Source organism: Ictidomys tridecemlineatus, chromosome 7, assembly GCF_052094955.1.
Source record: "Ictidomys tridecemlineatus isolate mIctTri1 chromosome 7, mIctTri1.hap1, whole genome shotgun sequence".
Taxonomy (NCBI): domain Eukaryota; kingdom Metazoa; phylum Chordata; class Mammalia; order Rodentia; family Sciuridae; genus Ictidomys; species Ictidomys tridecemlineatus.
The window spans coordinates 63,661,635-64,750,959 of record NC_135483.1 but is presented as its reverse complement, the minus strand read 5'-3'; the positions used below and the strand labels follow the sequence as shown (position 1 = coordinate 64,750,959).

At 36.4% G+C, this 1,089,325-nt stretch overlaps 4 protein-coding genes, 1 long non-coding RNA gene and 1 pseudogene across 13 annotated transcripts; 4 read left to right on the top strand and 2 right to left on the bottom strand.

The window, feature by feature from the left end:
* The first annotated feature begins 73,244 nt into the window (after positions 1-73,244).
* On the top strand, positions 73,245-73,629 carry LOC101968024 (phosphatidylinositol N-acetylglucosaminyltransferase subunit P pseudogene; annotated as a pseudogene).
* Positions 73,630-106,808: 33,179 nt separating this feature from the next.
* Ythdf3 (YTH N6-methyladenosine RNA binding protein F3) lies at positions 106,809-145,611 on the bottom strand. Of its 7 annotated transcripts, none has more exons than XM_040293982.2 (6): positions 145,301-145,552; positions 144,797-144,821; positions 143,920-143,967; positions 139,038-139,123; positions 128,019-129,617; positions 106,809-109,921 (listed from the first exon to the last, which is right to left on the bottom strand). In XM_040293982.2, the coding sequence occupies exons 1-6, from the start codon at positions 145,322-145,324 to the stop codon at positions 109,898-109,900; spliced, it is 1,806 nt and encodes a 601-aa protein (XP_040149916.2). In that variant the 5' UTR covers positions 145,325-145,552; the 3' UTR covers positions 106,809-109,897. The 7 variants fall into 7 exon arrangements, with proteins under 7 accessions (XP_040149916.2, XP_077873210.1, XP_005323021.2 ...); XM_078017084.1 differs by lacking the exon at positions 143,920-143,967 and adding an exon at positions 143,405-143,472; XM_005322964.5 differs by lacking the exon at positions 143,920-143,967 and adding an exon at positions 141,479-141,624.
* Positions 145,612-229,890: 84,279 nt separating this feature from the next.
* Positions 229,891-251,013, top strand: Ttpa (alpha tocopherol transfer protein). Its single transcript, XM_078017083.1, has 5 exons — positions 229,891-230,553; positions 238,099-238,252; positions 243,458-243,651; positions 245,917-246,027; positions 248,862-251,013. Exons 1-5 carry the CDS (start codon positions 230,350-230,352, stop codon positions 249,033-249,035), a joined length of 837 nt encoding a protein of 278 aa, XP_077873209.1. The 5' UTR covers positions 229,891-230,349; the 3' UTR covers positions 249,036-251,013.
* A 468-nt stretch (positions 251,014-251,481) lies between these two features.
* LOC144365480 (uncharacterized) lies at positions 251,482-266,122 on the top strand. The gene is made up of 2 exons (XR_013423958.1): positions 251,482-254,602; positions 254,674-266,122. It is a non-coding gene; the product is annotated as an uncharacterized LOC144365480 (long non-coding RNA).
* A 3,223-nt stretch (positions 266,123-269,345) lies between these two features.
* On the top strand, positions 269,346-287,230 carry Ggh (gamma-glutamyl hydrolase). 2 transcript variants are annotated; one of them, XM_021724913.3, is made up of 10 exons: positions 269,419-269,567; positions 270,960-271,176; positions 272,397-272,508; positions 276,097-276,147; positions 278,267-278,351; positions 279,193-279,334; positions 281,507-281,613; positions 281,694-281,784; positions 284,830-284,967; positions 286,809-287,230. In XM_021724913.3, the coding sequence occupies exons 3-10, from the start codon at positions 272,405-272,407 to the stop codon at positions 286,928-286,930; spliced, it is 840 nt and encodes a 279-aa protein (XP_021580588.1). In that variant the 5' UTR covers positions 269,419-269,567; positions 270,960-271,176; positions 272,397-272,404; the 3' UTR covers positions 286,931-287,230. The 2 variants fall into 2 exon arrangements, with proteins under 2 accessions (XP_005323027.1, XP_021580588.1); XM_005322970.5 differs by lacking the exon at positions 270,960-271,176 and having other exon boundaries at positions 269,346-269,567.
* A 20,510-nt stretch (positions 287,231-307,740) lies between these two features.
* On the bottom strand, positions 307,741-909,356 carry Nkain3 (sodium/potassium transporting ATPase interacting 3). Of its 2 annotated transcripts, XM_021724914.3 has the most exons (7): positions 908,167-909,356; positions 622,620-622,757; positions 613,465-613,545; positions 460,233-460,430; positions 353,106-353,166; positions 329,469-329,539; positions 307,741-319,233 (listed from the first exon to the last, which is right to left on the bottom strand). In XM_021724914.3, exons 1-7 carry the CDS (start codon positions 908,218-908,220, stop codon positions 319,180-319,182), a joined length of 657 nt encoding a protein of 218 aa, XP_021580589.1. In that variant the 5' UTR covers positions 908,221-909,356; the 3' UTR covers positions 307,741-319,179. The 2 variants fall into 2 exon arrangements, with proteins under 2 accessions (XP_021580589.1, XP_021580590.1); XM_021724915.3 differs by lacking the exon at positions 329,469-329,539 and having other exon boundaries at positions 908,167-909,353.
* Between the last annotated feature and the right edge of the window lie 179,969 nt (positions 909,357-1,089,325).

Sequence of the window (1,089,325 nt, the reverse complement as noted above, 5' to 3'; positions counted from 1 at the left end):
TTCTCTCAGTAGTCAATCACTTAGGCATTCAGCACACGTGACTGATCTTAGCTGCTGGGTCTCCAGTTCCCCAGCCCCAAGAGACCAAACTGAGAGCCTCAAGCAGATGAAAATATACATTCACCATAAATCATCCTGTTAGCATGCACTATCAGGTGTGGCTCAAGACCTCAGTTGTACAGAGAAAACTATCAGATACTATCATCCAAGGTTCAAAGATCATCTCTTGTGGGGAAAGCCAAGGGCCAGGCCTGATGACATTGGCAATGAGCAGTGTTTGAGCAACCCAGGTCTGCTGAATTAACCTTTCCTGCTCTATTGAGTAATAGCCCCCAAAGAAATCCGTGTCCTATTCCCTGGAGTCTGGAATCTTACCTTACATGGCAAAACAGATTCTGTTTATTTGAATAATTTAAGAATACTCAGAAAGATTATCCTGGATTATTTGAATGGGTCCTAAATGTTACCATGAAGGTCTTTGTAAGAGAAAGCAGAGAGATATTTTACTTCCATCAGGGCAATATGAAGACTGAAGCAAGAGGTAAAATTTCTGGCTTTAAAGATGAAGAGGCCATAAGCCAAGCAACATGAAGAATACAGTGAAAAACGGCAGAGAAAAGGGGTATCCCATAGAGCTTCCAGAGGGAGGCCCTGTTACCACCTTGATTTCAGTGCAGTGAAACTGATTTCAGTCTTCTGACCTCTATAATTATAAGAGAATAACTGTACCTAGCCTTAAACCACCCAGCCTATGGCAATTGTTTCAGCATCCATAAGAAACTAAGGCACTTGGGGACAAAACATTATAATGAGATTGCTTTGGCATTTCAATTATTAAATCTTCTTGGAAGTCATACTTTCATTCCATTCAGCTCTAAGAGAGTGAACTGTTACAGCAAGATGTCAGTATATACATGAACACGCATGCACACATTTAAAATGCAAATGATCATTAGTACAAAACATTTCAAGAATTTGAAAGCCTAAAGAAATAGCAGGCAAGTTCCCCTAAACCAGATGGCTAACTAATGGATTCAGCAGTTGTCCTATAAGGATATTAAATTCAAATATCAAAAGCTGTAATATCCTGAGTACTGTGACTTGAATATAAAAAATAATTGCTAACACAGAAATTTTTTTAAAAAGCAAACTGGAATCATATGAAGGGTAAGAATATCAAATGGCATGGGAAATATCAATGAACTTTAGTGTGTTCCTGGTCAGAATTTCCATATTCTATAATAGACCTTAAATCTACTTAAAAGATCTTGTTTCCTGTTTTTAAAGATGGAAATAGATGGTAATACAATCACATTCGGTTCCCCGATGATTTGCCTGGCTTCAGTTAACACATATATTTTCTTCTCCATGGGTGTAGACTAGATATTTTTCACTTCTAATTCGCATGCACACATTTTAACTTAAATCAGAACAGGTTTTTTCCCTCCAAGTACACCAGCAAATCTTCTGAGTTTTCACTCACTAATGGGATTTACCTAATATGATATTTTTATAATTCATTAGTTGACTTTCTATTTGTAATCTAAGCCAATGAAACAATCAAATAACGAGGATGATTTTCCTAAGCTCTACTTTTGTGGTACAGATAAGTTGTCAAATACTAATTTTTAATACTTAAGTGAAAATAATAATTTTAAGAGGTAAGAAGGAATGCCTATCCAATCTCCTCCATTTTTAATGTATGTGGATTCTGTATTTTGAAAATTTAGTTTCACAATACACTATGCACATTACATTATGTAACATAATTTGATGATTTCTGAATCATCAAATACTAAATTGTATACAATATAACTTTAGAATATATTATATTGTATAAAGCTGTTTGAAAATTAGTGGAATATATATGTACTCAGAATATTCATTTTTTCCAAAAGTCCAATTTTTGATCCTTCATAGTAGTTGTTCAATTAATGTTAGTTATATTTACTTGTTGATATACTTCATTAAACACTTTCACTGTATCAGAGTAGAGTTCATCTTCATATCCCCACTTCACTGAAATTTTATTTAATAAATTAGGAACAAAAGCAACCAGAAACTGGACATCTTGGTCAATTCTTCACTAGGTTATTAGGAGAGTCTAGACATAGTTACAAAGTTTAACAAAGATATATACATACTCTTAATTGACCATGAATTATTTGAGAATATATTTCCCATTGAATATCTTAAGATAAATAAGATTCAGCCTTTCTTTCTTTCTAAGTAAAAGATTGGTAAATTTTTAACTATCTGGAAAAATTAATATGTATAAAACTTACCAACAGAATTATCAAATATATAAGTTTTAATTAAGTAGAAATGTTAATATTTGATCCAAAATCAGGTGAAATTATTTAAATATTAGATGAAATATTAAAATAATTAGATGAAATTAAAAATCAGGTGAGATTATTAAAATATTAGATGAAATATTAAAATAATTAGATGAAATTAGACTAAAGATATCTGATAAGTAATGTTTCTAAAGAAGTGTTCCACTTAATTACTAACCCAAATATGAGATTTCCTCAACCATCTGAATGGCTATAGACATTGGGCCTGGAGAGAGGTTATGGCACCTTGCAGTTATTTTCTCACTAGTGGGTGATTGGCTCTGGGTATCAAGGGGAAAAGTGGCCCTCTCTCCTCAGAGCTCAGACACATATAGCCATTTCTACTACTAGTTCTGTGGAAACCACTGAGCAAACCAATAACCAGGCAAGAAGCTTCTCAGATAACTGCACTGCACATTCTAATCTTGGATGGACAAAATGAGGGTCATGCAGTTACTTAAAAAACGGTAACTTATATGCTAACCAAGACTCAAGTGAAGATCTTCTAAAACTAGTGAGAGTGGCCTTGAGCTTCCTCTCTCTACTGAGTCATAGCTATCTTTTTTCACATTAGTGTCCATCTCAGAGGTGGGGGCTTTACAACAACTAAAAAGTAACAGCTTTGGGGAATTTGTCTTTGTATTTTGCATGAATATAACAACAGCTGGCCTTTATATACTACTTTTTTCCAAAGAGACCAGATACAGTATAGATTCTTACTTTTGTTCTATGATTGTAATTACCCTCTCATATTGTAAAATTATTTAACATTTTAAAATAATTTATCATTTATATTAATATCTCTCACTTGAAGTCTGTAAAAGTAATATTCCCAATTGGTACTAATAGAATGTTTCAATAAATTTGAAGCTATTGAGTACCTATGAATTGACACAGACACAAGAGGACCAGGAAAATTTACACCTCATCATGATCACCTGAAGCCACTGTTTGATCCTTAGAGTATAGACGGCCTTTCATAATCCGTGGGCTACATCAACAGTTCAACCAATTGTAGATTGGAAATAGTCAGAAAAAGAAGTGTGCTTGTACTAAACATGTACAGGTTATTTTCCTTGTCATGTCCTGAGCAAGAGTAAAGCAACTATTTATATGGTATTTACATCATATCAGATATAATAAGTTAGTTAGAGATGACTTGAAGAATAGGGGAAGATGTGCATAATTTTATGCAAATACCACACTATTTCATATAAGGGGTTTGAGCAGCCATATACTGAAGTATCCATGCAAAGTAGACAGTCTTGGAACCAATTAACATGGATGCTAGGGAATAACTGTACTTACTGAGCACCTACGGTGTGCCATGCACTACAATGAGTGCTAAGAGTATAGTGGTTGTTGAAGGCCTATGTTATGGTATGTAGATGCTAACACAAAATGGGGAAGGTAGGGAAGAATAGAAGTACTTTGAATTAGACAAAGGGGAATAAAAAGAAGGGAAGGAAGTTGGAAATAGGAAATATAATAGAATGAATTGGACATTATTTTCCTATGTTCATATATGAATACCCAACCAGTGTAACTCCACATCATGTACAACCACAAGAATGGGAAGTTATACTCCTTATATGTATAAATATGTCAAAATACATTCTAGTATCATTTATAACTAAAAAGAACAATTTTTTTTTTTAAAAAATAAGAATATTGTGGTTGTAAGACAAATGTGATCCATGTCTTCAGAGAGTTTTCTGACTATGGTGTTCCATATTTTATGCAACCCAAATCCTTTTAATTCTTGGGGAAAAAAAAGGCAGAGAAGCCATCATGTAGATAGAAGGAGTTGTTTCTGCTAGCTATAGTAGTAAACCTTATCTAAGGTGTTTATCTTTCTAGTTAGCCCATAAACTATTGTTTACAGTAAATAATGCTAACTGTTATTTTAAAAATAATGTGAAATCTCAGTTCCTCACTTAGCTCACACCAGTCAGGAATCAGGGTGCCATGTGCCATGATATTCTTCCAGATATAGGCTACTTCCATCTTGTGGTACCACACTCCCCTCCATCCTTAGAGTTTTACCTTTTTAGCAAGTGCAGGCAAGGGACTGGGTGGTAGGGGTAGAGCAATATAGATGGGAACATTTTGTAGACCAGGACTGGAACTAAGCACATGAGTTCTGTTCACATCCCATTGGCTAGAACTCAATCCCACAACCACATCTAACTGCACAAAGTCTAGGAACCAGAGCCCAGCTGTGCACCCTGCAAGAAGAGGAACATCCTGAGTCTGTCTCCATTCCTACCAGTTTGCCCATGTTTTCTGTATTCCATCAGCACATAGGGAAAGAGAGAAAAAAAGGTACAAGAGAGCTTTTATGAGCTGGGCCTAGACATGGAACTCTTGACACATTCCATTGGTCAGAAGTCAGCTTCCGGCCACGTGGAACCATTTGGGAGCCTGAAAGTTCGAAAATAGATGTGTGCCCAAGAGAAGAGCCCAGGAATTGGGATTATTCAACCTACCCACTGCAAGCTCCCTTTAAATTATTATTGAGAAAGTGATGAAAATGTGTCTTTATTTGTTTACATACATTCTTTTGCTGAACCTATGTAATTTGTTTTTTTTTTTCTTTTGAGATAGCCCCTGACATCCTTTTTCATTTTTTCCTATTTAAATGCAAAATGACAAGACTCCAAAGGCAAAAATGGTAAGTAGTCCAGAGTCACACAGTTAACCAAAAAACAAACTTGCAACTAAATTCCAGGTCTCCCCATCCACAATCCATTTAGTTCACTTTTATTAAATGTCCACTTGTATTTACAACTATGCTATATATTTTGGGGATAAGAAAGAAATGCCTAATATTTCCTCTAGGAACTTTAAATTTATTCTTGAGAAATAAAACATTTCTATAAAATAAATGCACATATGTAACTACTCTTTAAAGAAAAGTACAAACATAAAATCACAATTGCACATGATGTGAGGGTAGCCTCTGATCGTGTGTTCCAGGAAGATTTGCTGACAAGAAAGATCTGTGCAGAGGGTGAGGCTAGAGAAGGACTCACCAAGTTCAAGCTTGAAAGATAGTAGGATGCAGTTGAATCAAGGAGGTAGAACTTTATAGAGACAACACTTGGTCTAGGAGAAAAGCAAATTCTTCTCTGAACATTATGGGGCAGTCGGTGTGGCTAAGGAGGAGAACTGGTGTTGGGAATCTTGGAAGTGGGTGAAATATTCTTGGGACCCCATCAGAAGGGATTCTGAAATCAGGAGCAGTGGGAGAACCACAGTATGGATGTGGGCCAGTCTTACTGTGCCTGTCCCAGGGTTTAAGAAATATTGCTCCTCCAACATGCAAAAGGCAGAGATGGATCTTTGCAGAAACCAAGGAACAGGAGAACAAGAGACTGGTCCACTATGGTGCAAGAGAGCCCTTATGAGGAAAGAACAGGGTAAGAAAGAACACCCCCTCTCCACAGACTCTTGCATTTATAAAATGTCATAAATATCTCAAAGATGTTATGGAATCAATGCCCAAACCTATAATTCAGGCTGACAAACCTACATGGTAGCCTGCTCCTAGAGAATCCATGCATTTGTGTCCTGTTTAGATTTTTATTGTAAAGGGAAATTATATAACCATCTAAATAAGACCCTGTGCTCTCTCCTCAAAACAATAATTTTTTTGGCAAGGACATTAAGTAAAGCCACAAGCCTATTAAGAAATGCAAGATTATACACATTATCTCTTACAAGCAGGCAGTGGTGTTTGTAATACACTGAGGAGATATCTTCTCAAAAGAAACAGATGTTCTTAGTTGACAATAGGAATGTAAACAGCATGTTACAGAATTTTCTCATCATTTGGCCTATCTATTTATTTATATACTGCCTTTGCTAAAAAAAAAATTGTATAAGCTTACAGAGATAAAATAAAGCACGATTTTTAAAAAGCCAAAATAGATAATGGAATCAGGGCAAATGAATAGTAAAAGTTGAAAAAAGTAAGATAGAATGACAAGCAATATTGGTATATCAAAAAATATATATATAGGGTAAAGCCCTAGACACTACCTAGAAATGAATCCAAAAGTTAGTTCTGAACTTTCTATCCAAAATATAATTTTTTAATATTTATTTTTTAGTTGTAGTTAGGCACAATACCCTCATTTCATTTATTTATTTTTATGTGGTGCTGAGGATCAAACCCAGGGTCTCCCATGTGTAAGGTGAGGGCTGTACCGCTGAGCCACAACCCCAACCCTCAAAGTAGAATTGTTTATGTGATACACAGGACCCACAAAATAAATTATTCATTCATAATATAAAAAGGCATTCCTGGATCTGCAACCCAATAGAAATGTTCTCTTGAGGACTCTTGAAAAAGAGTTAAAAAATATTAATATCTTCTGTTGACCAGACTTTTTTCATTTCAAACAGTAAAAAACCCAACTCAAATTGGCTTAAGCCATTGACTTGAATAACTAAAACTGCATAAAATTAAAAACCTAAAACTTAAGTTGTTGGTCTGTAATTTCAAGCATTACGAGATTCAGGTACTCAAGCCATGTCATCAGGATACAGTCCCTGCACCTCACTTTTGTCTTTGTTTGCATGGCTGCATTTTCAAGGATACTCATCCCCACCTAGAAGTTATGATGTCCACCAGCACTTCCAGATACGTTTTCTAACAGATTAGGGACTCCAACAGGAATGGAGCCCTCCTTCCACAGGGTTCTGAGTCAGGACTCTGTTCACCCCAGCATCCATCACCTGCCCACTTCTGAACCAATCACTGTGAGCAAGGCAAGGTTCTCATGTGTCCCCAGGGAGGGGTAGAAATAGTGGCACCTAAATCCCCATGGGGACTCAACATCAGAGATGGGTGATTCCTTGGAGGAATCCTGTCCAGGGCAAATCATGTTCATGTTCCCTGCACGTATCAACTAAACAGTCAAGTGTGTGTTTAACAAGGTGGTTTCTTATACATGCTCCTTGGTGAGTTGAATATTCTCACAGCAGATCTCCACAATCCTGCAGGGGTCACCAGTACCATCCAGGTACACACCTCTCTTTTGGCGTAGCTTTGTTGCGTTTTATATCATGTTTCTGGAATTAAATAGAATTCAATCAGGTGGTTTAAATAAACAGACTTCAAAGAAGAAGCTACTTATGATGATGTAGGAAGGGATGAAGGCAAGTCTAAGAGGTGTCCAGGGTCCCGGAAACCATTAAGAAGTTGTTCAAACTCATACATATGAGAGGGCATGCTTTTGCCACTAAAGTACTGGATAAAAGGCACCCAGATGGTGGGTGGGGACAGTAGCCCTAAAACCAGTCCTTGGTAGGGATAGTAGAACCCCAACCACTTTATCTTCCTCTCTCTTTCCCTCCCTGTCCATGAGGAGAGCGGTTTTGTTCTTCCATACACTCATCACGGGCCCAGAGCAGTAGGGCCAGTCAGTCATGACCTAGAACTTCCCAAACCGTGAGCCAAAATTAATCTTACATCTTTCTAAGTTGGTTATCACGAATATTTGTTATAGTGATGGACAGCTGACTAATAGGGCCAGAGAAGTTATTAGAAATGAGCAGGTGATAAGAGTCTGCAGTGATCAGCTTCCGGTGACACAGAAAGGTAAAATGAAGATGCATCTGGGGCAGTAAAGAGAAGGAGATACCTTGGGATAGATAGTAGGCACAAACTCAAGGTGGCCGTGAGCTGGCCATTGACCACACCCAGGTACACACACCCTGCCTGATAATTAGATTGATCCAAGGACAAACACACCTGAATACCTCAAGCAAATGAAATTCTCCTCCCTGAACTTCAATCTTAAAGAGACAGAGTCTTCAGGGCATAGGGACTTAATCCTCTTGTAGCAGTGTCCTAGAAGGAAACCCCTTCTGTCCCTGCTGCTGAAGTCCCCTGGGCTCCCCTAAATTCTATGCTTCCTAAAGATTGGTTTCTTAGTTACTTCTCCAATTGCAGGAGGTACCCCAATATTATTTGAATAAATCGTGTTTTTATTATTTAGCCACAGTGATTTTCTGTTGCTTAGAATAAAAAAGAAGAGGTTAATTGAAATTGTTGACATAGTTATTTTGTGTTTTTGTTTTTTTGGTTTTTTTGTGTTTTTTTTTTTTTAGTATACATATTAAAGGGAACTGGATGGTTCTTTGCCTTCAGTTTGTCTCCATAGATACGAATTCCCTTCAGTGAGGTTTTAACACACATGGTGCTGTGTTAAGTTTGAGCATAGACATTGCTTCTAGTTAATGCCCAGACCTGTGTTCTAATGGTCAATGCAATGACACCAGGTCAAAGTTGAGGAGCTTAATGAGGACAGGTTCCCAAATATAAAAGCACTATTTTCAAAATGAGATTGTGCGAAGGAGAACCATAGTCAAACATGAAATTTATCTCACAGAGCAATTTCGAGTTAGTTCTAACAAAGGTGAATGAGAAGCCAAGGACACAATAATTTGAATTTGAAACCATTCAGAAACTGTTCTATTCAACCATTCCACTCTTCTGCAAATGGTTTATATATAACAACCAGTTTGTAGTCTGTTCACGTTTGTTTTATCCTCAGTGAGCTGGCCCAGGTTAATACTGCACTTTTGGTTCACCTGCAGCCTTCCTGTCTTCTCATCTGCTAGACATGGTGAATGGAATGGCACTGAGCCAGGGGCAGAGAGATGAGTGAGAAGTTCCTGGATTCATGGAGACTGCAATCTAACACAAACTGAACCTAAATCACGGGCTTCTTGGAACAGAGGAAGAGGGAGACATATAAATGTGGGCAAAGCAAGCATCTCCCGGGGACATTCTGAAGTCAACTTTGATCCTGACATTGAAACCCAGGAACATTATAACTCAACAGAATTGACTGGGGAAGAGCTTCAGAGAGGTAGACATCCTCTCAGCATTACCTCCACTTTCTATCCCCATAACCACCAGAAGCCATAATAGCTAGCCAACAAAATGAGACCTTTTGGAATGTCTGGAAGAGAATTCAAAACCGTGACCTTGCCGAGTCCTCTAGGGTTGAACATGGCTTAGTTCAGTCCTTTTAAAGAAACAATTCTAACCAACCTGCTTACCACGGCCTAAATTCATGCCGTTTTCCTCTGTGTTCTCTGTGACAAAAACCACAATATCACATTTCAAATTAACAGTGGGAGAGCACTGAAGCCAGACAAAGACCGGTAGATCCTCCTATGACTCATGCCACAAGGAAAAATACCAGACACAACTGCTCAGGCAGATTGTGCATGGTGAAATCCTGAATGGATACCAGATGGTTTGTGGACATTTTTCAGCTCCCACGCAGCTCCTAGATGCCATCAATGAACAGCATGCCCCAGTGAGACTGGATACCTCTAGATGTGGACTTCACCCTTACCTGATGAACTACTATGTACCTTCCTCCTGATACCCCCTCCATGCCTCACACTTTCCCCAGTAAAGGAAATTCCTCAAGATTCAGAGGCTGAAAGCTTGGCTTTTACTCATTATGAATTATGTTCTGTCTTAGTACCATCCATTTCTAGTCATGGTAAAAATGATCTCTAATTCTGAGCTATACAGTATAATAACCTAGCCACATTAGCTACCAGGCACTTTAAATGTGGCTGGTACTGGCTTTTTAATTTTATTTCATTTTAGTTAAGTTTAAACAGCCACACTGCTATGAGCTGACAGCTATTATATTAGCTAGTGAAGGTCTAGCCCTTGATGCTTAGAAGCTAAAAATTCATATCTTTTATTTTTCCTCTTATCTCTTTGTAACACCTCTAAGAAAACAAACCTGGAGTGGTCCACAGTTAAAATTTAATTTAAGTTATAAAAAAATGAATGTAGACTTATTCCTTACCTAATGTATGGTTACATTTTTGTGAGAATCTTATTGTGACACATATGTATTTTTCTTATATTTTATTTCCTCAAAAGTGCCCACTGAGAGTGGACCACAAAGATCTTAGGAGGATTTACCATAATACATCTCCTTATACATATCTAACAGGTTAAATTAATACACTGAGTAGCTATAGTGTTGGATTTCTAGTGTTTTCCCATGAAGAAAGGCAAATTAAACTCAAACTGGAAAACTACAGTGAACAAAGATTTAGAACTTTACTTGGGGGGGGGAGGGGAAACAAACACTTTATTTTTTTTAACTGATGTAAAATATATATAACATAAAATTTACCTTTTAACCATTTGGGTGCATAAGTTAGTAGCACTAAACACACTCACATTATGGTATCACCATCACTATCATTGTCCCAAATTAAAAATCCATAGCCACTAATAATAACCTTCTACCCCTCCCTCCCCTGAGCTCCTTGAAACCATCATTCTAGATTATGTTTTGATAAATTTGATCCTCTAGATGCCTCATATAAGTGAAATCGTACAATGTTCTCTCATGTCTGGTTTATTTCATTTAGCTTAATGTCTTCAAGGTTCATTCAAGTTGCAGCATGTACCCAAATTCATTCCTTTTGTTTTTTAATATTCCTTTTTAATGTTCAGCACTATTCCAGTACAAGTACATATCATATTTTGTTTATCCATTCATTTTTTGATGGGCATTTGGATTCTTTCTACCTTTTGGTTTATGTGAATAAGACCACTGTGAACAAGGTGTAAAAATATCTCTACTGTGTATCCATGCCTGACACCCCATGGCCATTCCCTAAACCCCAGTGTAACTGAAGGAACTAACATGACTCAGCATACTAACATGTCAGTCTCCAAATTGATGTGCAGAGAAGATTCTTCTATTCCTGATAACTTAATCATTACAAGTTACCCAAGGAAGGAAATATCAAATACTCCAACAGGATACAGGGGAGCTACAGATGCCCAGTGTGGACAAAAGACCTGAACAAGAATTCAAAACATTCCATTTCTAATCAGAAACAATCACTAACTAGCCAGAAAACTTTTAGTGAGCCATGTGATCACTCTGGGACTTAGTTTCCTCATTTGTGAAGTGTTAGATAAATTTCTTTCACTGAAAAACCTGGCTGATTCTAGTTTCATCTGTATAAACATATGCATGTTTATGAGTAAATTAAAATAATTTATTTCTGTAAAATTTTGTGCCATTTCTAAGGTTTGTCCTATCAAATCATTTATAAAGCCAAAATAGTGGAGTTTGGTGCTAGTGCAGAAATAGGCAAGCAGACCAGGAAGCACAGAAATAGATCCACAAATACAAGCTAAAAACTAAATATTGTTGAATCACTCATCATGTGCCAGATATGTGCTTTGTGTATTATCATTACTCCATTTATCACTTAATCCTTGCAACATGATAATTTATGTAAGAGGGTGATTTATTGCAAAAGTAACAAGTGTCTTGTTATTTATTTTCTCTCCTTGCTTGGAATAGAACCAAAACCATTTTTTTTTCTTTCTCCCCAACAGGAAAGATAACAGGACCTATATTGCTAAATCCTAGTCAGAGGTTGCAACAGTGACCCATGCTATAAATCTAGCTTCTGAGAATGAAAACTCCAGCATAATTTTTTTACATGTAAAGTTGCCAACATTTAAAAATTAGAGATGTATTGTGGTTTGACTCTGGAATGATGCCCCCCCCCCAAAAAATTTCAGTATGCTGAAGGTTTGATCCCCAATGTTCAGAAGTGGGGTATTTAGGAAATGATTGGATCATGAAGATTCTGACTTCATCAGTGGATTAATAATTTAAAAGCATTATTGGGAACTACAGGAGGTGGGACCTGTTTGAAGAAAGTAGGTCCCTATATATTTTGTCCCCAGCCCTCTTCTCCATGCTTCCCGGCTGCCATAAGCTGAGAAGCTTTTTTCTGCCACCTCATTTTTCTGTGATGTTTCTGCTTTGGAACCAGCTGACCATGGACTAAAACCTCTGAAACCATGAGCCAAAATAAACCTTCCTTCTTTAAGTTGTTTATGTGAGGTATTTTGGTCATGGTGACAAAAAGCTGACTAACACAGGATGTTTCACATTTTTTTTTTTTAAGAAACAAATTTTCAACTTCTCTTAAAAAAGCAGAAGATTGAGCAACACTGAGCCTTTATTCTCAAAGGAGATTGGCAAGACATGGGTAGCACTGCCCCCTTTAGACTGAGCATGCTCTCTGCAGCTCAGCACACACCACTCTGTCCATGGGTCACTTCCTAACTGTCCTTTTGGGGCAGGTCAGGTTGTGCCTTCTGAGACATAAGGTACCAGCTCCTATGGTTTAGACTCTCAAGAAAATCAAATGAATCTCTCAGATGGGGAGATGGGGAAACCTGCCTGCACCAAGATGGGGAGGAACCAACCCTTGGTGGTCATTAAATGCAGAATCTGGGTAATGGAGAGGTATACTTTCCACGAGGGTGTGAAGCCCATGGAACTCTAGGGGAGCAAGTACAAAATACCAAAAATTAGCTGGACATGGTAGCACAGGCCCATAATCCCAGATACTCAGGAGGCTGAGGCAGGAAGTTTGTAGGTTTGAGGCCAGGCTGGGAAACTTAGCAAGGTCACATCTCAAAATAAAAAAAGGACTGGGGTTGTACCTCAATGGTAACAGTGTCCCTGGGTTTAATCCTTAGCACCCCCAAATAGCAACAGCAATAAAAATAAACCTTCTGGGGAGTAGGGTCCAGGGAATGTGACTCAATAATGAACCTCATGGTCTTCGAAGCCTACACAAGGTCTGGTGGTGGTTCCTCTCAAGAGATCCTCACTACTGAAGCAAGTAGCATGGCAAGACAGACCAATCCCCATGAGTACAACAAGGCCTGAGGGCCGTTCAATAGACAAGAGGGACAATGACAGAATCTCCTGGAAGACTGCAGAAGCACCTCGGACTTCTTTACCCTCTGAGAGAACTGGAGAGCACCCACAAAAAATAACGATACTCAACTGTTTACCAAGCTGAGTGAGTGGGCCAGGTGTGGGGATGAGAGGGGGAAACAAGAACCCTTATTTTCCACAAGCTTTCCTGGAAACTATGCTATATAGACTTTTGAGGGAAGACCCTGGTTCTACCTCTTGGCTCACTAAAATTTCTTACAGCCCAAATTTTATGATCCTTGGATTACTTTTGCATGAAAACATGACCATAGATGTTAGAAGAAGGAACTTAAATGCAGAACACAGTGGTTAGCAGGAAAAATTGACAGAAGTGAAACTTCAAAAATGAATAATGCCTTGTAACTACTATGACAGAATTAGCTATTGTTAGCTACACGCATAGTAACCCCTCTCCTGATGGCACCCTGATTTCCTCTGGGAAATTTACATTTCCCCCAAAGTTTTTAGCCTCAGGATACATCCTAGATTGTTTCTTTGAGATCTCATTTAATAAGAGAGGTTTCTCTCACAACATTCAAGATGGTGGCCCGGGCCTGAGTGGAGTTCAACAAGGTGGGACACATAAGATTCTTGAATTTTTTTCTACCATCCTTTAGGTATTGCCTTTGTCCACAAGGCCAAAGATGGCCCTCTCTGATCTTTATATTCAGTCATAAAAAAAAGGAAGTGAGAAAAGGGGAGCCCAAGGGTATGACCCAGAAGCTGCACAAATAATTTCTGCTCATATAATCTCATTGACCAGAATTGAGATACATGCTTTTGTGTGAGGGAGGCTACAAAAATGTAGTTAATAGCCCAGTTGAAACTTTTAATAGTAAAAAAAGAGGGAGAGAAAATAATGGGGAGATAGTAACAATCTCTGCCACAAAGGATAAATTGCTGGTGCCAGCCCCCACTGTGAAAGTCAAATAGTGCCATCCTTTCTTTCCCAGCACCAACATAGTCAGGGTTAGGCATAGAATGAACATGGCGCATGGCATGCTTTCACCCAGGCTTTGACTTTCAAGTAAATAAGACAAGAGTTAACACTGGAAGTCCAGCGTCGTGGTGGTGGTGTGCTGATGCAGGTGACTGGGAGACCGCAGCCATGTTTCCTCTCTGGGCTCCAGGAACCCCACAGACTCCTGTGGGTTCCCAAGACTGGCCTCAAATCCTCCTGTTGATTCTGTGACTCCATCTACACCATCCTCTGGATATCTTTCCAATCCATTTCCTTTGGCTTCCATTAGCTAGATGCCACGTCCTCTGCTTTCACTGAAGGACACCATTTTAGTCTCATACTGGGGAAGTGAAAAGAGACTCCTAACCAGGAAGTTGGATGAACACTGCCATGTGCTCCCAGCCCCCTGACCTACTGGAGACTTAGAATCACGTCATCATGGCTCGCTGTTTCCCTAAACCTGGGGCCCACTCTAGAATTTAGCATTCCAATTATGTTCCCCATCTGTGATAGTCACTATTGCTGCATAAAAACTAAGCCCGAATTTTGGCATTCAAAACAATAAACATTTTAGTGGTTTGTTTTTTTTTTTTTTTTTATCTCACAGTTTCTGTCAGAAATCTGAGCATCACTCGGCAGATTGCCTGTGGCTCTCTGGAGGAAACAGTCCATCCATCAGGCAGAGCCGTGGTCTCCTCTGGATGCACAGTTGGATGGTGCAGGGAGGCAAGGAGATCTGTTTCCAGGGTCACTCCTGTGGTTGTCAGCGTGTCTTGGCCCTCATCATGGAAGCCTCTCCACCGGGCTACTGAGAACATGGCACCTGGTTTCTCCCTGTTAAGAAAGTAAGAAAGATTACCCTAGATAGAAATCATGATCTCTCTCACGACAGAGACACCCCCTTATTTCTGCCATATTCTATTCCTTAGAAGTGGGTCCCTAAATCCAGCCCATGGTTTAAGAGGTGAGGAACACATGAGGACAATAGCAAGCAGAGGTCACTGAGGTCATCTTACAGCCCACCTGCAACACCACAATTGTCCTCCATTACAAATAAATAACCCTCAGTCAGGAGAGGAAGACAGGGCCAGAGCTTACCTCAAAGTGTGACTTCATTTCCCCCCCCCACCCATGAAATAGCCTAAGAAACATTTGTGACTATTTTGCTTTCAAAATATCAGGCAGCAATTGTCAGGCGCAGCCCATTGTTGCCAATTTCTTTTACTATCCTATAATTTCCTCCACACTGCTACAACTGCTATTTTATATGACATTCCCAAGGATATTTTAAACAATGATAAAAAGACCTTTATATCAATTTCTTGTATTTTATTATTATTATTAACAATAATAACAACCAGATGAGCAAAAAGAGGTAATATGTCCCTTTCTCCATTTATCTTACTTCAGTCCTCTATTATGATTTCCTTAGCTCCCATTGTAGCTTTCAAAAAGCGAGTTCAATTACTGAAGCACTACCCATTAAGTGAGAAATGATAAGTTTGCCAAAGAAATCAGCTATTATTTAGAAATCAAAAGCACAGGCAAAGACGCTGCTAACCCTCAGTGAGTCTCCAGAAGAGTTAACACCTTTTCAAAGCCACTGTGAACAACAGAACTAACTTGATGTTTTTGAAATCTAACAAATCGTGAAAGGCAGAGAAGTGACACTATCTGTAAATAGCTAGGTTTTTCTCAATTATCTAATAAAGAATTTTATGTGCAAACAAAGTAACATTTCAGCATCTACCTGCCAATCATTCAAGCATTTGGGGTCCTCTTTCCTTTTCATAGCCCCCACCTGAACAAGGACAAACCTTCCCTGCAGTCTCTCTTGGGTGGTCGTCCATGGTGAGAGGGCATGCCTTGCCAAGAAAATGCTTTATCTCAACATTTGAAAGGAAAGAGAACACTTACTATCAGGGTGCCCAGACTGCCCTTTATCAAACACATTATCTCCTTTGATCTGAGCTTAAATGTCATTTTCCTCAATCAAAACTTCCCTAACTGCCCTCTCTGCAGAACCTCAGATACCCCTTCCCCATTGTTCACCACCCCATGTCCTATTCATTTCCTTCATAGTACTTCTTTTATTCTTTTATTATATATTTTCTCATTCGCTATCCTAAATTGTTAAGTTCCATGATGCTATGATTTGGATATGAGAGGTTCCCCCAAAAGCTCATGTGGCAATGCAGGAAAGTTCAGAGGTGAAACAATTCAATTATGAGAGCAGTAACCTCATCAGTAGACTAATGTGTTTGATGGATGAATAGTTTGGATGGATCACTGGGTGGTAACTGTAGAAAGGTGGGGTGTGGCTGGGGGAAGTCTGTCATTGTGGGAGTGCCTGTGGGGATGAGATTTTATATTTTATTCTTGGCTTCCTCTCTCTCTCTCTCTCTCTCTCTCTCTCTCTCTCTCTCTCTCTCTCTCTCTCTCTCTCTCTTCCTGATGCCATGCGTTTTGAGTAACTCCCTACACCCTCTGCTATACATTTCTGCCATGATGCTCTGCCTCATCTCCAGCCTAGAGCCATGCAGTTGGCTGACCTTTGGCTGAGCCTCAGAAGCCATGAGCCCAAAATGAGCTTTCCCTCCTCCAAGTTGTTTTTGTCGGGTACCTCAGTCACAGCAACAAAAGCTGACTAATAAAATGATGATAGCCTCCACTCATACCACCAAGCAATGCATGGAGGGTCTAAACACAGAGCTCCCAGATCCAGACAGCCTGAGTTCCAGTCTGGGGTGTGTCAGTCGACAATTATGTGACGAGTACAAATTTTGTGACTCCTTTGGGATTTACCTTTGCCATCTGGAAAATGGGAATCAAAAGCATCATCCTTAGTAAAAATAGCTTAAGTATTAGCTATCATTGAAAATGCCTAGTGTGGGACTCAATAAATACAAGTCTATGAATAAATGCAATTCTTAGCAATAGTTCTGCCAAATAGATACCATTGGTTTTAAGTCTACAGATAAGTAGTTCAAAACTCAGCAGCAGCCAGTATCGTATATTTTTATTTAGTAGAATACATGTATAAACCCAAGTGATCTATATTTCCTAGACAAAATTGTCTAGTTTTATGGTATGATATTAACATTATTTTCAGTATATCTAAGATTTCAGTGAAGTTTTGCGATTCACCATATTTGGGGAAATTAAAGGAAAATTCACCAGAAGTTAGGACTCATTCGTTTTGAAGACTTGGCAGTTTCCTTTCGATATATTCTGCTAATTCTCACAAGAACCCTGCTAATGGGTATTAATACTGTTGTTTTGCAGAAGTATTGAGGAGAGGTCGATTAATTATGATTGTAATTGTGTATCAGGCTTCCAAACTGTAGTGGTCCCATGACTGAGCTCTAGAGTCAGATCCCTGTGGCTCTGAATCCTGGCCCACTCCCCCAGCAGCTGCCATCAGTGATCTTAACTCCTCTGACTTGGCTTCCTAATCTGGAAAACTTACCTGGTAACTAACTACCTCACTGGCGTCTGTGAGTTCAAGTCTGTACGTGGAAAGTGCCCTCCCGTATTCCCTGTCACGGGGTATGCTCCATCTGGACAGCTCTTTAGTGAGGGTGGTAATGGGAAACCCTGGCAGGAGGAAGAGTTGCTTGAATGGACAAGAAGAAAGTGGGCAAGAGGCCATTCCTATGGAAGAAACCACCTGTAGAGGCCTGGAACAGGAGGCCATTTTTTTTTTTTAGCAACGTGGGTAAAGAAGAGGCACAGCCTCTAAAGGTTTAAAAGTTTGAGATTGTTGTGGAAAAGAGTTTTAAGTAGAAGAGAGACACAGGCAGATGGGCACTTAATAATATTGTCCTAGAGCACTGATGCCCAAGGGTTGAATAAGACAGGACAAGGATGAAGCCCAGGGTACCATTCATACTGAACACCTGAATTGCAGCTAGGCTTGCAAACAACGAGAATAGACTTAATTTAAAATATTGGGAAGCAGAATTGATCTGAAGGAATCTGGAAAGCAAGGAGTCTGGTATCCCAGGTTTCTAATATAGGTAACCAAGTAAATGGATCAGCATTAACAGATAAGGCAGTCTGAAGGAAAACTAGTGGTAGAGCCCTCACCTAGCACACCTGAGGCCTTGGGTGGGTTCCCCAGCAGAGCACAAGAGAAAAGGAAGAACTTTGGTAAATAGTTGCAAAATGCATAATTTCCAGGATAGAACAAATACTTTTTTTAAGTAAACTGTGAGACATTTTTTAAGTCGATTGAATGGAATAGAATATGTGATTTTGACGCTCATCCTCGTTCATTTCTAAAATATACTCTGATGAGCTCTTCTTTCACAGAAAATGTTTACATTATTCATTTGGCTCCTTGTATTCTTATTTCTATTCCACTTTCAAAATTTTATTCTAATGTATTATTGTATTTTTATTATTCTATCACAGTTACTGCAAAAATTTTCAAATTAAACTTTCTTGGGGCTGGAGATGTGGCTCAAGCGGTATGCATGGGGCACTGGGTTCCATCACATAAAAATAAAATTAAGATGTTGTGTCCACCAAAAACTAAAAAATAAATATTAAAAAAATTCTCTCTCTCTCTAAAAAAAAAAAAACCTTTTCTTATTTTCTGTGATTATATAGTGCTAAGTGTTAAAGGTAGCTTTATTTTACAATGTTTTCAATTTAAATATTACTACTAACAACAATTAATCAAGACCACATAAATACATTAAAGGTGTTGATCAAATATCTTTAAGTATGACATGTAACTTCTTGTATACAACAAAGTGCTGCAACAAAGTGCTACAAATGAAACAGCTTTTAAAAATACTCATTTGTTTTCTTACTGTCCCGAGCTACAGAAGTCTCAGTTGGCTCATAGTCCTGCAAGTACCCATCAAGGATCACAGAGCTGTTTCTTTTGGGAATCTCCAGGCAAGAATCCACTTTAAGGTACATTCAAGTTGTTGGCAGAATTCAGTTCTATGTAGCTGTAGGACTAAGGTCCTATTTCTGTATTGGCTGTGGGCTGGAGACCACCCTTAGCTCCCAGCACCTTCTCTCTGGACCTCGCAGGTAGATCAGACCTCCATGTCTCAGGACCAGCAAGGGTGCAATGTATCCTTCTCACACCACCTCTTCTGCCTCTTCTGCAGATGCACTGGAGTCTCTGACTGCTGCTTCTGCTTATTTAAGGGCTCTTGTGACCACTTTTCCTCAACCAGAAAAGCCAGGATCATCTCCTTATTTTAGGTTCAACTGATTGATTAGGCGATTAATACATTTAATTCTACCTAGTTGTTTCACAGCAATTTCTAGATTCTCGCCTGACTGAAGAACCAGGAATCAGGAAGCTGAGGGGGACAATTTGAGAATTTTGCTAACTGAAGTAATCTGTCACTACAGAAACAGCTCCTAATGAGATAGATGAGGCTGTTTTATTTTTTCATTTAGTCTATGTGTGGATGAATATTATTCACCACCAGAATGAGACATGTTCAGCAAAAAAAAATCGTATTTCCATTTTTCATTTTCAAATATGTAAGTGCTGAGAAACTTTACTCACACAAATAAGTAGATGAGAATGGAAGGAGGGTTTTTTTACTGTTAACAATAGAACTGATGTCTTTAAGTATTTTCTAAATTATTCTCTAAAACTATCATGTAGTGATATATCATTTGATGTTACTTTTTTAATGATTTATCAACTAAAGAGCTACTGAGGACCTCCTTTAATTCTTTAGAAAGCAAAAGATGAAAGCCCATATGACTTGCAATGGATTCTTTATTCAATCATCCTCATTCTCAAATTCTGATACATAAAATAAGGAAAGCAAAAAGGTGTATGTGGGTATGTTTGATTTTACCATACCTATAGTTCTCTTACTTGTGAAAACAATGAAAATTATTGTGGTGGGTGAGGAAAAACAAACATATTTGGAAAGAAAAAAATGTTTCCCTATCTAGAGTGTCATTATGGTTTGGATCTTGAATGTCCCCCAGACGCCCACATTAAAGGTTTGGGCCAAACTGGTGGCACTATTGACAGATAATGGAACCTTTAAGAGATGGATCTAATAGAAGGGAGTTAGGCCACTGGAAGTATCCCTAGGAGAGGACACTGGGACCCCAGGCACTTCCTCCCCTTGTCTTTGGCTCTCAGCACCCTGCTGTAAACAGGTCTACTCTGTCACACACTTCTGCCTTAATTTATTGTCTCACCACAGGTCCAAATGCAATGGGGCTCAGCAAACTTGGACTAAAACCTCTGAAACCATAAACCAAAATAAACTTTTCTTCCTTTAAATTGATTTTCTCAGGTATTTTGTCATAGCAATGGAAAGCTGAGTAATAATATATTTTTAAATGTAAATACTTAAATAGGTTGGAATTGTCCCTCTCAAGAACCAAAAAACCCCTGAACACAGCAAATAACTAAGGCTTTTTTAAAAATTATACATTTAGTATCAAGGAAAGATTCAGAAGAGGTTTAATCATAAGATCTAAGCTAACCTAGAATAAGAAGTATTTTTCCTCAGAATGGCAGCAATAACCATAATAAACAGAATGCCCTCAATACCTCTCAGAATTAAATATAAACATCTAGTCCAGGGGCTGGGGATGTGGCTCAAGCGGTAGCGCGCTCGCCTGGCATGAGTGTGACCCGGGTTCCATCCTCAGCACCACATACAAAACGAAAATGTTGTATCTGCCGATAACTAAAAAATAAATATTAAAAATCTTTCTCTCTCTCTCTCTCTGTCTCTCTCTCTCTCTGTCTCTCTCTCCCTCTCTCACTCTCTCTTAAAAAAAATATCTAGTCCAGTGAGTTAGTAAGTTTCTTCAAAAGGAACTCAAGCCCAATAGAGAAGAAATGGCAGAACAAAGAAGAATGTTCAGAATTGCATGGGATCTATAATATTGTATCAACCTCTTCACTGAGAAGCCACACAAGTAGAACCAAATCTAGAACTCTTCTAGCCTACCTTGAAAATTACCAGTCACCATCTTAAGAATAGCCCTGTATCCGTTATCGATTTACTGCCTCTCATATTACAGCAATACATGCACACTGATGTTTATAGCAGCATAATTCACCATAGCCAAAATATGGAGGCAACAGAGGTATCCATGAAGAATTGAATGGATAGAGAAAATGTGATATATATATATATACACAATGGAGTTTTATTCCTACATAAAGAAGAATGAAACCATGTCGTTTGCAAGAAAATGGATAGAACTTGAGAGCACTCTGTTAAGTAAAATAAGCCAAACACAGGGCTGGGGATGTGGCTCAAGCGGTAGCACGCTCGCCTGGCATGCGTGTGGCCTGGGTTCGATCCTCAGCACCACATACCAACAAAGATGTTGTGTCCGCCGAGAACTAAAATATAAATATTAAAAATTAAAAAAAAAATAAGCCAAACACAGAAGGTCAAGGGTCATGTGTTTTCTTTCATATGTGGAAGCTAGAGAGAAAAGGGGGGGAAATAGGGTTAATCTCGTGAAAATAGAATGCAGACTAGAATAGTGGAAGGCAACCAGGGTAAGAGAAGAAAGAAGGAAATGGGGAGGTATTTGGGGATGAAATTGACCAAGTTATATCATTAAATAGTGTGTCTGCATGAATATGTCACATGAATCCCACTATTATATATAATTATAATGCATAAACAAAAAAATTTTCTTGAAAATTTTTGCCTCATTCCCAAAATCACCCTTCATTGCCTGCTCTGCAAAAATGGATATGGATCCTTTAGGGGTTTTTCTGCAGAGTGGCACACTATTAAATTTTGTCAGTAGAGGATGCTAGAGACACATTACAGGAAGAAGTGGTTTTCTTTCCTGGTTGGAATCGCTTTCTAAGAAGGTGTCTGAAGTGCAGGGGGCTTCTCTAGCATCTGGCTCTGGCAGTTTTTCTCTGTCCAGCTCCTGAAATACACAGCAGCTAGCAGTAACCGGTACCAGCAGCTTCCCTTAATAATCCCTTCTTCAGGAGGCTTTGGGGCCAACCACCTCCACTGACACACTTCCCCTCAACTTCCCCTGATGCCCAAGAATAGATTTCTAATACGTTCCAGAACATGGATTTCCAGCAACTTCCACCAGAGCAGGACCACAACTTGCCTGCCTTTCAAAGATCATGCCTTCCTCTAATAAGGACTTCATCTGCAGCTGGGGGACAAGGGACAAGCCTCTTCCTTGAGGACCCTATCTGAGCCCTAGGTACAATACCACTTCATATATCTGTCATTATTCTTTTGGCTTTCTCTTTCCTTCTTCCTAGCCAATCTTGTAATTCCAGCTCCTTGTTATAATTAATAATTCTTGGCATTAAACTTTTCCTGTAAAAGTTTCAGTGTGGTTTCCCTTTAATGGTGGCACCCAGCCCCCCAAATCAGACAGTTACAAGGAGGCTTCCTTTAGCTCAGCTAAGAGGGGTATGTTCCTTTAAGATTTGCAGAGAAGAAAATTTTCTAAAGGTGTTGTAGTTTCTCTTTTTAACAGATCACTTTGTCTGAGACAAGTTAATATTATTTTTAGCAGGTTCCCTTATGATACAAGATGAACAATCCCAATCCATTTAACCTTTCCTCACAAGCTCTTATTTGAGTGGTTCCGCACTCTTCATTGGTCTTTGGGGATCTCCTGAATGTGATCGGGGACTGTGTGATCCAGACACGCCACTGTGCACCTCTGTTATCACAGTCACATTTTCACAAATTATGGGAAGTGAGAAACATGCTGATACAAAGGGAAAATTATTTTAATAGGTAGAAAATGTACTCTTGAGTTCATCTCTCTTTATTAAAATTAGAAATGTAAAAAAAGAAGAGAAACCACAAAATGTGAAACAACCTAATGAAAAATAGAAAAGAAGAAGGTAATGCCTAAATAATAAAGTGACAACATGTAGTTGAGAGTAAGGGATCTACAGAGCATTTAAATCTGAACTCCAATTTATTTTCTTAAAGATTTCTACTTGCCGTTGAAATTATCTGATAGACTCGAAAGTACACATTAGCCCATCATGTGAATCAATCCTTTGTCTTTTGAAACAAACCCAGAGGATTCTTCAATAACATTAAGGTCATTTTCTGCAGCAAGGGGGATAGAATTCTGTAGCCAATGTAAGTTGATACAGCAGCTGTAATAACATGAAGCCATCTGCAGCCCTACATTTAGTATGCAAATGAGAAAAAGCAAAGGTCTGGCATTAGATGGAAGATCTTAAATTCTGTATTTCTTTCTAGCCTACTGATTACCTCCGGTAACATCTGATTCATTCATGCTACATCAAATAACTGAAGTTACTGAGTATCTGAGAATACAGACACAAACTGGGATGATAGGAGGAATGTGCTCTGGCCACGTACCTGACTCTTTCCTATTCCTTTGGTCTCCCATTCTCTTTCGGATTGACCTGCCTCCCTATAAAGTCAGAATGAGCCAATGGTTTATTTCCTCTCTACAACCACCATGCAAGCTGCTAAGGAACTGTCTCATTGAATTTGCCAGTCTTCTTGCCCCCAGCCCATTCCTGAGTTAGCAACTCTCAGAACATGACCTCACACTCTTTGGTGGAAGCCTGAAGCCATACAGCATTAAACCCTTCAATTCTCTGTCTTTCTTTCTCTGTGTTTAATCCTGATCTTTCTCCTTCATTCCCTCGACAGCCTCCTCCATGTCTAATCAATAACACCTACGTGAAAGAATTTTCCTAACATTTTTAGAATTCCTAGGAGAGTTTCCTAACATCTTTTAGATGATCTTTATGTATTTCTAGGTTTTCCCAAGATGCCAGCCCTAAGCAGTTCTGCATGAAACCGTGGTAGTGTGTTCACTGATATCATCTTGTACTGTCAGAATCTGAGTTGCAGGGAACAGAATCTCCACATACTGGGAAGCTCACAGAATCTCCAGAAAGACTGGGCATCCTGTTCTAGAATATGCACCCAGAAACAATGCCCCACCGCACCACAGGGGCTGCTCGGTAAAAGCTCACATGCAATCACCATCTGACAACTATGAGGATGAAGACCAAGGATTGGAGACTCGCTTTCCACTGCTTCCAAAGAAACAGATGGGTTTGTGTTTGTGCTGTCCATAAGAGCTCCTCCGGTTGCTCAATTCCAAATCCACGTCTAGCACAGGCACATTTGAATCATGGGACTGATGTCACACACCTGTACTCCAGTGTCAAGGGAGCCTAGGAATGTGAGTTTCCTGAATGGAAGTTTGGGAAGGCAGGAATCACAGTATGGGAAATCACCAAAATGCTGGCAGGCATTTCCCAATGCTAGGCTGCCACAGAGGCAAAGACCACTAAATATATTCCTTCAATCCATATTTTAATCTAAAACAGATGTATTTTATTCCTGATTTTTAAAAAAATAACCTTATTGGTTCCCTACCACCTGAAGATTCATTTAAGCTGCTAAAATGATGTGTGAGCCCTTTGCGTGACATATTCTTTTCTTCTATTCACTCTCTGCTGTTATTTTGTACTCCTGTAAACATTATGAGGTTTAAACAAAACAAAACACTGGTGATCCGTGACTCTCTGTCCTTGCATGTGCTTTTCTCGGCTGCATAGAGTGTTCTTTGTCCTCCCTGCTTCCAAATCCCTGCTCAGAGTGTATGCTGCATGCCAAACCAAATTTTTGCACTAGTAAAGCAAAAATTCATAATGGAGTTCCCACCTCAAGGGACTTAGCGGGGTGAGAGAGATACATAAGCAAACAGATAAAAACATAAGGTAATAGTGCTACTGCTGGGTGCCCTGATGAATCCTGTCCAGAGAACCATGTGGACCTAAATGGGGGGTAAATCACTTGTTTGCAGTTGTAGAAATAGAATCCAGAAAGGCATGAAAGGATAACATGTTCAAATATGAATACTTAGGATTTTATTTTTTACTCCTTAATATTTTCCTCCCATGTAAAGAGAAATATATAAGTTTTATGGATTTTCTTGTTCAAAACTCTAACCTCTTAGGACTTAGGTCACAAAACCAGCAACCTATGGGATGCATATACCTAATTTGTTGGGCTCGGTGTTTTATTAATTTATAATTGATTATCAATATTTTTTAAATGGCAATTTCATACAAGACACTAAATTTCTGAAACTTTTACAAACTTTACACCCACATGCTTTATGGCTTCAATAAGCTGAGTGGCTGCCCCTTCAAACAGATTCAGAACCTACTACTCCCTACAGTCTCCTACACTGCCCTGCTTCCATTTCTTACCTTAATTATCGTACCTAGTGGGCATTTGAGATTCCAGTGTATGCCTGAGAATAATTGAGAGGGTTTTCAGAGGAATTATATGGGGAATAGAAAGTGCAGAAAAATATTCAGATAAATATGAGCAAGACTAGGACTTCTGACCCCACTGTGGAAAGAGGTGCTGCCTGGCTATAAATGAGTAACAACAATGTGTGCAATCAAGAGCAGCAAGAATGTAGCCCATTTTCATGGCCATAATGCTCAAGAGATGCCAAGAAATCTCCCCAAAATGAAAGATTAGTTGTGATTCTGTGATCAAGAAGCACTGAGAACCTTACCTTAACCTCTGTGCCCCAAAAGGACACACAAGCAGCGGAGAGCTGGGGTCACCAGAAAAAGAACACCGATGCTTGTCAGATACCAGTGGTGACCCAGCCATGTCCCAACCAGGTACCTTAACTCCAGAGAAGAAAAGAATTCCAAAAAAGACTCTGGTTAGGTTTCTGCTAGCCTGGTAGAAAGGGGAATAGAGACAGAAATTGTCTTGAGGGTCTTGAGGTGTAGAAAAAATTACATGAGAATCTAAAGATTCATCTGAGTTCGTGGGCAGTTATAAAAACTTCAGAGAGGATCTAAGATTTGCATTGAAGTCCCAGAGAGAAGTGGCTCTGCACTGAAGCATGAACCTTGTGTATTTTGAGGAGCATCAAGGATCCTTTGGGCTGTGGTCCGGAGGTCAAGATGGGGAGAGAAAAGGTTGAAGAAGCAGGCAAGAGCCTGATTGTGGAAGACAGAAGAAAACAGTTAACTTGCAGTCAAGAGAAGTAAATAAACAAAAATCTAGGTGTTCAGCACATTGGAGTAGGCACAGAAAAAGGTTTGATTTTAGACATGCTAACTCTGAGATATCTCAAGGACATCCAAGTGGCTCTGTCTGTCGGCATATGGATGAATTAATCTGGGACTCAGAAAAGAGATCTGAGTCTCCAATGCATAGGTGGATCCCCTCTTAGCCTGTTGGTGGTAACTGAAGTCATGGAAATGGATGGAATTATTCCAGGAGTTTGACAAGCGGGAAGGGAAGAGAGCGAGGACTTGAGGAAAACCTGCGTTCTACCTTTAATGGTGGCCAGATAAGGAGAAACCTGCAAAAGAGATTGAGAAGTAAAGAAAAGAAGGCAATGTTGTGTTTGGATCTAAAGGTCCAAAGTCTCATGTGTTCAGAGGTGGGGCTTTTGAGAATTTATTGGATCTTATGGGATCCAACCTCATTACTGGAGCTATTGATGGCTGAGCGGACTACTGCATGGACTGAGTTGGAAGAAATAGGTTACAGGGACACATGCCCTGGAAGAGTTTGTCTTCTTTGTGGATAGCTCCTCCTCCTCCTCCTCCTCCTCCTCCTCCTCCTCCTCCTCCTCCTTGTTCTTCTTCTTCTCTGTTCCACCTCCTTTCTGGCTGTGAAGCTAGATGACCATAGACTAACTACTTTGAAACCATAAGCCCCAACAATCTTTCCTCCTCTGAGTTGTTCTTGTCAGGCATTTAGATCACAGTGATGAAAACCTGACTAACACTTAAATTTTCAAGTGCAGAGGAAAGATCAAGAAAGCTTTAAAATATATGTACATTGGATTTGATGACATGACTGCATGGATTTTTCACAGCAAGGTCAACTTCAGAGGATTGTGGGGCAGGCACCATATTCTTATGCGTTGGAAAGTGAGGGGGCAGTGAGAAGGGAGTCAGTGTGTGGAGATAACAGCAAAGATATTTAGCTATTGTTGGGGGCGGGGATACATTGAGCTCTAGCCAGAAGGACGTTGGAAGTCACCAAGGGTGATTTGTTTAACATGGGAAAGAACTGAGGGTGTTGTAAGGAGTCACAGGAAAACTCTGGAGAGAACTTTTTTCTTTAATTCTATCAAACATTTATATGGCACATACTATGTGCTCTTTTCTAATTACTTTATCCATACTAACTTATTTGATCTTTATAACAACACATGAAATAAGTCCCTTTGTACCAATTTCCAAGCAGGGAGACTGAGGCATGGGGAAAATAAGAGAGTTGCTCAAAATTTCACAAGTGGTAAGAGACAGAGCTGGGATCCAGTCCCAGGCAGTGTCTCTAGGGATCCTGTCTGTGATGTTCTACCTCTTGAGAGAGAGAGAGATGATTGGGCTCACTCCTGAGAAGGCAGAAACTGATGGAAAGGGTGTAGGTGAAGGATAAGCACTCAGAAGGAGCCTGCCTCCTCCCAGGTGACAACAGGTAAAGAAGGGGCAGGAGAAAGGAAGCTTAGAATCATGAGTTACTCTTATCTGGTGACTTCTATTTCTTTTTCCCTAAAGTCACAGATAACCCTGTTTGCCAAGATGAAGATGGAGGCAGAAGGAGCATAAATTTGGGAAAAGTAGAACATGTTTAGCCACTGTGAACAACGGGGAGACAGCTGGCTAGAGAAACACACAGCTGGCTGGCTGGCTGTGCTGAGAAACCAGCTGAGGTTAGTAACTGGGTATTTCTGAGCATTGCAATCAAAGCCAGCTGCAGTCAGAAAGCCAAATGCAAACTGAAAATGTGAGGTTTCTTGTTTCAAAAGCAGGGGAAAAAAAGACCACTGAAAGTACTAAAATATATGACTTTTTCCCTTCTTCCATAGTCTCTCTCTTGACTTGTCCTAGTGTTTTTTATTTCTTATTTAACTTTGCACTTTCTGGAGTATGGGGTGCACTGGATGAATCCTGCCCCGTGATTTTGTGCTGGTGACTGAGTTACCCATGGATTACTGGGTGTCCCCATCTGCTAGCCTCATGAACACAAATCTATTCCAACCTAAGGTAGTTAGGCAACCCCCAAGTACACTCTCAAGCCCAGCAGAAGCTGAAGGAGAACAGGCTTCCCAACCTAGTCACTAGACCAACGTGCTGTGGCCTTGTCCTCGGGGAACAAGGACAGTCACAGCCGTACCTCACCCTGGATGTAGCTGGAATTTGTTCATGATCTCTGGGATTAAAAACAGAGGGTTGGGAGCTGGGGCTGGGGCTCAGCGGTAGAGTACTCACCTAGAACATGTGAGGCCCTGGGTTCAATCCTCAGCACTATATAAAAATAAATAAATAAAGATATTGTGTCCAGGGGCTGGGGATGTGGCTCAAGCGGTAGTGCGCTTGCCTGGCATGCGTGCGGCCCGGGTTCGATCCTCAGCACCACATACCAACAAAGATGTTGTGTCCGCCGAGAACTAAAATAAATAAATAAATAAATATTAAAAATTCTCTCTCCTCTCTCACTCTCTCTTTAAAGAAAAAGATATTGTGTCCAACTACAACTAAAAAATTAAAAATTAAAAAAAAAAACAGAGGGTTAAAAAAGGGAGAAATCCAGGCCAGGTGTAGGCAGGAGGAGCTAAGAGCTGTCCACTCCGAACCCATCCAAGGCTAGGAAGCCCTGGCAGCTGGAGGGACCAGGCCTGACCCAGACTTCAAGTTCCACACTTCACAGTGAGTTTAGCATGCTTCCATTGCTTTATTTTTTCTTTCTTCTTCTTTCTTTACTTTTCTTTCTTCCTTCCTTTTTTTCTTTCTTCATGGATGATTTCTAAGAGTGAGATGAGGAAAGGAGCATACATACTTGCTAAAGCACAGAATTATTTCTGGAAGAACAATATTTTTCTAATAAATTTGTCTCTTTGTAGAAAGGACAAGGGGACTAAGGATATGGAGTGGAAAGAAAATTTAGTTTTCTTTGATACCTCTTTTCATCACTTGACTTTTTTTTTACCACATGCATGAATTTATTTTTAAATTAAAAAAAAAAATAAAACAATCCACTAAAAAGAAAAGGAGCAAGTGGCAGGTGAGATAATAGAGACATTGAATCTCTGTAGATTTGCTATGATGGGATGAGGATGCTTTAGTGAGTGCCAGATGGGAGGCACAGTGAATGCTGTATTAGAGTATGAGACTCATTGTTCCAGGTTTCTCACCAACAATAAAGAGCAAGGATAACAGAGGTGTTCTGCACCCAGGTGAGTGGGAGCCTGGGTTGCAGAGCAAGATACAGAGGGTGCCAAGTCAAAGAATTCACCTGGAGCAAGGCTACATAAATTTTCCTCTGAGACTTGAGGACAGGATGTTCACAAGAAGCATGTGAATAGGTAGCTCCATACAGAGGAGACCAAGGCCTGATTCCTCCTGTTTTCTCTGAAAGAGATGGCAAGTTCAAGTTGGGGAGGGGAATAGGAGGAGAATAATAATCTACGGAAAAACTGTGAAAAAAAAATACACCAAGAAATACATTGGTGGATTTGAGAGATACTTTAAATGCTTCTTTGTGGTATTGTCCTTTTTCTAAATTCTTTGTCACTTTTTTCTATTTTATTTGTTTATTTTTATTTCTTTTAATTAGTTATAAACAGTAAAATGTATTTTGATATATCATACATAAATGGAGTATAACTTCTCATTCTTCTGGTTGTACATGATGTAGAATCACACTGGCTGTGTAGTCATATGTGCCCATAAGGTAATAATGTCTGATTCATTCTACTGTCTTTTCTACCCCCATCCTCCCCTTCCTTCACTCCCTTCTGCCAAGTCCAAAGTACCTCTATTCTTCCCTATTACACCCCCACACACACTTATGGTGAATTAGCATTGGCATATCAGAGAAAATATTTGGCCTTTGGTTTTTTGGAATTGGCTTATTTTGATTAGCATGATATTCTCCAGCTCCATCCATTTACTGGCAAATGCTATAATTTCACTCTTAAAATTTTTCTTAAATATACTAGTCACCACTTAAACATGCTCTCACTTTCTGAAGTTTCAGTTAACCTTCTATCAACCGTAGTCAGAAAAATGTTAAATGGAAATTTTTAGCAATAAACAATTCATAAGCTTTGACTTGGATGCTGTTCTAAGTGGTGTGATTAAATCATGCTCCATCCCACTCTGTCCCATCTGAGGCATGAAACAACCCTTGTCCCAGTGAATCCACACTGCATAGGCTACCCACCCATTAGTCACTTAGTAGCTATTTTGATTACCAGAGCATTTATTGCTAGATTACAGTGCTTGTGTTCAAGAAACCTTTATTTTACTCAATAATGTCCCTAAAGTGCAAGAGTAGTGATGCAAAGGAGGCACCAGGACATCAAATGTGAAAGCACAGATAAACTCTGGTACTATGCGGAACACTGCAGAATATATAGGAAAAGATAGAATACCTAGGGTTCAGTACTATCTGCAGTTTCAGGCCTCCAGAGGGGGTCTTAGAATGACTTAACTGTCATGAATAAGGGAGAATAATTGTCAGGTTTTTCATTTTTTCCCAAACTGTGCATGAAGTTGTCAAGAATGTGAAATGATAACACTGCTCTCATCCAAGTATATAGCTCTGTGAGATCATCCCAGGGAAGAGAAGGGTTGGTACTGCAGACCCCCAGCCATTAAAACTGTAGAGCCTCTACTCTGCCTAACCTGGTAGCATTCCCCCACTTTACAGCCTGTTTTTCTGTGGGTACTGCTGGGCTTTAGTCAGAGGATCTTCAAAAGAAAAATCACACTGGGTACAGTGGCACATGCCTGTAATATTGGCAACTGGGAGGCTGAATCAGGAGGATCACACGTTCAAGGCCAGCTTCAACAACTTACCAAGGCCCTAAGGAACTTAGTGAGATCCTGCCTTAAAAAAAAAAAAAAAAGGCCGGGGGAGGACACTGAGAATGTAGTTAAGTAGCTCCATGGCAGAGTGCCCCTGGGTTAAATCTCCAGTACCAAAAGAAAAAAGAAAGAAAAGGAAAGTCATAAATAGACTGCAGGTGCTTGCTCCCATGTGGACTTCAGGAGAGACCAAACAATGCCTGTCATTACACCAAGCTGCCACTTAGGGAAAGGACTTCCAGATTCTAGCTCTCCGGCCAAAACATGTTCTACCTTCCCAGTGAGAGAATCCATATCATCCAGTCTTGGGGCTCCTTTCACCAGGATGAGCTCTCCAAAGGACCCTCGGGTGCCAGAAACAAGTAACTGAGCATTGACCAACACATTTTCAACAAATGCACATATAGAGATACACCAAAACCCAAACACTATAGAGTTTCCCGCCTAACCCAAAAGAGAGGAGATTTATATAAAACAAAGGTAGTTCAGAGACACTTGCGTTTTGGGAACTCTTCCTAGTTCCACCCTTGCCACTTAATTTGCACACCCTAATAACTGTCATTCATCAGGAAGCTCACCTTGTGGTCCTCTAGCCTTGTGCAGAAGATCTTGTTCTCCAAAACCAAGGTGGAAAATAAACCTATGAATGCCTATACTGGATTCTTATCTGGAGTCTCAAACTCTGTGTTAGTTTTTCATCTGTTTCATCACTTCGACCAAAATACCTGACAAGAACAACTTAGAAGAGGAAAGGTTGAGTCTGGCTCATGGTTTTAGGGGTTCAGTGCATGGCCAGCAGTTTCCAAGGCAGAAACAGCATGGTAGAAGGGTATGTAGAAGGAAAGCTGTCAGCTCATGGCTGCCAGGAAGCAAAGTATATGTGTGTGTGAGTGTGTGTGTGTGTGTGTGTGTGTGTGTAGTGTGTGTGGGGGGGGACCAGGGAAAGAATAAGCCCTGCTGGGGCTTGCACCCAGGGCCTACTGCCTCCAACTACCATTTAGCTATCAGCTAATTAACCCACTGATGAGGATGGAGCCCTTGTGATACAATCACTGCCTAAAATTGCCCCTCTGCACCTGGCTGCACCAGGGACCATGCTTTTCACACAGGAGCTTTGGGGGCAACATTTCAAATTCAAACCATAACAGATGCTAACTAATCTGGATTTGCTAATTCACGTCTCCTGGAACCACCTGTGAAGTCCCTATCCTAATCCAACAGTAGATGCTTCCCATTTACTTTATTTCCCAAATCAGCTTTCATCCTCAATTTTGACAAACTTAATCCATTAGGAGTTTTAACTGTGAGTTTCATTTAATTCCTTTAAATGAGGAGGAACTTCTAAAGCATTTCCAAGTAGGTTCAGTTTACAATATTTTAATAACAAAGGAGTCACTGTTGAGGGGGAAACTTCTGATCCAATGTTCTCAAAAGAGTCTGTCCAATTTTTTAAACTCTCTGAAACTTTAGAAAGGGATTGGAAAGTGAAAAGACCACTGTAAGCATCATGTCATATCATACTTTCTCTGTGGAGTTTTAAGACAGAGAGTATTTGGGTGGTTGTATTTCTCTTCAAAATCAGCAGAGAAAAATTAGTAGTTAGGCAACTTAAATAAAAAAAATAAAATAGCTTTAAAAATGATAGACCCTTCCAAAATTGACTGAATTTATAGAGGGAAAAAAATGTGTATCTTTTTATTACCCCTGAACTCAAGGAAACTGAACTGAATGAATGCCTATACTGAACCAAGAATAGCTGTCTATTTAAACCACATGAAATAGTGCTGATTTTCATGGCTCTTAACTAAAAATTCATTTCCCTCACTCTTAAGCCTAAATCGCATTCAATTCCCTTACTGTATGGAATGATTGCGACTTGAAGACTTTTATAATCTAACTTTTGCTGATGACCTATATGCTCTGAAAAGCTGAGCTGCCTTTTCCCTAAGAGAATTGGCAGTGGGGTTAATCCAGCTTATTTGAAGGGCTGCTAACTCCCCATCCCCATCCAACTTGGCTTAATACAGGCCACAGGTATAAGCATTTTTCTTAGAACCTTTGAAGTAGGTGAGGCTTTAGAGATCAGCCAGTACAATGTCCCATTTGCTTTATGAATTTCACACACTTGCAAGTGAATCATTCTTTTTCCAAATGAGCAACAAGATACAAAAAAAAAAGAAATCTTGAAGAATCAGAAGTGCATGACTGGACATGTAGAAATAGCAGGTGTCTTCTACATTGACGCACATATGGAAAGAAACCCCTTGTAGTTTTGAAATTTTTAAAAGATGAGCTCATAATTGATTATTTAATTCTAAATATTACATTTTACCCCAAATCAAACCAGTATTTATATCATATAAACACTGTATATGTGTGTGTATCTCATCATATAATAGATGGATATATCTGATCATATAAAAGATACAAAATAATGTGAGCTCACACTAGTATTTCTCCCAAAGAAGCATGTCCTACTTCCTTCTTAATAGAAAAAGTCTTGATTTTTAAATAATATTCATGTTATAGTAATTTTCCTTTTTAGTACATAAAATGACCAACATTGGGGAATTCCTAAGGGTTCAAAATAGAATCTCACTGTATCCTATTTTGGAATATGAGACAATCCTGGCAGCAGCTGAGCACTGTTGAGCTGCCTCCTTCCTGAAACCTTGAGCCCACCATTCCCTTTGCAGAACACCATCCTCCTCTGCTTGGCCCTGGCTCCTTGGCTTTTGTTACATTCATGTATTCAAACTGCCAGTTTGATATTTCCACTAAAAAATAGTGGTTTTGTTCTTCAATGTCCTCCAAAGGCCATCTGTTGAAGGTTTGGTCACCAGCCTGTGGTTCTGTTGGAAGGTGATGGAATCTGTCAGAGGTGGGGCTAATGGAGAGAAGTTAGGTCATTAGGGGCGTACCCTTGAAGGGGATTTTGAGACTCTGGCTCCTCCCTCTCCCATGTGCCCTAGATACCATAAGGTGAACAAATTTCCTCTGCTATGTGCGTCCACCATGATCTATTGCTTTGCAGGCCCAGAGCAACAGGATCAAGTGGTTGTGAACTGTAACCTCTCAAACTGTGAGCCAAAAATAACTTTTTCTGCCTATAAGTTGTCTCAGATGTTTTGTTACAGTGATGGAAAGCTGACTGACACAAAATGTCTAATAGCATCTTAAATTTAATGTACACAGACTGAAACTTCTTCTAGAATCATCTTCACCTCAGTTATTGGCAATTTCACTCTTCCAGTCAAAAGCTGAAGACCTCCGAATTGTCTTTAACTCGTCTCTTTCTCTAATACCCCGTATGTAACTTTTTCCCCCACATAAGCATCTTGTCGAAAAATTTCAACTGGCTAACCATCACAAGAAAAACAGAATTTGATCACACTTCACCCATATTCTCATCTTGATCTAAGACGCCATTAACTTCACCGGGAGTGTTGTAGTCTATTCTCAAGACTTCCAACCAAAATGATATTTTAATCTTATCTAGTCTTGCTAACCTGAGCTTCAAGTATCTACAAGTGAAATTCCAACTCTACTTCAACAAGGAATATTTCCAATTTACTTAAGTCAGATCATAGTACACAGCTGCTAAAATAAACTCTATACTCAGTTCACTCGGAGCAAACCATTTTCTCACAGTGGTCCATGAGGCCTCACATTATCTATATGTACACCAGTGCACACACACACATACACACACCGAAACTTATCTCCTACTACTCTTCTTTTTCATTCTGTTCTCATCTACACTGATTTTCTGGCTGAGTCTGAAAATTTCAAGCTGTCCTGTTTCCAGAGGCCCTTCACTACCTGTTTCTTTTGCCCTTCCCCAGACAGTCACAAGACTCAGTATTTCACCTCCTTTGCTCAGACTTCACCTCCCTGTCTGCCCTGATCACTCAATTTAAAATCCCAATAGCCTCCAATTCCCAGAACTCACGAGCCTCCTGCTATTGTCTGAATTTTTTTTTTTTTTGGTTCTCTTAACAGTCATATAGTGACATCAAATTCTCAAGGTAACAGTATTAGAAGGTACAACTCTGAAAAGCAATTAGGTCATGAGAGTGAAGCCCTGTGAGTGTCCCATTTACCATGTAAGGCTGTAGGTATGAGCAGCCATCTATAAACCAGGAAACAGGCCTTCATTAGACACTGATCTTCTGGTGCCTCAATCCTGAACTTCCCATCTTCCAGAACTATGAGGAAAAAGTTTCTGTTGCTACAGTCTATGGCATTTTGTCACAGCAGCCTCAATTGACCAAGACATTTTCCCTGCTCTAATTTTTTTCTTTATCACTTATCAGTTTTAAATACATTTCCTAAGTTGCACATTGGTTTCATTTTCTCTTTTACCCAATACAATGCAACCTCTATGAGAAGAGAATTTGTCAGTGTTTTAAATTTTTATTTGTTCTAATTAGTCATATATGGCAGTAGGATGCATTTTAACACAGCAAAAATGAATGGAGTATAACTTCCCATTCTTCTGATTGTTCATGATGCAGAATCACACCTGTTGTGTAATCATATATGCACATAGGGTGTTAATATCTGATTCATTCTACTGTCCTTCCAACCTCTGTACCCACTGCTCTCCATTCACTCCCCTCTGTAATCCAAATTGCCTCTATTTTTCCCTAGCCCATCTTCTTATTGTGACATTCACATATCAGAGAAAACATTCGGCCTTTGGTTTTTTGGGATTGGCTTATTTAGCTTAGCATGATATTCTCCAACTCCATTCATTTACTGGAAAATGCCAAAATTTCATTATTTTTAAGGTGGAATAATATGTATATATACCACAATTTATCCATTCATCTGTTGAAGGACACCTAGGTCGACTGTCAGTTTTCTTTTTGAGTATCACAGTCAGCCCTCTAAATTTATGAGTTCCACATATGCAGATTCAACGAATCATGGAATAAAATTATTCTTGAAAGAAAAATAAAAGCTTGTGTCTACATGATGCACAGACTGTTTTCTTGCCATTATTCCCTAAACAATACTATATATCACCTCTTTACACAGACATTTACACCATATTATGTTTGATAAGTAATCTAGAGAAGTTTTAAAGTATATGGGAGTATATGTGTAAGTTACAGGAAAATACTATACCATTGTATATAAAAGTCTTGAACATCTGTGGATCTTGATATCCAAGGTGGGTTCTGGAACCACTCCCTTTGGATACTGAGGGATAGTTATAGATTACCAAGGACAATACCCAGCAGTACCCAGTAAATTATCATTAAAATAAATCCCAATGTAAATTTTAAATAGTTAATATGGCATTAAACAATTTATTGAGAAATTTTGTTTTCTTAAAGTTAGATGCTTTTAATATTTTAATTCTTGATTTTTTTGTTACTATTACATATTCTATAGGGCTATTCTTTCAACTATGAACTGGGAAAAAAGATAGATATAAGATAAAAACTAGAGTTAAAAATAATGATTTTTTAAATAAATTTTACTTTGTTTTAATTTTGTTCCTCTGTAGAAGTCAGTGAACTGATATTTTCCTGATTTTGGGCAGAATTTCATATATTAACTTCAAGTCTTTTTCCACTTCAAAAGTTTCTTTTGTGTGTGTCTCATTGACCCCAATATACATGAAAATCGAGAGTCATTTTTAGAGAATACAATTTAGTGAAGCAAGTCATGAAGAGTGACACAGTTAATATGGGATTAGTTTACTTAAAGCTGTTCCAGAAATCTGTTAGCCAATCAGCCTAACAAATTTATTGTTACCTTACTGAGTGTATATTTAATTTTTAGATTAAATACTCATGTGATGTACTATTATCTAAAGACAATTTCAAAATATTTTCCCATTACATTTGCTGCAGTATTATGGAACCAAAACTTTACAATCTGTGCTTTTCATATACACACATACATGAACACCCAGGCACAAACACAGATAGTTTGAGAAATTTTACCACTAAAGGGAATTATTTAACTCCATTTCTGGAGCGAGATTGAAGACCAGAAAAATAAACTATTTGTTAAAGTTTAGAAAGGCAATTAGAAGCCAAATGAAAGCATTTATTTTTATTTTCAGTCTACAGTTAAGTCCATGGCTACACAAAGAATTGTTCTTTCTTAATCATTTTCTAACTTAATAGACAATGTCAATTATTCCAAACAGAACTCAACACTGCTACCCTCTTTGTCTCCTACTTGTATCTCACAGGTGGGATGCTCATAAAGTTCTAAAACAGTGAAAAGCTGGGGAGCTATAGGAAGGAGAATAATTTTTAGAGAATTCAAAAGTGAGACTTCCAAAGACTCGATGTTTTCTTCACAGCTGAAGAGAATTTTTCAGGTCATGTCAATCCACAAGTTGATCTCTTCTGCCCCTAGAGGAGAAAATAAAAGAAAGTATTTACATAGACCTGGCCTCTTCACCATAGAATGTGAAGAATAAAAGAAACAGACACTGGTACTATTACCTCAGTGGGTGGCACTGAAAAAGAACACCAAAGGAGAGTCAATGTCCTCATTCTTCTGCATCAAAGACAGACTAACCCAGAGGATCCGCTCCTCAAGTCATTCACAAGAATCACGGGTCTCAACCTTATACTAAGTTTACAAATAATTTCAAGAATATAGGTAACTAAGATGCACAGACTCAGCAACGGGACATCTGAAATCCTGGCTCTACATGGACTTATTTTTACCCAAGTTGCTCCCTCTGGCTCGGAGCAATGGATGCATTTTCTAGGTGAAGTGTAGTTTTCTCTCATAATAGGGAATATTTCAGGTTAGGAAATATGTCTGAAATAATTTGATTATTCACACATCCACAAGGATATTCTAGCTGGTCCCTGGTCTCCTTTCTTTCTCGGTCATTAACTTCATATCTCCATAATGGAAGGGAAATGGATCACAGGACATCTTTTTCCTTCTGGTGTTGACCTATTGTTATGGTTTGGATGTGAGGTCTCTCCAAAAAGCTTACATGTGAGACAATACGAGAAGATTTGGAAAAGAAATGATTGGGAAGTAGCCTTAACCCAATCAGTGAATTGATCCCTGATGGGATTAACTGAGTGGTAACTGGGGGCAGGGGGGTGTGACTGGAGGAAGGGGTTCATTGCACGTGTGGCTATGGGGTATTATATTTTGTATCTGGAGAGCAGAGTCTCTCTCCCTCTCTGCTCAAATCATGATGTGAGCTGTTTCCTTCTGCCACACACTCCACCATGATGTTCAACCTCAACTCAAGCCCTGAAGAATGGAGCCTGCTGTCCATGAACTGAGACCATTGAAACTGTGAGCCTCCAAATAAATTTTCCCTCCTCTCTAATTCTCCTGGTCAACCCTTTAAGTCACAGCAGCAAAAAAAAAAAAAAAAAAACTGACTAAAACATCTGTGAAGTGGCAGATGAGAAATAGCAATGACGATTACCTTGGAAATATGGTTAGTAATCACCCAGTACTCACAGTTTAAATCTTAAGTAAAGGTAGACAGTGCATCTAATCATTCTCTTCAATTTGTACTAAAGTTTTTGTATAAGGGAGTAACTTTTTAAAGCCAACTTGATTTTGAATCTTGTACCAGGTGAAAGAGCATGACAGATCAGTTAACAATGCCCCAAAGACAACCAAACACATGTTCTTGATAGTACCAACAAAGAGCTAGTGCCCATAGCACTATACATTATTTGTAATTGTTATCACCAAAAGTATGCTTAAAATTAAGCATGTATTAAACTGTATGGGTTCTGTTTTCCTCAGGATATTTTCTCATTGTTGTTAATATGGCTCAACGTTAATGACTCCCTTCTGAAATTGCTAAGCTAAACCAGGAAATTTGCCAAAACACCTGCAGTGTCAAGATTATGGTACACAAAGTTGATTTTTAAAAGTAATGCTGTATTGCAGCCGGAGTGCAGTGCACTTTATACACGCTCATCATTTTTTTTTTTAAAGTTCTCCCAGGTGCTGTACAGAGCAAATTAAAGACATAATGCCTTTGGTCCAAGAAAATTACAGTTTAAAAGGGTCAACTAACTGACAACTCAACAAAATGACTTTTCCACGTGACACAGCTAAATGGACAGATGTCTTTTAAAAAAAATAATTTGAACTACAGAAGAATGTGCTATCTGTGACTAAGGGACACCTATATTCTAGCTGTGTGGGTAACTGTAGTAGCTTATGGAAGCTATATGTCTTGTTTTTAAATAAGATTGTCCTTTATCTCCTTCCTATTATTCGTGAAATAAATAAAATTCAGATTCAGTGATGCATAGGTCCATTCAATTTCCAAGTTCACGGAGGAAATACACAATGTAAATAGAATAAAACATTTAGCATTCATAATATTGGTATTATGTAATGTGTTTTTAAATCCCAAGAAATGAGTGTTATGAAATTTTTATATTGTTTGTGGGGGAAAACACTCCATTTATCAGAAATCATATGAATCAGAGCAAGGAGGAGGTACTTTAAGAATTTTGACTCTGGTGCTTCTATTCTATAAATATTGTGTGATTACCATGGCGTGGATGTGGTTTGGACCCCTAGAGTTTGTGTGTTGGAATCTTGGTCCCCGGTGTGGCAGCACTAAGAAGTGTTGGGATCCTTGAGATAGAATCTAATGGGAGATCACTGGAGATGCCACCCTTAGAAAAGATTAGGATACTTTTTCTCAAGAGGATTGCTATAAAAGAGCAAGAACAGCCTCTCCTCCTTCCCTTCTCTAGTTCCTTGTCTCACCAGGTGATGTCTTTCATTTGTGCTCCCACCACTGTGATGCCACCCACCATGATGTGATACAGACAAGGAGATTCTCATCAGAAACCAAATAATGGGGCCACTCAATGTTGAACTTTCAGTCTCCAAAACTATGAACTAACTTCTTTCTTTGTGTAACCCAACCTCAGGTATTTTTGTTGTAGCCACAGAAAATGGACTGATACAACATGGCTCATATCTTGGAAGGCCATGAACCCTGGTTTTATCCATATATAGAATGTCCTTATGTAGAATGTTTTATATCTACAGTTATTTCAAATACAAAAAAAAAATGGCTTCTCTGTGGGGAGGTGGAGGGAAAGAAAGAAAAAAAACTATTTCAAACTCTTAAAAAGGGATATTCAAATATATGAGGGAATATATTTATGTATTCTGTTGGGGTACTGCCATTAAAAGCTGAACTAATTTCATTACTATTTGAAGTCTCACTGTTAGTGTCTCCCACCTGGTAAGGCTTACTAAAGACCAGGGATCCATTTGCTCTAATCAAGGAAGCATCTTCCCTCCCTGACCAGAATATGGAGAACATTCCTGAGGAGCTAGGATGCTAAACCTTGAAATTGGCAAAGCCTAAGCTGACTGCTGAAGTTATGTAATTTTTTTTTCTGACTCTAAAAATAAAGAGGACAGAAAAAAAAATCCAGCTTGAGTTCTTTTTTTTTTTTTTTTTAAATATCTCATAATGGCAGAAACATTTGAATTTCTTAACTGGTGCACAAGAGAGAGGAAGAAAGCAAGATGGGTAGAGATTTAAATTCAATTCTTTTCTTCTATTGTGTAAGACTACAGCATCAACAACTGGCAATTGAAAGAAGAGATACATCATTATACTTATTTATAGCATTAACTACTTTACATTCATCCACACAAGTGAAACTGTAAAAAAAAAATGATAAAGGGAGTGTGTGGTTCTTTCATTTGCTTGTCTGTAATACTGGATTGGTCCATAAATTAATGTGTATAAGAGGACTAGGGAAAAAAAGAATTCAAAGCTCTGCCATTGTAATTACAGCTCTTTAAATATCAAAAGACACAAAGAAAGATTCCTTTTGAAAAGCCTACTGACTCTCTTGGCAAGACACTATTAATTACTTGCATAAATCTGCAGTTTGTACACCCAGAGCTATGGGTGACATTATTACATTATCCAAGCTTTTAACAGTTCCCCTTGGTCTCAGCGTGTGTTTCTTTAAATTCTTGTTTACCAAATGATCCCTCTGTAAACTTCAGCTTCCTGCTTGGAGGGAATGAGCAGAGTTCTGGGACAACAGGTAGTTTTGAGCCCCTCACATTGTCTGCAACTCACACAATTCAATTAGAGAAACTATATCATGCAAATTATTAATTTAGGCTAGAGATTGCCATAAGCAGTAAAAATAGCACAATCTTATTTAAAAACAAGATATATAGCTTCCATAAACAAACCACATGGGCAAGAGGAAAATATACGGTGGCCCTCCAATCTAAATTAATAGGTAAAACCCCAGAGAAAAAACATTTAGAGAGAGGTACTTATTGCTCAGAAAACATTTGCCTCCAAATTTCTAGCTTTTATATGTATATTTAATCAACATTTCTCTTTTGAGCATCCGTGGCAGAAGAAAGTTAATAGAATTAAAATCTGGCCTGTGGCTTTATATTTTTGCAATAAATACAGACTCTGGGGAATGTCCCCCAGCTGCTTTGGGGGAGAGAGGGGGAGTGTGATGCTTGATAAAATGAAAACCTAAATTCAAAGCAGCAAATATGTCCCCTGCTGTGCCCAAGTGCCAAGTTTCAGCTTCAACCACGCACAAGATTATTTTGAAAAATTTTAAAAATGGAAAATAGATTTATGACCAAGCTGAATTGGTTCATATCATTTATTGAGAGAGAGAGAGAGAGAGAGAGAGGTGGACATGGCAGGTAGCAAAACTTAAATTGCCTAAAGAACCTCAGGCCAAGGCCAAGGAGCACATGGTAGGTGCTCTTCTTCATGATCTACCCAATACAAAACCAAAACCCAACATCCTTCAAGTCAAATCATTGTAATGACTATGCTGTCATTCAAGGATTAATGCAAGAGGTTACCCCACTCACACAGCCTTTAAGCCTGATGTGACACCTTTTAATAATGCAACTTATTGTATTCCTCATAATTAACCAGCATGCCAATTAATTTTGTCTTGGCGAACAGCCAAGTTCTTTTGCTATCATGAAGTTTGATCATGCAACAAAGTAGAACAGCTCCAGCTATGGTTTTCATGCCTTCACCAAAACTCACCAGAAAATTTAATCCCCTTTGTGAGGTGTTAAGAGGTGGGACCAGGTGGCACCTTGATGAGGTGAGTAAATCATGAGAGTTCTGCCTTCATGAATGGATTAGTCTATTCGTGGATTAATGGATTACCTACAGAGTGGGTCTGTTACAAAAGCTGGTTGGGCTCTGTCCTTAGATGCACCCCGTTGGTATGTGATGCCCTGCACCACCTTGGAATTCTGCAGAAGGTCACCAGCAAGCAGGTCTCCAGCAGACGCTATCAATTTTAGACATCCAAGCTTCTAGAATCATGAGCAGAATAAACCTTTATTCTTTAAAATTACCCAATCCCTGGTATTCAGTTACAGAAACAGAAATAGACTAAAACAATTTCTTTACATTGTTATTCAAACATGAGCAGAACGAGCAGAAATTGGCTGTCCAAAACTAAGAGTTTATTCTGTAACGGTAAGGGCTTACAGTCTGAAATATACACGCCATGGTAAACTAGAAGTATATCTTGGGAAGCAAATGGAGGCAAGACTTTTTAAAGGCAAAATGAGGAAAGATGTTTTGAAATGATTACTTTTGATTACAGCATTAAGACCTGGGGGAGGGTTGCAGGTGGGATATCCATTGTTTACTGGAACAAAGAATTGCTGAACAGGCATCCTTGCAGAAGTAAGGTTGTGGTTTTCAGATAGTTCTTAGAATAGTTGTTATTACAGGTATATGTGTGTGAGATCTCCTCCTAGTTCCATTTTGTTAGAGTTTGACAAATGCAAGTCCATTTGGGTACTGGCAACTTTCAAAAAAATTTATGCTTCTGATCACATAGATGAGCATAGGAATACTTTGAAATTTGAAGGTATAGCTACATCAAGAGTATACAGGTATATGTGTCAGTGGACAAGTCCATGTGAGTATTAATTGATGAGTAATTGAGATTAAAAAGTAAAAGTGGTTTCATCTAAAGCAAATGTTTCTGTATTTATTAATTTGCTAAGTACCCTAATGTTTCCTGGAGAAAGACTGCAAAACTTCTCAGTTGATGACACTTTGTCAATGTTCTGATATAACTATTTTACTGATGATAAAATAGGAAAAAAAATGACAGTTGCATGGTTTGTTCACTTTTTCACAAATAATCAGTGATAAAGTTAAGATTCAAAGTCAGATTCATCTCTTACACAAAAACTCTCTTGCTATTAAGCTAAGAGTAGAAAAGGAAAATTGGTGAATATTTATTTTCCTTAAATCCAGCAACAATCTTTTTTGACATGGTAGCCATGATCTAGCTGAGTATGTATAAAAAGAAAAGAAGAAATCGAACACCAAACACAAAAATAAACACAGTGTATGGACCAGGCTAGGAGCATAGCTAAGTGGTAGAGCATTTGCTTAACATACACAAGGCTCTAGTACAATAAAAAATAAATAAATAAATACATAAAAAATAGAAAACATTTTAACATAATGTTTTAAAAAATGTCTAGCAGGAATACTAGGAATTGCAAGTTAAATGATGTTACTTTCTTACTTAAAAATTTTCTGTGCCTTCTTTTTGTTGCTCTTACAATGAAATCTAAATTTCTAAATTCCACCCTGGGTCTACCCAGACTCTCTTCCACCTTCTCATGAGTCTTCGGTCACCATATCTAGGTCATCAGACTTGTTTCAATTGTTGTTTTATCTCCCTCCTTAGACTGTAAACTCATACTTTCCCTTCTTTTTCTTCATTTTCTTCTTGGTACCTACCCAGAGCTGAGCACATAATTAGTGTTCAAAAAATGTATGAGGAATAAATGAATGAAGCCAAATATGCAAAAATATTTGGAAATTTTTTAGTAGGCAAGCCACTGCGAAAAATGTTAAGTATTCCTTCAGTTTATTTCTTATGTATTTAGAATCTGATTCTTACACCCAACTCCTAAGGGACAGATTTATGACCTAAAGTGGCACATGTTGTATTGTACAGCAACATCTGCATGAGCCATCCAGGGTAATTAAATATGTACTGCTTTAATCATCTCTGTACTAACCAAACTGAGCATTCTTAATTCCAACTCTTATTAAAGAAAAAAAGTCTATTTTTTGTCAAGTAAAGAAAAAGGAAAAATCATGAACAATTCAATTCTTTTAATGTCCAATCCCCAGCTGCAAGGCAAGTTACTCTTGGTTCATACACAGTCATTCTCTGGGGACAGATGGGTGTGAGAGTAGATATGATGTCAGTGTTCTCTCTCTGACTCTAATTTGATTGATTGAGTTTAAGTTTCTGCCAAAGGCTCAGGGAACACAAAGGGTATCTCAGGTTATTATCCAAACAAGAAAGCATGGGTCAGCCAAGATTCAGGCCCTGAGAGAGGCTCAGTCCTTGCACAGTGATCCACACATGCTCCTCACCTTCAGAGCAAAGCAAGCTCCCCATTGGCTCATCTGAAACCTATTTCACCAGGAGCTGGGTTTATCATATGTGTGTGTGTGTGTGTGTGTGTGTGTGTGTGTGTGTGTGTAATCTGTGGGTGGGGGGAGCATTAACTTCTTTATCTTGCTGGAGATGCTATGTAAATTAAAACATTTTAATGGACATAATATGTTGCCTACTATAACATTTTTATCTATTTATTTTTTAAAAAAATCTCTATCTTAAACAATGCATTTTATTCATTTATATATTTATTCAAGTTCTGAAAAGGGACATATACAGCATACATATATATCAGACAAAGAATCTATACGAATGAAGTTTACATCCTAATTGGGGGAGATGGGTAGTGTGTGTGTGTGTGTGTGTGTGTGTGTGTGTGTGTGTGTGTAAAGTGGTAAGTGCTAAAGAGAACAGAAAAGCAAGATAGGAAGAAGAGGATGGTAGGGCTGAGGTGAAGAAGGAAGGAAGTGATCTAGAGAGGCCTGTACAATAAGGTGATGTTGAAAAAAGACTCGTAAAGAAGCAATTCATGCAAATGTCTGAGGAAGGACAGCTCACCTACAGGGGACACAGGACACATGCAATTATACTTAGATGGGAGCATGTCATATCCACTATATTTTCTTCTGGGGCCCTACTGATCCTGAGGAGAATGCCTCTCCCAGGGGTAGCTAATTCCTCAAAAAAGCAAACAAGTTTAGCCTAGGAGTTGGTCTTTCACATGCAAGCCTATAAGAATAGAGGGTCTGGTATAGTGATGCCACCTGCTTCACTCTTCCTGCTAAGGATTGCTTTAGCTGTTCTGGGTCTCTTATTTTTCCAGATGAATTTCATGACTGCTTTTTCTATTTCTATGAGGAATGTCATTGGAATTTTGATGGGAATTGCATTAAATCTGTATAATGCTTTTGGTAGTATGGTCATTTTGACAATATTAATTCTGCCTATCCAAGAACAAGGGAGATCTTTCCATCTTCTAAGATCTTCTTTAATTTCATTCTTTAGCATTCTGTAGAACTCAATGTAGAGGTCTTTCACCTCTTTTATTAAGTTGGTTCCCAAATTATTTTTTGAGGCAAATTTTCAAAACTGAAGTTTCCTTTAAGTAAGATCTACTTCTATATGCTTTTTTCTCTCTGCAGTTGATTATAAAATTTTGACACTACAGAAGAATTCAGATTTTTTTTAAACTTCAAATATCTCTTTTGTAGATGAACACAATGAGCTAAGGGAATTATCCAAGGTCACCTAGTCAGCTAATAGAAAGTTAGGCATGCAAATGGGACTAAAGCTTCTTGACCTGCTGCTCTTCCTGCTGCATCATTACCTCTTGGATTTTCTACTTCAAGAAAAGTCGATTAAAAATTCTAAAATGCTATAGAGAAGAATTAAGTTATGGCTCACCTTTCTTACCTTGAGTCTGATATATTTGTGCTTTCCCATATTTAAAAGCTTATAAAAATCTTATTAAAAACAAGGCTGTGGGATTTTTTTTTAGACCACTAAAAGAATGCACATGTAAAAGACAGGCGATGCTGATATGAGAAGTTCCAGAATCTAATTTCAAAGCTCAATAAAGCCACAAGATAATGCTAACATCTATCAGCGACCACACAACTTTCAGTAATGGCCTACAAAGTGAGTCTTTAACATGTAAAAATCACTTACCCTTTCCAGAGATTGTTAGCAATCTTGCTTGTGTAACTATTGCTGGTTGTTTCTTTTGCACTTTGTCAGAGGCTCTGTGAGAGAGGAGGCTCTCATTCATCTTGCTCATCTCTGTATCTCAGGATATGTGATGGTCTCTGGGAACTAGTAGAAAGTAAAATATGTTTGTTAGATGAATGAATGCTTGCACAGGCCTTGAAAACCTAAGGAGGCATGAAAAGCAGAAGAAACCTGTGACAAAGACCTGGAAGTATAAGGAGACCTGATGTGCTTAAGAACAGAGGAGGCCCGGAGTCCCTGGACAGAGGGTGATAAAGAGAGATGGGTGAAAATAGGTTTGTATGGTAGAGCAGAGGAGCTGGCCTAACAAGCAACAAGCAAAGAGATCTGGCCTCCATTCTGAAAACCTAGGGAGCTATTGGAGAGTATTGATAGAATAATAAACACAAGGGCTAAAGTTTAGAAAGGACTTGGATTTGGGCATGGATAAAAAGTTGAGAACAGGGCAGGGAGCAGGAAAATTCATTCAAATACTTTGAAATCATTTAAAAAAAAAAAGATGTCATTCATGTACCTGAGCTTCAGCCACAATCAAGACATTTGTTCTCAAGAAAATGGCAGACCAGTGGGGGATAGAGACATAGTCAGGCCATGGCACCACACTCAGTGTAATAGATGGAGTAAACACAGAATGTGAACAGTGTGTTCAAAGAGGTTCTGAGTCAGGCAAGGTGGCCCAGGCCTGAAATCCCAGAGACTTGGGAGGCAGCAGCAGGAAGGTGTCAAGTTCCAGGCTCCCTGGGCAAGTTAGAAAGACCCCTGTCTCAAAATACAAAATGAAAGGGCTGGGGATATAACTCGGTGGTAGAGCATCCAGGAATTCAATCCCCAGCACTACAAATAAAAAAGAAGAATAATAAAGGGGTCTGAGCTCAGTTTTATTTGCAAGTGACATGTTCCCTGATGCCAGGATGCAAGCAGCATCAGTAATGCAGGAGGGTACTCAAAGAAGAGGGAACAAGGACAGCATAGGACCAGGACAGCAAGGGCTGGCGAGGAGAGAGGATGTTAAGTGGGAACAGAAAGCAAGAAGGTGGATAGATATTCAGGCCACAGACCCATAAAGACTTGGTGAGTGCAAGCGCAAAAGAGGAAGGGACAGAAAAGTTCTAGAATCCTGTGAAGATCCTCAGGTCCCTTCTCAGTCTGTACCTTGCATTCCCATGCCACCTCTTGCCCACACTCAGAGGCAACTGCTGAGGTTTGGATATGTCTTGTTCCCCAGAGTTTCATGTGCTGGAATTTGGTCCACAGTATGGCAGTATTGAGGTGGTAGAACTTTTAAGATTGGGGCCTAGGAGTAGGTATTTAGGGTATAGGGGAACCACCCTTGAATAGGATTACTGCTGGTCTCATGGATTTAGTTCTCATGAGAGGAGATTGTTATAAAAAGAGTAAGCCTTTTGCTTCCTGTCTTAGCATGTCTTCTCTTTTTCATAGGCTTCAACATTTAGATGTAACTCACCATGAGGTCCTCACCAGAGCCAAGTAAATAGATGCTGGATGTCATACTCTTGAAACTCCAGAACCATGAGCTAAATATAAACCGCTTTTCCTTATAAACTACCCTGCTTCAAGTTTATTATTGGTAACACAACACAGACTAAGACAGTAACTATTACTGTCATCAGATAGATTAATTTTGCCTGGTCTTAAATTTCATGTAAGTAGAATCATAGAATATGCTCTATTTATTTTTTTTTTATCTATTGGTGCTTACTCAGGTATGCCTACCCATAAAATCAAGCTGTATGTTGAACATTTGTGTACTTCACAGTAAGCATTGTATACCTCAATTTTCAAAGTGAAAAGAGGAAAAGAAAAACCTACCATGACTCGTGGGGTGGGCTGTGTTTCTCAGGGCATTCATTTTTCTGGATGCCAATCGGGATTACATTTTTAAAAGGATTCTGGGTTCAAATAAGCTTGGGAGATGCCGGGTTAAAATGAACTAAAACCAATTCATTCTGCTTTATATTAGTAAACATGATGAATCTGCAAAGGAGTGATAAATATCCAGAATTGTTCAAATCATTTCTAGCGAAGTGTTTCTCAGGACTCAAAATATTAAGGGACTCAAGATATTAAAGAACTCACTGTGGAAGTTTTCTAGCCTGGATACTGTAGGAAATGGATTATATGAAATAGAGACCTGGAAAAATAATTCTCTTGGGCATATGGAATTTGAGATAAGAGTGCTTAAATCCATCAGACACCAAGAGTCTGGCAGGCAGCTGAAATGCAGGAATGCCATTCCAAGTCCCACCAGGCCTGGGGATATATTTCAAACTCTGACATATGGGTGATGTCTGAAAATCTGTAGATAGATATAGATTACATTCCCCAGGTAAAAATGTCGCATGAGATGCTACCAAGTCCCAGGAGGTAGATAGGAAAAAGGAAAGGGAACAGCAAAGTAACAAAAAAGTGTTTTAAAGCTGACACAAGATTAGACTGTGTCTCCCCCAGGTAACAATACAGGTTAGATGTCTTCAGCCTGATTTCTTTCCCACCATAAGCCTTTTATTTAATCTCCCAACAGCCAGAACTCAGAGTTCCTTAAGTGTCTTTGAAGTTCTATGTAGGGGATCAGGCTTTATAGGATTCTTATCCAACTAAAAAGATAAGTTTAGTTCAAAATACAACATTCACATTCTAGAGTTTACAAATTTCAGAGACATGGTTCTAAAATAATTTTTTAAAAAAAAATACTTCTATAAGTCTAAAAAGTGGCTTTAAAAAAGGAGAGGAGCAAACAAAGAGTAATTTATCATATTTTGTTCTCTAATGATGCAAAGAAATCTTAAAATATACAAATAGTTTCAAATGTTTAAGACATTGAATGTTTCATGTACCTAGTACTACTTTAGTATTATCTTATTAATATAACTATACCAGTAGTTATATATTTTGCTTTCACTACTAACAAGTTTTTCAAGATTTACATATAAAATGCAGAAAGACAGTTTGGATGTGAACTTGAAAGTTAAGCAAAAGAAAAATACTAGTCAAAAAAAAAGGGAGTGGCAAGGTAAATACTTTGCTAATATTTAACAAAAATTGGGGGAAAACAAGATTTTGTAATACCAAAGAGACAACAAATAAAGATCTTGTTTCTTCCAACTGACTTATCTGGGAGCAGCAGAGAATATTATTCATTTAAACCATCTTTTAAAAAGATCTTATAGTATTGCCATCTGTTGGCATATGACAGATACAGCATTCCAACGATGCAGATAATGAAGCAAAAATACAGAAAATTAAAGGGACAGATGTGGAAAACTCACACACTCATTTGGCTTAGCATTTCACATCTGTTCTCTCTGAAGCCTTCCTAAGCAACACAAATCTAATTCCTGGATTCGATACCTTGAAATGTTATGCGATGCAGAAAGCAGCGCCTGTGACTGATGGGAGATTCATTCATTCCAACACATCATGTGTTTTCTCATCAATATTGAGAGTCTTCTATCCAAAACTCAGTTACTATTATCCAGGGAGGATCCACATAAGTCTATATAGGTGTTTATCATACTGTGTTTATTTATTTATGGCTTCTAAGAAAAATGCCTCAATGGCATTTGAAATCCAATATGAAAAGAAATACAAAAAGATAGTCATCTGTATACTCTACATATCTTTCTAAGATGATGCACATTTTTGCCTAACAGAGATGAAAAAATAGCACAAATATCAACCAATTACTATACCACATATAAACATATTCATTCAAACCTTGAATCTCCATTTCATACTTTGAAAATTTTGAGCCAGGTGAATGTACTGCCCATTTGAGTGTTAGAGTTTTGATGTGAGGTGTCCCCCCAAAATTCCTGTGTTAATGCCAGAATCATCAGAGGTAAATGATTGAATTGTGAGTAGTGTAAACTCATCTGTCCTACCTAGCTTGAATGGACTGGTGGTGGGAAGGTGAGACACGGCTGGAAAATGGCTAGAAGAAGTGGGTCCAGGGCATGTGACCTGGAAGGATGCATCTCCTCTGTGGACCCTTCCTCACCCTCCACTGCTGCTTCCGGACTTCCATGAGGTAATCTGGTCTCCTCTGCCCTTCCCTTCTGCCATGATTGCTGCCTTACCCTGGGCCCAGAGCAATGGAGTCAGCCCTGTATGAACTGAGATCTCTGAAACTGTGAGCCCCATATGATCTTTTTCTTCCCTAAGTTGTTCTTATCAGATATTTTGGTCACAGTGATGCAAAGCTGATTAAAACATCAAGTAATTTAGTTTAAAATGTCATGAAATACAATTTTAATTATTTCACAACAGCTGACCCACACTTGCTAAACCAAGGCTTTTCCTATGTCCCCTCCCAATGTCAAGACAACATGGTGAACATCAATATGGTGCTGATCATTGTTTCCCATTACGGGGCCCACAGATGACTGGGATCTTAATTGTATTCTTGATAAGTAAGGATTCCTAGCAGAGTAAAGTTTCCATCTCCATTAACTTTTTGTCTTTAAAAAAGAAAAAGGAATCAAAGCACATTTTTTAAATAATATTGATAACAACCTTATAATTTATTAGTGCCAAGAAACACTGATTCTCCTTTAAAAGGATCTGTCCACTACTTAAATTTCAGAAGCTTGGTAAAGTGCCTGGCTTGGTATTTGTCTTTCTGAATATGCTGGCACCAAATAGCTCTGCATCTAAGGCTATTGTGAAATCAACAGAAGTGGATTTAACATGGAAATCCTGCTTTTCAGCCAAATGAAGGCCCAATGACATCACAATTGGCAAGACAAAAGATTTTATGGTGGTTCCCATGGAGAAAAGTAACAGGAGAGTTAGACTATAACAGGGCACATTGTAGAAGTTATGATTTATGCTGATCCCAAAATGTTCATATATCTTCAGTAGTCAGCATCATATTTGTATAATAACCAGTAAAATAGCAAATCTCTCTCTCATATACTATCAAACATCTAACTGATTTTCAATTTATACAAACTTAGCAACATTTAACAAAAATAGTTTACGGACCTAATAGGAGCCCAAGAATTTTTTCCTCTTAAAGGGGTTAGTATATTACTTAAGCTTGACAAAAACGTGTCAGGGTTAAGATCACAACTTTGAGACCTGCCACCCTAGGTTTCCCCAGGCTCTGGCTTTTGCTAGCTGTTTGATGTAAGGTAAGTTACTCAATCAAACCTGTCTCTTCACTTGAAGGTAGAAATAATCACAATCAACCTGTTAGCTTGTCAGGATGAAATGTGCATAGAAGACCCAGTACAGAACCTGACACAGAGCATGACACTTATTTTTAGTTTTTTGTGTGTGTTATTCTTTATTTCTTATCAAAAAAACCTTTATGGCAAAAGTTAGTAAGCCCATTTTACAGGTAAAAAAAACTGAGATTCAGGAATTTTCTACAACAGTTTCACAGTGAGGAATTCAGAGAACTGCATGGGATGCCAGGTCCAGCTGGCCCTAGGTCCCATTATCTTTCCACTATGTCACACAAGTCCCCCAGGGAGTAGCCCAATAGATCCTATTTCCTGCAGCTGAAGATGCACCCTCCTAGCCATTGGCTAGCACTGTCAGCTAGAGTTTTCTCTCCTTTGTTACTGAAAACTGGGGAAATTGGAGCAGCAACTGCAGTGATCCAAGTACCACTGGTGATTATCTTCACAAGAGCAGCTTCCCCAAACAAAGCAGAGGCGACTAATTGCTAATGAGATTTAAAAATGATTCTTATCCCACCTCCTCCTCAGCCATTCTGAGCTACAGGAAGCCATAAGCAGAAAAGTGTCAATGTCTTTCCTCACTTCAATTGAGTGACCTGCAAAGGAGGTCAAGATAAGAAGGTACATGAACATTCCACGTTATATTTCCTTTTTCCTGGCAGAGATTTTTCCTAATTATCGAGTACAATTTGAGGATGTTTCCATAAACAAAAATAAAGAAAGAAAGAAATAAGTAGTTGTGGGATTGCTTATACATTTTTTTTTCCTGGAGAAAACCTCTTCTGTACCATGATACATCCTCAAAAATGTGGAGGAACAAATGGTTGACGAGCTGGATACATAATGAATGTGGTGGCTCACATTTCAGACTTTATACTGTCTTCACCACACAACAGGGAAATAAAATTCTCTAGACTATCAAATGTGACAAGTCTGCAGTGACAGTTAATCCTTTTTATTTCTTGTCATTAAATGTGCTCTGCATCAGTATAATAAGTAATAATTGTCCATGAAATGGATGCCTTTAGACTGACTGACTTTCAGTGGAGGGGAAATAATAGAGATTTGTGATGTGGAGATATTAGGGATGGTAAAGAGGAGGAAGAGGGTGAGGCAATATTTTTGGAATGTCTTCTTTCAAAGAGTTAAAGGCAGACCCTAAAAAGGCCTTGAGCTTAATCTGTGAGCAAGAATTCTATAGTCATTTTTTTTAGATAAGCCCAATCTTTTTAGGATTCCTACTTGTTGGCATGAGTTGCAACATGGATAAGGCAATCTACACCATACACAGTCAACAGTGTTCCCATTGACACATGGAAACACAGGCAGGCCAAGGTGAGGAGACCATGCAATGAGCCCGTACCCTGACACAGTTTCCACTTTCACCCATAGTGTTGGGATCAGATTTCTAGTAAAAAATTTATATAGAATTCTAACAGTATGTCCCAGTACTGTTGAAATGGAGCTAATAAGTGCTCTTTTCTTTTTACACTGTGAACAATAAGATAAAGAGCCTAAGAGCTGCCAAGAGCCGGGTAGAAAGCTATCCACCAAGAGGAGCCAGTGCAAGGCAGGAAAGCTAGGTCCGGTGTGCTATAGTTTGCTATTCTGAGCATCCAAGACCTAGACACATAATCCAATGAAGTCCTCACCTGGGCATAAGAAAATCAAATTTCATTTTTATTCAAAATAACCTGCAACCAAAGAGTGCTCAATAGAGCACTGTAGACTAGCAGAGCTACTGGAGCATTGAAGCAGGCAGCCAGCTGTATACATGGGCTCAAAGGCAGGATCTGAGATAACATTGGCTTAAGAGTCATTAGCCTTATAAAAAGTAGCAAATCCATGATAGTGAATAACGATCATCTGAAAAGAGGGTATAGAGTACAAAATGGCACAAAACCAAACTTCTTAGGGCAGAAGTATTTGATATGTTGACATTGACAAAGGGAGATGAATTAAAAAGGATATGAGATAGAGGACAGAAAAGGAGGATAAACACCAAGCAAGAGTAATATCACAGAAGCCAAAGGAAGAAAGGGGAAAGCACCTGCTGTCCTGGATGATTTGATGTGTGCCACCTCCCTGATGCCTCCCTGAAGTTCCCTGAACTCCTGTTCCACTGGTGGTAGAGACCTTTGGTGGCAGACTGCTCAGGCATGTCCCAATCCAGAACTGCTCTCAGTCAGAAAGTCATGAGACTGAGGTCACACCCTCCCTGGAGCAGGCTATATCCCATGACTGACCAGTGCAGTTAAATGGTAAAGGTCACAGTGCCATCTTTGCCCAGAGCCCTCAGGACTGGGAAAAGCCTGTGCAGAGACTGCATTCCAGTTCACCTCCCACTCCCCACAGGTGTCTCCCTTGAGGCATCCTCAGGAAACTGCCTGTACTCACATCTCCTTCCCAGAGTCCATTGCCTAGGAAACCCCCACCAAGATACCAACATTGCAAAGCGGATGCCTGCCAGGTGAGAAGAAAACATAGGCAGACAGGAGTTAGGAGTGAGCTTGCTCCTACTCTGTCCCCAAACATTTAGCAGCATCAAGAAGGAACCCTGATAAGTGGTGTGTTTTCAAATGTCCCCTGTACCACTCTCTGGAGAATTAAGAGCTGAAAAATCTCAGAAACCTGTGGGAGAAACTGACACAAAATTTGTTCTGTGAGAGAGAGAATTCTCCCCCAGCTCATTCCTGGTTTGAATCACAAATCAATAGAATCAAGAATGACGCTGGTGGTAACATGACAGCATGGTTGTCTTAACTGTCACCAAGACTAAGAAAGCCAGGCTCGGGATCGACAGAGCAGGTGGGTCTGTAGCTCAGGGACACATGGGGGGTCACCAGCATTCACCCCCTGTCCTCGATGCTAGGCAGTTTGCCTGAATACCAGCACCAGATCTATCTATGGCAAAAAGGAAGTAAAAAGAGAATACAGAGTGATGTTAACATTATATAAATGTGAACTTCACAAAGCTGAGACAGTCGGCTTCTACTTATAGATTTGTTTTTTAGAAGTTATCATCTCCTTCATAAATGGAACCTAGAAAAGTCAATCTCATAGAAACTGAGAGCAGGAGAACGGTTATGAGAGACCAGGGAAAAGGAGCATAGCAAAGAGGTCCATCAACAAGTGCAATACTATTATTTGGTCAGAGGAATAAATTCTGGAGCCTATGGCATAGCAGAGAGAATATAATTAACAGCAGTGCATTATGGATCTCAAGTAGTTTCAAGAGAGGAAGTTAGTATACGCACCATAAAGAAATGATAAAAGTTTAAGGTGATGGTATGCTAATTACCCTGAGTTGATCACCACCCAATGTATACATGAATCAGATCATTACAGTTACTTCATAAATATTGACAAGCATCATGTGTCAATCAACTTTTTTCAAATGCAATACAAGTCAATCCATGAACCTTAAATCTTTGAAAAATAATATATTCTCAATTCAGTCTCTGGGGAGAAAACTCTTAAAGTTCTTCTTCCCCTCTCTTATGGTTTGAATATGAGATGACCCCCCAAAATTCCTGAGTTAATATAAGAATATTCAGGAGTAACATGATTGGTTTATGAGAGCTGTAACCCAAGCAGGCTATCCTACTATGATTGGACCGACTGGGTGATAACTATAGGCAGGTAAAGCATGGCAAGAGGAGGTGGGTCACTGGGGATGTGCCCTAGAATGATTCATCTACCCTTTGGACCCTTCCCCACTCCCCTCTCTCTGCCTCTGGCTGCCATGAGCAGAGCAGCACCCCTCTGCCATGCCCTTCCGCCATGATGTCCTGCCTCTCCTCTGGCTCAGAGCAATGAAATCAGATGACTATGGACTGAAACTTCTAAAAGCCAAAAGCCCAAAATTAACTTTTCCTCCTCTAATTGTTCTTGTCAGGTATTTTGGTCATAGCAATGCAAACCTAACACACCCCCTCTCACTCCTTCTTCTACCCTACAGCCTCTTCTCTTCTGTATCTTGAATCTTACACTCAGCTCACTTCCTTATGACTCCTACTCCTTCACCTTCCTGTACCTTTGTGGGTTTTTTTTTTGTTGTTGTTATTGTTGTTGTTGTTTTGCTGCCAGTGGCTCACTAGCCTTGCAAATATACCTCCCCACACTCTGTAGCCTTTCCAGGGGAGTGTATGAGTGTGTGGGGAGAAGGGCACTTTGCCTATCACTCCCATTGTACTGTACAAAGATCTGAGCCTTCAACTGCCCATGACACAAATTCCTTCTTCCCAGAACATGGGCAGCTTCATTGCTTTTTTTTCCTGCCATACTAATTTCAAGTGTCAAAGGGCATTTAGAGATTGTCCTTTATTTCAGAACATCCTCCCTTCCTGTTGGGTGTTAAAAAGTCATAGATTTCATGAAATGATGGTAAAAGTTAATAGAAGAAGTTTTGGTTGTTTTGTTTTGTTTTGTTTTCAGTGTTCTTGGGTAATTAGAATGCTTGCAACTGTAATGTTAGCCCTCAAAACTTATTCTAAATTTTCCAAGCCCACTAAGTTCACAGTTCTGTATTAGGATGATGAACAGAGAAAGAACACAAAACAAGAAGCATTTAGGATTATCAGTCTGCAGCACGTTGATTCCTATTGCTCTTGGAAGAGGCATTTGAGAAGAAGTTAAAAAGAAAGGAAAGGAGTCAACAGGACTTAATAACACACTAGACAATAGGCCAGGGCTCTTTACATACATGATCATATGCAGACATTATCATGTCCGTGTTACTAAAGATGAAACTGAGTTTCAGAAAGGATTGAGGAAATTGTTCAAATCCATTCAGCAGAGAAACAGCATAGCTGGAGATGGTAGAGGTCACCCCCATAGCAAAGAATGGGACAGAGAAACATCCCTGATTGGGGAAGGGGTGCTTTAGAAATGGTGGAATTCATGGTTGAGTCTTAGGATAGAGTCCAAACCAAAGTTGGGGGCAAAATCTGCCCCTTATGAAAGTTTGGACAGGTATATTCTCCTGAAATAGAAATCACTAGAAGAGCTTCAGAGATGAAGCCAAGCAAATAAAGAATTATTATCTTTAACCTCACTAAATCACTGATCATCACGTGTCCACACGTGTTCTTACGGAGAGGGTCACAGGGAAGCTTAATTCCCTGTCTACTAAACAATTCTGCTGTGATCTCAACCACAGAACTTTGCCTCAAGTGATCAGTAGGTTTTTTTTTTCTTTCTTTCTTTCTCTTCTTTCTTTTTTAACTGAGCTAACTCTACCACAGCATCCTGACAGTATAATTAACACTAGCCTGGGGAGAGGAATTGCTCTGCATTAAAAAATAAGTACTGTAGACAGATACTTTTAGATCTTCTTGCATGGCTGAGGAAGAATCAGTACACAGAGCATGAAGTCAAGAGAAGTCAAAGAACAAAGGAAAAGGAACGCTAATGAATTCTCAGATGTGTTGGAAACCTGTTAAGTCCTAGGTTTGACACTAGATGTGGAGTTAAGTGATTTTTAATTTTTTTTAATTGTAATTCTAAAACTGAATATAATCCAAGAATGCTATCTGTCATTTTACAAAACCTCACCAGTGATTACATGGGCAGGACATATAACGCACCAAAGGGGGAGTCAGTCCTCCAGGAGTCAGAAACAAAGGCGGTTGTCCAGGAAATGATGCATCTGTGTCCCTGAATTTATCTCTAACCGTGCTATTTGTCAGGAGGGTTGCACAGTTGGGTCATAATGTTTTGGAAGCAAAAAGAGATATCACTGAGTCCAATATCTCAGTGTAAAAACCAAGGAAATAGGCTTATTACAGTCCAATAGTTAGTCATAACCAAAGGGTAAAATCCCAGGCCCTGTGGATATTGACCCAAGATGACTAGTGATCTTGACCCAGGGATGGCCCATTCTGTCTCATCACTAGACGATTCTGGGGCTCAAGGGCCCCCTTGCAACAATTATTTGAAACATCATCTTTCAGACCATCTTGTTAGGTTTGATAGTAATAAAAGGCTATCCTTCATAAATCAGCAGTTTCTTAATTGACATTCCCACCAAATAATATTCTAAGAAAATAAAAAAGAATTACATAAATATTTCCCAGACTAACACTTTGATATCTTTCTGAAGTTATATATCAGTCTCCCAGCTCTTTGTTATAAAATAAGATAGTATGTAGGAAAATGTTTGGTCAACTATCAGAACTCTTTAATATATTGATATTACCATTATTATTGCTATTTGTATTACTTACATTTTGAAATTGGTGTTGAAAGAAATATATAACAAAATAAACAAAATACTAATTCAGACTAACTTGGAGAAAGTAATCTAAATAATACACTGTCTTATCAAAACATATGGTTGTAATCATTAAGTCGATGGTCTAACTCACTGTTACTGCTAACAAAATGTAACCAAACTCGCATTTTGTCTGTCCTACTACAGGATAAAAAATAATTGTACTTGAAATTATGCATGGCATTTATGACTAGTATGCTAGATTCCTTAAGAAAAAGAATTATCCTATTAATTATCATAAATATGTCTATATATGAAAACTTCATTAATCCAAATTTTCAGTAATTCAGAATTTAAGTTAATTTTCAATGTGTCAAAGTGAAACATACCTTTCCTCCAAGATTATGCAAAGGTGTGTTTCAGTAGGGGACAAGCTAAATTAATGAAATTTAAATATCTAGTCTCAGGAAAGAGATTCTATTCAAAAAGCTTTCAAAATCCTACATTGCTGCCATCTGGTGGTCAAATGGAGTTTTCTACCATTATTTAAAAAATTAGAACTAAATAATAGTTTATATATTTACATGTACATATATCTTACATATTTTTAATAATATATAGATAGAACAACATCTACATCCTTATGATATATAATAAATGTATATGCATATATTCTGTCAATATATGCATGCTGTTGCAAACAAATGTATTGCCATAAAGAATATACAAAAAAGGAATTAAATATTACCTTTAAAAATCCATATTTATATTAGTAATATATGCAAATAAATTCTTTACTCAAATAAACCTACATTAGGTTATTAATTATTGTCTGTAACAAGTTCCTGTCCTAATAAATAGAACCTGTCCTAATAAACAGAACCCCCAAAACTAGAAATAGTTGCTACAACCACTTCATATCATTTTGTTTGTATAATACACAATTCAACAGTTTGTGCATTTTAAAAGTTACATTGTCATAGGTATAAGCCACATACGGGACTATAACTTACTAGTTAGGTGACTTTTGGCAAATAACTTGACTGCTGTATACTTTATTTTCTCATCTGCAAAGTGAAGATAATTTTACTTACCTCTTAGATATGTAAAAATTAACTATGGGTATACAAAGTGTCTGACGTTTTGTAAGCATATAATTTAACAGTAGCAATTATTAGCATTTCTGTTCTAAATAGCCAGTCAGGTTAGATTCAAGGAGAATGTACAGCTGATGTCTAGACCCTAACCCTAAATTTTCCCTTGTCCTCTACCTAACAGAAAATCAATAATCCATTTTTTATCCTTCTCAGGTAAGCATCAGGAGGAGTCTCTATACCCCAGCTATGAGTATTGCCTCTTAAAAAGCAAAATGTTCCTTTTTTTATACCTTTATTTTATTTATTTATTTAAATGTGGTGCTGAGGATCAAACCCAGGGCCTCACATGTGCTAGGTGAGCACTCTACTGCTGAGCTAAAACCCCAGCCCTGCAAAATATTTCTTGATATTTCAAAATAGCCAAGAATATAAGAATCTCATACTCAAACATGGGGAGAATAGAAAATATCCACTTAAATCAACCCAGATTTTTAACAACTTTGTGAAAGGGCAAAGTCATAAATCCAAAGTCAAAAATCCAAAGATATTCCTCCCATTAACCCAGAGACAGTGACAGGGGCATTTCGATTCTGACAGTTCTCCAGCTATGGGGTCATAATGAACTAGAAGAAGGTGTCACTGGATGGACAGAAGCTAACAGCAGCTCTGTTCATCAGCAACTGTTACATACACTGCAGTTTCTTAATGGACTTGACTTAGATGGTTAGCCTCAAATTGTTACTTCTGTATTAGGATGTTTCACAGCAGGAAAATTAAATTCAAAGTTTTGTCTCATTGATGCAATACACTTGGAGTCACCACATAACTCCACTCAGGAGAGCCTGGCCAGACAACCCTCCCAACCTGCAAGTCAATAGCATTCACTAAGCACAGGTCATGATTGTGCTGACCACTGGGCAAAGGGAATAAGATTGGTCAAACACAAATAAATCCAGACACAATCCCCTTTTTTTTTTTAAGAGAGAGAGAGAGAGAGAGAGAGAGAGAGAGAGAGAATTTTTTAAATATTTATTTTCTAGTTCTTGGCGGACACAACATCTTTGTTGGTATGTGGTGCTGAGGATCGAACCCGGGCTGCACGCATGCCAGGCAAGCGCGCTACCGCTTGAACCACATCCCCAGCCCAGACACAATCCCTTTTAACAAGAAAAAGTATCTGTCAGAATCCAACAATAACCAGAGAAATATTAAGAAATCACACTAATAAAATGTAAAGAGAAAAGTGGTTCTTTGCACCATGAAGAAAGATGAAATTAGACCTGACTTTGATCTTTGAGTCTCTCTCACTCATAATAAACATGATTATCAGGCACTGGATACAGTTCTTTCAGCCATGTAGCTCATCTTTAGTCTTTAGTCTAATAGGATCCCTAATAGAGAACTCATTTAAAGAATCTTTTATTCGTTACCAATTAGTAGGTACATGGAGCCTCTGAAATAATTCAGTATAATATCCTTGTTCTATGGGCATATAAACAGAAATCGGTTTATAAATTTGAGTTAATACACTTCAAAACAAACCAGAAAGGGATTAATATACAATTCAGGTGTGTTCTAATCAACTCCTACATGCAAGAGTCTAGACAGGCAATAATAAAGATTAACAATCTTATCGGGATTATGAGACAACAAATTATTGGAAAAGATATCTTTGATTTATTGTAGTCATCAAAAGATTATTCCAGAGCTATAGAAAACGATGTGAGTCAAATTCCAGAGGAGACAAAGAGTCAATTGTTAATCACGGAAATGACTTGTGTCTTGGTATCTCAAAACTTATTTGAAAAGGCAATGAAAAAATTAATTTTGTATCTGGGAAAGAAGGACACAAAGCCAAGTTATCAGCACACATTTGTAAGAGCCCAAACCACATAATACCACAGCATGTCTTTTTGACAAACTGAATGAGCATAGGAATACCAGAATAATGATGACCTATTTAGACTTTAACAAAGCACTCAACATTGTTTTATAAAATCCACAAATGTATATATATAATATAAATATATAATATATATACACACATATATGTATATATGTATACATATATATCCTTTATTCATATATATATATACATGCACATACACATATATGTATATGAATAGAGAAGCTAAAGTTGACATAGCATTAAATAATCGTTTTCTAGAAGACTTGGATAAATAATAAATAATAGTGTTGTTGCCTATTAGCTTTCTTTTTGAGTTCCAATAGGTCATACACGAGTGTTTTTATGTGTCCCAACTTTGTATGTTAAAAAGCCCATCTCAGCCTTGACAGGATTTGCTACATCAAAAAAGGACAAAATCACCATGCAGCCTGCCAAAATCATCACCATCCCAGGTATACAATTTGCACAGTGTCAACTGCAGACAAAGTCAAGTTTGACTGGATCAGAAAGCATTAACATTGTTGAAACCCCATTGGCTGTGAAAGCACTTACCCCCATTTCAATAGCCCATGGCACACCTATAATGAGACTATAAGTGCCCACTCAACAGGCATCTGGCCAGACTCCTCCTCAAGTTATCAGTGTGGTTATAAAAGGGTCAGAGGTTAAATCAGAAGCAGTGGTTAAAAAAAAAAAAAAAAAAAAAAAAGCAGGAACATGATGTGAAAACTTTGCAGCTGGTAGAACAACCAGCAGATGGAAATAAGACAGTGACCCATGCAGTGGTTGTCAGTGCCCCTTCAGCTCTCTACCTAAGACCCAAGGACCAGGGAGGGACATGTGAGAAATAAACAGCAGCTCCACTGTGAACTTTTAGATTGTTAGTAGTAGTACTGACATAAACGTTTGCAAGGTAAATCATCAAGAAAAGTCAAAGGAAGACTTTAAAACATTTTTAAAGCATATAAGAAAACAATCAAACTTATTGGAAGTAAATTACCTATCCCATGTTTCAAGTGGGAAATGAACTACACATGGAGATGCTGACGAAAACTGCCTCTTACTGTAGGAAACAACTGAACCCGTCAATAAGGAAAAGGATTGAAAGGGACCAAGCTGCTCAACACAATATCAAGTTACACTAAGACTTAGAACGAACACTAACATCTGTAAGAGGGTATATAGGGGCTGGGGATGTGGCTCAAGTGGTAGTGCACTTGCCTAGCATGCGTGAGGCACTGGGTTTGATTCTCAGCACCACATAAAAATAAAATAAAGATATTGTATCCACTTAAAAAAGAAAACTAAAAAATAAATATTAACAAAAAGAGGCTATACAGTTGTCAGTGGGGAGGGGTTAAGATAGGTGATCTCATTGTTACATAGAGCAATTTTTGAAGCATTTTATATGCATACCAGCAATTATTACTTTGTTTGCACCGTACTCACTTAACTGGTGCTATGTGAAGACTCTGCTAATATAGGTATTATAGAATGTGACTTGAAGAATGGATGCAAAAGCTTCAGAAAAAGGATAGCAAAAAAGATCTAGTGCGATTTTTTTATATATATCATATAGCTTAAGCTGATTTAAAACAAAGGCCTTAGACTAATTTTTGGTTTTCTTTCTTGAAATAAGCTAGTGGCTTGTTTGTGTAAAGCTTTTTTATTAAAAGAAAAATTTTAAAAATCTTGTACCTAGCACAGTATTGTTATAAAATTTACATGTAACGTCTTACATGGTAGTTTAATTTTGTCAATTTCTTAATTGTGGGCAAATTAACAGTTGGCTTTGGCCTTTTGCTGTAACATGCCTGTGTCATTCACTCAGCCCTGGCATCTGCGCAGACACGTCAGTTTCAGTTCTACTGTCACTTGGAAGTTCAGGCGCAGCATGAATTTTTGTCTAGTACCTGCCCTTTGTTTTCTTTCTTTTTCTTTTTTGTCTTTTTTTCCTTATTTCTCTTACTTTTTCTTTTCTTTTCTTTTTTTTTTTTAGTTTAAAGTTTAAGAGGGAAAGTACCAGTGTTTCAGATTTGAACTATAATAGTTTGTATTATATTTGAAGTATATTATTACATTTGAAGTATATTCTATTTTGTTGTACTCTTTGTTTTCAAAGTGTATTCAAGTAGTTTTTCTGAAATATAGAAATGAAATAAAAAAAAAGACATAGTAGAGAAACAGTTGCATTGGGGGAGAAATTCTAAAACCTTCTGAGAGCAGTACAGAGAATTCAGAAATATAAAGGAGAATCTGTATCCTGGTTGACCACCACTTTGTCATATCCTGCAGGAGACCATTAAGTTATATAAATACCCATTTGTTCCTTTAGTCTATCATATTCCTCATGCTCAAATACTAAAACCGTATTTTTTCCTTTGATTACTATAAGCATTCACCGCTGGGGCAGGAATTTTGTATGAATTGCCAACTGCTGTATCCCTACTGCTTAGGACAGTGTTCAATAAATAGTTGCTGAATGAATGGTAAATATGATCAGTCTAGTCACTGAAACAATCCACCTGCTGGGTATAAGATAAATAATTTTAAATCAGTAGCTTTTCTCTGCAGTAATAATAAGAACTTACAAATGAAAATGGAAAAACCATCCCATTAACAAAAGTGATAAAAACTATAAAATAGTCACAACATGAGCATGAACATAGAGAAAGAATAGTATAAATCTTATTGGGAGACATAAAATAAAATTGGAATAAGTGAAAAGATATACCATTGTTGGGTGGGAAGACAGTAATAAAAATGTCATTTCTTCCAAAAGGAATATGAGAAAATATGCAATTCTAATTAGTGTCCCCCAATAATCTTTTATTTCAATATAATTATCTTGAACATTATATGAAAGAATAAATACCAAGAGCAATCTAAAAAGTATTTTTAAACCTCTCATGGCCAGTCCCCATCACACCCCACACAGGTGCCCTAGGGCAGTGACTACATCTGGAACTGGTCACACTTTTCCCACACAGCCACAAATAGCGGGAACATGCTGTCCTGTGATCACTAGGCGAGGAGGTGCTATGCTGGGTGGGGGTGAAGCTCTTACTTTTTACCTTTTCTTGGTCTCTTCAGTTCCTTCTGTGAGACATGCCTCAGAGGTCAGTGACATTCAGAGATGAGGTCATAGATTTCTCCCAGGAGAAGTGGTAATGGCTTTAGCCTTCTCAAAGAAATTGATACCGATGTATAATTGTGTGTGTGTGTGTGTGTGTGTGTGTGTGTGTGTGTGTGTGTGTGTGATGTTAGAGAACTGTGGCCATCTGATCTTACTGGGCTGCTTCCATATCTTGCCAATTGTGGATAATGTCAAAGTCTATATGGAGGCATAGATGTCAGTTTGACATACTGAGCTCAGTTCCTTTGGATATGTTCTCAGATGTGGAATGGCTGGATTGTATGGTCTTTCTATTTCTAAGCCACATATGGTTTCCTTAGTAGAACAAAGGGAAAAGCCCCAGTTGAGGACAGATGTGAGAAGAGATTTGTTTTCAGGGTGCTGCGTTACCAAACTTGTTGGTGATCTTCATTTCTAGTTGGGTCAAGAAGTGAGCCAATGGAAGAACCCCCACACCAGAACCTTTGTATGTCCCAAATGATTGTGACCAACCAAGAAAGTCAGGACAAACATTTATGGGACATCAAAGAAATTGAATTAGAAAAAAAAACAAACATTAAATTTAAGCTCAAACCATATTTCAAAACTGATGATTTCATGGGAATTGTTCAGTAAGGAGACCTGAGAAACTTAATGAAGGGCAGAACATGCTTCTCTCTGCCAAGCCTGATGACACACATGTGGGAGGGAAATGTAATGACCATAAGGCAACCAGGAAACCCCTCAGAGGTACTGCTTCACAAGATTCACATGGGACAGCAGCATTTTGAACAGAGAGGGCAAAGAAAAGTCATAGTAACAAAGGGACAATTTTCTTCACACAGAAGAGAGCTTCTAATGAAAAGATCTCTAAACATAATGAATATGGGAAATAATGTGGCATGTCAGCTCTCACCAAGCAAGAGAAAATTCAGGTAGGGAATCACTATAAATTCAACCAATGGAGAAAGCAACTCTTGGGTCTTCCCAGAGCTTATTTGGAATAGAAACACCATAAGTGTAACCAAAACGGGAGCATGAAATTACACTCTCAGTCATACATAAAGAACTCACTCTAAAGAGAAAACTGTCAAATGTAATATATGTGGTAAAACTTCCCATTAAAAAAATCTAACCTCGATGAACTTCAGAAAATGCACACAGGAAGGAAATCCTATAAATGTAGCAAATGTGAGAAAACCCTCATTAGCAAATCAGTCCTTCCAGAACATCACAGAACACATGGAGGGGAGAAACCCCATGCATGCAACAAAAGTGAGAAATCCTTCTGCCACAAGTCAGACCTCACTGTCCATGGGAAAAACAAAAAGAAAAACCTCTATGAATGTGAAAAATTTAGAAAATTATTTTGCCAGAAATCACATTTCAGCAAACATCAGGGAACTCACACAAGGGAGGAGCACCATATGGCAGGAGCTGGCTCTCTGTTCTCAGAGTCCTACTCTTTTCTCTTGAGTCCAGTTAGCCTGTTTCTCAGTCTCCTATTACTCTGGGTGAGAACATGTGTTATGGTTTAGATATGAGGTGAAATGATTGGGTTATGAAAGCCTTAACCTAATCAGTGCATTAATCTCCTGATCAGGATTAACTGAGTGGTGGTGTTAGGCAGGTATGGTGTATCTGAAGGAAGTGGGTCGATGGGGGTTAATATCTTGTTCATGAGAAGAAATTTTTCTCTGCTTCCTGGTGCCATGTTCCTAGCTCCTTTTCTTCACCACAACCCTTCTACAATGATGTTCTGCCTCAACCCCAATCTTAAGGAATGGATGCTTTCAGCCATCTATGGACTGAGGCCTCCAAAATTCTGAGACCCAAAATAAATTTTTCCTCCTTAAAATTGTTCTTGTTGGGTCTTTTGGTCACAGCAGTGAAAAAACTAACAAAAACACCATGTAACTAAGATCTGGCCAAGAGAGTATGAATGCAAGAGATAAAGATTACTTCCAGACCTGGCAACCAAAAATTCCCATGTGGTCCTGGTTTCTTATCCCTTGTGGGATTCAAGTGCAGGTGACTCCAGAGCACCCTTGTGAGCCATAGTTGGAAGATGGTGTAGGTGTAGATGGTGTAGGGCAGGTCACTCAGAAAACACACCAAGTCCCAGTTTTGTCCAAATTGAAGAGTCTTTTGTCCAACTAGCTGGGACTTTCCAGTAGGACCAAGTTGTCTCTTCAGAAAACAGCCTTGAGGTTCAGCGTTTTAGGATATTTAAAGGCAAAAATGACATGCGGGTTGACATAGGTAAAAGCAAGCAGGTACAGAAGCTGAATTGGGCAGTTAGCGAGACAATGCAGTGAGTACATTGGTATTTCCCATGGGACTTTCCAGGTTGGCATAGCAGCAAGCAAGCAGAAGGGAAGTGAGTCAAAATGACCCTACTTGAGTACAAGTTAGAGAATGATTACTAACATCTAGACAATCAATCTCTGACAGGGTACATTGCCCAAGAAAAATGTGAACCAAAGAGAGAACAATTTTATATTATATAAGAATTGCCATTTTGTGTTGCCAAGTATGCCATGCTAGGTAACTATTAATGGGTACAGTGGTGGGGCTTTCCCATGGGAGAAGCATTTCTTAAATGCTATGGAGTCTCAGGGCAAAATGGAGTCTGTTTGGTCATTGCCCATACAGCCTGGCCCATAAAAATGGCAACCATGCTATCAGAAGTGATTAATTGAGGAGAGCATAGATTACCTCACCTCTACCCTGAAATCTCCATTTCTATTCTATATGAGTATAAAATAAATAACTGCTTTATTGAAAAAAAAATCAATGACAATGGGAGATAGGCTATAAAGCCACATTTAAAAAAAAAAAGTCTGTATGGTAGTGACATGAAAATAGATTTAAAATAATAAATCAGTAGAACAAAATAGACAACCTAGAAATCAATCCCAGCAGATATGTGGCAAAAGGATATTACATATTCACTGCATGAGTAATAAACTAATTATTTAATAAAAGTATTAGCATTGGGCTGGGATTGTGACTCAGTGGCAGATCACTCGCCTAGTATGTGTGAGGCCCTGGGTTCGATATTTAGCACCACGTAAAAATAAATAAATTAAATAAAGGTATTGTGTCCAACTACAACTAAAAAATAAATATTTTTTAAAAACTATTAGCATAGTATTGGGGAGAAAATAAAGTTGGGCCCCTATTTATATTATATACAAGACAGATTTCAGTGTGTACAAGATTTAACCTTCAAAAATAAAACAAAACAAAATTTTAAAGTTAAAAAAAACGTAAGAGTTGAGTGCAGTGCATATGCCCGTACTAGGGAGACGGAGGCAGGAGGATTGCAAGTTCTAACAATTTAATAAGACATTTACTCAAAATAAAAAATAAAAGGGATACAGGTATAGCTCACTGGTACAACACTGGCCTAGCGTGCATGAGATCCTGAGTTCAACCCCAGTACCACAAAAGAAGGAAAATGTAAAAGACTATATATTCAATCTAGTTTGTAAAGAAAAATGTATTAATCTAGTGAGAAAAAAAAATCTTAATATTGAACCAGAAAATTAAGAAGGAATGAAGGAAGGGAGGAGGGAGGGGAAAATATTTGACAATATATTTTTTTAATTATAACATAAGTATAAACAAAATTCATAGACAAAATAAGTGCTCAATATCTCTTGGGAAAAAACACTTTATACATTAAAGACTATCAAAATCTGAAGTATAGGAAAAGGTCTTACAAAATAATATATAATAACATGAACAAAGGAAATAAATATACAATTCACATAAGAACAAATCAATGTGACCAGCAAACATATAAATACATGCTCAAAATCATCTGTGGTCAAATAAAGGCAAATAATAATAATAATAATATATCACATTTTACAAAAATTAAGGCAAAATAAACATATTATCATGACAATGTGAAAGAGAGGAGACTCCTCTTCACTATAAGGTAAAATATCAGTCTTGCAATCTTTCTGGAAAACAATCTAGCAATCTTTATTTCACCTTAATTTTCTCTCACCCCTTAATCTAACAATTCTACTGGGTCACATACAATATATCACATTTTATATCATATGCAAATAAGGGCATCAGTACCTAAAGTGTGCTTACTGTAGCATTGTTGAAAATGGTCAACAATTGCAAGCATATGGATGCTCATCAGTTTGTTGAATTGAATGATTAATTTATATTGTAAAATATTATGCATCATTTAAAAAAATAAGATTGAATTTTTATCACATAGTTGGAAAGATTTCCTTAAGGGTTGGTTTGTTTGTTCAAGTGAGAAAGGGAAAATGCAGAAACATAGGAATAACATAATCCCATATTTTAAAATAACTAAAAATTGCTGCTATTATATATATCTGTACAGTTATAAGTTTGTCTATTTTAAGTTTACAACTAGAGAGCATAAGAGACAATAGAATAAAGGTCAAATCAGTACTGCCTGATTTGAGGAGGACAGAAAAGGGACAAGAGAAGGCAAACAAACAGAAATTATAACCCTTTAAAAAAAAACCTCCAAATACACTTGCTACAACTTAAGCATTTATTTCCAACTATATATGTGTGTACATACATATGCAGAACAATTTTAAATAATATTTTAAATTTAAAAAGACAGAAATGAAGGAGAAAGGAGAAAACCAGAAAGAGGAAAGAGTTAAATAGAAAGACAGGGCCAGGCAGAAAGAGGAAATTGGCATTGCCAATTCTGCCTTTTCAGACTCACATGACCATCAACTTACTGCTTCACTTGCTAGTGACTTAACGTTGACAGCTTTCAATAATATCAAATACTTAAACAACTTGCTCAAAATGAGAGGGTTATTTAGCTCTTGCAATGTTTTTTCCTTCCCTCCTGCTATGGTTGAATATAGGTCATCCATTCAAAACTCATGTTGAAGTTTAATCCTTATGAGATGATAAGAAATGGGACCAGGCCATACTTTTCAGAGGTGATTAGGGCTCTGTCGTCAGGAATGAGTTAATGCATTTATGTAGACTAATAGGTTAACGGGTTATCTAAAGAGTCTACTACAACATTCAGTTTGGCCAGTTCTCCTTGCACTCCCTGTCACCATGTGATGCCCTGTGCCACTTTGGGATTCTGCCAGTATAAAGAGGCTATCACCAGGTGTGGTCCCTCAGTCTTAGAGCACAGCCATGAGCCAAAGTGAGCCCTTTTTCTGTACAATCTGTTTATTCTGGTGTGTTGTCATCAGCAACAGAAACCTGACTAGGTCGCCTCCCTATCTCTTCTTCCTTCTGGAAGCAGGAACAACCTATTACTGATCATGAATGTCATCTGCATGGCTCTGGATTTTACCTAACTACATGGAAATCTTCTAAGTTGATATGTCTACCTTCTCATTTCCTAAGCATTTTGTAGCACTTACAAAATCTAAGATAATTTATTAGGTAAGAGGATTTTCTGAAAACTGTCTAATTCCAAGAAAAGCTTGCTTTTGCAAAACAACAAAAGCTTCCTTATCTTCTTAATTACAAAAGACTTGAGGATGTATTTTCCAAAACCATTTCTGAATCACCTTAATAAATTGTAGCTATTGTTTAAACACCATGAAGACATGCAGAAAACAAAGAAGGATAACAATTTCTCAAGAAATCAAGGTCAATAGTTTTTTGCTACCATTCAACAGTTTATAATAATAAAATCAAACTTGTCACCCAATATACTGGGAAAGTAATTATAACGAACATATTTTGAGGCTGTGGGTTAGCATAAGGTGTCAGCAAGGAATTATGAATGATGAGAATGTTTTTGGTTTAGGGAACAATTGATGAGGAATATACAGATTGTGGAAAGAAGTTCTAATACAAATAGCAAGTGTGTAGAGAAAAAAATGATATTTAAACTTTAATTCGGTTCAACAAGTGCAAATTATCTACACCCACTAAAATTTTATATTCAATCTTCATCTGGTCATTTATTCAACATGCCTCCCTCATCTCTTTCTGCTTTAGGAAGAATAGAGGTCTAAACCTGAAGTACCTTGATTGACAGCAATTCTAGCTTCATTTTATTGAGCCCCTACTCTATAAGAAACTCCTTCAATATCTAATTAATTTAAGCATAATTGCAACTTTATAAACTAAGCATTTATTTCACCATCTTAAGATGAAAAGAACAAGGTTCAGAGATATACGATGAACACGACCAACGTCTAACAGTCTATAAATGGCCAAGCAGAGAGGCACAGTCATGGCTAACTTGAATACCTCTGCCCTTTCTGTTCTACTGTAATGAGTTTCTTGTTAGGTCGATCCTGTGCTAGGGAGGTCACAACACAGAGAACCCATCATAACCACAGCTATTTAGCTTGCAATTGCTGACTCACTGTTATTCACTGTAGACCATTAAAGCTAATTCATTCAACACCTGTAGGATGGATCGGAACACACAACTGCACCCCATCAGTCCCATCTCCTTAGACAGTTATCTCATGGGAGAATACCCCACCCACCTGCCCCAATCATTGCATGTCCTCCACACTGAGCTACATGGTATTTCAAAGACCGAGAGAGAAAGAGAGACCCTGAGTAGATGGAGGCACAGATCTGTGGACAGGACAAATCATGCTTTTCCCTTTAGTTAGATGAATAAAACCTCCAAATACACTTGCTACAGATCAACTGAAATAGAAACAATCAATTTAAATGTTGCCAGACTGAAAGACTTCCATAATGTATCCACATTTTTTTTAATAGCTGGATGACTTCTCCCAAAAGAAACATACTTAAACCCAAACATCAAATGATTGCCTAATTTTCAAATAAGTTTTCCTGGAAACCTGCATATTTCTTCTGAGGAAAATCATATACATAGTCAGAGAGCTCAACTATGATTGTGTTACACATCTTCTCTGAGAGGCTAGAGGACTCACACTGCCTTTAGGATGTATAGACCTTTGTTTTTAAATAAATCTTTGTTTGTGTTTTGCTTTTGATGCATCTTGGAATTCTTTTCAGCAGTAAAAACTTAAGAACCCAGGCTGGGATTGTGGCTCAGCAGTAGAGCACTCATCTAGCCCGTGAGAGGCCCTGGATTCGATGCTCAGCCCCATATAAAAATAAATCAATAAATAATAAGGGTATTGACAACTACAACTAAAAAATAAATATTTAAAAGAAAGAAAGAATGAAAAGTAAAGAACCCTCCCAGGCCAAGGTTCCATTCTCCACTTTGGATGGGACTTGTCAGAACCCTGTGCAATGACAACCCCACCATCAACATCCCAAACTCCCAGGACTCATAGCCAAGTGACCTGAGGAACTTAGTCAGGACCCAACTCTATGTACTCTTTTCTTTGGAAACAGACACATTTTGTTCTAAATGCAGAGTCTTATGGGAATAAGAATATTAGAGGTTGCTATGTGATTGAAATAAGGTCTCAGAATCTTATACACAAATTCATGGTGGTTTGTAGCAGTCAGAGTCTCTAGTGTAGCAACTTTCAGTTTGCAGCTGGGAAAAAAATGGCCTCATGCAGGATCCTTCATGATCCAACCCCTGCCTAACTCTCCAACTTCAGGTCTTATCCTTCTACTATTATCCATCTCAATGGCACACCCAACTCAAAGCAAAACAGCAAAGTGCGATGGACACATCATTTAAAGTTTATGTACCTCTATTTCCTCATTTTCAGAACACAGATAATTCAACATTCAGTTGTTCTTCAGCACATTTTTATTGAGACTCAACAGTACCAAGAACTAATTAACTCTAACTCTCTCTCTCTCTCTCTCTCTCTCTCTCTCTCTCTCTCTCTCTCTCTCTCTCTCAATCTAATAAGAATGGTATGAGGATTAACTCATTAAAATTGATTAATGAGGATTAAATTTCATGCAAAATTCTTAATCTAGTGATTGACGACTAATAAATTCCCCACAAATACATGAGCTATTATTATTATTCTTGCTTCCTTATCATACCTCTACACCTTGGATATGCAGCCCTATCTGACTGAAATGTCCTTCCCCAGCTTATTCATCCTTCAGGACTCAAAAAGCATCTCCTCTGTAAAGCCTCCCCTGTTTCCTTTTAAAGGAACAGTCACCAGGTCTTTCTCCTCCTCTGAGGCATTTGTGTACATAATGTCAGTTATAGAAATATTCCTGTGGTATGGCAACACTTTGTTTAATAACTGCCTGTCCTTTCCTTACCAGACACTGAATTCCTTGAAGCAAATGGAGAATGGTGTTTAATTCATAGTAATGGTTCCAACATTTAACACAATGGCAATTATACAACTGTGATATGGATTCCCTATATTTTTATACTGAAGAATAAAACAGCTTACCTGAGTTTACACAGTTGACTGGTCATAACACCTGAGGTCTCTGGTCTCCTGATTCCCTGACCCAGGCACTTTTCTCTTGATCATAGTGCTTTTCTAAATCACTGGAGAAAGGGACCATAATATGCTGGTGTCAAGATGCTACAGAGCAGCCTTCTCTGCTTCTCAGAGGCCTAGATCAGCCTGGGTTCAATCAGAAAACTGAAACTGCAAAGTAATTTAAATAGAAGTTAGGATCATTGCAAGTCCTGGCAGAACTTACCTCCCGCATTGACTTTTGATTTTCATTTTTCTCTATTTTCCCTTTAAAAGATAAAATTAACAAATAAAATTTTAATTGCTTAAAGGCTCCATTAGAAAATTAAATATATTATTTTGGTGGGATAACAGATTTTTAAAAGTTTTGATGATATTGGAAGTGAATATAAAATCAGTAGCAAAAAAGTTCTTTATAAGTGATCAAGTGACAACTGAATCATTTTAAACAAATCAAGAAATGTTACAGAGTAAATCTAATCTCCTATTTAACTTGATAGATACAGATCTAGACATTGTATGTTAATATCTATCTAGTTCTATTACTATAAATGGAAAATGTACATATAATTATACTTAATATACATGTGGTCCCCAATTTACAATGGTTTGACTTATGATTTTTTTTTACTTTACAATGGTGCAAAAGCAATATATATATATCCAGTAGAAATCACACTTGGAATTTTGAACTTCAGTCTTTTCTCAGACTAGCAATTCATGGCACAATACTCTTATGAAGCCCAACTAGGAGCTAAAATGTGTTCAGAGCAATATAATATGTGTTCACAGCATCCTTCCAGGACCAATAGGTATTCAGACAATTACATACCAAACAAGCATTAATTCAACAAATATTTGTTAAATTTTTATTGTGTGCCAGAAACCATACTAGAAAGACAGTGGCCAAACAAGACAAGAAACACCCTGGCCTGATTGGATTTACTCTGTATTGGGAAAACTAGACAAGCACATGAACAAATAAATGGTGAAATTATGGATTGCAATAATTCCTCAAAGGAAATAAACATGGTTATACAAGCTGAGAGAGGTTAATTTAGGTGGTGTGGTCAAGAAAGACTTTTTTGAGCTCTTTTTCCTCCACTGTGGCTCCCTGGCTGGAGTTTTGTACAGAAAGCACAGAGATTGACCAACATCACAAGAAAAATGGGGGGAAATTCACCATTGCCATTGCCAGATAGAGCGATTTATGGCTTTGTTCTTTTCTTAAGCTTCATACTTTATCTTGTAAATTTTATTCCTAAATATTGGCTAAGCTTCTTAGGCTTAATCTATTGACCTCAAAAATATTGGGCAGTCATATTACTTGTCCCCCTCCTTATTACCAAAACAATTGGTTATATACTTGTATTGGGAACTAACATAATAAATATTTCTTCACTCCATTCATACAATCATAGATAACTGTTCTAAAAATCAACAGTGGAAGAAATACCAAGAAAAGGCCATCCCTATGTTAAAAGATATTTCTCTTAGTAAAGTAAATCAAATGTTCTTTCTTGCAGCCAAAGAATTTCATACCAAAACTTGACTTGTGTATATTTTATACATGCTAACATCAAGCATGATAAATTTTTAACAGAATAATTCTGATCCTAATTATATTGACTATTTTCTCTTATTAATGCCCAGTACTGAAATATATATAAAGAAAGAAGTTGATCTTTTCCTAGGAAAAGTTCAATTAATATTGTAAATGTTTTCAAATATTAGTTTTGAAATATTAGTTTCAAATGTTTTCAAATATTAATAGAATAAAAAATACTGCATTACCCTAAATACTAACCAAAAAAAAGACCTTTTGGAGAAGATGATATCTGACCTGTGGCCTAAAGGATGAGGATGAAATAGACTTTCAAAGAGCTAGGGAAAGAGTATTCCACTCAGAGGGAAAGGTAAGTAGAAAGACCCTTGTGGCAAAGAGTTTGAGTGCTAAGAGACAGAAAAGAGATGGTGTGGCTGGCACACGGAATTAAAGTAGTAAATATAAAATAAGAACAGAAAGATGGGCAGAGACCCAAGCCAGGAGGGCCCTACAGGCCACAAAAAAAGATTTTGGATTTAAGTAGAGAAGTGATATGACTGATTATCTGTTTATGTTTGCATGAGTATGAGTATGCATAGATTTGTGCATGAGTATGTGTATGTCTGTGTATGGTACAGAGCACTCTGGAAATTGAACCCAGAACCTCACTTGTGCTAGATAAGTGTTATGCCAGAAGCCGCCCCCGCCCTCATCTTTCACACACGTTTTTTGACTGTCCTGTTCCAGGGACAATTTAGTTTACTTATCATGGCCCCCAAACCATTGCTCTTGTTGCAAACTCTGATCCTTTGGACTGAGCTCTCTTAATCACCTTCACACGTTGATATTGCTGCTACTGTGGCAAACTGAAAGACTCGGGTTCTAGTCTTGCCAGATCTGAAAAATTCTCTCTGAGAAGGTAGTTACCTGGACTCTGCTTCACATAGTTTTTATGCTCCCTTTGGTGCTAGACACAGCAATCCCTCTTTAGAGAGGCCTACACAGTGGAATTCCTTTCCTTCTAGGGGAAGAGGATTCTTGGATTGCAACAAGTCTAGATGTTCCTCCCGCAACATCAGCTTCCAAATTGCCTCTGCACAACCAAACCTGGCTTCCATTTGAAGATTCAATCTCAAATAGGAAAAGCAAAGTGATTCTCCTTCTCCCTCTCCATTACCCTCACTTTCAGAAGGTGATTATGCAAGTCTTCCATTTCCCATACTCCTCCATTGCTCTTCCCCTCATTGATTTTCCATTGCTTCTGTCATCCCTGATTTTCCTGATGGGGATTTTGGCCACAAGTGACTTACCTAACCATTTTTAATACATTCTTAAACTTCTCCACTTGTGACTTTTAGCATAGAACTTTAAACTCATTTAGTGTAGCTTTGAGAGATTTGAAATAACATCTCTAGGGCCATGTGTTTGGAAGATTCCACACTTGAATATGATATGAACTACTCAAGGACTTCAATTTAGTTTACTTATCATGGCCCCCAAATTATTGCTCTTGTTGCAAACTCTGATCCTTAAGTGGTGATTCTGTTCAATATAAATTCAACCTTCTTTTCAAAGTTGGGGGCATTCAGCAGATTGTTGTCACCATTATTACAATCTGGATAGCACTTCACAGCAGAAAAATGGTGCACTAATGTAAGACAGCAGATCCTTTTAACTCAGAGTCTAAGAAGGCCAATGCAATGGGAAAATTAAATATCTCCTTCAAGAAACTTGCTAATGACATTTCTAATAGGTTCAATCACTAATGTTTCTCCATGCTTTTTTGAGAAATCATTCCCCAACTCTTGAGCCAAAAAAAAAAAACCTGCTTACAGGGCTAATTTGATATCTAAATTATCCTAATTTGCTATTTCCCTCAAACATGGGTGCTTAACCTTACTCCAGTAACATATATTAATGTTACATTTTCTGTCCTCTAGTTTTAGCTATATTTAAGCAGAACTAAACATTCATTTTTTTTACCATCTGCTTATAAGAAATCTGTAAACTGTTTTTGTTTTGATTCTTTGGGTAGTAGACAATTTCTGTTTTTATTACATTGCTTTTCATTTAACATAGTAACATAAGTTTGATCTCATAGCTAAAATTCCAGAGTGCTGAATAAATATATATATATGTATATGTATATACATATATATATACACACATATATATATATACTCACACACACATATGTGTGTGATTTTTTAATTTAAAAATTATATACATTTATTAGGTAATGTATATATAATTTTGACCATCATATTTCTTTAGCAGTCTGAAATAAATTTAGAGAGAGAAGAAAAGAGATCATAGCATTATACTAAAAGTTGCTGATGTCTGAAAATATAACACTTAATCTCCTTCCTCTACATAGTGTCCCTAGCTAGTAAACATACAGAACACCAAAGGTAATCCTTAGGACTCTGGGAAAATTTACTTTCATGCTGTGAGCAGAGTTCTCTGAAGATGATTCTTTGGTAGTTAGACAAACAGAAGCATAATAAGAAACCTGTGAAAAGAATGTGCTCCTTTTTTATTTCATGCACTGTGGAAGGACCTGCCAAGGACTTGCCAACCTCACTTCATGTGTGGACAAGGGGGATTTCACCTACTCCTCTGCAAAGACAAAAGGCCTCCAACCTTCTTTGTTTTCCCTCATTTTTAAAAAATTTGTTTTAATTAGTAATGCATAACAGTAGAAAAATTATTATGGGATGGGTGCCAGGGATTGAACTCAAGGGCACTTGACCACTGAGCCACATCCCCAGCTCTATTTTGTATTTTATTTAGAGACAGGGCATCAATGAGTTGCTTAGTACCTTGCTTTTGCTGAGGCTGGCTTTGAACTTGTGATCCTCCTGCTTCAGCCTCCCAAATCAGTGGAATTACAAGCGTTTACCATGGTACCCAACAGTAGAATGCATTTTGACACATCATATATAAGGAGCATAATTTCTCATTCTTCTGGTAGTACATGATATAGAATTACACTGGTCATGTTGTCATAAATGTACATAGGGTAATGATGTCACATTCATTCTACTATCTTTCCTGCCCCCACCCCCGCCTTCACTTCCCTCTCCCTAGTTAAAAGTAACTATTCTTCCCTAGCCCTGCTCCCTATTGTGAACTAGCATCCACACATCAGAGAAAACATTTGGCCTTTGGTTTGAGGGGATTGGCTTATTTCACTTAGCATGATATTCTCCAGCTCCATCCATTTATTGGCAAACACCATAATTTCATTCTACTTTAAGACTGAGTAAGATTCCATTGTGTTTATATTCCACATTTTCTTTATCTTCTTTATCCATTCATCTACTAAAAGACACCTAAGTTGGTTCCATAGTTTAGCTATTGTGAATTGAGCTGCTATAAACACTGGTGTAGCTGTATCACTGAAGTATGCTGATATTAAGTCCTTTGGGTATAGACTGAGGAGTGGGATAGCTGGGTCAAATGATGGTTCCATTCCAAGTTTTCTGAGGAATCTCCATACCACCTTCCAATAGTTGCACCAATTTGCAATCCCACCAGCAATGTATGAGTGTACTTTTTCCCCACATCCTTGCCAACATTTATTTTTGTTTATAGTCTTGATAATTGCCATTCTGACTGGATTTAGATGAAATCTTAGTTTTGATTTGCATTTCTGTAATTGCTAGAGACGTTGAACTTTTTTATGCTTTTAGACACAAAGGATCTCTGTTATTTTTGTATGTGCATTGTGCAAATTGAAACACACAACTTCATTGTATTATTTTATTTTATATTTTTATCTTCTGTTAACCCTTTAAAACTGCCTAGAGAGATAATTAATTTGCCTCAAACAGATAGCATGTAAGGACACAGTTAAGATTGAAACATGGATATGTCTAAAATCAATGTTATATGCATTGTTTTCACTGTAGATCCATTCATTGTGTTGTACAACAGTGCTTCATGGAACCAGTAAAAATGTTTCCAAATCATGAGTAACAATGGAGCCTGAAAGACCTGCCATCTGAAGTGTTTCAAAATTTGAAACTTTTTGAGTGCAAACATAGTGCCACAGATGGAAAATTCCACATCTGATTTCATCTAATGGAGAGCAGTCAAAATGCAGGTATAAAATACCATATAAAATTACTCTCAGTCTGTATGTATAATTTGCATATGAGACACAAATCATTTTTATGTTTAGACTTGAGCCCCTTCCTCAAGATATCTCATTACCTATGTGCAGATATTCAAAATTTGGAGAAATTCAGAATCTGAAACACTTTCAGACCTAACCATTTTGGATAAGGGAGACACAATCTGTATTGGCAAGGTTTTCTTTCTTAAGCCAGGTTTCCAGTAACTATTAGTTATAGTCTTCTTAAAGTAATGCTATTTTATTGAGCAGTAACTGTGTGTACAATACATTGCATCCATTATGTTATATATTCAAAACTATGCATGTAAGTATCTTCCCTTAAAGGGGAAGAAAATGCCTAGAGAGATAATTAATTTGCAACAATCAGATAGCATGTAAGGGCACAGTTAAAGCTTGAAACACAGATCTGTCTAAAATCAAAGTTATATGCATTGTTTTCACTGTAGATCCATTTATTGTAACATTGCCTCATGGAACTAATAATCTTCCAATCTAAGACATTATGGTTGATTACAGTCTTCCAACTGTAGGGCTATATAATCTGTAGCTAGCCAATCAGAAAAGTTCATATTCTCAGGGACAGCAATAGATTCAGAGAAGAACAGGTGGCACTGCCAGGTCAAGGGAACACAACAATCCTGGGACGGTTAAAAAAACTTTTGAGAAAGACATCTGTTCATGGGTTAATGAGAGACTGTTAAGTTAGGTGTTTTAAGTTACTTTGGTTTCCAGAAGGATTTGCTAGTCTTGAAGGACATACTCCAGATCACTGGTGACCCTCTGTGTTAGTGTTTATGGAGAACCCACTTGACAATGAAAGCAACACAAAAAAAGATAAGTGATGAAAAGAGATTCTTAATGATACCATTAGAGACCTGTACCCCACCAAATAAGCCATTAAATCTCCTTTTCATTAATTCAACTTCAGGTGGGTTTTCATCACTAGTAGCCAAAGTGTAATTATAGAGCAGTTTATTTTATTGTATGTTCATATAAATCTAGTCCTCGCCTCATATGTAGTGTGTAATTATTCTTTTTTTTAATGTGCAGTCACTGCTCACTACCTGTGAATGTCAAAATCTGTGGATGCTCAAGTCTCTTACATAAAATGATGTGGTATTTAGATATAACCTACGTTTATCCTTCCATATTCTCTAAATCATCTCTAGATTACATATTATACCCAATACAATGTAAGGGTTATGCAAACAGCTATTAATACTGTATTATTTAGGGGATAATTGTAAAAAAAAGTCTTGTTTGTTCAGTATAAACATGATTTGTTTGGGTTTTTTTTTCAAATATTTTTTGAATCATGGTTGATTGATTCCACAAATGTGAAACCCACAGATTTAGAAGGAAACTATATTTTAATCATCTCCCCTTCTGGAGAGTAAGGTCCATAAGAGTAAGCATTATGTCTTATTTTGTTCACCAAGGTAGCCTCAATATTTTCCAGAGCAACAAATAGCTGCTGATTATATACTTGGTAAACAGAAAAGCAAGCAACATTAAGCTTCTGCTATGGTTTGCATATGAGGTGTCTCCCCAGAGCTCCTGTGTTAAAGCAGGAATGTTCAGAGGTGAATGATGAGATGATGAGAGCTCTAATCTAATTGGTCCATCCTAGTTTGAATGGATTGACCAGATGTTAACTGTAGGCAGATAGGTGTGGCCAAAGGAGGTGGGTCATGAAGGCATTCCCTTGAAGGGGTCATCTTCCCTACAGCCTCTCCCTCCTTCTCCTGCTGTCTGCTTCCTGGCTGCTACAAATGGAGTAGGGGTCTTCCACCATACTTTTCCATCATGATGTTCTGCCTCACCTGGGCCCATAGCAATAGAGTCGGTCCACTGTGAACTCAACCTCTGATCTGTGAACCAAAACAAACTTTTTCTTCTTATTTAGAATTTTGGTCACAGCAATGTTAAACTGGCTAAAATAGTTTCCCTTCAACTTCTGTTTTCATGGAGGATGCTCAAAAGCAAAACATAGACACACAAACTACCTCATAATCTACTTAGTCTTTCATTCTTACCTACAAATGAACAACCATAAGTCACCAAATATTTAAGGAAAACATTTCATAGACATACAAACCTATCAAAATGTAGAACATGGAGACAAAGAAAATAAACTTGATAAAAGAAAAAAAGAGAAATGGGGTTCCTTATAGCAGAAGTGCTGGTCAGCTTTCCATCGTGTGACAAAATACCTGAGAAACACAATCTAAAAGTATGAAGGTTTATGGTAAACAGTTTCAGTGAACCATGGTCATCTGGCTCTATTGTTAAGGGGCCTATGGTCATGGGGAGCATGTGATGGAACACATGAGTGCAAACATAGTGCCACAGATGGAAAATTCCACATCTGATTTCATCTAATGGAGAGCAGTCAAAATGCAGCTACACTAAAAATACTCTGTTCACCTCATGATCATCAGAAACAAAAAGAGAAAAGGGGGACAATGACAAAATAAAAACATAAAGGGCATGTTCCCAATATCCTACTCCCTTCAGCTAGGCCCCACCTCCTAGTTTCCACCACCTCGAAACAGCCCATTATGCTGTGAACCCATCAACAGATTAATCCACTAATGAGGTTAAAACTCTCATGATCTGCTCACCTCCTGAAGGCCTCACCTCTGAACCCTGCTGCCGTAAGGACAAGCTTTCAACGCATGAGCTGTTGAGGGAACTTTCAGATCCAAACCACAACAGAAGGTAAAAAATCATCTTTTATAAATTCCAGTAAGAGGAAAAATAGGTCAAATAAAGATAGGAGACAGATAAATATAAGAAAATATTGTAAAACTCAAGAATGATAAGAATCCTCAGTTTCAAGGTACCATGAATCAAAGAAAGATCTATATGTAGAAATACTGTGGAATTCAGGCAAAGCAAAGAGAATATTCTGTGCAGGAAAATTAATATGAATTACATGAAAAGGAAGACATTTCAGATTGGTACTCGAATTTTTGTCAGTAGCACCAGGTTTAGGAAGATAACAAAGCAATGATTCAAAATTTTTAGAGAATAATTTTTAACCAAAAATTCTAACATCCTCATAAACTACCAATAAATAAGATGGAAAATAGACTTTTTCACATCTGCAAAATACTCAGAAACTTTATCGTGTTCTTTTTGACAAATTTTATATGACATTTACTTATGATAAAATATCTACTCGACTATGTCATCCAGCACATTGAAAAACAAATCCAAGAAAGATAAAACAGCAAAGCCAAGAAAAAATTAAACAAGAAGTGCCATAAAAATTAATCTCAGAAGACAAATAATCAGCAGGATCCAGAAAGCAATCAACCCAAATTAAAACAGGAAGCCAGAGGGCTTTGAGAAGAAGGTCCTCAAAGCAAGGAAGTACATTTAAATCAACAGATGAAACTATTAAGTAGCTTGAAGATTTGAGTCATATGGATGAATTGGGCACAAGTTTTATCACTAACAAAAACAAACAAACAAACGAAAAAAAGATGGTCACTAGTTGAAGAAGGGGAAACAGAAGAAAGAGCTGCACAAGAAACTATGATACCTCATCTAAAATTTTGCATGATTTTGAACTGATTTGTATGTAAGAAGAAATGCTATATTTGACCTTGTTACTTGAGAAGAGAATATAATTGGTGCCAACCTTAACTATGTAAAGATGTTACCACTTGAATAAAGCTGAAAAATAGAAGTGCAAAGAAGGATAGGCACATTGACTTCCTCTTCCTACATAGTGGGAGGCAAAAGAAACTGGCTAAAGATGATATCTGCTGTGGTTTGGATCTCAGATTGTACCCCCAAGGCCCATGTGTTAAAAGCTTGTTCCCCAGATTATTGACAGGTGGTGAAATCCTTAAGGTGTGGGGCCTATTGAAAAGTCTTTGAGTCATTGAGGGGGCTCACTCTTGGGGGAAGATGGTAGTACTTCAACCACTTCCACTTCATCTTTTTCAAGTTTTGTGAAAAACTGAAGGTGAATAGGTTTGGTTCTACCATCCTCTTCTGCCATCATATGATGCTTTGCCACAGGCTCAAAGTAGCAGGGCCAATCAATTGTGGACTGGAAACCGTGAACCAAAATAAAATTTTCTCTTTGTCAGTTGATTAACTTGAGTATTTGTTACCACAGATACCAAGTTAAGACAGCTTACATAATATCTCAAGTATTAAATGTACAAATATAAGCAATGAGAATTAAAATTAATAATGACAAAATCATAGAAATTAGAATTATAAAGCTGGAGCAATATAAGCTAATTCTTTGGTTTTATGACAGAAAAACAACTTGTATTGTAGAAATTGATTAATTAGCTTCTATAACAACAGTTTTTCATGCAAACTTGAGATAAGCATTAGAAAAGCTAAAACAAAATTAATTAAAAGTGGTTAATTCCAGAGATAGGACAATTGGAGAGAGAAAAAATGAGAAACTTTGACTTTTTTTGTGAATACCCTTCAAAGTAGTTTGAATTAATAGTTTTCTATGTGTTAGAATTGCTTGTATTTAAAAAAAGGGGGAAAGAGCCAAAAATATATGTGAGTACTATAGACCTTTTGAAAATTAAGTATAGCTGGACGTGGTGAAACTTGTCTGTAATCCCAACTACTTCAGAGACTGAGGCAAGAGAATCACAAGTTTGAGGTCAACTTGGGAAATTTAGCAAGATTCTGTCTCAAAATAAAAAAAAATTAAAAAGTGCTGAGGATACAGATTAGTGGTAAACCAGCACTGGGTTCCATCTTTAGTAACACATACGTATAAATTTGTTTCTAAGGTTTATTGTAGTATGATTTATGTACAATAAAATGCATCTTGAAGAATGAAATTTGATGAGTTTTGACATATCAACATGTAGCTACCATCACAATGAAAATATGAAACATTTTGATCAGTACCAACAGCATAAACATCCCCAAGTCTCCAGTCCTTGTAACCAACAATCTAATTTCTATAGCCAGAATTTTGCCTTTTCAGAAAGTTGTATAAATGAAATGACATACTTTGCAGCCTTTATGTATTTGGATTTTCCACTAATCATAATGCTTTGGATATTTATTCATGATATTTCCTATATCATAATTAGTTCTTTTTTATTTCTAAGTATTTCACTGTATAGATGTATTACAACTTAGCTGAGTGCAGTGGCACTCACCTCTCATTTCAGCAGCTTGGGAGGCTGAGATAGGAAAATGGCAAGTTCAAAGCCAGCCTCAGCAACTTATCGAGGCCCTAAGCAACTTAACAAGACCCTATTTCAAAAAGAAAGAAAGAACTGGCATTGTGACCCAGTGGTTAAGGACTCCTGGCTTCAATACCTGATACAAAAAAAAATTATAACTTATTTATTTATTCATTACTGATAGACATTTAAGCTGATTGTAGCTTTGACAATTATTAATAAAGCTGTTATAAATATCTACACACAGATCTTTTGGTGGATACGTTTTCATGTCTTTTGGGTAGATACCTATGAGTGAGATTGCTGAAAGAGGTGCTAAATTTATGATGAATTTTTTAAATCAACTGCTAAACTATTTTCCAAAGTGACTGTACCATTGTGCATCTCAACAAAAATGTATCAGAGTTTTAGTGGCTTCAGATCCTTGTCAACACTTAATATTGTCAATCATTTTAAATTGGTCATACTAAATATGGGAAAATATCTTGTTATGGCTTTAATTTTCATTCTTCATGACTAAAGATATTAAGCATATTTTCATGTTATTACTTGGCAGCTGTCTCAAGTGCAGCATCTATTCAAATCTTTTGCCCATTTTTCAATTAATTTGTCTCATATTATTGAGTTTTAAGCGTTCTTTGTAAATGCAGGAAACAAGTGGGGTTTTTTTTCACTTACATGTTTTGCAAATATTTTTAGCCAGTCTATGTCTCATCTTTTCATTAAGTGTCTTTCGAAGAGCAGAAGTTTTTAACTTTGATTAATACAATTTATCAATTATTTTATTAATACATGCTTTCTTATGCCCTAAGAAATATCTACTTACTAAAGGTGACAAAGATTCCTTTTTATATTTTCTAACTATTACTTTGTAAGTTTTATATTTAGGTTTAAGATCTATCTTGAATGTTTACATATGATACAAAGACTATGTCAAAAGGTTTTTTCAAGGTTCATTTCTTATTTTTCTGGTGCCATTTATTGAAAAAAAAATCCTTCACCACTAAACTATTTTGGTCAGTTGGTCAAAATCTATCAGGGCTGAGATGTAGCTCAGTGGCAAAGTGTTTACCTTGCATTTGCAAAGCCCTGGGCTTGATCCCCAGTTCCAAAAATGACCAAAAAAAAAGGAAAAAAAAAAGAAAAAAAAACTGTTGAACATATACTTATAGATCTAGTACTTGACCTCGACTGTGCTTTTTTGATCTGAGTCAGTCTATTGTTATTTCAATATCCTCTATCTTGATTACTGAAATTTTATGTAAGTTTGTAGTGTAAAACCTCCCATTGTGTCTTACTCTTTAATAATTATTTTTATTCTAAATCCTCTTTGTTTTCATTTAAATTTTAAACTCATTTTGCCCCTTTATACAAAAATATTACACTGAGATTTTACTAAGACTGCTTTGAATGCCTAGATCACTTTGAGAAAAATTGACATGTTAAAAATATTGAGTCTTTATTTCTATGAACCTGAGATATCACCATTTATTTAGATTTTTCTTTCATTTCTCTTAGAAAATTTTTATACTTTTTTGACACTCAGATTTTCAAAATATTTTGTTAGATTGGGTCTTAAGGCATTCCATGAATTTTTTGTTATTACTAGCATATAAAAATACAATTCACTTTTACATTGACTTTTTAATCCCAAAACCTTAATAACCAAAAATAATTTAATAGTCCTAGCATGTTTTATAAATTCCTTAGAATTTTCTATATAGATAAGTATGCCATCTGCAAATAGTTTTACTTTTTCCTTTTCAAACTAAAAGATGCTGTTTTGCTTTTGAATAATTTCACTAGTTTAGAATTCAAGTACCATATCAAAAACAAGTGGTAGGATGGGCATGGTGACACATGCCTGTAATCCTAGTGGCTTGGGAGGCTGAGACAGGAGGATCACTAGTTCAAAGCCAACCTCATCAAAATGGAGGCACTCCGCAACTCAGTGAGACCCTGTCTCTAAATAAAATACGCAATAGGGCTGGGGATGTGGCTCAGTGATCAAGTGCCCTTGAGTTCAATCCCTATTACCCTCCACAAAAAAAAAAAAAATGGTAAGAGCAGATTAATTTCTGGGATAAACCTCACTGGTTCACAGTCTGCAAATTTAGATTTACACACACACACACACACACACACACACAGAGAGAGAGAGAGAGAGAGAGAGAGAGAGAGAGAGAGATTTGATGTTAAATTATTTTGTTAAGGATTTTCAAACCTATTCATGAGAAAAAAAATAGTTTCTGGTGTCTTTTTTAAAAATTTTTATTGGTTCTTTTTAGGATTCAGTTTGACATAGTTATAAAAAGCATGGAATACATTTTGTTCTAATTCAGTCCCCTAAACTTCTCTTTCCTCCCCTCTTTCCACCCTCTTTTCCTTCCCTCTACTCTACTGATCTTTCTTCTATTATAGATTTCTTTTATTCATTAGTGTCTTGTGGATGTACATGATGGTGAGATTCACTGTAGTATATTCATATATGTACATAGGAAAGCTAGGTCAAATTCATTTCCCCCCTTCCCTTCATTCCCCTTAGTCTACTCCACTGCTCTTTCTTCTATTCTTTTTTCTATCCCACCCCCTTATTTTGGATTAGTTTCCACATATCAGAGAAAACATTCAATCTTTGTCTTTTGGGGACTGGCTTATTTCACCTAGCATGATAGTCTCCATCTATTTACCAGCAAATGCCATAAAGTCATTTTTCTTTGTGGTGAGTAATATTCCATTGCATATGTAGACCACATTTTCTTTATCTGTTCATCTGTTGAAGGGCACCTAGGTTGGCTCCATAGCTTGATTATTGTGAATTGTGCTGCTGTGAACATTGATGTGGCTGCATCACTGTAGTATGCCGATTTTAAATCCTTTGGATATATGCCACAGAGTAGGATAACTGGATCAAATGATGCTTCCATACCTAGTTTTTTGAGAAATTTCCATACTGCCTTCTAGACTGGTTTCCAGTACAGTCCCACCAGTAATGTATGATTTTACCCTTTTCCCCACATCCTTGCCAACATTTATTGTTACTTTTATTCTTCATAATTGCCAATCTGACTGGAGTGAGATGAAATCTCAATGTTGTTTTTTTCTATGTTTTTTTTAAATTTATTTACTTTTTTTTTTTTGATGATGATGCTGGGGATTGAACCCAAGGCCTTATTCATGCTAGGTAAACATTCTACCAACTGAGTCATATCCCCAGCCCCTTAATGTAGTTTTAATGTGCATCTCTCTAATTGCTAGAGATGTTAGACATTTTTTCACATATTTGTTGACCATTCATATTTCTTCTTCTGAGTAATGTCTGCTTAGTTTCTTTGCCTCTTTGGGTTATTTGTTTATTTGTTTGTTTGTTTTTGGCATTAAGTTTTTTTTTTTTTTAGTTCTTTGTATATCCTGGATATTAATGCCCTATCCAAGGAGCAGATGGTAAAGATTTTCTCCAATTGTCTAAAGATAATTCTCTTTTCATGCTCTTGTTTCTTTGGCCATAAAAAAGCTTTTTAGTCTCCATTTATTGATTTTTTAAAATTTTACTTCTTGCACTTCAGGAATCTTGTTAAGGAAGTCAGTTCCTGAGCCAACATGTTGGAGTATTGGGCCTACATTTTCTTCTAGCATTTGCAGGGTTTCTGATCTAATTTCCATGTCTTTGATTCACTTTGAGTTTACTTTAGTACAGGGTGAGAAATAGGGATTAAATTCATTCTATTACATATAGATTTCCAGTTTTCCCAGTACCATTTGTTAAAATGGCTATCTTTTCTCCAACATACATGTTTGGCACCTTTGGCTAGTATCAGATAACTGTAGCTATGTGAGTTTGTCACTGTGTCTTCTATTCTGTATTATTGATCTTCATGTCTGTTTTGGTGCCAATACCATGCTATTTTTGTTACTATAGCTCTATAATATAATTTAAGTTCTTGTATTGTGATGCCTCCTGCTTCACTTTTCTCACTAAGGCTTGCTTTGGCTATTCTAGGCCTCTTATTTTTCCAAATGAATTTCATAACTGCTCTTTCAATTTCTGCGAAAAAACATCACTGGAATTTTGATGGGAATTACATTGAATCTGTATAGCACGTTTGTTAATATGGCCACTTTGATGGTATTAAATCTAAGAACATAGGAGGTCTTTCCACCTTCTTTGGTTTCTTTGTTTAGTGTTCTATAGTTTTTATTGTAGAAATCCTTCACCTGCTTTGTTAGATTGATTCCCAAGTTTTTGTTGTTGTTGTGTGGTGTTATTTACATCACTGACATTAAACATATCTTCTTTTCTAATAAAAACACTTAAAACTATAAATTTCCCTAAAAGCATTCTTCTAGTTCCATTCCATAAATTGTAGTAGATTTTTTTTATATCATTAAGTTCAAAACATTTTTTAACTTTCCTTTTGATGTCATCTTTGACTCATGAGTCATTAGAAGAATGTTGTTTAACTTCCAAAATATTTGGAGATTTTTCCAGATTATTTCTCTTCTCTTTATGGTTTAAATCTTTCCAAAATTGTTAAGTCATATTTATGATCCTGAATGTGCTCTAACTTTGTGTATGTTCAATGTATACATAAAAGTCTGTATTTTATCATTGATAGATGTCAAATTTTACAAATATAAATCAGGTCAAGTTAGTTGACAGTATTGCACAATCTATATCCTTACTGATATGTTGTCTTCCTGTTCATTCAGCTACTGAGAGAGTATTAAAACTCCTATAGTAACTATGGATTTTTGTCAATTTAGTCTTCCATTTCTGTCATTTATTGCTTTGGTATTTCATGTTTCCTTCATGAATTGACACATTTATCATTAGGTAATTTCTCTCTTTATCTCTAGCACTATGCCTTGTCCTCAGTCTTCTAAGTCTGATTTTAATATAGCCACTTAAACTTTTTTACTCCATGTTTTCATGATACTTTTTTTCTATCCCTTTTAAAAATCTATAATGGAGTTAAATTTACTCTCAGTAAGAGTGGCTGGGGCAGGAGGTTTGTAGGTTTAAGGCCAGACTCAGCAATTTGGAGACACTCTCAGTAACTTAGACCCTGTCTCAAAATAAAAAGGGCTGGTGATGTAGCTCAGTGGTAAAGCACTCTTGGGCTCAATCCACAGTACAACAACAACAAAAAAGTAAGCATGAAAAAAAATATTACTCTAGATCTATCCTAATAAATCTTAATAACAAGCTAAAAAAAAAAAGTCAAGCTAATCTCCCAAGTAACACATCTATCCCAGGAAAACAAAATTCAAATTAGAAAGACATCAAAATCCAGGAACTTGACCATTTAGGATTTACAATATAAATTAAAACTGATCACATATGCCAAGGTTCAGGAAGTAGAACCTATAATTGGAGTAAGCTAAGCAATAGAAGTTGACCCAGAAAATGACAGTGATAAAGAAATAGGTGTGAAAGGAAAACTTCAGGAAGTGATGCCCACCGGCCATGCAGGCCTGAGGTATCACATCGTTTCATTTTGTTTTATATTAATGTGGACTCTTCTCAAATGTAGGGCTGCTGCAGCAACCTGTTGCTGATCCCCACCTAAATTTGGCATCTTTTCCTGTCATGTTACACATTAGGCTTAACAAAATGAGGCATGCTATCAACTCAATGTTTATCTCCCAGCCTTTAAATATTGGAACCAAACTACAATGTGCAGGTGTGTTGAGGTAGGGCTTTTGGGAAGCAGAGCCCTTAACAATGGGATTAATATAGTTATTAACAGGACCCACCCTGCAATGTGGCTTAGAGATCGAGGGGTTGCTTAGCATACATGAGACCCTGTGTTCCATATTCAGCACTGCAAAAAGTTAAAATATGAAGTTATGGGGCTGGAGACATGGCTCAGTGGTAAAGTGTTGTAGAGTGTTTGCCTGGCATGAGCGAAGTTCTGGGTTTGATCCCATTACCACACATATAAAAATCACATCAACATACAAACATAATACATAGGACCCAGAAGTCCCTCATGTCTTCCACCATTTGAGGATGCATGAAGGTTTCATCTGTAGACTAGGAAATGGACCCTCATCAGACACCAAATCAGTCAGCATCTTGATACTGGACTTCCAAGCTTCTGGAACTAAGAAAGAGAAATTTTAGTTGTTTATGAGCTACCAAATTTGGTATTATTACAGCAGCCCAAATAGACGAGGACAAAGCAATAATTGTCTCCAATATCCAATAATCGAAGGAACCACCAGACTCCCTTTTGGTAATAGACTCCAGAGGATAAGTAACTTTCTCTGTAATCTCCCATGGGTGAGGTTTTGAGCCTCAGAACACATTACTCCCAAGAATTTGGCTGTTCATTGTATTGCACCAGGATTAAGGAATCACTCCTAGCATCTCATTTGAGTTGCTGAGTAATCTAAAGTCATTGTCACCTTGTGAGGATGGTCTTAGGCCTGAGCCTAAGCAACTCCACTTTAAAAACTCCAGTTTGAAACCCACAGTCTCACTGGCACACCCACAGAGCCCTCCAGTATGGCCCCAAACAAGTTACTTCCCCTCACCCTGATAAACACAGAGAAGCCCCTGGCAGGCTGTCCTCACCTGATGAGAGGGAAAGGCAATAAGATCAGGGTGGAGACCACCAGACTCCAGATGTTTCTGACCCCAAAGTAAATGATGTTACTGAGAAATCTGGTGGTAGCTGATAAGGATTGAAAGGGGGGAGTCAAAAGTTCCAAAAATTTAGTATGAATAATAGAGCTGTTGAACAGGGATTCAGCCAGCTGAAACAAGGATGCACTGGAGCTGGAGAGACTGATGAGGACCTGACATCCCATCACTTGTTGTTTCCTGAGCCTCTGTGCAATCCTCACCACTCTCAAATTCTACCACCTCATCTGGACCCTGATGAGAGCCGCAACTTCTCCCTACAACCCTCTCCTCAACCGGTCGTCCACTCCATGCCAGGAAAAGGCTGCCTTGATTCCGGAAATGGTCACCGTGGTCTGAGTGAGTGTGCATCTGCTGGATGTAAAGCCTAAGGCTTAAGACTTTTGAACTTAGCATGCAGAGGGAATGTCTGTCATTATCCTGTCATGATTAAGTGTGTTTTAGAGTGCTTAGAATTAACCTAGAATTGTTTGCTGTCTATTGCAGTGACTCTGTCTATTGATTATGTCTATTGCAGTGACTAGCATTAAGGATTGTCATTTTCTAGATTAAGAACCTATAGAGTGAAATTGTATTGAGTAATTTGAGTGAATAAAGCATTGAAAGGGGCAGAAGAATGTGGACATTCTTTATTTCTCCCCTCGACTGCATAGATTGCAATTTTGTCCCCTCATGACACACCTATTCTTTAATGGGATCTGTGGTGCAAAGACACTAAAATGGTCTTTAGTAATCCCCACTTCCTGATATGCAAAGTCTAGTTGATCACACCTCTTGAGTAACTTGCTTCTAACCAATAGAACACCTCAGCACTGAGAAGGTACCACTTTTCAATTGTTTAAAATTGTACTTTCCATCTTGCTAGCAGAATTGTTCCCTTTCTGATTGTATGAAACACACTGCTTTGTGGAGACACCCACATGACAAGGAATGGAGGATGATCTTCATCAACCAACCAACAAGGAATCAAGCTCTTAATTGAACAACCCTTGAGAAACTAAATCCCATCAGTAATCATGGGAGTTTAGAAGCTCGTCCTTTCCCAAGCAGGTGTCAATTCATGAAGGAAACCTAAAATACCAAAGCAATAAATGACATCTCAATGAGACCCTAGCTTTGGCTGACAATTTGATTGCAGTCTCATGAGAGAGCCAGCTAAACTATGACACACAGTTCCTGATGTACAGAAACTGGGAGATAATAAATAGGCTATTTTAAGCAGTTAAATTTGGAGTAATATGTGACCCAGTAATAGATATCTAAATTGCACCTGTCAGCCTGATGCCATCAATGCAATAAAACAAAGCCCTATAAAGAAATAGAGATTTGTCTCATCCTCAGCCTGCTCACTGGTGGCAAATAGCATGAGAATTCACATTCTTATGTTGCGGAACCATAGATGTACACTAAAGCCCTTACCAGATAAGGGCAACTGGTCTTGCTTTCCTTCTACTGAAGGGACAATAAATGAATGACATTTGCAATGTCCAGGATAACAATCTAGGTGATAATAGTTTTGATACACACTATCTGAAACAGCTGGAGCATAAAACCTAAATTCAATGGCAACAATTTACCATAAGCCTCTGATTCCTACTAGCTTTTTCAATGGCCACACAGAACTGCTGTAATGAGTTGGATCTCTCAGTACCCCTGCTGCCTGTAAGTCCTTCATCACAGCTTCAAATTCATCTCCTCCCGCTAAAATTCTATATCATTTTCACTGAATAACATGGATGGAACTGGAAGCCTAGTTAGCGCATTCATCTGACTACATACAAGCAACTCCTCTCAATTTGGAAAACCCTCTTGAAATTAAGGAACATCAATGAGAGGAACAAGAGTAGTGCCCAACAGTGATTTAAATAGCCTAACCCAGTTGGTTACAATTACTACCCTTGTACCTTTCACTCCTTTTTTAAAAATCTGGCCAATTGAAAGTACAGTCCTCACCCCTAAAAATACCCCAATAAGATAATCAAATGAAATCTGATACCCAAAAGACCCTTAAAATTTTGTACCCATAAGACTTCATCCCATCCCGTTGTGCTTTTAGAGTATAAGTACCTCTGTTACTTCCAGAATCTGCAAGGCCCTGACATCACACCTAGGCTGACTTCTCATATGTCAGACGAGGCCCAGGCAGGCCCTCAACTTATTTGATCATGAAGGTTGATTGCCATGGAAGAATCTTGCTGTAATACAGCACTTTTTGTTTCAGTTGGGTGGACAACCACCTGCTGGGGCCCCCTTCCCAGTATGTGTGTGTGTGTGTATTTTTATTTTTTGGTGATGCTGAGGATTGAGATTGAACCCAGAGCCTTATACATGCAAGGTAAGCACTCTACCAGCTGAGCTATATCCCCAGCCCCCGGGTTGGTATCTTACCAAACCTCTCCAGAGCCAACCACATCTATATTTTCTTGGGAAATTCACCCATTAAGCCATATCTATATGACCTTAATGTCAGATTCTATTAAAGAGGGTTTGGTTTACTCCTGCCCTTGATTTTGTGTCAGATTACATAGACATTGCTTTATTTGAGGACCAGCTCACCCTCTCACTGAGGCCCCATCTTTGGTGACAATTTGATTTTAGTCTTGTGAGAGAGCCAGCTATGCCATGACACATAATTCCTGATGTACAGAAACTGGGAGATAACAAATATGCTATTTTAACCAGTTAAATATGGAGGGTCAATGTTTACCCAGGGTAATCATCACAGTTCCTTGCAAGGTAACCCCAGGTACCAACAACAAAGTCAGTTGATTTCTCCAGATTGAGGGGCAGTTGTAAGAACTCATCAGTCATTCTCTGGGTATAAGGCTTGCTATTGGAGTCACCATTTTATCTGATGAACAACCAGTCTGAGTAAGATAGAGCCCTCATGTTTTAAATATTCTATTCCATGACATTTCCCGAGATTTTATCAGCCTCAAGAAACTCATGGTCCATGAGTTTTCCACAATGAAACAGAAATCCAAAACAGAAACAGACGCCTGACAATGTCTGGAGGCATTGGCTCATATGGTCTAGTTGCTGCCATTCCCCTTCAAATATCACAACTTTTCTTGTTTTCTCATCACACAGAAACATCTGTGAGTCTTGAGAGCCCCGAGTTTGGAGATGTGTCCTTCAGGTTGTGCTGAAAACCTAAATCATTTCTTCTTTAGTGCATCTCTTTCTATTGGTTCCTTTTCACATATTAATAAAAGAAACATGGTGGTACTTTTTGTTTTGCTTCAAAACCCCTTGAGCCAAATTGTGTCATAACTATGACTCTGCAATCTGCCAGGTGTGATGTTGCGAAAGATACTTAACTTCTTTTAGTCTGAATTTATACTTTGTGCTAATAGGAATATTGTTGCCATTCTTGCCAGGTTGTTGAGAGGAATACAGTGGACACAGGTCAAAAGTTGTAACCACAAGCTGAATCGATTCAATAGGTATAATTTCTGGTTTTTATGTTATCAACTTTCTGCCAAGTTTACTGTCTTTGATAACATGAGCCACCTTTGTTCCAGCAGCTCCTGACAATTTTCTCCCGTGCTTCACTAACCATTTCCTGGACTTCCTTCCAGTTTCCATTTATCCCAAAGCCAAATCTACATTATGTTTATTTTTGTGTTACAGCACCAACCCACTTCCAGGAAATAATTATGTTTTGGTTTCTATTGCTAAATAATAGAAAAACGTAGGGACTTAAGAAAATTATTTCTCACCCTTCTGTAGGTTGACTGAGCTCACGAGGGCAATTCTGTTGTCAGAAGATGACACCAAAGATATTGAAAAACTTTCCTTGAGCTGGATACTGTGGCACACGTCTATAATCTCAGTGACTCTGGAGGCAAAGGCAGGAGGATCACAAGTTCAAGGCCAACCTAAGCAACATAGTGAGACTCTGTCTCAAGAATAAGAAAGAGTAGGGATATAATTCAGAGGGAGAACACCCCTGGGTTTCATCCCCACTATGGAAAAAATAAATAAAAATACTTTTTTTAGATGCTGAAATGGATCATTCTACTCTCCCTGCAGTGACCTGTGATCTCTCCAATGGTAGCCAGATTTTTTTATATAGCCACTCTGTTTCCAAAATTAGAAGCTGCCAGATGCTTTAATGCATTGAGTCCCTAAAGCAAATTATCACATCCACTATGTTCTGTTGGTTAAATCGTCAAAGGAAAAGCCAAATTCAAGGGGAAGATAAGCTATGTCTCCCAAAGGGGAGTGTAAGAACAGAACTGTGGACATTTTGATCCACTCCAAATGGGCTTAAGAGAGATATACTTTAGAAAGAGGTTGATATCAGATACAGAACTCTGCATGTTGACTTGATTGGCAAAGATTTTGGCCACAGTACACTGGGTTCTTGCTAGAACAATGCATTTCACTAAGAACAGCTGCAACTATTGCTATTTTATGCAGATACATTTTCTCTGACTCATTTCCTAAGATAATAATCTTAGACATTAAGAAAAACAGACCTTTAATTTGTTTTTACTGAGGGAAAAGGGTTACCTTTTAAAGCAGAGATGTAAAATGGTAGATAAGACAACACATCCCCTGTTGCTGATAAAAAGCAAAGTGTCAAAAGGAACTGAAAACTAAAAACCAAGCACACTTCCAACTGAAAGGAACTGAAGATGGGTAGCACTGAATTTTTATAGCATCTATTTATGCCATACACTTCACTCACCAGGATGTATCACCTTTTCACATAATATTGCAAGACCAGGTGCCAGAAGCACTTCCCAAACAAACTCCTCCAGAAGCCTGGAACAATCCAGTCAATTGGCTATTCTTACATCTAAATGCTTCTCAACAAACAGAAGAAACAGTTTGACTATATCTCATTAAATAAATGACTTGGAAGTATTATCGGACTTGGGCAAAAGTCATGAATTGATTCATTCATTCAAAAATGTGTTACCAGATTCTGTTACCAGAAAAATGCTGCTTACAATTTCAAAATAAAAGCGAGATAAAAGTGGCATGGGAGAAGTGCCTCTAGTAAGAGTTGATTCGGAGGAGGGAATGGTGCCGTGGATAGTTCCCGTTCTCCCTGATGTGGACACGCAATGCTGTCAGCAGTACCACCAACTTGACCACTCTTCTGCTCTACAGTGGCTGACCATATCATGGTCATAAAAATTCATATCATGGGTAAATAGCACAACTAAAAGCTACCTGTATCGTTAGATTTGAAAATGCAAAATCTACTCTGAATTTTCTGTAATTGTCCTTCCTAACATAGATGCCACCAACACATTCACCTTTTATCTCAGCCACCAGGGGGCTCTTGGAAACATATCAGCAAGCTATATTATTAAGCCATAATCAGGACTGTTCTCCAAATAACTAGCTGGGAGTTGGTACAGAAGTCTAGAAGATGATGTCACACTATGGGAGGAAAACTTGATGTAAAAAATATCACCTCATTTATTCGATATGGTGGCCAAAGTGGAAAGAAGCAATCAATCTTCATTCTTAATAATCACTGTGGTTTTGATAAGTGTCCCCCAAAGGTCCTGTGTTTTAAGCTTAGTCTTGGGATGGCCCTAAGTGGAGGTGGTGGAAAATCTTAAAAGGAGGACCTAGTGGGACCTTGTGACTTTGGGTCACTGGGACATGCCCTTGAAGGAGTCTCTTGCTGCCTGGCTGTGTTGTAAGCAGTTTTGTTACACCATGCACTCTACACCACTGCATTCTGTACTCACACCACAGCCTTAAAAGCAGTGGGATCCACCTGATTATGGACTAGAACCTCCAAGACTATAAGCTGAAACAAAACTTTTCTTTGGTAAGTTGATTATCTCAGACACTTGTTATTGTGAGAAAAAATGACAAACACAACAATATTGAGCACTTATATCTATCTGCCTGTCATCATACCATGACACTAGGAATAAATTCATTCTGCTCCTTCGGACAACTTTGCAATAATGGCATCAATATTCCTATTCTCAAAGGGGAGAAATTTCAGCTAAAGGAGGCTAAAGTTCTTGCTTAAGTCACCTAGAATGTAAAGGTAGAATCATTCTCTAACCCAATTATGCCTGTCATAAAAGCCCTTTGGGTTTTTTTTATGTATATGAACCTTTATTTTATTCATTTATTTGATATGGTGCTGAGAATCAAACCCAGTGCCTCACACATGATAGGCCAGTGTTCTACCACTGAGCCACAAACCCAACCACAAAGCCCCTTGTTTTAGTCAGCAATTTGTGCTGCTGGACCCAACCAGAACAAGTGTAGGGAGAAAAAGTTTATTTAGGAGGCTCACAGCTTCAGAGATCTCAGTCCATAGACAGCAGGCTCCATTCCTCAGGGCTCAAGGTGAGGCTAAACATCATGGCGGAAGAGTGGGGCAGAGGGAAACAGATCACATTAGGAAGCAGAAAGAGAGGTATGCACAGTCAGTTACAAATATATACATGCCCCCAATTCCCACCTCCTCCAGTCACACTCTACCACTTCAGTTACCACTCAGTTAATCCTTTTTGGGGGATTAATTCACTGATTGGGTTAAGATTCTCACAACCCAGTCATTTCCCCTCTGAACCTTCTTGCATTGTCTCACATGTGAGCTTTGGAGTGACACATCACATCCAAACAATAACACCTTTACTGATTCTAATGCATCAAGCTGCTTCAAAATAAGGATTACAATTCAGTGACTACAGAGGAATACCATCTACATCAGATCAATAGGAACATGAAAGGCTTCCGGAAGCCCAGCAATTATATCTTGGTAGTTTGGTAGATGTATTCACTGAAATTTAAATTCGTTTATAAATTATAAGCTCTTAATGGACATTTCACACCACAGAAAAACACAAGGTAAACTATCTCCTTCTCCTCCCACAGCCAGTAAGTCTTGCAACATAGTTTAGAAGAAACCATTGTTTATGAAAGTCCTGTATATTTCCAGAAATTTTCCCTATCTGTAAAACCCTTTAAAAAATAGCGTTAAATTTAAATTATGTTACAATTATGTACATATTTTGTATTTCAATTATGTGTTAAATTTTCAAGCTTATGGTATTGTTCCTTGGAGTTTTTTAATCTAAGAAAATACTTTAACATTTTCCCACATGATCATTAATGGCTACATAGTATTTTGTCATATGTAAGCTCTGCAATTTGTTTTTTTGCTGAAATAATTTAGTTTCCATTTTTTAATTTGCTGTTACAAAAAAAAATCCATGCTGTATCCCCTTGTAGTCATGCTTTTTTGTGTGTGTGCATTCACACACAAAAGGAGATTCTAGCCAGGTGTGGTGGTACATTCCTGTAATGTTGGCGGCTGAGGCAGGAAGATCACAAGTTTCAGGCTAGTCTGGCAATTTAGTGAAATTCTGCCTCAAAATAAATTAAAAGGATTGGAGATGTAGCTTAATGGTAGACCATTTGCCCAGTATGCCCAAGTCCCTGCATTCAATCTCCATACCATTAAAAAAAAGAGAGAGAGAGAAAATCCCAGAAATGGGTTTCATAATCATGTTTAAATGGATTTCATAATCATGGATTTCATAATCAATGCTGTCATTCCAGCTGTAGGGACAGCTGAGACAGGAGGATCGCTGGTTTAAGGCTAGCCTCAGTTATTCAGTAAGGCCCTAAGCAACTTAATGAGACCCTGTCTTAAAATTAAAAAGGGCCTGGGAGACAGCTCAGTGGTTAAGCACTCCTGAGTTCAATCCCCTGAAGAAGGGTTGGGTCAGGGTGGAAGCCAGCAGGCCTTCAGGCAGACAAACTATGGCTGAAATGTAGAAGACAGACATAGAGTAAAGGGGATTCTGAGGGTAAGGGCCAGCTAGGAGCCATGGGGACAAAAATTAGGATAGAGAGGAAAAAATGTCGAGAACAAAAACTGATCATATGCATAGATGTGTACAAAGAAGATCGTGGAGCCTAAAACAACCTTTTCCGTCTTTTCTGCCCCTTACACCACCTGCTCTTCTATTACACACACATACATACACACACACACACATTCACAAACACTATATGTGTGCACACAAGATGTAGTCTGAGTATAATCTCCCCTTCCAATGAGTACTTTTCATGAAGTGTTGTGAGTCTTATTAATCCTTTCAGGCCTCATAATCTACCACATGGTAATGAGGGAGGGCAGGGCACTAATACTGCAGTCAATCTCTGGAAAGGCTTTGGAAACCCAGCAGAGGTCTCCAGAGAGCCATCAACAAAAGCAGAATTAGGAACAATGCCCTATAAAGTAGCTGACATTGCTGATCCAGATTTACACTAATGAAATATAATCATCTCTAAAATTTCAGTCATAAAATTATCATTACGTTTCTTGTACTAATTACCTTTATAAAAGTGATAGGGGTGATAATGGAACTGAAATACAGCAGGTAAGGAAGGAAAGCTCATTTTTTGCAGTCCTTCAAATTCCATATCCACCCTCCAACTAGATAAAATCATTCCTACATATTTATGACTAAGATGAGGAAGCCTGAGTCAAAACAGTATTAAGAAAAACAAAAGCAAAACCCAACCAACACAACAGAAAACGTAATAAAATCTCAATAGCTCCCTCTGCTGTCCAATTGTGTAATTTACTTTTTTGTTTTATATTATTTATCTTTCTGTAAATATCCAATAAGGAGCCTCATGAAGCTGGGTAATAAAAAAGTTCAGTTGATGAAATCCTTTCCACTTTATCCAAAACTGAAAGCATACTGCTATATCTTGAATAATGACCATCTTATTATCAAATTTTTAAATATATCATAGATGTATTCGATTTCTGAAGAAAGCTATCAATAACAACCACCCAAGATAACATCAATCTCTAAAAAATAAACTAATTTTAAAAAATAAAACTTAAGTTTTTGCTTGTTTAGCAATTTTGGTAACATGAAATTTGAAAGCTCAAATTAGGAACATAGCAAATTATTCTCCATAGGGTTAGCAAAGATTATCTCAAGACTCCAAGATGCCAGGTAAGGTGCATTTCCATTTAACTCACTGAGCATTTAGGAGTAAGGGTAGTTCCCATTTTACAAATAAGAAAACAGAGGCATTTAATCATTTTGGTCAGTCAACAACTAAGGAATAGATTTGAGATATTATAGATTTTTTTTCTCTTTTTTTTTTTTTTTTTACTTTAAAGTGTGAATGAGAAAAATCTATGCTTAAAGTCCTGCTTCTGTCACTAAGTGAGAAATAAGCAGGATTAAGGCAAATTCTGCTGCTAGAAACTAACGCAAACCAGTGTGGTCATTTATTTTGTAAGTCTTTTGGAATGTTCAGGTCAGGAGGAAAACTGGTCAGTCTGGTATTTCTCAAACTTTGCATGGTATTGCTATTTTCCAGAAAATTGTTCCCTCTGGCAGATTCAGTTATTGAGTTGATGTCTGCATGAAAATCTGCCCCTTTTCAATGAAACTCTAAGGCTCAGAAAATAATTTTTATTCTTTGACCACCTTGCAGCCATCTTGATTTTTATGTTGTCAAAGAACAAGGTTACAAATAAATGTTTCCCTTCAGAATCAAAGTATCCTTCAAAGATTGTTTTAAAAATACTAATCAGGAGCTAGGCAGAGCACCCTGTACTCTCAGCTACTTGGAAGGCTGAAGCAAGACTCCTTGAGAAAGGAATTTTAGGTCAGCCTAGGTACAGTGAGACAGTCTCAAAAGAGAAAATGGACCAGGTGATGGTGCATACCCATAATCCTGCAGCTTGAGAGGATGAGGCAGGAATATCACAAACTCAAAGCCAGCCTCAGCGGAGCGAGGACCTAATAAGCAACTCAAAAAAAAAAAAATTTTTTTTAAAGGGGTAGGAAATGTGACTCAGTGGTTAAGCACTCAGGGTTCAATATTTGGTACCAAAAAAGAAAAAATGAAAATAAAAATTTTAATTGGTAAACTACTCATTATTTTTGTAGGCATTAGATAAGGTGAAGAAATTACATGAAGAAAACAGAAAATCATTTATAACTAAAACTATTCCTTGTAATAAATGTGTCCACTGAAGATGGGAATTTGACTTAAGATCAAGGAGCGGCAGAGCGTGGTGGCGCACGCCTGTAATCCCAGTGGCTCAGGAGGCTGAGGCAGGAGGATCACAAGCTCAAAGTTAGCCTCAGCAAAAGCAAGGGGTTAAGCAACTCAGTGAAAACCTGTCTCTAAATAAAATATAAAATAGGGCTGGGCATGTGGCTCAGTATCCCTGATTTCAACTCCTGGTACATGCCCCTCCCCCATTTTTTTTTTTTAAACAGATCAAGAAGGAAAAAGATTGATGTGCTCTCTAGGAGGCTAAAACAGGCCTACTCAAGAAGGCGTTCAACGGAACTTTGTAAGAAAATCCCTTTATATAAAATGGCCCAAACCAAAGAGTCCATCCCCAGTGTATCAAAGAAAAGGGACTTTCAAAGGAGTCCCAATACAAATTTATATTCAAGATGACACTAAGACTTTTTCACTTGAATACCTTCACATGCATATGTTTTATAGCGGCTGATGTGACAGCAAATTGCAATAATGTTGAATGCAGAAACAGAGACAAAAGTTTGGCAGCTATTATTTATTTATTGATACTAGGGGTTGGACCCAGGGCACTTAACCACTGAGCCACAGTCTGAGCCCTTTTTATTTTGAAATGCATCTCAATAAGTTGCTTAGAACCTCACTAAATTGTTGAGGCTGGCCTCGGACTTGCGATCCTCCTGCCTCAACCTCCTAAGCCATTGGGATTATAAGTGTTTGCCATCATGCCTGGGTATCAGCTGTTAAATGAAACAATAAATGCTTTACTATTGGCCGGGCTTATTGGTGCACACCTTTAATCCCAGCAGCTTGAGAGGCAATGGCAGGAAAATCTCAAGTTTGAGGTCAGCCTGGGCAACTTAAAATCTCAAAATTTTAAAATAAATTTAAAAAGGTGTTGGGAACATAACTTGGTGAGAGAGCATCCCTGGGCTCAATCCCCAATACTGCAAAAACAAACAAACAAACAAAAAATGAAGCTTTACTGTTTCTCAGTTTTAATTTCTAGTAGATATAACCCACATGAACAAAAGCTCTTTGCTTCCTTGTAAGGGGGTTGTGAGACTAAAAAGTTTTGATAACTATAACACAGTTAACACTCAAGATTGATATGTATTATGTAAAAACCACAAATTTGATCATTGATATTACTATTAATTAATTATCCAGGGCCCACTGAGACCCAGATACCTGGGATAATAGATCTGAGTACCATCAGCACTCAGAAACCACTGGAAGGCAATAATTGTGTTATGGTGACTCTAGGCAATACTCCTGAATTGTGTAAAAATAAGATCCACAATGATGAAATGTATCTGAGGTTTTCCTTAAAAACAGAGAAAGTTGCCACTTGGGAACAAAGTGGTTTCATCACCAAACCATAGGCATAAACTAAAAGGGCAGAAACATTTGCATGTCTCCTCATGACTAAAACATTATATCTTTTGCACATGTGAGCCTTGTTGGAAAGCTGTCCAAATACATTCTGTGAAATCTGGTTGCCTATAGAAATCAACGCTGACCAAAATAAGTGGTTGACTTCTATGTATATACACTAGATATGCATTCCATTAAGTGCCCTGGGTTCCACTCACTTTTATTTTTAATGTTGACTTTAAAAATATTGCCTGGAAAGTAACAGGAATTTAAAGAAAAGCCTAGTTGGAAAACCTAGCCCATATAATTCCAAGGTAGATTTTTCATTACTGACTTCTTCTTTCTTAGTATTTTCCTTCCCTTATTAAAAAGGTGTATTGGGGAAAAAAAATCAGTTTATATATGACCTCAGAAAGGAACCCATGCCCTTTCAAAAGATGAATGATTTAATTACTCACAGCAATCCATGACACTTAACACTGTTTCAATATATTTACATCTACATATCAGGAATTGTTGCTGTGTACTTCTCTTCTGTTCAACATTTCATACAGAAACATGTCTTATAATTTAGTTATTATTTTCTAAAGGGCATGAATACTTCTTTCTCTATTGCATTTATTTGCAGACATCATAACAATTTATCATCACACACGTACACATTCAGTCACATGCAGAAAATGTCAACCTGCTTAATGCAAAGGAAAAAAATGTTTGGACTTCATATGTGATTTAGGTTAAATTTTTGGAAATGAACAGTGTTAAATAAGGAAATATGTTACTATAGAACAGATTATAAAATGTGATACAACCATTTTAGCTTAAAACAAATACTTTGATTCCGTTGTTTCATAATGGTACAAGACAACTATGCCTTTGAGTAAGTAATCCATCTTTCTTCTGACTAACTACTACTCTTCTAATGCATCATCTAAGATTTCCCAGTGGGGTAGGAACCAAAAACATTTTTTATGATTTTTCCACAGCTTTCAGTTTTCAAATCCACAAAGATAGCTCACCTTTATCAGGTACTTCAAAGCAGTCAGTTTAGTTTTCTTAGAAACAGTTACATTTGATCAATTTATGCACTTAAATAGAAATAATTAGAACCAGAATAAGTTTAGGAAGATGCACAATGACGCCTGGAAAGCATATAAACATGAGTCAACTAAAAAATTAGTAGTGGCTATAGGGGCAGTGCAGGGGTGGGGTGGGAGGGTGTGTGTGTGTGTGTGTGTGTGTGTGTGTGTGTGTGTGTGTGTGAGAGAGAGAGAGAGAGAGAGAGAGAGAGAGAGAGACTGGTTTCAGGATCAAAATAGAGAGAGAGAGAGAGAGAGAGAGAGAGAGAGAGAGAGAGAGAGAGACTGGTTTCAGGATCAAAATCTGTAACACCAGAATCTATAACTGCTCAATTCCTTCACATAAAATGGCATGGTATTTGCATATGTATATTACACACATCTTCCTAATACATATTAAATCATCTCTGCATTATTATAATACCTAACATAGTGTAAATGCTGTTAATTGTTGTATTTTGGGGAGAATAATGACAAAACAAGGTCTGTACATGTCCCATATAGATGCTATATTTTTCAGAACACTTTCAATCCACAGTTGGTGGACTCCTCAGACGTGAAACCATGGATTTGGACAGCTGACTGTACTGTGATCTCAACATTGGGCACTACACAGGGCACCAAGAGAGTTAATCCAGTTATTCCAAGTAGAACAAGCTTTATTTATTTGTTGGGGATAATTTTAATATTAGCATGCAACATACTAGATTGAAGGCAATTTTTATTTCATTAGTATTCTTCCTTTGGATTATTACTAGTCAGAACTACCATTTTATTTTGTGCATTCCAAATATCTCTCCTTTTAAAATTGCAAAATTTCAGTGATGAAATATGGAGGTAACATATGCACATTGGAATTTCCATTCTGAAATTATATTAGTCATAATGAAGAGCTTAAGATTTTTAAATATATTTAAATGACATCTAGTATCAAAGGGCATTTGTAATGATCAAAGTAAAAAAAATGTTTTCAGTTTTAGCTTTTCTTCTACTGTTCATAAATTTTCTTACCACTACTCCCCTATGTTAGCTTTTTTCTGTTTAGTCTAATTCACCCTTGGTCCGCCATCTGCTCTAACAGGATGAGCCATATTGTTGTACTTTAAAAAGGCACTGAAAGCAGTCCTGAAAACTCTGAAAAATGAAAAGTTAAAAAAAAAAAAAAGAAAGAAAAAGAGGGGCTGGGACTGTGGCTCAGTGGTAGCACACTTGTCTGGCAGGTGTGAGGTACTGGGTTTGATTTTATAAATGAATAAAAGTCTATCAACAACTAAAAAAAATTTTAAAAATAAGTCTATCAATAACTAAAAAAATATTTTTTAAAAAAGATAATTTAACAAAACTTTATTCATGCAGTGACTTCTCAGAATCAACAAAACATTGACTTAAAAGTAGTCAATTTTGACTACAAGCTCTAAGCTGCATCTAAGCAGTAAAGATTACTCTTAAGAAATCTTCAACAAGAATCAATAGGTCCTAAGTTCTTCACAAGAAACAGAACAGTTAATAATCAATACTGGGAGGCCTGCTAAATTTTCAGGAATTGTGCTAACACTTAATGAATATTACCTTGTTTACATGTCAAAGTACATTCTATTATTTATTTACTTGTATGTAAATTTACTTTTATTTACTTGAATGTAAATTTAGCCAGACAGTGTCTGGCTAAATTGCCAAGATTAGTCTTGCAATCCTTCTGAAATAGTCTTCCAAGTAGTTGGGATTACAGGTTTACATCACCAAATCTGGTGATTTTTTAATCCACCAGGAAATCCAATTAAAGTAGTGGACCCAAGATTCCAGGATGGTCAATCAGCCAGCCTCCAAATCTATGCTCTGAGCCATTATATTACATAGCAGCCTCAGAAATGTTCCAAAAGAATTTCATCAACATTAAGTGAAATGTGGCCACAGCAAGACAAACATTCATGTTCTCACTTTTATATGGAAGCTCAAAAGTTGATCTCAAAAGTAGATAATAGAAGATAATAGAACAGTGGTTACTGAATCCTGGGAAGACTGTAGGACAGACAAAGGAGGGAGAGAATACTTAATGGGCACAGGGCTGTAACTGAATAGTAATAATCTTCTGATGTCCTATATAACCAGCAAGATAACTGCCAAGTGGATATTTCTATATTTTGAACACCTCAACACAAAATGGCAAGTCTGAGGTAATAGGCCAACTATTTTCATGTGATTATTATACATTGTATACAGATACTGTTATGTCACACTGTATCCAATAAATATACACAATTTCTTTCAACCAAAAATAATACAGTAAAAAAATTCCTTGAAAACCCAGATGCTACTCTATTTAAAAATAAATACTTGTTAAAGGAATGCATCAATCTAGCCATAACATATTGTATACCTCCTACCTCAGGTTTTGCTCCCACAATCAAATCTGGATGATTATTAGTTTCTACCTATACACATAAGCTACAGATATTTTCCCACAAACTAAAGCTTAGCTACTACATTTCCAATCCCTTTTTTAGGATCATTGCTACTCTATACACACAATTGGAAATAATTCAAAAAGTAGATATGAGTTGTCATTAAAATTCCTCCAGGATCCAATATTCTGTTGACATTAAAGGGAAAATTGAAGGGAGATGTTTCTAAAAGCAAAAAAAAAAAAAAAAAAAGTACTGGCTCAGAGCCAGCTGGGATATGAATAAATAATAAAAGATTTCTATATTTCCCTTTTAAAAATACAGGATTGGGCTGGGGATGCGGCTCAAGCGGTAACGCACTCACCTGGCATGCACGGGGTGCTGGTTTCGATCCACAGCACCACATAAAAAATGTTGTATCCATCGAAAACTGAAAAATAAATATTAAAAAATTATCTTTAAAAAAAATACAGTGATGAGATAGCATTATTCCTTACTCAAACATGGGCTGTGAAGAATAGAGTATGGAAAGGGCGGGAGGGGGGGAGGGGACGACGGAGGACAGAAACTTTACAATGAAGGAAGCTGGCAAACATTACCTCAAAGAGGCTCAAGGTAGTATCAATGGCCAGACAATGTTGGTAGTTGTCTCTTTAATACATGATAAAAATGGGTTATGTGGTCTTTCTCTCTAAAGCTTATAACCCATCTAAGTTTAAGATTAACACAAGCCAAATACCAAAGGAGGAGCATTCTTTTAAGTATTTGACCATACATCTCATCAAAAACAAGTGCAAGAAACCATTAAAACGAAGACAAAATCAAGGAGATGTGACAACTGAAAGTGATAAGGTATCCTTGATTGGATGCTGGACCAGAAAAAGATATTAGGTAAAACAGAAAAAAATCTAAAAATACGCATTTTAGTTACTGATAAGGAATCAATATTGGTATGATATTATGAATAAGGAGAGCTTTGGCTGGGGTTGTAGCTCAGTGGTAGAGTGCTAGCCCAGCATGTATGAGACACGGATTCAATCCTCAGCACCACATAAAAATAAAGGTTTTATGTGTCCAACAACTAAAAAAATAGAAAAAATTAAAGAATATGGGGAGTTTAAATCTTTCCAACTTTTCTGTAAAACTGTTCTAAAAAATAAAGCCTATTTTTAAAACAAAAATATTTTAAAATATTAATTTTAATATGAAACGGCAGAAGAAAAAACTTGGGATTTCTTTGGGACACACATTCTACTTCAAAGATTACTAAAACTCAAAATTGATTTCCAAACTTACTTTCAAAGGAACAAACACTAAGCATGCATGAAATTCTGTGTTTGCTCCTCAAGAAAGGGGGGGGAACCTTACATTTCAAAATAACATTTTAATAATCTAAAAAAACTTATATGCTCTATGAAGGGACAAGTGGGGGTGATAGGAACGGGTGGGGAACCAATCAATGCTGTAAACTCTTCTATCTTCCTTGCATCATTTTTCATTAGTCAATGTTATACAGGTAACTAAAATCACAGGATGCATATATTTGGTGCACTATTTGTAAGCTGCCACTACTATGCACATGTGACAAAATAATTATTACACCATGTGAGTAAACAACACATATCAAGATTATGCATTATAAGAAAGCATACATAATGTTGAATAGGTCACTAAACATCTGACTGGAAGAGTATTTAGTTTCTAGACTAGAACTAGAAATCCACTATCATAAAGCAATAATAAGAATTGAGGTCCTAACTATGAATACCTGGCCTCAATTCCTAAGTATGCTAATGAAATGTAAATTTTCCCTTCAGGGAGATAAGCAGTAAAAAAATTTCTGATTATGCTGCATTGTGGGCTCACATGGGGTATTTCTTTGTGCCCTAGTCAAAGTCAGCAGTGTTGTTTGATTACAGCTGGTTTTGATAATACAAATCTAAATTCTTTAATTCCTCCATCAGAAAAAAATAGAGAATTAGAACAAAAGAGAGAAGACCCATTTATTTTTATGGAGATGAAGGAAAAAGTAGCACCAGCTGTCTAATAACTATAATCTCCTACTCTTGGTCCCAAGAAATAATTTTCTAACAGTGTATTGCTCTAAGGTTTTTTTTTTTGTTGTTGTTTTATTAAGAACATGTAACTAAATAGGAATAGACAAAGATTAGGATGAAATGCTATCTTAGCTTAATTTTCCCACTTAATCTAAACAACCAACTAAAATGAATGACATAATCTATTTGTACTTGAAGGATATATCAATAGAGAAATTCATACTAGAGTAGGCAAAATTGTTTTCTTTTTAAGCAGGCAACACAACACAGATATGAGTGAACAATTTTTATTGAAACCCTCAAAGATTAAAGAGGACCAAATGGTGAGTTTGGGTACCATAACAGAAAATCTCACCTAACTGTACCATCATTCACAGGAATGAACAAACCCAAACACGACAAAATTCAAATTCTCAAGTAATTGCTACAAGTGAATGTAAATGAACTAATCATTTTATCATAACCTTCCTTTAATCATACGAAAAAGGGAATTTACATGGCATAACAAAAGATATGCAAAACTTAATGAAAACACAATTCTCTTAAATCTCTCAAACTTAATTTTAAAGGATGCAGAATGCACTTGATTAAATGACTTAAGCTGATTCTTTTTTTTTTTTTTTATTGCAAACTGTTTTAACATCAGCTTAACCCCCATGCATTGTACTCAAAAAATAACACAGCTTTTGGATTAGAAAGATCACTTAAGTTAAAATGAGGAATTAAGTACTAAAATTTTAAAAAAAGGCTGGGTTTCTTTTGAAAGGAATCTTCAAGTACCAATATGTATAGATAAAGAATACTAATTTTGGTTACATTTTCCCCCTTACTGTTAAGTATACAAACTATAATACCTTTCGAAAGAAAATATCCACATAAGATAACTTTAAAAAGAAACATTCAAACCAGACCTCAGAAAAACATTAAGAGAGAAATTTACTGGGACAATAATGTCTTCATTCATGATTATTCAAACATTTGATTAGGTATTTCCTCTTGTAGAGCCCACATTCTCTTTTTTGGTCCCTACAGTGAAGAAACATTCATTTGGTTGCATTCAAGACAACCTGTATTAATTTCATTTAGAGAAAAAACATCTTGTAATACACTGACCTGGCAGACCAAGAGAAAGAGAAAGTCGGTATGTTGGGGAAAACTTAAATGAGAAAACCACAAAATTACCAATTGATATATTTTTTTTTTCCCAAAGGAATGCTGCACCCATTTCACTTAATATTAGAAATCCACGTTAAAGGCACTGGGATGTACTCCTCACCATGCATAGACTCTAAGCAACACTTGACAATGTCTGAGTCTATTGCAATCAGCCTACATGCTGGATGTTTCCATGACATTTCCTAATAGAAACCTAGTATAAATTAAACAAGTTTGAATCCATTTATAATGTAACTAGTTTTATAAAAATATCCAGAGTTGCTAATAAAGCACCAATAAAAAGAGAACCTCAGGGGGAGGACTCAGATCCTTCCAACAAGGTCACCCTTTTACAGTTTTCTCCAATAGAACCTCCAGAAATGGTAACAATCATCTTTGGCAAGCCTTACCTATACAATATTAGAGACATAGAACATTGCTGTGGTGACTGTACCCAAATGCCAATTTTTATTGTAAATAGTTAAGAGACGTGTTACAAGATTTCATGGCTTAGTCTCAAAAAGGTAAAATAGGTGCAATTTTCCTTTAAGAAAATCTCTATTTTTAAATATACCACTAACATTTTGATGTTCCCTTCAGTAAACATTGATATAACTACACTGGGACTACCCAAGAACTGTGACGTAGCTACAGTTTTCTACAAATACTGTATTTGAGTGAAAAAAAAAAATACAGTATTTGTACGCTTTAAGAAAACACTGTACAAAAAAAATATTATATAAATGAAAGCCTCAAAGAAATATGTCACTAGGCTTTTGAGTTGAAGTGACCAAAGATCATAGTAAATGAAAACATTTCTAAACATGATGTAAACATAAATGGAGTAATGCAAAACATCAAGGTATGCAAATCTACTGTATTGCTATTTTCACCCTTAACATATATTTTGACATAGCTTTCTCCTTTTGGAACAATAATATAAGGGGCAGGACATTATTTTCATAACCTTATGCCATCAAATCAGTTAATACAGATGCTTGACACATTCAATTATACAAAATCAATTTGTTTCAAGATACAAAATTAATGTTGATATGTAATTAATGAAAAAAATAAGATGTTAAAAAGATAACTATAAGAATACCCAGATATATGCTGTATTCCCACTTATATAGATCTGATCAATAAAACATCAACACATTCACTTAGATACTGATTTAATTCATGGATCAAGGCCATATTCTCAAAGTATTTTAAGGATGCCAGGACACTGCAAAAGCTGGAGAAAAGAGTTGAGGAACAATATATGCTTGCTAAACAAGAACTATGTTTATTTAGCTAGTGAATATCTAGAATAATAAATTTTTACTTCATGATAGCAATCAGGCTCGCAAACACCCAGAAATAGGAATTAAGGATTTTAAACGTAGTTATAAAGGTCATAAAAAGTCTGATTAGACTGAGGTACATTTACTCAAAATTTTGAGATTCATTAAGTGGTAGCAAACAAAATAATTCCTCAGACAAATGCACATTTCTCAGTATACATATAATTGAGGGAAGGAGGGGAAAAGAATGTGCATTAACTGGTGAAATCCACCAAGCTGCATATCAATATTCTGTTACACCAAACAGTTTGAAGACAAGGGAAATGTTCTAATATAATTTCAGATTATGTTTCATTTGGCTAAAATAGAGCTTAAGGTTGCTTTGCCATATTAAAAGTTTACTACAATAATTTTTCACATAAACATTTAGACTTGAACTCCAGGACTAAATATGGCATGATTATTTTGCTTTTAATCTGTTGAAATAGCTAAAAATTGACAATTTAAAAACTACAACAAAGAAAAAGTTGAAGCAGTGTGACTCTTACATCATTGAACCACTTCTAATGGTTAACTGTTAGTATTTAACAAATTCAAAGAGTTAATGAATCCTTGCATTCATTCAGTCTTCTGTGCCTTAGCTAGGATGCATAATTACAAAAGACAGCAGATACTGGTAAAAGCTTCAGGACAGAAAGTGCTTGACGAAGTTACAGTTCTCAAGTGTGTTTGGTGTGAGTATAAGGGCAGATGCGCTGATGAAAACCATTACAAGAAGAGTCAATTTTGTGTTAAAGTGTTCAAAGATGTCACCTTAAGCAGAAAAAAAGCTTTAATAACGTCTTCTTTGACTTATTAGGCATTTCCAAAGTCTACATCATTAGTGTTGTAATTTTAATAGGACATCTCCATATGGTTATTGTTTGTTTCTATTTCTCTCCTGAAAGAAAAACAAAAAGAATTACAACAAAATATTTTCATCATTTAAACTACATGCACATATAATATAAGTCATCTCCATACAAAGTTCTTCAAATACTAATTCAAATAATCACAGAAGCATGGTTACCACAAAACATTTTAAATTAGAAAGTCCAAATAGAGACCTATTTCAGGGCAGTTTAAGTACTCTACACAGTTTAAGTACTCTACACAGTCCTACTGTCCCACAGGATTTGTTTAAGAAGAACATAGTATAATAATGTGTTTTGAGTATAATGAATTTTTGATAGTGAGATGTAGCACCTGGAAAGCAATTTAGCTCAGGTAGACTGGAAAAAAGGTAGAACTATATTAAAAGTGCATTACATTAAGATTTCAGTACTAATTTAGAAATAACTTTAATTCCAAAATTTCTTCCGTTCTTATTCTCAGTATATTATAACTTTTCACACGAAGAAGTGTTACATTCCATTGATTGCTGACTTTTGACAATTGAGATATATAACAATTCCTTCTTTAAAAAATACTTAACTGAATAATGTTTTCATGTTCACAATTAATCAAATTTTTTTAATTAATTCTAGACAAATCACCTGGAGGGCTTGTATAAACACTAAGAGTTAGGTCCCACAGGTAGGACAAGGAAACGGTGAATTTGCATTTCTAACAAGTTCACAGGTAAGCCTGGACTGCTGGCCCTTATGAGGATAACAGCACTTTGAAAACCACCAATGTTTTAACAAATTTTAAGATTCTCTCATTTTATTTTTTCTACTCCCATCATATTTTTGCATGAGTAATACACACTCAATAGTAAATTCTACTATCTTTCCAAGTGGCCATGCAAAAAAATCTGTATTTTAAATTCTAAAGATTAAAAAAAAAAAAAAGCTTTAAGTTCTTTGATACTTTTTCATCTGAATATATCACTGCAACTTGAAAAGCAGTATTTCATAGAGAAAGTTAATAAAATGACCTACTACATGGCAACTAAAAATGCAATTATCTCAGAGATTCCTAAATATCAGTGAAATACACTGAAATGAAAGAATAAAACAATACTGGAAACAGAGCTAACTAGAGCAGTCTAACTAGAGCAGCTAACTATTTCAAAAGGATACACAAAAACAAAAACTCAACAATATTAACTGGGAAGCATAACAAAGAGCTGGAGTCTAATTTTACAAAGGCCTAAAATTCTTTTACAAGCCTGATGAAACAGAAAGTTTAGTGTTCAAGTGAAGAAAACAAAAAGGCTTATGAGACATTTTTGAAACATGTCCTATAATCAGCTCATATAAATAAATAATAAATTAAGATAACAGCATACTGCTTATGTACTATCCCATAAAAAGATGAATCAAAACTAGGAAAAAAAGAAAAAAGGGGTCTGAGGTTGTGGCTCAGTGGTAGAGAGCTTGCCTAGGATGTGTGAGGCACCTAGGTTTAAATCTCAGCATCACAGATAAATAAATGATTAAAATAAAGGTCCATCAACATATAAAAAAAGAAAAAAAGTAATTCTACTTAAGGATAAACTGGACAAAGAAGTTTAACATGGGGGACATGAATGATCAGTTTTAACAATGAGACACATGTGCTATTTAAGTGGAAGCTAGAAACGATGTTTCAATTTGAGCTATAATCAAGTATGTACTTTTATAGAATCACTAAAATACATAGATTACATATGCATCTCTCTCTCTCTCTCTCTCTCTCTCTCTCTCTCTCTCTATATATATATATATATATATACATACAATGCATAACCTGAAACTGCACAAGTAAAAGACACAAAGAAAACAAAAAGGACAAAGGTCCTCATTAATTAGAGGTTTAAAAGATCTAGATTAAGAGGAGAAAAGTAAACATTTTTATATATTTATGAACAAAAAAATGTAAACTCATCAATTAAAGTAAAAAATATCAATTTAGAATTTCTCAAAATCCCATTACACACTATCTATAATAAACCCAAAACACAAGGATACAAAAAAAGTTTAAGATTAATACATATATATGGTAACATATACCAAATTAAGACAACCATATCAATATCAGACAAACTGTTCTTAAAAGACAAAAGCCATTTTTAGAAATAAAAGTGATCGCTACATACTGAATAAGAAAGTTTTTGATAAGCAGTTTTTGTCAGAATTATAAGGAGAAGCAAACAAATTCATGATAGGAGAATTTAACACATTTCTCTTAGTAATAGATGAAGCTGACAAGGAAGTAAAAAGTTTAACCCAAAGAATACAGAAAACTGGCACAAATAACTACAGAGTACACATTTTATCCAGGTACACAATGTATCTTACATGCTAGGCCAGAAAACAAATTTCAATAAATGTCAGAGTCAGTTTCATAGTGTACCCATTTTCTGACATAAATTTTAGGAGCAAAAACAACTTAGACACATTTGGAAATTTTGAAACACTTCTAAAAGTCTTTTAAAAAAGTCATAATGGAAATCAGAAAAATTTTATAGCAGTACAACAATAAAAATGTAAGGGTCCTCCAAAAGATACTAGAAATTTACATGTGTAGAATTTTTTTAAAAAAGCTAAAAAGTGATGAGCTCATCATCCACTTCAAGAAAGAAAAAAAATGAAAGAAAATATGATAACAGCAGAATATAATAAAATAGAAAAAAAAATAAAGAGAACAAAAACTTAAAGTTGGTGCTTTGGCAGGTAACTCACAATAGAAAATCTCCAAAACACTGATTTTTTAAAAAATCATAATAGTACAAATATAAAAATACTATTAATGTTAATATGCCAATAAATTTAACAGGATAAGGCAAACTTAACAACTTCAAAAGAGATAGAGCTAGTGACAAGTGCTTGGACTCATGATACATTTTGAAAGCCAAGACAACCATCACTTACTGATGGATTAGATAAGGGGTAATAAACAATAGTATCAAGAATGAGTCCAGGATTTTTAGACTAAACATCTCTAAAAGACAAAATGGTACATATTTTCTTAAAAAAAGAAAAAAAAAGGAGATTGGGGCAGGCAAAAAATAGGAATTATATTAATGTTTATGAGATAATAAATGAAAATGTCAAATATATAATTAGATGTGTCTTGAGATAACAATGGTTTAGAATGGGAATACAAATTTGGAAGTCATCAGGACACAGTAAACATCCATCAAGAGAATTAGTTCTCCAGAAGTTTATGGTCCATTTCTTTCTAATAAACAAATCCTACAAATCCTACCAAGAAGTAGGAACGTAGCTTAAACTATTAATATTAAATATTCTAATAATTCTAATATAGTCCATGTACCTAGAACTATCAGTTACAAATCACTAGAAATACAAAAACTAGAAATGATGAGCTATCAGTGATATTATCAACTTCAAATGTAACTAAAAAGGCATTCTAGGATACAAACTATCAAGTGATTCACAGAATTCAATTTTTCTTATATTCTCAGAATATGTATTTGTTAATTATTTTAATGTTTTAATTAGTTACACATGACAGTTGAATGGACTTTGATACATCATATATAATGAACTATAATTTCTGATTCTTCTGGTTGTATATAATGTAAAATCACACCAGTCGTATAGTTATATATGTACATAGGGTACTAATATCTAATTACAGAATTCAATTTTTTCTTTAAATAATAAAAATGATTAACAGAAGAATTCTTCCCTTCCAACTCTCCCCACCCCAACCTTTTTTCCATTAATAGCACACTATACCTCAACAACTCATACTGTGAGATTTTAGAACTATTAAGTCTGAAGAAAAAACTGGGTAGTACAGGGTTTCTTCTCCAACCCAATACACTGGAGGATCAACAAAGATCCTAGGATCAAGACCAGAAAATGGCCCATGGAATTGAACCCAAGAAGTTGTTGTCAACTCATAATTTTCTGACAGATAGTCCCTATGCTTCAAACCAGGAAAGAACCAGAAAATAAAGATTTTCTTCAATGTCCTAAGAGGGAACACCAGCTCGTCTTTAAATAACTTTTCTTCTAATCATCTGAAGGTTTATCATTATTAGCAATACTTCAGTAACTAGACCAGAGGCCACAAATGAGTCACAAGGGAAAAGTAACCATGTATCTAAGAAGCCATGGCATCTAGAAAAATAAAAATGAAGGTAAGCACTGAGAACATAGTACAATAGAATTACTGAAAGAACAGTGAACACGTGCAAAAACAGTAAAAGAAGCAAACATTTGAAATCCAAATGCAATAAACACAAAAATACATTTGTATCTTAGAAAACTAGTTTTCAAATTGAAAAACTTAGTAGATAAATTAAAGGGGCAAATGAAAAGAGTGACAATTAGACAACAAACTAATTCTTTGATAATTCGATTTTCCTAGTTTTAAGTATAGTTCCTAGTAGACTTGCTTCCAGAAACAGAATACAAAAGGGGGAATCAGAACATTTCTAATGCAGAAACCCACTAGACATCCATCACCTTAAACAAGTAATCAATGTTAATACTACCAGTAATGAGCACATCATTTCTGTGGGATTCTTCCTCAAATCCATAATGTCATCTAATCATGAGAAAACACCAAGCAAACAAAGTTTTCTGGAAATCTGAAATCCACCTGTTTAGTAATCTTTTTTTTTTGGGGGGGGAGGGTTGCTGGGGATTTACCCCACTGCTCTGTAGTCTTGAAAGATATAAGAAACAAAGAAAGTCAGAAAACTGTTAACAGATTGGAGACAACTGAGGAAACATGGCAACTCAATGAAATATGCAGGTGTCCAGGCCATATCTATCAGGAAAATGAGGAATTGGGGAAAAGTCTGTAATTTCTTTAACAGTATTAACCACTGTTAATTTCTTTGTTCATTTCTAGGATTACTGTTTGATTTTTTTTTTTTAAATCTCTATCTCCTGGTATAGCTCGTTCTTTGCCATTTGAATTTGCCTATTTAATTCGTTTTCAAACTATACTTTCATTGTTTGGACTTGCTGTCTAACGTCTTCTCTAAGATTCCATTCCATCTGAGTTAGGTATGCCTTGAGTTCTTTCTCTGACCATTTTTCTGAAGCCTCTAGGTTCTCCTGTGAATTTAAGTTGTCCTGCATTGTTTGTAATCCTTTTTTCCCTTGTTTTTTCATGGTGCTCTCGTTGCTTTACAAATGTTTGACTGTTGTCTTTCTGTTTTCTTTTTTAAATTTGTTTTGGTTTTTATAGTTCCAATATTTCTCCTTTGTGTTGGGAGACAATGTTTAGAGATGTTGGATTTAATTGTGATTTAAGGTAAGTTCATTAGTTTCATTAGAGGCCTACAGAATTTGATGGCATGTATAGAATTGAGGTTTGAACTTAGGATTTTATATTGAGGTCAGGCGCTTTGATGGTATGGAGGTTAAAAATAAGAAAAGAAGAACTTAAATTATCATTATTTGCAGATGATGATATTATATCTAACAAACCCAAAAGAGTCTACAAAGAAACTACTAGAGTTAATAAATGAATTCAGCAAAGTGGCAGGATATAAAATCAACACACATAAATCAAAGGCATTCCTGTATATCATCGACAAATCTTCTGAAATGGAAATGAGGACAACCACCCCATTCACAATATCCTCAAAAAAAAATAAAATACTTGGGAATCAACCTAACAAAAGAGGTGAAAGATTTATACAATGAAAACTACAGAACCCTAAAGAGAGAAATAGAAGAAGACCTTAGAAGATGGAAAAATATACCCTGTTCATGGATAGGAAGAACTAACATCATCAAAATGGCAATATTACCCAAAGTTCTCTATAGGTTCAATGCAATGCCAATCAAAATCCCAAGGGCATTTCTTGTAGAAATAGACAAAGCAATTATGAAATTCATATGGAAAAACAAAAAACCCAGAATAGCAAAAGCAATTCTAAGCAGGAAGTGTGAGACAGGCAGTATAGCGATACCAGATTTTGAACTATACTATAGAGCAATAGTAACAAAAACAGCATGGTACTGGTACCAAAACAGGCGGGTGGACCAATGGTACAGAATAGAGGACACAGAGACCAATCCACAAAATTACAACTATCTTATATTTGATAAAGGGGCTAAAAGCATGCAATGGAGAAAGGATAACATCTTCAACAAATGGTGCTGGGAAAACTGGAAATCCATATGCAACAAAATGAAATTGAATCCCTTTCTCTCGCCATGCACAAAAGTTAACTCAAAATGGATCAAGGAGCTTGATATCAAATCAGAGACTCTGCATCTGATAGAAGAAAAAATTGGCTCCGATCTACATATTGTTGGGTCGGGCTCCAAATTCCTTAATAGGACACCCATAACACAAGAGTTAATAACTAGAACCAACAAATGGGACTTACTCAAACTAAAAAGTTTTTTCTCAGCAAGAGAAACAATAAGAGAGGTAAATAGCAAGCCTACATCATGGGAACAAATTTTTACTCCTCACACTTCAGATAGAGCCCTAATATCCAGAGTATACAAAGAACTCAAAAAATTAAACAATAAGATAATAACCCAATCAACAAGTGGGCCAAAGACCTGAACAGACACTTCACAGAGGAGGACATACAGTCAATCAACAAGTACATGAAAAAATGCTCACCATCTCTAGCAGTCAGAAAAATGCAAATCAAAACCACCCTAAGATACCATCTCACTTCAGTAAGATTGTCAGCCATTTTGAAGTCAAACAACAAGTGCTGGCGAGGATGTAGGGAAAAGGGTACTCTTATACATTGCTGGTAGGACTGCAAATTGGTGCAGCCAATTTGGAAAGCTGTATGGAGATTCCTTGGAAAGCTGGGAATGGAACCACCATTTGACCCAGCTATTCCCCTTCTTGGACTATTCCCTGTAGACCTTAAAAGAGCATACTACAGGGATACTGCCACATCAATGTTCACAGCAGCACAATTCACAATAGCTAGACTGTGGAACCAAACCAGATGCCCTTCAATAGATGAATGGATTAAAAAATGTGGCATTTATACACAATGGAGTATTAGGCAGCACTAAAAAATGACAAAATCATAGAATTTGCAGGGAAATGGATGACATTAGAGCAGATTATGCTCTATTAATCCCTAAAAAACAAATGCCAAATGTCTTCTTTGATATAAAGAGAGCAACTAAGAACAGAGCAGGAAGGAAGAGCAGGAGGAAAAGACTAACATTAAACAGAGACATGAAGGTGGGAGGGAAAGGGAGAGAAAAGGTAAATTGCATGGAAATGGAAGGAGACCCTCATTGTTACACAAAATTACATATAAGTGGTTGTGAGGGGAATGGGGGAAAAAACAAGGAGAGAAATGAACTGTAGTAGACGGGGTACAGAGAGAAGATGGGAGGGGAGGGGAGGGGGAATAGTAGAGGATAGGAAAGGTAGCAGAATACAGCAGTCACTAATATGGCATCATGTAAAAATGTGGATGTGTAACCGATGTGATTCTGCAATCTGTATTTGGAGTAAAAATGGGAGTTCATAACCCACTTGAATCTAATGTATGAAATATGATATGTCAAGAGCTTTGTAATGTTTTGAACAACCAATTAAAAAAAATTTCTTTGTTCAAATAAATACTCCATGATTATATGCATGTTAATATTAAGGAAAAGAGAATAAGTATATATAGAAACCTCCTATATTACCTTTGCAACATGCTGTAAGTCTTAATATTTCAAAATAAAATTTAAAAATGATCACTAAAGAAATGCACAATTTGCATGCAACTCTCAAACACCATTGCAGAAATATGAAAAAAAAACAAATATTTTATAGGGTATTGCTATTTTAATGGCTGCCCTTGCACAGGAAATCAAAATTATTGTTTGAGGGTGAAAGTATCTCTTAAATTCCACACCCAAATTAAACCTAATGTCTGTGTCAGGCTATGTTTTTCAATTAAATAAAGGAAAAAGCGAGTGTGTATATTTCAAGAAAACCATTTACAGATGAAACAGCATTTAAATTAAAACATCTAACAGATTCAATTCTTCAGGAAAATTAATAACTTAGAATGAATCTGCATAGGAGGCTGACAGGACTGGAAAAATTCATGCCAAAGAATACAATCAGGGCAGTAAGTAATGGATAAAAATCCCAGCTGCTCAAAAGCCCCACATTGTGTTCAGAGCCTTTTAAAGTACTTTAATGCTGAGATAAGTTTCGGACTTGCTCTATCCCAAAAACATGACAACTCCTTTTGCATTAAGAAAGCAAAAGACAAAGAGTACAAAGGAAACAAACCAATTCTGCACTTGAAATTCACAACCATGTAGTCATCGGGGGAAAGAACAATGTTTATGATTTGGGGCTAGAGGTCATTTTCAGAAATCAACTTTTCAAATGTTTTACATTTACATTTACATTGTAATAAAGCTCTACATTATTACTGTCCATTACTACTGCAGAGTTGGACTAATAAAACAAACATTTACGGTGACAACCAACTCAGTGGAAATTAATGAAAAAATAATAGTCATGATCATTACTGGAAAATTTAAAAGGTTCCAGTGCCCATATTTGTATTTATAAAATAAAGAATATTTTCAGGTTTGAGAAAAGAATTGATACAGAATGCTAACAAATTATTCATTTGTGCCAACCAAAGATCAAATAAATTAAAAGTATATTACAAAAAAGGAAGAATTAAGAAGTTCAAATAGAAAAAAAATGGTGATGAACATTAAATGTTATTTTAGGTGGTTCAATGAACACAGCTATAAGTGTTAGGAATAAATTCATGTTTTATAATTTAGTTTAGTAAAGTAATACAACTCATCACAATCATTTTTATTATGTCTTATTTTGAGAGTTTTTACTTAATTGCATGAAGAAAAAAATATATATATATATATGAAAAGACAACCTACAGATTTCATGATTGTTAGGTAGAAAACTCTAAGGATTTTCTACTAGAATAAATGAATTCAGCAAATCACTGGATACAAGGACATTTAAAAAATAGTTAAATAGGGGATTCTGTATAATTATAATTATGTGGTGTACCTGAATTACCAGCACATAATTAAGAAAATAAAAACTGAAGCTGGATATGGTGGCACACATTTAAAAAATACAAAATACTTAGCAATAAATTTAACAAAAGACACTGAAAATTACAAAATTCTCTAACCTGAACTATTCATTTATCTCCCCAAGCTGACTAAGTTTACAAAATAAAGATTATTTATCTCTGGTGGCTACTTTTAACCTGAAATACTTATCCACTGAATGAATGAGGTAATAGAGTTAAAGAAAGAACATGCAGGACCCAAATATATTGTGATACAGGTTAACCTGAATACAAGATGTGTTCTAGTAGTTTTTTTTTTTAAAAAATTAATTTTAAAAAGGAAAAAAAAATAAAAAGACCAAGTAACTGAGGGTCTTAAAACCAAGCAAAGGAATCCATTTGCAATTCTATTTTTAGATGTCAGATTTTGGTCTCTTTACCACAAAATGAAAATTAAATATTCTAGACTATCTTTTACAAGTAGAATTGTTCATTAGTAGCATTTTAAATATATCCTAGTTCTTTTATTATAGATTCTATAAAGGTTCTTTCAGCCTCAAGGTGTTTCAAAAGCAACAGAAATATTGAATTGGTCAAATGCATAAGATATTAGAGTAGAAACATCTTTCAATAAACCCAAACTTTCCTCCTAGGAGACAGTAAAACCAATTTCCTCTTAGAAATTAGAGAGCAATAAAGCTAGGTATGGTAGCACACAGCTGTAATCCCTGCTACTCCTACAAGTGAGATTTAGACAAGAGATCAAAAGTTCAAAGCCAGCTTGGAAAACTTGGTGATATCCTGTCTAAAAATAAAAATTTTAAAAAGAGTTGGGGGTGAGGCCCAATGTTTTAAGTCCAGGATTAAAACCCCAGTACTAAAGTGGTACTGACATGGTGGGCAAGGGGTTTTGGCAGTTTCTGACATGGCTCCCAATGGTTCCTGCCTCCTCTTATTCATAGGTTGTAGAATCAATCCCTACTCCTAAATGTGAGCTGGACACAATAAATGATTTGCTGCTAACCAACACAACTGGCAGAGGTAATAGGATTATCACCTCTATGAAATGGTTATAAAAGACTGTGCCTTCTATTCTCTAGCTATGCCACCTCACTCTATTGCCCTACTCACCGATCCTTTGCTTGCTCATGAAATGAGAATTAAGCCCAGCTAAGATTGACTGCAACCTCATAGAGACCCTCAAGCTGAGAATCCAATTAGGCTGTGGCCCAATTCCTAACACACAAGAAACTGTAAAGTATTTTTACACTTTTTAGATAGCTTATACAACAGGTCACAAAAGAACAAGCATTATCCATACTGTAGCAAAGCCTTTTGATATATGATATTAGCATAAATTCAGAACTGTCAGGGAAAGGAACTAGGGCATCCTACCCTAACATTATCAATATTTATTATAGGATCAGGGTGAAATATACACAGATGAAATCTTTACATTTAAAAAAATAAACAAACTACTCCAAGGAACAGGTGGAGTTTATTTTTCTTTAGGCACATTTATTCTAAATTAAGAAACTGCATGTTTTCAATAAACAAATAATTCAACAAATTACTTCTTAAAACTTTAAATATTTCTTTCCCACATAAAGGTAAAGATAGCTATTCCTTATTTCTTATGTCATCGTGCATTTGCTAACAACTGAAATTCTGCTCAATTTAGTAACTATATTTCCTAAATGATCTCTCCAAGGTCTACAACTAACCTGATAAACTACAGGTAGTTCACTTACTAAAAATCTATAAAATTCTCTTACCAGCATTGGAACACAACAAAACCACTATTAACATGTTGTCTGAAGAAAACATAAAAAAACAAGTCAATATAATAAAATGTTCATTGAAGCACCTCCTTCCAACTTTGGCTCATAAATATTTACCAAGTTTAGAACAGAGTATTACTGTAATAAAATCATCTTGATTACTAAAAACACCAATATTTTTAACCCAGAGAATTATACACTTAAATAAGTAATATGTTAGACTTAATCTACTGAACTTGTTTCTGTTAATCATCATAATCAACTTATTCTGCAGAGAGAGAACTAGAGCCATTAGAAAAGTTTACCAAAGGGTAATCAAACAGACTTCAACCCATGTCATTAAAAATAATGTAGAACTATTTGGAAAATGCTTACTGTTGTTATAGGTCTAATTATGGTCAAAGTAATTTCTTATACGTTAATACAAATTTGTACTTTGAGATAGACCTAACATCTCATCTCAGGATCGGCTATTTCAAGCATTAAAAAAAAAAAATTATATTATGCACTAAAATTTAGCCTTTGGAAGTACACAACAACATAATATTAGCATATGTGACTATAATACATATAAGTGTCTAGAGTTTAATAGATTTTATTATAACTATGAACTTGGGTGGGACGGACACTAGGGATTTAACCCAGGAGTGCTTAATCACTGAGCTACATCCCCAGACCTTTTCATTTTTTAATTTTGAGACAGGGTCTCACAAAGTAGCTAAGGGCCTCATGAAATTGCTCATGAGTTGACCTCAAATTTGGATTCCACTTGAACCTCTGGGATTACTGGCATGTGCTGCCAGGCCCACTGACCTGCTTATTTTTACTTATGGTAAGGCTCCATCTCTGTCTGGGAGGTTAGGAAAATGCATCTTTTGGAAAATTCACCTCAAAATAATTGGCAACTGAAATCATGTAGAATTAAAAGAGCTATTAAAATTAAAAATCTTGCCTGAAATTGTTTCCTGGTTAACACGGATTTAAAAGAAAAGGATATAAAAATAGGATCTACATGATGCATTTAGCATGACAACAAAAATAAGAATTACCTAAAGAGTCACAAGAAGATTCTAATCCCTACAGATTATGTTTTCTAGACAAATACACTCTGAACCTTACTACTTCTTTATTTTCTTCTTTTATTTCCAATTAAACTGGCTTTATCAGTACACACAAAGAATTCTTCAGAAGCAAATAAATAAATTAGGAATTTTGTCCTCTCCCTAACCCTTTCTAAAATTTAAGTTCCTCTGATGGGCTGCCATAACCTTAAGCATAATACTAATACATAAAATTCTGGATTTATCAATTCCCATTGTATATGATTAATTTATAAAAATGAATGTCATATTCCACTTCTCTTCCAACTTCCATTAGAAGCTATACTATTTTTAGTTAAAATAGCAGCATTTCTGACTTTAAATAATATGCCTATGGCACTAATCTTTGATCATCCTTAAAGAGTTACCTGTAACCTTCAGAAAGATGAGAAAATAAATTCATATATTTACCATTCCTCAAATCTTTCCTTCCCATTATCTCCTAACATTCTGTTCTAACTAGAATTAATATTTTATAATCTAGTGTCTAGTTCTACAAATTGAAAAACCAGCAGACAGCATTTATTATAAACTAAATGAACAAATAACAGTGATTAGATCTATAAAGAAAAATTCTACAATTATATCTAAACTACAAGAAATTCTTCAAAGCATTTGTCATTTAACAGATATCTATTCAAAACCTACTATATGCCAGATAGTTTTCTAGGTGCCAGGGAATCAGCAAAAGCAAAATCAGTCTTGTTCTCCCAGACTTTATAATACAATCAAAGCTTGTCCAAAATTTTTATTCTTTTTAGATTCCTCCCTTTACCCAGGTCAATGGTTCCTAATAAAGGCTTGAAGGAACTTACTGACAATTAGCAGACAGGGTGAGATGCTGAAATGTCCTGGGATGCACTATTAATAATGGACACCTGTCTTAATTCAAAATGCATTATCAGGTCCTCTTCGAGATTTGTTCTTGTGTAACAGCCATTACCACATGTCATCCCGTTTCTTGAATTCCTATTTCACTCTGCTGAAATTTCTCAACTCTTTCACTAAGGCTGAATTATAATGTACACTAAGGCTTTGTTCTTCTAAACTTGAACTTCTTTATTTTACTCCTCCCACCCCATTTGACTGATGTAACTAGACACTCATCCTTACAGATGTAACTTTATACCCAACTCCTCTCCACCCTGAAATAAGATTTTACATTTGAGTACCCTCAGAAGAGAAATTCAGATCATCAATTGTTTTTCCTTTCTTTGTAAACTGTGTCTTTTGCCTAGGAAACTTTTAAGATTTTTCTCTTTATACAGCTCCTTCCTCCCTCGTAACTAATTGGCAATTGTTTCTTCTGCAGTTTAGAATCTCACCAGCATTCCTCATTCTGAAAGAGGGTCTGACATACTAACTTTCATATAGGCAGATAAGACGTCAGGTTGTCTCCTCCACAGGAGGCATGTTGGCTAGAAAAGCTAGTTGGAGGCTTCTACTGCCAAAATAATCAAGAAAAAAAAATAATCAATAAGCAATCCAGCAATGAAAAGAGAAAACAGAATTCCTTATTATCATAAAGGGCCTCAAAAATTTAAAGAAAAATATTAAATTAGAAAAGGAGCTCTAGCAACCACAAATCTAAATGTAAATATTAGAACCATAAGACTTTTATAAAAGCACATGACAAAATCCTCCCAAACTTGGGAAAGGCAAAAAAATTTGAAGACAGATTGGAATCAGTCTTCTAAACTTATTATTATTTCAAACGGTTTTGACTATGCTATGATCAGTATTTTCTGATCATAGACTGGATCCTCTACTAGAGGAAAGAAAGGACTCTGGATCAAATGACAGAATATTATAGTTAAATAATAACCTTATTCTTAGGAAATACATACTATAATTCTGATTTTTTGTTTTTGTTTTTCGTTGTTGTTGTTTTGGAGAAAAAAGCCCTGTACATGGCACTCAGATGGTTGAAAAAGAACAAAGCAAACATGAAAGAATGACAATAACAGGTAAATCTGATTAAAAGATGAGTATTCCATAAATTATTCCCCAGATAAAGTTATTTCCAAATAGAAGAATGAAGAAAAAAATTCACCCATACTATATTGCTGTAGCACCAATGTCTCTGGTTATTTTCCAACAGATGGATATTTGAATTGTTTCCAGTTTTTTGCAATTATTAATTCTGCCATTCTTATAGATATTTTCTGGGGTATCTAGAAAGGTTCTTTACATATGTATTAGAGAAGAGAACAGCTGAATTATAAGGCATGAATATTCAACTTGTTAAAAAATACAAAACTGCTTCACATCTGCAATTGTGTAAGGCCTTGTTTATTTACAATCTTTCCAATACTCAAAATACTGTCACACTTAAATTTTGCAAAATGAGTGGATATAAAATATTTTCTCATTCTAATCATGAATTGGATTTTCCTAATTTCATTTTTACTTCCTGTTGCAGCAACTTCCTAAGTGGACAAGGCTTCTGGCTTTGACTATTCTGAGTTATTAAAATATGTAGGTTGGGATGAGGCAAAATGGCAACAGTGCATTTTCCCCTCGTGAAATAAAATTGTTTTACTGAGTCACTATGGATACCATCAAAAGGGAACAGGTCTTGGTTTAAGCTTCCTGAAGCAAAAATAGATAGCAGTCAGAAAAATATCCTCTGCACTTAAGAGTGAACAGTATTTTTATTAGGAAAATTGGGGGGAAGAAAGTAGACATTGTTTACATTGAACCTACATTGGTCATTGTAACATGAAGGGTATTGATTGTAACATGAAGTGGAGAAAAGTTTGGGGATATGAGAGAAGATTGGTTGGAATTGGTAAGTAGGATATAGTGCTGCCTAAGGGGTTGTAATGAGATTGTTTTCTCTAACTTTCAATAAGACTGAATATTGGTTTACATGCATTAGTCTTGTCTGTTTTCCTCTTTCACTAAATGCGTATCCGTACCTTTTGCACATTTTTTCTACTGAGTTGTCTTTTTTATCTTTATATATTCTTAGTATTAATTTTCAGGCACTTATATTCAAATTTCTTCTGGTACTTTCAAAAAAGATGGATTTTTAAAGCTTCCTTTAAAGCATCTTTTGAGGAATTGTTTTTAACTAATCAAATGTATCAATCATCTCTTTTATAAGTAATGCAATCTGTGTCTTCTTTAAGAATCTGACTTTACCCAAAGTCTAGAAGATATGCATCTGGGAAAATGTGGCCTCTACTTATCACAAGCCTTGAGAAATTAGAATTTAAAACAAAACAGATGAGATCTTATTAAAGAGACACTAATAATAATTTGCAACTACTTTTAGTTGGGGGAAAAATAGAAATTTTAGCAAAACACAACTGATTTGTCCTTTGTGATAGAGCCAAGGAGGACCTAGAATAGACAGGGAGCACAAAAATCACTGGTATGCCAAAAACATTTGAAAGCATTTATGATGGAAACCCCAAATACAAATATAAGCATGTCAAAAAAGAAAATTACAACTCTGCCTAGACAAGAGCTAACAACAAAAGGAAAAAAACTGGGCAAAGACATAATTCATTTGCTCATGAGTTAAAAATCATGGAAAACTGACTCCTAATATAGTAGCTTCAAACATACAGGAAAGTCAATTACTTAGTGTAGCCATTGTACAGATTTTCCTTTTTAACCACAGAGTGATAGTAAAATCAATTTACAGCATGACTATCCCATTCCCACATGTACAGTGGCAGAGGCATATGAAACTGGCACCAAGAACTAAAGAAAAAAAATGTAAAAGTACCTACTTTGATCTTGATGATCCTCCTTCTGATCCAGTAACTAATAGGAAAAGAGCCCAAAGAGTAATGAAGGGTTTTCTGATCCTGACAAAAATGAAAAACTACTAACAAACTTGTGAGTCAAGATCAGTGGGTGCCAGGGGTTAGACATAGGGCAGGGATTTAAGTAAAAAAAAGATAGTACAAATGAGGTTTTCATAGAAGATGGAACTGTTCTGTATCCAAAATGTGATGATGCTTCTATCCATCTACATGTAAAAAACTGAAAGCTGTAGATTCGAAAGAACTTAACTTTATTGAATGATTTAAAAAAAGAAAAAAAAAAAGCTTTAAATCTATGTAAAAAAAAAAAATACTTATGGGAGCTTTATTTATATTCCCCCCAAACTGGAAACAATCCAAAGGTGATAAATCCATAGAATGTAAAACAATGAAGCAAAGCCTCTACTATATTGAATGAAAAAAACTGACCCAAAAACTCTATATCCAGCTAAACTGTTGTTTACATATAATGCCAAAGACCTTGTTGTTGTTGAGGTACTGGGGATAGAACCAAGGGCCACTTTACCACTTAGCTATATCCCCAATCTTTTTACTCATTTTGAGACAAGGTCTCACCTAAATTGCCCATGCTACTCTTGAATTTATAATCCTCCTGTGTCAGCCTTCTATAATTAATAAAAATCAAGTTTAATAAGCTTTGAAATAAAGATGTCAATTATGAGTTAGATGTCATAGAATGGCAGCAATGGAATAATAGAAATATAAAAATTAAAAGTTTAATTCACTATTGTGTATATTTGTGTAATTTATACAATAACATGACTATAATACATGTCATAAAAAATATTTATGGGGCAGGCACAGTTGTACCAGTCTGTAATTCCAGCTACTTGGGAGGTTGAAGCAGGGGATTAGAGGCCAGCCTTGAAAACTTAGTGAGAATTCTGCCTTGTAATAAAATTTTAAAAGGGGTAGGGATCATCTCTGGGATCAATTTTTAGTATGAAAAAATATATACATCCCAGAGACAAGTATCTATTAAAATACTGAAAATAGTAAAACTAGGACTAAATTTTCAGACTGGGTAAAAATGAAAAGTATGAACACATACAAGGCTACCTTAGTGGTAGAAGAAAATAAAGCTAATAAATATTTCTTTATCATGCAAATTTTCTCCTAAATAATCTCATCCTATTTTCATGGAATCAACTGTTTACAAACCAAAACCAAAACAAAAACAAAAACAAAAATAACACATCTCTCTAAATGCTTGTCAAAAAAATTTCTCTACCTATATTTCTCAAATGTGTCTTAAAATAAGTACATCCCAAAATAAAATCTGTATCTGCATCTCACCTTTCACATTCCAGATCATTTCTCCTGATATGCTATTTTGTAATGGCAGTTACAAGATGACAATTTACTTAAACACTAAACTCAAAACCTCACTAGCAACTGGATCCAATTTTCCTCATTTTCCACATTTAACTAGGAGAAAATTATATTCAGCAATCTTAACCTTTGTGGAAACAGTCCCACAAAGCCTTAAATAATAATTTGCATCACTCCAAAAGTTTCTGGCAATTCAGCACAGAAATCACTGCAACTAAAATCGCCAAGGGTTAAAAAAAATCATCTGGGTTTAAAATTTGAAGCAGTCCCTCTGCTGCACACAACCAAGAAATCACAAGACAAATTCACAAAGAACTGAATCACTAACACTTTTACATACAGATAGTTAAAGGAAGTTTCTGTTTTATCTTAGTTTCCATAAGAGATTTTTCCACAGCAGTAAAAACTATTTACTGGAAGAGCAAACTTTAACCCCGCTTCTCTCTAGAAGAAATTTAAATGTACTATCTACAGAAAAATCTCCTAGTTGCCTCCATTCTTTTTCCACCTAAAACTAGGACCCCAATTTTATTCTGTAGTTCAGGACAGAAAACAATCCAAGCCTGCCCGCCAGTATGTTGCAAACATAAACAACAGTATGTCCAATTGAAAGTTTTCCAATGGAAGTTTTCCTGAGTCTCACAGATGAATAACAAAAGAAATCAAATGCTATGGAGTCTAATTCTGAAGCCCACATCCTCCCAAATCTAATCTGCCTCCCAAAGCCAAATTGTCACCATATTTTGTTACAACAGCTTCAACTATACAAACTACAAAAATACTTTGGTGTTGTTTTTTAAAAATCCATTTTCTCAGCCAGGTACAGTGGTGCATATCTGTAATCTCAGCTACTCAGGAGGCTGAGGCAGAAGGATATCAAGTTTGAAGCCAGTCCAAGCAACTTAGAGACCCTACTTCAAAAATGAAAAAGGGCTGAGGATGTAACTCAGTAGTAGAGAATCCCTGAGTTCAATCCCTAGTACTGTGGAGGGAGAAAACAGAGTCATTAAAAGGTACCCATCCATGTACTCCATCCCCAAGAGAAAGACCCACATCAAAATTACTATATTCTTACCCTACGCATGGCTTCCTCCTCTTCTTGACGCTTTTCATAATGTGCAAAGTCATCAAAGATTGAGGTGGTATGCTTGAAAGTAGCAATTATTTTAAGCACTTGCTTAGCCTTTTCTAGGGGTACCTCTTGAGTGTCCCTTGAATTGGTTACTGGTTTGTTGTCATTGTTTTCTAAGCGAATGTGCCGTAACTGATTATTGGGAACATCTTTCACAAAGATCCATTTAACTTCAAATTTGCCCTTCCATTTATCCTGAGACCAGACACCAGCATATGCATTATAGTCCACAACAGACTTCATCTCAGCCACTCCACAAAAATGTCCACTTCCATTCACACTAAAGAGTAAATAGAGTGGGCCTTTCCCATTCAGGGAACGGTAGGCTGCATCCAAACGCTTATTACCATGCTCAGTACTACACCAGATAGAATACTTAATGGAACGATGTATGTCATCCTCAGAGTAGCTTTTAATTATAAACACACGTCCATTCTTCAGGTTCCAATCAAAGTCTTTGGGATTATAGTTGTTTATGGCCTTTAGCTTTTCCAGTACTGGATGCACTTCTATGCTAGAAGGTGAAGCGCTGACAGGTACAACACCTAAACCAAAGTTTTCACTGCCCACTCCATTGTTCTGGCTGAAGCCCGCTCCCCTGTTCCGAGGAGCTACCCAGCGATTTTGCAGCTGCGGTGGCTGAGGCTGCACTTGGTGTGGCTGGGCCTGCGGCTGAGGTCCTTGTTGCTGCTGTGGTTGTGGTGGCTGAGGCTGCTGCTGAGGCAGTTGGCTTTGCACCAATGGTGGCGGTTGAATTAATGGCTGAGGCTGCTGGATTATAGTTTGAGGAGGCAGAACTGGTTGGGTTGGTGGAGCCTTTACCACTGACCCCTTTTCATCCCAAGTTCCAATATTCATGTTGTGTTTTATAGGTGGTGGTGGTACAGCAGAACCCCCAATGCCCACATTGCCCTTGGGTTTAAGTTTCGGTTGAGGTTTGGCAGGCTTCCTAGCAATGGCAGCCCAGGAGGTTGGTTTAGGTGCTGCACTACTAACTGGGGGTACACTATTGGTTGCAATGCTAGTCATACCACTGCTGCTCAAGGCTGTACCTACAGTTTTTGTCACTGCAGCTGTCAGGTCACCACCAATTTTCAGTCCAGTCATGCCTTGCTCAATACTGCTAATGCCAGGCACCTTACTCAAAGTATCATTGCCAAATCCAGCCTGTCCATCAGTAATAGCTCTCCCAAGAGAACTAGGTGGATAGCCATAACTGCTGCTATAAGCAGAACTTTGTGTTGATTGTCCCTGAGATCCACTTGTCCCCCATGTAGAGAAATCAGCATTACCAGGAAAAAAGTTAAATCCATGTTGACCAAGAAATGGAGGGGTATTTCCTAATGCTCCAGGCTGACTAAAAACACCATCTGGTATATAATGATGTTCTCCATTACTCATTTGTCCATAGGTTGTCAGATATGGCATAGGCTGGTCTCCAGCCGTGGACCATGCTGCTTCCCCAAGAGAATATGGAAATCCAATGGATGGAGCATAGTAACTAGGCATATATGGATCTGACATTGGTGGATAGCTGTTACTCTGCAAAACAGAAGACCACAATCAGTAGTGAAATGTCCTCTTTACAGGAGGGAAAAAAGGTATCTAAAAGTTAAAATCAAACAGTTTTAAATAAATGAAAAAGAGATGCACTGGATAAACAAAATGAAAATTTCTAGATAAGCATAATTAAAGTTTCAAATCCAATCTCAGAAAAGTTTACATGAGTACTCATATTTTTAAATATTATAAAATAACTTAGGAGTTTCATAGGAGGATTAAGAGTAGGATTGGGATTATTTTTGTTTGAAGAGTCAGATCTTCTGTCACAATTTTAAAATATTACAATTTCTACAAAAAGCTAATTCATAAAACTTAGCAGACACAAGATTTAACATTTATACTCAGCTATATTTTAAGTTATTGATGTGTTCAAAGAGTTACATATAAGGATTCAATAAACCTGGAAACTATTTTAAATAGAATTACAATTTATCATTGACAGAATCCAGTTCAGCCATTAAATTTTGTACTTAAGAAAAAATAATATGAGAAATGATCACATTCTGAAAAAAAAAGATTCAGGATTATGCCTATGGCATGATCCAACTTTGTTTCGTTTTGTCATGTTCATTTTGGAAAGAAATGAAATCCTTATCTTGGCTTCTTTAGGGTGAGGCAATGGATACCTTTCTTTTTTAATGCTCTGTGTTTTCCACACTTTACAGAATGAAAATACAAATTTTTTGGTCAGAACTTCAGAGTAAGTTCACATAATTGTTTCCAAAACTATTTCAAGTAAATAAATCAACCTCTCTTTTGAATATTAAGTAATCATGCATTTACTAATTTGCCAAAAATCAAGACACCAAATTTTATTAATAAAAAAAAACCACAAATATAAGCTCATGTGAAAATTAAAATAGCTTAAGGATTTCCCTTGAAAATGGGTTATGTCAAAAAAAATAAATAAAATGTCTGATTAATTTTTTAATCTGCTTTAAGTTTTATTATTTTAAAGCCTTGGACAGAGCTTTAGAATTTGTGTAATTATGAAAGGTTTGAAAAAATTAGCTAATATTCAGAGCAATTGATGTTTCCTCACAAGGGTCAATATCATTAAGTCTGATGATTCACTTAATTTATATAAACACTATAAAGTCCCTGGGATAAAGTTCTTAAATTCATCCTCCTTTTTCTCTTTTACATTCTTGGGCTATTATGTGGCTTCTTTTCCACTAAAGCAAATATTAAAAAGAGCTCAGGTATAGAGGTATAGCTCATTGGTACAACACTTGACTAGTGTATGCACAAAGCCCTAATATAAGTAATTACTACTATCAATAGTAATGCATGAGAATAATATCATAGCTACTACTTGGAACTATTAAGTTATTTTTTTAAAGGCTTATGCTATGATTTAGATATGAGGTGTAGCTCAAAATTTCGTATATGATAATACTAGAACATTCAGAATTGAAATGATTGGTCTATGATGGCCTTAACCTAATCAGTGTGTTAATCTCCTAATAGGAATTAACTGGATGATAACTGTAGGCTAGGTAAGGCAAGAAGAGATAAGTCACTGGGAGCATGCCTTTGAGGTATAAATTTATCTCTGGTGAGGACTGCTCTCTGCTTTCTAATTGTCATGTTCTGAGCTGATTTTCTCCATCATGCCCTTCTGACTGATCCTCTGCCTCACTTCCGGCCCAGAGCAAGTGAGTACTTCTGAAACCATAAGCACCAAGTAAACTTTTCCTACTCTATACTGTTTGTCATATCTTTTGGTCATAACAGTGAAAAAGCTGACTAAAACAGCTTATCATTAAAAACTGAGATATTTTATTATTACTACTTTTGGATTTTTGTTTGTTAGCTTGTTTAGTGCTTGGGATTGAATCCAGGGCCACCCTCTCACTGAGTTACATTCCCAGTCGCTATTATATTACTAATAAGTTACTATGACACACCTCACAACTGTTCCAATTATCCACTGTCTATGAGAATGCTAATACGCTATCTTTTGAAATGATTCTCTGTTATAACTGAATTTTAACTTTAGATCTAAACGTATTCTATTTAAATTAATAATACTGATAAGGACTGGAGATGTAGCTCAGTGGTAGAGCACTTGTCTAGAAAGTGCAAGTTCCCGAGTTCCATCCCCAGCACCAAAAAAGGGAAAAAGAAAAGCACAATTCTGAAAGATTTACTGGGTATTGCCAGTAAAACTTGGACCTAAACCCAAATGTGTCCCTTATAACTATTTAAAGAAAAACAAAAATTACAATGCAATTTTCCAAATATACCACATATTAAATATATTTTACCGTATTCAAAACTGTAATAACTCATGTTATAATTTACTAATCTAGTTGAATAATTTTTAGCTTTACTGAGTGGGTAATTATTACCTATAACTGAAAATATACTCAAAGAACACGAAAAATATTAGTATGAGATAGATTAAGAGCATTTTTGGAACCACCACCACATAATTACACAAATTCTAAAGCTCTGTCCATATCAGTGAAAAAATCCTAACTGCCACATTTAACACACCTACAAAGTGAAGCCTGAGGGAAACTCTAATACACCAACAATGGTTTTTAAAGAATAAAATATTGAAGAATTTAAAGAGTAACAATTCAGAAACCATAACAACAATACACACACACTTACAGACACACAGATGTATTTGTAATCTGATTACTAAAATGTCTGCTAAAAATAAAGGTACTAATACTGATAGGGAAATCATTGTGATTAAAAAAAAACAAAAAGTTTAACCAAGGGTTCTAAGTGTTACACTACACCTAGAGTCCTCAAATGTACTGTATAAATGGTCACTTTTCTCCTGTTAATCCATTTGTTCTTCAATTCTTTCAAGAGTTTTTTGCTGAATGAGTTTTTTTTTTTTTTTTCTCTAGATCTATGACAGTAATTCAAGCAATCTCAAGGCTCTGGTTTTGGTTCTAAGAACAACTAAGACAGTTACAGTGGCTGGTGATATAGCTCAGTAGTAACAGCACTTGCAGGCATAAGACCCAGGGTTCAATCCCAGTACCCCAAAATTTTAAAAAAGAGAACAAAAATTTCAGTAGAGCTTCAATCATAACTTATTATAAATTAATGTTTTGATAAATTTAAGGCACATTTTAAATTGCCAGCTAAGTGGAATTTTGGGTTAATTTCAATTATCTCAGTAGTAAAGAGGAACAAAATCTATACTCCCTGATGATGTAAAACAATTTATAACTTAGTTCCATTTTTTTATCTCAAAGTTAATTGTAATGATATATGTAATCAATTTAGGGATTTATATACAGTCTGCTTAAACTAGTCTATTCATGATACGGAAATTTTTCAGTAATAGCAAAATCTTATTTTTTTCTTCTTTAAAGAAATACTACCTTTAAACATAGTGATGTGAAATGCTTTGTATGACCCCTATATGCAAAGAACTAATTAGAAGGGGAAAACAACAGTAACATGTTAATATGAAAATGATAATAATAAGCAGAAGATGTTGGTACATGCTTATATACTTAGCACTGAGGAGGCTGAGGAGGCTAAGGAAGTAATCTCCCTTGAGTCTAAAAGTTAGAAGCCAGCCTTGGCAACAGAATAAGACTCCTATATCAAAATTAAAAAAATAAAAATAAAAAATAAAAAGGCACAATAATCACTGGGTATGAATAAACATACTATGAGAACAGATCCATAAACTCCTCTATCTAAAAACTCTATAAAAATGAAGTACAATCTAGAAAAGCTATCTGATTAGCAGGTTCAAGAGAGGCCTGTGAAGTATCTAGGTTTTATTCCCAGTCCAGATACTTAGCACCTATATGAAAGGAGCCAAGTTACTTAGGCTCTGAACTGTTTTCTCATCTCATTAAAGAAAATACAGAGATTCTGCAATCTGATTTTAAATCAATATGCTGAAGAGATGTCTGCACTCCCATGTTTACTGCAATACTACTCATAAAGCCAAGACAATCAATGTAAGTGTTCATCAATGGTTGAATGGATAAAGAAAACGTGGTATATACACACAATACTCAGAATTTTTTAAAAAACAAATTTGCAAAAATACAAATGGATTTTGAGAACCATAAGAGCTAAATGAAATAATTCAGGCATAGGAAGACAAATAGCACATATTCTTACTTATATGTACAATTTAAAACAACTAAATTATAGAAGCAGAGAGTAGAATGGTAGAGACGAGGACAGTGGGGGAGATGGTGTCAAAAGTTATAAAACTCAGGAAAAATATATTGGTTTTTTAAAGTTCTATTATGCAGTGTGGTAAATGTAACTAATATACTATGGTACATTCCAACTCAATTTTATCTTAATTAAAAATGAGTCTTTCAATTATAACTTAATATCCTTTTTTACTTCATGATTATTCAAACATCCTAGAAACACTGTGTATCTTAAAAGTTCAATAAAAATGGTTAAGGTATTATTAACCAGAAATAGCTCCTATGCACAGAGAAAACTGAAAAATATCTGGCATTAAAAAACTAAGCAGAGCTGGGTAATCCAGACACTAGGGAAGCTGAGAAGAGAGGAACAGAAATCTGTGACCTCCCTAACACACACACATTGTTTAAAAAACAAAAACAAAACAAAACAAAAAAACCAACTCCTGACTTCTAAAGTAACAACAAAAAGTTAAGGTACATTCAGCATATTTTTAATGCTTGTGTGCATTTTCTTCTGCTACTGCACTTTTCAAAAGTGTAATTAATGCATATCTAATCATAAGGATGTCATAAGAAAAAAATGTGTTATATAATAAAATCTGAATTTTTCATCAGCCATAATTCTTCTTTCTCTAACTCTATTAGATAACCTAATCTATTCCTTCATTTAATAAATACTTAATGAATACCTACTTTGTGCCAGATATCATGCCCATCACTGGGAATAAAAACATGAAGAATACAGTCTCCAACGCAGAGCACTTCAGAGGTATAGTGGGGAAGACATTTACCTTACAATGTGATAGGACTATAACTGAAGCATAAAGGTAGCAAAAGAAACTACTATAATACAAACAGGAGAAAGCAAGAAGCTGGAAAATCAGAAAAAATTACACGAAGAAAATTTTATACAAAAATTAAGATGATAAAAGAAATATTCAGAAAACATTTATATATTTCAGAAATAATAATAAGAACTATCTCCTCAACTTAAGACAGAGAAAGTTGACAAAAGCTGTATAGGATTAAAAAAAAAAAAAAAAAACCTGGAGTCATTTTAAAGGCACTTATATAACAGATGCATCCACTGTTGTAAAAGGTATAGAAATTTTGATTTTTATTGCAGTATTGAAGTGGAATTCAGGACACATGTTAAGCAAGCACTCTACCAAATTTGCTACATCCCTAACCATTTTTTCATTTTAAGACAGGGTCTCACTAAATTGCAATGACTAATCTCCAACTTCTGATATTCCTGCTTCAGCCTCTTCTGAATGTGATTACAGACATTTTGTAGTAATTTCTTATTGACAGTATACCACAATCAGACTTGGATTTTAGCCCAGTAAGTCCCTCATTTTCAATTCTGCAAATATTTCAATAAAATTTAAACCAGTGCATTAAGAGAGGTTGGAAAGCAATCTAGAGCTAATCATATAAAATTAACCTTCACTGTTAATACTAACTATATCACTAATAATATTATCACTAATCCTTCACCTATTGCCTTTCTCAAAAGAGTATAACTCTAAAAACATTAATATTTATTTCAAAATTACCCATGGCATACTTTTTGCCAAATTCAAGCTTTTATAGATATCCCCCATGTGGACATATGGATTAAGAAAAACTACCAATAAAGAAATCATTCTGCAATGCAGATAAGAAAAATCTTAACAAAGATCAGTAATGGCAAAACAGAAAATAAAATTCAAATACTATATTTTAAAAATTCTTGACACTTCTCTGATAAACACAGTTTGGATTATTTCCCCAAACTTCAGTCTTCTAATTTATTTGACAAGTTTGTATGCACAAATTGCACAAATTATATGGTATCTTTAACAATGAGCACTGAAATATAAATTTTCAAATCAACTTAATCATCATTTTTTCTAAAGAACTGTAGAGAATTAATTTTAAGATCTGAAAGATATTTACTTTTTAATTTATAAAATCATCAAATATTCCCTAAGAAATTAAATACTACTAAACACTATGGTGGCTGGAGGTATAGGGCTTGCCTAGCATGCTTGAGGCCCTGAGTTCAACCTTCAGCACAACAAAAAACCAAAGAGAACAATAAGACTATAAAACAGAAATACACTGCCACAGGAATACAAAGGCCAACAACTTATTCTAACCCATCCCTAGGTTTGATATGAATTAGATCTAAATATAAACAATTTAAACCATGAGCCCCAAATCTTAAACACCTTTCCACCAAGATTAATTTCATTATTTATAATTTTAAAATTAGATGAAGGGAATTTAATCTTAATAGTACAATGTGTATATGCTAAATTTTTTTCAAACAATTATTTCAGTTAGGTTGGTAAATAAGAATCTTATTAAATACTTTTTAACTTTAAAGTACACCAATAATTACTTCAGATATTTAATAAGTAATCCAGTTTTCAGTATTCTCTGAAAATATTCTTTAAAAGTTACATTTCTTGGGGCTGGGGATGTGGCTCAAGCGGTAGCGCGCTCTCCTGGCATGCGTGCAGCACGGGTTCAATCCTCAGCACCACATACCAACAAAGATGTTGTGTCCGCCAAGAACTAAAAATAAATATTAAAAATTCTCTCTCTCTCTCTCTCTCTCCTCTCTCTCTCTTTAAAAAATAAATAAATAAATAAATAAAAGTTACATTTCTTAATTTATACATTTTAGCTATGTAACAATAAGTTCTTGTGTAACTTACCTTTAATATTTCTGATAATTTTCAATTTTTTTCTTAAGAAATCAGTTTCCAACATTCTATAGTTAGCAATCTTTAAAATGTAAATATGTGCCTTATTAGAAATAATTATTTATAGTACCATGGAAAGACAACTGCTGAAAACCTGTTCAGCACTACCAAGGAGAGGCAACACACAGCCTCAGTGGAATCAAACTTTAAAATTTCCCTTCAAATAGGACATAAACATGTTGATTCCAGTATTGAAAGTTGAAATAATAAACATAAAAATTTAATCTTTCCATTTATATATTGCATTAAAATAAATATTTTATAAACATTTTTGACCCAACATGAGAAGCAAAAATGCAGATGAAGAATTCATTTAACTTTACTAACACAAATGTCTTTAAAAAAGTTTCGGTGGGAAGAATCATTATTGCTCAGTTGTAGGGCTTCTGCTTGGCATGTACAAGGCCCTAGTTTCAATCCCCAGCACAAATTTTTTAAAATAATGACTTTCTAACACTTTTTTCCAAACATCTTTTACAAATTTTGTAAAATAGATAAAGTGCCCCAAAGTAAAGATCCGGTTGCCAGGCAGGAAACCTAGCCTGGCATCCCTTAGGCACCCTGAAGTGCCTCTGCAGAACACCAAAACACCCTGTGACAAAAACTTCCTGCAACAAAAGCTGTTCTAAGTCATTGTGACAAATAATGAATAATTTTAAAGTACATAATCAATTAAAATAAAATAATGATTTTTTTCAGGTAATAATTCCCAAACTTATAGAGTTCACTAAATTTCCTTAAAAACAAAATTTGAGCCAGGCAAGGTAGTGCATACCTACAATTCCCACTACTCGAAAAGCTGAGAAAGAAGCATTGCAAATTTGAAGCCAGCCTTGGCAAATTTAGCAACACCTGTCTTAAAGTAAAATTTCTAAAAAAGGACTGAGAATGCAGCTCAGTGGTAGAGCACTTGCCTATCATATGAGAGGCCTTGAGCTCAATACCCAGCACCAAGAAAAAGGGGGGGGGGGGCGCGAGGGGAAAAAAAGTATGAACAAGTAAAAGGAGTTTCATACTATATCTTCATTTTATACTTTATAACTATGAAATCAAATAGCAAAAAAAAGTTTAATTGTTTAGCCCAATAAATTTCCTAAGTTTATCTGATGATAGACATCTTTTTAGAACATGTACTTATACCTTGTGTAACATTAGAATTCCTCAAAAAGGTTGGAAACAGTGCCATGATGGATGTTAACTGAGAGTAATACATGAGTCAAACTACAACAAAAATGTATTTAAAACTTATAATACATCTCACAATCATGATCTTCTCCAACTTTGCAGCGATATGTTCCTTCATAATCCCTTAGGTAGAAAAGTTGGTATTGAGATCATAGTTAGATCACATAAATCTGAAATTAATTTTTTACTCCCAGTTTTTATTCTTTCGCCTTTTCTGATTCACTCCAAGCAGAAATGATCAAGAGGTAAATCAGGTTGAACAAGCCACATCCTTCCCAGTTCTAAAAGTAATTCTACATTCTACAAATGTAGAATTTGTTTTCAAATTTTCTCTACAATTGTTAAATTCCACAATAATATCTGGTTCCTAATTCTTTCACAGTTTTAAAACTCTAGGTTAACAATTTTGGAGTACAATTTCCACATATCTTTTTTAAGGAAAAAAAAGTAGATTTACTGTGGTGACCTGATGAAATTGATACAGAAAATTTATTTTTAAAATTTGTTTCTAGCAGTGACACATTTTTAATAATAGAAATGGTTTAAGGAAATAGTACAAAGATATTAAATGCCTTTATTTTGTTGTTTTTCAATGTTTAAGTTATTTCTATATACAAACCCATGCGAATCAGTGGTGGGCACATGCGTACCATGTGCAAAGCTCTGGGTTCAATCCCCAGCACGCACGCACACACAAACACACACAAAAAAACACACACACACACACAAAAACCCTACCAGTTACTAATGATCTAATAATCTGAATGAATTTTCATATCCACAATATAGAAGTGTTTACAAAGTCTTCAATCTTATCCCTTAATGTTACCAGGTAATATTATAACTTGCAGTGATTATCAATGAAATTCAAATTGGAATGCATTATAAAAAAGAAAATCCTACATTTAGTCAAAAATATCACATACAACTAAGACTCCCTCCACATAAAAATTTCTAGCAACTAGGTCTTCTTATTTGCTTTAATTACATAGATATGGCAGTGATATTAGAAATTAAAATCATTTCCACACTCAAAAAACCCTAATTTTAATATGTAAAAAGAAAGGTTCAACTTTAAATATTTATTTTATATGTATTCCATTACCTACTTTCAGCTACCTATAATCTCTAAAGGAAAACTCTCCTGTGCAAAAACCTGCAACTGTTATTAATTTCATGCAGGCACCTCAGATGAATTCATTCATGCTACAGTTAGTCTTTTTCAGTTAAAATATCTAGTTAAAAATTCAGTTAATACTAAAATGTTTAACTTCCTAAACTACTTCTGTCAAAAGACTTACCTGATTTGTCTGGCTACTTAAGTATGGCTCAAAATCATCATCATTTACAGCATCTTTTTGATGAATCGAACCGTTTTGTACTGAAACTAAAAAACATACTTGTATTAGAAGTGTTGCAATTATCTTTATGAAACTCATAGCACACCTAAAATTTTAGATATTTTTCAAACCAACTCAGAAGTAGTAATGTTGAGTTCTTTGTTCTTTTCATTTAAGAACCCTCTTAAGGATAAGCTTTAGACACAAATATCTATGTGCCACAAAAATCTTAGAAATCTTGTGATAAATAAGCCCAAGATTATTATGAATACAAACCATACCTATTTTTAACACACACACACACACACACACACACACACACACACACACACACACACACACACTTCTCCTTACCAAATCTTGGTCAATTCTGTGGTGTGGTGTTATATAAAAATATTGGAAAGGGTTCTCAAATACTATTCTTGAATCTAAAGTAACTATTTCAAGCAGTATTGTAGACAACAGAGATTTCTGAATGTTCCCTTTATTAAAAATCTATTAGTTCAATAAAGGTAAATAAAGAACAATACAACCTTTTTTTTAATGTTCCAGAAAATGACTTAAATATCTTTATTTAAGTGGCTAAAGTTTACTTTAAACAATATCACAATGAATAAACATAATTGAAAACCTAAATAAAAAGAGCCTTCATTCTAAACCAGAAAAATATGAAGACTGACTGGAGGTATATAGCTTAGTGGCAGAACATGTGCTAAGCATGCACTTATGTCCTGGGTTTAATCCCCAGAACCAAAAATAAATAAAAAATATGAAGACTTTCACATGGAAGTAGAAATACAACTGAGATACCAAAGTTAACCATGATAAATCTTCAAACACTTAAGAAAACAAGTCAGAGAATAACAGATTATTTCTTCAGAAGTCATTTCCATAAGACTCAAGTTATTCTCTGGATGCTGTGTCAGACTGCATTTGAGCACAGAATGTAAAACAAAGTCCTAGATTTGAATTCCAAATCCTCCACTCAGGAGACAAAAGATCTCCAGTAGTAACTTATCCTCTATAAGTAATTGATGACTACCCTGTTCCAGGAGGTTATTCCTAGTCCCTACACCTCATCTCACTTCAGTGTTAAATGACAGTGTTCAATAATCTTAAATATTATTACATTAAATATTACAAGATCCCAAAAGGACTAGACTTTAGAACCATGAAAACAGAAGTGTTAGTAGGCGAAAACTTGGTGTCATAACAATGTGTAAATACACTACTGAAACATGACAAAAGTTGAAAGTTTGAGAGCTATCAGTTAATTTCTTATAAGGGAAAAAACACAAAACAAAAAACTCTTATCTGAAGATGTCACAAAGCATTACAAATGAATATGAGGGTGTTGGGATTACAATGTGTGTTCCTTTATAATATCATTAACATTTTCATTATTTCTAATTTTGCCATGAGTTCACATCACCTAAGATATTATGAGTTAAGAGTGGCTTGAGAAGCACTGACCACTCAGAGACAATCCTACTCTGTAAAGCCTTCTAAGAAGAACTCTTATGATGTTGTTGTTACTCCTCAGAAGCCAAAAGAAAAACCTGTAGGTCAACTTAATTCTAACTCCACTGAGGTTGTGTAACTATTTGATAAGGACTACATCTGAACTAGCTAAGGTTAAGCTAAATATGCTCCACAAAATTAAATACACAATAGTCACTAATAACAAAAATAAAGAGGAGCTTTAGGCTTTATCTAGTGCCATTTTAAGGGCAGGTTAATCATTTTAGTCCAAAAGATTCTGACATACCTATTCTTTACCACTGGCTTTACTATACATGTTCTTTTACTTCTTGAAAATAAAAAATCCTCACTACTGGAGTATTACATTTGTACAGAGTAGCAAATATTTAAAACAGCTAATCATTTTGAAATTACACCTACCTCTGTACCAATTAGATTCTCAGATATCTAGTTCATACTGCTAGCAAAGTAAAAAAAGTACATAAAATTTATCTGAATATATATTATACTGTTTTTCTTCATTTCTTCTATTCTAATTCTTCTAATTCTGAGAACATAGATTTCACATACACAAAGTAAATACAATCTTAGTTATTTTTAAATCATTTGAACATGTATACAATGTTCTTAAAAATTATACAAAGTGTAAGTCAAGCTAAAGGAAAGATATTTAACTTGGAGTATTTACATAAAGTGATAAGCAATTTGCTTTAGACTACAAATAGGAAACTGACCCTTGAAAGTAAGCATATCTTTCTTTCAAAGCTTCAACTGTCTATTATAAAGACTGTAGTATTTGTACATTACTTAATGACACTCTAATGTCTTGGGAGACTGAAAGCCATTAAATAGTAATGAAATCCAAACCACTTCCATAGTCTGTAAAAGTTCTTCAGGGGAAAAAAGAACAGATGACTTACATGATTCTTCGCCTGTTTCCTCTGCTCTATGAAGCAGAGTCAAATCAAGATAGAACATGGGCCTTAGAAGCCAGGTGATTCTTTGCTCTGGTCCTGACTACATCAAGTTAGGAAAGTCAACAGATGTGTGCATCATGTTTTCCCACCTATAAAAACAGCGACAATACCATATACCCTCTATCTCCTTATAGGAATGTTGTGAGGATTAATGTTAAAATGAAGCCTAAAATGATTTTAAAATGCTCTGAAATCATTTCTGGGGAAAACGGGGAGGGGATACAACACCATATTGCCAAAATATAAGGCATTTTCCACTACTTTTCTAAAACATTAAGACTTAGCCAAATTCAACCTATTCTTTTAAATTGAGGTTGTATGAAATGATGTACATGTCTCTCCTTTGGAAGGGGAGGAAGAAAATAAGTTATTTTCCATATACTGGCTTATTTATATATTAAAGGAACAGGAGAAAAGAAACAGCAAGGCCTAAGATGGCATCTGACACTTCCATCCATAGTGCTCCCAAGTAAAGGCAGAGCACATCTTTATTCTAGCAAGCAAAAAATCTACTCAGTAAAATAAAGTCAGTATTAAATTATGGACCAACAGGCAGGTAATTATCCTTAAATTTCAACTATCCTTTGGTATTTCTTTGGCCAAGCATAATAAAGAGATTTGACATTTCACACAGGGACAATCTGTTAATTAACAAAGAATTCAAAACTTATAAACAAATTTAGAATTATTAAATATACTTCAAAAGCATTATTGCCTTAACAAAGGGACTAATAATAGACGTGCATTTTATCCTTTAGTACATTAAGTCATTAAGAACATACAGGAAAACACTTAGTAGAAAATCAAAACACTAAAGCCGGTTATTAGGCTAAGAAATATCACCTGTAAATAAATCAGAAAAGAAATACAACATCTCTGAAATTATATTAAGTCAATTAAAAAGGATTATGCTTTCAAACTTTAACTGACACCAACTTCTCAGGAGCATATAATTTTCATAAGTATGGAATTCAAGATTACTACCCAGATTCTTAGAATATTAATGATATAGTTCAGAGAAAATAGCTATACTTTCAGCTTAACAATAGTAAACAGAATTATTATAAAGTAATTTCAACAGTTTGAAAATCAAGTCAACTAAAGCAGAAGAGTCTCAAGTACACACAGCTACTCTTATCAGTTCAATTGGTGGTGCTGACTTGGTTTTGTAAGAAAAGGCAAAAAAAAAAAAAAAAGTATATGTGTTTTACTTGTGCACTTGTAACATCTATCATTTTAAAGCAATTTAAATGATTACCAGTACTTTTAGGCCAGTAGCTTTTTTACCCTTCCTGTCAAGACTCCAGAATGGAGTCTTCTTTAGGAGGTAAAAAGAAATCCAGCAAATGCAATAGCTACTAAAAGCAATAAACTATTGTAATTATAACAATCCTCATAACAATAGAATTTATGGTTACAGCTATTATTTTTATTTTATAGAGGGAAACTGTGACAAGAAGGTATAATATATTCAAGCTCACTTGGCAAGTCAACAGCTGCAAATCAGAACTCAGGACTTCAAGAAATACCAGTCCATCACCCTACTCTTTGGTGAAATTTATGAACTGATCAAAAAGATGAAAAGAAAATCTTCTGGAATAAGGAACTACCCAAATAAACAGTCTGTATGTGCGTCTAATTACACAATTTTAAGTAATACTAATGGATTAAGTTTTTTAAACATCCAAAAAATATTTATCCAGTATATAGTTTATAGATCATTTTTATCAAGATGTCACCAGGCGATGCCTATGTAAAATAATCTTGTCATAAATAATCGTACAGTAACACAGTACTATCTTACAATGCTCTAAGATCTATTTTGTTTTAGCAAACAAGTGAAGTACTTCATAGAACTTGTGTACTTACCTTAAAGCAGGTAACACAAAACACTTAGAATTTCAAATAGCCTTGCAAAGTGCCACCTCCCCACAGATCTAGGATAAAATAATTTACTCTAGGCAATAATGACCACAGATTTCACATCTCCAAGTCTATATACCTCCTAATAGGCAGACTAGCAAAGAAAAGAAATTAATGGATCATTCCTTTTAAAATTTTTACATATTTGTAAAAAATCATTTAAAATGAACACTACCTAAATCTGAGGTTTATTCTTATAACACTGAAAATAATTCTAAAAAATTTCAAAAATTAAAATTTCTAAATATTAAAAAAAAATCTTTAATTAAAATAAAGTAATAAATTTGTTACCTAAAAATGCCATACAACTAGTATGGAAAAATTCTTACATAAACTACAACATAAGGGAAATTAACGAATTTGTGTATACAGAACTCATTCCTTTTTAAATTAATCAGAGTTACCATAGCAAATAAAAACCCCAAGAATTGAAAGAGCAACAATAAAAACATTGAACTTACATCTAAAAAGGCTATTATAGATCTTGTTTCCTAAGTAATACTTTGTTTCTAAAAAAAAAAACAGGAAGTATAATTCTATTTAGTGTAATTTTAAGTCCTGTTACAAAATGTTATAAATATATAATCCACTATAATGTTATTTAATTGGCACTATACCAAGAAAGCTGTTATTGTTCTATACTTACTAAAGTCACATGATTAATGTCATAATGTTTCAGTCAGCTGACTACATTGTTCCATATTAATACAAAATAAACTTACTTTACTTTCAATGGTACTATTAACTAAAGAGTAAATCTCATAATCCTAGCAGAAACCTCACAAATTATTTCCTTCTCAGTCCTTTATAAAGTAAGATTGAATCACACCTTGCAATCCCAACTATACAGCAAGATTACATGCCTGTTAAGTTATAAGTTCTCTCTGGTTGTTGTCTCATTGCAATTGACTTCAAACAGAATCAGAGTGATTAACAGTACGATTTTCATTAATGTGACATAGAATACCATGTGAATTGCATATTTAACATAATCCAGATTTACCAAACAAAATGTCCACTCTGAAAATATACTTAACTTTATGCATGGGTGGAATTTTTGTAGCAAAAGTTACATTAACACAAATAAAGTGGGGAACTAAAGAAATACCAGTATGTTCAAAATAATACCTGCTTTAACTGAAATACAACTAAGAAAGCTGTTTCTTGTAGTATTCTGGTTTCTGCAAAAGTGGCTGCAAAGAACTACCAAAGTTTGGGATGCCTTAGTTGTGATGAATGCTTCTCTAATCCTATACTGAAAACAAAAACAACCCCCTGGCTCAGTTTAAAAGTAACATCAAGATAGCATTAATGAGAAAAAAAAATATCCAAACTCACCTTTATTGCCTTGCCCTTTAGGTCTCTGTGTAACAAGATGAAAGGTGTAGTAAAGAGAAGAAAAAGGAAGAAAGAAAAGTGTGTTAATCAAAAACATTATCAAAGACAAGTTATTTTAAACATGCCGCGTAGGAGCAAACCCACCGTATCCTCCACAGACACCAATTTCCCAACCACCCCCAGCCTTAAACCTCCCACCCGCCACACGGAATCCGTCTCCCAGAGCTCGCCTCTCTCAGCCCCACGTCTGCCGCCCTCGGGTTGCATCCTCAGGCCCCTGCGAGCGGTCCTCCCCCACCTCCCTCGGCAGCGCGCCCGCCCGTCCGCCCGGGCCGCAGGCTCCGGGGCCAGGTCGCATGCCCGGGCCTGAGAGGCAGGACCGCAGCAACTTGCGCCCCGGGCACCGTTATGGGGCCAGCGGCGACGGGGAGGAGCCGGGGCCCCACGCGAGGGTGGAGCTCTGGGGCTCAGGCCTTCGCCGAGGCTGGGGCCTCTGCTCCTCACCTGATCCACACTAGTGGCTGACATTCTTCACCGCAACCCGAGAGGAGCCGCCGCCGCTGCCGCCGCCGCCGCCGCCGCCGCCGCCTGGGCCTCTCCCCGTGCACTCACAGCAGTTAGTTGTCGCCCTCGGCGAATGATTGTTTCAGCCGCCGCAGCTGCAGCCGCTCGCTGAGAAACCACGAAGAGGGCCTCGCGCTCGGCAGTCAGCGGAAGGGGCCCGTCTTTTACGCTTGCACGCTCCTCTTCCCCTCTCGCTCTCCGCTTCTCGGGTCCACAATGGCGGACAGACTCCCTAGTCTCACTTCCGCTCCGAGCCTCCCTGACCTTCCGCTCTCCACTCTGACGTCCGCGCTCACCTCGCTCTTCCTCCCCCACCCTCCCGCTACGGACCTTGGCTCCGCCTCCGCATCGCCACGTCACTGGAGCCGGGACCCGCGGGCTGGTGGCTGACGCATGCGCTTAGGAGGGCGCGCCAGAGTGGTCCTATTGCGAACCTGCCAGGGTTGGGCTGGTGGCTTCCTTTCTCTGAGGCTGCAGAGGGAGGGTGGCCAGAGCCAGATCCCATCTCACTCTGAGCAGGAAGAAGGCTGGCGTCGGAGGCCTCCGCTGGAGGGGAAAGTGGAGCCCGGCCCAAGACGCGGGGACTGGCGGCGCCTTCCTGGTGGCTGAGGTCGGGAGCAACGGAGAGGCGGCGCCCAGCTTCGGTGGCCGGGTCTTGATGGAGCTCCGGAGGCCCTTCTACGCCGCGTGGGCGACTGGGTGACTCAGCCGCCCTCGCGACGGAATTGCTGGGCTGTCCCCACAAGTCAGCACGTGCAGCGAAAGTGACTGGGTGAGGGATCCTCAAATAACAGAAGGGACCGGCGGAGTTCTCCATCTCCAAACCCCTCGAACATCATAGGAATAACTTAGTGCAACAGTAATCTCCCCTACCCGAGCTAAGTTTCCAATCAAAATTGGTAAAGTTACTTTTTTACACGTTGGCAAAACCAAAGAAAGCCCATTTGCAACATTTTGACAATTTCATTGGAATATCTTTGCAATAAAAACAAAGGTCCCTAGCCTTATTAGCGTAGAGTGGACTCCATGTAAGGAAGTACTTTATAAATAGCCAAATCCTTTGTATTCTTCAAAGTCATTCAATTTAAGTGCTAATTTTTAAAAGTATAAAATTGCTGAATCTAAGAATTAATCTTGTGGTTTACTGTGAACACTATTTTAAAAGCACTGAATAACAGAACTGAAATTTGAGAGGTCGGTTTTCCTCACTCATTTAGAATCATATGTTAAGGACTGGTCTGCCTGCTGCCCTTGCTCCTCCACAGGTCCTATGCCACAGGTCCTATGTTGAGCATCCTTGATTTCCCAAGACTCACCTCACCCTCTGTTGAATTCAGGACTCTTAAATTTATATTCCACTCGCATAGAAACCTTTTTAGTTTTAAAGAATTTGCTGATATGTACTCTGAACGGGGGAGTTAAAAAGTAATAAACAAGACACATGAAAACTTGCAGGCTCTGATTCTTAATTTTCATAGAAGCATGTCTCTGGAATCCAATTGGAGTTTAAATTCTGCCTGGCAAAATTAGTTTATAATCTTGGGAAAATCACTAAACTTAAACTTTAGCTTTCTCGTGAATGAAATAAGGTCTTATATGTACAATTCCTAGCACAAAGTAAACCTACAAATTATGGGCTATGTACAGCTAGTTCCTGCTTCCTTGCTAAGTGATTCCCAGAATGATAGTAATAGCTTACATTTATTGAATGTTCATTATTAAGTCAGGCAGTATAATAATCATTTAAATCCTCACAGCTGCTTGTGTGTTAATTGGTATTATAAAAACTGTCACACAGTGAGGTTAAGAAATAAAGAAATAACCCCCCCCAAAACCACAACTACTTACTTAGTCATTGTGAGAGCCATGATTTGAACAGTAAATTGAGCTCCAGAAATTGTATCTAGCTACTGTATAATACTGCCTAATTATATAATGTTCTAATGAGCTTCTGTTCTCTTTCACTCCTGCCCCTCAACAAACTCTTTGCTTGGGACCTTTCTTCCAAACAATGAGTTTTGAACTTGCTGAACAGAGTGCTAACTAACCTAAAATATAAATCTATTTAACTTAATACTCAAACCCAGGGGCCTACTGCATGTTAGGCAATCCTCCTATGACAGCAATTTTCCCAGCCTCCTAACTTTTCAAAGTACAAAATTCCTTGATAGAAACTAACTAAAGCCATGTCCCATGCCTCCAAGAGTCTGTAGAAGATGTTTTGAGAAATGCTGCTCTAAAATCTAGATTGTGGAAAAAAAAATGTGCTCTCCTACAGAGCCATAGCTATAGCAAACTTGTGGTCAATACAGCATAGTGTAAAGCTTGGGAAAAAAAGAGGGAAGACTGGATTTAAGCCCCCCTTTGCCCTAAGTTTTGCTGCCCTTATCCAGTGACATCCCTTTCTGTACAACTAAAACTTTTGGATGACTACTTTTGTCAGTTCAAATTGGGTTAAGCCTCAAGTGGCATCAAGTCCAAAATAACAGGAAATTAAGATAGAAATGAAACAGTACACACTTGTAATCCTAGCAACTAGGGAGGCTGAGGCAGGAAGATCAGGAAGTTTGAGGCTAGCCTGGGCAATTTAATAAGACTTTGTCTTAAAAAAAAAAAAAAAAAGGACTAGGGATATAGCTCAGTGGTAAAGTGTCCCTGGATTCAATCCCAGCGCCACAGAAAGAAAAATGAAAGTTTGTTTTTCTCATCCAAAAGCAGCTTGGAGGCTTTGAAATGCTTTTGAATGCAAATACTAGGCTGCTATAGTGTCAGATATCTGGGTTGCTTCTTTTACCAAACCAAGCCTGTTTTGCAATATGCCAATCACCAAAGCAAATTTTGCAAACAAAAAAGAATTGATTTAGAAGGCAGTAAAGTACATGGAAATGGGAGAGCAAATCTCAAATCCACCTCCCTGAGAATAGGGTTTGGCAGCATTTATGTGATAAAGAAGCAGGGTTGGCTAAGACATAGGAAAAGGTGATTGGAGGTAAGGAAAAATGAAGTAATCTGTGGTTTGTGCATAATTGCTCAAACCTCATGGCTCTTTGTAGGAGGCAATGCTTGGGGGGTGGCATCTGGCCCCCTGACATAACCCATCAGATACTTGTGCAGGCCCAAGTGAAGGCTTGGTGAATTCAAATGCTTTGAGCTCCTTCCACATTCCTGAAAAACAATTTAGTTAACTGTTACTATCTGTATATAACTGCCTGGCTTGATGGTACAGGTGTATAATCCCAGCAACTCAAGAGGTAGAAGGATTGTGAGTTCAAGACCAGCCTGAGCAATTTTAAAAGGTCCCTGTGTCAAAGAAAAAAAAAAAAGTTGTTTCCTCCATTTATAGCAAGACTAATGAGAGTGTATTGCTAACTGTGACCTTTAAAATCGGGATAAAAACAATTAAATCAAGTGAAGCTAGAGGGTTTATCCAGATTTTCCCTTGGTTTACTTCTAGCCTGTTATGCCATCCCGGTAACCGTAATTCCATCAATGGTCCAAGTAGAAGCAGCTCCACTTAGAGTCATGTAACATTCCCATCAGCAGGAATCAAGGTAAAAAATAAAAAGAGCACACCTTTATTGTTTTCTTTTTAAAATTTTATTTATGTGTTTGTTTGTTTATTGTCATACTGAGGATTGAACCCTGGAACACTTTACCACTGGGCTATATCCCTGAGCCCTTTTTATTTTTATTTTGAGACAGGTTCTGAGTTGCTGAGGCTAGACTCAAACTTGCAATTCTTCTGCCTCAGCCTTCCAAGTAGCTGGGATTATAGGCATCTACCACTAGTACCAGCAGCACATGTTTTTCTTTTAAGGACATTTTGTAATTTTTGTATTTCTCACTTCTGCCTCCCTCTTACTACTAAAACATACTTTTCTGAAAACACTTACCTGTCAGAAAGCTGAAAAACATGTACTGAGTGACCGGGTACTCAGCCAAAAATCAAGTTTACCATTTACCTTAGTAAGAAGACAGGGAGAATAGATGTTGAAAGATAACTATTTATTACTGAACTATGTGCATAGTAATTTCCCAGATTCACTTTGTTACCTAAAAGTGTTTAAAGTTTCCCTTATATGTTGTCAGTATTTAAGCCAGAATGTTTAAGGGTTTTTTATTATCTTTAAATAACATAGTAAGTGAACCAAGAATTAAAAACTTAATTTGAGGATTGAATTTTCTATTTTTCTTTTCTTTTCTTTTTCTTTTTTTTTTTTTTTTTTGGTACTGGGGATTGAACTCAGGGGCACTCGACCACTAAGCCATATTTCCAGCCCCAGTCCCTTTTTCGTATTTTATTTAGAAAGGGTTCTCACTTAGTTGCTTATTAGTATTTTGCTTTTGCTGAGACTGGCATTGAACTCACGATCCTCCTGCCTCTTCCTCCCAAAATTCTGGGATTACAGGCGTGCATCACTGCCCCACCGATTGAAGCATTTTCTAAAGGAGATATCCTCAAGTATTATATTATGCTTATAATAGTTGAGGAGAATATTGAGTAAAACCAAAACTAAAGAAAGAAACCTGTTTCGAAACAGGTTAGGATCTTTCTCATTCATTCTTATGTTTACTGCAGGGAATTTTACAATGAGGTGGAAAGTACAGCAGAAAACTTCCCATGACCTTAGGTTTACTTCAAGCAGTACTTCTCAAAAGTGCTTCCCTGGAGCCAGTGACAGCTTCTGGTAAGAACTCATTACAAACGTAGATTATCAGGACCCAGGCCATATTTGCTGAATGTGAAACTCTATAGATTTAAAACCAAAGGACATATTTTTTTAAAAAAATAATTTTTATTCTTAAGTGATTTTTAAATTTACAGAAGTGTTATAAAAATAGTACAAGAGAGTTCCTGTATATCCTTCACTCAGCTTCCCCAAATGTTCACATCTTACACAATCTTGGTACATTTATCAAAGCAAGGAAATTGCCATTGGTACTATACTACTAACCGCAGACTATTTGGATTTCCATAGTTTTTCCACTAATGTTCTTTTTCTGTTCCAGAATACCAATGTTACATTTCAGCACCATGTCTTTTCTCTTCCAATTTATGACAGTCTCTTGGTCTTTCCTTCTCTTTCATGATTTTCAGTAAAAATTATAGGAGGCCATTGTTTTGGACCGAGCTTCTGCACAGAGACTAAAATAAAAATGGAGTCACTCATGCTTAAGTTCCACATCACCAAGCTGAAACTAAACTGTTTATCTGAACTTCCCAGAAATCAGGATTAGAGATGACAGCCAAATTTTCCAGACAGTATAATTTCAATTGGCATGAAAATGAAGTTCTCTCTGCTTTCATCCTTACAGAGAAAAAGTCATTTGCAGTAACCTGATGTTAACTAATGGGTTAATATTCTTTATTCTTTCTTAATGGTTTTCAGGTGCTACTTTAACCAAGTTTTAAACTAGAAGGTGGTGGGGGGGATGGGTGTAGAAGATAAGGATTATTTTCAAGGAAATCCACCAGGCACATACTCCTTCCTGCCCCAAAGTGAATGACCTAAGCTTCAAGAGCAGAAAAAAAAAAAAAAAATGCGTTCCTTCCCTGAAGAATCCCATTCCTGAGCTGCTAGGATAGGATAGTTTTTTGCTGGGGGAGACAGGATGGGGCAGGAAGGTGGGGTAGTAGAGGGAGCCAGGTGAATTTTTAAATTCTTCCCAGTGCAAACTATAACAACACATGTAGGAATCCTTCCTAAAAACAACACCCAAATCCTAGTCAATCCCACATGAGGCCAAACCACCTTCCCAAGAAAAATAGTAGCTGATATTCATGTCATAACGTTCTTCCTGGTAGTGAGCCTATAAGCCCTGTGAGCTGGAGCATTATGACCTCCATACAACATACATGGGCTTTCTCTTCACTAGCTCTCAGCTGCCGTGCTATCTGACTATTAAGAGGCATCCTGGGCATGCATGTGTTGGGTGTTAGAAAGGACAGAATGAGCAGCAGAGCAAATCCCATGTGGTTTGGAGACTGGGACTATATGATGGCAGTTTTAGTCAAGGCCCACGGCAGGACCATAGGGCCCTGTGTCCTCTTTTCTGGGCAGTTTCAGTTCAAGTCAGCTTTAGGGGCAAATTCCAGCTGGTCTTTAAGTGCCTTGCCCGAAGCTCTTGCCCGAAGCTCTTCCAGCCTGCAATCCTCCTGAGGCTCTGAGATGGGTTTTCCACCTCCACAGTGGGGGATCTGTTCCTTGATTACTATTCCAGGTTGTAGGTGACAGCCTAGACACCAAAGGCCACAGGAAATGTGACATAAGGAGCCTAGGTATGCATCATAATTCAAAGCAAGCCACAGGACATCTGCAAACACTTCTCAGTCTGGCCTTCTTATTCTTTGCCTGCTAGAGGGACTTCCAGCAGCCAGCAGAACATAATGGCTTATTTTTCTATTGTTCTGTTGCCTTTTACCCTCTTTACAAGGAAAGTAACTTTGTGTCAAATCCCAAAGGGAGAAAGGGTTGGGAAATTAAAAAGATATAAGATTGGTCAAGAATTACTGAAGCTGGGTGATATGAGTGGAGACTGATTACGTACTATTTTCTCTACTCATCCATTAGAATATTTTTAGAATAATTAGCTTAGAAAGACATAAAATTACAGGTTTTTTTTTTTGTTGTTGTTGTTGCTGTTAGTTTGGTTGGGTTTTTTGGTACTAGGGATTGAATTCAGAGGGGCTTTTTAAATTTCTTAGGGCCTTGCTAAGTTGCTGAGGCTGGTGGTGATTTCCTGTTGGCCTCCAGAGTAGCTAGAATTATAGGTATGTGCCACTGCACCAGGCTATAGTTGATTCTTGTCATTTGCAGCAGTTAGATTCTATAAAGTTACCTCAAATACTCAGCTATCACAGAATCATTGATCCCAGGAGTAAATCAAGGCTATGTTACTGTAAGCCTTTATTCACAATAGTTTTATCAACAGATCAATTATGAAACCTTGCTTGATCAGTGTTTCTGTTTAAAGACACATTATTTAGTATAAATTGTTGATTGATTAACACTGAACTTGAGAGTCACAACACTATAACCCTTACCTGAACCAGACTTATGAAACAGACTTATTTTCTTTTTTAAACTCATAACATTCTCTTGTACTAGTTACACTTGATTAAACTCTAGGCTTGCAAGTCATCTTATTTTATTTATTTTTACAGTGCTGGAGAAGAAACGGAGAACCTCTCATAGCTATAACTATTGCTCTACCACTGAGATACACACCCAGCCCTTGGGAACCATTTTAAACAATCAAATCATCAATAAAAACTGAAAATATATGAAAAAATGGGCACTAAATAGGCCACAAAAAAAGAAAACATGCTCATAGTGTAAGAGCTAAAACGAAGGTAGAGCTTTCCCTGATTAATATCAACTTGGAATGCATTCCTCCTACTGAATTTGGGTATGTCTGTGACCATGAAAGTACTGAAGTGTTGATTTGGGAGTTGCAAATAAGTTTTAACTAATAAGCATATACACAAATATAGAATCAGCAAATGATGAGGGTTGGACTTAAATTGATAATCAGTGACTGATGCATTGTAAGTTATAACTAAGTGTTCCTTTTTGTTAGTGCAGACAGTGATATTTATTATTTATTTATCTTAAATTTTGGTAGTGCAAGGCCTCATGCATACTAGGCAAATGATTTACTAGCCAGCACATCCTCAGCCCTTTTTTATTCCTTTTAATTTTGAGACAAGGTTTTGCTAAATTGCCCAGGCTGCCTTGAGTTTACAATCCTCATTCCTAAACCTCCTGAGTAGCTGGCCTGCACCAACAAGCCCAGCTTGAATTATTTTACTTTTTCAGTACTGGGAATTAAACTCAGGGGCACTTTACCACTGAGCTACATCCTGACTTCTTTTTATTTTTTATTTTGAGACAGAGTTTGCTAAAATGCTTAGGGCTTCACTGAGTTGCTGAGACTGGCTTTGAATGTGTGACCTCTTGCTTCATCCTCTGTAACTACTGAGATTATAGTTGTGCATCACTATACCCACTTTGAATTATTTTTAAATTTATTTTTTATTTTTTAATTGAAACATAGTAATTGTACATATTTGTCGTGACGTACGACTAAACTGGTCAGGGTCACTACAAGTGAATTTGGGGACTAAATAAAGACACAGACACGGAAAGTACTTTTTCTTTGGGTTCAGTGACTGCTTCTCAGCCATAGCTCTCACAAGGGAGGCAAGGCAGGCAAGGCAGGCAAGAAAGAGAAGGAGCAACTCTTGAACCGGAGTTTTGTTGGGAAGAGCCATTTAAATGAGGCAAGGGGTCAGGTTTCAGGTTTCAGGGGGTTGTGTCTAGCTTCAGGATGCCTTGCTGTCAGCAGATTGACTGACATCTTGGAAGGTCACACCCATCTCGTGCTGTGTGATGATCAAAGGCAGAGCAAGCGAAAGGGACACATGTGTACAGCCCAGACTAAATAGCAACATCAGTCCAGTCCTCTTTGTGTGCTCAAAATGCTCACAGCACACACCCACAGCCCATGGCTGGCTCCACACACATATTTCTTGAATACAGTGTAACATTTCAATACATATATATACAATGTGTGATAATCATATCAGGATTATTGGCATATCTGTCACCAAAAGCATATGATTTTTATTGTGTTGGAAATACTCAAAATCCTCTCTACTAGCTATTTTCAAATAGTCAATTATTATCAACCATTGTTATCCTACTGTGCTATAGAAAATTAGTAGTTATTTTCTGTCCAGCTGTACCTCTACCATTAACCATCCTGTATCTCTCTCTTCCAGATTAAGTAGCAGTTTATGTGAGTACTGGTTCTCTGAATCAAATATATTAGAAAGCAACATGTAGAATGAGTAAATATATAATTTGTAACTGGTTAAAAGTGATGGCTGTATACAGAAAGATGTACTTAACTTCCTAGACAATGAAAAAATTAGATTTAACTTATATGTTTTAAAATTACAACATTTATGTCAATACTAATCAACCACAAATTCAAAAAATTGTTATTAAATGAGATTTGTGCTGACCTGAATTTCACATATATCTCAAATACGGTATTTTTAGAAATACATTTAAATTGAAATATTAAAGAATTTCAATTATCTGCATGTATATTTTTATGTTTTGTTTGTTTTTGCTATTTTTGTTATTGTTGTTGTTGTTGTACTAGGGATTGAACCCAGGGCCTCAGGCATGCTAGACATCACTCTACCACTGAGCTTCATTCCCAGCAGTTATTTTAATCTTATTTTGAGATAGGATCTTGGTAAATTGGCCAGGCTGATCTTGAGCCTCCAATTCTCCTTTTATAGCTGGGATTTCAGTACTGCCCCATCCACTTCAGCTCATCTATTCTTCTAAGTGTAGATGGCCTAAAAATTTTTTTATCTTCATAATTAAACAACATTTTCCCCCAATGTGTTCTTGCCCTTCCCCCTTCCACAGCATGTCTTCTAAGGAAGGACAGGTAATATATATTCCATTTGCAAAAGAGAAGATTTAGGCTCAGTTTGTAGCAGCAAATAATACAGGTATAGAACTAGAATTAGAACTAGATTTTCAGATGGTTAGGCCAGTTTTCTGAACAAGTTTTTAGGCAGAGTTTTGGAAAGACCTCTGTTTTTTTTTCAAAATAACTAAATTCGTGTGCTAATATCCTAGGTGTTAAAGAGAGCCATAGCACTCAGGAATTGGGCCTTAAGTAGTAGATGGCATTTATATGAGCAGTGGAAAAGGAAAGCCTAGATAGTGGGAGCATAGTAAGAAGCAGCATGAAGCAGAGTCAACAGTGGTTTTATGGGGTGGCAGGAATCCTAAAGAAATGCCAAATTCTCCCTGAATGACCTTAGGAGCACTTTGGGAGAGAAGTCCCCTTGATCTTGCCCTGCACCCCAAGAAGGATTGAGATATCAAAAGAAAACTCTGTCCTAGGGGTCATGAGAGTATGACCAACGGGAAGTAAGTGACCACCCATTTCAGCCCATAAGGGTGAGAGGGGAATAAGGTAGCTCTCATCTCTGAAGCTCCAAACTCAATCACTGATAACCCCTCCACACTGGGTTGGGATGGGAGACTGGCTGCAGGCAGGAAGGTCTTAGAAAGGAAAAGGATCATACGGTGCCAGAGGTACCCATGCAGTGACTGTAGCTGTTTCTGCCACTGTAAGAGTGACAGCACAACAGATGTTGCATCACATGCCTGTAATCCAGTTATTCCAGAGGCTTTGGCATGAGGATTGCAAGTTCAAGGCTAGCCTAAGCAATTTAGTGATATTCTGTCTTAAAATTGAAAATAATTTTAAAAAAAAAAAGGTTGGGGCTATAGCTCAGTGGTAGAGGTCTTGCCTATAATGTGTGAGAACTCTGGGTTTAATCCTAGTAGTATTGCAACAAATAACAACAACCAAAAAAAAAAAAAAAAAGAACAAAACAAAATGCCAGTATAATAGTCCACTGGTAAAAAGGAGAGTGTCACATGGCTAGATGGCAGTATGAGCAGACAATTACAAACTGTTGATGGTACCAGAGGGGAAACTTTTTTTTTTTTTTTTTTTTTAACGCTACTGGGGATTGAATGGCACAGGATTCTTCTACCACTGAGCCACACCCCCATCTCTTTTTATTTTTATTTTGAGACAGGGTCTTGCTAAATTGCCCAAGCTGCCCTTGAACTTGCAATTCTCTTCCTATGGCCTCCTGAGTCACTGGGATTAGAGGCATGTACCACCACACATAGCCAGAAGAACATTTTTGGAACTATTTAGCAACTCTGGTGAACATAGATTTGAGGACTATAGTGCCCCTAATTCTGTATGGGAATGCTCGATATTGTGATTTTTATTCTTAACCCAGGCAGGGGCAGCTTAGAGAATGGTCTGTTTAGTTGTTCTGTGTAGAAGGCCCTTTCCCCACCCCCACCCCCACCCCACCCCCCCACCCCCGCCCCATGGTGCTGGGGATTGAACCTAGGGCCTTGTGCATGCAAAGCAAGCACTCTACCAACTGAGCTATATCTCCAGCCCTAGGAGGCCATTTTTTTCCTGTCAACATTTTCCCATTTCTTAAGGCCTGTTACTTTGTCTGTAAGGCATTCTCTGATCTTACCCATCATAATTAATTATCATCTCCTCCCAACTCCTGAGAACTTTTCAAGCAATAATTATATCAGTCTGACTCATAAATATGCTTACTGAGTACTTATCATATGGTTGATTTTGTGTCAATTTTTAACGTTAATTAACTTAGCACTCACTGTAAGAATATCTTTATTTTATAGGAGACAACTGATATTTAGAGAAATTTAATAACTTGTATGATGTCACTTGAGTCATATATTAGTTTGTAATATGCCAATAAATATTCTCACACATAACAAGGTCTCTGATGCAAGGATTCTGGCAGAGAGACTGTCCAGGAAGTTTTCACAAGATCAGAGAGGCATATACCAGCAGGCTCTGGACTAAGAACATCTGAGTTTTGTACCCTTGCTTTAGCATTTATCAGCTGTGTGACCTTGGGCTACTTTTTCTATGCTTTGGTTTTATATCTGCCCTTTAGTGTTCTTGAAAAAGTTAAATGAGCTGTATGTTCAACACTTGGCACTGACCTTGGCATATAGTAAGCATTCAATAACGTTAGTAGTTATCACTATCATCATCATAAAATATGTGCCAAGATGTCTGGAAGAGCTCCAGAATTTTACTGAAGAAATATGGGCTCATGTGCTGTTATGGTCTGAATACCATTTTTTTCTCTCTTGAAATTCATGTTTGAAATTGGGTTGGATGGTTGCAATGTGGGATGAGTTTGAGTCAGATAGATGGAGTAGATTTGAGGGGATTAAAGCTTTCCTCTAGGAAATGGGTTAGCTATCATTTGAGTTTGACATTCTTTCCATCTTCTACATCTGCCCACTTGACTTTCCACTTTCCACCACGAGTTGAAGCACCACTTGTCAAATTCAGCTGCCCTATCTTGGACTTTCCAGCCTCTAGAAACATAAGCTAAGTAAACTTTTTTCCATTATAAATTACCTAGTCTCAAGTATTCTGTTATAGTAACCAAAAAATAGACTATGTTACAACATGTCACAAATTTGCTTTTTCAGGAAGTATTATTGCAACAAGTATTTGAAACTTACAATTTTAATTTATTAAGTTTTCAAATGGAGTAAAAATATTTTAAGGTTGTTTTGAAGGTTAAGTGAGAAATCACACCCAAAAATGCTTTGTGAGAACTGTGGGCAAAACTCAGTGGTAGAGCATTTGCCTAGCATGCAGAAAGTCCAGGTTTCCATCCTCAAGACCACAAAAACAAACAAACAAAAACAACTTTATGAAACTATTAAATGCTTTATAAATATGTTGTATCAATTTTATTTATTATGAGCGGATCTTTAAATATTTTGAACATTTGATCTACAGTTTGAACGTTAGGATTAAAGATTAATAAAATCAAGCTAGTCATGGTAGTGCACGCCTGTATTCCCAATAATGTGGGAGGCTAAGGCAGCCCCACCTTTAACATTGAAGCCAGCCTTACAAACTTAGTGAGACCCTGTCTCAAAATAAAACATAAAAAGTACTAAGAATGTGGCACCTGTGTTCAATCCCTGGTATCAAAAAAAAAAAAAATTCAGACTATCTTAATTAATGAATTGTTTTTAAATACTTTTTTAGATTTATTTATTTACTTATATGTGGTGCTAAGAATCGAACCTAGTGCCTCACACATGCTAGGCAAGCACTCTACCACTGAGCCTCAGTCCCTTTATTTTTTATTCTAATTTGTTATATATGAAAGCAGGATGCCTTACAATTCATGTTACACATATAGAGCACAATTTTTTTTATCTCTGGTTGTATATAAAGTATAGTCACAACATTCTTGTCTTCATGCATGTCATTGGTATATAGAAATGCCTTTGATATATGGGTGTTGATTTTGTATCCTGCTACTTTGCTGAATTCATTTAGTAGTTCTAGAACTTTTCCAGTGGAGTTTTTGGGGTCTTCTAGGCATAGAATCTTATCATTGGCAAATCGTGCTAATTTGAGTTCTTCTTTTCCTATCCATATCCCTTTAATTTCTTTCATCTGTCTAATTGCTCTGGCCAGTATTTCAAGAACTATGTTAAATAGAAGTGGTGAAATTGGGCATCCCTGTTTTGTTCCAGTTTTAGAGGGAATACTTTCAATGTGTCTCCATTTAGAATGATGTTGGCCTGGGGTATTTGTCAATGCCTCCAATATTCTCTATTTTATTGGATTACAAGTTTTCAAAATAATTTCTAATTATCTTCTGTATTTCTGTAGTGTCTGTGGTGATGTTTCTTTTTTCATCATGTATGTTAGTGATTTGAGTTTTCTCTCTCCTTCTCTGTTAGTATGGCTAAGAGTCTGTCAATTTATTTTTTCAAAGAACCAACTTTTTGTTTTGTCAATTTCTTCAATTGTTTCTTTTGCTTCAATTTCATTGATTTCAGTTCTTATTTTAATTATTTCCTGTCTCTTACTGCTTTTGGTGTTGATTTGTTTTCCTTTTTCTAGGGCTTTGAGATGTAGTGTTAGGTCATTTATTTGTTGACATTTTCTTCTTTTAAGGAATGAACTCCATGCAATGAACTTTCCTCTTAGTACTGCTTTCATAGTGTCCCAGAGATTTTGATATGTTGTATCAGTGTTATCATTTACCTTTAAGAATTTTTTAGTCTCCTTCTTGATGTCTTTTGCAACCCATTATTTATTCAGTAGCATATTATTTAGTCTCTAGGTGTTGGAGTAGTTTTTATTTTTTATTTTATAATTGATTTCTAATTTCATTCCATTGTGATCTGATAGAATGCAGGGTAGTATCTCTACTTTTTTGTATTTGTTAAGAGTTGCTTTGTGGTATAGTATATGGTCTATTTTAGTTAAGGATCCCTGTGCTACTGAGAAGAAAGTGTATTTGCTCATTGAAGGATGAAATATTGTATCTATGTCAGTTAAGTCTAAGTTATTGATTGTATTATTGAGTTCTATAGTTTCTTTGTTCAGCTTTTGTTTGGAAGATCTATCCAGTGGTGAAAGAGGTGTGTTAAAGTCACCCAGAATTATTGTGTTGTATTCAATTTGACTCTTGAACTTGAGAAGAGTTTGTTTGTAAACATAGATGCTCCATTGTTTGGGGCATATATATTTATAATTGTTAAGTCTTGTTGGTGTATGGTTCCCTTGAGCAGTATGAAATGTCCTTCTTTGTCTCTTTTGATTAACTTTAGCTTAAAGTCTACTTTATTTGATATGAGAATGAAAGTCCCTGCTTGCTTCCATGGTCCATGTGAGTGGTATGATTTTTCCCAACCTTTCACATTCAATTTGTATATGTTTTTTCCTGTGAGATGAGTCTCTTGGAGACAGCATATTTTTTAATCAAATCAGCTAGCCTATGTCTTTTGATTGATGAGTTTAGGTCTTTAACATTCAGGGTAATTATTAAGACATGGTTTGTATTTCCAGCCATTTTTGTTATTTAATTTGACTTGGTTTTTCCTTTGATTATCTTTTCCATTATTGTGATACCTCCCTCTGCTGATTTTCATTGTTGTTTTCTATTTTCTCTTCATGGAATATTCTGCCAAGGATATTCTGTAGTGCAGATTTTCTAGCTGTAAATTCTTTTAACTTTTGTTTATCATGAGAGATTCTTATTTCATCATCAAATCTAAGGCTTAATTTTGCAGGATATAAGATTCTTGGTTGGCATCCATTTTCTTTCAGAGCTTGGTATATGTTGTTCCATGATCTTCTAGCTTTCAGGGTCTGGGTTCAAAAATCTGCACATAACCTAATTGTTTTCCCCTGATATGTGATTCAATCTTCTCTCTTGCAGCTTTTAATATTCTCTCCTTATTCTGTATGCTAGGTATTTTCATTATAATGTGCCTTGGTATGGATCTGTTGTGATTTTGTACATTTGGTGTCCTGTAAGCCTCTTGAATTTGGTTTTCCAATTTTTTCTTCATTTTTGGAAAATTTTCTAATATTATTTCACTGAATAGATTGTTCATTCCTTGGGTTTGGAACTCTATACCTTCCTCTATCCCAATAACTCTTAAATTTGGTCTTTTATGCTATCCTATATTTCTTGAATGTTCTGCCCATGGTTTCTTACCATTTTCACTGTGTGGTGTACATTATTTTCAATATTATATATTTTGTCTTCATTGTGTGAGGTCCTGTCTTCCAAGTGTTTTAATCTGTTGGGGATGCTTTCAATTGAGCTTGTAATTTGGTTTATTATTATTTTTGGGGATTTCTATTTGGCTTTTCTTTAGAACCTCTATCTCCCTATTTAAGTAATCTTTTACTTCCTGTATTTGCTTATGTAGATCTGTGTAGAAATGATCTTTTGCTGGCTGTATTTGCTGTCTTATATCATCCTTTAATTCACAGAACATTTTAATCTTGTGCATCCTGAACTCGTTCTCTGTAATTTCATCTGCTATGCTGGTCATGGATTCTAATAATGTGGCATCTTGATTTGTTTGGGGCACTTCCTTTCCTTGTCTTTTCATATTACTCGTGTTTCTTCCTTTCTAGCTCTGTGGATCCGAGGCATTATCATTTTTACCCTATAGGCTTATAGTGCCCCTGTAGGGTTCCAATACCTCACCTGGGATCCGGTGTTTCAAACTGGTAGTTGCCCCAACTAAAGATGGTGATGGAGGTGACCCAAGATAGAGGCAGCTGTTTCAGCAATGGGATTTCAGGTCAGGTGAGGGGAGGCAGGCGATGGTGTTGTGTGATGTGTTCAGAGAGGAGCTCTGTGGCATGCAGTCTTGTGGCTGTCAGCTTTCTTCAGAGCCTGTGAAGTCCCCAGGGCAGGCAGGCTACTGTAAGTAGGGGATTATGGCAGTAGATGCCAAGTCCCAAGATGGAGGTGACCAGGGAGCCCCTTATTAGTAGATGGGGGTCCACATGGGATTGGCAGTGGGAGTTCCTGCATGGGTGTAGTGGCTGAGTGTCCTTCATGGGAGCAGCATCTGAGAATTCTGCACCAGTGCTGAAACCAGTGGTCCCACTAAGGCACCCATGAGACCTGCATGGGCGAGTAGCTGGGATACGGGAGTCCTTTAATAACACTGAGGCCTGACCCTACACGGTGCTGTGGCGGTGATTCCTGAGTGGGATCAGCTGTGGAGGGGTCCTCTATCACTCTCAGCAAAACAGTATTCCCACTAATTGAGACCTGGGTCACAGAGCCACACAGAATGCTGCCTCCCTCTGGCCCACCATCTTGGATCCCTATCTTAATTTTTTTTAAAAAAAGAAGATGTATTTTGGAGAATTAAAATTTATAAAATAAAGTGAGAAATAGTAATGAAATACTACATTCAAAGTAAAGATGAGTCCATAATTTTATACAAGGGATAGAATAATAAGAATGTATGGATTTTTCACTCACACATTTCACTTGTGAATATGAAACAGAACACTGATTTTGCAATATCTATGTTTTCATCCAAAACCTTTCTTCTATTTTCCTAATACTTCCAATTTGCCTCTTGACACTTTTTTTTTATATTTAACAAGCAGCTAGACGTCTGTTTGTTTTCAGGAAAAAATGTGGCTACAGAAAAAAAAAATTTAAAAAGGAGTAGGGAAAGGGAAAATTCTCTTGCCAGCTTTTCAGTTTTACAAAGCAGAGGCCCAGAGATAAAAAGCAGAAACTGAGGAATAGATAAGAGAGTTAGAAGATATTAGTAAAAAATACAGAATATAGTTTCTCTTCCTCTTTTTTTTTCCTCTCTTCCTCTTTCACATCTCTTTACACTATCTGTAAACAAGAAGCACCCAAGTTGAGAGTTCAGAAAGGATGAGAAGAGAGCTTGGGAGAGTCCTCAGGAAAGAAGCTGTACCTGCAGAAACTCAGGGCCCCCCTTGCTTACTTCTGGGGACTTAACCTCCCAGCCCAACTCCAGGGGAGCAGTGATATCCTGAGGATGTTTCTGCCTGGTTGTGTCCTCACAGACATGGGTCTAGACAACCTCATGAGAAGGTCCCCAGGGTCTAGAAGCAGGAACAAAGTTAGCAGAATATGTTCCACAAAGCCAAGAAGGGAGACATGAGGAAAGAAAATCTGGCTCAAATAGTGGTGGAAAGGAACATGAAGGTCTCCTGAGAAATCTGCTTGGACTAATTCAAAATGGTGAAATGAGAAATGGATATTTCAAGAGACTGAAATGTCAGATGACACAAGATAAATGAACTTCTTTTCAATCTCAGCTTCATACAATTGAGAGAAAGTGTTATGATTTGTTTTGTTTTGTTTTGTTTTTTAATAGAGTCTTACTGTGTTTTTCAGGCTTATCTCAGATTCTTAATTTCAAGTGATCCTCCTACATCAGCCTTATGACTCCTGGAAGTATCGGCCTGTGTCCCTGTGCCCAGCTCTGGTTGGAATCTTAAATTCCTCCCAAAGCCTTTTTTGATGAAGTTTCTATCTCCAGCTGACTGGCTCTTGGGAGGTGGTGGGAACTCTTTAGGAGGTGGGGACTAGTTGTATGAATTAAATCCATGGGAAGCATGCCCTAGAAATGAATATTGGGACCCTGTCTCCTTCCTGCTATGAAGTAAGAAGTTTTCCTCTGTCATGTGCTTCAGCCATGATATACTGTACTGCTACAGGCCCAAAATAACAGGCCAAGCAACCATTGATTGAGTAATAAATGTTTCCTTCTTCTAATTTGAATTTCTGAGACATTTTGTCATGGCAACAAAAACATGACTAACAGAGAGGAAGATACTGATTGAATTGATCAAGACAAAATTTCTGCCACCCTCTAAGATAACTTCATGAAAGGAAAGTCAGGGTGAATTGTAGACATTAAGACATGTTTCTTGCACACCTGAATTTTTAGATGGGGATTCTGTCCTAATATACCTGGTTTATATATTTGGTCCACAAAGCTCAATTGAATTCAATTAATAATTACTGAGTGTTAATCTTGTGCCAGGCAGTGTCCCTGCCTTCATGGTGCTTATTGTCCAGTGGGGATTGAAGTTCTAAAAAATAACTGCAAGCCAAAGAAATATTTCCAAAAGGGAAGTGCATTAGAGCATATAGCAAAATTATCCCAACTCTATAGTAGTGTAGTAAATGCTTCCTTGAGGAAATAAGGTTAAAACTGAAACGCAAAAAAATAACATGAAGAATCCCTGAAGAGAAATGTGAGAGGGAGAAGAATAAACAAAGGGAAATAAGAAGGAAGAGCCTGTTTCAGAATTTTTGTTGTTATTGTTGTTGCTTCTACAGTACTGGGGATTCAACCCAGGAGTCCTCTACCACTGAGCAACATTCCAGCTCTGCTTTTTAACATTATTTATTTATTTATTTGTGTATTTAAGTACTGGGGATTGAACCCAGGGGTGTTTAACCATTGAGCCACATCTCCAGCCCTTTTTATATTTTATTTAGAGACAGCTAAGTTGCTTAGCTGTCTTTGCTAAATTGCTGAGGCTGGCCTGGAACTTTTGATCCTCCTGCCTCAGCCTCCTCATCCACTGGGATTACAGGAGTATGCCATTTACCCAGCTCACTTTTTTTTTTTTTTTAAACAGGGTCTCACAAAATTACCAAAGCTGGCCTCATACTTGGCTTCCTCCTGGTTCCACCTCTGAGTCCCTGGGATTACAGGCATGTGCTACCACACCCAGCTAGATTTTTAGATTTTATAATGTTGGATTTTTATTATATATTTTTTTAATTTTAGATTATGTTGTCTTATTTTTAGATTGTTATTATTTTATTTATTTTCTACATAAGTTTGCTGGAAAATAGGGCAATGTAGCATATTTAGGTCAAAAACAGGGAGAAAAGTGTAATGATTGTTTAAGATAGCATTCAATCACAATGTTCCAAATTAACTCACAATGACTGAGTTTGAGAGTAAAAATATTTCACTCCCACACCCACACCCTGTGTCTATTTCTAGATATTATCCATAGCTTTATATTGTGTGCAGTTGGGGGTTCTCTTAAGGCTTTGGAGAGTAAGTGCCTTTATAATTTCATCACTGTCTTTCACAATAGTTTATGGTGTTTACAGGAATAAACATATTTAGAACTTTAAACCACTTCCATTGAAACTCATTACATTCCAAGTGTTTCTTGGGATCAGAATATGATAATTTTTTTTTTACATTGGAATGGAGGTCTCCATCAACATTTCTTACATTTTATCTGTGTACTTCTTATATTTTATCTGGTAATTTGGAAATTTAAAATTCATTAAACTAATGCTATCAACTGTGACCTCTATAAAGATGTATAGTCTGTAATGTTGCAGAACTAATTTGTTCTGTCCTCAACTTTTTTTTTTTTTCTGGTACTGGGGATTGAACCCAAGGGTGCTCTACCTCTGAACCACATCTCCAGCCTGGTTTTATTTTGTTTTCTTTGTTAGAAGACATGGTCTTGCTAAATTGCACAAGCTGGCTTCTAACTTGTGACCTTCTGCCTTGGCCTTCCTGGTTGCTGGGATTACAGGTATGAGCCACGGTGCCTGGCTTGTCCTCAACTTGATTGTCATTGCTCCACAAGGGATCCAGCCCATTATTTCCGTTCTTTATCCTCTGTGTTCCACTAAGTGTTAGTCTACCAAGCCCTTTTTACTTTACTTCCAAATATCTCTCCAATATATCACGTTCTCACCATTACCATGGCCCCTTGCTTAGTGACAGCTCACATCATTTCCCACTTGGACTGACACCTGTGAGCTGCTCTCTGCCATCACTTTCCACCCTGCTGCCGATGTTTCAGATCTTACCACCATATTTCTTCCCTCCTTAAAACCCATCATAGTCACCCTTCACCTAGAGCAATTGTTTCTAAACTTCATTGAACCTCTAACCAGAAAAACAGTCTTGAATATCCATCTCCTATGTGGCCTAATTTTTCATATCCATATACTTGTATTCTTGTACTGTCATTAGGTCTAATAATAATCATATCACCAAAAGAAAAAATTAAACATGAACTAAAAAGTAAAATTGTTATCTCTCCTCATTCTAAAATACCCATGTTAAATTGGTCCATTTTGTAACCCTCTCTCCTCATGTTCCCCCCCCCCCCATAAATCCCATTAACTTACACACAGATATGCTCCTTCCTTCTAGTCACAATATATCCCTTGGAATTCTCTCCATGTCCCATAGTCACTTTTTTGCGGGGGGGGGGGGGTGTGGAAGGCTATACTGGGGATTGAACTCAGGGGCACTGGACCACTGAGCCACATCCCCAGCCCTACTTTGTATTTTATTTAGAGACAGGGCCTCAGTGAGTTGCTTGGTGCCTCACTTTTTGCCGAGACTGGCCTTGGACTTGTAATGTTTCTGCCTCAGCTCCCTAAACCACTGGGATTACAGGCATGCACCACCACACCTGGCCCATAGTCACTCTTGTTCTGTGTCTTTGTACAGGTTGTTCCCACGACTTTAAAGATCCTTTTATACTTTCATTCTCCTCAGTCACTTCTTCACCTAATTCATGCTCATTTTAGGAGCTGAAGTCTAATAATTACCTTCAATGATATCTTCCTTAATCCTTTCAGGCAGAGTTGGATATCTTTCTCAGTGTTCCCATAACACCCTGGAATCCTTTATATGGCCTATGTCCCTTAAGTCTTCTGAGGATAAGATCAGATAGTTCTTCTTTAATTGACTGGCCTAGGCTTACTATAGCCTGTATCCAGCTTATCCCCAAAGGCCCATGTGTTAAAGGCAGAGTTTCCAGCTTGGTACTATTGGGAAGTGACAAAACTTTAAGAGGGGAGCTCTAGTTGGCAGGGGCATCTTTGGGTTGCTGGAGTTGTGGAAACCCAGTCCCTTCCTCTCTTCCTCCTGGCCATGTGAATAGTTTTGCTCTGTTGGGTACTCCTGCCATGATGTGCAGCCTCACTATAGGCCCAAAGCTTCAGACCAATTGATAATGAACTTAAACCTCCAAAACTGTGAGACAAAGCAAACCTTTTCTCCTTATAAGTTGATTTATCTCAGATATTTGTTATAGTAACCAAAAACTGACCAACACAGTCACATTACTATTTAGCTGAAAAAAAATTGGCCACAGTATTTTGGAGAAAAGCAAGCTGGTCAACACACCATGGAAATGGCATCATGATGTTTTATGCATCTTTAAGCATTGTTTCCTATTTTTATGTTTCCTTTTTTTTCTCTCTTCCCAATGACAAGATTGTACTCCTTAAACACTAGTTTATTTTCATCTAATTTTAGCTGTTTTTCCCAGTCTGTCATTTCAAAAATTTAAGACAATCTAGACAATCTATGTGTCCAACAGTTGGTAGATATCAGGAATAAACATATTAAACTTTAGGAAAAAAATGATCCATGTTTTTAATTACAAAAATATGTTTGCATTTTAAAAATTTATTTTTACCTCTTTGGTGGTATTGAGGATTGAACCCATGGTCTCAGGCATGCTGGGCAAAATATCTTACCACTGAGCCCCGTTCCCTGCTCTAGGTTTGTATTATTAAAATACTTCCTGCTCTTAATAGAAAATCAAAAAACACAAAAAAATGAACAAAAGCAAAAGTCAAATTTTTACAATCCTTCAGACAACCACTATTTGAAAGACGTTAGGAAGAGAAGATATGTACATAAATTAGAGATTAGTGACTTGATTGCAAAAACAAAAAAACAAAAAAAGTACCCCTGATAAGATTTGAAGGAAAACATAAAAAGTGAAGTAAACTTGATGTGAACCTCATGGAATAGCTTGAAATAAATGAAGGACTCCCCTGAAGGAGAAAAGAAAAATGCCTATGGCCCAGCCTTCCAGAATGTTCCTGTTGTGATGGTGTTCTGTTGTTCTTCCTATCTCAGATCCAAGTACAATTCATTTATTTTATTCACCTCCCCAAAATCTAAATAAGTCAAGCATAATTCCTCAATCTATATTTTCTCTGCTTCTTTGTTGCACCAAATAATGTTCCTCATGCTTCCCTTGAATTGTTCTGTAGCATTCTCTTGACTTGATGTCCTGCACACGAGTTATTCCTTTAATCATCACCACCTGTCATTGTTGATTGAAATATGTCTATCTTTCGGAGCTCACCCAAAATGCTTCCTTCTCCATGGAGTCTTCACTTCCCATCCCTCACTATCATCTAGCTACATGGAGTCCCTTTTCCTTGGAACTCCCGTAATATTTTGTATTTTGCTTTTGGCCTTTACTTTCCGGAACTGTGAAAAGAGGACAGAACAGTAAAATTGCAATATGTGACAGTGCTTTGGAGACTGAAACGCAATGGAGAAATAGATGATGTTATTGTTATCTCATCCTCTGACTTAGATTGTAAGCTCTTATAAGGTCAAACTATATTTTACTCAACTTTTTGTTCACATTGCCTAATACGATGTCCAACACGTTGCTAGTAATAAATATTGGCTAAATAGCGTATGGTAATTCTCTTCTGACTTCCCTTATTTTGGATTCTTGAGGAGTTGCCAGGGTTCTTAAAGAGATGCTTCTTGTTTTTGCTAAGCTAACATCCACATATTTTACAGAAGTCTCTACATTGACCATGGATATAAGATAAACATTCTCTCCTGGACTTTGTGAGGTGTTGATGTATAAAATTTATTTCCAGGCATTGTGCCTGACTGTCTACTTGATGTTGCATAGATAATGAAGAGTTTTCTTGGGATTTTAGACCTAAATCAGTGTACATGTGATATAAGATTTATGACATAAGGCCCCTGTAATATCCTCAGAACAGAGGCAGGGCTAACCACACTATGGTGGAACCCAGGGCCGCTGAGTGATACATCCCACAAACCTGCATTCATTTTGGGGTATCTGCTATGCATTCTAATATTGCAGATATTGTTTTATGATTCCACCAGAAGATTTCCCCTGCCTCTAGCTTCACAGAAGACAATTTTTTTCCTATGCCAGCATTTAATATGATCTGGTTCTTTGTATTCATTGAAAAACCAATAGAGCTCAACATAAAACAAAGATGCTTGGCTCTCTTAATCCACTGTTTGTGGACCTTACTGGACTACTTGTCAGATGACACAAATTTTAGTGTTTAGAGTGTAAGTTCCCAGGGAGGAAAGTTTGAGACAAATCATCATTAGATACAGAATCATGATGTTAGATTTATTCATCAGAACATTTCTTTCATAGATGTGCACTCATTCATGCATATGTTTACAGAAGCATGTTTGTTTCTGCATAGACCATTCCTTTCAGTTCAGTGCCCATTTATTGTAATCTTACTTTGTGCCAGATACCATACTAGTTTCTGAGGATAGAGAGTTGAATGAATTGCAGCCCTTGTCTTATGAAACTTACGTAAACCCTCCAATATGCCCAGGAGCTCACAGTGAATTGAGGAACATCAGTAATTGTAATTCACCATGAAATGCAGGTGGTAGACACAAAGCACAATAGTAGTTCAGAGGAAAGCAATGTTATCTCATCCTAAGAGAACCAAGGAAAGTTTTACAAATGTGGAGAGAGTTTGAGGAATGAGCAAGGATTCATCAGGCAAAAGCAGGGATTGAGGGCATTCCAAACAGAGAGGTGTAAATTTTGTGGACCTTTTGGAGTACTGTAGTAAGTAATGTATGAGCACCTCAGGGGATGTTTAAGAAGGTCATTTAAAGTAACTGTTAACATATTAGAGCTTCTATGTGAAGAGAAACACTAATTAATCTAGGATGAGATGCCATATCCCTGTCAGATTAGCAAAAAAAAAAAATATTCAGAAATTCGATATACTCTCTTAAGGTGTGAGAACATAAGCATCCTCTATATTGCTGATGGGAATGTAAATTGAAACAGTCACTTAAGGAAGGCACTTTTGAAATATCTATCAAATTATAAACATGCAAATCCTTTGACCTAGCAATCCCCCTTTTATCCCTAAGCCATATCCCCAGTTCATTTTACTTTCTATTTTGAGACAGGATCTCACTAAGTTACTGAGGTTGGCCTCGAAATTAGGATCCTCAGGCCTCAGCCACCTGAGTAGATGGGATTACAGACAAAAGCCTCCACTCAAGTCTCTGAGTTTTCTCTTCCTTTTCATATTAATGCCTTTCAAAGACCAAAAGCTTTTAATTTTTATTACATCCAATTGTCAATTTTATTTTTTATTGCTCATGTTTATTGGGTGCTATCAAAAAAATTTTGGCTTTAATCAAAATCATAAAGATTTTTTTTCTTTTCACATAAGTGTCTATAGTTTAGGTCTACAATTCATAATTTGTATGTGAAATATTGTTTATTTTTAATAAAAAGTTTTTTTTAAAAACATTCCAACTTGGTTGATCTTTATTTTAATGTGACCATTATTACTACTCCATCTAGTGGATGGATGTTTAAAAACATTTAATCTGTCAGTTCAAACAGCAATTTAAAAATTCCTTAGTTATTTAAAAAATATTTTGACAAATATTTGGAAATCATGATATAGTTTTATTTTTCAATTATACATAAATATATCCACTATAGAAATTCTCATATCTCCACACACTTAGAAAACTTGAAAACAGCTTTTTTTTTTTTTTTAAACTTAAAGTCTTGCATTTTAAAACAAAACACTTCAGTGAGATACAAACTTTTCTTTTTTTTTTTTGGTACAGGAAATTGAACCCAGGAGTGCTTAACCTCTGAGCCGACACCCCTAGCCCTTTTATTTATTCATTTATTTTGAGACAAGGTCTCCCTGAGTTCTTAGAGCCTAACTAAGTAGCTGAGGCTGGCCTGGAACTTGTGATCCTCCTGCCTCAGCCTCAGGAGTCACTGGGATTACAAACGTGCACTACCACACTCAGTGAGATACGAATATTTTAGGATTTGAAAATATAGCACCTTCTATTTACTTAAAAATTAACTGACACTAGGAAAGGTTCAACTTTACTAATTGTGTGTGTGTGAGAGAGAGTATGTGTGTGTGTGTGTGTATGTACACACTGGAGATTGAACCCAGGGCCTTGAGCATGCCTCACACTCTATCACTGACCTAACCCCTAACTCTTTATTTTCAATACAAACTTTTGAGCAAGTATATAGAATTGAAATATGAGTATTATACCTATATATTTTGAAGTTTCTTTTTCCTTTTTTATAGCCAAACATCAAAATAAGCTGATTTATCACTCAACTTTTGGATTGTTCTATGAAAAAAAGGTTTACTCAAAATATAAACATTTTTCATATTCACTTAGCACTCAACAAAAATATTATTACTAGTAAGAACAAAAAGGACTTTTATACCATTAATAAAGTAAAATTAGTTTAAAATTATTGTTTTCTTCTTTATACTACACTATAACATGCTTATCTATATTGTATAATATAATTTATAAGAAAAAATATATATATTCTTAAATGAATTACTCAGTTTCTGTTGAGTTCCTATAGTCTTATCTGTAAAATGAATGGTTTTGATTATGTAATCTGCTCAATTTACTTGAAAATTACTTGATTGTGTAATTTTCCTCTTCAAGATCCTGTTTTTTGGCCCAGTTGTTTACATTTTTAAAATACCATTCTTGGGCCTCTTTCACATGTTTAAAAACATGTAAGACCTGCATTTTCTTTGAAATGCAGATAGCTCATTTTCCCCTGCTTGAGGTTAATCCCAAAATTACACAAAACTATACCTTTGAGGTAAAAATTACCTTTTTCCCTTTGGAGGATATGGGAGGCAAGGAGGCTACTTAGGTAGTATGAGTGTTTGAAAAATAAGAGGAACATTTAAGGCAATGGAGAAAAAAATACACAGACGTAGGGAATAACAGATATTTATTTTGAGAAAAGAAATGACAGAACTTGATGACAGATTGGAGATATGAGTGATTTTAATAGAGTAAATGTTTATTTTTACCCAAAATTCATATTAAAGTCCTAAGCCCCACTGTGAAGATATTAGAAGATCAGGTCTTTGAAAGATAATTAGTTTATGGGGGTAGAGACTTCATGAGTGCAATTAGTGCCCATATAAAAAGGAACCCAGAGAGCCCTCTCATTCTTGCCCCCGTTCCCCACCCCCCCCACCACCGCACAATAAGTTAGCACTCCATATCCCAGAAATGGTTCTCACCAGAACCCCACAATGTGGGCACCCTGATCTCAAACTTCAAGTTTTCAGAACTGTAAGAAATAAATTTCTGCCTTTTATATGCCACCTAGTTGATGGTACTTTGTTATAGCAACCTGAGCAAAATAAGAGAGAGATTGTAAACAGAGCAAAAACGAATTTAGAAAATTCTCATTTTGGAGATTAGAAGAAGGGTGATATCATAAATTCTATAAATTTTATAAATATGTCAGAAAGATGCCAGTTTGTGATTGAAGAATGTTGAGCTAGATTGCAAACATTAAATTTGAAGTAATTTTGGTATAACTTACTGGTATAACTTATTTGGTATAACTTATTATAATTTTTCTCATTTTAAATTAAAAAATTAATTATGACTTAGGGAAAAATGGGATAAATTGATAAAGATCAGATACAAAAAAAATAAAGAAGAAAAACACATTTTAAAATACTGTCCTTGGGCTTCTTTCACATGTTTAAAAACATGTAAAACCTGCATTTTCTTTGGAATGTAGATAGCTCATTTTCCCCTGCTTAAATTTAATCCCAAAGTTACACCAAAGTTATACCTCTGAGGTAAAAATTACCTTTTTCCCTCTGGAGGATATGGGAGACAAGGAGGCCAGTTAGATGATATGAGTGTTTGAAAAGTAAGAGGAACTTTTAAAGCAATGGAGAAAAAGTACACAAATGTAGGGAATAACAGACATTTATTTTGAGGAAAGCAATTGGAAAATAGGAAAAGAATGTGGTCAGGAATTCACCAAAGAAGACAAGCAAATGAGCAATAAACTTGAAAAATGACCAACCTTATAAATAACTTCAGAAGTGTGAAAACAAAATAATAAAAACTTGTACTATAGATTATTAGGATGGTTTTATCCAGAATTATGTTGCTTCTTTGAAGAAATGGTTGTGTCATAGAATTAGACTCACAGACACTTAGAAGCCCTGACTTAAGTGTGAACAGTTTATGGAAATGAGAACCCAAGGTGAAGCTAGAGGGTGGCAGGCAGGCTTGCTGGGGCACAGCAGGGTGCTATGACTTCACCAGGAGCCAGGAATGCCTGAAGAATGACAGAAGAATAAACAAAGACCAAATTATGTGGAGAAGACAAGCTTTTACAAATCTCAATGATACAACTCATTTCCAAAGAAGAAGAAAAAGCTATTTGAAACCCATGGAAGGATTTGTGGAGGTTTTATGCAAATACTACAGTACTGTTTTGTAGAACGGACTTGAACATCCACAGATTTTGATATCCAGGGGGTCCTGGACCTGTTGAGAGCCACAGTTTAGTCGGAATGATGCTTAGCATTTTGCTAGAGGGAATGGTTGAAAGGTGACCCTGCTCTGGGATTAAGGCAGCTCCAGGATTAGGGAGGATCCTGCTGCCTCAGGCGCGGGGTTCCAGGAGAATTGGTGCATGGAGCCCGGTGGAGGGAGTGTGTTCCCCGGGGAAGTGTGTGTAGAGTGCCGGTGAGAGTTTGGGAATAAAGAGTTGCTGTTTGAACCTACAAGGGTGTGTGGCGGCTCGGTTATTTTGTGCCCAGTCAGACTGCGTCAGGAACCAATCCCCTTGAGATACTTGAGGGATGATTGTACTGAAAAGTGCCAAAGTTTTAGAATCTCAGGTGTATCCATACAGAACATAAAGTCTGTCATGTGCATTCCAAAGTAGAAGAAATAGAGAGCTTTGAAAATCCAAGATGCCTTGAAAATTCAACAGATCAGAGAAACCGCAGAATTTCTTTGTTATCATGTGGACTCTGTAGAAGAAACTGAAGAACAACATATCCATGATAAGCACTCATTTCAACCACTTCTCCAGGAGGGTCATTTTATGAAGTCTTAATTTTGATTAAGAACAATTGCAGCTCATTTGCTAATAATGTCCTTCTGACAGACTGCTGATTTTTTTTGGTGTGACTTCCTTCTATTCTAACTGAATGTTACTTAGATCCTTATGAGTGCCTCCAAAATTTTGCAGGATGACATTGTTGAGACATACTGCCTTACTATGTAGTGTGGAATTTCAGGGCCTCCGGCACTCACTTATCTGTGCTTTGGAAAAAAATTAAGGAAAAGAAAAATACTCTGAGGAGAATCAAACTCTCAGCATACTTTTTGGATCATCTCTCTCCTTGGAGAGGAAACCACATGCATTCAGGCACAATTTTGTTGTTGTTTGTTTATTTTATTTCTTCAGTTTTCACAGAAGAGGTCAGACCTGAGTTTTCTGATAACACACAGGGATCTATGTTGAACTGAAATCATAGAAAATCCTCAATTCAGGTTAAACATAAGATATTAACTCAGTGTTTGCTGAGATGTTATCAGGGCTTTAGCTGAGAATGATGATGTTTTGGAAGACCCACCAGAGCACTGACCCTCCACAGGGGATCTTGTAGCAGATGTTGCTGGTACTGCCAACTCCCTGCCCACTCATGCCTGAGATCTTGTCCCCCCCACCCCCAGCTGTGCACACTGTTGGCTGCTGTCAGCTTACTGTCTTGTTTCAGAAAGTATCCTCAGCAAAAAGGCTACCTTCCCCAAGGTTACCCACCCTCCCCAGAGACAACTTGCATCCAGTTACTGGTTGGAACAGGAATGCAGTTCTGTCTCCTTCAGCCAAGCTGAAGGGCTCCCCAGCTCCAGAGCTTGCACTAGGCTGTATTGAGGCCCGTCCAGCTGCTACCCCAATTTCTTCTGCACCATCTTACCTCCCTCGCTCCTCTCTGGTATAGAGTACAAGCCTAATAAATCCCCTGCCTGCACATTGCCATCTCAGATGCCATTTCCACAACCTGAACCCAGACGTGCTTCAAATATTCTTTCAGAAGTTAGGTTAGATGGCTTTCTTGGTAGGTTACTATTGGTCACCAAAGAATTGGTAACATTAATTTTCTTTGAGGGAAGTAATGCCATGAAGAATAGCTCTGTGAAACTTGTCATAATTTCTACAAGTTCATTTCTAGGGAGTTTATTCTAAGAAAATACAGTCATCTCTTGGTTCAAGAACCCCCTGGATATAAAAATCCAAGGATAGTCATGTCTTCTATAAAATGACAGTATTTACATATAATATACCCGCATCCTCCTTATAGACTTTAAATCACCTCTAGATTAGCTATAATATTTTATACAGTGTAAATTATATTAAATCGTTGTTATTCTATATTGTCCAGAGAATGACAAGGAAAAAAGCTTGAGTCAGGTCAGTGAGGATATATATTTTTCTGAATATTTTCAACCTGAGATTTGTTTAATCCACAGATATGGAACTTGTGGATTCAGAGGGGCTAACTGTAGTTGAACCCAAACATGTGTAAATACAAATAATTATTTTAACAGTTTATAAATAAGGAAATATTGGAATTTTTAGTACATATACATTAGTTAAAATTTCTAAACATGTAGCAATATCCATTTTTAAAATTTTTTGGGAGATGCTGGGGATCAAACCCAGATCCTCCTGCATGCTAGCCAAGAACTCTACCACTAAGTTGCATCATCCCCAGCTCTGAAATATATTCTTTAGTAGTGGAATTGAGGGTTTTTTTTTTGTTTTTTTATTTTGTTATTGTTGATTTGTACTGGGGATTAAACCTACTGAAGGTTTGCCACTGAGCTAACCCACCTCCCAGCCCTTTCTATTTTTTATTTTGAGACAGATTCTCTCAAGGGAGTCTGCCCTTGAACATGTGATCTTCTTTTTTCATCCTCCCAAGTCATTGGGATTACAGGTGTGCACCACCAAGTCCAGCTATGAATGAGTTTTATCCCTTTGTACTTTTTTTTTTTTTAATACCTGGGATTGAACCTAGGGTGCTTGACCACGGATCCACATCCCCAGTTCTTTTTATTTTTTGAGACACAGTCTTGCTAATTTGCTTAGGGCCTGCTAAATTGCTGAGGCTGGCTTTGAACTTGTGAGGCGCAGCCTGATGCAGCCTCAGGAATCACTGGGATTACAGGCATGTGCCACTGTACCCCCTCCTTGTGCCTTTTTATATTTGTAAAATACATGAACATGTCTTAATTTATAAGTAGAAAAAAATATATAAGTTTTACAAGTATAAAGTTGTTTATATTTTTAAATAGGGCATGTCAATTTTCTTTATTACTTTAAGAAGTAGTTATAAATTATATTGAACTGACTTTAAAAAAAAATCCTTGTTTATTTTTCATTTTTCCTTGTTTGAAAGAGTGCTAGGAAAAAAAAAAAAAAAAAACCCAAAACAAATCTACAGTTTTTTCCTAAATTTCCACTAGGTGGTGGTACAATGAAATTAATCTTTTTTTTTTTTTTTTTTGCTTTGTTTTGCCTCAAGCATTTGAGTCTATGGGAGTTCAAAGTGTCACTCATTTCCCCTAATCAATCTCTTCATATATCATCACCAATTAAAGGAAGTCAGATCAACCCATTACAAGTCTAATGTTGATTTAATACAATACGAAGGAAAGGACATCTTTTAAATATTATAAAAAATAAATTAACATGCTAAATGATAATATAAACACTGATTTATTATAAACATTTAATAGGCATATATCTAAGCTATATAAATTGAGTTCTTTGTAAGTAACTGGAGGTATGTGGACCATTATTCATGAGCCACTAATTTACAACATAGTATTTTTAGAAAATTGGATCAGTAATTTTATTATCACTAGCAGTTCTTAACTTTCAAATATTCAGCTACAATAATCCAAAATTATGGAACACTGCTGATCATATGCATATTATTATGGATAGCATTTAGAGCAGTTTGTGTGCTATTGTTTGGACATGGGATGTTCCCTTAAAAGCTTCTGTGACAATGCAGAAATTTTCAGAGGTGAAATGATTAGACTGGGAGAGTTGTAACCTCATCAGTGGATTAATCAATTTGACAGATTAATAATTTGGATTACTGGGTGGTAACTATAGGCAGGTGGTGCATGGCTGGAGAAAGTAGGTCCCTGGGGGAGTGTCCTTGGGGATTATAATTTGTCCTGGCTCCTGGTGCTTTATCTATCTATGTATCTACTTCCTGGCCACCATAAACTGAGCAGTATTCCCCTACCATGTCCTTCCACCATGTTGTTCTGTCTCACCTTGGGCCCAGAGCAATGGAACCATGCCGCAGTCCGGCTGCAGCAAAATAACCCGAGGGTGACAAGCAACTTGTGTAGATTGATACAGCAGGAGTGGGAGCCGTTTATTGTAGGACCGGATGCGTATATATACATTACACACAGCTTATCTTAATTAACATAAACTAGATACAGCAGTCAACCAATAAGGAATATCCACACTTAATGGCTCTATGGTGTTACTTCACAAAATACTCCCTCTGCAAAATGCCAGGCGCCATCTTGACTTGTTTACAGATTCTAACAGAACCAGTTGATCATGAACTGGAATCTTTACAGTAATGAGCCTCAAATAAACTTTTCCACCTCTAAATTGTTTTTGTCAGGCGTTTTGATCACAGCAACAAAAAGCTAACTAATACACTGTACACAAACCATAACTTAAAATATCCCTGTGTGCTCTGGCCCAGAAACCCTTTATCAATGAGGCTCAGTAAATTTTCTCAGCTGCATATTTGGCTGCTCTGATTCATGGCTACAGACATAACAAACATCACAAAATTATCTCATTCAAATATACTCTTTAGCTTTTTTTTTTTTCTGGTGATATCATTGATGAACACAACTGAATTTAAATGCCAAAAATTATAATCTCATGGCATTAAATTGAGTTATCAACTGAAAAATATGCTGAAGTTTATTATGAATGAATACATTTATGAAGAGTCTACAAAAGGTTTATGTGGTAGGCTGAAAAATGGCTCCCAATGTATTCATGCCTTAATCCCTGGAGCCTGGGAATGTCACCTTAAATGGCAAAAAGAACTTTGTAGATATTTTAAAATTAAGATCTTGAGGTGGAGAAACCATCCTGGGTTAATTGGGAGGTTGTAATGTGATTACACTAGTGGTTAGAAGAGGGATCCCCAGGGAATCTAGTAAGGAGAAAAGGTGGAAGTGTTGCCAGAATCAGAGATCAGAGTTGCATGCTTTAAAGATGAAGGTCACAAAGCCAGAGAATACAGGCTGGAAGTTGAAAAACCACAAGGAAGTGAACTCTCCATTAAAGCCTTGAGAGCAAGGCTCTATAAATACAAATAAAACTTATTTTGCACTTCCAGCCTCCAGAAATATAAGAAAATAAATTTATGTTGTTTTGAGTCACTAAATTTGTGGCAATGTGTTACAGGAGCAATAGAAAGTTAATAAGTCATGTATCAGTTCCCTGCCCAGTTACATATCCCTATTAGGGGTTATAAAAAATCAAATATTTCTTATTTATTAAAAAAATGAAATTTACCAAACAAAACCTCATCTTTAGTATTTCTTTACTAGCCTGACTTTTTTTTTTTAAATAAGAAAACCTTTAACAATTCAGTCAGGATACAAATAAATAAAATGCCAAATGATATGCTTTAAGAAATGATATGTTAACATAGGATGTTATGTTTTTTTTCTTGGACCTCAGTGTTTTTTAAGAGGTAGAAATACTAGTACTCTTTCTCATAAAAAAAATAGCTTATATATCTCATCAACATTAGTCTATGTCAGAACATCTTATATAAAAATGAGACCAGAAATGATACTAGTGTTCTGAGTCCCATTCCCAGAGTGTTGAAGATTGAACACCTGAGAAATGCTGAGGCAAGCACAAAAGTTTTATTTAAAGGATAGAAGAGGGAGAGACAGACAGACACACTCCTCCATAGAGGAGGGAGTCCAAAGCTGATGCCCAAGTGTTTGGGGTGTCCTGCCCCTTTTATCCTTTCTTCTCATGCTCCCCCCTTAACTTTCCTACATGGCCAAAAAGGGGTGACTCTCCATAACTGCCCAGAGGGCAGGAAGGGAAGGAAGCCTCCCAGGAGGTACTTCATTAACAACTCCATTTGGGGAGGAACAATTCTCTCCATGTAGGTAACCTTGGCAACAGGTTGGAGGAGGGGGAAGTGCTCTTGAGGTATTAGCATTTTATTTCCTTTTGAATCAGGCCCCATCTTCCTGACACAACCATTCATTACCTACTCTGACTGTCCTTTTGCTGACATGTCCTTAATCCCCTCCTTGAGAAGAGAATCTTTACTGCTATAAGGGGACATGGATTATGACTCTGGCTGCTTCCAGCTGAGAGGGGTCTATGTGGAACAAGCAGTTTGGGTTTCCCTATTAGGAATCAGGTCAGTCAAGGAGTCCATAGTAAAGGTCTCATTTGGAAGCAACAGGTTTAAAGGTCAATTGAGAGGCAGATCTGAGCACTGGAATAAGATGAAAACATCAATAAGTGCTGCAGCATGTGAACATGTTAATGAGTCTGATGATGATGACAGAGATTAAGAATGTTTTCTTCACCAGAGAACCAAGAACTAAGAAGTTGCTCCCATGCCAAGGCAAGTGAGGGCATGCCCTCTATTTGAGAATGTAAATCTTTAAGGATATTAATTTATATTGCCGGAGTTATCAGGAACGTTAACACAACCGTAAATACTTAGTTTTTATAATGTCATAGAGGTCCCCACAAGATATAGTTATCTAATGTCATCTGACTTTTGTAAAATATCTTTTTATTGGCATAACCTCTGTGTTTAGTAGAGATCCCTTTATTTCTATTACTTAGGACTAGATAATCATACTATCAAACAGAGTAAGTTGGTCTATGTAGGAGGTTAAGAAGATTTATAGGCCTTAAATTGACTAAAAAAACATCTGATTCTAATAGTCTCTTTTGATAGTTATTAGGCACTCCTTTTTATAGATTCCTCTTTTATAGCCTCCAGTCTTACTTACTGTTGGAGGGGCTAACACAAGTGTACATATTAAGTTACATTAAAAGAACTATTTTTTTCTTTAAGTGCCCAGGTATGGCTCTGTTTTGGTAATAACTTATTTTGAAAGGTGTTTAAGATCAAGCTTCAAATTGACCTTGTTCCCATCTACTGTTGAGAGTCACCTCAATGGGTCACTCTTGGGAACTTGAGAGCAACCTCTTAGCTACTCTAGTGTCATCTGCCAGGATGGGGCAGGGTCTTGTTGATCTTGTGGCCTCTCTTGCAAACATCAGGGACATTTCCTTCTCCAATGACTCTCCTCTTCGCAGCATGTGCTCTGGTTGGCTTTCTGTTCTCCAGGGTCTCATTGATCCTTCTGATCAAGTGGTCATGAGGCCCAGAGACACAAAACCCTTAAAGAAGTTCCCTGGTCTCAAAAGTGTTCTGCATGGGCGAGGAAAATTGTTCCTGTACAGAGGGATGGGCTGACTGAGAAATAAAAGCTAAGAAAATCATACTACAAAATAACCACAGGATACAGAAATATAGTTTCAGAGCGCTGGCAGCAAAGGGCTAAGCTGAGCAGATGGGTGCAGCTTCTAACAAAGATGGAGCCTGAGCTTGCATTATTTATAGTGGTACAGATCAAAGGGGATCTATAGGTATAAGGTTTCAGTGTGGGAGGATTCTTGTCTTAGTGCTTGCTTCTTCAGAAAAACAGGAAATAGGTGGGGGCATGCAGGCTGTTTGGCTCTTAACAGATCATGCCCATCTCTGGTTTTGTGTGAAACTTTTTGCAGAGCTGCGTTGGAGATCACATATATTGGGTCATCTTACCAGAAGGAGTGCCCTGTGAGTTCCCAGATACCAGATCTTCCCACTCAGTAGCTTCAGTGACAATCTAGTCCATGCATATTTCATGGGTGGCTTCCTGCACCCTGGTTTCCTGGGTTTGAGCTGACCTCAGAGGGAAAAAGCCAAATATTGGCTATTTTTTTCATTTATTTTCTTAACTTTAGTCTCCAAGTTTTGGTCTTAAACATCCAGCAAGCCAGTTTCACCTGTCTTAAAGTAAGAGTACTGAGTTTTAAATTTAATGTCTATAACTTGATCATTATTTACCCCTTTCAGTTATTGAGATCAGTATTAGTACTAGAAGTTAGCCTTACATCTTGTCTGTCCTTTGGGGAGCTGCAAATGAATTGTGGGCATGCCTCGGTATTATCTCACTGATCTGAGATTGCTCCATTGCCTTGACAATGTCCAACTCAAAGAGAATTCTATGCTACCACGGAATTTATTGGTTCAGACAGACTTAGGTTCAAACGAAATTCCCTAGAGATGGAAAGAGATACTAGTGTGCCCAACCTGCCTTGAGGCACCAGCTGCTGGGAGGAGGAAGAATTACTGTGCAAGTGATAAGTCTTCAATCAGGCCAACTTCCCCACAGCCTGTCCCTTCTTGTTTACCTTGAAGAACCGGGTTCATGATCCCTGTGGCACTCCTCACAGGGATTGACTGCCTGGTGCAGGTGAACTTCTCCCTCTAGCTCTGCCTAAGATCCCACACAGCACCTGAGATGGGTGTGACCTACCAAGATGTCAATCAACCTGCTGACTGCAAGACTTGAAACCTTATCCCTGCCTTTGATGTACCCCCTTAAAGAAACCACTGGAGCCATCTTTTCCCTTTGTCTAGTTCCAGAACCCATGTGGACTAGATCTATCAGGGGCTTCGCATTATGTAAATACATTTCTAACTATCTGTGTTTTGTTACTTATTGATTATCTGAGATTACAAATTTTAGGGTGACTTGGATTCCCCTGGGCAGAAAGAAGAACCCCTTATTGAGACGCTGGCCGTTGTCTTCCCTGTGAAAAACCCCTCCTCACAATAAATTCCTTTGATATGTTTCACTGTAAATAAAGCATTTGTGGGCTTCTTCCCTTTGAGTCAGACCCATCATGTCATTGCCCATCAAGCTCTCACTTAATTACATTTCTCGTGTCTTTTTTGGGGGGGCGGGGGTACCAGGGATTGAACTCCGAGGCACTCAACACTGAGCCACATCCCCAGCCCTATTTTGTATTTTATTTTAGAGACTGAGTTGCTTAGCAGCCTTGCTGTTGTTGAGGCTGGCTTTGAACTCACAGTCCTCCTGTATTTTACTTCTTAATACCACATTTTCAGCCTTTTATTTCCATCTGGCCCACACCTCCAATGGTTGCTTATTTCCTTACTAAGCAGGCTACAGTGACACTGTCCTATGGATGATGGCCTATTATCTCAAGTTAACTCAGGTTGTTATGTTACAAGTTATACTTCTGTAAGGTACTAACAGATAACAGTTATAAAGTTTACAAGGAAAATGCAAAATGAATAAACAGTAAAAACCTATTTAGTTTGTATAATAGCTATGAGCCAAGAAACATAATTTTTATAATCCCAAACCATTACTTTAAACTTTAGTTTGAAGAACACCAGCTTGTTAAAATATACTTCTAAACCTACACTTTAAAGACTTGTATACTTGGAAGATATGAATATATCTGATATTCAAAAAAGCCAGGATTATACTGATGTTCTTACATTAACCAAGTTTAGCTTTTAAAAATTTTAGAGTCAGTAATATAGTGTAATACTCTAAAATAATAGTTGTTGTTTAACCAGAGTTGTACAAACCTTAATTTCTTTAAGACCAGTTGTTCTAAAGAATAAAACTTACAGACATAAGAAATTATCTTGATAGGTAAGAGCAGATTTATGTTTTAAAAAAATCTTTGTTACCTCGACCCATAGAAGATTAAATTCTGTTCTGTATCAGTACATTAATATTTGACCTTAAGAAAAAGCCTTAAATAACTTTAATTGATTGTGCTAATTATATATAACCACCTTAATTACACACAAACTTTTTTCAATTTACTCTTCTGCAACTTAGACATTCTACAACTTTTTACTTTACACGCAAAGACTTTCTTATCCAGAAACATTTCCTTTTTCCTTCTACTTTTCTACTAAAATATATTTTCATACCTAGAACTTTCTTATATCTCTTTCCTAAATTTTGACCCCTTTTAAAATTCATACTCTGAAACAATCCTTATGAATTTAGACAAGTTACTCCAATTTAATAATATAAAATGCTTTTATGATTTTATAGTACTTTTAATTGAAAACCAACTGAAACTCTCTTATACTCTTTGTGTATAAATTACACCTGATAGAATCTTGACTGTTAGTAACCTTGTTTTTAGTGAAAACACGGAAACAAAGTAATCTCAAACCCTTTTTCATTTACCAATTTATGAAAACACACAAAGTGTTTAAATTTAGGAAGTTTAGGAAGTCAAAAATACTTGATTTTATATTTGGCAGTTGATGTTTTAGCACTTTAACCTTGCAAATTAATCAGATATCCCTTCTACAAACACATTTATGAGTAATCTCATTGATGTTAAATCCAATTTACTCATTTTTAACTGTAAAAACCAAGATATCTGATAAGTGTAGTTAAGAGTACTAACCTTAAAGAAAAATCAAAGAAGCAATGGATATTACATTCAAGACATTTTATAGAGACCAAAACTCTGTTAATTGTCTACCTAGAAAAACTCACATCTTTACTCGTATCTGTTTACGTAACTTAAATTGAGCTGTTCTCTTTTTAAATCACATGAACTGAAAGGTAATTCGATCCATTTTAAATTTTAATTTAGGAGTACTCATTTATCTATGCCAATTTTGATTCCATGTACATGTTATATGGACATGAACACATATATAACAAAACAATATGATACATAGGTGTATATATATACACTAAAATAGGAAACAAAGATCTTGCAAACAAAGAACTCCACAAGTAGGGGGCAATGCTACAGATTTTATTAAACCTGCTATTAGATTTAATCTGTTAGAAATTAAAATAGAGCCTATAAGATCTTTACATTATGACTTAAATATAGGGTAGGCCTGTAAAGTTGGAAATGCTAAGCATAGAGTCTGACAGCCATGGTAGACACCGAATTCAAAGGTTCAAGTGGCAACTTGTCCTCAGTGGTTATCAGATTTATTCCCAACATCACCATGTCTATGTCCTTCTTAGGATTTTGTATTTGAGAGCTAACTTTTGAAAAATTGGCCTTTAAACAAAGACAGAGTGTAAAACCTGTATAGTTAGAAAAAAATAAGACTAATCAGAAAAATATATTAGTTTAGGCATGCAGGATCAAATGTGAATTCACCATAAAACCATGAGCTTAAAAATAGAATTAAAAAAATAAAACACGAGTCCTAAACAATGATAAAACCATAATTACTCTAGTAAAGGAAGATGCAGAATATCTTTATCAGATTAGAGTTCACTTTTTGGTTGAGATTACAGTCAGTACAGATATTCAAAGAATGTGAGAGTCCTGAAATCTTCAAGTAAATATTTTCAAGGTAAAGACTTGTATGTATGAGATCATTCCATTTTTCCTCCCTGTTCTATAGAGTTTAGGGAGGAACTTGTTAAAAAAATAAGGGTGGTAGAGTTGACAGCAGATAAGATAGCCAGCCATTTGGGTCCCAGAGTGGCTTGAATTAAAGGTGACCACCTTTATTTCCTTTGGTCTCAAATTGGTTCTCTGCAAGCTTTCTAAGTCTTGAAAGCTCTGTAAGTCTCAACAATTTTCATTTCAAATGAAAGCCATCATAGTCATCAGAGAAACAGAGATCTGGCAGAAGCCAAGTAAGGAAAGTTACTGTTTTGAGCAAAACAGGGCATTTTAACCATTTTATTTTTATTTCCCCAACTAGTAATCAGATCAGATTGGATACAAAAAATTATGAGACATCACTTCTCATTACTTTTGAGGATGAGGCTCTCCTCTGAGCAACAACATGAAAACAAACAACAGAAAAGAAGTACTGAAGAATTGTTTCGTTGGCAAGGGGGCATCTCCCTGATATTGGAGCCTTTGGCTCCAGGAACTTCTAGTGGTCAGCAGTTTTCCTCTCTCCTTCCATGCATGACCTTTGGATTTAATTGCTGCCTTACCAGTCTGGTCACAGCCCGTGTGTTTTTTCATGGGTAGCCATGAAAAAGATGCAAGCCTCCAGATTATCCACACTTGCCATTGACTTATAGTTTGCTGCAAGAACATGGGACCCCTTTTTGAAATGAATCTTGAACTATCTGTGTTGAGCTGTTGGGGTGCAGCGGAGGTCGGAGGGGAGAAACCACACAAGAGACTCACTTCATGCAATCGCAGGGGGGAAGTTTATTGAGGATCTTGTTCCAGCGCGCTGGGACTCTGTGCTCACTCAAGAAGGGAGAGCAGCCCAGAGCCCAGAGCAGAGTTCAAGCGGAGCTTAAGTACACTTTTTGGAGAGGGTGGGGGGCTTTGCATACATCAGAACAAATCATCATGAGACGCGGGAAAATTGAACAACAACCCTGAGTCAGGATTAGTGCATACATTGGCGGGAACAATTAGGGCAGGAGTGATTGGTGCTCCTAGGTGGGGTACACATTTAAACTGATTGGTTTAGGTCCTGCAATGCCTACGTGCCAAGCAACTCGGAATTCTTTGCTATTAAACAACCAGAAAGTCAGTGGAAATATTTACTGGGCAGTTCCAGTATTGTCCTAACAGCTACAGGGATTACAGGTTTGGGGGGTAGCAGAGGGACTCTAACAATACTACTAGTCTTTTACTTTTTAACCCAATCCCTGCACTTTGGAAACTTTAGGATGCCTGGTCTTTTACACTTTAACTCAGGCTCGGCGGCTTAGAATCAGCTTGGAAATTTTACCTTTACAGAGCCTTTCATTAGTTAATGAACTTTTGGTGAGAGGAATTTGGCTTCACTTAGAATGGAGGATCCTAGCTGAGTCTAATTACATTTTTTGTGCAATTTGGATTTTTTAAACAAGGTCTGAGAAGCCCTTTGGCCTGCATATATGAACTCTGGTATATTTTCTTCCTTTTAACAGAACAGGCTGAACTTTAGAATGGTATTAAAATTTATATTTCCTTCTGATGGCTATGATTCTCTACCAGATAGAAAGTTGTTATTGAGATCATATTTGACAGCAGAAGAACACTAGGGGTTAACACTGGAAATACAGAGTTTATATTTGCTGTGGGCCAATGGAATCTTCAAAGGGCTATGGGTATAAATCTCCCTTTTTGCAGCCAAAGACACTCACAGAGAGCACACAGGAGCACAAAAACAACAATGGGAATCCTTACAGATTTGTAAAGTCTCAATATTCGAACTAAGGGAACCCAGGCATTTCCTTAAGAACAACTCCATGTCTCTCTCTCAACCACAGAGTCTGAACAGCTAGAGTCTGATCTGCAAGGGGCGGGGAGTGCTCAGGAGGAGCAAATGCAAGAAAGTGCAGTATGGCTCATTCAGAGGTGCAAATGTTACTGGTGCTTTCACTCAGTGCCACTTGATCAGCCAGTCATCACAGGATACCCCATAAGGGTGGCTGGAAGAGGAGTTGGGGAAGAAACCTTTAAGAATCAGCGGGGCAACCCGACCAGAATCTCACATTTGTTTCAATTCTTTGTAGTCTCCAGGCATCCAAGTACAGACTGGGATTAGAGACAGTGTGTATTCACTCTAGATGCACTCTGAGCCTGGGTAGGATAGTGAGAAATGGCTTTGGCAGAAGCCAACATGGCTGACCTGCAATTCAGGTGATGAGGAGCCATTTGAGGCCATGAATCCTGCCACCCAAGTCTCATAGAATGGCAGCTTGCATTAATTGTATTTAATAAATCAATGGGTGCCCATTATTGTCCTCCAAAAAGAAAAAAGGAGTTAGAAAGATGCACTTTAGAAAGATGTGGGGTGCATCTGGGGAATATCCTGGCCAAGTCCCCATCTGAGACCAAAGATAATACCAGTGTCCCGAGTCCTGTTCTTATGGTATTGAAGATTGAACCCCTAGAAACACCGAGGCAAGCACAAAATGCTTTATTTAGAGGATAGATGAGAGAAAGAAATAGACTCCTACATAGAGGAGGGATCCCAACCTAGTGCCTGAGGGAGCTGAGGTGTCCTGCCCCTTTTATCCTTTCTTCTCTTGCTCCCTCCTCTTCTTATCTTGCCTATATGCCCAAAAGATGGGAAAGGAGACTTCCAGGGGAGCCTCTCCATATGTGCTCAGAAGGGAAGGAAGGGAGCCGTCCTAGAAATACTTCATTAACCACTTCTTGTTGGGAAGAACAATTCCCTGGAACAGGTGACCTTGGCAACTGGTTGAAGGAAGAGGAAGTGCTCTGGAGGTATTAGCATTTTATTTCCACTTGAATCTGCCCCATCTTCCTAACCCAATCATTCATTTTCTAAGTGGACTATCTGTTCTTTTGCCACTCTCCCACTCAAAAACATAATGTCTTTAGCCTACAAACAGGTATTTTGAAACAGAAAGGAAGCTCTGGTTTGAATACAATAGATTATACCCAGAGATTCCCTGCCATCATCCTTTGGGACAACAGAAAATTATTTCTACCTGTTAGGGTACAGACAGATGAGGATGGTGGGAACATGAGGTTAACAGAATAATTCTGTAAAATGTGCTGACCCTCACATGCTTTTTTTTGTCAAAAAGCAATTTACCTGATGCACTGCCTGGCCTAAGTGGACAGGATATGTCACATTGCTCAGCAAGGAAATACAGGCAGGAAATAACCTTGATAAGAGGAACAAACTCTACTTTGAAGAGACAGACATTTGTAACCCTTTCCAGATTCTGGAAGATAAGGATAAATCCTTCTAACCATAAAACCTGTAAAAATCATTAAGAATACAATTAGAACCACTCTAGGGTCAAGGTGGTGGAGACTTCAACGTCTGATATCATGCTGCTGTCAGTCAAAAGTCAAGAGGTGAACTTGGCAGGACTCTCTGGAGACTTCCCTGAGATCCCCAATAAAACTGGATGGAGTGCAGGAGAAGCACATTGTCCCTCTCCTGTCTGAGAGGACCCACTCTCTCCCTTGAGAGAGGCTCCATTCCCTTTTCCTATCCTTTCAATAAACTCATTCTTGTTACTCTGAGAAACATAGCTGAAATCTTTCTGGCTTGATCGCAAGAATCAGGGCTTGAAAGAAGGTCTTCACACTGCCTTACTCTCCCAGAAGACCCCAGCTCTGTAACAAATGCATTAATATATCATTGCAGAATGTATTTGAGAATCCTAAATTAGAGGAATTTAAAAATTGTAATTTATTGGAAAAACATGTTACTTCTAGTGGCTTTATTAACTTGTTTGATTTTTTTTTCTGAAAGAAGATTCAGCAACATGTATAAAATCTTCAAATTTGTTTCTATTCTTTGACCCAATAATTCTAGACATTTAAATTAATAAATTGAATTACATATAAAGACCTATATAGAAGAGCAGACATTGCAATAATAGTAATAAAGATTAGACTTGATATTAATAAATAAAAACTATAAAATCAAGAGAAAATTAAAAAAAAAACAGCATCTGACTTTCAATGATGCATTGTGTGGCGGAAGATAGACTTGAACATTTTATAACTTAATCAGACCCAATAGACATCCATAAAAATATTCTACCTGTAACAGTGGTCTACCTCATGCTTTGAATATAGTCTTTGCTCTGCTCTGAAGTTTATTTTAAAAGGAACATTTTTTTCCTCCCTTTTCCCACTCTCCTGGTCCCTAACCTGGGAGCAGGAAACTGTCTTACCTTTTTTAGCCATCCTAGGCAAATTTATCTGTCTTTGAGCACACACGCACCACAGGAATCAATTAGGAGATGGCCTCAAAAGAATGGTTGTCTCCCAAATTAACAAGTGAATCACAACCCCCCCACCCACCCAAAAGGGAACACTTGGAATAGATCATTTCTTTAAAAACCCTGTTCTGGTGAGGCAGAATCACAACCTTTTGAAGGGTGAGTCTTCTGTGCTTCTCCTTTGCTAGCAAAGTAATAAATCTTCTTTTTATTTTTTCTTAAAGCTGTGTCCTTATTAAATTGGCATTGGGGATAAGAACTGAGCCTTTAGTAAAACACCCCAAAACAGGAGAAAACATCTTCCTCTCAAATGCACAGTGAGTATTCTCCAGGATGGAGCAGGTGTTAGTCCACAAATCAAACAACAATAAATGAAGAAGCTTAACATCAAAACTACGCAAAGTATCGTCATTCAAAGTGGTATTTGTAAAGAAATTTGCAGGTGTAAATACTTACCTTAAATACATTAAGAAGTTTCTCAAATCTATAACCTAAATTTCTACCATAAGAAACTACAAAGAAGATCAAACTAAACCCCAAGGTAGCAGAAGGAAGGAAGTAATAAAGATTAGAGTGAAAATAAACAAAAACAAACAGACAAAAAAAAATAGAATTCATGAAACCAAAAGTTGTTTCATTGAAATGATCAACAAATTGACAAAAGTTTATCTAGACAAAGACAAAAATGGAGAAGACTCACATAACTAAAACCAGGAATAAAAGAGGAGACATTATCACAGATCTTACAGAAATTAAAGAATAAAACTCAATGCTATTGTTAGAAATAATGAGGTTCCACAAGAAACCAAACATGTGCTAGAAAATGGGTGGGTAAGGCAAAATTTTACTTCTGCCAGGAGGACTTGCTATTTGAACCTGTCTAGCAAGTACTCCTGGGCAAGCAGTCCCTTTGTTTACATACCTAACACACCTCTGTTCTTCACCCTGATTGGAGAACTCAGGGGTACAATCTCTGTGATTGGATAATTTTAGAATTAGGTTGGGCAAAAGGGAAGAGCTACTATAATTGATCCAATAAAGGCTGAATACAGTATTTTGAAAATGGACCACCATACTTTCTGTTTCTCACCTATAAATAATTGCATGCTAACAAATTAGATATTCCAGAGGAAATGGACAAATTCCTAAAAAAATATAAACTACCAAAGCTGAATCAAAAATAAATAATTGAGACTTATAGCAAGTAGAAAAATTGAATTATTAATAAAAAATTCCCACAAAGAAAAGCTTAGTCCAGATGACTTCATTTGTCAAATCTGTCAAACATTTAAAGAATTAATGCTAACTCAACACAAACCCTATTGAAAAATAAAATTGTAGAAAACTCTTCCCAACTCACTCTATGAGTCCAGTATTACCTTGACATGAAAACCAAAGACATCACAAAAAAACTTCAAACCAATATCACATAATGAATACAGATGCAAAAATTCCCAATAAAATATCAGCAAACCAAATCTAGCAAATTATAAAAAATATTCAATTATTGTAATTACCATATTAATAAAGGGCAAAATTCACATGGTCATAGATGTAATAGAAATAGACGTAGAAAAAGCATTTGACAAAGTCTCATTAACTAACAATACTCATATTAAAAATAGAAAAAAAAACTTTCTTAACCTATAAAAAGGCACTTACAGAAAACTGACAGGTAGCACCCTACTCAATAATTAAAAGACTGAGTTCTTTCTGCCTAACATCAGGGATAAGACAAAGGTATACACTCTCACTATTTCTATTGAAATTGTATTAGAAAGGCTAGATAGGATAATTCAAGAAGAAAATAAAATAAGAGCATTCAGATTAAAAGGAAAAACTAAAACTATTTTTATTTTCAGATGACATTGAATTAGGAATTCGGAGATAAAGAAAGATGTTGAGTCTCAAAAGAGAAGTACTCATGAACCATTTGGAATGCAGAAAATGTTCATGAGTCTTTGAAATGCAAAAAAAAAAAAAAAAAAAAAGTCCTGAGCAACTTAGGTCATATCCTTAGCCTACCCTCATTGGCCCTTATCTTTGTCAGCAAAAAGATTCAGGCACTACACAAGCACAGTGAAAGCTGGCATGAAATTCTGTAACTGTGTACTATCTCCAACTCTAGTTCAGCTCCTAGCTACTTTTGCTTTATAAATATGAACACCCTAGACTAAGAGGTGGCTGATTCTCTCTGTAGAGATAGACCAGATTCTACCTTAAATGTGTATTACTTGCTTTATCCCCAAAGCTTCTCACTGTCAAGATGACCTGCATTCTCCCCTGAATGTGTATCTGCTTTCCTAAATAAATCTGTGTCTCTGATACACGCTAAATTTTTCTCATCATGTAAGCCAAGGAACCTACTTGTCCTGAGTCAAGATACCCCTTTCCAGGAACTCTTCTGGTGACATGATCTTGTATGTAGAAAAGCCTAAGGAAGTCACAAAAATACTACTAGAGATGATAAGCAAGTTTGGCATGTTTGTGAGACAAGATCAATGTATCAAAGAATCAATTACACTTTTATATACTAGCAATGGATAATTCAAAAATTAACAAAGGTGTCATATTTTTATCATATATTCCATTTACAATAGCATAAAAAGAATAAAATGCTGGGCGTGGTGGCACACAGGATGTAATCACAGTGGCTTGGGAGGCTAAGGCAGGAGGATTGCAAGTTCCAAACCAACCTCAGCAACTTAGTGTAGCTCTGAACCACTTAGCAAGACCTTGTCTTTAAATAAAAAATAAAAAGGGCGGGGAATGTGACTTAGTACCTACCCCTGGATTCAATCCCTGACCCCCACCCACAAAAGAGTAAAATACTTAGAAATAAATTGAACAAAGGAAGCATAAGATTCATACACTGAAAGTTATAAAATATTTTGGAATAAAAAACTGAAGAAGATCTAAGTCAATGGAAAGACATTCATGATTATGGACCCAAAGAATTAATATTGTTGAGTTGGCAATATTCCCTGACTCAGTCTACAGATTTTATGCAAAACCCATCAAAATCCCAGGAGTGCTTTTTGTAGAATTTGGAAACTGATCCTGAAATACATGTGGAAATGCAAGAGACTCAAAATAGCAAAAGATCACAATGATTAAGGCTGTGTGTGGGATTAAGAGTATGCCTCAGTGGCAAAGGTCTTACTTAGCATGTGTGAGCCCTGGGTTTGATTCCTGTTACTGTAATCAAAACTAAGCAAAACAAAACAAGAAGTGTGGTACCTGAATAAGAATAGACATATAGACCAATGGAATATAATTAAGAATCCAGAGATGAACCCTTTCTTTGATGGTGGATAGATTTTCAACCAGGGTGTCAAGACAGTTCAATGGGAATAAGAACAATGTATTCAACAAATGGTGCTGGGACAATTGGATATTCACATGCAAAATAATGAAATTTGACCCCTTCCTCACACCATATTGCACAAAATTAGTTCAAAATAGATCATAGACCTAAATGTTAAAGCTAAAATTACAATAACATAAACCATAGGTATAAGACTTTACCACTTTAGGTTAGGCAAAGCTTTCTTAGACATGACACCAAAAGCACAAATGACCATCGAAAAAATAAATAAATAAACTGGATTTCATCAAAATTCAAAATTGTGGTGTTTCATATGATACCAAGCAAGAAAATGAGAAGACAGAAAATGGGAGAAAATATTTACAAGTCATCTATTGCACTGGGGACTCACATCTAAAATGCATAAAGAATTCTTACAACTCAATAATAAAAAGAGAAATAACTCAATTTAAAAGGCTAAGAACAGACATTTTTCAAAAGAGAAAACAGTTTATAATAAGCACAATGAAATATACTCAACATCAAGGAAATGAGAATCAAAACCATAATCAGATATCGCTTCACATATAGTAGAATGGATATAATTTAAGAAGTTAGATAATAGCAAGTGTTGGCAAGGATATAGAAAAAGTAGAATTCTCATACATTGTTAATGAGAATACAAAATGTCCCATCCCACCTTGGGAAACATCCTTGTAGCTCCTCAAAATATAAAGCATTAAGTTACAAGATGTATAACATAAATTTACATCAATTGCAATTAACTGAGCATTTTTCTGCTCTCTGATCTACCTTATCTTCTATTCCTCTTCTTCTCTGGTCTCTTTAAACACTGAAAAGGCCATAATACAGAGGATGATGTTGGATGAGTGAAACTGTCACCTCTTAATTGCAGAAAACTCTAATTGGGGTCAAATTAAAATCCAAATCAAGTTTGTGGTTTTGATTATTACATAAGTCTACTAAATATTTTAATTTCTTTTTCTTCTCCTCCTCCTCCTCTTTCTTACTTATTTATTTATTTTTTGCTGTGATGGGGCTAGAACCCAGGGTCTCAAGCATGCTAGGCAAGAGTTCTACCACATAGTTGCATGCCTGGGAAGAATATTTAGGGAAATATTTTAATTTCTAATTTGAAGGTATTTGTTAAATTAAGTGATCATAAGATTTTATTACCTAAGAGGGAGAGAGAAAGGATTTATTTCAGATTATAAATTCATATTGGGACATAACTTTCATGAGTGCTACTTTCCAACATATTGGTTACATATGTTAAAATTTTTTTTTCCCTAGGGCCTGGGGATGTGGCTCAAGCGGTAGGACGCTCGCCTAGCATGCGTGCGGCCTGGGTTCAATCCTCAGCACCACATACAAACAAAGATGTTGTGTCCGCCGAGAACTAAGAAAAAAATAAATAAAATGTTAAAATTCTCTCTCTCTCTCTCTGTCCCCCTCTCTCTCACTCTCTCTTAAAAAAAATTTTTTTTTCTATTGTAAATTTATTTCTATGGTGACCATTGTTTTATAACAGCTTTATTGGGGTATAATTCACTATATTATAACTCATCTATTTAAAGTGTACAATTTTAGTACATTTGCAGAGTTATGCAAGAATACCACAGTCTGTTTTCTGACAGATGTTTAATACTGACTCCTTCCTTTTCTCTATGACACAGATCAGGGTTTCTCAACCTCACACTCTTGACATTTGAAGCCAGATTATTGTCTTATGCACTATAGGATATTTAGTAGCATATCTGGCCTCTATTTACTATGCAACTGCCACATCATCCCAGCCCCAGTTGTGAAAACAAAACAAAACAAAATTCTCAGACATTGCAAAATGTCCTCAGGAGTGCAAATCATCCCTGGTTGAGAAATCACTGATGTAGATGAGGAATTTCCAGAAGTTGAACTTGTTCCCTTTGCTCCTGTTTTTTAAATTTGAAATGTCAAATTATAGCCACAACTCAGTCTCTAACATGGTCTATTTCTCCGAGAATATAGTCCCTCCTGGAATCCCTCTTGGACAGAATTTAAAGCAGCTCCCAGCTAGTTCTCCTCACAAGTGTGGCATAGACCTCATTCATTATCTTTTTATCCTGACCAGTTCTGCAGGTAGGGCCACTCAGCTGCTCATTCCTCTCTCTCTCTCTCTCTCTCTCTCTCTCTCTCTGCCATTAGAGCTACTAACTTACAGGATTGTCCTTTTTTTTTTCACCCTCTCCCCAACCAGGAATAAAACACTAATCTACTAGGTTTCCTTAACTGCACCTTCTGTTATCTCCAGTGACCCCCATTGAAGGGTAACTTTCTTAGCTTGGGGAGAATGGGAGAAGCTCTTATCCCAGTGTTCTTGGTGGGCCTCAGATTTAATCTCTTCAGAGAACTACCCTTTATAAATCTTTGTTTCATCTCTACTTTTCTCTTTACTTTCTTTTTTGTGTGGTACTGGGATCGAACCCAGGGGTGTTCTACCACTGAGCTACATCCCAGTGCTTTTTAAAGAAACTTATTTTGAGACATGGTCTAAGTTTCTGAGATAGGCCTTGAATTTGCAATCCTCTCAACCTCATCCTTCCAAGTTGCTGGGATTATAGGTGACTGTGATCCCACAGTGACCTAGGTGACGATAGGATATTCAAAAGTTACGAGCCAGTTTTCAGATAATTACTTTAATATGTCTACAGAGTAGTTATCTCACAATTCATTCTGATATCTGATATCTAAATACCTTAGGGGCTAGGAAAACTGCCATTTTATTATCCTGTTCTTTGTTTAACAGTGTTATTTATTTATAGGGTGCTTCATTGGATATGACGCAACCATTAAAAACTGGCCTATAAAGAAATGTTTGCAGCATGTGTTGATTGAAGAAAAGACTGTAAAGTCAGCTTTAACCTCATGATTTTAAAATAAAAAAATCATATTCATAGACAAAGAAGACTAGAAAAATTCGTAGACCAGAAGAAAATAAACTTAAATATTATTTGTGATTATTTCTGTACAACAGGATTGTTCTATTACTAGTATTTTTGTTTCCCTGAATTTTCAACTGTAAGCATGCATTTATTTTTACACAGAATAATATTTAAAATATGTTACATGAAATTAAAATGGAACTTGTCTATATTCACATACTCTTCCTCTTTTAATTCAAATATTTTTAAAACTCAGGTCCAAGCTTCCAGGACATTTTATCTATTTCTTCTTATTTTTTTTATCTCTCTCTCTCTTTCTTTTTTGGCATCGGAGTGTACCAGGGTTTGAACTCAGGTGCACTCAACCACTGAGCCACATCCCCAGCCCTATTTTGTATTTTCTTTAGAGACAGGGTCTCACTGAGTTGTTTAGTACCTCTTTTTTGCTGAGGCTGGCTTTGAATTCAAGATCCTCCTGCCTTAGCTTCCAGAACTGCTGGGATTACAGGCGTGTACCACCACACCAGCTTCTATTTCTTCTTTATAAGGCTTCTCAGTACCTCAACAACAAAGTGCAAACTGTTTAGCATGGTATTCTAGGCTTTTATCAGCCTAGTCTTCTGCATGTCATCTGCCTCTTTGTTCTCTGTCCATATGCCCACCTGGGTCTTCTGTGTTGTGTTATATATTTTTGGAGTGAGAATTTTGTAAGCTTTGTTTCTGAGACTCCCTCAAAGTTGGCTTCTGGTCAACCACTAGGGTGGAAGGAGAGGAAAATGAATTTACTGATTATTTATTCTATGAATATTTCTGCAGCAGGCGCCGCAGCAGTGGTCAGCTATGGAAAAGTGTCTTTTGAATATTCCATTACCTGTGGGCAAAGCCTCTTCCTCAATCCCAGGATCAATCCCTGGCTCTCAAGTCCCAGCACATGCTAAGGGACTCTCCCCCATTATCCCTGTGAGGCCCATTTGATCTTTCAGTAGATCTTGCACCAGCTAAAGGACTTACTCAGTGGTCTCAACAATAGCCCTAGAGACACTACTTCTTTCAATTTTTCCTCCAGGTTTGTAGGTTGATAGGTGCTTCCTGAAACTACCCATCCTTAATTTCATCGTTGTATTTTTAAAATTTGTTTTAATTAGTTAAACATGACAGTAGAATGCATTTATGCACTTTGATATATCATACACAGAGAGGATATAATTTCTCATTTTTCTGAGTGTACATATTGCAGAATCATATTGGTCATGTAGTCACATATATACATAAAGTAATAATGTCTATTTTATTCTACTATCTTTTCTATCCCCACATCCCCTCTCCTCCCCTCCTTTCACTTCCCTCTACCTAATCTAATGTAATACAATTCTTCTCTAGTGCCCCCCAACCCCCCAACTCCTGCTTTATTGTAAATTAGAATTTGCATAGTAGAGAAAACATTTGGCCTTTGGTTTTGTGGGATTGACTTATTTCGCTTAGCATGGTATTCTCCAACTCCATCCATTTACTAGCAAATGCCATAATTTCACTCTTTTTTAAAGTTGAGTAATATTCCATTGATTTTATATATACCACATTTTCTTTATCCATTCATTTATTGAGGGACACCTAGTTATAATTTAGCTATTGTGAATTGAACTACTATAAACATTGATTACTGTAGTATCCTGATTTTAAGTCCTTTGGGAGTGGGATGGCTGGGTCAAATGGTGATTCCATTCCCAGTTTTCTGAGGACTCTCCGTACTGCTTTCCATAGTGATTGCACCAATTTTCAGTGCCACCAGCAATGTAAGAGTGTACCTTTTTCTCCACAGCCTTGCCAACATTTATTGTTGCCTGTATTCTTGATGATTGTCAATCTGACAGGAGTGAGATAAAATCTTAGTGTGGTTTTGATTTGCATTTCTCTAATTGCTAGAGGTGTTGAATACTTTTTCATATATTTGTTGATCAATTGTATTTCTTCTTCTGTGAGGTGTCTGTTCAGTTCCTTCCATTTATTGATTGAGTTATTTGGGTTTTTTTGGTGTTAAGTTTTTTGAGTTCTTTATATATCCTAGAGATTAATGTTTTATCAGAGGTGCATGTGGTAAAAATTTCTCCCACTCTGTAGTCTCTCTCCTCACAGTGTTGTTTCCTTTTCTGAGAAGAAGTTTTTTAATTTGAATCCATTCCATTTATTGATTCTTGGTTTTACTTCTTGCACTTTAGGCATCTTGTTAAGGAAGTCAGATCCTAGGCCCACATGTGAAGATTTGGGCCTATTTTTTCTTTTATTAGGCGCAGGGTCTCTGTTCTAGTGTTTAAGTCTTTGATCCACTTTGAGTTGATTTTTGTGCAGGGTGAGAGTTAGAGATTTAATTTAATTTTGCTACATATGAATTTCCAGTTTTGCCAGCACCATTTGTTGAATAGGCTATCTTTTTTCCAGTGAATGTTTTTGGCACCTTTGTATGACATAACTGTATTTATGTGGGTTTGTCTCTGTGTCCTCTATTCTGTACCACTGATCTACAAGTCTATTTTGGTGCCAATACTATGCCATTTTTGTTACTATAGCTCTGTAATATAGTTTAAGGTCTGGTATTGTGAAGCCTCCTGCTTTACTTTTCTTTCTAAGAATTGCTTTAGCTATTCTGGGTCTCTTATTTTTCCAAATAAATTTTATGATTGCCTTTTCTATTTCTATAAAGAATGTCATTGGGATTTTAATAGGAATTGCATTAAATATATATAACACTTTGGTTAGTATGGCCATTTTGACAATATTAGTTTTGCCTATCCAGGAGCATGGGGATCTTTCCGTTTTCTGAGGTTTTCTTCAATTTCTTTTTTTAGCGTTCTGTAGTTTTCATTGTAGAAAACTTTCACCTCTTTTGTTAAATTGATTCCCGGGTATTTTATTTTTATTTTTTGAGGCTATTGTGAATGGGGGTAGTTTTCCTAATTTCTCTTTCAGTGGATTCTTCACTGATATTAGGAATGTGTTTGATTTATGGGTGTTGATTTTATATCAGCTAGTTTTCTGACTTCATTTATTAGTTCTAGAAGTTTTCTGGTGGAATATCTTGGATATTCTAGTTATAGAATCATGTCATCAGCAAATAGTGATAGTTTGAGCTCTTTTTTACCTATTGTATTCCTTTATTTTTTTTCTTTTTTCTAGTTGCTCTGGTTAGAGTTTCAAGGATGATGTTGAATAGAAGTGGTGAAAGAGGACATCCTTGTCTTGTTCCAGTTTTTAGCGGGAATGCTTTCAATGTGTCTCCATTTAGAATGATTCTGGCCTTGGGTTTAGCATAGATAGCTTTTACAATGTTGAGGTATGTTCCTACTGTGCCTACTTTTTCTAGTGTTTTGAACATGAATGTGTGTTATATTCTGTCAAATGCTTTTTCTTCATCTATTGAAATGATCACTATTCTTCTTTTTAAGTTTATTAATATGATGAATTATATTTATTGATTTCCATACGTTGAACCTGTATCCCTGGGATGAACCCCACTTGATCGTGGTGCACTATCTTTTTGATATGTTTTTATATGCAATTTGTCAGAATTTTTGCATCTATGTTCATTAGAGAGATCCGTCTGAACTTTCCTTTCCTTGATGTGTCTTTGATTTTGGTATGAGGGTGATATTAGCCTCATAGAATGAGTTTGGAAGGGTTCCCTTCTCTTCTGTTTCATGGCCTACTTTGAAGAATATTAGTGTTAATTCTTCTTTGAGAATCATGTAGAACTTGGCTGAGAATCCATCTGGTCCTGGGCTTTTCTTTGTTGGTAGGCTTTTATTGACATTTTTTTTTAATTTCATTACTTCAAATTGATCTGTTTAAATCGTGTATGACCTCCTCATTCAGTTTGAATAGGTCATATGTCTCTAGAAATTTGTTGATGTCTTCAATATTTTCTATTTTTTAGAGTATCATCATTGTATTTTTATTTTTTTATTTTTTTATTCTCAGCCTTTCCAATACCTGTGAAAACAATAATCTTATTAATTTTCCCTTCTTGGAAATGTCTAGAGCTATGTCTGATTTCCTGATTTACAGCTGAAATCACATAATCACATGTGCTTGTTCCATTGGTCAGAATTCCAATGGAACATGTCTCACCCAATTGCAAGAGGATGTAAACTGGGTCCAGCTACAATTACAGAGGCAAATAACAGATATGAATGGGGCATTTAGTTTTCTTCAGACTGCCCAGTGAGGCACAGTAAGTTGTGAAACTAGCAATTAGGAGATCAAGAAAACAACAAGAAGGCAAGACAAAAAAAAAAAAAAAAGAAAGAAAGAAAAGAAAAAAAGACATATGACGGTTAAAGAAAATACAGGACTATATAACCAAAAACCTAAATTAAGCTGGTTTTTAAATTGGGCACTGATACATTTGTATTAAATTACCACTTGATGTCCTATAAATATAAACAGTCATTATGTCAATTAAAACCAAAATGAAATTTTAAAAATAAGTAAATTGAATATTGAGTGTGGCTCTAAGTTTTCCAGAAGTTAAAGTATATAAAGAAACATATTGATATTTTTAAAAGTGTGTTGGATAGTTTAACATTTGTTCTATAATAAAAGAGCATTTATTCCACTGATCACTGTATGGTAAATATTGGGTTTTCTATTTTTATTTATTTATTTATTTTACAGTGCTGGTGTTTGAGCATGAGGATGCTATACCACAGAGTTACAACCCCATCCCTTTATAAAATTTTTTATCTTAAGACAGGCTTTGTCTTAAGGTAAATTGCCAAGGCTGGCCTGGAATTTGTAATCTTCCTTACACCTGAGTTGCTGGGATTATAGGTGTGGAACACTGCTCCATGTGGCAAATATTAGAATAATCTCCACAAATAATATTCTGAAACTATGATTATACATATGTTCATAAACCTCTTTTCTCTTCAGCTCTAAACATTTCTATTTCTACTTTAGAAAAAGTATCAATTGTTTAGAAACAAATTTGCATTCTTCCATTATTTTCTAAAGTTCAAAGCATGTAGTGCAGTGTTTACAGCTAGAATAAAATATTCAAAACTTGAATGCCTGATATTGTTTACATTTTTTTTCAAGAATAATATTGGTTAATAGCAGTACCTGGAATTTTCAAATTACTGCTATTTCTTTAACTTCAACATTTTTTAAATTTTAAAGTTGGATAATGTGATTTATTTTTTAAAAATATTTATTTTTTTAGGTGTAGATGGGCACAACACAATGCCTTTATTTTTATGTGGTGCTGAGGATGAAACCCGGGTCCTGCCGGTGCTAGGCGAGCGCTCTACCGCTGAGCCACAATCCCAGCCTGGATAATGTGATTTATATATAGAAAAAAGTAATTTGATATGCTATTATAATAGACACTTGATACATTTGCAGAAAGAAAGAAATAGTTGAATCCAGAAATAATACATCTGCGATTACCAATTATATGCTCAAAAACTTATCATATGTATGCAGTTTCCCATATCTCTCGATTTCCCTTGTTTGTAGATATAGATTACATCATATTGTCTTATTACCTGAATGTCTAATACCTGGAAAAATTCCTTCTCACCCTGAAGAACTCCCTAGAGGCCCCAGGTGTGTATCACCCACACTCACTCATTACATCATATACCGCCTCAAACCAGATGACCTCTGTTGGCCTTAATCACTCCACCTCTGCATCCGTCCCCATAAAGATGAAGCATCCTGCTCGTTTTACATGGCTATGGTTCTACCCTACTGTGAATGCCATGCCCAAGTCACTTTTCCTGGACCTGAGGACAGGAGGATGCCTCCTCTCTCATTTGTCACAGTCAGTTGGGAATCCCACAACAGAGATTTCAGGCCTTAATTTCAAGTTCACCACATTTTCAATTAACATCCTTGTATGTTTGGCATCATTTCATTATTACTGGCATAATTGGCATTATTATTTGGTACCCGGGATTGAACCCAGGGAGCTACAACCTGCACTACATCTCTAGCCATTTTTAATTTTTATTTTGAGACAGTGTCTTACTAAGTTGTTTAGGGCCTCACTTAGTTGCTGAATCTGGACTTGAACTTGAACTTCTACCTCAGCCTTCTGAGTTTCTGGGATTACAGGTGTGTGTCACTGTACTCAGCCAGACCTTGGTATTCTCGTCCAATTATTTTCTCAGGCTAAATCTCTGGGTCAAATTGTAAACACTTTGTCACTGCACTTAATCACACATTGCCAAACATTTGGACAGGTTGTGCCAATTCACCTTCCACCTCTCCTGATGTGCATTAAAGAATTGGTATCCTAATGCTCATATCAACAATCATGTTGAGGGCTGGGGTTGTGGCTCAGCAGTGGAGTGCTCACCTAGCATGTGTGAGGCCCTGGGTTCCATCCTCAGCACCACCATAAAAACAAATAAAATAAAGGTATTGTGTCCAACTACAACTAAAGAATAAATTTTTAAAAATCATGTTGATCTTTTAACCAATTGTAATCTTATTATTAAAAATAGCATTTCATTGTTTTATATATTTGGTTATATTTTTTATAATTTTCTTGAAGATGTATGAATATAGTTACACAGAAATGCACTTTTGGAAACTTTCAAATCATGAAAACACCAATTTTGGGAAGTATAAACCTAAGTGAATACTATTTTGAAGGATTTGAACCTGGCTAAAAGGATGAAAGTTAATTTGCATAAGTGATCCTCAGAACTAACTCAAAGGGCAAGGCTAAGTAAACACATGCCAGAGTTGGTCTTTGGATATTTACAACACTGGGTAGTGTACTAAAGGCCACCACTGAGTAAACAACAGACAGAGAGCTCCTTCTCTCTAAAATGTTTGCACACAGACACTCCTATTTCCAGAGTGTGACAACCAATAAATGATTTTCCTGTAACAGAAGAATTACATATCAACATTTATCTATAAAATATGGCAACTTAGCATTGTTTATAGTCTTAATTTGGTGTTAAATAATAACTAGAGTACCGGAAATGACTTTCCTCATATAAAACATCTTTCTCAACTTTCTTTTCTTTTTTTTCAGTACTAGGGATTAAATCCAGGGCTTTGCATTCTGGGATGCATCCCCAGCCCTTTTTATTTTTAGTTTGAGTTAAGCTCTGTCTATGTTACCCAGCCTAGCTTTGAACTTGTGATTCTCCTGCCTTCTGAGTAGCTGGGGTTCCTGGCACAATTACACCTGCCTCAACTCACACTCTGCTGCTAACTCTCTGCTTGGTGGATGGGGGCCATTCAGAGGAATTTTCTTAGTGCTAATTCTACATAGATCTACAGCCTTGTGTCTATTATCCCCCCCACCCCCACCAGCTCTTGCATGACAAAGGCCACTTTTATATTTTCTAACCTACATAAGGTAGATTAGAAAATATAAAGGTTGGTTAGAAAATATAAAATACTGTCATTTAAAACATTATAGGAAATACAGCAAATTTTAGACTAATAGAATTTTCTAGAACTATAAAGCAGATGCTTAAGAAAATAACTAGTCCAGTTCCTTCCTTGTTTATACTAAAAATCTTCTGAAGTATGTATCAAAGGTAAAGATTTCCAGACATCTTCCCTGGATTCTGATTAATAGATCCAGATGAGGTTAGAAATCTTTGTCCTCAACAAAAACCCATATAAATTCTTCTAATGTTTGGTCAAATTTTGAGATATTGTCTTGATTATAATTTTTTAAGTAGAAAAACTATGCAAAACTCCTGTATAGTTTAGAAATCATCTGGGTTGCAGAATTTATTGCATACCTGAAGCTCAACTGTAAACTGTAGAAATTCCATAATCAAATAACCACCAACAACCTTAAAAAAATTAGCTAATTCTAATCATCAGGATTTAATAGTGCCCATATCCCTGAATTGATCTATTTAGAATATTTAATTTAAAACTTTTTTGAATTTTAAATAGAAGATCAACATAGGGATATGGACACTGATAGGCAGGATTTGATTTAATTTAAGGCTAAACTAAGAAATGAACAAAATCAGAAGTACAAATGAACTTGATTTTAACCAAACTAAGCTGAATTTAATCAAACTAAGCTGATGAAACCAAACTATTCATAAAAATAGTTCTTTTAAACTTAATTAGAAAAGGATTTTTATCATATATATAGCTCTTAGGAATACATAAACAAGGGAACCATTGTATTTTTTTATACTAAAACTGACATTTAATTAGGGAGTGAAATGCAAGTTACTGAATCAGAGAAGATACCTTTAACACAAAAAAATGACAAAAGACTTGTATCAAAAAATTTGAAACTCTTGGAAATCAATATGAAATGACAATTTGACAGCAAAACAGGGAAGGGACTTTAATAGTGCCTTTAGTGAGACAATCTTCAAATAATCAAAACATATGAAAAGTTACATACATTGTCATTAGAGAAATGAAAATTGAAATCTCAAGGAGATTCTATAGTATACCCACTAAATTGGCTAAAAGTAAACAGGCTGACAATAGAAGATACCTATGGGGATACCAAACTCAGACACTGTTGGCCAGAGTAAAAACTGGTACAGTCACTTTGGAAAACTGTCTCCTATGATCCATTAAAGCTGAATTTTATGCATTCTCTAAATCTCTATGATTTCACTTCTAGATTTAAACCCAAGAGGAATGCAATTGTCTGTCAAAATATATGGAAGCGCTGTATTTTATTGAGTCTAAGATGCATTTGTTTCACTTTATTTTTTTCCTGCAGTATCCAGGGCCTTATGCATGCTAAGGAAGCATTCTTACCTCTGAGCTTCATTCCCAGTCCTTTCTAAAGTTTTTATTTTGAGATAAGTTCTCGATAAGTTAACCAAGCTGGCCTTGAACTTGTGATCCTCTTACCCTAGCCTCCTAAGTAGCTGGGTTTACAGATATGCTCCACAGCCTGGCATGTTTCACATTATTGTATTGCTGAAATCAGGAATCAAAAAGTACTTTATAATCAGAAGTACCTCAACATGGTATCATAGTTAAATTGGCACAGTACTAACCTTCAGAACACATATAGAACATGTCCTAAGTTTGATCCCCACTGCAAACAAAATAAAACAAAAAACTAAAACTTCTTCACTCTCAGATACCCTCTATTTTATATCACCTTTTAATTCAGTCATCCATGCTCATGTTTTCCACACAATTACCACTCCCTAGGGCATTGAAAGGCAGCATTTGTTGAGTCTGAGAAAGGAACCCATTAGATGCAGACTTTAAGCCAGCTTTGCAATTAAGTAGAACCATCTTATTTTGACAATAGGAATACTGATAAATACATGTGTTTCAGCAATTCCCCCAGTTGTCCTCCTTGACCTTTTTGTTTATACCCATAATTTTTGGGGTCACAGGGCTGAAAAGATTACAATAATCGAAATTTTATGGAAAACAGTTTTTCAGATTCTCAAAACATTAAACATAGAACTACTAAATGACACCGGAAGTCTATTCATAGGTCTGTGTCCAAAAAAGTGAAAGTGGGAACCCAAAAAGATAACTAAACATCAATAATTATAGCAGCTTCATTTATATTAGCCAAAATATGGAAGCTGATACCAAAACGAGGCAGAGACACATCAAGGAAAAAAATTTTAGACCAATATCCCTGATGAACATTGATGCAATATTTCTCAATAAAATTCTGGCAAACCATATAGAAAAGCATATTAAAAAAATATTGACCATGATCAAGTGGGGTTCATTCTAGTGATACAAAGTTGGTTCAACATACAGAATTCAATAAATATAATTTATTACATCAATAGACTTAAAGAATCACATGATCATATCAATTGATGCACAGAAATTTGACAAATACATCACCCTTTTATGTTCAAAACACTAGAAAAACTAGGTATAGTAGGAACACACCTCAATGCCCGCAGTCTGGCTGGGCACAAAATCACGTGCCACTCAAGTAGGAACAAACTTTATTTTTGAAACTGCCGCCAATGCCCTGTACGCTCCTGGGAAAATTGCCGACCAACACCCTCGGTGTTCTCCTGGACCCCAACAGGAAGGCCCTCTTCCGGAATTCCCTCCTATCGCACTTCCCAACCAATGGGAACTCTCCAGGAGTCCCTTAGCAGGCCAAGGTGGACAGCAGGGGTCTAATATACATAAGAATGCAGATCTTAGCATAATCATATCATCTCAATGGCTTGCTGGAGTCATCTTTCAGCCAAAAATGCCATGCATCATACTAGTTGGCTATGGCTCTTAGCATCTCCCCGCTTCTGTTTAATTAAGCAACAAGTAATGTGGCTAGGGGACCGTGCCTGTTAGGTTGTCCAATTCAACATATGGTTCTTACCCATCATCAGATGAACTGACCTTTAGGTGTCAGCCTCCTGTCTTAGGTTGATACCACTGCAATTGGATCATACCCATCACTGACTACCGGTCCAGCATATAGCCATACTTGTGGATAGGCCTATGTACCAGTGGTGGGGGGGGTGAGGTTCTTTGCCTCACCTCTGTTGGCCCCCAAATTTAGACCATCACTAGTAGAAAGGAGGAGGGTACAGAATGCCATGACACCAAGCCAATTGACGGCTCCTTTGGAAAAATTGCATCGCTGTTGACACATCAGCAAAGATACGCCAGCACTACCATAATTTGCTGCATTAACAGAGAGGTCACAATGCATACAAGCGATACATAGTCCAGGCAAGTTCTGCAAGCAGTTCAAAGCGGACGAATCTATCAATATGTCCATTTCCACCCAAAATAAATCAACTTCTTGATTGAGCATTACTTGTTGAGTTATTATTCATTGATGCATCAGTTTATACAGTTTGTTGTGATAACTATCGAAGAAGCTGTAGTTTGGTTTCATCTTTGTCTTCGCCGCACTGGGATGAAAATAGGAATTCTGACAATGATGCTAAAAAATAAAATTATGTAACATTTCAACAGATACTAAGAAAACAATTTTCTGAACAATTTACATTATCCTGAACAGAATTATTAAATATAATGAAAAGGAAAGGTGAAAGTAAACAAACTGATCTGTTAACCTCCTTATTTGTTCACATATTAAAACAATCCTCAACAGCTGTTTACCCAGCTGTTGGGTAAACAATTTAAATTAAACCATTAAAATCACGTGAATAATAAAAAAAATTCGGATCCATTTATTCATGAGCGCTCCTCATATATGATATATGGACATATGCACATACAGACATACAACACAAAACAGAAGTGTGCACACATAACATACAACACATAAGACAATAGTAAAAGCCTTGTAGCTTTACATAGGTGAAATCTCCATTGCAATGTTTAAAAACTCCACAGTCAAAAAATGAAACTGATCAGAAAAACATTAACCTAGGTCTGTCTGAGCTCAAAAATAAAATAGAACTTTATGATGTGGGAAAAAGCAATAATAAAATAGATATTGAAAAAAGCATCCTGGTTAATCACTGTTGCAGATGTAAGAATAGCCAAGCTGGAGCTCTGGATATCAGCTGTTATGGATTTGAGTCAAATCATCTGTAGAATTTGTTTTGGTTAGTCTCTCTGGAATCCAAATCAGCTGCTGTTCTCCTTGTGGAAACACACGAACAGAACCCTGACTCCAAACAATAACTGGGTCAGGACCTTTCCATTGTCCTATTAGAATATCCTTTCAAAGTACCTTAGGCTTATGTACATTTTTTGGATACAAATGTCTTTCCACAGCACTAAGCCCTGATGAATCCAAATTTAAAAGTTTAGAGTAAAAAGGGTTATTTTAAGTTTATCTTTGGGGGATATATACCCCTTTCCAATTCCCTATTTTTGCTTTAATAAGAACATTTTAATAGTTTGATGAGCTCTTTCAACTATGCCTTGTCCCTATGGATTGTATGGAATTCCTGTTATGTGAGTAATGCCAAATGATGAGCAAAATTGTTTAAAAGAGTTAGAGGTATAGCCAGGACCATTATCTGTTTTTAACTGTTTTGGAACACCCACAGTGGCAAAATTTTGTAAGCAATGAGCTATAACATCTTTAGTTTTTTCTCCGGCATGAAGGGAGCCCATCAAAAACCCAGAAGAAGTATCAAGTGTAACATGCAAATATTTTAATTTTCCAAATTCTGGCAAGTGTGTGACGTCCATCTGCCAAATATGGTTAGGTATCAATCCTCTAAGATTGACTCCAAGATTAACTTGTGGTAAAAAGGTCACACAATTTTGACATTGTTTTATTATATGTCTGGCTTGTTCTTTAGTTACTTAAAATGCTTTTGTAAAGTATTAGCATTGATATGGAACCTTTTATGAAAATTTATAGCTTTTTCTATTGTGGAGAAAATATGTATGTCATGTGTAGATTTATCTGCTAATTGTTTGCCCAAACTAAGGGCTGTAGGCAATCCTGTATGTGCCCTGATATGTCCTATAAAGAATGGATCTTTTCTGTCCCAGATTAGACTTTGTATAGTGGAAAACAAAGAGAAAACAGTAGAGGAAGGGGAAATCCTACCAGCATCTTCAAGGGATACTATAGCATTAACAGAATCTTTAAACATCACAAAAGCTTGTAATACTGCATTAAGCTCTACCTTTTGAGCTGATTGTTTGGGTACTAAAAATGTAAAAGTTTGATCAGGGGTAACTACTGCTGCTGTACCATTATTTGACCCATCAGTGAATATATTTGGAGCATTCATGATAGGGGTTTTTCTTGTCATTTTTGGAAAAACTACAGGATGCGAAGACCAAAAAGACAACAAAGGATTAGATGGTAAGTGATTATCAAATGAAACATTAGATTTACACATGATTATTGCCCAAGTATTTAACTCATTAGCTAACTCATCAATTTGATCCATAGTATATGGAGTAATAATTTTATTGGGAGAAATCCCAAACACTTCCTTTGCTGCTTTTATTCCTTTGAGTATTAATTGTCCTACAGCCTCAGGATATCTAGTAAGAATAGTGTTAGGAGAATAAGATAAATGTATCCACAATAATGGACCTTCTTGCCAAAATACTCCTGTAGGAATATTTTTTGTTGGTAGTACAATAAATAATAAAGGCAAACATATAAATTCTATCCAAATGCATATTTTCCATATATGTTTCAATGATTTTTAATGCCTTTCTTGCTTCAGGCGTTAACATGCGGGGTGAATTTGGATCTGATGGACCTTTTAGGATATCAAATAAAGAACATAGCTCTCTGTTGGTATGCCTAAATAAGGCCTTATCCAATTTATGTCTCCCAATAATTTTTGAAAGTCATTAAGTGATTTGAGTTGATCTAGTCATATTTGAATTTTTGGTGGATGGACCATGGTTGAGGATAATAGAACTCATAAATAATTAATTGGAAGATTTAATTGTACTTTATCTATTGCTATCTCTAGATTATAATTTTTTAATAAATTTGTAAGTGTGGCATAACATTCTAGCAATGTGTTTTTATCTTTATGTGCCAATAATGCATCATCCATATAGTGAAATATTTGTAGTTCAGGATTTTGATTTCTAAGTGGCTGGATTGCTTTGTTAATATAGATTTGACACATAGTTGGACTGTTAGCCATCCCTTGAGGGAGTACTTTCCATTCATATCTCTGCTCAGGACCTTTATGATTTAGTGCAGGGATAGTAAATGCAAAATGTGGACTATCCTCGGGATGAATTGGAATTGAAAAAAAAAACAATCTTTAATATTTATAGCTAAAACATACTAGGTTTTTGGCAAAGCAGACAATTGGGGAATCCCTGATTGAGCAGGTCCCATAATAACCATGTCATTATTAATGGCTCTTAAATCTTGCAATAATCTTCATTTACCAGATTTCTTTTTAATGACAAAAATGGGAGTATTATGCAGAGATACGGAAGGTTGTATATGTCCCTCCGCTAATTGTTGTTTGACCAGGTCATGGGCTACTTGTATCTTTTCTTTAGTCAGGGGCCACTGAGGAACCCACACTGGTCTTTCTGATTTCCAAGTAATTTTGATTATCTCAGTGGCCCTTTCTGAAAACCCAATCCATGTCTATTTATTCCTTGATCTATTTGAATTGGTGCTGTTATACCTTGTACTTGTTCTCTTAATCTTTTTTCTTTCCTAAAGCCTTGTCTAGCCCTAGTAGTGGGCACATTAGGATTGATGTTATTTGTTAATGTCAAACCTAATTGATCTAGGACATCTCGTCCCCATAAATTTATAGGAAGATGATCCAATACATATGTGAAGATGATCCTTCACATCCTTCAGGATCCTTCCAATCTAATACCATTGCACTTCTATGGGGATTAGTTGCCACTCCTAGGCCTCAAAGCGTTTGAGTGGCTTGTTGTAATGGCCAATGTTTTGGCCATTCTTGACGAGATATGATGCTAAAGTCAGCACCTGTGTCCAGTAGCCCATTAAATTTATGTCCTTGAATATTTAGTTTTAGCATTGGGCGAGAATCTAAATTTAAAGACAGCATAGCCCAATCCACATCTGTGGAGCCTAATCCCATGGAACCTCTTTCTACACTATGACTGGAAAATTTATCATGTAGGCTGGGTATTATTAATAACTGTGATATTCTATCTCCTGGTGAAATTACTGATATACCTCTTGGAGAACTAGCTATAATTTTTATTTCACCTACATAATTGGGATCAATTACCCCAGGACTTATCATAAGTCCTTTTAGTGTAGAAGAACTGCATCCCAATAATAAGCCTACTGTTCCTTTGGGAAGAAGTCCTTTTACTCCTGTGGGAATGATTTGAATTCCCATCTCTGGAGTTAGTACTGCTCTGGCGGAGGCGCAGATGTCCAACCCTGTGCTCCCTCTAGTTTGTCTGATGAGGGATTTAATGGATAATGTGTCCTGGGAACTACCCTGATGGTGTTGCTGGGTTCCTTCATTGTGTTTCTAGGTTCCTCCAGTGCCCCGTATATTTGTGGTTGTGGGCCCCGGAGCATTGGGCCCCTTAGTCTGTTTTTTTGGCAATGGAGCTTGATGCCTTGCTCCATGATATCGTGGGTAAACACTTGGTCCTTGTCCGTTTTTTGATAACAGAATACCCTCTATGGTGGTTTGAGAATGGAATTCATTAGCCCAATGTCTCCCTCTTGGCATTGTGGGCAAATACCCAGTATTCTATTCCTTTGATACCTAGCTTTGTTAAACCCTCCTCCTATGGGGCAACTACTTTTAAAAAGTCCTGTTTGTTCACAATTGTAGCATGTTTTGGCCTGGCATCTAAAGCCAGTTGTACTGCAGCTTCCAAGACTTGCCCTTGTTCATTAATGTCTCTACATAATTTAACATATGTGTTTAAATCTTCATGCCTCCATGGTCTAATGACCTCTCTGCACCAACGATTTGCTTGGTCATAAGCCAGTTGTTTTATAAATGGAATTGCTTGTTCTGTAACCCCCAAAATTCTGGAAGCTATTTGAATAAGCCTATCTACAAATTCAGCGTAAGGTTCATTAGTTCCTTGTATTACCTTAGATAATTGTCCTTGTAAATCTCCATGCCCTGTAAAGTTTTCCATGCCCTAACTGCATCTACAGCAATTTGTGTGTATACGCCAGGATCATATTCAATTTGTTGCTGTTGACCCTCATAAAGGTCCTTTTCCTAACAACATATCTAGATTTCTTTGAGGGTAACCAGCTGCTGCATTTCGCCTAGCTGTCTCCGTGCAAAATTCCTCATTGGCAACCTTCCATAACAAATATCGTCCTCCATTTAGCACAGATCGACACATGTTAGCCCAATCTGCTTGTGTCATGTCCAAGTTGGTAATGGATTCGACCATACTTATGGTGAAGGGTGCTTGCAGACCGTAGGTTATTACAGCCTCCTTTAACTGCTTCACTGTTTTGAAATCTAAAGCACGGTGAATTCATTGCCCTCCTGCCTGCTCAAGTACAGGGCATGCTAATCTTTGGGGTCCTGCCTCAGGATTCCGTCCATCAACTACGGGAGTTGAGGGCCACTCAGCTGTAAATGGAGCTGTTGGTTGAATTACGCCCTCTGGTGATAGAATGGAGTTAGTAGCAGCCTCCTGTTGTCGCCCCCCTCCCCCATGGTTGTTTGTCTTTTAAGCTTTCTTCCTTTAAATTTTCCTCTGTCTGACTACCTCAAGGGACCTTCTCTTTGCTTGACCTAACATGTTTTCTACCATAGTCTGGACCTCTAACAATTTACTTAACAGTCTTTCGGTTTGTTTTTTACTAATTTCTAATCTACTATAAAGGTAACGCAACCCAATAAGATAACATAAAACAAAACCGAAACAGAATGAAACAAAAACGGACCAAAAAATCGTTGTATCAATTTTCTCTTTCTCAGGGCTGAACAACTTCAAACCTTGAGCCAACCATTTTTCCCAGTTTGCCTGAGAAAGTTCTAGGGATAGGCAGCTTGAAACAAAAACAAAATAAATCAAAACAAGAACACATTGTTTTTTGAAATGGTCACCCATTCTCTCGCCTTCCCTCAGGGTCGAGCAATTTTACTCACCTCCAAGCTTCAGGCGTCCACCGCATAGGCCACCAATTGCCGCAGTCTGGCTGGGCACAAAATCACAAGCCACTCAAGCAGGAACAAACTTTATTTTTGAAACTGCTGCCAATGCCCCGTACGCTCCCGTGAAAATTGCCGCCCAACACACGCGGCATTCTCCCAGACCCCAACAGGACCTCAAAATTGTAAAAGCTATCTGTGCCAACATCATTCTAAAAAGAAAACCAATATTGGAAACATTCCCTCTAAAAACTGGAACAAGATAAGGAAATCCTCTTTCACCTCTTCTATTCAACATAGTCCTTGACACTCTAACCAGAGCAATTAGACAGACAAAAGAAATTAAAGGGATATGAACAGGAAAAGAAGAACTTAAACTATCATTATTTGCTGATAACATGATTATATACTTAGAGGATCCAAAAACTTCACCAGAAAACTTCTAGAATTAATAAATGAATTCAGCAAAGTAGCAGGATATAAAATCAATACACATAAATCAAATGTATTTCTATATATCACTGATGAATCCTCTGAAAGATAAATTAGAAAAACTATCCCATTCACAATAGCCTCAAAATAAATAAATAAATAAAATACTTGAGAATCAACTTAACCAAAGAGGTTAAGTTGATTAAGAGATTAAGTTTTCTACAATGAAAACTACAACACCCTAAAGAAAGAAATTGAAGATGAACTTAGATGACAGAAAGATCTCTCATGCTCTTGGATAGACAAAATTAATATTATCAAAATGGCCAAATACCCAAAGCACTATGCAGTTTCAATGTGATTTCAATTAAAATCACAATGTCATTCCCTACAGAAATAGAAAAAGCAATCATTAAATTTATTTGGGAAAATAAGAGATCCAGAATAGCCAAAGCAATTCTTAGCAAGAAGAGTGAAGCAGGAGGCATCTCAATATCAGACCTTATGCTATATTACAATGCTATAGTAACAAAAACAGCATGGTACTGGCACCAAAATAACATAGAACAATGGTACATAACAGAAGATACAGAGACAAAGGCACATAAATACAGTTGTCTCATACTAGCCAAAAATATACATTGGAGAAAAGATAGTCTGTTCAACAAATGGAGCTGGGAGAACTGGAAATCCATATGCGTCAAAATGAAGCTAAATTCCTATCTCTCACCATACACAAAACTCAACTCAAAGTGGATCAAGGGCCTAGGAATTAGACCAGAGAACTTACCTGTACCTAATAGAGGAAAAAGTAGTCCCAAGTCTTCATCACGTCAGATTAGGCCCTGACTTCCTTAACAAGACTCCTAAAGCACAAGAAATAAAATCAATAATTAATAAATGGGATGGATTCAAACTAAAAAGCTTCTTTTCAGCAAAACAAATAAACAATGAGGTAAAGAGAGATCCTATATTTTGGGAGTGAATTTTTGCCATACATGCATCAGAGCACTAATCTCCAGGATACATAAAGAACTCAAAAACTTAACACCAAAAAACCAAACAACCCAATCAATAAATGGGCTAAGGAGCTGAATAGACACTTCTCAGAAGAAGATATACATTCAATCAACAAATATGTGAAAAATGTTCACCATCTCTATTAGAGAATTGCAAATCAAAACTACTCAAAGATTTCATTTCACACCAGTCAGAATGGCAGCTATTCAGAATACAAACAATAATAAGTGTTGGCAAGGAAAGGCAACTCATAAATTGCTCATGGGACTGCAAATTGGTGCAACCAATCTGAAAATCATTATGGAGATTCCTTAGAACACTTGGAATGGAACCACCATTTGACCCAGCTATCCTACTCCTTAGTCTGTACCTGAAGAACTTAAAATCAGCATACTATAGTGACGCAGCCATACCAGCTCAATTCATAATAGCTAAACTGTGGAAGTAACCTAGATGCCCTTCAATAGATGAATGGATAAAGAAACTGTAGTATGTATGCACAATGGAATATTACTCAGTATTAAAAGAGAATAAAATCATGACATTTTCAGGTAAATGGATGGACTTGAAGAATATCATGCTAAGCGAAGTAAGCCAATCCCACAAAACCAAAGCCTGAATGTTCTTTCTGATAAGTAGATGCTTATCCATAATGGGGGGGCATGAGAAAAATGGATAAACTTTGGGCAAAAGGGAGGTAAAGAAGGGGAGAGCATATGGGGGCAGGAAATATGGTGGAATGTGATGGATATTATTATCCTAGGTACATGTATGACTGCAAATATAGTGTGATGCTACATCATTTACAACCAAAGAAATAAAAAATTGTGCTGCAATTGTGTACAATGAATCAAAATGCATTCTGCTTTCATATATGACCAATTAAAATAAATGAATTGATTAAAAAACAAGGAAACAAGCTAAATGTCCATAGACAGATGAATAGATAAACAGATGTGGTATATAAACAAAATGTGAGAGATATACCTATAGAACACACACACACATGTACACACACATTGAAATATTATTGAGTCTTAAAAACGAGTCTAATTTGATATATTCTACAACATTTATGGACCTTCAAAACTATGTTAGGTAAAGTAAGTCAGATACAGAAGGATAAATATTGCATTGCTCCATAAATACCTAGAACAGAAACATTTGAAAAGATAGAAAGTAGAATAGAGGTTCCTGGAGGCAGGGGGTAAAGGAAGAGGTGCATTGTGGGTTCAGGGGTTTAGACACTATCACATGTGAACTGGGCCTGGTGAGTGGGATATAGTCATCAAACAAGGTTCTTTAGTAAGATGCTACACAGCAGAGGCTAGATGATGTTACATCAGGTGCCGCCACGTCAATGACACTCAAGTCTGGAACATGGTGAGATATTCCCGCTGAAGTGAGAGACAAGTGGATGCTCTGGCTATTTCCCACCACAATAAAAATGACAACATTTGAATGATTCCTTAGATATTGGAGGCAAGATATTACAGATGAGTGTCTCTAATCTGAAAATTCAAAATCTGAAATGATCCAGCAATCTGAAACTTTTGAGTGCTGACATTATTTCCACAAGTGGAAATCTCACACCTGACCACATGTGATGAGACAGTCAAAATGTGGCTACACTAAAAATATCAGATAAAATTACCTTTGAGCTATGTGTATGTGTTTGCGTACGAAACATAACTTAATGTTTCAACTTGGGTTCCCATCCTCAAGGATTAATTATGTAAATGAAATATGGATTTCATTTTTCATATGAAAATACTATCATTCAGATGTGGTTGGAGTATCCCCTAAGAGTCCACTGTGATTAAAGGTTTAGTTCGCAGGGTGACACTATTGGGAAGTGGTGGAAACTTAGGGAGATGGGGCCTAGTGGAGAGTACTTAGTTTGCTGGGTTGTGAGGTGGTTCTTTTGTAACCATATGAGGTTTCATAAGAGGATTATTATAAAATGAACAAGTCTGCCCTCATCCATCCTTACTTCCTCTCTGTTCCTGTTGGAGATATTACCACTTGCTCCTGCATGCATTCCTGCTCTGATATACCAACCTCACCAAAAGCCAAACAAATGGGGCCTGCCTGATCTTGGACTTTGGTGCTCCCAAACCATGAGCTACAGAACACCTTTTCTCTTTATAAGTTAACTGTCTCAGGCATTTTGTTGTAGTAATGAAAAACTGTACAAAATCTATACAAAAATCTGAAATCTGAAACACTTCTTGTCCCAAGCATTTTGGATAAGGAACACTCAACTTATACCACATTTGAGCATGCTGCTCTAACTCATTTATCATCAAGCTCTCAGGTGGCCAATGTTAATGGGACATGAGGTAAGAGAGGGTTAGCAGAAGGTCCAGGCTGCAGCACCAACTGCATTGCCATCTGGCCTTGTGATCCACCCTGAGGTACTTGATTTGTCTATGGTATTGGGACAATCACAGTGTAGACCTCTAAGTATTTTCATTGAGGCCATACATGCCCTGTTCTGCACACAATACTCCATTCAAACATCAGCTCCTCACTTGCTATTGAGACCTGGTGGAAATTGGCTGCCTGATCATGAGGCATCAAGTAACTATGAAACCTGAACTTCCCATTATGAAGTGTGTATTTTTTGATATACTAAAACATAAAATTGTATGTGCAGCTGCATGCTATTTTTAAAGTAAAGTGTTTATACAAATCCAGGCTCTGACAGACCAGGAAACACAGATACATTTCATATGTAGGTTGCTTAAAGTCCCATAGAATTCATGTCTAGTGCTTTGCTACCTCTTTTGAAACACATCAGTAGCCTTATGGAGACCCCCCTATAACTAGTTAATAGAGGAAAGAAAAAATGTGGCCCAGTTTAGAAGTAGGCCTACACTATGATGATACCAACTATATGAGGAAAACTGCTACATTATAGCTCCACTAAGGGTTATCCCTCACAGTGATAAAGGAAAATCTTCCCTGTGGACAAAATTCAGGTGGCACATCTGATAGTCTGCTTCATGTGGGAGGAGAGAAGGCCTGAGATACAAATCTCTTCTGATTGTGAGCAGTGGCTAATGGTTTGCCAGATAAACAACTTGGAAAGAAGAGTACTAGAGAACTGGCAATCTGGCAGATGGGTGGAAATCTATGTGTATGTACCTCTTGAGATGGGGACAAACTGGGAATATAAATCTACTTTGTTGAAAAAGATTTATGGTAGAAAGGTAAAGACAAAGGGACATGCAAGGCCTCACTGCAGAGGGGCATCTCAGGAACCAAGCAGATAAAATGGCTTATTCAGTGGCTAATTCTCTTCTTCTCTCTCCAAGCATCCTATCGCCTGCTCAGTGGGTCCAATTACAAAGTGTCCATGGTGACAGAAAGGCAGTCTACACAGGGACTTGGAAACATGGATTTCCCATCACTAAGTCTGATCTGGCTATCTCCTAATTTGCCATTTGTGTAAGCCAACCTTGAGCCCTAATATGGCACCTTTCCCTGGAGAGACAATTGAGCCACTTGGTCCATTGGTTACACTGAGAATTTTCCATCAGGAAGGGATGGTAATGCTCCTTCATGGAAAAGTTACCTTTTTCAGATATAGGCCTGATTTTCTTGCCCAAATGGCTTCAGAAATACAAGTACAGGTTGGCTTACAGATACCTTAGCACTGTGGAATTTACCTCTGACCGTAGAATTTGTCTTATAGTATAGGAAGTGTCGCAAAGGGCTCATACCAACAGAATCCACTGGTGTTGAAACTTTTTCTCCAAGCTAGAAATAGTTGAGGCATCCTGAACCAAAAATTGACAAAGAACCAACCTAAAATTCAGTTACAGTGCCACCTAAGAAACAATGTACTGCAAGACTGGTGACTTTTGCTGGAGTATACCTTAAAGATATGGCCAATGCATGGTACATGGACACCATTGCCATAAAGCAAGGCTATAGAAAATAAGGGTCAGCTATGATCTCAGTCCCTCTGGATATTACATCTAGTGAACTGCTTAAGAAATGTTTTGCTGCCGGGTGCAGTGGTACACATCTGTAATCCTAATGACCTGGGAGGCTGAGGTAGAAAGATTGGAAATTCAAAGTAAGCCCCAGCAACTTAGTGAGGCCCTAAGCAACTTAGTGATACCCTGTCTTAAAATAAAACATAAAAAAGACTGAGGTTGTGGCTCAGTGGCTAAAAGTCCCTGGTTCAATCCCCAACCAGTACCAAATTAAAAAAAAAAAAAAAAAAAAAGAAGAAGAAGAAGAAAGAAAGAATGCTTTGCTTACCATATCCAAAATACCTAATGCTGGAAAAAAGAATGTTTCACTAGAAGACACAATTATTATTCAATAAAATAAAAAATGAGCCTATCTCCAAAGCCATGTGGCTTCCCTGTTCTCTAGATAAACCATCAGAAAAGGGGAGTCATGGTACTAGCCAAAGTGATTGTTGTAAATGACTAACGGGAAATTAGGTTTCTGTTACACAACAGGGACAAGAAGGACTATGTTTGCAACCTAGGGAGTTCACCCAGGAGCCCTTTGATCTGTGGTAGTAATCAATGAGAAACTCCATCAACCTGGGTCATCAAGAACCTGGAATCTAGAAATGAATGTAGAAATGAATATTTGGGTCACCCTGTCTCACTGGTAGAGAATAAAGGGTTCATGGAATAGTTAGTGGATGAAGGTAGCTTTGAATATCAATTTAGATCATATGAACAGTGAAATCATTACCTATCACAAAAATCATATTGCCAAACAAGGAATCACACAATGTTTATTGGTCATATCTCTGTGATTAGTTGAGATTGCCTCATTGGCTCTGCTGATTTGGGCTGGGCTCACTCACACGACTGAGGATTAGCTAACTCTTGGCTGATCTGGAAGATCTTCAGGTAAGCTGATGGGGCATGTAGCTCTGCTGCAAGCATCACTTTTCCTTCAAATGGGTTAGAATTGGCACATTCTCATGGTGACGGCAGAAATGCAAATGGGCAGATGAACACGCAGGAGGCCTTTGGAGATCTATGCTTGGAACTGGTGATGTCGGATAGAAGGAATCAGAAATAGGTAGAAAGGAGACATAAAGGAAGGACAAGGAAATAAGATTTTAATTCAGAAGTTCTGCATAATTCCAGGCCTGTCACTCCTTAAACAGTCTCTCTTCTAGGACTATCACTCTCAAATTCATGGGAAATCTTTAAATCTGCCTGTGCACTGCTAACTAACCCCTGATAAGTAGATTTAGTAAAGAGAGAGACAATATTTTCAGAAACTTAAAATTTATGGAATTTTCTGGTGCTATCTGCTGATCTAATAATGAAGACGCTGAGGACGCTGAGATTGACCAGATTATCCTATACCATCTTGAGAACACTGAAATGATATTATTCCTACATACCTTTCCATACTTACCACTCACCAAGTTTCCTTTAAAAGAAGAACAGGGAACCCCCAAAATGCATCTCTCACTCTTGACATGGCCCAATTCTCCTTTGAATATGTATTCCTTACTTTACTCCCCAAAGCATCTCTTGAGATCACCCACATTTTCCCCTTGAATGTGTTATATCTTTCCTAAATAAACTTCTATGTCTCTTACTGGCATATGCTGAAATTCTTTTCCAGCATGTAAGTCAAGAATCCTGTTGGTCCTGAGCTGAGTTCCCCCTCCTTTCTGGGAACTCCTCAGATCCATCTTGGAGATACCTCTTCTCCCATGATACAGGCATATTGGTGTTGCTGCTCATTTAGGTTGAGAAGCCCGGATACATGGGTTAAAGATAAGGACATCACATCTTTCATGAGAAATATTGAAAAATTATATAGTAAGAGACATAGATACAGAATGGAATGGAAATTATGGGCCATAGTTGAAGAGTTTTTCCCTTAAAATGTTAGGTCTCAATGGATTCTATAATGGGTTCTTCTTTTGCTCTTTCAGATGAGGGGCAATATTAGTTCCCATTGTAGTTGATTCCAACTCTGGTATATCTTGCCTACCTTTGTTGGTTTCTCTGTCTCCATCTGTTAAATAGTTCCCTTCTGGGGCTGGGGTTGTGGCTCAGAGGTAGAGTGCTCGCCTAACATGTGTGAGGCACTGGGTTTGATCCTTAGCACCATATAAAAATAAAATAAAGATATTGTGTCCACCTATAACTGAAAAAAAAAAAACTAATTCCCTTTTGTAAACTCTAGTCAACTATCTCTTTTGAGACTCATCTGTTTCCTGCTGGGACCCTAATACAGTCTTGAATATTGTGAATGAAGAAAGTAAGATATGAATATTCATATTATGTTATATTTTATGTAAAAATAATGAAGAATATATATACTATTGACCTTGAAAAGTGAGGTTAGAGGAGCTGAACTATACGTAGTAAAACAAAATCTGTAAATTTTGACTCTCTGAAAACCTAACTGCTAATAGCCTTCTGTTGATGGGAAGACTTACTGATAGTATCAAAAATTAACTAATACATATTTTGTGTGTTATATGTAATATATATGTGAAAGATGTGCAAAAAACAAGAGATCACTTTTTACTACAATATATAATTTACTGGAGAGAAAAAGTGCTCACATGAAAATGATTGGCAGCACACAGCATTTTAAGCAGATATTTGCAATATTTATGCTCACCTTAGCAGCAATAGGAGGTGGTTACAAAGCTATTACAGCAGAACAATATATACTATGGCTAATTATATGCATTCATGATGTAGTAATGCATCTTTATGTTTGTTTATATTTCTCTTAATTGGCTCCATGTACAGTCCATATTTGTGTCTTTAAGCTTTAAATGATAACTTTTCACAATAGATTTGTGTATAGCTATGGCAGGAAATGATAAAACTGACATTACATATACATATTTTTTTAAGAGAGAGAGAAGAGAGAATTTTTTAATATTTATTTTTCAGTTTTTGGTGGACACAACATCTTTATTTTATTTTTCTGTGGTGCTGAGGATCCAACCCAGTGCCCCGCGCATGCCAGGTGAGTGCATTACTGCTTGAGCCACATCCCCAGCCCAACATACACATATTTTATGCATCTGATTTTTCAATATTTCTGGTCTATGTGATGCATCTGTGAGGTTTTTCAAATTGTAATCCAAATAAAATAAAATTCAGCTATAAGTGGAAGGGCATAGTTCAAGCTCATATTTTTCAAGGGTCAACAGTATTTATTTTTATTTTCAAAAAGAGAAAACAGAAGCATTAATGAACACTAAACAATAGTGAAGAAAGAAAAAAAAGTGAAGGGGACAGATATTGAAACCAGATTTGGAGATGAAACCAGATATTCACCAAAAACTCATGTATGAGACAATGCAAAAAAATTTAGAGGTGAAATTATTGGGTTATGAAAGCCTTAACCTAATAAATGAACTACTCCTCTGATAGGGGTTAACTGAGAGATAACTGCAGGCAGATATGCTGTGGTTGGAGGAGGTGGGTCATTGGGGTGTGCCTTTGTATATATATTTTGTCCACGGTGAGGGGATCTCCCCTCACCTCGCTTCCTGATGCCATGTTTCCAGTTGCTTTTCTCCACCACCCACTTCTGCCCTGACATTTTGCCTCACATTGGCTCTGGAGAATGGAATCAGCCATCTGTGAACTGAGACCTCTGAAATCATGAGTGCCAAATAAACATTCCCTTCTCTAAAATTGTTCTTGTCAGGTCTTTTGGTCACAGCAGAGAAAAAGCTGCTGAAACACTGTAAATTACAGCCTTCTACAGCCAAGAAAACCAGTTGGAGTGCTAGCAGCCACTCAAAGCAGGGAACTGCCTGCCAGGGTGGGGTCCACAGGTCAGAAGGCAAAGCCAGGTTCTCCTCTGCTATAACCGCAGTGGTGTGTTGCAGCTCTCAGTGAAGGGTATCCCCCCAGTATTGCAGCAGACCCCAGCAGCTTGATGTTATATTTCTTTCTAGTTTCCTGTGAATTCAAACAGTAAAATCCATGGACAATGAAGAAAGAGTATAAAAGAGTAGGATTTATTCCAAGAAGGGAAAAAAAAAAGAATCAATGCTTCCGCTGAGCAAGAGGGGGCCTAATAGCAGATTTTCCATTTAGGTTTGCTGGTCTAGGGATTTAATGCAGTTACCAGGTAGAGTCAAGAGTCAAAATCTGTGGTAAACAGGTATCGGAAAAGCTTAAGGCTATTAGTTTAGCTCATATCCTTATGATTGTGCTCTTTTTAGCAACTTTCCTATAGTTTCTGTTTAGGTTAACCCCAGCTTTCATTTTCCTGGAAAAGGGTACTTTTTCTTTCTTTCTGGGACAAAGGGTTGATTGGAATGCTTGGAATGTTTCCATAGGTTAATTGCGTGGAGTAGCCTTTACATTGAAAAAAAAAAAGAAAAAGAAAAAGACTTTTTTGGAGGGCCGATTACTCCAATTTCTGTACTATCTATCTTATTCAAATGAAAATACAACTCTATGTCTTTTTTAAAAAAAAACTCTGAAATCAGTTAATGTTTTATATTATATACTTAAAAATTAAAACAAAATTTCCTTAAAAAGACAAGGGGAAACAATAAAATTATGTATTAAAGTGTGCCAACTGAGCTATATCTCCAGCCCTAAAAAAATTTAAAGATGGGGTTTTACTATGTTGTCCAGACAAGTCTTCACTACCTGAGTTCCAGCGATAGTTCCACCTCAGCCTCTTGAGTAGCTGGAACTATAGGCTCATAGCATCATACCCTGAATTTAAATTTTGAATATATATCCTTGATAAGATCTTTTTGAATTTCTAATCTTCATTTTCATTAATTTTATTTTGACTGTGCATGTGAGGTGTTCAGAGACAAAGTTTTTATCACACACCTTACAGTAAGTGAAAAGTGGGTTAGCACCTTTGAATTTACATGTTCTGGACCCCAGGGTGATTTAATGGGAGTTAAAGGAAAATATTCCTACATGAGTGGCAAAATATGCCCAGTGGAGAGGGATTGAAGAAAAATTATTTTTCTCCATTTAGAAAGAGAAGGAGTCAGCTGTCCCCCTTCCTGGCTAAAAGGGTCTCTTTACCTACCTCCATGCCTTTGGTATATAAATAAAATCTCTCCAGGAGACAGATATCTACTTCTTCTTAGTTCTCAGCTTTTTCTGTCTAGAGATTTCTTATAGTTCTCAGGCTTCATTCTCCTTTGAGATGTAAATTCCTACAAGAATATCCATCCTAGTCATTTTGACACCAGCGAGACTTAACCTAAGGACTAAGCTGTAACCACATGGCTCTCTCTGGGAGATGAGAATAGTTCTACTATTCTCTCAGGTGAGAGCCATTATAGTGTTTTAGTCCGCTTTTTTTGTAGAGGAGAAAAAATTTATTTGACACAATTTCAGAGGTCTCAGTCCATAAATGGCTAGCTCCATTTCTCTGTGCCCGAGGTAAGAACATCATATGGAAGGATGTGGTGGACATGGTCATCAGGAAGCAGACAGAAACTCTGCTTACCAGGGACCAAATATATATCCCTGTGACCCTCCCCCAGCCACATCCTACCTGCCTACAGATACCACCGAGTTAATCCATCCAAGCAGATTAACACACTGATGAGGTTAAGGCTCTCATATAACCCAATCATTTCACCTCTAAATTTTCTTGAATTGTCTCACCCATGAACTTTTTGGGGATACCTCATATCTGAACCATAACAACTAAATATAGGCTACAATTAATTCTCAGGATCTGTGAAAATGTTTCTTGGGGACTGAAACTCTTCTTTATAGTAACACCAGACAAATTCAGAAAAGTTTTACCTACATATATTCTAAGAAAAAAAAATGCCACAAAAAAATCTCTAATAGCATTCAGTAATCTTATTTTTAGTGTATTACTGGAAGTATATCTAAGTTGCAGGATTAAAACAAATGAGTAATTGTATCACTATTACAAGGCAATATGATTGTCAGTATAATATTACAAAGATAAAAATATAAAACCAAAAGTTAGAAAAACACAACAATCTTAAGGTTTGATTTAGAAAAAACTGTATGAACGCATGGTATATTTTTCCCTTTAATAATTCTAATTCTTTCCACTAAAAAATCTAGAAATTGTGACAATTCAATGGAAATAAGCAAGAAATTGAGCCTTCTTGTGTCCCCTTCAAGACACAATCTAAAGCAAAAATTCTTTTGTGACTGTCTTTTGTAATCAAGTTCATGTTTGGGTGATACATCTGCATTGTTACATGAGCATTTAGTTTGTTAATTCTCTTTAAATGTAATATTCTACTGTATGAATACACTGATTATAACAGACAGATGTGAATGTGGGGACATGAGGTTAAGAGGATAATTCTATAAACTGGACCTACTGTGCTGACCCTCACCCCCTTCTTTTAAAAAGCAATGTACCTGAGGCCATGCCTGACAGGATATGTTTCATTCGTTAGCAAATAATTTGTTATCTATAGGAGAAATGCATACCAAAAGACTCTTCCTGACTGATAAGAAGAACACATTACCCTGAAGGGTGATTTTTGTAACCTTTATACAAACCCACATTCCCAGGACTCAAGGAGACAGGATAATTAAAAGCAAAGCCAACAACCATAAAATCTGTAAAAATAAGTTGGAGGGGGGGCTGGGGTTGTGGCTTAGCGGTAGAGCACTCACCTAGCACCGGCGAGGCCCCTGGTTCGATCCTCGGCACCACATAAAAAATAAATAAATAAAAAACAAAGGTACTGTGTACAACTAAAAGAAATAAATATTTTTTTAAAAATAAGTTCCAACCAGAACTGGTCAGCATAGGCCAAAATGACCCAAAATTACCTTGGATCTCTAAAATGTCATTATAATATTAAAATCTCCCCTCCATGGGACAATACCATGTGCATGGGGACTTGGAACATCTGAAGCCATCCTGCAAGTCAAGAGAGGTAGATCTAAGTAGGACTATGCTGAAACTTCCCTGGAACCCTTTATAAATCTGGAAGGCAGGAGGTGCATGCCAGTCCTCTCCTCTCTGATCTCTCCCCTCTTTCCTTTGAGTGTCTCCCCTTTGCCCCTTTCCTATCCCTTCTAATAAACTCATGCCCGCCACTCTGAGCAAATCATCTGAAATCTTTCTGGCATGATTGTAAGAACTGGTGAGCAAGGAGATCTACGGCGGCTTAGGCTCCTCAGATAGCCTTACTCTGTCACAATACCGCAATTTATCTCTTTTACTATTTATGGACCCTTTTTCTCATTCCAATTTGGAATACTACAAATAGAGCTCCTATTCTCTCTGCATGTCTTTTGTTGAATCTGTGATATATGTATACGAGTAGGTAGATGGATGAACACTGGTGGGGGGATGGTGAAAGAACAGGAGGGCACTCCATCTTGAATAATGAAGATCACTTCACCCTGGGTGATGGAAAACCCTGCTCATTATCCTAATCCTTCAAAGTCAGCTACTACCATCTTAAATCTAAATAAACCAGGTATAACCAGCTTAAGGAACTTACCAACTTTAGGACATTTGCAAAGAACTGAAGCACTGTCCTATGGGTGATCCTGGGTCCATTACAAAATCATTTACATTGTGGTTTTAACCCCCCTGATCACCTTGCAGGGTTCTCTTAGGGACTGACGAGAAATTTTCCAGCATGGTAAAAAATCAGTGCAGATGGACTAAGCCATTCTGGGAAACTGCAGTAACTGCCCCAAATACATAATACATGAGGAAGGAGGTTTCCAAGACCAAATATAAAAACCCACCACATGGAAAATTCCAGACCACTTTTTCTCTCGGACTGGCCAACTCCATGTTCCCTGAAGTGTACTTTCACTTCCTAAATAAGCCCTTTACAAAGCTTTTTCTATCTATGTCTCCCAACTAAGATCTTTCTTAGGAGAAGACAAGAATTGAGGAAGCTATCATCTGATAACATATATAGTGCATTTTTCTTCAACAGATGGAACATATGTTATATGTATGATCGCATGTACATATAGGTAGGAGCGAATATTTTCAATACTAGTAAATATTGCCAACTAGCTAATGAAAACAATCAAACGTTCATCTTACATTTTCAGTTAAAACTGGATTTCACTGTTAAGGTCTGTAAACAAGTCAAAATAACACCTGGTATTTTTCCAGAGAAATGTTAGAGTTCGTAAACAAGTTTGGATGGTGCCTGGCAAAATGCCAGAGGGAGTGGTTTGAGAAGTAACAAAAGCAAGCCATTAAGTGTGGAGATTCCTTATTGGTTGACTGATGTATCTAGTTTATGCTAATTAAGATAAGCTGTGCAAAATGTATAAATAGCTCTGTTGTCCTACAATAAACGGCTCCTATTCCTGCTATATCAACGTACACAAGTTATTCGTCACCCCCTGGTTATTTTGCTGCAGCTGGGCTGCGGCATTTCACATTAACAAAATAGTTGGTAAAAGAAAGTTCTTATATCGAGAAAGATTCTAATAAATGAGAAAATAAGAGTCAGAAAATGACCATTTTGCAACCCCTATCAACAAAATGGACATACCTTTGGGCAAAGGGCAAAAGAAAAACTTTAAAATGCATGGATCATGGTAAAGATGCCTAGGCCAAACCATCTTAATAGCATACTAACATGGTGGGTGAACAAAGGTAGCACATACCTCCTCCTGTGATTCAAAATGAGTCACATCATGAAACACTCTTGTCAGAGTAATTGAACCTTAATAAAACCACTAGATCTAACTACTGCTTACCAGAAATACAGGGAAAGAGGAATCTTTAATGATACCAAGAAAAAGCAATCAGATGAACTCAGATTATGGTAAATCCAAAGGAAAATAGACTTGGTTACTCCAAAGAATTAGTAGCATAAAAAATTGAGGGGGGAGGGAACTTTTCTTCACATTTAAGCATAGCAAAAAATCCAGTGAATGGACTGAAAAATATGGAAGATGACAATCCCCAATACAGTGTGACCCAGGAAGAGGGAGGGAGGAAGAAGGCAAACCATTGATCCTTCCCCAATAAATCCTTTCCCAATGACAATGAAGCCACACATTAATCCTGTCCAAGTGACAATACAACGATCCCAAAGGAGAAAGATAAGCACTAAGTGTTGAACTCTGGACCCTCCATCCTTTCCCAGTAATAATGAGTTTCAAAAATTTTACAACCTTTTCCTGACTGCCCAAACTGGCACATCTTAACAAAGTCTCCAATGATTAAGTCACCACTCATTGTAACCTATAGAAGCACAGACTGCTCTTATAACCCAGAGCCATTTTCTACTGAGCCCCTCCAATGCCTGACCAGTTGACTCCACTGTTGAATAAAAGGGGTTGCTGATCTGTGAGGTCTGCTCCTGTTTTCAGTTATTTTTGCACTTTAGGTGGTTCTTACTTCTTAAATAATTTAAGAGATATTTTTTAGACAAGTAGAGTTATATCAATATAACCTGGGTACTAGATGATATTAGAAAACTTACATTTTTCTAAAGTATAGAAAAGGGTTTTTTTAGTGATAATCTCCTCATTGTTTACCAAAACAATTAAAAGTGCATCTTTGTTGTATTTACCAGAAAAATTATAAGCTCTATGCTATTTCTTTAAAATATTTCAACTTTTTAAAAAAGTAGTCTCATGAAAATTGAAGGGAGGCCAGTACAGTAGAAAAGGAAATCAAGGGAAGTGAAAGAGGAAGTTCTGGTGAAAAAATTGATCAAATAATATTCTATTATATGCATGTATTATGCATGTATGAATGTGTAACAACAAATCCCACTTTTACATATAACTGTAGTACACTAATAAAGTTTTAGAAGGAAAAACAAAAAAGTAGGAGAGAGAGATGAGATTGGCAAAATAGCATTTGTTGCTGAAGCAGGCTGTACACTGGTATTTGTTATTATTCTTTCTACCTATGTTGAACATTTTCATGATAAATATATTTTTTAAAACTTTAAAATAAGGTTCCCCAAGGGATATAGGGTAAAATTTGTGTTTCAGTGGAAAATTATGCATTATGTAGACACTAGATGAGACTTCTGGGGTTATTGGATTGTGATTCTAATCAAGTTATTTCACAACTCTACAAATTGTAGATAACTAGTGGCAAGGGGGCAAATAATTCCTGTTTAAGAACATGCAAATTCTGTCCTGCTTGGGCAGATCTTCCTCTCTCACTGGGGAAGCAGTTCATTTTGTTTCCATTGGCACATTCATTTCAACATTCTTTGCTCCATATAAATGTGTACTTTTAAAAATTTCTTCTTTGAAGTTGGCATAACACCTGCCTTGTTTCCTCCTTATGAATGAAACAAAATCTTTAACACATGTTCATAATTTTACTATTTTTTGAAAATGTTATCTTTTATAAATAAATAAATATTTATCTATGTCTTTTCTAGGGATCTGAAAGCAAAATAAATTGTTATAAATTATTATGTGTGGATGAATAATTCATTAAATAATTTTAGAGACACTTGTAAGCTACTTGCAAATATTTTGAACTAATTTTTCCTTATATTTTTGCTTTTATTTCTTGATAAAATTTCGGATGGTTAATCTTGGTTGTTGATTTGACTGAACTGCCTCAAAAACTGGTGAAGTACTCTTTTGGGTGTGTCTGTAAGGGGTATTTCCAGAGATGATTGGCATGTGGGTTAATGAACTTAAACCTGAATGTGGATAGCACTCTCCAATAGCCTGGAGGCTCAGATGGAACAAAAAATGCAAGAGGATAAATCTCATGCAAGCTTGATTCTTCTTGAGTGGATATGTTTTTCGCTGCTGCTATCAACTTCAGACATCAAATTACCAATTCTTCAGCTTTTGAACTCAGACTCACACCAGTGATTCTCCAGGAAGCTTCATGGCATTTAACTTTGGACTGGGGCTACATCATTTGTCCCTCTTTTTCTGTGGCTTCTGTTTTGTGGAGTGAGCATCTTCCAGTTTCCTTAGCTCTGCAGACCATAGACGGCCATTGTGGGACCATCCAGCCTCTGTATATGTACATTCCATTGGTTCTGTTCCTCTAGAGAATCCTGACTAATACCATTAGTTCCAGAAACCCCTTTGGAATTGTTTATTTTCTTTTTGTGTGTGTGTGATACTAGCTATTGAACCTAGGGGCACTCTATTACTGAATTATACCGCAGCCCTTTTTAATTTTTATTTTGAGACACAATCTCACTAAGTTGTGCATTCTGGCCTTGAACTTGGGATACTCCCACCATTGGAATTTTAGGTGTAGGCCTCTACACCTACCCTTTGAAATCTTTATACCATGGCCTATATGTATTTTCACTAAGTGTGAGTCCTCACAGTATATAACATGAACATAACAAATTTCAAAACACTTCAAAACAGAACTGGAGTAGCATCTTTTGAAAATTTATTTCAAGAATTCAAGTATATATATATATATATATATATATATATATATATATATATATATATATTAAGAAACATTGTCAAAAGACAGCACATCTTCATCATTTACTAGAAATAATGAACTTTAAATGTAGAAGTACCACCTTGTATGTCTACGCCACCATTTCTCCATTTTTTTCTATTTTTTTCCCTTAATGATGTACTCTTTTTTTTTCTTTTCTTTTTTTTTTTTTACAAGTGGACTACTTGCTAACATTAAAATTACTTCACATTATAATTATAAATCTCTACTATTTCCACTGCCATTTCTTTCTGTGGTATTTAGAAGTCACCTGTCACAACCATCTAGACTCAAGTTAGCTCTAGTTTTAACACGTTTAGTGACAATCAATTGACATTTTTTGTGCACAAATAACAACTTTGGATTTCACATTCACATTATGGCATACTTTTTAAAAAGGAGACTTAATTAGATAATGCCTTTAATATATCTTACTGAAATTTCTACCCAAATTCCCAGAAGAAGATGCTATTACTAAAAACAAGTTAGAGGTTGTTTTTGGAAAAAAAAAAAAAAAACCCAAACAACTTTTTCTTTAAGAGAAGGAATCATGCTATATGAACTCTCTCAGTATTACTTTTAAACACTTAAAACTGCTTGAGAAGACTGGCTTCTCTTGTCTTGTTAATCATTCAGAGTTCCAAATGGTACTTTTCTTCCTGTCCTCCCCTTCTCTTTCACCTAGCAAATGCTACCAATGCATCCCCCAGGCCAAGCTGCTAGGGAATCAGGTGGTTTTCCTCTGTGCTCCCACAGAGTGAGAATTCTTTCATACACTATTCACATTGACTTATCAACCTTTACTTCATTAACTTCCTCTCATTACAAGTATAAACCAAAGCTTGGAATCCCTATCTTCATTTATGCTAGCTTATTCATTGGCTTCTGATTACCTCCTTTACTGATATTCCATCTCCTCCCTCAGAATCCAAGACAAAGCCTGTAGCCCTTCAATCCCAGATACCCTCCTTCTCTCAGTTGTTTGATAACTGAAGACACTTAATTTCCTGCTTCAGTTGGTTTCTGTTCTGCATGTATTGCCATCTTTATACCATCTTTACTGACTTACCTTCTTTATTCTCTCCCACTCCCCCACAAGAACAAAACTCCCCAATGCAAGAGTTTTGTGTATTTTGTTCACAGGAGTGTCTCCAGCACCCACAGTGGGCCTAGGTCTGTCTTTTTTTTTCTTTTTCTTTTTTAAATACCTTTATTTATTTATTTATTTATTTGTTTATATGTGGGGCTGAGGATTGAACCCAGGGCCTCCCACGTGCTAGGTGAGTGCTCTACAGCTGAGCCATAAATGCAGCCCCCAGCCTAGGTTTTTCTTTAGTGAATGAAACTGTCAGCTTCCATCACCATCCTCTGAACTCCTCAAAGGATTTGATTTTGTTTTTGCAAATCTAGCATTTTCCTGTCCATACTGTACATTCAATAAGAATTGGGGCTGAGGCTGTAGCCCCAGCGACAGAGCACTTCCCTAGCATGCATGAGGAACTGGGTTCCATCCTCAGCACCACATAAAAATGAACAAATAAAATAAAGGCATTCTGTCCATCTAAAACTACCAAAAAAAAAAAAGACTTAGTTTTATGAATACCCTATTGGGAAGACAAGCCAATTCCTGGGTAGTTTTAAGCAGACAGAAATCAAGAAAAGGCCTGTTGGGCTGGGGATGTGGCTCAAGCGGTAGCATGCGTGCGGCCCGGTTTCCATCCTCAGCACCACATACCAACAAAGATGTTGTGTCTGCCGAGAACTAAAAAAAATAAATATTAAAAATTTCTCTCTCTCTCTCTCTCTCTCTCTCTCTCTCTCTCTCCTCCCTCCTCTCTCACTCTCTCTTTAAAGAGAAAAAGAAAAAGGAAAGGCCTGTTAAAAACAACTGCTCAGATTTCTGCCTCAGTTCCAGGCCTCCTGCTCCCTACCTAAGATCCCATAGATTCTATCATATTAGGCCACTGGACAGACTAGTACAACTGCAGACGTACTTGCAGATGAGTGATTGTGGAGTTTAACAGAATAGGTTTATGGCGTTAAAAAAAAAAAATTCTCCCCATTTATTTGTATATGACACTAGCAGGGCCAGGTGCCAAGAACTCAGAAGGGTTTCCCTGGATTGGGAGGGAAGAAAGGGGAGGAGCCTCTTATGGTGGCTTTGTGGAACTGCATTTTTGAAACATTGTTGTAATACGGTTTCAGGCGCCATATGGAAAGACTAGGGCTCAGGAGCGGCAGGGCCCTTAAATCGGTTGTTCTAAGACTCTTTCCAGCTGCAAGATTCCAGGGAGGAAGGAATGAAAAAGAGGGAGGGAGGAGAACAAAAGGTCCTCTGACTGGTGATTTTTTTAAACCTTCCAAGTAACTTTTGGACAGCATGCTCTTGACTTTGACTTCCCTCAGGAGGAAGGGCTCGAATTACTACTTCAAACTACTAAAGACCTGTTGAGCCCGCACGGGGACACTACTGGGATTCCTTTAAGAGGCAGCTCTCACCCTCCCACGAGCCTGGTGGCAAGGCCCGAGGAGGGTTGTGCGCGGGTGGGTGTGCGCTGGGCAGCGGCCAACAGAGGAGGGGCTGAGGGTGGCGCGGGGCCGGCGCTTTTCCCCCCCCGCTGTCCTGGCAGCGGCGGTGGCCGCCACTGGCATGGCAGAGATGCGGTCGGGGCTGCCAACCGGGCTGCAGCTCAGCGCGCTGCCGGACCACTCGCCGCTGCTGCAGCCCAGCCTGGCGGAGCTGCGGCGCCGAGCCCGGGAGGAGGGCACCTGGTTCGCGCCGCTGCCGCTCACCGATTCCTTTCTACTTCGATTCCTGCGCGCCCGGGATTTTGACCTGGACCTGGCCTGGCGGGTAAGTGCTGCGCTGCGCCTGGCCAGCCGGGCAGGGCGTCTGTGACTTCACCTGGATCCCTGCGGACGCTCCGGTTGCCGGCAGGACGCACAGGATCCTAACGCACCAAGCGTGGGCGCTCCCTGCGGCTGTAGATCTTCCAAGAAATCGCGCTCAGGTCCTTCCAGTTCTTTGAAGTTAGTGGAAAGAGGGAAACTTAAAAAGTGTTGGAGCCCTCGCGGGTAATGGCAAGCACTGGAATTCGACCTAGATATGTCTCCCGAGCCCGTCAAGTTTTGGAGGAAACTTTATGCCTTCCTCTCCCCGGGAGAAATTCTGTGATAGTAAAGTAGAAGCAGGTATCTCAGAATTGTCACATCTGAGCAGAAAAACTACGTGTGGCGAGGAAAATGATATTGCCAGTAAAATTGAAGATCCGAAGCCATACCCTAGCAAACTAGTATTATTAATAGTAATATTTAAATGTCAAGACAGTAAAGCAGCCCGGTATATTTTTGAACCCAGGGGAACTACGGGGCGATTCTTTTATGTTTCCAAGTGTGTTACACCAGTTTGAGAGAAAGGGTGGTGAAAAGACCGAAATCAGAGATGCGACCTTGAATTTGTTACTTGGGGTTCATTGTCCTTTATCTGTTAAATAACGGTGAGAACCCTTATCTTGTTGATTGATTGTGAGGATTGAACATTAATCAATTAAACGGTTAGAACAAGATGTGCCCAGTACAGTGCCAGGCACATGGTAAGCACTAAGGAATTGGATGGGATCTAGCCCATTTTCTGAGTGCCTTGCTCAATGTCATTCTGCACATTGGGAACAGGGAAGTCAGTTCTAGAACAGAATTTAAATGTGCTTCATTGAGGTTTTTTTTTTTCTTTCCCTTGTTTTAAGTAAAAAATTTTATTGAAAAAAGTAAATAGTGAAAATACTGCAGATAATACAAAATAACAAAAAGTGCAAAGCAAGTTTTTAAAAGTAACTTTCTGAAGGAAAAAAATTTCTTTACCCTCAATACCCAGGAACCATGTCTGTCATCTGTTTACCTTTTCAGCCATGCCTATATTCACATAAGCGGGTGCATGCGTGTTCTGCCTTTCTTACCTGACTTATCAAGGGAGTCGTCTCATATGACCATGTACACATACATCTTGCTTATTTTGGAGCTGCTGTTATGCCATAAAATGGGTATATTACATATTAATTAGTCCTCTGCTTTCGGATGGGATTTTACCAACTGATGCCAGTGCTGCCTTGCCCGCTGTTCAGTCTTTCAGTGATTCTCTTTTTTGGACTCTTAACTGTTTGCCTAGAGTACACAAGATGCAACAAGCAAGGTTTCTGTGGTTTCTTCCATCATCAATGGTGTATCTGGTATATCTTCATGCTTCCTCTGGTGCATAAATAGGGACACACCCTTATTGAATAAATTTAGGTGGGGAAATTGCTGGATGGAATAAAAAGTACATTTTTTCAGTCTTGAGGAATATCACAAATGGCTTTCCAGAGGGTTTGCACTAATTTTATCACTTTCATATTACATAGTGAGATTTTGTTTGTTTGTGGCATTGAGGGTTGAACCTAGGACCTCACACATAAAAGCAAGTGCCTTACCACTGAGTGATATTCCCATTCTGTCTTTTAAAAAACTTTATTTTGAGATAGGTCTTGCTGAATTGTTGAGGCTGGCCTTGTATTAAGAGACTCTGGAGTAGCTGACATTACAGGTGTGTACTTCCATGACTGGCTGAGAAATGGCTTGTCATGGTTATAACAATATGCATGCACTTTGAGGGTAATTTTTTTTGTGTGTGTGTAGTGCTAGGGATTGAACCCAGGGCCTTGTCATGCAAGGCAAGCACTCTACCAACTGAGCTACATCCCCAGCCCTGAGGATAATCTTTAATATAGCTAACCTTTAAAAATTATTTTTTACTTTAATTGCCTGTTTGCCATTTGTTCATTTTTATATCTTACTGATTCATATCTGTATATCAAAGTATCTGTGTATCAAATAAAATAGTTCTTTATCCTAGCTTGATGCTTGTCTTTTGACATCACTATGCTATTTTCTTTCAGAAAGACTTTAATTTTTTTTATTGTGATCAAATGTATTGATTGATTGGTTTTTGATTGCTCTTTGTTCTTGCTTTTGATGCTGGCAGTTGAACCCAGGCAGGGCCTCATGAATGCTGAGCACCTGCTCTACCACAGAGCTACACCCTCAACCCCCACATTTGGGTTTTAGAAACTCTTCAATCCAGAATTTTCCCGAGAAATGATGGCTTCTCTTTTTCTATGTCAGCATGGTTGATATATTGAGATTTATTTTGCTGTTAGGACTAAAGTAAGAATACAGTTTTCTTTATTTTCATGAAGTTCAATGCTTATGCAAGTGTCCTGACATCCTGAGTAATAAGCTAATGTGTACTCATAACCAACCGAAAATGAAGATTTAATTTTCGTTTTGTGAGAAATGCAGTTTAAATGAGGTATTGTACATATATGTATGGAGATAACGAATAATAAAATGGTGTGTTGGCTGATTTTTAATTTTGCTGTTTTTTTAAGAAGTAATGTCTAAGTAGAAAAAGAAGTAAAATTCAACTTCATCCTCTGTGACTTAGATATTCTTCTGTCTTCCTTATTTCACTGAATGGTTTTTATTACACTGTGCCCTTGAAGAACTGGCTAGCAGGACTATGTCCAAATTCACTGGACACTAATCAAGTTTCTGTCTGTGACCTCTTTGTCTTAACTTTTCTGCCAACTGGAAAGGAAAGAGGAAAGAGTAAAAATGTGAAACTGGCTTTTAATTTTCCTCCACAGTGGCAGTTAATTTAACTCAAACTCCATATTCATAATATATAAGCCCTACAGTTTTTGTAGGAAGAAATCTTGAGAAGAACACTGGTTATGATGAAACTTCTCATTATTCTAGCATTTGTATTTGAAGTTATAATGAATTAATAAGGTCTTGTAATCCTCATAGCTAACTAATATGCTTGTGAAATGTTGGGTACATTTTAAAGAAATATTTGCATTATTTTTTCATGTTAGAAGAAATTGAGGTATAAAAAGTAAGTAAATTGTCAAAAATCATGTACTGACTAAGTGGAGCAGAGATTTGAAGTTGGGTAGAACTCAGGAGGGACTATGCTATCAGATATATGTACTAACCTTTTTGGTTTAAAACAATGAAAAAGGGCTGGGATCGTGGCTCAGTGATAGAGTACTCGCCTAGCATGTTCGAGGTGCCGGGTTTGATCCTCAACACCACATAAAAATAAATAAAATAAAGATACTGTGTCCAACTACAACTAAAAAATAAATATTGAAAAATATTTAAAAAAACAATGAAAAAAACTACCCTCAGCTCTCTTACAAATCCTTATGAATTTTACAATTGAATAGTCCAGTCCTGTCTTTTACAAGTGAATAGTCCAGTTCTATTTTTGATTTCTGCTGTTGTAGTTTGAGTAAAATTTATGCCCTCCAAAACTTGTATTGGAGTTTAAACCCCATTGTGAGGAACTTAATCAGAGTATGGTGTTTGGAGGTGAGGCCTTTGGGAAGTGATTGAGATTCTCTAAGATCATCAGGGGGGTCCCCACAACAGCATACTGATGGATTAAAAGAAGTGCAGGACAGCCTGCTACTCCAGGGGCCTTGACAGGAGTATCTCAAATTAGAGGCCAACCTTGGCAACTTAGGCAGAACTTGTCGAAAATAAACTAAAAGGAGGATTGGGATGTAGCTTAGAAATCGAATGATCCTGGGAAAAGGAGGAAGAGGAGCAGGAGGAGGAGGAGAGAGGAGGAGAAACCAATAGCAGCAGCAAGAAAGAGACCACAGTGCACACACTTTCTGTCTCTTGCCATCTGATGTCCTGTGCCACCTTGGGACTCTTGTCAGTAAGAAGGTCATGAGAAAATATGGCTTCTAGGACCTTGGGTCAGAACTATGAGCCAATAAACCCCTTCTGTTTATCACTTACCTAGTCTGTTATTGTTATTACCAACATAAAACTAAGACATGGGATTTTTAACATCCTTTAATTATCTTCATAGTTTACCCAAAGATTTTAAAACTTTCAAAATTCCATGGATTCTCCATGCTAATTTCCCTCTAAATGTAATTTCCGTTTTGAAACTTACCAGATCACGTAAGTTTCTTATCCATCTAATGGTCTTAGTTGCCAAGGTTGGCCTTGAACTTGGAATCCTCCTGTCTCAGCCTCTGGAGAGGCAAGGATCTCCCCACTCTGATAAAGCCCTTAGTATTCAACCATGGAGGTTCCACTCTGATGACCTTAGTTAATCCAGTAACTTCCCAAAGTTACCTTTCAAGGTAGTTGTAGGAGGACTTGAAATTACTTCATTAGACCTTGTAAGAGTGGCACAAAGACCATTATTTTGTTTGAAAATACATGAAAAATGTAAGAGGAATCTTTATGATAAAGTATAGTTAAAACATAACACTGTAAATATTTTTTTCACTTCTATTATTTTATTTATTTATTTTTAAAAACATGCATGTTATAATAATGAATATTCGTTTGCAGCCATATTTTTGTTACTGTGGACATAAAGTAGTTTGAGAACTGCTCAGTAATAGTTCATTTTTGGCATTTATGTAAAATATTTGCACTATTGGACCAGTGAATTCATTTATCAGTAGAAGAGTAATAATCCAAGGTTTGGATTTCGATGTTCCACTTTGCAAAAGTTAAGTGTCAGAGGAATGAAAGTGATTTGTGCATCTTTACAGAACATAGTTTTTCAAGTGTGTGGACATGATTTATTCATGCATTGATTCATTCTTTTGTTCAACACATATTTCTATCCCCTGGGAGCCAGCTTTCTGCAGAGACCAATAAGCTGACTACCCTGCCCCTATTACCTAAAAGTTCCCTTCTAACAAAGCCACAACTTTCATCATTCCCCAGGAAATAAAGGCATTATTTCTATATAGCTACTAATATTCTGTTTCTAGCATTTTGCTTGAATCAGAATTGAAAGACCTGCTTATATGTCTGAGGAAACTCTCAAAAAGTAATGAGCATTGTAAATTGCTGTAGATACCTATTCTGATGCTCCTGAGGACAGGAGGAGGAAGGGAAATTCATCTCCTAGAACAAAATGAGCATACCAGAACCTACAATGTGCCTGTTGTTCTTACTACTTTTGTAAACTGATATTTAGGTCACCAATTATTTCTTGGTTGGCACACTGACTGACTTTTTTTTTTTCCCTTACTTCTCTGTTGCATTTACCTCTCAGTTTTCTCTCTTAAAGTTAAGAAGAGTTTATTAAATGTGGAGATGAAAAGAGGGAGAGAGACACAGAGAGAGGGAGACAAGATCAGAGGAGGCGGGTGGGGTGATGCTGACGACTTAAGACACAGGGATGCTCCTCTTCTCTCGCCCAGCCAGCCTCTCTGTCTCCCCCAGCCATTCCCAGCCAGGGACACTTTACAGGGCTCACAATTTTTACCTCTACTTTCTGTATTATTTGTAGTTTCTCTTCCAAATCATTACTACTTTTTTTTTGTGATTATGGTTACCATCTTTATTCTAATGCATTTCAAATATAAAATCTGTCTTTTCCTTTTTGCCTTAACTGTGATTGCACATTGCTAATAGGTGTCTTTAAACTGAAAATAAAATACTATTATTTTAGAAAAATGGAGAAGGATGAAAATCATAAAGAGGAAAATTAAAATATAATAATTTTTAAATATATCCTTTGCTTTAGTGTTCTTTACAGTGTGCATTTGTTGATTGGCCATCTCTGGTGTTTATTTTGGGGTGGCAGGTGGTGGGGTGGGAAGAATGTAGGATTCCTTAAAACCATGTTTTGCTAAGATTTTTTAGCCAGGTGTACTGTTCCTTGGGCTCTTCTAATTCAGTTGATTGATTTCTATTCTTATTTTTTTAAAAATACTTGGGCTGGGGATGTGGCTCAAGCGGTAGTGCGCTGGCCTGGCATTCGAGGGGCACTGGGTTGGATCCTCAGCACCACATAAAAATAAAATAAAGATGTTGTGTCTACCAAAAACTAAAAAATATAAATATTTAAAAATTTCTCTCTCTCTTTCTCTCTGTCTCTGTCTCTCTCTTTAAAAAAAAAAATACTAAAGGTGGCATTTTGGTTTTCTTCTGCTGAGTAATAAAACATCCCCAAACCTCTTGCCTTAAAGCACAACTATTTATTTGTGTTCTCTGGTTTGGGCAGGGCTCATTGGGGATGCTTCCTCTCTGCTGAACATGACACCAGATGGGAACTTGGTTAAGTGAGCCTAACCAGGATGACCTCTCAACCTCCAGGGCTTCTCTCCGTGTGAACTGTTTTCATTCAACAATCTTACATGGCGTCTGAGTCTCAAAAACAAAACAAAACAACAAATTCAGAAGGTTCCAGGGTTTTTAAGACCTGGTGCAGTGTCATTTCCATTGTTATGCCAGATTCGTGGGACCCCAATAGACCTCCAGGAGCTGAATCCGATGCAATCACACAAGAGTTTTTTTTTTTTTTTTTTCACAAGAGTCTTTACTGCAAGCTCGAGCCTGGACTCACAACCGTTCCCGAAGCAGCAGTCCCGGGGAGTGAGTCCCGGTCCTTTGTTCAGTGAGATTTTATAGGTTTGGGGGGATACTCTATGTGTCACAACATCACACAGCAAATCATTCCATACCACAGGAAAGTCAAACAACAATTCTTAACATTGATTAGCACATTCAATGGGGGGAACAAGTTGGGTAGGGGTGATTGGCTAGTACAAGATGGGGATTCCTTTGAACTGATTGGTTTAGGCCACGAGGGGTGTACGTGCTAAACTACATGGTTTCCCAACATGTTATCAACCACCATAAACTACTTGGGGGTCATCTGGCATCCCAGGTATTTTCCCTGTCTCATGCTAATTGGAGGTTGCTAGGGGGGTTGCTATGGGTCCCCACCTAGCCTAACTGAGTCAGGGACACCTCTCCTGTTATTTACAAACAACTCAGCAGGGTGGGTATGTGCCTAGGAGTGCTCTGTGGGTTTTTCCAAGGACAAGGGTCACGCCCCCTTCCTTAGGACAGGCCTTGAGGTAGCAACTGCTGTTATTTATTTATTTTAAAAAATGGAGTCACATTAGTTTCTCACCATCAATTTCTATTGGTCCAAGTAAAGTGTAAGGCCAGCTCACACACAGGTGGAGAAAACCAAATGAATCCCACTGCCTGCTAGAAGGAATGCATGTGTATACCAGGAGGGGAAGTCGTGTTGGTAGTTGACTTTAGACACTGTCTACTCTAGGTGGCAACTGAAAATTACTAGACTGAAAATTACTTGATGAAAAACTCCTGTTACCTTAGACCCTTGATGATGGGAACTTGGGCTCTGTAGAGGGATGCTGTCATGCTCAGCTAAAAGATACCCCAGATTAAAATCCAGATATAATGGATTTAATGGATGCTCATATAATGTCAAGGTTTTCCTACAGTTATCACAAAATGCTTACCAGGTGTACAATCTGTGGACAGTTTTAATTTTATTTTTCAGTTACTAAAAAACTATTATAAATGGAGAGCAGAATGTCCAGAACTAAGCGCAGATCTCCAACCTGGAAGCATCCTTGGCCTTTTGAAGGCTGGCTACCATGGAGTTCTGAGATCCAGGGATCCCACTGGCAGCAAAGTTCTTATTTACAGAATTGGTGAGTCACACACAGCTCTTCTTCTCCCCCACCTTCCTTCTCCTCCTCCGCCTCCTCTCTCCTCATATTTTTCATTGATTGCCGAATAGAATGTTTTAGTGTCTATGTTTAAGAATTTAGGTTTCAATTTATGTTTTTAGGTTTCAACCTCAGTGTACTTTAGGTCTTAACATTTACCAAATATAAGAAAATGTTGGCAGTTTTGAGAAAATTAACAGAATTTGGCGAAAATCCTACTTGTACTTTTCCAAACAGTCAACTGTATAAAATAAAAGAAAAATGGGAAGAGCAATAGTGGGAAAAAGTGAAAGCGCTCAAGATAAAGTGTTCAAAAAAAATGTTTAGTAGGAAATAAAAAGAAAAAAAAAGAATTCTGAACTATAAGATATAAGCCCCATGTATTCATAGATTTTGTCTCTTATGTTCATTGCTGTGTCCCAAGCACTGAGCATAGGGCCTGGTACACGGAAAGTGCTCATTAAATATTTGTGGAATGAGTGAGTGAATGACCAGTTCAATAATGCCCAGGGCTGAGGAGCAAGGGACTCATTTCTCTGGGTGGAAGGGGGTGTAGTAGGGACCAAGAACCCCTGGAAATTGTTGCAGACACTTTATTCCATTAGCACCTTTTTATTTTCATCTTTTCTCTTTTTAATTACTAGGCATTCCTAGTTTTGTGAGTGGGTGCTTTATCCATTCAAGCTGCTACAACAAACTGTCATAGACTATGTGGATTAAAAAATAGAAAGTTATTTCTTACAGTTGTGAAGGCTAAGAAGTCCAAAATCAAGGCACCAGCAGATTTGGTTCTGATGAGACCCTGTGTTCTGGTTCATAGACATTTTCTCACTCTAACCTCACATCAGTGAGCAAAGGTCTCTCTTGGGCCTCTTTTCATAAGGGCACTAATTCCATTTTTGAAGTCTCTTATCCTCATGACCTGATCACTTCCCAAAGACTTCCCCACTGATATCATGACCTTGGGAGTTAGGATTTCAACATATAAATTTTTTTGTGGGGGGACATAGACATTCAGACTACAGCATTTGGTGACCTACTTCTGTTGCCTGTTTAGTTCTGTGTATGATTTTAAAAGCCAAGTGAAAGGGAACTCTATAGCTCAGTTGAAAGGACAAATAAAACCAACTTTTTGTGAGCTGCATTTTATGAATTATCATCTTGTAGAAGTTTCATCCTTTTTTCTTTCTTTTTTGAGATGGGGTCTTTCTGGGCTCTCTGGGCTAGCCTTGAACCCCAGGGGTTCCATCATCCCCCTGCCTCAGCCTGCCAGAGTAGCTGGGACTAGAGAAGTGTGCTATGATATCCAGCTAACTTTTAAATCTTTAAAGAATTAAACTTTATGTATTTATATTTTCAGCCCGCTTAGAGATAAGATACTTGCCTATAATGAAAGCTTGGTATCTGGCAAAAAGATACTATATTTAATTCTTGAAAGGGTATCAGATGATCAAATAGAGTTATTCTGTTTTCTTTTTATTTATTTTTTGTCCCAGCTTGTTTGTCAAAAAAAAAACCAAACAAACCTGAGTTAATCATTAAGCCATTATCTATAAAGCAGACATTAAAATGACCTTTCTGTTCTTTCATGTCTCCTCTAGTGCCAGAGGCTATTGAATGATTTGTCAGTCATAAGTTCCTTGAACTCCTCAGGGATAGGGTTGCCAGTGTTCGTGTTTTATTTAGCAAAGAAACCTACATATTATAAGAATATAGGGTGCCCAGTCATATTTGAATTTCAGATAAAGAATATTTTTGAAGTATGCATGGGGCATAGTTGTGCTAAATAATTATATCATATTTATCATAAATTCAGCTTTAACTGTGTGTTCTATATTTTATCTGGCAAATCTATTAAGAGTTCCCAGGAACATAAAACTGAAATTCATAGCAAGGTTTTGGGCTCTGCAGTGCCTGACTGAATATTCTCTCTCTCTCTCTCTCTCTCTCTCTCTCTCTCTCTCTCTCTCTCTCTCTCTCTCTCTCTCTCTCTCTCTCTCTCTCTCTCTCTCTCTCTCTCTCTCTCTCTCTCTCTCTCTCTCTCTCGTCTTACCTCCTCTCTGGTTAGGAGCCACTTGGGCAAAATAAAAAGTAAAAATGACATTTTGGTAGTGAGAAAGAAAACATGCTCTTTTGGTCATAAGTTCTTCTTAAAGACTAGCCAGCACTATCTCATCAAACTTTCTATGATGATGAAATATTTTTATAGTAGCCACCAGCCATCTGTGGCTACTGAACCAACTTGACATTGGCTCAGACTATTAAGTTAGTTGACTCAGAAATTTAGGTCATGAAAATATTTTGATCTGTAAACTTCATTTGGCTCATCACCTAGTGTCTGAAGGAGTATTGTATTTTTTTAGTCATATTTATTTTTCAAATGCTTACCATGAACCTGAGGGTTTTAAAAAGCAAGAGTAATTCCATTATACCGTCCCAAGACTCCTTCTGATTATCTTTTCTTTTTCTAGATCTTTAGGGCTTTTGTTGCTACTAGATGTTACCAATCAATACTTAAATCTGTTAAGGTTCAGTCCTCTAAAAATATACAAAAAGTCCTCCTCTATCCCACCCCTGCCCAGCCTCTGCCCCAGCCACCTTTCTTCCCAGCTCCCTCTCCTATTCTAAGCCAGACTTGTTAAGTTAGGATGTTCACCATCCACACTTTCCAATCATTCCTTAGCCCATACTGCTCTGGTTTCACTCCCACATCTGCTAAAAAGACATCAGTGACGTTTTCACCAACTCTCATGGACATGTGTAGTCTTATTTTACTTGGCTTCCAACACAATGAGACACTTCCTCTTTTTTAAAATATCCTTTTCCCTTGGCCTCTTTGTTGCCTTCAGCCTAATTGGTGGCTCCTGTCTCTTCTTCTTCTTTTTCTCCTTTCTCCTCTTCCTCTTCTCCTCCTCTTTGTTTTCAGAATCCAAGGCCTCACAAATGCCAGGGTAGTACTCTACCAATGAGCCGCACACCCACCTGGCACCTTTTATTGAGATAAAATAGAAGCATTTTGAGCAGAAAAGATCCATAATTAGGAACATGTCAAATTGATGACTGTGAGTGGGGTGCAGTGGTGCATGCCTGTTATCCCAGAGGCTCTAGAGGCTAAGGCAGGAGGATCCTGAGTTCAAAGCCAGCCTCAGAAACTTAGCAAGAGTTTAAACAACTTAGCAACACCCTGCTTCGGAAAAACAAAAAAGGGCTGAGGATGTATTCATTGGTTCAACACCCCTGGGTTCAATACTTGGTACAAAAAAAAAAAAAAGAAAGAAAGAAAGAAAGAAAAGAAAAAAAAAAAAAGGAAAGGAAAGGAAATTGTTACAGTGAGAGATCCAAATGGATACAGCCAGAATAGGGATCTGGTTTTATGAACTGGATTCTCAAGGTTCACCTCATTCTTCAAATTCTGAAATTCCTTTTACACTGGCCTTAGCCTCTGCTTTATATGATACTTTATCTCTACCTTAACAGAGGAAAAACTTGGATGTAAGACAATCAATCTCTCTTTTAGATTGCCATCTAAGTAACAACTCCCAGATTTGTATCTTCACCCCCATCTTCTCTTTGGGGATCCAGTTCATGTGACCAGCTCCCTATTCTAGCTGTACACTTTTGGATGTCTCACTATCACCATTTTGATGTGTTCCTACTTAAGATCTCTTCCACCCAAAATGCTTCTCTTTTATCTCAATAAATGGTACCACCATCCTACCCAGTTGCCCATACCAGAAACTTTGCTTTTTGAATGCTTTACCATTACTTCACATTATGAATAATTTTTCATTCATTCTGTTAGGCCCTTCATCAATCTTCAATCTGAAGACTTATATCATTTTTCAGCTATGGAAAAAAAATTCTCTATGGTTACTATTCTGTAGTTTCATGTTCTTTGTATTTGCTTTCTATATCTCAGGATATTAGAATTTCTAGTTTTACCTGCATTATTGTTTAACTTTTATTCATACTCATCAACTCTTGACTTGTGTGCCAAATTGAAGAAAACTCCTCAAGTAGATCTTCCAAACCACTGTTCATTTACTGGTTCTGTCTGTCATTTGTTCCATCCGATTTCACCTGATTTTAAAAAATCTTTGCCTGGGCTGGGGATGTGGCTCAAGCGGTAGCGCGCTCGCCTGGCATGCGTGCGGCCCAGGTTCGATCCTCAGCACCACATACCAACAAAGATGTTGTGTCTGCCGAGAACTAAAAAATAAATATTAAAAAAAAAAAATTCTCTCTCTCTCCTCTCTCACTCTATCTTTAAAAAAAAAAAAAAAAAAAAAAAAAAAAAAAAAAAAAAAAAATCTTTGCCTGTTCTTAGAATAATAGCTTTCAACATCTTCTCCCTGGTAGTATTATGTTTCTTTGAATGTCTCTACCTTTCTTAACCTTACTTCAAGCTTTGTTGCCTTTATCTACTGAGTTCAGCTCATCTGTTCTTTGCATAGACATGTAAAAATTTTGACAGATGCATATCTTTTTTTTTTTTTTAATTACCTGCTTGCCAGTCAATTATTGTCATTTCTGCCTGCTGTGGCCTGTCTCAGGGATGCAAGGGAACGGGTGAGACATATGGACAAGAAATGTCAGTTCCTGTTTTCAACACAGGTTCCCCTTGTTTTCCCTGGGCATGGGCAGTTACCTGGGTGTGCATCTAGCTGGTCATTTCCTCAACACTTCTTTCCCAAGCTCACATTTCCTGCTTAGGCCTGTAGGGACATGCCTCTGCTTTGGGCTGCTTCTCACTGAGAGTTGAGAGGATTAACTTGTCTGTCTGCTCCTCCTGCTTTTCTCATAGCAACCTCTTCAGTTACTATGGGGCCCTACCTGCTCCTCAGAATCCAGGCCCTGGGTTTTCCCTTCTCCAACATCTCCTAGCTTGTAGCATAGCCACAGGCGTTCCCATCTTAAGACACAGCTCTCTTCTGCATGTGAAGTCACCATTGCTTTTGACAGTCAAATCCAGCCTGCAAGAATTCTTTCTTTTTTCCATGCTTTTAAAAATCTTTTCTTTGCCAGGGATTTCAGGAGGGAGGAACAAACGGATAGATAACCTTGGTCCTTAATTTAACGTTATTCAATATTCATGATCCCTTGTACATAGAATGAGTTTCCCTTTGTAAATCTCTCTGGTTCTTTATACAATTTTGAGATATGATACCCTCTTTTTTTTTTTTCCAGCACAATGGGACCCAAAAGTTTTTACAGCTTACGATGTATTTCGTGTAAGTCTAATTACATCTGAGCTTATTGTACAGGAAGTAGAAACACAACGGAATGGAGTCAAGGCTATATTTGATCTGGAAGGTTGGCAATTTTCTCATGCGTTTCAAATTACCCCATCTGTAGCCAAGAAGATTGCTGCTGTACTTACTGTAAGTGACTATTTTAACTCTTAGGTATCATACTTCCAAATGTTAGCTCTAAGTTTTGTTAGAGTATTTATTAGAAGCTTAAATAAAATTTCAAAAATGATACGTATAATTCAATAATGCTAACAGGAAGTGAAATTTATTTATACCAAATATTAAAAAAACATGAAAATAAATGTTCAAAACCAGTAAACACAGAATTTATACATTTAGATAGTAATGTGGTAAAAATCTTGCCCTAGATTTAAAAACTGACTGAAAAATGTTTATAACAATGATACAATAAAAGGTCACATAAATCTTGGTGTAGGCATAAATTGATATGACTTTTTTTTAAAAGGTTTTAAAAATGGTCATTGTCTTTGACCCAGTAATTCTACTTCTAGGTAAAGAACAATCTTAAATATAGTAAGGGCTTTGTATACCATCATAATAGTTTATTGGGGCTGGAGATGCAGCTCAGTGGGAAAGTGCTTGCCTAGTATATGCGAGGCCCTGGGTTCAATACTCAGCACTGTAAAAAGAAAAAGAATATATATATATATATATATATATATATATATATATATATATATATATATATATATATATATATATAGAGAGAGAGAGAGAGAGAGAGAGAGAGAGAGTTAAGTTTATGATATGACAGGTACTTTGCTAAGTGTTTCATATGCACTACCACATAATGCACATGCTGGGCCTATGACATCAAATCATTATTTTCTCCATTTTACAAATTAATAAACTCGGTTAAAGAAGTGGCATAGCAATGCCCAGGTACATAGTTTGTCAGCAGTGAAGTAAAGTAAGCTTTATTCAGTCCTGGTAATCTGTATGTACAGGTCATGTTTGTAACCACTACTTCTCCTCCTATCTAGAAAGATAGTTACTGCAGCACCAATTTTTTTTTTTGATAGTACTAGGAATTGAACTCAGGGGCACTTTACCACTAAGCTACATCCCCAGCCCTTTAGTTTTTATTTTTAATTTGAGACAGGGTCTCATTAAGTTGCTGAGGATGGCCTTGAACTTGTGATCTTCCTGCTTCAGCCTTATGAGGACTTGAGATAACGGCATGCACTACCACAGTATCTTTTTTTTTTAGAGAGAGAGAGAGAGAGAGAGAGAGAGAGAGAGAGAGAGAATTTTTTAATATTTATTTTTTAGTTTTCGGTGGACACAACATCTTTATTTTATTTTTATGTGGTGCTGAGGATCGAACCCAGCTCCCCTTGCATGCCAGACAAACACGCTACTGCTTGAGCCACATCCCCGACCTTTTAATAGTATCATTTTTAATAGATTTTTTAAAATATTTACTTTTTAGGTGTAGATGGACGAAACACAATGCCTTTATTTTTATGTGGTACTGAGAATTGAACCTGGGTCTCACCCATGCTGAGCCACAATCCCAGCCCAGAAGAAAATTTTTTAAATATTATTTGTCCAGAAATAGGAAAATGGTCACTTAAATGGTGGTATATCCATTTGATAGATCATTATAACAGTATTAAAATGCATGATGACCACAGAAAAAAATATTATAACAATGAAACATAACAGTATGCAAATTATTTAGGGAGCCTATTAGCAATTATATTTAAAGTAAAATTATACATATAAAAAGAACCTGGAAGAAAAAAACAAGTTAATAACATGTCTCTAAAAGTTAGACATGAAAAAGAGCTTTGCATTAAAAAAGAAGAAAAGAAAGAAGAAAGGTCTGTGTATTGACCATATAACTTTTAGATAGGGAAACTATTGATGAGTTTTTTTTCTTTCAACTCTTAACTTTTTAAACCTTCTAAATAAGCCTATATTACTTTGATGCTAAAGATGTATACCAGTACCTAAAGTGTGTGTTATGTTTTTCAATTTTTATGAACTTTTGATTACTTACCTCTCAAAAAAACGTTGGCAAAAAAGTTAAATTATATTTGTCCAAATTAGTCATTGGTTCCCTAAGAAAATATCTCTGTGTGATGGGGAGAAGGGATTTCTAGTGAAAAAGCGTTAAGTATTTTATAGGAAAACTATTAAATATTTTAATACTTTGCCTATGCTTGTTTAAGATTTTTCTTAATCTAGTGAGAGTGAAGTATCAATTAGACTTTTGTGTTGCTGGAATAAATAATTTTGGAAACAAAATAACACCGTAAGTACTGCTGTAAATTTGGAAAGTGTTTAAAGAAGAGGCTTGTCTTAGGAACATAATTGCAATATTAATTTGTTTTTCAATAAGATGATTTTTTTCTTTATTTTCCAAAGGATTCCTTTCCATTGAAAGTTCGTGGCATCCATTTGATAAATGAGCCAGTAATTTTTCATGCTGTCTTTTCCATGATTAAACCATTCCTGACTGAAAAGATTAAGGAACGAGTGAGTAAAACACATTCAAGTTACTATTTTTCTACATCAAATATTCTAAACTTTTTCATTTAAGGATCGATTTATTATCTCCCTCCACACCCACCCACCCTCTCCATTAGTTCAATATTTTGAATATTTATTTATCAAACCAACTATTTTTGTAAATTAAAAGGATATTATAAGTCCTTGGGAAAACTGGTTCACTCATACATCCTTGGCTCAATTGCAAAATGATATATTCCCGGTAGAGGGCAGTGTGATTGCAGTTATCTAAATCACAACCGTAGCACTTTTGGGAATTTATCCTACAGATATGTATGTACATAAACAAATTATATAGAAATATTCATTGCAGTAAAACATTGAAAACTGCCAAGTATTCATCATTAGGAAACTGATTTTTAAAAAAGCTATGATACATTTACACTAAGGAATGCAACAAGTTTTGGAGGATGTATTGTAAAGTGAAATGCACAAAATGAAAAAGAGTGTTGATGATATGCTATCTTTTTTTTTATAAAAGGGGGAGAATAAGAATAGGTCCTTATTTTTGTATAAAACTATACTAAAAAGATATGTAGGAAAATACACCTACATTGAATAGAATAGAGGTGTAGTAGCCAAGCATAGATGAGGATAGGGTTGATAGCAAGACATCTCACTGTGTATCTTGTTTTGATTTCTAACCATGTTAGTGTGCTATTTATGCAAGTCATAATGCATATTTTTCTTCCTTAATTTTATTTGTTTGGATTGAATCCAGGACCTTGTGCATGTTATACACTCAGTTACATCCCTGTGCCAAAATTGGTATTTTTTTAAATTAAATATTTGTAACTGAAAACCACAGTGTCTGACATATAGGACTTTATGTTATGTGAATTGAAGCAAAAAAAAAAATGTGGGTTTTTTTTAGCATATCCTTCAGAGCTTTATCTCAGATGGATATCTAATACTTTTTAGAATTTTTGAAAGGTTGAAAATGGAATCTGAGTTCTCAAGAAAAGCAACCACTCTTCTACATTAATCTGTAGAGAATTCTGAAATATTTGATTTAGGGTATTGCTATGTTGCCCAGGTTGGTCTTCAATTCTTGTGCTCAAGTTATCTTCCTACCTGAGCTTCCAGAGTAGCCCCAATTACAGGTCCCATCATGCCACTGTGTGTGACCACCAAGTATTTTTAAAGTCTTAGACAAATTAAATCTCAAATTATTTAAATATAATGTGACACCATGGATTATCATGCTATGTTTGAATTTTAGAAACAATATTCTTTCATTTTAAGGAAATGTAACATTTTGTACCTGAACAGAAAACTATGACCATAGAGCTTATTTATCTGGTGGGTATTTCTATTTTTCTTTAAGAACCACCCCTCAATTATCTGCTTTAGTGATGATAACTACTTTTCATTCTAGTGTTTTCATTTTTAAAATTTTTATTTATTTATTTTTGGTACCAAGGATTGAACTCAGGGCCATCCCTAACCCTTTTTGTATTTTATTTAGAGACAGGATCTCACTGAATTGCTTAGGGCCTTGCTAAGTTGCTGAGGCTGACTTTGAACTCATGATTCTCCTGCCTCAGCCTCCAGAGCCACTAAGATTACAGGTGTGCCCCTTGATGCCCTGCTCATTCTAGTATTTTTATAAAAGCCAATTTTGTTGTTTCTTCATTTTTTTTCTTTCTTTCCAATGTAGCTTGATAACAGCTAACCACCTCTCTTTAATTTTTGAAGATCTAAAAATAAATATTTCTATTTTAGTTTATATCCTGAGCAAGTACAAGCAAAAATGTAAAAAAAAAAAAAAAAACTGGACTTAATTTAAAGAAGAGTATATGTACACAAAAGAAAGAAAAAATTTAAAAATTGAGAAGCTAAGGAAAGCAGTGAAAGTCAACATGAAGAAACTTGCCAAAATAGGGGAGAAAACAAATCTACTTTTTTCCCTTTCAGTTTTTCAGTAATACTCCACTTTTCATATTTCTCCTTTCCTGATACGACAGAATTTCTCCTCAGTTAACTGATAGTATTTTTAAAATTTCAGAGAAAATCAAGAATTGAGGTTGTATGGCTCCTCAGTGTAGAATTCTCCTTTCATTCATTGTTCCTCATATCCTGGTGCTTTTTAAATGGTTGTTGAATGAACAGATAAACATTTTGCCTTAATAAGAGAAAATTTATTTATTTATTTTAACAACATGTATTCTTAGTTTCTACAGGTTTATCTTAACTTCAGGCCATTCGATGATCAATTTTTTTAAAAAAAATGTTTTTCTTTTAGTATTTTTTTAGTTGTCAATAGACCTTTATTTCGTTTATTTGTTCATTTATATGCAGTGCTGAGAATCGAACCCAGGGCCTCACATGTGCTAGACAAGCACTCTACCACTAAGCCATAACCTCAGCCCTGGATGGTCAACTTTTAAAGTTTAAAATATTTGAAAATCAAAGGTTCTCAACAATATAATTTTCTACTTTTGAACTAGCCAAGAGTATCACATTGACAATACCATATGAATCATTCTTCATGAATCTAACTGTGGGCTCAGATGTATGCTTCTATTTGAATTAATACCAATTAGGACATTTTTGTTATCTTCTGAGGTTAAGAGAATGCAAGTCTAAGAAAGTAATACAATTATTAGATTTACAGCACCATAATCTAAACATAAATAAAAATCTTAGATTCACCAGCAAAATAATAGAAATAGTACATACCCTACTACTTTGGAAGTTATTAGAGTATCTCATTTTATGAGGTTAATTTTACCCCTGGAATTGCATCTAATTAGTGAAAGGCAGAGGGGACACCTTCTAAAACATTTTGACTATTTCAGATTCACATGCATGGGAACAATTACAAACAAAGCCTACTTCAGTATTTTCCTGACATTCTTCCTCTGGAATATGGTGGTGAAGAACTCTCCATGGAGGACATTTGTCAAGAGTGGACAAATTTTATAATGAAGTCTGAAGATTATCTCAGCAGCATTTCTGAGACCATTCAATAGAAGAAGCTATTTCATATGAGTGGCTTCCTCATAAAAATATGTGAGAGAAATCCTATCTGATTACATAATGAAAGAAAAAGAACAAATCTTTTAAACTAATTCATGCTTGTCATATCTTTAAAAATGTTAAAATCTCTTATATGAGCAATATGGGCATGTGGGAGGCTTTTTTACTTTTTAAATGTATTTTTTTTAAAAAAAACTTTGAAGTAATTAAATGTTGGTATATTTGAAAGGCACAGAAGAGATTGCTGATTCTTACACATTTCTCAAGTGACTGTTCATATGTACTTTTGTATGTTTCTGGAAAGTTTAATTTTAAACAAATTTTCTGATTACATTTGTTTGGTACTAGATTTATAAATAGTCCAGTGAAAAGAAATACTATACAATTCAACTGATGGTGGAAACCTATTAACACTAATTTTTGGTGCCCGATTAAATTATAATTCAGAATAAAATCTCAATACAGCTTTATGGCTATTTCTATGGGCCATCTGATGGCTCATCTCAGGGAAATTCTATTTAGCATATTTGCACATTAGAAACTTTTGACTGAAGAATTTTTATGCCATATTATTCTATTTAGCATCTATAGGTCTCCAGGAAATTACTGATATTGCTATAATTGAAACATATTTATAAAATATTTCAGGCACAGTTGGCTTTCAATTTATTCTCAAATAAATAAAAAAATATAATTTTGACCTCTGTTCATGGTTATTCTTATCATGACTACACAGATATTTGGAGAGTGAGTAATGTTTAATTGTCTTTTATAGGAACAATTTTTAGTTGAATAATCAATAGAACTACACAAAGAAAAGGAAGTGTTTATATTTTAAAAATCATTATCAATTACATATAGTATTTTTCAGGTTATTCATAAAACAATTTAGATTTACTATTATATCAAGATATTCTAAATATCATAATTTATATTTACTTAAAAAATTTATAGTTGGGATGTGCTGTTTATATTCTAGTTTATGTCAAAGAGTATTTTAGTTATCAATAAAGATATAATCTTATCCCTCATATTCAACATAGCTTTTATGTCATAACTTTTATACTTATTATTTTGAAATTAATTTTATTCAAAACTTAAAAATGAAAGAATATATGCACAAAATTTGTTGAGCATTTTTGTTCAGATAGTTGGATTTCAACCTTAATCATATAATAGTATCTTTGTGCAAAGATATTTTTCTTTGTGCAAAGGTGTTTTTCTTTATAAGAAAATTAGTCTAATCAGATGAGCTGATACTTATGTTCTCTTACATATATCTAACCTGATAGTAACTGCAGATGTTCTTTAGAGAACGTGTTTGATTTTAATTTAGCATCAGGAAATTAACACTACATCATTATATTTTTATAAAAAATTAGATCCTGCCTGTTTTCTTAAAAAAATGTAAAGTGTTCTTTGTAAAATTATGTAACTCAAAATTATATAATTAAAAATAGTAATATAAAAAAATCACTTAAAAGAATAAATAATAGAAGTAACAGACATCTGTAGCTTATACAACTGTTATTCCTAGAAGATTTATATCACAGGTTCCACTGCCTTTACATTTGGCTATTTAAAACACTTTCATATGACTGTGAAGGAATGAGTAGTTTAGCACACGAACAAAGAACACTTAAAAATGTCTTCTAAATGTGATTCATCAGTGATATGATCAATAGTAAATAAAAATAACTCAATTGATATTGGTGCATTTTAAGATGGGTCTTTGAAATGTTTATAAAATGAAGCAATATTCTGAGGAACATTGAAGAACAATGTGAAATGAGCAGAGCATATTATAAGGTGCCAAGGTAAATTATTGTGCGATAATTTACTGTGTTACTTTACTGTGATTGTACCAGAAGTGCCTTTAAAAAGGTCAACTCCATATGTGCTTATTGTATTACTGAACTGCACAATAATTTATTTAATATTATTCAAAAAATTAAACATCTTTCACATAAACCATGGTATGTAGAGTCTTTTTTTTCCCATTTGAAAATACAAACATAGGGCATTTTTTGAGCTGCTTTTTCTTTCACAAAATTTTAAGAAAAACTACCTACAGTTGTCCAGTATTTAAATGTCAGTTTTTCTGATACCTAATTAAGTTTTAATTGCAGGCTGATTTTTCCTGCTGCGTGATCTTCCCATAATATCTTTTGTTATAAATAAGGACCAATTTCATAAAGCTAAGCCATGAACATTTAAGAAGTTAAACTCAAAGCAAAAAAACTAAAAACAAATGAATTAAAAGTCCCCCCACTAGCAGAATAGAATAGACATTATGATTGATGTATGTACATTCCATGTATGTATTATATGTCAAAATACATTCTGCTGTCATGTATGACTAAAAAAAAATTAAAATAAATTGTATGGTAAAAACTAAATAAATAAAAATTCTAAAAAAAAGCAGGCAAGTTACTTGAAAGGCCACTTTAAATTAAAAAAATCTAAGTATTCAATAATCATAAAACGCAAAAGTTTTAGAAATTAGATGATGTGAAGTAATATCACATCATATACACAAATTAAATAGTATTGATGAACATGTTGAATAAATACATTCTCATAAACAGAAATAAATAAATAAATAAATAAAAGTCCCCCCACTCAAGAAAGGTTTTGACTTATTACGTATGCATGGCTTAACTTTATGAAATTAATTAGTAGTCCTTTATGTACAGCACAAGGCATTATGGGAAGACTAAGCAGCAGGAAAAACCAGCCTGCAATTACCTAAGTCACTTAATCAGGTAATTTGATTTCTTCAATAGACTATATTTTCAGAGCAGTTTCAGGTTCACAACAAAATCAAGCACAAGGTAGAAGATAGACAATTTAGGATTGGAGATGAGGGTGGGAGGTAGAGCAATTGACTAGCATGCAGGAGTCTTTGAGTTCAATACCCAACACTTGGGGGGGATTATTTAATTTCAATTTTTATTTATTTATTTTTATGGTACTAAGGATTGAACCCAGGGCTTCACACATGCTAGGCAAGCATTTTACCACAGAACTATTTCCCCAGCCCAGATAATTTAATTTTGAAACAATCTGCTATATAGCCTAGATTATGATTTTATTTGTCAAGCCAGATTTTTATTACAGAAATAGCATTAATTAAGACTTTAGATTTAAAATATCTGGATATATATAAAAAGCTCAGACAACAAAGAAGATGTTTAAAACCCTCCTTCCAGGACCTATATGATGAATTTTGCCATACTTAGGTGGTCCAGTAGAACTGTAAGTTACAAAAGTGGATCTAGAAATGAAGGCCATAAAATTACTAATTTTCTAATTAGCAAGGACATATAACATCCTCCCCCCACTCCTACGATGATTTGCACTTGATGATTGCTTTCTTCTTATCATCCGAGTCAAGAACATTAATTTATTATATATCTACTTTTGATAATACTGTACCTTGAATTAAGTGATAGAATGAATAGAAAAATCAACCAGATGCTACAGAGGAGAGAGAAAACATATTCAAAATAGCCAAATCAAGTGCAGCATAGCTTGTTGTAGAGACCATCAAAGTAATTCCAGTGAAGTGTTTTGGGAGAATGATTGCTACCTGTTGTAATTGAGGATTCGTAATGGAGGTACTATTTGAAGCAGTCTGTAAGTAGAATTAACTTTCCTATGTAGGGATGAGACAGGAAGGAAGGGTATTTCAAGAAAAGAAGTAGCACAAACAAAGATTTAGAGAAGAGAAAAAATAAAAGATGTTTGAGAAATTGTAAAAACCTGTATTATTGGAAGGAAAAGCTTGGTTCAGGAACAGTGGGTCATTTGCCCAGAAAAATCCATGTTATATTATAGCAGGTCTTGAACACCAGCTGAAGGGCACTAAAAGGTAAGTATTACTTATTTTGTGCAAGGCACCATATTAGATTCACATAATTGCATATTTGATTTTCAAAAAATAGTGGTAAGTGGCATTATAATCATTTTATATTCTTTGCTCAGAATCACAGAGTAAATGATAGAATCAGACTAAACTTGGCTCATTTATCAAGATGAGCTCTGCACTGCACACCAACACAATGCTCCTATTAGAATGAGTTCTGAAGGCCATGGGAACGATGACCCCAGATTTTATCAGTCCTACCTTGAAATGTCTGAACCTGATCCATTTCTAATCTCCTCTCATACAATCTACAGCAATAGCTTCCTCTTGGACTGCAGCCTTCCCATTGTTCCTTCTTTTCCCCACTTCTTCCCCACTGCCAGAATAATCTTATGGCAAGATTCCCTTCTCTAATTTTCAAAATGGTAGTACTGCACCCAGGGTAAATTATAAATTGGCACCCAAGACCTTTCATACGCAGGCCCAACCTGTTTTTCCATCCTCACATGGAAGGACTCCTGATTCCACCTTTACTCCAAGGCACATCCGCCTTTTGAAAGTATCTTCCTTTCCACACAAGACATAGAAGACAGAAAGGGATGGCGGATACTTATGCTATGAACCTTGGCTCTTAATGTTTCCTCTGCTCAAAGTCTTGTCTTTGCTTATTGTTGGTCCTTCCCAATTGTCACCTCAGTAGAGCCTTTTCTATCCCTCCCCAGTAAGAATTCTTTGCTCCCTTTTGTGTGTTCCCTGTCTGGATTGATAGCTGTTTACCTGCTGACCTTCCTGACCTCTTCCCTCTACTTTTTCATTGTCATGTTAGATGTTAGCTGTCAAAGTTTTTACTTACTGGGCTTTACTTTATATTTATTGAGTACTGGGGATTGAACCCAGGGGTATAGTATGGCCTCTATGAAGTTCAGGAGAGTCATTATAAAATTAAAAAAAAAAACTTGTACAGCTTCCTCTCCACTTAATAAAACAATAACAACAAGTTCTCTATTGGGTCAAGCTCTTTTCGTAGGTTTCCCACAGCTTTATTGTGTATCATGTTGATAGTAGTTTGGAAATCAGGATCAGGTCCTCACTCCCCAGTTGTTTGAAATTAGACACCAAGAAACACCGAAACAAGTTTAGAAGGCAAGTTTTATTTAAGAAAGTGACAGAACACAGAGAGCAGACTTCTCTGCAGAGAAGTTTGAGCCCAGAGTTGGGTGCACAGGGGAGTGGATATGTCTTGCCTATTAACAAATCTTAGATTTCCTCTCCGGGTCTCCTCTCCATAAGTGCCCAAGGGCAGGAAAAGAGCAGCCTAGGGGGTAATCATTAGCATACCTTGTGTTGTGAGAAGATAATCCCCAGAGGTGTTAGCAATTGGTTGAGCTGTGAAAGTGCTGGATGGAGGTGTAAGGGACCCATTTCCTTTTCTTTGATAATCAAACCTGGTCATTCACTACCTACCTGTTCTTTGCCCCAATCTCTTCCCTTTCTCAGATTACCATGCAGCACCTGGGGAGATGTTGGGATCTGGAATGGGGAGTGGTCCGGCATAACCCATGTTGTACTCTGCCTTTCTTCTCTACTGTTGAATCTCATTCACTTGTGACTCAAGTTGGCCTCATCTGAGGACTTCATCTTACCAGTCACCTCCAGAACTGTTGGATGCCCCATATTACCTGAATTCAGTAGGTAGGTGACCTTATCCCCAGATCAATGATGATTGTCCACACTCAATATTTACTCCAAATTCTTGCCCACAGGGACATGACATCTCTACACACAAAATGCAATGAACTGGTGTTACCGCTGTTGACCGGTGACGAGTCCTTGCTTCCCCAGTGTTGAAGAATAACACCAGAGAAGCACGCCGAGGCAAGGTCAGAGTAGAAATTAGAAGTTTATTACAGGACAGCAGAAAAGACTTCTCCCGGAGGAAGAAGGGGACCCAAGAGGTGGAATCCGTGGAAGTGCGGTTGCCTCTCCATTTTATAGTTTCTTTCAGTGATGGAATGTAGGAGGAAAGGCCTGAGGGGTGGGACATGGGTGGGCCAAAGTAGTAGTCTGAGCCAGAAGGACTTCATTAACACTTCTTTGGGATGGACTTTGGCCTAGGGCCTTTTCAGGACTTCATTAACATTCCATGAGTTGTCCTGCTTTTCCTGGAATCATTCTCAGCATGGCCTCCATTTTAGATTTCACTCGGTATTAGACCCGATTTATCTAACTACACTGACTACCTAACTTTAAAATCTGGCTTCACTGGGCTGGAACATGTTCAGTGGTAGAACATGTACCTAGCATGTGATAGTTGTGGGGGGACTGAGTTCTTTTGTCAGTACTGGGGGGTGGGGAGTAAGTAATTAATAGCTATCAAGTGCCTAAAACAAGTCTTCCTGGAAGGAAACACTTCATCCTCTGAAAGGATAGTATCAATTTCCCTTTCCTTAAGACTAAAAGACAGCTTAGACTTTCTAGGATTAGCTGGTTATTGCCAATACTGGATCTCTGTTTTTTTCTGCTATTGCTTCTCCATTGGAGATTGTTTCTTGAGGCTCCTGTTTCTGGGTTTGCATTTCAGAAATCTGAAGTGCTCTTTTTCCTTTTCTCCCACCCTTAGATTCCCCAATTACTCATTATCAATTTTCTTCTTTTTACACTTGAAAGGGATGAATATACATTATAGTTCCTCAGCAAAACCCAACTGTCCTCATCATCTAAGTTGCTGTGAAACTGCAAAGAGCACAACTTTGGGTTCACATTTCACAATTTAAAAAAATACAAGCCTTACTTAAAATGGGAATCCATCTCAACAGGAAATCTTAAATTGAAGATCTTTCAAGAGTCCCCAGTAGCAGATCACAACCCAGGTAGATTGCTTTACCAAGAACTAGTGTATGACCCCAAGAAGAGGTCAGCTTCCACCCTAGACAGAAGACCAAGATCCCCTATGAGTCCTATGTTGAGTCCCCTCCATAGCCTCCAGTTGTATCATTCTTACTGACCGTATATTTTTCTATCACTGTATTAAAATTTCCTTATGCCATGTCTTCTCTTTCCCTTTTTGCCTTCCCTGTAATTTCCTTCTTCCCTATTCCTCACTGAACATCTCCAAAACTTTTGTGGAATTAATTACTTCATCTAAAAATCTTTCTTAAAATTGTTGCTTTTAATCACCCTTCCTTTCTTGACTCAACTTTCTGTCCCTAAATTCGTCTTTCCATCCTTAAGTTCTCACAGTTATTATTTTAACTGTTTTGACCCCCATGGAGTTAGGAAATTTTTCATATATTTTATATCAATTAAATAAGTATCCAAATCAAATTTGGATCTCTTTTAGGAAAAGTCATGTTTGTTTTCATTTCAATTTCACAAACAGAAATTTTCTATGTTCTGATTTCTTTATATATATCATTTACTCTGTCAATTCTGACTGAACTTGTAATTCTTTATTTTTACCCATGGAAAATGCAATTTTTTAAAAAACGTGAAATAACTCTAACACGGGTACTGTCATCTGGGAGGACCAAAGTTTCACATATGGGAAAGTCCCAATCAAGATATTCCTCTTACAGCTATATCCTTTTTTTTTTTCTATCTTGTATGATAGAAAAGATAGCTCTATGAAAAAGGGTTGCCCCCATTTCACTTGGTTATCCCCCCAAAACATGGATCTCATTCCAAGTAGAGAAGCCCAATAGTATCCCCTTGCACATTGAACAGATTCATGTTACCGGTTCCATCTTGTTAGCCATTACCACACATGTAGCTCTCAGACTATTTCAATTCCTCTGTCCTCTTTAGTGCTCATCATTGGTCTTGACAATGGACTAATAACTGTGTCTCCTGAAGATGCAGAAGCTGACATCAAATGCTATTGTATTCTTTTTTCACTACTAGATGTGAACCTTGAAAAGGAAGCCGATAAGAGTGGTAGAAGATCTCCAGGTCTTACTGGCATAGAGAAGATTTTGAACAGTTTTAGAAGGCAGTTGAACTAAAAAAGTAGTGAAACTCTGCACTGGTTCTCAGGTAAAACATTGGCATATGAAACTCACATTTGAATTGTTTAAGACAAATAGTTGATGTAAAAATGGTGTGTCTGGCTAGCCAATAGATAGAGGGGAATTAAGAATTGTCTTTTTGAAGTAGGGAAAATTTTGTCCTAGGCCCTTGTCTATTTATGATAATGCCATTAGAGTTATTTAAGAAGAACTAATTGTTGACAATGAACATTATTATTTAAAGGAGTCCTTAAATAGATCCAAGAGCAAAAGGTCATTGGGAATCTTTGCTCACACACATCTAAATATCAAGAGAGTGGGAAGGGTTAGGTATAGTTAGTGGCTGGGATCTTTACTATACTCTTGGCAACTGTATTAGATATGTAGAAGTTTGTGAAACTTAGAGCCTCTGTATTTCTATTCATTAGGTTCATATATATCCTGGAAACCAGACTCACTTCCAGCACTTACTAGATTCTGCTGGCTTAAATGAAGTCTCCGTCCCAACAGTTTAAAATGGGGCTTGTTTTAACCAACTGTTTTCTATTGAAGGCCAGCTTTCAATCCTTAAGTAGCATATCTACCAGGAATCTTTTTTGTAGCACTTAAACCCCCTGATAAATATATACCTAAAGGACTTAAAATCAGCATATTGTATTAATGCAGCCACATCAGTGTTTATAGCAATTCACAATAGCTAAACTATAGAAGCAACCTAGCTGCCCTTCAATAGATGAATGGATAAATAAACTGTGGTATGTATACATAATGGGATATTACTCAGCACTGAAGGAGAACAAAATTATGGCATTTGCAGGTAAATGGATGGACTTGGAGAACATTATGCGAAGCGAAGTAAGCCAATACCCCAAAACCAAAGGCTGAACATTCTATCTGATAAGTAGATGCTTATCCATAATGGGGGGGGGGCATGGGAAAAATGGAGGAACTTTGGGCAAAGGAAAGGGAGTGGAAAGAAAGGCTGTATGGGAGCAGGAAAGATGGTGGAATGAGATGGACATTATTACCTTAGGTATATGTATGACTGTACATATGGTGCAATGCTACATCCTGTACAGAGAAATGAAAAGTTGTGCTGCAATTGTGTACAATGAATCAAAATACATTCTGCTGTCATATATACCTAATTAAAACAAATAATTAAAAAAGAATAAAAATCATTAAAAGAAAACAAAAAACCTGACAATGCCTCTCAGTGAACTACTCAATGAATTTCTTCACTTGTAGGTGGTCCCTGGCCTGGTGAGTTAAAGACTCAGCTTTGTTTTTTAATTCTTTGAAATTGCAATTGTGATTGTTTTGCTTTCTCCTCTCCCCGACTTCTTAAAATTAACATTATGTTTTATTCTAGGTGTTCACTTTTGATTTTCATTTCGCATGAAACTTCATTAAATTTAATAAGGCTTTGACTACCTGTTTTTGTTTACTCATAGTGCTTATAGTCTTAAGAACAAGAGTTTTTCGAAATGGGATTCTCTTAGGGTATAATGTCTGGCAGTTAAAACTATTCTAAAAAATAAGGAAACATTCTTAAGGTATGTTAAGGAGAACTGTAAAAATTTCTTTTTGTAGATTTTCTTTGTTGAAAAATCTTATCCATTTTGCCCATCTTTTTATTTTCTTTTTTAGTGTTTTTATTAGTGAATTAAAATTATACACAAGTGGGGCTATTGTGATATTCATGCACACACATCAACTTAATTCCTAAGTACTTCCCCTTTCCCTTCCCTTTCCCATTTCCCTGTTCTCCTTGCTCTACTGGTCTTTCTTCTAGTTACTTTTTCTCTATTTTCTTTAAAATTAACCATATCTTGTTTAATATAAAAGCCTTATCTTCTAACTCTAGTATTGGAATCATCTATGGGTTTTCCACTTTTCTTTTTAGATACTTATTATTATTTCTGCTTCTTTTTTGTTTTTTTTTTTAAAAAATATTTAGACGATGATGGGCTTTAATTTTATTCATTTTTTTATATGTGGTGCTGAGAATTGGACCCAGTGCCTCACACATCACAAGCACTAGGCATGTGCTCTACCACTGAGTCACAATCCCAGCCCTTCTTCGTGTTTTTTTAGCAATCTTTTACTGTATTCTGAACATTGTGTTTACCTGTAGAGGTTTCTGGTAATATTTTCCACAGGGTTAGTCCTTCCTTCCTTTTGCCAGATAGGTTGAGAGTATAGTCAATCACAATTGGTTCTTGAGCTGGTTGGAGCTGGGTTTGTAATCTATTAAGTTCAGTCCACCACTGTTTTATCCCTAGTCCTCAGGATTGATCCTCTTGGCTTTTGACTGACATACTAGATAGGCTCTTTTTTCTCAGTCTTGAAGGTTTTGACTTTTTCAGGTCTTATATTCATTTCCTATCCTTATAGGTTCAAAATCTGACTAATGTCTTGAAGAGAAGACCCATTGTATACTACTTAACAGCCCCTCCTCCTGGTGGATTTTCTCTCCAAAGCTCTTTGTGACAATCACAGTTTTCACTGTGCCTTTCCTGCTCAGCCCCTCCAATCTCTGTATCATCTTAGAACTCAGCATGTTTCAGGGGAAAAATCAAACCATGTGTTTTATATCTTTCAATTCTTTTTTGCTAGTAATACATTAACTACAAAAAGCTCCACGGATTTCTCTTTTCAACAGCAGTCTCTCTGTGATAGAATATATCTCTGTATCTATCAGTCAATCATATATGTGTATGGGTGAAGATATTTATAACTTCTTTACAACTCTCATCCTTTAATTCCATTTTATTAACTTCCTCTGGTTGGTTAGTTTTAAATGGCATCTTTTAACTTCTATTTTCTTTACACAGTTGATAACCTCATTTTATTTTCCTGTTTCTCTCTCCTTCACTTTCAATTCTTTATGTGCATTCTTTCTGTTTGACAGAGTTATAGATATTAAAGATTTTTTTTTTCAATTCCAATTCATCCTGAGGATAGTCCATGTTTTGTATTTACTATCCCTGCACTGAATCATGAAGGTCCTGATCAGAGATATGAATGGAAAGTACTCCCCCAAGGGATGGCTAACAGCCCAACTATGTGTCAAATTTATGTTAACAAAGTAATCCAGCCACTTAGAAATCAAAATCCTGAACTACAAATATTTCACTATATGGATGATGTATTATTAGCACACAAAGCTAAAAACACATTGCTAGAATGTTATGCCACACAAACTTATTAAAGAATTATAATCTAGAGATAGCAATAGATAAAGTACAATTAAATTTTCCAATTAATTATTTAGGAGTTCTATTATCCTCAACCATGGTCCGTCCACCAAAAATTCAAATATGACTAGATCAACTCAAATCACTTAATGACTTTCAAAAGTTATTAGGAGACATAAATTGGATAAGGCCTTACCTAGGTATACCAGTAGGAGAGTTAGGACCTTTATTTGATATCCTAAAAGGTCCATCAGATCCAAATTCACCCCGCATGTTAACGCCTGAAGCAAGAAAGGCATTAAAAATCATTGAAACATATATGGAAAATATGCATTTGGATAGAATTTATATAAGTTTGCCTTTATTATTTATTGTACTACCAACAAAAAATATTCCTACAGGAGTATTTTGGCAAGAAGGTCCATTATTATGGATACATTTATCTTATTCTCCTAACACTATTCTTACTAGGTATCCTGAGGCTGTAGGACAATTAATACTCAAAGGAATAAAAGCAGCAAAGGGAGTGTTTGGAATTTCTCCCAATAAAATTATTACTCCATATACTATGAATCAAATTGAGGAATTAGCTAATGAGTTAAATACTTGGGCAATAATCATGTGCAAATCTAATATTTCATTTGATAACCACTTACCATCTAATCCTTTATTGTCTTTTTGGTCATCGCATCCTGTAATTTTTCCAAAAATGACAAGAAAAACTCCTATCATGAATGCTCCAAATATATTCACTGATGGGTCAAATAATGGTACTGCAGCAAAAGTTACACCTGATCAAACTTTTACATTCTTAGTACCCAAACAATCAGCTCAAAAGGTAGAGCTTAATGCAGTATTACAAGCTTTTGTGATGTTTAAAGATTCTGTATTTAATTTATTTTCCAATAGTCAGTATATAGTTAATGCTATAGTATCCCTTGAAGATGCTGGTAGGATTTCCCCTTCCTCTACTGTTTTCTCTTTGCTTTCCACTATACAAAGTCTAATCTGGGACAGAAAAGATCCATTCTTTATAGGACATATCAGGGCACATACAGGATTGTCTGGAGCCCTTAGTTTGGGCAATGATTTAGCAGATAAAACTACACATGACATACATATTTTCTCTACACTAGAGGAAGCTATAAATTTTCATAAAGGTCAATGCTAATACTTTACAAAAGCATTTTAAAATAACTAAGGAACAAGCTAGACAAATAATAAAACAATGTCAAAATTGTGTGACCTTTTTACCACAAGTTAATCTTGGAGTCAATCTTAGAGGATTGATACCTAACCATATTTGGCAGATGGACACCACACACTTGCCAGAATTTGGAAAATTAAAATATTTGCATGTTACAGTTGATACTTCTTCTGGATTTTTGATGGGCTTCCTTCATGCTGGAGAAAAAACTAAAGATGTTATAGCTCATTGCTTACAAAATTTTGCCACTGTGGGCGTTCCAAAACAGTTAAAAACAGATAATGCCCCTGGTTATACTTCTACCTCTTTTAAACAATTTTGCTCATCATTTGGCATTACTCATATAACAGGAATCCCATACAATCCACAGGGACAAGGTATAGTTGAAAGAGCTCATCAAACTATTAAAATGTACTTACTAAAGCAAAAAGACGGAATTGGGAAGGGGTATATATTCCCCAAAGATAAACTTAAAATAACCCTTTTTACTCTAAACTTTTTAAATTTGGATTCATCAAGACTTAGTGCTGCAGAAAGGCATATGTGTCCAAAAAATGTACATAAGCCCAAGGTACTTTGGAAAGATATTCTAACAGGACAATGGAAAGGTTCTGGCCCAGTAATTGTCTGGAGTCGGGGGTCTGTTTGTGTGTTTCTACAGGAAGAACAGCAGCCGATTTGGATTTCAGAGAGATTAACCAAGGTGCTGACCCAGTGATTGTCTGGAGTCGGGGGCCTGTTTGTGTGTTTCCACAGGGAAAACAGCAGCTGATTTGGATTCCAGAGAGATTAACTAAAGGGATTTCTACAGACCAAAAAGAAGATGATTTGGCTCAAATCCATAACAGCTGATATCCAAAACTCCAGTTTGACTATTCTTACATCTGCAACAGAACCAGCATGCTTTTTTTCAATAACTATTTTATTATTGCCCTTTCCCATATCATGAAGCTCTATTTTGTTTTTTGAGCTCATACAGACCTAGGTTAATATTTTGCTGATCAGTTCTATTTTTTGACTATACAGTTTTTAAACATTGCAATGGAGATTTCACCTGTAAAAAGTTATAAGGCCTTTACTATTATGTTATGTGTTGTATGTATTATATTATGTGTGCACACTTGTGTTTTGTGTTATATGTTTGAATGTAGGTATGTCCATATATCATATATGATGAGCGTTCATGAAAAAATGGATCCAAATATTTTTTTTTATTCATGTGATTTAAATGGTTTAATTTAAATTGGGTAAATAACTGTTAAGAATTGTTTTAATATGTAAACAAAAAAGGAGGTTAACAGATCTGTTTGTTTACTTTCACCTTTCCTTTTCATTATATTTAAAAGTTCTCTTCAAGATAATGTAAATTGTTAAGAAAATTGTTTTCTTTTAGTGCCTTCTGGAATGTTACACAATTTTTTCTTTAGCCATTATTGCCAGAATTCCTATCTTCATCCCAGTGCCAGTGAAGACAATGTAAATTGTTAAGAAAATTGTTTTCTTTTAGGGCCTTCTGGAATGTTACATAATTTTTTCTTTAGCCATTATTGCCAGAATTCCTATCTTCATCCCAGTGCTGGTGAAGACAATGATAAAACTAATCCACAGTTTCTGCAATAGCCATCACTGAACTGCTTGCAGAACTTGCCTAGACTATGTGTCACTTTTATGCATTGTGAACTCACTTGTATGCATTGTGAACTATCTGTTGGTGCAGCGACTTGTGGTAGTGTTGGGGTATTTTTGCTGATGATGTCATCGGTGGTACAATTTTTCCAACAAGAGCCGTCAATTGGCTTGGTGTATCTTCCTCCCTTCTGCTTGTCATGACAAAGACCTCTTCACAGGTGTGGCTGTATACTGGACCGGTAGTCAATGATGGGTAAGATCCAATTACAATGGTACCAACCTAAGATAGGAGGCTGAGGTCAGCTCATCCGAAGACGGGTAAGGACCATATGTAGTATTGGACAACCTAAGGCAGGCAGGGTCCCTAAGCCACATGCTTGTTGTTTAAACAGAGAGGGGGAGATGTTGAGAGCCACAGCCAAAGGGGCCCCAGCAAACTTCCAGCTGCCGGCTGATGATTGGCTCACAGTGGCCCCAGCAACATCTAGCTGATTGGCTCCTCTGTGGTGATGTTCATTGGGCTATTTCCCTGCCCTTCAGACCACAGAGCTGCTCATTGGGGGACTTCTTTGGCTCTGCCCACGCAACCCAGCCAATCGGCCTCAAGAGCAGGAGGATGTTGGGAGGTGGAGAGGCTGGTGTGTTTGTGAGAGAGGCTTGTGGGAAGCCAGTGGTGGCAGTTGGGCTCTGAGGGTTTTTTCCTGAGGAGCTGTTTTGTTTGGCGTGTGTAGTTCTAAAAATAAAGTTAGTTTCTTTTGACAATTGGCTCCTGAATTGTGCCTAGCCAGACTGCAGCATTTAATATTCACTTTTTTTTTCTTTTTTGGTGAGACAAGGTCTTACTATGTTGTCCAATATGGCTTCAAACTTCTACCCTCAAGTGAGACTTCTGCTTCTGACTCCCAAGTAGGATGCCATTACTCCGGGCTTTGCGTTCCATTCTTTGACCCTTGTACCCATTCTATTATTTTGGTTTTAATTTTGCCATCAAATATATTACATCAGTTGCTTTGCTAAATTTTCCAGTTACCTTTTGTTTGCATAAGTTCATATTCTAATCAGTTTACTAAAATATTGTGAATAGCAGGTTCAAAAATGTATCTGTAGCCAGCTTGGTTGTCTATGCATATAGAACAAAAGAATCTGAGTTTTTCTTTTTTTGTTTTTTTTTAATGATACTCCATTGTTGCCTTGATTTTGGTTTTCCTCTTGGAACATGTAAGATTATCCTAATAGCTTTAAGTGAATTGATTATTTTGCCTGATGACCTGGGTAATTTTTATTATTTTCATTAATGTTTTATAATTTTAAAATAGTATAAGTCCCAGAGTTTATAATTTTACCTATCACTTTTCAATTTTATTTACGGTATTCTTGAATTATAGTTATATATAGATTGTCCTGTTCCATTGCTTTGTTTTCTTCTATCATAATACATGTGTTGGATTTTTTTGCCTGTTATCCAGTACTTTGCTTTTATAACTGTATGTCATTTAAATTGCCTTGGATGCTTCTTTTCTCATTGATATTTATTAAGTTTTCATTTGAATATTTTTGCCTTGAATAGTGGCAATTTATTCTTTGTTTTTGAGAATGTATTATTGTTTCCTTCAAATTTTTCCCCAGTTTGATCAATACTTGCAATCTTTCCTGGTTTTTGTCCATTTTGGTTTTGAATTTTTGATTCAAGTTTTTTTTTTTTAAAGGGAGAGTGAGAGAGGAGAGAGAGAGAATTTTCAATATTTATTTTTTAGTTCTCTGTGGACACAACATCTTTGTTGGTATGTGGTGCTGAGGATCGAACCCGGGCTGCACGCATGCCAAGCGAATGCGCTACCGCTTGAGCCACATCCCCAGCCCTTGATTCAAGTTTTTACACACACATACATCACCACTACTTCACCTACATCTAATGTTTGAAGATATTTTAGTTTGGAGCTTTGTCTTAGGTTTTACTTTGTGAGAACAAAATTTTATTAGATGAAATGTTGCAATTGTGATTATTTTGCTTTCTCCTCTCCCCCCATAATTTTATTCTCCTTTAGTGCTGAGTAATATTCCATTGTGTATATATACCACAGTTTCTTTATCCATTCATGTATTCAAGGGCATCTAGGTTGCTTCTACAGTTTAACCATTGTGAATTGAGCTGCTATAAAATCTTTTCCTTGAAAAGTAGCTCTGCATTAAAAAAAAATGTGCCTTTATTTTTATAGTCCTATTGTGGAGATGTTCCTAGGTAAAAAAAATGTTTTCTTCTGTTGATATAGTTGAGTGCAACTGTTTTAGTAGGTAATTTTATAGTTTGCTCTTGGAACATGTAAGATTATAGTTGTGGCAGTATGTATATGGGGTGAGGTGGGGTGGGTGGCATGATTTTTCTTTTGTTTTTCCTTCAGGGTTTTTTCTTTTCTTTTTTTGGTACCCAAAAGGGGCATTTACCCACCGAGTCACAAGCCCAGCACAATCCCCCACCCCCTTTTAAGTTTTGAGATAGGGCTTCTCTAATTTGCTGAAGCTGGCTTTAAACTTGAGATCCTCCTGCCTTGGCCTCCAGAGTCTCTGGGATTACAGGCAGGTGCCATTACACTCGGTTCTTCAGGATCTTAAAATTTCCCCCTTACTATCTTCTTTCCCTTCACTGCCATGTCTTTAAGGGGGGCACACTTCTTTGCCAATGTAGTTGATTTATTCTCAAAAGCAGTTCTTATCTACAGCTTTACCTCTGGCCTTACTTTCAAGTCCTCTTCCTTTAAAGCCAATGCTGTAACCTACCAAGATTTAGGATTGTCCAGTGTTTGGCACGTAATATTTGGCATCCTCTTTCAGGGCTCAATTTTGCCTCTGTTTAGTCTATGTCATCTACTCCCATTTTCTCTTTTTCAAAGTTTCTCTGAAGTATTGCTTCCCCACTCTCCACATTCAGTCTTATAGAAGTGTAGCATACTCTATTGGAAATCTGTACTTATCAGTTTTCTGGCAATTTAATGTTTGTGGTATGCTCTTTCTCCTAGTATTGCTGAAGCCATGAATCATGTCATCTTCATACACCTCATGGTTTTCTGAAGAAGATGTGAGAAGAAATGCTGGTTTAGGCAGTTGAAGTTATCCTCTACATCCAGGTATAATTTACCTCTGTTATCTCTTTTTAATAAAAATTTATCTCTATTAATATGTTCTTCCAATTCATTCATTTCCATACCCCGATAGTCTGTTAACTAATTTATTAATTCATTCTCTCATTGATGATCATTGAATTTGTATTTAATATTTCATTGTTACAAAAATGCTACAAAGAGCATATTTGTACATATTTCCTTGTTCACACATGCATATATTTCACTAAGATATTGTCTTAGTTTGTTTGGTATATTTATAACAAAATACCTAAGGCTAGGTACTTTATGACAAGAATAATTTTATTTAACTCATGGCTCTGGAGGTTTAAGTGCATGACATTGGCATCTGCTGTGCTCTGGTGGGGGCTTTATCGTGGATGCTATCACAATGGTGAGAGTGTGTGTAGAACTGGGAGAAAAAGATCACATGGCAAGACAGGAAGCCAAGCTACTGGGAAAGTGACCAGGGTTGCTGGTTTTTTTTTTTTTTTTTTTGTACCAGAGATTGAACTGAGGGCTGCTTAATCACTGAGCCATAACCCCATTCCTTTTTTTATGTTTTATTTTGAGACAGGGTCTTGCTAAATTACTGAGGCTGGCTTTTAATTTGCAATCTGCATGTCTCAGCTTCTGGAGCTACTGGGATTACAGGTGTCTGCTACCACACCCAGCTAGGCTTACTATTTTTAAAACATCTCACTTTTTTTATTTTTTAAAAATTTTTTTCTTTTTAATTATACATGACAGTAGAATGTATTTTGACATATCATATATGCATGGAGTATAACTTCCCATTCTTATAACAACTCACTTTAAAAAATTTTTGTAGTTGTAGATGGATACAATACCTTATTTTACATATACAATATTTTATTTATTTATCTTTATGTGTTGCTGAGGATCCAACCCAGGGCTCACATGTGCTAGGCAAGCACTCTACCACTGTGCTACAACCCCAGCCCAACAATTCACTCTTAAAAAGACTGATTCACTGCTACTAGATCATACTCACTCCAGTTAGCATTAATGTATCAATGAGGCTTGAGCTGCCATGATCTAATTACCTTTCACTAGGTCCTCCTTCTTAAAGGTTTCACCACCTCAAAACCATCAGACTGAGGACTTAGTTTCCAACACATGAACCTTTGGTGGACAAATTATATTTAGATCATAGCAGGTATACCTACATCTGAAAAGTGCTAGCTAACAGACTATGTGACTCTTTAAGGGTATTAGTTAATATACACATATTAAAGATATGTAATAGCTATGTAATAACTTTCAACAATAAATGTAATAATCTACAATTCTTCCACCAGTTAATAATTCTCCTTTCACTATATCCTTGAGTTTATTACTAAAGGCTTACATTTTTATCAATCTAATGGATGTGACATATTTATGCACATTCTTTGGATAATTAGTCAAAGTCTAGTTTGTTTCATATTTCTTCCCACTTTCTACATATTATAAATATATCTTCCAAGTTTGTGCCTTCCCTTCTTTAATAGGTTTAAAATAAAAATAACATAGATGTTTTAAAATTTAACATTTTCAAATAAATCTTTTTCTACTAACTCAGTTTTGGGGCAGGGTGGGGGGGGAGTACTAGGGGTTGAACCAGAGGTTTTGAGCTACTTCCCAGCATTTTTTATTTTTTATTTTGAGCGAGGGTTTCACTAAGTTGCTTAGGGACTCTCTAAGTTCCTGAGGCTGGCCTGCAACTTGGGAACCTCCTGTCTCTAACTTTTAATAAAAGGTTTTATGAAAACCTTTGACATCAAGGTTAGAAATATATATTGGTATATTTTCTTTTTATAATTTTTTAAAGTTATACATGGGCACAATATCTTTACTTTGTTTATTTATTTTTATGTGGTGCTGAGGATTGAACCCAGTGCCTCATTTAAAAAAATTTTTTAAAGTGAGTTGTTATAAGAATGGGAAGTTATACTCCATGCATATAATATGTCAAAATACATTCTACTGTCATGTACTCATTCTGCCAATGAGTCACAACCCCAGCCCGGTATATTTTACCTTTCACATTTACTTTTTAATCCACCTGAAGTTTATTTTTGTATATAATGCCAGGTAATTATTTATTTATTTTTCATTTGACAGCCAATTGTTCCAGCATCACAAATTCATATTTACAAAAGCTCCTTGTCTATTCAGTCATGCTTAAAACCAGCTTGGCATTTTCACAGTATCTTTCATCACACCCTTAAAGACTTATCTCTCACCACACCCTTCTACAATAGCATCATTTTCTTTTTAAACCAGGCTACTTATTGAATTCTTCCTGAAATGTGTTGAAACTCTGCCCATGTTTACGCCACAAGTCATGTTCTCTTTTTTTCCTTACTAGATTGTGAAAAAGTCCCTCTTATGACAAAGACATTGTCCAATTCCTCTTTTCATCCTCAATATGATCAATAAGGTTGTCAAATGCCACCTAAATTTAATCTAAATTTCACATGGCCTGTTCAAGTGGCAACTTTTACTTCTTAAAAGCTATATATCCATATATTTAGGAATCTTCAAAATGCATATATTAAGTAGGCATCAAAGGCATAATTTCTGCCCTTGTGTAGGACAATCTATGGTGGCAGCAGTGAGGTTTATCAGGACCAGGCATCGTTTGCGGGGGTGGCCTAGACTTGCCCCTTGAAAGACAGATGCCAGGAGTCACCCCTCCTTGACCCACTTCTGAGGTGAGGCGATGCTGGCACCAGCGACCCTGTTCACGTCCTTTGTCCTGCCCTCTTCTTCATTTCCTCCAGACGCCTGGTCCCCCCAGATAAGCGGCCAGATGTGGCAATCACCTCCGAGGACACAGGCTTTCTTTACATTGAATGTCGTGTCGTCGGCATTCCTAGGGGCAGGCCCTGACCTTTTAGGTAGCAAAGTTCTCAGGCGACTTCTAGAACCTCTCGCCAGCCTCCCTGGCTGCTTGGTTACCACACTGGGCCTGGCGGGGACCCGCAGCTCACCCTGGAGGACCTTGGGCGGGCTGCCGCGCTTCGCACAGGCGTCTTAGAGCCGCGAAGACGGACTGTTTAGGGGGAAGATTCCAAGCAGGCGGAGACTAGCCAGTGCCCGCCTTAGGGTTTCTGGAATCTCGGCGGAGGCCTACCGGCAGCGCTGAGCGCGGCCGCGCGCGGACCGAGCCATGGGGCGGGCGCGCCGTGCGCGCTCCCAGAGCCGCCCGCGTCCGCCCCCCGGCCGCCGCGCGTGCGCGCCGGGACTACATTTCCCATAGGCCCGCGCGGCGCAGCGCCGTCCGCGCCCCCGCGAGCCAGGGGCCCTGAGGCCGCCGTGGCCGCCGCGGCGCTAGCCCGCACGGCTGCAGTGCCTTTGAACTGCGGCGGGAGGCGGCCGGCGTGATGGCTAGTCTGGGTCGCCTGCTGTGCGTGGTGGGCCTGCTACTCTGCGGGGCAGCCAGCCTGGGGCTGTGCAAATCCCACACAACTGCCGCGAAGAATCCCATCATCGGTAAGAAAGCTGTGCGGGGACCGCAGCTGGGTAGTGACTGGGTGTCAGAGCCGGGACTCCAGCCGCTGGGCTCCAACTAGCATGTCCCCTGTGTTTAGAAACCCCCCAGCACTTGGTTTAGAAACCCCCCAGCACTTGGTTTAGATACTGTTTTAGTACAAGAGCCAGGGCTAGCCACCTTTTGTGTCATACAGAAATGTAGGAGGTGCCTTGTAGATTTCCTTGGCCTCAAAAGGCTCTTAGGAGTGGGCACTGTGAAGAACCTTGCGGATTTTCCTTTTTAATCTATATAGCTTGGCGTTTCTACTAAAAAATCCATTTTTTTTCACATTGCTAGGAATTTCTATTTTGCATCTAGGAATTTTATACATTCATTGTTATATTTATTAAAATTTCTCTGGTTGGGGATGTATTTCAGGATACAATGGAATAGATTAGATAATCAAGAACTTGACTTTGTTATTTTCAGCATCAGGTGGCACTAGTGGCTGGTATGATCCTATTGTCAATTTTATCTAGTGTTAAAGTGAAATATATAATTTTTACTTACAGCAAGCTTATTTTTAGAGTAAAATCAGTGTGCATTAACAGAACAGATGTTTGAGATAGAGTCAGGCAAAGCTACTAGGAGAAATTAGATTGGGATTAAAATTTGCCAAAGAAATTTGCGTGTGGACAATTAACATTAGTTTTATCTCAATCTATGTAGGATTATTTCATTCATACTATTTTTCCTTCCACAAAAATGCACTGTATTCTGTAACTAAATAGAAAGTAGATTAGTATTTTTTTCACATGTATGGGTAACACCCAATTTTCAAATAGGTTGCTTACTAATATTTGAAATCTGATATGTCTTATTATATAGCTATTTGTGATGATGGTCAGTCTTCAAGGAAATTTTTTATGTAGATAGTTGCATATTGAGCACCCAGGAGGAGGTAAAAGGAGAGATTAGATTCATTTTCCTTTGCTAGAATTGAGTGTAGCCCTAGGTCAAATACAGAGGAAAGGGAGTATACTTTTGGTCACCCTGATCAATTAAGACAGAATGGTTGATCACCTTGTATGTGCAAGGCATTGCTCTAGGAAAGGCAAAGGAAGAATTCACAAAAGTTAGGATATACCTTAATGTATGTGTGGGATTTTGGTCATGTGTCTAGGGATAAAGTACATACAGCCTAAGTTCTTTTTCCAGGGTTGGGAAAAGTGAGTATATGTGGGAGATGGGAGCAGGGTGGATGTTGGTGGAATTTATTCTAATGTCATTTTTTTTTTTCCTTCTTGCCCCTATATTCCCATGAATACCCCATGACCCGCTTTGTGGCACTTCCCCTGCCTGCTCTGTACCACTCCATTTCCTATGGCACTCCCTAATTCTTCTTTTCCTAGCCAAATTTAATTTTTCATAATGAAGACAATCTTACCATCAAGGAGAGAAACAGTCTTATTGAACACATTTTGACATTTGACATGTTAACTGAGTACGTGATATGTACCAGTTATTGGAAGAAGCTGGAAATACAGACATGATAATACTACAGGCTCTTCCTGTCAGGTGGCCTACGGAGACATTGAAAGTGTTCCAAATGAAATGATGTAGGAACAGGTACTCACCAGGCAGACTTTTTTTTTCCCTTCTCTTTTGGTGCTGGGGATTGAAGCAAGGGCATTGTGCATGCTTAGGATGTTTTGATGTGTGCTAGATGCTAGTATTGTGCGGACCTGGGTTGCAGTGATAACAGGAGGCCAGAGAGTTGGGTGGGACAGAGGATGCAGGGTCTTATGTAGTTTACTAAAGTTTAGGAACCCATTGAATGCTTAAACAAACTTGTGACTCCTGTGGATCTGTCTCTATCTCAGATCCTCTTGCTTACTCCCTTCCCTTACATGGCTCTAGTCAAACAAACTCCTTACAGTGTGACAGGCTAACTGGTGACCTTTGGTCTTGCTGTTCCCTAGCCCTGAATTGCTCTTTTCCCGGGATATTTGCAGGTGGCTTACTTTCTCGCTTCTCTGAAGTGCTGACTCAAATATGTTCTATTTTCTTAGGGAGAACTTGCCTGGCCACCCTGGTTAAGAGATTATAAGTGAGACACCACCTCCTTTGCTTTACATTGTCTCGCTCCTTGCACTTAACCACCAGCCATCACACTATATCTTATTTCTTTTTATCTTTTTTTATTATTTGTCCTCCCTTCTTATTCTCCCTCAGGGAGTTTTTGTTGTTTTTTCATTCTTGTTTTCCTAGTTTAGAACCTAGCATGTAGTATAATTCAGCAATATTGAATGAATGAAGTAGGTGATAAGCTCATCTTTGCTTCTATGTGGAAAACTGGTTGGTTTTGGAGGTTCCTTAGGAAAGCAGAGAGACCTTTTAATAGTCTGGGTTGGGAGAGAAAAGATGGTGCTTGGGTTTAGGTGGTGTTGAAGAGATGTGGATAGAAGATATTTCCACACTGTTGCTTTATCCGGCAAGGAAGCAGTTGTGTCTTTTGAGTTGTATGGGAAGGGAATGGCCACATGTTAGATTTAGGAATGTGTGCTCTGAGATGAATTCCAAGTCTGAGGTTACATAAAGGATGCTGGTGCTATTGGAGACTTCTCTGGAAGCTTTACTTGGCCTCCCAAATGTGGTGAAAGATATGAGGCTACCTGAAACTCAGATCAGCCTCCTCTATTCTTTTCCCAGACTCTATGGATCGACTTGCAGGAGATGCTTCCTATTTAGTTCTGTGAATTGAAAAAATAAAATAATATTTTTAGTTTTAGTTTCTGACTAAGAAATAAAGGGATTTGCTTGAAACTAAAACTTTTCTTAAAATTTAGGAATATTAATGCAAAAATGCCATAAGGAAATGAAAAACTTTGGAAGATATTATATTGCTGCATCCTATGTGAAGTATCTAGAGTCTGCAGGTGCAAGAGTTATACCAATAAGGTATGTTTTAATTTTTTTATATGGTTTATAAAAATTTCAGTGTCTTATCTCCAGAATTAATGCTTTCTCTCCTATGAGTGTATCATTTTATTTAAAAGTAGTAACATTGCATGTGATTTTTTTCTCACAAACCTAATGCTTGCAGTCTGTCATTAAATTGTTCAATGAATGAAGCTGTATCTATAGTTTCAATAGAAATTGTTGAAAATGAAATGGTAATTTCCTTGCCCCAGAAAAGTTGGTTCCCACAAACATCATGAAAGTAATGGAATAACGGAATTTACAATTGAACCAGCTTTATTCCTTATTATTAGGATAAGGGGACAATTAGGGAGTGAAGAAGATTTTTAAATGATGACTGTAAAAAAGTTCTCATGCTCTGGTTTAAAAGTTTTTAAGGACTAATGCAGCAGTTTTGTTACTTCATTATAAATTAATGGGGTTTTTCAAGTTTAAAGGAGATACATTATTTTGGGGATAAAATAGTTCAGTAAGAAAAAAATGATTCATCTCATATTTTATTATCAGCTGAAATTAGTATATTAAAATCTCCCAGAACCCTCATCTAATCTGTTGTGATTTCACACAAAAAACACAACTTATTCTGTACAATAATTTTTTTGTATAATTCCTCAGTAAAAATTAAAACAAAGAAGTAACCTACCTAACTATAATAACAATAAAAATCAAAGTCAAATATTACAATTTAGAGTATTGTACCACAAAATGTAATGTTTAAATTTATAAGAATTGTCTTCTTGTTTGATATTTTGCATTTCAATTAACTCTCTCTACACTAAGATGAATGTTTGCTTTTAACATTAGTCTTTAATTTTTTAGTAGCAAATTGAATTTTTCAAATGAAATTTTACTTGGAACATAGATGATACCAGAGTTTTAAAGCTGAGGAAGAGATTCCTGAAAGTTCCCAGCAGGACACAATATTTCAAGTTTTTAATCAGGGAATTATTTTAATGCAGCTGTTTTTTTTTAGGGTGCTAATCCTGATAATGTGTACAGGAGAGAGAGACAGGTTGCTCTCAGGTAGCCTACTTCAGAGGCTGTTGTAAGTCTGGGTGTGAATGATGAGGACATGCATGACCTAGAGCAGTGGTCCTGGGGTTGATAATACAAGTCCTTAAAGAAGTCAGCAAGACATGATGACTAATAAAATAAAAGGGCATAGGGAGGAAGAAAGAGATGAGAAAGACGGAAGTTTTGAAACCAGGCATGTTTTGAAATCATACCGCTTGCAGAATACTGGAATTTATGACAGAGATGCTGACAGTGTGTCTGTCAGCATATAGTTTAATCTCCAGTTTGCTTGCTAAATAAAGTATATCATAAGGTGTATTGCTTGGACTTTGCATCATGTGATCCTGTAGAAATGAGGAAATACAAAGGAGCTAAATTCCCAGACTAGCATGTTAAAGGATTACCTAATGTAGAATAAGAAGGAAGGGCTCACATCTTTAGTGTTAAGTTCCTGTCTGTATTGGGTTGTTGGGTGCTGCCTCCTGTAGTTTAGAGGGGAAACAGAAGAGGATGGGAGACATAGGCAAAACTCAGTGGTAGGTGAACAAGTTTATCTTTGGTCACCTATCTTCTTTTTGCTACCTTCTCTCTCAGGCACAAGTTGCTCTCAGGTTGCCATCAGTTCCCACTTGTAGGACTTATGTGGAAAGCAGTGTCCTGCCTCCTGAAAGGGTAGTACATGGCAGCCATGGCTACTTTGGTTTAAAAATGGGTTTCATTCACAGTGGTAAGACATTTACAAAATCTGAATATTTGGCTTCTTTTGAAGATGATTATGTGAATTTTTTTTTTTTTTTTTTTTTTTTTGTGGAGTGTCATTATATTGCCCAGGCTTTCCTTGGTTTCCTGGGCTCAACTGTGATCTAATGTTGAATGGAACATGTGCTGTTCATTGGCATTGGTGCCTGCTACTCATTTCCAAGCTGCTGAAGCAGGGTGTCATTTACCATCATTACCAGGCTTAGCTATTCTTTTTTTTTTTTTAGTTAAGAAATGAACTATTTCTTCTATCTTTTTGAGAAGCTTTTGTTTCAAGAAATGCCTTACAATGTGCAAATAACATCTGTGTTCAAAAAATGTGACCTGATCTATTTTCTGTCATAGGCCCCTGAAGCAAGAGAGTTTGTGACATACTCAACAATTAGCCTCCTTAATAATGATAAGTGGGGTCCAAAGATTTAGTCATGGACAGTGTGGGAGCTGACTGTTTAGAATAGTGATGTCACTGAAACTAGTCTGCATAGCTAGCTGGCAGGAGTCCTTAGCGTGCAGCTGAGTGATCTCCATCCATTCTGATTCCTGATGGTAGTGGTTTGCTCCTTCTTATTTAAATACCCATAGGGAGGATCCTGAGACTTGGCTGATTGGTTTCCTTTTTTGTTGGCACAATCTGGAGAGATTGCACTGGCACAGTACTGAAAACGTGTGGATTCACATTTCACCTCCCTGTGGCTTTCGAAGACAGGGCCTCTTGCCAGTTTATTTTCCATTTAAAACAGTAGTAAGCACCATTCCACTATCACCCACAGCCTTGTGATTCTCTGCCAGAATAAGATTTACTATGAACTTCTGAACCTGTACTTGTAAAGCTTATTTGGACTTAGAGGACAGCCCAGAGGGGTTTGTGTGCAGAGCATAACCAATTCTAGGCATCACAGATGTCTGCTTGATAATGGGAGTGTTCTAACTCTTTGTAACACTTGTTCCTAGGTGAGATTTGGACTGAGATTGGCAATGGATTATAAGTTTAGTTTTTTTAGGGGATGGAGAGGGCTTCTATATTGCTATTCTCTTATAGAAACAAAAGACTGCTAAATGTAGGAAAGTTTTTGGAAGAATTTCACAAACATGAAGCTCTTTTTTGTTGTTCTCGAATTTTACGGCAACATTTAGAGGTTGTTGCCAATTGTCATAGATTAATCACATTGGATTTATTCTGTATTCAGGATAAAAATCATTAATAACATGGTGATAATTAAAAGGTCCTTAGGGATGTTTGCTGAAGGATGCTTCAGAATGATTTAGGCCAGTCCACTGTGAGCTGTGTGTAACCTGAACTGTTCTGGCTTTTGAGTAGATAGACAGTAGTTCCCAGACTATTGCAGCTGGTTGATGGGGATGGAATTTGGCATTTTTTTGTATTATTTTTATCTTGCAGAGCAATTAAAGTAATTAGAGTTAAAATAAAGTAGCATGATAATAAAGTTCTCTAATCTTTACATAAACTACTGAAAACTCTTAGATTTTTTAATGATTTTTGGCTAACAGAAATTATTGGTGTCCAATTTTTGCATATTAACTCATGTTTTACATAGTAAGTTTCATTAGACCATAGAAAAATACATTTACCTGTCTGATGAGCAAAACAAGGGCATAATTATGTAACTTTCATGTAGTTTGAGAAAATGCCTCTTCGGGAGGTAGATGTTGTCTACCATTTAAGAATTATTTTTCATCTGGCTTTTGAAAATTAATGTGATAACTTTATTTGGAGGTATAATTTCTTCCTTAGGTTTCAGAAATGAATATTTTGTAAACTGTGTTTGTTTTCAGGCTTGATCTTACACATGCAGAATATGAAAAACTTTTCAAATCTATCAATGGGTAAGTTACCTTGATACTTTGTGTATGTCACCTCAGTCCTGTCTATCAATTGGTTTGATACAATGTATGAGTGTGTGCATATCTGTTTTTGCAAAAAAAACAAAAAAACAAAAAAAAATGGGTGGCATGAAATTAGTTTTCTGAACTTTTAAAGGAAATATTTTTTCTGGGAGTTGCAAAAGTTCTATACAGAGTAGGAGGTTTCTAATCAGAAAATATATAATTGTTACATGATTCTTTTTACATGTGTAACATCTTTGTGTTTCTTTTAATGCTTATCTAAAATATTTTGAAGCAACTTTGAATAGTAGGGCATACTGCTTTGCTGAGAGGATTTATGTAAGTCCTATATCTGAGGATATCAATTGATTATCTTTTGGAAGTAATTTGACTAGAACTTGGAAAAAACTTTTTTATTCTCTAGTTTCACCACAAAAGATATGATTGTTTAAGTCACAGAAAAATGCTTTTAATCATTTGAATAAGGGTTCTACATTACTCTTAATTGAAGGAAGAAAGTGAATGGAGCAATTAAAAACTGTTTAAGTATCAAGTTGGCAAAGATAAAAAATTTGGTAATACTCAAAAGTGAGGATATGTGGAAACAAGTATTCTCGTATTTTATTAGTGGGAGTGTAAATATTCTATAGTATTTTGGGGGCAATTTTGTAACATCTATTGAAATGAGAAATAAACATATCTTTTGACTTAGGAACTTGAAAAAACTCCCAATTTAGAAGTTATTTAATAGTTCATCAGGTGATTATAAAGACTATAATCATTTAATAGACTACCATGCAGGAGTTAAAATTTAGTGAATCTAAGCCAGGCATGGTGATGCATGCCTATAATCCCTGCAACTCTGGAGTCTGAGGCAGGAGGATTGCCAAGCAACTTTGTGTGTCCTTGTCTCAAAATAAAACATATAAAGGGCTGGAGATTTAAGCATCCTTGGGTTCAATCCCCAATACAAAAAAAAAAAAAAAAAGGAAAGAAAGAAAATAAAAATTGGTATATCTATAGATGCTGCTTTGGGTTGCTGTTGTCATATGAATGTTAATGATATGTGAAAAACACAAGGCACTAATGGTGTATATGGTTTATTTACTATTTGCTTTTGGTTTTAAGATATTGGTGAGGCGATACACATAGCAATTTCTATCATATCAACAAAAAATTTTAACATTGTTTCAGGGAATGGGGTAGGACGGAGTGTTTTAACTATAAAGCTTTTTGAAAAAGAGCTCTGTTACTGTTTTTACTTTTAAAAATCATGTTTCTGTATTGCTTTTTTTAAAAGTTATTTGCCTTCAGTTCAGTTTGGTTCAGTAAATATTTACTGTAAAATCAGTTCACTTTAGTAGAACATTTACAATGCTTGTTATGTGCAAAGTACTTTGACAAGGACAAAGATAAATAAATTCAGACTAGAATATAATTGAAGAAACCCCCAAGTATACTTTTGGAATTACTTCATCTTTTCCTACTCTCTCCCAACTGCATTCCTATTTGGTAAGGAATCTGAAATAGTAGTTGTGTAGATAGGAATTAAAAATTTTTGGTAACTGGCTTGTCCACATGCCCAGTGTGCCTTCATGGAAACCAAGCAGTAGCTCTTAAATCAGCAAGGGGATGCCTTCTGTGTCTTCCCCACTAATATTATGCTTTGACACCAATTCTTACTCCCATATGATCATACTTTCCTCTACAGCAAGGCACTGGAAGCTGGTCTCTTAATTAGGGAAATCAGGGGTTGTAATTTACTGTTTCTGAATGTCACCAGAAAAAGAGCAATACTCAAATACAACTTGAAAAGAACCTTTTTTTTTTTGACCCCATACTGTTTGGGGCGGGGGATGAAATGGATGAAAAGACAGAACTCTGCTTCAAAGGAATTGTCATTTGAGAGGGACAGTGAAGTTTTACTATATGAAAGAACTTTAATGAAATTAGATATACCAAATTTGGTCAAAGGCAGCTTTTAAAAATATATTTTTTAATTTGTTCTAATTAGTTATACATGACAGTAGAATGCATTTTGCCATGTGTGTGTGTGTGTGTGTGTGTGTGTGTGTGTGTGTGTGTATGGGGGCAAAATGCATCTTAATTGATGTTTCAGAATCCTTTTCCCTGGAGGAAGTGTTGACCTTAAGCGCTCAGATTATGCTCAAGTAGCCAAAATATTTTACGACTTGGCCATACAGGTAAATATATGTTATTTCTTATCATTCCAGATGGGTTTTATCAGTTTCTGTGAGTATGATTCTGTTTTTAAGCACATGGTATTGCTTCCTTCACAAGTAAAGTAGCCTCATACCCATTAACTTTTGAGGCCCCTGTTCTCCAACAGCCAGTAGCTACTTCCACTCTTTTTTTGTGTGTTTGTGTTGTCTTCTAATTCTTGGCTTCTATGTGTGAACCACAGTCTTCATGTGGCTTAATAATTCTGCTATCTCCTTCTGTTCTCTTACCTTTTTATTACATACTGGGCATTGTTCCTAATTTATTAATTATCTCCTCTTGAAATTTGCTTTTCTTCCCAATCCATTCAATACTGTATCACCTTTCTTGCAGTTAACTTAAACCTTAAAATAATTAATTTGCTATGCAGAAACTCTGACTTTTCCTTTGTAATGTTGCATATTAGGCCTACCTTTGAACCATAGCTTAGACCCTTACTGTTTCTCCCCTTAACTATTGATACATTTACCTAATTAATCTTGCCTAGTGTCTTGCCAACTCTTTCTTAGATATTTCTTGAAGTGACTGCTTTTAGCATTTGAGACACTTGCTTGGAAACTTTTAATAGCTAAGCTAACCTGCAATCTTTTATAGCCACTGGGTCAAGATATATAGTGGGTCCATAGCTCACTTTTTCCAGCCTGTGTGGGAGTTTGGTCTGAAGAGAGACTGATAGTCTACTTATGGATCATAGGCAAAGTTTTAGAAATCCATGTATAAATCTGGTAATGAGAAATCACATGTGTAATTTTTGTTTGAAAATTTTGAATAAACTTCGTTTTCTTTTTTTTTCATTCTGCAAAGAGTTATGATGATGGAGACTATTTTCCTGTGTGGGGCACATGCCTTGGATTTGAGGAGCTCACTTATCTGGTTAGTGGGGAGTGCTTATTAACTCACACAGAACACACTGTTGCAGTGACATTGCCGCTGAATTTCACTGGAGGTGAGGATACTCTTTAACCCCTTTAAAAATATATATTGAATAGAATTACTAAGCAGCAAGTATCAAAGTAAAAAAATGCTTATATCTTTGATTTTTAAAGTATCTACACAGGCTAAAGATGTGAGTGATGACCTTTGTATTCATTTTTGAGAATGACTTAAGGAATTTTAAATTCTGATATCTCTTGCTCCCAGTGATAATTGAGATCATGTGTGGTTAAGAACTCTGAAACTGGTTTTGAGTCCTAGTTTTCTTACTTTGGACTAGGAGAATCATCTAATCTCTCTTACCATCAAATTCCTCATTGAAAAGGGGTTCTACCTCTGAGGAATTTTTCGTGAGGGAGAATTAAATAAGATTTTTGTTGTTGTTGTTAGTGTGTTAAGTGATTTAAATACAACTCTTTATGTTGGCTATTATTACTACAGTGTCAATATTTTCCCCATGGTTGCCTACTTTGTTTCAACCCCAGCTGTGTATACTGTAATTTAATTTTGGCACTAAATATCTGGATTTAGTTCAGACCCCACAAATGAAAGGGTATGGTCCCTAGCAAGAACGCCTTATTTCAGATGCGAAAATCATATTCCCAGGCCACCCACTTCTCTTACTAACTTCTGCAAATTTGGGGTTTCCCAGACTTCTGATGTTTGTAATTCAGAACAAGGAGTCACAAAACTCAGGAAAGTACTGCATTTGCTTAACAACCAGAAAATCCATTGAGCTTTGGTGCCCAGGGTTGGTTTTTGTTTTGTTTTGTTTTGCAGCACTGGAAATCAAACCCAGGGCATTCTATCACTGAGCTACATCCCCAACCCTTTTTATTTCTCTTTTTGAGACATTATTTCTTTAAACTGCAAAGGTTAGCTTTGAACTTGGAATCCTGCTTAATCTCCTAGTCACTAAGGTTATAGGCATGCATTCCCATTTTGCAATGAAATACCAACAAAAACCCTTGCCTGTCTAGGTTTTTTATTGGTATTTTATTGCAAAAGCATAATCGATTGAATCATTGGCCACATAATTGAACTCAGTATCTAGTTCTTCTTCCATTCCCAGAGGTTGGTCTTAAAAGTCAGAACCTTCTTATCATGTGGTTTGTCTTTTTGGTAATAAGCTCCATCCTTAGATAATCTACCCCGAGTTCCCTCATTCGAAATAACAATGACTCTTATCCCTTAGAAAATTGCAAGGGCTTTAGAGGTTTTATCAGGAACATAGAATGAAGACAAGACATATTCTTTGTTATATCACTGAGTGTAAGTACATAATGATTCTTGTACATTATTGAATGTATAGATTCTCAGAATTGAATGCTACCATTTCTTATTCTCATAAGAATTTTGGAAGGAAAATAGTAGTAGGCATACAAAGAACTTAAAAAATGCTTTATGCTTTTGAAAGGTCTTTCTTATTATCTCAATTATTTTAAAAACTCTATGGAAGGTATGTGTTTTCATTCAGATTATTTAGGTTATATGGCCAAACCCAGCTTATACAGAAAAGCAGTATTCAAGGTACTGTTGTTCTCATGGAAGCTGTTAGCCAGAAGAAGGGGCTTGATTTAGAACAACTAGCATCAGAGCCTTGAGTATATCAGGATTTTTTTTTTTAAATTTAATCCTCAGTTGTTATTTGAGTTTATGTGTCTGACTACAGAGGCTTCAATGTTGACCACTAAGATACATTGCTGCTTTGATCTGTTTACCAAGCAGAAATTTTTTGGAATAGTTAATGTTATTTTCTACATTGTTGGTATTTTTAATCTTTTAAGTTCTAGATACCTTTTAAAATATGTTGGAAGTTTTGGATTCTTTCCTGGGAAAACAATTATATAAACACTTGGAAAATTCTACATGTTTTTCAGAGATGTCTGGGGAATTAGGGTTAAGATTCTCCTCTTACTCTATGGCCAGCATACAAATTCTTATATCAGAAGAATTTTACTTGTTCATATTAATACTCTGGAAGAAAAATAATTATTCCTGAAACATATTTGGATTTCTGTTAAACAAATTTTGTGCTTGTTTGGAATAATCCTGTGGTATTGACTGTTTTACTTATGTGGTTATGGTGATTATGTCTTTATAATGACCTTTCTTTGGCTGCAAAAAATGGGGATTTTATTTTTCTTGGGTTTAAATTATATATCTTGTGCTTAAATTACTTTAGCTACATTGCAGAGCAGAATGTTCCAGAATTTTCCTGCTGACTTGTTGCTGTCATTAGCAACAGAACCCCTGACTGCAAATTTCCACAAATGGAGCCTTTCCATAAAGGTATCACATTAGATATACAGGAAATTGATATATTTAGAATAGCTACAGATTTAATAATTTTCTTTCATTTTATACTCTAGAATTTTACGTTGAATGAAAAGTTAAGCAAGTTTTTCAGTGTGTTAACTACGAATAGAGATGACAAGATTGAGTTCATTTCATCGATGGAAGGTATGTGTCATTGTACCATGTATACTTTAATTCATTAATTTTGATTTTATGTATGTCTTATAAATAAAATCAATTTACTTTAGGGCCTTAAGGTGGAAATGAAGGCATTTTTGGAGATAAGAGACATAATTGTCTGAATTTCAAATTTTATGATTTACCGGAATATTTTCTAGGACGAGGTGATGATGATAAACAAAAACAGGGGCAGGGGGACAGGATAAGGACATAAATGAAGAAAGTGACTTCTGTTTCTAACTGTATTACAAATTAAGTACTTTGACAGATTCTCCTCCAGACAACAACAGAAATGCTGTTGATAGAGAAAAGCATTTTTCTAAAGTACATTGATGAAATGCTAAGAAAGTAAGGATATTCAAGCCTAAAACTCTGAGTTGACCAAGGTATTTGTACCAGCATTAGTGTCAAATCAGGAAAATTTGAAAGTTCAGGACCTGCCTCCATGGAGAGTACTAGATGGAGCAGGAACTGAAAGGCTGTACCTTCCATATAAGAGTGAACTCAGAGACTATAGCTGGAGTCCTGTCTGCACAAGTGCCAGGAGAACTGCCCATCTTGAACCTGCACTAAGGGAGTGGGGTGGGTGGAGTCAGTAGGCCTTGAGCACTCAGGATGACAGGTTGGTCTCCTAGTGTGGTCTATGCTAATTGGGAAGCTGGACAAATCTCAAGAATTTTACTTAAAGTTGTCTCATATTGGTAGTGCTCACACATGAATGTCAGAAGCAAATAGAAATCATTCTTTTTGGAATAGCAGTCATTCATTTGAGACTTCAAGGAATTCCTACATATAAGATTTGAAGGAATATGAGCAGTTCTTGCCCCCCCAAAATCAATAATACACAGGAAGCAAAATACCATGTATAAGAGATCATAGAAACAACAGATACAGAGTCAGCCTGCTACAAATCTTAGGTATTAAATTATGAGGTACAGTGTAATATTTTAATTTTTAAAGGAATAAAGGACACTTAAAAATATAAGTATGAAACAATCAGACTTGAGCCAAATTCTATTAGAATGAAGACATAGTCGAAATAATATCAGAAGACAGGTTAATCTGAAGGTTAGACATGGTTAAAGAGAGATTAGTGAACTAGATGAAGACAAATCTGAAGAAAATGTGCAGACTCCATCATAGACAAAAATGTGAAATGTGTTGACAGAAAAGTTGGAATCTGGAGGCTAGAGTTAAAAAATTCTAACATTTCCAACTAAACTCTTGAAGGAAATTGGGATGGTGACAAAATGTATTTACATATTGACAAAAAAATACTGGCAAATAAAAGACCTAAGTGAAAAGGAAAACTACAACAAGATTTTAGAGGAAGTAGAGGAGAATATCTTTATGCTCTTGTGTAAGGGAAGGAGACAAAAAAAAAAAAAGAAACACCATAAAGTAAAATATTGATGAAATCAGCCAGGTTAAGAAGTTGTGATAAAAAATAGAGGAGAAACAAAAGGAGATATTTGTAATGTGTATGACTGGGATAGGATCACTTTTTATCTTATATAATGTAAAACCATGAATTAATAAGGAAAACCTAGTAAATATGGTTGAGATGTGGGTCTTTTGCTGGTATCTTCATGAATAGTCCTAAGGCCAGAGAAAAAGAAATGCCGTCATAAGGAGGTGGGAGGGAGGCAGGGGGAAGGGATGAACACTGTGCCCACAGCTGTTTGCTGGTAGACTTTGCCTCCTGTAAACCCCAACTATGCTGCCAGAAAATGTTTCCCTTTTTGTGACATGCTCTCCAGTGGAAGAGACTGGTAGGATGTGAGAGGACAGTGCTCTTTCCTCTGAATATCTCTACTTTTCAGCTGATTCTCTTCATTTCTCCAAGCACTTCCTGGAGGTAGTCATGGTTATAATTACAAAGAAAAGTATTATAAAAGGGATTTTTTTCTTTGAAATGAGGGAAGGCACAGGTTAAGAAGAAAAATACGTAAATTTTTCAGAAGGTAAGCCAGGCATGGTGGCACACACGTAATCCCTGTGACTCAGGAGGCTAAAAGGAGAATGGCAAGTTCAAGGCAATCTTAGCAACTTAGACTCTTAATTAAAAATAAAAGGGCTGGGAATGTCTTAAAGTGCTCCTGTGTTAAATTCCCTATATTAAAAAAATTATTATACATATTCACTTTTTAAAAAATAGTGTAATTTTTGAAACATGTAAATGTTGAGAGTCACTAAATGAATCCCGGCGTATCTATCTCAGCTTCAACAACTGTCAGCATGTCCCTATTCTTATTTCGTATCTATTTTTCTCTCCACACTGAATTATGTTTCTAAGCTAATTCCAGGAATCATACCATTTTTATCCATAAAGATATTTATTAAGAGTTCTAAAAACAGTTGATTTTTTTTAACCAATCTGTCTTTAGTACCAAGTTTGAACTTATAAAAGCTGTTTAAAAAATTGATACCCAAAGTCATGAGGTACACAGAATTTAGGCTGAGACAAATTAGCTAATGTGAAAGGATACCAGAAGTGGCATAGTTTACTTGTATAAGTCATTATGGGATGAAAATATGGTTTGAAGTAGTGGGTGAAGAGATACCTATTTGAAAGAATCTTGTGTCACTAATTAAATATGCACTTGAGGCTGGGGATGTAGTTTAGTGGTAGGGTGCGTGCTTAGCATGTATCAGGCCCTGGGTACAATTCACAAAAAGAAACAAAACAAAGACTGTGCATTTGACTGTTTAACTGTTCTGTATTCCATGGCCAAATTATTTTACTTTGCTGTGATTATCTCAAAAAGCAAATCATATTACAAATGGTAAAAAGTGAAATTGAATTAAAATTAAAATTGTAAATCAGTGGAATACGTTATTGGGAATATTCATGTAGACTATGAACAGAAATTCTTTATTTTGTGTCTGAGAGGTTATTCATAATTTTACTTTGTCTTTTGTATTGAGTTTTAAAATACTGTTTTGTTTTACATAGGATATGAAATAATGTAATTATAAAAAACAACTTAAACCATTCTTAATACTTACTAGTTTGTGTTTTTCTTAAAGGATATAAGTATCCAGTATATGGTGTCCAGTGGCATCCAGAGAAAGCACCTTATGAATGGGAGAAATTACAAGGCATTTCACATGAACCTAATGCTGTGAAGACTGCATTTTATTTAGCAGAGTTCTTTGTTTCTGAAGGTAATACATGGATATATAATCTTATTACTCTAGTATTGAAGGAAATTGTGGACTTCTATGTACTCTTTTTCTCTATAACTGTCTCATAAGATCTGTAGGTTAACTTTAAAAAAAACAAAAACAGATACTAAATAATGTTAAAGCTCTGTGTTTGAGATACTAGATAGTCAAGTAAAAGGAAGACAGTTATTAACGGTATCATAGATGCTGCAGTGGGCTGAATTCTTGAACAATAGCTTAAAGAATCTTCCTTTTTCTTTCTTTCTTGAATTTAGTTTTTCCTCCATTGCTTTCTTTTCTTTTCTTTTTCTTTATTAGATATACATCAGTAGATTTTAAAAAAAATTGATGGGCCTTTATTTTGTTCATTCATTTATATGTGGTGCGGAGAGTATTTTGACATATTATACAGATATGGAGTATAATTCATTCTAATTATGATCCTATTCTTTTTAGAAATAATGCTTTAATTATAATAATTTCTCAGGATTAAGGTGTTATTTTTCTAAGACAATGATGTTTTGTGCTGGTTTGTGATTTTAAGGCATTGGCACATTGAAGAAAGTTAATAAACTTTGTCTGCTTTTTGGGGGTGGGGTACCAGGAATTGAACTCAAGGGCACTTGACCCCTGAGCCACATCCCCAGTCCTATTTTGTATTTTATTTAGAGACAGGGTCTCACTGAGCTGCTAAGCACCTTGCCATTTCTGAGGATGGCTTTGAACTTATGATTTTCCTCTCTCAGCCTCCTAAGCTGCTGGGAGTTCAAGTGTGCACCACCACACCTGGCTTTGTCTGCTTTTTAATGATGAAAACACAGAAATTTTCATTCTATTTTATGTTTGTGGATAAAATCTAGGATTGGTTATAGATACTTTTTTTTTTTTAAGTTGAGTGATAGGTGTGTAGGACAGGGGTATGGACACAGTTTGCAAGGAACAGAGCATCACGTAGGTGGGGTGTGGCTACTTGAAGACATTGGTGAGCCTTATTTTCATCTTATCTCTAAGCTCGCCTTAAGCTTTTTATCTACATTCCCACTCTTATTGGGAAGCCAGATGTACCCTCTACTGGGTTCATTCTGGTTTAGAATTATGTGTAGTTGAATGGATGGTTTTCATGACAGAGTCTCCAAATTGAAAAACAAAAACATAACCTCTCATATGCAGCATTAGTTCAAAGGAACATTTTTCTGTCATGGGCAGAGTAGCCTTCACTGCAGTTTTAATCATATGGCAATTGTTGGTTCTTTACTGCCAATGTCCTTGTTTCTGAAAATGCCAGGAGAGCCTGTGTTTACCTTATTTGGACTTTAGGATAAAGTCTAAGTTCTTACCCCCTCACCTGCAAACTTTACCATACCTCCTTGCCTTTTAGAGTTCTGCCTCATCTGTGAAGTGCCTGTCTTCCATTTGTTCCCATTTCACCTGTGCCAACTTCTCCGTCCTTTTTACTCTTGTAGTACCTCAATGAGGTATACTATAAATACATTGCAATGTGTGGTTACTAGGCTAAACTTGTCCTGTTTGTATTTCTAACCCCAAGCCCTGTATCAAGTCTCCTGCACATGTAGCCTATTTAGTCAGGGTTTGAAAGAATTGGGGAGCAAGCATCACAGGGCCCTGGTGCAGGGTAACTACAGCTGCTGCTTTACTAGGCAACTGTCTAAACCAGGCACTCCTGTATTTGGGGGGAAATTCTACTTTGGGGGGAAATTCTGAAAACCATTGTCTTCTTGGTGTTTTACCACTTAATAATGCTGACTGCAGGAAGAAATATAGTCTTTTTGAAACCTTGTCATGCAATCTTTTTTAACAACAAACTTTGTTTTTTCTTGTAGCTCGGAAAAATGATCATCACTTTGAATCTCAATCTGAGGAGGAGAAAGCCCTGATTTATCAGTTCCGTCCAATTTATACTGGAAATTTTTCTTCATTTCAGCAATGTTATATGTTTGATTGAAAATCTTTGATGTGTTAACAGAGCACTTTGAATAATTCTGTGATTAAACTATTATAATAACTCATTATTAATGGCAATATTAGAAAGCTACAGAGATTCCCTTTCTATGTGATTAGCTCTGATTTTTAAATCAATATATGATTTTTTAAATCACCTTTGATAATTCATCAGAGACAGATAATCATAGTGTTTTCATGGCAAAGCCTTTATGTCTGAAGATAGAAAAAAAATGTATTGAGAATTCAAATTTTTTTTCTGATGTACTGATTTTAGAAATAAATACCACTCCTTACCCATCCATCCCATTTTTATTGGGAGACTTTCATTTTATATTATTATTTATGGTGTTGGGGATTGATCTCAGGGTCTTATACATGCTGAACAAGGGCTCTGCTGCTGAGCTACATTTCAGCATTAAGAATTTAAATCCTACCTCTATACCCTGGGATGCCTCCCTCCTTTGGGTCTCAGGATTATGTTGTTGTGTGAGTGGTATGTGTGCAGAGAAACATAAATATCTCCTTTTGCCTCCATTTTAGCTCTGCAATTAGAGGGCACACATCCTGCAGACAGTCTGTGCCTTGAACTATTATCTTCTATCATGTCTAGTACACAGGCCCATGATGAACATCTGTGATGGAAAATAATTAAAAAGCTGTCATTCATTGATTTCAGTGCATTTGAATATATTTCTCAATCTGTGCTACACTCTTTTATCCCTTACCATCCTATATAGACCCTCAAAAGTCTGAAATTTATACATTCCCTAAGGATAAGCAAGCTGTTAGAAAAAAAAAAGAGGATTTTTTTGACCTGTGTTTAATAAAATGTGTTTATGCATCTCTTCTTTGTGGTCTTTAGAGCTGCAGCTAGAGAACAAAACCCCAGGAAATTAGTAAAAACATTGGAGGACATTATGAATGATATTATTTACAGAAAGATAAGAATAATAATCTGAAGAAACTGAGAGGTAAATCACACTCTTTGAACAAAAAGGATGAATGGAATATAGAAATTGAAAGGATTGACAAATTTAGTCAGCCAAGAAAGAACTTTAATAGAAATCTGGCAGACTTAGTTTTTTTTTTTTTCTTTCTTTTTTTATTATGTCTTGCTGTCTAATGTGCCATTTCTGGCAAGGCTCAAGTCTTCTTCCACTAGAAAAGGTAGTGGCACTATTCCCACTCCCCATACCAGGCCTCTTCCTGACCTTTTGTTAGAACCATATAGATCTGCTTGTCTTTGCAGAGCCCTAACGGCACTTCACACTGACTGCTCATTCATCACTCATGCTGTGTCCATCCTGCCCATGAATATTGACTTCTAGTTGTTTCCGGTGGTTCTTACTGGGCTTTATTGATGATGCCCACAAATGCAAGAAAATGTAAAAAGATTGTTTCTGCTCATGTTTAATTTACCATTTTCCATGTACTTTTTTAGAGTCCTCATGCTAGAATCACTTTATTCCCAAAATGGGATTTGTTCCAAAGTTGTGTATACCTTGCTTTCCATACTCCATCAGCGATAGGTAAGGGTTTGAGGACAAATGAGAAGAGCAGGCTGTTCAGGTAGAGAAGGTCCCTCAGTGAGCCAGGTACCACTACATCAGTAGGAGCAAGAAGGACATTGATGAGAAAATTTGCCTGTTAATGCTTTGAGCAGCAGTCTGGAAAACCCTGGGCCTTACAGTGTGGAGGGAGCAGAGGCTGAAGGAAAGAGTGGCTGTAGGAGTGTATATGGATTAGAAAGAGGAACTACAAGAAAGGAAGGATTGGGTAAGCCTGGGCCTTGTACATAGAAGAGACAGAAGATGTATTCCCTGCCCCAGCTCACAGCTGATTTCAGTTTCCATGGCTTTTTAGAAAAAAGTTTTTATCTTCATCATTTCTCATTCTTTTACTTATGTGGAATATCCCAAATAGAAAGAAAATGTTGATATTAAGGGCCTTCACTCATTTCTATTCAGCTAGATTGCCCTAAGAACCCACAGTTTAGGCCTGGCACTATATTTTATGAGGGCATATTAAGTGTCTCCTCATTTCCACAAAGCAAAGTAGGGAAATCCTCAAAACCTTGTGCATAGGCCAAGATTCCATGGTTTAGAATGGTCCAGCAGTTTCTGAAAGCATAGAGATAACTACAGTGGAAGTCTACAAGTCCAGCGCCTGACACACAGTAGGACCTCAGAGAGTGAGTGCCTTTCCTTCATTTCTCTACCTCTCTGTGATATGGAATGCCTCCGAATGTGCTGGGTCTCTCTGTTTTTACTCTACAGAATTGTGAGAAAATATACCATTGCAGGGTTTTCCCAGGGGAAGAGTTAAAAATAAAAGTGCCATTCCTTAGGAACAGAAGCTTTGTTATTATTTTGTTTGGAGCCTTATTCCATTTAACAATTTTTTTCTCAAATGAAAAATGTTTTTATTACATGTATATTTTTAATCTAAGAATAGTTTAAAATTAACAGATATTTTGCAATAATACTTGAGAAACACTAGATGTCAGGAGAGAACCAACTAACCTCATGTTTGGCTGGTTGTTTTGCATTCAACCATTTATAATAGGTTTTAGAAAATTGCTAGAAACCTAAAGACATTTACTCATAATTATTACATTTATTTAAGTATTAATGGTTGTATAAACATTGACTTGTAGCTACTACTGGATGTTTTCCACTCTGATGAATGAAGAGATTCTGATGATTCAATACAAATAAACAATTTAAAGTATCTATTAGGGGTCAGTTGTATTTATATATATAAATTTGTGTACCATATATAAAATTCCAATCACCTTTCTCCTGCCTAACTGGGAAAAATCTAGGATATGGAAGTGCTTTCTAGATGTGCAAAAAACCAGACCATCATAAGGTGAAAGATGTTGGTGGGGAAACCTGGAGAAGGCAACAAATTCTTGATCACCCCCTGTAAATATACTGGTGAAGTGCTTTAAGTCAACATGGACATGGTTCATACTTTAGCCCTATACAGATTATAAATTTTTATCATAACCTACTCTAAACCTTGTAATGGTTTCTCCTTCACATTTAAGAAAAAGTTTTTAATTATTAGTTTTCCTGTGAAGCTTGTTTCTTTTTGCATAAATTTGGCATGATTTCAGGTTTTCAATTCTTTGGCATTTATTATAGTTCTCATAAACCTAACTAGAGTCAGGATATCTTAATCATCATCATCTAGATTATCTTTAGAATTTATAATATCACTTTAACATCTTTTGCTGTAGTTGAATTCAAGTTATCATCTTGCCCCTCAAAAGTTTTCAGGGAGAAATTCAAGGATTTGAGAGAATTAAGAGACTCTCAGATTGTTAGGGAATTTAGATAATATGGTAGGAATTGGGATTTATTATTCCCAATTAGGAGTCCTAGACAGTATTTGTTTTAGTTTAGTCACATCACTTCCAGATTATATCAAATTGTTTATAAAGAAGTCACAAAGTCCTTCTTGATTAGTTCATAGGTCTTATTTCCAGCTTCCTAGTGGATAGGAGTGGGAAAGAATACCAGAGTCAGAATGCCAAAGATCAAGTTCTACTTCTGCCACTTCCCAGCTTCATAACCCTGGACAAATCTCATGATCACGTGTCCATGAAACTTACACTGAATACTTCAGATCCTTTGGAATCATCCTACAAGTTTTTTAAACAGTGTAAATATTCTTGAGTCTCCGATAAGCTGAAAAATGATTTCACACACTTTTTCTAAGGTCAAATAACACAATAACAGTTTTCAACTTAAATTAGCAGAGCAATTTTACATTTCCAATAAGTAAATCCTTTATTTCAATTTTGTAAAATAAATTGAAGTGAGGATGGATATTAAAATCTTTTTTCTATTATAGTTAAAAGAATCTAAATTACTTGGTTCCTGTTTACTAGTCTCTACCCAGGGCCAAAGGAGCTAACAAATAACACATGCAGATCGTTGGTGTAATTAAAAAATAATGATTGATCCTAGGGGAAATAGCCATATTAAACAAGTTTTGAACTTAGAATAGACTTTAGAACATTAATATAACAAGGGTATTTTTAAAAATTGAATTCAGAGCCTCCTTCTGTTTTTTCCCTTGGCATATTTTCACACAGTTGCAAATACAATTTGTGTGTCACTTCTTTTGTTTCACTGAATCAAAAACATGTTCCCTTGTGGCTGTTTGGCCATCCTAGTAGACAGGATCTTTGCCCTTTGGGAGGGTTGGATGGCTGAGATATTAAGGATTGGTCAGTGTAAGAGGCAGATGAAGACTCAGTCAGGGCAGGAGTTGTACTTTCCAAAGTCCAAAGTGGGGGCAGTGAGGCACATCCAAGTCAAAGTACACAAGTAGAATCAGAAAATACAAGAACAAAAGGACCAGAACAAGCCAGTAACTGGACAATGGAACCAAATATTCAGGACTGAATCAAAGAAAGCTTCAAGTGTGAGAACAGGTTTCAACAAGCCAGCACAGTTCAGGCTGTGGGCTACAGTATCCAGAGTGGTCACAGATTACTTACGGGGTTCAGGAGGGTGACAAGTGCATGTCTGTCTGTCTCAGAGATATGGTAGTAAGGATCACACTAATTTATTTTCTGTGACTTCAAGACATCTCGTCTATAAAAGATACTAGCATTTGTCCACGTCAGGCACGTCTGCTGGTTATCTGAAAGCCAGCATAGGCTGAGACTTCAAATCTCAGTCTGTGGGCTCTCTGTAGGGATCTCCCAGAATAGAATTGATCTGGGCCATCAGCTGCTGTGCGTGCACTCCAAACCTCCTCTCTTCTGTGTTAGCTTTGGTCGCCCTCCCAGAGGGTGTGTGGTACTCAGGGTGTATTTTCCTTTTCATACATAGCCTCCTGGGATACATGGGTCTCTGCCTCACTTTGGGATTTATTGCAGGCCGTACAACACCAGGCTCTAGCTCCAGCCTTGGGCTCAGCCTTGTGGTCAGTGGCTGGAGCAGAAAGTCCCCACATGTGAAGAAGACCATCCAGCCCAGCGTTCACTGGACATGTTGAAGTGGGAAGAGGCCATTTTTGCCTTATGCTTAAGCTATCATCTGCAATACAGCTTTAAAGAGTACTAAAGTGATAACTGTATTTTAATCCTTTCCTGTGTGTATAGAAAGTTTGAAGAACTAAGTTTCCTCAGACCTCCTAATTTCTGCAAAGGCAAACCACACAAAGGTCTTTGCTTCCCCTTTTCATGGGTTTTTGCTTAAAGTCATTCTGAGGATGAGGTCGGCTGCAGTGGTCTGAAGTAGTTTTGGGCCAAGAACTCACTTCCCACTTCAGAACGCACCCGGTGCACTTTCAAATGCTCCCCTGACCTGGCAAGAGCCTCTCTGCATGTACCTATGAAAGCTCCATATGATGTTTACCCAGTTCTTGCCACAGGAAGTGGTTCCAGGCCCAGATTGAGGGACTATTAATCCTTTGGGATGTCAGGCAGTGTTTCAGAAGCTTTTATTGTGTAACAACCCCCCCCCAATTTAGTGAATTAGAATGACCATTTTATTTAATTTCTGCGGCTGTGGGTCTGCTGGGCAGGCCTTGTGGTTTGGATGAGGAGACAGACTCAGATCCTCTCACAGTAAGTATGAGAAGTGCTGAGTGCATCAAGAGGATCAATTCAATTCTGCATCTAGGAACTGTCTTTGTTCAATTTTGGAGCCATTTAGATACTGTGGCCCCCCTCACAATGTTGAGATATGTTATGGTTTGGATCTACAGTGTCTCTCAAATGCTCAAGTATTGAAGACTTGATACCCAATGCAGCAAAAGTCAGATCTTTCGGGAAGTAATTGGATGGATCATAAGGGCTCTGACTTCATCAGTGGATTAATTCATTGATGGGTTCATACTGGATGTACTATTAGGAGGTAGTAGAAGCTGTAGGAGATGGGTCCTAGAGGGAGGAAATAAGTCACTAGGGGCATGCCCTGGCAGAGTTTATCTTGTTCTTGGTTGTTGCTTCTTTCTCTGCTTCTTGGCTGCCATGAGGTAAAGCATCTTTGCTTCACCAGGTGCTCCCTGCCATGAGCTTCTGCCTCACCACAGGCTCATAGCAATGAGGCCAAGTGACCATAGATTGAAACCATGAGCCAAAATCATCTTTCCTCCTATAAGTTGTTGTTTTCAGGTATTGTGTCACAGTAATGAAAAGCTGACTAACAAAAGATAAGAGGTGATAAAACTTGTCAGTCTAGATGTGGACTTGTCAGTCTGAATGTTGACAATCTGCCCATCAGCTACTGTTTTAAAATTTAAATTCTATTTTTTATTCAGGAAAAAGGAAGCCTGACAAGAGACAAAGCAATTTTAAAAGGCACTTTATTCTTCTCAGTTCCTAAGAGGAACTTGGGAGCATGGGATGGCACCCACACAGGTCACAGGAAGGACACCAAGTGGGCTATTGGCAGAGTGATGGGAACTTGAAAGGAAGAGCCTTTATTGTGGCTTTTGTGGGAAGAATTGGGTGAGGCAGACTAAGCAGGTTAAGCGGGTTGAGGATTGCCTGGTCTGCATAATCAGTTGTTGTCATAATCAGTTGTTGCCTGGCTCTGGGAGATTAGATGAAGGGAATGCTGTCCTTCTGTGTATGCTAATAACAAGGACAGTGAGAGTGGTCTCTGAACTGGTTCCTTTGCTCATGGATGACACATTTGCTTTCAGGAGAGTTTGTTATCTCTAAGAATTAGCTAGCCTTGGAAGGGGCAGTCCCTCCCTGGTCAGAAAGGTCAGAAATATCAAAAGCATCTGATCTAGAAGCTAGAATACAAGCAGCAAATTCACTCGCTTGTGCCTTCTAAGCCCAAACCAGGTGGTTATGAGGCATGTTCTGATCTGAAATGCCCCCCAGGAGGTTTTAACTTGGATTTATCTTCCTAAGACCTTCCCTTATAGTTATGAGACTTGTGTGTCCCCCTAAAAAATGGGGGATGGGCGATATCATCCCCTGGAGTGCAACTGTTAGTCCCCCTCTCCCAACATTCATCAGTAAAACCCATTCCTCCTTGAAAGCCCAAACAGACAATGTCTCATGGCCGCCTTCATTTTATTGTTTATTGTTCCTTAACCATAGGTCAAAAGCCTAACAGAGCTTTTCAGATTCGTACCTAGAGCAATTGCCATCTCATTAATTACACGGGTCCTCCACTGCTAATGGTAGGAATGGAAGGGCACGACCCTTTCACAGGAACGTGGTTTTGCTTGACTTCCTTTGATGGTATACATAATTGAGAGCCACAGCCGAAGGGGCCCCAGCAAACTTCCAGCTGATTGGCTCACCGTGGCCCCAGCAAACTGCCAGCTGCCAGCTGATTGGCTCCTCTGCGGTGATGCTCATTGGGTTATTTCCCTGCCTTTCAGACCACGGAGATGCTCATTGGGGGACTCTTTTGGCTCTGCCCACGCGATCCAGCCAATCGGCCTCAAGAGCAGGAGGAGTGGGGGGTTTGAGAGGCTTGTGGGAAGCCGGTGGTGGCAGTTGGACTCTGAGGGAATTCCTGAAGAGCTTGTGTGGTGCAGCATGTGTGTTCTAAAAACAAAGTTCGTTTCTGCTTGATAAGTGGCTCGTGAATTGTGCTCAGCCAGACTGCGGCAATACGTACCTGCCTGCTGGTCACTGTCTGGGACAGTATAGGGTCACTCAGAGGGATCACCTAGATGCCTCACACAGTAGGGATTGGATATCAGTCTTGCTTTTTAATTCAGCATTTTCCTCAGGTATTTCAGCATCTGCTAGATGCTATTTTCAGTGTTAAGTGATACCTTCTTCTGGTTCCTGTTAAGGTTTCTGGAAGATGAAGCCTGACCAGGATGGGCAGTTTCTGACTATAATAAATCATTCAGTGTTGACATTTTTGTGCTCCTCTCACCCTTCGTCTTTTGGATAATTTTCTTTAGAGTCTCCCAAATGGAATTACTGGGAAACTTGGTTCTTGATTCAATTGTCAAATTGCTTTCCATGAGGATCACGGTAGTGGACAGTGTTATCTGGTAATGCATTATTGCACTAATTTTACCAAAACCTTGGTAGTCTTGACTATCATATTTGAATGCTGCTATGATCTAAAGGTCCGCCTGCCTCTTTTTTGTATTCCACAATGAACAGCCAAAACAGACAATGTCTCATGGCCACCTCCATTTTATTGTTTATTGTTCCTTCATCATAGGTCAAAAGCCTAACAGAGCTTTTCAGAAATCCTTATCTCACAGTGATGATATTGGGAAGTGGGTTTTTGGAAGGTGATTTTGGTGGAGCCCTCAGGAATGGAATTAGTGCCCTTATAAAAGAGGATGGGTTCTACCCTTGGCCCTTTCTGCTATGTGAGTTTGAAGTGAAAAGACAATAGTGTGTGAACTAGGAAATAGGTCCTCTCCAGGCACCAAATCTGCAGGTGCCTTTATTTTGGACCTTCTGATCTTCAGAACTGTGAGCAATAAGTCTCTGTTGTTATAAGCCACTTAGTTTATACTATTTTTTTAATAGAAGTCCAAATCAACTCAGACTTTCATTTTATGCTAGTAAATGACATATCAATGCTTCTTTCATTATTTGTGATATTGAATAAAGTCAATATTTGTTTATATATGGATGAACTATCTATTTCTTTTGCTTTTTATTGTTTTTTTTCTTACTTTGGATGTAATTCTTTAAATATATATATATATATATATATATATATATATATATATATATATTAGCTTTTGGTGGACCTTTACTTAATTTTATGTGGTGTTGAGAATCAAACCCAGTGCTTCACTCATGCTAGGCAAGTGCTCTACCCCTGAGCCATAACCCCAGCCCTATGTCGTTCTTTATATAACATTGTTAACCAATGTTTGTTACCTATTGAAATATTTTTGTTGCACCTTCCTTAACTGTGCAATCTTTTCTCTCGTTGATATAAAGGAATTTGCATCATGGGTTAAACAGTTTAGATTATTTTTCCTTCAATGTTTGTTTCATTTATCCCTTTCATTAAACTTAGAAAAAAGTCCATTCCTCTTTTTATTTTTGTTTTCTATTTTTTTTCTATTGATTTTCTAAGGAATAATCTTTTTAAATTTTGTAATCCACCCAATGCTGATACTGGAGTATTAAAGTGATGTTAGTGTCTAAATTTGTTCTATATTTACAGTTTTTCTAGAATAATCTTCTCCTTCCCCAATATTTCATAATGCTTTCTATAGATATATGAAATTATTGTTACTGTTATGTTTTCTATTATTAATTTTGTTTCCTTAGTTTCTGCCTATTCTCATTCCAATACTTTTAGTTTAATTATAATATCTTTGAAATGTATTTTAATATGGATTTATTTTATCTTTTTCAGTTTTCTTTTAAAGAGATAATTTTGATATCCTTTTCTATTCACATGTTAAGGTAGATTGGGGGATTATTTTCTCAAATCTCTCTTTCCCCAGACATTGATTTTTTTTGGATTATAATAAGCCTATATATTAATTTGAGAAAAACTCACACCCTTAAATTTAGCTTTTTTGATATAGCAATATACAATGTATCTTTTATATTTCCTAATTTAGTTAATTAAAGTCTTGAAAACTTTTTATTTAAAAATAATTTTAATAGTTTCATATACATTTCTCTTTAGTTTAAATATTTTATCATAGAACTATCATATAACTAGTTAATTTCTCAACGGGATTTTTAAATTTAATTTCTTTAATAGAATGTTTTGAACATACACCTCTTAACTCCATCAAATGAGATCTCTTTAGAAATTTTTAATGAGTTTTATTTTGGGAAGTGGGAGTAGAGAGCTGGCTTCCCAGCATTCTACTGATTTCCGTCTGTGAATTTTATACCTGTTCTTTTTATTAAGCCATTTATTAATTCCAGAAACTTTTTAATTGATTCCTAAGGGCTCATTATATTTTGCTTATCATATATCCATATACATAAGTATATAATGATATTCATACATAAATGCAATATATTAGACTTATTAATTCATATTTTGTACATATGTGCATTTTTTATATTCTATTTGATGTTTTTTTTTTTCCCCAGAAATAAAGAACTGAATGTGCACATTAATTAAGAGGGGTTGAATCAGTCTGACACCTAACAGGTACAATTAAAATGGCGTGGTTAAGCTTTGCAGATTCCGGCTTTTCATTTCAAGAGGTGATAGAGTAATCACAGTATGTAATTTTCTGGACCTCATTATCCCAGCTATTTAGAGGTAGGATCAGTTGTGTGTGGATTATTGCTGCTCTCCTACTACAATTAAGCTTTTACCTTTTCTTTGTTTTCAAACAGAAAGGTCTGAAAAAACAAGTAGTGCCTTCCGGGCATCATGGAAACCACAAAAATTGTGCCCTTGTGTTGAGCTATACCCCAAAGAAAGAACTGATGCCAAGCTAATGAGAGTGTGTCAAGGTATTGCCAGCACTGGTCTCATCACTTCTAATTATGGTCTCCAGAATGCTATGAACCTTGCCAGGACTCTGACTTGGGTCATTTGAATAGGTTTTCATTCCAAAGCCTAGCAGCTAATTTGGGATTTTTATTTTTTTTTCTGTAAGATTTCTTGAGCCATTCTGACATATAATTCATTTACTTTACTTTTTAAAATTAAAGTTCTTGAAAAACTTTTTATTTGAAATTAATTTCATTTTTTAAGAAAAATTCACATATTGCACAAAGAATTCCTTTATACTCTTCATTCACAATACCCAAATATTAACATTTTACGCATTGTCATCATTATTATTATTTATCTATATGTTTGTGTCTGTATGTATATGCATGACCACACACACACACACACACACACACACACACGTATTCTTTTTCTTACCCATTTGAGGTTGATTGCAGATGTATTGCCTTTTCCTTCTAAATACTTCAATGCATATTTCCCAAAACAAATAACTTTTTTTATATGAAAACTGTATCGTTGTCAACATCAACAGACCTTATTAAAATTTGATCAATCATTCCACTATTGTTTTGTAGCTTTGTAAAGCAAATGAAAAACAATGTTATTGGGTCCAGGATTCGATCCAGAATCACAAGTTGCATTTAATTATCATGTCTCCTTGGTCCCTCTTAATCAGTACCTCAGCCTTTGTCTTTTGTGTTCATAACGTTTGTGAAAGTGCATAGGAGCTATTTTGTGAAAACTTTCTCTTAATTCTAAATCTGCAACTAATTCTAAAGGCATGACCTTTAACTTATAATTAGTTCTGATTAGCTTTATTTTTCCATGTCTAACCTGAAGACATTAACCCCCCACTTGTGATCAATGACCTCAAACCTAAGGTCAGAAACAAGGGAAGGAAATTGTTATTTGCTGAGCACCCACAGAGCCCTGTGTAAAGGCAGCTGGTAAACATCCCATTTAATTAGCACATCCTCCTGCAAAATGTTGTTGTTATTATTATTATTATTATTATTACTGTTGCAAATGAGGTAAAGGATGCTCAGTAATTGTGACCTGCCTAAAGGCAGGTAGTTGACTCTATATGGACTTGGATTTCGGAGAATCTTCTAGCCTTCTGTGGATCACAGATTCTTTCTACCTTTTCGCCACTGGACTGTGTTAGCTCCTGAGAGGGAAGGACTGTAAGTTATTTATAATTCCTATGCCTAACTCAAAGCCTGGAACTTGAACTTTATTTATTTATTTATTTGGAACCTGGGATTAAACTCAGGGGCATTGGGGGCACTCGAAAACTGAGCCACATCCCCAGCCCTATTTTGTATTTTATTTAGAGACAGGGTCTCACTGAGTTGCTTAGTGCCTTGCTTTTACTGAGGATGGCTTTGAACTCGTGATTCTCCTGCCTCAGCCTCCTGAGGATTACAGGTGTGTGCCACCACCCCCAGGGAACTTTATTTTTTGAATGAAAGCATTTGAGTGTACAGTCTAAAATGAGTACAAAATGCAGTCTGTGCTCTCATGTGCATACAGTCCATATCCACTGCCCCAGACTAGAGCTGTCCCTGTGCCCTGTGCAGGTGGGAATTGCAGCATCACCCACTGCACCATGGCTCTAGGGGCCCCTTCTCCACTGTGGGCACTGGCCTGGTACTCTGACACTGTTTGGATTTTGATATACAAAACATTAATTTTTTTTCTACCTTATAAACCAGAAAGAATTGACATAAAGCACATGGATTTTGAGGGATATCCACACCATAGCAATCCTCTATCCACGAGTTCATGTGACTGGTGATTCTGGTGACCACAGAATCCAACCACTTGTAACACTGTTGTCACCACTGCTAGGGTGGAAGCCACCCTTATCACTCACCTGGAGTAGTGCCACAGCCTCTTCACCTGCCAGCTGTTTCTGTTCTTGTCCGTCTGTAGCTCCTTCTCAACAAAGGAGTCAGAGTGATCCTTCAAACACCTGGGTGCTGTCATACTAATCTCCTGCTCTGAATTCGCCTGTCAACCCACCCTCCAAGCATACTTCCACGTCCATGCCTGGCACTTGCTGCTCCCTCGGCCACTAGTCCCCTTCCCCAGAGAGCGGCCTGTCTCTCACACACCTTCTTTCCTGCCTTTACCTAAATGTCACCTTCTCAGGGAGGCCTTTGCTGAGTACTCTACATGAAGCAATAGCTCTTGACTTGGCAACTGCAGCTCTCCTTCCCTTGTTTCATGTGTCTCCGCAGCATATAAACCCATCTGGCAACATTTTATTTACTTGCTTGTGTAATTGTTTTCTGCCTCTTTACCTAGAATGCAATTTACATGAAGACAAGGATTTTATTTTGTCTTATATCATTGCCTGCGTGTGACTGGTGCTGCATAAATAACTAATGAAGAGCTGTATATTCAATGCCAGAGAAACTCCTGACTGGGCTGAAAGTGAATGAACAACTAAGTTCACGAGCACAGTACTTGAGAGCTGAATTACAGTATTTTTTTTTAAAGGAAATTTTGACTATACTTAGCTTTTGTTTTATATACTCACTTTTCAACTTATATGCCCAGAATAGGATTTAACCCCACTGTGGAAAATGGTGTCCACATGGCCTTTTTCATAATGTAAGTGACAATAACCCGGTGACCTGAAAGACTTTAAGTCCTCTGATCAAGCACTGAGGTTAATGACCCCCAAACATACTGAAAATATCTACTACATTCAAAGTCTCAATGTTAATAATTCTATGAAAATAGCATGAGCTTTCTTGCTTTCAAGTCAAAATCCAACTCAATCCAGTAGCAAATGCAGAGAGATACCAAAAGTATATTTCCAGAAAGCACTAAATAATATAGGTCTTTGGAAGAAATTTTTATTTTATTTTTGAAAAGATTATAGAAGGGGCTAGGGTTGTAGCTCAGCGGCAGAGTGCTTGCCTAGAATGTGCAGGGCCCTGGGTTCGACCCTCAGCACCACATAAAAGTAAATAAATAAAATAAAGATATTGTGTCCAACTACAACTAAAAAATAAATATTAAAAAAAAGATTATAGAGGAGAGGCAATTGCATCATCAAAAATACTCTAAGATTTCCCAATGTACTCTCTAAATATCACTTCCTTTTTTTTTCTTCTTCTCTTCCTCCATCTCTTCTGTTTCATTTTCTATTGCCTCCTGCTCTTCCTTCAACTTTTCATCTCCTCTCCATACCCCTTCTTTGTTTTTTTTTAAAAAGTCCACTTATTCAGTAAACTGAAAATTATTAACAGCTATAAGTAAACACTTCACATTATCTCTCCTTTTCCCATGATAAAGTAAAAACAAATGAGAGGATGCAAATCCCTGATGTTTGGTGAATTATCTCAAATGACTTATTCACAGATATTGGAACCATGGCTAAAGAGTTAAAAGTAAAACCTCTTCTTACCCATGATGTTGCACTACCACCAAGGTGACCCTCAGGTGAATTATAAGCTCCAAATAGTATTACCTTTTGTTTCTTTTTATTTTTTAATTTAAAAATTCCCAGAATTTTTTTTCTGGTTAACTTTCTATTCATATTCACTACCATGGATTTTAATAATAATAATAATAATAATATATTAATAATAATAATGCCCTAGTTTGTGTTTATTGACCCAAGACTCTTCTATTAACTCTTGCCTGTTTATTATCCTTTCTCCATCCAACAATTTGAAAATTCAATTTGGACCTTAATTTCTGGAAACATTAATTTCTGGAGATTTCTGGAAACAAATGGTCGTTTTTTGTTTTTCAAAGGGGAAAATTTTTAAGTTTTCTTAATAAAAAAATTTCAGTTAATGGATCTATTGCCTACCTAGCTAGTCTGCAGAAGACAGTTTCTAGCAACTTTACATCACTTTTACTTTTACTTTGTTTATACACAGGTCAAGCTGAATATCCTGTTAAGTAGAAGGTGTAGGCCACTGGTTTTCAAACTTGAGAGTGCCTCAGAATCTCCTGGAGGTGCTGTTGATGCACACACAGGCTGGGGACCAGCCCCAGAGTTTCTGAACCAGTGGGTATGAGGAGAGGCCTGGGACTCTGCATTTCTAACAAGTTCCCAGGTGACGCTCACTGATGTTGCTGATCTGAACCACTGTTTGGAATGTTCTTTGGTTTATTTTAGACTCATTTTCTTTTTTTACTCCTTTTTTTCTCAGCTTTATTATTATTGACAAGTAGGAGTCGTGTCTATTCAAGGTGAACAACCTGATGTTCTGATATATGTATGTGTTATGCAATGATGGTTCCCTCCTATGTCACTCCAGGCTCCTTTCTTTTCTGCTTCTCCATGCTCTCCACCTACCTTTCTTTCTCCCTCTTTCACTTCCCCAGGCTTTTTTCTAATACAGATCTTCATGAACTTTCTAATACAGATCAGTTCAGCTTATATTCTGCTTTTAGTTCACAAAGAACCCTCACCCCACAACAGAGCCTGAGAAGTGTGAACTAAGTCCTCCTTTCCTTCACAAGCTTGCTAAGCAACCTCTATTGTGGCTTCCATCTATTTACAAGATGTGAATCATTGTCCTCTGCCATCTCCACTCTTAGCCTGCTTAATATCCCCAGGTCTTGCCATGTAGACATTTGGAATAAACTCCTAGAGTATAGAGGGCAAGAAATAGCTACTTAGAAATTATCTACTTCCCAGGATTAAGCATGCAACAGGATGTGCCTCTGCTACGCCCATCTAATTGTGGTTTATTTGTTTAATATTAAAATGATCTCAGATCTGCATAAGCCATATGCTTTTCCTCCAGATTTCCTGAGCCCTGATGCATTAAGCATCTGTAAAGCCATTTCACTTTATGTCATTAAGGATGGGAATGTGCTAATGTAAATACCAATTGGAAAGCTTGAGTAGTTTTTCACATTTTTTCAATCATACTGTTTGCTGTATTATTATTATGGATTAGTCTACTTTAGGTACAATTTCACAGTATGATCAAAGTCTTACTCTAATATTTAGATCCCAAATGACAAATTTAATGGCCTTAGTTAACACCCCAAAGATGTAGGCTTAATTTTATGGTTCACCTACTCTTGCTGTTTACTTTTCTGAGCTGTAGCCAAGCTGAAGAAACTGTAAGAAAGCAGAGTATGATTATTTATGAAAGAAAATGCCTCCTTCTTCAGTAAAATGAAAATCCAGCTTCTCCTTTCAAGTTGACTCTTGAAAGAAGGGAATCTCCACATGGGGACAGAGGAAGAGACACTTCATGGCCTCTATTTTTCTCTAAGGTAATGCCTGCATCAAACTGGCTTCCACATCATGCTCCTTTCCTGGGATATTCCAGCTCAAATGAGGAGCCCATGTCTGTTGTAAGAGCAGAACTTTTAATTCATTAATTACCAACTTGAAATTTCCCGAGTAGGTTGTACAAGGGGAGTCTAAAATGTCTCCTTGATTTACCCTCCCACCTACCCAGTCCTCCTTCCCAGAGGCATCCAGGGTAACTGATTTCTTTCATATCCTTCCTGGGACATTCTATACGTAAATTAACAAGTATATGATCCCGTTCATCCCTGTTCTTGAACATGGGGCACACTGTGTTACTTGCTGGATGTGGCTTTCCCCTTGTTCTGACTTGGAAATCTGCCAGTGAACAGAGTTCCTCATTCTCTTCTGCAGGTGCAATGACCAGTCACATGGCTGCACCATAATGATTTAGGAACTTTCCTATAGATAGGCCTTTGCATTGTTTCTAATCTTTTCTCTCCGTTTTTAAATTTTTTAATCTGGGGATTGAACCCAGAAGTGCTTAACTACTGAATCACATCCCTAGCCCTTTTAAAATTTTTTATTTTGAGTCAAGGTCTTGCTAAGTTGCTTGGGGCCTCACTAAGCTGCTAAGGCTGGCTTTGAACTTGTGATCCTCCTGCCTTAGCCTCCCAAGTTGCTGGGATTACGGGCATGTGCTACTGCATTGGGCTCTAATATTTTCTTGAGAAGATGCTTTGATGAAAACAATGAGTAGCTTTTTACACATGTATAAGAACTATCTAAATATTACTAAGTCCAGAATCAATGCATCTTTAATTAATATATAGTACCAAATTTACACTACTATTGCCATTTACCCACAAGTACTGACTTTATGGAGACAAGAGCTTATAAAAGACTCTGGAATACTGTAAGGCGTATGTGAACAACTCAAAGTTAGAAAGTGTGGCTTATGAGCTATGACTTACTTCCTCTGGGTTTATGATCAAATAAACACTTTTTTCCCCCTCTCAATTGCTCATACAAGGCAGATCTCAAATGAGGCAGGATATTTGCTTTCTTCTTCCTCATCTGCCTCATACCTTCCCACCTCTGTAAGCCAGAGGTAACATAAAGATGCCTTAGGTAATGGAATTCAAGGAATATAAAGCTACCAAGACTCTTCTGGACTAGAATTTTTCCCATCTCCATCCTATCCCCAATGCCAAAGTCTGGCCCAAAGAGAACTCATGCTAGAGGCTGATCACAAGCAGTGAGAAGACCCAGGGGCTGTGGGAAGGCGGAAAGGAGGGGAAGGACAAGGTGACAGCAGCACAGGGGTTGGTGGGTGCCTCCTTTCTCTCCATGTTGACATATATTGTTTTTGTAGATGTGTAGAAGAATTCAAATTAAGACAGTCACTTATCCTATGAGAACTTCAAGTTTGAGGACCCTTTCTTTGCCCCCAACCCCCTAATTTTCTTAAATATTGGTGAATCCCAGTATGACAAAAAATGCACTAAAATGAAAAAAAATAAAAATAAAACCATCTGTAGTAAAAGATTTTTGTGGAGAGTTTGTTGTGTGTTCATCCTATTCCATTACTTTTCTGTCTCGGCCTGAACTAGATTCTATTGTTCTGCTTTCCTTGCTGGCTGGTGGCAGCAAGGGACTATGCTCTGGCCTGAGGAATGTGGGCAGAGGGACGTGTACCCTTCCCAGAACTGACCCCAACAAAGTGCCTGTGCAATCACCTCTCTTTCTCTTTCTGCCTTTGCACACACTGGGAAGCAAATGTCTTGGAAGAACCTAGGTGATGGCAAAGCCAGACACAGAATGACTCTGGGGCACTGAATGCTATTTGGAAGAGAGGTCAGGAAAGCTGTTTTGTGCCTTCCTTAAGTGATGTTACTTCCTTCCTTGGATTGGCCTCTGCTGGGGTTGCTGTATCACCTAGGTATTTATCCATCATGAAGGCAAGTGTAGGATTCATTCATTAGATAAATTTTCCCAAAATAATAATAATAATGATAATGATAATAATAATAATAATAATAATAATAATAATAATAATAATAATAATCCTGTCTTCAGTTAGTACAGAAGGTCAGGAAATTATTTTAGAAATCTCTTGAAATAAAAACAAAGTTCATGTTTACCCTTAATGCTGGGGTATGCTGTTGAGCACATTAAACTCTATTCTGGTGGCCCCTTAGCCCTTGTTACCACCAGCCTCAGTGAAGTGAATGAAGAGTTGATTGACCCAAGGCATGGCGGGGTGGAGAGAAAAAGAGGGAGGTCAAGAGGGCTGAGATGGGTGAGGAAAGACAAAGATTTGTAGGGACTTATCAGTATGTCTGGGCCTGTTATCTGCTTTATGTGCATTTTCTCACTTAGAAATCAAAAGGCACAGGTGCCTATTTCCTTTTCTAAGGAAATTCCAGATCTGAGAAACTTCACTAAATCAAAATACAAAGAATTAATGAGTGACAAAACTAAGGACTAAAATAATGTAGGGGGATGGATCCCCAAGGAGTTTAGAAAGCTTAGAGATGGGAGAAAAGAAAGGCAGAGTAGGAGAAAAAAAGAGGGGAGAGTGGGCCAGAGTGGGGCATGGGATGGGTGTCAAATGGCACCTCTCTCTAGCTATCAATCTCTCTTTCCTCTGAAGATGTTTGTTCCTTAACTGTGTCTGCAACCAAGAAAATTGCTTTAGCCAGTTTTTATTTCACAGGACTCTGTCCCTTAACGACTTGTCTAATTAAAAAGCTCTAAAAGGATTGCATTAACTGGAGATATCCAGTCTTTTTTCTCATCATCAACATAACAAAGACAGAATGGGGCACCATAAATGCCGATATTCTTGCCCTTGTAAATCCTCATTAAGGTCCTTTAAACACAACCATTGGAGGAGACATCAGCTTTTGGCTTTTGGGAAAAACACTTTTTGAAAGTAAACTTGATGAAGTCACTTCTACAAAATCTAAAAAGCACAAATGTCTTTTGTGATTCAATTTCTGTTTCTAACATGTTGACTAAAGGCTGATTATGATGTGTCAGAGCGAACTGAACAAGCATGTGTTTTGTTCTGACATGGTATTGCTGTGTTCTCAATAGCTTGAGATGACAAAGCGGGGAGGAAGGAAATTAAATTTAATCGCTGCTTAAGTAAGGGAAAGAGTGCGGTACCCTTGTTCTTTGCCAACAGTTCTGCTTCTTAAGGATACAATTATTAGTATTTGCTGGTATGTACTGCCCTAAGAAGTGCCAATGAAAGCAGTGCATGCCCTCCAGTGGTTTCCTGATGAGTAAAACCTCAACCTCTCACCCTGGCGTTGAGGACTCCTTAACCACAGAGGGCTTCTTAGAGTTTCCAGAATGTGTCGGCATTTTTGCATCTCATGGCCTTTGCACTGCTCTACTCCCAGAGCAGAAGTTATCTCCAATGTTCTTTGTATCACTGATCCCTCGTTTTTCAGGTCTCAACTCAGGGATCTCTTCTTCAGAGAGGTGTTTTCTGACCACTCTGTTGAAGGCAGGGTTCCATTGTCCCACATCTATTCGTTCTCTACCACATTATTCCATTCATTTTCTTAGGCACTGAATCATGTTAGGATTTAATTTTAGTGTATTTATTAGTTTGCTCCAGCTTTACTTTTTTGTGTGTGATTATTACCCATTTACAGTCTATCACATCATTTTTTAAAACCTTTTTCTTTTTGTGGTGCTGAGGATTGAACCCAGGGTCTTGTGCATGTGAGGCAAGCACTCTACCAACTGAGTTATATCTCCAGCCCTAAACCTTTTCTTAAGGGCACTTATTACCATCAGAATTTATTTAAATTTATATTTACTTAAAATAAGGAAGGCTTCACTTAATAAGTGAATAAGCATGCTATCTTTGAGCAGGTGCCAGGTTAATCTCTATATTGTTTCAATTTTGGGGTACATTTTGCCTAAATCAGCACAGGGATTTATTTTTAATTTGTTTATTGGTTTTCTCCAAGTTACAATGAGAAAAAAAAATATCTAGCTGTTTCCTCAATGCATAACCTTTCAAGGCCCAGAGAATCACTATGTGAGCTTTTTGATTGGATGAGTTGTATTTATTGGGCTCAAGATAAATCCCAGAGTCGAGTGCAGGGTCTGGCATACTATACTTGTTGGAACATTGAATAAATAGAAATTCAGGTAAAATCATTGCTCATGGTGAACTTGGAGAATCTTAGAGGAAGATACAGGTATGGAAGACTAAAAATAGGGTTATCAACATGAAAAATCTTCATACAGCAGAAGAAAGATCAAAAATTGTAAATCGGTGAATTTAGTGGCAATTTCAGGACAGATGCTAGGATATAATTTATATCATTCAAAAACCAGTTACAGTCTTAGAAGTCAATATGAATTATCAAAGAACACCTCAGGTTGGAAAAACGACAGTGGGGTCAGAGTCCTGGGTAGACAAGCCCAGAGCAGCTGTCTGCACTGAGCAGATGCAAGTCACTGGGCAGGTTTGCAGACCATTTAAATGCTCTCCAGGGTTTTTATGCAATTCTTGGGGGGAAGAGCCTGAGTTTCTTGTAGTTGTAAAAGCTTGAGACTTTTGTTTAGGAAATAGAGTGCTAACTCATTGGAATCTGAAAAATGTAAGGACATTCAAGGTGCATATACTATTGAGGATACTATAATACATTCACACTACAGGTTAGGAGTCCCTTATCCAACATGCTTGGGACCAGAAGTGTTTCAAATTTCAGAATATCTGTATTACCTCATGAGGCATCTTGGGATTAGGACCTGTGACTAAACACAAAATTCTTTTATGTTTCACATATACCATATGTTTCATATACACTATATATATACATATATATACATATGTATATATATACATATGTATATATATATATACACACACACATATGTGTATATAAAATATGTATATATATATATATATATATATATATAGAGAGAGAGAGAGAGAGAGAGAGAGAGAGAGAGACGGAAGGTAATTTGTGGAACACTTTTTCTTTTTTAGCAATTTTTCATATGAAACAGGTCATGTTTTGTCATTTTTGACTTCATAAAGTTGGGATTTTTTGAGCATTTGGATTTCAGATATTTGGATTCAGGATGCTCAACCTGTGCAATGAGGAAAATCATTAAAGCAAAGTCATCTTCTACTTCAATGTACATTTTTATTCATAGTTGAAAAGAATAGTCTATTACTGCTAACATATTGTAAATTTACTCAGAATCAAAGGGTTCAGAGAGACATAAAAATGTATGTATTTTCTACTAAATAACAATTTCTGCTCACTTTAGATTATGAGTATAGTATACAGGAATTATATGCACAAAAAATGTAAAAAGTAATTGTGAAAACAAGTCTCATTACCAATTTTTATAAGAAAAAAAGACATTCTTTTTTTTTTTACAGGCTACCAACATCATATAGGATAGTTTTGACAAGATTCAGTCTTCTTCAATTAATTCATCTGGTAGCTCAAGAATCTATAGAAAAAAATTAATATACAGTGAAGTCACTACACAGTGTCATGGGACAGTAGAAATTCATATCAGTACAAAATATCATTCAAGAGTTTTACATGGAGTTCCAGTGTCAAGTTGGAGAGACATTTTGGTTGGCAAGCAATCTAAGCATTATTGAAGATTGAAAGATTTAAAAAAATGATTTCTGTTGGTAAAAATGTTAAGAGTTTAAAAACATGTAGAAATAGACAGAAGTTGTTATGTCTTGGTCTTTCCATCATCTTACCAGCAGATCCTTGCCTTGGAAACATAATGAAATGTTTTAGGTACTTCCAGTATTTTCCATAAGATGGCAGAGTTGATATTATAAATATGAGAACAAATTCACTTTTATTCTGTTGGTCACAGCAAGAAAAAGAGCCTTAGAATCATTCTCACTATTTGAGTATTGCTATCTTGTATTCAACAATAATAAGTTTAAAAGAAGCAATAAAAATGAAACAGTTATGTTTTAGATTGAGATGATGCCATAATTCCATGGGAATTCCCCTTTGAGCACTGATTTTGCTCCTTGAGTGAGTTCCTGTACTGTCAATTGTCTGTGCTGAGTTTTATGTAACACTAACCAACCCATCTATGCACTACTCTCAGATCACCACAGATATGACAGGAAAATGTTGGTATCAATGAAGCAAGTAGTGGTCTAACTGTTTTTGATTGTTAGGAGCTTCAGACTGTCTACCTTTAATGCAAATTTAGAGGCCCTTCGGTCTTTCTTTGATTCTCTTTGACATGGGTGACAGGTTCTGAATGACAGGACCTATTTTGTCCATTTGCTCTTAAGTAGAGAGTCACGGCAACACATGCAGCACCCATCTGCCCAGAACAGGGTAGTCAGGGGCCAAGAGAGACTTTAGATCAGAGTGAATAGGTGTCAGTTGCAGAGACTAAACTCAAGGAAATTGTGATGCATAGATTGACTATAAGTGACTTGGATTTCTGTTGGAAACATCTCAAGTAAAAGCTGTGTATTTGATTGTTTTTATTGCTTCCCTGGCTTCTTGCACAAAGCAGATGCTCATGAAGTATTTTTTGAATGTGTAAGGATACAGCAAAGAAATGTTGCAAATGGACTTTCTTCCTTTCTCAGCTTGCAGGAGCTCAGAATCTGGAAGAAGGAAAATTGTGGCATCTCCAGTCAGGGCCCAGGTTGTGTAGCGCACAAGGACCTGGAGCTCTTCACCACTGGACTGTGAACTCCCTGTGGGAAGACTGTTATTATTTTGCATTATATCTCTAGTGTCTGTCCAGTGCCTCATGCATAGGAGGTGCTCCACAGGGATGTTTTAAGAGAAAAAGGTGACACACATAACTTGCCATCAGTGGACACTGGCATGTGTGTAGCTTGGGAGTTTGTTGAATCCTGTCTTACCCATGTGGTTGGTTTACCAAATGCTAGTATGGTAACTACCTGCAGTGAAACTTCCAGATCAAAAGTATCTCCTGGGTATTGTCAGTTTTACACACCACAGGGCAAGTCAGACATCTATAAAGGAAGAGGAAACTTGTTCCAGTTTGATATAAAATGCTACTATCTACAGAGTACCCAATGCCGACAGGATCAAGTTTGTTTTGGTGAATGTAGGCAAGATCTTGTGGAACCCAGAAGAAAGCATGCCAAACCCATGTTTTCTGTAAACATTTCCCTTTTCTGTGAAATTTCACAGGACTATGAAATCTTTCAAATGAAAAAAAAATCAGGGCATTGTATCAGAAGAGACAATTTGGTAATTGCCAAGTGGAAAAAAAATTTTTTTTCAAAGGGGAAAATTCCAGGGAACTGGTTATCAGGGCCCACAATCTTGAAAATGTACCCACCCCTCCCCTCTGAGATAGCTTCTTACTGTACTCTGGCTCCTATTCTATGTACACATAGACTACATCTGGGTTATTACTGATCTTTGCTCTCTTAAATACCTAAGCACATTTTCTTTAATCATTTTGGGAGAAGAGTCTTCCAAAACAAAGTTGACATAACCTAACTATGTAAGAAGACTATAATGACCATATAGTCACCACATATTGTTGGACATATAATGCAGGAAGCAGTAATACTACATTTGAAAGCTTTTCATTCACACAGTAGTCATTGAGATATGTATAGTCATCAGAAGAAAATGTCCAGCTGATGAAAGTAAACTATATTATTTAAATAAAATCAATAATTAATATAATTTCAAGATAGGAAAAAAGTTTCTTCAGAAAGTAGTATCTGTTCCTAACACAAATAAATCTTTCACTTAATGATTTGAATTCATCATAATATGAACAAAATGTTTTGTAAAACAATACAGCACTGCCTTAAGGCTGTGTTAAGTATATTTATTTTTGCCTTAAATATCCCCATAAGACTGTGATTTTCATTCTTATATTAGTTTTTCCTCTCTGTTCTTTTAGAAATAGTGTGCATAATTACTATCTGTATTTTTGCTCATTTTACTTTGCATCTCCCTTTCCTGTTTTCTGCTTCTAATCTGTATGGGCTTGAAAATTATTTTTAATAAAATAGTTGAGACACTAGGACTGTGGATCAATTAAGAGTTGAATAGGAGTTAAATAATAGCTGCAAGAGTTTTCCTATGAATAAAACTGAGGGGTTTCAGGGTATGGATTTTGTGAAATCTATTGGGATAGTCAGACGACATTTTTGTTAGATTTTTGATTCTTGTTCTGTTGTGGATGGATGAGTTTGCCAGGTAGCAGAGTCCTTGTTATATACAGGAAGTCTTAGAAAACTTTGAAAGGTAAGTACAATGGAGAAGACCAGTTTTGGGATATTATTATTATTATTTTTACCTACAGTGGCAAAAAATCCTTAGTGTTTTCAGAGCAGAAGTTCTCAGTGGGAGTTCTCACAAGTTACAACCAGAGGATGAGAAACAGTTTTGTTATTCTAATGTATTAGGCATTTTGCTTTAGGAACTCTGCTGATATTAATTCTCTTTGCTTCAGATGTTCCCCCTAGGATGCAAAAATATTTTGAAGTGTTAACACCCACATTTCCTTTGAGTTACACGGGATGAAAAATGGAATGCCTATGTGTGTAGAAGAAAATGAGGCATTTTTTTTATTACAATTATCACTGATGCTAAGAATACTCTGGCCTTCTAGCAGCACCTGTCACATGGCATCTTCGATTTTCAGGGAAACTTTAATGAAAACTCTTCGTTTTCTTAAAGGTTGTAATTATTATGCAGCACAATGTTTACAGATAGGGAAATGTGAGACTCAGGCAGAATAAAATCAAGGAAGGTTGATGGCCATGGGCCCCGAAACAAATGGGAAAAGAATAAAACAGAAACAGAGTTTGTCTTCTTAATCCCACCCTGAAACCACTGCCCAAACCTCCCTTTTGACAAAGATTAACAGAACCAACGTGCCTCAAGCCTAGACATTGAAGGTCTAGGAGCACAAAGACAACTTCATGCAGGGCCAAGTGGTTTCGATTTTGGGGAGAAATTTAAATAATTTGAGTTCTGTAATCAATGGCCTTTTTCTGTGGTGTCAGAAAGTCCAACACTAATCAAATGATTTTTAAAAATCCACTATACTAAGTGGTTTGGAAGCAATAAAAGGAATTAATGAGCTTTACTTGTCCTATAGAAACAAGTACACTACAGAATTGCCCCAAATTCCATTCTCTGGAGATGTTTAACTTGTTGCTTCGGACATTATATTTGGCTTAAAATGTAATGTCCAGAGAACATTTTTTCTTATTTAGAAACATGGCAAAATGGAAAGTTATGGAGGAACCTAAATAAATATTAATACATATTGATTGAATAAATGGATTAAACAATGACAGTAATAATGAAAACCCTAGACAATACAAATAAAAAATCTATACATAATTCCATTGTCCAGGGATTATGTCCAGCTTCTCATAATTCTAACAATTTGGGAGGCTGAGACAAGAGAATTGCAAGTTCAAGGTCAGCCTCAGAAGTTTAGCAAGACCCTGTCTTAAAATAAAAGGACTGGGGATGTAGCTCAATGGTAAAGTGTCCCTAGGCTCAGTCCCCAATACTAATAAAAGTATTCTACACAATAGAATGCAAGCATTGATGAAGGAATCAGAAAACCAATTAGCACTCACACATATAATGATCTCCATTTATATTATCATTACCTTAATTCAGTAGTAATATTTGATATAGTGAGGGTCAGAGTTTCAAATTAGATAGATGATCCTAATAAAGTATTTTATAAAACTTTATCCAATGACTTGCTGTTTTAGGTTTAAAATAGATTTAAGAAGTCAGAAGGAGAAAAGGCCAATCCTCTTTAAAAGAGACTTAGAAGAAATGAAACTTTGAGATAGTTTAAAAAGTGACTGAAGGCAATTATTTGCAAAATCACTTCCCCAGAAACAGAAAACTTTAGAAGGGTTTTACATCCAGCAGTTAAAAGTAAAGTTTCTTCATTCTGGCTGGAAGAAGTGATCAGGAGGCTTGTCTGGGGCATGCAAATTATGTTTAAACACAAAGTGTAAAGTAGAGAAAGAAGGCAACGGGCAGGAATGAGGAATGAGCCATTTTTTTGAAAGCAAAGAGCAATGATCTGAACTCTCAGATTTCTTATTTCCCCTGAGAAAATACATGCAGAGATGAAAATAAGCAAAGTCAACAAGAACACATATAAAGTATTTTGTAAAGGGCACTCTCTGACACTCAGATCCAAGCAGAGGAAATGTCAAGGGCCAAGAAGCCCACAGCAGGTGACTTCTTGCAGCCTGGATATGCGAAGCCAGAGGAGCCTTTACAAATAGCAAAGGCATCAAATTAGTCAACAGCAAAGGTATGGTGTAGTAGGGACAGCTGTTGGACACCCATGTACATGGAAGAAGGTAGACCTGATGGGACATGGTGCAGACCAACTACAACTACCAGCTTCAGTCTCCTCATCTGTAAAGGAATCACTGAGGTCCCTTTTTCAATGCAAACATTTTATCGCATAGAGAAATTGCACATTGTATTAGACATGTTATTTCTTTTAACTTTCACTTCCTAAAATATTCATCTACTATTTTCCATTTAAGGAAGTGGATCACATGGCACATTTTAACAATATGATCACATAGAAAAGGGTCTACTCTGGTATTGAAGTTTGTGTGAAGGTGTGTGCACAACAAAAATAAGTCGCCCACTCTTGTTTAAATTGTCAGTTAGTCATGGTTGCCAGATGGAAGGTGCCAGGTGTTAAGAGAATAGAACTAACAATTTTACTCACGAAAATCATTTCTTGCAAAATTATTAAATAAGTAGTACCTTCAAAAGAGAAGGGCCTGATAAAATAAAAATAGTTCAACTGTTATGGCCATGGAAGAATTAATTTATTTTATGTATTTTTACCCTTTTTACTACGAAATAAAGCCCCTAAATTTTATATGGCACAAGGTCATCAAAAATAAAGACTATATTTCCCAGTTTTTTTTTTCCAACAAAGTTTGGTGTGCGCCAAGTTTTGGGCAATGCAATATAAGCAGAAGTAGTGTGGGAAAATTCTGAGAAATGCTTTTAGAGGAAAGAAACCTTCTTCTTTTTTTTCCCTTTTTCTTTCTCCTTGGTTGGAATACAAAAGCAATGGCTGGAATTTCAACAGCCATTTTGAATCATGCTATGATCTGGAGAATGATGGCTCCCCAGGATGAAGCAAAAAAGAGGGATCCTGGATCCATATCTCTAGGAAACTCACATCTAGTGCTTTGCTGATTGTAGAATTCTGAAATATGAAGAGGAAGAGACATCTTATTTAAGCAACTGTATTTTTTTTCCCTTACTGTAAGTAAACTTAATCCTCACTAACACAGACTGACAAGGTTGGTTGTCTGCCAAAGCAGATTCTATGAGAACTAGATAGAGTCTAGGTTTTGCTAAACTGTTTCTTAACAATTCCAAAGAGGAAAAGGAGAGCATGCCTTAAATGGAGAATGATTCAATGTTTTGAGTTAATCAAAGGAACAAGAAAAAACAAGACAAAACAAAAAAAAAAAAACAACTGTGATTGACACTGTCCAAATCCAAATCAGGAAGACTTTGGGTACCGAACTCTTCTCTTGCCTCCTCTCTATTCCCTTTCCTTCTCTTTCTTTTCTCATATTCCTTCCTCTCCCCACTGCCAGCTTTCTTTTTATCTCTTGTTTTTTAAAAATTCTTTTTACTTAACTTGGATCTCAAGTTCAAGCCAAAGCATATTTTGGATTCCTTGAATATTTCATTTTAAATGCTCCACATTTAATACAATTCTTGACCTTTAAATGATTGCAAGTTCAATGAAGATGATTAATTTTTTACCTGACACCATTTTTTTCCCTACAAATACCAATATTTAAGGAATTTGACCCACTTTCTGGAAATGTCTTTTTTAGACAGAAAAGAGAAATGCCACCCACAGAATTTGGACTATTTGATAATTTCTCTTTTTGTGAGAGACCTTAAATAAGAAATACATTCATTTAATACTTAAAATTTGTCCTTAAGTTGTGGGCCTATTTGTTGCAAATATTTAACCATGGCTTGTAGATACTTCAACATACCTCCTATCAAAATAAATAAATAAATAAATAAAATAAAACAAAGTTGCAGACCATTCTTAAATGCAAAGGGTGTGTGTGTGTGTGTGTGTGTGTGTGTGTGTGTGTGTGTGTGTGTATTTAAAACCCAGACATTTAAGGTTGCTGCGGTTTAGAAGATCAATTATTTGTATTTTTTTCTACTTAATTCAGCTACCTCTTGAAGGAAAGCAGGTATTATCTTGGGCTAAAATGTCAAGTTAGAATATTTGAATTCTAATCAACTCTAACATTTCTGCTAGCTACATATTAAAGTAACTCAGAAATGATAAGTGACTGCTTTAGAAAATAATCAGCCAGAATATTCTCAGACCACAGTGAGTCCACATTTTTTTGGGGACACCATCATTTTTTTTTAATTAGGTTGAAAATAAAGGTCTTTTTATTCTTGGCAAGGTCCCTTTATAATTTGCAAAGATTGAAAAGAGTAATTTTGCTTTTTGTTTTCCTCTTGATTTAGCAGAGTCATGATGGTTTTCCTCAGCTCTGCAATGTACATTTTAGCTAGTTCTAATGAAGACAAATTCCACTCAATCAGGAGTGTCCCATTCATTAAGTGAGACAGATGGCAGCCTTGCCATGTTTTGTTAGCTTCAGCCACTTGAAGCTGGCTGCTTCTCTTATTTAGGTCCATAGGAATAGAAGGGCTTATTTTTTAAAGGAAAAAAGGAAAAAGAGTCAATATTTTTTCTAAAGCAAGATGTCACATTGTCTTCAAAACAAATGAACAAACTACATCCCAGATTCGGAGAGATACAGACATACATGTCAGGGACACATTCTCTCACTTTATATGGCAGGTGGAAGGAAGGCTAATATTCCTGGGGACATACTTGCTTAAATATTTTCCTAAGAGATGCTTGCAATTTCTCTGATGTGGACTGTCCCATGATCAAGGTATTTTCTGTCCCCTGAGAATTCTGTAACCCTCCCTATAACTCTCTTGCTTAGCTTTTTCTGGCTTTGAAACATGACTAGAAGCTTCATTAAATAAAAGTTAAACTGAAAGCATCCCAGCTTCTTGTGGTGTGACACACTGCTGGCAGAAAACTCTTCAAGAAGGATCAATCATTCATACAAGATAGAAGGCACAGCCTGAGGAGGGTTGGTCAAGGTTTACAAGACTCACTGCTAGGAAACTCAGAGAGGAAGAAACACTAGATGATGTTCTGCTGTTCTGCTGTTCTCTGATGTTCTGCTCAGCACAAGGGGATCAAGGGTGGTGGATGTCCACATCCTGCTTTAACAGGGATGCTTCTGTGGAGAGCTCTTGAGCCTGAAGATGTGCCCTCTCTTAAGATGGTAGGTAAGATTCTGGCAGAAGAGTTACAGGCTAAGGAATGCTTTCATTTTCCCTTACTCTGACCAGTTACACAATTACACATGGAAAAGTCAAGATCTGGCCAGAACACACATCTAGTGAACAAGTCGTTGTTGAAAACCCTACTGGATAGGCACACAGTGCAGAGTGGATTCTCTAAGATAGGAGGCAAAAGCAAGAACTGAAATGACAGTTACCAGGGAACAGCAATCAAAGTAGTACCATGTTGGAATTATGCAGATTTGTGGGTGAAAGTGGAGGGCTACTGCCCAAGTCTACGATTCTCTTTATCATAAGTAAGCAGAGCCTCTAAAGAGTAGCCAGAAAAATGAGACACTGTGAGAGAAAAAGGAGAGAAGGTGGAAGATGATGCTAATTTTGTAGAATTTGAGAATAATCCTTGTGGATTAGTAACAATCCTTACTAGGGATGGAGATTGAAACAGTTATACCTTCAAGTGAAGAAAGATTCATCTACATGTCATATAGTACGTAGTTGCCTAGATTTAACATTCCTAGAAAAATCACTAACATAAAGATTTCCTCCTTAAATCTGTTATTGGTGATTAGCCAAGGTTTAGAACTCTGAGATGCATCTTAGAAGAACACAAATCCACATGAAGAGACAAGAAAAACAAGACAATGTGAGACTATTTTATGAAATGCTAACTATATTTCTTTTCTAATGTTTAGTTGTAGATGGACACAATACCTTTATTTTATTTATGTGGTGCTGAGCGCCCCACTAATGTGAGGCAAGTAATCTACACTGAGTCACAACCCCAGGCCGCTAACTATGTTTTTGTTTTGAGTGTGTAGTGACAGTGTAAAGAAATGGCAGCTTTGAGCATTTAAGTATTAATTTTATCCTATTTTACTAATTTTTTACACTTTTGATGTTTTATTAGCTTTTTCAATAAGATTATGTATTAGTTTTGGAATTTTAATATAAAGTTTATTTTTTTAATTAAAAATACCATTTAAAATCTGCATGATTTCACACTGCTTAAACACAGGCAAATGCTTTCACGGCTTTTTAGAAAACAGAAGAGTTAGTTGTTTTTGTGGGCTTTTAATAAACTTGAGTGGGTCACAAGAGCTTCAGACCCAACATATTGCTCTGACACTATGGATAACAACTACCTCTTTTAATTATGAAGTGTCTCATAGTTGATGGTATATTCTTAACATTTTCAGTCAAATCCACACCCTTGGGATGTTAAGCTCATAGGTCCACTTTCTAAATGAGAGATGCTGAAATGTCAAAGGCTGCCAAAGGGACCCAAACCCCAACTTTTGTCCTTTATGTTCTTTTCCTTTTACCATAGTTGTTGTCCCTCTGCACAAATACAAGGCTCTGGACAAGTCTACCAAAGCTCCAAACCCTTAACACCTTCAACTGAAGAATAGTGGCTTGGATCTCACCATTTCCAAGGTCCCTCCTTCCTCTTTTTTATTTTGAATCTGGTTTCATCTAGTAGGAATGAAAAATGATGAGAGACAATGAGGGTCCTCTGAGTAAAGGAGCACAATCTCCAGGCTCAGGAGTTAAATCAACATCTATGAAGCCCCCTGTGGTTTTCATGGACTTGGAGGAACCTGGGTGATGTCTGTTGCATTAAGTTCTGATTCTGATTCTTAATAGAGTCACATGAAATCTGTGAGCAGAAGAAGTAGGAGGAGGAAGAGAAGAAAGCCTTAACACACTTTCAAAAATTTGCAATGCCTTTAGGTGATTTATAGACCAGTCTTAGTGATGCATGGACCAAGTTAACAATCTCTGTCCTTAATAGTGTGCAAGTGCACAACTTTGTGACTTATGGGAAACTTGATTTTGGTTGTTGTACAAAGTGAGTGAAACTTATTTTCATGTAGAAAATAGTGATTCAGGAATAGGGAGAAAAAGAATGTGAAGGGTATATATACATTACAATTAAGAAAATTAACCAATGATGAAAATGAGGACAGTTGTGGTCTATGTTTGGGAATGTGGCAATTGATTGAAAAGAGGGCATTGAGGGAATTTTCTAAAGTGATGAAAATGTTCTGGTTTTGACTGAGGCATTAGTTACACGGGGGTGCACATATTCCAGAAGGAATCAAATTGCACCTTTAATATCAGTGCATTTTACCATATGTAAATTCTATACCAATTTAAAACAAAAACAGTTCTTTTTCTTCCCCTACAGAAGATTTTGGAACATTTCCCATATGATTTTCTTGGCTATAGGGATGGGGTAGAAGAAAGAAAAGTTGATGTAGCTCAAACATAAATATTTTCTTTAGAAGTACTTGTGGAAGAATTCCATAGTATTTTAACGTTCCCTTTGAATATCCTCAAAGCAAAGCTGATTGCAGATTTATGGCTGTGATTTTTTGTCCCACAAGCCCACGTGCTGTGTGTTTAGGTCTGACATAAGTGTTAGAAGGGGGATAAAGTGTAGAAAATATGGACCTTAGAGACACCCATGCTCCCTCCAAAGGAGAAAGGGGTTCCGTAAATCACTTCAGCCTTTCATGTGCCGCCATGATACATTAATTTTTTATAACATAGGAAGAACAAGGTATCACACATGAGTTCTGAAAATTTAGATAGCCATAAGTTTGTTCTGGGTTGTGAGAATTTGAGAGCTAGGGAGGATTCTGTGTGTCGTCTTCTAATATTGAAACAATGATCCACATTCAGTCTGAAAGCTGGACCCATTGGGTACTCATGGGTACTCATTGTACCCATGTAGGATCTGTCACAGGGTCTGCCTTTGTGTTTGATGACCACAGGCAATGTCTGCCAGTGCAAACCCACCGGGCCTAGAATAACAGCAGCACTGATCTCACACCTTAACAACACACACTGATGTTTCTCATAGAAATGACTGATGAAGTCTTCACAGATTCCCTCCCCCCCCATTTTGCATGCTCACATTAAATATTGTTAAAAAATTAAAAACCATTTTTTTTTACAATTTACAAGTGTTCATATAAGAAGAAAATGACTAAAAAAATACCCACCCAAGCACCTAGAACTCATCTAGCAAACAAGGCTAACAATACACAGGCTGTGACCGAAGAACTCCACTATTGGTGGGAAAGCTGGGAGGCACAGTCCAATCTCTGGAAGGAAGGTGACAGGTGTCGGATCCACAGAGTGCTGGCTGTCGGTGGTGCTTTGTTCCCTAAGTCAAGTTCAGCAGCCGAATTTCAGAGTCAATGTCATTACTTATTTCGACCTATAAAAGAAAATACGAATTGCTTTAAAGAACTTCAGTATTGAAAAAAAAAATCCTTCCTATTCGCTTAGGCCTTTTGAATGCAAAATAGCTTCTGGGTGTGCCTGGGTTGCATTGGACACCTGGGCTTTCCTGCTTTCCTGATTACAGTGTGGCAATCGGGTTTCAAAATGTAGGACTGATTTCCTGGGATAGAAATGCTGACCATGCTGCAGTTGCAAAGTGGCATGGAGTCATCAGGGGCCTTAGGGGTAAGATGATTGGGGCTGAGCTGTGTCTACACACCACCACACACACACCTCCAACCTGATCTTCCTCTACCACCCCCTCTTGCTTGACTACTCAAGAATCAACCGAGTCTGGCTTTCCTACCACCTAACCACTGACCTGTGTCCCTTACATATTTCTTATCTTGTGATGGTTACTTTTATGTGCAAACTTGGCTATTCTGTGGTCCCCAGACATTTGATCAAACACTAGTGTTTCTAACCAATACATTATAACGACACAGGAGAGTGAAACTCCCTGTGCTCTGTGTATATACATGCACATCATATGATTGGGTGGATTTCATTCCTCATGGACCTTTCTTTGCTCTCTTCTCCTCCATCCACCTATCTCTCTTCCGTATTCTCCTGGTTTACCTTCTATTTTTGAGAGATCCCTTTTTATTCCTTTTTTTTTTTCTCTTTAGCTTCCACATAGAAGAAAGAAATGTATCCTTTTTCAGGGTCAAATGCTGGTTTAAGTGTCAAAGTATCTTGTATCATTTTGCTGAGAGTAGCATTTAAATCAGTGACTCTGAGTAAAGCTGAATGCCCCCATATTGGGGAGGGGGGCTCCTCTGATCAGTTGAAGGCCTCAAAAGAACAAGGCTGAAATTTTCTGAGGAAGAAGGAAACCTGATTCCAGGCTGCCTTTGGACCCAAACTGCAATTTCCATTCTTCCTCCTTGTGTCTCTGATCTGCAAGCACAATCTACAGATTTTGGACTTGCCGGACACTGTAATTACATTACATGCTCTAATTTCTTAAAATCTTAAAAATCTCTCCACTCTCCCACTACTGTGTGTGTGTGTGTGTGTGTGTGTGTGTGTGTGTGTGTTCTATCTCCCTCTGTGTGCATACACACACACCTTAGTGGTCTAGTGGTTCTGTTCTATTATACATTCCCATGTTCAGTCACTCTTGTCTCCAAACTTTTGGTGAAGACTGTGCATATTTTTTGTTTCATACTAAGTGGTAAGTTGGGATAGAAGGGCTCTGAATTATGCATCTTTGTACAAAATCAACTTTGGCATAGAACCTGCTACACAGTTCACACTTAATGAATATTGGTGGAGTACTTCAGCTCTCAATATTTCTCTCATGCAAAGTCTTAGCCCATCCAAATCCTATTGGCCTCTAAAGGTTTAGTTGAAGTTCTCCTCTGTGAAGGCTTTCACTTCTCCTCAGCCATATGACTTTCCCATCCCGCTAATGGCAACTCTCATGCTATCAGTACTACCTCACGTGCAGCTCATGGCAACCAGCTTCACAATGAATGGTGCCCTAATGATTTCATTTAGGCATGAAAGTTTTTCCCTCCAACCAACTTATAAGCATCACACTAACAGAGACTATGTTTCACTCTTACTTTAACCCCCAACTAGAAACTTTTCTTCCACTAGCTCAGGATAATGATTCTATGGTATGGGATGAAATTTTTAGTCATACTTTGAAATAGCTGAAAAAATTCCAGGTTGTCACTTCTCCGACTGTAAATCATGGTCCCTGCTGCACAACACAGGAGTCGGAGGGCTTCACCTCTCTCCCAGCTTCCTTATTGTGTTTCCCCAGCTCTTCTGTTACTCTCTGTTCTGAATGACACAATCATATATCTGCCCTTTTGCATTTTAACAGGGATTTAAATTGAAAGATAAAGGGATGAGATTATAGTGATGGAATTTTATGATTTCGTACAACCTCTAAGTTCGGAGGGAGATCCAATGTCCTCAAGTTCATTTATCTACTCAGCACATGAATCCGTTCCAGATACTGAGAAGAAGGTGATGAAGGGCATGTGCTTCTTTGTTAGTAGAAGAGGTTTGGAGAAACTTCAAAATAGCTACAATGTTTATTTTTAATGTCAGCTCTGCTTCTAGCAAATATTTTATGTTCTTGGGCTTTAGCAACACAGATTAGTAAAGCAGTGAAACAGGTGGAGACTCTTCCTTTGGTGCCAGGTAAATATTCTGGAAATGTCATTTCAATGGTTAGGAAATGTGTCTGCAGGGAATTTGAAGAACGCAGTGAAGCAACTTTGACAGGAGGCATTGAAAGCAAGCCTTTGGTACTCTGTGTTGGATCTTAATAACAAACTGACTTCTAAAAATCAAACACAGAAGTAGAGAGAACAGTATTATAAATCCCTATATATTCATTACTCTGTTTTAATGAAAATAAAAATTATGGTATCAAAGTGTCCTCTATTCATTGCTGCTTTTTGATGGGGGAGAGGCTAAGATATTTAAAACCAAATCTTAAACATTATACCATTTTATTCATAGCTCTATACATCTGCAGTGCATTGATTCTTAATGAGGGGAAATTTGCCACTGTCTGGAGACAATTTTGGTTGTCAAGATGTAGTAGGGAGTGGTGCTACTGACATCGAGTATCCACAGAACAAGGAAGCAGCTCAATATTCCAATGTGGGACCAACCCACTCTGGAGAATTATCTCATCCAAAGACAACAGCGCGTTTGAGAGATCCTGCTCAACTGGTAAGAACTAATTAATTAAATTTTTATTTATTCATTACCAATAGTTTCTTAATACCAGTTAGTATCTAGCCTGTACTCATAATGTCCCAATGGTTTAGAAACATCTTATTGCAACAGGCTTGTCAAAAATCAGGATTCAATAAGGTACACATATTCATTTCATTATTCTGTCTTTAAAATCTCTTCTAAATCAATGATAGTTTTTCCTCTTTTTGAAAAATTTGCCCCACACTATTATTCACATTTTTAGATTTGGCTGATTACTTCCTTGGTGAGATTCAAGGAATCTCATTTTGCTGTTTTTGTGTTTTCTATAATACCAATCCAAGATCAGGCTTGGCTTTATAACAAGATGGTGGTGGTATATACTTCTTATGCAGCTCACGTAGAGACGTAACATCGGGTTGTCCCAGTTTTAACGATGCTATAATTGATCCACAGGTCTGTGTTAGAACAACTTGAGATCTGGGATCCTAAAGATCATACCTTTTTAAAAATAATTTTTATTAATACAAGTATTTGTAAATCATAGTAGTTACCTGACCTGAAGGCAGAATGAAATCAAGTAATTAGATGGTGATGTTATTTCAAAGGATGTCTTTTGACATGTTTACTTGAGAGGCTTGTAAGTATCTTTAATAAAATTATTTCTCTAACAAAGTTATTTGTACTTCTTTTGCCGTTGATTAATTTTGGAGGTGTGGATCATATTTCCTTACATTGATTAATTTTGGAGGTGGTGGATCATATTTCCTTACCACTACATGAATCTACTTTCTTGCCATGGGCATCAGTGACAAATACCAAGGAAAAATAAGGAGTTCCCATCGTCTCTGGAAGGCATCATTCAGATATCCTCTATTCAGATATGGTCTTCCTCATCCTAGAAAAGGATCTATGTACTTCACATGGCAGCATGAGAAACAGTCTCTGCAAGGTTCTAGGGATAGAGACTGAGGTCACGTATCCAAAGAAATGATTTCTGTGTCCCCAGTGAGAATGGGAAGGGTGACTGACCTCCAGTCACAGTGGTCACATCAGACTGTTGTATCTGCACTCCTAGCAGGGACAGGTGTGCACAAACTATTATCATGAGGAGACTACACCACACAGGCCACATAGACCCAATCAAATGGCTACAGATTAGCAATGTGTTCTTACTGTATAGTCTCCAAAATGGTACAGCTATTTCATATGACGGATCTAAAACTTATTAATGCCAGTGAAAAATAAAAGAGTTCCAAAGCTAGGGAGAGCAATGAGCCCTATTGCTGCAACCATTGTGCTAAGTAGGAGAAGCCCACAGCAAGGCCCATCTCTCCTTTGGGATGACTAAGATGATGCTAAGTGCTTTGCAGTTGTGGCGTCCTTGAGACAGCCCCAGAGAGTTAATGCCTCCGAAAGTGTCTTCCATTTCCAAGGGACTGATGGCAGGGGCTCAGGGGATGGAACGCCCATGCTCAGTAATGGGAAGAGTGAGCCAGCCATCTCTATGAGCAGATCTCAGGTACTTCGCTCTGCCTGCTATGGAGGACAGGGTGCTTAGCAGCCCCTCTGTGTAGAGAACTATTAAAGCGTGAGAGCCATTCAAAGACAAAGGAAAACAGCAAAGACAGAGTTATCATGTTATTCATCTTTGGGTTCCCCCAGCCATAGTTTGCTAACACATGGCTGATGCTTGTTGGTTTTTAAGTTAGAATTTGATCAAAGGGAGACCCGTAAGAATTGAGGAAAGGAATGAGGGGAAGGGATGAGAAGAGGAAAAGGGAAATACTGGGAAATGATATTGGTCCAATTATTTTGTTGTATTGCGTGCATGTACAAAAATGTAACAATCCTGCTATGATGCGCCACTATCATGCACCAATAAAAATATAGAGATAAAATAGGGCGTGAAAACACACAACTTCCTAACTCCTGCATACACGCAGATATACATGCACACACAGATACACACGCACACAACATACTTACTTGATTTGTTCTACCAGCTAGTGCCTGATCTAGGTGCTATAAATGGAAAATGTCCCAGCAGGGCACCAACTTACATGTGAGAATACTGATAGAAAAAAGTTGTTTTGGGGGAAGAACAGATACTCCTGACTACCTCTGCCTTCGTCCTACGGCCTGATCATCAGAGGTGGGTTTCCTATGGGCCTGGACTCATAGAGGCAGAGAACCAGCAGTGAGGACTCTGGAGCCGGAGGCAGTGACAGCTTGAAATGGGGATTAGCCTCCTCTGTCTTTTAGCACTTAGTGGCAATAGCAGCCACTCCATCAGCAGTGGCCACATAGCATGTAGCAATTTTTGTGAAGAAAAAATTAGCCTCCAGCAAAGGCAATCACACAAGTCAAGATACGAAAGAAAAGTCAAGTTCTCCTTTGGAAGCCTCGAAAGCAATTGCTTAAAAGTGATGGGGGACATCGAGGGTCAGCTTTCTCATCAAGTCTTTCTTAACTGCCATCATGGGGTGTCTTCCTCATGGAAATTTCTAACATAATCAGACGCAGCTCTACCTCTGCTGTACAGCTCTGTTCTGGAATGCAGCTGCTATCTTTCTTTGACAAACTGCCTTGGTCTAATTATTTTTATGTGAAGAATTACTGCTACACAGAGCTTCATTTCCCCACTACCCGGTTGCTAACCATTTTGATGGAAATAGACCCGTCATGATTTTGACAATTGTTAATTTAGTTGTTCACTGTGATGTTCTCTGAAATTCTGTCTTGTTTTCATAGCTGCATGGATTCACACCATGCTATTTGTCTTCCCCAAAGTAAATCTGCTTTTGTGAGCCCCTTCCCCTGGATGTCACTGCTGCCACCCCTCTAAGCCACCGTGGAGGGGTCCTCTTCAATGCCCTGTTCACCACTTGACCTCTTGGCTCTCTGCTCTTAGGATAAGATGATCAGATCCTTGCCCTTTGCCTGGATGAGAGGTGGGATCGGTGCATGGGAGCAGTGATGGAAGAGATCCTGGTGGAGACCCTACTGTAGCCATGGTGACGATTATATTCCCTCACCAACAGCTGTGGCAAGATGAGGGGCCCCAGCATCAGGGTCACAGTTTCAAGGTGTTCCCCCAAAAGCTTATGTGTGAGAAAATGCTGGGATGTTCAGAGGTGAAATGATTAGATAATGAGAGCTGTAACCTTATCAGTGGACTAATTCATTTGATGGATTAATAATTTGAAAGAACTGTACTGAGTGGTAACTGTAGGCTGGTAGAGTGGGACTAAAGGAAGCAGGCCCCTGGGGCGTGCCCTTGGGGTTCACAGTCTGTTCCTGGTCGTGTCTCTCTCTCTCTCTCTCTCTCTCTCTCTCTCTCTCTCTCTCTCTCTCTCTCTCTCTCTCTCTCTCTCCTTCCCAGCTGCTATGAGCTAAGCAGACTTCCTTGGCTGCATTGTACCCTATGAAGTGGAATTATCTGACTATGGACTGAACCTCTGAAACTGTGAGATCAGAATAAACTTTTCTCCCCCTATTTGTTCTTGTCAGGTATTTTGGTCACAGTGATGAAAAGCTGAGTAACACAAAAGGATACTCCTGACCTATGTCACATGTCCCCAAACCAGACCCAGATGACAACCATCGAAAGCATTTCTATAGTTCTGTCACACAGAGTGACGTGGTTTAGAATGTGGAACAATGGTGGCTACAGTCCCCCGGTGTCCTCACTAGGCGCTGTCAATATTCCTGCTCTGCTTCAGCATTTGCTTTCTTATGGGCTTGTTCATTTTTATGTGGGGACTCCAGCAACATTGGCTCGGATATAAGTTTTGACTTTGACCTCTGTAGAAGGGCTGAGTCAATCAGCCTCCACGCTTGGGATGCCTGTTTAATTTTTTTTTTAAGACAAAAAGTTTTAAAGAGAAGTTTTAGGTTCATAAAAATATTGACACAGAGATTTCCCATACACATACATAGGTTTCTTCCCTATCAACATTCCCCAGCAGAGTGGTACATTTATTAAAGTGAGGAAGCTACACTGACATGTCATTATCACTCAAAGCCCATGCTTTCTTTACATTAGGATTCTTGGGTGTTTTCCACAGATTTAGACAAATGTTTAATGATATGCATCCATTATGATAGTATTATACAGAATAGTTTCAATGCCCTAAAAATCCTCTATGTTCCTCCCTCTCATTCCTTCCTCCCCAAACCCCTGATCTGTTTATTGTCTTGGTAGTTTTGACTTTTCCAAAATTTCATTTAGTTGGAATCGTACAGTATGTGGCTTTTCCAGTTTGGTTTCTTTAACTTATGCATTTGTCTTTTCATAATTCGATTGCTCATTTCTTTTTAGTGCAGAATAAGGTCACACTCTCTGGATTGCCACAGCTTATTTGTCCATTATTCATTTACCTAATGTAGCATATCTTGGTTTCTTCCAAGTGTTGGGCAATTATGAGTAATGCTGCTATAAACATCTATGGGCAGTGTTTGTGGAGACCTAATTTTTCAACTCCTTTGGATACATATCAAGGAGCTCAATTGCTAGGCCATATGGTAAGAGTATATTTAATTTTGTAAGAAAATGCCAAACTGTCTTCCAAAGTGACTGTATGTGTTCTTTGATAAACTCCATCTCTTCTTTCTAATGTCAGCCTCATCTTCCAGGGGAGCCTTCTTTGCCAAGGGTGTAGTAGCCATTTCTCATTCTATATAGAATTGCTTTGGGAACAATTTTGGGTGGTTATTTTTATGTAGGTCTCTTCTCCTAGTCATTAGCTGCTGGAAGTCAAATCTCAAGTGCTATTTATCTTTATGTCTCTAGCACCCAGGATAATGCCTGGGTGATCAGTCCATGGGTGTAAATTGAACTAACCCAACTTATTTCATCAGTGGGGATTGGCAGCTTGATATCATTATCTTAGAAAGAGACAAAGCACGAAAGACCAAACCCACATGTGAGCTACCTCACCACTATCACAGCTATATCTCTAGTATACCTATTCACCCACAATATGTCCGTGGGAAATCTGACATTGAAACATGAGAATTCAGACTCCCTGTACATTTCTGCTGTGTTACCTATGAATGATCTATCTAGTATGGCTTGTGTCTACTCATCTCAAGTTGAAAGCTACGTGTTCATATATACGTGCCTGGGAATATGCCAAGAATTTTCTGATTCCTTTAGCAAAGTGGCTTCCTTATAAAACCTGGCTTTGTATTCCATGGAGATTAAAGAGGCTTAATGAAAGTTAAAAACCAGGGTTCACTCCACCTCTAACAATTTAGCACAGCAGGTTGGCTAGTTCTTCAAGCTGTTCCGGGGGTGGGGTGTGAGCTGGTATCATGGAGTTGGGTTCAATGGAATCCAACATAAAGGCCTTATTAAAAGAAATCAAGCAGGCTGATAGATACTGACTGGGTAAATGCCGAAATATCTGCATAGCAGTGAGAAACAGATATAGACCTCTTAAATTGTTTCATGCACAATGATTTCAATTCATGTTTAGTTTGATCTTGCAGATTCCTACTCCCTTCATGGTTGAAAGGCATTCCATATTCATCTGACATGATAATATGCATAATCTGTCAAAGCAGAAACTTGTTCTATTACTTTCTGTAGCCTGGAGTTTGTGTTACGTTCAGCTAAAAGGTGTGGGGTCAGCAGTGAACAGGGATGTTGAGAAAACCCTTTGAGGAGAGAGCAGAGTTGATCAAAGCTTTGGAGGTGATCAGAAAAGGATGTTTTATGTGTTCTTGGTTCAGAGAGATGGAAGGAACTTCAGAGAACATAACTGGGAGTCACTTGCCCTGGGCATACCACAGAACATCCTTTTAAGGTATATAGCTATATGAGTCCAATCTTTAAAACCACTCAAGGAAGTAGATTCCATTATCAACATTAATCAATCGCAGTTCTTAATAACCCTCCCTAATAGAACGATCTCTCTTACATTGCATCATTTTTCATATTGCAATTTCTCTGCAGTTTTTTCCCACAGTAAGATGAAAAAACCATTCATCATCTTTATATTGAATAAAAATATAGGAAGACTTTCCTAGCCACTATGAGGCATTGTTTCAGTCCTTGCTTCCAATGCACTCATCATCCTTATTATTGTCACAATCCCTGCCAAGCTCCCCAAATCCACAAATATCAACTTTTGGAGTGCATCATTTACGAGTGCTCAGAAGCATGAGTAATGAGGCAGTGACTACTTGCTCCTGGAATGTTATATAGGGCCAATGTTTCTCCAAGTTGGATTTATTTTAAGAAACCAAAAATTTATTTAAACATCTATCATATGACAGACATAGTGCTGGTTTGTGCAGCCTGTGAGCTATGTTTACTTTATATCACTCTTCTAGACTAAAATGCATTCACCCTGGGGAGGTGGAGGAGCCAGTACCGTCTTCTTAGGGCTTATATCCCCATAGATGCAGACTGGGGGTTGCAGATTAGGGAAGGAATTGTGAAGAAAGGGAGCAGGGGAAATCTTTCATGCATGTTTATTATGCCAGTGGCTGTTTTACATGATTTCCTCTATCACTATGAAATTATAAAGCAGTGGGTTTCAAGAAAAGGAGGAGTATCTAATTACATCTGCACTATCAGGCCAGGTTTATCACTCAGGAACCATCCCAGTCAACCACTTACTTATGGTGGGACATTGAGAAAGTTGCCTAATCTCTATGAGCCCCCATTTCCTTATTCATAATCAATATCAGCTACTATAGTGCAGTATTTTTATGAAGATTAAGTGAGTTACTATAAGCCAAATGCTTAGCATAGGATAACTACTGTTATAGTTTCTAAGGAATGGAGTCACAGCATCTTCTTGCCTGTTTTCTAGTATTTAACTTATCAGGCAACCAAGATTTCTTCTTCATTCTCAACAGATATTGGTTCAGTTATTGGTGACATCTTTTTTTTTGTCAACATTTTTTGCATGTAGAAAACTTGTTTCTGAACTCTTTAGTCAAATATGTGAGTACAAAGAACAATAATATGTATGTGTACATATTATGCACATTGTCCCATATAGTCCATCCTCCTCCCATGAAGTCATATTATGGATGATAGAACAAGTCTCAGAGACGTCAGAAAGTCACTTGGGACCATCCATGCAGATCCTAACTCGAACCCAGGTCGGTCTCTCTCCCCTGTCTGCTTTGCTGTGATACCCTAAGACATATATTTAGTCTTCTCTTATGCAGAACAAATAGTCTCATCTTTTTTTTTTCACTTGCAATCAATGTGATATGCAATCAACTATTGACAAGGAAAGCAAAGCAAAAATCTCATTTAAAAAAATCTAATCCAAGTCACTACTTCAGTTCTGGAATGAATAATAATAATGATGATGTCGGGTTACATGTGAAAGGTGTGTTTTAGGTATGAGTGGAAAAGTAAACCAATGATTAGTAGTAGCTCCAAATTACTTCATTTGAGGTTAGTTTTGGCCAGGTTAGAAGGATTAATATTTTCTATAGCATCACACCTTTACTTACAGGTTTAACAGGCTTTAACTCAACATGATCCTGGTAGTAGGAGTGTGTATCAAGTCCACCTATGAAATCAACTGAAAATATAACAGCCCAAGTTGAATAAATGGGTGAGTAAAAATAAATGTAACACTAAATGTTTAAAGTAGAATACACACAAAAATAGTCACAAAATATCTGCTTACCATAAAATGGGAAAATGCATATTTAGTATAAAGGACTACTAAAAACATTGTCAATGACCAAAAAGAGAAAACGGGGGTAGGGATAGTGAATTTTAAGAAACACATAAATCACCTGGGCTCTCAAAACCTCCCAAAATCACAGCTGCTATTGGTTTCAGTAGATAATGGAGTATCATTAACTAACACAAGATTTAAATGACGCACTTGTCCATATGTGTACGGTCACGCCCTTTCCTCTACTTATGAAAAGAGGCATTTTTTTCTTCTTGATGCCAGAATCCATTTTTCCCCTTAAAACTATTCTTTGCATCAAGAAGGCTTGTGAACAGTCATATAATCAATCTCCATGCCTTCTGTCTTCAAGCCACTCCTAAGAAATGACATCACCCTTTTGCAAGGTGTCATGTCCTCCCTGATAGCATGGAACTTGTCTTGCCTTCGCTACAATCTCTAGACATTGTTAGTCTCTATAATAGTCTTTCTAATTTTTTTTCTGTTTCTATTTTTTTTTCTGATCAAAGCCTCGGTCTTTTTCTTCTCAATTCTTTGTTTCTCTTGTTCTATAGTCTGTTGAAAACATTAATTATTTAAAACCAAGCTTTTCTTGTATGGTGGTACTTTAATATTAACAGGTATATCAGCATATGAGAACACTGAACTGTCAAAGGTGTGTGTGTGTGTGTGTGGAGGGTGTGTGGATGTGTGTGGGCACACACACTAGCATACACAATATTCAAATATTGTTCCATATCCTTAGTTCAAAATGGGCATTTCAGTGAAGTGTGGTTTAGAGAGAGAGAAATCAGCCTAGAATTTCTATTGAATTCTTGATTAGCTGAAACCGCTCTTGCCAATCCCTGACCCAGTCCATCCTTTTTACTTTCTTTCGAGGAGATGAAGTAAGGCTGGGACAATCAAACCTTTACCAGCTCACTTGCATGTATGGGAGTTTTGCAAGTCTATAGAAAATCTGGCAATCAGATAGCTAGGGACATCTCTGGGTACCCACCCTGCAGGGAAGAGGAGCCTGATACCTATCTTTTTCCTATCAGGACACCAAGTTCCCCGAACACCACCTTAAGGAGAGAAGCTATGAGAACAGAGCCAATCTGAGACACTGACAAAAGTTTTCCCTACTCAGATTGAACTAGGTTTTTATTAAATTAGGTATGTTATCAAAATCTGCTTCTTTATCCTGTGGATCAATGGGTGGTATTTTAGAAGGAGGCAAATGTTGATTAAAAATTGAATGAGATAATTTACAGGGCCATTTTGGAAGTTAGAGAGGGTATCAGAAATTATATATATTTTTGAGTGAAATGGTTCAATTTAAAAATTATATTCAGACAAAATTATTTCTAAAAACAAAGAAGGTATCCCTAATACATCAAAGCAAAATGAAAAGAATACATCTCTATAGTGATAATTTGGACATTAAAACGTAACATTAACAAAATCATTATTTTTATATTGATCATTTGGACATTGAAATAACATTGCCAGGATAATTTTTGGTATAAGATCATAGATTTTGATTCTTAATCATCTTTGTTTCTAATGCAACATATCAATGATATTTTGGGAATATAATATAAATATACAAATAAATATAAATATAAATATAATTTGCCTACATATATTGATGTGTATTTAAATATATGTTTAACATTATTGTTTATAATTTATTTTTAATTTTTTAGTATATGATTAATTTTTAAAATTTATTTACAACCTTCTTCAAAATTTTCTTGTATGATTATATATATATATTTGGCGCTGGGGGGCGGTTACTGGGGATTAAACCTAGAGGGGCTTAACTCCTGAGCCACATCCTCAGACTTCTATTTTTTTTTTTTTTTATTTTGACAGGTTCTCCCTAAATTGTTCAGGGACTTGGTATGTTGCTGAGGCTGACCTCAAACTTGTGATCCTCCTGCCTCAGCCTCCAGAGCCACTCACTGGGATTATAGGTGTGTGCCACTGTATATGGCTAAACAATAGTATTTTGCTAAAGAAACACTCTCTGTTGGTGCTGGTAAATGTAGAATATGTGTAATAATTTTAGTCCAAATAGTTTGCCTCCATACCAGTATCTTTTCTTTGTCAAAAATTTGACAAGACAAAAAACCAGTTTCATCTATTGATGATTATTTCCCATAAATACAAATGCTCTCTCATATTAACTTCTTTTCATTCTGGTTCAGGATATAAATTTGTCTGATTAAACATAGGAACTCCTCCAAAAGATTTATTTTTTCATCAAATTGCTTCAAAGGAAAGTTCTAAAAATGAAAACTAAATTTTATATAATAGTTGAGCTCTTACTTTTTAATTTGTCCTCCTTTTTGTGTATAAAATTCCATGTTTTCCTTATTAAATCTTTCAATTATTAAAATTTGCTAAAATCTTTGAAAGCTGACTTTTTGGGGTGCTTTGTTGAATAGTCTAATTTTTTCAACTGAACTTGAATGTAATGCAACTATGTAAGTATATAATTATGTATTTTATTGAATTTGAATGTAATGCAACTATATAAGTATAATATGTATATATCACTGTATAAGTATATATATACCTACATATATAAGTATAGAAAATCCATTCATAAAAATACTATCAAGCATTGTAGGAAACAGAATAATTACAAAGTAGTTCTTCAAAGCCTGAGTAATAAAGATAAGGTAAGAGAGAAAATGTATTCTTCCATGCTAAAGTTCTTTTTGTTTTCAATATCAGTCTCACTATAAAAATATTCTAGTTTATTCCTCATATGCATATGCACATATATATATATATAAATATATAAATTTTGAAAATTAGATTTTGTATATTCATTGGTAAAATTTTAAATTTTCTGTGCATCTGAATCCCGAAATCACTTTTCATGTCTGAGTCTTAGTTACATGCGTGTTCGATTTTAGTTACACATATTTAAAAAATTGATGTGTTCTTTGCTTTTATCTTTGAAAAGATAGTTTTAAATTATAAAATACTTTGAATACTTATAAAATCACATAACTCAAAAGAACAGACACTTATGATTTCATCATTAGGATTAAGTAGATGTAAGCATTTTACCATAGTTACTTCAAGAAACACAAGCCACATAAAACTCTTTCCTCCATCCTCTCGACTTGATTTTACATATCAGCCATCTTGTTTTGAATTCTAACTTTAACATTTAGCTTTTGGGAACCTGGGCATATTATTCAACTTGTTACTAGCCCATATGGGCAAATTGCTTGCTCTAGTTATCTATTATAATAAATCACACCAGGCCATAATAATGGTTTAGAACATCTATATCATTTATTTTGCTGATAAATTGGCCATTTGAGCAGGACTCAGCGAGAAAGGTTTCTTTCTGCTCCCTTTGCAGGGCTGGAGGAGCAACTTCTGAGGTGGCCCTGGTCACATAGCTGGCAAGTTAGTACAGGTTCCCGGTGGCTGCTCAAATGGGGTTGAGGGCAGAAGACCTCCTTGCTCTCTACTCCAGTCTCTGCATGTGGCCTGGACTGCCTTGCTGTGTGATAATTGGATTCCAAGGGCTAGTGACCCAAGACAGAGAGCCAAGCAGAAGTTATGTCACCTCCTATGATCTAGCCTGGAAAAACAGTCACTTCCACAAACTCTTACTGGTCAGCATAGTTACCAAGCCTGATTAGGGCACAAGAAAAGGGCAGAGAGACTCCACTTCTTGATGGGGAAGGTAGATACAAAATCTTGTTGTGACCATTTTTGGAAAATAAAATCTTCCCCAATGGTTAGTATGACTTCTAATAGGTTTACTACGAAGGTTAACAAAATGTATATAGCATAGAAGATAATGCCTGTTGGGCTGAGGCTGAAGTTCAGGGACAGAGCACTTGCCTAGCACATGCTTAGAGGCACAGGGTTCAATTCTTAGCACCACATAAAATTAAACAAATAAAGGCATTCTGTCCATCTACAACTACAAAAAATAGAGTTAAATTTAAAAAAGACAATGCCTGTTGACTCTTGGTAAGAGCTGAGAAATATATTACTTCTTTTTTTTTTTTTCACTAGAGTTAAATTTTCTGATCTTTGATGTATTTATTTCCCCAATTACATCTCCAGTACCGTGGAAGTAGTAAGCAAGGTAACTTGACTCCTCTATGAATCAAGTAGCAGAGGAGGATTCATAATTATGAGATTTATAAGCATTTGGCCATGATTTCTATTATTTTTAGGATAAGGGTCTTTTATAACTCTATGAAACTTATGGAATACCTTTGTAAAAAATGCATACTTCTCTATCAATTAAATAATTTCCTTGTTATTTCATAGGGTTCAGAGCTCTTGGCATTCAATGGCCTTAGATTAAACACCTCAGATTTGGAGTTTAGCCTTTAGCTTCTGCACGTCTAATGCTGAAATATGCCATTTTGGTGGGGGGGGCACTCAAGCTGTTGTTTATATTCCAGGATTAACTATAGTCACCAAATAATTAACCAGAAAGCAGGCCTTTTACTTCACATTCAGCCATGTTGAATGCTGAGTTGTCACTGAATTGAGGAACCACAGAGCCCTGTAACCCTGCACTGGGCTCAGGGGAAAGACTCAGGAAGATGAGGACCAATGGATACATTTCCCCTCCTTTTTTTTTTTTTTTGTTGTTGTTGTTGTTTTTTGCTTCTAGCAAGAGATATATAACCCAGGACCTTGTGCATGCTAGGCAATGGTTCTATCACTGAGTGTCACCCTCAGTCCTGATGTATTTATTCTGGACTTGCATTCTGGTCTATCACTGTTCCTGTTATGTAGTTTTTAGGCCTTTCGAATAGGTGCTTATTTGTCAAGTCCAGCAATAAATAAATTCTTCGGGAAGCATTGCCTAGGTCCAGAAGGACTCCACAATTGGGCCATTACCTGGTGATTTGTTTTTCTGTGATATGAACTATATGAAAAAAGCTGGGATGAGTCTCAACATCAACCTAATTCAGTCAGAGAAGATTTTGCAGCACCCCTTACCTGGTCCCTGTAATGAGAGCGTTTAGGAGAGAACAGTTATTTCAGAGGTAGCTGGCAACTAAATTCTGCTGGTGTAACTGCTCTGTAGTGTCATTAGTCTGCTGCCATGTCCCTTCCAAAGACTCTAAGCTTTCAGAAGGCCCAGACTGCTGTGCCAACCCACAGGCTACTGTCGGGATGATCAGAGCACACTGAGTGGCCACAGGGGCACCATGAAGTGTCTGCTGTGCAAGGGGACTTGACAGTGTCCTAAAACATTGCTGCTATCCAGAGAGGGTGGCTGGGGCTATTCTACCACCTGACTGAAATAACTTTGTGAACCTTAAAAGCCATCCAAGAAACCAGATGACACCCAAGTGCCAGGTTTTATGGCCATTCCTTGTTTCTCTCTTTATGTCTCTTTATGGAAGTTCCAGATCTATTCCACTTTTCAGCAAGCATGTAAAAGTGAAAATAAATGAATAAATAAATAAAGCACAGGGGGCCAGTGAGATGTGCCAGGACACCATAGCTCCAGCTGGAAGGGTAGAACGGGCAGTCGCAGGGGCCGCATTATCCTGATGAGAGTTCTCTAACCTTTTTACCTTTGTTTGGTAATAAACATGCAAAATAGACTCTTCTCACATCTCTCTTACCTCCCTTAGTCTCAGGTACTGGTGTGCAGAACTAATATGGTTCACTTTTCCTTGATGACAGCTTGGTATGACAAATGCTGGGAGCAACTACCTAGAGTCTGGAGGTTCAAGAAGCAGCCCTAGCTCTGATGGGGAGCCCCAGCTCTGTCTTACTCTGGGGAGGGAAAGAGGAGGCAATAAAAGACAAGTGGCCTTCACACTGGGGAAGGTGTGCCCCTGGTGAGTGAAAGACCTCCTAAATAGTGTGTGGGCATGCATTGTGGTCTGCTGCTATCACAGAATACCTGAGACTGGATAATTTTTGAAGAAAAGGAATTTATTTGCTTCATGGATCTGGAGACTGGAAAGCCCAAGGGTGTGGCAGCAGCTTCTTGTGAAGCTTTTGTGCAGCTTCATTGCATGATGGAAAGCAGAAAGGCAACTGAGTGTATGCTGAAGAGAGAGTGATAGGCGCAGCCTTGCTTTAGAACAGTCTTCTCTTCAGAAAGATTTGAATCCTTCCAAATGAACTAATCACCTCTAATGGCTCCACCTCCCAACATCACTACATGGCAATCAAAAGTCAACACAACTTCTGGAAAGACAAACAAATCATATTCAAAAGATAAAAGTGGTCAATTTCAAGAGCCTTAATTCTAATATGTTTGTGTCTTGGAAAAGCACCTGTGAGCATTCTGGTTCTTGGTTCTCATTTCCTTCTACAATCCTCTTTACACCCATTTTGCAAGAACAGGATTTATCTCAGCCTTTTGAAATCTCAGCTTGTTGTATAATCCTGGAAGTAAAAGCCTACCAAAGAAAATGGCAGTTTTAATTTTCTATGATGCTGTTGATAACGTAATAGCTACAAAAGACAAGTTTTCCATAAATAAATACTACCACCAAACATGAAAAGTACTTGAGATAGCTTATTTTGCTCTAAAAATAACTAATATGTATCTATGAGTATATGAACTGATTGAGACAAAATTGTTTCATCAATTTCATTGGGAGATGTCTTTTTAATAAATATTTCATTTTATACATTTTATACATTTTAATTTATAATTTATAAATTATAATTTGTGTTACATTTATAATTACTCAATCATGTTGATAGCCAATGATTGCAATTATAACTTCATCCAAAGAAATACTCTGGTACTTAAAAATTACCTGATCACTGTGAAAAATTAAATCTTTATTCATGAAATAAATCTAATTTTTTTTTTTTAGAGAGAGAGAATTTTAATATTTATTTTTTAGTTTTCGGCGGACACAACATCTTTGTTGGTATGTGGTGCTGAGGATAGAAACCGGGCCGCATGCATGCCAGGCGAGTGCGCTACCGCTTGAGCCACATCCCCAGCCCCCAAAAATTTTTGACTAAATAAAACAAAATGTAATTGAGAGAAATAAAAGATGTCTAAAAGAAACAGAAAAATATAAAACATTCATGGATTGTTGTGTAACTCAATACTGTAAAGATAACAATTGATCTGTGGATCAGTTAATCTATTGATTCAAAACCATTCCATTGAAAATTTCAGCAGTTTAATAGCAACGCTAACACTTAAATGTACGTGAAAAGGCTGATTCAAGATCAATAATCTTGAAGAACAACAAAATTGAAGAACCAATGCTACCAGATATCATGACTATATTCTAAATGAATATTGTGGTAACCAAAAGCATATACTTTTTGTACAAGAGCAGGCAACAGGGAAATGAAACATAATGGAGTTTCAAAAATAGATCGACATGATTCATGGCAAAGGTGTCATCAGAGGGGGAAAAGAGGGAAAAGGCTCTCTCTCTCTCTTTTTACCCAGAGTGCTTAACCACTGAGCTATACCCCCAACACTTTTTATTTTTTGAGACAGGATCTCACTAAGTTGCTGAGGCTGGCCTCAAACTTGCAGTCCTCCTGCTTCAGCCTACAAAAGGCTCATTTTAAAATAAATACATTTGGAACAACTGGATATATTGCAATATGGAAGAAAAGAAGAATGCTGATTCCTTCCTCACATGACATGTAAAAATCAATAGATCAAAATGTGAGATGCTAAATGAATAAATGTTCAGCTGACAGATGGGGTCCTTTTCACAGCTCAGTGAACACCAGCAGGAAAGACAGGATGGCCTCCCTGCTCCTCCCAACACATAGCACCAAATCAACCCTGAATTCAAAATCAGTGCTAGGGGGGACCTCACCACTAATGGCCCAGTCCTGCACAAGGAGGAAATGCTAGTCTTTTAGAACATAACAGAAGTTGCATTTTTTGGTGTTTAAAAACCATATCCACATTTGTCATATTCTCTTACATTGTATTGAGCCAGATTTTAATAATGCGATCTTTCTGTCTCATTGGATAGCCACACGGAATTTTGCAGCTATTAAAATTAAACAGTTTTCAACAATTTGGTTGCTGTTTTCATAATTTGTTAGTTTTTGATCGGGATCCTAAAATTCTGCTATTCTAATAAAAGCTTCATTTATAAAGTGTTCTGTGCTGAAAGAGACAGATGCTTTGGAGTGAGGTTTCTGGGTGTGCCTCTCCCCATCCACTTAAATTTCAGTGGGCTACAGCTATTATTTTTCTCTCCATTGTGCCACTAGTTTGTATTGTCACTCAATATTTAAATATGAATTCTGGTTTTAATCCACTGTATGACCAATGTCTCCTTTCTTTACCTACTCATGAAGAATTTTGTTATCTTTGACTATTGCCTGTTGAAAAAAACACGTGGAATCCAATCTTAGTTCCATTTGTTACAAGCTGTGTGAGCTGGGGGAAATTTTCAGTTTACTCATCTGTAAAATGAAACAATGACTCTGTCACAGGCTGTCATTATTCCAAATGAGATAATGGCCACAGAGTACACAGGCCACATGCAGTAAACCAGGAGCGGCTAACAGGCTAACATTATCTTATCTTGAGCACACATTTTCACCCAACAACTGATTTCCAAATGATTTCCCAAACGTCAAAAGCTTTGCTCAGGTTATTACATAATGATTTGCAAAAATTCCTATATACTCTTCTCCCTGTTTTCCCCCCGAGAAAAACAATCTATCCTGATGGAAATGGCACTGAACTTGGCACCAGTTTTTCTGGAAATAGTAGCTAATTTGGAGGAGGGGGAATTGATTAGTTGGCCACATTTGGAAGCCTAGAACTTTCACCTTCTATAGACATTTTTTTCTATTCTGGGAAGATAAATTTTAATAAAGACAGAAAAAAAAAGAAAACTCAGAAATCTTAGTATGTCACAGGGGAGGGGTGTGTTCCTTCTCTCCAGGATGGCTGCCGTGTAGTAATGGGAGTAGGGAGTTAGGTGGTGGGGAGGCTAGGAATCAGGAGCACTTGACCCTCTGGATGCCTGCTTGACAATCTCCTTCACCATTTCTTTAGCTTTCAACTGGCACTGATTTTATTTTCTACTCTTTTTCTTTCTTTTCTTCTTCTTCTTTGGCTCTGAGGATCCAGTCCATTGCATTCAAGACAAGTGCTGTACCACTGAGCTATATCCCAGTCCTCTCTACTTCTTGCCAATAGCACAAACCCTCAGGGGACCTCTCCCTGTCTTTTTTTTTTTTAGTATTTTCAGTTACTTCACAGGGTTTCTTTGTCCATAACACGTCCCCTTTGTGTAAAATGCACAAGTGACTTTTTCCTAATGTTTCCAGTGGTATTCCTTGAGACACAGTGCTATGCTTATCCTGGCTACTCTCACAGTATCCCTGGACCTTGCTGGCTTCCAAATGTTGTTTTTGATCCCTGCGTAGGGACCTGGATGCACTGTCCCCGTAGGAGGGCTTTGATGATAGTAAGTTTCTCCCACTACTGTGGCTTCACGTGTGGACTTGGTTGCAAGAGTTTACCTGTCTTTACAAAAAAGCCTATGATATACCTGTTCCCATTCCCTTCCCCTCCTGTAGCCCAACATACCTATACTTTTCAGTGTTGATTTTGTCATCTTTGGAAAGGAGCAAGGCTTTCTTTCTTTTATTACTTTAGCCTTCATCTTTAATAGTCTATTTTTTTTAAAAGTTTCTTAGCTCCATGAATGCTACACAAACAGTGCTGTATTTCACTACAATGAATATGCCCTTAACCCTCCAGCTCCTCTTCCTCAGTAGCTGGGTAAGCGGCTGGAACGGCTGCTTACAGCTATCAACTACAGTTTAGCTTTACTGAAGGCCCTTTCAGAGTTTTTGTAATTTTTCAATTACTGTCTGTTCAGATTCACTGGTGACTGGAGGTCTTTGTGACAGTATTGCTGGGCTCATTTAGAGGATCATGTTATTTTGGATAAAACAAGCTTTTCAAAAAAAAATCCCAAACATACTTCTGTTTTCTGTTTTTTGGTGCTACATTACATTTTTATTTGGTTGTACTTTTGGGTTTTGCTCCTCTTGTGAGCCCACATCTCTGAAATCAGAAGTTCCCTGTAATCAGTGCTTTCCATTTTCCAATAGTGTGTAATATTCAAATGATGAGATAATTAATATGTAGAATCTCTTTGGGAGTTAATGAAGCACACAGGATTGCAGAAAGGCAAAATCATGTTCAAAAAGACATGTGGCTAGAAACAGTTCTGAGAATTTTCCTAAATAGCTCTAGACAAATTCTTTTCCCTGTGATATATTTTTCACAGTTAACCCAGTTTTTTCACCCAATACATTTTTATCATTTTAGTGTTTTACTTAGCTCTATAAATCAAGTGACAGATACTTGTTGGCTTTGAAGCCTCTCCATAATTCCCTTTTACTGTCTGCTTCTATAATTATGGACATTTCCCTTCTGAAATATTTTCTTTTTTTAATGTCCCCTATTATTACTTTTGATTCTCCCTTTCCTAAGAAAGAAATTCTATTTTCTCACTGAGATCTCTTTTATAAGTCCTTTTTCTTTCTATGAATCACTGTTGAAAGAAAATTGAATCTGATTCTCAAGATTAAATCCATTCACTGGCTCCCCATCATCCAGCAGAGCCCCTCAAACAGTATGACCTGCGTAGGTGCAGATGTGACAAGATATCCATTCTCATTCCCTGGCGTGTGCTTGCATATGTGTGCATGCTCCTACACCTTCACCTTACATCTCCATGTTGAGTGAAGCTTAAGATAGCTGGCCCCCTGGGTCAGTTCTTTCTTGTCAGGAGAAGAGTAAATTATGTACCACTAGGTGCCTATAAATGTGGGCCAATCACGGAAGAGGATTGAAATCACTGGTGCCAAACAATCCAAGGTCCCTCAAAGGCTGACTCACCCTTCACTTAGTAAACTGAACCTACTCAACATCTCAGAACTTCCTGAGTGATCCAGAGATTCCCCAGTCTTTCCTCAATATTTACTTCTTAGAATGTAAGACCTCCTGGGAAAGGGACCAAGTCTTATTCATCTTGATATCCTTGTGGTTTAACACACAGAAGTCTCTGAATAACTGTTTCATGAGTGAATAAGTCAATAAATGAATGAAAGATTAGCTTTTTAAGCTTTTCTGGACATCCAAAACTAAATAAGAGTATGTTAGATCTGGATTATAAATACATTCACATCTGGACAGGTCTGTGACTTCAAAACAAGAAAAGCTATGAGAAAAGCAGCTAAAATCCATTAAGTGTCTAATAGAGTTGGCAACCGACCTGGAATATGGAAAGAAAACACAATTCCATCAGGGAATATAGATGAAAGAAGCAAGTGGAATCTCAATACAGGGTCTGTCAAGCTAAATGTGAAGACATCAAAAAGTTCTAAAGAGCTAATAAACATCAAACCAACCAAAGGGAGACTTTTAATAGGAGTGAAGACTTTTTTGTCTTGTTTTGTTTTAATTAGTTATACATGACAGTGGAATGCATTTATGCATTTTCATATATCATACATAGATGGGAAATAATTTCTCATTTTTCTGAGTGTACATGTTGAAGAATCATATTGATCACATAGTCACATATATACATACAGTAATAATGTCTGTTTCATTTTACTATCTTTCCTATCCCCAAATCCCCTCCCCTACCCTCCCATCAATTCCCTCCACCTAAGGTAACGCTATTCTTCCCTAGTGCCCCCTGCCTTATTGTGAATTAGCATCCACATATTAGAGAAAATATTCAGCCTTTGGTTTTGTGGGGTTGGCTTATTTCGCTTAGCATGATTTTCCAACTCCAACCATCTACTGGGAAATGCCATAATATTCCAAATATAAATGGAATATTACTCTTCTTTAAAGCTGAGTAATATTCCATTGAGTATATATCACATTTTCTTTATCCATTCATCTATTGAGGGACTCCTAGGTTGGTTCCATTGTCTAATTATTGTGAATTGAGCTGTTTGATGTGGTTATATTATTATATAGTATGCTGATTTTAAGTCCTTTGGGTATAAACCAAGGAGTGGGATAGCTGGGTCAAATGGAGGTTCCATAGTCTTTTGTCTACTAGTATCTGATGGCATCTGAGTTCTGGTGTTGCGGGCTTCTGTATTAATCACATTTGAATGATATGGAATGAGATCTCTACTTGTTCTAACAACTATGTTTTCAAAAAAGCTCTTTAAGTTTACTAGTGGGAGCATAGAATCCTTTTGAAATTTATATCCTGTTTCCCAGCTGAAAATTCCTAAACATGTAGAGATTAGGATTTTATAATCATTGGGATAAGCTGTGTCTGCTTGTATGTAAAATATTTGTAATTCTTAACATAATCAGAATGTTAGATCTGAGAGATTCACCCTGCAAAACCAGTTCAAGATTTTAATTGGGTAACTGACTTTTCACACGTGTTTTAAGTTAAGAGACATGGAATTTTGTTATTAAATTTCTGTGACATTAAAGAAAATTTAAGATTTAATTTACGTATAAGTTCATTTTATTAGATTTGTTAAATTTGCTATGGTTTAAAACAATAAATATCCTATTTGTTAGGATTAATATTTGAAGGGCATCAAAATGATAATTACAAAGAGTTCAGTGCAAGTTAAATGTTTAAGTAACTATAGTTAGAGTTGTAAATAAAACAGATCAAAAGATTATTAGAGTATTGAATTCAAATAGATCAAATAGGAATGATGGTTAGTGGAAGATTATTCAGCCTTAAAAAGGAATGTGAATTCTAATGTATACTACAATATGGTGAACCTTGAAGATATGTGGTAAGAAATAAGCTAGACATAAAATGACAGATATTGGGTGATTTTACTTACATGAGGTCCCTAAAATAAGCACATTCATAAAAGTGGAAAGTGGAATAGAATTTATCAGAGGCTGGAAGGGTGGAGAGAAAGAGTTATGTTTAATGAGTTCAGAGGTTCTATTTGGGATGGTGAAAAAGTTCTGGAAACAGTGGTGATGACTGCTCTACATTGTGAGTGTACTAAATGCCACTGAATTGGTCACTTAAAATGTTAAAATGCCAGTATTATGCCTGTTTTACCACAGTAAAAAGAAACAAAAATCCTCTCCAGATGATCATTGAAATTTACCAGATTTATAACAGGAATACTGACATTACTATGTAGCATTTAGAGCTTAAGAAAAAAACACAGTTCAAAATTTTGTCTTATTTTATTTATTTATTTATTTATTTATTTATTTTTGGTGCAGAAAAGCCTCTTTCAGGGCATCAGAAAATGAGAGTTTTAAAGAAACTCTGGTCTCTGCCTGTTTCCCTGCAGCTTTATTATCTGGGTTAGGAGGAACACAGAGTCAGTATGAAGCCCTGGCTTCCACGTTAGGACTAGAAACTTTACATTTAAAAAAAGACATGGATGTAATTTGCTTTTCCAGCAAATGTGCAGATGAGCTTAAAACAGAAAATGATGAAAGTAAGGGACTAAAGGAAAAAGAATCAAAACCGAAGCCCAGGTTGTGCACCTTTTCTCACAGCTGTGGGGCGCTTCTTATCAGATTCACAAAGCCTTCCTGCTCAATACAGGGTTTAAAATGAAGCCCCAGATATAATCTGCTCTTAATTCACTCCTCTTTTGAGAGGCAGCAGCTCAGGAAAGACCAGATCACCCCTTTGACCCTTCAGAGCAGTTGATATACAACAGGTTCCTGAAGGCAAAGCCTTTTTTTTTTTCTGGCAGCTTCTTCCAAGAAGTGATTTCCTATGGGCAAGGTGTTCCTTCTGCCAGGAATGCTCTTCTCACTCATTGCCTCATGGGCTCCTTTTTGTTTAAATGTCATTTCCTCCAAGAGACCTTCCTAGGCATATCTGGAACACTCCTGTGTTTGCTAAATGTCTGAAATGCTAAATGTCCCCCTGAGGGACAGTACTCCTATAGGTTTATACTCAGGGGTCTCCCCCTCTGGGATCCCTTCCCTTACAGATTCTCTTGGGTTCTCCTCAGTGCCCCATACCTCAAAGGCATTTAACATCTGATTCTCAAGTTTTGTGACCAACTATCTTCCAAGCAATAACTCAGAGACTCAGGCTACGTGGACACTGAGGCACCTCCATTTTAAACATGGCTTCCAGAGCTTCATTGTTAGTCTGTGTTCTATAGGTAGGAAGGGGAAGAGTATGACTTGAGAGTGGAAGTTATTTATGGGCCAGGCCTGGAATCTACATTCTAAAATCCAATCTCACGGGGTACCTGATTGCATGGAAGCTGGTATCTACTGGTATGGCTGTGTGCCAGGGAGAAGAGTAACCAAACAGGTTCAGAGAATAGCTAGCCAGTCTCTGACACAAGCTTGTAGATGGCCGTTACAAATTCCTGACAGTGATATTCAACGAATAAGAATTGGGAAACATTAGACATTTGCGGTTGATTGAACTGTGGCAAAAAAAGATGTCCTTGAATTACACCATTAACTCTTATCTAGACTTTCAGTTCTTATAATGAGAGAGAGAGAGAGAGAGAGTGAGAGAGAGAGAGAGAGAGAGAGAGAGAGAGGGGGGGGGGAGAAGATTTGTTTCTATGAGGAAAAGATGGGCAAAATAGAAAAGCTAGTTAGGTATAAATCAGAAATTATTCATAATTAATTTACTTTGTATTTCATTCGAATTTCCATGTTGGTATCCAAGTCTGGGGAATAGTATCTTATAACTCATGTAGGTTCCAGTTTCAAATATTGCTCCCAGAAAGAACACTAAATTATTATTTTTTCATGGTCAGTAAAGTAGTTGATATAAAGAACATGAGACGAGTGTTCCATATATGCCTTTTATTGCTAGCTACTTGTAAAACATTTCTGCAAAGGAATTATTAAATCAGCATTTCATGACATCTTAAATATTTGGTCCAAGACTATAGATTTGGAGACTATTATGTGCCATTTTTTAATCTAAAAGGCACAAGCATGTCTTTTATTGTCTGGTCTTTATAAAATCTTCTATTTTATTACCTGGTCCTTCTTAAATATTTTGGTATAAACAGCGTGAGTATAAACTACATTCTAGAAATGGCCAGTTAGCCTTTTAATGATAAATCACCACTTTAAATATAGTTGGAAAAAATGCTTCAAAATTTGTTAGCTATATCTGCATCAGAAATATGTTTAGCTTGAATAAAGATTTCGAAGTAGTTTTTAATTGGTAAAATATGTGTCGTGGAAGAGGTGGATTTTGCCCGACGAAACTCAAGAGATGTGACTGCCTGGAAACCCAGAAGAGAATATTTTCAAGGAGGTAGCAGTCAACATGGCCAAAGTCAAGAATTATAATGAACCTTGATAAGATCTAAGAGAATCTGACAATGAGAAGGTCGTTGCTGGCCTCTGAGACGAGGTTTTCAGTGAAAATGCAGGACAGGAGGACCGAGAGCTGCAGCTGAGAGTGAGAAAGTGAACGCGGTCCATGTGGACTAGCTTTTAGAAAAGTCTAGAAGTGAAGGAACGAAACATGAGAGACAGGGAAGTCAAATGCACACCAGGTGGGGAGTCAGAGGTCATTTCTTTTTCTTTTCTCTTTTTCTGTTTTATGTGGTTTGGTTTAAAAGCTGAGACAAAAGAGGGCAAGAAAGAAACTGGGTGAATAGGGGGAGGGAAGAGAGAAAGAGCAAGGTGCCTTGGTCTGTTGGAGGGATGGACGTAAAACCCACAAAGGCCACAGGATAGAAGGAAACCTTCTTTTCTATGCCAGGAAGAAGATCTTCGTGGAGAGAGCCTGGGAACTGAACCTGTGCTACTGGCTGCTATTTTCAAGGAGTCTTTATGTTAAGGGGTGGAAGAGAAGAAGGACCAGGAGTCATATCATCTCTTGGAGCATCCCTAAGTCAAAGGTAGGGGACTGAAATGTCTCTAAAAGGTGAGCAGGGTTCTCTCAGGCACTGAGAGCTCATGCAATTTATCTTTAAGGGATCTGGAGAAGGCACAGACAGGGAACGGTACACTGGTACAGAGGAATGTGTACTGGTATAGCCAGTTCACATGGGGCACTGGAGTAGCATCAGTGCCAGTGCTAATCTCCGCATCTCTAAGCAGCTTAGGACAGACATAGAGAGTCAGAGGCTCAATATACTCATGGTAGGACTGGCAGAGTCAGAGTAGTGGGAGGATTGAGAAGGGTGGGAGGAGAGTTGGAATTAGGATAGTGAATGTAAATTTAAAATAGAAACACAGGGTATCAATCAGAACCTCATTGCCTGCTCTTCCCTGGGGCTCCTAAATCTTACCACTAGTAACCAGGGTAAAACTGTTGCATAGGACGTTCATAAAATCCTACAGAACTTTTTTTTTTTAATCTCCCTTTGCAGTTGTGTGTGCCACAAGGGTGTAAATTCTTTCTTTTCTTTTTCTTTCTTTCTTTTTTTTTTTTTAAGTTTATACTCTGCTTTCTCCTTATCACTTCTGGATCCGAGATCTCTTTATTCTGTACCATCTGGATGGCAGGTTTTTCATTCTTCCTTCTCAAGGACTCACTGCACAGCTCAGGGCTGTTGGCAATGGTGACAGCCTGCCAGCTCCTCCCAGTCTGAAGCCAGGAAGCAGGAGTGGGTTAGGCCCTTGTGGAGAGGGCTTGTTTCAGGGGTGAGCCTGATACTTCCCATGTTTTCCAGAGACATCTGGCTGTTCTGAAGTGGCTGCTGATGTTGACTATAAGTCAGTAAAGAATTAAAGGTGGATACTCCTGATTACACCCTGACATAACCCCCACCCAAAGTATTCCAGTGTTAGAGCTGCAGAGTGGCCTTGGGATCCCCCAAGAGGCAACGTGATGTGATAACCATCACAGAGCCAGATATTCAAAAGGTTAGGATCACCTTTATTTAAATAATGTCTAACAGCTGGTTTTAAGTGGAAACAAAAAATTAGAACCCCCTTTTTTTGGGTGTGGATTTGTTTGATTGCTGGGCCAATTTTCTGTGAAAACAGTCCATTCTTAGGAACTGTGATGGTTTGGATCTTAAATCTTCCCCCAAAGTCAATATACCAGAGGACTAGGTTCAAACCTCAGGGGCTCCTGGAAGGTGATGGAAATGGATGGGGTCTAGTGGAAAGAAGTTAGGCCACTGGGGGTTTGTCCTTGAAGATGATAGGGAACCCCTGCCCCTTCCTGTTTCTCCTTTGCCTTTGGCTACTATGAGGAGAGCAGCCTCCTCTACCACTTGCTCCTGCCACAATTTACTATACTGCCACATGTCCAAAGCGATGGCACCAAGCAACTACAGGGAGAAACCTCTGAGACTGTGAGGCAAAATAACCTTTTTTGTTTTGTAGGTTGGTTGCCTTAGGTGTTTTGACGTAGTGATGGAAAGCTAACATAGTGGCCAATGAAAATTTCCAGAGAATATAAGTACACTTATTGTGAATTAATCGTACTTTTTTCTACAGTACAGGGATGGGGAGATTAAATTTTCATAAGGAGTGAAGAAGACACATATGAGATGGTAAAACACATGAAACATTTGCCTTGCTGTGCAGTATGTGTCACAAATCCACACCGATTTCCTATGACATTGCATATACTAAAACTTTCCAGGATCATAGGGCAGGCAAGACATGATCCCCTCTTTCTGTGAGTGAGGGAAGCAATAGGAAAAAGTAAATTGAGCACAGATTCAGAGATATGTTCAGAGTCCGCTGATGCACTGAGGGAAGTCTGTGTATGGGAAGAGAGTGCTTATGAGGAGAATGATAAAGGACATGTAAGAACTGTCAGTCCCCTGAAGGGAGATGCTGTTGTCTGAATATTTGTGTTTCCCCCAAATTTATATGTTGAAAACCAATTCCCACGGTGATAGGGTGGGGATATAGGGTCTTGGTAAGTGACTAAGTCACAGGGTAAATACCTCATAAACAGAATTTGTGCCCTTATAAAGAGGCCCCAGAGTGCTGTTTTACCTGTTCTACCCTGTGAGAATACAGGGAAAAGACACCCTGTGTTACCCAGGAAGTGGACCCTTACCAGTCTCTAAATCTATCAGTTCTTTGGTCTTGGACTTTCCAGCCCAGTTTAAAAGCAATCCCATCTATGCTGCTTTGTTATAGAAGCCCATAGAACTAAGACAACAGCTAAGATGTCTTGTTTGGTGACTGGATGCCGGAGGTAAGGAAAGATTCAAGGACTATATCCAGGTTTCTAATTTGTGTGGAAGGTAGTTGCTTATATAAGTGGAGATAGAGATTAGAAAAGGGAAACATTTCTCTCTAACCTCTCTCAGGAAACATAAATCATCCCTACAAGTCCATTTGTTCATACCTTGATTCATTCAGTGCCCACTCATTGAATACTGTATAGAGTGCTGTTAAATGTCAGTCAATGAACTTGGCCCTGGTGAATATCATGACCTTAAAAAAAAATCACAGTTGTGTTAAATGTTTCCAAGGAAAATGCACAATGTGCAATGGAAACATATATCACAGTCGCCTTCATGTAGTCTTTGAGGTGGGAGCAAAGCATCCACACTTGGGAGGAGAAAGTTAGGCTGGGATTGAAGGATGCATGTAAGATAACGTGTCAATAAAGGAAGAGAGCCTACCTTAACTACCTGGGTGTGATAGAGCTTGACAGATCCAGGAAAACAAATGTGACCAGAGATGAGTAAAGTTAGGAATGCAGAATAACAGCTGGAGATGGTCCCAAGGCAGGCTGAGTAATGGAAGTCCTGGCTTACTAAAATAAGTGACAGCCCAGACTCCACTGAGGGTTTAGTGCTAGTTTGGAACTGGTTCTAGTGAAAGGGTTTCTCTTGTCTTGTGAGGAGTTCTGCTTGGTTCATTGGTTTAGATAATTGGGTGCTTATGATATTCTTGGGAGAGACTGTACGGAATGACCGGAATCCTGTGATGAAACCACAGTATTGGATTCATTCTGTGTTGCCTGACCCTCCCATGTGTGGGCCACCTGCCATCACCATCTGCAGGTCCCCACTCTTTGACAGTATCTCTGTCCCCTTGGTCCTAGTTGGCAGATGAGTTCACTCCCAGATGCCTGCCTCATTCTTAGTGCCATCTACCTTTCAAGTCTCTGCTTCTCAGCAATGTCTTGTTCCAGAGTCTGCTAAAGCAAGCTCTTGTTCTCATGCAGTACTGTGAAGGTTTCATCTGCCTCTGTATATCCTGACCTTCAAATCACTGAACATCTATAAAATTGTGTTAAAGAAATGCAGGAAATCCACTCTTCTCACATCAATATTTGCAAATGCTTTGAATATCTCACTACATCCTAAACATCTCACTAAATTCTCAATATAGGGTGAAATCATCTCATGAAACTTGAGAATATTGAAGTTCTGAAATCCATTTTAAAAAAAAAATGAGTTTCTGAGCTCAGAGAATCTATCAGGCAATATGAATTCAACAGGCATTTCTTTACTGCATCCTGTGTGCAAATCATTTGTTTTTTGTAAGCTCTGGGGTTACAGCAGGAACAAAAACAAAGATCCTGCCCTCATAGGTCTTCTATTCTAGTGAGGATCTTAGCTAGTAATTGTGTAGCTGTTTGGCAGAGCCATTGCAGTGAAATACAGGGATGCTTCTGGCTCTCAATCTGAGCTCTGGTGAGGCATAAAGGGAAATCAGACTTTAGGATCATTATGTGTGATCAAGCCGACAGTTGCTGAAAGAGAAATTTATACTCCCTGTGAACCAGTAGATTCTTAAAATCATAGTGGGAGTGAACATTGTGACTCCTTTGAGATGCTGAGTATGACTTTAGGGTCTCCCATACTAAGCCTCATGCATTTCTACATCTTTTTTTTTCTTCTCTCACATTTTTCTGTCCTCCCCTCCTCAAATGTTCATAGGTTGCAAGTGACACAAAACAATGAAACAGTTTTCCATTCTGAGGATCATCTAGGTTTACACTGTGTCCTTCCCCAAGTGCCTAATGTTAATCTCACCTTTACTTCTCTGAGTCTTTTCTGTACATTAACAATCAAGGAAGGGACACTTGGAAATTAACATTCAAGCTACTCAGTTTCTTTACACTTAGCTTCTCTCATAAATTTTTAGGAGGAAATTTGTAGGGTTTAAAAAAAAAATTTTCCCAACTCTTATTACTATGGTAGCATCATTTTGTCCAACATTAGTTAGCAGGATGCCCCGAGGATATAGAGATATGGGATGTTTTTCCAATAGTCATTCTTCTTTCCAAAGAGAAGTTTCTTAAAGCTATACTAGCAAGGGTCAAATGGTTCCATAAAGAGCTATTTTGAGCTTATAGAAACCAGATCTCAGCGATTTATTTCCTTTTCAAAAACTATTAGGGTTTTCAATATGCTTTTCTTTCCCACCATTCAACAAACACAGCCCAGATGAGATGTTGTGAGCCCAAATAAATGTCCCAGGTACAATTTGTGACCTAATATAAAAAGTGGTAGTAGAATAGATCTTCTGAAAACGGCTGGCAGTATTTACACAAGGTGAACACTGCTTTTCAGCATATTCTGCCTCCACACTTCTCTGAATTAAAGTGAGTAATAGGCTGGCAACTTCATTTTTAGTAGCAGGTGACTCACAAACAAGACATCGACAGGTTTTTATGATTACAGATTCCACAGATCCTAGTTTCACAAGAGTGTTCATAGAGATTTATGGTACATAGAAAAACAAATAAAAAGCAGGAGAGATATAAATTGGCTTTTGCATTAGAACAAATGATGGACAGCCCTGACCACCACCTGGCGTACTCTGCTTTTTGCCAGCTTTTATTTCATTGTCTTTGACCTGTTGTCATAATCTTCATAAGAAATAGTAAAGAAACCAAGAGGTAACAAAGAAGATGGGTGACTAGAGATGAATGTTTCCTCCAGCATTTATCACCCTTTGTAAGAAATGCCCTCCTGAAATGCTAGTTCCATAGAAGCACTCAAGCAGTACAGAGGAGAGAAGTGGGGGCTGCTATTTATTTTTTAAGGCTGGTGGACAGTCTCAGTCCAAGAACAAGGCTCGACTTTGCATTCTGAATAATGCAGACATTTTCATTAGTTTGAATAGGAATAAGAATGATAAATGATATATTGGCTGCCAAAACACAATGATATTACATTATATTTGCAGCTACCTTTTAGGATAAGCTTTCCAGAAGTACACTTAGACAACTTAGATAGCTATCAGTATTGTTTCTTCATTTCACATTGATGTTTTAGGAATTACATTTCAAAGGACACATCTTCCTGACTGTGAGTTGGTAATGTCATATCCACAGGGCAGTTCATTATTGCACCTAAAAGCTAAGTGTTGGCACAAATTGTACTAGACTATGAGATCATTGGAGTTTGGCCACCGACTTTACTTTTTACTCACATCTGCCTTTGGAAGACCCAGGGACAATTTAATTACAGTTGCACTTTTGATTCCTACTTCTTTCAATAAAAATGTAAAATTGCCCTGCTTGAGAACTCTCAGACTAAAAGGTTCGTGATTACTTTTCACTGTCATCTGTCTTCCAGACGATTATCATGTTAAGTTGGTCATATTGACTTTGTTTTGAGCATGGAAAACTTATTTCTGATTCTCAGTATTATTAGAATTGATGGTAACACAACTACTCTCTCCTGATGTCTCCAGGTAACTTAATATATGATCCTAATAACAAACACAAGAATTAAACCATTAATAGAATAGGCTGTTAGCAGCTGCTTCAAGCCCACTTTCATGGGCATTAAAATAGCTGATTCAGAGATTTCTATAGAGAAACTTTAATTAAAGTCATCAAAGTCAATGGAATTACAATATCATCTGCCAGTAGCAATACAATCCGTGTACGCTGACATTATTACTCTAAAAGAAGGCTGTAGAAGGTCAAAAAGTATTTACCCAGCTTTACATTTTTGCATGTCATTTTGTATTCCCCACTTTTACTAAAAATCTCAAGTGGCAAGGAAAGGTCTTTTGTGTATTTATTCTATTCGATCAAAGGAGACTAATGATTACTCTGCTTTTTCTCCCATAATAAGGTAAGACTGAGTCCCGGTATCTTTTGAAAGCCTCCGACTAGTTCAGTGAGGAGAAGAAGAAATTGTACTATTGTGTGTGTGTGTGTGTGTGTGTGTATGTGTGTGTGTGTGTGTATGTGTGTGAGTGTGTGGGGGGTTGGGGTATACCTATGTAAAAGTATTTCATAAGAGATTCAGTTTGAATTTATCAATGTATCATTTTTTGAAGTATTTATTCCACTAACTTCCTTAAAGTTCCAATTTAAGTTAAAATTGTCCATGCTCAACTAATTATTTCTAGCTGTGTGACCCATCCTGGCTGTGGGTTGAAGCATGTTGTTGACTTTCTGGACATGAACTTTGTGAGACTGTGGAACCACTAATGGAAATCCAGAAACCATGATTTTTAAAGTTGGCCTCGAAGTAAAAAGTGTTGTCATTATAACTGTGCATCTGAAGTGTCAGGAACTTTTAGATTCATCTAGCATTAAAAAAAAATTCACCTTGTAAGTATAAAATATATGATGCAATGTTTGCACATTTCTTACTTGACATATGTAGTCTCAAGGTCTAGTATTTCATACTTTTGGTCCAATAAAATGAGAAGGCATCCACTGTCACTGGATTCCAGTTCACATAACATGCACTGCATCTATTAGATGAGGAATCATCAGACTCCTTTGAAGTTGTGTTCTAGAAAGAAGTTATAATGGCTAGCTACTTATTCTCATCTTGTGAAAGCATTCATTTTATAATTCAGACAATAATTGCAATGGTAAATTCAAATGTCTAAGTTTGGTTAGATATGACTTATCTAAAATAATTTATTTTTAAAAATAAATTAAAAATATTATTTGAGCCTGTTAAGTGAGTTGTGGGAAAATACCTTACACATTAGCAGGTGCTCAGTAAACGGTATTTGTTCACTTGTGTTGTTAAATCTCTACAACAAAACTTTGGGTCTCGATATTCCTTTTTATAGGGGTGTGTGTTCTGTTAAAATGTGACTTAGCTTCTAAGCACCCTATTAATTTTATTTAGTATTTCTCTATCTCTTTTACATTCCATCTTGAAGGTTATAATTTTTAGTTTTGCCATAGTATTTTATATAGTTTATGTTCATATAGACCTTGCTACAATGGATTGATAATATTATTATTAGTTACATTGAAAATTCTGCCTCTAGCATACTCACAATTGGTGGTGGGCAAACCTCTCTGATTATCTACTCAGAATATTGTCTGGGTGTCTGTTGGAAAGTTACTAAGAATTGATATGACAGAAATCTCTAGGCTTCCCCACACTTCTATATAACTCAGACTCAGAATTTCAATATTTAGTGCCACCTTATTTTTGAACAGTTTGGTTTGTCAATCTTTGACTATAACTTTGCCATGCTGAGCCCAATCATTTTAGATTCTAAATATGAGAGATTTCATATCCCTGTACTGATTAGTTTTGGAAGCTGTATCTCATCCAAAATGAACCCGAGGGGAGATATAACAGTACTTACAGGTGTCTTCTTCTTCCATGGAAATGCTGATCACATAACAGGCATACACAAAGCCAACCAACTGCAAAGGAAAAAAAATAAGCACCTTACAAATTTATGCCAAATGTACATGGATAGCCTATATAATTCAAGATATAGAAATGAAGTATATTTATTAGTAATGTCTATGACTTTGTAACAAAAAAGTCTTATTTTAAAAGAATAGTTGTAATTTAAAAGTCTTTTCATTTTTATGTCACCTTAATAGCTTTTTAAAAAGTACATAGGAATGGGAAAAAATCTCTCAATTTCTAGATATTTCACTTAGACTTTGATTTGGGATTTACAAATCAGCTGGTTATTCATAGTATATATTTTTAGGTTCTTACTATTTATAGAGCAATTTGTACTACACTCATTATTACTGCAACTATTTTAATGTTTAATAGCCACAAAAGGAATCAAGGCATCCTGCTTATAAATTAAGTAGCAATCATCTATTTAATTATTTAAAATGCTCTGAGAATGTAAATTCTATCTAGCTACTAAATTGTTTTGTTAATTATATCATAGGAAAATGCATTAACTTTCTGGTGATTAGTTAGTGGTAAAATGAAATAGAAGAGGTAATTTATACTTTGGATACTAGTGGTTCAAAGAATATTTATTTAAAAATTAAAAGTGTAGAGTGCAGCTTTTATAGATTTTTCATATTGTTTCCTGTACTTATTATACTGAGAAGACATTTTTATTCCACAGAGTCAGAGACACCACAATTCCTGGAGGATAAAATTGTCCATGAATCTAGTCTGGTCTAAAATTAATCTAAGTTCTTTGAGAAGTATGAAAATTAGCTACCTCAATAGGTGCTATAATTTATCTTTTTGCTTTTCTTTCCATTTTCAAAGTCTGCTTCCTCCCCCAGCCTTATTAGAAAATAGCATTAGAAAAAGAAACTCCTCTAATAGTCTTGGTAGCAAAGACTGAAGTTCCCATGGCAGAGAACAGTATATCTAGAGTTTCCAATTGCTTGTGTGGATTAAAACACAGAGCTTAGTCTACCCAAAGGACATAAAATCAGCATACTATAATGACACAGCCATATCAATGTTTATAGCAGCTCAGCTCACAATATCCAGGCTCTGGAAATAACCTAGGTGCCCTTCAACAAATGAATGGATTTAAAAATGTGGTGGTGTATATAACACAATAGAATACTATTCAGCTATAAAGAAGAATTCGATTATGGCATCTGATGGTAAATGAATGGAACTGGAGAATATCACGCTAAGTGAAATAAACCAATCCCTCAAAACCAAAGGCCAAATGTTCTCTCTGATTTGTGGATGCTAACCCCAAACAAGGGAAGTTAAGGAGGGGAATAATATAAATCCATTGTATTAGACAAAGGGAAATGAAGGGAAGGGAAGGGAGGGGAGGGGAATAGGGAAGACAGTAGAATTGATCCATCATAACTTTCCTAGCCTTCTATTTGTAACAGCCAGGGTAATGCCGCATCACGAACAACCAAAAGCATGGGATCCTAAATAGAATAAGTTATACCATATATATATATATATATATATATATGTATATATATACAATCTGCCAAAATACATTCTACTATCATGTATAACTAAAAAGAACAAATTAAAAAAAAAAAAGACTTGGAGTTTATAAATCCATCTGAAGGCTGCATGGATGAAGGTCAAGAAGACCTGAAAGGCTGTGAGGTTAGAGTGAGCTGCCTGTGTGCTGACAGGTCCTCCCATGCCATGGACATCTTCCCCCTCATCTCAAGCCCAGTGAAGGGCTGCTTCAGAGAAGTACTTGGGGAGCTTGGCACCCAAATTGCACGTGGAAGAGTCAAAACACAAAGGGCTATGGTTTGTGGGGATTCTGGTTGAGAGTGTGATGAGACAGTAAGGGTGGGCTTTGCAGCTCAGGATGTCACCGGTGCTCACAAGACTAGGAACCAAAGCCTCTGAACACAATTTCCCTTGCTGTTCTCCATTTTTATACCACCTAAGAGGACGTCCTGCCCAAACCTGGTGACCTCAGAGGAATGATGGTACTTTGGGTTCAGAAGGTGGATGGGGGCATTAAATAGCCTTCCAAAGGGGCTGATCATTCACAGAAACAGATGAGGATCCTAAAATAGGGGTGGGGTGGAATTCTGAAGAACCCACAAAAGCATCCCTCAAGAGGCCAAGAGGAGGTCTCAGCTTTGGGAGTGGTCACACCTGGAGTGTATCTCCTGCCAGCTTGTAACTGCATCAGTCAGGTTAAGACCTCATTTCTTACCTCTTCTCCCACTATTCTTCCTTTCATTTCATCCCTAGAATTCCCTAAAAGAACAGCTAGTGATGGGTGGAATGAGAAGAGGAAAAAGCAGGTATGTGTCTCTCACTGCAGATCTGTAAGCTAAAATCAGGCTCAAGTCGTGGGGCAGAGTTTTTAGTGGGTGAGAGTTTATATTGACCTCGAATGGACAGTTTGTTACCTGAAAAGGACCAAAAGACATTTAGATTCTGTTTGAAATATCCAAAGGGTGAGATAGAACTTGGCCATAGAATGTATTTGTGACAGTGAATCAAGTTGCCTTTTGATGGTATTCTACCAAGTCCAGCTCATTCAGCAATCTGGTTGCATACAAAAGGAAAAAACAAAACCAGCCAATCATCAATCACAAATAACTCTCTAATGAATTTCTTTCCAATCTTCTTTCACATCGTTGCTATGTCACAGTTATACACTTATGACCCAATATTCTTCATAAGCCTAATAACTTATTAACTACATAAATCTAGATTATTTCAACATACTGTAATATATTTGAGCAATATTCTATTAACTTAAAGTTCATTTTCAAATTATAAATAACATCATGCCAAATATTAATGGTTTTTCTATAAGTTTCATTACTTGATTCACAGAGGTATAATTATAGTAAAGTGCCATTGATACTTCTATGACTTGTTTTTAACACATTATTAAATTGGTTTCAAAAAGTTTGTATCAGTCGTCTCTGGTAAGAACATGTAAAATCTTCTCTTATAGCTCTTTAGAAGCAGTCAATATAATAAATATGTGCAATTGTCACGTGTCAGTTAAAAACAACAAAAATAAGTTTTTATTATTTCTTATCCTACAACAGCAGTAACCAACATTACTTGCTTTGCAATACCTTTAATATCACAGCATATTTTCATTTTAAAAAATTCAATAAAACAGACAAAACAGCATATGTACATGTATTTATTTTGCAATAGTGTTACCTAACATTTTCATATTGTTAGTTGTTTCTTATGAATTGTATACAACAATTTGCTTTGCCCATTTATTAGTTTGATGTGGCTTTCATTAATTTATATATATGCAGTCTTATGGAGTAAAGCTATATTTATTGTGATTTTTTCCCCTTTATGTCAGCAAGTGTTATGGTGTCTTAAAAACATTGTGATATTTTCTTACTAAATTGTATATTGGGAGGCATCTGCCATGAAACAATTTTCTTGTTTTGGGTGGACTTTCCTTTAGATGTGTGTGTGATTCATTGATGATTGAAACATTTCAGAACTAGTTTTTTTGTACACAGATATAAATTTAAATGCTGAGTGCTAATAAGTTAGTTAATAAGTTATTAGGCTTATGAAGAATATTGGGTCATAAGAGTGTAACTGTGACATACAGCAATCTTGGAAGTTGCTTATTGGAGAGTAAGCACACAGTTGCAGAATAGCTTTTGCATTCCAAGTTTTTTTCACATCAAACAAAGGTAAGTTAAAAACCCAATTTTAAAATCATTAATTATTATTTTTCAGCAAGATAGAGGAGGGGTAAGCAAAGATATATCAAAATATATTGGCTGGGTGATGAAGACTTTTCTAGTGTAAAGTCAAGGCCTTCATGACAGCTCAATACTAATATAAACATTATTTTTCTACTGTTTTAATAAACTGTGCCTTTTTTAAAGGAATAAAACCCCTTTTATCTATACTTTAATGTTGATTTAACAGTGAACCATTATCATTTTTAATAATGTCATTTGAGATGAGATCTCTAAAGTATATATTAGCATATTGTTCATTTCTTTGGCAAGGAACACATACTTTGGTATTTTCTAATATTGGCTCATTCAGTTTGGCATGCCTGGATCTATCAGCATTTATTGGTAAGACTGTCAGCATTTACTGGTTAGTCTATTGGCATTTACTGGAAAAAAGGCTGGAGGATTGATGAGAGGGCCCCTTGAGAGCAAAGTTAGTCATGTTGAATCACTACGCTCACATATTGATATGCAGAGATAATGTGGTCGAGTTGAGCCTGGAAACTCAACACAAGACCACTTTTGCTAGAAAATGAGATCCCACTCTAATGGTGAAATCTTGACCCCACACGAAGTCTACACTACCCACCGCTAGCTAGTTTGCCTTCCTGCTGTTGTAACAGGCACAGAAAAATATTAACTACTAACAGCTGACTCATAAGTTGTTTTGTTACATGTTTATACACTTAAAACTACAAATCTAAGTACCTGCTAAGGAATCTGTATAATATAAAATAAATTTTCTTTTTGCAGGAAACTTTTATATGATTTAAATATAAAATGTCTTCCACGTTACGCAGAAAGATTGACAAATGACTAACATTAAAAAAAATAAACAAAAAAGATAGATGCCAGTTTTGTAGTCCTTATCTCATTATTCAAATAAAGGCATTTGAAATTCAAGGAAAGGTTTGGCAATAGGATGAGACACTGAGCAAGTCAGAAGGTATGTAAAAGATGATCGTAGGTGAATATTTATGAAGGCAAAGGAGAGCGAGTTCTTTGGATAATTTTTTTTTCCTAGAAATATCTGTTTACTGAAGTTCATGCAAGTTTTATTTCTTCCTTATAAGTTAAGATCACAAATTTATGCTAAAAATATTGGATTAAATGTTTTCAGAAAAGATCCATTATTGTCCATGAGCTGAAGAGAACTGATCAATGTCTTTATTTTTCCTTTTCCAAATCACAACTCTTTTGATGGGTAGAAAGTTAAGGTCAGATATTAAATCCCAGTGACAGCACATATCCCTCCCTATCCAGTAAATATTTTCTTACTCATGAAATGTGGGAATGCATAGTTTTAAAACGATAGAATAATATATATAGCAATGGAATATTTTCCAGATCCCATTGTTCACTAATGCGTCTTCTGTTGTCTTGATGGATGACATAAAAAAGAATTCTGGCTAGGTAATTGAAATACACAGTGCCATTAGCTGGAAAAAAATAAAATGAATACATATCTAGAAATATTAGGTCATTCTCCAGGCCCTCAAACAGAATTTGCCAGCCATAATCTCAGTGATATTACAAATGAATTTATTAAAATTTTTTTCTTTTTCTTTTACTTTATTGATGGATGTGTTCATAAAATATTTATTCTAAAATTACTTCTGCTATTGTGATTAACAAAACTGCTGTTTAATTAGTAATGTTATTCTCATGAGAACTTGTCTAGACATCCTGTTAATCATCAAACTGTGGATAGCTGACTTGCGTATTTCTTGGTTTCCCAGAATGTGAATTGAAATAGTTCCTGTGGCTTTCTGCTTGTCCATAAGAAAAGAACAAAATGCCTCCTTGCCAATACCAAGCAAATGCAAAGAACATAATATCAGCATAATATTTCTAATTATTCTTATTTTCTATAAAGCTTTGAGAGTCATTCCTTTTAAGGATATCTTTTTCCCCCTCTTCCACTAAAATCATCTATTTCTATTTGGTATTTTAAATTGTCATCTTCTTTGTGTTATGTATTTTGACAGAATAAATTTCCTCTTCTTTGACATGCTTAATGAATGAATGCATATGTTTCTGCAAATAGGATTGGTACTTGGGATTTCTTTGTTTTGACTTGCAGGTCTTATATAAGGGTTGGGTCTCATGCAGACACCAGGTTGACAACTATTGGCTGTGTGTCTTCCTAGTTGTGGATTTTATTAAGAATGAATCAAAGAATTTAATCATTTCTGAAATTAGGAGAATCTCTTCCAGGAAAAACTTTCAGGTGAAATAGATAGACCAGAAAAGCTTATCTAGGAAATACAGAGAGGAAAGTTGTTAGGTAAGAAAATTGATGGGTGTGTGAGAAGCAAAAGGATCCCTTTTATGTATTTTAATTTTTTTTAGTTATACATGATAATAGAGTATATTTTGAAAAATTTATATAAACATGGAGTATATCTTATTCTAATTAGGATCCCATGGTTGTACAAGATGTGAAGATTCATTGTGGTGTATTCACATATGTATATCGAATAGTTATGTCAGATTCATTCTACTGTCTTTCCTAATCCTATCTCCCCTCCCTTCCCTTCATTCATTGTCTAATCCACTAAACTTCTATTCTTCCTCTTCCCCTCTTTTGTTGTGTGTTAGCATCCACATATCAGAGAGAACATTTGACCTTTGGTTTTTTTGGGGGGATTGGCTTATTTCACTTAGCATGATAGTCTCTAGATCCATCCATCTACCAGCAAATGTCATAAAGTCATTCATTTTTATGGCTGAGTAATATTCCATTGTGTATATGTACCACATTTTTTTTTATCCATTCATCTGTTGAAGGGCACCCACGTTGGTTCCATAGCTTAGCTATTGTGAATTGAGCTGCTATAAATATTGATGTGTTTGCATTGTTGTAGTATTCTGATTTTAAGTTCTTTGAACATATATATACTGAGGACTGGGATAAGTGGGTAAAATGTCAGTTCAATTCCTAGTATTTTGAGAAATCTCCATACTGCTTTTCAGAGTAGTTGTACCAATTTTGAGTCCCCATCTTCTCAACAATATTTATTGTTACTTGTATTCTTGGTACTTGTCATTCTGACTGAAGTGAGGTGAAATCTCAATGTAGTTTTAATTTCCATTTCTCTAATGTAGAACCTTTCTTCATATAGTTGTTGACCATTCATATTTCTTCTATGAAGTGTCTGTTTTGTTCCTTTGCCCATTTATTGATTGCATTATTATTATTTTTTTTTGGTTCTCTGAGTTCTTTTAAGTTTTGTTTTGTTAAGTTCTCTGAGTTCTTTATGCATCCCCAAAATTAATGCTTTATCTGAGGTGCAGGTAGCACAAATTTTCTCACATTATATAGCTCTTGATTGTTTCCTTTGCTGTGAAGAAGCTTTTTGTTTGATACCACCCCATTTATTGAATCTAGATTTTACTTCTTATCATGCCTTAGGAGTCTTGTGGAGGAAGCCATTTCCTAAGTCAACACAATGGAGTGGACCTACATTTTCTTCTAGTAGGCGCACAGTTTCTGATCTAATGCCTGGGTATTTGATCCATTTTGAGTTGAGTTTTGTGCAGGGTGAGAGACTAAGATTAAATTTCATTCAGCTACATGTGGATTTCCAGTTTTCCCAGCATCATTTGTTGAAGAGGCTATCTCCAAACAGATCCTTAGATAGAAGAAACTCCCTGAAAACTTTCTTAAATTTCTCATCATTTCCATGAAGTTTGAGTGATAAAAAACTTCTCCACTTAACTCAAGGTTCTAGAATGTTCTTTTTTGAGTTGATTTTTTCCCCCCTCAATTCAAAAGGATTCTATAAAAATTCTTGACTAAGGCTACCTGTGGGAAGCAGGTAGAGGCTGATCCACTTTGCCCCAAGCAGAGTTATGTCCTTATGAAAATTATTAATTTGAACATTTTTAAGTAGAAAGCTTCCCTATGCAATATATTTGGGTTAAGATATTAAGGGTGTGGGATTTCACCATAGGCTTACATTAACAAATGGGCCTGTTATTGTTTCAGAGATTCTGGGTCAGAGACAAAGCACTTGATTACTCACAGAGAACAGCATAAGCTTCAAATCTCTTTGCTACAAACTCCCTGAGTCATGATGATGCCTGCACAACCAGAGGGCTGCCTTACAGGAGGGGAACACTTTCATAGGAAGGAGAAGCAAGTCCACTTTTTGCTGGGAGTGAGAAGGGGAAGAAGACACTTTATTTCTAAAGGTTGCTGGATGAAAACACAACCCTGAGGAATTGTTCTGGGAAGGAACAATTATGCAATTAGTGCAATTTAGATGATAGGTGGTACAGTAGTATTTAAAGCCACATTGCTTGCTAGATAGGGTGATGCATACCTGTAATCCCAGCAGCTGGGGAGGCTAAGGCAGGAAAATCATGAGTTCAAAGCCAGCCTCAGCAACTTAGTGAGGCCCTAGGTAACTTAGCAAGGCCTTGTTTCAAAATAAATAATAAAAAGGGCTAGGGATGTGTCTCAGTGGTTAAGTGTCCCTGGGTTCAATAATCCCTGGTAATAAATAAATAAATAAACAAACAAACAAACAAACAAATAGAACAAACTACATTGCTGAGTCATATCACTAAGAAAAAGTGAAATCAGAGAAAGGGATTCATTTTGGATCATTATGGCATTTAGGGATTGGAAGACAATAAACCAGCAAAAGAGACTGAAAAGAACTGACCAGAGAAGTAACATAGAAATTGTGGACCATCACCTGTGTCAGAGGTCAGAAGGTCAAGGGCAATGAGGACTAAATATTGGCTACTGGATTGAACCTTGTGGAGGAAACCTTGACATGAGGTACCTTGGTGGAGGGTCTGGCAAAACATTTAATCAAAGTGGATTTATGAGAAAATAGGAGGTCAATAATTCTTTTAAGGAATTTTGCAGAAACAGGGAGTAGAAATGAATAGTGATGGAGAAAAATGTAAGGTCAATGGGATTTCTTTCCTTTCTTTTTGAGGGGTGGATAATGTCATAGCGTGTTTGCATTCTGATAGGAATAAATGCTTCCTTGAACTTTGAGGCACTAGTTAAGGTACTCAATAAGAAAGATTATTTTTCCTGTCCAAGCACTTACATCCTTCTGAGCCACTTGCAAACCCTCGATGCTGGCTTTTGAGACTTATTCTCCACTATTCTTGGCCACGTGCCTGTGTTCCAGCTCCCTGAACACACCCATTCTTTGCTTGCTCATGACCCCCTCACCCTGCTCTCACATCTCTGCTTGCACAAACCCTCACACCCTTGAAGTTCAGTTGTAAATGTCACTTGCTTTGATTTCCCCAGTTGATCTACTTCTAGTCTGAACTGTCTCAGCACTTTGTTCTTCTACCTCTAAGTGGCAGTTCCCAGGTGCTGCCCTGCCTCACTGCTGTGTGTGTGTGTGTAGATTCTGGAAGGCAGGGACTGCTCTCTGGTAGAGTCGTTGCAAAGGCAGTGTCCTCCCGGAGGAGTCTTGCTGTAGTTCCCTCTGGAAGAGGATCTCCTGCTGCTTCTACTTTGACCCAGACTCCTCAATTAAGGCACATCTCTCACATGATCATACCTACCTATTTATATGTCCATCTCTACCACCAGGCTCTTCAGAAAAGTTCTTGTTTTTAAATTTCAATTTTAATCAACTCAACTTTTTAGTTCTGAAACAGTACTTTGTTGAGTAAAAAGAAGGTACTCATCAATTTTTTGAATGAATTAGCAATGAGAAGTATTGCATTTCAAAGTGCAGGAAGGAATGGGAAATAGTATGTCTGAAATAAAGTGGATGAATTTCAGAATTCTAGCATGTTAGCCACTCTGAAGTTCCCATGGGGGTCACCATGTCACTCAGCCTGTGTAAAGTCATCTCTGCCTAGGTACATTACAGCCATAATTCAATAAGTTTCATAGATATTTGCTGCTTTGCTCTGATACTGACTGGATCATGCAGTAATCATGAGGATGAGCTAGTGATTATACCATCTTGGACACATAAATAAAACATAAACATGTGTAAAGAAAAGGGATATTAGGGTCTTTGCACTCATGAGTTAACTATTGTTTGGTTTTACATGAAATTGAACATTTGAAAGGTATTAAAAAGAGTTACAGTTATTCCAAAATACCCACTGCTTCTTTCACTAGGAAGAGGAGAAATGATATGACAGGGTAAGAGTGTTCCAGTCACTGAGTTGAACTGACGCAGTGGTTTTAATCAGGCATGGTCTTATTGCAAACACACAGCAAGCCTGAGTTTAGCATCCTCTCTTGTCGTAAGTCAGGATGACAGACACCAGAATGCCCACGCACATACCATGCAGCTACTAATACGGGAAACTTCTGACTCCATCTTCTAGGGGATCAGGGGTTCAGTTTTGTTGGACAGCAGGCTTCTCCTTCCCTTCTAGGAGTTTTATCAGAAAAAGCTCAGAGGCTGAAGAACAGGCAGCAGGTGGACAGTTTCATCTTACAGTGCTTTGTGGACACATTTCTTTCTCTATGGCTCCCGGGAGTGTCTTTCTGAGCAACTGTCACCCATGCCCATCTGTTTTCTCTTGCATGCCCAGCATCACAGAAGTCTAAGGTCTTAGGATACTCAGGGGAACAAACTCTGGGAGGGACTGGCTTCCTATTTATCTGCAACACTCTGGGGAATGTGTGAATCCTAGGAATACCTCACCTGTTTGTTTTTAATCAAACTGCTCATACTGTTCCTTCAGGAATTCAGAATGAGAGCTGAGTCTTTTGATGGAGGTGTCCTAAGCCAAGTGACGTCTGAAATTATGTGAAGACATTTGGTTCCCTCTCCTAAGAGTCCCACTGGCACCCTGGACTCCAAATGAATCAATGAATATGGAAATAAGTTGTTTCCTCCACAATGACCATAAAATGCACAACAGCAAGAGCATCCCATTCATTTGGGCCCTGAGGATTTATGGCCCTTACACGTATGGGAAGCACTTGTGTAGACAGCTTCAGAATGGAAAACAAATGACTTGCTGGCCTCTACCAAGGAAGATGCGACTTTTAACGACACGCTTTTGTGATACAGATGCTCTGCACAAACCAGCTCAGCAATATCATCGAGGACATGAATGTCACTCTTAGAGTTGTCATTGGATAATGTGTTTCTGGTGGTGAGTCACTGAAGTAAGAGCAGTGTATAAAACTTCTTTTTTAAAAAAGATATGTAAAGGTATTTGATCTATTTATGTAGATCATCCTTGCTTCTAGGACTTTTCTAAGTTTCCACTGTGGATTTCAATAATTCTTTAATGATCTCATATGGAAAGTGTCTTTGGATCATTGAACCTGAGTGTGAGGAGGTCATTTGAAGAAAACTGTTGCTATCAAGAAAAATGTCTTCTACTGTTTACAACACTAAATGGAAATTAAAATGCAATTTGTAAATGTGTGTTTGGCTAAAATAAATGTATTTTAGACTGAGAATTTTATTTTCCTGTTGGTGTGTTGGTGTCTGCTATGGTTTGGATATGAAGTGTTCCTCCAAAAAACTCCTGTGTTAATGCAGGGGGTATAATGATTTGATTGTGAGAGCTGTAACCTCACCATCAGTGGATTAACCCATTTGATGGATTAATAATTTGAATGGATTACTGGGTGGTAATTGTAATTGAGGTGTGGTTGGAGGAAGTGGGTTACTGGGAGCAAGCTTTGGGGATCATATATTTAATCCCTGGCTCCTCCCTTTCTTTCTGTGCATCCTTGTTGCCATGATCTGAACAGCTCTCCTCCGACATGCCCATCCAATTGGACGTTCTGCTTCACCTTGGGCCCAGAACCAGGACATTGGCTGACTATGGAATGAATCTCTGAAACTATGAACCCTAATAAACTTTTCATCCTCTAAATTCTTCTTGTCAGGTATTTTGCCACAGCAAAGAAAATCTGACTAACACAGTGTCAGAATGTGACACGTAAGGTCTTAGGTGAGTGTACTGTCTGTGTGGCTGTGAGGACTGATAAATCCTTTAGGGTTCATTGTGCTCTGCCACCTACATGCCTGATCCTTTAAAGGGAGTCATGACCAAACCAGGAGTGAAAGCTGGACTTAGGCAGGACCTCTGTCTGGTTAGTGGTTAGTGGACATTCTGTCCCCTTGTCCCATCTTGAGCTGTTGACTTCTGTCTTAGGCTTCTCAAACTTGTTCTTAGGGCACAATTTGAATCTGAACTCTGGCTTACCAGAACATTCTGACTCTTCTTATACCCCTTCCAGTGTGGGGAACCCTCTGTGTCTTAAGAGAGACATTTCTGATATTGTATTTCAAAATTGAGGCACAGAGGTTAATTAAGGTGTCCCCAAACCACACAGGTAGATATAATCTCTGCTTATGGCTGATCTTTATATAGTTCTCCTTATGTAATCCAAAGTTGCATTGACTTAGCAAAGCAGGTTCAAACTTCTCTATACTATGGTCCCCAAGAAGACAGGCCAGTTTTTCATAGTAATCCTTCAAAAGAACTAAGTGCTATCTACTCTGCATTCCACACAATACTTCCTACGTACTGTGTTCTTTCTAAATGGTGGCTTAAACTTTTAAAAGCATTTCCTTAAGCATTAAAAGTATAAAAGTTGAGTAAAAAGCAGAAAATGGCTCCAGGAGGCTTGGGTCTAACAATCTGGGATTCTCAGATTTCACCTTTGGTTTTATTGTATATGTTTTTGATTGAATGGGAATATTATAGTTTCTGGTATGTCCTCAAAGTCTTATGTGTGAGAAGCATGGTCCGCCCAGTGCAGCAAGGCTCAGAGGTGGGGCTTATAGGCAATGACTGAATCATAGGGGCTCTGACCTCATCAGTGGATTAATCCATCTAATAGATTAATGTATTGATAGCTGAATGAACCACTGGGAAGTGGGACCCAGTTGAAGAAAGTAGCTCATTGGAGGGAGGCTCTGCAAGGTTTATCTTCTCCCTGGCTCCTTCCTCTCATTCTTTAGCTGCTTCCTATCTGCCATGAGTAGAGCCATTTTTCTCGATGTTTCTGCCTTGGATCCAGCTGCCCATGGACTGAGACTTGTGAAACTATGAGCCAAAATAAGCTTTTCCTCCTTTATGTTGTTCTTGTCAGCTACTTTGGTCACAGAAATGAAAAGCTGAGTAACATGGAGAAAATGTCATTATCCTTTTAATAAGTGGAAATCAATAGAAATGAGGAATTTTTTTTTATTTTTCTTTTTTCTTTCTTTTTTTGTTAATGATTTCCATTTTCTTATTGCACAAACTATGAGTTTTACGAGATTTTTGGAAGAATCCCAGAACTATGGGGACAAGATATTTACCCTTAAATACTGGGACCTGTTTTGGTCCAACAAGTTCTTTAATATTGGATTTTAATTGACTTATAAATGCTTTGTTGAAATTCAGGTATACCATCTACTTTGACACAAGCATAATGTAGTAACCATGTCCAAAAATAAAGTGAGGATAACTTATAGCTTAGAGTGTCTATACTGACTTCTAGTGAGTCTAATATCTTTGTTATTAGATGTCTTGAATAATGTATTTAATAATCAATCCCATTTTGGAGTGGGGGAAGGAAAGATGTTAAATTTTCTGCTCTATAATTTTGGGAACTTATCTTTTGGGAAAAAATGGGACAGGTGAATAGATCCAAGAAAGAAAACTTGGAAGAAGAGCCATGGAAACAATCTTGGTTCTCTACTGTTAGTCAGATTTGTGTTGCTGTGCAAAATACCTGATAAGAGCAACTTAGAGGAGGAAAAGTTTATTTAGGGATCATGGTTTTAGAGTTTCAGTCCATGGTTGGCCAACTCCAATGCTTTGGGCCCAAGTGAGGCAGAACATGATGGTGAAAGGGTATGGCAGTGGAGGGCTGCTTCATTTATGGCAGCCAGAAAGTAGAGAGAGAGAGAGGAAAAGGGACCATAGGGGAAGATGAACCCTTGAAGCACATCCTTAGTGACCCACCTCCTCCAAACTTGCCCACCTTTCTACAGTGACCACTCAATCAGTCCATTCAAACTAGGGTGGACTGATTAGGATGCAGCTCTCATAATGCAATGGTTCATCTCTGAATACTGTTGCATTAACACAGAAGCTTTTAGGAAACACTGTATTCAAACCATAACATCTACAATTGATAAAATTCAGTTGTGATTTCTGGAATATGGGTATGCGTTCTTGGTTGCCGTTACAATGTACATATCTCAGCATCATGCACTGTAGTCGGGTCCCTGAGACATGGCTGTAGGCTCTCCCAGGAGCAGCTGTTTCCATGGTACCAGGGCTGGCTCTCAGCAACCTTGCTTGTGTCAGACCTGACCCTTCCAGGGAAGACATCTCAGGCCCAAGTGCCAACCTCCATCAAAGGGAAGCATGTACACACCTAACTAAGCTCCAAAAAGAGATTCCTGAACCATGTTGGGAGCTGGAATTGTACCATTCAAAATGGATGTTTGGATTGAGGAAAGTGATTTAAAACTGTTTGACCATTTTTTTTTTCTGGATCAAAATGTCATTTTACTTCAGAAATGAATGCAATGTCTAGATGCTTTAATGATCTAACTTATATATTTGTTTCAAAAAAGTCCTGTAGACACACTGTATCTCATACAAATCTTTAAAAAAGTGGGCTATGTTTTGTGTAAAACAAAGTGTAAAACAAATGGCACCTCTGCTTTTATTTCAGTAGTTATAAAACAGAGAGTTGATGATAGGTTTGATTACTGGTTTCCAGTTTCTGTTCTGCCATACTTGATAGCTTGGCAGCTCTATGGGCCAAGCCGGAGGACTGCATTAGGCTTGATTCAGGGTAATTAGAACTTGGTCTTGCTGCTTACTGTATCCTGAGGAACTTTGTGGGATGAAGCTTTGTTGGTAAGTAAACTGAGTGGGAAAGAATGGTGTCCAATGAGCTTCAGAGACACAACATCATAAAATGGCGGTAAAAATGGGAGATCATAACCCACTTGAATCAAATGTATGAAATATGATATGTCAAGAGCTATGTAATGTTTTGAACAACCAATAATAAAAAATTAAAAATAAATAAATAAATAAAATGGCATTCAAGTTCCCCAAGGCTATTTCTCTCAGAGTCAGCTACACCTACCAAGTCTGATGATATTCAGATTTTCTTCATGGTGGTAGATGAGCTGAGAGAATGTTCCCCTCATCATAGAGAACTATAGAGACTATCTTAATGGACACAGATAACACCACTATTTTTCTGGTAATAACCTGCTACTTCCAGAAATTTGCATCTTAATGGAAAGTAGAACTAAGTATTTCTGAGTTTGCCTGAGGCTAGGTATCAGCTAAGTATTTATCTGGTACTTAATGCTAAGTCCTTGGTAATTAGCATTCACAACATATTTGTGAGGGATTATTATCTTTCTTTTGTGGCTGAGAAAATCAAGGGTGAGAATTACTTATTTCATGCCCATCGCTGGTTACTGGTAGAATCAGTAATCAAACACAAATATTTAGTTTCCAAAGGCTGTGGCCTTTAACTGTCTCTAAAATTATCAGACAAGATCCAAGAGAATGAAGTTTGTGTATCAGAGATTGCTTGAATTCAGAGGTACCTGATTAGCCACTTCATGCTGCTACACCTGTGGCCCCGGGTGTTCACTCCTTCCTGCTTCCCTACGGACATACCTACCTCAACCCCAGGATTCAGCTTCTGCATCTGATTTTTTTGTCTCTGCTGTCAGGTCACAGAGGAAAGGAGAGCCAAATTACAATGCTCAGGCTCTGCAAGAGAGAGCCCATTAATTTTAACTTCTTCAGCTGTTGTCATCTCCATTCTCAAACTTACCCTTGACCTCACCCTTGACCATGGCCTCAACCTTGATTCCAGTGCTTGGCTTATCCCCTTCTTGAGTCCACTCATGGTCTTCAGGGATTCTTCCAGATGATGTCAAGCCTTGATGTCTACTAGATTCCTTGAAACCCATTTTGGCAAATCCCTTTATCTTCTCCATTCACAACTTCTCATGTCTTCAAATAAAGTGAGTATACTAATATATTGTTTCCATCACTTTTCCCCGTGACAATAATTTTTGACTTCAGGAAAACCCCAAGTCTAAGTCAAAGCACCCTTGTTCTTGCCTATGACTTTGTGGAGTGTAAAACTACTGAGGTGAGCTGATGCAGACACACCTAATTGTATTTTGTTTCTAGATTTATCTCTTCATTCTTTCTTAATGTGACTGAGGATGTGGAGTCTCTCCTCTTTAAAAGCCACCCCTAGGGGTTTTTATTTATTTTGATTCTTTCAGATATTTCTTTTGCTCTTTAGAGTTTGTCTTCGATATCTCCTTTGCACAGATTATTTCCTTTCTGCCTTCAAAAATGTTGAGTTCTCCCTTATCTTACAAAAATGTCACTCGATTGTGTTATGTCTCTTCGCTTCTTTCTACCCACGAATGTCTGAAATAAATGTTGGCTGCCTTCTTTCTTCTCCTTCCCATTCCTCCCTTAATTCACTGCAATTTGGCTTCTGGCCCCACTTTTCTGCTGAGTCTGCTCTCTTAAAGGTTAACAGCTTACATTTTGTCAAATTGGATGGCCTTTTTATCTATCCAAATTCACACAGCATTGACACTACGCCCCACTAGACTGCAGTTTTGGGTTTTGCCCAACTTCCGTAGCTCTGTCCCAGCTGAGGCCATGGAACCTACCTCTGTATTTCAGTCTGGCCTCCATTCCTGGAAGCAATTCTTGATGTGATAACAGTGGATTTAGAGAATTGTGGGGCAAAGCACAAGTGAGACAGCTTTCTGTCACTGTGACAGAATACAGTGACTGATAAACAACTTATAGGGAAGAAAGGTTTGCTTTGGCTCATAGATTCAAGGGTTCCAATCCATGGTCAGTTGGCTTTGCTGGTTTCCAGCCTGAGACAAGGCATCATGGTGGGGGCATGTTGTGGAAGAAATTGCATATGACCACTGGGAAGCAGAGAGAGAGAGAGAGAGAGAGAGAGACAGAAAGGTGTCTGGGTCCCCAAACCCCCTTGTAGGGCATACCCCAAATTATTTAACCTACTCCAACTAGTCCCACATCTTTAAGCTTCAACCACATCCTACTAGCACCAAGCTGAGGACCAAACCTTGAACACATGGGCCTTTGGGAACATTCCAGTCTAATCTCAATGGGCAAGTTACTCATTGATATCAGCATTATGGTTCAGTGTGGGTGACACTGATTTCCCTGTGGGCAAAAGAGAACAATCAAGAAAAATCCAGGCCCCGTAAAAAGTTAGGGTAGGAAAAATTGATCTGTGGTCTGTGGAGGCTAAACTGACTCCAAAATGAACTTCAGGAGTCTAATCAAAGTCAGCTGTGATCCTGGCTGTCGTCAACAGCGAAGTGCTATGGACTGAATGTTTGCACTCCCAAATCCCTGTGTTGGAATTCTAATCCCCAATGCAGTGGCAATAGGAGGGGAGACCTTTGGGGGTAATTAGGTCATGAGGGTGGAGCTGTCATGATGGGATTGTGATTTTATAAGAAGAGACAGGAGAGAGCTTGCTCTTACTTTCTCTCCTCCATCACATGAGAATATATGAAGAAGCAGTCCCCCGTGAGCCAGGAAGAGAGTTCTCCCCAGACCTGACTATGCTGTGCCCTGACCTTGGACTTCACCCCTCAGAGTTGTGATAAACAAGTTCCTCTTGCTTATAAACCACCCAGTTTACTGTATTCTGTTATAGAAGCCCAAACTTATGGAGATATCAAGGTCATCCTGACTTAAGAAAGCAAGATAAGCCAGATTCAGGCTTCAGGGTGGTAACAAACAGAGCTGCTGATCTTAAAATTAAAAACCAGTGAGAGTCATTTGATAAGCATCAAGGAAACCTGGAAAAAAGGACAGTAGTTTAAAGAAGTGGGAGATAAAATTCAAAGACAGAGAAGATGGAGTTGAAACCCAGCTTCCTTTCAGTTTGGAAGAAAGGAATGGGGATAAGAGGAAAGAGTCCAACCCAAGAAATTAGCACAAAGACCAGAAGTTCTGAGTGCTGGCATACCTAGGAATGGATTAAGAAGTCTGCAGCTTGATGCTCAAGGTTTATACACCATGGTTCTCGTGGACACCAAGCATAGGACATGGAATTGCTTTCAGATCCTAAGAGACAGTCAGGACAGGGCTCCTGATAAACTGTTAAGCTTGGCTCTAACTAATTTGGGACCTCAGAAGGTCTGAGTGTGCGCTCTGCTTCCCAAACTGAAATCTCATCCACACCACCTGGGATAATGTTAAACTGCAAATTCGGATTCAGTAGATTCGAGGTAGGACCTGAGATTCTCTAGTTGTAGCAAGACCTGGTTGACACTGAGGTTGCTGGTTTGTAGGTCACTCTTTGAGTATCAAGGAGTGCAGAAACCAATGGCTATCATGAGCAGCAGAAATAGGGTAGAGTGTATCTTTTAAAGAAGTCATCTTCAAGTTTGGTCCTTTGATTATTGGCCCTACTAAATTCTAATGAATATACAGTATAGAGTCAAAAGCAAAGTGATTGTTTAGTATGCCACCATTTGTTTAAAAAAATGTGGGGGAAAGAATATTTATACATTTATACTTGTTGTATTGTAGGTTGCTAATTGCCTATTCAATATCCATTCTTCCTTTATTGGTTATCAACAGATTCTCTATATTTTGGAATTGCAAACATCCAGCATAAAATCTGCTACCCCAGGCCATGTTGAACAATTAGACGTGTCCTTGTTCTTTCCTGGAAGTTTGATGGGATACACTTCAGTCTAGCAACCGTATTGTGTTCATGAGGTGACTTTGAGGATGAAAACTATGATTCAAGAATGGTGAGGAAACAAAAAAGACCAAAAGATTCGGAGTACTTGAATCTTCAGTCTATCTCTAGACCCTTTTATTTGAAATAAATTTGAAATAAAAAGAAATAAATCCTTGCCTTCTAAATAATATTGGACTTTCTTTTATATGAGGCTAAATTCAATGGTTGTATGATTCTTTATGCTCACAATGTTTCTGGAAGTTTATCCAAAGAACTGATGTAAATTGTTGCCTCTGGAAAGGGGAATTAACATACCCTTGTTTAAAGGGCCAGAAGGGAAATTTAAATTTTTTAGTATGCCCTTCTGGAACAAAAATTCCAAGAGGATAGCATCAACAGATGAGCACAATAATAGTAAACAATGACAACACCCGAACAAGAGAAGCACACAAATGAAACAGATACAAGGGTAACATAAAAAGCTTGAGTTCTTGTGAGTATTCAAAGAAAACATACTTTGAATTTTCAATCCCTGTTTTCATACCCTTTGAGTGATATTTTCTTTTCATTAAAGATGAAAGTGGCCCCAGCTGCATTATATGAATTTAATCCCATATTTGTACATGGATAGAAATTGCCGTGCATAATTGACATTCAGCTCAACTGCGAGTTTTCTGTTTTGCCTGCTGGAGAATTTTACATCAGGATCATGATCCAAACAATCAAAACTCCAGCATCTTTGCCACTGATCCTCCAGATCTGATTTATGATTGATATCAAGTGAATAAACGGTTGAGGCAGAAGCATATCTGAAAAGTGTTATTCTTCATTGAATCTTGATAAAAATCAGTTCATCTATTCAATGAGGTCTTGGGTGTTCACTGGTAGTGTCACTTATGGCAAATGTCTTGGGAGGCACAAATCTTTATGAATAATAAAAGTGCAATTAATCAAGATTGTTCAAGAATCTTCTCCAGATGCTAACACTCCCATATGCCTTTCAAGGCTCTGTTTAACAACAAGTCCATTTTCTCTCTGCTCTAGCTACAGACAGTCTCTCCTCTTCTGCCCACACATCCTATACTTCCTATTTCTCCCAACACTTGATCATGGACTTTTTAAGAGTCTGGTGGGCTACCTTCCTTTGCACTTTCCTAGCTGTCATATCCTTACGTGTGCATTTGTATCCATGGTGCGTGTGTGCAAGCGTGCGTGTGCACGTGCACACACACACACACACAAACACACACACACACACACACTCTCAGGAAGTTAACATGAACTCTGTCAGTAAATGCCACAGGTCTCCCCTGACTTCTCCCAGCCATATCGAATCCCTGGAGAAAATGTCACGAAGGGGTGTCCTTAGTCCAGAGCTAGCCTACATGTGTATTTCATTTAGTTCACAGGTTAGTTAGTTCCTTAAAATGTTAAAGATGGTTGCCAGAAACTAGAATGATATTTTGGAAGGTCATTTTGGATGATTCTACGAAAAAATATAAATTTCTAGTTTCCCTGGAAAAACTGGACCTGAATCCTGCAGGTCAATAGTTAGCTCCAACTGAATAGCCACTGTTCCTTGAAAGAAAGCACTGCAGAGTTCTTAGGGCCTCCCACCTACTTTTAACCTCCAAGGCATTTGCCTCTTTCTCTCTCTTTATAGGGACTTGAGCATCTTTAAGGTGGGGCCATCAACGCATGGTTGGGAGGTAAGGTAATCAAAAACAGCTGTTCAAAAACCTTGTAGGTATCTCTAGAGAAAGAGTCTATTGCTTCCACCACACCTATAGCCATGGGTTCCTTGTGTATGGAGCCACGTACTGGTTTTCTACAGTTGCATGAAAAGATTGCACAACTTAGTTTCCCCTTATTAAACCAAGCTTCATACTGATACACGCTTGTAAGATGAGGTGGAGCCATTGGAGTCCAGGAATTGCCTCATCCCTGCATTTTGTAGGCCAGGAAACTCCCCACAGGGCTAGTTATCAGGTCCTAACAAATCACATTGCTGTTTCTTAATTCTCATGCCTGTATGACTGACCTTTCCAAATTCATGACAGGCTCCCAAAGGGAGGGACATTATCTTCCTTATTATCATTCGTGAAAAGTTAACAGAAGACTATGCCTATAAATGTATGTGAAAAGAACAAATACCAAAATAATCGCTGCCAAATTCAATAACTGGGATTTTGACATGAGAGCACCCTTTCTTTCTAATATTTATACTTGATGTTTGCTTCTCTTTTTATTTGAATTTTTGTGTTTTTTTTATCTTTGGAATATATGTTATCTATATTTTCAAACATCTGGTTTGAGCCTTTCACTAGGGGGCTAATAACCTCAGCCTAGAAAGTAAAAGGATAAATCTTATTCACACATCATTAGATCAAGAAACATTTTCTCACATCAGTTAATATGATGATAGTTTTAAAAATGCCTGCCTTCTCCCTCCCAGGGTGCTAGTGTAAAGTGAAGTGAATCTGAGACTGGTATATATAGAAGCAGATTTAGAGAGAGATACTGCAGCTGTCATTTGAAATGTTAACCTCCCCGTGTTAGACTCTGCGATGAAATACTGTTATCTAGAGCATTAAGCTGCTTCCTCTCCCTTTTTTGTTTCTGTTTATTACTGTTTTGTAAATTCTGAATGGTTTTACCTAACATGGTACCTAGAGATGTCTTTAATCAGAAAAGTAATTAAATGGATGTATAACAAAGAACTATTGAACCATATTTAATTCTTATTAAAATGAATAAAAGTAGCCTCAGGTACCTATTGTAAATACTCTTGTATATATTTACCAGTCCTGGATTTTTGTTATTTTTGGCTATTGCTACCAGTTTGTATCCTGCAAATAGAAGAGCTTAAGCCCCGTTCTACTTACTGATGGAGTCTCAAATAGTTTTCAGGTGAGACTTTTCTAACATTCCCTTCTCGGCTCATTTGTTGAACAAGCATTGTGTGAGGATGGAATGGAGAAGGAGCAGGAGGATAAGGAGAAAGAGTGGGATGAAGAGAGAGGAGAGAGAGAAGTCGTTCTTAAGGCTGAAACCATATCAGGGGGCTTTGAAAGAATCTAATGTGCATCTTAGAAACAGCAAAATTGCCAAGTAAATTGGTGAAGAAGGAAGGGATTTTTTCTCTGCTACAAGGTGAACTAGTTAATAGTGAAACCGAGCTGACTTTGTGCTCCATCCCTGCCACACTCTCCTCTGCCCAGTGGCCTCAGAGAGATCCAGTGTCACGAGTCTTTCCCGCTCGTGGGTATTCTCAGATGCCTCATTGCAATTAGAGTAAAATCACAGTCATCTGGTAGTCCTCAAAGGATGAAACATAACAGGGACCCAGCCATCTATCAACCATGAAGGGGTAAAGTCTGGGAAATGATAACGTGAGCTAATGAGTGAGGAAGGATTTTATTTGATGAGGAGCAGGTGTTACTAATGACGAATACCGAATATCAAATCCCAAGAATATGGTACCCCACCCCTTTTGGGTAAGCCTGTTGGGAGGACCTCAAGTCCTGTTTCTCTTGTTAGGGAGCGGCAGTTGGTAAGTGTGCAAGTGTGTACATGCGGAGAGTGTGGACACCCAATGGCACCCCATTTAGGAAGAAGGAAACGAAGGAGGCTGGAATGACCAATTTTTATGTCTGAATACATTTTATACCTGGGTGCTCTTTCTTTCTACACAATTATAAGAGGGAAAGGGAAATGAAGTACATTAACTGTGAGTAGGAAATTACCTCTCAAAAAGTTAGAAAACAACTTCATGAAGCATAAATTGGTTGAAAGGAAGAACTGGTCCCCAAAGCAAGTTTTCACCTGTATCCTGAATGTCATGAAGCATACATCTGTTGAAAGGAAGTAGGATTCAAACAGCAAGTTTTTACTTGCATCCTGAATGTAGTGATGGGTTCAAATGAGGAAAGTACCTCTGGGACAGATCCTTTCATCATTGTTCAAGTTATCTAACAATAGGAAAATTAGAAACATATACAGAGCTATCAATCTTATTAGCTGAAGATCTGTTTGCTGATGAGTATACACCTATTTGCTATCAGAGCATACAAACATTCCAGTAATCGCCTTTGAAGGGCACTATTTTTTTTTTAAGGTTAGTGAATGTAAGCCTGCTATATTTCCAAGGGAATTTATTAAAGCATTTTAATTATGTTTCGATCAACTGATTCAAGAAAGGTAATATGGATTTTAATAGCTAGAACTGTCAGCAAATCTAAAGATGTATTCAACTGAAGAATATGTTTAAAAAGAAGTTATTCTTACAGTCATTTCTACACTGCATGCTTTAATTGGAAAGGCAAATAAATAACTTGTATAAATATATATTTTCTCTGTCTTGAAACCAATCAAAATCTTGTCAAAGAAAACAGTTTTTTATTATGCCACTCCACTGGGGTTTCTCAACACAAAACCAGAATATTAATGAGATGATTTGATTTCAAATAAAAAATCTGACGAAAAGTCATTCCATGGTCATCCCTTTGCCAGACCATTGACCACCAAGTTCTCCTTTTTGAATGCCGCCATTGTTGAATGTCTATCCCAGTGTGCTGTCATGAGGATTTCCTGAGCCAATCTTTATCTTTTCTAAAATTACTTGTCAAGGCTAATTTGTATTTCTAAATTATACATTCGTATCCTAGGTTTTCTCAGTTTTCAAGAATCAGAAAAAATTCCATCTTTTCCTTGGGTACTTTTTAGTCATTGAAAATATATTTATAAAAAAAAATCATACCAAGTCCATAATAATGGTGAGAGTTTGTTAGTGAGAAGTGATGGTTCCCTCCTTAATGGACAGAATTTATTATTTGCATCTCTAGCTTATTAATATTTACATTTATATTTATGTATTTATATTGAATTATCTTGGTGTCCTTTTGAAAGAACTCTTTTGATGTTCATCAGGATTTTAAAGTTTATTGTGCAATTGCTTTATCTTATTTTTCTTTGTAACTCTCTACTTAGTTAATTGCTGGCACATAACATTTGTCTCATGAAAAAAAAGTTGAATATAATTTTTTGGAACCCCTTAGAGGTGTGCAACAAAGGCTAAGAAGGGATCATTGAAAAAAATCTTGCTTGTGGGAAACATAAAGAAGAATGACAGATAAATACATAACTTATTTCTCTACACATAAGATCAATGTGTGTGAGGAAGAGTGTTCATGTTACAAATCACTAAAAATTGTTTTATGGACTGATTATTGGAGCGGTTCAAATAAATTTCATTAGGAAGGTTTGAAAATGATAGCAAAAAACTAAATCACAGGCGATACTCAATTTTGAAGCTTCCTAAAGTGGGAAAAAAGGCCAAGTTTTTGGTCCAGCATATAAGGATCTTGGAAGTCATCATTGCATCTTCATAATCATTAAAAAGCTGTGCAGACTGAATAATGAACAACTCTTAGACCAGAAAAGTGAAGTTTCAGGGCAAACTCTGCTCCACAAATTAGAGAGACAGGGAGGCAGATATAGATGCTCACAACTTAATGGAACAGAAAGCTATGTAGGAACCAGCAGCAGGGTTGGAAAACCCAATCTTAATTGTGAATTGCCCATTCACAGGGGGAACTTCACACTTTTATGAGTTTTCATCTAGGAGCTCCAATATGATATTACTTCTTATTACAGTAAATTTTGGAGGAAAATCCCTCTACATATCCAACAGATTTCCAACAGAGGAAATGGAAAAGAAGCTATTTTAAAAGATACCAGAACATTCTGTTCTTAATAAGTCTGCCCTCAAGAGAAGATATGTAATCAGAACCTAAACTGTTAGGGTCTTGTCCAAGTCTAGCCATTCAACTGTGGTCTGCTGTAACCATCCTGTCCCATCTAAGGAGAGTTAGAGAAACTGAGAGTACCTATAAAGTTCCCAGTTCACAGGCCTCTCTATAGGCCCACAAAACCGAGACCTAATCACAAGACTATAAATTCTTCACTTCTCCTCTATACCTTAACATGACATTACAAAAACCTGTTTCCAGTTGTTTCCTTCTGCCTTGTACAACATATCAGGTTATGAAAAAATAGTTACAAGATATGCTAAAAGACAAAAAAATGTTTGAAGAGACAGAACAAACATCAGAATTTGATTTGAAATAGTAGGGATCTTGGGATTATCAGAATATGAATTTAAAAGTAGTATAATTAGTATGCTAGGAGCTCTCATGGAAAAAGTGTCGGTGTGCAAGAATAGATGGACAATGTAATCAGAGACAAAGGAATTTTAAGAAAGAATAAAAAAATGCTATAGACCAATAACCTTGAAAGAGAAATGAAGAATGTCTTTGATAGGCTCACTAATGAATCCTACATGGTTGAGGGAAGAATCTCTGAACTTGAGCATATGTCAGTGGAAACTTTAAAAATGGGAAAGCAAAGGCAAAAATACTGAAATAAAACAAAATAACAAACTGTCAAAGAACGGTGGGACAGTTACCAAAGTTTTGACATTTGTGCAATAGGAATACTACAAGGGGAAGAGAGAAAAGAACAGGAGAAATATTTGAAGCAATAATGATTGAGAATTTCCTCAAGTTGATATCAGATAATAAATCATAGATCCAAAAAGTACAGAGAAAACCAATCAGATTAAATGATTAAAAAAAAAGAAAAGCTACCTAGGCCTATCATTTTCAATCAGCAGAAAATCAAAGAAAAAATTTTTAAAAGAATTCAAAGACACAGAAGTATTATGGAGTAGCAGACAGGCAATACAACTGGCTTCTTAGAAATGAGGCAAGAAGTGAATGGAATGAAATATTTACAGTGTTATGAGAAAAACCCCTCCTTCCTAGAATCCTATACATGCTGAAGTTATCCTTGAGAAGTGAAAGAGAAGTAAATATCTTCTTACACAAACAAAAATTGACAGTTTGTTGCTGCAGACTTGTTTTATAAGAAGTTGTTTAAAGAGAAGGCAAATCGCACAGGTCAGAAATTTGAATCTGCATAAAGAAAGAAAGAGCATCAGAAAAGGACTAGTGAAGATAAAACGAAACTTGTTTTTCTTATTCTTAATTGATCCAGTTAAAATTTCTTCATAGTATAGCAATAATGTATTTGATTTCATGTGCTAATATATGAGAAGGATTTTTTTTTATTGTTATAAAGTACTCACACTACCTGGGAAGTGCTATGGTGATATGCAAAAGTGGCCTGAGTGTGTTGTGAATACATATTATAAAATCAAGGGCAACAACTAAAAAAAGAAAGAAAACCATAATTGATTGTAAAAAATATAGAGAAAATAAAATCCAATAAAACGTTTAAAAAAGCAACAAAAACTGAAAGAGAGCAGAAGACAATAATGGGAACAACAAACAAGAGCAACAAATAGAAAACATTAACAAATATAGTAATTTTTTTGGGGGGGGGGTACAGGGGATTGAACTCAGGGGCCCTCAACCACTGAGCCACATATCCAGCCTTATTTTGTATTTTGTTTAGGGACAGGGTGTCACTGAGTTGCTTAGCACCTCATTTTTGCTGAGGCTGGCTTGGAACTCACAATCCTCCTGCCTCAGCCTCCCAAGTCACTGGGATTACAGGCATGTGCCACCACACCCAGCATCAAATATGGTAATTATTAATCTAACTATATCACTAGTCAAATGCCATTGATCTAAGCATATCAACTAAAAGATAGGGATAGTCACAATGGATTTAATGCCCAGACCAACTACATGTTGTTGGCAGGAAATCCTCTTAAAGCATTAAGATACATATAGAATAAGAGAAAAGAAGTTTAGGAGATATAAACATTAGAGGAGAAATAAAAGAGATTGAAAATAGGAAATCAATAGAGAAAAATCAATAAAATCACATTTCCATAGAAAACCACTGAATAGAAATAAAATAAAAATATCAATAAGCCTCATAAGCCTATAGCTAGGTTAAGGGAAAAAAAGAGAACAGATACCAGTTACTAAAACAAATTATAAAAGATATCACTACAGATCCATGGTCATTGAAAGAATAATAAAGGAATATTGTAAACAATCCTATGCCCCCAAATGGAATAATGCATCAATACCTGGAAGGATACAATTTGCCAAATTCTTAGCAGAAGAATCAGACAATTTGAATAGACCTAGGTCTTTTGAAGAAAATGAGTTAATAATAGTCTCATAGAGAAAATACCAGGCTCCAATGGGTTCCCTGGTGAATATACCAAAAACTTAAGGAAGAAATAATATAAGTCTCTATATTCTCTTACAGAATATAGAAGCAAAGAGAATACTTCCTAACTCAATTGAGGAAGCTACATTAGCTGTTTTGGTTTGGATGTGAGGTGTCCCCCAAAAGCACATGTGTGAGACAATGCAAGAATGTTCAGAGAAGAAATGATTGGGTTATGAGAGCCTTAACCCAATCAGTGAATTAATTACTTGATGGAATTAATTGAGTGGTAATTGAAAGCATATGGGGTATAGCTGGAGGAGGTGGGCATTGGGGGCATGGCTTCGGGGTATATATTTGTATCTGTCAAGTGGAGATATCTCTCTTCACTTTCTATCATCATGTGAGCTGCTTCTCTCTACCACATTTTTCTGCCATGATAATCTGCCTCACCCCAAGCCCAGAAAAATGCAGCCAGCTGTCTATGGACTGAGACCTCTGAAACTGTGACCCCCTCAGAATGGGCCTTTTAGTCACAGCAGTGAAAAATCTGGCTAAAACATTAGGAAAACACCAAAACCAGTCAATGACAACACAAGAAAGGAAAATTATAGGCCAATGTCTCTCATTAAATAGGTACAAGATATTAACAATTAAATCCAATAAGGCACACCATGACCAGGAGGAATTTATCCAGGTTGTGCAAGGTTGATTGACCATTCTAATATCAACAAATGTAATCCATCATATCAGCAGGCTAAACAAGAAAAAAATCACAAGATCATTTCAATATGTACAAAGAAAACACTTGAGAAAGTCCAATATTGATTCATAATAAAAATTCTCAAGAAATAAGGAGTAATGAGGGAATTTCTTCAACTTGATAAAGGCCATCTGTAAAAACCCAACAGTTGACATCACACTTAATGACAAGAGCATAGATGTTTTCATACTGAGATCAGAAGCAAGGCAAAGATGTTCCCTCTCTCCCTTCCTTTTTTCAGAGATGATATGATTACCTATGTAAAAACTCTGAAAGATAATATGATGTCCATGTAAAAAACCTGAAAAAACTGACAAAAATAACTCCTGGAAATAATAAGTAATTATAGCAAGGTTTCAGGTCACGAAGTTACTATACAAAAGGTGATCACTTTCCTATGTCCCAGCAATGAATAAGTGATATGTGAAATTAAAAACATAACCATTTACATCAGCACCATCAAAATGAAATATTTATGTATAAATCTAACAAAATATACACAAGATCTTTACAAGGAAAACTACAAAGCCCCGATGAAGAAAATTAAAGAACTAAATAAATGGGAGAAATCCTTCATATTTGTGGCTGGAAAGCTCAATATTGTCAAGATGCGGTCTTACTCAACTTCATCTACAGGGTCTATGAAATCTCAGTGAAAATTCCTGTTAATCATTTGGGGATATCAGTAAACTGAACCTAGAGTTTGTAGGGAGAGGCAGAAGACCTGGTATACCCATACTCTGAAAAAGAATAAAGTTGGAGAATTGTCACTTACCAAATTTAAGACACTCACAGCTACAGTAAGAGTGTGGTATTGGCAATAGACAAAAGGGGCAGAAAAGAAAGCTTAGAAATAGTTCCACACAAATACATCAACTGATTCTTGACAAAGGATCAAAGGTATTTAAACAAAGCAAAGACAGTCTTTTCAATAAGTGGTTCTGGAACATGCAAAATAATGAATGTACCCTACAAAAAATTAACTCAAATGCATTATAGGCCTAAATGTAAAATCTGAGGCTATAAAATTCCTTAAAGATGATATGCAGGAAAATCTAGATGACCTTGGTTATTGGTGATGTCTTTTTAAAATACAACATCAAAGGCATGATCCATGAAAGAAATAATTGATAAGTTGAACTTCATTAAAAGTAAAAAGTTCTGTTCCGCCAAAGATGATTTAAAAATAAAAAAGACATAAGCCCTGGTCTGGTAGGAAATATTTGCAAAAGACCTATCTGTTAAAGAACTGTCATCCAGAATATGCAAAGAACTCTTGAAACTCAGCAGTAAGAAAATGAACAAGGCAGTTTTTAAAAATGGGCACAAGATCTGAATAGATACATCTTCAAACAAGGTATCCAGATGGTAAGTAAGCAAATGAGAAGAGTCTGAACATTATGTTACTAGGGAGTTTCAAATTAAAACAATAAAATACCATTATGCACCTATTAGAATGATCCAAATTCAAAAACATAATGACATCAAATTCTAGTTAGTATGTGGTAAGGGTTAGGAGTTCAGCAGGAACCCTGACTTGTTATGTTTGGGAATACAAAGTGGCCTAGCTACTTGGTAGAGTTTTGGAGCTTCTTAAATAACAGAACATACTCTCACCACATGGTCCTGTAATCATTTTCCTTGGTGTTAATGCAAAAGAGTTAACAACATGCCCCCACAAAAACCTGAACAAGAATGTTTACAGTAGCTTTATCCATAAGTGCCAAAACTTAGAGGCAATCAAGATGTCCTTCAGCAGAGTGAATGGGTAAACAAAGTGTGGTATATCCAGACAATGGAATATTATTCAGCTTAAAAAGAAACTAGTTATGAACCATGAAACGCCATGGAAGGAATTTAAATGCTTATATGGAGAGTAGCTAGTCTTAAAAGACTACGTACTGTATTAACTCAATTATATAATATTCTAGAAAAGGCAAAACCATGGAGATAGTAAAAGAATGATGTTATAAGGGGTTGGGAGAGGGACAGTTGAACAGGATGAACATAGAATAATTTTAGGGCAGTGAAATTATTCTGCATGATGCTATAATGATGGATACATGTCATTACGTACTTGTGAAAACCCAGATATTGCACATAAAGAGGGAACCTTAATACAAACCATGGACTTTTGGGGATGATGTTCAGTATACAATCATTAATTGTAAAAAATTGTACTCCTGGAAGCCAGGCGCAGTGGTGCCCAGCTGTAATCCCAGTAGCTTGAGAGGCTGAGGCAAAAGGATCACGAGTTCAAGGCTAGCCAAAACACCAGCCTCTGCCAAAAAGCAAGGCGCCCAGCAACTTAGTGAGACCCAATCTCTAAATAAAATACAAAATCAGGCTGGGAGTATGGCTCAGTGGTCAATGCCCTGAGTTCAATCTGAGGTATCAAAAAAAAAAAAAAAAAAAAAAAAAAAAAAAAAAAAACAACCAACCAAGCAAAAAATTTTATTCCTGGAGTGCACGATTTTTAAGATACTCTATATTTTATAGCACTCTTAGGTGCAAAATGAAGCAGGATGTAAAGAACATTCCCATATCCCCTCTGATGTGGGTTATTAATGGGGTGTGGGGAGGCTATACATATGTGGGAACAGGATATATATGGGAACTCTGTATCTTCTGCTCAATCCATAAACCTAAATCTGCTCTAAAAAATAATATATACTAAAAGAAAGTTGTTATTGGGTTCAAATTAAATATATGGATTAAGCTAAATACAGAAATAATGATTTTTAATGTGAATCTTCAATTGAATTTGTTTTATTTCAAATCTCTCACTGGGTTCTATTTATATTTTTTTCTAAAGTTAAATAATATTAATTTCCTTTCTAAATTAATTTTCTCCCTGGATGAAATACAGATGGGGTATAGATCTCTGAGTCCTGATCATTTTCCCCAAGAAAACTGGTGAAAGTGGCAGTTGTAATGAAGACATTACCAGCACCTCCAGCTGTCTCTAGACCCTGCTCCATTCCCAAAGCCTGCTCCCACCCTACCCTACTTCCCCTGTGGGCTTGGCCCCTGGGAAGGGTTTGCCAGGCCCTGATTCCATCTATTTGCAGCCGCAGCCCCAGTCCTGGCCTTTTCTTTAGCAGTGAAGTCAAGGGAAGAGTATTTGCTTAACCTCTTATGTCTATTTGCTGAGCTCTCCTTGACCACTGGTTGAAAGTGCAAAAGTAGATACTATGCCATTAGGTAAAAGAATTTTCTGTCCTCTTTAGTGTATAGAATCATTCCAAAGCAGAGGGCTGTACTAGAAAAATTATCTCTAAAGGAATTCTTTAAAGAAAAAAAAGTAAATAAATCACTATCATTTTTATTGATTTTTTTAAAAAAATAAATGACAGCGGGATGCATTACAATTCTTGTTACACATATACAGCACAATTTTTTCTTATCTCTGGTTGTATATAAAGTATGTTGACACCAATTCATGTCTTCATACATGTACTTTGAATAATGATGTCCATCACATTCCTCCATTCTTGCTAACCCCCTACCCCTTCTCTTTCCAACCTGTACTCCTACATTTACGGTAGCATTATTCTGGATAACCAAAATATGGAAGCAACCTCAGTATCAATGGATCAATGGATGAAGACAATGTAGCACATATTCACAATGGAGTATTTACCTTAAAAAGAAGGAAATCCTTCCATTTTTGTAGCAGCACAGATCAACCTGGGGGACATTATGGGAAGCAATATACTCCAGACATAGAAAGAATCTTACTTATATGTAGATTCCAAAGCAGCGGAACTCTGTTTCCACTGTTTAGAAGAAGGGTGGTTATCAGGGACTGAGGGAAGGGTGGTAGGTGATGTTGGCCAATTGGTATAAACTTGCAGTTAAAAGAAAAATAAGTTCTGGAGACATGAACAACATGATGACTATCTTCAATCATGTATACTTGAGCTTTGCCAAGAGAGTAGCTATTAATTGTTTTTACCACACACAAAAATATGGTAGTCATGTGAAGTAATGGATATGTTAATTAGCTTGATTATGACAATCATTTCACAATGTGTAAATATATCAAAGCATCACATCACATGGTACACCTTGGACATATACAATTTTATTTGTCAATTTTATCTCACTAAAGGTGAAAACCACCAATCGTTGACTCCAGTTTTCTCAGTAGGATTTTTGTTGTGCTAAAGAAGAGAAATCTAAAACTAAATCTTTTCCTCTAACCACTTTTCCAAAGCTAAACCATAAGAGTAGATGGTTTCATAGTGATTTCCATTCTTTCTAGACTCTAATGAATACCTCTGTGTCTTTTCAAAATACAATTTAAATTTTGCATGATTATCTTGTTGATTCAAAAATACTTTCCTACTCTTCCCTTTATCCTTGTCACGACTTGTTGCTATTTCAGGTATGAATTGTTTCTGCCTGAATTACTCAGATAAATGCCTCCTCATTCCATTTCCCTTTGTTAGTCCTACTTTATCAGAGGAACAAATACCAGATCATGAAGAAAAAGAAAAAGAGAAAACACCAAGAATGGGTGAGAATAAGACAAAAACATGAAAAGTACCCCCATGGTCTTACTGATGTGATGATTTTTGCTTTCATTAAAGTTTAAAGTTCTGATGTTGTACCACAGAGGGTAATTTAAAGCTGTTGTAAAGCTCAAATTTTTGTAATTTGGCTTTTTATTCTAGTGAGAACATCTGTTTCCTTTTCTAACAGTTGCCTTCTCTTCCTTTTCCCTTAAAGATAGTTTTCAAACTCCAGGCACCCAAGTCTCTGAGTGCATTCTATTCAGAGCCAGTATTTTTTTTTCTTTTGCAATGACACGGGAATCATGAACAAGGTTTCTTTTTGGTGTAATGAATTAGTTGCTGATTTGCTGATGTTTTAAAGCCATTTATCCGTACACAGCTGGATGTTCTACATTTCTCTTCGCATGTATTCATGAAGATTTGTATATATTTTCACTGAGGATGTAGTCATGCACCTACGACCCAGTGATCTTTTTCATCTCAGGATAATAGCCTAATCTTAAAGAATCTTTCTATTCTGTTTTCAGATTCCAGTAAAGGATAGGTATAACAAGTATGTAATGCACTGTTTTAAGTATCTATATTAAATTCTAAGTGATTTGGATTCATCATCATCAACCAGTGTTTCTTGCAATGAGACAGCACCCTTCAGAATAAAATTTAGTATTGAACCTCACTATTCCCATCCTCTAAGTTTCCTTTGTACATTGTCAGTGTGTTCACAGGCTTACTGAGAAAAGAGCAGTCAGGGATTCAGGGTCTATATTACTGGAGACTATAGGTTCCTCTCAATATGTGTTTTCTGAGCTAGGACAGTTAGGTCTCAGTTTTTTCCTCCTAGCCCTGTTCTCTTGCTAGATGTTCTGTTGTGTTTTATTTTGGCTTGATTTCTAGTGTGTTCAGTAGTAAAAGTAATGATTTTAGTACCTATCCTGTATGCTTTGTGTTAGGCTCTATTTTGAGGGCTTTAAACATTGTGCAATCATTAAAATAATCTCATGAAGATCTACAGTTATTCTCATTTTGTAAATAATAGATTATGTTATGGGACAAATAATTAAGTTGCTTTATGTGATTTGGTGTAAAAGTGGCATATCAGAATTCAAACGCAGATGTTTATGATACTATACTATAAGATCATGTTTTTATCCATAGGGGAAGGGGTTCTGCCTTCTTCCTGAATAATAATAAATAATCATAATAGAAAGAGGCTCTGTGATTATTCTTGCTTTACCTCTTTCATAACTTTAGAGATGTATGATATGGAGGACTGAGGTGAATAAAATCTCCATTATTTTTATACACAGACACATGCATATTTGCACAGGGTGAATATCTGCATGTACATTGCATATGTAGGTATGTGCACACACTTGCACAGATGCATGCATATACATACAAATACACAGATACTGTATTTATTGGAATTTATTATTTCTGCAGCATGAGATGGAAAAAGTGCCATTATTTTCAAGCTTCTTTTAGAGTTTATGGAAGGAAAAAAAAAAAACCCTACCACTTTTTTTTCCTGATCTGAGACCTCAAAGCTACATTTGCATTAGCTAACTTCTCTTTTTCTTGCCAGTCTCTGTGTTATTTCTTGTCTTTATTCTTTCCATTTCTGCAGATCATTGACTTGTATCCTCTCTCTCCTAAAAGCTATAAATCACTCTATATTATTTCATCCAATTCCAAATGATTTCCAGTGACCTTTAAAAACCTTTAAATGCATTTTATTTATAACTAAGAATTTCTCATGATTTTATGCATTCTTTTTCATGAAAGAAGAGAAACTCAGATATTATAATGAATGTTAAATCTTTCTTTTGTCTCTGAAAATCTTTTGAATTATATTTCAAATCCCCTTTATTTCAAGTTTTAATATCTTATTCTTTTCAATAAATCAGTTTCCCCTAATCTCTTTACTTTGTATTTTTTTCTGTGTACAAAAAAATCATGATTTCCTATATGATAGTACTATGATATCTTTATTGGTTACATGGCATATTTTTATATTCTAGTATTTTTGCAAATTGCTACTTTCTTTTTAAAACTGAATGGCTTTGCCACCTATGTGGAAGACTTCTTATCCCGTTTAATGGTTTCGCATGAGGCCTTGGCTCTGCCACAAAAGTGGGAGGCCAAATCATGTTTTTATTGCCTTAAAATGCAGAGAGGCAGCTGTCTGGTTTTATTAATTTTGTTTTTATGATTAGATTCCCAATGGCAAACTCACTTTTTGGCACTCCATATAAATACCCCAACTGAACTGCAGATCAAACAGACTGTAGTAAATACAATATGGAAACTCTAGAAATTTGCTTAGTACAAGCATAGTTTTATAATAAAAAAACAATTGGAGGCCCAAGTGTACCTTAGGAGTATCAAGAAAGCCAGTTTCTTTTATAAGTGACACCAAAGAATAAGTGAAGTTTCTATGTCTTCTCTTTCTTATTTCTTGAGATGAGTTTACCTTCTCAAAGGAATGTAAAAACATTCATTCATTTAAAGTTATCTCAGAATGTGAAGATGAGGCTGCTGATTCAAACTCATCCATTGTTGAATCCTAATATCCATAATATCAAACATTAATTAAATGGCAAACTCATAATGGTAATAACACTGGAGTTTATTCACAATGAATATGCTAAGAGCCTAATATAATCAGAAATTATAAAATGGCTTTATAGTTATATTATTTGGAAAGAATAAATATGACATTTTTTTTACAAGGAAGTGACTAAGTTAACTCCATCCCCAAATACAATGAATTGTCACAATATTTTGAAAAATGATAAAAATTGAAAAAGTATATGAGGTTGTTCTCATTCTAGTCTAAAAAGTACTCAGGCACTCCTTGTGGGATCATGATCAAGAGAAATTCTCCTTTCTGTGATCTTGCTGTTGGCTCACCTGGGCAGGTGAAACAGAAGAACAAGGAGTTTAATAGTGAGTCAAGAGGAACTGAAAGCCCAGAAGATTAATTATGAAAATGGAGCTTTGATAAAGTCAATGGTGGGGATGGAAGAGAATTATCACAGTTCCTGGCAAGACCTAAGAAAAAGGTACATTCTACAATGTTATGGTACATACATCCAGCAAAGAAACTGAGAAATTAGCTTTGGTCCAGGGAAAAACCAAAGTACATGAAGCCCCAGGTACATGTCCCAGACAGCTGTGAGAAAGGGTGGCTCAGAGAAAGATCTGAAGCAAGTTCCTTTTCTATGAGGGTAGTAGTCCAACCGACTCTGCCGCAGTCCGGCTGCAGCAAAATAGCCGGGGGGTGACGAACAACTTGTGTACATTGATACAGCAGGAGTGAGAGGTTATTTTGCTGCATCTAGACTGTGGCACAACTCTAGCCTAGCATCTGGTATAGCTGATCTAGTTCCCTGACACCAGGGTTATACTCTATCTTTTTGGTGATTTTTGTTTCTATGTCTGTGGCTAGTATTATGGTGATCAGATTGGCATCCTGTCAATGGATGGTCTAACAATTTTTGCTTTTTCTCAGAGTCTCAAATGCTTTCTCTGTGTTTACATGCACTGAATTTTTGAGTGAGATATTTCATAGACAATTCAGTGCCATGAAAGAAGAAATGGAAAATATGACGTATGATTTGAACCACGACACCCTATAATTTGGATTCTGTATGCCTGGGACAGGTAATATATGAAAGCCCCAAAAGTTGTGCTCTTTCCAGTATTGTAGTCAGCTCATCAAATGTCTGCATGCACTCCTGTAATTCCAGAAACTAGGGAGGATGAGACAGGATGATCTCAGGTTTGAGGGCAGCCTCAGCAACTTAGTGAGGTCCTGTATGAACAACAACAACAAATAATAATATAAGGCTGAGCATGTGGCTCTGTGGTAAAGTGCCCCTGGGTTCAATTCTCAGTACAATAAATAAACAAATAAATATGTATGAGGTTGACAATCAAATTTGGTTTCTAATCTCAAGAATTTTTCTAGAGCTTCTTATAAGTCAATGTATATCTCCTGGGTATGTTTGTGTCTTAGCCTTAGAATAGTGAAGAGGCAGAGGGCAGTGGGTACTGACAAGTAACAAGATGGACTTGGAGATTATATGGCAAGTGTCTTCCTGGTGGTAGACGATGGAGTGTTTGAAGAAGCTGGTGTGATTTTCTCTGGTGAATGGGATACATTGAAGGGCTACATTTCCAAGTATGAGTATGATCAGTTGTCCTATAATGATTTCTCTGAAAATGTGTATTTGTTCCAATAAGCTTAATATACTAAGAAAGAATCTGAAAATGGCATTTAGAGAAATATTAGGGAATAATTTGAATATAATGCAAGTTTTGCATTTGCTTATGCATAATTTCATGTATGAGAAATAACATGGTACCGAAAACTATACCCAGCTGAACCCAACTATACAGTAATGCACAAAATGCACACATCTCAGACATCTACCACATGTCTTATGACTCAGATCCATCCACATCTGGAGTTACAATTTTCCATTAAATTTCAGACAAATTTTTTTTTAGTAGTGTATGGACACAATACCTTTCTTTTATTTTTATTTATGTGGTGCTGAGGATCCAACCCAGTGCCTCCCATGTGTTAGGCAAGTGCTCTACCACTGAGCCACAACCTCAGCCTCAACAACTTTTAATAACTTACAAACTACAACCTTTTAGTAGTGCACTTAAACAAGAAAACTGCAGATATTTTTCAAGATAAAATACCATGTTTATTGTGCTATAAATGTATTTCTCAGCCACCTAATGTGTTAAAAAGTGACATCATTTTTAATAGCTTACTCTTTTTCATATGTCACCAATGAAATTTTTGAGTTGTTCTCTTGACCCATTTTCCCCCCATAAACCTAGTCATTCTAACTGTATAATTTTCCAGAAATATATATATACAACATTAGAGGAGAATTTGTGGGACAGTTTATCTGCTAATCTGATTGGAATGGGTTTAAAAGTTTGGAAAAATTATTTCTGATTGGGTTCTGGGATTCTGGTGGAAGAATTCAGGTCTGTCATTCTTCTCAATGGCACGATTATTGATTTCTCAGTGGCCACAAATGAAGATGTTTTACAGTGCTTTCCTAAGAACGTGATGGAAACCAATGTGATGGAAGAGAAATGCAGACACAAGATGTGACAGTGAGGGAGGGGAATGATTGGTGATGGGGTCTGACTGTTAGGGCTCCTTTTGGTGAGCAGGTGCTTCTTATCTGCCTTTTGCTGTTTTAAAATGAATGGTGCTGTGGTTCTTTTCTATTCAGGAATGCAAGATGGACTAATTCTGTGGGTATAGCAGGCAATTTAGTAGCTGGGGGCCTTCATAGAAATTAAAATGCAAGGGGTTTGGAATTGGCTTTATGGTTTTGTGATTTGGGAAGGTACTAGATCTGGCAGCAGGAAGGAAAAAGAGGGCCAGTAAATAAATTGATTCTTGGCTAACTTGTGCATGTCATTGAGGTCCTGCTGATCTGTGCTTTGGCTAATGTGAAGTTTGGCTCCCACCAGAAAGTACCACCAGCACTTTGTGAGTTGATGGTGAGGGTTTGATGGAAAATAGCTCATTCTCCCAAGTGATGCAGTTAGACTCCACAGAGATGACATTTAGAGACAGTTCCATTACAACTTGACAGCCTTCCCAGTTCCCTAACAGGGGCCATCCTCCACAGTGAAAATAAGGAACAGGATATAGTTAAGATCCAGTTCATACTAAATTGATAAATGCCAGGCTTAACTCTTTTTAGACCTCTGCAACTGTTGCATACAAATTTTGTTGGAGCAGTGATTTTTTTAAAACTGTGTTTTGTTAAGCTTAGGGTGTTTTGGAGAAGTATTAAAAGAGAAAGAAGAAGGAAAGAGGAGAGAGAGAGAGAGAGAGAGAGAGAGAGAGAGAGAGAGAGAGAGAGAGAGAGAGAGGTCTCAAGCAAAGAGGACTCTTATTTCTCCATCCTACTCAAATGAGCAGTTTTACCTTGTTTTGTATTGAAGATTTGTTATGGGTCAAAGTGTACCTCCCCTAAAAATGTTTAAGTCCTACTTTTCACTATCGGTGAATGTGACGTTATTTGTGAATAGGGTCTTTGTGGAATGTCAAAGTAAGGTTATTTAGGTGGGCCATCCCTAATCCAATATGAATGCTGTTTTTGTGAAAAGCGAAAGTTTGGACACAGACAGAAGTACACACAGCGAGAGTACCATATGGACCTGAAGGTGGAAAATGAGTGATGCTTTCTCAAATCTAGGAACACTGAAGATTTCTGGCCAGCCACCAGACACCAGAGAGACTTCATCCTCACAGTTCCCGGAGGAACCAACCCGGTCAATACCTTAATCTCAGATTTCCAGCTTCCAGAACTGTGAGACAACAAAATTTCTCTTAAGTCTCTCAACCTGTGATACTTCTTTATGACATCCTAGGAAATTAAGAAAGGATTCTTGGTGAAATTTTATTTGAGGTTAAGAAAAAGAGTTTTAAAGTTAAAATGTCTTAAAATTATTGGGCCCAAGAGAAATAGGCCAAGTGGAGAATTGTGGGTGCTTGTAATATAGAACTCTCCTCTTCAAAGGACACAGATTTCTGTGTCCCCAGATCCTACCAAGGTCAAGTCAAATGTGTATGTCCTAACATGGGTGTCAAATTGCTGTTTCATAGAATGCTTCATACTGTATAGTTTTGGATGAATTGTGGGAGGAAACAGGCAAAAAATAAAAATTTAATTGTCACCTAACCATCAAGTATGTAATAACCTAATAGGATCATGCTCAGACAAATCTAAAGGGCTTTCATGTATATTCTGAATTTCCATAATAAATTCCAAATAGAGTCATTTTTTAAGTGATTCTAACCAAATGTGTGTTCTCAGGAATCTCCGTTTTATGTACACTGTGGCTCACCTGTGCTAATACTGCAAGCCTGAAGTCAATGGGAAGGTATTGATTTTGGATAATGATTTCATTTAACACCTGGTGCTCACCACACAGATGTGCATTCTTGCTTCTTCTTGACAAGGAGGAGAGACAAAAGATGGGCTGACGGGGCTCTTCTGTAGATGTCTTTCATTAAATTCTCCATGGGATGCCATCTTTGATTGATCATGAATATATGTATCTAGCAGGAGGTGGATACCTCAGGCAGAGGGGTAGAAGTCAGGTGAGGTATTGGCTTTAAAAGTCTAAATGGATTTTGAAGTCCTGTGATTTCCATGTCTGTAATAGCACATTTGTCTTCTTTTGTACTTCAATACCTTTCTAAGGCTGGCTGCTAAAAGTTATGGTGAAATTTTTTGAGCTAGCTTTTGGTGATTTCCAGTGTTGAAGGTAAGTTTCCAAATCCCCAGAATGATCAGTTTGTATATAAGTATTCCTGGTGACATTCAAAATTACTAATGGGTCTGGAAACTCTTTGGCTTTGACCAGAGATTGGGACTGTCTTTGAATGTTGGTTCATGGTGTTGTCCCCTAGCTGAAGCAATTGCCAATCATGACACCACTTTTTGTGAGTGTGGATAAAGCCAGCTGTTGAATAATAATAACCAATAATTTGGTTCCTTATTGAACCAAAGCAGAACTTTGAGGATTCCTAGAGAATGAGGGTTCCCACTTTATTGTGTGTGCTCCAATAATCCTGCCAGTCCCATGGCGGACATCATCACCGATCCAGGCACACACTTATGCTGGGTCTGGAAGAGGCCTGGGAATTCTTCTGCATGCAGCTGTCTGGGAGCATGACTCGCCTGCTAGTTGTCATGTGTGACTGTGACAAATCTATTTGCCTTGATTCAGGTGTATGGATTGGAAGCTGTTAACTCTTATCTGGGAGCCATGTGACAGACATGAGTGAATTGGACAATGGTTTCTAGTCACCACTGGCAAACTAAGGTCAAGCAATTGAGCTCAGACCACTCTACATCACGTAGAGGAATTCATCAGATAGCATCACCTTGTAGACTACCAATCTCAAATCCACAAGGAAGAAAACATGGGCAAGTTCCATCAATGGCTCAGATTTCTCCAGGGTCTGACCAAGAATATGTTTAGTAGAAATAAAAGTGGGAATAAGCTCTCTGCAGAGACTTAGGGACTCTTCCAGTCCCTCACAATGGCTTTGGACCAAGTTCTCCATCACCCATTAGTGTAAATTATTTACAATGTTAAAATAAAGAGAAACATGGGAAGAAAGGCAAGCTGGCATCCGCAGAACCTGGCAGTGTTCATACACAAGATCATTATTTTTCTTAACAGCTCCAGAGGTGGGTAGTATTTTTCACTTGACACAAGGAAGTAATGCTCAGACCATGAAAGCTGCCCAAGGTCATAAGTAGGAAGGAACAAAGGTGAGATTACATTTAGGTCTGTACCCAGATGTGTCTCCATTCCTAGGGCACTTGCTTCTGCCACACCACATAGCTTTGCTTAAAAAGAAGTCATGCCTACCACTGTGCATAGTTTGCCTCTTCCAGTTTCGAACCAGAGACTCATTATTGTTTCAGGCCCCTACTCCGTAGTGGGCATTGAAGCAGATTGATAAAATGCTCTCACCCATCTATCCAAGCTTAAAGGCTGCCATTGGTAATAATGCTGACATTTCTGAGGTCACCCCTTCTCCTCCCTTCAACACCGAGACACAATCTGGCTCCACAATTCAAAATGAAAAAGCAAAATGGCAACAAATGTCAAGTGCCAGAGCAATTCTTTCAGTCAACGTACCGAGAGAATAAAGCTATTAAAAATTTCATTCTCCTTTGCCCTTCCATTTACTGGGCTACATCCTCTTTATGCTACTGAAATCAGCACCATCGGAAGCAATATCTACTACCCCTACCTGGGACACAGACACTGTCTCTGTAGATGTGGATCTAACTACAGTGAGCCCTGCAAGCAGTGCATTTAAGTGCTGGGGATTTGTTAAGAAAAATTGAGTAAATCTTTTGCTACAATTTGTAAAGGGGGCACGAATAGGAAATAGAGGGCTTCTTATTTTATTATTTTTAAAGCTACTTAAACATGTATGTATATTTATTTTTAAAAATGGAATTGGGATCTTTCCATTGAGTTTTTTTTTCTTTTTTTCTTGAAGGAAGGTTAAAGAATAAGTTAACCAGAAAAGGAAAATCTTATTATTGAAAAGGAAAGTGAACTTCCTTTCAATGTTCAAAAAAAAAAAAAAAAACAGCAAGAAAATTATGGTTTCTTATGTGAATTTGACATTTCATCAGTGCAGTATCATTTCATAACCTATGCACAGTAGAACATAATTAAAGCTTGCCAGGGGTACTCAAAATATGATATAAGAATGATACTAGGGTTAAAAACACGAATGGAAAAGGATAAAATGAATCATCTCTCTCTCTCTCTCTCTCTCTCTCTCTCTCTCTCTCTCTCTGTGTGTGTGTGTTTAAATAGAAAAGCCAAACCACTTGCGGCACTTCTTTTGTTTTTGATGGATCTTGCCCTCGTGGTCCAATCATTGATTTCTAAGAAGATTCATTTGTCAAAGCTCTTTTAGTTCACGTTTCTCTGTTACACATTCTTCATTTACTGCACCGAAAGCACATGGGCTGCTTCTCCTGCCCTTTACACACCATGTTAGTGCTTTTGAGCAATGTGATTGTATATGGATTTTGTTTTTTAAAAAACTCAAGTACTGAGTGGGACTTTTCTACCTTGTGGACAATAATCAACTCTTAGAAGTTTAATATTCTGAATTGAGTCTCAATGTCCCTACAGGACTGAGGGCCTTGGTTTGTAGCTAAGAATCACAAAGCCTGTGCACTTTACTTTCTTTAATGAAGCAAAGAATACAGAAAACAGGGTGAATGTTGTATTTAGTGAGATTATATTGAATCTGGGAGCATGTTTGTTATGTAGTAAATCCAAATGCTTAATCTGAACAAAATCTGTCTTCTCTCTCTCTCTCTCTCTCTCTCTCTCTCTCTCTCTCTCTCTCTCTTCTCTCTGACCTAATACACGTCCGATCCTTGCTTAAATAAGCCAGTTTCCTCTTACTCTCAGCGTTGCCTGCCAAGACATTGTGCCTGGTCAGCACTCTGCATGTCTGCCTTGCCTATTATGTGAATGTCTATCTGAAACTTTTTTCCTCTGATTTTATTTCATATCTTCTGGGATAACTGGGATGAGCCAAGGTGATACATAGAAATGCTACATCAGTCACTTAGACAGTTTTCCATCCTAGAGTGATCTTCCTTCATCATTTCTTGTAGGTGCTGTAGTCACTTTGTTCCTGCTCATCACTGTTCCCTGATAGGACTCATATTCATGTCCCTGGGGATGTGGGGACAAGTGAGATAAAGAAACCCTGAATCTGCTTGTGTCAAACTTCTTGTTTGAGGAAGGAATGATGAGGTTTCATGAGGAGGGTGCTGAGTAACTATAGATCAAGTAGTCAGTGTGATTTTTTTTCAGTACTGGGGATTGAACTAAGGGTCACTCTACCACCGATACACATCCCCAGCCCTTTTTATTTTTTGAGACAGGGTCTCACTAAGTGGTTGGACTAATCACAAACATGTGATCCTTCTGCTTTAGTCTCCTGAGTTGTTGGGATTACAGGCTTGTGCCACCCCTACCATTTGAAACATTTTCATTTTTTAAATCTATTAATCAGCAGTTAAAAAGAACTAAATGAAAAAGAAGATCTCTAAGACATCCAGTTAATTATGAGCAAGAGAATTGGACATACGTAAGCAATGAAGAATCCCTAACTTGGTATATCTGCCTTTATATTAACACCAAAATATTCAGCACATGATAGATTGATCATTTGGATTTCTGATAGTATCTAACTATGTTCAAAGTCTAGACAATTTTCATTTTTTTTTTAATGATTTATGGTTGGGCACAGTACGCCTGGTAGGTGAAATAGACATTGTTTCATCTAAACTTCCTTCAGGTAGGGACCATGAAGGTAAATCAAAGACCCTTTTTAATAGGGTTTCCTCACTGGGGAGTGGCAATGTGGTTCATGGAGTGTCAAGGATAGTGGGATTCATCGACTGCCAAGGCTCAGTGCTTCACAGTCCTGGCAGTGATCAGTGTCTATAAAGTGGCCAAATGGGGCAGTCTCCACTTGACACTAACTCCTTTGGCTATGGATTCTTTTTCATTTGTCTTTGGCCTCAGTATTCTCTTTTACAGGACTTGAAGAAAATCACATTTAATTCTAATGCCTTAGCATATTGTATTGATAAAATTAATAGAGAAAAAGAGAATGAAGGGTTCTCTCTGAGACTCTATCTGGTCATATTGAAGTCAGAGAGAATTAAAATAGATCTTTTGAGAACAACCCAGGGAAGACCTTCTTATTAAGCACAAAGATCCTCCACTCTGTTCTTGGAAGAAAACTTCAAATTTTCTTTTTATCCTGATTTTGCAGGGTAAAGTGAAATGCCAACCTAAGATTAAGTAAGACTCCCAAAGCTAAGCAGTTGATGTAAATTTCCTTGAAAGAATTCTGAAATCCCCACTTTCTTCAGAAATAAACTTCCTCATAGTTGGACATGGATACAGCTAGTTTTTAAGGAATTATTTTATTCTAAAGATACTCTCACTTTCTATCCAATATGATACTCAGTGACCCTGGAGAGTTGTCCTATTATGCCTTCTATAGAATAATAAAATTCTTTGTTTAACAAGGCAGAAATGCAGATAACACTGAGTTTTTTTTTTGTTGTTGTTTGTTTGTTTTTTTTAAGGCCGAAGGGCCCCTGTCCTATAAGGCAGGCCAATGATCTACATGTTTGGGGCATGTAAGTTCATGGTTCAGATTTTGCCCTGGCAGTTACTGTACTAGGTATGAATTTGGCATGCAAATAATCTTTTATATTAAAGTGGCAAAAAGCCTCAAATCCTTTATTCGTTATAGGTCTTAGGACCTTTGCAATTAAGTGTTGGACCCCTACCAACTAATGAGCTGGTCCTCCAGCTTTCTCACTTCTTGGATGGCATTTGATTTGCTCAGAGAGGAAAGGGCATGGATTGTATAAATACCAGCAAGGGACATGAGTGAGCAGAGCACAGATTTCCCCCTTGCAGCAGGAGATTCCCTCGGAAGGAGATGCAGAGCTTTCATGTCATAGATAACAATTATTTTTTAAAGGCATGCAAAAGTACTCTGTTAGTTTTCTATTGTCACAACAAATCACCACAAACTTGGTCACTTAAAACAACACAGTGCTATCTTCTAGATGTCAGAACTTTAACATGGATCTCCTTGGTTGGGCTAAAACCAAGGTGTCAGCAGAGCTTTGCTCCTTCTGGAGCCTCCAAAGAGAAAATTAGTTTCCTTGCCTTTCCCAAGTCTGCAGACTGCCTGTGTTCCTTGTTGTGTGATCCTTGGAGAAAAGGATGGTCAAGCATCAAGTCCCTAAATTGTTCATACATGTTCCCCAAAACAGCCAGGTTAAGGGAAGGATGAAAGTGAGTCTGGGCAAGAAGACGGTTGGGATACATATTTTCATGAAGAACTCTGGCTTCCTCCTCTGCATGCCAGGAATTAGGTACGTATCTATTAGTGTATCTGTAGAAAGCTGCTTTCTTGCATACACACCAAGTTCCTTGGGGTGCTGGTTGTACATTGGGACAGAGCAAGCTAAGCTGATGCTGCTTCTGTAACCTAACTTGTAAACTCCACCCTCCCCCTGACCCTGCAGTAACTGGTGTGAATCAGAGCGCTGTAGAGAGAAACATGCTCATCCAGCCATCGGCCACTGGACAATGGGCTGTTGGGGAATAGAGGTGCTGTTTTCTGATGAAGAAATGGAGGCACCATTTGAAATGGAGGTGCTCCTGTCCAACCTATCACCACTGGATCTTCATCGTAAATATTTCTCAATAAACCTTGTCTTTCATGTCCTATCTCCAGGTTCTTCTTTGGTCTCTTGGCAACAGGCAGTGTATTCAACTGGGCTTGCTCAGTATACTTGGATTCTGGCTATCTTCCATCTTTGAAGCCAACAATGGTAGTGGGTTGAATTTTTAAGCCTCTTCTCCCTGGCTTACTCCCTGCCTCCTTTTCCTAATTTTAAAGATTCATGATTAAATTGGCCTCTTCCATAGAACCCATGATAATTTCCCCATCTTGTGGTCCTTAACCACAATCACATCTGCAAAGTCCCTTGCTTTATATATGGTTGTATATTAACAGGTTCCAGGTACTAGAACATATGCTCCTCTGGGGCAGGCATTATGCTACCGGCCACAAATGTTTGACCACAGTAGATAGTTGTGAACTTTCTAGCTGTCCTCTTCAATTTGAAAGTCCCTGTGAAAATGCAAGAGTGTATCACAGCAAGCTTATACACAATTCCTGAGGCATTATGACTATGAAGTGCTGTTTGTACCCGTTTATGTGACTCTTCTTAGATATCCTCACTAAGTCATATGTTCACTATAGATGTTTTTCTTCTTTCCTTCACCTTAGGTACACTGGGTTACCAACTTTTTAGTATAGAGACTAGAGACTAAGAATACTGTTAAAATGATGACTGAAATCCCTCTAGTTATTTTTGGCCTTGCTTAGAATTATATAGCATTTATCAGTGTGACCTCTGTCACCCTGGAGGGCTGGATAGCATCAGGACAGCAAAAGCATCACCAGATCTGATCGTTTCAGGCAATCTGACCCTCTAGAGGATTTTTCATAGAAACTTTTTTTTTTTAACCACACATAATGTTGAGAACAGAGTAAAAAAAACCAGACTTCTTCTTTGATTTCTTTTCTTTCTCTTTGACAGCTTTCCCTCTCCTGAAATCTCAAGATTTAAATAAAATCAGGTCCTAGAGAGGAAGGTAAAACCACATTTTCCAATTAAAATTAATTTTTTGGAAAGCCTGATGGATATGTCTATAGAAGATTGTGTTAAATAGTGGTGTACACATTGTGAACACTAAGTATGTAATCAGGTCACTAAAAAAGTCAATAACTCTTTGAGGTCTCTCTCTCTCTCTCTCTCTCTCTCTCTCTCTCTCTCTCTCTCTCTCTCTCTCTCTCTCTTTTCCATGAGTAACTAGCTACTGAAGGATAAAGTAGGTTAGGGATGAGCCAGAATTTTTTTTCCCCTAATGATAACAAAAAGGCTTGGTTCCTGTTTGTAAAATTCAAAATTACTCAGTGGATGCCTCCTGAAAGCAAGCCTATGAGATGTATATGGATGTGAATATGTGTGCATGAAAATAACATTCACCCATATTGATCTAGTTTATAAACTTAGGTAAGAAAATACTGCAACTAATATGTGCTTCCTAGGTGTGGTGAAGACTTTTTATTAGACTGGGGATACAGCTCAGTTGATAGAGTGCTTGCCTTGCATGCAGAAGGCCCTGGGTTCAATCCTCAGCAGCAAACAAACAAAAAAGCTTTATGAATGTCTTCAATCTTCTAGTTTGAAATGCACTTATGATTTTATTTATGTGATTCATACCAAGCCATCAAAAATGAGAACCCCGAAAATATTTCTCATTTATAATTTTAAAAATCTCAAACATCACTATTTGGGGTAAGAAACTTTTGATTTTTTCTTTAATTTGTAAGACACATTTAGGGAACCCAAACCCATCCGATAGATGCAGGAATGGTCTCTATTTCACTTTGTGGTAAAGTGAAAACCTATTTTTAAAAATATAGGCAAAAAAAACTATAAATTTTAAATAGGATAGTCAGGCTTAACATATTTTCAACTGGTTTAGAAAAAAGTGAGTGTATGCATAAATAAAGGAGATAAAGTTCATGACAGGTGAAGAAATTCTTGTTAAACCAATAGAAGGTGGAAATAAAGAATCAAAACCAATCTGACATAGAAACCTTGTCTCTGTCAAACTTCTGGGTGTTAGGGAGATGCAGTGGGCATGTGTCAGAGGGTATGAAATGCATCAGCAAGGTCTATATTCCGTGGTGCTTGGGGGCAGACTCCAATCCCAATAACACTCCTACTGAGAAGCAAGATAAGAGAAGACCCTGACATGCATTGAACTTTCTCCCCTAGTAATCCATAGCTATCACAGTTAATAAAAATCACTATTTTTGTTTGTATTAGAGCAGTCCAAGTTATCCCAGTGACCCCCAAGAATAAAAATGTCATCTAGTTCTTATTGGAGGGCTTCAAGTGTTGGGAGTCGTCCTGGCTCCAAAGACTAACTTCCCCATCCCCCGAGAAGAGCCGTCCAATGGTGAGCCCTGCTGGCTCATATGATCCTTACCCACCAATCAGACTAGCCCTGCTGGCTCACATGATCCTTACCCACCAATCAGAAAGCACCCCGTGCCAACTGTCAAACCATTAAACTGTTAAACTGTCATAACTGTCAAACCACCTCCAGCTCTATAAATATGCAGAGCTGTTCCTCAGTAAACGGGCATTTTCTCCAACGTAGAGCCTTGTTCGTTCTTTCATCAAGCACATTTACATTTTTACTTGAACAAGTGGAAATGGCTTCTCAAATGCTAAGCGGTTATTCCCTTGAATAACTGTTTGGTTATTTCATGTAAATTAAACTGCTTGGTTATTTCATGTAAATTAAAATAAATATATAACTGTGTTTCTGGATCTTATGACTAATAAGTATGTCATAAATGAAAAAGAATGTTCATGTATGTGGTTAACACTTGCCTGCCAACCAATGCCCTTGTCTGCTCCATTAGAAGGATGAATTTTGTCTAGCTAAAATTTAACACAGATACTTGGAAGCAGAACAACATTTACACATCAAATAAGATGATTATGGGATAACTTGAGAGTTAGCCTAGCTACACAATTTTACTTGTTGCATGTTCTAATTAAGTTCTGCCAAATCCACAAATCTCTTTCTAAATGTCCCAGTTGTCTCCTAGTATTCAGAGAGACTCTTTAAATAGTGCCTTCCTGTATATATTGATGCCCTTGCACTCTTCTACATCCTAGCATTTCACTACTTTCTCCATATATATTTTTTTTCTTGACAAGCTTTCAAGAGTCGAGAGGGATTATCCTGACTTTCATCATTCTTGTCAGCATTAGGAAGTACCTTGTACATTGTGGACATTTAATAAACACCCATCACACAGCCAAACCAATTCCAACTAAGTTTGAGGTCTCTCTTGATATCAACCCCCAGTCATCCTATGTCTCCTGATGACAATATTCCCGTGGAACGGGATCTATTGGATCATATGTAATTATAGCAAATTATTTTTGTAAATTCAAATTGTTTTTGGTATGAGAGACAAAGGGAATTATCTCAAGGTCTTTTCTTATTCATTTATCCCAAAGCATATTGAATTTAGAACATATCGTGGACGTTATTTTGATAACGCACCTTGTTTTGTCAATTCTACTAGCTATTCCAAAAATCACTCTGTTACAAATCAGTAAATATATGGGAAAACAAGAGTGTTATGGTTTGGGTGTGAGGTGTCCCCCAAAAGCTCATGTGTGGGACAATGCAAGGAGGTTCAGAGGAGAAATGATTGGGATGTAAGAGTCTTAACCCAATCAGTGAAGGAATTCCCTGATAGGGATTGACTGAGTGGTAACTGAAGTAGGAGGGTGTGGCTGGAGGAGGGGGGAATTAGGGCATGGCTTTGATGTATATATTTGTATTTGGCAAGTGGATACCCCTCCTTCTCTGCTTCTGACCATGAGCTGCTTCCCTCTACCACACTCTTCTGCCATCATGTTCTGTGTCACCTGGAGCCCCGAAGCTAGCCTTCTATGGACTAAGAGTCTGAAACTGTGATCCCTCAAAGAAACCTTTCCTCCTCTACAGCTGTGCTGGTCAGGCCTTTTAGTGCCAGCAGCAAAAAAAAGCTGATTAATACACAGAGTTCAAACAGAGTAAGCATTCTCTGGCCACCAAAAATGCCACTACATCTGGGCATTATAATACAATGTCATACACATTGCTTTCATATTTTGAACAAAATATTTTTCACCAAGCGATTAAAAATAACTTTAAGATAACTTTAAATTATTACTGGAATTTTCAGGCATAGGAAAAAAGATCCTTTAAGTTGCTCCTCACCAATTGTGGGGTGTTTCTTTTGCTTGTGTGCTACTAAATATCCATTCTACAGTTCAGCAGTTGTGGTCATTATTAAAAAATTAATCACTGATTTAAAAGAATCATGAAGTAATGTTTTAACTTTAAATGGAGTTAGTGTGGAGTTAGTGTTACCTTCCCTATCTCATGAAGATGCACAAAATCAATAGACTTCAAACATTTTAAATAAATTGCAAGTTTGTGAAGATGAAAAGAAGATAACATTCATTAAATATAAATGCCATTTTGTTATACACAATGTCATTTGCAAAGTCCTGATATGGGGGAAGCCTTGCTCATGTATTCTTAAAAAACAAATAGTGTAATCTCGAGGCAATGTCAAACAGAGGCAGGACTGTCAAGTTCACTTACAAAAGTAAGTGAAACTCCTTTTAATAATGAATATACCCATCACACTTCCATTTTATAGGCAAACTCATTTTTGTTTATTAAAAGGTTTAGGTTTCACTCTTCAAACAGACGTTCATGTTTTTAACTCCTTGAATAGTCTAAATGGTGTTTAAGTTCCTGTACAGGCCCCTGTGTCTCGTTTCTTAATTATCTCTGATCATTAGTTCAGACCAGAGTCGTTGCCAACATTGACTCCACCAGGAAGATGTTGGGGCCTGCCATGACAAAGCTAGAGGCAGTCGTGGAGAGAGGTCTTGTCCACCTGGATCTGTGAGCCCATACTGGTGGGTTTGTTGGCTCTCTGCTCTCACTGTGGCAGAATAATGGAATCCTAGGTACTCGACAAGAGCAGCTTCTGCTTTGTGTTCTGGTTTTTAACTAAAGGTGAATCTTAAAGACAATGAGAAAGGACCATATTGTCATGATATCACTTAAATAGTCCTGAAATTTACAGATAAAATATAAGATTATGTTTAATGAATTTGGAAATGTCTTTCTATATTTTACTGTCACAGGATACCATATATTATACTTAAAATTTAAACCAAAATGACTTAAAATATATTTTAAAACATTCATTTTAGACATGAAGTGAGGAAAAATTTCATGCTATGTTTTCTAGCACAGTGTTTTCAGTAATATGGGTACTTTTATAGTTGCACATACATATGCAACTTTAAACCAAGCTACAAGAGTGAGCATAGATTCAAAATCAGGAAAAGAAAAATGGACAGAGATTATAAGAAGCAAAGGAATTAATTTAGCTTTAGAAGGGCTTAAGGCAAATCATAAATCCATCCTTTGTAATGTACAAGGATCTTATTGTTTATTCACAATACAATTCAGTCTCTTTATTAATGCTATTTCCTTTTAAAATAACACTTGTGTTCACTACTAAAACTCTGATTTAATTGTAGTCCACTTTGGCTTACTGAATACAGAGGAAAAATTTTGGATTTGTTCAATTCTAAGTGGAAGAAAATAGTAATAATTGAATATGAATCTTAGATATTACCTGATAAGTAGCTACTACAAGACCAACTGACTCTTGAAAATGTTGTGCCAGGTGAATTATATCCGGTAAAACAAAACCAAAACCAATACTGGTTTCTGAAGATGTATCTAGACATTTTCTATATTCTGTTGTGAATCTCAGATCCCTTCTTTTTCTGCCTTTCAGAGACTACTTCCATCACCTTAAGGTTCAGACACACAGATTTGCAACAGAAGACTGGGTTTGCCTTTGATGGATGCTTTGCTTTTAGTAATTGGAACACGATGACGATTTTTTCAATTTATTTGTGTCTCAGTTCATTTCAAAGTCAATTTGAAACAGATGTGGCAATATTTTTTTTCTCTCTCATTTTGTGATGAAAGGTGAGATGAATATCTTCTAGGAATATAGTTTGTGTACAGATGTCTTTAATGAATGAAAAATGGTATTTACCTAAAGAAAGATAAGTGGCTACAATTTTTTTTCCTCTTTCTATTTATCTATCTGATTTATCACTCATTACTACCTAATCACTAAACAAAACTATAGAAAAAAGGATTAAAAATTAGCATTGTTAATCTTGCCACCATGTCAAATTATTCTTGTTTAATCTGTTAAAAATCAAAGGACTTGGGACTGGGGATACAGCTCAGTTGGTAGAGTTCCTATCCTGCATACACAAGGCTCTGGGTTCAATCCCCAGCACCACAAAATAAAACAAACAAACAAAAATCATGGGACTTAAGTAACCTGCTAATATGTGTAATATTCTTTTTTTTTTTTTGTAATATACCTGGTCTCATTTTAATGTCTGTTTAGAGTCTGTCTTCTGTGGGGTTCTATTTTGTCTTGCAGAACAAGTATACCTCAGGAAATTTGTTATAGTATTTTCTTCCTTCACTGAGTTTCTTTATCTTTTCTGGTACGGACATATAGCATCACCCCCTGGTCCAAATACTTCCAGTTACTTTTCAGTGTGGCTGAAATCCTGGGAGTCAAACATTAAGATGCATAAGAATCACATGGGTAGCTTTTTAAAAATGTGGGTGTCTGGATCTCCAGTTCAAGTGACTGATTCATTATGCTCAGCCTGGGATGAGGATTTTTCAGTTTTCACAATTTTTTTCATCATTCTGATTCAGGTTGTGGAGGTTGACCAAAAAAAATTCTGAATTAAAACTATGATTCATGACTCTGGAGCCTATTTTTTTCTTGAGGAACTGTTTTGGTTTGACTTAATAAGCTATCTATTGTACATTATCTATTACTACATAACAAACAATTCCGAGCTTAGTATCTTGAAACAACCACAGCAATTTATTTATTGCTCATAAATCTGTTGATTTGGCAGAGCTTGGTGGAATTGTTTCACCTGAGTCCATGGGTGTTAGCAGGGGTGATTTGCTTAGAGCTGGCTATTCAATTTGAACAAGGCTCACTCACATGGCAGGCAAGTGGGTGCTGGTTCAGCCAGGAGCCTTACCCTCTTTCTTCATGGGATTCTCCATGAAGTTGCTTGGGCTTCCTCACAGCATGGTGGATGGGTTTCAAGAGTAAGGTAAGGGAAGGTAAATGGAACTCTACATGCTCTCACAACCTGGCTCTCAAAATGGACACAGAATTTTTTCCTCTGTATTCCATTTGTCAAAGCATTCACAGAACTCGCTCAGATTTAAGGAGAAGGGTATAGATCCCAACTCTAATGAGAGAAGTAATTTTTGACTATTTTTAAATTGTTATAGTAATCTTATTACTACATATTATGATTACTAAAAGGAAATTTAGAGGTTATGTAGTCTCTTGGTTTCCAAATTATGATGGGTGATGAGCCAGAGGAGTGCAAACATTTTGACTTGATTATATTTTTCATATTATTTTATGGCATTATCATACAGTAAAAAGTTTTTTCTATGAAACTTAGTACATTATAGTTATGTGTTGCCATCATTACAAGAATATAGAAAGTTTATCACCTCAAACAACATTGTCATGCTACCCTTACACACCTATACTACTGACAAGCACTAAATAATTTTCAACAACAATAGTTTTATCTTTTTAAATATTTTTTATTTATATATGACAACAGAATGCATTACAATTCTTATTACACATATAGAGCATAATTTTTCTTATCTCTGGTTGTATACATGGTATATTCACACCAATTTGAGACTTTATACCTGTACTTTGGATACTAATGATCATCACATTCCACCATCATTAGCAACCCCATGCTCCCTCCCTGCCCCTCCAACCCCTCTGCCCTATCTAGAGTTCGTGTATTCCTCTCATGCTCCTGCTCCCTATCCCACTATGAATCAGCCTCCTGATATCAAAGAAAACATTTGGAATTTGTTTTTTTTTCAGATTATCTAACTTCACTTAGCATTATCTTCTCTAACTCCATCCATTTACCTGCATATGCCATGATTTTATTCCCTTTTATTGCTGAGTAATATTCCATTGTGTATATATGCCACATTTTTTCAATCCATTCATCTATTGAAGGGCATATAGGTTGGTTCACACTTTAGCTATTGTGAATTGTGCTGCTATGAACATTGATGTGCCTGTAGTATGCTGTTTTTAAGTCCTTTGGGTATAGACCGAGGAGAGTTATAGCTGGGTCAAATGGTGGTTCCATTCCCAATTTTCCAGGAAATCTCCAAACTGCTTTCTAGATGGTCTGCACCAATTTGCAGTCTCACCAGCAGTGTATGAGTATATCTTTTCCCTACATCCTCACCAACACTTATTGTTGTTTGTAGGCATAATAGCTGCCATTCTGACTGGAGTGAGATGAAATCTTAGAGTGGTTTTGGTTTGCATTTCTCTAATTGCTAGTGATGATGAACATTTTTTCATGTATTTGTTGATTGATTGTATATCATCTTCTAAGAAGTGTCTCCTCAGGTCCTTGGACCATTTATTGATTGAGTTATTTGTTTTTTGTTTATTTGTTTGTTTTGGTGTTTAGCTTTTTTGAGTTCTTTATATACTCTAGAGATTAGGGTTCTATCTGATCTGTGAGAGGTAAAAAATTGCTCCCAAGATGTAGGCTCTCTATTCACCTCACAGATTTTACTTTTGCTCAGAAGAAACTTTTTAGTATGAGTCCATCCCATTTATTGATTTTTGATTTTAATTCTTGTGCCACAAGAGTCTTATTAAAGAAGTTGGGGCCTAATCCCACATGATGGAGATTAGGGCCTACTTTTTCTTCTATTAGATGAAGAGTCTCTGGTAGTATTCCTAAGTTCTTGACCCATTTTGAGTTGATTTTTTTGCATGGTGAGGGATAAGGGTTCAATTTCATTTTGTTGCATATGGATTTCCAGTTTTCACAGCACCATTTGTTGAAGATGCTATCTTTTCTCCAATGCATATTCTTGGCACCTTTGTCTAATATAATATAATTGTAATTATGTGGGTTAGTCTCTCTGTCCTCTATTCTTTACCATTGGTCTACCAGTCTGTTCTGGTGCCAGTACCATGCTGTTTTTGTTACTATTGCTCTGTAGTGTAAGTTTAAGGTCTGGTATAGTGATGCCACCTGTTTCCCTCTTCCTGCTAAGGATTGCTTTAACTATTCTGGGTCTCTTATTTTTCCAAATGAATTTCATGATTGTTTTTTCTATTTCTATGGGAAATGCCATTGGGATTTTGATCAGAATTGCATTAAGTCTGTATAGTGCTTTTGGTAGTATGGTCATTTTGATAATATTAATTCTGCCTATCCAAGAACAAGGTAGAGATTTTCATCTTCTAAGGTCTTCTTTGATTTATTTCTTTAGGGTTCTGTAATTTTCATTATATAGATCTTTCACCCCCTTCTTTAAGTTGATTCCTAAGTATTTTTTTTTTGAGGCTATTGAGAATGGGGTAGTTTTCCTCATTTCCCTTTCTGAGGATTTGTCACAGATATACAGAAATGCCTTTGATTTATGGGTGTTGATTTTATATCCTGCTACTTTGCTGAATTCATTCACTAGTTCTAGAAGTTTTCTGGTGGAACTTTTAGGGTCTTCCAGGTATAGAATCATATCATCAGCAAATAGTGCCAATTTGAGCGTTCAAGTGTATCCCTTTAATTTCTTTCGTCTAATTGCTTGCTCTGGCCAGTGTTTCAAGAACTATGTTAAATAGAAGTGGTGAAAGAGGGCGAAAAACCTTATTGTTCCAGTTTTTAGAGAGAATGCCTTCAATTTTCCACATTTAAAATGATGTTGGCCTGGGGCTTAGCATAGATAGCCTTTGTGATGTTGAGATATGTTCCTGTTATCACTAGTTTTTCTAGAGTTTTGAACATAAAGAGGTGCTGTATTTTGTCCAGTGCTTTTTCTGCATCTATTGAGATGATCATATGATTCTTATCTTTAAGTCTATTGATATGATGAATTACATTTATTGATTTCTGTATGTTGAACCAACCACATCCCTGGGATGAATCTCACTTAATCATGGGGCACTATCTTTTTGATATGTTTTTCCATTTGATTTGCCAGAATTTTAGAATTTCTGTGTCTGTGTTCATTAGAGATATTGGTCTGAAATTTTCTTTCTTTGATGTGTCTTTGCCTGGTTTTTGGAATCAGAGTAATATTGGCTTCATAGAATGAGTTTGGAAGTGCTGCTTCTTTTTCTATTTCCTGAAATAAATTGGAGAGTATTGGTATTAGTTCTTCTTTAAAGGTCTAGTAGAACTTGGCTGTGTATGCATCCAGTCCTGGGCTTTCTTGGTTGGTAGACTTTTGATGGCATATGCTATCTCATCACTTGAAATTGATCTCTTTAAATTGTGTATATCATCCTGATTAAATTTGGGAAAATTATATGACTCTAGAAATTTGTCGATGCCTTCAATATTTTCTATTTTATTGAAGTACAGGTTTTCAAAAATAATTTCTAATTATCTTCTGTATTTCTGTAGTGTTTGTTGTGATATTTCCTTTTTCATCACATATGTTAGTGATTTGAGTTTTCTCTCTTCTTTGTTAGCATAGCTAAGGGTCTGTAAATTTTATTTATTTTTTTCAAAGAACCAACTTTTTGTTCTGTCAACTTTTTCAATTATTTCTTTTGTTTCAATTTTATTGATCTCAACTCTGATTTTAATTATTTCCTGTCTTCTGCTGCTTTTGGTGTTGATTTGTTCTTCTTTTTCTAGGGCTTTGGGATGTAGTGTTGAGTCATTTATTAGTTGACTTTTTCTTCTTTTAAGAAATGAACTCCATGCAATGAACTTTCCTCTTAGAACTGTTTTGATAGTGTCCCAGAGATTTTGATATGTTGTTTCTGTGTTCTCATTCGCCTATAAAAATTTTTTAATCTCCTCTTTGATTCTTCTGTAACCAATTGTTCATTCAGTAGCAGATTATTTAGTCTCCAGGTGTGGGAGTGGATTTTATTTCTTATTTTATCATTGATTTCTAATTTCATTGCATTATGATCTGATCCTGTCGTCCTCTTATATTTAGTTTTCCAATTTGTTCTTCATGCTAGGGACATTTTCTGATATTATCTCATTGAAGAGATTGTGCATTCCTTTGGTTTGAAACTCTGTGTCTTCCTCTATCCCAGTAAATCTTAGATTTGGTCTTTTGATGCTGTCCCATAATTCTTGGCTATCCTGTTCATGGTTTCTTACTATCTTCACTGTGTGATCAACTTTTATTTTCCAGACTGTATACTTTGTCTTCATTATCTGACCTTCTTTCTTCCAAGTGATCTAGTCTGTTGGTTATGCTTTCTATTCATCTTTTTATTTGGTTTATTGTATCCTTCATTTCAAGGATTTCTGACTTTTTTTTTCAGAGTCTCTATGTCTTGAAATAATCTTTTACTAACTATTTGCTTTCTTATCTCATTGTTGGAGTGATCGATTTTTGTTTGTATTTGCTCATTTAGGTCATTTTTTAATTCACAGATCATTTTAATTATGAACCTTCTGAACTCCTTCTCTGACATTTCAACAACTTTGCCGTCCATATGTTCTGTTATTATAGTGTCCTGGTTTGTTTGGGGCACTTTCCTCCCTTGTTTTTTTCATGTTGTCTATCTGTCTTCCTTTCTTGCAGTGTGGATCTGAGCTATTACAGTTTCTTTCCTATATTCTTGTAGTACCTGTGCAGATTTTCTGTACCTCACCTTGATGTTGTGCTTCCATACCCTGCTGGTGTCCCTCAATAGATGCTACTGCATCCTGGACTTGGGACCTGTGTAAGTGGGAGTGGATGGATGTGGGCCACTGGGCTTAACCTTCAGTGGGAGTCTGCTGGTTGGAAGGGATGATCTTGTGCCAGAGGCTAGGCTCTGGCGAGTGTCTGCCCCACTGGGAAAGGGGTGGACCAGGCCTGCTATGCACTTGGGCCCCACAGAGGCCAGCTTGGGTGGATCTGGGATTCTGGGCTTGGCCTCCTCCCACAGTAATCTTCTGGTCAGAACAGTCTTTTTAAATTTAATTTTAGTTTTTAAAAATATATTTACTTTATTTATTTTTATGTGGTGCTTAGGATTGAACTCATGCCTCACATGTGAGGGGTCAAGACTCTACTACTGAGCTATAACCCCAGCTCTTAGTTTTATCTTTTTAAGACTATCAGAAGATAGAACAACAAACTATGTTAATACTTTGAGATTCTCATTGTTTGCAACTCATCTATTTGTTATATGTATCAATAGTTTGTTCTTTTTATTACTGAGTAGCATTGCATCATACTTAGATGTGGTGTTCCTCAAAAGCTCACCTGTAAGAAAATGCAAGAAGGTTTGGAGGAGAAATGATTGGGTCATATCCTTAACCCAATTAGATTGATCTCTGATGGGATTAACTAATGGTAACTGGAAACAGGTGGGGTGTGGCTGGAGGAAGGGATGCATTGGGGGTGTGGCTATGGGGTATATATTTGTATCTGGTGAGTGGAGTCTCTCTGTTTCTTGATCACCATGATGTGAGCTGCTTCCCTCCTCCACACTCCCCCACCATGATGTTCAGGCTGGCCTGGAACCCAGAGATATGGAGCTGGCCTTCTATGGACTAAGACCTCTGAAACTGTGAGCCCTCAAATAAAACCTTTTCTCCTCTATAATTGTGCTGTTCAGGTCCTTTAGTCACAGCAGCAAAAAGGCTGACTAAAATACTGTCTCAGCTTTTTACCTACTGAAGGACAAATTGGTTATTTTTCGATTTCAGTTGTCACAAATAAAGCTGCTATGGATATTCATGAAAAAAAACCTCTTTCTATTTTAACTACTGATTTTAAAATTTATACGTGTAAGGTAGGCTTAAAATGGGTATAATACATTATCACAGCAATATATATATTTATTATTTACATATAAGTTTTGTGTGTCTATTAACCTAATGATAAGGGTATAAGATCAAAAGGTCAGGTGCTAATGGTAGAAGCTGAGTGGCAGACACAGGGGGATTCATTACATCATGATTTCTACTTTTATTTGTTTTTAAATATACATGGTATGAACTTGTTAAAAGTCTGTAGGCCTCTTTCTGGTCCATTATCTGCTGGGATAGAGACGTGAGGTTGAAATAGACCAAGGAGCAGATGAAAGAGATGACTACCTCCTTCCCATGTGTTATGCTGCCAAGAAGTTAATTTAGGTAGAAAATGAGAAGTTTAAGTTAACTATATATATTCTTTGCTTTCTAGCATTTACTCACCACATATTTGAAAGATTTGATGGGTAACTTAGAAATCACACTATGAGAGCAAACTGGGTCAGCAACACTGCTCATGTTCAGCCTCTGTGGTGTTTACTCTAGACATATGTACTGGAGAGAAAGCCAAAACCTACCTAGAGATGCAGAAATTCTTACTCTGCCTATTGTAGAGAGAGACTACTGCTTTAAGTAGACTCTATTGTCACTAATGTCAGCATTTGAGAGAAAAATAACGTATAACAACCTTAGTGTGGGCAAAGTTCAACAACATTAAAGCAAAGAAATTTGATTTGTCAGAATTCAACACATGCCAAGCTACTACCTCTATAGTATCACTTGCCCTTTAATTTGTGCTGGGAAATTTTTATTATCCCCTACCAAGATCCATATTTGCTACTTATTGCTATTTATTTATCTTTTATTTCCCTTTGTAAAAGGGAAAATCAAACCACCCAAACCAATTTGGTTTGTCTAAAACCTGCCAGAGGTTAGAGTAATTTCCTTTCCATGCTCAGACCTTGATAGCCTATTCTGATTCAGGGGAAAGATGGGGAGACTAGTAATAGAAGGCCCATATCCAAACCAGGAGCGGAACCGATTCAGAACAAGTGGCTATAGTGCAATACAATTCAGCCTGTCTCAGCTATTTAAGTTCTCACTTACTTCCTCTGTTTTCCTAGCTACAGTACAAGGAGAGCATTGTATTTCCAATAAATAATGTATAATTAATTAGCATTTTGAAAAGCATAGGACCCTTCACATATAATTGTCTTCTCTCTACCCAAACAGCAGGTACTAATGAGATCAGGTTTTTGTCTTGGAGCAATCAGTGCCTGTTATTTGGTAATTATAGAGTGCTTAGGGAATGGAACTCAATTTCTTTGGGTTTATCCATTTAAAATCAACCTTGTTACTATGGAATGGATAGAATTTTTTACATGGGAAATCTTATTTAACAAAGTTAGAGAAAAGGGACCCTTGCTCTAAGGAAATTTCAATATGTACTGCCTAAGAGAACTTAATCATTCTGAATTAAATAGAATAAAGAAGTCAGTGGAGACGTTGTTCACATGTTTGAGTGGGGCTTTGTCTGTCTGCTATTGTAATAAATACTTAGCCTTACTCTGCCACTTTAAATGAATACAAGTGTGTTCTCATTCTTTCTTGGACTAGGTTTTTAACTTTATGCACACGCACACAAAATACTTGTCAGATATAAATAAACTCTTATTGTAATACCTATTTTACTTATTCTCTAGGGCCTCCAATATCCTTCAAGGTCTTTTCAGTGATCTATCCTTCCCTTGAGTTAGGGAAATAAGGCTAAAGCAACACAGGTCATTGAAGTGCAGTAGCTATTTAGGCAATTTTCAGCATAATGGTGAGAGATGAGCAGAGGAGGGCTTACAGTGTGGCATGGTGATGCTCTTGGAAGGGAAGGCCTGCATCGGGAGCATGTATTTGGATTTCAGAGTGAGGCATTTGTTGTAGCTCCATCTTTAGGGTAACACTGATGTGCATATAAAATGTACGCTTGTCACTTTTGAGTCATGGGTGTTGCTGGATCCTTTATCCTCTTACTTTGGACCTCCTTGTAATTAATGGGGGGGGGGAGTGGGGGTGTCTGAAGCTGTCAGGGACCATAAGCCAGGAGGCAGCGTCACTTTACTCTCTGAAGCAGGGCCATAGTGGGACTGAATTCTGTCTCGTCATAGTTTACAACAGTGTAATTTCCACTCCTGGTTGTGCATGAATGTTGCTTGGAGAGTTCTTCATGTGTGTCTCTCTGGACATTGTTTCACACTTAGTCAAGGAAGATCTCTGCAGAATGGGACTCGGAAATCTTTGAAAAAAAAAATCTCTGGGTTGTTCTGATTATCAGTCAAGATTAGGGACCATTGTTCCACTCAGTTTGTTTAAACTGGCTTAAGCTTAGCTATGCATAGAGATAACGGAAATATATACACAGGTACAAAAATGATCAAAACTAATCACGATCAAAACTAATCAAATCAGCCCAGTGCCTGCAAGTAGGAGAACCGGCGACCCACAGGCAGGTCAGGCCCAGCAATCTGCGAAGAGACAGAGCTGACACACGCGCCTGCAGGGAACAGGGTCCTGCGACCCACCAGCGGCCTTCTGTGGGGCAGGCCCGTCCCCTCCCTCAGAGCCTGCAAGGTAGGCGGGACTGTCACCTCTAGCAGATCAGGCTTAGTGGCCTGCTGAGGGGCAGGACAGTCCCCTCCCCCAGTGCCTGCAAGGTAGGCGGGACTGCGACCAGCGGTAGATCAGGCCCAGCGGCTGGTTGCGGGCCGGAGCCGGCCCCACCCCCAGTGCCTGCAAAGTAGGAGAACCGGCGACCCACAGGCAGGTCAGGCCCAGAAATCTGCGAAGAGACAGAGCTGACACACGCGCCTGCAGGGAACAGGGTCCTGCGACCCACCAGCGGCCTTCTGTGGGGCAGGCCCGTCCCCTCCCCCAGTGCCTGCAAGGTAGGAGGGACTGTGACCACCGGCAGAGCAGGCCCAGCGGCTGGTTGGGGCCAGAGCCGGCCCCACCCCCAGTGCCTGCAAGGTAGGAGAACCGGCGACCTACGGGCAGGCCAGGCCCAGCAATCTGCGGACAGACAGAGCTGACACACGCGCCTGCAGGGAACAGGGTCCTGCGACCCACCAGCGGCCTTCTGTGGGGCAGGCCCGTCCCCTCCCTCAGAGCCTGCAAGGTAGGCGGGACTGTCACCTCTAGCAGATCAGGCTTAGTGGCCTGCTGAGGGGCAGGACAGTCCCCTCCCCCAGTGCCTGCAAGGTAGGCGGGACTGCGACCAGCGGCAGATCAGGCCCAGCGGCTGGTTGCGGGCCGGAGCCGGCCCCACCCCCAGTGCCTGCAAAGTAGGAGAACCGGCGACCCACAGGCAGGTCAGGCCCAGCAATCTGCGAAGAGACAGAGCTGACACACGCGCCTGCAGGGAACAGGGTCCTTCGACCCACCAGCGGCCTTCTGTGGGGCAGGCCCGTCCCCTCCCCCAGTGCCTGCAAGGTAGGCATACCAGGGACCCATCGGGAGGTTAGGTCCAGCAACCTACGGAGAGACAGAGGTGCCCCTCGCACCTGCTGGGTAGGCGGACCTTCGACCGGCCAGCAGAGCAGACCTAGGGCCCGCCAGCGTGGTAGACAGATCGCACCAATCGGTGGAGGATCACAGCCACCATCTGTCCTGCAAGGGAGACTTTTCAACTATACAAGAGCAATATAAATAAATAGAGGGAAAATCTCAAAAACACAACAGCTTCACCAAGCAGAAAGAAACGCCAGCAGTATGAAAAGACAAGGAAAGAAAGGACCACAGGCAATGCAGGTCAACTCAACTCTAGAAGAGGTAATAGCTGCAACAGATGGAATGTCAGACAGAGAGGTCAGGATATACATGCTTCAGATGATCTGGAGTCTCAAGGAAGACATGAGACAGCAAAATCAGACAATGAAAGATCACATTGACAAGGAACTTCATAAACAAATCCAGGAAGTAAAAGATCAATTTCACAGGGAGATAGAGGAAATAAAAAACAAACAAATACAAATCCTAGAAATGCAGGAAGCAATAAACCAACTTAAAAACTCAATCGAGAAAACTACCAGCAGAGTGGATCACTTAGAAGATAGAACATCAGACAATGAAGACAGAGTATTTCAACTTGAAAAGAGCATAGACAGCTCAGCAAGTCTGCTAAGAAACCATGAGCAGAACATCCAAGAAATATGGGATAATATCAAAAGACCAAACTTAAGAGTCATTGGGATACAGGAAGGCACAGAGCTCCAAACCAAAGGAATAGACAACTTATTCAGTGAAATAATACGAGAAAACTTCCCAGACTTGAAGAATGAGACAGAACCCCAAATCCTAGAAGCCTACAGGACGCCGAATGTGCAAAATCATAAGAGATCCACACCTAGACACATTATAATGAAGATGTCCAACATACAGAATAAGGAGAGAATTTTAAAAGCTACAAGAGAAAGGAAGCAGATTACATTTAGGGGTAAACCAATCAGGATAACAGCTGATCTCTCAACACAGACTCTAAAAGCTAGAAGATCCTGGAATAACATATTTCAAACGCTAAAAGAAAATGGGTTCCAACCAAGAATCGTGTATCCAGCAAAATTAAGCTTCAGGATGGAAGATGAAATTAAAACATTCCATGATAAACAAAAGTTAAAAGAATTTGCAGCTAGAAAGCCATCTCTTCAAAAAATCCTTGGCAAAACACTACAGGAAGAGGAAATGGAAAACAACAATGAAAACCAACAGTGGGAGGTAGGACAGTAAAGGGGGGGAAAAATCAAAGAGAAAAACAAATCAGGTTTAACAGCATTAATAAACAAATATGGCTGGAAGAACAAACCATATCTCAATAATAACCCTAAATGTTAATGGCTTAAACTCACCAATTAAGAGACACAGGCTAGTTGAATGGATCACAAAACAAGATCCAACAATATGCTGCCTTCAGGAGACGCATTTGATAGGAAAGGATATACATAGACTGAAGGTGAAAGGTTGGGAAAAATCATATCACTCATATGGACTGCGGAAACAAGCAGGAGTGTCCATACTCATATCAAATAAAATAGATTTCAAACCAAAGTTAATCAAAAGGGATAAAGAAGGACACTACATACTGCTCAAGGGAACCATACACCAACAAGACATAACAATCATAAATATATATGCCCCAAACAACGGTGCTGCTGCGTTCATCAAGCAAACTCTTCTCAAGTTCAAGAGTCTAATAGACCACCATACAATAATCATGGGAGACTTCAACACACCTCTCTCACCACTGGACAGATCTTCCAAACAAAAGTTGAATAAGGAAACTATAGAACTCAATAACACAATTAACAACCTAGACTTAATTGACATATATAGAATATACCACCCAACATCAAGCAGCTACACTTTTTTCTCAGCAGCACATGGATCCTTCTCAAAAATAGATCATATATTATGTCACAGGGCAACTCTTAGACAATATAAAGGAGCGGAGATAATACCATGCATCTTATCTGATCATAATGGAATGAAACTAAAAATCAACCATAAAAGAAGCAAGGAAAAATCATGCAACACTTGGAGAATGAACAATAGGTTACTGAATGATCAATGGGTTTTAGAAGACATCAAGGAGGAAATTAAAAAATTCTTAGAGTATAATGAAAACACAGACACAACATATCGGAATCTATGGGACACATTGAAAGCAGTTCTAAGAGGAAAATTCATTGCTTGGAGTTCATTCCTTAAAAAAAGAAAAAACCAACAAATAAATGATCTCATACTTCATCTCAAAATTCTAGAAAAAGAAGAGCAAAACAACAGCAAAAGAAGTAGAAGGCAAGAAATAATTAAAATCAGAGCTGAAATTAATGAAATCGAAACAAAAGAAACAATTGAAAAAATTGACAAAACGAAAAGTTGGTTCTTCGAAAAGATAAATAAAATTGACAGACCCTTAGCCATGCTAGTGAAGAGAAGAAGAGAGAGAACTCAAATTACTAGCATAAGGAATGAAAAAGGCAAGATCACGACAGACACTTCAGAAATACAGAAGATAATCAGAAATTATTTTGAATCCTTATACTCCAATAAAATAGAAGATAGTGAAGGCATCGATAAATTTCTTAAGTCATATAATCTGCCCAGATTGAGTCAGGAGGATATAGACAACCTAAACAGACCAATATCAATTGAGGAAATAGAAGAAACCATCAAAAGATTACCATCTAAGAAAAGCCCAGGACCTGATGGGTTTACAGCAGAGTTTTACAAAACCTTTAAAGAGGAACTAATACCAATACTTTTCAAGCTATTTCAGGAAATAGAAAAAGAGGGAGAACTTCCAAATTCATTCTACGAGGCCAACATCACCCTGATTCCGAAACCAGACAAAGACACTTCAAAGAAAGAAAACTACAGACCAATATCTCTAATGAACCTAGATGCAAAAATCCTCAATAAAATTCTGGCAAATCGGATACAAAAACATATCAAAAAAATTGTGCACCATGATCAAGTAGGATTCATCCCTGGTATGCAAGGGTGGTTCAATATACGGAAATCAATAAATGTTATTCACCACATCAATAGACTTAAAAATAAGAACCATATGATCATCTCGATAGATGCAGAAAAAGCATTCGACAAAGTACAGCATCCGTTTATGTTCAAAACTCTCGAAAAACTAGGGATAACAGGAACATACCTCAACATTGTAAAAGCAATTTATGCTAAGCCTCAGGCTAGCATCATTCTGAATGGAGAAAAATTGAAGGCATTCCCTCTAAAATCTGGAACTAGACAGGGATGCCCTCTCTCACCACTCCTGTTCAACATAGTTCTCGAAACACTGGCCAGAGCAATTAGACAGACGAAAGAAATTAAAGGCATAAAAATAGGAAAAGAAGAACTTAAGTTATCACTATTTGCAGATGACATGATTCTATACCTAGCAGACCCAATATGGTCTACAAAGAAACTGTTAGAGCTAATAAATGAATTCAGCAAAGTGGCAGGTTATAAAATCAACACGCATAAATCAAAGGCATTCCTGTATATCAGCGACAAATCCTCTGAAATGGACACGAGGACAACCACCCCGTTCACAATATCCTCAAAAAGAATAAAATACTTGGGAATCAACCTAACAAAAGAGGTGAAAGACTTATACAATGAAAACTACAGAACCCTAAAGAGAGAAATTGAAGAAGACCTTAGAAGATGGAAAAATATACCCTGTTCATGGATAGGCAGAACTAACATCATCAAAATGGCGATATTACCAAAAGTTCTCTATAGGTTTAATGCAATGCCAATCAAAATCCCAACGGCATTTCTTATAGAAATGGAGAAAGCAATCATGAAATTCATATGGAAGAATAAAAGACCCAGAATTGCAAAAACAATACTAAGCAGGAAAGGTGAATCAGGTGGTATAACGATTCCAGATTTCAAACTATACTACAGAGCAATAGTAACAAAAACAGCATGGTACTGGTACCAAAACAGGCGGGTGGACCAATGGTACAGAATAGAGGACACAGAAACCAACCCACAAAACTACAACTTTCTTATATTTGATAAAGGGGCTAAAAGCATGCAATGGAGGAAGGATAGCATCTTCAACAAATGGTGCTGGGAAAATTGGAAATCCATATGCAACAAAATGAAATTGAATCCCTTTCTCTCGCCATGCACAAAAGTTAACTCAAAATGGATCAAGGAGCTTGATATCAAATCAGAGACACGGCATCTGATAGAAGAGAAAGTTGGCTACGACCTACATGCTGTGGGGTCCGGCTCCAAATTCCTCAATAGGACACCCATAGCACAAGAGTTAACATCTAGAATCAACAAATGGGACTTACTCAAACTAAAAAGTTTTTTCTCAGCAAAAGAAACAATAAGAGAGGTAAATAGGGAGCCTACATCATGGGAACAAATCTTTACTCCTCACACTTCAGATAGAGCCCTAATATCCAGAGTATATAAAGAACTCAGAAAATTAGACAATAAGATAACAAATAATCCCATCAACAAATGGGCCAAGGACTTGAACAGACACTTCTCAGAGGAGGACATACAATCAATCAACAAGTACATGAAAAAATGCTCACCATCTCTAGCAGTCAGAGAAATGCAAATCAAAACCACCCTAAGATACCATCTCACTCCAGTAAGATTGGCAGCCATTACGAAGTCAAACAACAATAAGTGCTGGCGAGGATGTGGGGAAAAGGGTACACTTGTACATTGTTGGTGGGACTGCAAATTGGTGCAGCCAATTTGGAAAGCAGTATGGAGATTTCTTGGAAAGCTGGGAATGGAACCACCATTTGACCCAGCTATCCCCCTTCTGGGTCTATTCCCTAAAGACCTAAAAAGAGCATGCTACAGGGACACTGCTACATCGATGTTCATAGCAGCACAATTCACAATAGGAAGACTGTGGAACCAACCTAGATGCCCTTCAATAGACGAATGGATAAAAAAAATGTGGCATTTATACACAATGGAGTATTACTCTGCATTAAGAAATGACAAAATCATAGAATTTGGAGGGAAATGGATGGCATTAGAGCAGATTATGCTAAGCGAAGCTAGCCAAGCCCTAAAAAACAAATGCCAAATGTCTTCTTTGATATAAGGAGAGTAATTAAGAACAGACTAGGGAAGAAGAGCACAAGAAGAAGACCATCATTAAACAGGGTTGAGAGGTGGGAGGGAAAGGGAGAGAGAAGGGAAATAGCATGGAAATGGAACGAGACCCTCGGGTTTATACAAAATTACATACAAGAGGAAGTGAGGGGAAAGGGAAAAATAATACAAAGGGGAGGAATGAATTGCAGTAGTGGGGGTAGAGAGAGAAGAGGGGAGGGGAGGGGAGGGGAGGGGGGATAGTAGAGGATAGGAAAGGCAGCAGAATACAACAGACACTAGGATGGCAATATGTAAAGCAATGGAAGTGAAACTGATGTGAATCTGCAATCTGTATAAGGGGCAATATGGGAGTGCATAACCCACTTGAATCAAAATGTGAAATATGATATATCAAGAACTATGTAATGGAGGGGTAAGACAAGATAATACAAATGGAAGAAATGATTTACAGTAGAAGGGGTAGAGAGAAAAGGGGAGGGGAGGGGAGGGGAGGGGGGATAGTAGAAAATAGGACTGACAGCAGAATACATCAGACACTAGAAAGGCAATATGTGAATCAATGGAAGGGTAACTGATGTGATACAGCAATCTGTATACGGGGTAAAGTTGGGAGTTCATAACCCGCTTGAATCAAACTGTGAAATATGATGTATTAAGAACTGTGTAAGGTTTTGAACGACCAACAATAAAAAAAAAATTAAAAAAAAAAAAAAAACTAATCAAATCAATGGTTTATTTAAATCTCATGAAATTTATCTTATGACAGAACTTAATCCCTTTTGGAGGCAGATTATAGAGATTGGAGAGGGAACAAAATTATTTTCATTTTCTCTATAGTTGCTAAGTTGAATATCCATAATTTATTATGGATTTGCCTCAAACAACTGTTCAATATACAATAAAGACACTTTTATAAATCAAAATATGATTAGTAAAACTAAAAAAAATGTATAGAAATGTATAGAAACATATAGAAACACAGATTCTTGCTAAGTTGCCCAGGCTGGCCTCAAACGTACAATCCTCCTGCCTCAGCCTACCAAGTAGCTGGGATTACAGGCATTCACCACTCCACCCAGCTCATCTTTCTATATACTTTAAATAATCCCTAGGATTATTTAAAATATCTAATTCAATGTAAATGCTATGTAAATAGTTTTTACACTGTATTGTTTAGGGAATGACAAGGAAAAAAAGGTCTGTATATGTTTAGCACAGATGCAATTTTTTTCCAAGTATTTTTGCCGGGGTTGGCTGAAGCCATGGATGCAAGCCCATGGATACAAAAAGGTGACTGTACTTAGAACTGCAATATCTATGAGGAAACACTATGGTTTCTCTTGCATTTGAATATATATATAATTTTTTTTTACTGAGAAACATCTCTAGCAGAAGCAAATTCTCTAAAGACTGTCTCTAGGACTTCTGAGGCTACATATTACAGTGTAAATTGAATATTTAATTCAAGCAAGACAAGCAATTCACCAGCATCTCCCACATCAGTGCAGAAAATATGAGAATTGAGAATCGTTTCCCAAATTTAGCTAAAACATAAGTCTTTCTTAGATTGCCCTCACTTAGATTACTTAATTTAGACATGTAGGTATTCTCTGATACTTCCTTTATGATAGTCTCACTAAATCCACACAAAATTAACATATATATTATGTACACATACTTTATGTTGTCAATTTTAAAGTCAAGTGCTTTAAAATTGATGAGCATATATTTACCTCATATTAATGCTTTTTATTGAAACACTCAATACATTAAAAAAGTCTTTCACTTGTTTTCTATTTTTTATTTTATCCATAGAATTTTCATTTTGATGACTTTACTCAGAATCCTTCAAATATTCTCTTCTATCCCTGTGAGAGGAAATAAATTATGCCCTGCCATCAAGAAGATAAAATCAGCAATAGGACAAACGCTATAGATCAGTTGGCGCCTTTTCCTTTTGACAATATGCTTCATTTTGATAACAGAAGGATTTAGCCACCTTGCTCAACCCAATTTAAACTTCACACAGGGTCATAGACTAGTAATGAGAAACTGGATTTTCACAGTTGCATCCTGGAGGAAACTCCCCAGCCCCCAGCCCCAGACTTAATCTGTAGTTCTGGTCATTGGCTTCTATACAATGGCTTTTCAATAGCAAGACCACAAGAGCATTGCTTAAAAAGTAGTTTTTGTGATTTCCTTTTCCAATGTGCAGCAAATAAGAAATGTTGTTTTCCCAAGTTTCCTTTTTAATGGCAGTGACACTTTGTAAAACTTACACACATGAGCATATAAATGCAAGGACCTGGCCTGTTGGGCTTCTCAGGAATCTTCTCCCTATTTTTGTTCTAAAGGAGATGGGTATGGAGAGCTCAGAAAGGACACTTTAAATTTCTAAAATCTTAATTTTTGCAGCTAAACAAGTAGATGAAGACTTGTAGGTATATGTCCTTTACTTTAGTATATGAGTTAAGAATTCATAACATTTTACAAATAATGACACAATTCAGAATGAACAAAGAAGGAATATTATCTTCCAAATTCTCTATTACACTCAATGAATTCTCATTCTGCATGATATTACCTATTATTTCTTCATGATGGGAAAGGCATTTCCAAGATTGAATGTTAAAGGTGAATGTGGTTATAAAGACAAGACCTCAGCTTTGATGTAGTGAAAAAGGAAAGAAATAAGCAAAATAGAAGTTAAATCCCACCATTTCCTCATCTCTATCTTAATAGATTGTGAAGTATAGGATTGGGCCAGAGATTATCACCTGTTTGGCAGTAAGATATTGAAGAGTTGGTTTGTCAGGTACAAAATAAAAGAAAATCATATTTACAATCATTAAGGAAGGGAAAGCCATTCTTTTTTTATAAAAAATTTATATTTTAGTTGTAGTTGGCACAATACTTTATTTTATTTATTTTTATGTGGTGCTGAGGATCGAACCCAGGGCTGAGTCACAACCCCAGCCTGGGAAAGCCATTCTAATAGAGAATAATTGGTATTATTCCTAACCAACTCATAAAGTTCAAATTCTTTAGTCTTACAAAGGATGTGTAGGCTTTGAATTTTCTAAGTATCTTGAGGTAGAGTGCAATCAGCATTATTAAAATATACTCCTGCTTATAATTATGCCCATGATAGATTTAGGAGAATCTAAACTACCAGGAACCAAATATTGCAAAGATAATTAAACATAAAGATTGTAGCCTCAAAGTGTTTCCAATTATCTAGCTAAATATGCACATTCATGTTTGTTTGTTAACTTAGGGTTTCTTCTTCATGGATTGTTAGAAACCACATTAATATGAAGTTCTAACACAATCAAGCATTTCCCAAATACTGAAATTATCAGGTAACAATTTTCCACGGTTTGTCTTATCTCTGCCTATTAATTTTCAACAAGCAACTCTGTGTTCATTTATTAGTTTGTGTTCACTAGTCTTCTGCCTTTGGTCTTCCTATCTTGCTTTAAATATTCTCCTTGGGCAATTGCTTTTGCTTCAAGAAAGGTCAACTAACCTCCGGTCCTAAATTGTTGTGGTAAGCTCTGCCAAGTTGTCCTGGAGACCTTCCAGGTGAACATATCTAATACTATACTCATTTTGATCACCTTTTCCAAATTTGCTCTTAAGTTTTGAATTCTCAAACGTGATTAATAATGCTACTATCAACTATAGTCATATGCTGCATAATAATGTTTTGGTCAATGAGGGACAACATATACCATGATGGTCTCATAAGATCATAATGAAGCTGAAAAATTCCTATCACCTAGCATTTTTACTATATCTTTTCTCTGTTTAGATACTCAAATATGTACCATTGTGTTACTAGAGTATTCAGTACAGGAACAACCTGCTCAACTTTGTAGTGTAGGAGCCATAAGCTATACCATATGGCCTGGCTGTGTTGGAGGATATACCATTTGGGTTTGTGTAAGTACGACATTGTCTGACAACTCATTTTTCAGAACATATTCTTGTTCTTGATGACCCAGGACTGTGAGTTGATCCTCTTCCTCCCTCTTTTCCAACTGAGGCTATAAACCTCAATGTGTCTCAGAAAAAGCATTTTCTTCCACTCCCAATGCTGTGGTAGCAAGCCTTCATTGTCTCTTGTCTGGACTATAAAAAGACTCCTTCCTCTCTGATATCACTGATGCATGATCTTCCCTCTCTGTTCCACACTCTTCACTGTTACTTGAGATACATGCAAAGCAATTACAATTCTTATTCCCCCATTACAAAATTCCACTGGATTTTTTTCACCTCTAGGATTAAACAGATTTGTAAGAAAAAATTGGTTGGGTAATAATTTTGGTCATGTGATTCCTAGCAATCTTTCAATTTCATAGCTTCTCTTTTTCCCTCGTCTTGTTTGCCAGTTAGTTGACCCTTGGATCAAGCCAGTATTTCAGTATGTCCCTAACAAAAATTAATTTTGCCTTTAAATCAATACTGGTTTCACTGCCTGGATTGTCTTTCCTTTTCTTTCTTCATCCAACAGTCCTATCCTAAACTTTTTATATTTTATATTTTAATTTTTTTCATAAAATGTGATGACAGAGACTAATTGAAATTTTTAAGAACTTTTGTGCAATCCTTTGGGTTGAAAGTTTTTAAACCCTACCAGCGAATTCTCAAGATTGTAATGTGTGCTTACAATTTTAGAGCTGATAAAAGTCAATCATAATTCTTAATATAAAAGGAAGTAAAATGCTCTTTTGCTCAGTAATTTTTGTGAAAAAATCTGACTTTATCTAATTTATGAGGAGAACACAAATAGCTTATGCAGTGGTTGGTTCCTAAATGGAGACTATGAACCAGAAGAAAAAAATTATTCCTAAATGGAATAGAGACTGTGACCCAGAAGAAAGAAATTATTCCTAAGTGGAATAGAGACTATGACCCAGAAGAAAGAAATATTACTACTGAGACTGAAGAAATTAATCAGTGCTGTCTGCAATGCAGAATGAATTAAAATGAAGATTAGGTGCTAAATAATCTGAAGCTGTTATGTAAAGTGTTCATGATTGGGGAAGATGTCTCGCTTTTTACTATGGAAATACCAAACATAGAATTAGCATAGGAAGAATAGTGTTAATGAATTCCTATTCTTCCATCAACCAACTTCAACACTTAGTAACTTTTTGTCAGTCATATGTCATCTCTCCCTCCCAAGTTAATTATCATACCATTTTATTTGTGCATCTGACTTAAAGAATTTTTTTTTATTTTTTAGAAAACAACAATACCACTACTGTACCTAAGGAAATTAACAATAATTTCCTAACTACCATTTTTATTAACACTATTATATCTTTATGCATATCTTTATTATTAAATCATTATTAGCTGTAATTCCTTACGAGCCTATCCAGTCTGTTTTCAGATTTCTTTGATTATTCCCTAAATATTTTTCTGTAGCCGTGTTATTTAAATGAGGATTACACATAACATTTTTAATATGTTGAAGTATCCTTTAATCTGTAAAGCTTTATGCAATTCCATTTTTAATTTTATCATGTATTTGTTGAGTACATCAGGCTATTTATCCCATAAAATTTTTCATATTCTGAAAAAATCCCTACTTACCCTTTTAAGATCTAGCTCTCATGTTTATTTGGTGGGTAGTGTGACTGATTCCTGAGATTTCTCACTACATCTCTTAATTCATAGAATTATCAGGTTACCTATAGTTGCTTACGTGTATTTCTTTTTCCAATAGATCAGAATTCCCTTGTAGACAGAACACTGCCTTATTTATCTTTAACTTCTCAGGTCTTCATGATGTGCTCCCCCCACAAATGGGACTTGGAAAGTCTTACTTGGAAAGGAAAAATTGGCATAAGAACATAATCATTAGGAAAGAAGATAAAGTACAATTTAATTAATACTTTCCCTGCATGGTGTACAGGACTGCATGACTTGATGGCATGTAACATGGGTTCCTTTCTAGAACTACCTAATTCTTACATGAAAAATGATAACTGATTGTGCTATTCATATGACTTTATAACCTCAATTTTCTTTCATAAAGTTTTTATAATGAAATAATCACAGTCTTATTGAAGTTGCAAAAATAGTACATTTAGTCCTGGTAAGCCCTTATCCAGTTTTCCCCACTGATAACATATATAAATAACTGTTGTAAATATCAAAAGAAGGAATTGACATGCATACAACACAATCATTACAGGCCATTTTAAATTTCCTACATGTTTATACATGTGTATGTGTGTAGATCTGTGCAATAGACAGTACAGGTTTGCATAGTCTTGTGCAATTTGATAGAACCCTAGTTTTGATAGGCAAATTTGTCTTTCAGTTTGAAATGATCTGAACCATGAAGTCATACAGAGTCATGAAGTCATATAGCTCTAGTTTTGATTTTTTTATCAAAGTGATACAACTTAAATTTAACTGCACTTCTATTTCTGATGTACAGCTATAACATATGAAAACATACAATTCAAAAACACATCCATGGATTCAAAAGATGAGCTAAACATACATAAAACCAGAAATAGAGAGAGAAATGCAAAAATAGTGAGTAAAAATGAAGACTTCAAACTGCTACACTTTGGTCTGGGAGTAGGAATAACTAAGGGTTTTGATTTCTGATGATAAATCAATAGGGGCTCTGCACAAAATACCAAGAGAAACTCACTGAAGCCAGAGGAAAAGGATGTGGTTTCTTTTTATGTGGAAAGGGGAGAATAGTTCAGCACTTGCTGCCTGAAGTTGTGGCTTCAAAGAAATCTCCCAGAGGATCTGGGGGTGGAGAACATTCACCTCCAGGACAGGAGCAGAAGCTAGATGCATGCTGCCTAGGTGACTGGATTTGTGATAGCCCCAGTATCTAAGGAGGAGAGGTCTGAACAATCCCTGTAGGACTCTGTTCTCAACTGATGGTCTGGAGTCAGCCAAGAGGGGGAGGGGACAGGGAGGTGCTGACAAAATGCCAGCCCTGGAGAGGGGACTCCATGGGGAAAAAAGAGAAAAAAAACAAAAGTCTCCCACTAAGAATGAATCCACCAGCTAAAATTAAAGAAACTATGGAATCCCCTCTCAGAAAGATCATCAACTAAATCAAGTATTGGAAGATGAATTTATTTCAGGTAGAAAAAAGAGGATGAGTCTGACAATAGATTTAAAGTACACACACACAACATGCTTTAAAAGATAATTGAAAAACATCCATTTTAAAAAGAGAGGAAAAGTTTATGAAACGGAGACAGAAGTAAAGAAAGAATAACTAGACAGAAGAAAAATATTGGATATATTTAAAATAAGAAAAATCAGCCTTTAAGTATTAATAATGAGAGTTTCAGTTTGGAGAGAGAGACTATATCTATATAAATTATATGTATAATATATCTTTATAAAGATGCCTATGTATGATGTATATCTATCTCTATATCTATGATTTTTATATCTATCATATGAATATCATATATAGATATATCTATCTTCCTATATATGATAGAATAAAAAGCTCCCACATATACTTGATGATTATTCTAGAAAAATAGAGCTAAGGTTTGAAGACATAATGGTAATATCTATGACATTGAAATATGTAAGTTTTTACATAAGATTTCTACTTCAGGTATTAATGGAAATAAATTTAGTCCTAGACACATTGCTGAGAATCTTAAAAAACATCAGAAGAAAAATAAAAAATAATCTACAAAGTAATTAGATCAATAGCAGATATGTAAGTATCAAGTATTAATACCAGAGGTATTGTTTTAATAGCTTTAAAATGTTGAGAAAAAAATGAACTTTAAAAGTTTGAATTGAAATATTTCAAATATATCTTAAAGTCCATTTAAAATCATATTCAGCTAACCTCACATACAAGAATGAGCACAAAGAAAAAATTATTTTGGGTATAGGACTGAGGGAATTTATAACCCTCACTTAATAAAAAAGATCCTCACTTAATAAGAAAAGAACAATTATTAAAGATAATTCTTTTGCAAGAAGAAATGTGAGCTTAGAGGGAAGGTGTAAGCTGACAATATAGTTGTTGAACACAATAGAGATGGATGACATGTGTATATACATGAATATCTACGGTATTCCCCAAAGGTCCCTGTGTTAAAGGCTTGCTTCTCAGGTTGGCATTATTGGGAGGTTGTGGAAACCTTAGGAGGTGGGGCCTGGAGGGAAGTGCCTGGTTTATGGGAGTGTACCCTGCAACCGGTTAGTGGACCCTCAGTTTCTTTCTCTTTTTCTTGGTTCCTTGTTCATCAGATGAGCAATTTGCTCCATCATACTCCCCACCATTGCCAGCTAGTAGCCCCATTAAAAACCCAAATTGATAGTTCTAGCCATTTGGAACCTCCGGAACTGTGAGCAAAAGAAAACTTTTACCTTTATAAGTTAATTATCTCATTCATTAAAGTAATGGAAAACTGAGTAGTACAGTATGTTAATAATTTTAACAAATTATTGATCCTATTTAAAAAGACCATCAAAATGTATCTATGTTTAAGATGGGTAAACAATAACAGGATGAAGATAAAACATGATAGTCTTTGTCATTCAGGGAGGAGAATGACATGGATACATTTAGACTTTTAAAATGTATAGTGCTAAATCTTGAAATTAAGGGTAATAAAAATCATGAAGATTGAAAAGAAAGAAAGAAAACTGTCTGCATTTGTGGATGTCTTAAGTGTCTATGTAACAAAATTTCAAGGAATAAAAAAACCCTTTAACTAGTGAATGCAACAAGGCAATAGAATACTATGTACAAAAATCAATCAAACTTTTAAATATAATAATGTTAACTTATACATATGAACTTTAACATTTATATTGAAATGCGAAAACCCTAGAATAGGCAAAATTATTCTTAAAAAATAGTGAGAGGAATCATTCCATCCAGTATTATGGTCTGCTATAGAGTTGTAATTGTCAAGACAGTGCAATATTGATGGAGAGATTGAAGCAAAAAAAAGTCGATGGAACAGAATAGAGATTCAGAAGTAGATTCACACAAAAATTTAATGCTTGAAAGTAATTCATCAGAAGAAGGAAAGTTCCTGTACAAGTGCTGAACATCTATAGGCAAAAATCATTTAGTTTGACCTAAATATCATATCTTTTTTCCAAAATCAACTCAATATGAATCATGGACTTAAATGTAAAGCTTAAAACTATATAACCATTGGAAGAAAAACAAAAGGACAAGAAAAAGTCTTTAGATTCTATGGCTAGGCTGACTTCTTTGACTTGACAACAAATCCATGATCCATAAGAGAAAAAATGGATACATTTGACCTAGTGAAAATTAAAACTTTTGCAATGTGAAAGATCTTTTCAAGAAGATGAAAAGATAAGTTCCCGACTGGAAGAAAATATATGCCAACCATGTATCCAACTTAGAACTTGCATTTAGCATTAGGAAATACAAAGCATTGCCCAAATGTGGCAATAAAAGACAAATAATCTAAATAAAAATGGCAAAATAAATTGTGTTAGTCATCTTTCTGTAACTGTAACAAGACACCTGAGAAAATCAACTTATAAAAAGGCTTACAGTTTTGGAAGGTTTAGGCCATGATCAATTGGCCCCACTGTTTTTGGGCCTGTGGTGAGGCAGCACATCATGGTGGCAATGCATGTGCAGTAAAGTGTGTTCTCATGGCTAGGTATGAAGGAGAAAAAAACAAAGCAAAACAAACAACAACAAAAAAAACCTGAAGATACCATAGTTCCACAATCTCCTTTGAGGGCACACCTTCAGTGATATAAAACTTTCCACTTCCTACTGAGTCCCACCTCTTTCAGGTTCTATACCTATAAATGGTACCACATGCTGGTGACCAAGTCTTTAACTCATGGAACCTGGGAGACATTTCAGATGGCTTTTTACTGAAAAGATTATACAGATGGCAAATAAGCATGCAAAACATTCTGAATTGTTAGTCATCAGAGAAATGCAAATTAACACCACAATGAGAAATCACTTATACCTACATGGTTAAATATCTCTGGAAATCAGTGACAGTTTTTTATTTTTTTTAACTTAAACTTGTTAATACAACACAACTCAGCAATTACACTCTTGAGCATTTATTCCAGACAAATATAAATGGAAACTTGTATAAAAATATTCATGATGGCTTTATTGATAGTGGCCCAAACCATAAATGACTTAGATGTCCTTCCACAGGCAATTAGCTAAACAATAGGGCATATCCAATCCATAGGAAAGAGTATTACTAGTACAGCTCTAAAAAGGAAGCATATATTAAATCACTTGGATAACTCCAGGAAATATGTAGAATGAAAAAATCTAATTCCAACTCTCAGTAACCTTAAAATAAAAGAATAAAATGGTCTGGGGATGTAGCTTATGGTAAAACACCCTTGGGTTCAATCCCCAGTACCAAAAAAAGGTGGGAGAAGCAATTCCAAACATTTACATATTGTGTTAGTCCATTTATATAACAATTGTGAAATGACAATATATAGACTTAGAGAACAGGGTAGTAACTACCAAAAATCAAGGATGGAGGTGGTGGGAAAGAAGGAATTAAACATGGTTGTAAGAAAGCAATAGAAGGGATTTTTGTGGAGATGGAATTTTTTTGTGACTTGACTGTAACAATATCTATTCTGGTTGAATATGGTACTGTATAGTGTTGCAAGATATATTTACCATTGGGGAAAACTGGATAAGGGGAAATAGGATTTGTTTTCACTCTCCCTGTCCCCTGAATATATAATTTTTTGGGAGAGGATCTCTCTGTGTTTCCCAGGCTGTTCTTGAACTCCTGAACTAAGGCAATCCCCTAGCTCAGCCTCCTGAGTGCTGGAATTACAGGTATGTGCCACCATACCCAGCTTCTTTGTTTAGAATTTCTTACAACTATATGTAAATCTATACTTCTCTCAAAAATGTTTAACTAGAAGGTAGAAATGTATTAATTATAATTTTAATGGCATATATGTGCTGTTTCCCAGTGAAAAGCAAATATATATGTACAGGCACACACTCATAAATACATAAGATTGACAATATTTATAACTATGGATATAGGAGAATTTGGGAAAGAAAACAGGAAGCAAAATAATTACCTACCTGCATACATACATAAATATTTACTATGAAAAATAAGGACATAAAAAGATCAAAGTTTTTCCAATAAATAGTAAAGTATTCAGTTCATATATTAGAAGTTTGACATTTTCTAAAGGAGAAAACCGAAATCGGTGGACCTAAATGAGCAAATCCAATCCAGAGTCCAGACTGAAATCCAACCCCTGTAATTCCCATGCTTGCATATGGTAAATAGGTAACTAACTAAATAAATAAAACTTTTACCCTAGAAATGACCTGCTCTTCCAAGTATATCCCATTAGACTTGCTGGCATGCCCTGAGAGCTCTTCAAATCATAAAAGAAGTGGAACATGCCTGAAAACTGAATTAAATTTTTCTCCAGAGTAAAGGCTCTTCTGAATTTCAAAGGTCATTTGGTTTTCAATTTTGCCATTTCCAATTTCTCAGCATGTGGCTAAGGAAACCTATTCTGAATCTAAAACTCAGGAATAGGATTACTCAAACAAGCCCCAGAGCTCTGTCTGAGTCCCCAGCCTTCTAAGTATCCCAGGTCTTCCCCACCCTCAGGGCATGCTGGGCTTTATGATCCTTGAGCTTAGGGTCTGACTTCCACCTTGGATCTGGTGAGGAAGATTGCATCACAAACCACATAATGGTTGAGTGAGGTTGATCACAGTCTCTGTATCTTAATACTATTTTCTTTCCTTTCATGGTCATAAAAGTAAGTTGAGAGGATAAAGATAAATATTATCACCCCTAGAGACAGCTATACTGGACTTGGATCTGGGTTTGAATGCCACAGATGTCATTTCTTTGCTCTGTGGTTGAAGCTAAATTATTTGGCAATATTGGGTTTCAGTTTCTTGATCTGTAAAACAGAACTGTTAAAACAATTTGTTAAGATTCTAAGAATCAATAGGCTTAACCTATGAAGGCTGCAATTTTATGAGAATTCAATGTTTTTAAAAAATGATTTTAAATTGTTTTGAGGAGATTTAAATATAGTTGTAGTAAAACTATTCTAAGTATTGTACTTCTTTCTTAAGACAATTTCAGGTCAGATATTTCCCCCACACATACATGCTTCCATGAATGCCTACTGAACTTGTGTGCTTAATAATACTAGACAGCAGAAATGAACAAGTGAAGATGATATGCTAAGGGAAATGGCTGTTGATATAGAATGACCATGAAATCAAATTATAGAATGAGGCTGAAATAATGATTCTCAGACTGACAAACACTACTAACATGTTCATAAGTTACTGGTAAACAAAACAAAACAAAAAACAAAACAAAACCTACTACAGCATTGTAATAGTTAATTTGATTTGTCAACTTGATGAGATTAAGAGATACTGATAATGAAGAGGCTTATGGGTGTGTCAAGAAGGGTGGATCCAGGAATGATTGGCATGTGGGATAGCCAACTGAAATGAAGACCCTACCTAAGCATGGGCAGCACTGTCCAATAGGATGTTGCCTTGAGTGGAATAAAAGTTAGAAGAACAAGGAAGCAGCTGCAGATGGAAGCTCAATTCTTCTTGAACCAGTTGTAGATAGCTCCTGTGATCACCTGAGGGTGTCAGACTTTCCCTCCTTCACTCTTCCAACACACACTCTGCCAGTGACTCTCCAGAAGCCTTTGGTCTTGGACTAGGGTAGCACCATTAATCCCTCTTGTTTGGGGGCTTCAGGCTCTTAGACTGTGAGCTACTGGTTCTTCTGGCTCTCCAGCCTGCAAACGGCCATTGTGGACTATCTAGCTTCTGGTCAGTTAGGCAATCTGAGAAGTCCCCTCTTTATAATTGTCCTTCCTGTTTTTCAGTTCCTCTAGAGAACCTTGACTAACACAAGCATGTACTTCAGCAACAGGGAAGTTGAAACCAGAGTAAAGGTGGTGACATGAGAAGCAACAGTAACCAAAGAATGAATAAGAATGTGTCATTAAAATAGTTGCTGTAAAATATTAGTTTTGCAACCATACTTATTATGAATAAGGTAGACCTAAAAATTAGATACCGTTAACAGAGTAGTTCCATCTTCAATAGCATAAGAATACAAGGGGAAGCACACACATCTACCTTAGGGGGGTGACCACTTCTGAGGAGGAAGGGAAAAAGCAATATGCAAGGTCCTTTATAAAATGGCCAAGTGTAAATGTTGGTTCAATTTGGGTATGAAAACATCTGCAATCTTATTTTCTATTTACTAAAATATCTATTAAGATCCTTATATGTGCTGTATAGCCAATTTAACTTTAGGACTATGCCTTGATGTCAATCTTCTTTTTGTTACTGTAACAAAATACCCAAGATAAACCAATTTAAAAAGTGGAGATGTTTATTTTGGTTCATAGTTTCAGAGATTTAGGTCCATAATAACTTGGTTTGTTACTTTTGTGTCTGTGACAAGGAAGAGTATCATGGGGTAGGAAGCTCCTCTTCTCATGTCAGCCAGGAAGGAAAAAAAAAGAAAAAAGAAGATACTAGGGCTCCAATGTCCCCTTCAAGGGCATGTCCCCAATGATCTAACTTTCTTTGATCCAACTTTACTTACTAATAGTTCCACTACTTCCCAGTTGTAAGTGTCACAGGTTGGGGAACAAGCCTTGACCACATGGGCCCTTGAGACACACTAAAATATAGTAGCTCCAAACATGACATTCTTTTGGGTGGACTGGTCACTAGGAAACCAAATACCCTATCAGTATTTCCTAAATTTCCATATGCTCTGCTGCTCTTCAAGATCCTACATCTGTGTGAACTTTAGGAAGACAACACTTAACCTAATTCTGACCTTGAAGTGTGTGTTCCTGGACCTACAGTCTCCTTTGACAGTTGCCTTTGTCTTTCTCCGGAGTCGCCGTCAGTCACTGCCTGGTATTCCAGGCCAGAGTCCTGCTTATCCCTTCCAAAGATGACAGTCTACTTTCTCCATCTTGATTTGTGGTTGGGACACTCCATCTGGTAGATATGTTTTATTGATATCTCCTTTCAACATTTTTGAAACTCATCCTACTTCTAAATTCTTCATTGCTTTATGTATTGGTTTGCTAGAGCTGCTATAAAGAGTGGGACCACAAACTGAGTCACTTAAAAAAAATAAAAAAATTATTGTCTCAGTTCTAGAGGCCAGAAGTTCAAGATCAAGATGTCAGCAGAACCACACTCCCTCTTCAGGCACTCAGGGAGGATCTGTTCCAGGATTCCCTCTGAGCTCCTAAGAGTTCCTTAATCTGTGGCCCCACCACTCCTGGATTCTCATGGAATTCTCCTCATGTGCAGATCTATTACCAAATTCTCCCTTGATAAAGTGGTCCTGATGGTTATGAGATTAGGGGCCCATCCTGGTCCACTGTGACCTCATCCCAGCTAATTATATTTGCAGCAAGCCTATTTCCAAGTAAGGCCACCTTCTGGGATTTGGGACTTCAACAAATCTGGAAGTGGGGTGGGATGAAATTCAACCTCATAACATTTATGGTTTCTTTAATGAAGGAGCTCACGGTCTCAGGAGAGCCAGGGGAGCACTCCTTTCTGGGTCCTTCATTCCAAGTGTAACAGGGATGACTCCTTTTTCCATGATTGTTTCTACTGGTCAAGATCTGCTGGATCTGGATAAAACCATCTGATTCAGTTACATGCCTTCAAATTTCCAAAAAGTGCCTGTTACTAAATTTACCTGCAACTAAGGACTCTTTATTATACCAATTCTTACCATTTTTTAATTTGTAAATTGTATTTTCCTGAACTTAGGCAGGCAAAAGGGCTTGTTTATTTAAGTTTCAGGGTCTGTAAAATCCATTTACCATGCTGTTGATTAGCTATGAACACAATTTCTGATAAAGAAATAGCTCTAAGAGTTTTAAGCCTCCTGAGGAGGGATTTTTTTCCTCTGAAACAAAAATGTTCTGCCTGTTCCATCAAATAAAATAAAGATGAAGTCAGATGAAAAATATAGAAGAAACAAGGGTGTTAGTCAACTTTGCATTGCTCTAACCAAAATACCTGACAAAACAACTTAGAGGAGGAAAAGTTGATTTCAGTTCATGGTTCCAGAGGTGTAGTCCATGATCAGCCGATGGCATTGCTCTGGGCCCAAGGTGAGGCAGAACGTCAAGGTTTGAGTGTGTGGCAGAGGAGCTGCTTCATTCATGGCAGCAGAGAGAGGGAAGGAAAAGAGGCCTCAGGGAAGATGCACCCTTCCAGGGCACATCCCCAGTGTCGTACCTTCTCTAGACACACCCCACCTGCCTACAGTTACCACCTAGTCAGTCCATTCAAACTGGGACAGACTGACTAGGTTACAGCTCATGATCCAATTATTTCAGCTTTGAATATTCCTGTATTAGCACACGAACTTTGGGGGGACACTTCATGTCCAAAGTGTAACCCACAGGTAGAAGATATTTCAGTCTAATTCCTGACTTCTCACTATGTATGTTTTTGTGATTTTCAATCCTCCCATTGAATGGAACAGCTCTGCCCACTTTGCTCGAGGCAGCATTGGTTGTCCATGGCTGACCTTACCATCACCATAACTAGTCCAACTTCATGAGCCTGTAAGTACAGATGGTGGCAGTCTTTTTTTTTTTTTTTTCCCCAACTCAACACACTTTTGAAATGGTCTTTGAAAGTGCTTGAAGCTTGGTAGAATCTGGATGGTTTCGTGGATGTGTAAATAATCATGAATTTGAGGGTTAGGATCATTTTTTACACACACATGTACTATTTGAAGATGTGACTGATAAATAGTAATTTTCAACCAAAAGCAGGACTGCTGATGTGGTTAAAGTGAGCTCATATAATATGGGTTTTCTGGGTCTTGGGATATTTTAGGTGACTAAGATGATCATAGGGTGGAGTGAAAGACACACAGGAAGCAGTTTTTGAACATTGACACTGTTCTAGGCTACTATGTCATCCTTTAATTTGATAGCATATGTTGCATTTTTAGGTTATTCTCGCCTTTGGTTCCATTTAGAGGTTACGAAATTCTAAGGGGAATTTTGTAGCTTCCAGTTGAAGTTTCTACAGATAGTGAATTCTGGAACTGGAATCAAATTTAAGATGACTTGATAAATAGGCAGGTGCCTTTCCCACCATGTAACACTGCTTTAAAATCTCTGCTTAAAAACTTCTCAACATAGCTGGGCGTGGTGCTGCATGCCTGTAATCCCAGTGGCTCTGGAGGCTGAGGCAGGAGGATCGAGAGTTCAAAAGCCAGCTTCAGCCAAATCAAGGCGCTAAGCAACTCGGTGAGACCCTGTCTCTAAATACAAAATACAAACTAGGGCTGGAGATGTGGATGGGCTCAGTGGTTGAGTGACCCTGAGTTCAATCCCTGGTACTTCCCCCCCAAAAAGAAACTTCTCAACCTGGGATACATATATATTCAAGGGATTTATCATTGGATTTCAGAGGAGCCATAAACATGATGGGTAGGAAAGTACATCCTTCTTTTCACTAACCCCTCACTCAATCTTAGCATTTATTTCAATTATAAGTGCTAGCAAAAAACATCAGAAATATTTTTGGATGCTCAATTTTACTATTTGTTTTATAGTAATCAAGAGGGAAAGGCTAAGGGCAAGGTTTGAATGTTGGGTAGTAAAAGGTCAAAGAGGACCTTGATCAGTGATTTAAGAATTTCTGTCATACATGTTTGTAGTCTCTGAATAAGTGGGACTCAGTCATACCTGACAATCAGAATCACCTTTGGAATTGGTTGAATATGTAAATTCCTGGACCTTGCTCTCCAGAAATTTTGATATGTCTGTTCTAGAGAGAACTTCTCATCATCACCATCATGACACACAAACAGAAGGTACACAGCATGCGCTCTGAAGGTGAAGGATGGATGGATAAATATTTGCATAACATGCTAGAAGTGGGAGACAGTGTACAAAGAAGTGGAGCCCAGAGACAGCTACATGCTGTGTTTCTCCAGCTGCATGCATGCTATTCACTATCTCTTCCCCCAAGGTGCCTTTTTGGAAGCTACTCTGCATTGCTACCAAGTTAGACTTTCCTTTAGTGCTATAAAGACAATTTATATGTAGTATCACAGGCTATAGCAGCTATCTGGAAGTCTCATATTACAACCCTTCCTCAAATAAATAAAAATAAAAAGTATAAGAGATGGAGAGGAAAGAACGTGAGGCTAGAAGGAGGGTTGCGTTTGGAAGACCTCCATCTCTGCAGCTCACCACTCCAATTTCCCTTCCCACCTCTTCCCCTCAGGAAACACTCAACAGAGGTAAGAACAGTGCTTTTAAGTATTTTTGGCAGGGGAGGGGGTTATAGATTTTCCTATAAGTAGCTTCAGCATCAAGAACTATGTTGTAAGTAGAGTGCTATTACTGAGTTCCACATTTGCCTGATAACATTTTATTTATTAACGACATTTATTAGCGACAGTCGAATGGATTTTTCTTGTACTTACATACCACAGTGGAAGTGAAAAAGGGGTTTTCTGTGACATTTATCTCATGCTCCATTTGCTGTTTCTTGGAGCCTACACATGTTAAAAATATTCACCTCATTATGGGGTCATTTATTGCTAGTAAAGCTACCTTACTTCCTGTAGAGAAATGGCATGCTACGTGTGCAAAGGTGACTAATGGTGGCAAAAGGAAAGCCTGAGGTGGTAAGAAGGATCAGAACTACTGCGAGCAGTGGAGCTCACTTGTTCTCCCTAGCAGCTGTTGCATTATAAAAAAATCTTTTCGTTGTAAAAGCCAGAAAGCAGATATTCACACAAGTTTAATGTGAGTAGGTAGAAAAGGAATGACTGTCAACTACTGCTTAAATTCTCTGAAGATTTAGTTAATGAAATGGGGCATCTTTCTGTTGTGACTTAATTAGTGATTTTTGCCCCCTCAGGCTCAAACTTCAGCAATGATAGGAATTACTTAATGCAGAAATGTCAGGTTCAATGAAGATTAGAGATACTCTGAGAAAGGATATGAAGGGTGCCTTTCTTAGATATTCTTAGAGCTGAAAAAGAAATGTCAGAGATTAGATTTTAGATCTGCAGAACTGACTCAGGGGATCTCATATTAACTTTCCCTGGGAAATATTGGTGCTGCTCAGCCTGAAAGGGCCTACTTTCCTTGTCTGCATCTAGAAAGTGGCCCCAAATCACCCCTCCTACCTCAGGTAGCTAGCTTATTCCCACAGTTGAAAATACTGGCAGTACAGCAAGCTTACAAACTGGCCAGTGTTCTGAAGCCTGTTATCCAATGTGAGCTGAACCAATGAGACTCATCTTGGGATTTCAAAGCCTGCTTGCAAGTTCTTGGTTGATGGATAAAGCTAATGCCAAAGGGTTTTGATCTGGAGAAGAGCTGAGGGTGCTGTGTCTGTGGTAAGCTAAAGGCATGAGGAAGAAGAAACTGAATAGGCCAAAGAAGGCAGAAAAGAAAGGTGGAGAAGATCAGTTGAAGGATAGTAATGTCATGGAGAAGGCAAGGCAGGGGTGCTTCTACTTCCTGAGAGATTCAGCTGAAAAATAAATCTTGTTCTTGGATTCCTGGGAGAGCTGTTTCTAATTCCACAGCAAACCACCTTTTTTTCTGAGGAAAGTTAGGTGGGCTGCTTCATCTCACAGCAAAATATGTCCAGTTAAATGCCAAAGATGAAGTAGCTCAAGAACGGTCAGATCGGTTCTAGTATTTCGAATCTCTACAATTCTAGTATTTGACTCTTGACCTATGGAAATGTTAATTTCATACAGCTCAACCTAAGACACTAGTTCCCCTTTATCCACAGACAATATATTTCAAGATCTCCAGTGTATAGCTGAAACCAAAGACAGTAATGAACTGTAAATATACTGTGCTTTTTCCTGTACGTGCACACCTAAGATAAAGTTTAATTTGTAAATTAGGTACCGTAAGATATTAGCTACATTAATTAATGATAAAATGAAAACATAACAATATACTATAAGAAGAGTTATATGAATGCATATTGTCCATTCTCTCTCTTTTTCTTGCTACTGATTTGATAGCAGAGATGGCTACTAAGTGAATAATGGAAAGGTAGCATGTACACCCTAAAAACACTGGACAAAGGGATCATTGATTTCTGAGATCTCAATAATAATAATTCTGGGCATGTTTCAATAGCTATGATGAAAAAACTTGACCATAACCATTAGAGGAGGAAAAGTTTATTTTGACTCATGGTTTCCTAGGTTCAGTCCATAGATAGCTCACTTCTTATCTTTGGGTCCAAGGCCAAGCAGAACATCGTGACAGAAGAGCTTGGTGGAGGAAAGCAACTCAGGACATGGCAACAAGAAAGCATAGAGTGCTGTGTTCATCAAGGATAAAGTACAACTTCAAAGACCCTAGTGATCCAAAAACCCCTAGTGATCCATTTCCTCCAGGCACTCCCCATCTCGACAGTTACACCCCCAGTTTTCCTACCCAATGTGTCTCCTCAGATAATTTTGTTGAACATGATGCTTGAATTATAGCTACTGAAATAAATAGTCTGGAGTTTGGAATAATGGACTAATTTCCCTGAAAATGTACCTCTTTTTTTGTTGTTGTTGTTGAAAGAAAAAAACCTTAAATTAACTTTAGTTTATTTTGGAATTCATTGAAACTATTGGTTTGGAATGAATTGTGTAGGCAAATTAGAGATATTAACTTTTTTTAAAAAATAGAGAACTTAATAATTGGATTTGTATTTAGAAATGTATAGAGAATTGTCCCCAAAGGAAGAGAGAAAAGCAGGAAGACCTGCTAAAGAATTGTTCAACATCTAAATTCAGTGGCTGTAAAGATAGAGGAAGACTTGGGAAAGTTTAGGAGAATTGAGAGTGAAGCAACCTCCATATATATGTAGAAGCAAGGTAAGAGCTCTCAGACTACTGTAAATTTTAATCTCAGCGGCTCAGGAGGCTGAGATAAGAGGATCACAAGTTCAAAGCCAGCCTCAGCAACAGTAAGGTACTAAGCAACTCGGTGAGACCCTGTCTCTAAATAAATACAAATTAGGGCCGGGCATGTGGCTCAGGGGTTCAGTGCCCCTAAATTCAATCCCTAGTACAAAAAAATAAATTACATTACTACCCATGGTCATGAATTCAATTCAATAGGTGGTAACATATGTAACTATGTGAGGTTTAGTTATGTTAATCAGCTTCATTGTGAAAACATTTTACAATGTGTACATATATTAACATACTAGTTTAAAATTTTTTAATATATCAAAAATTTTATTTGGCAGTTACTTTTCAATAAAGTTGAACAAAACTATTATCACAAAGGCAATAACAACAAAAACAAAAACAAAAACAAAACAAAAAAAGATATGTTCCAGTATGTTTATTTTCAAGGCCTTTTGGTAAGATAATGCTGTTAAATTTTCTGGAACCTGTATTATAAATATAGACAGTAGTTTTGTCACAGACCCTTCTTAGGATGAGTTAATTCTCACAAATGAGGGACAGGCATTTACACTCTTAGGAGGATTACTTTCAGGGATAATGTCACTGCATTTTTCACTACAATTGCTTGGGAACTGAGGGTGCAGGAGATTACCAAGTATCACTCATTTGGATATAGCTTTGTTGCAACTATTTTCTAGCAAGTCAGGCATTCATGTTTTGCTCACAAACAATACAACTGAAATAAATCAAACTATATGTGGATTTAGTTCTCAGGTGCTTCATACAAATAATTCATGTCTTAGTCTTCATATTGAAGATTTCTTTTAGCATTTTAAGACAAAGTTAAAGTCAAAGAAAATTCAATAAAATTGAAAAAATAGCATTATGATTCTCAAAATAGCCTGAATTGTTAACTTACACTTTTGAAAAATCCCACATAGTAAAACAATTATAAAAGTGAAGTTTAAATTCTAGGCTGATTTTCAATTCAGTGCAATTTGAACATCCCTTATCAAAAAAAGTTTGGAAGCACAAGTGTTTCAAAGTTTGGAGTTTTCAGATTCTCATAGACTTTTCTGGTTGAGAATCTCTAATCTGAAATTTTATATCCAAAATCCAAACTGCCCTGAAATTACTGTAGAAAGTGATCTGCAAAAACATTCATCTTATTTGTTCTGGACAGAAAATTTGGTCTTGTCATTGGCTTCTCTTTCTTCAATCTCCTCACATGCCATCAAACACTAAGATTGTCCATTCAATATTCCTAGTAGTCTTTTCATATCTGTTGTTCCTGTGGATGATTGCAAAAATGGTCATAGTTCTTTGCAGCTCCTCCTACCAAGAAGTGGAATCTATTTCCCCATTCCTTTAATCTGTGCTGGATTTGCAATTCACTTTGACCAACAGAATGCAGCCGAGGGAGGTCTGAGAAGTTTCAAGACTAAGGACTCTGTGAGCCTCAGAGCTGCTATTATGATCTTAGAACCAAGCCCCATTTAATCCTTGCAATAATATAATTACTTAGGCACTATTATTTTTTTTTACCTTAGAAATGAGGATCTGAGAATGGAGAAGCTCTGAAGTATGGGGCCAGTTTGGTCATGGCAGGATTATTATTTTTTCAACAATAACAGGTTTACTGAGTACAAACACCTGCTGAGAGTAGAGAAGGAGACTATCTTCCACTCACATCTTGAAGTATTCACAGGGGAATTCTATAATAGTATTTTGAATACAGAACCTGCACTCTGAATCAACAGACACTGAGGAGGAGATAAATGCTCTGGTTCACCAGGCCAGGTCAAATCTCCTTGCGTTTGTGACTGGAGGAGTGTGTACCTATCACTTTGGATAACATTTGTCACAGTAGCAATTAACTTGTTCAAATGTGTGTCTTTCTCAATAGCTTTTAAGTACTCTGTGAAAAGGATCTTATCTGCCTTGTTCTCTGTGTATTCCTAGTGCCTAGAAAGGTGCTTAAGAGAAAATTGTCATTTCTCTTTTAGAATTCCTGTTTTAAAAATCGCACATCTTCAAATTGACAAGTAATGTATAGCTTCATGTTCTTTTACACACACACACACACACACACACACACACACACACACACACACACGAGCCCACTGCTCTCTCTCCCTGCTGCACATCCTCACACCAACACAGCAAGAAAAACAAATGGCATATTGATGCATACTTTTCAGAAGTTCTAATAACTTTTTAAAATATGAAGATAATGGTATTCATTCATCAAGCTTTCCTCTTTGTTCTGATTTTGCAGAGGGTGTTTCTAATTATCATATTTAATTACTGGAGATTTTCTCAGCCAGCAGATTATTTCCTTCTCTACCTTTCTCTTCGTATTTTTGACCATTTTGTTTTATTAATAGTTGTTCTTGAGCTTTTTGTCTTTCCTGTTCTTATTATTAGCTGCCTAAATCTTTGGGGGAGTAGACAGGATATGAAAATATCTGCAAAAATATCTGTTTTTAATATTTGTTCATTCGACACAGTATATGAAATTGGAAATGGAATATATTTATTGCTTGAGTGCTGCTATGCTTTTCAAAGAATCAGTGTATTTCCTCCAAACTACAGTGGAGGATTAATCTTATATAATGTGCACAGATCCAGAATCATCACAGGGAAAGTATTTCCTTTTTCTGTCTTTCTCTTTCTGTCCTTTGTATTCAATCTCCTCAAAAGGGTTTGATCCCTATTCCCAACCATTCAAGGTTAGGTCTGCTAATCTGAGGGTTCCACATTGTCAAGCTCCAGGTTGGGGAGAGAGCAGCTGTGGGCTCTTGGAGCACATGCTCACAATTGCCCTGCAGCAATGAGCTTCTGAGAACTGCAGTTAGCCCAGGGATAGGCACAGCCTTTAACATATTAAGAAGTAACCAAATCATCAGAGTTTCATACTTCGCTGACACCAGGCATGTTGCAGCCCTTTCTTAAAGGGTAAAAGCCTCTGCTGCTTTATTTAGTTCAGCAATAAATATTTATGGGATTACCAGCCCATTGTAAATGGGATAACCAAATGCATTCTAATGCAAAACTGCTGGCTGCTTATCTAGCTATTTGACAGAATGCAATTACAAGACAATTCTCTTTTTTGTGCCCTTCTGTTACTACTCCCTGGATCCCCTATGATGGACACTGAAGGTGTTTTTTCTTCAACTTTGCTAAGTAATTTGACACGCATCCTTCTATAGAAGTAGGTATCCTTCTATATAACAAGGTGGTGTAGTGAAGCAGAACTTGGACACCCTAGGAGAAGGTGGCAACCCCTAAGGAGTATTAGGATGGGGAAGGGATTCACTAGAAAGCTCTGGTCATCCCCAAGATACCCCTCCCCCAATATATAAAAATAGAATGTTCCTTTAAAAAAATATTACCCCAGATAGGATAAAAACAATTCAGTACTACACTATAAAATGCAGATATTTTTAATTGTTTATTCTTTCCACAAACATTTATTTGTGATAATAAGTTTTAATTAGGATTTTTCATTGGTCTACAATAAGTGGCTCCGTAAAACTGCTTGAACTATTAGGAGAGATTCTATCTCCATTCTTTGTTTATATGTTTGGAGGGAATAAAATTTCTTTCCTGAATTTGAAGGCACTTGAGTCTATATCTTTTTGGGGGAGGGTGCACTTAAGATGGAGATGAGAAAGCCAATCTGCCTGCAGATTTGGTGTCTGTCATTTAATACTGGCCCCATGGGGGATGCTGGCTGTCCCCTTGTTAGGGTGCTGAATTTGAGAGGCAGGTATTAGAAAGCCAATTTAGATGCCTATCTAAAGCCATGCTCTCTAACTGGATTTATGAGGAATAAGTTTCACAGTCTCAGTTCCATTTGTCTGTTTCCTGTGTTACCTTCAAGTTTGATTTTATACTAAAAGAGTATTCTCTCTTAAAAACTTTCTAAAAAAAGATGACAATATCTTTATTCAAAGTATTATTAACAGGGAAAAGAAGCATGAAAAGACTGGATATTTGGATGTTAACTAGTTTTGCATTCCTGGAATACATTTACCTTGGTCATAGTCTATAATCCTTTTTTTGGTAAACAGTTTTATTGAGATATAATTTAAAATAACACAAATCACACATTTAAATTATATAACTCTGTTATTTTTAGCATATCCACAGAACTCTGCAACCATCACCACAATCTACCTCTAAGACATTCAAATCATTCCAAAAAGAAATCATATTTCCATTAATAATCCTTCTTATTCCTCCCTTTTCCCCTAATCCCAAACACTTATCTGCTTTCTGTCTGTGTAATTTACCTGTTATGGGTGAGAATATAAGTGAAAACATGTAATGTGTTCTGGCTCTTATTCTATTCTATGATCTCCAGGTCTTCTTTGCCTAGGCATGCAGGCACCAGGTCAGCCGGAGATCTCTGGAGAGCTTGGGTCTCCGCAGTTCTCCACGGCCCATGCGCAGACTCCTAGTCCAATGTAATGTAAAGTAATCCTGGGACTGGCATCCCAGCCCTTTTGCCATATAACCTAACATGTCATGTCTCATCATCTTTGTCATAAGATACTGGTTAGAAGCAGGTCTCAGGTGCTACTCACACTCCAGGTAAGAGCGGTGGGTTATGACTAGAAATGAATACTAGAAGGGTGGAAAAATTGAAGGTCACCCCATATTGTATGGATCCTAAGAGAGAAAGGCCACTGGGACTGCACTGCCTAGATATTCTATGGTAGAAAAGAAGAAGGTATATATTGGGAAGATTTTCTGAAGATGACTAAATTCCTAAACTATTGAGAGGAATCACCTAACCCCTTTTGATTGTCCCAGGAATGCTCTAGAAAAAAGGCAGACTTTAGGAACTTTGGTTTTGATGACCTGGACAAGACTCCTGGAAATGGAGGAAGAGAGGCCCCATGAATAGCAAAAATCATGCATTTTAAGTGGAAGAAGGGGCAAAATAGCTTGTTGATAGGATGTAAGATAGGATGGGAGCCCTGGCTTTTTTAGACTAGTTCTATAAACCTTCTTGGACTGTCTGATCTACTGCTTTGAATAAATTAGCTTGTCAATTCATTGATGTAACTTTTTTCTTGTTGAATTATCTGAGTTGAACAAGTTGAATTAACTGAATGTTTTGGGCGTTATGTAGATAGAGCTTTCACTTGTGGCTGTTAATTAAAACTGAAATAAGACAATTATGGGATAGAAAAAGGCCTTGGGTTGCACAAGCATCCACAGATACTTTAAATTAAATTTATTACCACACAATTTATTATTTCTCAAATTACATACATGTATAATTGGGGCATATGACTGCGTCAAAAATTCCAGCTGCTCTAATTAGTGCCTGGTATGAACTTTAAAACTTGTCTTATTTAACTTTTTTCATTAGGAAATTTACTTGCAATAAAACATTTTTCCCCAGATCAGAAAAATTTTTATTTGATCCCTAGACAGAATTGTCAGTTCTAGTGATTAATGATGCAATGTAAGATGAAACAATGAGAAACAAACAAACAAAAAAAAAACCATTTTGGACAGATGTGTTTTTTATTTTCAAAAGTATTAATTTGCCAAAATAAAAAGCATCCAAATTTAAAAATATTTAACTTAGCTTAGATGGCTACAACATTGTAATGAAGAAAATACTTTGAATAAATCTAGACTACAGAGAATAGACTTTTAGAATGCTTTTTCTTGAAAGATTTGACTTGTGTTTAATCCTAAGGATAGCCTTCAAGAACTGGAAACTTGAAGTCTTCATGACATACTGCTGCACTCCATCTTAGTTGTTTGGGTTTTTACATTTAAAAATAAAATTAACTTTCTCAGCAGTTTTATTAAGGACACTAATGACAAGAAAACCACCTTACCAGTTGTTAGCCCCAGTCTGCTTCCACGAGGCTGCGTTGGAGCAGGTAATATTAGAAGAGACTATTGTGTGCTGAAATGGGTTCAGAATTGCCCTCTTCATTTGATAACTGTCCCTTTCTTAGCTCAAAGTCTATGCTTCATTTCCCATAATACAACTCAGGACAGGGAATAGCATCCCTGCTGAATAACCTTATCTCCTGCCTTTCTCCAAGCCATAGAAGTCTGTGCCTCAGCTGTAGCTTCGCATACCAACAGGGCCACATTTAGCTTTAGACACAAAAAGACCATGACTAACAAACCTGCCACTATTGCTAATGCAAATACAGGATCCTGCTAGCAAAACATTTGTCAAAAATGTCTGTGATGTCTATTACATAAGAGTTGGGTTGAATGGAAATCAGAAGAGCTGAGTATGAATGAGGAGCAGATTCTCTGTGATACACAGAAGACAGAACTAGTACCAATAGCTGGATGTTCAAAGTGATGAATTTTGGGATCTACAGACAAAAAATCATTTTTAACACTTAGAACCATCCAATAATAGATGGAACTGCTTAGAGGGGTAATGAGCTGCATGTTTAAGCAGGGCTTGCACCAATATTTGTTAGAGATGCCACAGACCAGCATTAATAGAAATGCGATGTGGGTGACATGTGTTTCACATTGTTTAGTAGTTACATTAAAAGATAAAAAAGAATAGGAAAAACTAATTTTAATAGTATAGTGTATGTAATCCAATATATTCCAATTGCATTTATTTCAACAAATAATCGATATAGGTAAAATTTCAGTGAGATATTTTATCTTCCCTTTTTTGTAGTGTTTTCAAAATCCAGTGTGTATTTTATACTTACAGTACATTTTAATTTGGACCTGCTGTGTTCCACCAGCCCTATAGCAACATGTGGTTAGTGGCTGTCAACTTGTAGAGCACAGAGGCATCCCACCTTGTGAGAAGAGGGGGCTAGATGACTTCAAAGTCCCCTTTCAGTTAAAAACCCTAAGGTTCTAAGTAAGTGTAAAATTAACACTCAAAAACTAAAACACTGTAGGCATTCCAAAAATTTTTGATGAAGAAGTATGACTGGTAAGAGAAACTCCTCTGATTTAAACACAGAAGAGAATTTACTGACTTCTCTAACAGAGAACTCCAGGTGTAGACATGGCTGGGAATGCATGGGTCATCTGCCTGTCTGCCTCTCCTCTGTGTCTGTTTTCTCTCTGGTAGGTGCTCTCTGCAAGGTGGCCACCAGCATCTCCAGTGGCATGCCCTCCTAGCTTAGCCTTAGAGGGAAGAGTCTATTTTCCTAGCAGTTGAGAACCAATCACTGGGTTTAGGGGAAGGAACATGCTGATGTCCAATCTGGGAGCAGAAGAGTAGTGAGCCCATCTTCACTACAGCAGAGGGAGTGGATGTGTAGCTCTTCCAAAAGCAACTGAGATGTTGTTATAAACACTGGAGGGCATAGAAGCTGAGGGGCAGAGTTTTCTGCTGTTCCATCTGGAGCACATGCCACCCATCTGCATCTCTCCATTCCCTTAGTCCACCTGTGAGTTGATATTAAACTATAGTGGGCAGATCTTCTATATAATGATCACTGCATTCTTAGGACTGAGGGATTTCTCTGACCCCACTGGAGACTTTTCAGGTGTTGGGCAGGACATCAGAAGATGCCAGGGATTTAATATTCTTAGGAAGCCCTCAAAGAAGGAATGGATTTGTTAAATACATGCTCCAGTTTCTCTGCTTCTCAGTAGGGATGTTCTGAGCTGTATAGAACACACACAGGACTGAGGGGGGAAAGCCCCAGGGTCTGGAGCTCTACCATGATAACTTGCTCAAGAGCCCACCCTTTACCAGCTTTGCACATTCATTTCTCACTTTACTTCTGAGATCACCTCCTGCATCAAGCCCCCATTTTAGCATGTGGTTTAGGGAAACAGAAACTGTGTCTCACCCTTGAATTTCAAAAAGGATTTGAAAGGTCATTTGTCTCTCACTGGAAGCCACTGTTGATAAATTTTATCAGAGAATCTGAAGATTTAAAATCTCATTTCTGCCCTTTGTTAGCTGTGTAAATTTGGTCAGGCTCTACGGCACTTCCTTGCCTTAGTTTTCTTGCTTGTAAAATGAGACTAATAATAAAATTGTTATAAAGATTAAATAAGTTGACATTTATAAAGTGCTTAGAGCAATGTCTGCATCAGATGCTTTTTTTTATGTCTTCAATAATCATCCATGTGGGACAATGTCAACATGTTTTATATCAGTTATATTGAGTTACGAATCTTCCTGTTTTAGTGCAAGGTGAAAATAAATTCTCAATCAATATTTGTTGTGTGTAACTACTGTGGAAATTAACAAAAAAGAGAGAGGGAGAGAGAATTTTTTAATATTTATTTTTTAGTTTTCTGTGGACACAACATCTTTATTTTACTTTTATGTGGTGCTGAGGATCAAACCCAGCGGCCCGCACATGCCAGGCGAGTGTACTATGGCTTGAGCCACATCCCCAGCCCAAAATTCAAGTCTTCATTGCAAATTAGTACTGAAACATTTCAGAAATAAATGCTTTGAGATGATGATAAAATTTTAGTCACATTTTCCAAGTATATTTTAAAAAATCATACTGAAATAGTATTACTTTAATGCTAATACTAATTCTATAAAACAAGACCTATATTGGAATAGAATATAAAGTATTTAATTTGATATAATAGATAAAAATATTTCACACGATGGTGTACATATGTTTAAATATTTTATAATTATATATTGATTATACGTGAATATGGTTTAAAGCTTACTTTTGTTCAACTATATCTAACAGACTCATCTGCAATAGCAAGAAGCATATTATGGTTAATGTACTTAGCTCCCTATATGAGTGGTATTGCATTTTTATTAATTCATTCTTTTTTACAGGTTAGCTCCTATACAAATTCCAACTCAATGGTCAAGAAAGATCAAAACTGAATTTACCATGAACTCCAGGAAGAAAGGATTAAAATGAGAACACAGTTTACATTAAAAACAGAAGAATTTGGAGTAAGCAGGGACTTTCCATCCATCTGAAAGTTAGATGCTCAAAGAAATGCTGGCAGGTGTGTGTGTGTGTGTGTGTGTGTGTGTGTGTGTGTGTGTGTGTGTGTGTATATATAGAGAGAGAGAGACTCGGCTTTATTGTCTCTGGTATATATCACATTAACTTCTAGTATGTTTCACATTATGCATAATGGCACTTCAAAGGAGGATGCCAGGCACACAGGATATGTTTAATAAATGGGTAACTATGATTCTTGTTATTATAAGCACTGGCTTTAAAGCCTTTTGGAGCAGAGCCTTGCACCACAGTTCCAGTTTATTTGGATTAGTTTAGTGCATTAATTAAAAAGCTATTGTGTATCCTGAGATTTTAATTTGTTCATGTTTCATTGTATACAGGAGTTTCTGATTATCTTTGCTACTAAGTGATAATTATGCATTGCAAATATTTTCTTGAGTTTTATATAAATCAATTTTAAATGCAAGTTATTTACATTAATCAATTTCTTATTAGCAATATTATTTTTAGTTAAATGTGGATGGCTGATACTGAACAAATTGCTTTAAGCCATTATGAAATGACAATCAGTTCTGACCTACTGGAATATCAGTGTTTCCTAGTCTGAGAAGGTAGACCTTCAATTTCTGGAAGATACTTCTTTTAGACTGAACATGTAAGTTTCATGGTATATTTAGAGAGGTTTCTCTAATTATTTAAACTATTATTTACAAGAAGAGAGAAAAGCTATCAGTGGAGCATAATTGCTGGGCTCTTTCTTTTTGGTTACTGTCGGCATCATCTACCCTATTACTCAAATGCAAAGCCTAAACTCCATACTTATTTATTCCTTTTCTCACCTACCACCTTTCCTCTTCCTGTAGGAATTGTTGTCTAGGCATTTCTCTTTATACTTACATTTCCACCCATGTCCTTTTGTCTTCTACATTTTTCTCTCAGTAGTTCCAGTCACATTTGCAAATACAGACAGACAATGCCACCCTCCTGATGGAAATACAGAACATTGTCCTAGTGTCTTGGAATCATATGGTGTCACCTTTCCTTTAATGCCTGTGTGCTTCTCTGATTTCCTCTTTCCCTCATTCTTCCTAGATATGGGAGCCATTGTTTCTTCAGGACTATTCTTGGTCTTACTTTTGAATGACTTCACTCATGCCGCAGCTCAAATGACACCTCCTAAGCAAAGTCTTTCTGGGCTACTCTGACAAGTGTCAACTAAACCAGTTTGATCGTTTATAAATCATCAACGTCTTTTGGGGAAATAGATGTTTAGAGGAAGTCAGGGGCCAAAATTTTTCCTCTCCAATAACTTTTTTTTCCCCAGAAATCAAGAGTCTCAGTATAAATCGTCTCACACGTTATCAATTTTTATTAGCATATAGCATAACATCAGTCACAGAACTTGCTCTGTAAACTCTAGAAAGTTCCACCTCTCGATTCTTTTTGGTGATCTTAAAAGCTGCTTCTGACAATAATCTAGAAGCAAGATGCAAGCATACTTTAAGCTGGAGTCAGACAATCAAATCCTCAAGTATCTGGAGATGGTCAGAAGCCATACCTAGAGCCCCTACTCCAGAGCAGGCAGCTACAGGGCTCAGACGACTTGTGCATACACAGCTTAAGACACTCCTTTACAGCATAGTTTCATTTCCTTCATGTGACTTTTGAGTCTCTACAACCGTCTTGCTTAGCTTTGTATACGGGTACATAAATGTCTCACATGCCAGTAGTGGATGCAATGTCAATTGAGATCTGTTATGTCCATAGCAAGGTGTCAAGTCCCTCTGGGTAAAAACAGGTTAAAAAAATGTATTTTTAGGGTAAACCTACAAGGGTAAATGAAGAAACTAAGGAAGAGTAGGATGTAATAGATATGAATAGAAATCCTGAGCAATATCTCACATTGACCATTTAGAGAGAACTACCCCTCCACCCTCTTTGCTGGGTCCAGAGGCTTCAGTCCTTCCCAGCATTGGTCAAGGTCCCTGATTGCCAGGAATCTTTCCTTTAACCACCTCCTGAAATTAAACTCTTGTAATTTTTTATTATGTGATTGATTAAATAAAATGACCTAAGTTTGCCTCCCAATGACTTCTGTCCATTATTTCTCTCTTTGTGTAATGCACTGTAATTTTATGTGTTGCCCGGGTTCAAAACCTGAGTATTATATTTGAGAGTTTCCTTTCCATTCATTGCCTTCTAATCTAATGAGTGACCAAGTTATCCTGATTTGACCACTGTCCCATAGAACTTTACTTCCATTTCTCCTTTGCTATTCTGGCTCTGGCTTTCATTATCTCTTACCTGTCTGCAGGGCTGTTCTCTCAACTGTAATTTGATTTCTGGATTCACTTCCAAACTCTAATAAAATGTAGAGAGTTTCAATACTGAAGACTGACTACGTTTAGATCTCTGGAAAAACTTATTCCCCCAAAGTTCTTTATAATTGTCCCAGTGGTTTGGGAGGATGAGGCAGGAGGATTGCAAGTTCAAAGCCAGCCTCAGCAACTTAGTGAGGTGAGGCCCTAAACAACTTAGCAAGGCCCTAAGCCATTTAGTGAGACCCTGTTTAAAAATAAAAAAATAAAAAATAAAAAGGGATAGGGATGTGGCTCAGTTGTTAAGCACTCCTGGGTTCAACCGCTGGTCATTCCCTCTCCCAAAAAGGTTCTATAAAATTAAATTAGTAAGGTATCATATTGAATATGTTTTCAAAATAATAAACATTTACATGAAAACTAAAAATTCAAACAATGATTTTTTTTGGGGGGATAGGGTAACCTAGGGGCAATTTACCACTGAGCACATCCCCAGTCTTTTTCATTTTTCATTTAGAGACCGGCCCTCACTAAGTTGCTTAGGGTCTCACTAAGTTGCTGAGGCTGGCCTTGAACTTGCAATACTCCTATCTCAGCCTCCTGTATCACTGGAATTAAAGGCAAGTGTCACATACTGGGCTCAGGCAATAACCTTGATGCTTTAGCCATAAGCCTATTATTTTCATTTATTAACATGATATTTGGTCAGAGGAAATGTCTGACTACTTGACAAAGAGAATACAATTTTGAAAAAGTTCGTTGTATATCTTCATTATTATACAGGTACCAGAAAAATGAAGATGGGTAACCCTGTCTTTACCAATAATCCTATGGTGCTAGAATTTGAGGAACCATTTGAAACTCTCCAGGGACAGTGTTTAAAGAGAAAAATTCTAAAAACTTTAATAATAAACAAATGTTGCTTTAAGTTCTGATATATATGAAAAAAGAAAAGAAATCCATTCTCAAAAGTTCATATTTGAATTCCTGTGCATTTTTTGGATAACATTGCATTGCCTCTAACTTCCCTTTCCTAACTACTCATTGCAATGAAGAGGTTATACTGATCCAAAGAAAAATAGAGGTTAGTTCTTTACCACAAATAGGCAATTAGTTTAATATCTATCTATCTATCTATCTATCTATCTATCTATCTATCTATCTATCTATCTATCCATCCATCCATCCATCCATCCATCTATCCATCCATCCATCCATCCATCCATCCCTTAAATATTAAGTGAGGACAGAGTCAAGACTCATCAAAACTCACTTATTCTCTCTGTCAACCCAGCTCTTTCAACTGCTCTATGGATATAAAGCTTTCTCTGTCCTTGCTGGGCATGCAAGCCAAACATTGCTTTGTTCTTCACCTTTCTGTGCATTTAACTGCCAAGCCTCTGTAATATTTTTAGATTTCTCCTTTGATTTCTGTTCTCACTGATACTTTGTAACCTTAAATTTTTCCATTATTTATCAAAGTATTTGTTTTAGAAAACTGGGAATGCAGGTTTTTAATTATTAACATTTTAGTTTCATTTTGCAATATTTTCAGACTTAGGGAGAATTTGGAAAAATTGTATGAAGGATTCCCAATATATACTTCATCTAGATTCCTAAGTGTTCAGCATCTTACATACTCACAGTCCAAGTTTTTTTTTTAAGAGAGAGAGAGAATTTTTAATATTTATTTTTTAGTTCTCGGCGGTCACAAAATCTTTTGTTGGTATGTGGTGCTGAGGATCGAATCCGGGCCACACGCATACCAGGCGAGCGCACTACCGCTTGAGCCACATCCCCAGCCCCCAGTCCAAGGTTTTTAAAAAAGAAAACCAGCATTGGTGCAATACTGTTTTTTAATCCATAGATCTTATACAAATCTCAACGATATTCTCACTATTACTTTGGTCTAGGATCACACATTTCACTTAATTGTCATGCATCTTCAGTCCTCTTTAATGTGGAGGAATTTCTCCCCCTTTCTTTGCCTTCAGTAACTTTTTTCATTTAACAGTAGAATTTCTCCAACAGTTTTCTCTGTTAAGTTACATAGTGAAACTCCCAGGAGTGCATACAATACAGCATTAGTCAAACCCACACAGTAATGTGGCAGTCAACCCTCTCATGGTTATCATGAGGGTTTAAGCCACTGCTCCATGCCTACACCATTCACTCAACCAAAATGAACTGCACACTTTCCCCCTAAGTTCTTGTTTTTAGTTCTCCTTCCGTGTGGAATTCCTTTCCCTTTCTCTTCCAAGAGAAAACTCTAGACAGAAGTCAAACATCACAACTTCCCTGAATGCTACTTTTCCCTGTGAGTCCCAGTAGCACTTAGAAATTAATTGTAGTTCTTTTACTTTGCATCCAAAGTGCAGCACTTTGATTGCCTGCTGGATGTCTCATAGTAGGACAAAAGACTGTGGGTATGACCATGTCAAATTCAATTTGATTCCATTTACTTCCATCATGTCACCTCAACCTCTCAACATAGGGCTTTGTGTAGAGTGGGGGCCTACTAAATATGTTTTTCTGAAACAGGAAATTTCTTACTTTCATTCAGAAGGAATATAAAATGTGACATGACAAGTTTTATTTTATGGAATTTATACAAAATTTGGTCTTTTAAAGAAAAAGTGTAAATGTTTTGTATTAATTCTCATTATGAAAAGCTACATTTTCAAGCCAATAGTTATTATCACCTAGGGATAAAGATGAAAAATCTGCCAACATCTGAATGACATTAAATTACCCTAAGTAAAGTGTCAATAAAATTAAATTTCTTGCCTCTAATATCTCCATAAGCCTACAGTCACAATGTTTGTTTTGATTAATTATTAAACAGATTTCCGATTTTATATATTAATGGCTTTTGTGCTAGATATGGTTTCTAATTAAGCTTTGCATTTCTCTGTTGAAACTGTATTTAAGTCTACCAAATGTCACAACTCACTTATGCATTTAATAATCCATGTTTGGAAGATTATTTAAAAATACGAGGGTAGTAATAATTTATGAAGACCTGAAAACATGTCTAGGGTAATCATGAGCATCAGAGCTTAGGGGAATCAATTCTATTGTTTGAAAATGGAATGAGATTTGTGGTTGGAGACACAAATGTCTGTGATAACTTATTAACTTACAGAATAAGATCCAATCATATACATATCATTACAGAGAATGTTATGGTAGAACAGGACTTTGACCTCTAAATGTTCACATGCTTTCAATTATTAAAACTCGTAGGTGTGGTATACACCAATTGGCAACAGTGAGTTTTAAGCTTATACAAGACCACACATCTTTATAAGAGCTAAGAATTTGATCTGTAACCCAGATATTTCCAGAAAAAGAATATGTGATATTATATAGAGGAGTGCATAGTAGATGGTCTAAATTTCACTTTGGGTTTTATCAATGGGCAGGTGAGGGCTACATAAATTTAAATAGTCTGAAAAATTTGTTAAATATTGTATGTGTATAACAGAATGTGCATTAAAAGCAAGTGTTATAGAATATTCTTTGTCCATATTAATGAACAAAATGCTGATATATGTTGCATGGGTGAACCCTGAAATCACTACATTAAGTGAAAAAAAAGATACAAAAGAAGACACAGAGCACTTTCAATTATATGAAATGTTCCTTACAGGTTAATCTACAGAGAAAAAATGTAGATTGGTAGTTGCTTAGGGTTAGACTGGGGATATAGGCTGTAATAACTAAGGGGTGGGGCAGGGTTTCTTTGTGAGGTAATGAATGAATACTAAATTTACTACAGTGTTGGCCATACATATCTGTGAATAGAATAAAAATTACGAAATTATATACTTTTAATGGATGAACTGTGTGGCATCAGAATTATATCTCTATAAAACTATAAAAAAGTATGTGCATTTCCAAGACACAGACTGAGAAAAAGATGACTGAAAATCAAAGTTCGTCAAATAGAGACCAAGTCCAAATTATTTTACTGACCATCCATATCCTGGTTTCTTGAACAAAAATGTATTGCCAAAGTGTTTTGAAGACTGTTGACATGGTAATTCTTCTCCACAACCACAAAATCCTCTGGATATTTTGATTGTCTAATAAAGGATTTCTTGGGAAAGTGGAAATCTAAACCAACTGTTGATATTTTGAGGATGGAACTGAAAACAGAGACTAGAGATGGCATATAGGGAACAACTGTTGTAAATCTTTAATGTTTCTATGCAGCTCTGAGAAGCTGCTCAAAATGGGCATAGGCAGAAATCGTCTATTATATAGAAAAATAGATTCTCTGGGTAAAGTGAGAATTCTGGGAAGAATTTGGGGCAGAAGAAGTGGCTGTAATCTCCTTTCTCATTCCAGCACCTAGAAAGCCCCAGCAAGCACCCCCCCCCAAAAAAAAAGTGTGGTATACTTAGCATTTTACAAACATTGAAACCTTCCACTTTTTTTTTAAAAGAAAAATTTTATTTTTATATGGTGCTGAGGATTGAGCCCAGTGCCACATCATGTGAGGCAAGCACTCAACCACTGAGCTACAACCCCAGCCCCAGTTGAACATTTTTAATTATTTTCTCTATACATCTTATAAATCTCAGATATATGCACTCTTATTGTTACTTTCTAATACTGAAGCTGCCAAAGAAAACCCTATCAACCTAGCAGGAGATTTAGAACCTTATAGCTCTGAGAGTTTACTACTGTACTCGGCAAAGGACTTTAAGAAAATTCAAAGCTCTCCTTTCCCATTTCATGAGGGGATGTTCAGTGATGTGGTTGAGAACATGAACTGCGAAGTTCATCTGCCTGTATTTGAGGTCCACCTTCAAGTTCTTAAAGGATATGTGAATCTGGGCAAATCCCTCAACCTCTCTGAGTCTCAATTTCCATGTCTGTAGAATGAATATAATTATATCTACCTTGTGGGTCATTATAAGGATTAAATAAGTTCATCCTTGTAAAGCACTTAGAACATTTTAAGGCACATACTGAGAGAGTTTCTTTAAATAAATGCAAGTATTAGTACAGAAATTAAATAACAACTTTTAACTGGATTTACATCTTTGGACAGATACTATTGATAGCAATTGAAACTTACATCAAAAACTTAAATGTCATCATTTTTTGATTCGCCTTTTTATACTTGTGAGCATATGTGACTGAATTAGCAGTGGTGTTACCTGCTCCTGTGATTGTACAACTGATTTTACAGGTGAAGGACCAGATATTCATACAATCTTTCAAAGGCAAGTTTTCACAGGATCCCTGGTGTACTAACATTATGTTTTACCTTTCTTTATAGAGTTTTGATTTACTGTTAGACTGAACACATTTGGTATGAAAGGCAGAGAGAATGGATATCGATGTGGATAGAGAGATACAATATAAAGGACACAGGGATGATGGAAAACTGATTTGCAGAGCTCTATGACCTGCATGGTGACAACCTCCAAAGATGTTAAAGAAAGAGGTTTGTTACATATCAGATCTAAGAAGGAATACCTTGACATTGATGATTCAGTACAACATATAAGTGAAATTAACTCCAAAGAGACATCCATTCGTTTTAATGTTTTCCAGGTTCCAGAAAGTGGGTGATCAGATTAGCACTTTGCAAATATCTCCCTAGAAGTAAGGACATGCTTGACAGGTGGGGCAGGACTGGGCCACAGAATATTATTTAGGAATTTAATAGCCATCCTTCAGGTAAGAAATGATGAATGAGGCAGGGAATCTGCAGCTAGAGAGGGAGAGTAATATCATTTTAAACCTGGACCCCTGGAAACAGTCTTTGATTTCTCATCTTCTACATAGATTTTATTTTGTTTCTCCTCACACTGTCCAGAACCCACTGATTCTGCACTGATCTTCAAGTTGGTATTGCTGACAATTTGTGGGAGCCTTGGAATAGGAATAGGTGGAGTTAGATCAACAGGAACCTTCTCTCAACCTTGTGCTTTTCTTCTTTCATACCTGAGAAGGGAGTGCTTGCCATAGGGCATGGGCAAGAGTGCTGGGTTCCTGTGCTGGGGAATGGGTGGGTGACAAGGACGCTCCCTAACTGTCCTGTGACAGTCCCTTACCAGAGACTCATCCGTGGTCGCCTTTGCAAGTTCTGCTAATTTTTGTTTGTTTTTTATTCATTGACAACAAGCCTTTATCCTGTTCCTGTGCAATGCTCAAGATGGGGGGGCGCTATCCTTTCTTCCAATTTTAAGTTCTAGTCTTAAGTACAGAATTGTTCAATTCACCAGCAGAGTTGCATCCATGAATAAATCATTCAAACAGTTCCCTCTCATTTGGTGGAGAGTTGATGCCCTGAAACCCCAAGGAACTTCCCTACTCTGCCCCCATCATCCTGGCCATTTCTGACAGTTTCTCCCCTGGGTTCTTCTAGACATTTTTGTCTTTCTAGTTAAAGAAATTACCCCGGGTGCAGCAAAGCCTTCAGTACCCTGTCCCATCTCAAAGCTCTGCATCCACTTGATTGGCTATTACCTGTCCCACCAGCAACAGGCTGTTAAACATTGTGACCATTGCCTCTGTTTTACAGTAATAAGGTACCGAATTCAGCACAAATTAGGCAATGAATACAGGAATATTTTTTTTGTCATCAGATTTTAAAAAGTCAAAATTCTAATAATACTCAGAATCAGATGAAATAAATGGTAAATATAAGAAACCCACATAAAATCAAGCACAATAATACACAAATATTCCCTTCTTATCTGCTTTTTTTTTCAGCTTTCAACTTCTATCTGAAAATACAAAGTGGAAAATTCCAGAAAAAGCAAAGCATAAGTTTTAAGTTGCATGTAGCTCTTTTCTGAGTATTGGTGTGATGGAATCTGGCACTGTCTAGCTCTACCCCATTCAGATCATGAAACGTCCCTCTTCCCAGTGTATCTATGTGTACACTGCCATTGCATTTGTCAGCAGTGTCTTGGTTAAAAGAATAACCAGGTGGCAGAGGTTGTGTTCAAGTAATCCTTATTTTACCTAATATCGACTTGAAACGACAAGAGTAAAGATGTAGACAATTCAGATATAAGAGAGAAACTGTAAAGTACTTCCTCTTTGTAAAATAGTTAAAGTTTGTGAATCACAAAAAAAATAAAATAGAATCACATGCTGAGGTTGCTAAGATATAGGGTTAGTTATTGTTTTTAATCTCTTACTGTGCCTAATTTATAAATAAAACTTTAACATAGATATGTATGTATAGGAAAAGACATTTCAGGATTCAATAACATCTACAGTTTCAGGTATCCACTATGGGTCTTTGACTATATTTCCGGGGGAATAAGGGAGGACTACTGTAATATCATAGTTGTGAAGCAAATTAAGGATACATTTTATTTTAATATAAAAGATAAAGTATTAAACGTTTTGTCTGTCAGGCGTATTATACAATAAAAGAGCAATGTCTAATCTTTTTTATTTCCTGAAGGCGGAAGAGCATAGACAGACCTACATATGAACACTGGCAGCTTTGAATGGTCACTAAAATACATCAAGGAATTCATTTTATAAATGAAAAGTGCTTTTAGGTGTAACATACAGTTTACTTAGATTTCCCTTTAGGGTATGCTTTATGTGACAGTCCAGCTTCTTATCAAATAATTTCACCTTGCAGTTCATTTGGGTTGGAGTTACTATGGGAAAATGGCTTTTTGATTCCATAGCATTTTGTCACATTGTAAAGATTTGGACACCATGCATCATTCACAAAATGGTTTATCAATTCACTTTCAATTTTTTTTAAAGGAGGGTGATCTCTGCACAGATGAAAGATTATAGAAAATGTTTTTGATATAAAAAAATTAATAAGAATATTTAGAGTCTAGTATATAATTCTTTTACACCTTAAAATAAACTCAGAAATTTTAAGGAAAAATTGGCTTCCAGTAAAAAAATACACATTTCCAATGTATATATACTCATATGTAACTGCTACTTTAAAGAAAGATGGATGGACCTACGTGAACAAATGACTGTACCTTATATTTATTTATGTAAGTGTAATAATAGAAACCTACAATAATCTAATTTCCTGATAAATGTCTGAAAGAAAACTCATTAGCATGAAATAGAATGCCTTTCTTTGAATTCAATATAAAATTTGCTCTTTGATTTAGAACACTAAAAAAATCTTTGATTCTTTTCTTATGTTTTTCTAGAAAATTGCAATTCAAACATGGTCTAAAACAACATTTTAAAACTTGAGACATGTAGGTTAAAGAAAAATAATTAATGCAGTAAGCAAATGAGATAAGGCTGCTACTTTGGTGATCTTTAATGAGACATCCTCTAGGTATTCTGCCTCTCTGTTGATCCCTCCTTTATTGAGCCTAGTCTTGGTCATATGACCTGTGATAGCTAATGGGAGAATAGGCTTGATAAATGCTTGCTTGTTGGGGTTTCTCTTAGAACTCCATTGTCTTGCAGTAAGAGAAACTATCAAGTTTCCTGCAGTTTGAGAGGCCAAGTGGAGGGGAATGGGAACCCACAGCCATCTCTGGGCAGGTGAGTGAGGCCTCTTTGAATGTTTCAGTCCCGGTACAGCTCCAGTTAAAAGGTTCACCCAGGTGACCCTATCCAACTTCAAATGGAGAAGCAGAACTATCCTGCTGATCCCTGCCCACACACTCTACCATAAATTGCTAGTGTTTTAAGTAATTACATCTTGGAGCAATTTGTTACATAACAGCAGAGAATTCATACAGTAAATGATGATAAGGGTTTCTCAAAGTACTTTATAGAAACAAGTCCAAGGTACATGGCTCACTCTTCTGTCCCACTTATATTTCTGATTTGATTATTATCGAGGCTGCGTCTCTATTCTGATTGACTATCCAACTGGGCAGAAGAACTGGGATGGTCAGTTTATGTGAAAAGTGTGCTTGATAATGGCTATATTGTATTTTGATTCAAGTTAACTGGCAAATCCTAGGTAGGTTTTAAAGGAACATCATTCTTGATGATGTTATGCCTTTTAAGTCAGTTCTTCTCTAGACTATGGTCAAACTGGGGGTGGGACAGTCTGGTAGACAGAAATGACTTTTAAGGAATCTTGGTATATAAAGCTTCTATAGTCTAATCAAATCAATTCCTATCTTTGTTTCTCTATATGGAACTGAGTTCCACCACAAAATGCTGTGCATCTCTGGAGGGATTTGATTTTTAATTATTATTAATGTGACATTTATTAGATGAACAATCATTGAGTATGTATGTTTCCATCATTCTTTCTCTGGAACTAAAGCATTCGTAGAAGAACACATTAGTGGCAGATTCTGAGATAATGGGCAACATACCACTTCTGGAGGATGGTGACATTATTCCATTGAAGAGTGTGGAATGTATCTCAGGTTAGAAACCATAGCAACAAGCTGGTTCTAAATAAAATGTGGATAACAAGAAGAAAAAGGTGTAACCTGCCATTATATATGACTAATGGCACCATAATTGCTGCTATTTCCTCTGTTAATGTTTTCTATGTGCTTCTCTGCTGCACTATCAGGTAGGTGAATATAAAATACCAATAGAGAAGGGTTCCGATCAGATAATGACAGAAAAGTGACACTTACTGAGAGGAGTATTTGGACGGCACTGTGGATGACCTCCAGGTACTGGAAGTCCAGGACGCAGCCTGTGACGGAAACGTAGGTGTAATCATCCATCATGCCATGGGCCGACGGAGGAAGCACTCTCCGGACACAGCCAGGTCCATGTTCCCTCCACCATGACCGATGTACAGAGATGTTGAATGTCATCAGATCTGTATCCTAGGTGGGCAGGACACAAAAGCACAAAAAGGACAATCATATTATATCACATCTTTGACTTTGATCTTGGGAAGAATTCAGGATGGATGAAATTGCTGACATAATTTCCAATGAAAAGAAACAAATGACAAAGTCATGTTATCATATATCTGCACAATTTATAATTATTCAAGGTAGAGATACAGTCCTTTAAATAATGTTACTGTTGTAAGGTTAGCATACATCAAATAACCAGAGGTGAGACTATCCATATATGTTCATTGAAAATGTATTCTGCTTTTGTAAATCTTTCCACTATATTTTCTTGTGGCATTATCATTGAGATAACCATCACAGGTGGATTTTTACTGAGGAATTTGTGGCATACTAGACATTGTTCTAAGGAAATTTCATATACTACAGCTGTTCTTGGGTATGCACGGGAAATTGGTTTCCGGACCGCCTACACTTACCAGAATTTATATATGCTCAAGACCTTTATATAAATTTGTGTAATATTTGCATACAACCTGTTCACATCCTCTCATAAACTTTAAGTCATCTCCAGATTACTTATACTACTAATCAAATATAAGTACTATGTAGACAGTTACACTGTATTGTTCAGGGAAAAATGAGAAGAAATGTGAATGTGTGCAGTAAAACATTTTTTTTCTTATATTTTTAATCCATGGTTGGTTATACCCATGGATATGAAGCCCCTGGAAATGGATGGTTGACTATATATTCTTTAATATTCATGTCAGTAATATTATCAAACTAATTTACAGTGGGCTGAATGAAAGATATTTATCTTGTTAATCTGTGAATTTTATCTTATATGGCAATAAAGGACTTTGAAGATTGATTAAATTAAGAATTGTTAATTGGGGAGATAATCTGGATAAAATCTAACTGCAGTCACATCTATTCTTCTAAGAGAAAAAACAGAAGGATATTGGACACAAAGAGGAGAGGGCAAAGTGACCACAGAGGTAGGGATTGGGGTGATGCAGTCAACAACCAAGAAATGCTATTGACCACCTTTCCTGGGGGAAGAGGCCAGGATGGATTCTCCTCCAAACATTGAGAGACAGCATGGCTCTGACAACATTTTGAATCCAGCTCAGTGAAGTTCATCTTAGACTTCTAGCCTCTAAACTATAAAAGAAGAAATTTCTGTTCTTTTACATCACCAAGTTTGCGGTAATTTGTTACAACATCTGTAAGAAACGAATTCAGTTTATTAAGGTAAGTCCTAGAGAATTAAATTAATTTGCTCAAGGTGGCACAGATAATTAACACTAGAAATGATCCAATCAGTTGTAGTTTTAGCGATTGTGGTTCTATCTCACAGTAACTGATACCTTTCCCTTCTTCTAACCATTCCTCATACCCTAAAGTGAGCTAAGTCCTTCATTCTTTGTTGTTTCCAGAAAATACCAGCACAGTCAATGAAAAAAACATAAAGGTCACTACTACAGTTGTAGATATCAAAAGATCTCTGGAGTTCTTAGTGCAAAGAACAGCCCAGGATTTTTGATCTTTTAGAGATGATTTTAACGTAGGAGTGAGCATCCCTAATCTGAAAATTCAAAATTCAAAGTGCTCCAAATCTGAAATATTTTGAGTGCCAAAACGACTGTCAAAGTGGATGATTCCACACCTGAGCTCCTGTGATAGGTTGCAGTCAAAGTACAGGTGCACTAAAAATATTGTACAAGATTACCTTCAGGTTACCTTGGGTAAGCTGTATGTGAAACCTAAGCAAATTTCATGTTTATACTTGGGTCCCATCCCCAAGGTAGCTCATGTTATGCAAACCCCCCCCCCCTGCCAAATCTTATATCTGAAGTACTCTGGTCTCAAGCAATTTGGATAAAGGATACTCAATTTGTATTTCTGAGATTATTAGCTGCAGAGAGACTAAGATCATAATATTTTTGTTGTAAATAATAGATTAAAATGAATGATTGAGGACCCGGGCACTTGACTTCCAGTACACTAAAGACTACAACTTCCCAAGTGAAGAAGAATGGGGGGAGGTAAAAAGGCAGGTGTTACCTGGCCTAGGGCACTGCGCATCAGGGAAGCTATGGATACAGGATCAGTTAGTTTTTGTAGAGTTCCCAACATGAATGACAACTCAGTTGTCATTCATGCCAGAGGTCCACATGGAAGCAAGCACCATCCGGGGCCTTCTCTGAGAGGCCCAGAGGCTGTCTACTGACTGACCCAAGTGAGGCTTGTCTGTGCATCCTCAAGTTCTTTTGAGGACAGTTTCCTCTTTGGCAGTTGAGGACCCTCCTAGGTGCCTAAAATAGAGGTTTCAATTCTCTCAATCTAGGGGAAGCTGGTGGGAAATAGGAAGCCCTTGAACATATACATGGTGACCCTGAAATAACCAATGTAGAGTTTTCTGAGTAGGGGTAGTGGAAAAACCTGCCTCCTCCACTCTGGTATAAATGGTTAACTGAAACGAGAGATTAGAAATATTGCCAGGGTGTGTTAATGGGTGAAGTTATACACATTTAGATTTTCCTCACTTCAAGGAATTCAATGTACCTTTATAAGTATGCCTCAAATTATATCAATAATAAAACATTTTATATCTTTTTTTTTCAGCTCTTGGTTGTTGGTTTGCTATTCAGTTACCTTCACAGTAATAGCATTTTATTGATAATAAAACATTTTACATCATTTTGGGGGGGGGTTGTTGATTTGCTACATGTATAGTTTGCAGTTAGTCTCTGAAGGGAAAAATACTATAGAAAAATAATTGCTCTAGCTAGCAAATTCAGTTTAACACAAAGCAATTTACCTGCAGGCAAACTTCAGATATGCATACTGACTGCTCCCTTTCCTGGTCATCAGATTTAATCTCTTATGGTTAGTCTTGATCACCATAGAAGACCATGCATTATTTCATCTTAATAGATTTCATTAGGTTCAGGATGAATTAGCATGATCTCCAAATTCATAGCAATTTCCATTATTTAAGCATCCATATCCAGTGACCTTTTCGATTGCAGAATATAGTTCTTTTTAATGACTGACTCAAATTTATACCATACAAATAAAACACAAATCAATCTATGCACTAGTTGTACATGTTTGCTAAACACATAAAAATTCTCAGTGTAGTTCTCAATCACTGGAGATATAACTATTTATAAACTGTACTATTCTTTCCAATGATGATATTAAAATTTGTGAACACCAATAGCATAAATTTGTGCTTAAAGTTCAAACGTTTAAATTTGCTATGAAATTTTATTTCAAGTTTGTATCTGATTTCTATCTGTTCAGCACTAGATTTTAAATGTTATAAAACAAAACACTTAACATGGGTCAACTCAGTTTCCCATACAAGTCATGTCAGATCCAATGCAATAAAAAAACTGCCATAATGTTTACATAAATAAGTAAATGCAGAAGATCACAAATATTTTGAAGTTTGGGGGTTACCATATCAAAGGCTGTAGTTTTAAAATACATGGGTTAATTCTGAACCATAGATAACACTAAAAATAATTTTGAGTACCTCAAGTTTCATTTCTCTTTCTACTCTTGCAATCAACATGTTATGTGATGATTTCAGCAAACTATGTTTAAGAAAGTTGACAAATGATGCGACTCACATCTTTTGTCTTCAGAATTTAAAAATATTATAAACATTAATATTTGTATTTATGCAAATGTATGTAAAAGGTACCAGAATTTGTCACCTCCAAATATGCCACTTTGGAATAAGGACTATTTTGAGTTAAAGGCAAAGGAAAGGAACATTCCTGCTATATTCATATTTCCTTAAAAGTAAGACATAAATTTACAAAGGTGACCCACCTTCCATCTCTACCAGAAACAGCAATGATTGATTACTGAAATGACCTTAGTCTTTTCCTGCACTGAGGAATCTACACAAAAATGTTTACTGACTAAACTTCATCTATTATTAGTTTCCCATACTTGGCCTTCTCCACAACCTTCTTTCTTTGATTTTGGCTAAATATGTTATTTAAGTCTGAATCATCTCTGAATCATCTGATCATCTCTTTGAAAATTACTCATTTCCAGGGAATCTCCATGTGCATATGACATATACATTAGTGAACTTATCCTTCTCTTATTAATCTTGTTATAAAGGTCCCAGCTAAGAAATCGAAAGGGAAAATAATTTTTTCTCCCTCACTTATCTGATTACTCAAGGTCAGTTTGTAGAACAAGAACGTGGAGCAAGCAGAGAGAATAGGAACCAGAGAATGGAACCAAGCAAGAGGAAGAGCGAAGAGAGCTAGAGAGAGCATGAGAGAGCTGCAGGGGAGAGGATTTGGTATTTTGTTTCTTGTGATTTGGAAGCCAAGGTAATAAGAAAATAGGCTAGTGTTTTTAAGGGTGGGCAAGGAGAGTAACCATGTACATGAGGAAACATGTAACCAGTACATGAGGAAACAGATACAAGAGAGAGAGTTTTAGATTTAAAAAGTTGTGGCTTAAAGGAGATTTATTCCAGAATAACTGCTTTTTCTCTAATATCTATTCAAGTCAATATTAAATGTTTATAAGTTATTTCATCTTATAACATTATTGTGAATTCAAAATCCATTCCCATTTTCTTTAAATCTTTGAATTACAAAAATGATTTCTAAAATCCTTTGAAATGTTAAGTAACTGTGTATGCAGACCCCCCTGTGCACATGTTATTCATCATTAAATGTAGTCACAGTATTAGAAGGAATTCGCATCCAAACACGTTCAATATTCACTCCTCTATTGTAACCTACTGTACAATTTCTCATTAGTCAAGGTACTAGTCTCTTTCTTCTCTGTTTTTTTAATCATCTGCTTTTTTTAAGTATGTTTAATTCAATAACCAGATAATCCTCTCTATTTCTGGAAATATACTCCCAATTACTAATGATATTTTTTCTTTCTTCTCAGTTGCAGCTCAAAGGATCATTGAATCCATTTTTATATAGCTATCAATCTTCTTTGTCTTTTAGTTTTCTTTCATTAGAAGACAGCCCATCTGGAAGTGAAAAATGTGATGTTCCAGAGCAGTCTATATGTACTTAAAGAAATTAGAATTGGCTTAATTTTAGAGAGTTAGCTTTGATCTTATATTTATATAATAGTGTTCATGTCAAAGTTTATTTTGAAATATTTGTTCACCTTAGAAAATTAATTAGAAAAGTTAAAGCAATTTCCTTATAATTTCTAATTGTTTTCTTTTCACTGAATCACAAACATTTCAGAGAGCACTGCGCATTTGTATATAAAGTAGGGATAGAAGAGAACATGGAGATATAGACCAAAGGCACTAATAATCTTTACAATGAGATAGCAACAGAAAGCTTCCCCTTATCAGAAATGAGATAGACATCCACATACAGGAGGCATATAGGACCCACATAATAAAGCTCAGAGCAGCCTCTCCAAGACACATTATAATCAAAATGTCTAACATAGAAAACAAGGAGAGAATACTAAAAACTGTGAGAGAAAAACAGTAGTTCACTTTTATAGGCAAGCCAATAAGGCTCATTTCTCACTTCTCAACTCAGACTCTAAAAGCAAGGAGGGCCTGGAATGAGATATTCTAAGCTCTAAAAGAAAACAATTGCCATCCAACTTGCTATAGCCTGCAAAGTTCTTTCAAAAGTGATGAGAAATAAAAACTTTCCATGACAAGAATAATCTAAAATAATATATGACCAGCACTGCAGACAATACTCAAAGGTAAACTGCAACCAAGTTACCCAAAAGCAAACCTCAAAACTCCCAAATATATGAAAAACACTAGAAGAGCAACCAACTAAATGGAAATTAAGACAGAATTATATATAATAAATTAATCATAATGCAGAAAACTATAAACATAAATACATAATAATGATAAATGCAAGTGGTCAAAACTCCCCAATTAAAAGACATAGATTAGCAGAATGGATCAAAAACATGATCCAACTACATGCTGTTTGCAAGAGACTCATAGGAAAAGACACCCATAGGCTGAAGGTAAAAGGATAGAAAAAAATATTCCATGCAAATAAAAACCAATCAGAGAGATATTCTCATATCAGACAAAGCAGATTTTGAGCAAAAAATTAACCAGGAGAGACAAAGAAGGCCACTACATCCTGGTAAAGGGACAATCCAACAAGAAGATATAAAGATAACAAATATATATGCCTCAAATATCAGTGCGCTGATTTACATAAAAAAATTAAACTTTTTTGACATGAAATCCCAGGTAAACCCCAATACAATAATATTGGGTGATTTTTAGCTCACCTTTATCACCAATAGAGAGGTAATCCAAACATAAAATCAATAAATATATTTTCAACCTAAACAATAGTATAAATCAAATGGGTCTAACAGACATCTACAGAATATTTTAACTCAACTACCTGAATATGCTTCTTCTCAGCAACTCATGAAATCTTTTCCAAAAGAAACCATATTCTAGGTCATGATGTAAGTCTTAAAAATACAAAAAAAAGATGTAATCCCATGCACCCTATGAGAACATAATGAAATGAAACTAAAAATCAACAGTAAAAAGAACAAGAGAAACTGTATAAATCTATGGAGCTTGAACACTACTCTTTTATTTGAAGAAAGGTGATAAAAGAAATGAGAGAAGAAATCAAGAAATTCTTAGAAACAAAAACTGAGATATAACATATCAAAATCTCTATGACAGTATGAAAGCAGTTCTAAGAAGACATTTATAGCGTTTATTTTAGAGAGATCCCCAAATAAATAAGCTTGTGTTCTCCCTCAAGGAAACACAAACTTACTCCAAAACCAGTAGAAGATAGGAAATAATTAAGATCAGAGATAAAATTAATGAAATTGAGGATAAAAACAATACACAAGATTAATGCAACAAAGAGTTGGTTCTTTGCAAAGATAAATAAAATTGATAGACCCTTATCTAACCAAAAGAGAGAGAAGACCCAAATACACAAAATTAGAATTGAAAAAGCAAATATTACCACAGACACATCTGAAATCCAGAAGACTATTCTATTGGAAATTATTTTGAAAACCTATACTCTAATAAACTGAAAAAGCAGAAGACGTTGAGAAATTTCTAGACACGCATGATATGCTCAAATTGAACCTGGGAGATATAGAACATCTAAACAGACCAATACCAAGCCATAAATTGAACAGCAGCTAAAAGCCTTCAAACAAAGAAAATCCCAGGACCAGACAGATTCTCAGCTGAGTTCTATCAGATTTTAAAGAGGAGTATCAGTATTCCTCAAATTATTTCAGAAATTGAAAGGGAGGGAACACTCACAAATTAATTTTACGAAGTCAGTGTAACCTTGACATCAAAAGCAGACAAAGATACCTCAAGGAAAAAACACTACAGACTGTTATCCCTGATGAACATAGATGCAGAAAATGAAATATTAGCAAACCACATCCAAAAACACATCAAGAAGATAATACATCATTATCAAGTGGGTTTCCTTGTTCAGTGCAAGGTTGATTCAACATAGGCAAATCAATAAATGTAATTCACCATATAAATAGAATTAAGGACAAGAATAATATGGTCATCTCAATAGATGCAAAAAATGTCTCTGATAAAATTCTGTGCTGGTTTCTGTTAAAACAAAACAAAATAACAACAACAAAAACACTGGAGAACTAGGGATAGAAGGAACTGTCCTCAACATTTTAAAGACTGTATATGACAAACCCAAAGCCAACATCATACTGAATGGAGAAATACTGAAGCATTTTCTCTAAAATTAGGAAAATCCACTCTCACTACTTTTATTCAATATAGTTCTCAAAAACTAGTCAAAGAAACCATGCAACAGAAGGAAATTAAAGAGATACAAATAGGAAAAGAAGAAGTTGAACTATCTCTGTTTGCTGATGACATGATGCTATATCTAGAAGACCCCCATAAACCCAACAGAAGACTTCTACAGCTGATAAATGAATTCAGCTAGGTAGCAGGATACAAGATCAACACTCATACATCAATGCTAATCCTGTACTCCAACAGGAATTCTGCTAAAAATTGTAAATTAATCTAACCAAGAAGGTAAAAGACCTCTACAATAAAAAACTACAAAACACTGAAGAAAGAAGCTAAAGATGGCTTTAGAAAACGGAAAGACCTATGTTCTTGGATGGGCATAATTAATATTGTCAAAATGATCATATGACCAAAAGCAATATACAGATTAAATGAAATCCCCATCAAAATACTAATGGTATTCTTCACAGAACTAGAAAAAAATAGTCCTTAAATTCATTTGGAAGAATAGAAGACCCAGTTAAAACAATTCTAAGCAAGAAAAATGATGCATGAAGCATCACAATACCTGATCTCAAATTATACTATAAAGCTATAGTAACAAAAACAGCATGGTATCAGTATCAAAATAGACATGAAGATCAATGGAATGGAAAAGAAGAGGAGACAAATCCACATACTTACCAGTCATCTGATTCTTGACAAAGTTACCAAAAATTTATGTTGGAGAAAAGATAGCTGTAAAAAACAATGCTGGGAAAACTGGATATCCCTATTTAGAAGAATGAAAGTAAACTGCTATCTCTCACACTGCACAGAAGTCAGACCAAAATGTATCAAACACTTAGGAATTATACCAGAAGCTAGAAGAAAACATAGGGTCAGAACTCCATTGTATTGGCTCAGACATTAACTTCTTTAATAAAGATCCCTACAGCTCAAGAAATAAAAGCAAAAACCAATACATGGGATACCATCAGATAAAAAAGCTTCTGTAAAATTAATGAAATGATTAAGAATGTGAAGAGAGAGCCTAAAAAATTCGGAAAAATCTTTGCCAGCTGCTCCTGTGACAGAAGATTAATATCCAGAATATTTAAAGAACTAAAAAAACTCAATACCTAATAATAATACTCATTCAATAAATGGATGAATAATAAACAGATATTTCTCAAAAGAAGAAAGACAAGTGGCCAACAAACTTACAAAAAGTGTTCAACATCTCTAGAAATCAGGGAAATGCAAATCAAAACTACACTAAGATATCATCTCACACCAGGAAGCAACTAATAAGAATATGAATAATAATAAATGCTGGTGAGGATGAGGGGAAAAAAGGTACACTCATACATTGTTGGTGGGACTGCAGACTAGTACAACCACTCTGGCAAGCAATATGGAGATTCCTCAAAAAACTAGGAATATAACCTCCATATGACCCAGCTATTCCACTCCTTGGTATTTATTCAAAAGAATGAAAATCTGCATACTATAGCTATATAGCCACTTTAATGTTTATCACAGCATAATTCACAATAGTCAAATTATAAAATCAGTCCAGATGCCCATAAATGGATGAAAAGACCAAGAAAATGTGGTATATGCATAGGTATATGCATAATGGAGTTTTACTCAGCCATAAAAAAATGAAACTATGGCATTTTCCAGTAAGTGGATAGAAATGGAGACTATCATGTTAAGTCAAATAAGCTAGACTCAGAAACTCAAGGATTGAATTTTTTTTTTTCACATGTGGAAGCTCGAGTAACATAAGGGAAAGAAGGCAAGGAGAGGAATTGGCTATCATAAAGATACAGAGAAGATCAGTGCAGTAGAAGGAGATTGAGAAGGAGGAGGAGGGATGGTAAACAGGAGAAATTGAGAAATGAATTTAACAAAATCATGTTATGTGCATATATAAATATATGACAGGGAATTTTACCTTGTGTATATGTAGAAAGAAACAATCAGAAATAAATAAATAGCCGAGTGCGATGGCCTATGGCTGTCAATCCCAGTGGCTCTGCATGCTGAGGCAGGAGGATTGAGAGTTCAAAGCCTGCTTCAGCAACTTAGCAAGACCCTAAGCAATGCAGGAAGACCCTGTCTCTAAATAAAATATAAAAAAGGCTGCGGATAGGGCACAGTGGTTAAACTCCTAAGGGTTCAATCCCCGGTATAAATAAATAAATAGGAAGTAAGAAGAGTGAGAAAAGAGAATAGGGGGAGAATAGGAGGATAGGGGAGAGGAGGGAAGTAGAAAATGAGGGCTGAAATGGAGTAAATCAAATTCTATGCATCTATGATTCTGTCAAAATGAACCCAACTTCTGTGTATTACTAAATGCTCTAATAAAATGAGAAAAAAGAATATTAGTATGATTAAGTATACTTTCAATAGAAACTAAAACTATAGAAGTAATGACCTATTCTCTTGTTGCCTGAACTTAGAAATAAATATGTGTTTAAACTTTTATTTAAAATGAAGATGGAACAGACATTTTCAGACAAACAAAATTTACAGCAATAACTTTCATTTATGGAATTTCTAAAAAGTTTTTCAGGAATAAAATAGTCTTAGAAGTTAACTTAATTCCTATAAGCATGATAATATGAGACAATAAAAAAATGTCATATTTGTAAGCTAAAACAAAGTGGAACTAAACACTGCTCATCCATAACATGTAAGAAGAAAGGGAAGCAATGTTTTGCTATTGGTGAGGTGGAAGACAGTACTAATAACTAATTTTAAATCTAAAAGTGAGTGGTAAAAGCTTTGGGTGAATTTTTAATAGAACAAAAGTAGAATCAGTATATAATTTTGAAATAGTAGAGAATAAATGAAATTTAAGAAATCTAATGTAATGTTGTCAGGAATAAAGATAAAGGAATAGAAAAAACACAATGAATAAAAGGCACAGAATTAGATGGTAGGAACAATCATATCTATCTATCTATCTATCTATCTATCTATCTATCTATCTATCTATCTATCCATCCATCCTGACATAAATATCAGTAATTTCAGTAAGTGGATATAAACTAATTCAATAATTAAAAATTTCAGCTATTTGTTGTTTATAAAAAATTCATTTGAGAATGTGTATCCAGAAGTATTGAAAGTAGAAATATAAAAGACATGCTGGACCTATATTAAATAAAAGAAAGGTTGTGTAATTAATATCAGACAAAATAGAACTCATGGCAAAATAGAAACAGGATTGCTACATAATACAAAACTATGTGAATCCTATCTGTATATAATAAATTAGCATTAATATGTAAAAACTAAAATTGACAAGTAATTGTCAAATTCATAATCCATCATCAGTAATTGACAAATGAAACCAACAAAACTATTGAGGATACAGGAGATTAGAGCACACAACTAACAGGTTTATCTAATGCATCTATATAGAGCCCTAAACCCTGAAGTTATCAAATACATTTATCTCAATTACATATTACAATTATAAAAATCATATCACATAGATAATATTGACTGACAATACTGTAATTGAGGTAGATATAGTGGAAAAAGTGTAAGTCCCACATTTAAAAACTTTAATTCTAGACTTTTTAAAAATACAAATGTTCAAATTCAAATGTAATTTGAATTCACACATTAAAAAGAAATCAAAAAGAATAATAAAAATTTTTATAACAGAGGGGATTAGGGAGTAGCTCAATGGTAGAGCACTTGCCTAGCATGTGTGAGGCATGGGGTTTGATTCTCAGCATCGCATGTAAATACGTAAAATAAAGGTCCATTGACAACTAAAAATATTTTTTAAAAAGAATTTAAACAGAAAAATAAAAATAAAAAACAAAAGAAATCAAACAAATCTAATGTGATTGATAAAGTTAAATATGATCAACTCTTTGAAAGTAAATTCAAAAGCTAGATGCAGTGAGTAATTGTAGAAAAAAAGAATCAAGTCTCTTTACTAAGGAAACACCAAATCTAGGAATGGTACAAGGAAGGAACAGGGAAAGTGCAGGTTATATTTTTTTGTGCTTGAAATCAAGAACATTTTCAAAAGGTCACAAATCTTTTTAGAAGGATGTTGGCCCAGTGCAGAGGGCCCATCATTGGCCAAAATTATAATAATTTGAGCATCAAAAAGAAAGAGATAGAATAAAACATTGATTTGTGAAAATTTTTGATTCTACAATTCAGAAGAAGAATGGCAGAAATAGACCCTTGGTTGTTAGTAGTTAAAGTAGCCATTAAAACAGCACCTTACTTGAGAATTGAATAATAAAAGGGAAAGAAGTATTTATGTTGCCTTTGCTATAAGAATTGTATATCAATATACTAAGCCCATGAGGTAAAGCTCTACATTACTCAACAAGAGGCCACAAATACAGAAGAAATGGAAAGACTTTTTAAAAATACAAAATTTTAAATTCAAATATAATTATTTGATTCTTGTAAAAATTAGAAATTGATTTTTCTGAGATGAAAACTTTTATTTTCTGAAACTGCAAAAATATAATAATAATTTTGAATAATTTTATTTTATTTTTCATTAATTTTTTTAAAAATTTATATATGATAGTAGAATACATAATATTCATATTACACATAAAGAACACAGTTTTTCATATCTCTGGTTGTATACAAAATATGTTCGTACCAATTCATGTCTTCATATACGTACTTTGAATGATGACCGTCACATTCCACCATCATTTCTAACCCACAAATGTTTAACTCATAACTCACCAAAATATATAACCTAGATTTTCATAGCAAGTAGTACTTGCAGGATAACAATAGTAATATAACCAAATTTGTGAAATATAAATAAAATGATATTTAGAAAAAATTATGTCACTAAATGTTTACAAAAGAAAAGAGTACATGAATGAGCTGAGCACCTAGTTTTAAAAATTTTTTAACTAAAATGTTTTAACTAATTTCTAACTAAAGATGTTAGAAGAAAAGATGAGCAGATGTACCTTTAATTAGCAAATATTTACCATATGCCCACTATTCCCCTCTCCTTATGCTCAGTCTCTCCTATAAACAACATCCCATAGTAGTTCATTTGGTACAATGACACATTCTTATCACCCAAAGTCCACAGTTTACATTAGGGTTCCCTCCTGTCGATATAATGCCATGTATCTACCATCATTGCATCACACACAATATTTTTATTGCCCCCCAAATCCTCCATGCTCTGCCTGTCCATTCCTCCTTCTCTCTGATCCCTTGCAATTACTGATTCCTTTCCTGTCCCTGATTCCTCCTTTTTCAGATTGGCTTTTTTCACTTAGAAATATGCATGTAAATTTAAATTCTCTCTGTGTGTTTGTTTTCATGCCTTGACAGTTCTTTTGTTGTTGTTTGTTTGTTTGTTTTGGTAACTTCTTTTTACAAAAAAATTTGGTTTATTTTTTAATTTTTAATTTTTGGTTGTTGATAGACTTTTATTTATTTATATGTGGTGCCAAGAACCAAAACCAGAACCTCACACATGCCAGGCAAGTGTGCTACCCCTGATTCCCAGCCACAGTCCCCCTTTTGTTACTTCTTAACAATATTCCACTATCTTTATGTAGCACATATATCCATTTACCTACTTAAGAAAATCTTGTTTGCCTCACAGATTTTATCAATTATGTCTAGAGCAGCTGTGTATGGGTTTTTGTGGATATAAGTTTTCAAATCACTTGTGTAAATGGCAAGAACACAATTGTTGGATCATGTTTAGTTTTATAAGAAACTGCCAAACTATCTTCCAAAGTGGTTGTACCATTTTGTATTACTACCAGCAGTTAATTAGAGTTCCTGTCCTTCCACATTCTCCCCATTATAGTGTTCTGGATTTTGGCCATTCTAATTGTTGTACAGTAGACTCTATTTGCTAGTATTTTGTAGGCTTTTGCATATATATCCAGGAGAGCTTCAGACTCTCATTTCTTGAAATGCCTTTGTCTGATTTTGGTATTAGAGTAATGTTGGCCTCATTGAATGAGTTAGGAAGTAATTCCTTCTGCTTCTGGCTTCTAAAAGACACTGTAGAGAGTTGGCATAACTTTTTTTTAATGTTTCATAGAATTCATTTGTGAACTCATCTAGGCCTAGTGTTTTATGTTCTGGTACATTCTGAATTACTGATTTAATTTAATACTTATAAATTGATCCAGATTATCCATTTCTTCTTGTGCAGCATTTGCACGTCTTTTAAGGATTGATCCATTTCATTTAGATTTTTAAATTTATGGGAACAAACTTATCCATAGTATTCCTCTATTATCCTTCAGCTGCAGGGGATTGTAGTAATGCCCTTTCTTTTATTTCTGGTAATTGTAACTTGTATCCCCCCGACCTCCAGCCCCCTTGGTTAGCCTTGTTAAAGGCTTGTCAATGTTATTTATCCTTTCAAAGAAACAGGTTTCAATTTTATTGATTTTCTTAATTGTTTACAATTTCATTGATTTTTTTTTTCATTTTTTACTGTTTCTTCTGCTTAATTTAGATTTATTTTTCTTTATTTTCTAGATTCCTAAGATACAAAGTTAGGTTATCTTTCTTTTCTAATATATGCATTCAGTGCTATAAAATTCTATTAAAGTCTTGCTTTCTTCATATCCCACAAATTTTGGTTAGTTCTGTTTTCACTTTCATTTTATTCTAAACATTTTTAAATTTCTCTGAGATTTATTTTTTTCTTCATGTACCATTTAGAAGTGAACTTTTTAGTCACCATGTACTTAGGATTTTCCATCTTTCTTTGTTATTTATTTCTAATTTAATCCCATTGTAGCTTGAGAGTAGACATTGTATGATTCCCAGTCTTTCAAATTCATCAAGTTGTTTTGTGGCTCAGAATATGATCTATCTTGATGAATGTTCAGTATGAGCTTGAGAAATAGGTACTCTATTATTGAATGAAGTAACCTATGGATACAATCAACATTATATCCAGTTGATTGATGGATTTAACTATTTCTTAATGATTTTCTGTTTGCTGAATTTGTCCATTTCTAAGAAATGGACTTTGTCTCTTCAAATGTGGGGGTCTTATTTTTTGTTGGTTTGTTTTTACTGTGCTTTGTCATTGGTTATTGATAGCATAAAATAATGCAGTGGAGAAAAGAAACTAAACTTTAGTAAGGTGGTGGTAAGATGTGGGGCAGGGGAGAGTTTTACAGTTCCGTGACCAGGGTCTCAGTCTTTTAGAGTACATGTTTCTGGACTGTGAACTTCATAAGTGCCTTCCAGTTTTCCCCTCTTAAGTGGGGCAGGATGGCTGAGAGCATATTTCCCTTCTCCTACTTGGAAGACTAGAAATGGCTGAAGTTAGGTTACTTCCCTTCCTCTAGGTCAGCTGCAGCTGTAACAACTGCAGCACCTTAGGTTATGGCCAAAGAAGTTTCTCTTGATGACAGATCTTGTTAAGAAAAACAGAATGCTTTACCATTCAAAATGCTTCCTTTTCCCTACTCCCTGATGGTGGCACAAAAGGATTTTTCTCAAATATTTCTGTGAGAACTTTGGCTCTAGGAGGTGAAGCTCACGAAAGAATGGACTTCCCCTAGTGACTTCATCTTATGGTTTTTAATCCCCAAACAATTGAGTCTCCAGCAATTCAACAGGTATGGGTCCCATCAGGGATTTTTAATCATGAACTTCTACTTAGTACATTGTGATTCTCTGAATTCATATATCTCCATTTGGTGAGGGGAAGCAGTTTTCCTTGTGATCTTACTTGTCTTACAGATCTAAGAAGAGTTGTTGATTTTTTTAGCTTGTTCTACCTTTTAACTTCTTGTTGAAAAGGGTAGTGACTTCTAAGGTCTTTGTATTTTGAACCAGAAACAAGCATTTCACTAAACATGTTTTAGGAATGCATATATGTAAAGCAAAATTAAAATGATAGAAAGCATAATAATTATTTGAAGAAGAAAAGTTGTCATGTCCGAAGATAGTGTGAGAAAAGGGACTGGGGAATAGTAAATGAGTGATGTTTCACTATGTTGGAAAAGTTTCATGTCTTATTTCAATGGTGAAAGTATGAGCATTTATTGATTTATTTTATGACTTTGTATTAGTACATATAGCTTGCAAATAAAAATCAAGACTGAAAAACCTCTCATTTATTTCCATTACAATTGCTTCTAAACTCAACTACTACTATCTTGTCTTATTGTTCTCCAATGTATTTTACATCTTACAACCAGAATAATACTTTGTAAACCCTGATATATTGATGCCAGTATGTTGCTTCAGACATATCAAGGGATTGCCATTGTCCAAACTCAATGATTACATCCTTGGCAAAGCTGAAAATTCTTTCCCGCTCTGCTCCTAAGCAACTCTCTGGGCTCAGTGTTCTTCCCTTCTCACTCCATACTCTGGCCTTAGTCACCTTCATTCTTTTCTGTCAGTATTCAGAGTTCTAGTTCTGTCTTGGTAGATTACTCTTTCATGTTTACCCGGCATTTCTGCACCATGCTCTACAATCTGCCTTCCCCTTCTTAGTTATCTGGCTGTCTCCTACATATTTTAGGTTTTAACATACATGACACTTTCTCAAAAGGCATCCTTAACCTCTGAGTCTGGGCAATCTAATCTTTTCACGTGTTCCTAAGTACCAACTCTTTCATATAATTTTATATTGTCATGTAGGGCAATGATACGTTACTTTTTATAATCAATTTTCTGACTTACTTGACCACTTTGTGGACCAACAGTATCCTGCACTGCTTTCCAAGCCCTAGACTCAAAACTATAACCCCCAAATTATTTTTTATTAAATAACCAAACATTCCAAAATGGAGAAAATATAAAATAATAGAAGGCACTACACATCCCTTGTAATGGTGTGCATTTGAGCTTTCCCTTCAGGAAAAGTTGGGTAATCCCTCTGGAGCTGTGTTGTTGTTCTAGGCACATGGCCAGAAGTGATAAGTGAATATGTCTATCAATGACCTTTATCAGAATGTTCATGGCAATTTTTTTTTTCAAATTGAAATACTTTAAGAATAAAAGGTGGGTAGTTTTTAATTATTTATTTATTTATTCTAATTTGTTGTATATGATGGCAGAATGCAATTCATTTTATATTACACATATAAAGCACAATTTTTCAAGTCACTGATTGTACACAAAGTATTTTCACACCATTAGTGTCTTCATACATGTACTTAGGGTAATGATGTCTAACTCATTCCACTATCATTCCAACCCTCTTTCCCCCTACCTTCCCCTCCCTCCTCTTTACCCTATCTAAAGTTACTCCATTCCTCCCATGCTCCCCCCACCATCAACATTATGAGTCAGCATCCATATATATATATAAATCAGCCTTTGTTTTTTGGGGGATTGGCTTGCTTCACTTAGCATTATATCTTCCAACTCCATCCATTTACCTGCAAATACCATAATTTTATTCTCTTGTAATGCTGACTAATCTTCCATTGTGTATATATACCAAAGTTTCCCTATCCTTTCATCTACTAAAGGGCATCTGGGTTGGTTCCACAATTTAGCTATTGTGAATTGTGCTGCTATAAACATTGATATGGCTGTGTTCATATAGTATGCTGTTTTTAAGTCCTTTGGGTATAAACTGAGGAGTGGGAGAGCTTGGTCATATGGTGGTTTGATTCCAAGTTTTCCAAGGAATCTCCATACTGCTTAAAGATTGGCTGCACCAATTTGCAGTTCTACCAGCAATGTATGAGTGTGCCTTTTCCCTACATTCTCGCCAATGCTTATTGTTACTTATATTCTTAATAACTGCCATATGACTGGAGTGAGATGAAATCTTAGAGAAGTATTGATATGCATTTCTCTAATTGCTAGAGATGTTGAACATTCTTTCATATGTTTGTTGATTGATTTTATATCCTCTCTGAGAAGTGTCTGTTCAGTTCCTGGGCACATTTATTGATTGGGTTATCTGTGGTTTTTTTTTTTTTTTTGGTGTGAAGGTTTTTGAGTGCTTTATATATTCTAGAGATTAGTGCTCTATCTGATGTGCAATGGTAAAGATTTACTCTTATTATGTAGGCTGTCTATTCCCTCACTTATTGTTTCTTTTTCTGAGAAAAAGCTTTTTAGTTTGAATCCATCTCATTTATTGATTCTTGGTTTTAATTCTTGCACTATAGGAGTCTTATTAAGAAAGTTGGGGCCTAATCTGACATGATGGAGATTTGAGCCTACTTTTTCTTCCATTAGGTGCTAGATCTCTGGTTTAATTCCTAAGTCTTGATCCACTTTGAGTTGAGTTTTGTACATGGTGAGAGATAAGGATTTAATTCCACTTTGTTACATGTAGATTTCCAGTTTTCCCAGCACCATTTGTTAAAGAGGCTATCTTTTCTCCAATGTATGTTTTTGGAAACTTTGTCTAATATAAAAAAAACTGTAGTTTGTGGGTTAGTCTCTGTGTCCTCTATTCTGTACAATTGGTCTACCAGTCTGTTTTAGGTTTTTTGTTTTGTTTTGTTTTTGTTTGTTTTAGTGCTGGGGATTGAACCCAACCAGTCTGTTTTAGTGCCAACATCATGCTGTTTTTGTTACTATTGCTCTGTAGTATAGTTTAAGGTCTGGTATAGTAATACCACCAGCTTCACTCTTTTTGCTAAAGATTGCTTTAGCTATTCTGGGTGTCTTATTTTTCCAGATGAATTTCATGATTGCTTTTTCTATTTCTATGAGGAATGTCATTGGAATTTTGATTGGGATTGCATTGAATCTGTATAGTGCTTTTGGTAATATGGTCATTTTGACAATATTAATTCTGCCTATTCAAGAACAAAGTGGATCTTTCCATCTTCTAAGGTGTTCTTTAATTTCTTTCTTTAATGTGTTGTAGTTTTTGTTGTAGAGGTCTTTCACCTCTTTCATTAAATAACCAACATCTGAGAGTGGCCCAAATATCCATCAATAGTAGAATAGGTAAATAAATGTTGTCTATTTATACAATGGGAATCACACAGCAATCAAAACCAATGAAGGGTATGATACATAAAAGGACATGGTTGACCTTTATAGTTATGAAACTGAATGAAGGAGGTCAGAAGCAAGATAGTAGACGCTACATGATTCCATTTCTATAAAGTCCTAGGTAGGATAGCACTGATCTGCATAGGGTGAAAAAGGTTGAGACAGAGATAGTGGGTATTAGTAAGGGGGGTTATTGCTGGAGTTGGGAGTTGGAAATTTTCTAAATATTGGAAAATAGAAGTTGGTATTATAGGATTTTTCAAATTTTTACTTCCTTGTCTCAATCATTTTGGAAGCATGGGTTTTATCAAACACATTTATTAAGAAAAAATAAGTAGAGAGGATCAGCAATCTTTCTCTTATATAATTAAAATAATGCAGAACTAGGAGAAAAGGCCTAATTTCCTTTTTAAAATTTTCTTGGCTGTGCCATTTGTTGCTATTGGAAGAAACCAACCAAATTTCCCAGTTTTCTAATAATGACCCTAAAGAAATAAGTATCATTAGAAAAAAATGAGGTGAATAAAACCTACTTTTAAAAGTTTAATTGACATGTATTAATTATTAATTTTATGGATTTTTGGGGGTACAGAGTGATACACACACATAATGTGAATTGATCAGATTAGCATTTCCTTCACTTCAAACATTTATCATTTCTTTGTGTTGGGAATATCCATGATCCTCTCTTTCAGCTGTTTTGGAAAGTCTAATAAATTGTTGGACATTGTGTTCACCTTGCTGTGCCACAGAACACTGGAATCTCATCCTTTCTAATTGTGTTTTCGTGCCTTCTCCTACCTCTGTCTGGCCCCACTCTCTGCTACCATTCCTAACCTCTGGTGACCATTATTCTACATTCTACCTCTATTTAGATCAATTTTTAGTTTTTGCATAAGTGAAAACATGAGATATTTATTTTTCGGTGCTTAGCTCATTTCCCTTAATATAATGTCCTTTAGGCTCATCTCTGTTGTTGCAAATGACCAGCTGAAAAATATTCCATTGTGTATATGTACCACATTTTCTTTATCCACTTATCTGTGAATGGACAACTAAGTTGATCTTGGCTAAACAATGCTTCAGGACCCACTTGAAAGGGTATCAGGAAGAACAGGGAGAAGTTAGCAAAACTCTGCAATTTGCAGGAAAACTATTATTTTTGTAAAACTATTATTAGTACATTACCGTTATACATGATAGCAAGGTCTTTCAAATGTCAGGCTCCCTTATTGGTGTTTGGTTTTTAGTTACTCACTCATCTATGAAATCTTCCTTTCTTTTGGCTTGCCTGCCCTACCAGGTTCATGGGGGCAGAATCAGGGATGTCCCTGAAAACGACCTTCCAAAAGCTTGAAATACTTGAGTAATTGAAAACATTTAATTTCAGCGACATCCCAAATGCTAAATTATACAGGTGCTAGTATAATACACATTCAAAGATATTTGCATTTACAGAATATTATTGCTGTACCAGAATGCACCAAGATTTGCCTGCAGATGATTTTTTTTAAACTGTATATATTTCATTTTAAACATCTGTAGTTTACTTAGTTAATTACTATCCCATTCAACACATCTGGCTTCTCTGTGTTAGTGTTAATCAATAATAATTTGATTACAATGTTATGTTTTTTATGCTAATTAGAATTTTGAGACTATAAAATTGTGCTACCTTTGTGCTTCATGCTGGCACTATGGTGTTACATTTATACTTTGGTATATTCATAAATTGTGCACACATATGCATATCTCCACACATTTTACCTAATTTGTACAATAGAAATTTTTCTATTCAGATTTTTTTTTTTTGGTTACATTTACCACCTAGAAAAAAGCAGCCTTGCTTATGTTAAGTAGAAAAACATTCCTTATTCGAACTTGGAATTGAACCCAGGGATGCTGAACCACTGAGCTATCTCCCCAGCCCATTTAATATTTTATTTTGAGATAGGGTCTCACTAAATTGCTTAGGGTCTTGCTAAATTGTCCAGGTTGGTAATCCTCCTGCCTCAGCCTTCCAAGTTGCTGGGATTACAGGCATGTTCCATCATGCCTGGCTAGATGTTTGTTTTATGTGATATAATTCTTAAAAAGAAAAAAAAAAGAGGAAAAGTCATATAATCCTTTTATTTTCTCTCCTTTTGAAAGGTAGCTGGATAAATAGAACAATATTGATGTTTTTGATCTACAATGTGGTTGCTGGTATGGTTTCAAATCCTTTGTAAAAGCAGACTTCCTTTCTTCAAATAATTATGAAACCTGGAAAAAAGTCTGAATAATTGCAAAGTTGAATGTGGTTAAAACCTCTGGCAGGTTCTTATCTGTCACCATCATTCTCAAGTAGCTTATCGACCATCTTGGGTGGCTTGTGGGAAGCAGCCTCTTGGGATCCGGAAATTTCAAGACAGTGACTCAAGCACAGATCTCTGGAAGGATTTCCACTGTACTACAGCAATATGTGCCTTAGCCCTTAGCACATTCTTTTTTTTTTTTTTTGAGACAGGGTTTCACTAAGTTGCTAAGGTTGGATTTGAACTTGCAATCCTCCTGCCTCTGCCTCCAGAGAGTAGAGGCATGGGCCACCATGTCTAGCTGCATTGGCCCATTCCTGATTCCTAGATCTTCATTCAGGAATTAATAGTACCATACAAATCTTGATGTGTATACACGGGGAGGAAAAGTGCTATTCACTTTGCTGTAGGGAGGGGAGGAGCTAAGACTAAAACTCCACATCTGTCCTCTATAGCCATATTCATTTTGAAAGTATTTTTCTTTTTTTCTTCCATGAATCCCTTGAATCTACTATAAGAAATCATACCTTGTGAGGAGGTTCTTCATGTCAACATTAGATTTCTCTCTCCTTCATTGAATAAGGTTCAGTTATTACTAGCCAGATACTTCACAGGTGTAAAAAGTCCAAGGGTCACAAAGGAGTTACCTAAATAACATTGTTTTACTTTATTACTATTTAATTATTTTAATTATCCTGCGGATCATTTCTTTAAAAAAATTTAACATATGACCCAGTCATGGAAATATCTTCTTTAGTATTCTGTGGAGCTCAGGATACTTCCACACCATGAATTAATTCATATTAGAAAGTGAATGATTTCATTATTATTACCTATGCATGATCCCAATACTTTTAATTTCTTTAATTGAAATGAAGTACTTTTTAGCTATTTTTAAAAAGAAGCTTTAACAGAAGCTCCTTGGACAATATTTAAATTCTTTTCAATTTGCAAATCTTGGGGAGCCCTTTTTCTTATGAAGCACTGGTCAATTTCAGGTTATTTTTCTTACAAATAATGGGTACTCTTTAAAGAAAACACCCCTAGTTTTCTAAAAGCATATTTAGCTTTTTCATAAGCACCTAGATAAATACATACTGTTATCAAAAGTAGAAAAATGTCTCCCTTTTACACTTCTACCTCTGGCCATGAAAAAATTCTTCTATCATGAACTGGGATTATTTCCCTGGGGAGATTTGCCAGTTGACTCTTCAAGGGATGCTGGGTAGATCACTTTGGTTGTATTTTTCAGCGTTTGAAGTGATGACAATATGAGACCACTATGAGAGATGACCAACATAAAGGAAGTTATGGTGAGTGAGTGGATAACTACAAAACAGACACCCATAAGAGAAAGGGAGCTTGACATTTAAAGAAAGACAAGTTTTCCTGCAAATTGCAGATTTTTGCTAACTTCTCAATGAGCTTTTCCTATACCTTTCAAGAGGATCCTGTAGCACTGTTCACATTAGTCAAGATATGGAAACATTTGTCTATGTTCTACCCTGGTTCCCCTTAGTGTACACACAAGGGTCTTCAACAATGTAGATTTCCTCCTTATTAAAATAATAATCTCACTATTCAAACAGATCAGTATAAATTTCAAATCACATTAGACTACAAGATCTCTGCAAAGAATTGAATAAATTTTTTCTTGCACATTTCTTCAACAGAACGGCAGTGTGCAGTTATTGTTCTCTGTTCATCACAGTGCAAAATACTTTGTTTGCTTAATTAGCACTTCATAGCCTAAAATATATAATCTATGGTAATTAAAATATATTGGGGAATGCAGGGCAAAGGTATTTAGAGCTAATTTTATTCAGAGACATTTATGCATCAAGGGGCTTAGAAAGGTTGATGTAAGCTACAGAGTAATGCTTTTGAGTACCTTGTCAACAAATGATAAGGACTGGTGGTATCTTATTTATTACTTAGGATAAGCATTATGCATCAAGAATTCTGTACCTACTGAGATCCATTGTGCTAGAGGCAGGATTTGGAAAATTGGCAAGTGGTCCAGTCAGTAACCAGGATTTGCCACATGATCTCCATGTCTGGAAAATATGAGTCCTACTCTTTCCCAGAATGAGATTCACTTTTGGGGAATCTGACATTTCAAATGTTAATTTGGAGACTACCCAGAGGTACATCAAACCTAAGATTTTTTTCCTTTTTATTGTCATTTCTTTTTACTGCCATAATTATTTTTTCTTTAAAGGTCTATTTTCTCCATGAAGGGCAGTTTCTAAGGGCAACATTTGGCTAAAAAAAGACTCAATTAAAGACAAGGCAGACCTCATGAGTGAGATTTAAAAGGCATAGTTTTCCCAGCATTCTTATTGTAGTCTCACCTTTAAAAACAACAACTGCAACAGTTTTTGTAGCAGGCAATTGGCTGAATATTTTACCTTCAATGGAATGAAAATTAAAATAAGACAAATTGCATCTTCTGTATATCCTTGAGAGTTTAATTTTTGCTTACCTGGTAACATTTCCTAATTTCAAGCCAATTGCCAGGTAGCAGAGCTATAAAATGTTAGGTAAGTTGCATAAAATTTCAATTTCAATTTAAAAGTTCATGTAGTTTCATCACATTTTAGAATCAAGGGCATTTTCCAACAAAGGATTATGGTATCTCTGGTACATCTGCCTCTCTCCAGGGAAAGATGTACTTTAAACTTCCAGGTTTCATATGTAATTCTGATAGGGATCTTTTATATCAGGATGTACTAGGCCATTAGGAAGTAACTGGAATTGGGTAGTATACATGACATAAATTATATAAGGGTAGAAATGTTTCCGACTGTCTTCTTCCCATGACTTCACTATTCCAGAGACTAGTACATGCTATGACATGGTCCTCAGTAAAGATCCATTAGGTAAGGGAAGAGGCTGATGTATAATACATGCCAAATGCATTTCAGGCAAGGCTGGGCTAACATTGCATGATTGAAAAAGTACAGTTAAGTGAAAGGAAGTTGATCATATAAAAGCTACCTTTTCCAGTGGGCCAGGAAACTTGGGGTGGAATAATTTTTCTTGTTTTCTCAATTCCTCTTCTTTGTCCAGCATGGAAATATTATTTCCTTCCCGAGTAAATCCAACAAATTAGACCAATTTGCAGTAAGAGGCCAGATAAGGATAGCTTGAGCTATCATGGGCTTTGGGGAATAATGTGTGGAAAAAGACTAGGATGAGAAATAAAGGCTTCTATTGTCAGGAGAAGATTGACTGCCTGGGCCCAGGAGAAAAGAGAATTTTATAGGAGTATTTAGTGAATCTGGAATCCATGAATCAGATCTGTGCATTATATAAATTAACAAAAGACAGAATTCAAATTACAAGTCATCATTCCATTGGGAATTTTGGCAGCTAATTAATGATTCATGATATATTTTTTTTTGGTCATTTATTTTGCTCATGACCATGAATACTGCTCTCCAATTCAAATGACTTGTGATAGAATGTACCACACACAATGCATATTTATTTAATGTTGAGAAATAAAGGTGTTCCTGTAATTTAATGGAAATGCATAAATGTGTTGGAACCATCATCTCATCATAAAATACCAGGAATTATTATTGAAAACATTCTGGCCATTTATATAATGATTCTCATTACTAAAAAAAGATTTTACCTTGGGATGTATAAATTATACCTTGGTTTGATAAACACTCAATTTGGTCATAATTACACATAAAATGGGGTCTTTCATTTAGTGTCTGTGTCTGAATTGTGGCAATTTATTTGCTAGGTCAATGCTTGCATCTGATGGAAATGTATGCAGAGGATTAGAGGGACTGTAACACAACATTAGCATTGATGGTTGCAACTTACCTGTCAAAGTATAAGGCAAATGGATTATTTGCTGTCATTTTGCTGAAAACCAATTAAGAACAAAGCTAGACTAGTGCTCACAGTGAAAAAAACAAATGATCTTAGCTGATTGTAGCACAATGATTCATAGGACTAAATCATTTCAGAAATTTTCAAAGCTTCTCATGGTAGATTAAAGTCTTGAAAGTTAGTTCTCAGAAGAATCTAACGGGACTCTTGGTCAACATGAGGAGTTGCCCATGCACAGAGAGAAAGAATACTAACAGTAAGAATGGGGTCTACTTTCTGTATGTTAGTTGCTTCTTTTGGTCCTTAGATTTTTAATGAAGAGATATATTGCAAAAATTCTGAAGACCATACTATGCCTAATATATACCTGGGAAGCAACCATGATACTCTAATATTTTTGAATTTATGAGGTGAGAATGGCAGCAATGGTACTTTCCCAGTGATATATGTTATTGTCTTTGTCTTACATTGTCCACAATGCTGAGCCAGTCCTTAGTCAATACCATGTGTGCTTTTTATCTGTCAATGTGAGTTCCACTCTGTTAAAAGAGTTCACCATGAACTCAGCATTCAGATATACCGAGAACCAGAACCCTGGTCAATGGAAAAAGACCACCATACTCTCCATTAGCTATGTATCCCCTCCTTACTCCTTGGAATTTTCTGTGCTGTAGTATTCTGTCATGCCCACTGATTTTACATTTCTCAAGAGATGGCATGAATTCATCTATGTATACATGTTGTTGAAACCCAGACCTAAAAGGGGCATGTAATAAATATTCATTGAATGCATTACTGGTTTTTAAATAAAATTAATAACATGACCATTGTAAAATGAAATGGTAAATTTTATATGCATTAAAAGAGTTAAGCATAAAATACAAACTGAAAAAGAATTAGAGAAAGCAAATATGAATTTTTAGTTCAGAGTGAGGAAGTACTCTATAAACAAAACAAGCAAAGAAAGAAAACAAAGAAAATGATTGAATACAGATATAAATTTGCTTTAGATGACAGCTAATATGAAGTGGAATTGGCATTGGAATCCAGAGTTGACCGATGCCAGACTATGCTCTGTAAAGCTACTTTGAAAAATGATTTTATCACAATCGAATATTTTCAACTGCATGTAAAGTGGAATAATATCTGTGTTTATACAGATAATGCATTGGCTTAATGCATTAAGAAAAAAATGCTACATGAATTAAACAGGATGCATTAAACTGTCTTTAAAAAACTCATCAACAAATAATTGGTTCAATTATATTTCTGTGAGTTGAGTCAATAAACCTAGTTGTCCCATAGGTGTCATCCCAGAGTTAAAGTACTGGGGAATTACTGAATGTTAAATATGTAGTTTTACAGCTCCACAAGGCTATAACAAGAAAAGGTCCTTCAATTACCACAATATTTTTTGCTGAGACTATTTTACAAGTTGTATGTCATGCTGAGAAAATTCATTACCATAGGGTTAAGTAGACTAAGATATAATCTAAAGAAAGTGATGTTCTGGAAAAGTCATATACTTTATTTTTGTAGCTCTATTTCTGTCATCAGATTCACTACCACAAAGATTTTAAGGAATATTACTTTGGTCTAATAAACTTAAAAGGTATATCACTGTATTTACAAGTCTTATTTCCTGAACTTACAAAGACATATTTATAACAAATTAATAAAGCTAAATACCTTTTTAATAAGAATCTCAATCTGGGTACCTAATATGCTAATATGAAGTGGAATTGGCATTGGAATCCAGAGTTGACTGATGCTGGACTGTGTTCTGTAAAGCTACTTTGAAAAATGATTTTATCACAATTGAATATTTAATATTGGATACTCATTATTTGGTACCAAGTATTGGTCAGGTTTTTGTTATTATAATGAAATACTGTAGGGAGACAATAATGAAAAGAAGTTTATTTAGCTCACAGTTTTGGAGGCTGGAAGTCCACATAGAATTACAAGGGTTTTTTCCCTTGGCTGTATCATATCACAATGGGAGTGTGTGTGTGTGTGTGTGTGTGTGTGTGTGTGTGTGTGTGTGTGTGTGTGTCTCGGGGGGGTTTCTTCATCTTTTTATGAAGCCACCAGGATTCAGTCATGAGAGTTCCACTCTAAAGACCTAATTTAATATAATCATTTCAAAAGGTCCCACCTGTAGACACCATAGTTTAGTTAAGGTCCAAATCATATCAATATTATAAGTACTATTTTAACTATAATAAGTCATATAATTCACATTGAAACACGCAACTTTGTGTCAGTCTTACAATAGGTAGAAATCACTAATCGATCAAAGTAAAGAGTGAAGCCTAGGCAAATAAAAAAAAACAAATCACCTCCAGATGTGAGAAGCTTAATATCCTACTAATGCTTGTAGGAAAAATGACTAAGTGAGGTATTTGCAAGAAATCAAAATATACGTTTGATAGAAATGTGACTATTCATTGACAGACTTCACATGACACTTACAGAGATCTTATGTCTCATTTTGTCCGTGACACTCTTTAGCTGTGGTCAAACCCCCATTTGTATTAAAATTCATTGCTATCTCTTAACTAAAAGCCCTTTCTCTTCGGTAACTTAAAAAACAGGATTGAAACTACAATTGCAATCAATTCAGTTGTTGATTTAGCCTCCTTGCTAATTTGGCATACCCAGCATCTTTTTGGGAGCAGGTGTTCATTATTAGGCAGATTTTGGTTGGGCTTCTTGAGATGCGATTCTTCATAGCTTGTTTTCCTCAGTTTCCTTAGAGCCTCCCAGTTTCCAGGCCAAAGGCAGCAACTCCCCATGCATGTTAGTGTTCAGATGCCAGCTCTTTAGAATGATATTAATCTCAATGCCACAGATTCATGTATTTTTTAATCTACTTCAAGAACAAAAAGGATATAATGGCCCATTAGGAAACATTAAATCCTGATCATTTCGTTAATGTTCTTGCTAATATGTGTTCTATAAAGTTGCTCACTTTTATAACTGAGACGCGGGTGTCATGGGTTAATGATCCACACAGCTTCTAATGTTGTACATCTGCCATTAATCCATTATCAGGAATGGACTGATCTATCGTATTGCCCTAGCAGATGGATCAGAAGTCCTGCAGGGGCAAATTAACCCCCATCTTTTATTGCTGTACAGTGTCTTACAGATTCACAGGGCATTTTCACATATATTATCAGATTTGATATTTTTAAATTACTTTCTGAAGTTAGCAGGTACTTGTCATGATGAGGCTCTCTTAATTGTAAGGCCTGATTGAGAGGCAGGGTATCCGGAAGTCCACTCCCAGAAAGAGCCATAGGAGGGGACTTTGATTGGGAAGATCATTGGCAGGTTGTGCAGTTTCAGTAGTAACACACTGGGAGCCGTGAGGGCAGAAGAGGATGTACACCTGTCAAAATGCTGTGGATCCCTATTTCTGGATGAGGAGTCAGGGTTTCTACCAAAGGAGAATTCCACGGCAGAGGACTAACCCCTTGCTTATTTCCACTGTGCCTTCAGCAAGTTCTTTGGGTACCCTACACTGACGGCCTCTGTGTCAAGTTCACAGCAGATGAGAGAAGTAGTTGTAAGCTTGTTCTTTTTATGCTCCACCCCAGAATGGTCTTGTGCCAAGAGAATGAGTATCCCAAAAGCTGGTGTAAGGACAAACCTGTTATCCTAATTGATAATTGTTTAAGGAAAGGGCTTGTAACCTGGCTGCTACCAAAGCAGAAATGTAGACAATCTGCATGGACTAAGAAATATACTTCACATCTGAGAGAAAACCATGTTTTTTTTTTTTTTTCCTTCTGGACGTTGTCACATTAATATAACAATTACCAAAAACAGTGGTGAGAGTGTATGTAGCACTTACAATGTACCAGACACAGTTTTTAGTGCTTTTTAAAAATATTTTTAGTACTAGGGATTGAATCCAGGGACACTTTACCACTGAGCTATATCCCCAGTATTTTTTGTTTTATTTTGAGATAGGGGTCTCTTTAAGTTGCCCAGGCTGGGCTGGAACTTGCAATTCTGTCTCAGGCTCTCTAGGATGTATAATTACAGGGATGTCATTGAGCCTGGTGCACTGTAAGTATTTTAACTGCTTTAGTCCTCATTGCAACCTGGTGGGTGGGTAACATCATTACATTGACCTTGTAAATGACGAAACTAAGTGATTTGAAAGCCTGGAGTTGCTGCAGCCTTCTTGTTTTCTGTCCTAAGTCAAGACTGCAGGTTTGTCCTTCTAAGTTTCTTTGGACATACTTAGGCTCAGCAAAATTTAAATAATTTGTCTTAGCTGATAGCCAGCAAGGTGCAGACCTAGTTTTAGAAGCCAAGCTGGTAAAACAGTGATGGGAAGACCTAGGTCCACGATGGTACTCTTGTTTAAGCAGACCTTGAAACCAACGCTCTCTCTCTCTCTCTCCCTCTCTCTCTCTCTCTCTCTCTCTCTCCCTATCTCTCTCTCTCTCTCTCTCCCTATCTCTCTCTCTCTCTCTCTCTCTCTCTGGATTTTGGATTGTGAGACATGAAATGCCCTCAGGGTCCGAGGCATTTTGAGTTACAGGGTAAAGTTTCTGTTACAGGGTAAAGTTTCTCAAGAGTTTCCATCAACACATTTTAGAACTAACTCTCCATGTAGGCGCCTGGATTTGAATTTTGGCTTCATAAGTTTGAGTCAGTTACCTTTCCCCTCTGGCCCCCAGCCTCCTATAGGAGTGTCCCCTTATCCTTCAGGGATATGTTTCAAGACCCCTGGTGGATGCCTGAAATCAGAAATTGTATGGAACCCTACATAGAACTTGCTTTGTTCATCTGAAAATTGAGACTAAATGACAAGTAGCATCTGCAGCATGGACATGCTGGACATAGAGAGGGATGATTCTCATCCTGGGTGTGAGATTTCACCATGCTGCTCTCAACACTGTGCAATTTAAAACTGACAAGTTGTTTCTTTCCAGAAATTTCCACTTAATATTTTGGGACACCAGGGAACTGAAACTGTGGAAAGCAACAGAGAAAACAGAGGACTACTGTACAGAGAAAAACACCTAGACCCATGCCCCAAGTGTCGATCATATTTACCGAGGATTACCGACTGTTAATATCACTACCTTATTGTTTTAATTTAATTGCTGGCTTTGGTATTTTTCTAATCTATAAAATGGGAATAACAATAACTTTATAAATTGCTATGAGGAATAAATAAAACCATAAAAATTACTTAGCAGACTATCTGGACTAGAGAAAATGTTCATTAGATATTTGTTATTTTTTTCCTAATTAATTTTAATTGAAATATATGTATATATACGTATATAAGGTCAAATAAATGCTAAAATCTTATAACCCAAAACAGTAGTCCTATTTTTGAGTTTGCTATGTTAGCATATTATTTTATTTTAAAATTACATCCATTAAAATAATGCTGCCTTTATGTAAAGATCTGCCATTCAATAAACTCATCTGAATATAAACTTCATACTTATTTTGTAAATGAAAACCAATTACAGTTTGTACAAGTGGTTACATAAAAAAATGTCATACTTATGTATGAGTAATTGATGTATTTTTAAAATGAAAAATGGAGAGATCTATGGCAAATTATATTGCCTGCTGATCCATAAATTTGTATAGTTCAAATATTTAAGTACAAAAAATTAAATATCTAATATTATACCTCGAAGGAAATATTGTGCTATGTCGATAGACTGAACTTGATTTATCAAAATCTACTGGTTTTAAGTATAATTCTCATTGAAATAAATATTAATAATGGCAACCTGATTCTAACCAAATTCCAAATGCATTATAATTAGCCTTCTAACCTTCTCAGAAGCCTGATGAAGCTTTATATGGAAGCAATAAACTAAAATTCCATTTACATTATTACATTTAGTAATAGAATGAAGGAGTCCATATATCAAAGTTGTATTTAGTGAGACATATAAACCATAAAAATTCTTACTTCAATCTGCTCTTGTTTGGGAGCTGACAAATATTAACCTATACACATTCATTTAGGGGACATTCCTATTAATTGAATGACATCCAATTTACAATGGAGATGCTTTGTGTTAAAAATGCAAATATTAATCTCAGTGATTATTAGTGACATTGTGCTTGCACAACAAATAGATCTTGAATCAATAAGAACATAGGAGTAAATAAAATGCCCACCCAAATTATTATGAACTTTTTCTAGTAGAGACTTTTAATGTATGGAGGTATCTATGGAGCATTATCGGGGTTGAGTAAGAGACATTTAGTTTTATTAATTTGTCAAATGCATAAAATCTGTACTATATAAAAATGCTATATTACTATGTTTTGAATATGTTTAAAGTATTCTTCTATTTAATTCTACAAATACCCGTTCTGTCTGCTATGTGAAAGACATCATCATATACTATGAGAGAGTAAAAATAAAAACTATACCATTTTGGTCTCTTACTCAGATATAGTACCATGCTCACAAAAACCATACTAAAGGAATATATTCTAATGACAACCTACAAGGATGGGGACTATGGGAATAGCAAAAGACACACTGTTTCAAAAACTAGGAACAAATGGGTGAGAGGGAATTGACATCAGTATAGAACAGTAGGGATAGATTCCAGTTACCCTTGCAGAATAACAAAGCATTACTTCTGGAATGGAAGTGAGGGGTTGCTCTGAACTCAGTCAGCCTGGGTGGAACATGTCTGAAAACTAGTTGGAGTTAAGATGCCCTCACTGCTGTGCCTTCCCTCCCTCAAAAGTCCAGAGATGTGTTCACTAGAGAGGAAAACAGAGATTCTTGAGCTGGGAGGGCATACCCATAGTGGAGGGTATACATATCATGTTGATAATACCAGTGATAATCAGATCCATACCAAACACTGAGTGCGAAGACCCCCAGATTCTTCTACTTCAATCTGACTCTCAGTTAATTTCTCTCCAGATAGAAGTTGGAAGTTTTTTTTTTTTTTTTTTTTTTCTGAAGAACTTGATCTGCTCCCAAACAGAAAGACAAAGAATCTGACACCTGGGATTCCCCAGCAAATGATCCACAGAGGTCAACTTACAGTGCAGCTCAGAGTTTGAAAGCCCCTGTCATGTGCTCATGGACCAATCAGATTTTAAATGGCTTACTCATAAGCATGTATAGAAAGCCAAGGTTGAAACAAATCTGAGGGTATACATACCATCCTGGCTCTCTAGATAAAAATCAGTACAAACAATCAGGAATAAAAAAGTAAAGAACTTGGAGAAACATCATGCAGGGAGAAAACAACTTAAAAAAAATAGTCATATGCCCAAACTCAAAATAGAATGCTACCAATGCATTACACCCGTGAAAACGAAAACAACAGCAAAAAACACAGCAATTAGAAACATAAGGGCATACATGAAAAAGTTCAGTAGCAGGAATGGAGTAAAAAATTTTAAAGAATATATTAGAAAGCAGAATAAAAAGACACTAGAAAATAGGAGAGAAAAGGCAAGAAACTTGCCTTTTTTGGATGCATATTCCAGAATATTTAACACTTAAGTAATAGTAGTTCTCACTATAAAGAAGAAGATCATGGAGGGGAGAAAGTTATTGAAAAAGAGTTTTTGAACACTTCCAAAATTTTCTAGAAAGAGGACCAGCTAAGCCCCAGGCCTGAGGTGCTTGGTCTATAATGCGGTCCAATCCCTTAGGACTTGTCAATTGCTGGGCCCAGTAATATCTCTAAGTGCTCTTATAATACCTCAAGCTAGACTATAATGTAGGGTTCAATTTGTCTTCTCCTCATTAAAATTTCCCAGTTCCTTGAAATATGAAAGACAAAAATACAGAATTAATTAAGGTGGTACTTCCCTTGGTAGTATCATCTTAATTAATAAGTATAGTAAAGAAAACAGGAGCAGAGATTTGCCCATAACATCATACTTATGCAATATTTTAGAGCATTCATTAGCCACATCAAATATAATGTGACTTCAGGGCTACTAACTTCTATAAAAAAAGACATTTCATGGTTATGAATTGTGCCAGGTGTTGCTAATAAAACATGGGGAATTAATTCTTAAAGCCCTTCACTCCATTTAACCAAATCATAGTTCTCCCCACCAAACCTGCCTTATTAGGAACTTCAGACACTTTACAACTGAATTCATAACAATTTTTTTTTCTACACAAAGCATTGAAGAAAGTGTCAAGGATAATCCCTGTTGAATGTCGAAGACTCCTTCCACTTATCTGTTCTCAAAAATTATTTAATTAATGCCTAACTCTTTTCAGTTATGCTCTAGCTGCTAAGACTGTATAGAAATAAAAGAGAATCTTGGTCATGTAGGGTTGAACACATCTACTTTGGTTCCTTTCTGCAACCCCATTAAAATATGGGTAAGAATTTTAAGAAAAGCATATAAGTTTACAAGGATGAGGCACAGCTTTATCTTCCAGGCAGGAGACCTGAAGACATTTCTGGGATATCTGAGCAGGTGGAGGGCCACACCACATCTCTCATGTCAGTGTAAGGGAGATGGCCAAAAGGATTAACAGCATGTGGTGAGAGACACTGCTGAGCCATCCCTCTCCCAGTGTTTAAGCATAAGTCAGAAACTAAGTATTACTAGACATTTGAAAACACCCATTAAATTGGGGACTATAACAAACAGGAAAACACACAAAGTACTTGGAAGAAACAGATACCCTGGTGGTGAAGACAGTTCTCTTTTCTGCAGAAAAACAGGACTATCATTCATGTACATAAAAAGCAGAGAGAAAATCCTGTAAGTACAAATCAAGATTAAGATTCCATAAAAGGGGAAAACTGAGGGGGGGAATATAATCTGTTAGGTATGAAATGAAGGTATAAACAAAATATTCATTTAGAATTTTTAGATAATAGAAAAATCATCCAGAATATATGTTTTTTAAAAGATGGAAATGAAAAAACCAATATAAGAGAATTAGACAATAAACTAGAGAAGATGTGTACATAAATATTGGGATTTCCAAAATAGATGAAGAGAAGGAAAGGGCAAATGGACTATAAAATAATTTTAGAGTAATTCACAAATGGATGAACATGAGTTTGCCATATTGAAAGAGTCCACTGAGCGTCTCTAACAGTGGATCAAAATGGACCAGTGTCTAACCAAGGCAACCAGAAATTTTATAGCCTGTGAACAAAGAGAAGATGTACAGCTTGGTTGGGAGAACCAGTCAAAGAGAAAACACTGGGATATAAAAATGGCTTTCGTCTTTTCACCAGTGACACTGGGTGCTGAAGAATGTGGAGAGAATATAAACAAAAAATTATTTTCTGTCTCAAGATAATAAGCTGATAAATAGTAGATTAAATAAAACATATCAAATATGAAAATCTCAAAAATGTACTTCCTGTGTACATCCAGATTGAGCTCTACTCAATGAGCGAGTAAACTGAAAGAGATGAAGATGCGAATTATAGAAAGAGGATGTTTAGCATAGAGATGAAGCAAAGGAAGTCACCAGGATGTTTCTGAGGAGAGTTCTATGTCTTTCTTAATGAACACTGGGCATAGAGGTTAACAAATGCAGCTTGAATTACTGCAAAAGACTTGAGGAATGGGTTTCTAATGGAAGGAACTAAGAATTAATTTCTATTAACTAATTAATGAAATTGGAATAAAAATGGTTGAATAGCTGATGTATCCAAATAACTTAAATAGGCATTTAGGCAATTTGTGGGGATTTTGGAGATAATTTAATAGTAACAGAAAGAAAATTAAGCAAATTAAAAACAATGGGGAAATTCCCAAGATGTTTCAATATTTGTCCAGGAAAGGAAAATCGTCCATATTTGAAGTACATCTCAGAAGATAATTCATTTTCCATAGTTATAACAAAGACTGAATAACAAGTATAGTAGGATAAAGTAAAAAAAAATATAACCACATGTACATTTTTTTATCTGAAAGAAGTAGAAGCTTATTTTAATGATTCTCTAGTTGAAATGGTCTGTTGGTCTTAGAAACCTGAATTAGAAGATGATATTGTTAAAATGAAGATGAGAATTTGCTTCAGAGAATATCTAGTGAAAGATGACCAAAAACAGTGTATATCATTGGATTAAGCAATTGCATCACTTAGTTAACTGTGGTTTTAGGTAATATATTTTTAATAAATTAAAGTAATGAATGTATATACTGCTTGCAGAGTAGAAGCAATTAAATTTAGTAGCGCTGTCATGGAACAATACCCCCATTCCCTTACCCCCATCAGTAATGAGCTCCTTTGGAATATATTAGCCTAATGGTGCTCATTCTTATGATGCTACAGAATAAAAGGAATGAAATATTGGTGCAAATGGAGGCAATCATTAATGCTGACAATTTGAGTCACTGCAGTATCACTCTCTGTGATTGTTATTTTTAATTATTCTGTTATATGGCTTCAATGAAGTTTACATTGACATGTTGTAGGGTACTAGTATTTCTACAGTAGCAATTTAACTTGGAAATCAAAATGAAACAATCAGACAAAAATCTTTCTAATAAACTTCCAGAAACAAAATCTTACGTGTTGCTAAGCATGCTCTAAAACAGAAGTATTTGAGATAAATTTTAAATTAAGTTATCTAGAAATTAAAAACAAAATGAATCAGTGAGTAATGTTAGAAGGTTGATGACATAATTTACAAGAGTCATTAAAGTACAGTGCTGGTCCCTGACCTCTAAATTGCAAAACATAAATCATCTAGAGAGCCACGAACATGGTATGTGGTTCAGTCATTGGTGTTTATCCTTGGTAATATAAACAAAATGATTGTTAACTTGATCAGAAAACAAATTTTCCATAAGAATTTTCTTTCTATACATGCTATCTTTATAGCATACAAATTTCAAGATTATAACAACCAAATCTTTTCTTCTGATATATCCAAGACTTCCTTATTAAAATATTTCTCAATGTCTTTGACACCCACCCCCTGCCTTTTTAAAACTTTGTAGTTTTATGCTTTCCTGTCTTAAACTGAAGGCTTCTAGTGGAATGATATAAAACACTTTGGTTTAGAAGTTATATATTTATGTCAAATATAATACAGAGCTGACATATTTAAATTCTAAGAATGAGCACATGTAGCTGTGACAGAACTGAAAATTGCATAGTTTTATGTGATGTTGACATTCACTGTATTTTTAAGATTCTTTGACTACAAGTCTTTAAGTGTAAAGATACTGTAGGAATTACCCAGAAGAATGAGGTATGGATACTGATGGAAGATGCTTATGATTTAGACACAAAGACAGGTGTGTGCTGAACTAAATCATCAACAAAGAATGAAAACAAAGTGTAATGGGTTCACAGGCACAAAAGGCTGCTCTTAGCCCATAGCACACCTTAATGGAATTAGCAGGTGACTCTTGAGGACCACCATAATACTGCATCCTATGTACGTGGGGGTTGTGTGCTGCAGATGCATTAACTTGGGGCAGATTTCAGTCCTAAAATTAGTGTTTTGAAATTGCTAAAGAAAAACCATTTCCAGATGGACATGCACAGAGAGCTTTAAGGAAGAGGTGGCATTTGGATTTTAAACAATGCCAGCATCTCAGTTAGTAGGCAAGTTTGGGAAGTGTAATCCATTTCTCTTGCTGGCCCATCTCCAGATGATGGAAACAGAGTCCCAGAGACTCATTTTGAAGAAAATGAATTGGAAGAGTTGAGGTCATTATGTCCTTCACATTTTTTTTTCACTTGTGAATCTGCTGTAAGACTCTGCAAGTCTATCATTTTACTTTTATTTCAATGCAGACTGAGCACAGGAGTGGATGGTAAATTATGGATCTGCGAGGAGTCTCACTTGGTCCACATTTAAGGGCTTGCCAAGTTTTTCAGCTGCCTGTCCATTTTAAGGACCCCCTGTGTTTCCACAACCCATAAAACACATAATGACTAAATCTGAGATTTTTCTAATTGAGAGTTAGGAAGCGTGACTAAAGCATACGTGGCCATACTAAACTATTGGATACAGGCTGTGCATTTTTTGACAAATTGTTGGTCTTGTGTAGTAAAGAGGTCAACATCAGACCCTAAACCAAATGGAGACTCCATTGATCTGATGCCACATTTTAAAATGCCCAGATGGCTAAATCCTAACATTTATTGCATTATGGTGGCATCATGAATCAAATTGAGAGAAAAGATTCTGGGGCCAAAAAGTGGTTATAGCGCAGTGATAAAAAGCTTACAACCTAAGCAACACACGGGGATTAATAAAAGGTAAATCTGGCTGGATTTAATGCTGACCTTCAACAAAATAATTTACTTTTCAGCAACCACAGATGGGTTTATAGGATAAAAGAATGGCTATGTATAATTTTACAGCTAAGATAAAGGATTGAAATGCAAACATAATATTTAGAAATAATTTGTTTCTGGCCAAGGGCTCCATAGAACAGTTAAGGTTCATAAAGTAAACGGGTGGAAGATAATAGTATAAAAATATCATATTTTTCAGTTTGGAAAATATGGCCTAGTGAAGATTTATTTTATTTTGTGTATAACAGAGAAAGTTGAGCTGCTTCAAACTATGTTGTTTTGAAGAATCAATTAACTAAACAATACAAAAGTTAATGGATTATTGTTTTAAGAAATGTGCTTCCAAGATAGATTTCTTCTTTTAAACGGATCAAATTCAACTTGTGCTATGGATCATGTGTTTCTGCTTTATATACAGGGCTTGTTATTTTTCATCTCCATTTTCTTTGCCAGAGGTGATGATTAATAGGTGATTCAAGGTTTAAATAATACACGTCTATCAAATTGACCATTCTGATTGAATTAGGGGATGAATGGGAAAAGAGATTATATTTCTGGGAGTCTGCACAGTATTTCATAGTTCATAAGACACATTTGAGTGGAAATTATCCTGAGGCAATTCAGAAAAATATTATTCCTTTTCTTTTCTCTCTCTCTCTCTTTTTTTAAGCTAAGGAAACTGCAATGCTGATAGTCCTAACAACTGACCCAAGATGCCAGGGTTTAAATTGGAATTATCATCTTTATGCTGCTTTCTTTTACCCTCTGCAGCATCTCTAAATTAGCAAGCACATTCAAGCAAAAGAAAAAAAAAGAAAAAGAAAAAATATATAAGAAAAAAACTTGATAGATTTATTCTCTGCATGCTTTATCCAATTGACCATTTTAAGAGTAGAGACATAGTCTAAAGTACCCAAGGTCATTTTGAATTTCAAAATCACTAAATAAATAACCAAGTTCTTAGAAGCAATTTTGTTTTTAAAATATCAGGATTATAGACAGTTATTTTTAGGTTACTCGTTTTTTTTTTCTTTTTTACTCTGCAGAATGGATAAGCTTGAGTAACATAAAACATAAAATATTTGAATTTACCTTTCTGTGGTATTCTATAAAGATCACAGTTTAAGACTAACTAATCATAACCTCAGGAAGGTTAAGAGCAGCCATGCAAGTTTAAATATCTTCCTTACAACATTAAATGATAGGATAAAGATTAATAAGCCATAGTAAGGAGGAGGATTGGATTTTGAAGATCTAAAGTTCAACTCTCCCTTCCTATTTCTCTGTCCCCCAAAGCTGGTATAAAGTAAATAGAAGAAAAACAGGTATTGGAAAAAATTCAATATGCAGCCTTTCCCAATTAGTTATAGCAGCAAATGCTTAATCAAATTTTTCACAATATAGAAAGCAGTTTATTTCATTAGCACTAATTTCATTTTGAAGGGCAATGCCATTTAAAGATGTTTTTAATTGGTCATTATTCATGGTTTAATATGGATTCTCAATGCAATTGATTTAGAAGTAAAAGTATAATTACAGAGGAGTCTAGTCATGTGCTTTATAATAATGCAGCATATCATACTCATTTCCTTGAACCTGTTTGACCTTTTTTGATGAGCTTTTGTGCAGCTTTATCGAATTAATTTTCTAATTTTCAGAAAGTAGGAAGAAAAATTATCCAAACTTGATACGTATCTTGAAAAAAATTTTAGAATAAGTTATCAAGAGATGATGTATAAATACCTGAAGGAAGGTCACAGGGAAGCCAGCATCTGTCAAGTGATAATAACATTGGCATTTTTTTTTCTATGAAAGGTTTAGTAGATGAAGAATGAAAAGATATAATTGGGATTAGTTCTTAAATTGGCAAAATCGTAGACAATGTTCTTATTCTTAAGTTAGAAAAACATAAATATAAAATTTTAACAAGAGATAAGTGGCTCAATCAGTACTTACTCCATAGTAACACAATGGTGCTTATTAATAAGGAGGTCTCAATCATAAGGTGAGTTTCCAGTGAATTGCTGCAACTTTCTACCTCTTCACATGTCCTTTTTAGCATTTTCCCAACTAGTTACACTTTTAAAATAAATAAATAGAATATTCCTCCAAATTTGTAGTTGAATCTAACTTGATGCTTAGTGAATATGCAGAATCAAAATTGTACTGCAATGAGGTGGATGTGGAACTGAAATCTACCACATTGCTACTTAGTTGGAAAAGTATACCATCCTACATTTGGTTGAATGCTTTGGGGAATATCATAGCCTAACATTTGTAGGAATTAAGCTTGATAGGCTCTCTATAGGAGCCATTAATACAGCCTCCCCTCCCTCTCCCTGCCCCATAAAAAGCAAACATGATATTAGATTAAATTAGCAGAAATGAACCATCAAGAAGTGAGAGCATGGATGAGTTCTTGGTTCTTCAGGAATAAGGCTGGAGTTTTTGTCCAATTTTGATTGTCACTCTGCAAGAGGAAACGGAAGGTACCAAGACCATACAGGAACTTAAACTTATGAAATATGTGGAATGGCTGCATGTTTACAAAGCACTGATAGACCTAACAGACCAATAGAACATGATAACTCTCTTCAAATTTGTGACAGTCTTATTCAGAGTGAAGTTTTATAAAAGTACTTGGATATTTTTCTTCCAATGCCTATTCCATTGATGCTGTCTATGAAAAATGAAAACTTTGCCGTTTCTCTCTGTTTGTTAAATTTGCTTCCTATTTTCCTTCCATTTCCCAGTGTGCATTGATTTAATCTGTCACTTTGGATCCAACTTATAATTAATGATTTTATTCTTTATTTTTTTCATAATTCCAAGAAATTTAATAACTAACACATATGTCCCACTTCCTACTCTCTGTGTATTATTTTAATAATTATTTTTGAAATGGGTGTTATTTGAACAATATTATAACTAATCAAGATTTAATCCTATAATTTTTTGGTATCAATGTTCAGCCTTAATTCTTATATACTTTGTTTTTCCATGTTATTTTGAGTCATCTCTGTATTGGCTAAAGTCCATCTTTGAATGATTTTTTTCAGAAAAAAAAAGGCAACTTTTTGCTTGTCTGACTACAGAGAGTTCTTATATATAAAGTATTATCTTTCACAAAAGTAAAAACTACCTGTTAGTCTTGAAACTACCTAAAAACTACCTGTTAGTCATTTTCAGCCATTGTCTCTTTGGGTTCCTGAGTATTAATTTGTTTACAACATTTTAGTGAGAACTAAATATGTGCCAGTCACTATCTTGAGATGAATCAATGAACACAATAGACAAAGATCCTGTCCCTTCAATAGCATATGTTCAAGCTGTTGGAGGTGTCTACAAGTTGGGAGGAGGGGAAAAATAAACAACAAAAAATGAACATAATAAATAAGCAAACTATTATGTATGTTAGAAAGTGACAAATGCTATAAGAAAAAAAAATGGAAAAAAAGTAGAGTTCATTAGGGAGGGAGGAAGTTTGAAATTTTAATTAGGGGGTGATGAGGATGACTCATGAAGAAAGTGACAATTGAGAAAGACTTAAAGAAGAGGAAGCAGATAGCCATGAAGATAACTCAGGAAGGAGAATCCTAGGTAGAGGAAATAGCACATGCAAACTGAGGCAAGTGTGTTCCCAGCAGCAATGGCAAGAAGTGGCCATTTCTGTGTGGCTGGAACCAAATGGACAAGTAGCAGGTCAGAGGATGAGAATAGAGAGGTAGACTTAAGGTACAGAGGGGAGAGGTAGGCAGTTAAAAGGGCTTGGCTTTTCCTCCAAATGGAAGAGGCAGGAATGCAGATTGGAGCAGAGGGCTGCCATGGTCTGACCTCTGTTTCAAAAGGATCGATCTGGCTACAGATTTTTTAAACAGATGACAGAGGACCAAGTGTGAAAAGATTCTATTCAAGTCTCTCCCATTGAATTCCTAGTAGAAAGAAAGCAGTTTAACAGTCCTATTTTGCATTTATTATTAAATATTTTTGAATTGTACTAGCACAAAGTGTAACAGAGGATATCCGAGAGAAATCATTGAATTTATAGAACTGGAAGAATCCTTGAAAAATTATTCCACCCTGCCTCAATCAGAGAGCATCCTAATAAATGATTTCAGACACATATAAATCTCCTTTATGTTAGAACACTTCTAGTAAAAGAAATTTCACAGCTTATTATAATCCACACTCCAGAGCTTCACAAATGTCTCTTTCAGAAATCTCTTCCTTATGTCAAATTATAACTTTTCATCCAGTAAGTTACAATTTATCCTTCTTCCCTTTTAAAAATATGAGAATGTACGCAAGGAGAGCAAAATGTAGAATAAAGACTCTAGACTTTTAATCATATTGGATTCTAATCACACTGGCATACAGTATAACCTTTGTCAAATCACTTGGTTTTTTCTTATGTATAAATTAAGTAACAGCTGTAGACCTTCCTTTAGCTCCTACGGAAAAATGAGCTCTATAAGTCCAAGATATAATTAGAATCATTGTTGGTATCATTCTCTTCTCATTAGAAATGGAGAATTAATCCAATCCCTTACGAGGATTTTTAACTCAGCAAGATGGCGTGTGTTGCCTCTAGATAGGAAATCTTCAGGGAGCGGTAAGTCATTAATTCTGAGTCAGGGGGAAAAACACTATGAATTCACCAGAAGCTTTTAATCCAGATTTAGATTCATTCTTGCTCTATTACAAGGAGTGACCTTTAAGAGAAAATTCCACACAGTAATTTAAAAGAAGTTTAACAGTTCAGTATAGCTAACATAAATTCCCTTGAAAAATATACTTCAGGTGCTAAAACACAGTAATCAAATTAGATATTTGACTTAGGAGAAAATTTATCAGAAGACACTTAAAAGTGAAAAGTCAATAGTCCAGTTTCCCAGTATAAATAAGCATTGTATATTTATTTCTGTGTATAAAATATAAAAAATAAAAACATATCAAAAATTATAAAATATAAAAAAGATATGTATCTTTTTTATAAAAAAATATTATGTATATAATATTTCCTTCATGTGGAAGCATTCAGCTTAATGTGCTAGGAAACAAATCACCTGATTCTTAAAAGTTCAGCTATCATGTGGTCTCCAAGGCTAGAGAAGAGCAATGGAAGAAAAGTTTTGACCATGACACATATTCTCAGACATAGGTCACAAAACCAACAATTCCTGAGTCTCCACTGTTCCCTGAGTTCTGGTTTCAAAACTGAGGACTGTACTGTGCTGCAGCAGAGCAGCCGTAGCTAACAGTGTGCACAGTAGGGAGTCCATGTTTAGCTGAAACTAAGTTATTTCCTGCCTATGTTCCAAAAGCTAATTGTTAAAATCATTCATTCTTGGCTAAGGGCTCAATTTTGGATTTGTTGTAAATTACTCTTGCTGCCCTTTTAAGCTTTGTGAGTACTATGGATTCCATTTTTCAGGGATGCCCAATATTCTTTACTCTATTGCTATGGGTAATGGTAATTTCCTGCTTCAGCTCATTGTGATCTGGATCATCTCAATACTCTCCTACCTGATCCCTTGCATGTGGCTTCCTCTCTAATTCATTCTCCATGCTGGTTCCATACTTATTTTCATGAAGTTTTGCTTTTATTACATATTCATCAAGTATCACTGAACCACCGTCTGATGCCATGTGTTGTGTTAGATGTTGATAATGAGAAGGTAAATAAAACTTGGTCCTTTCACTTGCAGAAATTGCAATTAAGTTTGACACGGAGACATGTCATTAAGTAATGAAGATATACTATATCTTGGGAAAACATTATGCACACAAACAAGTGTTGTAGCAATAGGAGAAAGGAGGGATCATATCTGCCTGGAGAAAGTGATTAGGAAAGTCTTCTGAGAAGAGAAAGTGTTATGAAACCTATGTAGGAGGAGATGGATGGACCTATAACAGGCAGACACTATGGAAAAAGCTAATTCTAGGCAAGAGAACCATATTTATAAGGGCATGAAGATATTAAATATTGTACATTTGAAGATCTCTCTCATTTTACTGATATCACAGTAGCATAGGATTGAGTTAAGAAACAAGAGAATTGACCAGCGAGTTTGGTCGGGGGCTTCAGTAGAAGGAGCTTTCTATGGCAGGCTGTGTAATGTGGACCTAATTCCATATTTTGTAGATAATGGGAGCTGTGGAATAATATTTGGTTTTAGGAACATGACTTTGGAAGGTGTTCTGTTCATTTATTGGGTAGACCAGGAACTGGCATAGATGATATGTTAGTCTATCTCAGGAATCCAGTGGGAGCTGATTGGAGCAATGCAGGTAAGAAGTGGGAGGAGGTTCAAGAGAAAAAAAGCCTCATTTGAAAGTTGCAATATATAGAGGGTTATGCTATAATTGGGGGGACATTATGTAATTTTTCTGATCAAGAGTCTAAATTCAATCTCCTCTAATCTGAATTTTGATCAATCCTAGAGGAGGGTCAGATGTAGCCAAAGTCTTGTGTGTTTCTGTATAAATGGCATTTGCTTTTTTCCTAAAGGATAATGGTCTTATGTTTCTTCTAGGCCACTGATTTTTAAGCTGGATTCTTCAGGGGATTTGCAGGAGGTGCTTGGAAGGAGTAGACAGAGATCAAAGGGTGAAGTTCAGGTATCTCTGAATTCAACTTCAAGAGAGTCACCTGTTTTCATTTGTCTTATGTGAGAATCTTTTAAGATTTTTTTAAAAGCAGTTTAGACAACTTTTGTTCAAGACAGTGATAGGACTTATGTCATTTTAGTATTCACTGTGTGTACTGAAGTCAGACTTGGAAGATGGACCCAATTCATTTTCTAGCAAGATATAGAGAAGGGCTGGACCCAGACTTTCCTGTAACCATAGAGAAGTACTAGATGCTATTTGGTTGAAAGTCACATGAAGTTAAGATTCTGAGGAAGTCAAATGTACATAAAGGTCAAAAGTCACATTCAAAGGCTTAATCTGTCTAGTCTTTCAGGAAAACCCACCTTCCTCTTACAATGGAATATAAATTCTTTGGCTTTGGGAGCAGATTATAAAAGGCTTCAAAAAGTTTTTTACTTAAATATGACTTTGATAAAAATATCATTAAGACATTGGTAAAGGCATCTTCCAATTAGAATTAGGGGAGCCAAGTTTATCTCTGTCCTTCCTATAGAATTTGAAGAATTCAAAGAAGAGTAGGCACAGTTCATAAGTAGAGCATTCTAGTACTGATGACATGTGAGGAATATAATTGACAGGACCTAGAGACTAAATGTGAGGCAAAAGAGAGAGAGATGTCCAGGACTTTCCTGACTTTGTGGCCAGGGCATTTGAATGGCCAGTGATCTTTAACTAAAAGCATGCACAGGAGAATAAGGAGAGCAGAAAGGAAGACAGTGAGATTCACTCTGAGACAAGTTGAGTTAGAAATTCATGTGTAGCATCCAGTTAGATAGATGTGCCCACTGCTCAGCAGAGACTCTGGGAAGGTTTTAGATCTGGGAGCCATCAATTATGTCATTAGTGAAAATTAATAAAGCAGATGAAATTGCTGAGGAGGAACTTGTGAATGAGAAGAGAAGCCTGAAGATACAACATTGGGTGGTCCCGAATTAAGGAAGGACAGGGAAAGAGAGCTAATAAAGAAAACTTAGGAATAAATGTCCAATAAATAAGAAGCAAACCAAGGGAGAACAGTGATCATTGAATCTACAGAAGAAGAGAGTTTCAAGAATGAGGGAATGGAGATTAGTATTAAACACTCCAAACAAGTATGACTTTGTTATAATTCTTGGTTTCTTTAATTGATCATGAAACTCTGATTCTTTAGTGTGGAATGGGAGAGCCTCCCAAATAGCATTTCAAATCTTCTGTCTCTGAAATGTCGAGTGCTCCTCTATGCACACTGCATACACATTTTTTTTCCTAACAGCAGTTCTTTTTCCCCTTTATAGGACAAGACCATGGCTTTTCATTTATTGTTTCTTGTATCTGGAAAACACTCTTCCAAATCTTTGTCTGCTGGTTTCCTACTCATCCTTGAAGTTTGAGGGACTCAACGGTAAGAACTCCCCCTGTATCTATACTCCTTGCAATAGGATTTTGAAGATTCGTCCTTGAGGAGATGGAGCCTATTTCTCCAATTCTTGAATCCAGGCAGTCCTTTCCACATCCTCTGACCAATAGAGTGAGCGATGTGAAATGGGACAGTTCTTACACTTTTACTCTCTCTCTCTCTCTCGGAACACTGCCATGACCTGAAAAACAGCCCCGGTTAGCGTGGTGGAAAATAGAATATGAAGAGAAAAGTCAAATTCTTATAGGCCAGCTAATAGCCGTGCCTTCCTCAAACATGAAAGAGAACTCAGCTAATGTTGACAGATCTGCTTGCCTGATTCAAAGATGACCACAGACATAGGAGTAATCCATCAATACCACAGGACCTATTTATTAGCTGACCTTCAGACTGGTGAGCAACAACGAATGATTATTATTTGAAGCCAGTGTGTTGTGGCTTGTTAGGCAACCATAACAAATTGATCTGGTGGTCTAGCTTATATCTCATCAGTTCCAGGAACCTGTCTTTCTTGTGAGAAAAAGAATTAAAACAAAACAAAACAAACCAAAACAGTAGTCTCCTTCCTTCCTTTTGTATTGTATAGGTGAATGGTTTGAGGAGAGGCAATAGAGAAAGAAGGGCCCTGGAACATCCAGAACTCAGTGGGCTTTGTTCACAATTTTAGAATTTAGCATCCTCAAATGCAGTGGAAATTCCCCCCTCCTTACTTGAGAACAAACAACAACAACAACAAAACCAGAATTAACAACCAACAGCCACAATAAACTCTTATCATTATGTTAAAAAGTTTTGAAATCTGTGACAATTTAGAATCGGAGACAATAGAATGTTGCACCTCACTCTGTCTCAGGTTATGTTCCAGAGGAGAGACCCTTAAAATCATCCAAACCTCTTTCCTAACAGCCCCTCCACAATAACACCAACTTCCCTCCCTCCCTCCCTCCCTCCCTCCCTCCCTCCCTCCCTCCCTCCCTCCCTCCCTTCCTTCCTTCCTTCCTTCCTTCCTTCCTTCCTTCCTTCCTTCCTTCCTTCCTCTTTCTTCTTCTTTTCCCCTTTGCAGTACCAATAACACCAACTTCTGTGCAGAAAGCACTTCTGCTAAGAAGTAGATAAGGTGACAGAAAAGAAGCACAGGTTGCTATTTAGCTTTGAGAACTTGCAAGAAAAACATTGAACAGCACCCTTGAAACTGTGGAAAACTCTAAGATAAGCAAAGGTTACGTTGTAGATGGCAAGATTGTGGGTCTGATACTTCCCTGCATTATATCAAGGGAACAAACTGTCTTCATAATTTATTCCTCGGCTTTGATTCAGATTCTGAAATACCAGGAACACTGTGAAGCAGTTAGCAAACACTGAGTCTTCTTCCACCTGTGTTGGGAGCAGTTACCAATGGCAGTTGCTCTTGCATCCTTTCCTCCTAGACACTGTGAAGCTCATGACTATGCACTTTCCCAGGGTGGAGCTTATTCAGACAAGCACAAGCTGCCTCCTCATCAGTGAAACATTTTGCTTGCATGAAATGTGTGCAGCTGTCAGGGAAAACTATCCACTCTGCAAACTGAAACACTGGCTGGAAGTGTCACTGTCAGGACGATGCTCCAGCTCCTACCTACCCAGCCACTGGACACCTGTCTGCCTTTCAGTGCTGCCAGTCAGGAAGACCGAGACAGAGACAGAAACTTCCACGGAGGCACTAATGCTGAATACCTCATGCTTTGCAGTAATGAATCTGGAAAACATCCCAGATTGTACATCTGCCTTGGCATAATAGCTTGTACTTCAGAGAATGAGGCTTTCAAGGGAGACAGTGAGAACAACCACATCTATTCACAGAGGGAGAGTGACATTTCTTCCTTCTTTCAGGGACAAGTGCCTGCCTCGTTACTCTCTGCCCCACGATGTTGTAGCTGCTGGTGAATGTGTGTAGTCAGGAAGTGCCCACTTGGCACACAAGCACTGCTTGAAGTCCCTGAGATTGGTACCACTGTTCAGCTGGCTCTGCCAAAGAGGCTACTTAGGAAGGGTGGGTTGGGTCAAGAAGGGAGACAAAGCTGTGCATGCAGCAAGTTTGAGAGATCTTCCTTCCTCCCTCCCTCCCTCCCTCCCTCCCTCCCTCCCTCCCTCCCTCCCTCCCTCCCTCCCTCCCTCCCTCCCTTCCTTCCTTCCTTCCTTCCTTCCTTCCTTCCTTCCTTCCTTCCTTCCTTCCTTCCTTTCTCTTTCTTCTTCTTTTCCCCTTTGCAGTACCAAGGATGGAATCCAGGGTCTTGCACCATCCATAAGGAGCATTCTTTTGCTCCTATGGTCTCTGTGCAACTCGTGGTATTTATTTTCCTTTTCTGTTTTGTGTTTGTTTTTCAGTGTGATGGACAAGCAGCCCAATGCCAATGAACTTCCTTTGGTACCACTTGAGGAAAATAGATTTAATGTATTATAATTTTCCTTGGGGAATATGCAGGTCCAATGGATACTTTGTAAATGTCTTCACTGGGTAAATCATGTGACTCAATAATTAAATCTCATATTCCAAATTCATTGTATATGATTTCAGGATCTAAGAGTCAACGATGAAAAGGAGGGAATTCTGATGAGGGTTTTGTTCTGGGTGTGTATGTGGGGTTAGTAGGAATGTTTGAACATTATTTAAAATATGTTCTTCTGATAAAAAGATACAGTGAGTTCCCATGAGATCCCTTTGAAAAAGGGAAACTATCTTTCAGGATCAAGCACATCATTTGCTAAGGTTTTGAAATCAGTTTTATCAGGATGACCCCGATTGCTGAACATACATTAATGGGGTACATGTTTTGAATTGATGGGGAACTTCTGATGGGGTCAGATCCATGCCTGCTTGAAACGAAACATGTATAGGTGATGTCCAAGTGTAAAGCCAGAGGAAAATGAGCAATGTGAAATGAAGTCAGACTGAGAGGGCTTACAAGATGGGGTGTGTTGGGGATGGAAGCATGGATGTGGTATCTGGGTGCTGTGTTCTCTGAACAGGAGCTTACGACCATCTGCAGATGTTTGGTTTGGATATTATATATCCCCCAAAGCTCATGTGCTGGAGGTGGGATCCCCAATGTAATGGTATTGAAAGCTGGTGGGCAGTTTAAGAGATGAGGCCTCATGGGAGCTGACATGATTATGCAGACATGGGAAGGAGATTCACAGGAGTGGATTAGCTCACCCAAAGGTGGGTTGGTACAAAACAATCAGTGGGCCCTCCCCTCTCTTGCTTTCTCCCTGGCCCTTGATCTCTCTTCCCAATGTGCTGCTGCCCTCTATTCTCTTTCCCATTCCCTGTTTATCACCAGGTGATGCCCTTCACCTTCTTGGAACTGTGTCACCAAAAAGCCATTGCCAGATGTGCCCCCTTGTGATTGGACTAGAACCATCAGCCCAAACAACCTTCTTTTCTTCATAATTACCCAGTCTGTGGTATTGCATTATTGCAGTGGAAAATGAACTATGACTAGTGATGAAGGGAAACCTGGCGACCCTTCCTAGATATTGAATGAGTAACTTTTTTTTTTTTTGTACCAGGGATTGAACTCAAGGGCACTAGACCACTGAGCCACACCCCCAGCCCTATTTTGTAGTTTATTTAGAGACAGGGTCTCACTGAGTTGTTTAGTGCCTTGCAGTTGCTGAGGCTGGCTTTGGACTCTCGATTCTTCCGCCTCAGCCTCCCAAGCTGCTAGGATTACAGGCATGAACCATTGCGTCCAGCTGAATGAATAACTTCTAAAGTAAGTTTCCAAAAGGAAATGAATGACAGTGTATTAAAACTTATTTCCCCCTGAACATTACAGAAGCAAATCTAATAGCAAATAAAATTGGCCCGTAGAATGTGCCACCTGTGGAAGGAATACTATATATTTGCAGTTACTGTTTCACAGATTGAAAAAGACAAATAAAAAGAACAATAATTTAAAACAATCCAAATTTTCTACTACTAGGCTCAAAGTTAGCATAGGGAAGATTTTTCAGTGTTCTATATTTTGATAGGAAAAATTAAGCTATTCTATAACCACACCAACTGAAGAATGGATGAGGACCCTGGAATGTTCTTGATATAAGAAGCCTCCATAGGGAGAAGAAATACATGCGTATGTGTGTGTGGCTAAGGGATATGATGGAAAGAGGACCTGTTCCTTATGTTTTCTTAGTATGTGCTCTCAATATTCTGATGTTTTCCTTTACAGGATTTCTCCCTTTGTAATTCAATGTTAATTTTGGATGTACTATGTTTCCTTAAGGAAAGATATATATTTGTTTTAGTCCTTGCTGTATTATCAGAAGTTACTCCAGGTTTGAAAGATAAATGCTTAGTCAACATTTTTTTGAGAGCATGAGTAAATGAAAAAAATGAGGTTTGGATCATTATTGGATATTTTAGGGTGCACAGAATTAATCCTCAGTAAACATCTACCATGACAAACACTGAACTAGGTATTTATACTTCAAGTAATTGTTCCTGTGACTCTGAAACATGTTATCAGCTCCATTTTAGAGATGAAGAAGCTGATGTTCACAGGGACTGTTTGAACCAGCTCTGTCTGTTTAGGTCCAAGGCTAATGATCCGTCCATCATCCTCTGCTGCTCAGAATGGAAACAGATGCCAGCGCAATATAAGGATGGACTTTCTAAGAAGTCCAACAACCCTAGAATGCACTTTATGAGGAACTGAATTATCTGTCACTGGAATTATGGAGTCTGCTTGACCATCTGTCAGGAACATATAACAGAGGAGACCAGAAAGGAGGATGAATCAGAAACCTCTAATGTCCCTCTCCACTCTAAAACTTTAATTTATTGTCTAGCCATATGCTGAAGTGGCAGAATAATATGGTTCATGCCCCCCTCTTGGTATTTCTGCTTTTCTTCTTTTTCCTTTTAAAGCAGATGGCTGCTATTGTTCTGATTGTCCCCAGGGAAAGACATAGAGAACAATAATCAGAAAAAGCCTCTTACTTTTCAGCTTTTCTGTTTCAAAAGCTTCTGGCTTTAGGGGAAGCTGGAAACTTAGGGCACAAGTAAAATGTTTTGAGAGAAAAATCAGAAAAGAGAGCAAGGCTTCTGGGAGCCAATTTGAAAAAAGATAAAATGTACTGGTGAATTAGAATTGGATGAACGAAGCACGAAGAAAGTAAACGGATCTTTAGAGAAACAGGTTTCTGTAGCCTTTTTCTTGGGTAGAGCCCTGTGGAAGTAGAACCACTTCAGAAATAGGTTGAGTGGCTTGAGGAAAAAAAAAAGGCAGTTTACCTGTTTTAAGGTAAAACTTTAGAGGAGACAGAAGGGCCCAGCGAAACATTGCCTGGAAGGAAGCAGAATCCAAGTGGACACAGACAGAGAGAGCCAGGATGAAGGGAGTCCCCCATTTGCCCCCCTCAGCTCTTCAAGAGGTTCCCCAAGCTTCGATTAGACATAAGTTGGAGAAGGGAGAAAACCCAAAAGCACAAGAGTCTGTGCCTTAAAGATCTGGCTTGAACATCATTTGTTCTGAAATCTGAAAACTTATCAAATAAGGTTGCAGATTTCCTTGTAATCTCTTATTTGTGATTCTGCTTGTTTTTCTGCAGTTGTCGCTGGTTGAAATGAAAATACACCCATGTTTTCCCAATGAGAAGAGTTTTACGAGTGTGTTCTGAAGCCAACAAACGTGATCCTGTGATGGAATTCGTACTTCACAGGGGATTTTTCAGGGATGTCTTCATCCATTTCCCATTTATTCTCTTGGTCTTAAACATTAAAAAATAAATAAATCAACCAATGGAAAAAACTTCCCTAGATTTAAAGACTTGTTGTCCAATTACAACCTTCTGTCTCCCCCAGAAGGTGAAGGTTTGGTGCAGTAGGAGGAGAAGTAGAGAGCGCCTCTGTATTCTTTTAGCAATATGCTTTTTCTGTAAATTATACAGAGATTGTTGTGTTAGTTGGGGTCTTTTTTGAAGAAGAAATTAAGTTCAAGAGATTTAATGGAGGGCATGTCTGAGATTAATACGTTTCAGGAGAGCAGGAATAGGCAGGGAGAGCTCAGTCCACAAGGAGGTCTGAAAACTTGGAAAGGAGAGAGGGAAGGAGGAGTGGGTGGAAAGGGCCCTGGATTTCCATGTAGCTCTGGGCAGAGGCTGATGATGAGCCCCAGAGCAAAGATTGTCTTGTAGAGAAATATTTCATCAGGCAGAAATTGTCTGTCTTTAGCAGCCTCACCAGGCTCAGTGATTGGCTGGAAGCAGCCAGAGGAGAGTGTAGCCTTGGCAGAAAGCTGTGGCAAGATGCTGAAGGACTAGTGTCTGTAGGCTGTCAGCTAGCTGATTCATCAGAGCAGATAATTTTTTAATTGAAAGGAGATCTGAGTGGGAAATCACTATGACTTCCATTGATAGTTTTTAAACATGTAATTAATTCTTGAAGTTTTATGGATATGGATATGGTGTAGCCTCATGAGGACAGTTTTACAGAGGAAAGACTTAGAAATAGGGATAGAAACCTAGAAAAAGGGATGGAATTATAAATACAGCTAAGTGCCTGGCTAAATGACCTGTCAATCATCTGAGAAGAATTTATCCTGAAGACTTAAAAGTCACATTGTCAGAACAAGTCATTTCCCCCAATCCACTAGTTAAAAAACTTTTACTGTTCATTCACACAGCTTTATAGGCATCCTTTATCTAGATTTCATTAATGTCCTAATTAAACCTCTTGAGGCAAGTATTTGAATGCCACGGAGACCATAAATACCACTGAAGCTTAGAAAAATAAAATTCCTTTTATGAGTAAAAGGATAAGCAAAGAAAAACTGATGTTCCTGAACTTACTTTGTTAAAAGGCAAGAATAAGGGGAGTCTTAGTAATTTATTTACTCTGATTGTTATTGATTAATTTTTCAAGGTGAATGAGCCAAGCAGTTGGTTCAGAAGTAAAGAATTATAGCTTATTAAATTTAATTTCTTTACTTTTGAGGAATAGAAAGTTAATGAAATTGAATGAAAGGGAGGATTTTTACAAGCCAGTGACTGGAAATGAGGATGAAATACTTATTCATGATTTTCTTCTAAACCAAATAGCATAATAAGAAAGACTAACTAGAAGATTTCACTGCAGTCCAATTTGCTCCCTTGAACTCTGCTGAGTCTAAAGCTATATATTTCCCAGATAGAAATATATATTTGTATATATATGTGTATATATATATATACATATATAAATATATGTATACATATTTTTTCTACCTATTGTTTTGTCATGAACCTCACCAGTGATAAACCAGGCCTGTTTGAGAGGGAAACCAACACTGGTAATAAAAGCCTCAATAACAACCGTCTGAACCTGAGGGTTAAGGGTAGGACAGAGAGACCTTGTCTTCCTGACTGTACTACATTGCCAGGGCTGCCACAACACATACCGAAGACTCAGTAGTTAATACAACAAAGAGTCTTCGTTTCAGAATTTTGATGGCTAGAAGTCCAGGATCAAGGTGTAGATAGGGGTAAGTCTTTCTGAGAACCTCTCTCTTGACTCACAGTTGTGCATCTTATTCTGGTGTCCTTATATGGTTTTTCCTCTGTATATGTCTGAATCCTAATCTCTTCTTATGAGGATACTGTGTATGTTGGATTAGGGTCAACTCCGATGATTTCATTTCCCCTTATCTCTCTAAAGGCACTATCTCCAGCTACAGTTTTACATTCTGAGGTCCAGAGGGTTAGGTCTTCAACTTAAGAGTTGGAGGGCATAATTGAGCCATCATACTGACTCACTCACAAAGGTGGTAAGCAGCCCGACATTCTTCTCTCATAAAACTGACAGAATTAGGGAAGGGCATGCCTTTCCACTTTTGCTAGAAGGCGCTGGACCAGCAACACTGGTTTATATCCCACACATCAATCAACACTGGTTTATATCCCAAACACACCCAGATGAACAAGATGACATGGAGAAGAGGTAACACTCTTTCAGGAGAGGATAATTTAGGAGGGTGGCAAAGGAGGTATAATATTCTTTTCCGAAACAGGAGGAATAAAAATGTCTGAAGAATAACTCGTTAAAATTCAGTTCCCTTCAAAAAGAAGGGATTGGTCACAAATTCTTACCTAGATATCTGAATTGACACCAGAATTTCTGTCCAGGTGGAGTAGGGGAAGAGAGCATTGGGGGAAGAGATGATATGGCGGCTTTTGCCAGGCAGAGATGGATCCCAGACCACCTCCTTCTTAATCATTCTTGAGTTCACTGTTCTTGAGGGGTAGCATGAATTCTGAACATGCATATGGGCCTTAAGTCGACTGTGGATATTTGTCGAGATTTGAGGCTATAGTTATAATTTAGAAAAATGCAAGGTAAGGTTGCCAGTGGGGGTGGGCAGGAGGATGTGGCTAAATTTCACTTGAAACCACCAATACCTAGAAGAATAGCTAAGGAATGAGCCCTCATTAGTGAGAGTCATTGGCAACATCCCAGGCATCCCATCCATCTTCATCAAGCCATATACAAGCCAGGCCAACAGTGTGACCACTTAAAAAAACAAACCAAAACAAAACAACTGCCACCTCACCCTGAGCAGGTTTTTAACTCTCTACTTTATCTCCTCTTCCTGTGCAAACACCTTGAGTGAATTATGTGAGAGAATGAAGGTAAGAGTCAGACCCTGCCTCCTTCCATCCCATGCTCTGGAGGGCAAGGCAGAATGGAGAAGAGAGTCATGAAATGTTGACAAGGTTCTGAGTTCTAAGAACTCTAAGTAATTGTCTTAATAAATGAATGAAACTAAAGAGCTAGGACAATAGCTATAATTTCTATTTTTAGTGCTCACCTAACAAGCAGGAAAGGTGAGAGTCAACAGAGCACTTTTGAGACAATTTTTGACAAATAAAAACATATCTTCACTGTTCTGCCCTCACATATGATTTCTGAATAAAACAGTCGCTGATCATGGAAAAAGTTGATAATACCGCTTTTCTTGCTATATGAGAATTTGACCATGGATAACTCCTAGGCACCCTTCTCCTGTTAAGTTTATAAAGACATGTGCCAACTGGGTTATGAAGAGCTATTGAATATGATTAAAAACTGATCTGGGGTTGGCAAATCTCATCTGGACTGGGACTACAAATGCTGGTGAAAAGCCATAACTTTTGGTTTCCTTGAGTAAGCACATGTTCCTAGTGGGGATTCCTAAACTCTATCTATGGAGGAGTTGCAAGAGATAATATTGGCTCTTCAGATGTCTAAAGTTTTTAAGCTAGTGCAACTCCTGGATCAGGTTGCTGTAAAACACTCCATAGACCTGAACTGCTGCATGGATTACTTCAAGATCTCTCAGGAAGAAGAATATCTGATACTTCCCTGTTGGTAAATTCTGGTTCCTTCTAAATCTTCTGACTACCAAGTGTGGCATATAATTGTCTTGAGTCAGAATGTTTAATTAAACCTGAAAAAAAAACTATGTGTAGGTGTTAACATGTAAAGTGACTGAAAAAAGTTACAGCTCTGACAATATGACTGCAAAAAATACTGTGTCATGCACCTCCATGCATGACTTTGGAATGTCCTTTAGGAATCAAATTCACTGCTTAATGACCCCTTGCACCATCACTTCTGATAGGGGCAAAAATTGTTTTCTTTACCCAACCTTATAAAACATACAGCACATCTTCTTTGTATGGATTCCTAATCTTCCTGGTTGCATTGTTCCTAACTGTTGCCACTTTTAATTTAAAATGATGAATATTTATTTGGTGCTTATTGTAGTAATTCCCCCATTATCTGTGGGGAACATGCTCCAAGGTTTCCAGTGGATGTTGAAACTGCAGATATCTTCTATACAGGATATATAGCACTTTACAGTTTCTTGGTTTCTCTTTGGCTATTCAAATTGCCAACATCATCATTCTTGCACTCTGGGGCCATTATTAAGTAAAATAATGGTGACTTGAACATAAGCACCATGATACCACAGCAATCCATCTAATAACTGAGATAGCTGCTAAAGGACTAATGAGAGGGTAGAGAATACAGAAATTTACTGGACAAGGCGATGATTCATGTGCAGGGTGAATAGAGTTGGACAGTGTGAGATTTCATCACACCACTCAAATAGCATGCAATTTAAAACTTATAAATGGTTTCTTTCTGGAATTTTCCATCAATGTTTTTGCACTTGAGTTGATTGTGGAAATCTGAAACTGCAGAACATAAAACTGTGAATAAGGTGCTGAAGGAGAGGGAGGGCTACAATACATTTCCTGTGTATTTTAAATAACTATTTTATCTATGTTATCTCATTTCCTCTAATTCTCACAACAAATGGTGAGGGAGTTACTGTAAGGTAGGGTGATAACTCTCATTTTAAAGATTAAGATAAGTTTAAATAACTTCTCAAGATCACACAACAGTGAATAAAGATGGAAGAGCAGATCTAGGAAGCAAGTCTTAACCCCTCCACAGCCCAATAGGAGCAATTAAATACAACTGACCAGAGAAGAGGGTAACCAAGTAAATACTCAAAAACTCAATATTGGATAGTGTGAAACCTGGAAGGACTTGGGGCTTGGTTACTAGAGAAGAAATTAAGAACAGAACTCCTTGACCCTGAACCCCAATAAGGGTGATATCAGGGAGGATGGATAACAAAGAGAAAAAGAGAGAGAGGAAAAGCCCCTAAGTTTACTTCCTTATCAATAGCTGGAAAGAAAAACAGACTAAGTTAAAATGGAATAGGAGTAGCAAAGACAACAAAGGAGATCATGTAGTTTAGTTCAAACTCTGGACTGAAAGCTGTGTGTTGGGTAGGGCTGCCATCTTGTAGAGTTCACAGCTAGCCAATCTCAGTAATCTGTTCATAAGTAACTTATAGAGGCATTGCTGCTCTCTGAAAATTATTGAAACTCCACCCCCCTCACCACAAACAAAGGGCATGGTGGGGAGTAGACCCAAGTGCTAGTCACTCCTGAGAAGTGCTAACCCCAACCCAACACTCCAAACAGGCTCTGCGGGAGCTCAGGCAAAGGCTGGCCAACAGGTATCCTACCCCCATCACAATGATGGATAAAACCATGGTGATCTGCACCAGCCATGGCAGAAACTTCTATGCCAAAGACAGCCCACAGAGAGCCTGCCCCCATAGACCCCATAGTTGCAGACATCCTGCAAGTGTTTAGACAGTGCCAGTCTGAAAAATCCCAGCAGAGAGAAGTGGGCACCCACAATTCACAACTGTGAGCAATAGGAGCTCAGAGGCAGGGATGGTACCTGGTGATGTATCATCCAGGGTGGAGGCTTCGGTACCACAGACCACCCACAACCCCATCCCACACTTGCACATAGCTACCAGGCTCTAGGCCACTTTAAAGAAATCCCTTTGAAGGGGAGCAGACACACAGCAATCCACAACAGTAAGCATGACATCCTTGACCCCTGTATCCTGTGCCCCCATACTCAACAGAAATAGCCAATAAATGCAGTAGAGTACCCTCCAAGCACGTTGGCTTGACCTCCTGGACTGATGAAAAAGAATTGTCTGGCAAGAAATCAATAGCAATCAGAGAAGTAATTCTTGTGTCCCATCACCCCCAGGAGGATCCATAGCTGCAAGTCCCAGAGTTGCCAGTTTACTCAATTCACATTCAGATGCATAGACTTACGGAAGGCAATTCCTGAGTATGATACCAAGCAGACAGCAGAGAACTTTGCAAATACACAATGATACTGCAAGCCACAAAAGGGATTACAGAAAAGCAACCCAGAGAACAATTTAAAACTAGTGAGCCCAAATATAAGCCCACTTTCCTCTGATCTGTGCTCTCTGAAAAAAGAGGTAGTCCTACACCCCACCATGGGCCAACCAGCATCATTTCAAACAGACTATATTACTTCTACCTTAGACCACCACACTATGCACACTAAAATATGCATGGGGAGAACCCATATTGGATTCAACTACATTGGATACACAAAACCATACCCCCCCAACAGGAAATAACTGCACTGCTAAGTCATAAAAACTAGGTACCATCTCCTCTCATCCAACAGAAAGCTAGTTGCTACCTAGACAGACCAAAGATCAGAAAAGGCTTCTTGGAATTGTATTGGAGGTGAGCTGGAGTGATCATTTCTTTCATACCTAGGGAAACAGAGGTGAAACTGAAGAGTGTTTGGCATCTTCTAAACATCTCAAATCCTGACGAAATCCCAGATTTCTTCACCTCTACATCAATTATTATAAAGAGCTCTAATGTCAATTTTGATTATATATAATATTACTTTTTAATTTAGTTGTCCCCTTTTTGACATAGCATCCTTAACCCATTTGATTGCATTTCTTCTAATGTTTTAAAGCATCAACTGGGATCATTTTGTCTTTGTTTACACGTAATTCTCTTAGTTCCTGTTCTCCCTCTTGCATTATGTGCTCCTGCCTAATAACCTGCCACCTAACCTTTTCTTCCTTTTACCTTGGTTTGTTTTATTTTCTATCTTTTCTTTTCTCTTTCTTTTTTCCTTTGCCCAAATTTTCTCCACCCGTTTACAATCCCTACATGATGTAATAGTAATTTTACTATCTTTAATAACTAGCTTCTAAGTCTATTCCAAAGCATTGTTACAATTTTATACCTTGGATTAGAGGAACTGTGGAGAACATTTTCAATAAGTAGGTGAAGAAACTTTGCTCTGAAGTGATTACAATTAACAGGATTTAGTATTTTTTTTTCTCCAAGTGGTGCTGACACTGGAAACAGCAGAGGTTACATATTGATGGGAGCATCAGTACCTGGATGTTCACCTAGTGTGGAGCATGTAAGAGAAATAAGTTCACTAAATAGTAACTTTCATAAAAGTAGAAGTGATAGTTATCCTAGCAGAAGGATAGATTTACAAACAATACAAAAAATCCAGGGAACATACCATCCCAAATAGTAGACACTTCTACAACTGACCCCAATGAGGCCATAGTGGGGGGATGTTGAGGAAAGGACTTAGAAAGTTCATAATTAAAATGTTCAATGAGCTAAAAGCAGATTTAAGGAGCAAATTTATTGAGAAAATACATGAAGTGAAAGATCCTTTTAATAATGACAGAGATATTCTGAAAAAGGATCAAACAAAAATCCTACAAATGAAAGATTCAATAAATAAAATAAATATTTTGGTTGTAAGCATCACCAATAAGATTAGACTACTTTGAACACAGATTCTCAGGCCTTGAAGACAAAGTATATAATCTTGAGAATAAAGTGTACAATAAAGAAAACATATAAAGAGACCATGACAAGAATATTCAAGAAATCTGGGCTAACATTAAGAGGCCAATTCTAAGAATCATGGGCACAGACAAAGGCACCAAAATACAAACCAATGCACATTTTTTTTTCAATGATTTAGCAGAAAACTTTTTAAGCCTTAGGAAGGAGATGGAAATCCAAATACAAGAGGCATTTAGTACCCCAAATAGGCAAGATCAAAAAAGATCTACTTCAAGATACATTATTAAAGTGCCTAATATACAAAGTAAAGAGAATTTTAAAAGCTGAAAGAGAAAAATGGCAGGTTGTATTGAGAAGTAAAGCAATTTAAATTTCAACTGATATCTCAGCCTAGACCCTAAAACCCATGAGAACTTGGAATGATATATACCAAATCTGAAAAAATGGGTACCAATCAATATTACTATATTCAGCAGAGTTATCCTTCAGAATTGAAGAAGAAATAAAAACCTTCCATGCTGAGCAGAAATGAAAAAAAGTTCATAATTATTCAACTTGCACTATAAAACATACCCAATGAGATATTTCATGCAGAAGCAATTGAGGATAAAAATCAGAACCAGCACAGGAATGAATCTCACTGGAAAAAATGGTCAACTAATAGAGAATCAAGTGTGAAGTAAACAATAGAAATATACCAGAATGGCAGAAAATAAAAATCATTTTTCTATAACACTGAATATAAATGATCTAAATTTTCTAATCAAAATACATGCATTGACAAAATGGGCAAAGAAACACCATATATCATATTTTACACAAAGATATTCAAAAGTGAAATGTGAAAGTATGGAAAACATGCCAATGGAGACCCAAAGCAAGTGGAGTTAGCTACCTCGGATCAGACAAGGTAGACTTCAAGACAAATTAATCAGAATAAACAAAGAAGGTCAGTTACTATTGGTTAAGCCAATCATTTAACAGCAAAGTATAATGATTATAAATTCATAAGCTCCAAACATTGGTACACCTATGTACATAAAATAAACCATTCTCAATATATATAATGAAATAGATCACAACAAAACAATACTGGTTTGAACATACCTCTATGAACATTAGATAAGTCAACCAGATATAAACTAAGACTTTTCAGAACTAAAAAATACTATTAAATAGATATAACATACATCCATTTATCTAGAATCAGGAACAGGACAATGATATCCACTCTCACTACTCCTGTTCAACCTATAAAACTCAAGTCAGAGCAATCACACAAGAGAAGGAAATAAAAGGGATACAAATAGGAAAAAAAGTCAAATTCTTCCTTTGCTAATGACATGATCCTTTATCTATTTAGAAGATCTAGAAAACTTCCCATCAACAGACTTCTTTCTTCTGGAGCTGACAAAATTCAGCAAAGTAAAAGGATTCAGAATCAACATATATGAATCACTTCCCAATACTTCAATAGTGAATCAGCTTAGAAAGATACCAGAAAAACTATTTCATTCACTATAACCTCAAAAAACTTGTCAAAATGACATTACTACTACAAGTATTACACTGATCCAATGTCATCCATATCAAAATTCCAATAACATTCTTCACAGAACTGGAAACAAAGTCCCAAAATTCATATGAAAGAACAAGAGACCCAAAAGTTGTAAAGCAATCCTGTGCAAGAAGAGAGGTGCTAGAGACATCATAATACCAGATCTCAAATTTTACTACAGAGCTACAGTAACAAAAACAGCATGGTATTGGCATTAAGACAGACATGAAGACTTGCGGAATAGAATTGAAGACACAGAAACAATTCCACATCAACACGGTCACCTGATACCAAATAAAGGTGCTAAAAACATACATTGGTGAAAGATAGCCTTTTAAAGAAATAGTGTGGCAAAACTGGATATCTAATGTAGAACACTGAAATTAGATCTCTTTGATCAACTCCAAGTGGATTAAAGATCCAGGAGAAAATTTACAACTGCTAGAATAAAACACAAGCTCATCATTGACGTAGGAACTGACTTCCTGAACCAGACCCCCAAGCCACAAGAAATAAAACTAAGAATCAATAAGAGGGATGGCATCAAATTAAAAAGCTGCGTATGCACAGAAAAGTAAATAATTAAGAGCCTGAAGAGAGAGCCTAAGGAATGTGAAAATATTTTTGCCAGCTGCTGCTCTGACAGGAAATTACTATCCAGAATATATAAAGAACACAAAAAATTTTAACATAAACACACACACACACACACAGACACACACACATACACAAACCAATTAATAAATGGGCGAATGAACTAAACACTTCTCAAAAACAAGAAATACAAATGGTCAATAAATGTCTACAAAGGTATTCAACTTCCCTAGCATCAGGGAAATGAAAATCAAAACTTCATTGAGATTTTAGCTCACCCCAATTACAATGGCAATCAAGAAGAATACAAGTAATTATAAATGCTGGCAAGGAAGTGAGGGAAATGTTAACATATTGTCAGTGGGACTGCAAATTACTATAATCTTTCTGGAAAACGGCATGAAGTTTCCTCAGAAGACTAGGAATGAAACCACCACATGACCCAGCTATTCCACTCCTTGGTATTTATCTAGAAGCACTAAAATATAATGATATAGGCATATCAATATTTATTGTAACACCATTTACAATCAAATTATGGAAATATCACAGATGCAAGATGAATGCATAAAAGAAATAGTGATACATTAATATTTATACAGCACAATTCACAATAGCCAAACTATGATACCAACCCATCAACAGGTACCTGTCAGCAAAGGAAGTGATGAAACAAATGTAGTATATATACACACAATGGAATTTTATTTATCCATACAAAAGAATAAAATTATAACATTTGTTTGTCAATAGATGGAACCTGGGAACATCATTCTAAGTGAAATAAGCCAGACTCAGAAAGTCAAGCGTCAAATGTTTTCTCTGATATGTGGAAACTAGACTAAAATAAGGGGAAAAAGAAAAAAGGGAAGATTGGATAAAAATATAAGAGAGATGAAGGGAGAAGAGTAAAGGGATTGAGGGGGAAGGAGGAGGTATTGGAAATGGTAGAAATGTTGGAGTGAGTTTGAGTAAACCTTACTATATAGCTTTGTACATATACCACAGTGTGTTTAATTTTTATGTATATCCATCATGCATTAAATTAAAAATAGAAGAAAGATTAAAAGAGTAGAGAAAGAACAGTGGGAAGGAAGATGGGAGGGAAAGGGTGAATGAATTGGAACATCTGGAGCAAATTATATTCCATGCTAGTACAATTAAGTCAAAATGAACCTTAATATTATGTATAACTAAAGGAAATAAACTAATTAAAAAGAAAAAGTCATCTGTAGATGCATGGGTGTACTTCTACACTCTTCTGTGACACTGGTCTAGGTGTCTTTCTTTATGGCAATACCATGCTGTTTTGATCATTATAGCTTTGTAGTATTTTTGAAAGTCAGTTGGTATAATGTTTTCTGATTTTTTTTTTTTGTTTAAAATGGCTTTGGTGATTTGTTTTTTTTTTCTGGTGCCATATAACTTTAGGAATTTTTTCTAGTTCTTAGAGAATATGTTTTGGTAGAGATTTCATTCACTTTATATATGCTTTGTGTAATGTCAACATTTTATCATTTTTTTCTTATAATCCATAGGTTATATTTCCATATTTTTATGTCCTCTTAAATTTACATTGACTTAAATTGTAGAAAACCAAAACCAAAATGTGGTGTGTGTGTGTATACACACACACACACACACACACACAGAATGGAGTTTTACTCAACCATAAAGAAGAATGAAATTATGGCATTTACTGATAAATGAATAGAACTAGGGAACTAAGTGTAATAAGCCAGACTCAAAAAAATCAAGGTGTAAATGGTTTCTCTCATAAGCAGAAGGTAGAACAAAATAAGGGGGAAAAAAGAAGAATAGTCAAGATCCAAGCATATCATCAGAGAGGTAATTTACAATTATATTCTAATTATATATAAAATCAGAGGCTAATTTCCCCTTTGCTGGTTTATAGGAATAAATTTATTTGTAAGAACAAATACATAATGTACATGGTTTTCTAATGCTACATGTGTCTCCCAACCTTCAACCTTCCCTATTGTATTCAGTAAAAAAGAGAAGTCCACATGATTTGTTTTTTCATCCACCATCCCAGAGTTTAAATGATACACTACAACTGGAAAGGAGGAAGAAATTGCATTTCAAAGTCTGTGGTTGTAAGAATTCTGAATACATTAGCTAATATGAACTCTACATCTACAACACCCTAGAAGAGACTAAGACCTTGGGAGGAAAACTGATGACATCAAAAGAAAATGTTTTCATAGGAAGAAAAAGGGAATGTGAACTCAGGTGTTGTAATTTTTCATTTATAATCTTAAAGTTCTTCTCCAAACATATTTGGCCCTTATGAGCCATTCTTTAGAAACAATACAATCACAAATGAATTTTTTAAGAAATTAGCACTCTGTCCTCTTTCAAAATGGACATCCAGAGCATTCTGAACAAGTTTCATTTATTTGTACATTTAATGACATCATGGTTGTTCTTCCCAAATAGGATGATTCCAGTCTGATACATCATGATTCCAGTTTGAGGAGCTAAATGATTATCAAACCAACCAAACAAACAAACAAGCAAAACTTCTCTTTTACTGAAATCATTTTGATTTAAACTTCCATATGTGTTATACAAGTCATTAAAAATATTTATTTTGTTTATAACTTCAAAGTCCCAATTACTATAATCTGAATCAAATTTATTATAATTGAATGAAAATTAGCAAGAAAATGTATGTAATTAAATGGATAATTACTTAATTTAATATAAAAACTTGGTGGAGCATTTTTATAAAGAGACATTAATGAGCACGTGCGCGCGCGTGCACACACACACACACACACACACACACTCCCACATCCCACAGTCATTCATGGGTTTTAGTTGAAATCACACACTGTGTTTTATTGAATTTTAGAACTCAAAACATTGTAAAATCCAATCCTATAATGTCTGACTTCTACAAGTATGTCTAATGAAAATCACATTCTTCCCATCGTAACATGGAATATACTGAATTCCCTAGTGCCTTAAGAATTTAATCTTTTAAACAGGGACAAAAAGTAAAACAAAGGACAATAAAAATGATCCTTTTTGAGCCATTCGTTTGTCAACAATTGTAGGTTGTCTTTTAATATTTGTATTACTTCCCTCTGCCTGCAATAGTGCACTATCACAATTGGACTGCTTTGAAACAACACACTCATTTTTAATCTCCCAATTCTGTACATCAGAAGACTGCATGGTTTCACCTGAGAAATGAAAAAATTTTTACAGCCTGGATCACCTGTTTTTTTTTAATGTCTTTGATAATTTTTTATGATAATTTAGTTATACTGTTGATATTAATATGCCTGAAATGACTGGGATGTGAAGTACTCACCTTGGTAATTTGGGTCATTTTAACAAATGAACTGTATTAATATTGTAATAATCTAATAAGTGTCTTGATAATTAGCTATTAGGCAACCAAAGGAGGTGAGTAGCTAACTATGGGTATTGGGCAGAATTGAGTAGTTAATGTCCAATTTCTTACTAGACTGTCTCAAATACTATGGCACATCCTAAACTAAATTTACAAACATTTATTTAAGGTCTACTGAGTGCAATTCACTGCAATACAAATAAGAAAGACATGGATTCTTCCTTCAAGGCACTTGCAGCTTATTAGAAGAGGTAGCAGGTATCTTGGTATCTGGAATTCAAAGTAGAATAGTATGACTGTCTTAGCTGGAGCATAGATGAAACATTAAGGTTCTGAGAAGGGGGAAAAAAGAAAAGACTGCACTCTCAGGAAGCATATATATCACCTTCTCTAGGCTCGACACTTTGTAAATATTATGGAATGTTTTGAGCCTTCATTTAATTTAACTCTTTTTTTTAAAAAAATTCTTTTATTGATTTTATTTTTTTCAGACTATACCTAAAGGACTTAAAAACAGCATAATTTAACTCTTTATATATAGGGATTGGGAAGGGAGTTCATGCAGCAGTCCAGTCCAAATGGAGAAATGCACTCAGCAGCTCAGAGAGCAGTCTAGCTCGACTGTTGACTCTCACTTTTTGTTCTGCCCACACTCTTCTTATTTGGGGGTTACCTTTTCTCATTGCCAATCTCTGTCACTTCCTGTGCTGTGTTAGTCAGCTATTTGTCACTGTTACCAAAATACCTGGTTTCAGAGGTTCTCTCTGTGGCTGGCTGATTCCATTGCTCTGGGCCTGAGGTGAGGCAGATGGTCATGGAGGGTCATCATGGTGGAATGGTATGGCGGAAGACAGCTGCTCAGTTTATGGGAGTCAGGAAGGATGGAGAGGGAGGAGCCAAGGGCAAGATGTAGTCCAAGGCCACACCCCCAGTGACCTATTTCCTCTAGCCACATCTAACTACCTATAGGTATAATACAATAATGCATTTGAATTTTTACTCTGTTAAATGGACTAACCACCAATGAGGTTACAGATCCTAATTAAATCATTTCACCTCTGCACATTCCCAAATTGACTAACACATGAGCTTTTTGGAAGATACTACATATCCAAATCATAACCCTTAGTCATTCTTGAAGATCTCTTTTTTAGCTTCTATAAAATTCCTCACCCTATATAAGTGGTATTCATCCACATTTCACACATCTTAACTTTTTCTGTATGTTTTCTGTATCACATTTCATAGTGTTCCACAGTTAGTAAAATTAAAACCAGCTTTCAAGCTTCTTGGGAAAAGGGTAGATGATTTTTCTATTTTATTTTCTCACAGTGGTTACTAATGAATGACCAGTAATGGTTTAATAGATGGATTGTTACCACCTGTTTTTTTTCTCTGCAAAATATTCACTTATTATTTGATATTTTCCAATTAGTTGGCTGATTGAATGACTATCTTCCAATACCAGGAAGTATGCTTTATTTAAGGACCTTGTTCAGTCTTATCATATGACCAGCACATCCTCAGTACTCACCCCAAAATGAGGCCTCAATGAATAAATCTGACAACTCAGGAAATATTATTAGTGTGTCATAAGTAAAATCAGCTTTGTTTGGTGATTAATAACCAATTCTACATTCCTGTAAGATAATTCCAAAATATTTGTGGACTCAGTATTCTCATATTTTTAGGCTCCTTGGTAATTGCATGGGAAATGCTATCATATAGTATAGAGTCATTAACTTTTCAAATATATCTACCACTTGACATGTAGTAAGACATTATGTTTTAATGTTTTTTACTGCCTGAAAAATTCTAAAAGGATGTCTGCTAACATGCTTTGTGTATGTGTGTGTGTGTGTGTGTGTGTGTGTGCACGCGTGCGCGCACTCTCAACAATAAGACATTTCTCTAGGTAGAGAAATCACTTAAGAGATCTCATGAATGGGTAAGAGTTCACTTAGCATCTGTTCTGAAATGATAAAGTCCAAAATGGTAAAAGTTACTTTTCATTGGAAGGCAGAATTGATGAGACTTTCAGACTGTAATCCCAGACAGATCTGGGCTTGAATCTAGGCTCAGATAATGCTAGCAGTGTACATTGAACAAATTATTCCAATATTCATCTATAAATTGGGGTGATAATAGTACACTTTCTTAGGGCGATGGCACAGATTGAGATAATGCATAGAGGGACTAACTGCATCCCATGTTTACCATATGCCCTGCTTAATGGGAATCACTACACTTAATTCTCACAACATTACTACTATTATCCTTATTTTTCAGAAAGAGAAATGAAGCAGTTTCCTGAGTCCTAGTAAATATTTAACAAACATATAGCTAACATAATCTTTTGCATTAATTGATATGAACTGTTAGCATATATTTTAATTGAATTTCATATGTAATTTATATTTTTGTATATATGACCTGATTAAAATATATGCTAGTGGTAATAACCAATAATACTTAATAATCATTGTATTTCAGTTGATTTATTAGCATTTTAGATGATCATAACTTCACCTTCACAGTATGCCTATGTGATATAATCATTATTTCCAATTTCTAACCCAGGAAACTGAGACACAAACAGGTTAAGTCACAGCCAGAATTGGGAGCAGGAATATTGAACCCAGAATGTCTGATTCCAGAGCTGATGTGAGGACTCCTATATTTACCATACAACGTCCAGTTCAGCTCCTAATACCCCAGAAATTTCATATAAAAAATGTGAAAGGGAATGGAATCAAAAAAGAGCTGGGTCTTGGGTTATTACTGTGGGTATATTAATTTATTGTGGCTGTAACAGATCACCATCAGTTGGGTGGCTTGGAACAGCAAGAACTTATTCTTTCATAGCACCAAAAGTTAAATGTCTGAAACCCTCCTGAGGCCTGGGGGAAGGACCATTTTTTGCTTTTGGCAACTTCTTGCAGCAGCTGGCATTGTGTGGCTTGTGGCTACATTACTCCAACCTTTAAGGTCAGTATTTTAAATTTTTTCTCTGCTCTATCTTCACATCTCTTTCTCTACTATATGTATAGTATATAGTATATGTACTATATCCCTCTTCCTATTTGTTGAGGACTCTTTAGGGACCTCTCAGGTAAGCCAGGATAGGCTCCCACCTCACAATTCTTAAGAACATTTGCAAACATTTGACACATAAATAATACTCAAAGTTTCAAGGTATGAGAACTTGGTGTCTTGTGAAAATGAAATCCAGTATGTTCCACAGAGAAACCTAGCACTCTACCTATCATGAAGAGGCAATTTATCTTTATCAGTAGTATAATTATTAGTAATAGTTGTAATCTTAGAAGTGGCAGTGGAGATTGAACCCAGGGGCACTTTGGAACTGAGCCACATCCCCACTCCTTTTTGCTTTGTGACAGGGTATCAATAACCTGTCCAGATTGGTCTTGAACTTCAGATCCTACTTCCTTAGCCTCCCAAATTATTGGGATCACAGTCCTGTACCACCGCACTGGGTGTAAAGAGGTAATTTATAAATGTTATTTCCTCTTCCATTTCCACAAGGGGATAGGAAAACCTTCTTGTGCAGTCTTCTTCAGAGAATAATTGCAACAAAATCATAGGGAATGTCTTCTTTGTGGGTGGTTACTTTAAATAAATAAAGACAATACACAGAGTAATAGAAAGACAATGTCATAAATACTCATGTTTTCTAATTTAAGAACAAGTTTAAAATTGTAAGTCTGTATGTAATTTCTTAAAAGCATGATTGGCCTGACTATGGTCTATATGTGATCCAGGTGGATTTGAGGAGTCAGAGATAACATTCCCACCTGCTTTATTCCTACCAGATCAATGTCACCTCCCATACCACCAACATGTCATTGCCTGATGGTCCTGTGAGTGCAGTTGGTTGCTTTGGGAGATTGGAGGAAATGACTAACAGCTAGTGGCTCACGTTAACTCCCTTCCCAGCTCATGTTGAAATCCTAGAATCCCTGACCATCAATGACCAGCAAAAAACTTCCAGAGGTGTCTGGCACACCACTTGTGCTGGTGCTTTAAAGTGGCCGCTCTTCCAGAAAGAAAAATTAACCCTGCTCTCTCTACTTCCTGTTGCCTGCATAAAGCAAGCCTCCGTGAATTTTGGGTAAAGGTCTCAAGCCTTAGAAGAAAAATTCATATACTCTGCTTGAACAGAAAAGTCATAAGAAAAAGTGTTAACTTTGATTTGCTGTAAACTATTCAATTGTGTGTGTGTGTGTGTGTGTGTGTGTGTGTGTATGTATGTGTGTGTGTGTTTGAATACCTATCAAGGTAATTTAGAACTATGGGTACAGATAACAAGAACGCTGAATTCAGTGATATTTGGTGGTGCATAGGCACCAAAAAATTTAATAGAATTGACACAAGATAAAGATCTTGCTATGGATGGAAAAAAGGCACTTCTCTTTTTATATCACTTTGCACTTAACAAAACTCCTTTGCATATGTTAATGTGAGTTATAATCCTTTGAGATATGTAGGTGACATATTTGTAACCTCATTTAGCAGATGATCAGATTGAAATGTGGAAACATTAACATGAAGACATTATTAACTTCTGTGCTCCCAGACAAAAGCTGGTTACAACTTATTGTATTTCTTCACACTTCAAGAAGGCAAGGCCTGTACAGAAGTTCTGTGTGAAAGCCTGAGAGTCCTACAGCTCAGATGTGGGGAGGAGAGTGTCCAGGGGAGAACTGGATGCCTGGTCTGCATTCTCCTCCCCACTAATTTGTCCTCCTCTGGAAGTTTCAGGATTGGCAATACTCACATGAAAGGCATAGCAAGAGCATTTGTTCCTCTCTGTGAAATAATAGTGTTAAAGGATTCTCATAATCTCATGGCCTTTTCCCTTCATTCACATAAGTCTCTCATTTCAGTGATCTGCTGGGCACCTCCACCTGGGTATTTGACTGGTACTTAAAACTAATCTTTCCAAATGGAACTAGCTATTATCCCCATCGAAATTCACCCCTCCACATGTTAAACAAATTGATGGCAAGGCACCAGACACTTAACAGCAATGCAACAGTTAATTCCTTGCTTCCTTGCCATTTATTACCTTTTGTGTTTCTGATGACAATGACACAGTTCTATTTTCCCCAACCCCAAGCATATTCTTGAAGGCATCATTTAACTAATGTCAATTGGGCAGTGTTGGGCACAATAAGATTGATTAATAGAGGGAGCTTAACACAAGGACAAATAAGAACAAGAAGGGCAATCAGAGTGTACATAAGGTGACAGTTATGCCTGCTTCTGATGGGGCAAACCATGACTTCCTGAGTAGGTTCTTGCATCTATGCCTACCAGGCAGATAGGCAGTGGGAGAGAATTCCAGACAAAGAGGCAGTAGGAGCCCAGACACAGGCCACTTAAGAGTCTGGCTTATGGGGTTAGTTTTGAGTTCTTCCCTATGTCTGGAAGAAGTCAGAGAGTCAGATCACAGGAATTTTGCCATGGCTTTGCTAAGAAGTGTGGATGTCATTCTGTAGCCAAGTACTCAGCCCTGACTGCAAAATTGCACATGGAATCTCAAGAAAAAGTTTTTAATAAGCAAGAATTTCCTCTTCCTGCCAATATACCACCACTACCCTCACGCACATATATACACTTTCAAGAGACGGACTTGATCCTTCTGGTAGAGTTCAGAAATTATTTTTTATGGTTCTAGGGGAGATTCTTGGGTAAAGAGATACTTAGAAAACTAGCTCCCTGCCACGGTGGAGTTTGAGAGGGAACCCTAGGTAGATATTCTCCTATTGCTTTGACATTTCCATCTTTTTGGACATCTCCTTTTTCATGCTTAGCAAATCAAAGAGTTTGTGCCTTTGCCTTTTTTGAAACCACTGTTCTCCTTTCTGTTTTCTTTATTGTGCATTGGCTTAGCACTCCATATGTTTTAATGCACCTTGCTGATGTGTCCCTATGTATCTATTTACTCAAGTTCAATCCACTCTATTTATCCACACAAACCTTACAAAATAAAGATCTGAACATATCTTTCCCCTGCTCAGAAACTGTCAGTGGCTCCCTATTGTTTTCCAAATTTTGTTATCCTTTCTGTCTGCCATTGAAAGTCTTCAACTCAGTCCAGTGGCAGTTCTGTATTCCTTAAACATTCTATTTACTTCCTTGCTTCACTTATACTTTTTTCTTCCTATCAGAAGATGTTTTCTGAATCTCTTCTTGCCAAAATATCTTCAACAAGCCAGGTGTGTTGGCACACACCTGTAATCCCAGCAGCTCGGGAGGCTGAGTCAGGAGGATCTTAAGTTCAAAGCCAGCCTCAGCAAAAGTGAGGTGCTAAGTAACTATTTTGTATTTTGATTTAGAGACCTGTCTCTAAATCAAAATACAAAATAGGGCTGGGGGTGTGGCTCAGGGATTGATTGCCCCTGAGGTCAACCTCTGGTACCAAAAAAAAAAAAAAATCTCCAATGTGGAGTTGAACCCACTTCATCGCTTACTAGTTGTTTTACATTGAGGTAGAGCCAGACCTTGTTGACTTTTAGCATCTTTTTCTATAAAATTTGATTTATGGCTCTTACGTCACATGGCTATTATAGTGTAAAAATAAGATAACATAGGGCATGCATGATGACCAGAAAATTATAGCTAATCAAGAAGTTTTGCTTCCCTCTACATCTCTTAAATTAACAAATTTGATGAAAGCCCACTGAAGACTACAGTTTACATCATATATGGAATCAAAAATCAGACCTTTATCCAATAAGGTTAAACTTTAAATTGACATAGTTATTCAAAACAGATGAATATATTTTGAATATACAGAATGGCTCTTAGACTAAGAAATTCCCTTAATCAAAGGTGTAAGTTTATCTATAGAAAAAAAAAGAGTCATTCCAAAAAAGGTATTGATAGCCAGAGAGCATAGAAAAGTGGGAGGCATCAAGGAAAACATGGCACTCAAAAATGGTCCAGCCCTGAGCCTGGCCAAGCGCTCACCTGTTCAGATTCTATCCAGAAGGTGAAGGTATCTGACTATAGTAGCTTGGCCTGATGCTACTAAATACTTGAATTGTAAAACTATTGTCATACCTCTTTTGATGAATAGCTCTCCTTCCAAGCAAGTATCTCATCTCTTTTAAAAAGGATTTTTTTTTCATTTCATCAGATAAACTGGTTTTTGAGTTATATTACAGAATCTTATGAGTTCTATCAGTGTGGATGAATGTTTCTTAGTCCAGTACTTCTAGGGCATGCTCATGAATAATTTTATGAGACATACAGATCTATGCCACTTTGGACAGTCCACCTCATTATGAAGTACCTTTGCGTTGCTTCATAATGACAAAACATTAGTAAAAATTAATGGTTTGGTGGTATCTTTCACCTTTTATCAAGCTATAATTCTTGTTCCTATATTACAGTGACTAATCATAGGGGGATGACTGGACACTAGTTGGTTACCTGTGTTGCAATTTTCTTCTTTTTCCTCTTACAATGGTTTCTTTTGGGAATTCATGTCATTTTGGAGGAACTGCACCCACTGTTGCTCCAGAGATAGGACAGAAGGCCTAGATAGACCAATGAGCATGGTCCACGGTCCTGGATTTATTGGTTGGTTTGTGGTGGGCACATGCTTGAATCTGGTGCCAATCAGCACATCCCATGACCCTGATTATAGTGACTGGTTTGTGGTGAGTATGTGATCCAGTACAGTCAAGTGAGACTGAGTCTTAGGTCATCTTCTTCAAATTGTGCTATAAAGGTATATTAACTTCCTCTAGACATTGAGTTGGTAAGGCCTTATGCCTGGGAATGCAGTAGCTATTTTTTTTTCTATTATAAATGAAGATTTCCTGAAAAAAAATACCATAGGAGGAGGGAGAAAATAAGAAAAATTTAAATAGGCATACATAGACCCCAATAATAGCATCATCCCCTGATGCTGTTGAAGCCTGATCCATGTGTGACATACATGTTAGTCTGTCCAGTTTTATGTTACTTGTAAAACAAAGGACGCTTGTACAAAAAAGTACACTAGCACATTGTTATAAACAATTTTTATTTTCTCCATGTTGAAAATAAAAATCCTGAGTATATATAGAATTATAAACTATATAGCATACCAGCACTAAAATTTCACACCAAAATTCCCATTTTGCTTCTTTGAAAAGATTCCACTGCACATTAAGCATCTTTCCGATGTGATGAGGGAGAGATGTTTATTGTGCTTACTTACCTCTGTTCTCTAGTCAATAAAAACCTTGGCACTAAATTTTCAGTGTTAAGTGGCTAAATCTGAAACTATTGTCAAGAGCACCTGAAGGATACAACAGAATGTTCTTGGGCAGAAATGCATTTTCATTTTAAGTAAGAAGTTGTCAGGCAGGCTCTCAAAAGTCTCAGCTCATCAAGGGAAGGAGGATGAGAGGGAGCCGGTTCTCATCCTGGTGACCTGTCTCCCACAGAGACTTAAAAGTTTCAAATGTGTGAGCACGAACACAGCATACTAATACACTTCAAAAGCAAGGAACAACTAGAAGAAAACAAGGAAAATTTATGGGAAGCCACTCGATATGGCTCCCTTTTTACATGAAAACATCTGTCATGCCATCCTTTTTTCACACGAGTAATTGAAAAGTTTGAATATTCGAGTTCTGGGACAAATACCTGACTGGGTTCTGCTTATCTGCTTTATATATTTGTAATATACGCCAGTATATTACATTGAGATAGAGTTCTTGGTAATAAGCAAGAGAAAGCAACCCTAGCTACATGTGTAAAAACAGATTTATATGAAGGATGCCAGTGTGTGTGTGTGTGTGTGTGTGTGTGTGTGTGTGTGGGTGTGTGTGTGTGTGTGCAGCACAGGAGCCCGTGGGAGAGGTCACATACAAAGGGTAGTTAGCAGGATAGGGACCAGGCTTAGAAACACGTAGGAATAGAGGAAGGAACAGAGGGACAAAAACAGAGAACAGAACCAGTTTCTGTATTTTATCCTTTGAGAAAATCCATCACCACCATTAAGATAAAAAAACAAAAACAAAACTGCAACATTTTCACTGTCCAGGCTTCATTGATTTGTTTTAAAGTCCTTGTCTTTAATTTATAAGTGGCACCTGAAATTGCCCTCCAAGAAGATCACATATGAAGGCAGAAAGGGCCATTTCTAAAAAAAAAATCAGGGGCAGTAGGAAGGGATGCTCCTGTGCCAGTCAAAACAACTCACATTTATAGTATAGGGATCCTCAATCAAGTCCTGCCTCTTCAGAATGGCAGAGTTAATGGCATGATGACCACTTTCTATTTCTGTGTGAGAAAGTCTCACGGATTGCATCTGGTAATATGCATCTCAAAAATAAAACATCAACACTGTTCCAGGCACAAAGTCTTAGTAGAAGCCATTCTTCCAAGAAAATGTCTGTGGTTAGGTGTCCTTCATATTGCAGATGAGGAGCATGCCTGAGGACACCAGCCTTGTTGCTCCTCCATCAAAGGCACTAAGCCCCCAAAATCACACACATGTAATAAAGAATGCACTTTCAAGAGAGGTGGACTGACTTTTAAAAACCTTGAGCAAGAAATCAGGTAGAGAGGCTTTGTGAATTTTCATTCTCTGCCTCTCCTCGACAATGCTGATTGTTTTTTTATAGTCTATAGTGTAGACTCAAATCTAATTGTGTTACCTCTATTTGTATTATCTAATCCTAGCTTGAAAGCACACATTCATCTTTAGAATAAGACTTGTATAGACAAAAGCATTGCTTCCATTACAGGTTAGTATAGAAATATGTGGTAAGAAGAGCAAAGAAAAATATATCATTTTATTTCAATCAAATGACTCTGGGCAGCTGATTTCCTTAACATGCAGAAGAACTCGCAGAAGAAGAGGCAATCACACTTCCCTGTAGTGCAGCTATTTGTAAATGTAATGCACTAATGCAATATCTAAATACTCAGTGGGTTTCTGACAGTCCCATCCATCACAATACAGCCCTCACCATGTCACTACCCCAGATGGATGAATGCAGAAGCACAGTCATTCTTATGAGCCAAACAGAAGGTAAATAGATTGTGAAGTCACTTTGGTCATTGAAATAACTTTGCAACAAAGTCTCCTTTGTATTTCTTTTTCTTTTAACATGTAGTCAAGGTTATACATGCCAGCATGATTACACATTCTGTACAAAGTCATGTGATGAAATACATTTTTCCAAAGTGGAAGGAAAAAAAGGAATTTAGTGGAACATTGTGTTCATCTTGTAAGCAGGTGCTGAAATAAAGTTAGAAGGGGAAGAGGTTTATTGGGGTTAATGACTGCAAAGGTAAAAGAAGGAGGAAACAGGATTGAGCTGGGAAAGATTTCAGATTGTGGTGCATATCTCATAAAACCTAGGTCAGTTGCACAGGGAAGTCTGAAGCTAGAGCTGACCACTGTGCAGTTCACTTATATACTGGGCAAAAGTGACCAGTGTTAATATCTCAGTCATGCTTAGTCACTGGTCTGGTGTTACCTGGTGCCAGTGAGATCTGGGCTGTAAAGATGAGGCAAATCTTGTAAGAGATTATTAGCAGTACTCCTTGCAGACAAGTGTTTTTCTTGAAGGGGAAGCTCTGTGCCAGGACTTCCCAACTACTATTGAATAGAAAATGTTTAGTCTAGAATTAGGTGTAGGACTAGTTATAGTGATCAAGATTAAAGAATAAGCATCATCTATTTACTTTGTCATGTTTATGCCTATTATCAAAGAGCACAGTTCTAAATTTGTAGGTGGACTAAGGAAAACCTTAGTTAATTAGAACAACTCTTTTATTAAAGGAAAGTATTTAAAGATTTACTATAAACTAATTAAAAATTTCAAAAATGCAATTCCATTAACTACAGATATGTACATATATGATTTTTATTTCTTAATTACATAATTAAGTGTAATAATATATAAAGTCTATAATTTATTTTTATATAAAATTTACACATTAACTTACATGTAAATTTTACATGTAGTATAATAAGTGTAATTTATATATATATATAAAATTAATGTAATTTAGTATTGATTTAGTAATTGTTTATGTATATTCCAGAATTTTATTATAGACTATTAAATTAGTGTGTAAAATCTTGAATAAATATATTCTCACCTAAAATCATGTAGGAAGGCTGTATGCATGGTGTAATGGAAATAACACTAGCAAGAAGAGAGAAGACTAGCTCTGATCTTGAACTTTCCTCTTATAATTAATGTATAAACTCTAAGTTTCAAAAATAATTTACTTTGTATTAAAAATTTCATAGTGGATTATATTTCACTAGTATTATTGGAGACAGTGCCAATCATCTTTACAAGGCTTTTGTCCTTCTACTCTAATGATAACTACTTACTGAATACAGAACCCAGCGTATAGTTCTAGGTAATGGGCCTACAAAGAAAAATTCATAGCTTTTTAGAGTTTATGCTCCTGGGAAGGAGACAATCATTAAGAAAAAAATACAGTTTGTGATAAATATTAGTGCTATGAAGAAAAATGCAGCATGCTCAGAAGATAGATTGCATGTGTGTGACTGGGTCAGGTTTATATAGGATGGTCAAGGTCATTTTCTTCTACCACAGAAAGAGAAAGTTGGATCAGACATCTGAACTATGTAAAAGAGAAAGGCAGAGAAGGCTCAAGGACAGAGGGAAAAGCAAAGGTAAAACCCTGAGGCAAGAATAAGCCCAACTTCAGAGGGAAGTCCTTGAAATGGCTATAGGTAGACCATTGAGAAAGGGGCTGGTTGTATCAGCGGGGTATGAGAGGGAGAAAAAGACAGAGGAGCCAAGGAATCTCTGGTTCATTCTATGCTTGAAGGGGAGCCCAGATAATTTTAGGCAGGAGATTTGCTTTTTAGGAAGGTCTCTCTGGCTGTCATCAGGAAATCACTGGTATGGTAGGGAGAATGGAAACCAGAAGCTTCTGAGGAAGCCCAAGTGAGAATGAGGATAACTTCAGACAGTGAAGGTGGTAACTGGTCTTCCTCACAGCAAATTTCAAAAGAGTGTTGTATTGAATTGAAGATTGCTAGGATGCAGAGTGCAGGGACAACAACATCATCAAGAATAACTCCCCATGGAAGCCTGTGTACAGTGAGGAATGCCAGTCTGCTGTCAGCCATTTGCCCAAAATTGGGGAGCTTCTGTGGGTAAGTCCTAATTTGAGGTTCTATTAATATATGCGATGAGTGGAAGTTTCTAGAAGTGGAAAGAAATGCCTTGTCCTTTGTTTTCCAATCACAAGTTCATTCTTTACTAAAAAGGCAGTACTTGATTTTTGATTCTAATTAAATTTTGCATATATTCAACTGGATCCTCTCTTGGTGAGAGGTGTAAGGGGGATTTTAGCCATAACTGGGAATCTACATCAGATGAAGTGTTTTCTGGTTCTGTCACCCCTCAGAATGAGTGGTGGTGAGGACAATCAATCAAATAAAACACCTCACTTGAGGTAGGTTTAATGGTTATTTCCTTCGTATAATACTGAAGCCCAAACTGGTGAGATTTTTAGATAAGAGTATCCAGTAGGAACCCTGTAGAATTACAAGCTCTATTTGATGCCATTATGTAAAATTACCTTTCTAAGAGAGACATACAGAAAATAGTGACAGGATTTCATTCAGAACAGTAATCCAGGGGAAGGGACAATGTTCCTTTGTGATCTGAAGTATAAAGGATTTAGAGGACCTTCTTCAAGATAAAGAATAATGAATTATGAATACAAAAATTGAATACGAAATTATTAACTTATATTACCCCAATATGTAAAGCTGATGATACAATATCACCTACACATACAATAATAATCCTTTTTAGTAAACAAATTGCTGACATTCTTCTATATACTTTTTTTTATACTTTTCTTTGGTAAAATACTTTGATTGCCTTAACCCAAAACAAGAAATATATCCTTTTAAAATAGACAAGGTATAAAGATAATTCTGTTTTTACTCTGGTATAGTTGATCAAATGTTAAAAGTTTACAGTTGAACTGCATAAGACCTGTGTCTTTTGATATGTATGTAGTCACTGTTTAGATAATTAGGGAATTCTTATAATACAGGAATTCTGAGTAAATCTATTTTAAATCATTTTTGTTTAAAAAAATCCAGTGGTTTGATGATGCTTAAAACAAGCTTGAAAAACTATCTTCTGGCTCCATCTTCTTTAAATGTGATTCCCCCTGCCCGGCTCATAGACATTTAGGGTGAGCACATAGACACTTTTGCATCAATGAGATAGATCTGGCACTGCAGCTTTGTCAGGATGTTGGTGGGGAAGGCACCATGAACCATCAGCATATGCTTGGAAGCTTCTTATACTGGAAAGAATAAAAAGTAAATAGGTCATAAAGAATGACCTTTTTACCTTATAAATATACCATACTAAACTACAATTCATTCTCAACTTAATCTCCTTCTAGCCAAATATCCAAATATCTATATTCATTCCAGGGCCACCCTATCATCCAGAAAGGTGACAAAACTAGACATGGTAAGAGTGGTCTTAATTTGCATAAACTACTAAGGCAAATTATATGGAAACACATGAAATCCTTTGGGCATTAGGGCTTTATGCTCAGAGGAGTCTGGTTCAGAAAGACTGACTTACAATGACTCTTCACAGTAGACTGAGACTGACTGGTTGGGGGTTGGAGCAATATTAGGAGCCTACACCTTTATGGAAACCCAGTAAGAGAAATGCATTAAAAAGAAGTAAGGATGAACCATGTAAAAAGTTGTTAAGACCAAAGAAAATGTGGACAGACTTGATTATTGTCCCTCCCCCTACAACAGTGAGGTTGAAATGGCAGTGTTAAGATCAGTCTCAGAAGAGAGAAAGATAAAAGGTTTTGAGTGAATCCAGGAAAAATAAAATGAAGGGAAGGAGATGTACATGGTGGGCGTAAACACTCTTTTGAAATGAAGAGGAGAAATAGATTCTAGCTGGACCCCAAACATGAGGGGTTGTGAAAGTTTTGATTAAGAATTGGGAGCCATTGCAATCTTTCACAGAAGTTTTATATATTTATTTGTTTTGTATGTTAACCTGGAATCCAGAATTGAGAAGTAATAATGTTAAGAGCTTTAATGTTAAAAGGTTTAACTTGGAAAAAAGGGGGTTCTACCAGGTTCTATTAGAAAATAAAGGGGTTGGCCTTGGAGAAAAAAAATATGGTTGTTTTCATTCATTATAACAGGAGCAGAGACAGAATGTATGGTTTCAGGAATCGGGACCAGATGTGTGGTGAGAGAGAGAGAGTGAAAAGACAAGGGAAAGATATGCACATGGAGATCAAAATTTCCCATGGTATTCTACACTCTTAGGACCATGCATGAATATCTATATAACCCCAGACCACCAAGATTCTCTTGCATAGTTACAATTCATTCATTCAGCAGACACTCCTGGGGAAACGTGGGTGTCAAGCACTTTTGTTTCACATGGTTGACTGAATTCATCCACAGTGTTTTTTTTTTTTTTGTTTTGTGTTTTTCTTCTGTTAATGTTAATGGTGATATTCACTAATGCTGTTTTGCAATATACCAGGCAAATTTTTTTTAAAAGAGTAGACAGTTGATATTACATGGAAAGCATGGTTAAGATTAAGATTTAGGATCCTGAGATTTGATCTCATCATCCCTGTGTATGGAGACAAGGAGTACAGGGCCTTAGATTTGTCAGGATATGACAGTGAGATTTTGGCCTTAGTTGAGTATCTCATAATATTTCCCTGTCCCAGCACCACCTAATTCCCAGACTTCCCAGCTGTCTAGTGTAGCAAGCATTCCATAATATCAGTTGAACCTATACAATATCTTTTATACTTAACCTCTCATTTTTATTTCTATTCTTATTTCTGTCTCAGTCTTTCATAATACTGTCTGAATTACCATAGTAATCACCCACTTGGTAACTCCGCTGCTCCAAACAGGTGATTCTTATTCTATCTCCTAAACCACAGGCCAGATCATGCCATTCTCCTTTCCCAAAGCCGCCACGTAAAGAAACTCTAAATTCTACATGACATGTAGAGTCTACAAATCTGACATCTTCAAGCTCATCCCTTCTTCCACCCAACAACTCAGCCTGTGCTTAAACCACACAAGGCTATATCCCCCCCATGTCCTTCCCCCTCATGTACTAACTTGTGTTTTACTTCTATTTTATTTTTAAGTCTGAAATATAATACAATTTTTATCTTGGCCCATATGTCAAGGATTTATCAAGTTTTCTACAAGGCCTTCTGGAATATTTTAAGTCAGAGTAAATTGCTCTCTCTTTTCCATCTCCACAGGAGTTAAATTGCACAGCCACTACAGTACTTGTCTTGTGCAGTAGATAATGTTTTTTTTTTTCTGTGTATTTCCCACACTTGTTTATAAATTTCCTGTGAAGAGGGACAGTATTTATTCATCATTGAATAATCCCTTAATACATTTACATAATGTCTTCCGAAGTGCTTTCTACCTCATAGGTGTTCAAAGAATTTTGCATAAATGCACCAACCAAATAATTTAAGAAGTTAAATAAAGACGGCTTTTGGTCATTTACTAAATTATGATACGAGGGCAGAACATTTGATCAACTTTTTAATTTCCAGAATGTTATGGTTAGTTACCAAGGAAACTCATGTGGTGGCTTAATTCCTTATTGTGACAGCATTGGAAAGTGTTTGGGTCATGGAGGAGAATCCCTCATGAACGGATGAATGCTTTTCTCTCAGCAGTGAGTGACTCCTTACTCTGTAGGGACTGGATTAGTGACTTTGAAAGTGGGTTGTCATCCATTCCTGGCATTTGCTGCCTCAGCATGTGTTTTCCTTTTGCTTTCCACCATGAGTTGAAGCAGCATGAGACCCTCACCAGATGTGATCGCCAGATTTGGGACTTTCCTGACTCTAGAACTTGAACCAAAATAAAGCTCTTTTCTTGATAAAACACCTATTCCTGTTATAACAACAAGAAAAATGAACTGAGATACAGTACAAAGAACAAGGCTTAATGGAAGTTTATTCCATGAATGATTCCAAAGATCCTAAGAATCAATATATGTCTGGTCTCTCTGATGATTGGGGGAAAGGATGACTCCAGTGAGAAAGACAATAAAATTAGAATCATTTCTGAACAACAGTGAAGAGAAACAATAGGCTGAAGAAGTCGGTCATAGCTAGATTAGCAACTGTTGAGGTGTTCAGAAATTCATTTCTAGGAGAAACTGAGAAAAATGCTGTGAACATCATCCCTGGCTGGATGAAAGCTCACAGGCACAGTGAGAATGTTGACCGAGACTCTCAGCTCAGATGCTTTTGACCATATTCTGCTCTGGACTGTATGGTGAGGCTCAGGTGTAAAGTGGCAATTGCAGAATCACAACAAATAAACTGGAAAGCTCAATGCTTCTGTGCAGGGAGGGGCCTGTGTTAGGGCTTCTCACCAGCTTAAATTCTTATGTGGCACAGAAAGGTCCAGAGTTACTGTTTCCTATGGTCAGTGTCCAGGGTGACTTCTTTTGGTAGGAGCTAAATGACCCTGAATTCCAGGTCTGCTTGGCCTCTCAAGACTCACACATGGCCTTGGTGGATGAAATGTACCAGTGAGCGCTGCCTACCTAGCAACAGGAGATGCTGGGTCCTCCTGGAGCTTGGCCTGACTGAGCTGCCCAGAAGCCACAACAGCCAGCACATGGCCAGGAACAAAGGAAGGACTCCTTAGTGAAGCTGGATCCACCAGATCCTAGCCAGAGAACAAGGACAGCCCAAAAGCTGGTGCAGGTGGCGTGAGTTGAAGACCTTGCATGAGATCAGGGCTTCTTTCCCACTGTATATCAGGAGGATAATACACTTTTCCTGTAGCCAGTAACCACTTGAGGCTACAGGAGGCAACAGGGAGGTCTGTTAGACTGAGGCACTACATTAAGGGACTATTTAACCAGTCGAGATAACTTGGACTGAATTAGACTAGAAGATTCCTAAGTTAACATCTCTTTCATCCACTTCTCCCTAGCCCAAAGGAAGAAGAGGCTGGTGAGGAGGATTGGATCTGCTGGAGAAAATAAAAAAGGGGAACTTTATTTGTTTTTATTTATAAACTCTGTGTTAAAACCATGCCCTGTTAATCTGTATTTCAAGGGCCTGTGAGACGCATTGAAAACCAAGTGGCTGGCTTGTGGCTTAAACAAACATGGTCATCCCCATCACTATTCTCAGTAATGGCCCAAGGCAAGCTGAGCCTGACTGTGAAGGGTGGAGAGAAAAGAACAGAAGAAAAATCCAGACCAGAGCCAGAGTTTGCTGACACAGAGGGAAAACCTAACTGGTGTAGAAGTTCCAGTCACTTCCCACTAACTGAATACTGAACTTGTTTCTCTACTGAACCTGCATTTTGGAGCTCTGTCTAATCCACGCTGCACACTGGAAATGTGGTAAAGATATTTTGTGGAGGTCCATGCATGCCATTGTGTACTGGATGCTCCTTAAGGCAGAATCAGGTGGGCAAAGATTGCAAAATCAGGAAGTGTCCCATGCTCCCAGGGCCCCCCTGGCCAGTCGCCACCTGGGCCAACTGCATGGGCTAGAGCCTCTCAGCTGCTTGTACTCTTTCTTCCACTCATTCCACCTGAGATATGTGGACAGGGTGGGTGTGCAGGAAGGTTGGAAAGATGGGTTCTTGGAGTATTATATCATACTTACTGCTTACTACCATCCCATTAATGCCCACCTCCCAAATCATGGTAAGACCCTAAACCTTTCATCTGTAATAACCTTTGATAAGATTCCTTTTCTCATGAACCAATAACAACTTAGCATCTTTGCCTTCAGTACTTAACTATCTGGTCTTCCTTTAATCATTTCCCCAGCAGCTTTGGAATCATATTCACCTGATACATTAACAACTTCTATAACATTATCTAATGGGTTTTTCCAGGTCATCATCCCTGCTAATATAAGACAGGGCATAATTGGGACCTTCACTCTTTTTAGAAAGAAAAAAGAAAACCCAAGGTTTAGTTTTCAAATGTATAATTCTCATACCTCCTCATTACCCACAGACTTAATTATAGATTATAGAACTAATTACGTGCTCTGTGGTGCTCTCCTCTGAAGCTGCTCCAGACATTCTACACTCATCGTCACTACATCTTTGTGAAGTGGGACCATAAGATCAATTAATTTCCTCTAATGGAAAGAAGAGGAGGAAAGCGGTTTGCCCAAGGTCACTCACTGTTTTAGTAGTTTTTTTTTTTTTTTTTTTTTTTTGCTGTTGTAACCAAAAGACCTGATAGGAACAATTAGAGGAGAAAAAGTTTATTTGGTATTTGGGGGCTCATGTTTTTAGAGGTCTCAGTCCTTAGATGGTTGGCTCCATTGCTCTGGGCATGAGATATAGCAGAATATCATGGTGGAAGAGTGAGGTGGAGGAAAATGGCTCAGACATGGCACCAGGAAGTAGAGAGACAGAGAGCTCACCTCACCATGGACAAAATATAACCCCCTGGGGCGTGCCCCCATGAACCCAGCTACTCCTACCACATCCTACTTGCTTACAGTTACCACCCAGTTAATCTCTATTAGGGGATTAATGCACTTATTAGTTAAAGCTCTCATAACCTGATCATTTCACCTCTAAACTTTCCTTCATTGCCTCACACATGAGCTTTCAGAAGACACCTTATATCTCAACCAAAACGCTCACCAAGTTAGCCTGGTGGCACAAAGCTCAGGTCCCATAATTCATGCTTCTGTGCTCAATGCAGGATGCCCTGTTACATCTCAAACCACAGCACAGTCTCAGGAGTGGCTCCATTTTAGTTAAGTAGCAGACCTTCTGTTATGGTTTGGATCTAAGGTGGGCCTCAAAAGCTCCTGTGTTAATTCAGGAAATTTCAGAGGTAAAATGATTGGATTGTGAGAGGTGTAACCTGAGTGCATTCTAGTTTGAATGGACGGTAGGCAGGTGGGTGGGTGGTTAAAGGTGAGTCAATTGGGGGGTATCCCAAAAGGGATGTTATTCCTGTGGTCCTTTCCTCTCTCTGTGTGCTTCCAGACCCTTCCATGAGCTCAGCTGCTTTCCTCTGCCGGACTCTTTCCCCATGATGTGCTGCCTTATCTTGGACCCAGAACAATGGAGTCAGTTGTCTGTGGACTGAGACCTCTGAAACTATGAGTCCCAAATGAGCTTTTCCTCCTCTAAGTTTTTCTTGTCAGGTATTTTGGTCACAGTGACACAAAAACTAACTAAAGAGAGCTGAAACCAGGAGCCCAAAATCAATGTTTCCTCCTCTTAAGTTGTCCTGGTCAAGTATTTTGGCCACAGCAACACAATTCTGATTAACATACTACCCTGAGTTATTTCGCCAGAGACGATGCAACTAACTTATTGCATGGCCAAATCTCTTCTTGCCTTTGGACCAGAAAGCAGTAGATATTGAATGAATTACACAAGACAAAGTAGCCTCCATTTATCTCCATCCAGCACAATAGACTGTGCTAGAACACCTCAGTCTTATTAACCCTTTATTATTATAATGATAGCAAAGGCAAAATTCCTATGTCCCTGTTGGCCATAATCTGTTAAAAGAAATTTTAATACATGCAAAGCCTTAAGGTATTTACCATGCATCAGTTCATTAAACCCTTGCAAAACATCATGCATTACATATATTAATCCTATCACACACTGGTAGGAGCCAGACTGTGCTCTCAACTCAGACCTGTCTGACTCCCACATCCCATGGTTGGAGCATGAAGCCCTTTCCTTACAGAGCTCCTCATTGCTATTCATGGGGATGGCAGAGACAGACCTGAGTAAATCATTCTTACAGGCTGGCTCCGTAGGCACATGGAAATGAAGTGGAATGAGTGAGTGTCTCTTGGGTTACCTCTTGGCTGTAGTACTAGTTTAACTTTGTGACCTTGGCATAGTCAAGCCAGTGTCGAAGAAGCAATTCCACAGAGATACGAATGATTTCTGACCCAAACAGACACTTGGAGTGGAAGATGATGAATTTCCATATGGAAGAGGGGATTGGGGGGCTTGTCTCTAGAGTGGGTTGGGCCTCTCTCTCAGTTTTTGTCACTCTTTTCTCTTCATCTGTGCTCCATTTTAAGGGCTTTGAACAACCCCTGCATTTCATATATATACTCCAGTGTAAATATGCAGAACATTCTGTCACTTAAAAATATGTCCATAGCTAAGTAGGACAGGTTAGAATTACAGTGTAGCCCAGAGGCTAAGGGGGAGAAATGAGTAGGTAATACTTCACTTCCTGAAGTTACAAGGAATAGTTTACCAACCCAAGTGCTGCATAGAGAGGGTAAAATTATTAACCAAATCAACAAATGCATAGGCTAGAAAACAAATAAATTATTTCAACACAATATCATAAAACCATGTTTCATCGATGATGAATCACTGAGTAGAAGGGAAGCTATGAATCCTGTACTTATTTTAAAGACTCAATATATGACTCAATATCTTCATGGTGTGATATATATTCATTTATTCAAAAGTGAACCACTACAATATATGAATGGGTAGGCCTCATTTGCATATAATATGCCAAGTAGTGATAAATTAGAACTATGAGTTTCTACTGCCTCAGTTCCCCAATGACAAACACAACAAATTCCTATTCATTAAAGCAAACAAGTATATAAAACGACTGTTTCCAGAGTTGACTAAAGCACAGAATCTTCACTACAAAGTTACAGTTTTGCTGAAGTGAGAGCTGTGTTTAGGATGCTGGCCTCACCACCATCTGAAAAGGCTGAGCATGTAACGAGGATCCTGATTTTCATAAGACTACCACAAAGCCAGTGCTGTAGAACTTGACCTTAATAGCATGATCTCCCAATTTTGAGCATGTACTCTCCAAATGTGACACAGAACACATTCACTTTAATTCCAAAACCAAACACAAGAGTTTGGGATTATTCATGTCTTGGTTGCCCTTCATGATTGCAAATAATTAAAAGCTGACACAGAGGCACATGGCTGCTGAGATAAAACAAGAGACCTGCGTTCTCTTCAGACATTCTTTTATCCTTTGGTTTTTGGGTTTTTTTGGATATTTATAGACCTATCCCCATTTGATCCTCTTAATGCCTCCTTAGAGACAGGACAGGTCATTTTATCTCAATTTCCCAAATGAAGATGCTCAGTCTCTAAGACGAATAGATCTTCCCAATGCCACCCAGGAAGGAGCAAAATCCAGACAAGTTTGAAGAGCTACCATTTCCTAGCATAGGGCTCTTTCTGCTGCATGATCTGCTTAGCATCTTTTATAGGAGGCACCAAGAGTTGGTTCAACAAGAGTTCACTGAGAGCTCACTGTGTGCACAAGACTATTTTAGGTGTGCAAGATAGCATGATGAGAACATAAAGAACCTGCTTTCATGATCCTATGGGATTGATAATGCAATATGTAAGCTCCAAAGTCTTATTTTTTTCTTCAGCTTTTTGCCTACAGGAGAAATTAATAACAATGACAGCAAGGACTTTAAACACAGATGATAAAAAGAGAGCCATCTATTTGTGTGAGTTCTGGTTTCCTGCTATTAAGAATTGGCAGTGGACATACAATCATACATAATTTGTTTTTTGTATAATACATATGTAGAATGGATCTAAATGAATATAATTAAATGTAGAATATTGACCAGCCAATCTATTAAAGTGAATATTATTGAATAAATGTAATGGTAAATTATCTCAATTTCTAAAACAGATCTGACATCTTAAGAGGTTTCATTGCATTGCTATGAAATATTTACAAAAGTGTTCTGAGCAGTTGATAAATAATAGGGTATTTCAGATATGCTTAGAGAGCTATTTTGAAAGGTGGAATTGCATATATAGGCAGACATTTAAATAGTAAAAAAGGTGAAATGCTTTTGATACTGTTTCTAGCCTGAAAAAAAATAGCCAAAGTGAGGAGTTATGAATAGAATAAACTATAACATAGCCTCATGTACTGGAAATTGATATTTCTAATGCCTGAGTTTAGAAAACACAAAGAATACTCTTTTATTTAAAAGGGATTCATTTCACATAAATGGATTTTTAATAAAATCTTCAATTATTTGGTAACATGTTGATATACTATTCGCTTCCTTTTTCTTGCCTTCTTTATAGGTTTCTTTATCTGCCCTGAACAGTCTTAGCTGGAGGCAACCTCGGAACTACAGAATGCCATTATGAGGTTCTCTTTAAAATAAGAGAAAATGGATCAGGGCCAAGGTTACAAAACGGCGCACTGGAAGAATGTGAACTGTTTTGTTTGGGGAGTAGAGGGAATTGCTGGGCCTGGACATTTTTGAGTAACCATGAAAAACACTCTTATTCCAATTCATAAATTCAGTGTTAAATAACTCATGCTTTGGGGAAATATAATCTTTAAGGATAATTACAGTCTACAAAGTAAGGTTCTAATTTATGACACTTGTTGCCCGAAGCCACTGAAGAATTCCAGACATAGGATTACAGAATGCTATGCACCTTGCTTACTTTATTTCTTTAATTTGCTGAATGTTTCCTGATGTGTGAAAAAACAGCTGCCGAAATTCTGTAAGCCCCTGAAATATTCTCAAATTTAAAGATCTATGTCCTGATTTTCAAGGCTGAGATCAGAACATGGTGCTGAATCAGATTATCTAAATTGGAAAGCCAGGAGCATAACGGGAAATCAATAGCAGCCATGGTTCAGAATGGCAGCAAAGTCAGCTCTGGATGGGAACTGATGCTTAATAATAGGAAGGCTACCCCTCAAGAAGACAGCCTCAGGTCTCCTGTTAGCTGCCACCTTCTCTCTGGGGTCTCTGTCCTAGAGACTTCCTTTTGGTCTTTCTGGAAGAAAGGGCCATGAGATTTGGCCAGAGCAGATGATACTTGGTCAGTTTGCATATTTGAAGGAGATGGGACTTATTTGATCTCCAAAATAATCTTTCTGAGGTTGCGGTTATTCAGTGTTCAGCACTTCCTATACCCAATACTTCCTCATGATCCACCATTGTTTCACATCCTTTACTTCTTACTTTACATATTCTTCAGGTTTGTAGGTAATCGCCTATAGCTTAGGATACCAAAATATAACTCTTCATTCCCCCTCCTGAATTCCAAGCCCAAATATTTTGCTTCCTTCCAGAAATATCCACCTAGATGCCTCAGGTATACCATGGACTCTTTCATCTTTCACTACAAACCTCCTCCTTCTCCTGCATTTTGGCAGTAGTTACCTGGAGTAGAAAGCACTAGACTACCATCAGCACAGTTGCCTAGACTAGAAATCTGGGAACCATTAACATTCTCTCTCATCTTGCCACTCTATGTTCTATATTCATTATTCCTGTTTTTTTTTTATAAAGATACTTTGATCCTCCTCTTTGTTCATTCCAATTCTCCCTGTTTGAAATTCAGATTATAATACCTTTCCTGTACTATCACCGTCTTCTAAATGGTTTCCTTTCTTCTAATCTTACTCCATTCTAATCTATTCTCCACTCTGGAGCCGATGTCACATTCTAAAATTCAAATATGATTCTATCACTCTCCAGTCGAAAAATGCTTCAATGACAGCTATAATATAGTGATTTTTGATATTATCTGCCAATAAGTGTTTATTCATATACATGTGAAATGTATCTATGAGCAAAGGAGAACCTACTATTGGTTGTGGTAGAGGACCACAATCTGTGGGTCCTTTTTCAGTTCAGACTCACCCTGGCCCTCTCTCTGCCCACAGAGTTTGCAAACAGCTGACTTGTTCTAGTGACCTTAAGTCCCTCTGTTTACCCCCTTATACTGATTGTTATCATTTCTTCCTACCCCAGTGCTTGCAAGTTGTTCACTTTTGCCACATCTGATTTTAGAAAAAAAAAGAGATACAGTTTTTCCTGGCCATGTGCTTCTATCTGGGATATGCCCCTGCAGAGCTCCCCAGGATTATGATTCTGGGAATTTCCATTGCTTCTCTCCTGTTTGAGATCTCCAGTTTCTCGTTTCTCATGATTTCCTTTTTTTGTTTGTTTGTTTGTTTTTCATCAATTCCTTTGTATGATGGAACAGAGCCTCCTGTGTTTCACAGGAAAGTGTGTGTGTGTGTGTGTGTGTGTGTGTGTGTGTGTGTGAGAGAGAGAGAGAGAGAGAGAGAGAGAGAGAGAGAGAGAGAGAGAGAATATGCTGGGGGTGGGTTTGAATGTTTTCATTACATCCCATTAGACTGATAATTTGGCTAGGTCTATGCTTGAAATAGGAAATAATTTTCCTTTTGATTTTCAATTTCGGAGTTGTTTTCTATTATTTAATTTCACTGTGCATTAAAATATGAAGTCATTACAGTTTTTGATCTTTTTTGCTTGATCTGTGTTTTCTTCTTTAGAAGCTTGTACTATCTTCTGATTGTCCCATCTGCTCTAAAATTTGACTATGAGTTGTCTTTTTGTGGATTCATTTAGGCCATTAAAGATTTTCAGTCTGTTAATTCATGTCTTAGAAATTTTTCTTAAATTATTTCCCACCTCCTCTTTTTTTTTCTTTTAAGAATTATTGCTCTGCAGATGTTTAACTTTGTTAACTATTCATTTTACTTTCTTACCTTTTCCATTTTCCATTTCATTCTTCTTTGTGGGGAAAAAAATTACTCAATTTCTTTTTTTCCAGTACTTTATTTCTGCTATAATGTTTTTAATTTCCACAAACTCAATTTTACTTTCTGCATTATTTAAAAGCCCTTGTTCCTATTTTGGTGTTGCCAAAATCTATCTTTATATAGTTTTCTCCGATTATTAATGATAGGTTAATGTTCCTCCTCCTCTGCTTTATTTTCTTTTTTCCACCTAGTCTCCATTTCTTCTAAGTTTGTTTTTTCAATATTCTTCATTTAAAAAGCATCTTTGTTGCTCTAGTTGTTTCTGTTTTTAGATATCTTTAAGCATCCATTTGTAAGCAAGAAAGGGTGTTTTCACCAGAGCCTGCTGTGTTGGTACTTGGTTCCTAGATTTCTCCAAATCTGCAGGAAAACATACTTCTATTATTTAAGCCTATGAGTCTATGACAATTTCTCATGGAAGTCCGAGGAGACTAAAACAGTACCTAACATTGAGATGAACCCAACAAAAATCATGAATAAACCAAAGTGGGCTGGTTGGCCTGGACACAAATTCATAATGGCAATAGGGAATCTAGCTCAAGCTGCCAAAAGAGGCAGATAATATTCTCACTGTTCTGTCTTAATGAATGCACAGTAAGTAGTTCAGAGCATGCCTTCATATCACACCTGAGTCTTGTGCTCACTCTAATGCTAACCAGCAGAGGCACCAGGAGCAAACATATAACTTGTCTGTGGCTCAGTTTTCTTCTCTATTAAAGGTGGGCCATGACTATATGTATTTCTAACAGATGTTTTCTGAATTAAAGGTCCAGTGTTTATAATAGCTTAGAGGCAGATCATTCTCTCAAAAATTAAATGGCATTTGCAATACTTGAGCATCCACACTGTTAAGCCAGGGTGAGTCTAACCACTAACTAGTTAGTTGGCATATATCAGACTTCTTATTTACCTAAAAAAAAAATTGACTCATTAAGGCTTCCTCTGAAAAAGTTTTGCTAACTGTCTCACAGAAAAGGAGACTAGATAGTTTTCACATTTTGTTTATGTGCTTAAAATCGGGCAATGGGAAGCTGTTCTGATCTTTCTAAACACTGTTATCTTTATACTGTGTAGAAATAATTGGTTACATTTACGTCTTTCAGTTCTTTAGCTAAGCTGCAGAATGGCCAGGGTGAGGAGCTCAGGGGAATTGGTCACCAGGTCCAAATGCCAACATCTCTCAAGAGAGAGTTTGGAGGATTAATATTAAAGATCAAAAATTCTAGATGGAGATAATTGTATATAAAGTATTGAATGGCATTATTGATCATCCATGAAATGTGCCAAGTAATAGACCTTTCAAATTGCTATGGTCTAAATGTTTGTGACCCTCATTAATAAGCTGAAATCCTAAGCCCCAGGGTAAAGATGTTAGAAGACATGGGCATGACCTCTGGGAGCTGATTTGATCATGAGGGTGGAGTCCTCATGATTGGAATTAGTGTCTTAATAAGAGAGACCCCAGAGCTAGCTAGCCCCTTCCATCATGTGAGGACACAGAGAGAGGGGGACTATGAACCAGATAGAAACCCTCACCAGACATCAAATCTGGTAATTCTTGGATCTTAGACTCCATAGGTTCTGAAGCTCCGAGAAAAGAAATTTCTGTTGTTTAGAATTCACCCAGTTTATGTTATTTTGTTATAGTAGTCTGAACAGACCAAGAAACAATTCTTCCACAAGGGATACAATTAGTTGCCCATAAGATTTAATGAGATGATTATTAGCAAATAATGCAAATTGCTCTAATATAACACTTGAAAATTGTTATTCCTTTTTGATTCCTTGGGTATTTCTCTTTAGCAATTCAGACCATAAAGAGGTGCTTTAAAAAAGATATGGCACCTTTTTATCATGCAAATATGAATATAAAATGTGAATAACAATTAAATCATAAGTTAGAAGTTGAAAAAAAAGAAAAAAGAAAATGTATCAGTGTTGTTCTGAAAGAAAAAAAATCCATTTTTCCCAAGGGGGAGTAATCTTGCAAATGCATTCTCTTTTCTTTTCAAAAATGATTTTTTTTTCAGGTAATGGTGGGAAATCAAAATTATATTCAAATGAAGGTTCATTAAAAAATACACATACACAAGCATTCTCTGAATTTTTAAAAACAGTTTGAAATGTTCAATTAAGATTCTGTAGCAGATCAAACAAGAGTATGCCTGTAAGAAAATCTTGCAGTGGAAATTTATATTTTTCATACAAAGAAAATATTGTTTCAGACAATATAACATCACTCAGTGCTAATTTTATAATATCTTCAGCAGGGCTTGTACTGTGTATTCTTTGTATGTTTAAAATATATTGAAATTATGAAATCAGGTCTGACACTGATTTCCATCCTTACCTGCTCCATGAAATGAGGAGAAAATTCAAGGGAAGACCTCCGAACACAGCCTGTGACCTCACAGAACTCAGAGCGATGCAGCATATGGGGGTCTTTAAATGATGAGTATAGGAAATGTAGAGCTCAATAACCATGTGCTGAAATTTGTATATAATTCTTTGTGGCGAATACCTCTTTACTCCATCTTTCTCACTCAAGGGTAAGACCAAATGAAACCATCTGCTTTGAATATGGTTTGTGCATTCTAAAGCTCTCTTTGAAATTAAATTACCATGTGGTAGTGTTGGAAAGTAGGAACTATAAGAGTGATGAGGTTGTTAAGAGGGTTAATGTCCTCCTGGAATGTGTGAGTTCTTTCACTCAGGGGTTAGATTGGTTATTGTGAGAGCAGGTGTTATAAAGTAAGAAAGGTCCTTATGCCTTCTTTTTGGGGGAGGGTGTACCTGGGTTGGGATTGAACTCAGGGGCACTCAACCACTGAGCCACATCCCCAGCCCTATTTTGTATTTTATTTAGGTACAGGGTCTCACTGAGTTGCTTAGCACCTCATCTTTGCTGAGGTTGGCTTTAAACTTCTGATCCTCCTTCTTTAGCTTCTTGAGCCACTGGGATTACAGGAGTGTGCCACCGCACCCAATATGCATATTCCTTCTTGTTCTTCCACTTTCTTTCATTTGTTTGCTTAATGCTGGTGTCATGCACTTGGACTTTCAACTGCCAGAAGCATGAGCTAAAATAAACTTCTTTCCTTATACATTACCCAGTCTCAGGTATTCTGTTATAGCAACACAGATATGAATAAACATACTATGTCCCAATCCCAAAGAATTTACAATCAAGTCAGGAAGAGAGAGAAAAAAGACAGAAATGTTTATAACTAATAGTAATATATGCAGACGATGTGCTCCTTGAAAGAACCATGTAAGAGAAGTTCTCTGTAGTATTTAGGAATATGGTCTTTTCCTGCCTGTTTTAATTGTTGCTGGGACGTGTGATTAACTCTGGGATTATTTGCCTGATACTAGATGGGAACAAACAGTGATTGGAGATACAAAAACTAGTTCAAGTATTGTTAATTCTATTCTAAGCCAGAAATGGTGAACATCTGAATTGTGAGATATACTCTGCATGGAAAAAGAGGGTTGATACAATAAAGGTCGTGAAAGGAAGTTGAGACGGACAGATAGATTACAAGTCCATGCAAAGAGATGATGGAGTGAATAATTCCATAGCATGGATAATAAATTTGACTTCTTCCATGGTCACCAGAATGATTACACTTGAACTCAAATTGTAGTTTTGAGTTTTCAGCCATCAGAAAGATGTTGTTCTCTGTCAAATGGGATAGAGTAATCTTGTGGGATGTTTCTTATTCAAGGAGGTAGTGCCTCTTACATGAACCCATATTTAATATAAGTGAATCATTTGTTTGGCACAGGCTTAAGTGGTTGGGGCAAATTGAAAATTAAGACAATATATTTGATGATTTTACAGTTGTTTAAAGTGGAGCAGGGTTTCTTTGGGCTCTGGCAGCTCCAGGAAGCCCACCATGATTTAACACACCTGCTCCTTAAAATGAGTTCAAGAGCAACATGGCTCTAAGACCCCTGCATCGTCTTCTGCTTTCTCCCTAGAGAGCTCTGAACATTTAGTTGTGCTTTCTCTCTCCTTTGAAAGGTAAATGGAACTGTGTTTTAAGGTTGAGGAAAGAGGGTGAAGAGGCAGCGGGCATGTCCCTGACTCCCGCCACCTGATTCACTGACACCGTCCACCCTGATGACACAAGCAACCTTTGCCGTTACATCTGACTCACACTTTTCCGTTTCTGTAGTAACCAGGTGTCTTTCATTAAAAGAGACAGAAAAACAATTCAAACTTATTTAAGAAAAAAGGTGTTTGTTGTTCATAAAATTTTAAAGTCCTGGGCTTCCTGCTTTTTCCAGTTGTTCCAGAAGAATCCCTGGAGTCCCATTGGGTTTCTAGAGTTATGGTTTGGATGTGAGGTGTTTTGGGGGACCCTTCATGTGTGAGACAACAGCAAGAGGGTTTAGAGGAGAAATGACTGGGTTATGAGAGCCTTAACCTAATCAGTGAATTAATCCCCTGATAGGGATTAACTCAGTGGCTACAGAGGCAGGTAGGTGTGGCTGGAGGAGGTGGGTCATTGGGGTCTGCCTTTGGTATATATATTTGGTGAGCTGAGCTTAGTCTGTCTCTGCTTTCTGATCATCATGTGAACTGCTTTCCTCTGCCACCTTCTCCTACCATGATGTCCTGCCTTACCTTCAGCCCCAAGGAATGGAGCTGATTGTCTATGGACCGAGACCTCTGAAATTGGGGGACCCTAAATAAGCTCCTCCTGCTATGCAATTGTTCTGGTCAGATCTTTTAGTCCTAGAAGCAAAAACAACAACAACAACAAAAACAAAACAAAACAAAAAAAAACAAACAAAAAAACGCTAACATCTAGTTTCTGGGCCACCATTGTGCTCGGTGGTGTCACAGACTGTTTGTACCTGGGCCATGGACTAACCCTCAGGACCATTGGTAATGTTCACTCAACCCAAACCAAAATGAAGTGAGCAAAGAAGGTCTGAGCTCCCACAGGAAAAATGAAGTACCAGGAGCTCAGAAATTCACTCATATGCACTGAAGTTTCTGTCTTCTTTGTCTTGACAGAAACATTTGACCCTGATGACCCATTCTTGAAACACACTTTTTATGTTAGTCTTTGACATTGTTTCCTCTCTCTTCTTCCACTACTCTGTAGGTTTCTTTGTAGAATATAATATAATCAGTTTATGCACTCTCCCAAATGTTTTCTGATCATCAATTGTTCGCTTTAAATTCCTAGCTGAAGAAAATCCATTGAAACTCATACTCATTTTATCGTCTACAAAATTCCAGGTCCCAATGACAAACTGCTCCATCTCCTAACACTACCTCCCATCTGAGCCTGCTCCAGAGGTTATTGACTAGCCTGTGCCTAAGCCTTCATTATGTCCATCATGGGAAGAATATTAGAAGTCCCAAAACCCAGGCTCAAACAGACTGGACCCATGGAGGTTCTGGATTCCCCAGGGACTATCTAGAAGTTATGAACCTGAAAAACTAAGAGAAATTTTTTTGTCAAAATTTTGTTAATGAGAGGCAGGAAGTAGAAAGGAGCCCAAAGAAAAATTGAGCACACACCTTTCCTAATCCTGGAACCTTATATCAAGGTGAGGGAATATCTCTTTAGGGTTTCCCTGGGCATGTGTCACATGGATGAGCCCCAGCCTGTTTCCTTTGAAGCTAATGAGGTAATGCATGCTGTGTGTTTACTTTCCTACCTTCCCAGACTCCACTTCTGATTTTCTCTTTTGATTACTGTCCTGCTTTGGGAACCCTCTGCCCAATAAAAGGTGAGCATGTAGCTTTGCTTCTTAGAGAACCTGGCTTAAGACAGCACCATCATTTTTTTGTCCTATTACATGTGCATAGTGTCTCTTGGAATTGCTTCTGGATTTCAACTCTTCTTACATTCTCCTTGGAAGCACTGCCCACTTCATGGATTTCTATTCCCTATTGCATCCTGATTCCACGACTCCTTCTGCTTCCCAGGCTACTCTCCTGAGCTCTGGATCCAGAAATCTGGCTTTTACTGGACCTGACCATTCAGGAGGCTCACAGGTACCCCCAATTCAACAAGCCCAAGGCATATCCACATAACAAACCCAAACGGGGTCTTCCCTTACATGTCCTTCTAGTGACTGGCACCACCATACACAGGTTTCCTAAGTCACAAACCTGAGAACCACCACAACACTCACGCTCACTCTATTACCCTTCATTCTGCACTCTGGCCTAACCCAGCCTGGGCAATTCTACCTCTAAATACAGCCCAGCCTCACGAACTTCTTTCCATCTCCACTGCCCCGAGCTCTCCAAGCCATCCTGCAGCCTCCCCTGCACCCTCACAGTCCGTTCTGCCAACAGCAATCCCCTCGAAACAACAGTCCCAAGGGGTTTTGTTATATCAGGCAAAACCTGAGTGAGGCTTACTCTGATTTTTATCCTTACCAGACCTTGAGATAGACATATTCCTTACCTCTCTGTAGACTTCATTCTCTGTTCTACTCCATAACTGACCCTCTAGCATCGCTTCTTGCCTCTCAATAATCTAGGGGCTTTAGGATCCACCCCTACTGGATTATTTCCTCAAGCCTTCATTTTCTCTTGCACATCTGAGTCTTAACATGAGCTATGTTCTCTGCCTAACACTTTGCTAAGGTCTTCCCATCCTCCAGGCCCATGTCTAGCTATGCCTTTCTCTAGGAAGTCCTCTGGAGCCCTTCCTTCGTCCAGGCCAGTGGCTCCCACCAAGTCTCTCACTGTACCTTTCTATTTGCTCTCACAGCACTGGAAGCACATAATTAGACTACTGTCAGATTTTCCTTTATATATAGGGATGGGTCCTCGGCCTAGTTTGCTCATAATTGCTTTCCTCAAAACCTGGCACAGTGACTGGCTTAAAATTAGCCATTAGCTGGGCATAGTGGTGCATGCCAGTAATCCCAGTAGCTCTGGAGGCTGAGCAGGAGGATTGCAAGTTCAAAGCCAGCTTCAGCAATTTAGCAAGGCCCTAAGCAACTCAGCAACCTTGTCTCTAAGTAAAATATAAAAAAGGGCTGGGGATGTGGCTCACTGGTTAAGTGCCTCTGGGTTCAATCCCTGGTACCAAACCAAACCAACAATACAAAACAAAATTAGCCATTACATGAATAAGTTTATTGTTTTCTCTTTGTCTCAAATGCCAGAATATTCAATAGCTTCTCTCAAGAATTTTGGAGAACTGTTATTTGCAGACTTTCCCTTGTAGACTTTTAACAGTGTTGCCTATAGCATCACAAGGAGTGGTATCAGTGCTTTTCAAGACAAGGACTTTAAGGTAGAATATAGTATTGATTAGTTCTAAGAAATAACAACACATAGCTAATGCAATTATGGTTATATATTTCAAAGCTTGTCTCTTGTCTTACATTCTGGATTCGGTGAAATGAACAGTGTCAAAACTGAGTCTTTAAGAATTGATTTCATAGCAAGTGAGCAAATGAAGCACTCATCAAAATTGCTTGCTAGGGATTGTGTGTAGGGAGCTCCTTATCCCCTCTAAGCCATTTTTAAATTCAGCTTCTTTGAGCTGACATGCTTTGCTGTTTCTTTCTAGAGCTCTTTATCTTGGAGTTTTTTATTTTGTGACTGGCCAAATCTATTGTACCTTTTAAAAGTATTTTTGATTATCATTTTTTATTTTGTTTTGTACTGTGCCTCTTTATGTAATCATGTGCATAGTCTCTGTAATTTTTTTTGCTCTGTTTACAGTTTATTATCTGTTGAACAGAAGATGCTGATGGTGATTTTTAGGGTTATAAAAAGTAATATGGACTCATAACATAAAGGAGAACTTTTAAATGGATTAGATTTCCAAAGAAATCAACTGTATGTAAAGATAAGCCTACTCAAAGTGGGTAAATTCAGTGGCTTATTATAAACACTAAAAACATATAAATTAGCTTTCATATTTGAGTTTTGTATTCAAAGCAAGTTATTACAGGCTCAATAAGGACAATTGTATATCTAAGCGTATTATCTTCTACACTAGTTTTTTTTTTTTTTAAGAATCTTAAATGACTTATTTGAAATTTTGTAAGTAAACGGAAAAGCTCTGTTGGCACTGATCCAAAGCCTAACTGCACTGTTTTGAAGTTTTGAATGTAAATGGATGCTGTACACATTATTAGTAAGGACTGGATTAAGTCTTTAAGAAAATCACCTTCTAAGCCTTATTTAAACTGGTTTGCTGAGTCCAATATGGCAGCTGAAAGAATAAAGCCATTGAATAGACACATAACCAAATCGACAGCAGTCAACAGTTTGCATGTACTTCCCTAATAGGATGAGAAAAAAGTGTGCTTTGATTTTTATGTCACTATAACTATTATAGATTTTATATCTCATATTGGCTTCATCCTACCCGCTCCCCCACCCTCACCCCCACCGCAAGCTTTGGTGTACATTTCAGTGTTGTAAATTTAGAAATTTAATTGTAAAAACAGAAAACACCTTTTGAGAGCTGTAATATATTTTTTAGAAAGTAAAATATTCATGTCACGTGAGTCCTTAGATTAACTAAATTGTTTTGTGGGAAAACCTATGGAAAATGAGAGCCTCCAAATGATTTGCATCACAAAACTGGATTATAGAAAAGAAAGGTCATTAAGAATAAAAACCCCAGAATGTCTTTAAATGTCTAAAACAATTAAACCCTCAGCAGGAACGGTGCCATTTACAAATCCCCACCTCCTCCATAGTTGTACTTTAGAAAAGCAGATCTTCACATTTTCAAAGATTCCATTCCTTCATATAAATTTGGTTAATTTCTTAAATTTATAATCTAGTGTGATATCTGGTTTTTAAAAGGAGGGGGAGGCAGGAAAAGTTGTGTGCATTTGTGGCTGGGTAGATAATCTCTTTCCTTCTAGATTATTTTAAGGATAGTTGTCCTGGGTCCTATTGTGAGTTTGATGGCCCATTTTCAGAATGTAGTATTTAGCCTTAATTGGAATGTAAAGATCTAATTGGAGCCATTTTTTAACTATATCTCTTCCCTTTGCCCTCCCCAATTTTAAAATTAACTAATCCCTTAGATTGTCATCCCAAACTTCTCCTATCAGGGTAAGGGGCAGGTCTGCATTAGGGACAAAAACAGGTGAACTGCTCTCCCAAGTATGCTTGCTAGCCAGGTTGGGTAGCACAACCTTTCGGCAGAAGTAAATTTTGCCTTGTGGACTCATTTTCAAGGATGCTTGATTTCTCTGGTCACTTCAGTATTTCTAACAGTATTTAAAAAAAACCTCAGCAAAACTGAGTGGTCTCCCTACTGTAGAATGATTTCACTATGTTTTTATCACAAGGTAATAAATCAATCCTGTCATTCACATGATACTTAATAGGATTTCTTCCCTCCTTGAAAACTTCAAAACTATTGAGTAAAAAGGGGGATAAATGGAATATTTTGTTGAAATTCTGAACAGGCAATATCTTCCTAGAAGTAAGATACAGCCTCAAGCCAGACTGTCCTTATTTTATGCCATCCAACCCTGTGATCCGAGTCCACTGAGGAGTGGGTTCACTGTTAAGAGTCACCCAAGCTCCACTCTTGTATCCTTTGCCTTCTCCTGCCCAGCTGGCTCTTAATTAGCATTGGAATCAGACCATCAAGAGACTGCTGTGATTTGACTTAGGTGAATGATAACCTAATCAAGCAAAGTTAAAGACCTTTCTTACAAGTAATATTTGCTACATAATTCCCCTCTGGGTTTTCCTTTAATCTATATAATGAGAAAATGCAACAAAGTTCACGTTTTGTAGAGATAATATAACTATGGATGGACTGCCTGCATGCAAAACTACTGAGCTGAATGTAGATAACAGCATAAGCAATTAATTATGCAAACATATTAATCAGCAACCAGTTATTATTCATCTGCATTGTGTTTGACACTGTGTTAGCTGATGTGAATGATGAAGAATAAAGTCCTTTCAAATACATCCATCTTGCCTCTCTCTCTCTCTCTCTCTCTCTCTCTCTCTCTCTCTCTCTCTTTCTGCAGTGCTAGGTATTGAACTCAGCTCTTCACACATGCTAGGCAAACATACTGAGCACTGAGCTATATCCTCTGCCACATATTAATTTCTGAGGAACCATTTTTAAAAACAAAATAAAATTCATAAAGAGATTGCCCAAATCAATATTTATAATCAATATGCAGCCATTACTTAGCTTTTGATCACAATAAAAAATATCTACAGTTGTCCTTTCCACAGACTGTTATATTTACATCTGACTCACTTAATCTTAAAAAAGTTCCCAAAAGTCATAATTCTGAATTTCTAGGAAATAAGAGATAGGTGTATAGGCAGATATAAAAAAATAGATTAAATAGAGATTTATTCTTTGGGTGGTCTAAAAATGTCATTTTGAAGAGTTGTTCTGTCTCCTAGTTTAAAAAAGAAAATTAATCTAGCTACACTCTTAAATCAGAATGTCGATCCTGGTGTGGATCTATCAAAGTCCCCAGAGGGAAGAGTTGGCACACTCCATCAGGATGTTTTGAGGATGTCTTTATTTGCAAAGGTGATAATTTCAAAGACAATGAAAAGATCAGGGAGAACACTAATGGATGGTGCAGGAAGCTGCTGGCACAGGCAGAAGCAGGGACCTCAAGAGTCTAAGCCAGGAAAAGTTAACCTCGCAGAGTAATGCCTGAATTCAAGGGGCCAAGCCAGCCTGCAGTGGTCTCACAGGGAAAAGATGAAGAGAGTGATTCCTGACTTCCCACTCCCCTCTCCCTTTCATCACTTAATGGGTTTTTCTTATTTACTGAAACCAACTGGAACTCAGAGCACACGAGAGTTCTTTTCTGGAGTCCATAAAAATGGAGTCCGAGCATTTATAGGAAAGAAAAGTAGAAAATCAAATGGAAGATATGTGGCATTGCATTGAAAGGAATTTTGCATTACTATGACTTTTCCATTAGAAAAATAAGGATCTAACAACTTACTATACAGATAAGAATTTTTCTTACTCAGGAGATAGAAGGCTTAGTCATGTTTGGAGTGCTGCTGGAAAAATCCACCAGGTAGTATTGAGCAACAGAGGAAATAGCCCAGTAGCACACGAAAAGGACCTCTTGAGACAGATTTTACTTGAGAAGTGTTTGTGCATGTCCCCTTCTGCTCCCTGCTTCCTGGGACAGCATCTGGGGACTCACAGCACCATCAGATTTAGGGAGAGGCTTTTAGGGTTCCTAAGTTGAATAACTGAGATATTAACAGCTTCTTTCTTAGCATGATCAGAGAGCAGGGTCAAACTCTTGCAGCTTATATGATAAGGGTGGGCTTTTGGTCCCAAACAGCCACATCAGCATTCTTTAAGGATTGTCTACCCTGGACACTAAGTTCTTGCCAGTTTTCTTAGAGCTTTGCAGGTTGCCAGTTGCTTCTCTGGGAGACCAGCCTGCAGGGAATCAATCATGAACAAGATAACCTTCACCAGTGTAGGTAATGCTTTTGTGTCATATTATTTCTGTTCTTACCAGATCAAATTTGTAAAGAAGTATTTAACTTGTAGAATTGGATTATTTGTTCTTTTTAGATATACATTCCAGTAAAGTGTATTTTGACATATTAAATGTACACAGAGTATAATTTATTCTAATTAAGATTCCATTCTTTTGGTTATACACGATGGGGAGTTTTACTGATTGTGTACTCATATATGAATATAGAAAAGTTATGTCTCATTCATTCTACTGTTTTTTCCTATTCTTATCCCCTGTCCCATCCCTTCATTCCCTTCTGTCTAATCCACTGAACTTCTATTCTTCCCTCCCACCCTCTTGTTGTGGGTTAGCATCCACTTTTTAGAGAGAACATTTGGCCTTTGATTTTTTTTGGAACTGGCTTATTTCACTTAGCATGATGGTCTCCACTTCCATTCACTTACCAGCAAAAGTCATGAATTCATTTTATGGTCGTGTAATATTCCATTGTGTGTATATATCATGATTTCTTTATCCTTTTATCTGTTGAAGGGCACCTGGTTGGTTCCATAGCTTAGTTATTGTGAATTGAGCTGCTATAAACACTAATGTGGCTGCATCACTGTAGCATGCTAATTTTAAGTCCTTTGGACATATATAGAAGAGTGGGATAACTAGATCAAATGGTTGTTCCATTCTAAGTTTTCTGAGGAATCTCCAAACTGGTTTCCACAGTGGTTGCCTCAATTTGCAATCCCACCAGTCCTGGGTTTCTGTTCTCGCAACTAAAAGGTTCAGGGGTCACTCCAGTTGACTGGGCTGACTGGGCTGCCCAAAATAACCACACAAGAGACACAAATACCTTTTTCTTTGGGGTCACTATGACGGCTCCTCTAACCTTAAGGGTCCACAGGAAGAGAGAGGGCGAGAGCAAGCGCTGACCCCTTTTATTGAGGAGAAGCTATTCAAATGAGGCACGGGGTCAGGTTTCAGGGGGCTGAGTCTATCTTTATGATGTCCACTGTCAGCAGGTTGACTGACACCTGGGTAGGCCACACCCAAGGGCACAGTAAGAGAATAGGACAGACACAAGGCATTTCCATGGAACATTCTACCCTAAACAGGGAAAGGGGTTATATTACAAAAGGAACAGGTGAGCATAGCTTCACCCATGGGGCTGTAGCAAGACACACCCATGCACAAGACACTGACCCTGGAACCCAAGAAAGGTGGGGAAAGATCCGCCACATTTCTGTGACTGAGCACCTCATCATCCAGCCAGGGAGTTTGACCCAGTCATGGGGTTTCAGTGAGAGTTCTGCTATGTCATGTGACATGATCACATGTTGTAATATCAAGCTTACCAGTGATGAAGTGATTTCCATTTCAATAGTAGGTTTCAAGCAATTATCTCAGACAGGTGGGTGCAGGGGTATTATTATTTTATTATTTGTAAATTTTTAATAACCAATGCATATTATCTTTATGAAAAAAATGTTTCATTCCAAGCCCCCACCCCCAGAGTACTGTATGGTTGTGTACTGTATTGGTTTCCTCAAACTCTCCTGGAAGGATGCCTTCTAACATGCTCAGAAGGCATTACTGGTAATTTATTTCTCCTCCGGTTTATAAGGGCCTCCTCTCCGACTGCTATTCATTTCTATATAAGACTGAAAATGCATGTAGAATTTCTTAATTTCATCTTAGCCAATGTTTCATGGAATTATGTGGAAAATAATTCCTTTGAGAGAAGATTTTGAAAGAATTTTTAAGATTTGTATCATAGAATAAAGCTATATCTGATTTTCCAATTATTAATTTTATTTCTCCTACATGTTTTCTTGAAAATAATTCTGTAATTTATATATCCAATAGTAGGGTTTTCATATAACTAACCCCTTCCTGAACCTGCATCTTACTTTATCAATGAAGTACTTAACTTGCTGTTAGGAGTTTCCAGTCTGATTGATATTAGTCTCCTGAATATACTGATGTTGTTTTTCTGAATACCAATTGTCCTCCCAGCCACTTATCAGAAGCTTACAAAGAGCAGATGTGCTGTGAAGCATTAATGTATTACCAACAGCTATTGTGATTAGATATTTCATGGTCAATTTCTTAGCTGCAATTCACATGGAAGAGTCAGTCTGCATTACACAGAGTTTGGTTTTCCTGACAATTATCAAAAAAAAAAAAAAAAACCTTTTCCATTCCTTTGGTACAGCAGCTATGTAGCAATGCAGCATACTATTAATTTATGAACAAAAAAATCAAGGCAATGATTGAAACGTTTACATATTTTGCAAAGCTTTCTTGAAACACAATTAGATACACTTATTCAGAAGCTTCTCTTAACATTTAAAGAATTCTTATCAACCGTTGGAGGTTTACAGTTCACTTCAGTACCTTATTAAAGTGTGAATTCTAATTCAATGGGTCTGGAGTGCACTTAAGAGTCTGCTTTTATTTTAATATATAAATTTTAATATATAAATTTTTTATCCATACATAGCAAGTGTGCATCCTTACAGATAAAATTCTACATTTCTAATGAGTTTCCAGGTAACACTGATGTTGCTCGTATAAGGATCACCTTTTGAGAAATAGGAGTCTAAAAAAAAAAAGAATGAGGTTTTTTTCTTTTGTTTCTAGGGCACAGTCCACACCTTTTCTACCATAATGCTGGGGTTCAGAAATCACCGAGCTTAAAGAATATGAGCATCAAAATTTGACTGAATGGAACAGGGCCTAGTTTTCAGCTGCTTAAAAAAAAATCCAGCAACAGATATCTCATACTGATTCTTCTGTGGACTTGAGACCAGATTTGAAGAATAGGGCTCTTATCTAACTGGCTGGAGGTCGAACCCATCCCTGGGGTGTGCAGAGGGTTGCCACTGAATCTCTCTAGTGATATGAGAGCTAAACCAGATTGCTGTTGAAGTGTGCAAAGAAATAGCAATAATATCTATGAACATCTATGTTAATACTGTGCAGGGTGAAGGGAAGAGGTGCTATAAATATTTGTTGAAGTGTCTCATTCACAATTTACAATTCAATCATTAATCTTAAATTTCACATATGTTTATGACTTACTACCTGTCAGGACACTGAAGTGTGCCTTTGGGAAGATACCAAGGAGTACAGCCTTGGAATTCTATCTTTGAGAAACTCACAATTTTGGAAACTATGATTTTAACATTCAAAGTGGTACTAGGTTGTAGCTGCATAGATGGAATAGCTTCTAATGCTCTGTGGCATAGCAGGAAAGCTATGGTTGACAACAGTTTATTATGTCAGAATGGCTAGTAGGGAAAAATCTGAATGTTTCCAACACAAAGAAATTATAAATGTCTGAAGTGATAGATATGTCAATTACTTCAATCTTATCATCACACATATATACTTATATTCAAATGTTACACTATACTCATAAATATGTATAATTATTATGTGTCCATGAAAAATTACATAAATAAACAAAATGGTTACTAATGTGACATAGTTTACACTAAATGCCAAATTAGAAATAGGGTTAAATTTATGGCTAACATATATATATATATATATATATATATATATATATATATTTTCTTTTTGGTACTGGGTATTGAACTCAGGGGCGCTTGACCACTGAGCCACATCCACAGCCCTACTTTGTATTCTATTTAGAGAAAGATTCTCACTGAGTTGCTAAGTGCCTTGCTGTTGCTGAGGCTGGCTTTGAATTCACCATCCTCTTGCCTTAGCCTCCCGAGCTGCTGGGATTGCACATGTTTGAATAGATACTTAGGAGCAGGAATCCTATAGGAATTCCACAGTACATTTGTGTTCCCATTTGTCAAGGTGATTATTGATTTATTTTCTTCCTCAAATATCTGAGAGTCCCCTTTTTTTTCATTCTCAATTGTATTCTTCCTAATTTTTCATTGATAAAAGGGAGGTAATCAGAGAAGAGCCACTTCATCTCCCATCACCACATCAACTCCAGCTTTAACTCCCTGCACCCAGTCTCCCCTTTCCCCATTTCTGAATGTTCCTGCTCCTGCCCATAACCACTCTCTCCTCTTTTTTCACTTCCTTGAGTCTGATCAGGGATCTTGCTTTTGCAATTTCCCTGCTCTCCTTTGCAAGACCAATGTCTTTTATTCAATATGAACTTTTACCATGAATTCATGAACGTGCCTTAATGCTATCTGGAATTTTCAATAAAAAGAAAAAGCCAAATTCTGATTGCTTCTTCTGCTTACTGTCTCATTTTTTCAGCTCACTTTTAATACAATATTTCAAAGCAATCTATTTCTTTTTCACTTTCTTCTCATCTATATCTGTGAGTTGGACTCCTCTCTTCTAAACCCTTTGAGTGAATTTTACTTCTTCTCTGTCCTTCAAATCTGTTGGGCCATTGCCAAATCTGTTGGTCCATTTTTTTCCCATTGGAACTCCCTGTAACATGAGACACGGTGACATGGTGACAACCTCTCTTCAGGAAGGCCCTTCTTCTCTTATCCTGCCTATCAACACTCTCTTGGTTTCCTTTACATCTCACTCAAAGCTCCTTCCTGGTGTAACATTCAAGTTTTGAAGTTCTCAGGGCTCAAGTTTTGGTCCCTTTCTCTTCTCTATTATTCTATTTCTACCTACTGCAGTCCACAGGAATCCCATTCAGTTCTCTGACTTTAAATCAACTTAAAGGGAATTGTAGGAAGTTTTGATACAGCATTACAGAGAGCAAAGTGAAGAACTTCCAGAGCCATTCTCCAGAAAAGCCAGGGGATGAAAGCGATAGAGTTGGTTTAGCAGACTTTAACATGAATATAGCAATGAATGAGGCAGAAGCTGGTTTGGGAGAAGCGCAGAGATTGCTGGGCACTCAACTTTGTTTGTGCAGATTTGGGATTGTATATGAACTGTACACTTTGTGCTTATACAAAGCTGGGGAAAGAAAGAGATTCAAAGAAAGAAGCAAGAGCATCTGGCTATGGGATTAGGATTGACCCAATAGTATTAAGGGTAGGCTGCCTTTTGTTATGGAATTAAACAGGGTGGTCTTCAGGAAAAGAAATGGCATTAGCAGTGTTAATAGGTATTGCCATTTTGGACATTTGGTGTGGTTAAGACCTAAATACACTTGATTCTGCACCTGTCCAATAACTATTCTACTTGTTAAATATATTCTTCAAATGGTATGCACATCTGCAGACCAAGAAGTTATCTCTGGGTCTGGAAATGGTTGATGTGTCTATAGAAGATTTTGAAGGGTAGATTTGTCATGTGTTCATGATACATATCATAATCTGTCTCTAGCTTTGTTTGCTTCTCTGTATTTCTGATTTCCAACTACTGATCCCTGCCACTACATTTGATTTGCAGGATGTAACCTTCAGGATGTGAACTAACTGGTACATGACTAATGATTAACAGGAAGAATGGAGAAAATAGTCCTTTAAAATTTTTATTTGTGAGAAAAATAGCGGAGTTGGATTTTATTAAAAAGTCAATCTTCCCCTTACCATGACTGCTTTGTAAGAATTTTTTTTAAGGAATTTGCAGACCTTATTAGGAAAGATCAATCATTTACATTTTTTTGGCAGAATCTTTGGGTAGAAGTCAAACACTCTAGGAACACTCATATTTGGAGGAATTCAATTTCCAAGACTTCACATATTTCCATAAAGCAGAAAATGTTATTAGATTACTGTGAGATGTCCTTTGGCTATAGAACATTAAACCTTCCAGCCTTAGCAAATCTATTGGCAATTCCTTTGGGAATGAATAAAGAACTGCCATAAGTAAATTTCTATGCCTTTCCAGGATGCTATTTATAATATTTCACCTCATGAAACCTGACCTTTACATTTTCCTGTGTGTTCTTTCTCTTCATTTCCCCATATGAGCTTCTACTCTCTTATGTGGGACAGGAGGACCTTAATTAAATGTTCCACATCTCTAGCAATTAGAGAAATGCAAATCAAAACTACTCTAAGATTTCATCTCACACGAGTCAGAATGGCAGTTATTAAGCATACAAACAACAGTAAGAGTTGGTGAGGATGTGGAGAGAAAGGCACACTCATATATTGCTGGTGGGGTTGCAAATTGATGCAACTGATATGGAAAGCAGTATGGAAATTCCTTGGAAAACTTGGAATGGAACCACCATTTGACCTAGCTATCCCACTCCTTGGTTTATAACCAAAGGACTTAAAAACAGCATTCTAGAGGGACACAGCCATACAATGTTTATTGCAGCATAATTCACAATAACTAAATTGTAGAACCAACCTAGATGCCCTTCAGTAGATGAATAAATAAAGAAACTATTATACACACACACACACACACACACACACACACACACAATGGACTATTACTCAGCATTAAAAGAGAATAAAATAATGACATTTGCAGGTAAATGGATGTAGGTGGAAAATATCATGCTAAGTGAAGTAAGCCAATCCCAAAAAACCAAAACCCCTAGAATGTTTTCTCTGATATGTGGATGCTGATCCACAATGGGAGCAGGGGGTAGAATGGAAGGAATGGAGGAACTTTAGATAGGTCAAAGGGGAGGGAGGGGAAGGGAAGGGGCATGGGGATAGGAAAGTTTGTGGAATGAGTGAATATCATTTCCCTATGTATATGTATGAAGACACGAATGGTGTGACTCTACTTTGTGTACAACCAGAGACATGAAAAATTATGCTGTATATGTGTACTATGAATTGAAATGAATTCTGCTGTCGTGTATAACAAATTAGAATAAATAAATAAATTTAAATTTAAAAACAATATTCTTTCTCTACATGATATTGAAAACCCTGTAACTATATACCTCCCCCCCCAAAAAAAAGAAATGAATTACTGGTAGATGCTATAACATGAATAAAACTTAAAAACATTATGTTAAGTGGAAGAAGCTAGTCAGAAAAGACTATATATTTTAAGATTCTATTTATATGAAATGCCCATAACAGAAAATCTATAAAGACAGAGGGTAAATTAGTAGTTGCTAGGGGTGGATTAGGGGCATAACTAAAGGGTCTGGGGTTTCTTTTTAAAAAGGTCATGAAAATGTTTTGAAATTGTGAGTTTCAAATATCTGTGACTATACTAAACACCATTAAGTTGTACATTTGAAAATGATAACTTGTATGTTATTTAAATTCTGTCTCAATAGAGCTGTTAAAAATAGATGGAAAAATAAATAAGACCCCTGACCCTAGGGCCATCCAGTGAACCCTTAGCAAGACTCTTTCTTTAGTACTATTTACACCATCATTATTCATCTTAACTTTCTCCAATGATTTAATAGCAAAAGGCCTCACTCCACCAGCCAGAAAAATAAGGCCTGGAACTCATCCAGTTGTGGTTTCAAAGGACTGAGGACTCCTTGCGATGGAACAAGAACTGCAGATAAACAGAACATTTTCTTTTTGGTTTTCCATTCATTCCTCGGTTTCATCATCATCATCATCATCATTTTTTCCCCCAGTGGAGAAAACTGCAGGGTAAAAGAGCTCCCATTTTTCAGGTAATTGGCTTAGTGTCTTCCTTCTGGAGTATTCTGGTGGGGTGGACAAACAGCAGAAGCTACCTGGTCCCACAGGCTTTGCATAGGTGGATAGCTCAACTGCATATGCATTCTGTTGCTCAAGTGCTGTGTTTCCACAGCTTGCTCTTCTTCATCTAGAATATTGCCAGGAGCAATTTGTGCAGCCTCAGGGGTGCTGTTGAAAGACTCCAGGCAATAAAAGGGGTGAAAATTTCTTTTGCTTAAATACTAACTTTTATGAATTGAAGGAAAATGTTTGTTTCATGTCTAGTTGTCTGCAATTAGCTTTTGTTACCTAAAATTTTTAAAATTTTTGTCTCTGGAGTCATAAACTCGAAACCACAGTTTTTTCCAAAAACAAACATAAAAACTGAATTCACACTTTTTAGGAGGAACCTGACAATTTTTGATATGTGCACGAATGAAAACAAATAATTTATGTAAAAATAAGGAAGTCAATTCACTTCAAAGAAACAAATTAAAAAAAAAACTCAACTTGTAAACAATTATAAGTGGGAGAATATAGTTTAGAGGTAATCATAATGAGATTAGCTAACTATTGTGTATTTTCAAATATCAATTTACCATTGCTAATTACTAACATTTTACAATATGAACATGAGATTAATTGGGATTTCTGAGTTGTCTAATGAGGCCCTTTGAAGCAAAATTTACATCAGTGACATGATTTCCTTTTGTTTAGAATATTAGTATAATTAATTCAATTCTCTACGTATGAAGAAAGTCCTGATTACAGATGGAAATTTGATCCATGAAAATATGCTCAGGAAAATGCTCCCTTGGAGGTAGTGATGATACATAAATGCAAGATTTGTCTCAAGGTAGAGAATTTTGCATTCAGGCTGAGACTTTCCCTACCTCTCCCTACCTTCTCCCACACATTTGTCTTGCAGTTACCAGGAACATGAATTTTCATTTCTGAATTGTTCATGGATGTGCATTTTAAAATATAGTTTGGATGTGTGTGTGTGTTTTGAGATTTTGTATATCAAACCCAAGGCCTTATGCATGGTAGGCAAATGTTCTACCATTGAGCCCTACTCCCCAGCCCAGTCATTATCTTTACTATTTATTATAAATTCCACCTTACAAAGAGAAACAAACTTTAGTCCCTTTCAAATTACTATGAATGAAGTGACTAGGAAAATCCTGACAGCAGCCATTGCTATATATGACTTTCATGTGTGTGTGAACGCACACATGCACATAAATGATTTCTATAATTTCTGGAAGCTGTAAAAATAAAAGGAAAATTTATCTCTCCTGAAATTCATTACGAGGCACTGGTAGGGAATATTTTGAAGACTGCTGCATTGTAGATTGGGGGAGTGAATATTGTAAATAAATTAATTGCCAAGAGGTTGGGAGATTTGGCCTTCTAAACAATTCTTAATCTATTCCTGAAACTCTGAGATAGAATAAAGTCTGTCATGTGTGTTTTCTTACTGCCAGCTAGAATCACCTTCAGCCTGTGGCACTTTGATTACAGAGCCTTATCACCTGGTTCCTGTCTGAACTTGATGCAGGTGCCTTGTGCCCATGGTCTGTGGGGCAATTTTCTACCCTCTGCAGGCAGAGCAGTCATCACTCAGGAATTTTTCTTCTGCATTTTTCTCAAATCACAGTGTGGCTGCTATTAAAATCTACCATTGATTCTTACCACTAAAAGATGATAGTAGGGAAACCTAAGATGAGATAAGAAACTTCCTATCTTAAGTCTGTTCAGGCTCTATAGCAAAATGCATCATCTGGTTAGCTTGAAAACAACAGAAATTTATTCCTCACCATTCTGGAAGTCTGAGACCATGGCAAATGGCAGTTTTGGTGTCAGTCAAGGTCCTATGTCTTGATTCATAAATGGCTTCTTCCCACACTGTCCTCACAGGGGAAGAGCTTTATGGAATCTCTTTTATAAAGGGCTCTAATTCTAATTACCTGCTAATGGTACCACCTCTCACTACTGTCATTTTCGGGTTAGGATTAAAACATATGGATTTTGGAGGGACACAAACACCCTGAAAAATAGCACTTTCCTAAGCAGACATAAGCCTATGCCTGCGTGCTGACTAGAGGGAAATATCGATGGCCACCAGCTGGGGGAAGGGAAAACCCTTCTTCACAAACCACAGGTTTCCACTTTGTGATTTTTATCTCAAACTATAAAAATCAAACTTTTGACTACTGCATCTTTAGAATCTCTTCATGTGCAAACATGTTCCATATTATAATTTATGGGAATCTCAGAATAAAAGAATACACATTGGGAGAAATCAAAAGAGACACAACCTCATGTAGTTTGGTGTGTGTTTAAGCATTTGCTCTTCAGGTGTTTCATTTTTTTTGGTTTTGTTGTTTTATTTGATCATTCATTTATTTTTTTTTTTATCCTTCTGATACCATCTGAAGCCTCTGGCAATGCCCACAAGGCCTAAGGGCTCTGCAGAGGTTGCGTGTGTGTGTGTGTGTGTGTGTGTGTGTGTGTGTGTGTGTGTGGTGATTGCTCCCTCCTCCATGGCCAGTTTCTCCTGGTTGAGCCAGCAGCACCTGACCCACAGATAAAAAAGTATCTCCTGATTCTCTCTTGTCTGATGGGACTTCTGAGCTTTTGTCTTTTGCGTCTCTAAGCTAAGCCTCCTCTCTGAAACAGCCTCCCAAGTATCTCTCTCCCAGCCTCCCAGTCTTCCTTCTTTCTGTTCCTTTTCTCCCTGTCTTCCTGACATGTCCATCCCACTCTCCTAACACCATTTGTAGCAGCCAGTCCATTCTTGCTCATTTTATCCCAAATGAGTAACTCCCTTCCTTTGCCTACCTCATGCCCTCCAGCTGGAGAGACGTCTTAGCATGAGTCTGTGCTCCTTCACAGTTCTGTCCTTTCCCTCCCAGCTGTTCCTAGAAAACCTCCACCAGCAGACGCCTCTTCAATTCTCTGAGGAGTACAGCTACTACTTTCCTTGGACAAGATTTGCAGAAAAGAAAGCACTTCTCTATGTACTTATATTTCTGGGTCTGCGTTTTCAAATATGCTGAGCATATATCTCTAGCTCTATCCTGTGTTATTCTTTATTTCAGAGGAAAAGGAGTCCCCATCTCTAAGTAAATACTGAGAACTCCTTTACATCTTGACTCACTCAGATGTTAAAGGAGAGAGAAAGGAAGGTAACTGCTTCTTTTAAGGAGTCTCACGCCATCTCAAAGCACTCTGACCTTTGCACTAGTTAAATATAGGACTGATGGAGTTTCTATCTGGTGGGATCCAGCCAGTGCCCTCTGGTTGGCTGATATTCTGGACCAGGTGCATTTGCCTCGCATCATGTGGCTGAGGTTGGAAGGTTCTGTGGCAGAGGGTGGCAGCTGTGTTTAAAGACCAACTGCATTTGTGGCAGTTTTGTTCCCAAAGGGCCAGGCATTGTCATACTACTCGTTATCCCTCTTTGTTATCTACAGGGTTCCTTTATACATCAGGCCAGCCCATGGGGTGCTGAACAGGTTAGAAATAATTTATGCCAAGGCCTGGTACAGTGATCACCATTATTATTATTATTATTATTATTATTATTATTATTATTATTATTTAGAGAGAGAGAGAGAGAATTTTAATATTTATTTTTTAGTTTTTGGTGGACACAACATCTTTGTATGTGGTGCTGAGGACCGAACCCGGGCCGCATGCATGCCAGGCCAGTGCGCTACCGCTTGAGCCACATCCCCAGCCCCATTATTATTATTATTAATTATCACTGTGGTTCTTGTTGTGTTTCACTACACAATAGGATTTCTATTGCAAGCATCCTGGAATTGAGAGAGAAGTCAGGATGACAGATATATACATGAAACACTCTCCAAGAATACAAGAATACTGGGATAGTAGTTACTGTAAGGATTAAGAAGTTCAGACCCTGCTGTGATGGTAAATGAAGTTATCAAAAATGACACAAAAGAAAGTCATATGAAAACTAAGGGCAGGAAGAAGGTCATAAATATTTTTATTTCCACATTTTCAAAATATTCTGAAATAATAATGCCTATAATAGCCCTGTCAATTTTGGACTAATCCCTCCCCAGTCATTTTGTAAAAGCAGAAATCGAGGTCAGAAAGATTGGGTAGCTTGCTTGGTCACGCAGCTATTGGGCCACAGAGTGGGATCTGGAGTCACACATTTTGGGCTCCACAGCCCTTGCTCCTAGCTGCACATTATAGTCTCCCTGGATCTGAGATAAGGAATCCTTGAAGCAGCCTGCTCCATCTCTGCAGCTGCAGGCTCCCTGCCTGCATCCTCAGGGCAACTGCTGCAGAGTAAGTTTGAGATGGAGCACTTCCCCTTGGTGGAGAAAACATGTTGGATCTTATTTTTATTATATTTCCTAAAAATCAGAGTAGGAATTTATTTTCTGATACTGTGAAATACACAATCCTTCAGGGCCATTTAACCTAACTCCTAATTAGACGTTTTGTAAATCAACTGTCTTAGAAACTTACTATTCCAAGACCTTTTCTCCTTGAACCTCAGAGAAACATTCAGTCCCCTGCCCAGAATTTAAAGGAGAAAATAATTTAAAGTTTGTGTTAATAGATGTGAGAAATTACTAATGTGGTTGCTCTTACTTATGTGATACTCTGCAAGCCACAGAGACACCAGCCCACGCACTAGGTCCTCATTGCCCACCCCTCATGACCACAGGGGTCCCACCAGCTACACTTCAGCAGTTACACTTCAGTTTCACCACAAGGGGCGCTGTGCTTGTCTTCTCAGCGTTTACCAGGCCATTGGCATTGAGTTACAAATTCATCAGATGCCTAATCTGTGTCAAGCATTGTGATAGGCCCGCGATTAAAATATTCACAAGATATTGCACATATCTTTGTGTGACATAAAACTGAAGATTTTCATACCAGCCAGGCGAACTTAATGCACAGATGGTAACAGAGGGAGGGCTGGGGTGGCTGGGAGCCCAGAATGGGAGAGAAATCTTTATGTATTCTGGGGAGGTGACCCTTGAACTGGGCTTTGAGGACAAGGGGTTAGGTTGGCATTGGAGGGAGCAGCACTGTTTTGCAGATATGAAGGTATAGAAATCTATGCTAAGGTAAGTTTGGAACAGATGAAATGGGGGAAGCTCACGAAGAGAAGTAGAGAACAAAGGCCAATTTGTGAGGGCTCTGAGTAGTTTGTTAAATATTTGGGCTTCTGTTTTGAAAGCTGCTAAGAACCACTGAAGGGTTATAAATACAGGATTGAGCAGATCAGTTTTTGATTTTAGGAAAATTATTCTGCCACCAGGATGCTGTGGTCCTGGATATGGGAAGCTATAGAAAGATTTTTCATGGTTTTGGATTAGGCAATGGCTGAAGGGTGGCATGCTCAGCCAAGTTAGACATGCCAGAGAAGGAAAGGGTGGAGACCGGGATTATAAATGATGTTAAGACATCACAGAGGGAAACTGAGGAACAGATATCCAGGTAGAGACCCTGGTGTGGAAGTGAGAAAAGATGTCCTTATGGGGTTGTGGATTCAAAGAGTTCTTGGGAGTGTGGTTGAAAATTTCCAATGCTATGGGACGTTCTAGTAAAAATGGTCCCCACAGCTGGATGGATGCCAACTTGAATTGGCAAAGAAAGGCCATTAGAGACCACAGAGAGAGTAGTTCCTTTGGAAGTCAAGGGCTCCTCCTTTTGGGGAGTAAAAGGCAAGTTTGGAATTAGAGACAGTAAGAATAGGATTGCTTTTCTAGAAGCTTGACTTTTAAGAGAAATCCAGGGCAGGAGTTGGAGAAGAGTTGTTTTTCCTCCCAATATTTCAGGAGAGGCTTCAGGCTTGTTTATATGATGGAGAGATTCAGCAGTGAGGAGAGAATAAAAACATGAAAGACAGACCTGGTTTCTAGAAGATGTAGGTGTTGGGTAAAATGTAGGCCTTTCTCGGAGTCATGCTGAAAGGTGCTTTTGGAAAGAGAGCAAACAGGCTGAGGAAATGGAACTAATGGCCTGATAGGGGACTGTTATGGAACTGATAGCCTCCTCTTCTGTTTTGAAATAACAAGCAGTATTGAGGTGAGGTGAGGAGGGCAGGCCCAAGCCTTGAGAAAAGTAATGGGGCAGGAAGTCTGGGTCATAGGTGCATGGTTTTCTGGATGCACACTCCATCAGAGCTTCAGCGGAGCAGGTTTTGGTGACTCGTGGAATGTACTTGAAAAATCTATAAATACTTTTCGTTTTTAGGGTCAGATCTCCTGTCAGCCTTTAAGAACCAAAGCTTCATTGCTACATGATTATGAAGAGCTACTTTTAATGAAGAGTCTCAGTCCTCCAGCACTAATTAGGTTAAATCCCATTATAATTGTCTGCTCTCTGGCTTACACCTCATTTTCCCATAGAACATCATTTGTATTCAATTGGAAGAGAGCATGCCATCCTACAGAATGTTTTCACAGCTCAGACAAGTTCCTGCTCAAACAATTGTCTAATGGAATTATGTTAGAATTATTAGTAGGTACCTTTCAAAAACTACAGAATGAATTAAACTTTTAAGTACAGGTTCATATATGAACTTAATAAACTCAAATGCCAAATGAAAAGGAGTGAATTTGAAATATATTCATTTATTTTCCACTTGAAAACAGTATATGCCACCCCACCAATGATGAGTCCACCACATTCCAACACTCAGACATTTTTTTTTCTCAGTGGTGATGAATTTATGTTGAACTATTTGTTCTATTTATTCTTTTTCAATTCCCCCATAATCAACAGAAAAAAATATATATTTATCTACTTATTTTAGGTATTTTTTATAACAATGATGTCTAACATTTATTGAGTACCTACTATGTGCTAACATTGTTCTTGGTGCTTTTGCTAGTTCTGCATCTGGGTCATAGGTGCATAGTGTTCTGGATGCACACTCTGTCAGAGCCATGGGTTCTGCATCCACGAATTCAATCAACTACAGACAGAAAATATTTGAAAAAAAATTGCATCTGTACTGATCATGTACAGACTTTTTGTTATCATTATCCCACAAAAATACAGTGTGACAATTATTTACATAGTCTTCACTGTTATTAGATACTATAAGTAATCTAGAAATGATTTAAAAGACATGGAGCAATGTGTATAGATTACATGCAAATGTTATATCTTTTATATGAAGGACTTGAACATCCATGGATTTTGGAATTTGGAGTTTGAGCGGCAGTAATTAGAACCCTGAGGATACTTTGGGGTGTCTGCATCATCTCATTGACTCTTCCAGAAACCATATAAGGTACTATTATGGATGTACGATCATGAGGGTAAGGATATTTTCATTGAGTTTGCTGCCATGTGCCTATTGCCTGGCACACAACTGTCATAGAAAACATATTTCTATGAATTGGTAAACTCCATTTCACAGGTGAGTAAATGGAGCCTCAGGGATCCTACATAACCTATCTTCTTCCCTAGAGCTGTAGTTCTATTAGATGAGCAAGTAGAAGAAGATCACTTAACATAGGGCAGTGGTGAGGGTGCAGTGCATTCATGCATGTGAAGTGCTCCATCAGAATATGGCCCAAAGTAACCTGTTCAGATGATTTGCCTGCATTGATTACTGGAATTATCTGTTCACTTTTGTGTCACCCCTCATGGCAGACAAGGCCAATTTATTTCTCTACTGATAACTCCTGACACCATGTCTTATATATATTACATAGCACAAAGTCATGTTAGGAGGGATAAATGTTTCTAAATAGATATTTTTAAAAGCTTAATGAATTAATTGTTTTAAGAAAAGTAGAATGAATCATTCCAAAACCAGACGGCTATATTAAAGTCTCACTGCTAGCAGAGCAAAATAAAATGTGGAACAAGGGCTGGGGATATAGCTCAGTTGGTAAAGTGCTTGCCTTGCATGCACAAGGCCCTGTGTTCAGTCCCCAGCACCGTACACAATATATATACACACAAAAAAAAATGTAGGAAAAAAAGAGATTCTTCCTGTCCTCAAAGAGGTTGTCATCTTGTGAGGAGCACTTATAACAATATATGAATTCTTTTCTTATAATAGGAGTAGAAACTTGTATGCATGAATTATGCATGAGATTGATAAACACTTCTGAATAAAATGTAATACAAACTACAGTAGTAACCATGACTAAAGGCATGTGCTATGCTAAGCCATCAAGAACACAAAGTATGTATAGACCAGGGATAAATAATACTGAGAGGAAAGGAAAGCTCTTTATTAATATTTGGTAAGGAGTAATAAAACAGCTATAATTCTTTAAAATGACTTAACATTGTGTAATAAGAAGAAACATTATACAACTAAAAAAATGAAACATTTAGATTGGAAATGAAAAATAAAACTGGTAAAGATAAAGCTGGTGAGAGAATGGTACAATTCATCCAGAAACATTCTAATTTCAAAAACAGGTGATGACAAAATGTGCAAAACTTTCCATGCACACCACAAATTAACAGAACAGAAAAAGGTTAGCATATCAATAATGTATTCTGTTGTACATCAACATATAGGAGAACTTAATTCAACACTGAGATAATGACATTTTAGCACCTGATTGGCATAAGTGTAGATGTGAGATGGTTCTCCTCTTCAGCCTTTACTGCATGTGATACTTTCCCAAATGGATGCCCACTGATACCAGACATTGTGGGGTAAGAAGAAGGACACTTTGCCAAGAATGGTAACCTTCCTTGGCTCCCTCCTAGTTCTGGCCACCAGTACCTGCTTCTGTTGAGCAGTGGTATGCACAAACCATATAGTTAGCAACTTGGTAAGCATCTTGGAAAAATTGCTAAACATTCCTTTGTATTTCACTGAAATGTTGAATAGAGTTAAATTTGGCAATTTAGAAACATCTGTGGATGGCTTACTATCTGAATAAGCCCCAGAAGAAGATGTGTTCAGCAAAGTGCAGTATTATTCATTGATTCATTTAAGGTCTACTGCACTTTGCATGTGTTATCTCATTTAATACTTATGGCCACCCTAAAATGAATGTTATGTATGTGCATTTTGTAGGTGAGAATAATGAGGCATAGCTAAGTAACTTCCACAAAAATTAACAGGTGAGGCTAGGACCTCTCAAAGTCATTGACTTTAGACATGAGGTCACACTATCTTCCATGTATCTCCCTCTTTTACTCTGTAATGTTATGGTTTGGATATGAGGTGTTCCTCAAAAGCTCCTGTTAATGCAGGACTATTCAGAGATGGAATGATTTGATTATGAAAGCTATAACTTAATCAGCCCATCCTTGTTGAATGAATGGTAACTTCAGACAAGTGGGATGTGGCTGGAGAAGCTCGATTAGTGGGGACTTGACCTATAACAGTATATCTCTCCTTTGATCTCTTCCCTCTCTCACTGCTTACTGACCTCACCATGGGCTGATCAGCTTTCCTCCACTGGAATTATCTGTACATTTTTGTGCTACCTCTTATAGCAGGTTTTGATTTATGGGGTCCTTCTCTCACAATATGCTGCCTTACCTTGGGCCCAGAGCAATGGAGTTCACAGATGACTAAGATGTATGAAACTATGAGCCCCAAATAAATTTTTTCTCCTCTAAGTTGCTATTGTCCAGTATTTTGGTCACAGTGATAAGAAAGCTGACTAAAACAGAAATGGGGACCAGAAGTGGGGTTAATTATGCGGACCTACATAAGTCCTATGAGTGAGGTTAAAGGGGTACCAGGAATGAACTGTGATTAATCTGGCCATGTGGTTCAGAAATGATTTTCAGGATGAATTTTGAAAAGTTTAGAGATTCAAGCCAGAACAGACTTACAATGTTGTGAGTAGACCTTAATGGGTGGTTCTGGGTGGGAGTTCAGAAGACCTGAATGCTGATAGGAATGCAAACTGTGCTCAAGAGGTCTCAGAAGAAAATGAGAACTCCTTGGGAATTGGACTAGAGGCCACTCATGTTATGTTCTGGAAAAGAACTTGGTTACATTTTGCCCATGTCCTGAGACTTTGTGAGAAGCTGAATTTAAAAGTAATTAATTAACATGGCAGAGGAAATCTCAAGGTAGCACAGCCTTCAGTTGGTGGTAAGGATTTTGCTGGTAGCTTTTAGCCAGGTTTACTGTAAGAATCTGGAGCAGAGTGCAGAGCTAAATAATTTCAAAAGTATATAGTTTGGCTGAAAAAGTGCATGTAAACCTTGGACCAAGGAAGTGTTCTTGTTGTAGAATTATAGCCCCTAAAGAGATGCTAAGTCCTCTGCACAGAGCCAATGGGGAAAATGACTTAAGGGCATCTCAGGAACTGGCAAGGTGATACCCATCAGAGACCTAAGGGTATAAAATTTTTCAAAATTTCTTTGAGAAGAGATCATGGAAATTCCCTATTTGCACACAGGGGCCTAGAAAATTTTTTCAGCATACTGAGCCATGCAGGTACTCTGAGGCCAATCCATCATTCTAGGGGCCCCAGGAACTACATCTTGGTATCAACAGAATGGTGCTGGTTCTATAGGAATGCACAATGCTTGAGTAAAGGAGTCATGGAAACATCCACTGAGATTTCAAAGGAAGGCCCTGGAAGCCAGGTAAGATGTAGCAGGGTCAGAATCCCTGTGGACTGCCTCTGAGAGGGTGATGTGTAAAGCTATAAAGGTGAAGCTGAAGCTAGTCCACACAGCTGAGGAATGAAGTAATGTGTTTGTTGAGAAAAGCTGCTGGCTAAAAGAGAAGCCACCTGTGTTGTAAGCAAGGCCAAAGGGACAGGACTGCCCAATCTCTTTGGAGAGTACATTTCCATGCTATACTATCTTCCGCGTCCTAGATGCTATATGTTGACTTAAGAGACTTATTTGCCCAGACGGATTTGGGGCTCTTGTCTTCTTAATATTTCCCTATTCTTCCCTTTTGGAATGGGAGTGTTTATTCTGTGCCACTGTATATTGGATATATGTAACTTGCTTTTGGGTTTTACAGGGCTCACAACCCAGAATTTGCCTTGAGTCTCAGATGAGATGTTGCACTTGGATGTTTGGGTAATGCTGAAATTGTTAAGACTGTGGGCCTTAGAGATGGACTAAATTCATTTTGCATTGTGATGTGGACATAAGTTTTTGAGGCTCAGCGATGAAATGTTATGGTTTCGATATGAGGTATCGTCCCAAAGCTCCTATCAGAGCAAAGAAACTTTTCCTCCTCTAAGCTTTTTTTACCAGGTATTTTGGTCACAGTGATGAAAACGTTGACTAAAACAATTCTATTTTATGCATTTTGTAGATGAGAACACCGAGCCACAGCTAAGTGACTTGCACAAGAGCCAACAGGTGAGGCTTGGACCTATAAAAGTCCTTGACTTTAGACATGATGCCATACTATCTTCCATGTATCTTTCTCCTTCATGCTGATAAGTACTGCAGAAACTGACATTCACTAGGGCACCGACCAGCACCAATGTCTAGATGGGTTCAAAGACAACCAGGACCTGGTGCCCATAATGCTTTCTCATCTCTGCCCCATAGGTTATATGATGTGTGGGAGTAAAACTAGTCTGTGGACTCTTCATTGATTTGAATTTAAACTCCTTACTCACAGGACTTATGCAGTCCAGCATGAAACAAATTTGTCAGGAACAAACAAATCCTTCTTACTTCCTACCACCTTTTCTCTGCGGAAACCACTGGCTATTGAGTGGTTCTGAAGGTTGCATCTGAGATATTTTATTATAGATACACTGGTACCCCTTCTGCCTATTATGATACAGAAAAAACTCCTGGGGGTTGCTTTTCCTCCAGGGGTAGGAATTCTGTATAGAGAATAATCTCGAGGGCTACCAAGACTAAAAAAGTAGATTCCTCAAAAATAAAGCATATTCTAAATTTAAAACTCAAAAGCTACACATATTATGCAAGTTATTTAACATTTCAGTACTAAAGTTTTCTTAATCATTGGCCTATTTCATTTTTTAAATTATGTTGTGTTATTTCATGTAAAGAAAGTACAATAGTTAACATTACTCTAGTGATAGGTCAACAATGATTATTTGTCTTTGCTGCTTTGAGCCTCCTCTGTGAATGATAAGAACAATGAGAAAACAGTGGTTGTGGCTCACAAAAAAAAGATCCACAAAAATGGACAGGAGGAGGAAATGGTAATTACCAATTCCTTATACATCCAACTACCTTTTGAAAAGTACTCTTAGGAGCCCTTGCCAATTCCGTTGGGCAAATTGAAGTGCTTCCTCTTCTGCAATTTACTTACTTTATTTCTCTTTCAGAATAATGATCACCTCACAACTTGATGAGGCAGGAACTATCATTGTTCCCATTTTCAAAGATGGAAATTAAGGTTTGATGTGAATCAGCCTTCCTGGGTCACTAGTAAGTGGTAAAGAAAGAATTCAACAACACAAAACTGCAACTAATGGTTTTATGTAATTAAATGTGGCACAGTCCTTACATACATTTTGACTCAGAAAAACTAGAGTGGGAATTCAAGTTTCTTTATTTTTTAGCCATATGAGCTCAAGAAGACCCTAGTTTCTTGATCTATTAAATGTAGATAATGATGCTCGTCTCTTGGGACTCTTCTGAGAATTAAAAGACATAGAATACTGACTTCCAGTTTTCACTCCAGTGTGTAATGAGTTTGGAAGTCATCATTGTGCTAACAAATAACCAGATCAACCGAATAAAAATTAACAACTCTTGTTAGATCCATGAAAGAAATGAAGTCACAGCGTTCCCTCAACTGCTAGCCCTAAGATTGGACACTCAGGCACATAGAGAAAATCACAACTTACTGGAGCTGAAAACCGTGAGTGGAAATGTGTACAGAAACCAGCACCAGAGTATGAAAACCTGAACTGTAATTGATAGATTGCTAGAGGTCCACACTGGAGCAGTGTCAGAATTTAAAACTAATAAAATCTATAAGGAGTCCTAATTATTGGCTTGGGGGAACCTCCATGCTTACGTGAGTTTAGTTCCATGAGCCCTACCATGATCTTGTATTAGGTAGATTAGTTAGCTATGACCAAGTGAGTAAGAGAAAAGCTGATAAAAGCAGACATTGGACATATGTGTTAAGACACATCCAAGAGTCATAAAACTAAAATACCAAGGAACCTTACCAGAATAGGCAAGCATTTGGAATCTGAGAACTAGAATGTCCAACCTTCTCCAAACAGTAGATAACTATGATTCCTTGAAGAAACTATCACTTAAAACCATGGAGAAACTTACCAAAGCAGACAAGAAGGTGGGGGCTAGTATGTCAGAATCCCCCCCAGCCATAGTTTAACAATCCTTAAGGAAACTACTATTTCTAAACCACGTAATATATCCAGATTGTCAGGACCCTCTCTCCCTTATCATTGACACAACTGCCTGAACCATACCTTGTGACCAGGACATCAAGATCCTTGCAAAGAAAGTTTTCTGAGGGTTATCCAAAGAGCAATACTCTGATTAAGGGAATATGAGGAATTGAGTGAAGAACAAGGGAACTTTAAAATCCTAAAAAGCTTCCATTCTGTGAAGGAAACATTGACCTTAAGGTGGTCCAGTCAGCCTATCCTTAAAGTGCTTAATGGAAACAGTAGGCTGCATGAAAGAACAGATAGTATAGACAGAGAAGTGGAATCTCTGAGAAAGAATCAAAGAGAAATACTAGAGATAAAAAAACAAAAAACACCAAACAGAAAAGAAGGATGACTCTGATGGCCTCATTAGTAAACTAGACACTGCTAGAGAAAGAATCTCTAAATTTGAGGACATGACAATAGAAATTTCCCAAACCAAAAAATAACATTGAAAAAAAAAGAGTACATAATGTCTAAGAACTATGAGCAACTGTGAATGGTGTAAGGGGCATAATGGAAATATAAGAAGGAAAAAAAAGAGAGAAGGGGAAGAGGTAATATCTGAATCAGTAACAACCCATAATTTTCCCCAAATTAATGTCATAAACTAAGACACAGATCCAGGAAGCTCAGAGAACATCAGTTCTCTCCAAAACACACTACATTTAGTCATATCATATTCATACTTCAGAAAATCAAAAAAGAAGGAAAAGGCTTGGAAGAAGACAGAAGAAGAAAGCACCTTCCTCTAGTGGAACAAAGATAACCATGACATTTGGCTCCTCCTCAGAAATCAAACAAGCAATGAGAATGGAGTATGATGTATAAAATATTGAGAGAAAAAAGCCAATGTCATTGTTATGGTTCAGATATGAAGTGTGCCCTCAAAGCTCACATGTGAGATGATTCAGCAAAGTTCAAAGTTTAAAGAATTGGGTGGTGAGAGCCTTAGCTTACTCATGCATTCATTCTCTGGCAGGGATTAAATGGGTGGTAACTGTAGGCTGGTAGGGTGTGGTTGGAGGTGCCTTTGGGGTATATGTTTTGTCCATGGTAAAGGGGACATGCTTCCTCTCCCTGTTTCCTGGAGTCTTATAATGATCTATTTTCTTCCACTATGCTATTCGTCCCACCATGACATTCCGCCATACTTCTGTGGACTGAGACTTCTGAGAATGAGCTCTAAATAAACTTTTCCTCCTTTAATATTGTTCTTGTCAGGTACTTTGGTCACAGTGATGCAAAAGCAGACTAAAACAATCCTATAATTCTATACCTTCAAAAAGATCCTTTATGTGCAAAGTAGAAAAACTTCTGCAGAGAAACAAAAATAAAAGAACTCCATGCCAGAAGAGCTGTCTTGAAAGAAAATTTAAAAGTTCTTCAGAGAGAAGAAAATAATATTAGCTAGCATCTTGGATGTAAATTAAGGAAGGAAGAGCTTTGGTGAAAGGACAAATGAAAATAAAATAAAACTTTTATTGTTCTTATTCCTAGTTGATCTAACCTATGTTAAGTTTGTTCAAAAATAATAACAGCAATAATGCATTTGAATGTATATTTATACTTTTAAATATACATATGCATGCATACTTTGTATAGGTAAAATGAATAACAGTGAAGATACAAGGGATAAAAGGAAAGAATTAGGGTTTTTTTATCATAGGGAAGAGGGGAGGGAGGGAAAGTGAGGAATTAGTCAATCTTTGTTAAGCAGTACATTGTTATTTGAAAGTAGACTTAGATTATTTATCAATCTACATAGCAAATTCTAGGGCAAACACTAAAAAATTTAAAATATACATATATATGTTTTTGAAAAGATCACATGTAATTTATGCAATTATTCATTTAATTTTACTCTTTTGATTTTTTTCTTTTTTAATTGATTTTTTAAAAATAAATGACAGCAGAATGTATTACAATTCTTATTAGACATAAAGAGCACAATTTTTTATATCTTTGTATATAAAGTATGTTCATGCCAATTCATGTCTTTATACGTGTACATTATTTTTGCATTTCAATTCTTATTACACATATATACCACAATTTTCATATCTCTGTATATAAAGTAGGTTGACACCCAATTCGGGTCTTTATACATGTACTTTGGATAATGATGTCCATCACATTCCACCATCGCTGCTAATCCCCTGCTTCCTCCCTTTCCTTCCTCCCCTCTTTCCTCTCTAGAATTCATCTATTCCTTCCATGTTCCCCCTCCCTACCCCACTATGAATCAGCCTCCTTATATCAGAGAAAACATTTGGCATTCATTTTTTTAGGGATTGGCTAATTTCACTTGGCATTAGCTTCTCCATTTATCTGCAAATGCCATGATTTGGTTCTCTTTTATTGCTGAGTAAAATTCCATTGTGTATATATGCCACATTTTTTTTTATCCATTCATCCACTGAAGGGAATCTATTGGCATGAAAACAGACTGGTAGACCAATGGTACAGAATAGAGAACATAGAGACTAACCCACAAAATTAAAATTATCTTATATTTGACAAAGGTGCCAAAAACATGCACTAGAGAAAAGATAGCCTCTTCAACAAATGATGCTGCGAAAACTGGAAATTCATATGCAACAAAATGAAACTAAACCCCTATGTCTCACTATGTACAAAATCCAACTCAAAGTGGATCAAGGACCTAGGAATTAAACCAGAGACTCTGTGTTTAATAGAAGAAAAAGAAGCCCTAATCTTCCTCGTGTCGGATTAGGCCCCAACTTCCTTAATAAGACACCTATAGTGCAAGAATTAGAACCAAGAATCAATAAATGGAATGGAATCAAACTAAAAATTTCTTCTCAGCAAAAGAAACAATCTGTGAGGTAAACAGTGAGCCTATATCCTGGGAGCAAATTTTTACCCCTCACACATCAGATAGAGCACTAATCTTTAGGGTATATAAAGAACTCAAAAAGCTAAGCACCAAAATAAATAAATAAATAAATAATAAACCAATCAACAAATGGTTCAAGGATCTGAACAGACACTTCTCAGATGAGGATATATAATCAATCAACAAATATGTGAAAAAATGTTCATCATCTGTAGCAATTAGAGAAATGCAAATCAAAACTACTCTAAGATTTCATCTCACTCCAGTCAGCATGGCAGCTATTATGAAGACCAACAATAATAAGTGTTGGTTAGGATGTCGGGGAAAAGGCAAACTCACACATTGCTGGTGGGACTGCAAATTGGTGCAGCCAATATGGAAAGCTGTATGGAGATTCCTTGGAAATCTGGGAATGGAACCACCATTTGACTCAACTATCCCTCTCCTGGGTCTATACCCAAAAGACTTAAAAACAGCATACTACAGGGACACAGCCACATCAATGTTTATGGCAGCACAATTCACAATAGCTAAAAATACATTTTAATATCTTACAAAGAAGAGAAAACAAGTATAGAATGCTCAGTTAAAATCACAAATGTCAAAGACAAGTGTGGAGGACAAAAATAGAAGCAAAGCACAGGAGGAACAAATGGAAAAGAGTAACAAATATGCTAGATGTTTAAATATATCAGCAATAACTTTAATTGTCTGTAGTCTAAGTGCATCAGTTAAAAGACAGATCATTGGACTAGAGTTTTTTTTAAAAAAAAAATACTGGGAGAACATATGTGAAAAATAAAGGACTATTATCCAGAATGTGCAATGAACACTTAAAACTCAACAATAAGAAAGCCCAGTTTTGAAAATGGGCAAATGAGCCAGGCACATGCCTATAACCCCAGAATCTCAGGAGGATGGGGCAGTTCGTTTACGAGTTTGATAATAGTCTCTGCAATTTAGCAAGACTCTGTTTCAAAATAAAAGATAAAAAAGACTGAGGATGTGGCTTAGTGATAGAGCATCCCTGGGTTCAATCTCCAGTACCAGATTTTTAAAAATATAGAGAAATGGACAAAATGTTAAATAGCCAAGAAGCATTGACTCCAAGATATTTCCCTTGGCCACAAAGAACAATCACAATTACAGTTGAAGGTCAAAGAAAGATGGAAAAGTTCTTTTCTCTAAAACCCATGGACCCAGATCAGTACATTTCCCCCATTTATTTTCTCTAGAGTACGCTTCACCTTACATTTTTCTGTATTCCTTTGAGACTTTTGATTGTGATTCTTGGCTTGTTCACCTAAATGACATATCAAAGTTGATCTGTCTCCTAACCTAGTCATCTATTTAGTATACCTAGATTATAAAACATATGTTTATACTATTTCATTCAAGACTATTTTGGATTTCTTTTAAGAGCAGGAGGAGAAATGCCATAATCATTTTATGCACAAATTTTATTTCTAGGGAAGAATTTCCCGATCTTAATTTACTTCGTAATATTTACACGTAGTTGCCAAATTTATCGCTAGATTGATATTCTCCTGACGAGGAGAAAAAACAACAGGAAAGGAAGAGGAGGAAAATAAGTGGATTTGGTGGATCAAAGTGCTCCCTAGATCATTATGAAGGGCGGGGAGGGAGTGAAGTGATGAATGTACAGCCCAGGCTAGACCTTGGCAAATTGTCAAAAAGATATTGCTAGGACAGGAGTCAGCGAAGAGCCTTTGTTTCAAGCTGGTTGAAATGATCTGTGGTTAATTCTCAGTTAATATTCAATTTTGTCTTTTTTACTCTTATCCTCAATTTATCAGTGAATTTCTTGACTTGACACATATAAACACACATGCATACACACACACACACACACACGCATACACACACAGATTTCCAATTGTAAAGATATTAATTCAGTCATATAAAAGGAATAAAAATACAGCATAATTATGACAGTCCTCCCTTATCTATGGAGAAAACATTCTAAGATTCCCAATGGATAACTGAAGACTATGGAAACTCCTGAACCCTATGTAAAAGAATTGTGCTACTGTGATAGTAGATTTGATAATTGGGATCGCTTCTAAGTGATTAACAGGTAGGTATTATATACTGAATGGATTCACTGGACAGAGGGTTGATTCATATTCCAGATGTAACAAAGTAGAATGCTGTAAGCTTTTACCAAGATACTCAGAATGGTGTACAATTTAAACTTAAACATTGTTTGTCTCTGGACTTTTCCATTTAGTATTTTCTGTATCATGGCTGATACTAAAATGATGTATAAGGGGGCACTACTATAATTAACTCAAAATGAGCCTCAGATGTAAATATAGAGCAGAAAACTATGAAACTCATAAAAAAAGAGGAGGAAGTCTTTAGTTTCTAGCAATAGGTAGAGTTCTTGAATTTGAAATCAAAAGAGTTACCTATTCAAAGAAAAGCTGATAGTTTATGTCAAAATTAGAAATGTTTGCTCTTCACAGAGCTTGTTAAGAGACTGGAAAGATAAGCTATAAACCCAGAGAAAATATTTGCAGATCATATATCTGGCAAAGGACTAACATCTGAATATGCAAGAAAATCTCAGAATTCAGCAATTGAAAACTAAATCATCAAATTAGAAAGCCCCAAGAAGAAATATTTCATTGATGGAAATAAGCACATGAAAATGTATTTGATTTTATTAGTTTTCACTACTTACTATCAAAATAATTAAATTAAGTAATATTGACAATACCAAATACTTATGAGAATGTAGAAAAACTAGATCATTCACATATTGATAAGTGGGAATATAAAATGGTCCAGTAATTCTAGAAAACAGTTTGATATCTTCGTCTAAAACTAGATATGCAAATATAAATGACCAAGCAATTATATCCTTGGACGTTTCTCCATGAGAAATGAAAACATATTTACACAAAACTTGTAAATAAGTATTCACAGTAGCGTTATTCATAAAGGACACAAGTTGGAATCAATGGGTGAACATAAACTGTGGCACTTCAACACCATGGAATACTATTCAGTAATAAAAATGAATGACCTACTGGTACATATAGTACCTGGGATGAACCCTCAGAGACTTACCAATAAATGAGATGAACTAAACCCTAAAGGGTCCACAGTGCAGAATTCCACTTTTATAACATTCTCAAAATGAGGAAATTTTAATTAGGGAATAATGGCCAGATAGAAGGGAAGAATATGTGGTTACAAAAGGGTAGCACCAAGGATCTTGTGGTGATGGGAATGGTATACATATTGGCTGTACCTATTTAAATATCCTGTTTGTAATATTGCACCCAAGTTTTGCAAGTTATTGCCATTGGGTGAAACTGGATGAAGGGTACTCAGGATTTTCTTTCATTATTTCTTACATGTGAGTTTACAATGATCTCTAAACTTTAATGACAACATGGCTTTCAACATAAATTTATGATACAGGAAAATGCTCTTATTATAATGTAAAACAACAAAATACAGAAATAAATTCTAACACCAAATAGAAGTAGAGTACATATATCCTTATATACTGTGCTTAACAGATAGGACTAGTGAAATATCCTTTGAGCAGTAGATGAAGGAAGATATTTTTCTTCTTTAGTATCATTCAATATATTTTTCAAGTTTTTAAAAAAATGCATATTGCATTTATAATCAAGTAACAACAAAACATACTCACTGAGGCCATAATCACCCATTCAGTTCAGAATTGAAAACTTCATACCTGTTCTAGTAGTATGTCAGAACAAAGGGCGATTTATTGCAAACCTGAATCTGATATTAAATAAATGATCCTTTCCTACTCTCCAGAATGATGACTTTTATAATTAATGGGCTAATTTAACTGCAAATCTTCAAGTCAGTAATATTAATTAAAAAGAAGACATGGAAATGACCTTCTGAAAAGGACTTATCTCTTAATTTGCCCACAAATGAGCACTTGAGATTATTTCTTAATCAATAGCAGGAAGCTGGCTGGAATTAATGCCAGGCCTCTGGTTTCCACCACTCTTAAGAGCACTGAGGAGCTCCATACTCAGACCATTCAAGGCCAGCCCTATATTTTCCTTTAATTTACTTGACCTTTCTGGCGGTAAGTGAATTTAAGGCATTTATAGGCTTGGCCTGAATAACTGGCAACTTTCATTACTTTAATCATTGACCAAAAAGCTTTGGGAAATGTCAGCCTTCCCAGGCCATTGTTTAATATGCTAATCAGATAATTAACATCTTTCTTAGCTGAGAAAAGGACTTGTTACATTAAAAAGTTGTAGGTGGTTGGAGGAGGATGGGGCTGAACATAATTTTCTTTTTAATTTAAGGAAAAAATTGGAATTCCTTCCTATCTTTCTCTCACTGAGGTAGAGCATAAACTGTCCCTAGCAGATTTCTAAGAATCAGCACTTAGGCACAGTGGCTTCTTAATGGAAATTTCTGGGTCTGAAGTCAGTATACTTGTGGCAAAAATTAGGTAAAATATATTAAAAATTACTGTTGATGTTTTCACATTGTCCCTCAAGGATATTATTAATGTACATTATTTGTAGTGATGTTGAGGGGATGATGTACTACCCCAAATACAGTCATGTGGCACGTTGGATATTTTAAGCTGAAACAATGTGAGAAAGAGCATGCAGAGGGAGGACTTTCTGACCTTCTCCTGGAGCTAGTCATAAGACCTTTATGTGACAGTTGCCCACCCTGTTCTCAGAGGAAAAGAGCATCGTTGTCTCTGAACACAGGGACTCTGAGAGGAATCGGAATGAACAGGATTTGCCAAATCCCTCCCAGTTTACTTCCATCATCATTACTCCCAGTTTACCTTACTCGTTCTTCATCAAACCTAGCTTTAGCTCTTTTTCCAGGTCTTCATTTCCTTATTCGGCACATAAAACTTCTATAATACAAATGTGTATGCTTCTCTCTTGTTAATAGGCCTTTTCTTATAGGAGCCTCAGTCAACAAAGCTGGTTAGAAGGAAAAGATGTTTTTCCTTTCCTACAGCATACAACATATTCTTGTAACTTCTTTTCAGAACTAGCCCTTAATTAATTTAATATTTGTTTCCATGATGTGGCTGATTGCTTTCTTGGACATTTGTTTTAGTCAGCTCTTTCACTGCTGTGACTAAAGGACCCCACCAGAACAACTGTAGAGGAGCAAAAGTTTATTTGAGGGCTGAGTTTTAGAGGGCTGAGTCCGTAAAAGGCTGGCTCTATTCCTCCAGGTTCAAAGTGAGGCAGATCTTGGCAGAGGGAACAGCTCACATGATGATCAGAAAGCAGAGAGAGAGAGTCCACTCTCCAGATACAAAATATATACCCCATAGCCACGCCCCAATGATCCACTTCCTTTAATCACACCCCACCTGTCTCCAGCTACCACTCAGTTAATCCCATCAGGGATTAATTAACTGATTAGGTTAAGATTATAACCCAATCATATCTCTGCCAAACTTTGCATTGTCTCACATGTGACCTTTCTGGGGGATACCTCACATCCAAACCATAACAACACTTAACAAGAATTTCAGTAATTTTTCCATGGTTAGAGAGGACTTAAAAACCAATGATTTGCTCTTTCAGTGGTTTTACCAATTTGCATTAGCTGTTTCAGACTTGAATGTTTCCATTTCCTTCTTAACTGAAGTGAATCAGTTGATTTGCTTACTTGAATTCAGCTCAGGTAAATAAATACTTGTATCCTGTGACTGCGAGTTGAGAACTAGGTTGAGTCTGTATCTCTGTGCACCACAGCCTCATTTCTGCATGCAATCACCAGGTACATTTCACTACATTCATGACTATGTGGTTTCTTCAAGTTGGGAACCGAGGTCTAATAAACAAAATCTCCGCCACACGGGAAAGTAGCATTGTGGAGCAAATATAGATATCTATTTTGTTCTGTCTCCCCCTCCCTCCCAATCTCCCTTCCTCTCAGGATTCCACCGCAGATATTATGAGAAGGATTACTAATGAATCCAGCAAGTGGGGTGGCCAACGTTTCCTTTCAAATCCTAATTATAGAGCTGTTAAGAATAGAATCTTTCAAATATTTCAGGGCCAAAGCCTTTATGAAATTTGAAAATATGAATGTTGCTTTGCAGTCTTTAATGCTTGGGTTCATAGGATTACTATGCTAAGTTTTCCTATCATAAGTTAGGCAGCCTTGGTGTGAGCTCTTCAGACAGAATTTTGTTTATTCATAAATCTCTCATGTCTCAGCCTTTCCTGCTGCTTAGATAAGACAGAACACTCTTTTGAGGGCTGGAGAAAGAGGTATGAATATGTTTGACCTGTTTTTTCATTTTTCTTTTCATTCCATGTTTTTCCTACATAGCAGAGGAAACTGTCAATAATGGATATGATCTTATCCTTGGATTAAACACTACATTTGCCAGATATCCTTTTGCTGACCAGGGGTAAATTATTCATCCTGTGTATGCTTCCATTTCTTATCTATATTATAGGAGAAAGCTCACTTTGTTTGAGGGATTGCTGTTAGTAGGAAGGGAGTGAGTTTCCTGAGTGAGCCTGCCTGGAACACAGGACACCTTCAAGTCTTGTTTTTTTTTTTTTTCACTTGGTTTTAAGTTCTTTGCATTCAGAGACAGTGTCTTTTATCCTTCTGGTTTAACCTCAGGACCCCTCCAAAGATTTTTTTACTCAATGAATTAGTAATTAAAGATGGCATGATTATGTGGTAAATAATACACATTCACCTAGTTGGTGTTTTCTCAGATTCCTAGCACAGAGATCCTAGAACCTTTGGGATTTTCTAAATAACAGGAGTGTCTTGTTAATAAGGAGCTCCTCCTGATCCTATCAGAGTTTGTTACTGAGGTGACTTTTGGGAGTGGGGTGGACTAGATGGCTTCCAAACAGGAGCTTGTGGCCAGATCAACAAATTATATGACTACAGGGATCTGACCATCAGCCACTCCCCTGAGCGGGGAAGAGGAGGCTAGCAAATGAGATTAACAGTCAATGATTTAGCCAATCACACCTATAGTAGCAAAACTTCATTTAAAAACTCTAGGGCCATGAGGTTCAGGGTTTTTCTGGAATGGTGGACACATCAACATATCAAAGTGCTGAGTGGGTGGTACACCTGGAAATTCTACCTGCACACCTTGTCTTAGCCTCTCTGCCATTTGATTGGGCCAGAGTTGTATCCTTTATAATAAAGAAAACTCATATGTTATACCCTTTTTTGGTTCTGTGAATAATCTGAGGGAGTTCTCAAATCTGAGAGGTAGTCATGGGAATCTCCTGAATTTCTAATCAGTGGGGCATAGGTGTGGGTGTGTTGCAAATCTCCTTTGCACGTAGCACATGATATGGGGGCAGTTTCATGAAACTACACCCTTAACTAGTAGGGTCTACGTTAATTAAGTAGTGTCAGAATTTAGTTGAGTTGTTGGATAACCAGGTGTATTTGAAAATCAGTTGATGTGAGATTAAAAATCTCGCACAATTAAAATTTCTCCAAAGACCAAAATGTGGATTTACATATAATTGAATCTCATTGAAATTAGAAATTCCAGGTAAACATAGCTTGGTAGAATTGACTTTCCATTGCAAGATTTCTTCCTTTACTTGTTTGCAGTCTGAAAGTTATTTTTGATTGAGAGAGGAAGCAAATATTCTAGATCTTGCTTTTTCCCACTGAGGTTTCAGGCACATATCTGTGAAGTGTATCATCCCTTAAGCCAAGGATTTTGATTAGAGTCTAAAAATGCAGGGTGGGTTTACCATGAAACTAAGAAAGGTGAGTTTTGCATCCTGTTTTAGTCATATTTTTTTTTTTGCTGCTGTGACTAAAAGATCTGACCAGAACAATTTAAGTGGAAGAAAAATTTATTTGAGGGCTGACAGTTTCAATGGTCTCCATAGACAGAGGACTCCATTCCTTGGGGCTCAAGGTGAGGCAGAACGTCACGGTGGAAGAGTGTGGCAGAGGGAAGCAGCTCACATGATGATCAGAAAGGAGAGAGAGAGAGCTCCACTTGCCAGATACAAATATATACTGCAAAGCCATGCCCCCAAGGCCCCACCTCCTCTAGCCACACCCCACCTGCCTTCAGTTACCACTCAATTAATCCCATCAGGTGATTAATTCACCGATTGTGTTAAGGATCTCATAACCTAATCATGTCTCCTCCGAACCTTCTTGCATTATGTTGCACATGAGCTTTTTGGGGGACACCTCACATCCAAATCATAACATACCCCTTGCTTAAACCATGTTCCCAAACAGAATGTGAAATAAACTATTTGGAGAGCAAGGACATCACAAAAAACAACAAAACAATGCAGAAGCAGGAAACAAACAAACAAAAGAAAAATGAATGTGAAATTAAAGACAATAGAACATTAAAATAAAGGATTCCTTGAGAAGGGAGAGATGTATATATTTTTAAGCATCAATGTGCATTCTGTTCACAAAGGGTCTCAGGGTTCTCAGCTAACCCAAGGTCATTGTTGTTACTCTCACAGGTGAGAAGATTTGAATCTAAGACAACAGTGCGTGTGGCAGAGACAGAATTTAAATTTCTCCTATACATCCCCTCTGGTCCATTAACAAATCCTGTCAGCTCTGCTTTCAAGCTGTATTTTAAGTCTGATTATTCTCACTATTGCCACTACCACTACCCTTATCCACACCACCTCTATTTCTTCCCTGGATCACCACATTGATTTCTTTCCACACTCTCTTGATTCTACTTTTGTCCCTCCACAGTGATTTTTGATCCTGTTGCTCTCCTGTGTTCAATTCCCAATGAGTTCCCACTATACCAGACTTATTCCAAATCCTTCCCATGGTTTGCAAAGTACCCACTGATCTTGGCCCTGCCTAGCTCTCCAGACAAGTGGCAGCAGGACTCATCATCCCTGCAGTGCCTTGTATATTCTGAGTGTGTTCCTTTCTTGAGGACTTTGTGTTCCTCCATATCTGTGCATGACTTGCTCCCCTCTGCCACTCAGGCCTCTTAACTTCATCCATTCCCATGAAGTCACTCACTAGCCCCTGGCCTTGCTTCTTTTTTCCTTCTGGATACCATTTAATAAAACATGATATTACGTGGTGTGTTTACTTATTTATGTATCATCTTTCTTCCTCTAGAATGGGAGCTCTGTATGAGCAAGTTCTTTTTTTCCTCCAGTTATATTGTCAGCACCTACAATAGTACCTGGGACAGAATAGAGGCTCAATAAATTGGTTGAAAAAAAAATTGTCGGATTCTAAAGCTAAGAAAAAAAAAGTGTCTAAGAAAGTAGGTACTCATTTTAAATAAAAGTCTCTAAAAAGATCCTTTCTAAAAATATGTAGAAAATGGACATTTTCCAGTGATCATCATGCCTTTAGCATATTTATAACAGTGTTGTTTCTCACCTTACATACCTGACAAAGTGTTTTGATGGCTGCTGTCATGCTCTGTAAAGCACCCAGAGCTACGGGAAGGAAAATGCAATATAAATGCAAACTAAAAATAAACCACAGTTATGTCTGCGATTTCTAATAAAGTACATGAAGTTTTCAATGATTTAGTGAAAAAATGAAGAAGAGTTTCTAAAAATCAAAGAAATAGCTCAAGTCAAAAACCATTATAGTCTGATCTAATCAGCAAGGACCTTAGCACATAAACCTATCAGGATTTAGAACTTAGAGATTCATTTCTAGCTGTTTCCCACAAACTTTCTTTCTGTAATAATTATGACTACATTTGTTATGTTTATGATGAGAAGGGTAAAGGGAATTAGATCCCAAGTTTGCATGCCTAATTTCAGTGCTTGATAATTCATAGGAGATAGTATTTTGCAAAAGTTGAATTCCAAAGCTACGCTTCCCAAACTGTCAGGAAAAAATAATATGTGTTTGTCAAGAGTGGCAAGAGTATTGTTTGCCACAAATGGCCAAACAATGAAGACAACTGAGTTACGTTGGTTGAAACTGTATCAGTCCTCAACACAATTGAAAATGATCTTTCATTTCATTGATTTTTTTTTTAAATTAAATAACTAACCTTTGGGTAAAGTCAGAATTATAGTCTAATACTAACCTCTATTTTGCATTTTGCCTTTAATATTTGACAGAGGAAAAAATAATTTATCAAATGACCATCGATTTTGCTGCTTTTAATGTCAAACATGTGAGAAGGCAAAATGCAAAAACTGATGTTTCTTTGTAAAGGAGATGATAGACCCAGCTTCGAAGGGCTAATGGAGAGAAAAAGAAAAGGAGGAAAAGGGTATATGTCTTAGTTTTCAGACTGATTTTGTTGCTAACAAAGGCTTGCATCAGAAGTGTTGACATTTTTCATATGGGAAGTTATTTTTAAAAACTCAGTTTTTAAAAAACAGTATTGGTATATGTGATTAGAGATTAGTAATAGCAATTACAATTCCAGTTTAGAAGATTTAAGCTTGCCAGGAATCCTTAGAGGAGTCAATAAATTGAATTAATGTAAATACATTTCAAAGTATATATAAAAAATTTTTTGGTAAAGCTTAAAAAATGATCAAAGGTTATACTTCTTTGTGTATAAATTATGAGGTGCCGAATTTCATGAATATTCTTCCACTAGCAATCATCCATTAGTATACCCCAGGGTTTCAAATTTCACTGGGGGCTGAGGCTACCTTCCATATATGAAGAAATTCAATATAAAGAAATTATTGTTACTGACTTAATACCAATAGGGAAAATAAGTGGAAAGAAATTACACTAATATAAAGGGGATTTTCCTTTAATCATTTTCTTATGAAGAACTGCAAAGTAAACTCCCGGGACAGGATGAAAGTGACAATATCCCCCACAATGGCACAGGACTGAGGAAATATATGGACGACGATTTCTTTTCCAAGAAATAAAAGCTCAACACCATGCTCTCATAAATGCCAAGTGTGTCAGAGCACTGAGCGATGCAAAGGTGTTTAATGGTTCAGAGAGAAGATACATCACCCTTCCCTGACAGTGCTCATTTGCATGCACCCATTCAGCCTCAGCAGGAGGTGTGCATTCCGGGGTCTCCCACAATAGAAATATAGACATTCTCAGGGAAAAGCAGTTCTTCACTAAACTTTATAACCTCATTCCCAACTCCAGGTGTCAGTTTACAGCTTTCCAGATTGACATCTTAAATCAAGAATATGTCATACATGTACAGTAACTGGCCTAATCTTTTTTGTAAATTGCTGCCTGTGGTTTTCAAAAACATAGTAAATTGCTGGCAATTGACAATGTGTCTCTCTGCACTGCTAACTTCACTCCTGCAGTTAACAAGTCAGTCTTCAATTATTCATGCACATCACCCAATGTCTAGGCTCTCTTGGTGGCCATTGATTTCAGGGATCAGCCTTGCCTGCCTTTTCTACTGAACTGAAATTCACACCATGCTCTCTGCATGCAAAATTAACTGTATTCAGGAAATAATACATACACTTTCTGTCTCAGTATCTCAGTTAATGGTGAACAAAGCTCACTACATAATCAGTACTTCCGATGCCCTAGGCCGCCCTAAAGCAGGACAGAGTCATTACTTGAGCTAATACTTAAAATAGCTTTAATATTCCTGATACTTCAAATACACAGAAGAGGTGTTTCCTTCATTAATTTTATAATTATAGAACAAGAATAAATGAAGAATCTTATCTACCAACTATAACATCAGATAGTTCATTTAGACGTTGTCAAACCCTGGTACATTGTTTTAGAAATAGGGTCAAATCAAGTCCCTAGAGAACTCAACAAAATTGAATTTTTGTTGCTAAAATAAGTATAGAAATAGAGTGCTTGTACTGAAAGGCTGTCTAAACTCAACGCCATTTGTCTTTCAGCAACGATCTTTCTTAAGGGGATTTTACAGAAAGCATGTTTACCTTTCCTTGAAATGCTTTTTGAATCAGTACTGGCTCTGAGTTAATAGCGGAATTGAACAGTGAAATAATCTTATATTTGAGAAACACCTTTGTCTGTTCATGCTTGGGAAAATTAACTCCAGATAAACTCCAAAGGACACCCAAGAGACTGGCATTTTCTCCTAAGTGTGCCTAAACCAATATTTCCAGGCCACTGATAGACATAGTCTGTTACTTGCGACCTTCCATATTTAGAACTTATTCCTACAAGACCACCTTCCAAAAGTAGTGCCCTTATCTCTGACCCACATAATCTCATGGAGCTCTTTCTCCACTGTACACTGGACACAGGAGAGTCTGAAAAAAGAGGGAGAGATGGAGATAATGCATTCCTGCAAGTTCATTACAGAGAATTTTTAAAAAATAGTAGCTTAAAGCACTTTTCTTACTGACGTTGTTAGGTCACCATCTTTCTGAGTGTCAGCATGTCACTTGAAATGCTCTTCTCTACAGAGAACAACACAATCCTCACCCCTTTTTTCTTGAGAAGGCTTCCCCTGTTCCTGGTGAAGACTGTGAATGGTATTAGAGTTTTTTTTTCCCTTCCATTATAGTAGCATTCACTGCATTCTATTGCGGTTACTCATTGAATGCCTATTTTTCCCAGTTATGGACAGTCATACAATGGTTCTACTTGTGATTTTTATGGTACCAATACATGCATTCTGGAGAAACAGTAATATCTTGAATTTTGATCTTTTTTATGAGCTGGCAATATGCAGTGATATGTTTTTCCTTTCTCAGGAAAGCAGACGCAGGAGGGGAAACAGCTCATGTTCCAAAGTGCGCTGTGTTGCCAAGTTTTTAGGCAGCTAGGGCTGATGTGAAAGTTCCATAGATTTATAGGGTCCCATGTTCATTTATTTTTTCTCTTGGCTGTACTATTCGCACGTATAGCTGATGTCTTCAAGGTCAACTCCTGGGCCAAGATGGCTGCCATTCCTGCAATAACAAAATAATGACCCCCAAAGGTGTGCAGGTACTCATCCTCAGAACCTGTGACTATGTTTTCTTACATGGCAAAGGAGATTGTGCAAATCTGATTAAAATGAGGGACTTTCATATGGAAAGATGGTTCTGTCTTATCCAGGTATATTAGTTAGCTTTGCATTACTGAATCCAGAATATCCAACAAGAATAACTTACAGGAGGAAAGATTTATTTCTGTTCACAGTTTCAGAAGATTCAGTCCATAGTCAGCTGGTGCCAAGGCAAAAACATTATGGTTAAAGGGCATGATGGAGGAAAGCTGCTCAGTTGGAGAGGAAGAAGGGGGGACAGGGAAAAGATAAACCCTTCTAGGGCATGCTCCCAGTGACCCACTTCCTCCAAGTACTTGAATGACCTATCAATGAATTAATCCAGCACATGGACCTTGGAACCAAATATCAGTACTTCTTAATTTCCTAAAAGTATAGAAACTCCAACAGCATACATTTCTAAGATTGAAATGAGAAGAGAAGGAGAAACAAAATCAAATTAAATTTTGCAAATTAAAAAAAAGGAATAATAATTTTAAATAAATTTACATGTGATGAATTAATCTACTGATGAGGTCAGAGTCCCCATGATCCAACCATGGCTTGAAAACCCCCACCCCCCATTCAACCATTGCCTGAAGCCTCACTTTTCAACCTTGCTGTAATGGGCACCATAACAGCAGGTGAGCCCAATCTAATCATCATGTCTTTAAAAACAGAGAATGTTTTCCAGCTGCAGAAAGCCAGAGAGATGCAGCATATGAACTTGGCCACCACTGGGGCTTAGGAGATGAAGGCAGGAGTTTACTAGCCAAGCATGTGGGTTGTCTCAGGACACAGAACACAGATTCTTCAGTCTCCAGGTAGGAATGCAGGACACCTTGATTTTAGCCCATTGAGAGCTATTTTGGATTTCTTTCTCTTATTTCTCCTTCTATATCTCCCATTCTTTTCTTCCCTTTCCTTCCTTCTTTCCTTCCTTTGTTCCTCTTCCCCTTCCTTTCACTTCCCTTTCTATTCTTTTCTCTATTTCTTTCTTCTTTTTTCTTTTTCTGTGTGTGTGCTTGGGAGAGAACCCAGGGCCTCATGCATTCTAGGCAAGCACTCCACCACCGAGCTACGTCTCCAGCACCCATGTTGGATTTCTGACCTACAGAAGAAATGTAAGATGGCAAATTTGTATTGTTTAAGCCATTAAGTTTGGGCTTGCTTCTAACCATTAGTGCTTAAGCAGTTTTTTCCAGAAGTTGCTCAGTATTCATCTATTATATTTCACTGTCCAGACTTATTTAGATGACTGTACCTACTCATAAAGAGGCTAAGGCATATGGCTATTGAGCCCTGCCACCTCAAATGAAAGTAGGATTTTCCTAGACTCTTGACTGAAGGGGACTAGGTCATGGAAGAGAAGCATTGTGCCATTTATTTCAAGAAGGAATGAAAAGATGGATGAGATTGAAAGCCTAGGAATTAGGAAACATCACTTGATTTTACAGAAAACTATGTTTCCCATTTGTAAATTAATTTAAAAATGGATAATCTTCCTTTTTCTTTCAAGTTTGCAAAATTTCACTCAACCTTTGTTCCTTGTTACCTAATTTAAATCTTAGAAAAGTATGCTTCTAGAATTTCTGCACTTTTAGGAAATTAAGGAGTACTGATATTCAGATTCCTTAAATAAGTTCTCAGAGACCTTGAGTTAAAGTGGCTCCTACAAGAGTAAAGTGGAATTGCTGTTTTAATGCCTCCAGTTTTCAGCTTCATTTTTTATATGATTGTGTGATATTTTATCTGGTTTCTATAGTAGGATAAAATTTCCCAGATAAAAGTCAAATTTTTAGGGAGCAGACAGAGCTAAATGTTTCAACATGCTGATATTTAAAAAATGATACATATCTATCTGGGCACTGTGGTACATCCCTGTAATTCCAGCAGCTTGGGAGGATGAAGCAGGAGGTTCACAAATTCAAAGCCAGCCTCAGCAAATTAGTGAGGCTCTAAGCAACTTGACATGACTCTGTTTTAAAAAATAAAAAATTGGGTTGGAGATGTGGCTCAGTGGTTAAGTGCCCCCATGTTCAATCTCTAGTATAAAAAAAATTATACGTATTTATAGAGCGAAGTGTGATAATTTGATGCATGAATACAATGTTAATAATCAAACCCAGGTAATTAGCATTTCTATCTCCTTAACCTTTGTTATTTCTTTGTATTGGGAATAATCAAAAACCTTTCTTCTAGTTCTTCATAACATATATAACAAATTGTTATGAACTATAGTCACCCTACTGTGCTATAGAATGCTAGAACAATTTCTTCCTACCTAACTGTATTTTGGTACAATTTCTCCTACTCCCTCTTTCTCTTCTCTCCTTCACCCTTCCCGGCCTACAGAGACCACTATCCTATACTACTTCCATAAAATAAACTTATTTTAGCCTCCATATACATCTATTTGTGTCTGGCTTATTTCACTTATGTTCCTCTAATTCCATCCATATTGCTACCGATGACAGGATTTCATTCCTTTTATGGCAGAATATTATATGTTATAGATGCCACGTTTTCTTTATCCATTCATTTACTGATTGGCATTTCAGTTAACTCCAGAGAGCTACAATGAACATGGTAATGCCGGTTCCTCTTTGACATATCAATTTCATTTCCTTTGGATATGTATGCAGTTGTGGGACAGTTTTACAGATTTTTAACATGCACACACGCTGAAAATTGCTCTACACGTAAGTGCTGTAGTGCTCCTGTACTTTTGTTATTGCTAAGTCACAAAACATGAAAATGAGCCAATGCAGACAGGTCTAAGAGACTTTAGCTCATGCCTATCATACCTAATATGATTTCTGCATTCTCTCTTTTAATTCTTCATTCTGATGCCACCATTCAGTGGCTTATACGACTAGCCAGTTCTGCCACATCTTTTGGGCAATATTCATACTAGGCACTTCTCTCTTTTCTTTTCTCAGTTATCAGGATGTAGAGGGCTGGAATCTCTCAAGCTTCCTCGTCCTTTTTCCTTGGCAGGTTCATGCTGCCCTCACTACAAGGATTTATGAATTGTCATTGTGTTAGTACCACCTTGCATCAGGAGAAATCAAAACATATCTCCCTTTACATTTTTCACCTTCTTTTTCACTATGAGAAATTTTTATTTGTTCTTTTTAGCTACACAAAACAGGAAACTGTACTTTGATATATTACACATACGGAGAGTTTAACTTATTCTAATTAGGATTCCATTTATTCAGTTGAACATGATGTGGAGTTATACTGGTGGTGTATTCCTATATGAATGTAGGAAAGTTATGTCCGATTCATTCTACTGTCTTTCCTATTCCCATCTCCCTCCCTTCCCTTCATTCCCCTTTGTCTAATCCAATAAAATTCTCCCTGATTGTGTGTTAGCATCTGCATAGTAGACAGAACATTCATTTGGCCTTTTGGTTTTTGGGGCATTGATTGGTTTATCTCACTTAGCTTGATCATCTTTAGTTCCATCCATTTACTGGCAAATGCTACAATTTTATTCTTCTTTATGGCTGAGTAATATTACATTGTTTTATATATATATTCTATATATATTTCATAGTTTTTTTTTATCCATTTCTCTATTGAAGGGCACCAGGGTTGGTTCTATAGTTTGTCTATTGTGAATTGAGCTGCTATAAACATTGAAGTTGCTGTGTCACTGTAGTATGCTGATTTTAAGACATTTGGGTCAAAACTGTGGAGTGAGATAACTGGGTCACATGGTGGTTCCATTCCAGGTTTTCTGAGCAGAGTGGTTGCACCAATTTAAAGTCCCACCAGCAATAAATAAATGAACATTTTCCCCTACATCCTCGCCAACACTTGTTGGTACTTGTAGTCTTGATAATTGCCATTCTTAACTGTAATGAGATGGAATCTCAGTGTAGTTTTAATTTTTATTTCTCTAGTTGCTAGAGATATTGAACACTTTTTCATATACTTTCTGGCAGATTGTATTTCTTCTGTGAAGTGTTCAGTTTCATTTTTTGATTGGGTTATTTGTTTTTTATTTTGGTGGAAAGTCTTTTGACATTTCTCATCTCTGACATTAATCTTGTGGTCAGTCATGTTCTATCTATCTCCCTATGCATGTGTCTTGATCCTTCTGCTCACTTCCATTCTCAAACTTGTCCTTTCTAAGCTGGAGAACCAGGGCTTTTGTGTAAGACAGCTTGATGCCCAACATCAGATTTCCAATGGCTGCTGTAACCAGGCAACTCATAAATCAGATGCTCAGATTTTTCTAGCTCTGTGTTCAAGACACTGTTCAAGTTCAGTCTGAAGCCTTGGACCAATAATCTTTTATTCCCTCAAAGTTCTTACACTTTCTCTGCACAAAAACTCCTTTGTTAAGATGTGGTTATTGCGGGTCTCGGTTATAGCTCAGTGTTAGAGTGCTTACCTAGCCTGTGTGATACTCAGCACTGCCTATAAGTAATTAAAAAGAAAGGTCCAACAACTAAAAATATTTTTTTAATTAAAAAAATGTAGCTATTGTTATCTGTGAGATAACAGGCTGCATAGGAAAATCCGACACAAATCATTAAAAATCACTTGTATTTTGCTTCTGTCATAGATTTGGAGTAGTGTTGAGCAACTGTTATGTTAGGCTCCTCTGGTATTTCAGGGCCCTCTGCTACTTCAATCAGAATTTGACTGTGTGGTATGAATTTCTTTTTTAAGGCTATCCAGTGGTATGCACTGCTACTCTGGCTTAGAAAATTAAATAACTGCAACCAAACATGTGTATCAGGCTCTCTTTTGTAATCTTGTGAGCCACTGCAAATGTCACTTGAAATTCCATCACCAAGATTGTATTCTTAATTGATGTTTCACAACAAAGGGATTGTGTCTTCAAAACAAACTAATTAACATCACAACAAGAAAATCCAAAATCTTCATGGCATTTACAAGTGTTCTATTTGTTCTACCCATTGTTCTTCTAAAATGGTCCTAGTTCAATTGACTGCATCACAAACTCTGCTGCAGCAGGTTTAAATTGTCTTTAAAAAACACAGCAAATCATTTGCATATAAGCTTTAAAAGTATGGCTTCTCTCCAGCACCAAAATTTTCTTGCTACTGATGCTTACATGGAAATTCAGTAATAGTCATGGTCTATTCAGAATGGCTTACTGTTTTATAAAAAGTGGCTTAATAAACCTCCATGTATGGGAATAATTATAGAATTTTTAGAAATAAATATTGGTTTATTGAGGTTAGTGGGAGATTTGCCATACTTAAAAATTCATCAGCAGATGACACTACTGTAGCTGGAAGAATCCTAGGCCAGCGTGAGGTGAATATCTCTTGCATCTGCCATCATCAGCTTAAGATTGCTGTGTAAAATGATGTCTGCTTCCTACCTTTTCTCCTAAAGTGAAATCTGATCTGGGAGAAAAAGGTATGCAGAAAAACCCAAGTGTATCTAGTGTAAATTGATTGGCTTAAGGTGAGGAGGGGAAAAGAACAGATTTGTGTCAGATGAGACTAATTCTTCATGATCAACACTGTTATAAATCTATGACAATGTATTAAGGAATGGGAGGAGAGTTTGACAGAATATGAGAGATAATTCATTTATTCAAAGAAATAAAACCATCTCACGATTATAATGCAATCAGATGAGAGAACAGCCTGGTTAGACAGGTAAAATGTTTATCTTTTTAAAAATTTTTCTCAGCCATGTTTTCATTAGAAGAAACAATAAAATAAGCAGAGTCAATGCATCTCTGGGTAGTTATACAATTATATTTGCATAGGCCTTGTTCAACACAGTGACTCTTCTCATATAAAAAAGATACAGCTACTCTTGATATAGTCATCTGCTAGTTTGAATGAGAAACTCTGAATCCCTACAGAAGGGTGTAAGATTATAATGAAAATTTCTATTAAAAACTTGTACTAGTACTCATGATTGCACTAATTAGTAGTTTAGATTGAAATTTCTGGATCATTGGATTGTAATATGATACAAATTGACTTGTTTAGACAAAAGATCTTCAAAGTGTTTGCATTTGATATATTTATGAGAAGTAAAACACTTAAATTTGACCTTATTTATAATTTTCCTTATTAAGGAAAAGCTACAGGGAAAGTCACTTATCTGACCATACATACAAAGTACAATGAGGACTTTATTTTCAGAAGTTACATTCACTTAGATCCATGCCAAAGGAAAAGGTATAGCTTAAATTCACTGGAATAAGAAACATATAACTATATTTATGTTGCCTTCCTATTTTTTTAAAAAATAACATCATTGTTTCATTTTAGACAAGAACTGTATAAAGACCAAACACAGAAATAAACATTTTCAAGCTTTGAGTGTCATTTAGATTTATTGCCCTGAAAGTAGATTGTGATGATTTATCCTTAACAGATCCTTAATAATTGGAAAGACACAGCCACTCCATCCTCTCCAGTCGAGTTGATATTACAGACAATAGCACTTTTTAAGGGCAGTATGTACATATCCACTAATATATAAGTCTGTTAAGTATCTAGTAAGCTGTGAATGGGTGACCAGGAAAAGAACAATGAATGGTGACCGAAAGCCACAGGGAGACTTATCTGACAATCAAGCACCTGGAAGATGGGGGCTTGACATGTCAAAACTTCCCCCAGTCATAATTAATTGCATCCCTTAAGAAAAACTATTGTTTCACGATCAATTCATACCCTAACAGGTGTCCTGGACCTTCCCTTATCACCAAAACTATGTTACAACCCCCAATCACCCTGGCAACCAAAACATCAAGATCCTCAAAAAGCAACCTGGCTCGGGGCTATTCAAAGGGTAATCAATGATTAAGGGGGCAGGAGATTGAAACAAAACCAAGGGACTCAATTTCCTTAAAAACAACTCTGTGAGCACCACACCATCTTCTCTTGGGGTAGTCCATGAAATTCCTATGCTGCCAGTTAAAAGGTAGCCCTGGGAGGGACTCTGGAAACTTCTCTGGAACCCCTAATAAAAGATTTCTCTGAGAGGGCCCATTCTCTGCTTTGAGAATATGTTCTTTTTCCTTTTCCTGTCCCTTCAAATGAAGTCACACCGGCTATTCGGAAAGCAGCACCGTCTGAAATCTTTCTGGTGTGATCACAAGAGTCAGGGTAGAGGGGGCCTCTGCAGCTGCCTTAACTTTATAGCAGTTTTCTGCCCTGTAACAAATCTAGAACTTGAAGTATTTTGGTTTTTTTTTTTGTGTGTGTGTGAACTGAGTATATGTTTTTCCATAGTGTTTATTGACATAGATATCCCATTTACCTTATGATGCAGTAAAAAGGATGTGATTCTTGTAGTCCCACTATGCATAGTTTTGCTTGCATTCTAGGATGCAATTTCTGTGTTGCTTCTATATTGTTCTTGAATACAGACATTTCATATCCCACTTCTAGTCCCCTATAAAGTTCACATTTCAAGATTCCTTTAGAAAAATGTCCAGATAGGAAGATATCATCAAAATAAAATTTAAATGTAACCTCCAAGCATATTAGTAGAATCAGTACATTGTATTTGTTTAAAAGGAAAGATACATCATTGATTTAGTTTGAAACTACCATCAGAAAAGGACCTCGATGAGACAAAAAATATTCACAAACTAAGCGACTGAAATGGGTTGAGGGTGCTGTTTCCTATGCGGCTGGTGCTATGTGGATCTCTGAATTGACTGTGTAAAAATTTCCTGCTTGAATGTGTCTGTCTGCCAAAGAAGATGAAAGAATCCGATCTTGAAGGAAAATGAATTTTGATTAAGAAAGAGAACTTTCCCAGTAAGCACAGAGGAACAATTCGGGGTAGGTGGTAATAATGAGCCTTGAACAAGAAAAATTATTCCATTGATGCTTCCCAACTGCCCAGGCGAACTATTCAAGGGATAATTTTCACAAAAGAAGAGAACCCTCATGAACAATGGTGTCAATTTAAGTCAAAAGAGGCCCAGGAGGTGCTATTATTGCCTTTTGGGGAAATAGTTTAGATTTCTTTAAGAACTGAAATACCCACAAGTCAGAAAGTAGAGTCGTTAGATAGCAGACAGAGAAACAGATGCAGGTGGGTTTTCTTTTTGTGTGGAAAACCATGTGGTGTAATAGAACCATGAAGATTGACGCCTTCATTACTGCTTATGTGCCTTGAGCAAGTTAGCCTTTCCCAGCTGAGGTTCCTCATCTATAAAATAAAGATAATCATATCCACCTTAGAGGTAAGAATAAAATCCAGAAAGTCAATAGACAGTACCTGTACAGTGTAGGAAATCACAAGTTAGTTCGTCTTCCTCTTCTGTTCCCTGCCTGTAAGTTTTTAGATCCTTGATCAAAGTTTATGATTAATATAAGATAAATCTTCACAGAATGTCTTACATTCATTTTTATGTCTAATTTATGAACATACAGTCATATACATTCAGATTTCTATGAAAATATTACATATTCAAAATTCTCTAAGATGACTAATATGTAAGTTCCACACATCTTTCAAGACAAATCAATTAGAAGAAATATTAACCTGTAATTTCTAAAATTTGGAGTCATCAAAAAGATACCAGGAAAATGACATCCTATTTCTTTGTAATTAAAAAGCACAACTTGAATTCTCAACATAACTTGTTTTTCCAGCATTATTAAATGCAGCAAACGAGATGAATCTTCATTTTCACATTCTGAATGTATTCCTAGGGAGGAAAAAATGACTTCAAGTCTTGTAACTTCCCCAAAGCAGCAATAACTTATTAATTATGCCCTTGGTGATCTTAAATGTGGCATGAAAAACAGCCTCAGAGACTTTCAAAGATGGTTAAAGTATTCCTAAAGGGAACAGTAAGGGCACTAGGAGAATCTGCCTGCAGATGTATATCAAAAACCTATTTACATGTTGAAGGAAAGGATTTAATTAATAGCATTGCAGCTGTGAAGTTAATATGCTGATCTGAGGTCCTATCACAAGGGACTATTTCATATTTTTTTTAAACAAGTCACATAGTCCTACAATTTTTTCCTTTTTACAGCTGTTGCATAGTAATAAATGTATGTCCCCAAAGTTTTCAGGATAGAGATCATGATGTCTGTTAATTTCCCCAATAATAATAAAGATGATGATGTTAATGGCAATAAAGAGAGCCACCATTTACTGAAACCTCACAGTACACCAAGATCCTTTGTAAGCCTTGTATGTGCAATGTCTTATTTAATTCTTTCCATGACTCAATCACGGTTAGTGCTGTGGGTTTCCTTATTACATAGAAAAGGAAACTGAGGCTCTAAAAGATTGTACAAGTGCTGCCATTTTCAGTTCCCTACCCACTGTTATCATTGCCTGCACCACAATTCCAGATTCTTTAAATATAATGTATTCATTTCCTCCGAGTGTGAGAAGATGTGGTGGGGTAAATCAGGGTGCTCGAGGTCACAGTAACAAGCCTGTTGCAAGCCTGGCTGGCAAGTGAGATAAAAATGAGGAGAAACCTGGAATTTGTGATCCAGGTCCTCATGATAGGGGTATAATCACTCATGCCCACAGGAATGTACACTATAAAATTAGTAAGAATGGAGAGGCATCCCGATGGCCACTGTTGTATCCCTTTTATGAGATCGTCCAAACTTCCTTTATGGGAATCACTTTTTCCCCAGATGGCAGAATTGGTTAGACCTCTAATCTCAGATCCTATCCTGTCCTGGCAAAGAAGCAGATGGTGGATCCAGGTGGAACAATCATATCCTCCCACATCACACCTTAGTAATTTAAACTGTGGGAGATGAACAACAGCTGGATCCCCTTTTTCATCGAAGGGAAGCTTTTAGATTAGACTGTCACTGCCCCTGGGCCTCCTGGGCTTACCTAGCCCCTGGCTATTCCCAAATCCAGTTCTCTAGCCTCTTGGTTCTCTGAGCTCTGTGTTTCCAGGAATCTCTAATACACGAGTAGGATAGAGACCATGCCTGTTAACTGCAACCCAGGGTTCCTGACACAATCTGTGATTACTAGTTTATAAGGCATCTGAATTTTTTTAAGCAAAGTGTAATTATTATACGTGACTCTCTTTTAGTTTTCATCTTCTATGAACTACTACCAGAAACTGAATCTGTTCTTTAAAACTTTGTCCCTAAATTCTCTACTATAATTTTTTCTGAATCTTTCATAAATTAAAGTTCAATATAAGATAAAAGTAAACTAAAATGGGACATAGGCATACATATTTGAAACATTTATTTGAAATATCATCTGAAAAACACAATGTTATGAGGTCAAGTCATAAAGAATTGGGAAGACTATTTGGTAGAAGATTCCCATATAAATAAATCACATGAAACTAATATAAATAAAATAGTATTTTAACAAAATGATAGTATTGTAGAAACAGATCCTATGAGAATATATTGCATCATGATAAAGCATCATAAATCACTGAGAAATCTACCAAGTAAATATTGTTTGTATCTCTGGTCAACTATTGGTATTGGTCAGTTATAAAAGTATCTTTTTATATCATTACCTTATGCAATCCAGGAAATTAAGCTCCAGAGGATTAAAGACCAAAACATTGTTGTATAACATAAAATGCAAAAAGATGTGAACTATTGGTTAAAAGAAGGCAAAAAAGTAGATTATTGAGCACCTTGGTAAGTATTAACTTTTAAAGAAACCCTACTTAATAAAAAATAGATAAATATAATCTTTTAAGTGTAAAATAAGCCCCTACCTTCCAAAAATAGGAAAAGAGATTAATGTGTGCTGATAACACTGTGTGTAGTCATATTTTTATAGCTAATACAACCCTTTTTGGAGAAGAAATTTAGGAAATGAAATCAGAGATATCATAATAAGAAAGATCACACACACAAAATCTATGTCCACTTGATGTAAAATTGTGCAAAAAATTAAATAGCCAAGAGTTTAGTAAAAATATGGAAATATCTTTAAGTTCAATTTTTTTAAAGGTTACTATGAAAAAAACAAACAAACAAACAAACAAAAAACAGGAGACAAACCAAGGCAGGGTAACTTGTATAGAATAAAGAAAGTTAGGGCTGGGATTTTGGCTCAGTGGCAGAGTGCTCGCCTAGCACAGGCGGGACCCGGGTTCGATCCTCAGCACCACACAAAAATAAAGGCATTATGTTGTGTCTATCTACACCTAAAAATAAATAATAAAAATACTTAAAAAAGAAAGTTAAGCCAGAATATTAAAATATTAATAATGTAAATAATCTTTGAAATCTTAGAGTGAAAGTGATGTTTGTTCTTGCCTTTCTAGTATCTATAACTTTTTTTTGATAATATGTCTAGTTCTACATTATAATGAGAAAAAGAAGTGTTACCCAGAAGAATCCATTTCCTTGGGGACAACAAGAAGGAAAGAGAAAGGAAGAGAGCCAGACAGGCAGAGAGGGAGAGAGGGGTAGGGAGAGAGAGAGAGGGAGAGAAAGCCCACCTCAAGTCTTTGTCTCTTTCTAATTGAAAAAAAAAGCGGTAATAGTAGCTATCACTTCAAAACATCACTAATAAATTCAATCTAATTACAGATGCTACTGCGCTTGGAGGCAGTGGCATTTTTCATCTGCAGGGCACACAGCTTATTTTTAAGGAACACATTTGAATGAGCCTTTAACAGCAAAGATCCCTGCACATGGCCTGGATTGGTGAGGGCTCTATCACAGGATAGAGCTGATTTTTATTTTCCTTATAAAGGAGCAAGAATTTTACCTTAGCAAGAGGTAAACAAGTGTTGACAAACATCATCAGATACTTGGAGGACATTTCGGCAGAATGGCTAATGACAAATTTCCTGGGAAGAGGATCAAAGATGGCTAGGACTTTGGTGTCAACTTAATTTTTGACAAGTATCTAGAATCAGGATTATGTTAGATCATAAAATTACATGGGAAATCTTTCTTCATCCTCTATTTTCTGTAAGAGTTTGGATAAGATAAACATTATTTCTTTCTTATATGTTTGATACCTTCATCATTAAACCCATCTGGGCTTGAGGTTTTCTTTGTGGGAAGGTTTTCTAATTATAAATTTATAAGTTATCCATATTTTCTATTTCTGAATGTGTTAGTTTTGATGTTATTCTGTCCATAAGTTTGTTCATATCACTTTTCAAACTCATTGAAATATAACTATTCAATTTTTTTTCATTTTAGTCTTTAAATTTCTACAGAATCTGTGGGTGTATCTCTTCTAAAGATCTTCTAAAGATCTGTCTAAACTGATCTTGGTAAATAGTATTATTTCTTCTTTTTTCTTGATCAGTCCTACTAATAGATTGTCATTTTATCGTTCTCTTCAAACAACCAGCTATGAGATCACAGACATAGTTAAACTTCTCTTCTTTTTCTAATATCATTGATTTTCAATTTTCCTTCTGTTCTAGTATCAATTAAATACTTTTTTTGAGTTACCCATAAATATTTGCTGTGTTTTCTTTATTATGCCATTCAAAATATTTTTTTAAATTTTTCATAATTTCACATTTGATTTGTGGATTTTTAGAATTGCCAGCCTCATTTCCAAATACTTAAAAATTACATATAGACCTTAATACTGCATCTTTCATATTACTGTTTTCTTTGCAATGGGAGAACCACTGTATGCATTGTTTCAGCCAACCGATACTTATTGAGACTTCTTATGAACTAAAATATAATTTTGATCATTGTTTTCTATGCCTTTGAAGAGAGCACATATTTTGTAGTTTTGAATGTAATGTCCTACACACATCAGTTAGAAATGTTGGTTATAGCATTGTCCAGATCTTTTATTTTTATTCTCTCATGTGTATATTTTTCTCCATCAGAAGTAAAAAACAAAACAAAACAAAAGAGTGTTACACTCCCCACCTGTTTGTCGACTCATCAATTTCTACCTTTAATATCACTAAGTTGTGCTTCATATGTTCTAAAACTATGTTATTTGGTATGGTGTAGGTTTGTTATGTGTATTTGATACACTGACCCTGATATGATAATAAACCATCTCTTTTTTTTCTGTAATAATAGCCTATGACTTGAAGTCTACTTTATTTTTATTTATTTATTTTTTTGGAGTGTGTTATTTCTGATATTATTATGATCAAGAGAATTTCTTCTAATTGGTGATTAAAAACATCTATTTTCATTTTTTAAAATTTCAACATATGTATATGTTTATATTTAAATTATATTTCATATAAATAGCATTGGGTACTTTTTTTTAAAAACTCCAGTGCTCTAATCTCTGTCTTTAATTGGAGTGTTTAGTGTATTTACACTTCCTATGGTTTTTGATATGGCTGGGTTTTAATCTGCCATATTATTATTTGTTTTTTGTTTGTACCATCTGCTTTGAAGCTTCTCAATGCTCTCACTGTTTGCATTATTTATTTTTTATATGGGTTACTCTAGGGCAGTGACTATCAAGCTTTTGGGCCCCAGTACTCTTTTATTTTTTTACTTTTAAAAGTTAATGAGTATCCCAAAGAGCTTTTGTTTATGTAGATTACATTCATCAATATTTATCTTATTAGAAATTAAAATGAGGCATTTTTTAAAACACAAGAGCACAACAGCACCATTAGAATTTAAGCATTGCAAGGATCTCTGTGTCCATGATCACCTGCCTGTGGGACCGCTCACTGCCTTTCAGGTAATCCAAGACTGTTCTTATTCCACAGATGTAAACTGTTAGTCAAAGAGCCCTGTGGAGTATAAATTGACTGTGTATAGGCCATGTTTATCATTGAAATAACTCCAAATCCATAGACATGATATAGAAACTACTCTGAATTTTAGTTTTTGCAGAAGTATTCACTACTCCATAATATGTTAGGGGCAAAAATTAAGGTATAAGATAGTTTCTGTTAATCAGTCCAAGCAGCAATTACAAGAAATGCCATATGAACTCTAGGAGAGATGGAGATGGAGAACTCTAGAAAGTTGATATGCATACAAGTACCCATGGTTGAGGAATTTCTTGCATAATGGAATGAAGTCTGGAAGAGTGGCAAGGCAGTTGGGTTTGTCAAGAGTCCTTAACCCTACTCTACTTTTTTGATTAGATCTCTTACAGATTCCAGTTGAGGTTGAACTAGCCAGGGTGATATTAAGGAAGGATATCAACAGAAAATTTTTAGGATGCTCTTCTTGTAGTCATCTGTCTTTTTAATAACCACAAATTCTTAGTTAACGATGAATGACATTTGAATGAGTAATAATTGGAGTAATAAAATGAGTAACTAGGACTACTATGCCCATTTTTCTTAAACTTGTACCCAAAGAAATCAGGAAAAAAAAAAAAGCCCTTTCAATGTGTACATTGATGATAGAAAAGCAGTTATGAAAAGCAGTTCAAATAAAAATAAGCACGTGTAGTGTTGGGAAACCAGATTTATATGGAACAAATGACTGGTGCTATTGATTAGTTTTTATCACTTTGTAGAGTTGTTTCATAGTCAACCTGAGTTACCAGGTATGACGTGCAGAAATAGTCCTGAGCAGTCTACAAACACACACTCCTCTTATTACTAGCAAAGCTGGCCCTGGTATGCTACTGCATGTGCACTCAGCAGGGTTAAGTGATTGGCTGATGGCCCACAATAAGCACCAGAGTCAAGTTTGAACTAAAGACTTAGGATCTGAAATTTAGTTTTTAAACACACTATGATGCCAATCCTATAGCACAAATTTTCTCTGGTCCAATTATTCCAATTCAGTTTATATGGAAGAAAATAGAAGATAATTTTTACCCAGTAAAAGAAAAACATAATTTAAAATGATCATTCAAATCACAAGTTAGAAAATGCTAGAGTTTGGACATGCTATTCCTATTTATTATTCATCATTCTTATTCATAAGATTTGCATTTTATAATTACTTAATAATCTGCATTTATAAATTATACCCAGACATATTTAAAAAATTTTCCATTGTTGATAGATCTTTTATTTATTTATTTGTTTATATGTGGTGCTGAGGATCGAACCCAGTGCCTCACACATCCAGGTAAATGTGCTACCACTGAGCCCCAGCCCCAGCCCCAGCCCTGCCAGACATATATTTAAGAAAGATTTTTCTGTCTTAGAAATTAGTGATAAAATGCAGTCAATAACACAAATATTTTAGGTAGATTTTAGCACCTATATCATACATAGTGAAAATTGTGAAACTCAGATTGAAAAGGTCATTCTGGTTTCTGAACACATTTACCAATGTGAGAAAATATTGACAAGTTCTAATTTAAGGTTATTAGAGTATAGAAAGAGTAGTCCCTTTTGGATGTTCTAGAAAAATCCTTATAGATTTTTTTTTGCTGTTCATCTGAATCAAACAAACATTGTTATCATATGGACTTCAGTGGAGTATAACAATTCTAAAAGGATATGTGCTGGTCAAGATAAATTTTATAAGATCTAAGCTGCAAAATCAAGTAGGAGACACTCATATTATTTAAAATCTGAAATTGTCATAAGACTTTAGAAATATTTTCACAAACATACTTGGTAATGAGATACCTAAAAAATTAAGAATTTCATTCTCATACTTTCTGAAATTATTCTGCTTTTTTTCTCTAGTGAAAATAGTGCTAATTAATAAGTTTTAAGAACCACAACTAAAAATTTAACACATGTTGCTTTCACATTTGTGTGACAATCAGAAGACATCTTTGCTGGAGGCACAACAAAAATTATATAGTCTTCTGACAGTTCTAGATAGACAGAAATAGCACGTGTGGCATGCTGCAATAAGACAACTGACCTCTGATCAGGATTTCAAAACAGGAGTCACTGCACTAATGTTTTTATGTTAACAAACATATGGTTCACTTACATGTAAAAGGACTTCATTCCTTGTCAGTCTCTCCCACTTTAAACACAAAAAGTTTAAAATCACTTTTCACTTAGCATTTGGAACTGAGGTCACTGTGACATTATGTCTTTTTAAAATGGACATGAGGCAAGAGGATGCTCAAGAAGCCAAGTACTACTTCAACATAATGAACAAAACCGTAAGGAAATTATTTTGAAGTTCCTTCATTATTAGCATGCTCCTAGGATCATTCTTTCCTGAATGGCACCCAAATACATTTTTGATTGGTATTCTATTTGTAATGCTTTATTTATATACACACACACCCATGCACACACACACACACACACACACACACACACACACGAATTATAATATAAAATAGCAATTCGTTGTTACAATAGTTATTTATAAGTGGACTCTATTCAAAGTCTTTCAAGGCATGATACACTCACCTTAGAGAGGCCACCTACTTCCAAATAAAAGCAGATAATGAACACATTCCAGGTGATCCAGAGGGCAGTCCACACTGTATACTGGATAGAAGGGGGAGGGAGAAAGAGAAGAAAAATGGAGATGAAAGGCATGTACACTAAATAAATCAATAGTAAAGATGTCAGTAAGTTTCAGTTCCACTGGAGACAAACAGGCAGGGAATACTCAGAAAAGAGTGCTCACTATAAAGTCCCCTGAGATCTAGAAATTAAAAATCCAATAGTTCTATGGCTTTCAGTAGATGACAATAAACCTAGATTTATTTTTAAAGTGCTTTGCTGGCTTGCAGGTACACGTTCAATTCAAGTGCTCACTCAATTTGTTTTCTGAGTATTATCTTTTCCAGAGAACACAATTATGCAAAGTTGTCCTTAAGTTATAATATTAAACTCATACATTTTTAGAAATGTTAGTCAAAACCTAGAGCTTTTATGACCCTGGATGAAAACCATGCTTGAAAATGGATCAAATTAACATACTTTTATTCATTGGATTATTTTATTAAGAATAGATCATGTGCATCTATAATTATATAATAAAAACATGATCATACATTTTTTTTAAAAACACAGCAATTGAAATGAGGTTAAAAATAAGACAGTGAACACTATTTTTCCATACTAGAGAAAATCTTTTATTTACCTCCAACAAATTCCAACTTTATTGATTAACTGATTTACTGATTATTTTGTATTCTGTTATGTACTAGGAAATACCTTCACCCAGAGCATGAGTCAATCTTATATAGCTGTAGATAGGTCTCATCAATGGAGAGAGTCCTAGGATGTACCTCATCCCTCAGTTTCTTATGCAAACATAGAAAATCAGAAAATTGACTTTTAGAAAACTATTTGAGTAACCGAGGACACTCATACCATAGAATACAATTGTAATATTTTGCCTATTCATTTTACTTTACCAGAAAAGTCTCAGAATTCTTAATTCTTTAAATGGGTATATTAATTAAATTATTAATTTTTATGAGTGACCACAATAGTTGCATGCTTTTCATAAATTAAAATGAATATTGAAATCACTCTGTGAGCCATGGAATGTTTAATTTTAGATGGTATAAAATAGACATGTTCCTCTTAGAAATCTTATCCAAAGCATCTAATTATTTGTAAAATACAATTTAGATTTTATGTATTTCTGTTATTTATTTATTTTTGGTACTGCAGATTGAACCCAGGAGCACCTTATTACTGAGCTAAATCTCTTAGTCTTTTAATTTTTTTTTTTAAATTCTGAGACAGGTTTTTAAAGACTGGGCCTCATCAAGTTGCTGAGGCTGGCCTCAAACTTGAGATCTTCCTGACTCAGCCTCCTAAATCACTGAAAGCATGCATTACCACACCTGACTTTATGATTTTTTAAAGACTTGCAAAATAATCTCATGTGTTGAGTACTTCTATAATTGGATATATTTGATGTCACATTGTACTTCCTTGGTGGGGGTGTTTTGCTTTTTTTTTTTTTTAAAGGATAATGCAATTGTATAATGAGTCAAAACTTCAAAAGCAATGGGAATTTATGCTAAAAGCAAGTTAAAAATTATCATAAGTAAAAATAAATTGTGAGGTTTTAAGTATTTGAAGATATTGCTGATGCTGAAATATCTTCTTTTCAGAAAGATAACTAGTCTGAACAGTTTTTTAAAATGTGCAACATGCATTGAAACACACTTTTCTGAACCACAAAATATTCCCATGAATACTGAAAATAGCTGCTCTGCATCCTTAATGTTTATTTTTTTTGCAAGTCACAATAACTAGAACAAATTTTACTGCTTTTGCTAATTGGATGGCATATAGTCCTGATAGATGCATTCTACATAAATATAAATGTGTTGGAACATAGCTGACCAATAAGATATGAGAAAAAGGCCATTGATAAGAATTAAGAAAAGCATATCAAATAAAGCAAGACAATGTACTAAAGTAAGAAAGTAAGGACATGAACCCAAATCGTTACATATCCATATGATTCTTAATTATGGGAATTCAAATCTAAATGCATAATTATTACATTAGGAAAATCAACCAATGCAAAGTTACAACAAAGGCACAATAAAACAAATCTATTTAAAAATTATTGCACAAACTCAGTGATGGAAGTGACTCACAAGCTATCAAGTGCAGTTTCTGAACTTTGATAGATAAAACTACCAGGCTAAGTAGATAGTAACTGTCAGCTCAACATGTTTAACTACATCAGGGTTATTATTCTGGGGCTCTCGGTGCTCCTATTCTGTGCTATGCACTTTACATGGTTCCCAGTTTTCACACTAAACCCGAGTAGAGAGGTCATCATTTGATTCCCTACTGGGTGTCGAGAGTTGGCATGTGAAACCTGATTGGCTCCAGAGCTGAGATTCCTAAGCCCCACCTGGTAGGCTTTCTTTAAAAAAAAATCTTAAAAAAATGACTAAAGGTTAATTGTAAGCTAAACTTTAACCAAATTCAGCACTTCATCAAATGGAAAATTCACCAATTACCTACCGGTTTAAAAAAAATTTATTTTATTCTTTTAAGTCCTATAGGTGGTAATGTTTGGAGAATGACTAGGATATTTTGTGTTTTGCTATCTATGTAGCATGCATCATATGAACACCGAGGGTTCTTTGGTTTCTTTTTAATGATATTGTAGTTTCTTCTAATGCATTGTTTGTTGAGGACAAAGGATATATTATTGAATTTTGGACTGTTATGAGACATAAACTATATACTTTGACATGCACTTGTGACACCAGTTTGATCACAATCATATGGGAAAAGAGATCTCTAGCAATATAAATACATGCATAGGAATTTTCCTAGCAGAGATATTAGGGGAACTCATGGCCTAAGATGTGCAATCCCCTGTCTTCTTTTTGAGGTGGGTGATTTTATTAATAATTCAATTTAAATGAGAATTAAAAGATAAGACTCTTCATTTTTGACAAATACTCCATTATGGAGTTTGTTGATATATTCATTTATTTTTTTTGCAAGTCACAGATAGCTTAGGTATACTTGGTAAATAAAAGTCTTAAATTTTCCAAATAACTGTGCATGATCTGTCTCTGTCAGTCTGCCTCTCTGTTTCTTGCTCTCTCTTCTACTTTTGTTATGTTTAGTAAACATATTTTAAATCCTAACTCATGTTGACCATGCTGTGAAGATTAATAAAGAATGTTCATATGTTCTATGTGGCTTCCTGAATATTTCCTTCCTAGTTTTATGAGGACATTTCAGTACTTTTTAATTGACACAAACTTTAGAAGTCTTTTATTCTTTCATTGAGCAATTAGTTTACAACATGAGTTATTTTTATGGTCTGAGTTTCCTCATTTTCCAATGATCAGAAAGGCCATCTGGTCATTCATTCTTTCACACGTGTATCAATCAGTCACAGTATTTACGCACAATATGCTAGAGTTACAATAAAAAGTAGTGTAATATCCTTAGTATTTAGTTTAGTATTCATGTTCAGAAGAACATTAAGAGAAACTACCATCCATACATTTTTAATGGCAAGGAAAGCAGAGCTAAGGCCAAGAACAAAAAAAGACATATTAACAGTTTAATAATTCATCAAGTCTTACTCTATATTAGGCTATGGTAAGCAAGTCATATATATTATAGCATTTTAAAAAATGATCTGTGATCAGATTTCTACAAATGAGATATGTGTGGCAAAAAAGAAAACAAATAAATATCCTAAGGTTTCAGAGCCAATAGTTTGTGGAGGGGATTTAAATCCATGACGAACTGAATTGAAACTTAACACCCAACTGTCATATTGAGCAGAAGCTCAGGGAAGAGATTTATGATGATGTGGTAGAAAAGGTTTTTTATATAACAATTCAAATCAAAGTCAGTTGTTGTTCATTGCACATGAATTTTGCATAAAGGTCCAAAGAACTAAATTATGGTCTTCATAAATGTATTGGCTTTTTAATTTTTAAAGTCAGCTTTGAATTAAATCTAACTCCAAAGTTAATCTTTTTTTTTCTAAAAAAATGTAAAATCAATTAGCTAACTCATCTGCCTTTAAATTAGTGAGCTTGATTAAATTAACTCATCCATGAAATAATAAAAATTTAAATAATTCTAGGGCAGACCCTTCTGTTGGAATTCAGAGACAAATTTTGAAATATTTGGCATAGGCATAGACAGGAAACAAATGATTCTACAACAGAACATATGGTTGACAAATATGGTTTCACAGCTTCATACTGTCTTTAATCAAAGAAACACAAAAGGTGTATTCAAACCTTCACTGAACTTGGTATCTCTTAGGGGTATCCCCAGGGGATACCAAGTGAAGGAGAAAAATATGACAAAGTTATTTCTGTGCTCTGAAAATAAATATAGAAAGAGTGAACTGCACCTTTTCAGCAGTGAGGATATCTGGAGTGGACTTATTGCTCTTTCATTTGGTGATTTGGTTGGCTTTTTCTAGCAGTCTTTGATGTCTTTGATTATACTGGCAAAAGACCATGATGTTATATTTCTCAGAAGAATCGGTCTTGAGGAGTAAGTTAGCTAATAGTAGGGACAGGTAGGACAGCACACACTATTTTGTCATCTAATTCCTCAACTGTTTTCTGATTGAGATAAGCAAAGCAGTGAGGCCGATTTCTCTTGCTGAACAATTGCCATCATTTTCTAAGAAATAAGTGTCTAGGGCATTTTTAAAGTCACTGGACCCAATCACCTTAAATTCACTTATGATGTGTCCAGTCAAGGATAAAGCATTTTAAAAAGTCTCTACGTGCAGGAATACATCTTGAATATAACAAGGGGTAGGCACAGTCCTTTCTTCCAGGAGTTCACCACTGCATGCAGTGAGACTGGCAGGGAGACAGTGAAAACTAGTGGGGGTTCAGGGTAGAGAGTCATCAGGATCTGCCGCAGTAGGGAGCACAAGGCACTCAGCCCTGAGTGGGGTGCTTAGGTAAGGCTTTTAGTGGGTGACAATTCAGTTGAAGAATTATTAAATGTTTTCCAAGAGGGCAAGGAGAATATCCCAGGCAGAAGGGTTAGTATGTGTGAACTGAAGAGGCAGAGAGCATGTAGTCTTTGGAAACAGCAAATCCTTCAGCATGCCTGGCATAAGGGAGACCCATGGAGAGTAGGTACAGGATAGGTAAGCAAAGGGGCAATTTTAATAAGCTTTGGTCTCCACTCTAAGGAGTTTGGAAATCTGCCTATAGACATCGCAGTTCTTGTTCTGCATTGTCCTTTATCTAGACCATTTTCACAGTGCTAACTAACTCTTTGAATTCAAGTGTGGCAAACCCAATTTTTGTCAGAAGTGGCAGCAACTTCCAACCTATGTTTTGCAAATCTACACTAATCTAAGTTCCACTGAATTGTTTCAGAGACAGACATCATATTTCATTCATCTCTAGGTGAGCACTTAGGACATACCTGATGCATCAAACTGTTAGTTTGAAGGGATGAAATTTAATTGGCATGATTGGTATTTGTTTCAGCCAATATTAAGACTAGCAGAAGTGATTTGGGGAAAAAATCTGTAATCAAAAAGCTCTTTCCTTGATAAGTGAAGTCAGTGTGGATTTCTGATCCAGGTGTCTTCTCACTGCTATTGAAAAATTGGTGCCTCCCCAGACACACCTTGGTTCGTGTGACATATGCTGCATTCAATTTCAGTCTTTTTTTTTAATACTAGAATTAATTCCAGGCCAGCAGTAGTATCAAACCAAAGTAGTCATGAATACAACCCAAGAATAGCTGCCTATCGTGTGCTAAAACAAAATAAATATAATGTAATCACCTTCCCAAATAACAACATGGCCTTCACGTAAAGAGAATCCCTTGCAGAAAGATTTTCCATACTATTGATTACTGATTCTTCAGGCATTTTTCTCCAATAGAAAATGTATAGATGGATGCCTACAAAGGCAATAATATTTGACAATTGACTGAGGAAGCAGGGCAGAATAATTTCCTCGGTCAAAACTTATGCTGACAATGGCAAGGTATCATCTGAGATCTGGTGGTAGAAGCAAAGCACAGATTATGCTAAAGCAACTTCATAATAAAATGAGGGAGGCCAATAGACATTCAGCTTTCTCCTTTGCTGTTTGTGTTCCCTGGGCAAGGAAACCGTTTAACCTTTTTCTTTATCTGTAAAATCAGAGATGCTAATACAGACCTCTTAGGGTACTTGGGAAGATTAAATAAAATGAAATGTTTGGCATGGAGGGCTTTCCCACAACTTAATATGTTCTTTCTCTTCCCTTCCTAGGAGAGGGTCTAAATAATAGCCAAGAAAATGAGATTTGGTTGGCACAATGCATTAAAAGAGGAAAATCAGAGGAGTAAAAATATGAATTGCTTATCTTTGCAGATGTTTCTCTTTGAGGATTCTGAAAGGCCTAAAACTGCCTTTCTCCTCACACATAAATACGTATGGAGCATGCATTACATTTCACATTCTCAGCGAGCTCTTTGCCTGGTAGAGAGGGCTTGAATGCCAACAAATTATAACACACGCTCAAGACACAGAGACAAAGGAACAGAGAATGTTTAATCATGAAAGCACATGCAAGGACATGTGCATGAGAGACTGAAAGAACTTACTAGAACTGGGGCATGAACACCATGCAAGGCTGTTAGAGCAAGAGGGAGAGAGACGGGTCAGAGCAGAGGGAACATAAACAGAATACAACCTCTGGGCCTTTTCAAGGCTCTGCACTTGGTCACAGACTTCCCAGGCCTCTGCCTCATTGCTATTCTCATTCCACATTCATGGCCATTCCACCACTTCCAGAGAGTCCAAGACTTTGTATCTCACTTCCTCATTCCCTTCAAAATGAACTCCTTGAAAGTAGGGACTGTAATTTGCATTCTTCGCTAGCTCTCCAGACCTAGTTCAATGCAGTACTCTATGAATGTCTGATGAGTGAGTGCCAATTACAGGTATTGAGCTCTTTCTTCACACTCCGTGATGCTTTCCACCCAGAAACCCCTTCAGTGTATTCTCTGTGAACTCACACTCACTGGCACTACAAGCACTTTTGCAGGACACCTTACTCTGTCACCCTGCCACCATCAGACTCCTCATTAGGCATCTCTGGCACAATGTGGTTCTCTGTATCGCTTGTCATAGTTCAACATTTCTGCAGATCTCCCCCACTAAAATGTAAAATGAGCACCCAAGAAGGCCACAAATAATCTGTATATGTTCAACAGCATCCAAGACACCCCACACAATGCCAAACACCTAGTAGAGACTAAAGGAGTATCTTTTATAACCAAATAAATAACTGGGGGGGGGGAGAACAAAGTTAGAAAACAAAGAAGAAAGGGAAGGATGAATGAAGAAAGGTAGGAAGGAAGAAAGGTAAGTAGGGAGGGAAGGAGGAAGGAAGCGAGGGAGGGAGAGAGAACAGCTTTCAGAGACATGAGTTTGGTAAAGTGCAATAGTCAAGAATATTCTTAGATTTTGGAACCAGGAAAGGTTTTTAAGCCATGAATCAGGTAAGTGAAAAAAAGACTCTGGAAAGACTGTGAACAAGCAGGAAATCCATGTATACAGAAAAGAAGGCTAGGCTACGGTTAAGTGAAGAGTATGAAGGGCTAACATGCAGGGGGCAGAAACAACAGGACTAGATAATATCTTTAACAGGTACATGCAACCGCATTCTATAGAAGCCCTTGGTTTCATAGTCAGCTGGCATTTGGGGCCTTAGCAGAACATGAACAACATAAAATTTAAAAAGTTGGTGGGTGGTAAAAGTGTCTGTATTCATAGAAACAAACTAGAACATATTTAGAACCCAATAATAGTTTGATATTCTGCATGACATTAAAGCATCTGGTGCTCTAAGTCTGACTCTAGGAAACATCTTTCTAGTAGATTACACAGTGGCTCAGCAGAGGCTATTCTTAAGAGAAGCAAAGTAAAGCAGAAATTGTTTAGCCCTGCAGCAAATTGAGTGATATCAGACACTCTTGGGGCCATGTTGAATGCCAAGTCTGCCTGTGGGATAGTTATTTTCACCTCTTTGATACGATGGAAGATATCAAAAAAGCCAATTTTGAGATTCAACACAGAGAACAAGTACATTTATAGGGAAAAAAAAAAACACCTTTTTTTCCAACAAATTGGATTAGTAAAAATTGAAAGGTGGCTTATTTGTGTCACCTTCCCCCTGAAGTATGGCAACATTACTGCATTGCAGAAACTATTTACCAACTCTACATTTACCAATTCTATACATTCATTCAGGCTCAATAATTACATTAGACTATGTTATTCCTATTTTCAATACCTTTATTATTATCACTCATCATTTACCAATTCTATACATTCATTCAGGCTCAATAATTACATTAGACTATGTTATTCCTATTTTCAATACCTTTATTATTATCACTCATCATTTTCCAACACCTGTTTATACATCTAGCCAACAATACTGCCTTATTTTTATAGAAAAAGCAACTAGTTAAACTGAATAACTACCACTAGAGTGTGAAGAACAGCACGTACTTCATGAAATTGACCTGTAATGGAGTGTGGGCTGCCCATGTTCAGCACAGTGTGGAGTATGGATTGGTGCTTCCAATATATCTTGGAAATTGGAGAAAAATTCAATAATAAACTGTATGAAATATATGAGGAACATGCACTAAATTTTTCAGTGCATGCATTTGAAATATCCTAAGTTAATTAAAATTATATTGTTTTCAGTGATTAAACAATTATGCTAAACAGGATTGGTTTCTAGGGCTAGTGACAGATGTCATTGAAGATAAATGACATCTTATTACACTGCTACATTAATAATTAACATACCTTACATCTCATAATAACAATGAGATCAAAATCAGTCCTTCCACTTTATCCAAACTCTATTTTAAGTGAGTCACACTAGATCATCCCAAACATCAGGACATATTGCTTTGTTCCCACTGTAAAACATTCATCATGTTGTCTGTTCCACCGAGTAATATTTCTTAACAGAATTGAACAGTTGAGGGCTAGAACAGCATAAATACATTTTATTAGATGGACCTCTATAAAATTGTTTCATTCATCTTCTTATAGAAATTGTGTAGTGTTCATATGAAGAAGCAGTGATAACAATAAGACTTACCACCATGATGTATCGAGGTCTGTACTGAATAGTTCCAAACAAACCCAATATGACCACTATTATATGTAGAAAATTTCCAAGAATAGGTGCCCACTGGAAGCCAAGGAAGTCAAAGATTTGTCTCTCTAATGCTGAGAGCTGCAACAAAGCAAAGGGAGTTCATGAGTAGCTTATCCAAGCATCATGTCACCATCTCAATCCTTATTTCACTGCTGGAGAGGTCGGCATCTTCAATCTCAACACTTGTAAGCATCATAACCACGAGCATTATTTTAATTAATTATTATTATTATTTTTTATAGTGCTGGGATTAAACTCATGGCCTCATGTATGCTTGGCAAGTGCCTCAACACGGAATCCACCCTTGTTGCTAGAATTTTAGTACCTATTTCATGTACTGTTTTATGCAACTTCTCTCAGGAAATATACTGAGATAACTTTCAATGTTATGGCTCCAAATGTAAATTTTGAACCTATCTAGAGAACTAAGAAATACTCGTTAAGTATTTTTCTACAATAGAAAATCCAGACAAATAAGACTTAAATTTATCATTGTTTGTAATGAAATAATTGACTTAATATAACATACTTAGAGCAATAACCATAATGATATGACAGCTGGTATCATTTTGAAAACAAAACAAAACTCTTACTTAACTTTGCCTTCCTGTGTTAAATATATACTAACCAAACCTGTTTGATTTCTTCTCCTTTCATTAGACTTCCAATAGTGATAATGACTAAAGTAATCATCATTTTGAAAACGTGTTATTTACTTACCCTTGGCTCAAGACTAAAACCAGAGTTAAACATTCCCTTGGAAGTACATTTTACTAAGTTTCTATACCTACATGAAAATTTAGACTAGGTGAAATCCTTTCTGGACACCCAAATAAATATTATGGAGCCATAACAATTTTAGAGACACCATAGTCTATTATATTTGCATTATATAGAATTGTATTTTAAAATAATTCTTCAGTACATCAACCTGTACACTTAAACCATTTACCATTAAATAGGCAAATTTCAGATAGTGCAATGAATACCAATAATGTCAATTATCACAGACACATGGTAGTTCTTGTATTCTATGTCTAAATTTTTTACAATTCTACTTGCATACTTGAACATAATCATATGTTTGAGGCATTTTTCTAGATTTCCTTTGATAAAGTAGGAACTCTAATAAAATGATCCAGTGATTGATTAGCTATTCTGATGGCACTAGAAACTGCAGCTTTCAGATGAAAATGGCACCCTTGGTATTTTTCCAGTTCTGCGACAGGTGTATGCCTGAATAGCTTTAATTTCCTTGGACATAAAGAAATGTCCTCCATCCTGTAAGCTGAATTTACCTTGCTTAAGTTGTGAAGGAAAAGAGAAAAGAACAAATGCCTAAGAGAACCACACCAAGTCCCCATTCATTTTAGGAGTATTTTCTGATTGTGAAATGATTTGTCACCATCTCCTACATCTGCAAAATGCAAGGAAATGCTAAAACACAAAATAATCAGAGCAATGTCAGTAGCAGCACTGTTTTTCAATCTCTTGCTCATATCTCCTTCTGACTCTAATTAGTTCCCAGGAAGCTTCCTTTTATTTATTGGCCCATCAATGATATAAATATGCACTGTTTTTTATGTCCAAACAGGACTGCTTCGCTGAGAAAAAAAAGCAACCCTGAAGAGCAGCCTTAGGCAATTCATTCTGAAACAGCTACCCTATTTTATAGCTGTCCTGCATCACAAATCCTTTAAAGTGAACTTTTCAGAGGAAAACCCTTTCCTCTTTCTACCAGAGGATGCATGGAAAGTGTTCCCTTTTATGATATTAAAGAGACAACACATCATGAAAGGGAAGTCAAATTTTCAATCCCTGGTACCAAAAACAAAATGCTATTTATTAACATTTATTCTCTGAGAATTTAAAAAAATTGAATTCGAGCTGAGTCAAAAAAAAAAAAAAGAGTGGAAAAAAACAACAACGGTTATCAAATTTAGAAAGGGGATCTTACCAAGAATAAGACACAGGTCAGCTGCAACAACCATGCAAACCTACAACTACATTTGAACATTGTATTTAAAAAAAACAACTAACAACTATAATTAAAAAAAAAAACTTCAAAAGTAAAATACCATCATATTTTTATTAACTATTCCATCTAATTATCATCTTAAGCTGTTTAGTGGTTTATTTCACTGGTAAATATAAATACTTCCTGCTTGAATTCCACAATCTCTAAGGACACCACTTTTCAACTCTAGAGCATCTTATTAATAATAAAGTATGTTTCCTCTCATACATGGAAGCTAGAGAGGAAAAGGGAAAAGAAAGGTGTGGGGGAAATCTCATGAAAATCAAAAGGAGAACAGTAGAATAAAGGAAATAGACCAGAGGGAGGGAGGTGGGGAGAAAAGGGGGAAATATTGGGCCAAATTATATTGTTATATCGTGTGCATGCATAATAGGTAACGATGAATCCCACCATTATGTATAATTATAAGCACCAATGACAATATGAAAAAACATGACCCAGAGTCACCAAATGAAATTGGATGACATCCAGGTCACTTTAACTCAGAAAAAGTATGAAAATAATTTATCAATTTTACTATCAAAATGGTTCTGATCCCTGGTGTGATGAAGCCCCCTGGAACTGGCTGGGAAGGTCACCATGTGCACTTCTTTCCAAGTCTTTGGTCAGTAATGTCAAGTTGGGAATTTGATATTGGCCGTGATGGGAATATTTACAAAGTGGAAATTGGGAAATGCTAAAATCAGGACTTGTTTGGTTTGAGAACCTATTATTAAACCTTTGCTTGCACATGACTTGGGAAACAGTGGTTTGATTTGGGAGAGCATAGGAGGAAGTCTCTACATTGGTATGGCGTACCTAGGAAGTAACCCAATCCAGAAGAGAACAGAAGGATGCAGGGTCCAGAGAAGGGTCTGAGGAGATGATACAGCAGGAAAAAGAATGTATGAGACACTGGAAGTTTAAATACAGGTAGAAAAATCCAGAAAATGCAAAGGCAATAAAATAGTCCAGGAAAGCAAAACCAACCAGACAAGGATTTAAAACAGAAAAAGAAGCACTGACTTAAATAACAATGGAATCATTTGTAAGTGAAAGCTAAGGTAGGTAAGAACCTGACAGCTATGAAGAATAGGATGGAAAAGAGTATGTCTCTTTTTCTACAGAGTTTTTTAAAAAAGCATCCCTGTAATCCCAGTGGCTCAGGAGGCTGAGGTGAGTTCAAAGCCAGCCTCAGCAATGGCAAGGTGCTAAGCAACTCAGTGAGACCCTGTCTCTAAATAAAATATAAAATAGGGCTGGGGATGTGGCTCAGTGGTTTAGTGCCCCTGAGTTCAATCCCTGGTACCAAATAAACAAATAATTAAAAGACAATTGAAATCAGAATAAAAATACTGTAAAATACAGTATCTTACTGATACATCTATTATGATTAATGTTTCACATGGCATCTTGCATAATTGCCCATAATGATTATTCCTAATTATGAAAATTAATTCACACTTAATTTTAAAGAGCTATAAAATCTCTGTCTGGGTGACCAAGCAGGTTCCTGGGCATTTACAGACTGAGTCTACAGGATTAGTTTCTGTCCAAGTAAAAGCCAAGCACGCAGGCTCGTTCTTAATGACTAAGCGTCTTGGAAAGTCAGCCTCATGGGAAGAGAAGGGAGCTGCCTTCCCTCTCTTTATTCTTGGACTTTTGCTCTACTCACTAGAGACAAATCCAATGAAAAAGATCAAAACAGGGTCACTAGTGTCAGTAGAATCGTAAGAAAGCATTTGATCAAACCACAATCTCACAAAAGACTATGGAATTAAAGCATATTGCATGAGTTGGTCCTCTCTTCTGTGTGACTTCTAGCTTGAGAATTCACATGGTAAATATTTTATAATCATGAAGTATTAATTCTTAAAGTTAAGATTTAAAAGCTCCAAGTAACATTTTTATTAGCTAAATTAATATTTCTTAGGTTTTGGGTTTCTAAGAGGTTTTGGGTTGTTAAGGCAGGTTCTTTATGTATGCAAAATCTATAGGACCCTCAGCTCACCAATACTTATTTCCATTTCCATAACTTATCTACTCAATTTCCAAGGGCATTATCATGCTTTATATTAGTAACATTCATCTTCTATGTATATATGTATGCCTATGCCAATGATGGTCTTATATTTTAAACTATAATTTGAGAATTTTATTTCATATCTCTGAGTTAAAAAAGGAGATCAATAGCATTTGCAATGTGACTCTATTTCCTATTGAAATATCATGAAAGTTCTAACATGATATTTACCACTATGATAAAGCAGATACTATCCTGAAGAAGTTTTCATGTACCTATAGACAGCTAAATAAGCCTTAGGATGTATATGAGCTTTGAGATGGATCCAGGAAATCCAGGTCTGGCTTACTTATATGGCTCATCCAATAATGACAATAATAGTATTAAAGTCTTCACTGCTTTGGTTTAGTTTTTTGTTATTTTTGCTAGAGGTTAGACAGCAAAGTCTATGTCAGTGAAACCAGAAACCAATGAATCAGTGAAATGAATAAAGCTAGATAAAATTTAAAACAGTTTAATTTGTCATCTTCTTTTCCTATTGCTTGACTTTTAGAATCATCTCTGATGGTCTAAATGGCCACGGTGCTTATACAGGTAGGTGAGGTAGAAATGTGGGTGCACAGAAGAGTAGAGTCTGTAATGCCAATTGTGTTTGCCTACATTGTTTTTGGAGCTAATTTTGTTAAGTGAAAAAAATTCTCTCTAAAATGTTTGTAAAAATTTCTTAAATTCTACCTCTATGTTTTCAAATCCTGTATCTCAAGAGTATTTTCTAGTATTACAATTCAATAATGAAGGTATAAACTTCAAGAAAATGGCATAGGATTTCAGAAAAGTGCTTTACATAGTGCTGCAAATCTATTTTTTGAAGAAATAAGGGACTGAGTGTATCATATCATGGAAATTTTCCTGTTGACAGAGGAATGGATGTTACATTGCAAATAGATTGATGGAGGCTGATGAGTTGGAAGAGTGCATGTGAAGGGCATCTATGTACCACAAATTCACTCAGAAAATCCCTTCACCTTGTGCACTGACTCAGCATAACAACTACCAGAGTGATAACTATTTCCCCAACTTCTCTTTATGTCAGGGAGTGAATTGATGCATCAGAGAAATGCTCTAAAGCCTGAAAAATAAAACACATGGGGATGCTATGCATACCACATTATTTAACACATGATTTTTCAGTACTTATTAATCTAACTTCATCCTAACCAAATCAGGATTGATAATTATTATCTTATTGGATGTATGAAAAAAAAAACAGTCAGCTCATTATCATCAGAGTATCTTTATGTCTTCACTAAACCACTCTGAAATCATGCAACAAAAAGAACTAAATTCTGAAATAGGCCGTATCACAAGAGGTAGAGATAACGAAGAAAGCATGGAGATGTGTTTCGTGATTTAATACTCTTTCTTTGCTGCTTCCATGTCTAGATCAGACACTCTCCCCTCCATGCTTAGAAGGGGCAAGTTGTATCTTTTAGAAACTTAACATCTGCATTATCCTTCATCAAACTCCAGTTTCTTCCTCAAAAGAAGATAATAATCATCTTTATCTTGCTGATAAATATTAAGATAAGCAGATCAAGCACATAGATTACAATCATTAGTAAAATTGGTATGCTAGTTTCTTATTGGTATTTCAGTGCTCTAATGAATTATCAAAACTTATACTAGTTTTTTGTCTTCTGTAGTTTAGAAGTCTAGGAAGGTTCTCAGTGGGCTAAAATCAGTGTATGGACAGGGCTGCACTTCTGGTGGCTCTAGGGGAGAAACTCTTTCCTTGGCTTCTTCAGCTTCTAGAAGCTGCCCAACTCCTGTGTCTGGTACTCCCTCCTCCATCTTCAGAGTCAGCCACAGTAGGGTGAGTCTTTTACTATTTCATGCCTGCCTCTGCTTCCTTCTCACCTATCAACTTCCACTCTTTATATAAAAACACCCTTGTGATTACATTGGGCTCTTCTTGATAATGCCGGAAAATCTCTCCATCCTGAAATCAGCTAACTACTTCATTCTGTTGGCAATGTCAATCCCCCTTAGCATGTAAGACAATGTATTCATGTCTTGATGATTGGAATGTCAATATCGTGAAGGGCCAATATTCTACCACACAGTTGTTACCTCCTGCTCTATTTAAGGTTCTCTTGTGTATGGTACCCTATCCAGGCCCTGGATCAGTCTAGGAAGAGCTCAGAGCTTTCTCTTCCCTTTTATTTAACTACAGAAAGCCATTTCTGAGATAGGGTCACTGTTTTTTTTTTCCAGCTCCTGCTGTGACCAACACCACTACTGAGGTGGACAGGACCTCTCTTTCAACCCATGCTGCACAATAGATAGTAGTTTTCAGAAAAACTAATAGCATTATAACTCAAGACCTGTGATATGAGAAATTTGAGGTAAATAAATATAGCTTTAGCACTACAATAGCACTTAGAAAGCTTTATCAATGGGCATACTGGCAAGGAAATGATAAATACATTCACTATATATGCTGGAGTACAATCATGCTTCAATATGGGGATTGGTTCCAGGATCCCCATGGATACCAAAGTCTGTGGACTCTCAAGCCTCACATAAAATTGTATGGTATTCACATACAATCTACACAATCTTCCTGTTGACTTGAAATCATCTTTAGATTACTTACAATACCTAACACAATGTAAATGCTATGTAAAAATTCATTATAATGTCTTATTTAGGGGATACTGACAAGAGAAAAAAAAAAGGTTGTGCATGTTTTATACAGACACAATGTTTTCCCAAGTATTTTCACTGGAGGTTGAATGAATCCATAGATGTGGAACCCATGGTCATGAAGGACCACTGTATATTGCATATCCTAGCAATACCCTCATGAAGTGAGCATATTATGAATAAGTCCTTATTCTTTGTCTTGGGAAAATTACTTGCATGGTGATAATGAAGAAAATCATGTAAGACATGTCTAGTAATAATTATGGATCAATAGCATCATTCAGCATTTACATAACAATTTTTTTACTTTCAAGCAACTATACTGATATTGTGCAAATTCAAAATACTGTGACTTTTTCAAGATGAATAAATTGAAAGAAAAACTGCACCAGTCTCCAAGGAGTCCAGGGAAGTACTGACATGCTTTGCAATTGGCAGGCATTAGAGAAATCACCTGATACTTACGATTTTAGAAAGTGGAAATTACACACACACACACACACACACACACACACACGGATCTTGGAAATGCTTTGCTCTTGTCATTATTCCCTATATACAGTATAAAATAATGTATAACTTAAGTAATGATTAATCTAATGTGGAAAGATTGACAGGTAATCCTGAATATTTTTTAAAAATACTTTGAATTCAGTCATTAGAGAGTAATTAGCTGTTTCTTTCCTGAATCAGTTTTAGGAATCTGAAACCTTTATTTTAGGTTTTCTATCTTTTGTTCATTCATTCATTTAGTCAGCAGGTGCGATTTAACAATTACCAGGAGTGGACACTGGAGTATAAAGATGAATGGCAGAATTCTTAGCCTAGAGCAGCCAGTTCATGTTCTAGTGAAGAAAGACATAAGTCTACTAATTGTGAATAAAACATTATATGTGCTGTGGCAGAGGGTGTCAAGGAGTGAAAAGAGCACAGAGCAGTGTTCTAACACTTTTTGACAGTATCCTATTATAGACACTTATACAAAGATGTGGTGTGTGTGTGTGTGTGTGTGTGTGAGAGAGAGAGAGAGAGAGAGAGAGAGAGAGAGAGAGAGAGAGAGAGAGAGAGAGAGAGAGAGAGAGAGATACATTAGGATTCTTTAAAAACCAAGTGGCTTTTAAACCACTATTTTAAAACCAAGCTCTACCATTGAGCTACACCCTTAACCCTTTTTATTTTTTGAGATAGGTTCTCTTTAAGTTGTCAAAGGTGGTCTTGAACTTGCAATCCTCCTGCCCCAGTCTCTTGAATCACGTGGAATACCAGTGATGCACTACTCAACAGTATTCTTAAGGAATGGTTCAAGGTTTTCCAGAAGAGAAGAGAGGGAGCAGAAGAATTCAAGCTAAAAGAAGAGCAAGACATTTCCAAGATCTATGAAATATCTTCTGTACCCCTGAAATAGAAACTATTCTATTTTAGCTCCACTAAATTTAAGTCCATTTTCAGAATTTAATGTTAATTCCACAAGTTGTAGAAACAACAGGGCATTTATTGGCCATATGAACTCCTGAGCCAAACTGTTTCAAAACATGCTTTTGCCACTATATTAACACGTGATTCTGAGCAATATTCTACATCTTGGCTCGTTATCTATAAGATCAGGAAAATGATAGAAAGAACTTCACTTGTGGTTTTGTAGACTGAATAAATTAATGTATACAAGGGACTTAAATCCATGCTTGGTGTACACACACACATACATATATGTTAATACATACATGTATATGTTTGCTCTTATATAAGAATACTAACAAGGATAATGGGAAGGGAAATTTTTGGAAACAATGTAAATGTCCTATATAATGGGACATATATTAAATGTATATGTTGATATATTTGTGGAGTGAAATAGTACATGTCCACAAAAAAAGATATATCCCAATATGTATTGATATAAAAATCCAATCACAATATATTATGTAGAAAAAAACCATGTGTAAGTAAGATGGCATGCTATTTGATAATAAGAAATGTATATCTTCATCTAATCAATAAACATTTTCAGATCTTTGTAAGTATATGAAATGTTTGTATAGCTATGTATATAAATCATGTGTGGTATACAATATTGAATCAATCTTTTCAATTATTCCTGAATAGGAGACTATTGGTTGTTTAAAAATTATTGCTATTCTAATCTTAAAAATATTTTCTTCAATAAATGTGGATTACTTGTGTCGAAAAACCAATCTGTGTACTTATGAAATATTTCTGTGTGTATGTGTATTTTATTTCAACCTACAATAGGTAATGTGCTTTTCATATTCTAGCACATACATACTGAAATAAAATATCAAAAAGCAGTACTTAATTTTAGTGTGTGTTACAGTTTGTTCTATTTTTATTTTATTATATTTTGCTAACCTAGACCATCTACACTGAGTTTTCAATCTACCAATGAATGAAGAATCATTGTTTGTTAAAACACTGGTATAGAGAACACAGTTTGTAAGCTGCCACCAAAGAGAAAAATGCAAATTAAGGCATAATTGAATAAAGACTTTCTGATTTACCTTGAAGTTGTTGGAAAACCATTAAAGAAGGTATTTCTTGCATACAGGAGTTTCACAAATAGCACGAAGCTTTAAGAAATCCCTCTTGTCAGAGATTTGAAGGTGCTTTGTTCTTATTTTGCAATAGAAATGGGAAAGCAATGGGGATGGGGGCCAGTCTTGGACTGAACACAGGGAACACAGTGGAAGTTATTGCAATCATCAGTTGAGAGAAGATAGAAACCTGAACTAAGGCTGGCCAAAGCAAGGTAGAATAGGGATGGCGTGGAAAGATCAAAGAACTAGACTCTAAAGAGCAATTATCAATGAGGAATAAAGGATAAACTAGGACACTTTGGCTTACATTTTCACTCCCAACAAAAGAGAATTTGCATGGTAGATACTTTTAAATCATTAAAAGTGGGGAGTAAAATTCCAGTTTGGAAGCCAATGTATTTGAATCCATATGGAAGATCTTATACAGCATCAGATTACAGAATCCAATTGAGCTTTCATTATCCTTTGATTTAAGGCAAATTAAATCCAAGTGTTGGTGGTCCACCCATGGATTATGCACTTTGATAGCACCTCACAGCAAAGAACTTTGAATTTCCTCAGTGAGCCCAATACTAGGTGTGGAAGTTGTCTCTTCCCTGTTAACAAGTACACCAAAGAGTCAAGTGTTTTTCATGTAAGTTCAACCAAACGTAACTAGAATAATTCAAATAATAGGGCAAAAAGTGGGCATACTTTTGTGTAAGGAAAGCTAAATTCTATTAAAAATGAATTTTGGTTTGTTCACTGTCAGGGATTATTTTAGTTCCTACTCTTCTCAAATTAATCCAATTAGCTTAACTAATACAGAGGGTTTCAAGCTGTGGAGTCTAATTGTGGGAAATGAGCTTCTTATAATTAAGTAAATTTTAAAATTGTTTCATTTTACCAATAGGTTCTCATTAAGAGAAGGGTTTTTATACTGGTTTTCAAGGAGCATTAAAGACATTAATATGGACATAAATCAAACCATGCCATAAAAATATAGATGGTATGAAAATTTCTCATTCCTTCTTCTGCATGAACTCAGTCACACTCTGGGTAAAATTTTCACAAAAATAAGGCAGAAGGGAGTCATCAAGTAATGTTTGTCCAGTGATATCACTTGATCTCTAAAGAGCGTCATTTCATCATTTGATTCAGCTTCTAAATATTCTGCCCCCTGCTAGAAATTTTTTCACAACCCAACTCTCCTCCAGTCCTCCTCTTTTCTACTCCAAAAACTGACCTTATGAAATGCAGCCACAGTCCACAAACAGTTCAAGTCAGGAGTAAAACAACTATTTTAGCAAAAGCCCAAAGTGCCAATTTGTTACAGAACAGTGACTGAAGATTGAATTTCAACCCTCCAGTGGAGCCCTAATAGATGCAAGCACACTAAAGTTGGACCCCTAGGCTGGGTGACCTATACAATCCTACAAACAGCTGGCAGGAACAAGCCCACTATGGCATTTAAGACTCCCCAGGTGGTGTTACCTAAATGGCAACCCAGCAGGAGAAGACAGAAGAGACTGTTAGGGGTCAAAAGTTTCTTTCAAAGCCTTTTCTCATTTTTATTTGTAGTAGAGACCACCTGCAACTATTTTTTTTTCCCTTTAAAAAAATCACTTTAAAGTACATATTTTCAGTAAGAACTAAGCATCACTTGGGAATGAAATTCAATGTTTCCTCTTTAAAAAAATAAAGAATGCAAACCTTAAACATGCCAAAGTATTTAACTAGGAAGAAGTCATTCTAATTTTAAAAACAGAATATACAAGAAACTTTTAAGTAAAAAGAAGTTGATGATATTCGAGCAGTTGGACATCACCAACTGTTTTTTTTTTTTTTTTGATGGATCCCTTTGCTTTTTTTTTTTTTTCCCCACTCCAAGCTGATTGTGCAGCAACTACTTGAATATCCTGTTCCTGTTTGTATCCTGGGGAGGGTAGACCACCTGCAATCTCAGTGTACCTCCTTGTTACAGAACTAGCAACAGACTTCGACAATGGTGGAGGTGTTTCCTTTGCAATCTTGCATTTTATTTCCTTCTTCTTCATGTTTATCTTTAACTGATAGCTATGGATTATGTTGGTACAATAATCTTAATCAAGTTGACTTGATGTGAATTGGTCTTCAGAGTCTCATGACTTGATTTGAATTGGTCTTCAGAGTCTCATGACTTGATTTGAATTGGTCTTCAGAGTCTCAAGGGATGAACTGAATCCATCTCTTTTAATCATGCTGATACTTGGGGATATCAGAATGTTTCCCAAAGAACCAGGGAAGATTCATCAACCTCTTAGTTTCATTTTTTTAGACTGTAGATACAAATAGGGTAAATAAAACAGAAGCTTTCATGTGTTTGTCTACTGGGGTCCTCTTCTGGTGACAGGAGTTGAATAAAGATTCATTTTCTTATGCAGTTACCCTGGTACCACAGACAGACATTGTTCACATTCTGAGAATGTCTCTCAGCCACATGTTCATGCCCTTCTTCTAGTGAAGATCTATCTTTGTATGGTCCTTTATGGGAATGATGCTTTTCTCACAATTTTATGTGCATTGAGTATAATTCATTACTGTTTCATGCTTCAGCCCCAAATGACATTAATATTATAAAATGTATAATATGTATTTATTATGCTATGATTTACATTTCAGAGTCTCATATTTGAAAGTAAACAAAGGACTAATGTTTCTATGAATATACTTCCATTTCTGCTAAAGTTATGAGAGAGAGAGAGAGAGAGCTTGTATTGGCTCATCACCTACTTTGTGGTAGGCATCACATATGATGATAAACCCAGTAAGCCCTATGAAATATTTAAAGAAATTTAAAAATTACTCAAAACACACTAGGAAACAACTAGTAAGCATCAGAACAGGGTTCAAATCAAGAGAATGTTCTTTCCTTAAAGGTTTAAATTGATTCCCACCTTGATTAAATATTTAACTAACTTATATATACAGTTATAAATGTTTTTACAGTTTTTTTATTTGTGCCTCATTGGTGAATTTATTTTTTGATCTGCAATAGCAAGTTTATAGGAAGAAATTCAACAAAATACAGACAAGATGTCCACCTGTAGGGAGGCGAAATAAATATACATTTCTGCATTCCCCTTTCTAAGTTCATCCAAAAGATTGGACATCATGTGAACAACAAACATAGAAAGACCTTGAAAGTGGAGTCACTAACAACCTGTGCAATGAAACTGTTATATCAAAAATGTTAATGGGTACAAACAAAAAAGGCCCCCCTTCCAAATCTGCTCTCTCTAGTCTAAGGTCCAAGAGAAGCTCAACCTGTCAGAAGCAAAAACTTTTCCACAATAGCAACTCTAATCTGAACATTATGGTGGTGTTGGTAGTGAGGGGCTGTGGCCATTCCTTCATTCATGACAAGAAAGAGCCTAGCTTTTCACCCTCAAGAATGGAGTCAGAGAAGTCCCTAAAGGGTGTTGGGACTTCTTCTCTCATGGTGACATCAGACACCATATGATCAGCCTGAGCTTCTATTTTCACTAGGCAGCAAAGATACCTTGCTCCCCTCCATTGCCAAGATAAACCAAAGTGGAGTCAGGAATTTTACCATCGCCCAGAGGTAAAAAGGCTAGTTCAACATGGTGTCAGTGGAGACCATACGGAGAGGTGAGATTGGTTTCACCAAATACAAATGATAAGCCCCTTTTCTCAGGTGTCAATGGAGTCTGACTAAAAGAGAAGGTTTAAATAATATCTGAGGTCTCACCATATAACAAAAAATGTTCAAGTTTTAATTAAACAATACACCTGTCATAATGAGGAACAGAAAGAACTCAAGCTAAATGAAACAAGACAAAAAATAAACAATAGATGCTAACACCAGGGGGAAAGAGATGTTTATGTTATCTGACAAAGATTTTAAAGCAGCCATGCTAAAAATAATTCAATGAGAAATCATCAGCCGACTTGAAACAAATGAAGTCACAGAAACTCAGCAACAGTAGGAAATTTCAGCAAAGATGTAGTATATACAAGGAAGATCCAAATATGAACTTTTTAAGTAAAAAAAAAAGTCTGGTGATTGGCATTAAAAGCTCAGTTGGTGGGTTACACAACAGAAAGGGGACAGAAGAAAGACTCAATGAACTGGAAGATAGGACAATAAAAAATACCTAGTCTGAACAACAGGCTGAAAATAGAGGGGGGAACTGACTCAAAGACATGTGGGACTGTAACGTAATATTTCTAGCATTTGAGGAAATAATAGCTGAAAACTTCCCAAAATAAGAGAAATAAGCTGAGAGATCTACAACCACAATAAGCCCAAGAAAGTCCATAAAAAGATGCTGATATAACAATATTGCTTTCCAGAGTGGTTGCAATGTATGAGTGTACCTTCTTTCCCAAATCCTTGGAACATTTATTGTTGCCTCTATTCTTAATAAGTGCCATTCTGACTGGAGTGAGATAAAATCTTAGAGTGGGTTTTGATATACATTTCTCTAAGTGCTAGAGATGTTGAACACTTTTTCATATATTTGTTGACTATTCATATTTCTTCTTCTGTGAATGACTGTTCAGTTACTTAGCCCATTTACTGATTTTTTTTCTAGTTTTAGATGGACAGAATGCCTTTATTTTATTTGTTCATTTTTATATGGTGCTAAGGATCAAACCCAGTGGCATACACATGCTAGGCAAGTGCTCTTCCACTGGGCTACAGCCTAAGCCCTGGGTTATTTGTTTTTTCGTGTTAAGTTTTCTGAGTTCTTTATATAACCTAGAGATTAGTGCTCTATCTGCAGTGCATGTGGTAAAGATTTTCTCCCCTTCTATAGGCCCTCTCTTCATGTTATTCTTTGCTAAGAAGCTTTCTAGTTTGAATCCATCCTATTTATTGATTCTTGATTTTACTTCTCATGCTTTAGGAGTCTTATTAAGAAAGTCAGGTCTTAAGCTGACATAATAAAGATTTGGACCTACTTTTTCTTTCATTAGGCACAGGGTCTCTGTTCTAGTGCCTAAGTCTTTGATCCACTTTGAATTGAGTTTTGTGCAGGGTGAGAAATAGGGGTTTATTTTTCTTCTTCTTTTTTTTCTTTTTAATACCAGGAATTAACCTAGAGGCACTTAACTACTCATCCAAATCCCCAGGCCTTTTATTTATTTATTTTTTTAATTTTGAGGCAGGGTCTCATTAATTGCATACAAGTTCTGTCCTTGAACTTGTAATCCTCCTGTCTTAGCCTCCCAAGCTGCTAGAATTATATAGACATGCTCTACCATACCTAGCTCACATAACAATCTTAAAGACAAATTACTTCAATAGAGCCCAAAGAAAAACAGTTTACTTACAGGATAAAAACAACTAGAATGATAGAAGATTTATCATCAGAAACTATGGAAGTCAGAATAAAGTGGCACAATATTTTTCAAAATTTGAAAGACAAAAAACTGTCAACCAAGAATCCTATTCTGTACTTTAGAAAAATAGACTTCATATTTGGCTGGAAATCTTGATTCCTCAGATAAAAGAATACTTGTCCTTGAGAAACATCTGTCACCAGCAGACTTTTTCATAAAAATGTGTATATGAGATTTCATTAATAGAAATAAAAAATAGCCAAAATAACCAAAGAAGAAACTTCAGGAGGAAACAAAGAATATGCTATTAAATTATTGGTAAATAAAATAGTTTTTGCTTCTCTTCTTGAGCTTTCTAAATTATGTGTGATGGTTGAAGCAAAATTCACAATAATATTTGCTGTGGTTCCAAAAATAAATGGAGGAAATATCTAAAATTATTATATTATAAAAAGAGGGAGACAGGGAAACCTAAAAGGTGGCATATTTTTCATTATTTATCTGAAGGTAAAACAAAAGCACTGATAGAATATGATAAGTTTTGATGCCATGAGAGAAATCACTGAAAATGCTACACATGGGACATGCTAAAAATCACTATAAATAAATTAAAAGCGAATTTTGAAAAAAATGTATAAAGAAATTCCCAGGAAGGCAGGGGAAGAAAATATAGAAATAAAAAAGTAAAAACAAATAGAAAGTGCAAAATGAAATGTTAGACTTCAGTCCTAACATATCAAGAATATGCAAATAGTCTATATATACACCAATTAAATGACAGAAATTGGTAGAATGGATCAAGAGACATGACCCATCCACATGTTATCTATCAAAAACTCACTTTAAATAATTAAGTAGGTTGGCATTAAAAAGTAAAAATAGATATATCATAAAACATTATTCAAAAGAAAGCAGGAGTGACTATGCTAACATCAGATACATAAAAACTTACAACAGATCAAAGAAAATTTCAGAGACAGAGAGGGACAGTATATGATGATGTATGTCAATATACAGGGAAGACATAATAATCCTAAATATATATATGAACCAAATCAAGAGTGGCAAATATGCAAAATAAAAGCTTATAGAATGGACAGGAAAAATTGACAAATCCATTGCTATCATTGAAGATTGCTCCCTCTTGACCAAAGAATTGACAGAATAGCTAGACATAAAAATTAGAAAGTATAGCAAAGAACATGAACAACATAAATAAACAATAAAATCTAATCAATATTTACATAATGCTCTACCCAGAAATAGCATATATTCATTTCAAGAATCAATAGAATATACATCAAGATGGACCTTATTTTGGGACATAAACAAATCTAAACAAGTTTAAAAAGACAGTCTCTTATTTGACCAGAATGATTAAAGTACAAAATAATAGCACAGAAATTTAAAAAATTAGTTTTCAAAACTTGAAAACTAAAAAAACATATTTCTAAATATTTCAACAATAAATTGAACTAAAAATAACACAAAATTTATAGGAAACAGATAAAGAATATTTATAGGGAAATTTGTAGTACTATATTAATGTATAAAATTAGAAAGAGGAAAGGTATTCAATCAATAATCTATGCTCCTACTTCAAGAACCTAGAACAAGAAGAAAAAATTAAATCCAAAGAAGGAAATGGTGAAGAAATTAGAAATCAAAGAAACTGATGAGAGGAGAAAGAAACAAAATGGTACCACTAGTCATAAATTTGTTTAGTCTTGATTTATGACTCACTAATGTGAGACACTTTCATAATTATTGCATACTTGATTGAAAAGATATGTATCTATAGCCTTTGGGTGCAGTGTAAATATATTTTATATGGTACACAATTATTCTTACTTTTGTAGTTATTTGCATGATTTCTCAATTGCCAAACTATGTGTGGCAAAACAGTCCAATATGATGCACTTGTAAATTGTCTTTCATGTTTTAAATTTTTTGCTTTATTTCATGCAATTTTTAAAGCTAATACAACTTTAATCTATCAATGCCTTTGGCAAATTTAATATTTTATTATAATACATTGTAACTTTATCTGTTATACTATTGATTTTTTTTCCTTAAATTTTGTTTTGTTTGGGATGACTAGATCATCTTACTGTGATTTAATGTTTGCTGATACAGCGGTTTCCATAGTTTCAAATATAATATCTGTGTTCCTATGGGGTATATTGGTGGGCTTTAACCTGAGAGTCTTTGGGTTATGTCAAATACTTTCCCAGTCATATTTATTGTGATTCATTATATAGATTCGCTCCTATTATTTCAGCTTTGTTGTTCATTTTCTTGCCACTTCTGGACTTCTTTATCTACTTTCTTTTGTATCAACCAAGTGTTTTCACTTTTTATTTTTTCCCTTTATTCAGCTTAAGTATATTTGCTTGAATTTATTGATAAAGTTATCTGTGATATATTAGCATACATTCATAAATTATCAGTATTTAAAATTAATCATTGTGATTTTCTTCTTCACAAGAGAAACTCTTTAATGCCCACATAGGTAATATTTATGCATAATATTTTGTGGATACCATCATCATTATTTTCTTTAGTCCATGTTCATATCTGACTTATCTAAATATATTGTCAATTTCTTGCTTTTCATTTCTTCTTGTATCTCAGATCTCTCTGAGAAAACTTTCATTCTAAAGATTATACTTTCAAATTTCTTGAATAGAGGTCTCTTGGTGGCACATTTTTTCCATTTTCTTTCACTGAAAAGTAAATTTATTTCAGTCAAATACTGTAAGACATTTTCCATTAAGTTTATTTAACTTTATGCACATTTAAAATGCTCTTCATTCACATGAGCTAGTTAGAAGTGATTGATTATTTGTCTTGTGAAGGGATTTTCTCCTTTTCCTCTATCAGGTCTTAAAATTTTTCCATGTTCTCAAAGTGTCAATAATTGAATATAATATCTCTTTGTGCGGAGATATTATACTTTTGTTGATATTTTAATTTATCTTTCTTGATAATTTTTTGGACTTCTCAAATCTAATAAAAATTACTTTTAATAAATTCTGGAGAATGTTCAGCCATTTCCTTATCAGATATTTACCCTAATCCTATTGTATGTCTCTGTTCTACAGGAATTTCAAGGAGGCACATAGAAGAATATCTCATTCCATCCCATGTCTCTTAATCTCCTAATTCTCTAATTTTCATGTCTTTGTACAGTATTCTGTATGATATTATCAGAAATATTTTGTTAGTTTTCTTCCAACCTCTTGACCCTACTAAGCCTTCCTATTGAGTTTTATTTTTTAAAGTTTTAATATTTTCTATTTGTCTATCCTACTTGGTTCTTTTAAAAATAAGCGTAGTTTCCCCTTTCTATACTACAAGCCAGTCTTTTCTTTTAAAATTATATTAACTTATTTCACATTTTATGTCCCATATCATTGTAGGTTTAATTCAGCTCTTATGTTTCCATTGCCTCACATACATGTTACTTTATTTATTTTGGCATTAGAAATAGTTGGTTATGAGTTCAATTTCTTGGAACTTTTACTTTGAGACTATTTTTATTGTATTCGATTAAGGTGTGAAATGGGTTAGTGAAATAATTATGACAGTCAATCAAATTGACATATTTGTGTCTATCTCTTCCCATAACCCTTTTTCTTTCTTTTTTTTTCACTTTATTTTTTTCTCTTTCTATTTTATTTATTTATTTTTTGTGGTAGTACCACCTGAAATTTCAGCAAAGATGGAAATCCTGTCACTTGTGACAAATGGACAAAGTTGGAGGATATCATGTTAATGGAAATAAGAAAATAGAAAGGAAAACATTACCTAATTTCACTTATATGTGTAATGTTAAAAAAAATGTCATATATAGAAATAGAGAATGAATGGTGATGATTCCCAGGGTAGAGACAGAGTTTGGGGAAATGTGGAACAAAATGACAATTAGGCAGGATGATCAGTCCAGAGATGTAATCTGTAGCATGATAATTTCAGATAATTATATCTTTGGGAAATTTTGTGATTTGTTTTGAAGTTAAATAATCTTGGATCAGATTTTTGTTTGCTTTTGGATTTTCATTTGTGTTTGCCAAGGTGTCTTAAAGTAGTAATGGCCTAGTGCCATTTAAAACACAAGAGTGCTATACAATTTAGCTATAAATGCATGTAAAGTATTTGTGAGTAGTTAGTATTTCAAAAAAATGTTCCCCATCTAGCACCAAAGCTGGAGGCACAAAATTTTGATTATCTTATTGGGGATAGGGTTAGGTTTGCTTCACCTTTACTTTGAAGCGATTGGGTTTCCAGTTTTATGGAAAGATATTATTCTTCTAGTTTGGGTGTTCCTTGGACTTTATCTTTTCTTCCCCATTCTTTTAGTTCTGCAAACTGAAGCTCAAGTCCAGAAGTACCAGAACTACTCGGTTTCTTGTTAGCTCACTGACACAATTAAACATTTAAAAATCTGACATTTACAGTTGTTTTTAGCAGTAGTGATGTTCAGGAAATTGTTCTATCACACTATCATAAATACTTCTTGAGATGTTTTTGGCCAGTACCATATTTCCTCTGTTATTTATCCTGTGTTATGGAATTACCAAGAAACATGCTTTTTTCCAACCATTTCACTGTGTCCTTTTGCCCAGATGTTCTCTGCTTCACTCTGGGTCCAGAGCAATGGAGTGGCTGACCAGTGAACTAGACCTCTGAAAGTACAAGCCCAAATGATCTTTCCATCCTTCAACTATTCTTGTCAGGTAATTTGATCATAGCAATGCAAAACACTGTTACCCACTGATGTTCTATATTAGAAACGATGAACATAAATCATCTCTTTTCCCTGAGATGAAGTGGGAAATTGTACCCATCCAGTTCTCCATCTAGTGATGTTGTTACTTAATATTAAACTATTTTGTTGCTGTGGATTGAACTGAGGGGTGCTTAACCACTGAGCCACATCCCTAGTCCACCTTTTTATGTATACATACATATATATTTTTTAAAAAATATATATTTTATTTAGATACTGGTGTCATTGAGTTGCTTAGGACCTCTCTCAGTTGCTGAAGCTGGTCTTTAACTTGCCATCCTCCTGTCTCAGCCTCCTGAGCTGCTAGGATTACAGGTGTGGGCCATCATGTCCAACCTAATGTTAAACTTTAGATCAAATAACAGAAGAAATCCTTTTTTATAGTAGTGATTAAAATCTTATTTTCTCTTAATAAATTATGCATTTGGAGAAAGTTATGAAACAGAATGTGTTAAGTGGAAAAAAAAAAGACTGCATGCTCATTCTCCTCATGTACACATTAGAGGTCAAAATAATTTGTAGCATAAGATAGAACTTTTAAGAATCCTGGGACATGATCAACTTTTATTTTTATAGAACAACATAAATACAAGGGATATAACAGTGTTGTGCATATGGTGATTTCACAATGAATACCTGCCCAATAATATTCTTTCTTATCTTTAGAGAAAGAAAAGCTAACTATTTTAAAGATAACTTAGAGTAAAAATATTTGTGGGAAATCTAGTTTTAAATCATGATAGATTTAATAAATAAAATGGGTATTGACATGAGCTGGATGAAATAAGGGGACTTGTTTGGCAAGGTAGGTGGAAGAGGTAACTCCAGGCTTGGGAAAGGTAGAAGAATAGTGTGATGATTTTAATAATATATTTTTGCACTAATGTGATAAAAATATCAATTTAAACCTTCTAAATATATACAATGTCATTCTTTCCTGAACCATTGAATTCCTATAACTTTTACCTGGAAGGAGATTTGGGCCTTTCATTTCTTTGTCTTCACCACAACCACCACCATCTGTTTTTCCTTTTCACAGTCCCCTCTCCATGGTAACACATTGATTTACCAGCATGATTGCAATTGTATGGCCAACTTTGTGTAACCTGCTACTGCCAACCATGAATCCAGCAATTTTCTCTTTCTACCTTTGCTTTCACAGGCACCTTCTACTGCCTCTATTGCTGTTTTAAGGGGCACCACACAGTGGGGAGAGAGGGCGTTGTTTAATGAAAGGTGCCTTTTATCACAGCAGCCATCTCAGGGCCAGAACTTTTCCAGCAGTTCTTTTGTGAAAGTTAAGACCTGGCTGGCAACTGAAAGTGTACATACTTGTCAACAGCATTAACTGAGATTTCAACATATCAAACCAGACAAAAGAGAAGCAGGGGAATTGACATCAAGCACAGAAAGAGCATGCTTCTCTGTTTCATTTGTTCCATCTAGTGCTGTTCAGGATGCAGTTTAATAAGAGCTGGATGCTCCTTCAGTTGTAGTTTATTAAGATTGGACTATGGTTCAAATAGGAAGAGTCTGGAGGTGTTGCATTTTGGTAGGTTGCTAATGAAAATAAATCCTTAAATTTTTCATCAAAGGATTATCAGTCATGTTCTGAACAGCCTGGCAACATTACGAACTATTTTCTAATCTGAAATCAGAGAATTTCCTCCCCCTCCCTCCAATAACTACCAAGTTAATTAGAATAAATCAAAATAAGTGAGAAATAAGTAGCATACTTAGAAAGTAAAACACACATAACATTAGAACTGATGATGATGTGCAAATGTAGCTCCAGCAATTTTCAAAGAGGTTATCACTATTCTCTCAATACACTTGTATGCTGAGTCAAAGAAGTCCTGGATCAAGGAATAAGGAACTCAATCGAAAAATCCATGTCTTCAACCCTTCTGCTATTTCACACATAGTAACATTTGATGAAAAGCATTTGCCAAGAAAGATGATCATAAAGATGACTGTTCCAGCATAGTAGAATAAAGAAATAACACATTTCCAGGAGAGAGAATGTGCAAATCAAAGATGCAGGATCAAATGAAATGTATAAGACCAGCCATATCTCTGATATGAAGACTGATCTACCAACTTCAAACAACAGTGTGCTTTACATATTTCCTACCTTAATTCTGCATATAGAAATCTTCTTCCTGAAACTACTGGCAAAGCAACTGGTTGGATTTTTAAATAGTATACTCCTATTTTCTTTGAATGAATTTCAAGTAGCAAACAAATTTTCCAAGGTTCTCAAAGCAACTGTTCCAAAATCATAATGTCTTCTGTGGTTTTTTGTGAGCTAAGTCAAAAGCTCACAAGTTAGAAGTGAGCTCTAGTCAACCATCAAATACTCAAATAATGCAACACTGATTTTTGCTTTTTTTATTTTTTAATTTTTTTTCTCATCTTTCCCTTTTAAAATAATTACTAAGGCCCAGATGAAGCATTGTTCCTACAGTTACTTGGATCTTCCTCTTCATCATGGTTTAATAATACTTATATTTCAATCCAGACCTGTCAGTCCATAAAAAACAAGAGCAAAAACAAAACAAATATGATTCAGACAGATGGCTTTTTGTTCAAATTACAGAAATCCTAACAAAAAGCCTCTGAGCTGGAGTGAAATTAGACTGAACCTTTGGGTTTTTCTCTCCCTCCTTCTACTCCACACTTCTTATTTACTAGGACGAGTCCCCCCGTGGACAATATGAAGGTAGATACAGAAATTAGATTCTTATATTCCAGAATAACCACTGATAAAAGATTTTTTCTTCTTTTTCAGCTCACTATTCACTATGTGAGTTAGTAACAATATCATATAAGAAGGTTATAGTTCTCTAGTTCTCATCACAGACTAAGGGAAGAGCCACAGTCACCCACAGCCTGATGAGGTCACAGACAAGTAAATCAGTTACACAAATCCTGCAGTGCTGTGAAGGGGAGGAGCAAGAAAAACTCAGAGACACTGTTGGACCTCTTGGCAGATCACAACCAGAAGTTCAAAAGGGTTTCTGGCATGCAGGAGTCAGTGTTTATAAATACAGCAAGGAGTCTACATTATTCTCCTTGTTTCAATTTAACATATTTTGAACTTTTCATCTTATACATAACTCATCCCCTTCCCCATCTCCCATACAAGATATCTGTTCCAAGAATTATAAAACCACTACAATATGTAGCACCTGTAACTTCATTAGAACATGTTAAATGCACCAAAGTCTTTTTAATATCTATAGAATGCCCATGCTCATTTTTGCCTCAGAGAGGTTTAATAAATACAATATTTTTCTCAAGAACCTTACTGTTTTAAAATGATTTCTACTCTCCATCTTTGTTTAAAGTGACTGTATTCGCATTTTTCATTGCAAATATCTCAAGTTCTAAGTTCTACTCATTCAATGTCAGTGACTATCTAGAAGTCAGTCTAGGCACTAGGCACTGACAGTTAAAAAAAAAGGAGGTGGGGGGAGAGAGAGAGAATATATATATATATATATATATATATATATATATAGAGAGAGAGAGAGAGAGAGAGAGAGAGAGAGAGAGTGAGAGAGAGAGAGAGATATCAACTAAAACAACAACAAAATAGAAAAATTTTTATTTTCCTAAAAAGGCTTTAAAAATCTTCGTGATGTGATAATTCTTCAAATGAAAAAGCAGAATAGAATACATGATATAAAAGAATCATAAACCAAATGTCAATTTAAATCAAAAGAGGAAATGTGTTTTAGTTAGCTTTCCCACTGCTGTGACTACAGAACCTAACAAAAACAACTGTAGAGAAAGAACAGTTTGTTCAGGGACTCACCATTTCAGAGATTTGAGTCTACAGAAGGCCAGATCCAGGCTCAAGGTGAGGCTGAACATCATGGTAGAAGAGTGTGGCAGAGGGAAGCAGCTCACACATTGATCAGAAAGCAGAGAGAGAGAGAGCCAATGCTCTCAAGATACACAATATATACCCTATAACCAAGCCTTCAATGACCACTTCCTACAGCCACACCCCACCTGTCTCCAGTTACCCCTCAGTGAATCCCATCAGGGACTAATTCACTGATTAGGTTAAGGCTACAACACAATCATTTCTCCTCCAAACCTTCTTGGACTGTCTCACATTTGAGCTTTTTGGGGCTACCACATCTAAACCATAACAAAATGGAATTAAATATTTTAAATGTCGTGCATATATATGAAAGGAAAAAGAGGAGCTGGTATGAAATGAAAAGGTGAACACCTAAAAACCATGGTTTGACAGCAAAAAACAATGCATAGGGGAAAGAGAACTGCTTACTTACATAGCTACATAACTATAGAGACTAGCAAAAGGGGGGTCAATGTGGACCTGTAGTTATAATTGTAAGTGGTCTAATAACTTATTGGTCTTCAACACCGCTTCCTACCTCACTAGTAGTTAGTCACTAGTAGTAACAGTCAATCATTTCTTAATTCATGTGTTCATTATATTAATCAATATATATGAAGTACCTTATCAATACTGGGTGATCTGCTAGGCTCTAGAGGAATATAGTAAAGAGACACCCACCTTTGATTCTCATGAATTTTGTACCTCTAAAAACATAAATTGATGCCATGCATGCATCAAGATCAGGTACACATGTGTGAGCATTTGGATATGTCAATATGACTTAATATTTTGAATAAAATTAATTCCAAGACATTGATCTAAAAGATCTAAACGTGCAAATCATACATAGGAGAACAAAAGAGAGATGAAGAGAGAAACTTCTAAGGGAAAATTGGGAAAGAGATAAGAAAAGTGTTCATCTGGGTAAGAGAATGTAACCAACAGGCTAGTCTAAGGAAAAGAGTTTGTCTCCTGCTGTTAGACAAACTATTTCAATCAGGACTCATGTCAAATTGCTAAGCAGAACTTTTACTTGTCCAATAAAAATGCAAAATTTAGAATGATATTACCAACCACTATCTGGTTTTACATGGCAACGTTTTCAAGATTTATCAACTGTAAGCAGAAAGATGAAAGGATGTATGTGTTACTGTGGCTAGATTCTACACAGTCTGACATAGAGAATCAATTTTAAATTAGAAAAAAAAATCTAGCTATATGGTGCAGAGGTAAAAACAAAAGGAGTATAAAAAACAATTGGATTTGAAGATTTATTTTGCTATTCTCCATTTGTAAGGTGAATACCTTAGAGTGTCCTATTAATTTTACTGAGTGTATAGATGAGGAAAGAATAAAATGAACAGGACAGTAGTTCTTCTTTAATGGCCTTGTGAGTTTAAACAAATAGCAGTATCATAGGTTTAAAAGAAAAAGCATGAGTAATATCTGTAAAAACATATTCACTCACAATTAATTAAATGCTTTCGAAAATCTCTTCACCTTCTTTAAAGAGAGTCTTTTGTAGAATGGGTCTTTGCAATTAAGCACATAGAGGGAAGCAAGAATGGCTTCTACTGATAGTAAAACATTACCCATTGTGGTTTTTTTTTAAAGTACATAATTTATTGAAAACTGTAAAGTAGAAAAGAAATAATTTTAACAGAAGTTGAATCATCCATGCTCCTTTACTAATGTTACAAATATTCTCTATTCCTTTTTTATTTGTATGATATATACATATGTAAGTACATATGTATACAATATATACATATATATTTTAAATAAATACTAAACAGGAAAAAGCATCAGTATCTTCAGCTATTTTTCACTTAATATGACATATTCAGGTTGTTAAAGTTTCACAATTATTATTTTCTGAATTACATTTTATTCAACTGAGTTGACATACCATAATTTGCTTTATCTATTTTATCCAAGATTTCTTTTTCCACTAATATTCATTGAGCAATTGTAGGTGCCAGGTGCTGTTTCATGTTTGGACACACAGATAAATGTTATAAAAGCTGGCTCTCAGAGAAGTGTGAGAAACCCACACAGAGGTAGCCAGGGAGCTATGAGATATGAACCTTTGGCCCTAAGGAAGGGCTGAACTGAGTACTAACTGTGAAGTAGCAGATTTAAAACTGCAAAACATAATTGGCCACTTTTTCTTCCACATTACCATTCTTAACAAATGTTCAAAATACTTTTCACAGTTCAGAAAAGTGTAAAATATGTTTCCAACATTAAAATACTGAATACATTTTCAGTTCATTTGATAAAGTCCAACTTTGGCTAGTTTACTTTGTGAAGTCATAGGAAATAAAGGGTTCTCAGAAAAAAAATGCATTAATCTCTTTTATGTCATTGTAGCAATTGAAATTCTTTGGGCTGTGTGTGGTTAAGAGGCCAGGAGGGCATAGAGTGGACAGGTCCTATGAGAAAATCAATGCAAAGGGTCACAAGCCAACAGAGGTTGTGTTTATATCTCCAGCTATAAAGGAAAGATTTGAAATAGAAGGCCTTATGTATTCAAATCATGGACCATCAAGCATCAGTATCACCTGAGAGTTTGTGAGAAATACAGAATACTGTGCCCCACTAAAATAAATATTATCTGAATATGCTTTTTGACATGATCCTCAGGTGATGGAAGATTCATGAAGGAGTACCATGGAGGATGCCCTCATCTTGATTGCCTGTCACGTGTGCCAATCAACATGGCAACGGAAACAGCCAACTGGGATCTCTCCTCACAGCCTGCAGCCCAATAATCCCTGACCCCATCATTTCATCTTGGCATGCTGGCAACTGGAGGAGCAAATCTACCACATGTTGAGACCACCACAGAGCTGGTGGCCAGGAGCCATTTTAAATAATGGCATTAAAATTCTAGTATTTTTATGCAGATTAAATCTATAAAAATTTTTTTTTGTAATCACTTAAGTCTTAGAATATAGATTTTTTTAATTGTCCTCATGATCAGATTACTGAATTATGTGTTTTCCATTTTGATTAGGAGAAAATAAATAAGAAGGAGCCCTTGACAGTCGACTAAAGCCACGATAAGCCAAGACCATATTTCTACTAACAATTAAAGATATTCTTTCTTAAACAACTGTTCTTTTAGTTATCTTTGTTTTTGACAAAAATGTACAGGGGAACTGAATGCCTGAGGGCTGAGGGGAGATATGGCTTTCACTTAATGACTAGTCTGGAACTACAAAAGGAGGAGGTACCAATGGAGACCTCTGTAAGACAGGGATGAAATCACTATGCTACTGACATAAGAAAATCCTAGCAGCTCAGATAAAAATGCAGATCATTAGGGACACTATCAAGTCATTAAAATTTATTTGATGAAAGCAATTGCCAGTGCCTTTTTTGGGAACAGTTGTGACTCATTAACAACTTCCTCCGTGTGTGTGTTCCTCCAGTGAGCCTCTCAATCCATCTTCAGATCCTAGACAATGATCATGAAAAGGATTGTCTCTAGTGTAGGCTCAGCTGTACCAGGTCTCCACAAATCCACTTTCCTCCCTGGCATCGCACATGAGGTGATAGAATATTCATTGTTCACATAAAACCATATGCTACATTGGCATAGATCCCGGTCCTTCAATATTTAAAGCTGTGCTGGCTCTCTGGCACCCTCTGTCAGGAACCCAGGGATGGGATGCTAGGTGTGTGGCAAGCATTCAATCTCTACAATTGTATTTGCTTTTTCACTCTTTCCAATGTTTTTAAAGTTTATGTGTAAACAGAAGTGAAGCTATATTGAATATTCCATCCAGAGATTGCTGGTTTAAAAGAGTACCTGGTTCATGCCAAACTTACACTGTGACAATGACGAAGACAACAAAAGAATGAAAAAAATCACAGAATCACAACAAAAGCAGGGAACAGTCACTGATACAACTTGGGAGGAATAGTCACTGATACAACTGTACCAAAAAGCAAAATGGATGCCCACTCATTCTTGGTTAGTTAGAAACCAAGCAAGCTTGCAGTACTGAATATAAGTCCCAATAGGCCAGCCTTCAACACCGCTTCAGTATCTCCCTATGTGCTCCTGAGCTTCAAAATGCAAGATCCACAGCAACTCTAAAACTAAATTCTGCTTTTTCTTAAGTTAGCCAATGTATTGCATCAGATTTTGCCCTAAAAGTGACTTTTTTATATCCATCTCAACTATGATACCCAGAAAATGAATGGGTTTGCAGTCTTTAAATTTTATACTCCAATTCCAATAAGAGTACAAAAGGAACACATTAACCCATAGTAGACAGAGGTAGGATGAGGCAAAGCCCTGGAATTAATGTGGGCTAGGGAATGTAGCTTTTCATCTACTGTATAGAATGTCAGCCAACAAGCATCAAAAAGCAAGCCTATTTGCAAAAGATCAGGTTTGAATGAATGTTCAAACTCAAGGAAATTTATATTAAAACAAGAAACAGCACTTTTATACTGCCCACATTTGCAAAAACACTTAGAGATTGACAACATCCAATATTTGTGAGGGTGTGAAGAAGTAGGTGTGTTTACATTTTTTTGGTTGTAACTTACATTCTTTTGGGAAAGCAATTTGAGTCTTCCATTAACATTAAATATTCATGGGTCTTTTGACTGAATAATTCTACTTCTAGAAATCTATTTGACTAAAAAAATTTGCATACATATGCAAATTGATTTGTATAGAAAGATGTACACAGTAATATTCTGTGTGATGATAAAGAATTGAAAATACTATGTCTATGAACTGGTAAATTTTTTGCATAAAGTTTTGCACATTGATTTCATTCAGTTATTAGAAAGAATAAGACAGAGTTACAGCTTCTGAGTTAGAACATGTACTAATTTTTAATAACCAAATTTAAGAAGCAAGTTGTGGATTAAGATGTATGTTTTCATTTTATTTATATAATAAACCTTAAAGTTTTGTGTCTATGTCAACTTAATTTTTAATTTTTTCACATATATTGTAGCTTTGGATCTTATTAAAATGGACTTTATATGAATATTACATAGAAAGAGAAAATATGAAACAAACTTTAATTCCCTTCCATGCTTCTACGAATCCCAATGGTATGCTGCAAAGTGATAGGCACGCAGTGTCTTGTATGGAGCTCTCAACTGTGACACACAAAAACTACTGAGCATCACCACGGGTGCCACCTCCGTGCTACTATTTATATAAATACTGAAGACATGATCCACTGGAGTGAGGTTTACATTGTTCCACGAGTGTGGAAGTGGCTCCTCCAAGACAGCAACTCCAGCAGTCTCAGGAAGCAAGGTGGTTGCCCACATCCTCTGATGGATGCCTCTGGCTAAAGAGATAAGCCCGTCCAGTAGGATTACCCCATAGATTATGAATGTGGAGAGAAAAACTTGCACACTTAATAGCATACAAAATGCTATACATCTCTTAGGGATGTGCACGAGGTGAAAATAAACAGAAATGACAGAGAGGGGATGATAACAGTGCACATGAGGAGCATGTAGATGCACTGAGAGTTGTTTTTTACCTTTGAGTACGTGTACCATCATTTTGTACTCAAGAGGGTTCTGGAGCATATGTCCAAGAGATAACACTGACAGAATAACCTGTGTGAACATATGGACAGACTTGCACCATAGAAGAGGGGGCGCATTTAGTAAGTAAGACAAGCTGGGAGACACTCACTGATAGCAAAATAAATAAATAAATAAAGAAAGAAAGAAAGAAAGAAAGAAAGAAAGCCATGGGAATGGAAATCTAGTTAAGCTATACCACTTGGCATGTTACTAATAATGTTTACATTGCCACATAAACATGCAATATTGATCTATCAGAAATTATGATTTATTTTTACTGGGTAAATGGAAGAAGGTAATTATGAATGGGTGGGGTTGAGATGGGTGGAAGTTAACACAAAAGGCTCAATCCCTTTCTTTCATGGTGGAAAATTGAAGCTTAAAGATCAAGAAGCAGCTTAAGCATGTTATTGAAGGATTTAGAGATAAATGCCAAAAGGAAAAAAATACTGGGAAGAGCTGTGAACTGAGTCCTTTTGGGACGGGGAATTCAAAACGGGGGCGGGGAAGGCAAAAGACTGACATCTTTTTCATGTTTGTCAAACTAGTTGATTGTTAAGTTATGTTAATGTACATGCATTATATAAAACAGATAATTAAATACTTTAATAGTGATAAAGAGTGCTAGAACTCTTCTTGATTTAAAACTGAAACAATATTTATTAACATAAAATGAAGCAATGTGGAGACTATTTATTACTTTGTATTTTGAATGTAATTAAGGACACAACAGCACTTCAGAATGTTTGCTTAGAAAGAAGTGGGGAAAAGTGCAGCCCAGGTCACTTGATGTCCTTGTGTGATTGCTCAGAAGAAAACACTTGGGAGTATTTTTAAAATCTGCACGTTAGACTTCCAATTTCTGTAAGCTGTAGGAAGTGCGTATAGCAATTGATGGGTTTTGTTGTGCTGTAAAGTTGAAGTAAACCTCTATATTTGTTTCTGCCAATTTTCAGCTGACTTTTCAAATGCTTCAGGTAAAGCTTTTAATTTCCTTTCATTGTATTATATATTTACATTTTGCAGTTCCTATATCTTTGCCCTTAATATTGTGATTATTCCTACTGAGTTACCTTTCCAGAAATTAATTCTTCATGGTGCGACATTTGTAAATTGATGTTGCTAATTTTGCACTCAAGTTCAAAAGCGATTGATGAACATTTCAGATGATTCCAGAGCCAATAGCATGACACAGAGCATAGACACAGGAATCATAGGTAGAATATCAGTTTTGAAACTCAGAAGAACTAGCTCTGCCAATTAATTTTATTTATTCATTTGCAAAACATTCACCAAATACCTGCCATGAGCCAATCAGTGACCTGGGTGCTTGGAGGATAGTGGGAGAAGATAAACAAACAAACAGGCTCATATTTAATATGTAAGACAATACAAAGAGGATAAGGGAATGAAGTGGCAAGCAAGATGCTGCTGTATATTTTGTTACCTCCTTAAATGAACTTGCATTAATTCAATTTCTCAAAATTAGTGAAAGTCGAGACCCACTAAAATTCAAGGTAGTAAGAAAGGCTATTTGTAGAAAAGTTGCTATGTAATGTAGAAAAACACATTGATGGGTCAAAAATTTAGAAATCAACAGTAATTTTAACAGAGACCACAGAGACGGAATTAACAATACTAGTAAACTGAAACGTGTTACTAGTAGAAAATCCTCTTATAACATGAAATCCAATAGGAATCATCTTTATGGCTGAAAATAACTAATTAATGCAAATTTTATAGCAATAGACAATTTGGATCCACTTTCTTTTGGAGCTCCATTTAAATTTACTCTGTAGGAATGAAAAGTAAGGAAAATCGTAAAAATATTTTTTCAATGTGCATGTGTAGAGATCAAGTCAGACTTCAATTTTCTGAAGCTTTTTAGGGCTCTGCTTTCCTGCCCCTTGCCTGTGCTCAGACACCTGCTTTCTGTCAGGGGAAACAGCTCCTGGCAAAGACCCCAGGCCCTGGGGACATTTTGCTCTAAACACAATTGCCATTGCTGTGAGGACAGATGACAGCATCGTCATTGAACTCGGCTTCTTTGCGGTTGTGTCAAAAATGAAAATGATCCTACCCAAGCTTCTGCAAAGCCAGTGTTGAGAAGGAGCATCTTTCAAAAGCAATCTGATCAAAGTCAACTTTAAAAGTCACCAGCTCCACTTCACTCATGTTGAAGCTCTTGCATACTTTCAAATAGTGTTTCTTTTCTGAGATTCCTAAAGAAATCATCATTTGCCTTCATGTAACTATACATTAATGCTCAAACGGATTACTGATAGAGAGCTTTTGAATGAAAATGATAAAGCAGAAAGAGGAAGTAAATAAATTAAAGCATTACTAGACACTACCCAGATGCAATTAGGGAGACATGGCTAGGAGTAATAGTGTCAAACTGAGAAAAGGAGTTTCTTCCTGAGAAATAAGACTAGAAAATAATTTGTTTCTGATTAAAACCAACATATGACTGTGGCAATTTTAAAAGATCCTAGGCACTTTGCAAGAAGCAGCACCAAAGGTTAGATGTTTTTAGATCTCCAAAAACTAAATCTGTTTCCTCTCCCAGGCATCACACAGAGAACTACTTAATTATAAAAAAATTATGTAGGCAATATAAATAGAGCCATCTTTAAAATTTGCTGGTAATCCCTTAGTAACATCAGTGCATTTACTTAGCAAACAGCTTTGAAATGAACCTCTTAGTGTGTCCTTCTGAGTACACTGCTGTCCCTGAAGCCCATCTGTATAGAAATTCTGGAGTAGCCCTTGCTTGGTTACACAATGACAAATTCACATGAGTTCATTCTAAGTCTACTGTCAGGGTGTGCTAACATTCTGTCCTTATTCAAAATATGCCTCTGCACAAAATTTATTCCAAAGAAAAGGTATATAGCAACTGGTCATTTATTTCTTCTTTCTACATGCTGTCGTACTTGATGTATGCTACCATTTATGCATGTCCTTGCTCCCTCGTGAGATGAAAGATCCTCAGTTTTCATAACTGTGGGTTGTATTTTGGATCCTCTTTCTCCTGATGGGAGACTCCCAGAGATACTGAAAGGAATCCAAGATCAAAATTTCTTTCATCAGGAGTGTCTGGTATATTGCTGGAATGTAGGCTGAGGATCACTTAAACTTTATATAAAAATGTATTTCAGACTGAGCGAAGTGAACTGAGGATTTTTGGCAGAATTACAATTTAAAGACTATGGACGAATAACCTGTTTGAACTCTAACTACTTCTTTTGACAAAATTATTTATTTCAGGAGACAGGAAAAGGCAGCAAAAGTTTCAAGAGCATTTTGTAAGTTTTCACAGAGATGCTCCATGGTTACAGAATTCAGTCTTAGGTGTCCTATTTCCTTAGGGCTTCATAGATATGTCCCTGGGTCTACTATATAGGATATGCAAGAAACACTCCACAGTTCTTCTGGTCCCCTGATCCAATTTCTAAACAGAATACACTAAAAGCAAATGCCATTTAGTAAATCCACTTGGTTAAGTTCCATCATAATTTTAAAAAGGGACATGCATTAGCATCATGGGTAAATTAAGACTTAACATGATTGTGTATAGGTTTATGCCTTAAAAATATTTATTTTTCAGATCTAATAAGAAAACTCCTTAGTACCCCTCTCTTCTCTAGCTATAGGCCTGTCACCATGGGAGTTTGCCAACAATGTAATTCTGAGGACATTGTTATAATAAATGTCTTTTAAGTACATTTTATTCTTTAAAAGTATTATAAATATTCCTTATTCGTGTCCCAAATGGCCCCACTTAAAATAATTCTCAGAAAACACTTGAGAGTATTTTTTGAAAAATTTTAAAGTATATTCAAGGAAACTTAAAGATTTGTATATGTATGTATAATGTATATAAATACATAACATTTAGAATTCACATATGTGTGTTCTGTATTTGCATATACACATACGACATGTGTGACATGCATATGTTTAGGACTGGGACAGCATATGTGCTATGAAATATGCCACCAGTACTTCAGTAAGAAAAACAGTGTATGAATTCATGTCAGTGCTCATCTGTTAGCTCTCCCAATTTTGGATGCAAAGAAGAATCACTTAGTGTTGAACTGAATGGTAGTAATGTCTCCATAAAGACAGTCCAATTCCAAATTTTATAAATAATGCTACTCATAAACAAAGCATGCACACAAATCAATTTGAATTCCAATTATACATCTGCAACGAGTAGAATGTTATTTGTCTAGCTGTGTTCCACAGGAAACTGATTATGAATGCTTCCTTTGGGACCATCCTGTGGCACTTTCAGAAAGTCAGAAAGTATACAAAGAAGACAAAACAATATATGTAATGCCATTATATTTCTACAATAAAGAAGAATGCACTTCCCTGACAGGCAGGACTAGCTGTGTGAAAGAGTATCTGTTATCTCATTGGTTCTGAAATGTAGAGTAGGAGCAGGAACATCAAAAAGTTCAAATTCTCCTAAATTCTGTTAGGACTAGAGTTCCACAATTTATAGACGGTAAGTGAAGGTCAGGACAGCACCCTGTTTTCACAAGTCCTCCAGGTCATTCCAGTGCCTACGGAAGTATGAGAACTACTCTATTAGGCTCTCAGTGATAAGGAATGATGGGTGACTTTTACAGTTTAGTTATGAGACTCGGCATGTGTTGGTTTGGGAGGAGTGAAAAATACATTTAATCATGAATCAAGTTTCATTATTTCCAACTAACAAATGAAGTATGGGTGCATAGGATTTCATGGTTCAGCAATATCAACACTGCAAGAGAAAAGTGGTATTGTAGGGTCAGTTCAGAGAGGCAGCTGTTCTATTTAGAGCAGCCCTGTGGTCTGGTATTCCCACAGTCAGGTTCAGCTCTTTCATTCCCCCTAGCTTGGCTGCAATGAACCAACTCTTCCTATATTCAGTGGCTGTTTAACTAGACGCAGCCTTACTCCCAGGAACAGTGTTGAAGCCAGCCTGGTCAGGGCAAGAGCTTTCATCTGATGACCATGCAGCTTAATAAAGAGTGGCAGATCCAAGGCAGGAAAATCATCAGAGAATAGAGACTCAGAAAACTTTCGTAGCTGGGCAAAGCTCAGCCTACTCTTCTCATCTCCATGTCCTGGTGATTATATGCTTAAAGTCAGGGATGATCATGGCCTGGGGACATGTAGTGCCCTTTGAGGGTCCCACATTCTCCATTGTCATCGGATTCTCAATTCTAATCTTTCAAATTTCTTGCATGTCTCACCTCATGAATAGCCATTGAAGAAATTTTGTTGTACGTAATTTTGTATTCAGAATCTGAAAGAACTTTTAAAATATCCAGGCATAATTCTCATTCCTGTGAATATACTCATGAGCCACCAATTATACACATGGACTTTAATCTCTGTGTACATTAGTTGTGTATATATAGATCCAGAACTCAGGAAAGGGGGACAGCAATTTTACAAATTTAAGAAAATTGTGAAACCTATATGCAAAAATAAAGCAGTGGTATAAGAAAGGAAAACCCTTCTCTAGGGTTTCAAAGTGAAGTGTAATTTATGTTCCTCAAAAATATTTCTCCCAAACCAAGCATCTGGGAGCCCTGTTTATGACCAGAAGATGGTCACACAAGGAGTCCCTAGCTAGTAGAGTAGGACTTCACAAAGCCAAACTTCGTAAAATAGGAGAATCCTTTTTGGATGTCCCCATATGGAGTTTTAATCTAGGTTCTCCTATATATAGGGTAGACACTTATTGTGGTTTGGATCTTAAAAGGCCCATGTGCTAAAAGTTTGGTCACTAGCCTGTGGCACTATTGGGGGCTGGTGGAACCTTTAGGGGGTGGTGCCTAGTGGAAGGAAATTAGGTCACGGGGGGAGTGCCTTTGAAGGAAATATTGAGACCTCAACCTCTTCCGTTTCTTTTTGCTTCCTACTCTCCCAGGGATGAGCAATTTGCTCTGCCGTGCACCCTCTGCCATGATATCTGCTTTGCCCCATATGACATAAAGCAACAGGGCCAAAGCAGCCTGCACTGTAACTTCTGAAACCATGAGCCAAAACAAATCCTCTAAGCTGATTCTCTTGGTATTTTGTCTCAGTGACATAAAGCTGACTAATACAACATTCAAAAATTTGTTGCATGAATGAATAAATGAATATTCTAGAAGGCGATATCATCTAGATCCCCAATATTGACTCACTAATCTCGGGATGTAAAAGTACCAAACCAGTAAGATATAGAGTGTGAGGTAGAATTTTTCATTCCTATTCCCTGAAATCTAACTACCATCATCAATTTGCAAACTTACCCCCAGAATGACAGAATTCTCAGAAGCTGCCAGCGAAAGATACCACGACTTAGGTTACATTGATAAGTTTCCTCATAGAATGGGACTATAAGACAGAGATGGCTCACAAAATGATTTCAACAACACTAACTTCTAGTCAGACTGACATTCAAAAATAGTTCCAATGTGGTGTTCATCTAGATATTGCCAAGACACTGACACAAACAAACACCCTACAAGGCCATGCATCATCAAAAAACAAATGCAAGATGCTGAGCCTGTCTACCAGAACCACTGATTTTTAAAGAGAGCCTCTTTGCAGCCCTATGAAAACACACGTAATTAGAGCATCACATTTATTATGCTGTGGCTTACAAAGCAGGCATTCATTTTAATTCAGAGTTCTCCCTGTAGGACTTCAGTACAAATATAGATGCTATGTTTTGAGGTTGAACCCTGAACATACAAAACCAGAGACTGGGGAACTGTGCAGGGGATGCTTTGTGGATCCAGACTATAGTCTTAGCCTTGGCACAGATGAGTGGCTTTTCCCCCTGCCAGGCCTGGATGCCATCTATCTTGGTGCCATGTGGCTGTCCTTCACCTTCAGAGAATAGTCTTGGATTTTTGTAATGACACGGTACATATTAGATGATCAACTCCTCTCTCATGAACACCACTGACAAACCACAGTGTAAAAGAGCACTCTGCCAAAGTCAGCCATGTTCAAGAAAGAAAGCATCAGACCAGAAGCTTTAACCAAAAACAAAGATGCCACAGTCAGTCAGTGTGAAAACACACTCCCCCAGATGTGCTAAGGTGAGGTACATTAAGTTCCTAATTTGTTACTGTCTCCCAAGAGAAATGGAGAGTCACAATAACACTTGGCAGAAATTGGACACAAAGGCATGATCCAGATTTCCTGTTCCCCAGAAGGGAGCATGATTATTTTGTGCAGCTGTGAGCTGGTGCTCACGCCAGGAGGGTAGGTGGTGGCATAGCTGCTCAACAGAACAGAGGGTGTTGATTTCCCTGAAATATGACTGCTCATGGCCAGTCAGACCAGGCACCATCTGAGCAGGTGCTGGGACAAATAACCCCCAGCAAGTTATTTGCTACTGACCATGTCTGCCTTGCTGTGTCTTAAACTATATTGTGGCTTGATCTATCCCCTCTGCTCTTCGTTGTTTTTTTTGGGGGGGTGGTGGCAGAGGTACTAGGGATTGAACTCAGGGGCACTTGACCACAGAGCCACATATAAAATACCCTATTTTGTATTTTATTTAGAGACAGGGTCTCACTGAGTTGCTTAGCACCTCACTTTTGCTGAGGCTGGCTTTGAACTCAAGCCTCTGGGATTACAGCCATGGGCTACTGCATCCAGCTCCCAGGGGGGAAAAAAATCTAGAAGTCACCATATAGTGGGTTAGAGATACAAAGGAAATCATGTCCCAGCTCTTGAAAAGCCCAGTCTGGTTAGAAAATGTGACAGATGACTAGATCTTTACAATCTAAGGTGACATCTCTGCAATTGTGATTAAAAGAAAGAATTGGTAGGGAGTCCAAGAAGGGAGCTACTAAGTCTTAAACTAAGATTAAAGGGAATTGCCCTGAGAAACAGGCAAAATTCAGATGATATTTCCAGCCCAGAGAAGTTAGTTCTGACCACAAGATCTATTAGGTAAAGACTTAGCAGAGTATGGTATAGTAACAGAAAGGAATGGAAGTAACAAAGCACCTGCTACTCAGGATTTAGTAAAAAGATAAGAAGTACCATCAACTCTTTGGTGAGCTGGAGATGTGGTCAGGAGTATTTGCAGTTGTGTCCCATAAAGTCGGCACTCGTTTTTTTGTTTTTTTAATCTGAGGTTCTTTTGGCCTTGAGCCCTTGACTCTGGTTTTTGAAACTCCCCCATCAGTAGAAAAGGTAGATATAGGTAGAGAGACAAAATATATGAACAAGGTACAAACCAGGAATCTTGGAATATAACTCCCTCCCCTTTAAAAAAAAAAAAGAATAGGCAGCTTTTAGAGTGATAGTTGGAATTTAAGCAAAAGCTCAAAGCCAGTTTGAATAAACCATTCAAACTGGTATAGCCAAGATGAGAGGAACTGGCCCAGTAACTATAAGTCATGAAGGTCAGGCTTTAGAGATGTTGGATTTTCTGGCTAAAAGGGGTCACCAGGGACTGTTTCTTTTCACCTGTCATGTAATGGAGAGTGGAGAAAAGACAGACTAAAATAGCTCACATTTCCTTACATCTGAGAGAAGTTTGTTTTAGAACTTATTCCTTCTCATCTGAGAAACAACATCGGCAGTGGTCACAATGAATATAATGATGTTCTTGGTCTGAATTCCCATGGTTCTCCAGACAACCAGCAGGATATCAGTTCTTAAGGTCACAGGACAAAGACTGTGACCTTTTTAGAAAAGTTACTTGAGTTTATCAACTCATTTACTTGAAGTTACGTGTATAACAACCTCCTTAGGATTTGGAGACACTAAAGTGGAAACAGAAAATGGACCTTGTGTTTGAGTCACATTTCAAGCTCAACCCCTGTTCCAGAGTTTGGTGACTCCTTCAAAAGTGCCTGATTATCCTCTCTCTCTCTCTCCATTTTATTGCTGGATTCCTAATTGTCTATTGCTCTTCTATTAGTTTTCAGTGTTAAGTTCCATGTCAGTCCCAGAGTACAGGGCTGACAGCCAATTTTAACAAAGCCTGGACTGGATGGTGCTGGAACTCTTAGGTGAAACCTCTAGTACCACTGTCAGATATCCTGGAATCTTCACTCTCACATCAAGATAGCAAGATCTCAGCCTGGTGCTTCTGACCTCTAATCCTCATTCTCTATGTGGGACATGACTCATTATATCATCTCCTGCATGCCCCAAATGTGTATGTAAGAGGTCACTTCTACTAATTAGCATTGTCTTGGTCTATTTGGGTTCCTATAATAGAATATCACAGACTGGGTGACCTATAAGCAACAGACATTTATTTCTCAGTCTGGAGGTTGGGAAGTCCAAGTTCAAGATGCTGGCAGATTTAGCATCTGGTGACACCAGGGCCACTTTCTGGTTCATAGATGGCCGCCTTCTCCCTCTGTCCTCCCATGGTGGAAAGGGCTAATTAACTCTTCAGGGTTTCTTGTATAAAGGCACTAATGTCATTCATGAGGGCAGCACCCTCTGGATCTAATCACCTTATCAGGCCTCACTTCCTAGTACCATCACGTGGTGTTTAGGATTCCAACACATGAGTTTTAGGTGTACAAACAAAAAATTCAGTCTATAACTAGTACAGCAAGAGGCAGAAAAGAGCAATGTATCAGTGAGACTTGTCACAAATAATTTGAAGTTAAACTAGAGAAGTCCTCAGTGGGTTTAAGGTAATTTTTTTTTTTTTTGCCTTTTAAATTAAAGAAATGTCAAGGTTATCCTACAAGAATTCCACTTGAGCTTGCATCCTGATTTACTTTCCTGAATAGCAGATAAACAGGTTGAATTATGGGTAAAGGCCAAGAATTACATTCCACTCTAGGAATGCCCATGGGAATGTGTGTGGTATGTGTAGTCATCTGCTATGCATGATAAAGAATGAATAGGTCGAGAGCTGCTGGTCTAGTGGAATGAAAATGGGCCTTGGCTTCAGACAGACCTGATTGCAATTCTACTTCTGCCACTATGACTTCAGTCAAGTTGCTTAGCTTCTGTGCATCTGGTTTTCTTATGTGTTAAACTGGGGAAAATCTCTCTACCATTTAGTGGGATAAAATGGTATAAAGGATACACATTTGATGTGTTACTTCCTTCCTCTTTCTTCTCCAAGTGTTTGGAATAATTACTGTACCAGTTATCATACTTTTGGTTGCAAATAATAGAATAAACCATTCAAACTGGCATAGCCACGATGAGAGGAACTGGCTCAATAACTGTAAGTCATGAAGGTCAGGCTTTAGGGATGTTGGATTTTCTGGCTAAAAGGGGTCACAGGGGAACATTTCTTTTCACCTGTCATCTTTGCTTTCAAGAGAAACTAGCTGCATTTCTGATTACAAGATGGTTTTTTGTGGCTCTCAGGGCATTGAGCTTCTGAGAGGTAGAGATACCACCAGGGATAGTGTCAAATGCCAATGTCACTCCAGTGATGTGTCACAGAGGGATAGCAGTGGAATAGATTAGATGCTGGTGGGGAGACAACCACAAAAACTACTGCAGTGACATGCTGGCATTTATCATGTTCCTTTATGGCAATAGTCCATGTTACATTTATTCTTCAACAAACATATCTATGTGTCTATTTTCTTAAATTATCTCCAGATAATTTATCTGGAGATAATTTAAGAAAAATAAAAAGAATGATATTTTGGGGCAACCCCCTCTGAAGGCCCCTTCACCTCCAGGACTGAAGGATGGGAGTCAAGGATTGTGTTGATCTTCTCTTTAGCATTTATCCAGTTGTCCTGTTCCTTTTAGAAGATCATACAAAATAAATGTATTGGCCAAGAAGGAACTACATATACTTCTTTCACTAGAGCATTCATATGAGCACTTGTGAGCAAAGAACCCTCTTAAACTCGGCATAAGCAACCAATTTCTTAGTGCTATTATTGAGTTACAAGTCAGATCTAGCAAGAATCTGTAGGATTCATTATACTCCTGACATTTCTGAAATAATTTTATATAGGGAGCATGAACACTTCTGATTAGTGTTTTATTATGGGATCCTGATTGCATTGGAAAGGAGGTAGACATACTAATACATTTTTTAAAACATTAGTTCTTAACTTTCCATAGTGTTCACTAAAACATTCTTTTACATTTGAAATACAGCAAAGAAAATTAAGGGTCAGTGAATTAATCCTCAAATACTTAGTAAATATGCTGATAGTTATACAGAGATTGTGTTTACTTTCCAACAGTAATAAATACAAAAACCTCACCTTGCTGTATCAAGTGGATGCTCTAGCTCCATTATTATTTTGTAAAGATATGGCTCCTGACAGATAGGATTATTGTTCTTACTGAAGAAGGCTGGATTGGCCTCGAAATTCATTTAACAGCAAGTTAATATGTTGGCCTTTAGAGTCAACTAACTTATTTTCTGTTTTCAACAATAGAGGAAGAAGTAAATCTCATGGCCATGCTCATTAAAGTCCAACTGCTGCATTTGGAAAGCTTCCATCAAGGATCCAGTCACTGGACTGAAATGCTGAGTCACTAGTTGAAACTAAGTCAGAGGTGCTGGTATTCACTTCTGCCTGGGATGGGGGCTTTTGGAGAGATTGGCACACAGCCTGTTCCGAGTGAGCTCTTTTCTCTCTGGTTTGGTGACTATAATGGGATTCCAGTCTGGGGACCAGGGAGACCAAAGTTTACCTCTTATAGGCTCTGCTGTAAGACTACACAGGGATTGCAACAGGTGCAGTGAGATGGAGCTCAAACTGAGGATTCATGCTTGATGCAGCATCTGGATTCGGGATGGGGGGTACAAGACAGGAATGGGGGACTGCATGCAGGAGGGTGACTTCAGAGACTTTGTTGTCATCCTTGGTGTTGCTCAACAACAGATTGCTTCATGGGCTGAGCCTCAACTTAGTGGATGGAAAGTCCATGAGTGGTTATCGGGATATTGGTCTGCCTAATACTAACTAACACCTGTAAGAAGGGCTGGAGAATCTCTGGTCCTCTTCTTCTCACCTCTGTAATGAAGTTCATTTTAGATCTAACATTCCATAATTCTTGTTTATTTTTTATTTTTTTGTACAGGGGATTGAACCTAGGAGAGCTTCACCATGGAGCTAAATACCTAGCCCTTTTTAATTTTCACTAAATTGTCCAAGCTGCCCTTGAACTTACAACCCCACTGCCTCAGTTTTCCTAGTTTACAGATGTGTACCACCACACCCAGTTACATATCATAGTTCTATATTTACACAGAGCCAAAGCACTTTATTTTCCTCCAACCAGTTTGCTGTCAAGATTTCATTTGATGATACATAATCCTTACTCCTATGTGGTAACCTTAGAAATTGATCTGGTGTCTAGGAAGCACATATCAAGTGTAACCAAGATATTAAACCAGTAATCCACTCTTTGAAATGATGTCCTATAAGTGAGCAGATATGTAATATTCAGGGGCAATGTGTGTGGTCAGCCCCTGCTCCGAGGCAGAATCCATACCAAAGTATTATGGATTAAGCTAAAGCCAACTTCATGCTTCATGATGGAAATTTGCTGAGGGAGGGGATATTTCCTTTTTAGCCATCTCCATGTTAGAAGGTCGTTCTGTATTACAGCAGAACTCTGGTTTTCTATCAAATCCAAGGATTCCCCCCAGTCTTCTGTCCTCTCGGATACTCATTCACCAATGTTCCCTTTTGTATTGTGTGCTTGGTTATCTTTACTTATGTCTGCCTTAACCCTTCCTTTTCTCATTCACACTAAATTTTATTGTTTCAGTCCTTCTTTCATTCCATAGTTCGTGGGCCTTTCATCCTGCAGGTCTCTCCCTCCGATCCCCTGCAAATTATCAATGCTTCTCATAAAATATGCAAGACACAATATCCCAGATGGAGTTTGGCCCCCTTAAACCTATATATGACTCACCAGTGTGAGAACAAAACTATGATCATGTTATATTTTTTAAAGCTGTATTGTAATTTTTAATCCAAGTCCCAGATATTTAATGTGAAGTGCTCCTTGGTTCTGATTTACAAGTTTAGTATGAGACACAGACATTATACCGATCACAGATAACCAGCATGCCCCACCCTGTGTCTCATTCCTTGGTTATCTCTGGATCCACAGCGAAGATCATATAATACTGGTTCTATCAAATAATTAACTCAGATTTTTCAAACTCATAGATATCTTATAAACACCTATGAACAATCTTAACATAGGTTTTAATTGCTTTAGAAGCTTTATAGAATTGATTTAACTTTCTTGAGAATATCTTATTAATTCTAAATTTGAGTACTTGCAAAAAGGTTATTATATCTATGTTATTTCATTCTTCTATTTTTACTTTAATTCGGAATTATTTCTATTAATTTTATACTTATTTTTATTCATTAATAATTACTTTATTAATTTTTAATTTATGATTATTTTTATATTTTTATTTTAAGTATAAAATACATATTTCATATATATGTATACATTGTGTACACACACACACACACACACACATAATGTGCTCACTATTGTATTTGTACCAGAATTCATTTTTCATTTTTACCTCTGAAGCATAAAGCCTGGTGGATGCAGCTAACATTCAATAATATACCTTCCTATTTGTTCTGTCTAAAGGCAAATACAGCATGAAGTTGCCAGCCACTATTCCCATGTGTACTTTTATATTTTTACTATATGTATAGGAGTATATGTAAATAGTATATTGTGCTTATTTTTTTGCTGTGTTTTTAAAATATTTATGTAAATGGTACATATTATTCAAAAGTTTCCTTCTTTATTCAGTATTCAGTTTCTTGTTTTATTTATGTTGATAAATGTATATATAGCTTACTCATTTTAACATATCTATGGCAAATCTCTGGATGATTCACCAGTTTGTCTAAAACCTTTAGGTAACCTTTAGATAATTAACCAGTTTTATTAACCACCTTTTATGAAATGGTCAATTGATTGTATGCAAGTTTTTATGATTATATCCAAAGCTGAAATTAATAATTTTTATACATCTTCTTGGTACATGTGTGAGTTTTCATAGGGACTGTCCTTTAAAGTCAAATAGTGGAGTCAAAGCATATGCATGTATTCAGCTCTGCTTTTTTTTTCCAAATAACTTTGCAAATAGTTGTATTTATATTCAAAAAGAAAAGTAGTATTGTATAAATCAGAATAAATTGTCCTTATGTTGAGCAAATGTGAACAGCTGGAAATTCCAATAAATCTATCAGTAAATTTAAGGATATGATAAATAAAATATAAGAAGGTAAGTTCAAACTGTAAGTCACTATTGATCAAATGCATGCTGTTAGAAAGAGTATAAGAAAGAACTTTTAAAAATGCTTCACTGTAGCACCTAGGATGGGAAAATGGTGGTGAAACTGTTGTCCATGGCATTATGTAGCAGCTCCTTTTTCTTACCTTATGGGAACAATTACATTATGGGGACCATGGAAAAGCTGTACTTCTTGACATCTGCTTTTACTTTATCCTGCACACTCTGTAAACTTCATAATTGTTGGCATCTTACTCTTGGCTTAGACCACTAAAAACTTCAACTATGCCATCAAATGCGTGACCCACCATTAGCAAGAATGTAAAACAAATAGCACAATAAAACTCCATGTGGCATTATTTTCTTCATCTGTCACTCCAACCAAATTTTCCAGTTAATTTATTTCATCTAGTGGTAGCACTAGTATTTTTATGAATTCCCTCATATCCTTTTGGAATGAAGTGAGGTGTGTAAGAATAAATAAGTCACTGAAACAGCAACAACAGAAAAGTGAAAAAATAAATTTGTCATAAGCCTTGAGTAGAGTCTGATGCTTTATTTTGGTTTTTAAACTGCCTTCCAGTTGGGTGACCTAAAATTGACTTAAAGTACAGAATAAAACCCAACAACTTGATCTGCTTTGAATATTTTGTACAGGATGAGAGAAAGAGATCAAGTTGCATTCTTCTAAATATGGATATCCAGTTTTCCCAGTACTGTTTCTTAAAAGGCCATCTTTTCTCAAATATGTTTTTGGTAACTCAGTCCAGTATTGGATGACTGTATTAAACCACATCCAAATTTTAGCACCAGCCTTCTCACAAGTCTAGTAAATCTCAGGATCATCTTTGACTCTTTGACCCTTTACCATTCATAAATGTTGTCTCATGTAATTAACTCTTCTTTTGCATTACCTTGTCTCTTATATTTTTGTATAAACACCAACACTCACAGTTCTTTTTTAGAGGAGCAAGAAGCTAGCGTATAAAACAGAAGAGAAAGAAGTGATAATCATGTGGAATGTGTTGGCATGTTTGCCAAGAGCAAGGACTTTTACGGATATACCCTCCTCAGTTATAGAGGGGCCTCTTCTATCACCTCCTCCTCCTTCTTCTCCTCAATATTTATTTCTTTTCAAATGTCAGTTTTGAAAAGGTTATAATTCATTCTTAAGTATGCATCCCTGTATAAGCATTTGAAAAAAAATGTAATCATCTCTCATTAGGAGTTTCTATGGCAGGATTCCTGGTACACAGCTCCCCCATTAAAGCTAATCTGAGTGTACTTGATGGCTCACAGCAGGAATTATAAAGCTTTCCTAATTGAAGAAATGCATGTGGAATCATCTACCCTTTCAGGGTTTCTCTTTACCACAGTTGCCTCTGTGAAAAACAAATTGACAGAACAATGGTTCTGTGTGGGCTCTTTCTCAGGGACCCTTTGAAAAAAATCAATTCTGATGTGCAATTAATACCTATTTAATATGACCATATACAATACCAAACCAGTGCAGCTATTACACCAGAGTATCTCAAGAATTCACTGGAGACCTGTATTCATTTATAAAATGTCAAGATGTACTCAGTGGAGTAAGCAAGTAACTAACCTGGATGGACAGAGTGCTCTTAAAGAATAAAGAGTGGAAATATCACAGCTGTTCAGCTTAAACTTTTGCAAAGAAAGCAACACAAACTTGAAATGCTCTGGATAGCTACCTTAGAAGGAAGGGTGTGCCTAGAGAGCTCAAATAATTGAAGAATGTCATGAGGGCTAATTGATGTCAGTAGGGCAAGGCTGAGGAAACCACTCACTGTGGATGGAAGGTGAATAATTGGTTCTGTCCAGAGCTATTTTAGGAGTGCCCTGTGCTGATTCCATCAGCAGAAAGAATTAGTTATCACTGCCTATGTGTCCCTTCAGGGTCTACTCATTTTTCAATTCACTGCCATTTGGTTGAGTTATTCCCTAAATGAATCAATCACTAATTCATAATTAGATCTGATGACAGCACAAGTCTCTGAAGTTGCAAACTTTAGAGATGACAATGTGAATCTTTAGATAAATCAGAGATACACCCTGTTTGTTATTCTAAATACCAATTGAATCTTAGCTGACTTAAAAATCTTTCTTGGTCAAGATATTATTCGTCTTTCCTTATTTTTTTCATATGCATGCATCACTAGTATTCTAGAGTAGAGTATATATCAATGTCATTGACACAGTCTTGCCTTCAGCTCCACACTATAAAGAATATTATCTATATGAAATTTAATATCATTGCTGTAAGACTGAATCATCATCCTTGAGGACCAAAGAAACACAGTAGGACTTTCTTGTGGCTCTGGTAAAGCTCTATCAAATAATTGACTATAGAATCATGAGGTTGGGCAAGCCAGCTAGATCAATAGTTCATCCTCCTCTTTGTGAAGCTTAAAAAGCCCTAGCCCCAGTGAAGTTGTGATGTTATTGACAGCACAGAACAAGCTTCTTCTTACCTTTGCGCCACTGCACACCCCTATGTAAAGAGGAGTGGGCATAGAAGAGTGACCCCAACTTGTTAGTACACTCTGTCCTACCCCCTTCTCCACTGTCAGAGCCCTGTTGCCTTTGTGATCATAAGACTTAGAGATTCCCTGCTATAGTGCATGAAGGCCCCACAAAGTCCCAGGGTGTGCACCTAGAGTGTCGTACCTCTCATTTCTCATTCTTTCTACCAGTGAGCTATTTAATTGCTGTCTTACAAAGTTGCCTAGCTACTTTTCTTTCACTGGAACTTTATTAATATTTTGTATCCAGTTAACTAAGTCATTACAGAATTTGGAGAAACATGGTCAATACTGAGAAAATTGGTCACTGAGTCATAGTGGCTCAGGGGCTGGGATTCCCCCGCACTCTCACCTAGCATAGTATTTAAATGCATGCATGTATCATGTATGAATATCATGAGAACTGACCTCAGAGGAAATTCTAGACCACAGTTTTTTTAGGCTTTCCACTTCCTATTCATTCTCACTCCACAAGAAGATTGGTAGCCAGGTGACTTTATAGTCGTTGCCACCAGTCCCTGGGAACTCTAGCCAAAACACTGAGAGCTTCTAGTCCCTTATTCCTTATGTTTTAAGAGCAGTTTTAGCATTTAAGAATTCAGAGTTTTTAAACACTTTGGGGAGAACTTTAACTTAATCTTATCCAGGGAAAAGATTTTGATGACCTGAGCCTCTGGAGACTACTCTGAAGTCTACTCTGACATGAGCCAGAGATGTTTTCCAGTTTCTACAATCATTATTTCTTGAATTTACAGCCCCTGAGGAGTTTGCATTAATGAATCTTCTGAGATAAATTAGAAATGACCTTGTGGTGAACCAGATGCTACAATCCAGGACCATGATTCCTCTTTTGGCCCATGATTGAGGTATATTGTCAACAATTAAAGTAATCCAAGAAGATTATTTGCAAGTGGGTCCATAGGTCTGCCTTCTGCATTTGATACAGCATGGATGTGTCCTTGACCTCAGTTGTCCTCTGCCGAACATGTAATGAGAAGTGTGCATGTCTATTAGAGATACATGTGGGATACACTGCTCATTGATCATACTGTGGCCATGAAAATACTCCTTCTCTACTCCACTGTTTCCCACTGTTCATAGCTGAGTGCATGCTCAACTGTCAACTAATTCCCAGGGAACACCATAAAAGAAAAAAAATATAATAACGGTTTTAAAACTCTATAGCAATAGTCATATCATCATGAAGATTAATTGCTCTTGCAACAATAACATTTTAAAACAGCTGGCGGTGTGGCCTTTCTGCTAGTGGGTGATCTTAGAAACATGGACTCAGAGCAGGAGGAGACCTGGAGAGAACGCAGATGCAATCCCCCATCCTCCAGGAAGGCCTGCAACTAAATCATCCCAGACAGAGGCACATTTGCCCTAATTTTAACAAGCTCCAGGGACAGAGCTCTTGAGACTTTCTACTCTGAATAGACAGAAATCTTTTCTTACAGCTGAACAACCTCTCCCATTAGAGCCAGTATATCCATCTGCATCTGGCTGTTTGAGACATAGAAAAAGGCCTCTCTAGTGATTCTTCTAAAACTCTTTCCACTTAAACAGGAGTCAGGTTTTTTTTTTTCTTTGTGAATCATATTTTCCCTCATAATTTTAAAGATATTTAAAATATTTACATGGCACTTTGCTTATTTCTGAAAGATATTTTTATTTCTTATTAGCTTTTTTTTGGTCTAAACATGTATTATTTTTCAATAAAACGAAAGGTTTTCTGATTACATGGGATGATGGTTACTGACTACACATGCACTTGAATCATGGATAGTGTGACTGAAATCATACTAGTGTGATGAAAAATCATATTTTAATATCATTCAGTCTTAGTTAATTTTAGATCTGAAATTATCTATTTCTATGTATGAAGGACTCTAAGTATGTTTGGGGCAATTTGTGTTTGGGAAACTACTTTTTTCAAATGTGAAATTTATGACTTATAAGTAATGTTCAAGTATTGCTCTTGAAAGCTTAGCATACAGTTTGAGGTATGCCTTCACATAAAATGCACAGAGAATTTTGAAGATTCAATGTGCAAAGAATAATTTAGTATGTCATTAATATTTTTATATTGATTACATGTTAAAATGATAATATTTTGGATATAGTGAGTTAGATAAAATATATCATAATTAGTTTTATTTGCTCATTTATTATTTTACTATTTTAATATAAACAGCCACAATCTTGAAAAGAGTCCCTTAATGGAAGTATACTCTCTTATTACAGTTTCTCTAGTAAGTATCAAAAATATGACACAGACTCAAAAGTTTGAGGAGGGTAAGGAAATCAGAAGAGCAAGACTTTAAATGATATGCCACAAAGTTATACTTGCAAGCAACCCTGAAGAGGATTTAAGGTAATAGGGCTTTAGTCCCTCAGCATGTTACAAATCTAAGGTAGGGAACGTAAATTTAATGTGCATCAACAAATTAATAAAATTTTTTTTGAGGTCTAGTTTGTTTGTTCTATTTCTTTGCATAGGAGAGATATGAAGTGAGAGTCTGCCAAAAAAGAAAAGACAGAAAGAGAAAGGGAGGGAGTGGAGGGGAGAGAGGGAGGGAGGGAGGGAGGGGGAGAGAGAGAGGGACAGAAAGAGAGAGGGAGGGAGAGAGAGAGGGATGGAGAGGGGGAGGGAGGGAGGGAGGGAGGGAGGGAAGGAGGAAGAAGGGAGAAAGGGAGAGAGAGGGAGAGAGAAAGAGAAGGAGAGAGAGAGAGAGAGAGAGAGAGAGAGAGAGAGAGAGAGAGAGAGAGAGAGAGAGAGAGAGAGATGCTCCAAAGGAATTTTTCAAGTCTGCAAGTCCTTGGAATGCCTGGGAAAGACTCAAATTCAGCCCATCTGCAGAGGGTTGTGCTACACTAGGTTAGGTTATGATGTATGTGCAGAAGTTTGTGACTTAGGATTTGTGTTCAAAGGCCATATTCACAGAGCTAAGATATATTGGCAATTTGAAAATTAGAAAATGTATTTGGAATGCAATGGGATATGAATATATAAGCAGCATTATAATTATAGAATGATCTTTTAAAGTGCTATCTCATGGGTTACAGCAAGAAAAATTTTATGGCCAGAGCCAACTCAGTCCAAAAGAAGAGATGATCATGCAAATGCACACAGAATGTTGATTTTTTGGGATCAGTATTAATTTCCATCATTTTTAATTAAAAGCTGATTTTATTTCCTTTTGGAATCCCTTTCGGGTGTCCTTCAATGATATAAAAATAATACGCATGGACCGGTGATTATAGGCATTACTTTTATATATACGATGTTCATAGATTTGAAGGTCATTAAAAAGTAAAATGTGAATTAAATGATGGATTTCCTTTGATGTGACTTTCATTGATGAAAGCACAATGTTAAAGTTGACCTGGTGAATCTAGCCCATACAGACAGGGTAGCACCCAGAAGAATAAAGAGAGAGGACATGAGATTTCTGTTTTCCAGTACTTCCAATGAATCATCAGGAGTATTTTAACAAGCAACCTTACCTCCACTTTTCCTCAACATTTAGAAATACTAGTCTCTTATGACTTCATTAATATGTTAACATTGCTAGGAATTATCTACATTGGTATTAGAAGCTCCATGTGGGTAGGAATTGTATCACCAATTTATTTTGTATATCTAATTCCTATCATGTATGTGATCTGTAATAAAGTTCAACATGAAATATTGTAGAATATTTTGGTTTTTCACCTTTAGAGAAAAATAGGTCCACTTCACATATTGTAAAACCCATTCAGTATTAGAATCTGAGTGCTAAAATTACTTGAAGAGATTGCCTCAAAAATCCCTTCATGGTAGAAATGACAACGCTAGGGCCTAAACACTAATGCCACTTCTAAATCCTACAGCTAGTTAGCAGAAAGCAGAGTAGAATCCAGGTCACTAAAAGATCTGCTTCCATTTGCTGTCTTAGCAACAGCTGGGATTACTTATGAACAACTCAAACACATAGACAACTTATTTTAAAATTCATTTTTTCTTTCTTTTCAACTTTGAAAAGTCACGGTATTAAAAAGAATTCTCACTGTGTTTTTAGAGAGATATTTTAAAATCTTTTGATGCCTAATGTGTTTGATGCCAAAAGTAAAAACCAAGTGTTTAAAACCAAGATGAAATCATATGTCTTTAATAGCCAGAACAATTTATCATTTCCTACGTCGTGGAGACCATGCCAAACGCTTCATATGCATTATTTTCTTTAATCCTCTAATATTCCCTAGGGCGTGGGTACTATTGCTACTAGTACTTTATGATGGGAAAGCATATAAAAAGAGAAATCATCTGAATAGCCCCAAATGACACATCCATTCAATGGAATCAACTGTGCTTCTTCAGGTACTGATTTACAGGTGAGTTTCTAATGGCATTTCTCACAGTCTCCTCACAGTTAACTCACTTGGCTGAAATATGACCACAGTAAACTGAGCTCCTGCTATGCTTCCCAGCCTATTTGGAATGGAACACAACATACACACACACACACACACACACACACACATCTGTAGCTATATCTCTTTCTCTATATCTCTATATCTGCATCTATTTCTCCTGAATACTTCTCCATTTCTCATAAAAATTGGGGAAAAATAGTAGAAGTAGAATCCTTGTAAATAAACTGTAGATTATACTATCTCAGAGAAATACAAAATCCATGGTATGGAGAGAGCAGAATTAACACAATCACAATGTGTTCATGTTGGAGGAAACATGAAGGATATTAGGTTATGGGTGACATTTACTTTTCCTTTCTTGGTCAGAAACACTGTGCAGTGGAGACTGCTGGTACTTTCCAACATCCCTTCTTCATGTGGGATGACACTTCCTGTCTCTTTCTAGTCAGGTGTAATTTTGAACAATGGTCCACAAATAGAAATGAAATGTTTCACTTTCATTGAAAACTTTTTGTAACTGATGAATGATTATACAGCATTCTCTTCCCCTTCAATGTCAGTGAAGAAAACTGAGCTTCAGATTATGTTGCTATTGGATGGTGAAGAGCTCATTCACCTGTATTGCTACAGAAGTGTATGGAGAACAGTTGCATCGAAAGTTGTTCTAACCCTCTGGAATTCTTGCCTAGTAAGAAACAGACCTTCAGAATTTGGGAGTACTTGTTTCTATAGCACATTTTAGTTCATTTTTATTAATACCGACTACATTTCTGAGGATAAGCATATTATAAAAATTTTTCTGTGACAGCATTTTATGTTTAAGCAAGAAAAATATTGCTGCTGCAATCTGAAAGTCCATCACTAATTCCCTACAGTCAGAGTACAATTCACTCATTTGTTCAATCAATATTTATGTGCTAATTTTGAAAAAGACCACTCTTATAAATAATTTTGACAACAAAGTAGAAATTAATGATGGGTTAAATGGAATGGTGAGAAAGAGAAGACTGTAGACAGGAGATCAGTAAAGGATTTATGATTAGATAATGGGAACTAACTGAAAGTGTTACCTATCATTAAAATGTAACAGACTGAAGGGGAAAGGTCTTGGCTATGTGGAAGCATTCAAAAACTTAGTTTGATATCCATGAAATTTTAGACAATGAAATAATTCCATTGTCAAGTTGGCAGTATGATGGTATATATAAAGAATAGATCTCAAAAGAAAGATGTGGAATTTTGATGTAGATTCCTAATAATGAAATTATTAACTTTCTAGGAACTAAACAAGGAGCCAGAAAATGTATACAAGTGCATTTTAAAAACTGGTAAAGGACATCTGAAATATTGAAAGGAGAGATAAATATCAATAACGGATGAGAGGGTTTCACACTTTATACTTATTTTCCTCAAGTTTATGTCAAAATTTGATAAAATGCCAATCCAATTTTCAGTACAGTTTTTTCAGAACCTTGGAAAACTTACTTAATAGTGACATGAAACAAGCTAAGGTCATTTTGACAAAGAAGAACATAAGGATATCGCTTTAATCACACATGAAGACATATTTCAGAGTCCTGCTAGCAGAGAGATGTCTGGTTAAACATAGAGAACTAGGAAATATTACCTATGCTAACTTGAGGTATGATATTTCTGGCACTAGTAATCAACAGCAAAGTGGTTTACCAGATGGTATCAGGAAATAAGTTTATTAATTAAAAAAAGCAAAAACAAAACCAAAAAAAATAACCTAACTCTGAATTCTTACCTTATATATCTAGTAGTAAAATTAAGATGGAAAAGAAACTTTAATGTGAATAGTAGAATTATAGGGTTAATAGAATATGTAGAGAAAATCTGATTGCTAACCCCCCTATCGATCAAATTAATGCAAATTAAAGCAAGATACGACTGTACTTCCATCAGATTAGCAAAACTTCGAAAAGCCCAAATAATACCAACTGTTGGTGAAGACACAGGAATCTTTGTGTGCTCTTATTCAGACTATAAAGTAATGTAGTCATTCAGGAAAGCCACTGGGCAGTTCTTGGTATAACAGATTATTCATAGAACTTATGCTTAAACATATCAATTCCTAAATACACTTCTCTTCTGAAAATAGGAGACGTTAATAATCATGCTCTCTATGTTGTTGTTTATGAAATGGGAGACAGAGAGAGACTCCTTAGGACAGGGGAAGTCAAATGTTCAATGAAACAGCAAGCAGATGTGAAAAGTGTATTAAAATGTGCATATATATATATATATATATCAAAACATCACATTTCATAAATACATACAACTTTTGTCAATTAAATTATATAAATGCACACAGCAACTTGTATAGTTTAAAAATAGCCTTGAATAGAAAAAATAAGTTTAAGATTAGAACGACCTTTTCTCATAATTTTTTCTTTATATTTAATATAATTGTTTTTTTTTCCTTTGGAAACATGCACAGAAAAAAAGAAAACAATATTATCATGATACAGTAATACCTATGGAGATACTCCTGGTTATTATTGAGAGTGCCTGTGGAAGAGGAGAGGGGCAAGGGAGTTGTGGTCAGGAACGACTGGGAGAGAAAATCAATTTGGGGAACTAAAAAATGTGGGTATTTCAATAATTAATTGTATATAGCTCGTGTATCATTGCAGACAATTTTGGGATGGAAAGGGCATGAAATTTGAAGAAAAAGTGAGATTATGGTGGATTTTTAGAAAAAGGTGTGAGATATCACTTTATGTACAAATGTTGGTAGCTATTAAAGAGAGAGAGAGAGAGAGAGAGAGAGAGAGAGAGAGAGAGAGAGAGAGAGAGAGAGAGAGGTGGGTGGGTGAGTAAACCATCTCCATTCTCATCCCTGAGGATAGAACTTCTATCTTGTGCTTTTAGATGTGTCCACATTATTAAACTGTACCAAAGTGAGGGGGTAGGGTGGAAATGCATGAATTATTTAATCACCTTGCTATAACTCACTTAAAACATAAATTTCCCAAACAAAGAAATTTAGATTGCAGTTGAACTACCTTTGTCCCACATTTAAATACATAACTGTTATCAATGGTAAACGAATTATGTGGCTAAAACACATTCATTTCCCTTTTTACCATGAAGTATCTAGGAAAATGAGGAAATATAATAATATGTTATAATTACAATTTGACCATTACTATTTCAATTTACTGTCTCCCTAAGATGATCTTACAAGTAATTGCATCTATTTAGAAGATATTTAGTATTTCTATTTTATTGCATTTTCTTCCTGACCATTTATATCCTAATGTACATTTCCTAAGCTGACAAACAATTTCAGAGACAAAAAAGTGTGATTGCATTATCTCAACAACAATTAAGAAACAAAAATATCAAAGTTACAATTTTATACATAATAAACAAGTTTGAGGAGAAGGACTAATGATTGCTACTAATGCAGGTAGAATTTCCATTTCCCTTTTAATTGAACTCACACTCTTAATATGTTTATGCAAAAATTAGGCAAACGCTCTGCCACTGAGCTACATCTCCAGCAATTTTTGACAAAGCGTTGAGAACCTTCTGCTGTACGGTTTGAGGGGGTGTTTTTCAAATTTCATATGTTGGAAATTTAATCCCCAGTGAAACAGTATTGAGAAATGGGAGTTTTCGAGGTATTTGCGTTAGGTTGGATCTGCACTCATGAATGTGTTAATGCCTTTACTGTAGAAGTGGGTTGACTAGCATGGGAGTAGATTACTGATAAAAGAATAACTTTGTCCCCCTTTCTTTCCCTTTGAACTTTCTCAATCTTTCTTGCCCTTTTGTTCTTGCTATGGGATGAGGTAGCAAGCAGGCTTTTGCCATAATCAGATCCCTTGATCTGGGACTTCCCATGCCTCAGAAGAGTAAGAAATAAATCTCTGTTCTTTATAAACTACCCTATCCAAATACTTTGTTATCACAAAACCAAATGGACTAAGATACTATATGTACCATTATCTATATTCTAATAAGGGAATTTGGTTTACAAAAGCTATACCTAAAATTCAGAATACAGAGGTGAAAAAAATGGATGTGTACTGTTGTTCCCTGATCATAACTATTCTAGTGCCTTATAGCTAGTAATTCTGAGAAAGCAGCCTCATGACATGCTTGAACTAATGTGATAGAATATAGCTTTGCAGACATGTTGCCTGGAACTTCCTCACATTCAGTAATAGCCAATGACCTCACTATGTTTCTTTTTCCCTAGAAAAGTAAAAAAAAAAAAAAAACATCTGTTTATCACAATAAATGGCCACTGTGTGACTCACATGAGGCTAAACAGGACTGCTGTCTTCTAGGAATACAAATGTTATGTCAAAAATCATCTATTTATCACAGCAATTGTGTTCCAAAGGAAAAAAAAAGATGAGGATGAGCTACTGAGCTGCCCAAATCAGTTTCTTTCTTTTCTTTTTTTTTTTTTTTGCAAAAGTAGATCACATGATGCCGGTTGGAAATTAAATAATGTGATAAATGTATTTACTTACTGAGTTTCCCATGCACCCCGTTGTCATATTTTTTTGTTATTAATTTTATTCAGATCTAAATACTTGTTGGGCAGATAGTTATTTGTCACTTGCTGGTGATGTACCATCTGTTCAGGGAAAATGAAAATCATGGTGAATAAAAGTTTTCCTGATGAGAAAGGAAAGCCAACATGAGAAAAACCTGAGGATTCATCTGAGCTTAACCATGTGGTTATATAAAGTTTCCCCAGGTGAAAGGCAAGGCTTTCTCTGTGACAGCAGCTCAGACATAGTTGACACTAACAAGCAGTGTGTTCATTGCCCAGAGAAAATTTCCCAGCATTGGTAACTATGGTGTGGACACTGTCATTTAGGATCTGGGCCCAAGGAAGTGCTGCCAAATATCTGTTCCTCCAACGTGACATCTAGATGAAAGGACTGTGTAAGAGTAATAGTAATAGTAACAAATAAAAAACAGAATGACAATTGACTACACAGTAGGAAATAGTGATTTGTTGAACAAAACCAAGGAATGGTGGGGGATTCCAAGGGTTGGGGGAAAAGTGAGAGCAGACACAGGGTGGAATTGGTGGAAGGAGCCAGACCAAAGGCAGAGAGCATGTAAAATTTTGTGCTGAAGGCTTAGAGGAGTGAACATATAACTATAGGTTGATGTGGATTCCCTTAGGAGGCATGAGAAAAAGAGAAAAGCAGAGAAATCTTGGAGTACTGCCATTTACGTAGGAAAGAGAGGCCAAGTGCCAGTCAACTATAGTGAGAAGGAGCAGTCAGAGCCTTTAGGAGGAAAATACAATGGGAAAAATGAAACAGAGGGAAGGCAAGTCAACAGGATCAATCAAAGCTGAAAGCTGACTATGATGCTTAGAGGCTTGTCCATAATGTTCCCAAAGATTGCCCAAACCAATCTCACTGTGCCCCTGAAACTCAACTTTTAATCCATTTCTCTCCATTCTCTTCTTCTACCTCCTCTTCAGTCTTGTTTTTCTTTTTCTTCTTATTCTCCACTTCTCCTTCCTTCTTCCCTCCTTACTTTTCCTTCTTGCTCACCAACCTTGTTTTATAAGGCATTCAATCACAATTGGTCTAAGACAATCAGCAAATCCAGTGCCTCTCTAGTGATTGTCTCGAAATAGACATGAGACTTGAAACTGACCTGCATTGTCACGGAAGCTGACAAGAAGATCCAATATGATGGTTAATTATTGTTATTTCTAGATGTAGAACTCTCTTAAGTATTCTGTAAGGTTGCTCTATTAGGGATGAGTTTCCTCAGTTATGGATTTTCTGGGAAAGACTTCATCTCCGAAGGAGAGTTTTGCTCACTCTTTTTTTTAATGTTTAATGAAATAACCCAGGCAAAAAAAAAGACATGGCACATTCTTCCTCATATATGGGACATAAAAAATGCTGATGACATAGAAATTGAGAGTGGGACAGAGGTCACTAGAGGTTATCGAGGGGAAGAGGGTGAATCATAGAAAAAGATGGATAATAGATGCCAAAATACAGTTAGTTGGGAAGGCTAAGGTCTACTGTTCTATGGCACAGCAGGGCAACTACAGTTAACAATTTACTGTAAATTTCAACATATGTTTTTAAAGTAGGAGAGAAAAATTTGAATGTCCTCCAATACTAAGAAATTATGGATGTTTGAGATGATGGATATGCTGATACCCTGATTTGATCTTTAAACATTATATGCATGTATTGAAGTGTCACACTGTTACCTGTATATATGCATGATTATCATGTATCAATAGACATTTTTTTAAAAAGATCCAACATACTAAAGATGGTGGAGTGAAAGAAAAAGGCCAGTTCATTGACAACCACAGATGACCCTGAACAAAGATGGACCAAATAATCCCAGGCTTCTTGTAAACTAAGGCTTGAATGTCTTTTCTGCTTACACTAGTTTAGCAATTGTTTCTGTTCATGTCTCTTTCATCAGAGGCATTTCCAATAGATAAAGCTACTAATTATTGACTGTTCCTTGTACAAATTCTGTTTTTTATTTATTTTTCTCTATATGCATCCAGGTCCCACTGCCAGGATATCCTGTGTGCAATCTTTATACAACCTAAAGAAGCCAGAGACCTTCAGTACCCTTTTAAGCATCACTTGCTTCATGACTTTTTCTATCTTCCTGCAACTTTGAAGGACTTTCTCTGCCTTTCCCATTCCTATGATATGAACCATCCCTATCAATGTCTGTAAATCCCTTTGACCACTTAAAATATAAGTATTTGTATTCATGTCCTACATTCCTTTCTAGTCCTTTATTTACTTGAAGGCAAGATACATGTCCCAATTATTTTCATTTCCCGGCGACTAATACAATTCTTTACCTGTAATACATGCTTTGCCAGGGAAGGTGTTTATGGGAAGAATAAAAATAAAATATATAAAACTGTCTCTGCATAAATAAGGCTAGTAACAAATATGGATAATATGATATTTAGGAGAGTAATGATAGGAAAGAAAATGCCTAGCAGAAGAAACAAAGTCAGAGAGTTAATACCAATTTCAGATACCTGTTCATGGTAAATAGCATATTCCTGGAATTGAGGGCCTGTGTCTCATGACAATTTAGTGATCACAGTATGCTCCTGGCCTTTGGATGCTTATGGTATTTAGAGATAAGGATGCAACCATGGCTGCATTTTATTAATAGCCCATAGATCAGAAATAGCAAACCCACAGCTGTTTTTGTCAAGCCAGGGACACACAATATAGGCAATAAGACAAGGGAGAATATGAAGCACAGCTGTAAGAGAAAGTCGCAGATAAAGGACAGGAAGAACAAGGGCCACAAATCTCACTGGATAGGACCCTTCCCATGGGTAGATGGTATGAACCCATGGGTGGTCGGAATTTCTGTGAAATAGCAAAACAGGTCTGGGTTACACATTCTAAAGTGAATGGAGTGTAAGTGACATTCCCAACCTTGGACACAATTTTGCTTGACCTTCTCCTCCCCTGTGCTTTCCTCTCCCACTCTCTTTGGTTGGTGTTTTAGTCCTTATAAGTAAAATTTATTCTTATCTTGCAGACATCTTTTTCTCAATCTAGGTGTATGCCATGGGTGCAGTGTGTGTGTGTGTGTGTGTGTGTGTGTATGTCTGTGTGTGTCTGTGTGTGTCTGTGTAAAAATTCACACCAGCATGTTTTTAAATTTTGAAGTTTAATCTCTTCCCAGGACTGCAATATGCAGGACAATACTCTTTTAAGATGCCAAACTATGGGCTAAGCTAAGTGGTTTTTAGGTGAGGTGTTTGGCAGGTTAGGTTGACAACTTAAGATAATTTTTCAGGATTTAACTGCATTGTAAGTCTTACAAACAAGCAGCATGGTCATAGCTTACTGGTTTCCAACCAATGATGGACTTTACACGTGACTTTGTTGTCAGAGGGGCCACAATCCAAAGTGAAGGTAGCCGGACTTCTATGATTTACAGTGAAAGGAAACTGGTGATTGTGATTTGGCTTGAGTGAGTGGGAAAGTAAATAGAAGGTCCAAGGAGTGAGGCCCCAGGTGGAGGAAAAGAGGGGCAATAATAGGACTAAAGCAAAGAGTTGAAACTAGGAAACCTGGATCGTAGGTGGTGAGAGTTTGACTTGCATTCATTTCCAGCTCACAGTACTTCCTCCGTGCATTTGCAAGAGGCTTCCCCATTCTCTAATCAGATTCCTGCCAGGTTTCACAGACAGCATTCTCCCTGGTCCAGCACACAACTTTCAATGGCTGATTAGGGAATGGTGTGTGTAAGGAATCATTTTCCACAAGTCATAATGTATTATCTTCCCTTAGGAAGCCTGATCGTGAAGTTTGATTGATGTCTTTGTCAAGACCGAAAAGCCATACACGAAGATATCTTTCAGCACTTTCTATACAGAGGAACTAAAATACGGCACCTTCAGTTACTAATTGCATGAACTTGTGGAATCTCTCCAAAGTTTACTGAGGTAGTATTAGCTCTGTCTCTTTTTATGTGTCCTTTCTGCATGCCCTTACACTTTCAGCTGGGTGTTGCAGTGAGCAGCACATACAGGCATCATTTCTTTTTACAGATCCCATAAGGAAAGGCTTTTAATCTGCTGAATAATTTGTTCCAGTGGTGGGACTTAGAAGCAAGTTTGTAAGAGAAAGGAAGGAAGAGTCATCTTAATAATGTCTCCTTCATGTATCCCAGGACAGTATTTTTTAAAAAGAGAAAAAATGACAGCAGCTTGGTGGTTTTCAACTAACAGTATAATTATAATGTGTCCGGAAAGACAATAGGATATAGCAGAAAGTCTGAGGTTGTGTTTTCCAAAAAAGCATGTCATGAATTTGGGGCTGGGCATTAACTTTAGATATAGGATGGACATTTACAGTATGGGTCTTTAACCTGACTGCCTTGTCAATCCCTTCTACCTGATTAAAAGTACGTTGACTAGAAGAATACAATCAAACTCCTATTGAATATGCAAGAAAGGTGAGATATGATTCTCTTATTCACAAATAAGCATTTATTGAGTGCCTGCTGTGTGCAGAACTGCATATTTGCTGAGGTCCTGATTACACTGGTCTTAAATAAGTCCAAGTGAATAACTATTCATCCTAAGCAATGTTTTAGGCTTTGTTCAAGTTCCATATGCAAATCAAAAATCTGCATCCATCTGGCTGCTTACAAAATAACCAAGATTGTTTCAGTTTTGTATAGTGGAACTGACAGACACATAATAGAAATATTTTTTCTAACCACTCATATAGTTTGGAAAACAATAGGAATTTATTCATATCATGAAGAAATTATCTTTATTCAGAAGATCACATAAGCAGCATGTTCACAATCAAAAGCATTTTACATTAGTTATAAACTCCAATCATTTATACCACAGCTTTCCAGGGATTGTGAGATATTTTTATTACTTCCTTTTGCTCCAGTCAAAGAAATGGATGTGTTTCATTCATTATCAATTCTACATCAGGTGCCGAGAAATGCAATGTAATACAAAGGAGGTAAAGGGATCTCTTTACAGAGGTACAAGGTTCTCACATGGTTATCACAGATCCCTGTACCTTATTCTGTTTTCTCTTTCTTCTTGTTACTTTTTTTTCTTTTGAAGTGCTGAGCCACACACCCTCTGCATTATAACCTTTCTAAATCATACAGGCACACACATCCTTACACAATTACCTGTAGATTTTAAGAAAATGTCACTTTTGTTGTTGCTTTAGAGAAAGAATGTAAAATTACATCATGAAATTTGCTCTTTTGAACTTTTACTTGGGTTCACAATCATGTCTGAAAATTTGAACATACCAGGAAGATGATGTGGCAGGAGAAAAAGTTATTTTCCCCAAATGCCCTTATACTAATTTCTGAGACCCGTGAATATATGATCTTATATGTCAAGATGTATTTTGCATAAGATTAAATGTTTTCTTGTTTTTTAAAAATTATTTATTGATTCTAATTTGGTACACATGATTGTAGAATGCAATTCATTTCATGTTACATATATAGAGCACAATTCCTCAAGTCACTGGTTGTGCACAAAGTAATTCACACCACTCATGTCTTCATACATGTATTTAAGGTAATGATGTCTAAATCATTTCCATCATCATTCTTACCCCCTAGCCCCCTCCTTTCACTTCCCTCCCCTTTGCCCTCTCTAAAGTTCCTCCATTCCTCCCATCGCCATTTTGAGTCAGCATTCTCATATCAAAGAAAATATTCGGCCTTTGGGTTTTTGAGATTGGCTTGCTTCACTTAGCATGATATTCTTCAACTTCATCTATTTACCTGCAAATGCCATTATTTTATTCTCTTTTAATGCTGAGTAATGTTCCATTGTGTATATATACCACAGTTTCCCTATCCAATGTGTTTTGTTATTTTAAGCCATTTATTTTGTGGTAATTTTTTATAATGGCAATAGAAGACTAATATATGTCGACTGTCACCTATACGTAGGTACCAGTTTCTCAAATAAATGCACAAAGCCATTTGATTGAGATGTCAATGTCAATGATACTATTGGATATGGATCTGGCTTTCTTTGATAAAAAGACTGACAAATTCAGAGAACAAGCCTTGATTTCAACAACCATTCATCAACTCTCAATATGTAAAGGCATTTGATACCTAGTTGTAGACACAAGGAGCTCACCCCCAAATTATGGGACAAGTAGATAAATGATTGACTAAATCTGGGCTGATAACATGCTTGGAGCTCAGTTTTGGGCACAGCCACAGTAATTGACCTCATTGTTGGAATACTTTTCTTGGTTATTTCTTTGTCATTTTGATTTCTTTTATACTAGCTTTATCAAGTTTAACTTTTCTTCTCTCAAGAAACTTAGCTTTGGGGGAAAAGGAGCACATGTGTACATACTATAATAAAATGCAGAATGAAAATGCACTGAACAGAAAGTCACACAAATGTTAAAGAAACCCAAAGTAAGAAGTGACTACAAGTAACTGGCATGCTGTTCAGGGAGAAGGGACAGTCCAAAGTGAAGGGATGTCATTAAACTGGATGCTTTGTCTGGAGGGAACATAGAGCAATCTGGTATTATTAAAAGAGAGAGTTCATTAAGGAAGTAGTGGGAAGTACTGGAAAGAGAGTCAGAATGACATTACAGAGGTCAATGACAGTTAAGGTAAGGAATTATTGCCTTATCCTGTATGCAGCAAGGAGCTACTGAAGGATTTTAAGAAGACTAGCCTGATTATTTCTGTGTTTCAGAAAAACAAAATCAGAGCAAAACTCTGACAATGGAACAGTGAATTGTTTGGAGGAATGGGAAACTGAGAGCAAAATAACCCATTTGAATGCAATTTCAACAATATAAATAGCAGATTTTAAGGCACAAAACAAAGGCAGCTGAGGATAGAATCTGAAGTAGAATTGACAAGGCATGACCAGTGACTAGATGAGAAGCTGGGACAGAAGGGCAAAGAAAATGACTAAGGGATGTTGCTGTGATGAGAAGCAACAGGAACACAGTAGTAGGCACTGCAGAAAAGGCACACAGCAGAATATGTCCTGTGTATTGAATGACAACCCTTTGCCAGGTTCTATTTCAGATACTCTCCATTCATAATCATTCTGCAAAGTATGTTTTATAGCTTTCATGACATAGCTACCTGAAAAGTTTCAGAAGTTTCTCCGAGGTGCCACAGCAACTAAGACCGAGTCTTGTTAGTTTATTTGGTGACAGGGCAGTGGAGAGTCTGCTGTGACTGCATGAGTTGCCACATGGAAGACTGCAGACAGAGCTCTGAGCAGCTCTCTGTTACATCTAGAAAATCAGCATGTTAGCTTCTATCACTGTGACAAAATACATGAGAAAAACAATTTGAAAGGAAAAAAAGGTTTAGTTTGACTCATGGTTTCAGTCACTCATTATTTGGCCTTGTTGCTTTGAACTTACAGTACATCAAGACAGAGCTTATGGTGGAGGAGGTCTGTTCGCCTCATGGTATGGTTAGGAAGCAAAAAGAGGAGGTGGGAAGGGACTTGAGCCCCAATATTTTCTAAAAGGCATACCCCCAATAACCTAACTTCCTTCCGCTAGACCCCACCCCTGAAATGTTCACCACGTTTCAATAACACCTCAGGCTGGGAACAAGTCTTTAGCACATTGGCCTTTAGGGAACACTCCAGATCTAAATTATGGAAATTGGGACCACTTAAAACCTCTTTAACTTAAATATATTATCCAACTAGGTTCTGTTGGTATTTAAAATGCATCCACTGAGAAAAATACTGTATCCCAGACATGACTCATCACTTAGCATAGTTATATTGTTAGTAAATACCAAGAATAGTCACTTGAGCTTATGATTTTATTTTGCATACATATAGTGGCACTGATTTTGAATGCTTACACGTAAGAAATGTTAAGTCCAGTGGCTTATATTTGCTCCAGAAATTGCCTTTAGCTTTTAAGTGAGTAATCATAAAGCAAGTAATCATAAAGGGTACTGTTGGAAGAGTATTTGTGAAGGTCATAAGCTCTTTGATCTGGCCCTGGTTGTATAGAATACACAATAACAATAATGCCCATTTTGCATAATGGCTAGACATAAAGGGTGGAGAGGAGAATATTCTTTGACTCTATAAGAAGATCAGCAAGAACAACAAAAGCTCTGGGCTTTGCAGTAAATATGAGAAATGAGGAGACCAGGAAAGGACACAAAGCTTTGTGACTTGTGGGGAATGGAGATAGCCAATGAAAGACAGTAAAATAAGCATACGGGGCCTGAAAAGAAATCCCACAGGGGACAAAAGGAATGTTGTATTCTAGATTACTCTGTCTCAAGAAGAGCAATTTTGAAGAGAACGATGAGGCAGTTATCAGGATCTAGTAGGGTTATGGAGATGGGGGTAGAGAATACAACCTCCAATAGACACTCCTCATAGAGAGCAAAGATGTGACTTTCTCCTCTACCTTCCATTTTATCCTAGGTTCAATATATTTTCATATTGCATCCATAAAATGAAGTAGTAGGTTTGGGAATAATGTAGTTATAAATCATCCCTGCTTTTCCAAAATGCACAAATCAATCTAGTTGGAACTATAAAGAGGAGCAATGATATGAATGAAATAACTAGGCAATGCTGTGTGTAAGAATATGCTTATGTGAACAGAATGAGCATAATCAAAGAATAATGGATGTGTTCTCAAAATTCTCTGAGAAATTAAATGCTCTACTTTGTTTAGCAATCATATTTGACATAGCAAGCACCAGTTTCCTCCTGATGATGGCGTGTGAGTCACCCCTGCAGCTCCCTGATGAACACTGATCCAGCCATCTTTCCCTCCTGAAGCCTTGGAGATTTCTGCCATCTCCTGTTCTCTGTGATGACCTCCCTTTTCATCGCAGCAATACTCCTTGCCCTCCCTGTCCAAACCCATCTTCCTTCACACTGACTTTAATTACAACCTGTTCTGTAAGGTCTAGCTAAAGAGTCCTTTCCTTGATGAAATTCTGCCCCATGCTGAGTCCTCCTCCTCAGTTCTCCCCACCTATATGTGCCATGAAAGTCACACCTAATTGCTCTCTTACACCTTCTCTCTTTTTTTAGAAGAAAGTCTGATACTTTTCTTCTGGGAGTTCAACCCACAGCATTTGTCCTTGGTTAAGAAAGATATGATACCATTATATAAAGCTTCCATCTGCTGAAAAACATTGCCAAGAAACCTGACAAGATTCAAAGAACACTGATGAGAGACAGAATGTTTGGGTTCAAACCCAGGCTCTGCCACCAACTCATTTTGTGCTTGGAATCAGGACCTGGTGATCTTGCTCAGTGCCAGGTGGCGCACAGGCTCAGACCAGGCGAACACACTGGTGGGAAGTGTTTCTCTATAGTTGGTGCCAGCCTCTCAATATTGCGTCTGATCTTCCTTCTCAAATAAACCATCAGTTCTGCCCTTCTGTAATCAGCTTTTAGAAGTAGCTTCAACCATGACAGACATAATAAAAGTGAAGATGAATCAGTGAACTGAAAAATCCTTGTACTGACAAAGACACAAAAAGGAAAAAAAAAAACATTCACAAAGAAAAAAAAAAAGATAAAAACCCAGCGCTGCATTCTTTGGCAGTTCTTGTTTATCTCAGGTTTCAAGGTTTTATTAGCAGGATGCTTAGCTTCTATCCTTAAAAATATGATGCCTAAATTGTTAACAAAGAGAATATTTAAGTCTCATCACTAACTAACCTTGATTATGACACTTGTTAAAGTGACTTTCAACTTCTTGCAAGATTTGACACTGTATTCTTTCCCACTTTATTTCATCCCCACAGTGCCCCATTAAATATAATATTCCTCTAATTAGTATAAATAAAAATTTAATTTTCCTTGGAGACCTTTAGTGGAATGCCCATCTAATAAATTTGAGACATCATAAGTATTGATGAGTTTGGTTTCAGGAATCCTTCAGTGGCATTGTGTCCTAAATAGCAGCAGAAAGCACACACACACACACACAAAAAAAAAAAAACCCACACAATTTGTATCTCCCACTAATGTGTTATTTGCAGCTGGCTTTTATCAAGGTCTCACCATGAACATTCACAGCAATCATATGCCTATTCCATGCATAGGAGCCGCTAGCACCTCCATCTTAGTTTGGACCAATCACATGGAAAAATCTGACAACTACTGCAGAATTTTGAATTGACAAGGATATTCTTCATCACACTAGGGAATCTGAATTGATAAAAGTGAGAGAACATGGATTAAAATGGATTATAACTGGAAATCCGATTACTAGAGAAGGTGACATTTGAGTCAGTTTTGAAACTGTAGATACAAATAAATGGTTTTGGGATAGACATGCCAGAAAATAAAGAGAGAAAGAGAAAGAGAGGAAAAAAAAGAATAGCACACACCAAACATGTCAAGGAAGGTCTTATTCTGTTTTTTACCCCACCTGTAATTTGCTTCTTCCATATTAATCTTGACCCTTGTTTTGTAAGATTCATGGGGTCTGAGACTGCTTGCTAATGGCTACAATTCCTGGTTTTAATACATAGTAATATAGGTCCAATTCGATGGAAGCAAAGACATGTGTCACTGGGTTGATTAAATTCTTGGCCTCAATTCTTCATTCAGCATAATTCCTTTGCATATAATTTTTCAGTTTCTCCCTAAAAAGTTAGAGTACACTTTACCATTTATTGACTTTACACTTGGACATGTGATTTTCTTTGGCCAATAAGATTATCGTAGATGTGATCCAAGCAGAGGATTAAAATGTGCTTGCCTGATCCTTAAGCTCTGCCAACACTCCAAGGAACAGGTAGCAGAGTGCATATGATCATGGAGTGCAAGTCCAAAGAATGAGTTGAAGAGAGGCATGGAATTAAGGTGAAACAGTGTAGTGCTGTATGTGTCAGAGGGAATGAAGGTCAAGGTAGAAATAAATCGAAGAAAAAGATGTTGATGGATAGTCTTAATAATCAATCTAATTGTTTACATTTCTATAGGGAGTCTGAAGAGCAAAGCAGTTGCATTGTAGAATGCTTACAATAGTGTTGACCAAGATAAAACAGAAACTAGAAAGTACACAAGTAAACTATTCTTCAACCAATTCTGCCCTGCTCAACAAGTGTTACAATCCATTATTTTGTGTTACCTTCTTGGGCATAGCAACCAGAGAACTTGTCTCACAATATTACATAACAACTCTGGCTAAATATTATTTTCAATCCATTCAATCCAAAGGTTTGACTGATGACTAATCTTACCTGTGATAGCCATCTATAAACAATATATTTTTAAACATATGCACCCAACTGGAATCCTTCTAAAAACAAGACAAAAGAAGAAGAATAAAGAAAAAAAAGGCACTAAACAAGAAGAGGATTTTAATTCATGAGTAAAACATAGAATAATTTAGGAAACTTCCTCTTGCCCAGTGAGTCCCTTTGCTGGTCTGTGTCATCAGGCAAATTCTAAGACTTTTGCCCAGCTGGCAATGCCAGAAACTAAGACTGCAGAATTAATAAACTTAGCTCCTGATGGCTGGGAACCCGGAGAACGATATGTAATCCACTTCACCAGAGGCAAAGACCATACAGTTCAGGACCCCTAGGTTTCAAAGTCAGGTTCAAAATTGGCTTCCACGTGTTTTGGATTAGGAATGTTTGGGATCTCTGCTCAATACTTAAGATCCTCTCCTAATTAGAATCAGCCAAATAAGGTTATTTTCTGAAATAAGGTGAAATTCTCTGGGTTTCTCCATTAAAATGAGGACTGGAACCAAGCAGGAACTTGTAACTAGGAAGGCAGATAGGGAGCTCAGTAGGAGTAGCAGAACATTTTCATACTGCCCAGTAAGAGTTTATTCTAAACTGGACCACTCACAAGGCTATCAACCCCTCTATGACTTCTTGGAGCTTGCTAAGAATATTTGAGGTATATTTAAAGTCACAACCCATATACCTCACATTCAATACTGCCTGCTTTTATTGCTAAGACAATACATATACTGTCTTCTTCTATTGCTTTTCAAGTCTATAACAGATAGTCTATGTTTATTTTACCTTCTATAATTTTCATTCTCTTTCTTTACCTTAAATTCTATGTTATTTTTTAACTAAACCTTTTGAATTACTTATTTTGATTTTTTTTTTGTAGAATCAGTCAAAAAAGCATATCAAAAACTTTGCATTTTTGTCAAGGTAAAAAACACAAAACTTTAGCCTTCAAACAGAAAACAACAACTTCTTTTCTGGATTATCAACTCTTTTGATGGCAGTTGTGTCATTAGGGAAATATCTTTTTTGGTTTGTTTGTTTAAGAACTTGAACTTCAATGCCTTCTTAATTGTGAAACTCTGTAAGTGTTCAGAATGGCGTTATTCTTTAAAGCTCATACCCATTAGCAGAATATAGCCATTGTAGTTATTAAGACACTAGAGAATCACTGTGCCAGTAAGGAGGCAGGAAAATCAGAGGCCACAGACTAAAATTAAAACATTCCTGCTAAGAAACTAATTGGGTAAACAACGCAGAGCAAATGCTACTTTTGCTCTTAAAAAAGAGGCACTATAATTGACTCCATGTCAGTTCAATCTGCTCTAATCATGTGACACAACATTTTTTAACTCCACTTTTTTGAAAGTGGGTTCTAGTAGCCTTTTAAAACTTTTTCCATATATCCCCTGATACCTTTGAAACCTACTCTGCATATTATCTCCATCAGGAAGTCTGTTAAAGAAATGCCAATGTGAATAGCTGCATGAGTCAATATGAGTCTAAACTTCAAATGAACAATACTGGAGTGTCTATCAGACGTTATGTAGCAACCAGAATCAGACAGGAAGATGGAGACCCATGAAATTCCTTATTTTATAGCACTGCTTTCTTCATAGGACTTTCATCAGCCTGTGATAACGCAGCAAAAATACTATAGAAAACCCAGTGCCGCCAACATCATTTAGATCGGACAAAGGTGGAGGCCAGAAACTCATGGGAATCATTAAAGCCTGCAATTTTTCCACACATAGTAAAGCTACAGGAAGAATGTTGGCTATATCCGTTTTTCATGCAGATTGGAAGGTAATAGTAGAGGAGCCTTATGAGCAGTCTAATTTAAAATAGCATATGCCTTCCTGTGTGCATTTACAATTCCTACCTTTTCTTTTATGTTTAGATATTATAGAAAGTAAGCACATCATTAAAAGTTGTTCAATTAGTAGGTCATGATGATCTCAATAAAAGTATCACTCCCAAATTGTATCTACACATAAAAAGTGCTCCAAAGTGCCCTGTTACTCTGCTACAAATTCCTGCTTGTACTAATTCACTGAGAATAAGCAATAAAGAAAATTTTACTGATGGAGCCCCAACTGTGCTGGGCTGAAATCAGTATAGGTGGGGCTCTATCACCAAAGAGCTTTCTAGTAGGAATGAGTGGGTTTGGAAGTTAACCCTTGGGTTATCTTAGCTATGCAAGCTTGGGTAAGTCATCTAATCCCTCTGAATTAAAGTCCTCTTATCCAAAACTTAGTGCTCTTCATTCAGAATTGCTGAGATATTATATTAGAGAAAGTAGCTTTGTCTAGAATTAATCAAAAAATGATAGTTTAAAATATTTGTATTTTTGTTTTCTGTAATTCAACTTTCTTCATTCTTTTTCATTTATTTAAAAACTCATATTTTCCTGGTCCCATATGCATATAATTTTTACAGAGTTTTTAATATATTATCTATCACAGTGTTTCCCAGGAGCAGAAGTAATTCTACTTTTGTATTCTCCATAACACTTGAAATGGAGTCTTTACAAAAGCCAAATTGCACTGAAGATACATGCACAAAAGTGATATGTATGTCTCAGGCATAGCACTGTTTTAACATTGAATTCATATTCTAAACTCATTTATATATGTATCTATTTCTGGTTCTCAACTATAGATTTCCTTTCCTTTTGCTGGTACAGTATCCATTGTTCTATATAACTATACTCTTATTCAAGCAATTTCAAACCCTCATTCAAATATTTTCTTAGCTTTTGATTCAAAACTATTTAATGAGGATTTGTATAACCTTCATGTAATTTTGTCTGACACAGTTATAGTGAAACTGTAGTGCAGCAAGCAGTTTTTACTATAGCTGGTAAAGCTAGATATCATAATGGAGAGTGGGTGACGGAAAGTAACCATAGTGTAAAGTGCTTTTCATACTGGATGGAGCAATTTCTATGTAGCCCTTAGACCAGACATTGTTCTTTCTCTCCAAAATTGCTCCCAATTAAATTACTGATTACTGATAGCATTTTCTGTTATTCACACCCAGGTGAAAAAAGCATAATTGCAAAATTGGTTAAAATAATTATATTTCTGACATATTCACAGATTTGCAAAATAACAAGTCAGAACATTTGAACTAGCTAGCACAATGGAACAATAGTTGGAAGATATGTGTTCAGATTAAAATTTGAGCAATTGTAGACAGTTGGATAACACTGTGCATTTGTATTTTCTGATATAAAGAAGAAAGCAATCCAATATGGTGGGGGCATGGGAAATAGATAAGATCTCTGGTAAGATAAGAAGAAAACCAGAACTGAAGAAGACTCACTCCACTGCTGAGCTATTGGTTCATTAGATTGTAGGTGGGACTTTGGGAATCTGTTTACAAAGTTTTATAGATAAATCTGGTGTACTACCAAGATTAAATGGTCTCATATCTCAATATTATATTTGCTAAATAATCATTGCATTCTTCAGTTTTGAAGAAAACCAACTGCATTGTATTTTTATGGAACACCATCAAGATCTACTAGATTCCCTGACTTGGCCCTCTCTTTCTGTGTTCCTTCTTAAGTGAACTTACTGGAAAAGTTTACCACAATTTTCCATGACTCCCTTGTCATCACCAATCTTAACTTAAGCTACTGCAATGCAGCTTCCATTCTTACAACTCTACTGAAACTGCTTTCATCAGTTATTGGTGTTATGATATCTTAATGGATTAATCTAACAGGCAATTTTAGTTTGCAATTTTCATGACTTTTACTTTCAGGATTAATTGACTTTACTGATAAAACCTTTTATGGAAACAGTCACATTCTTTCATCTCTTCTTTTGGCCTTATTCATAGACTTCTTTTTCTCATCCTACAAGTTCATATCTGGTGTTCCCTTGGCAGCCATTCCTAGTGCTCATGTCTCTCTTCTAGATTCTCTAACAAAGGATATGCTCATAATGCTTAAATAATCCTCTTTAGCTTAGACATTTATTTCATAAGTCATTCAACAAAACTTAATGCTCAACATGAAATTATCTCCACTATCCACATCCCCCATAGCATGACTCCTGCTTGGCCTCCTTATTTCTGTGATTTTTCAATGCTTTTTAAATTCTAAGCTAGAGTAAGCTGATAATCTCTGCTAGTTTCACTAAGTCCCTAGAGGCCACCATTTGTGCTAGCCTCTATGAAGAAATAAGGAAAGGAGAAAAGTCTAGAAGAAAAGGATTGAGGTTTCTTAAAAAACAGTTCACAGGCAGTGGTTTGAGAGAGCCAGAGAAGTTCAATGACTTCCAATGCATCTACCTTGAGAATTGACTTTAAAAAAATAACCTATGTGAAATAGCTAAACAGTCCACATGGACAATGTCTAGAACAACAGCTGACCAGTAGCCTTTTGGATCTTATGGTCTACTTATAATTCAGAGGGTCTGATAATATTGTGGAAGAAAACATACACTACCAGTAGACGTTTATAGGGTCAATTTCTCAGGAAGAAATATAGTGAAATGTATAATAAATATTTCTACTCAATTTAGAAAGCTCGGTGTGGTGATTATTTCTCCTTCTCCTTCTTCTATTTCTTTTTCCTTCTCCTTCTTCTCTCCACCCCTTGTCCTCCTTCTCCTTCTAACATTTACTGTTTCTTCTTTCTTGTAGAATAATAGATAGGGGACATGTTAGTAATACCAAACTATTACCACTACTAAAGAATCAGTATTAATTCTTAGAAGTTCAGAAAATGTGCTGAAAATTCACAGTCCCAAGGGAATTCTATTAGCTGCTACTTACTGTGTTTATTTTATTCGGGGATTACATATGTATTTATCCTTCGATTCTTAAATCTTCCTTGAGAGAAAGGTATTATTATTATTATGACACTTTTACATTAAAACTAATATAATTGAACTTCAGCAAGATGAAATAACTTTTCCAAGGTCAAACAATAAGCAATGATTCCAGTCCGAGTCTATTTGTTCTACAGACTGTGTTCTTTCTGATACCATTTGATATGCTACCTCGTCCATAAAAGTCTGGGATTTGATTGATGGGCTAGGACTTCATGTAGTGCCCATGGATCAATTTTAAATTTTATAAGACTCACATAAACATCCATGAATTTTTGTTTTCTAGGGAATAAACATTTTCTTATAATCCTAAACTTCTGAATGAATACTTATTTTCATAATTTCCCAAGACCCTCCTCTCTGCCAGACCTCAGAAGAAGGTTTCTAGTTACCATTCTGAATCCTTCAGTTTATAATGTTTTTGTTTAATCTCTTATTATCTCCTGTACTTTCTATTATTCCATCCTCTCATAGATGCAATCTGCTACTGTGTCAACCAGAGAAGGCAGAACCAGGAGGCAGCATGTGAAGAGATTCATTTTAGGGAATTGGTATATGTGATTATGAGTCCCAGTTGAGCAAATCTAAACTTCATATGGCTGGTCATCAGGAAGGGTAGGTTAAAAACTACAGAAAGGGAACAAATGGCACATTTTCTGCCAGGGCAATATTATCCCTGCTTAAAAGGTTTAAACAGGTTTATCTATATTAATTAAAGTTAAATGGTTATATGCTTTAATTATTTTGGTTTTTATTCCTCTTAATATCTACCACATCTACAAAAACAGCTCACAGCACTATCTAGACTAGTGTATAATAACTAGGAACAAATACTAGTCAACTTAAAATACCAACGAGACTATATCTCATATCAATAGATACTGCTAATATAAATAAATAATACTTATGATAGTGCTTTATCTGTTTTAAAATTATTTAACATCTGGTACTCAAACCTGCTATAAGAAAACTAGATAAACCTTTATTGTGCTAATTTTTTTTAGGAAAAAAAATGAGACTCAGAAATCTTGAATTAATCCAGAGTCACACATAAAAACAACAACAACAACAATGGAGTTGGATGTGTAACTAGACCTCTGGTGCTATGTCCTACTCCTAGAAGTACACCTGGATGGAAGTCACTGATCCAGTTATTCACCTAAGGCACCAGACAGTATTCATGAAGGGACAATGTGCGAATTCCAGTTTGCAAGGTAAGAATGTTCTGACTCAGACACCTCTTATGAGTTATATCAAACTCAGTGTATTAAGTACTTGGTTTATTGATTGTCTCATTGGTATTTTTATGAGCAAGGAAAACAATTAAAATAAAATGCAAACACACAGCTCTTTTAAATATACTGTGTTCTATCATCATTTAAAAAATTGTTATACCTTGGAACCTATCTATCAGAAAGTTTGATTTTTTTCTAAATCATTGTTATCCAGATATTAAAAGCAAGGCACAGAGGAACCTTGGGCTGCAAAGACCTTCAGAGATCCTTAGTTTTCATTCATTCTCAGATACATCCCTATATAATGTATGACAGAAAATTGATGAGGTTAATATGTTTCTATAATTTAAAGAACTACATAATTTTAAAAATATGAGGTTATTCTAAATTAATAGCAATGAATGCATATTCACTTTAAGATGGACTAATGTATGTTTCTCAAATCAAGCAGACGGTGATTATATAATAGAGTAATAATAAAAGCTAGCCATTTATTGAACACTTAGCGTACCTTTCATTCTTTAGAATACTTTATATAAACTATCATTGCATCATCCCATTAAACCTAGGTGGCAACTATAGTCATGAAGGTGGTGTAAGAATATGGAGCTATTAAGGGATGGAGACACTGAATCAAGAATCTACTGACTCCAGGCCCTGAGTTCTTAGTGCCACTAGCTAACTACCACTTTACTTACTGCATCTTTATCTGTAGTTTTACTCCAAATCCAAAGCTTTGTGAAGATTTACTGTTGCTCACAATAACCAATTGTTTTTTTTCTTCTATTAGTAGTAGCTCTGAATATAACCATAGCTCCTTCTGCTAATACCATTTTGCTATTTCTAGCTAGCAGTAGGCTTGCTCATAACAAACACCAATGAGACAATCAATACACCAAGTACTTAATAGACCGAGTTTGATATAACTCATAAGAGTTGTCTGAGTCAGTTCCTTTTTACCTTGCTTATATATGGGGATAACTTTTACCATAAGTTTTCCAGGAAATGAGAACAGAACTTAGAGTGAATAGCAACCTACCTTAGTCATTAACTCTCATATGTGCTCATTCATATCAAGATGATGTGCTGCCATGAAGATAGGCAATGGAGGAGAATAAGAAGATGAAAAAGAAAGAATGTTAGCTCTCTATTTGTTGCCTGGGCAATAGGGCAATTATATAAAACAATCAGTCAGATGTAATAATAAAGAGACCATAGTCTTTACAAAAATTATAAGGAAGTTGACCCTTAAATCATCCTTAATGTGCAGTTCAGAAGTAGAAGGAGGTTAAAAGGAATGCCTTCAAAGCACATAGAACTTTATGTAAGGTGGCACTGAGAGAGGAAGACATTGGAACATTTCAGAACACTGAGTTGTTCTTTTGGACAAATTAGGAAAAGCAGGTAAGGAAGTCATATATTCAGGGTGTGAGGAGTTTGAACTAAAACTTGGTCAGGCGACTGCCAAATTTATCACACTGGATTCTCTGTAGCCTACTAAAACTTCAGTTTTCAGATGTAATGTTTACTCAAAAAATTAAAAATCAGATTTTGAAATAAAACAGTATTAAAAATGAGATGGTCCAATAACACTCCCACTCAGTGGTCCAGTTGCCTTCCTAGATATCTAATAAACTACCAAAAGGAAGTTCTCACATTTTTTTTTCTTTTTTTTTTATTGATTGTTCAAAACATTACAGAGCTCAAGACATATCATCTTTCATACATTCGACTCAATTGGGTTTTGAACTCCCCAAATACATAATACAGACTCACTTCTGTTACATACTCACATTTTTACATAATGGCATATTAGTGACTGTTGTATTCTGCTACCTTTCCTATCCCCTACTATCCCCCCTCCCCTCCCTTCCCCTCCCATCTTCCCTCTCTACCTCCTCTGCTGTTGTTCAATTCTCTCCCCTTTTTTTCCCCCCACCCCCTTGCCCCTCATAACCTCTTATACTTTTGTGTATCACTGAAGGTCTCCTACCATTTCCATATGTTTTCCCTTCTCTCTTCCTTTCTCTCCCCCCATTCGTCTTAGTTTACTGGTAGTCTTTTCCTCATGCTCTTCCTTCCTGTTCTATTCTTAGTGGCTCTCTTTATATCAAAGAAGAGGGAAGTTCTCACATTTATTGTGACCATCAAGACTCCTCAAGTGATTTTCTCTTCGCTAATTTTTCTGGCATGCTACCCCAAAACTCTATTCCCATTTTTAATTTGTAGCTATCAATAAAATTGGTCTAAATGCAGCTGCTATAAATAGACACATATGCAGAGACCATGGTAGATTTATAAGCTGTGTGGTGATAATGGGATTGAATGATGTTATTATTATTAGGTTTAAGCACATCTCTTTCTACCTGGTTACAATTTACTGAATTATCACATGATCATATTTGACAAATGCAAATATTGAAAAATATTGAAAACTCTTGAAAATATTTCAAGTGAGAGTATCACTAAAACAAGCAGTATGGTAGCCATTGAGCAAACGTGGAAATTCCACCATGCCTCTTCATGACAACATCACTATTGCATGTTACACCATGCAAATACTGTCCTAACACCTAAAAACAAAAACAAGACTAGATTTTAATTTTAGTAATCAATCCCTAAAATGTTAATGTCCACCTTTTCCTTAACTCTTTGCTTTAGTGTGTCATATTTCCTCAAGGCTTTTTCCACTGCTGTGATCCATGAGAAGTCTTGTCCTCTACCCAGTGAGCAACCCTCATAATCTTGAGTTTTTCATCATCACAAAGGGAGCACAAAGCCTTCCATCCTCTTAGACACAAAGGGAACAAAAAGCCTTTCAACACCTTAGACAACCCTTACCACTTTGGAAACTAACCACCATCAGCCTGCTCCAGCCTCTCCAGCTCATCACTGACACCTCACCAATGACTACCTAACTGTGGAGGAAGCAGGTTGGGGCTCAATGCAGCGAGGGGTAATTAAATGTTCAAGTCTTTGATTCTGGTAAATTCTCTGATCTAGCATGGTCAAGGAATCTGGCATTCTAGTGAATAGTCCCATTGAAAGAAGGAGAAAGGAAAGGTGCACAAAATGTCAGTGTGGTGTGAGATGGAGGATGGGTCTGCCAGAAATGATTGACAGTGTGCTTGCCCCAATTTCATTGCACCATTATGTATCCAAACAGCAGCAAGGGAACTTCCAAAGCCATGTCTAAAACATGTTTTAATAGTCCCTCTTCCAGCTCCTTTCATTCTTCTGTTTTGCAGTCTTTTCTCAGAAAAGAAGGATACAGAACAAAGTTGTTTCCAGTTACCATCTCTGAGCCTTAAGACAATTGCAAGTAGTAAATAAGTATAGCAGGAAAACTGCCCTGGGAAGATTAATAATGTCTTTCTCACTTTTCCAATCCAAAGAGTATGTTAGAGTTTTCTGTGTGTTTGGGAAACTGTAATAAAGAATATTACTTTTCACATTGCCTTAGGTCAAGGATACCATGTCAAAAATCAAAGGCAAGTAAGCAAGACGTGCCACTCATTGTATGGCTAGCTGTTGCTGAGATAAAACTTGCTTCCAAATTTAATTTGAGCAACATTTCAAATTATCATGGGGAAACATTGAAAATATCTAATATATTAACCATTTGAGCAACAAATATTCAGATGGAAGAAGAATTTACACAAAGATGATTTATCTTAAAGTTAATTTTTTTACCTTTATTTTATTGATTTATATGTGGTGCTCAGGATCAAAACCAGTGCCTCACACATGCTAGGCAAACACTCTGCCACTGAGCTACAACCCCAGCCCCATAAAGTCAATAAATTTTTATTTAAGAAATTTCCCATTGTGATTCCTTTGTTGTCCAACTCAAGGATGCCCTCAAGAAGAGAAAAGATATAGATTACATCATAAGCATGAGTGGCTAAATAAGTGTTATCTCCCCAGGAAAACACAGCACTATTAAGTGACTATGAGATCCTGTGTAGAAGCACAAAGAAGATTTTTAAATGGAAGAAATACTGTGGCTCTGAACTAAACACACAACGAATTAACTCCATAGAAAACTTTTCACCTTTGAGCTAAATAGATAGTAATTTATTGAGGTCCGATTCTTCCTTGACTTTGATGTCTACCTCGTTTCTGGAATTCTCTTCTCCCTGAGCACCCATTCTGTCACTCCCATCTCATTCTCCACTTTCTGACTCAGTCTCCCTGGCAGGATCATGTTATTTTGACTCTTAAATGTTGGTGTGCATGGCATTCCCCTTTACATTTTTTGGGGGGTGATTTAATCTTCTCTCGTAACTTTAAGTAGGCACCAACAGTTTCCTAAAGTTTCTTTCCTCTCTAGTCCTGGTTTTACTCAAACTGACATTTTCATTTGTACTGCACAGATTCCATGGAAAAGCTTACAACTATTTTCCAATTAACGTGGACTTATTGTCATCACTCAGCCCTGCCCCTACCCGTATTTCTGAAATCAGATAATGTATTATCAATCTTCTGTGCACTCAACCAAAAACACTTTCCTGCAGGCTTCATAGCTGATCTGTCATTAAATCTCTCAAGTCGACCTCTGGAATCACTCTCACATCCATTCCCTTCTCTTTTTTTCCCCCAGGATAATTGCCCTGTTTATATTCTACTCTCTTCTCCCTGAATAAATCTGCAGCCTCTTAACAGATCTCCATGGCTTCCCACCTTTCTCCCTGCACCTCCTCCTGAGCACTTGCTGCCAGCATCATCTACATGCAGAAATGATGGCCCATCTATACCCGATGTGCTTGGTGCCACCCTCTTGGAAAATAAAGTTCAGACTTCTTTTGGTTCAAAAGATGTACAACTTAACCTCTATTTCTTGTTCTCCAGCCCAGCAGAACTCTCGAACGCACACTAATGAGCTACTGAATGAAAAAAACGAATGGGTGGTTTTTAACAGAATTTAGCATGTTTGTGCTATAAAAATTGTTCTCTTCTCGACATGATGAAAACAAATAACACATCTATCCTGAAACTATATATATGGAACCCATGTAGTTTTGCAAAGCCCCTTAAAAATGCACCTTAAGAACATATATATCCCATGATCTATGAATTCTCACCGCCATTGTTACCTAAGGTTTTGTTTCTAAATGTTGTTAGAAAAAAATGTAATTCAGGATACTGTGTGCAAATCAAAGGCAAGAACAGCAAGCAAGCAGGAGGTGCCCAAGTTTCACATACTGTGCCTGACCTTGGGATAGCATGATTCCTCCCTAGGAGGACACAGGGCTCTATAGTCTCTTCCAGCCAGAAACTATGCAGTTCCTGGTGGGCTAGGAGAAGTAAATAATTATAATGTGTTAAGGGCAAATAGGGAGTTTTGAACAGGAGTGTATTTGTCCTGGCTGGGTGGGGGGGATATTACTACTAAGTCCACAGCCCAGTGAATGCCTATTGGCACCTGGATAGGATCCCTGCGGGGACTACTGTCATGTTGCCCAAGCAAATTTGTGTCTGGTTTACTGTGACAGAAAGCCTCTAGTGCACCTTTGTCCCGAAGAGGTGGCTACATCGGAAAGTTGTGACTGAAGATCAGGTTTTTCCTATTCTGGGTCCCTAGGCTACATCTGAGCAGAGAGGAAATCCCATGGAAAGTGAGAAGGGAAGGAATCCATTTTAGTTATAATCTAGAGTATGTTTTCCTATTCACTAGCAAGTGCCATAAAAATAAAAATTTGTTTCATATTTGGTCAAACAATTTGTCCTGGCTTGGAAATTTTGTGAATAAAGACTTAGGATTTGAACCCAGAAAATCCAGTTCACAGTCCTCTAAAGAACGATTCCACCCTATCTGTCCATTAAAAAACCTGATGAAGGGCTTCATATATAGACAACTGCACAGGCCAAAGCCTCCCAGAGTACAAGACAGAGGAGTTCAACTGTATTCTGGATCATTCCAGAAGAGAAAATGGGGGATGGAGGGGGGATCTGACAAGACTTCCAGGTTCTGTAATGTGTTCCAATGAAGAGAAATTGCAGAGTTATATTCTCAGGGAACAGAAACTCAGTTCTCTTATGAGTTACATAGGATTTTGTGGGCTGGTGGGTTGGTGTGGTCAGCTAACCACCATTCATAGCACAGATGCACTTCCTAAGTACATTCTGTGGTTCAAATGAATGAGATTTTCAGTTGGATGGACCATAATCTTTATTTACAAGTTAGGAATTTTCCATAATATAGAATCTTGTCATATCCAACTTTCAACTGTATCACAAAGCATCTGATGATTTCTTTGATTAACAGATGCATTGTCATGTATTCTGCCTAGTCATAAGGGAATGGTAGAATTATTTTTAAGCTTTAATTTTTTCTATCAATTTGTAGATCATCTTTTGTAAAGTTCCATCTCCTATAAAATTCCATTTTTTTTTTCAATTAGATATTTAATCAGTGCAAAACCCAGTACCTCTGGGGATTTAAAGATAAGCAAGATCTAGTCTGAGCCCTCAAGAAGCTTACAGTTCTAGCTGGATTGAGAGAAATAGATAATTAATGTATATCAGGATATATATATAATGATACATAAACCAACCTGCATGTTTTCTCAGAGAAAATTCCATCTGAGAGGTGTCTTAAAGCATAAATAAGGAACCACTAAATAGATGGAGGTCAGGGGTAAAGTGATATACTAGCTTTGTGTATACAAATATCCCCCATTCATAGATTCATTGAACTGCAGATTGAAAATATTTGAAAAAATTTGAATCAGTTTGAATATGTATAGACTTGTTTTAGTCATTACTCCCTAAAAAATACAACATAATAACCATTAACATAGTGCTTGCATTGTATTCACATTAAAGTGATCTAGAGATGACAGAGTATGCAGGCAGATGTGCCTAGATTATATGCAAATACTACACCATTTTATACAATTTTATATAAGGGACTTGAGCATCCAAGGATTTCAGTATTTCCAGGTAATCGTGGAACTAATCCTCCACGGACACTGAGAAACAACTATATAAGTAGGAAAAATAGTATAACAAATCTAATATGTTTAGATTTTCTGTACACATGAAATTATCTAAGCGAACCTCACCTTGGGTCCCACCCACAGAATGAGGTCTTAACTAGAAAAAAATATATATATATGCATATATATTTATATTCTATGTTTGTATAATTTTATCAAAATATATTCTACTGTCATATATAACTAAGAAAAACTAATAAAATAAAATTTTAAAAAATGAATGAGGTGCTGTGAAGCATCAAGTAGAGGACAAAGCATGTCAGAAAAGGATATTTTGAGCAATTACTAACATTCTTTAGGTAAAGGGAATTAAAACGGAAGAATCTGAATGTGCAAATAAAAGAAGAATTCAGCATTGCATGACACAAAGCCCCGGTTAATAAACTTGAAATGACAATGATATGGTTATTATTAATATGAAAATCAAGAAAGGAATTGGGTTGTTCTAACCAACTCTCTCCTGTTATCCAGGTTTTATTCTGTCAGTCAGTCCAGGTAGTGGACACTATTGATGCTTTTCTGAATTGAAGTTACTGTCCTGTCAGGGACTCTATTCAGCCCCTTCTTAGATCCTTGGGGAATGATTCCATTCTGATCACTTCTCTGCTTTGCCTCTTTGTACCTTCTCTGCTCTACAGACAGTGAGAAAATGCACACTCCACCTTCCTTTCTCCCCATGGGTCTTTTGCTCATCACTATTCTGTGGGCACCATAAATCCTTGACTCTGGTTTCTAGCTTCAAAGAAAGACCCAAAGTTATACAGAAAATTATTTTCTGGATACAACTCAGAACAACCATTTAAATAGAAACCTGAGACCTTTTTTCAATCAGCCCTGAGGCACCCCTTCTCCCTAGGGCCATTTTGAAAGTGTTTAGGGCTAGCCTTTTCTCTCTTGTTAGAACTTTTGGAGAAAAAAGTCCACTTTTTCTCTGTCCCCTAGCTTCTCTATCCAAACCTTCCTTCTTATTAACTAACTTTCTTATTTATTTAATTCTTCCCCATTTTATTTTTAAAACACCATAACATGACAAGCTATGGTGTGATTTCCTCCCCTCACCTTTACTGAGGCATGATTAGCAAATGTTGTATATACCTAGGATATAAAATACAACATTTCATATATGTATACATTACCAAAATCATGTTAATTGACATCACATAGTTAACATTTTTTGTTAACTGTTTTTTGGTGTGGTGAGAAAACATGAGGTTCACTCTTAGCAAGCAATCTCACTTAAAGGTAGAACATAGATAAAGTTGAAATCACCATAAAGAAGGTAGAATGATAGTTAACAGGGACAGAGGGAAAAGAGAGAGCTTTTCAAGCATATAAACTTTCAGTTATAAGATGAATAAGCCCGGAAAGCTAATATACAGTGTGGAGGCTATGCAGAGACTGTATTTCCATTTAAATTCCTGTGAAAACAGATGTTACAGGAAAACAAAATGTTGCTTTCAGTAAAAAAAAAAAAAAATCTTTGATACAAAGTAAAATCAAGATAACTCTAGAATATTATGGAAAGATGCCTGGATGGAATATTTTCAGCATCCCTTTTCTTTTTTATTTTTAAGATACATTTCTCTTTTTTAAAAAAAAATTACTTTTATTTATTTATACGTGGTGTTGAGAATTGAATCCAGTTCCTTACACATTCTAGGCAAGCACTGTACCATTGAGCTCCCTGTTTTCTTTTATGCTCTTATTCTTCTCCCTTGTTTTTTTGTTATTTAATATTCCACCAAGACAGGTGGAGGACACAAACATTCAGACCAACATTGCAAAGATTGAAATTTGTTAGATGGCATTTCTAAAGTTGATTTGCTTTTAGACATCTACTCCCTGAGGGCTAGGATATTTCATATCTTTTCTCCTGAGTCATAAATTCTCAGGATCAATGAGACAATAGATATTTTCATCTCCTCCCTCATTTTTGAGAAAGGATCATAGTGGGCACATCCAGTGTTCCAAAAAATCTTCTTAGTCCCAGCCTGACACTTCCCTACCCCCAGGATCCTAAGCTGATTATTTTTCTCATGTCCAAAGAACAATTTGGGGTGAGTCCCAATCTGACAAGATGCTGCTAACTGCCTGGAACAGACATAGCTAGGACGATACCTAGTAGAGAGAGCAGAGCCTTTGGAGATCCGATCTGGGTTCTAAGTCAGGCTTCACCACTTAGAAACCATATGAGTCTAATTAGTTTCTTCACCTGAATCTGTATTAGTTTTTTCACCTGTAGAATCTCCAATAATAATCAACTATCTTACTGGTTTGTTTGGGTGTTAGATCATACAGTATATATTTAACACTTGTCAGGGAACCGAGGAGGTAGTAGATGCTTAATAAACTCTAGTTCCTATAATTATGATAATACAAAAAATTAATCCATAGAGATTCATCACTTCCCACTGGAAAGTATTCAGGCCCAGGAATGAATCATTTAACTCTCAGGTTTAGTGAACCATGAGTCTAAGCAGCATACTGAGGGCAATATAGCATCTTATGGTTTCCCGTAAGGTTTGCATATGGGAGGAAAATCATGCTCACTGTAAGAGACAGAAACAGTGGATTAGAAATTGAAGTGCGGGAAGTGCTGTCTGATCCTTGGGTTCATGCAATCAAGCTCTATGCTGTGAGCTGTAGCTGGCACAGTGCTTCATCCTAATCATTGCCTAGCACGCTGCCACATCCAGCACACTGCTGTGAAGGTCCTGTGAGTATTAGGTGGTCGATGGATGCAATTCTTATTCCTGGCTTTACTTCAGAAATATTTAGAGAGTTTAACAAAAATACTAATGTGCAACCCATTCCCCTTCCCCACTATCTCTGATATTCAGGCTTATTTGTTATAATGTAATGGCTCAGGAAATAAGTCTTTTAAAACCTTTCCAGCTGATTTTAAAGGACTACCAGGTTGAGAAGTGCTTACATAAATACTAAAAATTATTGCTAATAATGATAATACTGATGACACTAATACTAATACTTATCAAAAGCTTGCTTCATGCTTCCGACTGGGCTCTGTGCACCATCGAACAACTTGGCAGTAGTAGTAGGACAGGAAGGTAGGTTTTAAAGAATTTAAAGTCTATACTTTTAACCAGTATCACATCTAATTCTTCTGTTAATTTTATATTTGATGGAGCCATTCATAGACCGCAGTCATGGATGAAATTTACCTTACTATGTGACTTCACTTTCTTCCATGGTGATGCAAAATCACTTTAGGAGTGGCATCAGAGGCTAGTGGTTGGAAGCCTGCATGGACTCTGGATCTGGATCACCTTTGTTGGAATACTAGCTCTACCACTAACCAGATGGATACTTGATTCTCTTACTACGCAGTTGCTAAACTCTCTGTGCCTCTGTTTTCTTATCAGTAAAATGAAAATCATAACAACAATACCTTATGGACTTCAGGAGTGTGTTCTTCCCTCCAAATTTATATTGGTACTGTAATCCCTAAGAAGAGGGTAGGTGGAGATGAAGCCTTTGGGAGGTATTCACCAAGGTGCAGCCCTCATGATGGTACTAGTGCTCTTAAAAGAAAAGATGGAAGCGCTGAGATTGTGGCTCAGCAGTAGAGTGCTCCCCTAGCACAGATGGGACCCGGGTTCGATCCTCAGCACCACATAAAAATAAAGGCATTGTTTGTGTCCATCCACACCTAAAAAGTAAATATTAAAAAAAAAAGATAGAAGACAGATCTCACCACTCCTCTATCATGTGAACACACAAAGAGAAGATGACTGTGTGCAGACAAGAGCCTCATTAGTGCTTTTTAATCATTACATGTTTAATCGAGGCAATGGTAATAGTGGGAATTTTAGACATCATGGTAGTCTCTCAGAGGAGATATATTTAGATGGTTAGCCTTTTGTCATAGGATCATATACTATGTGACATTTTGGTTCTAAATCTTTAGCATGGTGAATTACATGTTAGTGATTCTCAGTGGAACGATACTTCTGTCTAAGAATTTGTGAAAGTGTGAGGGCATCTTTATTTGTTACAAGAATAGAGGAGCTCTACTGGTAGAAACCAGAGACTTTTAAATATTTGACTCAAGGGAGAATTGTCCCATCCAGAATTGAGGAGCACTGAGAAGACAGAAAGATATACAGTCAGAAATGATTGTGTAACCAGTTGCAGTGGCGCATGCCTGTGATCCCAGCAACTTGAGAGGTTGAGACAGGAGGAGTGCAAGTTCAAAGCCAGCCTCAGTAACTAAGATAGGCCCTAAGCAACTTTGTGAGAGTCTGTTAAAAAAAAAAAAGAGAGAGAGAGAGAGAGAGAAAGAAAGAGAGAAAAAAAATTGGGTATTAGAAGTTTAATCATTAAGTCAGAAGGTCAATTACAAGCTTCGTTTGAATTTAAAAAGAAAAATGAGATGAAGAACATTTGCAGAGTAAAAGTGGTAGTTGGGGAAACCCAGCATTGCTGCACAGGATAGAGGGATCCTGAAGGGTAGAGTATGCAGACTCACATGGAAATAAACTGAGTCCAGAATCTCAGGGCTGCAGGTTATGGCTCAGAATACACTTCAAAAAATAAAATAAAGAAAAAAGAAAAGAAATGAAAAGAAAATCTATGCTATAGTTTCTATTGCATCCAAATGTACAATTGTAGAAACAACGAGTAGAAGGAGCTGCTTATCCTGAGAATATATCAAACACTGCTCAACAACAAATGCTCTGAGCAGATTTTATCCTATTGAATTTGAAACAAACAGTGTTAAGAATAACACAAAGATGCACACTCAAACATTTAACTTTTCCATGATCTTGATGCTTTTAATTTGCACTGTTTCTTCAGTGATTATATTTTCCTGTAAGTTATGCTTTCTAAAATTTTCAAATACTTGATTTGATGATATCTGCACCTTTAATTTAATTACTTGAAAGAACAAATTCTGAAGCTCTTTTTTTGACCATCTCAGGACTTTACTGTATTTTTTTTTTTTGAACTGTCAATTTTTTCTCATGTACTAACTTCTTATTTGGGTGTTTCCACTTTCACCTTCTATTTCTCTTTGCTTCTCCCAAAGCACACACTATATGACTTCATTTTGTAAGCTAAATTTTTATTCTGCCTATTTTTTTTTCCATGGAACAAGTTTTGTTTCAGGTCCCAGGAACATCATGGGCCTCAGATATGGTGACCTTAAAAGCACAATCACTTCCCATCATTTTCTTTATTGTATCACAAAGCATAAGAAAACATAGAGCATCCCTCCATTTCCCATACCTGCTTGTCAGTTTTCAGATTCTGTTAGTGCATTTTTTTTTTAAAAAGGCACTGAGGTTTTTTAATAGAACCTTCCTTTTTTAGGTGACTATTAACATAAAAAATAACTCTGGTACAACTATTTTGCAGAAGAGTTTGGTAGATTCTCAAGACATTTACTCTAAAATTTAACATATGACTAGCAATTCCATTCTTAGGTATATATTCAAGAGAACTGAAAACATAACATCCACACAAAAATTTGTACACCAATACTGATACCAAATTATTCATGACATCTCCAAATGGAAATATTCAAGAAAAAAGTCCTGCTATTAATGTATTAATTTTAACTTGTAAATGTTAGTTTGTTCCCTAGATTCAAGGTAGGCCTGGTAACTATATATATTTTTCTGTTATTCCCCTGACACACTGACTGTTTCAGGTAGAGACTGCTTCTTTGCTTTATATACCAAAATGTCTTTCCTTTTTTTTTCTAAACTTATAGTGTTGCCTCACAGGGGCTCTTGCCTTGTCAATTATATTTCAGTAGGAGCCACAATTATTGCTTCTGTTTTTCTGCTGAATTCTTCTCCAGTTTCTTTCTCCATGTTACATTTCATGTTCTGAAATACACACCTCCAAGAAAACTCACTGCACATAATGGAGCAAGCACTCTTATCTTCTAGCAATATTATTTCTATCACCCAAGGAAGCTCAATGTATCCAAATATAAAAGGAACAAGTCATACAAAACCATCCTGTGAGGGAATTGTTTCCTGGGCTCCGTGGCTAGTAAGAGCAGCAGTGCCCTTCGAGAGCCATAAAAATCAATGAAATAAAAGGCTTTGCAGCCCTGGTCCAGGCAGAGGAAGCCCACAGCTGGCCATTCATTTTCCTTGCCAGTGTACCATTTCTCACTGCCAGGGAGGAAAAGATGAGCTAGTTTCACTGTCCTTGGACAAAGACTCCAAAGTCATGAGTCTGTGAGTGTGTGTTCATGTGTGTAGATATGGTGCTACAGTTTGGATGTGAGGTGTCCTTGGAGAGATCCTGTGCTAATGCAGGGATACTGAGATGAAATAGATTACGAGAGCTCTTACCTAATCAGCCCATCCTAGTTTTAATGGACTGTCTGGGTGGTAACCGTAGGCAGGTGTGTTGTGGCTGAAGGAGGTGGGTCAATGGGGGCATTCCCTGGAAGGGTTCACCTTCCCTGGGACCCCTTCCCATTCATTTTTCTTCACCCTGGCTACCATGAGTGGAGCAGCACTCTTCTACCATGCCCTTCCGCCATGATGTTCTACCTCACCTTGGGCCCAGAGAAATGGAGTCGGTCCACCATGAACTGAAACTCTGAACACATGAGTCAAAATAAACTTTTTCCTCCTCTGAGTTGTTCTTGTCTGGCAATTTGGTCACAGTGAAAAAAAGCTGGTTAACCTAGTAGATGAATATACATATTCCAGCCTATTCTTGCCCTCATCCCAGACCTGCCATGGAGGCTGCACTGTCACCTGGCTCAGATCTATGTGCATTTTCCCACATGACTGATAGTCTAACATTTTCACCAGCTGTTTCCTTCCCATCTTTTACCAGAAATATATTTTGCACTGACTTTTCCTTTGCCCAGGAGATCTATGAGAGTTTCTCCTGATTGCCATTTTACCTTCCCTGTTTCTACCAAACAAAACTCTGTATGCATTTGTAGTCTCTCTGCATGTCTTTTCATCCTGATGTCAGAGCACTCTCCCTGGCCTCTCATTTCACCACCTTACCGTGGCAATCCATTTAGAATTCTGGTCACTCTATTGATTGTCGGAGAAGAGCCATGCATTATTTCTGAAACAAGGGACAGGAACAAACAAGTAAAAAAAAATTAAATTCCTCAAAAATGTTGTACATGGGAAGGGCACAATGGCTGTGAATTACTATAGAAACAGACAGTATCTGTGCTTATAGGTGCTTGTAGCAATTCTTTAACAGCAAACAATATGGTTGTAGTCAATGCTCCTATAGTGATAGTTTCTAAACTCCACTTGAATAAAATGAACAATTTACTATCCTGCCACTCTTTGGATTTTTCATCTATCGATTTCTCAGTGACAACTTTGTCTTGAAATAAGTGCTAGTGTTATAAAACCTATATCTTGATCATGGAGTAGAACAGCAAAATGCTTCAAATTTCTTTCCACACAACCCAAACCTGAATTCCTCACTGTAAACGATAGCAATAATAACTAATATGTAGTGGATACTTAGTATGTGTCGGGTTTGTTTCCAAATAACTTATTTTCACTTTGTTCCCATTAAATCTCATACAAAAAAAAATTCTTATCTCAAAGAGGGAACCTGCGATTCTCTAAAGTTGAGTAACTTGTCCATCTATGTGATGACAGGAAGCCCTAACTGAGTTCACATTTCAGTGAGATATGCTTTAGTTAGATACAATGTGTGTTCATATTCTTTAGCAAGAATTCTTCATTTTAATTCTATATGAGTTCATGTGCAGCTCAAAGGTTGCACCATGCCAGGGAGTCCATCACAAACACGTGCCAGAACCCCAGTATTAACAATTCCAAAGAGATTATTCTCACCATTGAATAATGACATATATATTAACTTCCAAGATCTAACAAAAAGGCAAAGTGAAACAGATTTGGTGAGAAGACAGCAGTATTACTGTGGTGGTTGTTAAAATTTAGTGTTCGTTAATACCACCTGCAGGAACTGGTTAAATGTGCAGCTATTTCAAGTCTGCCAGCTGGAATCTAGGCTCAGGCACTTAAAGGTGCAGCCAAAGATTCATCTCAGAAGGATGGGAGAAAAAGGCAAACTCTGACAAGTTTTCTTTAGGGATGATGGAATATTCTAGAAGTAGGGGATTGTGACAGTTGAGACTCTGTATATATATTAAAAATATTGAATTGTACCCTTTATTTTTAAAATTAATTATTTTTGTGTTCTACTTAGTTGTACATGAGAGCAGAATGCATTTCAAATCATCATACACAAATGGAACACAACATTTCAATTCTCTGATAGTACACAATGTAGAGATGTACCATTTGTGCAATCATATATGTACCTAGGGTAATGATGTCCATATCATTCCACCATCTTTTCTACCCTCATAACCCCTTCTCACCCTCCTCTTTGCCCAATCTAAAATTCTACCATTCTTCCCATTCAGCCTTTAGTTTTTTGGAGATTGGCTTACTTCACTTCACTTAGCATAATATTCTCCAACTCCATCCATTTACCTGCAAATGCCATAATTCTATTCTCTTTTAATGCTGACTAATAATTCCATTGAGTATATATACCACAGTTTCTTTATCTATTCATCTATTGGTGGGCATCTAGGTTGGTTCCACAGTTTAGTTATTGTGAATTCAGTTGCTATAAACATTGGTACAGCTATGTCACTACAGTATGCTGAGTTTAAGTCCGTTGGGTATAGACCAAGGTGTGGGATAGCTATGTCAAATGGTGGTTCCATTCCCAGTTTTATGAGGAATCTCCACACTGCTTTCCAAAGTGGTTGCACCAGTTTGCAGTCCCACCAGCAATGTATGAGTGTACCTTTTCCCCCACATCCTCTCCAACACTTAATATTTCTTGCATTCTTGGTAACTGCCATTCTGACTGGGGTGAGACTGTACCCTTTAAATGTGTGAAATATATGACATGAATTGGACTGCAGTTCACTACTAAAAACAAAATGACTATGGAGGTGTTGCCAAGAACCTCTGTTTGCAGACACAGAAGGCCCCAGAAAGAATAGGCTTGGGATGCACAGTTTCTCTGACCTGGAAATCTTGTGATTTTCTCATTTATTTTTGATAAGTGTATTATCACAAAGGTAGAGGTCTATAGAGGGATACCTTGTCTTTATTGTCTTTTTAGTGTTTCTCTATTTTTTGTTTCCTTTGTTTCCATTTTGAATCTTTTTTTAAGGGGAAAGACGGACATAGGTTCTGGTATCCCTCTATTTGCTTCTCAGGTATGACTCTTCATTGTGTTTATGGTCATTGCTATAGAAATTGCAATATTGATTCTTAATAATTTATGATCTACCTTAATTTAATGTTATGATTTTCCGTGCATATAAAACAAATTATTTACTTTTTAAAAATATGAAAGACTAAATAATCTTTTATTTTTACACTTTCATTTGCCATTATCAAGGTTCTTTATGCCTTACTGTGAATCTGCAAATCCATCTGGTACCATCTCCCTTAGTCTGAAAAACCCTCATTAGTATTTTTGGTAGTGCAAATATGTTGGCAACCATTTGTCTTATCTTTTGCTTATCTGAAAATGCTTTTATTTAATCTTAACTTTAAAAAGGTATTTTTACTGTATCTATATTTGATGTTGGCAATACTTTTGCTTTTTGTGGTTTACCATTCAAAATTGGTTTTATTTTTAAAAATCTTCTTCTTTCCCTGTTGTTTATCAATGCCATTTCTTATTTTTTCCCTATAGATATTGGTCATTTGTTTGTTTTACTGGATAAAAATTCATGAGATCTGTTTAGATTTTCTATCACAGCTCCCAATTTCTGTATACTTGGTAAAATTTACATGAACGTGAATTTTTAGGCTCCTTCCGATTCAAATATAACATGCCAGCCCACAGATTTGTTGAGCATTTGCTGGTTTCTGTTTATCAGAACCAACTGTCCTTCTCTGAAAGGTGCCCTCCTCTGAGCTCCACAACTAGTCTTAGGTATTACTCTCATTTCCATCAGCTTGTTTCTCTGGTCTTTAGTACTTTAAAATTTTTTTGCACCAATAAACCTGCAAGTCTTTAAGGAAAGTAATGACTTTTTTGACTTGTATGTCTGCCTGATAATTTCTGATGTTCTAACACATGAATCAAGAAACTTCATGTCCTTCTGTATCCTAAATGAAAGTGATATTTCCAGCTGTCTCCAAGGAACTTAAAGTCTTGATGAAAACATGTAAAGAAACTATGCTGAAAATGCCAGGTAACAAGTAAATCATGAAGGCAATACATCTCACAAGAGTTCTGAGAAGGAAGTACATTTGCCATATACAATAGGCCCAATTAAAGCTGATTTTTACATATATAAGGAGTAAGTTTTTAGTAAAGTATATGCAGGATGTATCAGTTAGCTTTCCATTACTGTAACAGGCACCCAAGATAAGTCAACTTGTAAAAACAAAAGATTTATTATGGCTTATAGTACATGGTCAGTTAGTACCGTTAACTTTGGGTATGTAGTAAGGCAGCACTTTATGGTAGGGAGCATGTGATGGACCAAAAATAATTTCTTACCTCATAGTGGCCAAGAAATGGAAGAGGCTAGGGTCTCACATACTCTCAGTGACCCAAAACCTTCTTCTGGGCCTGTTATGATTTGGATCCTTCATGTCCCCTGCGAAGCTCATGTATTAGACAATGCAAGAATGTTCGGAAAGAAATGATTGAATTATGAAAGCTGTATCCTCATCAGTAGATTAATCCATTTGGTGGATTAATAATTTGAATTATTTACTGGGTTGTAGCTACAAGGCAAGTGTGGTATGGCAGGAGGATGTAGGTCAGTGGGTGCATGCGCTTGGGAACTAATTTTTTTTTTTTTGTCCCTAGATCTTTTTTCTATCTGCTTCCTGGCTGCCTTGAGCGGAGCAGCTTTCCTTCAATGCTTTTCTGCCACCATGTTCTGTGTCACCTCAGACCCAGAGCAATGGAGTTGGCTAGCAGAGACTGAACCTCTGAAACTGTGAGCCAAAATAAACACTTATTCCTCTATTATTCGTGTTAGGTATTTTCATCCCAGGGACTTAAAGCTGATTCATACAAAGCTTCACCTCTTAAATCTTCCACCATGTCCCAAAAGCATGAAGCTGAGATCTAAGTCTTTTAATCCAGCGGTGTTTGGGAGACACTTAATATCCAAACTCAAACTCTAGCACATGCAATATATGTATATTAAGGAATTATTTCTTGTTTATTTGAAATTCAAATTTAACTTAACACCCTATAGTTTTATTTGAAATATTTATCCCTAGGAAGGAGAGTCTATATTAGTATAGTGAAAGGGCTCAGGAAGAAAGTAAATATTAAGTTGGTCCTCAGGGTACAATGAAGATGTTCAGAAATCATCACCTAATGTATATGCAGAGAAGTACTAGGAGAAATGATCAGAGAAAGATGTCAAGTTCCAAAGCTCTGAGCATTCTGAATGCCAATCTAAGAAGAATGGACTTCACTTTGCTGGCAAAGATGAACAGGAAAGATTCTCTGTAAGTCTCCCATTTTTGACCCCTTTAAAAGTAACAGTAGCAATAAGAATCAATTTTATGGTATAGGTCTTCCATAGAGGAGCCCTTTTTTAGATTTTATGGGGCTTTTTACTTCAATAAGATCCCATTTTCCTTTTTATGGTTTTTCTCAGGTTTTTACAGTCTTCCTTTGTTCAGGTGTAAGAAACGACGATGGCTCTACCTTCAGGAATGTGAAACAAATACGATTTTCTACTGCTGCCAAATAAATGAAAATCTAGATGGTGTAGAAATTGACAAATGCCAAACAATAGACTTTTAACCACGTTTATGTGAAGCAACTTGCTGTACTTCAGTGCAAATTACAAATCATCCTTTCAGGCTCTTTAGAATCTAAGACCTGCCAAGAGCTAATTAACTGCTCTGACAGCAGGAAGATGTAGCAACATAAGGCACGGTTTCTGAATGACTGCAAGGTATTTAATTTGAATAAAAGGAGAATTACAGAGCAGCAGTGAACAAGAATAGCAGCAGATAGGGAATGCCTCTATTAAAGAGTCTTATTTGATTTCAGAATACTCCACTGGAAATGTATAGTGAGATGAATGTTTTAAAGTATAAGACAGCGTGGCAGAGCAGAGAACAAAGACAAATGGTGATGGTGTGGTCTTGCGGGCAGACTGAAGTCTCTTCCCTAAGCATCTTTTCTGCACTTTGCATCAGTGGGCACAACATAAACGAGGGTGCTTGGCACTCAGAGTCATGGCCAGAGTTGCCAAGCTTCTTCTAAACGTGTAACTGAATGCAGTGGCTGCTGCCTGCTAATTTGAAGCATAGCTGATATGATATAATCTAATAGGCATCCTCTTCATTTCACTTGCAACCCTCTTTGGTCACTGCACAGATTAACACTTCACCCCAGCCCCACTGCCAGGTATGAGGAGGCCCAACAGCAGTGGGGTTTTTCTTAGATCCCATTGGAGACTGGGCTTCAGATAACTGTTTCTGTTTGTCCCCTCCCTGTCCCATTCCCAGTTACTTTTTGAACTAAAAGTAAAATTAACTTCTATGAAGGTGCAAGCACTTTCTTGTGTTATATCATTTAATTCTCATAAGAGTATTACTCTGGGTGTGTTGCTCCTGCTTTTGCAATAAAGAAGACAGAGGTTGCCAATTGTGGGAGGTTGCCCATCGTGGAAGCCGGGGTGTGTTGGTTCCATCTCCTCTGCCTTCCCATAGTCTCATCACACAGCTTGATGTCCTGCTTTGTGAAGTTGGAGCTCCGATTTTTGTTGTTGTTGCTTATCCCTAATTGAGATCTGAATTCCTATGGAATTTAAGGCCAAATGCCTCCCTTCCCATCAGAGGCTGAAGTCTTATCTGTAACTGAGTCCAGTTGAAGCCAAGATTTAGACTGGGCTGACCTTGTAGCTTGTAGGTGGGTAGAGATTTCCAGGGGCTTTCCACAGCTCCACCCCTTGCCCCAGTGACTTGAAGTAGAAAGTGCTATTTATGTTCATGCTCATGTGAATCCTCCTATGGGGGGATCTGATAATTTGTCACAGCTGGCTTTCTAACTCATATACCTCCTCCTACAGGTGACAGCTGGATGTATGCATAAAAGGCATTTTACCAGTAACTCTTCATGTTTTTATGGAAAGAATAATACAAGATTTTCCTTTTTAAGATAGCATCTCACAACATTTCATGGAACTTAATTTTCACAGAACTTATGAAACATTTCAAGCATATTTTAAAGTATAGGAAAAATGCAACATTTACATAATTATCATAAAAATGGAACAGATGCTAACACACTGCTATTTGCTCCAGATCATTTTTTTTTAAAGAAATAAACTCTGATAGATTTTTGCCAAGGAGCTACTCCCATATTTTACCATGTTCCCTTGAAGAAGTCACCTTCCTGGAGGTGAATGGTGTGGACCATTTCCATGTATGTTTTTAACTTCTAAGGTATGGTTCAGTTCATCTATAAGTAATGTGTGAGTTTAAAGAATTATATAATTGGACTCCTACTGTACATCTTTTTATAACCTGCTCTCCTTTTTCTGGGTGTCTCTCCTAGAGAAACTAGATGAGCTCAGGATACTAGGATTTTCACTGAATCACTGTGCATGATAGTAAAAGCAAGAGTTGAAAGCAACCCCATGGACTGTCCGATGTGTAATGTTTGCATAAATGTGATTTATTCATTCAATGGAATGCTCTCCAGCAGTTAAAATGAATCAAGAAGATCTGAACATATTTGTAGAACTTAAGTTTTTTTTTTAATGCATTTCAGCCAAGGAAAGCAATGAATATAAAGTGAATAGGTTTTCTGTTTGCTTCTTTCTATGATTGATCCCTTGAGAATATGAAATATTGAATAATGTAGTCCATAAAAATTCTTAATGTTATCACTGGTGGGGATGAAACAATGTTTCATTATTTTCTTTATCTAAACCTCTGCTCTACCTTCAGTTCATATGCTGAATTCTACAATACAGTTAGAAAGACAAAGGATGTTGACACTAAATTAAGCCAACATGTTATCAAGCTTTGGTTCAGTCTCTCTCATTGAAACCACTGAAAAACTCAGAATTAAGATGTGTCTGTTTTCATTTGTAAGAAATTATTATTTATAAGAAATGTTCCAATTTCCCCTACTTTTGTATGGATATTATATCAAAAGTGTTTTCAGAAATCTTGGTCCTTCTTGTTCTCTTGTCTCCTGTTAATTCTGAAAAGACTTTGGATAGCTCATTTGTATGCAGACCAGAATTTCCAAATTGGCAGCTCTAACTACCACAGCATTTGAACTGCCATCTATAGATGACAGTAAATTACTTTCAATATTACCTCCAGACTATTAAAGCCATAGTGGTATGAGAATAATGCATGTGTGCATATTGCTACCGTCAGTAGGTACTCAATCAATAAAACAATATTGCTCAGTATTTCAGCAGAGCAGAGGTCTGATAAGGTAATGGTAGCTTGAAATATGTTAATAAATATACTCAGTAAAACCTCTATTAGTGAAGAAGGGACTGCTGTGAACCAAGAGCTGCAAAGCATCCTGGGACCTTCTCTACTCAGAGTTGGGATTTTGATGAAAAAACTCTGTTGTGGTTGAACTTGGAAGGGAAGCAATGTGTGAATCAGGCAAAAAATATGGCATCATTCAACTGAGTTTACAAGCAGAGCACTCATTCTCTAATCTGCCAGAATAGGTCAGGTCATCTTGTTGTAGGATTTTTCTTTCTTTTCTGAATGTTTTAGGATTTTGTTTTGTGTGGCAATCTTCTTTTGAAGTAGGAGAGAAGACATAAAGATAGGTAGAAAGGAGGCATGCAAGACAAAATAATAGTGTCCATGATTTAACATCCAGATTTTAAGTCCACGAGGATTAAAAATGCAGACTTAATGGTCGCTTTCACATACCTCCATCACAAACAGCACTATTAAATCAATTACTATGCCTTACACATAGGTATACCAACGTAGTGATGTTTAACTTCACAAAGTAGAACACATCAAAAACAAAGAAGAAAAATATGGCCCTGGTAATGGTCAACATGTCAGAAAAGGACCCTGTCCAGGTAATGGTCAACATGTCCAGTGATTAACACAAAGGAGGACTGAGAACACCTTTTTACATCACGTTCCTGTAAAATTGATCTTAACATGTACAGATACATCTAGTTAGGATGATGCCAGCACCTTCCTCTCCAAAGTCTGTACTCCAACCTCTTTCTAAGTGTGTACTTCTTTCCTTCTCTTCACAAAATCACGCTATGCCTCTCTTTGACCTGTCCTTATACTCCTTCCTTCAATGACATCAAGGACTCCAACAGCCTGAGATGAGATCCACCTTTCTTTTGGGGACTCCTGACCTGATAACACTGTGATAAAACTTATCATTACTCTAAATATGCAATTCTTTTAAAATTCTGTGGTTAAGGTTTCTTCCATCACTAGCCAGCACAGGAAAGGACTGTGCCTGTCTTATTTGCTACATATCCTCAGCATCAAACCAAGCTCATTGTCCACATTTCAAACAGGTCATAAGAATGCAGTAGTTCCCCTAATTTGGGGCTTTACTTTTTGAGGTCTAGTGACCTGATATCAACCATGGTCTGAAAATATTAAGTGGAAAATTCCAAAAAGAAACAATTCATGTTTTGAATTTTATGCCCTCTAAGTAGAAGTATGATGAAATTTCATGCCCTTCAATTCATTCTTCCCAAGATGTGATACATCTGTGCCCATATCTCCATGATATTCATGCCACCCACCCACTAGTTATTTATTACTGTCTCAGTTTTCAGATCTACTCTGACCTTGTTGCAGTGCTTATGTTCAAATAACTATTATTTTGCTTAAGAATGACCCCAAACCTCTATAGCAGTGATGCTGGCAATTTGGGTATGACAAAGAGAAGACTTAAAGTGCTTTTTTAAAAGTGATGAGCTGAAAGTTTTAAACTTAGGGCATAAAAAGAATTGTATGCTGAGGTTGCTAAGATCTACAATAAGAGCAAAACATAGAATAGAATTCTGTCATATTAGGTACACAGTGGGGACCTTGAAATGTACTCCCACCCCCATAGATAAGAAGAGACCAGTGTAAAGTAGTATGAAGTCAGAAGGTCCCAATGCCAGCCTTCCCTGTGTCTCCACACCACCGGTGACCAATCCAAATGGAGCAGAAATTCAGAAAGTCCAGGGTGCAGCGGGAGGCAGGTGCATGTTCAGGCCTGATGGTTCATATTTGATTACATTTTTGCCTGGGAATGACTTTGCTTCCTAAGCTTCCTAAGTTACATTCTTCCAGCCACATGATGGAAAATGGTTTTGTGCGTTATTTTAAAGGATGAAGTGATCCAGGTACTGCTTATGAACATATCATTTGTGTTCAGTATATGTTTTCTACTATTACCATCACAATTCATGATTAGAACACAATGCTCAGGAACTTCCTGAGTCAACAAGAAATCAGAGGGCACAGCAGTAATCTCTCTGTGTTGGTATTGGTTCTGGAAAGGTTACAGTCTCAGAGATGTGAAGTCTCAGAAGTGCTCATTAGCATATTTCAGGAAAGAACCCAGACTTACCACCCAGGCTCACACAGAGGTAATAGGCCAGAAAGGAGGTAAATACCTAGGTATTAGAGACTTGAGGAAAAGCAACAGAATGTTAGATTCGACAAGAATAAGTTTGATTATTGGGAGTAATGCAGAAATTCAACAGATCTCTACTAAGTGCTGGGATAAGGCTGTATTACTCACTTATTTGATCCAATTTTGAGATGCTGGCAAAAAATAAAAGAAATAAACTGGGGGTTGATAAATTTTCTGTGATGATGCCAATTACCGTCAGAGAGTTTATCTAGCAAATATGACATCAAGAACTAAACTTAAAAAGACATTGTAAAAAAAAAAAGAGTGGCAGGCGTACATTTATAGTACATGTATTGAAATTAAATCACAACAAGAAATCTATACATGGCAAATGTGGATTAGTTTTTCATTGCACAGTGAGAAATTGTTTAAAAACAGGGGAGACACTTAGAAAGAAACACTGACAACTGTAATCTTGTCTGGGAAATGCCAGTACAGAACACATCTGCTTCTCTTTCGGAAGCCTGTGTCCTTAGCAGACCTCAAGGAACAAGGATCCTATGCATGACCTCAAGATGTTCCACTGCACAATGCAGCAGCCTGTTCTAACCAAACCAGCTTGCAGAGGGCACTACTGCCTTCCCCATCTGCATTAACCCCTTTGTGCTTAAATGAGAAACTGGTTTCTAATGAGATGAATCGCTTTCCTCCTTAAATTCCAGACCTCTCCTTGTTATTGTATTTCCCATTACATTTTTCACGATCCTCATTTCTCTTTATATTTCTATTCAAATGATGCTATTGTTTTATCAGATACATCTAGGCAAAGTATCAGATAGAACATAATTAGCTAAAGGAAAGAATCTTTCTGGACATCACATGAATAGTTTCTCCTACAGTCAGGACTCTGGTCCAATATTATATTCTGATGACTGAATTCATGACAGAAAAGATGAAAAGAAAAATTCTGAGTAATGTCATTAAAAATAACAGTCTTTTCAATGGAAGAGATTAAATATTTATTGAGAATCATAGTGACTTTCCTTGGTACAAATAACGTATCTGAGAGAAAAAGAAATTCAAATATAATCTACTCTGGAAGATTTTAAGAGAGATCTGGACTTTCCATATTACCTTCCCCCTAAGTCTTCTAAATTCTAAACTGTAAAAACACCAGATATGAAGTGTTCAATGCTTTTTATAGCTTCCATATTGACTTCAAATTTAAAACAGATATTTGTATTTTTTTCATCAAGTGCTTTTTATAGAGAACATTGATCAAAAAGAAGCACCAGTTTGCAAGGTTTTATAATAATTTAAACTAGTCACAGGAGATTAAATTGGTTTCATCCTTTTCTTCATAAGGTTGCTATTCATGCATAAGCTTTTATTGTTAAAAAATCCTTGATTCACATTTCTCCAATTTCTTCTTTTCTAAGACTGTATATGATGTATCTATTGGGTTACATTTTCTAAGAAATGCATAGAAATAATATGAAAGAAGCACTGCCTAAAATCTCTGACTGGAGTGGAGCTTAGAGTAAGAGAAAGCTTTCCAGACAGAAGTAACAAGAGCAGGGTCAAAGACCCTGGGGCAAGAATGATTTAGGTGCCTTATAGGAATAGAAATGTACCTCCCATGGTTGCTGAATAGGAGAGTTTGAGAGCAGAGACAGAAGTGAGTTGAAAGATCAGAACCAGATGGTGTAGAATTTCATAGGCCATAATTAGAAGTTGCATTAGAATTAAAACCCAATGGAAACCATTTCAGTCACTGAAGTAGACAAATGCCTGATCTGATTACCGTTTTAAAATGAGGTATGTCTTATTTTTGGAATTAGCATCATTCAAATAAGTAGACTCAAGACAGGGACTAATTCTATTTCATTGCTGACACCTCCACATCATTACAATTTGTAACACTGAGAATAAATGTTCTACTGAATGAAAGAATTATTAGGTGGCCTACTAAATGAAGAAGTGACTATGGGAAAAGAACTCACTGTGGATAAAATTCAAAGACACAATAACACAATTATGGCCACATCTGAAGTCTCAGAGGAGAGAAAAGGACTTTAAAATTGTAGGTATTTATTATTTATTAAGAGAGATGTAATTAGCCCCTGAACTTGTCTTTCTTTAGAAGTTTATTGCTGGGCACAGTGGTGCACACCTGTAAGACCAGAAACTTGGGAGGCTAACGCAGGAGGAAAGCAAGTTCAGGGACAGACTCCATAACTTACCAAGATCCTGTCTCATGATCTAATTTTACAAAGGGCTGGGGATGTAGCTCAGTGGTAAAGCACTTGTCTTGCACGCAAGGACCGCAGGATCATTTTTAAAAAGGAAAAACACAAATCCTTTTTCTTTAGTTGTGTTAACATTCTTGTTTTACTCAGATATTTTGTTGCTGATTTGCATTCATATATGTAGCCAGAATAATAAGATTGAATTACATCAACTTAAAGAGGTTAAATTATAGTAATTATGCATTTACAACTTATAATTATATATAAATCTGATGATGGTATATTAGTTGCAATGTATATGATAATGATAATCTAAAAGATGTAAACTTAGGATTCCTGATATTATTTCCTTAAGCAATCCATTAAGTCTATAAAAATGCTTGAGCTTAAAGATTCTAAAAAAAGAAAACTAGAAAATAAAACCTTCTAATTTTATACTTTAAAATATTTTACTGTGCCTGTATTTAAAATGTTTTCTAAATAGGCAGAACAACATTCAGGTGATGGCATAAGAAAACAAAATTTCCTATGTTATAAATTCAATATACTGAAACTCTGATTCTATCATCATATATTAACATAGTCCCAGATATCTTTTCCAAAAAAATATGTTATTTTAACTATTTATTAATTCCATGATAGTATATTAGTCAACTTTCTGTTACTGTAACAAATGTCTGAGACAAATAGATTTTTATAAGACAGAAGGTTTATTTGGGCATATTTTTTAGAGGTTTTGGTCCCTGATCCAATGCACTGGCTCTGTTGCTTTGGGCCTTTTATGGCACTGCATGGTGTGAACATATGGCAGAGCAGACCATTCACCACATAGCTGGGAAGGAAAGAGAGAGGAAGAGACCAAGATGACACAGTCCCTTTTAAGGGCACACCTCTAATTAACCCAAAATCTCCCACTAGGCCTCACCTCTTAAAGTCTCCACTACCTTCCAACAGCACCTCCCTGGAGTCCAAAGTTTTAACACAGGGCCCTTGGGAAATACTTTTTAGATCCAAACTACAGCAGATAAGTAATTCATGGGTATGTCTCTGTTTCAAAATGCAAGTAACTAAGTGACATATTTAGTTAAGTGAAATGTCCTTGATATCAAGAAAGATTCCATGTTAGGACTAAGTAATTAGAAAATTCACATGACAATAAACAATTTGATGCAAAACAGTTATATCTGAGGATCTTTCTGACTCACCATGGCAAACTTTCCTTTTCTGTTTTTGTATTATTTAGAGTTACAGATTTAACATCGGGCATTATGGTTTAAATATGAGTATCCCCTATAAATATAGGTGTGAGATAAGGCAAGAACATTCAGAGGCACAATGATTAGGTTATGACAGTTTTCACCTACTCAGTAGATTAATCTACCCACACAGATTAACTGGGTGTGGGGAGGGAGTCAGTCACTGGAGGTGTACCTTCTGTGATTATATTTTGTTCCTGGTGAGTGCAGCTCTGTCTCGGCTTTCTGGTTGTCATGTACTGAGCTGCTTTTCTCCTCCACACCTTCTGTCATGATGTTCTGCTTCATCACAGGTACAGAGCTATGGAGTTAGCCCACCGTGGACTGAACCTCTGAAACTGTTGTTCTCAGGATTTTTGGTCCCAGCAATGAAAAAATTGAGTAAAACACAGGACCTCATGCATGGTAGGAGAGTTCTCAGCTACTGAGCTAAACATGCAGTCCTGAGATCTTTTCTAATATTTGAAGATTTAGACTACCATGATGATATATTGGTCAAGATCTTCAAATAGAACCTTCTAACTAGCATTAACACATGCATTATACTTCTAACAGTAGTAAAATGAAAAAAGTCTCACATGTTCACTAATTTTTAAACATTTCACTTCATGAGTTCAATTATATTAATGACTTTCTTCCTAACTTGCTTCTATGTGAATCCAAATATAGATACACATATGTATTGATGCTTTGAGTTATTAGACATTAATAATTATTTAATAAAATGTGAGGTTATTGAAAGCAATTCTTCTGACTTCATATTCTCTGGAGAGTTATGGGATATACTAGCTTTGTGAGTTTTAATTTAATAACATTTTCTAAACACTGTATAAACTTTTACTTGTTTATTTTTAAATAAATTTAATTTGGGAACATTGTAGGCTTACTAAAAAGTTGCAAAGACAGAACACAGAATCCCTTATTCACTTCACCCAAGTTCTCTTCATTCTTAATATATTATCATGGTATATTTGTGAGAATAAGAAAACAACATTGTTATGTCATGTTTAAATTCCAACCTTTATTTGGATTTCATTAGTTTTTCTGGTAATATTATCTCTAGGTTCCAGGATACATATATTTTAAAAATATTTTGTAAGCATCACAAATACACATTTAAGCAAGAAAAAAATTACATATAAGTGTATTTAGGGACAAATATTCAGCTTTAGGGACAAGGAAAATAAGCAAATAACTAAGAATTGATATGATTTTCCAGGTTGTACAAAATAGTTTTTAGACACCACAAAATACAGTCCAAAGACACAAGTTTTCCTCACAAATTTCCAGTTAACAGACACTCCATGGATTTTAGAATGTCTATTAACTTCTATGACAGAACTTAGAAAGCACTATGTTACAATATTATAATGTAGAACAAAATAGGGATTGCCTGCTAAATGGCTTTTGCATTTCAAGATAAACTGCATTGATTTTCAACATTTTCTTGTGGTAGTTGCTAACAGGCATTGTACTGTGTCTAAAATAGATTTAAGATTTACTAGAGTCTCTTTTACAGAATTATAATGTCCTCAACTCCTATTCGCTGCACATTTTATACAGACATATTAGCTCCTAGTGAATGAATTAAAACGCCAACTTTCTCTTTGAGGAACTCAAAAATCTCAAAATCTAAAAGGAGTGAGTGGCAGAAAGGTAGAATAAACAATATTTTATGGAAGGGTAAAATGTGTGCCACTTGGAGCTCGGCACCAGGCAATTCCTCTCAACTTTGTTCAGTTTGTCAGATCTTCCTCGGAAGAAAGTCAGGAATCAAAAACTCAGCAACTTTAGATTTTAACCTAAAAATCTCTTGATATTTTTTGAGTATTGTCAATCTTTTTTTTTAATGTTGTGTAAATAAAAAAAAATGCCTCCTGAAACAGGTCCCCCATTGTGATCTCTGATCATATAATGGTGAAGTAAAAAATGTTATTTAAAGAAGGATAAAATGGAATTTGGCAGGAAATGAATCTTCCCACAGTAAACAGGATGAACCACAGTACTCAAAGTTCTGACATTTTAATATTTGGACATTGAAATTAATATAAAAATCACTGTGTCAATCAATCAACATATAATTAGCTAAAGAGGAAGCCAGATAGCTACCCTATGCTATTCACTAGTAATGGCAATGAAGATATGTATGTGTTCTGAATTATAATATCGATTTGACCGAGGTACTGACTGAACTTGAACAAAAATCATTGTTTTTGTCTCCATTCTTGCTCCCATACTCTCCTCTCAAATCTGAGCTGATGGTTTCATACTTAACATCATTGAAGAAAATGGAGTGTTAGATGAGGAATTCCATGTGTTCCCACCATGATTTCCACAGAAGATAATGTTACACACAAATATTTTTCTTTGTCTGGTTTATTTCACTTGCATAATGTCCATACTGTGGCAAATGTCAGGATCTTTTTTTTTTTTTTTGAATATGTGGTACTAGGGATTAAACCTAGGGGCACTAAGATGCCAAGGCTGACCAACCTCATATCCCCAGTTGCTGGGATTATAGGTGTGTGCCATCTCATCTGTCTCAGGTTCTCCTTTTCTAAGCCTGCATTATATTTATTCTCTGTATATAGTATTTTATACTCACATATATATACATTGTATATATATATATATATATATAGGTGAATATATAATATCATACATATATACACACATATACATACATTTATACATACAAAATATTCCACAGAGATAATATTCCACAACTATAATATTATATAAAATCATACATATATATATAAATACATTGTAGTATATATACATTGTAGTATATATACATTGCAAATGTACTATATATAATATATGCTATTTATATGTATCATTATATGTTTTATATATATAACCTTTTATATATCTATCTATATCTATCTATCTATATCTATCTATCTATATATAGTCTTTATTCGTCCACTGATAGATACTTAGATCATTTCAGGATCCTGGCTAACATGATTAACAATGCAATGAACATGATATTGCGGACACTTTTATGAGGTGGTGACTTCATTTCCTTTGGGTATATACCCTGATGAAAGAGTTTTGGGTGCTCTGGTACTTCTATTTTTAATTTCTTTAGAAATCTCTATTATTTGCCTATAACAGCAGCATCAATCCTATATTCCCACCAGCTGTGTGCTAGGTTTCCCTTTTCTCCACACTGTCATTAACACTCATCCCATCTTTTCCAATATAGCTATTCTAACAGATGTGAGGTGTATTCGCATAGTATATATTTCAATTTGTCTTCCCCTAGTTAATTATATTAAACACCTTATTACGTTCTCACTGGCCATTTTTGTCATTGTTGGCGAAATGCCTGAGTCCTTTGATCTTTTGTAATAGGGTTATGTATTTTCTTGTCATTGAGTTTCGAAATCCCTTATCTGCTGCATGGTTTTCAAACATTTCTGTCCAATCTGGCGATTGCCTTTTATTTTGTTGATTGTGCAGGAGCTTTATAATTTGAAGTAGTCTCAATCATTTGTTTTTGCTTTTGAGATTTTGGTGTGATATCTAAGAAATCACCACCTGCTAAGGCCAATATCAAGGAGCTTTTGGTACGAGATCCAAGAAACCATTGCTAAGGCCAATGTCAAGGAAGTATCAGGATATACTCCTTTGAGACTTCTATTATGAAATGAATCTAAAAAATTATGGTTCATGGTGTTCCACAGGCACTGGAGGGTCTCTTCAGCTTTCTTCACTCATTTTTTTCTATATTTTTCTCCTCCTGGATTCTCTCTATGAACCAATTTCCCAGTTGGCTGGTGCTTTCTTTCTTCCACCTGCTCAAATCTGACCTTGCAAATTTTTCTTTTATGTTATTATTCTTTTCAATTTCATAATTCTACTTTATAATAATTTCAATCTCTTTTTTGACATTCTTTATTTGTGTGCTATAAGTCACTTTCTTTTAGTTCTTCAGGCATGATTTTCTTCAGTTCTTTGAACATATTTAAAATAGCTGATTTAAGTCTTTTCCTAATAAGTCTACTATCTGGCTTCCTCATAAAATAGCTCCTAATTAATGGCTTTCCTCCCTGTGAATGGGCTATCATGTTTTGTGCCTTTGAAAGTCTTGTTAGTTTTTTGTCGAAAATTGAATATTTCAAGTAATACAGTCTAAGATCCGGAAACCCAACTGCAGGCCTCCCTGGGGTTTATCATCATTTACTGTAGTGGTTGTGTTGGTGTCAGTAAGGCATGTATTCACTGTGGGCAGTCACTGCATGTTCTTCTCAGTTAACTTTGTGTTATTCCTCCTACATATCACTCCATTCTGCATTTTCAACCCTATGTTGTACTTATATATTATATTCCTTATTTGCCTTCTTCCAGCCAAAGCCTAACTGCATAAGAAAGAAGACTTCACTTCTGTCTTCATGGTGCTTAGAACATACTATGCAGTAGATACTCAGTAAATATTTATTGAATAGGTAATGAATGGGTCTATAGGGAAATAGCGATCTTGTCCAGAATAATGACTCAGCTTAGGATCTATCGTATCTAAAGACTGCAGAAATTTCCGCAGTACTGGAATGACCCCACAGACTTTAATCACAGTAAATACTTCATGTGGCTCAGGTGCACCTAGGGAACCCTGGGAATTCTGGGAATGTCCTGGATCTCTGGGGCAGAGTCTATCACAGCTGCAAAGACTAGAGTGAAGTGCCACTCCAAGTGGCCCCTGAGATCCTGATCTAATTTCAAAGGCTGTGTTAGGTCAGATCAAGTTTCCTCTTGACCAAACACAGAGACTCACTAGTTCAGAGTCCCTCAACATAAACTCATTAGGGTTTCCTTTGTTTGGCAAAAATATTTTCTCTCCTGTCACTGTGTCTAAAATATGATGTTTCACCCTATCAGTTATGGCATTTAAATATTTGCCACTGCAGTTAGAAAATCCCACAGGATAGATGGGGTATTTTAAAGTATTTCAATTCTACCAGTGTTGATTTGGTCCACTCTGTCCCAACAGAATAGCAACTTGAACCAATGAACTGGATGTGCCCTTTCCTTTTCTCAATACCTGACTAAGAGGCCCCAGTAACTCTGATTGTAAACTTTAGGGATTAAGATGCTACCTCATACATAATGGGTATTAATTAAATGTGTCAATGTTTGGTTAAGGTTTTCTAGTCATTATTTGTCAAATGTATAGAAAATGTTCTAATTATACAAAAAAGACCTTTTATCTTCCAAAAAATAAATTTTTTTGGGTAAAGATAAATGATTGAAAAACTATCTGCCTCAGCTATTTTTCCAAATCAGGAAGAACCAGAGGACATGCTTTCTTCCAGTCCTTCAGAGTGACAGCTGGTTCAAGGTCAGGCACTATTCTATCAACAACCATGACTCATGTTCTGGTAAGATTGGGTCCATTACCTCCAAGTCCAGCCACATAACACTCTCCTTTCCAAGGGTTCATATAGTTTGACATGTTTATATTCTTAAAGTGCCTTATTCCTTTTTGGGAAACATTAATCCAGTTAGCATTATTGTTTACACATGCTCCCTGTCTATAAAATTGTCTGTCTTAGGTTTGGCAATGACGTTCTTGTAGAGTGAGCACTGGGAGTAAACCTGAAGCCAACAGGCTGAGATTTAAAGGAGGGCTCTTTCAGAACCAGGAGTAACTAAGCAGTAAAAGAACAGAGATTAATCTTGACAGAGTCAGACTTGCTGATACACAGGAAGTTGTGACATGCTTGGAGTTGGTCTATTAAAATGCTGTTATTTTTGCTTCACATAAAACTAGAGCATTTCAAGGCCAGATAAACCTGTACTGTATACTAACTCTTCCCCTTGAGAGGTCCTTCCTATAGACACAATGCAAACAAAAGAGACAGCAAATCTGTAGGTAATCGATAGTGAGGCAATTACAGTGGAGTGGCTTAAGTAATTTTGGCCACATGCCTATTTGATCTACTTGGAAAAGACTTGAATAAACCCTCTCTGAATAAAAATTAATTGAGCACTAGCAGATGCTAATGGCCATGGTAAGAAAACAAGTAATTTCTAAAACATGGCAGATCCAAATTATTTCTGAGTATATAAACATATTTCGAATTTAATACACTAAGAACTCTATGTATAAATTTGAATCTGAGATATGTACTTAATAAAAATTGATATTTTTATCAATCTTTATCAACCTAGGAGAAAGAACTCACATATCAAAAAAATAAAATGAGAAAATGAATTTTCAAATGAAATGAGGAAGTTTTTTTAAAAGAAGGAAAATACCAGTGACAAACAAGTGGAAATCAATTAGAATGTTCACACATGAGCAAAGAGAGGTATCTTGCAGAGTATTGAGCCCTTGCCACCTGTAGTGTCAAACAGAGATGAAATAATCATTGTGCAGTGGTGAGTGACAGAACAGATAACCTCAATCATTGGAGAGTGGGCTGATTTTCAAGTCCTCTCCAACTATGATTATAAAATTTTAATGTAATTGGTAATTAAAAATGCAATGAGGGTGACAAAGGGAAAGGTCGTGGACATTTTTGATGACACTTTTTTTTTTTTTTTGGTACTAGGAATGGAACTCAGGAAAACTCCATCTACTGAGCCACATCCCCAGCTCTATTTTATATTTTATTTAGAGACAGGGTCTCACTGAGTTGATTAGCACCTCACTGTTGCTGACCCTGGCTTTGAATTTGTGATCCTCCTGTCCCACCCTCCAGAGCCACTTGGATTACAGGTGTGTGCCACCGTACCTTGACGACATTCTTAAAAGGTAGTTCTTGGAACTGTACAAAAAAAACCCAAGAAATTGTTTCAATGAAGATAGGGTACATTTGGATTTATTCATCACCTTGTTCTAACTGATAATTCTTTTAATTTGTCTAAGACTGCATGAACTCTAAATAACACTGCAGTGGAAAATATTCATACGACGGTAGAAGTAAAATGAAAATCTGGTGTACAGTTTACGGCATCTATTATCCCCTGTGTCTACATGTAGCTATCCCAAAAGAAAGTGAAAACTATCCTGATGGAAAATCCCAAGGGAAAGCCTATGCTTGAATGAGTTGATGACCAATTCAGATGAACACATGCATATGGAAAACAAGGTCCTTAGAAGCCTTAGAAAGGCTTCTATTTCTTAAGACTCATCCTGTACACAAAATAATGAAGAATATTCTAAATGAAATCCCCAAACTATTTACTGCTAATAAGCTGCAATCTTAAATCAATATAAAGGTTATTGAATGTATGATCAGATTCCTTGGAAAACCTAGAATGTATTCTGACTTTCCTGCAGTTTCATACTGTCCAGATATAGAAGTCAACTCTTTGTGATTTTGCTCTGTTTCTTTGAATTTGAAGACAGCCAATGACGAGTGCTACTTTGCCAGGACTGTCTCACAGTTATGTTTCTACAAACCCTGATATTAGTACTAGGCTATTCTAGAGCAGAACACATTGCTATCCCAGTGTTGCTATTGGCCTCTGAAAGTTTTCATTTCATCTCATAATTCAACACCTCGATACTATTTTTATCATGGAATTTGTTTTACTTTATTCAATAACATTTGACTATTTTCCCCCAGTGGTGTATGTATAGAAAGATCAACTTAAAAGTAAGATTTCAACGTATAAATGAGAAGGCTGAGTGTTTATTTTTCTTTAGTCATTAAACTTAACCTTTAATGGTGGTTTTCTATGTTTTTTATGTTTCTATATTGTATAATTTTGAGAAAGGAATAGTGTTCACATTTCCTTAAACTGCAGAAAGTCTTCATTAATTTACATGGTCATAAATTCCAGTTTAACTTATAGCTTTCACCTCTCTCTGTAAAATTGATATTAACATAGAATAGGATGAGAGCTGTGAGCTGTCTGAGCCTCTGTGGCTACTCTATGGCAGGTGGTTTAAACATAAATTGTGGAAACATAGCGTCATGGAGTTCAGCCCACAACACTGGGTTTTAGTACACTCCGGCATTCACTGGATGAGCAACTTTGAGCAAGTCAAACCATCTCAGCCTCAGTTTCTTCTCTACACAGTAAGTGTGCACTACATTATTTATGAGGTTTTCATTTTGAAATACTTACAATCAAGTTTTACAGAATCCTCTAATCCTTCCTTTGAGACAAATTGAGATTCTACTTGAATTGTAATTTATGGCAGTTTAAAATTTATAAAGCTTAGGATTTCAAATTTTTTCTTATACAATAGACAAATAGAACTGAAAGATCACACACAATTTCTGTAATTGCTTAACTTCTTGTTAAGAAAAATTAAAATACTCAGTAATACCTACAAATGTGTATTAAAACAAAATGCGTTTAATACTCTAAAAATGTCATGCACTAATTTTATAAGCATATTCGATACAAATTTCAAAATGCTAGAATTCAGAACTATCAGCTTCTTTTCTTTCAAATGACAGATTCACAAGTTCCTTTTCTTAGCTTTTTCTCAAAATTTCTGTGTACTAAAGAACACTTTCAATATTTAAGTCTCTGATTAGAAATAAACTGGTTTGCTCAAACCATCCCCAAGAAAGGTATCGGTAAGTGGGCTCATTACTCTACTGAGTAACCTTGCTGTCATATTCAGGCACACTTCACTACTAATTGAGGTATCTGGGAAAAAAATGTCATCATGATTGTCTGTATAACAGAGTTCTACTAGTCAGCGATGTTATCTTACCTTTTTTGGCCTCAGTATTTTGCCTTCTAAAAAAAAAACAGAGCATTTCTGAAGCTTCCATGATTATTTCCAGATTTAATTATCTATGAATCTGAATATTGATCAATTAAACTCAGATGAGTTTCTTGTCACCATCTCCATCAGATGTGTAGAAACAAAAAAACAAAAAAGCCCCCCAAAACCATTGGTAATTAGGAGATTTACCAATAAATATTTTTTAAAAAAACAAATATTAAAAGTCTCAGGAATATTGATTATGAATGATTTTAAAGCATCTAGTTCAAATGAATATTCAGTTCCTTGGATATTATAAAATGTCTTTATGACAGATTTTCACATAAAACCTCCATTAAGTGTTCACAAAATAGCACTAGTTTAGGAATGGATTGCTCATAGGTGCTGATTACGACTTAGCAGTTTCTGGATCCGTTGTTGTCGGGCTAGCTAAGTCAACTGCTGCTTGAACTATTTTGAGAGTAACAATCAATGCAGAAAATGCAGATGGCATGGATACTGGTGTTGGATCATACATCACTATGACATTTATTTTAACTCAATTTTTGTTTTGCAAACTCAGTAACTCTTCTTTAACATCTTGCCTAGACCCATGTATTCTTAACATTTCTTAGGAAGTAATCAGATATAAGTAGTGATAAAACTGGCCAAAGAAAGAAGGAAATTGCTAAGTCATTCTGGGACTGGGACTATACTTAAGAATATATCTCGCCAGGCATGGTGGCACATGCCTATAATCCCAGAAGCTCAGGAGGCTAAGGCAGGAGGATTTCACATTCAAGGCCAGCCTCAACAACTTAGCAGGGCCCTAAGCAACTTAGTGAGACCCTGACAAGGGCTGGCAATGTGGAACAGTGATTGAATGTCCCTGGGTTAAATTCAAAGTATCAAATAAATAAATAAATAAAAATGTACTCAGGATGAGATTGGTGAGGGAAATAAAGAGAATTTGATTTTTTTTTTTCAAATACTGATTGGAAATATTTAGTCCCTTTTGCCAGTATAGCAATATTTGATTGCTTATCTTTTAAAGATCTCATAAGAAAAGTCTACTTTTGAGAATACTTAGTTATTTCTCTGTCTACCTATCCACATCATACATATGTATGTTTTGTGTAAGTAGTTACAGATTGAGCTGAGGAATATTTTAGCCTAATTATATTGTTTGCTTAAATATTTATATTGGAATGACTACTGGGTTTTTAATACAAACAGACTTTTCAGTTTCTTGGACAGTTTTCAAAGGAGAATAGAAGGTGATCAGGTAGTGACTTCCTTTTTCTTGGTTCATTGTTTTTTTATGATAAGTGTATGACTCTTTAAAATTACTGTAAAGTAGTCAAACATGACAGCCACCTTTCTCCAAAGAAATGTAATCCAAATCAAGATAAAGAAAAAGGTAAACATGGTTCTACTAGATATTTTGAAACTGAAAACATAATTTATCCACTCATCCTTGCATAATGACCTTGTGGAAAAAAATCAGTGTACCACACACTGTTCATTGAATCTCTTTCCACATCTATGAGGTGGACTAGCCATCTCTGACCTTCCTCTTCCACAAGGTTACATACAGTGAGGTTCTTTCGAAGCATATCACAGTGAAATAACATAAGGTGTTCTTCCAAGCATCTTTAATTATTTAGGAATTGGATCAATATTCCCTCTGCAGGAGTCCAAGGTTCTGGTTTTTGATTCTGAATTATGTTGTAGATCACATGAAAAGAAAACATGAAGAGATTAGAGCCAGACTGCCTGGGCTCCATCTCCCGACTCTGCAGTTAACTCACTATGAAACTGAGAGAAGCTCCTTCTCCATTCTGAGCCTCGGTTCTTTGTATGCAGAGTGAAGACAGCAATAGCAATCCCCTCACTGGATTGTTTAAAGCAAAAGTAAATCATTATTTAAAAGGCTTAGAGCACTGCCTGCCATAGAGAAAGAAATATGTAGTGCCATGTATATTTTCTATTTACATATACATATATTTTATAGATACATATGATTGGATTAAGTGGTGTTTACTGGGGAATAGCAGGCCTGAGAGAGCTACAGATGTATCTTAACTTGAAATGGAGTTGTATCCCAATAAACCCATTGTGAATTAAACATGCTATAAGTTGAAAATGCATTTAGTGTACTTAAGTGATCACACTAACAACATAGTGCACTGTATACGATATTCTTTTGCCCCTCGTGTATGACTGGGAGCTACGGCTCACATCACAAGAGAGGACTGGATTGCATAGTGCTAGCCAAGGAAAAGGTCAAATTTTAAGTTCTGAGCTGCAGTTTTTACTGAACACATACTGTTTGCACAACAACGTTAAGTCAAAAAAATCATTAAGTTAAAGCAGCAGGAGTTGGTAACCATATGTCAATGTTCATTGTCGAATTTTAAGTGGATTTGAAATTTAATTGAAGACAGAATTCTAGCAATTGTTCCTTTAATTCACCTGGGTCTAGGAAAAGCATAATTCTTCTACTTTCTTATCTGTGGTCAGACACTAAATCTCATGCTTAGTTCACTTTAACTAACATTTTTGGAAGTGTAGATATTAAGACTCAATGAAAGTAGTGTTTGATTGTTGAAGATTTGGATTCCAGTTGATACAAATATCATTCCCTTAAAACACCAAGGTCAGGTGATTTTAATAAATCTAGATGATTTTTTCTTCTTGTGCTCTTATGAATCCCTATTAATAAGATAGACAAGAGTAAATGGCAAAGATTTAGTTCATTTATGATAGCAGCAAAAAAGATCTTTGGACTAAGGACTGTATTGCTTTTGATAGTATCTGTATGCATCAGTTATCCAATTTATGAAGATGGTGGCTGCAGATTGAATGGAGTCTTTAAAGTATAATATGGTGCATTATAATAAGGTTTACCCTAAGTTTTTGATTTGCAAGGACACAAAGTTCTCCATGATTTACCAAAGAGTATTAAGACGTAAGTCAAGAAGGGGTTCAAAATGAAGACTAAAAACAACAGACCAGTCATCAGAAGCATAGTAAAACTGTCCCCTGATTACAAAGGTATGGGAAATACTAAATAAGAACACAGACTGTGGTTAGAAATGTACCTTAGTGGTCTAGCACCTGACTAGCATGCATAAGACCCTGGGTTTGATTCCTAGTACTCACAAAACAAACAAACAAATAAAGAAACAAAAATACATAGACTCACTCATGGCCTAAGCACAAACAATGTTGAAATTAAAAATATATTATTTTGTATGCCCCTGGGACTGTAGTCTTTGATATTGTGGATATATCTTGATGAGACTCATTTCAATCAAAGCCATTATATACAAGTAGTGATACCAGTAGGAAAGCTATCTGCTATGGCCTTCCTTGTGGTCCATGCCAAAGTGTGATGTGTTTAATAGGGCTTCTTATATTTCATTTGAGACAACTTGGACAATTCAATAAGACAAATACCTCAGGAAGCAAAGGATAAAGCACACAACGCTTGGTAGTTGTTCTCTCTCTAAACTATAAACAGACCTTTCAGTATTTAATGTTTAAAACTCATTCATTTTGAAAAATTCTGTTTTCGTCAGCTCTGCATTGCTATGACCAAAAACACCCAAGAAGAACAGTTTGAAAGAGGAAAAGTTCATTTAGCTCATGGTTTCAGTGGCTCAGACCATGGTCGGCCAACTCTTGATAGGGGTCAGAGGTGAGTCAGAGAATCATGGTAGAAGAGTGTGGAGGAGGATAACAGCTTAGGACATGGAAACTAGGAAGGAGAGAGAGAGAGAGAGAGAGAGAGAGAGAGAGAGAGAGAGAGAGAGAGAGAGAGAGAGAGAGAGAGAGAGAGATATTAAGAGATTGCTCCACTTATCAGGGACAAAATATAATCCCCCAAGTCACACCTCCAGTGACTTACCTCCTCCATTCACACCCTACCTGCCTACCGTTACTGTCCAGTTAATCCATATCAATAGATTAATCCACTGCCTAGGTTAAGGCTTTCTTAATATAATCATTTTCCCTTTGAACATTCTTGCATTATCTTACACAGGAGCTTTTGCAGGATACCTCATATTCAATTCACAACAACTTCTACCTCTCTCAATCAGATATCCATGACCCGAAGGCTATAAAACAGAAAAACAAGAATCAGGATCTCAAATACACCTCAAAGTTTATTGTTGGTTTTATGATAGAACTCAATGAAATATAAAAAGGAACAATTGTAGTTATATTTGACATAAATGGACAAATCTGTCCTAAAAGCTCCAACATAAGGCCATGTATGTGAAAGAGATCATTTTTACAGCCCTGAATGCTTTATGGGCTTTAAATATTTTATCCCTTCCCCATTTGTTATTGCTTCCAGCCAAATACAGACACAGAAAAGAGTATAGTAGGTTGACGACCCAGGACATCAGACACAGATTTAGTATAATACTGATAGACTCTGACTTTTAAACTTAGGTCTGTTTTCATTCACTTAGGATCTCTAAACAGTGTTGTTTGTAAACACAATGATGTACCATCTTGGAAAAGTCTGTGGAATAGCAGCTCTCTTCACTTTTTAGACACTGCTTTGTTTTTCACTTCAATGAAGCTGTCTAATCCTAGATAAGAAAAGCCTGTTGAGATATCTTATGCACGTTAAATATTCAGGGTTTCTTTCAAAGATCACATTACGAACTTCTTCACTTAGTAAACTGTTGCATTAGCAAGTAACACCCTACTGAAGAAGAAAGACAAATGATGAAGTTTGGAAATCCTAAAAGAGCATTCACCACTTCAACAGATATTGGAAAAGACAATGGGGCTGTGTTCTTATTAGCAATAGCAGCAAAGAAGAGAGAAAGCTGGAAAGACACATAAAAATGGATCTGAGGACTTTATGCATTTTAAAAATTCATACTACATCATCTACACTTTAACATCTTAAAAACTGGTCTCGGCAAGTTCAATGACTTTCCTTTACTAAGAGCTCTGAGATACAGAGAATAGCCTTCCTTAGCTGCCTGTTCTCCTTCTGCTTTTTTTTTTTTAGATTTTCTAATATGTTTATTTTCAAATTAACCTTGAGAATATCCATATCTATAATATTAATGAAATAAAGCCAATTACATCTCAGTTGTGTTAAATAGACACAGTTACAAAGTTTTGTCTCAAATGTGGGTGTATTTTTTCTTTACATTTTCTTCAGTTTTTAAACTTCTAAATGTGTAGATGTTATTATATATTCTAAAACTCCCCAAATGTATTGTTCTTACTGTATTACTTTTATAATCCCAATAATAGGCATTATTGTAAGTCTTTAAACCATTACCTGCAAATCCAAAAACTAAGACCTCTGAAAATAAGGTTTTTCATAATCTTGGTACTCTTTGATTTGCAAGTATACACTGCCCTGACTGGGCAATGAGCTACATATTGTCTTAGTCCTCCTTGTGAGAATTCTGTTATGTTCTTCTGTGGAAACACTAATGTGCATTATGTTGTATGTCAGATTCCACTGGGCTGTTACAAAATTTATTGCATATGCATCATACAACATTTCTAAAAGCTGAAATATTCCAAATTCTGAAAATCATCTTTCACAAAGCATTTTAGATGAGAGATCTAAAATAAGATTATTTAAAAATAATCTTATTTTTTAAATAAGATCTTCCATGAAGCTTAAATACAACAGATGAGAGATCTGATATGGCTTCATAGCCATTTAAAGTCAGGATAAAAGCAGATCATAGCAAAAAAGATGCCAATGGACATTTCTTAGAGTGCTGCAGTAAGTTCTACTTGCAGTAAGATGCACTTACTCCTTATTTTGTCCTTATAATTTTGAAAGTGCTATAATTGGACATTATTTCATACTTATATGGAATGAACCTAGGCAGGTTAGACAAGCACAAATAAATGTTGATATTTTGAAAGGTAATTTGTTCTGCTAATATTGGAAAACACAAGTTATAACAAGTTCTTCTGATTCCTATGATTATGGATTTATTTTTTTGTTTTTCCAATATTCCATCCTGATACACACCTTAGGCAAAAATTTTCTAAAAGATGTTTGTTAGTTTGTTGGCTTTTAACTTTTCTTATCTTTCTAAACAGGCAACATAAGGAGAGAAAACACTGAGTTCTGGGGTTAGACCAAAAATCAAAGATCTAGTGCATATGTAGTCAGAGAACACTGATTATTTTTTAATTTGATTTTCCAAAAAAGTGTTTGGTAACTTAGGGAAAGTAAGCATAATGGAATTTTTAAAATGTCAATTTCTTATCGTGTTATATAAATATTAGTGTTTTTTAACCTTTAAAGTATGAACTAGAAAGAACATTCAGCCTTTGTTTTTTGTTTTTTTGAGATTGACTTACTTTGCTTAGCATGATATTCTCCAACTCCATCCATTTACCTGCAAATGGCATAATTTTATTCTCTTTTAATAGTGAGTAATATTCCATTGTGTATATATACCAGTTTCTTTATCCATTCACCTATTGAGGGGCATCTAGGTTGGTTCCACAGTTATCTACTCTGAATTGAGCTGCTATGAATATTGACATGGCTGCATTTACTACAGTATGCTGATTTTAATTCCTTTGGGTATACACCAAGGAGTGGGATAGCTGGGTCAAATGATGGTTGTATTCCAAGTTTTCTAAGAAATTTCCACACTACTTTACAGATTTTTTGCACCAATTTGCAGTCACACAAGCAACGTATGAGTGTGCATTTTATCCTCCATCCTCACTAATACTTCTCTGTTCTCTCTGATAAGTGGATGCTGATCCAAATGGGGAGGGGGAGACATGGGAAAAATGGAGAAACTTTGGGAAAAAGGGAGGGATGGTAGGGAGGGTTCCTGAGGGCAGGAAAGATGGTGGAATGAAATGGATATCATCATCCTAGATACATGTATGACGGCACATATGGTGTGATGCTACACAGAAATGTAAAGTCATGCTGGAATTGTGTACAATGAATCAAAATGCATTCTGTTGTCATATATAACTAATTTTAAGAAGTATGATAAAATACTTTAAAAATTAGTTATATATACATATAATATGCATAATTGTGTGTATATCTATTAAGCTATCTATGTTCTATGCATATTAAACCATTTATATGTGTGTGTATGTGTTTGACATAATGTACATGTGTTACCATTGTTTTTGTTACTGTGACAAAATGCCCAAGATAAGCTACTTAAAGAAAGAGATATTTATTTAGGCTAATATTTTCAGAGATTTTAGTCCATGTTTAATTAGCCATGTTGCTTTGGGTCTGTGATAGCACAATACCTCACTGGTAAAGCAGGTGGCAGAGAAGGTCACTGACCCCATAGTGGCCAGGAAGCAGAGAGATAACAGGAAAGAGCTCTCAGTGATATAACTTCCTTCCACTTGCTCTCACTTTTTCAAAGTTCTACTACCTCTCAATAGCACTAGAAGCTAGTAACCAAGTCTTTAACACATGGGACTTTGGGAGATACTTATGGTCTAAATAATAACAATAAATAACATATACATATGAATATAAAAGAGAACATATATCCATACATGTGTGTGTATGTGTGTGTATATATATATATGTATATATATATACATATATATATATATATATATATATTATAATATATAATCTGTGTGGGGTTTTTTTCCCCGCACATATAAAGAAAGAGAAAGAAAGACAGAGACAGAGAGACAAAGTGAGAGTGCAACATAATTTCCTAAACTAAGATTTTAAGTGTACAGAAAAGTGAGGAAAGCATTTGTACTTTTAATCAACAAAGTTTTATGAATTCATGGAAAAATTTATTTAAAAATAAATAATTACCTTTATTATATGCAATTATTTTATTCTCATGGAGCATTCCAACTGATTTCTGGCAAAAGTGCTTTCAATGAAAAACAGTGAACTCAGTGGCACTTAGTGCTGACTCTAGTAATGTCACCATCTCTTCATAGAACAGACTATGTTCAGTGGTTAGCTTAGGGAAAATAGACAGGTGTGACTTTAACTAAACAGAATTCTTATAGTTTAAAATTACTAACATACTTTCTAAGAGATAAATAGATGCCACTTCTCAATGAGATTAAGGAAAAATTTAAATTTCACAGATTCCAGTTACTATAAATAAGAGATGCTTTTTATTCAGCCACCTTTCAAAGGAAAGAGAGCATATGGCATTTTTTTTGCCTTGGGAGGTTCTGATTTAGGCTTATTTTCTCTAAATATTGGTCATAGTCCTTTTTGTTGTCAAGAGTATTCTGGTTTGGATGATAAATTAAATGGTACTGTAACCATAACTTATTTTCATTCACAAAATTCTCCAAAAATTTTACAAGAAATGGCAACCCAGTAACACCAAATATTATATTTCTAATTTCTTAGAAGTTTATACTAAAGTCTGAATGATTTTGTTTTTGATACATAAGTCACATTTATAAAAGGAAGCTTTGTACACCCCTGTTCTTAGCAGCATTATTCACAATAGCTAAAAAGTGAAAACAATTCAAATATCCTTCTATAGATGAATAGTACTCTGATTTTAATGCTCCCTCCAAGCCCCATTGTTGAAATTTAATTGACTTTGTAACAGTGTTAAGGGGTAAGACCTTTAAGAGCTGATTAGATCATGAGGGCTCTATCCTCATGAATGGATTGATGCCATTCTCATGGGTGTCGGTTAGTTACTCATAGAATGGGTTCCAAATACCACTGATGAGTGCAGCCAAATTCTTTCTGTCTGCTACATTCTCATTTGCTTTTTTTTCCCATGGAATGATACAGCAGAGACCCTCTCCAAAATCTGGAGCTATGGTCATGGACTTAGACATAATAACCATAAGCCAAATACATTTCTGTTGTTTAAAAATTACCCAGTCAGTAATATTGTATTACAACAGCAGAAAATGGATCATAACAAATGGATAGATAAAAGCAATATACATATAAAATGGAATAAATGTCTCACACATTTCTGTGGATAAACATTAAACACAGTATGCTAAGTGAAACAGGTCAGACTCAAAAGGACAAATGTTATATGATCCTACATATATAAGGTTCCTAGACTAGTCAAATTAATGGAGACTGAAAGTAGAATGTTGGTAATCAGGGTCTAGAGGGAGAAAAGAATGGAGAACTACTGCTTTGTCTATGCTGCTTATATAATTTCAGTGGGGCATAATGGAAAAATTCTCACTATGAATAGAGGTGATGATTGAACAACAATGCATATATAACTAGTGCCATTGAAGTGTATACTTAAAATTACCTAAATTGAAAATATTATGTAATATACATTTTGCTACAACAAAAAGCATCTATTAAAAATATACTCACAAAATAAGGCTTATAATTAACTTTGACATATATTTTAATCATTTCTTATAACTCTTCTCATTGAAAATCAGTAAAAGACAGCTATGTATCAAGAGGTTAAGACCGCACACCGATTTTAACAAAACTCGTTGTCTCTTGTGTCATCATCACATCTATGTTCAGATACCTAAGATCTCCTCATTGTGCTATCATTACTATGGGAGGCTGTACAGACACTACACATAAGCTTTAGTCAGCTGACTTATGAACTCTGAAGAGGATTTTCTTTTCATTCAAACTTATTTGACTCTGAGAGAAATACTGAAGTAGGTAATCAAAGTGCATATACAGGCATTTTCACTCTAGGCAAATATATATACCCACACACATACACACACACACATACACACACACATATATATAAGGGCATTTAGTCGTTAGTGTTTATAATAAGGTAGCACTTGCTATTGCATTGAATATTTCACGGTCAATTCTTGCTACTCTGAATTGCTTCTACAACTTCATTACTCATCTCTTTAAATGTATCATTTTATAATCTGTGATATTTAGTTTCTTGCTTATCAAGCACAAATATCTACATGCCTAAAATATTCTAGCATCTGTAGTGTTGTCTCTTACCATTGAAGTAATTCACTACACCCCAACTTCAGGATAAGCAGGTTTGTCCAATTCTTTTGTTAAGGATAGATTTTTATTTGATTAAGGGGATTTCTGGATAGAAGAAGATCAGAATACCAATGGAGAGGAGGACAAAGTCAAAGAGGAAGGGAGCATAAAATGGGACCACCACTGTCTCCAAATGAAGTGTGCCAAACTGCCTTTTCTGTGTCATTCCCTCTATTTCGTTATGCATGTCTAACTTGTGTTTTATCTTTTCTCTTCTGTATAAACCGTACAAGAAGTAAAGCAAAAATAGGATTGTGCACTAAGGAACCAGAATATTTAGGTTCAAATCCAAGCCCTAGGATTTGCTGTGTGAACTTGGGAAATCTACTGAACTCAATTTCCTTATCCCAAAACTGGGTGTACTAACAGCACCTATGTTAGAGGGTATATGCTTTAAGGCAATATTTAAGAATGCTGATAAAGCCACAGTGCTAGTTGTTGCTTCATTACTTGTCTAACTTTATGAGCTTGGGTGAGTTACCTAATCTCTTAGTACAGAGTTTCTAATGAGCAAGATGGGAATATATTTAATACCTATCTATTAAGGATGCATGTATTAAATCAATTCATCCAATGCCCATTAGTAGTGTGTGATGAAAAATGATCTTTGTGAATGGAAAACATTCATAAGAAAGAAAACAATCTCTTTTGGAGACAGCAGATATACAGATAAAATAACTTTTAATTAATGAAGAAATATCCTCAAGGATGTAAGGGAGAATAGGAAGAACACAAGCTAGGAATAAACAACTTAAAAGGAGCAGCAACGGAGGATGCCAAGTGTAAAAATCAAATAGTTGAGTAAAGACCTACTGATGAACTGAATGGTGAAATGAATACCACTGAAAATGGCCAGATGACCTAGAAGACCAGATTGAGGAATGATTATAGAAAGAATCAGGAGGTCAAATAAATGAAAAGAGAGAAGAAGATGGGCAAGGATGAGAAAATAGGTTATGTGAACACTGTAAAAAAAACAGTCTGAAAAATAAGAAAAAGAGTAATGGAGAGGTATAAATATATCAAGAAATGTGTTGATTGTCAGTAATCATTAATTTCCCAGCTTAAAGAAAGATATAAAACCTCACCTGAAATGGTTTATAGAGCAATAAACCATTTCAGGTGAGGTGAGTATGACCAATAAAGTCAGACTTTAATACATTTTCAATATACTAGACACAGAAAATTCCAAAAGTTTGTAGATCATTAACAAAATGAGAGAGTAATCCAAATTGACATTACAAATCAAAATAGTGATAAAAGTGAAAAAACATAAAATTAAATTTCAAGCACTGGAGAAGAGAAACTTTAATCCTGAAATTTATAAAACATAACCTTAAATTTATAGGGTTAAAATTAGTTATTCTCAGGTGTCTTCCTCCAAGACATTCGTGGAAAACAATCTTGAAAAAAGTAAACAAACAAGAAGAAAAAAATCAGAGAGATGAAAGGTTAAGGATAAATGAACAAATTTATTGTAACTTAAATAAAAATTTGCGTTTTCTACCAAGGAGGAAACACTGTATCTTCAAATACTCACAAATAACATTTTTCAATCTGTTATCTAACATAGTAGCCACTGATCACAATGGAAATTAAATTGAATGTTATTACATTAAAATTTTAGTTTCTCAGTCACAGTAGCATATTTCAAGTGATCAGTAGGCTTGTACTAGTTGCTGTGGTGTTGAGCAGCATTGGTTATAGAGTAAGTTCATCATCAGGAAATCCTGTTAAATAGCGCTACTGAAGATGGTGTTCTCCATGATGGCCAAGTGTGGGGTTGGGAAAGCAGAGGAAAAGAGGTGAGAGGTCTCAGGGATGTATCTTATTCATGAGTAAGATGTAGATACTGATACACTTGGGACATTGATAAGAAAAAATGAACTATCAATATGATAGAGCTAATTAATAGAAAGGTAAAAATAAAATATAGTTCTACTAATGAAAATAATTTTCTTTTCAAAGGTAAGAAAAGAAAAATATTCTTGTGTTAATAGAAATTATGATATAACATGGCAGAAATAAATTATAACTTTAATAAATTTATCTAACAATATTTTGTTACCTATGAGATATGCATTAGTGACAAAACGGTATAGAAAAACTTAAAAATAAAGAGAGTGGAGAAATGACAAATAATGAAAATACGTTATATGAACTGAATGATAATTATGATGGCAATTAAAATAGCAGATAAAATAAAATATAGCACAAAAGTAAATCAAAATCAATAATAAAAGATAATATTACTCAAGATGATCAAGGGTGAAAAGGTCATATACTCATAATGTATATGCCTAAGTGTAACCTAGCAATATAAAACTCATCATTTATCATATATACAGGGGAAATAAATTTATGACAAATTGTGATTATAATTTTAAGCTATAGTGGTGGAACATAGGAGTACACGTAACTCTTTGCTAAGATGATTTCATTCACCTTGGACAAATACTCAATAACAGGACATCTGGATCGTATGGGAGATCTATTTATAGCTTTCTGAGGAGCCTCCGACCTATTCCTCCCAATGGTTGTACTAATTTACATTCCCACTGACCCTCTGTCATTTCCCTGATGATTAGTGATGCTGAGCATTTTATTCAAATATCTCTTCAACATTTGTAATTCTTTTTTTTTCTGAGAAATTTCTATTCAGATCATTTGCACATTTTAAAATTGGATTTTCTTATTGTTGAGGTTTTTGAGTTTCTTAGTTGGCAAATATTTTCTCCCATTCTGCAGGTCATCTGTTCACTGTTGATTGTTTCCTTTGCTGTGCAGAAGTTTCTTGGTTTGACATCTCATGTGTCTATTTTTTGCTTTCATTGTGCTTTGGGGGACTTATTCAAGAAATCATTGCCAATACTGGTGTCCTAAAGTGTTTCTCCCATGTTTTTTCTTAGTAGTTTCATTATTTCAGGTCTAAAGGTCTTTTACCTATTTTGAACTGGTTTTTTTAGAAGGCTAGTAAAAAGGATCAATTTTCAATCTTCTACATATAGATATTCAGTGTTCCTAGCACTGTTAATCATCTATCAGTAGGTTTTTATATAGCAATAATGAAATTTCTGAGAAAGAAACCATAAAAGCAATCTCATTCAAAATATATACAGTAGATAGACAAATAAATATTTTGGAATTAATTTAATCAAGGAAGTGAATGACCTCTACAATAAAAAATTACAAAACACCGATGAAAGAAATTGAACACACACACACACACACACACACACGCACACACATGCACACACTCACACACACACGCACAAAGAAACAATCTTTCATGCTTATGGATTCGAAGAACTAATATTGTTAAAATGTACATACTATGTAAAGCAATGTCCAGATCCAAAGCAATGCCCATCAAAATCAAATACTTTCCAGAAATTAAAAAAAAATTCTTAAAAATAGTATAGAAATTCAAGACTCCAAATAATGGAAGCAATCTTGAGCAAAAAGAACAAAGCTAAAGCCAGGGTGCAGTGGCAAGCACTGGTAATCCCAGTGGCTCCAGAGGTTGAGGCAGGAGGATCATATGCTCAAAACCAGCCTCAGCAACTTAGAGAGCCCTTTAGGGGACCCTGTCTCTAAATAAAATATTAAAAGGGGCTGAAGATGTGGCTCAGTGGTTAAGTGCCTCTGGGTTCAATCTCTGATACAAAAAAATATATATATATATGGCTATAGTAGCCAAGACCACATGGTATTGGCATAAAAACCAACCAACACATAGATTAATGGAACACAATAGAAATTCTAGAGATACACCTACTCATCTACAATCAACTTAATCTTTCCCATGATGTTAAAAATACACCTTAGACAAAAGGTAACCTCTTAGCTCTCTCTGGATGAAAAATAGAAAGAAATGAAGAGAATATGTCTATCAGGAGTCATTAAAAGACAAGGAGATTTTTTACTTTTTATTTTGTGTTTGTTATGGTTTAGCATTAGGTGTCCCCCTAAATCTCATGTGAAAGACAATGCAAGAAAGCACAGAAGTGAAATGATTGGGTTACGAGAGCCTTAAATAATCAGTGCCTTACTCCTCTGGGAGGGATTAACTGGGTGGTAAATGTAGGCAGGTAGGTGTGACTGGAGGAAGCAGGTCTTTTTTGTGGGCTATCTATTTTGTCCACAGTGAGGGGAGCCTTCTCTCTTTCTCTCTCTGCTTCCTGGTGCCATGCTCCCAGCTGTTTCCCTCCACCACACCTTCAGGCTGTTCTGCCTCACCTGATGCCATCAGGAATGGAGTCAGCTGTCTATGGACTGAGACCTCTGAAACCATGAACCCCCTAATAAACTTCTCCTCCTCTAATTCTTCATGTCAGGTCTTTTGGTCAAAACAGCGAAAAAGCTGACCCAAACCCAATTTTAATAACAAAACTTAAGCATGAACATATGCCTAGGTTGCAGGGAGACTGGTGGGTAGCAAGAGTTTTCAGATGAAAGAAGAACATTGACAATGAAAGTGAATAGAGAAGGCCTGAGTGAGGGACAGAGAAGGAGATGCTGGCCCAACAAGATGGGAAAAACCTTATTTTCTAAGGTTTTAAAGCAGCATACTTGACAATAATAGAATCAAATTATTTCCTCCTATATTTATTGACATAAAAGCTGCTTGTCACCTGCTCATTTTATCTGAATCAGATCAGCTTTTCATCCCCATTGTATGGTGGACAAGGATCCTTTGATTTTTAGTAATCCCTAAAAAAAAAAAAAAAAAAAAAAAAAAAAAAAAAAAGCAAAGTAACCGATCCACACACAAAGGGCACCTTGGGTTTGGAATGAGCATTGGGTATTTTCCTTATAGGTTCTCTAAGGTTCCATCTGGAAGGTAAATAAGAAGACCCTGGCAAATCAATAGAAGAGATAATGATGTTTTCCTAATTCAACAGCCACCCTGACCTTGAAATTGCATTAAGAAGTAAATAAAATGCACACTTTAGACTATCCAGCATTGGTTGACAAGAGAAAGAGACAGACTAAAAATGACAAAGTCAGCCCAGAATGTTTCCATACAATCAACATCCAAATGCAAATTAAAAATCATTTTTTCTCATATTAATATCTGTTTCCTCATTGACAGTAAAAAAATAAATAAAAACAATGTTCAAAACTCAGTATCTCAAGGAAGTAGAGTAAAATGCTTCCTCAATATAAGCACATGCTCAGAACTTAACAGCTAACAAAAATGTTTCTGGAATGTACCTCGCCTTGAGTGGCAATGGCTGTTCTATGCAAATGAACTGAGGAAACTGTGAAAAGAGAACATCTTTGATAACATCTGCCTGCAAATGTTCAGAACACTCAGCATTTGAATCCATGTGGCTAAGTACAAATGTTAATGACTCTGAATTAGACTGGATGGAGTGTTGAAACTGCCAAGTGTGACAGAGAGAGCTGTACTGGGGGGAACAATCTGTGTGCTGGACACATTTTTTATTCAGGATGAACACTGAAGTGCAGAGAACACTTGAAGGAAATCTATCCGTTAGCCAAAACGATGCTGGTATTTTTAATTTGCTTTCTTGCTTCAAGGCTCAAACACCTGCTAAGTTTGGTCTTTTTAAGAACTAAAAAACATGGGTTGGCTGGGATCAAAATTATGCTAGCAGAGAAACCGGAGCTGCATGGTAATTGTCTTCACAGTCTTAAAACGTGGCGCCTCCCTGACAATTTGTAAACTGTAAGTTGTGCTTAACACAGCTTTCTCTGTGGTTGTTGAAAAGGTCCTCATTTCATCATCCAAAGGATCTGAGCTCTCACCCTTGTGTATCTCCCACCTACTGGACCAGTATGGACCATAGCCAGAATCATGGTTTACCTTTCACATCAGATCTTATTACTCTTAACATCGTTAAATCTTATTACTCCTTTAACATGGTTTACCTTTCACATCGGATCTTATTATGCTTAAAATCTTTCATGAACCACCTGGTAACACTTGGATAAGGCCAAATATCCTTAATCAACTTGGCCTAAAAGATCTTGCAAACTTTGTGCAACCTGTCTCTCCAGTTTAAGCTTGTTCTTTGCCCAGCTTGCTTTCTGTGGCTTAGCCACAATGGCCCCTTTCAGTTCCCCAGTACCCTACAGGTCCCTCACCTGAAGATAAGCACCTCCATGGATATCAGAGCCCTTGAACATATATTAGCATTTTTATGGTGGCTTCTCCTGACACTGCCTCAAAAGCATCTTTTACAGGTGGTAACCAGAGTAACACAGAAATGACATATTATCTGACATGATGTGATTCTGGGTGACCAACTAATTTGTGAGGTGAGACACAAGTGTATCTGCTCGTGGGATCCACAACACGGTTTTAAAATAAAGGGGATTCGTATTATACAAAGGGGGGTTGTTTTATTAAGTATACAAATAATTGACATATGTGTTTATTACAGAATTATGAAGTTCATGCACAGCAAAACAAGTAATATTAAACACCTGCTGTATTTTCTTCCAGCCACTCTTGACATAGGTAGATTTTAGAATTATTTTTATGTTTCTACATAGTTGACAGCCCACCTCTTTTACAGCAATTTCCTAAGCTATCATAAATTCTTCCCAAATTTCCATTTAAATAACTACATTGATTCCATTGTGAAAATGGACCATTGCCCATTTACCCAATTTCCCTATTTGGATACTAAGGACATATTCCATATATTCATTTTCCATATATTTACTCACTGTGGCAATTATTTTTACCATCACACATTTGTAAGTTCACAAGATCTAGGCATACCTGAGGAATTCCAAAATGTTGTCTTTACTACTCTCAGGGGCAGCCATAACTTAAAATTTCATAGACCCCTCCTTGCACGCAGCGAGAAGGAGGACTCTGCAGTGTCTGTAAGTCACTGCTAGAAATGACAGAATATCCCTGGCCTATCATCAGTCAACTCAGCAGGACATCCACAGTCACAACAAAATGGGAGAGACTGTGTAAATAAAACATCTAAATATCATTCAATGTGTATATCTATAAGCCTGGGGGATTTATTTTGAAAAGCAAATTTAATTTTCCTTTCCTTTAATTCTTTGTCTTACAGTTTTACGTCTTCATTCATCAGAAATTTTATGTTGATTCCTTAAGGTAAACTCAGATATGCTATCCACACCTATAGTCTTGTTTCAGTGGGTATTCTGAGTGATACTGTAGACCGTGTTTTTTTATATACTTTTAGCTTTCTTGTGTCAAAAGAAAGCTATTCTCATTCTTTCATACTAATAACCTTGAAAGCTTCACAATTAGTAAAAGCAATCTATAAACAAAGCATCTCTCCTCTTTTAACTCATTTGCTTCTATTTTAACCTCAAGAAATGAAGCATCGTGATTAAGAAAACAATATGTTGAAGAATCTTGGTGCATTTTCTTTAGACCTAAATAAAATTATATTTCATTTTAATACACAGCTGTCCTTTGGTGTGTACCACCAGACTTCAAAATGATAGATTTTTTTTTCACTTTGAAGGGTCTAATGTAAATTGCCAAGTCAAGTGGCATGTAGGCTGAGATAAGAGAATTTCTAATTCTATTTCATGTGTATGAAAAGTTATTTATGATATTATTATTTTAGGAAATTGGTCAATATGTAAGAATTTCTCCATTAAGTGAACAAAACAAAGATCTCTGAAAAAAAAAGATGTTCTCTAATTTCTATGTTAGCATAATTGCTTCATTGTGTACTTAACAACTAATAACAACAACAAAGAAAAATGGGACTCTATTGATGGTTAGACAAATTTCTACATTCATTATGCTGGTGCTCACAGCTGTTTTATAACCACTTAATCTGACAAGAAAGAATTTGATGGCTTTATTACACCCATTCAAAGTCTCTTTATTAAATACTATTTAATAAATGAAATATGTGTGAATGGTTTAGACTTTTCTTTAAAAAAAAAAGTAGCTTTATATAAAATTCTTAGCATGAATTCAACCCCACTCAAGAGCAAGAAAGACTTCTGATTACCCAACATCATTCGTGGTAAATATCAGTGAGAGAAAACTTAAGGAATTCCTTGGGCACTTTGAAATTGTCATAAATTAGTGAAGGTGGGGAGATTTTGCCTCTTCCACAAACTCTTCTGAGCCCCTGGGAGACACAGAATATCTTGAGGGCAATTTGAAAACTAATTATACTTTCAAAAGTGTCCATATACTGTGACCTAGCATATTGCTTTTAGGAATTCATCTTAAAGTAAAAATATCAAAGAAAAGTGAAAAACTTACATATAAGAGCATTTATTTCAGTATTTCCTCATCCTCCTCCTCCCTCATCCTCCTCCTCCTCCTCCTCTTCTTCTTCTCCTCCTTTTTCTTCTCCTTCTTCTCCTTCTTTCTTCTTTCTTCTTCTTCTTTCTTCTTCTTCTACCAGGGATTGAACTCAGGGGCACTCAACCACATCCCCAGCCCAATTTTGTATTTTATTAGCAACAGGGTCTCACTGAGTTGCTTAGTGCCTTGCCATTGATGAACCTGGCTTTGAACTCTCAATCCTCCCATCTCATCCTCCCAAGCCGCTGGGATTACAGGCATGCACCACCTGCCTGGCTTCAGTATTTATTTATGAGAATAAGATAGAGGACAATTATATGTGTTAAAGAATTCAAGTATACTTATATAAAGGCATACTGTGTATAACATATAACAAGGACTGAAAGTATGGTAATTACATTTTTGAATAAAAAAAAGTCAACAAAACAGTTTTGTTCCTATGATATAAATTTGAAAAACTTATGCTTGCTTGTGTATTTTTGATATTTATTCTTAAAATAATATACATTAAATATTGTTATCTATCAACAATGGTCGATTTTTATGCTTTAAATATTTTATATATTTCTAATCTCTTTGTAATCTTTGATAACAACACATATTAATTTTTAAAGCATCTTCAGGGACCAAAAAGGGAAAAATTATCTTTGAATGCAGATACTTATGTATGCAATCACAAAATAAAAAATTACCATAGTGATTTTTAGCAACAACTCTATTTCATGAAAATTGCAAAGGCGGAGATTATTTTTTGGCTCCATATGTGTATTTTAGTTGACTAAATACTTTTAGTTTTTACATGAACCATTGCTCAGCAGTCAAACCCCCACCTGCACATCATAATCCTGTCAGTGTATGTATTTTGGTAAGGGTAAAAATAGAGGAGGTCTGTGCTGGAGAGATTTTACTGTGTTAACAATCTTCAGGTGTGAGATCTGATGTTGCTGTAAGAAACTGGTTATTAGACCCCCCAGGAGAATGTGCCATTAGCTATCATGAAGTCTGGCCCTGAGACCTTCTGCAGCCTTCACACTTCTAGGAGCTGAACCTGTTCACAATGACGGCAAATCCTAGACAGTATTTAAGGATCTAAATGGCCTTCCATCAGTCAGCTAATACTTCCAGGATAGCCACCTTATTTTCATTTCCTTCCCTTTCTTCCCCTCTTCTTCCCCATCCTTCTTAGAGCTCATTGTCTTCCTGTAGTCTCCTAGCTCCGATCTGATATTGGAAAAGGGAGCTCACCTTACTGTGTAAAAATGATTGATATAGCAGCTCAATTTACAATAGCCAAACTATTGACCTTCAACAGATGAATGGATAAAGAAAATGTGATATATATGTATCACATATACATACAGTGAAGTATTACTCAGCCTTAAAGTAGAATAAAATTATGGCATTTACAGGTAAATGGATGGAGCTAGAGAATATCATGCTAAGCCAAATAAGCCAATCCCAAAAAACCAAAGGCAGTATATTTTTTTCTGTTATGCAAATGCTAATTCACAATAAGTGTGTGTGGGGGGGGGTGAGGGACTAGGGAAAAATAGAAGTACTTTGGATTAGGCAAAGGGGAGTGAAGGGAGGGTGGGTATGGGGGTAAAAAGGATAGTAGAATGAATTGGACATTACTATCCTGTGTACATACATAACTATATGACTGGTGGGATTCTACATCATGTATAACCAGAAGAAATAGAAGTTATCCTCCATTTATGCATGATGCTTCAAAATTTACTGTCATGTATAAATAATAAGAACAAATAAAAAAATGAAATCCCCTGTCATGTCTAACTAAAAAAAAAAAGAACCAATAAAAATGTATATCATCTCTAAAAAAATAATTGCTATATCTCAGAATTTTTCCAGTGTTCATAGGTGTTCTATGAAAACTCAGAGCAGGAGAGGTGTTCCATAGTCATCTAATTTGTCTTTTAATGCAGGATTTTAAATTCCTTAATATGTATGGGCATGATTAATTTTCAAGTAAAGGCCACAGATTGCAGTGTTTCCCAAATTTAAATACTATAAAACCCTTTTTTAAGACAAACGTATCCACGTCTTGTGTTTTTCAGAAGAGTTTCTAGAAAATCCTAACTAAAATTCAGAAGCATTTTCTTTTAATTAGAGTTTGAAGCATTTATGGAGAGAAATGACTTGCTTGTGATATCATTTATTTCATTATCTGTTTCAGGTATAGGGACAGAGACTAGGGAGTGAAGAGGCAATTCTTTCGTAAACATTTCCTCTAATCATTAGATCCCTGATACCATGGTTTATCACAACATAGACTCTGTTCTGATAATGTCTAGAATCCAGTCCTTCAGGATTCAAGTAAACTATTCCTCCATTAGGACTACTCGGGGCTCAAATGTCTTAGCCACATCTCTAGCAAACTGCAATGCCACTGTAGCTGAAAAATGTTTCCTAATTGTCACAAATAGGAATAAAATTCCCATATTGTTCATTCTCACTACACATTTTTTCCCACCACATTTTATGTTTTTGCCCTCGTTTTATGTTCTCTCTCTCGTGAGATTGGAGAGCAGGGTCTTTGACTTAGCATGGTAGCATTCATAGCATCCTAAAATATGTCTTTTGCACCTTGGGCTGTTCAAAAATAGTTGTTGAAGAAAAACAGGAGACACAAGGTTGAGAGCTTCATAATTCAACGATAGCTACAGGATCTAAATCCTGCTCAGCTTTGAGACTCCATTCAGATGCCACCTCCTGAAGTACATCTTTGGTGACTATAAGAAGGATGGAACTCTTCCCCTATAATGCAGATACAGATCTGCATCAGAGTGCTAATTCCAGGTTGGAAATTCTTGATTTTGTGTGCATTTAGTCACTGCATCTTGCCAGTTTTTAGCTGGGAATGATCAGAACAAGCTCACACAGAACATGAAGTCCCTAAGGTTAGATGGTATATCTGGCCTGCTTGTATCTGTATCCCTAGGAATCAGCACAGACTCCTGTACTTGGTGAATGCTCAGTAACAATATTTGAGATGAGTGAAATTGAAAGTTGAAAAAATAAAAGGTACAAAAGCTCACAAAATATTAAGGGGCTGATTACATGCCCTGGTCTGAATTTCATATTCATTAGTTAAATTCTTGGTTTCAAACACTACAGAAGGGAGGAGCTCTAGATATTTCCACAGGGATATTTTTAATCCTTATTAATCCAATTAATTTAATTAATTGGATTTAATCTCAAGTGAAATTTAGGGTAATAACCCAGAAATCTGAGACTTGCTTAAAGAGAAATTTCTATGAGAAAGAAAAAGTGCAACAGATATCTAAACTTCCATTCCTGATAGAGTTTTTAAAAATTGTTTTATTGTTCAAAGTAATTTAATAAGAATTTTCCCATTTGGGATGAACAGTAAACAAATTATTCTTAAGAAAGGCTGGTGGGCTCTCATGTGCTGTAGATTAAACTCACTTCCCTGGTTCAGAATATATCAAGCCACTAGAACAAGTACAGTTGTTCTGATGCAGCCGATAAGGATGAGATCTCTGCTTGGGGATCAATAGGGTAGTGTGAAATGCATGGTGATCTGCTCTCTGATAGGTCAGGTACTAAGGGAAAAAACAGTCTGCTGTTCCTGGACTTTGCTTCATGCAAAGTTTAAAAAAGTATCAACTGCATGGAACAAATCTAGAGTCCACATTCAAAATTCAATTCACATGGTCCAAGCTAAGGAATTTAAAGGGGGATGCATCCTTTCTGCCTCACACTTCAGACAGGTTATTTCCTTCGACACATACTCAAGAAAGATCAAAGACAGTATGTAAAAAAAAAAGACATGCAATATTATAACAGACACCAAATATCATACTAATGTACAGCTTGTGTCACAGATTAATTTGATGCATAAACCCGTAAGTCACATTACTATCACACACAATCGAATGGGTCACAAATCTTAGTCATTCCACAGTCCTCTTTGCTAACACAGAAATCCTTCACTAAACTAATTCACCAGTTGTAGAGACAAGTTGGGATGGAAGAAATGTTTCCCATTTTTATGAAGTTCCTTCAAGTAACAGAAGCTCTAAAGTTGACTTTGTCTTTGGAAAGGCAGAACTCAGATGGGAGATTAAATAAAACTATGTCTTCAGGGATTTTAGTCTTTGATGATTTCAGAATTTTGAGGAACCATCATAAGGATTCCACTTTTCCTTTATATTTTTACAACAACAGAGAAATTCTATGGGCATTTTTATGGATCATTTCACGTGATCTATGTTTTAACAGAAACAGATTGAGGAGACTATAAAGAATGATCACATTAGGAGCTTTTTGAGGATAAACCCAGATAGTCAATTGTTTAGTTTCTTATTATGTTCTCATTATTAATTTTTTATTTTGCTAAAAATGATTCTAGAGGACAGATTTAAAAATCTAAAAGGATACAACATGGGATAACTACAAATCAATTGTAGTTAAGTGGAGTAAATACAGTTCTTAGAATACATTCACTATTTTTTTTCCCTTTTTATAAGTCTATCCTCAGTTGTGCTTGGACTATCTCAACAGATAATTAAGTATTCCGTACGACACTTTTACAGTCCTTGTTAGCATTGATTGGTAACAAGACTTAGCAGAAAATAAATCACCTTCTCTTCTGCAGGTTACCTGAAAACATTTATAAAAAATCCTTTGTTACTTTAGAATACAAAAAAAATCAATTGTTATAGCAATAATGCATTTCAGCTAAAAGCCTTGAGTAAGAACACAAACAAAGACATTGTTTCATCTTGTGATAGTTTGATTTTTATTTGTCAAAAAGACCTTTTACCAGAAATTATGGTTGTTTCCCCAACCATTCACATTTCTGCATTCATAATTTCAAATGCTACATTGGTTTACTGTCAGTCAGATATCTTAGTTTCCTACAAATCAGTTCAGCCAGAGCCTTAGGAAAATAGAAATATGGTTGATAGAAAAATGCTATTAATATATTTATTTTGAAAATGCTATTAATAGATTTATTTGGAATATAAGAAAAATTTAAGCCAAAAAGCAGAGACAAAAAGTAAAAACCATCAGTTGACTATTGGATCTCTAAGAGGCTCTTTGTTAAATGAATGACCTTTGTGAAATATATTCGTGTAATTTAGTTTTCATGTTTTCAAAATATCTGCTTTCAAAGAACAAAACCTGATTAATAGCTAGAATTAAAGTAACCCAAACAGAAATCATTCTTTGATTTTGTCTTTAGATGTGATATAAGAAAACTCCCTAATAAAAGAAAAAATGGTTTCTGAGTAATATTAATATAAATTTCATAGCTGTGAACATATTTGTAAAATGCTAGGAACTTTAAAATGTTATAAATGCTATAAATTTTTATCTCTCTAATAAATTTTTCTCAATTCTAATTGTTGCATCATTTCTCAGTCAAGCAGATTCATCCCGTCTGCACTCACCCTGAACCCTATGCTCATGTGCCTGCCTTCTTCAGGGTGTGCAAAAACTCTGCCAGTTACTCACCTTCCACATGGACTCCTATCACCTCCATGAGGCCTTCCAGTTACATCTTTCCAAATAGGGCCTATTCTGAGGTCACCTTCATAAGTACTTAATGCTTCTACCACAAAGTGTGGAACTTATTTATATCTAGATTACTTATGAGTCAATTTTCATAGTAATGGATTTATAGTCCTATCCCCATATTCCCAAGGTAAGCCATTTTTACATCTATATTCTTACTTCATAATAATAGTACTACTCTCAAATGCAAAGTTTTTATTCTGTCTTCTTTTAAGGGCTTGTGGAAAATAGATGCCCAAGAAATGTGGAGAAATTAGAACACTTCTGTAAAATGGTATAGTCACTGTGGAAAATAAGTACTATCATTCTCCAAAAGACTAAAATTGAAACTACCATAAGAACCAGCAATTCAATTCTGGGTAAGGTCCCCAGGTATGATGGAGAGATGTTTGTACATTCCTTCTCATGTCCGCATTACTCATGAAAGTTATAATGTGGAAGCTGATGTGTACTGATCAGTACCAAGTGTGTACTGATATATGAATGGATATGTCAAATGTGCGTGCAATAACATTATTAAAACATGAAAAGGAAAGAAATTCTGAAGTATGCTATAATATGAATCAACCTTGAAAAACTTAAGGTATGTGAAATAAGGCAGTCTGTTATTGATGATGTTATCAGCTAATGGTTATTCTGTACCTAGTGTCACTAACATGATACACATTATCTTAATTCTTCTTCAGAAAATTCTTGAAAGTATAGTTAGCAATACTCCTGATGATGAAACTGAAGCTGACAAATGACAAGGATTTGTCACAGCCAGAAACTTGTAGAGCCAGTCCACATCACAGCCTCAGGGACTTACTTCCTCTGTTGGCGATGGTAGCTTCCAGCTACAGGTTCCACTTGGACAGCAAGGCCTCCTGGACACATGCAGAGGTGCCACATAGTCCTAAATATTAAAGACCTCATATTTTGCTTCAATTCCAACATCCTTCCCCCAGGTTTCCAAAATCTGTGATATATTTGAACTTATATTTAATATAATTTTTACATGAAAGCAGATAACATCAAAAGTCTATATGCTCAATTACTTTGATTGATAAATGAGCCAAATACTTGTCTTCATCTCCTTTTGACAGGCTTTATTGACAGCAACACTGCCAGTAGCTCCTATGCAGCATGAAAGTAAGACTGTATGTGTTCCAACGTATACAGAAGTCCTTTATATAACACCATCCTTACTGTATGGTCTTACCAACACTTCCATCATATATCATATCCACATAGTGGTCAAGCTAGAAAATATGGGAGACATCATTTCTTCTTGCCAGTCAGTGGCTTCTGTGATAGCATCTTAAATTTAGTAAAGAAGAAAACAGAATAAGAAAAATAATTTAGAAAGCACAACAAGGAAAACTGAATTCATTCAACATTGCTCCTATGGACCATCTGTAGGAAATGTCCACTTATGACTTTTTACTGAAGCTCCTAATTAATAAAGTGGGCTCCACTAAACCATACCCAAGGAATCAAGAGGAAGTGGAATAAGTTTGGAAAAGCACTAAAGAAATGCATATCTCTCAACATCAGATGGCTAATCAGAAGAGTAATATTGCAAGGGAAATGTGTTTTGAAAAGGTAATATATGATTTGTAGCACACCACTTGTTAAGAGTCATTATCATGGCAATGACTCCCAAATACTACTGAATTTTCATAAATATACCACTGCCTTAAAATTATGTTATCTGACCACCAAAGATACAGATTCTTAGTCTAAATTCTAACCCTCATCTCAATGATTAGTGGAGTGCTTTTTCTGATAAGGCTCATTTCAGAAGGTGAACGAAGATTTTATATAAAATATCTGGTGTCAATCAAATATATCTTATATTTGTTGTCAGATAAATATATCTTATATTTTGTCAATATAAGATAATTATATGTCAATCTGTTGTCATGTATTCCCTTGTCTTCATAAGATTGGAAACTGGAAAATTAAGTCACTGTGTGTTTCCAGTGGTGGATTCACCTGTTCTCATCATTATTCTCTCTAAATGCCAAGACTTTTATTTCATATCTCCAGTGACTTGAACAGATATTGACTTGACATTTCCAATCTCACTAAAATGCTTGTGATGATGTAAATAAGTTTCTGGAGAATGTGAAATACTTTGGAGTAGCCGTAAAATTGATCAATCATCAATTGATCAAATCCATGAAAGTGAATAGGATGTAAAATGCATATTCTATTCAAACAGATAAAATAAAATTAAAATATCTGACTGTCACAAAATTAAAATATCTGACTATCTAAGGTCTGTGTAACTGCATAGAATAATAGTAAACATTCAGGTAATGCTGGGTAGGTAAAATGGACATGGAATACGGAAGTAGAGGATAATAGAGAAAACAAGCTCCTCAATGGAAGTATATGTTCAGACACTAAAGATAAAATTGAAAGTCAAGACTTTTACCTTGAAGAACACAAACATTCCTTAAGATACTTAGTGTATCAATTTTTATCATTCTTTTTAAAATGATTTTTCTAGATTGTAAAAAGAACTTTAAAAAGCTAATGAGAGTACTATGATGATAAAGCTTTGTAGAATAAGAATATCAATGATAGAAAAAAGCCAGGCTGAGTGATTCCCATCTATAATCCCAGCAGCATGGGTGGGAGGGCTAAGGCAGGAGGGTAGCAAGTTCATAGTCATCTTCTGCAAATTAGTGAGGTCCTAAACAACTTAGTAAGACTTTGTCTCAATTTAAAAAAAAATTAAAAAGGGGTGGGGATATGGCTTAGTGGTAAAGTGCCTCTGAGTTTAATCCTCAGTATCAAAAGAGAGGTATATAAATTCATGTAAATTTGAGAAAGATGGACAGCTTCAAGTTTAGACACTTGGTGTGTAGATATGTGTGTGTGTGTGTGTATGCAGCTGTATTATGTATAAATACATATACTACAAATGTCATATAAATGATCATAGAGTCTTTAAAAAGGACGCATGCTGCTGGAGGTGAAGAACTTGAGAATGAGTACAGAGGGGAATAAAGTTTTCATTAGATGGTGAACTTCATGACTATGCCTAGTTATGTCAGAGTTGCAAGCTAACCACTGAAATATTCAGACTATCCTTACTTACACAGGTTCACTTAGGAAGAAGTGCAATCAGTGACCACATTTTTGCACTTAGGTGAGGTAGTGTGATGTTTTCTGGCTAATGTATGTAACTACAGATTCTTTTTGTAATTTTCAGGCTGGAAGTGGCATAGCTGCCATGGAAGGATCCAGAGTTCTTGGATCACTCCTGCAGGACGATGTCCAGTGGAGCCACCCAACCAGTGATACATGCAATGGATTTCCCTCAAGTGACAAGCTTATTTAGAGAAGTTATTAAGATAGAGATGTTTCATAGCCTACTATGAATAAAATACTGTTTCACTTTTAAGATTATTCTATTCCCATTGTTTAACATAATATAAAAATGGTAAATACTTCTATTTTAGCTGTATGTAACACCATAGTAGAGATGATAATGTAGTATCTAAGAGATGGAAACATAAGTTTAAATCCCTGTATGAAGTCTAGTCAACTGAGAATGGCTGTCAAAAGTCCTGACTTAAAACTTGAAAAGTTTCTGAGACAACATCCAGTTGCACTGGGGAAGAGCCTGTGATTGATTAGTAAAGTCTCACATGAATTCAAGATGAAGTCACAGGATATCAATCTGCCCCTTGTGATTTTCTTGGTTACCAGGGCATGATACTCATAACAACAACAAAAAAGTTTTGTCCTTACCTCTTCTCATTTTTTGGTCATAACAAAGGAAAGAGCCACAATCTTAAACATCAATTAAAATACTGTTCATTCAAACCTCACTGTTTTGCTAGAAAAGAGCGGATTTAGGAAAGGATTGCCATGATAGAACATTTAAAGACATGATTTCTTCAAATGCTTAATAATATGTTCCATTGAACAACAAAGTCAAAAGAAACCTAACTCACTATCATCAAACAAAATAACTTCACATGTAGTTTTCCATATAAAACTATAGATTTGGTTTTCTCTACTTCTTTATTTAGTTTCTCTACTTACTTCTTATGGTCTTATGGGGTAAGAAGACCATCATACCCTCTGACTAGCCAAATATCAGCATCTCTGAAAACACACAACAGGTGCTGATACAGATTGTAGCCTATCACAGTCCTTCTCTGCAACACTCTTGTGTGGTGGTGAAGAGTCAGAGCTCTGAGGCTTATGTTTGAAATCCCAACTTCCTTGCATATGGGAAACTATATGACTTTGTGGTTATGTTTTATTCCATTAATCTATACTTACATTTTTTCCATGCATAAAAGTGGCCTATATCATAAACCTATATCATATGGTTTCTACAAGGATTACATTATATTAATAAAGCATCCTGTAAGTATTGAATACACATTCATTTTAAATGGTAAGGAGATACAGCTTGGTTTCCTGTGGAGAATTGATCCAAAGCCACAGCAGGTACCTGCACCATGCACGTGTATGCGCGCGCGCGTGCACGAGCACACACACACACACACACACACCAACTTCATAGCCGAATCCTCTTAGCTAATAAAGAAAAATGAACTAATTCCACCCCAGGCACATGTGTGTCGTATTCTCCAAATCAATTCTTCCCCAGAGAGCAAAGCCAGAATCAGGTGCTTCTGCATTGCCAAAGCTCACACACATTTAACCTTTAACTAAGGAATGCTATGTCAGGCAGGGTACAGGTAAACATGGATTCTCAGGAACTGTCAGTAGGAGTGAAAGTGGGCACACACTTTGTGAAAGACATTTGAAGCAAAAACAAGGATTCTGGCAGAGCTGATCTTGCAGTAATAGTGTATTCTCCTACCTGCAGCACCTGCCTGGTTGGGCTGAAGTCAAAGGTTAGTACTAGTTAAGCACAAGAGAGTTTATACTCTCTACTTAGGATCAGGTATCTGGGAAGATAGGAACTATGGAAGACAGAAGAGAACTCTATGGCTGCTCTGGTTTTTAATCCCCACCGTAAATAGTATGGTGAATTTCATTCTTAAATATGATGAATAATTCATTTGCATGTTTAAAATATGATATAGTCATCTAATGAGTGAATTAAGAAAGTTTCTCTTTGATGTTTATGCCATTTCTGTGTAGTACAACTGTCCAATCTCAGAATTCTGTTGAATAAAAAGTGGTCATCACATCAAACCACATTTTGGAAAAATTTTTGAAAGGCTCATACTAAATATATATATATATAAACTAAATTTGGTGAAATCACTTTCAAAAACTAATTTGTGGTGATATATTTAAACAGATATGAAAGATGAATTAATTACTATTTTTGGCCTACCTTTATAACACAGGTCATTTTTTTTCCTTTTGGAAATTTGGTTTACTGCTCACATAAACATCTGGTAACTTTTCAAATTTATTCATCCAAAATATGGTCTTTTGGATGGCTATTTGGAAGATTCTGAGAATGTAGTGAAGCCTAAATTCATAGGACTTTATTTATTTTAAATAGCTAAATAAACTCCTTATTTATGCCATTACTAGAGCTCTAATATATTAGTGATAAGCTTAAGGCCAGGGCCTTCAGAAGGTAATACAAAATTTTCACCAAAAATATTTAGTCAAGTATAGGCCTTATTACTCTGATTTAGGCATTAAAATGTATAACATGAAAATACCAATTATATTTTTAAAATGAGTGTCTGACTATGGAATATGAACTAACTATGCAATTCAAATCCACTCTGTTCAATTGCATATAATCGGATTTGCTAAGACATACGTTCAGGTGAGCACAGCAGTGGTCCATTGTATCTGGGACTGAATCCAAGAAGATCCAGAAAGCATGAGTAAATTACATAAACAGGTAAATCAAACCCTATTGCATCCACTTCATGTGCTAAGGTCCCTTTTTCTGCTCACACTTAGGATTCATAAGAGACTTTCAACAATAAAATAATAAAGAAGAAAGAACTTTGGTTTGGCACACTGATGACTTATTAATGCAAATTAAAAGGTGAAAGTTGATGCATGGATAATTGTATTCAGGTACAATTCTTAAATACAGTAGGGAACACATTTACTCTCATGTGACATAGTTGTGGCCTCTAAACTTGGCTATTTATTATGTATGTAACAAGAAGGGTCCTTTAATTATAGAGATGCATATGCCTTGTGTAGTAGCAATGTCTCCGTTGGATACAGGCCTCAATAAAACAAGAATGGTAAAACAGGGATAGACATCTGCAAATAGACTGGTTGAATCTATGGGCAAGGGTACAAAGCATTTCTGTCTTTGGGTCACATGTTAATGTCTATCAGACTGAGTGCTGAACAAGGAAATGACAGAAAGATTCATCCTATGGATGCAAGCCAGCATTTCTTGTTGGTTATCTCAGGGATGCTATAATGAGACCATGAGGAGAATGTTCATGGTAATAGAGATGATTCCTTGAACACACTCAATGGCTCAGACTCTATAAAGTCTTACACTTTTTATCACAATTGAATGTCAATCTATTAGCAGAAAAAACACGGTGACTCCATTCTTTGAGAATACCACCTGGCCATTTACCAGCAGGTAAATTACAACAGAAACTTTGTACCCTGGAAAATGGTTATTTGTCCTTATTTAAAATAACACGGGGGAGGAGGGGCGGGCTAGGGTTGTGGCTCAGTGTGGTAGAGTGCTCTCCTTTCACGTGTGAGGCACTGGGTTCTATCCTCAGCACCACATAAAAATGAAATAAAGATATTGTGTCCACCTACAACTAAAAAATAAATATCTATAAAAAATAGCTTTTCCAGATTTCTTTTATGAGTTCTAGAGCCCAAATAGGATGACTTTTCAAAGGTGGATCTGAACTATGATTGTGATATTACATGAAGATTTGTTACATTTAAAGGAACTTATTTTAAGATAGAGGAAGTATACCAATAATGACATACCCATGGGATTCTTATTCCCAGTCATCCAGAGAGCCTAAGGACTGATAAAATGACCCATTATAGTCCCAGTTAAAATGCAAGCTTAAAAGCAGTGTTTTGTGAGGTCTAGAGTATGCAGTACATAATGTGAATCAACAGGAAATATATAGTTCCATTTCCCCATTAGCTAGACTACTTGGATCCTGACACCAAGGATACAAGTGGGATTGGCCTTGTTTGCCATTACTTTCAGTGACCAAACTATAGACTATGTTCCTCTCATTCTTTCAACTTGGGTGGGAAATGCTTCTGCTAGGGAACATATTAAGACTACTATTAAACTTGGAGCGATGATGACCCATGGTTCACACATTGTTCCTCTTGCCAGTGATCTCAAGAAAATGAAGCAGCTGTTGAACCGGATAAAGCAAACATCCATAATCACCATGAAGAGTCAGGGCAGCCGTAAGCAAGGCTGAGACTCAAGGGATTCAATAGGATATCATATCCACATCTAGTTTTGGGAGCAAAGTAGAGAATGCAATAACCACGGCCAAAAATACCAAATAAACTAAGGATTTAGACAGTTCTGAAAAAAAGAATTTAGGTCATTAGGCATGCCCTCAAGGTTAAGGACAAGAAAAATCCAGAATGAGTAGTGGAAAAGGAAGATGATAAAGATCAATTAGAGCCTCATCTACAACCATGGAAACTACAGCTGATTTCATTCACTCATGTGCAGTAAGCTTTTCAAAGGGTGCAGATCACTGCTATCTTAACAGGAATTCTCTGACATGATTGATTAATTCCAACTAAAACAAGAACTTTTTTTCATTTTATTATGAGACTCAGATATGAGAATAATGAAGGAATTCAATAATGCAAAGTATAGATTGTATACATCTTAGTTTCCATTTCATGTCTCCAAAGACTCACTTGTCTATGATCACAGCTTTTATGACATCTGACCATCTTCAAGCTGGACTAATTATATGGTCCCTCATCTCCTGCTCACATGAGTGCCTCATCTCCCCTGCTCATACATGTGCAACTCTGAAATACAAAGGAGGTAGTAACCCATGAAATTAAATGTAAATAAATGTAAAAAAGAAGATTGTTGACACATGCTTCCCCTTTCTCCCCACCAATGGATGACTGCAGGACTCAGTCTATACATCTTAGGCAACATGTAGTCCTTGGGTCAGACTGTCAGCTGAGCTTGTCTGTAGCTGCCTTGAAAATGCATCTCAACCAGAATTGTAACTGGTGTGAAGTGACTGTGGTTCTTGATTTGAATGAAAGAAAAAAATAATTTTAATTCATTTTTATTTTTTTATTTTTTAGTTGTAGGTGGACTCAATATCTTTATTTATTTATTTTTATGTGGTGCTGAGGATTAAACCCAGTGCCTCTCACATGCTAAAAGAGCACTTTACCACTGAGTCACAGTCTCAACCCCTTGAATCATTTTTAAATCAAAATTAATTTAAATATCTATGATGGACAGAATACACGAGTTTTATATAAAGACAGAATCTTATACTGTCTCTCTTTCTCTTCTCCAACTTCTTTTTACTTTCAGGATTTTATTTCTTACTAAAATAACAGCTACCGATTTTCCTTGTCAAGCTTTGCTCTCAGGTTAAGAAAATTCTTATAAAAGTTTTATGCCCAAGGGACAATCTAGGAGAAAATGAGAAAAAATACCTTCAGAAAGAAATGAAAGAAAAGACAAGGCAAAGAAAGAAGATAATGACACAAGATTTACTTGCCATGATCACACAAAAGTTTGAGAAAGATTCAATTCACTTTTTAGATGTGGAAATAGAGAAAGTAATTCCTAAAAGAAATAGAAAACTTCTGGCCTTTATTGTACTTAAAAATAGTCACCTAAGATAGTGGAAATTGATCAAAAGTAATTTTTAGATCTAAATGAAAATGATACAAATAGTGTCTTGATCTGTGTGAATACAGTATTTGGAGTACAGCTCCTTACCTTCCTGGCTACTAGTCTGTCTTAAGACTGGTATTAGAGCAAATTTTAAAACCCAGAGGGCAAAAAAGTCGGGAATATAAATTTATACATTTTAAAGTAAGCGTGATTTAAAAGTATAATATTTTTCTTTTTATTGGGAAAAAACTTTAGACTTACACCTTGAGCAACATATCATTTTATTTTCCTATGTTAGGAAAACAAATCTTGGGATCACATAAATGTTACATATTACTTAAAATGATGTAAGGTCTGTGTTGTTAGGAGTTCACATACTATTTCATATGTGGCCATAAGCACAAAATCTAGTGAGGCTCAATCTTTTCCATTTGAAGATATTGAATGTATATGTAATCAAATTATATACATGACTTAAATATTTGTTAATTACTCATATCAAAACAATAAACTATTATTAAATACATTTTAGGCATTCTGTGAATGTAATATTAAGGACAGAGTCTGAGGTGTGACTTCCCTAAGAAAGATTTTGCAACAATATTTCTTTAAATATTGGGCTGTTGAATATAAATAATCCTCAGTTACACTCTATTAAGCCATACAGATCAAAGAACTTATAGTTCTGTTGGAGAAAAGAGAAACAATTGAATATTGCTTGAAAATAGTTTATAGTCAAGAGAGAATTGGAATGGTATAGTTCATTAATAGTGTGTTAAGGAAAAAAAAACTGTTGAGCTTATGAATGGAGAAAGTTCCATTAAAATCATTTAATTTTTTTTTTAATTTAGGCTTAATACATGGAAAAGATTATAGTAAATGGAATGGTTGATATTATAGCTAGAAAAAAGAACATAAGAAAATTGGCCTAGAGATGGGGTTGGTCAGGATACGTGCAAGGCAATAAAGTCGAAATTGAGAGCTTCATATTTTATAATAATAGAAGGAAGAGTATGACTGTAATAAAGCCAAATACGTCATCTTATTATCATTTTGTAGCCAAATCTATTTTAGTAGTTTGCTTCAGGGTCATTGGAGAATATGAAAATATAATCTAGAACCACCAGCCATGTGCTAATTAACAGAGGAGGATGGGGAAATGAGTAGACAATCTGGCCAAAGGAATAAAACTTATGAAAAATAACTCAGGCCATAACAGAAACATATAGCATATGCAAAAAGAACAAAGAAACTCAAATCTATGCTTGAGATTAGCTTTAGGGAAGAAAAATAAATGAGAGAATGAAAAAAAAAATTGGGGGGGCACTAGGGATTGAACACAGGGCCATTTTACCACTGAGCCAAATCCTCAGCTCTTTTTATATTTTATTGAGTGACAGGGTCTCCCCTAAATTGCTTAGAACGTTTCTGTGTTGATGAGCTTGGCTTTGAACTTTCAATCCTCCTGCCTCAACCTCCTGAGGTACTGGGATTATAGGCATGCACCACCGTGCCTGGTGGAAAATTCTTAACAGTCTTCTGGGACCACACAAATAAAATATCATGACAGATTTCAAGACATTGCCAGTGATCACAACTGTCCCCTGGCATTCACAAATTTTAGTTATCTTTTTTCTTCTTTTAAATTATAGTCTAGCCAAGAGTTGCTTTTATCCAATAGAAAATGATAAAATTGCTGAGATGTCACTTCTGTGATTAGGATACATAGGATTGGGACATCAATTTTAGAACATTGTTCCCTATTGGCCATGCACAGGAAATTATGTGTCAAGGATTGGGGGCAGATGCCAGCCAATAATCAGCTAGGAACTGAGCCCCCAGTGCAACATTGCAGGAGGAACTGACATTGACAACACCACATGAGTTTGGAAGCAGATCCTTCTCTAGCAAAGTCTTCAGACAAGTCTTATTTCTTGGTGACATCTTGTGAAAGCCAGTGAAGGAAAATTCTGACCCATACTCAAATGTTTAAAAAAAAATTCACATTGAGTTATTTTATCTTCTCAAAATACTTGAGTTTTTGTTTTGTTTTTTTTTTCACTTTCTTTCAGTGGCTGGCCTGTAATTTTCACCATGGACTCTTTTCGGATGGCTTATGCTATCAATAGGTCACTAGACTGCATGCCCTAGTTTTCAATGTGGATTTAGCTGGAGGAGGTAAAGTAGAGGTTAATCAATGTCAGTGTCTGGCTTTGTGAGAACCCTAATCTTCAAAGTGTTTCCTAGAGCTTCCTTCCTCCCAGAAGCACATGACAGGAGTCAAGTCCTGATGGATTAGAAGACAGGCCTAGAGAGACTATGGAGAAAGGCCTCCTCCCTGGACTCCCACTGGCCAAGATAAGACTTCAACCTAGAGGAGATAAAAATGAGCCCAGCAATTTGGATATCAAGATTTTATGTGAATTAAAGATATTGACTTTCAATAGTAGAAAAGACCTAAAGTAGATGATAGTAAACTAACATTAAAAATATTACCTACGTTAGATCATTAAAAAGCACTTATGACATGCCAAGTTTCTAAGTACTGTATGCATATTAACATATTTAATTTCCATAACAGTATAGGTAAAGTCCTATTATCTCCATTTTATAGATGAAGAAAGAAGCAGAGATATTAAATAACTTGCTTAAGTTTAGAAAGTTACTTAAAGGGCAAAAGCAGATTACAAATCTAGGCAGTTTAATTTCCAGAGTTCTTAATCAATGATAATAAATATGGATTGGTTGATGAAAATTTAGGAGAGAGTCTCACCAACAAGTTTAGGGGAAACATATAAATACATACTTCAGAGTTTCAAATACTGTTCAACTATTAGCATCTCCCTAATAATTGCTACAAAAAAATTATGACAAATGAAAGATCTCTGGAAGTTACCAAACCAAAGATTTTTTTGCATGATTCTCCAATTGAAGCACTGAGATTCAATTAAACAAATATTTAGAGATTCCTACTTTTTTTTCTTTTACCTATTACATTACACCTTCAATCAATTAGCAAGTCTTGCTATATCCCCAAGAAGATCCTGAATCCAACTATTTCATATTGCTAAATCTTAGTCAGAGACACATCACTTCTTGCCAAGACTCCTGTAGCAGCAGTGTTCTAGTTCCTAATTTATCTCCCTATTTTTCATTTTTTAAGTAATAACAATAGTGATTTATTGAAGCATAAATTAGATCACGCTCAAACATCTCCCAGGGCTTCTGAGAGTAATTCATGCAAAATTGAAAAATGGCACCATGATGTACAATGTTCCACACGACTATCTCCTGCCCTCTCTCAGCCTTCACAACCTGTCAGTACTTGGACACTGTGCTCTTGACACAGTGGTTGTATTTTGTTCTTTGACTGTGCTGAGCTTCTCTGTTCTCAAGCTTTGCGCATGCTAGTACTTCTTATTGGCATGCTTTGTCTTTTGAGTTTTATAGGGCTGTCTGCTTTATAAGCATAAAGTTTAGCCCAAATTAATTTCTGAGTATCTCACCTTTTCCATGATTTACTTCATTCACAAGATTTATCACTTTCTAAAATTATCTAATATTTTGACTCTATGAATTATTAGATCCATAAGGAAAGGGGCTTTCTCTAATTGCCCACTCTGTTCCCCAGGCCTAGAGAAATGCCTGGTCTTTAGGAGGTTTCAACATATTTTTGTTGAATGAGGCAGTGAGTGATAGAATGAATGCATGCATGCATGGATGAATAATGTAAGCAAGTAACTGTGATGAGGGGCTGAGGATTCAGACATTAACTAAGAAATACACAATGTCTGCACTCAAAGATCAGGATCTACTTTTCCCTTTAATTTGCAAGTAAGTAAAGTGTAAACAGAAATACAAAGAACAGAAGTTAGCCAGGTGGAGAGTGCAGGGATGAGTTTACCAAGAAGAACTAGAAAATCCCAAAGCCAAACCCAGGCTTAACAGAGAGTTGGAGCTGATGAAGGCACAGGAAGAGGAGCAGGCTGGTTACTCTGGAGATAGGTACAAGGAGACCAGAGTTGAGGCTAGAGAATATAAGGTACTAGGTACCTGAGGCTGCAGAACTCTCCTTACGACATTTTCCATGAGCAAATATGGAACTCCACAGGGGTCGCAAATAGGGAAATTACATGATCATATTGACACAAATGGTAGGTTCCTAGGAAGGTTCATGATTGCCTGTTCAAGATTACAACATATCCTAAACAAATGATATGATAGAATGACTCAACACTTGCTAGAGAGGTGAGGGGTGAGTCAAATGTCACTCTTTCTTTTTGTTTCTATATTTTTGTCATTTAGTTCACAAAGCTCAAAAGCACATTTATCTCTGCAAGTAAGACTATTTCTCTTGTGTAAATCAACCCCACTTTTTATATGTTGCCTCTACAGAAAGGACTTAATATTATTTTTTCCTTTTATTCAGAAGGGATTATATAATTTATGGCTGTTAAATTATATTTCAAGAAAGTACATTGACATGATTCTCGAAGAGCATTCATTTTTTAGAGCAAAAGTTTTGGAATCATTTTTTTTTATTCTTGGAGTTATTTTTACTTAGCTTAGATTTTGTATTTTGTCCTTTCTTTGCATAATACACATTATTCTCTTAATAGACATTTTATGATACTAATATCTAATGTTGTCCACTCTTCATTATGTTTCCCGATTAATAGAAATCTTACTATCAGGACCTTGTTGTGCAATGGTAGTGCTTCTGACTCCAGAAATCTTACTGTATATGAAGTTCTGTAGTTATAGGTATGTAAAACAGAGGATCATAATTATTTGAAAACAAAATCAAAACTAAGATTTCAGAATCTGTAAACAATTGATCCACATAATTCAAATACTTTGAAATGTGTGTATAATCCATAAAACAACTCAAAATGAATTAAAGACCTAAATGTAAGACCTAAAATTATGAAACTACCAGAAAAAAAGGAGAAACATTAAAAACATCAGTATTGGCAATGATTTTTTGGATAAGTAAACAAAATTCTGGGCAACAAAAGAAAAAATAGACCAATGGGATTATATCAAAAGAAGAACTTCTACATGGCAAAGGAAATAATTAGCCGGATAAAAAGACAATCAACAGCATGAGGGAAACATTTGCAAACTATTCCTCTAACAAAGAATTGATATCAAGAATACACAAAGAACTCAAAATATGCAACAGCCTATAAGCAAATAATCCAATTAAAAATGGGCAAATTATCTGAATAGACATTTCTTTAAAGGAGATATGCAAATATCCAATAAGAATATGAAAAAATGCACAACATCACTAATCTTCAGGGAAATGCAAATCAAAACCACAATAAGATAATCAACTCACTACAGTTATCATGGCTATAATCAAAAAGAGAAAAAATAACAAATGTGGGCAAGGTTGAGAAGAGAAACTCTTATACACTGTTGGGGGGAATGTAAATTAGTACAGCTATTATAAAAAAAAACAGTATGGAGAGTTCTCAAAGAACTAAAAATAGAGCTACCATATGATGCTGCTATCCCAGTACTGGGTATACTTCCACATGAAATGCAATCAGTGTATCAAAAAGGTATTTTTGCTCCATGTTTGATGCAGCACTGTTCACAAGATTCAAGAGAGAGAATGAACCCAGGTTCCCATTGATGGATGAATGGAAAAAGAAAATGTGGGTATTTACACAATGGAATATTTTTCAGCAATATGCATGAAACTGGATGTCATTGTGTTAAACGACTTAAACCAAGCATAGAAAAGTAAATACCACATGTTCTTGTTCAGAGGTAGAGGCTAAAAAGTCAGATTTCATCAAAGGGAATGAAGTGGTAGTCAAAAGACGCAGGAAGAATATGGGGGGAAGGGAGATAGAAGGAGATTGGATGACAGGTATCAAAAGGCAGTACTGCATAAACCACATAATTGCAATGTCAAAAATTCTGTATAATCATTTTTGCCCATCTTCACAAGTATATGAATCAAATAATTTAATGATATCCTTCATTTCCAGTTTGATCAACCAGGTTTACTTGATGCAATATGTCGGTATGTTAGGCAGAAGTAACTAATCCATAAGCACATTCACTTGATGCCAGAAGTGTGTCCCCTTTATCAGCATTTTGTGCTGTGCCTCGCACGCACACAGTAGGCTGTTGGTAAATATTTACTGGCTAAAGTAGAATGGGATAAGATTGGTGTTTGACATATTTTACTATTTGCAACATATTTAAGTGTCTATGAACTTTAATATTGCCAACTGATTCTATATTATGATACCCATATAAGTTAGCAGTATGTGATACTTGAAAAATCAACTTACTGTTCTATTTTTTTCCATTTGCATTTGTATCTTATTCAGTTTGTTTTTAATCTCCCAGTGATTCCCAATGGCCTGCTTTTGAAAAATAAAAATGTTCTTGTTTTGTATGTGAATAATTTATTCACAGTTTGTTCCACCCACCAATTTTACTGACATTGAAATGTGGCATAATCTTAGGCATATTGTTATTAATATTAAAACCATGTAAATGTAGGGCAGAAGTCTGTTTTGCATAAATAAAAGTCCTTATCAATGCAAAATATTTTCACATTACCAAGATTAGCAATGCAGAAATGCAAATATGGTTCTCTATGGATTCAAGAACTTGAATTCACTGGAATGTAGGTATTCCTGGGACTCCTGTAAAATTTTGGTAGAATATACTGATATAGCAGATTTGTAAACTTTGAAGTAATCCTTCTACGGGTTTAACAGATGTGAAAATTAATTAACTCACACTTGAATTTTTTTGAAACCATCTATAATTTTTCTTCCTTTACTTCCTTAAAAAAATGATACCAAAAAAAAACCACCTGGAAGCTATATTTTCAAGAACAATATTACGAGGTTATTAAAAAGAGAGTAACCAAATAACTTTTAATATTAGTATCTGCTATTGCATTTTGCAAAGGGCTTTAGATAAATATAAAGAGTGTATTCTGATTAAGTCCATGTGCAGAATCATTTACTTACTACAAGACCCATAAACAGGAACATGGTGATTGCATTAAGTAATCTAAGCTCATAATGATTATTCAGTTTGTACAAATGACTACAGCTTAGATCCTCTTTCTAATTTGATTGCAATCTACCACATTCTTACAAGTAACTTTTTTCTCATATAGCTATATTATACAAGGAAAAGTAGACTAAAAAAGACAAGTATTTATAATTAAGAAAACATGAAGCAGGTTGACTACAGTTGGAAATGTTTTTGGTGCTTTATAATCTGTTCTTGTCTGATTACTTAATTTTGGACTCTACATGCAATATATAGTTGTTAATTCTCCTTTGTTGTCTACCTTCATTACTGAAGATTGCTATGATGGTCTTCATCACCATCTATATCTAACCATCATTTAGGTGATGCCATTGGTTGAACAACCCACTAGTTAGTGCGAGCTTGGACCACCTCTCAATGAACCCCTCTTGACCTCCTGCACACCCCCTTTCTACTGAAGCTCCTTGATTATGCCATGAAGAACTTGAGCTCACATCTTTAAGCAAGAGCTTGTACTTTTTGGTATACTCCAATATGTGCCCTTGTTCGTGCATTACCCACATCACTAAAGTGACTACTTCTAGTCATTCCTAAGATCTAATTTGTAGAAAACACATCATGCAGAAACTCTCTCAATGGACCAGCCTTAACTTGTAATCTCTCCTTTTTCCTTCATTACTGAATGAACAGAAGAAATGTTTTTCTTCTCATTGAAGCCAAACCCTTTACTTCTGCTTTAAGATCCTTTCAGGATCAAGTCAGAAACTTTATCTTAACTCTATTCCTCTCTCTCCTGTTTTATCCCCTGGCTCTCCTATAGTAAGCCTATTCTTGCAGTTTATAATTGTGCTAGAAATTCTTGTCCATCTACCAAAAAGTTCTTAGGTCTGTTTTACTCCAAGATTGTTAACTGATGTTTTGATAATTAACTCTCCATCTCTCATCACTATCCTGCAGTCTGTGACTCACTGTAAGGTAACTTTTCTAGGTACTTCATTTAGATAATGACTGACAGCTGAACATGAACCAGGCAATATTGTGGGGGGCAGAGGATACAACAGCTAATAAGATAAATGTGTTCCAGTCACCAGGACTCCACCAGAATCCCCTCTGAGATATCATGAAAAGCATTAATATTTTCCTCAAGACTTAACATCATTTTTACAGTGGGATATTTTGTACAATTATCACCAGCATAAATAAATCTTAAAAGTAAATCTATAGCTCATGTCTTAAGTTTATCATCTGAAAAAATATTTAAATGCCTCTAGCAAATAGAATAAGACAAAATAATGTTAGAGAGCTTCAGCCCATATAAATTGTGGCTATAATTTCTTATATTAAATAGCACAAGCAATTCTGATATTCAAGAAGATAGATTAGAAAACACAGAGAAATCGAAATAAAGATAATAAATAGCATAGTGACAGTTTACTCTGCTAATAGTGAGCATGCTATTTATTTCTGTAAGATATCATGACCAAATTACTACTTAGGTGAAATTTAAACACTTAAAATAATCTCTCAATTGAACTTTGTGATATATTGAATTGACATTATTTCTGTCTTGGAATCTCTAAATCACTACCATATATTTCTGGTTATGTTATTCCTTTGATATTAGAGACTCAGCAGCTCACATGAAATCTGCCTATTCAAAGGAAGGGCAGTATCCTTGCAGAACTGCAAAAGCTTGGTATCAAATGCTTGCTTATTCTGTGGTTCAGATTTCTCCCCTATGTTTACTTATTTCCATGTTTTTCTATGAAAACACATATGCATATTCCATCTCAAATTATATTCATCTGCACAGATAGAAGCTAATATAGTTTCAACCATCTAACTCTGTGACTACTATTCTGTTCCCACAAACTTTCTAAGTTATGCATTTCTCAGATATATGATTGTTTTAGTCAGCTTTTCTATCACTATGATGAAAAGACCTGGCAAGAACAGTTAGAGGAGAAAAAGTTTATTTGGGGCTTATAGTTTCATAAGTCTCAGTCCATAGATGGCCAACTCCATTGCTCTGAGCCATAAACGAGGCAAGAACAAAATGGTGGAAAAGTGTGGAGCAGGAAAGCAGCCCAGGATATGGCACCAGGAGGCAGAGAGAGATTCCACTCATCAGGTACAAAAATGTATACCCCAAAGGAACTCCTCCTCCTCCATGACCCACCTCCTCCAGCCACATCCTACCTGCCTACAAGTTACTACCCAGTTAATTAATCCCAGTTAATTAATCAGTGGAGTAATACACTATTTAGGTCAAGGCTTTCATAATCCAATTGTATCTCCTCTAAACTCTCTTGCATTGTCTCACACAGGAGATTTTGGGAGACACTTGACATCTAAACCATAACAAAATTCCTTTTGCTTCTATATATGTTTTCCTGTTTGCCTCTCCTCCCACTTTTGCCATACTGCAGCAGGAAGAAAGAAACAAGGAGACTGCAGACACCCACAGCCCACTGGAGAGCAACGGATCTGAATGTAAACTAGTGTCTGTAGATGCACATTATAAACTTTAGTTAATTGAGAGTTAGCCTTATGTAAAATTTATCATCTACTTTCCAAGGACTGAGGAACAGAGAGTGTGATCTAGTGGACAGGGAACTAATTGGGAGTCAGGAGACCCAGATTCCATTCTGAGTTCCATCACAGCTCTGCTCTGTGACTCCCAGAAATTCAAGATATCTCTTTATTTCAATTGTCCTCCCTGTAAATTGGATATACTACTTATAGCCTCCAACTCTCAGCAGAATTTGAAAGGTTTAAATGAGTTATTACCTGTAGAGTGGCTTGTGCTCCTGAGGAAAAAGAAAGCACATAACTTTGTGATAGAAATGCTTCAATTTAAAAAAAATAAATAACGAATACTGTCACAACTTTGCAAAGCAACACTGGAATTTTAGAATTTAGGGGTTTACTTTCTCTTTTCATTTTTTAAAATGGATATAAGGCAATAGAAACCACAAATGGGATAATAAAGCATTCATTTTTTACTGTTATTAAATACCAAAATGGTGGCAAAGATCAATGTGTTTATAGCAATGGGACTAATGGCATTCCCACTAAACTCTAAAATCTTAAAGTGAGTGAAAGGAGTCCACTGCTAACAAACATGCCTGTTTGAATATGATTCCTCTAGAATACCCCAAAGAATACTCCAAATCCCAAAACCCTCAATTATATGTAATTGATATCTGTTGTGCACACCATTAAACTGCTAACAACTGTATACATCTCACTGCCCATTTGAGGTCTTTGTTTTTTTCTGAAGTGAAGACAATTTAAGCTTCACAATCATTTGGTACAGCAAATGCCAAAGTAAATTAATATAATAGGGTGCCCAGGAGATAAAGAAGTTTCTCTTGAGAAGAAGTTGAAAGACATTTTCCTAATATGATCAACCCAAATCACAGGGCAAAATAAATGGACTTGTTTTAGATGAAAATATGAATTAATTTGCTTCAGTTTCCTGTGTAATAGGGCATATAGGGCTGAAATGGTCAGATGATTATACAGTAGAAATTTGACAGATTTCAAACTTATTCTGCTACAAATTAAGGGTCATTGTTGGTTAAGTAAATAAGGGGAATGAAAATACTGTGATAAATACGTTAATATCTTAAACTAGGGTGTATTTAATAATCATCCTTTGGATTATTAAGGTTTGATTTCTTCAAATTCATTTATATTCCAGTGTAAATTGCTTGGTAAGGAAAACCTAATATTTTCACTGAATGACCATCTTAAGAAATCAAATAAACAGGAGAGAATGGACATAAGCACCATACCCTGGTTAAGCTATGTAATAAATGGGATTTCAAAGGCGCTTCTTATTTAAATTCAGCTTCTTCAGCTTATAGAAAGGAAACAATCACCCTTGTGCATTAGAGTGTTGGAAAGATGAAAATAAAACAGCTCTAAGAGTGTGTGATTTTCTCTTTATTATTAACATTAGCCCTTACTCTAAAAGGTTTAGGGTTTCTAAGAACTAATTCCTGCATAATATGCTATTAAAATGACATGATTCTACATTTTTTAAAATTCTGCTTTTTTTCTAAATAAATTGTCACTTTTCTATAATTATAGTACTTCACAAAGTAATACATCTAGATATTTCAGATTCACCATATGAGTGATTTTAATATACATTTAAACATCTTCTATGCGAAAATTCATTAGTGTCTTTGAGAGAATAACTGTCATTCAAAAATATAACTACTTTTTTATTTTGATAGGATCTCTACTGATAAATTGCTCAACTCTTTCTTTCTTATAAGATAGCTGGCCTAAGATATATCGTATATACTCTCTCTCTCTCTCTCTCTCTCTCTCTCTATATATATATATATATATATATATATATATATATATATATATATATATATATATATATATAAATGTTTGTATGGGAGTCTGTGTGAGAGTGTGTTTGTAGAACTTTGGAAGATATCATTACAATTGATAATCGTATCCCAGAATTTATATAAACATCTAGAAAATAGGAATCCTTTGAATTGAAACTTAAAAAGTTGAATCCCCTGCTTAAAATTATTTTAAATCTTTACCAAAAAACGTCTCAAATTTTGGGTTTGTGGATATATTTAAACCAGACCTTAAAACATCAGCAAATCTACCTAGAAATTTACATATAAATAATATTATATATGTGTGTGTATAAAAAAACTCACCGGGAACAACTGTAATTTTTCCATGAACTCAAAGATAGTTTGGCCTCTAAAGATTAATAATCAATAATATATTATTTAAGAACAATAAAGGGGAAAACTGTCTGATAACCTTAATAAAAGAAGAAAAAGCATTTTACAAGACTCAACACCATGGTGTTGAATTATTAGCAAACTTGGAATAGAAGGAAAATTCTTCAACCTAATAAAGGATATCTGTAAAAAGCATGATCAATATGCAAACATCAATTCTATTTTTATATTCACATTGAACATCTTGAAAATGAGTTAAAAATTTGATTCATAATACCAAACATCATTAAAAATACATTTAGGAATTAATTTAACAGAAGGTATTATATGAAAGCAATTCATTTTATGTATTGTTAATATTTTTAAAAGGTCTATCTAAATGGTAATATATATTATTTTTATGGATTTGAAATTGTTCATTCCCTTCCAAAATTTACTATAAATTCAATGCAGTCAGAATCAAAATCCTAGCAATCTTTAAAGAAAAATTTGATAAACTCATAAAAATATTTTTACCAAAAAAGAAAGGACTTGGAATAATTTGTAAAATAAAGATTGAAATTAGAATAATCAAAGTAGCTGATATGTAATTCTTATAGTAAAAATACTAATTAAGACAAATAGGAGTGGCAAGGGTAGACATAGGGATCATTAGAAAACGATGTAAATCTGAAAATATATCCACAATTATTATATTATAAATGAATTTTCAGCAAAGGTACTGAGAAAAGGCAATTAGGTTAAGATTTTTTTTAATAAACAGAATACTGTAATTGCATATGTGTGTGGGAATACAAAAAGAACTTTGACCCTTTCTTCACATCATAAATGAACAGTAATGCAAAATTGGTCATGAACCTATATACATGAGCTAAAACTGAAACTTTTAGAGCAAAACTTAGAAAATCTTTGTGAACTTCTTCAGAAGCAACCACAGAATATTGAATCATATTACACATGAAAATGTGTTGGTCCTTCAAGAAAATAGTGAGTGCATACCACCTCGGTATCTCGTCCTAGTAATAATGCTTAATTTATAGTTTTCATGAGCTAAGAGTGCTGATTCTACTGATACATACTGCAGAGTCCTGCACTGTGATGAGCTTCCTCAACCTTTCAGTTGTCTTTCAACCAAGGAGCCAATACCTCTGCACGTTGTCAACATGAAGATTTGTGCTGCTGCGATCATTTGGGAGACAGAATACTGAATATAAAATCAAGTTTTATTCTGTTCCTGTAATATATGGAATGTCTAGTGTTTCTGAAGAGTATGGCTAGGGCATTTTTATTCAAATCTAATCTGCTCCTTTTTAAGATGACAACACATGAATTATGATGATGAAAATGAAAGATAATTATCCAAAAAAATAGTTGCTTCTCTGTTCATCTTGACAAGCAGATGCAACAGTTTGACAGCTAATCAAGTAGGTTTTATATTTTCTTGCTCTATCTAGCCTATCCCTGGATGACCTATTAATTTTAATGGCTCACTGGACTCCCATTTAATGGTTCAATGAATATAATACATTTGTGCTTTTCTTTGAGTAACAAAATGGTCAAGTAAGCAAGATAACTTTTTGAAGTTAAAATAAGCAGAGGTTCCTAATTTCAAACTTCCATTCTTACTAGTTAGAAAATTTGCCTAAATTCTGTCTTCAAATTTGCAAACAAGCTCTGAAAGCTTCAAATAACACTTTAACACACTAGTAATGCACACTTTTAAAGGTTAATAGTTAACAAAATCATGTTTACAGTGATGTAGTAAACTTATTTCCCTGTTACATGCTTAACTTTGAATTATTGGTGATTCAGGTAATTGCCAATAAATTTCACTGTTCAGAATATGAAGTAACCGGTAATGACATTTTTCAAAACTATACACTTTATTTACAAATTTTCTTAATCTTATTTTATTACACATTAAACTATTCCACACTTACTATTACACACACACACACACACACACACACACACACTCTCATTTTCATACTTCATCAAACAATGTGAAATCTTAAAAACAAATCTATAATTTCATATTCTGTATCACATCTACAAATTATCTAAAAAACTAACATTTGCTCTTTTATCATTGCTTTACTTGTATTAAAATCTATTTTTAAATCAAATTTTACATACATTTCACTTTTTATCCACAAAACTTCATAACTTTTCTAAGACATAACTTACTATGTCTTTCTTATCATCTTTTTTTTTTTCCTACTAAATACTTGTTAGGACTTTAACTAGAACTTTCTCAGGTTGCATTGGTGATGGTGCACACACCTATAATCTCAACAACTCAGGAGGCTGAGGCAAGAGGATCACAAGTTCAAAGCCAGCTTAAGAAACTCAGTGAGGCCCTAATCAATTAATTAGTGAGACTCTGTCTCAAAAATAAGAAAACTAAAAGGGCTAGGGATGTGGCTCCGTGGTTCAGCAGCCCTGTGTTCAATCCCCAGTAACAGCTCCCCCACCAAAACATATCAAGTTGTCTTAAATATTTTGTCATTGTTTTTTTCTGAAAGAAGGTCAGAAATAATGTCCCAAAAGAAATTATTTCAGTTAGGACAAAACAAGCCAATTCCATGAAGCATGAGAAAAAGGACAAAACAAGCAAATTCCATGAAGCATGAGAAAATGTAACATTTGACACTGCTTATTTCCTAAAAAAAATCTCACATTCTGTACACACACACACACACACACACACACACACACACACTCATTTTCATACTTCATCAAACAATGTGAAATCCTAAAAACAAACCTATAATTTCATATTCTGTATCACATCTGCAAATTATCTAAAAAAAATAGCATTTGTACTTTTATCATTGCTTTACTTGTATTAAAATCTATTTTAAAAACACATTTTACATACATTTCACTTTTTTATCCACAAAATTTCATAACTTTTCTATTTTATTCCATTTCCATTTAGCTCTTCCCTTCCACCTTCATTATGTCCAAATAACTCTTCCTTGTTTAAATGTTATCTTCTCTTTATTTTTCCTCTTGTCTTTCATCTATCTTCTGTCTTTCATCTGTTTTCTAATTTCTGGTATAATCTTGGATGCCCATCCTTTTGTTTAATGTTGTCTCATGACATTGACCTTATTTCTCTGTCTGAATTAGATCTTTATTTTCATCAACCAAATTAATGCCATTTCATTTAAATGTCCTTTGTAAAGCCCTGTTTTAGATAAAGGCAGCCCTTTGATCACAGGAGCTGTAACAGACTTTTCCTGCACAAAGCAACCAGTCAAGTTCCCAGTATCCAGGGAAAGAGGTGTATGCACCCACCGTTGTGGGTATCTGTCACTCCCAGGATTGTGTGTCCCTGGGAAGCTGGAAGGCGAATGCAGTTGTTCTTAGACTGAACTGAATGTCTTTATTTTCAAATGCTAACAAATAAGTAAACAACCAAAAGCAATGGCAACAACAAAACCCTTTGTGCACCCAAAGGTGAGAAGAATTTCCCCAGCTGCCCTGGAATGGTCAGACTTGGACATTTTTGCCCATTCTCAGTTCCTACCTTGACTTGAATATTGAAGTTATTTCAATCATTAAAATGCTAGGAAGGGCACTTCTGCCTTTATTTTTTTCCCCTGTTCCTCTTTTCTGCAGGATAATAAAGCAAGTGTCAGGTTAGAAGCCAGCCTTCTATGGGCCGTGCCTCTCCACTGAGTGGAATTAAGGTGTTAAAGTGCCTGTTGACCAATGTCTTTCCTTTCCCTGTTCACTGCTGTGTATTTCAAATCCAGGTAAATGCAAGATTTTAGATGCTCTCACAAGAGCGTCAGTAAAAAATAAAAAGAAAAGGATAAGCATTTGAGGTGACAGATGTGCTAATTAGCCTCACATGATTATTCCACTATATACACATGTATTAAAGCAATACATTGTGCCCCATAAATGTATACAATTATTCCTTGTCAATTAAAAATAAAATAAAGCAATATAATGTGGTTTCCTTGTAGCTCTTTATTTTCTATAGATGAGGTTGTGACCTGTTTGGGGACTTTGGGTTTCCAGTTTTGACATAGTAACCTCTCAGATAGGCTGTCCACCTGTCAGTCACTCGAATTTTGGTCAAATCAAAGATAAGACCAGTGGCAGCTGGGATCTGGAGGACCTGCTCTGGTCTTCTCTTCAGTTTTACCAAATAATCCCAAGTTTGGGAGTTGAAATTGTCTGGACCAATAACAAAGCTGATAACTCAATGGATCACTTGACGGTAGAGTTTTGGGTCACCTAGATATTTTGTTATACACGGAACAACTAAATCCCTGCAGAGGGATGGTGAAACTTATGCCAAACCTTGCTCACCATGCAATGGAAAGGTGAGAGGCCTGAGAGCAATCTAGTTTGGAGACAAAGTAATTAGGAACGTTTTATAATTTCATTGAGCTCTGGGCTCTTAATTTTAAAATTAGAACAATACAACCTTGATGGCCATTTTATAAATTAATTTAGATCATGGTGATGACGTGCCCCAAGTGGCATGTGGTGGGAAATATGACCCAGCAGAAAGTGGTCATTAGGTGTGAACTGCAGATAGCCCACTCCAGCTTAAGGACCTCCCCTGGTGCTTGAGTTTGTTCCTTAACACTCATTACCTTTGTTGGGGCCAACCAGGCAATGATCAAGGCTTGCAACCATATTTACGTTAGATTTTTTTTAAGATCATGAAGTAAATTCATTACCCAATTTTAATATTTAACTTCGCACTGGAGATAGCTAAATTTTCAATGAACAAAAACAAAAAAATCTAATAGATTTTATATGCTAGATATAATCAGATATAAATTATTACTCTGAAAAACAAAATAATTTTTGGGAGGATCCCCAAATACATTTATAAAAATCAAAGCCTTTCCTCCAACACGTAGAACTTCTGCAATAACATTTGGGATATAAATACTGATTTATAAGAAGTAGATATTACATTTTTCAGTGCCATTTTAGAAAATGAAATTCCTTTACTATTTAATATCAAGCATTTTGGGAAATTATTTAAGTAAGATAAAGAGAAATTATCCTTTGGCAAAAGATAATAATTTACTGATATATTCTATGATGCCATAGAAGTAAGGCAAATGACATAGTCCTTCTTTTTCATGACTGAATGATACTGCATTGTGTTTATAAAATATGTTTTCTTTATGGGGCCTTATTTAATATAAAACATATTCCATGCTTGTATATGTATATCAAAGTGGATTCTACTGTCATGTATAACTAAAATAAAAACAATAAAATAAAAAAGTAAGGCATACAAATTATGTTTACCCATGACTTAAATTTACCCAGGTCCTTAGTTATGGGATAATTTTTTGTAAAGTGTTTTTTTTATGTAAAAGGAAAATAATTTTCTTGATAGATATTTACCTAGGCATAAAAGAAACAGTAGAGTTATTTGCTTCTCCTCTTTCAAGGTAAGATAGAAAAGCTCACTGAAGAATGAGTTTAAAATTATAGTTACTATCCATTTCACTATGGACTCGTGTAATATTAAAGGTGGAAATCACTGAAGATTTAATCTAGTCTAATGCCTTCAAATCAAAGATAAGGAAAGTGGCTCATTGACTTTTTGGAAGTACCATAGCACCCCTAGAACAGTGCCAATCTGGGGGAATGCTATCACAGGGGAAAGCTTAGGGCTCTTTCTCCTCCTAATTGGACTAGGATCTTACTTCATGGAACAAAGATGATGAAGAACAGTGATGTATTTCTTCAAAAATGTACTCCATAAAGTTATGGGCCCTCTGTCTCAATGTGAGCACTAATGCTAAAGGAAAGATGAACTTCTGAACTTGCTTTATATGGCAAGTTCTGTGTGGAAGTGTGTTTAATAAAATGCAGAAACAAGCCAATGGGGACTTTCTCAATTAGGAACCAAAGAGAAGTCAGCTTGCTGAATCTACCTTGGAAATACATCTATTTGATCAGCTCTATGATTGGGACATAAACCCTACCAAACAAAAATCTGATATTCCTGTTTTATTGAAAAATCACAAAAGCCTTTTTATCATCTGGTCCACATAATCATGAAGCAACATTCATCGAATTAAACCAAGTAGTGTTTGATATTTCCTGCTTTTGATGGGACAAGAATCCTTCGCTTATTACAGAATCCGTCATTTCCTATTTATTGTCTTACACTCAGTTCAATCATGTCACTTATCTGGCCTGGCCTGGCTAGGTACCTACAACCCTAGGTGAAGATGATCATAGACATTAATAAAACACTTTACTGAGGTCAGTATGAACTTTCATGTATACCCCAAGTATGTGACAAGTATAATCTGTGATCACGGACAGAAGACCTGTGATTTATTATTTTTTTCTCTCCCTTTCTGACATATATGGACTTGGGAGGTGAGGTGCATGAATTCTATAAGCCACATTTAACATATGAAAAAAGCTGAGACTTAGGGAGTTTCAGTAATTGGCTCATGGCCACCCAGAAAATGGTAGAGATAGTGCACAGGTCTGGTGTTCTGAAACCAACAGGCTTTCGCCTATATCATGCTGCCTTACAATGTCAGCTGTTCTAATAATAATGCATAATGCTTTTAACTTTCTCTCCAAAACATATTAGATCAGAAAGTAAGAGATATTACAAATTCATTTATGAATTTATTATTTTAATATAGATATGAATAATAGTTCATATCTCCAATAGTTTATTTTTTAAATTAGTCATAAATCAGATCATTAAAACCCACTCACTGAAGTGGCTGAAAAAGCAGAAAACAAGATTTTTACTGAAAGAGATCCAAGGTTTTTTTCTTTGTTTGTTTGTTGTAGTTTGTTTTTTGTCTTACAGTGTCCCTTCAGAAACTCCAGGGACAATTCTCTTTATCATGGATGAAGTGACTATGCCCTATTTGGAACTTCCCATTTCAAAAGAAAAGTTTTTAATTTTCAAGACAGTCCTATTGGGTAAATATTATTCTTGATATCGAACAGAGGTACAGAGATTTAGAGAGTAATAAGGAAGTTACCTGATTTAACACAATTTACAGTGTGACTTTGTCATATGTCTTTTAAAAACTGGATACAATAGACACTAATGTGGCTGTATGTATAAATGTGGCTGTAAAACCAATGTGATACTGCAATCTGTACACGTGGAAAAATAAGAATTCATACCACACTTGAATCAAATGTATGATATATCAAGATCATTGTCATGTTTTGAGCAACTAATAAAAAAATTTTTTAAAAAATGGAGTCTGTTTTTCTACACCATAATTTTAGGGCTTGGCCAAGTGGCATTCTTTGGTGCACAAAATAGTAGAAAAGGAAATGTAATAGATCCTGGAAAAATCCATGTGCAAGCAAGAAGAAGGCCCTGGAGGATCACTTTTCCAGCTACTATTTTTAGAAAGCTAAAATCTCCATGTGGAGGAAACCAAGCTAACTGCTGAAGAGACCACACAGATGAGAACTGAGTCTCTCTAGCTGACAGCCAGCTTCATACACCCTGTAGGAGCAGAACCATCTTAAACCATCAGATGGACAACCAAACTAATGATCACATACAGATAAATTTCCTCCACACAGCCCACCTATCTAAATCTCTCATCTATTATGCAAAGCAAAAGAAGCCAGCTCAAAAAGTCTGTATTCTGTAGATTCTGTTTATATGTCATTCTGGAAGAGGTAAAACTTCAGGAACAAAGAACACATCAGTAATTTCTAGGGGTTCAAGGAGAGGGGTGGTGACTACAAAGTGACACCATGAGGAAATCTGGGGGAGTAATGGAAGTATTCTTTCACACTGATTCTAGTTGCCGCTCTACCCTACGCATTTGCCAAAGTTCATAGAACCATAATCAAAGAAAAGTGAACTTCATGCAAATTATAATAAATTTTTTAAAACAATACTTCCTCTTCTCCCAGCTTAACTGTGGAACTGTGTATAGTCAATGGAGTTGAAGTTAGAAGGACCTGAATTGTTTGGATTTTGGATCTGCTATCTATTATTTCAGTGATTTAAGGAAATATCATAATTACTCTGAGTCTCAGTTTATACTGTGAAAAATGGAGATAACAATATCCACCTCGGATTTTTAGATCTTCTTAAAATCTGCACTATAGGTTTTAAAGAGGTGAAGTGAAGAATTATGGTTGAGATTAAATAAGAAGTGTCTGGCACAGAGTAACTTGCTGACCAAGGGAAATCATGAAAGTGTAGATGATTATGATGATGACAGTGATAACTGCATTAAATAAACACTGTCTGGATGCCTCTGAGAAACTGACTCTTGAGAGCTCTGATTTTAAAGCTACATTGTGTTATGTATTTTCCCCAAAGAGCCTCACGTTCCATGGGTAATGAAACTTTAACAAATGGAGCCTTCTAGTATGAATGAATTCAGCTGTTTATTAAGTCATTTTTATACACAAAACACCCTCAAAGAGGTGTTCTATGTAGTAATTTAAATTATAATTTCTAAAAAGCCTCTTACAATAAGTACATTATCTGGCCAACTTTGATGCATTCTTGATTTAGGAGGTCCCAGTGAAATTTTCTTTTTTGCAGAGAGTACCAGGATATTTGAACTCATGGTACTCAACCACTGAGCCACAATCCCAGTCCTATTTTTAGTATTTTATTTAGAGACAGTATCCCATTGAGCTGCTGAGTGCCTCGCTATTGCTAAGGCTGGCTTTGAACTCGAAATCCTCTTGCCACAGCCCCTGAGCCCCTGGGATTACAGGCATACACCACCATACCTGGATGCAATACTTGTTCCGAGGACATTCATCCTTTAAGATCTACATGACATGAGCCCTGAAGCTTTGTGGGATTCTGGAGTCTTTGCATCTATGTTTATGACGTTTTAGTGATTGCAATTCAATTATTTTGGTTTCCTTAACTACATGAAAATTCTTAGAATCAAGAAAATTATCTGAAGACATTAAAACATTGGATGTTTAGTGCTCAAAATACTAAAATTAGGTGTGAGTTCACTAAAGATAGAGGGCACTACTTCACTGATGGGAGCAAGGAGGAGTCTCTAGCCCTCTTGTAATAAAGATTTCTTGGAATTGATGGAATTTAAACAGAAGTTAGCAGAGGAAATGGGAAATTTGCACATGTAGATTATAAAAATTTTAAGAAAATATTCAAGTCTATAGCAAAACTCATGAACTTGTCGTTAATATTATCCAATTGTCATTTGCTGAGAAGAGTTCCAAAGTGTGCATCAGGAGAACTGGGCTTTGGTCTTGCTGCATATCACAGTCTCTTCACTCCATCTATCAAAGTCTTAGACTAGAATGACTCCATTAAATTCAACTAAATGGATAATTGACAATGTTACCTAATTTAGGGCAGGCATGGAGAACAGATTCATCTTTATACTGCTAAACACCACTTCATTTCCTTGTTTTGTTGTATGCTGGCATCTAAAGAAAGTACAATCTAGTCAAACTACTTTGTAAACTTAAAGGACTGTTTGTCTTGTGGTGTAGAGAAGGAAATACTAAAAGGCATCCTTATATAAAGTGCTTTCATGCATAATTAAAGCTGTAGGCTAAGAGTAAAATTTCAGCATGGATTTGGTAAGGAAAAAAATGTCATGGTGAGTAGGGAAGAAACTGATCTTCGGTATTCTAAAATGTCCTCGTGCAAAGAAAAAAAGAATAGGTAAAAATTTTAACGAGAGGAGAAATTGTCAATGCCTAGGGGAAGAAAAAGCAAACTGATTAAATTTCTACACATTCAGGAAAGTATGGAAATAGTACTTTATTCACCTTTATGATTCTAGGAAGTACAATATGGAACAAAGCATTGCTAATTTATGTTTTTAATTGCAAAAGCAAGTAATTGATATTTTTAAAAACAAGGATATTCACAAGTAGATCACCATGTTCTTTTTTTTTTTCAATAGGCCCCATAAGAAGTAAATTAGAAAGTCCCTATTTGTGCCTCACAGGGGAAAAAAAAATCCATTACATTTGCTCTTTATTGGCATAATAGTTCTTCAGAACGGCCTACAACCGAGCTTACATTTCACACATGAACATTTGATTGAGTTCACCTGTTGTGATCTGCTTTAAGTGCCCACATTTGCAGTAGCAGCTATAGATTGCCCAAACCAAAGCTTTTATAATGTTTTAAAGTAATGCTGAGAGCTTTCCCTTTGTTTTGTTCTCACTTGAACATTAAATAGAAATTACTCTAGTTTGGAAACTCTGGGCTGGGAATGGAAGCTTTTGTATCTAACAGATTTTACATGGGCTCTCCTGCCACTTCCCTGTGACAGGGCCTTCCAGGATCAACACAGGGTCCATGGACCCCTGTTCACTGCCTCCTTTCTTAAAGCCTTGGCACAGATACCTGCTTGGTGACTGGGCTAGTTAAGGCTTCCGTGCTGAAGAATAGTGCTGGCAGTGACAGCCTGCTCAGTAACAGCCAGAAGATGTTGACATCTCTAGAATATGTTAGCCCTTTTCCCCCACTGGCATCTGATAGGAGAAGTGGGTGGAAAAGCCCATTATGTAGATGCATACCCAAGAGTTGACTGACTTTTGACAAAGGAGAGGTCCAAGAGGTTGTCTTGGTTTTCCTAGTGAGGCACGAGGATGAGTTCATTTACCCATTATAAGTGCAAAATATTTCCGATTTTAAAATCTTCTTCATGTCATCCTAGTTCATATGAAAGCTATATGGCTTTTTTTTTTTTCATTCTTGAGTCAAAAGACTACCTAAATCCTTTTGAACAAAAAGATTTTATCCTGTTTTTAAATCACTCTGAAATACTGGTTATAAATACCTTTAACCCATATAATTTTGCTCTTTAACAAACTTAGATGCAGACAGTTTTCACCAAATATACTAAATTGTCCCTGACAGTGATGAATAATGACAGGAAGACTCATGCAAATTCAAATCCCATCTCTGTCACCTGGTGATTCCTAGCTAAGCCTTGTTATCCTCATCTGTATATATGAGAATGTAAACAATGCCTGTCACCTGCAGTCAGTTTGAGAAGATAAGCTATGTAAGAGTCCCTAGTGGAGAATCTGTGTTGAAAAGAATACAGGTTCTTTTCTGCCCACACGGCGCTCCGTGTCTATCTCACTGTATGTTTTCTTCTCTAAAGGCAACAACAGAGAACAACACAGGGACATCCTTTGTGTACTTGAAAAAAGGTAGCATTTTCAGCCATTTCTTCCTGGTTCCTCCTCCTGCCTGTGTTATGTACAAAGCCTATGAAAAATTAAATCTATAATGTGCTCAATGATTGACCAAAATTTTTTAAAAGAAATAGTTGTTATACGCAACATGATTCTGAGTCAACAAACCATTAAAAGAAAAACAAATCCTTTCTCATCTCTAAAAGCCTGAACAAGGAAATTCAGGCAGTTTATTTTAAAGAAAGGATAAAGGATAATGAAAACCATTGTTTATATGTATATGAAACTTCACATTTCAGTGTGTGTGCCTGTGAGGATGTCTTTATATGAAAGACAAAGAAGAATTTCTAAAATATGTATATTTTTCAGCCATCAACATTTCTTATAGCATAAGTGAAAATTCTCTTAAGTAAATGCTAATTAGGTAGTAAAACAAGTTTTTATTCTATTGTTAATTTTCCATTACATTAACCTTCTCATCAAACTTAAGTTTATATACTAAAGTTTTCTAATGATTGAACTTCATGAAAAAAACTTTAGAACGCTTTATCGGCATAAAATGTAGGTCTTTCAACAGGGCTATTATTTCGAGCTTTATAGAGAACAAACACAATGTACATAAAATAAGTATAACAGTGGCTATTGTGACTTAAGTACCTTCCACAGAGGGTTGATTCTAGATAAGAGAATAAGATTGTGTGTAAATTTACCAATGTCTACAGAAACAAAGCTTTTCCATTTTCTATTTAAATTATCCTAGAACTCCAATTACAAGTAAAGTCTAAACCTATTAGCACTTTAAAGACCATAACAGGATCCCTTTACTATTCCATATGTCACTTATCACTTGTCTGACATCATAGTCATCTCTGCACTCCCAGCACTGAAGAGGGATGGTGGAGGTGGTGGGATCTTGGTTCAAGGTGTTCTGAAGTCAAAGGGCCAGAGATTTACCCACTGTCCTCCAGGACCACATGTACCTCTTCCCCTCAACACTTACACTCCCAAGATTTTGTCCATCAGAAAGGCCTTCTTCCTTTTCCTCTACCTATTTTAACTGAATCTGATTCTAAGATATTTGATCAGCTCAAATATCATCTTCTTTATTTATTCCTCACAAATATGAAAAATGAAACAGTCAAAAGATCAACGAATTCACACAAAAAAGGAAGCAAGTATTGTGCAAATGCCTCCACAAAATTGTGCAACATTTTTTAATTCTCATTTAAGTTTTAGTACAACTTTTCCTGCAGTTCAATGTATTATGTTCTAATGATCCGCTTCATTCCAAACAAATGAAATAGGCAGGTAATATGTTACAATTTTACAGACTAATCCTAGGTTACAATAGCTAATTTTAGCATACATTTGCTGAGTCCCCATTAATTGAGCTTTGCCAGATTCAATTCAACCATCTAATTCTTCCCAAGCCTCACCCCCTAGAATTGCTTAATGTGCCAATATCTCCTTTAATAACCAAAAAAAAATTGAAGTTAAAGTAAAACCGTGAAAATGAACTACTTTGATGTGCCATTTGCCATTAAGAAGACCACATTTCATGGTTCAAACTCAAAGCTGAAAGCTACAATCATGGTAGTGTCATGGTTTGGATCTAAAAATATCTCCCAAAGAGCTCATGTGTTGGCAATATAGCAACCTTCACAGCTGCCATGATTAGCTCATGATCTCATTGGTGGATTAATCCATTTGATAAATTAATAATCTGAATGGGTGGCTGTGGTAAGTACAGGCAGGTGGGGTATGACTGGAGGAATCAACTCACTGGGGGTATGGTCTTGGTCTCTATTTTTTCCTGGTCCCTTCCTGCCCCCCCCCCCCCTGCTTCACAGCTGCCATGAGCTGACTATTCACTTCTGCCATGCCCTTCCACCACGGAGCCAGATGACTGTAGATTGAACCACTGAAACCAGAAGTGAAAAATAAATTTCTACCCCTCTATGTTGTTCTTGTCAGGCACTTTTTTTTCACAGTTAGGAGAAGCTGGCTAACATATTAGTGGGAAGCCCAAGCATTTTTTTAACTTCATCTGACAATGTAAGATAACCGCAGTTGGCCTGCTATTTTCTGGACTAATTGAATGCACTCAGTCTTTGCAGAAGATGTATACAGACTAGTAATGAAAATACTTTAAATTCAATTTTTAGCAAGTAGTGGTAGCCAAAGTGATTTGATTCCAAAGATACCCACTAATATCATTCTCATTTTGGGAATTGTACTTTCAGGATTGCTTGTGGGGTTGAAAAGCATAATTTCTACAGAGGGCATCAGGACTCACATTTATAATTTACTGAATTGACAATGAACACCCTTGTGATAAGAAAGTGCCTTTGTGGACAGATAGTTGACAATTAATGGCAACTCATTTCCTCCATGCAATAAAAGTGTAACTTAAATCTTCTTGTAAGTTTTTGGCTTGCTTTGCTTGCCTTGCAACCTTACATTGCAAGATCCATTATTTCAAATGTAAAGGTGCTTCATGTGAACTAAACTGTAAATCTGAAATACCTTATCCTAAAAGCCTTGGTTTAGAATGGTTCTAAATTTCTAAACTGGCAGAATGCAATAAGATAAGGGAATAAAAAACATCAGAATAATCTCCCCTTACTCGATGAGAAAGGGTACCTTAAAACATTAGTAAATTGCAAAACTTCTAATATTTACTAAAATAAAACTCTTTTAACATTTATGAAATTATATTGATTTATTTGACCAAGTGTGATGGTACATACCTCTAATCCCAGTAGCTCTGGAGGCTAAGGCAGGAAGTTCACAAGTTTGAGACCAGCCTCTTGGTAACTTAGTGATATCTAAGCAACTTAGTGAGGCCCTATCTCAAAATAAAAGAATAAAAAGGGCTGAGGGTATACCTCAGTGGGTAAGCACGCCTGGGTTCAATCCCTAGTACATAAATGTATAAAATAGTAAAATAAAAATAATGTTAGGAAAATCACAGTATAGAAATCTTTCTCATTTATATTTTATTTATGTAGTGAGAATTATCAAAACATTTTATTTTTTTTCAAAATTCATCTGAAATGTGACAGTATATAGTAACTTCTATATGTCTGGACAAAAAGTATAATACTGGTGATGGAATGCAGCTCCTTCCACAGATCCTAGTATATGACTCTCATAATACCTCCAAACTGACTCCCTTTCTGGTACCGTTTTGAAAATCAAGGGATATTTAAAATTAATTTTCTAGGAGAAGAATTTCTGAGGCAAATAAAATTCATGAATTCTACAATTTAAATAAATGTTTTGAAAAGCTGCTTTTGAAAATGTGCTTGTCTTACCAGCAAATATACAGATATTTTTTAAATCCCTAAATAAAAACCAACAATAAAGAGAAAAAAATCCCACAAGTTTTGAAAATATCTGCAAACATGATAGAGGAAACCACTAAAAGGCTTATTTTATGATCGAAAGGTGAGATCAGAGAGAAAATAAGAAGTCATAGTTATTTTATTCTTCTGCACCTGGTTATCTGCTCTTTTGATCACTTGCACTTTTAATAGAAGTGGAGGCCAATCATCCAAGTAAAGACAAATATTTTATGAAATGTTCAAGTCCATTTTAGCCAACTTTCATGATTACTCAATGGATTCCTTTACCATACTACTTATAGCTCACACATCAGTAACAAAAACATTTTAAGTACTTAGAAATCCAAAAGATAACCAAAGCTTACATGAAGGTACGTGTTATGTCAGTTATTGAAAGATTTTTGAGAAAAAAATATGTGCATAAATGTGGGAGGGAAAAAAAAGAAGAAGAAAATTACAGTGCTGTTAAATTCTCCCTCAGCAGCTGTAGGAGTTCATTGCCTTTGCAGGTACTAAGGACCATAGCAGTAATTTGTCAAGCCTAATGGTACCAACAGTTAATTAAGGGTAAAGAAAAAACATGCTACAGAGTAGCTCTATGAGTTGTCCATATTTTAGCTACATTAAGTTTTTATTTTTTTGATCATTCAGAAATTTTCACTTGTACTCCAGCAAAATTATAACTAAACCACCATTGGAAGGCAGACAACAGAGATATACACTTTTTTCAAACTTGCCATCTCTTCCATAGTTAAAGAGGATATTAATTCAAATAAATGCACCAATGCTCCCAACAAAGAACCTGGTTGAACCGACTACCACATCATAAAAAAAAAAAAAAAAAAATCTGGCACTGGGGAATGGAAAGATTTTTTGGCTTTTCTTGTATGTCTACACCAGCATGAGTGAGATATTTCTCTGAGAGGAGATATGAACAGAGTTCCTTTAGTCTCCCTGTACTGTTGATAATGTCATCTTGTACCAAACTGAGAGCAACCCTATGTTGTTTTAAAATTATATGTCTTCATGGAAATTGGATTTAATAAAATATTAACTACAGCTCATACTTGAGAGATACTATTACAAAAAGTGTTCTATCTATGCCTTTATGTGTATTCTGCTTTTTTTTAAAATACTCATAAAGTTGTGATTTTATGAGATTGTAATTGGTTGCCATCTTCATAAAACAACTTAGAAACATAAAATAAAAATGAATTGAAAACAATACAAATTTACAATGAAGTCAGCATACAAATAAGTACATAAAACTCAAATTATATCTATCAAAACTATAAACAAATATATCCCTAGTTAACTGCTATTGTTCCAGCTACTTATGACACTAAACGTGTGATGTGAATATCCACCACTACAGAAAATTCTAGAGATGTTCATTCACCGACAGCTTTCTTCTCTGTCAAGCATAAAATTGGGTATTTTGTTACAAATAGGAAGGACAAGCATGTTGATAAAAAATTTCAGAGAAATTAATCAACTAACCCTCTACCCACTTTAAAAAATTTTTTTGAGAGAAAACAAGATACCTCTGTTTATGATATTTTATATCTTTTTAGAGAAATAATAGTAAAAATCAACATTATCAAAACACCAAATATTATTTCCAGAATATAAAATGCACCTTTTCCTAAGTAATCTTTTTATACCCATTGGAGTAAAAGATTCACATGTGTATCCGTAGTCTTTATAAACTCCTGAATTCCACAGCTAATCAATATGGCTTGTTCAATCCTAGAAAAATCTAATCACAATTAGATTTATGTTGATTGGTTAAAGCAGAACTAAGATATATCTCTAATGCAGGTTTCTATCATGAAATTCTAGGGGGAAAAAAAAAGCAAAGCAGAAAAGCAGCGTCCATTTGTTAATTCCTTAGCAAAGCAGGTAAGGAGAGGTGAATTTGTGAAAAATTAAGAAGGCAGGTAAACCAGCAAAAACAACTTAACATAGACACCAGGAGAATGTTTTATACACTTCCTTACCATAGTCTATGTGCAGAAAGCAGAGTAAGCAGAACTGAAAACACCAGCATGCAATAAAATGGAGATATGTGAAATGATGAATGAATTCAAGTATATGAAGATACCACACAACAGAATAGTAGAATTAAATCCATATTGCACGGAGAAATTTACATATAACAACATAAATTTTGCAGATCATAAAATCAAGGAGCTGGCCTAAATGGCAAGTTTTCACAGAATTTAGAAGACAAACCAAAGATATTAAAACAGGAAAACCATAAGTCTGGAAGGCAGTAACAGTCACCAATCTTACAGATTATAGTTGACCCTGAGGAAAAACAAGGATGAAGTCCAAGCAAAGTAAAAGTAGAATCAAATCTTTGTTCCAGAAAAATTTTAAAGTCTTTCTCTGCATAAAAACAGTAACTTTATTCTCTCTCTCTCAAAAAAAAAAAAAATCTTAGCTGAAAGTGACTCAGGTATAGAAGGATCTTGATAGGAAGCAGAAAATATAAAAGATGGACTAAGGAAAGTGTAGAGATGGAGGAAAAGAACAAGGGTAAAGGATAAAGGGGAGGAAGAGGGTGTGTGTGTGTGTGTGAGAGAGAGAGAGAGAGAGAGAGAGAGAGAATTAAGAAAGCAGCCTTTTATACTACTACAACAAAATATATTTTCTGGATTTGGATTTGCAGGGTTGCTGGATCTTTAGATTCAGGAAGACAGAAGCATAATGTTGACAGAGTTTGAAAATAAGATAGGGCAAGATATCAATCTGGTTATCATTAGAGAATTAAACTAACAAAAGGGTCAATTAAAATATGCTACACATAGGGACATATCACACTTGGGTGCTTAATTAGTTTTTTAGTGTCTTTCAAGATGGACAATAGACAACTTTGAAAAAAAAAATGACCACGTTCATAACTTAAGGCTCATTATTATAGGGTCTTGATTTAACATTCCAGCAGTCATCTTAAATGTTAACTGCCATCTCATGAGTTAAGTTTCCCTTTCCTGTACTTCTTTTTACTCGAACTCTCCCCACTCCCATTAGTGACCAACCCCATGGTACCATAACCATAAGCCAATCCCAAAAGGACATAACCCCTTGACTCTGGAAAGCCCCAGGGTGCCATCTGTTGGGAATCCCAAATCAAGTCAAGATGGCGCCTGGCAGTTTGCCAGGAGGGGTGGTTTGTGAGACAACGCCACTGAGCCATTAAGATGGTAGAGATTCATTATTGGCTGAATGCTGTATCTGGATGATGCTAATTGAGTCAAGCTGTGTGTAATTAGTTAGGTATATATACCTCTGCTGTTCCGCAATAAAGTGGCTCCTACTACCTTGGGTGCCAGTTCCTGCTGAGTTGCTCCCCAATAAAGCAGTTCCCACTTCAACCTTCAAGTTGCTTGTCACCTCCTGGTTATTTTGCCTAGCCAGATTGCGGCAGCCATCGACCTATGCCAATCCCATGCTATTCCCACCCGCCTAGCTCTGACACAAGCACCCCAGCCTATCCCAGAGGACCACAGATACACCTCCAAACCCCTACCCAACAAAAGCTCAACACTCAAACATCTCAGGGCGTCTCTCTCCTATAGAGAGATGGCCTTTATTTGTCAGCTCTGACAAATACACTCTCCCGTATATCTCTGCCTGGTCTCCGTCTTTCATTTTTCACTTACCCATCTCTCATTATTCGCTTCCCCTTCAATTATCAACTGGGTTGGTGAGTATGCCTTCACTGGGAGTAAGTATTAAATGAATACTTGGGATTTCCCATTTTTGTTTTTACTGATTTTGTTTGTTTATTCACTCATCTTGTTTTGTTTTGTTTTCCAGTCTGAAGAAGCTAGATTCTTCAGAATTCCTGTAGCTTTTATTCTGGGTCTGCTGTATGTACATCACAGGAAAAAAGTTTCTTAAACCATATCCTTGCCCATGGTTCAGATGGATAGAATGTTCTTCAGTTATTAAAACTGCAGAACAATAAATAGTGCTGATTGTTCCACCCTTGATAAAAATGTTGAAAATGGTGCTGGGTGAATTAATAAAAAGAATTATTTTCCTTTTATGAAAGTTAAATGGTTATATACATTAACATCTTAATTTGTGGCATGTTAAATGGTATATGCCACAATTTCTTCTACAATGAAGACAAATAATTCATTTGAGTAAAAATACTTTCCACCTGGAACATGTACATGTTCTCATATTCTATTTAAAATAAATATGCGCTGAGTAGCCAAAGCAATGAAAAGCAAAGTATTCAAAGATGAACAAGACAATTAAGGACATGCAGCAAAATACAAAATGCTAATGGTAGTGATACATAATCATGTAGGTCATCTTTTTTCTTCCTGAGTTTCTTTTTTCTTCCTGAGTTTTCATTTTTCAACTTTTAAATGAACAAATGAATGTACTTGAATGGAATTTCTTTTGTTGGGGGGGGTATCAGGGTGAACTCAGGGGCACTCTACCCCTGAGTCACATCCCCAGCCCGGTTTTGTATTTTATTTAGAGACAGGGTCTCACTGAGTTGCTCAGTGCCTTGCTTTTGTTGAGGCTGGCTTTGAACTCAACATCCTTCTGCCTCAGACTCCTGAACTACTGGGATTATAGGCGTGTGCCAATGTGCCCAGTGAATTGCAACCTTTAAAGAAATTTTAAGTACATGACATTATTACCTTTAGTAACCATGTTGTGCAATAGATCTCTTGAATTTATTCCCTATCTCTAACTAAAATTTTGTTTCTTTGGCCAACATCTCCACATTCTGCTTTCCCCACCAGCTGCTGCTAACTCTTATTGTCCACACTCTGCTTCTATGAGCTCCACTTTTTGAGATGCTATATATAAGTAAGATCATGCAGTATTTGTCTTTTTGTGCCTGGGTTACTTCACTTTGCATAATGTCTTCAAGATTCATCCAAATTGTTGTAAATCATTTCCTTCTTTTTTAATGCCAAGTAGTATTCCATCCTGTATATCTTCCAAATTTTCTTTATCTGTTCATTCCTTCTCATTATTGCTGTAATAAACTTGAAAATCCAGTTGTCTCTTCAAAATCCTGGTTTCATTTCCTATCAATATAAACCTGGTAGTGGACTTGAAGGATATGGTAGGTGTATTTTTAAGTTTCTGAGGAAACTCCATACTGTTTTTCATAATGTCTATATCAATCTATTATTTCCACAACACCACACAAAGATTCCTATTTTTCCATATTCCCACCAAGACTTGTTATCTCTTCTTTGTTTTAATAATAGAAACCTAATGGCCAGCAGGTAATATTTCCTCATAGCTTTAATTTGAATTTTCCTTGTTATTAGTGATTACCATTTTGCATACACTTGTTGGTCATATAAATGTCTGTTTTTCAGAAATGAATATTCAGTTTTGTCCATTTTTTAATTAAATAATCTTCTTAGTCTTAAATTGTTTTGAGATATATATCAAAAAATACAAAATATGTTTTATATGCCAAACAATTTAATAGTTAGAAAACTATATAAAATACTTTACTGCTTATAAACTATTATTATGTAATATTATTTACATACCATTCTCTATTTTCTATTTATATATATTCCATTACATTTGGGTGCCCTTTAAGTGTCTATGGCTTAAATGCTCTGGTTACACATTTTATTAGATTTTTATTGCTACTATGTATACATTTATACACACACACACACACACATATATATATATATATATATATATATATATATATTTATATTTATGTTCTCTTAATCAGTAAGATATATTTTCATTCTGTTAATTGTTTCTTTGCTATGGAGAAGACTACAAGTTTGACATAATCACTTGTCTTCTTTTGCTTTGCTCTTTGTGCTTTAGGGGTCATATCCAAAAACAACATTTTCCAAGACTAATATCAGGAAGCTTTTCCCCTGTTTATTACTGATAATATTATAATATAAGTCTTACATTTAACTTTTTTGTCCATTTTGAGTTTGATTTTTTTTAAGTGGAATGAGATAACACTGCATTTCATTCTTTTTTGTGTATATATTCACTTATCCCAACATTATCCATTTCCTAACACCTCTCCTCAATATGTGTTCTTCACACCCTGGTCAAACATCAGTTGATTTAAATACATATATTTACTTCTTATATTTACATTCTATTCTTTGTTCTATATGTCTGATTGTATGCCAGAACCATGCCATTTTTGTTACTATAATTTTGTAGCAGATTTTGAGATCAAGTAATGTTATGCCATCAAGTTTATTTTTTCTGCTTTGGGCTCATGTTTCTTTGGCTATTTCCAGTGTTTTGTAGTTCCATGTGGATTTTAGGATAGCCTTTTCTATTTCTGTTTACAAAGTCATTGGAATTTCATAGGTGTTATGTTGATTTTGTAGATTTCTTTGGGCAACATGGACACTTTAATAGTGATAAGTCTTCTGATCCATGAACATGGGATATCTTTGCATTTATATGTGTCTTCTTTTTCAGTGTTTTATACTAGTCCATGCAGAGGTCTTTTACCTCATTAGTTAATTAGTTCTTAAGTATTTTACTAGATTTTTGTGGCTACTATGATCAAGGTTTGTTTTCTTGATATTTTTTAAGACAGTTCCTTATTAATATTTAGAAACACTACTGAATTTTCCATGTCAGGTTTTACATTTTGTAACCTTGCTCAATTCGTTTATTTTTCTACCCATATTTTCGGTGGCATTTTTAAGAATCCTTGTGTATTAACTCAAGTAGTATATAAGTAAGAACAACTTAACTCCTTCATTTGCAATTTGGGTGCCCTCTACGTGTCTATGCTTAAATGCTCTGGTTACAATTTCTAGCATCATGTTGAGAAGAAATACTGAGAGTGGGAATCCTTCTTCTGAATTCTAGAAAAGAAAGCTGTCAAGTTTTTACCACTGAGTACAATGATAGCTGGAGGCTTGTCATATCCAGTCTTTATTTGTTAAGATAAATTCCTTATATACCTAATTTGTTTTTAATCATAAAAGTATGTTAGATTTTGTCCCATGATTTTTTCATGTGTTTTTGTTCTCCTGTGTACAAATATGGTATTTCACATTTATTAAGAAAGCTATATATAAATGTCCTTGCTTCCTAGGAATAAATCTCATTTGATCCTTTTAAAGTGTTATTGAGTTTGTTTTGCTAGTATTTTAAGAATTTTTATGTCTATGTTGAATTTTTATGTCTATGTTAACAGAGAGATTTACCTACAATTTTCTTTAACTGCAGGATCCTTTACTGGCTTCTGTATCAGAATAATGCTCATATTACCTGGTATTATGTTGACAACAAGCATACACAGAACACTCCACCCAACAGCAGCAGAATACATATTAGTAAACACACATGAAATATTCTCCTGGATAAATGTTAGGCTACAAAACAATTTTTTTTACAAATTTAAGAAGAGTAAATAATATGAAGTATCTTTTCTGACCCTAAGGGTATATGACTAAAAATCAAAACCAGAAGGTAATTTAGAAAATTAACAAATATGTGGAAATTAAACATCATGTTCCTAAGCAATCAATGGGTCAAAGAAAAAATCAAAAGAAAAGTCAAAAAGCACCTTCAGACAAATAAAAATGGAAGTATAACATAACAAAACTTAAGGGACACAGTAAAAGCAATTCTAAACTTCTAGAAACAGCTACAAACAGACACAAATGCCTAGTTACAAAAGAAGAAAAACCCTAAATATCCCACTATTACACCAAGGAACTAGAGAGAAAAGAATAAATTTAATATAAAGTTATCAAAAGAACAGAAATTATAAACATCAGTCACAAAGAAACAAAATTGAGACTAGAAGGACAATAGAAAAGATCAACAAATGAATTAGTTTTTTTGTTTTTAATTTTTTTAAGATAAAACTGTCCAAACTTTAGCTAGGCAAAATAAGAAAACAGGACAGAAGACTCAAATAAATAAAATAAGAAATGAAAGAGGAGACATTACAATTGATACCACAGGAATACAAAAGAGCCTAAGAGACTACTCTTAATGATAACATACCAACAAATGAAAAAAACTAGAAGAAAAGGATAAATAACTAGAAAATACACCCAACTCTAACTGAATTTTGAAGAAATAGAAGGCCTGAACAAACTAACAGGTAAAGAGATTTAAGTGAGTAGACTTAAATTTTCCATCAAAGAAAAGCCTGGCACCAGATGGCTGCAGGGCTGAGTTCGACTATGCTTTAAAGAAAAACTAACACCAGTTCTTAAACTCTTCCAAAATAATTGGTCACAAGGAAATAATTCCAAATTCATTTTTATGTGGCCTGTATTACCTTGAATATTTAAAAAATACATAACAGTAAATTTACAAAAATGCTCAAACTCTAACCAACAATGAGACACCACTTCATTTTTTTTCTTCTTTTATTATGTGTGGTGCTGGGGATTGAACCCAGGGACTTATGCATGAAAGACAAGCACTCTACCAACTGAGCTATAATCAGCCCACCACTTCATAAAGAAAAGCAAATACTGATAGTGAGTAAGTACTGAGTGATGGTGCAGTACAGTCTCTATTTCTATGGAGAAATGCAAATGGAAAGATTAGAACTTGGTGAATTTGAAACTCTCAGTCTCTCATTTTAGCAATTTCACCTTTAAAATTTAAAGAAATTCATGTACCATGTGTACAAGGTAACATGTATAAAATGACTCATAAGAAATTTTAAGAATCAAAAATGCAAATAACAGAAATATCTATTCTTCTATATAGAATATTGTATAGCAGTTAAAATAAGTAATATGAATAAATCCCCAAAGCACTAGGTTTAGCAGAAATGTCAGGAATAGTGTTATATTGCTATATTGCACATTTTAAAATTTCATATAATAATATTTAAATAAAGATCAAATATGCAAAATACCATAGGCCCACAAATGTCTACAGGTCCATAAATATAATGTATTATAATACTTTTTTTATTTTATTTTTTATTTTTTTTCCATTTTTTTTATTGATTGTTCAAAACATTACAGAGATCATGATATATCATCTTTCATACATTTGACTCAATTGAGTTTTGAACTCCCCAAATACATACTGCAGACTCACTTCTGTTACATACTCACATTTTTACATAATGGTATATTAGTGACTGTTGTATTCTGCTACCTTTCCTATCCCCTACTATCTCCCCTCCCCTCCCCCCCATCTTCCCTCTCTACCTCCTCTGCTGTTGTTCAATTCTCTCCCCTTTTTCCCCCCTCCCCCTTGCCCCTCATAACCTCTTATAATTTTGTGTAAATACCAAATTTTATGCAGCCATATGAAGGACAGAGGAGATATGAAATTGCCAAGATATTCCCAGGTCTTTGGGATTTATTTCCTATACTTTTTTATATGTTTAAAACATGTCAAATGATAATAATGCATTCCAATAATATCAAATCTTTTTAATTTAAACAACCTTCTTAAATATAAACTGAAAGAAATACAAGGTACCAGGATTTTAACAGAATTATAGATTCTTCATCTCATGTTACCTTTAGAAATTACAAACCAGTTGCTATTAAATCTGATCTTTTAACACATCTCCTTGAAATTCTCCTGATTTGCTTCAAACATGGTGGCATGTGCCTATAATCCCAACAATTTAGGAGGCTGAGGCAGTATAATTGGAATTACAAGGACCACCATAAGTGAAGTCCTAAGCAATTTAGAGAGAACCTGTCTCAAAATAAAAAATAAAAAAGGCTGGGTTCAATCTTCAGAACAATATCATCATCATCATCATCATCATCATCATCATCATTTCTCCTGATTTGTCTTAAAGAAATGTTTGGACAATAACTTGGTAAATGAAGGTTTTTAACACATGTATAACTGTATTTTAATTAATTTAAGCTAGAAAAATTTAAATATACTATGGAACTTAAGTACTGTAGATATAATTTTAGAAAAAAATATTGGAGAGTTAAGAATAAAAAGATAAGATTTCCTGTAATGAGTTTTGTAAGGCCATGGAGGAAGGAAACCACTGTGTAGAAACATTGAAACCTATCATGTGTGCTGTCATTCTTAAAAATAAAAACAACTCAAACTCTGATTCCACTCAATATCTAAAATCACAAGGGACTAGATGAAGGACCAAGTTCAGTAAAAAAAAAAAAAAAAAAAAAGAGGATTAAATTTGCTGTAGTTTCATGACCAGATTCCATAATTTTCTAAATTTTCTAAGTTAGAGAATTGAATGATGGAAAAAATCTTTTACAAGTGTTAAAATCACCTTTCAGGCATTGCTAAAAATATTAATTCAGTAATTGACTTTTTGTATGTTAATAGGCTTGAACTAATTAATATTCAAGTTAACCAATGCCCTAATTTGTTTTAGGGCTTCCATTTAATGGAACTACAACAGAACACATTCAGAAAACCATTCATTCACTCATTAACATGGCTAATAAACTTTCACTTTTTCTTATACTCCAATGTGTTTTAAAGAAAAGGATAAACTTTTTTTAAACTCATATAAACCTGTATATAGAATAGGAAAGTCAAATTAGAAATATCCTGTGAGTAATCATTTTCCATTATTATGCTACAGTACCTCTCATTCTACATGGTTTTTAAAAATTATTTCTAAACTTACAACAGAACATAAAGAACTGATTAAATACTTTTCTAATTTTAAATCAGCAATTCATATCTTCTTATTAAAAAAAAAGACAACTCTCTCTTTCTCAACTAGAACTAGTCATTGAGTGAGCAGATTCACCAGTGATTTATGGTGTCAGTTTGCTCAGGAGTTAACTTATTGGACAGACACAAATTAATTTTCTTCTAATTCCTAGAAATCACTCTAGGGTAAAAATGGTTTCTCCCTTCTCTGACAACGTAAGTCACTTTCAACATAAAGTTCTGATTTGTGGTTTTAGAATAATATATTTTAGCTAACCCAATAATCCTTGTCTACACTTGAGGTGCACTTTAACATATACCATCACAAAGCAGATGGCATATCCACTGGATGAGGTAGAGCTGCAGCTTCACCTGAGTTTTCAAGAAGAACAGCTACGAGAGGACCATTAAGTTCCTGTGCTCCCATGATCAAGACTAATGCTCATGGCTGCGGACATAGCCATGGCCCATTGCACCCACTATAATACTCAGGGAAGATGAAATCTGAGCTGCAGATGACAAAGGTAGAGAAAGAGACATTTCAAGAAGTGTGCCCCAGTGGCAATCCCCTGGCCATCATCATATTGACTTAATAACAAGAGAATGCAAACTCTGGGAAGCTGCCACAGGTGTGCACAGGGGCAGATGAATGGTATCAGCATCACTGGGTAATTGCTGTTGGGTACCTCTCCAGCTGTCTGCCATAAAATAAAGCTCAATTACACCTGTTTCTTTTGTAGCTTTACTTCCCTCTCTACATATTGCTATTCACAATCTTTTTGCCTTCCTACCTGATTCCTTTATCTGTCACTGCCCTGTTATTTTCACTCAGCTGTTGGAGCTATCTTTTCGCTGTACAGTTTCTCTTCTTTTCTGCATCTTCTCATTGCTATTCTTGCAGCTGCCCCACCTATCTGGGAACTGTTTCCTGAGTTTGGCACACTATGCTCTTTCTGCAGTTGCTATTTCTTCACCAAGTATCATCTCTCCATTTTTTTCCCATTGTTATGGTCCAATTTCTTCACTTCTGGAATTGCCATAGAATGATGAGAATAATCTGGCATGAGCAGATAATTCCCAGTTCTTTAAAAGCTAGAAAACATTATGAGCATTGAGTGACTTAGAGCAGTTCGAGTTATCTTTGTGATTCTGGCCTCCTGCTCATGTCTTATCCATATTCAAGTCTTGTTCAGAATAATTCTAATAGCATGTCAAGTTGCTTAACCCTGGATAATCATTCATTCACTCAATATATATTTTTAAATATTAAGCTGTGGCAGACCCTGCTATAGGCCTTGAGTGATTCTTGACAATATGGTCCAGTTAAAGGAAACAAGTGGAGAGACCAGTAGTTTCAGTGCATTGTGAAGGAAGCCAGATTAGGTAGCTCAGAATGTAATAATTGGCCCATCTTGGAGGACCTAAGAGGGCTTCCTGGAGGAGGAGACATGGGAGCTAATACCTAAAGGGAAAAATGGGAGTTAATTAAATAAAAGATGAAGAAAACAGCATCATGATAGAGAAAATCATGTGTATAAAGCCTAGAAGCAAAGGAAACATACACAAGATGGCTGCTTAATTGAAGCTGCTGGGAATTACAGGGGCAATTTTATTTTTAAACATTTAACTCTTCACTGACCATTTCACTTTACATCAATTAGAAATAAATAAGTACATACTTGACTGAGAATATGAATTACTTACTAAGCACACACTTGTATTAAAAATAAAGTATATTTCATTTAATAAATCATGGACCTCATAAGGATTTTCAATAATTCATTCGTCACATCTCCCTAAAATAGTGGCGTTAAAACTTTGGAGTTATTAACAGTTGTTCTCTCCATAAAAATATAATAAAGAAGCTGAGCCTGGTCTTGCAGTCCTGTAATCTCAGCAGCTTATGAGGCTGAAGCAAGAAGATCACAAGCTCAAAGCCAGCCTAAGCAACTTGGTAAGGCCCCAAGCAATTTAGCAAGACCCTGTCTCCAAATTTAAAAAAAAGGGGTGGGGTGGAGGATGTAGTTCAGCGGTTGTGCACCTCTGGGTTCAGTTCCTGATACCAATATATATATATATATATATATTTAGCCTATAGTAACCCATTATAAAATATATATTATATAAAATAAAAGTAATGGGTTACCATAGGCTAAATAAGCAATGGGCATTTTACTTCATTCATTCATTTAATCATTATATGCATATTTAATGAAATCCTACTATCCCTGAGCACTTCTTTCATGATGCTTACTCTGCTAGCAGAGGGAAGAAAATACCAACACAAAAACAAATATAAACAACTAAATCAATTATGTAGCACTCCAAATATAAACATCAAAGGCAAAGCCAAGCAAATGATCCAGAAGCCTAACAAAATCAAGATATATAAAAATATTCATTTAGTACAAATAGTGCTGAAATCAAACCAAACACTAAAATTTACTTCAAATGAATAGTGTCAGCCATATTTCCTTTACCACTTACTAAACAATCACAAGTCACAGATTAATTTTCTAGACTGGAACTCAGTTTGTTTGTCATGATTCTATTCCACTTGTGGGAAGCATATGACCCTTGGGCTGTGAGCTCTGCCTACAGAGATGGGCTAAGTCCTGTTCCACATTTTTTAACTGGGAAAATTTCAGGATATGGTTATTAACCTTCTAAGAATGGCTCTTTAATAATGAGGAGACTAAAGTGACAACAAAAATAGTACCAAACATAGGCTACATTGAGGGTTACAATGAGTTAATTCACTTTAAATTAGTTCTTAATGTTAGGTTCTTAGGACAGTGTCTGGCACTTTCTAAACATATTAGTAACCTGAATTACACTTCATTAAGACCACAGTAACTAACGGCTCTTGCTATTCAGAACCCCATGCACTTTGTGAACTAGTTCCACCTTCTATGCCCTCAATAGCTATTATGAAAGAGCTATTTATTGCTGTACTGCACCATATTTCAAATGGTAAAAAGTTGATTTTATCTTAAACAATTCTTCCTGGTTATGTCATAATTGCAGTTTTCTTTGCCATAAAATCATCATGGAGACGTTCACAGGAAGAACCATGACTACACACTGTGATATTTACCCAGTGACTCAGTAACCAGGACAGACATTTCCTCCCCTCTTTCCTGACAGGTCACCCCAGCAGTGGCTGCACAGCATGTTACCTAGAAAGGGCTTCAGGACCAGTGCATTTGGAGTGAGACTGCTTTATGCTCAAGTGAGTTTTTTGATGTGCAACATCCCTGAATAAGTTGGACCAACATCAAGGCTGATGCTTGCTAATAGTGGAGCTTGGTGCCAGGACTGCTCCTCCTTTTACAATTATATCATGACAGCTTTAGAATCTACTTCTGTCCCCACAAGGAGGAATATTACCGTCAAGCTCCACCCACATTTATCACAGGAAATATACATCAAGACATACTTCTGTTTCCAATCATTTGCTTTAACACAACACAGGACAGTGGTTTCTTCAGAGTTGTGTGCAGAACATGTGCTACTAACATAACCTACATGTGTTGACATGTTAGGAGACTTAGTAAGAGTTTACGAGCATAGAAGATGTTCACTGCCTCTTATCTGGTTTCTACCATTCTGGATCTTACCTCCTCCTGACTGTTGTCCACGATAGTGGAGAGAGACATCAATTAGTTGGTTAATGAGAGCTACTGTTCCTCTTGATTGGGTAGAGCATTAGTTTTTATCTGTCTGTCTCTGGATCAAAGGAAGGCAGCAATTCTGAGAAATTTTCTGGGTCCTGTAGATACAAACCTCCCTGTGAAGTACTGGACCTTGGTCTGTTCTGGGCATTAGAAGTGTGGCAGGCCTGCCTGGCTTGCCCTCACCTATAAACTACAACTTCCAGTAGCTCTTTATCAGTTAAAATACAAAAGTGACATTTTAGTCTGTGTCTGTTGTCCAGGTAAGTAGAAAGAATGATATGTATCGATCTCTTCCAATCTCAAAATATTGAAAAAATTATTATTCAAGGAAAAATGATTGTAATATATAAGAATCATATCTAAAATAAAAATAAACAGAATTCAGTAAAAGATGTTGAAAGCATCACTAAGACAATGCAATTTTGACCAGAAACTTTTTTTTTTGGATAATACTAATACAGAACAGTGGTTTTCATTATGGCATATTCATATGTGCACATAACATAATTTGATCAACTTCATCCCATAAACTCTCCTTGTTCTCCTCTCCTCCCTCTCTTGACCCCTTTCCTATAGCCTACTGTCTCCCCTCTATTTTTTTTTATTTTTCCCCTTTTTTTCTGGCTAGTTTCCACATGTGAGAGAAAACATATAACACTTGGCTTTCTGAATCAGGTTTATTTTGTTTAATATGATGCTCTCCAGTCCCTTTTCCTGCAAAAGATATAATTTTATTCTTCTTTTTGACAGAATAAAACTCCATTGTGTGTACACACACACATACACACACACACACACACACACCAATTCATTCTCTGTTGTACTACCATTTTCATTACTCTTTGTTGATCTATATACACCAGTGAAATCCCTAAGTCTAATGTAAATAAGGCAGTCAACATAGGGGTGCTATTTTATAGATAGTAAAAAAAAGTGAAAAAAATGGAATAAATTCTTTATGCAAGCAGTTGATATTAAAGCTTCAGGCATGATTTTTTTTTTTTAGTCAAACACTGAAGAGATCTTTTCCTTAATTATCTATTATGGGACCATTTGTGTCTGAGGATCCTGAGGCACACAGTGTGAAGGGGCGTTGGCTTAGGCAATGCTCATCTCTCACAAATTACACATTCTACTACTCATATCTAAAAGGAAATGTTAAATTTGAGGACTAATGCATGAAATGCAAATGTGAGCTCATTTATATCAGCACTTAGCATATAATGGAATAAAACTTTTCATTTGGCTTACGTAGCATTTTGTACCTTATCAACCACCATTAAAATGCATTAAATGGCTTTAATAACGATGAGCAATTGACCTGCCCAGTAGTGCTTCAGTGTTCCTAATCATGTCTAATTTCTGTCTGAAAATGAAGAACAGCCTAATTATCAAACTACTAACTTCAGGTCTTTTGAGTACTAAAAAAATGGATAAGGACATTAAGAAGCTTCAGTTCTCAATTTTATAAATGTACTGTACCTTTTGGTGAAACTGTCAATGACATTATTCAGGCTTTTCCTCCATATGTATGCCTGAGATATGAACGATCCCTAGACTTGAGAAGTTAGACATACCTTATGCTACTTTTCCATCCATTATTTCCATAGATGAACCTGTAACATTTCCAGTATATTTACTCTTAAAATATCAAACCAAACTTAGAAACCTAGTGCTTTCATCTAGTCCTTTAAAATGTATGTGCCACCTTCAAAGATTGTCTGATAATGTCTATAAATTTCAAAGGAGGATCAAACTGATAAATAGTCTGATAATGTCTATAAATTTCAAAGAAAAAAACAGATCATGTATCATCATCTAAGAACAATTTAAAAAATAAATGTGACTAACAAATAATAAAACATTAGGATTTTAATTGTAGACTACATTTCACTTTTTCCTTTGTTATTGGGATGGTAGGGATTGTTATTGTTATTGGGATCCAAGGGCCAACCATGTGCTAGACAAGCATCATATCACTGAGCCATATGTATATCCCAGGCCCTACAACGCACTTTTGGAGCAAATCCAACTTTTCTCTCTCTTGCAAACTGTGTGGACATTTACCAGAATTTGAAGCATGGGGCACAGGACTGGTGAGAACTAAAGTGGGGAGGTAAGGTCAGGACCATTCATGGAAGGAAGGCCCTGGACCATGTTTTAGAAAAACTAGGACTTACAGGTGCCTTTAATATGCAACTAAGCATTTTCACTGAGTTTTTTGTTTGTTTGTTTGTTTGTTTGTTTGTTTGGTACTAGGAATTGAACTCAGGGGCTCTTTACCATTGACCTACATCCACAGCTCTATTTATTTATCTATCTATCTATCTATCTATCTATCTATTTATTTATTTATTTATTTATTTTGAGACAGGATCTCACCAAGTTGCTCAGGGCTCCTTAAATTGCTCATGCTAGCCTCAAGCTTGTGATCTTCCTGCCTCAGGCTACTGAATTTAGGCAAATGAGACTCATTTGGAGATTTTCACCCTAGGAATAAAACAGTTTGATTTACATTTCATACAGGTGTCTCTGAAGGTCACATGAACAAAGGGTCTCAGGTGACCATAGACCCCTCAAGACAAAAGGAGTCAAGCCAGAGCAAGGCAGTAATCATTAGGAAAAGAGGACCACAGAGATGAAGATATACTTAAAAATATTGGCAGGACCACAGTTGCATTGTTGAGAGCTAGCTCAAATATGCCTCTCACATCTGAAGTTTAGGTGAATGTGAGTCACAATCACCAAGGCAAATAATGGTGAATAAATAATACAAATATACAAACATGTAAATCATGGTTTATAAAATTCTTAGCATGAATAAAATTAATACTTAGCATTTTATTCAGTACTCATAAGACCTCTAAGACAAGGGCAGTATATTTGTTTTCTTTTTCTTACTTAAATGATGAGAAAAATAGGATTAGAATTGTCAATTTCTTAATTAAGGTAGACTATACCACAAGGTATTAATATTAGGGTGAAGATTCTCTTCAATCCCTCTGATCCTGTCAGTAAAGAGGGAATGCGTCTCTATTCATGTTCTGAGAAAATGTCTGAGGTATGTTCAAAGGCACAGTTAGATTTTCTTTTGAAGAATTAGTTGAAATTCCTCTGTCAGTTCTAACTAAAATGCTTCTGGATCCCAGTCCAATGTATTGATGGAAAGAAAGGCCAAGAATTGAATCTGTATTTAAAAGTACTTGTTAGGATTAGATCTCTCCACTGTTTCTATTTACAAGGTTTTAAAATACTGCATTGAAGAGCCTTAGACTTCGTTGTTCCATTTTAGAGAAAATGACATACTTATAAACCAGATGTAAAAAATCAACTTCCCAGAGTTTATGAGTTAAGAAGAAATTTTTAGTAGTGACATGAGACACAGAAACAATAGTTGCTTGACTTGAAATACCTTGTAAGAATGTAAGAATGATGTCCTATAAACACTACATTAGATGATCCAAAACTGGCTCCAAAGAATTTGAACAACCCTCTCAGGAAATGTAAGAAAAAGTGATTTTGCAAACATACAATATCATTTCATATGTGATTGAGGTATGAATGGGTAATTTAACATTTAAATTAAGCATCTTCCAATATGCTACAGATTTTCATCTACAACTCTTTATAAATGTGAATGGTCAAAAATATTAGTTATTTACTGAGAAAATGGGAGGATTATCTTTTAGGCTGAATCACCTTATATTTAGGCTTCATTCACACTTGTGTCTCATTCTTCACCATAAGCATTTCCATCAGCCCAACTGATGCCAGACCAGCTCCTCTCCAAAGTAAACCTGGAATACCAGTGCTGATCTGAGGAGCAAAGGAGACCATCAAAAAGTGTGGTCATTTAGGAGTGGCACAGACCATACTACCTCCCTACACTTTGTCACGAAGATTTCAAAGTTTACTCTCCATTGTGAAGAAACAAGTTTTCTCTAGAACAATAATCTATATATCCTGAAAATGCTATGGAGACCGGTGGTGTTTGTGGGAAAATAGCATGCTGGCGCGAAAGAGCTTGAAGACAACTTTGTGGTCTTCTACAAGTGACTCATTGCTGTTTAGCAGGATCATGTCTCCAGAGACCTTTGACATTTCTGCATCTGAAGCACCAACTGTCTCTTGTTTATGTTTTCAAAGATGTTAGGATAGCAAAAATCCCTGGAAGATAGAAACAACACTATTTAGAGTAAAGGGTTGGCATGTTTATTCTCTGGAATATAAAGACTTGTCTGGGTCAGTTAAAGAGCAGACGTGCTATCCTGCTTGTTGGAAAAGATTCAAGTTCCTAAGCTTAGGGTTCTTCTCTAATGTTTCCCACTGTGAGTACATGTGTCTAATGTTTCCCACTGTAAGTGCATGTTCCTTGTGGCAGCTGGTGATTAGGGGCTGGGTGCATGGACGTGGACACATTGGACACTGTCATTACTGTTTGTAATAAACTGTCTTTCACCTTTTAGACAGCTAACTTGCCAGTTTGCAAGTAACCAAAAAATCTGACCTTTCATGGTCCTTGCAAACCTCTCTATCCCTTCCTTAGTCATATAGAAAAATTAAGCTGGGGCTCCCTGATTGGTAGTCCCCTTTCCAGCTTCATAAGTAAATATAATTCATATTAAGATTACCAATATTTTTATGGCAAGAACAATGCTTATGTATTGCTTTTGTTGTTAAATAGCTCTTAAATTTGCTTTTTCAAAGTAATTCTACATGTCTAAAGCTTTGAGATAACCATAGTCCCTCTTTCCTGAAAAATAATCACCTGTGTTTTTTTTCCATTTACTTTGAAAAACAGAACCTGCTTTATTCAATTAAAACTTCCAGTCTTAAACATTGCAGATGAAGCTATAACCAAATCCTGCTTCCTCAGATTTCTTTTGTAGTCTCATTTCTTCTAAAGAGCCCTTCAAATAGTTTCAGTTTTGAAAGTTTTCACAGAACCCAAAAGTGTACATTAATATCATATCTGTGAAGTCTTAAACCAGCTCTTCTATTTATCTCTAAATTTTTGTCTTTATTACTATTTCACTTGCAATGATGTTCACCAAAAGGAATCATTATTATCTACATTTGATAAGAAAAGTCATTCATATTGGACAAAAGTTAATCTATACAAGTAAGAAAATTTCTTTATTATTAAATAGTGAGTCCATACTATGTGTCAGGAACTGTACAATAATGGGGAATTCTATTATCTAATGATATAGAAAACTGATAATATGCTATTTTTACATTGATATAATTTTTTAATAACAGATGACTGAATAAATTGATGAATAATAAATGAATAAATATAAGCTTGCAAACTGAAGAGAATTCAGGCTATGTTTCAAATATATGTTTTGGCAGCTTGGGGATTTCTGAAATCATTTCAAATCAGTAATGCTAATGAAAACTAATTATTTTACAGAAAGTAGAATTTAAATTCCAATTTCATTAAATCCCAGCACCACTACTTCTCACAAAGAATTCCCATAAAAACTGTCAAACTAAACTTAAATTAACCCTAAGTCAAGGTTGTTTTTATTTCTTTTTCCTTATATGAGTCTGGTAAACTTTCATTTGGGTTTATACAATTGCCCTCTGTATCTGAGATGGATTGGTTCCAGGAACACCTCAGAATCAAAATCTGGAAGTTGGAGTCCCTTACATAAAATGATGTAGCATTTACATATAACCTATGGACATCCTCCTGTATACTTTAAATCATGTCTAGATGACTTATGATACCTAATACAATGTAGATGCTATATAAATAGTTGTTATATTGTATTTTTAGGGAATAATGACAAGGGAAAAATATCAATACTTGTCCAGGACAGATCCAACCATCAGAAGTCTAACTACTTAGTACATAAATGAGAATTGAGGGGAACTATGCTTACGCTCTGTGCTGGAGAGAGACTGAGGGTCTGTAGGGTAGCAGGAGGTCCACATATCACTATATTCAAGAGGATTCAGTGTAGTGCTTGTCATGCAACAAATTCAAGTTTAGCTTTTTTGGAACTTTCTGGAATTATTTATTTTGTCAAAAAGTTTTTCATTATTGGTTGGTTAGATCATGAATGCGGAACCCATGGATCTGGAGGACTCACTGTATATGAAGGCATGGCTAACCCCATCACAGACCTCCTATAGCACACTGAGGCTTTGTGGGTTTTGGTCTTAAAGACAAAGTCTATACTATATATCAGGATTTGCAGACTGTTGGTTTGATTGTGGATCAAGTAATAAAAAGGCAAACCAACTATGGTTTTGAAAGAATAATAACACGGAAAAAATTCTTCTGAAAAATACCATAGTTCTGACCATGGTATAGACCCCCAAAGTCATCAGTCTTTCTGATCACAGCGGGACAAGGAAGCCTAGTTCCCTGGAGTCATACTAGGGATCCAATTATGAAGTGGGGACGTGTAAGTGACTGAATCCCTTGATCGTTTTGTCATGAATTTATTTAATCCAAAATTGCGAATTACTACCTAAAATATTTCTTTTGGCTACTACACAGGGAAAGAAGTAGGGGGAGTACCACAAAGAAGAGCACAAACTTTGTGGACCTGAGGAATGGCATGGAGAGAGAGAAACGTCCTGCTCACCCATAATTATAACATGCTTTAAAAGTTCTGTTAAGGTTGACAGGGTGTGATAAGGTCCTCTGAAAAGATTAAAAACAAACATTTTTATATGATTCTTTGTGATCTAGATCAAATGCCAATTACCTTGACTGTTGGGAGGGTTCTAGAGAATGTTGCTCAGCTTAGTTCTTCTCTCAGAGGATTAATTCTCTGCTTCCTGACTGCCATGCGCAGAGCAGCACTCCTCCGTCATGCCCTTCCACCATGATGCTCTCCCTCAACTTGCGCCCAAAGCAATGGGGTTTCCCACAGACTGCAACCTCTGAAACCATGAGCTCCAAATAATTTTTTTTTCTCTTTTGAGTTGTACTTGTCAGGTATTTTAGTCACAGCAAAGCAAAACTAACCAAAGCAGAAATTGGTACTGAAAAAAGGAGTCATGCTGTGACTAACCTGATCATGGGGTTCAGAAGCTTTGGAAATGGTTTGCAAGAGGAATTTTAAAAAGTTTAGAAATGCACGCTTGAAAAGCCTTAGAATGTGGTTAGCAGAGTTTAATGGGCAATTCTCCTGATAGTTCAGAAGACCAGACTGCCATTAGGATGTGAACTGTGCTCCAGCGTCTCAGCAGGTTATAAGAACTCTATTGGATATTGAACTAGAGGCCAGTCATGTTATAGTCTGGCAAAAAAATGTGTCTAAATTTTTCCCATGTTCTGAGACTTATGTAAGGATGAATTTAAAAGTGACAGAATAATTGAGAGAGAGAGAGAGAGGGAGACAGGGAGAGAGGAAGAGAAAGAGGAAGGGAGGGACCATAGGGAAGATGTACCCTTCAAGGGACTGACCTAGTGACTCACCTCTACAGCTATTCCCCACTTGCCTGTAGTTACCACTCAATCAGTCCATTCAAACCAGGATGAACTAACTAGGCTACAGCTGTTGTAATTTAATCATTCACCTCCCATATTCTTGCATTAATAGGAGCTTTAGGAAAACACCTAATATCCAAACCATAACCAGGAGAATACTCAAATTGATGGAGACAATAAGGAGAATGGTGGTTACCAGAGGTTAGGAAGAGGGAGGAAAAAGTTATTGGCAGAGGAAATTTCAAAACAGCACAGCATTCAGTCAGTTTCATAAATATGAATATTACTAGCATCATTTAGCTAGATTTACTGAGAAAACTGGAAGCAGAAAGCAGAGCTGAAGGACTTTAAAACTTGCAGTTGGACCAGAAAAGTGCTTAAAAACCAAGAAAAAATGTGCCTGTTGAAGAGATTATAACCACTAGTGAGATGCTATGTACTTTGCACAAAGATGATAGGAAAGTTGCCTTGAGGACATCTCAGGAATTTGCAAGATCACACCTGCTTCAGGTTCCAGAGTGTAGAAGGGAGAATTTCTTTGAAAAGATAGAAGAGCCAACTGTTTTCATGGAAGTGGGAGTGTTAAGAAATTGTTTTATCAATGCTGAGCTGAGCAACCCTGATTCTAGGGGGCCCAGGCATTGCATGAGCCGGCCACAAACCTTGGCATCATCCACATAGTACCAGTTCGACAGGGGTGCAAGATGTTCAAGTTAAGGGGTCATGGAGGCTTCCACCAGCATTTCAGTGAAAGGCCTGGGAGGCTGGACCAAGTGTCGCATGGCTAGAGTCCTTGCAGGCTGCTTGGGAGTAGATAATATGTGAAACTGTGATGGTAAAGCGGAAGCTGCAATGGTGACCCCAGAAATTAGAGGTGCCAGTAATATGGACTGTCTGCCAAGAAAAGCTGCTGGCTGCACAGAGAAACAAGCTATAAGAGAGAATGTGTGTGCTTCATCCAGCAAGGCCAAAGGGGCAGGGCTGTCCTAGTTCATTGGCATGCACATCTCACAGCCATATGTCCCAGATGCTGTACATGGGCTTATGGCACCAGATGGGTTTGGGTCTTGCTTTGGTCCTATGCTTTCTTTCTATGCCCTATTCCTACATTTTGGGATGAGAATGTTTACTTTTGTCACTGTAAATTGGATATATGTAACTCATGTTTGATTTTTACAGGGGATCACAGCCAAGAGTTTGCCTTGAGTCTCAGGGGAGACTTTGAACTTTGACTCTGGGACACTGCTAAAACTGTTAAGACTATGGGACTCTTAGATATGAACTAAATGCATTTTGCATTGTGAGATTGACATGAGCTTTGGGGTGTCAGAGGTGGAATATTATGGTTTGTACATGAGGGGTCCCACCAAATCTCTTCTGCTAATGCAGGAATATTTGGTGTTAACATGACTAGATTGCAAGAGCTTTAACCTAGTCTGTGCATCATCAAGTCTGAATGGACTGACGGGATGTCAACTGTAGCAGATGGTGGGGACATGGCTAGAGGGGTTGGCCACTGGGGAGGTTCTTCAGAAGAGTACATCTCCCCTTTCAACCCTTCCCTGCTCTGTTTCTCTGCTTCTTGGCTGTCACAAGGGGAGCAGCTTCTCTCCAGCAAGCCTTTCTGCCATGATGTTCTTCCACTCCTTGGGCCCACAGCAATGGAGTTGGCTGTCTATGGACTGAGGTCACTAATACCAATGAGTCAAACTTTTGGTATTTTGGTCACAGTGATGCAAAGCTGACTAAAATATTCACATAACTGGAATCATACAGTGTTTATGTCTAGCTTATTCATTTAGCATATTTTTCAACACACATCAATATTGTGTCATGTATCAGAATTTCATTCCTTTTTATAATTGGACAATATTATATTACCTGTATATATCACAGATTGTTGATTTATTATTGTGTCAATAGGCATTTGGGTTATGGCTGCCTTTTGGCAATTATGAATAATGCCTCTTTGAACAGGAATTTGCAAATATCTGTTTGACAGCTTGCTCTCAGCACATTTGTGGATATACCCCAAAGTAGAATTGTAGGATTGTATGGGAAATGTTAATTTTTTTTAGGAAATGCCATACTGTTTTCCACATCAGCTGAACCATTTTACATTCCTACCAGATATGCACTACAGTTCCATAGGCAATATATTTTGATCCACACAAAATTAAGTACAAATATTAATCAGGCACAGCAAGTAGGCTCCTTGCCAGATAATCCCACATGTCAGAGAAGCAGGAGCTTTGGGAATACCCAATGTGCCCTGGAAGAAGCAGAGGCAGTCACAGGACAGGGAATCACCCAAGAGGGTCTTGATATTATCCACCCTCACCCTTTGAGACTGGTGAGGTTTGAAAGTTTGTCTTCTGAATGGAAATAGCCTGACAGGCCATGTGCTCTTCATCTTGCTTTAAGACAGACTTCAATAGCTTTGGGGACTGAGACTGTTGATTGGAACAGATAGACTTTAGCTCCTCTTTCTAGTTCAGTACTACTATTTGGACGAGACATGACTGAGTCAAATTATTTTTCTTGTATTCAAATGCAATCATCATGTTTAATCCTTTTCTAACTAATATATCCAACTATTTCAATGGTTTCTTATACATCATGATTTTCAGCCTCCTTGACTGAGGACACTCTTGTTTATTAGGGTAATTTAAAATTCACAGCTACATACTCCAGATGAAGACTCTCAGTGTAGAGTTCTGTGAATCCCAGCACTGCATTCCTTTAGAGCAACCTAAAATTATATGACTTCTTTTATGATTCAAAGAACACATCTGAGTCCCCTACAAAATGTGTGCAACCGAAACCTCTATTTTATGTGAATTTTGTTATGTATGTATTCCTCTATCCTGTGTTTGGGAGGATGGTTTCTAACAAATTATGTTATTTTGTCTGTTTTTTTTTTTTCCATCATGCAGGCCAACAGACTGTGTCATCTGTAGATAAAAGCATGCTTCCTGGGACAGCAATCCTTCAAAAGACAAAAAAAAAAAAAAATAGTTTAAGTCAGATGTTTAGGCCTTAGTAAATTCATGAGGCTTTGTAATGAGCACAACACTCCTTTCAAAGTACTATCTGTTTATTAGCAGTTTTCTGGAGATTAATAAGTATGATAATTGATAGTGTACTGGAATTCATCTTTCCCTCAATTTTGGGAATTGGGATCCAGATTGTTTCTGGCACTCTATCATATTTGTGGACAAAGAGATGTCTAAAAATTATTGACAATGATTCTAAACTCATTTCAAACACTTTTAAGACTTAACAATTCTTCTGTTTGAGATGTGACTTATTTCAGCACCAATCATGTTCTCATTTTCTGACCCTCTGTCTGAATGATGGAGTCTCCTCTTCCAATTTAAAGTTCATTCTCTGACTTGAATAAAATGAAAAATGCTTTCTCATTGTCATTTTGTGAGCTCATGCTTTTCCGTGCCTGTAATGAGCCTGTCATATCCTTCTTGCTATTCTTGCTTTAACAAGCTTTGCAAAACTACCTCTTAAATTATTAATTATTTCTGACAACATCACCTCTTCTACTCTTGAGTCTGGTACTGTTCTTAATGTTTATTCACCTTTTATTTCTTTTCTTTTAAAATCCTTGCTTAGTAATGCTTCTTTCCTTTTGTCGTTTCTACATACTTCTCCTTGTCAAAGGTTGTTTTATTGGGCTGGGGATGTGGCTCAAGTGGTAGTGCGCTCGCCTGGCATGCGTGCGGCCCGGGTTCGATCCTCAGCACCACATAACAACAAAGATGTTGTGTCCGCCGAAAACTAAAAAATAAATATTAAAAATTCTCTCTCTCTCTCTCACTCTCTCTTTAAAAAAAAAGGTTGTTTTATTAAAAAGCTTCTTATATTCACACAGGAATGTTTACTTTTGATCTTTATCAGGATCATTTGTAATTGTATATTCAGGATTAGCTTTTTCAAAGTCTTCTTTCTATTCTCCGATAACCTCTCTTTTTAGAGTCTCTGAATGTGGAAATTAATCTCTAAAAAAAACCTCTTCTGATATCTTCTTTAGAAAATCCAGGATGCATATCTACTGATGCCCAACATTTCTCTTTCTCTTCACTGAAAATTTTAGTGCGATAGCACCGTGGGCTTCTGAGGTTCCCATGAGATATAAAGCACCAATACATCTTCCTCTTTGGATACAACACATTCAACAAAAGCTTTTATGTTCCTTCATAGATATGCAGTTTTAAGTTATACATCAGATGCATAAGCCAACAGTTTTCTTTTTGTGAGCTGAAGAGCAGATGTCTTCACATTATAATCCTCTGTTGCTACTCTACTCTCCAAAAGCTGTGATTTCCCCAGATCACAGAGAATTTTTTCTATTTCTTTACCCACAATAGCCCTGATGACTCTGTGGAAAGTTGCTCACCTAGAATACCTGGACTCAGATGGACATCTTGGTGGTAGGAAGAGCCCATGACAGCTTATGGCAAGTTCAACAATAAGCAAGGCCTGCCATCCCCTCCCTTCTAAATTGATGGGTACTGATTTTAGATTCTTGCAATAGGAGAGCTATTCAACCCCTTCACGTGAAACTCACTCACTCATTTTGAATGTGTGTGATTTAAAATCTCTTACAATGCTCGTGTAATTACTTCCAAGATCATTTTAATGAAAGAAAATAGGTGGAAAAGTAAAATAGGGATTGTTATTTAAATAGTTGAATACAGTTTGCATAACAATGAAGTCTCATAATTTGTTAGCTAATAAAGTACCCTACACAATTCCAAATTTCTTAGTTTTAACAGTGTCCTTCCTACAAAGCAAACTGGAAAACTGACATCAGTCAGTACCTATAGCAAACTGGCCTGCAAGATCAAACATACAGCAAGTAGGAATAGAAAGTACTTAGTAGGTCACATGGTTCACCCCTTCTCATTGCCAGTTCATAAAAACTACAATAATATGCAGAAAAGAAAATACAATGAACCATTTGCTGTTGAAAACCTATGTATAAATGTTGTCTAGTGAAATACGTATAATCAAATGTGCTCATTTTAAAATGCTTTTTTGGAGTTTTCCCACCTGCACATAGAACTTTCTATATGACAAATACAGACATTATTGTGATAAAAAAAATTCAAAAATAGACATCTAGAAATGTCATGTACCTTATGCACTTATGTATATTATGTCCACAGGTACATAATATGCTTATGTACATTGTATTTACCATTTACTTCAACTGTTCTAAATAGAAATCATGGAGATTGGACTACTTGACATTTGAAGTTCCTATAACTACTCTTAGGAAAGTGAGCTATTTACTTGGTTGTTGTCCATTGAGATGCAGCTCAAGTACTCTGTTGCCTCAGACTCCACCACAAGAACTCTCCACTCACTAGCCTGGCTGTCAAGTGTATTTATGAATTTCTACAATCAATCCAAACTTTCATGTCAAGATGAAATGCCTTTCCAGTTTTCTTTCTTATCTTCTGCTTGCTGAAATAATTCCCTAATGTGTGTAACATTAATTTTTAATGTGGTAAGCAACACTTGGATACTAATTATGCATTGACCATAATGACTACAGGTTGACTTGTAAAGAATTGAAAGGTGGTCTCTAAGACCACAGCCATTCCACCTTCACTCTCAAAAGGCTCATTCAGTTTTCTTTTATTTAAAAATACACTTTGATTTTTTTAAGAACAGTTTTAAATTCACAGAAGAATTGAGAGGAAGGTACAGCAATTTCTCATATAGTGCTCCGCCTCCATCAGAGAGTGGTACATTTGCTATACCAGATGAACACACTTTGACATATCATGATCACTCACCTCAAGTACATTAGGAATCATTCTTAATGGTATACATTCTATGAATTTGAACAAATGCATAAGGAAAGGAATCCATCATTACAGAATCCATGTAGAATAGTTTCACTGACCTAAAAATCTTCTGTGCTCTGCCTATTCATCCCTGCCTTTATTCTAAATCCTGGGGCAACCATTAATCTTCTTACTTTTTACATAAACAAGATACTAAGTACACATATTGAAACATTTGCTAAACAAGAGGTTCCATATGACCACAGAACACTAATAATTTTTTTGCAGTGAAAGTTTTATGTATACAAATGAGAGAATAAAGTTTTAGCAGAAAAAAAAATAATTTATCACCTGAGTAAACAGGATGATTTATCTGAAAATAATAAAAACTATTCAAATAATGCTGACCTTATTCCAGGTAGGGCTCTATGTGAAGTATAAATATTATCAAACTTGGTTCCATTAATACCCACAACAATTCTATTCATCTGCCCCATTTTGCAGATAAAGAGGTGAGGCAGAGGCAGGTTAACTAAGTTGTCCAAGGTAACTCAGAAGTTATGTCACAAAACCAGGACTTAGATGGAGCCAAGTCTGATACTGGAATATAGATTCTTATGGAGGCCACAAAGTTATTTTTAAAGTATTATTAATAATAACTAACAATGTTGCTTTGCTCTGCAGAAATAATAATGATAAAAAGGAAACATGATATGTAACATCAGAAATCCAAAATAACCTTCTATATTTGTTTCTTTCACTCTTTGAATCCTCAACAGATATGGTTCTGATAGGTAAACTATTCCCAGTTTCTTCCCCAAATGTCTATGTTGGCACATCATAATTTATATTAAAGCATATCTTGCCCCATCTTCCTAATATCTATGATGACTCCCACTAGATTCTAAGACAGGAAATCTTAACCTCTCCAGGGAAGTTCTTTCTGTGATCGACAGTCTGACCCAACTTTTGACATTATTAATACATTCCTTTCAGAGAACCTAACAAAGAGTGCAGCAGCTGTGCCATGCTGGCTGCAACTGCTTTGATAACTCTTCCTCCATTCAGCACATCAATGAAAGAGCAGCCCTATAATTTGGTGTCACCAGATGAGAAACATCAAGAGGTCTGAGAGTACCTTTGTGCAGAAGTCTCAGGCTTTCACGCTTCAGGGCAACCAGAGGATCAACAGTATGTGATTGGGTGAGATTCAAGGGCCATTAATGGATTCAGGATCAAACACTTTTGTTACATTGGAAATGCTTTATTTAAAAGGTTTCTATGTCACTGGTTTTTTTAGATATAGCCAAGTTTAACACAAATTGCATTGTGAATATACAGTACCAGCATTTCTAACACAACTGCAGTTTTATGTGAAACATAAGATAGATAGATAGATAGATAGATAGATAGATAGATAGATAGATAGATAGATAGATACACACACTTCCAAAGCAAAACAAACAAAACTAACAAAAATACATTTTTTCCTTTCCTCCTTCCTTTCTCTTTGCTTCCCTACCCTCCCTCCCCACTTCCTTCCTCCTCCTTTTGCCTGACAGTTGAGAGGTACAATTGTTAAGTTTTGAAATTGGAGCGCCGTACAGAGAAGTAAGCATCTCTTTTGTTCTCTGTCTCCCTTTTTTTTTCTACAAACATTGGAAACATTTTTCTCTATTGGGAAAAAATTATCAGATGTATGAAGGCTTTTCCAGTCATGATAGAAAAGATTGAAATTTGCATTAGGAGATAGAAGGTCTGAATTGTAGTCTTTACTTTGTCACTACGCATTTACTTCTGAATAATTTATAGTTCAATAGCTTTCAAAAGGCAATTGTGAGGTGGCTGGCAATAAAAACCTACATAGAAAAGAACATAGGAGAGTTAAATGGGAAATAAGAAGCAACATAGAGTAGAAAGGGAGAAAATTTCCTAAATGCTGCTTTACCCAACTTCTTAGGCACTGGATACAAAGTGAAAAAAGAAACCACCGACAGACCTATGGGTTTCACAATGGCTGAAGCAAAGTCCAGCAACTCTTGACAACTGACAGTTCCTATTTGTTGTTTTGTTTCCTGGCACTGTCATGGTTTCGATATGAGATATGTGTGAGACAACGCAAGAAAGTTCAGAGTGGAAATAATTGGGTTTGAGAGTTTTATTCTAATCAGTAGTGCATTAATCCACTTGATTGGATTAGCTGGATGGTAACTGTAGGCATGTAAGGTATGGCCAGAGAAGGTAGGTCACTGTGGGTATGCTTTTGGGGTGAGCAGAGATCTCTCTTTGCTTTCTTTTTAAAAAAATTTTTTTCAGTTGTAGATGGACACAATACATTTATTTATTTATCTTTATGTGGTACTGAGGTTCAAACCAGGATCTCACACATGCTAGGTGAGTCTACCACTGAGCCACAACCCCAGCCCCTCTCTCCACTTTCTTGATGCCATATCCTGAGCTGCTTTCTCCCATCATGCCCTTCCTCCGTAATGTTCTGCTTCACTTAGTCCCAGAGCAATGGAGTTAGCTGTCTATGGACTAAGACCTCTGAAACTGTGAGCCCCAAATAAACTTTTTCTTCACTATGTTGTTCTTGTTGATTCTTTTGATCATAGCAATGAAAAAAGCTGACTAATATAGGCACTAAGTTTTCAAAAGATGTTTTTTTTTCCTATGGTTCTTTATATACATAAAAAATCAAGTTAGATTCTTCATCTTGAGAAATGCAAAAGCTCTGGAGAAAAGCTAACAGCATTTTATTGAATTGCACTTGAGCAAAGATAATTTCTTTGGAGAGTTAACCCACTGTAGTTGAAGTAAATTGCTTCTGATGCTCTATCTTGACAGAAAGAGTCATCAAGTAGTAATATGACCTTTCTCGCCCCTCAGTTGGTAAAATGAGGATTTCTGATTAGATGAACCTCAAGGTTTCTTCCAACACACATATATTATTTGTAAGATGAGCTTCACTTAGAGTTAGTGTTATTATTAGCACACCATCTAAGCCCAGATTTCCACATTATGGGATTTCCATCACTTTCCTATTTTTCATAAAATTAATATTATAAATACAATTGGAACCAAATCATGGACTTTAAGTAAGAGAGGGTCTTCCATAGAACCTGAACACACAATACCTGTTGAATTCACAACTATACACAGTTGTGCATTGTATAACAATGTGCCAGTCAAGGTCGGTGCATATAATAGCAGTTCCCCACAATTATAATTAAGCTGAGAAATTCCTATTTCCTAGTGATAGCTCAGCATTGTGGTGATGCTGTGGTGCAGTGTCTTGTATGCTGTAAAAACAAACAAACAAACAAACAAACAAAACAATGTGCTTCCAGTCAAGTAAAAGTATAACACAGATAAGTATGTGTAGTGCATGGACTTGATAATGATAATGAATGACTATATTACTACACTATATAACTATATAACTACACTATTGTTATTTTACAGTGCAACACCTTCTACTTATAAAAAAAGAATTTTACTGTAAAATGATGCACCATATTATTCCAGGGCAGTGTCATACATGTCCAGTTTACAGCATTTCCTGATTGCAGCAAGAGGCCACATGGAGTGATTGACGTAGACCCTTTAGGCTTGCAAAAATGCACTCAGTTCTGTTCACACAATGACTATGCTCTTTCCCAAGCTTATCCTCATCCTTATGTGAAACATGACTGTACATAAATACTTCAAGGTTCCCACTGCCACCACTTCTGTCTTTAAAAGGCTCAGATTAATGGCTAACAAGTGAGCTGTCTGTATGTCCTGTAAATTTCAAAATAAGCTACACAGAAACCTTTCCATAACCAAGAGCGGTTCCAAGGGCAATCTAAAATCTCCAAAGTATATAGCTGCAATTTCTAGATAAATAAAAATGTAAGTACTTTAATGGGCAGCACATAAAATACAGCCATCAATCTATCATGTTTTGTAGCAGCTGTATCTCAAGTCTGTTTTAAAGAATGAATGCATAATGACAAGATTCTTCCTAACCAAACTTTAGTCAGGCTCCTCTTGCAAAGCTTTGGCCTTATCTCTCCCTACTGTCCATCCCTGTCAGACCCGCAAAGCTCAGCTTTAGCAAGACTCCTACTAAGTCACCCTTGATATCTGATGGCCCTGATTTGCCTTCAGCATAAATCCTGTTACAACAGTTTGGCAAGATTCCTCCCACACTTGATACCTCCCCTTCTTAATTTCCACTCACCGTCCCTCAACCTGCTCCGTGGCTCTTGTGGGGACTCTGAACTTGATTTTCCAAATAAGTTGCTTTGGTACGCTGAATCTTTTGGGTTTAAGGAGACTGATAGGGCCTCAGAAACAACAACAACAACAACAAAAAACTATCTCTCATCTTCTTCCTTCCTCCCTCATTTCTACTACAAAGCTAGTTAGTCCTAGAAACTAGAATTCCTCTTCCTTAAAACCAGCTATAAAATCTGAAAATTTCACTGTGTCTCCTTCTCCCCCAGGATCCCAATGTGAGAGGGATCTTGTTCATACATAATGCAAGGACCACTACATAGAAAGACCAAGAGGAAACAGGTAAACAGATTTTGCTATGTTCTCCTGTTCAGTTTAGTGCTATTGTACTGTATCCTTTTTGTCCAATACATTTCTACAGGACTGTCCATTCCTCATTGAACCAAAGCATAAAAATACAATTTTCCCTAGGTCTTTGGGTCTTTAGTCTAAGTCTCCCATGTCATGGAAAACGTTGCTATATGAATGTGTTTTGCTTTTCTATTGTAAATCTATCTTTCATTTCAGCCGTGTCAATCACAGCCTTCATGATAGGTGAGGAAAAAGGCCCTAGACATTTCTGCCCCTGAAATGTGAATCGACATTTGTCTTTGTGTGTGTTCAAAGTTGAGATCCATTCCTCTCCCCAATTGTGTTAGTCTTGACATCTGTCGCAAGTGCCATGAATAAAGTCTTCCTTACCACTTGAATAAATATTAGGAATTATTTTTGTTTAACATTAAGCTCTTGGTTCTTTTTTTTTTGCCTCCTGCCTCAGTTTCCTGATTGCCTGGTATTACAAACCTGAAACATCATGCCTGGCTTTTCTTTTTTTAATAGCAGTGCTGAGGAATGAATCCAGGGCCTTTTGCATGCTACGCAAGTACCTATCTCTGAATACATACCCAGACCTAAGTTCTTCTTTATAATAATCCTGTCTTTGCCTTTAGAAAATATTCACATTATTTTTTTACATGAGATTCAAGGCATATATACAAACACATGGCTTGCTGAAACCTCCTAGGAATTACTATCATTTTGTAGACAGGAAATTGTATTTATATTTAAAGAAATCTACATGTTCTTAAAAGAAAAACAAAAAAGATGAATATAATTTTACAAGATGGACTAGGCAGAACCAAACAAAAACCTGGTCTTTTAAATTTAAATGTAAGGGGGTCCCCTGCTTACATATGCAATTGAACTTTTAACAGCAAATAGTTTTCTAGGTAATAGTCAATGCAGAAAGTGAATATTTACTCCTTGATATTCAGAAGGCAGAAGCCCATGTTTTCTTGATTCCAGTTTTTGCTCTAGTCTAGCTCCATCTCCACATAGCTGTCAATCAGATCTTCTTAAAGCACAAATTGGATTCTATAGAGATACCGTCTACTGGAAAAAGGACAAAAAAAAAATCCAAACTCTTGACTATGACTTGTTTAGATGGGTTCTTGTCAGCGTCTCTGCCTCATCTTAGACAACACCCTCCCCTAACTTCCTAGGTCCCATTCATTCTGGGATTTCAGCCCCCAAACATAGCAACCACCTTCTGACCACAGGACTTTAGCACTGTGTTCTACCCCACCTCTGGATGCTCTTCCCACTGGTCTAAGCACAGGAAGCTACTTCTCATTCTACAGTCTGTTCATAAATGCCAACTGCAGAGAGAGGCCGTCCTGACCACTCTGGGTCAAGGGTGACCTTAATATTCTCTATTTCAACTCCTGTTTGCTCTTTCCATTGTGTTCATCACAACCTACAATTATTTAATTTGTCTGTTGACATGCTTTTGTCTATCAGTCCTCACAGAACAGAGGTTCCATGATGGAAGATTTGTGCTACCCTGCTACCATTGCATTTCAAGCAAAGTAAATATCCATTTAGTGGATACTAAAGAAGGACTCCACATTTTATAGTTGTTACATTAATATTATAATCAAATTCATTTCATGGTAATTTTTCCTTTTTTTCATTTCAAATCTTCAGCATGAATATACAGGTTCTACACAAGCTAGAAAAATTAAAAGCCTTTCTTATTATAAACTGTGATGACTTCTACAAAGACATAATGATATTTTCACAACCTATCAAAGTTAACAAGGACATAGACATAACATTGGCAGAGTCAAGTAACATAAGTCAAAAGATACTGGGCATGTTCTGTTTTGTCCAAGAAGCCACTAGGCAAAGAATCAATATGAAAAGTTCCTTCATATTCCCCTGATAAATCAATTCCCGACCTTCCTGTAAAGAATAAATTCCAACAATAACTTATTGAGCAACCACAACCCACAAGGCTCTTTGTCCTCTGCCTCTCCAAGCCAGTTGCTTTTCACACTTCAGTTAATGAAATAAAATTGCAGTTATGAAACCAGTTCAGTGGACAATGACCTAAATTTGCTAAAATGAAACAGAATAGGAAGGATTGAAAATAACAAAGGATGTGGCACAGATTTATTTGAAGAAACTTGTTTTAGTTCTATATTTGAAAGTACATGTATATATCTGTGCATGTGTGTTCATGCATGTGTTATATGTACATGTATTTGCATGCATGTGTGTGTATCCTGTGTGTTATGCATGCATATCCTAGGTCACACTGTAAATTATGAAATGCACATAAACAAATTGAACATCATTATACTTGATAGTGAAAGAGACAGAAACAAGGGCTAGTAATTATTTGTAAAACATATGTGTATATCCAAATTCATTATGCTCCTGTGAGAGTGCCTACATGGATCATTTGTTCTTGTATTTCAAGCACTTCATTCTGCCTTGTGTTTTAGACCATCATTTTCATATCTGTTTTGAACTATAATGTAAGTTCCTTGAGGGTAAAAAATATCATAGTCATCAGTTCCTCAGAAATGAATTAAGGTCATGTATTGTGTTGAATTAAACTAGTTCAAAACAGATATTAAAAATGTCCATTAAGAGTTCATATCTGTTTCCTCCCAATGTGGGAGAGAGGAGCCTATGATGGTATTGGCTAATGAGAATGGCAGAAATTACACAGACTGCATATCCAAGCCTGAATTTTATGAGACTGGCAGCTTTTACTTTTCGTCTCATGGAATCTCATCCTTGGAGTCCATGTTTCCACTTGAGAAGTTGGGTTCCTTTTGCAGGAAAAAATATGCAGAGAAGCCCTGCGACTACCTAGAACAGGAAAGAATGCCTGCTGTACTCCTCTTGCTGGCTGCCTTCATGAAGGAAAAGGAATGTGTGAAGCCCTCTTGGGTCTTCTACACCAGACACTAGCAAACTATGAACCACAGGGCAGCCACCTGATGCACTGACTGACAGAACTGAGTACCTATGACAGAGACTACAGCCCACAAAACCAAAACTACTTACTATATGGTCATTTACAAAAAAAAAAAAAAAAACAAAACTCACTGACCCCTGTTCTAGACTATCCCAGCCACTTATGAATGATTACAAATAATACTATATAGAGCATAATAATCTCTCTGCCAAGTTCAGCCTGCATTCTGGTTCTACAAAAATAAAAAAATCAAAGTATATAATAAAATGGTTGGTGTTTTAAGCTGCTTGTTTTTATACAATTGTAGAAAACTGGGACAAAAGTCATTGCCAGGAAGTATGGCGTTGCTTATAAAGCTGGTCATGTGTGTCAATGGCCCTGGAATCAGGCAGTGGTTAGAAACTGGAAGGGCCTCAGAGAGACCATAACTAGAAAGAAGAGAATTTCAAAGAGACTGTTAGTGAAAGCCCACAGAACATTGAAAAGACTCTTGTGAAGCCTTAAAGAACAGTGAGAACAAGTTATTGGAGGCTGGAGAATATGACATACTTTTTCTGTATTGGCCAAAAGTTTGGCATTAGTATTACATGTTAGAGCAAAGAAAATGGAAGACATAACCTAATGAATTTATAGGGCTGGCAGGGAAGATTAACAGGCAGAAAAGGAAAAATGCCAACAGACTTTCTAGCTGCCTAGGGGAAGATATGAGAAGAGAAATGAGCTAAAGCAGGAACTCTGGAGGTTGTGAGCAGAATTTACAGGAAACAAAGAAACCAGGGTGTTCTTTGTATGAAAATAAAACTGTTCCTCATTCCCAGTCTCTCCCAGCAATAGACGTGCAAAGTCAGAAATGACCCTAGACCACGGTTTAACCACGAGGTTAAACATGTCAAGGGTGTTCCTTTGTTGAGATCTCAAAAAGATTTGAAGGTAAGCCTAATCGGGCTTCTAGGAATCCTAAGGGTATATCTGTGAATCTGAAGGATATGCCTGATAATGCCTTTCAACACCAAGAGTCCTATTTATCATTTTCCCAGAATACCCTCAGTCTCAGCCCAAAAGGTGGAAAGGACTATAACAGAAACAAATGTGAGGGACTCTTATTTGGTAGACTGAATTATCATTGACAACATAGGAGTCTTATAAAAACATTTTTATGCAAAAGAAAGATGACTAGGTGGAGCAAAGAGTTATTGTTAATTATTTTAGGGCACAGAAATGGACCCTGGTCAAGAAACTGGCAAACTCTATCGGTTTGGATCTCAGCATTACTGTGGACAGATAACTGCTGCTTTTTGAGGACAGAGTATGTTTATACTATCCCTGTCTGACCATTATATCTTGCAAGGAGGGAGGATAAATTGTCCCTAGAGTTCACAGATCTTCAGATGGAGAGAAAACATGCTCAAACAGTTCATCTGTAGATGGACAAAATTTATAACGTCAGTTTCTTCAATTCAAGGCAATACTATAAAAAGTGGAAATTTTTTTTTAATATGTGAGGAATGCATGTGATCTTTGGTTAAAAGGTGGGAAACAGTCCTTCCATAGAAAGTTATATCTGTCCCCTTAAATCTAAGGGTGCTCTGTGACTACAATGAGCAACAGAATATGGCAGAAGAGATCATTTGGGGACCTGTTCTTTGAGACTAGAAGTTTCTCATTCCTGCCTCTCACATTCCTTGCTCTTGGAAACCCAAATTGTCATGTTAGATTCCAACTACTCAGCTGGAGAAAACATGTGGAAAGGTCCCGAGTTCATGTAGCTAATGAGATGCATAAAGCAAATTCTAGCCCTCTAGCTCTGAGGGGAGCTATTTTTGATTCTCCCACTGAGACCCTCATTCCTCACAATTGCCGCTTGGTGAAAACTTGCCTGGTCAAACCCTGGCCAAATTTTGAGCCAGAAAATCCTGAGACACAATGAAATGCTTACTGTTTAAAGCACTAAGGTTTGTGATGATGAGTTATACAGCAATAGATAACATATTTCATACTCACTCAAAAAATACCCAATTCTATTTTCAATATTACTAGTCCCCAAAGTCTTTGAGTTAGGAAATATATAGTCTCTGTTAAATCAAATAGAGGTTCTTTGTGGACTAAATCAAGTTCAGGAAAATCTGTCTTGGGCTGTGGTAGACTTTAACCCAAAGCCTGGTGTCCTTATAAGAGGAAATTTGGACACAGACCAGAAGGAGGGATCTATGAAGAAGAAGGCAGAGATTGGAGGGATACACCTATGAGCCAAGGAATGCCCATGGTCACTGGCAGCTACCAGAAACCAAGAGGAGGTCTTTCCCTAGAGTCACCAGAAAGAGCATAGTCTTGCTCACACTTTGATTTTGGACTTCAGTCCCCCAGAGTTAGGAAGGAATAAACGTTTGCTGTTTAAATCCACCCACTTTGTGAACATTTTTAGTGCTGCTCTATGTAACTGATCTACTCTTCTGTATAACAGGTAGCATAGGGTAGAATTTATATGCTTACTACAAATACTATTGATAATGTGCAACATGGGTTTTGTAACACAATTAATCCTGGGTAGTGATCTTCACATGGCCCAGCACATATTGTGCCAATGCTCTTTGTTATGCTGCTTCTCAAAGTCACTTTAGTCCTCCAGGACTCCTGGCACTGCAAATGCACTTAATGGTTTATTGACCTTACACCTGAGGAAGGGCCAGAGACATTAAACGGGATAAAACCCAATAAGACAGTGCCATTACTTTCCAGCAGTTTGGTGACAGATAACTGTAACTATTCTCTTAAATGAGACTTGGAAAATTTCTAGTGCTTTTAGTTACTCATTTTAAGTACTTTCAAGATAATGACACTTGGACTCTAAGCAACGTGTAAAGCATTTAATGTCTATTTATGTCCATATCAATACTTCAGAATGCCTGCCACTCTAAAAACAAGAAGAATGAGCATCTTGCTTTTGTTTATAGAAAAAATAATAAGTATAGCTAAGAAAAATAATGAATCAAATGAACACTTACGAGGCCCTCCTCCAAAGTGGTTGTTTACATGGTTTCATGAAATGAATGATCCGATAACTGTGACTATCACCGTATTATAGGACATTAGAGCACTCCTTGATTGACATTAAACTTCACCTAAGTAGCCCCTGGTACACCTACACAGAATGCAGAATCAATGTTTTATTATTATTAAAAATACATGTCATAGTTTCAGATTGATTTCATTTGGCCAATGGGACATGCACTCTAATGAGCTAGTATCAGATTCAGCTGGGCAATAAAAATAAATAATAACTACATGATCATCTTTTGATGCACAGCCAAGAATCATTTAATTTCTGGAGTCATAAAAAGGTAAAATAAACCACAAATTTAAAAATGCCTCAGAGGACTTCAGGAAAATACCCTTCAGGGACAGGTGACTCTAGCTCTTTATTCAATAAAAAATTAATTTCTTAAGGGAAAACCTTCATAGTAAAATGACATATTACTGTAGTAGCATAATGAAAAATTGGAAAATAATACCCGAGTGTTATTTTGTGTACTTTCAAAAACACTCTTGCAAATTGGGCTAGAAATAATATTTTTAGAAACCTACTAATGAGCAAAAGCAGCAGCACTGTCATGCCACATCAAAGGAACAAGGTTTGTCACTGCAGACCTAGCTTTACATCACAGCCCACCCAAGGGTTAGCAGAATTACTTAAGTTACATAAACTCCTCTGACCCTAGTCTGTTCATTGTTTGAATAAAATTGCATGATTCCCTATCGTATGAATCATTATGATGAGAATGAAGAAAAATGCACCGAAATTTTCCTCGTAAACTGAAAAGCATTATGCAGAATTTATGCTATTCATTGGACCCACTGGAAAAGTAACCCCAAATTAGTGTACAAATTTTCATGTACCCTCGTCTCTAACTTGAGGCCTCAAAATTTCGTTTTTGATGCACAATTGTGTTTTATGCACAATTTTTCCTGACGATGAAAACCATTGTTTATTTGCAATGGTTATCTGGGATGAAAACAATATGTCCTTGGGAGTTTAAAGTATATACAGTTAAGAAAAATCTTACCAATCTTTTCTAGGCAGAAACAAGGGGTTAAGATGGTAATAGGAGGAGAGGCATTTTCTTCCCTCTGAAGTATTTATGATTTCACACGTTCCTTTTCTAAAGTTTTTAGCAGTTTTGACATAAGGCTCCATTGAAGTTTCAGCAGAAATGCAGACAGGTTGAAGGGCATACAAGTAAAAAGGCTTGCTATTAGAATCAAGATGGGAATAACTCACTAATTGTTCCCTTCAAATTCAGATTCTGATTATTCAGTGCATGTTTCTGCCCAGATCATCTACCTGGGGAGTTCCCCAGAACTTCAAAGAAATCTCTGAGAGAAGACATCAGCTGAATCACATCTGAAGGCAAAGTTATACATGAAAAAAATAGGACTTTTTTTTGTCATTCCAAATATACTATTACAAAGCACTCTTTAATTGGTCTTTCACAAGCACAAACAAAGATACACAATAATCTATTAGTCCTGGAGTTATAAATTAGTTGTCAACAGCTGAGGTGAGACATGTTTGCTTCTTACAGCTTGATAAGAATAAAATTTTTTAATTATTATTATTATTTTAAAAAAATATTATTTTTATCCCAGTTGATCCGGAATAAAAATAATATTTGTTGCTAGAGTTGATAAGAAGGAATAACTCAAGCCTTCCCAGCTCTTAAAGAACAAAGAATACTTAAGCTTGGTACTTTCTTCTTTGGATTATATTCTTCAGGGGAAAGTGTCCTATTTGAACACACTGCTGTGCCTAGTCATCCACGTAATCTCAGTGTCTTTTTATTTTCAGACACTATGCCGGATGGTACCGGGCACAGGAGTGATGATCCCTGCCCTCAAGGAGTTCACCAAGCTGTGGGAGAGGCTGCCGTGTGAATCACAAAAGGAGTAGAGTGGGATGAGAGCTAGGGTAGACGAGGACCACAGACCCCAGCTTATGTGTCCACGACTATGCAATACATGAACAGAGTCCTCAAAGATGTGTAGGACCTGGCTGGGAAAGAATGGGTGGGGATGAAAAGAGCAGACTGGAATTCCATAAATGACCGCAAAAGTTTGCAATATGACCAGGAAATGAAGTGGAGAAAGGAGAGTAAGGTAGGGAAGGAGGGAGAAAGAAGAAAAGAAAGAGGGTGGGTGGGGGGAATGGTAGGAGGAAGAAAGGCAGGTAGGTAGTGAATTTAGAACACTGATTTGTGTCTAAGCCCAACAATGTGGACTGTGACCACAGTGTTTAAGAAGCATCCCAGCTCTCCATCATGTTGGCTCAGGAAGCAATTTCTTCAGTAAGACTCCTACAGCACAAGAAGTAAAATCAAGAATCAATAAATGGGATGGTATCAAATGAAAAAGCTTTGTCACAGCAAAGGAAACAATCAAGAATGTAAACAGAGAGCCTAGAGAATGGGAGAAAATCTTTGCCACCTACACCTCAGGTAGAGGATTAATCTCCAGGATATACAAAGAACTCAAAAAACTTCACACACACACACACACACACACACACACACACACACACACACACACCAAAAAAAAATGCAACCAATAAGTGGGCAAAGAAACTGAATAGGCACTTCACAGAAAAAGAAATACAAATGGTCAAAAATATATATGGAAAAATGTTCAACATCTCTAGCAATTAGAAAAATGTAAATTAAAACCACACTGGGATTCCATCTCACTCTAGTCAGAATGGCAATTATCAAGAAAACAAGCAAAAATAAATGTTGGTGGGGATTTGGGAGAAAAGTTATACTCATATATTGCTGGTGGGACTGTAAATAGGTACAGCCACTCTGGAAAGCAGTATGGAATGGAACCATTTAACCTACTTATTGCACTTCCCTGCATATACCTAAAGTAATTAAAAATCAGCATACTACAGTGATGCAGCCACATCAATGTTTATAGAAGCTCAGTTCATAATAGACAAGCTATCTATGTAACCAACCTAGATGCCTTTTTATGGCATTTGCTGGTAAATGGATGAGAGACTATCATGCTATGTGAAATAAGCCAGTCCCTCCCCCCCAAATCAAAGGCCAAATGTCTTCTCTGATGTGTGGATGCTAATGTACAATGAGAGAGGGTGGGGAGGGGAAAAAGTTCATTGGATTAGACCAAGGAGAATGAAATGAAGGGAGGAAAAATGAGAATAAGAAAGATAGTAGAATGAATTGGACATAGGTTTCCTATGTTCATCAATGAATACATGAACAATGTAACTCCAAATTATGTACAACCACAAGAATGGGATCCTGATTAAAATGGGTTTTATTCCATGTATGTGTAATATATCAAAATACATTCTACTGTCATGTATATGTAAAAGACAAACCAAAAACAACCAAACAAAAAACCAGTGAGTGTGTGAGTAGGGTGGGTGAGCTTACAGTTAGTGTTCATTTGTTCATTCATATTCATTCATTCGTTCCTTTGTTTTTAGTAGACCTCTGGTAGTACAGAGCAGAGGTGGGAGCAGAACGGTGAGAAGCTAAAGCAGACACTGAAGGAAGAAGTCCTAAGGGTTTACTTAACACTATTTAGATGGAGAAAGAGGTGAAGGGTCAAACTAATAAGGAACATTTTAGACATTGGGCACAAACTGAATTTGGTTGCTTACTGAATACACTTGAAAGGGAAAGTAAACATATTTCCAAACATACCCAGGTTTCCCTCTGGAGCAACTGGTCCTGTGTGGTGCCTGATGGCTATACCAGAGGAAGAGTAAGTATAAGTCAGGTGTCCTGAGCTTAGTACAGACTGCAAACAGTAAGTATGCCTCATTAAAAATTTTAGCATCAAAGTCTTCCAAGTCTAACATCTTAGCATGCCTCACACCAGCCTGGTCTCCTTCCCCCTTCCACTTTTTCCTAATAAGCTCCTACATGTTTTCTGATTCTGTGGCCAGCACCTCCTTGCCTCAGACTTTCCCTATCTTATGCTCTGAAGGACAGTCACGTTCTCATTTGAAAATCTCCAGAAGCTGTCCAATCATTTCAGGACCAAAACAAACACATTCCTTCCTCATCTGTTCCCCGCTGGTCTCCCCATTCCAATTATTCATGAGTCCCTGTGCCCACATGAGCCTTGCTTCTTGGATCTCCTGGACTGACTTCTCTTCTCCTCTCTCTCTCACCCTCTCCCTTCTCTCTGAATTTTCATGTCTATCCTGCTCCAAGATTCCTTCTCAGTCTCCTTGTTCTCACATTTTGAGCCACAGATTAAGCATTATTTTTTTTTCCTATTCCTGGCCTCCATGGCTGAAAGAATTGCTGATGCTGTAAGCTCACTGGACTTGACTTTGGCTTCGTATTAAATGAACACATCACCATTTTTTTTCTGAATTAGAAACTTCTGGAAGAATGGTGTCTGGCTCATCCATATGTCTCTGTGTCCATTAACTATTGCTCTGTAAGAAATCATGTCCCCAACTTATCAAGGTAAAAGAGCAAATATTTATTAGCTCACTATTTCTGACTTAGGGATTATAGAGTAGCCATTTGAGGGGTTCTGGCCCAGGGCTCTTCCCATGAGGCTGCTCTCAAGGGGTCAGCCAGGGCTACAGTCATTTGAAACTTGACTGAGCGAAGAAGATCTAATGTTCAGCTTACTCACCACCAGGATCATACCATGGGGCTGCTGATGACATGGTTTCCCCAGAGAGATTGATCCAAGAGAGGTAAAGCCCAATATGGAAATCCCAGTGTTCATTTCATATCAGAAGTAACATACTGTCATTGCTGCAATATTCTGTTGGTCACACAGAAAATCTTGTACAATATGGACAGGACAACACAAGAGGGTGAGTGGCAAGAGGAAGAGCTCATGGAGTCCCATTTTGGAGGCTAAATTACACAGCCCCAAAATGCATAGCAATGCAATTGGCCTATAAGGGCTTTTGAAAAAATATTTGAGAATTAATTATTAAATGAATGAGTGAATAACATTTTTAAAAGTTTATGCAAAGTTTGGGGTTTAATCGCTATGAAAAATTTAGAAATACAAAAGATATTTTTTCTAATCTTTTCATATGCTTTTCTCCCCCCAAAAAAGTGTATACCATGATCTTTGGGAAGTTAATTTTTTTTCTTTTATATGACAGCTGGTGCAATGAGGATTAGTTTAATGGCATATGCTTCTTTATTCCCTGAAGAATAAGCAGACAGGAAATCTTAGTGAGATAATATCAACATAATCTTTTACTTTCTGGAAAAAAAAAACTAACAAATTTTGCTACCCACAGATTCTCCTGTTTCACTTGTAATATGAATTGACTCATTATTGCATTTTCAAACAAGTAAGTTGATTAAAAGCTAAAAGAAAACAAAGTTTGTAATAACAAGTCCATTAAGTGAGAAAATGAAAACCATAAACAAAATGAAGGATATTAAACTATTTTACCTTTCATTGGAATTGTAATTTTGTAGAGGATAACATTAAGCTGAGTAAGATGTAATGAAAAAATGGTATTATCATAACACCTTTGCTACTAGTACTATTTTCTATCTATACTACATTAAATGTCATTTAAAATTTTTAGTTCTCAAATGTGATTGATAACCATTTCTCTGCCTAAAAATGGTGTAAGTTGGCATTACAGACAGAGCAATATGTAATGTAAGGTTATAATTTTTTTGGTTATGTGCTAAGGACTGAACCAACAATTATAATTATATTATTTTAATATACTAAAATTTGTAAATGCTATATAATGAAAACTTCAAAATGTTGCTGAAAAATATTTAAGACTTAAATAACTAGAAAAAGAGCCCATGTTCGTGAATTGGCAGGTTTAATTATATCAAAATATTAATACTATTCAAAGCAATCTACACATCCAATGCAATCTCTATCAATATCCCAATGATATTTTTTGAAGTAATAGAAAATTTCACCTGGGTCAAGGGACCCAGAACAGCCAATGCCATCTGAGGGCGGGGGGAAGCTGGAGGACTAAGATTTCCTGATTTCAAAAGTTCCTACAAAGCTATGGCAATCAAAGCAGTATAGCAGGTATAAAAACAGCTATAAAGAACAATGGAGGGGCTGGGGATGTGGCTCAAGCGGTAATGCGCTCGCCTGGCATGCACGGGATGCTGGGTTCGATCCTCAGCACCACCTAAAAATAAAAATAAAAAAAGATGTTGTGTCCACCGAAAACTGAAAAATAAATATAAAAACATTCTCTCTCTCTCTCTATCTTTAAAAAAGAACAATGGACTCTTTTGCACATATGCTCAAGAAGTACTCTTACCTAACATCATGCACAACAATCAACTAAACATTGATCAAAGACCTAAAGGTAAGAAGTAAGACTGTACAACTCTTAGAAGAAAGTACAGGACAAATGTTTCACAACATTGGAGTTGGCAATGATTTCTTTCAGCATAATACCAATGACACACAGGCAACAAAAGAAAACACAGACTGGACATCCTGAAATTTAAGCTTTTGTGCATCAAAGGAGTATATCTGCAGAGTGAGAAGGCAATCTATCTTTAGAACAGAAGAAAATATTTGCAGATCATGTATTATGATAAAGAATATGTAGAGCACAGAAAAGCTAATTCAAAATTGGCCAAGATCTTAAATAGAGATTTCTTTTTAGAAGACATACAAATGTCCAATAAGCACAAGAAAAGGTTTTCAAAAGCACCAACCATTAGCAAAATACCAATCAAAACCACAAGGAATAGTGGATGAAGTTGGAGAATATCATGCTAAGCAAAATAAGGCAATCCCAAACAAACAAAAGCTTAATGTTTTATTTGATAGGCGGATGCTAATTCACAATGGGGGGGGGCGTTAGGGAAGAACAGAGTTACCTTAGATTAGGTAGAAAGGAGTGAAAGGAGAGGAGGGAAGGGGAGATCCGGATAGGGAAGATAGCAGAATAAAAGAAACATTATTACCTACCTTATGTTTATCTAGAAAATTTACAATTAGAAAAATGAGAATTATACTCACTCTATGTATATCAAAGTGCATAAGTGCATTCTACTGTCATGTATAAATAATTAACAGAATTAAAATTTATTTAAAAACACAAGTAGACATACGACTTCATGTTCATTTAAAATAATACAACTTCATGAACTATTTAAAATCATTAGAAGCAATAACCTAGGTTTATACCCAAAGGACTTAAAGATGGCACACTATAGTGATGCAGCCACATCAAAGTTTATAGTACACAATTCACAATAGTGAAATTGTGGAACCAACCTAGATGTCCTTCAATAGATGAATGGATAAAGAAACTGTGGTATATATACACAATGGAATATTACTCAGCATTAAAAGAGAATAAAATCATGGCATTTGCAGGTAAGTGGATGGAGTAGGAGAATATTATGCTAAGTGAAATAAGCCAATACCAACAAATCAAAGGCCAAATGTTTTCTCTGATAAGTGGATGTGGATCTATAATGGAGGTGGGCGGAGAGCCTGGGAGGAATGGAGGAGATTTAGATGGGGAAAAGGAGAGGGAGGGGGAAGGGAGGGGCATGAGGGTAAGAAAAATGGTGGAATGAGATGGACATCATTACTCTAGGTGCATGTATGCCAACATGAATGGTGTGACTCTACTTTATGCACAACCAGAGTAATGAAAATTTGTGCTCCATATGTATACTATGAATTGAAATGCATTTTGCTATCATGTATAATAAATTAGTTAATTAAAATTTTTATTTAATTAGGTATATGTGACAGCGGAATGCACTTTAATTCATAATACACAAGTGAAGCATAACTTTACACTTGTATGGTTATACACAGTGTAGTGTCGTACCATATGTGCAGTCATACATGTACTTAGGGTAATCATGTCCATTTCACTCCACTATCTTTCCTGCCCACATGCCTCCTCCCCACCTCTCCCTCCCCTTTTCCCCATCAAAGTTTCTCCATGATTCCCATGTCCCCCCCATTATGAATCAGCATCCAATTATCAGAGAGAACATCCGACTTTTGGTTTGGGGAATTGGCTTACTTCACTTAGCATGATATTCTCCAACTCCATTCATTTACCTGCAAATGCCATGATTTATCCTCTTTTAATGCTGAGTAATATTCCATTATGTGTGTGTGTGTGTGTGTGTGTGTGTGTGTGTGTGTGTATATATATATATATATATATATATATCTCAAAGTTTCTTCATCCATTCATGTTTTGAAGGGCATCTGTGTTGCTTCCATAGTTTATTATAGCTATTGTGAATTGAATTGCTATAAACATTGATGTGACTGAGTTACTATAGTATGTTGATTTTAAGTCCTTTGGGTACAGACTGGGGGAGTGGGATAACTGGGTCAAATGGTGGTTCTATTTCAAGTTTTCTAAGGAATCTCCATACTGTTTTCCAGAGTGGATGTACCAATTTGCAGTTCCTCCAGCAATGTGTGGGTGTGCCTTTCCCAGACACATCCTCGCTAACATTTTTTGTTGTCTGTATTCTTTTTTTTTTAATTTTTTTATTATTAGTTGTTCAAAATGTTACAAAGCTCTTGACATATCATATTTCATACATTTGATTCAAGCAGATTATGAACTCCCATTTTTACCCCGTATACATACTGCAGATTCACATCGGTTCCACATCCACTTTTTTACATACTGTCATACTAGTGTCTGTTGCATTCTGCTGCCTTTCCTATCCTCTACTATCCCCCCACCCCTGTCTGTATTCTTGATAACTGCCATTTTGACTGGTGTGACATAAAATCTTAAAGTAGTTTTGATTTGCATTTCTCTAATTACTAGAGATGTTGAACATTTTTTCATATATTTGTTGATCAAATGTATATCATCTTCTGAGAAGTGTCTGTTCAGCTCCCTAGCCCAAATTAATTAATTTTTTTAAAAAAGTAAGAAGTGTTGAGAAAGATGTGAAGAAATTAGAACCCTTTACCCTGTCATTGTGGAACGTAAGTGCTACAGCCACTGTGGAAAACAGCAGGGCAGTTCCTTAGGAAAAATAAACATACAATTAGCATATAACTCAGTGATCCCTCTCCTGGTTATACACCCCAAAGAATGGAAAGCAGGAACCAAAAGAGATACTTGCACATCCATGTTCATAGCAGTCTTGTTGACAACAGCCATCAGGAGAAATGATCCAAATGTTCATTGACAGAATGAGTAATGTAAGAGCAATATTTTCAAGATATAAGAAGTACATACATTCACTTTCTTTGAACCAATGTCATCTGAACTTGTTTTCTTAGGAAGTCAAAAACACCCATAATACTATACATACTTTCATAAGTAGTTTTAAGAGTAAGAAATATTGCAGGATGACATTTCTTTTTATATGGTATCCTTTTTTTTTTTAGATCCAAAAGAGCATAAATGTCCAACACTTTCAAACTTGCAGCCAAAAGAGAGAATAACCAATCTTCCATTCTGTACTATCAGCAGAATACAAAACTACATTTCATTCTTGAGGGTGGGACACTGAGACTTATCAAATTGTTAATCTTCAAAAATCTCATTTCTCTTACTAGTGAGCAGTCAAAATGTTTTACATGTGCCTTGTAGATCTGTTGACTTTTCTCAAATTTAGTGCTTTCTTTCTGCTTTTCCTGGAAAAAAATTTTTTTTTAACTTCAGGTGACTTAAAGGAGACTGGCACTTTGAGTTTTAGCTATCTCTCTTATAACAAATATTTCCTGAAAACATATGCATTATATAAAAACTGATAAAACAGCCTGCCTCCAAGATGCATTTCCTTAATTCAATCCATCATTACTGTCGTGAAGTCAAATCCATCTTGGTTTTAAAATACTGATAGAAAAGTCAGTTTGAATTAGTGAAGGATTATGAAATAAAACTTTTCAAATGCAATTTTGTTATTCAAAAGTATATCTTTTAGATTTTAATTTTTATTAAAATGTTTTTATTTAGAAAGTCTATTTAATAAAGATTTTTATTTCCCTTTTTAAAATGAACTCTATGTTTTTTTAGTAGCTTTTGGTTTATAGAAATATGAGCAGAAAGTACAGAGTTCTCTTATACCCTCCTTCTACCTCCTCAGATTCCCTCATTATTAACATCTGCTATTACTGTGGTACATCTGCTACAATAGATGAAGCTATATTGATTGATTCATTATTAATAATTAAAGTTCATAGTTTACATTAAGGTTCATTGTGGGTGTGCATTCTGTGATTTCGACAAATATATAATTACATGTATCCACATTACAGTATCATACAGAATAATTTTACTGTCCTAAAAATTTCCTGTGCTTTGCCTATTCATCCCTCCTTCTCCTTACAAATCCCTGGCAACCACTGATCTCTTTATTGTACTCCTAGTTTTGCAAAATGTCAAATAGTTCAAATCCTACAATGTTTTGCCTTTTCAGATTAGTTTCTTTAACAATATGAATTTAAGTTTCCTTCATATCTTTTCATGACTTAATAACTCATGTCTTTCTATTGTTGAATAACATTTCATTGTCTGGATGGATATATCCGAGTTTATTATTCCTCACTATTGAAGGGCATCTTGGTTGCTTCTAAGTTTAGGGGATTATGAATAAAGCTGCTATGCACATTTGTGTGTAGGTTTATGTTGATATTCTTTCACTTCTCTTGGGTAGATATAAAGGAATGTAACGACCAAGTCATACAATAAGAGCATGTTTACTTTTATAGACTGCCTTTCAAAGTGGCTGTTCCATTTTTCATGCACATCAGCAACCAAAAGAGTTCCCACTGTTCTACATTCTCATTAGCATCTGGCATCTCCAGTGTTTTGGATTTAGATATTTAATGAGCACATAGTGATATCTTGTTGTTTTAACTTGCATTTCCCTAATGAAATATCTTATAGACATCTTTTCATATGCTTATTGTCCATCTCTATGTGTATTTTGATAAGGCATATATTTATGTCTTTGTCCTACTGTTGTTTTTTGGATATATCTATTTTGGATAACACTTCTTTATCAGATGTGGAAATTTTATTTTTAAAAAAAATACTTCCACCCCATATGTAGTACTGTAATTTTTAAGTAATTTCACTAATTTCCTTTTTACCTTTATATGACCTTCAAAACTTAGAATGGGTCTCCTACATAGTATTTATTCAACAAGTTTTAAAGAAGCCCTTTTAAAGTCCTTTTGCATTATAAAATGGCTCATATGAAAAAATTTGGTTGGCACAGGTATATTTCTATCATAGTCACTGACAATCAATGCTTCCATACTTTTACTCAATCTTAAAAAACACAATTTGAGTACTTGGACCAGGGAGAAGCTTGACACAAATGAACCAACTGGCTTTCAAAACTGCCATTCATGTCTCAGAGAGTTATTTGAATTTCAGGTAAGAAAATTCATCCTTTTTAACTGCACACCAGCTCCCAGGAAGAAAGCTTTAAGCCCTTAGAGTTCAGCCATTATTTTATTACACCAAGGTGGTTTCGTCTCTGATTTCTGTCCTTTCCCTAGCTAATCATGCTTGCTATATTCTCAAACACATTTACACTTTGGGTATTGGAAGCTGGATTGCCCTCTCATTTCCATTGTCCAAAATCAACAACTTTTACAAATTTTTCTCTTTCTCAATCAACTCTAGTGAAGGACTATGGACAATTGGCTCACCCCCATAAAATTTTTAAAACATCCATCCATAGCATCTGCAGCAAGTGCAGCTGATAAATTTTTGGAGCTACCCTGAAAATTGGGGTGGAGCTATTTAATACCTGGGTCCTAGGCTGCAAGTCCTGTGATGGAGGAACAGAAATCAATACAATGATGCAATCCATGGCATTAGGTTTACAGGCCAATTGTGCTGGGAGGTGAAACTGGAAACTGACTATGTATGTATGAATTCCATTTTAGATAATATTTTCATTTCTAGTTTCTTTTCTAAATAACTGTAATACACAGTTAAGCAATGAGTGTTGCTTAGAGAACATGTGCTAAAACAGATTTGCTATTCTTGTTAGGAAAACAAGAGATGTGTCCTGCATGATGACTCTGACTTTAAAAATCTATTGAGCCTTGCTCTGCAATCTATTTATAACAAACATCAGGTGACTCTATGCCCCCATGAAGTCTTACAAGCTGAGCACAGCTAAAGCAAACAAACCAACCAGGTGAATCATTTCACAATTTCCACAAGTAAGCACTCACAAGATTTAGACTCCCCAAAGAGAATTTTTCTTCACAAGAGATTTGTGGGTTTGGTATTCATGATTATACATTTTTATCACATAAGAGTTAGATAGTTTCAAATACAGTGTAAGATATATATAGACATCTGCTGCAAAGTAAACTATGTTTTTATTATTGGCAATCAAATTACTTAACAAGATATAACTTTGCTAACAGGGGTATGTACCTCAAATGGACAGGACTGTCTTCAACTACAGATTGCCTCTCAAAGAAAGTTCCAAATCTTAAATTGGCACAAGTGAGGCAACTAATTCCTAGGTTTGCATCTGCCAAGCAGAATTATGTGTTACAGATTAATCTTGCAACTGGAGGAAGGTAATGATATTTGAAAGGAAAGTTCCTTTCACAAGGAAAGATTGGCGTCCTATCAAAAGACTCAAGCCTGTCCTTCCAAGAAAACACTAATCTAAAGCCAAAGAAACGAGTCTGGTTTCTTCACACACATAGGGCTTTCAGAGTAAGCATGAGGACTTCTCAGTTCTGTGATTTGGGTGGGCAAAGGAGAACCTCAATGGAGATTCAGACAATAGTGCTCCCAAATTATGCTCAGCATAGTCAGACTATGGTCAGCAGAATGACAGTTGGATACAATAGGAGCATTCTCCAGAGTGCTATTAGATATTGAAAAGTTAAACTTTACCTACATCATTTAACAATTATTTTTTTACATCCTGCTATGTGTTATATGTTTAATTCAATATTGTATTAGAAGCAGAATATCTGAAATCTTACATTAACATGTGACCTTATTCTGAGTGTCTGGGGAGGAATATAAGAGCCACATAATTATTTAGAAAATAGATTCGCCCACCACAGGATGCTTATAATGGGTCTAATAAAAGAGATGAGGAACATAAGCAATAATAATAAAAATACACATAGACATTTTATTTCACTTCTCTTTAACTGAAAACATTGTTGCTCTCCTCTGCATACAGATGGGGTTTAACTTATTTACTGCAATGTCTCCAATGCTTTGTACATAGTAGATCCCCAGCAAATACACTGTAAATGGATTTATGAATGTAAGAAAGAGTGTGGAACATTCGGTATGGTAAAAATATTTGGTCTGAATGCAGATGTAATGAACTGGGAACAGTTGTGCTAATTTATGTATCCTTGGATAAAGTTGCTGAAATTCTTATAGCAGTTTCTGCAAAAACAAACTTTTATGCCTTTTGAAACATGTGAGAAAAATTCTTAGAAATTTCCCAAAATATAACCAAGTCTTTTTATACATTTAGCCTTTGTGTGTGTTATTCATGTCAGTAATAGTTACTGTTTCATCATTAGATGCTTGTAATTAATAGTAGCTTCTTCAAAATTGCTTATATTTATCCCCTTATCAGTTGCTTTTCTAAAGAAATATTTAGACTTGCATCCCAGGGAAGTTTATGAGCCAGCTGTATATCAATACTTGCATAATTGCAACATCTTTCCTCCCCCTAATTTTTAGGGAGAAAAAATGAAAGAAGAGAAAAACTAATTCTACAAAGAATTCTATAAAAATAGATGAGTATATTGGTATTTCAAAGTCACAATTTTCATTGTTTAAATGACAAAGTATAGTGAGTTCACTCCATTCTATCAGTAGAGTTCACTTCCTAAAGGAAAGACTCAATTATCTCTTTGATTAATAAGGGAACACTGGAGTGAGAAAGTTTACATAAGTTAGGGTTGGGCAACAATTTCATGAACTCAAGTCACACATTCATCAATAGCTTGAAATAGAAACAGTGAAAAAGTAAGTTGCTCCTGTTTCTTTTTTGGAAATTATAGTTGGTAATGGTATGGGGGACTGGAGTTGCTAATTTAAATTCATATTTTTTCCATAATTTGAGCTATTCACCTGACACTTATTTTCATAAATCTTTGTTCATGTCAACTATCAAATATTCTCCCCTCTTGAAAGCTAGAGACAGAAACATACAGTAATTCATTGGGAAGGAAGTCTGAATATTAGTCTCAAATACAGTTTTCTTGTAATAGTTTCTGGGAATCACAAGCCTTGTGATTTTAAATCCAGAATAATTCTCTTACCACATGATTTTTAAATCACACATGCAAAAGTAATAATGGAAAAGGAAAGAAATGGTTGGATCCTTGGACATTTGACTGTCTCCCATTTATTCCAAGGTTGGTTCTGACTAGCTTGGTTTCAAAGATGTCAGGGGCTGTTTCACTCGATCCAAAGGTGCACAAAATAGATGATGCTTGTCAAGATTTTTTTCTTATATACCTTATATTCTGCCTCCTCCCCAACCTGCCACAACACTCGACTAAATCAGTCAGGGTCACTCCAGGTGAGTTGGGTTGGCACTGAATGATCACCCAGAGACAGAGAAAATACCTTTTTCTTGGGGTTCAGTGATAGCTCCTCTGCCCCAGCTCCACAAGGGAAGCAAGAGAGATAGACAAAAGAGTGAGAGGGAGCATGCCTGAAGCCCTATTTATTGAGGGGAACCATTCCATCCAAAATTCCATCTAAAAAAGATAAGGGGTAGTATTGCAAAGGAACAAGAAAGCAGCCCACTCCCATTGAGTAAGGCCCACTCCTACTGCTTCACTCCCCTGCTGAGCAGAGATGGGGATCCTTCTGCTTCTGTGCACGCAGAAGCCAGTCTTCACATTTCCATCGCTCAAAGATAGGGGGCGCTCAGCTCTTATGTAGCAGCTCCTGACACAAAACCCTCACATTTTACATGACTGACATCTAAAAGATTAAGTACTTGCAAAAGGTGTCATTTCCATTGTCCAGTAGTTAATTACAGCTTTAAAAAGACTGCTATTTACCTGTTCTAAATATATCTACTGAATCAAAATAGCAGTGAACCCAACAGCATCTACCTGAAAAACATGAACAAGCTCTTATTTAAGGCTCAGAAATTTTACGTAGTTTTTTTTTTCTCTCTTTAATTCATATGGTCATCTCACTTACCCACAGGATTTCATTCTTCTATTTTTTTGGTCTAAATTTCTGCTCTTTGATCATATTTCCCTAAAACAATTTATCTGTAATAAAGAATTTTATTTTCTGCCATTATCAATCATTTGCTCTTGCAATACAAACCTCACTCTTTTGAAAGCTCTCCTTGGACTCCCATAGTTTTTTGCTGTTGAGAGCCACAGCCAAAGGGGCCCCAGCAAACTTCCAGCTGCCGGCTGATGATTGGCTCACAGTGGCCCCAGCAACATCTAGCTGATTGGCTCTTCCACGGAGCTGCTCATTGGGCTGTTTCCCTACCCTTTCAGACCACGGAGCTGCTCATTGGGGGACTTCTTTGGCTCCGCCCACACGACCCAGCCAATCAGCCTCAAGGGCAGGAGGATTGGGGGAGGTAGTGAGGCTTGTGTGGGTGAGAGGCTTGTGGGAAGCCGGTGGTGGCAGTTGGGCTCTGAGGGTTTTTTCCTGAGGAGCTGTTTTGTTTGGGGTTTGTAGTTCTAAAAATAAAGTTAGTTTCTTTTGACAAGTGGCTCCTGAATTGTGCCCAGCCAGACTGCGGCATTTTGCTTCTCAGAACAAAATACCATGGTAAGAACACAGATGGGCCTGAGGAAAGCCTTTAGGTTGCAGGGTAGGAGAATGGAATGGAACTTAGAATGAGGGTGTGGAAAACAGAAGCCATTTTAATCACAAGCATATTTCAGGTCAATGATTTTGCCACAAAAAAAAAAAAAAAAAGATACAGAAGTCAAGGATTTGATGCCAGTCCTCCTAAAAGTCTTTGTGAGCAGGTCCACCTTGGGTCCTCACAGGACCACTTAGTGCCATGCACATTGTCTTCTGAAAATCATTCAGCTAAAGCTCACCGGTACCAAGAATCTCCCATAAATCATCAAAGTGGCCTCAGAGACTCAAGAGCTCCTACGCTGCCTCTGGATCTCCCAATGGGACGTAGTCTCAGTCACTTAATCGCCATGGAGTTTGGAGTCAGACCCACATTATTTGGAAGTATGGACTCAACACATCATCAGAATGAACATAGTCAAACCACACACCCACTCCAGCCTCTCTGCAAGGTGCGCAGCTGTGTGATTACTTCCCTGTTTGATGGCAAGCCTCACAGAGCGAGCTAGCTCAGTGCCACACAAGGGCACACTCCAGGTCTGTGCACATGTGACTACAAAGTCCTCAAGGTGGGGGGGGGGTCAACAAGTAGCTCCTTTGCTTATACAGAGCCTGATCAAGCACTTGAGGCAATGACAACACCCACTTTAGTGTTATATGACCTTCCGAGTCTTAGACACTCAGCAGCTTACAAAATAATAAATAATTTCCAAAACTTAAAGAGAAAGTCTCATACACTGTAGGCACCTGTCATCTTGAAGAACTATTTCTGTGACAAAAACACTTTCCAAATACTTTATAAGCATGCTAAACTTCAGATAAAATGTTCTTTTTTACAGTGTTAGAATTAATATCTATAATTTTCTTTGCAAGACCTTAAACATAGCCACTTCTCCTATCCCTTAGCAAATCTCTTCCTAACCAACCTAGCTTTTACAGATCATCCCCTGAGTTTCAATATTAAAAAAAACTGGCCAAAATTGTGTTTTTGCTTATATGGTAATGACTTCAAACCCATCTGTTCTCCTCTTTATACCTTTAGAACCATTTTTTTAAAATTTAAATTTCATTTAAGGTTCTCTCCATATAGCATATAATTTCTCTCACACTGAAGCAATTTTATAAGACTCAGTATAAAGAAGGAAGTCTGAAAATAAATTATAGCCTCTTTTATGAAAGCAATAAACAAGGTAGATTGCCAGGTCATGAGGTTGACATGGTATCATTAACCATTGTACTTGATGAAATATCACCTTTGCAATTTTTCTACCTCTAGAAGGCAATATATATAGTTCCAAGTGCAAATATGGAAAACAGGTAAGTTTCAGGGATATTCCACCTCATCTATTTTAGGGTACAGAGTTTACATATTCCCTGGAGCTTTTGAAGAGCTAAGGATTATATCAAGAGTTTGATCACACATGATCACACCCATGTGTGGGATATCAAAATGGTTGATCTCATAGAAGTGACAAGTAGAATGGTGTGACCACAGACTGGAGAAAGCAGCGGGGAGGGTGGGTGAAGGCTGTTCAATGGGTACCAAATCACAGTTAGGAGCAAGAAAGTCTGGGGTGCTATTATTGTGCAGTAGGGTAACTGTAAACAATAATGATGTAGTATATATTTCAGAAAACTAGCAGAAAAGGTTATGAATATGTTTTACTATAAATGATCAACATTTAAATGATGAATATTTGAAAAGTTAGATATATTTACCCTGATGAAAACATCATACAATGTGTGCATATACTGAAACATCACATCTTACTCCATATATATGGACAATTTTTTTTATATATTGTGTATCTTTCCCTGAAAAAGATGAGTGACAGTGTTATCCTTTGCCCTGGATTAGATTCTGGGTATATCTGCAGATCTGTGCTTTGCAAACCCTTCTGGATGTGGCTTATATATGTATTATCAAGATTGGAAATATTACAGCAGAGCAGTTTTTTTTCTCAGTAAACACAGGATGCTTCTTCAAGCATATGTGAGTTATAAATTCAATAAATTTTATTTTGACGATTTGAATCCTTTTTATAATGTTACATTTGCAACTTCTTGAATTATGATTAAACAAATTTGTTTAATTTGAATATATAACAGATGTGCACATACAATTATTTTTAAACTCAAACTCCTAATGAAAATGAATGTTATTTTTATGAATCAAAACACCTTTGGTATATGGCTTGAGTATAGATTCATAATGATTGGGTATTAGAAGTTTTTTCTTCATGCTACTTTTTTTGTTGTTAAAACACAGGACATTTCTAACCATTCTGAATCTCTCTACCTATCAAGATAGCCCGTGGCAAATAACATGCCCTTTCAAATATCAATGAATGACTGAGTAGATGAGTCACTTTTCCAAGAGTGAAGCAAAATACACATATTTTATCATGAAGATAGTTGGAATATCTCCTCCCATGCAAAGGAGACCTTCAACTGTGAAATGTCAAGATTGTTAAGCAAATCTTACATTTCTTTTTTATTTGTTCTAATTAGTTATACATGATAGCAGAATGCATTACGATTCATTGTACACAAATGGAGCATAACTTTTCATTTCTCTGGTTGTACACGATGTAGAGTCACACCATAGTGCCTAGGGTAATGATGTTCATCTCATTCTACCATCTTTTCTACCCCCATGCTCCCACTCCTCCTTGCCCTCCCCTTTGCCCCATCAAAATTCCTACATTCTCCCCATGCATCCCCAATTATGGATCAGCATCCACTTATCAGAGAGAACATTCAGCCTTTGGACTTGGGGGATTGGTTTAATTTGCTTAGCATGATATTCTCCAGCTCCATCCATTTACCTGAAAATGTCATAATTTTATTCTCTTTTAATGCTGAGTAATATTCAATTCTGTGTATATACCACAGTTGCTTTATCCATTCTTCTGTTGAAGAGAATCTAGGTTGGTTCCACAGTTTATCTATCATGAATTGCCAGTAAAATGGCAATTATCAAGAATACAAGCAATAATAAGTATTGGTGAGAATGTGGGGGGGAAAAGGTACACCCATACATTGCCGGTAGCACTGCAAATTGGTGCAACCACTATGAAAAGCAGTATGGACATTCCTTAGAAATACTGAAATGGAACCACCAATTGACCAAGCTATTCCACTCCTCATCGATATCCAAACGACTTAAAATCAGCATATTGTAGTGACATGGTCAGATCTTACATTTCTTTCTCCAGCTTCACATCTATGCATAAACTTGCTTATTTTCTTAATTCTGCCAGTGTTACCTTCATTACCTCAGGAGGTGGTTTATCACCTAGAATCAGGATCCTTGAATCTCAGAATTCTTGCTTCTCACTGCTGCCTGCAATCAATTCATTGCCAAAGTCTGTTAATTTTACCTCCACCATAATACATGAGGATGGTCTTCCATGCAGAGTGCAACTACTCTACTTCTTCACACCTCATCCTAAGACATCGTCATATGACCATAATGTTCCCTTGGGTACATATTTGCCACTGTAAGAATGATCCTCCAAAAATATAGTTCTTTCTCTTTGCCTACCTTAATAAACCTCCAAAGGCTTCACATTGTCATATGAATTAAGTTCCCATTCCTTAAACTGATTAAGGCGTCCTACTCCCTACAGATAGGCTCAGCCATCTTACCAATCACACTCTTTACGCCCAGCTTAAATGACACACATTTCACTCCTCACAAACACTGAGTCCCCAAGTTACCTTATTATTCTCAGATACGAGGGGTAAAAGAAAGGGGAAAGAGCCAGGTATCTAAGGACTCTATCAAATGAACAAAGAGATGCAGCTCCCTAGACCACTCAGGTCTATCTTCAGGGGGAAAAAAAAAACATATCTAAAGTAGTTAATTTTCTTTCAGAGTAAAAAATAAGTTTCTTTTGTAACTCTCAGAAGAAACTGTTTTTAAATCAAACATTGACCTAGCTCTCGAGCTACCCTTATCTGCCTTTGCCTCCTAGACCATGGCTCCTAACTTATTGCCATCTGATTGTGACCTATTGCACCCGTAGAGTTCCATGCTTCCAGGAATGGAGTCTCCAAGCCTTGCCATCTCAATCACTCCTGACCAGTTCTTTTTTTGTTGCTGTTCTTTTAGATATACGTGACATTAGAGTGTATTTTGACATATTATACATACATGGAGTATAGCTTTCCATTATTTTGTTTGTACATGATGTGGAGCTACACTGGTTGCATATTCATACATGGACATAGAAAAGTTATGTCCTAATCATTCTACTGTCTTTCCTGTTCCCATCTCTCCTTCCTTCCCTTCATTCTTCTTTCTCTAACCCAATAAACTTCTATTCCTCCCACTCCTTTATTGTGTGTAAGCATTTGGATATCAGAGAGAACTTTCAACCTTTGGTTTTGGGGGAGTGGCTCATTTTACATAGCACGATAGTTTCCAGTTCCATCCATTTACCAGCAAATGTCAGAATTTCATTAATCTTTATGGCTGAATAATATTCCATTGTATATTTGTATCAGATTTTCTTTATCCATTCAACTGTTGAAGGACATGTAGGTTGGTTTCATAGCTGAGATATTGTCAGTTGAGATGCTACAAACATTGATGTGGCTGTAGCACTGTAGTATACTGATATTAAGTCCTTTGGGTATATGCTGCAGAGTGGGATATGTGGGTTAAATGGTGATTCCATTCCATGCTGCTTTCTAGAGTAAATGTGCCTATTTGCAGTCTGTAGTCTCACCAGCAATATATGAGTGTACCTTTTTTTTCCCATGTCCTCACCAACATTTATCATTACTTGTATTCTTGATAATTGCCATTCTTTCTGACTGGAGTGAGATGAAATCTCAGGGTAGTTTTAATTTGTATTTCACTAATTGCTAGAGATGATGAACCTTTTTTCATATATTTGTTGACCAATCATATTTCTTCTTCTGTGAAGTATCCCAGCCAGGTCTATTTGCCTTATACAACCTTCTCCCCAACTCTACCTTGGCCCTTGACCCCTGACTTAGCTTCTCATTCAATTTTTTATTCAGTCACTTATCATAGTAAATACCCTAATACTCAACTTTTGCAAGAATACTTTATCTATAAGTACTCTCTCCTTATCTGAAAAAATATTTTGTACAATTTTCATAAAATTTCTCACATTGTGCTGAGAGTTCTTTTTTACTTCCAAACATTCAACATGGTTTTATAGGATAGAAATCATTTCAGGCCAAAACTGTCAGATTTTTTTCATGTTCCACAAAACAGGGTTGGCATGCAAGAGAAGTATAGCACATACTTGTGGAGCTAAACAATTTATATCACAAATGAAGAATATATTCATTTATTTTTTAAAATATTCTTTTTGATGGACTATAATATTAGAAACAATGGGATTCATTGTGACCTACTCATACATGAACATAATTTGTCAATTTCATTCCTGAGTACATTCTCCTTTTCCTTCCCACCTCCCTTCTTCTGGTCCCCTCCTCTACTCTACTAGTGGGCTCCTTTCTGAAGAATGTTTAAACTTCCCATGCAGACTTGTCTAAATCTGCAGACAAGTTTCCTCCTATGAGATTACAAGGGGTTTGTATCCCTATTACTTAGTAAAATATCTGGCACACAGTGGTGCTCAAAAGGAAGCGAATGGAAGAGAGGAAAAAGTAAAAATAAATAGGAACAGAGATAAATGAAAAGAAGAAAAGGGAAGAGACAAGATGAGCTTAAAGAAGGGAGTGAAGAAAGGAGCAATGAGAGAGAAAGAGGGATCATATATTTTTACATAGAATTTTGATTTGCTGGTCTTCAATGACTTTACAAAGAATAAAGGTAGTTATGCAAGAGTGTTACTAGTAGAGAGTGAATTTAACTAGAAGACACAAAAAGCTAGATGTCTCTTTAAAAGCAATTAGGTAAGATGGCATTTAAGATAAAATCACATGTGGAACAGTCAATGGGTTGCTAGAAAACAGCTGCTTAGCTATCCAGGGTCTCAAAGGATGGCAGAGGATTGTCCAGAGCCAACCCTGCAGCTCCAGAAGTTCATAAATTTCAGGGTGCTTACAGCAGTGAATCATTTCTCAGGAGGGAATTCAAGTGCCCCAAACTCACAAAAATCAGAGTGATAGAATTGGAATGCTATCTGATTCTTCTGATGTATACTGGAGAAACAAAACCGGTGCAGAACTGAAGGGGTCATGCCCAGCACACTGTCTCCCTGTGGACACACCTGCAGAGGCTGCCAGACATTAAATGAACACTATTTGATAAACATGAAGATCAGAACCTGACAAATTTGTTTCATGATTTCAAAGGGTGATAACATTAGACTAAGATGGTCTGAGGTGCCCACCTGTTTGGAGGTCATTCATTCTGAATGTGGAATTCTATTACTAGGTCTTTATCTAAATCTATCTCTCTGCTAAAACTGTCAGTGGACACTCTTTGTCCTTAGTGTTCTATTGTCAACCAATGCCTTCCTCTGATCCCTTCCCCCCCACCTCACACACGGTTTTCTTTGAACACAACCTTTTGTATCTTGTGAATACAATCATTTGGCCAGGTATTCCTCTCGGTTGGGACAGCTATCTGGTTCAGATTTCTATAGCTCTGCCCTTATTGCGTTTTGTCTTCATAGTTTCACTTTCCAAGATGCTTTCCTAAACTTAATTCTAAATTCTCAGGAGGTACCTAATTATTGCCCACCCACATCCCGCAGGTAAACGAAAAAGCAAAAGAGTTCTCCTTTCAAAAACTCCTTAACAAATACTTATAACATTTAGTCACTCCCCTACAGTAAAATTCAGAAATATGAAAAGTAATACCAAAAGATAAATGCAAAAAGTATTCAAGGTAATATAAAAAGTAAGAAAACAATTCCCAGCCCTTAAAATAGTAGGGAACTTAACAAATACTGAGAAAAACTACACAAAGAGCTAAATTAATGGCAAGTATAAGGGAAATTGTTTAACACTGAAATGGTTTACAACCATAAAACAAAAAGGATACGAAATCAAAATATTTGGTTGTAGTTCAAAGTTTTAAAGACAATATCAACAGTTCATAGAACTGAGTACATAGGCAGGGCCAGGGTAGGAGGCACCCCACCCCCGACTATGTTCTTCAATGTTTCTCAGCACCATCCAACACATCTCCATTAGAACACAGGGCAACGGCTGAGGGTTCTGGATAACAGTCATAGAAAGCCCAGGCCTCAGAATTGTCCAAATTCTCCATTTGCCAATATGATAAATAAGAATGATTCAAGGTCCTCAAAAACATAATAACTTACTCAAGGACCATAAACACTCAGAACCCAGAGGCAGGGGTCAATCAGAGACCAGCCTTACATTCTTTCAGGGTGTTAGCCCACTGTAGAACCCCTAGGAAGGAAGCTGGAGTTGCTATCATGCTTAGACCTCCAGGGAGATTTATAGGACCCTGGGTAGACATTTTGAAGAACACACAGGCAAAGAGGGATGGCTTACATAATCTCCAGAAAGAAAGCTGAAATGTCCCTTTTGAAAATAGTGGCCCTCTAAGAGTAAATTCATCAATGAGAAGCTAAAACGTTAGTGTATGCTTAGTGAAGTTTCCTGTACATGCCTGTCCTAATTAGTAACCACATTCTGCATCAAATTGAGCTTTTAAGGTAGCTACACTGTTTGCCAATAGCACTCTGTCAAAATTACATCTGTTTACACTTATGGAATTCTCTAGCTCAAATTCTGTTTATTCTCTTCAAAACCCAAATTCTGCTGAATTACCTGTAACCATTAAAGTTTGAAAATCATATTTAATAGAAATGTTTTCAAAATAGCTACCAACAATTAAAACAGCAATAAAAATGGTTGGGTGACTGAGGTTTGAAAGATAAGAAAACACTCATATCAGTTTTATATTAAAGGTGATATATTATGGTAAATCTCATCAATGCTTAATGACAAGCTATTGCATACCTGGCAATGTGCTATTTCACTGGTTCTTAAATCCACAATTATTCTCACTTTACACATAAGGTAATGACTGACCCCAGACCGTATAGCTAATGGAGCATAAAACTGAGATTTTGTCACATTTGCTTCAAATATCTTGCTCTTCCCACTCTAACTGAATCTTTCCATTCTTCCCACTGTAACTGAACCTTTCCAAAGCAAGGTTTGTTCCACATAAAAATGGATTTTACTATCTTTTTCTCTTTTATTGTTGGGGAACATTCAGGAACTTGCAAGAGCTCTACCACTGAATTACACCCAAGCCCCTGGATTTTTCATTTTTGTTTTGAAGTAGTTTCTGCTGACCTTTGAACTTCATGTTGGACATCCATTTGCCAAAGTCACTACCACAGTAGAGTACTGTCATGCTAGTCAAGTTAGAACAGAAACTCAAATACCGGTGTTATCCAGTGGTGTTTAAACTCTAGACTTGTGAAATAATTACACGATAGAATACTAGGTGGGTGTGTCTAAGCAACTGTCCTAGAATACCAGGTCACTTAGGAACATACTGAGACTTAGTATTTCACATCTGCTGGCTCTCAGTTCCTTTTTAATTCTCTGCGCATATTTCTGTGGTCCCCTCTAAAACTTATGCTGAAATTTGTAATTATAACACTTATTAAGAAGTGTGACCTTCAAGACTTGATTAATCCAGGAGGGCTTTGCCCTCATGAATGGGATCCATGTCTTGATGGCAGGGATGGGTTATTTATCAATAAAAAGGATGAGTATGGCCCAATTTCTCCCTCTGTTTCACATGGTATCTTGCCCTTCCACCATGATTTGACTCACAGCCAGCTTTTGCCAGATGCTAGTGTCACTGGACTTCTCATCTCCAGAACCATGAGCCACTGAAACGTCTATTCATTATGAATTACCCAGTCTGCAGTCATCTGTTATAGCAACAAAAAATGGACCAGGATACATATTGATATTCCAAAAACCTGTGGCAATATCTACCTTGACCTAAGTAAAAAAAAAAAAAAATTAGAGTACTGAATTAGACAAGAGAATACCTCTTCTAAGCTCAGAAGAAAGTGAATTGGAGCTTTTTACAAAGAACATTTCCACCAAACTATACTACCATTCCCTGTCCCCTGACTGGGGCTCAGCACTCTGAGAATTCCTTCCATTGGTTCCTTTCCTGCTGGGCACCCTGCTGAAGGATGGGGGCTAATCCTAATGAATTTAGACAGACTCACATCCCCTCACCGGACTCCTTAGGATGGATTTCTGCTGAGGCTGTGTCTGTCCTATTTCAACTTAAATATAAAAATGGTGACTTGCCCAGGTCCTCATGGGTCTTGAAATCTTGTTCCATTTTCTACTTCTTTGCTCCTGGTAACTTTTTAAAAAGACAGTTCTAATCACATTTTTAAGAAACTGAAATTAGAAATAGAAAATTGTTAAATACTCCCTTGGAAATTAAACCTGTAGTATTGTAACAACTTCTACAATCTGAATTGGGAACTTTTATTCTATGCAATTGTTATATAATACTAAAATATGACACCAGGTTATGGGCTTTAGGGGCTATATAGTTCTTTTATGAAATAGGCAATATTTTCAATATGTGTTTTTAAAGACATACAATTCCCACAAATTCACTTGGAACTTTTTTGAAACATCTTATTTTTCAAGTTAAAATTTTCAATAACTAAATTCATTTCTACTTAAGACGTATCATGTCCAATTTGAGAAAAAAAAATAAAGTGGAGTGCCTGTCAATGTTATTATCTGATTAAGTCAAATATATTTTTTCATAGCGTCTATCTTACATATTCAAATACCTTCACCACATTAACCTATAATTCCAAAAAGGGAACTCATTTTAAGGCAATCTATTCTACCATTAGTATGATTTGGCTCAAATAAAGCTCACTTGGGTCCTTTGAAATACAGCAATGTGTTATTAGCAAGCAACTTTTGGGGGAAAAATCTTAGAAATACATGAGGTAAGAAATGAGCGGACTGGAAATTAGATCCTCAGTCATTGGCTATTTTTCAAGAGTCCTGTGATAATCCTCAGCAAATTAGAATGGGGAGCTTTGCTCACACTGTGAAGCATTTCCAGGGTGATTAGGCATTTCCAGGGACCAGTCTACAGTTTCACACATTTCATTTTAATTGTCACAGAATCAGTAACCAAAGAGGGCAACTGTTTTAAAAAGAAACAGTAAATCAGCCGCTGGAGAGCATAGTTTCCTAATTGTCCCTACTTGTTTGAATTCTATAGCTTGCTTTTAAAAGTCCCATGGAATCCCAAACCATGACTAGGGAGCTGGCTTCCAGACGTACCCTGACTCCACCCATTAGAGCTCAGGGATGCAGCTCAGGAGATGTGCAACATGAACTTTTAATATATCTTTGGGTTCCTGAGTGACACAATTGGGAAGGAGTTAACAGTTCAAACCCTATAAAATGCGGTTTCCAGAAAGAACCACCAGAGATGGTGAGCAAACATAAAACATGAATCTTTCGACACAGATGCCCTAAATAATATTTTTATGACCAGTTAAAACTCTGTCAATATTATGTGTATGTGGTTGTTTACCAAGAAAATAAACTCTAACAATTTCTCTGGAGATCAACTTTTAGCGGTATTCTGAAACAATGTAGGGGTTAGGATTGTCTCTTTATATAGCAAGTCTGGCACGGTGGTGCATACCTGTAATCCCAGTGATATGTCTCAGAAGCTGAGACAGGAGGGTTGCAAGTTCAAAGCCAGCCTCAGCAAATAGCGAGATATTAAGCAACTCAGTGAGACTCCGTCTCTAAATAAAATAGAAAATAGGGCTGGGGATATGGCTCAATGGTCAAATGTCCCTGAGTTCAATCCCTGGTACAAAAAAAAAAACAAACTAATATTTATTGAGTACTTTCTCTGTGCCTAGCATTTTGACAAAAGCAAGAAATCACTTCCAAATCTCCAGCTGAGATACTAACGTCCCTATGGTCACTAAATTGGGCTAGTCCATTGCCATAACAAATCATAATGTTAAAGTGCTATTTGTAAATTAATGTTTACACTTTCCTTGTTATTCAGTCATCCTCTAAAGGGAAACTAAAGGGAGAATAGCTTTCCTGTAATAAACTTTAATTATTTTTCTGAACAGCACTAGAAACAGAGGCTACTCTGAAATACTGACCTGTACATTTCACTTTGATTAAAGGATGCAGAAGGAGTTTGGAACCCAGCTGATGAAAGAAGAAAGGGTGTCTTTAATTCATGTGGTTTAGGGAAGTAGAAGAGATTAATGAGCAAGGATAGAGAAGGGCTTTCTTCCTTATGAATAGGTAACCCACATGAATGCCCTGGTTTACCCATTTGGCGAACCTGAAATAGAAAACACTGCCAAGCCATGCCTCCGTGAATAGCTTCACTTGAGAATTCTGAGCATGGATGGGGGCAGTTCTAGATGAACATGTTTTTATTCACTGTGAAGCCTTGTAGGGTAATTAGAAAGTGAGAGAGCACTCAGAATGAAGAAGTAGCATTCGGGTGACTTTTTGGTGGCCACTGCTGTAAACCAAGAATTACAAAAGATATCAGTGAGGTTTTCTGACATGAAACCAAAAGGTGAAGACCCCACTGACTTCCCTGGTTTGATTTTAATTTTGTTTGTGTGCAAGGTAGTATCCCTATCTACTGTTATTGCTCTTTTATATGCTACTTTAAAAGCCGGACTCAAATTGGAAAGACTAACTTTTGAGAAATTGCCTTTCTCTTGCTTAATATTTAGTCAGATTAAGGTCAATAACATCCACAGAGTTTATGCATATGTGTGTGCATGTGTGTGTCAGAGACAGAGACAGACACAGAGAACAGAGAGAAATGCAGAGAAAGAGAGAGATGCAGAAAGACAGTGAATAGAGAAGTCTGAGTATCTTCTCATTCCCCTGTTCAAGTTGAACAGCTTCAGTTCTATTTCAAGTTTAGCCAGAGGAAGGACTAGTGAAGTGACTTAAGCAAGATTCTGCTCTGACTCCCCCAGTCCCACCCCTTCCTGGGAACTTACTGAGAGGTCATAAATTGTTTTAGGGAGGCCCCAGATCTCATAGAAAAGCAATCCAGCCAGCTATCAGATGATGGGGATGTGTCTCCCTTATGAAAACAGCATTTGTGCCTTTCACATCTTGGCTTTGGTGGGGGGACATGTGCCCAGCCCCTAGGAGCAGTGCTGGGACAGAAGCTAGCAGCAGCGTGGTGCTCTTCACACCATGCCAGAGTCCTTTCTGACCAGCTGTTAGCTTTACTGCTCACACAGTCAGTGGAGGAAGCTAGAGTCACAGGTCCAAACTGTGAGCCTCTAAGAGTTCCAGTCACTGCAGGCTGAGCCACAGCACCTTGAAGCTTAAGTCACTTGCTATTTTTTTTTTTTTGGCCTGGTAAGTCTAGCTGCACTCTTCAGCACATGAATATTATATTAAAGGCCCCTGGATGAGTATTGGTAAACATGAGGAACCTATCAAATACCTACTAATCCAAGGATTCCTGCTGGATCCCTGTGCTTCCCTCACCCGAAATGTCCCTAGTTTTTCTTTCCCCCAACTGCAGCTCATCCCCTGGTACGATTCCTGTCATCTGCGAGTTCGCTGAAAATGGGAACTGTGTGATATTCTTCTTCATAAAATTTCAATAACATGGCATGACACAATCATATGAGGCCACACATATTTTGCAGAATAAATAAAAAACGAATGAAGAGAGATTAAATCCAGTTAACTCTCCTTAAATATTGCAGTCTCTAAAAGACCAAATGAAAGTTTAGAGAGTCAGGCAGAGAAAACAACAGTGCAGTGTTTGGAAAGATTTGTGTCATGGCAAAGCTGTGGAGTCAGATCTACATCAGCTCAGGTTTCAACCCCATCATCGCTAGACATATGATCTGGGACTATTTACTTAACTTCTCTGAATCTTAGCTTACTAATCTCTAAAATGCCTCCCATATAGAATTCCTTGAAGTTTTAGAATAGATAACATTAATAAGACACATTGCAGTGTCTGCATACAGAAGTCACTGGATCAATAAAGGACTTTGCCTAAAGGATGTTTGAAGACACTCATGGAGAAGTATGGCACAGGACACATTTTGTGACTCAATTTCTATGGTTAAGTGGAACCAGGTTATTCTTTAGGGACTATTAATGACTTTGAACAAATGGCCAGGCTCCAGAGTTCAAGTGTATTGATCTTCTAAATCTTCTGTACGAGGGAAAGATTAAAACTAATTTGTTTGTAGAAAAAAAAATTGCAAGTAAATTACTACAAGAATTATAGAGTGTGGACAGTGGTGTATATCAATGTTTGCAGCCCTCTAGACCTGTGCTCTTTCTGAAAGTTTTTAAAACACCAAAGTGTATTTACAAACAGCAAAGTCATACAAAATTTCATAAAGAGACAAACATCATAAAGATCCAGTGTGATTCAAAATAAACATCATATATGCATTCAAGTAGTTATTCAGTGATTTATTATTCTTTTCCAAGTATAGTTCCACAACACCAGGGATAATCAATACCACAAAGAATAAGTCAAGACTGTCTCCAGTGAGCTCTTGTTACAAGAGAGGAAAATGTAATCTTATACCATGTGGTAAGTTGACCAGGGCCACCCTGGTCTCCTTCTGCAATTTTCTTCTTTCTCCCAATTCTGGTCAATTCATTTTTATCTTTCAGGTTTCAACATGGACATCATTCCTTAAAGAAGCCTTCCACATTCCCAAGACCTACTGTGCGTCCCTCTTATTTCCACAAAGCCCCAATATTTCTCTTTTGGGTCCTGAGTCACATTCCCCTTCTCCAGGGTCAGTCTTCACCACTTGAATGAAGATTCCATGAGGCTGGATAAATGTTGGGAAAACATGAGTCAAGAGTCAGAAAAGGGAAGTCAGCACGCATGAAAAGCGTCAGACACACCTGAGTCATCAGCAGTGGAAAATGCATCAGGAATTTCAAAAACGAATACATTTTTTAAAAAACTAAAAATATTTGTCATCTGCCAGTGAGAAATCCTTTGTTAAGGCCATCTTTAGAAGAATGAGGGGGATAAAAGAAGATTCCGTCTGTTTCAGGAGAAAATTAGAATTGAGGAATTAGAGATGGCAAGCAGAGACAGATTTAAGAAAACAGATTCACATCTATAAAAAGTCAGATGAAGGAGACAGTAGGAAAATGAAGAGGATGACAATATAGGAAAGAGAAAAGCAATTAGGAGAGTAAAAGTGCAAGCCACACATGGGAATAAATACTTAGAGCATAGATGAGTGTCGAACAACTTGCACCTGTAACCAATGAAGAACAGATTGTGAGTTTGATTTGTTTTTTCTCAAAAGCAATCCAGTAGAAAAATCAGCAAAAGACCTTTTACCAATAGGCAACACACAAAAGGAAAAATCACAGAGTCAGTAAATATATAAAGCCTCTCAGCCATGTTAATAATCAGGGATGCTCATTAAAATGAAAATGAGGCTCCACTACCAGAAAAGAGGTCAAAAGGACTATGCACATAGATGCCTCCAGAGGTGTGTGAATAGTAGACAGCTCAGGTCTTTTTTTTTTTTTTTTTAAGTGCAAGAGGAGATGATAGTAATATAAGGACTCAGAGTGATTCATTAAGATTTGGAATAATCGCTCTCCAGATTAGGAACACAAACTCTACATAAGAAGAAGATAATTCCCCTAAACGTTGTGTACATCAAGCTAACTATGTAAACTGCAATTGTATATCAGCAACAAACTATACAACCCTGCTATTCTCTTCACACTAAACAAAAACCTGAGTGCAGAGGGACGGCTAGATTCATTTAAGGATAAGAATTTGCAGGGCAAGTATGGCGTATCAATAAAGGGCACTGAAATAACTGACATCAGAATAATTAAAATACATCGGATTCATGAGGAATAATTTATATAGAAAGGGGGAAAAACTCTTAAGTGTAGTAAATAATTTGGAAGGAAAAGAAGGTGACAGGGATGTGTTGTAGACATCACAATGAGTTTGAGAAGTTGAGTTGTGGGAGCTAGGATTCAAAAAACAAACTACAAGATTTTAGAGCATAGGAATTCCCAGCAGCATGTAGGATTTGGGTGGAGCAAGGGTGGCCAAGGAGAACGCAGATGGTGTCCAGAAAGGTATATCTTTGGTCCTTGCACAAAACATGGACTTGCATCTCTTGAGGTTTCCAAGGGGAAGAACCTTGGTAAGGCAGGTGAACAGGCCCCAGGGCATTGGTCCTGCACCACCACCCCCTGCTCCCCACGGGCATCTCTCAGTGCCTCCTGCTGCACAAACCTCTCTGCTCTTGTCACCATCACAGCTCTGGACCAAGCAAAGTCTCTTGGTTCAATTATTTTTAGCTCTGCTGAGGTCAGTTTTCAATACTGAGACTTTATTAAAGGGTCAGGGAATACAAAAGTGAAATAGGATAACATGAAAGTCCTTTTTTTCCCTTTTTGGGTTTTAGGTTTTGTTTTCAACATGACATACTTGTGCCAACTTGGAGTCTCCTTCATGGAGATCTTCCTGGCTAGTTCTCTGCTCCAAGCAACTGGCACAGACTCTCTACAACTGGGTACCCTCATTATAGAATCTGATGATTGGCTTGTGCCTGTCATGTTTATTCCCACAGCATGGTGAGATCAGCTCAATGAGATGAATTCCAATGAAAATGCAGGCTAATAATGCTATATGTAAGCTAGGGTATTATTAATTTATATCATATATCATTTAAATATTTTCATAAAACATACTTTTTAAAATAAAGTGTTTTTTTTCTTCCTAGAAAACATGGCTGATGAGCTCTGTTTGCTCCATAAGTATTCAGTAAAATTAAAAGTTTGTGAATCCCACATTTTTTCCCATATGTGCAAGCTTCAGGATCCCCTCCGTGTACTACTGACCATTTTTTTAATAGGTGACTATTTTAAATGAAGAGTAGCTAGCTCAACTTCATAATCCTCAGGGGTGAGAGTTAACTTTATATTCCCCCAACCTCTCCTACTCTCAGTGGAAAGTGACAGGAAGGAGAAAGGTGAAATGCTCCTACTGGAGAAATAAGTCATCCAGAACTGTGGCTATAGTTCTTGTCACTACCATCTGTGTCATCCACTGTGAGTCAGGGCTTGGAGAGATAGCTCATATATTTAAAAGGAAAAACCATAAATCTTGATCAGAGGCTGACCAAGAAAGTACTCAGAATAGTTCACACAGGCAGGGAGGGGGGATATGACAGAATTAAAATAGGCAGCCCTTTAAGATGCCATAATTCTTAATTACTCCCCAAGTGTACACTAAGTATTTTAAAGAGTCGAGTCACCAAAAATGAAGAAGAGTAGTTAGCTTGACTTCATCTTCCTTAGGTCTTAAACTGCTAACCAATATGGAATGCCAAAGCCTTCATCCATCTAAGTGTCTAGTTCATCTCTTTAAATGGGTGTCTCAGTGTGAGTCTATGATTTCAAGTTTCCCCTTTCAACCTGTATTGTTCTGGATTATCTCTCATGAGGCACCAATGTATTCATGAACCACCATTCCCCTCCCTATTTGACTGGCATATCTTTTTTTTTTTTTAAGTCTGCTTGGTAATGATACTGCCTTTTTAAGAGAAAGAGAGAGAGAGAGAGAGAGAGAGAGAAATTTTTTTTAAATTTTTTTTTTTTTTTGGTTTTTCAGTGGACACAACATCTTTGTTTGTATGTGGTGCTGAGGATTGAACCCAGGCCGCACACATGCCAGGCGAGTGCGCTACGGCTTGAGCCACATCCCCAGCCCTTGATTGGCATATCTTATTGTAAAGGATGTTCCAGGAAAGTGCCTTTGACTTACACCACTGCTTTTCTGGAATGTATTCATTGAAAAAGAAAGGAAGAAATTTCCTTGAAAGTCAGGAATTACAAAGATCTTTTTGCAATAGTGCATATGTAAATATTCACATTCTAGTATGTTAGACATTGTCAGAAAATGATGGTAATTAAATCATTGAAATATGGTGGTTCCCAGCATGCTTTCCAAGACAGTATAAATAGGACATTATGTTTTATGTCAGGAAAACTTTTTACCCATTCCTAACATGAAATTTTAGTGCTATCTTAACTTTTCTTAAAATAATAGAAGCCATCCCAATACATATATGACCACTGCCACATTTGCATGACCTACCTTACATAGAAAATTTAACTACTTATTCACTCAAAGCACAAACCCTTTGCAGGCTCTCGAAACCTATCGCTCTGTCCCCAGACCTGTGTAACCTGTGCCCAGAGGAGGCAATCAGTGAGTTTTTTTTGTGTGTGTGTGTGAAATCAATGAAACTATAAGTAAAGGGTCTTGAACTCTCCCTAGACCCATCCTCCTTTGTTTGATTCAATGTGTTTCTTCCGAGTCTCATTTCCTAGTTTCCAAATCTGAATTCGATTTTTTATTTTATTTCCCAAACACCCTTCTGCATTTAGCCTCTCTCTGACTCACTACCCTACAAATTAGACTTAGCCTCCCTCACCTAGTTTCTGACAGATTCATGTACTCAAAAGAAAGTCAGCCCAGCTCCCAAACTCTGCAGACAGCACTTTCCTCTGGCCCAGCACCTAGGGGAATCCCATGACTTGTATGAAACGTGAAGAAGAAAAGGAGAACAGGTGGACCCAGTGTCCATTTTTACAGTTCTCTTCTATTCAGATAAGCTGAGTGACACTGAAGATAGACAGCAGGTCAAAGTAGACCCCAAAGGAGATTGTGGAGTTGGCACTCACCCAGAATAACAAGATGGGTCTACACGGGGAGTGGGTTCTGAGAGGAAGTCCTCATTTTGTAAAAGCCTGAATAAGACAATGGCAATCACTACATTTTATACCAATTATACTCTACAAGAAAATCCTAAAGAAAATAATCTATTTATATAATACTGTAGGATATTAGTTTAAGGGAAAATCAAAATGGTTTATTCTCTTAGAGTTAAAAATACATTTAAAAAGTTCTGTCACCCATTCCTAAAAATATCATTTGTATTTTCTCACATAATAAAAATGTATATTTGGAAATAATTTTAACATGATAATCAAGTGGAAGAAATTATATTTAGATGTATAGTAAATATCTTTTAGAAGAAATAAAAATGATAAATTTTTATAATATTTTTATTGACAGTACTCTTAGAGCACAAGAACTTTTTTCCAAATTTATTTTTAAACTTTCAAATCTTATCCTTAATTTTTAAAACTATAAAATGAGGACAAAGTTTTTCAAATAGAGTAAAAACAGAACACCCCATTGCCTTTACACAACTTTTATAATGTGTATATATTCCCTTCTGATATTTTTAGAATTTACCCTCTTATAATAATAGTGCATGTTGTCTGTCGGTGTTCTGCATTTTCACTGACTACTACATCCAAGTATTTTAAACATGTTTCTTTGTGGCTACCTAATTTTCTGTACCATCATCCAAAAGGGCTGCATATTTTCTATCAAGATGACATTCTAAGATTTAGTTGAGTATCCCTTTATTGGTTCATAACTGCCTCATTTCTTGTTTTTAAGTGTTTTAAAAGAATGTCACAGTGAACAGCTTAGAGTATTAATTTACTGAATTTTAATATTTCTCTTATTAATGTTATGAACACTTCTTTAAAACTACTATTGTTGGCAATATTAATCTTTTGCTTACCTTTTTAGTTTTTGTCACAAATTTTTACTTTTCATGGATTCAAAGATCTTTTCCTTTCTGATTTCTCTATCTTAAAAAGTAGAGTCATCTTTTTGCAGAAATTGGCTGCTTATAGTAATAATTTCTAATAATATCAGTTATTAAAGTAATCTTCTTCTACCTTGATTATTTTGCAACACTTCCTTTGACATTGATTAAACTCCAAAATATAAAGAACTATTTCTGGGAAAACTATTTTGTCTATTTTTGTGCCAAATCTTAAAAAAATAAAGTGGGTTTTTGTTAAACTTGTTTTTTTTTTAAATATGTCTTCATTAGCTACTTCCCCTGTAAGTAATTTTTTAATGTTTTGATTTTTTAAACTAATGTTTATATCAAATGAACTTTAGAATGATTTATTTGAATGAACCAGGTTCCGTCTTTGGATTTTATCTAATTTCACTTATGAATTACAGCCATCACTCTTTATCTATGCTTTGCTTTCCATGGTTTTAGTTATCCACAGCCAACTGAAGTCAGTACTGCAGAAGCCATTCTAAGAGAGAAGTTGCATTCACATAAGTTTATCACAGTATATTATTAGGACTGTTCTACAGTGTTATTACTTATTATTACTCTATAACTGTGACCAATTCTAAATAAAACGTTATGATAGGTATGTGTACATATGGGGAAAAAACTAACATAGAGTTCTACACTACCTATAGTTTCAGACATGCATTGGGAGACTTGGAATGTACCTTCTGTAGGTAAGAGAGGACCATGATAGATTGCAGACAATTGATACTTTGACTACATTAAATATATCCAAAATAGAGTATTGCCCAGTGCCCTCAGGTACTCATAAAATCATGATTTTTTATGAGGTTTGGTAGTCTGCTGCTTACTACTATTGTAATATACCTATTTTGTTTTCTTTTAGCATACTTTTTAAACTACAATTTATCTTCATATTGGTTCATGAAATAAAGGGTCTACCTAAAAAGAAAACAAAGCACACATTTAAGATTGGATGAGTGATAGAGCACTTGCATGGTATGTGTGAAGCACTGGGTTCGATTTTCAGCACCACATATAAATAAGTAAATAATAAAGGTCCATGAACAAATAAAAATATATTAAAATTTAAAAAAAAAACAGAAATGATTCAATGTGCCAAAACACTCTATGTGCTTCCCAGCTTCGTTGAACACACTGTGCTCAAAACATCTGCTGCTGACTGTGGCTCCTTTTAACTTTATGAAGAGTTTGTATAAAATGAATTTTCCCATTTGACATTTAAATATTGAAATGTAAGATAATCCCCAAACATCATTATTGAGTTAGTTTAGCTTTTAAGTCTCTTAGTTATCCCATCAATATATTTTTTTTTAATTTCATGAATTTTTCTTTTAAATTATTAGAACTAAATATTTTAACGTTAGGTTAAAATTGACCATGATTTTTACTTTTTCTAATTAGAAATCAGACTTTTCACAGAAGTCTTCCTTTGCTTTTTTATTTGAGTGGATATGTCAGTATGATCTGTATTTCATTAAGTTCCTCAGACACAGATAAGTGAGACATGTCAGGGGAATTATAATATCACTTGTTGCTTCTCCTTTTCAATTTTATTTATATATGTGTTCAACAAGGGTTCTTCTTGTCTACTTTGAAGTAGAATAATATGATCATGTTTCAGGTTATTGAAAAAGATTTTTTTTTTCATTTTTATTGTGTGGTTGCATCTAAGGAGGGTCCCCCCACACCCAAACACTCCCATATACATCACACCCCCCCACACACAGACCCCGATGGAGCTGGGAACACGCATGTTGCCTGCAGACCACAACACTAACACGTTACAGCTGCTTCAAGATATGGAATCTCTTTAGCTACTCAGATTGTACCAAAGAAAAGGAAATGGTTCTTTCTCTGATCATTATTTTTAAAATACTTCATGGTATTGGTCAGGTTTCTGTCCCTGGGGAAAAAAAATGCCTGATATAAAGTATTTAATAGGAGGAAATGTTTACTTTGGGGCATGGTTTTAGAGGAGTGGCTCCAGGGTCAGTTGGTGCTGTTGGGTTTAGGTCTGTGGGGAAGTGCACTTCATCGTGGTGGTTGTATATGGTGGTGCAAAACTGACCACGCGTGGCAAAGAGAGCAGGAGGAGTGATCCAGGACCCGAGTGTCCCCTTCAAGGGCACACCCCCAATGACCTAACGTCCTTTTAGAAGACCCACTTCGTAAATGTTGTACCATGGCCGAAAAGCACCACAGGTGGATTTAAAACCCAAAATTTAGCATGTAGACCTTTTGGGGACATTTCAGGTCCATGCTGTAAGAACCACTATTCCCATTCGTCACATTTGTAATTTAGGACATTAGAACTCAAGGTGGCCCATCAATTTTTAAAAGATCACTTATTTTTAACCAACAATATGCTGAGAATTTAGTAACAAAATACTCTTTAATATTTTTTATTTATATATAACAGCGAATGCATTACAATTCTTATTACATAGATAGAGCACAATTTTTCATATCTCTGGTTGAATACATAGTATATTCACACCAATTCATATCTTCATACATGTATTTTGGAGAATAATGGTCATCACATTCCACCATCATTAATTACCCCATGCCCCCTCTGTTCCCCTCCCACCCCTCTGCTCTATCTAGAGTTCGTCTATTCCTCCCATGCTCCCTCTCCCTATCCCACTATGAATCAGCCTCCTTATATCAGAGAAAACATTCGGCATTTGTTTTTTTGGGATTGGCTAACTTCACTTAGCATTATCTTCTCTAACCACATCTATTTGCCTGCAAATTCCATGATTTTATTCTCTTTTATTGCTGAGTAATATTCCAGGGCTTAAAAATAGCATACCACAGTGACACAGCCACATCAATGTTTATAGCAGCACAATTCACAATAGCTAAATTGTGGAACCAACCTAGATGCCCTTCAATAGATGAATGGATTTTTTAAAATGTGGCATAAATACTCTTTCTTTTTAAAGGAGAGAAACGTGGCAAATGCAATAAAATTAAACCTTTCTATGGTCATATCTTGTTAAAACTATGCCATGCTTCTAAGAGTAAATAAAAATTTCATTTAATATACTATATGTGAACATTCCCATAAAAGTCTGCTTGATAAAGGAAGCAAGGAGATTTGTGGTGATAGACTTTCCTTTCTTGAGTCAATATCAACTCCTAAATTCACAATTAAATATTTCTCTAAGTTTAATGTGAATATCAATCTTGCATAGGCAATTGGTGTCGAAGGGGAACAAGTAGTGGTGAAATCTGAGAATCCCCTGTGCCTTCAGTGAGAGGAACAGGAGGAGAGGCCTCTCAGTCTCCCTGGGAGGCAGACCCACACGACCAGTGAAGAAATGGTTTCAAATCCCATCATCAGGGATCTTTCTGGCAAAGCCACTGAACCAAGTTATTCTTTCCCCATTAACTATGAAATGCATCTGTGACCCTGCCTTCACCTGAGCAGTCATCACATTAAAGTCACTGCCTCATGAAACAAAGAGGCAATTTACAGCAACCATGGATAAGAGGTGAGATGGCCCTAAATAAAATCTAAAAATATTTTCTTGCCAGTTGCAGTGGCACATGCCTCTAAACTCTGTGGCTCTGGAGGCTGAGGCAGGAGGATTGTGAGTTCAAAGCCAGCCTCAGCAAAAGCAAGGCACTCAGCAATTTAGTGGGACCCTGTCCCTAAATAAAATCCAAAATAGGGCTGGGGATGTGCCTCAGTGTTTGAGTAGCTTTGAGTTCAATCACCAGTTCCCCCAAAATAAAATATTTTCTTAACAAGAGAGAAATTATCAAATCCAAACATATTCAGTTTTGTCAACAACTTAATGTTAGTACACAAACACTGGTTATTTATCCCTATAAGGTAGCACATATTAACATAATTAGAAAAATAATGTCTTAGAATACAGAGAAATTTCCCGATGTGGTGTTGCATGCCTACAATCCCAGGGATTTAGGAGGCTGAAGCAGGAGGATCCCATGTTTGAAGCCAGTCTTAGCAACTTGATGGAATCCTAAACAACTTAGTATTACGATGTCTCAAAAAAAAAAAAAGAAAGAAAGAAAGAAAAAGAAAAGAAGAAAAAACATACAGCAAAACCATTACCTTCTCCTTTCCAAACTTCTCATTCATTCACTCAAAAAACATTCACTGAATATCTAGTATAACTCAGGAATTCTGTGAGTAGCTAGGTATGAAACAGTGAGAAAACAAAGGCAGTTCCTGTACACAGAGATCTATCCAGGTACAAATAGCACACTAAATTTTCATATAGCTATAAGTTATGAAAAATTCCATGTTGGACAAAAATAAGGCTTATAACTGGTAGAATTTAGATGGGAAAAAAAGAGAAGACTTCGTTTTGAAAAGACACATTACATTGATCCCTAATAGATGGGAAGGGAGACCAACTGGCAAAGTTTAACTTGAAGCAATCTCATAGGGAAAGCCCTGTAAAGGACATGGGGGCTTTGCCTGCAGTGTGGCTGCAATACAGTAGAGAGACTGGGCTTGAGTGGGAGGCAGGGGTCAGAGCAGGCTCTGCTGTGGACCCAACATACAGTCTTCATGGCAGTGGGGCAGGTCAGAATTCAGACCTAAGCTACTCTTTGAAAAATCATCCCCATGGATGCTGTGTGGAGAACAAGAGGAAGAGGAGCAGGTCATTGCAGGGGTCTAGCAGGAGGTGCTGGCTTATCATAGACTAGGGGCAATGGGGACAAAGAAAACCAAATTCATTTATGAGCTATTTGGAGGCAGAATCTAAAAGATTGATTGATAGGTATAAAGTAGGGAGGCAGTGTGTGAGGTTCTTAGGCTCCTGTAATTAGTAACTGGATGGAAATAAGATTACAGGTAAAAAAAAATTTAAGGATATTGATTGACAAGGCTGAGAGGGAGATGGAGGCCAAGGACTCCACTTTGGAAATCTTATGTCTGGGAGGCCATGGAGGAAGAAAGAACTGGCACATGGAGCTGAAGCCCAACAGGACGTCTGGGCATGTAAATGGACACACTACACCAAGGGACATATTTATTTTCTCTCCTCTGGATGCCGATCTGCTTAATTTATAAATCGAATACAGTTTCCCTCACATTGAACTGTGAAAATTTAAGGTTTCAATCAGTTGAAATTAATCTTGTTTTTTCATGCTCTTTTGAAGATGTTAATTGCAATAATTAAAAATATCTCCTTTTCTTTTTTCTTATTCCAGTAAATGTACAATACCCTGAGTCTAAGATGATGACCTCAAAAATTTTCAAACAGGAGCCACAGAGAACTTTCTAAATGCTTCCTGGGATAGCATTTTCAGTATCTATCTTATTGTATTTCCATAAAAATTAGTGGTGGCTCCTGATAAATGGTTGCAGAGTCCATAGTGACACATTTAATGGGTTAGTCAATCTCCTTCCTCATGTAAGTTATTCCAACTTCTATATTTCACCATTTCCCACCTTTAATTATATCCTGCTAGGAAATTAAAGCAAGTATTCCTGTATCTTTGTCTTCAACTTTTCTATGAGGAAGTCCTCAAATACACTTCGAACTCTGTAAAAACATTCTCTTCTCCAAATACACACACACACACACACACACACACACACACACACACACACACACAATTTTAGCTCCAAATGGAATTACACAAATCATACCAAACACTAATATGGTGTGTATTATTCTAGCCAAAGCCAAAAATGATTTTTTAAATGATGTAATACAGTCCTGCAGATCAGATAAAAATATGTATTAGCTTAATCCCCTGATGCTTCAGCTGATCTTGCCTAATGCAGAACATTGACGTTGGGGTATAGGATTGCTAGAAATGCAACTCCAATGAGACAAGGATTTGTCTGTCTTGTTCATTGCTGTATTCTCAGCATACAAAATTTAATGGCTCTATTAGTCTATTTTCTGTTAGGTCAACCAAACACTACAGATTGAGCAATTATAAACAATAAAGGGTTACTCCGATCATGGTTCTGGAGGCAGGGAGACCCAAGGTTGAGGGGCAGCACCTGATGAAAACACTTGGACTGGGAGCCACCCTCTGCAGAATCCTGAAGTAGCCCAGGGCATGACATGGTAAGGGGTACATCCAAGAGAAAGGAATTCTGGATCTCACTGAAATACACTGAGGCTCCCCCTTCAGTTTTTCTTCTAAGCATAAGGAAGTGTGAGGGTAAATTCTGAAATTTTGTCTCCTAGCTATGCTAGAGGGACATCAAGAAACCCATGTGGCTGAAACTGAGCCACAGTTGGGAAGCTGATAACCTGGGAGAGAAGCCAGGGAAGGACTAGGCCATGCAGGATTTGGGTTTTTTAAGCAATGGGATGTTTTCCTTCAACCTTCCCAAGATAAGTTTCACTTCCTCCTGATGTTTTTCAGATTTCTGCTCCAATGTAAGATAGCATTTGAATAAAGCATTCAATTCCTTTATCTTGCTTTTTTTCACATTTGTGATATTTTCTGAAAAGAAATCTGTAAGAAATGTAAAAACAATCCACAATAACTTTCTCAAATAACAAAATTCAAATAATAGCAGAAAATGTATTTTTGAGTACTATATTCTATGTATGAATAAATGCCATTAACTTGTTCCCTATTGATCTCCAATACTGCCTCTGCAGATCACTCTTGCACTCAAATAAATTTATGTTCTTCTGTTCTGGTAAGAACACAGCTAGGCTCCTAAACCACCACCATAGAGGTCAACCTTGCCTCTTTATGTTGAGATTTGAAAGTAGAGGAAAATTTTTGTTAAACAGAAAAAATGACTTGCAATGGCAAAGAATCACAAGATTTCTTGGAACTTGACAGGTATACTTGTATTGAAATGTGACATTTAATAGGAATCCATTCATTTAAATTATACAATTTATTAAATTATATTGTATAATTTAAATTTAAATTATCACCCATTGAGAGGATTCCTAGACAACATTATCACTCATCCACAGAAAATCCCATCACTGAAATAGGCTTGTTTTTGTGTCTTCTGTCTTTGAGAGTGGGTACTTATGGATTGTTCATTTCAAGAAGCATTTCTGCATCTTTTTTTATATAAATAAAAGTCAAGGATACTAACCACTGTATTTTACCATTTCTTTCTGTGAAGCTTGCTAAAATAATTTTTATATTCTTTTTCTTTTCAAGGTAAGTCTCATTTGTTCTATTTTTGTCAGCAACTAAATCTTGAGCAACTTATAAAGGGAATAGTGAGCTGAATTTAGAAAGCTGAGAGTTGAATTGATGGCCCAGTGATAATCTTATGTTGCCTTCAAATGCCTGCTATGATTGCTTTCTTCCCTTATCAATCTTTGCCCTGTTTTAAATTCAACTTGATTTAACAAATATTTCTTGAGGACCTACAATATACCAAGCACTTGGCTAGACATGCATTTGGAATGTGGATACAAATAAGGATCTTACCTTGCTCTTTACAATAAACATGTGAGCCACCACCACAAGAACCATCATCAATAAGTATGCCTACATACTTACTACACCGACTCAATTTTCTAGTAGAAAAGCTATGTCTAATTTAGTTTTTTTTTCCTAATATACAAGTATAGAAAATTGAATTGATAAATCTTGTAAAATTCTAAGTGGAATAAAACTGCTCTTGCTTTCAACCTGTCTGGCGTGTACATGTTTCAGTACGAATAGGACATGCTACTCTGCCAAATTCAGGACAAAGAGACTGGACTGAGAGGGAATCTGAGTCTCAGAGTATCAAGTTTCCTATAAATTTCAGATGGCATAAAAAATGGGCAGTGGGTCCAATAACAGCTCTGCCATACAGAAAGCTCTGAGAGTTACTTTCAGAGAAACCCAAAGTCCTAACAGAGCCTGTTAGAGAGCAGGGGAGGCCCAGGACAGGGCTCAGGGTCTCTTTTGTGACTGTTTAACTGAATTTGCTCTGGCCTCAGTTAGTTTTAGGTTCAGCTTCCTAAGCTTCTGTTCTCATGCCAGTGACCTCTTAAAAGAACACACCGCAGCTCTTGGATACATCAAAGCTAGAATTTTTCCAAAAGCAGCAGACTGGATCATTGCAGGTGAGCACAATCTACAATATACAGCTGTGTCATCTCTCAGCTTTTTCCTCCCTCATAAAATACACAATTCAGTAGAAACATTATTTTGCCAAGACTTTATGGCTGGCAACTTCAGATCAATGCTTTATTTGCCATCAAGTCTCCATTTTACAGTGACTTTTTCTTCTCTAGTGGAAGTTATATTTGGGGGACTTTAGCATTTAGTGAAGTTTGGGATATATCAGGGGAAAGATTAAAGGAGACATTTTATGATGAGTATTGAAGGGCACGGAGGACAGTGCCTCTTTATTGTCCAGAAATAGCAATATACTTGAAATGAAATCATAGAGTAATCCTCGTGCACTCCTAGACCAATACTTTAAATGCAGCTTCGTCACTTTTCACTAAAGAGAATCCAAAAACGAAAAGGTCAGTTTTCCCCAGCAGCTTGCTCATGAATGCGTGTGGAAGCCACTGAACACAGAAGTCCCAGAGACCGACTGTTCCACACTTCCGTAGGAGGTCTCCCTGGCTTCTGTTTAGGTTTTTATATGTGTGAGAGTCTCCAGCTTCAGAGTTTATTTTGGCTTCTTGTTTATACCACATTCCGGCTTTACCCTTCTCTCATTGTTTAAATGCTGCCCACTGGGCTTCCTTGCTGTTGGATATTGAATGAGCTATCCCCTAAAACTGAGCACAAGGAGGTCTACCATCTTCACCTGAATAGCACTGAAACCACAGAAGAGAGTGGGAAGAGACTGAGTGGTCCCCATTGTCACCACCATGTTTCATAAGTTATAGCCACAGGGGTCACAGTGACTCAAGACAACTACCTTTCTAGAGCCCTACAAACCCTCTTCAGAGGCCATTCATGCCCTGCTGGCTCATCCCAACCCTTCAGGAACTTTATTCTTATACTCTTTCAAGGACTATGGCATCCACAGGGGACCATATGTATGTGAGCATTCTGAGATGTGTGGTCTCAAGGACTAAGAAAGAAAAATTGGATGAAAGAGTTCATCATCTACAGGAAGGGAGGCATTTCAGTTTTTCTATGTATAAGAATAATATTCCCAAACTGATTTTGACATGCCACTTTCGTAATTTTTGGTCACTTTTTGTGCTGCCAAATGTAAGATTTCCCTTCAAATCAGTACATCATAAAAAATAATGAATATATACCCAAAGGAATCAAAGAGTTTCTTGTATTCGTTATATATTTTTTTCCTCCAGTACATCAAATACAAAATTTCTTGATACCAAGTGGGTTGGTCCAGGAGTCAGCTAAAATGACCTTGAGGACCGCACTCTGGGAAAAAGAAGTGCCCTGGCATACCATGCAAAGGAAAAATTGGAGGTCATCAAGGTTTGCAGTCTAATAAGACTGTATTGTTTTTAAAAGTTATCTCCTAACATAATATTAGATCCAAGAAGAAATACCTAATATATTTGAAAATTCAGTGATATTGTATAAAACTTCAATATTAAGAAATACAATTTTATATAAGAACGATTATATTATATAAATCCAATTATATATAAATACAGTTTTATACATATAACTATATCCCAATGTTATATATATATATATAAAAGCATCCCTGGGATCCACCAAGGACTAGAGTGTGATAAGGGATCCTATGGAAAGACCTGGGACTAAAGCAAGGATCCAGGTTAAATTTTCTTTCTGTTTAATTTCCTTGTTAACCCTGACTCTACACTATTTTATGGATCAGTCTTGTCTCCATGACAACTTGAAGAAATTGAGGAATAGGTCTCTGTGTCCACAACTAAAGCAAACACAATCGGGGATCCCAGAAGACAGGTAGCTAAGTGAAGGCAGTGAGGAGTCAGCAAAGGATAATCTACAGAAGAACAAAGCAGTCAGATAAAGTGGCAGTAGCAGAGCAGGAGATGTAGGGAGAAGGAACATGGACATTATTTTGTCCTTTCATGCAATATTTGTCATGGGGACTCAGAAAATGCCTAGACTCAAATATATGCTTAGCATTAAAAGGAAATATAAACTCATAATGAAATATGTCTGGATTAGATACACATATAGACATATATAAGCACACACTTAACATTTTATCTAAACAACAAATATAACACGAAGATTACAAAGATAGAATCTAATATATTAACTGGCTAAGCACTCTGGTTAGGATTGCAGTTGTTTTTAATATATCTTTATACCTGACTTTATTTTCTAAATTTTCCACACATCTGAATTATATTTTTCATCAGAAAAGGAGATATGTAAAAGTAAAGAAATATATACTGCTTTTCTTTAGAATATTATTTTCAGTTGTAGATGGACACAACACCTTTATTTATTTATTTATTCATTCATTCATTTATGGTGCTGAGAATTGAACCCAGTTTCTCACACATGCAAGGCAAGCTCTCTGCCACTGAGCCACAATTCCAGCCCTACATACTGCTTTTGTCAAACAAAATATTTCCCCTGAAGCCTCCCCTGATCTTTTCATGAACTAACTTCTGTCTCAACCTGATGGTCCTTACTGTGGTCTTACAGGCATTTACACTATGTCTCTTTTCACATGGTGATGTTTACACAAACCGTGCAATGCTCATTTTGGAACTCTCAATAGAATCCAGCAAGTATCTTGCATATTTGATATTTGCCGCATTATAAACTGTGTTACAAGTCATGGCTTGAAATTAAGTACTTTCCATTCTATAACCAAGCCTAGCAAGTGTAAGTGTAAATATTGTCAGTTTATTTGAAAATTCAATAAACAAAGCATTCCAGATAATTGGTTTTGCAAAGGTGGGACTACTATTTGGTGAGATTCCAGTAGTGCTATTTTGTGCTCCATCATGGGTTCTCTGCAGTCATTAATGCTTCCCATGTCTCTTCTGTAAGCAGGTTTGGGCCCATGACTGGTCTGTAAAACCACTGGCCTAATAACCAGTATGTGTACCTGCACTGGGGATTGTGTGTGTTTGTTCCCAAGAGCCACAAATTCTCAGTATGAAAGAAAAGGAAAGTCAGATCTTGAAAGGAAAACAGTCTCAGTGCCTACTTTTAAGGAATTCACGAGACATTTATTAACAATTATTTGGTTGTTCCAGAGAATGGTTATAATGGGTAACAAGATGGAAGAAATATGTCTTCAGAACCTTTTAAATGAAAGGGCAAGATTCAGAATGGCCTTATGATCACTGCCAGTGTGGTGTCTGGCCACGAGGATGAGGCACAGAAAATCTAATCAGCAGGTGAAAAATCTGCAACACAACACATAATTTTTTATTTAATGTGAACTCCCCAAATATTCAGGTTCTCAGAGAATTGAAAAGGAATGCACAACTGAATATTATAAAATATTTTTGATTGAGGAAAGATTTATACCCAAATGATACATAAAGAACTTACTTATATAGTTCAGGGAGTTTGTACAAATAGACACACTCCTAAGGATACTACCTACTGAGGTAAGAACATATCCACCATCTAGGAAATTGCCTCCTTGCCACCCTCTAGTCAACCATCCCCCTCCCCACAGAACCCACCACACATCTTATATCACAAAGGAAGTTCTTGAACTTCATATAGATATATTATACAATAAGAACTCCCTGTTTTCTTCCAGAAGATTGTGTCTGGTTCCTATCTCTCAGTATTGTGTATTTGAAATTCACTTGCATGAGATATTAGAATTTCATTCTTTCTCTTTGGTGAGCACTATCAGTTTTTTTTTAACTCATCTTTCCATTGATAAGCATTGGGTTATTTATAGTTTGGGGATATTATGGATAAGCTACTATAAAAGTAGTATAAAATATCATGGATACTATTCAGTTTTTTTTTTTTTAAAGAAGGAAATTCTGTTTGCAACAAAATGAGTGATCCCATGGGACACGTGTTAAGTGAAATAAGCCAGTCAGGAAAAGATAAGTACTCACAATCTCACTTAAATAAGGAATCCTAAAAAGTCGAACTGATAAGAATAGAAAAGTTTTCATCAGGGGCAGGGGTTGCAGGCTTGGGAAGACATTGGTCAAAAATTCAAAATTTCAGTGATCAGGAAGTTCAAGAAGTCTCTTGTACAACCTGGAGACTATAATTAATAAAAATGCATCATCATCATCTTGAAAATTACTACAACAGTAGACTTTTAGAATTCTCATCCCAAAAGGAATGAATGTAACTCATGCTAATTATCTCCATTTAGCCATTCTTCAATGTATAAATATCTGTATAAACATCATAAAACATTTGAACATAACAGATACCATTTTGTTTAAAAATATCAATTAAAAATTTAAAAATTGTCTACAAAATTTTATTCTTCAGAGTAAAATCCCGGATCTCAGAATTAAGCATTTGTTTAAATTTCCAAGACCTCGCCAACATTTTTCAATGTGTTTGTACCATTTTACATTTTCCTAATAATGTATGAATCTTCTGGTTGCTCCACATCCTGGTTACCATTGTTGATGTCAATCTGTTTAATGTTACCTATTCTAATGGATAAGTAATAGTATTGTTATTTCCTTTTGCATCTTCCTAATATAGAATAATGGTGAAAATATATTTCATTTGCTTACTCTCACTTGTTAATTTCCTGTGTGTCTCAAATCCTTTGCCCACTTTTTAATTGGGCCATTTGCCTTTTAACTATCAGTTTATATTAGTTCTTAAAACTTTGTAAACACCAGTTTCTTGTCAGGTCATTTCATGATGAACAAAAGTTTTTAACTTAGACAAAGTACAGTTTATAATTTTTAAAATATTTTTATGGCTAATGTTTTTGTATACTTTGCCTGTTCCAAGGTTACAATGACAGTATCCACTATTTTTTTCTAGGAACTTACAGATTTATCTTATGTCCATGAACCATTTCAAATTAATTCTTCTGAATGCAATAAAACAGGGGTCAAAATCCATATTTTCCCATATGTGATTTCAGTATTCCAACATCATCAGTCAAATAGATTTTCCTTGTACCATTAAATCTTCATGTCCCTCTGTCAAAAATTAATAGACCAACTGTGTATAGCTCTATTGCTTCACTCTTTAAATTCCCTTAATCTGTGTCTATTCCTATTCCTAGTCACATTGTTGTGATTACTGTAGTTCTATAGTCAGTCTTGAAATCAGGTAGTAAGAATTCTTCAGCTTTTGTTCTTCACCAAAACTGCTTTGAATATTTTGTGCCCTTTACAATCTGTATATACTTTAGAATCAGTTTTCCAATATAAAACTCCCCTCCACCTATGCATTTTGTGTTGAATTTACATTCTGATTTTTTTAGCCTAATGTTATAAAAATATAAAGCTATGTTAATTTGATTCAGTATGGTTTAACTCTTTTACTCCTTGCCCATTTCCTTTCTGATTTTTCTATGGATTCCTGAGAATTGTTAAAATTACTGATTGTAAATTCATCTATATTTTCCTCTGGTTCTTTTGATATTTCTTAATATCTTTTGAAATTTTGTTAATAGTTAAAGGCATATTAGAGTCTTTTGGAATTTCTGATGAACTGATCCCTTCAGTATCGTGAAAAAAGTATCCTACTTGTAACTTTCCAGTGACACTGTTTTTATGATTTTTAATAATTTTTAAAAGATACATAAAGCATGCCAGCTTTTTGATACATGTTGTTGGCATGATATAACCTATCCGCATCTTTGATTTTTTTAAGAGCATATGTTAGAGTTTTGATTTTTCAAATCTAGCCTGAAAATATACACCTTTCAATTTGAGTGTTTAATCAATTATTTTATTCAATTATTGATGTATTTAGAATATTCTGAGTATTTTAGCATATATGATAAATTACGGCTTATGATTTTTATAGTATTGCTCCTTTTTAGCTTTCTTTGGGGTATGTTAGTAGTAGTTGTTGTTGCTTTGTATTCTCTGCTAGTTTCAAAGCTACATCTTTTTAAAATTGTTTTCTGTAGGGAAATATGCATCTTTCATCATAGACTACTTAGAAATTCACGTTATACCACTACAATTAAATTATAAGAATTTTATAGCAATATAATTTAATTTAATTTATTCATCTCATCTTTATATATTTCATATATATATATGGAATAGTGCCCAAATACAATGAGCTATTAATATTTTTACTTTAAATGGTTAGTTGCCCTTAAAAAATGAAGGAAATTTAAAATAACAAAATCCACATATTTATAAGCTTGATACCATCCTTTGTTCTTCCTGGATCTTTCTCTCCATTCCCATCACTCCTGAGAATGAGGAACTTTCCTTAGCATTTCTTACAGTATTTATTTGTTGGCAATAGACTGAGATGTTTAAATCTGAAAACTGTCTTTATCACCGTGATTTCTTTGGAAAAAAATAACTTGGAAAAGTTTATACTTTTAGGGAAGAACATGGCTGCCAGCGAAGAGGCAGCACATACAATGCCTCCGTGGTAAGGGGATCAGAGAGACTCATTAATACACCCACATGCATCCTGCTGGGAAACTTCAAGCAAATTTCCTCTGAAAGGAGACCTTCCTGGAACTAGTAAGTTTAATAGGAGGTGTTAGATTGTCACAAAATACTGAATCTCGGCAACCCAGAGCAGGGGCACAGTGCCGCCGGGGGCCGCCGAATGGCCGCTGCCTACACATTGCAGTGAGCATAGGAGCGGACACTAACCGCCTGGACCCCTGCGAGCGGGCTCTGTGAACCCAAACCGACCGCCGCCCACGAGCGGCAGCGAGTTTAGGAGCAGGCGCGACCTGCCCGGGTCCCACGAGCTGGCTCTCTGAATCGCAGCTGGCGCAGGCCACACGCTGCATTGTTTTTGGGAACCATTGCTTCCTGCCTGGATCCCCGCGGGCGGGCCCTGTGATCCCAAGCCGACCGCCACCCACAAGCGGCAGCGAGTTTAGGATCAGGAGCAACCTGCCCAGGTCCCGCGAGCTGGCTCTCTGAATCGCAGCTGGCGCAGGCCACACGCTGCACTGTTTTTGGGAACCATTGCTGCCTGCCTGGATCCCCGCGGGCGGGCCCTGTGAACCCAAGCCGACCGCCGCCCACAAGCGGCAGCCGAGTTTAGGATCAGGAGCGACCTACCCGGGTCCCGCGAGCTGGCTCTCTGAATCGCAGCTGGCGCAGGCCACACGCTGCACTGTTTTTGGGAACCATTGCTGCCTGCCTGGATCCACGGGCGGGCCCTGTGATCCCAAGCCGACCGCCACCCACAAGCGGCAGCGAGTTTAGGATCAGGAGCAACCTGCCCAGGTCCCGCGAGCTGGCTCTCTGAATCGCAGCTGGCGCAGGCCACACGCTGCACTGTTTTTGGGAACCATTGCTGCCTGCCTGGATCCACGGGCGGGCCCTGTGATCCCAAGCCGACCGCCACCCACAAGCGGCAGCCGAGTTTAGGATCAGGAGCGACCCGCCCGGGTCCTGCGAGCTGGCTCTCTGAATCGCAGCTGGCGCAGGCCACACGCTGCACTGTTTTTGGGAACCATTGCTTCCTGCCTGGATCCCCGCGGGCGGGCCCTGTGATCCCAAGCCGACCGCCGCCCACAAACGGCAGCGAGTTTAGGAATAGGAGCGACCCACCCGGGTCCCGCGAGCTGGCTCTCTGAATCGCAGCTGGCGCAGGCCACACGCTGCATTGTTCTTCGGAACCATTGCTTCCTGCCTGGATCCCCACGGGCGGGCCCTGTGAACCCAAGCCGACCGCCGCCCACAAGCGGCAGCGAGTTTAGGATCAGGAGCGACCTGCCCAGGTCCCGCGAGCTGGCTCTCTGAATCGCAGCTGGCGCAGGCCACACGCTGCATGGTTCTTGGGAACCATTGCTGCCTGCCTGGATCCCCTCGGGCAGGCCCTGTGAACCCAAGCCGACCACCGCCCACAAGCGGCAGCGAGTTTAGGATCAGGAGCGACCTGCCCAGGTCCCGCGAGCTGGCTCTCTGAATCACAGCTGGCGCAGGCCACACGCTGCACTGTTTTTGGGAACCATTGCTTCCTGCCTGGATCCCCGCGGGCGGGCCCTGTGAACCCAAGCCGACCGCCGCCCACAAGCGGCAGCGAGTTTAGGAGCAGGAGCGACCTGCCCGGGCCCTGCGAGCTGGCTCTCTGAATCGCAGCTGGCGCAGGCCACACGCTGCATTGTTCTTGGGAACCATTGCTGCCCGCTTGGACCCCCGCGGGCGGGCCCTGTGAACCCAAGCCGACCACCGCCCACACGTGGCATCGAGTTTAGGAGCAGGAGCGGCCTGCCTGGGTCCCCGCAGCCCGGCTTTGTGAACCGCCCACACGTAACATCAAACTTGGGAGCAGTTGCTGGCTGTCTGCCTATCCCCCCTCCCTCCCCCGGGCTGGCTTGGTGAACCTCAACCAGCCGCTGCTCACACGGCGCAGTGAACTTGGGAGCTGGCACTGCCTGCTTGGCTGCTTGGGCTCCCCGCAGACCAGCTCTGTGAACCGCCGCTGGCTACCGCCAAGCGGCCGCTGCCTACACCCTTGCAGTGAGTGGGGGAGCAAACACTGCCTGCCCGGCCCCGAGGGCCCGACTCTGTGAACCTCCTCTGGCGGTTTGGAGCTGCAGACGACCACCCTCCACCTGCCAACCCAGTGCTGCAAACGACCCCTGACCAGCTCTGCAAAAAGCCCCGCCCACACAGCGAACAGCAGGAATGGAGACCCGCCCAATCCAGGAGGAAGTACTGCTGCACAGTGATTGACTCCCGCCTACTGAGAGGAGAAACTTGGCCTGGTGGGCATAGCTCCACCCACTGGAAGAGCAGTTAATCGAACTCTAGGACTGCATTTATAAATTTTTTTTTTACTGTCTTTTTAAATGTTTTTAATCCATCTTATTTTATTTTATTCTATTTTTTAAATCTCATTTTCCATTTCTACTATTATTATTTCTCTTTAAATCCCTTTTAATCTTCTATTCTTTTCTATCCTTCTTTTCTCCTGTCTTTACATCTCTTTTTAATTTTCTTATTCCCCCTTCCTTGAATTCTACCTGCTTACTCTTATTCTCTTTAGTGACTTCTACCCATCCCTTCTAATACCTTTCCTCCCAAGCTTCAAATATATTTATAGGAGTAAACAGTAACTCAGCAGTCAAACAGAACAAGAAACAATATGAACAGCATGAAAAAGCAAGGAAGAAAAGGAGTGCAAACAATGCAGGGCAGCCTAAATATTCAGGAGGATATAGAACCACCAGAAAAATGGTCATATAAAGAACTCATGGAACACCTGAGACAGATGGAACGGAACCTTAAAGAGGATACAAGACAGCAAATTCAAGCAGCGAAAGAACACATTGAGAATGTATTACACAAACAGATAAAGGAAGAAGTTAAGCATCTTTATCAGGAGATAGAGACTATAAAAAAGAATCAAACCATAATCTTAGAAATGAAAGAAACCATAAACCAAATTAAAAACTCAAATGAGAGTATCATTAATAGAGTGGAGCAAGTAGAAGCTAGAACATCAGATAATGAAGACAAAATATATCATCTGGAAAAGAGGCTAGCCATCTCAGATAGGCTGGTTAAAAATCATGAGAGAAGCATACAAGAGATATGTGATAATATAAAAAAACCAAATTTAAGAGTCATTGGGATAGAGGAAGGGATAGAGATTCAAACAAGGGGAATGAGTAATCTACTAGATGAAATAATCACAGAAAACTTTCCAGAATTAAAAAAGGAAACAGATATTCAAATTGTAGATGCATACAGGACACCGAACATACAAAATCACAGTAGACCAACGCCAAGACACATTGTTATGAAGATATCCAATATACAGAACAAAGAGAAAATATTAAAAGCTACAAGAGAAAAGAGAAAGATTACATTCAGGGGTAAACCAACAAGGTTAACAACGGACTTCTCAACTCAGACGCTGAAAGCGAGAAGATCCTGGAATAACGTATTTCAAACACTGAAAGACAATGGATGCCAACCAAGAATTCTGTACCCAGCAAAATTAAGCTTCAGATACGACAATGAAATAAAAATCTTTCATGATAAACAAAAACTAAAAGAATTTGCAGCCAGAAAACCAGCGTTGCAAAGCATCTTGAGCAAAACACTTCACGAGGAAGAAACGGAAAACAATAACCAAAGCCAACAGTGGGAAGTACCTCAGTAAAGACAGACGGAGGGGGGAAAACTAATCATGGTGAAACAAACGCAATTAAAAAAAAAAAAAACGAGATAAATAATCAAATATGGCTGGAAGTACAAACCATATATCAATAGTAACTCTAAACATTAATGGTTTAAACACTCCAATAAAGCGACATAGGCTGGTAACATGGATCAAAAAAACAAATCCAACAATATGCTGTCTCCAGGAGACTCACCTGACTGGAAAAGACATACACAGGCTAAAGGTGAAAGGTTGGGAAAAAATATACCACGCACACGCTCCTCGCAAGCAAGCAGGGGTGGCCATCCTCATATCGAATAAAATCGACTTCAAGACTAAGTTAATCCAAAGGGATAAGGAAGGACATTATATACTGTTAAAAGGAACCATTAAACAACAAGACATAACAATTATCAATATTTATGCACCAAATAATGGCGCTTCGAAGTTTATAAAACAAATTCTCCTCAAGTTCAAGAATCAAATAGACCACAACACAATAATTATGGGTGACTTCAACACACCTCTCTCACCATTGGACAGATCCTCCAAGCAAAAGTTGAATAAAGAAACTATAGACCTCAATACCACAATCAATAACCTAGACTTAACTGACATATATAGAATATACCAACCATCATCGAATGGATATACTTTTTTCTCAGCAGCACATGGATCCTTCTCAAAAATAGACCATATATTATGCCATAGGGCAACCCTCAATAAATATAATGGGGTAGAGATTATACCATGCATTTTATCTGATCATAATGGATTGAAACTGGAAATTAATGATAAAAGAAGGAAGGGAAAATCCAATATCACATGGAAAATGAACAATATGTTACTGAATGATCAAAGGGTTACAGAAGACATAAAGGAGGAAATCAAAAAATTCTTAGAGATAAATGAAAATGCAGACACAACCTATCGGAATCTATGGGACACAATGAAAGCAGTTTTAAGAGGGAAATTCATCGCCTGGAGGTCATTCCTCAAAAAAAGGAAAAACCAACAAATAAATGAGCTCACACTTCATCTCAAAGCCCTAGAAAAGGAAGAGCAAAACAATAGCAAATGCAGCAGAAAGCAAGAAATAATTAAAATCAGAGCGGAAATCAATGAAATTGAAACAAAAGAAACTATCGAAAAAATTAACAAAACTAAAAGTTGGTTCTTTGAAAAAATAAACAAGATAGACAAACCTTTAGCCATGCTAACGAAGAGAAGAAGAGAGAGAACTCAAATTACTAACATAAGGGATGAAAAAGGCAATATCACAACAGACGCCACAGAAATACAGAAGACAATTAGAAACTATTTTGAAAACCTATATTCCAATAAAATAGAAGATAGTGAAGACATCGATAAATTTCTTAGGACATATGATTTGCCCAGACTGAGTCAGGAGGACACACACGATTTGAACAGACCAATATCAATGGATGAAATTGAAGAAGTAATCAAAAGACTACCAACCAAGAAAAGCCCAGGACCGGATGGGTATACAGCGGAGTTTTACAAAACCTTTAAAGAAGAATTAATACCAATACTTTTCAAGTTATTCCAGGAAATAGAAAAAGAGGGAGTCCTTCCAAATTCATTCTATGAGGCCAACATCACATTGATTCCGAAACCAGACAAAGACACAGCAAAGAAAGAAAACTACAGACCAATATCTCTGATGAACCTAGATGCAAAAATCCTCAATAAAATTCTGGCGAATCGAATACAAAGACACATCAAAAAAATTGTGCACCATGATCAAGTAGGATTCATCCCTGGGATGCAGGGATGGTTCAATATACGGAAATCAATAAATGTAATTCACCATATCAATAGACTTAAAGATAAGAACCATATGATCATCTCGATAGACGCAGAAAAAGCATTCGACAAAGTACAGCATCCCTTTATGTTCAAAACATTAGAAAAACTAGGGATAACAGGAACTTACCTTTATATTGTAAAAGCTATTTACGCTAAGCCCCAGGCTTGCATCATTCTGAATGGAGAAAAATTGAAGGCATTCCCCTTAAAATCAGGAACAAGACAGGGATGCCCTCTATCACCACTTCTATTCAATATAGTTCTCGAAACACTGGCCAGAGCAATTAGACAAACGAAAGAAATTAAAGGCATAAAAATTGGAAAGGAAGAACTTAAATTATCACTATTTGCAGATGACATGATTCTATACCTAGAAGACCCAAAATGGTCTACAAAAAAACTACTAGAACTAATAAATGAATTCAGCAAAGTGGCAGGATATAAAATCAACACACACAAATCAAAGGCATTTCTGTATATCAGCAACAAAACCTCTGAAATGGAAATAAGGAAAACCACTCCATTCACAATATCCTCAAAAAAAATAAAATACTTGGGAATCAACCTAACAAAAGAGGTGAAAGATTTATACAATGAAAACTACAGATCCCTAAAAAGAGAAGTAGAAGAAGATCTTAGAAGATGGAAAGATATACCCTGTTCATGGATAGGCAGAACTAACATCATAAAAATGGCGATATTACCAAAAGTCCTCTATAGGTTTAATGCAATGCCAATCAAAATTCCAATGGCATTGCTTGTAGAAATAGATAAAGCAATCATGAAATTCATATGGAAAAATAAAAGACCCAGAATAGCAAAAGCAATTCTAAGCAGGAAGTGTGAATCAGGTGGTATAGCAATACCAGATTTCAAACTATACTACAGAGCAATAGTAACAAAAACAGCATGGTACTGGTACCAAAACAGGCGGGTAGACCAATGGTACAGAATAGAGGATACAGAGACTAATCCACAAAGTTACAACTATCTTATATTCGATAAAGGGGCTAAAAGCATGCAATGGAGGAAGGATAGCATTTTCAACAAATGGTGTTGGGAAAACTGGAAATCCATATGCAACAAAATGAAACTGAATCCCCTCCTCTCACCATGCACAAAAATTAGCTCAAAATGGATCAAGGACCTTGATATCAAATCAGAGACTCTGCGTATGATAGAAGAAAAAGTTGGCTACGATCTACATATTGTGGGATCAGGCTCCAAATTCCTTAACAGGACACCCATAGCACAAGAGTTAATAGCAAGAATCAACAAATGGGACTTACTTAAACTAAAAAGTTTTTTCACAGCAAGAGAAACAATAAGAGAAGTAAATCGGGAGCCTACATCATGGGAACAAATTTTTACCCCCCACACTTCAGATAGAGCCTTAATATCCAGAGTTTACAAAGAACTCAAAAAATTGGACAATAAGACAACAAATAACCCAATCAACAAATGGGCCAAGGACCTGAACAGACACTTCTCAGAGGAGGACATACAATCAATCAACAGATACATGAAAAAATGCTCACCATCTCTAGCAGTCAGAGAAATGCAAATCAAAACCACCCTAAGATACCATCTCACTCCAGTAAGATTGGCAGCCATTATGAAGTCAAACAATAACAAGTGCTGGCGAGGATGTGGGGAAAAGGGTACTCTAATACATTGCTGGTGGGACTGCAAATTGGTTCGGCCAATTTGGAAAGCAGTATGGAGATTCCTGGGAAAGCTAGGAATGGAACCACCATTTGACCCAGTTATTGCCCTTCTTGGGCTATTCCCTGAAGACCTTAAAAGAGCGTACTACAGGGATACGGCCACATCGATGTTCATAGCAGCACAATTCACAATAGCTAGACTGTGGAACCAACCCAGATGCCCTTCAATGGATGAATGGATTAAAAAAATGTGGCATTTATACACTATGGAGTATTACACAGCACTAAAAAATGACAAAATCATGGAATTTGCAGGGAAATGGATGGCATTAGAGCAGATTATGCTCAGTGAAGCTAGCCAATCCCTAAAAAACAAATACCAAATGTCTTCTTTGATATAATGAGAGCAACTAAGAATAGAGTAGGGAGGAAGAGCAGGAAGAAAAGATTGACATTAAACAGAGGCACGAGATGGGAGGGAAAGAGAGAGAAAAGTGGAATTGCATGGAAATGGAAAGAGACCCTCATTGTTATAAAAAACTACATAAAAGAGGTTGTGATGGGAATTGGAAGAAAAATAAGGAGAGAAATGAATTACAGTAGATGGGATAGAAAGAAAAGATGGGGGGGAGGGGGAAGGTAGAGGATAGGAAAGGTAGCAGAATACATCAGTCACTAGTATGGCATTATGTAAAAATGTGAATGTGTAACCTATGTGATTCTGCAATCTGTATTTGGGGTAAAAATGGGAGTTCATAACTCACTTGAAACTATTGTTCGAAGTATGATATGTCAAGAGCTTTGTAATGTTGTGAACAACCAATAAAAAAAAAAAAAAAGTTTATACTTTTATTTTTTTCAACTTCTTTTTTTGTTGTCTTTATTTTGTATTGTTCCACAGCTCAATGAGCTTCTGTTCATCTTTTTTTCAGTGATTTTTCTCTTTTCTTAAGATTTTACATTTTTTAATTGATTTATCTTTCAACTTATGAACTTTTTCATTTTAGTATCTAATCTTCTGTGAAGCCCACTAAAGGTTTTTTTTTTTTAATTTCCAACATAGGATGTTTATGATTCAGAATTTCTGTCTGGTCCTGTTCTTAATGCTCAGTGTCTCTGCTGACCTCCTCTCTAAATTTCCATGCCTTCCCTTAAATCCTAAGTATATTTATAAGTAATTTTTAAAGTCTTTGTCTATTAATTCCAAAATCTTGGTCATCTCATGGACTATTTGTATCAACTATGTATCCTTTAAATTATAAATCACTTATTTGTTTGTTATGCTGTTTTTTAAAATATGTAATAATTGTTATACATTTTATTCCACACCCTTAGGCATTTTGTAGATTCCTGTAGAGTCTGGATTTTGCTGTTCTCCTTTAAAGGACATCAACATTGGTTCTAAGAGCCAGTTAAATTAGTGGCAAGATCTCTGGATCATCAGGCATGATTTTATGCTTTATGGGTCTGTTTTGTTTATTCTTTACTTTTAGTGTGTGATATCTGCTTTACAATGTAAAGAATTCCATCCTCACTATGACCTTTGGTGGTACCAGTTGCCTAAGGACTGCTTAGGTAGGACTCTTTGCCTTGCTCAGTTCCAAATTCAAGCTCCCAGGACTGCAGAATCCGTGTCTCTCCATTCACTGTCACTTCACAGCAGCCTTGATGAGTTAGGCTTAGGACTCTCTTTGAGCATTTGTCACCCAGCTCACAGCCATTTTTTTTTAATTTTTTTTTTTCAGACAGAACACTGACTCCTTGCTGTTCTCTGCGTTACTTCCTCTGTCATCTGCTCCACAGATTCCTGACCTGACCTCTGGTCCCTGACTTCTCACATCAGCAGAGGGCTGCTCTTTGGCTAGGCTCCAGGTTCCTGTTCCACACTGGGAAAGTGCTCCTGAGTGTCACCATTCTCCCTGGATCAGAGTCCCACACAGCCTGAAGAGCACTGCCTCATGCACTCCATCCCACTTTCCAACTGTTTCTTCCAGAGAGTAAATTCAATACGAGTTGTTATTTAATGCTTGCCAGAAGTAGGATTCTAGAGGTAATTAAAGGAGGATTTTAAAGATAAATAAAGTGAACTTTATTCAAGGGCATGTCCCAACTCCTTGTTAACTTGCCTTAATCCTTTTCATTGCAGAAAGAAAACTAATCCCCCCCCCTTTTTTTTTTTGGAATTCCTAACTAGAAAAATAGCTTTACATAAGTGAATTTCATCTCAACTCTAAGGATGACTCTATATCAGACAGTTTCAGAGAAGATGATGAATTTTGGTACCACACAAGCTATGTCATATAAAGGATAATGACTCATCTTTCTTTCTGATGAGAGATCTGTCACCATCATGGCCGACAGAAGGAGAGGTGGCAAAATTGGGCAGATCAGGGGGGTCAAAAGTGTGAGAGACTGTCATTAACAGTCATCAATAAAACCAGTCCACTTTCACCCCTATGCATCTCCACAAGTCTGCCAAGGTCTAAGTTTAACTTAGGAGAAAGCCAGATGCTCAAAAGTACAAGCCTCTTCTTGTTCAATTACAAATAAGTAATTACACGGATTCTGGAAAATACTCAAAGAAAATATTATCTTGCTTGCATAATTCTTTCTCTAATAACCTTTTTGACAGGTTTATTAAAATGAAGTTAAATACATTTGTTTTATAATAACAAAATTCTATTAATTTCAATGGCATTTATCCTTGACATGAAAGTAGTTAGATTGGGGGAAATCTTCAGTAAAAGGCATTTCATGCAACACTACTAAACTGAAATCCAGTGGCTAATAAAATTTGAAAATTATTAACAGTTATCTCAAGCTATATATGTCGAAAGAAAACACACAAGGTAAATATCTATTGGGTTGAATCTTATGTGGTAGAAGTATGGAATACTAGGAAAACTAAATTCAGAAAAGGAGAAAGAGCCTTTTATTTACTATTGAAAATAAAGTATAGAAATATTAGATTCTAAAAAATCCAACTAATTTTAATGTGATAACTGATGTAAAGAAAATTTGAACTATTCATACTGAAAAAAGCATTGATAATTGCTATTCTCATGAATGTAAGCATGATTGCTAATTATATGATTCCGGCCTTTTAAATTTAGCCTTTCTTAGCACTATATTGAATATTTCCTGTCTCTATCTTTAAATAAATAGATAAACTAATAACTTGGGAGTTTTTCCAACTATTTATTTTCTGTATTTTTTTTACTAGCTACACATGACATTACAATGATCTCATACATTTGAATCAATTGGGGTATAATTTCTCATTTTTCTGATTGTACAGATTGCAGAATCACACTGGTCATACAGTCACCTATCCAACTATTTTTTTAAGTAGTTTTAATAGACACACTGAATATGCAGATAAATTTGAAATTAGTATGAAGCATCACATGTATTTTATAGCACATCATCTCATTTTAATAACTGGTCAGGAGGAAAGAGTTTGGGGTCATTAGAAGTGCTATATTTGCTTTATTTCTAGGATGCTTTTCTCAAGTTCAGCAATGTTGCCTAGCAATGCAGTCACTTTTCTCCACTAAGAAAAGAAAAAAACTCCTCAATTGTTAATTAACAAATAAAAATCAGAATATGAAAGACCCATACAAGTAACATACCATGCTCAGGTCTAATTTTTTTCTATATTTGCAACTCTATTGGATATTTTTCCTTGGGTTTAACCTGAGAAAAAGACTCACTGAGTTTTGACACAATTAAGTTATAGCTTCAACAAATTTATTTTTCTAAACAATCATGAGCAACTCCAAGAAGGAAATGAACAGCAATCTTCAAATTCAGAAGTGTGAATATTTTTCAGTACATTACCTCCATTAAAATAATTAAAGGGTTCACATTTTGGTATTAATAGAATAATTTTCTGATATATATATATATATATTTTGTACTATGAGATATATCTATAGATATATATATAGATATCTATATCTATAGATATATATAGATATATCTCATAGTACAAAAATCACAATATGCCAAATGTTGTTATTTGGTAAATTATACTAAATAATCCTTTAAGTATAAATTATAAAATATTCTTCTGCTCCCTTAGCATATGTAATATTTGACTAGGTTTCACAATACTTAGATTTTCTCTATTACTTCTTCATTAAGACTGGTCTTTGAACTGAAAAAGAGGATTTGTGTGATTTAAAAACAGAAGTTATGGTTGGGGATACTGCTCCGTGGGAGAGTCCTTGCCTTGTGTGCACATGGCCCTGGGTTCAATCTCCAGCACAACAGAATGAAACAACACACACACACACACACACCACACACACCACACACCACACACACACACACACACACACACACACACACATATATATATATATACTGGAATAAGTTTATGGTTATGGGAGTAACAGACTTATATCATGGGGAAAAATGACAGAGTAAACCCAGAATTACATAATTCCTTCTTCCCACTTTGAAAAAAAATTAAGATGGAACATGAAATGACATTTATTTTAATCTTAAAAGGAGATTGAACTCCAGAAACGTATAAAGCAGCCAGAGACCCTCACCAGAGCCTCAGCTGCATTCAGCTCAGGCCTAACTGAATTTTATCTCCGTGCAGAATCCCTGTGTTATATCATGATGACTGCCCACAGGAAACACGGGTAGGGGGCAGTGCCCAACCTCACTAATGATTACCAAGGGTACAGGTAACAACAGGCACAAGCACAAGTGAGGACACCTGTACTGTCTCTCACAACTTCCAGCAGGATCTTTGGTTGTTGCTGGTTTCTTAATGGAAGGCTATTTGGTTTCAGAATAATAGATTAGTGTGAACTATATGTACAGTGTTAAGTTATCTTATGGGGAAAAAAAAGAGTTTAAGGCATCTATGTTTTATATTTTATTTCTCAATCAGAAAAACAGTCGTTTGACAAACTTCCATTCTCTAGCCACACATTTCCATAACTTTGGTTTTATTTAGAATAAGTAATCCATAGAGAAAAAGAATACCTTATGAGAAACACTCATAGACATGAACTTCTTACATTACCTTGCTGTAAGGAAACTTACCTGGAACATCTACTGCAAGTCCAGCAGAGGTCAGCATGTGGCCTAGGCTGTTCTTAAGAAGAGTGGGAGGGATTTACAGACCATTGTTGACCCTTTCACTTCTACATCCTGGGCTAGTGAGCTGGTACCACAGATCTCAGAACCAGTCAGACATCAGTGCAGTCACACTACAATGGAATAAAAACCTCATTTATGCAAATATCTCAAAGGGAAAGATATGGGACCTCGTTGGAAACATTTACATCTCTCTTCAGCAAACTGCAAGAATACATGAGCAAATGGATGATTTCCTAAAAGCCTGTTTTACCTGACCAGTGTTGGATTTGTTGGCATTAATGCAATGGTATGACAAAAATTTGTCAAAGACATTCATCTTAACATCCAGAAGAAAATACAGACAGTCCCTTAATAATGTACACAGAAAAGCAGCAAGTGTCCACACTGTGACAGAAGTTTGCTATCATTTCATGAATTAATTGATGGTAAGAGCAAAATATGTTTACCAATTAGACCACTGAATATCTCAAAGTAAAAAACTCAGTATGTGGCCTAGGGCCTTTTTAAAGCATTTTCTCTTCTTATATTAAGGGACACAAATTTGAAAAGGAATCCGTTATTTTTTATTATATATCTGAAGCAAAATAATTAGAATTCAAGAGGTTTTCAGCTGGTTGGAACAATTGGCTAAAATCAACAAAAGAGTATTATTAGATATAATAAAGAGATACTACATTTAGATTTGAATCTAATAATGTTTTAAGCATAGAATGAGACTATCAATGGACCTGTGAAGGCTAAAGATTTTACTGTATGATCCTTTAACAAAAAGAGCTTAGAAATCCCTGGTACAGAATGATGAAAACTAAGGATATAAATGGTTTTATGTGAAGAAGATTTGCGATTTGAGCTGGTAATGAGCTGATATATATATGCTAGAATCTTAGATAACATTCAGAGAAATGATCACAGTTACTACCATAAAGGCCACACTGCATGGGTGGGCCACTGGGGGACGGCTGGTCAAGTTCTGATTGTACAACATACCAGCGACAAAGGCAGCCTGGACCTAGCAAAGTAACCAGGATGGGTAAGATAGTAAAAGAGTTGTAGGAGCAACATCACAGAAGCTGATAAGTCTCCATGCCCCTGGAGGGCGGATTGGCAGAATTTTTGAGATTACGCTAAATATAAGTTAGTCTTTTTCTGAATGTTTTTCAATCCAATGAGGGTTAACATTGTTATATGTCTCTGTTACTCAAGGAAGTGATGACTGTTGTATCTCTAGTCTTCTATCTGAGAAGCTAGATAGAGCCTCCCTATTTCTGAGTGAGATACTATTTATTATTTTAGATGAGAATCCCTCATTGTGCAGGAATTCTTGTTTATTGGTGGGAATTAGCACCATTTCCCTTTAAAACCCAAGTGCCAGAGCACCTAGTCCTCCTCACCATCCCCATCCATCCCTGTGAAAACCAAAACATCCCTACACAGATCCAAATGCCTTAGGTGAATAGAAAGTTACAACCGTGCCCTGTGTTAAGACCCAAACCGAGATGATTTGTTATTGTAATTTCAAAGGAATATTATTGAATGAACTATATCTAGGATCCACCTTCACTCCAAAATCCTATGCCTTCATTCCCTCAAATGTTGCTTTAGCAACAAACATTTACCGAGCACCTCATCCATCTGAGGCACTCTGAGTCTACTGTTTCACTGGTTGGAGGGAACACTCCTTTCTATAGTTACCAGTGACTTCCTCTCTAGGAGCCACATGCCCCCATGAACTGCTCAGCTGAGCCAAGCAAGGAGAGCAGCACCTTACCCTACCATCCTGCCTCTAGCCACAGTGGCCAGCAAACTCCCTCAGACTCACAGCAGATCTTTGTAACTTAGCCTAATTGTTGGTGGAAAATAAGTCTGAAGAACAACACTCTTTCAGCATTATAGGATGTCCTCTGAAGAATCACAAAAGCTGAAGTCAATTCTGTCCTCTTTGATGAAGCGGATTTGTGGTAGATGATTTCTAAAAACACAAGTGAAAAACAAATGGAAAAAAAGAAAAAGATACTAAATCCTTTCCAGTGCTATTTTACCAAAGGGATCCTCAGTATCCTGAAAGAATTAAAACAGCTAACATTGGCAAGTGTACTCCTGATGCCCTTTAGTGCATGGAAAATACACCATTAAGAAACACTACATTATTGGCTTCAATACGGTATAATGGAAATTCTCAGCTCTTCCTACTTTGCAAATCTTTATTTATTTATTTTATAAATCTCAGCTCATATGGATACCCTGATACTTTATCCCAGACAAGAAAACCAAGCTATTCTCAATTCTTAATTGATTGCCTCAGTCAGTCTCAGGTAAACATTTTTTTCTAAAATTCCCAATTTCTGGGCCTGCCACAAATCTGGAGCTTAAAGACAATAGTAAGAACAGACAAGTTAAAGAGCACATTGTAAGCTAAAAAAAAAAAAAAAATCTCATTTGTGGTCCTATCTCTCTGTCATGAGCCATTTTGTTGAAAGTTTCGGTCCCAGTAAATCTGGCATGCACTGCATTCCAACCTTGGCAGAGACTGTAAAGAGAGTACACTTACGTGTGCAATTTGAGATTCCGCTCTCCATATGGTTTCCAACTAAAAGTAAAGTGTGCTGTAAAGACTTTGAATATTTTTAAAAGAGAATACTCCATGTTTCAAATTCTATGTAAATGTGGGAAGCATGTGTTTCCATCAGTGACGTCTAAAAATATTAATTGTGTTTTAAACATCAATTTTTAATCTTTTCACAAATTCCCAAAATAATAGAAATATCATATTATATCTCAGGACATCCAAATGTCATTGTAAACACCATTTAGTATTATAATATCTATATTATAATATGTTCTCAAAGATAAATTTGAGTTATGAAATAGTGGAGGAAAAATGTAGGAAGATCTCCATCTGAGTTCAAGTAAAATGAATAAGTAGATTTATTTTGTTTTTCATGGAGCAAACTACAAACAAATTACTAGTTTTATTTTATTTAAGTACATGGAAAGTTTTAGATGACTGGTGGACTTATTTTGACCCAAGTTATTTTTTAATGACTTCCCAAGAAACCATGAATCTGATGAGAATGTTTAATTATTCATTACATACATGCTGAGGTTTTCCATCCAAAGGCAGTGTCAGTAACATTAGTGAGCATTATCAAATGACACACAAGTTAAAGTTGCTGACCTGATGTAATTTACAATTGAGTATAATTGACAATACATGATCATACCAGAAAAAAAAATACCTTAAGCTAAATTTCATAGTAGCCTTATAAGTGACAACATTTTCATAAATGTGATGATAAAATCTGCATATTTGGACATGAAAGATAAATGTTCCCAAGTTTATCCCCACAGCCCTATAAATTTTGCTAGGCAACCTGTCTTAGCTAGAACCAAATATCACCTGCAGAAAGGAACACAGTCAAAGATAATTAGGATTGTACGCTCGGCTCAGAGCTGAATGAAAGAAAAATGGTCTTCTCCACAGATACATCATCTAACCTTTCTCAAAAGCAATTTTCTACAGAATCAGAATACAAGAAACTGAAGAACAAAAAGGAATTTCACAAATAGGCAATTTTCAGTTAACCAAAAAGCTATGCTGCAAAGAAGTTTTGGAAAGTTTGTTATTTGGCATTCTTTGGGGTTAAAAATGGTCTTTCAAATCCCACACAAGCCTAAGCAAGCCACAGGACTCTTAATAGAGAGTACATTAAAATATTAGGCAAGTACAAGCCCTCATTATCCACCATGCATAGGAGTTTTATTAAACAAAGTTCTTCTGGTTTCCAGAATTACAGTGGATACATCTTCTTCACATAATGTTCAACCCCATGACAACAATAGGGACCTTTGACCTCTGGGGCAGCAATGACAGATGTCACATCAGGGAAGGCATTTCAGAGAGCAGGAGAAAGGGTCACATTTTAGTGAACTGAAAAGCCCCATGTGCCAAAAATCCAATAATTATGCTCCAAAAGGTTAAGCTATTTCATAGTGCCTATCTAAGAGAGACCATCTCTCAAGCCAGTTTCCCCAGATCAGACATTCCCAGATCTCTGACAGCCTGTATACCAGGACCTCCTAACTAGCACCATATAACAATAGCCTTTGTGACACAAGAGAGAGAACATTCAAGGCATAGAGTTGAAATCATAGCTCTGCTTAACTCTCAGCCATGTGACCTAGGACAAAAGTAGATACTAAACATCTCTACATCTCCTTTCTCTAAAAATAATTATAACATTGGCCATGCATAGGGTAGTTGTATAAAATACAATGAATTATATCAGGTACCTTCCATATTAAATAGATAATTCTATGAGGTTGAATTATTGTTATGTTCCCCAACATATCAATAATTATATTAGTAGTTATGTCAATTTCAGATCATTTAAGGTCTTCAGAGAAATGTGCCGAACAGCTGTTGTTCTAAGAGAACTCAGGCTCTGGCCATGCTGCGTGGTGTCCAGTCCAGAGTAGGAATTGCGCTGGACTTCACAACACATCTTTTTCAGATTAAAGTGTTTATAAAATTTGATCATGTCTGCCATTTCGCAGAAGAGAATAATTATAGTCTTGTCAGGGCTTTAGTATGAGAAAAAAGCAAATGGAGTGATTTTAAAAAGGCATGCATTTATTCTCAATTCCCAGGTGATAATTATAAATAATGGTTGGGGAAGCAGTCAGTTAATTGTTGATCAGTTCTCTACCTAAATGAACATCAAACTGTTTTTCTGTAATGGCAGCTTCTACACATCTGTTTCATCCATGGTGTCCACCCTAAGGTGTGAGTGGAAATATCACATGGCTCTTCTCTCAGCCACAGGGGTGGGAAAGGCCAGATCATAAAGTACTGCTCCAGGTGTGGCCTCCAAAGAGAGAGATTCATGGTGTGACACAGCAAGGCAGGCCGCTGTCACAGGAGAGGCACATGCACCATGCATCTTACTAGACAACTGGACAGATCAAGCTATAGCTGGCATAGTCAGGGTGAGGATGCAAAATGTAAACTTCTGTCTCTGTGTCCTTCTCAACAAGAAGGGACTGATTCAGAAATCACAAGAGGCAGGTATAGCTACCTATGATGCCAGGTTAGCTTCAGTTACGTCTTATACCTACATGACCAGTCCAATACCACAGGGTAGAATCACTAGTTAACAGTTGCCGGACCACTGAGAAAACTTGGAACCAAGTGCATCAAGGTGTGACAATAAATCACTTTTGTAAGAAGCAGCAGGAAGAATGGATAATGATAATTTTTTTGAGATGGTATCCAAGGTTGTCTATTAAACCATCTCAAAATTATGATTATCCATTCTTCCTGTTTCTAAGAAAAATATTTAAGAATATGATGCAAGGTCCTAACAGAAACTAATCAAAAAACTAAGAATAATATACCTACTACCTTGTCTCTGTCAATAATGGCTGAGTCATTAGGAGAAGTGAGCATACACAAAGTGAAACTATGAGTCTGAGCATGAAGAAGATAGGAACAAAAACAAAAGGGAGAAAGGAATATTTTCTGTCAACTTTCTGAGACAACTTCTTGTGATACAGATAATCTACTATTCATCTAATCTGAATTCCTTCATTTTTCCTTCTGAACTACAAGTGTTTCTAAATTAGTTTTTCTCTTTCAGTTTGACAATATATTTTGCAAAATACTTCACTATAAGGAAGATGAGATTATCACATTTTTTTGTTTAATTATATCTGATCAATGTTAAGAAGAACGAATCGCTGCATGGCATTCCTATATTTTTCATTCCTATATTTACTGATTAAGAAAAGGTTACATTATTGATTCACCTTTCCTCTATAGTTTATTACTATTCAGATCTTTAAATCCAAGACTTTCTTGTAATTTTAATCTGCACACATTGTACTTTATATATAAATATGTAATGTAATCCTGTCCAAAATATTATTTCCCTTATGCTTGGATGGAATAGAAGACAGTGAGTCCAACTATCAGGGATTTCTATAAATGTTCAATGATTTTAATCCTTGGGGTTCACAGATCAAGCTTATTAAATTTGCTTTAGCTTAGTGAGCTATCTTTTCATTCACACTTTTTTTTGGGGGGGGGACAGTAGGGATTGAACCCAGGGGTGCTTAACCACAGAGCCACATCCCAGGACATTTTTATTTATTTATTTTTTAAATTTTGAGACAGGGTCTCACTAAGTTTCTAGGGCCTCACTAAGTCATTGAGGCTGGTTTTGAACTTGTGATCCCCCTGACTCAAGCCCCTGAGTTGCTGGAATCATAGGTATATGCCACCAGTCCCAGGTCACTCACATTTAATTCATCTGGATAAACTATTTCTAATGTCATCAGCCTATTCTGTTTCTATTACATACCAATTTGGGTTAAATCATATCACACAAAAAAATGTTTTTCTTAGTGTTAGCCTGTCATGCAATTGTGATTTCTTGCACCCAACCACCCATAAGGGCAGCTTCCAAGTATGTACTTGAGTCCCTCAGAGAAAATCATGGCTCCCCAGCAGCTAACCATCCATCGGCATAAAAAGTAGTTAGCATCAAAAAGTAGTCAGACTGGAAATATTACATGGCTCTTCTCTTAGCTACAGGGGTGGGAAAGTTCAGATCATAAAGTACTGCTCCAGGTGTGGCCTCTGAAGAGAGAGATTCATGGTGTGACACAGCAGGCAGACAGCTGTCACAGGAGGAGAGAGGCCCATGCACCATGCATCTCACTAGACAACTGGACAGATCAAGCTATAGCTGGCATCATCAGGATGAGGATGCAGCATGTAAACTTCTGTCTCTGTGTCCTTCTCAACAGAAAGGGACAGATGCAGAAAGCACAAGAGGCAGGTGTAGCTACCTATGATGCCAAGTTAGCTTCAGTTACTTCAGTCAGCTTCAGCATAAGTCTGATGCCTATAGTATAATGTTTCTCCATTGTTTTTTCCTTAATTCAAAGTCATGGAAAGCACATAGGCACAGCAGGTGAGACCTGATCTAAACCCAAATTTCAATTTACTGTTTAATTAAATATAATCAAAGGGCTAAAGAAATATATTTCTATTTTTCAAAAAGGATTTTGTCTACCATTCTCCTAGAAGCATTTAAATGGCGGAATAAGAATCAACATTGGAATCCAGTTTTATGTGCTAACTAAAAATATAAGATATAAAGTGTATATGTCTGAAAATATATCTAAATATAATAATCTCTTTATCTTGTGTGGTTTTCCAAAATATGAAAACCATTATTATTTCCTAAACATAATGGGATAAAAAAGCATTGTATACTAAACTTCATGCACATTTTTTTGAATTCCAAACCTGTTTGTCATCAATAAGGAAAAATATACTAAAAAAATCAATATTCTGTACTTTGTTTTGTCCTGAAAGAAAAATTGAGCTCCTTAATCATAATATTGCTTATATCTTTAAAAAAAAAAAGCCCCTAAAACCTCTGCTGACTAATAAATGTATCATTGGTAATGAAGGAGTTAAAGAGTATGCATGAAGACACTTTTCATCTAGACAAACAAATACATGAATAATAGATGACCAAGGTTCTTCCCTAAGACCTAGGGCCTGCAAAATGTTACAAAACATGTCTCCTACTTGTGAAATGCTTCAACAGAGTCCACATGTAAGATGAACATATCCCTGAGGACATCTCCATCTGTTTATTTCCAACCACAGCTCTCTGTGAGATGAAAAGACTTTTCAAGACCCTTAACAGTTTAGTGGCTTCATCTAAGGCTTCCCTCTAATTGGTCCTGCATTTGAGACACTCAATCCACTGTGTGGGTGCAATATACAGATCTTTGGCAATCATACACTCCAAGGCAAAACAACAGCATCCCATCAGACAGTAAAAAGAATTAGTGCCTGGACCTCTTACACAGAGAGAGAAGATGTGTGAGTATAGGGCCTAATAGTATTAGCAGATTATATTTGGACAGTGAGAAAGCATTCTCAGAAGTGGTCCATGTGCTAAAGAAAACAGAGCATTCAAAAAATGCAGAATTCTTGATCTACAAAACAACTGAATTTCATTCATTTCAAGATGAATTGGGCTACTTCCTGTGGGACCCTACAAATAGATACCTAGCAGGAGAAAAGCTACCTTTTACCAACAGAAATGGTTAAGCAACAATAATAACAACAACAACAACAAATCCCGATTCCAAGAGCTCCAAGAGTCACCTGGATGACACTGAAAATCACATTTTGTGTACAAGTGTGTGTGTGTGTATGTGTGTGTGTGTGTGTGTGTGTGTGTGTGTGTATTCCTGCTGATATAACTACTTTTTGCACAATTTTGGCCAAAACCAAGAAAAACAACCTTTTTAAAAATGCAGTCATAAGATCTCACACACAAAATTTTGATGTCCACATTTCTATATTTCTCGTGCTTTAAACCATACCATAATACGATTTCAACACACTGCTTAATTGTCCCTATTTTGGTATTTTCATCTGTAAATGGGAATATATTCACATATATCTTGTGAAGATGTTATGAAAATAAAACAAGAGAATTTCAAGTGCATCAGGATTTGTCCTACACTGTAGCAATGATTGCTTTTTACAATTTAGAACATAAATATTTTGAGCTAAATACTGGTTAGCATGCTCCCAAATAAATCACATTGTTACACCCTCTTTGAGATCATAGGATCATATATGCAGTGTTTCAATGTGGGAACAATGGAAAACTGCAGCTCAATCCAGCCTAGAAGGACCAGCCATTGGTGTAAAAAGGATATTTGAAAGTTTTTGCCATTGATTACTTGGCATCCTTTTGGAAAGAAGCAATTAGGGCCAATACTACAGACAGATGACTGGTTATTGGAGTGAGTCCTTCCTTGCTCATGGAAGCCAATTGACACATATTAGGCAGAAATGAATCTCCCACAGTGTGAGACTCTAGATTCTCATCAGGCAGTTAAAATTGAAAGCTGTGAACTACTATCAATGCTGGACCATTTAGTGCACAAATCAGTTAGCAACTGCAATGTTCATGAACACTTCAGGAAAATCCTTAAGTGACTATACAAAAAGACTTAATATTGAAATTTTTTAAAAATAAAAACTTTCTTATGTTTAAGTTGTATAGATGTACTCAATAAACAAAGTCAGTTAGGTTATAAAATGTACTTTTTATTTAGAAATTAATTAATGGATTAATAAGTCACATGCATAATTATTAAGGGATTGTAAACCTCTTCCTACTTGTACAAAAAAGAAAATTGGCCTTTTTCTGATGAAAGTCCCTGCCTGGTGGCATGCTAGTAAATGTTTAAATGTGCTCTCATGGAGCTGGAAGGGGGACTGACTTGTGACCCTTGGGTATTTTCATAATATAAGTATTTCCTTCATAGTAAAATTTTAGCTACCAATATGATGTAACTGGATGCAAGATTGGGATGACATGCTCATTAAGTGGCAGAATTTCTACCATAATAGATACTGTAATTGTATATAGCCTCCAGAGCACACATAGCAGTATAATGCAGTAAAACAATTAGAAAGCATTACTTTTGAATATGTAGTAACTTTGTTTCCAAAATAATTTGATAATCCATTTATATAATCAATTTTTAATAAATCTGTGTTTAACAACTGTCTCAATAAAACTCCTGAAAACCTAACCGTAAATTCTCCCCAGCTGGTACAAGCTAGATCCAGCCCATAATTGCCTCCATCTGCTTTTCACAATCCAGGTTAAAAAGCAAATATATAGAAGACAGAATAGAAATTGGAGCAAAGTTATCATTTTCAGAGAGATTTGAGAATCAACAGAAGAGTCTCCAATAGTCAAGGGTCACACACAGTCCTGCCTTGAAAGATAGTTCTAGATTGTTTCTTGATAAGGCCTGACATCTAAGATATGTTACCTTTACTTTCCACAACCTATATTTTGAAGGATGTCCTGCTTATATTTTAAGCAAGAATTTGATAATTTTCACTAATGAAAGTTTTATATTCCCCATTATCTTAATTAAGATCATTTGCAGTTAGTTAGAGATACAGGAAATGCAACTTGAGTGTAGAGTCTTATTCTTTGTACCTTAATTAACCAAATTAACCAATCAACCTCTTCTATAGCTTCTGGCTTCCACATGCAAGTTATTATTCTATTGCATATTAATCAATACTAACATATAACTATGTCTCTCATTACTGGAATAAGAGAAACTATATTGCTTATATAATAAGCAATATAGTCGCACTTATATCACTCATGTTCAATTGAGAGAACCTGCTGCTATAAACCTGTTCCAGTACCTCTAGTTAATAAATGAACTGAACATCTGCATGGACCATTCTGAATGCAAGGACCTGTGGAGAGAGTGGAAGGAAGGTATACGATTTTTAATTCCACTCAATGATTCAGGTATACAATTAGTCAGGAAAATCGTTCTAATGAATGATCCTCTAAGCAGAAAAAAAAAAGAAAAGGAAAAAATCAATTTTAAGTACTAAAATTATTAGCTCTGACACACCTGTCCCTTGCTTCCTTCAAAAAATGGGTTATCTAATTCTTGCAATTGGACCTCTTCTCAGTACCCCAAACCCTGTTGCCCACCAGTCTTCACCCTCATATCCCTCTGCCAACGGATAAACAGCTCTCCTTCAAATCAGTGAACTGGGGACTCTTTCACTAGCATCAAAGAGAACAGCAATTTACTAGCTCAAGGGTTTCACCTTCCCTATTTTATGTAAATATTTCCATCCACATTTTTTAAAGATTTTTTACTTTGCTCATCTTAAAACTCTACCTAAACCTAGACAAGAATGTTTTATCACAAGGTATTCAGAGCCTATCTCTCACTTTTAGTATCACTGCAAAACATATGAAATTAAAAATGTAAAATTGATAGTTTATGTATTGTGTCAGATGCATGTACTTCTATTTAACTGACATTTTTAATACTAATATTGATAAAGTATTATATTCAAGTGCAAAGTGGCATTGAGTTGTCAATGCATGAAGATTCACACACATTAACACCAGCTAGTGTTAATGGAGATCAAAAATGTGAATTTTTGATGCAACCTAAGAAAGAAGTTACACTTAATTGTATCAAGTATTTGCCAAATAGTATCCTTACAATTACATGCAATCATCTTCAAAATTAGGTTTGAAAAGTTCTCTCTTTTATTCAAAATTAATATTAAAGTTATTTTAAAGTACAATATAGAAAGTACTATAAGAAAAACAAAATAAGTAATTGGTTAAAGAATCATCATGGTTTCCTTTTTAAACTTCTCATTGATTTCTAAATACTACCAGAAACATTAACTAGCCTTACTTTGCTTCTCTAAGCAAGATGTATTTCATCTGGTAAAAACAAATGATCAATAGCAAAAATAAACTTATACAGATTTGTTTTTCCTTTTCATTTGTCTAAACTTCTGCAAATAAGCCGAGCAAAGTTTATATCAATATGCATTTTTGTCTCTAATGATAATATCTTAAGTAAAATCAACTCCAAATTTTTGATGTTTAGTTATTTAAAATTCCTTCCTTATATAATCTGGATAATTATTCAAATCTTCAAGAGATCTGATATATTGCTGCATTACAGATAAAATTTGCAAGGGAAAGTTTAAAAAAAAGACAAACAGCTCAAGTTTTAATAGTAAATGCTACTGAAGTTCTGAGTATAGAAAACAATTTATTTCTCAAAATCCTATAATAAAGTTTATCCTCTTAGAAGAAAAGAAAAAAAATGGGCACATCAAAAATCCATGTGACCAGAATAAAAAATGATTTGATCAAAATTGGGGACATTATTCTAAAAAATCAATAGTACTTTATGACAAATAAAATTCATAGGTATATATAAATATTTCCATTTTGGTGAACTGTGTTCAATTCTAATTTCTCAATTTTGTAACCTTGAAATTCATTTCAGAAAAGCTGAGCTCCAATGTGTTCGAGGACACAAGAGTATGAACACAGGTGATTTATGGAATCCTGAGATGTGTCTCTATGGAACTGAGGATATAGATTTAAAGAAGTGGAAAAGAATTCCATATTGGTGGGATATTTAGGGAAAATGGTAGTTTAAATAAAGACATTATTTTTTTTAAAGGAGTGACCTGATGAAAATACCATTTAAGAAAGATTAATTAGGCAAACTTGTTGAGGTTAAATTCAATAGGTCTAAGAGGGCAGGGCAGAAAACTAAAGAAAGGTTTTAGGAAAGGAGGAATCATAAATCCAGTTTCAACCTGTGAAGAATCTAAAATTTTATTCAATAAAATGAAAAGATAAATAAGTGGCTGAAGCTTAAGAGAGAAAAGATCTGAGTGTATAAATTCAACAGTGTATGTCAGAGAGCATTAAGCTATGAAACCTTCAGAAATTGCTTATATATACCCAGTAGAAAGACATATTCAAATTAATATCGGTCAAGGCCATAAACACAAGAACTTTGGTTTGATATCTATTGCACCGCACAGTGAGTATGGTTAATTGAAATGTACTATGTATTTCAAAATTGCTGAGAGTAAATTTCAAATGTCTCACACTCACAAAAAAACAAGATAGGTAATGAATATGCTAATTAGCTCATTTTAATTATTCCATATTGCATAAATGTGTCAAAACATCACATTATAGCCCATAAACAAATATAATTATTATTTGTCAATTATAACAATGATAATAATAATACAATTAGGACCTTATAAAGTAAAAACTGGAACATTTTAAACTTCAGAAATAGGGTCTAGAATTGTTTTAGTGTATCCTAGAGAAGAAATTTTCAATACATTTACTTCAAATAAGCCTAGAAATCATGCAGTATGATGCTCAAGTCACCTTTTGTAAAGGCAGAGTGATCTGAGCTATGGAAATAGAGGCAATGTCCAAAGATGGCCGTAAGTGGGTAACTAGTCCATTTCCTCCTGGGGATTCATCTGGACATCGTTTGCAGTCTAGATGGTGAACTTGACCTGGCCTACATTTAGAAAGAACATGGAGCCTGGTGCAAATACACCTGATACCACATGTCTTAGTGACTGGCCTATTCAGGAAGGGAAACATGCCCCACCCTTCCAACAATTCTCAAGGATCCCCAAGGATGACTGTTTTCATAGACATTATGGTTCCATCATAGAGATAACAAAGACATAAATTGTAAAGAGCTACAAAGATCCAGAGGTTCAGCTCAGCTAAGCTTAGGTCTGAGTCATCCTAGGAGACCAGCTCCCTCACCATTTACCTTCAGAAACTTCAGTATGTCCTCAACAGCCTTAAGAAGGATCAGAAGTCTTTTTAAGTTCTTCTGAACTATACAACTCTTTATTTGAATGTACCCCCAGAATCATGCAAGGAGCTTTCAAATAATTTAAGATTCCCAAGACTCTCTCCAAAATATTTCTGCTCAGTGGAACTTGATGTAGCTTAAGTCACTAGTTCTCAGAAGTCCCTCAGGTGACTCTGATATGGCCAATCCCATGAATCCCATGAGGGAATCAATCACTAGATAAAAGTTCTCAAGCCTGGCCTACCCCACCACGTCGTCTTAAACAACAGAAACATCTGCCTCATAGTTCTGAAGGCTAGAAGCCCAACATCAATTGGTCAGTAGGATCATGCTTCCTCTGAATCTTGTAAAGGAACCCTTCCTTACCCCTTTCTGTCTACTGGTGCTTTTCCACAATCTGTGGCATCCCTTGGTGTGTCGGACACCACTCCTGTCCCAGTCATCAAATGCTATCCTTTGTATCTTCACTTTCCCTCTGAATTTGCCTTTGTGTCCTCATGTCCCTTTCTCAGGGCCACCAGTCATACCTGATCAGGACTTACCTTAACAATTTTATTTTAACTTTACCTTTATAATAAACCCCATTTCTAAATAAGATCAGACTCTGAGGTGCAGGTAGTTAGGACATTGCATATCCCTTGGAAGAAACAATTCATCATCCCACAAGGCTCTCAGTCCTTTGCAGTCAGAGTATGCTCTTAGTCATATAACAGCAAAACACTCTGATAACTGAAAGATCCATGTTAATTACAACTAATCCATGTTAACTGTATTAATGACAATGCTAATTTAAAATTACTATTTAGTAGTTTTCTAAAGGTTTAATAAAATTATTAATTAATTCTCATGAAATAAAATATCTCTGTTGCTCCATACCTCTTGAAATATGATGGAAATCGTTTTTCTTATTGACTTTAGCATTATGAACCTGCCTTAACTGGGATGGAATACAAAATATAAGTATTCATCTATACAGCTATTATATATATATATATATATATATATATATATATATATATATATGTATAAACAATAATCTTAACCTCAAAAAGAAAAAGAATTAAAAATTTATCATCATTTTTTGGCATACATCTTTATTACTATTGAATCCAGCTCTATTTTTTAACTTTTATCTTGAAATACTAGCTTTATTTTTTAAAGCAAGTTGGCTATTTCTTTTGTTATCTTTTGCTGGCTCCTAATTCTCTACTTCATCCTATATTGAGTTCTGACTTCACTACTATTCTCATTTATCTCTACACTCTTTCCCAAGGTGATCTCACCCAGGGCTTTAAATACCAATTTTCTTCATGAGTCCCAATTTCAGGTGTTCGGTACAATCTTGTTCCAAGCTCATATACCTGGCCATCAGTCAGAATCTTAAAGTGTCCAAAATAGAGCCCTTCTGTCTCCAAACACGTCTGTTTCTCTCTCTCTCTCTCTCTCTCTCTCTCTCTCTCTCTCTCTCTCTCTCTCTCTCTCTCACACACACACACACACACACACACACACACACTCACACACACACACACACACACACACACACAAAAACACACACTTTTTGTAGAAGCACAATTCATTCTGCTATTCAAGAACTGTTGGTCTACCCCTCAGCATTGGCTAATGCAGGATGACTTTAACACCAGTCACATCATAAAGAAATTCTCATTATTAGTTCTGATTTTAATTTCCCTAACCTTTTCTAAGTTTCATAGGATGAACTAGAGTACTGAAATAAAGAGAATGGAAACTTGATGATTAAGAATTATATTGCACAGGAGAAGAAAAAGAACTATTAAAATTGAAACCAGGTTAAAACAAAAGTATAATTATATCGACATAATAAAAGAAATGTGTTTTTTTATTGGCTGCCCAATACCTATGACAGGTGAGCCGTGTATTTCACATGACTTAATTAAAAACTTGTTATCACAGCTACACCACCATCATTCAGAAGCCTCCAACACATTTCCTCTTAGCTTTAGAAGTGGCTTTGCTCAAAGATAGTTTGAATACAGTAGAGAAAGAAAGTAAATGAAACTTTTATCTTGAAACAAAAGTTTCATTTTTTTCCCTGTGAGAAAAAAAACGTTAATGTTCTCTAATTTGAAAGGATGTTCTCTAAAGTAAAGATATACATCCCATGCATATGGTAACATCTGATCATTTTTATGCATCTTTTAGGGTTTATGTGATATGTCAAGAAAGAGACTGGAAATTTGTTGCACTGATTATTAGTTCTAATAGTAAATATGACTCTCTGCTTAAAGTGATAAAAAGTGAATAAATCTCTCCTGGTAGCAACATCCAAAGACAAAGTTGTGTTGAACATGGCTTAGAATCTGATCTCTCTGATTGGGAACATATCCAAACATGTTCAACACTTCTCTGAGGCAGCTGGGAGAAGATAGCTTTGAAATGACATGTGAAGTTCATGTTAAAAACTTGCAATTGAGACTCATTTCAATGTGGTGACCAAAATAACTTCCTAAAGCATATGTTCAGGTATTCTTCTTAAGTCTAAACTACACCTATCTGATGATAGAATACATATTGTTTAAAAAAACACAAAAATATCTTTACATACAATATATTTAAAAGTTCTTGGATGACTTGCTGGATCTGTGAAAACTGCAATGAATCACTTTTTTAGGAAAGATTCCCTCCATGGTTTTCTATTGTCATGTATTTATTCTTTTCACTTTCTCTTTTATTTTATCCAGTAAAATCAGGAACATGAATACAAAATGTGGGGCAAATACATACAGTTGCTTAGGGATAGAAGCACAGAGAAAATGTAATCATGAAAAATGGACAGAGCAATGCAAGGAAGAAAGTAGAAGATAGATTTTTGTAAATCAAAACTCTTCTACATATACAAGACTAAAAAATAGTAAGTTCTCTCTGATTTGATTTTCCTGATTTTTTCCACTACGAAGGGTACATAGTTCAGATGAAATAGGAATAAAATAATTTTTAAAATCTTTCTTTCTTTTAACTTTTAAGAGGTACTTATGTGCCATCTGTTTATTGATCTTGCAGTCAATTCTTAGTCACCAGCATGGAGATTCTGTTCAGCAAATGGGATTGCTGAATGCCATCCCTCTCAACACCCACACTTGTTTACTGCTTCATAACCTCCATGTTCCAACAGTTGGTGGAACAGAGAAAAACACACGAAAGGAAAAAAAGAAAAACAGCTTGCTTCAGTGGAAAGAGTACCAGATCTGGGAAGCACAGACCTCTATCCTGCAATATACTGGAGGAGGCTTATATGGGCTCAGAGAGTAGGTTTGTAAAATATTTAGGAATTTTTTGAGCCAGCTGTTAAACCCAAGCATTATTAACAAACAATACACATTTAAATATAAACAATTCCTTTAAAAACAGGTACTAAATATTTAAAATCAACCTCTTCCTATTTATTTTACCACATTCAATTTATTTATGCTTTTGAGGTTATTGGTTCCTATTTCATCTGTATGCTGAAAAGGCTAGCTTAAAAGTATACTTGAAATTGACCAATGTGGAAGTATTTACATCAAAGAAGTTGGAACATGCTACAGATCAGGATGTGACAGGTCCATTGATTGTCTAGACTTAAGAAAGTGATGAAGAAATATTTTTTTCAGAATACAATTTAAACCTCAAAGTGTCAAGTGTATCCAAACACTGCATTGTCAACAACACAAAAGAAATTGAAGTAATTTTCCAGTATTTGGAAACTATTATCCAATTCAGAAAAATATCTGTTCATGTCATTCATGAAATTCCAATATATCTTCCTTGTTTTACTTTCCCTTCTTCTTAAAACAAATGCAAATATTAACCAGCATTCATATCATCACTACAGAACCAAGAGTTTATCAAATTTAATAAAAGGATTCTGCCAGATGTAATGGGTCAGGCAGAATTTACATAAGAGTATTACATATTTTATTAGTAGTATGCTTATAAATGGAGGCCTACATATTCTCTATATACATATTACCATATATGACATAATAATGTGAAATAAACACTCATGTTTTGTTTTATTTAAGACACAGCTGTTAAATAATTGTTATCACCACACTGTATCTACCATCCCAAAACTATCAATGTTGAAAAAAAATTATTTAACTCTATGAATATCAACTTCCTCATCTGCAAATCTGTGAGATGGGTACCTTTCTCAGAGAACAAATTTAGGAGGCAAAAGAAATATTTATGCCAAAATTATGTATAGATTGCCAATAATAAGTAATATCATAAGTTCAGCAAATATATTTCTGTTCCTAATATAAACACTAATAATTAGCAATTTGCAAAAATGAATAATGTCATATTCCCTACCATCAAGTTGCTTACAATCTAGTGATAAGAGGTAACAATTTAATAACTTGAGATAATTGAAAAGGAGATAAAATGTGTCCAAGAAAAAAAGCAAATGGCTGAGGCAAAGTGGTTTCACCTGGTGTAAGAAGGAAGACTCCAAAGAGAAATGGAATTTTCAGATAAGTTTTGAGAATGAATTGCATTGTATCAGGGAAAAAGGGGTACATGGGAAATGGAGGCATTTTGAACTGATGGATGATACCTCAAACTGTTATCATAAATATTACAGTGCCAATTAAGAAAATCATAATTGTATTGATGAATCTGCTGCATAAATAACCATATGTAATTTCCACATAAAATAGAAATTATGCCATTATGGATTATAAAATTCAGTGTGTTTATCTACAATCTTATAGAATCAAGTGTTGACTAAATATTCAGCTTTCCAACTCACAAGTCATATCATTTTCTAAAAACCAAAGTACAAATTGTCCCTTGGCCATTTTCCTTAGTGAAAAAAAAAAGCATACATGTTTGAGTGAATTTTAAAATTATTTTTTTAAAAATATTCTATAAAATATGTTCTGCATAAGTTTTGGCAGGACAGAAAGGATTGTCCAAAGACTTAAGACCCAACGGGTTGCAAACCAATGAATATATAAATAATGCATGCATTATGTAAACAATAAGTACATCTAAAATGAGGTTTTTATGGAACACTGAAGCAAACAGAAAGTGAAAACATGTTAAAATTTTCAGGGAACAAGACTAACTACTAAACAGAATTATTTCATCTTTCAGTTAATGAGTTTTGCAAGAGTTGACATTACTCAGTAAAGTTCATTGAAAGCTTTTTCCGGCTGCTTGTCAAAATATGCTAGTTACACCTTTGTGGTTTGTGACAAATACAAAGCTTAGAAGAAAGAGTGGAGGTGCACCTACAGGATCTGTGATAAGTGCAGTGAAAGGGAGATGTCTATTAATCGCTCACACACCAAAGTCTGACACAAAAGGTACACGGCCTTGACCTCGAGTGATCATGGAAGAGACGGCAGGGTCAGTCTAGTTTCCAAAGGGATTAAGAATACTTGCTCCAAATCAAACTGTCTTTTTCTCGGCACTCTGTTTTCCAACTCCCCATTCCACGCACTTCCTCCGCAAGGCACTGGGCCAAAATAAAAAGCCAGTTTAGTCTGTTCTCTCCACGATGACAGCTGTCAGTCTTTCGCTAATCTAAAGCGGAATTGAAAGGGCAGGGCTGGAACTACTCTGTTTGAAAGCACATAGCTAGATTTGCTGAAGGTTAGACCACCTCGCTCTTAACTAAGAGAATTGAGGCTGCTGCTGTCTCCTCTGAACCTGTGTATTCCCAACGCACCTCCTAATTAAGCAAAGTTCCTGGAAATCATCCCAAGAAGAGCCCACAAGCCCCTGTGTAACTTCAGCGGGAATGCGGAGGGTGCAAAAGCCAGGTGTCCGAACAAGGGGCGGGGAAAACGCTCACTCCTGGAGCGCCCGGCAGCAGCCCCTGGACCGCGTGGCGACGCCCGGCAGGGGCGCAGTGAACCCTAGCGCTTGGGACCCGAAGTGAGACCGCGCCCTCCCGTGGGCAGGGAAGACCCTGTGAGAGCCCGAGCCTGGAGGGCAGCGTGAGCCCAGAGAAGAGGCAAGGAGGGTTGGGCAAGCAGGGGCGCCCGGTTCGCCGTCCCGCCACTTGTCCCGAACTGTGGATCCGCGGAGAGAGCCCCGAATGACCGGTTTCCGAGCAGCGGCCACTCGCGGGCAGAGACCAGTACCAGGGCGGGGGCGCGCGGGACACTCACCAGCTGCAGAGCGCAAAGGCAAATGAGCGAGCATCGCCCGGTGCAGCAGCCCATGGTGCCTGCGGCTTCCGAGCTGCACCGGCGGCGAGAGATCCACGTACTCCGGCGCCGCGGCTTCCTGACTCCAGAGCAGCGCCCCTTCTAGCGCTCGCTTGGCCCGGCCCAGGCACGCCGGCCCCGCGGCCACCGCTCGCCGCTCCCGGGCTCAGGGCTCGCGCCTGTCTTTGTTAGTTTCCTGGCGGGGCGGGCCGAGGTCAGTGAGGCGCGCACGACCCGCGCGTCTGGCGGGGGTCCCTGCCTCCCACTGTGTAGGTCTGCTTCTTGGGTAGGGGGAGCTGGCTAAGCGGGCGGGGCGGGGGGCGGAAGGAGGCTACAGATGGTGAGTGGGTGAATGTCTCTTTAGGGGAGGGGAGTATGTAGGAGGTGGGCGTCTGGAAAGTGCAGTGGGCTGTCTGGGTCGGAGTGTGTGTGTGTGTGTGTGTGTGTGTGTGTGTGTGTGTGTGTTGTGTGTGTGTGTGTGCGCGCGCGAGTGTGTTGGGAGGGGATGAATGAAAGGGAGTGCCACTGGAGAGGATCAGCCTGTCTTGTTAGGAGTCTTTGGGGAAGGAGAAAGAGGGACAGAGAGAAAGAAAGAGAATGAATATGAATGAGCGTGAATTAGGGCGGCGGGCAGTGATGGAGCCCCTCCGGGACCAGTATAATTGGGGATACGCCGGCTGGGCTTTCTCGGCTTTCTCGCTGGGGGCTGGGAAAGTGGTCGGAGGCGTTTGCAAAAGAGGGGAAAAGGTTCAGTTGATCTGCCCTGGAGATGGAGAGAATTGGGATGATTTGGTGTCCAGGGAGGAAGGATCCAGAGGCGAGAAACCAAGGATGGGTAAGGGCCACAGAACCCAAGGCGGAGGTCCCGAACCTGCCCTGTTGTGAGTGCAGATGGCTGGAGGGGGATAGGAGGCGCAGTCCGCTCCTCTGGGCACGGAGCGCGCAGCTCCGGGTCCCCAAGCTGAGGTCGCTTTTGTCCGCAGCAGTCGGTTGCTGGAGGGCGCCCCTGCTGGAGTCTGCAAAGGAAAGTTGGACGGAGTTGGTTTGCAAGAAGCGCTGCGGAGAGGAGATGCGTCTGTAGGAGCACAGGGACAAACCGCGATGCTGGGGGAAATGGCTTAGGGTTCTCAACCCAAAGAGTCTTTGAAATCCTCATCCAGAAGTAAGAAGAAAGAAGTCGAGAAGAAGAGGATGTGTAGCTCTTTATAGGAACGGAGAATGTTTCCAGAATAAAGATAAATATGATTTCTTCCTAGAGAGAAATAGAGAAGGACTTAGAATTAAGACCTAACTCTTGATACTTAAGATCCTGGACAAACTCTCTATGAATCCCAGGAAAGCTCTCTGGTTCTCCTCCACCAAAAGAACAGAGCAGAGTTGTCCTGTGGAGAATTAAATTTCATCAGGGCTCAGAGTCATATTTCATGTTTGCATTCTCAGTACCTAGTGGAACTGCCAAGAGCAGCCTTAACAGAGAACAAGCCTCCTGGCCAAGCCTCTTCTTTGGCATAGAAACACTCTTTCTAATTCCCTGCTGACCTCCTGGGTTCTCCATGGTAGGCTGATTTTTTAAAAAAGGGAGGGGGAGATGGGGGGCAGAGGATCTTTGCATTTTTAAAACATTTGTTCCATACCTGGAATCTGCTCAAACCATTCATTCAGGCATTAAAGGGACTTTAGTTTTTATTTGTTTAGCAATTAACTGGCTGTTTGGGAAACATTTCTTCAGGACCCATGTTTATAATTTAAGACTGTTTTAATTCCCAGGAAAATCTTCGAATGATATCTTTGTAATTCTAGAAAGGATATATGAATAACCTCAGGATGCGGGTCAGTAAAACAGTCAAGAACATTCATTGTTTAGAATCCAGTTCTGTTTCTTATCATGGAGAATGGAGAAATGGAGTCAGAAACTTTAAAAAAAAAAATTTAACCCAAATTTTAAGACATCCATGATCAAGGATTAAGTGGACATGCTGCCTTCATGCACAATAAACACATCCATTATTATGACTGTATATATATGAGGTGACCCTCAACAGTGCCTGTGTTAATGCAGTAATGTTGAGAGGTGAAATGATTGGATTCTAAGATGTGTAACCTAATCAGTCCATCCTAGTTTGAATGAAGAGATGCGTCACTGGGGGTATGCCCTGGGAGGGGAGTTCCCAGTGGTTCCTTACCTTTTCCTTCCCTCTTCCTTTTTCTCTGCTTTTTGATTACCATGAATGAGGTGAGCAGCTACTCTCAACTGAATCCCTGACCCATGCCATTTGGCCTCACTTTGGGCCCAGAGCAATGGAGTGGGCTGACCATGGCTTGAATCTCTGATATTGTGAATTTGAACAAACTTTTCTTCCTATAAGCATTCTTATCAGTGATTTGGGTCACATTGACACAAAGCTGACTAAAACACCTATCCTGATAGATGGAAACAATACAAAAAAAAAAAGACCCTGAAAAATAAAAAATTTAGCATATGGAAAAGGTCACTACACAAAGTCATGAGTTATTGACCCTTCTTTAAATTATAGGAAGCAAATTGAGCATGAAGATATGAACCAGTCTTTTTTATCCAAAACTTCTAGAAATTACCATGGTCTCTTCATCTCTAGAGACTATGATAAAAATGGTATAAAGATAATACCTCCATCTTTTTGCCAAATTATATATGTTAACCAAATATACTTTAATCATGATTTTATGTTTTTATTTAGGAAGTACCATACAGCAACTAGGATATACTGGGTTCCAGAACCAGGTGCAGATCTAAGTGCTTTTTGTATATATTGATTTATTTAATCCTCACAAGAGCCCCTTGAGATAGGTGCTGTGCATATCCCCAGGGATGGGATGTGAAAACCAGAGCAGAGAGTCCTTATACTACCAAATGGAGGAATGAAAGTGCAAGGGCAGGCAAGTGGATTCCACATTTACCACACTGCTTCAGAAACAGAGGACACAGGGAGTGTAACAAACTGCTCCCTCAGAGTTCATAATAATTTGCATTCATCTAATCTCCAGACTTAGTATCACCCATGTGCTATGACTTTAGGAGACCCTGTATCTCTCCCAGCTCACTCTCTCCCAAGAGATCCAGATTAGAGCTTATTTTCTGTGTAATTTAAGAAGTTGAAACTGCATTTGTTTTAAATGCATTTTAGTATACAAAGATAACACAATACTAGTAACAAGTCTAGAAATTGTGCAAAGCTACCTTTATTTTTTGCTGCAGTATGTTATTCTTCTAAATTGAACAAAATCTTGAGTAAAAATCGCCCCCTGTATTTCTTCCCTTTTTCCATCCTTCCCTCCAGTAGCTCCTATGCATGTTGTCTCTCAATTGCTCATGATGTGAAGGGCATGCTAACTAGGTGTGCAAAGGTAAATGATATCACTCTCTGCCCTTCCCTCAAGAGCTTGCAGGTGGGAAGGCAGAGCAGGGGAACAAATAAAGTAGCACCTCCTCTAAAGGAGTTTGGTACCCAGTGCTGTCCTTGAGTTTTCTTCCTATGAGGGTTAGGGAGGATTTAAAAGAGGAATTGTCTATCTCCTGAGGAGAGGAGAAGAGAAGAAAGTAGGAAATTACAGAGCAATGAAAAAAAGTGGGACTTGGAGAGAAGATTGGAAAACCCAGTTGAAGAGGAAATAAAAATCCAAGTAGAGTAGCAAATCAGATTTTTACTCAAGATTGTCTATGCCACTTCTTGGATCTAGAATCTTAGAGATGTTGCTTTGATTCCCTGTGACTATTTTTCCCATGTGTAAAGCGGGCACTATGATGTGACTTGCCCAGTTGGACTGAGCTTCCACATGTACTCTTCATCCTCCTTCTGGTAGAGCTGGCCTCCTGGCCTCCTGTGGGTCTCAGCCTCATTCTCATCCCAAGGTGACTGGCACTGTCATGCCATCTGAAGGAGCACCCTAGCCACTCATATTTAACCACTGAAAGATGAATGAAATATATATATATATATATATATTAGAATAATACTAGTAAGACTTTGCCCTCATGAATGGATTAATGCCATTATCCACTGTCTTATGAATGGATTAGTTATAAAAGGAGAGATTTACTCCTCTTAGTAGCCACTCCTTCTCCATTCTTCCTTGCCCTTTGCCAGAGCATAAAGGCCCTCAGCAGATGTGACCCCTCCATCATGGACTTTTCAGCCTCTAGAACCACAATCCAAACAAGCTTTTATTGTTCATAACTTTCCCAGTTTGTATCTATTATAGCAGCACACAATGCACTAAAACAAACATATTTATAGCCACAAATAATATATGGTATGTATTCAACATATATAAATATACCCATGCATACTTAATGCCATTTGAGTCTCTTGTGGGTTTTTGTTTGTGTCTCACATCTATCTTTTTTATTTATTTGTTTTTTGGTAAAATTGCTTTTGAGAACCCCCAGTCCTGTCTTCCTTAAAGCTGAGGTAAGGGTGAAGAGAAGAGATTTGCCAGACTACAGGATACTGGAGGAGGGAGGAGACAACACATCGAAAAGACCAAATTGGAAGTATAGATTTATGTATTTCAAACACAAGTTAAGTGAGTATCCCTTATCCAAAGTACATGGAACCGAACGAAGGTCTTTTGGAGTTTTGAAATATTTACATATATGTAATGAGATATCTTAGGGATGGGACCAAAGTCTAAACTCAAAATATATTTTTGTTTCAGAGGAACCTTATTCACCTTATTCACACACTGTGAAGGTAATTTTAGGCAATGTTTTTAGTACCCTTGTGTTTTGACTAGAATGTGAAGTCAAATACAGATTTTCCACTGGTGGAGCACTTTGAATTTCTGATTTTCAGATTAGAGACACCCAACCTGTACCAGGATGTGGGGCTCTAGTTCCTCCTCAAATGAAAGTTCCTTTTTAATTAAAATTCTTTTTCGGTGATTTCGCTATTTTGTTTGCCTGTTGGTTTGTTTAAGCCTTCCAGTTTTACATTTTTGTTTGAATAGAATAATTTATAGCCTGATTAAGCTTTTTATGTTCACTGTGAAATGTTTTAAAATATGCCCTAAATATGTGCTTTCTCTTTGGTGTCTGCTTAATATTGGACCTCTCCTCAGGACCTTATTCAAGCAAACCAGGTCTAATCCTCTTTACCTACCCCTACAACTGGCTTTATTTCATGGTTATCTGATAGACCTTGAGGAAAATAGAATGCCAACTTGGCTGAAGCAAATAAGACTTACACTGGTGCAAAATGTGCACAGAAAATTCAGAGTTCGCCCATGAAGAGCTTCAATACGTTGGGCTGCTATTTCATGCCTGTTGAGGCCACTTGTTTTGTAGAATTGGTTCACTAACTATATGTAAGTCCTATAAATTTAGAAAGCAAAATGGGGAGAGGTGGCAGTTAAAACTTCTGTACATTCTTATACCCTAAAAATGCTTCTTGCTCTGATAAGTGCTTTTTTATCTTAGCATGTAAATACCTTCAGGCATCTATTTCATCGGGAGATGAGAAAGAAATGAGGAAATGATATATAATGTGAGGTACTTTTAAAGGAGCTAGAAAGCCTGAAGAGTGAGAGATTTACAAAAGGAGAAAAGATAAAGAAAATTCCTTTGGTATATTGATTCAAGAAATGTAACTTATAACTAGTTTTGAGATTTGAAAGAGCCAAGCACCACCTTTTAAATTTCTGTTTGGGTTTAAAAAAAAAAAGATTCAGTATTAACTCTATCTATTTTTCAATGGTCTAATAATACTGATCTGGTTATCATAATTAGTATTGCAATGATATGCATTAAAGGATTTTCTGATGTCATGCACTGAGCAGCCTCATATGATACCAGCCAAGTCCAACCCTTTCTCAAAACCTAATGTACTAATGTACTGCTGAGTGTTAGCATCTATTGGAGATTTTGAGCAAAAAATATTACTGCATTCTTACTATGTAATGTGGGAGCCACAAGTCAATGTCCTTGTATCAGGGACAAAAACACTTCATTAGTGTCCATTAAAATTTAGTTGGACTGCCCGCTGCATTCCTCAAGATTCCAGAAGGTCAATCAGACTAATCCTCACAGTACCTTAGCTAGACTTCCAAGAACTGAGAGTAACAAAGGAAAGGAGGAGTTAGCATGACTGAAAGTGAAAAGAAACACTAATGAGAACTCTCAGGAAATGCAGATGTCACCCCAAACATTTTAAATGTACGTACCCATGTGTCTGTTTTGTTGATTACATTGAGTGCTCCAAAGTAGAGGCAACATGTGCCCCCCCACACACACATAATACCATTTTAACCAAAGGAAACACTTTATACCATGTATGACAGAGTATCACTGTCAGATGATGGACTTTGGGGCAGATTTCCCCACATCTGTGTGGCTGAAGAATCCACCATGTATTATTGCATTATACTTACCTAAAAGGTTAGCATGAAGGTGGGTGAAAGGTAATGGGGTCTCTATATATTGCTTTTGCAGTTCTATTAGAAGTCTAAGATTATTACAAAGTAAATAAAAATAAATAATCATGTAAAATGTGATATGTGTATACAGCAGCTGTATACAATACTAAGCAGTTTTCCAATCACAAATGTAAAACTTAAAATACATTAACTTGGTGGCTGGGGATGTGGCTCAACTGGTAGTGTGCTCGCCTAGCATGCATGAGTCACTGGGTTCGATTCTCAGCACTACATAAAAACAAAATGAAGATATTGTGTCCACATAAAACTAAAAAATAAATATTTAAAAAAAACTTAAAAAAAATACATCAACTCAGGCTAAAATGGAGAAAGTTGTTTTTTCTAACATGAATGATTGGGTTTTATTTGTTCATAATATTTAAATATGCACATAAAATCCCAATAACTATACCAATACACATAAATATCTATCTTTTTTCCTGTACTGGAATTCAAACCCAGGGTCTTGCTCATTCTAGGTAAGCACTCTACAACTGAACTATACCCTCAGACCCCATTTGTCTTATTTTTTAAATCACTGAGATATGCTTATAATTTAGAATAAACCTAACTCTATTTGTTCCTGTGATTTATATTTAGTTTTGTGTTTTTGGTTCTAGGGATCTAAACCAAGGCCTTATACATGATAACCACAAGTTGTCCCACTGAGTTACAGCCCCCAGTCCCCACCCCCACACATATTTATTGTAAACATTGAGAGAACTTTTAAAGAACCGTTAAAATTAGTAAAATCACACAATTTCTATGTTCTTAAATGAGAAAATAAGAAAATGGAATGGATAATAGAATGAGTACTTATTTGTAAAAATACAGTCATATGATGAAGTTGTTTTGAAAATTAGAAGTGGCATTCCAGGTCAAATTCATTGATTTGCTTTGCGTTTCATAGCTCCTTCAGTAAAGCTATGCTTTCACCTGAAAGAGGCACAGCTCACCACAGGGGAGCCCATTTTATTAGTGTCCCTTTACCTTGGTTTTATGTAGTGTGCATATCCTGAGCAGTGGTAAGGAACTGATGGATTTTGAAAGCAGTTGGAAACATAGCTCAGTTTTGACTCTAAGCCATATATAAAAGACAAACTTACTAAACTAAAAAGTAAAAGGCACAGAAAGCCAATGTTTGGTTAAAAACAACCCTGAGTACCCACATGCAGATACTCTGTGTGTAGTCATGTCACTGATGTTGGATCAGAGTGGGAAATGCACAAAAGTTATTTAACCAAGCCACAGATTCTGCCTGGAAAAAGCCTTCTTAATATAGCTTCCAACATGAATTAGACCAGAAACTATACAGTTTATAACAGTCAATGTAGGGTCAAACTCCAGCATATGGGCACAGGCAAAGACTTTCTCAATAGGACCCCTAAAACTCAGGAAATAATGCCAAGAGTTAATAAATGGGATAGCATCAAATTAAAAAGCTTCTGCACAGCAAAGTAAACATTGTGAAGAAAAAAAAATCTACAGAATGGGAGAAAATCTTTTCTAGCTACACTTCAGACAGAAGATTCATATCTAGACTATATAAAGAACTCAAAATCCCAACATGAAAAAGGCCAAATAATCCAATTAATAAACAGACAAATGAATTAAACAGGCACTTCTCAAAAGAAGAAATATAAATGGGCTACAAATAAATGAAAAAAAAATGTTCAACATTATTAGCAATTATGGAAATGCAAATCAAAACTATACTGAGATTTTATCTCCCACAGTCTGAAGGGCGGTCATCAAGTTATCCAAAGTACATGTATGAAGACACGAATTGGGTGTCAATCTACTTAATATACAAACTGAGATATGAAAATTACAGTATATACGTATAATAAGAATTGTAATGCAAAAAAACAAGTACATGTTTAAAGACATGAATTGGCATGAACGTACTTTATACAAAGATATGAAAAATTGTGCTCTATATGTGTAATATGAACTGTAATACATTCTGCTGTATTTTGAAAAAAATCAATAAAAAATAATAAATAAATGCTGGAGAGGATATGGTGGGATTTTAAATTAGTACAACCACTATGGAAATCAGTGGTTCCTCAAAAGATTAGACATGGAACCATCCTATGGCACTGCTCAACCATGCCGTGGTATTTATCTGAAAGAATTCAAGTCAGCCCACTATAGCAAAACATTCACATCCATGTTTACAGCAGCACAATTCACCATAGCCAAACTGTGGAACCAGTCTAGGTGTCCAACAACACATGAATGGATAAAGAAATGTGATTATGTATACACAATGGAGTTTTATTCAGTCATAAAGGAAAAATGAAACCATGCCATTTGTAGAAAATTGGATGGAACTAGAGAAAATTATGTTATGTGAAATAAGCCAAACTCAGAAGGTCAAGGGTTCTATATTTTCTCTCAGGCCGAAGCCGTGCATCTCATGAAAATTAAAGGGAGATCAGTAGAACAGAGGAAAGGGAAGGAAAGGTTGGGGGAGGAGAGGAGGAAGAGCAAAGTGCAAGGCAGTGATAATGGCCAAATTACATTGTTATATTGTGTGCGTGTATGAATATCTAACAACAAATCCCACCATTATGTACAACTATAGTGCACCAATAAAAAATTGTGGAGAAAACATTTTTAAAATTAAAATGAAAACAAATAGCTTCCAATAAGGGTTTGCCATAGATGCATCCAATAAGGGTTTGTGGTAGATGCTTTCACTGTTATTCCCTTGTCCTTACCATTTCAGTACATAGAGGATCAACTTCCTCCTGCCAGCACTAGAATTTCACCGACAGGGCAGGGTACTGTTCTGGAGTAACAATCTGTGAGTGACAGGAGCTCCCTGGACACTCAAGAATATGACTTTGAGGTGCATATATGGTCCCATTTCCAGAGTTACCCAGTTTGGGGGACTCCTAGTGGTAATTTGTTTCATAATCCACTTTTTCCTGGCCCTTCTTGTTGGTGGTTCTACTTCTTCATGACTCGACTATGATCTACAGGGATTATCTTTTAAATAAACTTGAGTTTAAATCCTGTCTTTGTGTCTCCTTTCATAAGACCTTGAACCAAGACATGGTTGTGTTCAACTGGTCTGTCCATTCATAACATCAGGATCTAATAATCAGTAGGATCTGACCTCATTTTTAATATCTGAAAACAGCTTAGAAGTCTTTGAATGCAGATGTTATAATGATAACAAAAAGATAAGGGGATAGCAACTATACCCACAATGTAGTCTCAGAACCTCATACAATTTTTGATCACTAACCCACACACCAAATATATTACACATTAAAAATTTTACACAGTGGGAGAATGTTGATGCAAACTCTCATTCCAACTCTCCACATGCTTAGAAAGAAGTAACTGAAACTTTTAAATATTTAGTTAAATGTATTTCTCTTCTGATATTCTGCCAAACCTACTTCTAAGTATCTTCTCTCATGGTCCCATGAAGATCTCCAAAGAGGTAATCCTGTTCTCATGTCAAGATCCTTGTTATAATTTTATGCCAAATATGCCCCAATCTCTGCCTATGTGCAGCTCAAATCATTTTTAATATAAAGTTATCATCTCTTGTATTCAGAAAATGTTGCTTCTGACCAGGACTTCTCCTGCCTACCAGGCCCTTACATCTCCAGTAAGCACTCATTTCTCTATCTGGCAGAGCTTAGCTCTTTTATGAGTCTTAATATTGAAAAAGAAGAAGCAGCCTTTATGTCTCTATTTGTTTTTTTCTTTTGGAAGGAAGAATAATTTCCAGATGAAATAGAGGAGCAGAAACCTACACCTTGTGATACTTGCCTGGGCTTCAACTCAGAGGTTTAAAACTTCTTCACTATTTAATTCCAGTCATGTGATAACATAATGATTCTTTTTTTGTGTGTGTGTGTGTGTGTGTGGATGTGTGTGGGGGGGTTACCAAGGATTGAACTCAGGGGCACTCGGCCACTGAGCCACATCCCCAGCCCTATTTTGTAATATTTATTTAGAGACAGGGTCTCACTGAGTTGCTTAGTGCCTCACTTTTGCTGAGGCTGGCTTTGAACTCACAATCCTCCTGCCTCAGCCTCCTGAGCCACTTGGAAGACAGGTGTGTGCCACAACATATTGATTCTTAAACTGAGCTTTTTCTTTAGGTCTTGTAGAAAACAGACACTTCCAAGGTAGAAAGATGGATGAGGGGGAGCTTAACCCCACTGCAGTTAAACAAAGTTTCTTCGTTTGTGGTGGTGGGGCGGGGGCACACATCAACACATAAAAATTAGAAAGCTGCCAGAAGAACAGCATCATCGTGGTTCACCTGTTACCAGTGCAAACTGTGAGTCATTGTGCTGGGCACACAGTTACTGCATTGTGAATTGACCCCTTAAACTGGACAGGATTACATGTAATGTTTTTCCTATCGTTGTAACTCTAAGGTGCTATCATATCTTTTAATTTTTCTGGCTCACAGAATAAACCCAGAGGTTTTTAGAAAAAGTTCATATATATATGTATATATATATATATATATATAAAGTTCATATATATATATACATATATGTATATATATATATAATCACCAATCATCAAAACACATAAAAACTATGCTAAAAATTAATATTAGCTAGTATAAAAAGATAAAAAGATTTCTAAATCTTAGTGGCTTAAAACAATGCAACTTTTTGTCTCCCTCACACTAACATTCTTAGTTGAAGAGGAAGGCTTTCCATAAGGCTGTCCAATGATTCTGTGCCTTCCATCTGTGGCTTCACCCTCCCATTCAGCTGATTGAGGAGAAAGTGGTTAAAGGATGAAGGTTTGCACATGGGAGATTTTCTAAAGGCTGGACCTGGAAGAGCATACATCATTTCTGGTCTTGTTTATAGACCATAGTCATATGGCCCCCTCCAACTGCAATGGAGGCTCAAAAATGATCTCGCCTTGGGGCTCAGAGGAAAAGGAAAGAGATCTGGAGAACACATGACACTCTCAAATTGGCTATTCTGCTTCTAAACTTCCCATTCTGTCACTTGACATCCTCTGCCTAGCTCCCCTTCTCTTCATGCACTAATCATTTCTGGAAAATGTTTGACCATCATGGTCAATGAGCTCAGATGCTGCCTCCTCTGGGAAAATTTCAAAGTACAGGATGCCGATTTTCTTGCTCCATTTCCATTCTTAACAATCCTGTTATTGAATCACTTGAGTTGCATTAACATTTCTATCTAATTTTGGGCAGTGCATATTGGTGACTTAATACATACGTGTTGAGCTCTTGAAAGAATAGAGCCCATCATTCCTCATATTATGACATATGCAACTGGCACCAAGAGGACAATTCTACAATTCACCAATCTTTTGAAGGATTGACTTCAAAAGAATTTCATTTGGAAGTTTTTACACCTGGTGCCTCAGCACAAGCCCCTATGGGTTATGCCTTCTCTTTCACCTTTCAGGACAGAGTATATTGCCCAATGGCATTCACTTTGGGTTTGGTCATATAAATTTCTTTGACCTGTGAAATGTTGACATAATTTCAGGTAAGTTAGTTCCATCCAGGGGCTTTTAAAGGCTATTGTGTGTTTTCATTGATCTTCTTCACACTCCTGACATCTGCCATGAAGGGTTCAGGTCCCAGGCAGCTGCTCTTCCTTCTGTCTGCCTTCTAGAACGAAACATGTGGACCATATTGAACCCAAGCCCAGCCCAGCTCTCTTAGTCTATTTGATCTATTATAAAAAAATATTATAGATTGAGTGGCTTATAAACAACAGAAATTTATTTCTCACATTTCTAAAAGTTGAGAAATCAAGTATAAATACATCAGAATATTTGATGTCTGGTGAGAACCCATTCCTCACAGGCAGTGCCTTCCATCTGTGTTCCACACATGGTGGAAGGGACTAGTTAGTTCTCTGGAGACTCTTATAAGGGCACCAATCCCCCTGATGGGGACTCCACCCTCATGACCTCATCACCTCCTTAAGTCCCCACCTTCCAACGCCATCTCCTTGGCGAATAGATGTTAACATGAATTTACAGGAGACGCAACCTTCACTCCATAGCACCAGCTGAGCCCCAATCACATTCCCAAATGTGAGCAACAGATCAGTGTAAGCCACTGAGCTTCTTAGGAGTCTTTGCTATAAAGCATAACTGAAGCAGGATAAGACCTAGAGATCTGTATATTGAAAACAATTCCAAGTTGATTTGGATGCTCATTCATTCAGCCATTTGGGGGAACTACTAGTCCCTTCTCCAAAGGTACAAACCCTAACAGTTAAGCCCATGGGTCAGCCATCTGTGAAGACACTGTAACCTGTCATTTCCCCAGCACAGTGCAGATTATGAAATCCCAGTACTTCTCAAGTGGCATGAACCCAGTTACAGGAGGGATGTGAGAGGGAGAGGAAACCTGGATGTGAGAAATTTTTTAACCCTCCCACCTCACTTTGGGCAATAGCACTCTATGAAAATAGGTAGGGTCTAGGTTGGTGCATTTTTTTTCTTTCAACTTGAATACATTGTTTCATCACAGTATTAAAATGATCTAGATTACCAAATTATATATGATTTAGTAAGTCTCTCTAATTATTCAATAACAATTAAAAGATAAAGGAATTATGTTCTGCATTTAGAAACAACAAATGCTCCAGTTGACTGTGAATATCACAAGTATTATTTCATATGACTACAAGTTCCAGTTTCTTTCCTACATATCTGGCATGTAGAATGCTAATTGCTAGATATTTCTATTTTCAAGATGCCCAAGTGAATTTTCTTTTTCGGGAAAAAGAACACACAAAATTTATTACATGCCTAAGCCATGGGTGTATTAGGCTCCTCAAGTGATTTTTTTTTATTCCTTTTTTTCTAGCCCTGCTAATAACACTACCTACTATTTCTCCAGTGATATATGTTCTCTGTGCATGAATAACAATTGAGGATTTCCAATAGGCACTAAAGTACCTGGCTGTGAGAGTGCTGTTCCTATGTGCCATAGAATAATAAGTGACAAAGGAATCTGACTTGCTATTTCTTTTCTAGAGTAGCGAGAGTGTGAGGAAGACAAATATGTTTAACTCCGTAAACAGTATAGTTTATTTTCCTTTATAATGATACAGAAAAAAAGAAGGGATAGTCATAAGAATCCTGAGAAATTTGTCACATCCATTAATTGCAGTAAGGAGATTAGAATTCTTTTCCTTTTTTTCTATAGATGACTGTAACCTTTATTTCATATACAGAGGTGTAATCCTAAAGGACAAGCCTATTTTGTCGAAATCTACCAGGATTCCTTTAGAGCTTGTCATAGTCAACAGTCCTGGCTCATCCTGTGAGCCTCCCCCAGCTCTAGCACAGTTTCTGACACCAAATTATATATGATGGGACTTAATAGTAACTAAAGCAGGGTGAGTATGAGGGACTTAATAGTAAGGTATGAGGGATTAATAAATGTTTGCTGAATGCATGTGCAACAGATGGACAGTGTTAGGGAGAAGAGATTTCTCATGAATGAAAATGGAATTTATGGAAGTTGCTAATCCAGCCAACTATTCATGTCCTTAAGAATATATTTGTCACAAGAAAGTATGTACTTTGTCCCACGAGGATCTCTTTCCTGGGATTTCTCAGGATGCTCCCCCAGAGATATCTTTAGATGTGCCAATCACTTCTTATAGCGGCTGACCCTATGACTGATATCAGTGTTTCAAAAGTATTTTTTACCTAGTGTTATCTTTGGTCTAGATACCATTGAAATTTCTGTATTAGCATTGAAGATTTTAGCAAAAGAATCCAATTTTCAATACTATTGCCCCTTGGTGTCCATGGGATATTTATTCTAGAACCTCCTTGTGGATATTGAAATCTGGCTTTTAAAGCATAATGTTTGAATATAACCTAGGTACATCTTCCCAAATTTAAATCACCTCTAGATTACTTATAATATCTAACACAACGTAAATAGTTCTTCCGCTATATTGTTTAGGGAATAATGAGAAACAAACTGTCCTCATGTTCAGTATAAACTCAATGTTTTTCAATATTTTGGATCCCAGCTTGAGTGAATCCCAGGATGTAGAACCCACAGAGAGCCACCTGTACATTCTTTAAAAGACAGGCATAAATATTTTGTAGTTTTCAATTCATATGCTTCTATCTTGTTCTATGAGATTGAAATTGGTTGATTCAATTAATTTAAAACTACCAAGTTACTATTTGTAGAAAACTGAGGAGAGTTTTATCCAAATGTTTTGAAAAAGGACAGCTCAGATAAAAATAGAGTCTTCTTACAACCAACATAAACATACTATTAATATGCATAGATTTAACTTATTCTGTAGAAAATAGGAGTGGATTCTCTGGTATTCATTTAATAGAAGATGGACAAATTTCTCTCATTATCATTATGTCTAAGACAAGAACTCAGGCAAAATTTTCTCCCATTACTATTTATTCTAAGCCATGGGAGGACAATAAAAGTAAATAGAATAAATATTCTGTGCACATCACCACAAATTTAAGCATGCACATCATTAGACAGTCAAAGAAAAAGAAGAAAGAAAGAAAATGCAGATGGTTTAATACTCGTATTGGAAAGAAGAAAATGGTACTAACTTTGACTTTAGAAGAAAAAGGACAGCTCTAGGCACTCCAAACAAGAGTCTAAGTACATGTTTGGTCTCTCCTCCTGGCCAATATTGACCAGAAGTTGTACCCAGAAGTCAGGTTATTTCTAAAACATTTGGCTAAAGAGGGTCTGGATTTTTCTTCATTGTTCAAAATAAGCAGATAGTTTTCAGCCCTGGGAGACTGCTAGATGACTCAGGGAAGCAAGTTTCACCAGAGAAGTCCTGGTTAAATTTTGTCTTTCTACAGGAAATTAGAAATTACACTGCCTTTGGAATCTCCTTTGGGATCCAAGGCCTTTCACAGGCTGGCTCCAGGCCACTGATCCAAACATAGCTACCACTCTTGGCTAATATAAAACAGTAAAAGCTATGATAATAAAAGGTCAATGCTTACTATTCTCAGAATATATATTAGCAAATTCACCCACTAGTTGGAATTTATTTGTAATCCTTAAATCAGTACTTAACAGCATTTTGCAATTATTTACAGACATGCAGAGCAGGAAAATTTGAGTACCTGACAAACACCTTCTTAGTTGAAATCAAAGTGGCATTGTGCCTGTGGGTTTTTTGTTTTGAAAAATAAAAATTGTATGTATAGTTAAGGTGTACAACTTGTTGGTGTGTGTGTGTGTATATATATATATATATATATATATATATATATATATATATAAAATACACATGATTCGATATATATTGTCTGTGTATATGTATATACAATGTAAAATGATTTTCACAGTCAAGCTAATATCCAACACCTCGCATAGTTACCATTTTTCCTTTATTATTCTTTAAAATTTTTTTGATGAAAACTTACTCCCTTCTTAGAGAATTTCAAGTATAAAATACAGTTTTAGGAGCTATTGTCACCATGCCATACATTAGATCTCCAGAATTCCTTCAACTTGTCTGATAGAAACTTTGTACCCTTTGACCTGATCTCCTACTTCCCCCTTCCTCTAGCCCTTGTAGACCATGCAACATTTGCTCCTCTGTGTCTCTACCTTATTTTACTCAACATACTGTTATCCAATTTCATCCCTGCTATTGAAAATGGCAGAATTTTCTTTTTTTTGTTGTTTGTTTATTTGTTTGTGGGGAAGGAGAGGTACCAGGGATTAAGCTCAGGGCCACTGAGCCATATCCCCAGTACTATTTTGTATTTTATTTATAGACTGAGTCTCATTGAGTTGCTTAGCATCTTACTTTTTCTGAGGCTGGTTTTGAACTCACAATTCTCCTCTCTCAGACTCCAGAGCCACTGAACTAACATGCCAGAATTTTCCTTTGATTTTTTTTTTAAGGTAGAATAGCATTGCATCAGAGATCTTTTCTTCATCAATTCACCCCTCAATAGACTTTTCAGAATTATATTTCCTATTTCTATAAAGAATGGACTTGAAATTTTTATAAGGATTACATTATTTCTATTAGTGGTATGTGTATGTGTAAATGTGTGTGTGTGTGTGTGTGTGTGTGTGTGTGTGTGTGTACTGAATCATCTAACTCAGGGCCTAATATGTGCTAAGCAAGTATTCTTCCACCAAACTATATCATAAGACCAATGACTGCAATTTGAAATCCCATTAGTACTTTGGGTCATGTGGGCATTTTAACAATATTAATACATGAATGCCGATATAATTCTATTTATCTGTGTCTTCTCTACATGATTTCATTATTATTTTATAATATTCAGTGTCACATCTTTAGTTAAATTTATTCCTGAGTATTTTATTATTTTGCTGCTATTGAATATAGGATTATTTTGTTTTCTGATGGTTTGTTGCTTGTGTATAAAAACATCACTAATTTTTGTATTTTGAGTTTTTTTTAAAATTAGTTTTAAATGGATCTTTTACTTTATTTATTTATTTGTATGCAGTGCTGAAGATGGAACCCAGGGCCTCACACGTGCCAGAAAAGTGCTCTAACACTGAGGTACAACTCCAGCCGCTGTATGTTGACTTTTGTATTCTGCAAACTCACTGAAAATTTTTTTCAAGTTCTAACAGGTTTTTGTTGTTGGGTCATTAGGAATTTTGGTATATGTGATCGTATCATCTGTGAACAGGTAATTTATCTATTTCCTTCCTGATTGGATGCCTTTTGTTTCTTTTTATTGCCTAATTGCTTTGGGAAGTATTGCAGTACTATCTTGAATAGAAGAGTTGGCATTCTGGCTTTGTTCCAACTTACTATGGAAGTTAAAGGCAAAAATATTAAGAATAACAATAACTGCAAAACCATCATTGAACACACAATGTAAAAAGAAATAAATCTAGATTATAAGAACACAAATGGGGGAAGGAGTTAAAAGTATAGAGTGTGCAACTGAAGTTGTTATCAACTTAAAATAGATGATTATATGTACTAGAAATTTTACAAATGCTCAATGGATCCACGGACTTCATATATCATAACTACCCCGAATAATGAGAATAGAATGTTCTATTAGTAAATTTACAGATTATTTGTCCAGTGGAATACAAATTCTATTAATGATTAGCTGTTTTTTGTTTTGTTTGTTTGTTTTTCGTGTTTTATTTTAACCCAGGGCTTTAGTCACACTAGGGAATGGCTCTACCACCAAGATGCACCCCCAGAAGATTGACTACATTGTAAAACCTCATCATTGTCTTTTGGTGTCTCTAGAGAAAACAATTCTCATTTTCCTCAATAACTGGAGTCAGGGAGACCTCTAGGGAACATTTTTAAAGAGCAGGGGTGAGCTAACAGCACAAAATGATATAGGAAGGCCAGTATTCAAATCTGAGGAAGACTGACAAGCATCCTTAACAAAGTCTATTTCTAGTAAATATACATGAATGGCCTGTAGGAGGCTCAGCTTTTAGAGCTGAATGGGTCTGGCTGATGGAAAGATTCAGGTCCTAATCTTGGTAAGGAATGTCTAAAATCAAATGCAAGCAAAAAATAGTTGGAATCAAGTAGTCAAACAATTCTGATTCTCCAAAGTGTCAGGAATTGGATGGAGGGTGGGGTATACATGAACCAGACCCTCAAGTTCTTTCTAAATGTAGAAGAGTATCCCAGAGACTGATCATATTCAAGTGGGCATAAATGGCATTATAGCCTGATGCTGTGGACATCAGTACATTTTTATTTAAGGATGAAAAAAAATAATTGTTTGAAGATAGAGTAGATTGTTCTAGTGTCCAAAAAAGACAAAAATAAGGGGAAAACGTTTCTCATCTTCGAAAATATCTTCATCCCCTCGGAAGTACTAGAATATTGTAGGATGATGAAAATGTAGAATTATTTGTTTCCAAGGGAGCCAGAGGAAGTGACCAGAGAGGCCTGATTTCTGGGTTGGACTCAGATTCTCAAGATCAGAAGAATGCAAGAAATTTACTAGCCTAGGTGAGTTTTCCTAAATTTGATATAAAGTTTAATTCCTGAGTTGGTGGCATATCTGCAGTGTTAACAAGTCCTGTGCTTTGTGAAATATAAAACATCTTGTAATGTGGAAAGATTCTGACAAGCTCTGCCTTCCAGATTGCTGAGCTGTGGTCCAGGTGTGGGGTGAGATCCTAAGCATGGTTGACAAAACCTTTTACCATCCATCTTCTTCTCCCACTATTTCTCCCTGGCATGACTGAATTTCCAATGATATTCCTTCCTGACAATCACATTCCAGATGGGCACAATGTTCATGCCTCCCACTTCTGCCTGGAGATTTTATAATCCAATATGAGGCTCAATTGAATTGTTAATTTCTCTATGACATCTCATTCAACTTCTCCTCCCTTCCTCAAGTAACCAAACTCCTCCATCAGGTCAAAAGTTCCCAAGGCACTTCAAACAAAGGGAAGGTAATATGGAGGGGCAGAATTATTTGGAATTAGAGAGAATTAATGTGTACAGAGATCCCCAAAGACATATCTAATGTTCATGCCTAATTGAGAAAGCATCAGCAAAGTTGGATTGTACATCAAGAGGTCGAAATATTTATCTAGTGAACAATAGCCAGTAATAAGATGTAGTTACTAAAAATCCAGACCCAGATGATTGCTGTGAATGAGCTTGGCACCATTGAGAAATTTACATTTTTTTCATGTCCTTCTCTGTGAAAGGAGGAGGAGGATTTAAAAAAATATATTTAACTTATATAAGTTTTATAAGTGCTAAGTAAATAAATATAAATCATTTGGAACTGCCCCATATCCACGGTGAAGATTCAGTAGTATTTTGATTAGAACAACTTTTAAAATTCTCTTGATTCTAATTAAAGATTGATGTTGAATTTGATTACATAACTTTTTGTGTGTTTTTATTTATTTTCTTATTCTTTGCTTTTCTCTCTCTTTTTTTTTTTTGTCTTGGAAGAATTTAAGCAATAAAAAGTAAATTAAAGAAAATTGTTAGGAAACATTTCAGTTTTCCCTATCTAACATAGATATGCTTCTTTTCAAGTTACGATTTGATAATTTTAACACATAAGAACATACATGCAATAATCATTTTTAAATGATTTTATATATTTATTTATTTATTATTTAACTAAAATAATTTTAGTTATTTTAAGAATTTTTCTCATTGTATTCTAGACATATGTTGACGAGGAGATTTCTATAAAATATTTTAAATAAATCAAGCATAATCTTAATATGTTTAGAAAATATTTGAATTAGCATGAAACTACATTTTTTCTTACCAGGTCGTGCTTTTAAAAGTCTGTGTGTTTGAGTAGTGATCCTTACTTGCATTTCTTATTCGAAGCATGTGAGACTATAAATACTGGTGGCTTTTCAGATGAAACTGCATAGTGAAATGTATTTTGTGCTTCATTGGAGCTTTACTCTGCTCTTAAACCAGCAAATGGATGATTTGGAGACTGGAGGTCCATTTATTAGCTAACAGGCTGCTTAGTACAGCATTGGTGCTGTTCTTTCCTGGAAATCTTACTAACATAACACTGGCCAATCCGTTATAGCTTCACAAAGGAGGTGATGAAAAGCAGGCCTGTCTCCTGTACTTAAAATTGAAATTAGCCTGATTGGATTGCACAAAGAGTCCTCTGCAGTCAGCCCTGTTCGACTTCAAAGGGCTTCATATACATGGAAGGAAAAAAAAAAGTGCAAAGCTACAGAGATTTGCAAATCTGGCACAAACAATGTCATCTTTTACTTAAACCTTTAAAGGAAAAAAATATCTATGCTATTGAAGAAGTTTTTGAACACTTGATTTTAATATTGTATTTATTTGATCAGCCTGTTTATTTTTAAAATAAATATAGGTGGTTCTAAATATTACTACTCAAATGCCTAGGTGAGTAGAGAAAGATATAATATTCCTAAAAAATCTGCTATGTTTGTTGACCCATTACAGTTCAAAACAGGCAGCTAAATAATTACAGAAATTATTTGGAATAGAAATGCATGCAGGGCCAGGCGGGAGGGGGTGACCTGGGAAGCTGCCTGAGAGGCCACAAGGAAGGCAGTGGGGAGTCTTATTTAAAGAGGGCAGCCATTCCTCAGCTCAGCCAACTATTGCCTTCCAGGGCTGTGGATCATCTCTGAAGATCGTCAAGAGAAGGCTGAAAACTGGATTTTTTAATGTGATCCCTCCCAATTTTTCACAGTTGTGATACATTTAAAAAAAATTAAAACACATTGTGGGCCAACAAAACCAATGAGCCATATTTATCCTAGGAACAATTATTTAGCTGCCTGTCTTGAACAGTTGCTTCATAGTTAGCATTTTAGAGAATGTCTTGGATTTTTGTTGTTTGTAGTTTCTTTTTGTTCTACCCCAAGACTCTTGGTCACAATATGGCTCCATAAATATCACTCCATGCTATTAATATCAAGGTATACCAAATTGATCTCCATAAAGACATTAGTCCTCCTTCTCTTGCTTTTTTTTCTTTTAAATAAGATTCAACCCCCAATCACTAAAAGAAGAAAGATAATTCAAATTTATAAGTGATACATATGCCAGGCTTTCCTCTTAAGATCATTTAATCCTAATGTAACCCCCTAAGAACTACAGATAAGGGAATCCTATGAAGAATAAATACCTTATGCAATATCAAACATCTAAGAGGTAAGATAAAAATAATTGACAAAAAGATCAGCTGACAGCAAAGCCCAAACCATTTTCACTGATGGGCTTTTATGCTGGGGATCAAACCCAGGATCTTACTTATTAAGCTCTAGACCAAGGTATACTACCTTTCCAAGTCATTTTCATTTTGACAGGCTGCCTCTGAGTGAGACATTTCTTTTGTATTTTATTCCACAGGTAATTCAATCAATATGTCACTCTTTGACACATGTAAAACAAGTAACAAGAGAAAGGGTACTGATTCTAATATTAATTTCAATCTGATGAACTCCGGAATTTGTAATCTGAAAATAGAACCCACAAACAAAATGAGTAACTAGAATAAATTCTGTTTAATAAATCCAAAGGACACTAAACAAAAAAAAATCAATAAAGGGGATTCCCCAAGGCAGTTATGAATATGCAAGAGTAAGAGAGAAAGTAGGGATTGGATATGCATAGCCAAATCTCTGGAAAAAGATATATATTATTTACATTTCCAGAGTAGAGGAAATCCCCTAAGATGCTAATACAAACTATGTTGTTTGTAACAGGGGTAATAAGGAGCATCTGCTAGTTGCAGAATCTGCCCTGCACCAAGTGTGATTTTAAGACAGAAGATGTGGGGCCAATGAGAAATAGCAGTCATATTTGCATAAAGCAATCCATCCATGCCAGGAAGAAGAGGTACTTTTGTATTGTGAATAGCATTAAAACAGCTTGTCTCTTTTCTGTGTCCTAGAATTATTGAGATAATCCTATGTTCTATGAATTGTCCTCTTTGTCCCATTGTATAGAAAAAAACAATTTCACCTTAGTTATCTGCAGATCGATTTCTTCGGTCAGTTGCCCCCCCTCCTTTTTATCTTTTGTTTCAAGAAGTACCAAATTTGGCCAAATATTGTTTCAACTTTCACTTCACTGAAGCCTGTCATCTAAGGAAGCATTCCCATCCTTGATTTTCAGATTCATATGTCTTGCTTATAGGAGAAATAATACTATATATTTGTCACAAATTCAAAGGGTGCAGGACGTAGTATGGGACATCTACATTCTTGCTATGAATGTATACCAGCTGAGAACATGAACTAGGTTACCTGTATTCATTCCATCATTTCATATTCTTCCGAATAATGAGATTGTGTTGTAAATCTAATGAATTTCACCAATATGAGCCCATCACTGTTTTGTTTTGTTTTTTGGCAGTAAAATGAGTTACTTTGTCAAAAACAATGTTGTATGGGACACCATGATGATCAATAGTAAAATAATTAAGTTCACGCATAGTAGTCAGGCAGAAGAATTGCAAACACAAATGGTGAATTTGTACCCAGACTAAGTACTTATTTCAATGAAGACTAAATCCATTATGGATGAGTTTCAATGTCATCAATTTTCAAGTTGTCTGGCTAGTTACCTGGGAGAAAGTTGCCATCTTAGGTTGAGTTTGCCTACATTGGTCCAGGTATAATCAAATGATATGAAATCACAACTACATTCTCTCTCTCTCTCTCTCTCTCTCTCTCTCTCTCTCTCTCTCTCTCTCTCTCTCTCCTTCTTTCTTTCTATTCTTTTATTTTTTAGTTTTTTAAAAAACTATTCAACATTATTAGTTTTACTTAAAAACATCAATTGTTCAGTTACTCTAATGACATATAGGGAAAACTATTTGTTAACTTTAACAATAGAGAGTTACTATAATGTGTACCACAACCAATTCCAAAAGTATTTGTGCTTTGTACTTTAACTTTGTGAAATTTAGTTTTTAACCATGGCACTGTAAGTATATCATATATCATCAACTTACAACAAATAATTATTTTTAAAGTTGAACTTAATTGAATTTAAATGTTTTTTATAATAATATCAGATGTTTTCATTCTGTTAAAATGACTTCCAAAAGTTTTCCTTTAATTCTATTAGTTGGATGGGAATACTAAACCATTTTTAAAATTAACTGACATTCTATTTAAGGTACCTGATGTACTGACATTATTTATTAACTGTGAGGTTAATATTTTGCCTATAGAATGACCATATTAAGCGATATGGCTTTACATTTTTTATAGATAAGAAAACTTGTTATTAAAGATGACTAAAGTCAATTTAGAAAAATATAGTCAGTATAGAAGAAAATTGACATTGTTTTTACTGAACCCTCAGCCCTGGCACAAATGGTGACACTACATGGTCTTTTATTTATTAGTAAATTGTAAACACATATCCATGTCTTGGGATCGTGAAGATAATTCTTGATCAGGTTTTAATATGAATTTCATATAATGGAGTAATAAGCAAATGTACCCTTCTAATTGCACTTGTTAAAACATAATTTTGGGGTAGTCTTAAAATAGCACCTAACATTTGAAATAAACATTTATTATACTTGGATGTTCTGGTTTCTATTCTGGTTGTCAGTGATATTATCAGAGTGTTCAGGTGGATGATAAATCTTAACAGATATTTTGGACACGTTATATATACTTGCTTTTATTAAGGAAAATCCTTTTTTTTTTTTTGCTCTCTTTGCTGCCAAAATGGTTTAATGCAAAATACAAATTTTAGTAAACCATGAAATCAACATTTGTAGATTTCTGGATACATAAGTGATCACTATTCCAAATGACTGGCTAGAATAACAATAATAAACATTTTTTCAAGCAGGAATCAGCAAATCCCTTGTTCCTCATATAAGTGCCCATGTTGTAAGTGAGTGCCCCACAGCTGTATGTGAATAAGAGGTGTTCCTTTGAGCTACTTCTCCTTCAACAGGTTCGGTGTAAAGCATATTAATTTCACTGCCATGGTTTGTTTTTTTTTTTTTTCAATGTATCTGTATTTAACTCCAGTCCCCAAACCCTTGATGTAGACTCCACTCTTGGGAAAAACACTGGGTTCTCAAAACCTACTTGTTGCACAGACCAAAGTCTCATTATTGCAATTCCTCACATAAAATTGAGCACTGGAACAGGGCCAATGATAGAACTTGGAGGTAGAGCTGTCCTGTCTATTTCTTAATGCCATGTCCACTTTGTCCATGATCCCATTGGACATGTATTGTTTAATGAAAATATCCAGCAGAAATCAGTTGTGCATCTGATCATTGAGAATACTTTGTAGTGGATTCTCCTTGGTGAGAGTTCATTTGGGAGCATACTTACACTCTATTTTAAGAGGTTATCCTTTTGGAATCTAACGTTCAACGTTGTATTTTCAGTTCTTTGATGATCTTGCCAAGTTATTATCAACAACTCATGAATCAGGATGCACTTCTAATAAAACCATCTGGACATTATGTAGACCAAAGAGCTGAATTTGGAAATTTGTCAATTTCCAAATATATCTGGTTAGCCACAGAATGGATCTATATCACTCAGCCAATTTTGAGACAGAATCAATCCACTACTCCATTATCATTTGACCACTACAAATTGCAATTCTGTCAACATTTTATGAAAGAAAATTTCTAACACATACAAAAACAAGATATATAAAATCCCCATATATGCACTGCACAGCATCAAAAATTTTAAAGCATGCATGAGCTCATATTTTGAATAAAGTGATTCTGAGGACACAAGAGGCCCCAAATATTAGTGTCTCCTTATGTTAAATGTCTAGTTATCTAAAAGATGATCAGATATTTTTCTTCTCTTGATGTATCATTAACCTCTTTTGCATTTCTCTATTAGACCCACTCTCTACTTTTCTCCACTCTATTTAGTACCTAAGAAGGCTGAGTTGGATATTTCAGATGTCCCTGTTGCCCTTGTGTTTTTGTCAGGGTTCAACCAATGGAGGTGGGAGATTGCAAGAGTGAGTGTTTATCCTTAAGTTTCTTCCCTGCAGAATCAGAGTAGGCTGCATTCCTTTGGTGAAGGCCATAGCTTCTGTCTCTTGCTTCTTCTGCAAGCTGACAATGTCTCTGGGTTCAGAGGCTGCTCTTCTTGACACTCATTTTTACTTTTTTTTTTTTAAGAAGCAGCATAATAAATGAACTATCAGTATAAGCTCCAGGCTAGAACACTGTTCTTTCTGGGTTTTCTATGCTTGGCCTACTTTGCCATAAGTAGTTCCTTTATTAAAATCTTCTAAAACTACCCAGTTAGATAGAAAGAAATAGATAGTCCCCTATCTAGTGCACTCCATAGGAATCAACTAATGTTCACTAAGGGTCAAATGTCCACCACTATTTTTCTTAGAATTTTATTTTAAAAGTTATACTGAAAAACATCAAGGAAAAGAGACAAAATCATTTTGAGAAAGAAGAACTTCTCCAATATTAACATTTTATAATTAAAATTGTTTGTACTCAGTGATACATTAATCAAACAAAGTTTTTAGAAAAATTGATCTAAAAATCAAGAAATAGATCCATGGATATGATGAATTTTTTGGCCTGTAATGAAAAAAAAAACAAAATACTAAATCAGGAGGAAAATCATATTATTTAGCAAATGCTGCTAGAATAATTGGATATCTATATACAAAGAAATTCAGAATTTTATACTATATGACAAAAAACATAATAATGTGGGTAAAGAGTAAAGAAACTTTGAAATATTTGAAAATACATATGGAAAACTAATGACTTTGGTTTAATGAATGATTTACGAAACATATACCAGAAAATATGAAGAACAAAAGAAAAGACTAATAAATTATACCACATTAAACTAAAATTTGTAGGCATCCCAAATAAAGATTAAATACAAGCCAGAGAATTGGATGAGATATTTACAGAATGTACAAATAAAAAGATCATACCCATAATATAGAGATAATCTCTACAAATCAATGAGGTAAAATAAATTTGGTAGAAAAAAATAAGGACTACGAAAGAATAATCACAGTAGATGACAAAACTAAATGGTAAATTTTTATAGAAATATTTTAAACAGTAGCACACAATCTAACATTTATAAGAGTTAAATATTAAAATTAAAAATTATAGTAAGACCTTTGGGAACCAGGAATAATGAAAGTTCAAATCTACCACTTTGGAAAGCTATTTGGAAATACATGATAAAATTTTTAAAAATATAAAATATATGTCTCACACACACACACATACACACACACACACATCAGAAATTCTACCATGTTAAGCTGGTTCCTTGAAAAATCCACACACATCAGCAAAAAAAAATGTCAAGATATTTGTTGCATGATTATTGGCAATAGCTAAAAATTCACAATAATCTAAAAATCCATTACTGGGGAAATGAAGAAATAAATTGTGGTGTGTACATAGAATAGAAAACTACACATCAATTAAAACTAATGGTCTGAATGTACATGGATAAACATGGGTAAATCTGGAAAACATTGAGTGAAAACAGCAAATGAAAAATTATGTAAAATACAGTATAACTCATGTGAACTGTAAAAGCACATATTGTAACACAGACTGTTTATAGTTACACACATATGTGAGCACACAAACTGGTATATTTGGGGAACTGGATGGGAATAGGAGCCTTAATTGTATTTGTAAGATTTATTTTTCAGGAATAAAATATTCTGAAGCAAAAAAAAGGTAAATATTTTCTATGACTATTTTAATAAAAGAATACAGGGAGGAAGGAATGATTTAACTAATTTCATATCAGGAGTGACTTATGTTTGTATTTTCTTCTATGTTCTAATACCTTGTCACCATGTCAGCTCATTTTATTTTCCATGAAATTTGCAATATATAGAAATTAACACAATTGGCTTTTTGTCCTAAAAAATAAATTCATTACCTCTTATTTATTTTGATCTAATCTAGTCTTAAAATTTTAAGTGTTTTTCAGACCAATGCTTTGCCTCCCTGAGTCATAGTGCATAACAAACAAATCAGTAGTAAATCAAAGGAAAATAGCACATTTATTAGATATTTTCTGGTATTTCTTCTTGCTGTTCTACATCTTTTTTTTTTTTTTTACCTGCACCCAGTCTTCATCCTAGAAGAGTCTAAAGGAAGCTAAAATTTGCAGTGCTTTTTTCTAGGTCTTCCTTCTTGCTATAATTTTTTTTTTCTAAAGGAGATACATTTCCACAATGATTTACTCAATGGTGCTTTTTGACTTTAGCTGTATGTCTCTCTTCTCAGGTGAGACCCTCACAGGGAATAAATTTGTTAGAGTCCATCTGTAGACTTTCACAATACACCTCCTCCCCCTCAACACACACAGTGACATACCAGGTATTGCCATGTACACTCAGATGGCTGTTCTTCACATCCTCTGATTTCTAAAGTCCTGGAAAAATAATGATGCCTACTCTGGTATTTTGATGAAATTGATCACTTTCAATTGAAACACAAAAGTGGGATGTCAGCCATGGGTAAGAGGCACTCCACCAGTGCTGAAATATTACTTTTCAACACATCACTATAAGGCTGAAGTAGCACAGGGAATGGAAGCATGTTTATCCTTATTCCTTAGATCAGAAAACTAAGACCCAAGTGGGCTAAGGGACTTGCCAAGCATACACAATAAATTTAAGGTAGAGACAGATTCTTGGTTATTTGTTTCAATATATACTGATTTTTTAATTGGACAAATTTATGGGGTGCCAGATGTTGGTTTGATACATATACACATTGTGTAATTTTCAGTTCTTATTAAACATCTCTATCTCCTCAAACATTTATTATTTATTGTGGTGAAACCATTTAACATTCCTTCTTCTAGCCTTTTGCTCTTTTAAATATGCAATGCAAACCCTGTTGTTTGAGATTGTGCCAAGTCCCAAGATGCAGTGAAATGACGCTCTGGTTAGAGGCATATCTTACATACAGACCTTCCACCCTTCTACAGTGTGGGATAGTACAGTGTGTACAGTGTGCTTGAGTGCTGACCCAAGACGGCAATGCTAACCTTTTCTCAGAGCCAGTTTTTGAACAAAGCTGTCAGGTGGATAGTTGGAAAAGGGACAATTTCATGTGTTCTAAAGAAAATCATTTTTGCATCAAATTGTATAAACTGGGACACTTTCAATTGAAACACAAAAGTGGGATATCATATTATGATGTCAAATGATATCATAAGATAATCATTTGGTAAGTAATTATAAAGCAGATCCTTTTGTATGTACTTAAATGGATCTTGTTTCAACTATCAAATCACATGTTCTTTAATTGGGGGAGATAGAGAAGACCATTTTAAAATACAATATCATCATTTCCTCCAGAGTCATCATGTGTTTTGTGTGTCCAACTGCTGCACAACACTGGCTGATTTTATTCACTGCTGGTCCATAACCCATTTGGAACTATCAAATGTCTTTATGACCACATGAGTAATTAACCAAATGAAATGTGTATTTATGATCCATTTCTTCCAGGGCAGAAACTTTTCTTTGGAAGGAAATTTGATAATTACAAGAGTTTTAATCTGCCTTTATTTTTAAGAGTATCAGACACGTTCCCAAATGAAATCTTAGGCAACAATATGATTTGATCAAAAGAATAGCAGTGCTAAGAACTTTCCAATGAAGAGACATTTTAGTCTATTTTAAAATTCAGAATTCACACCCAAGGTTTCTCTGAACTAAAATAAACCAGTAGCCAATAGTTAAGTAGTTCTTTCAAAGGGGTTATGTGATAATGATTCCATTTAATAAACAAGTATTTTGCTAAACACACTTTTCTAAGTATAAGTCCTTCAAGAAAAATAGAAATGTTCTATTAACACAGGAAAAACACTTAAATGGAATAAATAAATTTCTTTTCATCTATTGAATAAAATAAATGGCAGTTACTTGGCTCATCACATACAGAGTTAAATACACAGGGAAAAAATGAGATTGAATAGCTTATTTGGTGCATTGTTTATATATTCCATCTTGATGATAACACACTCAAACACAATCAATCACTGATTTTAATTTCCTTTATTGTGCTACAGCTAGATGAAAAGGAAAGAAAATAAAATGAAGGAGTTGTTCAGCCTGACTGTGTATCATCTCTCAATCCAGATGGTGAACTGAACATATCCTGTGTTCTTTGCCATGAGTGAGGATAAGCAGACATGTACCCCTCACCCATCCCCATGCAATTCACAAAGCTCCGCCCTCAGAGATGGACAAGACTCATACAGAAAGTCCTGGATCCCTTGCTTTTAATCTATGATAAGGAAGCATAATGTAATGAGCTTAATTTTTATGAAACATATAAAAAGCAGTCTCATGTTCTATATGTTTTAAATTTTCTAAAACTTGTAAGGCCAACCAAGATACTTTTTATATTACCGAAAGCATTTGTCACAACCATAAATTGTCTTTGCCCAAATGTTTAATTATAGTATGATTGACAATTTTTGATTTATTCTCTTTCTTTTATAACCATATAAATATAAACCAGAATTTATAGCATGAAGTGGAAGAAATTATTATGTTAAGATTTTCATCATTTTGTGATGTTGAGCTGACAATTTTCTACAAGACTACAGTATAACTAAAGGCACAATCTATGATTAAAGATCTGAAAACATTTAAGCTCTGTGTATCATGAGAATACAGGATTTTTGAAGCCTTTTATTCACCATTCAGTATCACACCCCAAGTCCCATCATTTCGAATGTTCTTATGAAATTGCTTCAAAAAACATCTTTAAAATGCTTGAGTTTTCCTGGATTTTGCTCCTCATTAAAAACACAAAGCCCCCAATTGAGTCAAATGTATGAAAGATGATATATCATGAGCTCTGTAATGTTTTGAACAATCAATAAAAAAAAATAAAAAAATAAAAAAATAAAAGGGACTATTTGATGCCTCAGGAGGCTGAGGCAGGAGGATCACAAGGTCCAAGCCAGCCTGGGCAACTAAGCAAAACCCTGTCTCATTAAAAAAAAAAAATCAATAAATAAAAAGGACTGGAGGTGTAGTTTAATGATAGATCACCCCAGGTTTAATTCCCAGTACTGTGAAAATAAATAAGAACACTGAAAATTGGGAAAACAACAGTAAAAATAAGGGAAGAAAAATGCTAATATTTTGCTCGAGTTTCTTCTAATCTCTTTTCTATTCCCATATATAATAATTATTCCTTCCAGGCCTTTTCTATATCTACTACACTTTAGTTGTGATAATGATGTGTCATCACCTTTATACCTTAATATAAGAACTTTTTGAATTACTGTAAAATTGTGAAATTTTCATGTAGCAAACAAAGCACTAATTAGCAAATGTGCCACATTTCACTGACCATTCCCATATTGTCGGGAACTTCGATTGTTTCTAGTTTTCCATATTTCGAATAAATCTAAGATGAGCAAAAAAAAAAAAAAAAAAACACAAAGCCTTAGCTGGGCATGGTGGCACATGCCTGTAATCCCAGCAAATCAGGAGGCTGAGGCAGGAGGATTGCAAGTTCAAAGCCAACCTCAGCAAAAGCAAGATATTAAGCAACTCAGTGAGACCCTGTCTCTAAATAAAATACAAAATAAGGCTGAGGATGTGGCTTGGTGTGGTTGAGTCCCCCTAAGTTTAATCCCTGGTACCTCCCAGCAAAAAAATTCACAAAGCCCTTTACACTGGTTTTATGTTACTACAACATCAGCATGATTGGTTAAAAAGCAACATCTTTGGTAACTAAACCAGGATCCCTTCTTCCAGACATTCTTCTCTGGTAATCAAAGGGATATGATCCTCCTTTCTAGAGCCCCCATGTTCTCTCCTCTTTTCATAAATACAAATACCTAGAGGACATTTCTTCCTTTCTTTGTCTCTTCTACAATTAACTGTGCACTCCTTGAGTGATGGAGTCACGCTTTCCCTACCCCCTTGTCCCCCAAGACTAATCACTGTGTCTGGTACCAGAGCTCCACACAACAAAAAGAAGAGTGGAAGAATCTTCATATTAAAAGCAAATCCTTAATACACCTTTATACCACAATTTATCATAGAAAATGAAAAGAAAAGCAAATTCATTATTGTATCTCTTGTCATTGAATTTTTGGATATTCCAGAGGACATTTCAAACTTCTCATATCCTCATGGAAAGGTTTACTCAAGATCAGGAAGCTGGCAGGGCTCAGTGGCACATACCTGTAATCCAGTGAGGGCTGAGGTAGGAGGAGAGTTCAAAGCCAGCCACTGCAACTTAATGAGACCTTGAGCAACTTAGCAAGACCCTCTCTCTAAAGAAAACATAAAAAGAACTAGGGATGTCACTTAGTAGTTATGTGCCCCTGGGTTAAATCCCTGGTACAAAATAATAGTAGTAATAATAATAATAAGTAAAATGTTAAAAAAAAAAGATTGGGAAGCTGAAAAAATAAATAAATAAAAGATGTCTGCTTTAGCTTCCAGAATCACAGCCCCCTGCACCCCTATGGCTCTCTGTTTTTCCTTCCCAGGATGAAACCTGATAGTGGCATCTCACTTATTGCATAAAAATGGTGCATGAGTGACTGAGAACAGCAGGGTCTGAGCTGTGCCCCATCACTGCAATGTGATGAGTTTTATCAGGGATGCTGAGATTGGGTGCAGGTGTCTTGCCTGGGAGTAGAGAGAGAGGTGGGGAATTTAAGGTATAAACCTCTCCATCCTGTTGATGTCACAACTTTTTGGCTCCCCATCAATACCACCTGTAAAAGAAGTAATATAATATCTGTGAATGGGACTGATTCTGTCCTGAAATTCCACGGGGTCCCACATCTGAGGTGCTAGCAGCATGGACAATGGAGCCAGTTGAGTTGATTTCCACATTGTCACCTGTTTAGGAGCCTTGCCAGCTCTTTTGCATGCTTAGGACTTTCTGCAGAGACAGGTCAGCAAGTACAAGGACCATCTCCTCTATACATGAACTCTGTTGAATGCCCCCAAAGCAAGTGTAGACTTAGACAATTCCATGTATACCTTTTCTGACTGCTACTGCTGCTTTATCTTCCACTTTCGGCAGCCACAGCTGACAGGTCATGAGCCAACCCTGCTATACAGACATTCCATTAATATATTGTATCAGCTAAGAGAAATCAGCCTTGTTTTTCTCTTTGAGAAAAACAACAATTGTTTCTTGATTGTGACAATTTGGTGTTTTAGTCCACTGCCAGGAATGACATCACATCTTAAGACATCAGCATTCCCCAAAGCATTATAGCAATCTTTATTTTTGATCTAATGAATGTATTCTACATCAAACTGGAACACAAAGTAAATAATAAATGCCTATAAATAAATTCTGACTATTTACCCTTTTCTTCTGGAATGTTTTTATAAAATCTTCCAGCCTGAAAATTCTTTCCCTGAAGCTCTTTGGAACCACCATGTGTGATATCAGAACTTGGTATAGATCACTAAAGCCCAATCCAAGTTTGAACTCTAGTACATTGAGACTATCAGCCAATGAATATTAATCTTTAAGAATTCTAACTTTTAAGAGGCAAAATCTCCATAAAGAATTAGACCCTTCAGTGGACATAAAACAGTTAGAAAAGACTTTCTGTAGCTCATACTTTAAGAACAGATAATAGGAAAATAAATAGTACAGTCCAAGGTCACAGGAATCTTTTCCATATGCACTGTAGACCCTGGATACCAGGTTTAGAATGGGACTAAAACCGATTGCAATCAATAATAATAATCATAAAAAGTGTGTCCCTCTAAGTCTGTGGAACAGCTTTCCATAAATTTTCACTTAATGGAATTGAACTGAAAGTGGTTCTGAGGCATTCACAGTATTCTCTTTGTCATGTGGGGACATAGTGCTCCCTTACCTATCAGACCTCAAGGTCAAGGAGAGGAGGCTGTCTGCTTTTCTGTTTCTTCCAGTCCTGAAAAGTGGCACTGTGCTAAGTGGTCAAATGGATGGAAAGCAGGAAACAAAGACACAGAATAGCAGATGTTGTCCTGGGAAAAGAATGCAGAACGTGCATTAAAACAGAATAAAAATGTATCCAAGGTGAGAAGCTCCTTTCTCTTGCCATAAATTAGTAGAGTAAAATCGTTAGCAGAATAAAAGTGAATATACAATAGAAAGTACTTGTAATATATGAATTTTTTTATTGGTTGTTCAAAACATTACAAAGCTCTTGACATATCATATTTCATACATTTGATTCAAGTGGGTTATGAACTCCCATTTTTACCCCAAATACAGATTGCAGAATCACATCGGTTAAACATCCACGTTTTTATGTAATGCCATATTAGTGACTGTTGTATTCTGCTACCTTTCCTATCCTATCCTCTACTATCCCCCCCCATAATATATGAATTTTAACCATATATTTTTGTCAGTGATACCCTTCTCTTTGAGTTTGTATCACAGGCAATTAGTACCTGATTAAAAATGAGTGTATACAAAAGGAAAGGCAAAAACTAATATTAAATAGAATAATCAAACCATGGGAATACATAGGAGCCAACAAATTCTTTTTTGAAAAAAAATTGTTTTAATTAGTTATACATGACAGTAGAACGCATTTATGCAGTTTGATATATCATACATAGATGGGATATCATTTCTCATTTTTTCTGAGTGCACGTGTTGTAGAATCACATTGGTCATGCAGTCATATATACCTATAAAATAATAATGTCTGTTTAATTCTACTAACCTTCCTATCCTCACATCCTCTCCCCTCCCTCCCTTCATTTCCCTCTACCTAATCTAAGGTAACTCTATTCTTCCCTAGTACCCTACCCAACTTATTGTGAATTAGCATCTGCATATTAGAGAAAACATTCAGCCTTTGGTTTGGGGGGATTGGCTTATTTTGCTTAGCATGATATTCTCGAATCCATTCATTTACTGCAAATGCCAAAATTTCATTCTTCTTTAAAGTTGAGTAATACTCCATTCAGAAACCTCATTGAGATTATAACTTTCTGCTTCTATTTCCTTTTTTACCTCACAAAAGAGAATTGATAAAATGAATTGCTATTTGTGTAACACTTACATCCTAAAATAACGGTTGTGTTAAGAAGGCAGATAATTGTTAAAAGATGAAGTGTTCTTCTTAGAACCAGTTTTATCCAGTGACATTATCTAGGAGAATTCAGCTGTCTGTGCTGGGTTAGTATTCTAATACCTGGACCTCATAATTTGGAAAACAATGAAGAGTTAGTTATCCATGGCCATTCTCAGACTCTAAGCACTTGATCTCCCTATCACATCAAACCTGCCACTTTCAACTTTCTTTAGGGAGATAAAATCAAGACACAATTGTCCATTACCACACCAAAAACTGACTTAGTTAGCTAGGCTTCCCCTTCTAAAGAGAAAACTCGTGGCATTCAATTTGCTGTGGTGTAGGATGTTGAAAAGATAAAACCTGTCTAGCTTCTTGGTTGTCAACAAAACAGATAAATCACAAGTGACTAATATTGGAGTGCTAGAAGCCTCCGATGTGCCAAGTTGTTTATATTTTCTGCAATGCTTTTAACACTAAATTAGAAAAGATACTTAATAGCATTGGAAGTGACAGGGTGTAGAAACCGATATCAATAAAACTACTCAGAAATGGAAGGAAGTCTCAGCTTAACCGTCAAGTCCAAATTGATCTGTAGACAGAGAAAGACTCTCTCCTGGAAAAAAAATGCAGGCAGAAGCTCATCAATAGAGACAAAAGATGAGTTTGGCAAACTCATTATAGTGCCCGTGAAGCTGTTTGATAAACCGCAGGAAAGAGACAAAGCTTTCTGTTAAAAGAGCAGTCTGAGATCTTCCTTTCAACCTGTCAAGAACAGCCTTCATGAATATCTCTTAACAAGAAATGTGCAGGGCATAGGAAAATGAAGGAGCGATTCACTGAATCAGACAGAAGGCTCTGGATCAGTCAAAGGAATTGCTGAAATTCCCAGAGTTGGTCATATGCCAAAGCCCAATGATGAAGCGAAAAAAAAAATACAAGAAAAAAATCTGCGATAACCTGTTCAAATCAATGGTGGGCACAACCAAAATTTAGCTAACCATTCATTTAAAATCTTGCACATCTGGGACAGAATAGGTCTAAATGGGTTGATCCAAATGTCATCCATCGGTTTCATGGGTGAAATAATGTGTGCTAAATATCAGAATAGCAATCTCTCCCTGTTTATTCAAACTTTACCTTACATGCTGTGTTGTCTTCAGAGCACTTTGTAAATTTTTTTTTTTTTTTTTGATAGTGAACAGGAACTGAACCCAGGGGCAGGGATGCTTAGCCACTGAGATAAGTCCCCAACCTTTTTTTATCTGTAACCTTGAGATAGGGTCTTCCTAAGTTGCTTTGGGCTTTGCTAAATTGTCCAGGCTAACTTTGAATTTATGATCCTCCTGTCTCAGACTCTGTAGCTGTGAGGATTACAGACCTGCCACTATGCCCTCATACTTTGTGTGTCAATTTACACATGTTGCTTTCCCAGTCATTCCAGTTAAAGGCCCAGTTCAGTAAGGTGATTGGCCTTGGGACTCCTAACAGACAATCGTTGCTTGGGGATCTCATGTCAGGTTGGCTAGACTCTCTCAGAATTACACTATGGTCTGGGACCCTTGTTCCTCAATCCTTCCTCTCCCTTGCTCTCTTCACCAGGCCACACTTGCTTCTTAATCTAAATGTTCTTTTCTCTCACTCATGCCCCTCCACCTTTATCCTCCCTGGCATTTCCTCATTAAATATCTTGCTTATCTAATCTTGTCTTTGCATATTGTCTTTCTTGGAGGACCTGAACTAGCACAAATTTGAGTCTATGAATTATAGATGACCACCAGTCTAATTCTACCAACCACAGACTGTACCTATGGAAGGGTGGAAGGTGATTTGTCACAAATTTGGGAAGAGTTAGAAAAGGATAGCAGGGGCATTCTAACTATATAAACCATTGAGATTTAAATGATGGTATTTTTCAGTGGAGTTACTAGAAGGATACATGAGGAAAAATGCAGAAGATACTTTATTTTCTCAAGACATCTGGCAATGTTTCAGCTAAGGCCATGTTTACGTGCATATTATTGGGCTCTGAGCAATGAACGACTCTGAACAAGCACATCAAAGGATTCTTTAGAGGATGCTGTGAGGGATGCCTGGGAGAGGTGCATTCTGGGAAGTTGTAGAAAACTGGGCAAGGGCCCAGCGGGCTAAAGCTCCTGTCCCCTGGGATACTTACAAAGCATTGGCTATGCACCAGCAGTGTATAAAACACATTAAATACTGTATGTATATAAACACATAAAACCAAAATGTGATTCATCTGACAAGCCTGTGAAAGAGATTATGTCCCCTTGTTAAAGAGAAGGCAGTCAAAGCTTGGGCTGTTTGCTTAACTTGACAAAGAACGCACAGTTGGTTGAGAAGCAGGATAGAAACCCTGGCTTGTCTGTCACTCCCGTAAGCCTTGTGCTAACTATTACAATCCACTTTCTTCCTGTCTGTGAAACAGGTTATCTAATTCTGTATGACCAGATTTTTATATGCACTGAGAGGAGTGGTGAGAGACAAGAGTCCCCTCTGTGCAATGGGAAATCAAAATTTTTCCCCAAAAAAGGTCTGCAGGTCTGTTTACATGCACTCAGCATCAACTGTAGAGTGGTACACAAGAGTGAAGGAGAATGTGCTACGGGTATTTGGCTGCTGTCCAAGCATGTACGCAGGAGGAGGCTTATTGATGGGGTAGTGTCTGGGCAGGATGGCTATCATGCCAGTGTTCCACATGGGAAGGTAAGTCGGATGAAAAGATTCTGCCTTTCCTTCAATGCCACATTAGAGCAGACATCCCATATTCTCTTCTCACTCATTTGGACCATTTCTGATGTCACTTTGACTACAGTGGACAGTACTCATAAAACTCAGCCTGCTTTTGTGCTGTCAGCATCCCAACTAATCAAACACCTCGGACCTCTTGTCATTTTCTCTCAAGGGATTTCATTTTAGCTATTGCTTATGCACAGTCTAGAAGTGCAGTGAAATTGAGCATCTCCATGGGGCAAGGGTCACTGAGTCCTCCTGGGAACATTCTCTGTGCCTTTGAGCTGTCCTAGAAGAACTGAGTGACTACACCCTCACTGATCATTCACTCTTTTTTTTGGGTGATGCTGGGGATTAAACCCAGGGCCTTGTCCATGGGAGGCAAGCACTCTAACAACTGAGCTATATCCCTAGCCCCATTCACTCTTACATTGTCTTTCTTTTGTCAATTTCTTCATTTCTTATTTTCTTGTGATGTTATCAAAATAATTGCAAAATTGTGGAATTCTAACTATTCTCCCAGGCTCTCCTATCAGGAGACCCCAAACTAGGTTAACTGGTATGGGAAGTGATCCAAGAAAACAGTCAAGGTAGGAGGCTAGAACTGGGTCTCATAGATCCCAAACCCAATAGAGGGCAGGCAGAGATAATCCCTGGCATGCCTAGCATCATCATCCTTCACTAAATTGCACTATGAGGTACTTTGGCATGAGGGAAAGGAGAGAGAGAGATAAGCATCGGACTGTCCAGAAGCTCTTGCATATAAACAATTTGGAGCAATGGTAAATCTGAAAGTCATGGAATTTGCAGGATTTTGTGAAATGTCTTGGTTCTTGGAAGATAAAGAGCATTTAAGGCTCAACTCTCAAACCAAGGTATGCTATAACAGCCAAAGGGCTCTAGGAATTAAATATCTCCTTTACTCATAGGGAAAAAATGTGCTAAAAATGCATCCAGAATTGAATTATAAGAGAAATAGTTCAGTGAAGACTGTATATACAATCTTGAGAGGTATCCTTTGCTAAAGTAAGAGAACTTACCAGAAGTAATGAGAACTTGAGACCTGGCATAGGGACCAGTAGACGTCTTCATCAAACAAAGGTATAAGTAAAATTGCCTCTCTCACCATCATTTCCAGCAACACATCTACAGAATAGGTGCAATGCAGATCTTAGACTCTCGGGATTAAATCCGAGGGGCACAATAATCTTTTGCCAAGGGACTTTACTGGGGGCTCTGAATCCTTGCTTTGGTCTCATTATTTTAACGTAAAAGGGATTTGTGTTTTTGACTGTTGTTTCAATTACCCTCAGGAGCTGAAGCAGTGTATTTGTAACCTGAGGATCCACTGGGGTGTCTTGGTACTGCTATGCCTAATGGTAACCGTGAAGAAACAATGGTAGCAAACAAGCCACAGAAAGGCTAGGGCAAGCAAGAAGCTGAATCTCTCAGGTATGAAGGTCTGGAACCCTGCCAGGTAAGCAATTTAGTTTTGCAGAAGTGTTGGGTGAGAGAGGGAAATTTAGAAGGAGTGATTGAAGATGGAGATGATAAAGTCAAATTATGATCTTGACGCCAACTGCAGCAGGGAGGACCACTGCTTGTTCTACTAAACCTTCCAAGACAAAGGTTTGGGATACAAATTGCAGCCATTTCCCACGTTGAAAATGCAGTGACAAAGAGAACTTAGTGAGAGGCATGAGGCAATCTGAACAGAGCAATAGGCAGGACTGCACCAAATGCCACGTGGCCTGTTTCATTATTGCCTTTCCTGTGGTCGAAGGTGGTTTGAGATATGCAAGGTCTGCCTCACCTTGCTCTACCTCAAATGAATGCAGCTTGAATCAATGCATTTTGTCTCAGAGCTTCCAGACACAGCAACAGAGCTGGCTTGGTCCATTTACACTTCAGAAGCCTGAAGCCAATACCCTTGGCAGTGACCTTATTCCAATGGGAGATAGGCGTCACTGGAAAAGGCTTTGGCCTCCTGACTCACGAGGACATTTCTGGGAAGTATTCTATTCATTTCTCAGTGGTTCTGGATGAACTGAGCCCAATTGCCTTTAGCAGTGTAAGCAATAATGTACACTTATATTGGTTTTTTCCTCTTTCTGTGTTTTTCTGCCTCCATCTGTCTCTGACTTCTGCTTTCTGAGATCATCTCTCAGACAAACTGCCCAAAGCCCCTACTCAGGCTCTACTTTTAGTGGAAACTAAACTTAAACATACAGAATATCTCCAACATTTTCCCTTTTTTCCTTTGGTATGATAAATGTGCTGGCTTCTGATGAAAGGGTAGCTGGATTGAATATCGGATAAGGAATATTTATTATTTAGAGCACCTGAGCCATATGAGTCTGGGGTATGTGCCAGATTTCAGATTTCTACTGCTTTGCAGAATCTTCACCATAAAACTTGGCAGAGATGCTGAAAACCGAACGTTACAGCTAGACGAGTTATTGCTATTGGAATTTGTAACAGTCACTCAGACAACATATTTTTAGAGAAAACCCACCCCAGAGCAAAATTGGAATCATTGGAGGGAATACACCTCATAGGCCTATAATTTTTCACCTTCCGGATTCCCTTACATATCCAGCACATGCCATCATTAATACTGCTTAAGGGGCATTCCAAGTTGTCCCTAGTGAGCAGTCTGCTACTAGTTCTAACCACCTTCTAAGAAACATGAAGTTCAAGAGTGTCTAAAAGCTTAGATCAATGAGTCATGAAGAAGCTAAATGGGATGCCTTGCCTTCACAGGACTCCCAGACCCCGAGTGCAGCAAGGAACGATGACTGATGTGCTCCGAGGCACAGCCATGAAAATAGCACTTAGCACTCAGCGGATTCCAGTCACAAATTACTCACCCAAGTTTTTGTGGAGCCTGTACTCAGTCTTGAAGTATGTGATATTGCCCTTATTTTTCTAAATAGGCAAAAACAGATTAAAAGTGACTTATTTTGTAAGACCACAGTCAAAAATTCAAAATTGGAACTCCAGAGTCCTTGAGTTCCAGTACAACTCTCACTGTTTAATTTAGAAGGATTCACGCTGGACTCATGAGTCATTCATAAAGTTATGTTTTTGCTCTCGACACTCTTTGTTGCTGTGTCCCAAAGCAAATGAAGTCACTCAGTTCTTCGAATGGGATACTTTGGCTTTAAGCTCTTGAGAGTAAATGATTTTTTTTTTTTGTACAACATGAGCACTGATGTTAAGGAGTACTTAAAAAAATATTTACTAATATTTACTTATTTCCAATAGAGAACCAAGAAGGCACCATGTGGAAGGAGTGGATTGGCAGGCAGAAATAGGAAGTGGAACTGACATCTTGCTTGGTGCCACATTCATCTAAAATTAAGGTTCTATTCATTTATTATGCTTCACAGTTGAATCGATTCCCATTGAACTGGTTGCAGGATATAAGGGGAAGAGATTCATTTCCTATACATTACAAAACTTCCTTGGAAATGTAGTTAAAATGAATATATTAATTGAATTTTTTAAATTTTATTTTCGCATAGATAGAATTCCAAAAATTCTGGGCATATCTGTGTCTCTGAATAACTAAATTTTTTTCTTTTTTTTTATTGGTTGTTCACAACATTACATAGCGCTTGACATATCATATTTCATACATTAGATTGAAGTGGGTTATGAACTCCCAATTTTTACCCCAAATGCAGATTGCAGAATCACATCGGTTACACATCCACATTTTTACATAATGCCCTATTAGTAACTGTTGTATTCTGCTACCTTTCCTATCCCCTACTATCTCCCTCCCCTCCCCTCCCATCTTCTCTCTCTACCCCATCTACTGTAATTCATTTCTCTCCTTGTTTATTTTCCCATTCCCCTCACAACCTCTTATATGTAATTTTGTATAGCAATTAGGGTCTCCCTTCATTTACATGCAATTTCCCTTTTCTCTTCCTTTACCTCCCATCTCATGTCTCTGTTTAAAGTTAATCTTTTTTTTTTCCTGCTCTTCCTCCCTACTATGTTCATAGTTGCTCTCATTATATCAAAGAAGACATTTGGTATTTGTTTTTTAGGGATTGACTAGCTTCACTAAGCATAATCTGCTCTAGTGCCATCCATTTCCCTGCAAATTCCATGATTTTGTCATTTTTTAGTGCTGCGTAATATTCCATGGTGTATAAATGCCACATTTTTTTTATCCATTCATCTATTGAAGGGCATCTTGGTTGGTTCCACAGTCTAGCTATTGTGAATTGTGCTGCTATGAACATCGATGTGGCAGTATCCCTGTAGCATGCTCTTTTAAGGTCTTCAGGGAATAGTCCAAGAAGGGCAATAGCAGGGTCAAATGGTGGTTCCATTCCCAGCTTTCCCAGGAATCTCCATACTGCTTTCCAAATTGGCCTCACCAATTTGCAGTCCCACCAGCAATGTACAAGTGTACCCTTTTCTCCACATCCTCGCCAGCACTTGTTGTTGTTTGACTTCATAGTGGCTGCCAATCTTACTGGAGTGAGATGGTATCTTAGGGTGGTTTTGATTTGCATTTCTCTGACTGCTAGAGATGGTGAGCATTTTTTCATGTACTTGTTGATTGATTGTATATCCTCCTCTGAGAAGTGTCTGTTCAGGTCCTTGGCCCATTTGTTGATTGGGTTATTTGTTATCTTATTGTCTAATTTTTTGAGTTCTTTGTATACTCTGGATATTAGGGCTCTATCTGAAGTGTGAGGAGTAAAAATTTGTTCCCAGGATACAGGCTCCCTATTTACCTCTCTTATTGTTTCTCTTGCTGAGAACAAACTTTTTAGTTTAAGTAAGTCCCATTTGTTGATTCTTGTTATTAACTCTTGTGCTATGGGTGTCCTATTAAGGAATTTGGAGCCTGACCCCACAATAAGTAGATCGGAGCCAACTTTTTCTTCTATCAGATGCAGAGTCTCTGATTTGATATCAAGCTCCTTGATCCATTTTGAGTTAACTTTTGTGCATGGCGAGAGAAAGGGATTCAGTTTGATTTTGTTGCATATGAATTTCCAGTTTTCCCAGCACCATTTGTTGAAGATGCTATCCTTCCTCCATTGCATGCTTTTAGCCCCTTTATCAAATATAAGATAGTTGTAACTTTGTGGATTAGTCTCTGTGTCCTCTATTCTATACCATTGGTTCACCGCCTGTTTTGGTGCCAGTACCATGCTGTTTTTGTCACTATTGCTCTGTAATATAGTTTGAAATCTGGTATCACTATACCGCCTGATTCACACTTCCTGCTTAGAATTGCTTTTGCTATTCTGGGTCTTTTATTTTTCCATATGAATTTCATGATTGCTTTATCTATTTCTACAAGAAATGCCGTTGGGATTTTATATCCTCCAAAAAAATAAAATATTTGGGGATCAACCTAACAAAAGAGGTGAAAGATTTATACAATGAAAACTACAGAACCCTAAAGAGAGAAGTAGAAGAAGATCTTAGAAGATGGAAAAATATACCCTGTTCATGGATAGGCAGAACTAACATTATCAAAATGGCGATATTACCAAAAGTTCTCTATAGGTTGAATAACTAAATTTTATAAGCAAAAATGAATCTAATGAAAACTAAGGAGTTAAAAGAAGATAATTGCAATGATAGGAAAGGCAAAAGAATACATCAGACACTAGTTTGGCAATATGTAAAACAGTGGATGTGTAACCGATGTGATTCTGCAATCTGTATACGGGATAAAAATGGGAGTTCATAACCCACTTGAATCAAATGTATGAAATATGATATGTCAAGAACTATGTAATGTTTTGAACAACCAATAATAAAAATTTAAAAAGCACTGATATATGTAAATTCTCATAATCTTTAAAATTAAACACTAACAGCTAATTATCTTTTTTTCCTAAAAAAATTCCTAGGATGCTTATAAAAATACAGATTTCTGGACCTCACCTGGAACCACCGAATCAGACCCTGCTCCTCCACTATCAGGTGTCTTAGGGAACTGCGCCCTAGGAATTGTTGGAGAACTAGAACTCTGCATTTTGTATTCTTTATCTCCATGTTTGCATAGCAGCAAATTCTGTGGTAACTGATTTATAAAAGCATGCTGGACTTTTTTTTTCTTATGTGCACTTACATGTTTTCATTTTTACATTCAGATCTTCATTTTTAATTTATTAAATTGGATTGTAGGTGGTATAATTTTCAAATTACCTTGTTTTAAAATGCTATCTAGTATTTCCAATGCTAATGACTAAAATAGTCCATCTTTTAAACAGGTATTTAAGACCACAACTTGATCAGGTAAAAGTTTAGTTATTGTCAGACTCCTATCTGCTTTATTGGTATATCAACTTGGTTTTATAGTGTGTGTGTGTGTGTGTGTATCATATGTATATATTCACTGAATTCAACTGTTCATATTTTTCAGGATTTTCAGGGTAGTTCTTATTTATTTTTAATATTAATTTTAAAATTAGCCCTTGTATCTCCAGATCAAGAAAATAAAATTAAATATGCTGGATTTTTCTGGTATTACATTAAACATGTAAATTCACTTGGAAAGTATGACTTTTTCATTGGGTTTTTTTTTTTGATCCAACCTCATACATCTTCTTTACATTAGACTGAGTCCATTTTCTCTGCAGTTTAAATGGCAGTTTAAAGTTTTCCTCCTTTAGACTTTGCATGTATTCCTGGATTGGTGGTGGTTGTTTCTATAATGAGAGATATTTTTTCTTTTACAACATATCTTATAACTTTTTATTTTGGGGTTAAAAATGGCTGTTGATGTTTGTATTTAACTTTTAAAACATGCTGAAACACTAATTCTTTCCTTTGTAGATTTTTATGGATTGCCTTTAGTTTCCAAGAGACCAGATAATCTACAAATAAAAATATTTTTTTGTCCTTACTTTTATGTCTCAAATCATTGATTAGAAGAATTGAGCATTTCCTTCACTGTAACATTAAGTAGCAGAGTATGTTATACTCATTCTTGCCTTCGTCGTGGTTTTACTAACAATGGAAAAGGCATTTTCTTTAATTGAGTTGGTAATGTTGATTTGCCTTTATTTTCCTGAGGTAATTTCCATTTATTGATGATGCATCTTTCAAAATGTATTGTTGGATTCAATTTGTTAATGATTTATCTATGCATTTTCATCAAACTGCAAGCAAGTTTAGTCTGTAATTTAGTCATTTGTGTGGTTGTAATTATTGCAATAATTACCAGGTTTAGGGATAGAGTTTATAGTTCCTTCATGAAATTAAGTTGCAAATTTGTCTTATTTCATAAGCACTGAAATGATTTAAATACCAGTAGCTTAATTTGGTCTTTGAAGATCTGATAGAAGTCTGAATGTTGTTTTTATTGGGAATATAGCGATCCGTCCTTTCTACCTATCTCCCTCCCTTCCTCTCTCCCTTCCTTTTTCTCTCCCCTCCCCAACTTATCTACCCACCCTTCCTTCCTTCCTTCCTTCCTTCCTTCCTTCCTTCCTTCCTCCTTCCTTCCTTCCTTCCTTCCTTCCTTCCTTCCTTCCTTCCTTCCTTCCTCTCTCTCTGTCTCTCCCCACCCCACCACTTCCTTCCTTCCTCCCTTCCTTCTCTCAGAGTTCTGTGAGTTGAAACAAGAGCCTCCTACATGCTAGGCAAACATCCTACCTCTAAACTGTATCCCCCATAAGTAGTAGAGTATATAATTTCTTATTTTCCTAGAATTGGTTTAATGGAAAATTTCCTGGAAATTATTTTATTCCATGTAGATTTTAAAATTTATGTACAAACAACTATATAAAGCCTTCTGTAAGGATTTTTTAAAATTTATGTAATTTAAAAAGTCATTTTGTCTCTCATTTTAATTTTAGATTATGCGTGTTTATTTCCTTTCTCTTGATTTTGTTAGCTAAAGGTTTGCCCATTAGATTTGCTTTTTGATTTTTTTTTCAAAGAGTCAGCTATCTACTTTAACATTAGCTATACTTTTTTATTTCTTAGTTGGTTAGTTTCTGCATTTATCTTTACTCTTTTATTCTTTCTGCTTCTTTGTATTAGTTTTGTTTCTTATTTCTTCCTTTATGAAACAGGTACTCCTCAGTTTTTATTGCTATTTCTATTAAGAGTACTTAGTTTCTTCTGAGCATTGTTTTAGTTTTATTTCAGAGTATTTTTTTTTACAATTTTAATCATTTCTAAAAGGACTTCTTCAATTTTGATCTGCTTTTCCCCTTTGTCTCAAGAGATATTCAAAAGGAAGCTTTAAAATTCTGGCTTGCACAGACATCTCATTCTTTTTAAAAACTAATTTGTAGTTTAACATATCACCATGAGCATACGTTGTTTTTCACATTTTATTAATGAAAGTTAATGAGATTTGTTCCATTCTTACTTATTAATTTTTGTTCCCATTACTTGTTTCTGCTTACAATGTTTTGTTCAACTCTTAGCTATGGTGGGATTCTGTCTGTTTTTATGTTTATTTCCTACATCTTTATAAAATATTTCTGTAATTTTTTTCATAGATTTTTCTGTAGTCAATGTGAGGTTGTGGCCTTATTTGCTAAAACCATCATTAGGCAACATTCCAGACATTCTAACCTGCAGAGGAGAGTAGAGTGTAAGCAACTTTCTTGTACTGGTCAGCTGATCCCCTAGCTTTACTCTGCTTAACTCAAGACCAGTTTTGTTTCATTTATCCTTCCACACACAGTATACCTGCTCCCCTTGCAAAGTTTTGAAGCAAATCATACAAGGGAGCTTAAAATTTTTCTCCTTGATTTATGCTGTCAGATACTTTAAATAGTATATGAATTATATAATTATATTGTCAAAAGTCCCCTTAAAGCCATGTATATCTGATGCTCTTTGTTGTTGTTGTTGGAAACTCTACAAACAACCATTTTTATTTCTTCCTCAGTGAGTATTACAACCTACTGAGGTTATTTTGGTGAATTGCATTTTTCCTAGACAATTATGTATTTTATCCAGTATGTATTTCAAATGTACAAGCAAGTTTATAAAACTTTGCAACTTGTAAATTCTTTTAAATTTCCTTCATTTTAATGATTAATTTTCTTTTTATAAATGTTTATGATTAATTCCCTTTTTATAAATATTTACTCTTTTATTCTTTAAAAGCCACTCTTAAGATTAAAAAGGCGAATTTCAGGGCAGGAGAAAATGTTTTCAAATAATGTATATGACAAAGAAATTTTTGTCTAAATATACAAAGAACTGCCAGAACAAGAAAGCAAACTGTCCAATAGAAATTGACAGAAATTTAGAATAAGCCGATTGAGAAAAAAAAGAGATATAGATGGAAAATAAACACATGAAAATAGGATCAACTTCATGAATCATCAATAATAGGAATATTAAATAACAATGAAATATCATTTTATAGACACTAGAATGTCCAAAACAATAAAACAAAACTAAAGAAAATGATAGTCCCAAGCACAGACAAGGATGTGGAGCAAATGAAATTCTCATGCTTTGCCTAAGAGGGTGCATAACATTACAAACACCTTATAAAATAAAATATCAATTCCCATATCATCGAACAATCTCACTAGAGCTGTGTATAAAAGTTCATAGCAGCTGATTTCATAGTGACCCCAAATTGGAAATATCTCAAATGTGCTTCAATCTGCAAATAGATTTGGAAAATATGGTATATTCACACAGTGAAATATTTCTTAACAATTAAAAGCAAAGGAACTATGGATACACACAATATGGTAGATCTCAAACATGTTTTGATAAGAGAAAAAAGCCAGTCTTCAATAATTCCATTCAGGTAACATTTTGGAAGAGATAAAACTACAGAGAAGGAGAACATATCCTTGAATGTTAAGGATCAGAAGAAGGGTAAAGAGCTTGCACAGGGCCACTTTGGTGGGTTGGTGGTAGAAATGGCCTGTATCATGATTGAGATAGTAGCTGTGCTTATTTAAACTCATAAAACCATGTACTTAGAGGAGTGTATTTTTTCTGTATAAATATCAAAAGTAAAGTATGAACAATGTGAGTAGGAAGTAGAATTAAATATAGAGTAATGATAAACATCAATTCAACGGAAATAAAATAAGTATATTGTCTATTTGTTTTTCACTACAAAATTATTCTCATTCCTTCTGAACACCTCTCTGTGACAGGATGTCTTGCTTTTTTAAGCTCCTCAACTATTTTTCAAACCGTCAGCCTTTTGGAGGGCTTGGACAATTGGGGCCCCTATGGTGAGATCAGAGAAGGAAGAAAGGAGGTGTTCAGGACCTACTTGCCCTGGCCCCTTCCTATAGGCTGTGATCTTGTACCAATTTTCAGGATATCTGTGGTCACCCCACCAACGTCAATCTGTCTTGCAGTTTCTAGCATCTATTTCTTTTCCTCATCCTTCTTGTTCTAAGAATGTTAACAGTCTCCACTTATACTAATCTTAGGTGAATAGGATATAAAGTAGCAGGATATAAAATCAACACCAAGAAATCAAACACATTCTTATACATCAATACATCAGCAATGAATCCACAGAAAGAGGAATTAGGAAAACTACCATATTCACAATAGCCTCAAAACAAACAAACAAACAAACAAAAAACCAAAACAACAACAACAACAACAAAACCTTGGGAATCAATCTAACAAAAGAGGTGAAAGATCTCTACAATGAAAACTACAGAACACTAAAGAAAGAAATTGAGAAGACCTTAGAAGATGGAAAGATCTCCATGCTCCTGGATAGGCAGAATTAATATTGTTAAAATAGCCATACTACCAAGAGCATTATACATATTTAATGAAATTCCTATTAAAATACCAATACATTCTTATTTATTTATTTATTTTAAAATTGCCTTTATTTTTTAAATACATGACAGTGGAATGCATCACAATTCTTATTACACATATAGAACAAAATTTTTCATATCTCTGTACATAAAGTATGTTTACACCAATTCATGTCTTCATACATGTACTTTGGATAATGATGTACATCTCCACCATCATTGCTAACCCCCTGCCTCCTCCCTTCCCCTCCCACCTCTCTGCCCTATCTAGAATTCCTCTGTATCTCCCTTGCTTCCTCTCCCTACCCCACTATGACTCCATCACCTTATATCAGAGAAAACATTCGACATTTTGGTTTTGGGAGATTGGCTAACTTCACTTAGCATTATCTTCTCCAACTGCATCCATTTACCTGCAAATGCCATGGTTATTCTCTTTTATTGCTGAGTAATATTCCATTGTGTATATGTGCCACATTTTTTTTCATAGAAATAGAAAAGGCAATCATGAAATTCATTTGGAAAATAAAAGACTCAGAATAACCAAAGCAATCCTTAGCAAGAAAACTGAAGCAGGAGGCATCACAATACCAGACCTTAAACTATACTATAGTGCTATAGTAACAAAAATGGCATGGTATTCACCAAAACAGACACGTAGACCAGTGGTACAGAATAGAAGACAGAGAGACAAACCCACACAAATACAGTTATCTCTTACTGGACAAAGGTGCCAAAAACATTCACTGGAGAAAAGATTGACTCTACAACAAATGGTGCTGGGAAAAATGGAAAACTACAAATTTTTCTATCTCTCACCCTGCATGAAACTCAACTCAATGTGAATCAAAGATTTAGGCACTAGAACAGAGACCCTGCACCTTATAGAAGAAAAGTAAACCCAGATCTTCAGCATGTTGGCCTAGGATGTGATTTCCTTACCAAGACCCTTAAAGTGCAAGAAGTAAAATCAAGAATCAATAAAAGGGATAGATTCAAACTGAAAAGCTTCATCTCAGCAAAAGAAACAATCAGTAATGTGAAGAGAGAGCCTACAGATTGAAGAAAATCTTTACTACATGTACCTCAGATAAAGCATTAATTGTTAGGATACATAACGAACTAAAAAACTTATCACCAAAAAAAAAGCCCAAATAACCCAATCAATTAAAGAGCCAAGGAACTGAGAAGACACTTCACAGAAAAGAAATATAATCAATTAACAAATATATTAAAAATGTTCAACATCTCTAGCAATTAGAGAAATGCAAATAAAAGTACTCTAAGAATTTTATCTCACTCCGTCAGAATGGCAATTATCAAGAATACAGGCAACAATAAATATTGGCGAGGATGTGCGGACAAAAGCACACTCGTACCTTGCTGGTGGGACTACAAATTGATGCAACCACTATGGAAAGCAGTATGGAAATTCCTGAGAAAACTTGGAATGGAACCACCATTTGACCCAGTGATCTCACTCCTCTGTCTATACTCAAAGGACTTAAAAATGGCATACCACAGTGACGTAGCCATTTCAATGTTTAGAGCAGCCCAATTCACAATGGCTTAACTGTGGAAGCAAGCTAGATGCCCTTCAATAGATGAATGGATAATTAAATTGTGGTACATATACACAATGGAATATTGCTCATCATTAAAAGAAAATAAAATTATGACATTTGCAGGTAAATGGATGAAGTTGGAGAATATTATGCTAGGCAAAAATAAGCTAATTACAAAAAACAAAGGCCAAATGTTTTCCCTGATATGATGATGCTAATTCAAAAAAGTGGGGGAGATAGAGTTGCCTTAGATTAGGTAGAGGGGAGTGAAGGGCCAAGAGGCAAGAGGACATCAGTAAAGGAATGATAGTAGGATGATACATATGGCGGCATGACCAATGTGATTCAACAATGTGTATAATCAGAAAAATGAGAAATATACTCCATCTATGTATGATATATAAAAGTGCATAAATGCATTCTACTGTCAAATATAACCAATTAAAACAAATTTTTAAAATAACAAAAAAACTATGGAGTTCACCAGAGCAATTAAAAGAGTGGTACATGACCTGTACAAAGAGAGAAGCTTTATAATAGTTACACAAAGAAGATTATAACCCAAGAAAATTAGATCTCAGAGAGAGAGTGAACACAAGATGAGAAAGAATAAGATAAGCTCCAAATCCTTTTGATGCTTGAGGTTTGCAGAGTTTATTAAAGGGTGAAACTTGTTGTGTGAACAACTGATTTTCAGGGAAGGATGACATTTGGAAGGTGGGGAATTCCCATTCTAACTCCAGCATCTTAGGGATCAGCTCTGTCTGGTGTTCTGATTGGAACCAGCCCTGGCTTTCAGACTTGTTTGAAAAAAAGAATGTTCTATGGTAAAGAAAAGTCTGAGGTCAATATTAACCTCCACTAGGAACCACCAGATGATTCAATATGTAATGCTCAAAGTATCTGATTCCAGGGATCATGGAGAAGAGAAGGTCTGCTTACAGGGACAAGATAGAATCATGTTTTATGTGACACAGTACAAGATAATACCTCAAACAGTTTGGTGGCTGGAATCAGGGAAATGCTATATACATTGGATTTGTGAAATAGAAATTTTATCCAAACAGAGAGGAAGACTAATAATGAAAGCTTGTCTGAGAGATGCTGTACTGCATGCCTTGCAAACCAAAAGCATCCTTATACTAGACAACTTATTTAATTAGTAGCTTACAAAGCAGACTATGGCTAATTACTTGAATGAATTTAGTCAGCCTGAGAAAGAGGAAGCGTTTTGATTCATAGACCATGGAAGTATGTAGTGCCAATCTTGGTCAAGTTCTTGCCTCTGATGCACCATGATGCATGTTTGATGCAGTGTGTGGGAACTCAGCCATTGTGATTAGACTACTAAGTCATACATTTGAGGCACACAGTTTAATAGAAAGTTCAGATTCCTTGTGCAATAACTGATGATCTTACTGCACACATTAAATGGCTTGAGAACTTAGGAAAGAGTGAAGAGGAACATAGAGGCCAATGAGGGAAAAGAAGCTGCAGGGAGAATACACTACACTCAGCCTGGAGGAAGAAACTTGGGTATTCTTTGTTTGCTTGTTTTTTTTTTTTTAATTTTCAGTATCCTACATAACCTGACACAATCCTGGATTTGGATATGCATTAAATGGAATTTAGCTGAATTCACTTGAAATAAGAGCAGTTCTACACCCAAGGCTGAGTATTATTGCTTGAGAAAAAAAAAAGCTACAAGATTCATGGACCCCACAAAGATGCTTAAATTCTGAGTAACTCATAATACTTCAGGGACTATCAACCTGGACCCCTCAATTCTATAAAGGCAAGCAAATATATTTTTAGAAATGGGGATCCAATATCATGAAAAGAATATCATGATAAGACAGTGTGTTCAGTGCAATAAATACTGAAGGAAGAAGAATGAGGAGTGGGACTGACATAATTATTCTGTACATTTCAAGGAAACCTCAGTGATGATAAAGATTAGAGTTAAAAAAAAGGCATATCAGAGAAGACTCAGCAAATCACTGATTTTTCTCCCTTGAAACTGGAACAAGCACAGTGTGGTAGAGAAGTTTACATATACATACTGCACGTTTCTTTTATAAAAAACGATGAAGTCAGTATTAAACCTTGCATTTCAATGGCATAAATTTATTAACCTCCAAAGGAGCAAAGGTGCTTTATAACTAGTGTGCCTGAAAGATCTCTTCTCTTGCACAACTCTTTCTGGGAAATCTCCCCTAGTAGTGTCTCCTAATGGTCAGAGTTTCTAGATTCAATGTTCAACCAGGAAATCTTCAGTTCACATTTTCATTATACAGTCAAAAGGTTCAGAAGAAATTTTTTTCTAGTAAAAAAGACCTACCAGAAAAATTTACCTGCATTTCCTGAATCATTTGTTATTTTATCAGACAATACCTGTGCTGATGGATTCCTCAGTTAGTTGTAAGGCTGTGACCATCTTGATGCTTTGTCCTTAAGTTTCCTTCATTGCTAAATTTGTCTTTATCCATGAGGATTTTGGTAATGACACATAGGCATTGTGGGAAGATACCCGAAAAATTAGTAGAAAAATCTTTGAAACACTTTTGTTAATAGTTTAAAATATGTCACAATGTCATAAGTGAAAACATCAGTATCCCTTGAGATACTTGCTATCAAGTATCATTAGTATTTTAATGATGGTAGGAAAAATAAATATTCTCAGAATATATGCTGTATATCTGGATCATTCTTGTTTGTTTATAGTTTTTCTAATGACAAAACAGAAGCCTGAATATAAAGAGAAGTGCCCAAAGTTTCACAAGCTAGTGCCCACACTACACAAGCAATAAATCAGAAGTGCAAACTCATTTTCACAAAGTATATATCAGGTAATAATAGATTCCATTTTTCCATCATCAACAAAGGTAAACAGTTTAGCTGCAGAAAACAATTTAAAAGATTCACTGTGAGATGTAACTAAACAGTATCTCTCCATATCGATGCATTGTAGCAAAATAATGGAGTAAATTTAAAGTCAATCAGTGGGTAGCTACTTTATTCAGTTCTTGATACTTTATAAAATTGTTCAAATCAGAAAAGCACTACCAATAGATTCCCGGCAGAGGTAGACAACATAAAGAAATCAGAAAGAAGGGGTGTTTCATTTTAAAAACAATATATGTTCTATTATTTAAAGTTTTATTGATAAAAATCTGATGTGGTTCTTTGCACCAGGCATAGAGAAAAGTGGAAATTCCCCTGGGAAATTTTCTCTGCTTTCCTCAAGGCTGAAGAACTTGGTTTTATATAGATTAATAATTCTAGAGTTTTCTCCTCACAAGAAACGTTTAATAGCCTGATGGATTATGGTGCAGTGCAAATGATTTCTATGAAACGTTATCTTTTACTTGTTTTCAACACAGCAAAAAAAAAAAAGACACCTCATCTATTTATAGTATTCCATCCTCAATGTAGTTTCCATTATTCTCTAAGTTTATCATAGAGAAGAATGATGCTTTGATTAAAAAAGGAACATCATCACCGCTGTAGTCAGATCTCACCAAGGACAAGCCTGCATATCTTTCTTTTCCTCTTTTCTCCATAAAAGTGTCAGAAAGCAATGGTAAAATACATCAGATTATGACAATTGTGCAGAGCTGCTATATGTCTTCAGTTCCTCATGAAACATTCACAAAACGTTTCTAACCATTGCCATACAGATGCTCATTAATCTTCACTTTTCTACTTTTCTTCTTTATCAATATATAGAAATGTGCTAACAGAGGCAAGATTTAGCCATCTCTTTTCTCTTAACCCAGTTACTAACTCATTACTGTGAATTTAAGCTTTAAATAGAAAGGTCAGATAAGAAGTTCAGCGGATCCTGTTTTTCTTGATATGCTTTCCCATCCTCAGGATTACTACTCTCACTCAGAGTCTCATCATGCTTAACTTAGTTTATTGCAATGGTTTTCCTCTTTACTTATGGGCTTCCTGTGTCCTGCCTCTGAATTCTTCATATGGTCCCGATAGTGTTTCAGATCTACATTCAGTTCCTCATGCCCTGGATTTCCAAGCCTTTTGGGTGGTTGGAATTCCTTCCCCAGGCCCACAACCCCATTCAAAGGGAGGCTACCCTCTACCCTCTTACTCTTCATCTGTATTCCCACAGTCCAAGGCTGTCATTATTTTTCCCAGGATCCTCTGATTCTGGCCTTCCTGATACTAGCTGTCCATGATATGTGATTTTGATTTGTCTCCCTTCAGTGATGACACTGATGAGTTTCCAGGGGGGTTCAATTAATCTTATAGAAATTTAAAATCTGCATTTAAAAATGTTGGAATCTATCCTCTCTTTAATCTTTTTTTAAATTTTTTTATTTTTGGCAGTGCTAGGAATTGAACCCAGGGCCTTGTGCATGAGAAGCAAGTACTCTACCAATGAGCCATGTCCCCAGGCCCTCTCTTTAATCTTTAATGATATTTCACATTATTCCAATGAGATAATTTCTGATACTTTAGGGCTACTATTTTATATGTTTTAATCATTTCAGTGTATAAAAGCCAATTCGACTATTTATCAGATGTTGAACACCAGAAGCATTTCTAAGTGAAGTACATTGTTCCCTAAATTGACACTGATCTCCTTTTAACATTATTACTAACATGGATTATGAACATCTTCCATGCACAAGGCTCTGCATAAAAACTTGAGAGCTAGAACAAATAGAATTATTCATATGGGCAAGTTACTTAGGGCCTATATTTGGATATGTTCTATATGAGAATGATAAAACATCATTTTTTTTCTTGTTGGAGAAAACAATGGAAAATCCATCAATATTATTGACTGATTTTAGATTTAAAAGGGTGTAGACAACAGTCTGAGCCAAAACTGATTTTTCTATACCTTTGCAATTTTATCTCACTAAAGCAAAAAATTGAAAGCATCTTAGGGACATTCACTCAGCAATGTAGAATCAGTATCCACTCCATCTAAGAACAAACACCAAACTAGATGGTATCTGTATACATCCCTTTATCCAACCCTTGGGAGCAGATATGCTTCTCAATGCAATTTTTTTCCAGATTTTATGAAAGTAAAATAGTGCATAGTATGCATCTTCTATTATAAAGTAACCCCAAGGGGCACCCTTAGCAGAATCCTATAATCAAACACATTAATGTGTCAGCAGTGAAAATCATGACTATTCACTTAGGAATAATAGAGTTTATAAATGGTCTCTGTTCAACAGAAGCCAGGTTTTGCAGCCAAATGAATTACAAAGACAATTTTTTTTTTGTTGTTGTTGTTGTTTTCAACTTTTTAGCCTTTGGAATTGCAGATAAAGGCTTATAGATCTGAAGTGTTTGATTAATAATTCTGTTACAAAATATCTGTATTTAACTAGTTCATATTGGTAGGGATAGACTGGAGTTAAAATATTGAAAATTCCCTCAAGCAATTAATGCCCCAGTGATTAAGTGGCTATTGCCTGAAGTCATCTGAGGACCCTCCACCCCAGCTCATCCATCCCCTGGAACCCTTATACCTTTCCTGTGTCCTTCCCCTAATCCAGCAGCTGAGGGAGGATTGCCTGATTCCCTAGCCAACCTATGTGATGACTATAGCTGGGCCAAACCACTAGTTAAAATTGTTGAATTATAATATATTGTTGACTTATAATAAAATTGTTAAATTTTAATAACTCTTTGATTTATTATTTCCTTTGTGATGCAACAGATTTTAGTTTCATGTTACCCATTATTCCTATTTTTGCTTTTATGCCTTGTGCTTTGACCACCATATTCAGAAAATTACTGCCAATGCTGATGACAGAATGTTTTTTTTTCCACATTTTCTTCTAGAAGTTCTGTCGTTTCACATATTATGTCAAAGTCTTTGGTTCATTTGCAATTGATTTTTTTCCCTATGGAGAGAGATAAGAGTTCAATTTTATTCTTCTGAATGTGGATATCCAGTTGTTCCAAACCTACTTATTGAAGAGACTGTCCTTTTCCTCATTATGTGTTCTTGACTATAAATTGATGGATTTATTTCTTGTCACTCTAGTCTGTCCTTTGTATATCTGTTCTTTATATAGTTTTTTTGTGCCAATACAATGCTGTTTCTGTTACTACAGTTGTGTAGCAGATTTTGAGATCAGATAATGTATCACCTCCAGCTTTGGGGGAAATATTGGGTTATAGTATTCTTTCTTTTCATTTTCTTTGCCTGGCTTTGGAATCAAGGTAATACTTTTGTGTTGTAATCCAACACAAAATGGACTTTGGAGTGTTCCTTTCTGTTAGAAGAGTTTAAGAAGGTTAGTATTCGTTCTTAGAATGTTATAATTTAGCTGGGCAGCCATCTGGTCTTGGACTTTATTTTGTTGCAAGGTTTCTGGTAATAGATTCAATCTCCTTGTTTGTGATTGATCTATTCAGGATTTCTATTTCTTCTTGACTCAATCCTGACAGGTGAAATGTTTCTAGGAATTTATTCATTTCTTTCAGTTTATCGAATTTGTTGATTTATAATTGCTCAAAATTTCTTATGATCACTTTTTATTTCTGTGCTATCCATTATAATATCTCCTATTTAATTCTGATTTTATTTATTTGAATTGACTTTCATAGTCTAGCTAAAACTTTGCTATTTTTCATTTGTCTTTTTGAAAACCCAATTTTTTTGTATTGCTTTTCTGTACATTATTTTACTTATTTGTGCTCTAAATATTCTCTTCTTTTTGCTTCCTTTTTTTTTATGGTTCCTTGTGAAGTCAGGTTGTTTAAGAGAGTTTTCTTCTTTTTCAATACTGAAATTTAAAAATACAATCTCTTAATAAGTCTTTGGCACCATTCCATAAGTTTTACTAAGTTTGTGTGTGTGTGGGGGGGGAGAGAGAGAGAGAGAGAAGGAAATTTTAAAAATATTGTCTTGATTTATTCTTCTACCTAAAGCTTGTTTTAAAGAGTGTTGTTTTATTTCCATGTGTTTGTGAACTTTTACATTTTTCTTTATTTGATTTCATTCTACTGTAGTACTGTAGTCTGAGAAGACATTTGGTATGATTTCAGTATTAAATTTGTTATGACTTGTTTGTTGTCCCAACAAATGATCTATCCTGAAAAAGTTTTCTTATAGACTTGAGAAGAAAATGCCTCTTGCTGCTCTTGGGTGGGAAGTTGAAGGTAAGTCTATTAGGTCCACTTAGACTATAGTGTTGCTCAAGTCATCTGTCTCCTTATTGATCTTCTGTCAGGATGTTTCTATCCGTTATTGAAACTGAGGTATTGGAGGTTTTTGTTTTGCAATTATCAGAGGTTTCCATAAACTTTCGTATAGGTGTAACTTTTATTTTAATTGTTGATAACTACAGTTATTAACTCTCTATACTGATATCATTCACACATTGAATCACATTTCTGTATCTGTGTCACAGTTTACTGACAATCTTCAGTTTTCCCCAATTTTACTGACAATCTTCTTATTTCCCAATGCATGTTCCTCATACATAATTAGAAAGATGTGTTTTATGGCCACAGTACTTCAGTGGCAAGCAAGAATCATCAGAATTCAGGGAATAAAAGAGTTAAATTTATATGATAGTATGTCTTAATCTATATTTTAAGCCAAAACTTTAGATAACTGAACTGTATTTCAGAATAGTACACTAGCTCAGTACCAAAGTTATTATCATTATTAACTTGAATTTACATTGGAAACTGTGGCCTTAACACCATTTCTTTCAGCAGCCAACTTTGAGAATAAAGTAATTACCAAGCATATAAAGGAAACTAATTTAGGGTTTTTCTTTTGTCCCTTCTTTCTTTTTTTTCCACAGATTTTCAAGTAACAATTGCTTTTGTTCATGTTCCCCAATCAATACAGAGGATTTATGCTAGCATAAGACTAAGTAAGTGGTCATAGTGGTCATAAAGCAAGGTGGTGTTGGAGGCAGAGATGGGGTGATACAGCCAGCAGTCAGAGAATTCTGTAGCCCAGGAAGTGTCCAGAAGGAACTTGCCTCTATGACACTTTGACTTTAGCCAGGAGAAACTAATTTTTGATCTTCTGAGCTCCACAAATGTAATAGAATAAATGTGTGTTGCTTTTAAGCCACTAAGTGTGCTCTGAATTTTTCAGTATCATAAGTGAGATGCTACTGTCACAAATACCTAAATCATCATAGAGACTCTGGTTAGAAATACAGACTTTAATGTGTCTGCAGATGAAGCTTAGAAATGAGAATCATGGTACATAAAGTCCATATCATTTCATATAATGACATGGAATGTCAAATAGAAACATTGGGAAGGCAAGTATCTTACAAAAAAAAATGTTCCTGATTCCTTCTTCCTATTCTTTTATCATTGCTGATATTAATTTCCCTTATACAGAATCATATATAAGATTGTATACACACATATAATTGCATACATTATTGCTTTTATTATTTTAGCAAGTTTTATGTTTGGACAATTAAGAATAAGAAAAATCAGTTTTATTTTAACTTTATTCATTTCTTCTTTGATACTCTTCCTTTATGTAGGTCTGAGTTTCCTTATCTCTGAAGATTTTCTTTGATATTATTTTTTTGCAAGGTAGAAACACTCATAAAATGTCCTTCAATTTTTGTTTGTCTGAGGAAGACTTTATTTCTCCTTCACTTTTGAAGAATAACAATACAGAATTCTAGGTTGTTAAGAGTTTTTCTTCTCCTCAATACTTTTAAAAATTTACTTTCCTCAGAAAAAAAAATCAGATGCAATTCTTATTTTTGATCCTGTATAGTTTAATTCTTTTCCTCCAGCTTCTTTCAAGATCTTTTCTTTATCTTTGACTGTCTGCAGTTTGAATTATCATATTCAAACCTAGCTGTGGATTTTTTTTTTTACTTTCATCCTGGTGGGTGTTCTGTGCCTTTCCCAGATCTGTGGTTTGCTGTCTGAAATTAATTTTGGAGAATTGGAGAATCGTCAGTAATTATTTCTTTAAGTATTTCTTCTGTTTCTTTCTTTCTAATTCTGTATTCCTGTTACAAATTGGTTACATCTTTTGTAGTTGCACCATAATCTTTGGATATTCTGTTTAGAATTTTTTTTTTTCAGTCTTCCTTCGCTTTGCTTTTCAGTTTTGGAAGTTTCTATTGAAGTATCCTCCAGCTCAGAGATTGCTCCGCCCTGTTAAATCTGCTAAGAATCCCAAGGAAGGCAATCTTCATTTCACTCAGTTTTCGTCTCTAGCCTTTCTTTTTGATTCTCCCTTAGAAGTTCTATCTCTCTGCTTTACATCACCTGCATGTTCTTCTACATTATCCGCTCTTTTTTCCCCATTAGACCACTTAGCAAATAAGTTATGATTATTTTACATTCATGGTATGGTGATTACAGCATCCTACCATGGCTGGGTCTGGTTCTGATTCTTGCTTTGTCTCTTCAAACTGTGTTTCGCTTTTTTTGTATGTCTTATAAATTTTGTTGAAAAACAGGTTTTGTCTACTAGATAAAAGGAACTGTGGTAAACAGTCCCCTGGCACTGTAGTGTGGGCAGAGGAAGTGGTCCTCGGTCCTATGATTTGGTCGCAGTGTTTCAGGAAACTTGTGGCCCTGGGCTGGGTTCATCCTTGCCACCCCCCCCCAATTTTCTCAGACTTTACAGGATGTCCACAGTGTCTGGATTTGGGTAATCTTTCTTTCCCTGAGTTTGGTTAGTCTCTGATAACCACCCCCCACCCCCAATAGGTTCATCTGGAAAACCTCTCATTAAGTAGTGCAGAATGACCTGGCATATTTTGAAATAGTTACTTGCCCTCTCTCTTTGCAGAGATGATTTTTCCAGAGGTGATTTCCCCCCCCAATATTCACTGTGAAAACTAAGAGAGCTGGATAGAAAATCTCACAAAAGTGAGGGCTCCCAGGACAGGGTCCCCTGGCGTTATTATCTCTCAGCTTTGTCTCTATTTGTCAATTACAGTTCAGGTTTTCCTATGGGGATGCTGGTTTCCCACAGAGATGGCTGGCTGCTTGCAGGTTTCAGCTCCAGTAGATTGAGACTCTCAGTATCTGGCTGTCTCTCTCTCTCCAATTTTTGAGACAGCACTTTGTTCTGTGGTCTCATTTCTCTGCCAGATCCAGGAAGAGTTGCTGATTTTTCAGTTTGTTTGGGTTTGGGCTTGCTGTTAGGATGGAGTGGAGATTCCTAAGCTCCTTACATAATATACCAGAAACTAAAAGTCTCTCCATCTCCTTTTTAAAGCAGCAGGATTGGGATGTGAGAGAACACATGAAAGATGAAGGATTAAAGGGATTATTCACTGTGTTAGACCTGAATGGCAGATAATGAGTCTAATGATTGAGAGAGGCAATAAGAAGGGAAAGGAGGGAGAATCTGATGGAAAACCAGGCAGAAGGTGGTACCATTTGGGTAGTATCCCCTAAAAGCCATGTATTAAAGACTTGGTCCAGAGCACGGGGCACTATCAGGAGACAGTAGAAGTGGTGGGAGGTGGGCCTCATGAGAGCCCTTTAGGTCAGTGAGGGTGTTGGGAACCTGGTCCATCCAGTCTTTCTCTTTGCTTCATGGTTCAAGATGTAAATGGTTCTCTTTGCTGCATGCTTCTCTCGAGATAAGACACCCTCATCTGAAACACAGAACAATGAGCTTGGAACTCAAAACCCATGAATCAAGATAAATCTTTACAACTTAATTATCTTGGCTATTCCACTATAGTTACAAAAAGCTGATTAATGCTGTCAGAGTAATACCTTTGGAATAGGTAAAGATGTTTCCTCAAAAACAAAATTGATGGGCTAGGGTTGTGGTTCAGTGGTAGAGCACTTGCCCAGCATATGTGAGGCACTGGGTTTGATCCTCAGCACCACATATAAATAAACTAAAAAAAAAATTTAAAAAAAGTGAAACTCTCCTCATCATTTAAATATAGTAAGGCTTAGTGTCCTTCTCCTTTTAATTGGACAACTGAACTAGAAAAAATAGTGTTTCTGTGAAAGAAATGTGCCAAAAGATATCTCTACTATATCACAGACTAAATGAACATCGAATATTCCCTTTCATATCTTCCTCATCTACGTACCTAAGCCCTCCCCCTTTGAAAGACACAAGCCTTTAGCTTACCTTTCTCTATACCAACATCTGTATATATATTTTGCATTATAATGATCTTTTCCCATATTTTGGTGGGGATGTTAGTTGGCAAAACTGACAAATATCTATTGAGGATCTGTGCTTGCCAGACAGGCCCCATCCCATATCTCCTCTCACACTGATCTAATTTGGAATATTTTCTAATTCATTCTTGATTCCACCAAGGGTCTGTATTTATAAAGATGTTAGGTGAAGACTTACTGAATTCAAAACAAAGTACTTTAGGGTTAGCATGAAATAACTGATGGAGATAATAGTGATGAGTACTAAGCTTTTCTTATGGACTAGTCTTCACACAAATTTGTGATGTTGATATAATTATTTCTATTTTACTACTGAAGGAACTTAGTTTCAAAAATTTTAAATAATTTATCTTGTTACACAACTAATAAAGACCTGAAACCATGGCTATCCAACTCCAGTGCCAAATTTTTAACTATCTCCTTTTACCATCTGTAGAAAGAGCGACTATTAATATAAGCCCTTGACCTCCATGATTAAAGCTCACCAGAAGCCAAGGTAAAAAATGAAGCAACAAAAATTTATTTTATTTTATTCTTTATTGTAATTATTAATGTATATTAAGAGTGAAAATAATTGGTTTGCTGGGTACAGTGGTGCATACCTGTAATCCCAGCAGCTCAGGAGGCTGAGACAGGAGGATCCAAGCCAGCCTCAGCAAAAAGCAAGATGCTAATGGAAATGAAGGGAGACCTTCATTGCTATACAAAATAACATATAAGAGGTTGTGAGGAGAATGGGAAAATAAACAAGGAGAGAAATGAATTACAGTAGATGGGGTAGAGAGAGAAGATGGGAGGGGAGGGGAGGGGGGATAGTAGGGGATAGGAAAGGTAGCAGAATACAACAGTTACTAATAGGGCATTATGTAAAAATGTGGATGTGTAACCTATGTGATTCTGCAATCTGCATTTGGGGTAAAAATTGGGAGTTCATAACCCACTTCAATCTAATGTATGAAATATGATATGTCAAGAGCTTTGTAATGTTGTGAACAACCAGTAAAAAAAATTAAAAAAATAAAATAAATAAAATAAATAATTCAGTGAGACCGTCTCTAAATAAAATACAAAAAATTGGGCTGGGATGTGGCTCAGTGGTTGAGTGCCCCTGAGTTCAATCCCCAGTGCCCTATCACCCCCAAAATTTTGTTCCCTCTCTCACCATCCCATCCCCTTGCCCTTCCTGAACTGTCCCCCTTCTTTTTTCTTTTTGTCTCTTTCCCCACTAGATTCCACAATAAGAGAAAACATCTGACATCTTTCTATGCATAACTTATTTCACTTAACATGATAATCTCCAGTTTCATCTGTTTTCCTGCAAATGGCATGATTTCATTCTTCTGAATGACTGAATAATACTCCATTGTATACATTTTCTTTATCCTTTCATCCATTTATAGTCATCTATGACTTGACTATTGTAAACAGTAATACACTAAACCTAGGTATGCAGATATCTCTATAGCAAGCTGAGTTAAATTTTGTGGGGGGCTATAAACATGCTGGAGTGGTTTGGCTGGGTCATACGATAGTCTAGTTTTTTCAGGAACTTCTGTTCCATAATGGATATGCTAATTCACATTCCCACCAACAGTGTGGGAATAACAAATGCTGGCAAGGAAGCTTTTTTTCCAGCTTCCTTGCCAGCATTTGTTATTTGTTTTTCTTGATAATAGCTATTCTGACTGATTTGCATTTACCTTATGGCTAAAGATGTTGATCACTTTTGTCATATGTTTGTGGGACATTTGTATGTCTTCTTTGGGGAACTGTCTGTTCAGCTCATTTGCTCAATTATTGATTGGATTACTTGTTCTTTTAAGTTTTCTGTGTTCTTTATATATTCTGGATATTAATCCTCCATCACATGAATAACTTGCAAAGATTTTCTCCCATTCCATCAGTTGACTCTTCATTCTGTTGATAGTTAGTTTCCTTTGCTGTGCAGAATCAAGAATGCAGAAGCTTTTAAATTTGACGTGGTCACATTGAATCACATTTGTCAATTATTGATATTAGTTCCATAGCTTTTAGAGTTATGTTCAGGAAATCATTAGGCAACATGACTTTTTTCTCAAGAGAGTCATCTGCACCCTATGCACCCAGCATGCAATTTGAGACAGAGTTAGAGCAACTAGCATAGAGTGTCTACTCTGCTTCAAACTGTGGGGAAAGAGGAGGCACATAACAGAACAAGCAAAATGAAAGACTTGCTGAAGATGAGCTTGTTGCAGTTACAGCTAACATAATGGTGTTATGAGGGAAATAAAAAGCCACTACTAGAAAAATAGTCTTTCTGTTGGAGTCCCTTCTAGCTCACAAGACACTGATATGCACAGTATCCCTAGCTCCACTTGTCATCCACTTAGACATGTGTTCACTGAGAACCATGTGCAATGTCCATCTCTCTGCAGAGCCCATCATCCAATCAGCTTGACCACAATTGATATGACTTCTTGTCATGGTTCATCTTTTATTTTTCCTTGTGGCTCTGGTATTGATACTACTCACAGGTGTCTGCACAAAGGACTGCACTGTGACAATCCATGACAATCATGCAGCTTACCTCAGCACCTCACTTTGTGGAGCTGGGATGCTTGATTGAAAATCACTTATCCCTCTCTTGAGAAGTAATATTTTCAGTTTATTTCACATAGACAACACTTCTTCAAATCCAGAGTTGCTGTCTGTTTCCATAGCAGAAGTAATTTATTCTGGTTACTTAAGATTGAATTCTAAATCCATGTGCCATTGGTAATTTAGGATGGATATAAGAAGGAATTTCCTAAGAGCCTTATGTGTTATTAAGCACTGAAATGTGCTACAGAAGAAAACTGAAGGACTCTCTTACTGAAAACGTCTTTAAAAAATACAATCAATGAACATTATCCAGTGTGAGCCAGAGTGGACTTGTAGGTTCATGTATGGATGGAAGCAGAGATATGGCTTACATGCCTTCTTAAGGTCTTTTCCAGGAAATGACATTCAATGATTCATGCTTTAAAATCAATAGTATCTGTTATAAAAAAGTATATCTTATCAGTATCTGAAGAAACCAAACATAAAATATTCTAAAGGCAATGATATGTATTTATGGTGTACTAAAACTAATAACGCTGCTGCCTTAGAAGATATTTACTATTTCACTGATTTCCAAGGTTGCAATGACTCCACAATATTGTGGGGGTGGGGAGCCTGAGGATTTTAATGGAGCAATTAAATCTCATACAGTGGAAAAGGAGAATATTCTCTAAAAACATTGAATTTATTTACTGTTTACATTCAGTAAACAGAAGAGAGGTTAGAAATGTTCCCAAATGCCCTCACTGCATTTATATTTTAAAATAATCTGAAGATATAAAAGTAAAAAATTATGCAATGCTGCTTTTAAATTACATATAACTTATTTTTATATATTTGTGAAGATAGGAAAAAGGAGATATATACATATGTAACCACATGCATATATATGTGGATATATATCTACTAGGAAGTAGGAGACATGTTATCTAAAATATGTATATATGTTCTATCTAAGCATTTTTTCACTTCGTAACTTAATGTAGTTGTGCTCCAAAACTTGGTAATCTGAGAACACGAATAAATTTTTCTTGGTAAGCAGTGTTGATTTAATTGCTTGTTCAGCTCTAAAAGTTTCTTTAATCCCATGAATAACATAAATTTTGCTTTAACCTTACATTTTTTAAAAGGTGAATATGTTGGAAATAGTTTTTATGTGTTACATTTCTTTATCTTCCATTTCAGGAAAGAAAGTAGAAGAACTGCTATGGTTTAGATATGAAGTGTCTCCAATAAACTCCTGTTTATTCAGGGCCTTTCCTCCATGATGTGCTGCTTTACCTTGGGCCTAGAGCAATGGATTCAGCTGTTTATAAACTGAGACCTCTGAAGCCATGAGTCCCAAATGAACTTTTCCTCCAGTAAGTGGTTCTTGTCAGGTAATTTGGGTCACAACAATGAAAAATTAACTAAAACAAGGACATTCATGTGAAAACACCTCAAAAGATTCTGGGATATTTTCATAGGCTTTGACAATTAGGACAACGCTGAGTATCATAGGCAATTTTATCTGAGTATTTTTTACTTCTTTTCTTGTGGGCAAGACCATCTTTATTGCTATTTTCTACTTTTCATAGTGCGGATATTTCTGATTACTTATCGAACAAAATAATTCTGAGCACCAAATATGCATCAGTTACTTGGCTGACTGCTTGCATACAACAGGACCAAACACATTTGGGCCTTCAAACACCCTGGAACTTGAAATTTACTGGAAGAGACATTTCTGACAAGATGACCACAGCAGATTTTTTTTTACATGGCCATACTTATTTTAGCAGGAAGATCCTACAAAAAGAAAGCATTGTTGCAGGGATTCAGGAGCAAAGAGGAAAGATGTTGAGAATGGGTCTGGAGGTCAGAATCTAAAAGCAAGGAGGACATGTTGGCTTGTATGACAAAGTATTTTGTTTAGCATATAGATAAAAGGGAAGGAAAAAACAAGAAAGAACATAGTTATGGATAGATTTTCCTGTTTGATTAGGGTAAAGTAATAAAAGAAGGAAATGGGTTATATTTGTGAGAGATGAACTGATTATGGACAATGGAGTTGATGGAACCATTTAAAAAAATCTTTTATATTAGATATAAAAACTTTTAAATTAAAGACTACTGAAATCTTAGGTACAGGACTTTTGGAAACACATTTCTCATTAATTTTGAACCCTCAGATTGTGGATATGAACAGTGAGGGAAGAATACTATCAGAGGCTGTCAAATTTGTAATACTCCTTTCATCAATACTGCGCTCTATTTCCTCTTCTTTTGAATCTTGTCTGACCAATAGAGTACAATGGAAGTTATGTTATATCAACTTTGCTCCAATCCTTTAAGAAAACTAAGTTTGTGATTTTTGCCTTTAATGCCTAATCCACTATGTAAGAACTCTAATAATCATTTCAGACAAAGCACGTGGGAGGAAGAGCTCTGAGGCAACACAAAGAAGAAGAGTTGCTCCCTTAACCCTCTATTTCTAACATCTGCTCCAAGATGCCAGGCATTGAATACAGCTCACTTGGACCCTTCATATATGCCTTTACCTTTGGGAAATGCCACTAAGTGGCCCCAGCTGATGCTGCATAGAACAGGAAAACCACCCAGCTGAGCCCTGCCCAAGTTCCTGACTCATGGAATTGTAGGATTTAAGTAAATAAATATTGTTTCAAGTCACTACATTTGAGTATTTTGTTACATAGCAGTAGAAAACTGGAAGAATGTTCATGACTACAAATGAGATACTCCTATATAAAAATCAAACTGGACACACTGGCATCAAGAGCAGGAAGATATAATCTAGAATGGTCTCTGGAGATGGTTAAAAAAAAAAAAAGCTGGAAGAGCCTTGGGGGGATTGCTCCTGAATACTTGAAAGAAAATGAGGAAAACATTACTGGAATTAAGAAAAAGAAATATTAATTACACAGTGCCAGAAAGTTTGACAACAATATTATTTGGAGTTATGTAGAAAATAAGAAATGCAGCTAAATAATTAAGAGTGATTTAGCTAAAGGGATTTCAAAGCAGAAACATTTGTGGAAATGTTGAACATTCTAATCATGATAAAATAATCTAAAAAATATATATTTAAAAGGGCCATAGGAACTTTTCACTTTCTGAGTAGGACTTGGAGGGCATTTGGAGTACCCAGGATACACTTTCTAACTAGATAGAAATTCTCAGAAATATCCTTGGGGCAAAAGTTGAGCCCAAGATATTTAAAATTTCTCTTTGGGAATGTCATTTTGAAATCAGAATGGGGCTTTAGGGCCCTTTTTAAAATTCATCAGAAACATATAAGGGATCTTCACAGATCCTCTCTGTCAGACAACAGTGTATTTTAAAATCTTAAGAATTCCCCCCCCCACTGCCCCCAAATTGTCCAAAGCAGGTAAGTTCCTGTCTTTTGAAATAATAGAGGTGTGGCTTTAGTCTAAGCAAGGGAAAGATAATTTGAGATATTAAAGGCATTTTAGATTTGTAGTAGCTGAAAGACTGTCAGTTTGAACAAAACAGACAGTACAAAATGGAAATATTAATATTCCACCTGGTTAAACTCCAATGGAGATGAAGAAGCATAAAAATTTACTCAGCTTAAAATCTTTTGCATTTCTCCTAGAAAAAAAGGAAGGATAATTCACATACGGAAAAGGTGCATCCAAATAGGACTGAGAATATTTCCTTCAGGAATCCCGTTACAGCCTTGATCAAGGAACTGGCATCATGTACCTGCTGGATGCAGCATGGACTGTCACATGTGGGATTCAGAGTTGCTGTAATTCACGTCTATTATGTGCCTTCTCTTTTCCCACAGTTTGAAGCTGAGTGTCTATGCTAGAAGCTCTAACTGTCTCACATTGCATGCCAGGTGCATAGAGTGCAGATGACTCTCTTGAGGAGATTCAGCCAAACCTGGTCCTGATTTAGATAGCAAAATTCTGGATTTTGATATGATACCACATTGGGATTAGAGTGTGGGCATCTTGCAGGGGGAAAATACTTTTTTCATGTGGGGGAAATGTACATAGTTTGAAGCTATAGAACAAATGTTAGCAAATTAACAATTACTGAAAATTCTCTGCCATTTCTGCTGGCTTGAAGGTTTGATCTGCTTTCCTTCCCATTGAAGTAACACTAAACTAAGATCTCCTTGAGCCAGCCCATGGCATTGTGCAATGCAGTGACATTGGTCAATTCCAGGGCTAGACTTCAAGGGAACTGGAAGCTTCTGCCTTGAACACTTAAAGCTCTGAGTCACTACTCAAAATCCCACCCTCTGCAAGATACTTCATGGAGGGGACCTAAGATTACATGGGGGAAATCAAGGGGTCCATCTGAAGCTTGCCTTCCAGGCAGTGCCCCCCAAGTACCACACATGGTGTGAAGCTATATGGACCTTTCAGAAAAGTCCAGCTGACTACCACTGAGCAATTCCCATCAAACTCAAGTAAAGGAAGCATCTAGCCAAGCCTGTCAAAGTTGCAGTTAACAAAATCATGACTATGATGAAGTTCATTTTGTTTTGAGCCACTATATTTTGAGATAATTACTTTTGAAACAGGGATAATTAGAATTAGCATGGTGTGTGTCTTAGTCAGGGTCCTCTAGAGGAACAGAACCAATAGGATATGTATATATGTGCATATGTACATATATGTACATATGTCATATAAATTAAAATAACAGAATGATAAGATTGCTTTTAGGTTCAAAAATCAAATAGTTCCATCCCACAATGGCTGTCTGTAGACCAAAGAGCTGGAGGAGCCAATACCTGCTTACTCCAAGAAGCTGGATCTTCAGAAGATGAAGGACCAATGATGTAGCCAGTCTGTGACTGAAGGCATGGTGGATCTCTCCCCTCAGTTTGCTGTGTCACATGTCAATCATCTCTGTAAATACCCTGAACAGCACATCCGGCAATATCTTAATCCAATCAGATTGACAATCCAGATTATCCAACACAAGTGCATCCCTTGTCAACTTGACAAACAAACACATACCTTTAAATCACACTTAACCTTCAAATAGACACAATAACAGAACATAATTCCAACTAACAAGATATAACTATCCTTCATACATCTGAATACACACTACTTTCTTTCTCACAATGAGAGGCAAAGTTTTTTGAGTGATGTTTACTCTTCTGATATCCCACAACTTAAATAGTATATTTGGATTTATATTTACTGACTTTAAGTCAGTCAAAGTTATGTTACAAGATAAAGGAATGAGTAAGGATAGTAACAAATATATTTCCTTAATACTATGCATGTGCACAAACATATTCTTAATAAATCAGGAAAGAAATACTCATAACAATTATCACCCACATTTTTGTATCAGGTCACCTGGCCATAGTTGATATTTATATCTGCATTCTTCTACTATCCATTTTGTATTCCCTCTGCCTTCAGCAAGCTCCTCAGAATGTCTTCACCTATGGGGATGACCCACAAATTTTTTCCTGAAGGGTCTGATATACTTATCATCCTGCCTGGATTAGTTGTTTTAGTTTCCATTTATTTCTCTCTCAGTTTTTCATTGCTTTAACCAAAATTCTGATGGGAACAATTTACAGGAAGAAAAGTTTATTTTGGCTTGTGATTCTAGAGGCTTAGTCCCAGGACAGCTGATTCTATTCCTTTGGGCCAAGGTGAGGTAGAGCATCATGAGGAAAAGGTAGAGTGCATGAGCACTGCTCCATTCATGGGTGGCAGGAAGCAGACACAGGGAGGGGGGATGAAGCATCAGCACACCCTCAGTTACCCACCTCCTTCTAGCATGCCCCACCTGTCCACACTTATCACCCTCTTAGTCCATTCAATCTAGGATGAGCCAATTAGTTTATTTCACCTCTGAACATTGCTGCATTACTGCAGTGGGGTACACCTCTATCCAAACCATAACCAGTTCCCTAAGACACTGAATTAGGAACAACTGAGTAGAAAGTGTCTAGGTATATGAGCAGAAGCGACAAATGAACAAAGAATGCTATGGTGATTGGGCAAAGGATATAGCTTCAATAAGAGGGCATAATAACTCCATGATGACTAGGAACATTTACAGGTTTTAAGCCACATAAACAAGTAGGTTTCTGGCTGATGATGTAAGTAGTGAAAACTGGTAAGTATGAATATACTTTTCATCATAAGAACTTTGAATTAGTAAGGAACTTGGATGAACTAGGGATGGAATTACGTGGGTTTGTGAGAGTTCAGATAATAAGGAGTTGGTGGTCTTTTTCTGTGAGATTCAGACTTCTTTCAAACGTTTTCTGACACATGCTAATAGTTGTAAATTAATTACATTCAGCAACATTGATTATATCACCTGTTTATGCAATTTCAATGCACGTTTCTATTAAAGAAAAGGGAAAGACATGCTATCTTTGTGCTCAAGGAACTTACAGTGGTATAAAAAGGATCAGATAAAAATGTTAACACAGAAAGACAATAATGATTTCTGGCACTTTGAGAGAGTTGTCAAAATAGAGATTTTTGGAACATAGTCAAGGATGAGCTGATTAGTTTATTTCACCTCTGAACATTGTCAAGGAATTCCCTAGAAATCAATCCTTGTCTAGGTAAGGATATCAGACAATGATAAAGGAATAAATATTCACTTACTGGAAAAAAATATCCCTATGAGATTTGAAAAAATATCGATTGTGTTTTGAGCTTCAGTTGTGTAAGCTTCTCGATCCAGAAAGATACTAGAGTCAACATTAAGGACTCACACATGATCATGAAATTACTTCAGCAGAGTAAATTGGAAGGTGACCTGACATTAGAACTAGTAGCATCAAGAAAGTTGCTTATAAACCCATGCAAATGTCACCACCCAAAGTTCCAATGAAATCTCTGTTGCATAGAATTTGTCCAAGACCTTTTGAAGGGCCCTGGTGATTGAACCCCAGAGCCTTTTTTATCCAGTCCTTCTCTGATTACAGGTTTATCTTGTCCTGCATCACACAGTTCACTCAAAGGAATGACCTATCTGCCTTTACAACTTTCCCAGCTTCAGTCATATTCAGGTTCAAAAACACATATACTTTAAAAAGGTTTTACTAGATTTTAATAGACACTACCTCAATACAGACTGTCTCAGATAATATTGAAGCAGTGATTGGCTGTATCAAATTATTTTCTCCAAGGAGACCTAGGAAATATCCTTGAGTTAGTTATTAAAGATAGTTTGTTTCTTTCAAGAAGAATTTCTTAAGCTGTCTCCTCCTCCTATCTTCTACCTTGAATATAGATGTGATGGCTGAACTTGCAGCAGGTATTTCACACACACTAGATAACAAGCATGAAAATGAAATGCCAACACATCAACGGTGAAGGAGATATGAAAGAAACATCAGGGTCGTTGATAACACTGAGTTTCCAAATCAGTCATAAGACTTCTTGTTAAGACCATAATAAACACACTTTTTTTAGGGTACCATGGGGCGGATTCTGATTATAGCAAAATGGAATGCTAACTGATGTAGTCTGCACTTTATTTCTTTTAATATATAATGGAATTGATTGTAAAGGATATTATTTTTTAATATAACAATGAGACAATAAGCTGAAAATTACACATAATAGAACGTTTATCACTTACAATTTTGGTTTTATATTTCTTTAAATATACTTTTTCAATTTAAAAAGACGCGTTTTTAATCATAATTGCATTTGTAACTGTGGGTTATATAAATTTGTTAAAGAGCCCTAAAACTTCTTCACATTCAGAGTGCCCCTCAATTTCATGCACTCATAACGTTCAATTTCCATTATTTTTCTACAAATAATGAATTGCCTTCAACAATATAAATGTTCAGCACTTTAAACCTAATGCATAAAATAATTAATATCAGGTTTGGGGTGCTCAAATCTCCTTTAAATGTGTGCAAAAAAATTGATTTTCAGACCTTCATTTTGAGAATGCTATTAAACATGTAAGCTTGACAAATACCCTCTCCTCAACATATATGACCCTTGGGTGTAAAAGAGTATAGACCTATCATCCCTGTAGTTTTCTCCCAAGTCCTTATCATCTGTTCTAATTTTTTTTTACTGCTGTTGACTGATATTTACTCATTTCAAACAAGCTATGAGTAGTTTGCCAGGAAGGCGTCTTTCCTCCAGCAATTGGAGGACCAACTATAATGGATGTACAATCCCTTCTTTCTTACATCCAATTTTCCAGAAGCAGAACTGAATTGAAGCAATGTATTGGGGGAATGCTTGAAGGAGAAGAGGAGGCATGATCAGGGAGTAACGGGAGAAACATTTATAATAGGTTCTCTGTTGGAGATTAGATCAGCCTGGATTGGGATCATAGAGCACAAATTGTACCACAGAATTGATTCTATATTGGGCAAGAGGAGGAAACTCTTGCATCCTTTGATTTGTATGAAAAGCAGAGGGTGCAAGGCTCCCAAGCTGGGTGAAGCATGGAGGGCAGAGGTCAAGTTCTCCATGGAGCATGTTCACTGTTAATTAGTCATTTGCAACCAATACTCACTCCCAGGAGCTAGATAATGAGTACTCCATCCCAGAAAGTGGATCTAGAGTAGACATCAAAAGAATCTAATGTATGCCTTGAGAGACTGAGGCAGTAGGATCGTGAGTTCAAAGCCAGCCTCTACAAAAAGCAAGATGCTAAGCAACTGAGACCCTGTCTCTAAATAAAATACAAAATAGGACTGGGGATGTGGCTTAGTGGTCCAGTGCCCCAAAGTTCAATCCCTGATACACCTCCCCCCCACCAAAAAAAAGTTCCAGTGCAATCTACCCACTTCAGATATTTGTTTTTCTCACATTAAATTTATTCTATCCAAATTCAATTTTCTAGGGTTGTGATTGATCATAATTTCTGGAAACATCTACAAGAGAGGATGGTTAATGGAACAAACCATGACAATACACATGTAGTTGGTCTTGAGTCTCAATCTCCTTAACCAATAATTCTAATAATTCTCCTCATCCGCTGGCATTTATCCTGGTATTGGTGGTATCTTGTGATGACCTAAACCCTAATTCTTAAAGAGTCTAAGGATTCAGTTACCACATCCTTATCAGATCACTGTTTCTCTACTTGGCAAAATATAGATCTTTCCTGGCATAGGAACACCATACAGTGCCACCAGGGATCACCTGAGTGCTGCTCAATGATTTCCTTCCCTCATCTTACATAGGTGTCCTCACAATGCCTAGAGCCACTTAGACATATCATGTCACCATGGTAACTCCTTTTATGACTGCTGCTCTATTGGCATCAGAAATACAAAATAACTGGGGGCACCCACGACCTTACTATTTTATGTTTAATGGGTGCTGAGTTTTCTGCAAAACTTTCTGAATACCAATCTCTTCTGTAACATGCCTAGAACTTGCCATATTCTTCACTTTTCCCTGCCAAAAAAAATAATATGTCTTGGAATTCCCTCAATTCATTCATTCTTCAATTCATCCAATAACTATTATGCTGAGCACTTGAACAGGGCTGGGGTGCTTCTACACTTCTGGTAGTTTCCATTCCTTAGAATTCCTAAGGGAAATCCCAAAAGTCAACAGTGTGAAAGTGGTGATACTTTATTACTCTAATTCACTCTGGGTTTTGCTTTTCATTACCCAAAGTCTGCCAGAAAATGTCCATGAGTCCTAAGGAAAATTTATACTCTCTTCTTCCACTGCACTATAAGACTGTGCCATTAATATAATCATCTTTACATATTTCATTTTGAATATAAAATATTGAAATAGCTATCAAGACTTCTTGCCATTTACTTTCAAGTGGATATTAACCAATGATGATGTTACTTTGCCAAACTCATTAATTTATAAGAGATGTTCACGCTAACAAAGCTCCTATGATTAATTGCATGGCAGTATAAATTGTCCAGTTATAACAATGTCTCCTAACACTGAAAACCCCTTCTGTATCTTTATTTTTATTAGTCTCCAATTAACTAACTTAACTTCTTCTACATGTTAGTTATATTTGTGAGTACATGGGTTAGATTTGAAAAGGATACTCAAAAATACAATTATGGAATGATAGAAGAAAACTTGGTACCCACTAGAATTTCTAGAGTTGAACATCTGAGGAAAACTGATTTGCTCTTCAAGCCTGGCCTCAGAGAAAACAACTGGGCATTCTCAGGTATTCATGGGGCCTCTGTAGTTCCAGCTCCATTTGTAAACATTAAGTGAGGATCTAGACAGAGAGTCCAGAGTATAGAAGCTTAAAGTGAGTCTCTGGAGAAGAGGTGGTCTGGAGCCTTGGCAGACAGCTCCTTTTTAAAATTAGCAATAATTGATCGTCAAGGTCTGCTGAGATTCAAGGGTGATATGCATGGTTGCATAGTGCTCGGTCCTACAGCAACTCATGGAGAGGAAGAAGAGCCCTCTGTTCTGGAAAAGATCACATCTCATCTGGGTTTTAAGCACAAATTATGCTGGAGCAGTGCAGACTGGGAAAAAGATGACAGGGCAAAGAAAAAATATGACAAGAGTCAGTAGTGGGGAAGAATTGGACTAGATCTGCATTTACAAGTGGTCAGAGATGAAGATAGATTTTAGGAGCCCGAAAAGCAAAATTCCTAGTGCTAAATTCCTGAATTGTCATGTAGTACCTTTTGACCCACTGAGGTCTGGTAAGGTACTATGCAGGACACTATAGAGGATGGAGATGAAAATTCACACAGCAAATTCCCTCAAGATACTAAAACATGGTAGTAAATGAAACATGGACAAATATAACCCTATTCAAAAATGTGCATAAAATAGTCAATGATTCAAAACATTCTAGTTTCCCTTGAAAACGAGTAACTCTTCTCTGGCCACAATTACAAGTAACTCCCGGATCTGGTATTAAATAATCTCAGCTGTTCAATGACAACTTCACATTAGTAAACAAATTTCTGGTTGCTGGACATTTTGGACAGATCTATAACTCTGGAAATCACCTAATCTTTACCAGTTACATTTCAATAACTATCTCTCTATAGTTGAAGGCCAACACAAACCTAACAAGCCTTGTTTGTGTATGTACAGCAATCTTTAATTGTATGCTTCTCCAAACCTATCTATACAATATTCACATTTTTTTTGCTTTATTAAAAAATGCATTGTTATGGTTTGTATGTGAGATGTCCCCCAAAAGCTCATGTGTGAGATAATGCAAGAAGATTCAGAGAAGAAATGATTGGGTTGTGATAGCCTTAACTCAATCAGTGAATTAATTCCCTGATAGGGATTAATTGATAACTGAAGGTTGGTAGGGTGTGGCTGGAGGAGGTGAGACATTGGGAGCATGGCTTTGAGGCATGGCTTTGTATCTGGTGAGTGGAGACCTATCTCTCTCTCTCTGCTTTCTGATTATCATATGAGCTGCTTTCATGTTCCACAAAATTCTGCCATGATGTTCAGCCTCACCTCAAGCCCTGGGGAATGAAGTCAGCCTTCGATGGACTAAGACCTTTGAAACCATGATCTCTCAAATAAACTTTTCCTCTTTTACAATTGTTCTGGTTGGGTCCTTGAGTCATAGCAATGAAAAAACTGTCTAAAACATGCATGCTGAAAGCACAATTTCTCCTTGTTTAGTAAGCAATAATTTCATCTTTCTGTTTCATATTTTGAACAGTGTCTTCTTCCTTTGACACCATTACCTAAATTCAACTGGTCTGTTTTGCCAGGTATGTTTAGCTGGAATAAAAAGCTACCAGGTAATGAACAGCCCAGGGAAAACAATTCTCCAAATCTAGACTGATAAATACTTTCTTTAGTAATACTATTACTAAGCCTGGTTTTCTAGTCTAGCTTTTAGCATGTAGATGACACCATGGACAAGTTTTCCTTATAGAAACAAATTGCTGGAAAGTTTTAACATGATGACTTCAAATGATAAGGCATTCTATCTCCAACTTATGGATGTCAGTATCAGGTATTCCTGGGCTGGTGGACACAATGATTATCTGCTATTCCTCCATCCTACCTGCCAATAATTGGGAATAAGATGGCTAGGTAGGTCCCTTCTATTGTACTTTGTATTTTCTTTGTAAATAGACAGTAAAGAGCCAAAAACCTTAAAGCAAAACAGGATTACTTCATCAAATCTAGGTATCCCTTAGGGCATTGGGTTTGGAGTTACATAGGAATATTCCAGCCAAAAAGGAAAGTTAAAGTATCTAAAGTGTTGCGACCATGTTAGCTACTGGGAAATACAATTTGATAGTCTTTTCAGTGTCAAAATGACCCGTTGCTTGCTTCAGGGATACCAGAAAGGGAAGATATGTAGCTATGAGTTGATAGATGTCACCAATCACTGGAGATGGCATGTCTGATGTGCATTATAGTATCTACTCAATCCTTTCTGGTGCAAAAGTCCTTCTGCTTCTAAACTGCATTTTATGTGGAGATACATGGCAAACTGAAGTCAGCTGAAGAGCATTATTATATAGAGCTCTCACCTGATGTCACCTGACTGATAATGAACAATTCAGGTAATTAAGAGTCTATAACCCTATAGATGATGAGGGATTTGGAGCATCTATAGAGTGTGAAGCAGAATGAGAATTGTTATCCTGTGGTGAGGTAGGAATAGGGAAGAACTGATGGAGGGGAAATCTGTTAGAGTAGGACCCAGAAGGAAATGATAGTGTACTCCATTTTCAATGGTAGGTCACTGGGACCCATTTCCCACATGATTTTTGGTTAACTTTGTAAGTAGAGAAGGCTTGTTTTAATAATAATAATAATAATAATAATAATAATAATAATAATAATAATAATTCTTTTTCTTTTCTTTTCATGGTATGAAGATTGAACTGAGGGGCACTCAACCACTGAGCCACACCCCTCGCCCTTTTCATTTTTTAATTTTTATGTAGGATCTTACTGAGTTGCTAAGACTGGATTTAAAGTTGTGATCCTCCTGCCTCAGCCTCCTGAGCCACTGGGATTATAGACCTAAGCCAACATACTTGGCTAAAATGTGCTAAAATTTAAAAGGATCCAATATAATTTGAAAATATACAAAATCAATACTATTGAAAAGAGTAGAACAAAGAAAAAAAAAGCAAATGAACTAAAAAGAAAAAGATGACAAAGTGACAACCATCTAAGAATCAATACTGTGGACAGGTATACATGTCTTCATAATAAAAAAAAAATCAGAACACAGCACAAAATGTTTTTCTTTTACATTAGTTGTACCGAGGCCTTACTTTCATATATTTTTTAAATTTTTAATCATGATTTTCTATGTTTAGAAAGTAAAATAAAGTTACAATAGATGTATAAAATTTTGTTGACTTACTGTATTCACCACTTTGATAACAGTAAAATATCAGAAATGTTTAGTAAAAGCAGGTTTGTTAAGGACACGGTGGCCAACACCTCTTTCTGTCCTGGTTCCCACACACTAATGTTTGCTCAAATATTTCTTGCAGTTCTTGCTTCTGTATTTTTTATCACTAAATTATTCTTATCCATATAATACATGTAAGATTTTCCATATCTTAAAATATGCCTTTCTAGTAACTTAGTAAATTACTAGTAATTTACATATAAATCAAAACAAGTAATTTTACAAGTAAATTACTTGCATCCAAAATGTAAAATACTCTACAAATCAATAAGGATAGAAGTGTTGACTAAAAAGACATATAAGCAAAAGACTTTAATCAAAACTTCCCAAAAGAGACTACAATTGGTTCAGCTGCTCAATAAACATATGACTTTGTTGGTTATCATGGAAATTTACATTAAAAGCCTATCACAATGGATAAAATGAAATTTACAAAATGCAACTAAATGTTGGCAAACATATTCAATAATTGGAATGCTTTTTAAAAGGCTTTAAATGATAAATTTTGGATATCTTTGGCTATATTTATTTAATAAATTGTTTTCTATGATCACACACAATTCTATTCCTAGGTATAGTCCCAATGAAATTTATATCTTCATCAAAAGTCATATACTAGACAATATATGAACCATAATATAGAAAATTATGAAAAGCATGGAGCAACACTATTTATAATAGTCCTAAAGTAAGCCACCCAAATTCCCTTCAACACTATTATGGATAATTAAGTTATCATATATCCAGACATAGAAAATTAAACAGCAGTCAGAAAGAAAAACCTATAATTCCTCATAACAAGATGAAAAATTTTCACAAATAAAATGCACAGGGGAAGTCAGACATACAAGAAGAGTATCTAACACTATAGTGATAGACATTGGTAGAAGGATTGCCCTTTAGGGGGTAACTTTTGATTGCATGGAGAACTGCTGTTTTCTTTTTTCTGCAGACTGCTGAGTTTTTTGAAAATTTGAGGTCTATTTAAAATGTGTGCACATTTTTTAAACACAGCAGTCCACACTTAACCATAGGGGATCTATTCCAAATCCCTCAGTGAGTGCCTGAAACCAGATAGTAATGAACCTCACATATATTATTTTTATCCTATTAGACATACCTATGATGAAATTTAATTTATAAATTTGGAACAGTAGGAAACCAACAACAATAACACATAATAAAATAGAACAATTATAATGATATGCTATACTGGAATTTATTTAGAACTTATGAATAATTTCTAGAATTTTCCATTCAATATTTTTGGATTTTGGTTGGCCACAGGTAATTGAATTTATGAAAAGCAAAATTGAGATGAGGAAGAACTATTTTACATGCTTATAGGTTAAAATAAGCAAACAAAGTTAATCCCATGTTCTAACTTGCCCACATGTACTTGACCTTTATAATAAGCCTTCTCAAATGAATGTCCCATGTTTGCTACCCACTTTCCCACACTCTTTCTCTGTACAATGCATTCCAATAGGCCTTTTGTGCTGGTGACTCAACCACAGACTGTTTTCAAGGCTGCCTAAACCTTGGGTTAGTATTCAGTATTCAGCATTCCAGGAGCACTTGACATACTGACCCTACCCTTATTCTTGAAAAAATCTTTATCCGTTAGAGGTGTCTTTTGCTTCTTATAACAAATGAAACCAGGAAATAAGAACCAGAATTCAGAGAGCACTACAAACTTCCAGTTGCTTATAAATAGAAAAGTAAGTACTGATTTTCAACACAGCCACCTCTCAAACTTTGCAGATGAGGAGTGGGAATGGGAGGATGGATGGTGGGTGCTAGAGAAACCACCTAGGGTTACAAAATAGAAGAAAGGGCTTTCTGTGATCTAAAATCACCCCTGCACACACAGCTCACTGTAAGAGGGGAAGCACTGAATGATATTTCAGGTAATCAGAACACTGACTGCAGAGAAGGATGTAATAATGTGTGGGACTTCCTGTGACAAGACTGAGAGGCATTGTTGAAGGATGAGAGCACAATTAGAGAGAGAAGGGGGAGGGCACCCTTTAGAACGAGGAAAATGGATGCAATTAAGGAAATTTGGGATTTTGCTAGAGCCAGGATAAGAAAAAAGATCAAAGGTATTCAATGTCTTCTCACAATAATCAAATAAACCAAACAAGGCAATGATTAAAAATGTGCCTGTTTGAGGCATTGATGTTAGGAAAGGTTCTTGAAAGAAGAAACTTGTAAGCCATCCTACTGGTATCTCATCCACAAATTGCATAGATGTAGGTGGTTTCATCTACATCATTTACTAACAGAAGGCAGAGACTGAGAGTCAGCCCTTTAACCTAGTGAAAATTCTCTCTCACGAAGTCACCTCCAAAGCAGAAGAAAAGTAACACACAATACTGATGACTGAATTCTGAATTAAATATCCTCACACAAGCATTATTTGTGTGTGTGTGTGTGTGTAGAATAAGAAAATCATACATAAAAGAAGAAATGAAAGTCAATTGAAATGATCATTGCAATAATTAATCTCAGTGATGAATTTCAACTCATTGAGTGAAATAGGAAACAATGTTTCTATATTGACATAAATGGATAGACATAAAGTTTGTTGAATGAATTAACTTTAAGTAGTTTCAAATAATCTCCTCTTTAAATTATATTAATTATAAAAGAATAAATATCTGTGTAATCTGAGTATAGAAACATTTTTTCTAAATAACATTAAAAATGATAAAAGATGGTAAAATGATAGTCTGTAAACTTGATTTAATAAGACTATTGAAAAGATACTTTTGCATGCCAGGATCAAGGTAAGCAAAGTTAAAAGATGAATTGTAGATTGGAAAAAATATATTTGACATTATATGTAACAGATTATAAACCAATACTAGTAATATAAAGACTATTTTAACATGAGGAAAAAGGGAATAAAATACCCATAGAAAGTGAGCAAAAAGTTAAACAATTTACAAAGAAAAAGTTAAAAATTGCTCTTGTAATATATCCACTTTTACATGTTGTAAAAGAAAGAAAATATAACCACACTGGATCTATTTCTCAGCTCTAGAATTGGCAAACATTTAAAGTCTTAACAATTCACTTGTTAGTTAGGCATTGGGAAAATGCATGAAAGAATGAGAGATGGAGAGGAAAAAACAGAAAGAAGGGAGATGGAGTGAATGATAAATAAACTTTTCAAGGCAAAAACAGTAATTGGCCAGTTTGAGCAAAGACTCTTGATAATAGTATAGTATATTTTGTATCATTCTTGCAATTCTGTAAATATAAAATTATATCATAATAAATTTTTGAAAAATAGAATACTCTTAAAAATGAATAAATTTGACTTACTGAAAATAAACTCTAGATTGAGTATTATTCAGTAAGTTAAGGTGTTCATTAAAAAATATAATATCAGAATGTGGTCTTTCCAACCATGACTATAATCTATGTTGGAAAAAAAAAGGCTAGGTTTGAACTGTTAACTGTAATATTCAATGACTTTTTAAATTTTCTTTTTGCTCTATTTCTAAAATCCTATCAATTAGCATGTTCTGCTCTTCCAATGTTAAAAGAAAATTTTACATATATATAGTTATATATATATATATATATATATACACACACACACACATATATATACATACATATGTATATGTGTGTATATGTGTGTGTGTGTGTGTGTGTGTGTGTGTGTGTATTTGGTATCATTTATTTTGCCCATTAGCACTTTATCCTGTAATTTTGTCTCTGGCTTATTTATGTGCACCTGGAAAGGCAGGAGAGGGTATGGGCTAAGAATTCCTTTTCTACAGAGCAGCAATTGCCACCAGCATTTTGAAAATGCTTAGGGAGAGAGCTTGGGTTACCAAAGTCAAGTGAATCGGTTTGGTATTCCTGCTCTGTCTGATATGCAATGTGTGACTGGGTAAGGGTATTAATCTTTCCAAGCTTCAGTTCCACCAAAAAGAACTTTCTTCTTGTTTTCCTGTGAAAATTTAATGAGGTGATATGCTCAGTATGATGCTGGGTGCATGATAGCAGTCAACAAGCTGTACCTTAATTGTTTATCTATCTCTCTTATTAACACAAAGCACTGTGTATATTTATATAAATCATTCTATATGAATGTATCAAAACCAACATACCAATATGAATACACAGAATCAAAATAATTAAGATGTAAAATTATTCACTAAACAGACCTCAGCAAAATCTTCTTAAATTACAAGCTACTATAGTAGGTTTACTTTTTATTCACACATAATCTCCCAAGAAACTTTTGATGAGGATATAAATGCATAAAAAGAAAACCAAGCAATTAAGATTTATATACATGAAGAATACACACATCACATTTCATAGTGTCAACTCTTCTTAATAACATAGGGCCATTGAGTGTCTTATGATCTGTGTCAGTGCCTTACATGCTACATTCTAATCAGCAACAAAACACACAATTTATTTGGATATAGATGTCAACAATCTAACTAGCTATTTTTCCCAAGTTGCTCGCAACAAATCTTGTTCTGTCAGTGTACAATATAGAGGGGGAGAAGGACAAAAAACAAAAAAACAAAAACCAACATGTCTTTTATCTACTCTGCTTCTCCTTATGAGCTCCAGGATGGCACATTGAAGTTCTTTTCCTTAGGGAATTATTGACCAGGCTGTTCTAATTTAGAGAAACCAGCATAACCACCTTGTGGTCTAGGAAGTCTGGGTGGAAGAACAAGAGAAAAATAATAATGGTAAAGTGCTTTGCCTGGTTATTTGTCTGCTTGGGTAAAAATGGTTTTGATTAAATGAACTCTTGGCCTTTAACAAAAATATACTATTAATTTTTATCATTAGGAGAGAGAAGGCAAATTTTTCTGCAAAAATAAAAAAAGGATTTGAGGGTAGGTAGGTACTGCTGGGGAATGAGATTGATCAAATTATGTGTATGTAAGAATATTTCATAATGAATCCCACTATTATATGTAATTATAAAGCACCATGTAAAAAGTTGAAAAAAAATGGCAATTGTAGCGGTTCTTCCTGTTCTCCTAGCAGCATCAGAAAATGTGGCAGCGTCTGCTCTGTTCTTAGCCCTTCACCTCCATGCTCTATCTAGAGATGTCATCATTTCCCATAAATGAGAATCATCCCACCTGGAGAAAATTAATAACAATGAAGGATTGAAAGGGTTGCAAAGCAATATAAAAGGCCAGTTGATCCACACAGTGTGGTGGATAGCAATGGCAGCCCCTCAGCCCCAGGAGAGCTGGAGGCAGTCCAAAGAGCTGTGCATCAGGGCAGACAGAAAGAAACTGCCATGGGAAGTTCTTCCTTCAGTTCAATGCGTTTATCTCAACAAGAACATCATTAAGCAACTCTTCTGAGCTGGGGCTCTAGCTTGGTGGTTGAGGGCTTTGCTCACATGTGTGAGGCACTGGGTTCAATCCTCAGCACTGCATAAACAAATAAATAAATAAAACAAAGATATTATGTCCATCGACAACTGAAAAAAATGTTTAAAAGAATAAATAAAAAGAAACTATGTCCTTGGCACAGTGTTTCCTCTACTTTTTATTAAATAATACTTCATACAGCGGCTATTTTTTAAAATATGGAAATGATTTGTTCTATTAGTATTTTGAGTATAGAATAATTTCTTGAAAAATCTCCTCTTTTAGGGGCTGGAAATATCATTGATATCTTATACGGGCTAAAAAGATTTAGGTGCTCATTTCTAGGCATTGATGAACTACATGAATGAAACAATACACCTACATACAATGCATTTACTTATTTCTGTAGGCTACAGTTCTATTGTAGAACTGTAAGGACTATGTTTTTTCTGCTTATATTTTGCTTAGAGACCAGCTCCACCTGGTATGGCCCATGAAGCCACAGCTTAACACTTACTGATTTTCCCTTTTGAAATTTACAGGGACATCTTCATGCCATTTTCTGCTCTACTATAGATTATATGAAAAAAAAATTTATTCTATGCAAAATGGGATCAAGTCTGTTTTTCTGTGCACTTAGGTGTGAGATTCATTTTACACAAGGTCCTAAATTCTTTGTATGTTAAAAAAAATCATAAACACCTAGAACCTTAAACTTAAAATGATGCTTTTAATTTTGTATTTTCATCAATGGTTTTATTTGATTTTTAAAGTTATTTTCAGTTCATGGTAAATTATTGCTTTTATCATAGGTACTTATCATTCCACAGGGGAGATATATCAAAAGGAGTAGAAAATGGGTAAGGTTAGGGAAACGTCCTCAACTATGGTATATTTAGATTAAGAAAATCTATACTGCTAATTGTTTTGCTTTCAAAATATCTGCTAAATTTGAACTGTAATATCAGCACAAACATTAAAAGCATACTTTTTATTCCCTTTAATTTTTGCGGTTTTGGGAAAAATCTTTTAATTTATTTTTATTCTTGAAAAAGTATAAATGAGTAATCTAACATTTTTATAGTAGTAAGTCAGAAGATTTAACTAAAAACAGAAGTCAAAATGTTGCAATTTAATGTCTAACAGGGCTCATAGTGTGGAAAATAGGACTATTCTTAGCCTGACCCCTAGTGTTAACAGCAAATAAGTATGATGTCCAAATGCATTTGGAAAAAAAAATGCTATAGGAAATACATAACAATATTTTTTCATAATAAAATAATCTACCTTTAGTGAGTTGAATACCATACAGAGAGACATGAATCCAGACAGTGTTCAGAAATTATCTAATAGTTTCATTTGATGGAAGGGAAAACTCTGATTGTTTTTCGGGCCATGGAATTAATTTGAATTAGTTAATGAAATCACATTTCTGCCATTGCATCATTTGTACTGGCCATAAGGCTACAACTTTGGGCTTTTGATCCTTGTTGTCTGTATCCTCTGAGGCTGTCATTACTGTGACTTTGATGTACTCTTTACCTGTTCTGCATCTAGCAGCAGATTCAAATTATTTGAGCAAAGAGTACAACAGAAAGGGACACGGAGAGTCTGTGTTGTGCTATTCCTGAGTTTAGAACTGTCTAACTTTTTCCCCAATCAGCTGAACACATCTCTGAGGCATTATCCAAGCATTTACAAAACATTCTTAAAAACAGCACCTCGTAATTCGATGGACTCAAGGGAGTTATTCTTTCTTCTGGCAGAGGGAATCGCTTCCTCTAGCAGAAGCTTTGAAGTTTTGTCTGGAGAGTTTTCCTGGTAAGGTTATCTGCCAGCAGGTTAATTTTACCCTCCATTGCAGGTGGTATGTCCTTGGCAGAGAAAGAAAGGGAGAATTCTGCATGGTTTCTTACTTTTCTGAAGATCTATACTGTCTGTATATGTCAGTATCCTTTACTCTTGCATACTTTTCTTGTTTGATTCCCTAAATCTACACTGATCATTTTTCCCCTTACTTACAAATTTTTCCACTTCCTTTGATCCTAGACTCAATCAGCTTACACAAATCTTTCCAAAAGTGATCACAGAGCTCTAGATACTGGATGACTCAACTTGACTTCTCATTACCAAACTAATGAAGACATTTGCTTCCTACACCAGGAAATTGTACCCAAGGTATTCCGAGAGAGTTTTAACAAGACTTAACCTACAAGCTGATTTTTCAACAGAAGTCTAAGAAGCTAATGTCCCAATTACCACACACTTTATTACTTTGAAAATGGTGATAAGCTGATAAAACAAGGTCATGCTTAGAGGTAGCCTAATTATTATTGTTCCTAAAATAACACAATTCTCATTCTCTTAAATGTTTGTTCTGTTCTCTCTTAATGTACTGATGGAAGCCTTTGAGTAAAGAAAAAAAAAACCTTTTCAGAGATGTTGTCAAAATAACTTTGTAATAAAACCTTGAAAAAAATTTGATGGAGCAAATGCTAATGATGCATGCTGTTTACAATTTAATTTATTGTTGTGTTTGGAAGTCGACTCAGGATTAAAGAAGCAATGTATATGAAAATCTGATACTCCTTTTCCTGTATTAGCTGTCCTCCTTTTCCCCAGCCCACCAGAGCTCTTGGATTCCTGCATGGTTTCCAAATATGAGATCCAGCAATTTAATTATTCCATGAACTTATGCAACTGTGTTCTGAAAAATCTCCCTTTCTGTTGCTTGCATCTACAAACCCTAATTGACTCAGGTTAACAATAGTACCAGTAGCAATCCTTTTCTTGTTACTTAGATAAGAGAAAGCCAGAATTGACTTCAAGCAAAGGCAGGTGGCAGTGACAATTCCTATTGGTAAATCCTGGAAGGAGTACACACTCCATGAAATAAAGCAGCTAGATTAATTATTTAAATATCCACCTGTGTTCACCACAAATTGGGTTCCTATTTTGGTAAGGCTGTGGGAAATTGCATTGCTTCTGCCATGAAAAACATAAGAGATGTTCCAGACCCCAGGGTGACAGATGCCAAGCCATCTTACTCTCTGAGACAAACACGGTTATCACAACAAACAGTAAGACTGGTACAATAAATACAATATCTTAACTTGAAATATTGCCATGGTCAACTGAGCATGAGTTTTCCTTGAAACAAATAAAAATATAAAAATAAAAATTCAGGTCTGGAGAACAAAACTCTCTCTTGAGCTACCATAATTAATAGTTTGGGTTCCCTCTCAGTTCCCAACTCTGAAAGATTTCTAAGTTCTTGAATAAAAGAAGGTGACTTCAAAATTAACCCTGCAATATACCTATGTATGATCTATATTTTTTTTAGCCATAATCAAATGGTCCCAAAGCTACTTGACAGAGTAATTCTTTAATAAATTGGAAATACCAAATCCTTTATGGACAATTAGGCACCGTCCCTAAGCTAATTCCTGGGACCCAAAGCATGCTGTATACTACCAATTTTATTTGGAGCTTATGAACATCAGGAGAAAAGTGTAGTTTTATATTAGCTCCCTGACAGAACTAAATTTTTAAATCCCATTTTGAGGTTATTGTTACAGTTTGAATATACATGCTTAAGAACAGGGGGCATTTATCCCTACACTGTTGCCTCTGCTTATAAAACTAAGAGCAGTGGTACAAAGAGCCCAGTAGATCTCCCTGTAGCCCTCTCTTGCTACCAAATGCCCATGATGAACCTCAGTACTCTATTTGTTAGGGGAAACAGCAGGGACTAAGGTAACTGTATTAATCAGCTTTACACTACTATAATGAAATAATGGAGATCATTAACTTGCAAAGAGAAAAGGTTTATTTGACTCAATACTTGGTGATTCCAGTCCATAATTGGGTAGACTCATTGCGCTGAGCCTCTGATGGGGTTGCTAGATGGTAGGGAGTGCATGGTAGAATAAAACCACTTACATCAATCAGAAAGGAAAGAGGGAGATGGGATTCTACATACTGTTTGAGGGTATGATCCCAGAGACATATAGAACACTCATAAATCACCATCTCCTTATTAGTGCCACTCTGTGGACCAAGACTTTAACATGTGTGCCTTTGAGGGACATTTGAGAATTAAACTATTTAATGGGAATCATTACAAATGTAAAAAGACTTGGGGATAGGATTCCTCTGTTATCCCCATTTAGTTATGCAATTTAACTTATGTAAAAGTGAGCAAGTCCTAGAGTAGCAGATTCTTCAGAGCTTTGCTTACCTAAAAAAATACTCCTTTGGCTAGAGTATTTATTAGAAAGTTTTATTGGTGAATTATAATTATAATAGTGGGATTCATTGTGTCTTTACCAATGACTAGAGAACAAAATGGAAGCTTCTGTTTGGATTACAATTGTGGCACCACATAAAATGACAATCATCTGCCCTGATCACCGACAGAAAGGCAGGACTACGTGCCATCTGACATTGAGAATTCAGATTAGGCAAATCTACTTTGTTTGGGGGACATAAAAGATGGAGCCACTGGGAATTTCTTCTTCTGAATCAAGATGATTAGTAAGTGACATATATTAAGATTATTTATTCTATTTACCCTTTGCTTCCTTAAAATTAACTATAAATCTGCAAACTTAATACTACATGCACATGTGCTCTGCAAGTGCTGGGGGAAAAAAAAGCAAGAAACTAAAAATAAGGGTGAAAGAAGAAATAGATGATTCCTATGTTACTAAAAATAAAACAAAATTAACAACAACAAATACAGCTCTCAGTAAAATTACCTTAAGCAAAGTGTTGGCTTCAATTTACCTCATGAAAGTAACTTAAATGAGATTGATTGGATTTGAATTTTCAAACTAAGACTATTATTTTCTTGGTTAATTTAATTTGAATTTTATAGGTAAGTTATTGTGAAAAAATGTAAGGGCTTTCATTTACCCTAGTAAAAGAGCACCATTTGTTAATTACAGGTTTAGTGTTAAATGAGGTCCTTTTTCTTTACAGCAGCAAAGACATCAAATGAGAATGATTGTGTCTCTGGTAAGCATGTACATTAGAACTGCCTAATTACACCAGGATTCAAGTGAATGTTCTAAAAGGCAAAGGAAAACAGTCACGCTTTCATAGGAGATGGACACCCACTTGGGAAAATATGAAGTCCCACTGGGACTTCAACATGATGGAGGGAACTTCAGTACTCATGTAGAATAAGACAGCAAGACAAGTGCTGGGAGCTTCTCAGTATCATTTCCTACAGTACATCACCTGAGTACCTGTAATGAAGTTATTTGTTCTCCATCTGCCTCAGGAAAATATTGCAGAAGTTCACATAGGCAGTCCAGAAAATTTTGAGGTTTCTGCAAGTAAGTATCATGGGAACAGAAGTTCATTTGAGTTATTGTATTCTGAATTTTAATGGTGAAAAAAAATCCACATAGGTTTCCTTTGTGCCAATTAACTATGCATTACTTAATCTTTCTTTTTATCTCAAAGAGGAGAGTTGAGATGCTATGAGATTTTGCTTTTTTAATCCCTGGAAGTTCATGATTAAGTAGATGGCAACCTGCTAATCATTGCCACTCAAAAAGAAGTGAAGCCAGTCCAGTTTCCTCTATTCATTTCATGATGTCATGTTTGAAGGATTAATTGTGGACCACACAAGCAAAAGAAGGGAGAACCTGGGCTGTTTAAGGAGCAGAATGCATGCACAAAGAAATAAGCTCTTGGTCCAGGTGTATTCTGTGTGATCTCCTGTCCCTGGCTCACTCTCTGTCTCTCTGCCTGAGACTTTAAATTCCTCTATAATCACCTTCTTTTAAAGGGCCAGGGAATTACTCAAGACTCTTATTCTTCCTCTGCTCATAATTCACTTGATTTGCAAATTTTCCTAAGACTCTACATCTTTGATTCATATCTGGATCTTCTTTGTTTCCGTCTCTGTTTCTCTCTGACAAATAAGCTGGTTGGACAGTCTGTCTGAATTTCTTTGAAAAATTTCCCCTTGTATCTACTATAGTTGTGTGTTGCTTAATGATGAGGATATGTTCTGAGAAACATGTCTGTGTTCAATTTCATCATTCAAAGATCATAGAGCAGAATTTCACAAAACTGGACAGTATAAGTGCCAATCACTTAACATGCCTCTTGATGCCAAGAGATGTAGTAAGCATGAGCTGTATAGGGCTGCTGCTAGCATAACACAGCATTCTATTTTGTAGAACATCTTTTATAAGTAGGAGTACACTTTAAAACAACAAGAAGAAAGACTGGAGCTGTAGCTCAGTGGTAGAGTGTTTGCCCAGCTCATGTGTGGCACTAGATTCAATTCTCAGCACTACATATAAACAAATAAAATAAGAAAAGGTCCATTGACAACTACAAAAAATTTAAGTAAAATAACAAGAAGTGTAATATAATAAATACATAAATCTTTGATATACATTTTTTACCAAGTATTATGACCTATAAATAATTTTTTTTTGCATTATACTTTTCCATGACTGCATGTAGAGTGGGTTTATTTACACCAGCATCACCACAAATATGTGAATAATGCATTATGTAATGACATTACAATGGTTGTAATGTCACTTAGATAAGAGGATTTTTTTTTCAGCTACATTATACTCTAATGAGGCTACCTTTGTAAAAGTTGTCTTTCTTTGACCACAACATTAGGCAGCACATGACTATATGTGAGTCACCCCCTCCAGGCTCCATGTAGTGTCACCCAGAGAGGACTAATTCCTTTCCCATAGACCCCAACTTCTCATTGAACCTGACCACATGCTCTGCATTTTTAGGAAGGGGGTTCAGATAGCTCCTATATGTAGAAATAATTTAATATGATATTTTAGAGGCAATATATGGATAGTTGATAAAAGTTGGACTAAATTATATAGCATTACTGTGAACACAAAGCACATTCTCTTGTCTAAGTCCCTTCAGGTCTTTTTCTATGAAAGGTACAGAAAGTTCATGCTTAGTCTTTCCATCTGCACCTGAGCAGGGTTGACACCAAGGAGGATCGTTACCATGGATTTGTTGTTGTCTTAGTTATCCTATGAATGACCTCTTCTATTTGCTTCATTCTGAAGTCATGTTTTGCAATCAGGAAACTATTTTAACTTTTTTTTATTTGTTCTTTTGTTTCTGGATGGTTTCATTCTGTTCCCAGCCATTTCATGACTATAGTGTCCACAGCTGCTATGCCTGTGGCAGCAGAACTTTGCAGGTGGCCTATGTGGCCACTTGTTGTTGCCATCTGTTCTTTGCTAGTCACCTGCTTTGCCTCTAGGCCAGAGGCTCTCTCCTGTGTATGCAATCATGAAATGAGATTGGGAGGCTGACTCTGACTCCATCTTTAAATTTTCATGTGGCCTGGGAAGACTACTTCTCTACTGAGGAGGATTGGGGACTGAGAAACTTTCCTGGGAAAACATGAATGTGTCAGTGGTCTAATATAGAGAAACTACATCTCTGTGCCAAAGGCAAAGGAAACACATCAAAGGGCTGTAGTTGAATCATGGGTACACTTAGTTTTTATTAACAACTCAACCTGATTCCAATATATTCAATAAATTGTTGAAAGAAACCAACAAGGATAGTCCATAAGGGTGGCTTGAATATCAACATTGCATTACCCTGAATTTGGAACTCTGTTGTGTTCCATAATGACAGTATTTCTGATCATCAACTTTTCAGTAAGCATCCTGATTCCAAAACAAACCAAATTTTAGGAAGTATAAGAGAGAAAAGGAGAGAAGCAAGTTTTCCTCTGTTGTGAGTTGTACGGGTGTCCCCTGCAAAAAGTATGTGGAAATCTTAGCCCTCCGTACCTCAGAACATGACCTCATACAGAAACACAGACATCATTGATGGACCTAGTTACAATGAGGTCATTCTGGAGTAAAATGAGCCACTAATCCAACAAGACTTATAGGAACATTACCATGAATAAACAGAAACACAGGCAGAATACCATCCAGGGACAAAAACAGAGATTATAACAATGCAATCCCAAGCCCCAACAACACACAAGATTTTTTTTCTTTTTTTAATATTTTTTAAGTTATAGATGGACACAATATCTTTATTTATTTTTATATGGTGCTGAGGATAGAACCCAGTGCCTCATGCATGTGAGGCATTTGCTCTACCACTGATCTACAACCCCTACCTGAATGCCCAAATTTTCAGCAAACTTCATAGGCGAAGGATAAGACAGAGGATAAGGCAAAGAAAGCTTTCCCCATAGTTTTCAGAGGAAGTATTGCCACACTAATATCTTGATGTCTTCCAGCCTCCAGACCTGTAAAACCAAAAATCCCCATTGTTTTTTAAACCAACCAGTTTGTGGACTGCTGTTAGAGCAGCCCTAGGAAACCTGTACATCTGCCTTCTCCCAAACCAAAGCAGGTGCACTGGGATCAGGAACATTAGTGCAGGGAAGCAGCGCTGTGGGCAGCCCAGCAGAGAAACCGTGGCTAATACTTGTGAGAGTGCCTGCTGTGGACACTGGAGGACTCATCCTCCAGGAGTTAGTACTTGCTAAGAAACCAAACCTGGAAGAGAATAAAAAAAGCAGAGTTTTGAAGTCAAACAGATTTGTGTTCAAATTTGACCTTGCTACTTTCCAGGTTATGATCATGGTTACAGGCCACAATCATTTTGGTCTGCAGTGTCTTAATGTTTGCAATGTAGTTAATAATACCTACCTTACAATGCCACTGCAGGATTTGTATGCAAATGTGTATAAATTTCTCAGCAATTGCTATTGTACTAACTGCAAAGAGTTCAAATGATTTAGAATTCACAAAATCAAATGTATTAATTATCATTGATCTATGGCTTTTTTTGAAATGATTCTCTGAGCTTGTCTGGAATCTTTTCTAAAACATCTGTCTCTCAGTCCCCGTAGTTATTGATAACTAATTTTTCCTACAATAATATGCAAATAAATATTATCTAGTTCTCTACAGAATTAATCTGCTTTTGTGACCAGTGAAGTACTGTAGATTGGACTCTACTTAAACTAAAACCAGATACAAAGGTTATATTGATCCATAAAACACTGAGAAATATTCTAGGACTTTCCTTGTCTATAAAAGAATAATGACAGTAGCAACTGCCACTGGACATAGATGATGATTCAAGCACTGTGGTGAGTTTTATGTTCATCTTCTCCTTTTGTTCTCATAATATCCTCATAAGATGTTGTTTTGTTTATTTTCATATGCTTAACTTGAAGCTGAGTTAGGTTAGGTTGCCTAAGTACTTGCCAACAGAAAGTAGTAGAGCCAAGATTCTAATCCAGTTTATTCTAAGTCCAAATCAGGCTTTTAAGCATTAGATTAGTCATGATTAGTCATTCTAAAACCTTTTTTATTTTTTACTGCCCAATTTGGATTTATTTTTATTCATTTATTTTTTACATACATGATTTTAATCAAAATGTTGCCCTGGTTCTTTTTATCAGAATGTTCCCCATTTATCATATTATTTATATCCCTAATATTGAAAATATACAAACCCAGTTGGTTTGGTTTAAACACAGAAATCTGGGCCATATGGATCGAGAGGAAAAGCACTCAGTTTAGCATAAGCTGCCTTCCAGGAACTACTCTGAGGAACATAAAGGGACAATGTAATTGTCTCATGATGTTTCATGTAACAGACACTGTGGTGTCAGTGGGTCATGATGCCCTGGAGCCTGGCAGTTTCCGCACCGTTGACTTTTGCCACTTTTGCCAAGCTCATGGTGCCATTTCTAGCGACAGCAGAAGCCCTCTTCATCCAGCGGCTGTGGATCCTTCTTTCTCTCTGGGTGAGCAAATCTGAGGAGACTGGAGGAAGCAGGAGGCAGAGAGGCAAATCTTCAACGCATCTTCAAGTCACTAATTTATTTCTTTGAACAGACTATGTCCTTTCTGTCAGATCACTACACACATGCACAGAATATCCCACAAGTAATTTACGATGTAAGAGATGGCTCTGTCCCCAGCTCTACCTGAAGATCGCCAAGATTTTGCAGTTGCTCATGCACTTTGTGTCACAGAGACTTCTGTGTGATGTGATCTTCTTCTGGGGCATTTTCATGTTTTTTTCATAGTTCTTTGTTCATTCTCTTGTTTCTCTGGGATCTAATTCAGCCTTTGTTTTCTTTTTCACTGCTTTGCCCTTCAACTTCAGCATTTCTAGTACTCAATGCTGAAATGATCATTTTTTTTTTTTTTAAATGGCTGGAATTTACTAAATGTGGCTGTCCTCTGATTCCTAGCAAGAGCCAAGAGGATCTGGCAGTTTCTTGGTGATTACAGAAAAAGGTCCTTACTTACCACTAATGATGCAGCCGCTTTCACAATTACCTTCTAGAACTGTGTTGGTACAATAGTCCTCAGTTTAGCAAAGTTGCTGAATCTTCATCCTGAATGTTAAGATTTGACCCTGAGTGGCTCAAGTGATCTAAACCCCAGCAACCCACGTGCAGATTCACTTTATCTGTTGTTCTTTAATTTGTTTAACTTAAAGTGATATAAATAAATCAGATGTTAAAAGAAAAGAGAAAAAGTACAGTCATATTTGAGGCGGTGACCAAGAAAATATAACCCATGTGAAACACAGGTTGAGACCTTCTACCTGGGACTCAGTTGTTCAATAATGATGGTGATGCTGTAACAGCCAAAGAAAGCATTTGTTAAGATATTTTAAAGTTAGAAGAAGTAGATCGAGGAAAATGCATACAATAAAACCTTCATATTTTTAATAGCTTTGGGGCTGCAACATTGTTTATTTTTAAACTTTGAAACGAAATCTCTTGGGAAATATCAGGAGTTGCTTAAAAACCATTTCCATGTACCTTGAGTGGGAATTATTCCAAAATGTTCTGCTCTGCTTACTCATAACCCACATCTGCTCGGTAAACAATTACGGCTGCTTGCTTGAAAAATAAGTACCAGCTTGGATTCTAAAGTAACTAAATTATTTTTATGAGAAAATGTCATCCTTCTGAAGGGAAATGACAAGTCTGATGCAAATGTTTTGGGGCCTTTTTAATTATTCTTTTCCTCATAGGAAAGAAAAAGATTTTTGGCTTTTGAAGGCTATTTGTTAATGAGACTTAAAATTCCTGCTTTTATGGAAAACAAAAAAAAACAAAATTATTAAACCCAAATTCCCAATGATTAATTCAAAAGGAGTTGTTAACATCAGGAAAGTATAATAGATTTACCTTAAGTTTATAGGACATTTTATATACATATTTTATAGTATTTAAGGCATTTTTCAGATTATAAAAATTAAAGCCGCACATTATTTTTCAGGACCACACTTATTTATTTATTTTCTAAAATATTTTATTTTTATGTGGTGCTGAGGATCGAATCCAGTGCCTCACACATGTAGGTGAACACTCTATCACACATATTGATGAAGACATCTATACTGTAGTACTGAGAATAATACATATTTTATCAATATATTTGCCTTTACTAATCTATTTACATAGATTGAATGTTAGCATTCTTGTATGATTCTTCCTCATAGAATGCTGTCAGAGTGACAAGAAGGTTATGCAGTATCAAGTACCAAATGTGCTTTGGTGTAGGTCAGCATCCTGTTACTATAAAAAATGCCTGAGATAATCAACTTATAAAGAGAAAAGGTTTATTTTGGCTCACAGTTATAAAGGTTTCAGTCCACAATTTGTAAGCCCCATTGGTTTGGGACTGTGGGAATGGAATGAAGAGCAAAACTGCTCACCTCATGGCCAGGAAATGAGAAAGATAAAGAAGAAGGGACTATGGTCCCACGATCCTCTTCAAAGCTACTCACCCAATAACCTAAAGAACTCTCTCAAGGTCCTGTCTCTTCAAGGTTCCATGCCCCCTGCCAATAGCTCCAAGGTGGTAAACAAGCCTCTAACACATAAACCTTTAGGGGAATTTCTAGATCCAAATTAGAACAATCTTCTGTGATGAATAGAAATTGGTGTTTTAGGTCAACATCTCCATTAAATAATCTATTTTCTTAAGTGTGTGGTCACTGATATCATGCTTCACTCCATTTATTCTTTGAACTGTTTTTTTTTAACTTTTTTAAAAAACATACTTTCTAATATATTTTAGGGGGGACACCCTCTATTCTAAAACAATTACAAATAAAGGTTCTTTTTAATCATAGAAGTACTTACTAGTGACTTAAATTCTCTTCAATAACATTTTAACCTAACATCTTCTAATTTTATTAGATTTAAGTTACTTAAAATTTTCTATCAATCTTTCCTACACACATAGGCAGAGTTAATTGAGCAAACTGTAGGTGGGGTATCTAGTTCTCAGGGGATTGCTTTCTGCTTTAGACTTTGATATGCATATGACATCAAAGTCTGATTTTGGGAATACCATCTAATAATCTCTCCTTAGGTCTGCCTTGAAGTGTTTAAATAGTCTATAAATATCTGTTCAATCACATTTTAAAGATTTCCAGAGACTAGATATTTGGGGAGTATTTATTTTTCAGTTTTCCACCTTTTTATTGGACTCACATATTGTTCTTAGTGCACTTAGTAGGAATCTAATATTAATAATCTATTATTATGATTTGTTTTCAGTATACAAAGGAAAATCAACACTTTGAAAATTTGTCTTTCATTTAAAATTTTTAATTTTGTAAAATTCTGCACCAAGGAAATAGTTGATAATACATAAGCTATTCAAAATACAATACATCTTTTTTAGTACCATGCTTTTATATTATGCATATCAGATTGGTCTAACCTGCATCCAAAGTAGCCAGGAGATGATTGTGATTGTCTCCATTTTACCAACGAGAATATAGGGTTCACTCAATGACCTGTGCAGGGAAAGATGAGACATCTCCTTCCAGACTCCATTACTCTTCTTCCTATCATTTGGTACTTCTTCTCCAGCATTGTTCTGTGAATGTTAGCCTATAAATTATTTTGAGAGTATGTTCTGTGTTCAAATATGTTTTGACAAGAATGAATACTACAATTCCCTTCTGAAGTCTTACTATGCATACCAGCTTATTGTAAGCATTGAAAAGATCTATAATAAAGGAACATTAAATTTCATTTAACTGAGCACTTTTAATATGAATTATTTCTAGAATAAATATTTGTTAGTATCTCATGGAAGACTCTTCAAAAAACATTATTCTTAGAGAGGTTCTATTTACTTGCAAATCATGTCCACATTTCTCTTATTCTTGATAATTAGTCCATAGACAATGTTACAGACTAGAGTTGTTTAGAGTCCAAAAATTTATGTTAGCCTAGCTTCCAAACAATGTGCTAACATAAGTATGATTTGTAACCAGGAACTGCAAAAACATTGATTCTAAGAATTTTATTACCTGCGTTAAATTCTACTAATTATACATATATTAAAGAGAACAGATATTGGTAGAAACAAGAGAAGCAGCAAATTGCCCTTCTTTATAGGATTTTCCTAAACAGAACAATAAAGATGCTAAAGAACCACTGCTTGACACTGCAGGGCTGCTATAGCGGGTAGCTCAGATGGCCTTAAACTCAGACTTGCCTTAGATCGTCTGAGAGCCAAAAAGTGGCCCAAGGCAGCAAAGGACAGAAGGCAGTCTCCCTTCAGTTCACTGCTGTAGTTACAGCTCAAGCTTCTCATCTCATCACTGTGACAAGCTGAGAACTTACGACTGTGAGCTAGTGTGTAGGGGGCCATAAATTCAACCATGATATTATTCAACTTTTACCAACATCTGTTAATTGTCTGTATGACTGGGTTTCAGCAGGGTGTTTCCACACACATGTACAGCCTGCACTGGTCAAACCCAATCTCCCTTCATGCACCCCATCCTGCCTCACACCCTTCCCAACCTCTACTAACACTGTTCTTTGCTCAGGTTAACTCTTTTTTAGCTTTCACATTTGAGAGAGAACATGGGGTACTTTATTTTCCATGTCTTCCTTATTTCATTAAAAAAAATTAAAAATCCCCATTTTGCAACAAATGACAAGTTTTCATTCTTCTTTATATCTAATAGTATTCCATTGACTGTAGATAACAAATTTGTTTCATATTCATTCATCCATGTATGCATACCTTGGTTGATTCCATGTCTTAGCTATTGTAAATAGTGTAGCAATAAACATGAACATGCAGGCATCTCTCTGATATGACAATTTCACTTTCATTGGACATATATCCAGAAATGGTATAGTTGGATCAGATTGTGGAAATACTTTAATTTTTTGAGAAACTTCCATACTATTTCCATAGTGGCTGTACTAATTTACATCACTACAGAGTGTGAAATAATTCCTTTTTCTCCACATCATCACTAGCATTTGCTAACTGTTTACTTTTTTGTTTTTGATAACAGACACTCTGGCTGGGTTGGAATCTCATTGCTGTTTTAAGTTCAATTTCTCTGAGAGTTATTAGATTTTGACCTCCATCCTCAAACTTGTTGACAAACTGACTAAATTAAACTATGAATAAAAAGATGATGAGTTTAAAAAATGTATGTAGTAAAAATTGCTTGAATTAATAAATTATCCAAATAGCCAAAACTGCCCTCAAAGTATGACTTTATGGAAGTGATATAATTTCAAGCTGAAATTTTTGCTTCGACCTGAAACTGCTTATCTTCAAAGAGACTCCAGCCTTTCTGAAAACTTGGTATCTGCTGACTTTACTTCTGCCACAGCTGAAAAATCTTTCTCCCTGTCTCAGCACAATCCAAACTTTTCTAGATTCAAACCTAGTTGTGAAAAGCCAGGTTTGCCCAAGAGGCCTTCCTTATTTCTCTTGTACAGAAGGGAACATTTTGTCTTTGCATTTCTATAATATTTATACTATACTTTTTAAATGGCATTGAAAATCTTTAATGTTGAATTATATTTATTTGTCAACCTGGCAATTCACTTATAAACAGTAAACTATAAATCAATAGGGTTTTAGAGTTTCCTTTGTTTTCTATTTGCCCTTGAAGCAAAGCCCTGCTTTGCCATAACTCACTACTATGATGTTACATCTTGCATAAGTTTATTCACCAGCTACCAAATGTTAGCTTGCTGTTTAATAATATTCAGTTATTTTTGCTTCAAAAAATGTTCTTTGGTTCTAAACTCTAGAAATATCTATTAATATGAAATAAAAGAATCTCTACAAGATGTCCTTGGCCCTCTTTGCAGATTCTTTCTTCCATTGTGTGATTCTTGGACACCTATCACAAACCCAGTGGATTCCTCATCATTATTCTTGAGCATCTTGCTCATCTTCCCACCTCTTGTGCCTTCCCCCACCTTTGTACGTCAAAGTCATTTCAGCTCCTACTTTTCTGAGAAACTGTTTCAAACACAATGAACCTCTGACTCTGAGCTCTGGCGGCTCTTTGCGCCTCTGCTGTAGCACTTAGCAAATGCACTCTACACAATAGCTAAGTGTGGATGTTTCTGCCATGTCCATTAAGTTATTGAAGACAAGAATGATTTTTTAATCCATTGACATATTACACCCATAAGGAATATAACACCTTTCAGACGGAAGTAGTATAATGGAAGTAGTGCTTTAATTTACAGGATGGTGGTATAAATAGCTTCATGAACTTGCATGCCAGTATGTGTGGGGGGTAGTAAGCACTCATGAAAATTATTTTAAAAGCAAACAACCATTTAAAGTCTTTTTAAGTTTTCCTAAAAACATACTGCAATAAAGAAGCATTTATTAAAAAAAATTCATAATCTTATTAAGAACTGTGTCTATAGCACTTGAACTGTAACCCCAAAACTCCTTACCACATCTCCTAACTCAATGTGAGGGAAGCTTCACTTCAGCAGTGGCCATAAAGACAAGCTTCTGTTCCAAAGATAGTATATCTTTACAGGAAGAGCAGTTACTAGAATTCTCATGCTCCCCAAACTCTTGGGTTGCAGAAATTTAATTCCAGGTATGGCTAAGTATGGACACCCTTCCTTCGTACATCCGATGTTCATGGGACTGTCTCTAACTCATGCATAACAATCAAGAAAAAGTGGATCCCCTACTGCTTTTGCCTTAGCTAACTTATAGGGATAAGGCTTCTTCATGGAGGAGGCAAGACACTGACAGGAGTCACCAGAAGGCCAGGGGTGTGACCCAGTGCTCTGATCATAAAAACAGGAATCCTACTCCAGCAAAAGAAAGTCACTGTGCCCAGCCCCACTTTAGGGGTACTGGCTCAGAGAAATTTCTCTGGGAAAGAGAAATTTGGGCCTTAGAAATCTGGGCCTTTGAACAGAGAGCTCTGAAACTTTTGTCAAAGGAATTGACTTTATTTAGAATAGAACATGAAGAAGTTTAAATCTAAGATTCTTCTCCTAAATAATGGATGTTTTGGAGATATGCAATTAAGAGGAGGCTGGGAGACTCATTAGAAACATAAGCTGAACCAGAGAAAAGAAAAAAGAGTCTAAATTTAAAAGGCTTGGTCTACAGAGTAATTTAAGCCCCTGTGAGCATTGTCTGAAACAATGGAGAAACCATCCAAGTTAGATTTTTAGCATAACCTAAAAACTGAGTACCATACTATCATAAAGGATGATTTAACAAAGATGAGGGAGATAGAGATAGCCCTGCTAACTCCATTGTTGTCCAAGAGTGACCCTATGTAATATTCTGGCTGTAACCTGTGAAGAAAAACAAGAGTCTTCACACTGTTCCAAAAACACTGCTTTCACTAAAATAATCCAGCCACATTGCAGAAAAAAATAAATAAGCAAATAGCAAAAATGTGGTGAAGAAAGTGATCCAACATTCAGAGTTGCTATTGGTACTGTCAAAAATGTCAGATTAGCAACAAGAACAACTAAACCAAGAAAAACACAAACAAAAACCAGAAAAGAACAAAGAGGAAAATGTACTAATATAGAGAGGCAGGGAGCAGTCAACAAAAACTGTCTGTGAGAGGAACCAGATGTTGGGTTTCTGCGACTGACATTACAGCAGCCATTAAAAAATCTTCAAAAATATCCCACGAACAGTGTACGAGAATTCCTTTGTCACACATCCTTAACAACCTTTTTTGTTATTTGGATTCTTGATGACTGCCATTCTACCTGAAATAAAATGAGATCTCAATGTTGCTTAATTTGCATTTCCCTGATGGCTAAAGATACTGAACATTTTTTTCATGTATTTGTAGGCCATTTGTATTTTTTTCTTTTAAAAATGCATTTTTTTCTTTTATCAAATACAAATACTTTGTTAAACTGCTATGGAAACTAGACTAAAGTCTTCTCAAAATACCAGGAATTTAACCACATATAACTCAGCTATACCATTCCTTGGATTTATCTAAAAGAATTAGTGAGCTTATTCCAGTGATAAATGCATACCAATGTTTACAGCAGTGCAATTAATAATAGTCAAGTTAAGGAAGCAGCCTTGGTGTCCATGAATATGTGAAAGGTTAAAAAAAGAGAGTGTGGTTTATATGAGCACTACAACAGAGTTTCACTAAGACATAGAGAAGAATAAAATTATGTCACTTGCTGGCAAATAGATGAAACCGGAGAACATCATGCTAAGTGAAATAAGTCAGACTCAGAAAGGCATGCATTATGTTTTCTCTCACATAAGGAAGCTAGAGAAAAAAAAGCATTGAAAAATGAATAAAATAAAAATAAAAGGAAGACCAGTGAGAAGAGGAAGAATATCAAGGTGGAGAGATGAGGTGAGAAAAAAATAGAGACAGTGGGGAATTAAATCAACCAAATTGTATTATATACATGTACAAATACATTGCATGAATAACACGTGTATGTATTAATACAATGCACCCATTTATAAGAAGAAAATCTAGAAAACATATTTTCAAACACTAAATAAAATAATGATTGAAGAAGCAAAGGAAGATGTGCTGACAATATTTTATCAAATAGAAAATCACTTAAAAGAAAACAAATGGAAATTTTGGAACTGATAAACAATAATCTGGAAATGAAACATTCTCTAGCAAAATCAGCACAACCACAGTTGATCAAAAGAAAATATTCAATACAAAGAATTAAAGAAAAAATAAGAGTCAAAGAGAGCAGCATCTCAAAGAAATGTAGAACATTATTAAACACATCAAAAGATCTCTAGTGAGTATAATAGAAAGAGAGGAGAAGGAGAAAGGAACAGAAATATTATTCAAAGCCATAATGGCTGAACATTTTCTGAATTTGGTGGAAGTCAATAACCTACACATTCAAGAAACACAAGATCCAAGTAGGATAAATTCAAAAACAGCATCTAGTTCCATCATGTTAAATGTTTTAAAATAGAAAGATAAATAGAATTTTTATTTTTGTTACAGGAGTTTTGAACTCAGGGTTGTCTACCACTGAGCTATATCCTCAGTTCTTTTATTTATTTATTTATTTTGAGACAGGTGTCATGAAGTTGCCCAAACTGGCCTTGGACTTATTATCTTCCTGCCTCAGACACATGAGTTCCTGGGATTAAACACATGTACCACCATGCCTGGCTGAAAGTGGCATTTTAAAAAACGTTCAGTAAGTGCACCGTGAGACTCCAGCAGCAATTTCAGGGATTGCCTGAGCATGGCATGTAGGACACAGGTATCAGACCTCTGCTGTGCCTGTGGTACTGAAGCCACCTACAAAGGAGAGCCATCACCATCATGAGGTGACCTGGTCAAGACCTGGGAGGGCAGCAGGGAACTGGCCAAGTGTGTGAACAGACCACTGGGGCACATCAGTGAATTTCAGATCAGCCCAGACAGACTTTAAGATGCTTTTACTCTTGTGCTTCATGTATTCATAAGTAGCATCTAATGCACACCTTGCTGATTCTATTGTTTAAGGATGTCTTAGGGAAGCAGGACTGTGTTGCTCCATCCATCAGAGATGGCATAAATGATAGGTGGGCTACTGGTATGGGATGGGCCTACAGTTGAGATCCAGAATAATACATAATATAAAGGAATGAAATTGGACAAACTCCGTCTTAAACTGATGATTTACCAAAGTGTTATGGTTTTGCTAAAACACTTAAAGTTTTTTTTTTTTTAAACAAATGTCTTGCCAGGTGATGCAGAGTTTTGTGAGAAATGATATATCTTCATATACAAGAGGAAGTGCTAGAAAACTGGGCTGAGTTCAAATAATCATTGGCTCAAGCAAATATGGGGTTAGAATCCCCATCCATATATACAAAGAAAATATCCCCGTATGTTGAAATATATATATTTTTGGGTCACCAACTTAGAAGCAAAATAATTTCTTTAATGAAAAATATGGTATGATTTTTATTTCCCCTTTTACTATTTGAAAGAATTGTTTATGTTTATTAGTACACTTTCATTGTTCCAAAGGAATATTGTGATGGAAAATTATTAAAAATTTAATTTGAGAAAGACTTTTAGTATTCATTCTACTCCCTAAACAATATCTTCACAAGAAACAAGATAGTATTAAATAGTTTTATTTTACAGTGCTTCTCATTTTGTCCTAGTGATTTTCAGAAATTTATTGTGTATTTCTCTTTCTACTACTGTAGTCTTCTTACCTGTTCCTTAGAGAAAAATAAAAAGTAGATCAAGGAATATATTCTGGTAAATGTTTTGCAATTATTTTCAGTTTTGAAATATAAAATACTCTGATATCATAAATGATCACAATAAAGATGGAATAGTAAGATAAAAATGAGTGGCATTTATTAATATGAAATCCACTAAAAGCAGGTAATCAAATAGAATTGATACTTATGAAACATGGAGAATTAAAAACAAAACTATGAGTATTTGTGACAAAGACAGACTGATGTGAAAGAGAATATTATGAGTTAATACAATAAATATGAGTTATATTTCACAAGAAGAAAGTAAATGTTCTCTTTTACTAATAAATCATTTTCCCACAAGAAGTTCAACAGAATATACTACTTGTTCATGAAATAAACAATTAAATTAATAAACCAAAAAATACCCATTGTTCTATAAATGCAAATATGACAACATAAACCACAAAGGAATCATCAAAATATTCAAATGTCTAAGAAATAAAAGCAAGTCGTTCTCTTCAGCTCCTACACAGTAACTTTGGAATCTGTTTGACCAATGGGTTAGAATAAATAAAAGTCACAAAATTGAGTAGGATACTATATTCATATACTTTTTGAAAATACCTGAGGCTAGGTACTTACAAAGGTTTTGCTAGGTGCCCGTGGTGCATAGCTGTAATACCAGCAATTTGGGCCACTGATGCAGGATTACAATTTTGAGGTCAGCCTGAGCAATTGAGTGAGACCCTTGGCAATGAAGGAAGACCCTTGTCTCAAAATAAAAAAGGCTGGCTGGAGTTTCTGGGGATGTAGGTCAGTGGAAAAGTACTCCTGAGTTCAATCTCCAGTAACAAAACAAAACAAAACAAAATGAGGAGAGAAAAGAAAAAGAATGATGTTTTGCTTAGTTCACAGTTTTGGAGACTGACAGTTCAAAGTTGGTAGGTCCTGGTGTTTACCTCTGTTGAGTACCTCATGGCATAAGGCAATATCATGGTGGGAGCACTTGCAAGAGAGAGATTATGTGACAAGACAGGAAACCAGAGGGATGCAGGAGCCAGACTTGCTCATTTTATAGCAACTTGCCCTTGACAGAATTAACCTTTTCTTTGAGACCTCATTAATCTCTTCCAAGGATGATTCCCAATGACCTAATGACCTTGGACTAGCTCCTATCTCTTAAAGGTTTCCCCCCTCTCAATATTGCCATAGTGGGGACCAAGTGTCCAGCACAGGAACCTTTGAAGGCTGCACTCAAATCACATCTAAAACACAGCATTCACTTAGCACGGTCACAGATTACTAGGTCAATAAGCATGAATCAATTATATTGTATATATTTTATCTGCAAAATAGGAGGAAATAAAATGTAAGAAAAATGATATACAGTAGTGTCAATAGCAGAAAATGCTTATAAGTGTAACAAGTCATGGAAGACTGTGTACTAAAATGTACAAAATGTTGCATAAATAATTCCTAAGGATTTAAATAAATGGAGAGATACCATATTTATGAATTTAAAAACAATATTATTAACTTTCTCCAAATTTAGCTATCAATTTAAAAAATCCCAATCATGCTACCAAATGTTTTATTGCTTTTTTGCTTACACTTCCTTGTTCTCCTCTAGCCCCTGTCTTCCTCCTAAGATTGGTAAGTCAGATTTAAAATTTATGAGAAAAATGCAAATAGCATAGAATATGCTTTAAAATATTCCTTGAAAAGGTAAAGTTGGAGAACTTGTATTATCTGATTTTAAGACTATAAAGCAACAACAGTCAAGAAAGTATGGCAGTGGTAGTAACATAAATATAGATGAATGAAATACAATAGAATAGCCAGAAATTCACCCACTCTAAACAACCCACCAATATTATATGCCACCAAACCAACAGAATGAAGAAAAGAAAGAAATTTCAAAAGCAAGCTTCCTGAGTATCTGCATGTGCATTGGAAAATAAAATTAGAAGATATTTTACTTGAACAAAAATTATAATGTAGGATTTCAAAATTTGCAGGATGCAATTAATCAAGCATTAAAGGGGAAAAGATCCCAATAAAGTTTATGTTAGAAACGAGTAAAGATGTTAAATCAGTTATGTAACTAATTCTATCCACATGCTTTCTTCATGTGCAATCTTCTGGTCAAAAAGCTGATGCCTATTTTTTTGGTTAGAGTAGAAGGCAGCATCCAAATGACCTAGAATCCTCAGTGATGGAGATCACATTTATCCAAGTGGCCAATAATGGGGGTTCTGTAGACAGACTGAGCTAGGTTTGCATCCTGGTTCTGCACCTATCAACCCTGTGACCTTGGGCTGTGATTTAACTTTTCAAAGGTCTGAGTCTCTTAACTGTAAAACAAGGCAATAATATAACTAATATCCTCACATGTGCCTCAAGATTAAATACAGCAAAGCATGAAAGATCCCAGCCAAAGGCTTTTACCTTGTGTGGGTTGATCCTGTGAGCTGTTGTCCTCACCCCTAGAGGAGCCCAGGGGTCAGCTGGAGGTTGGGGCTCCTCAGGAAGTACACCCACTGGGACACTATGGTGCAGGAAATCCAGTTGAGCCTCAAGTAATGCATGGAGCTTGGTGAACACTACCTAAAGAGTTCTGTGTCCTCAGCTTCTGGGATGCTGAGCAATAAGACTGTGGCTTGCAATTAGGAACTAATGAAGAGAGATCAGATAAGGAAAGTGTTTGGGAATAGAAAATTGGGTCTTTCACTTTGGGTGTTTTTACCTGTTTTGCACTTGAGTTGCTCTTGAATCAGTCCTGGGTTTTAAAGAGTCAGTGTTTTCAGATAAAAGAGCCCGTTGGCTACTCTAAAACTTACTGGCTAGGGATCTGAAAGCTGATTACATTCTTTGATTCTTACTTTTCTAATCCATAAAATGGGAAACAATAGTTATAAAGATAGTAGAAAATTAGAATTATGTTTTCAAGTTATTGCATTTGTAAAATGATATTGTTAAAGTGAGTATATCTGATATCACAGATAATTTGCAAAGCTATAAGTACAATAGCACATTCCAAATTGACAGAAATTAAGCAACACACAGAGACAGAGAATGTCATGAGCCTGGTTGTGTAGGATGACAGATTATATTTTGTAGTTTAGGGCATTTTCACGAAACAAAGGTCATACTAAATAGGTAAAATATTTTTGTTTGCTTAAATGACAAGTATTTTTTATCTATGACTGCATAATAAGCCATCACTAAATCGCAGTGGCTAAAAACTATAACAACATTTATTTTGCTCCTGAATCTGTAACTTGGTCAGGACCTGGCAGGGGTAGCTCATATCTGTTCCACTTGGCAGCTTGAAGGCTGGAGCATGGAATTATTTGATGATCACTCACTCACATTTGTGGCAGTTGGTGCTGGATGCCAGCAGGGACCTCAGCTGGACTGGGGACCATATTCATATAATTGGCCATTCTATGTGACTGCTTGATTTCCTCATATCATGGTGAATGGTCCTAAGGGCAAATATTCTGAGAAAGAGAAAATCAGATGGAAGTTGCATTGCTTTTTCAAACTTACTCTTAAAATTCACACAGAGCTATTTCAAAGTACCATCATGCTTTCTATTCATTAAGCAAGTTACTCGAGCCAGTTTAGGTGAAGATGAGAAGTACTAGATTCCATCATTCAATAAGATCAGTATCCACAAATCTGCTTACATCAGTATTCACAGACTGCCCCGTGGCTCTCTGAAGCCACTTCTATAAGGGCACTAATTCACCTTCAACAACTGATTACTTCCCAATGACAACCTCATGCTTGGGCAGAGGATGCCACCATATGCAGTAGAGTGGGGCATAAACATTCAATTCATAACACCTTCCTCTCAACAATATTAACAGTAACTTCAAGATTTAGTTGTCCCATGGAAAGGAGTAAAAAAATGTGAATGAAAGACGAAGGTTTCCTCTATCCGGAGCTAATCTTTATAGGCTGAGGTATAAAGTGAGAAATGCAAAGTAATGGCTTTCTGTAGCCTTTGAAAGTTTATACTCAAAGGGCATCTTAATTTGGACAATCTCTGCCATACAAGGAGTGGCAAAATTGTCTAGAGAGAATTCACATTTAAAGGCAGTATTCATTTTAGGGTATAGGAAAAACACAATTTTACTGAATAACCAACCCATCTCACCCCTTTGTTTAATTTTTCACATGTAATGTTTTTTAAAAGGGGGAAATTTTGTATGCATTTCTATATCTGTATTCCTTGAACTGATATACACTTGAGTAACAAAAGATAACAATTCAAGGTCTTTGCTCTTCCATAAAACAGAATATCTTATTTAGTGAGTTACTTTCTGATAAAATTTCATAATTGCAAGGAATCCAATTAAGTTTTCAGGCCCCTTGGAGATCATGTAAAAGCAATGTAGCAACATAATCTGAGAGTATTAATGTTATTTTTCAAATGCTTTCTCTCTGAATTAAATGGATGGACATTCAGTTTAGCCTAAGAGGAGTATTTGTTTTTAGAGTCCCTATGGAGATAAATATTACAGGAGTAATAATTATCTACCAATTGCATGAATATTTCCTCTTTGGGGGATCATTGCTTTGGCCTCTAAGGGTGCCACACAGAACACCAGCATCCTGAGAATGTTCTGGGCTCTCCTTGGGAGGAGATGCAGAGTGTTCTGTCTACTCTAAGGACCCAAGGTGTATTTTCTGAGAGGCAGATAAGTTCATGTAGACCATAAGAAAGGAATAAAATGAAACCACTAACTTGTGATAGAATGAAGTCTATAATCCTGGCTATGAACTATACTAAGATTTTCAGTGACAAGGTAAAATTAAAAGGATACCTGGAATTGGAAAATAGATAAAAATGAGAGCCAAGAAGTAAGCAGATAAAGAAAGAATTCAAATGTAAAGAAAACTTGTTTGAATATAATGAAGGAAGAAGAGTAAAGACTGAGCATGATGTAAAAGGAAAAGCCATAAAATCCTACAGATAAGAAAGAAAAAGAATGTAAAAAAATTATGTAAAAATGGTATTTTTAAATATACGTGAAAACATATTTTCTAAAATGAGAAAATACCAACTTTAAGAAATGTCTTCTAATTCCCCCACTAAATGCAGAATAAAAATATGAAATAAACACTTTAACTCAAAAAAATTAAGTCACACACACACACACACACACACACACACACACACACACACACTTTCATGCATTATGTGTATTTCTTGGAAGTAAATCACTCTTCAGAGTCTCTTGACATAATGTTTAATTTTATGTGTCAACAGGTCTAAGGGATTCCCAGATAGCTGGTGAAACATTCCTTCTGGGGGTGTCTGTGAGGCATTTGCAAACAAATGATTTAGCATCTGAATCATTAGACTGAATAAGAAAGATCCAACCTCACCTATGTGGGCAGGCATCACCCAATCCTGAATAGAAAACCACAACCACCACCAGAAGAACACTAAAATACAAGAAGAGAGAATTATTTCTTTTTCTTTTCTTGAGCTGGAATATCCTTTTTCTTCTGCTGTAGGCATCCTTCAGACCCTGATATTTAGACCAGTCCTATCCTCATCAGCTCAAAAACTCTGAGTTACACACTACTGTCTTCTCTGATTCTCGGATCTTTGGACTAAATTACACCATGGGTTTTCCCAGTTCTCAGGTCTACAGATGAAATGTCACAGGACCTCTGAGCTTCCATACTCATGGATGCCAAACCCCATAATAAATTTGTATATAAACATAAATCTTATTTGTTTCATTTCTCTGGAAAAAAACTAACATAATTGATTATTTATGACAAGACTATTTGAGACACACAGTAAAGCATTTTTCTAATTTTGAGAATGAAAATAGGAGAACTGAAAATGGAATTGGTAAATGAGTCATCTGTTCAAATAATTAAAAGCTAGACTTTAAGGCACAAGTCATTTTGAGGTCTTTCAAAGTATTTTCATATTTCACATTCTACATATAGATTTTTCTATGGGTAAGCATTGGCATCAAGAAGATGTCAATGTTCTGAATCCTTTGATCACTGGAGACTATTTTATGTAAGTTTCCATATGTATGCCACCTGATGCATATACGAGTATCCTGTGCTTCCTTTTACTGTGAGGCCTATTCAGGCTTGATCACTGGGGATGCACTTAAGACTTGCAGTTAGCCAGTTGATCTGACTGCGTGTCTTCTCTGGCTTATCACTGGTGGCAGTAATCTTCTTGTTCCCCATGTTTTTGAAGCATATACTAGTTGCCTACACAAACTGTTTAATAAAACACTTTAATTTCTTTTGTTATTACCTTTGACTTTCCCATCATTTGTATGGTGTATCCACAGTTGTTCCAGTCCTTAACGTGATCATTTTCATTTTTCGGATATGATTGTGGAAAGGAAGTATGTAAAAAAATTTGAGTAACCTAATAAAAATAATTTATTTCATACTCTGGGATGCATACTTCATGTAGTATTTCTGATTGTGTGTAACAGTATTTGTAGTGGTTATTATCTCTACTTTAATACGTACAGCTTGAAACAAAGAAAATTTTAGGAATTGGGAAAGGTATGTATATCCCAATTACATTGTATATGCATGTACACACTGTGCTTTCATATAATGACAAAAAAATGTTCCTTAACCTGTTTTTGACCTATTGTTTATTTTAGTAAAGCTGTTATAGCTGACATTCCACTCAACTGCTTAATATTTCTTCTAATCATTAATTTGCGAACTTTTCTTTCTTTTTTAAGTTTTTTTTTTTTAGCTGTAGATGGACATAATATCTTTATTTATTTATTTCTATGTGGTGCTGAGGATGGAACCCAGTGCCTCACAGGTGCGAGGCAGGCACTCTACCACTGAGCTATAGTCCCAGCCCCGACCTTTTCTTTTTTTTATAATAAAATACATAGACATATTAAGAATTCTAATATGATAAACTACACAAAATTGTCTTTGGAAAAACTCAAAATATTGCTTAGTAATCATGACCTGCCAAGTATTTTTTTTTAATTTATAGGCTTTGAAAAACTTTTTAGGATATATGCTTATAATAATATTTATTTTACTAAACAATTTTAATATAAGTGTTAAACTTCAAATGCGAAGTAAATATGTAATTTAAATACAGAAGTGGATTTAATCCTCTTTTGTAAGTTAATTTGGCCAGCTGTATGATCTTTTTAAAGTGGATACATTATTAAGAAAATTTATTCAGTGGATTAAAGCTCATGTTTAGAGAAAATTTAAAAGGTTACAGAATGTTGACTGCAATTTTATTAATAATATTAATAAATGTGACATATCTGAATTGATTTGGGAGTCTCTGAATGTATTAACTTCAAAAGTTATTTTACTGACTGGACCACTTATTATGGCAAAAAATGAAATGTATTATATTTATTGAACCATTAAATGAGAGTCTGGTATGCCAAGAAAATTAGTTGGTCATACAGGAGTGAGGTGGATTGGGCAGCAGAAAATAAGCAAACACAAAAAAAATCTAAGATTAACTATCTAGTTCTGCACCTGTGTTGGGGTCAGCAAGAAAAAAGCTATTTTATGTCATAAACTTTCCATTTTTATCCATTGTAACTCATGTGTGATTGTCATCTCTAAATGATGCTGATTAGAAATAATTGAATATTTTATAGTTATCATTTTCAAGAATATTACTAATAAATTGTATGACTTGAAGGTATGAAAATTGGTTTCATATTGAGCACTGTGTGTCTCCTGAACTGCAGCACTAGAGGGCATAATAAGGTACAAGCATCTGTGTCCTGGCAGCACAGGCAGAGGCCTGAGTGGGTGGGCACCTGAGGGCAAGTGGACACAGAATGAAGACAACCCTTTCAAAGTGCTGAACCCTGTGTGCTCTTTCACAAAGCCATGCTTTGGGAGAAAATGCACCTTAAAAAAAAATATTGGCCAGCTAAGGACTGCAACGCAATCCTGTTGTTTTGTTTGGTTTTTGTTTTTGGTTTTTTGAGGGGTTAAATATCTGAAATAGAGTCCAATTTTCTACAGATGCAATTTAAGGCAATTTACTGGCTTTATTGTGAGCTATTTGTTTGAGGTCTTTTTTCTTTTCCTTTTCTCATCCCCCATCCCCATTATTGATTAGAAAAAATTTCCTTCATTATATGATTTTGCTTCTTTAATAAAAGGTATAGAATTTGTGCTTTACAATTTTATATGCATCTGTTTATATAACTCAATAATTCTAAATAATAAATCATATAACCAAATACTAATTAATACTACATGTATACAAATGCAAAAGTCAAATAAATCTTTTTTTATCAATATCATTTTTGTTTTTTAATATTTTATTTGATCTTTTTAGTTATACATGACAGTAGAATGTATTTCAGCATATCATATATACATAGAATATAACTTCCTATTTTTCTGACTCTGCCCTGTCAGTTCTATGAAACTATCCTCTCACATCTGCCCATTGTAAGTCAGCATATCAGAGAGAACACTGGGCTTTTGAATTGTCTTATTTCACTTAGCATGATAGTCTCTAGTTCCATCCATTTACCAGAAAATGTCATAATTCAATTCTTCTTATGGCAAATAAATCTTAAATAGATATAGTGGCTATCATCTTATAAATATCCTATGATATTATTATTTAAATGTGGTTTCAAATAAATTATTTCTTTTAGTTATTTGAGGAAATAAATTTTTAAAAGTAAGCATTTTGTTGGCTTTGGAATTTTGGAAGTTTTCATTTTATTTTGTTCTTTTTTATTTTGACTTATTTATTTTCCACATCTGCTTAGTCTAGTTTCGAATCAGTGGTTAAAAATATGTTAAGTATATATTTTCAGCATAAGTGTTTTCATTTTTCAGTTATTAAAGTACTAACATTGCTGTGTATTCCAATTCAGGAGTCCTTGGCCAATGAAGTTTACACTTCTGCATTCTAATTTGACACTAGGATAATAGTTTGCCTAAAGTCTTCATTGGTGCAAAACAAACTTCTTTTAGATTCACATTATTTCAACATTAATAACAATATGTCTTCAATTGTCTACATTTCAATGTCAATAAAATGGATATGTGGAACAAGATGTGACTATAAATTATTCACATCCAAATAAGCATTCATGTTTTTTTCCAAAAGCTCATCATGGGGGAATCACAGGTGTCCCTGAGATGAGTCCAGCTGACCAGGATACTTAGGCAAGGCAAAACATGACAATAAGCTCAACTGTATAACTACCAAATGTTGCTAACAGGCGTGACAATGTAATTAATGTGGAATCAGTTTTCAATATGAGATTACACAGACATTTAAATATATTGTAGAACAGTAAAATTTAGTAGCCAAATGGTTTTCAGGGGGGAAAAAGACAATTATTACTATTCTGTTCCATTTAAAAATACATGTTACATCTATTCTGTGTTCATCTCTGTGTTAGATACAGAGACTATGAAGAAAAGACTCAATTTCTCATCACAAAACAAATGACAGCTGCAACACCTCATAGGTTGATGTGGTTTGGATCGTGAATGGCCCCAAAAGACTCTTGTATTGAAAGCTTGGTCCCCAAAACAGCAATGCTCAGAGGTTAGGCTATGGGGAAGTGCTTGGATCATGAGGGCTCTGTCCTCATTGCCACCAACGAGGTGAAGGGACCATGGGAGGTGGAAAAGACCTTATCAGGTGGGCATGGTTGAAGGGAGTAGATCACTGGGGCCATTCCCCTTGGGCCCGGCCCCTTCCTCTCTCTCTGCTTCTCAGCTTCCCTTTATGGCACCCTTCTTTCTTGATGATGTGCTTCTTCTCAGGCCCAAAGCAATGGAGCTGTCTGACCAGGTACCGAAACCTCCAAACCCATGAGCCAAAGGAAATCTTTCCTCATTTAAATTTCTTTTTTCAGATATTTATCACTGTGACAAAAAGCTGATGAACATACAGACTAAGTACAAACCAAATTAAAAACACAGATGAATAATTTTTCAGTCATTTTGGTTACAAATTAGAATATTTGAATAAAATTATTTGGTGTCATTTGATTGATAATTTAGTGAAGGCAGTCAAAGCCGATTACACAGTGCCTCCCCCCAATTAAAACTGGGCTTTGAATTGTCTATATTTTTTTAAAAGACATCCAAATAGCTGTTTAGCTTTGCATTTGCAAATAATCATGATTTTCCTGCTTAGTGTGTCCTCAGTAGCAACACCTGCAACATAGTATAATCTATTAAGTAGTGTTAAACAAATTATATAAACAATTTATAATCATTGAATAGTAATATTTTAAAATATTCCTTCTGAGATCTTGGCAGAATGATACAAAGTGATTTCATTATGTAAATGGAAAACAAATTACAATTATCTGAGATAAAATGTAATTACTCAGAGCACTGGCTTTTGTGAATGGTCTGATTGAATCTGACCCCTCTATCTTTTTTGAAATATAATTTAGCAGGTCTGCATCTGAATAGGAGAAGAAAAAATTAAATCAATTTATTTAAAATGGATAATTCTGGAGTAGTTCACAACTAAAGTAGTTTTGCTAGTTAAGAAAAAAAAAAAAGGCTTGCAAAATTAGTGAAATGCTTACTGCATTGCAGAAGACTGTCTTTTGACCCAGGGTTTGCCCCTTTTCGCTGATACTGAGCCATCTTATGATCCATCCAGTGTGAGTACTAAATGTTGGATTATAAACATAAGCAGGATCCTCCATTCATTATCAACCCTGATATTTCACCAAATCCCATGCTCACTACTTGCTCCAGAAATGCATGATGCAACACCAATTTAAGACAAATTTCCTTCCTCCTAAGACTTGCACACTTATAATCAATACTCAGCCGAGACCTAAAAACACAGGATGATTCCAAATCAAGTGATAAACAACATGAGGATAATAAATTGTGGGTCAAGGTTAAGGTCTCTTGCAGAAAACTCACTTCAAGCTGAGTCCTAAAGAATGAAAAGGTAAAGCCATGGCAAATGCTCATTAAAGAACATTCTTATCTGAGAAAATGCAACAAAGCCCTGCAATAGGAATCAATGTGGCATGTCTGTTGGACAATGAAAGCCCAAGGCACCCTGAAAATAGTGAGGAATGGGCAATGAGAACTGAACCTCCGCAGCAACCAAACCCTGTGACATACAGCAGCTCATGGTTTGTAGTGGATTTGATTTTAAATCGAAAAGGAAGCCACTGGAGGGTTTGAAGCAATTGAGGGCCAAGTTCTTATTTAGGCTTTGGAAACATTACATGGTCCTAACCAAATGGAGGAGGAAACAAGGATTAAAACAGAAGTGATGATGGTTTGACCTCTGATTTAGAGTGATAATCGTTGGAATCAGAAACAAATTTTGAAAACAGGGTCCTAAAACCATTAGATAGTTTGAATATAAAAGATAAAGAAAAAAGAAAATGCGGTGAATGTTCATTAAAAATTATTTTAATATTTATTTTTTTAAATGCAAAGAGCAAATATAGATTGCAAATATAGATTGCATGAAGGGTTCTCAACTGAAGCACTATTGACTTCACATCCTCCTAATCCTTTGTCAGGAGGCCTCTCTCATGCTTTGTTGGATGTGTAGCAGCACTCTTAGCTGCAAGCCACTAGATACCAGTGCACTTCTAGATCTGAACAGTAGACAAATGGCCCCACACATTGCCAAATGTCCCTAGGGGCAAAATCTTCCCTGAGAACTTCTATATTATATAAAATGTTGCTTCTTTTGCAATAACATTACAAATATTAGGCAATCTTTACCAAGAGGAATCATAATTTTTATTCTTAAAACTTTCAATTAATGACATGTTTGTACTTGTTTTTGTGACAATCTCTTCAGATGTGTCATCAATAAGCAGTTACTATTAGATGTAGAGAAAAGAATCTGCAACAGATTGACTGGTTAGAAATCCTGTTATGCCATTCATTCTGGGGTTCATGGCCCTGCTAGTAGCTCTTTTCTCATGGTGGTTATTTTGCTTGTAAAACCTGAAAAGCACTTAGGCAGGTTCCTGGAACATAGTAGGCACTTAATAAACTGTCAGTGCTTTTGGTGGAATCATCTGCTCAGAATCTCTGTTGACCTTTGAAGGGGGAGTTCCATAAAGAAACATATTTTCCTCTTATTCTAAGTATCATTCCTGTACTTCCTGGGAAATCACAGCAATACAAGAAATAGATTTATGGTGCTTTATTTTGGGCTCTCTGTCAGGATAAGTTCCAACCACAGTGGTAGATATTTATCTCTGGACTGGTCTTCAGGGATTAGGGACATATTTATCTACCCTCATTTTCTCTCCTTTCTCAACATGGGGGACATTTCTCTGGCAAGTGAATGTGAACGCAAGGGGACACTTTGTCAGGTGTGGAACATCTGTGTCTTCTGCAGAGATGAGAGGTACAAACAAGCTTAACAATAATATTAATTTGCCTTTGAAATTGTAATATAATAAAATTCATTCTTTTTCTTGTAGCAAATATCACATTAAAAAACTCGACTTTCTTTTTATAATCTGACTAACATCATGAGTCATGGGTTGCAGTCTCAAAGCAATGCTACAGAAAAGAATGTGCCGGCCAACAACTACCAGCAACTACAAAATAATTTAAGTAATCTTTGTATTTTTCTCATATATTGAACAATATGCATGAACAGTCCATGGCAATACCTAACACTTTTCCTTTTCTTTTCCATATAAATCCTTCTCCTCAACTTACATCTACCACCTCTAAAATTTATTCCCTGGTCCAATTTTACTCATTTCTTTTCTTTTACTCTGTCTCCTAACCACTTCTCATTTTCAATCTGCAACATAAAATTCAAAATGATCAATCAGGTAGGAAATGGGGGAAAAACTGTAGGAAGATTAACCTGCTTATTGGCAAACAAAAGGTAAAATGTATGGACTGATGGTATATTTTATCTGATCACAACAGAATATGATTTTTCCAAACTATTTTCTTCATTCCTAAAGATATTCTCATAACTTTGATTTACCTCTTCATCAAGGAGATTCTGGTCTGGCATTACACAGTATTTTGTTTCCCCCTCCCACTTAATGGATTACACAATCCACTGACTTCAGTTGTTCCTGGCCTAGGGAGACCAATCTCTTAGCTTCAGAGTGGGCGTGACCCATTGTGAAGTGGACAGCCCATCTCCTACCTTAATAGGCTAAGCACATTCTGTAGAAAGCCTTTGAAGTTCCCTCATTTAAGTAAAGCAAATAGGGGCTCCCACTCTCTTTCCAGAATGGAAGCTTGACCCCTTAGGTCAAAGAGCCATCTTGTCCCTGCTCTTTATTTTTTTATTTTATTTTTTTAAGAAGAATGAGAGAGAGAGGGAGAGAGAGATAATTTTTTAATATTTATTTTTTAGTTTTCAGCGGACACAACATCTTTGTTGGTATGTGGTGCTGAGGATCGAACCCGGGCCACACGCATGCCAGGCGAGCACGCTACCGCTTGAGCCATATCCCCAGTCCTGCTCTTTAAAACTATTATCTGTGTCCTGTGATTTTTTTCGCTGTATTTCTCAGCCAGCCCACTCCACACAAGGGAACCCAGTTTCCATCATCTGCAGACATTTGTGCAGTCTGACCCTAATGCATTCTCTTGACTTGCTCCCTTTTGCCAGTACTTCCACTCCCTTCGGCCAACTCAAGTTAATTAGCACATGTCCATCATCACAAGTCACATTTGCAAATCCTCCATAATTTGTAGGCTAAACAGTTTTAATACAGGGTAAAATGCTACAATAATAATGTTTAGATTATGTTAATATTTCAAATAAGCTTATTTAATTAAACTGTTCAGCCACTCTAAGCTCCCATCACTTTTTCTCTTCTGCTTATGATCATCTTCATCATGCCATGACACTGACGTGTTCCTCCCTAGAAAACACCTTCATCCATCGTCTCCTTTCTAACTTATGAACATTATACTGTTAACATGTTTAGGGCTTGATTCAAATATTTCTATTGAAGGCTTCCTATTCTTTGAACTCAGGATAATTCCTCTATTCTAACAAATGAAGCATTAATAATTTATACTGTACAAGATGTCACTTGACGATAAATTATATTGTACTAATTACAAATTGTTTCTACTTTATAAGCCTCATTTCCTCAATAAGATTGTAAGATCTTCAATCAATGGGGCTCACTAGAGTACAACTAGGGAAGATTTATCTTTGTCACCATGAATAATAAATGAATTGTCATTTTGATGTCTTTCTTATAGTAGTTATATTTATTCTTAGTCTGTATCCCACTAATGCCTATTATTTCCATGGGTACACATGAAATATTCAATAAATACTGTGAGCTTGATATGCTAAACAAATAATTTCATTACTAATACTTTGAATATGCCCCTTTTATTATTGGATTTGCCTGTGATACATGAACTATATACATGAGGTCTTGAGGAAAAAAAAAGACCTCTATATAACTTTTAAAAATACATACTATTTAATTCATACTAAATATTTTATTTCCCTAATCAAGAGAAATAAATTAGAAGTGCTAAAGTTAGAATTTAAGCAGTGGTTTTCAATCTTTAGCATGAATCATAATCACTTGGAGAGGTTGTTAAGCCCCAAGTGTTTCTGATTAAAGATGCCCAAGGTAGGACTCAAGAATTTGCATTTCTAACAAGTTTCTTGGTGATACAGATGTAGTTTTTCCTAGAAATTCACTTTGGGAACCAGAAGAGGAAAACCAGCTACTTCAGTCACAATACTGCCATGCTCAAAGAGTATGAGGGAGGAAGGGAAAAAGCCCAAAGAGATAAATTATTCATGGTTATTTTATTCAAGGCAAGATATTCAAACAAAGGAGGGCAATTTTCTCCATAACAGGAGGGAAGTTTGTTTTCACTAGCTTGGGAGGATTAGTATGACATGACGCCCAGTCTCAGTTTCATTTAAATGTTCCCAGATGTCCCTGTTTCAAGTCTCTGGGTTCCACAAGCTCCCAAGGATACTTTCACTTTCAAATGAGAAACTTGACAAAACTTGAATCCAACCTATGTTGCAGCTCTGAAACCTTCCCAATTAAAGTCTGTATTTGTTCTTTAAAAAAAATGTTTCTGGGACTTCATAAATAAGACATTTTTCTAGGGGAAGAAAAAAGCTACTGGTTCTCTTGTCATGATTAGATATAGGACTTGACTTTGTAATTTTTCTTCATAATTTTTCTTTTCTTTTTTTTTTTTTTTTTGGTAACAGGGATTGAATTCAGGGGCACTCGACCACTGGGCCACCTCCCCAGTCCTATTTTGTATTTTATTTAGGGACAGGGTCTCACTGAGTTGCTTAGAGTCGTGCCATTGTTGAGGCTGGCTTTGAATTCGCAATCCTCCTGCCTCATCCTCCCGAGCCACTGGGGTTACAGGCATGCGTGATGGCACTTCAGTTTGTAAACTTTTAATAAGAAATCCCATGTAGCTGTGTTGGAACTGGCTCCTACTTCAGGATGCATATATTTCTTCCCAACTCCGTGTTCAATGACATCACATTTACAGTGTGATACTGGTCATTGTGAGAATATTTACACCAAGGAAATTGGCCATGCTTACTTTTCTTTTAGAAAAGACACTAGCCCAACAATGTTTCAATGACATTGGTCTCAGAGATTAAACAGATACACCAGCTCCTTGCTGATGGAAAATGGGGTGTTAATTAAGCATAGGATGCTGTAGAATTATGAGTTATTACTTGTGATTAATTTTGTCAAATTGCCCCCTTACATGGATGTCTGATAGACTACAGTATTTTTCCACTGCATCTTATTATAATAATGCCGATAGCATCTACTATCATAGGGAAAGGAAAATTCAGGGAAAAAGTTGATACTTTAAAATTTAGAAGCTGGAGAAATGAGCCCCACCAATCTGAATCTGAAATTTCTAAGAAGGAGTTTGATTTTGGTTGGCTGGCTGGTTCTGTTGTTTCTGAGCATACAGGAGGGAACTTAAGCTTGATATTCATCTTTGCAGATTTAATTCTCATACAGTAAATGATTTTAGAAGTGTCATCAACTTCCAGTGTGTGTAACAATTTAGAATTGAGTAGAAAACCAGGACTTTAATTTCCTAAAGTAGCATCTTTCTATAAAAATATAATTTAGAGGTCAAGTTCCAGGACTTTATTTATTTTATTTTATTTTTAAAATATTTATTTGTTAGTTGTAGTTGGACCCAACACCTTTGTTTTATTTATTTATTTTTTTTATGTTGTGCTGAGGATCTAACCCAGGACCTCACATGCGCTAGACAAGCGCTCTACCGCTGAGCCATTGTTATTAATAAAAATTTGCATTTTATAATACGGTACTTTATACAGCAAAAAATAGCCAAAAGTATGGAATGACACCTTAGTAGTCTGGTACTGTACTAAACAAAATGGTTGAGTACTAGAAGGCTAAAATGAGTTTTGTGAAAATCTACACAGTATGTGCTAAGTTAAGTTTCCAAAGAATACCTCTGCCTGATGTGTTTAATGAAAGTGAGTTTTGGAATGTGATGATCATTATTATCCAAAGTACATGTTTGAAGACAGGAATTGATGTGAATATACCTTGTATACAACCAGAGACATGAAAAATTGTGCTCTATATGTGTAATAAGAATTGTAATGCATTCCACTGTTATATATAAGTAAAAATTTTAAAAAGTGAGTTTTGTATGAAAATTGAGGATATGATTTTAAAATTGTTATATAATTTTAATAATCCTGATATTATAGAGATAAATAGGCCACAGTGAAATTAATATCAAGAATATACAATCTAATGCCACAGTTTATTAATTAACTTTTGAACTTTTTTGGAGACTTTCTTTGATGCAAAATATGCAGATATAAATATTTTAATATTTTACCAAGAATTGGTTGGCCTAAATGAAACTTTGAACTAAAAATAGTTATTTATGAAGAAACCCTTTGTATTTTCTAATATATTTTAAATATCTCAAGTAATATAAGACATGTTTGCCTCTGTTTATTAAAAATGGACTATATATCTTAAGTCATATTTATCTTATAATTATTTCAATTTCTACAGTTTTTTGGTGGTTTCCAAAAATGTAATTGTGTTATATTGACATTCAACATATATCTGTTGTATGAAATATTTAAACATAAATAAAGCATTTAGATTGTCATAATTTTTATACAACTGCTAAATCAAAGGTAAAGAAAAGAAAAAATGAACTTAAACATTAAAAAAAAAAAAAAACGAACTTAAAGCAATAACCAAATGAACAGAAGTGAGAATGGAGATTTAGAGATTATTTTATTTTTGATCAAAGCAAATAGGTTGGTATAAAACAATTTTAAAAGAGGATTTTGATGTTAAATAAATTAGGATCTAAATTTTGGCTCTTTCCATTTGCATGTTACAGGGCTTAGGTATTATTATATCCCAGAATTTCTCTATTTTTCTCTGTAAAATGAGGATAATACTGGCTTTCAGTGAACCTCATGCCATAATCTTTAATTAGAACATCCTTATGTTCTTTACCTCTGTTTCTTCTGGTGTTTTAATCAGCATTTTTGTCACTGTGATGAAATGTCATGACAAGTACAACATAAAAGAGGAAAAGTTTATTTTGACTCATAGTTAAAGAGGATTATTTCATGGTCAGCCAATTGCATAGCTCTGGGCCCACGGTGAGGCAGAACATCATGGTGGAATGTGGTAGAGGAGAAGAGTAGCTCAGGACATGGCAATAGTAAGCAGAGAGAGAGCTCTGTTCCCCAGACAAAATATAAACTCCAAAGGCACTTCCCCAGGGATCTACCTCTTCCAGTCACACCCTACCTTCCTACAGTTACCACCCAATTAATCCATGAGTGGATTAATACACTGATTAGGTTAAGGCTCCCACAACATAATCATTTCACCTCTGAAGTTTCTTGCATTGTCTCACATATAAGCTTTTTTGTACACAGCATACCTAGGCCATAATACCTGGCATCCAATAGTTTGCAGTTTCAAAATAACTTATTCAGAAAAGATTTTCTTTTATGCAGGGACTTATCCTCAATGGCAATGACTACAATAAAAATTAATTAATGCTGAATATTTTCCAACATTTTACCTTCCATTAGTCTCTGTATGAGAGTGGGGCAGTTTCTCTATTGGTAAGATGTTCCCTAAGTACACGGATATATAATCAGAGAAGAATGGATCTCATATAAATCACTGGGCTAAAATAGATAAATATGGTAATACCATATTAAACATTTGTATTTTTATATTAATATTGATATGATATTGAGTTTTTAATAAAAGTCTGCTATGCTGCAATTTTTTCAGTGACTTGTTTTGTTTTTATTCATTTTGTTGAACAGAGATTAGACTATTGCATAAACATCAGAGGGTGAAATTTATCACTCATCAAATGAATATGTTGGATCTTATTTACTTGCAATTTTATAGATGTGAGATTTTTTAGAGTAGAAGAATTTATCTTTGTTCCTAGGGGAAAAAAGGCTGATATTCTCTTTTGTTTGTTCTCAAAATTCAACACTTTTAAAGCAATGTTTTTTGAGTATAGTCATACGAATTAAATCAAGGCAAATGAGCCACTTCAAATGTGCAAGCATCCTTCCCATCTATATGGTTAGCAGGTTAGTAAAGTTGAGAGAGAGAGAGAGAGAGAGAGAGAGAGAGAGAGAGAGAGAGAGAGAGAGAGAGAGAGAGAGAGATCATAATCCAAAGTATCCAGATAACCAAAAATATCTTTCCTCCAAGCTGACCCTTTTCTTCCAGCTTCCTTCCCTGCAAAAGGACACTGTCTATTTGTTTGTGACAGTAGAAATTGATTGGCAACCCTTAGCCAGGTTAGTATTTCACTAGGGGAGGTTAGTATTTTTGCAATATTAACTCTCTCAAAGTCCTTAACTCTTTCACCACATAGGACCAATACAAAGGAAATTCCTCTGAAAGAAGAAATTCTCTCCCTGGCACAAACAGGATCTCTACCCTACTAAGATTGGGGATAAGTGGTGTGAGCTTCTTTACAAATATTGGGGTACTGAATTGTGCAGCATACTGAAGACAGTCATATTCCAAGTGTTCTTCTATTGCTTTCCTCATCAAACTCATAGAAATTTAAAAAATGTATATAAACCAAAGGACACTATCTACTCATAACCATTGTCAGCATGTTTTTTGGTACAAATGTATTCAAACCCCTTTGAGGTGTGTGTAACTTTATGACCTTGGTAAATAAATAAATGTTCAAATTTTTCTGATTTATGTATATGAAATAAATATAAAACGTGGCTGTGTTAAATACTTTATAAATTATCTTTCCATGGTATTTTACATTATTCTGTAATATAATTTTATTTGATTTTGTAATGTTCCCTGTCATGGAAAGAAAGAATCCATGTCCTGAAAAATTTACATATTAACCCATTGTTGGACATTTGTATAATTTTCTTTTTTTAATTGCATGTACTGACCAGAATTTTACATACACACACACACACACACACACGACTAATTACTTTGAGTTAAATTCTAAAAGTGCAATTTCTTGACAACGTGTGTGCAGATCTTCAAGTATAGTGACATTTATTTGCAAACAATGGAGAAAAGTATTTGAATCAATTCATGTTCCTAGTGGTGTATGTGAAGGAATTTCTTTCTCAGTGCTCTATCAAACACTAATTATCAAATTAAACATTAAATGTGTTGTGTGATAGTGGTGCCAGAAAAGAATCTCATGTCTCATGGCTTTTCTTTTTGGAAAACTAGTCCAGTAACATTCCCCCATTTGCTCTGAAGCTGGGTTTAATTTTCTGGAGCACCTGACAAAACTTCCAAAAGATTTTCTCTCCTTGGGTATCTTTTTCTCTCTCTGAATTTGTCTGTGGACATGGTTCTGCAGTATTTCTCCAGTTATCAGCTAAGGTGTGTTGAATGTTTATGATGTTTTTAAAATTTAATGTTTAGAATCACCTTATCACATAGCTGCTATTAGCACCGATTTCCAAATGAGATAACTGAAGCAGACTGAAATTAAATAAATTATAGTCTATTGAACTTAGAAAATGATGAAACTGAAATTTAAACTAAGTTGGTCCAGAAATTGGAACACTTACACACTTTGGTGAGAATGTAAAATGTGCATCTATGGGGAAGTGATATGGTGGGTTCTCAAATATTAAAACAGAATTATCAAATGAGCCACTAAAGAGTCCCACTTTTATGTATATGTCGAAAAGAATTGAAATCCATATCTTAACAAGGTATGTGAATTCTCATGTTCATTACAGCCTTATGAATAAGAATAGACATGTAAGCAATCTATGTGCAATCAATAGATTAATGAGTGAAGAAAATGTGGTGTGTGTGTTTGTATGAATGTTTTCTCAGCCTTAAAAATGAAGAAAATTCTATATGTAACAATGTACGGAAACTTGAAAAGCATTATAGTAAGAGAAATAAGCCAGTAATAGGATAGATGATCCTACTTATATAAGGTATATAAAAGATTTAAATTCATAAAGTCAGAAATTAGAATGGTGGTTTTCATCCAGAAGGATTGGATGAAAAAGTGGATTTATTGTTAAGTGTTTTAAAGTTTCTGGAATGCAAGATGAATAGGTTCTAGAGATGTGCTGCACAACATTGTGCCTATAGTTAATACTGTATTGTGTCCTTAAAAATGTGTTAAGATTCTTGGCCCATTTATTGATTGGGTTATTTGTTTTTTAGGTGTTTAATTTTTTGAGTTATTTATATACCCTGGAAATTAGTGCTCTACGTGATGTGTGAAAGGTAAAAATTTGCTCCCAAGATGTAGGCTCTCTATTCACTTCACAGATTGTTTCTTTTGCTGAGAAGAAACTTTTAAATTTGAGTCCATCCCATTTATTGATTCCTCATTTTAATTCTTGTGCCAAAGGAGTCTTATTAAGGAAGTTGGGGCCTAATCCCACATGATGAAGATTAGGGCCTGCTTTTTATTCTGTTAGATGCAGAGTCTCTGGTTTTATTCCTAAGTCCTTGATCCATTTTGAGTTGAGTTTTGTGCATGGTGAGAAATAGAGGTTTAATCTCAGTTTTCCCAGCACCATTTGTTGAAGAGGCTATCTTTTCTCCAATGCATGTTTTTGGCACCTTTGTCTAATGTAAGATAATTGCAGTTTTGTAGATTACTCTGTGTCCTCTATTTTGTACAACTGTTCTACCAGTCTGTTTGAGTGCCAATACCATGTTATTTTTGTTACTATTGCTCTGTAGTATAGTTTAAGGTCTGGTATAGTGATGCCAGCTGCTTCACTCTTCCTGCTAAGGATTGCTTTGGCTATTCTGGGTCTCATATTTTTCCAGATGAATTTCATGACTGATTTTCATATTTTTATGAGGAATGTAATTGGGATTTTGATTAGAATTGCATTAAATATGTATAGTGCTTTTGGTAGTATGGTCATTTTGACAATATTAATTCTGCCTATCCAAGAACAAGGGAGATCTTTCCATCTTCTAAGGTCTTCTTTAATGTCTTTCCTTAGCGTTCTGTAGTTTTCATTATATAGATCTTTCATCTCTTTTGTTAAGTTGATTTCCAAGTATTTTAATTTTTTTAGGCTGTTGTAAATGGGGTAGTTTTCCTCCTTTCCATTTCTGAGGATTTATCACTGATATACAGAAAATACTTTGATTTATGGGTGTTGATTTTATGTCCTGCTACTCTGCTAATTCATTTACTAGTTCTAGAAGTTTTCTTGTGAAACTTTCAGGGTCTTCTAGGTATAGAATCATATCATCAGCAAATAGCACCAAGTTAAGTTCTTCTTTTCCTAATATCCCTTTAATTTCTTTCATCTATCTAATTGCTCTGGCCAGTATTTCAAAAACTATGTTAAATAGAAGTGGTCAAAGAGGGCATCCCTTGTCTTGTTCCAGTTTTTAGAGGGAATGCCTTCAATTTTTCTCCATTTAGAATGATGTTGGCCTGAAGCTTAACATAGATAGCCTTTATGATGTTGAGATATCTTCCTGTTACCCCAAGTTTTTCTAGTGTTTTGAACATAAAGTGGTGCTGTATTTTGTCAAATCCTTTTTCTGCACCTATTGAGATGATCATTGATTCTTATTTTCTTTAAGTCTATTGATATGATGAATTACATTTATTGATTTCCAGATGTAGAACAACCTTGCATCCTTGGGATGAGTCCCACTTGATGGTGGTGCACAAGTTTTTGATATGCTTTTTATTTGATTTGTCAGAATTTTATTGAGCATTTTTACATCTATGTTCATTAGAGATATTTCTCTGGAGGTTTTTTTTTTAATGTCTTTGCCTGGTTTGGGAGTCAGAATGATATTGGCCTCATAGAAAGAGTTTGGAATTGCTCCCTATTTTTCTATTTACTGAAATAAATTAAAGAGTATTGGTAGAACCCAATAAATAAATGGGTCAAGGACCTGAACAGACACTTCTGAGATGATGATATACAATCAATCAACAAATATATTAAAAAAGTTCATCATTGCTAGAAATTAGAGAAATGCAAATTAAAATCATGCTAAGATTTTATCTCACTCCAGTCAGAATGGCAGCTCTTATGAAGACAAACAACAATAAGTGTTGGCAAGGATGTGGGGAAAAAGGTACACTTAGACACTGCTCATGGGATTGCAAACTGGTGCAGCCAATATGAAAAACAGTATTGATATTTCTTGGAAAATTTGGAATGAAGCCACCATTTGACCCAGCTATCCCTCTCCTCAGTCTATACCCAAAGGACTTAAAAACAGCATACTACAGGGACATGGCCACATCAATGTTTATAGTAGCACAATTTCCACAATAATAGCTAAACTGTGGAACCAACCTAGATACTCTTCAATACAAGAATGGATAAAAAAAATGTGGCATATATACACAATGGAATATTACTCAGCAATAAAAGAACAAAATTTGCAAGTAAATGGATGGAGTTAGAGAATATAATGCTAAGTGAAGTTTGCCAGTCCCAAATAATCAAATGGTAAATGTTTTCTTTGATGTAAAGAGGCTGATTCATAGTGGGATAGGAAGAGGTAGCATGAGAGGAATAGATAAACTCTAGATAGGGCAGAGGGGTTGGAAGGGAAGGGAAGGGGCATTGGATCAGAAATGAAGGTGGAATGTGATGATCATTATTATCCAAAGTACAGGTATAAAGACATGAATTGGTGTGAATATATTTTGTATACAACCAAAGATATGAAAAATTGTGTAATAAGTGTAATAAGAATTGTAATGCATTCTGCTGTCATATTTAAATTTAAAAAGATGTGTTAAGGAAGTAGATCTCATATTCAGGATTTTAATCACAATTAGTAAAAACAAAACTAAATTGGCACAATCCCAGAATGCCTACTCTTCATTTCTGAGTAATATGACTACCAAAAAGTGTAGAGATGAGCGGAACTTAATATTTTTGCCTGACATTTATGTTTATACACATAGAAAATATATGAATTTGTATGACTAATCAAAGATATCACGTCCTTTCCTTGTGAATAAATAGTTCTTGGGGGGAGGGGGTTGGGAGTGGATGGGGAGAAGAGTCTGTGCCTTTTGGACTGTGGTTGCAGAATGTTCAGGTAGAATTAATGAATGAAGTGAGCTTGAGCTCCACCTTGAAGGATGAACATCCTTGTCAGGTAGATCTGATGAGGTCCAGAGATTTTAAAAGGCCTTCCAGAAAGAGGGGCAGCTGAGCAAAAGCATGAGCTGTTAAGCCATAGATGTCCCCACCAGGTGTGAGTGCAGGTAGCTGGAACAGCCTTTGTGGGAGTGGTGCTCTAGCATCTGCCTTATATCTCTTCTTTGGGTTAAAAACATGCATATTTGAAAGGCTGATGCAGAGATTTCCTCCCACATGTCACTTGATAAAAATTCCCCAAGAGGGATAAAGAGAAGATCTGTTAGATGAATGTCTTTATGCACTCAAATATAGGGATTTCCTGGTTAAATAAGAAAATAGGGAATTTAAGTCTGCTTTTGTTTTGATTTGGGGAAAGCTAAGGGCACACATTCTACCTTATCTAGATGTTTTTATGGTTCCTGATTAATAAAATGTTTCTTCTAAATATGCTGACATTTGAATGCAACCAGCCAAAACAATCATTTGAAGCAAGATCTTGTATTACTATAAATGGACCAACAGTTTTACAGTTAAATAGAGCTTATATGTAATTTAAAGTAAAAATATGAGGACTTTTTTTCTTTATTGTATATTTCTGAGGCTCAGACTAAACCGATTTTCGATAAATTTATTAACGTAAAACTTAGAGTAAACCACTACTGTACTTGAACTTGGAAGTTCTGAAATGTGAGTGGTATGGAAACAATTTCATGTATGAAGGCTTATTGACAGGCTGAAATATAGTAAAATGCAACAGAGGGCATCTCTGTTTCTTCTAACTCCAATTTGTCTCTGAAAAACATTATTGTTGTAGTAATCGATGTTATCATACTCAAAAATAACAAAGGTTTTTGAAAAACATTCTGCTAACTTGAAAAGAAGTCAATTATTTTCTCTTACCTTGTTAGCAATCAACAGTAACAAAGATGGTAAAAATGCCTTAGAGAATGCTTAATTATCTTTTTGACATCCTCTGAGAACCACTGAAAGAGGGGCTTATAAAAAAGGAGTTAATTAACTTGCCCTAAGAACTATACTCTTCCAATTAAAGTATAATTAAAATATTGTTAACTCACTGTCACTTGACATGTGAAAGATAATTTATACAAAAAGAATAAAATACAAAAGAGAAAATATTTTAGAGGCAAATAGCTACTTTACTTCACCTGGTTTCCTTATGATGCATATTCTCTATTTTTATAACTATTCTTATTTCCATTTAAATTATTTCTCCTTAGAATATAGCCAAATTGCCCAAAATAATCCACAGGAATGCATAAGAAGGTTTAGGATATTGCAAGGATACTCCAGAAAAACAAGACATTGTGGCAGTCATTTGTAAGTCTGAAATCATTGCAAACGAGTGAATGTGTCTGTCTAGACATTTTGTTTAATTTCCCAGCCCAGCATCACCTTTTTCATAGAGGAAAGTCTTGGCCCATGTCCTCTTAAGTAATTTTGAGGGCCTTAAACAAAAAAAGTTGGGAATATCATTTTGTAAAATTACATATTAGTATAGAATGATTTTAATAAACTTTTTCTGTATAAGATGAATAGTACATTCACCTAGAATACATTCTAAAGACACTGATGCGAATGTCAACCTAGGAATGACAAAGTACATGTCAAAGTATGTTCCTAGGCACATAATTGTTTGTGTCTTATAATATTGTGCATATTATCTTGTAATATCTCTGATGTTTTCATGGGGAACTGTCTGAGACCTAACTGAATATTGACTTCTCCAAATTCAATTTTGCTTTAATGTGGGCATGCAACAATGAATCTATGAAAGAATGTGATTCTGTGTTATTGCTATTTAGGAGACTGCAATGTGTTTTAAACTTCCTGAGCACTCAGGTCCATAGTTTTTTCTTATTTGATCAATTATATATATTAATCACTATCTCATGCCCTAAGTCTCATAAGATGTCTTGGCATATGGGGGAGAAGAGGATTAATCTTACTCTCTGAGAGACATGCAAAATACCCATTCTTACAGCACATTCATATAACCATTTAATTTATAATTTGATAGAAGTTTTTTAATAGTTTTAAGAGCTTAAGAAATACTTTAAACCCGATTTCTATATCTAGGATGAAAGCAAAGAGACTCAGGAGACCGCTTCTCTGATTGTAATAAACATGCCAGGATATGTGTAAAATCACAGTCATGTTGAAGTAACTAGTATTAAATTTTGCTTTCCAGGATCAACCACCAGAAAAAGCACTGGAAACTTATGGCAAAAGACTGATGTTGCACATTGGACAACAGGCAGTACAGGTCTGTGATCCTGATAAAATTAAATTAACAAAGAGTCTTATAAGATGCCTGAACTTTTGCACAAAGACACTTTCCCAGTCACAATATAGAGCAGACCAGGGAAGTTTTGTTGAATTCAGAAGAAAAGTTGCATTTTGATGGGAACCTGGTAGCTGAAAATTTCAGGATAGAGTATTAGACAGAAGGAAGTTATGCAAAGAAAATGGTTCATAAAAATACTTACAGTGTCACTGTATTACTGAATATCAATTTGTGCATGTGTGGAATAAAACCCTGGGCAAAATAAAGATATTCTCTTGTGTTATAAGACAATTTCCAGAACTCACCCATAGATAGATATTCAGGCTACAAACTGCTATAGTGGAGATGACTCACTGGACACTCAGGGCATTCAGTATAGAAATCAGGAGGATCGTGTCTCAGCAATGAGATCAATCTGTGCTTAGAGTCACCTTAGTCCAGACCCACCCTAAAAAGTTTTTAAAAGAAATGTGAAAATCATCAAGCTATATTCTACAAATTACTTGTGTATCAAAACAAACTTTCACATTCTTTAAAGAAAGATTAAACTTGCCACGTAAAAATACAATACACAAAACGAACAATAACCAATTAAAACTTATTAGAATGTTAAAAAATAGGAAAATTTACCCATAACAAGAGGAACAATAAGAGTATAGAAGCAACCGAATGTGATAGAGAGGATGAATCAGGTAAAAAGAACTCTAACATAGCAATTATAAACATAATCAAGGAGGAAATGTTTATTATGGTATAAGGTTTCAGAATCCATGATCAATTAGACCTATTTCATTTGAGCTTGTGAAGAAGTAGTACATCACGGTTGCCACATATTATGGAGGAAGCTTCCCACCTTAAGGTGTTCAGGAAGAAGAGAGAGAGAAATAGAATGGGGTTAATTCTCAATATACCCTTCAAGGTCATATTGCCAGTGACTTAAAGTCCTCCCACTAGGCTCCACCTCTTAAAGATTCCATCACCTCCTACCAGCACCACAGATTGGCAACCAAGATTTAACACATGGACTTTAGGGGGTATACTTATCCAAATCACACCAACCCTTTATAAGATGTATGATTTGAAGACACATTCCACAGGTTGTCTCTTTACTCTGTAGGTTGTTTCCTCAGTCCATTTGGTCTATAGTGTTGTTGAAATTGTTTTCTTATTATCCTTCACTCTGAATGTTAAATTTGGTATTAAGAGAGGAATATTTTGAAACCCACTATTATTATAGTATCGCTGTCTACTTATCCTTTCAGTTCAGTCAATGTTTGATTTGTACATTTGGATGTTCTGGTGTTGAGTGCATATATGTGTATTTTTGTGTATGTATGTGCATTTAATTGTTATATTTTCCTGGTTTGTTAACTCTTTATCATAATAATAATGGGTTAAAATGCTAATTATAATGTAAAATTCTTCTTTGTTTCTTATGAGGAATTTTTACTTAAACTCTCTTTTTTTCTGATATAAATATGCCTCCACACACTCATTTTGCACCTCATTTGCATGGAATATCTTTCTCTACTGCTTTACTTTTAGCCTGCATGTTTCTTAACCTCTAGGTATTTTCTTGCAAGTGGCATACAATCTAATCATTTTTAAATCTATGCACCCTACGTTTTGTCTTTTGATTGGGGAACTTTATCCATATAGTTTTAAATCAATTAATTATAGGGCAGATTTACTATTGCCATGTTGCTAGTGGATTTCTTTTAGTTTTATGGCTTTTTGTTCAATTTCTTTTTTCCTGATCTTGTATCTTCCTTTGTGTTTTGTTGATTTTTGTGTGTGTGTGCTTTAATTGCTTTCTGTTATCTTTTGTGTAGGTTCTATAGGTTTTTGTGTGGTTATCTCTGTACTTGTATAAGGCATGTTATAGTAACAGTCTTAGTTGATAATATCATAAGTTAAATTATGTAGAAACATTTTCCACTTACCTCCCATTTTATGTTATCACAATTTACATACTATGTATCTTTAATCATATTTTTATTTTAGTTATTTTAATAGTTTTGTTGTAACTTTGTATTTGAATCAGAAGTGATTTATTCACCATCACAGCAATATAGTACCTGTATTTGTCTCTGTACTTTCCTTCATTAAGGAGTTGTCTGTTTTTATTGTGTTTCTGTTTAGCACCTTTTTAAACTTGAAGAAATTCTTTGAGCAATTTTAAAAAACAGATCTAGTTGTGATGAACTCCACTGTTTTTGCTCATCTGTGAATGTAAAAAGCTTTTCTTTATTATTGAACAACAGTTTTTCTGGGCATAGTATTCTTGGTTTGCAGCTTTTTTATTTACTTATTTTTCTTATGGCACTTTGAATACATCATCCCATTCCTTTTTGGCCTGTAAGGTTTCTGCAGAAAACTCTGTTGAAGGTCTTGTGGAAGAGTTCTTTTGTATATGACCAGTCTCTTTGGCTACTTAGAAATTCCTCTCTTAGTATTTCTTTGACTTTTAATAATTTGATGATATCATGCTTTGGTGTAGGTTTCTAAATTCATTTTTACTAAGTGAATTTTGTACTCTTGGCTTTGTATGTCCATTTCTGTCTCCAGATATGTGAAATGTTCAGGTAAGTCCAGATCTTTCACTCCTATTCATGTGGGGTGGTGTCTGGGATTTATATTTCACATTTGTTTGAAATATCTTTGCCTAATTCTTAACTTCCCTTGATTCTCTGTGATTAGACAAAGTAGGCACCTTTTGGTCTTCAGAGTCTATGAGCTCAGGCAACCATCTCCATTCTTTCCGGGCTTTGGTGGACTGGTAGAAGTTCCAAACTTGGTAGGACAGAGGTCAAGCTTCTGGAAAGCCCCCTCAGGAGAGTTTGGATGTGGTATGCATGGACCATCCTCTTCCATCTCCTGAAACAAGCTGGAAATTGGAGGTCTCCTGATCATATAGCACTGTGCTGGGAACAGAGATCCTGATGTGGATGTGTCTAAAATCTCCCTACTGATTTCAGTGAGTCTGAGTTACCTGGAATACAGGAGATTTTCACTTAGTTTATGGATTTCTTTTAAAGAAAATTTGTCCCTGAATTGCTGCTGACTTGGTGAGTATGTGGAGAGAAGAATGGTTCAGAGCTTCATATGTGAACATCTTGCTATTCCCCTCTCAGAATTTTTATGTTCATTTAAATAAAAAGTTCCATAGCTCAACTTTATGCTTAAATAATGCAGTTTCAAATCATAATGTGCTTGAAGGAATATAGTGTAAATATACTAGCATATATAATATTCTATAATATATAATGTATACAGGTATATATATATATAATACATACAAGTAGGTACATTAATAAATTATTAACTTTATAAGTTCATAATACAGGCCATCCAAGCTCCAAGAGTGACAGCAGTGGAGTCAGACCCTGGATCTTGTATTCTGAAATGTTGGGTGCTATACATGTATTTCTATTCTTTCCCTTCACAGAGGGGAAGCTAAGAGCTGGGTTTTTTATCTTCTTGCTCAATTATTTATTTTTATAAATAATACATTTAACCTTTTGAAATACAAGGATAATGGTAAAGGAAAGATGCAATTTATGAGGACAATATTTTTTTCCTCAAAAGTATTAGACATCTTATAAATGGTATGAAATTAAAATACCTTAAAGATAAAATTTTGATGCAAAGCATTCATGAACAAGGGGATGTGTACTCATAAATGCATATATGTGGCAAAGGAAGCAGAATTTTATCTTAGATCATTACATTGTTTTCTTGTGCATTTGAGAAAAATGAGCATCCTCCTGCTGTTAGCTACCGTGTTCTGTATATGTGAGGTTTAATGGGTCCATAAAATTATTCAAGGTCCTGCTTCTTACTGATCTTTTGTCTGTTTATTCAATTATTGAACATGATACATTGAAGCCTCGTACTATTTTTGTAAAACTACATGTCCCTTCAATTCTTCAAATATTTGCTCCATGCATCTAGGAATTCTGATGTTTAATGCATATATAACTTCACATCTTCTTGGTGAGTTGATCTTTTCTATATAATGCCCTTCTTTTCAATAGGACTTAACTTAAAGTCCATTTTATCTGATATTACAATAGTCACCTTTGGTTACTATTGGCATGCAATATCTTTTTCCTTCCTTAAAATTTTATTCTATGTGTTCCCCTGAATCTACAATGAGTCTCTTGTGAACTACTTATGGTCAGATCATATTTTTTAACTCATTCATCTAATTTATGTCTTGTGACTTTGGATAAACCATTTATATTTAAAGTTATTAAGACAGGGAAGGACTTTCTATTGCTTTTCTTCTAGGCAAGTGCAACATTCCCATTCTTCTCATCGTTTGCTTTATATCTGTGACTTATTTGTGCCCATTTTCTTCTTTATTGCCTTCCTTTATATCTCATAGATTTTTTAAAAATAATCTGCTTTAATCCCCTTCTCATTTTCACTGTGAATCTTCTGTAGATAATTTTCTAGTGTTGAACTGGACTTACATAAGTGGAATAAAACTTCATTTGTTGTGGTATATAATTATTTCATGTATTATTGAATTAAATTTGCTAATATTTCACTGAAAGATGTTGTGCCTAACTTCATGGACGATGTTGTTCTATAGTTTTTCTTTTAATTCTTATATGGGGAATATTAGATAGAAAGAGTTAGAGAGTATTCATTCACTTTTATTTTCTGGATGAGATTGTGAAGAATTTTTGTCAATTTTCTCTTAAATATTTGGTAGATTCAATAGTGAAACTCTTTGAGCATGGGGCTTTATTTTGTGGGATGTTTGTCTTTACCTTAGGTAAGTTATTAAAATCGTGTTTTGCTTTTATTTTTCAAAAGCTGAAAGTTATTGGTTCAATGTATTTTACTAAGAATATTCAGAAGATTCATTCCTCCTCAAGTAAATTTTGATAATTTGTGTTTTTCAAACAATTGGTCAATAGCATCTAAGTTATCAAATTGTGGTTTGACAGATTTGTTTATAGTAGACCTTTATCAACATTTTAACTTTTATAGGATCAGTATTGATAAAATCTCTCACATTTTGCTATTTTTTTGCTTGTGTCTTTTCTCTTTTCCTTTTGGTTAACCTAGCTAGAAACTAAACAACTTCTTTCTTGGTCTTTTTTAAACAAATAGTTTTTGGGTTTATTGATTTTTCTCTATTGTTGTCCTCTTTTCATTTTTATTGATCTCTGCTTTACTTGTTATCATTTATTTTCTTCTGCTTGCTCTAAATAGAAATTGCTCTTCTTTTCTAGTTTTCTAGTATGCAAATAAAAATTATTGGCTTTAGATCTTTCATCTTTTCTGCCATATGCATTTAATGCTATAAATTTCCCTCAAAACACTGTTTTCACAGTGTCAAATGAATTTTGACAAATTGTATTTTTTTTTTTTTTAATTTTCCTCAACGTATTTTTAAATTTCTCTTGAGACTTTTTTGACTTATTTAGGTATGTTGCAAATTCTCCAAGTGTTTGGACCTGTTGCAAACTATGTTTCTAGATTCCATTGGTCTGAAAACATATTTTGGACAATTTCTATTTTTTAAATGTGTCATGTTTATTTTGTGGTTCAGAATTATGTCTGTCTTGAGTGAATGTTCTATGCAAGATGGAGAAAAATGTTTCTTTTGTTAGTGTTCCAAGGCAATAATATATAAATGTCAATAAGATCCGGTTGGGTAAGAGTGTTTTACAGCTCATTTATATACTTAAATGTTGTTTGTCTGCTTTATCTATCAAAACTGAAACCTAAGTATTGAAATCTTCACATTGGATAGTGTGATCATCTATTTTTCTTTATATTTTGTGTTTTTTGCCTCACACATTTTGACAACTTGATGTCTGGTACATATTGATTTAGCCCTTATTGGAGAATTGACTCATTTATGGTTGTGCGCTGCTGTTTTTTCTCTGGAAATTTTCTTATTTTGAAGTCTTATTTGCCTAAATTAATAAAGTTACTCCAATTTCTTTAATGTTTTCACAGTATATCTTTCTCTATTCCTGTACCTTGAAGTTCCCTGAGTCTATATTTCCAGTTGGATCCTATGTATATTTCAACAAACTCTCCTTAAGCTGCTATATTATGACCATTAACATTAAAGCACTTTTAAATAGTTGGTTTAATATATGTCACATTTATAACCTTCATTTGTTGCGCTTATTCTTTGATATTTTCCCATTACCTTTCTTTTTTCAGGTCTGTTTTTTTTAATTAGCAGAATTTTAAAAATTGATTTTTATTTGTTTATTCATATATGAATATGGCCAATGAAACTCCACATCATGTACAACCATAAAAATCAGGTGTTTTGATGCTTGCCACAAAAAGACAGGTTTACACAATTAGAATCACATACCCAGAGCAACTTAAGAATCTTCTTGTCCGTTGTCTGACCTAGCCTTGGATACTAATTAATACAAACCAACCTATTTTTAAGCAACTCACCCCCACTAAAGCCATTCCTGCACCTAATGTGCCCCATTTGATGCACTCCATTAGCTCAAATCCCTACTTTTAGACTAATATAGCTCATCTCTTCTAGAAAGTCCTCTTTAATTAATTCTCCTGTAATTCATCCCACTTTCATTTTTTTATAATAATGATCATCATATTCCATCATAATTTCTAACCCCATGCTCCCTCCCTTCCCCTCCCGACCACTCTGCCCATCTGGAGTTCATCTATTCCTCCTATGCTCCCATTCCCTATCCCACTATGAATTAGCTTCCTTATATCAAAGAAAATATTCAGCATTTGGTTATTTGGTATAGGCTAACTTCACTTAGCATTATCTTCTCTAACTCCATCCATTTACCTGCAAATGCCATGATTTTATTCTCATTTGTTGCTGAGTAATATTCCATTGTGTATCTATGCCTCAGTTTTTTTATCCATTCATCTATTGAATGGCATTTAGGATGGTTCCATAGTTTAGTCCCATTACCTTTCTATCTAATTTCAATGGAGAAGTACATATGATGGATATTTATCTTTTCTTTGTAATCAGTTTTAATTTTTTTGTTAAATTTTTAGTGGTTTCCATAGAATTTGCAATATATATTAATCCAAATCCACCATATTTAATACTAGGCAACTTCACATCTAATACAGCTCACCTATAACAATATTTCTGGTTCCTCTACCTTATCCTTATTACATTATTGCCACCTATTTGTATAATTATAATTACTATAATAATCTAATATTCTTTTATTCTTTTTTATTTTAAATTAATATCTTTTAGGTGAATAGAGAATTAGAGAAATGAAAGATTTTATCTTCATTTATTCTTTCTTTGAAACTCTTCCCTTTTCCTACAGTTATCTGATGGTCTGACATATGTGATTTTCCTTCTTCTTAAAGGACTCCTTCTAACCACATCTTGCAGAACAGCACTATTGTAAGACGTTTCCTCTGTTTTTATCTGTTTCTCCCTAATGTCATGGGATAATTTCACTAGATGTAGAATTCTACCTGGTGATTTCTTCCTTCAACATTTAAAATATTTTACTCTCTTATTTACTCATATGGCTTCTGATGAAAAATTTGCTACAAATTTATTTATCGACTTCTTTTTTATTCACCAAAGACTATCAGCATTTAGTGTGAGGTTTCATGTTAATTTAGCTGGAGTCAAGTGTTTGTTCACCATTTAATGGAGTTTTCAATGTCAGAAGCTTCATTTCAGCTGGAGTCTTGCTGCCTTTAGGCCTTTCTACAAAATTCTTCTTTGATAGAATTTATCAGAATTTAGAGAAGTTCTGTCTGCGGTAATCCGTTGTTATTGTACTGGAGCCCTATTGGTATGCTGATAAACCAGGGATTAGGATTAGGGTTTTATATGTTATATATGTTAGGTAAGGGTTACATATGTGTTACAACATCATGTGGTTGACCATGCTTATAATTTAAGTTCTGAAGGAAAGAGATCAAGAAAAGATGGAAGAGAAAATTGTATTAAAATGTAATGGCCAAAAATGTTCCAAAATTGTCAAAGGACGTTGACATGCATATCCCAAAAGCTCAACAAAATTCAAGTAGAAGAAATAGAAAGAAAATCACACCTAGATAAATCAAATCAGACTGTTAAAAACTGAATCTAGTAAGAATATTTTAAGGCACTCACAGAAACTCGACTTTTGGAGTGTCATAAAGAGGAGCTTTAAAAAAAAGAAACCCTACCAAACAAGCAATTATAAAATAAAATGAAAAAATTCAATACACACTATTTTAGGACTATGGAAACTTACCAAAAGTATGGGGAAGAATAGAAATCTGTTGTGGTTCATCCTTGGGAATTTCTCATTCACCTTTTTTAGCTCTGTGGTGTAGTAATTCTAAACATCAAACAACCAATCAATCAATCCATTAAAATAGGATGTGGGGAAAACCAAAATAGAACACAAATAGTAACAGATGCTCCAAACATCAATTTTATGGTTTATCCTCAGTCCAATTAGGAGAAAACATCAGAGAAATTTAAATTGAAGGACAGTGGATAAAATAAGTGTTTAGTGCTCATAAAAAGTGTCAATGTCTTAAAAGACAGGCCAAGAATGAGGACCTATAACAAATTGGAGGAGACTAGAAACACAATATTTAATGTACTCTGGGGTCCTGTGTTAGATCCAGAAAGAACAAAAGAAGTAAATGGGTTAAATTTGATTAAATTTGAATAATTTATGTACTTTATGGTTTTATATCAATGTTAAATTCTACACTGCAATTGGATCATAGTGTTTCAAATAAATAGCACTAGAAGAAACTGAATGAAGTATATACACGGACTTTCTGTAGTATTCTGAAATTTGGATATATGTCAAAAATTAATTCAAAATAAAATCCGAAAAAAAGATAGATTTTGAGGACTAATATAGAAAACTCTATAAACATTTAAGTGAAAACTATCAATATCCAAAGCAAAATTTATAATAGAATTGCTTTATGTATATATCTAACCTGGCAGAAATTTTCCATTTTAAATTAAGAAGGTAGAGTCAAATCTATCCCCAACCTTAATCTGTTTATGATTCATATAATTTGTTTTCCAAGACATCATGTAAGTGGGACCAAACAATGTAGCTCTGTAAGTATGGCTTCTTTCACAGAACATGATACATTTGAAATCACCCTGATGATGGGTTTGTCAGTAGTGTGTTTCTTTCTATTAGTGAATGTATTACATTGTGAATATATCTTCCCTAGCTAAAGGACATTTGTGCTATTTCCAGTTTTTGGCAATTAGAATGAATAAAGCTGACACAAACATTTGCATACATGTTTTGATGTGAACTAGAGTTTTTATTTGACTTGAATGGTCTTTCTGAGTCAAACAGTAAGGGTATGGTCAAGTTTACAGGCATCTGCCAAACTCTCTCCTCTATGTATTGAATATGAATACATAAATATACAATAAAAGTATATATATATATATATACACACATTTAGTTGCATATTTACACATAAACATAGGTTTGTTTAGGCATATGCTCATATACACACACTTAGTTGTACATATATATTTACACATAAAAGAACACGTAATTAAAAAATAGAATTATATATGTATACATATATACATATTACATATAAACATTATGTATGTATACATACATATATATAATGCTTAAACTGGCAAAGATAAATTCCCACCCATGTCTGGTGCAGGCAGTGGGAGTGGAGTTCTGCTTGGTGGAATGGGTTAGCTACAAAATAAAAGGTAAGAAAAATAGAATGGTGAAATAATCACAGGACACAGAAAATATTTTCATAAGTAGGGGCAGGATGGGCAAACCTATCATACAGATCAAGCTTCTATACTCTGGAAAAATGGAGCCTGTGCTTGCTTTATTTATATTGGGGAACATTAAAGGCAGGGATAAATTTTAAGGGCAAAGTCTTGCTTTATGGTGTCTTGCAGTCAGCAGGTTGATTGACATCTTGGCAGGTCACATCTTCCTGTCTCAGGTGCTGTGTGGGATTTCTGGCAGAGGTTGAAGGGTAAGTTCACTTGTATCAGGTGTTCAATCTCTGTGGGGGTACCATAGGAGGTTCCCAATGCCAGATTTATCCCTCCATTAGTGTGCAACACTATGTGCAACATAATGCACACACAGCCCATGGACGGCTCATGACAATAAACCATGTCAATGTTTATTGTATTCATTTTGTATCTTTATAGTCTTGGCATCTTTTTAGTCTCTTTTTCATTCAAGGTATTATATACTACTTAAATAATATAATTTATTTTCTACTTTAATCACTCTCAGAAGTTATTGCACAAGATGGAAGGTTCAGGAATTATTGTAGAAATCCATCCTTATAGACCAAAATATTCTTAGACAGTGACTGTTTGACCAAAAGCTCATTATGGAAATCTCATGTTATAATGAATGCTAATTTTGTGAAAGCAAAATATGTATATAAAGAACCTGTAATGCCACATAACCAATTGTTAATTGATTTTCTGGGCAAGAGAAAAGAGTGGTTAAGCAAAGAGGTCTTGCACTTTGTACTTTATATAGTTTACATTCTGTCGTGTTTGAATTTATATAATGATGATGGGATTAATTTGCAACAAAATAATGAAGGCATAAAGGTTTAAAAAATATTATGTTTAAAAATAGGTGACTGAGAACCAAGTTTAAAAACTAGCTTGTTTTATCCCTTGTCTATTAAATACATGCTAGATTTCCTGAGCTATAGCTGCAGCCAGCATGCTGAATTCCAATTTATATCCTAGTTTGACCAGGAACATTAACAAATAGGGAAGGTATAAAATATTTAAAGCCCATGGAGCACTTAGGATGGTCAGAATGATCTACTTCACCCACTTGGCCCTGTGCTATGGTGTTTAGGTCAGATTTACCCATTTATGTTTTCTGCAGCTATAGAGTTGCTTTTTTATATTTCATTTAGTCTATCATAAAACTAACAATAAACTTTGATACATACTTAAAATTCCTTTTATTCTCTAATCTTCAGGTTATGTGCCAATGATTTAGAGTTGCAGATTATGTTCTCCTCAGGAGTAGTTTTTAAGTATTAAAAACATCTAGAAAATATATTTATCGTGTAAGGAAGAAAACTACCTTCCTATTACTGTCATGCCCCCATACCTAGAGGCCCATTTCATTCTTGCTGATGTGGTTTCTTGCTGAGTTGTCAGAATAAACTAAAACTTGTGTTTATTCAAACTTCTAATGAGGTGCATAAGGTTATTCAACTTCTGCATGAACTATAAGTCAATTCATCATCACTGCCCACATTGTCCTTCCCTGCAGGAACTACCACCTGTCAATCACATAGTCATGGTGATAAGGGCTGAGTGCATTTGGAAAAGGAAATGAATGGGTATTCACAGAACCTTGAAGGAGAGTCTCCAGAAGATTAAAAAATCATGTAATTTTAGTTCCTATGTTTAGTTCCTGTGTTTTATTTAGATTTTGGGTGAGTTTATATGCTTGTGGAGATTTCATGTAGCAATTATATCCTGATTTGTGTTCTATATCTTTCAGTCCCTCATTTAGAGTTATGTCTCACCACTCCACTATCAACAAAATTTGGTAGTTCAGGAAAGATATTATAATTTTTCAAATAAAAAGTAAAACTATGAAACAGTATTACAATAACATAGCAATTTGCAGTCTGAATTTTTCATTTAATCTCTGGTCATCTCTTTTGTTGTTTTCCTTTGTTGTGTATTGTCTTTGCAGGGCTGGGAATTAAATCCATGGACTTACAAATTTTAGTCAAGTATTCTAAGATTGAGCTACACTACCAGTCTCTGAGATAATCAATTTATAAAGAGGAAAAGTCTAATTTTGCTCATAGTTTTGGATGTTTCTATCATGGTCAGATGTCCCTGTTGCTCTTAGGATAGTGACAAGGCTGTATATCATGACAAAAGCATGTGATGAAAGAAGTTCATATCATGGTGTCAGGACTCAAAGAAGAAAGGAAAGAGATTGGAGTTCCAACATTTCCTTTAAGGGTAGGTCCCCAGTGATATAACTTCACCTCTTTGAAGCTCTACTACTTTCCAATAACACCACAGGTTGGGGACCTTTAGGGGACCTTTATCAAAACCATAGCATTCCATCCTTGGTCCTCAAAGGTTCATGTTCATCTCATAATACTAAATGAATTTGGTCCATCTCCAAAGCTTAACCATCTCAGCATAATTCAAAAGTCCGAGTTCAAAGTCCCCTCTCAAACTGAAGGCAAATACAGCCATTGGAAAAAAAAATCAAGTTGTATATTTCCAAGATACAATTGCACAAAGTTCATATTACTATTATAGAAAGGAGTAACAAATACACAGTAAGGTAAGGAAGACTGAACCAAAACAAGATTGAAACTCATCAGAATCAGATCCTGTCTCCATGATGGGCATCTGGGGCATAATCTAGCAGAATATGAGCTCCCAAGGACTAGACAGTACACTTCTATGGCCTTACTGATTGACTCCTACAGGCCATACTCTGGGAGAGGTTTTGCACATGGGCTTTACCTTTTCCTCAACAGGTTTTCTGTACTGCTGCACTTTCTTCCCTGCAGCCATCCAAATTGCAGCTTTGGCTTCACTCTCACATCTGCAAACACTCATCTGTTAGAGAACTTGCAAGGATGGTGACCTTGCCACATGCCACTTGGACTTCCAGGCTCTCCTTTGAAATTGTGGTAGAAGCCTCCTGCAACTCATAATTCTTGCACTCTTCATGCCTATAAAACAAGCATCACATGAATGATTCCAAGTTTGCTACCAAGGTGAGTGTACCAAGGTCTTCTTAAGCCATGGCTGCAGCAGCCTCTGAGTCAAGATGACTGAACATGGGGAAACAACAATTGGGAAACAATTCCCTAGGTGACCCTGTGCAAGCAGGGTCACTCAGGGATCTCTTTTCAAATGAAAGGTTTTGAAATAAATTTACACATTTACACTTTTGAACCTGTGATGAATGGGGTCTTGCTAAGTCCAGAGAACTCCTCAAGGCATTTGTCCTATCATGTGAGTACAAAGTATCTAATTTCTTTTTAATGGCACTAATCTTTTTTTGCAACTGCATTGTCCTTGGAAGCACCTTTAAATTCATTCCCTTTCTGGCAGAATTGAAAGATTTCCAAGATTTTCTACTCTGTTTCTGATCCTCACAGTAAATTTAGCTAAACATGGTCAGTAAGGCAGTTGCTTAAATGCTGTGCAGCTTTGAACTTTCCTCCACCAGATAAACTAGTCTATCATCATTATCTGGACTTCTCACAAGGTGTCTGGGAAAGGACACAATGCATTTAATTTTCTTGCCAACGTGTAACCAGAATAGCCACTACTCTAATTCCCAAAGGAGTCCTCATTCCCATCTGAAACCTCATGAGCATCACTTTTACTGTCTGCGTTCCTGTTAGCACTCTCGTCTTCTGAGTTCTCATCAGAATCATCCATTAAATTTTGCTTACAGCATTCTAGGCTTTCTCTAGTCTGCTTTTCTAAATTTTTTCCCAGTTCTTCTAACAAATCAACTGTAAATATTCTTCCACATTGTCTCAGGTGAAGTCATAGCAATGACCCTATTTCCAGTACAAGGTTGCTTTCTTTCTTTCTTTCTTTCTTTCTTTCTTTCTTTCTTTCTTTCTTTCTTTCTTTCTTTCTTTCTTTCTTTCTTTCTTTCTTCCTTCCTTCCTTCCTTCTTTCCTTCCCTTCCTTCCTTCCTTCCTTCCTTCCTTCCTTCCTTCCTTCCTTCCTTCCTTCCTTCCTTCCTTCCTTCTTTCTTTCTTTCTTTCTTCTTGGTATTGAACTCAGGGGCACTTGACCACTAAGCCACATCCCCAGCCCTATTTTGTATTTTATTTAGAGACAGAGTCTCACTGACTTGCTTAGTGCCTCGCCATTGCTGAGGCTGGCTTTGAACTCATGATCCTCCTGCCTCAGCCTCCAGACCCACTAGGATTACAGCCACTGGGATTACATCACACCTGACAGTACCAATTTTCTCTAGTCAGCTTTCCATCACTGACAAAAGGAGATAATCTACTTACAAAGGGATAAAGTTTATTTGGGCACATAGTCTTGGAGGTTTCAGTTTGTGGTCAGCTGACCCCATCACTTCTGGGCCTATGGAGAAGCGGTACATCATGGTTGGGATTGCTCACCTTACAGTGGCCACAAGGCAATACAGAGATCAGAAGGCACCAAAATCACAAAATGCCCTTCAGGAGAATGCTCCCAATGACATAACTTTCTACCATTAGTTAAAAGTTTCACCACCTTCCTATAGTCCCACTGGTTGGCAAGTAAGTCTCCAACACAGCAACCCTTAAGGACATTCAAGATCAAAGTACAGCTAAACTGTACTATTTTTACTATTCTCAGTATAAAGAATGTTTTGTTTTGATTATTTTTATTAATGTGATCGAATGATTGTGGGTATTAAAATTACAATAATTTATTCTAGTTAGGAGAGACTAATACATGATTTAGCAGACTCATAAGAAAAATGATGTGATAAAGACAAATTCTTAGATAATTTTAACAAGTCACCATACAGTACTACTTTAGAAACAAATCTTGATCCCATGATTTCTTATCCAAGCCATACTAAGATATACTTTAACAATAAAATTATTGTAAATTTAAATACTTTTTCTTTGAAAAATTGTTTAAGAGTTCAGGAAGCTTCTTGGTACCTAGATTCAACCAGAGAGTCAATCTTGGTACCTTGATTCAACATTCCATACCCATGTTTTGGTTTGGATGTTTTTTAATTGTGCCCCACAAAGGACTATGTGATTGGTGGCTCGGTTCCCAAGGTAACACTATTAGGAGGTTGTTTCGGTTAGCTTTCTCTTTGCTATGACCAAAAGATCAGACAAGAACCTTTTTAGTAGAGGTTGATTTTGGTTCATGGTTTCAGAATTTCAGTCCATGGTCAGCTGACTCCCTTGCTCTGGACCCAAGTTGAGGCAGAATATCATGGCAGAAGGGCATGGAAGAGGAAAATAGCTCATAATATGACAACAGGAAACATGAAGAGCTCTGTTTACCAAGGACACACCCCCAGTGACTTATTTCTTCAAGCCTACCCTATCTGCCTACAGTTGCCACCCAGTTCATCCATAACAGTGCATTAATCCACAGATTAAATCACAAATCTTGTAATCTAATCATTTTATCTCTAAAAATCCTTGCATTGTCTCACAGATGAATTTTTTGGGAATACCTTGTATCTAAATCACAAAGAATTTTAAGAAATGGGGCTAGTGGGAAGTCCTGAGTGCCTTAGGAGTGTGTTCTTGGAATGCAGTTCTTTATATAACCTCTTGTTATTCAGAGAGCATGCCTGGTCCAAATGGCTTTCTGGTCTGGGTTCACCTTCTTATTCCCATATGCGGATTCCCATCATTGCTATCCACCAAGAGATCCTGAGGTCAAGAGAAGCTTACTGAGCCAGCATTATGCAGTTTGGAGCTTGAGCCTCCAGAACTGAAAGCTAAATGAACCTATTTTAGCTGGTGTGTCTTGTATCAGGTATTTTCTTACAGTATGGAAAACTGATAATACACTAAGGATAAACATTTTTGAAGATCTTTGGCTTTCATTTTTTGGTTTTATTTCCTTTGTTCTACTTCAGAAGCTAGCAATCTTTATCTGTACAGGGATGGAAAGTCTATATTTTAAGCTTAGTCATATTATTGTTTTTGTCTCAACTGTTCATCTCTACCAAAGTGTAAAAGTAGCCATAAACAATGCAGAAATGATACAAATGTGTCCAAAAAAGATATGTTCACAAAAGCAAGAATCAGGTTAGATTTGACCCATAAAACACCATTTTGTATATTAATACATTCATTCCTGTTAAATTATAGCTGAATCAAATTTGAATAATAATTAGAACAAAAGCTATATTTGATATAAGTTGTACTTTTCTATATACTTTCATTAATAATAGTTTTTATTCATAATTAGAATAATTAAAACAAAAATTATACTTTTATGAGCACTCATGGAAAATCATATATATCCAAGGGTCTATTTGAAAGTGGAAAACAGAAATGTGCATATTTTTTAAAAAAGACTTTGGTCACTGACCTTCAAGTAGACATACTATATCACTAAAATAGTTAAGGCAAGGTATTTATTCTTTAGAAATAAAATACAGACATTATGAATTATCTGGTCTGATACAAGTCCATTGCCTGTAAGGAATTATAGGCTCAGATGGTATAAACAGCCCAGAGTCTCATAGCTAGTACTTTCCAAAATAAAATCCAAGCTGTATGTCCTCTGCAATTGTCTTCATTATATATCATAATACTATGATTTAAATATTAACATAATTGCTTTCTGGTCTCTAAGGCACCTATACTTTCTGTTCTTTGCAGTAGAATACCACCTCAAATTAAATTATATTGAAAATTGTGTGAATTAATAAAAGTCCCATTGTGACCTCAGTTATACAGATACTTTTCCTTTTCACAAGTATTTTCTCTTGGAATGTGAAAATATAACATACTAAAAATTAAGTATAAGTATTAAGGAGAACTGTCATTTAAGGTGAAGTATCATGATTAAAGAGAATAAATCACAAGCCTAATGCAAATAAAGAATTTTGCTTTGCAGTTAACACTTATGTCCAAAGGCAAAGATATACAGAAGAAAACTGTGATCCTCTTGATCAAAGTAAAGCCATCTTTATGACAAAAACATGAAGGCCAGAGTAATAAATGATTATAAAATAAGGAAACACCAACCCAGGTGAGACTGGGGTCAGCAGTGACTCATGGTTTCTTCTTGTAATACCAATCTGACTTGTGTAGCTGTTAGAATTGGAAGAAAGCAAGACCAGCCTTTGCCATTGTGGGCAGAATCCCAGGGCCTCTCTCACATGTTGTGTGTTCACTGAAGGCCTGGCCACTTGCAAGGGGCACCCTCCACCATGGAAGAGAAGTTCCTTTCCTTCTTTAACTCTAGGGCTTTCTCAATGAACTTGAAGAATTCTCAGACTGAGATCAGTGTCCTAGACACAGAGAATGTTTAAACATATTGATTTTTATGTAAAATTTTCTGATGAACACAACCTAAGCCACAAGGCTTAGTCTATTCCATGTAATGTAATAACTGATATTATGGAAAATTGTGTTTTCCACAAATTCCTGCATCTTGCAGCATCTTCTTACAATGCGCCAGTAACATTTCTCCTAGCAAGAGGGAGCCTTATGATCCCATTCTCTAGACTCTGGATGGGCCTCTAACTATAGCAAAAATGACTTTAGTCTCTCCTAAAACTAGTCATCAAAGGACAATATGGCTCCCTCCTCTATGGTCCTCATGCCTTCATTACAGCCTTCGGGGTACCCTAAACTAGAATCTCTAACCCATAAGCTTAGCAGGATCATTTTTTCTCCATAGGTTTCATCTTCTTAAACTGGGATCCACACAGTACTCCAGGGCAGAAAGAAAGGCCAATTAGCCTCCCACCTCATTGGCTTCCACTCTATGAAGTTTCTGGTCCCTGAGCTGAAAGCCATTCAATGCTGAAAAGATTACAGTTTAGTTGAGTTTGATAGTAATTCATTGTGAGAAGATAAATCTAATCCCCATTACTTCATCATGGCCCAAGTGAAAGTTTACTTTTCTTTTATTTATACAAAAATGGTTGTTTTATTTTAATTTTAAGTGGCATAAACTGTATATATTTACAGAATATCATGTGATGTTTTGATACCTGTATACACACTGTAGTGATAAAATCAGGGTAATTAATAATTCTCTCATATTAAACATCCATCATTATTTTGTGGGAACATATTCAAAATCCTCTCTTATAGCTATTTTCAAATACAAAATACAACATTACGGATTTTGGTCACTGTATTGTGCAGTACATTAGAATTTCCTCTTCTGTATGAGTACTGTTATGCTCATTGACCTAAATATCTCCAATTCTCCTTTCTCCTACACTCTTTGACCTCTAGTAACCATTATTCTACTCTGTACTTCTGTGAGATCAAATTATTTTAATCCAATGCATACAAATAACGTGTAATTATCAAACCATGATGATTAACATTTTCATTCCCTAAATACTGTAATACTGTGTGTATATCTGTGTGTGTGTGTGTGTGTGTGTGTGTGTGTGTGTGTATGTGTTAGGAAACTTCAAGCTCCTCTTTCCTCTAGTTCTTCATAAAATGTATTATAAATTGCTAGTGAACTGTAATTGTGGTTCTTTTCCATAGAACATATTCCTCCTACCTAACTCCATTTTGGTATCCTCTATCCAACGTTTCTTCCTCCCTGCTATGACCTACCATTGCCTTCCATTAGTGACTACTATTCTACTTTCTACTGCTATGAAATCAATGCTATTAACTTCCTCATGTTAGTGAAAGAACAAAGAACGTGGTATTTGTCTTTTCTGCTTAGCTTATTTCAACTGACATAATGTCATCCAGGGCCATCCACGATACTGCAAATGATGGGATTTGATTCTTTCTGTGGCTAAACAATATTACATTGTGCATATAAACCATATTTTTTTATCCATTTACTTGTTTGTTCCAAATCTTGGCTATTATGAATAGTACTACTTATTGCTCCTATTTTTTTATCTAAGAGTGTAATTATCTTTTTGATACAGTGATTTCATTTTCTTTGGACATAGTAGTGGGATAGCTGGCTCATATGGCAGTTGTAGTTTTAGTTTCTTGTGTGTGTGTGTGTGTGTGTGTGTGTGTGTGTGTGTGTGTGAAAATTCCTTACTGGTTTCTATAATTATTTTACTAATTTACACTCTCCAAAAGTGTAATAAATGTTCCCTTTCTCTATATCCTTGCCAACATTTGTTATATTTTGCCTTTTTTATTATGACCATTCTAAGTGGGGTTGGATGTTATTTTGTGGTTTTGACTTATATTTCCTTGATTATCAATAATGTTGAACATTTTTCCATATACTTGTTAGCCATTTACATATTTTTGAGAAATGTCTATTCAGTTGATTTGTCTATTTTAAGTTGATGATCTGCTGTTGAGTTATTGAGTTCTTTGTAAATTCTAGATATTAATACTTTGTCAGATTAATAATTTAATTATTTCTCCCAATCTGTTGGTTGTCTCTTCACTCTATCATTTGCATTCTTATGCAGAAGCTTTTTAGTTTGATGCAATTCCATTTGTCAGTACTTGCTTTTATACAAAATGTTTGTTTTATATCCCCCTCTTAAAAAAACAGAGACTGTTACTTTATTGTTGGTGAACTTACTGGAGTGTGAACAAGGTGACTAAGTTTGTACTTCTGCAGAAACTGAGCAATCCCTCTAATTAATGTTGAATTTCTTTCATCTGTCAAGATTCCATACACCTTAAGCTGAAGAGAAAAAAAATAATCTCTTCTGGAGCTCAGATCCTTCTCTTATTAAATGTGAAAGGCAAAAAAGTTGGGTTTAAATGAGCAGGAGATGATCCTTGGAAAGTCAATTGATCCTTAAGAGTCTGCATCTTATCCATTATCAGGGGGCTCTGTTTCAAAAAACTAATGGTTCAGCTCAGATCTGAAGTCTGCATTGACTCTGGTACTTCGTACTGGGAGTAATCTCACATCAGCACAGATTTTTTCTTTGCAGGCATTACTTTATTGATTCAATATCTATTTATTCAGTCCTTACCTTGTATCAGGGATCTAGCAGTGAAAAACAGACCATATTCTTTTGGAGTAAACTAACATTAAATACATGTATAGCTAATTAAATACATAATCTCTAAGAAAGACATAATTCAAAGTGAAATAATAGATTCCAAGTTTGAACATTTCAATAGGCAGGAAGCAGAAGTTGCCAAACATCAAAAGGCTTATTCCCTTTTATAATTCACAGGCCTGACTGGCTTCATGAAGGAGGAGGAACAGATTCCAGCTTTTGATGGGGAATGACAAGGACATGTGGGTGGAAGAGCACACAGAATGAAGAGCATCCAGAGGAGCAGCTACCTTTGAAAAATACACACTATCAAAGTTTCCATGCTTGCATAGATGATGTAATTATGGATAAATAATAATAAAGGTGCATTTGTGAATTATCGGTCATAGCACTTTTGATTTTGAAAATCAAAACTTTCAAAAATTGAGGCCTCCATATATATTTGAAAATGTTGTAAGAATACTTTAATGTAGTGATTTATCATATAAAGGATTTTTTTAAAAAAATCTTTCAAATTATATTGTAGCCATTTGTAAAACATTTACAATGAGAAAATATAGTATATTTAAAGAGTTGCATGAGAAGTCACAGCTTTTGTTTTTGAGAATATTTGAACTTAATTTATTGCTTCTTCAACAAATGATGCTGGGAAAACTGGAAATCCATATGCAACAAAATGAAATTAAATCCCTATCTCTCACCATGCAGCAAACTCAACTCAAAGTGGATCAAGGACCTAGGAATTAAACCAGAGACTCTGTGTCTAATAGAAGAAAAAGTAGGCCCTAATCTTCATCATGTGGGATTAGGCCCCATCTTCCTTAATAAGACTCCTATAGCACAAGAATTAAAACCAAGAATCAATAAATGGGATGAAAGCAAACTAGAAGTTTCTTCTTAGCAAAAGAAACAATCTGTGAGGTGAACAGAGAGCCTCCATCATGGGAGCAAAATTTTATCCCTCACTCATCAGATAGAGCACTAATATCTAAGGTATATAAAGAACTCAAAAAGCTAAGCACCAAAAAATCAAATAACCCAATCAATAAATGGGCCAAGGACCTGAACAGACACTTCTCAGAAGAGGATATATATTTCAACAAATATATGAAAAAATGTTCATCATCATTAGCAGTTATATAAATGCAGATAAAAACTTATATCATCTCACTCCAGTCAGAAAGGCAGCTATTATGGAGACAAACAACAATAAATGTTGGCTAGGATGTGCAGAAAAAGGTATACTCATACATTGCTGGTGGGACTGCAAATTGGTGCAGCCAATATGGAAAGCAGTATAGAGATTCCTTGGAAATCTGGGAATGGAACCACCATTTGACCCAGCTATTCTTCTCATCGGTCTATACCCAAAAGACTTAAAATCAGCATACTATAGGGACACAGCTACATCAATGTTTATAGCAGCACAATTCACAATAGCTAAACTGTGGAACCAACCTAGATGCCCTTCAGTAGATGAATGTATAAAAAATATGTGACCTATATACACAATGGAATTTTACTAAGCAATAAAAGAGAATAAAATCATGGCATTTGCAGGTAAATGGATGGCGATCAAGAAGATAATGCTAAATGAAGTTAGCCAATCCCCCCCAAAACAAATGCCAAATGTTTTCTCTGATATAAAGAGGCTGACTCATAGTGGGGTAGGGAGGGGGAGCATGGGAGGAATAGACAAACTCTAGATAGGGCAGAGGAGTGAGAGGGAAAGGGAGGGGGCAGGGGGTTAGCAAGGATGGTGGAATGTGATAGACATCATTATCCAAAGTACATGTATATAGACACGAATTGGTGTCAACATACTTTATATACAACCAGAGATACGAAAAATTGTGCTGTATATGTGTAGTAAGAATTGTAATGCATTCTGCTGTCATTTGTTTTTTTTAAAAATCAATTAAAAACAGAATATTTGATCTTAAATCAACAGTACTCAATATTCCAAGTTTTTAATGTCTCATTACATTGCCACTATTCTGTCTATTGTTACTCATAAAACATCGTCATGTTTATTATTATATGTTACAAATGTTAAATTACTATAATTTAACCTCTCTCCACAGATTTAATTTAGCAAATTATCCTGACTATTTAAATTCATAGGAATCAGGAAGAAATTACTTAAGAAAAATAAGAAAATTAGCACAAGAATTAGAAAATAACTTCTGGAGGAAGATAATTTCAGAGACTAATTATATCTCTGACAATAAGCCACAAGTGTAACCAATTTAAAGCCTTCCTTTTTGTTCAGAATTTAGATAGGGGCAGAATGGGTCCAATATTTATTTTTAACATAATCCTTCTGTCCCTAGAGTCAATTATTCATTCAGTAATCCATTTATTCTCTCATACATTATGATGGATGTTTACTCCTGGTCATAATTCTGTCATGAATAGTTATGAGTGGAAAAGTCGGGGATTAATGAAAACCTATTCCTGACCTTGAGATGCTTACTGGCTAGTTTGCAAAGGAATTATTTACCCAAATAACCATAACTCAATGTTAAAAGGGCTATGATCATTTTAAAAGATGGGTTAGGTCAGTTCACTTCTGCACTTGTAATTCAATCATGTCTTCCCAATAGATTTATATTAAAATCCAAATTCCTGGCCTTTGCCTGGGCAACTCTTCATATATGGGTCACTCTTTCTCTCTTTGACCATCTTCCCTCCTATCCTTTTCCACTACTGTAGCCAAGGTCAAAATGTTTGCTCCAAAAGACAGCAAATTCCTTCTTAGCTCCCTTGCTTGGTTCGCTCTTCCTGAAAGCCAGGCTCTTGTCCTCCTGACCTCCAAGACCCATACAGTTCAGATTCTAGGCAGCACTTTCTTTGTACAGTTTCCTTTATATCTAAAAATCCACATCATGAGTAAATCATAGCTTTTCATAGAAAAATAATCAAAGCATTTTTGACCAAAAATTCCACAGCAAATAAATCATACTTATAACTAAAAATGTTATACAAGCAACAATCTATCTATCCATTATCAAAACCCATAAACATTTTAACATATGCTGAAATATCACTAAATTGTAAATATTTGTTTAATCAATGTATAAGTGAAGTATTTGAAACAAAAATACATTCACCTCTGTAATAAACCTTATCCAAATTCAATCAGGAAGCTAAAATCATCATTTGGCATCAATGATCTATTATTGATGTTGCTTCAAATTTATAAGAGTTTGCAAAAATAGATTTGGAACATTCAGATCTTTTTTTAAAAAAAGGTGCCGATGGTAGCTTGTGCTTAGGCCTTCGCTTTCATTAACTTTTTGGCATCAAGAATAGATAGTGAGGATTCTCAAATGTGTTTCTGCCAGCAAGATGAGTTTTTAAAAAACAAAAACTGATGCAACATTTTCCCTTTCATACATGCTTCTAAAATTAGCTCATTAAAAACCACAAATCCAAAGAGTGTGACTAGTCTCTTGGCCTAGTAACAACTGGTTACATGACTTTGAAATGATTATATTTATGTACTGAATAGTTAAAAAATTCTTTCCATACGTTTGAGACAGTTTATAACAATAAAGTTAACTGAATCGAAATACACATAGAAATTGGTATCATAAACAGAGAAAGAAGGGAAACACACTGTGTTTGACAGCTTTGCATCATTGTGACAAGATACCTGAGCAGATCAATTTTGAGGAGAAGAGATTTATTTTGGTTCATGGTTTCAGAGATTTTCAGTCTATGGTCTGGTCAACTGGCTCCATTGCTTTTGGCCTGAGAAGAGGCAGAGCCTTACAGTAAGGGGAGCATTTGGTGGAGTAGAGTACTCACCTCAAGGTTGTCAGGAGAGATGGGGGGAAGAGGGAGAAAGGGGCCAGAGATAAGATGTATTTCAAAGGTACACCCCCAGTTAGCTGCATCCTCCAATGGTCCCTACCATCTGAAGGTTCCATCACTGCCCAATAGCGCCACTCACTTGGGGACCAAACTTGTAACTCTTGAGCCTACGGAGGACATTTCAGATCCACATTATAACATACACTAATCAGAAGAGATGTGATAATTGGCTCCGAGTTTTACAGGAAAAGGGATTTTTGCCTCTTCAAGCCTGTTTTCTCAATTAAACACAGAGTGGTTGATTTATGCCAGGGACGGAGAGTAGGTTGTCTCTTTTGTGCCAGATCTGATTGGTCAGGAGAAGTCATTGCATTGTGTTGAGGATGGTTTGGAGACTGTGTGGACTCACCAGAGCACGTTGCCCAGATCATTTCGTAGGTCTGCCAAAGTCACAGTACTCAGAAGGGGCAGCAGATGTGCCACATATTGACCATTTCTGGACAAGACTATGGCTACTAGTGACTCCAGTAATGGGTTTAATTGTCTTCACATTTTGTGCATAATTTTTCACTCATAGTGACAAACTTTATGCAAATTGAAAGAACGACCGAACAAGTTTTGTCGTCGAAGTGCCTGTTTATTGAGGAACAGCTCTGCACGTTTATAGAGCCGGGGGCGGTTTGACAGTTATGACAGTTTAATGGATTAACGGTTTGACAGTTGGCACAGGGCGCTTTCTGATTGGTGGGTAAGGATCATGAGAGCAGGGCTCACCATTGGGCAGCTCTCTTGGGGCATGGGGAAGTTAATCTTTGGAGCCTGGTCGTCTTCCAACACAAATAATGAACTATTATCTGATCTTTTTTACATACTTATTAGTACCTCTTGTTTGAATTAGTGTTAAGAACTGCATTTTCCTTATTTCCATTGTCAGATATCTTAAAAATCCTGAGCATAGCCTCTGACCTCAACCAGCCAAATGCCTGGTAGGGAAGAAAAGTATTAGCCAAGTTATAATACAAAAAACTATCTACTTGCTATAGATAGTTAAGTTCTATCAAGGGAAAGCATGGCAAGGTTGACCTGGTGTTTACTGGCAGGTCCAAGAATTGCTGCTGTACATCAATTGAATAGGGGGGCGTCATTCTTATTCTCTAACTCCACAGGTACTTATTTCCCTGAGTGAGGTGTTCCTGGATATTTATATACTAACATATTTCAAATGACCATTACCTATCAGACATCTGCTCTATTGAAATACTAGGAAATATCATTTTATTGATTTTGTATTACTGATAGTAGCAATATGCACACATGCATTATTCTCATACCAATATAGCTTTAATAGTCTGGAGGTAGTATGGAAGATAATTTACTGTTGTCTACATATGGCAGTTCTGCTCAGTTAGAGCTGCCAGTTTGGCAATGCACACAAATGAATTACCTAAAGCCTTTGCAGAACTAAGTTGATAAATCAAGAGTTAAGAGAGGCCATACTATTATAAGGCATCATTGATACAATTACCATTCACAGATAAATGGAAACAGTCTTTGGAAATTAAAAGAAAATTTCTTTTACTTTTGTTAGTAGAGTCAGTGACAAGGGATAGATGAAGTTAATAAATTTAAATTTATTAAATTGAATTTAATAAATCTCGAAGTGAGTTGCAATTTCTAAGACCTGGGAGTGAGGAGGTTGATGTGCAGCATTCACAATTACTGATGTAACAAAATTAATAAACATATTGATTTATTGCAATGGCTAAGTTCTGCATTCTGCAGCTGATTTAAATGTGGGACTCAACATATGAACTAAAGATTTTCACATATTCGGACAGAGAAAATAGTCATAGCAGAATTATTTAATATTTTTTTCAGAGAAAATATTGAAAATACAGAGAATTTAAATAAACCATTGTATGCATGGATTGAGGTTTTTTTAATTTAAAATTTATAGGTCTTGTGCATTTATTTTAGTGGTTACATAGCATTTCACTTAATTGACAAAATGGTTTTTTTGTTGTTGTTTGTTTGTTTATAGTTCCCCCTTGGCAGGATAAGCTTGTTTACAGTCTTTCCAATTTTACATGCAGTACTATGATAAAAACTCTTGAACACATCTTGTACAAAACTAGTTTCTCTAGGGTGGATGCTAAAAAAAGAATAGAAAAGCAGTTGGAAAATTAAAGGCACAGTAGGATAAAATAGACATGGATTTTTACAACACTAAATTTTGTATAGATATAGTTTTTGTTAAAGAAAGAAACAAAAGTGCATGGGATTATTTATTCTAGCCTCAGGATAGTCACCTTTGGAAAGTGAAGGAGGAGGGAAAAAAGATGGATGTAAAGCTTAGCAATAATTTTCCCTTTTCCATAAAAATAATTTAAAACAAGAAAATGTGAGAATGTCTACTTAATCTTGGTGATACCTATGTATTTGTTTTTTTACTTTTTAGCATACAATTGGCTTAAATAACTTAAAAAACAATCTTAAATTCTATGCACAGATTTTGGGTTCTCCTTCAGGAACTGTATATTACTAAGTGCACTAGAGTCACAGATAATAGGGTCTATGCACATATCTGACTTTCCTGTTTCAAAGGAGTTAGCTCTAAGTTTAAAAATGCAGCCATAAAAACATGATGTATTACAGGAGTGTCCATACAGTTAAGAAACTGAACAGAATTGTATTGGGGGAACAGTATCCCCACAAATGTCATGTCTACCTGGACCTTCAATATGTGAACTTATTTAGAAACTGGGTCTTTGCAAATGTACTCAGTTAAGATGAGGCCATACTACTTTGGGATAGGCTCTAAATCCAAAGCTGATGTCCTCATAAGAGGAAAAGACACATAGAGACTCAGACTTACTTGGAAAACTTCAAAGACTGCTGGTAATACTAGAAGCTAGGAAGAAGCAAAGAAAGATTTTCTCCTATCATCTAGGAGGGCACGTGGTTCTGCCAACACCTTGATTTTGGATTTTATTTGTCTCCATAACTGTCAGAGGATGAATTTTGATTGTTTTGAGCTACTCCATTTGTGGTAATATGTTATACCAGAAATGAATCCAAGTACTTTCCACTTGGGCCACATACAGCAACCTATTTTCAGGCAAATGACCCCCAAATTCTCCCCAGCCATCATCGTCTTCTCTTCAGGAGCATCTGGGTAGGTGAGAGCCAGTGCTCAACTCAGGTGGGGAGGCAGCTCTATGTGTCTTTCATTCCACAAGAAATGAGATATGGGACCAGGATATGATACGAAGGAAAAAAAAAAAAAAACAGGAGCCATTTGGGTGAGAGAGAAATGCACTCCAAGGAGATTGTGTTGTGAGGGAGAACACCCATGCAGTTGGATTAGAGACAGCTGACTGGGATTGAAATCTGACAGGACTCAGTTTCCCCATAATGAATATATTCTCATGGGGATTAAACAAAATAATTTATGGAAAGTTCTTGGCACCACACAAAATAGATTCTTCTCCACACCTAGAAGGCAAGAGTAAAGGAGAGGCAATGGATGCTGAGGGCAGTGAATCAGTATGGAATCTTTATCTGAAGCTTTCTCTCCACTGAACTTAATAAATCTCGAAGTGAGTTGCAATTTCTAAGACCCGGGAGTGAGGAGGTTGATGTGCAGCATTCACAATTACTGATGTAACAAAATTAATAAATCCTAAGCAATTTCCTCAATTTTCAAGATAGTCATTGGCAGGTGGCCTGGTCATTTCCGTCAGTCCCATAAGCTTAGAAGAAAGCTGGCTGTTCATACCCTATACTATAAATCAATTATTCCCACGCAGTTTTAGCTACTTACCAGAAATACGAAGGTACACTTCCCCAAGCAGAATTTTACCAAGGGATGTCTTCTTTTGCTGGTATCTGCACTGTAAGACCATCTTAATGTTTTTTAAAAAAAATTCCCAATATAAATCTTGAGGCAGGCAATTTTGAATTTGAATAAGAGCCATTTAGGTAGGCATACTCTATCTGCTGATACTCTGGCTAACTGCTGCCCTTTAATTCATCTATTGTTCAAATTAAATACCTTGCAGCCATTCAGCTACCGTGAATCACACTGCCACATCTTCCCACTGCCAGAGCAGTTAATTAGCTCCTGGCAGGTCTGAATGTCTGAGAAGATTGCAAGGAGGATTTATAATTGTGCACTGAAGTACAGCAACTTGCTTAAATGTCTTTTGTTCAGCATTTACAATTTCTACACCATTTAGATTTTCACTTATCTGAGAGGAAATAGAAAACTTCATTAGTTTTCCAGTCCCCATGGTAGCATCAGCGTCATTCCTTTAGCTGACTAAAAGGAATACAAAAAAGGGGGGGAGGGATCTAATGGAAGCAACCATCTCTTAAAATATGAAGAGGACATGTCTAAGGAAAGTTGTCCACAGCACACATTTTTTTGAAACCTATTGAAAGGGATCAAAGTTGAGGGATTTACTGACAAAAAAAACCCAACAACCCCCCCCCCTCCAAAAAATACTCTTTTTATTGTCTTCTGACAATAAAATGAAGTTCACTGCAGTTCTTTGTGGCTTAATAAGCAGAAAATATTCTGAGGAATGTGCTAGAAGCTGATCTCATCCTCGTGGGAAGATCATAGAATGAGCTTACACAAACCTAGATGGTCTTCAATAGAGTAGAGGAAGGCGATTGAGAGGAAGGGAGGAGGAAAGGGCACAGGGAAGTACTGGGGAATGGAATCTGTCAAACTGTGCCATGTCCATATATGAATGCATCACAATGAATCACATATATATGAGTGTGTGTGTGTGTGTGTGTGTATAATAACACACCAATTAAAATAACGGTAGCAATAATAGAAGGGAGATCTGTAGAGTAGAACAAGTGGATCAGGGAGGGAGGTGGGAAGGGTACAGGAAGATACTGGGGAATAAGATTCATCAACTTGTGCTCTGTGCACATATATACTAATGTGGCAGAATGAATCCCACCATTGTTCATTACTACAATGCACCAACCAACCAACCAACCAACCAACCAACCAATAAAACAAAAATCAAAAAGGCAGGCTTGATGGTCTAGGTCCATCACTTGATGTGGTCCACAGACAAGGTAAACACAAGGTGTACAGGGCTGCTGCTGAAGCAGCAAGGCATACTGTTTCACAGAAAGCGATTTTTTATAAGTAGAAGTCCACTCTAAAACAATGATGGAAAATATTGTATAGTAAATTCAGAGATTAGTAACACAGTTGCTTTTTATTGAGCATTATGCACTCTACATAATTGTGACTGGCAGTGCACTAAGTTTGTTTACACCAGCATCACCACAAACATGAACAATGTGTTCATTATGAGGTCACAGGTGACAGGAATTTTGAACACTATTGTAATCTTATGGAATCACCATCAAATAGGCCATCGTGTGGTTCATCATTGATCAAAATGCTGTTTTGTGGTGCCTAGCTATACTTTTATAGTTATACTGGCATTGAAGAATTTCAACCATTTTTTTTTAACTTGACAAGTAGGTTTGTCTGATGATGTTACCTCCTACTTTCTTCTACATACTTTATGTACCAATTAAAAAAAGTCATCTCAGAATGTTGTTTCTAAGTTACTTTCATTTTTAACAGCCCAACTCAATTTTGTCTTCTTTTCTTGAATTCTTTCTGGACATGATAATACTTTTTATTTTTATTATTTTTCTCCATTAGAATTCTGTGATGCATGATATCTGTATTTGTCATTTATTTCCACATATTTACAAATTAGATAGCGTTATATCTTTAGTCAGGACTTTTAGCACAAGAAAAATAGAAAATCATATCTGCTTGTTTTCTCTTTGGAATATATTGTTTTATTTTTCACAGGTGAGTAAGGAAATCATCCTGTTTTTCTAAAACTATCTTTCTACCTAGAATAAGCAAACTTCTAGAAAAAGGTGCTGTCTGAAATCTTAATTTTTTTTTTTTTTTGGCCATAGTCCTTATACTTCTTGTGTCTTCCATCTATCCCTAGGAAATCCAACTCAATTGTCTATACAACAATAGTACAAACTAAAATCTAACAAAAAATCACACTTTATTACTTGGTGTGATGTAAGTTCCTTATGGATACCTTGGTGGTGGGGTTACTGGCTCCTTAGGCTGGTCATCTTCTAGAGGAGCCACCTTCAGGCACAGTAATAGAAGAGTATACCCAGTGACCAAACAGGGAGCCTGGAACATTAGGCAAAGTGTAGAAGCAAGAGAATCAAAATGACATGGTATCCAAAGACACTGAAAACTAAGAATCTGGTTCAGAAATCTGTGTATTTAACTAGAATTGGAAAATCAGCACATCAACTCTTCTCTCTTCTAAGATTTCATTTTCTTTTACCTCTTTGTTAGACTTTAGAGGTTCAGAAGTATTATGATATGAGAACATTGCTATGGAATTCCCCAGTGCACTGAAGGCGCTACCGAGGCACTATCAGAGTGTGCTTATGTGTGTGGTGTCCCCTAGTGTGGTACAATGTGTTCACCTTGGATGAAGGTATAATACCACAGAAAAGTCAAAGAATATCAGTGGAGACTGTAGTTTATTGAAGAGTTACATAAAAGTGTTGCTGAATGCAGTAGTTCTGTGGTTTGATGCCCTGCAGGCAATTTACGTCTTGTCTCTGTGTCTTACTAAAGAACTGAGGCAAAATATTCAAGATCCTTATGCCTCAATTTACTCAATGTAATAACGCTGACCTGAGACCTACATGAAGTAAAGCAGATAAGTGCTTAGACATGCACTTGGCACATTGTAAGCACACCATTGACATTTGTTATTATGGTTACTGGAGATTACAGTTACAGCATTGTCAATTAAACTTGCACTTGCAGCAGGGTTGCTCTGAGCCAGCATCAAATAAGAAGGCTTAGATTTTCAGAACTAGTACTATGATACATAGTTCACATGACTATTGGGCCGCTGAGAAATAGGTTTATGAAAGCAACGAGGATAGTATCAAGAAAGCAAATCACTCATTTTCATTCAGATGGGATTTGGAACAGAGAAGTCTGCACAGACTGTAGAAGCTTATGCAGAGAAAGATGGGAATGGCTTCTGCATTTTGATTGTTTAAACATTGCTGTGAGTGTGCACATTTATACAGTCAGAGGGAGTTTCTCTAGCAGCTCTAAAACTACCTGAAATACTCCCTTTCCCTTCCCTATTTTTTTTCTTTTTGGCAATTTATATATTACTGTTCTCTTTTCGCCATTGTCTCCGTTCTCCAACCTCATAAATAATATGCTGCTTTTCTGTGTTATTCTAAAGGAGTAACGGGGACTTTAAACTAAATTGATACAGTTGAAAAGGAGGAAATGAGAGGCAAGGGAATATGCTGTGACTTCAGGATGAAAAGATACGTGTTGTTCGACTGCAAAGGTAGAGGCAGGTTTGATTGAAGTGAAACATGGGAAAAGGCAAGAACAGAGGGAACTGTTATAGATCTCCTGGGCAGAGGAGAAAGTCTGTGGAGGAAACAGCTGGTTAAAATGTTAGAGTATCAGCCATGTGGGAAAATAGGGCTCCTTCCAGCGCTGTAATTAGGGCAAGAATGGGCTTAGATTTATATCCTTTCCTATCAAGGCACTCAAACATACACAAAAAACAGACACATGTTTTAAAGGTCCTTTGATAGTCTCAACAGCGTATCCACGTTCCCCTAGCAATGGAGAATGTGATCTTGTGAATGGGATGAATGGGAAACCATGGGCATTCTCTGTGTGTGCCATGCTGAGGCGACTGAGCCATACTTTTCACTGTTCTCATAAGTGAGCCCCTGAGGGATTCTCGCTGAGTTCTGCATGTCACCCTGCCCCATATTTTTTAATACCTCTCCAGATCACAGTCTCTGAAGGTGAGGATCCTCGGCCTGGTTGCTCCCACTGCATTTGAACTCATTTCTTTGCTCCTCAGGGCCGACATGGCACACATACTTGCCTCCAGTCTAGAAAACAATTTGCATAAGGAGGAAAGTTTAAGTTGATCAATTTCACACTCCACAAACTCTAGTACTTGGATTTCTAGAAATAGCATTACTTGTAGATGAGGCTGTTGGATGCAACAGTAAGAGGTACAGGAGAGCATCTTACAGGTGTTTCTGATACCTTCTAGGCAGCGCCACAGAGGAACAGAGGTGTTGAGGAACTGGAGATCAATGACTGCACTACAGGATAAGTATGTAGATAAGCATGGGGAAGGATATGACATCTGATGTGCACAAACCAATTCAAGATCATCCAAAAATTTGGGAATAAAAATGCATATGGGGGCTGGGGATATAGCTCAGTTGGTAGAGTGCTTGCCTCACATGCACAAGGCCCTGGGTTCTAATCCCCAGCACCACAAAACAAAACAAAACAAAACAAAAAAACAAACAAAACTCAAGAATGCATATGGGACCTGGGCAGAAGAACATCTCTCTAGTAAATCAGGGATTGAATAAACACTGAATAAAAGTGTCAGTATTGTTTGCCTAACATGAATCTAGTCTAGGAAATGAACTAACGTTAATGAGTCAAGAAGAAAAACACAATTCTTTTTAATAGAAAGTTTTAAAGAGGAAAACCATAAAATAGCAGCCTTATACATTTCACTGTATTAAGGATTATGAACATTGACAGGAAGAAATCGTGGGAGAAAAAAGAGTCTAAGTTCCATTGTAGTTTATGTATAATATACGTGACAAGAGACAGAGAATAAGCTGATTTTTGTAAGTATAAGATGTTACTATATTGGAGAAACCCCTGTAAACTGCAAGAAGACTAGGAACAGAGTATCTCATTAGATATGTGTACATACTGTGTTTTTTTTTTTTTTTGAGCAAAGGTACATTAGAGGCAATAGCTAAAGCACAGTCCAACACCATGCTATTGACAAAATGAACAAAAAATCATAGAATATATATTTCTTCAAGGAAGATATAAAAATGGCCAAACAGCATGGAAAAGGAATCTCAGTATCATTAGTCTTTAGGTAAAACTCCAAGAGACATCAACTTTCACCTGCTAAGAAAGCTAAATAATTAGATAACAATAATTGTTGGGAAGAAAAAAGAGAAGTCAGTACCTTATACATTGTTAGTAAGAATATAAAATGATGAATTGAATTTGGAAAATGGCACAACCATTATGCAAATGATTTAAAACAGTTACCTTTTAAAAACCCACTCCAGGAGTTCAATTGTTTGTAGATCTAGAAGCTAAACTCAAATTCACCTTTTGAACTACCATTTAAACTAGACACATTCAAGAGAAATGTATTCATTTGTATGTATTCATACACAACCTTGAATATATCTGTTATACCAGACATATTTATTATTATTTAAAATGTGGAAACAACCCAAATGTTCATCAGCAGTCAGATGGATAACCAAACTCTCCTATATACAATTGAATATTATATATAAATTTAAAAAAATAAAAAAAGGAATGAGGTACTGATACCAGCTCTAATATGGATGAATCTTGAAAACATGCTAAACTAGAGATGCCAGTCGCAAAAATTACCTACTATATTACTCCATTTGTGTCAAAGTGCAGAAAAAGAAAATCTATAGAAACAAAATATATTAGTCATTGCTTAGGGCTAAGGAAGAGAAAGGGGATTAAAGGCTATGGAGTTTCTTTTTGAGGTTATAAAAATGTTAAAAAATTGACTCTGGTGATGTTCATACAAAAAGCAAATATAGTAAAAGCCTAATTGTACACTTTAACTGGGTGAATTGTAGGGCATGTCAATTATATCTTAATAAAGCTCTAAATAAATAAATAAAAATTTAAAATGGCAATGCAATACAAAAATAGATGATGCAATTAAAGCATACGTTCTCAATGACATTTGTACATAAGGCATCAAGAACAAAAGCAAAACAAGAAAAACGAAACCCCTAAATATATGGAGACCAGGATGGCTATACTGGAAACTTCTTCCCTTAAGTAAGAAGAAAGGTTAGAAATGGAGATCATCAAATTCGAACCTATAAATTTTTGGTGTATCATTGAAGTTGTATGAAAGAATACACTAGTAGAAAGCAGAATTAAAACAGAGGATGTGGGGAAAATTGTACTCCGGAGAAAAGATGAAGAAAATGAGTCAGCAAAGAAAGTTGAGAGATCCAGAGATCCAGGCAGGTAGATGATTGGCTGAGGGTCATATTGTGGATTCTGTAGGACTTTTCTTGAATTGGAGGTGGCCCACAGTCAAGAGGATGACACACCACCTTGCTCATGAAAGAAGATAGTTCATGGCCATCTTAGCTCAGGGTCACATGGATTTTAAACTACATTTGAAAAAACCTTTGTGGGTACTTTTAAAATATAATATATAATAACTATTTGGAACAGGGCACTTGAAATACTGCACAAATTAAACTTGGAGAGCAATATTTACTTGCACTGCTAATCAGAATGAACGTTTGTGTGTGCACATGTGCTGAGGATTGAACTCACAGTCCTGCACTTGCCAAACAGGAGTTCTACCACTAAGCTACTCCTCCACACCCCCAAAATGGGGCATCTTGATCACTTGTCTTTGATTTTTGACATGGAACCTTTGGCCTAAGATAATGAGAAATGCAATATATTTTACTAAATATTGAGAAATATACATAGAAAAATGCTATAGCTCACGTAATTAGAAAAGTGAGAAAGGGATGTAAATGAATTTTTACAGGGTGGTTTCAGTAATAGGAATACTACTATTCCTAATACTGCTTCAGATTGTCTCAAGGCTTGGTAAATGGTAACTGGTAACAACTTCATCCCACATCCTTTATCTGAGGAAAAGCTATAAATTGGAGTCTTATACTGTATTTTAGTACCACTAAATATTATATTTTATCTTTTAATTTAACCATTCCCTGAAACTGCCAGCCAAGATATTTCTCTATAATTAATTATAATAAGAGCTTAATTATTTAAAATACCTTAAAAAGAATAATTATCTTTATCGCACTGACGACTCACCTGCATCTTTGGCAGGAACTTGGTAGTGGGCACTGTAATTGGGGCTGAGATTTAGTATTTGATGAGCTGGTGATTGGAAAGCAGGGTTTCTGATATGCACATTTAATTTCCAAGGTGACACAAAATGGGCTAAGGAATTGAAAAGATCTGTGCTTCTCCTTTAAGCAGGATGTACTTGGAATTGTGGAAGTCAGTCCAAGGAATGAAGGACAACAATGGGTCACTCATAAATGAAAACATGGGAAAGATTTGATGAGATGTTGCACCTTAAAATAGAATATCCAATTAAAAATGATTCAATTAATTTCCTTAAGAGTAATTTTTGAATATAAGTGAAACTTTTATGCTTTGAAATGGCATACACTTTTTGAATATACAACATCATTTTATGTTATTGTGGGTCAAAATAATGTTGCAAAAAAGAATAGTCATGGATAAATGACTATTTAGTATTTCTCAGCTAGTTTTAGTTAAATTGACTCTTTCAAGACATGGGATTTCTGCCTTGCCATTGTGATGATGAACAAGTATATTTTTAATTCAATAATTCAGAAAAGAGCTATAATACAGATTATTCTAAAGCTATTAATATTTGTATCATTCTCAAACTTATTATAACATCGTATAAATCAAGCACATTTTCTTGATCCATGCAGTGCATCATTGTATAAAATCTGCAGTTAACTCACATACAGTACTTGTCTCCCATCACAAATTACCCAAGGGAATAGTTACAGAGGAAAATTTTAGTAAGACAAACATTGCAAATAAAAAATTTAAAAAAATAGTAAATTTCTTGAAAGGTCAGTAATATTAAAAGTGATGACTTCATTTAAGAAATTTATAAGATTCCTAGGAAAGTAACTGAATTACTGCTATGGATTGGATCTGGAATGTCCCCCAAAGGCTTATGCATTGAGGGCTTGGTCCTCAATGCAGCAATGTCAGTAGATGGAAATTTGGGGAGGTGATTGGATCACGAGGGTTCTGACCTCATCAGTGGATTAACCCATTGATGGCTAATAATTTGAAAGCATTATTGGGAGGTGCTAGAAACTGTAGGGGTTGGGGCCCTGTTGGAGGTAGATCACTGGGAACATACCTTGGAAGGGTGTACCTTGTCATAGTCTACCCCCCACTCCGCACCTCACACCTTCTCTCCTTGCTGGCTGTCATGAGCTGACCAGCTTTTCTCTGCCACACCTTTCTGCCATAATGTCCTGCCTCACCACAGGCCCAAAGCATGGAGTCAGATGACTATAGACTGAGACCTCTGTAATCCTGAACCAAAATAAATTTATGCTCCTTTCAGTTGATTTTCTCAGATATTTTGGTCATAGGATGAAAATTTGACTAATACCATCATTTTAAAAAAAACACCTCAAGTTTTCAAAGGATTCATTAGATCATTAAATTCTTGTTGATGTATTAGGATAATTTTGATTTCTTTTCCTGTGCTACTGGGAATTGGACTCAGGGGCAGTCTATCACTGAACTACATCCTAGCCCTTTTTACTTTTTATTATGAGATAGGGTCTTGCTAAGTTGTTGGGATAGGTCTCAAAATTGTGATCTTCCTGCCTCAGCCTCAAAATCCCTGGGATTATAGCAACCACACCCAGCATTGATCATTTTTTTAATGTCTTAAAGTGTTGCATTCTAATACAGAAACTTTATAAAATTTTAAGGATTTGAGCTGTAATAGAACACAGAGATGTCGTTATTTATCAATAATGCATCCTGGTGCAAGATCAATCTCCTGCAAATCCAAAGGCATCCACTGTCAGTCATCCAGAAATTGTATCTGCTATGGGTATTTCTTTTTGCTCACATATGAAGAGCTCCTACTACTCAGAACACAAACCCCCAGGGAAGCTATTCTGCCTAATTAATACCTCATTGCTCATTATTCTGCCTAATTAATACCTTATCCTTCAGAGATGAGCTCAAGGATGTCTCAAGAAGAGAAGTTTTTCTATATTTCCTTAATTTTGATTCTTGATCACTTACCTCCCCATTCCTATGGCATGTGATTGTGCCTTTACTGTAACGCTTGCTTATCAAGTTACATAATGGGCTACTACCCAATATACCTTCACCAGATATCAAGTTCTTTGAAGGTACAGATTCTTTCTCATTCATCTTTGTGTGTCTCCAATACTTACCTGAGTGTGACACTTTCTTGATAATGTTAATCACAAATGAATGAACATGTATGTAAATAATTTAAGAGTACTATGCAAGCTAACTCAAAATAAAAAGTTAAAAAAAGGCTAGGAATGTATCTCATTGGTTAAGCACCCCTGTGTTCAATACAAACAAACAAATAAATAAATAAATAAATAAATAAATAAAATAACAAATGTGATATATTAGGAATTCTGGTCTTTTAAATTTTATAGAAATGGACTTTGGGAAAAGTTGTAAAGGTATAGGTCTATCCTAACATACAAAACATATTGAAAATGGATTAAATAAGAATAGATAGGAAGATATAAGAATGACTATGTCAATCATTTTTCTATCACTATAATGAAACGCCTGAGATAATTTACTTACAAAGATGAAGGATTTATTTCAGTTCACAGTCTTGGAATTTCCAGTCCATGGCCCCATGCTGTTTTCCTTTTGGCAATTACTCCTTGTATTTGTAGGCAATATAGTGGTAGAGTCCATTGGGCTGGGCTGGTGTGAACATGTAGCCCAAGGCAAATCAATTGAAAAATGTTTCCTATAATTTTGAAACATGGATAGATTGATGCCAAAAAAGTTGGAGTGGATTCATCTAAATGTAAGTGCACAGGTTTGGTAAGTCAGTCAGTAGTCCAGACTCAAGATCTTTCCACTTTATCTCTACCTTCTCACAGTCCCAAGATGAGGGATTAGTTCCAGCTGTCACTCTGTGATTCACCAGAGTGGCAAGTTAGTCAGGGCCCACCTGGACAGCTCACTTCTGCAGCAATTGTGTGGCCTGTGTTTGGTCATGTGGTTAAATAAATGCACAGCAACTATAATTATCTATCTCTTTATTTTCAAATATTCTGATTTCTTTTTTCAACAAATCTGTGAAAGTGTCCTAAATACAATATTCTACCCATGTCTAGGTATACTTTTGAAATTGCATTTGAGTGCCAGAGTCTATATTCAGTATCATTTTGGTAATAACCTTAGAGGAAAAATACAGATTTTATTCTCTATTACTCAGAAATTCATTACTGTTACTTTCAGTTTCTCACTATACAGAATGTCCTCCACTTTAGTAATGGCTGTAGCTGTAGCTAAAACTGCTTGATGCTACACTGGGTTTCTGCCTTTTCACTCCCTTGTGGCCACTTTCACCTAAGATATGGTGATTGCCATTCAATGTTTATCAAATTAATAATTAAGAAAAGATTAAATGAGGAAATAAAAATATTATGATAAAAGCATGAGAGAGTAGTTACCATAAACAAGAGCACTAAAATGGACATGGTTCTGGCAAAGGAAAAAGAAACTTAGGGCTGAGGTACAGAAGGATGGGAGAGAGAACATGAGCTGCATGTCAACACCACTGTCTTGGGATTCACAAGATTTGGCTCTGAGTTGTGAGAATCACTCAGGCACATATTCTTGACAGTAAACAACTGACACTTTTTTTTGGTATTTTTTGTTTGTTATAAAATTTATTCAGTCCACACTATCCCTGGGAAGAATATGAATTACAAATTGTCTCTAGGCATACAATCCAGTAAGAAATACAGAAATTTAGAGATCTTTAGGATTAGAAAGATCTAAAATCTCTTTTTCCAATCAAAGTTGTGCATCTTATCAATGAAAAGATTTCTTTTTTTTTAAAGATAGAGTGAGAGAGGAGAGAGAGAGAGAATTTTTTTAGTATTTATTTTTTAGTAATCGGCGGACACATCTTTGTATGTGGTGCTGAGGATCGAACCCGGGCCGCACGCATGCCAGGCGAGCGCGCTATGGCTTGAGCCACATCCCCAGCCCAATGAAAAGATTTCTGTAGGGAGAGGTTGAACTAGTCCATAATATTTTTAATACCATCTAATAATCGATTAGTCTGTCATCTTAAACTTTTTTAACATTATGCTATTTAATACTCTTAACAACTCTATGAAAACCAGTTTATGAAAAACTCTATGAGAACCAGTTTATGAATCAGGTAATTGATATTCAGCAAATTTAGGTAACTTGTCCAACATCACACTGTCATGCTACCCATCACTGATGGGGTCCAACTACATTGACTCTTGACCCAGTGGTGCTCACTCCATTAGACAGATGGCCAGTGCTAAATTTCTGAAACAGACTCAGTGGGGAATTCAGAGGTTAGTAATCAGAGGTTTAGGTGGCCTTTATGTGTATAACTTATGGATATGTGCTTTTATTATTTTTTTGGTACTGGGAATTAAACCATTGCCACTGAGATACATTTCCAGACCTTTTTATTTTTTATTTTGAGACAGGGTCTTGCTAATTTACTGAGGCTGGCTGCAAACTTGCCATCCTCCTGCTTCAGCTTCCTGAATCATTGGGATTATTTGTGTGTGCTACTGCACCTGGTTTTATGGTTTTTTCAAGATCTTTAAACCAAATTAATTTAAAAGCTTTTAACAATGTGCTTACTGTTTACAAATGTAAACATAAATGAAAAGACAGCTAATCATCAAAATTCACCTTATAAATAAGTTATTTTATGTGAGAATACTAGGTGTCTTTGAATAGTATGAAAAACTCTCATCATTCAATTGGGTTGGGAGACATGATTAATACCTTGAATGACACCAATTTCTATTTCTATCTAAATGGTGTTGAGAGTACAGAGCTTCAGTACATGACCAGAATACCCTTAAAAGATTATGAGAGATTTAACAGAGCTTTTTTAAAAGGAAACACTTTGGTATGAAAAAATGTTCTTTCATTCCTTTGTTTAATGCACAAAACATCCACAAGGAGTCCAGCAAGATGCATTCCTAGCCTTCTGTATTCAGAGGTAGGACTAGTCACTGATTTGTTTATGCAAACCCCAGCATTTATTCCCTGTGTCATCATGATTGACAGACAACACATGATTGATTGCTTCCAATAGTTACAGAAAATATGGAAGAAGTTCTGCAAGACTACTGGAGACCCCATTTCAAAGAAGTACAGTTAAAACTTTAGTTTACATAATTAGAGTAGACAAGACTAACTTTAACTCCCTTTCTTTGTAGAATTAGAAGTTTTATGTCTCTACATAGTTTTTATGTAATATGTTTCCTAGCCAGGGAATGATATTTTTGTTCTATGGTCTCATTTTCTTCTCCAGAACAGCAATTCCTTTTATCTTAATAACACAATGGAATAGTTATGTTCTGCTTAATAGATATGAGCTTTAGAGACTAATGTCATTTATGAACATTTAACAAGTTTTACAATTAAGAAGCTGTTGAAGTTCAAGGTCTTGTTTATTAAAAAAAGACATTTTCCTAAGTATATAACATTGCTATCTGAGTTAGTAATCTGAGCACTCTTTTACTTCTGATTGAGGGCTTAAAGATACTGATGTATTCCCATTGGTCCTTAATCTTGATGTAATAATATATGAAATGCTGCTTGACTGTCATCACAGAAAACTACTATGCAGTTAGCCTCCCACCTCTGCAGGTTCTGCATTCAGAGTCAACCAACTGTGAATTGAAAACATTTGTAAAAATATTCCAGAAAGTTCCAAAATGCAAAACTTTTATTTGCTGTACTCTGATCCCTATGGTGAATCCACTTGAATGCAACCATTTGTGGATGTGCTCCCCCAGAGCTTCTGGCTTCTCATGGAATCTCAGTCTCCCTTCAGCATTTGCTGGGTTTTGGGCCTCACATCTCCTTTGTTGCTATTTATGTTGTATGTACCTTTGTCTTAGTAAGGCAATAAAAAGTCTCCTAAAATGCATATGCCAAAACAGGTCCCCCAAAAGTAATTACGTAGTCAAGGCGATCCTTTAAAGTTTAAGAGGGAGTGTAAAGTGCTGTATCTCAGCAAGAAAATGAAAATCTTAGCTCCTTGAAAAAGTGGCATGATGAGGGTTGTGTCTGTATTGAACAAGTGCAGGCTTTTATTCTTTTCACCATTCCCAAAACATTGCAGTATAAGAATTAGTTATGTAGTAGCATTTATATCATATTAAGTATTATGAGTTGTCTAGAGAGGAATTAAAATATATAGGAGAATGTGTGTAGGTTTTATGCAAGTAACTTCTCTGTTTAGCATGAGGGATTTGAGAAGCCACAGATTTTGGTATCCTCAGAGATGCTGCATCAGTTCCCAATGAATACTGAAGGATGACTGTGTATGTACTTATGTGAGTATGTATGCTTGCGAATAAAATACTAAACATGATATAGAATAATATATCTGATATTTATTTAGATCTAGACATATATGTAGTATGTATAAAAATATATGCACATATGTAATAGCTATATGATGATTGTCAAACAGCGATTCCACATAGAGAATTTATGTAAGTGCCACAACATCTATAGATAGAAAAATATCTATATCTATATATTTTATTATATATAGTGTATTTGATTGTATGTATAAGCATACACATTGATATATAAACATGTTTTAATTATTAAAAAAATGTAATCTAAAGAAGAAAAGAGTGATTTTTAAAGAATAAACCAATTAATGTCCAGTGTAAATTAGGATTATAGATGGTGAAAAAGCTTATTATATTTATTTTCTATCAAGAAATAAAGAAATTGAAGCAATTCTTTCAAAGTTATGCTCAGTGGAATGTATGTTATTTGGGCAGTCACCATGAACATGTTCCGAATTTCCTTCCCTTGTACCCCTCAGAGATTGCAGAAGTCTGTCTCGATCCCTTCAAACAACCTGATTGATAGTCTCACTATAGGAAACATTCTCTCTATTGATCCTAAATTCACTTCCTACCTCTAATATTTCTTGCTTCTAAATCTGTTGAGGACTCCCAATGAGGAGTCCTATCAACAGGAGTTGTCTTTCTATTATAAGAGACCTATCCTAATCTGCAGAGCATCCCAAATATGTAATTGAGGCCAAATATTGTTGCTGGTCAAAATGCTCTGAGAGATCAGTCAGAACTTTAGCTAATGTCTGGGTGTCCTCCACACTGGACTGACAAATTTGCTCTGACCCCCTTGTGCTTTCCTCCTAGCAGGTCCTCAGCCATCTTGGGCATGTTGTCTACAGAACCCTCCAAGTGGCTGTGGATTAACATGATACATGGCTAATACATTTTACTTCGTGTAGTGAATTTTTGTTCTCCACTGCTGCTCTATTACTCTTGCATGGTGTTTAGAATGGTGTCAGATACCCAGTGTGCTTTTTAAGAAGGTTTTATTGATGAGGATAGTGATTGCCATCACTATTTAGTGGAGGGCGGGTTATCATTAAGCTTTTAGACTGAATTAAATGAGTAAAACATGTTGCCAGCATCAATTTTGGAGTAATAAATGGTTTACATGAGATAATGGAGGGTCTCCGGGTTTTGCCAAGGTGACTGAAACAAAGTGAATTAGAATTGTTTTTTCTTGAGTGTTGTATAAAATACAGTTTATTTCTGAAGCCTGTAGTTTCTCACTTCATCTTACTAACTCCATTTTAAACAAAATGTTTCTATTATTTCACTCTTTTTTTCCACAGATTCTAAATTGAAATATAAATTTTTCAACTTAGTATCCAAGACCATCCCCAAATTGCTCTGCCTTTGGTTCATTCTGAAACTTCCAACACACACACACACATACACACACACATACACACACACACACACCATCATTTACTTCATTATATTTCTTCCCCTGAATGTTGCATCAGTTTTCACAGCCAATCTATTCTTCTATATGGCCAGGCTGTCAGTGACTACTGCATAATAAATAGCCTCAAAACCTCAGTGGTATGTAATGATGAGCTCTGGGCTTTCTCTCCTAATGTAGTTGGTTAGCAGGGGTTACTGGGCTTCAGGCTGCTATCACTGTGGTGGCTTATTTCTATGTCTCCCATCTTGGCCTTAGAGAGAATATTCTTCACATACTTGCAAACGTCCAAGAAGGTACAAATTCATGACTGTGCAAGTTCATGACAAGCCTCAAAACTAGAAGCACCAGCTTGACAAAAGCAAGTCACATGGCTAAGCCAAAGTTCAAGAGATGGAAAAGTACACTTACTACAATGAGCACAACTGCAAAGTTACACAGCAAGTGTGTGGACAGAGGAGTGGAGAATTGATTCTGGTATTTGAATCTACCACAAGTGATGATATGATGTATGTCCTTTCACATATTCGAACTGTATTAGCTATCTTCTGCTAACCACTGGGACTTAGAATTGCAGCAATAAACATGAACGTGTTCAGACAATATGATTGGAGCAGTATATTTACCCTAGCTTATTTAGCTTTATGTGGGAGGAATTGTGATTTTCTCTTTCCCAACTAATGATAAAGGGAAAAATAAACATCTTACTTAATTTTGAGACAAAAATAAGAATTAACATATCAATAACCTTGTCAATAAAAACATGACTTCCTTGATGTTGCTAGTTAATAACACTGAACAAATGCCATAGGTTTTCTTTTATTTCCAGCTAGATTGTAATCATGAGATTATGAAGAAAAGAACATTTTTTGCTTTACCTTTCATCACTTCCACATAACTCAGTTTTATGTTATAAATAAAATATTAAAATGTTGTACACACTTTGCATATTAGAAAGGCTAACTGTTTTAAGATCATCAAAATGGAAAGCACTCTGAGGGTGTAGAGCAAATGGACCTCTCATATACCACTGGTGGGAGTACAAATGATTCATTCAGCCACTTTGCAAACGTTTCTAGTTTCTTATAAGGTGAAACTTACACTGTAAGGAACAGCAATCTCATTCCTGGGAATCCTTTACTACCTTTTCTAGGATGCAGCAATTTTTTTTTGTTTTGTTTTGTTTTGTTTTGTTTTGTTTTGTTTTGTTGCACGGTGGGGTGGGGGGAGTGGCTTCTATTTTGGGCTTCCATGGGACAAGTCTGTTTTTCTATATTCTAATTTTCTCCTTCAATTTTCTGAAAAATGACTAGGCATTCTGTTTACTCATTTTATTTTTCTTTTCTTCTCATTTCTCAAGATTTTAAAGTTGCTAAAGCCAGTGTTATAGCTTTTCTTTTGGAGTTACTTACTCCATATATCTAGTTGTTATGCAAAATGACTGCTATTGTGCATAACATTTAATATCAAGAAGACCAAAAATCTCTGACTTTCCCAAATAGTTTTCTTTTGGTGCTTAATTCTTCTTTATTCAGATGTATTTGATTTGTGATCACTTACTTAAAGATGAAATATAGAGGCACCCATAGCAAGCATAAGCTATTTGGTTTTGCTCTTACACATCAAAATAAGTGCTATTATATATGTGCATAGCACAACCATCTGCTTGCAGAGCATCTTTAATGTTTTCTCATGGTATAAATATGCTAAACAATGAGTCATGTCCGAGAGACAGAAATTCTCGCAGTAAGTGCAGTTTGCATGCCAGAATGCTTAATTAGATATGATGTCTAAGTTAAAGAGGGCTTGTGCTGTTCCAGTTTGCTGAGTTTGTCATTCAGCTGCCACACAGTTCTGCCTGAAGCCTGTCAAGACAGAGGCCAGATAGTAGAGGGTAGGATAATACATTTTTCCTCACTTGTTTTTTCTCTCTTCTTCTCTCCTTCCTATTCTTGATGTCCTTCTTACCATTTCTTTTTTAAACATTGGTAGCTTTCATTGTAGTCAATAAAGAAGGAGGAAATCAAAGCAATAGACAACAGAATGACTCATCATGATGCAGCTATTTTCTCCATCTCTATTTTTCAACCACAGCCGATAATCAGACGTTAAAATTTCCGTTCCTTGTTGCATTTCCTTCCTCAAAAATTCTGAGGCCTTGCTTTTGAGTGTAACAATCTTTAATACCTGGATGATGTTGCTAGTCCAGAGTTCTCTAATGAAACCCTCTGTGTCAAACACACATGCCTCTTCCTGGATCTCACCATCATGTGACTTTCTGCAGTATTTGACACAGCTGATTACTCGTTCTTTCTTTTTGTAAATTTTTTAATATATATATTTTAGGTGTAGATGGACACAACACAATGCCTTTATTTTTATGTAGTGCTGAGGATCGAACCCGGGTCCCAACCGTGTGAGGCAAGCGCTCTACCACTGAGCCACAATCCCAGCCCACTGGTTATTTCTTGACACACTTATTTTTTGCATCATGTTAATCTCTTTTTCACTCTGCTACTTATCAGCCTTCCTATGTACTCTGCCTGCCTTTTGGGTTGTCTTAATCTATTTTTCGTGGCTGTATCAAAATACCTAAGACTGAGGAAATTATTTTAAAAAGAGGTTTACTTAGTTAACAGTTATGGAAGTTTACAAGTATGACATCAGCGAATGGGAGACTTCCGAAGAAAGACTCCTGGTGGATATCAGCAAAGGGCAGGAACACAAACAAAATTGGAAAGCAGGGGCATACAGACCAGCCAAAATCAAGCTTTATGGCAGTCTGCTTTTAATGTTCCTAATATAGTCCCTCAAATCACTCCCAAGAGACCTATTCCAGCCTCTTAAGAAGGATACAGAACCATTCATGAAGGTGAAGATGTTCTGACCTAGATGTCTCTTAAAAGTGCCCCCCCATCTCTCAACAACATTACAATTTCAGCATGAGTGTTGATGGATACAAACCACAGCGCAGGTGAAACTTTCTCAAGGTTGTACCTTTGATCTTCTGTCACACACTCTCTCTAGTGATCTCAGTCACTACAGAATGTCAATCTTCACCTCCATTCAGAGGATTCAAACTGTCCTCCAGGTCTCATTCTCCTAGACACTGCACCTACAGTCACAGCCCTTCACTGGACAAGGAGGCTGCACCTAAACCTGACCTCCACCAAAGTGAAAGTTGAGGTGCCCAGAGCATGACCTTTGAACTCAGACACAACTGAAGTAAATTTTAATGTGAGCGCTTCTTGGTTGTGTATCTATGGAAAAGACCCTTCAAAGGTATATGCAACTACCATTTAGAGGGAAGGAAACCCACCTCAAAGAATTATAGTGAAGATCAAAGAGCAAACACAGGCCTGAGACTCGATGGCACACAATATCTGAGTGATCATCTACAATGTCTTCTTTTCGGTGCTCTTCCTTTGTTGGACCCTTACATCTTTAAATAGCTTCCTTGCAAGCCCATATGGATTACTTTCATTTTATATCCTGTTAGTGGTCAAGTCCCATTAATCTTATTTTTGCATTTTCTTTGAATCCATGCCTGTCTTCCCTTGTATTGGCCCTTATAATCTATTAACTTGTTTGATTGCAAAACTTTCAATTGCTTCTTCTGCTTTAAATTCCCAAATCATCTTTCACACTGCCATTAAAGTTATTTTCACAAATAATACCAATACTGCCTTTATATTTTCCCCTAGAAAACTTCAGTAGCCCCTAACTGCACAGCTTAACAACCAGACACTTAACCGAGCACTCACCTTCCTCCCAAGCCTCTTAGTTGTCTCTACAGTTTCATCTCTTACTCCTTCTCTGTGTGAACTCTGTGATCCAGCAGATAATTACCCATCTCCTAAACAGGCAGTGAGAGTTTAAGACATCTCCTGCCTTGGCCTCATCTCTCCTTTCTTAACAAATTCCAACTACACTTGGCTGCTTCTTCTTCAGGGATTATGTAACTTGCTGCTTGTATCTCTATTAAGAATTTTGTATTTTCCTTTCTCTCTTACATTGTTGTTAGGTGTGCAGGCATTTCTCTTTACCACAAATTGAGCCCATTGGAAGCAGAAATGAAAACGTAATAAAGCTAGTCAAATAAAAATGAAAATAGAAAATCAGGAAGGAGAAGAATAAATATACCAGCATTACGACCCAATATGACTGTGATCATTGCTAAATCTAGCTCTAAATTCCTTAGTAAATAAAATCCAATCATTTATTTATTAATTCCCTTCACAAATGTGATTTGAATGCCTTCCCTAACTCCTACATTATGCTAAACCCTTGGGATACAAATGCCAAGTTCACAGGAAACATAAAATGGCAAGTTATATACCTCAAATTTTCTAAAAGAAAGAAACATGACATTCTTCCTTAAAAAGGAAAATTTGTCTCAATAGTATTGTTTGACAGAAATTTCTTATTTGTAAACTTATAAGGAATTGAATAAAATAATCAGGAAGGGTCTTAATTATTCTCTGACAAAAATACTGAAACAAAGCCCCACGTGATTATTAAATGGCAATTTGTAGCCTTATATATAATACCCAATGGCACTGGCATCTTAGTGCATCAGAATTACCAAATCTGTCCAACTCAATTGATAGTACCTTTGACACATTAGTCAAATTGGTTCCATACATTTATTTGATATTTAGTACTAAGTAATCCTTAAGTATCAGCCCTTGTAGTTAGTATTTTCTGTGAATTATAACTATAACATCTAATTAATGATTTAAATAAACTGAAAAACATTCTGCACCCATCTCTTAAACCTAAAAAGTCTTCTTTTTCCTTGAATTCACAAATATGGAAGTGTGTGTGTGTGTGTGTGTGTATGTGTGTGTGTGTGTGTGTGTGTGTGTGAGAGAGAGAGAGAGAGAGAGAGAGAGAGAGAGAGAGAGAGAGAGAGAGTTTGTAATTTAGCTCACATGTTTTTCTGTGACTTTTCATGTTAGTCATTGAAATCAGAACAGAGTACCTGATGTCTCTGCATGGCTTGCAAAAATTCTATTTCCTTTTCAGAGATTATTATATCCATTCTCTACCCTTGCTCTCTCTATTATTTTGCATTTTCTCACCCAATATATATCATGCATTGGGTGTTAAGCTTCTAGTCCAATTGTTTTTCATCTTTAAATGAAAATAAGACAATAATATTAATATATACCAATAGTGGTCGGCTCTTAGGTAAACATTTATTCTTCTGGTAAGTGTTTCTGGTTGTGAGGCTGCTTATGTGATCTGCTGAATAAATTGTGTGAGTGGTTAGATGCTGCTGCTCTTATAAGTCTACTGGTTTCATTTGATAAACTCTTAATAATCTTGAACATTGTAGACAAACCCATGTTGGATGAAGATTTCTGCTTTGAGTCTTGAATTTGAATATAGCATATTCTAGATTATGCATTCTTCTAGATTATGCATTCCTTACCTGAGAGATATGTGAAACCCATGCTATCACTGTCCTGACAACTTTCTAATTCTGTGCATGCAGGAAGAACTAAGTAAATTCTTAATATCTAAATGATAGAGATATTTTCCATTCTTTCCTAATTACCATTATATTCTTGCCAATTCACATGGAATTTGTAATCATATAGACATTATTGATTCTGACAATTATATTAATGATTATCACTATAGTAATTTGTGCCATCTCTGGAGCTAATGCCCAGAAAAGACATTCTTGTTCTACAAAATGCAGCCTGCTAAAACATTGTCTGATGCTGTCAGTATTATCACCCTCATCAATAATGTAATTACATACTGCCACTTGAGAATGATAAATCTGAAATAATATTTCTTTTTCTGTTTTGGCATAGGGAGGGACTGGCCACCGTTAGATTAAGGTCACAGGTATTAATAGGACTCTTTCTTCTTTTTGCTACATCTTATATACATGTCCACAATTGAAACAAACTACCAAGCAGATTAAAAAAATTGATGTGATCTTCAAAATTCATGTTATCTGGACTTCTCATTATAAGTGTTGGAAAGATCTGTAAGGAAAGATGGGAGGATAGAGTGGAGATGAAGGTGAAGAGTTCCTTCTGCTTCACTGTTTGGTGTCAGAAAATGCCAGGTTTCAGTTTCATGACACATGAATGCTAAAAAGATATCTCCACCTGCACAAGACAGGCTCAGGGTAAGACAAGCCTGTTTCAATTTGGTTGATTGGGGCTTGCTAAGGAAAATGGTACATCATCGCCTCCAGAGAAGGATTTCTCACATGTCCTATTGCCTAGGAAGCCTTTCTTCAAATTCCTAAGGACACATCATATTATGGTTTAGATGTGAGCTATCCCCCAAAAGTTCATGTGTGAGACAATGCAAGTAGATTCAGAGGAGAAATGATTAGGTTATGAAAGCATTAAACCAATCAGTGAATTAGTCCTTTGATGGGGATTCATTGAGTGGTATCAGAAGGCTGGTAGGCTGTGGCTGGAGGAGGTGGGCATGGGGATCATGGCTGTGGGATACATATTTTGTATCTGGCAGTGGAGCCTGATCACCATGTGAACTACTTCCCTCTGCCACACTCTTCCACCATGATGTCCTCCCTTACCTTGAGCCCTGAGGAATGGAGCCAGTCTTCTATGGACTAAGACCTCCAAAACTTCAAGCCCCCAAATAAACTTTTTCTCCCCTGAAATTGTTCTGATTGGATGATTTAGTCACAGCACTAAAAAAAAAAAAAAAAAAAAAAAAAAAAAAAAAAAAAAAAGAAAAACTGACTAAAACACATGATATTTAAGAAGTGCCCTGGACTCCAATCCCAACTCTACCAACTTAAGTGAGGAGCCCTAGATTCCAATGCCTGCTCTACCAAGTAAGATATGACTTTCAGCAGGTCACTTCATCTCATTTTGGAAAATATGAAAATCTTCACATCCCTGCTAATTGAACCCTTAATACCTTTATTCTGCCCTTGGGTTTCTCTTCCAACATCTCACAAAAGGAACATAGTATCTGCTCTGTACAGTATTTCCAGGTTGAGGCTTCTGAATCATGTTCTTTCAGTGTAGCCTCTTCCCCTTTGCCAATTTGCTTTGCTCCTTGTCTTCTCTCTTGCTCACCTCTAACTTGTAATGCTAAAAGGTTTTGTTACTATCAAGGTGTGCTGAGTTCATTGTCTCCATTCAACAAAGAATTGAGGAATAGCATATAGTGATAGCAAGCACGAAGTAGGTTACTGATAAGAGATAGAGATACAGAGCTGGACTTCTCCAAAGAGAAAGGGCCCCAGAGCTGGGAATCAGGTGGGAGAGTTTGGGCCTATTCTTTTTATGGTTTGGAATTTCCTCCCTTCTTTATCTCCTCCCCTGTCCATGTGCTCCTCGGTATTATTGATTGGTGCCCCCTCTCTCCTTGCATCTGTTTTTGTTTCTGTATTGGATCCCCTGCTTAGGAGCATGGTACAGATGTGTGTCTCTGATTGGGTCTCCTGCTTGAGTCCTAGACAGCTTTCATCAAGAAGGAAGTTGACTTCATCAGAAGACCCTCTCCATGCTCCTTTGTTCTGACCCTGCCCACAATCTCCTCACTTGCCATCTTTCCCTGGCTGACTAAGCCCTCTGTATCTCCCGCAGTTTGATTTTTATGAGAAGCAAAGTTTTTCTTTGTTTCAAGTATCAAATCTCATCTACTCCCTACATGCCATTGCACCTGAGACACTGGCCTGACACATTCCTTAGGTGCCTTGTTTGCTAGAGAGGTACAGGTGAACATGCCTGTTCTATGGACATATCTGTGTTTGAATATGCATGTTAAACTCTATAGCAGTGTCGGTAAGCTTCTCACCCAGATTCATTCAGTGATGCACTGATACGACTCCCTCATTCTCTCATTCAGCTCTTTAATAGCTTTTATCATACAGATATGATACATAAATACATATTTATTGTTTATATTTTATATGTATGATATGTATTGTATATTTTATGTGGGTCTATGTGTATATATATGCATTCCTGTGTACATATATACATGATTAATATAATTCATATATAACATAGAATATTTGCACTGTATATTCTTTTATATCATTTGCTCTTTTATATCATTGAGCTTTAAGTAATATTTTGTAACCAGTATAGTAAAGTCATGTTTTTAATCTCTTCTGCTAATCTGTCTTCCTTTAGGTCTGTTTGGATCATTTATACCTATGGTAATCTTGCTAAGGTGATAGAGCTTAAGTCTGACATTTCATTGCTTGTTTTCTATTATGTTTCTGTTGTTTTTAATTCCTCTATTTCCCTTTATCTTTCTTAGAAGACTTAGTATTCCCTCTTGATCTCTTTGTTTCGAGCATATTTCTTTATATAGCTCATATAAGGGATGTTACAGCATACATTTGGCATCACCTTCTCCTGGGGTCAATTTTTCACTTCTGGTGAGTGTGGGAATCTTACTTCTATCTGGCCCCCTTTGCTGAGCCCTCATTTAAATATTATTGCCCAGAGTATCAGATGGTGTGACTATTTCATCAATTATCAAATCAGTTCATAAGACCTGTGAGGATAAGGATGGTCTACTGTGAGATCCAGCTCTGCTTCTGCTTCTTCTTTATTCTCCAAGAGTCTTTCCCTTTGGGGATTCTTATCTAAAGACGTCTTTTACCCATTCTTTCAAGGCTAGATCTGCTATTAATAAATTATTTGTTTTTCTTCACCTGAAAATGTATCTTTTTCCTTTTCACCCCTCAAGCGCAGTTTTGCAACACAGAGAGCTCACAGCGGCATTACCGTTACAGCACAGGGAGACTGTGATGCTCCACATGACCTCAGTGGTTTCAGCAGAGAACCCGTTGCCATTGCCATCTGAATTTGTGTTTACTGTGGCCTATGTAGCATTTCTCCATTCAAGATTCTTCTTTTCTTTTCAGAGACTTAATTATGGCATTAATCTTTGGATGCTTACCCTTTGGGGCATTCATTAAACATCTTGATTTTGGAGGTTTTTGTGTCTTTTGCTAAATTTAGGGAAATTTTAGGACTTATTTCTTTGAAGATGCTTTCAGCTCCTCTCACTTTGTTTTTATTCTTTTATGAGATTCTGATGATAAAAATAGATATTTGCCTCTTGTCTCATGGAATCCTGATGCTCTGTTCATTTTGAGTGGGAGTGGGCTGTCTTCTTTTGTGGTTCATACTGGGTAAATTCTATTGATTTGATCCTAAGCTCATTGTTTCTATCCATGATGTTATTAAGCTAATTAAATAAGCATATTTTTTTTAGAAAATTTAAGTTACATTATATTTAATTATATAATTGTGATTTCTTTGCTGAGATTTTTGTATTTTACATTATGTCTCAAATTCACTTGAAAAAGTTCTGTGTTCTTCTTTCAGTACTGTGTTCTCAAACCCTTCTTTTGCTGTCTTTCAGAGTTCCTATCTGGTTGTCTGTGGAACGATTTCCAGTGTCTATGGTGTACTTACCAAAGAATGAAGAGGAAAGAGTTGAGGCCACCTTGATCATTGGATTGGGCTCCCACTTAAGAGTATGCAGAGTTCTACTAGATTTGGGGAGCCGGGGGTTTCCTATACAGCAATTTGGCTTACCCTTGGTTGATTTGCAGTCTTATTGATGAGGTCAATGACACCCAGAAACAAGAAAAGAAGAATAAAGAAGACAAGTAAAACATGATAATAGTGAATAACTATGTGTGCAAGAGCACACTGGCCATGATGAACTCTGTATGGAGTGAATGAAACATCCATCTAGTGTCATAGGGCTGGAAGGACATTCATTGAGAACTCTCTTTTTGTTTTAGATATCACTTTGTAATTCATGTTTAGGCTCTGCTTAGCTTTGCTGAGTAACTTTGAATATCCACATACCATCAGTCCTGGAGAAGGGTCCCATCTAGTGAGATTCATGGCCTTTGTCATTCGTATCTTTAACCTGCCACTTTTATTTATTTATGTGCTCTGTATGCCACATTCCCTTATTGTCTTTATTATGTGTCTATGACTGAGACAAAAGTTATCTTGTGTTTGATTATTTTTGATACATGAACCATTAGTGAAATGCAGCAGTGACTATAATTCATATTGAAGCCCTTGACACATCTGAGGACAAGTGGCATATATAATTACCAGGTTGCCATTGCAAAATGATCTTGTATAGCTTTACCTGACTCCTCTGATCATAAATGTTTTGACAGGAATTTCTTTATCATTATAGTTTTCATATATATTACCTGCTTTTCCTCTATTGCTAGCCTTTTCAATATACAAGCATTTTTAGACATATCATCTTGGGCATTTCAAACATTCATTAACTGCATCAACATTTATGGAGGACCATCAGATAAAATTTATACACAAATTCAGTCATCATTTCCCTACTGCCTAACAATGGGAGTCAGAATATTTGCATAGATATTATTGTTTTAATGTACAAAAGAAGATTTACATGGGTGTTCAGAAGACAGTTGAATTTCTTTGAACTGGATGAAGGATCAGAAACTCAAAAAAAAATTAACTCCAAAATATACTACAAATAACCCAATCAAGAAATGTGCAAAGAACTGAACAGGTATTTCACAGAAGAATAAATATGAAGCATCAAGAAATGTGAAAAAATGTTCAATATCTCTAGAAATGAGAGAAATGCAAATTAGAACTATACTAAGATTCCATCTCACTCAAGTCAGAATGGTAATTATCAATAATACAAGTCACAAGAAATGTTGACGAGGATGTGGCGGAGCTTTAAATAGATGCAACCACTCTGGAAAGCAGTATGGAGATTCCTCAAAAAACTTGCAATGGAACCACCATTTGATGCAGTTATTGCACTCCTGGTATATACCTAAAGGACTTAAAGTCAGCATAGTATAATGATGCAGCCACATCAATGTTTATAGCAGATCAATTCACAATTACTAAACTATGGAACCAACACAGGTACCCTTCCAAGGATGAATGCATATAGACAATATGGTATATATACACAATGGTATATTATTCAGCCATAAAGAAGAATGACTTCATGACATTTGTCAGCAAATGGATCTGGAGACTACCATGCTAAGTGAAGTAAGCTGGTACCAAAAAACCAAAGGTCAAATATTTTCTTTGATATGTGGAAGCTAACCCACAATAAAGGGGGAGAGATTTGAGGATAAGAAGTGCAGTAGATTAGACAATGGATTTTTCCATGTATATATATGAAAACAATGCAGTGAATCCCACCACCATGTATATCTGTAAGAATGGGATTCTAACTAAAATAAGGTATATATACCATGCTTTTATAATTATATCAAAATGGATTCTGCTGTCATGTATAATTAAAAAGAATCAATAAAAACAAAATTTAAAAATAAATAAAATGGATTATTAAATATGTCTTTCATTTTGAGCATGTGAAGAGTAAGGGAAATGCAAAGTATGATGAAAAGGAAAGATAATAGTTTGGGGAGGAAAACTGAGGTTAAAGGATATATATTAGGAGCATGGGAAAGAAGGGGTAAGTGTGATGATCATGGATTAGTTGATTGGGAATCTAAACTTTTCTCATTCTTCTCTTTCCTTGATCACAAACTTATAAGGCTGATATTCAAAGCAATACTTCTTTAATTATTTGACAATAGCTTTTATAATTGTTGTGTGTAAATAATGTGCAAAGCCCTAAATTTCATAGAAAAAAGAAAGCCCAATCATTTATTGGTCATGATTAACTTCACCAATTTGTGCAATGATCATTTTTTATCAACATGCAGATGCTAGTAA

Bases quoted from the DNA above. Each gene is read 5' to 3' on its own strand.
- Ythdf3 (XM_040293982.2), bottom strand. From the start codon at position 145,324: ATGTCAGCCACTAGTGTGGATCAG. The intron at 139,124-143,919 runs GTAAGTTCAATG...TATGTTTTTTAG, and splicing joins CTATAATAGCCTTTTTAGAT to TTTCAGTACAAAACGGTTCG. The intron at 109,922-128,018 runs GTAAGAATATAG...TTTTTCTTTCAG, and splicing joins AGGAGGAAGCCATGCGTAGG to GAGAGAAATAGAAACAAACA.
- Ttpa (XM_078017083.1), top strand. From the start codon at position 230,350: ATGGCAGAGATGCGGTCGGGGCTGCCAACCGGGCTGCAGCTCAGCGCG. The intron at 230,554-238,098 runs GTAAGTGCTGCG...TTTATTTTTCAG, and splicing joins ACCTGGACCTGGCCTGGCGG to TTACTAAAAAACTATTATAA. The intron at 243,652-245,916 runs GTAAGTGACTAT...TATTTTCCAAAG, and splicing joins AGATTGCTGCTGTACTTACT to GATTCCTTTCCATTGAAAGT.
- Ggh (XM_005322970.5), top strand. From the start codon at position 269,459: ATGGCTAGTCTGGGTCGCCTGCTGTGCGTGGTGGGCCTGCTACTCTGC. The intron at 269,568-272,396 runs GTAAGAAAGCTG...CTTAAAATTTAG, and splicing joins CGCGAAGAATCCCATCATCG to GAATATTAATGCAAAAATGC. The intron at 278,352-279,192 runs GTAAATATATGT...CATTCTGCAAAG, and splicing joins TTTACGACTTGGCCATACAG to AGTTATGATGATGGAGACTA.
- Nkain3 (XM_021724914.3), bottom strand. From the start codon at position 908,220: ATGGGCTGCTGCACCGGGCGATGCTCGCTCATTTGCCTTTGCGCTCTG. The intron at 613,546-622,619 runs GTAAGTCTTATT...CCTTCTATCCAG, and splicing joins GACCTCGATACATCATGGTG to TATACAGTGTGGACTGCCCT. The intron at 353,167-460,232 runs GTAAGTGTCACT...TTTCCTTTGCAG, and splicing joins CCGTCCAAATACTCCTCTCA to TTGGTTGGCTTTGTGTATGC.